Raw genomic sequence first — 1063951 nt, forward strand, 5'->3', positions numbered from 1 at the left:
TAGCTGGCGAGTGGTGGCGAACCAATCCCTCGGCAAGCCATGACCAGACGTGAAAGATATGGAAGACATACATACCAAGGCAACAATAGACTGATATCAAGGCAGGTCAGGACAGCATGGGCATCATGCGCTCTTGTGTTATCTTATTGACATAACATGTCACGGACATCTCGAAGATAGCACACAACATTGGTCTTAGTATATCAGAGCTGTAACGGATGCTGTCCGAATTAACATCTATGCGAGCAAGAGGTCATCGCACTGAATATTCAGTGGCATCTAAAATGGTTCAAATGGCTCTGAGCACTATGGGACTTAACATCTGAGGTCATCAGTTCCCTAGAACTTAGAACTATTTAAACCTAACTAACCTAAGGACATCACACACATCCATGCCCGAGGCAGGATTCGAACATGCGAACGTAGCGGTCGCGCTGTTCCAGATGTAGCACCTAGAACCGCTCGGCCACTCCGGCCGGCAGTGGCATCCCACATCACTGTGCAATGTGCTGGGCGCGTATGAGAATCGCAACTGCAATCTGGCAAACTCCTTTCTTATCTGAGCCTCCACACACGGAAGTGTCCATCACGATGCTGTATGCAGAACTAGGACTCGTCTGAAAAGACGAGGTGGTGCCATTTCTGCATCAAGTGTTGTTGGGCCCTCCATTATCGGCGGGCTTCCCGGTACTGGAGCGGCAAGGGAAGGCGCTAAATTGTCGCAGTGCCGACAGTCCGTGATGCCCCAGGTTTGTCCATGTGGATACTTGTCTTTCTGCAAACAGGCCTGTTTCGTGACTCAAAGTACGTGTCAAGGCCGAAGTATCTCAATGTAGACAAGTGTAATGTGCTGCGAATATACAGAAAGATAGATCCTTTATCATTTAGCTACAAAATAGCAGGTCAGCAACTGGAAGCAGTTAATACCATAAATTATCTGGGAGTACGCATTAGGAGTGATTTAAAATGCAATGATCATATAATGTTGATCGTCGGTAAAGCAGATGCCAGACTGAGATTCATTGGAAGAATCCTAAGGAAATGCAATCCGAAAACAAAGGAAGTAGGTTACAGTACGCTTGTTCGCTCACTGCTTGAATACTGCTCAGCAGTGTGGGATCCGTACCAGATAGGGTTGATAGAAGAGATAGAGAAGATCCAACGGAGAGCAGCGCGCTTCGTTACAGGATCATTTAGTAATCGCGAAAGCGTTACGGAGATGATAGATAAACTCCAGTGGAAGACTCTGCAGGAGAGACGCTCAGAAGCTCGGTACGGGCTTTTGTCAAAGTTTCGAGAACATACCTTCACCGAAGAGTCAAGCAGTATATTGTTCCCTCCTACGTATATCTCGCGAAGAGACCATGAGGATAAAATCAGAGAGATTAGAGCCCACACAGAGGCATACCGACAATCCTTCTTTCCACGAACAATACGAGACTGGAATAGAAGGGAGAACCGATAGAGGTACTGAAGGTACCCTCCGCCACACACCGTCAGGTGGCTTGCGGAGTATGTATGTAGATGTAGATGTAGATGTAGATATCCTGCATAGTCGAGTGAACAATGTCTGCCCTCGGCGGGTTATAGTCATGTGTAACTATTGTGATCCTTCATGGCGTTGAGTACGGCCTTCTCAGTCCATCGATTCCATATTTGAAGGACAATACTAGGGGTCGTGGAATAATTATAGGCATTATGGTTAGGCCACAATTTAACCGCTGTCGAATACAGACACGTGATAGTAGAAATTTCTCCTTCTTAAGCGAGACACAACCTATTACTTCACAAAATACCAACATTATTCAAATTACGAGAACACAGGACTTCAGCCGAATATAGGCATTACAACAAATAAATGGTGAAGGCTGAAAATATATGCCGGACTGAGACTTGAACTCGGGTGCTCCGCTTTTCAAGCCTTAGCCGCCTCGGCCACCCGGACACACTTCTCGTCCAACCAATTCCCGATCTGTCACGCGCAAGTAGAGCCCCCACCCATTAGTTCAACTACTTGTAGCATTTGCGAAGTAGCGCAGCTGTTCGGAAGACATGGTGCAACTGCTCTGAAAGTACCTACAGCCCTTCTTGCTCACAAATATACGAGCGAGGACGGTTCTAGTTATTCTCACTCGGGATGCACCATATCTCGTGAACCCATGCAAGGCTTAGCGAATGTTAGTAGCAATGGGACTAATGGATGGGGGCGCTACTTGTGCGTGGCAGGTTGAGAATTTGGGTTGGACATGTCTGACAGAACAGACCCACCCACCTACCCACACACACACACACACACACACACACACACACACATACACATATGTACAGACACACACTGAAGCGCCAAAGAAATTGGAATACGCTTGCGTATTTAAATACAGACTTACGTAAAGAGGCAGAATACGGCGCTGCGGTCGGCAACGCCTATATAAGACAGCAAGTGTCTGGCTCAGTTGTTAGTACTGCTGCTACAATGGCGAGTTATCAAGATTTAAGTGGGTCTGAATGTGGTGTTATAGCCGGCATACAGCGTCTCCGAGGTAGCGATGAAGTGGGGATTTTCCATTATGACCATTTCACGAGTGTATCGTGAATACAAGGAATCCGGTAAAATATCAAATCTCCGACATCGCTACGGCCGGAAAAAGATCCTGCAAGAACGGGACCAACGACGACTGAAGAGAATCGTTCAACGTGACAGAAGTGCAACCCTTCTGCAAACTGCTGCAGATTTCAGTGCTGGGCCATTAACAAGTGTCAGTGTGCGAACCATTCAGCGAAACTTCATCGATATGGGCTTTCGGAGCTGAAGGCCCACTCGTGTACCCTTGATGATAGCACGACACAAACATTTATTCCTCGCCTAGGCCCGTCAATACCGACATTGGACTGTTGATGACTGGAAAGAAGTTGCCTGGCCGGACGAGTCTCGTTTCAAATTGTATTGAGCGGATGAGCGTGTACGAGTATGGAGACAATGGAGACAACTTCATGAATCCATTGTCCTTGCATGTCAGCAGAGGACTGTTCAAGCTAGCGGAGGCTCCGTAATGGATTGGGGCGTGTGCAGTTCGAGTGACATAGGAACCCTGATACGTCTAGAAACGACTCTGACAGGCAACACGTACGTAAGCACCCTGCCTGATCACCTGAATCCTTTCATGTCTCCATTGTGCATTCCGATGGACATGGGCAATTCCAGCAGGACACTGCGACACCCCACACTTCCAGAGTTGCTACGCAGTGGCTCCAGGAACACTCATCTGAGTTTAAACACTTCCACTGTCCAGCAAACTCCCCAGACAAGAACATTATTGAGCATATCTGGGATGCCCTGCAACGTGCTGTTCAGAAGAGATCTCCATCTCCTCGTACTTTTACGGATTTATGGACAGCCCCGCGGGATTCATGGTGTAAACTCCCTCTAGCACTACTTCAGACATTAGTCGAGTCCACGCCATGTCGTGTTGCGGCACTTCTGCGTGCTTTCGGGGGCCCTACACGATATTAGGCAGATGTACCAAATTCTTCGCCTCGTCAGTGATGAGTGATAGCGCCCCTAGGTCTTCTGAACCTCTGCAGGACTTAAGTGAATGCTCCGAGCAGGGTGGCTAACGGATGAGGGTGCTACTTGCGCGTGACAGGTTGAGAATTTGGGTTGGACGGGAAAAGGGTCCAGATGGCCGACGTCATCGCCGGCACGATAGCTCAGCGTGTTCGGTCAGAGGGCTGGCTCCCCTCTGTATTAAAGAAAAAACTGAATGAGATATTCAACAATCAACATGAACAGGTGTTATCTGACGTCTGCCCAGACTATATGCTGAGAACAATAACGATCAAAATGGGAACAAAGAAAAAAGTTTTTAAGGCAAGTGTTCTAGAGAAGTGGAGCACCTGAGATCGAATATATGTCTGGCACAAATTTTCAGTGTTCGCCATCGATTTTTTTCAATGCCTGTGGTGAGCTGAAGTCCTGATTTGTCATAATATAATTTACGGGCGCTGTATCACCAGTGCTACTTTAAACTGTCTTTCGGTGATAATGTTCCAATGTGAAGGTCGTCGTGAACTAGTATTTGTTCCTCCGGCTTCGTTATGGAAATCCTATTTTATTATTTATTTCAGTATAAACCAATCATTGCCAGCATTGTTTATTCAACATTAAAAGCCAGTCATTCTTACGTAAATGTGTTTCTAGCCCAAAGAAACAAGAAACAGCATCATTAAAATTCGTTGTGGCACAAATAACATGGTCACATGTGTCGTTATTTTCGCTCTCTTACACATGTGTGAGAGAGACCAAGAGGAAAGATCGACACTCTCTTTTAACCACTCGTTCGAATGTTTCATCCTCAAAAATGTGCTCTTACTGCGCAGAAGAAGGAAGAAATTGGAGATAAATGATTCTTCTTTTCTTTTCATGAAAAAATTCGGCTCTCTGCTAGAACTCCAGTAGAGCCTAAAACTGACGGGCTAACTGACAGAAATATCTTACAGCAACAAAAAAACGGATTATTCTTTATTTGTTGTTATTACAAAACAATGTCTAAGAATTGGAAATTCCTGTACTTTCTAAATCATTGTTTGCTTAAATGCGGTTACGTCGCAGTCTTTTAAAATTAAAATAAAGATGACCGAGAGCTGAATGATAAACTCCTCATTAAAAGATAGTAATCGTTACAAAGGGATAAGGGGCAGTCAAATTAAACCGAGACAGATACAAAAAAATTAAGTAAACTGTTTATTACTTAAAGAGTAATCGCCATAACAGTTAATGTATATTTCCTGATGTGATGAAAGACGAACAATGCCTTCATGGAAAAGTGTTTCTGGTTGTCTATGGAGCCACGATTGTACCCAGGCGTGCACCAGTTCGTCCTAAGCAAAAACCGACGACCACGAAATACTTTCTACAGGGCTCCAAAAATATGAAAATTGCTTGGGGATTTATTCGTACTGTATGCAGGAACTGTAAAGGTTTTCCAACAAAACTTCTGCAACTTAGTCGAAACATCCGTGGCAACATATGCGCTGGCATTTTTTTAGCAGGGTCTTTGAACTGCGCAGCAGAAGTTTCGCTTGGAAGCCCTCACTCATCCTCCGCATAGTCCTGGTCCATCCCAATGCGATTTCCATATTTTTTGACCCCTGAAAAAAATTTCGTGGCCGTCGATTTGCTTTGGACGAAGAGTTGCACGCCAGGGGACTCACAGGCAACCACAAACATTTTTTACGTGAAGGCATTGACCGTCTTGTCCCGGAGTGGGATAAATGTGTTGACAGTTATGGTGATTACTTTTGAAATTATAAACAGCTTTATTACTTTTCCCCAACTGTCTCGTTTTCATATGACTGCAGCTTATAGAATTATAAACATGATGACTCGTACTTACCAGCAGAATGAAGCACAACGCTGCCTTGGCATGCCTCCCAGCGAACACTTCGTCATGCAAGGTTGCATAAGTCGCAGGCGTCTCGCTAGCGCTGGCTCGATATTGCTGCTTTATATCCAATGTTCTATACCCTTCCGTTGTCAAAACAGAAAACTTAACTGTGTCGTATAATTTCGCTTTTATGAATAGCATAGGTGTTATTCAGAAACATCTAAGCTTAATTTCTGGTCGACAAGACGGTCATTAGAAACATAGCACCAGTTCCTTTTGAGACGTATTTATTTATTAATTGTTTCTTTATTCTAACCAGGTTAAGGCCTTAAGATCTCCTCTTACATCGGAGCTGGAACAAAGCAAACCTAAAAATTTACAAAAACATTCTCAATTTCTATGCATACTTAAGTGCAGTCATACACTTCTGAGAAATTATAATGGGAAAATTATAATTGCCAATACAAATAAGAGCTGTAAATAATAAGTATAATAATTGACATTAGTAGAAATAATAAACAATGATACTAAGAATAACAATTAGTGTAGCAAATTTGAAATCATGTTTAACATTATCAGAAACGAAAGGAGTAATAGAAGAGGGAAAAATCGAAAGGACTGTGACAACGGGTATTAAGAAAGAACTGATTTTCAATAGAGGCCTCTGTGCCAAGGGGGAGGGGGCAGGAAAGTGGTGGGACAGGGAGGGGCGGGAGGTTCACAAGAGTGAGCCTGCAAACAAGTATATGGAAGAGAGAGCTGTTATGATAGAAGGTGGACCATTGGATACCTTTTGAAATTTGAAAGGTATTTAATTTCTCTGATATTTTGTGGTAGATCGTTCCAAAGTTGGGTTCACGATACAGAAAATGATTTAGAGAACATGTCAGCTTTACACATTGGTGTAGGGAGGACTTTCCTGAGAATGAGTGTTTATTTTTTTTTTTTAAATATAATCCATTTTGGTGTCGAGGTAGCAGTTGTCGTTATACTTGTTATCACTGTTAGCATTCAACTGCGATTCTTCTACATATATTTTAACAACGCGTTTCAAGAGACAATGCCCTCATCGTCAGGTTGTAACGTCTATGTCATGAAATTAAACGGACTAAAAAGACAAAATACCATCACAAATAGTTGGGAAGTCCATAGAGTAAAACAGAATTAAAAGTATATTGGACTGTGGGTCCTCGTCTTACATTGAAGTTGTTGACACAAGTCAATGGCCATCCCATAGCTACCAGATATGCTGTCGCACTGCGCCGGCTCGGGAGCTGTTGTGGACTGACGTGCCTAGGTGTTGTGGCGTGGTTACAGCCGTGTGCTTGACGGTAACGCTATGCTATTGGGCAACTGATTTCCTTATTACATTGGTCTGCCATCGTTAGCCTCTCGCAACTCCGTCAGTGACATGCTACAAGTTTAAAGCATGCCTTACACAAGACAGACCACACGCACTGTGCAAGAGACGTTGCACTGAGCATCAACGTTGCACTCGCCTTTTGCAACCAAGGAAGCCTGCTATTGCCGAACATCATATTTCCATTGGGCATTCAATGGAGTATGACAGAACGATGACTCCGACCACAGAACATGTTTTTGGGACTCCCTTTATTAAAGAATCCGTGGAAACACGCCTGGCCGAAAAGTTAGTGAACCGTGATAGCGGCTACCAGTTGGACAGTGCATGGAACCCCGTCATCTCCACTATTTGTTCTAATCGAAGACGGCTGAGTGCACCAACAGCCGCGACGAGCGGTAATGCAGAAGACAGCTGAGTTCCGCCGTTGTACCACCGAGCGCGCTGTCGTTGAGAACTGTTGGCCGTCTGTCAATTTGATTTTGATGCACGCATTGAATACTCGCAGCGCGCTACATATTGCGGAACGGAGCAAGTCTTTGTCATTCTTCGATGGCTCATCTGAAGGTTATTGGCAAGTGTCCAACTGGAATATCGTGGTATGTATCAGACGACGAGCGGCTGCAAGCCCGAAATTTGTTTGGACTGTAAATAACTCGGCGAAGTTTTCTGCTGTCTCTATAGCGTCTTTACAAGAAACAACGGTTTCGTACTCCTGTAACAGATGTCCAAAATAATTTCCTCCTCTACCATGTAGCGTTTTCGTGGACTTAAGATAACACGAAATATCTCTGCAGTCGGCATCAGATGACATGTTTCTTACCTCTGATTTCTCATTCCACCTCTTGTTAAATGGCGCTATTGGTACTCTTATTTCTTTTTGCAAAAAGTATCAAGGGAATATTAGTTTTGTCAGTGTTCCCCAATTTATCGACAAGGAAATATTTATTTGTAGCACATCAAGCCAACAAGACAAAATGAGAGTGGCATAAGCTAGAGATCACACTCAGTTGGTTCTACAATTTTAAACACAAATATTATTATTATTATTCCAAAAATTACAAATGTAGAAAATTAAATTGTAAAAATATGTTTATTTAAATAATAAATTGTAACTTAAAGTTTTCCTTTAGTACAACATTAAAAACATATACACTCCTGGAAATTGAAATAAGAACACCGTGAATTCATTGTCCCAGGAAGGGGAAACTTTATTGACACATTCCTGGGGTCAGATACATCACATGATCACACTGACAGAACCACAGGCACATAGACACAGGCAACAGAGCATGCACAATGTCGGCACTAGTACAGTGTATATCCACCTTTCGCAGCAATGCAGGCTGCTATTCTCCCATGGAGACGATCGTAGAGATGCTGGATGTAGTCCTGTGGAACGGCTTGCCATGCCATTTCCACCTGGCGCCTCAGTTGGACCAGCGTTCGTACTGGACGTGAAGACCGCGTGAGACGACGCTTCATCCAGTCCCAAACATGCTCAATGGGGGACAGATCCGGAGATCTTGCTGGCCAGGGTAGTTGACTTACACCTTCTAGAGCACGTTGGGTGGCACGGGATACATGCGGACGTGCATTGTCCTGTTGGAACAGCAAGTTCCCTTGCCGGTCTAGGAATGATAGAACGATGGGTTCGATGACGGTTTGGATATACCGTGCACTATTCAGTGTCCCCTCGACGATCACCAGTGGTGTACGGCCAGTGTAGGAGATCGCTCCCCACACCATGATGCCGGGTGTTGGCCCTGTGTGCCTCGGTCGTAAGCAGTCCTGATTGTGGCGCTCACCTGCACGGCGCCAAACACGCATACGACCATCATTGGCACCAAGGTAGAAGCGACTCTCAACGCTGAAGACGACACGTCTCCATTCGTCCCTCCATTCACGCCTGTCGCGACACCACTGGAGGCGGGCTGCACGATGTTGGGGCGTGAGCGGAAGACGGCCTAACGGTGTGCGGGACCGTAGCCCAGCTTCATGGAGACGGTTGCGAATGGTCCTCGCCGATACCCCAGGAGCAACAGTGTCCCTAATTTGCTGGGAAGTGGCGGTGCGGTCCCCTACGGCACTGCGTAGGATCCTACGGTCTTGGCGTGCATCCGTGCGTCGCTGCGGTCCGGTCCCAGGTCGACGGGCACGTGCACCTTCCGCCGACCACTGGCGACAACATCGATGTACTGTGGAGACCTCACGCCCCACGTGTTGAGCAATTCGGCGGTACGTCCACCCGGCCTCCCGCATGCCCACTATACGCCCTCGCTCAAAGTCCGTCAACTGCACATACGGTTCACGTCCACGCTGTCGCGGCATGCTACCAGTGTTAAAGACTGCGATGGAGCTCCATATGCCACGGCAAACTGGCTGACACTGACGGCGGCGGTGCACAAATGCTGCGCAGCTAGCGCCATTCGACGGCCAACACCGCGGTTCCTGGTGTGTCCGCTGTGCCGTGCGCCTGATCATTGCTTGTACAGCCCTCTCGCAGTGTCCGGAGCAAGTATGGTGGGTCTGACACACCGGTGTCAATGTGTTCTTTTTTCCATTTCCAAGAGTGTATTTGACCACACCTATTAGCTTACAACGTATTGGTTTTGTTCTTTCAACGATGGTTCTGCTGCGCAACACGACGCATATTCTTTGTGCTACCATCGAATTGTCACAACGATGTAAATAATTTGTTCGACGAAAAAGTTCACTTAGGAAAATTATATTCAACTATACTAATTTCATACCGTCTCACCATTTGAAATTTTGATGATGTCGTCGTCCGGTATCCATAAAATCTCAGGCGATATGAAGTTAACCACTTAATTCGTCCCTGAAAGTTTACTCAAGATGCAGTCACAGAAAGTACACTAGTACACCCGGTATGCTGCCACTTGTTGTTGACAGCGAAATTTATTGATTGTAGAGTATGATAAACACTAGGTCTAAAATTCAAAAGCAGCAATGCTTCATCAAATTATTATAAAGGAAAGGGACGAAAAACCTTCTGTAGTGTTATGAATATAAAAGACCACAAAAAATATTAAATGTATTCAGTATCATTTTTTTAATTAGTCGGAACCGCTAATTGTTTAAAAAATGTCAACATTGCCGGTCATTTCCCTCGAAATATGTGATACGAATATTCGAAACATGTCGGGCCAGAAACGCATTTAATAAAACACGAAAAAATTGTTACTGATGGCGTTTTTATTCACACTTCCTATGTACAAAACGTTTCGTTCAAGACTATAGGACATAGCCGTACAAGCTCGAATGACATCTACGATCATTAACACAAATTTATCAAAATACAAGGACATTCCAATTAACTACATAAACGCACCTTCACTTTCGGTTTATGATATTCTGCACTAAATCGTATTTTTATTTTGGTAAACCTGAGTTCGTCGCTCAGAGAACTATACTCTTTAGCCTTGAACGAAATTTTTTGTGAGTACTCATACTCTATCCGTCGATGTCTGTATCTTGATAAAACCGGTAATGTGAACATTTTTGCAATTATTGTTGATGTTAACTAAATAAAAAATAATCGTGTCCCTTCAATTGACATTATGTCAGACCATATTAAATGAATTACACAAATCGTTTGTTGTTTTTAGTCCTTCACGAGTAACGCAGAAAAACGGTATTATTTGTGCCTTATCTAATCAATTGCAACCATCGGAAAACAGTCCCGTACGGACTCAGCATTTAATAAATGTGTACTATAAAGAGATTCTTGAAAGATAAGACCGAGCCAACAGATATGCTTTATATATAATACTGAAAACATTTACTAGCTTCAAAAGACCTCTATATAAATTATCTGTTCCAGTGTATTTCAGATTCGTCTTTAACGCGAAAAGAATATGGAAAAAAGAGTAATTTCACAGGGAAGTGAACGTAGACATTAGACGCACGCTATCGGGAAAGTTAGTGAAGAACATGAAAATTTGATGGGAAAAATTTGCCACACAGGACTTTTTTCCTCGAAAAACCCGTTCCTTTTAATATTTGGCGAAGTGACAAATCTAGTGTTCAGTGAGAACAATTTACGTGTGCAACAATAAGAATGCAGTCGGAATGTATTCACATCTGTTGGACGAATGTTATGAAAACAAACACTCCAAACAGACGTTTCACTACAATTAATCTGTAAGAAACATACTACATGTCATAAAGAAAGCGTGTAAACCGTCTGAGGATGAATCACGACGATTCAAAACCGGTAACGGTACATTTTGAATAAAGGAACTGAAAATAAATTTGTGGCTGGTTGCTGTTCTAACACTATCAACATTTGTCTTCAAACAACAGCCACGGTCTCCATCATGTCATCATATGACAAAATTGCAAAAAATACCCATTTTTCTTCCTCAGTGACTAGATATGACAACACATGCACATATTGACAGCTGATTACATTCATCAGAAATAGAGATAACATTTGTATTATTCGATATGTGCATTCAAAATGACGTTCGTTACTAACATAACAGACTTAAATACCGGGTGTTTCATAATTACTGTTACATGCCTCTAGGGGTTATGGAGGAACTTAGCAGATAAAGTTTGGACACGGAAGCAATGCCCGTAAATTCACCATTTGGATGGAAAATGAGTATGAAGAATGGATAACTTTCAAATCTTCGACTTCACCCTGCGCTCACAGCGGAGTCAACGAGGTCTGACCTATGTGCTCCACAGGAGCCTATGGCATGGGCAGTGTTTCGAGTACTCGTCGTCGGCTTTTCTACGATGGGAAGGTCGTCTTCTATAACGGCTAGAGTGTGATGCGCCCGTGCAGCGCCACAGTCAACCCTCCTAGTTGCGAACATACCAGTTTCTCGCAGCCGTTGTTGTAGTGGGCAGAAAATAGTATATGACGTCACAATTACAACATTAACGGCGCCCGCTTCTCTGAGTGCTACCAGTGAAGCGGAAGATTTGAAAGTAATCTGATCTTCAAACTTATTTTATATCTCAATTGTACATTTGCGGACATGGGTTCCTTTGTTGTTGTTGTGGTCTTCAGTCCTAAGACTGGTTTGATGCAGCTCTCCATCCTACTCTATCCTGTGCAAGCTTCTTCATCTCACAGTACCTACTGCAACCTACATCCTTCTGAATCTGCTTAGTGTATTCATCCTTATCAAAACTTTATCTACCAAGTCCTCTCTACTACCCCTAGAAGCCTATAACAGGAATTGTTAAACACTCTGTACTATCAAAAAAGAAACAAAGTGTGTTTCTCCTCAGTGGCGATCGAAATATTCCGCAGTGCTTATATCACAAATCTAATTTCTTGCCTTCAGCGTCATGAAACCTGTCTGTACTCTGCTTCGCTTCAAATTATACTCTCTGGTGAAACCTGTCTTGTGCAGCAGTTTAGTTTCCTTGCTAACATTTTCTGACTTAATCCGTGCTTGCTTCCATGAATCACGCAGTCTGCTTTGGCTCGAAGCAGCAATTTTAGCATAATGGCCCTCAGCCAAGAAGCAGCCCACGTTGTAGTTGCTATCGTAATACTTGTCTCTCGCTCTAAGTCTAGTTACACTGGACAGTTATGAATCATGCTTTTCCATCTACACAAAGAAAGAAATGTCTTCTGATTCAGCGGTTACCTAGACTTGTATGAAGTATATTGTGTCAGATCGTTTACCTCGGTCGCTCGGCGCTCTCATGACCATAATTCCACACATCAGGAGCCGCCTCATGCGATAAAATTCCTTGCCTTCATGTCATTTGCTATGTCCTCGCATAGGCAACTACACCAGTGCACTGTATGACGAAACTAAACGTAGTGCACCTCAGTCCACCTAAAAAAGCAAAAATATTTCACAAGAATCTCGACCGATGTGTCAAGAAGGCAGTCGTTAGTACCAAAACTGCATTGAGTAGTTAGCACGCAACTATATGTTCTTATTGTTCGCTATACCGGTAAGAACATGCAAAATGAATTTTAAATCGTTTGTCTTTCCACGTGTTTCATTTCATGCATCATATCTTCCTCTCTTCTGTTAGGATTTTCACCTCCACGCCTCCCCCCATTGCCCCCCCCCCCTCCTTCCCCGCCAACCGTAATCTGTTTTGCATAGCCTATTCAGTGACTACCACTACAGCTTTTCTCCTACGCTACTGCAGCGAATATGCAGTGCGGACGTCAGTGCGACATGCTTTTTGTAGTTTCCACAATGAAACATTGTCTCAAAATATGATAGAAAACCCAAAGATATTCTGATAGTATGTAAAGTACACCAGTGGCAAAAAACAGTCAATACAGTCACTGCGCGATATCGATGGAAATGTTACCGATGATGATGCCCCTAAAGCGGAGTTACTAAATACAGTTTTCCGTAATTCCTTCACGAAAGAAGACGGAGTAAATGTTCCAGAATTCGAAACCAGAAGAGCTGTTAGCATGAGTGACATAAAAGTACACTCCTGGAAATTGAAATAAGAATACCGTGAATTCATTGTCCCAGGAAGGGGAAACTTTATTGACACATTCTGGGGGTCAGATACATCACATGATCACACTGACAGAACCACAGGCACTTAGACACAGGCAACAGAGCATGCACAATGTCGGCACTAGTACAGTGTATATCCACCTTTCGCAGCAATGCAGGCTGCTATTCTCCCATGGAGACGATCGTAGAGATGCTGGATGTAGTCCTGTGGAACGGCTTGCCATGCCATTTCCACCTGGCGCCTCAGTTGGACCAGCGTTCGTGCTGGACGTGCAGACCGCGTGAGACGACGCTTCATCCAGTCCCAAACATGCTCAATGGGGGACAGATCCGGAGATCTTGCTGGCCAGGGTAGTTGACTTACACCTTCTAGAGCACGTTGGGTGGCACGGGATACATGCGGACGTGCATTGTCCTGTTGGAACAGCAAGTTCCCTTGCCGGTCTAGGAATGGTAGAACGATGGGTTCGATGACGGTTTGGATGTACCGTGCACTATTCAGTGTCCCCTCGACGATCACCAGTGGTGTACGGCCAGTGTAGGAGATCGCTCCCCACACCATGATGCCGGGTGTTGGCCCTGTGTGCCTCGGTCGTATGCAGTCCTGATTGTGGCGCTCACCTGCACGGCGCCAAACACGCATACGACCATCATTGGCACCAAGGCAGAAGCGACTCTCATCGCTGAAGACGACACGTCTCCATTCGTCCCTCCATTCACGCCTGTCGCGACACCACTGGAGGCGGGCTGCACGATGTTGGGGCGTGAGCGGAAGACGGCCTAACGGTGTGCGGGACCGTAGCCCAGCTTCATGGAGACGGTTGCGAATGGTCCTCGCCGATACCCCAGGAGCAACAGTGTCCCTAATTTGCTGGGAAGTGGCGGTGCGGTCCCCTACGGCACTGCGTAGGATCCTACGGTCTTGGCGTGCATCCGTGCGTCGCTGCGGTCCGGTCCCAGGTCGACGGGCACGTGCACCTTCCGCCGACCACTGGCGACAACATCGATGTACTGTGGAGACCTCACGCCCCACGTGTTGAGCAATTCGGCGGTACGTCCACCCGGCCTCCCGCATGCCCACTATACGCCCTCGCTCAAAGTCCGTCAACTGCACATACGGTTCACGTCCACGCTGTCGCGGCATGCTACCAGTGTTAAAGACTGCGATGGAGCTCCGTATGCCACGGCAAACTGGCTGACACTGACGGCGGCGGTGCACAAATGCTGCGCAGCTAGCGCCATTCGACGGCCAACACCGCGGTCCCTGGTGTGTCCGCTGTGCCGTGCGTGTGATCATTGCTTGTACAGCCCTCTCGCAGTGTCCGGAGCAAGTATGGTGGGTCTGACACACCGGTGTCAATGTGTTCTTTTTTCCATTTCCAGGAGTGTAGATATCTTCGGTGTTGCGAAACAACTCAAATCATTTAAGAAAGGCAAGTCTTCCGGTCCAGATGGTATACCAATCAAGTTCCTTTCAGAGTGTGCAGACACAATAGCGCCTTTCTTATCAATCATATACAACCACTCACTTGACGAAAGGTCTGTTCCTAAAGACTGGAAAGTAGCACAGGTCACACCAATATACAAGAAAGGAAATAGGAGTAACCCACTGAATTACAGACCCATATCACTGACCTGAATTTGCAGTAGGATTTTGGAGCATAAGCTGTACTCGAACATTATGAATCACCTTGAAGAAAATGACTTATTGATACATAACCAACACGGATTCAGAAAATATCGTTCTTGTGCAACGCAGCTAGCTCTTTATTCCCATGAAGTAATGAGTGCTGTCGACAAGTGATCTCAGATCGATTCCATATTCTTAGATTTCCACAAGGCTTTTGATACCGTTCCCCACAAGCGACTGTTAATCACATTACGTGCATATGGAGTATCGTCTCAGTTGTGTTACTGGACTCGTGATTTCCCCTCAGAGAGGGCACAGTTCGTAGTGATAGACGGTAAATTATCGAGTAGAACGGAAGTGATATCTGGTGTTCCGCAACGTAGTCTCATAGGCGCTCTGCTGTTCCTGATTTACATAACTGCTCTAGGTGATAATCTGAGCAGCCCCCTAAGATTGTTTGCAGATGACGCTGTAATTTACCGCCTAGTAAAATTATCAGACGATCAATTCCAAGAGAGAATTTCTGTTTGGTGCGAAAGGTGGCAATTGGCACTAAACAAAGAAAAGTGCGAGGTCATCCACATGGGTACTAAAAGAAATCCAAAAAATGTTGGGTATACGATATATCGCACAAATCTAAGGGCTGTCAATTCGACTAAATACCTAGGAATCACAATTAGGAGCAACTTAAATTGGAAAGACCACACAGATAATATTGTGGGGAAGGCGAAACAAAGACTGCGCTTTGTTGGCGGAACACTTAGAATATGCGACAAATCCACTAACGAGACAGCCTACATTACACTTGTCCGTCCTCTGCTGGAATATTGCTGCACGGTGTGGGATCCTTACCAGGTAGGATTGACGGAGGACATCGAAAAAGTGCAAAGAAGGGCAGCTCGTTTCGTGTTATCGCGCAATAGGGGTGAGAGTGTCAGTGAGAGTGTCACTGATGCGATACGCGAGTTGGGGAGGCAGTCATTGAAACTAAGGCGGTTTTGTTTGCGACGAGATCTATTTACGAAATTTCAATCACCAACTTTCTCTTCCGAATGCGAAAAATTTTGTTGACACCCACCTACGTACGGAGAAATGATCATAATAAAATAAGGGAAATCAGAGTTCGAACGGAAAGATTTAGGTGTTCCTTTCTCCCAAGTGCCATTCGAGAGTGGAATGGTAGAGAAGTAGTATGAAAATGGTTCGATGAACCCTCTGCCAGGAACTTAAGCGTGAATTGCAGAGTAACCATGTAGATGTAGATGTAGATCTAGTTCATTCCTTCCCCCGACCGGTCTTTTATTTTGTGTGTTCCTAAGACTTCTTTTCTCTCCTATTTCCTTTGTACCCCTCCACTTCATGCCTTACCTAGTGTGTAATTTTTAGCAATTCAGTTAAAACTAAGCTACTGTTACTAGTCATAGTTTATTTTATTTTCATCTCCACTACATGTTTCAGAGGTATAAACTTATATTATCAGGTAAATTAATGTCAGTTAATAAAAGACGGACAGGGATGGACACAAATATGGGAACACAAAAACCACAACACATTACTATTTCTAATACGGTACAGCAAAACCATCGGCATTCAAAACAGCTTCCAATCGCCTCGAAACGGATAGAAACAGGTCCTCTATGATTTTCAGGGGAATCTTACACCGTTCTTGCTGCAAAGTAGTGGCAAATTTAGGTAGCGATGATGAAGGTGGATAGCGGTTACGCACACTTCTCTGCAAAGTAAACCACAAAGGCTCAATAATATTGAGATCTGGTGACCTTGATGGCCAGGAGAGGGTAACAGTTCATCCTCGTGCTCACAAAACCAGTTCTGGACGATGCGAGCTGTGTGAACAGAGGCCCTTGAAAGACAGCATCACCACTGGCGAACAAATACTGTACCGAGGGTTGGACCCGATCATCCAAAATGGTCACATAATCATCGGCAGTAATGCCACCATGCAGAGTACCCATGGGGCCCATGGACTACCACGAAATCGCTGCCCAAATCAGCACCTAACTCCTGCCATGTTTCATCCTTGGGACGAAAAATGGATCAGATCTTGGGAACAGTTTGAAACAAGACATGGTTAAAATGGCTCTAAGGACTATGGGACTTAACATCTGAGGTCTTCAGTCCCCTAGCCTTAGAACTACGTAAACCTAACTAACCTAAAGACATCACACACATCCATTCCCGAGGCAGGATTCGAACCTGCGATCGTAGTAGCCGTGTGGTTCCGAACTGAAGCGCCTATGACCGCTCGGCCACCGCACCCGGCTTGAAACAAGACTCATCCGACCATATTACTTTCTTCCACTGTTCCATAGTCCACGTTTTGTGGCTTCGGCACCACGTTTTCTGCTACGTACATTAGCATCACTAAAATGTGGGTTTAGAATTCAAGCTCGCCCTGCAATTTCCTGTTTCTGGAGCTTCCTTTCGTGTTGTTTTGGTGCTGAAAGTGTTCGCAAGTGCGGCACTCAGTTCTGCGGGGACTGTCGTAGCTGTCGTCCTTCTACTTTTCGTCAAAGCCCTGTTCAAAGATCGCCTGTCAGGAGCATTCAACACAAACTTTCGTCCGCGCTGTGACTTAGCCGATTATCTTTAAACTGCTCCATAAGCACACACCTAAATATGTTATTGATATGGCTCCTTACAGCGATTATTCTCAAATAGTGTAGTCGTATAGTAATAGATCTTTCTACCTATTTATGCATAATACATTAGATTTCTTTATGTTGACGCCAAACTGCCAATCCCTGCACCAAGTGCGTATCCTCTGCAGGCCTTCCTGCATTTCGGTAAAATTTTCAAGCGTTACGACTTCTCTGTATTCAACATCATCACCCGTAGAAAGCCTCATGGAACTTCTGACTATGTTCAGTGGTCATATATATATATATATATATATATATTTGTGAAAAGTAATAATGCTATAACAGTCTCGTGCGATTCGCCCGAAGACACTTTTGCCTCTGAACGGTTCTCCCCGCTTCAGCCACTCTGAGATATGACTTAGAATGTTCGGCGCGCATCCTACTTAACAAGTACAGCTACAAAGCTGTCTGACATAGTCATTGATTCAGTATTAAGCTGGCGCGAACGAGGTGTTGCCTGACGCGAGCGAAATTCGGTGGACAGGATGTCACATACAATTTAGTGCTACCTGCGCTGCGGGTAGCCTACCACACAGGCGACTCTGGGTACGAAACTGTCATATGTGTGTCAACGGCGAATGCAGCCATGATATCGGATACTTACCGATGCTGCTCTTGCAGTATCTCATTACAATGCCTTTGCTCGATTGCGCTGTCATTTTAGTTCCTTAACATAAGAATTTAGTCCACGCTCGTCTGGACAGTGTAGGCAACAAGCTTTTTTTGACAAAACTGGACGTGTTTGTCAGAAATTGTTACCCGCAATTCTTATTTTTACAAAAATATTTATTTCGAAATGACCGGTTTCGGGTAATGTCGCCCATGTTCAGATCGTACGTCGTATGTATGGGGTAACCTGTGCTAATGCAACTATCAGTTCATTGTCACTTACAACAAATATGAGAGTGAACTAATACACTCCTGGAAATGGAAAAAAGAACACATTGACACCGGTGTGTCAGACCCACCATACTTGCTCCGGACACTGCGAGAGGGCTGTACAAGCAATGATCACACGCACGGCACAGCGGACACACCAGGAACCGCGGTGTTGGCCGTCGAATGGCGCTAGCTGCGCAGCATTTGTGCACCGCCGCCGTTAGTGTGAGCCAGTTTGCCGTGGCATACGGAGCTCCATCGCAGTCTTTAACACTGGTAGCATGCCGCGACAGCGTGGACGTGAACCGTATGTGCAGCTGACGGACTTTGAGCGAGGGCGTATAGTGGGCATGCGGGAGGCCGGGTGGACGTACCGCCGAATTGCTCAACACGTGGGGCGTGAGGTCTCCGCAGTACATCGATGTTGTCGCCAGTGGTCGGCGGAAGGTGCACGTGCCCGTCGACCTGGGACCGGACCGCAGCGACGCACGGATGCACGCCAAGACCGTAGGATCCTACGCAGTGCCGTAGGGGACCGCACCGCCACTTCCCAGCAAATTAGGGACATTGTTGCTCCTGGGGTATCGGCGAGAACCATTCGCAACCGTCTCCATGAAGCTGGGCTACGGTCCCGCACACCGTTAGGCCGTCTTCCGCTCACGCCCCAACATCGTGCAGCCCGCCTCCAGTGGTGTCGCGACAGGCGTGAATGGAGGGACGAATGGCGACGTGTCGTCTTCAGCGATGAGAGTCGCTTCTGCCTTGGTGCCAATGATGGTCGTATGCGTGTTTGGCGCCGTGCAGATGAGCGCCACAATCAGGACTGCATACGACCGAGGCACACAGGGCCAACACCCGCCATCATGGTGTGGGGAGCGATCTCCTACACTGGCCGTACACCACTGGTGATCGTCGAGGGGACACTGAATAGTGCACGGTACATCCAAACCGTCATCGAACCCATCGTTCTACCATTCCTAGACCGGCAAGGGAACTTGCTGTTCCAACAGGACAATGCACGTCCGCGTGTATCCCGTGCCACCCAACGTGCTCTAGAAGGTGTAAGTCAACTACCCTGGCCAGCAAGATCTCCGGATCTGTCCCCCATTGAGCATGTTTGGGACTGGATGAAGCGTCGTCTCACGCGGTCTGCACGTCCAGCACGAACGCTGGTCCAACTGAGGCGCCAGGTGGAAATGGCATGGCAAGCCGTTCCACAGGACTACATCCAGCATCTCTACGATCGTCTCCATGGGAGAATAGCAGCCTGCATTGCTGCGAAAGGTGGATATACACTGTACTAGTGCCGACATTGTGCATGCTCTGTTGCCTGTGTCTATGTGCCTGTGGTTCTGTCAGTGTGATCATGTGATGTATCTGACCCCAGGAATGTGTCAATAAAGTTTCCCCTTCCTGGGACAATGAATTCACGGTGTTCTTATTTCAATTTCCAGGAGTGTAGTTCCAATCCGACAGGTTACTCTGTAACTATGACATATGATCAGAGGAAGCGAAACATTACCCAAAATAGGTAGTTCTTAAATTATAAACAGTGCTCGACAAACAGAAGACAAGCTTTTTTTTAAGTCATCATCTTTTTGAGTGGTTCTATGGAATTCAACATCTTTCCCTACCTTGTGTTCAACTTTTCAACTCTAAGTAACGACTACAACCAATAACCTACTCAGTCCTTATTGTTTATTGTAGTCTTCGTGAGCCCTTGCTGTTTTTCCTCTATACTGCTCCTACCATTGCCAAGTTAACTGTTGCGGTCTAAAGCGTCCTTAATCGATATAAAAAGTTGCTGAAGAATATACAGTCATGCTCATAAATTAAGTATAATGCTCATACATGGTGAAACAATGCTCTGGTGGGCGGTTTGCGGGTTTAAATCATCTCGGGGTATGACCATGAGGTGCATTTGACCTGTGGTCGTCGCACGGTGCATGTCAGAGTACGGTGCAGCGAGTAACTGTGCAGACGTTTTCAGACGTGTTAATGGTGACTGTGTGTTGAAAATGGCTCAGAGAACACATATTGATGATGTTATGAGGGGTAGAATATTAGGGCGACTGGAGGCTGGTCAAACACATCAGGTCGTAGCACAGGCCCTCCGTGTGCCATAAAGTGTGATCTCAAGATTATGATAACGATTCCAGCAGACAGGAAACGTGTCCAGGAGCTACAGTACGGGACGTTCGCGTGTACAACACCACAAGAAGACCGATATCTCACCATCAGTGCCCGCAGACGGCCACGGAGTACTGCAGGTAGCCTTGCTCGGGACCTTACCGAAGCCACTGGAACAATTGTCTCCAGACACACAGCCTACAGACATGGTTTATTCGCCCGGAGATCTCCAAGGTGCATTCCACTGAGCCGGCCGGAGTGGCCGTGCGGTTCTCGGCGCTACAGTCTGGAACCGAGCGACCGCTACGGTCGCAGGTTCGAATCCTGCCTCGGGCATGGATGTGTGTGATGTCCTTAGGTTAGTTAGGTTTAATTAGTTCTAAGTTCTAGGCGACTGCTGACCTCAGAAGTTAAGTCACATAGTGCTCAGAGGCATTTGAACATTTTGCATTCCAGTGACCCCTGGTCACAAGAGAGCCCGTAAAGGCTGGTGTCAAGAACACAATACGTGGTCATTGGAACAGTGGTCCCAGGTTATGTTCACGGACGAGTGCAGATATAGTGTGAACAGTGGTTCTAGCCGGGTTTTCATCTGGCCTGAACCAGGAACCAGATACCAACCCTTTAATATTCTTGAAAGGGACCTGTATGGAGGTCATGGTTTGATGGAGAGGAGTGGGATCATGATTGGTGCACGTACACCCCTGCATGACTTTGACAGAGGTACTGTAAAAGGTCAGGTGTATCAGGACGTCCATCTGCACCAGTATGACCGCCTTTTCAGGGGTGCAGTGGGTCCCACCTTCCTCCTGATGGATGAGAACGCACGGCCCCACCGAGCTGCCATCGTGGAGGAGTACCTTGAAACAGAAGATATCAGGCCAATGGAGTGGCCTGCCTATTCTCCAGACCTAAACCCCATCGAGCATGTCTGGAATGTTCTCGGTCGACGTATCGCTGCACGTCTTCAACCCCCTAGGACACTTCAGGAGCTCCGACAGGCACTGGCTATACCCCAGCAGCTCCTCGACCACCTGATCCAGAGTATGCCAACCCGTTGCGCGGCCTGTGTACGTGTGCATGGTGATCATATGCCATATTGATGTTGGGGTACATGAGCAGGAAACAGTGGCGTTTTGTAGCACATGTGTTTCGGGACTGTTTTCTCTACTTATCACCAATACCGTGGACTTACAGATCTGTGTCGTGTGTGTTCCCTATGTGCCTATGCTATTAGCACCAGTTTTGTGTAGTACCACGTTGTGTGACATCACATTCTGCAATTATCCTTAATTTATGAGCATGAGTGTATTTTATGGTATCCCTATAGTGTGCTATCCCGTAACTACCACAACTGCATCTGATACTACGCGGTCCAATCACATTAACGTGATCACCGCCTGTGTTCGATGTCAACATGGAATAACCACTCACAGACGACAGGTGCTAGCCTAGCAATGGCGGCTGCATAAAGCGTGTCTGGGGGACGCGGAAAACAGTGCAGCCGTCGTAATATTGATGGAGCGATTTATCTGACGTCCAAAAGGGCATCATCATTGACTTTCAGGCCAAGGGTGGAAGCATTTGCGAAACAGCTACGTTTGTAACTTTTCGCTTGGCGCCGTGGGTGAAATATACTGAACATGGAAAAATGACGCTCTCCAAAACCGGTGCCAAGGCATCTGTGGTGCACCAAGGCTCATAGATGACAGGGGTGAGCGACGCTGCGGAGATGTGCACCGGCGAATAGATGTGCAACTGTCGAGTAACTGACTGCCCAGATGAACCAAGGGGCCACACTCTAAACTTGGGGACCACGTCTACTCCTACATGCAGTTTGTTTTTCCTCGTCGCGATGGTAACTACCAGCAGAACAATGTAACGTCTCACACAGCTCGCTGTGTGCGTGCTGGCCACCAAACTCCCCGGATTTAAACCCAGTGGAGAATCAGTGGGACCATCTTGATCGGCCTGTACGCGCAATGGATCCTCAACAGATAAACCTAGTGCAGTTGGCCACTGCACTACAGTCGGCATGGCTCCACATCCGCGTCGGTACCTTCCAGAACCTCACTAACTCTCTTCCTGCACATATCGCAACCGTCCGCGCTGCAAAACGTGGTTATTCAGGTTTTTGACAGGTTGTCAAATGGTTCAAATGGCTCTGAGCGCTATGGGACTTAACTGCTAAGGTCATCAGTTCCCTAGAACTTAAACTACTTAAACCTAACTAACCTAAGGACATCACACACATCCATGCCCGAGGCAGGATTCGAACCTGCGACCGTTGCGGTCGCGCGGTTGCAGACTGTAGCGCCTAGAACCGCTCTGCCACCCCGACCGGCTGACAGGTTGTCACATTAATGTTACTGGACAGTGTAAAACTTTGTTATGATCCACTGTCTCCTTCAAGTTAATAAATTTTTAACTCTTAAGTACGGGGTGTTCAAAAAGTCTCTCCGCAGTGCCATATGATTGTTAGTCGCACGTGCCGTATGATTGTTCGCCTGCCTCGGTTACTTCCCTTCAAGTGGACTCTCTCAACATTCCATTGTTTCGTTTATCTCAGCCAGCGTCGGTACGTTGGTGTGTGTCGTTACGTGTTGACGTAAACATTTAAGTTTAGTTCCTTTGTTCGTTTGTTTCGTTTTTGTCACTGTTAAAATCCTAACCATTGAAGAACGTGTGTTTTTAGTCGGACAAGTGTTCAAAGCTGGCAGTAAATAGACAGTTTCAGTTCGTCAAACATTTAATTCAGTTTTCCCGGAGACAACACCCCCACATCGCGATACTGTGCGAGATTTGATTAACAAATTTCGAAGTAAGGGGTTCAGTGATAGATGCACCGAGAAGTGGTCGTCCTAGCGTTTTGTCTGAGGGTAAACTACTCGATATTTCCGATAAAATGTCCATGAGTCTGAACAAGCCTGTAAGGAAACTTGCCCAGGAAATCGATGTCGGTGTCGGAACGGCCCACACAGCTGTAAGGAAAAAATTAGAATTTTCCCCATACAAAATGACAGTCGTGAAAGAACTGAAAAATACTAACCATGGCAAGAGACTGCATTATTGTCAGTGGTTCAAAAATTTCGCTCAACAAAATGGAAGGGATGTGAAAATTTGTAAGTAAAAATGAATATTCAATAAATAAGAACTTGTATTTCACTGAGTTTCATTTCGGTATATTCACAGCGGCATACGGCAAGAGCGGTTAACAATCATACGGCCATTGGGGAGAGACTTTTTGTACACCCCGTATATTGGACTTTTACACTTGGAAATGATATGTTTCAACATTTATTTTCTATAAGATTAATTTTCAGATTATTGGATAGTGTTCTTTTCGTTAACACATTGTTTGTAACTGTTTCTTCTGCTGAAGCACCAATATATTCTTTCGTAAATTCCTTCCGTCGAATATTTTACGCGTAAGATCAAAGATATACTTACGACGTTTAGTGCTCCTCAAAATTAAACAACTTCTTCATATTCATTTAATCAGTTAAATATTTATTTGTTTAGCGTATAGCATTACATAAAAATACATCCAGAGGACACTACACGACATCGATGATGGGTCTTCGCGGAGTGCGAGGGCTGTTGGTGGGAGCTCTGAACGCCAGTCTCTAGGGCCAGTCTCTAGGGCCATCCAAGTCTTAATGTCGTAGCCACGAAAAAGTCGTTTCGATCATCAAGGTAGGCTCCTCAACAATCTGCCGGACGGTTTGGTTCACTGTTCCACAATCACAGTTTGGGCTGGACTGCTTAGTCCATTTGTGCTGATTGTATGCTCTACCGAAACTATCTTGTTCTTTAGTAAATAAAATAGTAAATAAAATAGTTAAGTATCAGTCAAAGAATATTCGTTATTCTTCATAAAATACTTCAACTTCATTTATTCACACCACAGATATAGAGTGGTTGGTCAAGTAATAAAATGCATTGACTCATGCTATAAAGGTGAGGTTTCTGTGTAGAGAGGTCAAGAAGAGACTAGCCACATTTTTAAAGACATAGCGGGGGGCGAAGAAAGCAAGCCCGAAGCCCACATAGACAGCCATAGGGTGAGGAGCTGTGCATGGGGGCTGGTGGGGGGGGGGGGGGGCGAACAGGTCACGTCTGGCCCCTGCAGTGCTGGCGCCATAAACTACGCTGCATAATTCCCCGAAAGCAGAAATCACGTACGGAAGGGGGGAAAAAAAGATTCGTTTAAATTCTGTTCGTAAAAGAAACTGAAATCGTTACACCTATTGACATGTTAAGGGTAGATCAGAATAGAATTTTTTAGCCTAATTTGGCTTAAAATGTTCCTTACAGGGTCTATTTTTCTCATTCATTCGTATGAAGAATGCCATAAATGTTAAAATATGTCAAAAGCATGATTTACTGCATTGAGGTCCACTGCATATGAGCGCTCGAATGCAGCCCCGACGGAATAGGGGTCCTGTTACTTTTGAACAGTTTTACCCAGGGCATTAGTATCGACTAAAATACTGTTCTCCACAAGATTTCTCTTTCTAACGCGATTCATTTATGGTAAACAGTCTGAAAGCATGTGATTTTTTCGTGTCTGCTGAACTTGTCCTTTCGCTTTTCTTATTTTATTTTGTTGAATTTTTTTTTTTGTGCGAAGTAAAATGTGAGTATTTGAAAATGACAAACGAACCTATTTTTAAGGATAAAAAATGTTCTAAAGTTACCCCAGTCGTACAAAAAAGCGCTTCGATTGGTAAGCAGAAGCCAGTTAATCTATATCATTTCGTCAAAATGAGAGAGTTTCGACATCGGTGAAAACAGTCCAAGTGTTCGATGCTGGCATTGCCGATTACATTCTGTTCAGTTTCAATATAAAAAACAAAGCTGAAACATTAAATGCTTGTTTTTTCTAAACAACATTTTTCAAGTTGGCGGGAGCTATAGGCCATGAAATATACCTGCAACTACATTATACCAGAATGAGATTTTCACTCTGCAGCGGAGTGTGCGCTGATATGAAACTTCCTGGCAGATTAAAACTGTGTGCCGGATCGAGACTCGAACTCGGGACCTTTGCCTTTCGCGGGCAAGTGCTCTACCAACTTGCCCGCGAAAGACAAAGGTCCCGAATTCGAGTCCCGGTCCGGCACACAGTGCCGGGCAAGTGCTCTACCAACTTGCCCACGAAAGACAAAGGTCCCGAGTTCGAGTCCCGGTCCGGCACACAGTTTTAATCTGCCAGGAAGTTTCAACTACATTATATCTTATTGTAACTTGTGAGTCGGCGATTTTTCTACTGTAGGTCGTAGGATTTCTGCGATGTATTTTAATTTCAATTTTTGGTGCACGTTTTCATAACGACTTTTTTGTCGAAAAAATTAACTTTTACTTCAGAGTGCCGTCATTTTATTGTAAACCATTATTTTAGTGTACCAACGTACATTTCAAAGCATTTTTTAAAAATTTTGATCGAGTTTGAAAATTACGGCTTTCTGAGCTCCCATCAACCGTCCGCGCACTCCGCGAAGACCTTTCATCGATGTCGTGTAGTGTCCTCTGGGTGCACGTTTTTTACTTAAAAATAGATAATACGATGTTGAGCGTCTACAGTATAGGTCTAAAGTCAATTCCGTAATTTTTTGTAATTTTATTGACAAAAGACCATTAATATCGCTTCCAAAATCGAATGTCACTCTGAACCACTTAATAAAGATCCTAACTGCACTTATCGCAGGGAAAGAAAACGGTGCTGAATACAGTAAAGCGCAACAAAGTAAAACAGCTGACAACAATGGTCACCTCACACAGTAGTGTCAGCTAGCTAATGTTGGTCGCAGCCGGAAACGACTGACTATCGGCCTAAACCGGTCTTCTTTTACCGGCTTCTACTGAATCAGGACCAGAGAGTGGTCTGCCAACTAAAAGTTAACACACGTACAGAGTTGGCACGAAAGAACACTTTCAAAAATTCATATAAGTGAAACGATGCAACTTATTCGCTTCAGACCTTAACCAGTTGACAGACACAATAGTGCCTGACGGGCACTATCATAAAATTTCGACTATTACGAGGATAGCGAAAACGGTGCTTTGTTTCCGAGTGCTAGTATTCTATACAACAATATCTGGTAGCAACGAGAGTTAGAAAATATTTTCATTTATTGTAGGCTTTTATTTGAATAATCTGAACGCCTATATTTGACACCTGTAGCAGGTTCATCGATCAGCTAAATAAAAACTAATCTTAATAACCACAATGAAATTCTAGCTTTCCAGATAAGTTCACTAATGTTGCACAACATTTCGAATAAATCACAGTTGAACGGTTATTAGAATTTCCTTAGTACTTCGCTGATATGAATCGGAAAGTAATTCAAAATTATAAGTAAGTTCACACTATGAATTCTTTCGTTAATTCAATATTGCGTTACCTTAGACTGCCTTCCGTGTAACTACAGTCACAATAAGAGTGTGAAACTTCATCGTGAAATAGTTGAACATTTAATCGGCTCAATAAGCGCTAATGTCGTAATAAGGCCGAAACAAACTCCAGTTCAGAAACTGGCTATCACAGAAGAAGCTATCACAGGGATGGTTCTGTCTAAGGAGTGGGATTCATAAAATGGGGGTATGCCTTTTAGATTTTTTAATAGTCAGCGAATAGAACGAAAGCTACTACAGCGTTATTTGAACGACGAGCGCTAGCGTCTCTGGAATCCAACTCAGTCAACATTCAAAGTATGGAAAATGCGCAACAATAATTCGATATAAAGTTACATGTTATACAGTCTCCATGTACGCCTGGTACAAAGAGTGTGAAGAGACGGGCTGCATTTACAAAGGCAGAAGCCCTGGTCGGTCTTCTGTGTCAGAGCAAAATGTTAATCGCGTTCAAGCTAAATTCCAACGAACCCCACAGAAGTCAACACGCTGAGAAAGTCGTGAGTTTCAGAGCCAACAAACAACAGTTTCCAAAATCCTGCTTGAACGCTTGCGCATGAAACCGTGCATACTGCAGTTGGTCCAGGCCCGAGATGTTGGTGAGGCTGCACGATAACAATGACAACTCCAGGAGCTTAATTATTAGTAACTAGGCAACGTTGCACACTAAGGGCGAAAAATCGGCTTTGGTTTGGGGTAGCAGAAAATTCACATTTCCCCCCAATGAACATGAATGACGTTTACCAAAGATCAGGGTGTTCTGCGAATTGTCGCAGGAAAAGATTTAGGGCCCTTCTTTTTCTACACCTACATACATCTACATATATACTCCACTAGCCACCAACCGGTGTGTGGCGGAGGGCACAATTCGCGCCAAAATCATATCCCCCCCCTCTCTGTTCCACTCGCGGATCGCCCGAGGGAAAAACGACTGTCTGAACGCCTCAGTACGAGCTCTTATTTCCCTTATCTTTGAATGGTGATCATTGCACGATCTGAAAGTTGGTGGTAATAATATATGCTCTACATCCTCGGTGAAGATCGGATTTCGGAATTTAGTGAGCAGCCCCTTCTGTTTAGCGCGCCGTCTATCTGCAAGATTGTCCCACTTCAAACTCCCTATGAGATCTGTAACGCTCTCGCAATGGCTGAATGTACCAGTCACGAATCTTACCGCTCTTCTTTGGAACTTCTCAATCTCTTGAATCAGACCCAACTGGTAAGGGTCCCATACAGACGAACAATACTCCAAGACTTGGCGAACTAACGTATTGTAAGATATTTCCTTTGTTGAAGGACTGCATCGCTTCAGGATTCTACCAATAAACCACAATCTTGAGTTCGCCTTACCCGCTACTTGTGTAATCTGATCATTCCATTTGAGATCATTTCGAATAGTCACACCTAGATACTTGACGGACGTTACCGCTTCCAAAGACTGGGCATTTATCTTGTACTCGTACATTAATGTGGATTTTCGCCTTGTTATACGCAGTAGGTTACACTTACTAATATTGAGAGATAATTTCCAGTCATTACACCACGCGTTTATTTTCTGCGAATCCTCATTGATTTGTTCACAGATTTCGTGTGATACTACTTTCCTGTAGGCTACAGCATCATCGGCAAACACTCTCAGGCCGTTGTCAATACCATCAACCAGATCGTTTATGTAAATCGTAAAAAGCAGAGGACCTATTACGCTGCCCTGGAGCACACTTGAAGTTACTCCTGTTTCTGTTGAAGTCATCCCGTTTAGAACGACATACTCCTCCCTGTCTGATAAAAAACTTTCTATCCAACCGCATATGTCATCGGATAAACCGTAAGCGCGCACTTTTTGTAGCAAGCGACAGTGCGGAATTGAGTCGAGCGCCTTTCGAAAGTCGAGAAATATGGCATCAACCTGGGAGCCGGTGTCTAGAGTCTGTTGTATATCATGCACTAAGATGGCCAGCTGTGTCTCGCATGACCTCTGTTTTCGTACAGAAAACCGTCGTAGTCGTTTGCACTTGCGCTTGCTTTCAATGTGACTTCTGCATCAGTTGCAAGAAGAGTCCAATAACTTCATCTTGCAACAAGCAGCTCTTGCAAAACTTTTTACTTCCACTTCATCGTACAGGGACACCTAACTACACACCTGGCTAGATGATGGCTCTACTGTGCAGCTGCTGATGACGTCCGGGTACAAGAAAGAGGGATTGTTTGTCCCACACCTGCCACACTGTTTGCCAGAACTACAGTAGCGAATCGCAGCTGCGGTTGAGTCCTTCACTGTCGATATGTAGCACAAGGTTTTTTGACGTGATAAACTCGCTCACGCTTAGTGTAACCATCAGTGTTAGCCATATTTCTGGGACGTAAGTGTGACACGTAAAAACAAACAACAGACTTTTTATTATGTATTAAACAAAAACATTATCATAAGAAACTCATTATATTAATTACATAAAGTATCACACATCGCGTGAGCAACAAATCTGTGTGATACTGCGCTACTTATGAGTCACCGAGTGTCCCTATACGCCATAACGGACGCTCCACTAACGTTTCTCTTCCTCAGTTGAGAGTCGTGCATTGACTTATTCCCTCACCTACTTCATTTCGTACTTTACTTATCCGATTAATTTTTAACATTTTGAGATACCACAATGTTTGTACCAACATCCATAGATGAGAGCAGATTTTACAACATCCATAGACACAGTGGGTATGGACTGAGCATTAATATTTCATTTCTGGTAGTGTTGACAGATTTCACACTCACACAATACTGAGATTCGGAAACGACAGTTGCACTTGTGGAGAGGTGGCTACTAAAGTGAGGGCAGTGCTCAACGTTTTGTATGACACGCTGTTTATTTTAAAGGCTCGAACATAAACATTTTTGAGATACGTCTCATCCTTTTTCTATAGTTTCATTTTGCTCTTGGCAATTGTTGCCAAAGAAAACTAGGTTGCTGCATACGTGAAATCAGCAGTTATCTTAATCTACATTCATACTAGCCTTTTCCACATTGCTTCACTGGCATATGCTTCGTCTCTGTTACTTGTATTGCACACATCTCCAGCTCCCCACCATCTCTGTGTCCAGTTCTTCCTTCCCCCATCTCCCCAGCCATCTCTTCCTCCCTCTTCGATCTCTCCATCTCCTTCTCCTCTTTCCCCACATCTCCACCTCCTCTCTCCATCTCTTTGTCCATCTGCTCCCCCTCGGATCATATCTTAATCCCCTCCCTCACTCTATCTATATCCTCTTACCTCCCCTCTCTGTCCTTCTACACCTCCTCCCTCTCTTTCTCTCCTTCTATCCTCCTTCTCTGTCCATCTCCTCTTCCCTTTCTCTCTCTGTCCATACCCTTCTTCCCACTCTGTCCATCTACTCCTCCTCCCCTTGTTTCTGTCCATCTCCTCCTACCCTCTCTCTGTCCATCGCCTCCCACCCTCTCACTCCCTTTCCATCCCCTCCTGGCAACTTTCCCCATCTGTCTCCTCCTCTGTCTAACACACCCTCTCCAAGACATACCCATCCACATGTGTACGCGCTACAAAACAGTTCGATAAAGCAGGCCAATTCAACTTCCACAACATGCCTGTCATGCAGTGCAGCCTAAATGTTGGGGAATAAAAAAACTTTGTATTGACCCTGACATGTATGTTGCTCTGCAAAGCAGCTTAACAAAACAGGCCGATACTACTGGGTAGCCTACATCAGCAGCTGGAGAAACTCGTTTTTACTCATATGGGAGCTACGAGGTCATAAACTTCACTCATGAAGTTTGCTGTTTGTATGCCAAATTTGGTTGAAATCGATCCAGCGATATCGGGAGGAGATCCTGGCCATTAAAATTGCTACACCAAGACGAAATGCAGATGATAAACGGGTATTCATTGGGCAAATACATTATACTAGAACTGACATGTGATTACATTTTCACACAATTTAGGTGCATAGATCCTGAGAAATCAGTACCCAGAACAACCACCTCTGGCCGTAATAACGGCATTGATACGCCTGGGCATTGAGTCAAACAGAGCTTGGATGGCGTGTACAGGTACAGCTGCCCATGCAGCTTCAACACGATACCACAGTTCACCAAGAGCAGTGAGTGGCGTATTGTGATGAGCCAGTTGCTAGGCCACCGTTGACCAGGCGTTTTCAGTTGGTGAGAGATCTGGAGAATGCGCTGGCCAGGGCAGCAGTCGAACATTATCTGTATCCAGAAAGGCACGTACAGGACCTGCAACATGCGGTCCTGCATTACCCTGCTGCAATGTAGAGTTTCGCAGGGATCGAATGAAGGGTTGAGTCACGGGTCGTAACACATCTGAAATGTAACGTCCACTGTTCAAAGTGCCGTCAATGCGAACAAGAGGTGACCGAGACGTGTATTCAATGGCACCCCGTACTATCACGCCGGGTGATACGCCAGTATGGCGATGACGAACACACGCTTCCAATGTGCGTTCACCGCGATGTCGCCAAACACGGATGCGACCATCATGATACTGTAAACAGAACCTGGATTCATCCGAAAAAATGACATTTTGCCATTCGTGCACCCAGGTTCTTCATTGAGTACACCATCGCAGGCGCTCCTGTGTGTAATGCAACATCAGGGGTAACAGCAGCCATGGTCTCCGAGCTGATAGTCCATGCTGCTGCAAACGTCGTCGAACTGTTTGTGCAGATGGTTGTTGTCATGCAAACGTCCCCATCTGTTGACTCAGGGATCGAGACGTGGCTGCACGATCCGTTGCAGTCATGCGGATAAGATGCCTGTCATCTCGACTGCTAGTGATACGAGGCCGTTGGGATCCAGCACGGCGTTCCGTATTACCCTTCTGAACCCACCGATTCCATTTTCTGCTAACAGTCATTGGATCTCGACCAACGCGAGCAGCAATATCGCGATACGATAAACCGCAATTGCGATAGGCTTCAGTCCGACTTTTATCAAAGTCGGAAACGTGATGATACGCATTTCTCCTCCTTACACGAGGCATCACAACAACGTTTCACCAGGCAACGTCGGTCAACTGCTGTTTGTGTATGAGAAATCGGTTGGAAACTATCCTCATGTCTGCACGTTGTAGGTATCGCCACCGGCGCCAACCTTGTGTGAATGCTCTGAAAAGCTAATCATTTGCATATCACAGCATCTTCTTCCTGTCGGTTAAATTTCACATTTGTAGCACGTCATCTTCGTGGTGTGGCAATTTGAATGGCCAGTAATGTACATGCTCTCCCATTGACACAAACATAATATACAGCTACGTCCATTATTGCTAGAAAATCACACTATATAGCATTTTGAATAAATTCGCACAACACACAGAACGATTCAATAAATGTTCTGTGTTTTAGCATGAAATACAACAAATGCTCAACTTTGGTCTATATCGAAGTATCTCATCGATGGAAATTCTGTGGCAGATAAAAAGCTAGTTATTGACCCATATCAATGGTCATGCATTCAGTAGTATATGTGGATGCCGTAAATTGTATGGCGAGTAGAGTTAGTGGTGAAGAAATAAAAAATTAAAACGTTATAGATGATGCTGCAGTTTTACTGCATGAACAACAAATATATAATATGCGTTTAACTTTTCTCCTTTCATCATGACAGCATTTTAAATTCTTTTGAAATCGGTCAATAATTATTTAAATATTGAAAATAAAGTTTTTGTTACCGCTGAAAGGTGTTAGGTAGGCAACCTGCAACTTGGGTAAAGTGGTCACGCCTCAGGTTTGCTGTTTAGTAATGTAGATGTGTGGTAATAAATGTATATTCCACAAAACGTATTTTTGTGTAAATTCTAAACCAAAATTAATATCATAATAAGCTGTTGAATACTAGGGCAAGATTATCTAGTCAAGGTAACTTCAACTTTATTGGAGCTGTGTTATTCACATGTGTGTGTGTTCCCATGTTTGTGAATGTGTTCGTGTGTGTACGTGCGAGTGAGTGCGCATACTTGCAAACCACTTTATTGTTGCCCATAAAAATCGCTGCGTAAAAGTTCCCATGTTGGTGTGTGATGATGCACGATATTCCTCTTTTGCAGATCTCACAGCAACACGAACATACTATACAGCCATGTCCATCGCTGCTAGATAATAACACTATATCGCATTTCGGATGAAATTCACTCGGCACACTGAACGATTCGGAGCAGTGTTTCGTATTTCAGTATAAAATACAACCAATCCACATTTTCGTGATGCATGAAGCATCTTTTCCATGAAAATTCCGTGGCACACAAAAAGATTTCAGTTTTGAAACATCTGTCAATCTTGGTTAAGCCATTGCCAGCCATATACTTTCTCACACTGCAAAGATTCAAGAGAAGAGATTCTGCTAAGTTATGAAAAGTTGAAGAATGATATTAGAGGATTGTGTCTTTTTTTCGGAATGCTTCCAACTCTGAGTTGGTTGAGAGTTGCCTGTGAATGGGGTGGAGCCAAGTTTTCGAGTCCCTGGTTGAGAATAGAAGAGAAATCTAAGCTCCAGATGAAAGATTACTTTTTACAAAGTGTGACAACTTAGAAATAAAGTAGAGGGCGATGAAAGTCTTAAAAGCCTTGTACACACCTAGCGACAAAGTCGCGCGAAATTGTGTACAAACTATACCGATACACTGTACCGCGACTGTTCTTATACAGAGACGCGCTTCCACACCTTCGAAGTCAGTTGCACTACATTAAACGCCCAATGTTAAAAGAAATTTGTTTAAACCTGGGATCAAGCGGCAAAGACAAGATAAACAACAACAATGACGTTAGAAAATGATTAATTATAACATGTGATATTAAAATGCGGATGAGGGAATATTAATTTACTGAATATCTACGCATACATATAGTTTTTAATCAAAATGATACTTATATATGTATACTTATATAAGCAGTATTTCTCATTGCGATACAGATGAAATTCAGTGAACCATACTGTCGGAAGCAAAACAGAACATTAACTTAACTGGGAGTTTGTAGGCGACTTATCCTTGATTCCACGCCTTGTCGTAGAAACTTTGATGGGTGGTAACCAAACCAGTTTGATTTCTCCGGAGAAGAACACTTTCTTTTTACTCGCATACCTCCATAGTTCTCTCCCGAATTGGGATTTTAAATTGTGTAGTTTTTTTCATGTATTGTGACCGTTTGGTATTTTTGGGCGAAATGCTCCATAGCATGCCTTCTTTGCTTATGTATTTGTAGTTTTCTGCTGATACATATCAGAGACATGGGAAGACCTCAAGATCTTAAATTATTTTCATTGTTACCTGAATGGCAACCGAATAGAAACGGACTGTGGTAACGTACAGACCACCATCAGCCGCGTTAGATTGTTGCACGTTCCTTGTTAGTCTGTGGAACCTGAGACATGCGGCTTTAGTATCGCGACAGTCGCTGAACAAGATAGACATGCTGCGGAACAGCTCTGATATTGTGCCGCGACTCGTGTTCCTTGACTTGACACTTATCCCGTTAAGCGTTCACGTTTATCTAGAATGCCATGTATCTGCCTATCCCGCATACACAAAATTTCAGTTCTTTTCCGGAACCGTAGACAACACTGTCCCACAAATAGAGTAATTCCAAACCTGCAGTCCTACCAAGTTCTCAGGAGGTTTCCTTGCTCATCAAGTGAACGCCGCAACGGGGAGACATCTACCTAACAATCCCAAGTGGGATTACCTCTGCCGCACAGCCAGCCTGCTGGGATATTTGGCTGAAAACAACAAAATTCTACAACGACGTCGGAAGGAAATATGTAATAAAAAACTTTAAAAATGCGTCAGAGCTTGCTACATACGAGGTGCATTCAAGTTCTAAGGCCTCCGATTTATTTTCTCCGGACTGGAAAGAGATAGAAACATGCGCATTGTTTCAAAATGAGGCCGCGTTCATTGTCAATACGTCCCAGAGATGGCAGCACTGTACGGCAGATGGAATTTTACCGCCAGCGGCGGGAATGAGAACTGTTTTAAATACTTAAAATGGCGACGTTTTCCTTACTTGAACAGCGTGCAATCATTCGTTTTCTGAATTTGCGTGGTGTGAAACCAATTGAAATTCATTGACAGTTGAAGGAGACATGTGGTGACGGAGTTATGGATGTGCCGAAAGTGCGTTCGTGGGTGCGACAGTTTAATGAAGGCAGAACATCGTGTGACAACAAACCGAAACAACCTCGGGCTTGCACAAGCCGGTCTGACGACATGATCGAGAAAGTGGAGAGAATTGTTTTGAGTGACCGCCGAACGACTGTTGAACAGATCGCCTCCAGAGTTGGCATTTCTGTGGGTTCTGTGCACACAATCCTGCATGACGACCTGAAAATGCGAAAAGTGTCATCCAGGTGGGTGCCACGAATGCGACGGACGACCACATGGCTGCCTGTGTGGCATGTTGCCAAGCAATGTTGACGTGCAACGACAGCATGAATGGGACTTTCTTTTCGTCGGTTGTGACAATAGATGAGACGTGGATGCCATTTTTCAATCCAGAAACAAAGCGCCAGTCAGCTCAATGGAAGCACACAGATTCGCCGCCACCAAAAAAATTTCGGGTAACCGCCAGTGCTGAAAAAATGATGGTGTCCATGTTCTGGGACAGCGAGGGCGTAATCCTTACCCATTGCGTTCCAAAGGGCACTACGGTAACAGGTGCATTCTACGAAAATGTTTTGAAGAACAAATTCCTTCCTGCACTTCATCAAAAACGTCCGGGAAGGGCTGCACGTGTGCTGTTTCACCAAGACAACGCACCCGCACATCGAGCTAACGTTACGCAACAGTTTCTTCGTGATAACAACTTTGAAGTGATTCCTCCTGCTCCCTACTCACCTGACCTGGCTCCTAGTGACTTTTGGCTTTTTCCAACAATGAAAGACACTATCCGTGGCCGCACATTCACCAGCTGTGCTGCTATTGCCTCAGCGATTTTCCAGTGGTCAAAACAGACTCCTAAAGAAGCCTTCGCCGCTGCCATGGAATCATGGCGTCAGCGTTGTGAAAAATGTGTACGTCTGCAGGGCGATTACGTCGAGAAGTAACGCCAGTTTCATCGATTTCGGGTGAGTAGTTAATTAGAAAAAAAAATCGGAGGCCTTAGAACTTGAATGCACCTCGTGCTGCTGAACTAATGGCGCCCGTCATTCTACATCTAAATCTACACCTGCAAGACTCTTCTGCAGTTCACACTTAAGTGCCTGGCAGAGGATTCACCAAACAGCCTCCGGACTGTTTCTCAACGGTTCCATTCTCTAAGATCGCGTGGTAAAAATGAACTCTTACATATTTCCGTACGAGCTTTGATTTTTCTTATTTCATTACGATGGTCATTTCTCCCTACGTAAGCTGGTATCAATAAAATATTTTCGCATTCATAGGAGAAAGCTGGTGATTGAAATTTCGTGAAAACATCTCGTCGCAACGATAAACGCCTCTGTTTTAATGATTAACACCCCCAACTCGCTTATCATATACGTGACATTCTTTCCCCATTTCTTGATATGCAAAACGAATTGCCAGTTTTTGGACTTTTTCGATGTCCTCTATCAATCCTGTCTCTTAAGGATCCCATACTGCACAACAGAGGACCGACAAGCATAGTGTAGGCAGTCTCTCCACAAGACCTATTGGATCTAAGTATTCCCCCAATAAAACGCAGTCTTTGATTTCCTTTACCCACGACATTATCTATGTGCTAGTTCCAATTTAAGTTGTTCGTAATTGTACTTCCTAAGTATTTAGTAGTATTGATAGTCTTTAGATGCGTGTGATTTATCGTGCAACCGGATTTTAAAGGATTTCTTTTATAGTAACCGCATGGATGACACACTTTTCCTCATTTGGAGTAAATTGCCACTTTTCGCATCATACAGACATCTCATCTCATCATTTTGCAATTTGTTTCAATCTTTTAATGACTTTACTAGGCGTTAAATTACACCATCATCTGCAAACAATATAAGAGAGCTGCTCAGATTTTCTCCTAAATCGATTAAATAGATTAGAAACGGCAAAGGGCTCGTAACACTTCCTCGGGAAACGCCGGGTATCACATCTGTTTTACTCGATGACTTTCTCTCAATTACTATGTACTTAGACATTTCTGACAGCAAATCACGAATCCAGTAGCACAACTTAGACTATATTCCATAAGCACGCATAGCGGTTCTAGGCGCTCAGTCCGGAACCGCGCGACTGCTACGGTCGCAGGTTCGAATCCTGCCTCGGGGATGGATGTGTGTGATGTCCTTAGGTTGGTTAGGTTTAAGTGGTTCTAAGTTCTAGGAGACTGATGATCACAGATGTTAAGTCCCATAGTGCTCAGAGCCATTTGAACCATAAGCATGCAATTCGATTAGAAGTCTCTTGTGAGGAACGCTGTCAAAAGCCTTCAGGAAACCTAAAAACATGGAATCAATTTGAGACCGCCTGTCGATAGCACTCATCACTTCCTGTGAATAAAGAGTTGGTTCTGTTTCAAAAGAACGATATTTCCTCAATCCGTTGCAGTCATGGACTGTGCGGCTGATCCCGGCGGAGGTTCGAGACCTCCCTCTGGCATGGGTGTGTGTGTTTGTCCTTAGGATAATTTAGGTTAAGTAGTGTGTAAGCTTAGCGACTGATGACCTTAGCAGTTAAGTCCCATAAGATTTCACACAGATTTAAACATTCAATCCGTGCTATGTATCAATAGACCGATTTCTTGGAGGTAATTCATGACGTTAGAATACAATATGTGTTCCAAAATCCTACTGCAAAACGATATCAGTTGTATGGGTCTGGAATTCATCGGATTACTCCTATGTCCTTTCTTGAGTATTGCTGTGATCTGTGCAACTTTACAGTCATTAGGGTAAATGAGTTGTTTCGAACTGCACTGTTCGAATGATCTTTCATACCTGATATTCCACAGTCGGTATTGCACAGGCAATGGTATATAGTTCGAAGGACACCATAATAAGTTAGAGATCAGAGTCACATCGAAATCTCGTTTTATTGTCTAGGGAGGAAGACTGGTAATCCTAGAAGTAGTAGTAATAGTTAGTAGTAGTTTTATCCATATATAGATCTCCTTTACAAAGGTACTGGCCTTGTTTTAGTACTACAATTTAAGAACAACATAAATGAAATAATTCACACATAAAAACGTTTACAGACTTACAGGTCTAGAATGGCAAGGATATGACACCTCGCACTAGAATATGTTCTGCTTTTCGATGAAATGAACTTCAACACTCGCTTTCCACTGACCGCAAGATCCGTTCCACGGAGATTTTGCGAGGGATTTTCAATAAGTAATGCAATCAATTTTTTTTCTGAAAGCGGGTTGGTTTTATTCAGGATTCCAATACACCATATTATTCCGCACTCTTTTGGCTACAAAACACAGTTTTTCAATGCAATATCCGTTCAATGCGACGGCCTTATACCGCCTTACTGGAAGGGCCTGCATGCCCGCACGGTACCATTCTACTGGTCGACACCACAACCAAAGTCTTGCTACAACAATAAACCAAACTCCTCATCATTCAAGTACTGCTTCCGGCGGAGGGCATCTTCAATTGTGCCAAACACATGGAAATCGGAAGGTGCGAGATCCGGGCTGTAGGGCAGGTGAGGAAAACAATCGAGTGAAGTTTTGTGAGATGCTCTCGGGTGCGCAGACTTACATGAGGCGCTGCGTTGTCATGGAGAAGGAGAAGTTTGATTGTATTTCTGTGGCGATCACCTCCACTGAGAGTGTCCGCACATGCATCATTGCAGGAGTGCCTATGCAGAAGTCACTGCTGTGTGCGGCTGGCCGACACGCGGGAGATCGGAGAGGTTTGCGCGACTTTGTTGTGATAACAGACAACGACCAGCCGTGTTTTTGTTCACTGCCAGGACTCTGTAGACATTGTGCGAGAGCCTAGGAATGTCTGTGATGCTCTGGTTTTCCACTAGAAGAAACTCAGCGACAGCTATATGCTTGGAACGCATCTCCGTTCCAGAAGCCGTTTTGAAGGCAGCGTACAGCACTGCCACCTATCGCGACTAAATGAAACTGTAGAAGCTGAAGCGATAACATCCCACGATGTCCCACAACAAATGCCGCATTTTTTCAACCGAAATTGGCCGAAAGAAAAAAATTTTTTCATTACTTACTGAACGTAGCTCGTGCACTACTGGCCATTAAATTTGCTACACCAACAAGAAATGCAGATAATAAATGGATATTCATTGGACAAATATATTATACTAGAACTGACATGTGATTACATTTTCACGCAATTGGGGTGGATAGATCCTGAGAAATCAGTACCCAGAACAACCACCTCTGGCCGTAATAACGGCCTTGATACGCCTGGGCATTGAGTCAAACAGAGCTCGGATGGCGTCTACAGGTACAGCTGCCAATGCAGCTTCAACACGATACCACAGTTCATCAAGAATAGTGACTGGCGTATTGTGACGAGCCAGTTGCTCGGCCACCATTGACCAGACGTTTTCAATTGGTGAGAGATCTGGAGAAAGTGATGGCCAGGGCAGCAGTCGAACATTTTCTGTATCCGGAAAGGCCCGTACAGGACCTGCAACATACGGTCGTGAGTTATCCTGCTGAAATGTAGGGTTTCGCAGGGATCGAATGTAGGGTAGAGCCACGGGTCGTAACACATCTGAAATTTAACGTCCACTTTTCAAAGTGCCGTCAATGCGAACAAGAGGTGACCGAGACGTGTAACCCATGGCACCCCATACCATCACGCCGGGTGATACGCCAGTATGGCGATGACGAATACACGCTTCTAATGTGTGTTCACCGCGATGTCGCCAAACACGGATGCGACCATCATGATGCTGTAAACAGAACCTGGATTCATCCGAAAAAATGACGTTTTGCCATTCGTGCAACTAGGTTCGTCGTTGAGTACACCATCGCAGGCGCTCCTGTCTGTGATGCAGCGTCAAGGGTAACCGCAGACATGGTCTCCGAGCTGATAGTCCATGCTGCTGCAAACGTCGTCGAACTGTTTGTGCAGATGGTTGTTGTCTTGCAAACGTCCCCATCTGTTGACTCAGGGATCGAGACGTGGCTGCACGATCCGTTACAGCCATGCGGATAAGATGCCTGTCATCTCGACTGCTAGTGATACGGGGCCGCTGGGAATCAGCACAGCGTTCCGTATTACCCTCCTGAACCCACCGATTCCATATTCTGCTAACAGTCATTGGATCTCGACCAATGCGGCAGCAGTGTCGCGATACGATAAACCGCAATCACGATAGGCTACAATCGATCTTTATCAAAGTCGGAAACGTGATGGTACGCATTTCTCCTCCTTACACGAGGCATCACAACGATGTTTCACCAGGCAACGCCGGTCAACTACTGTTTGTGTATGAGAAATCGGTTGGAAACTTTCCTCGTGTCAGCACGTTGTAGGTGTCACCACCGGCGCCAACCTTGTGTGAATGCTCTGAAAAGCTAATCATTTGCATATCACAGCATCTTCTTCCTGTCGGTTAAATTTCGCGTCTGTCGCACGTCATCTTCGTGGTGTAGCAATTTTAATGGCCAGTAGTGTATTAGCAATAGAGCAGCGTAGTTATATTGTCAGTTATATTAAGGTATTCTATGAGGCTATTGATTCCGAGCAACACTGTGATAATCACTAGAAAGGATAAGGTAAAGTAAAAAGAGCTACCCAATAGAAGAGAAAGAGAGAAAAACATGCAGATTTTAGGGAACTGAGGATCGAACATAGCAAAATGAGAAAGTGGGGGGGGGGGGGAGAAGATGGTCGACAGAGAAGGCGGAAGAAAGGCCAACGAAGCTTCCGGGCGCGGTGGAAAGAGACCGACTAATTAAGAAGACTAATGAACGCCCACGGAGAAAGCACGCCGGAAGTAAAGAAGACTGGGATCAGCCAACCAAAGAGGCTTCTTAATGGCAAACGACTGCTGCAGATAGGTATTTATTGACCGCATCGGGAAGAAGAATTGCGAAATCTGTTCCGCCGAACAGTGAAAGCTTCGATGACTTGGAAAAGAAAGGCTCGCAATACTCAGAGAAGTGCTGGTCATAAACTAAGGACGAAATACTTCACTCATCGAATTACAATCTGGTACTTTCGTCTTGGTAAAAGCGTCGACGCTTTGTGGAACTGGCTTAGTATATTGCGTCAATTACTATTTTATTATATCCACTACACGCTTCAGTAATCGTGCCACCAATATCACGTAAATTCTAACCTTCTCGTGGTTAGTGAAGTGCATAAACGTCTTTTTGCAACAAGGAGTCAAGTAATGAACAAATTATTTGTCGTCTCGAGGGAGGTAGAAGAACAATGAGAATGTTATATATTGCTGATGGTAGCATGCGCACTATTCTCACTACTCGCTCAAATAGTCTCACTGTAAAACAAATAAAGATTGGTTCTCAACATTGGGAGAAGGACATTATAAACCTTCAAAAACCTGCTCCTTTGAGATGTTCTTTATTGTAGCGACTAGTTTCAAAGACAAGATCATCACAACTCGACCTACACGTACATAGAAACATATAAATTATCATTATTGTTAATGTTGTATAAATAATCTCACGCATTCATATAATTAATTATGTTTCAAGCATATGCTGTACCATATGTTGCGGAACGATCGTCTGTATTCAAATGTATAACACGTTTCAGTTTCACTTTTTTAGCTAGCGTCCGCTGGCAGGTGATGCTCGATTGTTATGTTCAGTTTTTGTAGACCTACATGGCAATATCTCCATTTAACAGTATCCTTTTCTATATCCTATACCTCGTACACAGACGTAACAGGTATGTGCCTGTGGCTAATCTTCACACTACAATCGATCACCCAGATTTCTTTGACTTCTCTAAACGATTATCGCTGGGCTCCCCGTGTAGCACATCAAGCTGATCGAACGTTTAGTTTTGTAGCAACTCTGACTTGCATCGGTAAAAGTTTGACAGATCTGTTGCTGTAATGTCGTTTGCAGCTTGTGCATCTACGGCGCAAACATCTAACAGACAGAACAAGGTTTTACATTGACAACAGTATGATTTTTTATTAATTTTGTCTCCTATGAATCCTGCTCATTTTTTAGTGTTCGCTTCAAATTTAGAGAGCTTCTTTGTACATCCTTTCAGTCTTTGTTAACTTACATGTTTCTGTATGTGAATAAGTCACCTGAGGATGATAATTTGAGAGGTATTAATCACGAGAGTTAAGAGTATACCCTTGCAGTAATGTTTTTGTGTTAATGATTCTGTTCTTAAAATATTTAGAATCGGAAGAGCATTGTTTACAAAAAAAGTTTTTAAATATTTGTAACATATCATGAAGGTAATCCTGCGATCACAAGATAAAATATACCTATGAACATATGTCCTGCAGTATTGACGATATTCAGCCCCATTGTCAATCGTATGATTATTGCCACAACATGTTTCGGGACAAAATAATCCCATTTTCAAGCGCTAAAAACAAGGAAACCAGATCAAACAGTCTTCCTTATGCCGATAGACATATAAGGATTATAGACATCCTGAGTTATAACCTGTCTTTAAAAATTTAGACCTCGTAACAACTTGAAAACAAGCTGCACACCTGCATTGTCAATTCAGGCGTAGAATTGTATACGTAGAAGTGTAGCGTGGACATTCGAAAATACGGAGAAGAAGGAACTGGATGCATCAACAATATTAGCTGTGAGTACACACTAAATGTGTGTCAAGCTGCAGTAAAATCTACTCTTTTTCGTGGTCCAGAAACACAGATTACTTACAGAAAACATCTAAAGCATCTTGTAAGTTACAATCATCTATGCACGGAGAAGATCCCTTGACTGAAGAGGTGAGACTTGTGTTTTGGAAGTGGGGGTTACCATCCAGCAATGAAGACAAAATTTTATTTTTGTTCGTCAGTCCTAACGTTGGTTTGGCGCAGTTCTCAAATCCTGCCGCTTTCCGCATTACTCGTCATTTCAGTATAAGCACTGCTTTCCATATAATCCTGGTTCTGTCAAACTTCGTAACTATAGCGCTTACCCGGGGCATGGTGCCATTTACTAGATGTCTATATAACAACTTCTACGAGCAACAAACATTTGATTTTCAATATTTTATACAGTTACTGGCCGAATTCAAAAACTTAAAAAGTTGTCATAATAAATTCATTAATAGCTACAATCTTATGCCAAAGGTTTAACGCAGTAAGGTAACATCTAGAAACTGAGTATATGTCTTGAGGAGCATAACTCACATCATGAAAATTACCAGGACTATACTCATCCAATATTTGAGATTGAGAATATTCAGTAACTTGCCACAAACTTTACACATCATTTCAAACATTTACGAAACATTTTCTCGCTGACACTTCCACCACAACGATAAAAGGAAAAAGTTTATCGCTTACTATATTTACGCCGTTCATCCAGCAAAAGTGCAGCGTCAGGCATGAAATTTTAATTTGTTACTTCTTTGCTAGAAACTCTAGCCGCAACACAATTTGCGAGCAGTACCAACATACACACATCAAAAGAAGTTTTGCATCGCCGCGGTTCCCAGAACTCCTGAAAATAGACGTTGACTGTGGATGCTGTATTGATTGTTCAGAGATGTCTCTAAACCCGCCCAAAGATGTAAACAACCATGTACGAGCAGCGCCTACTAGACGGAGGAGGTGCGACAACCGATCAGTTCCAGACATTCCACCAGGAAGGAGGTACACGGTTCGTGTTGTCTGTAGTTCAACCGTGCCTAGAAGGTCAATACCGCGGTTCGATCGCGTCCACGTTGTTACTTTGTGCCAGGAAGGACTCTCAACAAGGGAAGTGTCCACGCGTGTCGGAGTGAACCAATGCGATGTTGTTTGGACATGGAGAAGCTACAGAGAGACAGGAACTGTCGATGACATGCCTCGCTCAGACCGTCCAAGGACTACTACTGGACTACTAACATGGAAATTAAGCGTTTCCGGACACATGTCCACATAACATCTTTTCTTTATTTGTGTGTGAGCAATGTTTCCTGAAAGTTTGGCCGGACCTTTTTGTAACACCCTGTGTACGCGAGATGCGTTTCGCTTTTTTTTCACAAAAATCATCACCAGTGTCTTGAAATTACTTTATACTTATACGTGTTTATGATTATTTTAAACAATTGGTTTCATACACTCGTTAACGTTCTTGCAAATGAACGAACCATTTCTAACCTAAAAAGTTAATGCTGGCATCACAACCTCAAAGAACTATTAACGATATTTGTGTGCACAAACACATTTTTTGTTTACTATTAGCAGCTACATTCTACCCACGTTGCATTAAAAATGAAAGAAAGCGCCAAAGAGAGTGACTGTCAAATCATTCTATTGCCATAGAGATGAACAATAACCAAGAATTACCAAGGAACTTATGAGAACATACCCCAGAGTAACATTGATAGCTTCGAAAATAACTCTTACATCTACTTGGATACAGTTGACGAAAAGCTCTCGAGTTTCCAGTTGGGTGGCGGTATTATAAAACTGCGATGTTGCGACGAGTGACACACTCTTCATCTTCTGACGAAGACACCGAGAAAGTCTACATGCACACATGCTTGGATATAGTTTCATGTTTCTCTGTTCAAAAGAATACGCCACAATTATAGCATACCAGCTACTGAAAGACCAGTAGAGTCCCCAGACTGCAGAGTTTTTATCAAACTTGTATGTTACAAAGTAAAAAAGAAGTCCAAAAAAGTCATCTGAACATTGATATTATTCTCCAGAACTTCTCATTGTGAGCAGTAAAATTACCAAAAACATTGACTGCTTGAAACGTGTACCCCTGTACGACAAAATAAAAACGCTGGATTCGTTACTGATGATAATCTTGAACTAACAGTTAGTAACTTAATGGCACAGAGTCCCAGTGCAGTTATAAGAAAACAAACACAGTTTCTCTCTTTTTCTCCTTTTGTTTAATTAAGCGCATGTCGTTACGGGCTACTACAAACTTACTTTCACGATTCACATGTGCTCTGCCTGGGTGCTGTCTTCCGCTGGAACTTAAAAAGCGCGCCGCCGACGGATGTTCTGCAGCTGGTCTAGAGTAGTACCCCAGCTGGCCGCGACAGGAAGTGGTGGCGCGTTGGTCGCAGAACAGTCGGCGCACGCTCAGAGCTGAGTCAGACACGACGGCGAGCAGTATGGCGACATGTCGCTTCGTGCGTAAACAGTGAGTGTAGGCACTTGTCTCATCGTGGCGGGATAAATATTGTCTGACTTGCTAAAGTGTGCTTCGATACATCGTTCAAGATCGTACCGCTTACAGGACGTTTCATTTAAAGAGCAGAAACACTGATATTTCTTCGCAGTGAGCATTTGACAGATTATCACCTTTGCTTGCCGTTTACAGTTACGTGTTAGCTTATCAATGAGAAAGGGCAGAGCTTTGTGACTCGTGGAAACGGCGTGAATATTCTGTTGCGACTGAGAGGAGACGAAATGAGCGGGTCTGCAGTGCCCTGGCGTGGAAAATTCCGACTGATACCATGTTAGCTGAACCGTAGCAAGAAGATTTGGATTATGTGGAGTGTTAAGACCAGCAAGACGAAGAATTCTCAAGGATGAGCCGTGGGTACTACGTACCCTGTGCGCCGTTCCTCTACTTGGTAAGTACGAACTCAAAATACCATCCTTTCTGTATTTCAATAAGAACAAATCATCCAGAAGAAACAGATGGCTTTGCAAGTGAACATGTATTATTTTGGTACTTTACGAAGATAATTGAGCGTATTAAGTGACATAGAACGAAATATTTGCCATATTTTCGCACTGTTGTTGCAGGTTTCTACTTGTACCATTGTTAAGTCAAATGCTAGGTGCACATTGGATTTTTAATGTTTCTCTTGTGGTATGTTACGTTCCGTGCATTTTCGTGGATTTCTTTGACTGGCGAAGATAAATTTTATTTCTATCAAAAGTGGCATTAATCATTACATCCCACCGTATTTTAGAGGCGCTGTTTTCAAAATTTTATCGAGGTATTATATACTAATTTACTGACTGAAGTGTAATATTGTAGAAGAAATGTTTTTCATCAACAAATGCCTGAGGACAGGAGCTATCTTCATGTCGAACAGCTTTTTTTGTTTGAAACTGAGATAAGAATCAGTGGAGGGTTTGCCGATGGGATGGGAGTAATACAGAACTCGTACGTACACTGTATCGATGAGCAGAAATAGGCTTTTGTGTGTTAGTTTTCTCAGTTTTGTGTCATTTTAATTGTTAACGGGCAGGAGAGCCCTGTTGATTAAGGAGTTCATAATGGGTGCCTTGTTCTCCGTGACAATTTCAGCCGGCCAGCAGATGTTTGGTTGGATACCGAAAGTACTAAAGCCATGATATGTGGTAAACAGCCAGCTGAAGATGATATTGTCTGCTGTGTGTACTGTATGCGTGCGCCGCTATTGAGTTGTTTGTCGCCTGGTGCGAATAGCAGCTGCAAGGCGGTGCGACCTTGCGCAGTCAGCTGTTTGGCGCATCTCCAGGGCACCGCCCGCCACATATGCAAGACCCTTCTCGCTTTCCTTCCTGTCATTTCTTTTCTGCCTGACGTGCTTGTAGCAGTTTAGCGGCCTCAAATGGCAGCAAATGATTCCTTGTGGAATGCACGATACCGCGAGATAAATTGTCGCAAGTAAAGAAATGCAATTTAACTAGAAACAAAACCTCAGCGATTAATGCTTAATTACAACTTTTATAACTAGGAATTGTGTATAAACAGTGCAATAGTCTATTAATGTACTATGTTACACTGCATAACTGTTGTAGTACGTACGAGTTCTTGTATGCCTTTATACGGTAATTTTTCTAATCTTCTGCGCGATGCATGCAGTAGTAGACCAGCATATGAAAGGGCTGTAGCTAGATTCCTCACAGGATGCCTAGTGTTTTTACCGAACTTTCATCAAATAGTACTCATTCTTTATTCAACTCTCTGCAGTCGAATCTTGTTCTCGGTTTTTCCAACTCTGAATTTATGTGCTATTTCTGTTTCATGAAAATTGCTTCCAGGTGTGATTTCAGGCCCACTGCCAAACGCTACCGCATATTTTGTGAGTGCCATTGTTGTACATTTGGCTCCTTGTAGAGCTACTTGCCGTTACGAGCGCGCAGCAGTCTCGTCAAAATGGAAGTAGCCATCCGTGGTTTTCTTCACTGCAACATACAGGCTTATCACACCTACAAAAAATATTTTAACGAGTACAACGCCCAGTTGTTAAGCATCTAACTTTTGTTTTTGATTTTTACTTATTTAGGACCACTGTGAAAAAACCGAACACATATATAATCCATATAATCAACCATCGTCAACTAGAGTATAGGACCTTATGTTCAGAATGAAACAAGAAACCAAACTTTCATTCTTTTTTTCATTTATTTCTTTTTAATTTTTGTTTACTGTAGTAAACACGTTCCTGCGTTACAATTAGTCATGGTGACATTAAGTTGAATCTTAATAAAAGATAAATAAGTTGTGCATTGCCCACAAACATGCAAGGTATCAAATAAAAACTAATAACAGTTAATGACTTAGCATTGCAAAATTCACATAAATGAGACGTGTTCGTTGAAAATATATAGGAAGATTTAGTAGCCCTTCCTTTGGAGTTAAATTCGTAGTTGCGAAGCCTGTATTTACTGTGTGTCCATTCAACCACGTGATTTTGCAGATAATGCGCTTGGTAACTATCAACCGAGGTTACTTTGCAAATAAAACTCCAGGTCTGTAATACTCATTGAGATTTATTATGTATTTCGAAAATCATCTCATTTCGAATGCCATGTTTCAATGGCAAGGTTCTTCCTCGATCTCTTTTGACCGTAAAGGAGTTCGCTAACCAGGTTCGTGCGATATGAATCCGTCTTAATATTACAAGTCACTGACTTCCAGGTTAAATACGATTTTTGAAGAGAATCTGATCATTTCGTGGTACCGGTACTTGCTAATTCATTTAGTCTAATAAATTCTGATAGACGTCTGCGTTCTGTAACTGCTGGTATATAACAGTTATTGCCACACCCAGCTGTCAAACTCTTATCTCGCACATTTCTCTGCTTGATATAAGTTATGAGAAGAGGCACGAAATTGGGATCTGTTGCGGAACCTACGTGGGGAGTGTCTGCCACAACGTAACCGCAAATCGTCAGCTTTTTTAGTTCGTGGGTGAATATTGTACATGTTACCTACTTAGAAAACAAAGGAAGACCATTTATAACTCCGCCTGATCGTGGCTTGAACTCTTAAATGCAATACTAATTCCCGTAACTCAACGCTTCTTGTTTGTTTATCGCGAGGGCAGGTTCTCCTTAACGAATTTTCGAAAATAGTTTCGCTCTGGTGTTGCAAGAGTTCATTCTACGTTAGTCGGAGTCTTCAGTATTCTTCCCTGCCACAAAATTATTTCCCCGCATTAAAGTAATTAAAAACTGCACTAGACGCTCGGCAACTGTCTTAGCGCCGCAAGTTTACTTCATTAAGGACTGGTGTGTGTGTGTGTGTGTGTGTGTGTGTGTGTGTGTGTGTGTGTGTGTCGATAGGTGCAGTCATAACGCCTCCCAGTAAACGACCTTCTGCAGTGTGTGTTTTGCTGCTGAAGTTGCTATCATTCCTGCCACTTTACATGTCAGCAGTTTGTCTACCGTCTTGTTGCGTTCATTCTCCTGACGAAACTGTCGACTTCCTGTTGTTAAAAAAAGACATTACTCTCCTCTAATTTTCCCCTACGCTTTTTCATTCCCAAAGATTATTTAATGACAAATAATAGCTTGAATATTGGTTAATCTGTCATGATGTGACTAAGCTGCAGGATGCAGGTGGACCATAAATAGTTTTGACTCGCGACATAATTTACTGTTGGACTTCCAGCTTCCCGCCATTGTTTCGGACAGTAAACCGCGAGATAAACAGTACTTAGCCACAGATAAATCCTCTGGCTTCCAGTTGAGTATCAGTGTTGCAATACCGCTACCTTTCGATGAGTATCAGACCCATTATTTTGTGGTTAGCTTTTCGTCAGCAGTTTTTCTGTAAGTCCTTGTCCAAGATTTCTGTGTTATTTTTGGTTGTGAAAATTTAAACGAAATAGATGCAACAAATGATCCTGATCGATGAGAACTTTTTCCCCCAGTTTTAAATAACTGTGGAATTTTTAAAGTTTCTATTGTTTTCACTCAACTATTCGATCAAATTAGATTTATGTGCAGTTGAATGCTTTGTGACGCTAGTAAATTCCAGGCCACATATCCCAAGTAACATTTCATAACATGTGGAACCATGGGCATATCCGGAGGGGGTAGCTGCACCTACCCGCCTTTTTAAAATAAAATATAAAGAAAAAGAAAAAATAGCCTCACAGACCGAACTCTGTCTCCCTGCCAAGCCAGACAGGCGTATCAGTTCAGTATCAGCCTGAAGAAAAGTGTAGTATGTAAATAATATTAATAGCTAGTGCACCCAGAGTCATTCACCACGAAACTAATGAGTAGCGCCCCTTCCACCCCAATTCAGATATTGGGATCGCTCTTGTGAGTTTCAGATTTTCTCAGTGATTGTTGTTTTTTGTCTAATTCTGTTGGCTTTCATTTATATGAGCACATACGACGATTTTAGACAGTAACGTTTATACTTTACACTTCCTTTACAGCCGAGTACTGGTGCATTTTTAAATATCAATAATGAAACATTGTGCTGCAGAAAAGTGTTGAAGATTAGACGTGTTGGTCGGATAACTAAAGAGAATGTACAAAATCTGAGAAAATTTTACGGCACAACTTGGTTAAAAGAAGAGATCGGTTAATAGGACACGATGAAGGAATAGTCGGTTTGGTAAATGAGGAAAGTAATGGTGGTGATGAGGTGGAGGGGTCGTTAAAGTCGCAGAGGGATTACAGTCAGGTTCAAGTGAATCTACTCTGCATCAGTTAATGTAGAGTGAAGAGATCTGCATAGGATGGACTAACGTGAAAAGCTGCATCGAACCAATCTTCGAACGGCATACCTCAACAACGATAACACACTTATTCCACGTTAGCACCACCGCACATTTCAACTGTACTACTGTTTGTAAAATCGTACGTGCCCTGTTCGGAAATAAGCTGTGAATTACTTTTTCGAAGCAAGTAAGGCTGCTGAATGCATGAAACTAACGAGCAAGCTGCCAGCAACGGAAAACGAACATGAGTCACTAAAGATGGGTGAAATACAGGGTGAGCAGTAAGATCTTTACATGGTTGCGAAAATTTGTTTCTAAGGAACTATGGTAGATACAACATAGCTAGATTATTTTGTGCCCTGTCTGTTGCATGTAGAACATCTAGATTCTAGGTCATATGCACTTTATCTCCATATCTTTTGCGTCAACGCCTCTGCATTATCTCGTATTCGTGGCATATAGTTTGTACATCAGCAGCTGGTGAACTAAACACTTTTTCCTTAACGTAACAGCTACAGTTTGCAACAGACCGCATAGGTATATTTCGCACAGTTCCTTAGAAGGAAAATTTGTAATCATGGCAAAACTTTGTGCTCACCTTGTATTTCTTTGGGCGTTGAAACCAGCACTTCTTAAAGGCCAGTTACTGCATACGTGAATATTGGATTTCAACCGGTGTCGGAGAAGCTGTAAAATCAACTACGACATAGTCTGTTCGAGACAATGACTTCGTTTGACAGCGGGATTATTTTGAAGCGATCAGCTACTTTATTTCAGAATAAATAAGTGGTTTATTGTTCCTAGTTTCGAAGGTAATTGCTTTGTTTGCTTGTAGGACACTCAGTAAATACAATGCCTCATCGTCCTTCTATGCAAATGCGACAACTGGAAAAGATCTAGCTGATCTAATTGTAAATATGGCGTACTTTGTGCAGTGCCATGTTGTCGGCTTTGCCTAGAAAAATGCGTCCGTTGTCTAAGCTGAAAACAAAACAAGCCTGTTCGCTTGAGCAGGTTGGCCGCCCTTCCTCGCGCTGCCAGCTAAGCGTAGCCGCTTTTCTCCGACACTTTTCCTGTGTTCCGAAACTGCCGTTGGTAATGAGCTCCGCGGTTTCCCAGTGAAACTGCAGGGCGCTCTCGGATGCGACATCTGACTTGGTGAGCTACGGCACTTGGCGCATTGTGTATTGTCACGTGCCGTACATATAATAAAAGCAGTTTTTTTTTCAAAAATTGTATATCGTTTATTTTTCCGGCCCAGTTGCATATTCTTATTACAGTATGACTAATTTCTATCAAGCTCGATTATTCTCAAACCTAAAAACAAAGTAAAATGAAAATTTACTTTGTTTTTAAGCCTGAAGATGATCGAGTGTGATTGAAATAGTCAGTTTTTTTTTAAAGTGGGGAAAACATGATCTATAGTTATGTTTTTTTATGACAGCACAGTTGCTGAATTTTACCACGGTGAATATGTCGGCTCTAGTGACCAATTTAGTTTTTTAATTTTCCTTTTAGTTCTTCTTTCATTTTTAGAAAGAAATTGTAGCTGCAGTGGTTCGTGTCAGCCAAATGTGGTAGCATTTAGCACTGCCAACAGTATGTGTGCCATTTTTGTTTCACGTCACACGACTTGTCGTTGTTGTAAAGTAGGGGTAATTTGATGGGTAATTATTACAGCTGGCGTAGTTTGGTCACAAATGAGGACACCCATAGATAACGTAAATAGGTATTTCCGGACTATTTTAGGTGCGATAAGATGCTAGGAAGTTTTTCTGACTGCATGATTAACTTGACACACTAGACATTCGCAGGAAAGAGGATAGGAAATAGTTTTAGAAAAATACAGGTTAGTTCGACACTCCGCGGAGGTCATTAGACAGCGAGTACTTTAGCTTAGATTGCCATGGTTTAGTGGAAAAAACTGACTGCGACATTGTTGAAGAGTCAACCCCACCGTGCGCCCGACGTGATTCAGCGGGGCTACGGAAAACTGGATAGCCGGACGCCAGTTTGAACCTCAACCTCCCTGAACAGTACGTCTAGACATTGTTGTGCAGGCGAAGGGTATTTAGATCAGCAAGAATGACTGCCATCGTGTTTCCGTAATATTGCGATCGCGTTTACAAAATACATGAAGCGCAAGGAAAACTGGCTTCTTGGTACCCATACTATGGGAATTTTAGCTGTAAACCGCCCCACGACAGTGCCCAACGCTTCTGTTACAGTGTCTGGCACTGCGATAGGATGATCAACACCGTGACCTCGCGCCCACTAAACGAACACGTCACGCTGCTCGTTGTATCTTGTGTAACTACTCCTAGCGTCATGTGGCAAGTATCTCAGTTTGTCAGACGATACTCAAGAAACGGTTGAAAGAGGGTAGCCTGTTGTTCGTGACTGAATTGCCTTACAGTTCTTCTTGAATTGCCTTACAGTTCTTCCAGTGAATCTCTGGCAGCCATCTCTTTCCTACAGTTAGTTAAATGTAGTCATTATATTGTCAACGGCTCCAGACTCACACTGCTAGATATTTAACGATTGCGATTTTCCATGGATTTATCGTCAGTCGAAATTTAAGGTCTCTTCGTGATTATTTACGCGAAGTGGCGCGATACTGCCAATCACTGCATCATGCACGCCTTCTTGCTTTTCGCTACATGTTTCTAGCGTTGCGAATTCCCTGCGCGTTCGCAGCTCGTGGTCTAGTGGTTAGCGTTGCTGCCTCTGTATCACTTGGTCTCTGGTTCGATTCCCGGCCGTGTTAGGGACTTTCTCTGCACGGGGACTGGGTGCCTGTGTTGTCCTCGTGATCTCATCATCGTCATTCGTGCAGATTGGACTGTGCACAAAATTGGACTGTGAGCAAAACACTGGGACATTGTACGGGCACTGATGACCGCCCACAAACCAATCATCATCGTAATTATCTGCGTACAAACAGCATCATGTTCCAGGTTTTATATAATCCCATTCCTGTATTTTAACCCCAGTTCCATCTGGCAAGAAGAAACTTTTGACGTATTAAACACCTTGTTTGACGAAATTTCACAAAAGATCTTGAGAGAATTCTTACGGGAAAATGACCAATAGTAGAACACACAGACGTAGCTAGGTCGCTCCTGTCCGTTGAGGAGAAAGGTGCGACGATTTTCATGAACCTCGCAACAGCCCTTAATTTAGTACTAGTATAGAATTATATTAAAGGTGGGAAGCATATTTCATTTGGAAGTTATCTTTTAAGAAGACTGCAGTGAGTGATAAAGTCTTGTGGGCCAGCCCAGTGCCTTTGGCACGCCTACTGACATTAGCTGGATGGGCACCGGCCGATAAATTGTGATAGGCTTGTATATCCACTGGCACAACCTGTAACGCTGCAGGCAGGAGATGTAATTCTTAGGAATAAACCAAATTATAAATTATTATTACTTGTATCATGATTTCTGTTGGAAGTGTAATATCGCTGCAGTTGTCATGTATACTAATAGGACCCACAAATTAGCTTCGGAAGTAGGTTTATTGTAGATTTGATAAAGTAAAGAATTCCTTTAAAAAAGGTATTGCATTAAGTATTTTACCAGGAGCAGCAAGTGAAAGCAATTTTATGACAAACGTGACGTAGAAGACATCACTAAGAAAGGAGGAAAGGTTAGAGAAATTAAAAGAAACATGAGACAGAAGAGCCATTTATGAAGATATTAATATGTTAAAGTTCTTATGACTTCGAGTACTTTTGAGTACAACATAATGACCTGTCGTTTCCTTTTTATTTATTTCATTTTCCGTGCTCTTGTTCCAAGAGCCGGCAGTCTCCAATCGTGCAGAGAGAGACAAAAAAAAAAAAAAGAAAAAATTCAAAGCATGCTGATTAATTAAACATTGATCTCACCTTCACTACGTATTAGATAAATTATTTCTCTTTCATTTAACTATTGTGTTCTTATTTCTCACGGGGTATTTCCTTTTGAAATTGTGTCTCAACTTATCATAATTTTTCAATTGAGAATTAAGGTGCCGTACAATTCAGTATGTGATGTTGGCGATGTAAGTTATGCTCCAGTTGTATAGCCCAGCTTAACCAAGTGTCCGTTTGGACACAGACTTCTTCGTATTCTTTATTTACGAAACTACGAATGGTTGATGTGCACAAGCGGCTTATTGTTGCTTTGCAACGTACTCTGTGTTGAAATGGATATACCAACGATTTTAAATCTAATACTTTACTTTATAGCCGGCCGGGGTGGCCGAGCGGTTCTAGGCGCTACAGTCTGGAACCGCGCGACCGATACGGTCCCAGGTTCGAATCCTGCCTCGGGCATGGATGTGTGTGATGTCCTTAGGTTAGGTAGGTTTAAGTAGTTCTAAGTTCTAGGGGACTGATGACCTCAGAAGTTAAGTCCCATAGTGCTCAGAGCCATTTGAACCATTTTACGTTATACTGAGCAAACATAGCATATTTCAGTGAGCCCATGCTGGGACGGTTCCTGTTACAAATGCACTTCTTGGTCTGGTATAGTTGTAGACTCCAGATTTCATCCCTGTAACTTTGGTTTCTATGCAGCTTGATTACGGTTGTTGTTGTGGTCTTCAGTCCTGAGACGGGTCTGATGCAGCTCTCCATGCTACTCTATCCCGTGCAAGCCTCTTCATCTCCCAGTACCTACTGCAGCCTACATCCTTCTGAATCTGCGTACTGTATTCATCTCTAGGTCTCCCTCTATGATTTTTACCCTCCACGCTGCCCTCCAATACTAAATTGGTGATCCCTTGATGCCTCAGAACATGTCCTACCAATCGATCCCTTCTTCTAGTCGAGTTGTGCCACAAATTTCTCCCCAATTCTATTCAATACCTCCTCATTAGTTATGTGATGTACCCATCTAATCTTCAGCATTCTTCTGTAGCACCACATTTAGAAAGCTTCTATTCTCTTCTTGTCCAAACTATTTACCGTCCATGTTTCACTTCCATACATGGCTACACTCCACACAAATGCTTTCAGAAATGACTTCCTGACACTTAAATCAACACTCGATGTTAACAAATTTCTCTTCTTCAGAAACGCTTTCCTTGCCATTGCCAGGCTACATTTTATATCCTCTCTACTTCGACCATCTTCAGTTATTTTGCTCCGCAAATAGCAAAACTCCTTTACTACTTCAAGTGTCTCATTTCCTAATCTAATACCCTCAACATCACCCAACGTAATTCGACTACATTCCATTATCGTCGTTTTGCTTTTGTTGATGCTCATCTGATATCCTCCCTTCAAGACACCATCCATTCCGTTCAACTGCTCCTCCAAGTCCTTTGCTGTCTCTGACAGAATTACAATGTCATCGGCGAACCTCAAAGTCTTTATTTCTTCTCCATGGATTTTAATACCTACTCCGAATTTTTCTTTTGTTTCCTTTACTGCTTGCTCAATATACAGATTGAATAATATCGGGGAGAGGCTACAACCTTGTCTTACTCCCTTCCCAACCACTGCTTTCCTTTCATGCCCCTCGACTGCCATCTGGTTTCTGTACAAACTGTAAATAGCCTTTCGCTCCCTGTATTTTACCCCTGCCACCTTCAGAATTTGAAAGAGAGTATTCCAGTCAACATTGTCAAAAGCTTTCTCTAAGTCTACAAATGCTAGAAACGTAGGTTTGCCTTTCCTTAATCTTTCTTCTAAGATAAATCGTAAGGTCAGTATTGCCTCACGTGTTCCAGTATTTCTACGGAATCCAAACTGATCTTCCCCGAGGTCGGCTTCTACTAGTTTTTCCATTCGTCTGTAAAGAATTCGTGTTAGTATTTTGCAGCTGTGGCTTATTAAACCGATTGTTCGGTAATTTTCACATCTGTCAACACCTGCTTTCTTTGGGATTGGTATTATTATATTCTTCTTGAACTCTGAGGGTATTTCTCCTGTCTCATACATCTTGCTCACCAGATGGTACAGTTTTGTCGGGACTGGCTCTCCCACGGCCGTCAGTAGTTCCAATGGAATGTTGTCTACTCCGGGGGCCTTGTTTCGACTCAGGTCTTTCAGTGCTCTGTCAAACTCTTCACGCAGTATCGTATCTCCCATTTCATCTTCATCTACATCCTCTTCCATTTCCATAATATTGTCCTCAAGTTCATCGCCCTTGTATAGACCCTCTATATACTCCTTCCACCTTTCTGCTTTCCCTTCTTTGCTTAGAACTGGGTTTCCATCTGAGCTCTTGATGTTCATACAAGTGGTTCTCTTATCTCCAAAGGTCTCTTTAATTTTCCTGTAGGCAGTATCTATCTTACCCCTAGTGAGATAAGCCTCTACATCCTTACATTTGTCCTCTAGCCATCCCTGCTTAGCCATTTTGCACTTCCTGTCGATCTCATTTTTGAGACGTTTGTATTCCTTTTTGCCTGCTTCATTTACTGCATTTTATATTTTCTCCTTTCATCAATTAAATTCAATATTTCTTCTGTTACCCAAGGATGTCTACTAGCCCTCGTCTTTTTACCTACTTGATCCTCTGCTGCCTTCACTACTTCATCCCTCAAAGCTACCCATTCTTCTTCTACTGTATTTCTTTCCCCCATTTCTGTCAATTGTTCCTTTACGCTCTCCCTGAAACTCTGTACAACCTCTGGTTCTTTCAGTTTATCCAGGTCCCATCTCCTTAAATTCCCACCCTTTTGTGGTTTCTTCAGTTTTAATCTGCAGGTCATAATCAATAGATTGTGGTCAGAGTCCACATCTGCCCCTGGAAATGTCTTACAATTTAAAACCTGGTTCCTAAATCTCTGTCTTACCATTATATAATCTGTCTGATACCTTTTAGTATCTCCAGGGTTCTTCCATGTATACAACCTTCTTTTATGATTCTTGAACCAAGGGTTAGCTGTGATTCAGTTATGCTCTGTGCAAAATTCTGCCAGGCGGCTTCCTCTTTCATTTCTTAGCCCCAATCCATATTCACCTACTACGTTTCCTTCTCTCCCTTTTCCTACACTCGAATTCCAGTCACCCATGACTATTAAATTTTCGTCTCCCTTCACTATCTGAATAATTTCTTTTATTTCATCATACATTTCTTCAATTTCTTCGTCATCTGCAGAGCTAGTTGGCATATGCACTTGTACTACTGTAGTAGGTGTGGGCTTCGTATCTATCTTGGCCACAATAATGCGTTCACTATGGTGTTTGTAGTAGCTTACCCGCATTCCTATTTTCCTCTTCATTATTAAACCTACTCCTGCATTACCCCTATTTTACTTTGTATTTATAACCCTGTATTCGCCTGACCAGAAGTCTTGTTCCTCCTGCCACCGAACTTCACTAATTCCCACTATATCTAACTTTAACCTATCCATTTCCCTTTTTAAATTTTCTAACCTACCTGCTCGATTAAGTGATCTGACATTCCACGCTCCGATCCGTAGAACGCCAGTTTTCTTTCTCCTGATAACGACGTCCTCCTGAGTAGTCCCCGCCCGGAGATCCGAATGGGGGACTATTTTACCTCCGGAATATTTTACCCAAGAGGACGCCATCATCATTTAATCATACAGTAAAGCTGCATGCCCTCGGGAAAAATTACGGCCGTAGTTTCCCCATGCTTTCAGCCGTTCGCAGTACCAGCACAGCAAGGCCGTTTTGGTTATTGTTACAAGGCCATACCAGTCAATCATCCAGACTGTTGCCCTTGCAACTACTGAAAAGGCTGCTGCCCCTCTTCAGGAACCACACGTTTGTCTGGCCTTTCAACAGATACCCCTTCGTTGTGGTTGTACCTACGGTACGGCTATCTGTATCGCTGAGGGACGCAAGCCTCCCCACCAACGGCAAGGTTCATGGGGGGGGGGGGGGGTGATTACGGTTATAAACTAAAAACTCCTTACAGCTGCACTTTTTTTCATATCCTCCGATATTCATCTTACGTCAGCAAACATGTTCCTAATTTCTTGTTATTTGCCATTACTATCTTAGCTGTTACTGCACGTGACAGATGTGCTGGTATGCAGAAACTCTTATTTCCTTCTCTGCTCGAAATATATACTCTTATACCAACTCACCCAATCTCCCGACACCTGTTATCCGATCAGAAAAAGCAGTCACGCGTCACTGCTAGAGAGACCTTCTGTGTATCTTTTGGCGAGCCCAGCCTTGATCGTTCAGTTCGATAGTCTCCACTCACATAGTGATACCAGTGATCGGGAACAATGTAATTTGGTGGGACTAAAAAAAAATACACAAGCCATCACGATACTGAACCATTTAAAAGGAAACGTAGCCTTCAGTAAAAAGTACTCAGGTTTTATTCAACGTTGATCGCTTACTCGACAGTTAAATCTTTGTAGACAATGATGATGGTAATCCGTAGCAAATATGCAATGAGGGAGTGTGTCATGATTACACCTTTGTGGTTAGTGGCAGTGTTTAAAAGACTAGACTCTTGTTAAATAGCGTTCAGGTTCAAACGCCGTTTGCCATCCTAAACGAGATGTTTTTTTTTTCTAATACCACGTGGTGCAAACGACACACACACACACACACACACACACACACACACACACACACACACACACACAGAGTTTGCGCGCGAAGCGGTCTGATTGGCTAAATTCAGTGCTAATTAATATGGAAACGACGCAACATATCGATTTTTTTCTATAGAATTGGAAGGAAAATCAACATTGGCCGTATTTTGTTGTTTTATTGTCAGCAAAATTGATTTTCGGTCACTTAATGACCATCCTCAGTGCTGTATTGTACAATTAAAATTGGTAGGCACTGGTATCAAGCTAGAACCACAAGCTTAGAGCGATCACATAAACTGATGTGATCGCTCTAAGCTTGTGGTCACAATTTTAATTGTACAATACAGCACTGAGGATGGTCATTAAGTGACCGAAAATCGATTTTGCAGACAATAAAACAACAAAATACGGCTAATGTTGATTTCCTTTCCAATTTTATCCATTATTTGGTCGTGGTGCATACAACACGCCATGGAGTCTCCAGTCAATAGAATTTTTTTGTTATTTATTTCTCAGCTCAACCTTCCCTGCTGTACCCTTAGCTTTTCGGGCTGTTTCTGACCACCCTGTATACAGGGTTATTACAAATGATTGAAGCGATTTCACAGCTCTACAATAACTTTATTATTTGAGATATTTTCAAAATGCTTTGCACACACATACAAAAACTCAGTTTTTTTAGGCATTCACAAATGTTCTATATGTGCCCCTTTAGTGATTCGGCAGACATCAAGCCGATAATCAAGTTCCTCCCATACTCGGCGCAGCATGTCCCCATCAATGAGTTCGAAAGCATCGTTGATGCGAGCTCGCAGTTCTGGCACGTTTCTTGGTATAGGAGGTTTAAACACTGAATCTTTCACATAACCCAACAGAAAGAAATCGCATGGGGTTAAGTCGGGAGAGCGTGGAGGTCTTGACATGAATTGCTGATCATGATCTCCACCTCGACCGATCCATCGGTTTTCCAATCTCCTGTTTAAGAAATGCCGAACATCATGATGGAAGTGCGGTGGAGCACCATCCTGTTCAAAGATGAAGTCGGTGCTGTCGGTCTCCAGTCGTGGCATGAGCCAATTTTCTGCGGGCTACGCGTGAAACTTGCCCGCACGCGTTCAACCGTTTCTTCGCTCACTGCAGGCCGACCCGTTGATTTCCCCTTACAGAGGCATCCAGAAGCTTTAAACTGCGCGTACCATCGCCGAATGGAGTTAGCAGTTGGTTGATCTTTGTTGAACTTCGTCCTGAAGTGTCGTTGCACTGTTATGACTGACTGATGTGAGTGCATTTCAAGCATGACGTACGCTTTCTCGGCTCCTGTCGCCATTTCGTCTCACTGCGCTCTCGAGCTCTCTGACGGCAGAAACCTGAAGTGCGGCTTCAGCCGAACAAAACTTTATGAGTTTTTCTACGTATCTGTAGTGTGTCGTGACCATATGTCAATGAATGGAGGTACAGTGAATTTATGAAATCGCTTCAATCATTTGTAATATATTTCAGACTGAAATCAGTGGTGGCTCTTAACCACACATTTGCAAACGACTGGACCGGCATGAATTTCCTAGAGATTTAGCACGTTGCCTTCAGCGATCAAGAACTCAGTCACAGAGAAGTAGTAGATGAAGTCCGCAACAGTGGCTTCCTGAAGAATGCAACGTCTCTAACCGTGAGGCGCCACAGTAATTAAGATTAGGAACTGTCAGTAAATAATTTGCCATGGTCCAAAATGAATTTTCGCTCTCCAGTGGAGTGTGCGCTGGTTTGAAACTTAGTGTACTGCGAGATTAGAACTGTGTACCGGACCGGTACTCGAACCTGGGACTTTAAGTAGGTAAATGGGGTAGGTAGACTAGAGTTTATATTTAATTTCAGTAACTACAGTAAATGCTTAAACTGCTTTACAAATCAGGAAGAGGCGGCCGGTGTGGCCGAGCGGTTCTAGGCGCTTTAGTCTGGAACCACGTGACCGCTACGGTCGAAGGTTCGAGTCCTGCCTCGGGCATGGATGTGTGTGATGTCCTTGGGTTAGTTAGGTTTAAGTAGTTCTTTGTTCTAGGGGACTGCTCACCTCAGATGTTAAGTCCCATAGTGCTCAGAGCCATTTGAAATCAGGAAGTTAATGTTTAATCACAGCTGTATACAACTTCTTTAACTATGAGGAAATATGACCGGCATTAGACGCAAAGTGGCAGATGTCGAGATTATAAGCACTAGTAAATATACAAGGGTCGACAAACATATGGAAACCCCAAAACACAGCACCTTACCATTCCTAATACGATGTGGCAAACACGTTGGCACTCAAATCAGCTTCTAGTAGTCTCGGAATGGATAAAATACTGGTTGTGTATGATTACAAAGGGAATCTGTTACATTCTTCCTTCCAAAGTGGCAAGTCGAGGTAACAGTGGTGATGGATAGCGATCTCGTACCCCTCTGTCCAAAGTAGACCACAAAAGCTCAATAATATTGGGATCTGATGACAATGACGGCAAGGGGAGATGCGAAAATGCATCCTCGTAATCACAAAACCAGTCCTGGACAATGCGAGCTGTGTGAACAAGGGCCTGTCGTCTTGGAACACCACAACACTATTGGGGAACAAAAAAATCTTACAATGGGATGGATCTGGTCAGTCAAAATGGCCACGTAATCCTTCACAGCAAAGCGATGTAGCAGAGTAGCCTCGCTATGGCTGCCCAAATCATCACTGAACCTCCGCCATCTTACACTCTTGAGGCGAAAACTCGGCTAGAAGTTGCAGACATGGTGAAACAAGACTCGTCCGATCAAATAACTTTCTTCCATAGCTCCAAGTTTTGTGGCATCGGTACCACGATTTCCTGTTAAGGGCATTTGAGTCACTCATAGTAGTTTTGGAATTGTAGCTCACTCTGCAATTCCCTGATTGCGGAGCTTCCTTCGCGTTGTTTTGACGCTGATAGGGTTCACGTTTCGGCATTCAGTACTACCATGACTTGCAGCTGTGATGCTCTTCTTTTTCCCCACTACCTTCTTCAGTGGCCGCCTGTCACGATCACTCAACATGCACTTTCGTCCACATTGTGATGTAGCCTTTTTTTTTTTCGCTTCCCCTGTATGCGGTATAAATCTTGGATACCGTGACCTCTTGAAACACCAAACACTTCGGCTACTTTGGTTATGGAAGCACCCACGGCGCGTGGGTCTGCTGCTGTAAACTGAAGGGTAGGCCGAATGTAGGATGCTAGGAGGAGCAGCTGAGTTAGAACACTTGGTACTGCAGTTAGGTTATAACTCTTTTACTTAACTTTGCGTACAGTTGAGCACGTCGGCGCGAAGCCGTTCATCCATCAAATCTAACAGCGGCTAGAAGTTACAAAGGCAAAATTTGTAGTGGCTCGCCCATTATGAAATAGAAACCATGTTGCTTGGTCGTCTACTCGGAATCAACTGGGCCGAATCTGAAGCGGCGCTCGTAGAGCTGCACAGCGCCGGGTAGAGGGCGCTGTCGTCGGTGTCGTAGTGCCAACCTAGCAGAGCGCACCTACGTTGTGGCATCGTAGCTATCTATGCCACACCCACCATACGAACAACAACAATTTTGTCACGTGCGTATTCAGTTATCTTCAACATAATGCACTCACAATTACACAGAACACTGTTCTGACTACGACTGACAATTTGTAGCTCGTCTATTGGCTGACTAGGAAATGGCGGAGTAAGCGGCTTCGCGTGATTTACTGACTGTCGTTGTTGCCTAACAGATCACTCACCTGCTCATCTTCTGTCACAGGCATCGGACTTTATCTCCTATTACATCGCCTAGTAACGAATTAAATAAGCAAAGAGGGACAAGAGGGAAGTTAAAAATCAATGAAAGTTAGTAGATTCTGGTAATGAAACCATCAATTCAGAAATAAACACAGAAATGCGGGGTCGCTCTGTCACAAGTCTCCTAAAGGTATCGCATACATGTAAGAGCGTTTTGACGAGCATTTGACTTCCTGCAGGCCAAGTCAGAATTCACAAATGGTTCCATAACTAGTTAGACTTACAGAGTGCGGAAAGTAAACCAGATTTAAACACAAAAAATAAGCCAGCCGTGAGTAACGAATGCTATGACAGAAAACTGGCGTCTGGCAATAAAGCTTAATTCGCTACTACAGGTGGATATGCGGTGCCGGTATCTCGTAATGCAGATCTCACGATAGCACAGTCACACCGCAGAAGTAGCGGCGCTCTCCATGACGTAAGCCATGACAGAGATATCGCGGATGGCTAGACGCAAGGTTACCCGCAGAGTATTGGAAGGCAAAACCTGAAGCGAAATGGCGCTCTGTGCTTTTGGTAACCGCGGGTGTCGCACAGTTGCGTGCGTCCGCGAGTAAGAAATAGTTTCCCGCAGCCAACATAACAGGAATTGGAGGCGTAGTTCGCCGGCCGGGGTGGCCGAGCGGTTCTAGGCGCTACAGTCTGGAACCGCGCAACCGCTACGGTCGCAGGTTCGAATCCTGCCTCGGGCATGGATGTGTGTGATGTCCTTAGGTTAGTTAGGTTTAAGTAGTTCTGAGTCCAATGGGACTGATGATCTCAGAAGCTAAGTCCCATAGTGCTCAGAGCCATTCGAACCATTTTGGAGGCGTAGCTCCCGTAGCCTCCCGTAGCCTCCCGTAGCACCGCCCTTTGAGGCCCAGGGTAGGACACCTGTTTGGGCACGAATTGTCAGAACGAGGCACGGAAGTGTTATCCTCCGCCACCGCACGCCATCAGCTTAAATATTAACCAACAGCTGGCCCTCCATATAGACAAGATATCGGTGGTCTGCTGGCGTAGGGATGTTAATATGAGTAGTATAAAAAGCGCAATGAAGTGTGGAAAATTGTTAATAAACTGACTGGTCCAAGCTGACTGTCTAATTGCTCGGAATTTTTTCAGGAGTCCGATTCTGTGAACGAAATCAAACAATTAATTTCATTTCGCTCTCCTCTTTATGGTAGGGACTGATTTGGTCAGTAGCTGTGGCCTCACCATGTGCGATATCCTCGCTTATATAAATAATTGCGTCACAACTTGCAAGGTACTGAGGGCATTTCACAGGTACCGATCGCGGTCAAATATGCCACCATCACCTGCAGGCTTGGCTGGCATCTATATTTACGTTCAAGCATGCGCTTCTTGTGGTGTTTCCATGTTTCTGTCCAAACCACCTACATCTTGCATATGCATGTGGACTAGCAGGGAGTAACAAACGTTGTTACGTAGGACTCACTGCCACCCACTGTAGAGTACGGGATCGACGAGAGCCTCCAGCCTGCATTGACACAGGCGCTCAGTGGGCCAGAATCCTGAACAAGTGGCCATAAATAAAGGGAAAAAAGTCGGGAGTACATAAATCTCGTTTTATTGGTTGGCTAGGATAGTGCTGGTACTATCGAATCCTGATCTTAGAATCGGCCAGCTGCTTCTTCCAAAGGAAGATGGAAAATGCCGTAATTTACACTAAGAAAATAGAATTGAAAATTTTAGTAAAATACGAATAAAGAACATATGTAGACATAATCATACAATCTCTGTTTCTACAACACTGCTACTAAACTATTACAAAATAAAAATATAACTACAATTTTACCAATCAGGCAGCTGTCGGAAGATGCACAGGTATCAACAAACAAGTTAATAGACAATGTAGCCTAAGAATAGTCCATAAGTCTTCTCGCGTGAAAAATATGGAGGGTGTGTTCCGGAAACTTCTGGAAACAACCGATCCTAATATTTCTTCTTTGCGGAAACAATCTCTGAGAAGAGTGAAAACTTTGTCTCGGAATCCGTTGCCCTCTTATTATCTGCTGCAGAGGAGCACGAGGAATCAGATGCTAAGGATGATGAAGACGATACAAGTGTCGGTGAGGAAGAAGGTGGCGGAGGAAATGAATATGAAGAACAAGAATCACAAGAAGATGATTTCTGAGTCATCTGTATTTTGACTGGTTTGATGCGGCCCGCCACGAATTCCTCTCCTGTGCCAAACATTTCATCAGTTATTTGTTGGGTGTATTCGAATCCCCGTCCTCCTATGTAGTTTTTACCCTCTACACCCCCTCGAGCTCTATGCAAGTTATTCCCTGATGTCTTAACACATGTCTTATCATCCTGTCTCTTCTTCTTGGCAGTGTTTCCCATATATTTCTTTCCGACTCTGCAGAGAACCTCCTCATTCTGTACCATATCACTCCTCACAATTTTCAACTTTCTTTGTATCACAACACTTCAAATGATTCGATTTTCTTTTCTTCCGGTTTTTCCACAACCCACGTTTCACTACCAAACAATACTGTAATCCAAACGTACATTTTCAGAAATTTCTTCCTCAAATCAAGGCCTATGTTTCATACTAGTAGACTTCTCTCGGCCAGGAAAGCCCTTTTTGCCAGTGCTACGTTGCCGTGTATTACCTGCTTGCTCCATCCGTCATGGATTGTTTTGCTGCCTATATAGCAGAAATCCTTAACTTCGCCATCCCCAATTCTGAGGTTAAGTTTGTCGATATTCTCATTTCTGCTACTTCTCATTACATTTTTCCTCGGTTTTCTCTCAATCCATATTCTGTACCCATTGTAATGTTCATTCCATTCAACAGACCCTGTAATTCTTCATTTTCCCTCAGGAAAAAGACTAAGACGACTTATAAAACGTTCAGTTCTTGTAACTAATATGTATTGTCTGTAATATAAACTGTAGTAGAGGCAGTTTTGTAATAAAGTTCAGAATTAAAATTGTAAATGTTATTGAAAACATTTTTTGTGCACTTCATTAATTTTTCCAGTCTTTTCGCCATATTTGATCCTCTATTTCTAATTTGTCAATTATGATATAAAAATCGTTATCAGAAGAGCCAGAAAGCCCATTGTACCCCTTTTTGGCCATATTCCAGCATATTTTGAACTTTTGACAAGGTTTTCAAGATTCTGACCCGCTCGGCGGCGCTCTATTAAGACAGCACCTGCACCAGCGAATGCAGACGTGATTCGCCGGCATTGGCAGCCATCAGACCCCCGTTTTGGATGTCTGGCGCGCGCCGTTGGCCCCTGACCGCAGCCGCCGGCTTAACCAGCTCAAGTGGGTCCTGGCGGACACCATTGTGTGTCGCTGCGGGCGCATTCATCCGATCCCAGCCTCGCCTCGACCCCTATTTCTCTCGGAATTGTCTGCGGATCTCGCGCGCCGGCTGCCTTCACACGGCTCTGCAGCTGGGAGCGCGGCCAGGACTTGGCTTCTCAACTGCAGCCTGCCTTGGCAGCGCCTTTTGTTTCTCGTGGCCCACTTTTGAATGCGGCGGCGTTTGGGTGCGTTGCCAAGCCCACCAGGAGGAGATGAGAGTCACTCGAGCGGTATCTGCGTGCGCCTTTCTATTCCGTCAAAAGTCAAATTGAAACACCAATCTGCGCTAGTTACTTTCTTCTGGGACGAATTTTCAGGGCGTAGATTCTCATCTCGTGATGGGTCAGTAGATTAAATGACTTTTTTCTGATTATGGAAAGGTGTCTGCTTACACTTCCCTTCAAAGAAGTTCCAGCTAAAAGAGCACTGAGGTCCGTTGTATATACTATTGGGCAAAAGTATCCCGATACCGCTATGTAATGTCACGAGACGAGGACCCGCCAGTATAAAACGAAACAGGGAGTACTGTGTTGTCAGTAGAGAAGCTGCAACAACACAATGAGACGGTCAAAACAGATCAGCGCCTTCGAAAGTGGACTAGTCATTGGATGCCACCTCAATAACAAACCAGTTCGGGACATTTCATTCCTTATTAAGCTGGCCGGCTGCTGTGGCCGAGCAGTTCTAGGAGCTTCAGGCTTCAGGCCAACCACACGGCTGCTACGGTCGCAGGTTCCACATCTACATACATACTCCGCAATCCACCATACGGTGCGTGGCGTAGGGCACCTCGTACCACAACTAGCATCCTCTCTCCCTGTTCCACTCCCAAACAGAACGAGGGAAAAATGACTGCCTGTATGCCTCTGTACGAGCCCTAATCTCTCTTATCTTTGTGGTCTTTCCGCGAAATATAAGTTGGCGGCTGTAAAATTGTACTGCAGTCAGCCTCAAATGCTGGTTCTCTAAATTTCCTCAGTAGCGATTCACGGAAAGAGCGCCTCATTTCCTCTAGAGACTCCCACCCGAGTTCCTGAAGCATTTCCGTACCTCGCGTGATGATAAAACCTACCAGTAACAAATCTAGCAGCCCGCCTCTCAATTGCTTCTATGTCCTACCTAATAGGGATCCCAAACGCTCGAGCAGCACTCAAGAATAGGTCGTATTAGAGTTTTATTATCGGTCTCCTTTACAGATGAACCACATCTTCCCAAAATTCTACCAACGAACCGAAGACGACTATCCGCCTTCCCCACAACTGCCATTACATGCTTGTCCCACTTCATATCGCTCTGCAGTGTTACACCCAAATATTTAATCGACGTGACTGTCTCAAGCACTACACTACTAATGGAGTATTCAAACATTACAGGATTCTGTTTCCTATTCATCTGCATTAATTTACATTTATCTATATTTAGAGTTAGCTGCCATTCTTTACACCAATCACAAATCCTGTCCAAGTTATCTTGTATCCTCCTACAGTCACTCAACGACGACACCTTCCCGTGCACCACAGCGTCATCAGCAAACAGCCGCACATTGATATCCACCCTATCCAAAAGATCATTTATGTAGACAGAAAACAACAGCGGACCTACCATCCTGCCTCGGGGATGCGTGTGTGTGATGTCCTTAGGTTAGTTAGGTTTAAGTAGTTCTAAGTCTAGGGGACTGATCACCTCAGATTGTAAGTCCCATAGTGCTTAGAGCCATTTGAACCTTATAAAGCTGCCCAAGTTGACAGTTCGCGATGCGATTGTGGAGACGCGAAGGAACAACCACAGCTAGTAGTCCAAGACCAGGAACACCTCATGTACTGACTGATAGGGACCGTCGATCGTTGCGGTGGATGGCTGTAAAAAGTCGCGTGCAGTCAGCGGAAGGAACCATTCGTGAGTTCCAAAAGGTTATCAACAGCCCAGCTAGCACAATCGCTGTGCGGAGGGAGTTAGAAGGAATAGGTTGCAATGGTCGAGCGGCGCTTCATTATCTACGAATTTCTGTAGTCACTGATGCGGTATCCTTGAGGTGGTGTAAATAGCGACGCCAGTGGACAGTGGATGATTGGAAACGGATGATTTGGAGTGATTAATCACGCTATACCCTGCAATCTGTCGAGGGATTTGTGTGTGGCGAATGCCAGGAGAATGTCACCTTGCCACAATATGTAGTGGCAACAGTGGAGTACTGAGGACGTGGTGTTACAGTAAGAGATTTTTTTCGTATAAGGCTATGATCCCCTTATTGCCCTTAAGAAAACTCTAAATGCGGAAGGATATGAATACATTTACTGCATTGTGTACTGTACACAGAACAACAGTTCAGAGACGATAACTGATTGTATCAGCGTGACATTGCACCATGTCATAAAACAGCATCTGTGAAGCAACAGTTTGTAGATGATAACATTCCTGAAATAGACGGGCCCGCCTGGAGTCTCGACCTGAACCGAATGGGACACCATTGGAATGAGTTAATGTCGGATTCGCTCCAGACCCTGGCACCCAATATCATTATCTTCTCTAGTTTCGGCTCTTAGGGAACAACAGGCTGTCATTCCTCCACCGACTTTGAGACACATCATTGACACTGTCCCCAACAGAGGTCAAGCAGTTATAAACGAAGGGTGAACATACGCCATATTGACGTCCGATAATAGGTGTCCGGAAACTTGTGATCAGATAGTGTACATACATTTGTGTTACCGAATAGCGTGTGTCTATTAATACAAAAGTGAGTATGGAATGATCCTCAGCGTTAGTTTTGGTAGAAATGAATTGTAAGCTAGAAATCTGAATATCTGCGACAAAATTTCTCATGCCATTAACAGGTTGTTGATTTTGTAAGTCTCGAAACGCATCGTGGGATAGAATGAGAGTGAGTGAAGCCGATAATTGGTTTAATTTGTCTTTTGTGTCACAAACAGTCGCAGTTTCCAAGTTAGATTCCAACATGGACACTACACGTGGTCTGTTCAAAAAATTCCGGAACTTTGTCCACAGAATTTTTCTACACTTACCTTATTGTGCATGGTCTCCTTTGCATTACTGTCTTCCACAATTGCTCCCAACGCCCTTTTCACTTCCGGAAAAAGTCTTTGTACGCCTCTCGCTGGACCGCGCGAAGCGCCGTCTGCGTATTCTCTTTTATCTGATCTATCGCAGCAAATCTTCGTCCTTTCAACGGGGTTTTCAATTTTGGAAATAGTCTATAATGGCCAGGTACGAAGGATAAGGTAGCACAGTGATTTCGTTTTTTGCCCAATAGTCACACCTCAACAGGGATGAATGTGCTGGTGTATTTTCGTGATGCAAGAGACATGAATGTACTCGCCAAATTTCAGGCCATTTCCTTCTCACATTTTCTCGCAGGCGTCGCAAGATATCCCGACAGTATGATCGAGTAACAGCTTGTCCCTGCGGCACGAATTCGTGATGAACAACTCATTCACCATGTCAAAGAAAACTACCAGCATGGCTCAGACATTTGGCTTGACCTGACGAGCTTTATTTTTTCTTGAAGAACCTTTCCCGACCATTGTGAAGACTGAACCTTGGTCTCACCGTCATAACAGTTGGCTCACGTCTCATCACTAGTTATGATTTACATTAAGAACCATCTCGTCCTCATTTGCGCGATCTGAAAGCTCTTCACAGATCGTGAGGCAAAGGTTTTTTTACCCGCTATGGGAATTAACATCTGAGGTCATCAGTCCTCTAGACTTAGAACTACTGAAACCAAACTAACCTAAGGATATCACACACATCTATGCCCGAGGCAGGATTCGAACCTGCGACCACAGCAGCAGCGCATTTTCGGACTGAAGCGCCTAGAACCGCTCGGTCACAACTTCTGGCAGTTCTTTCTGGTCTTAACTCATTAGCCCTGGGACGGCGTTGCCGGCAATACTACGCATTCCAAGATGCTGTGACAGGATTTCATGCCGTGATCCAACTGAAATGTTAACATTCTTCTGCACTCTCTCAGACAGTCAGTCTACGATTGGCAGGCACAACTTCGTTGACGTCCCTGATATGAGCGTTATCGGTAGACGTCGAAAGGCGTCCTGAACGAGTGTCAACTTGAACTTCCGTCCGGCCATTTTTAAACTGTGTGAACTTTCGTTACACTTCTTTGCAAAGGTTTGTAAGTAGGCTTTAGCCGAATAATTGGCGTATATCTGCAAACGCCTGTTAGGCGCCATTCTCAGCACACAGTTGTTCTAAAGTCTCTAAAACTACTTCTCTGTGTTTGAAGTTAAGATAAACCGTTTGCGTAGGTTAACTTGTACCAATAGCTATACACAAAGGGAATAGATCGGATGCAAAACATGATAATGCTGGGCACTAAAGAGCTGAGAATGTTGTCGTTAGCGTCATCATTACAAGCGAAAAATCCACCCAGTATGTGAATTACAGAATGGCTTCATGTTTGTTCACAGCTGAGAAGTGGCTTGTTGTTTTACATAATCAAAAATGAACCTGCTCTCGAAGCAGAGCGTTCGCAGCAGATTGTTCAGCTTGTCGACATTCACCCTGTTTCTAGCCACAGAAAAAGTGTCAATACAGATTGACAAATAAAAGTCTGTTGTATCCACTCTGCTGTGTATAATAAGGAAATAAAATGGCGGTGTTTTCGCGCAGCTATAGTTGCCTCGTTTCGCACGGAATTTATTCCCCTCGCCCAGTCGCAGTCAGGTAGTGAACTGGTTGTTATCGGAGAGCCATGGAGGGGGGGGGGGGGGGAGGAGGAGAGACTGGAAATTTAACCCCCTCGAGCCTGGCGCGAACTGTATTGCCTTACCAGCTGCGGAGCTTGCGGTTCCTTTCCACACCCTGCCTCGCCGCTTAAGTTCAAGCAACTTCTCAAGAAACTCTTAAAAATACTATTTTACTCGTTTTGTTTGCAGAGTTAGAGGCTGTTACTGAGGGTGTCTTTTTTGACGTAGGCGGTTTAGGTGAACGTCAAGGATGAATCATAACATCTACCAGTGATTCGTAAGTGCACTAGAAAATTTGGAGTGAATGTGGCTGTAGCGAAGCAGAGTGTGTGTGTGTGTGTGTGTGTGTGTGTGTGTGTGATTCTCGTTCAGCCGTTTGGATTTGGATTTTACTGAATCTATTACCGCGAAGGGGACAGCCAGTTCCCTTCACCATTCATTGTCAGGAGAAAGATTATTACGCACAATTAGTCGAAAAGCATTGATTTATTTAACACGCGTTTCGGGAATACATTATGTAAATATCAAGTTCCGGGTAAAACAAACACAAACCGTTACTTCGCATTATTGCACATACTAACATTCATTCATTCATGTAATGAAAATCCTCCTATATTGTCATGTAGTATTACGTAGCCTAAAATTAATATGCCATTACGCACAACCAAAAATAGGAAGCAAGCAACGTGCACTGTCAAACCTGTAAGACGAGACGTTAAACCTTAGTCTTCCTTCCTATGATCATCTTATATAGTTCAAAGATTCTGTCTTACATACTGTTTATTTAAGTCTTAGTTAACATGCAATCTAGCAACAGACTCTGCTGGAGAAATGTCTAGTAAGTATGTTTGGGCTTGCGAAGTGTCTTTGAAGGCCCAGTTGTCGCAGTGAAAATTAGTGCTAACTGGAGCTATTCTTGGTTCGGACATCACAGTTCTGGGCTGACTTAACACAGCGTGCAGTGTAATATGGACCCCGAACCGCGCTGCAGTTAACCATTTATCACATAATACTAGACTAGCGAGGGTAAAATGGCCCCTTTGCGAGTACAATAGCTGGTTCTCGTGGAAGCGACTGTGGCATCCCAGTACTGCACAACCGCGCTTTTATCTGGCGAAACCTGGCAGGCGTTGCTGAAACTCAAGTTGCTTATCTGGACAAGGCCCGTGGATGCCAACAGCAGCAGGCTTCTTTCGACATTCTTGTCCTTACAGGTCACTAAGTCGACACAGGAACATGCCACGTTTTGTTCAAGGCTATAACCACTTCGTCTTCCTTTAAGACGTCTATTACAGTACACGATTAATCTACATATGGTTTGTGTGTTGTTCGTCTTTGCTTGCTCAGTCGCCGCGCTTCTACCAGATGCGTTTCCAGTATGCACGTTCTCCACTACCGCCAAAATACCGAATCAGACTTCATAACGTCGGTGACTTCTATTAACGATACATGTTTTCATATACCATTAAAAGCTTCTATTAAATAAAATTTTATTCTGGTGCAGCTAGCGTCGTCGTAGTGCGATTATCAAGCAGATCTGGACTCAGTGCATTATAAGAGCATACAGTTTTTTCTAAAATCAAGAAAGAGTATTTATTACACCATAATCGCGTTATATAGGTAAGCACTTCTTCCACTGTTCGAAGTTGGGTAAACAACGTGTAGATGAGAACAGTCCATATCAAATACATAAATACCAATGAGAAAGCAAGTGAATATACAGATACCAGCATAATAGGCATCAGAACCAGTATTACGTGTCAATATCTGCATCGGCTAGTTATACTTGATCGGGAATTATCTGTCGTTGAGACACACTTATATTTTAAATGACTTTACTTCGAGCCCCCAATAATGTAGTTCCCAAATCCACTACTCCCATGGGTATATTTACCTAATAGTCATTTGTTGTCTAGGGCTACAGTCGTTGAGTTCGTATGTTGAGAAAGAAGTATGAGTAATTTTGGTTTACTATTCTGTACGTAAACAATAACACGAGATTTCTACCATTTATGTACTTACTGCCATCGTGAGCCCGTGTTGCCATCTTTACCTAAGGCGAAAGCAATACCACTCCACTTTAGAACATCTGAAACTGGTTCAAATGGCTCTGAGCACTGTGGGACTTAACTTCTGAGGTCATCAGTCCCCTAGAACTTATAACTACTTAAACCTAACTAACCTAAGTACATCACACACATCCATGCCCGAGGAATGATTCGAACCTGCGACCGTAGCGGTCGCGCGGTTCCAGACTGTAGCGCCTAGAACCGCTCGACCATAGCGGCCGGCCATCTGTAACTGTTGGTAGCTGTTACGATTGTAGTAACTGAATAGTACTGTTAATTCAGCCTAAACATCCACGGTAGCAGAAAAATGTTTCCGTGATGTAGTTCCTAAAAGGTAGGCATTGCATGCTATGTTTATTAAATACTTACCTGACGGAAAGGTGCTATAACACAAGGGTGGCAAAAACAATAACAAATGACATATATTAAGAGTGTGTTACAAAATAGTACTTTGCTATGGTACAATTTGATGTGTGACACTTGTGGTCGTTAACCTAATACAGTGATAACTAAATATTGAGTTGGTGCATAAGTTTGTAGAGATTTTCCACAGGTTTAATAAACACAATAGGTACACATAACAGAGGCTTTAGACATAAAATTCATTGTCCTTCACTGTTTACAAGTCTATCGACGCTGAGATAGCTTTTCAATTCCGCGACTGCAGAAATCATGTGGTTCTGAGGCGAAGAACTCGTAGAGCCATCTTCGGAGCGCATTTTCATTTGGAAAAGAAGTTCCTCCAAGACATGTTTGTAAAGCTGGAGTTTCTAAAAGAGAAATCGAATATGAAAACTTGAACCGCACGAAGAAAGCTGACAAAAATAAGTAAAAATATCAGTTTGATGAGTGACATAATTTCAAACAGTGTCATTTAGTAGCCGAAAGTGCGTATATGTAAAATCAAAACTAACTTTTATTAGGTAGAATTTAGGTTTTGACGAACCATGGAGTTTTCATATGAAGCAGTCTATTTGGAATACATCGTTTGGTCGCAATCAATCTCGAATTTATGAAATGTGTAATGACTAAAATATGACAATTATATAATCGTGTTAAATAGCCCAGCGCTTCATTTACTACTCAGTGATTTAAGCCACAGGTCCATAATAACAATGTAGACCAGTGTCGCTTACGTAATTAACAATGTGGGAGCAAGTAGCACTATAAACACCCGCGTAATAGACATCAGTCATTGTGCTGTATGTCAGTATCAGTACCGGCTACTTGTACTTCCTCAAGAATTATATGTTGCAACGCAAGAAATCGTCCACCGCGATAACACAAGTGAGCGGGAGGTCAGTGCTGCGTATCGTACACAGGAATTTACGTAACGTGTAGCATGGAATCGCAAAGTTTTAAACGTGGCTGCTTGGTTCAGTGACTGTTTATAAATTAAAATTGAAACAAATGAGCCCTCGGTCACAATTAACAAGGTTTCAACACTTCTTCTAAGAGTGCCTTCATCAGAATTGAGACATTTAAGGTGGTCTATAACATAATTACAAATACAAGGCCACCACGCTGGTGAAGGGTGTTTTCATATTTCGGACGATATATCTGTGCTACTAAGTTCGCGTTCATTGCGTTTGCAGCGGCTGCCTTGAGTGGCAGGTGCTCATAAAGCGACCAGAAGCCGGCCAGCTACGGCCGCCAGGAATTCGGTCAGCGACGTGCAGAAAAAAACGCGAGCCTCGGTAAACTTTCACCCTCTGCCTGCGTCCAGTTAGAAAGTCGCCGCCGCTGCTGCAACCGCATATCTTTTGCAGCTCCCGTTGTCGTCTGGAATCGAGTGGGTGCACAGTTCGCACGAATGACTCAAGGACGTTCGGTTTATGTCCATTGCATCTCGTTCTGCTTTACCAACAGTGAAGCCCTTGTGTTCGTTCCATCTCGTTTCTGCGTCCGTCTTCAGTACCAGGCATCTGACCACCTTGAGTGATTCCTGCTATCGCTTGATTGTAATGTAAACAAAGGCTTTATTTAGGAGATATGTTTACGAGTACCCAATCGGATCCAGGAAACCATTATACTGCACAGTATTTCTACAACTATCGTCCGTGGGTCCTGTTTTTTCTGACTGTGGGGAGCGTGGGTCCTGCGCCGCTATAAACTGCTTACGTTTCATAAGAAACCAGTCAGCCGCCCCGATGTCGGTGCAACTCAGAACCGAAATTCCTACCACTTGTCCTTTTCATTAAATATTCATCTCCGACCAATGCATCCTGCAAGTACTCAGTCTAGCCTCTTCTGCACCTGTTTAATTTTAATCCTAAAGTTTTGGTACACCCTGCACGTCAAACTCTTACGTTGAAAGAATCATGCAAGGTATGACGTAATTTCCCGCTTGGACTATTATTTATTTATTCAGAATCGCGATTTCGGGTATTGTGTCATTCTCAAGTGTCAGCTAATCACGAAGTGCATCAAAGTATGAGGGTGGTTTGATAAGTACGGTAAAAAAGCAAGAAAATGTTTGTTTGCTAGACAATTAACCGTACTTCTCGACATAGTCTCGTTTGAGGGATATACACCGGTTCCGCCATCCTCTAGTTTTTTTCACCCTATCGGAAAAATGGTTTCTGTCAAACTCTGCAAAGTACTCGTTGAGTGCAACTATCACTGATTCACGCGATGAAAATTTCTTCCCAGCAATCCAAAGTTTCAAGTTAGGAAACAGGAACAAGTCACTCGGATATATTGATAGATTTTACTTATGGACCGTCTGAAAGCAACTGAATAAAACACAATTTTAGTGCCATACGCGTTTCGCCTTCATTTTCTGCAAGGCATCATCAGTGGCAAGTTGCGTGGACAATTCCTACATATTACGTTCCTGTTCCATTTTTGGTGTTGTTCTTCTTATAAATGCCAATTTGAGGGTTTTTTTCCCCCACGTTTCGCTGCGAAATGTTCTCTACTCTCACGGGGAAGCTTATAATATCACTAAAAAGTAGCGTGCCTATAAAGGATTTCAGCTTCTCTTGGACCAAAAAAATTTTTTTTTCTTCTATTGGCAAGCATCAGTATTCACTAGTTCCTCAGGAAAAAAATCCTCGACTGCCTAGGGTGGTATCTTATTTGCTACACGTTATGAACATATTTTTTGTTGCTCTTACCTGGTTCCTTACGTTTGTGCTCGTTGATTCACAGTTATGCCAGTTAAATTTGTATTGTTTTTGTATGCTTTCCGCTTAGCTTGTGGAGATAAATCGGCGATATTAGCTTCATCCCTTCTGGTTATAAATTCTAAAGTACTGCTACATCTTGTTCAGTGCATTTTCTTCAATGTTTTCTTCATCTGCTATTTCATATACATGGGGTGGAATAATCTCCAGTTTTAAATCATCAACATCATATTCACTCACTTCATTGTTCTCCATTTCTCCTAAAACTTCAACTGTAAATCCACACTAAGCGCTTTTATTCAATTGAAATCGTAAAATGTGAAAGGAAATACATCATTCTATTACCTACCCTGGAGAAACACTCACACAGCGTAAAGATAGCAAATCACAACGATGTAAAATGCTAATTTCTGTATATGTGTGCAAATAGACACACCTACAAAGGAGTGAGTAATAGTGTAACATGCCATTGTCCCATTATTGGGACGTATAAAACAAATTGATACTGCACTTACTTCGGGAAACCTAAAATACACTGAATGTCGCTTGGACATCCGTGCCGGCCGGTGTGTTGGAGCGGTTGTAGGCATTTGTCTGGAACCGCGCTGCTGTTACGGTCGCAGGTTCGAATCCTGCCTCGGGCATGGATGTGTGTGATGTCCTTAGGTAAGTTAGGTTTAAGTAGTTCTAAGTCTAGGGGACTGATGACCTCAGAAGTTAAGTCCCATAGTGCTCAGAGCCATTTGAACCAAATACTTCCAGAAACGACTTCCTGACACTTAAATCAATACTCGATGTTAACAAATTTCTCTTCTTCAGAAACGATTTCCTTGCCATTGCTAGTCTACATTTTATATCCTCTCTACTTCGACCATCATCAGTTATTTTGCACCCCAAATAGCAAAACTCCTTTACTACTTTAATTGTCGCATTTCCTAATCTAATTCCCTCAGCATCACCTGATTTAATTCGACTACATTCCATTATCCTCGTTTTGCTTTTGTTGATGTTCATCTTGTATCCTCCGTTCAGGACACCATCCATTCCGTTCAACTGCTCTTCCAAGTCCTTTGCTGTCTCTGACAGAATTACAATGTCATCCGCAAACCTCAAAGTTTTTATTTCTTCTCCATGGATTTTAATACCTACTCCGAACTTTTCTTTCGTTTCCTCTACTGCTTGCTCAATATACAAATTGAATAGCATCGAGGAGAGGCTACAACCCTGTCTCACTCCCTTCCCAACCACTGCTTCCCTTTCATGTCCCTCGACTCTTATAACTGCCATTTGCTTTCTGTACAAATTATGTGGAAGGGACAATGGTAAATTATAAGTTAAGAGGAAGTCGATCTCGTGTTAACTATGTTTACATATTTCGTACGCATAATAAGCCAGAATTCTTCGACATTTACTTCTTATCGAATTTGTCGTACTGCATTCCTTTTTTCTAAAATACTGGGGGACTGTTGACGCAAGTGAACGGAAAATAATGTTATAATCTTATCGTGTAAGAAATTGACGTCTTGCGTTTCAGCTTGTCACCGCGCCGATGTTTAGGAGCAGGCTACGCGTTTATGTCGGAAGTGAGTAAACCGCCTGCAGTTCCAGGAAGTATTAAGCGAAGCGGCGCTGTTCGCGGCAGCTTAATCCTGCAATTGAATGCGGTAATACGTCCGCGGCGGAGGCGCTTGGCCGTTTTGAACAGCAAAGCGGAACAAAGAGCCTCCACAGCTGTGGCCCGCGGTCTGCTGGCTGCAGCTGTCTGTACGGCCGGCAGGTAGCGGCGATAAGGCACGGCCGGGGCACTCGCCCACTGATAACCTCGCCTCGCCTCGGCAGCAGCGCGCTCGCCACTCCATTGCGGCAGTAGCCGTGCTGACACGTTACGAAAGAAAACAGCTACTACCGTGGCCGTCCGCAGAAATTTATCAGAGAGCGTTTAATTAATATTGTGTTTGTACTGGTTGCTGGTGAGGAGGAAAGTTAGTTCATCACAGTCGCTCAAGAAAGTTATAGTTAAGCTTTACTTGTTTAATCAGAATCGGACGATGAATCTCCTTGTCCGCAGTCTCGATGATTCGAAGCTATCTGCAATCCTGTGTAAATAAAATGTCGTGGTTTTTCTTGCGTTGCGTAGTCACTCGGGAAACCTCAGATCAAGCGGAAAGTTTGCTTTGATAGAGTTTAATTGTCCGATGAAATAATGGGTCTCTTGGATCTAATAATTGCAGGTTCGTTTCCAATTCATCGGAAGTTCCCTTCTGATTACCAACGAAACGACACCTCCGTGCAAATTTCCAATTACAGAATACATGTATAACGAAATTCCTTACACGCCTTTGATGTAAATGCTCACTTCATATTTTCTTGAGTAGCATACGATATACACTCCTGGAAATTGAAATAAGAACATCGTGAATTCATTGTCCCAGGAAGGGGAAACTTTAATGACACATTCCTGGGGTCAGATACATCACATGATCACACTGACAGAACCACAGGCACATAGACACAGGCAACAGAGCATGCACAATGTCGGCACTAGTACAGTGTATATCCAACTTTCGCAGCAATGCAGACTGCTATTCTCCCATGGAGACGATCGTAGAGATGCTGGATGTAGTCCTGTGGAACGGCTTGCCATGCCATTTCCACCTGGCGCCTCAGTTGGACCAGCGTTCGTGCTGGACGTGCAGACCGCGTGAGACGACGCTTCATCCAGTCCCAAACATGCTCAATGGGGGACAGATCCGGAGATCTTGCTGGCCAGGGTAGTTGACTTACACCTTCTAGAGCACGTTGGGTGGCACGGGATACATGCGGACGTGCATTGTCCTGTTGGAACAGCAAGTTCCCTTGCCGGTCTAGGAATGGTAGAACGATGGGTTCGATGACGGTTTGGATGTACCGTGCACTATTCAGTGTCCCCTCGATGATCACCATTGGTGTACGGCCAGTGTAGGAGATCGCCCCCCACACCATGATGCCGGGTGTTGGCCCTGTGTGCCTCGGTCGTATGCAGTCCTGATTGTGGCGCTCACCTGCGCGGCGCCAAACACGCATACGACCATCATTGGCACCAAGGCAGAAGCGACTCTCATAGGTGAAGACGACACGTCTCCATTCGTCCCTCCATTCACGCCTGTCGCGACACCACTGGAGGCGGGCTGCACGATGTTGGGGCGTGAGCGGAAGACGGCCTAACGGTGTGCGGGACCGTAGCCCAGCTTCATGGAGACGGTTGCGAATGGCCCTCGCCGATACCCCAGGAGCAACAGTGTCCCTAATTTGCTGGGAAGTGGCGGTGCGGTCCCCTACGGCACTGCGTAGGATCCTACGGTCTTGGCGTGCATCCGTGCGTCGCTGCGGTCCGGTCCCAGGTCGACGGGCACGTGCACCTTCCGCCGACCACTGGCGACAACATCGATGTACTGTGGAGACCTCACGCCCTACGTGTTGAGCAATTCGGCGGTACGTCCACCCGGCCTCCCGCATGCCCACTATACGCCCTCGCTCAAAGTCCGTCCACTGCACATACGGTTCACGTCCACGCTGTCGCGGCATGCTACCAGTGTTAAAGACTGCGATGGAGCTCCGTATGCCACGGCAAAATGGCTGACACTGACGGCGGCGGTGCACAAATGCTGCGCAGCTAGCGCCATTCGACGGCCAACACCGCGGTTCCTGGTGTGTCCGCTGTGCCGTGCGTGTGATCATTGCTTGTACAGCCCTCTCGCAGTGTCCGGAGCAAGTATGGTGGATCTGACACACCGGTGTCAATGTGTCCTTTTTCCATTTCCAGGAGTGTATTTTCAATCTCTTTCTTCCAATAAACTCGGTAGCAAAATAACAATTATTCAGTGCGGCTGTTCGGCACGGAGAAGATCCTAGAAGTCCTCTCAACACACCAGAGAGAATATTACAAAATGTAATTATGCGCTCATGGAAGAAGTAATAGTGCTGTACTACTTTGCGCATCGATTCTGCGAGTATATAGATGGTCAAGTAGGAAACGTAATTCACTCATAGAATTGTGCAGGGATAATTAGTAGAATATAAAGAGATATTACAAGCGGATGCAGTATTGTGAACTTTTTCATGCAACTTTTTCGGCGAGTTTGAGAACGTGTTATGCCCAGAGAACGAATTTCTCCATACGTTATCCAAATCTTATCACAAAAAAATGATAGTCATCCATTCAGTATTTATTGGAAGTGATATTATTTTGACACATAAAAGGTAGACATATTTCATTAGTTAGGAAATATTCACTGAAGATATTTAGATTCACATACCCGTTAAGCTGACATTGCACATTAAAAATCTCGGTTCGAATTCTGGTGGTGGCCGTGTTGTGAACTACGACGTATCCTAACAGGCATTGGACTGCGACCGGAGCTCACGTATCGTGCAGACTTATAGAACAGATAGCGGCTCTGAACATTACAGTACTCGTGCAGTATTTATTGCATGCACAACTACCTATCATTTCGAGAACAGACGTGCAAGTGGACGATGAATGTTGCAGTCACAGAAGAATTCCTCTAAGCACGTCCAACGTTATCAGAATGACATCGTTACAGGACCTTGTGTTGGAAGAGGAGGAGCAGATGATGAACTTCATCGTCGGTGGCCTCCCAGGTCTCCAGATCTCACATCTTGTGGCTTTTATCCGTGGTGTTACATGAAAGCTTGTCTTCATTGCGCCCCCCCCCCCCCCTCCCCACCCACACCCTATGCCTGACACTCTGGAGAGTCTGCGACATCGCATTGTTGAAGCTGTGAATTCGGTTTCGAGAGACCAGCTGCTTCGTGTTCCTGTAGGTCGGAAGCTGAAATGTTTGAAAAACTCTTCCTTCTTTATGAATAGCCCACCCCTCCTCCAACACACACACACACACACACACACACACACACACACACACACACACACACACACAATATCTCTCTCTCCCTCTCTCTCTCGCACACTCACTCACTCATTCACTCACTCTGGTGTTTCGGCGGATATTTGCAGTTTCGTTTCTGCAATTTGCAGATGAAGTCGTCGCAAAAAATACTGTGCGATTGTATCATATGTTTTATGCAACACCCTATGACAGCGGAAGGCGCTGGTTTGTATCCGTCAAATACAGAATGATTTAAAGCGGAATTTTACAGGGCCATCGATAGAGCGGTCCCAAATTACTCTTGTGCAATATCCGTTTTATCAATGTGTATTAACAGAAACAGTAAAACAAAGAATAACCAGTACTCGAGCAGCAGTTCCCGTGTAGCGCTGCCCCGCACTGTCTGGTATTGTCATATAGCAGCGCTAGTCAGTCGCTGGTGGAATACTGGATATTTTTATTTTACTGTTAATACATATTGATAAAACGGATATTGCGCAAGACTAATTTTGGACGGCTCTGACGGATGTGTGCGCATAATTCCGCTTTAAAAGTCATTTTGCCTGTAACAAACAAAACGAAGCTTCCCGTTGACGCCGGGTTTTGCATGAAACATGATATACACTATTTGTTTGGGATGATTTCATCTGCATACTGTAGAAACGAAACTACAAATATCTAACGGATGTCGAAACACAAGAGGATACATACATATATTGTGTGTTCACTCTTATTATTTGGACTTACCGTGTGTCCAAATGATATGAGACCCATTTTTCCTGTTATGGCTCTGAGCACTATGGGACTTAACTGCTATGGTCATCAGCCCCCTAGAACTTAGAACCATATAAAGGACATAACGCACATCCATGCCCGATGCAGGATTCGAACCTGCGACCGTAGCTGTCGCTGGTCCAGACTGCAGCGCCTAGAACCGCTCGGCCACTGCGGCCGACTTTCCTGATACGTTTCAGTATCCACCTACTGAATTTATTTCGCCTCTTAAGTTGACAAATTCATTATTGATAATCGTGTGCGCACAGGAATCGCTTTCAGTAACAAACCTGCCTGACGCCTTTTATATATATTTTTTAAACTTTTGGATAATTCATTTCGGAGGGGAGAGGCTGCAAGATGTATGCTGCTAACAACACTCAACAACTCGACATGACAGATCCCTAGTTTTTCATCCAAGTATTAACAATTTTAGGATCGAACTATAAGTACTGAATCGGATCGAACCGCAAAGACTACCGCAAGCCGTTTCGGCCAAGCAACAGACGGCTCGATTGCATCCATAATGCTGCCGGGAATTCTGATGCGTGAAAAAGAGCAGTTCGTGCAGGTGATACGAGAGAAGCCGCTGGGAACGGGATTGGAGCCGCGTTCTGGGAAGGGCTGCCTGGCTGCATCGTGGACCGCTGTGGGGTAACCAGAGCACGGCCGGTCCCCGCACGCACCTGCCGCCGCCCGCAGCGCTTCCGCAACGCAATCTGGCCATCTGGCCACCGGCGTCTCTGTATGTCATGTTTCTGCGTCCGCAGGTGCGTGCTCACCGACGCGCAGTGCAAACTAGCCATGCGTTGAAAAATCAACGAACACTACATCATAAGTCTATGGTTGAGCGTAGACTCGAATACAAATTCCACAGAGGGGCGAGATATATATATATATATATATATATATATATAGTGAGCTACCGCTTCTGTTTTGATCTTTTCTGCTGATGGGTAAGCCTGCGAGCCGAACGTATATGTGAAAAATTTTACACAACGGATTTTATAACGCTAATTTGTCGCCCTGACACTTATACGCTCTCCAGAAGGGTAAGCTTATCCTTTGCTCTGTATGTGACGTTAACTAGTCGTATGCAAATCTGGTTGGTTACTAACCATATCCTCAGTATATGCTAGAATGTTTAGATGTGCTGACCTACAAACACTGCCTCCACCAGGTGGTTGCAAACATGAAATACACAAATAAGGAGATAACAAAATGAGAAAGGAAAGTCATAGCTATGAAATGATACACTCAGTAGTGTTAAATTCTGTACTGTTCTGCAATTTACTCTATACAAGATTACACAGTACCAGCAACATTTTAGTTCTGCCTATTCACATTTGGTAATCGCTCTGTCTGGCATTGTCCTGTGATATATTCGCAGTCGTTAATTCAAGCGCGGAATACTGACATCAGCTGTGACAATTGCAATTATATTTAGAACTACACTCGCTTCTAGCACGTGAAGCCTCAGCATAGAACGAAAAAGACACGTGATCAGCAATTCACTTAACTTCCCTAACCGCCGTTGCGAATGTACGACCACTACAGTGATCTAGCACTTATCGCTGCAAAGGTTCTCGCCTCAGCGAGATAACATAAATTCTACCTCACCAAAAGCTTCCGTAGGCACCTCCACGGCTGCCGTGGAACACCAGACGATCCTCAGGCTCTCACTACAAGTACTCTGTCCCAGTAACGAGGTCGCACACCTCGCCGGGACCAACCTCTCTCCTCGACGCCCCAGGAACAAGTGTTTCTCAGTCGCTACGCTTTTTCGTAGCTCCTGTTCTTTTTTCTTCCCCCCTTTTAATGTGCGTGGCCAATCATCTTGCCGGAAGGCGTTCGTTTCCGAACGCCGACCAATCTCATTTTTGCAACCGACCGAAGCTTCTAGAAGTTTCCAGACTGTTCCAGAAACTTCCGCTCCGGCCGTTGGGAAAACAACCCACACGCCGCCACGCCTTTTGTGAGCCCTGTGTCTTCTTCTAGTCCTCGGCCACGTGGCTGCCGCTAAGCCGCGGTCCACCCGCCTGGTGTTTCCAGGAGCTTCCGTTAGCTGTTGTATTCAGCTCTCAGGCCTGCCTGCAACGCTTGTGTCTTTCCCGTTCTCCTGCCAGCCTCCCGTCTCCGTCCGCTTCACTATTGTCCAACGTGCAGATATTCTGCTACAAATTAAGATCCCTAGCCGATGTCAGTATCGTTAATGGTTTCCTGTCTCGATGTTTATACTATTAAAGGGTCTTCTTTCCGGAGTGGTAGTTGTAATGTGGCTCAAAATGATGCCACCTTACAATATATATATAAGATTACATTTAGGCAAGCTTTCGGAGCCAGTGGCTCCTTCAGGCAGAAGGGTTGAAGGAGAAGGCTGAAGGAAAAGGACTGAAGAGGCCCAGGAAAAGGGGTAGACTTCGGGGAAGTCACCCAGAACTGCGAGTCAGGGGATCCTTACCGAACGGATGTCCTTCCTTCTGATCCCGTCCGGGAAGTCTCCCCCGACACGCGGTTCTGGCTGATTTTCCCGAAGTCTGCGCCTTTTCCAAGACCTCTCCAGTCCTTTTCCTTCACCCCTTTTCCTTCCCCTTCAGTCCTTTTCCCTGAAGGAGGAGCCACTGGCCCCGAAACCTTGCCTAATTGTAATCTTTTATGCGTGTGTTCCTCCGTCTCTTGGTGAGTAGATTTTTTGGGGACTGTGCTGCAGTAAAACTATAGTTTAAAACTGGATGCCGGCAAGTTCTAGCTACTAGTGGTCGACGGCGATACAATATGAATATATGGACGTAATAAAAATACACTGACCTAGAAAATCGCAACACCAAGATGGAGATCTGCGACCTAAACGAAAGTTGGTAGCCGTCTTTCTACATCTCGTACATGACAGCTCTTCAAATTTAACGCCAATCGCATCCCCCAGGCTGTGGCTAAGCCATGTCACCGCAATATCCTTTCTTTCAGGAGTGCTAGTTCTGCAAGGTTCGCAGGAGAGCTTCTGTAAAGTTTGGAAGGTAGGAGACGAGGTACTGGCAGAAGTAAAGCTGTGAGGACGCGGCGTGAGTCGTGCTTTGGTAGCTCAGTTGGTAGAGCACTTGCCCGTGAAAGGTAAAGGTCCTGAGTTCGAGTCTAGGTCCGGCACACAGTTTTAACCTGCCAGGAGTGAAAATCTCATTCTCGAAAATTTGTCTTCACTGCACTCCTTAACGATCGTGAGCCCTAGTTACCTTTGATATTGGACTTGTTGTTATTCAAGAATGCTTTTTTTATTTTTTATTCCACAAAAACAGTACCAAAAATGGCTAGTTTACAATGAAATGAGATAAATAAGGTGACAGATAATTGAAGTCATAAATTACAGCATACAAGAATGGGGAATGATATTCAATCTTTTGCAGTAGCACACATTTAGCATCTTCACTGTCACCTTCAACTGGTGGCAGTTCATCGTGCACATTTTATTTTTCATTCAGTAAATCCTTGATGTGCGTTCCTTCTAGGGTAAATTACGTGGACAGAAGAACAGTCCCGAAAAGCGAAATCGCAAAGTCCTTCACTGCCTTGTCATTTTTGTCGGTTCCAGCCTTCTAAACGCATCCTTAGGGAGTTAGAGATCTTCCTTTGCAACAGACATCAGATGTTTGCCGTCATATTCTTGTATCTACTGTACTAATTTATTTTTCATGTGTGACTTGCAGGTGAGGTTAGGGTCGGGAACGTGACCCAACCCATCCCCTCTCCACGAGGATTCCATTTCCTAACCTATACCCATTCTGTTGAAGACAATTCGGAGCATGTTACCATATTTCTTATTGTGATTCTGATACTTAAGTGTTTTCTCGAATTCATTTTCCATATACGTCTTGTATTCAATATGTTCATCGATCCCACTATTGTAAAAAACGTAACTTGTATATTTGCCCATTAACCAAATCACTGCGTTACTTTTTGCCTGAGGGTAGTAACTTTCTTCTGGTCTGAAGAAAGTGTTAGTTGGTACATTGTTCGCTGAAGTTCTTGTTATCTGAGCAATTTTCTCCCTGGTCCACCTCAGGTTGATAATCCGATCTCCACATGTGTAACGATGAGGCACACTATCAACGACAACACTTCACTGAGTTTGAACATGGTCGTGTAATGGGGCTACGACAAGCTGGATGTTCATTCTGCGATATTGCAGACGCCAAAATTGTACCTCAATCTGGTGGTTCGACGTGTTGTGCTGCCATTCATGAACAGCATTCCAGGGGATGTCTCCCATACATAATAACTCTCGCCCACATTCCGTTGCTGTAACCCAACGCGCTGTACAGAATGTTGACGTTTTGTCTTGGCCTGCTCGATCACGAGATCTTTCTCCAGTCGAGCACATATGGAACATCATCGGGCAAAACCAGCGTCATCCACAAACACCATTAATCGTCCCTGTGTTGGTCGACCAAGTGCAACAGGCATGGAACTCCAGCCCACAAACTGACAGCTGGCACCTGTACAGCACAGTTCACGCACTTGTGCATGCTTTCATTCAACATTTGGTGGTTACACCGGTTATTAAGGGGAGGTTTACTATCTTTTGGTAAAAAAAAATAATTTTTAAACTGCATTTTTGGATCCATAAAAGTGTTTAGAATCCACCCTTAAACGGTTTTTCCGAATACGGAGCGGAAATGTTTGTTACTCGCGGTTGAGCAAAAAATACACCTGCTTGAAATCGGCATTTTTCACGCACCAGTTTTTTTTTCTTTCGGAGGACAAGTTATTGTACCCGTGCTTGGGAGGAAACACACAAAATTCAAATGATAGTTTGAACGCGTGTGTTTGGAAGTTGGTCCCCAAGCATTTGCATTCTGGTGCAAAGACTGTGGAGATTACGACTTTCCTGGCAGTGAGCAGTTTCAACGAAGGGTATTCAGCAATTCTGAAGACCATGGCAACGATGGACGTCACCCTGGGACTCTGTTCGACGCAGTTCGCCAAGCATTCGGACGACCACCGGATTCAAGAGGCCGAAAACCGCATGTCACCGGCCGTACGAGCGGCTCTGGAGCATCGCAGGATGCCCCAGATCGGGTAGATCTGGTAGAACGCCCTCTATGAGGAAGAGGTAGGACTAGTTTACGGACCCGGAATAGCTGATTGAACGTACGTTGCGATATATTGCATTTATATGTAGTCAGAACTTCAAACGTGTTTTTCTCGAAATGACGTTTTTTTTATTGCGCGGTATGGTAACTTCAAATCTACCGAACCGATTGGCATGATTCTTTGTTTCCGACGAAGGTAACTAAAATGTCTAGGAGTTGTACCACTTTTATTCCGATCCATCAACTATAAATATTTTTACTTGGCCGACGTAGTTGAAAAATCGATGAAAAAACCGTATTTTTTTCAAATGGCCGCCATTTTGTTTCCTATGGTCCAAATAAGCTAAGAGAGGTACAACTGCTACAGAATCTTATGAACTTCGCTAACGTCGACTAAATTTTGATTCCAGACGAGCCGGCTGACCTGTGACATACCGCGCGTGGAGGTCTACATCGAAATTTTGTTTCGTTCCGACGGCACTTCAGCCTTTGCTCTTCGACATTTCCGATCGAAAAAAATTCAAGTTTGTAGAGGAAATATCAATAAACATTATGACCAAATTTGCCATTGATATCTATAACACATCCCGAGAAAAAAAAATTCTCAATGAACATGTTTTTTTCGGGCCAAAGGTAGTAAACATCCCCTTAATGTACCACCATTTCGCATACGCGATGACTTATCCACCCTTACATTAACCTAACCTGTCATCTTGCAGTGTTAATCACTTAAATATGTTAACTAGAAATATGTGTTCCTGAAATTTCGTTACTCTACGTTAATTATTCTTTAGTGTTGCTGTTCTTTTTACATCTCTGGAGTACACTATCAGGGAGAAAGGGGGCGTGGAAAATGGTAATAAATTTTCTTTTGTCGTGGAATGAACTGTGTAAGAACTTTGCTGTTCTTTTAAAGTCAGAATTCAAGAGAGGCATCAGATCATCTGTGTGATTGGATTGAAGACCTTCTAGCAAAGAGAACATAGCATGGGTTTCCCAGAGGAGAGAGATCTTCAGACGCAAAAGTAATTTCGGGCGTACCGCATGACAGTGCTATTAGACAATTACTTTTCACAGCGTGTATATGAATGATCTAGTTGAACGTCGGAAGTTCCATGAGACTTTTCCCGGTTGATGCTGTTGTATACAGATAAGTCGCAACTCTGAAACAGCAAAGGGCGAGTTCAAATTCCTGTCGAGTGTTTGATGTGGGCGGAAGCCGATGTTTTCTCGGGGCGTAGGAAATCACGCAGTTGACGTACTGTGACTAATGGGGAGTTAAGAGAAGCGCCTGCGCACACAGTGCCAGCCAGTCGTCGCAACGAGAAACAGATGTCTGCGTCGCACCCAGTAGTGGAAGCGCTCTGGCAAAGATTTACCTGACCAGCTTCTTTCAGCTGAAATTGTTTGTAAAGATTACGCAGCCGAAATGTCTTTAGCCAAGATGCTCTTGTTCTTTCGGCAGCCTGGCATCTGTTAACTGAAGCTGGTGAGACGCATCAATGAACGGAGAGGTATTTACGCAAATTGTACTTACTATTTGGAGGTGAGAGACGAACTAAATTGACAAGTACTCGTATTTAGACTATTATTCCTTTTGATCTCTGCTTGATGAGTCCTTAGTGAACTTTCTTAATGTCGCATTGCTTCATTTCGAGAAGCGTCTAAAACCTCGATCTACGAATATACTGTGCAGCTCAGTGTGCAGTGCCTGGAGGAGGGTACTTCCAAAGGTGCACGTCGGCTGTAGCAAGCGTTGAAGGCTGAGACCACGATCCGTCACCAGGCTAATTATTGCTAATTATTAATTTGTTCTCAGAGCTACCATATTAACGATTTTATTTGATTTATTAAAAATGAGCAACAGATTCCGTCATGTAAGTAAGAGGCTTCCAAAAATTTGTGAGTTGCATGTTTAATTTGGCCTTCGTTTAAATCAAATTGAAATTAGTGTCATTGAAGAATTTTGCGAATACTAAAGCTCGGAAAATATATATTCAGTAAACATATTAGTTATTTTTTAAATTGTATGAATGATTTTTCAGTGTTGTATATGTGATGATAAATTGTGTTACAAAATGCGTTCTTGTGCTAATATTAGAACTAAAGAAAGTTCTGCTCCGACTGGAAGAAGTTCGCACAGCAGAGGAATTCTTGGCGGATTGCTTTAAACCAGTCAGAAGGCTGATAACCAAAAAAAAATTAATATTCCAATCCCAAGGTATTGGATAACTACTGAGGGGTTTCAGTACTGAACGTCAGGTACAAGGTACTCCATAGACTGTTCAGTAGAGTTGAAGAGCATCTCGAGTCAAGCCGTGGAAACTGTCAGGCTTGTTTCCGTAAAGGTAGGAACTGTAACTAGCAGATTTTTGGACTCAAAAGGATATTACAACACCGTCACAGGAAAGGTAAAACCGCTGTAGTGACGTCGTGGACATAGCCAAAGCTTCAGATTCTGTAGACAGAAATACGTTGTTCTAATACACGAATTGAAAAGCAACGCTTTGAAAGGTAAAACTCCTATTCAAGTACCGAAGCTCGATGTCGGGAAGCACTGAAATACAGACGAGAGTTCGTCAAGGAGAAGGGATGTAACCGATTGTGTTCAACTTGTTTGCTGGATGAAGTAATCAAACAGTGGAAACAACTGGACAAAACCACGGCTATTGAAGGCGTACAAATCGGGTACAAAATAGAAAACAGCATCACAGTACCCCTGCGCAGCCTTTGCCGATGATGCTATTGCTGCATGCGAACGAAACGCGCCGCTCTTCGCTGGATATTCTCTCTCTTTTCTACCAGTCCTACCTGGTATGGATCCCAGACAGAACAACAATACTCAATAATCGGCCGAACAAGAGCCTTATATGCCACTTCTCTCGTGGATGGGTTACATTTTATTAAGAATCTGAGTCTGGCATCTGCTTTTCCCACTCTTTGTTTTATGTGGTCATTCCACTTAAGGTCGCTGTGGATAGTTACACGTAGATATTTTACACTAGATACAGTTTCAAGCGGTTTGTCATCAATAGTATTTATAACACTAAATAGTGTATTATAACACTGAAGCAAGTATACTTCATGAATTAACGTGGACTGAATGTCGATATTTCGATTTTTAGATTTCATTTGCGATCAGCATCGGAAATAAAACCTAAAAAGAGGAAATATTCGTTCCAAGTGCCACACGAGATCTTTACGGATTCGTTAAACAAAATGAAAAGTCCTTCATTTCTTGCGTTTACATTGCTATACTCCTCGCACGACGTGTCCCACAAACATCTACAGTCATTCAGTTTCTCCAGAAACCTGTCAACGTTTTGTTTGCCTCACACCCTGTCATGTGTATTAGAACAGCGCTTAATCCAGCGCTCACTGACAAAAGACGAACTCGGGAGGGCGGCACAGTTCACAAGCGCGAGTGACAGGATGCCGGCTGTCGGATAATGCTGCCCGCCCGACAACCCGGCAAGGAATGTTCGTCGGTCGGTCAAAACGCCAACACTCGTGCTGTTTTTCGGTCGGTCGGTGCGTGTGTTGGGCCCTTTATTCGCACTCGGTTGGCGCCGCTAGGGACTGAGCGCAGCGCTCAGCCGTATTACCGTGATGAACAGCGCATTCACGCCGCGGCAAACTGTCGTGAGCGTACGCGCTGCAGTCAGTGTTGTTCTGTCCACAGTTGCACTCGCTAATTGCGTGCCGCAGGTGAACACTGGCGGGCTTGTTAGGCACACGCTGTGCACACGTCCTGTGCCAGTGACTGTGCGCCGCCGGCGTACCGTTGTCTGGCCGCGCCGCTACCCAGCCCTGGAGCGTGAAGCGAAGGCGCCCACCAGCATCGCTACTGCTTCTCTGTCCCAGAGACCTCCGCTTGTGGAGATAAATCGCCAGGTAGGCATACTAGTTGTTGCCGGCGCATTTCTGTACAGTTGTGTGTGATATTAAAGGGCCCTATAAATGCACCAACCGACCGACTGTCCGTCTGACCGACTGACTGTCCGTCCGTCTGTGTCGGGATGTCGTGCTGGTAGGACGACATGACAGCGGAGTCCCCGACCCCCACCACCACACCAACCAACATTTTTTTTTTTGTGTGTGTAGCGATGTCGAGGCAACCGCCCTTCAAAAGTATATATAATTTTTTTTTTTGCGCTGCGCCCGGGATTAAATACTGGTGTGAGGCGGACGAAACTTTTACAAAGCTTCTGAAGAAACGTATAGACTGGAGGCGTTTTCGAGGCCCGTCGTGCGAGAAGTATAGCAATAGACATTCAAGGAATGGAGCACTTGCTTCATTTTGAACAAATCCTTAACGATTTATGTGGCATATAGAACGAGTAAAAGACACGTATTATATGAATAAAAGACCGTCGACCCGTATTTCGGTTTTTAGATTTTTATTTCCAACAGTCATCGGAAATGGAAATCTAAAAACCGAAATAGCGACAGACTAGGTCTTAATTTCATAAAAACAAAGACCAAGCCTACAGCCTAACATTCTGCTATGAAGAGCAAAGTGTGGGACTTCCTTTTTTTTCAGTCCTAATAGTTGCCAAATGCTTCATTCCTTATGTACCTGTTGTATGTATTAGATGTATGCTCATTTGAAGTGAGTTTCTTCAGCTCCCAGTCACAGGGGCATCTTTTATGTACATAGATATATAAACTAATAAAGTTTACACGAACAGCTTTCGTTTTATTTATTTTGCTTTAACGTACTGTATTTCTGCAAATAATTATAAATCACGTTACAGGTTTTAGGAATCATTTTAGATAATAATTTGTAGGGATACAACTACACCGAATTTGAGGTCCTCTTAACTTCTGCCAATGGCTAGAAACCGCAATGTAGCTAACTGCCTCTCCTCGCAGCTTACAGCCTCTCACTGTATTCGTTTTCGTTAAGAATACTGTGATGATTTCGGCAGCTCCGAAAAGCATGTTTCATGCGTTCTTACATAATTACCAAAATCATCGGCTCGCAGCTGCTTAAGTAACAGAGCGGGGGTTATTTCCTTTTATCGCATTAGCCACTTCTTTGCACACATCTTGCCCTCTTTTTTTTTACCTCTAAAATAGCCGAGGCAAATATGTTTCTGTTGCTGTGTAAACCAAGCAGAATATCGTAGAACATAAATTCAATGAACTAAAGACAAACAAATCACGGCAACAGGTCGGCGGTGTAATCGCTAAGCACAGTCGGCCGGGACATGGGTAGAATGCCACGGCATTGGTCGGTCGATAAATTGGTGCCTGTGAAGGAGCCTTTAATGAGCGCTGGCGCAAGTTTGTCGTGCAATGGCGGTGGCATATAGCAACACTGTGTTTTCAGAATGTAACTTGCACTCCGCACAGTGTGTACGCACTTTCGAAACTTCCCGGCAGATTATAACTCGGGTTCGAACCCGGATCCATACCACAGCTTTAAAGCTGAGAGGGGGCGGGTCATGCTTCGTGCCTGGATAACTCAGAAGACAAGAGTATTGGCTGCGAAGGGTGACGTTAGCGGTTCACAGTTGTAATCCGTCAGGATGTTTCAAAATTGGACTCACCACGCTGCAGAATGAAAGACTCATTCTGGAAACAATCTCCTACGCTGTGGTTAAGACTCTTATTAGCAATACACTCTCATGCAGGAGAGCTGGACCCACGAAGTACTCAGGACGCCGCGTGTTTGCGAAGTTCAGGAGATAGAAGAGAAATGTTTCACACCTCGTAGATTATGAGGAATTACTCTCCGTGACATTACGCTTTCCCAGTGATGTTCTTTATCTTTCTGGTACTCATTACGGGTGCAGTTCCGGTCGATTAGAGGGTCTATCGAGCAGAACTGAACACAGGAGAACGTTCACGCTGTAGCATTAGTCTCACTATAAGATCAAGGCATCTCCTATAGTGTAACTCCTCGCTTTCTAAATAGAATCAATATCCTGAATGTGTCGTTTCACATGAACAAGCAGGGTACGTAATGAGACAATAACAAGTTGCCATCCTCTTTTTCTGATGAGCAAGTCTTCGATTCTCAGTGCAATTGCATCTAGACGTATCTGTAAAGATACCCAATAAATTGCTTGACAGAAATATCCAAAAGATATCTCACCGTTCTCTGCACATTGCGAAGGAAAAAGTGTCAGGTATTGCCATAAGTCATAACATTGTACTTTTACACATGTGCAAAGGAACGGAGTTCAAAGTCCCACTTTAAGTTTTTCGTCTCATCCGTAATAAACGCAAATGGTTGGTTAGTTCCTTCGAAGATACAGCCAATTTCGTTCTCCCCTCACTTTCGTCTCCATTTCACGCATCTGCGTGCATGTCGATCGCCGTTCGCAGTGTCGGCTACGTCTGTGACGTTAAAATCCAGCTCCTTTTTCTCGTCCCCGGATTGAGGAATCACAAGTTCGTTCTTCCCCACCTGTGAACCGGCAGATACCTGTTAGTATTTTGCATCTATCTGTATCATCTGCAGGCGTGCGCTTTAAATTTACGAATTGGTTGATGAATTACATGACGTGATCGTAATGTTCGCTGTCGAGATGCATTTCTCCCCGCTTGTCAGACTATATTCTGACGATGCAGAAACGTGCCTAGATTGATAGTGAAGGTAAAGTTCTCGCGTGCAGGTATGTCTCCATGACAGATATTGATTACATATTCTTTACATATGCGTGAATAATTATTTATGGAACGTTTCGTCGATCTCTACTGAACTTAGATGCAGCTCTCGTTCTGCCTTTGAAGATACAATTCGGGTTTACTACGTTATCTGAGGACTTGTAAACATCATTTGTTTGATCGGTAAACCCTGCCGAGTAGGATAATACTAAGAGTCCGTTACCCCAAGAGGAAGTGGTGGCGTGAGTGTTCCTTTAACGACTGTTACATTTCAGGAATGGTATGTTGTCTCATTTGTCGTGTTGGCGTCAGTTGTTTCTTGTAGGGGAATGAAAAAAAACTACCTCATCTGATAGGTGTGCCTTTCGGCCACCGGTGAGGGCAGAAATACTAGCTGCCCCGTTTCATTCCATAGAAACGCTTCTAGACGAAGATAGCACCTCCAGTATAAATCTAGCTTTGAGAGACAGCCGTACTCAAGTACAACTATGTACCACTACCCATTTGGCCATGCCAAGCGACCTGCGACAGTGCTTCGAGCTGCCGTGTGACACCTGGTTCGCAAGCTTGCTCACGTAGATTTGCGGCTTTCCGACTCCGACGCCTGATTCTGGGCATCATCAAACGTTGTTGCCTGTCTGATCTGCTAGGTAATGCGATGTAGTGTTGTCCCTATAGCCACTCCTAAAATCCCAGGTGGCCGATAGTGCCATTCTGTCAAACACTTTGTTGACGTCGACATTTACCTGTCTCAACGTATGAACAGTAGACTATGGGTATAATGGCCCGTCGAAATCTCGTCTTTGTGGGTCTGAATACGGTGCCCAATATGAGTGGAATCGGCCAAACGCAGGGATCCTGTGTACTATTGCCTGTCACATTATAGTAAGAGGCCAAACTATTTTACGGTTCTGGCGTATCACCGAAAACCTCTTACATGTACCCTGTCATTACTGCCTTCCAGACTTTCGTAAGACAGTCAAGGAAGTTCGAAAAAACTCTTTCAAAAGCTGTGTGCCAGCTCATAAGGTGTATTCGCTTAGCTCAGCTAACTATCCATGGTAAGAAATGACAGTCATTTCAGTTATTAGCGCAGTTTGGAAGTCGATGCAGTGCAGAATAATTAGGGTCGCTAATTTCTGTGTGTAAGTAATGAGTATCTTTGGAATTTCACTTGTTACCTCTGCGATAATTCTTACTGCGCTAAGAAAATTTCCCCCTTGTCAATGTGTTACATGAGAAGTACGAAGGCATAGTAAAGGTTGGGTTCCATAATAAAGTGTAAGCTTTTCTATGAGTCACTAGGACTCATTCTCAGATTGAAGGAAACTGAGACAGTATTTTTTCCATTGAGGCAGTCTCTCGTTGATATTCAGATTGAGTTAACGGCTGATTCACTTCTCCGGCTGTTCCAGCCATAAATTCCATGAGCAGTGTCGCTTTTTACCTGGAATATCAGCGTCTTCAGTACCGAACACATTGGAAATCACATGCAGAGGACTTAACAAGGTATAACCAATGTGGGGATCTGTATCTTACGTTATTTACTAGCTCTGACTTTAAAAGGTCTTAGTGGTCATGATATTGGCTGCGATGGACACGAGAGAAATGTGATATTGTTGAGTTTATTGTAGATACTTATTTCAGCGGCGTGATGGTGTCTCATGTGTAAACGAACATTCGAAATCCACAACATAAACGTTTTGTTGAATTCTTCTGGATTGTTAACTACTGCACATTTTCATTATTCTTTATGTATTACTTTTACATGCTCAGGAAAGTAGTAGGGTGACGTACTTCAACTTTGAGCTTCCACTGTGACTCATACATTGCCATCCTGAAGCTCGCTTGCTGACGCGTGTTTTCCCGCAGTAATTACAGCAACATGAAAGAAACAAAATTGCCCGCGTTACTAGCGAACTGTCTTCTCTGGCATATTAGTGAGACTCTGTTTTTCGACCTTGGACTGTGAACACATCAGAACCGATCAACTCGTTAGCAGCTGACGAGCAGTTAATTACAAGCACGTATGCCCTTGCCCTCCACTGGAAGGCAAAAAAGGCAGAGCTTTTGCGCAGCTTCGTGGAAGGCGACATGCAAAAACGTCTTAAGCCCTGAAGTAAGCAAATGCAGCCCTGAGGGGTGTCAGGTGCGTCATACTACGAAAGCCATTGCTGGCTGAACGTAAGTGAAATTCTTAAGAACACGTATTTGCAGCACCTTCCCTAATTCTCGTGGACGTCATTTTTCAAGTGGGATACAAGAGAAAGACTGTACTAAACCGCCCGTTCGCTGCAGCTGAATTTTTCATTGAGATATGTCACAGAGTAAGGGCATCACTGATGAGGCAAGAACTCAGTAAAGCGGCAGTTCTTCGATTCTGTGTGGCATGAACCCCACAAGTCCTCGGTGGGTTTCCGGAGGTATGTGGCTCCTTATGGCTACGCTCAGGTTACGTATTCCTCGTAAATAACAGGCCAGAGGTTTGTGGACTCGGAGCTTGCGGCCAGTAGCTTTCCGTATGTGTTCCTTCGGGTTCACATCAAGCGAATTTGGTGGCCAGTACATGTGTGCGTTCACTATCATTTTGCTCAAACCACTGTTAAACGATTTTGGCCTTGTGACTGTGACACTTATCCCGCTGGAAGGTGTCGTCACCATCGCAGAAGACATAAAGCGTGAAGCGAATGAGGTGATCCGAAGTTACATTTGCGTACCTCACAGCCGTCTCGGTTCATTTCATTACCACCACAGGTCCAATGGAAGCCCAGGGGAATGTCCCTCATAGCATAATACTGCCCCACTGAACTGCACACTGCATTCGTAATAGATGTCATTGGATCAACATGGGTACAGATAGGAGTTGCCTACTGTGGAGAACAATTTTCAAAAATTTATACTTAATAGTGTACTAGCACTCACTCGTGTCTACACCAGCATTGTACGCTGTCGTCAGATCTGCCATACATCGCCGCCTATTCTGTTATACACGTTTGGACGTAGTCGCCGTCTTCTCGTGGTTTCATCGTCCTTCAACCACGTTCCAGAGATGCTCACGGCAGCCGACCAGTTTCGCCGTTTCCGAGATCACCTTTCCCAGGCGCCAGGCGTAAAAATCAGCCCTTCGCCAAAGTTGCTTATGCCAGTGGTTTCTCCTATTTGTGGCGCAGAGGGTGGGGGCGCAACATAATCCCTCAATAATACGTCAGGACAAGTAGTTCCTTTCTACGTTTCTTGTGTGTTCATGCAGACACATGCGTGTCTGCGCCAATACACGCGAGCATCAGCATGTCTTTGTAAGGGGCTCAGTGAAAGTTGAGATGATTTCACGATGAAAGTTGAAGCGAAAGTACGAGAAGTCGGAAATGTGACGAAAATGGAATTAGTTGTGGTGCGAGAGGAAGTGCGTGTTTGCGTGTCTGTCTGCTGAAATACGAGCCGTGGCAGCAGCTGTTTTAACGGAAACAGCTGTACACGCTACTCCATTGCGCACAACTTTCTTCCGACTGCCGCTACATATTTCAGCTGTATGTGCTATTTTTATGAGTAACAAGTTCTTAACAACGTAGATTACACGCACGAAGAAACAGATACCCCTCAGATGATGTCTCAAGGTGGTGAAAGCATCTTCGGGTGAGAAAACAAGTGTGTAATTCATAACAAACAAATAAATAACTGCGCCGGCCGGGGTGGCCGAGCGGTTCTAGGCGTTAGTCTCGAACCGCGCGACGCTGTGGTCGCAGGTTCGAATCCTGCCTCGGGCATGGATGTGTGTGATGTCCTTAGGTTAGGTTTAAGTAGTTCTAAGTTCTAGGGGACTGATGACCTCAGAAGTTAAGTCCCGTAGTGCTCAGAACCAAACAAATAACTTTTTTTTTTGCAAACACGAACGAAAAAGTTTTCTTTATGATGCATTTTATTTTGTGATTCCTGTACTTTTGTATGTGTTTAAAGTGATACCCTTCACTTGGAGATGAATTTCGTGGCATCCGTCTTCGCATACTGAGCGATGGGCCCCTCACACATTCAGTAATATTGTTAAATCGTCAATATAGTGACGGTCTGAGAGCGCGTGTTAACGTATTGTCAATGCTAGAAATATGACTAGCAGTATTGTTGGCCCTAAAATGTGAGGTCAAGTATTGACGGTTTCACAATATTCTCTATTCGTATGTTGACAGCGCTTTGTGGACTAACCACACGGCTTTAGTGTGCACTGTTTATTTTCAATTCGCCTTTGAGCATATCACACCTCAGACTCAATTTCTGAATTAGTGTCCTAACACAAAATAATTTTAATAGGCCGACGCAAGAGTAATTATTGTATATACGACTCCACGATAGTTAGCGGAGAATTCTGTATGATACTACTTACTTTATCAATTTTTAAATACGTTACATGCTGGTGGATTACATAATAGTTCGGGAAACGCTTCCTCTTCAAAACAAATTCGTTATATATGTGCAGCGACTAGTCGGAGTTATGCGAAATGCTTTACAGTTTCAGCAAATTATCAGAAAATGTAAGGTGATGTTTTATTGTAATCGGCTGAGCTTATCTTCGCAAGGCAGACATAAAATTACTTCACAGGTTACCGTAGCATTTTAATTATGGTGTTTTCTGATGTAGCTGAACTAAACTTCAAGCATCGGAATGATCTGCTTGTCGCCAGAAATTTCGAAGCTATCCCCAATCTCTCGTCGACTGCGATTGCCTCTCTCATTAACGTACTTTGCTTCTCTGTTTTATCTTGAATCAACATTAATAACTTTTACGATGCAGGACTAATCGGAAAATAATTTACGATGGCCTTCGTGTCCTTGGTCTGATGTCAGTCAATAAATTAATATACGACCAGTCGCTCCTTTTTTATCAAACATTCTCGGGCCCATCTCCTCTTTTTCGTCGTTTTCTGTTGCTTGCAAGCTGTAACTAATGTAAATGCAGCACACGCTTTCTTTTGGGTGACGACCTTGTAAAGCCGTGTTGCCATTTGACAATTTTTGCCACTATTATCTATGATGTGAAGTTGCTTCATTATCTTGACGGTTTGACAGACTAGTATTGTCAATAAATATTGAACATGTGCAGGCGTCCTTAGACACTGGGCTTGCGTTCTGGAGGATGACGATTCAAGCCCCATTCAGGCTTTACAGGCTTCCCCGTGGTTTCCCTAAAGCGCTCAACACAAATGACAGAGCGATTCCTTTGAAATCGATACGACCGATTTCCGTACCCATCCTGCCTTATTCCGGACGTTTGCTTCGTCCTTAATAACGTAGAAGTCGACGGGAGGTTAAACCCTATTTTTCCTCTTGCTCTAAAGCGCACTGGGTATTTCCGCACTAATTTTCTCGTCAGCTGCATTTGTTGTTCACATTATTTGCAATCGATTACGAATTCTTTATGGCTTAATCTTTAGGTACTTGGGTACAGTTACCGAAATGAAATATCTACATGTGCATACATTCTCTGCAAGCCACCGTACGGTGCGTGGCGGAGGATACCTCGTAACACTAGTAGTCATTTCATTTCCTGTTTCACTCGCTAGTAGAGCGAGGAAAGATTACTGTGTACAATATGCCTGCGTGGGAGCCCTAATTTCTGTTCTCTTCGTGGTTCTTAAGCGAAATGTATGTTGGTGGCAGTAGAATCGTTCTGCCCTCAATTTCGAATGGCGGTTTTATAAATTTTCTGAATAGTGTTCCTCTGAAAGAGCGTCGCCTTCCCACCAGGGGTTCCCATCTGAGTTAGCAAGCATCTCCTTAATACGTCAGTGTTTAGCGAACGTAATAAATCTAGCACCCCACATCTGAATTAATTCGATGTCTTCCTCTAGTCCGACGGCGGATCAGAAAAACTTGAGCAGTACTCAAGAATAGTTAGCACCAGTGTTCTATACGCGGTCTCCATTACAGATCAACCTCACTTCCATAAATTTCTGTCAGTAAACCGATGTCGACCATTCGTCTTTACTAGTGCAATCTCTGCATGCTTGTTCGATTTCGTATCGCTTTGGAACGTTACGTTTAGATATTTAATCGATTTGACTGTGTCAAGTAGCATACCACTGATGTATTCGAACAACACGGGATTGTTTTTCCTGCTCATCTGCATTAACTTACATTTTTCTACTTTTAGAGCTAGCTGCAATTCATCATATCAGATAGAAATTTTGTGTAAGTCTTCCTGTATCTTCCTAAAGACACTCAACTTCGACACCTCCCCGTACACGACAGCATCATCAGCAAACAGCCGCAGATTGCTGTTCAACCTGCCCATCAGATCCTTTATGTACACACGGAATAATAGCTGTCCTTATCACACTTCGCTGAGGCACTCCTGACGACACTTGGTGCCTGATGAACCCTCGCCGTCGAGGACAACATACTGGGTTCAACATACTGGGTTCTATTACTTAACAAGTCTTCGGGCCGCTCACATATCTAGGAACCTATTCCAAACGCTAGTATCTCCGTTAAGTTTGCAGTACGGCACCATCTCAAACGCTTTTCGGAAATCTAGGAACATTTTTGACCTTCATCCATAGTTCGCACGGTATCATGCGAGAAAACGGTTAACAGAGTTTCGTGGGAACGATGCTTTCTAAAACCGTACTGGCTCGTGGACAGAAGCTTTTCCTTCTGAAATAACTTTATTATATTCGAACTGAGAATGTGTTCAATGATACTGCAGGAGAACCGTTGTTAAGGACATTGGTTAGTAATTTTGCGGGTCCGTTCTTTTACCTTTGGTAAGTACTGTGGTCACATGCGCTTTTTTCCAGTCGCGTGGTACATTGTTTTGGGCAAGAGATTCGCTATAAATGCAAGCTTAGTGAGGGTTCAGTGCCACAGAGTACTCTTCGTAAAACCGATTTTGCATTCCAGGCGGACTTGGCGACTTACCAGACGGCCCTCGTTAATACTGCCATGCCCGTACAGCCACTGTTTGTTGCGGCGAGCGTTCCTCTGTTTCCCTGCAGACTGAGCTCACAACTCACTCGTTAGGTGGCAAGACGGTTGAAGTTCCCTCCCCTCACCTCCCCCGACACGTCCCTGGCAACTTGTTCTCGGGAAGCTGCGAGCGGCAGGAAGCGTCCGTCTGCGGCGAGAGGCAGTTTCCTCCCCTATTCCGCCCTCGTCGTCGTCGTCGCTTGGCAGGGAAACAAGGCCTCGCTACTGTCTCCCCTGTTTACACACCTTTACGGTGTGTCGAGTACTCCGCTGCTGGTGATGGTGCTTAACGCCTTCCTCCATCCGGCCAAGGTCCGGCGCGTCTTCCCGCCTGTAGCGCCTACCTTCCGGTATCTCTCGGCCTCGGGCGTTGACGTTTCCCATGTTTACAGGGTGCAAAACGGGATGTAACAAAGAGGCACGTGGGACGCTTCGTCCAAGGTGTCTCCCGTGAGAACACTTTATCGAAAAGTAGAAGAGCCTCCAGAGAATCGGCGATTGGGGCAGGGGTTGGCTTGTTGACTCTGAACATAAATAAATGTAATGGCGAAGAGACTCGCCATTGTTCGATTATGCTGTTGACGAAAAATCACCATAAACGAAATGCGGAATGACCACATAAACTAAACAAATAGTGAGAGAGAATGTGCACCTTCAGAGAATGCAGTTCTCCCACGAAACAAGAGGCCTCCAAAACTCTTCGAGCGATTCCTGAGGCAGAGCGACACACACACACACACACACACACACACACACACACACACACACACACACTTCCTCACGTGATCGTTTGGTGGATGCGTGTTTACTGTAGAATTTCCGAGACCGTACGATCCAAGAAGAACTGGGTAGCACGCTATTTTCTTTTACATACGTCTCCCGAAACGAATACGATAATAAAATCAGGTAAATAAGTGCTCATATAAAGATTCACTGACAATCATACCACCCACATACACACATCAAAAAAGTTTTGCGGCCCCTAGGTTCCGAGAGTTTTGAAACCTGTACCGAAAATTTGAAGAGACATCATTTCCGCCCTTTTTATTGCCCATGAAAACCACACATTGCATGTTGTACCACCACACAGCGAGACCTTCCGAGGTGGTGGTCCAGATTGCTGTACACACCGGTACCTCTAGTATCCAGTAGCACGTCCTTTTACATTGATGCATGCCTGTTTTCTTCGTGGCATACTATCGACAAGTTCATCAAGGCACTGTTGGTCCAGATTGTCTCACTACTCAACGCCGATTCGGCGTAGATCGTTCAGAGTGATTGGTGGATCATATCGTCCATAAACAGCCCTTTTCAATCTATCCCAGGCATGTTCGATAGAGTTCATGTCTGGAGAACATGCTGGCCACTCTAGTCGAGCGATGTCGTTATCCTGAAGTGTACGAAGGGGGCGCGAATTGTCGCCCACCAATATGCTGCCGATAAGGCTGCACTATCGGTCGGAGAATGGCATTCACGTATTGTACAGCCATTACGGCGTCTTCCATTACTACCAGCGGAGTACGTCGGCCCCACATAATGCCACCCCAACACATCAGGGAACCTCCGCTCGCTCACCCAAGAAAGAATGGGATGAGTGATTCATATTAATAACAGCGCGTCTTACCACGCGACACGTTTGAATGATCTCTTGTTCGGTGTCTAAGAGAGGAACTTCGGTATCGCGAAGAAACAAAATATCTCAAGTGGTTGAAAAATCGGCCAACCAATTGCAAATAAAGATTTATTAGCCCTTGATCATGGTTTCGATGTTTGTAAAAATATCGTCTTCAGAAGTAGTGGCCTTATTACATCATCTGATGACACAATAAGGTAGATGAAGCCGAGCGGCTCTTGTCGTAAACAAAATTGATAAATTAAGAATTATTGCAAGCCATGGCTTTTGATAGCGCCAGATTACCTATATCGTACTTGTGCCAGAGACTAACGCCTTAGTTTCTGGCAGAAGGGACGATATAGGTAATCTGGCGCTATCAAAAGCCTTGGCTTGCAATAATTCTTGTTTTATCAATTTTATTTGTGACAAGAGCCTCTCGGCTTTATCTAAAATATTATGCCACCATGTGATGGAAGGCCATTTGTTTTGAAGAATATATTTTTACAAATATCGAAATCGTGGTCAAGGGCTAATAAACTTTCATTTGCAACTGGTTGGCTGATTTTTCAACCTCTTGAGATTGACACATTTGCTGTTTCGAAGCTATGTTTAAGATTTGAAACAAAATATCGATATAATAGCACCAAAAGCACAAACATTTCAGAGTCGTGGCTTATTGCTATTTTCCCATGGCTTAATTACCCTAACTGAACAACAACGTACTTCTACTGTCCTGATAATGTTGCAGAGGTATTTAAATATAAGGCTTCAGAGTCTAGGTGTGGTAGTTTAATGAAATGATCAAACCAAAGTAGAACAGAGTAATATGCAATCCGACTAAAGCCACTTTTTCATTTTCAACGTTTCTACAGTGAAACATTCTAATACCGAACGCCAGAGTAATTTGAGTTTCAAACGATGGTATTGGTATTGGTATTGGTATGTCAGTGTCATTATCTGGCGTTTGCCAAACATATTTTAGCATAGGCTTGTACTTCAGTACAGAAAGTTGACTATATAGCACAGAGTGAGGCCTGATGATGAAATGACGATTGTGTACTTCTGGTACGTAGTACGTCGTGACTTTGCATATAATATTTTGACATCCATGATACATGATATATTTTGACATCCTCATGATACACACTACGTACTCACTAGCAGATAACCGCACACTCCAAAAGATGGTCTGCTACTGCTGTTGTACTGTTGTTATAACTCTAGAGAAGTACTTATTGAGTTACAGAGTGTCAACGTGAATGGCGCTAATAGACAAACACGTGTGTTTTGCGTGCGAATGGCTCGTATAACTGTTTCGGGGTGAGCGGTTCTGAGAGTTACTTTGGGTGTGGACTGTCAGCTGTTAAACGATCTACATGTGGTAATCGAATCATCCGCAGATACTGTTTTCATCTAGTTTGTCTCCTACACTACCCACGTACTTGTTCGACGGGCTGATTGACAAGACAGCAAATTTAGCATCCTCAGGTATGCTGCGTACTTTCGAGTACTTTGGGAAATGGGGTAACTTTTTCTTACGTGTCATTGACGTAGTCTTTTAAACCATTTTGTATAGATATACAATGTCACATTGCACGCCGTATGCCGGTCGTGTGATCTAATTTGCGTTTCACCACAGCAGAAAGGATTCTATTCTGGCTAGCAGTCGTTATCTGAGGATGCCCATCCGTATCGTTGGAGTGTCCAAAGTTTCTGTCCTAGTGCTCTTGTGCCATTAGTGTACAGTGTACACGGTTCCTCGAGTTGTGAGCCTCCGTAAGAGCACGACACGACGGCGCAGCGGTCGGAAAAGCTGGCCGGAGGAGGATCTTCGGGGAGAGTCGCGTGTGCCGGCGGCAGTTGGTAGCCAGCCGCTGTCCCACTGGAACACTTGCCAGGACAGGTTCCTGTTCTCGGGGCACCGACTAGTCCCAGGCGCGGGTTGCACGCGCTTACCGCAGCGCACGCTGGAAACGTTCTGGAGTTCGAAGTCGGAAAGTGAATCGCGGTATGTCTTACTTAAGTCAGTTAAACCTCTATTGAGCCGCAACGTCACTGACTTATCGAATCAGCCAGCTCCTCTGGACCCTCTTCTTCAGCATCGCCACTTAGCGACGTTGCGCTGCGACTTAGGGTGCGTTTTCGCGGGCCATGTACGGCAATGTGTGGCTGCGACTGTGTTGCCGTCAACTTTGGTGGTATTTGGTTGCAATGCACAGTAAAACTGCTGATGAAGCAGGTGCCTTTGGTGTCCGCGGAGGATGGAGAATATTTCGGATCGCCGTGGCACATTACCGTTGTACTTGTCTATAAAATGTAAAAAAAAAAAAAGCCCCCCCTTCTCTCTCTCTCTCTCTCTCTCTCTCTCTCTCTCTCTCTCTCTCTGTGTGTGTGTGTGTGTGTGTGTGTGTGTGTGTGTGTGTAACGCAAGCGGTGAAACATTACTGTTTCGCTTCAGTTTGAGGGATAGCGCGCATATGTAGAGTCACTCCATTTGTTTGTTGCCTACAGGAATGCAGAAGTGAACAAACGAGACGAGCTTGACTACAATAAATGTGGTTACGTACATCTGCGACCAGAGCTATCGAGCACAGAAAGTAATAACACTAAGACTCCAATCTGCAAAGGACGTTCTTGGTGCTGCCGTCACAGATGATCTGCAATAATGGCGCATAATTTTATTCTTCATAGACTCATAAGACTCCTAAAATTTCTGAAGGTTCATCACGTGTTTTTTTGTTGTCAAGGATATCACCTCGCCAGTTGTCTTTTTTTCTATTACTATCTGTATATAAATTAAATTTCATGTCCCATAAGCCAGATCGCATCCTTGGCTGGCTGCGGTGGCCGAGCGGTTCTAGGCGCTTCAGTCCGGAACCACGCAGCTGCTACGGTCGCCGGTTTGAATCTTGCCTCGGGCATGGATGTGTGTGAAGTCCTTAGGTCAGTTAGGTTTTATTACTTCTAAGTTTAGGGGACTGATGACCTCAGCTGTTAAGTCCCATAGTGCTTACAGCCATTTGAACCATTTGTATCGCATCCTTATTTCTATGTAATAGTTAACCTCAGTAAAGTTATAACATAAACACCTGATTTTTATTTGCGAATACTGTAATGAATTTCTTGCGGCATACCGATGAGAAGTGAACTTGAAAGAAGTGAATGAATCCTTTTCTACGAACCATCAGCAGTCGAAAAAGGAAGTACGATAACCAGTGTATGCAGGTTTTCATACTGGTATTCGCCTTAAGTATACGCAGACAAATTGCTATTAAATGATACACTCTAAATTGCGTTTCAGCTTTTCAGTATCAGTTCACAAGTTTAAGTTTCGGAAGCAGTTCGTTTACTTAAAGAATGGATTCACAAAACGGATTTGACTTACTTTTTTCTAACATATGAATGCACGAGATTCGAGTACACTGCCACTAGCTCGCTTTCGTCCATTTCGCTGCCACAGTTTTCCCTCTGTGAACACTTCTGGTCTGGTAATCCATTTCACAAACGTTGCTGGGCAATAATGACCGGTGATGTTGCCGAAAATTTTGTTGCGATTTTTATGGCCAGCATGTTGCCGGACAACATGGCTGTACTATATTATCGGTAATGCGCAATTTTTATGCTCCGTGTAAACGTGTCCTTAGACACTGAAGTTACATTAGTGAAGGTACTGAGAGACGCGGATTTACGGAGAGAGAGTTACGGGGGCCATGAACCCCTCCTCGACCCCCACCCCACCCACACCCACACTGGCCCAAAGAAAAAAATAGTAAAAGTGTTTGTATTTTTCCACATACACTTCTCCAAATTTCTCTGTTAATTTTCGGAAAATAAAGTAGCATGTAAACTAAGGAGTTAGAGAAATTGCAGACTGGTTAACATATTTTTTTTAATTTTATTTATTTATTTATTTATTTATTTATTTTTTTTTTGCCAACATGGATAGCCTTGCGTCCTGACCGCCTGCGGAGAAAATTGCAACCAGAAAAACAGCGGCCACTCGCAGGATGATCATCCCTTCTACCGAGGACAAATGTGAAATGGTTCTACAGTTTCAGTCGGAAAACCATAAGAATATTTGTGGCTCGTTGCGTTATTCACCTACAAAAGCCATAGTGAATTGAATAGGGCAAAACAAAAGGGTGGAAAACCATTCGACAAGAAAAAAAGTAACAAAGACTGACTTCGCGTATGTTGGAGGAAATGGCTGAAAGAAACACCATTTTACTCATTTACTCGCCTGCACGGTCATAGTCTGCTTATCTGTGTCCATTATCGCAATGCTAAGTCAAATACTGATAACACTTAATGCACTTCTCGACTTCGTGAAATGTGCATTTTGACGTCAAAGATGAGCATTTGTTGCTGTCAGAGTTCTTAAATAATTTGCATGAGCCACGTACTTCCCAAATTTTCGGACAGATTTATTCTGGAAACATCCTTGAGGCTGTGACCAAACCGTGTTGCGCAATATCCTTTCTTCACGGAGTGCTGGTCTTGTAAATTTCGCAGGAGAGCTGTGAAATTTGGAAGGTAGTCGACCAAGTACTGGTGGAAGTAAAGCTGTGAGGATAGGTCATGAATCGTATTTACGTAGCTTAGTTGGTAGAGCACCTACCCACGAAAGGGAAAGGTCACGAGTTCGAGTCTCGGTCCGGCACACAGTTTTAATCTGTCAGAAAGTTTGAATTATTATTTTATTATAACCTTTTATATACTTCATTATTAAAATCGAGGCATCTGTGATACGTCGAAAGTTAAGGATACCGGCAGATTACATTAAGCGGATCGAGAGACCGTAATAACTTTACAGTGAATCTTTCATCTGCTAACAACACACGTCTTTTTGCAGTGAATAACAATGAAGCCATATTTCTGTAGGTACGAAATGAAAGTAGACTACCTGGCTCACCCACAGATAGCCCCCTCGACATTTTCGCGTAGTTTAATGCGCAGCGCGCCGATTTAAAAGACAGGGGTGTGAGACAGGGACACGGATGGAATCAGCTCGCCGATGTAACATCTATCACTCGGGCACACCCAGGAGTCCTTTTATAGTTTTTAGGCTTTTTTTCCCCATGCTTATTTAGCAAATGCTGGACTGTTGAGAACCCCTCCTCAGAAAACAGTTAAGCATGAAGCATAATTTCGTTTACACTATTCACTGACACAGGAGGGCGGATTTCCTCCCTTTAGTTAACTGACGACAGGGAGAGATATCCTATCAAAGTTAAAATAAATGAACTGCCGGACCATAAAACGGTACACTCCTCTATTCGAATCCCATAACCACGAGACTATCGCTAGGGAGAGATGGCTAAGGAGAAGAAGTGTTACGATTCTTAACTCAGAGACGCCTGCGGTGGTGCATCGTAGTTCTTAAATCCACCTTTCTGTGCTGCACTTTGACATTATACCCCATCTGCAAAAGCTACCAGCTTTCTCGAGCTGTGCAGTAGAAATGGGAACTGTCGGTCGTGACCAACGTTTTACGAATGCACCGTCACTGTAAGAGCCTTGCTGCCCGTTAGTCATTTCCAGCAACCGCCGGTAAGCGCTTATAGCAAGCGCATAAACCGGGAACCCCGCGATTTGTGCTGCTACTGCTGCTGCATCGTGCTGCGGAGTAGCCGCCAGGTACTGTCGTAATATACGCCTACAAGCCTGTCAGTGCCAGTAGAACTGGCTTTTTACCAACCTACATTCCTCCACTACTACGTTTCACGAAATGCACAAAACATCCCCTAAGATGCTTTATCTTATCAGTTATATCTAGAGATATAGTCATGGAGAGCAGCGAAAAACATTCGGGTAAAATACAGAGCATTTCGGTATGCACTTGACTCGCAGAATTGTTCTCCGTAAAGCGTGCACTGCTGCTTTGAATTCTACAGGCATGAATTAGCTAAATATTTCCTATAATTAATGTTTTAGATTTTGGTTCCAAACGCAGCCTTCAAATCCTTGTTTACGAGTATAACCGTATTTATTCACATTTTAGAACGCACTGCTACACCCAACAGTCATAAATTTATACGAAACCAATACATTGTAAGACCATAAAATTACGGTTTCTGCGGCAACCCTATGTGGTATGCATTTCAGTTCTGCTTAAATTTATGAAACAAATATTGAGATCTTACTTTCTTTATTGATGGATTTTATTTGTCTCCTTTTATGATTTCTGGCCCTGCGACCAAGAAGTCGTATCGCTGGTGCAAGTCTATGTCCCAGCGTTTGTGTTAGAAGTTACTACATCTTTTCTCATTTCTGTTCTGGGTTGAGATGAGCTAGTACGGTCGTAGGTTCGGATCCTGTCTCGAGCATGGACGTTTGTGATGTCCTTAGGTTAGTTAGGTTTAAGTAGTTCTAAATTCTAGGGGATTGATGACCTCAGAAGTTAAGTCCCATAGTGCTCAGAGCCGTTTTGATGAGCTAGTGTGCTATACGTATTCTGGTTGCTCTTGGAATTCCTGTTACTATAAGCCGAAACCCTTGCATTGCCAATTCAGGACTTGGATTTTAAGTATATAAATATATACAGGAAACACATTCCACGACATTAAATGGATAAAATAAAGAGTATGCATGGTCACTACACGTATCTCTATGGGACGCGTTCAGCAAGGCACGCAGTAGAGGTTCCATGGAGTATATATTGTTGTAGAGGAATACCGCTAAGATTGCAACGTTAGAGTCGCTCCGAGATACACACCCGGATGACACAGATGAACAGCGAAGAGCAGTCGTGAGCAGACACTGTTAATTATCCGGAATTATATCGGGGAGGGGAGGGGGGGGGAGGCGATTACACTTTCTTTATAGAGCGAATGTTTAGTTCCTCTGCGAATGAATACACCCAGAGAGGTACCGGAGAAGCAATTCTGGCCATAAGCAGCAGCCAGTGTCTGGCAACCTAACGCAGCCTTTCCAGAACGCTTCAGATGGACACGGTTAGACTGACTGAGAAAAGCAGAGCAATCGGTGGAGTCAGCGGTTTTCTTCCAACCCGAGATTTTAAATAAGCGTCACAGCAAGACCTCTACTTCACTGGGACCGAAGTTGTTCAGCCGTAAGTAAGCGTTTCCGTGATTCGGACGGTCGGTCTCCAGTTCACAGGGTTCCACTATTTAGGTACCACGTTGAAGCAGTTCAAGTGCTACACGCATTAGCAAGTCGATAAAAATGTTTTATTCTATCCATTAGAAATAATTGATGAAAGCCTGCGACTTTTACAATGGATTTGTTTACGAAATAACTTCTACCTGTACCGATTTTCTTTAGATTTATATTTTGCACGACGTGTTTCGGGAAATGATTACCATTTTCCAGTGTGTTTTTCGTGTGCTATGCCATTTATTCTTGATGTTGATGACGTGTGAGGTTCTATATTGTTCTGTTGTCGTTACTGGAATATATAAAAATGTGTAATTTTTAATTAATGAGTTGGTGGCGAATTTGGAAAGAATTTTTACTTACGATTTCCTCGTGGTCCACTTGCGCAGAAACTCCAAATTAACCATCACACCCAGTGTTCTGTCACAATACGCAATGGAAACAGCAAACTGAACCAAAACAAAAGTTAAACCTTTCGTGGTTGATGGGATAGACACATTAATGAACCAGAACATTATGACCACTTGCTTAATAGCTTGTTTGTCCTTCTTTGGAACTGAATACATCACTGGTTCTGATTATAAGGGATCCGAGAATTTCTTGGTAGCTTTTTGGAGCTATGTGACATTAGACGTCTACGGCTGGTCATGTAATTAGCGTAAACAACGGGCCGCTGATTTGGGTACGCGATGATGCCGCCCGATAGCGACCCAGATGCGTTCCATAGCATTTTCATCCGGCGAATTTGGCTGCCGGAACCTCAACGTTAATCCACTATAATGCCCCTCAAAACACTGTAGCATCGTGCTGGCTCCGGAAAACGGACAGTTACTCTGCTGAAAGATGACATCGCCTTCGGGGAAGACATCACCAAACACGAAGGGATGCAGATGGTTCCCAGCTTTAAGCGGTTCTTCGATTACTACCACAGGTCCCGTGCAAACGCAGGAGAATGTGCTCCATGCCCTATCTCTTTCCGTAGATGCTAACGACACGTGAAAATTCGACCAGCTTTGCCGGTTTCGAGAGACTCGTTGAAAGGCTCTGCGTGATAATAATGTGCCCTTTGTCAGAGCCGCTTATCTCAATGGATTTCCCCAATTGCAGCCCGTATCTTCGGTAGGGTGATCCCCGCCTGTGTCGGGTCCGCTTATACTTCTGTTACCGCGTCACGTGTCCTCAACACCGCCAGGCGATATCCAACGTTGCGGTGAGCAGTGGTCATAATGTTTCGGCTTACCAGTCTGTGTCCCACTAAAGTAATAGGCAGTTACGAGGGTAGGGGCGACTTTGTCTCGTATCAGTGGAGTGCTAGCATCCAGCGAGAGGCTTTCGGAACTTGGAGAAAACTACTACGGACTATGGGGTGGATATACAGCAGGCTGTTAGCGGTCATTTGATGCAGCGTGTGTTTATAGTGTGCCGGTTTCACGAAAATTAGATCAGATCACAATCTCCTTAATTCCAAGAATGTCTGAAATAACTGATTCTCTTTCTTGCACATCGTAAATATTGTTTTGAAACACTACTACACACCTACTGATTTGTACATAATTTGTATGTAATGGTGCATATGTGCCCCAGAAAATTTCATAAAATGTAGAAAGCATTACTATGTGATCCGTCAAAGAATCTTCAGATGTTAAGTTGGAATAATTCATGTCTTTGTCAGGAGAATAAAAGTTTTGGGCGTACTGATTTGTCATATTCTTAAGACAAATACCATCTGTATGAAAGAATAGAAAAACGTACTTCATGGATTATCTCCGTCGACTATATGTAAAAATATCTTTGTAACTTATTTTTACCAGTGTTTGAAAAAACGTTGGTGACGATCTTGCAGCTGCCTCTGTGAGCAAAATGACGAGCGTAATACTAAAGTTCAACACGTTCGTCTCCTTGAAACCCTGTGACGGGAATCCAAGTGATGGGGTCGTAGATGGTGTGAAATGAAATGTGGAAGTGTGGGACAGTCCTGGAAGCATTTTCGGGTAGCCTAACTAGTTAGGCGACCGCCCGTGATAAGCTGGAAATGCTGGCTCGAGTCCCAGTCCGCCACAAATTTTCATGTGTCAGCAATAAGTGATATCTTCATACCTAATGCAGCTAATGTCAGGAAGTAGCGCAGTTGCAAATAAAATTCATATGTTTGTATCTGGCTTCTTATGTTCGCTATTTTCATTGTGTGTTGTGCACAGAAAATCGTGTCTGTGGGAGGTTCTGCGCAAGGGGACCACAAGAAAACGGTAAAGACAACAGACGAATGTAGCGCCTCACTCGTCGAAGTTCGCAGCTCGTGGCCTACATCTTCATCCATACTCCGCAAGCCACCTGACGGTGTGTGGCGGAGGGTATTTTGGGTACCTCTATCGGTTCTCCCTTCTATTCCATTCTCGTATTGTTCGCGGAAAGAAAGACTGTCGGTATGCCTCTGTGTGGGCTCTAATCTCTCTGATTTTATCCTCATGGTCTCTTCGCGAGATACACGTAGCAGGGAGCAATATACTGCTTCACTCCTCGGTGAAGGTATGTTCTCGAAACTTCAACAAAACCCCGTACCGAGCTACTGAGCGTCTCTCCTGCAGAGTCTTCCACTGGATTTTATCTGTCATCTCCGTAAAGCTTTCGCGATTACTAAATGATCCTGTAACGAAGCGCGCTGCTCTCCGTTGGATCTTCTCTATCCCTTCTATCAATCCTATCTGGTACGGATCCCGCACCGGTGAGCAGTATTCAAGCAGTGGGCGAATAAGTGTACTGTAACCTACTTCCTTTGTTTTCGGACTGCATTTCCTTAGGATTCTTCCAATGAATTTCAGTCTGGCATCTGCTTTACCGACTATTAATTTTATATGGTCATTCCATTTTAAATCACTCCTAATGCCTACTCCCAGATAATTTATGGAATTAACTGCTTCCAGTTTCTGACCTGCAATATTGTAGCTAAATGATAAAGGATCTTTCTTTCTATGTCTTCGCAGCTCATCACACTTGTCTACATTGAGATTCAATTGCCATTCCCTGCACCATGCGTCAGTTCGTTGCAGATCCTCCTGCTTTTCAGTACAGTTTTCCATTGTTACAACCTCTCCATATACCGCAGCATCATCCGCAAAAAGCCTCGGTGAACTTCCGATGTCATCCACAAGGTCATTTATAGTAGTTAGCGTTGCTACCTCTGGGTCACGGGGTCTCGGGTTCGATTCCGGGCCAGGTTGAGGATTTTCTCTGCCCGAAGACTGGATGTTTGTGTTGCCCTCACCATTTCATCATCATCATCATTCGTGACAGTGGCTAGATTGGACTGCGGAAAAAAATTGGACTGTGAATAAATTGGGTCTTTGTACGGGCGCTGATGACCGCACAGTTGAGCGCCCCACAAAACAATCATCACTCGTCGAAAACACAAGGAATAAATGGAATAGCACACAGAAGACCCGCTTGCAAATAGGGATATTGCCCGAAACGCGCCGTACAAAATATACACTACTGGCCATTGAAATTGCTACACCAAGAAGAAATGCAGATGATAAACGGGGATTCATTGGACAAATATATTATACTAGAACTGACATGTGATTACATTTTCACGTAATTTGGGTGCATGGATCCTGAGAAATCAGTACCCAGAACAACCACCTCTGGCAGTAATAACGGCCTTGATACGCCTGGGCATTGAGTCAAACAGAACTTGGATGGCGTGTACAGGTACAGCTGCCCATGCAGCTTCAACACGATATCACAGTTCATCAAGAGTAGTGACTGGCTTATTGTGACGAGCCAGTTGCTCGGCCATCATTGACCAGACGTTTTCAATCGGAGAGATCTGGAGAATGTGCTGGCCAGGGCAGCAGTCGAACATTTTCTGTATCCAGAAAGACCCGTGCGGGATGCAACATGCAGTCGTGCATTATCCTGCTGAAATGTAGGGTTTCACAGGGATCGAATGAAGGGTAGAGCCACGGGTCGTAACACATCTGAAATGTAACGTCCACTGTTCAAAGTGCCGTCAATGCGAACAAGAGGTGACCGAGACGTGGGGATCCAGCACGGTGTTCCGTATTTCCCTCCTGAACCCACTGATTCCATATTCTGCTAACAGTCATTGGATCTCGACCAACACGAGCAGCAATGTCGCGATACGATAAACCGCAATCGCGATAGCCTACAATCCGACCTTTATCAAAGTCGGAAAGGTGATGGTACGCATTTCTCCTCCTTACACGAGGCATCACAACAACGTTTCACCAGGCAGCGCCGATCAACTGCTGTTTGTGTATGAGAAATCGGTTGGAAACTTACCTCATGTCAGCACGTTGTAGGTGTCGCCACCGGCGCCTATCTTGTATGAATGCTCTGAAAAGCTAATCATTTGCATATCACAGCATCTTCTTCCTGTCGGTTAAATTTCGCGTCTGTAGCACGTTATCTTCGTGGTGTAGCAATTTTAATGGCCAGTAGTATAGATAAAAAAGCGTGACAGGGGGCGGAACGTTAATTTTATAAACAAACTCATCGGTATAAGACGGAATAGGAACAGTGGACGCTGCTAAACGCATCGATATGCCTTCAGAATCAATTCACGCTTGTGATTTGAGTGTTGTGGTGGAGCAGCCGCCGCCGTAGCCAGGCCAGTGGGTTAGTGGTGTGGCCGCGAGCGCCAACGCTAGAGCCAGTGAAAGTAGCGGCTGAGCCCTGTGTGTGTGTGTGTGTGTGTGTGTGTGTGTGTGCTGTCCCACTGTACCGCTCTGCTGGACGCGTGAAATCTGCCGCGCACACAGCCTCGGCTTGCGTCACGCCCCACCCGCGCGCGACACAATTAGCGCCCTCTTGTTCCCATAATGATGCATTGCGCGGTACCGATGCCGAGCAGTCGCGCTCTCATTTCGTTCGTATTCAATGCTGACTTCTTTTGTTTTACGAACGCATCGGTGATCCTTTAAATCAGATTATTATAGGCTCTATGTTTTTCGTGCTACCTTTGGCAGAAAATTGAGATTTCACAACGAAATTGTAACGATGACGCTTAGCCTAGATCGTGGTTTTGACAGAACTGAATTGGAGGAGGAGGAGGAGATCGGTATTCAACGTCCCATCGACAACGAGGTCAGTGACGGAGCGCAAGCTCGGATTAGGGAAGCATGAGGAAGGAACCATCCCGGCATTTGCTTGAAGAGATTTAGGGAAATCACGGAAAACCTAAATCATGATGGCCAGACGTGGGTTTGAACCATCGTCTTCCCGAATGCGAGTCTAGTCAGCTAATCACTGGGCCACCTCATTAGATAGTACTGAACTGCAATGGCGTGTGAGTATTCTTTAGTTAATATTATCTGAACCCCGTACGATTAGTGTGTGGCATTATTTTGTTCGTTCCGACTAGAGACAAACAAAGAATGAGTGACCTGTAAATTATAGGAAATGAGCTACCAAAATTCGTCGCTACAGTGAATCAAATGTTGCATCTTACGAAATTCAAGCCGCCCCGTTCGCTTTTCTGTCTGTATGTGAAGTTTAATATCACGAACTACTGCAGAAATTGCAATACGATTCATTGATAGTGATTCACGAGAAAGGTTTGTGTATATATTGTATTACCGCTACGCTAGACAATTAGTGCCTCCCGTGCCAAGCTGGGGCAGGGTGTTAGTGAAGTATAATTTGCAAGCCACTGGAAGATATTTGAAATATTTCGTTCGGTTTGCCATCTCAGTTGCTCATTTATTTTTTTAATATGCCTGGATCTGATGTCACGCAGTTCTTGATTTCTGGATGGTTTAAGGATTAAGGACACAGCTTCAATTGGGATACGAAAGATACTTACGCCTCTACGTAGATCTGAAGGTGACCGGCTTTGATCGAAACTGTTCGCATCATAAAAGTGAATGTGGAACTGAGAAGGTAACAAAAAAATATGAATTTTAAACATCAACACAGTTGCGAACTTGCAAAAATGTGAAAACAACGAGGTAATGATCTCCGATAAAAAGAACAAAGGAATAAAATGGTTTCGGAATTCCATAAAATTGTTGCATAGAATGTAGTAGATCATTATGAGCCTAAAGCTGTGTCCTTAATCCTTAAACCGTCCATAAATCGACAACTGCCTGACAAAAAATCTTTGCGAGTAACGAAAACGATTAGGAAAACGAATTAATGGTTCAGAGGAAAGTAGTGTCTAGGATGTCATGATGTGACTCATGTGTATTCGCAACACAGCCAATTGGACTGACTAAAAAAATAATCTGTATTCTTCGTAGAACGAAACCACCTACGTGAAGCCTGATTGGTGATTGAAGGGAACGCGAAACTATGTTCCATGTATTACTTTTTTTGAGAATTTCCTCATGACGTCAGTTTTCAACAAAATATGTATGCGTCATAATTTTCTGTGCCACTTCACTTTTCTTTAAACTCGTCGACATATGCAAATACGTTTTAATCTTTGACTCTCAAATAGTTGGTGACTTCCAAAATAGCTGACCAGAGTTATCAGGAACATCAAAGTCATGATACTGACGCGGAGCAGACAACACGGAGCGAGACTCTGCAGCAGTTACGGCATTGGACTCGCACACGGGAACCTGGGGCTCAAATAACTCTCAGGTGATCTGTTATGAAGCCGTCGTACAACTGTATACGAATCAATGCGAAGATTATTACGCACCGACTGTTCAAAGTGTGTGGTTCATTTAACACAATTTGTTTCGAGATTACATTATAACATTATCAAGAGAGCTAATCTCCTTAATTTTCATTAGTTAATGATTCACATTGGTTATTGTCAATGAACGCAAACATTGCAAAACAGGTGCAGGATTGTTTTTTAGGATTTGCTACGACTTGACACACAGACGCTCAAAAAGTTTACTGTCGACGGCTAGCTTGTAATATATCCGTAAAAATGTAGTGCAGTGTTTGATAGGTGGGGGCACTTGACTTAATAAATTGAGCTTGGTGAGAGCGAAACCATGGCATGTACGCGGAAGTGTGTTATATGCTTGATAGCGTATATTTTCTGCTTGCTTATTATTTTTGCATGTGACTAATGGCATATTGGAAATGAGCGTCTGGCGTCTTTGGCCGGGTGGCCCCTTACGGGGCAGGTCCGGCCGCCTTGGTGCAGGGCTTATTACATTCGATGCCACATTGGGCGACCTGCGCGCCGGATGGGGATGAAATGATGATGAAGACAACACAACACCCAGTCCCTGAGCGGAGAAAATCTCCGACCCAGCCGGGAATCGAACCCGAGCCCGTAGGACGGCAATCCGTCACCCTGTCCACACTTTTTTTTTTTGTTCGATATAGTTCGTTGCGTTTGGTCTGGGCAGACGTCACAAGACATATATAATACTACAGGACAGTGTAGATAGTTCTACATTGTGTGTGTGCTGGTGCGTGTATTAATGCGAAATAATGATTTGTTTCCTTGTTTTATAGTACTTTATAACGGACAGATGTGAAAATTACCGAACTATCAGTTTAATAAGTCACGGCTGCAAAATACTAACGCGAATTCTTAACAGACGAATGGAAAATCTGGTAGAAGCCGACCTCGGGGAAGATCAGTTTGGATTCCGTAGAAATATGGGAACACGTGAGGCAATACTGACCCTACGACTTATTTTAGAAGCTAGATTAAGAAAAGGCAAGTCTACGTTTCTAGCATTTGTAGACTTGGAGAAAGCTTTTGACAATGTTGACTGGAATACTCTCTTTCAAATTCTAAAGGTGGCAGGGGTAAAATACAGGGAGCGAAAGGCTATTTACAATTTGTACAGAAACCAGATGGCAGTTATAAGAGTCGAGGGGCATGAAAGGGAAGCGGTGGTCGGGAAGGAAGTGAGACAGGGTTGTAGCCTCTCCCCGATGTTATTCAATCTGTATACTGAGCAAGCAGTAAAGGAAACAAAAGAAAAATTCGGAGTAGGTATTAAAATCCATGGAGAAGAAATAAAAACTTTGAGGTCCGCCGATGACATTGTAATTCTATCAGAGACAGCAAAGGACTTGGAAGAACAGTTGAACGGAATGGACAGTGTCTTGAAAGGAGGATATAAGATGAACATCAACAAAAGCAAAACGAGGATAATGGAATGTAGTCGAATTAAGTCGGGTGATGCTGAGGAAATTTAGTTAGGAAATGAGACACTTAAAGTAGTAAAGGAGTTTTGCTATTTGGGGAGTAAAATAACTGATGATGGTCGAAGTAGAGAGGATATAAAATGTAGACTGGCAATGGCAAGGAAAGCGTTTCTGAAGAAGAGAAATTTGTTAACATCGAGTATAGATTTAAGTGTCAGGAAGTCGTTTCTGAAAGTATTTGTATGGAGTGTTGCCATGTACGGAAGTGAAACATGGACGATAAATAGTTTGGACAAGAAGAGAATAGAAGCTTTCGAAATGTGGTGCTACAGAAGAATGCTGAAGATTAGATGGATAGATCGCATAACTAATGAGGAGGTATTGAATAGAATTGGGGAGAAGAGGAGTTTGTGGCACAACTTGACTAGAAGAAGGGATCGGTTGGTAGGACATGTTCTGAGGCATCAAGGGATTACCAATTTAGTATTGGAGGACAGCGTGGAGGGTAAAAATCATAGAGGGAGACCAAGAGATGAATACACTAAGCAGATTCAGAAGGATGTGGGCTGCAGTAGGTACTGGGAGATGAAGAAGCTTGCACAGGATAGAGTAGCATGTAGAGCTGCATCAAACCAGTCTCAGGACTGAAGAGTACAACAACAACATAACGGAAGGGAGAAGTTGCGAAACATTTTCTGTGGAATAAAACACATTTGTGAGAACTGGTGCGTAGTAAGCACCATACCTGTCAGGCCATCCATAAGTAGGTTTTTGTTTCCCTAAATTGCCTAAGACAAATGCTGCTCAGGTTACTAGGAAACGACGCAGGCTATTGCCTTCTCGTTCTTCACCATATCTCAGAATGTACCCCACCCCTCCCCCGCCCCCATCAGTAATGACCGTGTCAGCGACGGAACCATAAATCCTCTGATTCTCCTTTTGAAAGCTAGTTTTTCCAGGCAAGTTTTCGCTTTGTTACTGTCTTCTAATATGGAAGTTAAAACATACGGTAGAAGACTGTGTGCCTTGGTGTGTGCGAGTAAGCTTCAGCAGATAAACGTCCTTATTAGTTTCCTTGTTCCTGTGTGTATTCGCAGGACTCCGCGCCGAGAAACTGCTGGAAGTGCTCGAAAGGGATCAGTCCGCCTCCGTAGACAGTGCGCTTGCCCTCATCGCAGAGACCAGACTAGAGACGGTAATCGACAAGACATAACTCTGGCGAAACAATGGGTGACATGAATATATGGTAATTAGAATTCATAAAGATGCGTGTCCTGGCTGCATGCAGCCTAGAGGTCGTACGCGGCGCGAGATGCTATCGGCGGCCTTTGTTGCTGGAACGGCCGGCCACGCGGCCTGCCGCTCGCCTACTTGGCGTGGGAGCAGTCCTGCCGGCCAGACGCCCACGTACACAGTACGTAAGTCTTGCCGCCGCACCGCGGGCTGTCCTCTCGTCTACTGTGCACACCGGACCTCGGCGTGCTGCAGCTCCGTAGTCACTGTGTCCGCATTTATTTCCCGGAGTTTTCCCTAAATGAGGGCGGAGACTCGACCACTTGGATACAAGGTGTCCTAGAAGGAATGGTCAGATTTCTGGGCTATGACAGGAGGAACGATCATTTGAAGCTGAAGGCTTCGCAGGGACATGTGTCCTATTCCGAATGGTTTCGGAGATAGAACACATTTAATGTAGATCGTAACTCATTTTCTTTACTAGTCAATTCATTCTCAGGTTTACAAATCTACAGCCACAAGCATACTCCGCAAGCACCGTACGATGCAAGGCAGAGGGTACCAGTATCACTACTACTCATTTCCTTTCGTGTTCCACTCGCAAATAGGACTAGGGAAACACGGCTGTCTATATGCCTCAGTATGAACACGTGAGGCAGTACTGACCCTCCGACTTATCTTAGAAGCTAGATTAAGAAAAGGCAAACGTACGTTTCTAGCATTTGTAGACGTAGAGAAAGCTTTCGACAATGTTGACTGGAATACTCTTTCAAATTCTGAAGGTGGCAGGGGTAAAATACGGGCAGCGAAAGGCTGTCTACAATTTGTACAGACACCAGATGGCAGTTATAAAGAGTCGAGGGGAATGAAAGGGAAGTAGTGGTTGGGAAGGGAGTGAGACAGGGTTGTAACCCCTCCCCAATGTTATTCAATCTGTATATTGAATGTTATTCAATCTGTATATTGAGCAAGCAGTAAAGGAAACAAAAGAAAAATTTGGAGTAGGTATTAAAATCCATGGAGAAAAAATAAAAACGTTGCGATTTGCCGATGACATTGTAATTCTGTCAGAGACAGCAAAGGACCTGGAAGAGCAGCTGAACGGAATGGACAGTGTCTTGAAAGCAGAATATAAGATGAACATCAACAAAAGCAAAATGAAGATAATGGAATGTAGACGAATTAAGTCGGGTGATGCTGAGGGAATTAGGTTTGGAAATGAGACACTTAAAGTAGTAAAGGAGTTTTGCTATTTGAGGAGCAAAATAACTGATGATGGTCGAAGTAGCGGAGATATAAAATGTAGACTGGCAATGGCAAGGAAAGCATTTCTGAAGAAGAGAAATTTGTTGACATCGAGTATAGATTTGTCAGGAAGTCGTTTCTGAAAGTATTTGTATGGAGTGAGCCATGTATGGAACTTAAGCGTGGACGATAAATAGTTTGTACAATTTCGAAATGTGGTGTTACAGAAGAATGCTGAAGATTAGATGGGTAGATCACATAACTAATGAGGAGGTATTGAATAGAATTGGGGAGATGAGGAGTTTGTGGCACAACTTGACTAGAAGAAGGGATCGGTTGGTAGAACATGTTCTGAGGCATGAAGAGATCACCAATTTAGTATCGGAGGGCAGCGTGGAGGTAAAAATTGTAGAGGGAGACCAAGAGATGAATACACTAAGCAGAATCAGAAGGATGTAGGCTACAGTACGTACTGGGAAGTGAAGCAGCTTGCATAGGATAGAGTAGCATGGAGAGCTGCATCAAACCAGTCTCAGGACTGAAGACCACAACAACATGAGCCCTGATCTCTCGTGTCTTATCTACGTGGTTCGTAAGCTCAGTGTTTGTTGGCGCCAGTAGAATCGTTCGGCAAACAGCTTCAAATTTTCTAAATTTTCTCTATATGTATCTCGAAAAGACTGTTGCTTTCTCTCCAGCGATTACCTTTTGAGTTCCCGAAGCATCTCCGTGACACTTACGTGTTGTTCGAACCTACCGGTAACAAATTTAGCAGCCCGTCTCTGAATTGCTTCGATGTTTTCCTTCAATCCGATATGGTACGGATCCCAAACACTCGAGTAATACTCAAGAATAGGTCGCACCAGCGTCCTACGTGCGGTCTCCTTTACAGGTGAACCACTCTTTCCTGAAATTCTCCCAATTAACCCAAGTCGACCATTCGCTTTCCCTACCGTAGTTGTCACATGCTCGTTTCACCTTATATCACTTTGCAGCGTTGCTCCCAGATATTTAAACGACTTGCGTCAAGAAGGGTACAGGTAATACTATATCTGAACGTCACAGGTTTGATCTTCCTACTCATCCGCATTAACTCACATTTTTCCATATTGATCACACCAACTGAGAATTTTGTCTAACTCGTCTTGTATCTTCCTACAGTCACTCAACTTAGACACTTTACCATACACCGTGGCATCATCAGCAAACAACCGCAGGTTGCTGCCAACCCTGTTCGCCATATGATTTACGTATATAGAGAACAACAGCGGTCCTATCACACTTTCCTGGGGCGCTCCTGACTGTACCCTTGTCTGTGATGAACACTCGTTGTCTAGGTCAGCATACTGGGTTCTATTATTTAAGAAGCCTTCGAGCCAGTCACATATCTGTGAACTTACTCCATATGCTCGTACCTTCGTTATCAGCTTGCAGTGTGACACCGTGTCAAATGCTTTCCGGAAAAAAATAAATGAGTGTTTGGCACTGTTGGGCGGGAGGCCCCATCCGGGGAAGTTCGGCCGCCGAGTCGGAAATCTAGAAATACGGAATCTGCCGGCTGCCCTTCATCCATGGTTCTCAGTATATCATGTGAGAAAAGGTAAGCTGAGTTCCGCAAGCGCGATGCTTTCTCAAAATGGGCTGATTCGCGGACATAAGTTTCTCGGTCTCAAGACAATTCATTACATTCGAACTGAGAATATGTTCTAGGATTCTGCAGCAAACCAGTAGTATGGATACTGCTTTGCAATGTTGCCGGTTCAGTCTGGTACTCTTCCTATATGCAGAAGACACCTATTAGTCACTGTTAATATTCCAACATGCGTTTCATAATTTTTCAGTTCAAAAATACATACTTTTAACACATTCATCTCTGAGCATTATCTCACACGTCACATTATGGTACACAATAAATGTGCATTTGTTCACTGTTGGTAGTACACGTTGAGTTGCTTGTCTGAATGCCTCTCAACGTTCCCTAATGAGGGCAATAGCGTCCATGATGCGACCAAGCAGATCATCTCGCGTATTTCCCTTACGTTTACCTCACACCTCATCCAACCCCCTAAACAAAAATCTAATGCGTAAGGTCTGGTGACCTTGGTGGCCAGTTAATTGTACTACAATGACCGAGCCAGCGATTAGGATAATCGCGGATGGAAGAGGAAACCAACTAACATCTGGTAAAATGTGGAGTTAAATGCAGTCCGCGCGGCCAAAGGGACATCCTCAGGGTGCTCAACAACGAATTAAAAAAAAAAAAAAGTTTTGCACTGTAGCGTGTAGATTTTTCTGCAGCCATCGATGCTAATTACTTGTGTTGTTGATTCCATTACGTGTAGACGTGGCCTCATCGCTTCATCTGTGAGCAGTATTAATGGAAACAAATGACTGTCATTTAACCAGTCACAAATTCAAGTCGTGTGTCATTGTCGCCGATGTGAATATTATGGACATTGTATGCGAAATAGGTACAACACTTTCGCATGTAATGTACGCCTTACACTTGTTTGTAGTACAGAAAGTGCAGAAAGTAAAAAAATGGTTCAAATGGCTCTGAGCACTATGGGACTTAACACCGGAGGTCATCAGTCCCCTAGAACTTAGAACTACTAAAACCTAACTAACCTAAGGACATCACACACATCCGTGCCCGAGGCAGGATTCGAACCTGCGACCGTAGTGGTCGCGCGGTTTCAGGCTGAAGCGCCTAGAACCGCTCGGCCACAATGGCCGGCGCAGAAAGTTACCGTGTGCTGGTAATAGATCTACGCTGCACCATTTCAACGTGTTTCTGGCCTTGCACATGATGTTAAACTACATATTCCGGAGAAAAAATGGGAACCGGAATAATACCAGTTTCTCGCAGTGTGCTGAAAGCGCTGGTAAACACTCTACGACCAGGAATTCGACGTGTCGGGAAGCGCCAACTGTGTTTTTGACAGCAGCAGCAGCGCTGCCATTGCAGAAGCCGTAAACATACACCACATTTGCATATTCTTCATTTGTGTAGATACCTGGCATTTTAGCCAGCACGTGTAGAAATAGTGTTAGGTAATTCTTCTCCTTGACACATTCACAATCCCCTCACACTACTTCACTCAAAACACGCCGTGGGCAGTTGCAAGCTAAACGGGTTAGTTTAATGGCAGAAAGACATCATGATCAAAGAGGTTGGAAAGCAATGAGGTAATCTGTGCCGGAATCAAATGTTACAGAGGCTGGGTGGCTAAGACACATACGTGTGCGCCACCAGCCCAAAAACAAATGTACATTAAATGTGTCTTATCTCTGAAAACATTCAGATGAGCGTTCCTGTCATATCCCGGAATATTGACCATTCCTTCAGGGATGTCCTGTATAAGATGTAGACAAACAACCTAATGATGTCAGAGGAAGGTTGGGTACATCCACTCCAGAAAAATTTTCCCCACGGCGGGGCCTGATGTACTTAAAAGTTCTATAGCCTTTAGGCCGGACCTGTCCAGGAAACGATTGCCCTTACCTTCGTTTCTCGTTCAGCGGCGCACACTTTACTGCTTGGATTAATTCTGCTGTTGTATTTATTACGGGACTTGTCTTTTCGCTAGTACTACGTCATACTCCGCCTTCGAGCTTCGTATTCAGAGAATTCCACTGTATTAACTGAGGACGTCGCTGAAAGCTGTAGTCTGAAAATCACGCTAGCGGCCTGCAGTAATGAAGTTTCAGTAACGCAGTTACCGACGAAAATTGGACGTATACGAGGTCCGCGCAACATAATATCCGACGCTATTTTTACCTGTTATTAGTGAGCTGTATACAGCAGTAATGAGAACGCTGCAGCAGTTCTCATATTTAGCCGGAAATATTGGATTTAGCGCACAGATCCCGTTCCTGAGCTCAAAAGTACCTTAATATCAGTTCTGCAAATTTGGCTCGGGTCGTGTGTCGTTAATAGGGGCCTGACACAAAAATGTCGGAGTATAGGAACTTACCCAGTACGTAACGGCCTACTGCGCATACAATTTGTAATGCGGCTGCGTTTTTGGTCCCAAACTTCTGCATCTTTGGGCGTGGAAAAAAAAAATCCATGGAGTAATCCGCAATAATCAACGAATAAGTATCACTCCGCACTTCACGAAACATTCTCTAAATAATGAGAGACTTTGCATCTCTCTGTAATTAAAGAAAAATAAGTCGTCACTGAGTCTCTCTTCGTGTAAAAATATAGTGAATTCCTAAATACAAAAATAGCCACCTATATTCTTTCAGAACTATATACGTTAACTGCACTTTGTAATATACTGTCCTGCAAAAGAAAGTGATTCAGTGTCAGTGTTAAATTTCAAATTGTATCATTTGGCATGGTGACATGACGCAATAAAATACTTACATGATTCAAGAATGATAAAAGACACTAGCGTTTGCAAAGTTTACTTAAGTCTGCATTTAATTCGGCAACAGCATGTGTAAACTCGTTGCTGCCCTGCTTATTGTTTTCTCGGTTTCGCCCCTCGCGCGTCGTCTTGCCCTGATCGGAGCAGCCGCGTAGCGGTTTTGTAGTCTAACAAGCCCTTACTCCATCATTATGCAAACATTTTATTACAATAAAATAGCTTTTTTTATTTTGAATTAATACTGTAGGAATCCTAATGCGCAGCGAATATTATCCAACCGTTACAACGCGCATAAGTGATTCCATTTTTGTGTCTGTACTGCTCTGTTATTGCAAAGAAAGTGATTTGCCCAGTCACCTTCTATGTAGCGAAAATTTTCATTTGGTGGCATGAATTCTAGATATCTGACAATGTGGATAAATGGAATAGAGAACCCGACATGATCCGGTCTGAAGATAAGCCGCGAATATCTGGATTACGGCGCGTCGTTGAAATATGGATTTTTTAAAGGGTTCTCGTGAAGTGCGGTGGATTTGTCAAGCAAATTGCATGTGAGGCACTAGTGCGACAACTGTGGTTCCGGCGACTGGAATCCTTTACAAGTAAACATGACAAAAAAATGGTTCAAATGGCTCTGAGCACTATGGGACTTAGCATCTAAGGTCATCAGTCCCCTAGAACTTAGAACTACTTAAACCTAACTAACCTAAGGACATGACACACATCCATGCCCGAGGCAGGATTCGAACCTGCGACCGTAGCGGTCACGCGGTTCCAGACTGAAGCGCTTAGAACCGCACGGCCACACCGGCCGGCAGTAAACATGACAGTAGACATCGAAAGAGTTCGGAGATGCTATTTATTTAATTATTTGTTTATTTTGAGTGTCTAGGACTTACATAATATAAAATAATAAAAGAATAACAGAACTCTACCACGCTCTGATGATTTTTTTGTTAGATGGACCGTAAGCTCCAGAATTGCGCTGTCTTGAGTGCCTTATCACTTGCTCCACATAGATCTTCTACGGTACGAGGATCGGGGAGGTTTCTGCAAACCAGTAGATGTTACGGGGCCTCACAGTCATGAAGACCCACTTGTTCGCTTTACCTCGTGACCCTCATGACCTCAGTCGGTTTAGCGCCTTCCATGTGTCATACAGCAGATGGAAATCCTGAAATCCCGTTTGACGTTCACGCTAATGCATTCACTTAATGAAATTCGCCATAGCTGTGTTGGGCGCGTTCCAGGTGTTGATGAAATTGCTCTTGTTATGTACGTGAAGCTCCTCCTTGTCCTCAACCTAGGTTTTTGTGGTTCATGGCCGGGCAGGGGGTGTGTAGGGCCGATTCCTGCGTCTCCGTTTCTGCTACTGTTCTCCCGTGGATGTCAGGTGGCCAAGTACCCTTAATTTGATAAAATTTTGGTGACACTCATTTCACGCAACCTGTTCGGCATGTGTGGAATCTCATCAGACTGGTTCCGCGTATTCTGATGCAGCGAAGCATAGTGCCAGGACAGATGCAAGGAGCACGTATGGCTGTGAACTCCAGGTGGTGCCAGTAACTTTAGGGGATGATGATGATGATGATGATGATGATGATGATGATGATGATCCGGGCAGACTTTTGGCTTTCTTTCTGGGCAGTGAACTCTGAAAGTGAGGCTACAATCCAACTTTACTTCCAGGGACTAGAACCGTAACAGGTCGGTATAGTATGCAACAGAGATGCTCAGAGGACTTACATGGGAACGTTTGGAAGAAAGACAACTCAGTTAACACTAATCCCAATTCGGTACGTTCAGAGAATCGATATGCTTGAAAATAGTGCGACCATTCTGTTGTCGCCATCGTAAATCTCGCATACGAATTATGAGAATAAGGTAAGAAAGATAACGTGCATGCAGACATGTGGGCACCTTTCCAACACTCGGTATGTGAGTGGAATAGGAGATAAAAATCGGTAATATTTGTACGATGTACTTGTACACTCCGCCACAGTACTACATCCGTGAAAAATCCATTTATACCACATCCTTCTGTGTATGGTGAAGGTTATTTAGTGTACCGCTGGCACCTCCCCCCCCCCCCCTCCCCACCCCTCCGTACGAGTCACGAGTGCTGCGAGGGAAGAACGGTTGCTAGGAAGCATGTAACGAAAAGCGCTGCTCTTCTTTGTATCTTCCGTTAGTTCCCTATTAATATTTTCTGGTACGGGTCCCAGACTGACGAGCAGTATTCGAGTATTGGTCTAACGAGTGTTTCGTACGTTCTTCCTACGTTGAACGGCTGCTTTTCCAGAGAATTCTTCCAACAAATTTGTTTGCCATCTGTCTCACCCGCTACTCCTAAATATTTTTTTTTATGTGGCTGAATCTAGTGATTGTTCTACAGCCGTGTAATCATAGAGTAATAGATCTTTCGGCTTGTTCATGCACAACACGTTACATTCTTTTACGAGTATGTTGGGGGTCAATTACTAATTCGTGCACAAAACGTCAACTCTGTACAGGCCTACCTGCATTTCGCTAAAATTTTCTAACTGTGCGACTTCTCTGCATATACCACTTCATCATACGCTAAAAGGCTCGTGTAACATCGGTATCTGCTAGGTCGTATTTATGTAGGGTGAAAAATAACGAATTTACTTTTACGCCTGTAGCTTTCTCTCCTTCAAGAGTGGTGTGTTGTATTGAATCATTCTGTTTGCTAGGAACTCCTCAATCTAATCACAAAGCTGTTCTGATATTCCGCACACTCGTATTTTGTTCATTAGGCGGCAGTGCGGATCTATAAAGCAAACTTTTCAGACGTCAACCGGAGCGCCGGTGTTTACGTGTACTGCTTTCTGGATCTCGTGGACAAGCACACTGAGCTGTTTTTCAACACAATCATTGTATGCAGGAGATTTTCATTCTGCAGAAGTGTCGTAATACCGAAGCATAAAACGTGTTCTAAAATGGAATTTTTATGGAAAGTTAAAGGATGAACTCTCAGAGATAATTTACGAAGCATATTACAGGAGAAGAACTATATATGTATTGCATAAACAGGGCCAGTTTAAGGCCTAAGCGGCCACTTGGCACCGTGCTGAGAGAGAAGCCAGAGCCATGGGGTCATTGAGGTGGACCTCGGATCAATGCAGACCTGTCACCTGGGTGGACGAATCACGTTTCTTGTTACATGAGGTCAATGACTGAGTCCGGATACGTCGTCGGAGAGGCAGAGAGCTGCTCGAAACACGTACACGTCAAGAATGCAAGATGGTGGAGGCAATAGCGTACTGTGAGGGGCGTTTATCTGAGTTTCCAGTGGACGTGTGGTAGTAATGGAATAGTAATCGGAAGCACCGTGGCAGCTGTTGACTACATCAACAGTATTGTGGATCACCTATATTCCTTCATGCTTGTCTTCCCCGAAGTAGATGTCATCTTCCAGCAGGATAACTGTCCTTCTCACAAGGCCAGAATAGAACTACAGTTGTTTGAGGAGTACGATAGTGAACTCGCACTGATGCCTTGGCCATAAAATTCGCGGGATCTAAACTCAATGGAACGCGTCTTGGACACTGGCAGGCACTTGCTCCGTTTCCACAAACTACTGGCCCATAATTTATGGGAATTGCGTGACCTGTGTGTAGACATCTGGTGCTACTTATCGTAGGAAACATATCAAGGATTTGTGGAATCCATGCCACACCGAATAGCTACCGTAGTACGTTCCAGAGGAGGACCAGCACGCTATTAATCATTCACAACGTCTTTGCTCATCAGTGTACGTCAGTGTTAATCAACTGTAATCGTCGAGAAGCTGTTGAACAAGCATTATAGAAGACCTATGTCGTTTGCTGGCTTCGAGACACGTCGTGCAGGTGACTGGTTCTTTACTGTTTGCTTGAGACGAGTTTGCGCCTTTGCTAAAAAAGATGTTCAAATGTGTGTGACGCTCGGCTAATCCCGCGCGGCTCCTTTGGTACAATATGGAAGGTTATTTACTTCTTCAGACTTCAGATGTCATTTTCACCGATGCTACAGGATAATAGTATTTAAATTATACACGAATGTTAAATTACCAGTTATTTTAAGTGTGTTCGGTAAATGTAGGTTATTTATTAAAGGTACCCTCTCTATTGAGTATATCACAGTCATAGTACCATTTTTCCACTGGGTGTATCATGATTAATAACGAAAACAATTTCGACGGTCACTAGGTTCATATTTATTAATGAAGCAACGGCACCTAACATATGGGGGAGGAAGGCAAGGGGGGGGGGGGGGCGACAAATGATACATCGCTTAAATAAAAAATGGAGAGGTGGCGCTAAATTATATGTCATCTTGTGTGGAAAGATGTTTTCGAACCGGCCCTGTGTATAAATGACAGAACAGATCAAGGAGACATCAAGCAGAAACAACATTTTAACATAATGGGGAAAGACATTAGTTAAACAAGGAATCGATTATAAAGCAATAGAAAAAAGACATACAGGTCGATCGAGAAGAAGATGGCTTCAGTGAAGATGGAATAGGCTTTAAGTTAAGGAGAAATCTTACAGCCGATTGACGTCAACGATGTAGACCTATAGTTGGGTGCGTCTTTTCGACGACACTTTGCAATTACAAACAACACTTCACTCCTCTAGCGACCTACAGTACTATTGCAGTAAGAAGATCTTTTGCATACTCCGTCTCATACACGGAACGACACTCCTAACGCTTGCTAGCAACGGGAGAATCACCCAAGACGGCCAGCCACCATTGTGTAGAGCGCAGCGTGGGTTGATGCACATCCGCCCTCTGACGACCTCGAGCGAGGAAGAGAGTAACACATTGTTTGGCGGCGTGATGAGGAAGAGTTTACAGCCAGAGGCGTCGATGCGCCGCGGACAATGGGTGCGGAGAGTTAGGACCTCGTTAGCGGATTGCCGTCGGGTGGGCGTGGCGGGCGTCGCCGTGTGGAGAGCAGAGGACCCAAGGCCGTCTGCGGCGCCCACGCCACGCACTGTCTCCAGACCGCGCTTCCCGCGTCGCGTTCGCCTCGCGACGGACGCGCCGTGCCGCAAGGTCTGGGCCGCTGCCAACAAAAACTGCTGCCAGCCGGCGTTACTCACCGCCACACATCATCACTCAGGGGGGCGGCGGCCAACCTTGGCGGGCCTTACGTAACAACAATGTGCTTCTGTTCCTCCCGTGCGCTTCCGCGTCCCCAATACGTAATTTTCCAACGTTCTTCTGGTACGGACTTGAGCGATCGCGTTTCATTTCGGTACAAGTTGCCGGGCCAAGCTGCCGGCTTATGTAAGTGATTAGAGCTGCAGTTCGCTGTCCAGTAGAGCGGCCACCAGAGTGCATTAGTGGTGGTCTTATTCAGTGTTACTACCAGTTCTGGTGGGGTATACCCAACATTGTCGCATGGTCAGTGACCATTGTGAAGAACACGGAGATGCCGCGGACGCGTTTGAGACAGAGTTGCCAGCGCCTGGTAAATTTCGAATGGGACATCATTCTAGGTATCCATTTCACTGATCGGTCGAATCGTGCAGTATTCAGATTTTTGGGACAATCGGATGCGACTGTGGGCCGACGTTGCACCAAAAAGGGAACGTGGGAGCAGGCACAGTGGTAGTCAAGGTCCTACTCAACCAAGTCTGGCCACCACAAAGTAGGATCGCCGTATTGTGCACCAAGCACTTGCCATCCAAGAACAAGTAATACAGGATGTCCGAAAAGTCTTTCCCTGATTACATAAATTGACAACTCAGGCCAGAAGTAAGATACAAATATGAAACTGGTGTCTAATTGTTTACAAACTATCAAAGTTTGTTTCACACATCAGTTAACTTCCACATGAGCACACTTGGTAGCAAGTAGCACATTTAGGCGATATTAAATTTCCCTCCACACATTAGCCAACATCACTGGAGGGATCGATTCAACGACTGTGGTTATCCGTTGCCGCAGGGTTTCAAGATCTGGTACACGTGTTCGGTAGACCTCGTCCTTGACATAACCCCATACAAAGAAGTCTAATGGGGTTATGTCAGGAGAGCGTGGAGGCCAAACCGTTGGCCCATCACGACCAATCCATCGCTCATATCGAGATAGGCGCGGACGTCCAAACCCCAATGAGGCGGTGCGCCGTCTTGCTGGGAGAAAAAAAAAAAAACAAAAAAAAAAAAACATCGGGGTGATACTGAAGCAGCTGAGGAACAACATACAGTTGCAACATGTCCAGATGCACTGCAGATGTGATGGTAGCCTCAGTGAAGAACAATGGCCCGATAATTCTATCGTGCAATAGCGCGTACCAAACATTCACCTTTGGACTGCCTCTGGTGCACTCCATGACCTCGCAAGGGGGTTGTGAACCCCAAATGTGCACATTATGGCGATTCACTACTCCGCTGACAAAAAAAGATCGCTTCGTCGGAAAAGGCAATTCGTCTGAGATAACCATCATCGTCTTCAATACGTGATAGCATTTCGACCGCAAATTCATATCGACGTGAACTGTCATTGGGCAACAAGGCCTGAACGATTTGCACTTTGTATGCACGAAACAATAAACGTTTGTGTAAAATGTCATGGAGAGAGCTTTTTGGCACATGTAATTCGCGTGAGTCCCTGCGCACCGATTTCTTCGGACTTCGCAGAAAAGACTGCCTTACAGTTTCCACCCTGTCTACTGAAGGTTCTTGGTCGACCAGACTTCGGAAGGTCAGCAACCGATCCTGTGTTCTTGAACGTCTCATATCAGGCTTTAATGCTCTTGACATCAGGTGGATTACTTCCAAATGTTGTCTGGAAGTCTCTCTGCACTGTGGTTGGTGATCGTGTCTCATGGTACCACAGGACACACTGTGCCTTCTCCTGATTGGTTAACATGGCTTCTTGGGCTCTGCACCTCATCCACTAATTACGTACTGCGAACCTAAAACAGAAAAAAAACTTTGAGAGTTGTAAACAATTCGACACAAGTTTCATATTTGTATCTTACTTCTAGCCTGAGTTATCAATTTATGTAATCAGGGAAGTCTTTTCGGACAGCCTGTACCATTGGTCAGGGACCAGCAGCAGCCCGACTACGGTCTTACCGTTCGAGGTGTTTTCTGCCACAACACAATACCACAACACAAACGGTTGAGTTTGAAACGGTAGCCTGACCGGCAGCCATGAACTGGTTATGAAAAGGTGATCAGCAATGAATCGTGGTTCTGCCCTATTCTGGAGGATTACCACTAACGTGTGTGATGGCGACCTGGGGAGAGGTTCCATTCTTCCAGTGCTTCAGAGAGGCACAGCGCCAGTACTCTTGGTGTCTTGGTGTAGGGAGCTATCGGGTATGACTTCAGATCACGGCTGCTAGTGACTGATAAGTCACCAAACATAAATTCGTCACGCTGCGTCTACATGTTTTACCTCCCACACGACAGTACTGTGGTACCGTTTTTCACCAGACAGTGCTCGTCCATACATGGAATGTGTCTGTATGAAATGTCTGTGTCGTGTTGAGGTACTCCCGCAGCCAGCAAGATCTGTCCCCGATACAACATTTACAGGACCAGTTTCAACAAACTCCATCCTAGTACCGATGTCCGGAATATCAAGGACAAGTTTGCAAAGTTTTGGTTAAGTTTTCCCCCGGAGAACATACACTGAGGTGAGATTCATGGGATACCTCCCAATATGGTGTAGAACCTCCCTTTGCCCGGCTCTGTGCAGCAACTCGACCTGACGTGGGCTCATTAAGTCATTTTAAGTCCCCTGCAGATTTACTGATCAGTGCTGCCTCTATAGCCGTCCATGATTGCGAAAGCATTGCCGGTGCAGGATGTTGTGCTGTAACTGTTACGTTCAATAAATATTCCATTTTGTGCACGAACTGACTTCTTGATTATGTCACATAAATGTTAGATGGGATTCGTGTCGGGCGATATGGATGGTCAAACCATTCGCTGGAACTGCCCAGAATGTTACTCAAACCAATCCCAAACGATTGTGCCCCGATGACACGGCGCATTGTCATCGATAAAATTTCCTTCGTTGTTTGGGAATATGAAGTCCATGAATGGCTGCAAATGGTGTCCAAGTAGCCGAACATCACAATTTCCAGTCTGTGTTTGGTTCAGTTCGAACAAAAAGCCAGTCAATTTCATGTAAACACAGACCATAACATGCTGGAGCCACCGCCAGCTTGCACAGTGCCTTGTTTACAACTTGGGTCCACGGCTTCGAGGAGTCTGTGCCACACTCGAACCCTACCATCAGCTCTTACCAACTGAAATCGGGACTAATCTGACCTGGCCACCGTTTACCAGTCTAGGGGCCAACCGTTATGGTCACGAGCCCAGGAGAGTCGCTGCAGGTGATTTCGGGCTGTTGACAAATGCTTTCGCGTCGGTCGTCTGCTGCCATAGCCCATTGATGCCAAATTTCGCCACACTGTTCTAACCGATAAGTTCGCCATACGTCCTACGTTGATTTCTGCGTTTATTTCACGCAGTGCTGCATGTCTGTTAGCACTGAAAACTCTACGCAAACGCCGCTGCTCTCGGTCGTTTAGTGAAAGCCGTCGGCAACTGCGTTGTCTATGGTAAGACGTAATGCCTGAAATTTGGTATCTCGGCTTGCTCTTGAAACTATATATCACGGAATATTGAATACCCGAACGATTTCCGAAATGAAGTGTCCCATGCGTCTAGCTCCAACTACCATTCCGCGCTCAAAGTGTTTTAATTCCCGTCGTGCGGCCATAATCACCCCGGAAAACTTTTCACATGAATCCTCTGAATACAAATGACAACTACTCCAATGCAATGCCCTTTTATACACAGTTTACGCGATACTACCACCATCGGTATTTGTGTTGTTGTCCGCCGCTCGTGGTCTCGCGGTAGCGTTCTCGCTTACCGAGCACGGGGTCCCGGGTTCGATTCCCGGCGGGGTCAGGGATTTTCACCTGCCTCGAGATGACTGGGTATTTGTGTTGTCCTCATCATTTCATCATCATCCAGGAAAGTGGCGAAATTGGACTGAGCAAAGGTTGGGAAATTGTACGGGCGCTGATAACCACGCAGTTGAGCGCCCCACAAACCAAACATCATCATCTTCATCGGTATTTGTGCATATCGCTGTCCCTTTGTCTACACTGCATTATGACACCATAGCCAACCAAATCAGTGCAAGTATTAGGCCAGAGGAAGTGCAACGTCACACTGATAAGTAGGCTTAAAGTTCGTTGTAAATTAGACTCGATTTTGAATCATTGCAATAACGGTAAACACACTCTCAACTCGTGAAGTTTCACTTCGTTTCGAATCCGCAATTATGGGGGCTTAACTTACTTATCTGGCAGTGTAAGGATCTGAATGTCTTTGCCTTGTGTTACAAGTTTCATCCAAGTTTCTCTTCGAACGTCTTGTACAGCGTATTTTATAAGCTCTCTGCTTGTAAAATTATCGCACTTTAATTAATTTTTGGCAATCCTACTGTGTAATGATTGGTAGAGCGTACATCCACAGGTCGTACTCGTTTTTCAGTAGTCATGACCATGTGTCCTAACCGGTACTACCACTGCGTAAGTCATTATTACTGGCCCTTACTATTAATGACTGAGATACTATTGACTGAAGAAGTTTTAAGTTTCACGTCCCTCTGCTTCATGTTGTATTAACAATCTACTTTCAACTTTGTGAGCTGAATGTTAGTGTTCCATGAAGGAGACAGGTGTCTAGTAAGTTCTTACCGTTGATCGTGTAATTTACATTATTATTTTACAACAGCAACGAACCAAGGAGTTTATATTTTATTCCATTGATTGTATATCATCTTGTACGTTCTTGCAAATATTTTATGGTACATGGTGGTGATCTGTAGACCAAAACTGGTAGTGTAATAATTTTTCCACCCACAGCTCTTGGCGATGAATCTTGATTTTTTTAAAATATTTCCGAGCTGAGGGGCACCGGTTTCTTAAAATATATATGTTTTATATTTTAGTGTATGACTTGAGCAACTCAGCTCTTAAATCACTGTACATCTTTGACGGTATGTTCTTCATGTAATTACCTTACCTTCTGATGAAGTCACCCTTAGAGGTGACGAAACCTGGTCAAGGTATATAGAAAACTTATGCAGCCGGTTGGCTGATTTTTCTTTTTTTTTTTTTTTACATATTATTCAAATATATCGATCTAGTATTCTTAAAACGTAGACATCGGTACCGCGTCTTCATTCAGTCAACTTTGATTCCATATGTCTTTCAGAAACACAGTAACCTAGAACACAAACAGGTATCTGTTCCTCAGGCAGTTCTTTTAAAAGTTGTATGCAGAGTGATGGGCAGCTGTTACTTGCATATAAGCGCAGAGGTTATTGCTGTAACTAATAGATCGGATAGTTAGGTATCTTGGACTGTCTCCAAGAACATAAACTGAAGATCGTTACCCGAGACAAGTAAAAGTTTTGTCCTGATTTCAGTTTGTACCGTAATCGCCTAAGTTGCGACGATGGCGGTGACAAGTTGAACAGAATACGGTAACAAACCGTCCCGTCCATTTAGTGTATCTGCAAATCACCCTTGGCAGTGACCTGGTTCTAGAGATACTGTAGCGATAATGGGGTCGCCGGATGGCCGGGTCTCACGCAGGAGGTAGCGGCAGCCTCCAGTGCTGCCAACCCCCTCCCCCCTCTCTACCCATCCTCCCCTCCCTCTCCCTCCCCCACTACCCAGCAAGCGCTATGCTGTGTATAGTCCCACCAGGCACCATCAGTGCTCCACCTGTGTCGCTATGCACTTACCATTAGTCCCGTTTCTAGGACACTTGTATCGCTTACGTCATTCATCATGTGTTCGTTTCTGTGTCATCTTCTTTTCTGTAAGTGTATTTATATTTCAATCACTTTTGACATGTTTCGACTTCCTTATTATTGTACCTTCATCCGTAGCTGTGATTATTGAAATGTGACAAGTTTCCGTTTTGCTTGTGTACCTTCTGGGTCCCAACTAATTCCTTGCACCTTACAGTTCTCGTCGTTTCCCTTCAAATTATCCTTGTTCAGTTTCGACATAGTGCACTTCGAAGCATTACGGTCTTCGCCATAGTTTTCACTTCTTTGTCTTTTCAGGAAAAGATTTTTCTCCGAAAAGTAGCTGCTACAAAAAATCAATTTGCACGTTACTTTAACTCTGGTCGATATGACGCTTTACTTCGCTAGTACGTACGCTGCCATGAGTTTGGCAAAACTGGTGTTTTGCTTAACTAAACTGATGATGCCCGAATCTCTCTTCTAACATTTCAGAAATAAGCAAGGTTTCATTTTTCTATCGTTCGTAGCAAAAGACCATTCACTAGACTTTTTACCTTTATTTTTCATAATAAAAGGTGCAGAGTTTTGCATAGTATTACAGGTAAATTCGGTGTGAACTGAATCAACATAATGTGTCTGCATTTTAAATTGCGATTGTGAATCCTTAGCTTGTGAATGACAAAGATTGGGAAATGGATGATGACATGGTAAATTAACGTTAATTTTGATTGATTTAGAAGAGTCACTTTACAAAAGTACTCGTCATTATAATCAAGAATTGCAAAGAAATGACGAACTCTGAAAATACTTTAAAGTTCTTTAACAGTGTCATGTTCAAAGAATTATTACGAAATATGTATCTTCATCATAGATTACAAAAGTTACATTAATCTGTCCCAAATTATTGTTAGTGTTACCTAATTAAGAAGAGGGAAAAGTTCTTTGTTGGATACTAAATTCTTGTAATGGTGTACAGGTACCAGGTCACGCACAATTGAAGCAACGAAAATTAATTATTGTCTTAGTGTGAAGTATTCATCAATCAATCAAAAAATCTTTCTTTCTTGCAGTAAAGATATCAAAAACAGTATTTTAAAATCAATTTTCTCAATAGAGATAAATTTTCATCATTCTTGCCATGGCGCTTTCTCGGCGTGCGCCACTTCACGATTACACTACGCGTACTGACTGTCTCTGCGACCAGCATCCGTGAGGAGCGGCCGATGCAGAGATGCTATTGCAGACGCGCCGTGTGGCAGATGACAGTGCGCGCTGGCTGAGAAACGAAACAGGCGCGACCGCCGCCTGTGTATCCAGGTTAGAAGGGAAGATGATAGTGAACAAATATCTCTCATTTCAAACTTTCTATGTTTCGGTTCACTGTCCGATTTCCTGCTCACCTGACTTACCATAGTATTTCGGAGCGGTGGACGTGTTCGGAGCGGTGGACGTGTGGTAGGTGAAGTGGCTACTGCCGTAACGAAGAGAGGAGAAGCCTTGCCGACGGTCTGGGCCCCTCGGCTATAGGCTGCCAGGGAAAGGCGAGCCGCAGCGCCAGGTAACCCGAGCGCCCGCCGAAGGCAGTGCCCGCCGCAGGACCACAACCTGACACCCACGCCGAGGACACGCCGGCCGGCCACGGCACGCGGATTACTGGCCGCTCCGCTCCGCTCTTGTCTAGCTGGCGCTCCTACCTGCTGCAGGGGTGCCTTACCCAGTACGAATACATTGTGTCCAGCCGAAACCTTTCCTATTTCCAAATGCAATAATATCAGGCAATATATCAGGCCAGTTCAATAAGTAATGCAATGCTTTTTTTTTTCCTGAAAGCAGATTAATTTTATGTAGGATTCGAGGACATCGTGTTGTTCCCCCCACTCTTTTTGGCCACAAAACCGTATTTTTCAACATAATCCCCGTTCAGTGCGACGGGCTCTTCATAGTCTTCAGCTTAGCGGCGATCAACCCAGCGGACACACACACACACACACACACACACACACACACACACACACACACACACACACACACACACACACACCTACCTTTGAGTACCCCAACTGGTGGACGAGTGTGTCAGCACTACCAACAGAGATGTCCAGTTGTGTAGCGAGGTGTCCGATTGTGATCCGTCGATCACCACGAGTGAGTGTGTCCACACGTTCCAACATTACAGCACTCACAGCTGTGTGCGGCCGGCCGGGACGCGGGAGATCGGACAGGTTTGCACGACCTTGGTGCAATAATGTCAAATGTCCGGCCCAACGACTCACCATGCTTCTGTTCACTGCCAGGTTTCCGCATACATTCTGCAAGCGCCTATGAATATCTGCGATGCTCTGGTTTTCCGCCAAAAGAAATTCAATGACAACTTCGTGATTGGAAAGCATCTCTGTTACAGACACCATTTTGAAGGCTACTTATAGCACCGCCACATGTCGGAACTTCTTGGAATTATAGGAGCTGAAGCGTGGAATATACCACGATGTCCCAAAACAAATTCCGCATTTCCTTCAACCGAAATTGGCCGAGGAAAAAAAAGGGATGCATTACTTATTGAACGCCCCTCGTAGATAATTGTGACATGACATAAAGTAACTCAAAGTTTTGTACAAAAAAAATTAATACGCCTCTACACAGGCTCCTTTCATAACTCGTAAAATGTCACGACATGACTCTGTCTCAATCCACGTGAAGACAAGCATGTCTGGAGCGATGGAAGCTATTGCGTCATCAGTTCTTATGCGGAGGTCGCCAGACGACGTACAGGTGAGACGTACACTGTGTCTTCCACATAACACTACAGGAAGAAATCCAGAAGGCTTATTTCCGGAGATCGCAGTGATCGCAGGTCCATCACGTCCCACCCATCGCCGTAGAAATGTTCTGTCCAGGAAGTCACGAACGCCTAAAATAGTGTACAGCGGTATACAATCCTACTTGAAGATCTGATTTGGTTCAAGCGGAAGACGCTGAGGGGCAGAAAATTGCTCAAGTATGTCCAGATAAACGGTTCCTGTTACTGCTTACTCGATGAAGAAAAATGGCCGATCTATGGTGCCTTTCATTAGCACACTACACACATTAACCTTTTCGCTATCTCTGACATGTTCCCGCAAACTGTATGAGTTTTCTAGCCCCAGAAGCGAATGTTGTGCCTATTAACCTTTCCAGATGTGTTAAATGTTGCTTCGTCAAAGAAAACGACATTTGCTGGATAGTTGTTTTACTCGATCCAGCCCAACACGTTAGCAGCAAATTCGTGGCGAAGCTGCAAGACGTTTCCCTTCAATCCTCAGACAATTTAAACTGCAAGCGTGCAAGCGAAGTCGTTTACGTAGCACCTTGTGAGCTATTGAGCAAGGGATGTTAAGCTCAGGTAATGCTCGGCGATTTGGGTGTTCTTCTTTTCTTTTCCTTTTTCCTCCTCCTCTACCGTTTCATCAGACGTGCATTTTATGCCAGAGCCTGTCTATCCCCAGTGGCTAGAGACTTGAACTACTTCGCATAATGTCGCAAGCTCCAACTATGTATGTGATCCTGTTTTTTTGGTTTTTAATTACATTCGGGAATCAGGGAGGTATCGTATGTACACTACGTACTACATTACTTGGGTGAAACGTTGGAGAAATGAGCTCTAAAGTTATGGTGAATCCCACCGTGCAGACCATCTAGACTTAGCTAAATTCTAATTTTTTGGATGTCGTCTTCAGGGATTGTGTTGAACCATAGTGACACCGTGAGCTAGACCCAACATATGATAACGATGTGACATGTAACGTCATACTTGCAACAACTAGAGATAAAACGAAATTCTTAACTTCTTGACGAAGTAAAACCATCTACCAGACCATGATTCGAACTCAGGACCTTAGCTTATGGGTTGTGCTCATACTGACTGAGCGATCCAGGCACGACTCCTTACTTTCGCCGGTTATCTTTGTAAATATATTGGGAACAGCGGCGATATTTATTCGTAAGTGAAAAGGGGCGGGCTCGCGTCTCTGTGATCTACGTGGTCTTTTCGCGAGGTATACGGAGGAGGAAGCAATATTATCTGACACTTCTAGGAAGGTACACTCTGGGAATTTCAGCAGTTCACCATACCGGGATGCAGTAAGCTTCTCTGGCCTTGACTGCCACCGGCGTTGACTGAGCATCTCCGAGACGCCTTCGCCCTTACTAACTGTACCTGTAATGAAACGTACTGCTCCACTTGGATCTTCTCTGTATCCTCTAGCAACCCTATCTCTTGCGGTTCGCAGCTTGACGAGCAATATTCGAGACTTCCTTTATGGCCGAGCTCTAGCTGTCTTTGTGATGTGTACTAATACTTACTACATTTTTGACAAACTGATCCAATAACAAGAGGAATTCGTGATACCTTCAAATAAGCCGATAAAATGGGGCGGGTGATGTTCGGTTGAAGAAACTGTTGGAAAATAAAAAATACTCTCATTGCAGCTAGAACTAAAAGAGCAAACGTATGTTACTCGCTAAGTTGTCAGGTGGTAGCGCGTTACTGTACATTGTGTGGGAACGAAACAACTGGAAGACCGGGCAAGTTGTATGTAGCTTCTTTCTTTCAATCGTAAACCAGTACTGTTAAGGTACACTGCTCATGACATAAAGAATCCCTACGTTAAACAAAATATCCCGCAAGGTAGCTAATTCTATAGTTACATTCTGTGTAACAACATTGACAAGACCAATTGTTTCGTTCACATTAGCTGGAGAGAGAAGGCAGTAGTATTATTATCATAAATTCAGAAGTAATCGGGAAGGCTCTCTTGTATTCTGCTCCTCTTACTCATGATTGAAACCAAAATTGAACTATGTACTGTCGATTTGACGTAGTGTCCTTCGACACTTGTCATCCGCCAGGAGTGTGAACTATATGCGTGTCATAAAATGACATACTTTGTGCGTCATGGTGGGGTAGATATTCGCGTGCACCTTTGTAATCGACACACTGCGCGAGGAGGGGCGACTTGTCAACGTGAGAGAACTGTAGGCTCGCATGGCACTTCCGCGTGTAATGTATGTTTTATTGTTTCTAGTGAAACGTTTGTGGCTGAGTCAGTAAGCTAAGACGTAAACGCTGGATCAGCTCACCGCACTGCTTCATGGGTGTAGGGAATTCCTGGAATTCCCAGTCTCGTGATAGAGCGGGACTGCGGTTATCTCCGTAACAGCCCCCCTTGCCTCGCTCTATCTAGCTGTCCTGTCACACACACACACAAAGCGCTCTAGCTCTCGTCCTCGCTATTCAGTCTGTAAAATTCTACGGGTAAAGTATTGTCTTCCTCTGTTGCGACGTCTTCGTGGGTTAGCTATTTCATAACGAGCTACGTGTTGTGATATAGGGCGTGTCATTTGCACAAAAGTTACACCGTACTGCAACAGGGCCACGTGCTCTTACTTACTAGCCATTTACAGGTACGGAACTGACTACTTACTTCTGTAAAGCAATCGTCTACGCTTTTCGAGGATAAAAACTTCCCTTTTCAAATTTTTGCTGTCTCTGACACACTTATTTCCCCTGGATACTTCAGTCCTTATATATTCAAAATAAATTTTGATCAAGGAAAGTCATTACAATGAAAGTGAGAAACTGACTAGAAAGGGAGACACAGGAATACCGCAACAGTCGGTTGGGAAGTGTGCAGGTTTTAGTGCTTTACTATTTTCTTTGGTCAGAGAACTGATGACTCGATTAAGACTCATCGAAAGTAGGTTGACGGGCAGGGATTCTTGTAAACGAATCCTTTGACGCAGCTGAAGTCTGTGACACAGTCTTTCTAGCGCGTCCTATGGGATGTTTATAGTTCTCGGACGCTGGTAGTATTTTCCAAGAAGCACAGCAAGAATAGAGGGGGCGCGAGTAGAAATTTCTCTCTCAAATAACTGTTGCGCGTCGCTCATCACGAAGTCCGACACTTTCTTATAATCTGATGAACAGCGTCGTATCTTAAGATCTTAGTGACTGCTTGAAATCTGTGTCACAAACATACACACCACGCCTTGCTGCGAACGCTCGCTCTGTCCGAATCTCTTGGTCATGGTATCTAATTGGACGCCGCTAACACTAACAGAAGGGGGACTGCCAGCGTAGGCCGTTAATAGTACAGTCAGGCTTTATTCTGCGTGGGCACATCCTGCCGAGAGTCGAGTGTGCAAAAGGTGATCTGGTCTACAGGCTTGCTTTCACTGTCTGAAAGTACGTTGCTCATTGGTAAATTTCACTGGGATAATTTCCTCTGACATATGTGCTCAGTAACAAATAGGTTACGTATGTGCATTTGAGGCTATTTCTGACTCTGTAAGTGTCCTCCTGTTATGCAGTACATTGACTGTACTTTTGTCTTTATCTTTTGTGTGACTAATCTGATGTTCTTTATGCGACCGAATCACGGCCAGTTTTCCCGTAGCTGTAGATTTTGCTACACTCCTGTCCCAAACGTTCTAGCGTGAGGCATTTGTGTCAGGTTTGTTCGTCAGTCAACTAAAACAAATTTATGATCGTATGCGCAAAATTCGTATTAAGGTAAGCGCAGCTAGCGCAATTAGCTACTGATGCCATAAGTCTATTAAAGAACGGACTGAATAAATGTTGAAGCAAATATCGACAAATGGCAGTTTCTTAGTGTCCCAACGATGAAACAACCTTTATCACCTCTCTGCAGCATCAGTTAACTTACGTGAGCATTCTTCCATAATCCCCCCTCCCCGCTTCCCCCTTCCCCCTCCCCCCTTCCCCCTCCCCGCTTCCCCCTCCCCGCTTCCCCCTTCCCTCCTTCCCTCCTTCCCCCTCCCCCCCCCCCCGACACGCATTATTATTCTCAGACATTTGTACTCTAACGAAGTGAAGGGATACAATCTTCTCGTTATAGAGCAAGTTTCAATTCACGTAGCATGCCAAAAATCGGCCTCCTTCGATAAGTTTTTTTATTGTGTTTGCGCCAGATTTCTGTTTTAAGTCACCAGTTTTTCTACTGGTTTTACTTAATCTTGCATCTCTTATAGTGCTTTTTTTTTTTTTTTTAATCATGCGTCTCTACTGCACCCAAGACAGGTGTTTCGTATTTAATCTTTGTCAGCCTCTTCGTCATGTCACTTACGGCTGTACCTTTAAGTATCGAGTTAGCTATTCATCCATCGATGTCTTCCTAACATGTTCTCTTCTGATAAATTTTCACGCATATTGTTTCTAGTCTGTTCAACAGCATATTACACTTCCATCTAGCTGCTTAATATTTCACTTCGTTCTATAGCACTTACGTTTCAAACACTTCGTTATCTCTTCTTTGGTTGTTTGTACCATATCATAGGGAGTGAAAAACACTTAACACACATGAAGTAACCTTTATTTTCAAATTAAATTTTTACAGCTATGCCAGTTAAACAACAAGTATTACTTCTTTCCATGTACAGTTTATTAGTAATCAAAACTTCTCGGTAAAGTAGTAATAAATTCCTCATAGCTTGAAGCAACACGTGTTTTGTCCGTTATCGCTATTGTGAAAAGTTACTTTTCTTTTTATTTTAATAGGTTCACTGCTATCAAATATGGCAGCAGAGCTTTCACATGTAACTGTTTGACGGCCTTACGTGATAGATATAATTCTGTCTGTCGAGAAGCGGCCATTTCAACCACAAATGCGTCTAGGTATGACTTAGGAACACTGCGAGCGGGAGGACCGCTCAAATACCCCTACGGTCATCAGATTTGCCTTTCCGTGTTTCCCTAATCACTCAACGTAAATGCCGGAATGGATCCTTCGAATAGGACGCTAGCGATTCTCATGCTATCCTGTCCGAGCTAATGATTCGTCTGTAATGAATTCGTTGTTGACAATGCGTTCCATCAGACAATATTCATTTTTCTAGTACCGATATTCTTAATATCTAAGAACGCAGGATCCACTTAATTACCTCGAATACTTCCTTACAAGATATAGAGTATCGTAGCCTCGGTACTGTCGCTTTTCGCTAGAGTTACTGCAGTTCACGTTCGGGAACGAATTTTCAGACGTGCATTGCCGCCGTGTAGACACTTCCGGTTCTCGACGTAATTAGCGCACTTCCTGGTCCCATCACGCAGGAAGTGAGAAGCAACGTGCTTTCACCGCCTCGGCGCGTCATCGGGCACTGACGAAACAGTAGCGATGGATCGCTTGCCGCAACAAACTGCAAAACACTGGAGAAAATGATGTACAGACAATGACATAACTAAAACTAAAGTATCGACCCTAACGTCAACGGTTTGATCTCCGATCAACCATAGGATTTCTACGATATTGGAGTTTCTGTATTATTACGATGCAAAGTGCCTTCGGGCATGCATGCATGCAGTAAGGAACAGGTGAATATAACCGTTATAAAATATAAGTAATGTATTCGCAAGTACGAATATGGACAACCATCAGCTGTATAATGAATGACAACGAAAACTTGTGCTGGACCAAGACTCGAACCTGGATTTCACGCTTATCGCGAACGGTCGCCTTACCATTTGGCTATCTGAGCACGACTCACGGCCAGACCCAAACTTCTATATGTCGTCAACCATGTGTCAACAACCTGCACGTGTACAACCATTATGTGTTCCTGTACAGCGGAGACATTTTGCTTGAATGTCACTTGACCGGTATCGACGGATAAATACGATATTGCAGTGCCTGTGTTACTACGAATTACGATGCAAAGTGCCTTCCAACATGCATGCGTCATATTTACCCACCGAAACTGGGCAAGCGCCCTTCAAGTAAAATGTTTCGTCCATATGGGAATATACATAATGGATGTCAGAGTACAGGTTGTGGACATGTGGCTGTGGACGTGTGGCTGTGGACGTGTGGCTGTGGACGTGTGGCTGTGGACGTGTGGCTGTGGACGTGTGGCTGTGGACGTGTGGCTGTGGACGTGTGGCTGTGGACGTGTGGCTGTTTGTGTCTGGCCAAATAACGCGACCGCTCGCGATAAGCGGGAAGTCCGGTTTCGAGTCCCGGTCCGGCACAAATTTTTATTGTCATTGCATTATACGGCTAGTGATGGTCCATGTTCGCAACTGCAAATAAATTTCTTGTATAGGATGTTTATGTCGCTTTTCATTTCTTTTACCTCTGCAATGTTTGTTGATTTGAAAAGTGCTGAGTTGCCCCGGAGTCTGCTATAAGCTGTAGGTCTCGCTATAAAGGTAAGTCATTTCAAAGATTGTGGAACACAAGAATGTACTGCCTCCAGTAGGACCACCCATGCCTAGTGAAGCACTGTGGTGTTCAGACCAACCTACGAGTTTATGACAGATTTACCTTTTACACCAGTACGTAGAGGCAAGTCATGGAACGTCTTTTTAAATGTACTGGATAACTTAAAGGACCAGAGGATCGTGCGATGCCAACCACTCGCCCTGTCATGCTCTGCCATACGGCTTCATTCGGATGCCGTTCGTACGCGCGTGGGGTCAGAAAACTGCTCCTCCGGCCGTTGTCGACTTCACAAACTTTGAAGTCGCTACTTTTCATGCAAGTAGCTCCTCAGCTGTCATCGCCTGAATGGGCCACTTTCCAGTTTTCCGCCCAAGTAAAAATCGGTGTCAGTACCGGGAATTGAATTCGGATGGTGCAAGTGGCAGTCAGACAGGATGACGAGTCACTTACAGAGGTGGGCAAAAGTACTACGTAGTCAGCTTAGAGTAAAATGTGGTTAGCCAGGTAGCTTTCGACACCATCATATTACCAAGGGTGCTCATTTTATAGGTTGTATCCTTCTCCCTTTTTATTTGCCATCGCCGGGAACTTACAGTTCAGCGTTAAATCCGTACTATGATGCAGGTATTGCTACACATTTACAGCACCACTAGAGGTTAAAGACACAGCAACTATCAGAAAAGGAGAAATCATAGTGTCTGGTTCGGAACTTTGGGATCTGTAGACGGACTCTTTATGGCTCAGCTACCTTGCAGCTTCAGAAATCAATGTGCAGTAGAACGCAACATAATACTCTGGAGAGCTTTTTGATGAATAGTAAGGGGTGGATTACGTCTTACAACGCAGGAGTACCGTGTGTTATATGCGGTCGCCGGGTGGACAGAATGCGCTCTAGCCGCGGGAAGTCGCCTGCACGCCACACCGCAGCGCAGAGTAGCATTAGCATATAATGTCGCCGTGGGTGGCTGGTCGCCGTCTCCTTGTTCTCAGCCGGCCGAGATCCGGCGGGGAACTGCAAACCCATCCCTGTCTGCACCGAAGTCCGCCTCCGGCAGTTCTGTCTGGTTCACTGAAGTTGAATCGTACTCTACTTTATAATACCCCAAAGAATAAAAAAAACTGTCTGCTGATATAATGGGACGTGAGTTAAGCTTGAAACGCTCGATCGAAAAACGTCCCTCAGTTGCAACAATCCTGTCTGCGTAGAACTATCATTTTTCAGCGCTAGTGCGTGCAAGGGCGATGTTTGCGCATTTGTTGGCGGACACGTCGTGGACTCTAAACGCATAGAACACACCATCTCTGACATCATGCAGGCACCAGCGTGTCAAGGGACTGCCGTGAGTACTTCGATGGGTGGGTGGGGGTAAACTGTCGCCACCATAGTGCTAACGAACTGTTGATGACAGGGGTTGCCATCGACTTTCGACAGGTGTAACAGCGGATACACCGCTCACAGTGAAGTGGAACGCATCAAGACCCATTTGTCAAACCACACATCTAGAACCCAACTCCACGCATTGGGGTAAAATTAAAAAAAAAAGCCATTCTGCCTCCTCATACGTATACCTCGGCGCACCGCATCTCACACGGGAAAGAGATAACTAATCGCACAGGGGCACAGTTACACGAGCCCGAAGCACGGAAAAAAAATTCGTTTGGGCTGTCTAGTCGCACTACATTTGGGAACGTCCACGGGCAGCATGAAAGTGTACAGTATGTCGAAAACCATTGAGTCAATGTGTCCCTTTGCCAACAGGGAGCTTACAGCTGTTGAAGTTATTCACGTGAAGGAACATTTACATGGGATGAAATGCGGCCGCTGATGAGTCTCTCGCCGGAATATGAACCTACTGTCTGATTATGTACGTCCATTTGTTCAGGTGGAACACATCTCAGGCAGTCCATTTCCCCGATACTCCCAGATACCGCCAGAATAGGTTGAGCACTCCATGGATATGATGGTGTGCTTCCGTAAACCATTTTACCTCAATCCTGTTACGAATTCTTGAGCCGTCTTCGACGGAGACGATTACGTATTGGACTCAGTTGCGCCCAGTTTCGGAGAGTTGTGTGCGATGTTCGAGCGATTCTGTAGCAAATCTCTCCAACGTCGGTGTCTCGTACAGTTGTCATGAGAATACTGCTGCTGCCACTATTACTACAGTATCATAATTACTATTATTATTAAATTTTTTCTCACAGTGGCGAGTGTGTTGAGGGATGTAGTGAGGTCTGCTACAGGTTACTTCCAATTTCCTCTGTAGTCCTGGTGATTTGAATATCTTTAGAATACCCAACGCATGGTACGGACCGTTGCGAACAGTATTATATCTTGTATCTCATTGCCTGCACTACACCCCGGGTTTCAGAACAGAGCGGTCTTCAAGCTATGTGGCATTGAACCCACAGCCCCAGTGACGAAAGGTATGACATCAGTTATAACTTTCTACTCGCCTCAGTGCTCACACCCTTACATTTCAAGTACTTCTGAGCCGCCTTGTCATTAATGTTACCATCACATGGTACTGAAACATCGATAAAGGGGCCGGTTCTTGTGTCTGGCTGACATAGAACAGTTTCGGGCTTGTTGGCTGCTAGAGTTCAGCCTGTATGCACTCAGATTTCCTGACCGTACATGATAGTGTTACGTCCAGCTGTCGTGACCACAGTCGATTTGATCGTGCCATTTGTTGGAGAGATCTCGTCCTCATATGGCGCTAGGTATGAGCAAATCTTATTGTCCTCCTTTAGGTATTCACTTTCCGCCAAAATAAGATAGTTTAATACATTGTGGCCTGTGATCGGAGAGTATGCAAAGTCGATGTTCATCGTCTGAAGTCATTTTCTATAACTTTTTTGTAGTTCTTCTTCCACAAGGCTTGATAATACGCAGTCTCTGTTACACTTTCTGACTTCATTTTACCTCGTTTAAGCTCCAGAAGCGCCCTTCACTATCAGTATAAGTCCTACAGGTGCCTCGTGTACTGACCATGAGGAGACTACTGTGTAAAGGTCCGTTTCGACATTTTCTGTTTTCATTCTGATGTTGCTTTGCAAGTACATGGCAGATCGGCACATTGTAAATTCTGTGACAACTTCCTTAGCGTGGGCAGTAATTCGTCCGTTTCCACTTCCCATCACAAACTGTATTACTATTATTAATATCTGTATGTTATGTTGTAGAGATTTATAGAGGTTGTGCGCTTTCTTGTGATCAGTTAAGAATATATTGATTTTTAAGCAATCCCCACTGGCCTTATGTAAGATGGTGTTTGGAAAGGAAGTTGGAGTCGCTGAAGTTTAGCTGACTGACAGAGGATTGTAACTAAGGCATTCCAGAATATCATTGAATTTCTACGACCGTCGAAGCTGTGTCACGTCGTCAGGAATCGGTGGGATGTGTGTTGTAAGAAAGCTGGTTTAGAAAATGCGGACGAACGCTCAGGCTTTCGCCGTTGACTGAAAAATCGCAAAATCTTTGCGGTGTTAGTGTCGATAATGTGTTGTCGCCTTTGGAGAGATAAGGTGTATTTTGTTACGGGTTTCTACCCAGTCCCCAACTCAGAATCAAGTGACACGTGCAGTGTTGGGGCGATGCCTGTGTCTGCGGTGTAAGTACGTTATCTGTTCTGTGAGTCATTATCTGTATATCATAAAGCTTGCAGTGATACTGGATAACGTGGTAAGAGAGCACTACGTTCTCCTTTAATAGAACACACCAACAGCAGCGAAGGCAGCTCTCTTTAAGTGGAAGTGTTAATTGGGGAAGACTTTTTGCTATGTGCAGTGTTGGGATTATTTATCTAAAATGGGAATGGTTCATTCAGAAATGCTCTCTTATCTAAAGGCGTCAACAAGCTCATTTTTTTTCATTAGTATTGCATAAGTACTGGTTTCTTACGAGTGTATCCGTTAGAATAATTATGTTTCCTCCAGTACTCAGTAATCATTGATTTAATTTACTCAAAAGCATCAAAAATTAAAATATTTCATACATCGCCTTTATTTATCCAATTACACCTTATTGTTGCTGAACAAGACATACTCAGTTATGACATTCTTCCTTACGGACACGTAAAGTTACTAAAAAAAAAATAAGACTGTGTAATAAGTTTATGATACTACTAAGACGGCTCAGTAACATGAAACGCCGTTACTGAACTTTTAAAACTGGTATTCCCGTCGCTAATGAACGCTAATGCAGTGATGTAATCCTCAGACATAGTTTGTGGTGCTTCAGTCTGTCAGCGAAACTAACTGCTTCGGCTTTCTTACGTTGTTCAAGAGATATTCTTCACTTAGTACGCCACATTCATAATTTTATTGGAGGACAATGTTGTTAACATTTTAGGCTAGGGGGATTACTCTGTACCATGTGCCCGGGTTTTCCCGTCCTATTTCCTTTCGTTACCACCCATAACTACGGAAAAATAACACTATATTACACGATCAGTGAACATAGACATAAGCGTAGGTGTATACTTCACAGACTACTCTAAATAAATAAACGGAAACATGCAATGAGGTGACAAAAGCCATGGGATTGCACATATACAGATCACGATACTATCGCGTCCACAGGGTATAAAAGGGCAGACCATTGGCGTAGCTCTCATTTGTACTCAGGTGATCCATGTGAAAAGGTTTCCGACGTAATTCTGGACTCATGACGGCAATTAAGGCTTTGAACACTGAATGGTAGTTGGAACTAGACGCATGGGACATTCCATTTCGGAAATCGTTAGGAGATTCGCTATTCCGAGATACACAATTTCGAGAGTGCGTCCACAGTACCAAATTTCATCACAGCCAACGCAGTGCCAACTCCCTTGAACAATTCGAGAGTACGGCATTTCCGTAGAGTTGTCAGTGCTAACAGACGAGCAACTCTGCGTGAAATAACCGCTTGAATCAATGTGGGACGTACGACGAACGTACCCATTAGGAGAGTGCCGCGAAATTTGGCGTTAGTGGGCTGTGGCAGACGACGTCTGACGCGAGTGCCTTTGCTAACAGCACGATATCGCCTGCAGCATCTCTCCTGGGGTTGTGACCCTGGACGACTGGAAAACCGTGGCCTCATTAGACGAGTCCTGATATCTGTTGGTAAGAGTTGATGGTAAGGTTCGTGTGTGGCGCAGACACCCACTAAGCAAGGGATCCAACTGTCGAATGTTCAAATGTCTGTGAACTCCTAAGGGGCCAAACTGCTTAGGTCATCGCTCACTTATGCTAAGAACTACACACACACACACACACACACACACACACACACACACACACACACACACACACACACACCGATGCGACATGGCTCCTCTAACCGCGCGGCCACTCCGTGCGGCTCCAACTGTCAACAAGGACTGTGCAAGCTGGTATGGGCTGTGTTTTCATGGAAAGGAACCGATCTTTGACTGGAAATGGGTATGCTCGGCTCCTTGGAGACAATTTGCAGCCATTCATGGAGTTCATGTTCCCAAACAAATGGATGACAATGCGCCATGTCATCGGGCCACAGTTTTCGCATTTGATTTGAAGATTCTGGACTGTCCCAGCGAATGATTTGGTCACACAGATCTCCCTACATGAATTCTATCAAATATTTGACGTAATTGAGGAGTCAGTTACAGCACAACATTCTGCACCGGCAACACTTTCGCAATTATGGACGGCTATACGGGCAGTATGGCTCAGTATTTCTGCAGGAGGCTCCAAACGGCTTGTTGAGCCCATGCCACGTCAAACTACTGCACTGTGCCAAGCAAAAGGAGGCCCGACACGATATTAGGAAGTATCCCTTGACTTTCGTCACCTCATTGTTTTTCACTGTTCTCCAGGAACACCCATGAAAAACGGTCTCAAAGTTCGGGAAAGAAAGATAAATATTTTAATTCCCAGTGAGCATAAAACGTCAGAAAGGCGAAGCACAAGCTGCTGTTGGACAAGAGTGGGGAAGGAGATTAGGGTGACTTAAGCAGTAAAGGTCTGCTGTTGGAAATTTTCCAGGCGCTGTGCTTGTTCGTAGGGCACTCTGGAACCAAAATGAATACAGTTACGCGTATTTCAAGGTATACCAAAGAGTGAGCGGTCCCTGGTGGTCTGGGCTGAAGCGACTGCTGACTTGTGTGGGGCTGCCTGGTGCCGAACGTGCCGCAAACAGCGCCGATCCATTTGCGCCCACCCACCCGTGTGCATCTGGGAAATGAGGACTAGAAGCGAGTGGGAAGCACGGAGCCAAGAAGAAATTTTCCGTTTCACTTGCCTCTAACGCAGCGTGGGCAGATCTGCACCCAGTAAAACTAATGGATGGCAGGATATATATCAGTAGCAGGTTTGAGAAATGGACTGTCATTAAAATGTCAAAATGCTATGCTGTGCACTCAGATTTTATTCATGCTATGAGGCAATGCGTGGCTTGAGGAGTACCACGTTCATAGAACTATCTGCATTTGTCTTTTTTTCCAATTCAAGGTTTGCGTAGTTACTAGTTTTTGTTTGTGATCGTACTATTTGTTTTTCTCTCGTATTACACACCGTGACAAGTTTTCGAAATAAATACGTTTTAGTTTTTATTTCCAGAAGAACAGCCGGCATGTGTGGCTGAGCGATTCTAGGCGCTTCAGTCTGACCGCGCGACCGCTACGGTCGCAGGTTCGAATCCTGCCTCGGGCGTAGATGTGTGTGATGTCCTTAGGTTAGTTAGGTTTAAGTAGTTCTAAGTTCTAGGGGACTGATGACCTCAGAAGTTAAATCCCATAGTGCTCAGAGTCATTTCAACTACAGTAGTATGATAATTGTTTATTGCCTTCATATGTCGACTAAACGAATTGATGTGTCGCGTTGTTAGAAGACATTTACAACACTCCTTCGTGGAGGAACTTTGAAGACAAAGCGCAATAAGCAACGGGTTTTTGTTTTTTCTTCACGAGTTGTATTCGTATTCAAGACGCCTGGAACAGCTTATGTTAGAAGCAGGATTATCGCAAAATACTATTTATATGGTCTCAGAGTACATTCCATTCTCTGTCATTCATCTCTCAATTGCCAAAAAGGAAAAATGTTTCTTGGCGAAGTTAACAGTCCTCTCCGTGTGGAGGAAACGTTTACAAAAAGCAAATAACTGCAGTAAATGCCATTTGCATTTCCTAGAGTTACATGTGACATCATTATGACTTGCCAACACAAGAACGTCTACAAAGATCACAGTGCGCAGCTTACGCAAAGAATCACGCCATGAAACTGCGCATTATTATTCTACAGTTTTGCATTACTCAGTTGTGAGATTAAGTTCTAGCGAGAGACCGGTATCTCTTCTTACACAAGAACTAAAATGATGCTGTAAAGAATGTAATTTGAAGCAGCATTTGTTGAGGTCGACTGTTCCTACAGGGCGCAGTGAATCACTTAAAATGACAATATGATTTCAATACTGTAGGACAAAATGCTCTTACACATAAGCATCTGTTGGGTACCTGACACAGTTGTCCGAACGACTCTACAATAGTGACTGCAAAATTAGATTTCGCTGAGGGTTGCTGTATTTTATCCTGCTCGAAAGGTATGATGGATACTTACCACGTGACGTTTTATCCTATCGGTGTAAATCCGCAGCACTTTGGCACTTGGAAGAGATGTGTGTCAAGTGCTAGCAGGAAGCAGTGAAGATACCATCGGTATATGGTCTAAAAAGGAACAATAGAGTGAATGAAAGGTAGCAACCACACGCCGTATTATTAAGAAAGATATTAATCCAGAACCGAATTCTGTTCACGCAGTGCTTGCCTTCATTGGGGGCACCACATTGCACATCACATTCTTCACTCCTATGTACAACTTCTACTGTACTTTTGCAAAGCAAATATGCTGCAGCTGACGGTAAAATATAGTGACAAACTAACGCAGCAGGAAATGCACACCTGAGAACGCAGTTTAAACAAGAATAAGCATGTGTAGCCCCGTCGTCGTATGTGGCTACGAACAGGATGTCCCGTGTTCTGAATTTTTGGCTGACAGTGTTGACATCTATTTGTCCCACATTATGCAAATTCAAACAGATGTGCAAGGCAGCCCATGGGGAACGTGATATATGTGTCATTGTATTTCAACAGAGGATGTTGCTTCAGAATGGCTGAGAAAATTTTCCACGTTCCACACACAGATCAATCTTCACGGTGATGTTGCTTTCGTAACCTCTGCCCACACGAGAAACCTTGGAAGATAATCGCCTAATAACAGGTGGAAAACGTGTTAATTGCCTGCATACTGAATCGTTCAGTAGACTGACAAGCTGTAACATTTTTTCCAAGTATGCGAATAAACACTACAGTAGTTGGTAGAGATATTTTTATATTGACCTTCAAAACACTTTCGAGTTTGAGCTTACAGGATTTGTGAAGGATAATGGTATGAAAGTATTGTACATTCTAAGCATTTACAACTTAGTGCAATAATTTCTTGCAACACTGTCCGGGACTTAACAACAAATTTTCAGCTACATGTTTTCTACTGTTTTCAGTTTGTTGTTTGGGGCAAGTTATTACGGTAAAAACTCTGTGAATGGCGCACTGCAGTCTAAATTTAATATCAGCACCTGTCTTACATTTTCCACGAATACAAACACACAATACTATTGGTGCAGAACTCGTTGTCATAGGACTGCTGAACATAGATTACATTAACCCAGTTCCATTAACCGAGGAGCTGCTCTCGCAGAAGAGAGAGTTTTGAAGCGCTTGGCAGTTTAAAAAGTGAGGCGCTGCTTTACATTTAGAAGACTGCTTTGAGGGCTGCCATACTAGCTAATATGCTATGCTACGTGATATGTATGAAGTCCGATTTTATAGTGACCAGTGGGATACTTAAGTACGGTGTCATTGGGGTAAGACTGACACAGCGTTGCTGCAGGTAAACAGGAGCATCAAACAAAACGGTGCCTCTAATGGTAAATACGTCATGCCAGAAAAAGGAACCCAAGTGTTCTGGAAACACCTGGTGTTACACGGAATACGGTGCTGTGCATAATGGCCTCAGAACTGTGCAAGCTGTCATGCTGCTGCTCATGTGACCCTCCCGTGCCTTAATGGTTTTGTGATTGCAAATCTTCTGGATCGGTCGTTTATTTGTGAAGCTAGATTTTGTGTTGAAGTGCTGGGACCTACTAGTTTAACACCTACGATCCAATTTTCCTCAGATGCAGATGTCTGTGAGTCTGTGTTTACTTGTATTATTAAATTGTATGTTTCTTTGCTGCAAAAATAAATAAAAAATAAAAAGATCTGGAGTTATGATGATGATGATTGCTTTATGGTCAAATGGCGTATTCTAGTCATACATGCGCAACTACGGCGACGTTTTTAAGGATTTGCCTCTTGCTTTTTCATAATATTTTTTCTTTGTCTTATTTTCTTCTTGCTTTCATTGTAGTGTAGAGATCTTGTGATAATTTAGTTGTATATAAACTAGCTGTTTATGATGTCCCTGCACGTACGAAAAAAAGAACATGTGCTCTGTGAGTAAGCTAGAAACCAATAGCGTTGTTAAAATTGATGACAGACATAGAGTGAAGTGGCTCCTGTTTTTGAGGCACCGAACTCGTATTTTGGAGTTGCGGAGTTCAAATAAACTATGACCAATTTCTTCTCCCTTCCCTGAACTGAAATGCTCAGTCTTAATAATCTTGTACTCGAAGAGTCGTTAGACCGTAGAATTGTTTCCTGTCTTCATTTCACTCGAACGAAATAAACGAATAACTAACGAGAAAGACAGAAAATCAGAAAGTATGGACGTTGGGGAAGACAGAAATGAAACAATTCCAGGGCTTCAATATGTGGTCTTACAGGAAAGTGTCGAAGATCAGATAGTCAGATCGAATAAAGAATAAAGACATCTCGCCCGAGTCAATGAGTAAAACAGTCTACTAAACAAAATAATAAATGAGAGGGAAAACTTTATCGCATGTTACACCGCGAGTCGTTGCTGGAACATTGTCGTTAAAGATACGGTGGAAGGATGGAGTCGCTGGGGCAGACCTAGATATAAGCCTGGTGATTGATGATGTAGGTTGCTGCAGGTATTATGAAATGAGAGGATAACTGGCAAGCTACATAAATGTCGAGTTGCATGAAACCGAGCTGAGGGTTGACGACCAAGGCAACGCATTTCGCGCATTTATCATCGTCCGAGACGGAAAAATGTATATCCTATTTTGTTCAGTGGAGCTTTCAGGTTTATATTGATGTTATGTAACACGTATTTTTTGAGTGCCTGCTGAAGTATTGTTCACTTAGTGGATGTGTACTGCATGGTGCTAATGCGTTTTATATGGGGGCAGCGATGTTTCGTAACTGGGAAGCATCTCGACCATTGATCTCAAGTGCAGATTTCCATCTCTGTTGAAATCGAGGTGTGCTGGAAATAACTGCATTCTCACCAAAACAAGTTTTCAGGAGAATGGTTTCCACTTTCTACAAAGACACTCCCCGACGCACGGTCTGCGGTAAATATGACGGAGAAGGGTTCATTTAATTAAAGCAGTGGTGTCTAGTTCGTTAGCCGGTCGCGGGAAAGCGTATGCAACACGTGCTCGGGTAGCGTGAGAGAGCGTATCTGCCGGACAGACGCGGAACACGGCTGCGTCCACACAAATGACGACTGGCTGGCACGCAGTCCTGGGGACCCGACTGTCGTTCCGCTTTCGTGCTCCGACACTTTCGTCGGCAGTCCCACACCTGGTCGTATGACCGGCGCGCTCTTCAACCCCTGGAAAGCTCCGTTTACACGATCGACTTTCTTGTTACAACCGACTACTTGAGACAAATGCGTCTACTGCAGCGCCCCTGGCGTTCTGTTTCCGTTCTGAGTCCTGTCTGTTTCGAGTGGTCATTTTCGTTTACACGTCAGCGCCAAAATCACGTGTGTCAAGACAGCTGTCTTGTTGTGCAGTTTGTCACGTGAGCGGTGAAAGTGGCGTTATGAGGGACAATATTTTTTTACAAAAAAAATCGAAATATAGTAACAATGTAGGAACAAGCAACAATACAGTTTACGAATGACCAAAGAAAAATTCATCGTGAACGTCCCTGTCAAAGGTCGTGTAGTAAAATCTCTACACTCCTTAGAACTGAAAGTGTAGGAAAACTGTCGTGCAAACAATTCAAAACGTGTACATTTATTTATTCGAGGAAATATACACTTTTGAGGACATTAAAACAATATCTATAACGCAGTAAATAGCGCCTTTTTACTTTATCCTTTCTTTATAGCTTCTGTTCTTGTTAAGTGCCGACTTTTACTGAAAATTATTTTTCTCGTCAGATAATTCTGACTTTTTCACTATTCAAATAATTTTCATTAAAGCCCGTATATCTGTTTACCATCTTTTTTGCACTTAGTACAGACTTTACCTCTGTAAAACCTGAATATCTATAAGAGGCAATCAAAAAGTTTCTGCTTGAGGGCTTTGCTGCAGCGCATACGCGAAGTAACGCGACTCCGATGAGGGTATATAAGCACTGACATGTAGACAAGGGATCAGTGTGACATTCGTTCCGTTCCTCGGTGCGTGCGGCAAATGCGGAAACGTGAACTACGACGACATTACCACCAAATGCGTCCAAAAAGGACCATCGCGCTTCTATATTTTTCTTAACTTCCAAAGGACAAAAGCCGGTAGAAATCCATCGGAGAACGAGTAATGTGTACGGGGCAGCATTTCTGTCGAAAAGCATCGTTGTAGAAAACTGCGACAGGGGATGCTGCTGCTGTTTAATAAATAAATGTCATGTGACTAGGGCCTCCCGTCTGGTAGACCGTTCGCCTGGTGCAAGTCTTTCGATATGACGCCACTTCGGCGACTTGCACGTCGATGGGGATGAAATGATGATTAGGACAACACCCAGTCCCTGAGTGGAGAAAATCTCCGACCCACCCGGGAATCGAACCCAGGCCCTTAGGATTGACATTCTGTCGCGCTGACCACGCAGCTACCGGAGGCGGACAGCTGTTTAATGATAACGCGCGTCTCCATATCGCGAATGTCGTAACGCAAAAGTTACGCCAACTCAAGTGCGAGACACTCCAGCACCTTCCCTGTAGTCCCATACGATTATTATGCTTGAGGTCCCTTATAAAACACCTTGAAGAGTAGATAGTTCCAATCGGACGAGGATGTGGAGCAGGCAGTTACGGACTTTTTCACGCAGCGGGACACGGTGTTTATCAAACGGGTGTCCTCAGTCTGGTGGGTCGTTGATCAAAGAGATTTCGCGCGAGTGGCGAAAAGGTTCTGGACTGTACGGCCTTTCACCAGGAACTTTTTGTCGCCTCTACTGTTTGGTTTTAGAATTGTGGACTCTCTAGCAGGAAAAACGTCAGGACCTCATGCAACCTTTTCAGTGTGTCACAGAAGCAACGCAAACAACACAGTAAATATTAAGAAGACACAATAGCACAAAACCTATTTCTATAATAGTAGTTAGCTGAGCCAGAACTGGTTTTCCGATGTTAGCAATCGCCGTCACAGTCACCTGTTTCTGCGCATGCACATAGTGTTGCACACACACAGAAATTTAGAATTCCGCACTCTGCACAGTCTGTAGAATATTGACGCCATAGACACACTCGCGACGTGGTTGGCTGCTGATTTACTAGCAGGCACGAAAGTCGTACGCACTTCGAGTAGTCGATTTTGACCAGATATTCGCCCATGTAGAAACCCGCCAGGGTAGCAGAGAGCGCTAACGCGCTGCTACCTCGACTCGGGTAAGCGCGCCGGCCGCGGTTCGAATTCGCCCGGCGGGCCCGGATGTGATTTTTAGGTGGTTTTCCACATACTGGTTGGGGTTTTGCGTAGTTCCTGATTTAGGGCAATTTTCAAAATGTTCTTCTTTGGCGTGTATGTTGAGGGGGGGGGGGGGGGGGGAGTGCGATGAGAGTGACGCCTAAACGCCCTCCAGAGTTTTTTGCTCCTGTCTAGTATGTAAGTTACCTTGGCTGTGCATTCCCCATGTCAACAGTTTCTGCTTCCCTCTCCACACCCATCCCTACGAGCATAACTTGAGATTACTTCAAGTTTTAGTATTGCAAAAATGCCAAGGATTTTAATTATTTCAGAAACTTCAGAATATATGAAATATATTAATATAATGATTGTTTTCCATCAGCACTTCGTTCATCGCTATAGCGAACTTAAAGGAATCTGAAATTCAGAAAAGTACATCATTTCAAAAGGGCCTCTTACTATATTTGAGACATTACGTGGATATTGCAACGCATTTAAGGATTTCAATATAAGCAAGCCTTCACAACTTTCTCAACGTCATAATTTACACGATAAAAATGGAAATGTGGATTCAGTATTATCAGTATTTCACGTAGCACAACAATTTTGAACATAGGTGTGCACACTGTGACTATGGAAGTTTGTAAATTGGAGGATGGTCTTTGTTTCTATCTTTTGGGAAAGATTTAGCTTTCTTCTCTGCCATTATCAAGATCTTTGATATTTAAGCAACATTATTCTCCATAAGTTGGCTAAAAATAAATTAGTAAATTTACCCTCGTCTTGGATCCGTGCCTTTTTCTTGTGTGAGCCGAATATCAGTGGCTAGTGAGATGACTGTAGCGTCCTTATCGTATTAATCCTACACTGAGTCTCGCCTGTAGAGAGCTTTTATTTACACGTCGGCGTCAAATTTACATGTGCTCTGAGTGCTGCCTGCTGTAAAGGTTGGTTCCTGAACGGTGACATTGGATTTACGAGGGATCGTCCTTTAAAAAAAGTCGTAGTCTTGCAACAGCATTAAGGAAATGGTGGTGACAACAGAGTTTTTGAATGAACAAAGCAAAATTAAGAGTCGATGTTCGTAACAAAGACAATATGGTTTATTCTTCACAATGCTGATAACTGAAAGAATGGGAAAAGTATCGTCCAAACATTTAAAAAAAATGAACACTTCCTCGCCCGAGAAATATGTACGTACAAACACGTTAAGCAGTACTTAGAAGGCGGTAAACAGCGGCTTTTTACATCTTACTTGCCTCTTTTTGCTTTCTGAGTGTCGAATAACGTCGAAAATTATTCTTCCGGTAGAACAGATACGAGTTTTTCGCTGTCGAAACAGTTTTTATTAAAAATCTTTAGTTTATTTACGGTCTTACTTACAGTATAGGCTTTACCTTTGACCACGTATTCTATAAAGGCAAGTTTTCAGATATTTGGTATCTCTTGTGGGAGAATGTTAGTGGGAAAAATGTGAAATCCTCATGTAGCTTCTGCAACGTATCACGAAAACAAAGAAAACAATAAAATGAAGATTAAGAAGACATATAAAGCATCAAATCCCTCACTAAAACACGATAGATCGCGGCGAGTACAGATTAACTTTCACAGTTAGCAGACGGTGCCCGGGTCAGCTGCCTTCGCCTATGAATAGTCTTCAGCTTCCTCAGTATTTTGGAACTCCGCTGTCGGCGCTGTCACTTGTTTACTGACGTCCCTGGCCCACTCGCGACACGATCGGCGGCTGGTTTACACGCTGACCTGTGACGCACACCCACCGCGAGACACCGGAAGCCGTTCGTGTGTAACGGGCTTTACGGGGATTGCCACGGCCAGGTCAGTGGCTGCAGGAGTTTTCATTACGACCCGACGTGGCGTGCTGTCCGACGGCTTCCGGGAAGGCGGTGCTCTGAAGAGCTCAGCCCTGCCCCGCAACTCTTCCACGCTGGCAGTGAAGTCGATACTAGCGGCATTGTTCGCGCAGCCCCTTTTGTCGCCACTGTACTTCCTCTAGTCCTCTCTCTCTCTCTCTCTCTCTCTCTCTCTCTCTCTCTGTGTGTGTGTGTGTGTGTGTGTGTGTGTGTGTGTGTGTGTGTGTACGCACAAGCCATTTTATCTCTTTTTTTTTCTTCGTTCGTCCTTACGGCCGTGTAGAAGGCAACGGCCTGCTACCATTCAAAACAGTTCATCGCCTCCAACCTGTTGCCTCCGCAGGCCTTTCATTTGATCTCATTCCTCTAATAAATTCCTTTCTTAAGTATTACGCGACGAAAGGACACGCAAAGAAATACCATTGTAATCAGACTAACCTGTTAAATTTCTGTAGTTTCCGTTCACTGTTACCCAGATTAAACTGGTTATTGGCTGTCACATTTAAAGTTTCTAGCACCGGGCAAGATTATACGCTGCTTCTACGAGGTGCGACAATAAAGTAATGTGATGTGAAAAAAATATTGCTTACCGTTTTAGTCAAGTTTAGTGTTACCTCCTTCAAAGTAGTTCCCTTCTGATTACACGCACTTTTTCCAGCGCTTCTGCCATTGATGGTAACATTTCAGGAACTCATCTTCTGAAATATCCTCTAAGACCCTCGTCACAGCTTTTTGGACAGGTTATGTTGTTTGAAAATGGTGTCCCTTGACCGCCGTCTTGACTCTTGGACATAGAAAAAAGTCGCACGGAGCGATATCTGGTGAATAAGGTGGCTGTGCTAGTACTGAAATTTGTTTTGAGGTTAAAAATTGCAGCCGCGCGGGATTAATTAGGGGGAAGCAATATATTCGATACCTCATCCAGAAACGCATCACATCGAAACCTGGACAGCAAGCTACACCGCGATGCAGAGCGCCTGTCCTCAGCTCGTGGTCGTGCGGTAGCGTTCTCGCTTCCCACGCCCGGGTTCCCGGGTTCGATTCCCGGCGAGGTCAGGGATTTTCTCTGCCTCGTGATGACTGGGTGTTGTGTGATGTCCTTAGGTTAGTTAGGTTTAAGTAGTTCTAAGTTCTAGGGGACTGATGACCATAGATGTTTAGTCCCATAGTGCTCAGAGCCATTTTTTTGCAGAGCGCCTCTCTTGCAGAGTCTGCCACTTGAGTTTGCTAAACATCTCCGTAACACTGTCACGCTTACCAAATAACCTGTGACGAAACCGCGCCGCTCTTCTTTGGATCTTCTCTATCTCCTCTGTCAACACGACCTGGTACGGATCCCACACTGATGAGCAATGCTCAAGTATAGGTCGAACGAGTGGTTTTGTAAGCCACCTCCTTTGTTGATGGATTACATTTTCTAAGGACTCTCCCAATGAATCTAAACCTGCCATCCACCTTACCAACAATTAATTTTATATGATCATTCCACTTCAAGTCGTTCCACACGCATACGCCCAGATATTTTACAGAAGTAACTGCTACCAGTGTTTGTTCCGCTATCACATAATCGTACAATAAAGGATCCTTCTTTCCATGTATTCGCAATACATTACATTTGTCTATGTTACGGGTCAGTTGCCACTCCCTGCACCAAGTGCCTATCCGCTCCAGATCTTCCTGCATTTCGCTACAATTTTTTAATGCTGCAACTTCTCTGTATACTACAGCAACATCCGCGAAAATCCGCATAGGACTTCCGACACTATCTACTAGGTCATTTATATATATTGTGAAAAGCAATGATCCCATAACACTCCCCTGTGGCACGCTGGAGGTTACTTTGTCTGTAGACGCCCTCCATTGAGAACAACATGGTGTGTTCTGTTTGCTAAAAACTCTTCAATCCAGCCACACAGCTGCTCTGATATTCCGTAGGCTCTTACTTTGTTTATCAAGCGACAGTGCGAAACTCTATCGAACGCCTTCCGGATGTCAAGGAAAATGGCATCTACCTGGGAGCCTGTATCTAATATTTTCTGGGTCTCATGAACAAATACAGCGAGTTGGGTCTCACACGATCGCTGTTTCTGGAATCTATGCTGAATCCTACTGAGTAGATCCTGGTTTTCCAGAAATGACATGATACGCGAGCAAAAAACATGTTCTATAATTCTACAACAGATTGATGTCAGAGATATGGGCCTATAGTTATGCGCATCTGCTCGACGACAACTCGGCTGCTGTACTGCTCCTAGCTGCTTTCTGGTAATGACTAATTCTGACTCAAGGTACTGATTGCGACTGATTTGTTCCTTTGCACTAGTCCCTTACGTATTGATTTTTCAGTGACTGGTGGGTGAGTTTCTCTAACAGCATTGCCTTCCCCTGACGCTATCGAAGGTCTTTCGAATGAACGAATTCCTTCCAGAACCTTTCGGAAGTTTCTCGAACACTCTGGCTGTAGGTTCCTCTTTGCTATTCACGTTAGCGCCTGTGGGTGTTGCCCTCGCTAGACCTTACCGCGCTGGCGTGGCGTCAGCAGTTTTGTCAAAAAGTTTTACTTCGTATGGAGTTCTGGCTCCTTCCAAGATGCCCACCTGGCATCACGCTTTGTACTTAGTCTGAGTATTAGAGCTTTCTGCCCTTTCTTTGTAGTTATACCACATTTTATATTTAAAAAAATTTGATAGCCGTGACACTAAACAAAAGTGAGCTACGCTCTTTTCCAGATGTAAGTATACAGTGTGATTCAGCTATGGCTTTTATACAACCCACAACGCCTTCCAGAACCACGCACAACATATTCATATTCTCTCGCTCGCTACGCGCAGACTATTAGCCGTACAGATAAAGTAAACGGGACCTTTTTGTAAGAGTTTAGTGAAGGTAAATTTCGTGCTGGGGTCCGTTATCGCAAGAGACCGTAGTTTTCGAATTGTTGTTGTTGTTATTGTTGTGGTGGTCTTCATTCCAGAGACTGGTTTGATGCAGCTCACCATGCTACTCTATCCTGTGCAAGCTTCTTCATCTCCCAGTATCTACTGCAACCTACATCCTTCTGAATATGTTTAGTGTATTCATCTCTTGGTCTCCCTCTACGATTTTTACCCTCCACACTGCCCTCCAACAATAAATTGGTGATCCCTTGATGCCTCAGAATATGTCCTGCCAACCGATCCCTTCTTCTAGTCAAGTTGTGCCACAAACTCCTCTTCTCCCCAATTCTATTCAATACCTCCTCATTAGTTATGTGATCTACCCATCTTATCTTCAGCATTCTTCTGTAGCACCATATTTCGAAAGCTTCTATTCTCTTCTTGTCCAAACTACTTATCGACCATGTTTCACTTCCATACATGGCTACACTCCATACAAATACTTTCAAAAATTATTTCCTCACACTTAAATCTATACTCGATGTTAACAAATTCCTCTTCTTCAGAAACGCTTTCCTTGCCATTGCCAGTCTACATTTTATATCCTCTCTACTTCGACCATCATCAGTTATTTTGCTCCCCAAGTAGCAAAACTCCTTTACTACTTTAAGTGTCTCATTTCATAATCTAATTCCGGCAACATCACCCGATTTAATTCGACTACATTCCATTATCCTCGTTTTGCTTTTGTTGTTCATTATTCAAGAAAAATGCGTTTGAGGGTAACTTTTACATGTTTTTCTTGGAAAGTTACCTTCAAACACGTTTTTCTTGAATAATACCAAAACTGTGGCTTTCAGCAAAAACAGATCGCAGTACAAAATTCAAATATATTAAATTTTATACCGCAAGATCCTCTCGTTTGTTTCTGTAGGATTAATGGTTTGTGTGTAGCGAGGGAGAGAATACGATAATTTCGTGGGTAGTTTTGAAGGTGTTGCAGGTTGCATAAAACCCGTAGGCAGGGGCAGCCCCTGTATAGCCCTGTGGTAGTACGCAGCAATTTTAAGTCTCTTCACTAATCGTCCCCGCCCAGCATCCTCACTGCCAAAGCACTCGTGATCTCTTTCCGCTGACTTTATTCCGTTCGCTTTTCCCGGAGATTTCAGTTTCGATAGCGACCCCTCTTCCAGCAGAGGCTGTTATCCGTGTCGCCTCGTTCCCGCGGCGCGGAGAAAAACGCGTTCTGCACGGCGGGAGAGGTGTCGTTTCACGGTGGACGCGCCGTAATTTGTCGCTCGGCTGGAGACGCGGTGTGCGCCCGCGGCGCGGGCTGACAGCCGGTACCGCCGGCCGAAGAGATTGACGGCGGCCTCCAGGAATAGGAGAGGCCCGCAGCGCAGCGCCTGGTCTGGTAACGGTGCGCCGCGCCGGCCGCCGGATGTGCAGTGGCTCGGCTTCCCGTGCCGCGGGCCGTTACCGCGGCGGGCGCTTCTGCCGACGCCGCTTTCAAGTCGCCGGCCGTGGCGGAAAGCCGTTCGGGAAAGTCGTTCCAGGACGCCTCACGCAACTCTTGACAGTTTCTGCTCGCCGTGGCCGCCTGTACTGGACTTCACGAAGGATGAGAGGGTGCGCGGTATAGGTTCTGTTGAGGTAGAAAAAATTGACATGCTCACTATGCGCTCTATGTCCGTCCCGCGCGACGCGGTTCAGTACCCTGTCTTGTGGCGTTTCTTGTATTCGATGGTATTAGCTGGAAACCAGAGACTGCAGTCAAACTTTAGAAAGTATATACAGGGTGGTCCATTGATCGTGACGGGGCGAAATATCTCACGAAATAAGCGTCAAACGAAAAAACTACCAAGAACGAAACTAGGCTAGCTTGAAGGGGGAAACCAGATGGCACTATGGTTGGCCCGCTAGATGGCGCTGCCATACTTCAAACGGATGTCAGCTGCGGTTTTTTTTTAAATAGGAACCCCCATTTTTTACTACATATCCGTGCAGTACGTAAAGAAATACGAATGTTTTAGTTGGACCACTTCTTTCGCTTTCTGATAGATGGCGCTGTAATAGTCGCAAACGTATGAGTACGTGATATCACGCAACATTCCGTCAATGCGGACGGTATTTGCTTCGTGATACATTACCCGTGTTAAAATGGACCGTTTACCAATTGCGGAAAAGGTCAATATCGTGCTGATGTACGGCTATTGTGATCAAAATGCCCACAGGGCGTGTGCTATGTATGCTGCTCGGGATCCTGGACATCATCCAAGTGTCCGGACCGTTCGCCGGATAGTTACGTTATTTAAGGAAACAGGAAGTGTTCAGCCACATGTGAAACGTCAACCACGACCTGCAACAAATGCTGATGCCCAAGTAGGTAATTTTAGCTGCTGTCGCGGCTAATCCGCACATCAGTAGCAGGCAAAATGCGCGAGAATCGGGAATCTCATAAACGTCGGTGTTGAGAATGCTGCATCAACATCGATTGCACCCGTACCATATTTCTATGCACCAGGAATTGCATGGCGACGACTTTGAACGTCGTGTACAGTTCTGCCACTGGGCACAAGAGAGATCACGGGGCGATGACAGATTTTTTACACGCGTTCTATTTAGCGACGAAGCGTCATTCACCAACAGCGGTAACGTAAACCGGCACAATATGCACTATTGGGCAACGGAAAATCCACGATGGCTGCAACAAGTGGAATATCAGTGACCTTGGTGGGTTAATGTATGGTGCGGCATTATGGGAGGAAGGATAATTGGCCCCCATTTTATCGATGGCAATCTAAATGGTGCAATATATGTTGATTTCCTACGCAATGTTCTACCGATGTTATTACACTGCATGATAGAATGGCGATGTACTTCCTACATGATGCATGTCCGGCACATAGCTCGCGTGCGGTTGAAGCGGTATTGAATAGCATATTTCATGACAGGTGGACTAGTCGTCGAAGCACCATACCATGACCCGCACGTTCACCGGATGTGACGTCCCCGGATTTCTTTCTGTGGGGAAAGTTGAAGGATATTTGCTATCGTGATCCACCGACAACGCCTGACAACATGCGTCAGCGCATTGTCAATGCATGTGCGAACGTTACGGAAGGCAAACTACTTGCTGTTGAGAGGAATGTCGTTACATGTATTGCCAAATGCTCTGAGGCTGACGGACATCATTTTGAGCATTTATTGCATTAATGTGGTATTTACAGGTAATCACGCTGTAACAGCATGCATTCTCAAAAATAGGCTCACAAAGGTACATGTATCACATTGGACCAACCCAAATAAAATGTTCAAACGTACCTACGTTCTGTATTTTAATTAAAAAAACCTACCTGTTATCAGTTGTCGTCTAAAATTGTGAGCCATATTTTTGTGACTATTACAGCGCCATCTATCACAAAGCGAAAAAAGTGGTCCAACTAAAACATATTTTGTTTACGTACTACACGAATAGGTAATAAGAAATGGGCGTTACTATTTTAAAAAACGCAGTTGACATCCGTTTGATCTATGGTAGAGCCGTCTAGCAGGCCAACCATAGCGCCATCTGGTTTCCCCCTTCAAGCTAGACAAGTTCCGTTCTTTGTAGTTTTTTCGTTTGACGCTTATTTCGTGAGATATTTGGCCCGGTCACGATCAATGGACCACCCTGTATATGCAGACTGAAGTGACGAATGAAAATTTGTATCAAGGCCAGGATTCGATCCCAGATATCGTGCTCACCAGGCAGACTACGTCACCCCAGCACAGTGGCTCAGCATAACTGCAGGGAATACCATAGCTCACCTCCCTCCTCAATCAAAATACCAATTCACGCGTCAGCCCACCGGATAGTCTCCGTAATCTCTAACAGGATTGCAGTGTGTCCCCAGCTTTATTGGAATAGCTCCGCAGCATCGGACGACGACTCCCCAGCTTTGACAAGACACAGGGGATCTTGCCCTAAACCCAGGCAAAAGCGCTTTAATCAAATGAAACTGTGTATATTTCCAGCGACCTTCTCAAGTCTCAAACATCTGTGGTGTGCTAGGATATTCCGTGCTGTTGTGCAAAGCCGCTGTGCGAGTATGGCGTACTGGTCAGCGCGTCTGCGTAGTGAGCAGTAGACCGGGGTTCGAATCCTCACCTTTGTACAAATTTTCATCACTTCAGTCTGTATATATTAAGTCATAAATGTTTGAGACTTGAAAAGGTGCGTGGTACCATACAGTTTCATTCGATTTACTAGGTTTGTCAAGTTTTTGACACTGTGTGTCACTGTTTTACGTGTATCTCAACGTAGAACAGGAATGATGTGTTTCCGAGAACTTCCGATGACTGCATATTTGACAAGACGGCGAACGTTGTTCGTTCTCGGTGTTTGGCCGCACATGTCTAGAGGAAAAATTGTATTGCAATTAATCTCACTGTATCGTGTGTTTACCCAAGTATGGAAACTGTGATAAAGGACAAATAGAAAATAGCAGTGGAAATGACCAAAATGGTAGAGGTGTTACGTCTTTAACAGCTATGCATTATGCAGGAAGACACTAAGAAAGAAATATTCGACGCACAACATGTAAGCGGGGAACAATAAAATACGGAAAATCAAGCTCCCCTCTTCTTCCACGGACGATGTACATGATCCCACGGTTAAGGTGTTTTAAAGAACTGTCTCAGAGGACCAAGTTCAAGTGAATAAATTTTCATATACTTGCCTTCTTTTTTAATGTGAGGGCAAAATTTCAATGTTGTTATAAGTTTGACTGTCCATTCGGGGAAAGTTGATGTGATAATCAGGCTCCGAGTGTAATATTTCCTTTAGCGCATTTTCATGAGCATATTCCTCTCTCAATTTCAACCAATTCCTTGTACCAGCTTATTTGTTTCCTTTTCCTTTTTTAAACACAGTGCTGAAGCCAATTCAAGAAACGCTTTATCTCCATTTGCAGCCATTAGCACTAATCTCAATATATCTCATGAGACGAACAGCATATGCTTGAAAACTTGGTACGTATATGGGCGAGTTTGACAAACCCGTGGACACAAAAGAGAGAATTTGACGAACTAGTTCGATCGTGTAGCTAGTGTGGGGCCTGGGTATTCGGCTCGGTATTCACCCAGTGGGATGTGGGAAACACGTAAGAACATCCCGACTGGCCGGCACACCGATCCTCATCGTTAATTCGCCGGGCCTCAATGGATGTGAATAAAAATAAAAAGTAATCATCAAGTTACACTCCATTTAGAGACTCTTGCACGCAGCGACCGTTATTTTTGATTTGTAAATAGTAGATTTCAGCTATCAGTCGTCCTTTGGAATATTTATTGGCAGATCTAGATTTCAGCTAGCAACTAGCCATTCTCAATGCACTATCCTTTATGCCTGTTGGTCTGGCTTTGTACACAGTTCATGAACTGTGTACAAAGCCAGACATACAGGCATTACGTGCATTGACCAAAAAAGGGGATAGTGCATTGAGAATGGCTAGTTGCTAGCCGAAATCTAGATCTGCCAATAAATATTCCAAAGGACGACTGATAGCTGAAATCTATTATTTACAAAATAAAAAATAATATTGTTCTGAGAAATGTTATTGCATCGCGAAGCGAATAATGTGTATCGAAGTCCTTACGAGAAACTGAGATTGTGCCATTAACCAATTCCATTGCAAGGTGCACCAGAGATGAACAATCATGAAAAAATTTCATAATTGTCTTCCCAAATGTCTTTTCCGGGAGATTTTGGGAGCGAAGGTAACTAAAAACAGTTACAGCACCGACTACGTATTTAGTAATGTTTCGTTTTCACACTGAAATATTGTAATTGCAGTACCTAATTTGTTTATCCTGCATGGCTGCTTAGCAGTAGTTTCTGAATTCGGCTGAGGATCAATCCAGTATATCTGAGGGTCCATTGTGCGCTCATTCTACGGTCGGAATTGCCAATATTTGATTCTTTTGTGCAAGCTGATACGGTTCGCTGAACCTCATTGTGACGCTGTATTGAGCACCGGTTTTTCATTTGTAGATTGATCCAACGCTTCCTGTGTGGCCTGTGAAGAGGATGCAGTACCGTTTGTGTGTGTGTGTGTGTGTGTGTGTGTGTGTGTGTGTGTGTGTGTGTGAGACGAACTGCCGTGGTTGGCTGCAGCAAGAGTTCTCAGAACTCCTGGAGCGGTGGCCGTACCGGGAATGGCTTGCCTGGATGGCCACGTAACAGCTCGTGGAAAGATTGGGGAAACTCTTTGCCCAGTGCATGGCGCTACTCATGTGTCTGTCTTCGCTGTGAAGAATGAAATGTTGGGTGCGGGATGCGATGCAAAACTCTGGAACAACGCTTTGAATTAATGTCTCGGGATGATGGGTTGCTTTTATTGAGGATACTTCTAAAAGAAACCTTGCGCCAGAATTCTACATCTGTATTCTGCAAACTACTGCGAAGTGCATGGCAGAGGATACTTCCTTCTTTACTGCGTATTAAAATTTTTTCCCGTTCCATCGAGTGCCGGAAATAATGACCGCTTAAATGTCTCTGTGCGTGCTATCGTCTATCTGAACTTGCCGTTGCGGTCTCCACAGCAGCGATACGTAATATTATTTCTTGTAACGTTCCACGTAGTATACCAATTACGTTCCTTTCGAAGTATGCTGATGCGTTAGCTCCATACTTAACAATCATATACAACCGTTCGCTCGACGAAAGATCCGTACCCAAAGCCTGGAAAGTTGCATAGGTCACACCAATATTCAAAGAAGGTAGTAGGAGCAAGATACTAAATTACGGGCCCATATCGTTAACGTCGATATGCAGCAGGATTTTAGAACATATATTGTGTTCGAACATTATGAATTACCTCGAAGAAAACTGTCTATTGACACACAGTCAACATGGGTTTAGAGAAAACATCTTTATTGTCAAACATAACTAGCTCTTTATTCACATGAAGTGTTGAGTCCTATTGACAAGGGATTTCAGATCGATTCCGTATTTCTGGATTTCCGGAAGGCTTTTGACAGTGTACCACACAAGCGGCTCGCAGTGAAATTGCGTGCTTATGGAATATCGTCTCAGTTATGTAACTGGATTTCTGATTTCCTGTGAGAGAGGTCACAGTTCGTAGTAATTGACGGAAAGTCATCGAGTAAAACAGAAGTGATTTCTGGCGTTCCCCAAGGTAGTGTTATGCGCCCTTTGCTGTTCCTTATCTATATTAAAGATTTTGGAGATAATCTGAGCAGCCGTCTTCGGTTGTTTGCAGATGACGCTGTTGTTTATCGACTAATAAAGTCATCAGAAGACCAAACAAACTGCAAAACGATTTAGAAAAGGTATCTGAATGGTGCGAAAAGTGGCAGTTGGCCCTAAATAACGAAAAGCGTGAGGTCATCCACATGAGTGCTTAAAAGAACTCGTTAAACTTCGGTTACACGATAAATCAGTGTAATCTAAAAGCCTTAAATTGAACTAAATACGTAGGTATTACAGTAACGAACAACTTAAATTGGAAGGAACACAGAAAATGTTGTGGGGAAGGCTAACCAAAGACCGCGTTTTATTGGCAGGACACTTAGAAAATGTAACAGACCTACTAAGGAGACTGCCTACACTACGTTTGTCCGTCCCCTTTTAGAATACTGATGCGCGGTGTGGGATCCTTACCAGATAGGACTAACGGAATACTTCGAAAAATTCAAGGAAAGGCAGCACGTTTTGTATTATCGCGAAATATGGGAAAGAGTGTCACGGAAATGATAAAGGATTTGGGCTGAAAATCATTAAAAGAAAGGCGGTTTTCGTTGCGACGGAATCTTCTCACGAAATTCCAATCGCCGGCCGGAGTGGCCGAGCGGTTAAAGGCGCTACAGACCACAGGAGTTGAGTCCCATAGTGCTCAGAGCCATTTGAACCATTTTTGAATTTCCAATCGCCAACTTTCTCCTCCGAATGCGAAAATATTTTGTTGACACCGACCTACATAGGGAGGAACGATCACCACGATAAAATAATGGAAATCAGAGCTCGTACGGAAAGATATAGGTGTTCGTTCTTTCCGCGCGCTATACGAGATTGTAATAATAGATTATTGTGAAGGTGGTTCGATGAACCCTCTGCCAGGCACTTAAATGTGATTTGCAGAGTATCCATGTAGATGAAGATGTAATCTTTTGCGAGGCAGTTCTTGTCTATCTTCAAGCGTTTGCCAGTTCAAGTTATTCAGCTTGTGTGACGCTTTCCTGTTGGTCACACCCACCTATGGCCATTAGTGCTAATCTGCTTTTCGTACTTTCAAATCCCCTGTTCGTCCTATTTGGTACAGATCTGAGACACTTCGGCACTATTCCAGGATGGGTCGCATGAGTGTTTTATAAGCAATTTGCTATGTTGGATCGGCGCATTTTCCCACTATCCTACGAATGTGGCGTCCTCTCACAGGACGTGAAAACATTCGTTGGCTAGAAGGCGGTGACGCTACGGCGTGGAATTTCACGTTCCACTACACTGCGTGGCGTGAAAGGACGAATCGGCCATGTGAGGTTCCTTCGTGGAGACGAACGTGGCCAATGAGATGCAGCATCGGTTTCACGTCGCAAGCAGAAAGTAGGAGACGCCATATTGCATTAAGTCATGGAACTGAACTCTGTATTCGGTACTTTGTATATAAGTAGCGATCGAAAAGTTTCCGTTCGAAGACGCTACAGTCCAGAATCGGTATGTCAGACTGGATTGAGGCAATCATCCCTCAGACACACCAGGTTGAAGATATCCGTTTGGTAAAAGATCATGCCCTCCTGAGGGAAATAGTCCGTATGTGCCTGCAGCACATCCTCGTCCGACAGAAATCCTCGACCCGTCATTGCTTTTTTTAAGCGGGCGAAGGCGCGATTATCGCATGGCGAGAGATCAGAACTATTCGGCAGGTGCTCGAGTTGCTTCCACTTGAGATGACGTAAATTCCGCGTTGCGACATTTGCAATATGGCGACGTGCGTTATGATGAAGCAGCAGCACACGTTGTCGGACCTTTCTCCTTAATTCGATATAAATTAATCTTCCTCCGATGTATGTCGACCGATCTTTGTCCTTAGGCAGCCAAGAAAATAACAGTACGTTGGTCCTGTTCGGACTCATTTCATAAGAACATCACCAAAGTTTGCGTTTACGCCTTCACCGTACGCACGTCGAGAAGACGCGAAATACCACACTAATCCCTAGCTTGCACATCGGTGCTTATACACCCGCATCGGAGTTGCGACACGTTCTAGGTACGCTGCAGCAACTCCCTCAAACAGAAGCTTTCTGATCGCGCCTGGTATTATAGCGTATGTAGTACGAACATAAGCTGTTTGAGCAGCAGACCATTGAGAACCCCTCGAAAACATGTCGGTTTTGGTGCGATCTATTGTAATAAAATGACGGGAAATGACTCATCGATAGGTGAAGGCTTCTCATAGTTGATGGTCTTCGTATTATATTTGGAATCAATGAATGTAAGTCGTTTCAGTGCTGTGCTTTGTCAAAGGCACGTCGTTTTTGGTACAGTTTGTTCCGGTGTCAAATATGTGGTTATATTCAAATGGGTTCAAATGGTTCTGAGCACTATGCGACTTAACTTCTAAGGTCATCAGTCGCCTAGAACTTAGAACTAATTAAACTTAACTAACCTAAGGACATCACACACCCATGCCCGAGGCAGGATTCGAACCTGCGACCGTAGCGGCCGCTCGGTTCCAGACTGCAGCGCCTACAACCGGACCCACTCCGGCCGGCTGTGGTTCTATTCCGTAGACATGTGTAAAAGTTGTAACAAGTAACTTACACTGTATTGTTTTATTCAGAACGTAGCGTAATTGATAGCGCCGTCAACTAGTAAAGAGGATGCCCGTTCGCGTCTGGCCACCTATTTTTCACCTTACGTTTGCTAAAAGATTCTACGACTTCCTTACTAATTTAATAGGATTCACAATAGTTGCTGTTAATCATTATGTGTAATGTATTTGCTGCAACTGTTATTGCATAGATCGGAGAGTGCATGTTTTCCCAATGGCCAGAAATCATAACGTGTATATAAGAAAGTAAACAGAAATTACTCACTGTAAGATTTTGCTCTTATGAAATTTTGTGGAAAAGATAGATATGATACAGTCCACAAAGCCGGCTGGTGTGGCCGAGCGGTTCAAGGCGCTTCAGACTGGAACCGCGCGACCGCTACGGGCGCATGTTCGAATCTTGCCTCGGACATGGATGTGTGTGATGTCCTTAGGTTAGTTAGGTTTAAGTAGTTCTAAGTTCTAGGGGACTGATGACCTCAGATGTTAAGTCCCATAGTGCTCAGAGCCATTTGAACCAATTTGAACAGTCCACAAAACCAAGCGATATATGTTTGTATCTTTCCGGTAAATATCTCCTTCAATTATGGCGAGTAGCTTCGAACGTCATATCACATTGATGGTAGTCAATACGACGTCGACATATTGATATAGCATGTGGAAAGAGACATTAAAACAATTCAACTATACTCAATTTAAGACTGAAATTGTGATGGAAATTCAGTTGAATTAACGAACAACCACTACTAGCACGTCTGCTGTGCAGTTATCGACGAGTTTAGCGTCGTCTTCGCAGTTTCCTCCGTCCTTCTGCGATGGTCGCTAAGGAGTTACGGCAACTATTCTACGTGCATTCGTTTCCGTAAACAAGATTAGCGCGCCACATGCAGTCGATAGCTGCTGCTATAGCATGTAGCAACCGCGGCAGACACCATGTGTGGCGTGCTTCACGATCTGAAACACGCTCCGTGAGAGAACGGCATATGTCAACTGCGAGCTCTTACACGCAGGTGTGTGTGTTAGTTGAGTGATTCCAATAATGCGTAACTCGGTACCTTTTAGTCGTAATTTATGACGTTACAATGAAATGAATACCCCTAGCTGCATACAGGCGTTGATATAAGTCAACGGGGACAGTTGAAAATGTGTGCCCCGACCGGGAGTCGAACCCGGGATCTCCTGTTTACATGGCAGACGCTCTATCCATCTGAGCCACCGAGGACACAGAGGATAGTACGACTGCAGGGACTTACCTCTGGCACGCTTCGCGTGAGACCCACAATCCCAACTTATTGTCCCGCAATATATATATGGCTCACCGGCCATTTGACCATCTTCTGTGCGGATGCACAAACCATGCCTGAACTCTTACGGGAATCGGCAAAAAGCCGCGAGTAATGAGTATAATGGGCAGGGGCATGGTCACCTATAGTGACATGTCCGAAAGAACAGATACCATCTTCATATACAGGGTGAAGCAAAATGCGCGCATTCGGGCTTCGCAGCACGACTCCTCACATGCCAGCGATAAAAAAATGCCATTCAAAATTTCGTCCGGCGAGTTCATCCGGCAGAAAAAGGACGTTAAAGAGTGGCTATCTGTCAACACTGTAACCTCATGTACAGTAACTACCTCTGTCAACTTTCAGTGCTTGCGCTGTACGGTTGGTGTAGTGTTTAGTGTTTTGGGTTAACATGCAGGATGTCGAGGGTTCGATCCTGGGTTCATGAATATGATTTTTATTTGGTAAATGTAGTCCATATGGTGCGGAATCTGTCATCTTAATCGTCAACAGCGATTGCAGCGGGTCCTCTGGAAAACATTTGCACTTACATACTACAATGGTAGAAATGGAACATGGTCAGCTTTGAAAGAAGCCCATTGCACATCGTGGGCTCGAATTTATTCCACAACTTCATCTACTAAATGCGAAACGTATTTTCTTTGTACCTTGCTCTAATGGTCACATAGGTTAGTACCAACTATTATTCTTGTCTCGTTGCAGTCCATTACATTTCTTTATGGCCTAACGTTATCAGCAGGACTAGCAATATGCTTTGCAAATAAGGTCCAAACTCGATTACTATTTCTATGTGTTATCTTCATGGTTCCATTAATTGTTTCAGCTGTCTATTTCTTATTTGTCTAACCACGTTTCAGTTGCGTTCAGCATTACAAAATGTTGTAAATGTAGGATACATGTGACATAAGAAACGGTATATATTACAGTATGAAATATCAGAATGAAAGTAGCAAATAAAAAGAATGCTCCGCAACCCAGGATTGAACCCTCGACCTCCTGCATGCTAACCCAAAACTCTATCCACTGCACGATCTGCACAGAGCAAGTAAAATGTGCTGTCAGAGGTATTTACCATTGATGTGGTTACAGTGTTGCCAGATTGCCACTCTTTAACATCCTTTTTCGGACGAAATCTTGAGACAGTCGCTGGCATGTGAGAAGTTGCGCTGTGAAGCCCGAGTGCGCGAATTTCGCTTCACGCTGTCTATATATATATATATATATATATAAAATAACTTTCTTGCGGTTTGTGAAGCTAACAGTTTTACATTACTGATAATTACAAGCAAGATGGCAGTCTTTGTACCATTTTGAAATGTTATCGATATCTGACGGAATATTTGTGCATCTCTTTTCAGACAGCACTGCACTGTAGATAATTGTATCATCTGCAGAAGTGGAAGGCTATTATTAATATTGCCTTCTAAATCATTGATATACACATGACAAGCAACGATCCCAAAGCACGTTCCTGCGACACACCTGAAGTTACATGAACAGCTGTTTTCCCACTATCGACAGCTTTATCTGAAAAGCAGCTTGGTGATACGCTTATCTTGACATAGGATGAGAACACACAGTCAGATGAAATAAAACTAGACACGTAGTGATCTTCTCTCCATAAAACTGTTTGATAATAGAACTTCGCTGACGAAATATGTACAGTGTTGTTGATGCAGGCGTCCTTTTTTAGTGACGTTAGTGATCGAGCAGTGGTGTAGTTCAAGAAGACCCAGTCGACGAGGACATCTCTAGTAGGGAAAAGTGGGCCAGTTGCTTAAGGGTAGGAAAGTGTATCGGATGTGTCTTTGGCAGCCTTACCAACGTGTGCCGAAAGTGCTTCGCGAAAAACATCCATTTGTAACGACAGTGGTCTTGCATTCACTGGGCTAAAAGAGAAGGGGTATATTTCAAGTTCAGTTTTTTTTCATTTCACCTTGGTGTTTCAAATATTATATCTTATTATAATACATTATCCATTTACTTTGTGGGCGTTTTTTTCGTGGGGAGTAAATGTAAGATTATGCATTTATACTATATTCTCGAGTGATCTGAGGCTCCTTGTCCCAATATGCTGCTCGTCTTGTAGTTTCACATGTTACGCGATACCTAATCGTTAATGACCCCTGTTATTTCTTAATAGACTTCTGCTCCAAGAGTCTACCAGTGCAGACTTGGCGAAAGAAGAGTGCGTGCAATAACTCAATTTTAGCATTGCGTGGAATTTGGAATGTTCCGTTTCCCAATGTGCTTCATGTCATTCTACCTATCGCTTGTAAAATGTGTATTGTAGAGCAACGGAGAAATTTCCTCAGTTACATTCGTGGTACTAATGTCGCCTTTGCTGAGATTACTATATTTCTTACCACGTACTAGATCCAAATGTACTGCTTTCGTGTTCTACTTCACAGGTCTCACATGTTTCCCAGTCGTCTAAATGTTACGCGGAGCTCATAGACCACGATAGTGACATTCGAATTTTCCTATTCGATGCAGATTAGCACTGTCCCCCATCCACTTTCCTGTGTGTTATCGTCTGTCTTAAGACCTGCAAACCATCGAAATACGATTCAGTAGAAAAATTCGCGCCAGCTGACGAGTCCCGTGAAAACGTGTAGTACGTTGGTGGCCGCTGCATGCTAAGTCGAGATGGAAGTTAAGAGTTCAAAGCAGATCGCAGCACGGGAGACGATAACCGAATGCAGAATTTCTCTTACCTGTTAGTGACGGGGAAGCGGATGGGCGGCTAACGCAGAACGCGATTCGTTGGAGGTATTGAGTAGACGTTTGGGAGGAAAGGGAGGTCGATGCGTTGTTCGCGGCGGTCCACCTGCGGAGGCTGCGCTGCCGTGTATTGATTGCCCGCGCCCGTCCTCCCGAGGGGTGGGTCCAGGCTAGGAGGGCCTAACCGAAGAAGCAGCGTGCTGTGCTGCCCTCTCCTGCTATCAAAGTGGTTACCTGCCAACGTTTGGAAGCAGTATCGTTCAACCGTACTTACTAACCCTCAGGTTGGTCTGAACTCTGCAATGCCATACTAGGTTTAATCCAATTGGATATATTATGCCTTTTCCCTCCTCCTACCTATGGACTCATGTAAATAGCCTGTTATTGGGGGACATATAGTTCTGCTTTCACATACATATTCCGCAAGCTACCATATAGTGCATGGCGAAGGGTACCTTGTACTACTACTACTACTACTACTAGTGATTCTCTTTCCTGCTTCTTTCGAAAACGGGGATAGGGAGAAACGAATGTCTGTACGCCTCCGTACGAACTCTAATTTCTCTTACCTTGTCTTCGGGGTCCTTACGCGGAAAGTACGTAGGCGGCAGTAGAATCGTTACGCATTCAGCCTCAAAAACCAGTCCGGTTCTCTAAATTGTCTCAGTAGTGTTTCGCGAAAAGAACGTCTTCCCTCGATGAATTCCCATTGAATTCACGGAGCATTTCCATAATGTGCTCTGAGGAGGAGGACGAGGCGGAAAGAAAAAACCGTGCACCACGAAGGAATTATACGAATGGGACGGAAACCGGTAGTCGTAATGTACACCTACAAACGAATGATTACAACTGGAGAAAAAATTGGATTATTTATTCAAGAGAGACAGCTTCACAAAATGAGCAAGTCAATAACGCGTTGGTCCACCTCTTGACCTTACGCAAGCAGTTATTCGGCTTGGCATTGTTTAGTGAAGTTGTTGGATGTCATCCGGAGGGATATCGTGCCAAATTTGTCGAAGGCGTGGATTAGAACGTCAGAGTCCTGGGCTGGTTGGTGGGTCTTGCCTATAATGCTCCAAACGTTCTCAATTTCGGGGAGATCCGGCGACATTGCTGGCCAAGGTAGGGTTTCACAAGCACGATGATAAGTAGTAGAAACTCTGATCGTGTGCGGGCGTGCATCGTCTTGCTGAAATGTAAGCTCAGGATGGCAACAAAACGGAGCGAAAAATATCGTAGTCGTACTGCTGTTCTGTACGGGTGCCCCGGATCACAACCAAAGGGGTCCTGCTATGAAAGGAAATGTCACCCGCAGACAATAATTCCTGGTACGTATATGGATATGGTGTCTGTTCTTTCGGCCATGTCCGAAAGAACAGACACCATATCCATATACGTACCAGGAATTATTGATGACCTGCAGTCGTCTAGAACGAAAACATGTCCCAAAGAACAGACACCACTGATGACCTGCAGCCATCTAGAACGAAATTAGAATTAATTTAATAACTTCAGCTGCTGGCGGAAGTTGATATATATCAACGGGGGACAGGTGAAAATCTGTGCCCCGACTGGGACTCGAACCCGGGAGCTCCTGCTTACGTGGCAGACGCTCTATTCCATCGGATCCGCCGAGGGCACAGAGGATAGTGCAACTGCATGGGCTATATATATATATGAGCGCCCGTCAGCAGCTGAAGTTATTAAATTAATTCTAATTTCGTTCTAGATGGCTGCAGGTCATCAGTGGTGTCTGTTCTTTGGGACATGTCCGAAAGAATAGACACCATATCCATATACGTATATAGTTCTGGCAATACTGGCCATGACCTTCTTCATCTGTGCGGATGCACACACATTCCCCGAACTTATACGGGACTTGGTAAGAATGTCTTCCACGAGTAATGAGACTGTTGGGGTGGGACACTACCAGTGTAGTGTGTGGAAGTACAAAGTGAGAATGTGGGTCTCGTGGGAGGCGTGCGTGAGATAGTACCTGCAGTCGCACTTTCCTCTGTGCTCTCGGTGGCTCAGATGGATAGAGCGTCTGCCATGTAAACAGGAGATCCCGGGTTCGAGTCCCGGTCGGGGCACAGATTTTCACCTGTCCCCGTTGATATATATATCAACGCCTGTCAGCAGCTGAAGGTATTAATATATAATTCTAATAATTCCTGGTGGTTGGGCCTTATTGTGGTGGACGACCGTCAGTCCCACCGCTGTCTGGGGCGTCTCCAGACACATCTTCGGTCTGAGACCTCATTGACTGGAGTAGAATTGTCATAAGAGATGAGACACGCTTCGGAGATGTGTTTGGAGACGCCTTTGTGTGATAACAACCTGACTCTCTCCCACCCTACGACCCGACAACCAGGAATGATGGTTTGGGGTGCCATTTGCTTTCATAGCAGGATCCTTTTCGCTGTCGTCAGCGGTATCGTTTTGTTTCCCTTCGTGGCAAACCATCCTGGGCTTACATTCCAGTAAGATAAAGCTCGTCCGCACACGGCAAGAGTTTCTAATGCTTGTGATCGTCCTTGTCAAACGCTACCTTGGCCAGCAAGTTCGGCAGGGCTCTCGAACCATTTCGGGATTTTGATGATCTGACTCACCAGTTAGGCAGAATTTGCCACGATATCTCTCAGGAGGAAATCGAACAATTCTGTCAGTCAATGCCAGGCCGAATAACTGCTTGCACAAGGGCCAGAGGTGGACCAACGCGCTACTGAGTTGTTTAGTTCGCGAAGTTCTCTCTCTTGAATAAATCGTCCGATTCTTTTGAATCATTTGTTTGTCGGAGCATGTTCATTACATCTGTCGATTTCCGTCCCATTCAGATAATTCCTTAAAGGTGAGTCGTCGTCTTTTTTGTCATAGAGTGCACTTGAGTGTTGATCGAAACTACCGGAAACAAACCTAGCAGCATGCCTCTTAAGTGTTTCGATATCTTCCTTTTTAATCCTACCTATTGGGGTTCCCAAACACTCGAACAGTACTCGAGAATGGGTTACACTAGTTCTCTATACGCGGTCTCCTTTATAGGTGAACCACACTTTACTACATTTCTCCCAGTAAAGCGGAGTCGACCATTCGCGTTCCCTATCACCTTCAGTGCTCGTTTCATTTCATATCGCTTTGCAACGTTAATCTTAGATACTTAATCGACGTGATTGTGTTAAGTGAAAATCACTGATACTCTGTTTGAACTTTACAGTATTGTTTTATCTATTAATCTGCATTAACTTAACTTTTTCTACGTTCTGAGCAAGCAGCCATGCATCACAACAAACAGAAATTTAAGTCACCAACGGCGACTCTTTGCAGTACCCTATGGCGTCATTAGTAAACAGTTGCTGATTGCTGCTTACTCTATACGTCAGATCTTTTTTGTATATAGAGAACAAGAAAAGTCTTATCGCCCTTCGCCGAGGTATTCCCAAGGATATCATTGTCTCTGACGAACATTCGCCGTTGAGCGAACTTGCTGGACTCGAGCCATTCACGTATTAGGGAACCTATTCCGTCTGCTCGGACCTCCGTTAACAGTCTGAAGTGGAGCATTGTCTCAAACGCTTCCCGGAAATCTAGGAATATTGAATTTATGTGGCTACCCTTCATCCATGGTTCGCAGCATATCTTATGTGAAAGTGGCAAGCCTCATATCGCTCATAGCTATGCTTCGTAAATCCGTGCTGATCTGTGGACGGAAAATTTTCTGCCTCAAGGAAATCAAGCTTTGACTACGTTCAAGAATTTCGCGAAGACTACAAACGAAAGTGCTAATTGGCATCCATCACACACACAACTCATTGACAGTGGCAGCAGAAAATATTCCTGGGATCGACCGAGGACAGAATCCAGGAAATCTGAATCTGTAGTCTCTTACACAAGTAGCCACCGGCCACACAAAGTTTCCATAGCGGGTTACACGTTCAGCAGCTGGTTGCTGTGAAGCTAAAAGGAAAGAAAAATGCTCACTCTGCAGGAAGAACATTCGTATAGAGTGCCATAAATAAAAATACGCTACATGACAAAAAGAAATAGCAGGAGGGCAATATTCTCATTCTCACTACTTAATAACTCCCCATAACACACACACACACACACACACACACACACACACTCTCTCTCTCTCTCTCTCTCTCTCTCTCTCTCTCTCTCTCTCTCTTTGTGCGTCTAGTACATGAAGAACGATACAGGAATACATGAAAGAGAAAAATTAATGTAAGTGTAAAAAAACTGTATATTTTTAAATAGTTAGATAACTGAAATTAGCTGACAAGAATCACTATATATTCCCCATCAAAACACGTATAATTAAATTATTTTATTTATATTATAGACCACTGATGATACCTAGCATGAATAACGAAAATAGATTTGGTAGACACAAATAAAACATTCAGTTGCAAAAGAAGGAACTTTATTATCTGCATGATAAGAGTAACTGAAGCAACAATTCAGGACACCTGGCTGCACGTATTAACAAGTTGTAGCTGCGTCAGCAGTCAACACCAGATACTAACAGGCTCTCGCTGCTTGCAAAGTGTCACACTCGTATTTATCAGTTTCTTGTCGTCCCACCTCCACTGACAACTTAGGAAACACCATAACACATCGGCTTTCTGGTAAGCGTATGTATTCGTAACATGAGTAAGCGTTTACCTACGGTCTTCAATAATTGTCTGTTGACCAACAAATCACTTTTGAAGCGATTTCTTTTTCCCTGCAACACAGTTTCTCCTCGTCCCCGCATGTAGTTAAAAAGGTCGAACACTACTAACATTAGGACTAAAAATGGTAAGTAATTTAGGAGAAGTACAAACAGACTGAACTCTCTCACGAAGGAACTAAGAATATAGCAGCGCTCAAAAGGGAATCTTGGTACTTCGGCTTACTTCAAAGGAAATTCTATTTAATTGCGGGTAAAGGGTGCAGAGTAATTGTTCTTAGTCAGGAAATGTTAAGGGGCAAGGTTAAAATATCCTGCACGAACATGTAACGTTAATTACAGCACCTGTTCTTTTCGGTTCTAAGTTAATCAGCCTCTAAACTCTGTACTTGGCTACCTGAAATCGAGTTACACAAACTACTTTAAATATCCCATTTACTCTTACAAAGCAGCATAGTGCACCTTTAAGGCCATTGAGAGCAACAAGTGGAAATGTAGTCCACTGGAAAGCAAAAATAAAATAAAAGTAATAAAAATTACAGAAATAAGCTTAAGGGCGTAAAGTCACAGGTATGGAAATTTATATTGTCACTCAAAAGCAAGATTATTTGTTTTATAACCACAGATCTCTAATACATTTTTCTCTCAACGTAATTATATGTTCATAACAAGCATTCAGAAAGGAATACCGTATCTAAGTTGGATGCCATGTTCAGATAGTTCATTGGTAACCTTGTCGATGTCCGTAGGTAAAGGTAGTTTGATGGTCCACCCTGATTTCACTTTTTGACCTCCACAAAACATTTTGCATTGATTGTTTCAGCATAAATAACTAATTAGAAATATTAAGTAAAACTTGCTGGGTACGAATTTCGCATGTCTGCATAATTAATTACGAAATTCAAAGATCAAGAACTGCCCTTTTCAATCTATTATGGAAGCGTTTTCCTCTCACTTGTGGTTTTACGAGTGTGCCTTAGTACCGTTAACATACTAATTTTTCCGCTTAATTTTATCCCTTGACATAGAAAATACCAACTCTTTTTTCCATGCTTGCCATCAATGTGCCACAGTTGTACTTCCAGTAGAGGTCGTTCGAGAAAACGATAACGTAAAGTGTTTGGATGTACAACATATTTATTCTTTCTGCGAGTCAACTACTCAGTAGGATTTTATACTGATATGTTTTCTTTTTGTTTGTGTCTTATACCGTATGTAACACGATTGCGTCAATAAATATACTATTATTTTAATTCTTTCTGTTTCAGGTAAGCTCCCTTGTACGCTCTTGGTCGCCGTAACGTAAGTACTGAGACCAACTACGAGTTTCACTACTGTTTAATATCGATCCTCTCCGACATTATGTCGTTTAATCAGAAGTTGCCGCGTCTGGTCCTTTTAATTCAACGCCTGCCATCATTGACACAATACAGCCAACGAGATGGTACACTGGACTGGCATTTAGGCGAAGCAGAATTGAAATCCCTGACATTCCTTGATTCCTTCAGCAAATACTAGGGACAGTACGTGCCATAAGCTCACGGCGGATGCCTCGTCTCATAATCCTCCGCACTTAGGTCCTAATCACCACGGCGTCGACGGGTCGTTTAACAATTCGCGACCGTCTAAGGAGTAAAGAAATAAGAACCCGCAGTTTCTCTTGACGCAGATACTTAAGCAGGTTGTCTTCCTAGAAATTTTTGACAGTAGTGGGCTTTGTGCTACTGTCTTCACGCTCGCCCACTGAGGCGTTAGTCTGAGGCTACCGTAGCTCGACGCATGTAAGCAGCCCATAGTGGCTTGCCTTGTATGTATTCTGTTTTGCAAATATTGTGAGTAAAGCTTTATCGCTTGATTTTAGTTTAATACGTGACATGCCAATTTGATAGTTTTATTTCTGATGAAGGCACTCATAGCAATGCCGAAACCTGGGTCAAAAGACTTTTGTTTTGCGACCAGGGGTTGCTGTTGCTGTTAATTTTAATCAGAAAAAATGCTGAATTCGCATAAGTGCCAAAACTAGAGTTGTAGGGAGAGGAAATTGTCGTCCATGGCTACTGCAGCCTGTTTAGATTATGATTATGATTATGATGATGATGATGATGATGATGATGATGATCAGGTTGATGGCGACAGCAATTCAAGTAATTGTTATCCAGATCCAGTGAGCGATTTTTACAGTGTGTGTAACGAAAGTAGGACTATTTAGCCTGAGAACACTAAATGCTGTTACCTCATTTAGAAATAAAACAGTTCATTGCTTCAGATGTCTTGTATACGGACTTCGCCTTTCATAAATTAGTTGGTATAAAACCAGTAAACCCGCGATTCTTTAAACATTCGCACTCCCATGTATAAAACAAATTAAAATTTCTGATTACTTCGCGAATGAATTGATATACCAAGTATTTGGCTTTAAACATGTAAGCAAGAAAATGTTTGAAACTGTGCTTAAAGTTTGTTGGAAGTCGCTCAGTGCTACCATGAAATACTGGATGAATTTAGTCTGAGTAACTTGTGCTCCGTTGTAAGCAAAATATGGTTTTTCACGTATCTCAGTGTTTATGACGTTGTACGTCCTGAACTGTGTGCCGTACGATTGTGTAGAACTTTACAGGGGCATTCAGTGCTGCATGTGAATAATGTCTGCAAAATGTGTCGCGGACAGAGTAGTTAACAATGAACTAATAAGTTAACATCATTTTTATGCGTCAGCTTTACTGCGATGAACTTAGTTTCATCATCAGAAAAAATATCTGTATGGTGCGAAAATTGGCAATTGACCATAAGTAATGAAAAGTGCGAGGTCATCCACATGAGTGCTAAAAGGAATGCATTAAACTTCGGTTACACGATAAATGAGTCAAATCTAAATCCTTTAAATTCAACTTAATACCTATGAATTACAGTTACTAGCAACTTAAATTGGAAGGAACACGCAGAAGATGCTGAGGGGAAGGCAAACCAAAGACTGCGTTTTATTGGCAGAACACTTCGAAGATGCAACAGATTTACTAAAAGAGACTGCCTACACTACGCTTGTCCGCCCTCTTTTGGAATACTGCTGCTCGGTCTGGGATTCTTGGCAGATAGGAGTAACGGAGTACATCGAGAAAGTTCAAAGACGAGCAGCACGTTTTGTATTATCGTGAAATAGGGGAGAGTGTGTCACGGACATTATACAAGATTTGGGATGGACGTAATTAAAACTAAGGCATTTTTCGCTGCAGCAGAACATTCTCACGAGATTTCAATAAACAACTTTCTCCACAGTGTGCGAAAATATTTTGGTGAGGCCGGCGTACATTTGGAGGAACGATCATCATAATAAAATAAGGGAAATCAGAGCTCGCACGGTAAGATAGACGTGTTCGTTTTTCCCGCGCGCTCTTCGAGATTGTTGTAATAGAGAATTATTGTGAAGGTGGTTCGATGAACCCTGTCCCAGGCACTTAAGTGTGATTTGCAGAGTATCCATGTAGATGTAGATCCTTTTGTGGGGATGTCAGCGATAAACAGTTTCGTAAAGGTCGTGTAAAGTTTGTTGGAAGTCACAGAGTGCTGTCATACTCAAATACTGGACGAATATAGTCTGGGTATTTGGGCGCTGTTAGTTGACGCTGGCCACACACACACACACACACACACACACACACACACACACACACACACACACACACACACCTCCTAACCGTAATACTTGCCTTACTGCGTTAAACCTTTAACATAAAATTGTGCCTCTTAATGAGCAGATCATAACAGAATTTTAAATTTTCACATCAGGTCAGTAATTGTACGAAATATTGTCAATCAGTTTTATGTTGCCACTGGAAGCCGTTACTGAGGCAACTTTCCACTGGGTCTTTCTACGATGAATCATGAACCGGGGTGGACGTTTAGTAATATAGGTCGTTGAGGGTGCCTGGATATACTTTTAGCGATAACACACCCAGAAAAAAAATCAGCAAACGTTAGGCCAGCATATTTTGTGGAAAATACTGTAAATGGACGCTTTGTCAGCAGCGGGTATAGGGAAACGATTCGCTGAGGACTGCTGCCGGCAGCCGTCATAAAATATTGATGCTGCGTGTGGCCGTCCAATCAACGTCAAATAGACCAGCCGAAAGAGGTCTTGACTGGCGTGCCTTCCGTGACTGACGGAAAGCGGTGGGACCGTGTGCAGCGGTTATGGAAGTTTCGCAAAGGTGGAGTGCGCTGGCTTCTCACATTAGCTAAATAGCTGCCTCAGTAACTAGTGCACTGTGGGTTGCAAAGTTCAGGAATACAACTGCGAGGACTACACAAATACATTGTTTTAGTTTTGTCATAATCGCAATGTGTTCATGAAATAACACCACTTTCGCCGTACTACGTGGGCCTATGATGTCCATTTTTGTTCCACGAACAGCCATTCTCAAGCAGTTCGGCCATGCCGTGACTAAATTACAACATGGACATTTACACATATTTCCAGTATGAAATCAGAGCAGCAACAGCTACTTCTGTAAGAAATTTTTTATTCTAATTCTCTCGCAGTAGCGTTTTATTAAGATGGCAACTAGTTTCGAACCACCGAGTTGCCGTGGCTTGAAAATAAATTTGGTAAATCGGAACTAGTCGCCTGCTTAATAAAACGCAACTGTGACGGAATAGCAATAGAAAAAATTAACCTTCTCGCACTATAGGAGCCGTATTAAACCGAAGTGCCATAGAACATACCAATGTGCCATAATATTTGACACTGTAGCAGTCCAGAGCTGTACATTCTTCCTGTAAATAAACGAAATCACATAACGAAACCGATCGTGAATAGAACTGGACGACCTGCAGTCGTCAGACAATAATGTCATTTCACGGATAGACTGAATTTGAAAAAAATCGTTTGGGGAATGTAGAACGGTAATTTACCCAGAACTGCTGACTGCAATGATTCACAGTGAATCAGTTATGAAAGAGAAACGGCAGGTGCGTAAAATACTTTATAAGTATTACTAAAGTTACTCTGTCGCTCAGTTTCACACAAGAAGCCCAAATCTTTCAACATTTCGTGCCATGTAACATGCTTCTCATCAGTCGTTATAATGAAGTATTAAAAAAAAAAAGTATGACGCATGTGTTGTTCTAATCTAAAAGTGTCAGAATAACTGAATGGGTGAAAGATTTCTTACATCTCAGAAAGCCGTGTCCGACAAACTACTGTAGTTTTTAAACTAACCTTCGGATTGTCAGTTGTTTTACTTCATGTAAGCCATTGATACGTGTCATTTTCATAATCGAAAATAATAGCAAATGTTTAGAAAATTTTGTGCGTTTTATGTGCTTTCTCAGAAGTTGTGAGTTTAATAACTGAAAGCACAGAATATTTGAAAGTCAACCAAAGATTGCGTTTTATTGGCGGAACATTTACAGAATGCAGCAGGTCTACTAAGAGACTGTCCTACACAACGCTTGTCCGTCGTCTTCTGGAGCACTGCTGCGCGGCATGGGATAAACATCAGATAGAATTGACGGAGGACACAGAAAAATAGAATTGACGGAGGACACAGAAAAAGTTCAAAGAAGGGCAGCTCGTTTTGTATCATCCCGAAATGGGGGGAGGTAGTTGTGCCACGATGATGTTATGATCGCGATTCGGGGTTCGCAATCTTTAAAACACAGGCATTTTTCGTCGCGGGAGGGTCTGTATACGAAATTTCAGTCACCAGCTTTCTCCTCCGAATGCGAAAGCGCGTTGTTGGCAGCCGCCTACACATGGAGAAATGATCATCATACTAAAATGAGAGAAATCAGAGCTAGCACGGGAACATTTAAGTATCTGTTTTTCCAGCGCGCTGTCCGAGAGTGGAACAATAGAGAGATGCCTTGAAGGTGGTTCGATGAACCTTCTGACGGGCACTTAATTGTGAGTGACAGAGTACTGATGTAGATGTATTGTTTCCAGATGCTGTATTACAAGCCCATAAGCATCTGCTATACGGAACGATGACTTTTAATTTTTAAATTTTAATTTTGGCTTAGAACGTTCTTAGTCACATTGTCATCGACTGTAAACGCAGTTTTGAAGTGATCCCCGGTTGGTAATGGAACTAATGCCACACACTTTGTCCAGACATGCTGTCCGCCATGCGATATATTGGAAAATTTGTGATATCGACTTGCTGTAGCGCTGTGTAACGAGTAGGTGGCGGCGTGGCGTCACGTTCTCAAAGTCGTGCATTTCAGAATGCGCGATAGATCGCGGACCGGCGTTTTAATGACCTCACTTGCAGGTGTTGCCGACTCACGCTTCTAATCTGCTCATATGAAAGCCTCAGCAATTGGCACCTGCGTGCAGCTTGCGTTCGGTCACGAAGTGAAACTAATTTGCTTCGCATTATGACTTTAACCCGATCATTACCGGCTCCATACGCTCAGATCAGGGAAAAAGAAACACGCCTACATGCTGTTTCGCGCGACTTTACCCGGGTGTAGTCGCACTCGTGAGTCAAACAGGCCACGCCCAAGGTCACTGTCTCGTGACATGGTCGTCACTGTCGGGTCAAAAGTGATGTAACACCTTCTTGAGGCATGCACTTGAATATTTCCTCTTCTTTCAATGTAGCAGAGTACTGCGGGATGGTACGAACAAGACAGACAAAAACAAGATCGTTCATCTTCGCCTTGATGTGGAGTGGCAGTGTTAACATACGGTACTCCACCCTGTTCACCAGTCGAAGTTGAAAGTTTACCCACTGAAACGCCGCGTGAACACGAGCAGACTCCATTTTGCCTATTTTTTATTCACGTTATTGTGTCCTTACGCAAACTAAAGCTATTTCGGTACCGGTACTATTCTTTTTCACTCTTCCTTCTACGACTCGGCGTCCCGAAGCATAGTTCGCCTTGTTCTTCAGGTTACGCTTCTCAGTTAGAAGCAAGCACTACAGCACACATGATCTGCACAGTGGCCTTGCATGGGATACGTTATGTGCATCTCTGGTCCACAGGTAACTGAACGGTTTGTGGCCGTAGGTACGTCGACTACCATTGTAATTTCCCCACCCTTTCCTTTGTTGTATCAAATGCAGCGTCTCTCTTGTGCCGTCTGCCACTGGTTTTCGATGAGTGTTGCCGTGATACTACATCTCCTGTACTATTGTCACCTAGTAATGGCTCAGCATAACGAGGCTTGTATTAGTTGATTCGCTCATTGGCGAATTAAATTTTCTTAAGAGTTCTTCTAATGAAACCCAACATGGCATTTACTTTTCCTACCACTAGTTTTAAATGATAGTTCCGCGTGACGTGGTACCGCATACATCCTCCTGGATATTTTACGGTTGTTACTGTTTCCATCGTATGGTCACGAATCGTGTAGTTGAACAGAAATAGGTCCTTCTGTCTGTGTTTGGGTTGAGTACCGACTGCAGGTCCCTTTATCGGTATCTAGTTACCGTCCTCTGTAGATCCTCCTGTGTTTAGCCATGATTAGTGGCGTTAGAAAAACATGTGCTGCTATGGGTCGCTGTCGTCCCTAACAGGATTAAAGACGCAGTTGCGAGTCTCGGCTATTTCTCTTGGTATTCCCGTAAAGACGAAAGTATCAGACATGAATTGCCCAGTAACCAATCCACTCTTCGCAGTCCGAAGGTGTGTTCGTCGTTGAGACTGACCAACTTGAGGTATGAAATTCGCAAGCATATTTTTCTTTCTTATTTCAGATACATGGCCCATTTCTTGCGCTATTCTGATTGTTGTGCTTCGCTTAAGTGGAACTCTGGTACCATTTGTAATGATTATTATATTTTGTCTACTGGCAGGCCTTGGTACATAGTTCATTGAGTCGATGTCGGAAAAGTGCTTTGGGGCATAATACCTCATTGTTCTGTAAAGTGCAATAAATAAAAGGCGATGATTCTACGAGTAAGACGGTCTTCTTCGGCAGTCTCGGAACCCTGCAGGGGCCGTTGAAGTCGCTCGAAACATCAGTTTATATTGCATCATACGGACTGACACAGTCTACGCCAAAACGATTTTATTGTAGTTTTCTCCTGTCGCGGAAGCAGTCACTTGCATATGTTTTGCTCTAAATCGAGATGTCAGTATTTAGTTCCGCACGAAGTGATGGGTACAGGGACAGTTGCTGTAGTCAGTTGAGTGGAGATTCAGAGAAGCTACTGTGGATGGAAAATCGCAACATCAACAGCCACGTGTAATGTATGCATATGTTTGCCCCTGTCGGAGTTACTGGTGCACGCACAGACGGCGAATCCAGGCTCGATGCACACGGAGAGGCGCTGTTCCAACCCAGGACCGCAGAACCAGTCTGAAGCCCCCCTGCAAGCTGGCGGCAATTCCGCTGAATGCCTTGAAACTCGTCTGACAGCTGCTGCAGGCAAATCGCTGATGGCGGAACAGAATCCTGGTGACGGCTTCATCAATCATGCTGTACTTACCGATAACATTGGAGGAGAAATTCCCCGAACTGTAGATATAGTTAAAATGTTACACAAGTTGCAGCCGTCAGTAATCTCGGCGCTTAAGGAAAATGAAAGAAAACATTTTATCCAGGTATTGTACTCTGCTGTCAACGACTTAATAGCACAGAGCTGACTGACCAAGTATGAGATATGACGCCTGTGGAGGTGTATTGAAGAGGCGCATACAGGAATCAGTGTGCCAATGTGGTTACTTAAGTGGGAGACATCGTAGTGTAGCAAATTATCCATCCTCAGCAACTGTAGTCGTATATCACGAAATAATAAATAACCAGTTGCATAAAAGAAATTTAATTTCTTTACCCGTTTGGGCACTGTGTGCCCTTCTTCAGAAGGTTACACCTATCGCATTATTTGCGAATGTCAGTAACAATATGCATTCAGCAAAATGCTATGTTCATGTGGTTCATAGTGTCCGTAAAAAGTTCGTGTAAAGAAGCGAAAAAAGGGCGCACATCAAACCAGAACAGGAGCTGATCAGGTAATAATTAGCTGATCAACTCCTATTCGGGCATGATGTCTGCACTTGTCATTTCACTTCTTTATGGAATTTTGTACAGACTCTATGAACCACTATGCTGTATGAATCTTGAGACTCGTCTGCAGCCGGCCGGAGTGGCCGTGCGGTTCTAGGCGCTACAGTCTGGAACCGAGTGACCGCTACGGTCGCAGGTTCGAATCCTGCCTCGGGCATGGATGTGTGTGATGTCCTTAGGTTAGTTAGGTTTAATTAGTTCTAAGTTCTAGGCGACTGATGACCTGAGAAGTTAAGTCGCATAGTGCTCAGGGCCATTTGAACCATTTGAACTCGTCTGCAGCGCCTGTCACAGGTTCGTGACCAGATTGGTTGGACCCTAAATATTGGAAAATCTTGGCTTGATCAGATGAGTTCCGATTTCAGTGGGTAGGAGCTAATGTAGGGTTAGAGTATGGCAGCGACCCCACGAAACCCTGGACCCAAGTTGTCGGCGAGTCACTATGCGGACTGGTGGTGGTTCCATAATGGTGTGGGCTGTGTTTACATGGGATGGTCTGGGTACTCTCATCCCACTAAATCGATCATTGACTGGAAATGTTTATGTCGGGCTACTTGGAGACCATTTGGAGCAATTCATGGACTTAGTCTTCCCAACAACAATGAAATGTTTATACACTACTGGCCATTAAAATTGCTACACCACGAAGATGACGTGCTAGAGACGCGAAATTTAACCGACAGGAAGAAGATGCTGTGATATGCAAATGACTAGCTTTTCAGAGCATTCACACAAGGTTGGCGCCAGTGGCGACTCCTACAACGTGCTGACATGAGCAAAGTTTCCAACCAATTTCTCATACACAAACAGCAGTTGATTGGCGTTGCCTGGTGAAACGTTGTAGTGATGCTTCGTGTAGGGACGAGAAATGCGTACCATCACATTTCCGATTTTGATAAAGGTCGGATTGTAGCCTATCGCGACTGCGGCATTGCTGCTCGCGTTGGTCGAAATCCAATGACTCTCAGCAGAATATGGAATCGGTGGGTTGAGGTGGGTAATACGGAACGCCGTGTTGGATCCCAACGGCCTCGTATCACTAGCAATCGATTTGATTGGCATCTTATATCTCTGAGTCAACAGATGGGGGCGTTTGCAAGACGACAACCATCTGCACGAACAGTTCGACTACGATTGCAGCAGCGTGGACTATCAGCTCGGAGGCCATGCCTGCGATTACCCTTCACGCTGCGTCACAGACAGGAGCGCCTGCGATGGTTTACTCAACGATGAACCTAGTTGCACGAATGGCAAAACGTCATTTTTTCGGATGAATCCAGGTTCTGTTTACAGCATCATGATGGTCGCATCCGTGTTTGGCGTCAACGCGGTGAACGCACATTGGAAGCGTGTATTCGTCATCGCCATACTGGCGTTACTTTTCAGATGTGTTACGACCCGTGGCTCTACCCGTCATTCGATCCCTGCGAAACCCTACATTACAGCAGGATAATGCACGACCGCATGTTGCAGGTCCTGTACGGGCCTTTCTGGATACAGAAAATGTTCGACTGCTGCCCTGGCCAGCACTTTCTCCAGATCTCTCACCAATTGAAAACGTCTGGTCAGTGGTGGTCGAGCAACTGGCTCGTCACAATCAGCCAGTCATTACTCTTGATGACTGTGGTATCGTGTTGAATCTGCATGGGCAGCTTCACCGGTACACACCATCCAAGCTCTGTTTGACTCTTTGCCCAGGCGTATCAAGACCGTTATTACGGCCGGAGGTGGTTGTTCTGGGTAGTGAATTCTCAGGATCTATGCACCCAAATTGCGTGGAAATGTAATCACATGTCAGTTCTACTATAATATATTTGTCCAACCCGTTTATCATCTGCATTTCTTCTTGGTGTAGTAATTTTAATGGCCAGTAGTGTATACGAAAATGTGCTCTGTTAGAACAGTCTAGACAGTTCGAGCGAATGGTTTGGGCACCGATTGAACGTTTATGGGACGTAATAGAGAGGTCAATTCGTGCACAAAATACTGCACCGGCAACACTTACGCACATATGGTCGGCTATAGAGGCAGCATGGCTCAATGTTTCTACGGAGGACTTCCAACGACTTGTTGCGATCGTGCCACGGGGAGTTGAACTACGCCAGGCACGTGGTGGCCCGGCACAATGTTAGGAAGTATCCAATGACTTTTGTCAGCTCGGTGTATATTAATTTTGGATGTCACACAATTATATTTTTTATCGTGCAGCTTAACGACATAATTTCAGTCTGGTACGTAGTCCTCATTAACTCTAGAAACAAAATGTATTGTTAATTATTATTATTTTACTGTTTATCGTACGGCTTTACCAGTGCAAGTGCGGTATTGACATCGTAAATTTACATAACATAACATATAAGTACAAATATACATATACACACACAATAATAATAATAATAATAATATAAACAGAACAAACACCATTATTAAATCTGAGCAAAGTTGAAATATAATCACAGCTACAATTCGCCAAAAAGTTATGTCCAAATGTGACAGCCATTTAATGGCAACGAAGTCTCTCCAGTCACCACAGAATCTTCGCAGTGGGCAATCTTGCACTAGATGTTGTAATGTTTGTTCATCAGTTTCACAGTCACACATTGGGTTATCATTTGCGTCTCATTTGTACAGCATGGATTTAGTTCTCGCGTGTCCAGTTCTCACACGGTTAAGCTGGCACCAGATTTTACGAGGAAGCTGCATTCCTGGGAGTTGTTGGCTGCGGTCCTCTATTTTGTGTCGGTTAATGTCACTATTGTTCCACTTGGTTTTCCAGGATTTGTGGCAGTCGTAGGTATTTCCTTGGGCAAGTATTATGTCTTCCCACATTGGCGCTCATGATTTAAGGCGATATTGACAGCGGTCATCTAGTACTTGGTGTATCGGTAGTACTCTTGCCTTATCTGCATGATTTATTTTTTGCTATTCCTGAATTGTTGCCTGCTGTCTACGGATTTCAGGCGGAGTGATGTTTGAGAGAACATGAAGCCATTCTGGAGGTATTGACTTTAGTGTCCCTGTCATTGTCCTCATGGCTTAATTGATCTGGGCGTCAATCTTCTTTACATGGGTACTGCTACTCCACACAGGGGCACAGTACTCTGCCACGGAATAGATGTGTGATATTGCTGCAACACGTAGTGCATTTGCATCCGCTCCCCATGTGATACCTGCTAATCTCTGGATGATGTTGTTTTGAGTTTTCAATTTCTGGCTGGTTAGTTCCATGTGTTTCTTGAAGGTAAGTGACCTGTCAAGAGTTATGCCTAAATATTTGGGAAATTTGTTATGTTTAATTCGTTTTCCGCAGAAAGTAATATTTAGTTCTCTATCTGCTAGTCTTATTTAAATGGAAGGCTCAGGTCTCTGTTTTATTTTGGTTTGGGCACAGGGATAGCAACTGACGGGATTAATGTGTGGCTGCGTACGTCTGCACAGTGTATGAGGCTGTGACTTCTCATCTCCCTCCACGTGTCTCTTCCTCCTCCTCCTCAACACGTGATCTGCAACGTGTTCTGCGCCAGGGTGAAAGGGTGGGGCGACAACTGTGGAACGTGCAGTCCTCAAAGCGGGCTGCTGGCATCAGTTACACGTGCGGGTAGCGGCGGCGGCGGCGGCGGCGGCGGCGCCGCGTGTTCCGCCTGCGGCTGCACGTGCATGCCGCAGCCTGCCACGTGGATCTCTCTCTCTCTCCGTGCAGGCTCTCCTTGACGGTGACGGATAGGGCTGCCGCGCGGACGGACGGACGGCGGCCATTACTAGTTTCCGGCCAGCCTGTTATCGGGGCTTACCCGCGGGTGCACCCAGGTGGAAACGGCGCATGCGTAGAATACTGATGCAACTTGTGGTAAACAGGAAGGCGTTACTTGCGTTTATCTTGTTGTAATTGAAATACGGGGGAAATGGTAGTTTTGTGTATTTGTAGTCGGTGTTTTCCTTTCGTGCTCACTCTCTTAGCCAAGGTTACTAACGCAAATATGTGCCCCTAACACCCTCTTATTGCACAGTATCTGATATTGGTTTCTTCAATATGTTGAAGACTGCAGATCTTCAAAAATATTGTCACTCGTTCATTGCATGAATTTCTGTAAAGAAATGAAAAATGTAAATGAAAAGTTGGCTGGAAGCTGTATATGAAAGCAGTGTGTGGTAATTCGACGAAATGAAGTTCCTGATTGACCAGGAAATGCCCCATACTTCGTTTTCCACAACATCGGAGGTAAGTAAAGATCATGGTATCATTAGAGTTGGCAGAGAAGTTCATTTTACTGGTAGCAGTTGTCAGAATTGACAAGTAAGACAAGGTTAGGTGTCCAGCGAGCATACGTATTTATTTTTCTGGCAAGGGTTGTCACAATACACACATACGATAATGTAAGCTTTTAGTAAGCACAATTATTTTATTTCATTCGCAACAGTAATTATGGAAGAGAAATGCGTAGAAAACAATACATGAACACGATAAGTTATACTGTTCTCTTTTTTAATTTGCATTAGACTTTTTTGTGGTTTTCGAAGATGCGATGCGATGCGATGCAAGAGCCTCTGGTCCACACACAGTCACAGAAGGCTTGTCTGACATCGTTCGTCCATCCTTCAGAATTACTGTGTGTGTGTGTGTGTGTGTGTGTGTGTGTGTGTGTGTGTTGCAAGGCAAACAACTGGGTAGCAATACATGCGAGTTCTATATCGCAGGCATGTTGGCTGTGAAGGCAGAGTTTTAACTGCCGCGTTCCAGGCATAAGTATCTCGCATTCTTGGTCTTTGACTCACTGTATCGACGCAATATCATTGTGTCAGTAATACTGAACGTGTGAGGGCTACTGCAGGGCGACTATATTCGACACACAGGTAGATTTACTGCAAATCGTTTCTATTCCTTAGACTCGAAGTACCAATTGGCGACCCCCTAAAACGTTTCGTTAGTCGTATGTCTTCATTGCCTGCAAATTCGTGTCAGACTCGACTGCCGTATTCCACCAGTACGTCTCAGCGGGTCGAGTCGATGAAGTAACGAAACGGCGCACCCATTTCTGACAGACTCGGGAAGAGCTTGTACCGACGCAGAGTAACGCATAGGTTTTCCATTTCGTTGTTCTTCATGCCTTCCTGTACTCCTGTGAATTTGCTCTCGCGATGCGCCTGACCAGCAAACATAAATGGCGTAATAAAAGTTAGTGGGTTTATTTCACACGTCAATAATTTTTTCCAAACTTGAATCTCATTTCTTACCTGTGTCCTGTAAATAGCAATGGTGTTGATACCGTAATCCAAACATGATTTTATTTAGTCTGTAGTCGTAACTCACCTATTTGATTCAACAAGTAATAGACATATCATAAACAAAGAAGTGAAGTATTTGCTGAAAGTGATTTACGCAACATTAAATTTGGTGGTATCAATGAAACGTTTCGTTAGATGCAGTAATTTTCAGGTGGATATAACTGAATGTGGAATAAAAATACGTATTTTGAACCAGCGACCAATAAACTACCTATTCATCCACCGGTTTCGTGACGCTGAGAAATGTTAGCGTATGTCTAATTATTCATACGCAACAACTTACACGGATACTAAAACTTAATATACGGAGAAATAGCTAAACTCACATTAAGAAATTTAAAGTGTCTCCAGCTGGAAACATTTTTTTAGAAAAAGGTCTATATTTACAACACGATTGCTGTATTCAGCTTTTCTCAAAGGCCCCATGCACATGAGTTGCCCGTAGTAACTAAATTGCTATGTACAGTGACAGACAACAGAAAACCCAGGAAGTATTTACAATTAGACTAACGCGGGATTGACCCTTCTTAATAAACGTAACAGATGATGTTGGTAATGACCAAAGTTGACTTCTATTCAGCGCTATGCTCGATTTATCAAACTGTGAGACACGCGAATCAGCATTGCCTGGGGGATAGCAGCAACTGCGTTTCCAGTGTCCTACTGTAGCTCCTCCAGTGTGTGAGGATTATTTGAGTACACGTGATCCTTCAATTTTACCCGCAGAGAGAGAGATCAAGCGATCGAGATGTCCAGGAGGTTGCACTGCCTCTGCTGACTGTCCTCTCCAAAATACCTCACACTCTCTTGACAGGGTTGTCAAGGCGGCTCCGTCTTGCTGAAAACATCCATACAGTCGCTCATGTTGTGTCTGTTGATCCACATATGTATTAAACAGTTTCGCGACATATCAGTTAGCATTTACATGTCGGAGAAACCCCCGTGTTACATTGTGGGCAATCAGATTCTGCGCATGAAGCACCAGTCTTGAGATGATGCAGCAGCTGTTCAAAGCACTAATGGCGATTAATGGGGTATGCTCTGTCAGCTCACAAAGCCTGAAAGGATGAACCAGGCCTCAACTTAAGAAATAAAAAACAGAGGATCCAAAAGTCGTGATTCCACGTAGAATCCACTGGCAGAACTCAACACGTGAAAGTTCCTTTGGACGCCTTCGGTCATGTCCAGCAGTAAATCTGTAAGGATATAGATGTAGATGCTTCTCGTTAATGTTTCGACACGACGATCTGTTCGGTTCCTCTTGCACGGATTGAGATTCCGTTGGAAATGATTTCCAGGTTATCCTCCACTCGACAATATTTCGTAGTGGTCGAACTCATTTAGAACAGTTACGGCTTTTGTTCGTTACAGAGATCGTTTCGCGCCATTTTGCCACTGAGTTTTACATTGCAGACATGGCTGAAGATTTTGCCAAAACACCTGCAGTCTTAAACTGTTGTGCAAACAGTTCCACGCTCGTTTTCAACGAATTCGTTTGACAATCGAAAATGAACGGACACAGTTTTATCCCTAGCGCCTTTTTGTTTTGCATTCAGCTGGTCACTAAACAAATCTGCTGCGCTCTCACTCACTCACTCAAACTAATGACGCAGTTGTAATGTAATACCCGTCTGGTAAAGGAGATTGAAACATTAGATTTTGTTGTACTTTAATAATGTTCGTAAATTTGTATTCGACATGTTGTCTACTCAGTTTTCACTGTACATTTGATTCTGGAGTATGAAATCACGTAGTATTCAAGAACTTCTACGTTGTGATTATTCAGGCAGACGTGCAATATTTCTTGTTAGAAATTTTTGCAGCAGCTAGAACGAGAATGACGTACCGCTGAGGAGGTCGCTCTGAAAAGTCTGGGAGCGCGGTTAACAGTTTCCAACCTCCCAAGTCTGCCGCCTTTGCGGATGACTCGCCAGAGCGGGACACTGTTATCCTTTTGTATCTGCTTGCTACCGTCAACGATCCGCTAACTCCTGTACCGAAAGCGACCGACCGCCGTACTCTGGACTTCGACAAGATCCTAGAGATTCCGATTGTGTATGCCGTCATAGTCTCATCAGCATAGTGATGTAATGCTTTCCTGATTATGTATTTTAAGTTACGTCAAGTTTCCTTTATTTTCTTCAGTCACCTTCTTTACGTATTCTGGGAAGTGTGTCTTCCGTGTCTAGTGGAGACATCTATGGGGTGAGGATCCGGTCCTTACAAATAATGATTTTCAAAGGTCGCGTTACATTTCAACTAATACCTGAGACATACGACGAATAATACGGTACTCCAGAAATTCCGAATTCTACCGCCGCTCGAGATTCCGCATCCAACTTCCATAGTAATCGCCTTCCTTTGACACAACACTTGAAGCAGGAGTAGACACTCCAAAACGATTCGGTTGGGATGTTAAACAGTTTCCTTGGAAGGAAAAAAAAACTTTAAGTTATTTTCTTAGAGCTTGTACGTTACACTTTGATTAGACTCGTGTATTTATTGCATGAACCGTGTCGTCTTCATGATACGGACTACGTGCTTACTTCGATCGTGTAAAACGTCAAAGACGTGGAGCAGTCACGTTTTGATTTTTTAAAACTGTTACGTCTAATTTTTAACACTGTGAAAACCAATATTTTGTAAAGAGAAGAAAAGAAAATTGTAAGTCGCAGCTAACTAAAAGCTTAATTATATATCCAGCTATGTTTTCACTAATTTCTAGTTTCATGAAAACCCCATCCTGACGACGATAAAGTCATACCGAAACTAAACGCTTTTGCTTCATGAGAAGCAAACAAGCCAAAAGAAGTAACACTTAAGAGAATCCACAATATCAGGTGTTAGGTTTCCTGATTTCGATGCACAAATTCTAGTTTCTCGGATTGTGCGTTACTATTTCGAAGGGATATGTATCGTAACACGTAGACTAGCCTGTCATTTGTAATATAATTAGTGTGTGGTTACAAGGGATACTGTAATAGTATAACTAATTTGCTGGATGTGGTAATGTTTGCAGTGGAAGAACAATTGGGGTGTAGGAAGCACAAGTCAATATATTTATGGAGACACCTTCTTGATAAAGAGAGGAGGCAGCATATAACAGTTTCACATTGAATTACTTAGTTACATAATTGCCTATGTCTCAGTGCATAACTTTGTACATATGTTAATGTAAGGTGTGCTTGTCTTGCTAATCACTGGATTTGCTGGGTATCAGTTCACTGAAATAGGAGTACTCCATAAACATAAGAGCTCCTCTAAATAGTTTAAAACTCAAATTTAAAGCATAGTAGCAGGGATAATGTTTTGGACATTAAAGAACATGTTTTATATAAAAATTAAGTTGTAAGGATGTTTGAGAACCTCTGCATAATAAGTTATTGTCTTTTATTGTGAAGGTACTGTTCGGTTTTCGATCTATGTAGAGCAAAATGAGTATTTCGTATGCCACACCTTTTAGGCAAAGACGTGATTAAACAAAAGAGGGGTGAAACTGCCAAAAAGTGGAGTGCCCTTAAATATGTAAATAATCTGATGATTGTCTACAAAATAATATAAGGTATTTAGTTTTAGGTATTTTAATATTTTAACATTGTAAATGCATGATGGCCATGTATAGAAATAATATATTTGACTAACGTAGTGTCACGTGACCGGACACAGGACAGAGGATAGGGGACAAAGGTCGAAGTCTTTTGATCGTGGTCCGCCGGTGCGGTAAGGTCGGTGCGGCTAAGAGCCGCCGACATAGTATCACGTGGCCATCAGTTTGTTTTGTGGATGTGATTTAGTAAAATAAAAACGTTTTCATTCTAAACTGTTGTCGGTGTAAATCATTTGTGAACGATCGTGATTTAGACAATTACTTGAATTCATCCACTGCTGTACTTAGGCTCGCTATTTACTCAATATAGGGCGCGAATGCAACTGTGCACAACCGAACCCCTTTGGCAGACGAGTCATGATAAAAGGTTGTGTACAAGCCCGAGTGAAGTTGCAGTAGCTTAAAGAAAAACGTCAGAAAATCACCGTGTGGTACTGCATTCTTACAGATGGTATACTCATTAGCTTTACCGTCTATATCAATTTAGACTAAGTATACTACGAACACAAAGTAGTGGCTAATGACTGAGAAACATGTTTTCGAAGAATAAAATGTTTTACGGTAATGTTAAGTCTAAAGAATGATCTTTTTCTTACAAAATGTTCGCGTTAGTCAACAGAACTCGGTAATTTAACAATTTCCATACTTGATTTTATATGAAACCTGTGGCTGTTACAAAACGTATGACAGACGTAGCATATTGTCTTAAAGTCATCACCCACACTTCTCAATTAATAGTACCGTCCACCTTAACATAAGGGACTGAAAGCTCTCAGAACGTACCGTGGAATAAATAAATAGGAATGCCAGTGTGCAGGGCATCATAAGACAATTGGAATTTATTTACAGTTCTTCAGAGCCAGGTGAACAGAATTACACGGAACGTAAGGACAGTGAAAATTATTAATCACTAGTAAGTCAATATAGGTCACAATCGTTGTCTGAGAATGGCCGCGCTCGCAGAAAAGAACTGTTACGTCGATTATCTTGGGTGCTCTTCCGCGAATCCTGTTAAGCGGAAATCGCCTTATCGCCCACTAAGATAACCGGCCGTCTTTGGAGAGACGCGTTGGTGCTAAAGTTTTTAGTCTACTTCCGCTGGCAAAAAGCGACTCTTTTCCGCGGAAAGAGGATAACGAAGCAGTGCGATGAGGTTGCTCCAGTATGTCATCCCATTACAGATCGGATAGATAGTTCCACTTAATGTCTTGTCGTATCTCGAGCGATCCCAAACGCGCGGAAAGCTGCTGAAAATAAAGGACTAAAGCAAGAGCAAACGACATCTTTCTAACGTGTCCTCCGTTACTGACTTTCGTTTTTTCCCCTTTTTATGACATTGTATCGAAAAAATTTCGTTAGCGATCACGTTCTACCATTTTCTTTTTTCTTTTCTTTAGATTCATGATATCGTATATTACTGGGTGGAGGCAGAAAATAAGAAATAACACGTTTCGTGGTTCTCGTGGTGGCTGTAACTGGATAACTGAATCATGAGGCGCTAGAAATGATATGGCCATTTTGATGTGAGTTTTGTGACGTGCTCGTGCCTTATATATGGCGCTCAGCTCTTTCCGTCGACAGACATTGCACCTACTTTGACACTTTCTTCATAGCTGTTGGTTTTTGAATGACGTGTAACGTGCTGCAGTGTGTGTGAATATCTGTTCACGAACGAACTACGGTGGTAGTGCGTACCTTATTTAGGAATTTGTGAAGTTTACATTTTGAGAGAGAATTGTCACGTTAGAAACGGCACTGAGCTCGTGTTCAAATTGACCAATATTGAAATCCCCCTTCGGCTGCCTTGCTTCTGTTTCCTGGGATTTCCGTAAACGGTTTCAGGCGAATGATGGGTGATACCGTTTATAAGACAGCGATAAATTTCTGTAGCCCGATTTTGTGGCAACTCTGTCGACGGAGCCATTGATCCTAACTTCTCAAACGTGTTCCGTAATGAAACAAGATGAGATGCCCTTTCAGTCGCATACATTTGATTATGTTTCACCAGTAACACGAATACTGACTCTTTTAATTTTTTTTCATCAGTCCTTTGACTGGTTTGATGCGGCCCGCCACGAATTCCTCTCCTGTGCTAATCTCTTCATCTCAGAGTAGCACTTGCAACCTACGTCCTCAATTATATGCTGGATGTTTTGGAATCTCTGTCTTCCTGTACAGTTTTTGCCTTCTACAGTTCTCTCTAGTACCATGGAAGTCATTCCCTCACGTCGTGACAGATGTCCTATCACGCTGTCCCTTCTCCTTACCAGTGTTTTCCACATATTCCTTTCAGATTCTGTGCAGAATCTCTTCATTCTTTACCTTATCAGTCAACCTAATTTTCAACATTCCTCTGTAGCACATCTCAAATTGACGTTTAAACGTAGATATCTCTTACAGTACTACAGTTAAAATGTCAAAACTTGAGAACATATTACACGATATTCTGTGCTGCTTTTGTTTGATCATTTTCTTTGACATTCATTTATATGAATTTCAATTTTTTAATTACCGGTATACATATAATGTACCTTTTCTCATATACTAATCAAGCATTAAAGTTGAAACTTTACAGCTTACACCTGAATAAAAGGTTGGTAAATGGTAAAACGTGTGAAATGGATTTTCGTTTAAGCTCATACTTACTTTCAAATTAATTTTTAAGTTCTATGAGAAAAGCAACTGCTCTATATTGCCCATGTAGTAAAGGAGAACTTTTCTTACTCACAAGAAGTAGTACTGCACAGAATTATTCAGTAAGTGATTTTGAAGAATTGTGCTAAATATCAAGATGTTAGCTTTTAAAGTTGCTCATAGGTACATCTAGAAAAAACCACTCTTCAGAAAATCTGATTCAAAGTTTTTATTTCAGTTTTTACCAATACCGGTTTTTACCAATACCAGTTATCATATCCATAACCATAATCCTCATTATCTTCCCTTGCCTCCTTTTCCTAGCTAACTTTTGCGTGTTCCCTTCTGCTGCTGTGGCTTTGTCAAGTCATGATTCATCGATGCTTCGGAGTATTTTCAGTGCGAATGCACGTGGATGGAAGCCTAATCTGTCGAGCCACGGAATCCTACCTAAAAGTCAATATTAAACACAATAGGCATCACATGCAGCTATCTTCGCAGCATTAATACTGTTTTTGGACAACGCATCCTTATAAGGTGTTTGTAGGACTCATTCGTAATATGTGTTTTCCCTCGTATGCATTTTTTCGGCGGTAAAGGGTTGGCGATGTATCCGAAACTTCGTTTTATAACATTTAAAACAGCAGGTGGTAAACCATGCTTACGGGTGTACGGTTTTCCTGTGGCTTCCGCGTGACGATATTTGCACCACGATATGTCGCAGAGGAATTGCTGAGAATTCTAATCTGTGAGAAGTTACTGAAAGAACATTGCTCACAACTACTTGCTGCATTGTTTTCACATTATTTACATTGCCGCTGACGGTTTTTCTATGGTGCAATTGAAATGTGTGAATTTCTTTGCCTGAAAGTCTGTTAGCACTTCCCACTGTCCCGGCTTCGATTCCCGGCGGGGTCAGGGATTTTCTCTGCCTCGTGATGACTGGGTGTTGTATGATGTCCTTAGGTTAGTTAGGTTGAAATAGTTCTAAGTTCTAGGGGACTGATGACCATAGAAGTTAAGTCCCATAGTGCCCAGAGCCATTTTTGAACTTCCCACTGGCTTTCCATTTTCTAATTCCTTGTCCTTAATTCCTTTCGCAGCCTACTGGATACATCTGCAGTTTGTTTCGAGTGTGTAATCGAAAAATCAATACAAGAATAATCTAGCTTAGAGAAGGTGTGGATCACAGCACGGAAACACGGGGCATGTCAGGCGCAAACGGTCAAAGAATTGAAAAAAAAGTTTGTAGGCAGATTTCGATTATGAAACTTTGAGATTTCCTTCTTAAAGTATCAATCTAATAAATTAAGAAATTAAAAAAGATTCCAGTTTCTTCGCTATATTGCCCTGCATCTTGTAACACCTCCGTTTTTATCCCGACCTGATCTGATCGAATAGCAGCCCAATATTTATTATTAACATGACCGTGAACCTAATGGCGCTGGTAATCGGAATTGACTGCTACGGAAGTTGTTACTTTCCAGTTCGTCCTGTTCAATACTATAATACTGAATATATGGTAATAAGAAACACCAACACAGTTTTACTAATCATGAACTTATATTCTTCTCAAAACACAAAAAGGAGACAGCCACTGCCTTCGTCATACATATCTAATTACGGCTAATCCAAGCACAGGCTTTCTTCATTCGCCATTATCGTCACACGCTAATCCATCACTGCATCCAACACCGCAATCCAAGGTTAGGCCGGCGCGGTAGACGCGAAACCAAATATCGGCACTAGTAATGTCACTGATCACTCTTATATAGATACTTCATCACTTTCCCGGTATTTATTTTATTATTTAGGGGTCTAACCACGGCGATTGTGACACCATTCTCGATTAAAAACCCTGTATTCCAATAGTCACAATCGATTGTTCGCCCTATCGACCTGTGCCGAGTGCAGAGTTATAGTAAGGGCCTATGGACCCCTTACAATCTGCTCTTAAGCTTGTTGCTATGCGTACGCAGAATTTGCACTGGCGAATGTTCGCTATGGGACAGTCTGTTACGAGTAATGGTTCCATGCTTGGCGACATTTCTGTGGCTGGCAGTTGCTGTTCGAGGCCTCCAAGTAACTGATATTCGCAGCGCGCAGAAGCGCTGTCGCAGATGGGGCACCCTTCTGCTGAGACTCGCAGCTTCCCACGGCGCTTTCACTGCATCTAAAAATACCGGCCACTTGTATTGTGAATTGGACAGGCCCGGCCAGTAGGAAGGGCAGCGTTCTGGAAGATGGCGCGCCGTGTACCGGCCCGCGAACGACGAGACCGCAGGGTACTTACCTGAATTAAGCCTTCCTCCTCCTCCTCCAGATCCGAGCAAAAACCGTCAGCGAGATGGCAGGGAGAAAGTGCACGCTGAATGGGTACTTCATTTCCGTACTCTGGTGCCACTGCAATCGAAGAGAGCCCACTTGCTCTTCGCTGGAGTTTTTCTGTCTGACCAGTAAATGCAGTGCACTGAAGCCATTTACTGGGGGAGAGTTGGCGTTCTGTAACTGCGGTTTTTCCGCCACCATCGAGTCGTGCTAGGGCCGAGTCTGAATAATGACAGGAGAAAGGCTTTGATGCAATGAGAGTAAAGTATTCAGTGCCTGTAATACATTTTTGTGGGTGTTTAAAATTATTTTTTCATGGTAAAGACGTAGAGGTAAAAAGAATGAAGTTCGGGAAAAAGCACAAGAAAATAATCTGGGAGACCCGTCAGAAGACAAACAATGGCAATTTTGGCACTGATCGAACTTTAAGTAAACCAAACACCCATGCAGCCAAGTGGGTACCAAGAACATAAAAATTTTCTCTCGCTAATTTCATGATTACTTTGGTTCTGCGCATGTTTGAAAACAAATAATTGTGTAGGAAGGCTCCAACCACAGTACGTCTCCTGCAACATTGCTACTGTGGCAGAAGCGTCATTAAGTTCAGCGTTGTATGTGACAGTAGTTCCGCCAGTCGCGTTTCCACGTGTATTGTAACCTGGGCCTTGATAAAAACTTTGCAGTAACAGTTGTAGATATTACAACAATGAAACAAAATTACGAGAGATCTCAAGGAAATTTTGAAAACGTGCTCTCGCTTGAACTATAGTTGACTTAATAGGATAAATGCAGTGAATGGTTAACTACATACTAGAGCAGAACACCATACAGAAGGCCAATATTGAGTCGCAAGCTGTTTCTTAACGATAGTACGGTACGTGCAGTCTCTTATTTTGAGAATCTTATCCTTTTAGAAATATCTGCTTCTGCATATTTTTCTGCCAGCTGCATCAAACGCCAGTGCACTTTGTGTGTGTGTATGTGTGTGTTTTGAGAAATACTTCTGTAAGTAGTTTTAAATTAGAAAATGGTGGCCAATATGCGGCCAGTGACAAATGCGTGTTACGTTGGGTTCGCTTGCAGTGGTTCCCAACATTTCCGAGACCGTTACCCCTGAATGCAATCAGATGTTAGCTAATTATCCCCACCCTCCCCTCCCAGACGCGCGCGCGCGCGCGCGCGCGCGCGCACACACACACACACACACACACACACACACACACACACACACACACACAGAGAGAGAGAGAGAGAGAGAGAGAGAGAGAGAGAGAATCGCCCCGACATCACCAACACTAGTGCCTGATTAAACTTTAGAATGAAAAAGAATTTTCTTTGAACAATTTTATTTTCGAAATAAACAAAGATAAATAATATTAGTCTACGTGTTACATTAAACCATGAACTAACAACTAGTCAGTGACACAATAGGTACTGCTTATTTCTATGACCCAATTATATGGTGATCAAGTAATTCTCGGTGCATTATGAATGAAACCCACAACGCCTACTCAGAAAAGAAATACACCAACTATCCACTGGTCTATTGCAGGAACTACCAGCAACTCGGAGAATGTATTTCTACGAGATATTTAACCACATGCCACGTATATATCTCAGTTCACTACCATAGATGCGTGTCACAAAGTACATTGTGTGTGTGTGTGTGTGTGTGTGTGTGTGTGTGTGTGTGTGTGTAGTAAATGGACTATGTGAGGATGATGATGTTCCCTTTATTCGTTCACAAGCTATAATCTCCTTAACTTCATGTAAGGCGTTAATGCTAGTATTAAAGAAAGTAATTACTAGTAACTAGTATCTTAGGAGATAGTAATAATAGTAATAATCTTTTAAAAATAATTTAGTTTCGTGACGGAAACACAGTCGGACAGTTGTGTTTTTACTACTCAGAAAATTAAATTTTATCCCTCAGGAGGTAATTACTCCAAGTCGGGAACTACTCGCCTGCACTAACATTCCCAGTGCTGGGTTAGATGGACTAGACTATCGCCGAGCGTGAAACGGAAAACCGTTAGTAGATAAACAGTCCAACATTTCTTAAACACTATTATTGTTTTCTGGCTGCTTACATCAGCTGTCGTATTCCTCAAATAAAAAAACCTTCAAAAATTCCTTGCCCTAATTTGGTGATTATCTTCAGATACGAAGAAAAGTACGGTTCGTATATACAAAATAGTGATTTCAACCGGAACTGTAGCTACAGGTTGATGTTTTTGACGGTGTTTATTTTGAAAGGTGAACCACTACCTTTCTGATTAAATGTGTTACCACTGTTGTCTTACTATATTTAATACAACGAATCTTTCCTTTATAATCGTCTGATAGAAGTGCATGACATGACTGGAGCTTGACTAGTACCGTGAGGTCGCTGGATCCAATCCAATACTGCAGTTGGCGTTCTCTGGAATGCGGTTTCCCTTCTCACCCTTGGAACTCCAGGCTGTCTTCCGTTGTTCCTAGTGACAGTATTTTGCTGTGCTGTCCACAATAATCAACTTGACAATTTGATCAGCATTATAACTGGTTGTGATACGCTATCCATTTATGCTTTGCACTCGTATTTAATGTAAACATGTGTTTGGATACATCGTAATTACTAGGTTGATTTGAGAATGGACTTAGCTCGAAACCAGTTACCGGCTATAACAAACATCCATTTTAATTTCAACTTGGGCTGTCTCTCTTCGCATCGGAAAATATTTCGTTTCAATAGACCGAAGAGTCACCGCATCTGATATCTGTGACTGTTCCACGTAAGCTTAATTATTTTAACTTACGGTTAGGGTCTGCTCAGAATACGTCTCACTGTTTTGGTGCATAGTGTGTCCTTGCAGGCGAGAACTTAGAACTTACACAAATTTGTGCATGAAGAAAGGAATTTGTGACAAGGGCAAGGCTTTATAGAACAGGATTGCGATGTCACGGGAAGCCTTTCACCCTCAGCATGAGCTCCTTGAAATCACTTGAGGTATTTATGATAACTGAGAGAAATACGTGATTGGAATGCCTTCAGAACTCATCAAGGACGCGCTGGCATGAATCGTTTCGGCGCCACGTGCCTTTAGGCATCAGTGGGCTTCTCATGAAGACGTGAAAGCAATTTGCTGTTATTCACAGTGTACTACGAGAAGCGTTTTTAATTTTAAGAAAACCTTTTGACATTGTAGACATCTTCCTTTAGCTTTACTGAACAAAAAACCTGTACGTCGCGCTTCCTTAGGACACATTTAGATTATGTCACCTGCACTATTGAACAAAGAAATGCGACTGTGTTAAGCGGATAGCAAGAAGAAACGAATAATTCGCGTTTCTGCGTTGTTAACATTTTGTATATACGTAACAGCAACGGTAATTATGGCCGACTGCATTTGAGTTGCGTCAAGCTCGACAACATTTCAGCATCACGACTCGCCATCAGTACGAGCTGTTATGAGTCTCTTGTAACTGACGTAAGTGAAGGTGCAGTCTAATCTGCAGTTAAATATTTCGCACAGTTGCTAATTCTCTCTCTTTGCTTACCTATCTAACCGCATCTCCCTCCCTTCCTAACACCCGTGCCTCCAATATTTCATCCACCCGTTACTCTTCTGTCGCGAGTTTATTTCGTGACCCGATACACAGGGTGTCCCAAAATAATGCATACACTCTTTCAAACTGAATATCTCTTTAATGAAAGGGGTTAGAAATACAATTTTAGTGGTGTTAGGTGCCCCTTGGTCCGACTTAAGGTGATAAATGTTCAAACTCGTGTCCGTCTGTCGCAGTACACCGTCGGCAAAGACTTCTGAGCGACGTGCCAACTTTATTGTTTCCAACGGAATAGCATCCCAGGCTTGCTCAATTCGCTCTCTAAGGTCATCCAGTGTGTTTGGTCTCGCAGCGTAAACTGTTTCCTTGAGAGTATCCCACAGAAAGAAGTCTAGAGGAGTTAAATCTGGAGATCGAGCGTGAAACTCCACACTCCCTTTTCGTCCTATCCATCTGGCAGGGAATGTACGATTGGGAAATGCCCTCACATCCAGGTGAAAACGAGGCGTCGCCTCATCCTGTTGAAAGTAATATTCATTTCCTAAAGTAACGCTACGACCAGGAGTTACCATTTCCAAGTACGAGTCGCCCGTGACAGTATTGTCAAAGAATTACGGCCCGATTAACCCTCTAGAAGACAGACCACACAAGACTGTTACTCCTGGTAGATTAACATGCCTTTGCTCGGTTACGTATGGATTCTCTCCGGCCCAGTACACGTAATTATGGCGGTTAATTGTACCATGAAGTTTAAACATCGCTTCATCTGACCACAGAATTCGATGTTGGAAATGTTGCTCTTCTTCACACTTGTTAATGAAACATTCAAAATTCGCATCGCCTATCAGGAACATCCTCGTTAAAAGCATGGAGAAGTCTAGAAATGTAAGGCTTCAAGTTGAAAGACCGCAAAATTCTATGAACACTGTTTCTGCAGATCCCAATCTGACGAGAGCATTGCCCCACAGATTTCTTCGGGGATCGTGTGTATGCCTGGATTACTGCATCAACACTCTCATTGTCTGATGAACTTCTCTTTCGTCCGCTATGTCCCTTCTTCATATCGTGCACCGTTCCTTCGACTTCAGACTTACCTCTGATTCTTGTAATTGTTATTCTTGTCGGTGGTGGTGTTCCAAATTCAACTCTCCAACGTCAGCGTATCGCTCTCACGTTCTCTGTTTTCCAGTAACACTTTAGCACCCATTTCCGTTGATCAACTGATAACGCCATGTTCGCTGACAATCTTGAAACATAAGAAAACATTGTTATGTTTTTCACCGCCTTCTAAATTATTACCCATAACAATTTTATTTCTTTCTTCTTTAATTAAAGAGAGATTCTGTTTCACAGAGTTTATACATTATTTTGGGACACCCTGTAGATATAGATCTTGGACTGTAAACGTATCCCTTTTCTTTTGGTAATAGCTACTTTTGTTTCTCTAGGTGACAACCGTCACTGCTAAAATAGTGTATATAAACTTCAGTGCTGAAGCGATTGTCGGACACTTCGCTAAACTGTAACGCTTAGGCTACATTCAAACTGTATGTCTCGTGTGTGGAGAGTCGTTGATACCTTTGGAATCTATGATCATGTCTATTTGATGAATATTCGGATTGCAAGTCACAATTTTTCGGTCTTGTTTGCGTGTCCTAGTAGTAGGTCTGCATCAAAGGGACACCAGCTAACGAATATTCACTCATTGATTCGGTAGACCTATCCAGCTCCAACCGACCAAAGTGGAGCAATGTCAAACATGGAACTGGTATAAGGGAGGCGTGAACTTCAAACTTGATTTAGTCCTCGTGGTGCTATAGGTTTTCGGCGGAGCTCTTACATCACGGCGAGAGATGGCTTGATTATTCTTGAAATAGTCCGTAGTCTTTATCTGTCTCCCATCTCCTGCGAATGAACTTGGTCTTCACCTCTACCAAGTCTCCATGCTGACGAGACGCTCCAGACTCTGACTTAAATCTCTCAAGGCCTTTATACTTTTGTTCCCGTCTCGTAATTGTGAGGAATCGAAAAACCAAACGCTGAGTAGTGGAAATATTGCACACTCTGTTCACGATTATGAAGAGACACAGTATTGACGTTACTTACAAGGGAACCTTCCAATCGTATCCCCCTCAGATTTAGTTATAAGTTGGCACAGTGGATAGGCCTTGAAAAACTGAACTCAGATCAATCGGGAAAACAGGAAGAAGTTGTGTGGAACTATGAAAAAATAAGCAAAATATACAAACTGAGAAGTCCATGCGCAAGATAGGCAACATCAAGGATAATGTGGGCTCAGTAGCGCCGTGGTCCCGTGGTTAGCGTGAGCAGCTGCGGAACGAAAGGTTCTTGGTTCAAGTCTTCCCACGCGTGAAAAGTTTAATTTTTTATTTTCAGACACTAATCAAAGTTCAGGTACTCACACATAATCAACTTCGCTCTCCAAAATTCCAGGACATGTTCAGATTTGCTTGGACATATGCAGGATTTGACAGTCTACACACGGAAAAATTTGAAAACGTTAAAAACATATGTTTTGACAGAGCACAGGGAAAACTGTGCGACTGTGAAACTGTTGTATTCATTTGTTGCAGTTTATGTGACAAACTCTTATGTTTTCATCACTTTTTTGGGAGTGATTATCACATCCACAAGAAAACCAAAATCGGGCAAGATAGAAGAATCTTTTCACCCATTCGCCAAGTGTACAAGTTAGATGGGTTGACAACATATTCCTGTCATGTGACGCACATGCCGTCACCAGTGTCGTATAGAATATACCAGACGTGTTTTCCTATGGAGGAATCGGTTGACCTAGGACCTTGGGATCAAATGTTTTCGGTTCCCATTGGAGAGGCACGTCCTTTCGTCTACTAATCGCACGGTTTTGCGGTGCGGTCGCAAAACGCGAACACTAAACTTATTACTGTGAACAGAGACGTCAATGAACGAACGGAGAGATCATAATTTTGCGAAAATAAAGAAAGTAAAAATTTTCGCTCGAGGGAGGACTTGAACCAAGGACCTTTCGTTCCGCAGTTGCTCACGCTAAGCACGGGACCACGGCGCTGCTGAGCACACACTGTCCTTGATGTTGCGTATCTTGCGCATGGACTACTCAGTTTGTATATTTTGCTTATTTTTTTCATAGTTCCACACAACTTCTTCCTGTTTTCTCGATTGATCTGTGTTCAGTTTGTCAAGGCCTATCCACTGTGCCAACTTATAACTAAATCTGATGGGGGTGCGATGGGGAGGTTCCCTTGTTAGTGCACTGATGTACCTAGACATATAGTGAAGTCCCAGGAGGAGACCATCACTTCCATAAGTGCTGTCCAGTTAGAATAAAAAATTGTAATCTAACTGAACACTCTTAATAAATGATGCTGTCCATGGAATTAATTGAACATTTGACGCCCGACATTAAGAAAGCAATGTAGCGACGTAATTTGCATCACTTTGATCGGAGACTATAATATCAACAAATTCTGCACATTACATTCCACTCAGACAAAATTCCTTTTTAGTGTGTGAACGATCGACACCGTGATTCATAGGGCTAGATTATAATTAGTTCCTGTAGCTTCCCATGAAAGTCAGCATGTAACCCTCTCGCAAATGCGTAATCTAACGGAGTGTGTTAAGTTTTCCCAGTTGCTATTGTTGCTGGTTCTTACATTTTTGTTAGTAACGTCCGAATAATCGTGACTTAAGAACAGGAAGCAGACTGCTTATCATGTGGACTTTTGTAGTTACCAACACAGTGTCTGTCAGATAACAGCCGTGAGGAGACAAGCGGTGGACCCGACACGCGTGCGCAGTTGGTTCTGCCGCGCTGAGCGGATACAGTAATTGAGACTCGGTTTCAACATGCTTTCGCAGGCGCAACTCCGCCTAGAAAGTCGCGGTTTCTCCTTTTCCTCGCTGTGCGCATTCCGAAGACGTGCATTAATGCTTCACGACTATAAGCGAGCACTTACTGAAACAAAAATGCTGACTAAACTGCTGCCCAGCGGATTTGCGGCGACCCGCAGCGTCGGAAGCCGTGAGATGGGCCAACCTTACCGGCACGCATCCGGTGACGCCGAAGACGCTTTCGGAAGAAAGTATCGCCGAGTATACCTTGTTCTTGTGTGCCGTAAAACCGCCGCAATTGCTCAGAAATAACCGTGTAACTCTACAGTCGCCTCTCTTAAGTAGCCATGTCGAATCTTTCCTCATGAACGACGTGTAGTGAAAATGCTGCCCTACTGTAATCATCATGCAACCCGATTTCTCCAGTTTCTAGTTGCGAGCATGTTGAAATTGCGATGCTGGTATCAGTCGCCCGCACAGGTGTGTTTCCGACATCGGAAGAGATCTCTGTGTGTATGACGCCACTGGTACAGCCCCACTTGCTGCTTGCTGCTTACTGATTATTACAAAGATCTGAATGTTGAGCTTGTCATAATTCCATTCCTGGAACTAAAACAACGGACAGTGCTAAACGCGCGGCCAAGATATTGTCTCCGATGTTATTTTCTAATATAACTGAAATAGATTTTGGGTTCGTACCGAATTGCATAGATCTTGTAAATCATTTGGCTACACTTACGTTACGGTTAATTAAAGCCAGGTGATTTACAAATAATCTGGACCACGTAACTACCTGCTTTCCGCTATCACTGCTTGACTTTCGCAGATGATCAATTACTACACCGTCGGTAATACTACGCCGATCGCCAGTACATAGGGAGTTCGCCACTTTTAAGTTCTAGTAACTGTGCAGAAGTCAGTCGGTCATCAAGCAGATACTGGGGTTGAACTTTGCAATAGACGTGGTCTACCAGGAGTTGATTGCAGTGCCCTTGCAGACATAGTCTTACCAGGAGTACATTGTCGTTGAATGTTTGTCATCCGTCCAGTTACTGTGCCATGTGACGCAGTCTTAGTACACTAATCACGCTTTTAGTAGGAGCGATTTCGTAATCCTCATCGGGGCATCCAGATTTAAGTTTTTGCTCTTAGTTCCGTAAATCGTTTATGCAAATGGCGGTATGGTTCCTTCGAAGAGGGCGCTGCCAATTTTCATCCCATTCTGATACAGTTCAAGGTATTGCTCCTTACTGCGCTATGACTAAGTAATTCTCAGTTTGTTCAATAGGGTCTGTCCTTTCTGCAGTGTCGGTGATGGTTGTTCTCCTTTCCCTAACTTGGGTAGTTCAAGAGTGGCGCACTGAAAACCGGCTTCCGAGTACAGACTGCTCGCCACTTACGCACCAATTGTTGCCCGCCACTAGCAGGTATTTACTTCACACGTCTTAACCAAATCTAAACGGCTTTCGTACAATACAAAACGTAGCAACAGCTACGAAACAGGTGACAATTTGCGGGCGACAATGAGCAGTCTAGCACTCCGGGCCAGTTTATCGCACTCCACCCCTCAGTACTCTCCTTCACCTCACCAATAATCCCTTCCAAAGTATTCCACTCTGTCTTCTTCCAATTTATCTTCATTGACGCACCCATTTTGTTGACCTTTCACTGTCCGTTCCTAGAACATGTGCCAGTGATGCTGTTGTTCTGCTCTTTTATCAGCAATGTCAACCCCTTGTATCATATGGTAGAGTTCGGCAATTATTCTATGACTCCGTGTGCCATCTCTTTCGATCGTCCTATAGATTTTTCGGAAGAGTCTTCCCTTTAATATTCTAAGTTGTCGTTTTCAGGATTTATTGGCGTCCATGTCTCATAAGCATAGGTGACACGGTACCTGATCCTCACCCTGAGGTTATCCTCGAAGACATTAATTACCTTAGAGGATTTCTTCGTGAATACCAAGATCATTTGTCTTCATTAATTTTTGTTGGCCAGTTTTTCGTCGGTAAGGAAAAATAATTTTCTTTCTGAGCCTACGTTCATTGTAAGTAAATGACCATGAAATTGTAACGGCCGAATGTATCTATGATCTTTTTCTGTTACTTGTTAATTTCCTTGAATTTAATCATCGCCCCAATTCCATTTTAACTTAATGGTCCTGGAATTTTCCTCATAATTTTTTTCCTTTTTGGAGAAAACCTACATAAGCATTCAAAACCACGCGGTTGCTAAAAAAATAACCGCTGAGAGTCTGTAGGGGTTGACATTCAATCTCCTTGTGATGTTTGTGTATTTGGTCTTAAATTCATTAATCGCAACTTTTCTTGATTGTGATGCCTCTTTCAGATCTGTCACCAGTTTTTCTAGTACATGTTTATCATACGTTCTTAATGGTATCGTCATCGACACTTCGTTGAACTCTTACGTTGCTTTTGTACGAACTATTGTCATAGATGAAAGTCGATGAAGTTAGCTAGTAAGTCAATTAGTTAACTGTTCCTTAAATCATATAGCATCATTATTTTATCGAGATGATGTCGAGCGAGTCAGTTTACAGCAAATCTATACGTGATTAGTATTGACAATAATTAACGAAGATATTTTTTTATTCTGCTCATAGCACTATACTCAAAGTATTATTATTTTTTCAGGCTAACAGATTTTGAATAGAAATTCATCCATGGAAGAGACGGAACTGTCCAGGAGAAATGATTTTAGGTTAGATTTAAAACTTGCTTTATCACCCGCCAGTTTTTTTTAATTGGGAAAATGACCAAACACTTGTGTTGCTGCATAATGAACTTTTTTTGAGCCAGTGACATCCGTAATAATGGGTAATGTCATTTTTTTCCCCTCGACAGTTGAATGTGTGGAAATCACTTTTCTTCTCAAATTGTGATAGATTATTTATGACGAATACGTTTTGTGATGCTGCAGTTAAAATGCCCAACGACTTGAAGAGGTATCTGCTTGACGACCGCAGACGAACACCACAAATTTTTCTTAAAAGTGCGAGATTCAAATCGTAGGGTGACGAACTTCATTGAGAAAGAGTGATACACTGTCGGACTTTCAGCCTGTAATGATTGTTGCTCAAGCAGCGGCCGGGAGAGGATCGGCATTACAGCTGCAAATTGCGTGCTTAGCAGCTGTAGATGTGTAGCGGTACGCTGCAATTGCTTGCCGCTATGTGGTCGCGAGTTGCGTCCCGTGTACGCTCGACGCGTGCTGGTGTAGTGGCAGTGGAGGAGATAGCGGGCGCCCGCAGCTGCTATCTGCAGGCGGCATCAGCTCTGCACGGCTCGTGAGGGACGCGTCATGCGCAGCCTGGAGGCGGAGTCGTGGCGGCGGGCGCGATCGGCAGCTCGGCCGGGCGCGCTAATTGGATCTGGGACGTGCCATCGCAGCGCGCCTTGGCCGGTTCACAGACCGCGCGGCGGGCGTCGTGCCAATGTCGGCTGCGCGTCTCCAGTGGTCTCCGCTGAAGGGCTGCCACGTTCTGATAATACCGCAGGACACACAAGACCGAGTTTAGGAAACCAGGACATAGGACAGTTAATGTGCAGACAAGATGACTGGAATTTTATAAACAACATCGCAGTCGGAAGTATAGCGAGCACTGTATGCGGTATACAAACAGGAGAGACCATACGCTAGAATAAGATAGGCTCTACATCGCACAGGTCAGCAGTACATAGTAAACGACACACACACACACACACACACACACACACACACACACACACCGATTCCGATGCTATATCACACATAGAAATTTGTTAACATCGAGTATAGATTTGTGTGTCAGGAAGTCGTTTCTGAAAGTATTTGTATGGAGTGTAGCCATGTATGGAAGTGAAACATCGACAAGAAGAGAATAGAAGCTTTCGAAATGTGGTGCTACAGAAGAATGCTGAAGATTAGATGGATAAATCAAATAACTAATGAGGAGGTATTGACTACAATTGGGGCGAAGAGAAATTTGTGGCACAACTTGACTAGAAGAATGGATAGGTTGGTAGGACATGTTCCGAGGCATCCAGGGATCACCAGTTTAGTATTGGAGGGCAGCGTGGCGGTAAAAATCATAGAGGGAGACCAAGAAATGAATACACTAAGCAAATTCAGAAGTATGTAGGTTGCAGTAGATACTAGGAGATGAAGAAGCTTGCACAGGATAAAGTAGTATGGAGAGCTGCATCAAACCAGTCTCTGGACTGAAGACCACAACAACAACAACACCACACACAGGAAGTGAAGTCGAGATAAACATACAAACATATCAAAAGTAAGCGAAGGTTCTACACCACTAAATCGCATCAATATGAAAATTTCAGTCTATGTGTAGCTGTTGGTTATAACATTTTATAGGATGTAACACTATCAGAAGATGTGACTTTCCTCCTTTCGCTGCGTCAGGTGTGTCTGGCTCGAAATTTTACCGATCCCTCACACCTGATGCAGCTGACTATGGCATTTTAAATCAACTTTAAAACTCCACTGTTACCTTAAGTTCGGAAAAGCTTTATAACGTAACTAATCAATGTATTAAGACCGTCAAGACAACATATGTAACCATCCACGCGGAAGGTATAAAGGGAAGAACTGTTAAATCATATCCAAGTCAAATCGTCATCTCTTGTTGCTTCCACTAAATACAGTTCCAATTTTAATTTAAAATACATCCACAACTTTATGTATCATAATTATTTAAATTAGCAACAACTTACGATGTAGATAATGATAATAAATAAGATACATAATAAGTTGTAGATATATTTTGCATGTTACTTTTTAATTTATCCTCTTGTAAAATTTTCAAAAAAAAATGTACTACTAATAAAGTTGAATTTCTATGATGTGACATGTAAAATCACACAGTGTATGACCTGCTGTCTTTACTCGAGAAATACATAAATAAAATTCAGATAGCCCTGCACAAACTTGAAGCATATTGTATTGGTATAGTGTGTACCTGACATTTTTTCCAGTTCTTACCAAAAGACCTAAGTACAATGGGATAATAATTTCGTAAATATGAACTTAGCCCCGAAAACGACTGAAGTGAATTCACAAACTTTCATGTGAGTAAAATCGTAGCCAACATGAAATGGACATACAGGTTGATTCTTGTTAACGTTTAAAAATCTCCGGAGCGACGTACATGACTCTAAGACAAATAATTTGAGACACATGGGGTCGCATGTGTCGGAAAATACAAAAAAAAAAAAAATGGTTCAAATGGCTCTGAGCACTATGGGACTTAACATCTTAGGTCATCAGTCCCCTAGAACTTAGAACTACTTAAACCTAACTAACTTAAGGACAGCACACACATCCATGCCCGAGGCAGGATTCGAACCTGCGACCGTAGCAGTCCCCCGGTTCCGGACTGCAGCGCCTAGAACCGCACGGCCACCGGGGCCGGCCGTCCGGGAGAAATATGGGAAGAACGCGAGAATTTTTTTTTACAATTCCGAGAATTTTTCATTGTCTTCGTTTTCATTTAAATTTTTGTAGTTTTGACTTGTAAGAACTGACACACCAGCAAAGAATTTTACTTTAGCTCGCTACTGCACAATAATACTGCAACAATAAAACATAAACGAGAGAACAACGCCGAAATAAAACTTACGGTGCAAAGAAAATGCGCCAATTACAACAACAAAATACAGTGCACACAGAAGCTTCTGCCGACAGCAAAATCTGTCACAGACTACGCAGTACTTCGTAACAACAAACTGCTTTTGATGGGTCTTTCTCGCGGGCCTCGTTTCGATGAGCGTGACCTCACAACTGTTCACATTTCAAACAGGTGGTGGGAAAGTGTTGCGAATGGTGGTTTGAGATGCATTACTTTCGAAGTAAATTTGCGTTTAAGCAAGATGAGTTATGTTACGTGCGGGAATGTGCGATGAATTTCTTAAATCACGCAGCATTACACTCCCATTCACTATTTAACACTGAGGACTAGGCACTTAAAAAAATTTCGGTCCCAGAAGACCAGACGTTTATGCAATTACTTATAATTTTGCTGGCACATATGTTTCATGTCTTAAAGGCTAAAAAAAGACCAAGTTTGAAGGTTAGTTTGTCATATTTCTTTTAATTCTTTCATAGATTACAAATTAGGCAGTTATGTTGGCAAAAATATAATTATCCTTCAAAAAAGTGCGAAATGAGTTCTTGAGCATTTTTACACGTACGCTTTTTTACATAAGAGTTGACGGAACATGTATTCAGCCAGGTAACCTACGAAATGCACAACAGTGAAATTTATTATTGTGCTCCTCAGAAATATTCCGCTGCTGCAATTTAAGCAGTGCTCTTAGGGTACTGTTTAACTACATTGCCAGGAAAAAACAGCAGAACCTTTTCAACGATAAATATGACGTGTGAAAGCTTAGCTTTTCTTGTTTCTATATGTATGCATGTTAATTTAAAACCATTAACCTTTCTTATCTGTGTGTTCGCGCTACTTATCAGTGATGCTGCTATTGGTTGACTACATCACACGTGCATCGCTCTGAATATCTGCTGTCATTGGCTGGCGAGATCACGTGACATGAACTGTAATTGGCTGACAAAAGCGCGTCGCAATCTAGATTTCACTGCTTCGGAAGCTATCGTGGTGTATTTGGTGGAATTTGTGTTTATACTTTCGTAATAGGAAAATATGCACCGTAAATGTTGCCGTGCATCAAAAATCTTAACGAAACTTGTTGTTTCTTGCAGGGTTTCGTTTCCTGAAGTGCTGGGAATTTCTATGCCGGTATATAAAACCTTCCCTATTCAGAGGATTGATATATTTTACAGCGTTGAGGGAAGTTATATATTTTTTTTTCTTGTCCGCGTATGCACCCTGAGAAATGTCAGCTTGGAACGTTCGCGGTGATTCATAAATATTAAACGTAATCAGTTAACTGGGTACCAGTGCTTACAAATATGGATGTTACACAGTAACAACCTGTGCCTATTTGTTTTTATCCGTATCTAGGCACTTGTAAAGGTGTCATTTATTTTTTAATCATGTGTAGGTAGTTTGAGAAATATGAAATTCTTATTCTGCAGGAGGAGGAAAAGTATAGTTCCACGTTAGATTGAAAAGAATTTTATTAACAGTTCCATCTAACATTTAACCAGTATTCAGATGTTCAAATGTGTGTGAAATCTTAAGGGACTTAATTGCTAAGGTCATCAGTCCCTAAGCTTACACAGTACTTAACCTAAATTATCCTAAGGACAAACACACACAAATGCCCGAGGGAGGACTCGAACCTCCGCCGGGACCAGCCGCACAGTCCATGACTGCAGCGCCTTCGACTAACCAGTATTAATTTTGTGTAGTTCATGATACGTTTGTTGCTAGTTGAGTTGTGGTAAGAGCTTCATTATTTGAAGACTATGTTACTTGTGCAGATTCCCTCACAATGACGAATCCGCTATAAAAGTACGTCACCGGTACGTACAGATATCTAAGAAGTGTTAGGTATCATTCAGTTTATGTATGTACGTTTATGATGATGACACATAAATATATCAGAAATATTCCTCCCCACTTTGCCACTTGCGAAAATAACTCGGGAATTGAAAAATTTTGAATCGAACGGCTTCATTATAGTTTCCGACTGGTGGAAGAAATGCAGTTGTATACAGTTTGGTATTTTATAACTACTATAACTAACGTATATTTACAATACACAGCTGAGCGTCAGGTCCTGGTTCCCAGTTGTCTTCCCGGCAGTTTATGGCCCATCTTTATTTGTTCGCGGCCACTTGGAACTCTAAACATGCGAAAACAGTTTTTTCAATCGTTAGTGCAGTTCAGTCCTTAGCGGCCACCTATATTTACAACAAATTCTTCATTATATTTAATTAGACATCTCCATTCGCAACGTGACTGTTAGAAATCGCCTTTCGCATTGTGACTCACATGTAAATAGGTATGAATATTCTATACTTTGGGAAAAACATGGCGGACAGTGCAGCTCATGTTACAGGAGTCTTAGTGTCATCCTCGCCGGCAGGAAGCAGTGCTCCACGTCGCTCCTCTAGGCTCTTATGTTTTTATTTCTGCGTTATCCGATGTGATGCGACAGCGCTCCAGTGGTAATGCAAGGCTACAATGAATCGGTTTACAACCTCGCGGAGTGGCCGCGCGGTCTCGGGCGCCATGCCACGGATTGTGCGGCCCCTCCCGCCAGAGGTTCGAGTCCTCCCTCCGGAATGTGTGTGTGTGTGTGTGTGTGTGTGTGTGTGTGTGTGTTTAGCGTAGGTTAGTTTAAGGTAGGTTAAATAGTGTGTAAGTCTAGGGACCGATGACCTCTGACCTCAGCAGTTTGGTCCCGTAGGAATTCACACATATTTGAATCGATTTACATTTAACGAGCTTGCAGGCATGCGTCTGTGTTTCGGTGCCGCTAATTCCAAGGCGCGTACAGCAAGACGTATTTGCGCAGAACGTTTGCTACAGCGTGTTTTATCTTTTCAACTATCGTTTGCTGTTGTTAATCCCCGAATGCGTGATACAGGAACCATGCGCTTTTGTTAATACTGAAGGCAAAAAAGATGTATTCGGGAGAGGTTGCACAGTGGTCAGACGTTCCGTGTTCTGAAATCAACGTTAATAATCAGACAAGATCTGACGTATGACATGATTTGTACCTCGTTGCTATTTGCGCGTAGTACCGCATCACCTTGGTTAATACGAGAACGAAAACAGTGCGTGTAGCAGTGCTCCCTACCGGCGAGGGTAAATCGACGGGATCAACCGCTGCACATGCGGCGAGGTACGTCATCTGGTGACGTCATACGTGCCTTATTTGTAACTCACTTTTGAGGTATTTACCGACATTTGCGACCCCATGTGTCATACTAAATTACTTGGCGTCATCTGCGTCGCTTCGGCGTTTTGAAATATTGATAAGAATCATATAGTACATTTCGAGGGTAATCGCCTGGCATGTAACAAATATCCAAGGTACCTTGGAGTTAGACTTGACGCAACAGAGTCATTCAAACAATGTCAGACTGCAGCTAAATTGAGTTCGAGAAATAATTATCTGCAGAAATCGAGTGGCACAAGGTAGGGTTATGCAGCTCTGATCTTACGATCAGCTGCCATTGACCTTGTATAGTCAGCGGCGGAATATTACAGCCCTGTCTGAATAAACAGACGTCACACGATGCTGGTAGACGCGCAACTAAATCAATGAGTGTTGTTACTGGTACAGTTATATCCATTCCAGTATTGATGTTACATGTCCTGAGGCCCATTCCGCCACCTAACATGGCGTGGATGGCTGCGATACCCTGAAGGGCAGCTTCAGCCACTTAATTGGAAAAGTTTCTTTCCATATTTGACGCGTATAGGCGCCTTTCTGTCGCGAAGTGTGGCAGCTGTGTGCATAGGTGTATCGGTTAGGTGTAGGTGACTAATATACACTCCTGGAAATTGAAATAAGAACACCGTGAATTCATTGTCCCAGGAAGGGGAAACTTTATTGACACATTCCTGGGGTCAGATACATCACATGATCACACTGACAGAACCACAGGCACATAGGCACAGGCAACAGAGCATGCACAATGTCGGCACTAGTACAGTGTATATCCACCTTTCGCAGCAATGCAGGCTGCTATTCTCCCATGGAGACGATCGTAGAGATGCTGGATGTAGTCCTGTGGAACGGCTTGCCATGCCATTTCCACCTGGCGCCTCAGTTGGACCAGCGTTCGTGCTGGACGTGCAGACCGCGTGAGACGACGCTTCATCCTGTCCCAAACATGCTCAATGGGGGACTGATCCGGAGATCTTGCTGGCCAGGGTAGTTGACTTACACCTTCTAGAGCACGTTGGGTGGCACGGGATACATGCGGACGTGCATTGTCCTGTTGGAACAGCAAGTTCCCTTGCCGGTCTAGGAATGGTGGGTTCGATGACGGTTTGGATGTACCGTGCACTATTCAGTGTCCCCTCGACGATCACCAGTGGTGTACGGCCAGTGTAGGAGATCGCTCCCCACACCATGATGCCGGGTGTTGGCCCTGTGTGCCTCGGTCGTATGTAGTCCTGATTGTGGCGCTCTCCTGCACGGCGCCAAACACGCATACGACCATCATTGGCACCAAGGCAGAAGCGACTCTCATCGCTGAAGACGACACGCCTCCATTCGTCCCTCCATTCACGCCTGTCGCGACACCACTGGAGGCGGGCTGCACGATGTTGGGGCGTGAGCGGAAGACGGCCTAACGGTGTGCGGGATCGTAGCCCAGCTTCATGGAGACGGTTGCGAATGGTCCTCGCCGATACCCCAGGAGCAACAGTGTCCCTAATTTGCTGGGAAGTGGCGGTGCGGTCCCCTACGGCACTGCGTTGGATCCTACGGTCTTGGCGTGCATCCGTGCGTCGCTGTGGTCCGGTCCCAGGTCGACGGGCACGTGCGCCTTCCGCCGACCACTGGCGACAACATCGATGTACTGTGGAGACCTCACGCCCCACGTGTTGAGCAATTCGGCGGTACGTCCACCCGGCGTCCCGCATGCCCACAATACGCCCTCGCTCAAAGTCCGTCAACTGCACATACGGTTCACGTCCACGCTGTCGCGGCATGCTACCAGTGTTAAAGACTGCGATGGAGCTCCGTATGCCACGGCATACTGGCTGACACTGACGGCGGCGGTGCACAAATGCTGCGCAGCTAGCGCCATTCGACGGCCAACACCGCGGTTCCTGGTGTGTCCGCTGTGCCGTGCGTGTGATCATTGCTTGTACAGCCCTCTCGCAGTGTCCGGAGCAAGTATGGTGGGTCTGACACACCGGTGTCAATGTGTTCTTTTTTCCATTTCCAGGAGTGTATATGTTGTTGTCTTAAGTCCTGTGACTGGTTTGATGCAGCTCTCCATGCTACTCTATCCTGTGCAAACTTCATCTCCCAGTACCTACTGCAACCTACATCCTTCTGAATCTGCTTAGTGTATTCATCTCTTGGTCTCCCTCTGCGATTTTTACCCTCCACGCTGCCCTCCAGTTCTAAACTGGTGATCCCGTGATGCCTCAGAACATGTCCTACCAACCGATCCCTTCTTCTAGTCAAGTTGTGCCACAAACTCCTCTTCTCCCCAATTCTATTCAATACCTCCTCGTTATTTATGTGATCTACCCATCTAATCTTCAGCATTCTTCTGTAGTACCACATTTCGAAAGCTTCTATTCTCTTCTTGTCTAAACTATTTACCGTCCACGTTTCACTTCCATACATGGCTACACTCCATACAAATACTTTCAGAAATGACTTCCTGACACTTAAATCTATACTCGATGTTAACAAATTTCTCTTCTTCAGAAACGATTTCCCTGCCATTGCCATTCTACATTTTATATCCTCTCTACTTCGACCATCATCAGTTATGTTGCTCCCCAAATAGCAATACTCCTTTACTACTTTAAGTGTCTCATTTCCTAATCTAATTCCCTCAGCATCACCCGACTTTATTCGGCTACATTACATTATCGTTGTTTTGCTTTTGTTGATGTTCATTTTCATCCTCCTTTCAAGACACTTTCCATTCCGTTCTACTGCTCTTCCAAGTCCTTTGCTGTCGCTGACAGAATTGCAATGTCATCGGCGAACCTCAAAGTTTTTTTTATTTCTTTTCCATGGATTTTAATACCTACTCCGAATTTTTCTTTTGTTTCCTTTACTGCTTGCCCAATATACAGATTGAATAACATTGGGGAGAGGCTACAGCCCTGCCTCACTCCCTTCCCAACCACTGCTGCTCTTTCATGCCCATCAACTCTTATAACTGCCATCTGGTTTCTGTACAAATGTGTGTGTGTGTGTGTGTGTGTGTGTGTGTGTAGTGTCGTGTTCGAGACGAAGAGAGAACGGAGAGTGTGAAACCCGTTGCCGGTAATCACAAAGCACCACCAGGTGCTTACCGTTGTGTGGGCCAAATACCCGTTGAGTTGCTGTCCTGGTACGGCGCGTCATGACTTACAGGATGAATCAGCGCTGAGGCGGCCGAGCTTGCAGCTGTGCCCAGTGCAGGCAGGAGCATGGCCGTCGACTGTACTCCACTCGGCTGCGGTCGCTAATTACGGGAAGTAAGCACGGGCTGGGCAGGGCTAGCCGCGGATTTGCGCAATTCTCAGGCAAGCAGGTAGCGAGCGCTGTCGCTGCATTGCGTCAAGCAGGAAACTGCCGCCTCCGTAGCGCCCGCCGTGGGCGGTTAGCGAGCGGCTGCGAATGGACGCGGAAGCACGCACGTCAGCGCCGGTGGAAACTGGCAAACGTCAGGTGCGCACACGGCCTCGCGATCGCAGTCACAGCGTTCCCATCCTGACTTGCTTTTATAGCTCTTATATGAAGAGATATATTTCGTAGAGCTGCTAAGCTCGTAAGTATTTAAAAACGAGTTCAACCATCAGGAAGTGCAAGTAAATATTACATTTTGTGAATAAAACTATGTAGATGGCTTAATCGTGTCTTTATGTATAGCGATGTTTCGTCCGCTGCTGTTATAAGATCTAGAATTTAGATTGTTCTTGTTCTGGTGGTCTTGAGTCCAGAGACTGGTTTGATGCAGCTCTCCATGCTACTCTATCCTGTGCAAGCTTCATCTCCCAGTACCTACGGCAACCTACATCCTTCTGAATTTGCGTAGTGTATTCATCTCTTGGTCTTCCTCTACGATTTTTTTACCCTCCACGCTGCCCTCCAATACTAAATTGGTTATCTCTTGATGCCTCAGAATATGCCCTACAAACCGATCCCTTCTTCTAGTCGAGTTGTGCCACAAATTTCTCTCCAGTTCTGTTCAATACCTCCTCATTAGTTATGTGATCTACCCATCTTATCTTCAGCATTCTTCTGTAGCACCACATTTCGAAAACTTCTATTGTCTAGTTGTCTGAACTATTTAACGTCCACGTTTCTCTTCCATACATGGTACACTTGTAACGCCGGAAATGCATATTCTCCTATTTCCATCTATTGCACTGCAAATTTTCTTCCTTATTTTGTTACCTGAAGATATAACATTTCTGTGTCTTTGTATATTGTAATTGTTTTACTATTTGTATATATATGCTTTTATGTCGATTTATAGTTGGTTTGTTTTGTGAATATTATTTGTATTTATACGCTGGGTCTGGCCTAGGGAAAACTATGCTATCGAACGAATACTTCGATAGGTCGTGTGGAGAACCGAAGTGTTTAGGATCTTTGGTAGTGTTAACTCTGTCGCGTGGAGCGCGGGCAGAGCAGGGGAGTCTGGCTGGAGGAGGGCAGTGGAGCAGGTGTGTTGTGTGACACTCCCGCGAGTTGCCGCGCTTTCGGGGTTGGGCAGCATGTAATTGCGCTCGACTTGCTATGATAGTTTCTGACACGGTGTCGCGGACGGAAAGCATTAGCTGGCGCACATCAAGAGACCGTTTCGCCTGGTGACCGTGTCGAGAAGAAGGCGCGCCAACATCCAGCTTCTGCAACAGCGACGGCCGACAATGAGACTGTCGCCACCTCCTCGATCGACGTCTTCAAACCTTCAATCAACCAACAAGGAAGATTGGAAGCACGTAAAGTTTTAGAACTGTATGGCAGACCTCAGCTTTTCAAAATGTTCCATTTTCGTAACTATAATTACAGCAACTTAGCATGAACATTTGTTGCTCGTTGTCCCAATTGCATTACCACGTAGGGTCCCTTCCTTTTCCGGAATGAACCCGAGTGTCGTTGAAATTCAAACGCCAGCATTAAAGTAACATTCGATTTCACTGCTTTAATTTCAAAGTTCAGTTAAGGTATTCATAACTGGCTACAATATTTCGATTACACAAGCACAAATTAAGAGTGCGAGTTTTGTTACCGTATTTTAGCTTACCTGTGACTGCAGCTCAGCTTGGTACGTACTAAATTTTACTATTGTTAATTGTTGAGAATCATTTAATTCAAGTTCAAAGTTAGATCTCTTTATGTCTAAATTGCGTAGATTCAAGTAGCTTTTGAAATGATTGTTGAGGTAGCCCAAGACTAACCGTATTCTACTGAATTTCGACATGCTTCTGAAACAAATCTCACTATTAATTTCAGTCACTAAATTAACTTTCGAGTTTCCGGGTTATTAATTCTTTTGCTAAATTAAGTCAGAGTGTAGCGAAATTTATTACTTCTGACAAACATTCAGTCTTCACACTACACGTGTCACCTTCAGTTGCCACGCTTCTAGTGCTAATTATATGTGTAATAACCTTTCTTTTTCAGTTACTATAGTAATTGTCCTTAGGACTGGCGACCGTAATTGCCTTGTAAAACAGATTACAAAGAACAAAACAACCTAATTATTCTTTAAAATATTTTATTAGGCAGCTCTATTTTGCGAAAGGACGGCTAACTTGATCCACTGTCCATTGCGTAAAAAGCAGCAGCTCCACCGGCCCCCCTGTGACCCAGTCGCCGACGGGGAGCACGCCACGGTCAGCATACGTCAACGTCAGCATTTCTCGAAAAACGTCAAAAAAAAAAAAATCCAGCTACGGCTAAACTCAAGCTGTTCTTTCAAATTTATTTGTAGAGATACGTTTTTGTGAATAAAAATTTCTCGGTCCTCCTCTGTGCAACAGTTCAATGCATTCACGTACCTAATCTTACTCTGCGTTTTTAAGTGCGTCGTCAGTACGCTACCGCTCCCACTTTTAGGGTTCCGTACCACAATCGGTGAAAATGAAACTCTCATAGGATCACTTTATTTTCCGTCTGTCTTTCTGTCTGTCTGTCCTTCAGACTGCTAAAAACCCCTTTTCTCAGAAACCGCTACACGTATCAACTTGAAATTTACGTCACACATTTCGGTCAATTGTCCCGTAGCGACGTAAGGCATAAAATGTCTACGTCAAAACGAGCAGAAGATACGACAATTCGTATCACATATTTCGATACTCTTAAACTGAGTCATGAAAAATTATATGGTACTTCCCGATGACCTAGAAGCATGAAATTTGGCAAGAATCGCGGTTTTGCAGTATACGAAGAAAAAAAAAGTAATTCGTGTCGCTAATTAGCATAGCATGTTACTATAACCTCAGTCCTAATAAAACAAATGAAAAAGTACAATAGAAAAAGCAAAATTATACAAAAAAATTTGTTTTAAAATTTCATATTAAAACATTCTCGAAAGTTATATGTGGTGTGTGTTCTTTCGGACATGTTCGAACCAACAGTCACCATTTTGATACTGCAGCCACTATGAATCAAGACACAAGGGGACTTAGCTGACACTGGTCATCTGTTTATATTATGGGGCAAATTGAAAAATTTGTGCTGGACGGGGATTCGAACCAGCTTCTCCTGCTTTCTAGGCAGATGCGCTATCGGGCGTAATGGTCAGCCCATCTGGATATCAAGCAGGAGACCCGGATTCGAATCCCGGACCGGCAAAAATTTTCAACTTGCCCCCCTTGATACAAATAAATGCCCATTAGCAGCTTATGTCTTTAATTCCTTCATGTCTTGATTCTCGAAAATCTTGGAGTTCCTGAGATCGATTTCATATCAGAGTAGATGCTGATAATAAGTAAAGTTTGTTCGGAACTCTCAGATCTCGAGTGGTGCTTGCCCTTGGCCAGTTTTTTAATCTGTTGTATGTTTACAATATAAGGCGAAAGCATCTCGCTTCTTAAATTCTTTTGATCCTAATTACGTACCTTATGACGGCAGTACCTGAAACGTTAGAAATAATCATACAGTTAGGGCATATACGGTTTTTCTCACAAAATATTCACAATCATTGCGAACTCCTACGACATTTAGTTCTTTTTATTTTATTAATAAATACCTCTTTATTCACAACCTTCAAATCAAGTGTCTTTCAGTCCTTTATAACAGCTTTCATAGCAAAATTATAACTTTGGTATCAAACAGTATGAAATACATCCTACGTCATTGCTGTCAAGTAGTAAAAAAATTAACAGTATAATTTACGAAACACAGTTAATCTTTGTTTACGTATGCAGTCGGGTTCCAACATTGTGTGTCGACTAACTTCCTCGTAAGGAGGATCCCACAGATCGTCGGATAGCAAATTCCGGTAGGGAAACCAAATTCCAATTTGGCGTCATGGTAATAGTGGAAACAATCGGATAATTCATTTGAACCTCTCCAGCGAAGATATTGTACTGCGTTATATACTACATCGGTGCTCTCTAGAGTACTTCTTGACAGATGCAGAATTCTGCTGAATAGAGAGAAAGTGCTTTTCGTGTGATAGAGCAGTTGGGCGGACTGAAATAGTGGTGGCAAGGTCTATTCGTGTTCTCCCTAGGCGGGTCCAGAGGGGCTGTGGCGCGCTGATCACGCAGTGTGCCGTTGAGGAACGCTAGGCGGGTCGGGACAGGCCGCGACCCGCAGCTTCGGAAATAGACCTCCGGGCGTCCGGCGGCACCACACTGTTCTACCACTGCTGCACTGGGCACCACCCCGACGACAGCGAACAAGTGCTCTGGTGTTCGGTGATAGTAGCTGTTCTGTAGGGAATTCCGAAAGGACATCACATTAAATATATATCCAAAAAAGTGCGCTCATGTTTGATAGAAATCGAATGGGTAGCTACACATAATTGATTCTTTTTTTGTTTGGCACCACCCTAACCTACCCCACCAATCTCTTAATGTTGCTTGGGACGACAACAGATATCCTGCATGCCATCTTCCTACAAGTAACGCATTCGCTTTATTAATTTTTGACCGCACGTAGTATATTGTAGTAACCCGAACTGATATTTGAATTATTTTTGCGGGGGAGAAACGTTGTACGTCACATAACCGACGTATTAAATTTCTTCCCAGTACTTCCTCAAATGTATTACACTACTGGCCGTTAAAATTGTTACACCAAGAAGAAATGCAGATGATAAACGGGTATTCATTGGACAAATATATTATACTAGAACTGACATGTGATTACATTTTCAAGCAATTTGGGTGCATAGATACTGAGAAATCAGTACCCAGAACAACCATCTCTGGCCGTAATAACGGCTGTGATACGCCTGGACATTGAGTCAAACAGAGCTTGGATGGCGTGTACAGGTACAGTTGCCCATGCAGCTTCAACACGATACCACAGTTCATCAAGAGTATTGACCGGCGTATTCTGTCGAGCCAGTTGCTCGGCTACCATTGACCAGACGTTTTCAATTGTTGAGAGATCTGGAGAATGTGCTGACCAGGGCAGCAGTCGAACATTTTCTGTATACAGAAAGGCCCGTACAGGACCTGCAACGTGCGGTCGTGCATTATCCTGCTGAAATGTAGGGTTTGGCAGGGATCGAATGACGGGTAGAGCCACGGGTCGTAACACATCTGAAATATAACGTCCAATGTTGAAAGTGCCGTCAATGCGAACAAGAGGTGACCGAGACGTGTAACCAATGGCACTCCATACCATCACGCCGGATGATACGCCAGTATGGCGATGACGAATACACGCTTCCAACGTGCGTTCACCGCGATGTCGCCAAACACGGATGCGACCGTCATGATGCTGTAAACAGAACCTGGATTCATCCGAAAAAATGACGTTCTGCTATTCGTGCACCCAGGTTCGTCGTTGAGTACACCATCGCAGGCGCTCCTGTCTGTGATGCATCGTCAAGGGTAACCGCAGCCACGGTCTCCGAGCTGATAGTCCAAGCTGCTGCAAACGACGTCGAACTGTTCGTGCAGATGGTTGTTGTCTTGAAAACGTCCCCATCTGTTGACTCAGGGATCGAGACGTGGCTGCACGATCCGTTACAGCCATTCGGATAAGATGGCTGTCATCTCGACTGCTAGTGATACGAGGCCGTTAGGATCCAGCACGGCGTTCCGTATTACCCTCCTGGACCCACCGATTCCACATGGATCTCGACCAACGCGAGCAGCTATGTCGCGATACGATAAACCGCAATCGCGATAGGCTACAATCCGACGTTTATCAAAGTCGGAAACGTGATGGTACGCATTTCTCCTCTTTACACGAGGCACCACAACAACGTTTCACCAGGCAATGCCGGTCAACTGCTGTTTGTGTATGAGAAATCGGTTGCAAACTTTCCTCATGTCAGCACGTTGTAGGTGTCGCCACCGGCGCCAACCTTGTGTGAATGCTCTGAAAAGTTAATCATTCGCATTTCACAGCATCTTCTTCCTGTCGGTTAAATTTCGCCTCTGTAGCACGTCGTCTTCGTGGTGTAGCAATTTTAGTGGCCGATAGTGTATTATTGCGATGTACTGTAGATAAATTACGAAATAAGTACCAGTCCTCTAATCAGTCTTCCCTGAGTTCAGTGCAGTACGTTATTACCATGCGCGCTATTACACACGCAGATATCTTGAAACCTTTGACCATAAATCTGGTGGTAATGTGCAAACAAAGGAATGAGCCTCATTGTCAAGTTCAGAGTATTTCTCAGATTTCGGCTGTAATATTTCCGTGATGGAAGGGCAGTTCGCAGCTTAGTCTACGTAATGCCGCATATGGAATTCGTGCGCCAGTGCTGTTGTGTAACGATGCTGGTCCCACGAACATCCTCACATGTGCAGACGTGGTTACGGACGTTCACGTAGCACAGAAGACCGCCAGGATACCGTATTTTGAGGAGAGTAGTGGTAGATCGTGCAGTTACAACAGCACAGATAAGGCGGCCTGTGAGCCCAGACTTGTCAGCACGAACTGTTGCGAACCGGTTATTAGCAGTGGGAGTACGGGCACGCACAACTCTAGCCTGTCATTCACTCACACCGCAGCATCCCCGTGCACGGCTCGACTGGTGTCGTCGGAGGATCACGCGGAAGTTGGAAGAGCGCGCCTGCTCTTGAGCGCTGAAAGCAGGTTCTGCCTGCATACAAGTGATGGTCGTCTGCATGTACGACGTAGACCGCGTGAGTGCTGTCCCGTTGAGTGTACTCCTCCAAGACATACTGGCCTCATGCCACCCCAGACAGTATGGTCTAGTGTGCGGTAAGCTAAATTAGTTCCCCTTTGATGTTTTTGGAGGGGACACTAAGCAGCGCTTGGTTCATGTCGTATGTTCTTAGACTTCTGAATGGGGGGCTTCATATGGTTCCCAAGTTGTGCAGCGACCGTAAACCATAAAATTATCAAATAAGCAGCGACCAGTCGCAAGATCATGTTTTCTGTATTTAATTTTGCATATCGATTTCAACAGACGTCTGTTCAAGACAGTGTTATTATTCAGGGAACACACACGTTGAAAGCACCGATGATGGCTGTTAAATCAGTTGAAATCGATATGCAAAATTAAATAAAGAAAACATGATCTTGCGAGTGGTTGCTGCTTATTTGGTAATTTTATGTTCTTAGACTTGTTCTTTTGCTATTCTTGCAAAGGGAAGGTGATTTGTCGCTCCAACAGGATAATGCTCGCCCACACACTGCCCGCGAAACTCTGCATGCTCTGCCGTACTTGCAACAGCCTCCCAGGCTAGCACAATTGTTTCCAGTCGAGCAGGTGTATGATATGGTGGCACGAGAAGTGACTCATGCGACTCGCTAGCCAACAACTCTTCAAGAGGTACGGGAACAGTTAGAGCAGGTGTGCCATAACTTAACGAAGGATGGTATTCGTCATCTGTACGATCGACTGGACGCCGAGTCAGTGCCTGCATTGCCGCATGTGTGTTTCAGTATGGGTCGATACCTGGTGCCTCAGAAGTGTTTTGTACTCCATATGAACTGTCGCGACAATAAATCTTGAGTGAACTGGAAACCTGTAAAAGAGTGTACTAATTTTTTCCCGGCAATGTATTTCAGTTCAGTACTCCAGGAAGACATTTAGCTGTAGCACATCTTCAATTCATGCGCGTAAACTGCAAGTTAAACCGAAACTGCAGAGTGAACGAACTGGACGGGTTGCGTCTGCAGAGTAAAGGAGGGAAAATATGACGTTTCCGCAGCTGCCGTGGGCAACAGCCGGTGGTCCGCTAGGCGGCCGGCCGGCACCTCACCTGCGCTCCTCTGGAGGCAACGGTGCCATCTGCGGACTCTTTGGTCGTTACGCCCGGCGCTCGTACTTTCTTCTTTGCTGTCAGAGCACAAATCCTGCTCTCTGCGCTGACGCAGCCTTGTTAAGCATTAATTGTGCCGGAGCCGGGCTGCCCCTCGACTTCCGCATTCCCGCCATGCTCGTTTCCGGCAAGCAGGCAGCTATTGTGCAGCTGCCCTGTGACCGGCGGGCTCAGGCGCCTGCTTTGTGAATGAATCTCCTTTTCCTCTTTTTTCAGAACGTACCTTCTCTTCCGGAACCCACGTTGTTTTGCATGAAGCTGTTATTTTTGTTACGAGTTAAATGTATCGATAAAAGAATGGCAGAGAGAATTTAGAGAATTTCGCTTGAAGAAAATGTATCATAAACTCTGACCAGCCAGCACATTATAACCACATACCTAATTGCCGGTATGTCCACTTTTGGCACGGGTAACAGCGGCGAGACGTCTTGGCATGGAAGCAATGAGGCATGGGTAGGTCGCTGGAGGGAGTTGCTGCCTCATCGGCACACACGTCACCTAATTCCCATAAATTCCGGGGAGGAGGCCGATGAGCTCTGACGCCACATTATCACATCCCAGATGTATTTGATCGGGTTCAGATGTGGCAAGTTGGACGGGCCATCACATCAATTGGAACTCGCCACTGTGTTCCTCGAACCACTCAGTCACACTCCTGGCCTTGTGACGTGGTGCTTTATCTTGTTGAAAACTGCCACTGCCGCAGCACCGCGGTTCCGGACTGAATATATTTTCACAATATATAGACCTATCACATTTGTGATCACATTTGGTTTAACTAGTCGTATGCCTAAAGAAATAGTACGAGATACGTTCGAAACAAAAGCAGGTATTATGTACCTCCCGCCTAACTTTCCGACATTCCACTGTATGGCCTCAAGAGACTAATAAAACATTAACTGTTTTACTGTTAACAGTGTGCTAATGTAATCATATTCTTAATGATTCAGTAGTAGTGGCTGAAAACACTTCCCTGAAAATGACTCGCAAAAATGTTCTTAATAGTGCAGTATCTTCTAAGTTAGCCCGACACAGATCAGTAATCAATAAACTAGCTCAGTTCTCAGGGTAGTTACGTAATCGTCGATGGTTAATTGTCCTTTCCGTCTTTACCCAACACCACAGATATTATTCCAGGCTCGTGAGAAGTCGTGTGCTTATTGCACCAGAGAATATTTCACAAGTCTGTTCGATGTAAACTACTGCAATATGTAACATAATATCGTGGTTTCCTCTCGATTCCCCAATAGAAGATAAGAATAGTAGCATCTACAAAGGAAATCCTATAATGGAACTGGAATCCTGTGACCAGACCTTTTGTGTCTGGGATGTTATCTCGTTATATAAAAAAAGCTGTAAGTAAAAATTGCTAAATTATTGTCAGCGGCCGCCGGGCTCATAGGATCTGCAAGAAAGTTAATTGTCCTAACCGACGGCACGTCTCGTAGATGAGCTAAAAGAAAAATGTTAAATTTTCTAAGATGGCGCCTAACAATGAAAATTCTTTTTTAAGGCCCGTATCTACTATTGACCGCATACACAAATTCTTTTAACAAAGTAACCATTATATTTTTCTGGTATTAAGTACAACTTACATTATCAGCTGGTACAGCAAGATGAGCTTTACACAAGAACGTCCTCTTAGGTCCGAATCCAAGGAGATAAGATAAGCGAATGTCAAAGGAAAGATAGTTCATGCATAGAAGCACAAGAGTCCGTGGAATAACATATCCATTGTAGTTCTATCTCTTCTTCCTTAGCGTAACTTGTCGGTTCTTTATAAAATTTATCGTATTGTTTAGTTTACATTTTTTAAACCCAAGACCGCTACGGTCGCAGGTTCGAATCCTGCCTCGGGCATGGATGTGTGTGTTCTCCTTAGGTTAGTTAGGTTTAAGTAGTTCTAAGTTCTAGGGGACTGATGACCTCAGAAGTTAAGTCCCATACTGCTCAGAGCCATTTTGAACTTGACGCAATCTGATCCAACCAGGCTTCTCAATGTACAAGAAGACACTTCACTATCCAAATTGCGTTTCCGATCACCATAAACAAGTCGCAGGGCTAGGATTGTATTTACCAAATAACGTCTTTACCCACAGACAGTTATATATAGCATTTCCAAGCGTAACTAAATCAACTAACATATTTGAGTCTCTTGAAGGAAATAAAAAAAAAATTAAAGTTCACGAACATTAGATGCTTATGACAAATATCGTTTACTCTAAGGTAATGTAATGCTCGGTAAAGAATTTTGTTCAAAATTATGTGCTTAGAAATGTGTATATAAGAATGTGTGACAAATTCATGATAAGTATTTCACTTCGTTCGGTTCATTTTTAAAAATGTTTTGTCTTCATTCCCACAACTTTCCCTTATCCCAGCGACGACTCTTATTCCATATACTGACATTATTTAAAACTATGGAAGTACAAAAGTTTCGCACAGAACCCATGGTCCATAGATAAAACAGTTGTCTGTATGAATGTTGTAATGTTCCTGCCAATGCGTGGTTGTTCAACTAAAAATACTTCTTTATTGTACCCTCAAAACTCGAAATGAGGTCTGTAAATCGTGCGACGTAAATGAAAAGAAACCAGACAAGTGTGAGTAGGACGCTCGCTGTGGGGGTACCGTACGAACTTTTATGTACATAGAGGGTTCATCTACATGTTTTGATGAGTGAGTGTGCATGTTGTGTACATAGTTCCGCATAGTCAGCGCGTACACAACTTTCGCACTAGAGCGCGCCCTGCTAAGCACAACATCGTAGGCGCAGCGCTCGTCCGTCTCCGCACCACGAGATGGCGCTGCCTTAGAAACGGACCAAATTCTGATTCCGCCGATCCGCGTATTAATATGTAACGCAGCCAATGAGATTGCTGCTAACGTAGAAACTTTTCTCCTCGCGGATCACACTCGCACAGTGATACCTGAACCAGCTTATAACGAGTGTACAGACCTCCCATCAGTCAGTCTGCATTGGTCTGTATCAGTCTATAGTAAGTTTCAGTCTGCGCCTACCAAGATTACCATATTACTGTACATAGCCATGAAGATAAATGTATACACACTTTGTCAAGTATCAGAGATATGTGAGAATAAGATTAACGTACCAAGGCCAAAGGAACTTCAGATTGTCAATTGTAAACAGCATCCGGAATCAAGTTACGTAATGTCTATGTTTTTTATTATTTTAATAAATTTATGTGAAAATTAATCAAGTTCTGTTTAAAGTTGGTCACCGTCAATCTGCTACTATAAGCGTGCAAGTGGCATTTCTATCATCTGACCTAAAGGCAGAAGATAAACACGCCACCGTAAGACCACGAGACATATTGCTGACACTCGCCTACTTCGTTAGAACGAAGAGTCAAATAATCTGATGATGTGTGTAGAGAAGGTCTTACAGTACGCACACCACAGTGCAAGTATCAAAATAGATGACATAAATCGCCGTATCTTTTGATTAAATTCACTTAGCTTAAATTTCATACGTCGCCAAGGAACCGTAGTCCCTACAATTTGACGTAAATTTCTACTTGATACCTCTCCCGTTCCTGAGAAAAATGGATCTCGATGGGGGTACAGAGGGACGTAAGGACAGCGTAATGATCTTGTAAGGATTCCGTTTTTATCGATGGAGATATTGACCCATAAAAATCAAGAATTGTAATTTCTCTCGGTATTTGCCTACTGATTTAATTCAGTTTCTATTAGTATTCTAACTAATTACTGTTGACAGCTTTCGCATTAGATGTAATGTAACACAAAATATCTACAGATACCAGAAATATCTTTTCGTGACGTACTTCTGTTTGAGCCTTTGCAGTAATTAGGTGGCAAGAGTAATTTCTCCAGTAAGGGGGTTGGATTGTTTGGGGGAAGAGACGAAACAGCGAGGTCATCGGTCTCATCGGACCAGGGAAGGACGGCGAAGGAAGTCGGCCGTGCCCTTTCAAAGGAACCATCCCGGCATTTGCCTGGAGCGATTTATGGAAATCACGGAAAACCTAAATCAGGATGGTCGGACGCGGTATTGAACCGTCGTCCTCCAGAATACGTCCAGTGTGCTAACTACCTCGCTCGGTTCTCTAGTAACCATTTGCTGAAAACTGTAATGGTAGCTACTTCGAATCTGAAGAGAAACTTTCAGAATAAAACTCCTCAAGTCACGTTTGCAAAATATTACGTAACAAAATAATACAGATATTGGTGGTGGTGCCCGAGCTTATTCTGTGCATAACACCTTTTCTACGGAATGGGACATTTATTACATTAGAAGGGATGATTTAACTTTTATTTTTTAGCTTGTAATCCCTATGGCCAGTTTAGGAGCTACTTGACTGTGAAGTAGCGGCACCGGTCACAAAAACTGACATAGGCCAGCAGAACGGTGCGCTGATCACGCGCCTGCATATACGCATTAATGGCGCCTGTCTCCTGAGGATGGCACGACGATTGGTCGTTGCAGCTGGGTAGATTGCCCAGACATCCCGGTTTTCCCCGGAGAGTCCCGTTTTTAACATAAATGTCCTAGTGTCCCAACGAAATAGTCGGGACACAGAATTGTTCTGGTTTTGAATCGAGAAACTAAATGTGTGCAGTAACATTTATCACTTAACTAAGTATTAGAGAAAAAACAAGTTTCTTTGAAGTAGAACAGTATAGAAATATATTTTTTCACAAAAAATGGTTCAAATGGCTCTAAGCACTATGGGACTTAACATCTGAGGTCATCAGTCCCCTAGACTTAGAACCACTTAAACCTAACTAACCTAAGGACATCACACACATCCATGCCCGAGGCAGGATTCGAACCTGCAACCGCAGCAGCACCGAGGTTCCGGACTGAATATATTTTCACAATATATAGACCTATCACATTTGGTTTAACTAGTCGTATGCCTAAAGAAATAGTACGAGATACGTTCAAAACAAAAGCAGGTATTATGTACCTCCCGCCTAACTTTCCGACCTTCCACTGTATGGCCTTAAGAGACTAATAAAACAGAAACAAATGAAAGTATAACGGAGGCTCACGTAAACCATTTCTTCTAGCGGGACTGCAGCCATATGGAACTTAGCTTTGTGAAGAATGTGAGCGATGCAACGTGTTAGCAGTGCTTATTGAGTGTTTGGAATGTATGCGCGCTTGCCCTGAGAGTCTGTGGTCAAACTAAGTCTCAAATTTTAGTTAGAAGTGTATAATTTGTATCTGATTACTGATTAGTAATAGTACATAGCTTTCAGGATTAACAAACTATACCTAAGTACATAGTGACTAAATATTGCGGAAAACATATCCGGCTTGTTAAAATCAAAATGTATACATCAGTCTTTTTTTTTATTCGAAGAAAATAATTGTAATTATTTGTAATGTACCTACATTTTGCTTTCCAATTCTCAGAATGAATATACGTTCTTGCTATGGGTATTTCAGCTACTGCATCGTCATAGGCCTGTTAATCGATGTCAGAATATCAGGTTAACTGACAGCCAAGTTAAGCGTAACTGTAGTAATGTGGTTAGCTATAAATACAAGTGTCCCGGTGTTTTCTCTTTGAAATCTGCTGAGCCTATAGTTGAGCATTGTGAGACATGGTCTGACGGAGTTAGGTGTATATGGTCTGACGGAGTTAGGTGTTTAAGAGGTGGCTCCAAAATTGAACCCTATGGGTGTCAGTTCTTTTTTTTTCCGGTGACCATAGTTCTCTACTTACGATATTGTTTGAATTACCTAGTACTACTTTTTGCATTCTTCTTAAGTTTTGTTCAGATGAGCTGGCTGTAATTCAGTAAGAAATAGGCGTTAAGATGTCATGATCTATGCGGTCATGTTGTTGTTGTTGTTGTTGTTGTTGTTGTGGTCTTCAGTCCTGAGACTGGTTTGATGCAGCTCTCCATTCTACTCTATCCCGTGCAAGCCTCTTCATCTCCCAGTACCCACTGCAGCCTACATAGTTCTGAATCTGCTTAGTGTATTCATCTCTTGGTCTGCCTCTACGATTTTTACCCTCCACGCTGTCCTCCAGTACTAAATTGGTGATCCCTCGATGCCTCAGAACACGTCCTACCAACCGATCCCTTCTTCTAGTCAACTTTTGCCACAAGTTCCTCTTTTCCCCAATTCTATTCAATACCTCCTCATTAGTTACGTGATCTACCCATCCAATCTTCAGCATTCTTCTGTAGCACCACATTTCGAAAGCTTCTATTCTCTTCTTGTCTAAACTATTTATCGTCCACGTTTCACTTCCATACATGGCTACACTCCATACAAATACTTCCAGAAACGACTTCCTGACATTTAAATCTATACTCGATGTTAACAGATTTCTCTTCTTCAGAAACGCTTTCCTTGCCATTGCCAGTCTACATTTTATATCCTCTCTACTTCGACCATTCTTCAGTTATTTTGCTCCCCAAATAGCAAAACTCCTTTACTACTTCAAGTGTGTCATTTCCTAATCTAATTCCCTCAGCACACCCGACTTAATTCGACTATATTCCGTCATCCTCGTTTTGCTTTTGTCGTACACATACGTAAAGAAAACTGCTCCCCAAGAATGAAGTGACGCAAAATTGAATATTGCGCCTAGGGGAATGGGCAGAAATTCTTGGTTGTAGACGTTGCTGCCAAGTGCCATCAAATTACTCTGCATGTAAGGATCTCAGTGCGAAAAGCATAAATACAGAAAAGAAGCGTCTTTTTTGGAGGGAGGGCGGTGGGAAGGATAAGGCCTACGAACAACCCAGCAAAAAGAGGATAGGGAATGTAAAGAATAAGGGTATCCTTCATCAAACAACCGGAGATGCATATAGTGTTACATAAAGAAATAGTCCCAGATGCTGGCAATAGGGCCTGTAAGCCCAGACAAAGGTTTGTGGCGAGCAGCTGGTGTGTTTAATTTTGTATGTCAGTTAGTGTGTGGGCGCTGTTACAACGGGGGAGGAGGCGGCGAAAAGACACTCGTGGTGGAGACAGGCGGCAGCTGCGAGGCGGCGAAGCGCTGCCGGGCGTCTGTTGCGGTCGGACTAGGCCTTGCGATGAGGGGGTGGCGTGGTGTGGGCCGCTAACACGGCCGCCTGATTGTGGAAATGGACTGCGGCCTGTCCTGTGACAGCAGGCGACAGTTGACGCTCCCTAACTCATTTGTCATTCGCTACTGATTATCCCTTCCAGACTCTAGAAAGAAAATAGAAAAAATGGATTTAACATCCGGCTATCGTCGAAGACGTAAGAGGAAGAGCTATAATCTGGAATGCACCGTGATCTCCTGGAACGGTTTAAAACTTCTGAATATACACTGAAGAGCCAAAGAAACTGGGACACTTGCCTAGTATCGTGTAGGATCCCCGCGAGCACGCAGAAGTGCCGGAACACGACGTGGCATGGACTCTACTGATGTCGGAAGTAGTGCTGGAGGGAACTAAAACCATGGATTCTGCAAGTCTGTCCATAAATCCGTAAGAGTACGAGGGGCTGGAGATCTCTTCTGAACAGCGCGTTGCAGGCATCCCATAAACGCTCAATGTTCATGTCTGGGGAGTTTGGTGGCCAGTGTAAGTGCTTAAACTCAGAAGAGTGTTCCTGGAGCCACTCTGTAGAAATTATGGACGTGTGGGGTGTCGCATTGCCCTCATCTACATCTATATGGATACTCAGCAAATCACATTTAAGTGCCTGGCAGAGGGTTCATCGAACCACCTTCACAATTACCTATTATTCCAATCTCGTATAGCGCGCGGAAAGAACGAATACCTGTATCTTTCCGTACGAGCTCTGATTTCCCTTATTTTATCGTGGTGATCGTTTTTCCCTATGTAGGTCTGTGTCAACAAAATATTTTCGCATTCGGAGGAGAAAGTTGGTGATCGGAATTTCGTGAGAAGATTCCGTCGCAACGAAAAACGCCTTCATTTTAATTATGACCTGCTGGATTTGCCCATTCCGTCGGAATGCACAATGCACGTTAATGTATGCAGGTGATCACATAGGATGCTTACGTACGTGTCAGCTGTCAGAGTCGTATCTAGGCGTATCAGGGATCCCATATCACTCCAAATTATCAGGGCTCCCATATCACTCCAAATGGACACGCCCCACACCATTAAAGAGCCTCCACCATACACTAACAACGAACAACACTCCATATCGGAACACAACTCTTCCGTACGCCACTGTTGGCGCTACATGTGATGGCAAGTGATGTTCTCCAGGCATTCGCCAAATCCAAACCCTTCCATCGGACTGTCACGTCAAGCGTAGCTCGGCGTTGACTATCGAAATGAGTGCCCTAGAAGGTGCTCCTTCTGGACCAATACGCACCATTCTTTTTACCTCCGTACGCACCGTCATTGTACTATCTGGATTGTTGGCAGCACTTGACAACTCACGGGCGATCCCTTCCGCTGATTTCACGCGATTTGTTTACAACCACCTCCCTGACCCTTAGTAGTTCAGGTCTGTATATGGTTTTCTTAGCCATGATTGTTCATTCCCGTTTCCACTTCACAAGCACATCACCAACAGTCGACATGGGAGTGGAAATGTCCCTGATGAATTTGTTAGTCGGATGACACCCATTGTGTAGTCCACGTTAGAAGTTACTGAACCGTCGAGAAAGACCCATTCTGCTGTTTGGTTCTCTGCTGACAACACAATGTTCCCCGTTTCGTTTTATACTGGCGGGCCCGCCTCGCGCGACGCTAGTGCTCAGTGCATTACATGGAGATGTCTCGATGATTTTTATCAGATAGTGTATATCAATAAATATATGAAAAATAACAGAAAATAAGGAAAGTGAGATTTTTTAGGCATTTATACAGAACGAATTACCTTCGACGAAAGTAGTCTTTACGGATTTGTTGGATAAGACACTGACAAGAAGCTAGATGCGAGAAGTAACAAGCAACAGATTTAGAAATCCGCAACATGAAAGGAGAGGAAGCAGCAGAAAAATAGATTTTCAGAAGTGTTAAATTCAGGATTCAAAGGAAATATTAACAGAACGGGTGTGAAGTTGTCTGAAGAAAGAAGACATGGTGCAAAACATAAGGAATATCCAGGGAAAAAACAGAGCAGGTAAGAAAGTATGAAAACTGTCAGGTGTTCTCCCTTGGCGAAAACGCAAGGAAAATATTTATATAAGAGTATATTGTTCTGTGTCTGTGAGATACCGTGTTTCGTGACTCAGTATCTGACCCATTGTTCCGGAAATTAGAAGAAAAAATACATATATTATGTTAGGAATTGCGTTCTTGTCTTAGAAAATAATGTCTATGTTCGGCAGTTTGTGCCATAATAGAGGACGGCGATGGTATTACAGATTGCTAATGCCATAATATGACAGTTTTCTCCCGTCACCTGGTTTGTAACGTTGACCACGTCACTGTATGGAGAGTGCTACGGGAGAATCAGTTGTTTTCGTACCATGTACAGCGTGTGCAGGCACTATCAGCAGCTGATTGGCCTCCACGGGTACACTTCTGCGAATGGTTCATCCAACAATGTGTCAATCCTCATTTCAGTGCAAATGTTCTCTTTACGGATGAGGCTTCATTCGTAAATTTTCACAATCAACATGTGTGGGCTGACGAGAATCCGCACGCAATTGTGCAATCACGTCGTCAACACAGATTTTCTGTGAAGGTTTGGCCAGGCATTGTTGGTGATGTCTTGATTGGGCCCCATGTTCTTCCACCTACGCTCAATGGAGCACGTTATCACGATTTCATACGGGATACTCTACCGGTGCTGCTAGAACACGTACCTTTACAAGTACGACACAACATGTGGTTCATGCACGATGGAGCTCCTTCACATTTCAATCGAAGTGTTCGTACGCTTCTCAACAACAGATTCGGTGACCGATGGATTGGTAGAGGCAGACCAATTCCATGGCCTCCACGCTCTCCTGACTTCAACCCTCTTGACTTTCATTTATGGGGACATTTGAAAGCTCTTGTCTACGCAACCACGGTACCAGATGTAGAGACTCTTCGTGCTCGTATTGTGGACGGCTGTGATACAATACGCCATTCTCCAGGGCTGCATCAGCGCATCAGGGATTCCATGCGACGGAGGGTGGATGCATGTATCCTCGCTAACGGAGGACATTTTGAACATTTCCTGTAACAAAGTGTTTGGAGTCACGCTGGTACGTTCTGTTGCTGTGTGTTTCCATTCCATGATTAATGTGATTTGAAGAGAAGTAATAAAATGAGCTCTAACATGGAAAGTAAGCGTTTCCGGACACATGTCTACATAACATTTTTGTAACACCCTGTATAACGTATGAAGACATACAGATCCAAGGGGTTGACAGCGTTAAATTTCTGAGATAGCAACTCGATAATAAATTCAGTTGGGGAGGGCATACCACAGAATTGCTTGAGCTCCCAAAAAAGTCTGTATTTGTAGTGAGAATGACGTCAGATGAAGGAGATATAAATATAAAAAACTTGCATACTGTGCTTAATTTCGTTCTGTTATATCATACGAGATCATATTCTGGTGTAACTCATCAAACCGAGCAAAAGTTTGTAGCGTGCAAAAGCGTATAAGAATCATTTATGGTGTAAATTCAAGAACATCATTCAGAAGCCTGTTCAAGGAATTTTGTATTCTAACCACTGCTTCCCAGTATATTTATCCTTAGTGAAATTTGTTGCAAGTAATATATGTCTGTTTCCAACCAATAGCTTAATACATAGTATCAATACTAGGAATAAGAACAATGTATATAAAGACGTAAAATCACTTACCTTGGTCGCCGGCCGGAGTGGCCGTGCGGTTCTAGGCGCTACAGTCTGACACCGAGCGACCGCTACGGTCGCAGGTTCGAATCCTGCCTCGGGCATGGATGTGTGTGATGTCCTTGGGTTAGTTAAGTTTAATTAGTTCTAGGCGACTGATGACGTCAGAAGTTAAGTCGCATAGTGCTCAGAGCCATTTGAACCAACTTACCTCGGTCCAAAAAGGAATCCAGTATTCAGGAACATAAATTTTCAGTAAATTGCCAGCAACCATTAAAAACTTGCTTTCAAATAAAGCATTGTTTAAACAGAGTTCGAAAGACCTTCGGATAGACAGATCCTTCTGCTCTGTAGATGAATATCTTAACAGGGACTGTTAGACCAGCTTAAGTGAAAATGTGTGTTAGATTTCAGTTTTGAAAGCACTTGGTCACAACAGTCAAAATAGGTATTTTGTGTGTGATAAATTTATTAAAAGTGCATAACAATGTTTCTCTGTGATAGCGTATTAATTCGGGAAATATTAGCAATTCCAGTTTGCTGTAATGTATTCACCTATTTTGACAGTCTCTTGATAAGTGACGAGGCTAGTAATATTATGTTAAAATGTTTTATGTTTTGTAAGTTACACTTTCTGATATGTTCCACACTCAGAGAATGATCTCATTTTTTGGGTCTACGGAACGAAAACTGAATCTAATCTAGTCAGTTCCACCGCCTGTAAAAGCGTTAAAAGACGCCTTTGTTGGTAAATGAAGCTGTGTGCTGTGTGTTAAAGGATTATCGCCAGTGGATAAACAGGTAGCGTTCGAGAAGGCAGGAGAAACCGTTTGGAAAGCTGGGCGTAAATGTTTACACGACCGCGCGTGCGCGCACGCCATGTGCCGCGTGCTACCGGTTCGTGGCCTTTGCAGCCGTGATGGCTCGACACAGTGACATCCGCTGTGTGTGTTTTACTGCTGAGAGCGGGCTTTCCCTGCGCCGTGCTGGTCTTACTGCCGGGCTCGCCTTACTGCCGTGTGTGTGTGTGTGTGTGTGTGTGTGGCTGGGACATTTCACTCTTTCCGCGCTCCCAAAGGTCGTTCTGCGAGCGCAGAGCGCGCCGCTGTCTGGGACCGCAGCGGGCGGGTGACTCACCGGCTAGCGGCGGCTGCCGAGGCGGCGTGGCGTGAGCCGGCCCACGTCCGCCAGCACGGCCGCGCCGCGCCGTCGCTAATGACCCCGGCGTAGACTGCACACTCAACTGTGGCCTGACTGCTTTCGTGGGGCAGCGGTGCCCGCCGCCGCACAGCGCGGTCCGAATGACGTGACCACTGACGAAGCGGGAAAGCAAAACAGATGCAAGAAACTCGTTGTTGATGTTGTTGTGGTCTTCAGTCACGAGACTGGTTTGATGCAGCTCTCCATGCTACTCTATCCTGTGCAAGCTTCTTCATCTCCCAGTACCTACTGCAACCTACATCCTTCTGAATCTGCTTAGTGTATTCATCTCTTGGTCTCCTTCTACGATTTTTACCCTCCACGCTGCCCTCCAGTGCTAAATTTGTGATCCCTTGATGCCTCAGAACATGTCCTACCAACCGATCCCTTCTTCTAGTCAAGTTGTGCCACAAAATTCTCTTCTCCCCAATTCTATTCAATACCTCCTCATTAGTTACGTGATCTACCCATCTAATCTTCAGCATTCTTCTGTAGCACCATATTTCGAAAGCTTCTACTCTCTTCTTGTCTAAACTATTTATCGTCCTCGTTTCACTTCCATACAAATACTTTCAGAAACGACTTCCTGACACTTAAACCTATACTCGGTGTTTACAAATTTCTCTTCTTCAGAAACGCTTTCCTTGCTATTGCCAGTCTACATTTTATATCCTCTGTACTTAGACCATCTTCAGTTATTTTGCTCCCCAAATCGCAAAACTCATTTACTACTTTAAGCGATTCATTTCCTAATCTAATTCCTGCAGTATCACCCGATTTAATTCGACCACATTCCATTATCCTCGTTTTGCTTTTTTTGTTGTTCATCTTATACCCTTCTTTCAAGACACTGTCCATTCAGTTCAACTGCTCTTCCAAGTCCTTTGCTGTCTCTGACAGAATTAAAAAGTCATCGGTGAACCTCAAAGTTTTTATTTCTTCTCCATGGATTTTAATTCCTACTCCGAATTTTTCTTTTATTTCCTTTACTGCTGCTTAATATACATATTGAATGACATCGGGGATAGGCAATAACCCTATCTCACTTCCTTCCCAACCGCTGCTTCCCTTTCATGTCCCTCGACTCGTATAACTGCCATCTGCTTTCTGTACAAGTTGTAAATAGCCTTTCGTTCCCTGTATTTTACCCCTGCCACCCTTAGAATTTGAAAGAGAGTGTTCCAGTCAACATTCTCAAAAGCTTTCTCTAAGTCTACAAATGCTAGAAACGTACATTAGTCTTTCCTTAATCTATTTTCTAAGGTAAGTCGTAGGGTCAGTATTGCCTTACGTGTGCCAATATTTCCACGGAAACCAAACTGATCTTTCCCGAGCTCGGCTTCTACCAGTTTTGCCATTCGTCTGGAAAGAGTTTGTGTTAGTATTTTGCAGCCGTGACTTATTAAACTGATAGTTCGGTAATTTTCCACATTTGTCAACACCTGCTTTCTTTGGGATTGGAATTATTATATTCTTCTTGAAGTCTGAAGGTATTTCACCTGTCTCATACATCGTGCTCACCAGATGGTAGAGTTTCGTTAGGCCTGGCTCTCCCAAGGCTGTCAGTAGTTCTAATTAAACTCGTATAGAGGGTGAATCACCTGGAACTAGCGCCATCGATATTGCGTAAATGGAAAGTGCTGTTGATGTGCGATTTTTACAAAATGGATCGGTAGTCACGGGCTTGTATTGTTACCCAATTAACAGATTGTAATAATACTCAAAAAAGTGTATTTCTCGTGCAAACACACACTTTTCTGTATGTAACAATGCATTTTGACATTGACGAATTAAAATTACGGTAAATTAAAATGCCAGTGGTGTCTGTTGCGGGATTCTATTGCGAATCGTTAACGAGATATCGTACTTTCAAAAAAAAGTTCCCACACCGCCACTTCTTTGTGCCATTCAACCTGCGTAGTTGCCAGGTACACTATTATGTTTCCTAACTGCGTGCTTGTGTGTTCCTGGAGTGCAGTGCGACTTATTAGTCAATCAGTGTGTGACAGTCCAAGCAGTAGATCGTGAGTGGACGATGGGATTGACCAATGCAGCAAAAGCCGTCACGGTCATGGTGTATGGAGAGTGTAAGAAGAGTGGAGTTCGTTCTTATAGGGTGTATGAGGCAAGCTATACCAGTAGATATGTCATCTCGGCAATTATTTATCAACCTCTTCAACCACTTGCGTGTGGGTGATAGTATAACATCTAGACAACATAACAGAAGGACACAAATGACCACAGAAGAGCGGGAAGTTAATGCTATTGCCGCTGTTGCAGCTGATCAGCACGTAAACTCCCTTGCAATCGCACGAGGAAGTGGCATGAGTCAGGCGTCATACGCCTTCTCCATCGACATAGGTTCCATCCCTATCACATCTCTCTCCATCAAGAGCTGCCTGGAAACGATTATAACAATTGCGTTAACTTCTGTTCATGGGCATGAAGACAGGATAGACCTGAAGCCCCACGTATCTTCCCTAGTGATGAAGCAACATTTACCAACCGTGGCCAGGTAAACCACCAAAACATGCATTACTGGTCTTTTAACAATCCCTGTTTGCTTCGTCAGGTGAAACCTCAGCGTCCATGAGTATACACGTGTAATGTGGGATAGTGAACCACAGCTGACAGGTCCGTTTTTCATAAACGGAACACTGAACGCGCACAAGTATCACAGCCTCCGAACAGACTGTCTTCCACGGATGCTGGAAGCCGTCCTTCTGCAGACTCGAAGGAGCCTGTGATACCAACATGATAGCTGTCCAGCCCATAGCGTAGGAAGTACTAGAGCATGTCTTAACGAATTGTTTCTGAGTAGTTTTATTGAACGCAGGGGACCTGTACTTTGGGCGGCCCGTTCCCTGGATTTGACATCTGTAGACTTGTTGCTGTGGGGAAAGCTGTAAGACACTGTCTACACACGATGATATGCAACGACGCATGACTGCAATCTCCTCGGATATCTACGCTGAAATTCTAGCACGTGTTATCTCGCAAACGGCTCATTTGCGGAAGCATCTTTACTAGAATGTTTCTGCACCTATTTTCTTAACTTCCACCTATGTATCTGCTGCTCATTATAGTGCACAATAGGGCCTATATTTATTTATTTAGCGTACGGAGTCTAAGTACATTTTAATACTTAGTTAAATTATATTATTTCTAAATACTTAATAATTACAAGCAAACATTTAGTATTTGTGTACGGGGTGTCAGGAGTGGTCGGTGTTCAGAGATATGAGAGGAACGCTCAGTTGAAGGAAAGTTCATACAGACACACATCCTATTCCGAATGGTTTCCTAGGTAGTACAGATTTAATGTTCAATTTTCAAATAAAAAGGGAGTCACTTATTTTAACACCGATGGGCTGCACACTACTGGCGCATCTACAGAAAGATGGTTCAAATGGCTCTGAGCTCTGTGGGACTTAACTTCTTCTAAGGTCATCAGTCGCCTAGACTTAGAACTACTTAAACCTATCCAACCTAAGGACGTCACACACATCCATGCCCGAGGCAGGATTCGAACCTGTGACCGTAGCGGTCGCGCGGGTCCAGACTGAAGTGCCTAGAACCGCGCGGCCATACCGGCCGGAGCATCTACAGAATTTCTGTAAATTAACAGTAATGCATGTATTACATGAAATTGTGACCACGAACCTATCCAACGCCGTGCTGGGTAACTACTGACTTCCGTAGTTCATAAGAAGATCTTGCTTAGACAGCGTAAACCGCACTAGTCAAAAAGTAAAAATTGGATGGAGCGTAACCACAGTATCAAACATAACACCTGAACACACAAATATTTTTTTATAAAAATTCGTTCTGAATCGTGTAGCTACTAGAACGGACTCTACGTATCTATGGGCACTAAGAACGTAACCGGGAGTTACCATCAAACCATGGAGAAAACGAGTGCGGTGAACGAGCATATGACACTGCAGTAAACAGTGACTGCGCTATGGCTGCAACAAGAAGCCGCGTGCTGATGTGATGTGAATGAACAGCTGATTATAAGTGTCAGGCGATGGCGCAGGTTTTGCCTCGTATGTGGCCATCATCTATGTAATGAAGGATAATGAAAATTTAATTATTCTTCATTAAAATTTACACTATGGTGCAAAAAGATAGAAACAGTGTTGCAACTGAAATTGCTTTTTCTTTAGTCGATAACCGATTTCGGGTTACGTCCATTCTCAAACCAAACAATGTTTGTCGAGTAAAATGTCCGTCAAAAACAGCAGTAAATAAAGTGGGTGCATATGTGTGTGTGTGTTTGCAGCTATTTTTGACGGACATTTTATTTGGCAAACATTTGTTGGTTTGAGAATGGACATAGCCCGATACGGTTAAAGACTAAATAAATACCCATTTTATTTGCACCTCTGGCTGTCTTTCTGCATCACAGTCTTCCTTCCTTCGCACCTTTCTCGAACGGAACAAGGAAGGATGGAAATCTACAGCTACATACATACTCCGCAATCCACCATACGGTTCGTGGCGGAGGGTACCTCGTACGACAACTAGCATCTTCTCTCCCTGTTCCACTCCCAAACAGAACGAGGGAAAAATGACTGCCTATATGCCTCTGTACGAGCCCTAATCTCTCTTATCTTTGTGGTCTTTCCGCGAAATAAAAGTTGGCGGCAGTAAAATTGTACCTCAGTCAGCCTCAAATGCTGGTTCTCTGAATTTCCTCAGTAGCGACTCACGGAAAGAACGCCTCATTTCCTCTAGAGACTCCCACCCGAGTTCCTGGAGCATTTCCGTATCTCGCGTCATGATAAAACATACCAGTAACAAATCTAGCAGCCCGCCTCTGAATTGCTTCTATGTCCTCCCTCAATCCGACCTAATAGGGATCCCAAACGCTCGAGCAGCACTCAAGAATAGGTCTTATTAATGTTTTATCTGTGCTTTACAGATGAACCACATCTTCCCAAAATTCTACCAATGAATCGAAGACGACTATCTGCCTTCCTCGCAACTGCCATTACATGCTTGTCCCACTTCATATCGCTCTACAATGTTACGCCCAAATATTTAATCGACGTGACTGTGTCAAGCGCTACACTACTAATGAAGTATTCAAACATTACGGATTTCTTTATCCTATTCATCTGCATTAATTTGCATTTATCTATATTTAGAGTTAGCTGCCATTCTTTACACCAATCACTAATCCTGTCCAAGTCATCTTGTATCCTCCTACAGTCACTCAACGACGACACCTCCCCGTACACGACAGCATCATCAGCAAACAGCCGCACATTGCTATCCACTCTATCCAAAAGATCATTTATGTAGATAGAAAACAACAGCGGACCTACCACACTTCCCTGAGGCACTCCAGATGATACCCTCACCTCCGATGAACACTCACCATCGAGGACAACGTGCTGGGTTCTATTACGTAAGAAGTCTTCGAGCCACTCACATGTTTGGGAACCAATCCCATATGCTCGTACCTTAGTTAGGATTCTGCAGTGGGGCACCGAGTCAAGCGCTTTCCGGAAGACAAGGAATATAGCATCCGTCTGATACCCTTCATCCATAAATGACTGTAGTACCAGAAGTACCCTCTGCCACTGACGGTAATGTGGCTTGGTCAGAATAGATGTCGGTGTAGACCATAGGGCCCTCTCGTGGCTATCATTTGACTTCTGCTCAGCATCTCCCCACGGGACAGCGCTTATAGCGCGGCAGTAGGGCCGGCCGTTGGCTGTCCGCGGCGTTTTTTAGGGCAGTCGCCAAACCCGCTTGTCCAGGGGACCCGACGCAGTCCAGTTGATTAACGGGAAGCGTGCACGGACAAAGGGGAGGATGCGACGGCCGGCCGCGCAACTGGGCCGCCGCGGAAGCGACGCGACGCCCTCCTCACGGTGCGGCCGAAAGCGCGCGTCATCCGACAGCCTCCCACAATCCGATGTCGATCCGATATCGGGCGACTGTCGGACGGCATCGGAATGACAACAAATACCGAGACTACAGTGCAAGTGCCTACAGTGGAAGCGGAAGCCCGGTGCGGACAGACGTGTTGACGGACCAAACTTGTTTCATTACAGTCCGGTATGCTCAATCCGACAGCACATGGTGACGGTGATTATTGACTGTTTCAACCTCATAGGTAGTTGTATGTATTAAACGGGTGCCTAGAAACGACGTAGTGGCTCCGTCCCCGCCGCAGCCGCAGTGGTCCACAACCCCACGACGACTACCGTAGTCCACTTCACCCCTCAGCCGCCCCACACCGATCCACTCTTTCAGGGTTATTGTGTGGTTCGGCCACTGTTGGACCCCCCCCCCCTCACCCCCAGGGAACGTCTCACACCAGACGAGTGTAATCCGTATGTTTGCGTGGTAGAGTAATGATGGTGCACCGGTACGTGGAGGACTTGTTTCCGCAGCAATCGCCGACGTAGTGTAGCTGAGGCGGGATAAGGGGAATCAGACCGCATTTGCCGAGGCAGATGGAAAACCGCCTAAAAACCATCCACAAACTGGCCGGCTCACCGGACCTCGACACGAGTCCGCCGGGCGGATTCATGCCGGGGGACCAGGCGCTCTTTCCTAATCCGGAAAGCCATGCGTTAGACCGCACGGCTAACCGTGCGCGCTCATACATAGTTACTAATTAACAGTTCGTTATTAACAATAGCCAATATTAATGTGAAAATGTTATTCAGCAAAGCTAATTCTAATCAAGTGCCGTAAATTTTTCTTCTGATTTGTTGCGTACTCAGAAGTTAAAATGACCAGTTATATCGCCCTCATGCCTTCAGAAATGTTGTGAAAATTTTCTATAATCATACGGTTGAGTTACCTGGGCAATTTCGTAGAGGCTGGCAGATTTCGAAAAACTCTCGTGCTGGTCTCTCTCAGTCCGGAGCTCTCACATCTTTTTTCTGTCTGTTATTAATCTTTTCCTACCCAAACTAAGAAGGATTTAATGTTTGGGGAGAACATTACAAAATCAAATGAGATGATCGTATGCTACTGGTTGTTAGGCCGCTGGTGCAAGTATCTGTATTTGACGCCCCATCGACGACTTGAGCGTCGATGAACACGAGATGAAATTGATCGCAGTACCCAAGTCGGAGCGAAGAAAATTTCCGATCCGGCCGAGAACTGTACCGAGGATCCCTCGATCTAAAGGTATCGATGGTAATCACTTAGTTTCCTCTCATTTTGTATGTTGTTCTCGGCATTTGGTGTGTGCGGACGGTACATGGCACTAATTCAGTGTCATCGTTGAATATTTCACTCAGCTTTTTATTATTATTATTACACGGGCAGCCAACTATCTGACAAAAGCGCTGACCTTCCGTGCCGGCTGCCAGTAGATGACGAGCTGGGGACCCAAAAGCAACTAAAAGCGGGGAGGGTACCCTGTACCACTACCAGTCATTTCCGTTCGAGTGCCACCAGCAAACAGGACGACGGAAAAACAATTGTCTACATGCCGCCATACGAGACCAAATCTCTCTGATCTTACCTTCGTGGTCCTTACGCCCAATGTACATTGGCGGCAGCTTCAAATGCATGTGTTCTAAATTTTATCAATAGTGTTTCTCGAAAAGAACCTCTTCGTAGTACTTGCGTGTTATGTGAACCTACCGGTACCAAATGTAGCAGCCCGACTCAGAACTGCTTCGATGTCTTCCTGTAATCCGATCTCGAGCAGACCCCAAACACTCGAACAACAATCAACAATGCGCCGCACTAACGTCCTAAATGTGGTCCCCTTTACAGATGAATCACTCTTTTTCTAAAATTCTCCCATTAAACCGAAGTCGACCATTCGACTTGCGTACTACAATTCTTACATACTCATTGCTTTTCATATTCCTCCGCAACATTAAGCGTCGATATCGAATGGACGTGTGTCAAGTATCACACTACTAGTGCTGTACTCGAACACTACAGGTTTGTTTTCTCTACTCATCTGCATTAACTTAGTTTTCTTCATTTAGAACTAGCTACCATTCATCATGCCTCTAAGTAATCATGTATCCTCCTACTGTTACTCTTCTTTGACACCCTCCCGTACACCACAGCATCATCAGGAAACAGCCGCAGTTTGCTGCTTACCCTGTCCACCAATTTATTCATGTGGGCAGGAAGTACATCACCGGTGGTTACAATGTCTGTGTTTATACCGTGTTTGCATCTTCAGAATACAAATCCCTCAGACATGAATTATATACCCAAGCCTTGATGAGAGAAAATGACGTTATAATACAGGGTGTTTCAAAAATGACCGGTATATTTGAAACGGCAATAAAAACTAAACGAGCAGCGATAGAAATACACCGTTTGTTGCAATATGCTTGGGACAACAGTACATTTTCAGGCAGACAAACTTTCGAAATTACAGTAGTTACAATTTTCAACAACAGATGGCGCTGCGGTCTGGGAAACTCTATAGTACGATATTTTCCACATATCCACATGCGTAGCAATAATATGGCGTAGTCTCTGAATGAAATTACCCGAAACCTTTGACAACGTGTCTGGCGGAATGGCTTCACATGCAGATGAGATGTACTGCTTCAGCTGTTCAATTGTTTCTTGATTCTGGCGGTACACCTGGTCTTTCAAGTGTCCCCACAGAAAGAAGTCACAGGGGTTCATGTCTGGCGAATAGGGAGGCCAATCCACGACTCCTCCTGTATGTTTCGGATAGCCCAAAGCAATCACACGATCATCGAAATATTCATTCAGGAAATCAAAGACGTCGGCCGTGCGATGTGGCCGGGCACCATCTTGCATAAACCACGAGGTGTTCGCAGTGTCGTCTAAGGCGGTTTGTACCACCACAAATTCACGAAGAATGTCCAGATAGCGTGATGCAGTAATCGTTTCGGATCTGAAAAATGGGCCAATGATTCCTTTGGAAGAAATGGCGGCCCAGACCAGTACTTTTTGAGGATGCAGGGACGATGGGACTGCAACATGGGGCTTTTCGGTTCCCCATATGCGCCAGTTCTGTTTATTGACGAAGCCGTCCAGGTAAAAATAAGCTTCGTCAGTAAACCAAATGCTGCCCACATGCATATCGCCGTCATCAGTCCTGTGCATTATATCGTTAGCGAATGTCTCTCATGCAGCAATGGTAGCGGCGCTGAGGGGTTGCCGCGTTTGAATTTTGTATGGATAGAGGTGTAAACTCTGGCGCATGAGACGATACGTGGACGTTGGCGTCATTTGGACCGCAGCTGCAACACGGCGAACTGAAACCCGAGGCCGCTGTCGGATCACCTGCTGCACTAGCTGCGCGTTGCCCTCTGTGGTTGTCGTACGCGGTCGCCCTACCTTTCCAGCACGTTCATCCGTCACGTTCCCAGTCCGTTGAAATTTTTCAAACAGATCCTTTATTGTATCGCTTTTCGGTCCTTTGGTTACATTAAACCTCCGTTGAAAACTTCTTGTTGCAACAACACTGTGTTCTAGGCGGTGGAATTGCAACACAAGAAAAATCCTCTGTTCTAAGGAATAAACCATGTTGTCTACAGCACACTTGCACGTTGTGAACAGCACACGCTTACAGCAGAAAGACGACGTACAGAATGGCGCACCCACAGACTGCGTTGTCTTCTATATCTTTCACATCACTTGCAGCGCCATCTGTTGTTGAAAATTGTAACTACTATAATTTCGAAAGTTTGTCCGCCTGAAAATGTACTGTTGTCCCAAGCATATTGCTACAAACGGTGTATTTCTATCGCTGCTCGTTTAGTTTTTATTGCCGTTTCAAATATACCGGTCATTTTTGAAACACCCTGTATTTGTCTCCCTGTGCGGCAATCACGAGTTGTACGGGCGTAAGGTTTGTGACTACGTGAGATGTGTGGTTTGGGTGGGTCTTGGAGAAGGTTGCTCGGATAGACGAAGTGGTAAGGCGACTGGTCGTGACAAGCGGGAAAACCGGTTTCGAATCCCAGTCCGGAACAAATTTTCATGTATCGACAACAGCTGATGTCAGTGCATAGTCGCAGGATGCGGATCTGTTTCGTAATGTTTATCTTAGCTCTAATCGTGAGTGAGAGTCGCTATTCCTTCGGGCATGCATTGAACACTGACGTGACGAAAGTTACGGGATAGCGATTTGCACAGCAACAGATACCGGCAGTATCGCGTACACAAGGCACAAAAGGGCAGTGCATTGGTGGAACTGTCATTTGTACGCAGGTTCTTCATGTGAAAAAGTTTCCGACCTTGTTATGGTCGCACGACAGGAATTAACATACTTCGAACGCGAAGTGGTAGTTGGAGCTAGACGAAAGTAACATTCCAGTTCTATATTCCCAGATCCATAGTATCAAGAGTGCGCCGAAGATACCGCATGTCAGGCATTACCGACAACACATTGGCCGACAGCTTTCAATTAACGACCGAGATCAGACACGTTTGTGTAAAGTTGTTAGTGCCAACACACACGCAACACTGCGTTGAAATTACTGCAAAAATAAATGTGGGACTTACGACGAACGTATCCATTTGGACAGTGCGCTGAAATTTGGCGTTAATGGGCTATGACAGCTGACGAACGACGCAAGTTTCTTTGCTAACAGTACGACATAGCCTGCACCGCCTCTCGTGACAATATTGGTTGGACCCTAGACGCCCGCTGCTGTGGCCGAGCGGTTCTAGGCGCTTCAGTCCGGAACCGGGCTGCTGCTACTTCCGCAGGTTCGAATCCTGCCTCGGGCATTTGTGTGTGTGATGTCATTAGGTTAGTTAGGTTTAAGTAGTTCTAAGTTCTAAGGGACTGATGATGTCAGATGTTACGTCCCATAGTGCTTAGAGCCATTTGGACCCTAGACGACTGAAGACCGTGGCCTGGTCAGATAAGTTTTAGTTGCTAAGAACTGATGGTAGAGTGTGTGGCGCAGACGACACGAAACCATGGACCAAAGTTGTTAACAAGGCACAATGCAAGCTGGTGGTGGCTCCACAATGGTGTGGTCTGTGTTTACAAACGGTTCAAATGACTGTAAGCACAATGGGACTAACATCTGACGTCATCAGTCCCCTAGACTTAGAACTACTTAAGCCTAACTAACCTAAGGACACGACATATCAATGCGCGAGACGGGATTCGAACCTGCGACCGTAGCGGCAGCGCGGTTCCGGATAGAAGCGCCAAGAACCGCACGGCCACAGCGGCCGGCGTTGTGTTTACATGGAATAGACTGGGTCCTCTGGTCCGCTGAACTGTTCATTGACTGGAAGTTATGTTCGGCTACTTGGAAACCATTAGAAGCCATTCATGAACTCCATTTTCCAAACGATGATGCCATGTCACCCAGCGATGGTTTGAAGAATTTTGTGGAAAGTTCTTGCGAATGATTTCGCCAGCCAGATCGCCCGAATTGAATCCCATCGAACGTTTGTTGAACGAAATCGAGAAGTCAGTTCGTGCACGAAATCCTGCTCCGGCAACACTTTCGCAGTTATGCTCGGCTGTAGCGCGGGATTGGCTGAGCGGTCTGGGGCGCTGCAGTCATGGACTGTGCGGCTGGTCCCGGCTGAAATTCGAGTCCTCCCTCGGGCATGGGTGTGTGTGTGTTTGTCCTTAGGGTAATTTAGGTTAAGTAGTGTGTAAGCTTAGGGACTGATGACCTTAGCAGTTGAGTCCCATAAGATTTGACACACACATTGCTCGGCTGTAGAGACAGCATGGCTCAGTATATCTGGAGGGGTACATCCAACGTCGTCTTGAGTCCGTGCCACATGGAGTTGTTGCACTACACAGGGCAGGAGGTTGTCCGAGGTGGTGTTAGGAGTCGCGTCAGTGTTTCTTTAGTCGCGTCAGTGTTTCTTTAGTCGCGTCAGTGTTTCTTTAGTCGCCTCAGTGTTTCTATAGTCGCCTCAGTGTTTCTATAGTCGCCTCAGTGTTTCTATAGTCGCCTCAGTGTTTTGTGAAGATACATACACTGTGTAAGTCCGCCGCTCGTGGTCTCGCGGTAGCGTTCTCGCTTCCCGAGCACGGGGTCCCGGGTTCGATTCCCGGCGGGGTCAGGGATTTTCACCTGCCTCGAGATGACTGGGTGTTTGTGTTGTCCTCATCATTTCATCATCATCCAGGAAAGTGGCGAAATTGGACTGAGCAAAGATTGGGTAATTGTACGGGCGCTGATAACCACGCAGTTGAGCGCCCCACAAACCAAACATCATCATCATCACACTGTGTAAGGAAAGACATTGCAACCATCAGTCTCTAAAGAGGGATTTGCAAGAAGTACGGCTATCTACTTTCGCGATACTCTTCGTGCTTGCGTCTACTGAACGAAGACTTTATTGTGGGACCATTGTCTCAGTCTCCAAACTGCAACAGATATTCGCTGTGTAGGAGTCCGACGGCGCCTGACACACATCACGCTGGCTGAGCAAGTAGAGCATCCCATCCCGTCGCATCCCAGGCCAGGCCAAGCGCCGGCGGCTGGGATGATGCTCGAGCTTTCCCGGATGCAAATAAGAGGACCTGCCTTCTTATTTCCTGCCACCCTCGGCCAACTGCGGTTTCCAGCCACCGGCAGCCACTCGGACGCGGACCGTAATTTGTGCCATGGAAACCGTAACAAAAGCGCCCGTCGCGGGCTTTCTACGCGCCGCGACACGATCCGGTGGACAAGTAAGATAAGGGCTGCAGGGGAGAGAGAGAGAAAGAGGGAGAGAGAGACAGAGAGACTCACTGTCGCCGTCTTCCAGGTCATCTCTCTTTGCCGTCTGCGGTTTGCGGGTGGGCAGCTACGCAGGAAAGTTCTTGTTGAAACACTTTCTGCGTCAAATACGTGTAATTTCACGCTCTCTAGTGAACACAAAATAAAATGCGATCTGTGTCGGGCAGTGCAGCTTGATAATGTGGTCAGGAACATTTGAATTATGCGTCCTGTGTTGTGTGACTTTAACAGTGTAAGGATTTGACCATTATTTACAGCAGAAATTGATATTGCTGCAGACCTGTGTAGACTTTATCATGATCATAGTACGCTTTGATGCATTATGGAGAGCCTGTGCTAGTTTAATATAGTTCTGCACAATCAAAATTATTGATTTAAAGTCTTCTGTGTGTATTTTAAATCAGTCAAGTCATCGTTCAGAGTAACTTTTTTATTTAAGTTGAATAGTTATTTCGCATTTCGACTTTTGGGACATCATCTTCAGGTCTGAAGGCCATACAGCCACATTTAGGCATTAAACAGTGTCAATAAACCATATATATATCTAGTAGAAAACAGTTTTGAATCACTTTCCTTGCTATGATCATTCTTCCAGTGCACATGCGGAGTAAATAGCATGGGTTAAAGTACGTTATTTTTGTCATGTGCTGTAACGCCCACCAATGCACAACTCGTGTAGCACTTGTTACTAAGTACCATGGCGTCATGTTAACAATACACATAATTGTTTGTCGATGTTCAGGGTGAACCGGAACTCCATCGACAAACTTTCGGAGGCGGCCGACCGAAAGAACCACATTGCCTCTAAAATGCATACCTCAAAAGCTATGAGCATTCGTTCAGTAGAAGAGATGTTTCACAGTAGCGAAGATGAATGTTTGAGTTTTCCTTCACCATGCATACGTCGAGACGGGCCTGATAAAGGTGTTGCTTAACAGAATGGAATTACGTAAATGCATTATTATCGCACGATAGCTGCTGGGAGGTCGCCCTTCTACATATTTTGTGTTAAAGTAAATGTGTTCGTGTCGTATCCCAAATGGTGTGATAACATTGGTGAAATAGATGTATGAGGACTGATAATACACTTCAGCACATACCTTTTTATTCGCTTGTAATCATCAGTTTATACCCAATGAACGTTCGAAATTTGAAGCAGGCGTATAGAAGGAATTATACAGCAATAATGATTATTTTGTAAATACTCACTGTCGATTAAATACAGATAGGAATATTTTGTCATTACTGTTGTAAGCTTCTTATAAAAATTTATCCATAAATCAAAACTAAGAGAACAAATTAACACTACTCATTAATGTTGTTAGTTACCCGAAGGACAAAGATTTCCTCTATTGTATAGTTCTGGCAAACAAACATGTCATTCTTGCGCATGCATTGATTACCTTGAAAAACTGCTCCAAAGAAACTTCTGCATCAATAACATACACTCCTGGAAATGGAAAAAAGAACACATTGACACCGGTGTGGCAGACCCATCATACTTGCTCCGGGCACTGCGAGAGGGCTGTACAAGCAATGATCACACGCACGGCACAGCGGACACACCAGGAACCGCGGTGTTGGCCGTCGAATGGCGCTAGCTGCGCAGCATTTGTGCACCGCCGCCGTCAGTGTCAGCCAGTTTGCCGTGGCATACGGAGCTCCATCGCAGTCTTTAACACTGGTAGCATGCCGCGACAGCGTGGACGTGAACCGTATGTGCAGTTGACGGACTTTGAGCGAGGGCGTATAGTGGGCATGCGGGAGGCCGGGTGGACGTACCGCCGAATTGCTCAACACGTGGGGCGTGAGGTCTCCACAGTACATCGATGTTGTCGCCAGTGGTCGGCGGAAGGTGCACGTGCCCGTCGACCTGGGACCGGACCGCAGCGACGCACGGATGCACGCCAAGACCGTAGGATCCTACGCAGTGCCGTAGGGGACCGCACCGCCACTTCCCAGCAAATTAGGGACACTGTTGCTCCTGGGGTATCGGCGAGGACCATTCGCAACCGCCTCCATGAAGCTGGGCTACGGTCCCGCACACCGTTAGGCCGTCTTCCGCTCACGCCCCAACATCGTGCAGCCCGCCTCCAGTGGTGTCGCGACAGGCGTGAATGGAGGGACGAATGGAGACGTGTCGTCTTCAGCGATGAGAGTCGCTTCTGCCTTGGTGCCAATGATGGTCGTATGCGTGTTTGGCGCCGTGCAGGTGAGCGCCACAATCAGGACTGCATACGACCGAGGCACACAGGGCCAACACCCGGCATCATGGTGTGGGGAGCGATCTCCTACACTGGCCGTACACCACTGGTGATCGTCGAGGGGACACTGAATAGTGCACGGTACATCCAAACCGTCATCGAACCCATCGTTCTACCATTCCTAGACCGGCAAGGGAACTTGCTGTTCCAACAGGACAATGCACGTCCGCATGTATCCCGTGCCACCCAACGTGCTCTAGAAGGTGTAAGTCAACTACCCTGGCCAGCAATATCTCCGGATCTGTCCCCCATTGAGCATGTTTGGGACTGGATGAAGCGTCGTCTCACGCGGTCTGCACGTCCAGCACGAACGCTGGTCCAACTGAGGCGCCAGGTGGAAATGGCATGGCAAGCCGTTCCACAGGACTACATCCAGCATCTCTACGATCGTCTCCATGGGAGAATAGCAGTCTGCATTGCTGCGAAAGATGGATATACACTGTACTAGTGCCGACATTGTGCATGCTCTGTTGCCTGTGTCTATGTGCCTGTGGTTCTGTCAGTGTGATCATGTGATGTATCTGACCCCAGGAATGTGTCAATAAAGTTTCCCCTTCCTGGGACAATGAATTCACGGTGTTCTTATTTCAATTTCCAGGAGTGTATGTTTACAAACAAGTTTTCATCTCCATAATAAAGTATTCCAGATAATTCCCTCACATTTCTAAATATTCTGATCTCCTTCCCTAAAACTCAACTGCTCGAAGCTATGCCTCAAATAAGAATGCCCCAGTGTTGTACAACTAACTGGCGACCAAGCGCACCCCAGATTATATTCAATACAGAGCGCGCTCATGCATTTTTGTCCCGCTACAGTAGAGGAGAATTACTTACAATGGCAGATGACATATGAAAACCTTACGCTGTAATCACAGTTTTCATACTCCTACACTTCTTTTGATACGTGTGTCGGAAAAAAATCCGCACCAACCCTGCATTCGATTCCTGGTCCAGCACACAGCTCTAACCTGACGGGAGGTTTCATTAGAACGCCTAAGCAATTACTCTGACTCTGGTCCCATTATTAATGATTCACATCCTTGTTACATTATATTGCAGAGTGCAAATGACTGCCTCCATATGAGACCTAATCTCTCTTGTCATTTTTTAATTAATTTATTTATTTTCTATTTGTATGCAATAAAGAATGGAAATGGTGGAATGTTTTAAAGTAAGTCTGAAATAAGGGTTCTAGAAATTTACCAGTCCGCGTTTTATGACAGCTTTTCATTGAACAAGTGTCATTTAGCTTCGCTGAAGATATCTGTAATACTTCAGTGTGATCGTACCATCTAAGGGTGGGCATTTAGCATTCTCTCAGAGACCGCCACACTTCCTCCATTTTAATTCTGCACTTTCTTTGCACTTGTTGGTCTAGGAGGTCATCTTTTCCCTACATATGTTCATCTCGCCTTGTCTTTTTGGGGTGGACGTTTTAATGTGTTGAAGAGTTGCTGGCTCATCCTCTCTTATTATTGTGATCAGCCAGCCCAGACCATCTGATCTATGGTTTTTTAATACCTTCTTCTACTTTTCCTTGTTGTGTATGTTTCCTCCTTTTTTTGTTCGTTCCATTAGTTTTACTTTTAGGTGTGGTTCCCTATTCCTATCCCCTTTCACTTTCTCAAACGTACTTCGGGTATTTTTGTACCTTGAGCCTTGCTTACTTCAGGAAAAAGGGACTGATAACCCTGTAGTTTGGTCCCTTTAACCCCCAAACCAACCAACCAACCAACCACTTCAGTGTGCGCTAAAGCTACCGGTTACAACACTAACGGCTCGTCTCTACCTCTTGTTTAAACCATACTTCTTGAGGAGCCTGAGACTCCCGAATAGTGTTCAAGAACCGGATGCAAGGAAACATTGACTGCGGTCTCCTTTCTAGACATGCTACACTTTCTCAGAATTGTTGCAAAAAAAGTGTTTCCAGTTGGATCAGACTACGGTAGTTACTTGGAATTTCCTTGCAAACATTGTCACAGGAACTGATAAAATCGCGTGTGGACATTGTAATTTGATTTACAATCCCAGTTATACACTGTTCAATTGTTACAGTAACAACATTTCTTGCGAAAGGTCACCAATCTCGTCCAGGCCGAACCTCGTAGCTCTTCTTCGAATTCGAATCTTCTTTCTCGTTTTTCAGTTCTTTCCAGTAAGGAAAGCAGGCTGAGAAATAGTATGCAAGAAGAAATTCCAGCGCAGTTCTGTAAGGACTCACATTCGTAGGAGAATTATTAGGATTTCTTCTATTAATCTTAGATTTACATTTGCGACAGATTTACATGATCATTTCACTCTGTCTCTGCAGACGATAATACCTAAATACGTGAAACTTCCTGGCATATTAAAAGCTGTGTGCCGGACCGAGACTCGAACTCGAGACCTTTTCGTTTCTCGGGCAATTGCTCTGCCGACTTATCTACCCAAGCACGACTCACGACCAGTCTTCAGGGCTTCAATTCTGCCAGTACCTTATCTACCTTTCAAACTTCACACTCCACTGCAGAGTTTCATTCTGGAAACATCCCCAATATCCTTTCTTTCAGGAGTGCTAGTTCTGCAAGGTTCGCAGGAGAGATTCTGTGACGTTTGGAAGGTAGGAGTCGAGATACTGGCAGAATTGAAGCTGTGAGGACTGATCGTGAGTCGTGCTTGGGTAGCAAAGTCGTTAGAACACTTGCCCGCGAAAGAAAAAGTTCCCGAGTTCGACTCTCGGTCCGTCACACCGTTTTCATCTGCCAGGAAGTTTCATATCAGCGCAGACTCCGCTGCAGAGTGAAAATTTCATTCTGGAAACCTAGATACGTGTTTCTGGTCTTCTCATTTGGTCCTGTCCGCTCGTAAGTCCTTGTCTTGTCAAATATGCTGTAACTTCGAACTTCGTTCAGTGACAATCAACAAATGTGCCAGGGATTTTCAACGATGTTCTGATGCTAATACGTATAACGGCGTCCTCTGCGAATAGTAAGTGATACCGACGTCACCCGTTGAGTCATCGATATACGTCTCGAGAGGCAACGGTTCCTTCTCGGTTCTTAGAGGGGCGTCCGGCGCCACCTTTCACTTCCAGTGACGTCCCAGTAGTGGGGACGACGTATTTGGGTCTGGCCGCATGCGTAGCTGGTGCAATATACCGTAAACATGACAGAATGAAGAACTGCATTATACGTTTTCCACAGTTCATAAATCCGAACGCCGCTGTATACAGTTGTATTAGATGAATGTTGTAAAGAAATACGAGAGCATGCGGAAATTTCCTTTGCCTGGCAGTGAAGAATATGTTTTTGAGCTAAAACAGGTCACAACGTAATCGAATTTCAGGGTGTTGCACTTCGTCCATCATTTTCCCCGATAGCAACTTCCACCTATTAAGTGAGACTGTTGAAGGCCTCTACGATACCCGTATACGGATGCCATAATCTCTTCATTAGACTAAAAAAAATTCAGCCAAGCATTTCTTTTTGCGAGAGAGTTGGTGTAGGTCAGAGTGGCAAATCTACTGAATATATACCGATTTCGCAGCGTTTTGTACTTCAAATCTCACGGTTTTCACATTGCTGAGACACCTTCCGTTTTCCTTGTGAAAGATTGCATATTACTCATTTTTACAATCCTTGTATATTCCAAGATTTGAGTGATTCGTTCTTACCATGTAGAAGGCGTGTTGAATATTCGCATTGTTATTGTTCTACGCATTGCAAGGTCATCAGGAAGGAGAAAACATTTTGCATCCAAGAAAACACTAGTCTCAATCTCTTTCGGCACCTAAAGACAGCGTCGCCATTACTGGTGCAGGACCACCGGCTTTCGCTAAGCAAAGTCATAGTTGGTTCGTTTTTACATAAATGTGGCACCAACGTCTCATCTGCAGTAACACAGACGCCTAAAACCTGTGGGATTCTTTTTAAAACGGGTCGAACGTAGTTGAGAATTTACCCCCCCTTTTTTTTTTCAATTTCTTTTGGTCAGTGGTCAGCAACTGAAACGTTCACTGGAACGATGAGTTAACTGAAATCTAAATCAGTCACTTAGTCTGACATATTATGCCATCGCGTCATATATTCCGAAACCACAATATGTGCTTTATATTTGGCTGAAATTTAGTCCATTTACGAGAGTTAGAAATGAATAGAAGCACTATTTAAAACGTTTTATGCTGTGTATCTCGGACTCAGCATATTTCAGTTAAGTCTTTAATCGGGAGAACTCCTTACTGCACCACGAAAATCTTGGGCAAAGCTTCCTGGTAGTTTAATGAATAATGTAAAGTTGGCCGTGTACTGTTTCTAGTGATATGCTCATGGCGTCAGCTAATTCATGGATCGTTCAGTGTTATAATTCGCACTTTCTTCGTATTTGCATCTGTAAGTGCAGTTTTATTACGTCATTCACGTGAATCCTCCCCTAGCCGCGTTTGAATTAACTCGTCGATCTCTTACTTGTTGAGTTCGAACAAGTAGACCCCTTATGACCCATCACCAACGTTAGATAAGTTTCCTTGGCGAGAAACATTTCAAAAATACATTTCCTTATAACGGCACGGTATTAAAGTTTACCGATTTGTAGTAAACGCACAGAGGACGACTATCTTCATAAGTCACGTAACTAAATATGTTCCGCTTATCATTGTAACACTTGGTAAACGTTATTGTTCAGCGTGTACCAACATTACAAAAACGTTTTATTGGTATGAAGACCATTTCTGTGGCGGGATGAGACTTTCTACCTTTCCCGCAAAGGACGAGCTGAATTTTACACTGCCGTACACGGCTGGTTCGGAGCAGAGTTGTTCTGTATGGAAGAACATCATAGGCTAGCATGAAGAGAGCAACAAATTGCTGTTTGGACAACTGTGAAAGTAAATCAAAACGACGGTAGAGGTTCGGTTGTCAAACATGATGAAAAAACAGCAAATAGCAGAAGCAAAATTCCTTGTATCACCTTGATATAGTTGGTAAACTGTTGTTCTAAACAGTAATCTAGGTGACAACGACTTTTTAGCAAGAAGTTACAAATGGCCTTCTGGTTGATGGCCCAGTCAACGTTTTGTACTTGTGTCCCCGTACTAGATAAAAGCGATCAGTGTGAAAGTCGCTTTTTGTGGTAGTGTAGTTGGAGGCAGACCGTTGTTTGTCCGTTTGGAGATTCACGTAAAACAAATTATCTGCTGGAAGTATTGCGTGTGTTCACTTTAATCTTAATCTTTTTTATCGTTTATTCATTCATTCTTTCTTTCTTTCTTTCTTTCTTTCTTGAGCTCTTTCGGAAAGTGAACAGGAAAAACCACCAGGTAGATTCTAAGCATTAATTGCGTCTTGAAGCATTCGCGAAGTGGGACCTCGTGTGTATCATTCGTCATCGAATATTTCGTAATGCTTATTAAACTTACCAGGCAAGATGGTTTCTGCTTTTTCGTCGATTATGTCTTTTTTTAACTAAAGTTGCTGTGTGAGAAATGCTGCAGGCGAAGAGGACTCTGGGCGGGATAAAGATTTAGGATTTATAAATGTCAACAGAGAGTGACTAGATTATCAAGTGGCATCACTCAATCCCTTTCCGGCCATGCAATTGTAGCTTCCCGTATTTTCCATAACTCGCTTACGGGAAATGCCTTGAAAAGAACACCACCGATTTCCCTCCTCATTTTTCCCAAATCTGAGCTTCTGTCTTCTCATCGTCGACGGCACGTGTAGCACTTTTTTTTTTCTTGCTTCTCCCTTGGATGACACGATCGGCAGGATCGTAAGACGCCTTGCAGCCTCAGGCTTGCGAGTACGCTTTCTCACCTACAGCGCCGCATTGCCTAGTGTGTTTACAGAAGAAAATGCCAGTAGGAAGTGAGAGGAACATGGTGGATGTCATTTAATTGTCTGGACGCTGCGACACAGCTGGCAGACGCGAACCCACGTCACGTACGCGGCTGTAGAATTCCCCTATGAAAGCGCTGTGACAACTCGATTTCGTTGTGGACTTTCACCGAGAGAGCTTCTGCCCGGTCGGGTCACCCAACATCTGGTTAGGCATCTGTATGCGAGAAAGCAAATTTAGAACAACTCTCCATTGGCGCAGTCCGACATTCCACGTGACATTTGTATTCTTTTGTAAGTTCATACGTGCAGTGTTTTCACTTGCGCTTGAGGGAGGATTTTAGAGAGTAAACTTGCGTATTTTGCGACACTCGCCGAAGTCCAGTAATATCATAGCAGCTTCGGATTTCATGGTAGAGGTGCGTAATAGTTCCAGCTATGAAAAAAGTTATAATTATTATATCGTTTCAGGTGTATTCGGTGTTGTACGTTCTGCCTTAGGGTAGCTCAGTTATCGGCATATTTCATAATAATTTACTAGATTGTTAAAAATATTTTTTCTCACTTTGTACAAAGCTGTTGTAAGTAATTCGCCGTGGTTCACAGTTCCAATCTTTCAAAGTGTGGCACAGTAATGTGAAAAGAGGCGGAATTACGAGGGTCGTTCGGTAAGTACCGCAATACTTTTTTTTCAACAAGCAGGTTTGTTTCACTTAAGATTCCAATACACACTAAGATTGCCCACTCCTTTTGCCGAGGTGGTTCCTTTGAAAGGGCACGGCCGACTTTCTTCCCCATCCTTTCCTAACCCTATGGTTAGGTCCTCTCCCCCAAACCAACCAACCGTCCCACTGAACGGAGATTATGTTGCAAAAGCCTATTTGGGGAAATTACGGATAACGTAAATCAGGATGGCCGGACGCGGGTTTGAACCGTCGTCCTTCGTAACCAGTGCGCCACACCGCTCGGTCAATGCGACGGCCTTACGCCACTTACTGCTATGTATATACGCCAGGATGGAACCACTCTATTGGTCGACGTCGGAACCAAAGTCTTGCTGCGTCAATAACTTCCCCATCTTCCATGAACTGCTTCCCGCGGAGTGAATTCTTTATTGGGACAAACAGACGGAAATAGGAAGACACGAGATCCGGGCTGAAGGATGAATGAGGAAGAACGATATAGTGAAGTTTTGTGAGCACTTCTCTGGTGCGCAGACTTGCATAGGGGCTTGCGGTGTCATGGAGAACGAGAGATTCGTTTCCGTTTTTGTGGCGACGAACACGATTGAGTCGTTTCTTCAGTTTCCTGAGGTCAGCCCAATATGCCTCAGAGTTGATCATTACACCATGAGGGGAGACATCAAAGAGAATAAACTCTTCAGAGTTCCAGAAGACCGTCGCTGTGGCTTCACCGGCTGAAGGTACGGCTTTGAACATCTTATTCAGAAGAGGGGTGGTGAGATGCCACTCCATGGACTGCTGTTTTGTTTACGGTTCGAAGTGATGAACACATGTTTCATCGCCTGTGACGGTATTTGACAAAAAATTCTCACCATCATCTTCGTAATAAGCAAGAAATTCCATACAGATGTTCTTTTGTTCTTCTTTTAGACGACGAGGAACTCAGCGGGCACCCACCCTTGGAGCAACCCGACAGGTGGAACAATGTGTCAGCGCTACCAACAGAGACGACCAGTTGTGCAGCGAGGTGTTTGGTTGCGATCCGTCGATCACCTCGAACGAGAGTGTCCGCACGTTGCAACAGTGCAGCAGTCGCAGCTGTGTGCGGCCGGCCGGCACGCGCGAGGTCCGGACATGTTTGCGCGACCTTGTTGCTACGAAGACAGACGCCTCGCCCAACGGATCACTGTGCTTTTGTTCACTGTCAGGTCTCCGTAGACATTCTGCAAGCGCTTATTAATTCTGCGATGCTCTGGTTTTCTACCAAAGGAAACTCAATGACAACTTTCTGCCGTTACAGACACATTTTGAAGGCTACGTGTAGCACCACCACGTATCAAACACCATGAAACCATCGGGGCAGAAGCGGGAATATTACGCGATGTCCCACAACAAATTTCGTATTTTTTCAACCGAAACTAATAGGGGAAAAAAGTGTGCTGCATTACTTATTGAACGCCTTTCGAAAGTATTTCTTCACTCGATACATTATGTTGCATCACGAATTTTCGATACTCTTTCGAAAGTATTTTCCTCCGTAGGAATGTGGGATATGCTGATACTTTGCTGCATTGCGACGTACGCTTATAATACCATAGCAGGAAAAACCACACTGTAAGTGAAATATTCTGTAAGCAACTGTTTTCGCAAACACTGGTAATTTGGTACTTTTGTCATTATGTTACTAACGGTACTAAGGGAAATGCATCATGTCGTAATCAAACGAATTGTCTACCAGTGATGGATACTTCCTGTGTGTCTGCATGAATGAATCGTGGATACCAGAAATAGTAATAGTCTGTGGGTCATAAAACATCTAACGAACTGCACCTTTTTGTATTAGTTATGAAAAGTTGCGGTAAAATTACGCATCTGCGCAATTCTTTCCGAGTTGAGTAAAATGCAACGTATTTAGATTATTTACTTCCCGGCAGCTGCTTCTCTTACGCTCCATGTCTTACCAAATGATAGATTACAGTCCTTCGAATGTAAAGCACAAAGTTCTTCTCAAATTGAGTTGGACAGCAGTACAGAATCACAGCGCACGTCGGAAGGCCATATTGCATTACAAGGCGGTCCGATCGATAGGTTAGAACCAAAGCCCTATGCAATCTGCGTTTCTTTTCACAGTATAAACGTAAGAAAGTAAAGTCATCGGCCGGATAATCGTTTTGAAAACCACAGCGGTTTTTCACATTGTAAGCGCTCTCTTTTACAGTAAATTTTGTGTAAATCGTATCAGACTGCTTGAAAATATTTAAAGAACGGCATGATAACCAGGATAAGCTGCTACCTGAAACTTCCTGACTGACTAAAACTGTGTGCCGGACCGGGACACGAACTTGGGACATTTGCCATTTGCCATTCGCGGGCAAGTGCTGTACCATCTGAGCTACCGAAGTACGAATCACGACACGTTCTCACAACTATACTTCCGCCAGTACCTCGTCTTCTACCTTCCTAACTTCACAGAAGTTCTTCTGCGAAACCAGCAAGACTAGTGGAAAAAAGGATATTGCGAAGACATGACTTAGCCACAGCCTAGGGGATGTTTCTACAATGAAATTCTCACTCTATAGCGGAGTGCGCGCTGATGTGAAACGTCCTCACCGATTAAAACTGGAAACATCCCCTAGACTGTGGTTAAGCCATGTCTCCGGAATATCATTTCTTCCAGGAGTGCTAGTCTTGCTGGTTTACCAGGAGAACTTCGGTCAGGTTTGGAAGGTAGGAAGTAAAGCTTTGAGGACAGGTCGTGAGTCCTGCTTCGGTAGCTCAGATAATAGGGTACTTGTCCTGCGATGAAAAACTCGCGAATTCGAGTCTCGGTCCGTCACAGACGTTTAACGTGCCAGGAAGTTTCATATCAGCCCACATTCCCCTGCAAAGAAAAAATTTCGTTCTGGAATTTGCTACTTGAATATCACCATTTATTGATTCTGTTTCTGTAAACCAGGTCCCTGTAGGAGGTCTTTGTGTTGGGGACTTAATGATGGTTGGATGATGGACACTAACAGTCAGTGAAAGGTTTATATTCAATTCGCAGCTTACCCTGGTAATCTACACGTTCTTCCGTTATACTACCTGCCATCAAGTGTCCACTTTTGAGTGTCTCGCAATGAACCGCTTTGTAACAGCTGAGCGTTAGTGGAAAAACCCAAATGCAGTTTTTTTTTCATTTTGTAATTTATAACGATCCGATGCTACTTGTTGAAAAGCCATTGCCGACCGCCGGGTTAAGGGCACCTGTGGTGATAGTGCATGTTCCCCTGGTTTTCACTGTGCGGGACTCTTCTTTTTCACCTCGTTGCTTCTGGCTGGTACGCACGACAGCGTCGTGCGGGCTGCGGGCGCGATAGCATGACCCAGGTGGATGCGTCTGTACAGCTCAAGGTAGGCAGGAATTTGACAGCCGTTCTGTAGCGACTCGGAGCGCTCCTGTCACAGCCACGGGAAAGCAGGAGCCTGGTAATAGATACGGATGGAAAGTACAGCTGTAGCGAATATCCTCACCAGGAGTTGTTTACCCTACTTGTGCGCGCAGTGTTAATACGGGTGTGCGATTAATTCAAATGATGGATGTAAACAACGATCAAAACCGTCTGATTTTGCGAGCAGAGTGAAATGTGGTTAGATAACTCATCAGGAAAACTGTTGGAGCATCTTAAAGGCTTAAAAGGCTGTACACAAACCTCCGCTTTCCTCCACTCTAACTCGCACGAATTCTAAAAGGGAAGGTAGAACGAAGACAAAATTCAATCTACAAGAAAGATAGATATGGAGTGTTTTGACTATAAACTCTGGGAAAAACCTTTGGCACAGAGTGGTGTATAGAAAATCACTTGCAAACTCTGTGGGAAAGCGTATGTTGCTTGGTAAGGCGGAGCTGCGGCCATCAGGTTACCGGAACACGAGAGAAACTGGATACTAGAAAGGACGGATTCAACAAATACTGAACATAGTGTAACAGAAAACGACGTAGACGTAGTTCGTGACGTTTTAGGTGCCATTAAGAAAAACAAAGATCATCCTACTTCAAATACTGGAAATAATTAAACATATTACACACAATGCCGGCTTAATTTTACATGACTAAATTAATTTTCCATTTCCCCTCTCTCTGTCAAATTTTCAGTTATACAACAAATATTAGATTACATTCGTAAATTCAATTTTACGTTTGATCTGTTTCTCAATACAGCGATGTCCATATAAAAAGTTTAGATTTCGCTTACAGTTAAATGTAAGTATTTTTGATTGACGAAAAAATGCACTACAATCCTTCGTAAACACAGTAAATGTTTCCAGAATGAGATTTTCACTCTGCAGCGGAGTGTGCGCTGATATGAAACTTCCTGGCAGATTAAAACTGTGTGCCCGACCGAGACTCGAACTCGGGACCTTTGCCTTTCGCGGGCAAGCGCTCTACCATCTGAGCTACCGAAGCACGACTCACGCCCGGTACTCACAGCTTTACTTCTGCCAGTATCTCGTCCCCTACCTTCCAAACTTTACAGAAGCTCTCCTGCGAAGGAGAGCTTCTGTAAAGTTTGGAAGGTAGGGGACGAGATACTGGCAGAAGTAAAGCTGTGAGTACCGGGCGTGAGTCGTGCTTCGGTAGCTCAGATGGTAGAGCGCTTGCCCGCGAAAGGCAAAGGTCCCGAGTTCGAGTCTCGGTCGGGCACACAGTTTTAATCTGCCAGGAAGTTACAGTAAATGTTGTCATTTTTGGTATCTTTTTTTATCTTCTGTAATAGTAACATCTGCGTGAGTCATTTTATCTGGTTCGTGACACAGTGTTGTTACTTCTCGATGACCTAAGAAGCCGGAGGTGTGATACGTGACCAAAGAAAGGTTATCTTGCAGAAAATTAGGAAAAACGTTTCGTATTTGATACTAATGTATTACTTAGTAATTTAAGTGATGATCCATGACGTGACATTGAAGGTCCACATTGTAATTTAGTCTTTGTTTACCGCCATTCGGAGTATGTCGTGGTATACAGCCTGAAACTAACTCCTTACTTTTCCACCGCGTTCGGTGGAGTAGTGCGTAAGATGCAAAACTCGTTTTGGGGGAGGGTGACAGAAATCCCTGTTGGCCAACACAGATTTAGGATTTCCTACGTATTCCTGAATGCTGGGATGACTCTTGTGAAATGGACACGAACACTCCTCAGTCATCGTCCTGTCCGAGCTTGTTCTGTCACTAATGACCTTTCTTCTTAAATTTCAGGGAAATCAGATTCTTTTTGAACATCCACATCTGCAACGTAATGAAATAATTGTTACTTGTGCTAGTCTGTGCCTCACATGATACTTCAACCCCCGAACGAAATAATCGAAGTTTTTTCTTTGTCGTCAGCCTTCACGTTGATAATGCTGTCCAAATATTGGCAGTGTCTTGCAATTTGGAAACACTGGGAGATAAGGAGTCTATGCCTGTAGCTCCACGGTTCAGAAGCGTTTAGCTTTCTTTGTGGTCATGTTCATTTTTCTTACCTTGCTCCGTACACAAGAAGTGTGAAGACAGTGGCATTCAGATGGCTGTAGCTCCGTCTAAACGCTTAGCTGGTGACCTTTCAAAGCGGATAGTTCTATCAACTGTGCAACTTCCTGTTCAGTAGCACAATAGCTACTACTAGGCCCTATTTCAAATAAGTTATTTATACTGAGACTTACTCTTCCCTCAGTGGGTGAGTGCCGGACTTCAAAGCCAAAGGTCCGGTGTTCAATTCCAGCCGGATTTCGAAATTTTTGTGTCATTTATCGCTTCTCTAACGTCTGACAATTATTAGTTAATGTGAAAAATGCCAAGTTGCACAGTGGTTCGGAATCCAGTTTAACGGGAAGGTCCACTTGTAACTGGCTACGTTAGTTAATTCGGAAGTCGATTGAAGATAGCAGTATACCACTTCCAATAGGACCACGCCTAGTCAAGAAACCATTTTGGTGTTCATCTGACTATGGGGCTGAGGTCAGATTTTTAGTTACGCTTAGTGACAGAGATGATATTGTTAAGCAGTACCTGAAAGAAACAGTGTGAATCATCGTGACTCTTGTTTACCCGCGACTATAGCTATATGTTTTTGGCTGCAACGGGCGGCATAACATCATCTTTTCACTCCAATTTTAATATATATAAAATAAATGGCATCCGTCCATCCTTGAGGGATGATGGTGTAGCATGCTTGGTTCAGAGTCTGCAGCGTCTGCTGTGGCTAAAAAGTCCCACTCGAGAGTGGCAGTCCCTACTACAGTTTGGACATGTGAAATTTGAGGGACTTCGAACAGAAGCGGCTCTGTCTCTTCGCTTTGTCATCTTCCTGATTTGTTCCTGTGTGCGTTCGTCCTCTGAAAGCCTGACGCCGTTGCGCATAGTTACTCGCCACTTGACACGGTCATCTGCAATGCTTTCCCAGCGACTTGGATTGATTCTGGTCTTGGTCAGGTCTCTCTTGCAGACATCCTTGAAACGAAGATGCGGTCGTCCCACTGGCCTCACACCTTCCTGAAGTTCGCCGTACAGCAGCTGTTTCGGTATCCGTTCAGGATCCATGCGCCTGACATGTCCCAACCATCTTAGACGTCGATGACTCAGGGGTGCAAAGATGCTGGTTGTGCTTCACGATGAAAGACTTCGGTGTTGGGTACTCTATCTCTCCAAGAGATCTGAAGGATCTTCCGGAGACAGCGGAGATGGAAGCTGTTGAGTCGAGATTCATGCCTAGAAAGAGTTGTCCATGTCTCACAGCTATAGAGAAGGGTGCTTATAACACAAGCGTTGTAGACTTTTAATTTAGTTTTTGTGGTAAGCAGTCCGTTGTTCCATACTCTGTTTTTCAATCTAGCCATGACAGATGATGCCTTTGCGATTCTGTTAGCAAGTTCAGTGTCCATGGACAAGTTGCTACATATTGTGGATCCCAAGTAGGTAAAGTCATCAACTATCTGGAGAGGATTGCCATCAATGCTAATGGATGGAAGGTTGGTAGTGCTCTGCGCCATGATCTTAGTCTTTTGAAGGCCGATGAGTAGACCAAACTTTTCACAGGCATTTGATAATTTGTTGATTATATACTGCAGCTCATCTTCTGTGTTCGCTACTAGAGCTGCATCGTCCGCGTATAACAACTCACGGATAACAACTGTATTTACTTTGGTCTTGGCCTTGAGGCGAGCAATGTTGAAAAAATTTCCATCAGACCTCGTATGTAGATACACTCCCTCCTCAGTCTTCAACGGCAAATCTGAGCAGAAGGGAAAAGAAAATCCCAAATAATGCAGGAGCTAACACACACCCCTGTTTCACACCGCTATTAACAGGGAATGCTTCTGATGTTTTACCGTTCAAGCAAATTGTTGCTTGTGTTTTCTCATGGAAAGAGAGAATTATCTGCAGTAGTTTAGGTGGGCATCCAATCTTCTGCAACAGTTTGAAAAGCCCATTTCTGCTCACTAAATCAAACGCTTTAACAAAGCCAATGAAAGCAATATAAAGTGGCCTCTGCTGCTCACGGCATTTCTCTTGTAGCTGTCTTAAGGAGAAGATCATATCTACGGTTGATCGGCCGGGCCTGAAGCCACACTGAGATTCTGGAAGCTAAGATCTGTAATCGCATTAGGATGACTCTTGCATAAGCTTTCCCGGCTACACTTAGTAATGAAATGCCTCGGTAATTGTTACAGTCACTTCTGTTCCCTTTCTGTTTATATCGAGCAACTATCCTCGAATTCCGCATACTCATCGGGACATAACCTTCTTCCCAGCTGATTGTGATAAGTGAATATAAATGTTTGAGAAGAGCAGACTTGTTATACTTAATAACCTCTGCAGGGATCCCATCTTCACCTGGGGCCTTTCCGTTAGCAAGAGAATCTATTTCTCTACTAAGTTCTTCCATAGTAGGAATTGCATCTAGATCTTCCATAACTGGCATTTGTTTGATGGCATCACATGCATCCTTGCTAACTTCATTCTCGGCTGCATACAACTCGAGGTAGTGTTCCACCCAGCGTTCCATTTGTTTGCCTTCATCAGTAATGACTTCACCCGTCTTGGACTTCAGAGGAGCTGTTTTTCTGACAGTTGGTCCAATTGCTTTCTTAATACCATCGTACATTGCCTTAGCATTCCCAGAGTCGGCCGCATTCTGTATACCTGCACATAAATTCAGCCAGTAGTTATTTGCGCATCTCCTGGATGTTTGCTGTGCCCTGTTCTTTGCTTTTCGTAGGTCATCTCGAGTTCTTCCACTTGGGTTTCTTTTGTAAGCAAGTAGGGCTTTCCGTTTAGCCTCAGTGACTGGTTCCATTTCTTCCAAATTTTGCTCGTACCAGTCCTTATTTCTTTTTCCTTTCATTCCATAGGCCAACACTGCTGAGTTGTAGATTGCACCCGAGAGTTTTGCCCATTTCTTATCAACATTCCTTTCTGCTTGCACTTTCCGTGGGAAAGCACTTTCAAAATTACTGGCAAAATCCTGCTTTCTTTGTGTCTCATGAACATGATCTGTGTTGATACGGGGACGACCTCTCGGTTTAGCGTGGTGACGTTTCTTAGGAGTGAGCCTCAATGTGCACGCCACTAGGGCGTGGTCTGTGTTGCAATCAGCACTATGATAACTACGTGTCAGTAGCACATTTTTGAGACCAGTACGCCTAGCTATGACTAAGTCAAGTTGATGACAGTGATGAGAGCGCGGGTGTCTCCAAGACACCTTGTGCTAATCCTTAAGCTGGAAATACGTGTTTGTGATACAGAGTCCATAAAAGCAGCAAACTTCAAGCAGTCTCTGGACATTTTCATTCATTTTTCCCACCCAATGATGTCCCAGGCAATTCGGCCATATGTCGTTATCTGATCCAACTCTAGCATTAAAGTCCCCTAGAATATACAGTGTCTCGGTGCTAGATACCTTGGCTATTCTGTCACTGAGTAAGTCATAAAACAGATCCTTCTCTTCCATGCTGGATGATAAGGTGGGAGCGTAGGATGTTGACAGTGCCACTTGAGGAGCATATTTTCAAATCAATAATTCGTTCTGTTCCACCGGATGGTGGCACAGTACAGTCCAGGAGGACGTTTTGAACAGCAAATCCTACGCCATGAAGTCTTGGCTCGTCTTGAGACTTCCCCTGCCAGAAGAATGTGTAATTATCCTCTCTGATAGAGCCCGCGTCTGGAAGCCGCTTCTCCTGCAGTCCCGCGATGTCTACATTCAAACGGTGGAGCTCTCTGTCAATTACGGCAGTCTTACGGATGAAATCAACCTCTTGGGCATCGTCAATGTACCTTGGACACATGGTCCTAACATTCAAGGTGGCAATACGAAATAGTGATTTCTTTATTATTTCATTTTTGTTGTTGGTGGGTGTACTATATCAACCCGCTTGTCGAAGATTACTTCTAAGCTTCACACACCCCGTGAAGCAGGCGGATAGTGGCGGGACAGCACCTTACTGGCTGGGGGCTGCCCAGCTTGAGGCGGGCGGTAGCTGTCCAATGAGATGCAATGATCTCTCCCACCGTCGGAAGTGGCCCCTGGCACTCGAGACTTACGCCAATCAGACAGAGCTTATAACCGGTAACTGCCTCTTCCCGTGTTGTGCCGAAGTCTTTGGACGTCGCTGAAGTGTCCTCGCCAGGATGCTACAAGCCTGAGCGATAAATATGAAGACACGTGAGTTGCCCAATCATCACGGTCTCCCTCTCGACCTAAATGATAATATCCAGAGGAAAGGCAAGCCAGTACGTCTGGTATCACTTCGGTTGCAGGAGCTGCCGAAAGGGGACGTAGTACGCCTTCCAACCGCCTTTGGGGCCCCACTCCAGATTTTCTTTCAGGGTTTTCTCCCTTAGCCTTCATCCCTCCCGAGACCAACCACAAGGCAGTGGTGTGTTAAGGTAATTAGAGAAAGAAAAGGAATGGTAACTGAGGAGAGGGTAGGGAATAGGAGATATAGGATATAAGACGGGTCGTTGTGAGACACACTTTGTCTGGCTCCTCTGCTGAGACCTGCCCGGCTAGGTTCGACCTGCCAGTAGCTACGCTACCGCCGATATAGCTCTCAGCTTCCTTGGAGCACACAAACTCTCCCGCCCACACGGACAGTGCTGCGATAAGGCGGTGCCTCATTTTGTGTGTGTGTGTGTGTGTGTGTGTGTGTGTGTGTGTGTGTGTTTGTTTATGGTTTGTTTTTCTCCTTCTCATAGATGCGCAATCAAATGTGACAACTTTGATAGCTGCAACTGGGAATTATATCCATCTTCTGACCAAACCATGAACAATTTCCTCAGAAGAACTGCAGGTACACGAGAGCAAAACTGAACTATGGTAAATAATTTTATCATTTTAGACGATAGCGGTGCGTAAACTCATTAATTTTGGCGCAAAAATGGTTCAGTTACTATGGTTAAGCCTCGAAAATTCCAAGATGTTGGCGGTCTTTCCAAGCTGGCGGATTTTTCCCTTAAGTGATTCCTTTCTTTTTTTGGGGTGTGTGTGTGTGTGTGGGGGGGGGGGGGGTTTGGTCTGGACATTGTACTGAACGTTTCTGCCAAGTTTCAGCTTATCATAAGGCGTCATTTTTGGGGGGAACTCATAAAGGCATGTTTCAGAGCATAAAAGCGTGTAATAAAATTATTTACGGTGTGAACTCAAGACCTTCCTGCAGAGGACTGGGGATGCTAACTACGGCTTCACAGTGTATTTATTCGTTAAAGAAATTTATCATTAAAAGTATCTCATTCTCAAACCAACAGTTCAGTCCATGGCATCAACACTAGATATCAGAATAATACAAAGATTGAAAGTGACTTAGTTTGCTCCAGATACGCGTCCGTTATTCAGGAACACTCATTTTACTCGTAAATAACTTTGATGAGTTTCTTGGCAGAACCGACTGATGGGTGTATGTTCTTAATATCAAATAATGGAAGTACTACGTTCTTTGTTACTTCTGCAAAAATTCATGTAGTAATACGATCGATATAAATGTTGTAAAAGTTGGCGGTGTATGGTTATAATAACAAACAGTTACCATATGCACCTCAGTCTATTGAACGCTTCCATGTTTTGTGACAATTTCGTTATTACTTTTTAAATAAAATAAGTTAAAGTTTTTTTGACTGACTCTACATTCATGAGGACCATTTCAGTTCGCATATGTGGAAGATACATTACCATATATTTCTTTCCTTGTTCGAAGTTCTTTTGGCAGGTTCTACGTCCTAGTGGATCTCCTCACTGCGAATGTATTGGAACGAAAAGTACGCCCCAAATACACTTACCTAATCATATAGGCAATAGAAACATAGGCATTGCAATTTTAAATAACTGGTTGCGACCGTAAATATATCTACCTAGTAGAAAATTATGGTAATGTGGCACTTCAACGTATCGGCTCTCGTTGGCAACTCGACTGGCAGGCAAGTGAAAAAGGTGACTTAACAAGGGGTGGACAAATATTATGGAAACACAACGAGAATACGTACTGGCACGTAAATGCAGAAACTTGTCCAGCCTGCAAGTTTCAATGTTGTGTCCACGAGTGGCTTGTGTGCAAGTGTCAGTTGTGGTCAGTGTTCTGTGTAGCTACGCGCGCATTTGTAGCTGTGCGCTCATTGTGTCGAGGCTAAGTGAACTAGAAGGTGGGCACATTGTGGGTGCCTCCGCAACCGACGGAGCCGAGATATTTGGTGTTTCAAGAGACACCGTTTCGAAGATTCACTCTGTAGACTGGGAAATCGAGAAACATTATCCTCTAAGCCACAACGCAGACGGAAATGTGCGGTTGATCGTGACGGGCGGTCATAGAAGAGGATTGTCACGAAAAATACTGCATAACTCGAATACCACCCTCTGGAACGCTGTTAGCACCAAAACAACAGGAAGGGAGCTCAATAAGCTGGGGATTTCAGGGCCAGCTGGAATTCCAAAACAACACATCAGTGACGCAAATGGCTGTAACAGAAAAAGTTGGGGTCGAAACGATAAAGCCTGGGCTACGGAGCAATTTGCTTGGACGAATCTTGTTTCACATTATTTCAAACTTCTGACCAATTATCCGTCCCAGGAACGAAAGAAGGCGGGTGTGCCTGATGATAATTTTGGCAGCTATATCGATATCGAGGTATTTCGTGTAGCCCATGGGTACTCTAAAGGTCACACTATTACTAAGGATTACATTAGTATTTTGGCCGATCAGGTCCATCCCATTGTACAATGTTTGTTCTCCAACGGTGATGCTATGTTCCAAGACGCCAGGGCCCCTTTTCACACAGCTCGCATCACCCGGAATTGGTTTTTGAGCACAGGATAAATTGTAACCTCTGCCCTTGCCACCACAGTCACCAGATAGCAGTATTATTGAGCCTTCGTGGTCTACATTGGAGAGAAAGATGCGCGATCGCTATGCATCTCAGTGATCGTTACCTAAACTCGCCACTATTTTACTGGAAGAATGGTATAAGACTGCTTTAAAAACCACGTAACACCAGTATTTATCCGTTCCGAAACGACTGGAAGTTGTTTCGAATGCCAGCGAGTTTCCTGTACCGATTAGGCATGGCTATATGTGTTGTTTTTCGTGTTTCCATTTTTTTTGTCCGGTCCTGTAGATGCCTGGGTTTACTTCGTTGGTGGGCCTTCTTTAAGAGTGGGCTGTTGCAGTAACAAGCAGTAGGTGGTTGCCCCCACCTCCACCCTCACCCTCACCACGTAGATTGGGACTGCGATGCCGGCCGCGTCCTCGCGCCACGCAGGCCAGCGGAAGTGCGTGCGTGCCTACGCATCAGTGCCATCGCACGCACCCTGGCCTCGCAACACCTGCAGGCGCAAGTCAGCGGCAAGGTACGGCAGACCTGCAGATTCGCTCGCGTCGTGCTACTACGGAATATTACAATAACAGTTCGAAGTGAAAGTAATGCGATTGCTTCAAGCTTCGAAATTATGCGTAATGGGAGTACTTTAGAACGACAGCAATAACTATGTCGTTGCGCGTGGCTCTCAACTATTTTTGGCAAGGGCGTAGTGTCTGAACACATTTAGTAAGAGAAAACTGAATTGTTTCTACTGAACAGTGTACTGTCCCTCGATCGTCGTGGTTACCTTGTAAATCCTCGTACTCATCGCAAGCTGAAGACGACATGGCTCCAGAAACCAGCGGAAGCTCTTAAGTCACGCTACGGAAGGTCAGAATCCACGCGCTCGTGGCGCGCGACATAAATTACGCAACAAATTGCTACGCTGATTAACTGGGAAACTTACTGGCGGACCCAGATAAATTTTCGGCGTTGATGTATTACTAAAAACTGATCCAAATAATTTTGGTCGCAGCTAGGTTTGTCTCGCCAGACAGAGTTAAATTTGTCAGTGAACTGCATTCAGATATTCCTAGATCTGACAACGGGACTCGGAAACTTAGGACCGGTCGCAATCAATAAACCACCTACAACTGGTTGCTAACAACATCCACCGCAGATCTCCACAAAGACAAAACAGGATCACAATTCAAAGTCCATAGGTCAAAAGCCTACATATACGACTACATACATACTCCGCAAGGCACCATACGCTGCACTGTGGAGGGAACCTTGTGCCACTACTTGTCGTTTGCCTTCGTATCCCACTCGCAAATGGAGCGAGGGAGAAACGACTGCCTATATGCTTCCGTACAAGCCATACTTTCTCGTATCTTATCTTTGTGGTCCTCGCGTGCGATGTATGTTGGCGGGAGTAGAATCGTTCGGCAGTCAGCTTCAGATGCCAGTGCACTAAATTTTCTCACTAGTTTTCCGAGAAAAGAGCGTCTTTCCTCCCTGGATTCCCATTTGAGTGCACGAAGCATCTCCGTAATACTTGCGTGTAGATCGAACCTACCGGTAATGAATCTAGCAACACGCCTCTGATCTGCTTTTATGTCTGTCTTTAATCCGACCTTGTACGGATCCCAAACACTCGAACATTACTCAAGACTAGGTCACACTTGTGTTCTGTACGTGGTCTCCTGTATAGATAACCCGGACATTCTGAAAATGCTCTCACTAAACGAAATGGACCATACCTTACATACTCGTTGCATTTCATATCGCTTTGCAACGTTGCACTGTGATCCTTAATAGATCTGACTGTGTCAAACAGCACATTAGTGTGTTTAGACATAACAAGATTGTTCTTCGTACTCATCTGCATTAGCTTTGTACATTTGGAACAAGCTGCTATTCATCACGCCAACCAGACGTTTTGACTAACAAAGTCATCCTGTATTCTCCTGCAGTCACTCGCCGGCGAGATCATCCCGAACACCACAGCGTCATCAGCAAACAGCCGTAAATTGCTGCTCACGCCAGAGAGTAAGAGCAGCCCTATCATACTTCTCTGGAGCACTCCTGAAGATACCCTTGTGTGTGATAAACATTCGCCATCCAGGACAACGTATCGACTTGGGTTACGTAAGAAGTCCTCCACTCATTCATATATCTGGAAACTATTCCGTATGTTCGGAGCACAACACTTCAAATATCCACGGAACAAATTTAAGCTGTTGACTTCTGGTGGACCTCTCCAAGCCCTCCTTTTTAACTAAACCACGCCCCAGCTAGCTAATGGCTGCACGACATAATACGAAGCACCCTTCCTACTGAGCCTTGCACGCTCATATAAACCGCATCACTTCTCCAGATAATCGGACAGGAACTAATCAGAATTCTGTTACTCCCACGCACGGACACACAGTTGTAAAAATCTTGTATGCTGTCCGTTTTAGGAAAAGCTTTGTCGAATACCGAAGGATCACAAACTTCGGGCTTCATAAATGTTAAATAATCCGAAACACTACTTCTTATCAAGACGGCCACAACTTATCTCCTACTTCTAGGAAGACTGCCGATAGAATCTCCGATTGCACGAGATGCCAAAAGTCCCGAGAAACGTTAAACATTAAGTCAGATTCGAGGACACAATGCAAGCACTCTCGTTGGTCATTTCTTCCTCCAAGTAGTAGCACTCGTAGTACCCCTTCCTGTGTGTACTTCTCGCTAGTATTATTCCAACAAGTAGTGGAACTACGTCTGTCATCTTGGGAAAGCCACGGTCCGTAGCTGACCTGGTAGGCTCCGATCAAAACAAACCGTAAACGGATTAGGGGGGACCAGCCCATCGGCTGTGTACTGGACGAAGTCCAACTTCATCCGCTGCCCGCTCTTGCGTCCCTGACTGTCAAGAGAACGATCCTACGGCGTATGTGGGAATGATATGTTACACAATCATTACCTAATTGGCTCACTTGAAGCTTGTCTAACCGCTGTTTGTTTTCCCATCTACGATGCCTCTACTTACTACCAAGTCATCACGACAACGATGCTCAACAGGGCAGCGTGTATGTGAAGGGCGTGCACTTTAAACGATGACTTATTTGATACACTACGTACATGAGCATGAAATCTTAATCACGAGATGAAACTAAGCCAGAAACTGATCCGTGTAATGGTGGTGGTGGTGGTGGTGGTGGTGGTGGTGGTGGTGGTGGTAACTTAAATCATTACTCCATGATAAGCCTTTTGTTAGAAACGTAATGTGAAGTTAATTCTAAAGGCAATTAGCATCTTCAGTATATCTTTCCTTGGTGAAGTACGCAGTTATATAAAACATGTTAAAAGACATAACTTTTTTCAGATGTTAAAATTACTTATTTATGAAGTCCACGATTGCCGTTTCGACCTTAGATAATTTTAGAGTTTAAAAATTTCCTGATTTGGAACATGGGAATTTAAAAAAATCAGACAGTGAACGCTATTAAATCAAAAGTATCTGGACACTATATTGGTGGCTCTTGATGTCCTCTGGGAAAACTTTCAGTGAAGTGTCTAATGTCTCTGGAGGAATTGCAGCCTTTTCTTTCTCAAGAGCCGAGATCACACAAGCTGGGGTCTGGAGCAAAATCGACGGTGCAACCCATTCCATTGGGTTCCGGTGGGACTGTGGGCAGGGCAGTCCATTACAGGAATGCGTTCACAAACTGTTGCCTCACAGAAGCTGAAACTATTGCCTCACAGAAGCTGGTTCGTTACAGGATGCGTTGGCGTACTGATATAAGCAATTATTGTCTCGTCTACATCGTAGTAATGGTGTGTGGCGGAGGGTAGGTTTGGTACCACTGTCTGATTCCTCCTACCCTGTTCCACTCGCGAATAGTGCGCGGGAAGAATGATTGTCTGTAAGCCTCTGAATTGGCTCTAATTTCTCGAATTTTCTCCTCGTGGTCAATAAGCGAGATGTATGTGGGGAGACTCCTCCTAAAAAGTGCTGTCCCGAAATTGCAATAGTAAATCTCTCTCTGATGCACAACGCCTGTCTTGGAACGTCTGCCAGTGAAGTTTGTTTAGCGTCTCCGTAACGGGCTCTCGCCAGCTAAACGATCCAGTGACGAAACGCACCGCTCTTCGTTGGATCTTCGCTATCTCCTCTATCAGTCCTACCTGATAGGAATCCTAGATCCCTCAGAAATGTTCCTCTACTGTACGCAGCACACAATGCTATAAAATGTGTTCATATCCTTCTGCATTCAGCGTTTCCTTAAGCGCAGCTAAGAAGCGACATCCTAACCACGAAAGACCCTCCCATATGATAACACTTCCTCCTCCGTACTTCACTGTTGGTACTACACAAAATGGCGGGTAATGTGATAGCTGCAGTTACAACCAAACGGGCAACCAGCTCTGTCCGTTTGTCTATACTCGTATACCAAATGCCTCATTTCTCCACTTGAAAAGAAATCCATAATAGTGAAACAACAGTCATCACACGACAGTTCGACCACTGTCCTCAACATCACTAACGTCAAAACCACCAGCGATACGTAGTGGGAAAACAGTACTCACGATACATATTTGTCACATAAAAAAACAGCTGTACTGAACATTACAGCTTCTGACGACGTACCTTCTATCTATCCTCGTATTTAAGGTTCCGTACTAAACCAGTAAAAACAGAGCGCTTAGAGTACCACTTTCTTGTTCGTCCGTCCGTCCGTCCGTCCGTATGTCTGTCTGTCAGTCTGGTCGACTCTTTAAAGCCCTTTTTCTAAGAAATGAGTTAACTCATCAAATTCATGTCACACACTGAGGTCTACGGCCCCTTGGCGATGTAAGAAAGTGAAACTTTTAAGTCATTGCAATCAGAAGATTCGGCCATATGGATTGCGTGTTTTGATATTTTCAAGCGCACACATCAAAGCCTGTAGGGCACTTCCTGTTGGTCTAGAATCATGAAATTTGCCAATAAGCAAGGTTGTTTCACTGTACAAGTAAAGGATAAACTCAGAAAATTAATTCGTAATTACGTTATACGAAAACAATATTTCTTTTGTCATTTATTATGCGACTTAAAACATAAAACATTCTATGAAATCTTGGAATCCCTGGGACCATTATCTTGGTTTTATCAAGATCGATAACAGGCAAAAATCGTAGTGTTCCTCGATTTCCGGGATGGATGAACTGTCTGTATAAATAATTAAGTTTGATCTCTTCTGGCAGATTAAAACTGTGTGCCTGACGGAGACTCGAACTCGGGACCTTAGGCTTTCGCGGGAAAATGCTCTACCATCTGAGCTACCCAACCACGACTCACGACCCGTCCCCACAGCTTCAGTTCCGCCACTACCTCGTCTCCTACCTTCCAAACTTTACAGAAGCTTTCCTGCATACCTTGCACCCCTGGAAAAAAGGATACTGCGGAGACATGGCTTAGCCACAGCCTAGGGGACGTTTCCAGAATGAAATTTTCACTCCACAGCGGAGTGTGCGCTGACATGAAACTTCCTGGCAGATCAAAACTGTATGCCAGACCGAGACTCGAAATCTGCCAGGAAGTTACATATCAGCGCACACTCCTCTGCAGAGTGCAGATTTCGTACTGGAAACATCCCCCAGGCTGTGGATAAGCCATGTCTCCGCAATATCATTTCTTCCAGGAGTGCTAGCTCTGCAATTTCTGCGGGAAACCTTCTGCGATGTTTGGAAGGCAGGAGACGAGGTACTGGTGGAATTGACGTTCGTAGGACGGGTCGTGAGTCGTGCTTGGATGGCTCAGATGGTAGAGCACTTTCCTGCGAAAGGCAAGGGTCCCGAGTTTGAACGTTGGTCCGGGACACAGTTTTAATATGCCAGGAAGTTTCATATCAGCGCACACTCCGCTGCAGAGTGAAAATTTCATTCTGGATAATTAATTTTGTACGGAACCCGCAGTGCGCGAGTTCTACCCGCTTCTAGCCAATATTTAATTTGTGTTCTGATTATGACTGTCTGTACGCGATGTAGGCAAATTCTGTGTGTGAATGCTAAGAATGATCACTAGTCTCTGTAAGGCTTTCTTAACATCCTGTCTTGACGTCCTTTGCACAAATAGCAGCCAACTACTGCACATATTCGCGGTTTGATAGTCAAACGCTGATATTGCAAATCGTGGACTTCATAAATAATTAATTTTAACAGTCTGAGGCGGTAGTGCGACATCTTTTAAACAATGTATTCGTTTTCTTCAGTCAGAGATTGTCGTGGGCACTATTCCACCTGACAGCGTACAATTTTGAGAACTTGCTACACTTCGTCACAAGGGAGAAGCAGTAATCTTGTTCTTTAACGAAATAAATTCATAAATATGTAAAGAGTAATTCTGAAGTGTTCCTTAAGATGTGTGTCAATTGTCTCTCCAAATTTGTACCTTAGGCAGCCGTATAATTAAGCCGCAGTGGAGTGCTCGTTGTAAATGGTCGCTCTTTATTTTGTTGCAGGTAAGTGGCTGGTGGTTGCGCGTCCTTGCCGCCGATTTCACAAGCGCTCTCTCCCCGCGGGCGGCACGCAAGCGGAGTGTGGCCTGCATGCGTAGCGTCCTTCGGCCGCCGGCGCTGGCAAGTACTGACTGTGTCATCACCACTACCCGCCTACCCGGCTACCCGCCCCACCGTCTGCTGGGTTTTATTGCGCCGCGGGACCCACTCGTTACGCTAATGAGCTGCTGCTCATGGTGTGAAACGCAAAGCCACGTAGCACCTACATTCTTCTGTTGCGTGCTTTTTCACTTGATAATTCCGTATTTAGATCCAAGGGCTTCCATTATCTCCAACACATTTAATTATAGCTAATATATGAGGACTGTTTCTTAGAAAAAAGCATTTCTTCCAGTCACCCCGCCCCCCTTCTCTCTCTCTCTCTCTCTCTCTCTCTCTCTCTCCCTCCCTCCCTCCCTCCCTCCCTCCCTCCCTCCCTCCCACCCTCGACACCCCCCCTTCCCTTTCGACTGTGATTTCCCATCGATCTTCACAACTGTCACTGAAGAGTTCTTTTGAAAAGACAAGGCCCTATTCCTTCGAATTTTTTCCAGCAGACCTAATTCTAACACTGTAATTTCTCTGCTGTTTCCGTGACAGCCGGATAGCTAGTATCATTCCAATAAAGTACGTCTTCTGGGTTGTTTAGCTGCATGAGTCTTCAGCCATCATCAGAACTGGGACTCCGGGGAAAGATTGCTGCAGTGAGGCCGAGCCGTGCGGGATTAGCCGAGCGGTCTGGGCGTTTGTATTTGTCCTTAGGATAATTTAGGTTAAGTGGTGTGTAAGCTTAGGGACTGATAAATGTTCAAATGTGTGTGAAATCTTATGGGACTTGACTGCTAAGGTCATCAGTCCCTAAGCTTACACACTACTTAACCTAAATTATCATAAGGACACACCCATGCCCGAGAGAGGACTCGAACCTCCGCCGGGACCAGCCGCACAGTCCATGACTGCAGCGCCATAGACCGCTCGGCCAATCCCACGCGGCGGGACTGATAACCTTAGCTGTTAAGTCCCATAAGATTTCACACACATTGGAACATATTTGAAGCCGAAACGTTGTGTATGAACGCAAATGAAAAAACTTAAGCATCTTAACAACATATAATATTGTACTCGGAGTGATGAACATCGCGAAAGCTTATGAAAGTAGATCACTCTCATCGAAATTATAGGAAAGAAATGCATTGAGGTGACAAAAGTCATGGGATACCTTCTGATCTCGTGTCGGATCCCTTTTTTCCTGTCGTAGTGCAGCATCTCGACAAGTCCCCAGCAGAAACATTGAGCCATGCTGCCTCTGTAGACGTCCATAACCGCGGAAGTGTGCCAGTGCTCGATTTTGTCCACAAACTAACCTCCCGATTATGGTCATAAATTTTCGATGAGATTCATGTTGGACATGGCGGGTGGCCAAATCGTTCGCTAGAACTGTCCAGAATGTTGTTCAATCCAGTCGCGAACGGTTGTGGCCTGGTGACCTGGCGCATTGTCACACACTGCAAATAGTCTCCAAAGAGCCGAACATAACCATTTCCAGTCAATGATCAGTTCAGTTGGACCAGAGGACCCAGTCTATCTCATTCAAACACAGCCCACCACCAGCTTGCGCAGTGCTTTGTTGACACCTCGGGTCCATGGCTTCATGGTGTCTGCGCCACACTCGAACCCTACCGTCAGCTCTCACCAACTGAAATCGGGACTCAACTGACCAGGCCACGGCGTTCCAGACTTCTAGGGACTAAACGATATGGTCGCAAGCTCAGGAGAGACGATGTGCTGCTAGCAAAGGCACTCGCGTCGGTCGCCTGCTGGCGTAGCCAATTAACGCCAGTTTTTGGTGCTCTGTCATAACGGATTCGTTCATCATACTTCCATATGGATTTCTGCGGTTATTTCATGTAGTGTTGCTTGTCTGTTAGCACTGACAACTCTACGCAATCCCCGGTGCTCTTGGTCGTTAATTGAAGGCTGTCGGCCATTACGTTGTCCGTGGTGAGAGGTAATGCCTGAAATTTGGGATTCTCGGCACACTCTACACTGTCGATCTCGAAATATTGAATTCTCTTAACGATTTCAGAAACAGAATTTCCCATTCGTCTAGCTCCAACTACCATTCTGCGTTCAAAATCTGATACTTCCCGCCGTTCGGCCATAATCACGTCGGAAAACCTTTCATTTTCACACGAATCACGTGAGTACAAATGACAGCTCGGCCAGTGCACTGCCCTTTTACACATTGTGTACGCGATACCACCGCCATCTGTGTGTTTGCATATCGTTATCTCACGACTTTTGTCACTTGAGTGTGTAGCCATGTGTATTTGTCGCTACAATTTCGTACTGTTTCCTACTGTTCCGTTGTCTTATCCATCTGTGCGTCGCTTATTACAGTATAATCCAGGCATTTCATTCCCAGAATGAACTATAATCCCGGTCCGGATTATAGTTCTAATCTGTCAGGATGTTTCAGAGCGTTTCATTGTCTTGCTAAATCATTAAAGGAGAGCATTGGAGTCGCTCTTTAGGACGAGACATGTTCATATCTTCTTCAGTCTTCTTAAAAGTAGTACAAACGAAAAAGTTGACGCTAGAAATTAAGGTAAGAAGGAAAGCTTGCGACGGGAGCTGGAATACAGCATTGTTTTTGTCGTATCTGTGAGTGGCAAGTTAAGAAAACTATGCAGTATTTGCTTCCGCGTCGAAACTCTGGCACCAGTATGAAGCGAAGCTGGTCTCATTAAAAATGGAATAATGTAGATTTGTCAAAGACAGCCGTCCTTTAACTGTAGACATAACATTATTTGTTTAAAAAGGAAAGGAAATTTCATTCCGATATCTTGAACTAACACTGAGGTCAGCGTAAGTAATAAGCGACCGAGGATCAAAGCAGACTGGGTACGACGGCAGATCATCAACCGTGTTGCTGTGTGACGGACAAGTGCCGTTCTACATTCTGGTCGAGGTATACAAGACAGAAGGCTGCTATACTGTAGTAAATGACACCGAATGCTGAGCGAAAACAACGATGCCACTACGTCAGTAAATTTGTGGCTCGATAGCGTTTCGGCTGCCAGTCGGCGACGTCTGCAGCTTACCCCATCGTTAAAATGATCGTGACGCCCATTTCGAAATGCCTGCCGTTCGTGCAACGTTATTGCGAAAGCTGGTGAACACCTACTGCCGTTTACGACGCAGTCAGAGTAATATAATTCGGTGAGTCGTAAAGCCCAGTGCGGATGCGCGGAGCAGTTGAAGGCGCGAACGTCAGATAGAGGGGGCACCACGAGGAGAGAGTTCCACCTTCCGTCGACGTTAGTGACACACGGTGGTAGCTCGCCTGGCTATACAGGATGAATCGCCTAATACCTGCACCGCAAATACAGCGGAAATGGAAAGTGCTATTGATGTGGGATTTTCACAGAATGGATTGGTAGTTATGGGCTCGTATTATTAGTCAATAAACAGATTGTAATAATACCTAGGAAGTGTATTTCTTGTGCAAACATACACTTTTCTGAATCGAACAGTGCCTATTGACATAAAAACAAAAAGTAGAGTAAATTAGAGTATTAGTAATAGGTTTGTTTATAAATAACTCATCTGCTACCAGTCACGATTTTCTTTATTTTGTCCGCAGCTCGTAGTCGTGCGGTAGCGTTCTCGCTTCCCACGCCCGGGTTCGATTCCCGGCGGGGTCAGGGATTTTCTCTGCCTCGTGATGACTGGGTGTTGTGTGACGTCCTTAGGTTAGTTAGGTTTACGTAGTTCTAAGTTCTAGGTGACTGATGACCATAGCTGTTAAGTCCCATAGTGCTCAGAGCCATTTGAACCATTTTTTTTCTTTATTTTGTTTTTCGCACGACGCTTTTCGAGAAATGATTTCCATTTTCAAGTGCGTGTTTGTTATGACATTCCTTGGTCGAAGTAGAGAGGATATAAAATGTAGACTGGCAATGGTAAGGAAAGCGTTTCTGAAGAAGAGAAATTTGTTAACATCGAGTATAGATTTAAGTGTCAGGAAGTTGTTTCTGAAAGTATTTGTATGGAGTGTAGCCATGTATGGAAGTGAAACACGGACGATAAATAGTTTGGACAAGAAGAGAATAGAAGCTTTCGAAATGTGGTGCTGCAGAAGAATGCTGAAGATTAGATGGGTAGATCACATAGCTAATGAGGAGGTATTGAATAGGATTTGGGAGGAGTTTGTGGCACAACCTGACTACAAGAAGGGGTCGGTTGGTAAGACATGTTCTGAGGCATCAAGGGATCGCAAATTTAGTATTGGAGGGCAGCGTGGAGGGTAAAAATCGTAGAGCGAGACCAAGAGATGAATACAGTAAGCAGATTCAGAAGGATGTAGGTTGCAGTAGGTACTGGGAGATGAAGAAGCTTGCACAGGATGGAGTAGCGTAGAGAGCTACATCAAACCAGTCTCAGGACTGAAGACCACAACAAACAAAATGTCATTCGTATGTCGATGTGTGGGATTCTGCTTCATTTCGTTGACTTTACTGCAATATATAAGAAAACACACGATTTTTAGTTGGTTGCCGATTTTTTTTGTGAAGTTAGTAGCGAAATTTAGAATAATTTGTATTTTCAGTTTCCTTATGGTCCATTTGTGCAGTTCTTCTAAATTTCGCCACTAACTTCATAAAAACATCGAGAACCAACTAAATAAAAATCGCGTGTTTTCTTACATGTTGCGGTAAAGTCAACGAATTGAAACAGAATCTCATACATCGACTACATCGTATAGGAATGACACAACAAATACAAAAAACGCACTTGAAAATGGGAATCATTTCCCGAAACGCGTCGTGCGAAAAATAAAATAAAGAAAATCGTGACTGGTAGCAGACGAGTTATTTATAAACAAACCTACTGTTTACACAGTCGCAGGCCTTCAGAACCATTTATAATGGATCAAATCAAATTAGAATATTAGTGGTATTTGTTGCAGGATTGTAGTGCGAGTCGTTAACGAGATATCGTATTTCGAAAAGTTACCACACCGACACTTGTACAATACCTGCATTAGCACACAATAAAGAACAATAAAGTTCATGACCTGTAATAAGACACTATACCATCATATGTTGTATTCAAAATGACCACTGGCAGCAGCAGTACACGCTTCCAGTCTTACATGGAACGAGTGTTATACATGTGCTACCATTTCAGCGGAGATGTCCGAGTAGGGTGCAGGATTATGTCGAGAGTAGTTGGTGTGTCGTCGTGGACAGCGTTTTTCAGCTTCCCCCCACAGAAAAAAAGTCTATAGGCGTCAAATCCGGGGAATGAACCGGCCAAGATACAGGTCCTCCGCGTCCAGACCAACGATTTGGAAACAATTCGTGAAGATATGCTGTAGTACTTCCTGCACTATCTAGTCTGCAGAAGAACGCCTTCTAGCATTCTGGTCTTTTAGGAGGCTGGGATACTTGAGCGCGTTCAGTGTTCCGTCTATGAAAAAGGATCCTATGAGTTGAAGTTCACCTGACGAAGCCAACGGGGATTGTCGTAGACCATCCGCCGGTTTACCTGACCATGGTTGATAAATGCAGCTTCATCACTAAACAAGATGCATGATAAATCTGGAATATTCTGTCTTAAGCCCATGTACAGAAGTTCACGATTCTTACAATCGTTTCCATGCAGCTGTTGATGCAGAGAGATGTGGTAGGGATGGAACCTATGTCGATGAAGACTGCGAAGGACGCTTACTGACTCATGTCACTTCCTCGTGCGATTGTGCGGCAGCTGAGGTGCGATCAACTCCAACATCAGCAACACCTTAATTTCGCCCTCCTCTGTCGTCACTTGTTTCCTTCCGTTACGTTGTCTAGGTGTTACATTACCACTCTCTCGTAACTGGTTGAAGACGTTGATAAATAATTGCCGAGATAGTTTATGTCTATTACGATATCTTACCGCACACACCGTACAAGAACGTTCTACATTCTCCATACACCATGAGCGTGTCGGCTTTTTCTGAATTTGCTAAATCCCATCGTCCATTCACGACCTACTGCTTGGAATGTCCACGCACTGGCCAGCAAGTCGCAGTGCACTCCAGGGACACAAGAGCACACCGTAAGCAACCCTAACATAATCTTACCTAGCCACTACGCATATTGAATTCCACAGACAAGTGTGGATGTGGAAACTTTTTGTGAAAATATATCTCATAAACGACTTGCACTAAGAATCCTACAACTATCACCCCTGACATTGCTATTTGCCCTACTTTTAATTTGCTACTGTCATTAGGCACTGTTTCATTTAAAAAAAGTATATATTTGCACAAAAATACGCGTTCTAAGTCTTATTACAATCTGCTGACTGGCCAAAAATACGAGTCACTAACAACCAATCTATTCTGTGAAAACTGCACGTCGGTAGCACCTTCCATTTCCTCGAAATCTGCGGCGCAAGTTTTATGTGATTCACCCTGTATATAGTGTAGGAAGCCGATCGCAGCATTCTGAAGCAATCATAATGGCAGTCATCAGGGACGATACAAAGGAAAACCACGAAAACACAAAGCTTTCGTATGGCTATATGTTACTTCCCTCAATTCTGATTGTGAAATCATTGCCTGCACCAGATCGTTCGTAGACAGCTGTAGAAATAACACGGTTAACTTAGGAAAATGTTGTACCAACTAGCGTAATTGTGATCTTACCAGTTTATGAAAGCAAATGTTAAGGTTCGTTGGGTTGTTGGTACGTCACTACGCTACTTACGTGGTACGTAAGTTTCTCCATCTGAGAGGCAAAGTCCTTGAAGAATGACTTTGAACTGTGTGGTGCCGTAAGAGGGGCACTGAAAACTCATCCACCACCAGCCTGTGTAAGGTCTTCCGAAGGAATACGAGCGATACAGCATGATAACAAGGCACTGGATTCAAATTCTACAGGAGCCGGATTTAAATTAGTGCCACACTGTGTAATTAAATGTAGTTATTCAAAGTGTTGAACATTCTACATGGTAGGGCGAGAGAGTGAGGTCACCTATACGGAACAGTTCCGTTGCCAGCAAAACGGGTTTGCATGTGCACAATCTTCTGCACGGGACTGATTGTAACATATTGGTGATGATTTTCGGCACCATGTAGTGTTTTTTTCAAATCAAGAAGCCTACAGGTTCTGGGTATAACTAAAATAACAGTGAAATTAAGAAGAAAATAGATTTTTTGTAAATTGGTAATGTTACTATAATTTGTAGCAACGATGCTGGTTAACACACAACGCTGCCATATTGTCTGAAACAGGCTCAGAAAACTATAGATGCCTTCGAAAACGTTTTGTGCTTCTGTGGTTGTATCCTGTAGTCTCATTCTCCTCGCGCATTAAATCATCTGCGTGTACGCCCATACAGGTACCTGAAACGCTTCTAGAACGCTTCGTGGTAAAGTGTATTCAGTTACTTCAACGCATTTTCGTTCTCTTCCTCAGAATTTCACAGGTGACGTATTGCCGATGTAAAGTTGAAGTGCGAGAAGAAATTGAATTGACTCGTATGTTGTTGAGCGTGGAAGGGTGGAATCTTATCGGGCGTAAGATTGTTCTTGGTAATGTAATTTTAACTGTTGATGACGATTGTGCGGAGTTCTTTTCCAACTCTTTACAAACTTTGGACATCGTTCGGTACTCCCTGGAGTATGCCCACATCATGTTTCTCAGTTGTAGTCTATTCCTTTGCAGAGAATTCGTAGTGAATTAGAGATGAATGATCGAAAAACTTCTCCAAAATCACTTTCCTCGTGCTTTTACAAGCTCTTTGGTTCGTGGGAGATGTTTCGCCATTCGTTTCAACTGATTAACGCTCTCTCTAGATATCGTTCTGGTAATAACACATGCTTCAACCCAAGTCAAGCTAGTATCTTCAGAAATGTAGTTACTTTCGTAATAGAATCATTCGCCATTGACCACAACCCTTCCTTCTGCTCTTAAGAACACGCTGTTTGTAAACAAACCTGGTTCATAAAAAACTGCAGAAGTAAAGCTGTTAGTACCGGACGTGAGTCGTGCTTCGGTAGCTCAGTGGTAGAGCACTTGCCCGCGAAAGGCAAAGGTCCCGAGTTCGAGTCTCGGTCGGGCACACAGTTTTAATCTGCCAGGAAGTTTCATATCAGCGCACGCTCCGCTGCAGAGTGAAAATCTCATTCTGGAAACCTGGTTCATCTTCAAAACAATACGCAAAAGTGTTGCGAACAATCCAGTGTGATTTTATAGTCTCCAGGCCAGGACAGCTATGTGCACAATGTTTCCGCCTGCGATGTGAGAAAACGGGATTTATTCATAATTTATGTATCCTTCACGGAAACGCTTTTGCCACTACAACACTAAAGAGTGTTTTCATTGCCACGATTACATGGGCTTCTGTCAGAGTCTTACATTTGACTTGTGCATCAGCAAACAGGTTGGGATGTTTACTCGCTCTTCTCTATCTTACGTACACCAAAGGTTGGTGCCCTGTATGAAGGTAGCAGGATGCGAACAGCCTGCCATAGATTTCCTTAGCTAAATGGAGTGGTCTGGTTGCACGCTATCTACAACTCTTCTCAGGGCAGTATGTCTAAAACGGAATAGCTGGACAACATTTGAGAAAGAATAACAATAATTTATCAGATAATGTAGATCAACATATATGGTGCCCCAGGAGTAATGATCCGTGTTCAGAGGCATGACAGGAATGATCATTCGATGCAGAAAAGCCTAGTAAACAAGGGCTGTAAAATGCATACCTTACGAGCTGTGAGCCCTTCTTCCTCTCCGATACTGTGAAACAGATCTCTTCTACTGGATAAGTTCTCATAGGTCATAAGATATGCATTTTAGAGCCCATGTTTACTTAACAATTTTTTCTTATTTCGGTCCATACCACCTCTTCCCGAAATATGCAAAGCAGAGACCTTGCAGTAGAAGAGATTTTGGAGCCCATTTTTACTAGACTTTGTTTGCTTCGAATGATCGTTCCTGTCATATCCCCGAATATTGACCGTTCCTCCAGGGACACCCTGTATACTCAGCTTTGGCTTCCAGAAAAGGCGTGGCACTGATATAAAGTCTGCACCTAAGCGAAACTAACGCAGTAGATGATCACTAAATACTCGACGTGTAAGTTCACTCTCTCATTAAACAGACACATTGAGTGATGTTAGACACTCAGATAGATTAGTTGGCACTGCGGGCAACTTGTAGGCAACTGTAAAACTGAGGAACTGCTGGAACTGAGCAGTAACTATGCGATCACTGGGCGAAGACTTAGCCGACTGTGTGCGTGCGGTCGGTTAAATCACGTTCTCGGCGCAGGAATGTCACATCCTGTGAGCCATTTGGAGGCTGCAGAGAAATGGTTCCACATTTCAGTCCTCCCTATTGGTGGTAGACGTAACTATTGGCGAATGAATGGCCTACTTGAATGTCACGAGAGGAGACTTAAGATATTTACTGATATGAACGCCATCGAGGAGGCGAGGCCATGATGCTATTGCCTGTTGCGGGGCGTTCTCTGTAGGTAACGCTGTGTACAGTTTCTGGTGGCGGCACAGCACAGTGAACAAAATTTCGACATCGAATGACACGTAATTCCTTCTTAGATTACGGCTCCGGTTAACTCGTGGCAACTTAAAACCACCGGTTCTGGTAGTGATGCCATCAATACCAATACAAGCGCCCCCTCCGAGAGATTATGCTGCCAGATTCGCAAATTGTAAGTACCGAGAGCCCGGCGACCTAGTGGGTGGGCGGCGCTGCCACTGGTACGCTACTTGCGCCCTGCTGTGCAAACAGCCGCAGCCGACGCCCTCTTTCGCAAGGCCGCCGTCTGCGCAGACAGGCTGGCTGGTCAGGCGGCTGTGACTAACGCCGATCCTCCGGGCGATCAGAAGCCGCAGTCTGTGGGTGCCGCGTCTGAGCCGGCACGGCAACTCACGTGGGCGTTGCGACGCGTCGGTGTGGCGGCGAACAACATGCTCAGTGCAGAGCCTTGCGAGATGACCCACATCATTTTTCTGTCGCTACATTTATTTGGACCTTCGCATCTGTGTAGATTACCAGTCACTGGTCCAGTCCCCCCGGTAAAGTCACATTACAAGACATGTGTTGAGGTCGGTTATTTGCCTCGAGACAGGAGTGATGTATCTGCTCATATTACTAATGGAGTTCTATCTTGGAGAACACAGTCTGATCAGAAGTATGTGACCACCTGTTAAAAAGGACGATACCCCATGCTCAGACCCTGAAGACAACGCGATAGTCTACCGGTTGCCGTGTCATGCTCATTCATCAACGAATGCAGTGTGGAGGGGCATGGGGTCAGCACACCGCACCCCCCCCCCCCCCCCCGGGCCTTTGTTGACGTTCCAACCTTGGAGCCCTTACCTCTTAATCAGGCAGCTCCTCAAATGGCATCGCGAGGCTAAGTGCACCCTGGACCAATCCTCCAACGAAGGAAAAATCCTTGACAGCACCGGGAATCGAAACCGGATAAACGACGGTTTCAACTGTACGTGGGAAATGTTCAGCGATGCGTCTGAATGTCGGTAGAGGAATGGCGGCCGATTCTTCCTCAAGAGCCAAAACCAGGGGAGGCAGTGAGGCTATACGCTGTGGTCTGGAACCAAATGGACGTCCTAACTCACTCTCTAACTCACCCCAAAGGCGTTCCTTTGGGTTCACATCTGGGCTCTGGACAGCCAGTCCATTTCAGGAATGTTATTCTCCACAAACCATTGCTTCACATATCCTGCTATATGACAGGATGCATTGTCATGCTGATGCAGTCAATCAGCGTCTCCGAACTGTTATTCTGCAGTGCACAGTGCTATAAAACGTGTTCATATCCTCCTGCATTTCCCGTTTTCTTACGCACAATAGGGGGACCACACTAGCGGGTTGTTGGTAGCACTTTGGAACTTAGATGTGATCCCTTCCTCTGCTTTCATGCGATTTTTTTTACAACCACCCTCCACAATGCTCTACGATCCTTGTCCATCGCCGGCCGCGGTGGCCGTGCGGTTCTAGGCGCTTCAGTCCGGAACCGCGGGACTGCCACGGTCGCAGGTTCGAATCCTGCCTCGGGCATGGGTGTGTGTGATGTCCTTAGATTAGTTAGGTTTAAGTAGTTCTAAGTTCTAGGGGACTGATGACCTAAGATGTTAAGTCCCATAGTACTCAGAGCCATTTGAACTTTGTCCATCATTACATGTGCTCTTCCATGTCTTGTTTTCACTATAGTTGTTTACCGTTTCCACCTCACAATTTCACCACCAACAGTCTACCTGGGTGGCTTTAGAATGGTTGGACTTGGGCTTGATACCCAGATGCCATCCGGCTGTAGTTAACGTTCGAAGTCAATAGGATCTCCTTACCGACGCATTCTGCCATCACTGCTCGTCTACTGACAACAAAATACTCTCCACTTCCTTTTATACTGGAAGGCCCCCCCTTTGATGACATTTACGCATTACATAAGGGTGTCAGGATATTTACGAAGAGATAGTGTATTAATTCCAATTTTTACTTCCACAGTGATGAGTTTTATCATTCAGTGCCAGTGGACAAGCAGTTTACCCAGAGTCGACTGCAATATGAAGACTACGGCTTGTAATGAAATCTTTTAAAGTCTTCATTGAAACAATTTTATGCATCAGTACTGATTTATTATATCCAGAATTACGTGAAAATCAATCTCGTTGTCTACAAACATTTTCATCGGCAAGCGAAGAGCACGAACAAGTTGTCTTTCGCAAGATGAGAAAGTGAGTGCCACATACTGCTTAGTGTTGTCCTGCATTTAATTCTCTCATTCATACAGTGACAAGCAAAAAGTCTGAGCACGTCAGAAATCCCAGTGGGGATGTAATTTTTGTGATTTTATTGCGTCTCCATTAAATCGCATAGTGGAAGTAATAATAATCACACATACAGAAAACTGTCTCAATCAAGAATAATGCAGCGCTACAGAAATCGTTCTATTGAGTCGATCCACGAGTTCTTGCAGTTACTAAAAGAAAAAATTACAAGGACATTGTTTACTTTTTGTAGCTGTCATTCATTATTTTTAAATATTGTGTTCGTAACATGCTTCGCTTTTGCAGGCCGAAGTACATTCCTCCGTTATCTGAGCTAAGCAAGTGTAAAGAAATGAAGTTTACGAAATAGTCTTCCTTTGATTTTAGTGCCATACGCAGCGAAGGAGATAAGTCGAAATATTTCTGAAAATGCTCGCAGAAAAAGCATGAAAGAAAATTCGTTTTATAAATGGAAATGCATTTTTCTTGCTGCATTTTGGTATTTGTTTACATTGAAGATGAGTTTCGCCTTTTCTATCAAAGGCATCTTCGTGGATTTCATTACGAGTACTACAGTTTTATTTTTTGCATGTGATACTTGAAGACTGAAAAAGTTTACACTACAATTTTTACATGAAAAAATGTTACTTAGTCCTTTGTCTTGCAAGAAAAAACAGATAAATGAACATTGTTCCAGCTGGTTCAATGACAGCTAAATTGATGCGAGTGATTGCCCAAACTTATTGTTCAAAGACTGTTTTGAAGTCATGGTTCATGTTCTATCGTTAACCTGATAGAGGCGGCTCGATGAAGATTGATTACACTAGCTGATTGTTCGATAACATTCATAACGGTTAAAGCAGCAAATAGTGTGTTGTACAAAAAATATTGAGGAGTAAAACTAGTAACTGCTGATTAAAGAGCTCAGAATTATACATTTGGTATGCTGAAATTTGACTGTTTTCGTGCAGCCATCTGACTACACAGTATTCCCCTGCACAAGGGTTAGCAACTTAGCCAACGATGATTTTACAGCTAACTTTTGCGGAACCTCGTTCCGTACGTACTGATTCCCGACCCCCCAACAAGAGTGATTCTCGTAGCATAATACAGACACCAAAGGGTACGTCGAACTCAAACACACTGAGCTTTCGAGGCGAAGCGTGACAGGCAATTTTTTATGCGGGTGATTGTAATACGCCCTCATTTCTGAAATGCATTGCCGGTATTATGCACCGTCTGTCGCAGCATCGCGCAACTCATTAGCTTTCCACGCTGTTTCACAATGGAGGGGTGGCTGTTAACGGCGGTGCAGTCTTCGACTGAATTACCGCGACGTAAGCTTTATTCTCGCGGTGACGAAGTACTGCACAGAAAATCAGCGGCGGGGCGAACGCTTGCGTAAAACCCGTTACTCTTTGCAAAACACAGTTACGCCTTACGTCATATCCTGCCAGTTGGTCCATTGCACGTTCTCTTAAGCCCAGTCCGCACGAAGCGTAGGTGCTGGCCAATATGTGCTTGGCCCAGTATAGTGACCTCTGGCGATCGTATCGGAGGTAGCGCTCAGCACCTCTCGTTCGCCTGTTGCTTCATTCGGCAATTTGTGTGTGTGTGTGTGTGTGTGTGTGTGTGTGTGTGTGTGTGTGTGTGTGTTGTAAGCTAACGGTAGCGACGTAATTCCCCACACAGAGCTACAGATCTTGATGCTGAAAGCACTACTTCTCGCTGCGGCGAGGTGCGGATTCCCAGTAACAAGCGCGGATACGGAAATTCTTGATTGTATGGTTGACCATTTCCAGGCCAGTCAGAGTTCTTGCTCAAAGTCTTAGATAGCTCAAAAGCTTTCCCTCTCCTCCGTGACTGCGGTCGTCATTAATTGTGAGATTAAAAATTTTGATTGCGTCTTCGCACTTTCGAAAACCCGCTGGTATTGAAATATGCGCATTTCAGTGCGTATTTCCATCTTTTCAGCTGAACGCCATTTTCTTATAGGCCTGTTGTAGTTAGCTTCATTGTATCAGCATTAATGTATAATATGCACAAGGAAGTGAACCCATGAGACACACTCTGCTCGACCTTGATCGTGTACTACGATCTGCCGCGCGGTCCAAGACGCTGCAGTCATGGACTGTGCGGCTGGTTCTGGCGGACGTTAGAGTCCTCCCTCGGGCATGGGTGTGTGTGTTTGTCCTTTCGATAATTTAGGTTAAGTAGTGTGTAAGCTTAGGGACTGATGACCTTAACACTTGAGTCCCATAGGATTTCACACACATTTGACCTTTTTTTTTACTACGATCTAATTAAGATCGCCATATCTAAAAACGTTTAACCCAAGTAAACGCAGTATTGAATAGCTACGAGGGTCACTCCAAAAGAAGTACACTATTTTTGTAAAAATACTGTTTTCGTTCTGCATGTGTGAAAGTTTTACAGTGTGCAGATACATCCTTCGCACTTGTTTTCAAACTTAGTTCAACCTGTTCCCGTGAGTGGCGCCGTCACAGCATGTCTTCAAGATGGCTGCTACACTTGACGTACGTCAGAAGCAACGTGCTGTCATAGAATTCCTGTGCTGTGATAACGAGACAGTGGGAAACATCCATAAGAGGTTGAGAAAGGTGTATGGAGATGCTGCTGTCGATGGCAGTACAGTTAGTCGGTGGGCAAGCAGGTTACGTGATGAAAGCGGGCACGGCAATATTGAGGATTGTCCTCGCAGCGGCAGGCCTCGAATTGGTGACTGATTGCAGACGCTTCACAGTGAACGAATTGTCACGCTACGTTGGGATAGGGGAAGGAAGTGTTTGCAGAATACTGAAATTGTTGGCGTTAAAAAAGGTTTGTACCAGATGGGTTCCCAGGATGTTGACACTGGCTCACAAAGAAACAAGAAAAACGGTATGCAGCGAACTTTTGGAACAGTACGAGAATGGTAGAGATGAATTTCTTGGAAGAATTGTGACAAGTGATGAAACATGGCTCCATCATTTTTCACCAGTGACGAAGAGGCACTCAGTGGAGTGGCATCATGCAAATTCACCCAAGAAAAAAAAATTCAAAACAAACACCTTCTTCTGGAAAAGTTATGGCTACTGTGTTTTTCCATTCCGAAGGACTCTCGCTTGTGGACATCATGCCAAGTGGAACCACCATAAATTCTGATGCGTATGTGACGACACCGAAGAAACTTCAAGCTTGACTGAGTCGTGCTCGACCACATCGGCAAAAGCAGGATGTTTTGTTGTTGCACGACAATGCACGGCCACATGTCAGTCAAAAAAGGGAAACGATCACAAAACTCGGATGGGCAACACTGAAAGACCCGCCTTACAGTCCTGACCTGACTTCATGTGACTATCATTATTTTAAACATAGCTGCGTAACAGCAACGGTTCCACGTAATCAGATGAAAAACAGCCGACCAGTTGCAAAGGATAAAGTAAACTTTACCTAGGTTTCAATAGGTTTAAACCTATCTTCTTCAGAAGACGCCTGAGGAAAATGAACATCATGTTTTATATGAAAGGTATACACATAGGTCAAGTTTAGAGTTTAACATATATTAGGAGGCACTTGTGTTACAAAATATGAGATAAATTTCTTGTACTTACAGTATTACATTAACATGGCATGATACGTCGTTGCAATTTTTAAAAACATCTCCATAGCTCCATTAGTTCAAATACAATATAGCCCTACGAGTAGGGTTCGTCAAATAAATAAAATTAAGTACATGGAGGTCGGAGCGCGTATAAGCAACTGAGTAAAATCGGCCTGCGTGGTAGCAATGCGGCCAGGGCAGGTGGCGCTCATGTCGCGTACAATGTGCCGATTGGCGTACTGAAGCAACATGTAAAATATAAATATTAGTTGCGTCTTTAGAAGAAGTGACAGTGAACAAACTGAAAGCGTTTAACATTCCCATTATAACAATGTGGGAGCCTTAGAAATAGTAACGTAGAAACATATATCAAAAGGCAGGTGGCGTATACGCCATGAGTTACATACAGTGGCATATACAGCCAAAATAAAATTATATTACCACATTAGTGAAGCACACAGAACCATATAAGTCAAAACGTTAAGCATAAACAGTAATGGCATCTCAAGACATAAATTACGAAAACTGGTGCACAGTTTAGTTATTATACATTCACTGGGATCCGAGGCTTTAAGATAAGCGAGAATTACAAGAGGGCTAGTGTAGTGGCAGCCATACATCATGAGTAAATCACATTGCATAAAAGGTAGTGAGCTTAGAGATATAAAAGTGCATTATAGCTTCCTGAGGAAAAAGACTACTGAGGTTAACAACATTAAAGTTATGAATTAAATAATACGGGTTTAAAGCCTTCCAAAAATTGTCTACAGGCAAGGTTCAACTGATCGTTGAGTATATTGCCGTCTTTTAGCTCCAGATGTTTAAAAATAAATAGCTCTTCCCACAGATCTAATCTCCGTCCTTTAACTTGTCTGTGTAGGATAACCGTGTCTTCTAACTGTTTAGGCGTATGGCCGGCTAACCAGAGGTGTTCAGCAAAAGTAGAGTTGTGAACATTAGTTCCTTTTTTTCCTAATAGATGTTCTTTATATCGTGTTTTAACAGCTCTGCCTGTTTGACCAATATAATATGAGGGGCAGTTACTACAGGTTATTTTGTATACACCTGAATTAGAAAACCAATCGTTAGCAATTTCTACTGAATGTATAAGATTTCTTTTTAAACTGTTGTCTGTAGAAAAGGAGACGTTACAGTTATATTTTTTAGTTAGAAGACGTTTAATCCTATATGATATGTTACCCAAGAAAGGGATGGAAATAAATTTTTTAGTTTCTGTGGTATCAGTGGGGAGGTTGTTACTCAAAGTCGAACAATTTTGGGAAGATTTCTTATTAAGCAGGTGATCGATCATGTTCTGGTTGTATCCATTATTAACAGCGATCGTTTTGATGACATTCAATTCTTTTTGTTGATCCGCAGGTGATAAAGGTGTGGTTACCATTCGGTGAATGGCGGAATGAAAAAATGCCAATTTATGCGATTTAGGATGAGTCGAGTCAGCAGGAATGACATTATCTGAATATGTTTCCTTGCGGAAGATATTGAAATGGAAGGTATTATCTTGTATAGAAATTGTTAAATCTAAGAAATTCAGTTCACGTTTATCATTTTGAAGTTCTTTAGTGAAGGAAATTTTTTCATGTAGACCATTGAAAGTGTTGAAGAGCTGCTCTAACTCATAGTCAGTGCCATCAAAAGCAATGAGAATGTCGTCCACATAACGTGTATAATAGCGGATTTTTTGATGTAATTCTGAACTAGACTTGAAAAATGCTGTTTCCAGGGCGTTAATGAAAATCTCTGCTAGAATACCGGCAAGGGGGCTGCCCATAGCTAGACCATCTGGCTGTATATACATTTTCCCATTAAATGTAAAATAATTGTATTTTAATATGACCTTAAGCAAACCAATAAGTTCAGCAATCTGAGTTTCACTTAGTTTTTTATGCTTAAAAAGATTTTCTTTTACAAGGCCTATGGTTTCATCAACCGGGACATTTGTATAGAGGCTGACGATGTCGAAGGACACCAGTCTAGTATCAGGTGTACATCTTACAGATTGAATATTATTAATTAATTCCTTACTATTTTTTATAGAAAAATTATTTTCAAATGTGAAGGCATCTTTAATTTTAAAATGGAGGTGCCTAGCAAGCGTGTGATGTGGACTACCTATACCATTCACTACAGGGCGGATCGGATGATTTTGTTTGTGCAGTTTAAACTGGCTTCTGAGCACAGGTGGTTTCGGGTTCATATTTATAAGCCTTTTCTTTTGAAACTTATTAAACAGGCTGACGGAATTAGATAGGGTACGCCGGATTTCATTTTGCAGTTCAGCAGTTGGATCTACGGTAACCTCAGTGATGTCGTTTTCCTCAAAAAACTTTACAGTTTTCTCTATATATTCATTTTTATAAGCCACGACAACGGTACTACCTTTGTCGCTCTTAGTGGCTAAAGCGTCATGCTCTCTAAGATTATGATTAATGCTTTTTACTATACTATATTCTCGCGACTGACAATTAGGAGATAATTTAATTTCTTTCTCTATTATGTTATTACATTCGTAAGCAAATTTAACTTGCTCAGTTTTCTCTAATTTCAGAGATTCTAAACCAGTTTTTAGATTTACAATGAGGTTACAAATAACTGGATCTTTATCGAGTTTAGAAGGCAAGTTATATTTAAGGCCTTTACACAATAAGTCATTCTCAGCCTGCGTAAAAGTAATGTTAGTTTTATTTAGTACTCTTTTGTAAAATAGGTGCTTGCCACTATTATCTGCTGTATTAACACTTTTACTTGTGGTCCTGTTACTAAACTTCAAAAGCTTTCTTTCATGTCTAGCCTTGATTTCTTCTTTACGATTAGAGAGCCATTCATTAATGCTATTTAATATATAGTCAATTTGAAAATTACAATGATCTTTAAAAGCTTTAGTTAAAAATAGGTATATACAGTAGGCTTCACTATTAAGAACATCTTTTTTCTTGTACAAATTCACTATGCTATCTGAAATGACTAGATGCACTAACTTCTTTTTAATGGAAGGCACTCTGTTACACTGTTTAAAGTTTATGTACGCCTTTACGTAATCAGGGATAATGTCTTTATCTAGGCACTGTTGATTAAAGTCAATAGCCATACCTGCTTTCACAATTTTTAATTTGATGTCCATATACCTGGATGCAGCTTTTGATACCTCGGCAGGCAAGAATTTCATTATTTTAAACATAGCTGCGTAACAGCAACGGTTCCACGTAATCAGATGAAAAACAGCCGACCAGTTGCAAAGGATAAAGTAAACTTTACCTAGGTTTCAATAGGTTTAAACCTATCTTCTTCAGAAGACGCCTGAGGAAAATGAACATCATGTTTTATATGAAAGGTATACACATAGGTCAAGTTTAGAGTTTAACATATATTAGGAGGCACTTGTGTTACAAAATATGAGATAAATTTCTTGTACTTACAGTATTACATTAACATGGCATGATACGTCGTTGCAATTTTTACAAACATCTCCATAGCTCCATTAGTTCAAATACAATATAGCCCTACGAGTAGGGTTCGTCAAATAAATAAAATTAAGTACATGGAGGTCGGAACGCGTATAAGCAACTGAGTAAAATCGGCCTGCGTGGTAGCAATGCGGCCAGGGCAAATAATGAAATTCTTGCCTGCCGAGGTATCAAAAGCTGCATCCAGGTATATGGACATCAAATTAAAAATTGTGAAAGCAGGTATGGCTATTGACTTTAATCAACAGTGCCTAGATAAAGACATTATCCCTGATTACGTAAAGGCGTACATAAACTTTAAACAGTGTAACAGAGTGCCTTCCATTAAAAAGAAGTTAGTGCATCTAGTCATTTCAGATAGCATAGTGAATTTGTACAAGAAAAAAGATGTTCTTAATAGTGAAGCCTACTGTATATACCTATTTTTAACTAAAGCTTTTAAAGATCATTGTAATTTTCAAATTGACTATATATTAAATAGCATTAATGAATGGCTCTCTAATCGTAAAGAAGAAATCAAGGCTAGACATGAAAGAAAGCTTTTGAAGTTTAGTAACAGGACCACAAGTAAAAGTGTTAATACAGCAGATAATAGTGGCAAGCACCTATTTTACGAAAGAGTACTAAATAAAACTAACATTACTTTTACGCAGGCTGAGAATGACTTATTGTGTAAAGGCCTTAAATATAACTTGCCTTCTAAACTCGATAAAGATCCAGTTATTTGTAACCTCATTGTAAATCTAAAAACTGGTTTAGAATCTCTGAAATTAGAGAAAACTGAGCAAGTTAAATTTGCTTACGAATGTAATAACATAATAGAGAAAGAAATTAAATTATCTCCTAATTGTCAGTCGCGTGAATATAGTATAGTAAAAAGCATTAATCATAAACTTAGAGAGCATGACGCTTTAGCCACTAAGAGCGACAAAGGTAGTACCGTTGTCGTGGCTTATAAAAATGAATATATAGAGAAAACTGTAAAGTTTTTTGAGGAAAACGACATCACTGAGGTTACCGTAGATCCAACTGCTGAACTGCAAAATGAAATCCGGCGTACCCTATCTAATTCCGTCAGCCTGTTTAATAAGTTTCAAAAGAAAAGGCTTATAAATATGAACCCGAAACCACCTGTGCTCAGAAGCCAGTTTAAACTGCACAAACAAAATCATCCGATCCGCCCTGTAGTGAATGGTATAGGTAGTCCACATCACACGCTTGCTAGGCACCTCCATTTTAAAATTAAAGATGCCTTCACATTTGAAAATAATTTTTCTATAAAAAATAGTAAGGAATTAATTAATAATATTCAATCTGTAAGATGTACACCTGATACTAGACTGGTGTCCTTCGACATCGTCAGCCTCTATACAAATGTCCCGGTTGATGAAACCATAGGCCTTGTAAAAGAAAATCTTTTTAAGCATAAAAAACTAAGTGAAACTCAGATTGCTGAACTTATTGGTTTGCTTAAGGTCATATTAAAATACAATTATTTTACATTTAATGGGAAAATGTATATACAGCCAGATGGTCTAGCTATGGGCAGCCCCCTTGCCGGTATTCTAGCAGAGATTTTCATTAACGCCCTGGAAACAGCATTTTTCAAGTCTAGTTCAGAATTACATCAAAAAATCCGCTATTATACACGTTATGTGGACGACATTCTCATTGCTTTTGATGGCACTGACTATGAGTTAGAGCAGCTCTTCAACACTTTCAATGGTCTACATGAAAAAATTTCCTTCACTAAAGAACTTCAAAATGATAAACGTGAACTGAATTTCTTAGATTTAACAATTTCTATACAAGATAATACCTTCCATTTCAATATCTTCCGCAAGGAAACATATTCAGATAATGTCATTCCTGCTGACTCGACTCATCCTAAATCGCATAAATTGGCATTTTTTCATTCCGCCATTCACCGAATGGTAGCCACACCTTTATCACCTGCGGATCAACAAAAAGAATTGAATGTCATCAAAACGATCGCTGTTAATAATGGATACAACCAGAACATGATCGATCACCTGCTTAATAAGAAATCTTCCCAAAATTGTTCGACTTTGAGTAACAACCTCCCCACTGATACCACAGAAACTAAAAAATTTATTTCCATCCCTTTCTTGGGTAACATATCATATAGGATTAAACGTCTTCTAACTAAAAAATATAACTGTAACGTCTCCTTTTCTACAGACAACAGTTTAAAAAGAAATCTTATACATTCAGTAGAAATTGCTAACGATTGGTTTTCTAATTCAGGTGTATACAAAATAACCTGTAGTAACTGCCCCTCATATTATATTGGTCAAACAGGCAGAGCTGTTAAAACACGATATAAAGAACATCTATTAGGAAAAAAAGGAACTAATGTTCACAACTCTACTTTTGCTGAACACCTCTGGTTAGCCGGCCATACGCCTAAACAGTTAGAAGACACGGTTATCCTACACAGACAAGTTAAAGGACGGAGATTAGATCTGTGGGAAGAGCTATTTATTTTTAAACATCTGGAGCTAAAAGACGGCAATATACTCAACGATCAGTTGAACCTTGCCTGTAGACAATTTTTGGAAGGCTTTAAACCCGTATTATTTAATTCATAACTTTAATGTTGTTAACCTCAGTAGTCTTTTTCCTCAGGAAGCTATAATGCACTTTTATATCTCTAAGCTCACTACCTTTTATGCAATGTGATTTACTCATGATGTATGGCTGCCACTACACTAGCCCTCTTGTAATTCTCGCTTATCTTAAAGCCTCGGATCCCAGTGAATGTATAATAACTAAACTGTGCACCAGTTTTCGTAATTTATGTCTTGAGATGCCATTACTGTTTATGCTTAACGTTTTGACTTATATGGTTCTGTGTGCTTCACTAATGTGGTAATATAATTTTATTTTGGCTGTATATGCCACTGTATGTAACTCATGGCGTATACGCCACCTGCCTTTTGATATATGTTTCTACGTTACTATTTCTAAGGCTCCCACATTGTTATAATGGGAATGTTAAACGCTTTCAGTTTGTTCACTGTCACTTCTTCTAAAGACGCAACTAATATTTATATTTTACATGTTGCTTCAGTACGCCAATCGGCACATTGTACGCGACATCCATGTACTTAATTTTATTTATTTGACGAACCCTACTCGTAGGGCTATATTGTATTTGAACTAATGGAGCTATGGAGATGTTTGTAAAAATTGCAACGACGTATCATGCCATGTTAATGTAATACTGTAAGTACAAGAAATTTATCTCATATTTTGTAACACAAGTGCCTCCTAATATATGTTAAACTCTAAACTTGACCTATGTGTATACCTTTCATATAAAACATGATGTTCATTTTCCTCAGGCGTCTTCTGAAGAAGATAGGTTTAAACCTATTGAAACCTAGGTAAAGTTTACTTTATCCTTTGCAACTGGTCGGCTGTTTTTCATCTGATCATGTGACTATCATCTCTTTGGGAATCTGAAAGACTCTCTTCGTGGAACAAGGTTTGAAGATGATGACTCCCCTGTGCACGCTGCCAAACAGTGGCTCCAACAGGTTGGTCCAGAATTTTAGCGTGCGGGTATACAGGCGCTGGTTCCAAGATGGCATAAGGCAGTTGAGAGGGATGGAAATTATGTGGAGAAATGAAAATATTGTTCCTATGGGATGTATCTACACACACTGTAAAACTTTCAAACATGTAGAATAAAACATGGATTAAAAAAAATAGTGTTTATTTACATGGTAGTTAAATGAAAAGACGGCGGAAGACTTACAATTTTTATAGCTCATCAAACAATCGAAAAAAAGTCTAAGACAAAGTGGTGAAAGAAGAACAGAAGAAGGGTAGCAGAAGTGATCTACAAAACTACCGTTCAGGATCCTTAGATACGATATTGGAGTGCATGTGTTGATCGCGAGTGGTCGCCTTTCCATTTGGCTATCGGTGCACTACTCGTGGCCAGACACAAATGTCCATATGTCGTCAACTATGCATCTACGACCTATATTTGTACATCCATCATGTATACTCGCTTACTTGTCAGATATTGTATATCATATTTATCTCCCGATACAGGGCAAGCGAGTTTAAAGTATAACGTGCGACCTGTACGAGAATATACGTAATGGATATACGAGTACAGGTTGTAGACGCATGGTTGACGTCATGTGGAAGTCTCAGTGGATAGTGTAGTCGAATTGCGCGACTGCCGCACTGGGAGTTTCCCCCCTTGCGCTGTTGAGCGGGGAGAGCAGCTTCTGTGGAGGGAGACTGGTTGTGGAGCGGCGACCGATAGCCATCAGTGCTTCCTGCGGCTGTCGCTGACTCGCCTGGACGCTCCGGACAACGTCTCCGCGAGTGAGCCTAGAGCTGGCTGCGGTCCGTATTTAGAAACCTGAGCCGTGGACGCGACCGCAGCCCGTCTAGAGAGCGGCCGTTGCCCTCTGCACTCGGCGGCGATTAGCTACGCGCTGTGGTCCAGCCGGCCCAGGACGGCGGGGATGGGGGCATTGTGACAGGTCACAGCCCTACGAGATGCAACGCCCCAAGAAACCCGAAAACCCAAATAAGAATGTCACGATAATTTAAAGTAGGGAACAGTGTTATCCTGACAGGTACGACAACTTCGACAATAATATAACACCTTAAAGTTTTGATGAACGGCCGCAAGGGTTCCCGTGAGATCACCAAAATTAAGCGCAGTCGGGCTGGTCGGCACTTGGATGGGTGACCATCCAGGCCGTCATGCTCTGTTGCCATTTTTCGGGGTGCACTCAGCCTCGTCATGCCAATTGAGGAGCTACTCGACTGAACAATAGCGGCTTCGGTCAAGAATACCATATTACGACCGGGAGAGTGGTGTGCTGACCCCACGCCCCTCGTATCCGCATCCTCCACCGAGGATGACACAGCGGTCGGATGTCCCAGTAGGCCACTCGTGGCGTGAAGACGGAGTGTTAGTGGGTGTTAAAGTTTTGATGAACACCACTTTCAATAATTACTGAGTATGTCATGATATAAAGGTAGAAAGAAAGGTAATTAGCTATCAATCATCTCAGTAATAACTGTAAATCAGTACGACAAAAGTTAAGTCCCAAGTCAGAGATAACATTTATTGTGAAAGAGAGTTGTAAACGCTGCGAAAAGGAAATTCAATGCGTCTACAATGCTCCATCATGGAAAAAGTTAGTCGCTTGCTTGCTATCAAGTCGAGAGAGAGCACCGTTTGTTGTAGTACTACAAGTGGAACGCTACGAGTTTTTTTTTTTTTTTAAGGAATGTTGTGTGATAAAGATGCGCGGACTTTGTTCTTAGTTATTCTGACTTGAGAACTTGAAGTGATAATCTGATAGTGTACGACGAGTTAATGAACTTTAGGTACTGGAGATCTTATTGTTGGACTCAACCTTCATCAAAGTGAGCAGTTACAACGAAGAATGGACATAGCATCGAAGACTGCAATACCTCATTAGCCTGGAGTAGGAAACATTAATACGACCACACGAAGATAATACAAATACGCCGATTGTAAAATTTGTCGTAATTGTCACGATCACCGAACTGAAAAGAATCGTAATTGATCTGATCCATCGGTGTGCGTTTGGTGTGATGATTATAAACTAATTGCTAAGAAGGAACAATAAAATTGTTCGTCAGTAATGGAAATCTCACGTGTTGGCTCCATCATTAACTGAACTGTGTGATAGTTCATGATCAGAATTAATTAACTGTGAACATTTTAATTGAAAGAGTGACTTGATGAACATTGAGCATTGAAAGGAGTGTTTTGCCGAAATAATATCACGACGCGCGAAAGCAAGATAGCATTATAGATTATCTCTGGATTTGCGTCGTGCCGTAGTGAACAATTCTGCCTAGCAACGTAACAACTACTGATACTGAACCGCAAATGAATGTTTCCTCGCTTCAGTGGTGTGAAACGACGCCTGTGATGAATGATTCACTCAATACTGCAATAACTAACTAACCGGGCATAGCAAATCATCATAAAACCATAATAGACCATTAAAATCAGCAGTTCGCTGAGAAGACTGTGCGGACTCGCAAACGGACTTTCATACATTACGCGAGGAACAATTTTCTTTAGAGATTTTCAGGTGCTGTTCCACGTTATCCGACGGGGACAACCATCACTGCGCGTCGCGTCTCCATTCCACCCACCGAGCTGTAGCAGTAGCGGCTCCACATCAACAGCGTCAACAAAAAGGGGAGAGGGGACGTCACGTCATTCTAGACCCGGTGTCATTCACGTTCCTACGGCTACCGTAGTCATTACCAATATTGGTTTTGTTTCCGCCATCAATCCTGCTAAGGTTGGTTTGAACCGGTTCTGCATTCCTGTTACCAGTTTATCATCTCTGATTTATCACAACTTTCGGATCTTAAGCTACGCTCACACAGGGATCTGTCGCGCAGACTTGGCCCCGGCACATGTAGCCGATTAGGTCTAGCACAATTTGCAAGTTCCTGCGCCATATGCCTGCTACACAGACGCTAGAATTTTGGAGAAATCTTCTGTTCTGGCACATGTGCCTGTATCCGTACGCTCATCGAAAACAAGCCACAAATCCATGACACATTTTCTACTGCGCATACGCAGTCAGTTCAGATGCAGACTCTTGGTGTTGCATGTTTGTTACACTGATCAGCTGTATACATTCAGTAGCGGTTTATGAAGATGAGTAAATCCGTGAATTGTCTTTATCGCAGCCTGATGCACTTCTGGTATTTCACTGATTTTGGATTTGGAAATACTATGCATGTACATTAAGGAGCCGTGCGAATCTCCAGTAGCTAAAAAGCATAACGTAACGGCAAGTTGTTCGGCAGTGTTACAGCTCCTCGAAAATTTGTGACCTTTAATGTGTAATATTCAGCTGTCATATTTAGTAATACTTTAAAGTTAGTCGTTGACATACGATCAAAATTTTTGGAACCCTGTCTTTGAAGTTTTAGGTCACTTATCACTGAACTGTGAGCTCCATGACTAGACCCTTTACTGGCAAAGCTACGCACCCACCACATACCTTCCTGTCACCTATTATTCTTCCTTCTTACGTTCATATTCACAGCGCTAGCTCGAAGACATAGACGTTCTGCGTCGGACGCCACGTTCCATGAAACTGGCTGGCAGCATGTCGCCAGTGAGAATGGTCACATTGGCTACTTCTGGCGGGCACATGTACCTGTACTAAGTAGCGATATGCATGCGCCGAGATACATTTTGAAACAGCCTATGTACTCGTTTCTAGGACTGCCCTTACGATTATTTCCTTCCAAACATTCCCTCAGCTACAATTTCAGCAACACCTCATGTCGTAATACGCACCTAACGGATCTAATTAATTGATTCGTTATGTTCTTTTTTTCCCTCGTGCACTATTTTCAGAACGTTTTCATTCCTTACTTGATCAACCTGATACTCAAGTCACCTGTAAAGCCTCTTTTCAAACATTCTAATCGAATTAATTTCTACGTGTTTCCACGAGAAATAGAGCAAGACACTCAAACATTGTACATACGGAAAGACCAAGGTGTTTATAAATAGTGAAGTGTAGAAACGTGTTACGTATAACACATTTGCAGAACCGCCACTGATTGTGGTTTTTGAAGAAAAGCGAAACGCGTCTGGTGTAAAACTGTGAAACTCCAGTACGCCTAAGAAGAAAAAATCAAATAATAATTCTTATGCTTTCGTACCAATTTTCCCTATTGTCCACGTTGCACGCCTATAGGGAACTGTACTTCACAAATTTTCCCTTTCATTCTTGTATAAAAGACTCGTATGATTATTTTTTACATGTGATTTTTTGGCTTTTGTAGAAACTTTTAACCCTTCTTGTTTTCCTCATGGACCTAAGAGTACATTCTTAGTCACGACTGAAGGAAACTTTACGAATTTTTTGCCGTTAAACATGGTAGTGGATCTCTATTACTTTGTTTATGGAGCATTACTGTTCCTGCCAAAGACAGACGCTCAGCTTTGTATCCACGCAAAAAATTTCAACAAATTATAGGCGTACTAAACACTTTATTGATTTCTATGCATAGTGCTCTGTGTGTTTCGTTTTGCGTTCACGAATCGAGAAGTCGGCTCCACTTCTACGTTTTACGCCATGAAATGTGGTGAACGTGTATGTGACAGAGTGGAGGTACGGATAGTAAAGAAATGTGGCATCGGAGATCATTCACATGTAGAATATGAAGCGTGAATTTGACCCGTTACGATACATCGCTATTCGCTGGAACAATTGCACCGACTCTGTGACATTGGGAAAAGTTAAAAGATCCAGAATATTGTGTTGATTACTAGTAGTCACATTTAGCGAAAAACATGTTTCAACTTTTCGCTGATGGAATCAGTGACGTACAGTGTCGGTTACAAGCTCTAAGTGATTCCAGGAAGAGGCAAAGGTGGAAATGTAATCGCGTCATCTCTCCGCCGAATTTGTGTATGCTATTATTGTTTAATATTACTATTTACTTGTGAAAAAATCATTCGCAAAATGCACACAGGTTTGGCAACAGTTGCGTGACACTGTTGCCTTAGCAGAGAAGCGTTTGACAGTGATTGCTTTGCATGTCGTTGTGCGCAAAAAGAAAATTCGCCTGGCGCTCTGTTTTCGCTGTTCGTGTCTAAAGTTCACTAGTGTCACATATCGATGGAGGCACCTGCAGAATTTGCTTTACACAACACCGCCAATCAGCCTTCACAACGTGAATCACGTACAGAAATATACGGGCCATTTGCTGTTGACCTCTAGGGCAACCGATGTTGCTTAAATGAGTTACTTTTTTGCTCTAACTCCGTAACGAGTCTGCCGCACGGAATGGATAGTTAGCGTGCTCCACTCATATGCAACTTATTCGCAAGTTCGACCTCCACAAACATCCACGGATCATTTCTTTAAAATACATTCGTCTCTCTCTCTCTCTCTCTCTCTCTCTCTCTCTCTCTCTCTCACACACACACACACACACACACACACACAAAAGTGAAAATAAATCCAGTGCAAGATAAGTCGGGTGCTTTCGCAGTTGTGGCCACTTCCCATTGGGCAACCACTGTCCCACCCACCTTACGAATTTTTTTTTTACATCTTAACTGACTTCTCATATCTCTTTCTCCTGTAACTGACTGGGACGCGAACCCATACCCTCGCCCTTGGACAGAAATGCTGTGATCGTCTGAACTATGCAGACACGACTCACAGCCGGGCTTTAAAGTTCCCATTCTGTCGCTGCTTCGCTCCCGAATCATCGCGAGCTAAAGGCAAGGTTCCGGGTTCGAATCCCATTCCTACGTATAGTATTAATGATAATAAGTTTAACGTTCATTTCTGCTCAGCTGTTTGTTATAGTTAGTGTACCATACGTAAGAGGTATAGCACTGATCTATAGAGACGGGGAAGAGATAGATACGAAAGAGACTCGCACGGTATAGTGTTGACGACTGTTGATCTGGTACACTGGCTAGTTTTGTACGATATGTGGTTTTTGACGTCAATAGAGTCGAGTGCTCGGCTAGTTTCCCACTCTGCATTAGAAACAGCAGACACAGTTACTGTTCGTGCTTAGATACATACTGCATTCTTCCTCGTGTTAAAATGGTGCTGTCGTGGCCAAGGGGGTCATTCGAACATAATTTACAAACAGCTACCAGATTGGCGACATGGAGATACTTGTTGTACGCGTGACCTGTAGGTAAAGTGAAAATACTTCTTGGGAAGAAAAAAGTAAAAACCAGTTTAGTTATAGTCACAGTGGCTGTTCTCAGGAAAACGAGACAGTGAGCGGATGGAAAACTTAACAGTATTCGTATATCATCTCATTAACTGCGTTTTTACTTCACCAGTGTATGTTTCGAAGCACAGTTTCATCTTCGTGGTTTCAGCTGATATGTAATGACCTTCTTGCGATGTCACCAAGAAGAAACACGTTTATGTGGAAGTTGAAGTGCACTGTTAATTGCAGTTTGCGAAGTTGTACTAAAATATACAGAAATTGACCCAGGAATGTATGTAGTTTTTTTTTAGACTTACAGTATACCTGCTCATTTTGACGGTTGCGTTGTATGACAAAAGTCATGGGCTAGCGATTTGCACATAACACAGATGGCGGTAGTATCGCGTACACAAGGTGTAAAGGATGGTCCATTTGCGGAGAAGTCGCTTGTACTCAGGTGACTCGTGATTATGGCCGCAGAACGGGAATTAACAGATTTCTAACGTGGAATGGTAGTTGGAGATAGACGCATGGGACATTCCGTTTCGGAAATCGTTACGGAATTCAATATTCCGAGATGGACAGAGTCAAGAGAGTGCCGAGAATATCAGATTTCAGGCATTACCTCTCACGGACAACGCAGTGGCCGACGGCCTTCACTTAACGACCGGGAGCAGCTGTGTTAGCGTAGCTTCGTCATGCTAACCGACAAGCAACACTGCATGAAATTACCGCAGAAATCATGTGGGACGTTGCGGACGTATCCGTAACGAGAAGAATTGGCGATACATCTGAGGCATTGCCAGGGAAACATTATGTCGAGGCGTAAAGTGCTTTCTTTAGCTACTGGATATAATCGCAGTGAACGGGAGAATATCTGCTAGTCCTCAGGCGTCGATTGGTTTTTATCGACGTGAATTGTCTCTGCAGGTCCACGACTAAAAAGTGCAAAGACGTAAGTGGATCGCATGCGCGGTCTTGCAGTAGCTGGGACGGGACTCTATTGTTCTGGCGGAGACTGCTGTGAAAGTTGCAGTGGCGGCTTGATCACGCTCCCGGTGCGTCACGACCACGACCGCCAGGACCACGACCACGCCGGCTGCTGACTCAGTGCAGGCTTGCACCGCGCCGTCCTTGCCCGCTCCTGTCTGTAAAACAAAATCAAGCCCATCTTGTTCTCTCTCATGCAAGGACGAAGCGGTTAATAGCATGCAGCATAGTGGATGGCTCTTTGGGATTGCCCCTGTCAGATTAAGGTTTCATCATATCGAGTAGCTGACACGGTAGTTCCTGGAGAAGTCTCCAAAGCTATTGCACAAACAGGCCTTTATCGTGAGGTACCTGACAAATGTCATCTTACACCGCCGTTAGTTCATCCAGGCGCTGCTAGTGGGCTGGTCTTGAATGTGCCAGTCGAATTCAGCCACACAGTTTTTACAGGCGGCCATAATTGCATGGTTGTGAGACATACGTCGTCGATCAAAATGGCCCATCCATTATTCTCCCAAACACGTTCAGATGAGTTAATCACTGCCTATCTAGGTTGCCTTTTTGCCAGAGTAAGTTTCGACACCTGTGCCTCATCTTCAGTGTGTGTCATTTCATTTCAGAAAACTACTATACAAACTTCAGCGTCGTTTCCTATTTAGGCCTAAAAACTATAACATGTGTATTTTATTTTGTTGTGGTTGCTAACGTGGCAGGGCATTAATTTTAAAGATAGGATTGTACATGTTAGCCTGCTTTCATCCGATTTACGGCTTCATAGCATATTTTTATTCATTCAAGGAGTTACAATTTTTGCGTACTTTACCAAAGATCAACGTTAGGAAGTGTTCTGTGATTGTTTTCCGTCACACTGCACAGCCTTGATGTGTTTCTTTGTGGGTTGAAATTATACATAGTATTTTTCACAACTTTTTCATTTCTCTGGACAAAGAAACATTTTTCCTATCACTCTGCAGATGACGTGTTGTCATGCTGTCAAGCCAGAAATTGCGTAAAATCAGGTCAAAATGTGGTACAGTCCAGTTCATAAAATTAATAGAGCTTCAGGCCAGCAACCACAACAAAATAAAATGCACTTATTGTAGTCTTCACGCCTAAAATGAAAAGCCAATCAAAAATTTGTAAAATATTTTGCAGAACTAAAACGAGACCCACTGAAGATGACACGTTTCGAAAGATGTTTGGGTAAAGAACATGGAAGGGAAACTTATATTTACAGAAGGCAGAGTTTAAAAACTAAATTTAATTCGAAAACTCGTAAAAATGGTAACAGGATCTTCCAACTTCGGCAGCTGCCAGCTAATTGTGAACACTATTTCGTCCATGATAAGGCGCAATAACATCCTAGAAATTGAGAGTTTGATAGTGTACTTGTAATCCACGGCAAGGGTGGCGTGATGGCCTAACAGTGGAACATAGCAATTCTCAGTGGCTCGGAATCACCGGGTGGGCCAAAGCATTCCATGAAAATAAACTCATTTTAAACCCAGCACTGTGTTCAGAATGAAATTTTCACTCTTCAACGGAGTGTGCGCTGATACAAAACTTCGTCCGCAGCTCGTGGTCGTGCGGTAGCGTTCTCGCTTCCCACGCCCGGGGTCCCGGGTTCGATTCCCGGCGGGGTCAGGGATTTTCTCTGCGTCGTGATGACTGGGTATTGTGTGATGTCCTTCGGTTAGTTAGGTTTAAGTAGTTCTAAGTTCTAGGGGACTGATGACCTTAGATGTTAAGTCCCATAGTGCTCAGAGCCATTTGAACCATTTGATACGAAACTTCCAGACAGATTAAACCTGAGCGAGTTCTGGACCGAGACTGGGTCTCGGGACCTTCGTCTTTCGCGGGCAAATGCTCTTTTGACTGAGTTGCCCAAGCATGACATAGGACAAGTCATCACACCTTTACTTCTGATACTATCTCATCTCCTATCTTCCAGATTCACAGAAGCTCTCCTGCATATCTTACATAACAGGATACTGCGGTGGTATGGTTCACTGGGCATGTTTTCAGAATGAAATTTTCACTCTACTGTGCATTGTGCCTGGAGTGTACGCTGATACGAAACTTCCTGGGAGATTTTCACAGAAAGCAAACGTCCATGACAGGTATGCTGTTATTGAAACTTCCTGGCACATTAAAACTGTGTGCCGGACCGAGACTCGAACTCGGGAGCTTTGCCTTTCGCGGGCGAGTGCTCTACCATCTGAGCTACCCGAGTACGACTCACGACCCGTCTTCACAGCTTTACTTCTGCCAGCATCTCCTACCTTCCGAACTTCATAGAAGCTCGTCTGCGAAACTAGCAGAATTGAAGCTGTGAAGACGGGTCGTGAGTCGTGCCTGGATAGCTCACTAGGTAGAGCACTTGTCCACGAAATGTAAAGGTCCCGAGTTCGAGTCTCGGTCCGGCACACAGTTTTAATCTGTCAGGAAGTTTCATATCAACGCACACTCCGCTGCAGAGTGAAAATCTAATTCTGGATGCTGTTATTGGCTTGTTATTCGATGAGCGTTGTGGTTTTCTTGTTCTCTCAGGCACGTTCTCAACATAGGAATAAAACTTCACTGATCATGCTGCAAGGGTTTGGTGCGGTAGGAAGCTGCAAGAGGCATTGGGAGCGTGGCGTCTATCCCTCCGTGTGCCGCGACGCTCTTTCCCACACTAACTGCTAGAGTGAGACGCCATCACTCTTTCGACGCGGGAGTTTTTCTGTCTGCAGCAGGAGGGAGGTCCCGGCGAATCAGTGCCACAGCGATCTGTTAACTTGCCCTCTCGCCAGCTGCCACACAGAGGGCCACATTCCGACCGCTGCGCCTTGAATTCTGTTTACACAGTGTTGTCGGTCCACAGGAAGTCGAGCTATTTATGTGGCCTTAAGTTTACCTGATCCGGAGAATACGGTGACGCTTCCATATACGTGTCTCAGGCCTATCTTGAGCACCGGGATTCTCAGATGAGTCTGTCTAGATGCGTCATTGCCTGTGGAAATTTCTTGGTTTAGTACAATGATAGCTGTTCAGTCAAGGAGCTTAACTTTGACAGTCTAGGACTACCTGATTTCTTGGTACTAAGATTTGAAGTGTTGAGTATCACAAAGAAATTTGGATGGAGATTCTTGCGACTGTAAAGGCCGCAGTTTGCAGTGGAATCCGCACAGTGTTGAAAGACTGAGAATTTCAGCACTGTCGCCATCGAAGCGTTACTAAGGTGTAACTTTCTTTCTCCTCTTTTCCTTAGTTTTTTTGTAGAAATTAACTGTATGAATTGAGACATCTTACTTTCGGTATCTGATTAATATGTTGTTCACATTGCTGTAGCAACGCTACACTTGGGTTCATTGCCTGTTTGAGAAGAGAGAGGAACAGTTCGTATCGTGCGCGAAAATTTCTACTACAGCATTTTAAGACTGAGGTATCAACTTTTTTTTACCGCGCCAAAAAACGCTACTGAAAAGACAGTAGCCAGGCTATATTACTGAGATTTCCGTCAACTTCACTGCCTCAGTTTTGCCAAGAGCAGTCACTAGACTACCATGAAATCGAAACTTTCTATAAAATAGCCCTAGCCTCATTCTGTTCACCCAGCTTGACAGAGTTAGCTAATGATGCGAGTGGTTCTCCCATAAGTTGTGTTGTTTAAAATTACACTGTGTATTCCAGCACACAGTGGTCATACTTTCTTGATGAATCAGGACCGTTAGTTTCGTTTCAGTAAAAGTACCAAATGACCTGAGCATTGTCGGAGTACAATGTCTAACTATAGATACTAATCTAACAATAATAGAAAGAGCTGTTGGTCTTCAGTTTCTTTACGCTAGTTGTATAATATTGAAGACAGATCTAAGTGTCCTATATGCAGCAGCAGACGAAGTATGGGTGCAGGAGCACCGCTATTGGGCACAAATAATGGAAAAACATTCCAGATTGTATCGGAGTAGAGGAATACTTAACGGACATACTAGTTATGTGGCCACCTGACACAGTCACACTGAGCACATGTGGGATGCTATCGGGCGAGATATACACTCGTTGGACTACTTTCCGAGAAATGTCGTTGAGTTTCGGACACTTGCTGTCACGAGTGAGAAAGCGGACGGTACACATTACTAAGTAAGATGTGTCTAGCTCGGCGTATTTAAACACAAAGTATCATACTGAAACCGATTACCAGCGGTGGCTCACACTAGAGTAGCATGTCTTCTGAAAAATAGAGTAATAATTTAAACAGCAGAGTATTTACCAGACGAAACATAGTCTTGAGTTGTCAACGTGTTGAAATGGTTGAACAGCTTATTTGACTGCGCTTCGGTGACTGGAGAGGTCGCGTGACGATGTATTCCCCAGCGTGCTGTCAGGACGCTTGCAGAGATAATATTTTAAAGCTCGTTCAAAAGCGGCTTTTGGCAGGAATGCTCGTTACGAAACGCGACGACGGCCTGGGATGGCTTCGCTTTCGTAAGCACTGGCTGCAGGGCTATCTTGCCAGATCCACGTGGACACGAAGTCTGTCAGCATCCCTGTGTGTCTGTCTGTCTATCTATCTTCATACTTAAATTATCGGTCGCTGGAAAGCCACTGGATTATAGATCACTTCATTTTAGCCCTAAATTATACAGTATATACGGGCGCGTGCGTGTAGAACGCATTGAAGAAACTAGAAGTGCACAGTAGCTTTTTCTGTAACTTATTTACCCATATATTAGCTGACCACAAACTGCGCGGACCACGGGTCCCTTATACCAAAATACTTCGAGTATATCCCTAAACAACCTCCGAAATTTTGTCTGTGGAGTTTGGGTTCTGTTTGCAGTAATGATCAAACCAGCACAACAACGAGTACGACGGCGGAGACGGCAAAAATTTCGTCTTCCGGGCGTCCTCTCTCTTTCGTGGCAGGGTCCACGCACTGTGAACCATTAGCGGTCTATCACTACCTGATACACCGTGGTGCCAATCCTGACGCTGCCGATTTTGAAACGCGGAATCAGTGAAACATTTTCCCGTATAGATGTGAAAAATCTGCTAGGTCAGTACTCGTTTGTCAGGTGGTCTGGTACTAATTTAGTCAGCATTCTTACATTTTTGTGCTCTAGGCATGTAACGTATAGCTGTTGCTGGCACGGTGATCTGGAGAGCGATGATTCAAATCCGCGGTCAGTTCTCCAGAATCAGGTTTTTCGTAATTTCCCTAAATCGCTCCAGGCAAATGCCTGGATGCTTCCTGTGAAAGAACGTGGCCGATTTCTTACTTGGTCCTTGAAACATTCCGAGCCTGTGGTCCGTCTGTAATGACGTCTATGTCGACGGGATATTAAACCCTAACCCTTTCCTTCCTTCCTTCCTTCTTTTAGATCTTTGAAGCAGCTGAACTGACCAGCTGTAAAGGTGCATGTAGTTTGTCGTGGAATTCAAATGACGATGTGGATTAATATCTTTGACGACCTCACACACACATCTTTAACCAGATTATTTCGTATTCTACACTGGTATTTGTCACTACTTTGCACAATACTTTACAGCACTAAATACACTACTACCATTCGCGTAAATTTGTTCTTTTCAATATACTAGGCACTGAAAGAAAATCTGTAGAATACTCAAGACAGCTTTTGTATTAGTTCACGACTGTTTTTCGCTTTGAATTGCCCTCTTAAATAATTCGCTACTGGCGTGTCCTTCCACCGTGCCAGAAAATAATTAATAAAAGTTCTTGCATAAAGACTGTCTTCGGAAATTTGTGCATTTACACTGATTTGTTCCTTTGTTGTTGGCGACATTCCAAGTAGGACCTATTTGACTCTGCAGGAAGGTCTGCATTAGTTCGTTCCAGCGCTCAAAGCGGCTCTCTGTGCCATTTTCTTTGACGATGTGCAGAAACGCCGTTGTTTTTACCTTCTGGCGGAGCGCAAAAGTAAGGCTATAGTTCGTCCAGTAGTACAGAGTTGACCAATTTTGAGGAAGTTTATCAAATTGTAAGGATCACTGTACGAGTTTTCTTGTCTGTTCTGACTCTTAGTGCACTGCAAGCGCTTCACCAAATGTATCCGGTAAACCCGCTGATTCAACTCATCCATGACTGCTTACAGCGGTTCCAACGCCGTGGCAAGGAGGTGATCTTTTGTTGGGTACCTCGCCATGTTGGGATACAGGTAACGATATGGCTGATAAAGCTGCCAAGGAAGCGTGTTCGGATGGTGCTGTCCATCAATGTCCCATCCCGTTGCACGCCATTATCTCATTTTCTGAAAGATGCATCATGCGTCTGTGGGAGACTGAATGGTTGCAGGTGTCGGACAACAAACTGCGGTCGCTGAAACCGACCACAAAAGCTTGGCGGACATCGTGTCAGCCTGGCCGCTGGAAGGAGGTTTTGCTTACCAGACTGCGCATCGGGCGCAGCCCTTTCACACATAGCTTCCTCCTCCGGGGGGAGGATCCACCTTTCTGTTAAGTTTGTGGCGTGCCGCTTTCAGTTCAGCATATTCTGGCTACGTGTGTCCTGTAAACTGATATTAGGGCAGCCCTTGGTCTCACTGGAGACCTGCCCACCGTCCTCGCAGATACCGATACCAGTGTTAACAGAGTGGGGAAATTTTGTGAACTATCAGGCCTCATCCCTATGCTGGTGGGGAAGGGCGGCAGACTTCAGTACGTTATAAACTGCTCTGCCTGTGGGGACAGCCTTCGTCCACCCCACCCATGAGATTTCATGTTGACTTTTCGTCAGGGCGTTGATGACCGTGATGTCGAGCGTCCTCCTCAACCCAACTCATCATCATCATCATCACATTGTAAGGACGCGGTTAGGGGTAAAAAATCCGTCACGCACCAACAGATGCAAAAGATTCTTTCTACTGAAAGAAATCTCAATTATATTTTGTCCTCCTTCGTTTATTCCTTTTGGATTTTATGATCACGCTGCGGTAAGTTTTCGGGTATAGAACGCTTACCGAGGCTCTCCAAGCATTCGCGAAATGCAAAACCCCGCCGTATGATCGCCATAGGGTGTAGCACGATTCACCACTCCAAATCACTCTCTTTTCATGTCTCCATTGTCCAGCAGCGTCACCCTTTCTACTGCCCATTGACCTCATACATGTATGTCTCGCGAGGCGCTGCTCGATCATTGGGCCCCATTCTTTTTAATTCCGTACGCACAGACATTATTCTGGCTCGTGCAGCACTCGGAAAAGCAGGAGTGATTATCTCCGGTAGTTTCATGTTTTACAGCCCCCCACGGCTGTGCGTAGATGGTCCCTGTCCATCAGTAAATGAGGTCTGCTTAGTCTTGTTTTAGTTGTTTGTACCTTCACGTTCCCATTTTACAGTCGCATCACCAACATGCGACTTGCGCGGTTTTAGGAGGGTTGAAATGCCCCTGTCGTGTTTGTTACCCAGGTGACATCAACCGATTAGTTCACAGTTGGAGTCACTCAGCTCTGTTGACCGGCCTATTCTGCTGTTTCTGCGTGCCTACTGCCAACACAGTACCCCTCGCATACTTTTGTACTAGGGGTCCACCTCTCGTGACTTACGTAAGATTGTCCCAGTAATGTCTCCTGGCAAAACACATATGTGATAAAAAAATAATTGAACTGGATGATTGTAATTTTATTTCTGCGTGAACAATGATTGTGTGAACTTAAGTAATAAAGAGAAACCATTATGTGTCATGTTTTATACTTGTATAGTATTCATCATCATCCGTTATCTGCTATATTAGCAGGTCCTTTGCCTCTCCATTTTCTGCGATCCATTGCTTCCTTCTTAAGGCTGCTGTATGTTGTACCGTCCATCATGTCATCCAGTATCTGGAGTCTCTTCCTTCCCCGCTTCCTTTTCCCTTCTACATAACCTTCTAAAGCTGTTTTTATCAGTCCGTCATTCTTTTTTAATATATGCCCAATCCAATTTCTTTTTCTTCTCTTTATTACATCTAGTAACTGTCTTTTCTCTCCCACTCTTCCCAGTACCTCTTCATTTTTTACTCTGTCCATCCAACTTATTCTTTCCATCTTCCGCCATGTCCAGATCTCAAAAGCCTCCAACCTTTCTCTGTCTTTTTTCCTCATAGTCCATGTTTCAGCGCCATACAGAACAACACTCCATACAAGACATTTTATGAGTCTCTTTCTGAGTTCTCTGTCCAGACCGCTGCAGAAGATTCTCCTTTTCTTATAAAACGACTCTTTTGCCATTGCTATCCTTGTTTTAATTTCTGTGGTGCACTTCCAGTCGCTGTCTATCCTGATTCCAAGATACTTAAAATTTTGCATCTGTTCTAGTGTTTCTCCATTCAGCACAATTTTTATTTTCTTATTTCCTCCTAGTGCCAATACTTTTGTTTTATTTGTGTTAATTTTCATTTCATATTTTTTCCGTTAGTTGCAATGGTGTCCACCAGATCCTGTAATTCTTTTTCCCCTGTGGCTAGAAGGACCATGTCATCAGCAAGTCTCAAACACCCTACTCTTCTTCCTCCAATTTCTACTCCTTTGTCATCTAATGAGCATTGGTCAATGATATTTTCCAAGTAGAGGTTGAAAAGAGTAGGCGATAAACAGCATCCTTGTCTTACTCCTTTTCCTAGTCTGATCCAGTTTGTACCTTCTCCTCTCACTTTAACTGAAACTTTTTGATTAAGATATAATGAGTTTATAAGTCTTCTGGTTTTCCAGTCCACTCTCTTTTCCCTCATTATAGTCGCCAGCTTGTCCCAAACCATATTGTCAAATGCCTTTTCTAGATCGATGAAGCACATATATAGGTCTCTTCCTTTTTCAATAAACCTTTCTCCCAAGATTCGTAGGAGCCCTATTGCATCTCTGGTGCCCGTATTCCGTCTAAAGCCAAACTGCTCCTCGCCAAGATTCTCCTCCATTACTTTTCAAAGTCTTTTATTAATTATTCTTAACATCACTTTGGCTGCGTGTGAAATGAGGCTGATTGTCCTGTGCTCGCTGCATTTCTTGTTGCCTTGTTTTTTCGGTAATGGAATCATTACTGTTGTCAAAGTCCTCAGGCCGTTCACCAGTGTCATATATTTTATTACATAACCTCAATATTTCTCTTATTCCATCGTGGTTCAAGCATTTTAGTATTTCTCCCGGTATTGTATCTGTACCTACCGCTTTGCCATTTTTCATTGCAACAATGGCAGACTTTACTTCTTCCATTATGATGGTCGGTCCTTTCTCGTCATCACTTACACTGTTGTGTGATTCAAGTTCCAGAGTTTCTGGTATGCTATTTGTGTCATCTAGCTCTTTTATATATTCTTCCCATCTCTGGAGGACATCGTCACGATCTTTGTGCACTACCTCTTCGTCTTTACTCAAAATTTCCATAGTAGCCCTTCCTGCTCTGTTTTGTTCCCATGTCATAGTCTTCACTCTGTTGTATAGTAAGTCGTATCTTCCCTTCCTGTCCAGTTCTTCAATTTCTTCACATTCCTCTTTTAGCCATTTTTTTCCTAGCCTGCTCTGTTTCTCTTCGCAGTTCATTATTTAACCTTCGGTATATCTTTCTTGCATCTTCAGTGTTCTTCTTTTTCAATTTTCTTCTCTCCTCCATCTTGGAAATCATTTCTTGTGTGACCCATGGTTTTTTTTTATAGTATTATGTATCGATTTTTTTAAAGATAATATGTGTCGGCGAGCACTGGAACCGCCACGGACGATACTTCGTAAATATCAAAAAAATATATAAATCTATTAAACCGAGTATAAATAGTAGTAACCTAGTATTAATTTCTCTGTCGTCCTTTTGGAGTTACGTGAGCAGGCAGAGCCTGTGACGCTATATTGTATGCTTGTGTTGCATGCTCTTGTCAAGATACAGAGCAGGACGCCATTAGGCATTGATTTGTAAAGGTGTGCAAAAATTTAATCTGTCTAAATGTTTTGAATAGAGTTTCTTAGTGACTTGCATTATGATTTGTAATAAGCTTGCCTGGTATTTTATCCCATCCTTTTAAGACATTTTCAGCTATTTCAATATTATTCATGGTGCAGAGCTGCTCTACGAACGAACGAGCCGCTGCCGCGGCGCATTCAAACTGCATTAAATGAAACCAATCATACCGCAAAGAAGCGGTATGAACTAAAATTATTTCTTACAGCTTTTGGGATTGCAGGGCAGAACGGCAGATTTTATGATGTGTTTTACAGGTGGACGCGGGCTGCGGATGATATATTATTAACAGTGCAAAAAGATAATTTACCTTCGTGACATAAAAGAAATCTTGCTGTGCATAGTTCGTGTCTGGCAAACATTATAGTAAAAACATTTTTTCTCTAATAATAGTCTCATGTTAGTCGTGGTACTTGTTGGTGTTTTAATGTTAACAAAAATCCACTGCAAAATTTTGATGTTGTACAAACATTGCGTACTGTAACATCAGTATTGATAATGAAATAATTTTCAGTAACCCTTTCAATAATTGTAAAGAAAGAAAAATATGTTGAGCTTTATAGCCAGTTACAGTAACGAAACAATGTTCCTTTTATAGAAAGCCAGATCCAGAATAATAACATAATATATTTTGTTTTGTTGAAAATTAATGATCCAAAGAAAGTCACAGCACAGTATCCCAAAAAAGTAATTAAGGGATCTTTTCGTAGTAACATATTTTACCTCATGCATTTATCAATATATTAGTTTTTATGCGAGCAATAACAAAAAGAAGCGAAATCCCGATACTTTGGATGCGATAGTGTACGTGCTGCTAATAACCGAATCGGTTTTTCTTTTTCTTCCTTCAGTTTACTCCCTCCCGCCCCTCTCTTTCGTCCTACGAGAGTTGTGCTAAAAGGCTTCTAAGAAATAGTTAACAGGCAATTATTTGCACGCAGGCTGTAAATGGAAGATTTAACGAATAATTAAAAACAGCCATATCAGGACTGCCTTCAGCAACGGCCCAGAAAAACGGTAGTAAAACGTCGATTCGCAGTACCGTCGTGACGAAAGGTATTTCTATATCTCTGTGCGAAAAGTGTATATTACCTTTATGCCGGCGATAGAGCGTCGTTTTAAACTGGTGCTAAAGCTGACGGCTGCTGTTCGGTTGAACATTCTACAACCCGTCGTCACGCAGCGCATTTGGAGCGAGGATGTCTGCCGAATGTAACTTCTGGGCGAGGCAAGCGAGCGTTTCTGTTACTAGTTTTCACGTGCCGCTATGACTTCTCGTTGCTTATTACTATTTCCATTCTCCATTACGCTTCAGCAACAGTTGCAAGCCAGCTTTCGTTGCTCTCTAAATGCAGCCGCTAACCGAGTACAATGCACCACTACGCAAGCACGTAGGCTTTAGCGATTCACAACGCTTTCTATGGAGACCACGCTTCTATTGTCGATTTGCTGAAATTCAACGCGGCGACACGACACGGCGCGAATGGAAATCACTTGACGGGTTTCTCCTCACGCGAGGAGTGGTGTTGCTTTCTTAAGTGGATCATTGTTCGCATGTCGGGATTTCTGTCGGGAGCTGAAAGGATGTTAGTGTAAGAGCGCTACTAATAGTGGTCTTTATTTATTGTCCTTTGTAAGGTCAATGGTTTAAGTAAAAGGGCATTAATTTAGGGGGAGAACAGTTGATATAGCACTGACCACGCGTACTGACTAAGGTTCAAATGGTTCTGAGCACTACGCGACTTAACTTCTGAGGTCATCAGTCGCCTAGAACTTAGAACTAATTAAACCTAACTAACCTAAGGACATCACACACATCCATGCCCGAGGCAGGATTCGAACCTGCGACCGTAGCGGTCACGCGGTTCCAGACTGAAGCGCCTTTAACCGCACGGCCACACCGGCCGGCTACTGACTAAGGTTAACACAGTGACCGACTTAAAACGAACTTGTACAGTGTGAGCGTCAAGTCTTCCTGTGATTACAAAAAATTATTTCTAAGCAACTACGCTAGATGAAGCTGTTTTTTTCCTTTTTTTTTGTTTTTTTTGCTGATTTTAGCTTAACTCGTGCAGTTCTTTTGGGTACATTTCTGACAGCATCTGATTTCTTTTATGTCTCTCTTATTACTGTTAGCGTAATTCAAGAGTGCTGCTGTCACAATGATGTCTTTCCAGGAGAAAGCTCAATGTGTTTTATTGCTTCACGAATTACGTCCGCCTGTCACAGTTCCGCTACAGTTCCGAAATGCCTATTGTCGATATCCGCCAAATGTGAAGAGCGTCAAAAGAGTTTCAAAGGGAAGTTTAAATAGAATAGCAGTGTTGGTGAAATAGCAGGAAGTGCTAGACTTGGAGTGTGACGACATCGTGGACACCGTTCGTACAGCATGTCAGCGCAGTCCGTGGATATCGCCGCGTCTTGTTTCAGAACAGGCATACCTCTGAACACTGTTGTGAACATTTTACTCCACAAGCTGCATTCACACCCATGTAAAGTGTGACTCATGTAAACTTTACAGCCAGATGATAGGCCCAGGCGTGTTGGATATTCTAGGAACATATTGTAACGAATCGACGTAGACAATGACGACCATAATAAAACTTGTTTTTCTGACGAAGCGACTGTCCTCATCTCGGGAAGGTAAACAGGCGGGATCGGAGAGCCCACATATTGTGGTACAGCATGTAAGACAGCCGGAAAGTGAATGTCTGCTGTGGCATGATGCAAAACGCAAATACTGGACCGTTATTTCTTTTTTTTCTTCTTTTTCTGATTTAATGTACCATTACGGCAGCCGATAACCTGGGATGTTGGAAATTCACATTGTATCTCAGGTAGAGAAAGATCAACCACGGGTAGCGTTTCAACGAGACGGTGCAGCACACACGGGGCTATTCTTTCACCAGTTCTTGAGTGACAACTTTCCAGACAGATGGATTTATAGAGATGGCACATCATCACGCCACCATATTGACCACACACAACACCTCTTGACTTTTTTGTGGTGTTACCCTAAGGATAAAGTGTTCAGTTCACGAGTTATTGATGTGAAAGCTCTTAAGATAAGAATACGAGATGCTGTAGAGGCGGTGACGGATGAGATGTTGACAAAGACATGGAGAGAAATTGAGTATTGCCTAGACGTTCTAGAAGCAACAAACGGAGCACATGTGGAAGTGTATCCATAAAAAATTCTATAAGTTAAGCTGTCATTTGCAACAAACCGTATAGCTGTGTCTGGCATAGTCCCTTAGAAATAGTTTTTTTGTACTCAAGAAAAGACTGTATGCGCACCCTATCCTTTTCAGCATCCAGTCACCAAAAGAGGCACTGACTCTGTGAACATATCTGCAGGAGAGGAGATACTCTGATGATAACTTACTGAGAACTCGAAACCGATCATGGCACTTTTTTTCATGGCACTTTTTTTCATGGCCTTGGCGTAGCAAACACAACAAAAGAATTTCAGTGGGTCGGACCTTTGCTGAGTGCTGTTTTACGTTTTATCTGACATTTGATAGATCCATGAATGATGACGCCAATGTAATCACCCAGTTAATATACTCTGCCTGACTAACAAGAGTGAAGCTCCAGAAAGGGAGGACTAAGAACTTGGCACTAAGAACCCGCCTGTCAGTAAGAAGTTGCAACTACCCTGGCCTGGATATATGCACTGATTAGGTTGGGAAGGGTGCCATAGAGCCGTTGTAGCATCTTGTGAGACAGACTGACCCCTAACCGTTGTGACTTGATTTGCTGGATACTGGCACTGGGACACGCTCTTCCACACACACACACACACACACACACACACACACACACACACACTCCTGGCACAGATGTTGAAACCTTGTTGGCCACGAGAGTACTCAGCATCACACAGAAATCTCATAGAGACGTGAAATTTTTGGACGAGCGTTGTCCTGTTGGAAAATAACACCACAATACTCTTCCTTGAGAGACACGTGATTACCAGCTGAGACCTGAAATCATAACCCATGCCCCCGTCTCCCACACCTTGACGCCAGAAATAACGCCATTGTCTCCACCTGCACTTCATGTGGAATCAGCGGCAACGAGTGAAAATGTGTGCCAGACCGAGAGTCGAACACGGGATCTCCTACTTACCAGGCAGGTGCGGTGGTCGCCCTCTACAATCTCCTCCTCCTCCTCCTCCTCCTCCTCCTCCTCCTCCCTCCCCCCCCCACCACCACCACCACCACCACCACCACACACATACTCACTCACTTCCCTCTATTACCAAATGACGATTCTTTGAAGTAGCAGATTGTGTCCTATCAATCGATTCCTTCTTTCAACCAAGTTGTGTCATAAATTTCTGTTTTTTTCTTATTTCGATTCCGTATCTCATTAGTTACCCGATGTTAACAACCAACCTTTGGCATTGTTCTGTAGCACCACATCTGAAAAAACTTCTTTTCTTGTCTGAACTGCTTATTGTCAACGTTTCACTTCGATGCGAGGCTACACTCCAACAAATATCTTCAGGAAGGTTTCCTAACACTTAAAACTATCAAGGACATATAATATAGTTACGCTGCTATTTATATTATTCTTATTTGAAGTACAGGCCTATTTCGCCTATGCAGCCATCATCAGGTTATATTTTCAAGGCCGGCCACGGTGGCCGAGAGGTTCTAGCCGCTTCAGTCTGGAACACGCGACCGCTACGGTCGCAGGTTCCAATCCTGCCTCGGGCATGGTTGTGTGTGATGTCCTTAGGTAAGTTAGGTTTAAGTAGTTCTAAGTTCTAGGGGACTGATGACCTCAGAAGTTAAGTCCCATAGTGCTCAGAGCCATTTTTTTTATATTTCCAAGTCTTGACTTGGAAAACACTTGACTCATCTTCTTTTATTACGCAGCAGGCACAGAAGATTGCAAGTTACTTAAATCTGTTTTATGTAAATTGGAGGTGGATTTGCATACTGTAGCCAGTATGCAATTAATATCCTCTCTAATTCAGTCACAGTTGTTTTGCTGCCTAAATGAGAGAACTGATCTGCGATTTTTAGTGTCTCATTTTCCTCACATCACCCAACTATCCTGTTTTCCTCGCTTTATATACATGTACGTATTAATTTACATAAGTTAGTTTTCTATTAAATGCTTGGTTTCGATGTGGGTTGAATTGTGAACGTACTAAGGAAGAAAAAAAGCAAGCCGATGTATCTACTACCGACTCACATTCCCTTAAAGGCGGAGCAATAGACACAGACATACACGCTGTGGGTGGGTGCGTCTTAGTAGTGGAACGAAGCGTCGCTCGCTGCACGCTACCCAGAGAGCTCTGGGACACAGGCGGGACCTCTGTCCCGGTTCTCACGCGCGGCTGGGTGGCGCACAGCTGTTTCCGCTGGTAACGGTACCTACCCGGCACCCGTGGCTCCGGGTTCGACGGCGCGACGCAGTGTCATTATGGGGAGACACTTCTGTTCTGCATCTGAATTCAGAATAGCCCGGCGTTGTTCGCCCCCCTCCCTTGTTGTTGTTGTTGTTGTTGTTGTTGTGGTCTTCAGTCCTGAGACTGGTTTTTGATGCAGCTCTCCATGCTACTCTATCCCGTGCAAGCTTCTTCATCTCCCAGTACGTACTGCAGCCTACATCCTTCTGAATCTGCTTAGTGTATTCATCTCTTGGTCTCCCTCTACCATTTTTACCCTCCAAGCTGCCCTCCAATACTAAATTGGTGATCCCTTGATGCCTCAGAACATGTCCTACCAACCGATCCCTTCTTCTAGTCAAGTTGTGCCACGAACTACTCTTCTCTCCAATTCTATTCAATACCTCCTCATTAGTTATGTGATCTACCCCTCTAATCTTCAGCATTCTTCTGTAGCACCACATTTCGAAAGCTTCTATTCTCTTCTGTTCTAAACTATTTATCGTCCATGTTTCACTTCCATACATTGCTACACTCCATACAAATACTTTCAGAAGCAAATTCCTGACCCTTAAATCTATACTCGATGTTAATAAATATCTCTTCTTCAGAAACGCTTTCCTTGCCATTGCCAGTCTACATTCTATATCCTCTCTACTTCGACCATCATCAGTTATTTTGCTCCCCAAATAGCAAAACTCGTTTACTACTGTGTCTCATTTCCTAATCTAATCCCCTCAGCATCACCCGACTTAATTCGACTACATTCCATTATCCTCGTTTTGCTTTTGTTGATGTTCATCTTATATCCTCCTTTCAAGACACTGTCTATTCCGTTCAACTGCTCTTCCAAGTCCTTTGCTGTCTCTGACAGCCGGCCGAAGTGGCCTGCGGTTCTAGGCGCCGCAGTCTGGAACCGCGAGACCGCTACCGTCGCAGGTTCGAATCCTGCCTGGACATGGATTTGTATGATGTCCTTAGGTTAGTTAGGTTTAACTAGTTCTAAGTTCTAGGGGACTAATGACCTCAGAAGTTGAGTCCCATTGTGCTCAGAGCCATTTGAACCATTTTTTGTCTGACAGAATTACAGTGTCATCGGCGGATCTCAAAGTTTTTATTTCTTCTCCTTGGATTTTAATACCTACTCGGAATTTTTCTTTTGTTTCCTTCACTGCTTGCTCAATATACAGATTGAATAACATCGGGGATAGGCTACAACCCTGTCTCACTCCCGTCCCAACCACTGCTTCCCTTTCATGCCCCTCATCCGCTCCCTTACAATGTAGAAATCTATCAAAGGGTTCGTGGCTGTACGCAGGACGGATGGAGGAACTTTCGATGTTTCCTGCAAGTTCCTGTCACCACTGCCGCCATGAGAATGAAACTGAGTGTTTCGCGTTACTAGGTAATCCACTTGTCCATCGGTATAAACGGATACTGCTAATTTAAATAGTATACTGCTGGCCGTTAAAACACAGGAAGCTGGCATAAACCCAACTACAAATCGGATTCAAAGTGTGTTAAATGGTTGGATATCCAAATTATAATCTCCAGTGCAACCGCAGCTTAGTTAGGAGTAATGTCTACATTATTTGTATAAGGAAGGATTATACACAGTGAGTTTCTTATGCACGAATCGCATTTGGACGTTGACTCTTTATGAGAGCAGGTAGTGTTACGCCTCATCTTATTGAGACAGTCGATTATCGTTTCACGATATTGCCGTTCGCGATGGCCAGAATTCCACGACTGTCAAGCTAAATTGAAAACGATGAGTTCAGAAGGGCCCTAATCATTGCCATGCGGGATAATTACGGCCCCATGCGCCTAGCGCCCGAGAGAACACAAACATGATTAGCTTGGCCTTGGAGGATCGTGTTGCCTCGTCACTTGAGTCAGGTAACGGGTGTGTTTGCAACACAACAAGTACAGTACTGCAACGTCAAGCTTCACCGACTGTCAACAGGCGACCATTATTGCGTCGTCTGATGGCGAGGCAATAGTGTTGGGCCCGACGACAACCCTGGGCTAAAGAGTGGTTCGGCGCCTTTCAGGACGAGTCCCGGTTCTGCGGACAGCCTAACAATGGATTTATCCATGTGTGGAGGCTCCGAGGTGGTCCAACGTTGCCATATTGCTGTCATCGTAGTCATGTGGGTCTAAAACCTAGTGTAACGGTCGGCATTCCATTGGGTACAAAAGACAATCATGTCTGGTTCGCTTAGCCGGTAATTCGGACAGCAAGCGTAACATTCCTGACGTGTTAAGGCTTGTGGCTGTGCCCGGTCTTGGAGGTCTTCGTGGCGTACCAACTGATGAATATGGCGAGCAGGTTGAAGGGGATGTAGGTTGCAATTGAGACTAAGAAGCTTCCAGCAGATAGCATCGAGAGATGGTACATCAAATCAGTCTTCGGACTGAACACAACACCACCTACTTCGATATAGACGGTGCTAAATTGTTGCCAAGGACAGTATGTTCGCCTTATCTCCCACCCAATGAAGACACCCGGTCAGGCGTTGCCTAAAGACTGGTACACCACCTATAGTCAATCAGTAACTCTGATATTTAGTTGAAGCAGCGTGGTAAGTGGTACCTATACGGAATAGTCTGGAAGAGTCTGAAGAACTTCTAAGGGTGCTGCAGGATAGGTTGTGTTAAAAAATTGTGAAGAAAAAAATTAGATACGTCGCGCTGTTTGCGATTTAGTTAGCATTGAAGTTACCCAATCAGGTAGTTCGGTTCGCAAATCCAAGCAGCCTGCTTGGGACACTGTTGCCATTGATTTGTTTAGCTGAAAATGAATATAAATTTTTTAAATACCGGGAAACCCTTGGATGTTAGGGAGTTAGAACCTTGCTACAGTCCAGTGCCCAGTCATTGTATCGCTCTGTTGTTCGCTTTGAGTAAATTAAACGAAGAACACGTTTGACGACTCCGTATATGCAAGCTGTTTGAGTAGGTGCTGGCAAAGGTCTAATTGGCTAACTTCAGTGTTGATTAAATCGGAAACGGCGCAACGTATCGAATTTTTTTTTCTTATCAGTTATTTCTCACCACATCCTACCATGCAGTACTCTTACAAACTCTTCCCAGAATGAAATTTTCACTCTGCAGCGGAGTGTGCTCTGATATGAAACTTCCTGGCAGATTAAAACTGTGTGCCGGACCGAGACTCGAACTCGGGACCTTTGCCTTTCGCAGGCAAGTGCTCTACCAACTGAGCTACCCAAGCACGATTCACGTCCCGTCCTCACAGCTAAGCCATGTATCCGCAGTATCCTTTCTTCCACGAGTGCTAGTTCTGCAAGGTATGCAGGAGAGCTTATGCGAAGTTTGGAAGGTAGGAGGCGCGGTACTGGCGGAATTAAAGCTGTGAGGACGGGGCGTGAGTCGTGCTTGGGCAGCTCAGTTGGTAGAGCACTTACCCGCGAAAGGCAAAGGTCCCGAGTTCGAGTCTCGGTCCGGCACACACTTTTAATCTGCCTTGGAAGTTTCTTCATACTGTTGCTGGCAACCCTGCATGTTTGTCATTGAAGCACAGTTCGACTCGATATCCAGCCGAACAGGAGCCATTGTTCGTGCAGAGGTGGCAGCTCTAAAAACCGAATTTCGCGCCCTGTATACCCTCTAAAAACTTAGAAATTTAATCCGTTATTCTTCGTACTGTATTGTATATGCAAATTTCACTGTAAGTTTCCTTATTTGCTAATTTTCCCAGTGCTGCAGTCGTAAGCTAGCTGTGGATTGATACGCCTATGTTGCTAATAAATATCTAAAATGAAATTAGATGGAGTAACGTGGCAAACTGACTCCACCGCTGGCAAAGACACTCATTTCCCCTAAGGACCGCAAGACAACTTAAAAGAAATTAGGGCTCTTACGGAGGGATATAGACTGTCATTTTTCCCTCGCTCCATTTGCGACTGGAATAGGAAAGGAAGTGACTATTAGTGACACAAGATACCCTCCGCCACGTATAATACGGTAGCTTGCGGAGTATGGAAGTATGCGTGTACATGCAGAAGTCCGAAAGTTCTTCTGTTACCTGCGCGAATGTTGTTTCTCAACAAATATGTTATTTTACTTGGCCGTTGTGAGACACACGCGGTGATGTTACGATAGACCAAGTACAGTGGTGAATAAGGAAAATACGTGGTAGTGTCAATGCTTCCACGTCACTCTGCATATACTATCAACACTGATTACCCGCTGACAAGCTGGCCGAAGTATCCTCAATGCCAGGTGCAGTAATATTGTGGTCCGACTACTACGTTTCGTATTTAAAACTTTTTAGTAAAACAACCCTTCCGTCATATTCAGTCTGAGCGAGATTTTGTGTATTACCCGACATACGATGTTCATTGACGAATCTTGCACTCTGTGAACGGAGCTTGCTATATCCACGGTACCCCAAATGCGCTTTTCTAGAGCACTTAACGTTCTAGCCACGTGCAAACAAAACTCTGCGTTCGTGTTTATTGACTCCAGATGCAATCTTCTGCAGTCACGTCGCCAGCTGTGGCCTGGCACGGAGGCGTTCCCGTTAACTCGCGCAGTCGGCGGCTGTTAGCACGCCACACCAAGAGGTCGTTGGTTCTGCCCCAAGCTAGGCCGTCGCCCCCTCAGTGACCCCGTATAGAGTGGGAACTGTCTTTCCGCGCTTTTACCCCGGCAGCAGAGGTGCGCTACTTGATCAGTGTCACGAGCTGCACTTCCGCTGAAAATTTTCAGCAGCAGCAGGTGGTGGTGGTGGTGGTGGTGGTGGTGGTGGTGGTGGCGGCGGCGGCGTACTAAGTGCTAGTGATGTCGCTCTTGATACATAAACTATGTATATTCCCTTCCGCTGCAAATGGAAATTAAAAGAAAGGAAACTTCAGTGAAACCGAAAGATATACGAAACACTTGGAATCATTACAGTGCCTGGCAATTGCTGAATAAACGGGGAAGCGTTGAGAATAGTGTAGTGGAACAGAAGGAATAAAATAAGTTTAGAAATACATATGAGGAACTGACCGATCAAAAATTCATTAAGAATAAAATGAGCATTAAAGATGGTATTTCATCTCAAACTCTAATGAGGAAAAGATGTTGAAGTAGGTAGCGCGTGACATCTAACAGCAGCAGTAGGTATTTTTGTACACGAGTGACCCCCCATATATCTACGAAACACCCATCATTGGACTGTCAGTTATAAGGTATTAATTTCTTTACAGCGTACTTCCTAAGCTACAGGCTCCTTGCAGTAAAATAGTGTAGCTAGAAAGCCGTAGGGAAGTTCCAGGACTGTTGATGAAATTTCTTTAGTTTTATTATCAAGCGTTGCTGACTCAATGCGCCCCCTCACTCTCCCTCCCTCCCGCCCTTCCCCCACTCTCCCTCCCTCCCACCCTCCCCCCACTCTCCCTCCCTCCCACCCTCCCCCCACTCTCCCTCCCTCCCTCCCCCCACTCTCCCTCCCTCCCTCCCCCCACTCTCACTCCCTCCCTCCCTCCCCCCACTCTCACTCCCTCCCTCCCTCCCCCCACTCTCCCTCCCCCCTTCCCTCACCCCACTCTACCTCCCTCCCTCACCCCACTCTACCTCCCTCCCTCACCCCACTCTACCTCCCTCCCTCACCCCACTCTACCTCCCTCCCTCCCCCTGCTCTCCCTCCCTCCCCCCACTCTCACTCCCTCCCTGCCTCCCTCCCCCCACTCTCCCTCCCTCCCTCCCCCCACTCTCCCCCTCCCTCCACCCCCCCCCCTCTCTCTCTCTCTCTCTCTCTCTCTCTCTCTCTCTCTCTCTCACACACACACACACACACACACACACACACACAAAACAGAGAGAAAGAGAAAACTTTTAGTAGCGATGATATACATCAAGGACGACCGCTGTCGATTAGAAGCTTTCCCGGGCAATATACAGGGAATGAGAAGTTGGAGTTGCCATTAGTTTTACGAGTGTCAGTCTTCTGGAAGCAGTTTATTTTCCGGCACAGTCGCAATAGTTTCAGACGAAGTGACCTGTTTTGGCCGGCACCGGCCATCCTCAGATCGTAAAACGCGTGCTGTGGGTCAGTTACACGACGGCGGAAATCACATTATCAATTTCCAAAACAATCAATCACTATACGTTTCCAGCTGGGATAAAATTTCGTTCTTTCCGAAACGAGTGTATTTTGTCGGATATTTCTACCCTCTGGAGGGCAGAGTTTCTGGCGTGCGCGAGACGTTGCTTCGCCGCCGGCAGAGACGTCTGTTTTCCGAGAAGAGATTACCGCCGCAGCGACAGCGCATAGCCACCTCTTACGTAAGCTGAGCCCCGGCTGCTGCTGCTGTTGCTGCTGCTGCTGCCGCCTCCTCAAAAACTCTCCGCCGCTGAGGATGTCAGACACAGCGGTGCGTAATTCCTTTTGTCAACTATCTTACATCTCAGTTAAAACCAGTTGCTCCGTGCAGAAGAGATAACACTACTTTCATTTGCTCCGGCCTCATGGCAGTTACATACTTGTCAGTTTTTATTGCCATTTCATTAACGATTAATCTCAATTTGCCGTAAATGACCTGGGAGAACCACGGAAAAAGCTAAATCTGAATAGCCGAACGGGCATTTGAACCGTCGTCTTCCCGAATGAGAGTCCAATGTTTATTACCATTGTGTCATCTCGCTTGGTCGGTCATCGAGTCGCTTTCATGTGAGATAGAACACGTGGTATTCATCCCTTTGACAAGCTCTTTGGATAAAAGCCACCAGGCGTGCCGAAACTGAGAAATTTCATGAGTGTGTATTTTGCGGAAAGGGTGCCAACTGCATAGGGAGCGAACTTTTAATATTCAGCTTGTCCACGGAAGTGCCACAATGCACTGGCTGTCTCGTTGAACGTGTAACAAGACGTACACCGTCCGTCCAAAAAGTTACAGGACAGATTTTATTCATGGCATATAAGCGATAACTGCGGTGCTATCTGGAAACAAAAGCTGTGCATTTTTGACCAGTTAGTTCTGAGCAGGCAGAGTTAAGCAGTGGCCGTTGTCTGTCTAAGTTGTTGTGTCATAAATCGCAATGGAGCAACATCTTTAAATTAGATGTTCAAGACATTCTCAAGAATGTTGCGAAGAAGACAAGTGTGTGCGAAGTTTGTCCCGCACGCCTTGGCTCCCGAACAAAAGACAATTGACGCCTCCCGCGACTTAACTGAAACGCAAACACTGGCAATTATTTTCTGGAAAAAATCATCATGGTTGACGAGACATAGTTTTGTCAATACGAAGCTACCACATAATACCAAAGTGCGGAAATTCCCATGGACAGTGAACGATTTGACGACATGACACACAGTCAAGCCATTGTGGCGCTCGAGTTGAACTTCATCGCAAAACAAGGACGTCTATGACAGTTTCTCTTGGTTGTATGAAGGTTCCGTGCATTTTACTCGATAGGGTGGGGACTACGCAGAACACCCGAAGCATTAAAAGCACCATTTTAAGGTTTCTTATTTTTATTAACCCAGTTCCGAAATTTTTTGGACCGAGGGGGTATGTGACCGACTGGCCAAACGGCGATGGTGGGTTACTGGCGTTTCAGTTGTCACCCTGTGAATAGTGCGGCCAGTTTCGCAGTTGGATCGTCACGTTAATGTTTTTCCAGTTTGTAGGTATTGGTAAGCTTTCCGGAGTCTGAGAAATGGAAAGCCGATGATGAAGCTGCCGGAACACACACGTGTCATGGGTCGTTGCTAAAATTTTCCCTCCTACAACTACGTAGACCCCTGCAGGCAGCAACATTCTTCCTTCTGGGCTTGTTATTCCTATGGAAGGTACGGAATCCAGTTAATTTTGGCTTGCTGCATACGATTCCGTTCATTGTACGTGAAAACGTTTGTGGATGGCTTGTTGTGTTCGGGGTCTGAGGATGACAGCATGTGGTGTCGAAACTGGTAGCATGTTTGAAAAAGAATAAATGAAGTTAGATTCAAATACAGCCGTTGGTATTGTCATCATTATTAAAGTTATTCGCTCTCGTCCCACTTCCGAATTGATACTTGAACTCATGGAGTGTCGTACGTCACACGGATGTTCCGTGAGAGGGAAATTAGTGAGGTATGTTACAATTAAGCGATCGTTGACATGTTTGCATCAGTACATCTAGTGTGAGTATCTCCTAAGGACACCACAACCATCTAAAGATTACTTGCAGAGTGCTTGTGAGAACTGGTCAGTGATACGCCACCAAATTTTCTTATGGCACCTATGAAGCGCCTTTGGTAGGTCGTAAACGCGTACGAATGATCATCTGCGTCGAAGTTGCGTGTAAACTATCGAATAGGGAGACAGTCTTAGATTAATTTCCGTGTCAATTGGCCATCCACAGTCGTTTGTTCGCCGTGTAAGACGTGCTATGTCTTCTTTTGTCACCTAGTCAAATGTCATTTGGTCAGTGTCCGAAGTGTTTCATTTTGCGTAATATTAAAAATGCAGTCTTCAATTTCGAGTGTGTTTCTTCGCATAGCCATTTTCCATAGAAACTTACATAATAAGTCCTTTTTTCCGTTGTTAAGCATGCTGCATTAAAAAAAATTGTTCTCCATTTCCTGGTGACCAAAATCACAAGTTCAGAAGATTACATCCCAACCTATATTACAATATCCAACACAAAAGTTTAAAAAATATGTATCATTTGATAAATGCCAATTATTTCGACCACCTAATGATCGTCTCCAAATCTGTAAATAAAAATTAAGAACTGTTTATTTCGGGACACAAAAGAATTAATCACGTTTAACTGCTAGTGGGCATTGGTTGACATCTGTAAGGAAAGTCGAAAATTTGTGCTGGGCCGGGATTCGAACCAGGGTACTGAAATGATCACTGTCCAGCCTCGCTTTGCCTATACATGCCGGGCCTGTTCTTTGGGACATGTCTGAAAGAACTGACGCCACGTGTATATTTATTTGTTTGGTTCATTTTGATACTTTAGGATGACGGTTAACTTGTTCAGTGCGTCTTCTTTCTTTCCTGTACCCCTATCATTCTCTCGCTGCTCCTGGTTCTCCCTGCTTCCGTCATATTAATTTTGATTCTGGTATGAGTCCACCTATGACCGTCCATTGTAATCCTGTAGCTGCATCTACCGTATTGATTTTTTTCGCTTATTGCGGTGTTTTGCGATACCCCCTGGCTTCTTTCATCCAGTTGCTCCCAGTTTAGCATATTGCACTCCGTATCTTCTTGACCAACGTGTGATCTTCCATCTTCATATATTCGTGGCAAATACGTCCTGTCTTCCGTATCATGCTTGAAACTGGCACAACACTCTTACACAACGTCTGCCTTGATGCTAGCTCCTATTTAAGTAGATAAGATGAAATGAAAATATTTAAAATGTAAAGTTGTAAAATTATGTGCAATGAATAACGAGGTGTGAAAAGTCAAAACTTGCTATTTGTCAGATGTAATTTTAAGAATTTCATATTTTTAATACTTTCAATCCATGTTATCTACTTATATACTTATTAGTACTTTATTATTAATAGGTCTGAAAAGGTCTTTGAGAGATCGAAACCAATTACCATTTGACAATTTGTGACAAAGAGCGCTATACAGGGTGATACAAGAAGGTACGGCCAAGCTTTCAGGAAACATTCCTCACACACAAAGAAAGAAAATTTCTCTTCAAATCACATTAATCATGGAATGGAAACACAAAGCAACAGAACATACCAGCGTGACTTCAAACACTTTGTTACAGGAAATGTTCAAAATGTCCTCTGTTAGCGAGGACACATGCGTCCACCCTCCGTCGCATGGAATCCCTGATGCGCTGATGCAGCCCTGGAGAATGGCGTATTGTATCACAGCTGTCCACGATACGAGCACGAAGAGTATCTACATTTGGTACCGGAGTTGCGTAGACAAGAGCTTTCAAATGCCCCCATAAATGAAAGTCAAGAGGGTTGAGGTCAGGAGAGCGTGGAGGCCATGGAATCTGTTGTTGAGAAGGGTACGGACACTTCGACTGAAATGTGCAGGAGCTCCATCGTGCATGAACCACATATTGTGTCGTACTTGTAAAGGCACATGTTCTAGCAGCACAGGTAGAGTATCCCGTATGAAATCATGATAACGTGCTCCATTGAGCGTAGGTGGAAGAACATGGGGCCCAATCAAGACATCACCAACAATGCCTGCCCAAACGATCACAGAAAATCTGTGTTGATGACGTGATTGCACAATTTCGTGCGGATTCTCGTCAGCCCACACATGTTGATTGTGAAAATTTACAATTTGATCACGTTGGAATGAAGCCTCATCCGTAAAGAGAACATTTGCATTGAAATGAGGATGGACACATTGTTGGATGAACCATTCGCAGAAGTGTACCCGTGGAGGCCAATCAGCTGCTGATAGTGCCTGCACACGCTGTACATGGTATGGAAACAACTGGTTCTCCCGTAGCACTCTCCATACAGTGACGTGGTCAACGTTACCTTGTACAGCAGCAACTTCTCTGACGCTGACATTAGGGTTATCGACAACTGCACGAAGAATTGCCTCGTGCATTGCAGGTGTCCTCGTCGTTCTAGGTCTTCGCCAGTCGCGAGTCATAGGCTGGAATGTTCCGTGCTCCCTAAGACGCCGATCAATTGCTTCGAACGTCTTCCTGTCGGGACACCTTCATTCAGAAAATCTGTCTCGATACAAACGTACCGTGCCACGGCTATTGCCCCGTGCTAATCCATACATCGAATAGGCATCTGCAAACTCCGCATTTGTAAACATTGCACTGACTGCAAAACCACGTTCGTGATGAACACTAACCTGTTGATGCTACGTACCGATGTGCTCGATGCTAGTACTGAAAAGCAATGAGTCGCATGTCAACACAAGCACCGAAGTCAACATTACCTTCCTTCAATTGGGCCAACTGGCGGTGAATCGAGGAAGTACTGTACATACTGACGAAACTAAAATGAGCTCTAACATGGAAAGTAAGCGTTTCCGGACACATGTCCACATAACATCTTTCCTTTATTTGTGTGTGAGGAATGTTTCCTGAAAGTTTGGCCGTACCTTTTTGTAACACCCTGCATATGATCGAAATAAAATTTAACAGTAATTGTATATCCAATGGTGAATAACGATCTCAATTTGCAGTGAGCGTTAGATACGAAAAAAAATTGGTAGCTGGCCGGGTTTCAACTTCTGACCAGCGTCTTATTCCGCTGTGCACGGGAACTGGGTACAGTGTCCTCGCGACCGCCTTGCGTCAGAGGATGGCCGTGCGTGCCAGAAATTCATTTGCTGGAGGCCAGCCAGCGGTCCGCAAAATTCGCCCGGGCGTCGACTGCCGCCGCCGCCGCCTACCGTATCGTGACCGGCTGGGGCGGCGGGGCGCTCCGTCCCTGGTACGGGACCGGCCGCTACCCCGCCACCCCCGCTATCGACTGGCTGCGACGGCCGCTCGCTCGGCGCCCGCGCCGCACTGCACTGCGTTGGCTGTATCGCTATTCTTGCGACCCGGCACCGCTGTGCGTGCGTCCCCAGGCCGAAGGCAATCGCTCGGCACACGCGGCTCTGACCTCCAGCACTGCGGGTCGGGTTGGCTCGGAACGCGGAAGGTACCCACTATGTCGCTGCCTTATCTGCACTCAGAAAATTTACTTTAAAAGGGAAGTAGCAGAATTTCGGAGCAGGGTTCAGAGTACAAGAAGCAAAGACCGGTATTACCGACGAGGGCTGTCCAGAAAGTAAAGGACGTTTTGAAATTAAAAAAAGTAACCATACGGAAAAACCAAATTTACAGTGTGTATTTTAAAGGTACATCCTTAAGGGATTTTTCTACATAATCGCCATTCAAAATAAGTCACTTATCACATTGTGGCATACGTTTATCAATACTGAAACGTCCCCTTAAAAAAAATTATGAATGATTGTGCTGGTAAACCCCTTACGTTATTTGATTTTCAAACAGCTGAGCAAAACTGAACGTACTCAGACATTTCTCTCTTTACTTATTCTGATCATCACTAAACTGACACACAATATTTTTAGCGCAACGCAATCTGACTTTCAATAATCCCTACAAAAGAATGGCCCTGAGTAACAACAACCTATACCTTTCATGAATCACTTACCTCACAGAAATCTTCGTTACTCGAACTACTGCATTACAGCGAGTGCCAATATTGCCAGCTAAATAAAAGGTTCTAACTACTGAAGGCACTAACTAGTGATAGGCATAGTTAGCAAATGAAAGATTTTGGTAGAGAACAAACAATGTATTTACCTTAATAGTGTTCAAAAGTCATATATATATATATCAGTTCATGACATCCAGTCTTACAAATTTACTCCTTCTGATCGACACACGTCCAGATCGTCCGCTCTCAAAATTTCGCCATCTCTTTCCCCACATGCCACCCAGCCACAGACTGCACACAGCAGTCAGTGATTTTCATACAGATGGCAACGTGGCGTTACTAATATAAAAACCTAAACAGCCTACTTACAATACCATCTTCGTAGAAATCTCCCACCTGCGGTTGAATCTGCTGGATTATACCGTCAGGCAGTTTGGTGTCAGTCCGCACAGAATAACGCGGCCAGTAGCTTTGCGGTCGGTAGTTCTCGTGTAGGGGGAGAGATAGTGGTGGGTTTTGTATCCCGCCTCCCAGGCGGGGTAGGAACGGGAAAAGTTAATACAAGTCGATACTGCAAGAACGTGATTTACTGGTGCCAAAAACAAGGTGATAAACGATTATGTTGAAGCGAAGTGTCCTTGCTGGCTGCACCTGATCAACTGGGCTGAAGCAGGCGCGGAGCTCGTAGACCTCGACAGCACCGGCTAGAGCGGGTTACGGGCAGGTGCTGTAGGGAAAATGCTGAGAACTTGAGGGGAAGTGTGGTTCTAAACTGAAGCCTAAGCTCAATTTTTTTTTTTTGCAAATATCCACACCCAGACTTCCACGGTGACCAGTCATAAAGACCGAATGTCACCACTGCTTTGGTTAGTATCTAGAAGGAATTCCGCTGAAATTGCAACAAAAGCAGCGATTTATTTTTGCCAGTTTTTTAACGATATGTGACTTTCAGAGAAGCGTCATGAGTGGCGAATTTTAAGTAAAACCTACACATCTTCATTAAAATTTCCTTCTTTTGTCAAAACACAGCAGAGTTCATACAGTGTTACTTCAATACAGCAGAAAGTAAGGTCAACAACTTATCAAAAAGTACACCGCCGATACAAAAATAAACATGTAATGTCTTTATGTTGTTCCAAAAACCCATAGCACTTTTCGTTTCACCAGCTATCAATGGCTCTTAAAAATTACATTGTTTAATTGAAAAAAGTCTGTAGTTAGTGGGATAACACAAGATAATGAAGTTTTGTATTATAGCCATATGGCAAAACACTCTCCTCTTTGTGTGCTATCATTAGCCATAATCTCTTTTCGATATTTCAGATCGTCTGTGAAATATGAGGAGTGTTACCGATTTTTCACTCTTGCTTTTTGTTTGCGCAGCGCAATCGCAAATGAGTGTGCTGCAGCAGATAGATTTTCTCGAGATTAGTGACCGACAGAGGCCCCCACCCAAGTCTAAAGAAAAATTCTCATGTTAACTAAATTTAAAACGCAGTAACATATTATGTAATAAGCACCAAACGCAAAATCATGGCCACCTCTATTTTTCATTGCAAACTTTTAGAATTTCGCGCAGTCTGTTACTTCCTTGTAAATATCACAATAACCTTGACCATTAACGAAATGATGTGCACATCATCATGAACTTGAATTTACTAAAAATAAATTACGCCAATTTTTGCTTTTGTGTCGTATGGGGGCATCTTTTAGTCATTTTGCGCACTTTTTCGGTTTCAGTAAACACATTTCAAACATGCCTGTCAATTTCTACCCGTCTACGTACAATATTCCGTAAAGTGATGAATTTTCAGATGTTAAGCGGTCTTTTGAGTCATTCTGTAGAAACGAGGAAATTCGTCCCCTGGTTGCAATGGTCCCCCACTTGATACATTTTCTCGGTACGGTCATTTCTAGCACTGAAACTGAACTATGTACTGTTTTCCAGATGGGTCGGACATCATGGTGTATAGAGGGCAAGGCTTCAGTTAGAGGAAACGAATTGTTGCCCTGCATTGCATTTTCTCCACACTGCCAATCTCTTAAGAGGTTGTAGGACGCGCCAGTGGATTCTCATCCTGTATTCATCTGAATAACGTTCGTGTAATGGATGCACTTGGCACAGATGATGAATTCTCCTTTCTCACTGGCAGGCAACGTCTCAGCCAATCAGGGAGCCCTGTTAGCAGCAAAGACGACGTTTCCATCGGTCTTGACATTAATAATAGAATCAACAAAGACCCAAGTTCTTGTGCCGGCCGTGGTGGCCGAGCTGTTCTAGGCGCTACAGTCTAGAACCGCGCGACCGCTACAGTCGCAGGTTCGAATCCTGTCTCGGGCATGGATGTGTGTGATGTCCTTAGGTTAGTTAGGTTTAGGTAGTTCTAAGTTCTAGGGGACTGATGATCTCAGAAGTGAAGTCCCGTAGTGCTCAGAGCCATTTGAACCAAGTTCTTGTGTGAGGAACTGTTCTACACGAAGTACGTATATTTCGTAGTACACTAGCACGAGGAAGAAGAACAGAAATAACGAGCGATTTTGATCCAGTTCGGTAACAGGAGCTGCTGTATGGGGCTGTTGTGTGCTCGTTTTTCCGTTTCCCGTTCTCACAGTGTTCAAGCTGAGTGCGGCCCAGACCTACTCCCACGGACTGCGCCTTGTTCTTACATGACGTTTCTGTGCCACACAGGTTTAATATCAGATTTCTAATGTGTTCCACTTTGTCCTAGTCAGATGTGAAAACTCCAAGCAGCGCTAGAATTTGACTGGGCAGTGTTCATTTCATCGTATTCTGCGATAGGCCCTTTATACAATTATTTGGTGGTTTGCTGAGTTAATTATTTCTTTGATCACACGTCACATTCTGAATATTTTTGCTAATCACAATACTTCAAATTCGAAGCGAGGCCTTTTATCTGATACTGAAGGGGCTTCGAGAAAGGGCTAAATAGCGTAATGTCGTATTGTTCAGTACGAACTGACAGCACAATCGAAATAATTATGGCACTTCTGGCGTACTATGGACTCCATATGAGTAATCAGTTTTTTTAGTTGTAAAGAAACTGGAAGACAGGAGGATAATGGATAGGGAAATATCACGCAATAACTTCATCAACCCTTTTACCATGGAGCCTCGCAGAAGCGGCTTACAATAATCATACTGTAAAGGTTTTGACGTCTTTTTTTGATCATAATTTATTGACAGTCTTTGCTAATGTTGTGTGTGTGTGTGTGTGTGTGTGTGTGTGTGGTCGTATGGGACTTAACTGCTAAGGTCATCAGTCCCTAAGTTTACACACTACTTAACCTAAATTATCCTAAGGACACACACACACACACACACACACACACACACACACACACACACACACACACACACACACGCCCGAGGGAGGACTCGAACCTCCGCCGGAATCAGCCGCATAGTCCACGACTAAAGACCGCTTGGCTAATCCTGCGCGGCTAAGGTTGACTGTGACCTAGTGCGTTTCCGTACATGAGTGCACATTCCAGTCCCACGAGTCACAATAGGTACGCAGGTTAACGACTTTTACGTCTGAGTCATGCTGAGACGGCTTTCCAACACATTGGCTAAGTCAGTCAAGACGCACGCCTTCCGTTTTACGAGAGCGTGCTGAAAAGTAATGCTTACGAATTTTTATGTTAAATCTCTTAAGGCTTGTTAAATAAAACCAATTTTGTTGCCACTCTACATCTTTATTCTTCATTTCTACATGTTTGCAGCCCTGTGCAAGAATGCTTTAGAAAGTGAGGTTAATACATGCGCTTCGCCTTGAAGAGAGCATTTGAACTGTCTATTTCTATCTGTTTCATTATCTCTTTCGGCTAATGGATACATACTTTCATCTGCCCTCCATGCAGAGCTTCTAATTTTCACATAAAAATTTGATAGTGGCATTTTTGTACAATTTTTTTGTGCAAAACCTTTCAGTCGCGATTTTTATTTTTTATCATATGTTCCTGGACTTACATAAGTATGCCTGTAGCATATGTGAGAAATGTCAAACCTGTGGTCCAGTTGCCTCGTTAAACGATAGAACTTGTCATACATCCCCACTCCCCTGCTTCCGAACTTTTCTCCTCTACACATTATTTACTGGGTGAGTCAGTTCACAAGTCAAGGTTAGACAAGGACATATCCATTCCAGAAGTCAAACATAAAGTAGATAAATGATTTGCTTACGCGTGATTTCTCCACCCCCGCCCCGCCACAAAATTCCTGAAATCTTGGTTGTGATGGAGACTGATTTGTGGCGTAGCCTCGTGTCTAGCTTAGGCTGAAAGGTGCAATTTGGCTAAGAGTTGGAGAACGTAACGAACGTGAATGGCCATTAAAGGATGTAGTAACAGACTGACCCGTAGCGTACCCTAATGTTCACAATCACGGCATATTTAATGGACTCTGCCACATTTAACGCACTTTGCGTCATAAAAACCAAAACTGCAAGGTAAACTCATATAACGTGCATTAGACAATTCATAAGTCTCCAAAGAGTATTTTGACGCATATTATGTACGTTTATCGTAAATAAGCTGCGAAGAATGCAAGGGGAAGGGGAGGGGCGTCCGTTACGTAACGTTTACCCAACAGTCACCTATATCTGACAAGGGAAGAAGTGCTGTTGTTCGTGAAGGAAGAAAAAAGTTTCCAGTTGGGCCGTTGAACGTCCTCGGCGGGGTTGCTAGCCGGTCACTTCTTTTTACGACTGTAGCCTGTAAGTTTGGTACGACTTTGATAGGACCAGGTTTTAATTACCAGAACCGTGGCTTCGTCGTACTCTTTCTTTGCGTATTAGAGGTTTTCCACACGCTGCCTTTTAATATCTGTCTGTTGGTGATGGAGCTTCTGTGCTTGCTGGACAGGTGATGGACTTTCACTCGCACGACGTTTTGGAATCATCGACACGCTTCAGTTCTCACTTCCGCTCGTCGTCCCTGTCATTAACCTTGGAATTGGCGGAGAAAGCGAGGGAGAGAGAGAGAGAGAGAGAGAGAGAGAGAGAGAGAGAGAGAGAGAGATGGATTCGAATTCCGCTTCAGACCAGTAGCGCTGCTTCATGCTCTGCATCCCCGGGTCATTAAAAGCTCGGCGTTTATCGTGAAAGCTCCTGGTCACGCCACGCCTGTGACTGAACTGAGCTACGCAACTCTGCAGTATAAACTCGTTTTCGGCGGGCGGCAGCTTCCCTTCGCGGCAGCAGCTAGTGAAAGGCTGCACCACTTGACAATGGAAAACATGGAGTAGGCGCGGCGAAGCGCTGCGGATAGTAGCGGTCGCAGCTTTTTCTGCCGCTGGATAACAGCCATTGCGGCGTGCTGGAGAACAGTCATTGCGGCATTCTGCCATGCTGCAGGCCACGTAATCTGTAAGTATGGGGCCCTGGTCCCGCCACCATATCAGATGTGACCGCCCCTACGGGTAATGACGGGGGACGCGCCGAGAATGGAGAGTAGCTGGCTGCCAAGGACGATCCACCACCTCGTCTCTCAGCTGATCCAGTTCGGAGATCAGAGACGTGTTACTGTGCTGCGCGCCTTGGCGATTTCTCTTGCGTCGCGAGCTACGGACGTTGCGAAAGCGTAATTTCGTGAGGGCTGGGGTGGTCGTACAGCTATAAATTTTGACACAGGTTCAGGTGTTCGCGTGTGCAACTTACAATTCGCTTAGAGACGCTCCAGGAAACTTTCACCGCAGAACAATCTTTTTGGCACTAAGTGCGTTCGGAAAGCCACTTTGCAGCAGACAGAAACTAGCATATAATCATGGAGATGACCACATCGCAACTAGGTGTTCAGTGAGTTTTGTACCAAGCAGTTAGTTACTCGGCCAGCTGAGTAAGTTTCTTGAAGAAGAGTGGTTTCTTTGCTTCAGCCCGTTGCTCGTGTTCACGCAGTCCCTTTTTCGAGAACAAAACTGTACATGAAAGCCAATGTACTGACTGACTGACTGACTGACTGACTGACTGACTGACTCACTCGTCATCTTCCAACCCAAACCATTACGGATAGAAACTTCAAATTTACAAAGGGTTTTGTTTGGTCTTAAACTCTAGGCGTCGTGTAAGAAGAGATTTTTCGATATTCCACCCCTAAGGGGGAAATGGAAGGTTTTCTTAATACGTCGCTATTACGGCAATTTTGTATCTAGACTTACGAAAATTGATATTTGGTTTCTCGGGCAGAAATAAAGAAATACGTGTCTCAGCATGTTTGGAAACTTAATCCCTATGGGGGTGAAATAATGCATTGGTGTATTATGTTGGCGAAAGAGCACTTTCTTGCGTGCCAACCTTGGTCTTTGTCAGCCAAGGCAAGTTTCGAACGATCCAACAACGAAGCATAATACGGTCTGCCTTTTTCCAAGTAATCTAGGATTATTCCTTGGGAACCCCCAACGTTGCTGACACCATATCAGTTGACAAAATGGTCTCTACCATCTTCGGTTCGCTGTCACTGCCCTTCTTCCATTGTTGTGTTTCACTCTGGTGTCTAATGATGTGAAGAAATGAAGAATAAATGTTAAACGTTAAGAAAGTCTGTTTTATGTAAAAAAACTGAAATTTTCACATAAAAAATTCGGAGGCATTATTTTTCAATACGCTCTCGTAGATAGACATAGCCCTGTGGTCAAAATAAAACTCGTCCAGAAATTGTGCTGCAAACATCAATCCTAACATTATGCAACTGATGAGGATTTTCAAAGAAGGGTGAAATCGCAGAATAAACCATAGAACATCAACTCCCATATAAACGGCCATGTCGTAGCTGAAACAATTTTTGAATGCTGTGCACTCATTACTCAAGATTGTATATATAATATGTTCTGACATGATGGTCTTGTATTTGTTACAGGCACAGCTAACTGTTGTTGCGATTTTGTTCGAATTACCTGCACGCAGATTTTTTTTTTCTCGTGAGTAATGTTTTCCGATGTTAGAGATCGTTTCGGGTATGTATATATAGACTTTTCTAGCGTATTCTACTGATTGAAAGCTCTCGGGTCTTCTGGCGGAAGGCAATGTCAAGATAGCGCAACGTTTCGGCGCGTATGATACTCATCTTGTTTCAGCTTTGAAACGGATACTGATTAACAAAACAATGCAGAAAAGCGACTGGCTGCGTTTTGATCGTCGCCTTCGTTATTAATTATAGCTTAGAGAGAAGTTAACGGAAAATACATAAAATTGGTTGTGTTTAAAGTGCGGGAAGCAAAATTCTTACAGCGTATACAGCTTAATACGTTTGCATAAAAAATGTTGCCGCAGAAACACGTTGATGTGCGGACTAATTTGATTAATTAATATTCTGTGCAATTTTTTGAAACAAATTGATTTTTTCATGTGGTAGTAAATAGAGTTTAGTCTATTGTGAAATCATTGATTGTTGACACGTTTCTAAAAAAAAATAGCTATGCGCACTATGGGACTTAACTTCTGAGGTCATCAGTCCCCTAGACCTTAGAACTACTTAAACCCAACTAACCTAAGGACATCACACACATCCATGCCCGCGACAGGATTCGAACCTGCGACCGTAGCGCCTGTTTCTCTATCAGCATATCATATAACGATCGCGCTAGTCACCACAGCAATGTTTTAACTATATTAGCTTGCGGGTGAATACGCGAAGCGTTCATGCAATTAGACAACGAAGAGATGTACGTTAAATGCTGGAAAGCTGCATGTAAAACGTGACGCGAATAACCGTGACGAAGTTAAAGCGTCGAGGCCTTTTAACTCCGAGGACGGCAAGCACACGAATACTGCAGACAATTGCTATCTGAAAGCGCGGAGGATCGTTTGTCGGCAACGTCAGTGCGCGTTGCAGAGTTGTGGAATGCTGGCTTTCGTAAACCGCTTTCATCTACAGAGTGAACGTTTCGGCCCAATTCAGTAGCGGCTATTTGGAACGGTACTGCCAGTACAGACTGGAATACAGCAGTCTTCTTCTTCGTGGCCTTATCCCTTGTCTGTAACGGGTAGGCGTGTTATTACGGTTTTGGCAATGTTCGTGGTAGTGAATGGCCAGATGTGCTTTCTGACGTCACCACACACGCAAATGTACGCTCATATGTGCAAAAAAGATTGAAGATTGATATTTTTTGTGTGTGTTCCGTAACTGCCCTGTATTTTTTGTACATCTATGTGTTCAACTAGGGCAATAAAGCTTGTTTCATCCAACTTTCCGTATAAACTTGCCTCAAGCCACATTATATTCCCAGAATTTAGTGACAATGGAGAATGTTGACGAAGATTTGCATCACACTTTCTAGCATTTCTGAAACGTCAGGAGAAGGAGTGTGTAAGTTTTTGTCGCGATTCATAACCTAGTTGCTGCATGGAGGGTATGGTGAGCAACGGGTTTTTTGTATGGATATTGCAAGGGGCGATCAAAAAGGTTTCGTTTGAGGGCATTGCTGCAGCGTATATGCAATACAGCCAACGACGATGCGGGTATATAATCACCGACATGTAGGCAAGGCATTAGTGTAGCATTCGTGTCTTTTCGACATAAGTACGGTAAATGTGGGAACTTGAACTATGGAGATGTTGCTACCGAATCCGTCCAAACAGGGCTAACGTGCCGCTATTATTTGTCTTGGCTGCCGAAGGATAAACACCTGTAGGCAGCATGTCTGTCGAAACCCACCGTTGCGGAAAACTGCGACTACGGGTGCTGCTGCTGCTTCATGATAACCCGCGTCCACATATCGCGAATGTCGTAATTCAGAAGTTAACAGCAATTCAAATGGGAGGCTCTCGAGCACCTGCCCTATAGTCCCATGCGATTATCACGCCTTGAAGAGCGGACGATTTCTGTCGGACGAGGATGTGCGGCAGACAGTTGGAGACTTTACAGACTACTTCACGCAGCAGGAGACGGTGTTCCACGGGCTGACGCGGGAATATTCCACGATATCCCAATTCTGCAATTTTTTAACCGAAATTGGTCGAGGAAAAAAAAAGTATTTCATTACTTAGTGAACGCCCCCTCCCGTTAAGTCCTGCTGAATGCGCAAATTTATGCTACTGTAAGATGGCAAGAACTATGCCCCTTACATGAAGTCATTAAAGATCACCTAACTCATGTTGAGCAAACAGTAGGGCTGAACAAAAATGACTGACAAGGCACAATGCATCTTGTAGAGGGTATAGTATGGACGTGTTGGAATAATTAATGTCGGGTGATGTAAAGCAATTCACACGACTTGAAAACTTTGTGGAAATGATCGATTTACTGGAGGCTGGTTTATCCCAGGGAAGTATTCAGAGTTGAACGTGGCCGGCTGGGAAGTGGCGGAGGGAAGCGACAATAGGCAGCTTAGGGCGGCGGCTCAAGCTCTGAGAAAGCAGTAACGGGGCGTAGCCTCCAGCTGCCTTAAGATGAGAGACAGTGAGTGGCTGGTTGACCTCATGCTGGTGTACCGGGAAGCAGATGGAGAACTTGTACGCCTATTGATACATGTCCGTCGTCCCGTTTTCATTTAAACATGCGAGAAAGCTGCGCAAAGCTACAGTGGAGCGGTCAACAGAGGCCAAAATATGCGCATTCGTGACTATAGCAACTTCACGCTGAATTCACGGTCCACAGAGTCTGAAGTAAATCAGGTGAAGAGCGACAGAATGAAATGCGCCCTGGGAGTCAGAATTCCGGAAAAATTGGTGGTTTGTGCAGATGCTAACCTTGATGGGTGGCCTGGGAGGAGCTAAATAGCAGAAGTTGAGAGGAAGGCTCTGGGATGTAACGCATAATTAACGCGACTTGCGCTGCAATTGGCGTAAGTGATTTTGCTGGAGGGGAAACCGAGGTGAAGAACGGACTGGGAGAAGTCTTCGTAGGGGTCTTCCATCTCAGCTTGCCTGAGAAAGAGTGAGCATCTCTGCAGTTTAGGACGTAGCAAATTGAGCGATCGAGCTTGGAGATAGAAAGTTTTGGTTCAGCTATGTACTGAGCAAGATAGCTAGGAGTGAACAGACGAGCGCAGCCTTGCAGCACCACAAGGCCGTTCGACGTCCTCACGACGACGACGCCCCGCCACGCTGAATTCGGTGATATTGCACCCGCTCCGGCTTGAATTAGGCCACATTAATTTGTTGGATCATGTCGGCAAAGTTTCCACGAGAATTTCATGGGCCGTGTATTGGGGAATTCTTCTCACACTTCGCATTACGCCTTGGTCAGTCGATAGGAATTAATTTTGATTTATCGCGCTTTACTCCAGTAGGAGAGTCATGTAATGTGATGATGGAATGTCGGGAGTTAAAATAAATTTGTGCTAATCGACTGCATCTGTTTTCAATCAAGTCACTTTCTTAATTAATTTTATGTTTAACATTTGCATCTGGTGTTCAATAGCTGAATATAACATCAATGTGGTGTCCGCCGCTCGTGGTCTCGCGGTAGCGTTCTCGCTTCCCGAGCTCGGGGTCCCGGGTTCGATTCCCGGCGGGGTCAGGGATTTTCACCTGCCTCGAGATGACTGGGTGTTTGTGTTGTCCTCATCATTTCATCATCATCCAGGAAAGTGGCGAAATTGGACTGAGCAAAGGTTGGGAAATTGTACGGGCGCTGATAACCACGCAGTTGAGCGCCCCACAAACCAAACATCATCATCAACATCAATGTGCACCCCTTTTTACTTAAAAGTGATCAATTCTGAATCAATTAATGTCAACACTGCCACCGCAGTTCAATCAGGAGTCACAGGGCCTTATTACTTTTTTTGCGTTATCCGATATTGCGGCTGTTTTGCACTCTCTGTTGATCTGTTAGTCAATTAGCTGGGATGAACACACGCCAAAACCAGATAAGTGATGGGTGGGGTGTCACACTACAAACGCTCAAGCATGCATGTCAAGCACGTAGTGACCCGTGCAGCTTAGCTACCTTTAGGCGACATGAAGCCCTTGGCCAGCCAGTTCTGCTTGCGGCTAGGCGCTTGCCCGCAGCCTTGGACGCCGGCGCAGGCTGTTACGAACTGCCCCCCCCCCCCCCCCCCCGCCGCCCTGTATCGACGGACGAACGACCTGGTCCCGCTGCCAGCTGTTCCGCAGATGGGTGACGCTGTGCGCAGTACCAGTCTCTCCCTTGCGGTCACCTGTGACCTTCTGCCGCGAGCGCTACCGATTCGGTGTTCCAGTTCTTTCTCTGGCGTCCGCTCGATAAATTCAAACATATATTTCATCCATTACTGACCTCTATTATTCCTAATACATTCAAGTTGCATAATTTTTCTCAGTTTAGTTGTTCATCTTCTTTCTTCCTTTTGTTGTTTCTCCTTGTTATTCCTGCGTCTTCAGTTGTCTGAAGTACCCACTTTTCAGATTCGGCCACTCTAATGGAATCAGTTGCCAACAGTGATTGTCTCATATTAAACCCAGAATATATTCCTAGGGATTCTAAAGCATCACAGCTGCTAACTGCCTCCCCCCTCCCACATTAAAACAAAGTACAAGCATAATAAATTTCTAGAATGACAAAATAGGAGGAACTAGAACAACAGAAAATTTTATAAGGAAAACAACTCTCGAAAACCAAGTACTGATTGGGGAAAAAAAAATCGAGGAAACCAAAAAATAATTAATGTAGAACAATGAACATTCGGGACACATTTGCCTAGGTAACATGGCCAAGTGCTTACCATTGCAGGATCACAGGTTAACGTAAGAGGAAGGTACCGGTAATTGTAAATGTGAGATGCTGATACATTAATAACCGGTGTAAGCGCCAGAATACTGAATAAAAGCATGGAAACGTACGTCTATTTTGTTGAACAGGTGCCAGATGTCAGTTTGTGGGATGGAGTTACACGCCTGTTGCCACTTAGTCGGTCAGTACAAGGACTGTTTATGCTGTTTTTGTATGATACTGGAGTTGTCGTCCGATGATGCCCAAATGTGCTCCACTGCATACGGATTTGGTGATCGGGTAAGCCAACGGACATGTCGATATTCTGTAGTGTAGTGGGGTTATAACAGCGGCATGTGGGCGAGCGTTATCCTGTTGGAAAACACCCCCTCGAATGCTGTTCATGACTAGCACCACGACAGACCGAATCACCAGATCGACGCAAAAAGAATTTCAGTCAGGGTGCTTGGGGTTACCAAGAGAGTACTCCTGCTGTCATACGAAATCGCACCCCCAGACAGTAACTCTAGATGTAGGTCCAGTGTGTCTAGCACGCAGACAGGTTGTTTGCAGACCCTTCAGCTGGCATCATCCTAACCAGCACACGGCCAGTGCTGACACCTAGGCAGAACCAGCTTTCATCGGAAAACACAACACACGTCTGTCCTGAGTCAAGTGAGCTCTCGCTTGACACCACTGACGTCGCAGATGGCGGTGATTTGCTGTCAGTGAAATGCACGGTACATGGCGTCTGGCTCGGAGCTGTCCGTGAAGTAACCAATTTGTGACAGTTCGTTGTGTCACTGTGGTGCCAACTGCTGCTCAAATTGCTGCTGCAGATGCAGTACGGTGTACCAGAGCCGTAAACCAAAAACGATGCTGTTCCTCTCGTTACTGCCACGAGGCCGTCAGAATCCCGGTCTTCTTGCGACTGTACATTCTCGTGACCATCGTTGCCAGCTATCGTGTATAGTGGCTATATTCATGATTCATGCCAAGTCTCTGTGCAATTTCGCAGAAGGAACATTCAGCTTCACATAGGTCTATCTCACGACCTCGTTCATACTCAGTGAGTCGCGTGGGATTAGCCGAGCGGTCTAAGGCTCTGCAGTCATGGACTGTGCGGATGGTCACGGAGGAGGTTCGAGTCCTCCCTAGGGCATGGGTGTGTGTGTGTTTGTCCTTAGGATAATTTAGGTTCAGTAGGTTAGGGACTGATGACCTTAGCAGTTCAGTCCCATAAGATTTCACACACATACTCAGTGAGGTGTAGCTAATGGCGTCATTGTCACCTTTAAGCCATTCTTGACTAATATCAACTCACCATGTCTAATCTCGAAGATAACTAAGACTCACGGTAGTTACAGCTTGTACTTAAAGCAAACCTGATTTACATTTTCATAGAGGCGCTACAAACGCAACTCTCATGAGACTGGCGCGAACAAACTTTCGTGTATGTCGGACAACTCCTTCGTGGTATTCCAATCTTTCCTTCGTCAGTGTTGAAACGTGGAACTTAGGGAAAGCAGGAAAAGGTGTGCAAATGGTTCAAATGGCTCTTAGCACTATGGGACTTAACTGCTGACGTCATCAGTCCCCTAGAACTTAGAACTACTTAAACCTAACTAACATAAGGACATCACACACATCCATACCAGAGGCAGGATTCGAACCTGCGACCGTAGCGGTCGCGCGGCTCCAGACTGTAGCGCCTAGAACCGCTCGGCCACTCCGGCCGGCCAGGAAAAGGTGTGGACGGGGCCTAATCAGGAACTATTGGTTGCACAGTAAACACACATACTTTATTTAAGGAAATAATTTTTTTAAACAGTAATTTTTAAAAAAAAACTTGAATGTAACACAAGCTACACTGATGGCTGAAGGCCTCATTAAGAAAGAATTCAAATTATTTGTCGGCTGAAGGCCACGAGCAATACTTCAGAACAATTAACGGCTGAAGGCCTGAATCACAAATGAGGAAAACAATTACACATGAAAAATACCAAAATAATTTTTAAAACAATGATAAAAAAACTTGACTAACACAAGCTACACTGGCGGCTGAAGGCCTTATTAAGAAGAATTAAAATCATTTGTCGGCTGAAGGCCACAAGCAATAGGAATAATTCAAACAAAATATTATTTTTAAACAATTGACACAATCAGACCAAATCAGAAGGGAGTGATTCACAGACAGTACTCCAAGGATCGACCTGAGAAAATTCCCTAGAGCTGCGTAAGCGGTGAGATAGGCAGCCAAGAGTGATGCTCACTTAACATGATGGCAACTCAAACTAGGGACACCTTGAACGCCGACCAGCACACTCGCAAAATCCACCTAAGATGCGATAACCAATCCCACGATAGAATAACAGTTAACATCGTCAAATGACAAGCACTCAATTACACAAGTTGACTCCACCAAATCCTAGTATGCCGATAGGGTTACGACCAAACAGCCGCCTGCCTGTGTGGCCGAGCGGTTCTAGGCGCTTCAGTCTGGAATCGCGCGACCGCTACGGTCGCAGGTTCGAATCCTGCCTCGGGCATGGATGTGTGTGATGTCCTTAGGTTAGGTAGGTTTAAGTAGTTTTAAGTTCTAGGGGACAGATGACCTCAGATGTTAAGTCCCATAGTGCTCAGGGCCATTTGAACCAAACCAAACAGCCTATTCAAAATCTGACTAGCTGCACATGGAACCGCAAAAGACAATTCCACAAACAACTCAAACAGTCACTATACAGCAACAAGGCCAATTGCACGTAGACATGAACGTTAAGAAACGGTCGAAAGACCAGATACACGACGTCCACTGAGACGACCGACCGATCGACCAACCATCGGTCGTTACCAAAAGTCAGACAAGGAAACGTCGGAGTGTGAGGTCACACACACACACACACACACACACACACACACACACACACACACACACACACACACAAGTGAATGATGCTCTACTCGAGTATAACGATCCATTCAACTTAAACTCGCGTAAACTCGCTGAATCCGGACCTCGACGTGGTCGTGCACTCTCGCTACATCCTTCCATCGGGCAGTGCCATATATCGCCAGCTCCCTCGGCGAGTAATGGCGTTGTTGGACCTCACTGCTGTTCCGTCCCAACTAGAGGTCGCTCCAAAGATAGTACCAGAGTACTCGCTATCGATAAACGCCGCTGCTGCCACTCACGGACAGACATAGCAAGCAAACGTAGTGGCGCCCGTGAACACACTAAGAAAGCGAGAGGTCACAATCCGAATACACGACGCCAACCTGTCAACGGCACAAACGCGAGCCGGAGCACGGCTCAAGTGTATGTACAAGGGAAACGTAAGAGCTTTGCAGAGTATATCTTCTAACAGGACTGACAACTTCAAAAACAGGTTTATGTTACTCGAACAGAAATTTAAACGCAACACTGACATGTGAAAGGAGCGTAAATAAGGGTGTGGACGTAGATGGAAATATCTTTAAGATTATTTTGAAACAACTTCCTGATGTCCAATTCAGTTATTTTAACCATTCTCCTAAAAAGGTGTAAAGATAAATTTAAGATGGAAAACGAAAGATCGATTTTTTGAAGCAGATTCTCACAAAATTAACTTAAGTGCAAGATTAGTACGTCAGCACTTAGAAAATTCTTCCTACAGAAACGCTTCTCTCTTACCGCTTCACATTTATCTCCGAAGTTACTGGTGATGAAATTGGCATGGTTCTAATTATGCATTACATATGCCTTATAAGTGGAGCGTAAAGGTAATTACTAGTTGGATGTGTGGCGTGGGATGCAGGTACAGTTTTCTACTACTCACTCACTCACATGTCTGTTGTGTCTTCTGTTTCAGGGTACCTCAACCCGATAAAGCTACTCACTTCTCGTGCTACCGGCCTAGGTGCTTGCCGTGCATGCGATTACAGTATTAGCAATTTGCCTTTCTTTGGCGTTCGTTTTCTACCGAAAATGTTTACGGAACGAAATGTATTCGCACTGTCGCGTCCGACAATACGAATTATAGTTGCAGATTGCAGAAAGTAAATTTCAGATTAGGCCTTTATCGAGCAGTGGATGTCAAATGATATTATTGACGATACCGATACACAACTGGTGAGACTCTCGCTCTTGTTATTTTGACTTCTTCGTAAATCTGTTGGTATTTAAAACCATGTGGCCGGCACAACGACCTTAAAACCCACGATTCCAGTGCGGGTGTTGAAATCTGGGCAGAATACAGTCTTGTGAAACACGTTCGTTTCAGGTGGTCATCAGCGGACGCTGGTGCTACTCTTTGCACTTCAGATCAGCGCCGGAGAATTGAAGCGTTCCAGGCGCTGCGTTGTTTATTTTGACGGGGGGACTGGGCTTTTAATCCGGAGTCTGTTGTGCCTTCCAGTCCCGTAATTGCCCTTCGCAGTAGCCAAGCGGACAAAACATCCGTACCGAAAGGGGATTGGCGCAGCGGACCTGAACATCTCCTGGCGTAGTCGCTCCGATTGTTAACAACTTGCTGCTCTTCTAGCTCGGCAGCCGCGTTGCCGATGTGCCTCAGAAGCGCCGGTGCAAGTCACCGCCTGGTAACTCCACACTTCGCACTCTGATGCTGTCTGCCTCTGCGCTAACTCCTCCTGCAAACTGGGCGTTTGTTCGGAGCTGACAGTTCGCGTGAAGAATAAAACAAGTGCCTTCTGGAGTCCACTCCGTTGAAATAGCTCTAACATGGGGTTTCTCTGTATATAGCTCGCAATATTGCGAATCTTCTTCTTAACAACCTGTTTCACCCTACCTCGTTGCACACACAACGGCGCAGAAGCTGATGAAAGAACCTCAATTCCCAGTACTTCTTTCGCCGCTAATTTGCTGTCTGGGTGTTCCCTGTCGGCGGTCTCGTTTATTCAGTATACGTCGTGACGAAAGACAGCTCAAGGGGAAAACCTTCTGGAAAAGGATCCATCGATGAAGTAAACGGCTTATTTTTCGCCCTGATGTAAATGTGGTAATCGCTGTACCACGACGTCGCACAACCGCTACCGACACAAAGTTGACATTGAGGAGACTGCCAGGTGTCAGGGATTTTCTTAACTTCACTCGACTGTAGGAGTGTCGTAGTAAAAAATAAATGTATTAAAATTTCATGCATGATGCGGAATTTTTCAGGTATCTCAGTGTTAATGACGTCGTATACTCTGATCTATGTGTCATACAGAGATATAATTTTGTCGTTACATTCAGTGGCAAATGTGGATACTGTCTGCAAAATGTTTTGCGAATGGAGTTAGTAGGAAAGAAGTAATAAATTTAAAAGTCATGCGGATTGTGGCAGTTTCTCACGCATCTCGATGTCCATGACTACATATCCTCTGAAGTATGTCTGGTACCATGATATAATGGTGTGGTAGGTCCGCTGTTGTTTTCTATCTACATAAATGATCTTTTGGATAGGGTGGATAGCAATGTGCGGCTGTTTGCTGATGATGCTGTGGTGCACGGGAAGGCGTCGTCGTTGAGTGACTGTAGGAGGATACAAGATGACTTGGACAGGATTTGTGATTGGTGTAAAAAATGGCAGCTAACTCTAAATATAGATAAATGTAAATCAATGCAGATGAATAGGAAAAAGAATCCCGTAATGTTTGAATACTCCATTAGTAGTGTAGTAGCGCTTGACACAGCCACGTCGATAAAATTTTGGACGTAGCATTGCAGAGCGATATGAAGTGGGACAAGCACGTATTGGCAGTTGTGGGGAAGGCGGATAGTCGCCTTCGGTTCATTGGTAGAATTTTGGGAAGATGTGGTTCTTCTGTAAAGGAGACCGCTTATAAAACACCAATACGACCTATTCTTGAGTACTGTTCGAGCGTTTGGGATCCCTATCAGGTCGGATTGAGGGAATTCAGAGGCGGGCTGCTAGATTTGTTACTGGTAGGTTTGATCATCACGCGAGTGTTACGGAAATCCTTCAGGAACTCGGGTAGGGGTCTGTAGAAGAAAGGGGGCGTTCTTTTCGTGAATCGCTACTGAGGAAAGTTAGAGAACCAGCATTTGAAGCTGACTGCAGTACAATTTTACTGCCGCCAACTTATATTTTGCGGAAAGACCACAAAGATAAGAGAGATTAGGGCTCGTACAGAGGCATATAGGCAGTCATTTTTCCCTCGTTCTGTTTGGGAGTGGAACAGGGAGAGAAGATGCTAGTTGTGGTACGAGGTACCCTCCGCCACGCACCGTATGGTGGATTGCGGAGTATGTAGATGTAGACGTAATGTTGTAGATGCATATTAGTAGCACAGAATTAATCAATTTAAATGTCATGCATGACGGGCCAGTGTTTCATACTTCACATTGTTTATGATGTCATATCTCATGAGCTATGATAGGTAGGTGGTTCTTACCCCGACAGCGATTGTTGCTTGACTAAGGGAAGTGTGTACCTCGTTTGGTTGAAATCGGTCCAGTGGTTTAGGAGATATGACACGCACACACGCGCGGATTTCACACTCAGGTTGTCAGATGATTTTAATGCATTACGTAATAAGTACTTGGATGAGTTTACAGCACGCATTTATAGGAAAAAGGGCTACTTATCGAGTGCATATGCTCCGTGACTTTCACGTCTCAACACACCATAGACTGACAATGATCTTTGCATATGACATGAATGGATTTATAGCTGTAGAGTGCCCCAGGGTGCGATGTAACAGCCGCGTACTAAAAGATGTGTTTGTAAAATGTTTTGCGCCAGAAAATTCGCCAAAGGAAGCCTGACATACTTGCAGCTGGTGTTCTCATTTTGCACTTTAATGCAAGACCACATATTGCCCTACCAGCGAGAAAAACGCTCGATTAATATAGATGGAAAATACTACCCCACCCACCGTACAGCCCTGATATGAGCCCAGCAGGCTTCGATTTGTTTCCCAAATAGAAGGAACAACTCGGTGGAAAACGTGTTGATACAATTGATGTGAGTCTGGTAATCAAACAGGTCAGCAATGAAAGTGCCCAATCCGGAATACAGAAGTTGCCATAAGCAAGAGTGGAGTTCATGCTGAAGGCCTGTATAGGAATTTTGTAAAATGAATTATTTTCGTCAGTTCAGTCTCGCAGAACTTTTGGAATAATCCTCGTGTTACCAAGTGTTCGATAGTGAGCAATCAAAATTATGATAAAAAAATCGGTGGAAGAAGACAAACCCATGTACATTTGTCTCTTGAAGCTACTGTATAGATAACACAGCTTGTAAAACTCAAATGTACGCAGTGGACTGCTTTGGTTCGTGCGGCTGCTACCGAGCTGGCGAGGCGGTCTAGTCTGGGTGACGTCACACAGTAGCTGGCGCGTATCGCTGTGGCAGCTGTACGGTACGGCGCCCTTCACCTCGCGTGACCTCTGGAGGCGGCGGCCGGATAGCGTTGCTCTGCCGTTAAAAACAATGGTCACTGGGCCTGGAGAAACGTGTTGCTACTGAGCGCGCTGGAGCAGACCATTTCAAATGCAGTTCCAGCATAGCGTGCAGGGTCCTCCTCCTGTTGCATGTTCACTGTGTGAATCGCGTCTGAGTGCTTGTACAGGGTGGGACAGGAAACTAGCCCAAATGTTAAGTTGGTACTGCGGACTGAGAGGGGACAGTAGAGGAGTGGGGATATGCTCCAAGGTCACGGTGGCAATGGACGATTATATTGGTACCGCTGTTAACTACAAACATGGCGTTGTTGAACGAACAACGTGCTTTTGCTGCCGAAACCTATTTTTCCGAAAAACGATCTACAGTCGGAGTACAGTGTGTTATGCTTACTCGATGTCGAATCCCCCCCTCGAAACATTGTTCCCGACCGTAAGTCGATTCTGTTATGGGTAGAGAAATATCGTCGATGTGGCAGTGTTATGAAAAAGAGAGTTGGAGCACGGAGGACCGTTAGAACTCCTTGAAAACATTGAGCGTGTAAGGAAGTTTGTGTTGTAGTACCCTAAATGTTCTGCTCGCTAGCATGCGTCGTCGCTTGCATTGTCTATCCGCTCTGTGCGAGGATTCTCTATGGAGACCTTTAGTTTCATCCGTATAAAATAGTGAAGGTTCAAGAACTGTCACAACAGGAGCGGCAAAATCGACAAGCTTGTGAAGACTTGATTGAAAAAGTTCCTCAAGACGCGCTCATTTTCTTCAATGATGAGGTACACATTTAAATTTCTGGATATCTTAATAAACAGAATATTATTCGAGTTGTGTGAATCCTTGAGAAATTCATGAGAGACATCTCCACAGTGATAAGGGCACAGTTTGGTGTGGAGTCATTACTGAGGAAATCATTGGACCTTTTTTGCGGTAGGAGAAAAACGATGCTGTTCTCGTCAGTAGTGGACGGTTCCAAAACGTTTTTGAACCAATGCTTCAACAATTGCATCTGAGACTCGTTTCGTTTCAGCAGTATGGTGCCATGGCCCACACTGTTCGACATTCTATGAGTGTTTAAGGGAAATCTTTGTTGGTCGTTTGCTCTCACGGGACTGCGACATTCCATTCCTGCACGCTCGCCTGATTAAAGTCCGTGCGACTTATTTCTTTGGGATTATCTCGAAGTTGAAGTTTTCAAACACCGACCAAGGATCCTACGAGCCTTCAAGGATGCTGTACGTCTTGAAATAGGCCGTATTCCACAGCAAATGCTTCATAGACTGATGCCGAAATTCAGAAATCGGTTGCAGCTGTGTATTGACAAAGAAGAACGCCACTTGCAGTATTTGATGTTCAAAACTTAATAAAGTACAGTTGCAAGTTTAATTTTATTGACGTAATAAATAAATGTTCTGTACTGTTTCGAGTTTTTCTTGTATTAATTTTTACAGTTACGGATAATTCTCTGCTGCAGCCATTGTTCGCTCGTTGTTTCCTTCCACTCAGTGGCTGGCCTCTATGCGACATTTCTTTGCAATTGTTATCCCAGTACGTTGGCACACTGATTACGACACTGAACTCGTGTTCGAGAGGAGCAGAACCCCATACGGGCCGGCCCATCTGATTTAATTTTGCTGAAATGCTGTTAAACGCCTGTAGTCGAATTTCAGTATGATTCCTTCAATATGGCTAGGCCGGCTTCATCACCCATTTCGAAATGACCTGCTGCCACATCTATAATGATGTCGACAAGAGGTTGAATTTCAGTCTTCCTTTCATAAGCATACATACAAGGTGACCAGACAGACTCTTTACACCTAAGCTAAATGCAGGTAACAGTGTAATATGGTAAGCGATTTAAGATTCGAGCTTCCCATCTTGATCGTTGATATGAAAACAGTGGTCACGCGAATTCCAGCCTGACTGTTGCATAACTGCCATGCGATTGCCCGGGGAGGAGAATAAAGGTTGTGCATTGACCAGACCATTTTTCGTCTTTCGTGTGTGGTGAAGAACGAAGGCGTATATACCAGCGACTTCACTTTGGACGAGCGCTTAGTGAAGAGTGTGCTGGTCCATCAACGAAAGCACAACAACGAGGATATGACACAGGCGATGGAAAGGTTTCGTGAACAGTTCGAGTTCGGTAAGGAGCTACCAAGACGTCACACTTTGATCACGTGGGAGAAGAAAGTTTTTCAGCTGGGAAGTGTTTTGGATGCCCCCGCTGTGGTCGTCCATTAATCCGAATTGGCACATGTGCTACAATTAGTGCGCCAACGATGCTTTCAACCAATAAATCGAAGAGGAAAGCTTGCTGCGTAACTTGTAATTAAAAACAGAGTAATGAAACATCACATGAAAATGCACTCAGGCACGCAAGCATTCCGAACATTGGCCATCTGTGAACCTACGGAGGGTGACTTAAACCACCGGAGGCGTATCAAACTCTGCATGGATAATGGCGGTGCACATACGAACGCGTTGGACAAATAACTGTCGTATTAAAGTTACAGTGAAATAGTTACACGTGACGTGAGATTTTCTGGCCGTCCTGTAGTGAGACCCATCTGAATCTGTTACTGAGTACGTGTTCGTAAAATTTCATGAGATTTTTGGGCAGTCACTTGGTGTCGTTCGTTATGCGTTTACGAATACCGGAATTTTTGAAGAAGTGTGTAATACCCTCAGACCATTTCAACCAGTAACACTGATGCAACCTCTCAAGACGCTTGGCATATCCAATGTTGATTCGACTTTATGCGTATTCTGTCAACGCGAGTAGTATTTCACTGGAAGTCATGGAATTTCCCAGTACCCTATCAATAAGCGTATTCTTTTTATTTATCTTTACTGAACCCATACAAACATTCCTCTTACATGGGTGCTTCCAGGTGTCACAGGATTTGGTTGGTTCCTGTTAGATTACTTAACTCTTTCATCAAAGAGTGCAATGTGTTTGCATTTAACAAAGTCTTCTAGACTCCGTTCATGAATCTGCCAGTCTTCTACGTATTTAATAAGTTCAAGAATACAGAATTCAGCACATGAAGACTTATCCATATAGAACACTTAGTCTGCTTTACAACATTCTTGAAGGATACAAACACACATCAGGAAGTTCAGTGTCACATCAAATTGTTGAACGTGTTCAATTCGCGTGGAATCGTTGTATAAATTGCTTTACCTGGAAACAGAACTCATCAGAGCGTCCCATAACAAAATTTATTACTCAAATTGTTCTTGCCTATGAACATTACATGGAACTTGTATTTGATCAGTGCTATCCCTCTTCAATCATCGCGAACGATGAGGATGAAAGTAGATACAAAGTTTTGCCACGTGCTCTGTATACAGAATTCTCTGTCCGTCCGTTACTACCTTCTGAGAGTACAGAACCAAAATACTGCGTTCGGAGGAACGTGTTGTGTCGAAACGAACTTGATTAATAATGCCCACGCTGAAATCGGCAGGGTGGCCGAGAGGTTCTAGGCGCTACAGTCTGGAACCGCGCGACCGCTAGGGTAGCAGGTTCGAATCCTGCCTCGGGCATGGATGTGTGTGACGTCCTTAGGTTAGTTAGGTTTAAGTAGTTCTAAGTTCTAGGGGACTGATGACCCCAGAAGTTAAGTCCCGTAGTGCTCAGAGCCATTTGAATCCACGCTGAGTGTCTTCTGAGGATAAAGGGCTTTTTGAGTAGGCAGGCGAACGCCGACTCTGTTTTGATCTTAAACCAGAAAATTTCACATTCCAAGGATCGAAGGAAAATAAGCTAGAGACGTCTCCCGACAGTCCCCTTCCTCTTCCAGTTACAACGTTATAGGATGTAACGTTGCATCTTTTTGTGAACTCGTATCATCTACACAGGCATTACTACATATTGCCATTTTAACTTGACGTCCTCTTGACCGGGGAACGTAAAAACCATAGTGACAGAGCTACCTTAGTAAACAAGGTACTCCGAAAGAAACACACTGGCAGTTCTGTCGTTAACTCTGTATCATTACTTAGCGTACGAAAAAAAAAGATATGTAAGTCGTTACGTTATTCGTGTTTGCTGTCTCATGATCATCTGTCTTGGGAAACAGGAAACATGCGATAGTACCGTCAAATTATATTGTCATTAATGTCAGGGCACTTGGAGTAAATTACGCGTCTCGAAAAACTGTGACGTACAGGTGTTGTTCTTCGAAGAATTTCCAGTACGTTCTCGTAGGCACTTCCAAGTATTTTCTTCTGTTCACACTGGATTTTGGTAAAAGTCTTGTAGTAGCTGTGTGTGTGTGTTTATCAGCCGTGCTAGATGTAACCCAGTAGATGATCAGTTGAACCGAGGTCAAAGCACTGTGGACAGTCGTTTAAGTTCAATTCACTCGCCCACAGTCTTCACTTCCCGACCGGGATAACGTTCTTGATAATACAGAAACGACCCTGTCCACGAGGGAATTCGACCAATACTGATGTCTTAATCTACATACAAATCCTTTTGACGCCAAATAATTCATGCAGCCTGTAAAATTCTACGGAAGAAACCACAGAGTAGCTACAAAGTTTCACTAAATGCAAGGTGATTTCAATAGTGCAGAACTGTTTTCTTCCTCTTCATTGTAGGTGCTTAGAGAATTACGTTGAGATTAATAGGATATGTACGTGAGGGAGAGACCAAAGCGGCTCCACTTACGACCAAGATGAAAGCGATATGAAATTTGCTTCACCAGCGTGAACAGGGACCTGTACAGTACAGAGCCCTGTTCCCTCAGAGAGTTGGGCAATGTCCTGCGCCCTCGAAGCGGAAGCTTCCAGCGATACGCTCCGCCGGCAAAACCGCAGAATTGGCCTGGTACCATCTCAGCAGAAAAATCCAGGAGTGGAGGTCAATTTTCGGTGAGTGTAAAACATCCATTTCTTCCGCTATTTTACCGTCACGCCGTATTAAACATAACGACAATGATTCACATCTCTTTACCGCCATACATTTCCTGAGGACCAGCACGAATGGTCACTTGTATCGTGTGCGAAAATCCTAAATTGGTGAGGTGTGACGCTGATTCCCTTAAATCAGCCGTTTGAGAAAATGCTGACAAGTGGTAATTGCAGTCTTTAACACTGAAGTCTTTTTACATCTCGTTCCCGACAGTTAGCTTTATTCAAGATGATTATGGCGATAAAAGTCATCGAAATGGTTCAAATGGCTCTGAGCACTATGGGACTTAACATCTATGGTCATCAGTTCTCTAGAACTTAGAACTACTTAAACCTAACTAACCTAAGGACATCACACAACACCCAGTCATCACGAGGCAGAGAAAATCCCTGACCCCGCCGGGAATCGAACCCTGAACCCGGGCGCGGTAAGCGAGAACGCTACCGCACGACCACGAGCTGTGGACAAGTCATCGAAATCTTGGGTTCCTGATCAAGTTTCACGGATCTTATCCACGGAGAAGAGACTGTATATCTAGCAGTGAAAGCTGTCTCATGGGTCGCCCTGTGATCGTTTCCATGTTTTTAATGTCTTAAAAGCAGTCTCAACTTCGCGTTATGCAGACTGGAAGATAGTTGGAAGTAAGGACGGGAATAACGGACCGATTAAAACCGATACCGTTATTTTAGTTCTGAATAACTGATACTTTTCAGTATTTGTTTGGTCTCGGTTATTACAGATTTTTGTTTTACTAATAACCTGGTAAAAATCCGCTATAGCAGTTTGTCATAGCAGTGACGTTAAAATCTTTGGTTTTCAATTAAGTCTTTTTATAAAAGACTAAGGTTTATTCGTAAAATTTCCATTGCTTATTATTATAGAGTTTGGGGAAATCGATCAGAGCTGTTCTAATAACAACGACAGAAACGAGAAACAAACGCATGGCATAAGAATCGGTACAGCATTGCTGTGACAGTAATTTACGTACTGTCCTTTGCTACTCAGAACCAGTGATTCTCTCGTTCTTTTTTTTTTTGTTTTTTTTTTTTAATATACAGTAGGTGTATGCCAGTCTTGTCATTTGTGGTCCAAAAATATGTATCATTGGTAGGAAGTTCTATGGATTCTGAAGGATTGGTAGCGTCTCTAAATGATACTGTTTCTGGTGAAAGGAATCGACTTACAGACAAATGTATTGTGGAACGAAAGTTTATGAACATATTGGACAATGAATATTGGTCAGTGCATTAAATTAATACTGAAATTTTAACTGTTGCCAAGTAAAAGTAAAAATTGTCCAAACTGATCGAAGTCTAAGGGTGTACTGCGGGTTCATAGTATCCAACGGGCCCATTGACTGGACACTACTAGTCAGCAAGTTAGTATTAAGAAAACACTCTTAATCGCGTTTTTTATTTATTTAGTGCCGACCGGTTTCAGCCCATCGCAGGGGCCATCTTCAGGGCGCACATATGGTCGACTGCTGGTGGTGACAAGTCTAACAAGGTGTGGCAGAATACTCACACACCTTTTTCACTCCCAAATTTTCTGTCATTCGCTGCATTGAATTTCGAGTTGTTCGCGACAGCTCGACAGTTTCTTCAATGGACTGCATGTTTTCAACATTTTCATGTGTTCGGGTCGTGGAAGGACAACTAGAACTATGTTAGTCGTCAGTTGAAATTTCATAATTTTTTAAATGATAAAACGGCTCACACACTTAAGTCTCCCCCTGCTCCCCATAGAATCGTCCTTGTACGCCGTTTTTAACATTTCAAGAGTTTCTTTTCCACTTTTTCCGAGCAAACAGCAAAATTTCACTGCTGCACGCTGTTCACGATAATCAACCATTAAAAGAACAATACCACAAAACCACGCAGCTCGGCTTATTGACTCTGGAATGTTCGCTCTGTGCGCTCCTAGCGGCAAAAAGCGATAGTACAAAAGCCATGCCCACCAAAAATTAGTTCGGTTTCTTTTGGGTACCCCCTCGTATTCTGTCGTAGTTTAAGTTTGGCGGCAAGTTGGGAGTGATATCCGCAGTGTTAGCTACTCTGACAGTTGCTGTATTCCAGTTAAATCTCAATAAAAAGAACAAGTTTAAGTACCTGAGTTGTGCTACATGGGAAACTGTCATACTTTTTTGTGTAGGTCGTAACGAAGTCTCGTCAGCTTCACTGGGTGCCGCAGACGCTCCTACGGCTACAGCCTCGAGATACCAGCAGATGCGCTTACCCCAGAACGTGAAACTCCCCTACGTACCCTTGGGCTTCCATTATTCAGAGGCCGCCGCTGTGCAGATGCGACTTAAGGGAGTGAAAGCGCCACATTTCTGCTCCGCCATGTGGGATAGCCATGCTTTCCTCAGTGGACACGGCGCTGGAAACAGAGCACCGGAACTACAGCCACTTGGCCTTTTCAAACGCAACACGGCGCACTGGAGCAGCCATATAGTTACGTCAACGCCGCCAAGTTTCGCTGCAGAGCCCGCAAAAATTTTCTCTGCGCGCCAAGCAGGTGCGTGTCACGGCAGGAATGTCGCTGAGCGAGTTGAGCTGCAACGCTCTTTTATTTCTTTCACGCACTCTACGCCTTTCGTTGTTTGGGCACCTGCTGCGGCGAGCGGTGTCTATATAGGGCGCTCACAATATCCCTCGAGGTGACACGAGAGCCGCGACTCCATATAAGCCGAGCTGTCTGCAGTGCGGTGTAAGACCTCTACAGCCGCTGGCCATGGACTACATGGGTCTGGGTGGTCAAGGCAGCCATCATCGGCCCGTCAGCCGGTTACTTAACTCCCACACCTCACTGCACTTACGTACAACTCTCCCGTCGTCGTCCCCCATCACCACCACCTTGATATTACGTACTACTCACAAGAGTCTAGCGAATCTGGCTGTTCTTGCGTTGGCCAGTAATCTCTGCATCGGGCAGTTAGTTTAGCATCGTTTTCTTACAGATTAACTTTCCTTGAACATATTCACATGTGTCAAATGAATTCGCAGTTGCGAATAAGGACTACCATCAGCTGTTAAAGGGAACGACGAAAATGAAAACTTGTGGTGGATAGAGATTCGAACCCGGATTTCCTGCTTACCGCGAGCGGTCGCCTTACCATTTCGCTATCCGTGCACGACTCACGGCCAAACCCAAACTTCCGCATGTCGTCAACCGTGCGTCTACGACCTGTACTCGTACATCAATTATGTACACTACTGGCCATTAAAATTGCTACACCAAGAAGAAATGCAGATGATAAACGGGTATTCATTGGACAAATATATTATACTACAACTGACATGTGATTACATTTTCACGGAATTTGGGTGCATACATCCTGAGAAATCAGTACCCAGAACAACCACCTCTGGACGCAATAATGGCCTCGGATACGCCTGGGCATTGGGTCCAACAGAGCTTGGATGGCGTGTACAGGTACAACTGCCCATGCAGCTTCAGCACGATACCACAGTTCATCAAGAGTACTGTCTGGCGTATTGTGACGAGCCAGTTGCTCGGCTACCATTGACCGACGCTTTCAGTTGGTGAGAGATCTGGAGAATGTGCTGGCCATGGCAGCAGTCGAACATTTTCTGTGTCCAGAAAGGCCCGTACAGGACCTGCAACATGCGGTCGTGCATTATCCTGCTGAAATGTAGCGTCTCGCAGGGATCGAATGAAGGGTAGAGCCACGGGTCGTAACACATCTAAAATGTAACATCCACTGTTCAAAGTGTGTCAATGCGAACAAGAGGTGACCGAGACGTGTAATCAATGGCACCCCATACCATCACGCCGGGTGATACGCCAGTATGGCGATGACGAATACACGTTTCCAATGTGCGTTCACCGCGATGTCGTCAGACACGGATGCGACCATCATGATGGTGTAAACAGAACCTGGATTCATCCGAAAAAATAACATTTTGCCATTCGTGCGCCCAGGTTCATCGTTGAGTACACTATCGCAGGCGCTCCTGTCTGTGATGCAGCGTCAAGGGTAACCGCAGCCATGGTCCCAAGGTCTCCGAGCTGATAGTCCATGCTGTTTGCAAACGTCGTCGAACTGTTCGTGCAGATGGTTGTTGTCTGTTGACTCAGGGATCGAGACGTGGCTGCACGATCCGTTACAGCCATGCGCATAAGATGCCTGTCATTTCGACTGCTAGTGATACCAGGCCGTTGGGATCCAGCACGGCATTCGGTATTACCCTCCTGAACCCACCATTCCATATTCTGCTAACAGTCATTGGATATCGACCAACGCGAACAGCATTGTCGCGATACGATAAACCGCAATCGCGATAGGCTACAATCTGATCTTTATCAAAGTCGGAAAGGTGATGGTACGCATTTCTCCTCCTTACACGAGGCATCACAACAACGTTTCACCAGGCAAATCCGGTCAACTGCTGTTTGTGTATGAGAATCGGTTGGAAACTTTCCTCATGTCAGCACATTGTAGGTGTCGCCGGTAGGTGTCGCCACCGGCGCCAACCTTGTATGAATGCTCTGTAAAGCCAATCATTTGCATATCACAGCATCTTCTTCCTGTCGGATAAATTTCGCGTCTGTAGCCTGCCATCTTCGTGGTGTAACAATTTTAATGGCCAGTAGTGTATATTCCCGTACTAGTCAGACGTTTTACCTTGAAAGTCGCTTGCCCAGTATGGGCATATAAATAGGATATTGCAGTGCCTATGATGTTCTGATTACGATGCCTTGATCCTTTGGACAAGGTGGCCAACGGAACTTCGCATCGTAATCAGAATAACGCCGGCACTGCAATATCGTCGTATCTTGACTTGTGTAGTCCTTTCGTGTTCGGCTGCGTATAATATTATGGTATGTTGATAATTATTGGTTTGGCACCGTATAATCACAACTGTGCCATGTGCATTTCGCCTTTATTCTTTGTAAGAAATATGCCACTGAGGATGTCTTGCATAGAATATAGGCGAAACGCTTATGGCACAAGAAACTTGTTTTATTCAGTTGTTATCAAAAAATCTCAAAGTATTAATTATAAAAAACCGCAGTAACTTTTCTTGTCACGGCCTTACAGTCACAGCGGTGTATTTCCACAGGTTTTGTGCCCAAAAGTGTGCTGAGACGCCAGTGATGTAATTAGTAAATTGAATCGGTGGGTACGTAATAAATAAATGACGGTGAAGGGTATCTTGAAGCGAAAGGTACCGCACTTTCCTGTCGATGACGTGAAACGCCGATTAACCGGGTTGCCGTGCGGCAGTTGCGAGGTTATCCTGTCCGCCAACGCTGAAGGCCGTTAGTGGCTGGAAAAGGCCCACAAGCTGCCTCCTCCAATAACCAGCAGACGCCTGCAAACGCTGGTATCACCCCGCTTCCAGTTCCTACCATGACACACCTTGCTGCCTACATTATGTAAATTCCCCCTGGTTTTATTATTTCATCAGGAACCAGACTGTGTAAGATAGGAGGAAAACGAGAAAATTTGGGATTTGGAAAAAACGAGAGATCTGCTGAATAGTGATGTAAAGAGAGATAAATAACTTCAAGGTTTCTGGAAGGACTCTGAGCGTGGACTCGACGGATCCAAGGATTGTCGCACGCTCATCAGGTTGAACCAGTGTCTTGAAGTTCAGCAACGCTAGCAGATTGTTGTCTGAATGGCGTCGGAGCGAAATCCAGCGACTAAATTTCCACTTAGTGTGATGAATCGAAGCCCTCCTTAAATGTTAATGAATTGTAAATAATGCCTGTAACAAAGAGTAAGAACCAGATAACATCCGATTACAAGAGTTGTGATGGGTGAACATCTGGAGAACTTCACACCATTTAAATATGTAGGGTTAATACTAATAAGCCATGTGGAACAGATCGAAGCTGTAAAATCTGTAATAGGTGAGGCGAATGGAAGACTTCCATTTGTTACTAAGGAGCAGATGTAAAAAAAAGGCATAAAAATGCTTGTGTTGCCAAACTTACAGTTGTGGTCCAACGTGTGGAGTGCTTCTTAGCAAGTAGGTACGAAAGCAGACATCGAAAGAACTGTCATACACCATGCTAGGATACATAAAAATATGTGACAGAGATGGTCAGGGAATTTTAGTTGTGATATTTGGAAGAAATGCTATGTTATTCACGCGAAACGCGGTTACGAGTACGTTTTTAGAGAAGCGTTATTCGAGGAATACGGTGCGACACTTCCGTTTCCTCCATCGTGTGTCTCATTAGATTGAGAGACCATAAAGCAGGGTATCAACACTTATAGGCAGTCATTTATCCTTCTCGTTTCAGTACGCAATGTGATAAAACGTATTCAACAGGGGAAAACAAGCTTTTAGTCACCACATGTGTTACTGATCACCGTTCAGGAGGGTTCTTGTATCGTAGCTTACAAACACTGTTTACTATAGAGATACAAAATCAACATAATTTACACACGAAACTATGAGTTGTGAGACAGGATTGTGTACGTAATTCGTATGTGGAAGTAGGAAGCGTAAAAGACAGCACTTCTGTGCTGCAAGAGGAAGGAAAAAAGTTTGAAGAACTGCGTAGCATGATTTTACATTTGTTCTCATTGCCTCCTCTTCCCAAAATAAAGAAAAAAATAAGACATTGATTCGAACTGCGAACATCTGATGTTGCGCCCTTATGGTCAGACAAACTGCTCCACAATTCACCTCTTCAAAGATGCTTGAAAACGCTTTCGAAATGACGTCACTGCTGTTTATAGTAAATCCTATTTGAACCGCCGACGAAGTAACATTTTCTTGACCTTAGACCGGCAGTAGCACAGTGTTAGATAGCGAGCACATGAGAGACCGAGTATTCGTAGCGTAGTGTTATCCTGCTGAGGCGTAAAGTAGCGTGCCCCGTGTGGACGCAGGGTGAGAGCTACGCGCCGTGACGCGTGTGGGCGGGGTAAGCTGCGCCACGCATGGGCGGCTGCGACTGCGGCGTCCACGGGCAAGGCCGGGCCACGCCCCTGTGCGACCCTCCCAGACTGCTGGCTGTCACGGGCCGCTAAATATACCGCGCCGCTGCGTTACGCGTGGGAGGAACCGGTCACAAGCGGGCAGCGTGGGCGCCCCTCTCTCCAGCCTCGTGTTCCCCTCGGTTCCAAGCGAGAAAGGCTAGTCCCCAGACTACAGCGTTCATACTAACACACGGCGACGAGGACGACTACGTCTACGACGATGAGCGTGCGACTGGGGAGGAGGAGGCCACCAAGAAGAAAAGAAGGCGACCGAATAGTCAAAGGTGGTGGTGGTGGTGGTGACGACGCCGACGACGACGACGAGGGGATGACGATGACGGTGGGATGACGATGACGGTGGGATGACGATGACGGTGGGATGACGATGACGGTGGGATGACGATGACGGTGGGATGACGATGACGGTGGGATGACGATGACGGTGGGATGACGATGACGGTGGGATGACGATGACGGTGGGATGACGATGACGGTGGGATGACGATGACGGTGGGATGACGATGACGGTGGGATGACGATGACGGTGGGATGACGATGACGGTGGGATGACGATGACGGTGGGATGACGATGACGGTGGGATGACGATGACGGTGGGATGACGATGACGGAATGATGTCGATGACGGTGGGATGACGATGACGATGACGGGATGATGATGATGACGATGACGGGATGATGATGATGACGATGACGGGATGATGATGATGACGATGACGGGATGATGATGATGACGATGACGGGATGATGATGATGACGATGACGGGATGATGATGACGATGACGATGATGATGATGATGATGATGACGACGACGATGATGACGACGACGACGATGATGACGACGACGACGACGATGATGACGATGACGGGATGATGACGATGACGGGATGATGACGATGACGGTGACGGGATGATGACGATGACGGTGACGGGATGATGACGATGACGGTGACGGGATGATGACGATGACGGTGACGGGATGATGACGATGACGGGATGATGACGATGACGGGGTGGTGGTGGTGGTGGTGGTGGTGGTGGTGGTGGTGGTGGCAGCAGCAGCATAGCTATGAATGGCTGCTGCTCGCGTCCGTGTCAGTATCACTGTTTTTCATAGGACCAGAACAAATCTTATTTACAGAAGCTTCTGTACATTACGGGACAACCACCACTGTCCCAGAGAAACAAACTGGCACCGAAATTGAGTGTGTTGTTACCACAGTAGTCTTAAAAAATGTATTGTATACAAATCAGAGGCGCTACAACCCACTTGCGTCTTCTGAGCATGAGTATGACATTTTTGCCCGAGCAGAATACGAGCCCTTATCTTCTGATTATAACTGCGACTGTCTTAACCAGTTAGGCAGTCCAAGCTTGTACCCAGAACCGAACCAAACATTGAATGCCATTTACTTTTCCTCTGTGTTTTTTTTCCGAACAACAGAATCTGAGTTCTCCAATTTAAAATAGAGCAGAGCTCTACATGTGGTGGTATGTCTGAACGAATTAGCTGATCTAATTTTATTCCCATGAACTTTATTTAACTGGGTATGCGACATCGTCCCTGTTGATCGCTTGTATCTCATTGTCGTAGCAGTAAATTCACCACTCGTTTCCTCTTTCGCATGAATGTTCCGTCATTATCAGTTACTTCAAGATGCTCCGTGCAGTATCAATTGATGTTCTTTCTGTTCTTAAGTCGTCAGTCGAGGAAGTAGTTTTGCTGTGCCTCAATGCTTCTTGAACTTCTCGGTCGGTATCTCATGACACGAACAGATCTAGATTTCAGCATCTTCTGTGAGTTGTCCGTCCGTTAAACAAATATTGGCTACCACCAGACTCTTAATTTTCTGATTTTTAGGATCACCTACAACTGACCGACCATAGCTTGTGAACCTTTTCTCCATTTTCATACGGAATTTCACATTACAGCATTATTGCTGTAGGTCATTAAAAACAATAGCTAGCAAACCAAATGGAATACCAAAAAATGTGAAACAATTTGATTGCGCGCAGTAGATTATTCGGAAAGAGTAGATCTTCGTAGTTGCGTGAAAAAAAATAAAATAAATGAAATTTAAAACCTTATGCAGTTCCACTAAGCGAATCGGTGCAGACTTCTTGTGTGTAATGACCAGTTGGAAGACTTAATTTTTCCGCATTTCTTACATCATACATCTATCATAATTTGGGCTACATGGTTCAAATGGCTCTGAGCACTATGGGACTTAACATCGAGGTCATCAGTCCCCTAGACTTAGAACTACTTAAACGTAACTAACCTAAAGACAGCACACACATCCATGTCCGAGGCAGGATTCGAACCTGCGTCCGTAGCGGTCGTGCGGTTCCAGACTGAAGCGCCTAGAACCGCTCGGCCACATCGGCCGGCTTTGGTCTACATGCCTGAGTCTTGATCTTCTATTAACTCACTCTGCATTTACATACCTCTCTGTTATTGTGTTGAGGAGTCCCTCGCGTCTCATTAGCTGACCAGTAAGTTGCACTCTACTTTTGACAACACTCCACGGCCTTCTTTCCTCATCCGCTCCTTTTAAGGACCCCTTCACTTGTAAAGATGTCACTCCACATTATTTTGAGGAAGCTTGTACATCATCAGATTACGAAATGATTAGTTTCCCTCAGCCCAAAGAGTCCAGAAACGTCAGCTATAGCATGCCACACCACAGACATAGGCTCTGAGAAACCTTTTCCCCAAAGCTGGTGCTTTATGAGGTTCAGGTATTCTTCACGTTGAAGGCAATGTTTGCTTGAGCAATTCTACTTCTGACTTCTGTTTTGCTCTCTCCACCGCTACTGATCTTACTTCCTAAATAAGTGAATCAGTGAACTTGCTCAAGTAGCTCGCTACCTACGCATATTCGAATTAGGCTTTCTCTTGATTATCACAAGCTGTCTTTTTTTATTTACTGGTATTCGCGAGGACAGTTGTTCGTTCCCAGTCCAGCCACTCAGGTTTAGATTTTCTCCATGGTTTCGCTAAATCTCTTAGGGCGAATACTAGGATGGTTCCACTGAAAGGGCGCAGCCGATTTCCTTCTCCGATCCGGGCTTGTGCTTCGTGTCTAACGACCTCATCGTCGACGGGACATCAAACCCTGATCCTCCGTCCTCTTCCTTCGTGTTGGTCATGTTTTAAGTGCACAACTGAATTTGGGGAACGTGAGCAGAGCTCGCCGATGCCTCAGCAGAAAGCGTCGATATCTGGCAGGAACAGTGCTGCTCAAAAAACGCCTGGCAGTTCGGTGAGGAAGCGGTGTTGGTCCGGACCGCAGCTTGCGGTTTTGGCGAAGGTCACGCGAGGACGGGTTGCTCCTAACAGGACGCGCATCGCCGCACTGCGCCCGGACCGGTCCGTGAGCCGTCACGGGGCGCCGCGCCAAACGCCTGCCTCACACACGGACCTCCACCACGGCTGCACCGAGAATCCACCTGCGCTCAACCCCCCTCGTGTCCTGTGACCAACCATCTCCACACTCTCGGTTCGCGTTCCCATATATCTTGACCAACCCAAAGAGGTTTTTATCCAGAAGCAAAATAAGAAAATTTGTCAAGTGACTTTTGTTTAGCTATCTAGGGATACTAACCAGCATAACTCCCTTTCTCGTAACTTCGTTCGTTATGAAGATATGAGCAACAGTGCGTCCTTTTTTAAAGAGTAGTCTCTCTCTCTTTTTTTTTTTTTTTTTTTTTTTTTTTTTTTTTTTTTTTTTTTTTTTTTTTTTAAATCCGGTAATACACTGAAACTCCTCAAGATTTGTTCAAATGCGAATCATAGTGACTATTTACGTAAACATGACGTTATTAAAAACTCCAGACAATATTGATTTTCCAGAATGAGATTTTCACTCTGCAGCGGAGTGTGCGCTGATATGAAACTTCCTGGCAGATTAAAACTGTGTGCCGGACCGAGACTCGAACTCGGGACCTTCGCCTTTCGCGGGCAAGTGCTTGGGTAGCTCAGTTGGCAGAGCACTTGCCCGCGAAAGACAAAGGTCCCGAGTTCGAGTCTCGGTCCGGTACACAGTTTTAATCTGTCAGGAACTTTAATATTGATTTTGACTGTCTTGTACTAGTGCACACTGGTAGTACCTGGGGCAAGGGTCGTGCATTAATTACATGAGTTGTTTTGTTCAAAATTTGGACACCCCCTTTCCTCTGTGGTGAGGTTTACCCCGTAGTTGGGTAAAAATATGAAAAAATGAGTTTTTTTGTTTTAAACATTAACACACTTTAGTGAAACCATGTTCTGTTCATAAAATGTAGGAAATACGCGATTAAGAACACTTTAGTTCATACATACTACCCCTGACTAATATTAGGACGGACGGAACGACGGCCCGACAGACACAGACAAGGGCAAAAAGGCTCCACTAAAGTAGCATTAACTGTTTTGATACATCCATAAAATATTAACCTTTTGTTGGTATGTTTTATACGTTAAATATCTTTGAAATTTTACTTACTTTGCAGATGGAAGAAAACTTTTTTTGTATCTTATTTTGAGCCGTATAATTGCATAGTTTTTGGATCTGGTCAGTTATTTGATCACCAAGAGAATTCTTGTCCTTGAACTTCAGCTTATTTAAATTGAAGGGGATCAGTGGTGTCAGCTGCAGTGGGACGTTACGCGGAATCAGCGACGACGAACGATGTGTACCGCACCGGGATTCGAACCAGGGATCTCCTGCTTACTAGGCAGGTGCAGTAACCACTGCGACATCCGGGACACAGAGTTATCCAACTGCGCGGACTATCTCAGTATGCCTCACGACCGATCCACATTCCTACCGAGCGCCACCTATCCGCAGTCCTGTTCATTGACTCACTGTTCGCTTCTCTGACATTCCCACAGCTGGTAGGACGCATTTGTGCATCCGCACTGGAGAAGGTGGATCCGCCAGGGTAGCGGAGAGCGCTAATGCACTGCTTCCTGGACTCGGGTAGGCGCGCCGGCTCCGGATTTAATCCACCCGGCGGTTTAACGACAGAGGCCGGTGTGCCGGCCAGCCTGGATGTAGTTTTTAGGCGGTTTTCCACAGCCCACTAGGTGACTACCGGGCTGGTCCCCACTTTGCGCCTCAGTTCAAATGGTTCAAATGGCTCTCAGCACTGTGGGACTCAACTGCTATGGTCATAAGTCCCCTAGAACTTAGAACTACTTAAACCTAACTAACCTAAGAACATCACACACATCCATGCCCGAGGCAGGATTCGAACCTGCGACCGTAGCGGTCGCGCGGTTCCAGACTGTAGCGCCCAGAACCGCTCGGCCACTCCGGCCGCCTCGCCTCAGTTACACGGCTCGTAGACGTCTGAACACATTCGCACTATTCCATGGATTACCCTAGACGCAGACAGTTGGGGTACACTACTTCCGTCCCAGGGGAGTACTGGGTGGCGGCAGGAAGGGTATCCGGCCACCCCTTAACTTAACCTTGCCAATTCCGATTAACCATGCCGACCATGCGTCATTGCGGAAAAAAGGCACCAGCAAAAGAAAGAAAGGTTGATCCATTGTCTAGCTAGGCGTATGAAATTATATGAACGCGTGGTGTCTGTACATTCAAACGTGCCCGAAAGAAAAGACAACATCCATTCATATAACTGCAGCTTAGGTTTCTTCCACGAATGATTAACTTCTTGCTCGCGTGTGTGTGTTTAGACTGGAGAGCATGCCACTTAACATGCGTATTGGCGCGGCAGAGAACTCCTCGAATGAAATCATACACTTGCGCGGCACTTGTTTCAAATTGGGGAAGCCAGGGCATGCACACGTGTAAAGCGTCCACTTCAGAGTGACCTTAAAGGTTGGTTGACACTATTGTCTGTGCTCGGGGTTATTATATAAAACAAAACGTTATCTCTTATAATAATGTATATTCTGTGAATGAAAAAGTTCATGTGAGATTTTAATTGCCCATTAATGTGATCTGGTGAAAATTTGCCGCCGCCCCACTCCCGGTTTTTTAGCTTACATAATTAACAGACGTCTGCTAACGAAGCCGCGTGGTCTAGGGCACCTTGTCACTGTTCCTGTGGCTTCCCCGGTTGAAGGTTCGAGTCCTCCCTCGGGCATGGTTGTGTGTGTTGTCCATAGTGTAAGTTAGATTAAGTAGTGTGTAGGCTTAGGGGCTGATGACCTCCGCAGTTTGGTCCCATAAGACCTTATTACAAATATCTATACCCTAACGTAACTAGCCCGCTTGCTGGAGTTGACAGTAAACAAATGGAAACACAAGGAAAATACGCACCGGTCATCAGTCAGTCACCTCCAGTAGAACGTTTGTGTAAGTGCAAAAAATATTGCTTAAAAAGTACAATAGTACCGTATATTGAACGTACTTACATTGTAAATAAGAAAACATAATTTCTATTATTGTTCCGATATCGTACGTACTCCGTAGAGTAGTAGTATTACTATCTCTCGTCCTTTGTTTACCTTGTACTCACGCAAACATTAAGTTGTGAAGACGCTTGACTGAATTATGGATGCGCATTTTCCTTGCGTATCCATTTGTTCACTGCCGACACCAGCAAGTGGAAGAGTGATGTTACCCCAGGTAACGTCGCACTGCGTGCCAATATAGGAGACTCAGTCAGTTTTGTGTTAACTTTTTAAAAATCTTGTTTTTATACAGGGTCCTAAATGTGAGACTGTGATACCTTTTTAAACATGTCGCGAGGAAAGGATTACCGAATAAAAAACATAGGATGCTATTCGAAAACCATGCGCTGCTGTTCATGTCATCGTAACGAACAAACATAAAAGAATGGCGATCATGCTGATAATGTTCCCCGGTAGCTAATTTTATTTTCATTCTGGACAAAAATGTATTTCAGGTCGCCAAGAAGATGGTACACTCCGTATCTGAAGAGCGTATTTCCAAACTGAAGTACTCCAGGGAATAAATATTTTCGAGGGACAAACATTCTAAATAGTCCGCTCAAGTGGCTCTGCTGTGTGTGTTCTAAATACGGACATAACGGAGATAGAAATCCTGGTTCTTAAGATGTGATAGAAAACGTCATTTGGGATTGTGAGTTACATACATTATGGAGTAAAACAGCACGGTTTGTTCGGTTGTTGGTAGAGATCTGCATGGATAAGAAAGATACTATCTGCAAGAGTCATATCCCGTCCACACCTCGAAATCATCTATCGGCGTCCGCCGATATTAATATGTTGTAAAGCATTTTAATCTAGTCGGTAGGCTGGAATTACGACGATAGACGTGACCCTGCTTGAACTTTAGTCTGCTGAAGTCGTAGCTTGCAATTTGAGGCCATTTTCTGAAAACATAGAGGTCGATAACGACAAGTTACCTCTGATACGTCCCTTAGTTACATCTTCCTTTCGTAATTACAGCATTAGACATCCGTCGTCCGCGAGTTTTGTAGGGAGTGAATCAATCCCAGAAATATTGTAAGTTACAAAATATATTGTTTTAACGAAACAAGTGTCCTTTTCGCTACCGAGAAACCAGCCATGCGGGCTACTGTTGCTTTGTATTCACTCACCACTTTGTCCTGCGTCTAATATCAGTTCCACTGAAGTCGTGTAGGTTTTTAAAAGTACAAACAGTGATCGTCAGTGACTCACTATCGTAACCTTACAAAGCTTTCCAGGAAAAAAAAGATCAAATATACTTTAGAAAGTAGGTGAAACGGAGCTATCACCACCTGCCAACACTCGCAAAAATAATTCTCCGTAGCTGCTGCTGTCTCTGTGTTAAATGTCGTAACCATGCGCACAAAACGTCTGTGTGTAATTCTGAGTTCTTAGGATCGTCGAAAACAAATATCATTGATGTTTTTGATGACACGAACGCCGATTGTAGGTCAAATAATGATAGATGAAGTTCCTCCGAACTCCTCTGAAAAAGGACACGGCAAGAGGCACGTATTCTCCGCAACATTACCGGCAGTAGCAGACTTCTGGAGTGACGGAGATTTTTATGGCGACTTTAAAAAAAGCAAGTGGCCATGAATATTCAAGAGAGCGACATGGCAAGAGACGGCTATCCGGAGTCGGCGGCGTTTACGACCGAGACGGTACCCAGACAGCGGGGTCGTACATTACACATTAATTACTATGAGGGAGGGCTGAGAGCAAATGTTGCAGTGGACAAGCTTTTCACATGACGCAATGTGTGTCGCAGTGGGACAGTGGTCCCCGGAAGCCAGAGTTACCGGCATGGCGTCTCCCTAAGTGGAGTACATTATTATTCGTCACCAGATGCATGGAGTTTCGTTTTTGCATTTTGTAGCTGGAATCAGCCCAAACAAATAGTGCCCAACATGTCTTTCGTGTAACTCTGTGTCGACGGAAAGCGTCGGTTTGTTTCCCGTTACAGAGAAAATGATTTTTAAAGCGGAATTTTACGTGCCCGTTCGATAGGGCGGTCCCAGATTGGTGTAGTGCGATATTCGTTTTATCGATATGTGTCAACAAGGACAGTAAAATACGAGGAGTGACCAGTACTCCAAAAGCAACAGTTGCCGCGCGCAGGCTGCTCCCGCCTGACATCCAGCGCTACTGATTCACGGCTGGACTGCGGTTTATTCTCGGAGTTTTACTGTCCCTGTCAACACATGCCGATAAAACGAATATCGGGCCAGACTGATTCGGGAACGCTCTGTCGTATGGGACGTACAATTCCCATTTAAAAATAATTTTGTTTTTAACGGGAGACAAACGGACGCATTCCGTGTCGTCCGCTGTGTCCGAGCGGTTCTAGACGCTTCAGTCCGGAACCGCGCTGCTGCTACGGTCGCAGGTTCGAATCCGGCCTCGGGAATGGATGTATGTGGTGTCCTTAGGTTAGTTAGGTTTAAGTAGTTCTACGTTCTAGGGGACTGATGACCTCAGATGTTAAGTCCCATAGTGTTCAGAACCATTTGAACCATTTTTGAACGCATTCTGTCGACACTGGGTGTCGCGTGAATGACTTATCACGTCTATTGTGTGGACTGACTCCAGCTATACAAGGCGAAAACGAAATTATAAATATCTGCCGAAACTCCAGAGAAAACGAACCTGATTACTCTCAGGAGACACGAGCCGGTATAAGTACCTCACGCTCTTTCGCTCCTTTTTTATTTATTTTTATTATTTTGAGTGGAATTCGAAAGTAGCAAACCAAATATTTGTGTTGTGCAGAAAAAACACTTCTTCTTGCTGACTCTATTTTATTTCTCCCATACGCCTTTCGCCTTTTTCACGTAAATTCGTCATCAGTGGGATAGTTTTTCTCGTTTTTGGGTGGCATCTCGTCCTCTCATGTTGCCACGTGCTGGCGGTCGCACTACACCTCTATTTACGAAACGTAAGAATGTTTTTTATGTTCCGAACGCCTTTCTTGCCACTTTTTATCTTGTTTGTCCTTTTTGTTGCGATGCACTGCCAGTCTTCCGTCACTATAATAATTGTAGATATTTGATCGGAAACTGTGATTTCAAGACGTAACTACTGTGAGTTCACTGTGTCTCAGGCTGATACTGCATCTCAACAATAAGGGAAAACAAGGCAAAACTGGGAAGAAAAAAGGTTCGGAGCATAAAAACATGCTTATAGAGAGGGTCCAAAAAAATGTATCCACTGTTTTTAAAAGTCCAGAACTTTCAAACTAATTGACGGAGTTCTCTCATTTTTGGTTAAAGTGTAGCTTAAAGTCCAACTTAAAGATATCACTGTAAGTGTTCGAAATGGTCACCATTAACGTCCACACACAAACGATGCAGCCGAACTGCAGCACGAACTACTGACGGCAACGTGTTCAGTTGGATATTTGCACATGAATGTACGATGGATTCTCGAAGTTCATCCAATGTGCGTGGCTTCTGTCGATAAACGACGTCCTTCAGTGTTCCCCACAGGTAAAAGTCCAGAGGAGTTAGGTATGGGGAAAGTGGTGGATACTCCACAGCACCTCTTCGGCCTATCCATCTTCCTGGTAGATTTTCGACGAGATACGCCGTAACACGATTTTGGTAGTGGGCTGGGCACCATCTTGTTGAAAGTAAACTCGTCCCTCTCCATACAAGTCTCAGATGGCAGGTAAAATGGATGTCTGAAGCTTGTGAAGGTACACCTCAACGGTAACTGTGCAACTAAGAACAAAACACTATCTGGCGACTGTCATCTGACAAAACAAAACAACGCAATACGACTCTTGGGTGGCGATTGCCGGAACTACAAACTATTACACTACCAAAGATGAGACAACTCCGTTTGCCAGTTATGGACTTTTAGACAGTGGATACATTTTTTGGACCCCTCTGTAGATAACTGCGAAAAGTCTGAGGTTACTAGTAGTATTGTCTGCGAGATCATTTGTATACAACAGGAACAGTAAGCGTCAAATCATCCTTCCTGTCAAAATATCTTCAATCCAGTCACAAATTTCGCTCGATAACTCCAAACGATCGTTCTTTTGATAATAAGCGTAGCTGTGATACTGACAAATGTTTTTCGGAAATCGAGCAATACGGCATGTACCTGAATACTTCGATTCACGGCTTTCCGGAGGTGGTGTGAATTCCATGTGCTCGGTGTTTTCGAGGTCCATGCCGTCCACGTTGGCGATGTGTCCGCTCGCAGAGACATCACTGGTGGGGCCGAAGGGAGGCGCGTCGTCCAGTGAGGGCGATTATCGCTGAAACGGTCGAAATGTGAAAGGGCGCTTGGGCGTGGCCGCGAACTAAGGGACGCCAGGTCATCCGCCTCTTTCCGGATAGCAGAGGCGGACAGCGGCTGCGGGAACCTCCATCTGGGCGCCGAGTCACCGCGGGAGCCATCTCTGCGGTCCTGGCAGGCTTCCTGCCGCGCACGATGGACGGATAAGCGGCTCTAGTTAGGCCCATGTTCGTGTTCGGAAATACTGTAAACGTGACGTGTGGGCTGGAACAACGTGCTGCGCACCTGGAGTGCACGACTCGCAAAATTAGAGTAAAAACAACATAAAACATTCTCTCTCAGAGGTATAACAAGTTTTTTGTCTTGAAAATGGCGTGAGCTTAATAACGTGACTACTTTTCCTTCTTATTGCGATAGGATAAATTGTTGTTGTGGTCTTCAGTCTTGAGACTGGTTTGATGCAGCTCTCCATGCTACTCTATCCTGTGTAAGCTTCTTCATCTCCCAGTACCTACTGCAGCCTACATTCTTCTGAATCTGCTTAGTGTATTCATCTCGTGGTCTCCCTCTACGATTTTTACCCTCCACGCTGCCCTCCAGTACTAAATTGGTGATCCCTTGATGCCTCAGAACATGTCCTACCAACCGATCCCTTTTTCTAATCAAATTGTGCCACAAACTCCTTCTCCCCAATTCTATTCAATACCTCGTCGTTAGTTATGTGATCTACCCATCTAATCTTCAGCATTCTTCTGTAGCACCACATTTCGAAAGCTTCTATTCTCTTCTGTTCTAAACTATTTATCGTCCATGTTTCACTTCCATACATTGCTACACTCCATACAAATACTTTCAGAAGCAAATTCCTGACCCTTAAATCTATACTCGATGTTAATAAATACCTCTTCTTCAGAAACGCTTTCCTTGCCATTGTCAGTCTACATTTTATATCCTCTCTACTTCGACCATCATCAGTATTTTGCTCCCCAAATAGCAAAACTCCTTTACTACTTTAAGTGTCTCATTTCCTAATCTAATACCCTCAGCATCACCCGACTTAATTCGACTACATTCCATTATCCTCGTTTTGCTTTTGTTGATGTTCATCTTATACCCTCCTTTCAAGACACTGTCCATTCCGTTCAACTGCTATTTCAAGTCCTTTGCTGTCTCTGACAGAATTACAATGTCATCGGCTAACCTCAAAGTTTTTCTTTCCTCCATGGATTTTAATTTCTACTCCGAACTTTTCTTTCCTATCCTTTACTGCTTGCTCAATATACAGACTGAATAGCATCGGGGAGAGGCTACAACCCTGTCTCACTCCCTTCCCAACCACTGCTTCCCTTTCATGTCCCTCGACTTTTATAACTGCCATCTGGTTCCATATTATGGAAATGGAAGAGGATGTAGATGAAGATGAAATGGGAGATATGATACTGCGTGAAGAGTTTGACATAGCACTGAAAGACCTAAGTCGAAACAAGGCCCGGGAGTAGACAACATTCCATTAGCACTACTGACAGCCTTGGGAGAACCAGTCCTGACAAAACTCTACCATCTGGTGAGCAAGATGTATGAGACAGGCAAAATTCCCTCAGACTTCAAGAAGAATATAATTATTCCAATCCCAAAGAAAGCAGGTGTTGACAGATGTTAGGGTAAATAGGCATGTTTTTTTTACATGTTACTACAATAAGTCCATTCCCTTATGACAAATAATGGACTGTATTATAGTTTTACATACATTTTAATCTAAAAATTAATCTTACTTATTACAGTGGTCTCAGTTATATTTTCATCCTTTCACATTATATTATTTTATGTTTTCAATTTACGCTCAACTTAGCTCTGTAGGCTAAGCTCAACTGCTGCTGAGAATTCTTCCAGGTTGTATGGCCGTGGTCCATGGAACTCTTCAATCCCTGACGTTTCGTCTAAGGCTACGTTGGACATCTTCGGAGGTACTCCTGATTGTGCTGAGTCTTGCCGACTGACGAGTCGGACGTTGAAGAGCGGCCTAAATACCGTAGAAGGTGCACGTGGTCTGGATTTCACGTGATAGCAGAGATAAACGTTGTCAAAGATAATTTTTTTGTAACTATCAATCATAGTACATCAAAGATAAAAACTTCTCATCCATTCTGTAGCGCCACAGTCCATATATCACTGAGTTTCATGGCTTCTTCTTTTCTATTAAAATTATCCCCATGTTTATAATATATTTCGATGACTTCTCTATACAGCCGTGGATAATAGTCTGTCATAGTACATAAAACTTCAGTTTCTGAAAATTTCACATCGTGATCACCTGATTGAAGGGCATGTTCCGCCACGGCTGACTTCTCTGTTTTTCCTAGTCGGCAAAGACTTTTATGTTCCTTCAACCGTGTATTCACACTCCTCTTTGTAGATCCAGTGTAGACCTTGCCACATGTACGCGGAATCTTACATACACCACTTGCAGGCAGGGGGGGACGTTTATCCTTAACAGAATGAAGTTCTTGGCCTATTTTCTTAGTTGGTCTGAAAATCGGTCGAACGTCCTGTTTCTTTAGAGTCTTGCCGATTTGATCCGTTACTTTTTTGATGAAGGGTAGAGAAACAGTGGTCTTCCATCGCTGTGTCGTATCGTTGTCCTTAGGCCTCCTGTTATTCGGTCGCAAAACTCTATTTTCTTACTAGAGTACCCATTCTTCTCAAAAGCCTGCTTTAGATGTTTCTAACTCGGCGTCCAGGTGTTCCGGCGTACAAATCCTTTTACCTCTTGAAACTCAGTGTATATGGACTGTGGCGCTACAGAATCGATGAGAAGTTTATCTTTGACGTACTATAATCGATAGTTATAAAAAAATTATCTTTGACAAGGTTTATCTCTATCACGTGAACCCAGACCAGGTTCACCTTCTACGGTATTGAGGCCGCACTTCGACGTCCGACTCGTCAGTTGGCAAGACTCAGCACAATCAAGAGGATCTCCGAAGATGTCCAGCGTAACCTTGGACGAAACGTCAGGGATTGAAGAGTTCCATCGACCAAGGCCATACAACCCGGAAGAATTCTAAGCAGCTGAAACATCCGTTCGTGAAAGCCTTCATTGTATAATCCCAACAGGTTACCGTCCCTAGGCAGCGAGGACCTGAACCGTCTATTATTCTGATAACCACTGCTTTAAGTTCTTATTTCACTTTTGATTTACAAGTGTTACTACTTGTCTACGTGTACTGTAGCGGCGCTTCTACTGCTACTGTACTAATCTACTGTTCTACTCGCGCCGCTTCCTACACGTACATCTACATATCTCCTAGTCAGTAGATAGATAGAAACCTCCATCAACCGGCTGCGGGACGTCTCCAGTTCTCCGCGTCCGGACCCTTCCCGCGCATGCCGTGGTGTTGAGCATACCCAGGCGGCCAGCCCGCGTTACGATGATCCAGCCGACTTCTTACCATCCACTCTTAACCCCTGCAGTGTAGGGGAGGGAATGGCCATCTCGATCTCCGCCTCCCTCTCCAACTTCACTGTCCTGTCCGATGCTTTTTGAGTATCGTATGTTTACATACTGGGTATATACATTATCTGACACCTTGTTCAGTAATGTGTCGAGTGTTTGAGTTTATTCTATATACCGACCGAGGTGGCGCAGTGGTTAGCACACTGCACTTGCATTCGGGAGGACGACGGTTCAACACCGCGTCCGGCCATCCTGATTTAGGTTTTCCGTGATGTTCCTAAATCGCTTCAGGCAAATGGCGGGATGGTTCCTTTGAAAGAGCAGGGGCAACTTCCTTCCCCATCCTTCCCTAATGCGATGGGACCGATGACCTCGCTGTTTGGTCCCCTCCCTCCAAATCAACCAACTGAACTGTTTGTTCTATACTTTGCAGTATATCTTTTGCTTCTGTTGTTACTAATTGTCTTCTTAAGTCCTCTACGTGTGCCGCGAGAGAGGGACAGTGAAAAACTGTGCACATACACGGGATAAGGACCATGTCCAGTGAGGAAATATACCATTCCTCTCCTTGGTATTATTTTAGATGTCTCATTTTGACCTTTCTCTAGCATTTGGCATTATTGCGTATGTTCTTCTGCCCGTGTTTGATTCGTCCCACTGTTTTTGACAGATATTAATTACTTCTTGTCTTAGGTCTCTTTCGTTGCCTAAATATGTACCGATTATTTCTCTTATCTTTTCCATGTCTCTTCCCTGTAACTAATAATTTGCAGCACGTTCTCTATTTACCCTCCACTGACGGGCAATTGATGATAATTATTATCAATAGCCTGTCAGTGGAGGGTAAATAGACAAAGAGCTTTCTTTTTTAAACAGAGCGATAGAGCTAATTGGCACAAGATTAACAGAAGAATACAATCATGAATTTATGCACCGCCGCCGTTTATCCAGTTACTGAAATTTGCTCTGCTACTTGTATATAGTTCCACTTACTGTAATACTAACGACATACAAATCTGCCGGAGAAATGCAACACCATTAAGGACTTGATCATTTTATTGACAACTGAGGTGACAAGTAGTTCGTTATTGTAGGACTATAAGATAACAGATTCAGACCCAAGTGGAACACACCTCACTGTAAATGGTGCCCAAACAGTCGGACAGGGTACCCCCTTCTGGCGGCAACGCCTGTGCATATTCTAGGATACAAACGGTCGCAAAGGTGCCGATGGCATCCTGCAATGGATTGTCCCAAGCTTCTTGATCCAGCTGTTGCAATTCGGCAATGATTCTTGCAGGCCCTGGAGAACGAGTGAGTTCCCGCTTCATCATGTCACATGCACGTTCAATTGGCGAGGGATCTGCTGATCTTTCTGTCCAAGACAGTTGTTTTACACCACGAAGAGGACGAAGCTTCGCGGAACCTGTATATGAACATGCACTTCCTGCTGAAAAAGCAAATCATCTCCCTTTCGAAGAAATGTCAGGAGAACGGGGATTATAGCCTGTGCGTTGTAGCCAATGCTGGTTTTTTACCTTGCAGGATTACCGAAGTGACGACGAATAGTTACACATGAAGCCTGTGATAGGACCTGTGTGTCTTGTGCGAAAGCACTCACGCCGTAGGCTGTTGCTTGGGGGGAAGGGGGGGGGGGGGGAAGCGTGATTGGTGGGTGACTGTGATTTCCTGTAGGCAGGAGTGTTTCTGTAGTATATAGAATGTTGGGATGCTTCCTTCAACAAAGATACGGTGGATTTCTTGTCCCTTCCTAACCGAACTGGGTTAACTCACCTACATCTACATACATACTCCGCAATCCACCATACGGTGCCTGGCGGAGGGTACCTCGTACCACAACTAGCATCTTCTCTCCCTGTTCCACTCCCAAACAGAACGAGGGAAAAATGACTGCCTATATGCATCTGTACGAGCTCTAATCTCTCTTATCTCATCTTTGTGGTCTTTCCGCGAAATGTAAGTTGGCGGCAGTAAAATTCTACTGCAGTCAGCCTCAAATGCTGGATCTCTAAATTTCCTCAGTAGTGATTCACGAAAAGAACGCCTCCTTTCCTCTAGAGGCTCCCACCCGAGTTCGTGAAGCATTTCCGTAACACTCGCGTGATGATCAAACCTACCAGTAACAAATCTAGCAGCCCGCCTCTGAATTGCTTCTATGTCCTCCCTCAATCCGACTTGATAGGGATCCCAAACGCTCGATCAGTACTCAAGAATGGTTCGTATTAGTGTTTTATAAGCGGTCTTCTTTACAGATGAACCACATCTTCCCAAAATTCTACCAATGAACCGAAGACGACTATCCGCCTTCCCCACAACTGCCATTCCATGCTGGTCCCACTTCATATCGCTCTGCAATGTTACGCCCAAATATTTAATCGACGTGACTGTGTCAAGCGCTACACTACTAATGGAGTATTCAAACATTACGGGATTCTTTTTCCTATTCATCTGCATTAATTTACATTTATCTATATTTAGAGTTAGCTGCCATTTTTTACACCAATCACAAATCCTGTCCAAGTCATCTCGTATCCTCCTACAGTCACTCAACGACGACACCTTCCCGTACACCACAGCATCATCAGCAAGCAGCCGGACATTGCAATCCACCCTATCCAAAAGATCATTTATGTAGATAGAAAACAACAGCGGACATCGCTATCCACCCTATCCAAAAGATCATTTATGTAGATAGAAAACAACAGCGGACCTACCACACTTCCCTGGGGCACTCCAGATGAAACCCTCACCTCCGATGAACACTCACCATCGAGGACAACGTTCTGGGTTCTATTACTTAAGTTCGAGCCACTCACATATTTGGGAACCAATCCCATATGCTCGTACCTTAGTTAGGATTCTGCAGTGGGGCACCGAGTCAAACGCTTTCCGGAAATCAAGGAATATGGCATCCGTCTGATACCCTTCATCCATGGTCTCTAATGACGTCAACATCGACGTGACTTCTTTCTTTGAGTGTGCTCTGTGAGAGGTTTGTTCTGACGGACATAGGTTACATACTAGAAAGCAGAGCCGAGCCCTTGAGGGAAGACCTGAGTGTTTTGTTTGTGGCTTTGACGTATGAGTGATCGGGGAGGAGTTGGTGCCAGATGGGGGCTTGCTGCGGCATCTCTGCGTTTATTTTTGCTTCGCGCGATAACACGGTAAGTGAGGAGGCGGCAGCCGCCGGCCGCAAGGCTCCCGTAATGTCGGGCCGTTCTGGGGCAAGGAGCGCCGTAATTGGCGGCGGCGAGATGAGATTTTCCGAGGCGGCGACTTTCCGCTTATCCCGCGCGTTCTCCATTAGCGCGCCGCTCCGTAGTTAAAGGCGGCCGGCGTGCCACACATCGATCACCTCGGCTCCTGGGAGCTGTCGGCGGTCACCTCACCCCCAGTCTATCGGAAATCACGGCGCAGTCGCTTGTTGAACTCGCTTAAAATTCTCACCGCATTACTCATCCAACACTCTTTACTTTCTACTTCAGTGCAGCCACGGCTTAAATCCTACCCTTTACAAGCTCACAGATAGTGCCGATCCTCGCTCCATGTTCGAGCCTTTCTGTTTTCTAAATTTACTCCCTTACGAATGTTTTGAAGCGTAGTGGCTGTAACATGGGACGTACATCGCTGACGTTTTCGTATCAAGTTATTTCTTCGGATTATGGTTACGCACTGGCCATTAATTCATTTTCTTCGTGTACGTCTTCCTTTCTTTAATCCAGTCTCCGTAAGTACGTGTTATTTCCAAAATACCGGTATGCCAAGAGTCAATTACATTGAGAATGGTGACGGAACCGGTCATGATACTAAAATGTGGACTTTCACGGCCGGAAATGCCATGTCCATTATAATTATTCGGGCTGTTGTGCCATGATCGGTTGATGAATTCTGGGTCAATTCCCAACGTTTCGTCCCCGTCTTGGTTTCGAAACGTTTGGAAGAGCACAAGGGTAACTGTAGAAGAGGAGAAACGGAACGATCAGCTGTTGCGGAGCATGCTTTCCAGCCAGGTAACCACCATATTCGTTTCGAGGAGACATAAGTACTAGCGGCCACAAGAGGATATTACGAAAGGCTATACAGGGAGGCAATCGAAATCACCAAACACCCTAATAATTTCAATCGAAAGGAGGAGGGCGTGAAGTTAAACGGTATATGGACGCCGGTGTTGAAGATGTGTACCACCCGTCCACTACTGGGTGACGGCAACGGCAATCGACGGCAGCGGACAGCGGCTAATGGCACTGAAGTTTTCAAAACACGTGACGTCACGCCTCGACGCGGGAGCGCGCGGACACGGAGTTTGGCGGCAGTCAGTAGCAAGCCAGTGGGTGTGTTGCGCCTTCCATTGAGCTACAGACCCCCCTTGAAGATGTCCCCCGCAGACGGGGACGAAACGTTGGGAATTGACACATAATTCATCAACCGACCACGGCATAACAGTCCGGATAATTATAATGGACATGGAACCGGTCATGACCGCTTGAAGCATCTGTCCTGACACTGGAGAAAAGAGAAACTTGGAAATTACGGAAAAGTTAGGGAGGCTGTTCGGGCTTAGTTCTGGATCCCCCATGTGCATCCAGCGGATTATTGCTTACAACTCCGCTTCGTCCAGAATATATTGTTCGGTATCGGCGGTTGGTTCAAATGGCTCTGAGCACTATGGGACTTAACATCTGAGGTCATCAGTCCCCTAGACTTAGGACTACTTAAACCTAACTCACCTAAGGCCATCACACACATCCATGCCCGAGGCAGGATTCGAACCTGCGACCGTAGCAGCAGCGCGGTTCCGGACTGAAACGCCTAGAACCGCTCGGCCACAACGGCCGGCTGGTATCGGTGGAAGCAAACCAGCATATCAAAGATCACATTCCTGAATGTGTCTAACGGCCCAAGCTCGAGAAAAATGCCAGATGTATTTGATGGTTAACTGAAAATGTTTGCAGAACCTCTGTTCCAGTTCCTTGCAGTGTCACCGAGCTCTGCTCAGTTATCATGGATTCTAGTTCGCAAAATTGATTTTCTTGCTCACCAAAACATAAACGCTTTTCGGGACGATCGTTCACTTTCGCCAGTCACATAAGGAATATAATTTGCTACACAGTGGCGGCGTGTTCCCTGCAATTTATATTTGGCCAATTGTAACTACATGCCTAACTCTAACTCGAATTTCTGTCCGTTAAGTTAAATGTTTCACCATTTGAGCGCGCTTCACTAAAGCTACAGGCATCCTCAGTTTCTGCATCAGCGGACACTAGCAAGTGACAGATTCGGCAACGAGTGGTCGACGACTTTCTTGGAGTCCATGGCGTACCATTCATACAGTATAATTCCTTTTTATCAATAACAGTCACGTGCCATTTGTGCAGCTATGTCTTCGATGTAACTGTCGTTTTAGGAGAGACTTCTCTCCACAAATGGAGACGTCTTTCACGAAGGTCTCGCATACAGAACTAGAAGAGACTGCGGGGCCACCAAACAAGAATACAAGGCGGACCAAAGCCACAGGATATAATTTTTCGAATATATTTTTTTGCTGATCGTACAGATTTGGAAAAAATTCATGTTTCGAAAGCGCTGGGAGCTGCTGATGAGATAAATCTTTATTAACTACTGGTTCCGATCATGTGGTACTCCACATTTTACTATTGAAGGCAGTGAAAGTAAGAGGAGTTTTATTTGATGTCATATTAAGAACGTAGGAATAAGCGTTTTTCGATATAACTTCGAGAGCTGCTGAAATCGTTAGTTACTGTGGAGTTATTTTATGAACATCTGTTAGCGATTCTGAAATATGACTTTTCAATTGCAATTTTTCGAATGGCACATCGCCTACCTGAACTAATATTTCGACGTCCTGCAAGGATGATCGATTAAGCGGTATTCCGACTTCGTATTGATGCATGGTCCGTAATATACTAGTGAGTATATTTAGTTGGTTCAGCAGCGCTCGCCGTTGCTACAGACAATGGAGCTCGGTGACGTCAGCGCAGGCGCCAGCAGCAGCCGTGTCGCGTGATGTCGTCATTCTGTGACGTGGTCTGCGCAGCATCTGTCCTGCATCTGAGCGCTTGCGTTACGAATCGCTGGTGTTCGTCGGTCTCGCACCTTTATAGCCTTCGCGCCTACTTCCGACACACGGCAGTTTCCTTGGTATCAACATAAAGGCATTCTTCTTCAAGTGTTGATCTGTTGCCTGGTGTTCGCAGTCCATAGATAAATTTTGTCTTTGTCTATCAATACTTAGAGAAAGCCGCAAGATTCTGAAAATAACGTCCACAATTTCTTAGTTGTGAGATCCTTCCACATCTTCAGAAAACTGTTTTACTGTAATGTGTTAGCTGCAGAGGACTAAGTCTTTAAGAGTTTTTTCTTTGCTGTATTCTGAAGTTTCAACCTTCGTGCAGGCTCACGGTGCAGAAAGTACTCATTCCTAGAGACGTTGAGTGTGAACTTACAGGACCACATATCAAAAGCCTTCATTATTTATTTATTTATTTTTTTCATTGCGCTCTCTTTCGCTGGCCATGAGACTGCCCCGCTATTGTACGAAAGTAACGCTTTCGTATCCTCTAGCTTCATCTGATTCCTCAAGTGATGTATTGTTAATTTTATGAATACTAGACACCTGTTTTCTATAGAGCACTAAATTTAAAGTTGCTGTTCGATTCTGAAATAAAGCAATCTCCACGTACGTCACTTCATAAACTTTTCAGTCCCAACACCGTTCAGAAGTGCCTTTCAGTAAAATAGTCCTTAGTTTTTATTTATTCTTTATTTGGGTGTAAACCGTAACACTCACTCACTTTAGTTATTCCGTATAATAGTTCTTGAAGATCTTCCACATAACCTGCTGACGCCGAAGAATCTTCAACGTACTTCATAATGTCAAAATACGCACAATCTCGTAATCCATGTTTCTGAAAGTGCTTGCGGAATCATACCTGAGTATAAATTTAAAATCAAGGGGAACCAAACGCAAGCCAGTGTTACTCCAAGTTGACTAGTGACATATTTAAGTTGGCTCTTCCAACTTGGACATTTGCTGATTCATTCCAATACAAGATTTTGCTGGTAGGTACGGTTCTTGACTCGGACGCATTTCTCCCTCAGTATATACGCCAATTATCGAAAGTCGCCTCGTTTTCATTGCAGCACCTGCAAAGAGAAGTCAGCATGGAGAAGAGGCATAAGGTTAATGACTAGATGTATAACACAGGGAAAAGCGTTACCTCGTTCTTTCCCACTGAATTTGCAGAACACCTTCCCTTTCATGTAGTAAACGGGTGTTTGGAGTTCATTTCTTGTTTCCTTCCTTCCTGGCTTATGCCTGCAAAGCGTAAAAAGGCTTGTTGAATGTTCCACATAGGAGCTATGAGTGAGCGACAGTGTCTGACGTGTGTGGTGATGTAATCGCACCTTCTCATCGTTTACGAGCAGGAATGTCGTACATCTTAGTCAACACACGTAGGTCGTAAATTTTGTGGCCAGCGACTGTCTTAGAAGGCAGTTCAACCACAAAACAGGCGTTATTGTGACTTTCAGGTGACTTACGAGTAAATCATCCCTGGGTTACATATCCCTCTTATAGGCGGCTTCTGTGGCAGCTTCCCGTTTCGGAATCACAGAAAGAACAAATTACTGAGTGTTAATTTGATATAATATGAAATGTAACTAATGAACACGATCCCCGAAATACGATAGGTGGTGTGGGCCGGGGGGGGGGGGGGGGAGGAGGAGCAATTCTCCACTTTATCAAAGGGTTGGCTCTTTACGTTGCTTTGGTACTTCACTGTTTACCAGGACAGCGTGCATTCACATGCAAACAAACAAAAAATTTATGACGTAGCTTAATTTTTCTTATGTGGTATTTAAAACTTTGTGACTACCCCTAGTACAGTGGCTGGCGGAGTATCTTGTCTCCGTCTCATTCGTAATGAACAAGAAACTGTACTTTACATTTCATTGACACATTATGGACAGATGTCGAGTTTACTCCAGTTTCGCGTGCCATCCATTACGTATGGATCTCGTGATAATTCGTGTTTTCTAGACGCTGCCTGCTGATGTCATCTCCTGTGATGCATTTTAATTACTTCGTCTGTTTAGTTGTTTACACTAGTATTCATTGCATGAAACCTGCTTTCCTTCATATACTTTATGCTTATTAGCATTTTCATTTCATTTTGATACTTCAAGTAGTTACTTCGTCCGTCTTGGAGTTCCTCCTGCTTTTAGAAATGGCGTATTCAGAAGGCGAAAGTAATTAAACGAATCTGAAATATTTTGGGAGATTTTTGACGACTGTTGTTCAAATAAGATATGGAAGACTGTGTGAATGAATGTGTTGATGGTTCTGAGGACGCGTCCAGTCGGCTGGTCCGGCGAGGTTCGAGTCCTCCCTCAGGCATGGGTGTGCGTGTTTATCCTTAGGATAATTTAGGTTAAGTAGTGTGTAAGCTTAGGGACTGATGACCTTAGCAGTTAAGTCCCATGAGATTTCACACACATTTGAACATTTTTGAACGCGTCCAGTGACATAATCAGACCGGTAAAGAATCGTAAGGTGACAGTGTTTTCAAATGATTCCGACAATAACACTGAATGTGATTCTGTTTTTGCGATTGATTTGTTTTGTCATAATGTTAACCCTTTCGAGACTACGCCTGATTCTTAGTCAAGGTCTGGCTACACCAACAAGGCTGCTAGCTAGAATCTAACGCCACTGTTAAACACGTGTATTTCTCTGAATAGGTGCCCATAGCTCTTAAGGTATGCTTTTCAAGGCTAGAAGATTTTTTCCTTGTTTTGGTCCATACTACCTCATCTCAAAATACTGAAAGCGAAAAGCATGCAGTAGAAGAGATATGTTTCGCAGTATCGAGGACCAAGAGGTGCTCATCATAGGTCTTCCGGTATGCATTTTAGAGACAATGCTTAGTAGGTTTTTTGCTTCGAATGATTGCTTCTCTCTTATCTCTGAATATCGAGCATTTACCCTGTACAGTAAAATGTCCACCACGAATTGGGCGACGTCCCTGAAATGAATACAACGCCCAACAATATGTCCGACGTTCCAGTTTGTCCACAGTAAGCTTAGGGACTGATGACCTTAGCAGTTAAGTCCCATGAGATTTCACACACATTTGAACATTTTTGAACGCGTCCAGTGACATAATCAGACCCGTAAAGAATCGTAAGGTGACAGTGTTTTCAAATGATTCCGACAATAACACTGAATGTGAGTCGACGTCCTATTCTGTTGAGATACGTACGGTAAGCTTAATGTCCTATAAGAAAGTGGATCATACTTATCGAGGGTGGAACATGCTTCAAATGAAGCCTTTCGCGCATATTGGGGAAGAACATACGTACGCATGGTCCTGTTGTTCCTGCGTCGCAGTCCTCCTACCTTTGTCTCATATTTCAATCTTAAGGGCCCGGGTTCGATTCCCGGCTGGGTTGGAGTTTTTCTCCGCTCAGGGACTGGGTGTTGTGTTGTCCTAATCCTCATCATTTCATCCCCATTGACTCGCAAGTCGCCGAAGTGTCGTCAAATCGAAAGACTTGCACCCGGCGAACGGTTTACGGGACGGAAGGCCGTAGTCATACGATCATGCGACGTAACCATTCTCTCATTATGCACGAACGGATTTCCTGCTTGGTAATTGACATTTTTCTGCGTCGTCTCTTCGTGACCAGCATTGCGCTCCTGTCCCTCTGAATACTGGTTCTGGAGAACAGTGACAAAACCTAGATGTACATAGAGTGTGTTACACGCAGAGGCCCCGATACAGGTCGTCAGGAGACGAGGTGAGATGGAGGCCACGTGGGACGCCGCGGGCGGCTGCGGATCCGCGCAGCTCGGGGCTGCGGCTGCTCAAGTCGCACTGTAAACTGAGAACGAGTTTAGAAAGCGGGGCGCGACGCGACGCAGGGAGACCCGTATCACCGACTCGCCGATCCGGGACCGCAAGTCATCCGGAGCAGGCCATCATCCGCGCCGCTCCAATTGATTGCTGCCCTGCACTTCCGTTGGCATCAGTTGCCGCTTATTACCGCACACCTAATTTCTGCCCCCTCTTAACTACCGCCCAGTGATGCTGGAGCCAGCCGAAACGCGAGCGGCCAAGTTTCCGGTCGTTACTTCGAAATCAGCTTGCCCCGTACTCCTTCCATTCACTGCGGAAACGTTATATCCTTGCTGCCCGAGGGCTGTGTGTAGAAACGACGGAGAGATCCAGTACACACTACTGTTTGTGAAAACTGAACACACATAAGGAATATAGTATGAATCACTCCAAAATCGTACGATGTGCGGAACCGTAGAGCCATAATTAGTGATATATTTGTTTAAAATTTTGTATTTGTGGGAATCCACAGCCTCCAGATACTTAATAACCGTAAACATGGTCCGCAGTATGCTGTAATGGGATTTTTATTCAATCGTGCGATTAGCTAGTTTTGACAAAGTGCCTCTGCCAAGCACGTTTTTGTAACATGTGTATTTCATGTCATTTTCAAATCACTCTTAATTACGAGAAAAAAGTAGACATATTCCGTCATTTTACGAAAGGATTCACACTACAATGCTACCTTTAACAATGTATTCTGAACTTCGCTCTATGTACGACAGTTTGGTTAGTTGCCATGTTGTTGTGCGTAGAGCCAAGTTCAGAACGCGTTCTTAAAGGTGTCACTGTAGTGTCGATCCTTTCGTAAAATGACGGAATATGGCTACTTTTTACTTGTAAATAGGAGCGATTTGATAATAACATGATACGCAGATCTTACAAATGTGCTTGAGAATGGCGCTTAATCGAAGTTAGCTAATCGCACGAATAAACAAACATCGCATTATGGCCTACTATGGACCATGTTTACGTTTGTGTGTTTGTTTGTTTGTGTAATTGTTTGTTTGTTTGTGTAATTGTTTGTTTGTTGGTGTAATTGTTTGTTTGTTTGTGTAATTGTTTATTTGTTTGTTTGTGTAATTGTTTGTTTGTTTGTTTGTCTGTTTTTGCTGCGTTCTTTTTAATGACACACCATTCGATTCCTTAAGGTGGGTCTTCAACTGGCCACTTCGCCACTATGTTCGGTTTAGTTGTCTGAGTGTGGTTGATTACAACTCTCTCCAGCAACCATCTCCGCGCACACGTCCCGCCATGTGGAGACGCGCCTATTATTGTCATTATTATTATTATTATTATTATTATTGTTGTTGTTGTTGTTGTTGTTGTTGTTGTTGTTGCAGAGACAAGCTGTGCGCCCAAACAGGTCATTGACAAGCCACGCTCAGTCGGTGCAGAGCCTTCAAAGGAAGTGGAGATTTGCAACCAATTGCCATGATGTCTCGTCGACGTCAAAGGACACAGTATCTGCATGCGCGTGAGTTCGAACGGAGCAGGATGATTGGTCTCCGGGAAAAGTTCGTCGTACCGTGACACTGCAGCTCTTACAGGGCACGCTTCTTTGACAGTGATGGATGTGTCGGACCAGTCGATAGGAGAGGGTCGTACACAGTGACGAGAGGATAGCGGACCTCAAAATCACAGTGCGGGCTGACCGCCTTGTTGTCCGCGTGGCAGTAACCGATAGAACAGCTTCGTCCACTGCGTTGGCTCGAAGTTGCAGCACTACAATGGGAGTGTGTGTGTGTGTGTGTGTGTGTGTGAGAGAGAGAGAGAGAGAGAGAGAGAGAGAGAGAGAGAGGGGGGGGGGGAAAGAGAGAGAGAGAGTGGGTCTGCCTGGACGGTTTGACGCCTTCTGGTGAAGTCTGGACTGGTGGCATGCATACCATTGTTCAGATACCATTAGCGCCTCAGGGTGTTACGGGACACGTGAATGCCGTCACTGGCGTGCTGAGTCGCAAAATTTAGTTTTTTCGGCCGAGTCCCACTTTCAGTTTGTCCTATAGTGACTGAATCACACGTGGTAGACGCCACGGTGGTCACCAAGGCCGGACACCAGGGGCAAGATTTGTATACAGTGCGTATTAGAATTAGTAGCGAAAACTGACAGGGTTGAAACTGTAAGAGGAAAAGGGGGAAAGAGGGGCGCTCGAGTGTTAACTCATGTGGATGGAAACGAATTCTCGAACGGGTGCTGGTGATGACAGGTATCCGGGAGACTGCGTTGCTGAGCGGCCAAACGCCAGATGCGATGGTTGGGGCAGCATTAGCTGTAAGATGCGATCTCGCCTAAGTACTGATGGAAATATGCATAGCAGCCGCTACATGAGGGACCTCTTAGAGCCCAAGGCAATACCCGTTCTTTAGGCAGCGCCACGTGTCATATTTCAGCAAGATAATGCCCGGCCACATATGGAGAGGAATGTGCAAGCCTTCTTCAAAGACAACTGGTACCACTGCATCCCTGGCCTTCGCCTCACGTGTCACCCACGGAACCTGTATGGAATATGATCGGCCGGCAGTTTGTTCGTTCTGGTCCTCTTGCAACCACTGTCGATGCTATGTGGACGCACCCAAAAACATAATGGCAACGTGTTCCCCCAGCACCATATGCAGGTCCTCTGATTCCCTACCACGACGTCTGGAGGCTGTGACTACAGCACGTGACGGTATCACCCTGTACTGTATTCTCAAGGTCAAATTGCATGTACAGTTCGGAAATTCTAAGCATTTCTGTGTTGTCGTGTCCCTAATCTCTGGAATAAATTTCATTGTAATCAAGTCTGCACCTTGATGTTGCAGTTTTCGCATATCTTAGTGTATTCTGTGGAAGTGATGCCCCCACAGCTCCTACATATTTGATACAGGTCTCATTTTAAAATCTCAGAGCTGCTGCTAAGGGTTGTTCTTTACTACCACTGTAGATCACCCTGACGTATCGTAAAATTATTCGCAGCGGCCTAAAATTGCACGGAACAGTCGATAAGTCGCAAAATTTTCTCAAGGGGTCTATTCGTGTAGTAGCACTCCATATACTGACAAACTCCACACGACAAGGTGCGACCTGATTTGCCTGATTGACCGCTCATGAGGAGGATTTTGCTCACATTTCGACAAATACCCTCGTCGTCGTTGCCTTTATGGGTCTAGAGCAGTTTCCCTAGATGTGTTCGTTGCTTGAATGGACTCCAACAGGACTGCGAGGTATGATTGATAGCGAAATATTGTATACAGAATGAAGTTATGATTGGACTAGAAGCTCGAAAACATGCAGTCATATTCACGATGCCAAGTTGAGACAGACACACAGGCAGAGAGTGAGAGTGAGAGAGAGAGAGGGGGGGGGGGGGTGACAGAGAGAGAGATAGAGAGAGAGAGAGAGAGAGAGAGAGATATTAAAACCGATTAGATCGTTCCGGATAGAATTTGAGTCACAGCAGCGTAAGGAAATTTTACCGCGGTGAGTGGAACGGAATGATCTCATAGTCGAGGGCAAGTGAAACGTCGCTTTGAAGTGTATGAGTGAGTGGTCTTGGCGCGCAGCTGCGCTACTCCGCTGTGGCCCGGTACTGCGGTAGCGAGGGCACCGCCAGGAAGGGCCAATCCCTCGTCCCTACAGACACAATGACGTGTAATCGCAGGGAGCGCATCGCATGGCAGCTGTTGCCGCACAGTCAGCGTACGCAACATGCGACGCAGCCGTCACGCTAAGTTCCCCGCAAACAACCACGTGAATGAGCCCTCTTTCATGTTCAGTACGCAGGTTTTGTTACCACAAACCAGTGTCAACGTTCCTGGAGAACCCAATGGAAGTTCAAAGTCAAGCAGCCGCCGGTTTCCTTTATGTAAATTCCAGAGCACGCTGCTGGTCATCATGCAGCTGGTAATGTACACATTCATTTACTTGGGTCGCCTTTTAAGTTTTTACAAAAATTACGAAAGAAACATGTTTTGGCACAAATCGTTTTGTTGCCTCTCAAAATACTACATTTCAAAATTTATAAATATTTCGTACGTTTCACGGAGTGGCCGTGCGGTCTTAGGCGCCTTGTCACGGATTGCGCGGCCTCTTCCGCCGGAGGTTGTGTAAGTCTAGGTACCGATGACTTCAGCGGTTTGGCCCCTTAGGAATTCGCACTTTTTTTTTATTTCGTGCGTTTGAAACAATTCTAGAAACTTTCATACACTGTGATGCTGGTATCTGAAAAATACAATTTTGGAACGATCCAGCAGGTTCTTGTAGCGAAGAAAATCACTGTCCACACAGTTTTTGTTTAGCATGAGAGAACGAAATGAAGTATGCAACTGTCTCTCCATGTATTTTGCTGACCGTTTTCCTTGCGGTGGTCGGACACACGTGTGAGGGGGTGGTTAACATAAAATAAACTTCGTACGAAACCCGACTGTGTTGCGTAAAACAAAATGCCTCTCTTTCCTAAAATTGTGGTATCGATAGCTACAATGCCACGGCTTAGGTACTAGTTCTTAGGTTGGCACTACGACACCGACACAGACGACAGCGCCCTCTAGCCGGCACTGTGCAGCTCTACGAGCGCCGCTCCAGATTCTACCCAGTTGATTCTGAGTAGACGACCAAGCAAGTTAGATTCTCCTTCATAGGGGGCTAGCCATTACAGACTTGGTTACCTCAGTTACTTCAATGATAGTTTGTCCACTACTCGTAGCTGTTAGCGTTGATACCTGTACGGCATCGCACCTACGTGCTCATCTCAGCCAAAGTTAAGTAAGCCTAATGTAATCCTAATTCTGACTATAGTAAACTTGTAAAATCTACCAGCAGTACCGAAGCATTTCATCTTTTCCTGCTCCTACTCACTTCCTACATTCGGCCTACCCTTCAGTTTACAGGAGCAGACCCATGCGCCGCCTTCCAGGCGAGAATTTTTTTTTTTTTTTAAAAAAGCAACTTTGTACACTGCTGTTTCCAAAGAGAAAATACTGATTTGTCACTTCAACACTGTAAGTTCTTCAGTTTCAAGTGAAAAAGTAGGCATTAAAAGGTTAATAGTTAATACCATTTACTTCGTTTATTGAGTTCATAAGTATCACATTTCCTAGCAGTGGCTAGGCCCAAATATAATCACGTTAGCAGCTAAATTTAGTTCAGCTTTCACATTGAAGACTGACATCGTCGTGTTACTTTTAAACAGCTCGCCAGAAAATACCGACTAAAAATGACGACACTAATTTGTCCCGGATTTCGTGTCTAATTACGCGTACCCTCCCCGAGTGAACGGATTATTCACTATTTTCTCCCTACGATTCCACGGAAGACTTGAAAACTCATATTTCATCAACATCTGCAAACTGTTTATATTTTTCTGATGTGTGTCGATGACACTGCCGATTTCCCTCCCCATCCTCCCTTAATCCGAACTTCTGCTCCTTCTGTAATGACTTCGTTGTCGACGGGACGTCAAACACTAGTCTCCTCCTCCTGTTGTGAATCGACTGTTTACGGCCGCTTCACGCGAAATCTGCACGTCGTCTCGCATCAAAACAATGCCTCCTGCAGGAAAAGGCGCGCTCGGCTTGGAATGTTCCCGATAACCACCGGTGCGCAAAGGATTCGATAACTATGTCATACCACAGTCGAAGTAGTGTCCCGTACAAAGTAGTAGGCTGTAAATCCGATGAATATGCGATGGTTTCACATGCTGAGAGACAGATGGCATTGACATCATTATCAATGTTTCGACGTTTTAGCTCGCTTCTCCAGATATCATCGACGACTTGTGACGAATTCTGGTGCGTCATTCAGTATTAACAGTTCTTTGATCCTGCAAAACGGTGATCTCGACAAGTCCATTGCGTCCAAAGAAACAAGCTATAATCCTCTGGGAAGTGTTTCGCGAGCGAAACATTTCTGACGTTTTCAGCGGATCGTGAACACCCAAACAGTTCATTGCTGCTTAGTTTCTAACTCGTATCGCCGACCGAGCGAGGTGGCGCAGTGGTTAGACACTGGACTCGCATTCGGGAGGACGACGGTTCAATCCCGCGTCCGGCCATCCTGATTTAGGTTTTCCGTGATTTCCCTAAATCGTTCCAGGCAAATGCCTGGATGGTTCCTTTCAAAGGGCACGGCCGACTTCCTTTCCCGTCCTTCCCTAACCCGATGAGACCGATGACCTCGCTGTCTGGTCTCCTTCCCCCAAACCAACCCAACTCGTATCGCCTATCCATGTTTCGTCTCCTATTAAGCAGTGTGCGAATTGTGCATTCCTCGATCGAATTTTTTCTTCTTTTGTTCATTTCCTTGCACCAAATTGTGCAGAATCCATCGGGGCAACTGATGTTTCACAGCTAAAGAATGTACTGCAGTATACGATACGCCAAAGGATACTCTTCGGGAAATTTTTTTATGTTCTCGATATAGCGAGACCCCGTAAGCTGTCCGTATAGCGTAATGCCAAAAGCGATAGTTTGTTAGGTGAATCTATCAGTCACGGACTGACTCAAAGCAACGGATTGACGTATGTTATAAAATAGTTTAGTACAATGGCCACCTGGTTTTTAGGTTTTTCAGTTCCGTTTGGAAGGACATCAAGATTCTTTCTTTCATCATCTTAAAAGCGCAACCTTCAAATAAATAACAATAGACTCTACACGGTTCGCTTATATTGCTTAACTGTCAGAGTTCTTTCACCGTGCAGACTGGGGTGCCACTTTCAGGTGTGAGACGCGCGCTGAAGAGGATAGCGCAAAGAACCTCGCTCCATCAGCCCCATGTCATACCTCCAGAAAGTAGTTCAGAAAATGTGTGTGAAATCTTATGGGACTTAACTGCTAAGGTCATCAGTCCCTAAGCTTACACGCTACTTAACCTAAATTATCCTAAGGACAGACACACACACCCATGCCCGAGGGAGGACTCGAACCACCGCCGGGACCAGCCGCACAGTCAGAAAGTAGTTCGAGAGCTAGCGTAGAATGCACATCAAACGGTTTTACTTACTCTCCCTAACGGTGTATAAAGTCTCTTCACTGCAGTCAGGAGAGGCTATAAAGTGCTAACACAGAATATAAAGAACCAAATAGCAAAAGTTGAGAAACCTTCAGATAGTTACACTTCCCTAAAGACTTTCTTGCAGCAACGTTGTTTTACGCAGAAGAAATCAAAAAATTAGACATAGTCAACATTACTTTAACTAAAAGTCCAGAAGATGTCCCAACGGAGTGGGACACACATCAAATTGCTGCACGCAGAAGATTGTGGCCTCGTCTTATTCAGACGGTCGCAGCCACTATTACACACGAAATTAGTGTCGTCTCCTGCTGCCGTTAGCTGCGTGATGCTATACGCTTGAAGTAATTATTGCCGATTTAAAATACTAATCTTCGTGGACAAACATTTCTGTTTTCTTCAGGAAGTGATGTGATGTGATTCACCAGTCACATAAAACAAATAATAATAACAACAACAACAATAATAATAATAATAATAATAATAATAAAACGGTACAGCACTTTCCTGGTGTGGCAGGTACATTTTTCAGTGTAGATTAGAGGGACCAAATGGAAAGTAAGTCGTTGTACGGAGTATGTTTTACGATTTGATAATCAGAGGTAACGATGAAGTTTTAGCTTCGCGTCTGCGTCGTAAATCCGAGCTATTTTTGCCAGGCACTTGCTGCAGACGTACTCGTATCGGACACGTGGAGAGCGTTCAGGTAACAGCGAACACCTGCCGGCCTACTCGGGCTTGACTTTGCCGTGTGTCTGGGATACTGGAGATTTCCGATGTTGCTAGCTTGCTAGCTGGATGGACTACTATGCTGGCAGACGCAGAAAACGTTCTCTCTCGCTACAAATGCATGTACTGAAGGGTATCACATGTAGAATACGACAGTAAACGTATGGCTCTTCAGCTGAGCATTCAACCGCCTTGTCACCGAACTTGGTGTGTCGCGAATACATGTCAGATGTGTCGCGAGATTTTTAATGTCTTCCAATCTCCCGCAGATAAAATATCAAGAACATTAAAAAAACTGCCGTCAAATCGTTTCTTGGAGTAGCTCAATTTGTAAGACGTTGCACAACATCATACTTCATCATACGGATAACAATAAAAAAAATATTGTATGTACTTTGTGTTCGCTTTTTTGCATTAGGAAAACAGTCACGTGTAGGAGTGTCCTGAAAGTTTGAAACGTAAGGTGGTTTGCCCCAAGGAAAGAAAGAGGAAAGAAAGAAAAGATTGAGAAAAGCGGCCTTACATCAAAGCCCATACCGTTGAAATCACCAATAACGCTTTATATCCGTTTGGAAGATCGGAATTTATACTGAAAAGTTCGCCATGACCATTGAATCGTGCGCCTTTGATACCTTCATTTCTTTAGTAGTGTATCGTTATTTGGTGTTAAGAAATTAAAAAATCTGCACAGAGTTGGTTGCGCAATAATTAAGCAGTTAGCTCGTATTGACAATGCAACTTTCTTGATCTAGGTTTTCTTCCTCGTCCAGTCGAATGGGTGGCTCAGCAATTGAGGCAACTGGCTCGTATTCCCCGTACAACTTTCCTGAGGTAGGTTTCTTTCCTCATTCAGCCAGACGTACTGCTCATCTCTAACGTTGTTCATGTCGACGGTTCGTTAGGCGGTACCCTTTCCCTCTTCTTTGTGAGAAATGTTAAGGAGAGTTAGTTCTGAACGACACAACGCTTGATTATTGCGAAATCAACCACTGTTCGAGCATCGCACCGGTTTTTTTTCTCCTCTCCTCTCCTTGACGCAGAAATGTTGCTGATTTACAAGCCCTTAATGAAGTTTCGAATAAAATGCGGGAGACTTTGCTCAACGAACAATACGTGATTGTCCTTTAAGTTTCCATTTTCAACAACGCTGTTAGGGTATTACACGGAGACGTAAGAGTCTTTGATTGCCGTTAGGAACAAGAACAACATAACTACATATACCGTCTGTCCGGAATGTTCCCGGAATGATTTGGTGTGTAAGCGACGTCATCGCAGTTAGTTAGAACTGTAAACAGCAGATGTGCAATCGAGAAGAGACAGTAGTATGCCAAAGTTGTTGTGGTGTCACAGATCGCAGTGGAGCAACGAACTGAACATCTCTAAACTGTTCAGGCATTCTCTAGAATGTTAAGAAGAAGACAAAAGTGGGTGGTATGTTTGTCTCGCACAGGTTGACTACCTAACAAAAACAGACTCGTGGACGCCTGCCGTGACGTGACTGAGAAGAAAAACGCGGACAATTATTTTCTGGATAAATCATCAGGGCTGACGAGTCGTCTTACCAATAGGAACCAACCACGAAACGACAAAGTGCAGAAACTCGCATGAGGAGTCAACGCTTTGACGACGTAACAGACATCATTCAAGACTGTGTGACGGCCAAGTTGAACATCATCCTAAAGGAGGACTTCTCCGACGGTTCCACATAGTTATATGAAAGTTCTGTGCGTTGTAATCAAGCTTTTTCGGGACGGATGAGTGTGTAAAACACCCAAAGCATTTTTTAATGCAATCTAGAAATTTTTTGAGCTGCAGGGACCCCTACCTCCTCTAGATTTTTCCAGTGATGTTAAACGCGTGTGCTGTTGGAGGGTTTATATCAGAAACAGACCAAACTTTCACTGTTAACGACACTAGGCCCTGATTTGTTTACAGCATTGATGCACATAAACTGTTGCTACGACGTGTGTAGAACACGCTGAAGATAAGACAGATTTCGAAATAACAGCACCGACATGCTCCCAACAACACGACTGTTCCCAATTGATAACTGCCCTAATGTCGGGCGGGCTGCTCGAGATCCAGCTCGGTGTAAAACTCAGTTACTTTCAGGCAAATCAAAGCAAACTTGGAAGTGGGGCAAAGGGATTTAAAATTGGGAAAATATGGGCGAGAACGACCAGTTTCAGAGTTTGCCTTACAGCCAAGAGAGCCTCCCGAAAAAGTTAGTCGGAACTTGAAGGTCTGAGCTGTTTCTAATTTTTTGGGCGGTCGGTATACCTCCGAGCAAAAATAAGAAGACGTTGTGTTGTGTAACATGGTGAAGTCGACTATTTGCCTAACATATAATGTAGTGTACTACGAGGATTCACGACTTCGACATTTAAATATTTACACAATCATTTTATAGGGAGGTTTCATTGAAGACGAGATGTAAATATATTAAACACTGCACATGATCGCCGTAGAGGACACTCAAAATAAGAAGGTAGTAACCTCAGTGACCTGTTCGAGATGATAGGTTTTGCTATCTCCGAGGGAGTCTTATCTCATTTCTGCCGTTATCAATCGGGAACAGTCTTGTTGTTGTTGGGATGCATCACGCCGGTGCTGTTATTTCGAAATCTGTCTGATCTTCAGCGTGGCCCACACACACACACACACACACACACACACACACACACACACACACACACACACGTGCACGACTCACGAGTTCAGTTCAGAAGTCACCATATCTTTTATTTCCACAGACAGCGACTTTAACTAGAAATGTATCTGAAAAACGTTCTTATCAATAGTCACTTTCTATAATCCGCTCGATGTCTCCATTACTTGGAGAACTGGTAATCGTCTTACATTCGTAGCGATCACTGAGTCATCTCACTTATTCTTGTGCTCAGGCTTCTTATGTTAACGCTTCATGCTATGTCAGATAACGCTGCAAGGGAAAAGACGTATTAGTTGCTATAGCTCTTTCGAATCAGTTCCGATTCGCTGTTGTATTGTGAGAGACTACCTTTCAGTATGATCGTACCCGATTTAAGGTAATTAAAGCATCTACAGAAACAAATTTTACTTGCGCATCAACATAGTTTGTAAGCTCCATATATTAGAGCAAAGATTACAAATACTTAGCGAGTTACCGCAGTTGTGAATGTAGTGGACTTTAAACCAAAAGAAATGGGTCTTCAAACCTGGTTCCAGTCATGCACTTGGGTTTTCCGTGGCTTCCCTAAGTGTTTCTAAGGCGAAAGTTTTCTTCACCATCCTTACCGCACCTGTGCGGATGCCCCGTATCTGATGACTTCGAATCGATGGACGACTAAATCCTAATCCTCCTCCCCTTTATTTACGAGAGGAGAAGATTCCATTCTGGTTGAGGTTTTCCGCACTTCCCCTAAATACTTCAGACGATAGTCGATACCAATTCTCTTCTCATTATTGGTATTGCTTCTTTGATATAGTCTTCTTTATCTGCTGGATGATTTATTTGTAAATATTTTTTTTTGTTTGCTTCTTCCCCTACAAGTTCCCTCCTCCTGTATATCGTTTTGTATGCACAGGGGTAGTTCTTCTTCCTGGTCCACTTCAGCTGCAACTAACTGGTACTGTCCTGCTGGTTTCTTTGTTACTTCTACTTTAATCAGGATTTACACCTAATTTCATCTTTTAGGGCAAGTTTTCTTAATATCTAAAGCTATCGTGTCCTCGCCCTTCTCCCCACTTCACGTCCAAAAATGGAAGTATCCTTCTTTCCACTCCCTTGTACTCGTACAGTTAATTTGAAGTCCCATTCCTCGTTATTTTTCCATTAATTTTTTCATCTGCCTTTCTTCACAAGGATCACCCTTTTACCCTGCATTGGGTGCGTACGCTTGTGTTACAGGTAGACGCGCTTATGGTAGTTGTCATGTATCTAGAATAAGGAAAACAATTTTGAAATGATTCCTTCATTTATTTGACAAAAAGGTTAATTACAGGCTGTACTTTCGATTGTTCGCGGGTTCTGCTGATTATAAAGGACTTTCTTTCATGACCGCTGGGCTGATTCTAAGCATGTTACACAAATGTGTAGGAGATGTTCTTCGCAAACCAGTCTCCTACATTTCAAACGCCACTTCCTCGTAGTTTTCTCTCTTCCTCTTCCACACGCGTAACACAGTCCTGTGGAGCCTGATGGCTTCTCTAGATCGACTCTTTCCCTTCCTCAACACCAAGTAACGGTCGGCCCCTTCTCGTTATTTCAATATGATCTTGCGGAATAGAGCATGCTTATTGTACCTAAAATTTAATCATTTTTCAAGCATATCTCCCCCCCCCGCCTCCCCCCCCCCCCCCCCACACACACACAAAACCACCTTCGTGACAACTGAGAACAACTTATTGTATCCTCATAACTCACCTTAGACGAAATGAATCTAGTTTCCTTATCATTCACATCTTTTTACCGATTCATTGTTGTGGCACTTGCCATCACGTCATCAATTTCATGATCACTTTCATTAGAACGCTTATCCAGCTCCTCCTCTTCCTTCTCAAGCCACTGCAAAACAACATTCGTATCTTTTGTCGTTTCCACCTTCCGACGTTTTGGAGTTTTAATTGTTACGTATATAGGCTTGCAGTTGACAACTGTCAGCCCAATCTGCTTTTGCAGAGAGATTTGTTTCTTACAAACTGTTGACGGGAAAAGTAAGCGTGCTGCTCCACCAACAGTAACGTGCACCTGCTGAAAGATGCGACTCCGAAAATCAGCGAACAATGTTGCAAATGTGCGAAAAATATCGCTAGGGGACACCTGTACCCGACGCACTTAGTGTACGCCAAGTTTTTCTAAACGTCTACAAGGTGGCGCTATTAAAACGTGACATTACAGTTTCTTAAAAATGTCATTTTTTTCACTTTGATCACAATTACAGATAAGAAATTGTTCATTTACATTGAGCATGCAAAGAAACAGTGCGGTGAAAAGTGCAAAATTAACGTGGAAATTTTCGCTGGATGATATTTTTACGATTGCCGTTCCGGCCTAACTTGAAAACAATGCCATGAATCATTTCATTCAACTTCGGGTAGTCAGTCATCTTCAGATAAGACTGCTTACAATTAGTTAGTTGGCAGAATTTCGTAGCGACCGTGCTTCCTTCAACGATAAATTTCGTGAAGATCGGCTCAAATCGGTTGTTGTTAAAAAGGAGCTGCAACGGCCGTATACAGCGTCGTAACAGGAGACGAACCTTGGGGTATATTTGCACGAGCCTGAGAGCAACCAGTAACGAATCATCTGGGTGTTTAAAAGGTAAGTCGACACCAACAAAAGTGGTTCGTTCGCGATGCCACGAAAGTGATCGCTTGTTTCTTTGACTACAATGGATATGTAGCATCCATTGCCTTAGAACACCTAAGAACAGTTAATGCTGACTAGTACACAACCATTTGTTTGCCACAAGTCATCGACGAAATCGGTTAAAACAACCGAAAACGTCTCATCAGTCTTCATAATGACAGCGCCAATTGACACAAGCCAGCTAATCGAGTATTCGAGGAGAAAAAATTGTATAAATGTCTCATTGTCCCTGTTAATCTGATTTTTCGCGTAACGATTGCATTTTGTTCCTTTGTCAGAAAAAAAATTGTGGACACCTATTTTGATTACATCAAAAACCTCCAGAAACCATGATTTTTTCTTTACCAATATCATAACGGAAAAATGTGTCGGGAATTGTTTCGAAAGCTTGCAAAAATCTCTGTATTTTAAAGACACACATTTTGAGTATCTTCGTATCGAATCGTTAAAAAAAAAAAAAAAAAAGTTTTACATTTCAGTGGTTCTAGAAAGATGTAAGAGAGGTCCCTTGTACCTGCATGTATTACACACAGCTGTTACGGTGTCTCGTGACATTCAGATTTTTTCATTGTCGACAGTTACCTTCATTGGTAAGGTGACAGAGAGATCCCGCAAACTGCAAATGTGTATTCCAATACCTGGTGTAGTTAATCCCTGTGATGCCATCACTATCAACATGTGCTATGGAGAAACCGTTCTGTGGCCATTTCTTTAAACGGCTGGCTTTTGCTGTGTCTGTTTCTACATCTACATATGCATCTATATCTGTACTGCGCAGTTTTGTGGCTGAGAGTATTTTGTGTACCACTTTCACTTCCCCCTTTTCCTGTTCCATTGCCGAATTGTTCGCAGGAAGAAAGATTGTTAGTAAGCCTTCATGTCAGCTCTAGTATCTATAATTTTACATTCTTAATCTTCAGCGAATTATACGTAGGAGGTAGCAATATATTGACTAACTCTTCTGGGAACAAACTCTCTCGGAACTTTAACCGTAAAGCACACTGTGGTGCAGAACGCCTCTTACGCAAAGTCCGCCACTGGAGTTGGCCGAGCATCGCCGTCACACTTTCACGCTTGCTAAATGAACCAGTAACGAAACGCACAGCTCTTCTTTGGATCTTCTCTTATTTCCTCAAGCAATCCTCTCTGGTGCGGATCCCAGATTGACGAGTCCAAGTACTGAAGCTGAGCTGGAATCATTGCGCTAGCAGTTACCTTCCCGGTGACGTGCCCCGTGCCTGAGGTGAGCAGGGAAAGGTACTGCGAGACCGGGCAACCGGCATTCCGTTCGCCTCTCGCGACCTTGTAAGTCGGCGGGACGGAGGCGTAAGCCACTAAATTTGCCACCGCACCGCAGCGCCCTGGGGCGCACGGCAGATCGGAACGTGACGTCACATTACGTGACGTCACGTGACGCGGCCGGGTCACGGCTGCTGATTCGCGCCGCCGTAGCGGATCTCCGGTACCATTAGCGCAAGTGGCTGAATAACTCTCCGCCGTCGTTGCCAGTTGCTACCATGTCGTGTCTGAGAACATGGGAGTCGCCGATTCCATTCTCATATCAACATGAGGTATGATAATGATCATATTACCTTTTTTTTTTTCTACCGTGATCCAAGCGAGGCCAACTAAAAATACAGACTGTGGCGCGTACGTGATAGCATGCGACACTACAGGTCTTACGTGCGCCAACAACCGTATCCGGCGGCGAGAGAGTAACTATCTCATACGAATTTAATAATTCAGACGAGTTTAAATGCATGGAAGCTCTCGACAACCCACGACCAAGTTAAGACCTGTAGTGGGTACTTTCCAATTACATATTGATCTTCCCCGTGAGCCCTGCACGGAGCCTAGCGTTCGCAAAGTGTGGCGGACAAGGCGGCTTCTGTGACGTCGCAACTTCGTTGCAGGGCCTGTATTTCTCGTGGGCCCCGACATAGAGGGACATACCATTTGCGCGAAAATTTCGTTACTACTCACTTGCTTTGTTGTCGAGAAAACGTCTCATCTCGAAATTTTTCGTCCGACTTCGAAATTGAAAATAATGTGTGGAAACTAGGTCGAGGTTGTCTTACGGTGGATCAGTGAGGCTGCAGTTTGTGACTGTTAAATTTCTATTAAGACGAAGTACAGATAGTGTTGAGGATCAGTGGACAAAGTTCAAAACCGTCGTACAATATGCGTTACGGAAGCAAAGGGAACTTCACAGCAAACATAAACATAGCCAAAGCCTTGCAAACAAACAAAAATTACACGAAGCGAAATGTAGTGGCTATGCGAGAGGCGTTCAACGAATTCGAAAGTAAAATTCTGTGTACTGACTTGGCAGAAAATACTAAGGAATTTTGGTCTTATGTCAAAGCGGTTTGTGGATCAAAACAAAATGCCTAGACACTCTGTGACCAAAGTAGTACTGAAAGAGAGGATGATAGACTAAAGGCCGAAATACTAAATGTCTTTTTCCAAAGCTGTTTCACAGAGGAAGACTGCACTGTAGTTCCTTCTCTAGATTGTCGCACAGATGACAAAATGGTAGATATCGAAATAGACGACAGAGGGATAGAGAAACAATTAAAATCGCTCAAAAGAGGAAAGGCCGCTGGACCTGATGGGATACCAGTTCGATTTTACACAGAGTACGCGAAGGAACTTGCCCCCCTTCTTGCAGCGGTGTACCGTAGGTCTCTAGAAGAGCGTAGCGTTCCAAAGGATTGGAAAAGGGCACAGGTCATCCCCGTTTTCAAGAAGGGACGTCGAACAGATGTGCAGAACTATAGACGTATATCTCGAACGTCGATCAGTTGTAGAATTTTGGAACACGTATTGTGTTCAAGTATAATGACTTTTTCTGGAGAAGAGAAATCTACTCTGTAGGAATCAGCATGGGTTTCGAAAAAGACGATCGTGTGAAACCCAGCTCGCGCTATTCGTCCACGAGACTCAGAGGGCCATAGACACGGGTTCCCAGGTAGATGCCGTGTTTCTTGACTTCCGCAAGGCGTTCGATACAGTTCCCCACAATCGTTTAATGAACAAAGTAAGAGCATATGGACTATCAGACCAATTGTGTGATTGGATTGAAGAGTTCCTAGATAACAGAATGCAGAATATCATTCTCATTGGAGAGAAGTCTTCCGAAGTAAGAGTGATTTCAGGTATGCCGCAGGGGAGTGTCGTAGGACCGTTGCAATTCGCAATATGTACAAATGACCTTGTGGATAACATCGGAAGTTCGCTGAGGCTATTAGCGGATGATGCTGTAGTATATCGAAAGGTTGTAGTAATAGAAAATTGTACTGAAATGCAGGAAAATTTGCTACGAACTGACGCATGGTGCAGTCAATGGCAATTGAATTTCAATGTAGACAAGTGTGATGTGCTGCGAATACATAGAACGAAAGATCCTTTATCATTTAGCTACAATATAGCAGGTCAGCAACTGGAAGCAGTTAATTCCATAAATTATCTGGGAATACGAATTAGGAGTGATTTAAAATGGAATGATCATATAAAGTTGATCGTCGGTAAAACAGATGCCAGACTGAGATTCATTGGAAGAATCCTAAGGAAATGCAGTCCGAAAACAAAGGAAGTAGGTTACAGTACACTTGTTCGCCCACTGCTTGAATACTGCTCAGCAGTGTGGGATCCGTACCAGATAGGGTTGATAGAAGAAATAGAGAAGATCCAACGGAGAGGAGCGCGCTTCGTTACAGGATCATTTAGTAATCGAAGCGTTACGGAGATGATAAACTCCAGTGGAAGACTCTGCAAGAGAGACGCTCAGTAGCTCGGTACGGGCTTTTGTTGAAGTTTCGAAAACATACCTTCACCGAGGAGTCAAGCAGTATATTGCTCCCTCGTAAGTATATCTCGCGTAGAGACCATGAGGATAAAATCAGATAGATTAGAGCCCACACAGAGGCATACCGACAATCTTTCTTTCCACGAACAATACGAGACTGGAATAGAAGGGACAACCGATAGAGGTACTCAAGGTACCCTCCGCCACACACCGCCAGGTGGCTTGCGGAGTATGGATGTAGATGTAGATGCATGAAATCGCAGTTACATGTGAGCCTGTGATCGAAACATGCCTACGGCGTACGGAGAAGATTACATTTGGTAAGAACTATTACGAAGAAGCTGCATAAACTGGACCGACCACGTGATTCACGTAGCGGGAGAAGGAAAACAATGAACCGTTACTCGAAGATTTGGCGAGGCGCAGCTATTCTGCAAAGGCGGGAGCTGTGATGACACCTGAGCTTTCCGTACTGAGTAGGCCTATTTTGTTTCCGGCTCGTCTTAAATGAGCTGAGGAATATGGAACAGTTGAAAGATGAACTATAGGAATCGATACACATTTATTTTGTCGGTATGTTTGCGATGCGAAGATTGTCATTGGACTTAGCATGGTACTTCGCAAATCAGGTAGCACGCAACAACTGAAGCTTTGCCTTCCACACATCTAGAACTTGCCATTGCGAAAGAGTCACCTACGTGGCACGCAGAAACAGCATTGTCAAAGTCTGACCATTAAGGAAGAGAGCAAGGGAGCACAGTATTACCAGTACGAGTTACCCACTCCCACACACCATCTTGCGATGTATTCTGGTGCGTGCATGCAGATTTGGTTCAGATTATTTGCAGACAGGCAAAGAACACATTAGCTCAATTAAACCACGCTTATTGACAGACTGCATTGTTCAGACATTTGGGGTACAGATGGCTTTGCTCAAGAAAGAGCTAGTCGCTATGGCTTGTGTAATACTTTGCGAGCTAAAAAATCTTATTTTAAAACATCTAAAATTGGACGCCTATATTCAAATTCCGGGGAGGCACACAAGAATAACGTTCCAACTTTCCTATATCGCAACCAGACCTGTGTACATATTCGACGCAGGCCGGTTGCTAAATTACTTGCCCACTCGCCGTCTGTGCTGACACAGGGTCGTTCGGATCAGCAGGGAGGGGTCGCTTTCCAGCTGCAGTGGCCAGCGAGAGCCAACGCTCAGCCAGTTCCGCGAGTCGGTTTGCAGGCTTTGTGGGCGTCGCTCGTGGGCGATCCGCTTGTTGTCTGCCTCTGCGGACGGAGGAACGAGTTTCCCCTGTCGGCTGAATCCCACGGCCAGTCTGCAGTTATCCACAATCTCAAATCGGTAATCACCTTACCTGCTTACCATGCAAACGTTTACAGGGACGTTGAGAGCGCATTCGGAGGTATAGGTACGTGATCCGATCACTAATGTTCTTTGATTCTCTAATGGCACTGTCAAGGTTTAAATTAAAAGGAGTGAGCGATAAACTACCCCTTATCGTAAATCTACGTATGTTAGTTTTCGCTGTAAATAACGTGCCATATGCGGACAGCATACCGACCGAGATGGGACATTGCTGACATGGGACTCGCATTCGAGAGTGCGACAGTCCTAAACCACACCCAACCATCCATCTTTAGGTTGTCCTTATTTTTCCATGAATTATTGAAGACAAATACTGGGGTAGTTCTTTTGAAACGGAGAGGGTCGATTTCGTTTCCCATACTTCCTTGATCCGAGCCTTTGCTCCGTCTTTAACGAACTCGTTGCCGACGGGACCTTGAATTCTAGTCTTCCGTATTTCTGTACCTACAAGTAATTCAGCGCCCTCCCATCCCACCCCCACACCTCAACACCCAGCATTCCTTAAAGAATTCAAGAGCTAACTAGATTTTGACGCATCTCAGAGATTCTCTGATCATGTGTGCTGAACTATCAGTCGTACAATGATGCAATTGTGCGGATACACCCAGTGTTCTAAGTGGATACTGTCAGCAAAATATGTTGGGAATAAAAGTAGTAGTAAAGAAATAATCAATTAAAATGTCATACCGGATGCTTAAGTTTTGCAACATGAACGTTGGAGTGTGGCAAGCCATAAACTTTCTTCCCTTTCATTGTGTGTGTGTGTGTGTGTGTGTGTGTGTGTGTGTGTGTGTGTGTGTGTGTGTGTGTGTCGCTAAGAGCTCTTATTCTCAAATATTGGATGAATATAATCTGGGTAATTTGCGCGCAGAGAGTTACGCTACTTCAAGACATAGGCCCTATACACAGTTTCTAACTGCAATACTTGCCGTACTGTGTTAACATTTTGAGTATCAGTGGCTACTGCCTCAGACCACCACTCGATTTTTTTTTCCTTGTAGTGTCAGAGCTTTTCGCATGTAACCACCTATAGTATTTTAAGACAAAGACATCTAGCTGTATGCTAAGGTACGTCTACGAATGTAGTACATTGTAGCAGTCACTTACTAAGAAACTTCCTGACAGATTAAAACTGTGTGCTGGACTGAGACTCGAACTCGGGACCTTTCCCTTTCACGGGCAACTGCTCTACCAACTAAGCTACCCTAGCACGACTCACGACCAGTCCTCACAGCTTCAATTCTGTCAGTACCTCGTCTCCTACCTTACTAGTCGGTGCGGAGATAGCGCTACGCGATTTAAGGAGCTTGTGGCATTTGGCCCTTCTCTCTCTCTCTCTCTCTCTCTCTCTCTCTCTCTCTCTCTCTCTCTCTCTCCCCTCCCTTAGTAGTAGTAGTAGTAGTAGTAGTAGTAGTAGTAGTAGTAGTAGTAGTAGCAGGTAACCATATTGAGGAGATCATTGATAGTGAAAGTAACCTGAAGTTACTGTTACGTAGATTTGACTTTGTACTATTGCTTTTATGGTGGTGGTAACCATGTAACCATATTGAGGAGATCGTAGACAGTGAAAGTAGATATACCTGAAGTTACTGTTACGTAAATTTAACTCTGTACTATTGCTTTTATGAGGGGTTTCGAAATGTAACCACAGGGGCAGTATGTACTTTTGATATAGATTTATTACATTTTTTGGTCCACTTTTGCATGTTAGGGCTATATTTTGTGCATTATGAGGTCATTGGAGTTTCGACATATGGGATTCTGACCAGGAAAAATGTGAAATTGGTTCGAAATATATCACTTGAAATGACGGGAGGTTAAAGTTTTATTTATCATTGGTTTCACAAGAAAATCTCCTTAAAACAATGGATTGTTTACTTTCTGCCAATTTCGTCTTTTACTCGTTGCTTACTTTGATAATAAAGATCAATTTTGTGAAAAAGTTTAAAATATTTTTTTTCATTTTTTTGGGGACTCAGAGGGTTAAATCTGTAAAGCAGGGTTATAGCTCTCAATCAGTAGGTTACGAAAGCACTTTGCTGTCGGTCAGTAACTATGCGAAATATCGAAAACCGAAATTTTATTGCCTCTGGAAGCAGTTAGATAGGAAACGTGTCAAGTGGGAGTGTGAAGCATGGTAGCCATTCAGTGTGCAGATTTTGCCTGCCCCTCGTCAGACGGTGGACAACCTCTGTAAACCAGATGTCTGAGAAGTTCTGTGAAGTATCGGCGGGGAAAATAAAGTGGGCGGTGGTCCCAGAAATCAGGAACAAGGTGAGAGAAGAATGGTGCATGCTGAAGGAAAGGAGCAATTAATTACTCTGTCACCTTCGTGCAGTAAAAGAATGAGGCCTCCTTCGCATGTACATGTTGAACAAAGAACAAGCAAAATCGCCCCGCGGCCTTGAACAGTCGCGTGTCTTCCCGTGCTCCATCGCCGGCGCTTCTTCTCCGCCCACGTCGCTCAACTCGACGTGGCGTGACCTTGTCTTACCAGCCACCTGACACGCTTCCCTCAGAGCAGTTCTTCCGAAACGCTACTGGCTCCTAGGCGACAGTTATATGAGCATTTTACGCTGTTAGATTCCGTCTGGAACGAGAGTGGAGTGACTTGATGAGGGGCTACCGCGTAAAATTTTTCTATGCTTGCGGCCGTGGTTTGATTGTTACATATGGTTTCGAGGGACTTCCGCCCTCCATCTCGTGGTCAGCTCTTGCATGTCAGCGCTGCTGCCTAACGAGTCTCCAGTACTAAGTACTGGAGAAATGTCTGGCAGGCGGATCAGTTTGTCCAGCGCTAAGTGAGCCTTTTATGACTTTGACAATAATTTAAGTAATTCAACAACGTATGCCATAATGCATTATAGTCTGCTTTGAACGACACTGAGGCAACACAAATCATGGGATAGCGATATGCTCATATACAGATGGCAGTAGTAACGCGTAAACAAGGTATAAAAGTGCAGTGCGTTGGCGGAGCTGTCATTTGTACTCAAGTGATTCATATGAAAAAGTTCCCGACGTGATTATGGCCGCACGACGGAAATTGACAGACTTTGGACGTGGGATGGTAGCTGGAGCTAGAAGCATTGGACATTGCATTTCGGAAATCGTTAGGGAATTCAATATTCCGAGATTAAGTGTCAAGAGTGTGCCGAGAATACCAAATTTGGGGCATTACCTCTCACCACGGACAGTGCACATGCCGACGGCCTTCGCTTAATGACCAAGAGCAGCGACGTTCGTGTAGAATGGTCAGTGGTAAGAGACAAACAACACTACGTGAAATAACGGCAGAAATCAATGTGGGACTGGCGACGAACGTATCCGTTAGGACAGTCCGACGAAATTTTGTGTTAATGGACTACGGCAGCAGAAGACCGACGCGATTGCCTTTGCTAACAGCATGACATCACCTGCAACGCCTCTCCAGCGCGCGTAACCACATCGATTGGACCCAAGACGACCGCTTCTAAGAGGTGATGGTAGGGTTCCAGTGTGACGCAGACCCTACTAGACGATGGAGTCAAGTTGTCAACAAGGCACTGTGCAAGATGGTGGCTCCCTAATGGTGTGGTCGTGTTTACCTGGAATGGACTGGGTCCTGTGGTCTAGCTGAACGAATCATGGGCTGGAAATGGTTCGGCTACTTGGAAACCATTCGCAGCCATTGATGGAATTCATGTTCCCAAAAAACGATGGAATTTTTATCGATGACAATGAACCATAGTTGTTCGCGGTTGGTTTGAAGAACATTCTGGACGATTGGAGCGAATGATTTGGCCACCCAGATCGCCTGAATGAATCCCATCCAACATTTATGGGGCATAATCCAGAGATCAGTTGGTGCACAAAATCGTGCACCGACAATACTTTCGCAATTATCGACGGCTATAGAGGCAGCCTGGCTCAATATTTCTGCAGGGGACTTCCAATGACTTGTTGAGTGCATGCCACGTCGAGTTGCTGCACAATGTCGGCCAAAAGGAGGTCCGACACGATGTCAGGAGGTATCTCATGGTTTATGTCACCTTATTGTATACTATTAGTAACAACGTATCGGTAGTGTGATTTCGCCCCGCAAACCTGGCAAACTTGTCTCTTTAGGAAGTAATGAGTCTGTGTGTTTCAGTTGTATCGACCGCACATCGATTTCTGTGCTCTGTGCATGGATGCCTGTGTAATCCTGTATACCTGGTCCGTAGCATTACTTCCCATGTTCTTTCCATATGGTAAACTGAAGCACAATTCTGACTGAAGGATCTGAACAACTGGACGGCATCTTGACCACCTCACCTCGGGCGAGGTGAGAGTCATGTGAATGTAGTTGAAATCGGCAACTTTTGTCTTAAACACAATATCATCAGCAGCAATTGATAGCTACTCAATGGGGAACGAAAAAGTCACACTGAGTTTCTCATTGGGATTGATGATATTAAGACTCCACTGTAGTTTAGGTGCGCTGCCCTTCCACTGTACGCAGCTGATGATTCCTCTGCGTTCTGATGTCATTTTTATGGCATTACTCCACCTCCAATAAAAAAACTAAGTGGGTGCCTTGTGCACTGGAGGGATGTGTGACGTCAGCAGTGCCGTCGTTTCGTGGTAACATTTTGCATTTCCTTGTCTCTCTTCTTTTGTTTTAGGCGAGCTATTCTTAAGGTTCTTATGGAGAATACTTAGTACATCTGAAATGTGGGGAAAAATTCGAAATGAATAATCTGATTATGGAAAGCGTTGGACGCGGCCTTGCAGGTGACATTCCAGGGCATTCTTACACCGTTATGCACGTAGAGCGTTAAGTTCGGAAGGAGTTGCCTGAGAGTGCAAATCGTGACCGCTGGAGAAAAAGAAACATGTGCTGTTTTTGCAGTAAGGGTTATATTAAGATGGTACCGAAGGTTTCGTGGACATCACCCATTTTGATGATTCGGCTCTTAGAATTCCTGGCCGGCAGACTGCCCTTGGTCGGAAGGACAAACGATTTTGTGTCTGGTTCGGACGGAGAGTTGTCTCGTTACATGCCCTTTGAGCCGATTAAGGTTAACAGAGCCGCTCCGTCTGGTTCGTCAACATGCCGTGCACTCTGACTTCTGTTAAACAACGCGTCCACGTGTCAGTCCCCCTGGCTGTGATGCTGTTCACTGGGATTGCGTCGACACGATTTGCTTGTCCATGAAGTCTGTGGTCGAGTTTAACCAGACTACAAAACTGTAAGAGAAACTTCAACTCTAATTTAGAAGATACTACATATAACTCATTATGAACTTTGTAGTTCTTGTTTCCATGGGAACTTAATGATTTAGCCGACACGGTGTTCTCATTTCTCTCCGGCTGTTACATCAATTCCTTATTCAGTAGTCAATGTGGTCCTCCGGTCTTTCTTCACGAAACAGGTTCTTGCCTTCTCAAGGACTTTGCTGTGTTACAACCCTCGATCTTTCAGTGTTTCTCGTGTAAAGATACGACCCAAGATCCTGACGTCACTCATGTACTGTAAATGTACAGTCTCAAACATGGCGTGCGCGCGCTATATTGTTATGACTGCTACTCTTAATTTAATTTGAAAGGTTAAAGTTCGTATCTTTCTTATGAGATATTTTATTTATGCACTACGTGTCTTCGCGATTCCCCCCCCCCCTCCATTCATCACCAGGTTGAAGGTATCTTTCACATACCTGTTGTAAATGGAGATAACTGCGTGATTCTGTGCAACAGCTCACGAGGTGAGCAGAGAATTAAATCGGGCTTGCATTTTATTTCAAGCAACTTAGGGCAACGTAGGCTATCACATGTAAGAAAACAAAGCCGGGATGTGTAGCGTGTTTCTCGCACAGGGTAAGCGTCAGAAACACTTTATAATACTGTCATAGACGCATGGATGGTGTGACCTTGCATTGTACTGCATGAAATTGCCATATGTCTTTTAATTAATTGTTACTGGATTGTTGCACAAGTTCGTTTAGTTTCTCCAGAGACCTTAGTCATAAATAATATATCCTCCTTCCACATTTACAACAGTCTACCGACGCTGGGGTAACTTTTTGATTTCGACTGTAGAAGTCAAGTGGTTTTAAGGTGACGAACTCGTGGAGCCACGTTCGCAACACATTTTCATCCGGAAAGGAGGTTCCTTGAAGGTTGTTCGACAGAGTTGAAAGGGTGAAAAATTGAGGATGCAAGATCAGGTGAATAAGGTGGGTACAGAATGTCTTCCTAACCCAACTCCTGTATAGTGTTTTTTTTTTCCAGTCTAGCAGAATGCGAGAGGGCGTTAGCGTGGAGTAGCATCACTTCACTCAGTCTACCTGGTCATTTTTCATGGATTGCATCTGCAAAACGTCTCAGTTGCTGACAATAAATGTCAGCAGTCATGGTTACACCTCGGCGAAACAATTCCAGTACACCGCACCGTCGCTGTTCCACTAGATGCGTAACATTGTCTTTTATGGATACGCGCAGGTTTGTACAGGGAGTTGACGCTTTTAGCATAAAGACACTAGCAACAGTACAGGATTGGAATGGTCGGTGTGGTTCACGGACCAGTTGGTGACTAGCAAGCAGAGATCCACAGACGACCACCCGCTGTCTTAGAGATTTCCTTACCCATACTCCCAATTTTTGAATTTTACGCATTGCTTGAAGATACCACACGACTGTGGAATGATCACAAGCCATCACATTTGCCAGTTCTCGAGCTCAGTGACGTGAATCATCGTGAATTAGTGCGTTTAAACGATCTTCATCAAACCCCGAAGGTCTTCTTGAACGTGGAGAGTCACTAATATCAAAACAATTCTCCTTAAAAAGAGAAAACCATTTCCTTGCCGTGCTCTGTCCTACGGCATTATCCTCACACACGGCTCAAATGTTTCTGGCTGCCTCCGCTGCTGTCACCCCTCCTTTGGAACTCAAACAGAAAAATACTGCATGAGGGGAAACGTTCAGATTTCTCCACTTGGCACTCAATTTTCTAGCGTCCACAGCTCCACTCACTATCTCCAAATGACAGTATGTAAAGTGAAATAGCGACAGTGAACTACAAATAAAAAACGGCAATCGATAAATAAACTCATAGCAAGCGGAATATCAACAAGCAAAACAAAAACGCTACGAACTTGGCCACCAACCTAATACACAAAATTTCCATGTTTAAAACATAGAAATGTGTGTCCTACTGCAGTGTTACTGTAAGAATTGAGGATTTCGTACAGTTCAGCCTTTATCACACGACCAGCGATCAGTAAGTGGCGCGCTCTGCACCACGTTTAGTGGCATCGTAACTGTAAAGGCCAGTGTCTGCTCTTGTAACAAGCTGTATCTGTGTAACAATTTTTATTGTTTCCTTGGAGGACTTTATTCCATATTTTCTACTGTTGGACTTAAGCTCCTTAGCTCATCATGTACGTTTAAAATTTTGTCTTGTAACATGTGTAAGTACCAGTTTCATCCCGTTTACACCGTTTCAGTATTGTAAAGTATTAATTTTTTCATTAGACGTTTATCGTATATTTAAAACATTATAGGCGACATTCTTTCTGAAAAAGATACCTGTAGTAGTATTGAAACCTGCTCAAGGTTTTTACAATAAACTTACGCAAGGAGTTGGCTATATACTTCATATATTGAAAATTTATTTACAATTGCTGATGTCAATCATTTTTAAAATCGTGGGAACTCCACTATCGTTTGTTGCGAGTTCAGGTAGCCCAGTGAGTGCAGGCGTGCCTCATCAGAAAGAGAAGAGCGTTTCAGGATCGTCCTCTCCATCACGGACAGGCAGCAATAGCGAGCTGTTGCGCTAACGCTGGCCACTGGTATCTGACTTGGTCAGTCGACGCACTAATGTTGATTTGCAACGCTTCAGTTCGAGTTTCTGCATGGTGCCGCGAGCAAGTGCTACTGACGATCCAGAGTGAAGTACTAAATGGCACAAAGATTTTCTCTGACTGCTTACCAAGGCCCCTCAGCTAATACGAATATGCCACTTGACTGTCCGAGCAACTCTCTCTCTCTCTCTCTCTCTCTCTCTCTCTCTCTCTCTCTCTCTCCCTCTCCCTCCGTCCCTCCCTCCCCTCCCCCACACACACACACTCTAAATTGAAATGTGCGATCATACTTACCAAAGAGAATGCAAATGATTGTGTTGAATAATTCAGACAATGTCAGAAAGATAGAAAGTTTTACAGACTCCGGAAAAGAAATTACAAACCAAGCCCGATAAGGTTCAATTTTTGGTCCTCCCCACGTTCAACAAGCAAAATTGGTACTTTTTCTAGACCTTACTAGTGTTACAATAAATCGCATTAGAGAGAGAGAGAGAGAGAGAGAGAGAGAGAGAGAGAGAGAGAGAGAGAGAGAGAGAGAGAGAGAGATCCATCACAATTTGAGAACAGTGATGCCCATAGCAAAAATACTAGAGGTGGGAAATGACCTTCATTACCCATTGTGAAAGCTGTCTGTGGCCCGGAAGAGCGTTCAGTGTGAAGCAACACGAATATTTGTCCATGCGTCCAATAACGTAAAATGTCTGGCAGGTAGCAAAGCAAGTTTTAAATCTAATTATAATCATGTCTCCTAGACAACTCCTTCTGTTTCATTGACGGATTGATGCTTAAAAACTAATAGCCAGCAAAAAAGGTTACATGGACTAAGAATGTGTTCATTAATGTTAACACTAATGATGTATACATATCCTCTAATCTGACGCGTTCCACATCATTTCGGTAAAAGAATCGTTCAAACGGTCTGTGGTAACTAACTAACTTCTGTAGATAGTCATGGGATAGTTATTTTCCATGTGTGGAGTAATCTTCTTTGCTTTTGGATATGCGTAATTCAGTTAGGATTCCTAGAAACTCGCATCCGGCCAAGCAAAGTGCTAACGTTCTTAATAACACGCCCTATGATGCTTGCAAAGGTTGCCCCCACAAAGGAAGCAACTTTGAATGCCCCAATGCTCCTCCTCCCCCCCCCCCCCCCCCAGCTCTGTTCTAGTAAATTGGCAGCACTCAAAGTTGCACGATTTTCCTTTTCCTTGTGGTTAGTAATAGATCCCATTGGGTACTTGCAAAGCAAAGAGCGGACAATAATTTCACCAAGAAAATAATGTTTAGTGATAAGGCGCACTTCCTGTTGAATAGATTTGTGAACTAACAAAATTGCAGGATTTCGACTACAAAAGACCCTCAAGTAATTACGAAGAAGCCATTACATAAAGGACGAATGATTGTATGATGTGCAATTCGGGTTGAGGGCGGATGGGCCATACTACTTCGAAGATGGCTCCGGAGTCCTTTTAACTGGGAACGCCGATCGGTAGCACAATATATTACCAGAGTGTGTGTGTTCCGGACTGGATCGAGAGGTACGGTTTCAGCAAGACGGCGCAGCCAGTTACCCATCGATTGCTTTTTACGAAGGGTGGTCCGGTGATCTCTCGCAACTTTGACGTGAAATCGGCACAGAAATCTTGTGGTATGACACCTTGCGATTTCTTTCTGTGGCTGTTTTTGAGATCTTATGTGTGCGCTAACCTACCACGATCACTTCAAGAGCTGTGTGTCGAAATCGACCATGTGTTTCCAGGCCTAGAGGTTGAAGTGCACCGAAAAGTTACGGAAAATAATTTGATTTCGTCTGTACATTTGAAAGCTGTTATGTATCCAAAAGCTACGTTCTGTATCGGACAAACTTTATATGCAGAAATCTCTGCAGAATCAGTAAGTAGCACAAAAAATTTTGCAGTCGAAGCTAACCGATGCAAAGTCAGTGTCCAAATTGGTTTTGACAGAGCATTGATTTAATACTACTAACCTCCGTCAAGTCAGCATCTATTAGGACAGTTCGTGTAGTCCCGCTCCTAAGAAGTTGTTGCTCATTTGTTCGTATTCATCTATTCCTACAGTCAACAACAACTGGCTTGTCTCGCTGTAAGCGACCTCTCAGGTTTGCAATGTTCGCACGCTCGCTGTGTGTGTTTGTGTGTGTGTGTGTGTGTGTGTGTGTGTGTGTTTGTTTGTGTGTGTGTGTGTGTGTGTGTGTGAGAGAGAGAGAGAGAGAGAGAGAGAGAGAGAGAGCTGAAGTGAATACGAGCAACACCTCCGGTGTGCCAGCTGCTAGATCGTCACGACTCTCTGACGTCATTACCATTGCGTAACACGCGTCGAGACCACGCCCCGCCCAGCGCGACAAGAGAAAGGTCACGATCGAGGTGGAGGGGATAAGCAGACCTCTTAACGGCCGGCGAGCGCAACTCGCAGCCAGGTCGCTGCCACGTTAATTACTGCCGTCAAGTTTTATTTTCCGCGCTTTGTTTGCTCTACAGCGCTGTTTGCCCAAGTGTACTTCCGTGCGTCGTGGCAGGTCACGCTACCATCTCCACAGTACTGAGCTCCGCCCAAAAGGAAGCGCAGTCGATGGACGAGCCAGCAACTACTTTTTCTGAAGTGGTCTTTTTGCATTCTTCTTTGTTACTAGCGCTGAATCGGTTTGCCTGTGCAGGTTATTGGTATTTTTATTTATGTTGTATAAAATAAACAACATATTTTCCGTTCGTTGTGTTGCACCATGCTGTGTCATCCAGAATTGTAATTCTACACGGGAATTAGTAATAGTTGACATGTGTAACATATTGTCACGCGTATGATTTCTTGATCGAGACGATTTGAACTTTATTTTAAAGTACTGCCGAATTAACACGTTTCTTTTTCCTCTGTTGCAGGTGAGTCCCTGGTCATGATGCTTTGCGGAGCTGAAGCGTGAGTACTGTAGAGAAGACTGGACGACGGGTTGGTGATTCGTTCTGGCCTGGAATATCACCTAAAATAATTGGGAATTACTACAATGTTTCTATATTGACAAAGCAGTTGATAAAGAGGCCGCTCCGCTTATGTTGAGTCGCGAATTGGCCGCTTGTTTGAAAAGCGGCGCACTACTCAGGTATTGGAGTGGTGTAGTGTCTCAGCTGACCCATTTACCGAAGTTTGTGGCACAGCCAGACGTTGGTAGTATAGAAGCTGGTAGGTGGGACCTTGAGGTAACAAGTCCCTTTGGAGTTTTAGAGATCTTAATTCTACAGTTACGGACTTCTTTTGAAATGACAAGACAATCACGGAATTTGACAACCGGGAATAGTAATTGCCTTTTGCTCGTAGTCCGTCGGAAAAGACAATACACGTCTTACCTGCAGCCACCCTTGAAAATAACTACAAGAACCGTTACGTCAAAAGAAACTCTCTGAAAAAGGCGTTCAGAAGATGTTTTATTAAAAGACATTACATCGTATTATCCGAATGTATTGGACCAAGTGGTGATACACTGATCAGACTTACTTTTAATCATTTCGTGAGTCTATATTCAGTCTCGAGCCGATAACAAAAATATTTTCATTTGCAGCGAGTGAAAAACACGAAATAAGGACAGTTTGTGTGAAAAATATTCTACACAAAAAATGTTCGCCTACGGCATGCATAAAATGAAACAAAATTTGTGTGGAAAACATTCTACATCGTGGTGTCATATTGATGGTGTCAACAGGCATCATGACGGATGTACCGATTTCAATGTCACCCGAAATTGGTTTTCGACAGCTTTGAAACTGATACCTTGACCGATTCTTTCCTTCTTGTGGAGGATTAAGCTCCCCAGTTTATGAACGATATGCATGATGAGAGTGCTGCCTGAATGTGCTGTACACGATTCTTGAACATAAATGGAATTTATTTGGATGTTCTGTTTAAGCATGGCCAGTACCGCTTGAAATTTCTCAATACTGAAGTGTAGTCAATTTTGAGGAGCTCCAAACTTTCATCGGATCAGTGTCTCTGCATTATGAGAAAGTAATTACGGTTGTTTCACTTAAGTTGTGGACTGTTGCACTGTTGCAAGAACTACCACTTCGCATGTTCAGTGATATAAAGAAAGCTTACGGATCTCATACATCTACGTTTTCCAGTGTATTATACTGTCCATGAAAATTCATTTTCGTGTGTGTGAAATCTCATCAGATTCAGTAAGTGATATAAGATAAATACGTTTCAGACTCGCTTACTCTCTCCAACACGGCCTCAATCCCCCCCCACACACACCGTTTCGACGTGCTGTTTCGACCTGTGTTACATGTGGGTCACGAGACTTGGAAGATAATGGGCTCATGCTACGAATTTAATCTCACTAAGTGCGGAAGAGCGGTGGCCGCTTTCGGACGCACAGGCTTGTCGCCGCAATACGTGTACCTGCCATGGCACGCTCGGCATGCTGATGGCTATCCACACGCAAAGTGGGTCTAGCGGGACACTCACATGGGGCGTGGTAGGCAGTGTGCACCAAAAGTAATTTGGTTTTGTACATCCACTGTTGAGCGCCAAGGCAAAACCAAGAAAACGTCATATTGCATCAGTGATCAGTAGTTCACTATTTGTCGTATCCTTTTAAGTCACATATCCTCAAGAACACTACATTCTGCGCAATTCATAACTTTTCGTACCAGAATTAAGATATACAGAGGCATAATTTGTGCTCTTTAAGAAATAGAGTAATGAGATAAAAAAAAGTAAAGGTAAATTGGAACACACAACCCGTACATAGCTGTTCAACTGTTTGTATAACTCGTAGCATTTCGAGCGCTTGGGTACTGATTTCTTATTTAAGAACATTAGCCGAAGATATCTCTACAATTAGTCCGTATTCTGTTGTATTGTGGAAACTCTAAAGTGAAGCTTTTGTATGTATTAATCCTCAATACTTTTATTTCTTCGATCTCCATGCTCATTTTATACACGTGCCAAATTGCTCGCGTTGGAAGAATCACAGTGAGAGTCCGTGAAAACAATGGTGAAGAAGAACAGTTCGCGAAATATTTCCGTTAACTTTCCTTGGCACAATTAGAACTAAAATGCAGTTACTTCCGTCAAATTTTGGATTTAACTCCAACGTGTTGAACATTATCTCTTATTCGCATTTTATAAGTTCAGCGCTCTCTTCTGTAACACCACTAAGCTTCTCAGATGGACACTAACTCGGGTTTTGAAAATAATATGCAAAATAATATCTTAAAACAATAGGTTAAAAGAATGTCTGTAAGATAACTGTTTAAAACTTCAAACACGAAACACATTATTAACAAAATCATTTGTGATTGGTTAAAAGCCACGCGGGATTACCCGAGCGCTTTTGGCGCTGCAGTTATGGACTGTGCGGCTGGTCCCGGGCGGACGTTCGCGTCCTCCCTGAGGCATGGGTGTGTGTATGTTTGTCCTTAGGATAATTTAGGTTAAGTAGTGTGTAAGCTTAGGGACTGATGACCTTAGCAGTTAAGTCCCATAAGATTTCACACACATTTGAACATTTTTTGATTGGTTAAAATGTCGATTTGCTTTCACATTTCCAGTGAAAAACTACACTGGTGTCCAAAATTGAAGCAAAAAACCGCTATTTCCACGTCCTGCGTCTAATTCACGATACAACCATACAAACTGTCAACGGATGTCGGTACGATCGTGTTATATACTCAAGATGGTATTCGGGTCAACGGACAACCACGCCAACGACGTCGTCAGGGCGCCTATAAAACGGGTTAGTATTTGCTCGTTAGCCCCACATCCACAATTGCTGTGTACACAGTGCAGTATGGCGCAGAGAAGACGCCTACCAGACACTCTGCGGTGGAGAACCAAAGGAAGAATGGAGGCAGCCATTCGCAAACTCATGTGGCCCGATGGCTTAATGTGAGACGTTCTGTTGCTTCTCGGATGTGGTGACAATTTACGAGGGCAGTTCAATAAGTAATGCAACACATTTTTTTTCTCGGCCAATTTTGGTTGAAAAAACCTGAAATTTCTTGTGGAATATTTTCAAACATTCCCGCTTCGTCTCGTATAGTTTCATTGACTTCCGACAGGTGGCAGCGCTGTACGGAGCTGTTAAAATGGCGTCTGTAACGGATGTGCGTTGCAAACAACGGGCAGTGATCGAGTTTCTTTTGGCGGAAAACCAGGGCATCTCAGATATTCATAGGCGCTTGCAGAATGTCTACTGTGATCTGGCAGTGGACAAAAGCACGGTGAGTCGTTGGGCAAAGCGTGTGTCATCATCGCCGCAAGGTCAAGCAAGACTGTCTGATCTCCCGCGTGCGGGCCGGCCGTGCACAGCTGTGACTCCTGCAATGGCGGAGCGTGCGAACACACTCGTTCGAGATGATCGACGGATCACCATCAAATCACTCAGTGCTCAACTTGACATCTCTGTTGGTAGTGCTGTCACAATTGTTCACCAGTTGGGATATTCAAAGGTTTGTTCCCGCTGGGTCCCTCGTTGTCTAACCGAACACCATAAAGAGCAAAGGAGAACCATCTGTACGGAATTGCTTGCTCGTCATGTGGCTGAGGGTGACAATTTCTTGTCAAAGATTGTTACAGGCGATGAAACATGGGTTCATCACTTCGAACCTGAAACAAAACGGCAATCAATGGAGTGGCGCCACACCCACTCCCCTACCAAGAAAAAGTTTAAAGCCATACCCTCAGCCGGTAAAGTCATGGTTACAGTCTTCTGGGACGCTGAAGGGGTTATTCTGTTCGATGTCCTTCCCCATGGTGAAACGATCAACTCTGAAGTGTATTGTGCTACTCTTCAGAAATTGAAGAAACGACTTCAGCGTGTTCGTAGGCGCAAAAATCTGAACGAACTTCTCCTTCTTCATGACAATGCAAGACCTCACACAAGTCTTCGCACCCGAGAGGAGCTCACAAAACTTCAGTGGACTGTTCTTCCTCATGCACCCTACAGCCCCGATCTCGCACCGTCGGATTTCCATATGTTTGGCCCAATGAAGAACGCAACCCGTGGGAGGCACTACGCGGATGATGAAGAAGTTATTGATGCAGTACGACGTTGGCTCCGACATCGACCAGTGGAATGGTACCGTGCAGGCATACAGGCCCTCATTTCAAGGTGGCGTAAGGCCGTAGCATTGAATGGAGATTACGTTGAAAAATAGTGTTGTGTAGCTAAAAGATTGGGGAATAACCTGGTGTATTTCAATGCTGAATAAAACAACCCCTGTTTCATAAAAAAATGTTGCATTACTTATTGAACTGCCCTCGTATATAGACCGATACCGTATCCCGAAGACCAGACCAGGGCCGACCACGTGTTGCATCAGAAAGAGAGGATCGTTATTTGGGTATAAGGGCACGACGGTGCCGCCTTAGTACTGCACGGCAACTGGCATCTCACCTCTCAGCATCCACTGAATGTGTTGTATTGAGGCCAACGGTGTACAGAAGGCTTCGGCAGAGTGGCCTTCATTGTCTCGGATCTGCTGTATGTGTACATCTGGCACGTCCTCACAGAAGGGAACGTCGACAGTGGAGTCGTCAACATGCCACCTGAACGGGCGGACTGTGGGCCAATGTTCCTTTCACAGACGAGTCCCGATTTGGGCTTGAGAGAGAGAGAGAGAGAGAGAGAGAGAGAGAGAGAGAGAGAGAGAGAGAGAGAGAGAGAGAATTCCTAAGGGGCCAAAGTGCTGAGGTCATCGGTTCCTAGACTTAAACACTACTTTAATTAACTTATGCTAAGGACAACACACACACCCATGCCCGAGGGAGGACTCGAACCTCCGACAGGAGGGGCCGCGCAATCCGTGACTTGTCGCCTCAAACCGCGCGGCTACTCCGCGCGGCTTGAAATGTGACTCACGGCAGATTCACATCTAGAGGGAACGTGTAACACTGTTTCAGGACCCAAACATTGTGGAAGGAGACCGTTATGGGGGAGGATCCCTAATGACGTTGGCAGGGATTATGTTGACCATTCGAACACCTCTTTATGAAGTTGTAGCGGTGAATCAGCAAGGTTTAACTGCTGTCAGGTACCGTGACGAGATCCGGGGGACCTCATCTACGGTTGTTGCAAGGTGGTGTGGGCCTGTTCTTTGTAGTGATGGACTATAATGCTTGACTCGTGGAGCACAGGTGGCTGATGTTTTCCTGGGAACGGAAGTTATGTACCCATGTCGTGGCCTGCTCGCTCTCCCTACGAGAAACCCATATACCACGTCTGGGATGCCCTAGGGAGACGGGGTGCATCGCGTCAGCATCCACCAACCATTCTTTAAGACTTGTGAGCAGCTCTGCAGGAAGAATGGCCATTATTGCCTCGATGTAAGATTGATGACATTCCGCTACGGTCGCAGGTTCTAATCCTGCCTCGGGCATGGATGTGTGTGATGTCCTTAGGTTAGTTAGGTTTAATTATGTCGAAGTTCTAGGTGACTGATAACCTAAGAAGTTAAATCGCTTAGTGCTCAGAGCCATTTGAACCATTTTTTGGTGACATCCACAGCATGCTCCGTCGTTGTCAGGCATGCATTGCTGCCAGACGTGGTCACTCTCCAAACTGAACACATTAACCAGTTGTCGGAATGTGTGCGTGCAAATCCGTTAAGTTAAGAAAAACGAAGAACATTTTTGTCTGCCGTTATGCAAGTTGCAGTTGTTTACTCTACTAACACCTGTTTATAGTGTTTTGTGGCAAAATAGCCGGCCGCGGTGGTCTAGCGGTTCTGGCGCTGCAGTCCGGAACCGCGGGACTGCTACGGTCGCAGGTTCGAATCCTGCCTAGGGCATGGGTGTGTGTGATGTCCTTAGGTTAGTTAGGTTTAAGTAGTTCTAAGTTCTGGGGGACTTATGACCTAAGATGTTGAGTCCCATAGTGCTCAGAGCCATTTTTTTGTGGCAAAATAAATGCAACTTCGAAAAATTGCTATTTGTTGCTTTAATTTTGGACACCAGTGTTATTTGCCTTTGTAGTTACCATTTGCTAACTGATCCTGTGAATAGCTACTTACACTAAGGTTTTCCGTAATCCTAATAAGAAAGATAAAGATTAATTTCCTCGGTATTTATCAGTTGTATTTGAGAAGAAAAACGTTTGTTAGAAGCATTAACACGCAGTAAATGTTTGCACGTGAAAGTCCGTAGATAAGATTGAACTTCTTGACAGTGGCGGAAAAAAAAATTTAAAAAAATTCCAGTCTGCACAAGAGATCGTAGGCGCAGTTAATTTAGCGACGACAGATGAAGCAGATGCTCAAATCAGTAAGCAGCGATCTTTGTGTACGAGTCGCCAAGCATCTTTTAATATTTTCAGCTGATTGTAACATTTATTTTACATTTTTGAGAAAGTTCTATCGGTGTAACGTTTGAGAATTTAATATTATTTCTGATCAATATCAGAGCAGTTATTGACGATGTAAGAAAAAATGAAGAAATGCCTCTGAAATGACGAGTATGTTCGCGATATGCTGGAGGATGTTTTTATCGCGTAAAGGCCAAGGTCAGCTTCAGCTACTGACAGGCACGCGAATAAAGTACTTGCTTTCAAGAACTGATCCATCGCAGCCGATTCGTTAGAAACCAAACATTCTGTTCTGTTGGCGAATACTATTCCAAGTAAAGCAATTTTCGTTTTGTGATAACGTGTTAACGCCATGAAATAGCATGTTCTAAAGACGATTACTTCCATTATTGCCTCGCTGAGATGGAATATGATTAAGCGTCATGTTTGGACCTTCGAAAATGATAGCTTGCTTTCTTCATCAACACACATAAATGCCTTTTCATTTCTAGCCTTCGAAAAAGGAAAAAAGCCATCTTACCCCATCTATAATTTTACATCCAGCTGAAGGTGACAGACGTGTTTGCTTGTTGTGCATTTTGTAAACTATACTAGCCATCTAAGGAATTTTTGCGATTGGGGTCCTCTAAGATTGCAATATTTTCTCGGCACTTAATGTTCCATCCCTGTAAAATGCAGTTCACTTATCTATAGTGATTACTTCCAGCTATCAGCAATGTTGTTTCTGAATTCATAGCAACTGTACTTCCGCATTGACTCCACAGTCATACCAGGCACCTTAGTTATCGATATTATGACAGAGCTAGTACATTATAGACTGAACTAGATGTAATTGTAGTTCTGCTTACCTCTCTTGCATAGCAGTTACGGCTTAGTTTTGTAGGGAATATCAACCATCTGTTTAACTTAATAATTTACGCCTGTAAAGTAGAGACAGGAACACACGAACGTAGTATACTATATATTGAATTTTACGATATATCAAACGATCAGTTACTTCAGTTTTTGTAGCTTTGCAATATGCGTTAACTACATTTTAAAGCTGTTAATCTAGACACCTTTTTAGGAACAATCAATATGTTCCTTTTCTTTAAGATGCTTTAAATGTCTGCTCTTAAAATACGCTATTTGGCAACTGTGCGTCTCTTCAGTAATCGAGAAGAGTGGGGACAAAATAAATTAACGTATCACTCAAGTGTTAGAAGAGTCATCGCTGCCGACTCACAATCTGTCACAAAAATTGTCATTGCAACACGCTTTTGTAGGCGGATTAACAGTATAAATCCTTTACATTGTCAGTACGATGTATAGACGTTAATTTCAAAACTAGGCTCACTTGACACTCTCTCTAGGTTGATACTTGTTTTCTAATTCCCCTCGCGACATTAGCGTATCTACTCTCATGGCAGAGACTAGACACATTTCGAATGTGATGTTCTCTCCCCAGTAGGCACTCTGTGCTCTTTTGCAGACAAGTATGTATATCAGTGTCGTTTCCATCACGCACAAGGTATTTCTGAAATTACTGTCAGGAAGGTAGCAACATATCACTTGGAAAGTAATGTATTTCATCCTGTTCGCTTACCATTAAACGATACTCTGTCGTCCTATACTTGGCAACAACCACCGTATATCAATTGAAGAATGGCCTATTTATGCGTCGTTACATCTATCTTGCTTGTGAATGACATGAAATATGAAGAATGATCCACACAATGTCATGGGAGGGGAGATATACTATACTGGCAGCCCAAGTGCGGTGTTGAAGGAAGTGATTTCGTACAAAGAAAAATGTGTCGCTCTTTCTGACCTTACTTAGTTATGCTTTCGTTAATTATCTTGTGGCTGGCCAAATGACCAGGCGTTGTCAAATAAGTGAAGGTTTGACAGGTCAGTAGCTGGTAAGGAATATTCGTAGCTGATAAGAATCACAGATAATTTCCAGTTAAACTAAAGTGCGAGGAAATTTTTCTGGTAAAAACTTATTGCTGACAGTCTATCTTCCTCGGTTTCAACAAGAAGAAGAAATGCGGATATTATCATTATTATCTTCTTTCCTTTCTCAGACCTTAGGTCTGGTTAAAAATGGAACGTGACGCGGACCTTGGTCAAGCGTGACTTCCTTTTAACTGTATGGTATATGTTACATTGTATTTAGGAACTTTCGGGTTATTGAACATGTATCAATAATTACGGATTTCTGTAGTTGTATATACACGTTTGGATGTAGCTGCATTGCATTGATGTACTGGTGGATATTGTATGGTATGACTCCTGTAGTTGATAGTATAATCGGTATAATGTCAACTTTATCCTGATGCCACATGTCCTTGACTTCCTCCGCCAGTTGGATGTATTTTTCAATTTTTTCTCCTGTTTTCTTCTGTATATTTGTTGTATTGGGTACGTATATTTCGATTAGTTGTGTTAATTTCTTCTTTTTATTGGTGAGTATGATGTCAGGTTTGTTATATGTTGTTGTTTTATCTGTTATAATGGTTCTGTTCCAGTATAATTTGTATTCATCATTCTCCAGTACATTTTGTGGTGCATACTTGTATGTGGGAACGTGTTGTTTTATTAGTTTATGTTTTATGGCAAGTTGTTGATGTATTATTTTTGCTACATTGTCATGTCTTCTGGGGTATTCTGTATTTGCTAGTATTGTACATCCACTTGTGATGTGATCTACTGTTTCTATTTGTTGTTTGCAAAGTCTGCATTTATCTGTTGTGGTATTGGGATCTTTAATACTATGCTTGCTGTAATATCTGGTGTTTATTGTTTGATCCTGTACTGCAATCGTGAATCCTTCCGTATGTATTGCCTTTTCTTTGCCATGTGTTAGATGCGTCTTGATCGATGTGTGGCTGTGTTAGATGATACGGGTGCTTGCCATGTAGTGTTTTCTTTTTCCAGTTTACTTTCTTCGTATCTGTTGATGTTATGTGATCTAAAGGGTTGTAGAAGTGGTTATGAAATTGCAGTGGTGTAGCCGATGTATTTATATGAGTGATTGCTTTGTGTATTTTGCTAGTTTCTGCTCGTTCTAGAAAGAATTTTCTTAAATTGTCTACCTGTCCATAATGTAGGTTTTTTATGTCGATGAATCCCCTTCCTCCTTCCTTACTGCTTCATGTGAATCTTTCTGTTGCTGAATGTATGTGATGTATTCTATATTTGTGGCATTGTGATCGTGTAAGTGTATTGAGTGCTTCTAGGTCTGTGTTACTCCATTTCACTACTCCAAATGAGTAGGTCAATATTGGTATAGCATAAGTATTTATAGCTTTTGTCTTGTTTCTTGCTGTCATTATTATTATTATTATTATTATTATTATTATTGCTATTATTGCTATTATTTGTTCTGGCAGATAGAACTCAGAGCAGCATTGAAGCGAAAATAAGTCGAATCATATGTAATAGCAGAATCCTTCTGCCAACGACGGGAATATATAAATGAATCAGTGTTCACCGAAACATGTGGTTTCCTCATTCACTAACGAGTTACAAATATGTCACGAAAACTACGGAATAAATAAGTTTACTTTTGAAATGTGGTGACCTGAACGCATGTAACACTGATCCTCGAATAATAGTAGTTACAGCGTTAATCATTCTCCCAGTACCTTTCAGTTTCGTATAAATACAACTTGTTATTTAATTGTATTTTAGCAAATCATCGCGGGTTCAGTTTGTTACCCGACAGATTGAGCGACGCGGTGCTGTGGTTTAAAGGCGCTGGACTAGGATTCTGAGGCAACAGCGTTCCAATTTGCGGCCGTGGTAACAGATACAGATTAGCAAGGGCTCTGTATACTGAATTCTAGGATAGTTCGTTTTACGTGACCATGGTCCATTTCGGACTCCCGTCGTTAGCACAATACCTCTGGCATTCTCAGTGATTCTGTAGCTTAATGTAAAAGGGTTCTGGGTATAAAGCGGAGTCCTGTTGCAAAACAATTGTCACTGGACGAAAAAACGTACGTTTCGACCACGTCTGCAGTGTCCTTAGTCTGGCTTTTATTAATTTATGAGAACTTTTATTTTAACTTATTCTGGACGCGGAAACCCAAACACTTGCAGCCTCTAACTTACCATCCTTCTTTTATATGAGTTCTCGTCGGCGCAGTGTTACGTTACTGCGATGCACTCAACCATTCGAAAGAACGCTCCATGCTCTGAAAAAGAAATTGTATGCTAGACATATTTAGACGTTAAAGTTCTCACTATCATTCGAAATATAATTGCAACAAAAGCGCGCACTCATATTTCTCGTTTTTATACTGATTGCACAGTTAGGCGTAAGTGTTTGCATGCAGACTTATTCATACAATTATCAAGGGTTCCGCGTCGAGGTGACTGTTTTAACTGCCGCTAACTCACAAGGTTTCTCGACGCATCCGAGTATTGGCTATCTACCGCGTGTGTCGTTTTTATTTCTCGCCGAGCACTCGACAGCAAAGCCATTACGCCGGTGATGGACGAATTCTGCTTAAATGGCGGATGTGTGCTCGGAGCTGGTCCACTGACGCTGTCCAGATTTAAATCGCGAATCTGCCGTTCCCCCACTTGTCTGAGAGCACAAGGAGCTGCCTGTGCGTTCCCTACCGCGCCTGGGGACTTTTCTTTTTTGCGTACTCGTCGCGAACACGTGCTGCAGAGGCGTACGTCGTCTTCCAGCGCACTTTGCTGCTGTCGGCACTGCAGTCCTGCCGTTACTCACATCTCGACGCCGATAGGGCTCGCGGTTCTACCGGTAAACTCTGTTACTGTTCATATGCAGATTCCTCTTTTCGCACTGTTTTTCGTACTACCGTACTTAATCGCATGATTGTAGGAAATGTGTAACGGCCGCTACTGTTCACTATACTTACAAGGCGCACCGTAATTAATACGCACACTCTGCAATGACATAAATAGTTATTTTTTATCTTCGTTAACTAAATTTGATACGGACGACATTTTTAATGCGTCGCTTATCTAAACAATATTTTGCAATTCTTCACATATACTGCAAGATGCCTTATTCGCGGAAATTGTGTACATCGCGAACTTCCAAGGCGTTCCTCTTTGTTTTTCCTCCTGTGCCCATCCCTAATTCTCCGATCATCACTCTTTCTGCGTTGCGCACAGCTCGCTGATTCTCCAGCCGCCAACCAACATTTTGCGTTGTTGTTGCTGTTGTTGTTGTTGTTGTTGTTGTTGTTGTGGTCTTCAGTCCTGAGACTGGTTTGATGCAGCTCTCCATGCTACTCTATCCTGTGCAAGCTTCTTCATCTCCCAGTACCTACTGCAACCTACATCCTTCTGAATCTGCTTAGTGTATTCATCTCTTGGTCTCCCCCTACGATTTTACCCTCCACGCTGCCCTCCAATACTAAATTGGTGATCCATTGATGCCTCAGAACATGTCCTACCAACCGATCCCTTCTTCTGGTCAAGTTGTGCCACAAACTTCTCTTCTCCCCAATCCTATTCAATACTTCATTAGTTATGTGATCTATCCATCTAATCTTCAGCATTCTTCTGTAGCACCACATTTCGAAAGCTTCTATTCTCTTCTTGTCCAAACTATTTACCGTCCATGTTTCACTTCCATACATGGCTACACTCCATATAAATACTTTCAGAAACGACTTCCTGACACTTAAATCTATACTCGATGTTAACAAATTTCTCTTCTTCAGAAACGCTTTCCTTGCCATTGCCAGTCTACATTTTATATCCTCTCTAATTCGACCATCATCAGTTATTTTGCTCCCCAAATAGCAAAACTCATTTACTACTTTAAGTGTCTCATTTCCTAATCTAATTCCCTCAGCATCACCCGACTTAATTCGACTACATTCCATTATCCTCGTTTTGCTTTTGTTGATGTTCATCTTATATCCTCCCTTCAAGACACCATCCATTCCGTTCAACTGCTCTTCCAAGTCCTTTGCTGTCTCTGACAGAATTACAATGTCATCGGCGAACCTCAAAGTTTTTATTTTTTCTCCATAGATTTTAATACCTACTCCGAATTTTTCTTTTCTATCCTTTACTGCTTGCTCAATATACAGATTGAATAACATTGGGGAGAGGCTACAACCCTGTCTTACTCCCTTCCCAACCACTGCTTCCCTTTCATGTCCCTCGACTGCCATCTGGTTTCTGTACAAATTGTAAATAGCCTTTCGCTCCCTGTATTTTACCCCTGCCACCTTTAGAATTTGAAAGAGAGTATTCCAGTCAACATTGTCAAAAGCTTTCTCTAAGTCTACTAATGCTAGAAACGTAGGTTTGCCTTTCCTTAATCTTTCTTCTAAGATAAGTCGTAAGGTCAGTATTGCCTCACATGTTCCAGTATTTCTACGGAATCCAAACTGATCTTCCCCGAGGTCGGCTTCTACTAGTTTTCCATTCGTCTGTAAAGAATTCGTGTTAGTATTTTGCAGCTGTGGCTTATTAAACTGATTGTTCGGTAATTTTCACATCTGTCAACACCTGCTTTCTTTGGGATTGGAATTATTATATTCTTCTTGAAGTCTGAGGATATTTCGCCTGTTTCATACGTCTTGCTCACCAGATGGTAGAGTTTTGTCAGGACTGGCTCTCCCAAGGCCGTCAGTAGTTCTAATGGAATGTTGTCTACTCCAGGGGCCTTGTTTCGACTCTGGTCTTTCAGTGCTCTGTCAAACTCTTCACGCAGTATCGTATCTCCCATTTCATCTTCATCTACATCCTCTTCCATTTCCATAATATTGTCCTCAAGTACATCGCCCTTGTATAGACCCTCTATATACTCCTTCCACCTTTCTGCTTTCCCTTCTTTGCTTAGAACTGGGTTTCCATCTGAGCTCATGATGTTCATACAAGTGGTTCTCTTATCTCCAAAGGTCTCTTTAATTTTCCTGTAGGCAGTATCTATCTTACCCCTAGTGAGATAAGCCTCTACATCCTTACATTTGTCCTCTAGGCATCCCTGCTTAGCTATTTTGCACTTCCTGTCGATCTCATTTTTGAGACGTTTGTATTCCTTTTTGCCTGCTTCATTTACTGCATTTTTATATTTTCTCCTTTCATCAATTAAATTCAATATTTCTTCTGTTACCCAAGGATTTCTGCTAGCCCTCGTCTTTTTACCTACTTGATCCTCTGATGCCTTCACTACTTCATCCCTCAAAGCTACCCATTCTTCTTCTACTGTACTTCTTTCCCTCATTCCTTTCAGTTGTTCCCTTATGCTCTCCCTGAAACTCTGTACAACCTCTGGTTCTTTCAGTTTATCCAGGTCCCATCTCCTTAAATTCCTACCTTTTTGCAGTTTCTTCAGTTTTAATCGGCAGTTCATAACCAACGGATTGTGGTCAGAGTCCACATCTGCCCCTGGAAATGTCTTAGAATTTAAAATCTGGTTCCTAAATCCCTGTCTTATCATTATATAATCTATCTGATACCTTTTAGTATCTCCAGGGTTCTTCCATGTATACAACCTTCTATCATGATTCTTAAACCAAGTGTTAGCTATGATTAAGTTGTCTCTGTGCAAAATTCTACCAGGCGGCTTCCTCTTTCATTTCTTAGCCCCAATCCATATTCACCTACTACGTTTCCTTCTCTCCCTTTTCCTACTGCCGAATTCCAGTCACCCATAACTATTAAATTTTCGTCTCCCTTCAGTATCTGAATAATTTCTTTTATTTCATCATACATTTCTTCAATTTCTTCGTCATCTGCAGAGCTAGTTGGCATATAGACTTGTACTACTGTAGTAGGTGTGGGCTTCGTATCTATCTTGGCCACAATAATGCATTCACTATGCTGTTTGTAGTAGCTTACCCGCATTCCTATTTTCCTATTCATTATTAAACCTACTCCTGCATTACCCCTATTTGACTTTGTGTTTATAACCCTGTAGTCACCTGACCAGAAGTCTTGTTCCTCCTGCCACCGAACTTCACTAATTCCCACTATATCTAACTTTAACCTATCCATTTCCCTTTTTAAATTTTCTAACCTACCTGCCCGATTAAGGGATCTGACATTCCATGCTCCAATCCGTAGATCGCCAGTTTTCTTTCTCATGATAACGACATCCTCTTGTGTAGTCCCCGCCCGGAGATCTGAATGGGGGACTATTTTACCTCCGGAATATTTTACCTCCGGAATATTTTTACCTCCGGAATATTTTACCCAAGAGGACGCCATCATCATTTAATCATACAGTAAAGCTGCATGCCCTCGGGAAAAATTTTACCTCCGGAATATTTTACCCAAGAGGGACGCCATCATCATTTAATCATACAGTAAAGCTGCATGCCCTCGGGAAAAATTACGGCCTTAGTTTCCCCTTGCTTTCAGCCGTTCGCAGTAACAGCACAGCAAGGCCGTTTTGGTTATTGTTACAAGGCCAGATCAGTCAATCATCCAGACTGTTGCCCTTGCAACTACTGAAAAGGCTGCTGCCCCTCTTCAGGAACCACACGTTTGTCTGGCCTCTCAACAGATACCCTCTGTTGTGGTTGTACCTACGGTACGGCTATCTGTATCGCTGAGGCACACAAGCCTCCCCACCAACGGCAAGGTACATGGTTCATGGGGGCGGACATTTTGCGTAAGGACCACGAATACAAGAGAAATTAGAGCTCGCACGGAGACACATAGACAATCGTTTTTCCCTCGCTGTATTTGCGTGGGGAATAGGAAAAAAATTACTAATAGTAATAAAGCGTACACTATGTCACTGATCGTAAGGTGGCTTTCATAGTATGTGTATAGATGTAGATACAGCTCCCTACTTTTCCGGCAGCCACACCCTCACCCCCATGAAAAATAATTCCAGTTGTATCAGAGTTGGATTGGTTACGCAATAGGCCCTTCTCCTACCGTTTTGCTGCAGGGCATATCGTTCGTTAAGCACGTTTGGAAGTAGCAGTTGTAACAGGACGCTTTTCTGTTGGTAAGAAAACAGCCCGCCTGCATAATTCCTCGGATTGTCTTAAAACAAAAACTGACCTCTCCGCGGAGATGAATGTAGCTACCATTCATGCAAAGAAAAAGGGTCCTGTACCTTTAGTCTAATGTACACAATTGACTTGCTTTTCACGTGGATCACGGAGAAATTCACCTACTACATACTTGTCTGCTGACATGAAAAGCTGTCTCGTATGCGAAGACCGTCTGATTTAAGCAGTCGCTCACATATCAGATAATATTCTGAGAACACCGTTCGTAATTACACCGCTAGATATCGTAAGATGCCTATGTTTCTGATTTGCTCTGTAGCACGCAGAAGTAATCTATACAACTTACAAAATTTTCCATCGCGTGAAGGCTAAGGTCAGCAAATACTGCAGAGCTTTTAATGTACTTTTTGCTAATAGACAGATTCACGAGGAAGATCTGTGCGTGTGATTTATTACCTTTGCGCTAGACAAGTCGTTTTACCGTAGACAGTGCTACCTGTGCGACGCTGGAATGGATCGCTAGTAGCTAAATGGACAAAAGAATGTGTGTTGTTAACACCGTGAAAAATAGAGATTGGAAACCGGATGGTACAACCTTTCTGTAGTGTCTGCTGCAACAATTCTTCCAAGTTCCAGGTTTAATACAGATCTCATTCGGTTCGCCTTTGTAAATGTGAGACCTCGTCCAAGGTACTGTAGGGCCGCTCATTTTGTAAGGACTAAAGTCGGTAAAAAAATGTTTAACAGTCTTTATACCGCCTGTTACACTTCATGAGTAAAAAAAGCGCATTGAATGTGCACTCCTCAGCTGCAGCTACTTGCCCGGTTGGCAAGTGAGTGGGGTCCCTTTTCATCATCCAGCTCTCACTGCCACGCTCTAGAGAAATGCCACTTGCCACTTCCGAGCGTTACACCGATATATTTCTGGTGTGTGTGTGTGTGTGTGTGTGTGTGTGTGTGTGTGTGTTAGCCATCGAGTTTCAGTACATGGCACAAAGTGAAACGATTTAAAGCCTCTTGAGGAATGAGTTACGGGGTCCTTTCGGGTGCTTCATTCGTGAGAAATTCTATTAGAAATTAAAAGCGAGATCCGAGCGCCCATGCTCATGCCGTTTTTTGTCCGTCAACGGACGCCGTATAGATCTGCGTTTGCAGCAAGCCTTGTTACCTGTAACCAAGCGTTGCTGTACACCATGTAAACTATTTTGACAATTTCTGTAAAAATGTTGCTTCCTAATCTATTTCTTTTGTATTTTTGGGTAATGCAGTGAGATGTTTCAGAAGCATTAACCGAAAAGTTGTTTTCATCACACTAAACTGTTAAGAGTTTGCGTTCGAAAAAAGCCACAGATAAGTTGCTGTTGGATACACAGTCAAGTAAGATACGAGGGTGAGTCAAATAAAAACCTTAAGTATTTTTTTAAATATTATTCATTATGCAGAAGTGGTACAAAGCTGTATCACTTTTCAACATAATCTCCCCCACCCTCAATGCAAGTCCTCCAGCGCTTACAAAGCGCATAAATTCCTTTAGAAAAAAAATTGTTTTGGTAGTCCGCGCAACCACTCATGCACCGCGTGGCGTACCTCTTCATCAGAACGGAACTTCTTTCCTCCCATTGCGTCTTTGAGTGATCCATACATATGGAAATCACTTGGGGCAAGGTCTGGTGAGTATGGTGGATGAGGAAGCCACTCAAAATGCGGGTCTGTGATTGTCGCAACTGTTGTACGGGCAGTGTGGGGCCTTGCATTGTCATGTTGCAAAAGGACAACTGCTGACAGCAATCCACGGTGCTTTGATTTGATAGCAGGCCGCAGATGATTTTTTAGGAGATCTATCTATGATGCACTGGTGACAGTGGTCCCTCTAGACATGTAATGCTCCAAAATGACGCCTTTTTCGTCCCAAAAGAGCGTCAGCATGACCTTCCCTGCGCATGGTTCTGTTCGAAACTTCTTTGGTTTTGGTGATGAGGAATGGCGCCATTCCTTGGTGGCTCTCTTCGTTTCCGGTTGGTGGAAGTGAACCCAGGTTTCATCCCCAGTAACGATTCTTGCAAGGAGGCCATCACCTTCTCGCTCAAAGCGCCGAAGTAGTTCTTCACAAGTCGTTCTCTTATTTCAGGAGTCAGCTGCCGTGGCACTCATCTTGCAGACACTTTGTGAAACTGGAGCACATCATGCACAATGTGGTGTGCTGACCCATGACTAATCTGTAAACATGCTGCAATGTCATTCAGTGTCACTCGGCGGTTTTCCTGCACTATGGCTTCAACTGCTGCGATGTTCTGTGGAGTCAGAACTCGTTGTGCCTGACCTGGACGAGGAGCATCTTCCACTGAAGTCAAACCATTGGTGAACTTACTACTCCATTCGTAGACTTGCTGCTGGGACAAACATACATCACCGTACTGAACCTTCATTCGTCGATGAATTTCAATACGTTCCACACCTTCATTACGCAGAAACCGAATAACAGAACGCTGTTCTTCCCTGGTGCAAATCGCAAGTGGAGCGGCCATCTTTATACTGATACTGCAACGGTATGTGTGCATCTGAACTATGCTGCCACCTACAGGCCATTCTGCATGCTGTTTGTAGCACGCTTACCAACTTACAGGATAACAGCGCGAAATTTCGATTTGTTATTACAAATTTAAGCTTTTCATTTGACTCACCCTTGTAGTTATCCATTACAAAGAACTTTGTATGATAGGCAGATTGACTCATTCTCAGACGTACAGGAATACCTTTTCGATAATCAACCATCAGTTTGGATACCGTGAGACTAACCGCAGGCTGCATCTCCACAGCCCTGCAGTGTGTTGGTGCCAGCAGTTAACCATTTAAGAGGTTTTAAACAACGTGCCGTGCTTCGAACTGTTGTATATGTTTAGAGTCATGTGATTAGTTACGTCTAACAGAACTTCGAAGCTAGTCTGCCGTTCAGCTGTTCTGTAAGTTTCATTTTTGACACACAAATGCTTATAAAAGCTGCTCGCATTAATTTTGTTTTATTTATTCAAATTTTTTTGCCGGACGACTTTCGGCATTATCGCTCATCAACTGCGACTAGAGCATGTTTGTAGTTCTTATTATAGCCTGTTACGTACAACTTCTTGTAAGCTGATACAAGAAACAACCTGGTGCAAAGTGGTTCTAACTCCTGCAAGAATCCGTAATCGGACAAGTCCAGTACGATCAGTTAAAGCGTGCGTTGTCGGATAACTGTACGACACGTCCGTTGTTACTGATACGTGTGTTATCGCTTTATCTGCTCACCTGTGTCATTATCACTACAGCGAACGCGGTGCGTTGCAGCTAAGCGCGTTCACGAATGATGATAACACAAACAGAAGATTGCAGAATGACTTCTTTTTAATCGCTTCCCAGTCCCTCTTGTGCCGAGACTTTGCTATTCGCTGCTGCAACACCTTCACTAGTATTGTAAGCTGCAACATTGTAACTATCAACCTTGTACTAAACTGAACATAAGAATTACAATAAGGAAGTATGAAGATGCTATAGAAGGAAACAAGTTCAACGTTTTACGGGATGATGAGGCGGTCCTATAGACGTGATGGCTCGCCATTACTTCTGGTGCAGCGTAATGGCCTATCTAAATTGTAGCATAACTACTCATAAAGAGGTTATATGCGGTAGTAGACTTACATGACGTGTAATTTGTTGCCTTGCTGTACAGTTTACGTTTTGATTTTGTTTCTCTGAATAGGCACGTAAAACAATAGACAGTTCCATTGTGGCCATGTTGGCTAAGTGTAGGAACCGTGACTGCTTGGAATACTTATTTGCAATTTCCTGCTAGCAGTCAGATTTATTTGATGTTTAATTTAACGTATTGCAACGCATTTCAAGAATGTTTTGCTTATATCATATTTTGGCATACCGATAATGCTTAAAGGTAAAACGTCTAAATTGATCAAGATCTGTTTTTGTTCTCCGTTCTCCAGCTGGAGTCGCTATTGGAGAGGGTGCCGGCAGTGGATGAACCGAAATCAACGCGCATAGTTATCTTTCTGCTGGTATGGAACTAAGCCTCGTTGTTGCGATCGATACCACTGCCTGTGCAGTTGTTGGCATGATAATCAAGTGTTATTCTTTTGTATGTGTCGGTTGTTTGCTTACAATTTTGACGTGGCAAAGTTGCATCTGCGTCTTTCCTACACTGATAGAGCTGTTACTTAAAATTACACTATTGAACTGCTTAGTTAACACTGTTCTTGACGTATTCTCTCTTCACAAACAATACGTCTAACACTATTTTGATGTATTTCCTCTGCACAAACGTTTCTCCATAGCTGTAAACAGTACATCTTACGAACAATATGGCGGCTTTGTAGCGTATTCAGAAGTTTAGACTACCGTTTCTTTCCAGCGATGTTGACGATACTGACAGTCTGGTAGTTTCTAAATTCGATTATCAAATTAAAAATATTATCACAGTTCTTAGTATATCGAACGAAAATTTCCACTTCTTCCATGATATCGTTTCTTCTAGATTTTTCAATTTTAAACAAAATTTCAAGGTTGTTTCTGGTTTTCAAAGGGTGGTTGAAATGGCTCTGAGCACTATGGGACTTAACATCTGAGGTCATTAGTCCCCTAGAACTTAGAACTACTTAAACCTAACTATCCTAAGAACGTCACACACGTCCATCCCCGAGGCAGGATTCGAACCTACGACTGTAGCGGTCGCGCGGTTCCAGACTGAAGCGCCTAGAACCGCTCGGCCACAACGGCCGGCCTTCAAAGGGTGCCCTGTTGCATTAATGTGTGTTGGTACTGCTGGTCTGTAAAATTTCTGTAGTTTGTAGCACTGTATATGTCCTTTAAATAGCGTTCTGAAATTACTGTCTGACCTATATTGAATTTGTTGCGTTGGTTGCAGGTAATTTTGTAAATGCGTCGGTATCTTTCTCTGGTGACTTTATATTGTGAATAGGCTCCTAATTAGGTTGGTGGTTGTGCTAAAGCTTATTCTCACATCTGTGTTTTTTTGAATATCGTAGCTAATTTTTCAGGCATTATACTAAGATGTGGAATTTTTACATAATTCTGTGCTGAGGTGCTGTCAGTTTTGAGTGTAATTCGTTGTTGCTTGTTACATTTGTTTATTATCTTTTGTGATATTGTGTTAATTATTGAAGAATAATATCCACTGTTCATTAGAATACATTTTATGGTTTCTATTTCTTGGAGTTCTGTACGTGCTATGGATCTATATTCAGTTTTTCGGTGGAGTTGGGATGAGTAAGAGAATATAGTATGTCGGTGTCTTCACCAGTAGGTTATTTGTGAACTTTGAAGGCATAAACTATTTGTGTTTTGATGTCTAGAAAAGGTATGGCTTTGTTCTCTTCACATTCGAGGATGAACTGGATATTTTCATGCAGGCTACTGAATACACTGAAGACGGTTGTCACTTCATCACTTGTTACATCAAATATGATAAGGGTGTCATCCACATACCTTTTACAGAATTTAACTTTGCTTCTGATAACTTTTACTTTCAGTATTCTGTCTTCTAAACAGTTGATCAATATTTTCAGCTGTTAGGCCACGAAGAGGGCTTCTCTTTGCAAGCCCCGAGTCTTTCTTGTGAATTTTGTTGTTGAAAGAGAAGTAATTATGTGAGATACTAAATTAGGTACATCTATAAACGCCATTATTTTTAGTATGCTCATTGTCTTATTTTTTAGTGTTTTCTTTCTTTTTGTTTCAGCTGTTTCATCTACAGGTATACTGGTGTATAAAATTGCGATGTCTACCGATAAAAATTTTAGCTTGAGGCAGTGGAGTCGGGCAATTCATAAGTTCATAGTTGTTATTAACTGTTGTTGAAGCTTTTTTTTTTCGGGTTGCAATTTTATACAGGAACATTGGCGTGATAGACGAAGGTATAGTGTGACTATATAAAAGTTGTGTTAATGTTAACATTCGTAACATAGAGGTAGGAGTGAAAGAACGCCCGAGAGGACAGTGATAGTGCCCGTTGAAAAAGGAGGGCTAAGTATTGTTTTACTTGTAGGTAAATCGGACGATTTTGTGCCACACTGCCTGTCGCCGATTAGTTCGAAAAAGACAGGTGATTATCATGAAGAGATGAACGGTGTAGTTTTGCAGAAGTGGTAGAGACATCGGTTATACTTAAGGTTCCTGTTTGACAGAGTGCGCTGCAAGTACTCAGCGGCCTGGTGCCAACCGAGGCCCACGAGAAATACAAGCCGTGGCCCATACGTCACAGCACGTGTCACTGACGGTCTTGAGAGTGCAAGCAGTCGTCTCCGGCAGGGAGCGAGTAACTATTTCAGATGAATTTAATAATTCTTGTCCGCCTGCTTAGCTGAGTGGTAACGTGCTTGCCTACCACGCATCGGGCCCGGGTTCGATTCCCGGCCGGGTTGGAGATTTGATCCGCCCGTTGACTGGATGATGTGTTATCATCATCATCTCATTATCACCGACGCGCAAGTCGCCCAGTCTGGAGTCACCTGAAACAAGACTTGCACCCGGCGGTCGAATTTCCGCGGAAATGCCTGGCGAAATCGCATTTAAATGCGTGCAGGCTCTTTCAATTTCATATTGATTTCCCCTTGGGCCCTGCACGGAGCCGAGTGTTCGCAAAGTGCGGTAGGTTGAAATGGTTCAAATGGCTCTGAGCACTATGGGACTTAACTGCTAAGGTCATCAGTCCGCTAGAACTCAGAACTACTTACACATAACTAACCCAAGGACATCACACACATCCATGCCCGAGGCAGGTTTCGAACGTGCGACCGTAGCAGTCGCGCGGTTCCAGACTGTAGCGCCTAGAACCGCTCGGTCACAGGGGCCCGCCAAAGTGTAGTAGGCAAACCGAGTAGTGTGACGTCACAAGTTCGTTACAGGATCGTATTTCACGGGGGTCCCGCTGCCAACGCAGCGACGTCACGATCCACTTCATCGAACGTGTGCCTTTTTCCCTCCAGTATGAAGCTATACAACTTGGACCACAGTAAAGCCGGTTCCTCCGGCGTGTCGGTGTACAGAAGCAGAGGCGCACAGTGGGGGCGCGTTTCTGCGGCCGACGACCGCACGCGCTGTGCGGCGCGCACTCGATGGACAGCGCTTCCTGTGTGGCTGGCGGCATACAGGCGGCCCTTGTTGGCGGCGGCGGCGGCGTTCCTGGGCGTGGGCGGCGCTTCCAAATACAGGCGGCCGGCCCGGCCCGGCTGCATACGGCGAGCGGCTCTGCCGCCTAACCGGGTACACCCCACCTCATAGACAGGGGCGCCGACGGAGCCGGCACGCCCACTGTGTCTACATCTGTACTCTTGCTAGGATCAACACTCTGAGCTACAGATTACCCATGACAGTAGCAGAGGGGCCTCCACCGACCAAAGTGGCCGAGCCTTTCTAGGCGCTACAGTTTGGAACCGTGCGCCCGCTGCGGTCGCAGGTTCGAATCCTGCCTCGGGCATGGATGTGTGTGATGTCCGTAGGATAGTTAGGTTTAAGTAGTTCTGAGTTCTAGGGGACTCATGACGTCAGAAGTTAAGTCCCGTAGTGCTCAGAGCCATTTGAACCATTTGAGGGGCCTCCATAGCTACGCAGCGCTTTTTCTTTGGACGGTAGGTTGATTTTATTCACAATTCTAATATACCGTATTACTCCCCATTCTGTTTGTCTACCAAAACGTATTTGTCAACATAACCTCCATTCAGTGCGACGGCCGTACGCTGCGTTACCCACATGGTACCACTCTACTGGTCGGCGTTGGATCCAACGTCTTGCTGCTTGGGTCATATCGCTGGTGCAGAAGCAATGAAAAAAAGCATGCCAAATTTAAAAGAACGCAAAATCTCCAAGATAGGCAAAGTTTTGCAGAAGTTCGAGATATAGCGCGTAGTTCACTGCGCGATGCTTTTAATAATTTCCACAACGAAATTCTGTCTCGAAATCTGGCAGAAAAAGCAGAGAGATTTTGGTCATACATAAAGCGCGCCAGTGGCAAGACGCAATCAATACCTTCACTGCGCGGTAACAACGGTGAAGTCACTGATGACAGAACCACCAAAGCAGAGTTATTGAACACGGTTTTCCGAAACTCCTTCACCAAAGAAGACGAAGTAAATATTACTGAATTCCAATCAAGAATAACTGCCAAGATGAGAAACATAGAAGTAGATATCCTCGGTATAAGAAAGCAGCGTACATCACTTGGTAAGGGCAAGGCCTCCGGTCCAGATTTATACCAGTCAGGTTCCTCTCAGAGTGTTGTTGTTGTGGTCTTCAGTCCTGAGACTGGTTTCATGCAGCTCTCCATGCTACTCTATCCTGTGCAAGCTTCATCATCTCCCAGTACGTACTGCAGCCTACATCCTTCCGAATCTGCTTAGTGTATTCATCTCTTGGTCTCCCTCTACGATTTTTACCCTCCACGCTGCCCTCCAATGTTAAATTGGTGATCCCTTGATGCCTCAGAACATGTCCTACCAACCGATCCCTTCTTCTAGTCAAGTTGTGCCACAAACTCCTCTTCTCCCCAATTCTATTCAATACCTCCTCGTTATTTATGTGATCTACCATCTAATCTTCAGCATTCTTCTGTAGTACCACATTTCGAAAGCTTCTATTCTCTTCTTGTCTAAACTATTTATCGTCCATGTTTCACTTCCATACATGGCTACACTCCAAACATACAAATACTTTCAGAAACGGCTTCCCGACACTTAAATCTATACTCGATGTTAACAGATTTCTCTTCTTCAGAAACGCTTTCCTTGCCATTGCCAGTCTACATTTTATATCCTCTCTACTTCGACCATCATCAGTTATTTTGCTCCCCAAATAGCAAAACTCCTTTACTACTTTAAGTGTCTCATTTCCTAATCTAATACCCTCAGCATCACCCGACTTAATTCGACTACATTCCATTATACTCGTTTTGCTTTTGTTGATGTTCATCTTATATCCTCCTCTCAAGACACTGCCCATTCCGTTCAACTGCTCTTCCAAGTCCTTTGCTGTCTTTGACAGAATTACAGTGTCATCGGCGAACCTTAACGTTTTTGTTTCTTCTCCTTGGATTTTAAAACCTACTCCGAATTTTTCTTTTGTTTCCTTTACTGCTTGCTCAATATACAGATTGAATAACATCGGGGAGAGGCTACAACCCTGTCTCACTCCCTTCCCAACCACTGCTTCCCTTTCATGTCCCTCGACTCTTATAACTGCCATCTGGTTTCTGTACAAGTTGTAAGTAGCCTTTCGCTCCCTGTATTTTACCCCTGCCACCTCCAGAATTTGGAAGAGAGTATTCCAGTCAACATTGTCAAAAGCTTTCTCTAAGTCTACAAATGCTAGAAACGTAGGTTTGCCTTTTCTTAATCTAACTTCTAAAATAAGTCCTAAGGTCATAGTATGCTGATAAAATAGCTCCATATTTAGCAGTTACATACAACCACTCACTCACAGAAAGATCCGTACCTAAAAACTGGAAAGTTGCTCAAGGCACACCAATACCCAAAAAGGGAAGTAGGACTAATCCGCTGAATTACAGGCCTATATCACTAACGTCGATTTTCAGTAGGGTTTTGGAACATATACTGTATTCGAACATTATGAAGTATCTCGGAGAAAACGATTTATTGACACACAGCACGGATTCAGAAAATATCGTTCTTGTGAAACACAACTGGCTCTTTATAGTCATGAAGTAATAAGAGCTATCGACAGGGGATGTCATATTGATTCCATATTTTCAGAGTTCCAGAAGGCTTTCGACACCGTTCTTCACAAGCGTCTTCTAACCAAACTGCGTGCCTATGGAGTATCGCCTCAGTTGTGCGACTGCATTCGTGATTTCCTGCCAGAAAGGTCACAGTTCCTAGTAATAGACGGAAAGTCATCGAGTAAAACAGAAGTAATATCCGGCGTTCCCCAAGGAAGTGTTATAGGCCCTCTATTGTTCCTGATCTATATTAACGACATAAGAGACAATCTGAGTAGCCCTCTTAGATTGTTTGCAGATGATGCTGTCATTCACCGTTCAGTAAAGTCATCACATGATCAAAACGACTTGCAAACGATTTAGGTAAGATATCTGTATGATGTGAAAAGTGGCCTTTGACCCTGAATAAAGAAAAGTGTGAAGTTACTCATATGATTACTAAAAGAAATACACTAAATTTCTATTACACGATAAGTCACACAAATCTGAAGGCTGTAAATTCAGCTAAATGCTTAGGAATTACAATTACAAATAATGTAAATTGGAACGATCACATCGATAATATTGTGGGTAGAGCAAACCAAAGACTGCGACTCATTGGCAGAACACTTGGAAGGTGCAACAGGTCTACTAGAGAGACTGCTTACACCACGCTTGTCCTCCCTACTCTGGAGTATTGCTGTGCTGTGTGGGATCCGCATCAGGTGGGACTGACGGATGACATCGGAAAGGTACACAGAAGAGCGGCTTGTTTTGTATTATCGCGAAATAGGGGAGATAGTGTCACAGACATGATACGTGATTTGGAGTGGCAATCGTTAAAACAAAGGCGTTTTTCGTTGCGACGGGATCTTCTCATGAAATTTCAATCACCAGTTTTCTCCTCCGATTGCGAAAACATTCTGTTGGCACCCATCTAAATAGGGAGAAATAATCGTCACGATATAATAAGAGAAATCAGGGTTCGCACAGAAAAATTTAAGTGCTCTTTTTTTCTGCGTGCCGTTCGAAAGTGGAACGGTAGAGAGACAGCTTGAAGGTGGTTCATTGAACCCTCTGCCAGGCACTTTATTGTGAATAGCAGAGTAATCACGTAGATGTAGATGCAGATCAATAACCTCCCCACCATCCAGGTATTGCTTGGTCGCAAGGTGCGAGATCCGAGTACACACCGCTGAGTACCCCAGTTGCTGGACAAGTATGTCAGCACTACTAACGAGACGTCCATCTGTGCAGCCATATATTTGTGATCTATCAGTCACCTCGAATGAGTGTGTCCGTACGTTCCAACATTGCGGGAGCCACAACCAGTCGGGAGATGGGACAGGTTTTGCGCGACGTTGTTGAAATGATGACAGACGCCTCGCCCGACGACTCGCAGTGCTTTTGTTCACTGCCAGGTCTCCTTAGACACTCAGCAAGCCCCTTTGAATATCTGCGATGCTCTGCTACAGGGGCTGAAGCGGGAATATTCCACGTTGCCCAACAACAAATTCCGCATTTTTTACCGTAATTGGCCGAGAAAAGAAATGTGTTACATTTACATATAGAACGCAACTTCTAAGAACTTACCACTGCGCTTTCTTCTGTTAAAAAATGTTTGCTCCAGTGCGTGGGCACATCGACTTCGCACCGCTGGTGGCACCGTATCAGTTGAGGCACTGTGTGTAGTGTTCGGGATATACCCAATAGACATGACGGTTATCAAGAGGCAACATATTCGCCGAAAACGGGCAGACCACTCACGGTGACAGGCCTCCCCGCAAACCCTGGGAGGGCTCAAAACCTGGAGAGTGAATCCACGGCAAAGGGAATGGGACAACAGGTAAAAGGCCCGCGGAGTATATGCATTCTTCCGCGGCATGAGCGAGCGTCTGAGGATGAAATCTGTTAATCCCAGCCACGCATCCTTTGTTTCTTAACTGGCTACGGACCGTACATGTAGCTTTTGCTGCGTGTAAAACGAGGCTGATTGTGCCTGTGTCGAGAGGGGGACTTACGAACGCATACTTCTACACTACCATCGTTGGTCGCAGGAAAGACGACTGGCACACTCACACGACGACCTAACACAGTCACTTGCAGACCAGACCTTTTGGATCAATCGCAATGAATTTGCAGAGAGAATATCGAGGGCGCTGTCTGACGAGTACAGGCGGGAACTATGACAGCACAGAAAATAATAGCGAGACAGACAACAGTAGTTGTGGTAGCAGATCAGACGACAGCGGCAGAGGCGATGTTGGGCAAACGTAGAATACTGCCACAGTGGCTTGTCAAATACGTAAAACAGAGTACTTGACAAGCCAGTGTGGAGCCTTTGTTTTATATATAGATTGTGTTCTTATTATGGTTAGACGATCCATTCACAGTAATGTCAGTTCCTGAAGATGCGAAGCTGACAGCTAGAAACCGCTCATTAAGTAAGTAAAAACATTTCAACTAGCAATCTTGGCTGTAGACAGTCTTATTTGTTACTAAAGATCAGATCGCATGGATGGGGAATCTAGAAGTAAACGTTAATTAGTCTAATGGGGGAGGGGGGGGGGACGGTGGCATTTATTGACAATTTGATAGTGGTTTATTCACCACTTTAACTGATATTGTAGTTCTGTTTCTGACTGTTGCATAAACGCTAATGTCCATGACTCAAACTCTGGGCGCGCGCTAAAAGGACTGAGATGTTCTTGTTGTCCTAATGAGGCAAGATGTTAACAGAAGCGCTGTAGTCCCACGCAAGCAGTCTGCCTGTGCGAATGAACAAATTATAGTATGCCTCCCAGGGCCATGGTGTTGGCGGGTTCACTCGAGTGTGTCAGTGGCTTCCCACATATGTAACCGCATCATTAGCCACAGAGGACGGCTACTCGTGCCAAATGCCAAGACTAATGCGAACGATGTTACCGAACAAATGACCATTGATCCTTCAAATAAAAAGTATTGCCTGTTCAAAATTATCCCATCGAGCAGTTTGTCGGTTTTCTGTCCCACTTTATGAGGACGGGTTCATTCCTTCTTTAAAATAGCATGGCCAGTTCCCTGTTTCATCTTTGTTATCTAGTCTGGAAGCCCCACAGTCAGTGTGGGTTCAGCATTTCTATTTATGCGAAGGCTACGACGATTTTTCAAATTCTAAAGATGTCTTTGTGATGTGTAGGATTAAATGTAATCAAACAAAATCTAGAAAGCAAGATAGAGTTTTAATTCGACGTTGCATAAGTCGATGGAGCTTCCTACGAAGGTTACGACAAGTGGAAAAAGACAGAGAAGGTAGTTGTGACTGGGTGGATGTAGAGAAGCCCCTCTTGAGGGTACTTAGCTTTGGTGCGCCCACCAGTCTCTGGATTGGGCAAAAGAAAGCCATTGTCTCAGTTTCTTATTTGTTTGATAACCACGTGGACCGTTCTTCATTCTCGTTTTCACCCGTGCATGACCTGATTGGGAAGCCCAAGTTGTTGGAACTGTGTGACAAGATCCCTTTGAAACATTGACACCTAAGGCAACGGTGTTCCATACTTTCGCCCTTTAAGTCAAACATTTAAAAAAGCGTGAAATTATCAGTTGGGGGGGAGGGATGAATAGAGCGTAAAAACCCTAGGATTATGTCCATTGCTATAGTTCTCGAAACGTAACAAATTGTTATGCTTGGATAATCGTCGAGAAGTTCGAAAATACACTGCCGGAAAAAAAATAAATAGTACACCCTTTCTAGGTTTCCAATCCATTCAACATTTATAGTTGTAACAGTGCATGTGGAGTATGTGAAAGGATTACATTTACATATCAATAGCACAAGCGCTTTTGAGGTACCAGGTACCGACCCATGGTGAAACACACATATTGGCACGTTGTGCAGTCTCCATTGGCGGCAACGCAAATTCTGACTCTGACATCCAGTCAATCATACAGATGGCGTATAGTGTCCTGGGATACGTTATGCCATGCCTGCTCGACCTGTTCACGTAGTTCTCCAAGAGCTGTTGGTTGACGAGTCGCACGAGTCATTCTCGTCCCATCATATCCCACACGTGTTCGATTGGAGAAAAGGTCGGATAACGTGTTGACTAGCAGCATTCAGTTTCACGGCAGTGTGTGGGTGAGCATTATCCTGTTGGAACAACACATCACCTTTCTGTTGCAAGGACGACAATAGAATGGGTCTGACAACATCCAGCATGTACCGAGCGCAGGTTAGTGTGACCTCCAGAAGGACCAAAGGTGAACGAGAGTTGTAGCTCATCGCAACCCAGAGCACAAGGCCTGGGATGGGCCATTGTGTCTTGGACGAACGCACTCTACGAGACAGCGTTCATCAGGTCTACGTCTTAGGCGCAAACGACCATCACATCCGTGCGGACAGAATCTGCTTTCATCGCTGAGCACCACGCCACGCCATTCCATCTTCCAAGTGACTCTCTGACGGCACCAGTTGAGCCATGCACTTAGATGCTGTGCACCCATAGTCCCCCTGCTAATAAACTGTTCGCAACGATTTGTGTTTGGACATCTGGGCTCACGTGTCCCCTTTCCCGTACTGTGGTAGCTGTTCGATCTGCCACTGCTGTCCTAGCAATACGAGATCGTGGCTGGCGTCTCTGCTGTGTGGACGTCCAGAACCCCGTCTACGCTTGCGAGAATGCTCACGTGACCACTGATACCAGCATCGTTGCACAATTGACGCAGCGCGTCCAACTCGTATTCCAGTTCTTCGAAAGGACCATCCCGCCACTCGTCACAATTCGACCCTTTCAAACTCTCCCACTGGCTGTACGAAGCACGGATGCATGGTTGCCTGCTTGCTGCACACATTTGCACCAGACTGAGTCTTCTGACTCTGAGCATTCTCTGTTAAAGGGTAGATACAGATAGCGCTCTGGTTGCTATGACACTACTCTGTTTGTTGGCGGAGACGTTGAAACCATTATTAGTACATCTACTACCCCTCTGATGGCATATGCCGTCATCGGACCAAAGTCGACATCCTGTTTCTAGGTGCACTATTTTTTCCGGCTTTGTACTTCTTGTTTCACGAAAAATATTACTTTTTCGAAAGTGTTGGCAGCAGCACTGTTGCTCAGGTCGGCGATGTTGCAGACTGATGGCCCGTCCTTGGCGCGACTCCTGAGGGTCTTGCGTAACTGCCGCAGCCTGTGAGAAAAACCAGGCAAGGGCGACCGTCGGCTCCGATTCTCAGCGCCGCCTCTTCCTGCTGTTCGTTTTGTGCCGTGCGGAAATTTTCGTTTGTTTTTTGGATTGTTTCCTGTCACGGCCGCGTCATCGCTCACTTCTCTCAGAACTTGCGCCACGTGCCGTGCTTACACAGCATCACTACAAAAATGTTTCGTTATCTTTAGTCCCGAAACACCACACAAGCAACTTCAGAGTTTGAAATGCCCCAGTTAAAATTCATTTGGAAAGCACCGTGGCTCCAGCGTATTCGGCAGTGCCGTATTTGATTTTTCGGTGATCGCAACTGTAAGCATAAAGAAATCGTTCATCGTGTGAGAATGTGCATCTTCAGCTCTCAGTGTGTGCATTCGATCTCGCTAAGTTCGCTCCAGCCACTAGGTGTTAGGGAGACGACTGTTGTTCCAGTGCCAGATCTCAAGTAGAGATTAATCTCCGAAACCGAAGAAACTATTATATTATTATCATAATCGAAAATAGTAGATACACACGACAAAATTTCAAATCAAAAGTATTTTTAGTCTCTGCGGATTACTGTCTTTCCGTAGTGTCATATTTACATTTCATAACATGCGCTCCGCGTCCTCGAATTTTGATGGTACTGGACTGTGTTGAATATATGAAAATCTGAAACTGCGCAATGGTGTGGATGCCACGTTAAGCTGTTGGTCGCCGACAGTGTGAACTCAAGTTGTTTCTGTGGTCGGAGGAAGTCAAGATCATACCACGTACAATAGGTCCATTTTTTGCAGTGCAGTGTTCTATTCAAACCGATCTTGCGATTCATCGCACTACAAACTATTTTAACTGCGTTCGTATTTCTCAGACTGAAGTAAAACTTTATGCCAAGTTTGCCTTCTTACTGCTGTTACTACCCCTCCCCCCCCCCCCCCCCCCCGTCTGAAACACTACTTTCGTGACTTACGTTCTGTTCTCTTACTAGTCCAGAATGTTTACTTTGCAAATTTTTGTCTTATTTGTAGTATTTTCAGTTAAAATGTGAGGATAAATCTTTGAAGATTTGCTGCGTGGAAGGACCTTCACTACTCAGATATTGGTTTTCTAGAATGTCCGCGTGTCATTCACACTACTAGAAACTTCGAAATCATTCCGTTTGTATTATTTTCTACGGCTTGGATAAAACTATTCCTAGTGCGTGCCAGACCGCATGCTCTCTTTTGAATGCTGACAGAGACTGCTTACGTAGTTTCGGTTTATTTTACGTGTTGACTCAGTTGTCAGACATTGAAAACTGTCTGCCATCATTTGTTAGCTCCACAACTGTATGTGTGTCTGCCGATCGTTCAACGTCCACAGACATCTGTTTAAAGTGTCTGTTTCATTGAATACTCCTGACGGTCCTGTAGCCGACGGGCTTGCAAAACTCTAAATTTGCATCCGTTTCTCTTTGTTCTCGTTGTTGTTGTTGTTGTTGTTGTTGTTGCTGTTGCCGCCGCTGCCGACGACGACGACACCACTTTGACCAACGTGATCGTTACCACATACCTGGCAAGGTGGCGCAGTGGTTAAGCACTGAACCCTCATTCTGGAAAATCCGTTTATTTTATGTTTTTATTTTAAAAATTACTGGCGTTCGGTACAAGCTTAGACAGCCATCTCAGCAGTGGAAAGACGATACGACAGTGTGCTTCGACAGTTCAGGATATTTATTATGGTCAAGCCGTACCCTGGTACGAAGCTACATACAGTTAATCTTGTCGTCTGACGGCATGCGGAGGAGTTTCATCTTAGTTACGACGATTCGAGGATAAAGCAAAAACGACCGGGAATGGAATTGAGAACCGTTCGGTTGGCAATGTGCCGCGCTTACGCCACAGCTGCCGAAGCGGACGAAAATAGGGTTTCAGATCACCGTCTGGCCATTATGGCTGGGAGGAAAATACCGGAGTGATTCCTTTTTAAAAAGACAGGACCGATTTCCTTCCCATCCTTCCGCAATCTGAGTTCGTGTTCCGCCTCTGATGACCTCATCATCGACAAGACGTCGATCTCTTAACTGTTCGTTACCTTCCGTGCTGTCTGTTTCCTTAGTCTAATGTTCGTCCGTGTACTTTCGACCTGCTTGCTTTTATTTCAGCTTCCGTTGCATTCCCCTCTTTCGCTTCGTCTCCGTGGGGCTTGCACTGTGCGTTTCGTGGAGATCGTTCTGCTATACGAGATATCGTAGATTTTTCGTACACTCTAGCTTCTGATTACCGGTATCGACCAACTTTTCGTTAGAGGAGACGGAAGCGCTGCTACCCTGTCAGTTGTGAGCACGGCTGTCGTAGCTTGGCGTCCTGAGGCGCTGCGCAGACCGCATGTCGCGGTTTTTGCTCCGCTGTCCCCTATTTAAAAAGACCTCCCGGCCACGACGCCATCTGCCCGTTTCGCGCGGCGCAGCGGCAGATGGCCCTCTGTCGTTGTTGTTTTCTGATCACTGCTGTGTTCGAAGAGCACTTTGAGGCACGCCATCGCTCGTATTGCTTAAGCCGAGAACTTGGTTCCCAGGGCAGATACAGAGGTGCGTGTTTCAATTTCTTTCAGCCTTTTTTATATCACTTCCAATTGTTCTGCACGAAATATCACCGTTCCCGTTGCTTACAAATTTCAGCCGTCATGACATGAGAGAATTCTGATGTTGTGTACCTTGTAGATCCTAAGAGGGTGCACTGCAACATAGTGATATCACACAGTGCTTCAGTTACTGAACTACATTCGTGAGGAACTGAATTCAGTACGTATTCCAGGCATTCTGATTTCTCTGGATTTTCAACAGTCACTTCAGGCGAATTTCTGCATTCCTTAGATAGTTCAGACGCCTGTTTATCATGTCCTATAGTTGAACTAACGCTCCTTTGGTAATGATCTGGACACACGTGAGACTGAGTGTTATTCGGAAAGTAAGGTCCGATCAGTCGCGAAATGGAAACCATTGTGAAAAACCAAAAATGTTTTATTTGCAACAGTTAGCTACACTTTACAGTTACTTCATTACATTGTCGAAGCTCCGGCATTTGTCGTAGCATTGTACCAACCTTCTAATACCCTCGTCATAAAAGGCAGCCTCCTGTGCTTTCCGCCAACTCTCTACGTTGGTGTACGGCTCGTTGCCTATGCCAAAATGTTATCTTCATAGCCAACGGTTCACATGAGCAGAGATGAACCTCAGGGGGAACCAACCACGGTCTGTATTGTGAGAAGCACTTCGCGTCGAATACACTGCAGCAGCATCTTTATTGGCCCTGCAGAATGCGGGCGAGATTGTCATGAAGGAAACGCATGACACTCATGTTATGCAGCCTGCATTACATCAGGCGAGATATTTGGTGTTGGCGACACCCCTAATCGATTTCGGCTTTCCGAACAGTGTTCGGTTTTTACTGCAGAGCTTTACGCTGTTCTCCACGCTGTCCACTACTTCCGTCACCATCAGCGGGTACAGTATATTATATGCTCTCATTCGCTAAGCGCTCTCCTCAGTCTCCAAGCTCTCTACCCTGTCCACCCTCGGGTCCCCCGGATTCAGGACTGCCTCCACTTGCTCCACTTAGGGGACGTCTCTGTGGCGTTCCTCTGAACCCCAGGTATCTGTGGAAACGAGGCGGCCGATATAGCGGCCAAGGCTGCAGTCTCTCTTCTTCAGCCTGCTGTTCCCATGGTTCCCTTCGCCGATCTACGGAGTGTTTTATGTCGTCGTGTTGCTCTTTTATGGCACGCACATTGGTTGACACTTCCCGATGATAAATTGCGGGACGTGAAAGCTCTTCCCTGTGCTTGGACTTCTTCCTCCGGAACTCGTCGTCAGGAGGAGGTAATTTTAACTAGACTCCGGATAGGGCACTGTCTTTTTAGCCATCGACATCTCTTAAGTGGCGATCCTCCCCCGCTTTGTCCCCACTGCTCTCAACTGTGGACGGTGCGACACCTTTTACTTGAGTGCCCCTATTTTACTCTGCTACGCGCCCGTCTACAGCTATCGCCTGATATATCTTCCATTTTAGCAGATGACACGCGCTCAGCCGTTCGCGTCCTCTAGTTTATTAGTGTCCGTGAGATGACGTCGGCCATTTGAAGCTCTTTTTGGGGAAAACAACCCCCTATAGTGGTTTTCTAGGCTTTTCTTCTGTCTTTTAGTTTCCCCACTTTTTGAGTTTCGCTCCCATTGCTGCTGATTTCCAATTTGGTTTATTATTATTATTATTATTATACCACCTTTCCCTAAGCCAGAGACCGGGCGCTAATGACCTTAGCAGCTTTGCGCCCTGAAACCATAACAAACAAACAAAAAAATCTGAAGAGGTTTCTGACCAGACCTTCATACTTGGCGGGAGACACTATTTTATAGGCTTTACGTGCTCACTGTGCACTCAGAAAGAGCAATGTGAAGCATTCTAGAGACACTGGCCAACACACCTGTGCAAAGCTACATCGGACTTTCAGTGTGGTTTCCATTTCGTGGCCGATCAGTCCTTACTTTCCAAATAGCACTCGTACAGTGGCTTTCGGGAGCTGTAACTGGTTGTTTAAGGTGGTTGATGGTGATGTTAGTTCTCTAATGTTGTCATGGTACTCGGGTACCGTTACCAGAAAGAATCTGTCACTCAGCAGTAGTGTGCGCGCCTAAAGAAATTACCTCTTAGTCTAAAATTGCGTCTCCGGCCGGGAATCGAGCAGTGATTTTTCACTTGGGCCATCTCGTACGACTTGAAGTATCTGAACACTCCACTCGGCCTGGCGAAATTTCAGTCTGTCTGTGCAGCTTAAGATGGGCACACCTTTCCTCTTTGCGGCAGACATCATCAAGCAGCATTTATGGTGTCGTGTATGTTATCCAATCATGGAAATGAGGTTCATAGTATGAGTATAGTATTTTATTGGTCCGTATCGAGTTCCGAGTGTCACGTTCTTTTATTTCGGTGGATTATTTCATTCATTTCTCGATACTGCCTATGAGAAGACGGCGAACAGTCACAACTGACCGAAAAGGCGAAGTAGACTTTCTCTCCGAAGAATGACGAATTTCTCCCGTCTTTCGTTCATTTTATGGTTGAAAGACAACAGAGATATCGGAAATAATTTCTAGAAAATATGAATAATTTCTGGAAAATATGCTCATTTGTTCCGTAAATACCTTTTTAAGGATGGATCAAAGAGAGAGGTATTATAGAAAAGTTACATATTTTTGTTACCGTTTTCTGTAGCCATCACGAGAGCGTCATAGAAATATTCAATATGCCGTGGGAGATGCTACAGAAAGTCGTGTGATCCACGACGAGCGAGCGAATGGATTTTCGTCTACACCGCATTTCGTTAATATACCTGGCGCGTAAGCTGACCAATACATTTGCGTTATCTTCCTAACACGGCGCACAATCTGATGTAGTTTACACTCTAAGACACAAGTACTACCCAGTAACGGCCCAGGCGATTGTCCGCTGTTTCGCCCCTCGGGTAACGTAGGCTCCAGTCTTAAAATTTCGAGATCATACATTCCAAAGCGAGTCAATAAGGAACGGCAAAAAATAGCTATTCGGACTTTCAGGGACGGATTAGTAACAGTCATTCTTCCCGCGCGCCATCCGCAAATCGTAACTAGAAAATAAAATGATCATTATCATGTATGTCTGCTGTCTCTGCTAAAGTCGTTTCGTAGTCAATAAATTGTGATTGCTTTCTTCGATTATTAGAACCGTTTATGCTACGTGAGAAAAGGCTTTTAAATGCCCCTGTTCGCGTTTCACTTAGTACGGCAAAGATGTGAATGAGAGAATTAAAAAAAAAAAGTGCCGTAAATAAAAGAAGCGGAATGCTGTTTGCGAAGCAAGTGAAACACTTTTATTTCGTCGCAAAGGCAGTCCATGTACAGAAAAAATGTTCTCATAATCATAGCAGTAATCTATGTACAACAGTATTGTAGGTAGCCGAATCTAAAGAGGTAGGCGCAGTAAGGTAGAATGCCTCTCATCTGACCTCAGAACCACTCAGTCAGTCCCTAGGTTAGGTGGTGAACTGCATTCTATGCGTTACGTATATATTTACTTTCGGCGGACCCAAAGTATTGCAAGAGCTACAGTTGGTGTTGGTGTTAAGTATCAAAACCAGTAACTAACCGAGGTGCAGACCCATAGATGAGATTTATTTCGTCGTTGTCATAAATAATCCCAATGACCATATAACGGGGTGTGCATAAGCTCTTGAGAACGAATCCACTACACTTACCTGCGCTTCGATACACTACTGCAGCGACTTCGAGCACGTTTGGTTGGTACGACGGCGGAGCAAGCAGCGGCAGAAACCAGTTCCATTGGCGGGGCTGCCTATTGTTACCTGCAGCCAGATGAGCGTATTTCCGGCGACGGGACGGCCAGGTCAGTTTCCAGCGGCGCTGAATGAGGGGCGTTGCCGGCGCCGTCGCCGTTGGCTGCTGCTGTTCGGCCTGGGAAACCCGCGCGGTTGCTGGGCGACGCGGGAGCTGGCTGGCGGGCGATTATTGTCGACTCACACCTTGACCGTGCGGCGGCTTCTGGGGAACGCCTGATCCGCTACGGTTGCTGGTTTGTTGCTTCAACTCCTGAAAGCGGACATTCACGAGGTACATCGCCTTGCCGGCCCAGTATGTGCAACGGCCCGTGACTGGCGTGACGTGCTGCGGCACACAGACGGTTCTTGCACGGAATTGCTCGATAGAGTTGCCTCTGCAAGGGTTAAACCTCTAAGAATGACAACTACTCGTTTACAACTTACACAAAATAGATACGTATTTCCAAGTTTTACTGCTCTTCAAAGTAGTAACCAGCATTGTTTATAACCCGTTGCCAGCGATACTGAAGTCGTAGGATTACGCTTAGCAGCGCCAATTGTGGATAATACGAGTGGATCTGTCTGCTCTCCGACGAATATCTGTAACAAGTATGAAGCGAATGCCAGGAACTGCTTACCGCAATTTAGGAATCAAGTTGAAGTCACAAGGTCTTATGTCCACGGAGTGTGGTGGACCGAACCAGTCACAACTTGTGCCGTATGCGACCGACCATTGTCCTGCAAAATAATAAGCAGGTCCTGCAGAAAATGTCGCCTCTTCCTTCTCGAAGCTCTTCGTTTTCGGAACTCAGTCTGCAACCAGAGAATGCAGGGTCTATACTTCCTGGAAGACTCCCCCTCCCCCGATTATTTTGCAGGACAATGCTCGGAGCATATGGGCGAGTTGTGACTGATTAGTTTGATCGATGAAGCTCACCACACTCCCCAGGTTTAAGCCCTTGTGACTTCAACTTGATTTCTAAATGAAGGAAACACTCCATGGCAATCGCTTCAGAACTGTTAGAGATTCGTCGGACCATAGACTGCTTCACTCGGACTATGAGCGCAACTGGTGCTGCTGAGCTTCTTATGACTTCCAGTTCGCAGAGAACGGGCTGTACACAATGTTTCTTAGTGTTTTCTTGATCGTTTAGAACAGAAAGCGCCCTAAAACCGTCTTTTGTTTGTTTCGCGGCCGTTAGCCACTAGTCACTTGAATCAGCAGTTGTCTTGTGACAGCGAGAGCACCAGCAGCAGCGAGTACTGTTTGTATAAAGCGTTTTTGTACTTATTTGCTGCGCTTAGCTTTTAAATAGTTTTTCTGGGAAAACCTAGCGTAGTTTTCGCGTCTCGTATTTCAGTGAGTGTTTCTTGATTATCAGAGTAGCTCATCAGAAGATTATCTTGGGAATTTGTCACCGTATAGGGTAGGGTAAACATAGTCATGTGTAGGGACTGTGGTTGTTGTGAGCGGACGCAAGGAGAATTGGCCACTCTTCGGGGGCAGGTGGAGGCTTTGTCTGTTAGGCTCATCGAGCTCGAGGCGCAGGCGTCGGCTCGTAGTGGCGTTGGGGCAACTGTGGTGAGACCTATGCCTACTTCGGTGGCCTTGGAATCACATGGAACCCCTGATGTCGCTGCGTCTTCCGGCAGTGAGCATCTTACCGGTCAGCCATCACTCCAGGGTGAATGGCGGACAGTGGTGGGCTCTCGCGTGCCTGGCCGAAAGGCGAAGGTGGGATCTGGCCGCGTGGCAGCTGCCTTACCCCTTTCCAACAGGTACGGGGTGCTTCCTAGTGGTTATGACATCGTTTCCGAGCCACCACAGGATGCCTCGCCTGTTGGGCCAGTGGCCGATTCTCCGGCAAGGTCCCGACAGTCACAGAGGGCGGGCCTATTAGTTATAGGGAGCTCCAACGTTAGGCGGGTTATGGAGCCCCTCAGGAAAATAGCGGGTAGGTCGGGGAAGAATGCCAGTGTGCACTCGGTGTGCTTGCCGGGGGGGCTCGTCCGTAATGTGGAGGAGGCCTTTCCGGCAGCTATTGAACGCACTGGGTGTGACCGGCTGCAGATAGTAGCACATGTCGGAACGAATGACGCCTGCCGCTTGGGTTCTGAGGCCATCCTTGGTTCCTTCCGGCGGCTGGCTGATTTGGTGAAGACAACCAGCATCGCACGCGGAGTGCAAGCTGAGCTTAATATCTGCAGCATAGTGCCCAGAGTCGATCGCGGTCCTCTGGTTTGGAGCCGTGTGGAGGGTCTAAACCAGAGGCTCAGACGACTCTGCGACTATAATGGTTGCAAATTCATCGACCTCCGTTATTGGGTGGAGAACTGTAGGGCCCCCCTAGACAGGTCAGGCGTGCACTACACACCGGAAGCAGCTACTAGGGTAGCAGAGTACGTGTGGCGTGCACACGGGGGTTTTTTAGGTTAGAGGGACCCCCCCTTGGGCGAAACGATAAAATACCTGACGGCTTACCAGAGAGGACATTATCATCGTTGATAAAGAACGTCCGTCCTCAGAGACCAAAAACAGGAAAAGTTAACGTAATATTGGTAAACTGCAGGAGTATCCAGGGCAAGGTTCCTGAATTAGTATCTCTTATTGAAGGAAATAGTGCGCATATAGTATTAGGAACGGAAAGTTGGTTAAAACCGGAAGTGAACAGTAACGAAATCCTAGACACAGAATGGAATATATACCGCAAGGATAGGATAAACGCCAATGGTGGAGGAGTATTTATAGCAGTAAAAAATTCAATAATATCCAGTGAAGTTATTACCGAATGCGAATGTGAAATAATCTGGGTTAAGCTAAGTATCAAAGGTGGGTCAGATATGATAGTCGGATGCTTCTATAGACCACCTGCATCAGCAACCGTAGTAGTTGAGCGCCTCAGAGAGAACCTGCAGAACGTCGTGAAGAAGTTTCGTGATCATACTATTGTAATAGGGGGAGACTTCAATCTACCAGGTATAGAATGGGATAGTCACACAATCAGAACTGGAGCCAGGGACAGAGACTCTTGTGACATTATCCTGACTGCCTTGTCCGATAATTACTTCGAGCAGATAGTTAGAGAACCAACTCGTGAAGCTAACGTTTTAGACCTCATAGCAACAAATAGACCGGAACTTTTCGACTCCGTGAATGTAGAAGAGGGTATCGGTGATCATAAGTCAGTGGTTGCATCAATGACTACAAGTGTAATAAGAAATGCCAAGAAAGGAAGGAAAATATATTTGCTTAACAAGAGTGATAGGGCACAAATCGCAGAATATCTGAGTGACCACCATCAAACGTTCATTTCTGAGGAAGAGGATGTGGAACAAAAATGGAAAAAATTCAGAAACATCGTCCAGTACGCCTTAGATAAGTTCGTACCGACTAAGGTCCAAAGCGAGGGGAAAGATCCACCGTGGTATAACAATCATGTACGAAAGGTACTACGGAAACAAAGAAAGCTTCATCATAGGTTTAAGAGTAGTCGAATCATAGCTGATAAGGAAAAGCTGAACGAAGCGAAAAAGAGCGTAAAGAGAGCAATGAGAGAAGCATTCAACGAATTCGAACATAAAACATTGGCAAACAATCTAAACAAGAACCCTAAAAAGTTTTGTCATATGTAAAATCGGTAAGCGGATCTAAATCCCCTATTCAGTCACTCGTTGACCACGATGGCACCGAAACAGAGGACGACCGAAGAAAGGCAGAAATACTGAATTCAGTGTTCCGAAACTGTTTCACTGCGGAAAATCGTAACACGGTCCCTGACTTCAGCCGTCGCACGGACGCCAAAATGGAAAATATTGAAATAAACGATATCGGAATTGAAAAACAACTGCTATCACTTAGTAGCGGAAAAGCATCCGGACCAGACGAGATACCCTTAAGATTCTACAGTGATTATGCTAAAGAACTTGCCCCCTTTCTATCAGCAATTTATCGTAGATCGCTGGAAGAACGTAAAGTACCTAGCGACTGGAAGAAAGCGCAGGTCGTTCCCATTTTCAAGAAGGGTCATAAATCAGATGCGAATAATTATAGGCCTATTTCGCTTACGTCAATCTGTTGTAGAATAATGGAACATGTTTTGTGTTCTCGTATTATGACGTTCTTAGATAATACAAATCTCCTTCATCATAACCAACATGGATTCCGCAAACAGAGATCATGTGAAACTCAGCTCGCCCTATTTGCCCAAGAAATTCACAGTGCCGTAGACACTGGCGAGCAGATTGATGCCGTATTCCTGGACTTCAGGAAGGCATTTGATACGGTTCCGCACTTACGTTTAATGAAAAAAATACGAGCTTACGGAATATCGGACCAGGTTTGTGATTGGATTCAGGATTTCCTAGAAGAAAGAACACAACATGTCATTCTTAACGGTTCAAAATCTGCAGATGTAGAGGTAATTTCGGGAGTACCGCAAGGAAGCGTGATAGGACCTTTATTGTTTACAATATACATAAATGACTTAGTTGAAAACATCGGTAGCTCCGTGAGGCTATTTGCAGATGACACGGTTGTCTACAAGAAAGTAGCAACATCAGAAGACTCGTACGTACTCCAGGAAGACCTGCAGAGGATTAATGCATGGTGCGACAGCTGGCAGCTTTCCCTAAACGTAGATAAATGTAATATAATGCGCATACATAGGGGCAGAAATCCATTCCAGTACGATTATGCCATAGGTGGTAAATCATTGGAAGCGGTAACGACCGTAAAATACTTAGGAGTTACTATCCGGAGCGATCTGAAGTGGAATGATCACATAAAACAAATAGTGGGAAAAGCAGGCGCCAGGTTGAGATTCATAGGAAGAATTCTAAGAAAATGTGACTCATCGACGAAAGAAGTAGCTTACAAAACGCTTGTTCGTCCGATTCTTGAGTATTGCTCATCAGTATGGGACCCTTACCAGGTTGGATTAATAGAAGAGATAGACATGATCCAGCGAAAAGCAGCGCGATTCGTCATGGGGACATTTAGTCAGCGCGAGAGCGTTACGGAGATGCTGAACAAGCTCCAGTGGCGGACACTTCAAGAAAGGCGTTACGCAATACGGAGAGGTTTATTATCGAAATTACGAGAGAGCACATTCCGGGAAGAGATGGGCAACATATTACTACCGCCCACATATATCTCGCGTAATGATCACAACGAAAAGATCCGAGAAATTAGAGCAAATACGGAGACTTACAAGCAGTCGTTCTTCCCACGCACAATTCGTGAATGGAACAGGGAAGGGGGGATCAGATAGTGGTACAATAAGTACCCTCCGCCACACACCGTAAGGTGGCTCGCGGAGTATAGATGTAGATGTAGATGTAGATAGATGTTGATGAATACCTTAAAGAACAGTAAAACTTAGGAATATGTCTGTTGTGTGTAAGTTGTAAATAAATAGTTGCCACTATTAAAGTTCCAATCCTCGTACATAATAGCTAAGTAATCAGTCCCTAATGACACTCTGTAAATTAGAGTGTGTGCGTGTTGTTAAGTGTCAAATGTGTGATTCAGGTTCCTGTTGCTTCAGAACCACATTCTGCTGAAAATTTCGCGTGGCCCAGCAGCGTGGTGCAAGTTTTTAAATTGGAAGCCACGTTGGTGACATTCATGTCCCTACCCGGGAGAGAGAAACGTGGAATCCTAACCACATGTCGTTCCAGATGAATCTTCGTCATTGAGCGGTGAAGGGTTGCATAGCCCGAGGTATAGGTTCGGTTGTGAAAGGTTATAACTTCGTTGTGGGTTCAATGAATATAATAAGGTGACACTGCCAACAGTGTTCGTAACGGATCCTCACAGAACTGTGCCGATATCATGTGTCGGAAAGTCTCATCGTCCAAAGTAACGCTGAAGGCACATGGTTCACAAGGCATGTGTGTTACGTAAGACGATTAGACTTGGTGAGTCGCGATATCGGTACAGTTCTGTGAGACTCTGTTACGAAGACTGTTGACAGCGTCATGCGATGATCATTAAGAGAAACCGGTCGTGAGATAATAAGTGTACCATAACACAGCTTTGGTGGTTCTTCTTAACATTAGTGTGAGAATAGGTTAACTTTCGGTACGGTACGTGAGCCTCAGTGTGGTATATGCGATCGCAGCGTGCTCCATGTGCTGGCTGGCAAATCACACAGTTTGTTCAGGAAAGACGCAAGTGCAAAATTGATACGTTAGCTCTGTTAAAACGCACAATATTCTGTCATGTCTGTACGATGTTCATGTCGTTAGTCAAAAAGTTAAGTTACATGACCAATCAGTAGGAAATAAGCTTATAAAAGTTCCTTCACAAATTACGTGATACACATTTACGCTAGCCTTGCTTATATGATCTACATCTACATCTACATCCATACTCCGCAAGCCACCTGACGGTGTGTGGCGGAGGGTACCTTCAGTACCTCTATCGGTTCTCCCTTCTATTCCAGTCTCGTATTGTTCGTGGAAAGGATTGTCGGTATGCCTCTGTGTGGGCTCTAATCTCTCTGATTTTATCCTCATGGTCTCTTCGCGAGATATACGTAGGAGGGAGCAATATACTGCTTGACTCTTCGGTGAAGGTATGTTCTCGAAACTTTGATAAAAGCCCGTACCGAGCTACTGAGCGTCTCCTCTGCAGAGTCTTCCACTGGAGTTTATCTATCATCTCCGTAACGCTTTCGCGATTACTAAATGATCCTGTAACGAAGCGCGCTGCTCTCCTTTGGATCTTCTCTATATCTTCTATCAACCCTATCTGGTACGGATCCCACACTGCTGAGCAGTATTCAGGCAGTGGGCGAACAAGCGTACTGTAACCTACTTCCTTTGTTTTCGGATTGCATTTCCTTAGGATTCTTCCAATGAATCTCAGTCTGGCATCTGCTTTACCGACGATCAACTTTATATGATCATTCCATTTTAAATCACTCCTAATTCTTACTCCCAGATAATTTAGGGTATTAACTGCTTCCAGCTGCTGACCTGCTATTTTGTAGCTAAATGATAAAGGATCTATCTTTCTGTGTATTCGCAGAACATTACACTTGTCTACATTGAGATTCAATTGCCATTCCCTGCACCATGCGTCAATTCGCTGCAAATCCTCCTGCATATCAGTACAATTTTCCATTGTTACAACCTCTCGATACACCACAGCATCATCTGCAAAAAGCCTCAGTGAACTTCCGATGTCATCCACCAGGTCATTTATGTATATTGTGAATAGCAACGGTCCTATGACACTCCCCTGCGGCACGCCTGAAATCACTCTTACTTCGGAAGACTTCTCTGCATTGAGAATGACATACTGCGTCCTGTTATCTAGGAACTCCTCAATCCAATCACACAATTGGTCTGATAGTCCATATGCTCTTACTTTGTTCATTAAACGACTGTGGGGAACTGTATCGAACGCCTTGCGGAAGTCAAGAAACACGGCATCTACTTGGGAACCCGTGTCTATGGCCCTCTGAGTCTCGTGGACGAATAGCGCGAGCTGGGTTTCACATGACCGTCCTTTTCGAAACCCATGCTGATTCCTACAGAGTAGATTTCTAGTCTCCAGAAAAGTCATTATACTTGAACATAATACGTGTTCCAAAATTCTACACCTGATAGACGTTAGAGATATACGTCTATAGTTCTGCACATCTGTTCGACGTCCCTTCTTGAAAACGGGGATGACCTGTGCCCTTTTCCAATCCTTTGGAACGCTACGCTCTTCTAGAGACCTACGGTACACCGCTGCAAGAAGTGGGGCAAGTTCCTTCGCGTACTCTGTGTAAAATTGAACTGATATCTCATCAGGTTCAGAGGCCTTTCCTCTTTTGAGCCATTTTAATTGTTTCTCTATCCCTCTGTCGTCTATTTCGAGATCTCCCATTTTGTCATCTGTGCGACAATCTAGAGAAGGAACTACAGTGCAGTCTTCCTCTGTGAAACAGCTTTGGAAAAAGAGTATTTCGGCCTTTAGTCTGTCATCCTCTGTTTCAGTATCATTTTGGTCACAGAGTGTCTGGACATTTTGTTTTGATCCACCTACCGCTTTGACATAAGACCAAAATTTCTTAGGATTTTCTGCCAAGTCAGTACATAGAACTTTATTTAGAAAATTATTTCATCATTCTCACTTTGTAGCAAAACCCTGAGGTCGTTCTTACATGATCACTGTTTCCATTCAGTAGCAGAATCTCTAGAACATGTGAAATACAAGACTTTAAACAAGGAAATGCTAAATATATTAATGCAGGTAGTGCAAGTTCTCTTAGAGATACAGCGAATCGAACAAATACACTCGTGAGGAGGAGCAGACTTACATTTTTGTCTCATTGATCATTGTAGAATGTAAAAAACAGCCACCGTCCGGACAGGCCTTGAAGGCCCAGCGATACCGACCGACCGCCGTGTCATCCTAAGACCTTACGCGTCACCGGCTGCGGATACGGAGGACCATGTGGTCATCACCCCGCTGTCCCTGCCATTGTCAGTTTTCGTGACGATGTCGCTGCTTCTGAATCAGTAGCTCCTCAGTTGGCTTCACAAGCGCTGAATGCACACCGTTTGCCAACAGCGTTCGGCAGATCGGGCGGGGACACATCCAAATGCTAGCCAAGCCCGACAGTGTTTAACTTCGGTGATCTGACGGCAACCGGTGTTACCATTGCGGCAAGGCCGTTGGCCGTGGTAGAATATACTTCTATTAATTTAATAAGTCTCAGAACCTTACAGCAAACGCGAAGGTGAGTAAAAAAACTCGGCTGTAGTCAGACACGAACCAGCTACACATCACTTCGTAATTCAAGCGCTAAAGACATTGTGTCGTGCGCCCACCAAACCTTATCATGACTACTTCCTTACTCTGCGCCTGTACTCATTATGCGACCCAGAACTCCCATAATACATGCCTTTCCTTTACACGTAACTACTGTGTGGAGCCTTTAATGGCAGATATGATGAAAGGGACAGTTGCTGCTCCCCATATAGTGCAGATGCTGAGTCCCAGAAAGGCACAACAAGAAAGATTGTCGAAAGGCAGCTGGAGCCTGTGTGTGGGGGGGGGGGGGGGGTCTACTTTGACAAAGCCCTTGTTGGCCGAAAGCTAACTTTCCAACAGTCTTCTTGTTGTGCCTTTCTGCGACTCAGCATCTCCGCTATATGATGAGTAGCAACTACTATCCTTTTCATTATATTGTTACATTCTATTCTGGATTTTCCATTGTTGGATATGCTGTTAACTGACACTTAATTTTAACAAATCATACCAAGAAAAAGCGTTTTTTATGACTCTTCTGTATGCCTTGCCTTGAGACAACATAGTCTTATAATACACAGTTCGAAAATTTTTTAACCACGAATATGACTTTTCACTGCTCTTTATTGTACTGATAAACGACGGGTTTACAAGAGAACCTAAATTTACCGGTGCTTTAAAACTGCATTTATTCATTTATAATATAAAACCCACGAAAATGGGCCTCAGCTGAAAGCCAATAAGGCGTCTCCGAACTCTGCACTGAAAAGAGATGACTTGCATGTGCGTGAGGTGGCGTCCTCCCATGTTATTGGTCTACGTTAATCTGCATGTTCAGGATATACAGGGTGGTCGGAAATTCCCGTTACAGACTTCTAGGACTTGTAGAGGGGAGTGAGTAGATAATATTTTGAATAGGAACCCATGTCCAGAAACGTCTCCGACGAAGCCGCAGAGCGTTGAAGTTACAGACGGTGGCGCCTTTTAATTTATGTATGTACAGCATGATTCCGTGATGATGATACAAACTTTCTAGAATGATGGAAAAGGATAAATGTACGAATATGAAGTAAGGATCCCTCTACTGGAAACGAACGAGTCGAAAGTTATAAGCGAAATCCGTTCTGATACATCTGATTGTGCAATACATGTACTGGTACTGTTGTTGCTAAGATTTTATGGTAGGCAACTTCCAGAGTTGGTAGTATGGACCAAAACAAGAAAATAATGTGCAGTCAACATGGGCTCTAAAATGCACGCCTGAGGAGCTATGAGAGCACTTGTTCAATAGAAGAGACCTGTTTCACAGTAGTGAATACGTGCTCGCAGATCCTTAGGTATGCATTTAGAGCCCATGTTGACTGCACTTTTTTTTCCCCTATTTTGGTCCATACTACCAACTTTGGAAGTTGCCTACCATAAAATCTTAGCAACAACAGTACCAGTACATGTATTGCACAATCAGATGAATCAGAACGGATTTCGCATATAACTTTAGACTCGTTCGTTTCCAGTAGAGGGATCCTTACTTCATGTTCGTACATTTATCCTTTTCCATCATTCTAGAAAGTTTGTAACACTATCACGGAATCATCTTGTACATACATAAATTAAAAGTGCTGCCGTTTGTAACTTTAACGCTCTGTGGCTTCGTCGGATGACGTTTCTGGACATGGGTTCCTATTCAAAATATTATCTACTCACTCCCCTCAAGTCCTAGATGTTTGTAACGGGAATTTCCGACCACCCTGTATGTCATACTTGATATTGCTCTCCATGTTCGGAAAGACTCTCCGACACACTTTTTCCACGCTATGACGTCAGAAATGTGTGGTCCTTGTGACGACGGCTTTAGACGGTGTTCGACGACAGCCCACGGCGATCGTTATCCGCCTAGCGCTTCTGTGGCCAGCGGTCGGTCAGTGGAGCCCCACGTATGAGGCGGGTAAGTGTGTCAGGCGAGAGGGCGGCTGGCTGTGCTGCAGCCCGGCGCGGACTTCCGCGTCAGGCGCCGCCTCTGACTCACCAAACAGCGCGGCGGACGTGTTTTTGCCGCGGACAGCTGCCGCCGCAGCGTGTAAGCTGCGCCTCGTGCAGTAGCGCGGCTCGGCGGCCGCTCACCTCACGTCGGCTGCGGCTAGCACAGCTACTGTGTGTGTCCAGTATTTGCTGGTTCTCACTAGGCCACTAATTCAGTCACGTTGCGAGTGATCTAGTAACGAAGCGCTTGTGAATAACATTGTTTAATCAAGTAGTTTACTGGGCCGAATCCAGTTACTGGCATTGAAACCTGTCAAGTAACTTCCTCCGTGGAACTATTTCGTCATGATTGATGGACCACTGTGGTTAGAGGTATGCGAAAACACGAGAAATGCTAGCCGCATCCTCGCAAGTCCCCTTAACCGTAGATGTCGATCATGGCCACATTTTAATAAACATAGCCTGTCCTATTCGTAATACCTTCCAAAAGCTGCTATTTTGTGAGGTAATTACTAAAACTTACTGTGTGAATTATTTTGTCTAACATTTCCACGGCATCGGGGGAAGTCATATGAAGGTGTTGCAAGCTATCGTCGCATATTGCATGTTGTCATGTGTTTGTAATGCAGATTATTGATCGAAAGTACATTAATTCCCCGTAATATTAAATTATGTTAACTACTTACACTTCTCAACATAAGTGTTAAATGTGTACTTGCAGATATAGCTACGATAAATGTTGAAAAGCTGACTGATTGTCATACAATACTTCATTTATGTCGTATGTGAAATACATGCCGGCTGGTGTGGCCGTGCGGTTCTAGGCGCTACAGTCTGGAACCGCGGGACTGCTACGGTCGCAGGTTCGAATCCTGCCTCGGGCATCGATGTGTGTGATGTCCTTAGGTTAGTTAGGTTTAAGTAGTTCTAAGTTCTAGGGGACTGATGACATAAGCAGTTAAGGGGCTCCGGAACGCCCTATACTTGCAATGTTAAAATAACGCTTATAAATAACAACTTTCCTCACAAAGTATTTGAGGTAGGAAGTTGAACTTTTTACAGATTATTTATTGGAATATGGGCTACAACTTAACACAGGGATTTTACAAAATTTTAGTTCAGTTAGTAAAGATGATTTTTTCAATTGTAATGAAAATTCACAACATTTTTTGCAATTTTTTATTTATATTCAAAAATATACAGTTTTTTGGAAAAAGGCTGTGTTAAATTATGCAGAAGGTACTGTGTAACATTTACTGAAAGTTTGAAACAAATATGTTTGGAAGATCCTTAGAAAACATGTAATTAGTATGAGAAAATAAAAGTTTTGGGAATCGAGCGACAAAGATTGGATTAACTTTTTAGTGCATTCTAGGTCCATAGGATGGATTATCTTCATCCTCTGCAAACTCCTCCTCCAGCTTCCTCTTGTTCCTCCTCCTGTTTACTCTTGCTTGTATTTCTAGACTCTTTACAGCCTTGTCTGCAGCCCGAAGGGGTTCCTTGTCTAAAGCAAGCATCGCTAGTACCATGTTAGAACCAATCTTCATTCCCATATTTCTAAATACCTTGCACCTTACAATGTTGCCATCATTGAAAGTCGCAACAGCAACTTTACTTTTACTCATTTTTATACTTCAGCAAAACAGAGACTCAAGAAACAGAATTAATTACGAATATTTTCGAGATAACGACAGAGTAAATAAACATGAAACAATCGACAATCACACCAGCGATATATATTGAACCATCACAGGTTAGCCACAACACATACTTTATCTCACATCACTAAAATGTACCTGATGAACACGGACGTTAATAATAACACCATTTGACAGCAGTTTAACAGCGCCACAGTGGGTCACGCCCATGTAGAACACATTTAAAAAAAAAATTAAAAATAGTTGTAGTCTTCGGAATTGAATAAATTATATATCTATTAAAAGGTAATAGTCTGCAGATTCAGAAAACGCAAAAAAGTAAAAATTGAACTTTTCATGATTTTGAGCCTTTCCGGAGCCCCTTAAGACCTGTAGTGCTCAGAGCCATTTGAACCATTTGTGAAATACAAACAGGATTCAGAACATGAAGTGGAGGCTTCGAACTTCGGAGTGTTGCATGTTGCTTTGTGGCAGCTTCCAGTAACTGCATAACACAAACCAATCAGGAATTTTCCAGGCCTAAGGCATCTGCTGGTAAGACGGAAATCTCACCTACATCTAATTGTGCCGAAACACGGGAAGAACGCCATACTCCCTGCAGGTCAAGAGCACGTCTAACCTACCCAAGACAGAATGACATTACACCTGATATAGTGAAACTGAATCCGAATGGATTACAGTAGTGATTTAAACAATAATTATTACTGTCACACACAGTACAAGCCGCCCGCGGTGGCCGAGCGGTTCTAGGCGCTTCAGTCGGGAACTGCGCGACTGCTACGGTCGCAGGTTCGAATCCTGCCTCGGGCATCGATGTGTGTGATGTCCTTAGGTTAGTTAGGTTTAAGTAGTTCTACGTTCTAGGGGACTGATGACATAAGCAGTTAAGTCCCATAGTGCTGAGAGCCATTTGAACCATTTGAAAACAATCCAAATAGACGCACATCGTAATATTGACATCATTTAGTCCTTCACCATAAGTTAATTTTTACTGCAGAAATCTGCAATTAGCCTCACGTATTCAGCTTAGCATGCACTTGTATCTGCAAAGTGATAATTACTAAAAATATCCGCATCCATGCAGACCTGTAACTATATTGTGATAGATGGGGCAAAGTGGCGTAATGGGAAGTTGTCCTCACCCTCTTAAAGGAGGCAGTGCACAGTGGGTCAATAAATTTCAACCTTTTCTCCATGCAGATCCACTTCATCATGCGCGGCTGAAAAAAAAAAAACTGCTAACAACAATGAATTGGTGATATATAAATAAATATTAAATTTTTTAGCCACTGGGAAATGTGTAACACGCTTTTTCCAGTATCATGTATTAGTATCCTGGCTGAATCAGTGATGTCTGGAAGGAAACAAAAGAAAATCTGACTCAACACATTCGTCTCATACAGTAAACGTACGGGCGCTGATGATAGCGGTGGTGAGCGCCCTAAGGATGCAACAACAACAACTGACTCACGATAAGCCCGCTGTTGGCCGTGTGTGAACACCGTCAGTTTAGTAGAAGGCATTAGTAATCTATCTTCATTCAACTCCGTGTTCGAAGTTCAGAATGGTTCAAATGGCTCTGAGCACTATGCGACTTAACTTCTGAGGTCATCAGCCCCCTAGAACTTAGAACTACTTAAAGCTAACTAACCGAAGGACACCACACACATCCATGCCCGAGGCAGGATTCGAACCTGCGACGGTAGTGGTCGCGCGGTTCCAGACTGTAGCGCCTAGAACCACTCGGCCACCCCGGCCGGCCGTGTTCGAAGTCATCTATGCATTGTATTCAGAGGAATGACAATACTACGATTAAGTTTTTACTGCTTATCTACAAGCAAAGTGCTTGTGACTCTAAAGTTGAATCCGGTTTCCGAAAGATTTCTGACATGGTTCTTCACAAACGATTTGTAATCTAACTGTACGTCCCTGGAGTACGGTCTGCTGTGCGACTGGGTTTGTAATTACGTATCAGGAAGGTATCAGTTCGTAATAATTGACGGAAGTCGTCTAGTGATACCAAAGTTGGACCTGGGGTTCCCCGAGGAAGTGTTGCAGGGCCTCTGGTGTTCTTAATCCATAGAGGCGTTTTAGGAGACAGTTAAGTAGCTGATACTCGCAACGGACGCGGCCACACTGAGCGAAAAAAGCAAGATTGAGGGTAACGTCCCGTCGACATTGTCATTGGAGCGGAGCCCAAGCCCGGATTGTGTCAGTAATGCGGAAGGAAGTCGGCCGTGCACTTTCAAAGGAGCCATCCCGGCATTTGCCTGGAGCGATTTAGGGAAATCAAGGAAAACCGAAATCTTAATGGCCGGATGCAACGATGCGAGTCCAGGGTGCTAACAACTGCATCAGCTCCCTGTAGTGTTCATCCCTCGACGGCAGCGTCTTATATCTCGCTTCGGTGGATGGCGTATAGATACGTGTTTCGAGACGTCGCTTTGGCCAGCCACGCTCCGTGCATGTGGCACGTGGCCCGCGCCAGGTGGCGGGCGGTGGGCGTGTCCCCCAGGTCCGCTGCATCGCGTCCCGGGCGCGCTCAGCGACGCTTGCAGCGCCGTAGTACGCGCGCCGCCCTGCGATCAATACCGACACAGCTGACGCGGGGCTCGCCTGTTCTGTGCTCACCACTGCGCGAGCGGGGCAGCGTGTCTGCCAACTCTGCCACTGGGTCTGTGCACCGTATAGCCCGCCCCAGTATTTCATTCTAGAAAGAACAAGGCCGGTATCACACAGTCGTATTTCTTTGTCAAAATTGATATGTCAAATATTTATGTCAAACAAATCTGATGGCGTAATAGGGTACTTCGTCAGATCTCGCCTGTCGCCAAATAAATACACTACTGGCCATTAAAATTGCTGCACCACGAAGATGACGTGCTACAGACGCGAAATTTAACCGACAGGAAGAAGATGCTGTGATATGCAAATGATTACTTTTCCAGAGCACTCACACAAGGTTGACGCCGGTGGCGACACCTACAACGTGCTGACATGAGGAAAGTTTCCAACCGATTTCTCATACACAAACAGCAGTTGACCGAAGTTGCCTGGTGAAAATATGTCGTGAAGCCTCGTGTAAGGGGGAGAAATGCGTACCATCACGTTTCCGACTTTGATAAAGGTAGGATTGTAGCGTATCGCGATTGCGGTTTATGGTATCGCGACATTGCTGCTCGCGTTGGTCGAGATCCAATGACTGTTAGCAGAATATGGAATCGGTGGGTTCAGAAGGGTAATACGGAACGCCGTGCTGGATCCCAACGGCCTCGTATCACTAGCAGTCGACATGACAGGCATCTTACCCGCGTGGCTGTAACGGATCGTGCAGCCACGTCTCGATCCCTGAGTCAACAGATGGGGACGTTAGCAAGACGATAACCATCCGCACGAACAGTTTGACGACGTTTGCAGCAGCATGGACTATCATCTCGGAGACCATGGCTGCGGTTACCCTTGACGCTGCATCACAGGCAGGAGCGCCTGCGATGGTGTACTCAATGAAGAACCTGGGTGCACGAATGGCAAAACGTCATTTTTTCGGATGAATCCATTTTCTGTTTACAGCATCATGATGATCGCATCCGTGTTTGGCAACATCGCGGTGAACGCACATTGGAAGCGTGCATTCGTCATCGCCATACTGGCGTATCACCCGGCGTGATGGTATGGGGTGCCATTGGTTACACGTCTTGGTCACCTCTTGTTCGCATTGACGGCACTTAAAACAGTGGGCGTTACATTTCAGATGTGTTACGACCCATGTCTCTACCCTTCATTCGATCCCTGCGAAACCCTACATTTCAGCAGTATAATGCACGACCGCATGTTGCAGGTCCTGTACGAGCCTTTCTAGATACAGAAAATGTTCGACTGCTGCCCTGGCGAGCACATTCTCCAGATCTCTCACCAACTGAAAACGTCTCGTCAATGGTGGCCGACCAACTGGCTTGTCACAATACGCCAGTCACTACTGTTGATGAACTGTGGTAACGTGTTGAAGCTGCATGGGCAGCTGTACCTGTAGACACCATCCAAGTTCTGTGTGACTCAACCAGGCGTATCAAGGCCTTTATTACGGCCAAAAAGGTGGTTGTTCTGGGTACTGATTTCTGAGAATCTATGCACCCAAATTGCGTGAAAATGTAATCACATGTCAGTTCTAGTTTAATATATTTGTCCAATGAATACCCGTTTATCATCTGCATTTCTTCTTGGTGTAGCAATGTTAATGGCCAGTAGTGTAATATCAGATTTAGGGCCTCGCCGTAGATTTGATCATAGAAGCCTTCTGTTCTCTGCAATGTGAAATGTAACCGCTTGGAGCGCTGACGTCGCTATAGTTATTCGATGCCCTGTAGTGTGTTTGTAAACATGGATTCAAAGATAGTGTGTTCTTTCGATTATTTTTTGTAATAAACTTCCTTCGACTAGGTTGGAGGGTGAGCAAGGGGCACAGTGAATGCTATTAGTTGTGTGTTGATGGGCAGGTGGAATACACTGCGGGCGACTTCATGTCCACAATCAAAGCTACAGCCATCCACCTCTACATCTGGAAACATCCAGGCAGCTTTACAGAAAGGCGGAATAGAGGACATGGTCACACTCTAAAATAAAAAAAAAATCTTAGCTACTACTTCCTCTATTTTTTTAACTATCGATGACACAAGTTAAAAAGCGCTTCATCTGTTTCGTACTTTTTGTTAATTTTGTAGATGTTGGAACACTAATTCCATTAATTAAATTATTCAAAAATAGAAATAGTTCTTATGGCCCATATAGTGTACTAAACATTTATTTACCTTCACGTTTCCCCCTTCACTGCTTTATAAATCGCTTCACAAGTTTCTGAAATTATTTTGGTTAATGTGCAATTTGATATTCGAGTGCTGTGTTGTAAACTAGAGTAGTTCTCCCCTGTATCGAGAAATCGCAGTTCGCCTGTCTGCTGCACATATAGCATTTCTCAAGAGATTATTCTGTTTTGTAATACGAGAAGCCACTGTAATGAGCAAATACTGAAATACACTCTCATCCATTCGAAAATAATTTATATATTAAGCCTTGACTTCTTCCACTTGCAGCTCTCATAACAAATTTTGTTGAATGCTTTCATCACCTCGACGTAGTACCTATGGCTTCATCCAAATATGTTTCCTTTTTTCCACCGCTTTGCTTCCAAATACACACCCAATGCAACTGTGATACCAGCAACTGCAGCGCATGATAACAAGTTGTCCGCCATCTTGAAATTTGACGAAAAACATGACGACAGTGTAATACCCCCTTCTTATCGCCACGTCGAAGATCTTTGTAAAAAGAAATATTTCTTTGCCAAAGAAATACGATAGTGTAATTCCGGCCTAATAAAAAGTGGTCTCCAGGGCAATGTACGTAAGCAAGACAACAGTTTCTCGACTGGGCACCGGAGGAGGTGGATACATGTAAGTCTGGAAGATCCACCTACCCAGCAGTGAATGATGGATAGATGACAATGATGAAGGAAAGTCGTTTCTAACGTCTGAAATTGCAGTAGAACAACAATAGCATACAAGCCCAAGATCTAGGGCGCACATAGTGAAAACTGCGGTTCAGATGCCCATCTAGCAACCCAGTTGTCAGTTTTATGTAATTTTCCACAATCGTTTAAGGCAAATAATGGAATCGTTCCTGTGAAAAACACACCGTTGATTTCCTTCCACGCCCTTCTCCAACGTGTGTTTTACGTTCTAAGGATTTCAGCATCGAGGGACACTGAAGCCTAATCTTCCTTCCTTCGTTTACTTTTTTTAGGCCAAAATACACTAGCGTACTACCCTTTGAGAACAAAATTTTTCAACATTTTTGCTATGTATGATGCCTGGAGCGCAAATCTGAGGTATCAAAATATCCATTGATCGCTGCCGTAGCCTCGCCACTGGACTCAAAATATCTTACAACCATGAACGTTTATACGTAAATACAGAGTGCACTGAACGTCTCCAACAAAGTACTCCAAAATCTTTTAGTTTCCCCACTGATTGCTGAACACTGTTCCTTCACGAAGGAAGTTTCTTTTCCTGAAATTTAGATCTCTTCCAAAGCATGTTTTCATTCTGCAGATCCAATATACTTTGCAAGTGTTCCCTATTATTGTTTATCCCTTCGCTCGGTGCAATATCCCGCGGTGTGTGAGACTGTGAAACCTATCAGAGTAATGGACCTACCCAGCCCTCCGTCGGACTCCCATTAAGACTCCATGTTAATCGTAAATTCTGCAACGTAATGGCTTTCCTGAAATGCCCCACCATAAAATCACAAGGTGGGAAACTGCAATCAGTAGAATAAATCACGGAACTGGAGGGAGCTACGTGCTTCTTCAAACAAAAATGCAAATGAAACATAACAGAATATTATATTATCAATTACAGAGTATAGGTATCAACATTCTATGAAAATCAAAGTTAATTGTTGTCAGCAGTTAACAAGATAGGCAGTCGGAGGGATGGCTATCATGTCCTGGCTACAGATTTAAATCCTTAATCGAATACAACCCAACGATTAATTTAGAGACTCGAGTGGTCGATTGAATACCACATCAAACGATACTAAGGCATGAACCGGGCTTAGCGGAGCTGTGGCAACGGTACGCTTTCGACCTAACATTAACCCCCATCTAGTGAGCCTTACTAGCGTATACGCCCACCAATCTGCTGTGGCGGTAAGTCGGAGTACTGTAGTCGTAGTGGAGAATCAGAATCTCACTCGTCAGGACTCGGACACCCCCAGGCGCCACCACATCTGGAACCAGCGACCTGTCTCCATCCACAATCAAACCAAGATTGTCTCTTTTTCTTCCACCTGCTCTCGACATGGCAGTTTGCGCCAGTCTGACCCCAAACGCCAATCAGGAAAAATGTTACTCTTTTCTGCTAGTAGCGAATCAGTGCAACGTTTTTACAAATTCCCAACCCGGAACGTCGTCAGTCATGGGCCAATTAGAGCACATATTTCTCTCTCTCTCTCTCTCTCTCTCTCTCTCTCTCTCTCTCTCTGTGTGTGTGTGTGTGTGTGTGTGTGTGTGTGTGTGTGTGTGTGTGTGTGTGTGTGTGTGTCTGTCTCTCTCTCTCTCTCTCTCTCTCTCTCTCTCTCTCTCTCTCTTCTCAGCGATCACAGGCCCTGTAGACCGCGCGCTTCATCAACGATCTGCTTCCACCGCCTTCTGTCTCCCGCAGCTTCTCTCCACCATGCGGAAATTCCTAATGCTGCGATGTGCTTCTCTGTGCCATCTTTCCACCTTGTACGAGGTCGGCCCAATGGTCTTGTTGCCTGAGAGTTCCTTCAAATGCTTTCTTGGTGATTCTGTTGTTTTCCATTCTGGCCACATGTCCAGCCCATTGCAGTCTCCTACTTCTTAATTTCTTAATTTCTGATAGTGGGTTGCTTCATTAACTGATAAATTTCATTCTTCTTTCGAATTCTCCATACGCCATTCTCCAACACAGGTCCTCAGATTTTTCTCATTCTTTCAAAAACATATTCCTCGCTAGTTAAATTTCCCGAGGCCAAACAAATGTGACGTGACATCAGCGAAGTCTCTGTTCTCACTGTGGATTGCCCCAACATTCCAAGAATTGTACTTTTCCGCCAAAAACTGTGTAGCAGTTAATATAGCGTCCTTCAGAGTAACAAACTGAAAAGCGCACAAAAATGGTCCTCCAATACCCTATTTGGTAACTCGGAGGACGGTCCAGTATAAATAGTTGTTGTCTTCAGCCCTGAGACTGCTTGGATGCAGCTCTCCACGCTACTCTATCCTGTGCAAACTTCATCTCCCAGTACTTACTGCAACCTACATCCTTCTGAATCTGCTTAGTGTAGACACTTGGCCTCCCTCTACGATTTTTACCCTCCACGCTGCCCTCCAATACTAAATTGGTGATCCCTTGATGCCTCAGAACATGTCCTACCAACCGATCCCTTCTTCTGGTCAAGTTGTGCCACAAACTTCTCTTCTCCCCAATCCTATTCAATACTTCCTCATTAGTTATGTCATCTACCCACCTAATCTTCAGCATTCTTCTGCAGCACCGCATTTCGAAAGCTTCTATTCTCTTCTTGTCCAAACTATTTATCGTCCATGTTTTACTTCCATACACTTGCCGGTGCAGACAGAAACTCGAAAGACTTCACAATTTATCGCACTTTTGAACGCTGCATTGCACAGGTATTGTGTAGTCTTCACACATGTTACACGGGTCGTGGAGTGGAGTGGAGTGACTGTGCAGAGATTCGCTGTCGCTCTGTGGCAGGAGAGCTAGAGGGCGGCGCTGTGTGCTGCCACTCAGGTCGCCGCCAAATGCGGGCAAGTAATTGAGCCACTTGGCTCAATAGGCGCTGCCCTGCGGACGCCGCTCCACGCATGAGCGGCGGCGACGCTGGCGCCACACCGCTCCACAGCGTGCGCCCGCCGGCTGCTGCTTGCGAGGGTCACTCCAAAAGAAATGCACACTATTTTTGTAAAATAGATTTTCATTCTGCATGTGTGAAAGTTTTACAGTGTGTAGATACATCCTTCCCGCTTGTTTTCAAACTTAGTTCAACCTGTTCCCGTGAGTGGCGCCGTCACAGCGTGTCTTCAAGATGGCTGCTTTACTTGACGTTCGTCAGAAGCAACGTGCTGTCATAGAGTTCTTGTGCTGTGAAAACGAGACAGTCGGAAACATCCACAAGAGGTTGAAAAAGGTGTAAGGAAATGCTGCTGTCGATCGCAGTACAGTTAGTCGGTGGGCAAGCAGGTTACGTGATGAAAGCGGGCACGCCAATATTGAGGATTGTCCTCGCAGCGGCAGGCCTCGTATTGCACACACTCCAGACAATATGCAGAGTGTTAACGAATTGGTGACTGCTGGAAGACGCATCACAGTGAACGAATTGTCACGCTACGTTGGGATAGGGGAAGGAAGTGTTTGCAGAATACTGAAAGTGTTGACGTTAAAAAAGGTTTGTGCCAGGTGGGTTCCAGAATGTTGATAGTGGCTCACAAAGAAACAAGAAAAAAGGTATGCAGTGAACTTTTGGAACAGTACGAGAATGGTGGAGACGAATTTCTTGGAAGAATTGTGACAATGATGAAACATGGCTCCATCATTTTTCACCAGAGACGAAGAGGCAATCAATGGAGTGGCATCTTGCAAATTCACCCAAGAAAAAAAAATTCAAAACCACACCTTCTGCTGGAAAAGTTATGGCTACGGTGTTTTTCGATTTCGAAGGACTCTTGCTTGTGGACATCATGCCATGTGGAACCACCATAAATTCTGATGCATACGTGACGACACTGAATAAACTTCAAGCTCGACTGAGTCGTGTTCCACCGCATCGGCAAAACCAGGATGTTTTGCTGTTGCACGGCAGTGCACGGCCACGTATCAGTCAAAAAACCATGGAAGCGATCACAAAACTCTGATGGACAACACTGAAACACCCTCCTTACAGTCCTGATTGGCTCTATGTGACTATTACCTCTTTGGAAAATGAAAGACTCTCTTCGTGGAACAAGGTGTGAAGATGATGACTCCCTTGTGCACGCTGTCGAACAGTGGCTTCAACAGGTTGGTCCAGAATTTTACCGTGTGGGTATTCAGGCGCTGGTTCCAAGATGGCGTATGGCAGTTGAGAGGGTTGCAAATTATGTTGAGAAATGAAAATATTGTTCCTGAAGGATGTATCTACACACTGTAAAACTTTCAAACATGTAGCATAAAAGATGGATTTGAAAAAAAAAATAGTGTGCATTTCTTTTGGAGTGACCTTCGTACACCAGGGCCGCTCTTACACGTTGTTGCCGTTGTACGAGGTGTTCACGAAAGAAAACATGTATTCGGCATTATTGTAAAATACAAACACGCTCAGTCACGTGTATTTAATGTTAACGTTGTTAACACTTTCCGTCTGTTGGCAAGCATCAGACCTCTGCTCAGCCCGTCTCTGATACCATTCGGTATTACCTTGAAGGCCACGTCGTCGCTGCCTTAAATATTGTCTCACGATGGTCTGCTGACAGATGTCTTCGTATCTGCAAGAATACGCCTCCCTACATACACTTTAACCTGGTTTCTGGTCTCCCTCTACTATTTTTACCCTCTCCCTCCTCTCACCCAACTTAAAATGTGAAGAAGGGAAAGTTGATTGGTCGAAATGATTTACATGGAAACTGGAGCATGTCTAACAGAGTGTGTATGTCTAACAGAGCTTGAAGTTGAAAGCCAATAGAACTCTGTCGCTAATAGCTCGTAGTCGACGGCTCGTTGAACTGTTAATCTTACTTCATTTATCATTCACTCCTGGTTAAAGACCTCTTCCAGCCTTCTCCATACATTGCCATTGTCGGCTTTGTCTCCCTTACTTTCTGTCTTCAATTCATGTTAAGTTAGGTGGCCTCTACATTTTTTTCTACCAGGAGTAGTCAATACAGAAGCGTTTTAGACTACCTACTGCTGCCGCTCGCTCTATTCTCAGCCATCTACATTACATACTTACTTCGCAAGCCACCATACGATGCATGGTGGAAGGTGCCTTGTATCACTACTAGTCATTCCCTTTCCTGCTCCACTCGCAGATAGAGCGAGCGAAAAACGACTATCTTTATGCCTCCGTGCGAGCCCTAATTTCTCTTATCGAGTCGTAGAGAGCCTTAGCGATATGTACGTTGCTGGCAGCAGAACTGATAGTAGTCTGTCGCAAATTCCGGGTCCCTAAACTTTCTCTTAGCGTTCCACGAAAAGAACGTCTTCCTCCCTAGCGGAATCCCATTAGAGTTTACAGAGGATTTCCGTAACGTATCGAACCTAACGGTAACCAATAACAGCACCGTCCTGAATTTCTTCTGTCTCCTTGAATCCGACGTGATGGGCATCTCAAACACTCTAGCATTACTTCAGAATGAGTCCCACAACTGTTTTGTACGCTGTCTCCTGTATATTGGGGCTACACTTCCCTACAATTCGCCCAACAAACGCAAGTCGACCAATCCCTTTTCCTGTACCCGACCTTACGTTTTCAATACATGTTACTTCGCAACATTATGCATAGATCTTTAATCTACATCAGTGTGTGAAGTATATACCACTAATACTGTATCCGAACATTTTTTCCTACTCGTGTGCATTAGCCTACAATTATTTCGACATTTAGAGCAGGCCGCCAATCATCACATCAAAGAAGTATTCTAAGTCACCCTGTATCCTCCTACAGTCGCCCAACGGCGACAGTTTCCCGTACACTGTGGCGTCGTCGCCAAACAGTCCCAGATTGCTGTTCACACTAGCCGTCAGATCTCTTATGTATATAGAGAACAAGAGTGGTCCTATCGCATTTCCCTGCGGCACTCCTGGCGATAAGGAAATTTGGAAATTTATGGAGAGGTTTTATGGGACCAAACTACTGAATTCATCGGTCCTTAAGCTTACGCACGACTAAATCTAACTTGCGCTAAGGACAACACACACACACACACACACACACACACACACACACACACACACACACGAGGGAGAATTCGAACCTGACTAAATCTAAGGACCCTGGCGATACCTTTATCTCCGTTGAACACTCGCCGTTCCAGTTAAACTCAATGGTTTCTGTTTCTTAAGAAGCCTTTCAACCACTCTCACACTGAATCTGAGAACCTATGCCGTACACCTGCCAAACACATGCTTATCCTTAGTCCTTACTCTACATGCTAATTGGTCCGATTCTGCCTTTTTTACTGGAAACTACAGTGCATACCCCAGGAAGAGAAAGGAAGGGGGATGGGTTGTAGGAATACCACAATTGCTTAATTAAGCCGGCCGCTCAAAAGGATGCAAGAATGTGAAAGTGACTGGAGCATATAAACAAGCCCACAATGGGAGACGAAAGAAGCACTCATATTCTCGAACTTCAGTTTCCGATAAATTAAAATTATAAACGATACTCCCATTTTCGGGATTCACTAACTACCAAGAAAAATCTAAAACATCACTTAACCGTGCCACAAGAAATAAAAAAAAAGTACAGAAATAAATGAAAAAGTTTCCTCTCGACCAGTTGTTTTTCACTCATTTTCACCTTATTCGATTTAAACGATTGCCAACAAAACTTAAAAGAACATTGTAACCTGAAAAATTGTTTATAGTCACCAAAATCAAACATTCCGGGCCTTCGCGCAAAAACATTAACCTTGGCGACAGTTGTAAGCTGCTAGTTGGCATTCCGACACGAACGCCCCATCGCCTCACCAATATTCATTACGTCGAGGAGCCGTTAAGCAGCAGAGCTGACCTCTAATTAAAGCAAGATGTGAAGCTCTAGTAACGGTATAATGACGTTATTTTTTAAGTGTATTGGAACTGAAAATCGAAACCTCATGGTATTGCCGCAGAGTAATATGAAGACTGAGCAGTAATGTACACTGTCTTATTTCCAAGGTACTACTTCTTATAGGGTATTAGCATGTCTATGTTGACCTCGGACGGAATACACATATTTACAGCGCCATTCGCGCATATTTTGTGTCAGTTCTCGTACACATTTTCCAGATGATCGTAAGGACACGTCTTTAATAAATTGCTCGTCCACTACTTCTAAGTTCTTAGAAAAGGTTTCAACTTGTCACAACGTTAGAATATAGTTGAAAGTAAAAAAAAAAAAAAGAATACCACGCTTATTCGCCACAACAAGTAATTCTTTGAAAATAACTATTGTGCGGCACAATCACACTAATTTCAAAACGGAAACCGGTTTCTGGTATAACTTTTTGTCAGATCATAAAACAGATTCCGTGATTGAGTGATCTGAGGATGTCCGGTGACGACCGATACGTCTTGCTTTTGAAGGCAGTGTGATTGTGGCGGGCAGTAAATTATTTCAAAACAGTCAGTCACTGCGCGTCTCCAGTTAGACATAAACTTTTTTTTCTAAATAGTTCTTTGATATTTTCGACCTATCTTTATTTAAGTCTCGGCATTCGTGACTGCATCTTTTAAGAGCAAAAAAGAAAAACATAATTTGAGAGTCGGTCATAAAAGTATTCGAAGAATTAAAAGAAGAATTACTTACCTAGCCATAGGTAGAGCTACAGAGATAAACTAAAATATGAATGACAAGGCAGACTGAAATTTTTAACATGTACACAGCATTGCAAGAATGAAGACCACCACATAAGTATTCGAAAGTCCTGAGTGACTAAAGCTCCATGCTCAGTATGTTTACTTATATCAGTGTCTATTATGCTCACAATTCTTTGGCATTCACTCAACTTTCTCGGATAACAGAAGTGAGTGACGGCTTGTTTCGAAGCCGTTAGTGGAAACACTCACAAAAAAGTCTAGGTCTCACGGAGCAATACTGAGCACAACTGTGAAGTCCAACTACACCACGAAATCCATATACGGAACGCAAGGGACACGTGACGCTAGATAGTGACGTGAGGAATATCTTGGGCACTGTAGGCAGATGACGCACACTACAGTAAAAAGTCGCAAGAAAGCAATGACATACTCGTAAACTTCGTTCATATCCGTACAATCAGCTGCACAGAAATGCGCGCAGCTTGTAATCAGCCAGTGGCCGTGTTCTTTATCTACTGCCCTGTCTTTAGTCAGACATGAACTTTTAACGAGGTTTCACCACCAAGGCTTAACACGGCCATCCGCTTCTGGCATATAGCGAACTTTCGCGGGAAATTAATTGCAGAAATTCACGGCATTGATCGGAACGAGATGTGTATCTGCTGCTTGTTACAGCTAGTCCTGATAATTCTGCTCGACTTGCGCTGCTGGAAGTAGATTACAGTTGAAGGTGATTCGTTGCCGCAGATCCTGTGTTATTTCTAACGAATCACTGACGCGATCAGTTGTTTCAGGTCGTGCTCTATGCGTCTATCTCCGTTACTAGCGGTACTGGCAATTACCAGTCGTTGTGCACGATTCCTTGCTCAGCCTTTGCTCTGGTCTACCCTCTTTGTGAACAACTGCGACTAATGCCCCCATCCCACCCCCACCCCCCCCCCCCTCTCTCTCTCTCTCTCTCTCTCTCTCTCTCTCTCTCTCTCTATTTATTTATCTATCTTCCTCCACCCACATGTGTACATAGTTATTCTCCGACCACGAACTTTAACCATCTCCAGCAGTTTAAATACTGTGTGGGGCATAGTGAAAGCTGATGCTTATGAGCTTCCGCAGTACCGTTTCCAAAATACCTGATACTGGCTGAAGCGCCTGTAGATTCTGAAATATTGTCAGTCTCTTGTGGTTTAATCAGAAGCTATATTCGACCCCATGTCGTCAGTGAGTTGTAGGAACAATGCGCAAATTCCTGTAACTCTTTAGTGCTGTCATGTGTTACCTGTATCTTCTAGATGCCTGTAATATATACTGGTTCGGTATTGTGCTGATGGTGTTGTCGGTAACGATGCAGTGAACTGAAAGCAAAAGAAAAGAAAAGGAGAAATACCGGACCGCCTTAGAATAGCACCTCGACGGAAGAATGCTGAAAGTAGTTTTCTCAAGCTCGGGGTAATGACCCTCTGAAGGGTAAAATGAAATTTTCTGAGGGGTGAAAACAAAAGCGTTTAGTTGCGTTAGTTCAAGATACCAAATTATCCGTAAGATAATTACTGTTATAACTATTTCGTAAGACAGTAATACTGTTTGCATAAGTTACCAGTAGTTTCACTTATTTCAGATGCTGCCATTAACATGTGGCACAATGCGGTGGAGGTTACAGGTTGTGAAACGAATTTATGAGCTATATGTTTGACATTGCGTCAATCGTAGTGGGGCGATCTGAAGATTATATAATCGTGAAGAATCAAATTGGCCAAGATCGCTAGTAATTCTTTTTATTACTATTACAGGTTACACACAAATCTACGCTGTCATCATCGGATCTTGTAATATTATTAGATGTAAATGCTTTGCACAATACTGAAAGTCACATAGTGATGTAGCGTCAAATTGTAATCAAAAATGGCAGGGAACACCAGCATGTCACTACTAAAATACCACACAATTAGAACGTACAACATGTTGGGCTGATGCCTCAGCATGCACTGATCAATTGACGCCACAGTCAGTGTATGCCAGGACATCAGCACATGTTGTATGTTCTGATTGTGTGGTATTTCATCTGTGACATGCTGGCATTCCCTGTCACTGTTTATTAATATTTGGCACATCATCACTGTAACTTTTAGTATTGTGAAACGAGTGTACAACTAATAGTGTTACAATCTCAGATGATGACAGTGCAGATCTGTCGAAACCGGTAACAGTAATAAAAAAGACTTATTAGTGATCTTGGCCAACTTGATTCTTCAAGATTAATATAGAATTTATAAACAGCATTTGCCTCACATAGTCCACCAACTACATACATACTTAGTACTACACATCTATGATAGTAAAATGGACACACATACACTCATATATTAAATATCTTGTTAAAAAGCCTTTCCGATTTATAGGTAGTTTCTGCAGTTGGCCAGAAATAGCTTAATTATTCACTTCGCAACATATTATTATTATTATTATTATTATTATTATTATTATTAGTGGTGGTTCAAATGGCTCTGAGCACTATGGGACTCAACTGCTGTGGTCATTAGTCCCCTAGAACTTAGAACTACTTAAACCTAACTAACCTAAGGACATCACACACACCCACGCCCGAGGCAGGATTCGAACTTGCGACCGTAGCAGCAGCGCGGCTCCGGACTGGAGCGCCTAGAACCGCACGGCCACCGCGGCCGGCTATTAGTGGTGGTGGTGGTGGTGGTGGTGGTGGTGGTGGTGGTGGTCGCACACAAAGCATTGGCGGCCTGAAGTCTTCCAAGTTCTTCTAGTTCAGAGACAAGCAATTAAGTGATTTACAAGCAACATGTATTGTGCATCAATTTTAAACTTCGTTGATTTTAAATGGGGGTGCAGGGTGTGGGTGAAGCAAACATCACTAGGGAGATGAGTGGTCTAGAGAAAGCATGGTTTGTAACAAATGGTTACGCTCAGTATGGATAGCTTTCTTGTCTGGGAAGGAGTTGTAGATAGCACTCGCGTTGCACTGAGAAGTGCTTCATCATTCCATAAAAAAGAGCTATTAGAAATAAGCAGTATCAGTCGTCTGATGTCGCATTAATTTATGATTTAATAAAACAGCTACAAAAATTAAATATCAATTACCTTTCGTAATTTTAAAAGTGGAGGTGTTCAAAGAAAATTAATTTCTTTCTGAACTTAAGTGTGGTGGTGTAGGTGTGGTGTTGGTGGGGGGGGGGGGGGGGCGGAGGTGGTTACTAGTAGTTAATATCTGATTGCACTCTTGGGGTAATGGTCTCAGAAACGAGGATAGAAATTGAAGCGATGAATTAAAATTAGTGCCATCGCCGGGATTTGAACCCAGGACTTCTGCATACTAGGCAGATGTGCTAACTACTACATCAGCATAGCATTGTGGCTACCACAGCTGCATGGACTAAACTTCAGTCCACACCTTTAGCCCACGTCGCCCTTCTTAAATCGTCAGTATTGCTGAGGCTCCTAGATTTTGGAATACCACCCCAGGATTTCCCGATTACGTACAAAGCTGGGGTGGTACTCCAATTTCAGAGATCCTCGGCAATACTGACGATTTAAGAAGGGTACAGTGTGCTGAAGTTTGTTAGGGAGGACACTGGAGTAGAGTAGTCCGTGCAGCTGCAGTGCTACAGTAGTGTGGTCAGCACACCTGCCTGCTGAGCAGAAGACCCGCGTTCAAGTCACTGCTTACGCTTCTATCCTTATCGAAGATAAAGTTGAGACGCATAAGTCTCCAGGAAAACGTAATACTATCACATCAGTAGGACTCAGAAATATCGACAACCACTACTACAGAATCTGGCTCAGGACTAGACCCGTACACCGATATGACGAAGTCACTTCTTGCCGCGCGGTCTCAGGCATCATGTCACAGTCCGCGCGGCTCCCCGCGTCGAAAGTTCGAGTCCTCCCTCGAGCATGGGTGTGTGTGTGCTGTCCATAGCGTAAGTTAGTTTAAGTTACACTAAGTAGTGTGTAGGCTTAGAGACCGATGACCTAAGCAGTTTGGTCCCATAAGATCTTACCACAAATTTTCATCACTCCTTCGTTCCTTGCCGGCCAAATTCTGCTCATATAAACCACTGATTCCTCCATCAGGATTCGAACTTGCTGCTCCCAAACGGAGAGTTAACGACGTTGAGAATCTCCGCTGCGGAGAAAGGTTTCGAGTGAGGGTTAGAGGAGGGGAGCAGTCCCCACAACACCCCACCCCCACCCGCAAAGGAAGGACATTTCGCAAACCGAGCTCCTGTTCTGCCCCACCAGGCTAACATGAATTCTGCATCTGTTTGAAGAAATGCAGAACATGTAATGAATAATGACTAGAGCTATTTGGGGGTGAAATTTCGAAACTATTTCCTCAGTCACCGCGAAACCAGCATACGTTTCTCCCCAACCCTCCCAGCTCAGGTCCTGGGAAAGTAGTTGGTATGGAGCTTCTTATATGGTTGGTTAGTCAGCAAGATTTCCCGTGCTTGTCTGATACTTTTGGTGTTCTCGCTTCACAATGAGAATGGAAAGAAACCTCAGTTTTGCTGCTGCAACAATAAATGAAAGTCCAGCACCCGCATGCAGAGGCCGGTGAATGTCGCTCTAGGACCTTGCTAAGCTTTACCGGCGCGTAGCGATTTTGCGGTTACGGCCTTGGAAGGCCGGCGGCCTCTTAAGTAACGGCTCGTTGGAGGTCACACACACATACCCACCTCAGCGTGCCGGTGTGCGCTTCATAGAACGCCGTTTCATTACAGGCTCGAAGTCAGATCCGGCATCCTTTATTCCTTCTGTAGTAGCCGTAACTATTGTACAGGATCTGTCGAAAAGATTCAGCCGATTTCACGCTATTATATCCTTGACATCAGCGAAAATAGAAACTTGGGATAAATTCTAGCTTATGTTTCGAAACTAAACTCGAATCGCATATTTCTAAAAGGAGACAACTCACGATTGACACTTTATTCAGAAGGAAGAAGAATTTCTTTCTGCCATATGAAACAGCTCATTTTCTAGAACCTGTAAAGCTAATATTAGATATTTTGAAAAATATTTGTAGATGCTATGGTGATTTTCATCACCTGGTGTTCTCCTCTTATAGCAATAAACGAGGAAGCAAATATATTTAAGGCACTTTTTAAAATTACATGAAAGTAAGAACTTACAATTAATTCTTGACAGTATATCGAACGCAATAAATGTAATGTCTTCAGCGCACTATTAAACAGAAACATCCATTATTACCGAACATTATAATATTACGATGTAAATTTAAATGCTAAACAAATAACTTACTGTTTCACACTGCTTTTGAACCTTAACTCTCAATGTATTCACTTTATGTATAAGCTTTACAGCTAATTGTTCACAAAACTGCCCTAAGTTCATGCCAAAATGGATACGAAAAGTTTTATAAAAGATGATTGGCCACCTGTTCACAAAATGGTCTTTCGTTTGCACAAATATGAATGTGGAACATGTTACAAAATATGATTGGTTGTAGTCACTTTACAGTTATTTTCATTCACTTTTTCGCAAGTCACACCTTCAGCTGATCTATAATATACTTCAGGAGTTCCTCAATATCATATTTATTCTTCTTGTTTATGAGAACTTTCCCATCATATGCCTTCCTTTGACAAAGCCCGATGTTCTATATCGTAAATTACATCCTGATTTCCACCAAGTAAAGCTATGGACTTAAGAGTCCTCCGATATAGAGCTTAGCAACTAATTGCTCTTTCTTTTCCGAATAGTACTCATAGTCTAGAAACTATTGGGGGCAAATGATATATTGTCTTATTTTCTATCCTTTCTTCCCATTTTTTTTCATCCGAGATGGCGATCTTTTTTATATAAAGGAATACATCGTGTTCTAAAATCCACTATTTGTTTGTTTTTGTTGAATAAGCTTTCAAGTGACCACGGCGGTTGCGTTCGGTGACAATTGACACCTACTGATGTGGAATAAGGAGTCGGTCGCACATTCGTTTCTTTTGACGACACTTAAACAGCAGTCATATGGTAAACAAGTGATCTGCAGTGGACCTACATCCTTCTGAATCTGCTTAGTGTATTCATCTCTTGGTCTCCCTGTACGATTTTTACCCTCCACGCTGCTCTCCAATACTAAATTGGTGATCCCTTGATGCTTTAGAACATCTCCTAGCAACCGATCCCTTCTTCTAGTCCAGTTGTGACACAAACTTCTCTTCTCCCCAATCCTATTCAGTACTTCCTCATTAGTTATGTGATCTACCCATCTAATCTTCAGCATTCTTCTGTAGCACCGCATGATGACAATACAACATACCTTCATCTGTTTTCTTATTGTGTATCTCAAAATTAGAGACCCACAGCATACAAAAAAAGTAATCGAGCTTATTTTCCTCTCGTTTTCTTGATTTTTTTTGTCATAATTTGAAACCTCGAACTCTGAGCTGCTCATGTTAATATTGTCTGCGGAATAGTTCATCAAAGTCTACCGACTGGTTCAGCATAATTTCAGGCCTGCTACAGGTTTATTTGTGAAACGTGGGAACTCGTGGAGTTGAAACTTCCTGGCAGATTAAAACTGTGTGCCCGACCGAGACTCGAACTCGGGACCTTTGCCTTTCGCGGGCAAGTGCTTGGTAGAGCCCGCCAAAGGCAAAGGTCCCGAGTTCGAGTCTCGGTCGGGCACACAGTTTTAATCTGCCAGGAAGTTTCATATCAGCGCACACTCCGCTGCTGAGTGAAACTCTCATTATGGACTCGTGGAGTTGTCCCCTATTAGAAACAATTGCAGAATAAATTCACCCTCTGCAAGCGGCAAGGCAATGACGTTACCCCGCTTTAGTTCCCACCGATGCTTCTGTGTCGCACGAAACCGAAACCAACAAAATCTGTGTTTACAATGGTTGAGAAGTTAACCGCTTTTAGTAACAAGTGATTCAATTTTACCTTGACGCCAGTTCTAAGCTGCCAGTTCATGTTGTTGCCTGCAGGATTGTCCTAGGTGTAGCTATTTCGCCCATGATATCTCGTCACACACGGGCAGGTTTAGAACAGGCGGCGAATATTTATCGCGGATTTTGGCAAGCCCGCTGCTACCCCTGCCTGTGTGTTAGTCGAGACACGACCTCCAGGCCATAACCTGTAGTTCTCGGAACCGCCGATCCCGCCTCCCTAGTTGGCAACGCACGAGCGGATTTCTGCGACGGGCCACGTTCAGATAGTCAGTCAGTTTTTCCGTACTTTTCACGTGACAGAAAATTTCAATTGCTTCAAATATGGTGGAGGGGTGGACCAAGTACGCGTCAAAAACCTTACGAAACTGTACCTCAAAATAATCATGTTCCCCAGTATTTCTGCTGCAAACCTTGTTGTGAATTACAAATCCTCGAAACTCCTCCCTGTGGCTAAATTTGTAAACGTGATGGACGATCTTCATTCTGATGAAATGTTTTCACGCGTTACTTGCCTTGTTTCTGTACCATGATGCCCACTATTTGTAAAAAATGACATTAAAGTACAGTTTGCTGTGGCAGATGCTCTACATCAGTGGTTGTCAAACTCTTTTGCTCTAGAGCCTATCCACCGATAAGCCAAAACACTATGTCCACTGCACACCGCGACATTCGATGCAGTCTGGTGAAGTTACAGGAACGTGATGCGCTAACTAAAGTATGTAAGCGGAGCAGATACGAACGAGGCATAACCCTAGCGAAGATATGGGCTGCTAATAGGTAAATCCATTGAGACAAGCGACTTCGACAAAGGGCAGAATATTATTAGGCAGAGCCTGTGAACGAGTACCTTGAAAACGGCGAAGCTGCTCGAATGTTCACCTGCTGCTGTCGTGAGCATCTACAGAAAGAGCTAGAAGGACCGTGAAACTACCACAAGGCGCCTAATAGTTAAACGTCCGTGACTAAAGGAACGTGGGGTTCGGGGGCGCGTCTGCTCTGTAAAGTAGGATAGATGGCGATAAGTGGCATCTCTGCCGAAATGGCACAATGCCGGTGCACGCGCAAGTGTTTTGTAGCGCACCGTTCATCGTACGCTGTCGAACATGGAGCTCCACAGCAGACCACCCGTATGCGTTCAGGTGCTGACTCAACGACATACTGAAGCTGATGACAAAACCAAACATCGTCATCGCCAACGACACAGTTAGTTACGGTGGCAGTGGTCACGGAACCATCCGGATTCGACCGTCGATCAATGGAAACCTGTCGGCTCTTCGGGTGAATCACTTTTTTGCTACGCTAGGTCGATTGGTCGTCTCCACAAACGCAGTTATCGAGGTGAACAGCGGCACGAAACATGCGTGGCGCCACGGCCGCAGGCTGGTGGGAGCAGAATTATGCGATGGGAGACATTCTCCTGCGCTTGCATGGGGTCTGTGGTAGTAATCGAACGAAGGCACGCTGACAGCTGCGAACCACCTGCATCCCTTCATGCTTGATGTCTTTCCCGATGGTGATGTCTTTCCCGATGGTGATGTCATCTTTCAGCAGTATAATTGACCGTGTCTCGGAGCCAGAACCGTGCTACAGTGGTTTGAGGAGCATTATAGTGAACTCACGCCGATGTCTGGGCGTCCAAATTCGCCTGGTGTAAATCCTATGGAACTCATCTGGCTTCCTACCGGGCCCATCACAGCATACACAAATCAGCGACCCGTTATTTATGCGAATTACTTGACCTGTGCGTAGACATCTAATGCCACATGCCTCCACAAAACTACTAGGAAACTGTCGGATACCTGATACGCAGAATCAGTGATGATGTATATCGTTCCAAAGACGGACAGGCTATTAAGCAGGTGGTTATGATGTTTCGGCTCATCAGTGTACTAACAAGGTGGCGCATCACCTTGGGCCGCATATGCAGCGATCTTATTATTAATTGGTAACTTAGATAAATTAGAATGTTATGAGGCCCCAGCGTGTCACATGACGCATCGCACGAATCTGAGGGAGCCGATGACGCCGAAAGAACCGAATGAAGTAGCGGCGAGCGATAACAGCAGATTTTGTCTGTTCGAACATTTATGCACTGAGCCTATTCCGTGTGTTTGCCAGATGAATAACATTTGCAGACTTTCATAGTGGCCAGGGCTCGTGATCTAGAGAACAGTTATTGTACTGAAGACTAATTAGTAAATCTGCGTTATTCGTATACAGGGTGTTACAAAAAGGTACGGCCAAACTTTCAGGAGACGTTCCTCACACACAAAGAAAGAAAATATGTTATGTGGACATGTGTCCGGAAACGCTTACTTTCCATGTTAGAGCTCATTTTATTACCTCTCTTCAAATCACATTAATCATGGAATGGAAACACACAGCAACAGAACGTACCAGCGTGACTCCAAACACTTTGTTAGAGGAAATGTTCAAAATGTCCTCCGTTAGCGAGGATACATGCATCCACCCTCCGTCGCATGGAATCCCCGATGCGCTGATGCAGCCCTGGAGAATGGCGTATTGTATCACAGCCTTCCACAATGCGAGCACGAAGAGTCTCTTCATTTGGTACCGGGGTTGCGTAGACAAGAGCTTACAAATGTCCCCATAAATGAAAGTCAAGAGGGTTGAGGTCAGGAGAGCGTGGAGGCCATGGAATTGGTCCGCCTCTACCAATCCATCGGTCACCGAATCTGTTGTTGAGAAGCGTACGAACACTTGGACTGAAATGTGCAGGAGCTCCATCGTGCATGAACGACATGTTGTCTCGTACTTGTAAAGGCACATGTTCTGGCAGCACAGGTAGAGTATCCCGTTTGAAATCATGATAACGTGCTCCATTGAGCGTAGGTGGAAGAACATGGGGCCCAATCAAGACATCACCAACGATGCATGCCCAAACGTTCACAAAAAATCTGTGTTGATGTCGTGATTGCACAATTGCGTGCGTATTCTCGTCAGCCCACACATGTTGATTGTGAAAATTTACAATTTGATCACGTTGGAATGAAGCCTCATCCGTAAAGAGAACATTTGCATTGAAATGAGAACTGTCACATTGTTGGATGAACCATTCGCAGAAGTGTACCCATGGAGGCCAATCAGCTGCTGATAGTGCCTGCACACGCTGTACATGGTACGGAAACAACTGGTTCTCCCGTAGCACTCTCCAAACAGTGAGGTGGTCAACGTTACCTTGTACAGCAGCAACTTCTCTGACGCTGACATTAGGGTTATCGACAACAGCACGAAGAATTGCCTCGTGCATTGCAGGTGTCATCGTCGTTCTAGGTCTTCGCCAGTCGCGAGTCATACGTTGGAATGTTCCGTGCTCACTAAGACACCGATCAATTGCTTCGAACGTCTTCCTGTCGGGACACCTTCGTTCTGGAAATCTGTCTCGATACAAACGTACCGCGCCACGGCTATTGCCCTGTGCTAATCCATACATCAAATGGGCATCTGCCAACTACGCATTTGTAAACATTGCACTGACTGCAAAACCAAGTTCGTGATGAACACTAACCTTTTGATGCTACGTACCGATGTGCTCGATGCTAGTACTGTAGAGCAATGAGTCGCATGTCAACACAAGCACCGAAGTCAACATTACCTTCCTTCAATTGGGTCAACTGGCGGTGAATCGAGGAAGTACAGTACATACTGACGAAACTAAAACGAGCTCTAACATGGAAATTGAGCTTTTCCGGACATATGTCCACATAACATCTTTGCTTTATTTGTGTGTGAGGAATGTTTCCTGAAAGTTTGGGCTTACCTTTTTGTAACGCCCTGTATGTCCACAGCTATTGTTAGCAACTGGCGCTGCTACTACAGCAACAATGTGCGGCCGGAGCTGTAAAGGCGCCCCAGGCTACAAAATATTAATTAATCCCAGGATTGCCTCTATACTGGACTACATTACAGACAAAATCTGCTGTTATCGCTCGCCGCTGCTTCATTCGGTTCTTTCGGCGCCCACGCCTCCCTCAGGTTCGTACGATGCGTCATGTGACTGGTGGAGCGGGCTGCAGAATTGCGGGGATCACTGACGTGTCAATCTGCTCCCGCTCCAGCAGTGGCGTCTGCGTGGGACGTGAGTCATACGGGGGAGGGTGCGTGGCTGCCAGCCCGCCTGCCACTCTGTCTCCCGCCTCCACGCCTACCATTGTTCTGCAGCCTCCTCGCTGGGTGACGTCTGGTGCCGTATCGCGAGATGATACATTGCCTTGCGGTACCTCCCACATCCCGCGCTTCCTGCTTCACTTTCTAATCTGGCGGGGAGTAAGTGTCACTACTCAGACAAATTAAACAAAAGTTTGCATTTACTTCAAATGTTCAGATGTGTGTGAAATGTTACGGGACTTAACTGCTAAGGTCATCAGTCCCTAAGCTTAAACACTACTTAACCTAAAATGCCCTAGGGACACACACACACACACCGATGCCCGAGGGAGGACACGAACCTCCGCCGGGACCAGCCACACAGTCCCTGATTGGAGCGCCTCAGACCGCTCGGCTAATCCCGCGCGGCTTTGCATTTACTAAAATACTCTTAAGACAAAAGACGCATCACGAAAGAATTATCCGAGTGGGACGGAAATCGGTCAGTGAGATGTACACGTAAGTACAAACAAACGATAACTAAACAAAAAAAATCGTTGAAATAGTCAAGAGAAACAGCTTAACCAATTGAGCAAGTCAGTACCGCGTTGGGTCCACCTCTCGCCCTTGTGCAAGCAGTTATTCGGCTTAGCATTGATTAATAACGCTGTTGGTCGCCCCTCTGAGGGATATCGTGCCAAATTATGGCGCGTTAGATTGTCAGAATGACGACATGGTTTGAGAGCCCAACCAGTGATGCTCCAAACATTTTCAGTTGGTGAGACATTCGGCGCTCTTGCTGGCGAAGTTACGGTTTGACAAGCACGAAGACAACCAGTAGAAACTCTCGTGTGCGGCCGGGAATTATCTTGCTGAAATGTAAGCCCAGTATGGCTTGCCTTGAAGGGCAACAAAACGGGGCGTAGAATATCGTCGACGTACCGCTGCGTTGTAAGGGGGCAGCCGTATGAAAGCCAAAGGCGTGGTGCTCTGAAAAAGAAATCGCACGCCAGACCGTATCACTCCTGGTTATCGGGCAGTTTGTCGGCCAACAGGCAGGTTGACCGAGCGAGGTGGCGCAGTGGTTAGCACACTGGACTCGCATTTGGGAGGACGACGGTTCAATCCCGCGTCCGGCCATCCTGATTTACGTTTTCTGTGATTTCCCTAGATCACTCCAGGCAAATTCCGGGATGGTTCCTTTGAAAGGGCGCGGCCGACTTCCTTTCCCATCCTTCCCTAATCTGAGCTTGTGCTCCGTCTCTAATGACCTCTTTGTCGACGGGACGGTAAACACCAATATCGTCCTCATCATCCTCATCCTCCTCCTCTTCCACAGGCAGGCTGGTGTCGCACCGCTGTACGGGGCGTATCCAGACACGTCGTCGCTGGTCATCGGGGCTCTCGTCGAAGCGGATCTCCCATCACTGAAGACATTTCTACTCCTGTCAGATTCCTGGCCCACGACATGTCTGGAGATTCTCCGGACGTCTGTCGGATACCAACCTGACTGTTGCCTGCCAAACGGCCCGACAGCCAGCAGTGATGGTCTTGGTGCCACTTCATTTCATAGCAGGACCCTTTCGTTGTCATCAGCGACACACTTACAGCACAGTGGTACGTCGACTATATTTTACGCCCCGTTTCTTTGCCCTTCGTGGCGAGCCATCCTGGGTTTACATTTCAGCAAGTTAATGCTCGCCCGCACCAGGGGAGAATTTCCACTGCTTGCCTCCGTGCTTCCCAAATCCTATCTTGCTCAGCAAGGGCGCCGCGTTTCTCCCCAATTGATAATGCTTGGAGTGTTATGGGCAGGGCCCTCTAACCAGTTCGCGATTTTGACGATCCAACTAACGCGCCAATTGGACAGAATTTGGCACGATACACCCTAGCGGGACATCCTACAAATCTATAAGTCAAGGCCGAATAATTGCTTGCACAAGGAACTAGAGGTGGACCAACGCGTTTATGACTTGCACAAGTTGCGAAGCTCGTTTTCTTGGATGAAGCGTGCAATTTTTCTGAAATTCTAATGTATTTGGCTGCACATGTTTATCCCATCTACCGATTTCCGTCCTATTCAGATAATTCCTTCGTGGTGTGTGTGTGTGTGTGTGTGTGTGTGTGTGTGTGTGTGTGAGAGAGAGAGAGAGAGTAAGTAAGTAAGTAAGTAGGTAAGAAAGAAAGACTTGAGTTTTTCTTTTTGAGCGCCTTCACTAGGAACAACTTCCCATAGCGAAAAAGTTAAAATGGTTTTTTGGGTATGCCTTGATGTGCAAAAGTGAGAATGTGATTCTGCTCATGTTTTCTTCGAAGTAAACCGGATACGACCGTTCTCCTTGAGAATTTCCTTCTTGTAGTATTTGTTGGCTTTTGGGAGACTATACCTTGTTTCACCACTGACAGTGTTTCGTATGCAACAGAAATACGAAGTCACACCTTGGTTCGGATTGCACATGTAACTGTAGGTCCTCTGTAAGTAGCACGATTAGTCAGTCCAGGGTACGATGGAAGGCAAGTGTATACCATCCACAATATGAAAACGTTTAAAGCATTCTGGTCGTTCTTCTTCGGGTTGGGAATATTTTGTACTTTTATTCATTTTTTACATCGAACTTGTGTGTGTGTGTGTGTGTGTGTGTGTGTGTGTGTGTGTGTGTGATGGGGATGGGGGGGGGGGGGTGTTTCTTGCAGCCAAAAACGTTATAGGTCTTTCAACAATATAATGTATTCTACCATTCCTACTATCACTGCCAGAGATGTCGTTTGCATTCTTCAGTTTCCTCTTTCTTATTTTCTTCATTGTGCCTAGGGTTTAACAGATTGCTGTACGGCTTTCTTTTTCCTCCTATAACACTTATTTGCTGGTTTTCAGATCTTCTGCACATATATTCGGAATAACAGTTTACACAACTGCATGTTTCGTCTCAGAAGCAACTGTTAATTAATTTTACAAAGTTGCTACGCTGAACGTATGTCATTTCGCGCTAGGTTCGCCAGAAATACACTGTCTATTGATCCTTCCACAGTACCTAACAGTAATACAAATGTTACTACGTGCCATCTTCATAGTGCTTGCTCACAGTGATGATATGAAAGACCCCTTCCAGTAATTGCGGTTTTCTCCCAGGCTGGTGTGTCATTCATGATCAAGAACACAAGAAAGCAGCTTGATCTCCAGGTCTATGTGTATGTCTGAGAATTCTTGGCTGAGAGGTAAAATTCGTCTGCTTACGGGGACTGGGTGTTCGTATTGTTGTCATCATTCCATCATCATTCACGGAAGTGGCTAGACTGGACCGTGTATAGATTGGAAATGTGTACGGGCGCTGATGACCGCGTAGTTGAGCGCCCCCACAAACCAAACATGATGATGATGATGATGATGATGATGATGATGATGGTCTGCTTACCCGCACAGTCTTATTTCATTTATTGTATATAGCAAATGTCCTATTAAACTGGTCCGCAGACATAGCCTGGCGGACGTCCTTTGCCTAAAGTCTCCCTTATTGATTGGTTCAAAAATGGCTCTGGGCACTATGGGACTCAACGTCTGAGGTCATCAGTCTCCTAGGGCTTAGAACTACTTAAACCTAACTAACCTAAGGACATCACACGCATCCATGCTCGAGGCAGGATTCGGACCTGCGACCGTAGCGGTCACGCGGTTCCGTACTGGTCACGCGGTTCCGTACTGAAGCGCCTAGAACCTCTCGGCCACCGCGACCGACCCTTATTGATGGTTCAGAATACATATCACGCAGTGATATAAGACAATTTTCTTATGCAGTAAAATAGCGGATAGTCTTGAACGGCTACACCAAATGCCTCAACAATATCATCATTATCGTGATCATGCTTTGCTGTTTTTATTGCTGTCTGAAGGTGTGGCTGTGTTTATATTCTCTTTTATAGGTAGAGACTCGTGTCCCAGTGTAATGTTTTAAGCTGTTGTGCACTAATTTTTCTAGTATCTTAACGAAGTGCATATAACTACGCGTGCCTTCCAATAACGGTGAGCCACATTAAAGGAGATGTTTCTCACCTTCTTGCTTAGCACTGTCAGTGTCTCGCAGCAGTCATTTGCGTTCTGTTTAATGCTCGTTGCCGAAAGAGTTTCAAGAATTTCTATTTCATCGTTGCCCGTTCCGCAGAGCCCTTTCTTTAGAAAGGACAACTGTTGTAGCAGCAAGAGCTAGAAAGCCGCGTTATTACTTGACACCCAGCGGGCTGTAACGAGACGTGGCCTCTGAAAGAGGGCCGGCGGACACGCTATTAATGTGAGCAGTGTGATTTTCACGGACCAGGGGGCAGCGCAGCTGCGCCGAGACGTAACGGGGAGAAAGTCCGTGTACGTGCGAATCCCTCTTCTGCGGATAAGCCTTCCTAGTCACGGTTGCAGGATCCTGAAGTATGCACACGCATTTGTTGGCTTGGTCTCTGGGAAGCAGACCGAGCTAAGTGAGCAGTGGTTAAGGACTTCATTTCGCATTCTGAAAGGTTCGAGGTTCAAATCTCATATGGACCTTGGTGATTCAGGTTGTCCGTCGTTTCTGACGAACGCGTATGTAATTCCTTCACCAGGACCACCGACATTTACTTTCCCGCCGCAGTAATGAGATTGAGAACCCGGCGGCTTAAATCCCCTTCCGGCCATCCAGATTTACATTTCCCGTGATTTCCCTGAAGCCGCCGGGATGGTCCGTTTGAAACGGCACGTCTGATCTCCTTCCCCAGTCCTAGCTGGTGCTGAATCTGTAATCATCTCATCGTCGACGGGACGACAAACCCTTATCTTCCTTCCCAAGTGGACGAGTGTTGTAGTTGACAGAACGTTTAACTATTCCTTCTGTGTCGGCTGCTACTACGTGCGGAGTTTATAAGCGTTTTTGAAAAATCGACAACACCTTTGAAACGCAAAATAGTCGCGAGTAACTGGAAACCCATTAAATTCAGCTCAGAAAAGAAGCCCACTTTTCCTGTTTCAAAAGACAAAATAATCTTTCCAATTTTTTTCATGATACGAAGACAAAAGGATATTTAACTTGAAAAATTGCTAACTTCATTACCCCTTCTTAACACGTGTAAGTATCTACTTTAATCTCTAGACGTATTTAATTATATTGACTGCCTTGGCTCATTTCGTAGAGTACTACTCCGGCACAAAACAAACAACAACGTTGAGGTGACAAGTGATGGGAAAGCGAGCTCTCCCGGTTAGCCGTGCGGTCTAACGCACGGCTTTCCGGATTGGGAAGGAGCGCCTGGTCCGCGGCACGAATCCGCCCGGCGGACTTGCGTCAAGGTCCGGTGTTCAAAATGGTTCAGATGGCTCTGAGCACTATGGGACTTAACTTCTGAGGACATCAGTCCCTCAGCACTTAAGGTCCGGTGTACTTGGTCATTCAAGTGCACATGACCAAGTACACATGCCAAGCAATTCATTATTTACACTTATAGATAAAATAATAGAATAACGTTCGCAAAAAGTATTAATATAATAATACTGTCCAATATAATAACAATAGAACCCAGCATCTTTACACTCACTCATCGCTTTCAACAAGGTTATCAGCCACTTAGGACACCCGCCACCCCCCCGTCCCTTCAAAAAAAAAGGGTTGGCTCTGTCCCCCCCTCTGTCTCTCACTCGTGTGTACACACACACACACACACACACACACACACACACACACACGGTATAAACATCATAAATAGAAGTTAAAGTTAATATCGAACATATACTTCTTTAGGTTGCAACAAAGAAGATGAAATACGTAATGGAGTCGCAATATTTGCGCTGTGAAAAGCAGTGTACGACGAAATAGTTGTATCGAGTCACAAGAGAACACACAAAAAAGAGTGATAAACATGGTGAACAGTGAGTGGAAGGCGAGAACACAAAGATGTGATTATATGGCAGTGATAAAAGTGGTAGTGCGACCTCCAGACCAGATGTGAGGTAACGCGGATCAGCAAATTGTAAGTTTTTACTTTTTTTTTTACAAAAAATCGCGAAGTGAACTGTTTGATAATATATAACTAACAAAACTGTATCGTTATAGATCGCGCTGATGATGCCTTAGAGCAGGAGAAGGCGAAACGTGTATGGGATAAATAAAGTAACTAGCAGCAGGAAAAGGCAGTTTTATTTACAAAACAAGTATTTATATGCTTGCTGCGGAGGATGGCCACACAAACAGACTTGGTTCTAAGATAGTTTATAATAACGAAATGCCAGTACTGTGACTGGGTCGTTTGTTTTGTATTTCGTTAAAGGTATAAAGTTTGTAACACGTTACTTCTCCTTAGCACGACAGGCTCACGAAATAAGGCTAGCTTCGGTATACTCGAAGAAACTCTTCCAGCAATTTGCAGTTATTGTTTTCTTCACCTCGCTCTATACAGCGCCGCCAGTAAGATTGCTTCGCAAGAGATGTTTGCTTGTACAGGCCTGCACATTGTCGGTACACTCATTAAGCGTGTGCACGTTGGTATTCTTGCACGAACTTACATAACTGAAAGTCGATCAAGTCTCAGGTAGCTTGAACAGTCCTAATACTTCTACAAAAGTACCCTTGCGGACAAGCACGCTTGCACAGAGCGCTCGACCATACATGCTAGTGAGGCTTGCAGTTACGTGCTTGACCACGTTACATTAACGGACGAGGCGAGACATGTAAACTGTACCCCGGGGAGTCGGGGATGACGACGACAAAGCTCGCGTTCGGGGCGGTGAGCAGGTCATCAATTATCCGTTAACAGCGGAAGCAAAATGTGTGTTAGACGACGCTAAGAAGTGGAGTGACCTGGTCCGACTTGTAACGGTCTTCCGTGTGAAAGGACAGAGCGATTGCATCTGGCGGAAGCGGAGAAAGCGCCGCCCTCACTTGTCACGACGAGATATGAGTAACTCGGCTCGCGGTCTCCGCGGCTGTAATCGGCCGTAGACAGGCGTGTGCGGTTCACGGATCACGGAGCAGGGCAGCCGCAGGGAAAGTCGGCAGTGAGTTACGCGTGCCGCGCCGGAAACACACTACAGAATCACTGCGCCGGATGCACCGGGAAAGTGAGCCGGCATCCGCCCCGTGGGCTGCTGCGCCGACGACGTTACGTACCGTCTTCCTCGACACGCCGGCTGTCCGCGAGTGGCGAACGCCTTGTCCGAAGCCCACACCCATGTTTAAAAAGTCCTTGGAAACGCTTTTATGTAAATGAGAAGTAGCACGGCTAACCGCATTTTGGTGTTCGTGTTACTCATTTTACGACGTGCATGATTTCCTGCGTGGGTTCTTCAGTCGGAGGGGGGAGGTGAGTGCCTAAGTGCCTACCAATTCCAATATGACCGCGCTAAGCAAACCGTTATACTCAAGCTGACCACCATAAGTCGATAAGGCCGGTATTACACTATCGAATTTCTTTGTCAAATATCTTTGTCCAATATCTTTGTCAAAGATATTTGATGGTGTAATAGTGAACTTTGTCAAATGTCGTCCAATATTTGATCAAAGAAGTCGCTTGTCTTCTGTTCACTGCAATGTGACATGTTACCACATGGAGCGCTAGCATCGCTGCATTCTGTCGTCTGTAGTGTTTATAAAAACATTGCGGGTAAATACAATTGGTGTGTGCCGACAACTACAAAATTAATAGAGATGTATGAAGCCGATAAGGCGCTTTACATCGTGAGGCACGCTGAATACAAAAATAGATTACGAAGATTGGATACCTAACCTAACCCAACCCTCTCTTGTAGCAAGGAATCGGAGTGTTATAGTGAGCCCGTCTTCTGCAGATGTAGCAGTTCTTAAGTGAATATTGTACTTTGTGATATGAGGATACACTTCATTGAGCACATACAGAAATGTATGCTCATCCATTCTTAAGTAATTGATGTACTTCTTGATGTCCTTCACTATAAGCTCACGTAACAAGTTTTGTTGAATCCTTTTATCGTGTCATCGTAAAACCCACGGCTTCACCCAGGTATGTTTCCTCCTCCCCCCCCCCCCCCGCTTCTTTTCCACATATGCACACAGTGCAATTGTGGTACATGCAACTGCTGCGGTTAATAACACGTTGTTGTTGTTAGCCATCTTGAATTTTGACGAAAAATATGACGACAGTGTAATACCCCTTCTAGCGCTACGTCAAAGATCTTTGTCAAATATATTTGACGGAATATTTGATCAAATCTTTGACAAAGAAATGTGATAGTGTAATACCGGCCTAAGTGAGCAGTGGTTCGGAACCAAATGAAAATTGCCCAGGTGCGAATGGGCTCGCGCCCTGAGGGTCCCGTACGAACTTAATTATATATACACACACAGTTTTTCCAATCCGGGAATCGAGAATCTCGTCCATTTTTTCCTGCTATCGACATCGATACTGGTAACATATCGGTCCCAGGGATTCCAAGATTTTCGGTTTTTTTTTTTAAATTTCGATGATATAAACGTGATATAAAGCCATGCAGGAGGCAAATGATGATGATGATGATGATGATGATGATGATGATGATGATGATGATGATGATGATGATGATGATGATAAGTAGTTCTTCATTCGGGCTGATTGCGTCGTAATGGTAAAAAGTAAGACCTAAGGCAAGGAATGACTGATTGCTCATGTGACACGTTTCGGAGTTCATCTGTCATCGAATATCCAGGTGCGTTTATTGCACCTTGAAACGCCATGTCTACGTGCAGTAATTGCTCATGGATACCTAATGACAGACCAATTCCGAAACGCGTCATATGAGTAATAAAGTCATTCCTTGCCTCATGTTTTACCATTGCCAACTAGTCAGCCAGAACGCAAAACTAATGATTGTGTTAAGTTCAAGTTTTTCATCGGATAACAAATAACAGAAGAATTTTTTCGTGTTATATGATTACAAATTAACAATTTTCGTATTATTTCTTTACTTGTGAAGTGAAAACTTACTTCTTTGTAGAACAACGGGAAGCACGCCGTAGGTTTTGATAAGTGAGTTTGCGAGTATCAACATATGTGAAATAAATGGCCGTATCTTTTGATTGCATTGACTTAGAATCTAACGTTTCTTGTACCGCCAAGGGACCATAGACCTTAGTATGTCACATAAATTTCAACTTTATATATCCATTACTAAGGACAAGTGGTGCTCAGAGACGAACGAAGTGACAGAGACTCAGATAGGAAACTACAAATTATTTCTTGTGATATAATTACAAATTTACAGTTTCTATATTTTTTCATTTGATTGTAGTGTGAAAGCTTCCTTTTTTCCAAGTTTCGTGATTCTAGACCAACGGGAAGTACACTGAAGATTTTGATGAGTGAGTTTGGGAGTAGGCCTATTAAAATATATGACACAAATGGCCGTATCGTTTGATTGCATTAACTTAGAAGCTTCCGTTTCTTCACACCGCCGATGGACCATAGACCTCGGTGTGTGACATAAATTGAAACTTGACATATCTGCCCTTTCGTGAGAGAAAAATACTTTTAAACAGTCGCGCAGACAGACAGATAGACAGACAAAGACAAAAAAGTGATCCTGTGAAGGCACTGTTTTTATAATTAATGCACAGAACCATAAAAATTGAGCAAAACATTATTCTAGTACTCAAGAAATGCTTCGCAGCTACTACAGCATTCGAAGTAGCAATTTATTGACGTCTGTTATTTATTATGCGGTGAAATTGATAGCGAAAGTCAAGAAAGAAAATAAAACTATCTTTTTGATGTGGTTAAAAGGAAACTCAGATACTCGGCCAAACTAAGTAGTACACGGCTTTGCAAAAGACAGCATCAAAGAAGGGAATCTGCTAATTAAAAAACTTCTATATTATTATAAATATGCTCCGTACCAAAATAAACAGTGGAAAAACTTTGCAGAAAGGCGAATTCCCTTGTCAAAAAATATTACAACACTGGGACAGTGCAGGCTCAACATCAGCAGTCATCTGTACGACGAGACATTAAAATCTGGTCTTCCTTCCTTCCTTCCATATCTGCAAGAAGCGGTCATAAGTCTCTGACGCATCAAACAGTGAAATTTTTAATTTTTTTGTGTGTACATGGGAACTTCAGAAAGTAATTACGCATGTAGTCCCACGATAAGACCGTTGCGCAACATGAGAGGCGCATTGTCAGAAAAGAGTACGTATTCCGGATTTCCTGCAGCACAGTTCAGCTGCAGTACGAGTAACAAATGCAGTACACTGTGCGCTTGTAATAACGCAGCAACTGGAAACATACTCTAAGTGGAAGTGCACGCAACACTGCGATATGCTCTGATCAGCCAGAACATTATGAGTACCGACCTGCTGTCGATATGAACGCGTCCAGGCTATAGCAGCGTCATCTGGCGAAGAATGACTGCTAGTCAGACAAGCGCATGGTGCATGCATATCAGTGAACGTACCGTCCGTGTGTAGAATGGGGATGGTGCGCGATCTATCTGAGTTTGAGCGAGGGCAGTGATGGCCCGGAGCCTCGCTACGAGCATTTCGGAAACTGCATGACTTGTCGGGTGTTCGAAGAGTGCTGTGGTGAGAGTCTTCAACACGTGTCGAAACCGAGGTGAAACCACGTCCAGACGTCGTGTGGTTGGGCAGCCACCCCTCGTTACAGATTTCGGACATCGTAGGCTGGGCAGACTGGTAAAATAGGACAGGCGGCGAACTGTAGCAGAACTAACATCAGAATTAATCCTCGGCAGAGTTCAAGTGTGTCTCAACACACACTCCACCGAACACTGCTAATGACAGAACAACGACTAGCTGATCAGATCCGTGTAATAATAAAAAATAACAGGATACCCCAGTCAGAATTAGAAAACATCAAACAACAAGTACAACAAATACTGGAACAAAATAATGTGCAATCAGAAGAAGAAAATACAGTAATGGACTCAAACATCCCAGAGCAAACAAACATAGAACACCACGCATCAATTAAACAATCAGAGGAAAACGAAATCTTAAGACAGCCGCCAGAACAAGCACAAACAGAACATGAAGTGACACACATGTTCGATATAGAAGAAAAATTTCAGTTGACATATATAGAATACAAAGACACAAATACAGACATTAGACCATTCTTGCATAGACCACCAAATAACCCACAAGTTGAAACAACAATAACTATCAACACAATCATACACAACAAAATAAATGAAAATACAACTATGGAAGAGTTACAACTACTGGTTTATATAGGTGCACTCACTACACTAAATATACACACTAGGCAGAGATCAGAACCAACCAACACACAGAAGAAACCCACAAAACCAGCATGGCAACACAGGCTACAGATCAGAATAGAAAAACTGAGAAAAGACATCGGACAGCTAACACAATTTATAAGAAATGAAATATCAGATAAAAAACGAAAAAGGTTAGGTAAAATCTCACAACAAGAAGCGATAGAGCAATTAGATCAAAATAAGCAGAAATTACAAGCATTGGCCAAACGACTTAGAAGATACAAAAAAAGTGAAAATAGAAGGAAACAAAACCAAACATTCAACACAAACCAAAAGAAATTTTACCAGACAATAGATAACACACACATTAAAATAGACAATCCACCAAAAATAAGACATGGAACACTTCTGGAGCAACATATGGTCAAACCCGGTACAACATAAGACACGCACGGTGGATACAAGCAGAAACAGACTCATACGAGATGATACCACAAATGCCTGAAGTGATAATTTTGCAACATGAAGTCACCCGAGCAATTAATTCTACGCACAATTGGAAAGCCCCTGGAAATGATAAAATAACAAATTTCTGGCTAAAGAAGTTCACCTCAACACATTCACTCAGTTACATTGCAGACCCATACACAGTTCAAAATGGTTCAAATGGCTCTGAGCACTATGGGACTTAACTTCTGAGGTCATCAGTCCCCTAGAACTTAGAACTACTTAAACCTAACTAACCTAGGAACATCATAACATCACACATATCTATGCCCGAGGCAGGATTCGAACCTGCGACCGTAGCGGTAGCGCGGTTCCAGACCGTAGCGCCTAGAACCGCTCGGCCACCCCGGCCGGCCCCATAAACAGTCCCTGATACACTTACACAAGGAATAACTTAACTGAAACCTAAAGATCAAGCAGACACAGCAAACCCAGCTAAATATCGCCCCATAACATGCCTACCAACAATATATAAAATATTAACTTCAGTCATTACACAGAAATTAATGACACATACAACACAGAACAAAATTATAAATGAAAAACAAAGAGGCTGCTGCAAAGGAGCACGAGGATGTAAAGAGCAACTGATAATAGATACAGAGGTGACATACCAAGCTAAAACTAAACAAAGGTCGCTGCACTACCCATACATTGATTACCAAAAAGCTTTTGATAGTGTACCCCACTCATGGTTACTACAGATATTGGAAATATACAAAGTAGATCCTAAATTAATACAGTTCCTAAACATAGTAATGAAAAATTGGAAAACCACACTTAAAATCCAGACAAATTCAAATAATATCACATCACAGCCAATACAGATTAAGCGTGGATTATACCAAGGAGACTCATTAAGTCCTTTCTGGTTCTGCCTTGCTCTGAACCCACTGTCCAACATGCTAAATAATACAAATTATCGATATAATATTGCTGAACATACCCACACAAAATAACACATTTGCTATACATGGATGATCTAAAACTACTGGCAGCAACAAATCAACAACCAGTTACTAAAGATAACAGAAAGATGATATAAATATGGCTTTTGGAACAGACAAATGTAAGAAAAATAGCATAGTCAAGGGAAAACACACTAAACAAGAAGATTACGTATTGGATAACCACAGCGACTGCATAGAAGCGATGGAAAAAACAGATGCCTATAAATATCTAGGGACAGACAAAAAATAGGAATAGATAATACAAATATTAAAGAAGAACTAAAAGAAAAATATAGACGAAGACTAACAAAAATACTGAAAACAGAATTGACAGCAAGAAACAAGACAAAAGCTATAAATACTTATGCTATACCAGTATTGACCTACTCATTTGGAGTAGTGAAATGGAGTAACACAGACCTAGAAGCACTCAGTACACTTACACGATCACAATGCCACAAATATAGAATACATCACATACATTCAGCAACAGAAAGATTCACATAAGCGGGAAGGAAGGAGGAAGGGAATTTATCGACATAGAAAAATCTACATTATGGACAGGTAGACAATTTAAGAAAATTCTTTCTAGAACGAGCAGAAACTAGCAAAATACACAAAGCAATCACTCATATAAATACATCAGCTACACCATTGCAATTTCATAACCACTTCTACAACCCTTTAGATCACATAACATCAACATCAACAGATACGAAGAAAGTAAACTGGAAAAAGAAAACACTACATGGCAAGCACCGTATCATCTAACACAGCCACACATCGATCAAGACGCATCCAACACATGGCTAAGAAAAGGCAATACATACGGAAGGATTCACGATTGCAGTACAGGATCAAACAATAAACACCAGATATTACAGCAAGCATAGTATTAAAGATCCCAATACCACAACAGATAAATGCAGACTTTGGAAACAACAAATAGAAACAGTAGATCACATCACAAGTGGATGTACAATACTAGCAAATACAGAATACCCCAGAAGACATGACAATGTAGCAAAAATAATACATCAACAACTTGCCATAAAACATAAACTAATAAAACAACACGTTCCCACATACAAGTATGCACCACAAAATGTACTGGAGAATGACGAATACAAATTATTCTGGAACAGAACCATTATAACAGATAAAACACCACCACATAACAAACCTGACATCATACTCACCAATAAAAAGAAGAAATTAACACAACTAATCGAAATATCCATACCCAATACAACAAATATACAGAAGGAAACAGGAGAAAAAATTGAAAAATACATCCAACTGGCTGAGGAAGTAAAGGACACGTGGCATCAGGGTAAAGTTGACATTAAATCAATTATACTATCAACTACAGGAGTCATACCACACAATATCCACCAGTACGTCAACGCAATACATCTACATCCAGACATATATACAACTACAGAAATCTGTAATTATTGATACATGTTCCATTACCCGAAAGTTCCTAAATGCAATGTAACATATACCGTACAGTTAAAAGGAAGTCACGCTTGACCAAGGTCCGCGTCACTTTCCATTGTTAACCAGACATAACGTCTGAGAAAGGAAAGAAATAATAATAATAATAATAATAATAATAATAATAATAATAATAATAAAAATAAAATACAGACGGGGTTTTTCTTCTTGTGAGTCTTTTCCTGGCACGCGCTTTGATGGTGTGATAATTTTAGCAGAGTTGAGGAGACTAACAACGCGGCCGCAGTTACACAACACGTCGCCGGTCCGGATTCTTAAGGCTGCACCGTCCGCTGCACGCAACTACCCTCACGTTGTCTACACGTGCTACGTATTATAATAGCTTGCAGCCATCCAGCGCAGAAACCATCCCAGATCGCCGTGGTCATCTGAATTGCCTTTTCCCCAGCTGCTCAGTGCGTTTGAGCTCTTACTAATAGGTAGTGCTTTCGCGGGAATGCGTAGGTTAAGAAAAATCTCACATTTAGTATAGACCAAAATAATCTTTTCGCATAAACTCTTGCATATCTCCATCGGTGTGGTTGGAGGGTTACTTTCCCTGACGTTATCGTCAGTTTATATACCGGGTGATCAAAAAGTCTGTATAAATTTGAAAACTTAGTAAACCTCGGAATAGTGTAGATAGAGGGGTAAAAATTGACACACATGCTTGGATTGCATGGGGCTGTATTAGAACAAGAAAAGTTATCGGCCCTTTTTTCTTCGAGGAAATGCGTGATTCTGGTTTTGTAACTGCTACCGTGACGGGTGAGAGGTACGTCGATATGTTACAGAATCGTATCATCCACAGTCTGGCTGAGAAACGCCTGCTGGAACGTACGATGTTTATGCAGGATGGCGCTCCACCCCATATTGCTAGACACGTGAAAGATCTCTTGCGCGCTTCGTTTGGTGGTGATCGTATGCTCAGCCGCCACTTTCGTCATGCTTGGTCTCCCAGGTGTCCAGACCTCAGTCCGTGCGATTATTGGCTTTGGGGTTACCTGAAGTCGCAAGTGTATCGTTATCGACCGACATCTCTAGGGATGCTGAAAGACAACATCCGACGCCAATGCCTCGCCATAGCTCCGGACTTGCTTTACAGTGCTGTTCACAACATTATTACTCGACTACAGCTATTGTTGAGGGATGATGGTGGACATATTGAGCATTTCCTGTAAAGAACGTCATCTTTGCTTTGTCTTACTTTGTTATGCTAATTATTGCTATTCTGATCAGATGAAGCGCCATCTGTCGAGCGTTTTTTGAAGGTTTGTATTTTTTTTTTTTTTGTTCTAATAAAACCCCATGTCATTCCAAGCATGTGTGTCAATTTGTACCTCTCGATCTACATTATTCCGTGATTTATTCAGTTTTCAAATTTATACTGACTTTTTGATCACCCGGTTATTTCGCTTTTAATTGTGGAGTCATCAGAAACGAAAGATCGAGAGACACCCATCAGCGAAGTACAGGGAGAATATACAGGAGAGTTATTCGAAAATTCTCTTGTGCCTCTTTTACATCGCGCCACGTTCCCTCACACTTTTGTTTGGAATTGATTACCCATCAGGGACATTCTCACCGACGAGCGATGGAGGACTGATTTTCTTTTTTTTTTTTTTCGCATAACATTTCTGTTTGGAAAAATGCAATATGTGGACGAAGTGAAGCTTCTTTGCGAAACGTCTGGACTCGAATCAAGGAGCACTTAAATACATTACTAATCCATACCATGGGAATAGCAGGGAGGAGCTTTCTTTCGCCAGTCTACTCCAATAGTGTAATTTCTAAGAATCTAGTAACCTTCAGGTTAACATTCGCCTTATCTTTCCTTCCTTTACAAAACTTAATGAGTTGATGAAAATTTTGCACAAGTATGATTGTTTCTCTTTCGCTTGCTTATTTTCAATTAACGCCAGAGACTAAATTACAACTGTCTAGAATTAAATTTTTCGTGGATTTGCTAACTCGCAAAGTGGGTAGTACTTCACGCTTGTATTAGATATTCTCTTTGTTCTTTCACTCACGAGTGGAGTTTAGTGGAAATGACTGACTTCATTTCCATACGTTCCTTCATTTATATCTTTGTACTGACCTTAAATGACTCTCACAAGCACCATTCAGTAGAGTACTTTACAACCAAGTTCTTTAAATCAATTCCGAAACACTCGTTTTGACTAAATTAACTGGTCAAATCTAGAAAGTGGCAACAAAGAACTGGACCTCTTGATCTCTTCCATCGCCCACCTTAGGATTCCAGACATTCAAGCAGTTTTCGCGGCTAGATAAAGTATGAAACTGTGGAAGCACTACATACCACCCGTAACCTCTCAAAAATTCAAACCGCCTCGTTAGTTCTACCTGTAACTGGTTCTTAATGTTAGTCGGATATTTATTACATCTGACTCATCACTGCTGATGTAGTAGATTGCTACCGGACGTTTGGCTTCTCAGGAAGTGTGAATAGTAACGCCTACAGATAAAAAAATTATATTTTGTTAAATCATACGATTCATTTCAGACCCTGTGGGTTCATCATCAGGTGCAAATCTCCTATTACATAATTTACTTCTTCTCTTGAGCGAATTAATGGAAAATTTATGTTCCCCCACTGAGAAGGTTAGATATCAAATTAAGAAATTCGCCAATCATAACGGAACATACGTGGAAAAACTGAGATTACTCATATATTTCGAAATTTATCATCTAACCTTTCTACATCACATCACTCAGGAGCAGGTTTAAGTAATGTATTAAACTATTTACGCTTGATGATGGAACCACAGAGTCCGAAATGCATCGTATGAGTTGATGAAATAGGGAATTTTTTGTGACTGAAGGGGTTTAGTCATACTTTCTGTGTACTGAATACTGTCACGTCCACAAATGCAAAAAATGGATAAAGCTGGAGCGTTTGTTTTCTCTTTACGCACTGTGCCTTGGTCCAACGTAACTGGTTTTATTCGTCAAGAATTTCTCGAATGAGTCATGTGTCTGACCCTATATTCAGAGTGCATTTAACTTTACCAGTAAGTACTTTAATCTGGCGGCGACGATTGGCAGGATTCGTAAGGATCTGGACTCTTTAATTGTTCGATTATGCATACTGTTTAATTAGACTGAGAATGAAGAGGGAAAACTATGTTGCACACGAACGGTAATTACTGAATGCGTTATTATTTTCGGCCTAAATTTTCTTAAGAAAAACCTGTTCAATAAAATGAATGCATCAACAGACGTAAAGCTCAGGCACTGCAAAGTATTTGTGAGAAATACGTAACTATATGCTGCTGATATAATAATACTACGAAGCCATGATGCAGAACAACTAGAGAAAGAGCAGAGAGCAATACTGAGCTCTAAAAGTAATGGAAGACATAGAAATGTGCTGGAGCATGAGGACGATCTAGGAGAAATCAGACTGAAAAATACATGATTTGCGGGATATGTGATCTAGATGAATAACTGTGGATAAAGATACCAAAATAGCATGGGAAACGAATGGAAGGTCAAGAGTAAAGATAGGAACTAAGCAGATTTTCGTAGCTGCGTAAATTCCGTGTTCATTGGTTGTGGAATTAAGAAAGGATTGACGTCCTTTCGGACGTGGTCAGCACTGGGGTAAAGGTGGAAGGCAAGGAAAACAAGAAAATTAAATACACATCGATCAATTTACCAGAGGTTAACGTCCGAGGAGGATACGGGAAACGGATATAGCGTCATCAGTGGAGCAGACAAGACAATACAGTACTGAAGATCTCTGTTGAACAATGGGAGGAGAGAAGGGAAAGGATGAATAGGTTTTGGGAGAGTAAGAAGAAAATGCACTTCATCAAGGGACTACTTGCGGTCCTGCAAAGATCATGATGAAAGAAGGAGAAAAGCCTGAATGTGGAAGCTTACAGTAGCCTGTATGTACTGGCCCACTAAAATAGTAGCAGAATGAATGCACTGTGAGTGAACTACGGCGCTGTGTGTGTGTGTGTGTGTGTGTGTGTGTGTGTGTGTGTGTCTAAAAAGATCGACTTGCTGGTCGCCCTGTGTGCGCAGCTGGCGCAGTGTTATGGGAGAGGCTGGCGGGATTCGTTTTGAAATGCAGATGGGCGGCCCACGCTGGAGTCTTCGGCAGAAAAACCGGTGTGACACCCGCGCTAGCAGGCAGCGTCCGTGCCTTCGTTCACAACACTTTCTGGTCGCAGCCTCCACACCAACTTTCGCCGAAGTTGTTGTTTTCCCGGCTGCGTAAATTTCGTGTTCGTCGGTCTTTCGTTACTTTCTCTTGTTGTGGCTCTAATCCAATGGAAATATTGGGATTTAAGGTAAGCCAGATCTTTCTTCGCAGACTGAAAACACATGATTCGACGTCGAATTTAGTACATCGGATCATACATATGATGCCATATCTTTTTCGGTGACAGTGCTCCTTACTATGACACTTGCAGTTTGTGCTGCACGGTGAACTCTCCAGCAGGCAAACATCCTTCAGGTTATTTACCGGTTTATGAACAAAACTCCTTTTGATGCTTTAACATTGATATTATTTTGTTTCGTGGGGTCGGTTAAGTCTCGAATATCCATACGAGTTTCATCTGTTAGTTATTTATTCCAATAGAAGTTAATTTCCCTGCAGGTATATTTTTCATTTTATTTTGATGTTTACGTCACGTACATGGGTAGGATAAAAAGGTAGTGGCAACTTTGTTATAATTCATACCAGACTTCACAGACAGCCGTCCGCCTTATTACATGTCTCTACATAATCGCACCGCATCTCGATCACCTTCCCCCACACAGATGAAAGGCAGCGTACAGCGCCAGCGCGTCCATCTCTGTCGATGCCTCTCGAGAACCGCCCTGTAGCACGGATGATGTCCCTTTTGTTGTAGCGGATGCCACGAAGAATTTCCTTCATTTTGGTAAATAGATCATAACAGCACAGACTTAACATCGGATGAATCCGGTGGATGGTCCTGAATCTCTCACCTTCATACACGCAGGATCTCCTGCATGGTGCTTGCCATGTGGCATCATGCATTGTCATGAAGGATAATCAGATGCAGTCCGTCAGCGATTCACATACAGCAGGGAGCTCTGTTGTCATGTTGTGCGGGGGGGGGGGGGGGGGGGGTGTCCCGAAGGCGGCCGATCTTGAATGGCATCCCTCCCATCCCGAAACACTTGCACCAATCTCGTCACCGTACGATATGGGCAATGCTGCATCATCACACGCCTCACGGAGTCCCCCTGAAATCTTTGTTGTGCGCTCTGACCACTTGCTGTTTCAGTATCGATCCACGCATGTTCTTCGTGTCTCCTAAACATACCGTCAGGGCGCTTGAACTGGCCTCCCGCAGTTCTAGACAGTACACACAGCATCTGATTATAATGCAGCTGTTGCTGCTCAATGCATTACTTTGACTGACCTTTTGCTATCAACCACAGACAGCGCGCGCGCAAATGGATAGATGCACAGCCTTCACGTTAAGGCAGTGTTACCCTACTTTTTATCCAACCTTAGTACGTACAGTCGATTTCAAGACAATGTTGTCTCATCTCCAGAGATCTGTCAGGTGTGCTTCATGAACCGTATGCTGGGGCAATAATTGCACCGGTAAGGAGAGGATGTAAAAAAAAATCGAAAACACCGATATTAGTAACGAATCGAAAGTTTTTGAGGCAGTTAGTCGATTAATGATAGTCCCTATGACAAGTCCTAGTTTAGTCGAACTAAGTACTGTGATTTTGATTTGGGACGGTAATGTTTCCCCCTCCGACAAATTTACTTAGCGTTCAAAAGGCTTAGTTGAGTCAAAAATGTATTTCTATTTGTTCTCGAGGTGGAAATTAAAAAATAAGTTGTAAAATCATCTACAGATTCTCTATATTATCATTCTTAATTTGTTTAGCCTTCGTAAATTTGTCCTATAATTACACTTTTGGAAACATTTAAATAATATTGGGTAGATTTTACACTGTAGGTAGATTCCTTCTTGTATTTAATGAATAAATGTGTTACGTAAGTAAAGGGCTGGATCATCAGCTGATAATTCCATAACAATTTAACACAAAGCGTCTTTCCTTTAGTAGACTCGGGTGTTACATCCATTTGTTTACAAAGCAGCTCACGTTAGTCACAGAACTAACATATTCCGTTAATGCTTTTTTAACAGCGTCGGAACATTGCATTCAAATATTCGGTAAGAGGTATGCCGCAGTGTTCATATTCAAATGAAGGTGGCGACGTCTTTGGCTGTTCTCTGGAGCTCATGCGTTTCAACTTTAAAGGCGAACGATTGGTTTCTGTTACGGACAGTGCACGTTGCATCGGCGGCTGGTTAACGAATTGATGCTCACGCAGGTGCATGCACTCGACTGCATCAAAGTGAGTAAAAGCCTCTCATTTTATGGCAACGGTAGACTTACTCGAGAGATTCCTATTATCCGCCAGGAAAAGGGAGCAATATCCGATAGGAAAGAACATTCTCTCTTATTTTAAGGCAATTTACTCCCCATACGGGGAGTTTTATTTGTGAAAGTGGCAGCAAGTGAATCGAGTAGTTCCGAGATATTGCAGGTGCATCAGTTCATGATGAATTCCGAAACGCGCTCTCATTCTTGGTATGTATCCGCTGTTTTCGTTATTCTGCAGATTAGTTTAACTTTGTTGCCTGATGCCCTTCCAGTTGCCATCGTCACCAGTTAACCTGTGGGAGAAATGGGTAAGCTGAAAGGTGGAAAGAGTAAATAGAGGGTATGTGCTACGGAGATGAACTTGGAGGTATTATTAAAGAAATGTAAGAGGAAGTTGATGAAGATAAGTTGGGAGATTGATACTGCGAGAATAATTTGATAGAGCACTAAAAGACGAAACAAGGCCCGGATGTAGACGACATTCCGTCGGACTACTGATAGCCTTGGGAGAGCCAACCATGACGAAACTTATCCAACTGGTGTGCACGATGTACGAGACAGGCGAAATATCCTCAGACATCAACAAGAATATAATAATTCCAAAGAAAGCAGTTGCTGACAGGTGTGAAAATTACCAGACTATCAGTTTAGTAAGTCATGGTTCCAAACTTGACGAATTCTTTACAGAAAAACGGAAAAATTTGTACAAACCGACCTCGGGCAAGATCAGTTCGGTTATCAGAGAAACGTAGAAACACGCGAGGCAGTACTGACCCCACGACTTAGAAGATGGGTTAAGGAAAGGCAAAGCTACATTTATAGCATTTGTAGACTTAGAGAAAGCTTTTGAGAATGTTGACTTGAATACTCTCTTTGAAGTTCTGAAACAGGCAGGTGTACCATACAGGTAGCGTAAGGCTATCTACAACTTGTGAGAAACCTGACTACACTTGCAAGACTAGGACGACATGAAATGGAAGCAGTAACTGAGCAATTATAGAGGGTTGTTGCCTATCCTCAATGTTGTTTAATCTGTAAGCTGTCCGAAGAAGGAAAGCAAGGAAAAATTTGGAAAGGGAATTAAAGTTTAGGAAGGGTTGCCGATGACACTGTAATTTTGTCAGAGACAGCAAAAGACTAGGAAGAGCAGTTGAATTGAATGGACGGGTCTTGCAAGGAGGATGTAACGTGAGCATCAACAAAAATAAAACTGTTGTAATGTAGTGGAGTTAAATAAAGTGATGCTGAAGGAATTAGATTAGTAAATGAGGTACTAGACGTAGCAGCCGAGTTTTGTTATTTGGGCAGCAAAATAACTGATTATGGCTGGAGAAGAGTGGATGTAAAACACAGACTGGCTACACCACGAAAAACATTTCTGAAAAAAAAAGAGGATATTTTTCACATCTAATATAAATTTAAATGTTAGGAAATCTCTTCTAAACGTATTTGTCAAGAGTGTAGCCTTGTACGGAACTGAGTCGTGAAGTATAAACATTTCGTACAAGAAGAAAATAGAAGCTACTGAAATGTAATGCTACGGAATAATGTTGGAGATTAATTGGGTAGATTGAGTAACTAATGGTAAGATACTACAAAGGAGCTGGTATAGGCATACGTATTCAAATACAGAGGTGTGTAAACAGGCAGAATACTGCGCTGCTCTCGGCAACGTTTATATAAGACAAGTGTCTGGCGCTATTGTTAGGTCGGTTACTGCTGCTACAATGGCAGGTCACCAAGATTTGGGTAGTGTTATAGTCGGCGCGAGGCGATGGGTCACAGCATTTCCGAGGTAGCGATGAAGTGGGGATTTTCCCGCACGATCGTTTCAAGAGTGTACCGTGAATATCAGGAATCCGGTAAAACATCAAATCTCCGACATCGCTGCGGCCGAAAAAGATCCTGCAAGAACAGGACCAATGACAACTGAAGAGAATCGTTCAAAGTGACAGAAGTGCAACCCTTCCGCAAATTGCAGCAGATTTCAATGCTGGGCCATCAACAAGTGTCAGTGTGCGAACCAAAGCTTTACGCATCGTCTGGGCTCGTCAACACCGACAATGGACTGTTGATGACAGGAAACATGTTGCCTGGGCGGGCGAGTCTCGTTTCAGATTGTATCGAGGGGACGGACGTGTACAGGTATGGAGACAACCTCATGAATCCATGGACTCTACATGTCAGCAGGGGACTGTTCAAGCTGGTAGAGGCTGTGTAATGGTGCAAGGCGTGTGCAGACGTCGAGATACTGGGACAGCGTTGTTAGAGAGGCCATCGAAATTCGCACCAATGACGACCTCATAAACCGGGACTGTGGCTATAATCTTAGCAAGGCTTGGGAACCAGCGATCGGGTTAATCAAGAGTAAATCGAGCAGACGTATAGTTGTGACGACCACGGCGGACAGAGCCATCACACCGACGTCATCTCAGACGCCGTCGCAATCTGTTCCACCGCGCGACCGTGGCGCTGGGCGCGGACGGCGGAGGGAGCGCGCCGCGGGCGGAGGGTATTTAAATCGGCCGCCGCCGCGACCAAACCCAGTTCCCTCTGAGCAGCCATAGCGTACGGATCTCCGTGCCGGCACGTTCACAGGAGCTCAGTCCGTCAGTTCACCTGATGATGGCGACATGTTTGATCGCCGAAATATTGTGCCCGTTGGACACTATAGACCGGCAGCATACCCGTGGATATTTTGATTATCTGTCCACCAGATCTACGTCGAAAGGCTGTTCTTTACAACCTCTGTCAGCAAGTTTCTGAAAATAACTCCATCCCTCTTCATGACGATTTGCTATCACTGCCCAGGAAACGCCTCAAATCTAGAAGACCAGCATATGAAATGGGAGTCCATATGCGATCCATAGGATTCGACCAGGACGCAGTGTGGCAACGTGAGTGGCAAGCTACAAGAACCCGAAACCATGAACTTCTAGACAATCGAACAGTTGCAGCTCCAGGCTTCCACCAACCAAGGAAGGTTCAAAGGGTTCTGAGCACTATGGGACTTAACTTCTGAGGTCATCAGTCCCCTAGAACTTAGAATTACTTAAACCTAACTAGCCTAAGGACATCACACACAGCCATGCCCGAGGCAGAATTCGAACCTGCGACCGTAGCGGTCGTGCGGTTCCCGACTGTAGCGCCCAGAACCGCTCGGCCACCCCGGCCGGCACCAAGGGAGGTGTGGGTGCAGTTAAAAAGATATCGAACTGAAGAGTTTAGGTGCAAAAACATCATGCACAAGTGGGGCTTTTCAAGTGACAGTGTGTGTGACTGTGGTGACACCTACAAACAATGAGCCACATTGTGAATGAATGTCCAATCAGACGCTTCCCTGGTGGCATTGAGAAGCTCCATCAAGCATCCCACGAGGCACTCCGCTAGATCGAGTCCATCAACATCCGAGTGAAGTTTGAGCCGTTTTAAAACTTGTGTACTGTATATAATTTCACATGTTCATTTTTATATATATTTCTTTGTTTAGCTAAATGAGTTATTACTGTAATTGATGCATACGATAATAATAATAAGTGTACAAGGTCTTGGATATTCTGTACTAGCTGTACTAAAGTGCGCGTCATTTATGACGGCGGCCGAGTTTAGGTTCGTTCTGCGCATCTGACGTCACAAAACACAGTCAGCCAATGAACACAGAACGACTTTGCCAGAGCTCGACTGCAGTGTAGAGCACGTACAAGTGTCTTCAGTTTTAGAAACGTCCAGTCACCAAGTTTTTGAACAAAAGCAATGTCTTGATAGCAGACTTTCTTTTATAGAAAGTTTGGAAAAAGCATTCTTCATACCAATTGATTCATATTCTATTAATTAATTAAACCAAGCAAGCAATAAGCGTCCTAATTCAGGCGATAGCAAGGAAAGGTGTTTGTATCATTCTCACTAACCGCTTTTTCGCAATAAAGAACAGCGGTAATTGTTTATTTCCTATTGTACTTCTACGAAACGTGAGTAATTCATAATCATACCAACAGTGTTTGTCGGTATTTTGCGTGATATTTTAAAGTCCTACATGAGATATAATGAACGACGAGCTGCATTAGCGTAATGGTTAAAGTGTATGGCTGCTAAGCAAAAGGTTCTGAGTTCAAACCTTGACTGGTGCCTAATATTTTCTTTATTTAAAAACAATATCGAAGTGTCTTACTTCATGAATTTTATTCGTTTGAACGTAATTTTTTTAAATTTCTAGTGGTAACTAAAATCGACCATACAGAAAGTACACGCTATGGACTTTTACCTCTGCAAACTCTTCAAAATTTCGTACAATAGTTTACTACATCTAATGCTGCACAATAACTGCGTTGAACATCGAAACAAAATTAAGTCATTTATGGGGGGAAGGTATCAGTCAAGATGATGTGTAAAAATCAAATTTTTGGGCCAAATAGTTTTTGTGAAATCGAATGATAAAGTGTGTCAAAGCATCGAAACACCATGTGTCTGCACAGGCGAGCAGTGCAATAATGACAAAATCGCGTACATTTACGGAATGCGGGGAGCACGTCTCTGTAGTAGCGAAAGGGTTAACGCGGCTGGGGTGGCTTCACTTCATAAACTGCGGACTCCCCCCCCCTAAACGTAAGTTTGCGAACTACACTGTGGCGCTGCTTCTCTTGGCGCGTACAACTGGCAACGCAGCAATCTCCCGCATCTGGGCGGGCATGCGCGAATCGCCAAGATAAAAGAATTGAACTATAGTGTCTTAAGACCTGCACTGTTTACATACAGGAGCACTTGCATTTTCATTTGTAAGCCATTTTCATGTTAATTCGTTCAGGCGTGCATCTTGAATATGAGAGCCGTCTCATCAGTATTTGAAATTGTAGATTATATGTGTGTGTGTGGGGGGGGGGGGGGGGGGGGGTGGGGGGAGGGGTGACATTGCCCTGTGTTGGCTATATTGCATCACTCGCTGCGCTGAAGAGGCCGCGTAGAGGCGTGTCGTATATAGTAGAGAGGAGCAGCTGCACCTAGCCTTGGCAGGTGGCGCGGTAGGTGGGGGCGGGGGCGGGCCGCGTTTCCAGCTGAGTGGCTCCTGGTCACGGCGCGCCCTGTTTTGTGAGGCGGACACAGCCACTGCGGCCCTGCCCTTCCTCTGCTGCGTAGCCGTAGCGGAGCTGCTTGCCGGTAGCCGCTCTGACTGCGGCCGCCGATGCCACTTCTGCGCACCACCTGCCGTCGAGCAGCTGCCGGTCCGTAGACAGCACCAGCCAGATACAAACGCACCTGCTGGACGCGGGCAGCACTCGCCCCTCTCGTATTGGCTCATTGTACCTGGGTCACAATAACACAGTGATTTAAAAACCTACGGCCAGCACGTATTTGATAAAGCAAATCTTCTTGCACACCATGAAACGCAGTTCAGAAGTGTTATTTGCCACATTGGTTTTCAGGAACGCAGCCTATCATCAGTGGCAAGTAATGTCCACATCTACGTCAAACAGTGTGTGTGCTAACTATACAACTTAGAAGTGATTAAAAACGACGGCGATCTCCGCTCTAAACGACGGATTTACACGGTATAAAATGGAAGTAGGCACTCACCATCATGCGGAGGACCCGAGATCGATTTCCGGTACTGCCAGGGATATGTTTTTCGTTGGTGCTAGGTTTGGAACAGGTTGCAGTCAGCCTCCTGAACCCACTTTTGGAGCTACCTGCCGAGTAGTAGCGGCTCCAGGTTACGAGAACAGACGAAGGCCGGGAGATTGGTAGGCTGGCTATAAGCACCTCGATTGTTGTGGTCTTCAGTCCAGAGACTGGTTTGATGCTGCTCTCCATGCTTCTGTATCCTGTGCAAGCTTAATCATCTCCCAGTACCTACTGCAACCTACGTCCTTCTGAATCTGCTTAGTGTATTCATCTCTTGGTCTCCCTCTACGATTTTTACCCTCCACGCTGCCCTACAATACTAAATTGGTGATCCCCTAATGCCTCAGAATCTGCCGTACCAACCGATCCCTTCTTCTAATCAAGTTGTGCCACAAATTTCTCTTCTCCTGATAACAACGTCCTTCTGAGTAGTCCCCGCCCGGAGTTCCGAATGGGGGACTATTTTACCTCCGGAATATTTTACCCAATCATTTAACCATACAGTAAAGCTGCATGCTCTCCGGAAAAATTACGACTGTAGTTTACCCTTGCTTTCAGTCGTTCGCAGTACCAGCACACAAGGCCGTTTCGGTTGGTGTTAAAAGGCCACATCAGTCAATCATCCAGGCTGCTGCCCCTGCAACTACTGAAAAGGCTGCTGCCCCTTTTCAAGAACCACACGTTTGTCTGCCCTCTCAACAGATTCCCCTCCGTTGTGGTTGCTATCTGTATCGCTGAGGCACGCAAGCCTCCCCATCAACGGCAAGGTCCATGGTTCATGGTGAGGGGGAAGGGGGGAAGCACCTCCATATCGCATCAAATAACGCCGTCGGTAGAGGATGACACGGCAGTCAGTCGGTACCACTGGGCCCGCCAGGGCCTGTGGACGAAGCTTACGTTTACCTACCAGTATCAGTATTTGAAGTAGTCCAACGATTCTGAACCCAGGTCTGCAGGCTATATCTGCGAGAGCGTGTAAATTAGGGAGGAGGATATGCTTCTCGTTTCTGCCAACCATCGGGAACGTCAGTCTTTCTGTTTTTGTGTTCTTTCAGGCTTTTTCCCCTTTCTATTTTGCCTTGCTCACCTTCCTGTGCTTTACAGGTTCTATCTGTATATTATCGAACCGTGTCGGAATTGTTGTTGTTCTTGTTACAAACCCAGCCATGTGCGTAAACCACCACGAAAGCAACTGAAAAGTATTTTAACCGAAGATTATAACTCCATATAAACCCTTGCCATTTTCAAAGTACTTCAGTTTTTAGGCTACTTTTTTTTTTTTTTTTTTCTCCGAAAGTGAGATGTCGATATTTGTAAATGGATTTGGATTGATTTCGGGGGAAGAGACCAAACTGCGAGGTCATCGGTCTCATTAAATTAGGGAAGGATGGGGAAGGAAGTCGACCGTGCCCTTTCAAAGGAACCATCTCGGCATTTGCCTCAAGCGATTTAGGGAAATCACGGAAAAAGCTAAATCAGGATGGCCGGTCGCGGGATGGAACCGTCGTCCTCCCGAATGCGAGTCCAGTGTGCTATTCACTGCGCCACCTCGCCCGGTATTTGTAAATGAATATATGTTATGTACATAAACGCTTTTAGTAAAAACGCTGCGTTTCGTTGGCTGTGGCGGGTGCGGGGGGGAGTCATATGAACGCTTCTTTTGGAACCGCGCGTTCTTGTATTACGTGACCGTCGTATTTCGGGCTGCGCGAAGTCACTTAACTGTTACAAACCTCAAGTGACTGAGAAGTCAAACTATTCGTAATAAAAAGTTATCGGTATCTGATTGTGACTTCAGTTATAACTGGATTGCGCGCCATTGTTTTACCGCATTCGTACTACTGTGGAAGTCAAATGCTATTTCCACTGTTCTCAAGGACAGTACTAGCATTATAACATTTACCGATGATTATTTTGAACCTTCAAGATTCTCTCACCTAGACGTGAATGGATACTTAGGGCAGCCATTAATCAAGAATGGGAACTGCGTCTGGAAAATTCCGAGGGTGATGACTAGCAGTGTTACTCACAGTGTACAAGTAGTGTAAATTTCCGGTAACGAAAGAAGTTGAGCGAGGGATGCCTTCACACTTGTAATAAACAACTTCATTCGAGCTCATTCACTGACCTTTCTTCAGAAGATGATGTATAGGACCGGTGATATCATCTCCAGGTCTGCTGTCAATGATATGCTGAATTCTATCTCTATCGAGTGAGACTTCTGTCTTGACACAAAGCTTAACGAGACCCGACCGCCGTCCGGGGACTGCCCCTGTGAGTCAGCAAGGCTGCCGACCTTGCGGGCTGGCGGTAACAACCAGCCTCACCTCGACTAGAGAGAGAGAGAGAGAGGGGGGGGGGGGCTGTGCTTCGACGCAGTACTTAGCGAACTCACATTGCATCCACAGAAGCGTCCCCACACAGAGGCCTTCTGTGAAATTCTTACAGATTCCTGCCATTCCCCGCGAGGTAGCTGATGTCGCTGACGTTCTGAGGCTGTTCGTGGCCGACCTACTGGTAAACCAGCGAAAGCACGTCGTTGAAAAATCGTTGCGTAATGCTGAAGACTTCGTACTGAATCTGGCAAGTGACTAAACAATAGAGAATGTGATACGGAGAGAATATGCGAAATTGTTTCATTAAGCCATTTGTGATAAGTTACTGCAATATATGTTAACATTCGTATATCCAGGACTACAGAGCTGGAATGGCCCTGTAAACTAATAATTCACACCAGACCGGCATTATTGGGAGGAGCCTTAGGAAGTGGTTTCTATTTATTTCATCTATAAACTAGGGCACCACGACTGCGAATGATAAACACAAAAACTCTTCTGCGTCAATCATTTATTTTTAATTCGCCGTAGAATTTGTGTGCCACACCGAATTGGAAGTCAGGAGTCTTCGCATTGTGTTAGCGTGTACTAAATGACTGTGGTACAGTTTGTCTATTTTGAAAGACCTCCTTCCTGTGAAATTGTTTATTTTCTTTTCTAGCTTATTTCGGTAACTAGCTTCAGGCATTATTTTTTTCACCAATTTTGAAATCAAAGCTAAGCGAGTGTAATTTTCAAATAAAATGTCAAAATATATTCTCGTTGATTCATCTCCTTTCGCCCTACGTACATCCCATGAGACCACTCACATGTTGTAAAATTAGTTAAGAACTGTTGCCGTTGCCACACGCAGTAAGCAGGGCGATTGGAAAGCTAAAAGTTGCAACAATAATGTTCTTTGCCAGAAAACGACTATACTATTCCTCTGGTTTTTATTAAGGACATCGATCAGTTGCTGAAGTACTGACATGACAACATCCCACTCCAAGCGGTGCGTCAGAAAAACTTTCATTGCGATAATTAGCTTGTCTGTCCTCTGCCATTTCTGGCAGTCTGAGTGATAGATGCACTACTCTTCCTTCATTTTGCATCGTAACTTCATAGCTACATGCTGCCGATATACGTTTTACGTAGTGTCGTTACTCCCGCCCGTGAGAGAAGAGTGATTAGAACGTATGTGTACAATAAAAACAAATTGCTGAATTATTTTAAAGTATTTTATCCAGGCAGACGTTCGTTCTTTTGCTGTTTTCTTCTTCTGCCAGAAGATTAGTTTTAAGCTCGTCTTCATGTTAATTTATCCTGTACAACCTTCAAATCTCAATAACCACTGCAATCGACATCCTTTTGAACCTATTTACTGTAGGCGATTGTTAGTCTGCCTCCATACTCCCCCCCCCCCCCCCCCCCCACACACACACACTTACACATCTCCGTTACCAAATTATCTAGACCAATTTTGACTCCCAAAACCTACGCCTGCCGTATATGCGATACAGACTATATGTTTTGTACTTATTTCGCGTTGTAATCATGGTTCCTTGGAACTTATTTCAAGAGAATGCTGGTATTATTTTTTTTTCCCCTCAAGACAGCATATGATGAACCGTTTCCTTAGACTTTCTTCTAATGAGCACACTGTCAACAGGGTCAATCAAAGCAAACACACATAACAGAAACTGCGATGGGACGTTCTTGACGTGTGTGTAAGTCTAAATGGAAGTTCTTCGTATCTCATGAAATTTCGTTAGCTGTGATGAACGCATGATTCAACACAGAACTTGTCACGTGACTCACACAGTGCCGAAAATCCCTGGCGGTTGTGTCGCGTGGCTGTATCGACCGCTTCTCGGCGGCCGATGCTTGCGTCACTACCCAATGCCCTTCAGTGGTGGAGCACGTTTTCGCATCCGTCTTGCTTCCGACGGAGATAAAGTCAGTTGGTACTGTTTGCACTCTCGTCTCTTTTTGCAACATCATTTGCTTTCAGGTTTTGATGAAAACAAATTCCGCATTACAACGTATGCCTATGGACTGAAGTAGCTATTACCAATAGCTTTCTTGTACGTCAGTTTTTCATTTGTGCTCTTTCATTTTCTTGCTAAACGCTATATATTTAAGAAACTGTGGCTTTGCGATAACAGTTACTTCTGCGAACGCTATTCGGTGACTAGTGTCAGTCTTGGAGAGGAGTGGGCGTAGAGCATTGAGGTGAACTTTTCTGTAGAGAACAGGGTTTACGCTCTTGTATTGTAACCTGGCTGGAGACTGACAGTCTCCTGTACAGGAATCAACATGGATACCACAGTATCCATCTCTCAAACCCCACTCACTCTTTTCGTTCACAGAACACGCGGACGGTAGATTCCCGCGCCCGGATCCACGCCTTGTTGCTTGACTTCCGGAACGCGTTGGCATAGTTCCTCTCGATCGCGTGATAGACAAAATAGGAGCGTACCGAATGTCTGACCAGCGGTGTCACTGGATTGAAAAATTCCTGTACTTTGTTCATCATAAGACCTGATGCAAACAAACGCAAATGCGATGATTGATCAGCAGCAGCAGCAAGCACACGTACACTGGTGGTGATACACTCTTTAAGTAGGTCGTACCTATGTAGTAGGTATGTTATTGTTAAGTTACGCTAAATCATTTCTAATAACATTCTAATGTGTTAACAGCCGTCAACGTTTTCCTGAATAACGCTTTAACTATGTAGTTTTCATTTCAAAAATCGTGTACAGTCGCGGTCTCTGTACTGTTGTACTCTGACTGTCGCGCTGTTAATATGCAGTTCGAAAACGGCTGACGTCCCTTCCTGATCTGTAGAACACAGTTAAAGTGTGTCGAGAAACTGATTGTTCTTAATGTTTTACACACGTTTACAGCAATAATCGGTTTTGAAGTTTTCCGAGAAACTGCATTTAATACAGTTACGTCGTTTCTAAAAAATGGGATGCGTTGAAGAACGTTAATGTGGTACAACCCATCGATAAGCTGCTCAAATCACTATGGCCTTTCGTTTTCGTTCAATTTGGAAGAAAGACAAGTGCGCCGATTAGTCAAAAAGTTGTCGTCAGCGTCACGATTCCTGAACTGAAGTTAGGCCCTAATCTTGGTCCGCAGCTCGTGGTCGTGCGGTAGCGTTCTCGATTCCCACGCCCGGGTTCCCGGTTTCGATTCCCGGCAGGGTCAGGGATTTTCTCTGCCTCGTGATGACTGGATGTTGTGTGATGTCCTTAGGTTAGTTAGGTTTAAGTAGTTCTAAGTTCTAGGGGACTGATGACCATAGATGTTACGTCCCATAGTGCTCAGAGCCATTTGAACCATTTGAACCCTAATCTTGAATGACATATCGGTGTGCGTGTGTTAATTACAGAAAGAACAATAAAATCTGAGTCAAAAAGATAAATCTTACGTGTCGCCTAAGTCTTTAAACATTTTAAGTGATTGAGTACATGAATAATGAACAGTGAAGAGTGATTAGTTTAAACCAGTATTAAGGCGTATTAAAAATATAAAAAAATTTACTCCAACATAAGTTATCTCTGGAATTACGTCGGACCGTTGTTAATAACTGGACGTAGCAACGGCATAGTAGACAGCACATTTTTCATCCTCACTATGTATGATGTAAAAAACGACCGTAATGATGAAATCAAGAATTAAGATTTTATTTCATCACGGAATTAACCGGGCATAAAAAATAATAATAAACAAACTGAGAAGACTGTTGCGGACAGATAACAGAATATTTCTAAACCACGCGAGGAGTTGAGTTCTTACGAGAGTCACAGGTGCTGTTCCACGTCACAGCGACGGGGACGAACATCGTTACGAGTCGCGTCTCTTCCTGGCGAGTGTAGGAGGAGGGAAGGGACGTCACAGCTTCCAACAAGTTCTGGAGTCCATGTCACGAAGAGTTGCTGAACTATGCCGGGCAAAAGGAGGTCCGACACGATATTAGGAGATATCCCATGACGTTTTTCACTTCAGTGTAGAATGGCCTTTACTTTCATACGGCCAACAATGTCAAAACAGTTGCAGGCCCTGTTTCGGAAATGTCCGCCACTCGTGGTCTCGCGGTAGCGTTCTCGCTTCCCGAGCACGGGGTCCCGGGTTCGATTCCCGGCGGGGTCAGGGATTTTCACCTGCCTCGAGATGACTGGGTGTTTGTGTTGTCCTCATCATTTCAGCATCATCCAGGAAAGTGGCGAAATTGGACTGAGCAAAGATTGGGTAATTGTACGGGCGCTGATAACCACGCAGTTGAGCGCCCCACAAACCAAACATCATCCCCTGTTTCGGAAAATGCGTTGTTACATTTGTATCCGTGAGGGGACGACGAACTATGTCGCAAGCTACTTCTCTGTTGCAGCTGTCGTGTAATAATGCGTACAAATCATAGCTATGATATCTATTACAGACCGTACAACTTAACGTTTTGGAAATAACTACAGTTACATGGCATGATAAGTCTCACACATGGTTACAGATATTATGTGACTCTTGTTATAGCAATACTGATATTACATGATGCAGTGAATCGTGATAACAAATGCTCATCCTCATCTTTGTAGGGCGTTGATAGCTCTGCATTTAGCAGTGGGCTCTAAATAGTGTGAGCAGGAGGCGCGGCAGTGGTAGCTGCCACTGCCTTTGGTGGGAAAATATAAACGAGAACGCCTTTGGAGTGACATAAGCGGATTGGGGGAGATTATATGTCGTTCCTTTGGCAGGTGCTCACCTCGCTGCGAGGTAGGAGCTGAAGTTGACGGAGTGCATCGTTAACCTGTTCCAGGCCGTTGTAGAGGAAACGAGATACGGTGACAACTGGCTGGGCTGTGAGTGACTTTGCGGTCTGACGTGTACACACACACACACACACACACACACACACACACACACACACACACGCGTGTGCGAGGGCACGTTGCGGCAACGTGCGCCCGCTGGGCGTTATCGAGGAGTGTCGCTGACAAGTGGGAACGCACCTATCTTCCATCACATCCCTGCGCGTGACTGGCAATGCGTCAGTTGCTTCTGGAACAGGGAAACGGTCAGGCAGTGTGTGCGATTCGGCAAGGTTATCACTGCAGTGGTAGAAATACAGGGTGCATCAAGAAGAATTATCCGATTAAAAAAAAATCGTAACCATTATGTTATTTGAGATACGAGCGTGAACAAGGTACTGTTAGACAGAGCAAACTCTCGAGATTTACCTGGTTCCTGCTAATTAGCAACAGTGAGCGCCCACTTCAGTTCTAGTAAAAATGGTGTCGGGACAACAGAAAGCGTTTAGTGTTCTACGTTTTGCGCAGTGCGGGTGAATAATAACTGTTCAGCATGACTTTCGTACTAGTTATTGTGTGGATCCTCCTACAGCACAGAGCATTAGACGACGGCATCTACAATACCGACAAACAGGTTGTCTGTGTAAAGGCAAATCGCCGGGCCGTTCCCGAGTGTCTGACGCAGACGTCGAACGCATCCGCCATAGTTTCACAAGGAGTCCGCAGCAATCCGTTCGCCGAGCAGTTCGACATTTCAACATGCCCCCGACGTCCGTCTGGCGTGTGTTGCGTCGACAATTACACGTGAAAGCATACAAAATTCAGCTACTGCAAGCTCTTCGTGAAGGTGGCAAACAACAAGGTGTGGAGTTGGTCCTTGACAAGATGGAGGATGACAGTTTTCTTCCACACTTAGTGTGTAGTGACTAGGCAACACTGCATTTAAATCGAAAGATGAATCGTCATAATGTGAGAATACGGGGTACAGAACAACCACATGAAGTTGTATAACGTGAGAGGGACTTTCCAAAATTTAATATTCTTTGTGCAGTTTCACGGGAAAAGGCGACTGGTCCATTTTTCTTTGCCGAGAGCATTGTTACAGGAAGCACATAACTCGATATGCTGGAGAACTTTTTTTCCCATAGTTGGAGACTAATTCGAACGACTTCATTTGCCAACAGGGTGGGGCACCGCCACACTGGCATCTGGTAAGTGCGATAATTTTTAAGTCATAGGATTACTGAACAATGGATCGGTCGCACTGGACCAAATGATTCACCCTTACATTACTAGCCTCTATAAAAGACTGTGTTTTTGTGCATCCTTTACCAGCAATAATGAATGAACCGAGATATCGCGTAACAGCAGCTGTGGAAGCTGTAACTCAAGACATGCTGGCTGCAGTGTGGGAACAATTTGAATACCACATTGACATACGCCGTGCATCTCAAGGGTGGCGTATTGAACACTATGAAAAAGGCATAGAAAAAACTTTTTGAGTTTCACGTTCATCAAAAAACGAAAGATATGTTGTTCATTAGTTTCAGAAATATAGACGTGTGCCAAATCGGATGATTCTTTTTGATGCACCCTGTACTTTGACTTCAGTAGAAGTCAAGAGATGGACATTGATTTAAATCAACGGGGAAAGTTAAAAATTTGTGCTGGACCAAGTTCGTTCGAATCCAGGTCTCCTGCTTACTTGGCAAGGAAGATGTAACATGAACATCAACAAAAATAAAACAGGTAATGTAGTAGAGTTAAATCAAGTGATGCTTTTATTCCGATCTTGATGAAATTTTACACCTTTTATCCGCAAGAAAAGGGGAAGATAACCATCTACGTAAGATTTCGCAGTCTGTCTTGCAACGTCCAGCATGTATGTAATGTGTAAAGGGGAGAGATTGTTACGAAAAATTTCTCAAAAGTTTTTTGATGATTCACTCCAAATTCCTTCATTCAGATGAAACGTTGAAGAAAGTTAATGAAAAACTAAATACCTAAGAAACGAAGTATATCGTGGTGAACTGACAGTAATTCCTATCGCGAGAATAAATTACAGCGGCAATACTCGTCTTGGATGTAGTAATATCAGGCTTCACTAGAAACATGATTGCAAACTCTTATTTATTGATTAATTGTCGTTGCTACATGTGACATTTACCCTGAACTGTTATTTCTATTATCAAAAACCACAGTGCCACTCAAACGCTTAGGCAGACTGTGGATGTAGGCTCAACAAAAGTCACTAGATCGCGAATTGGTCAAAAAATCCAACAGAATCAGAGATGTCCCTGACTTTGACGTAAACTGTTCGAACAGTTCGAGTCGTGATCTAACAGAGCTCTACCTCGAAACAGTGAAATCTGAGCTGAAACAATAGAAGAAATTCTCAGCAACACAATGAGATACTTACCACAAAATGTAACGACAGATGGCGAAACTAATCATGTTTTCCTACAGGTAAACACTTCCTCATTCGTCGCATTCTGATGACACTCAGTGATTCCAGTATTTCCTTCGACTTAAAAGTAATTCCAGTTTCCCATGCGGCTTTGATTCCCTATGAATCTCAACAAGACTCGGGGCCAATCATTTTTTGTGGCAGATATTAAACACACAGGGCAACGCCGCGCACTGCAGCTAATATTTCATATGTATGTAAACACTGTGAGCAACAATACTTTCAATTCGCTAGAGATTAGAGTTCACGTCAATAAAAATACTTTCTTTCAATTATTCACAATATCCAAATCACATTGGAATGACACATTGGTAGAAAGATTACCTTGTTCCGCATACCGCGATTTACTTCGTCTCGCACCAGACGACGAGTATTCCCCAATGTTTGCGTCGTAGAGTAATTATGGTGTACGCGTACGTGGAGAAAGTGTTTGCGCAGCAATCGCCGGCATAGAATAACTGAGGCGGAATAAGGGGAACGAGCCCGCATTCGCCGAGGCAGATGGAAAACCGCCTTAAAAACCATCCACAAACTGGCCGGCACACCGGACTTCGACACTAATCCGCCTACAAATGCATTGAATATTTTGTTTTCACTGAATCTGTTAACATTTTGACTCTACCCTTTGAGACGCCAGATTGTTGCCGTTGCTACTTCACAGCTGTTTACGATGCATTTATTCTGAGTTCTGTTCTGTTGTGCTCAACCTCAGTTTGTTTTTATATGTTGTTCGCAGCTCTTCGTAATTGTATTTCCTTTCTGTTTAATGCATCCTGTGCAGTGTGCTTATTCACACTAAGGCATAGTTGAGTCTGTATTCCTCCACGTACAATCGCAGTCGTTAGTATTTAAATCTTTTGTTGGGACTGGAATCTTGGAAAAACATTCACTACACAGAGAAAAAGCAAGTGTTACAGGGCTATAAAACCGTTATTTAGTGAAATGTAACTTACAGAGACGTACGTGTGCATGCTTCAAGTATTTAAAGAAAGCGCGCAAGAACGTAAATGAGGTGCAAGAAAGGTGCATTCAGCGGGACCTCCGATCCCTCAACACTGCGCCTAGATGCGTAACGTCAGACTTCTCCGCGCCACTTTGGTGCGTTGCGTGCAACATAACGTTCCCCTGCCAGCCGAAGAGCACCCGTAAACTACACAGGCTTAAAACTCAGCTGTTCTCATTCTGACGTAGTAATTGAGATCCTTCAGTTATCATCGACGTCAAGATGTGTAATTTACGCTGCCACCATCCCTTTTAATTTTCGTGTCACCGCAGTAACGAAAAAAAGTAACGCCGTAACGGTACCCTGATTTGCGTTTCACATTTGAATAAGGACAGCACATTGAAGGTCTGAGGTATGTTTGTTTTTACTTAGGGATCAAACTGATGTCCGTATAGAAGAAATAGCTAGACGTTATACATATTGACCCATATTCAATTTCTGTGAAAGTCATTGCACGAACCAACCAACGTTGTATTTTTATGTGGGACAGTACAGGGTTCCACATCCTCAAAGAGGAAAACCGTTGTCTGTATTAATCAAATTCTCTGCCGCCTTATTGTCTATTACCTATGTAAACACAGTTGTAAAAATCGGAAGTACTGGCAACTATAACAGTCTCATCAAATTTCACCCCGTATCCCTCTTTTAGGCAGTGTTCTGGTCCCGACAATTTTTCCGGTCGTTGTAGCCTCGGGTGATACATGTTCCATGCATGTGCTCTAAACTGTGCGAATCGAACGGCTGATGTAAGCCTTCTCACGCTGACACGGGATTTTATACGTATGTGCCAGGCTTCCTAAGACTAAAATCATTTTTAACAGAGCCGAGTAGTGCCGTATTATTGAAAGATGGTCAGAAAAAATTCTTAAAGTTAGAACTCCTTAAATTCTTCTAAGCTTAAACGATATGCCCCCAGCAAAAAACATAAAAACTATAGTTCTGTGCTCTTCCTCATGCACTTCCGGGAATGGTCCAAACTCCACAGCCCTACGAATGTGTTATCGCTGTATCAATTTCCCACCATAGTCATCAAATATTCAGGTTCTTGGATTAAACTGTCCGCAGAGTACCAGCTCGTTTTTGTGATGGTCTCAACAGATTTTTGTACCACTCAAGCCGTCTTCATTCCAGCATTTAATTTACCATCGAGATCGAAAGTGATGGGTGGCAGTCCTTTTTTGGACTTCATGACTTAGGGGAAAAAAATATCGGTGATCTATCGAATCATGTTGAATTTAGGATCCGGCAACAAACCCTAGGACATATAAAGAATTATTACGCCGGGGAAACCTGCGATGTGTATTCCATGTTTTGGTGATTACATACCGCAGGTTGTTTATTCCTGTGAAGGTTTTTCGCAGAAGTAAAGGTAATTGAGGTAACAAACTGAATTCTTACTCTGTAAGAAACCACGAGAGACTAGGAGCCTCTTACACTAAACACTCAGAAAATATTTTTGAAGAATCTGGCTCGCCCTGCTGATGTATGGGTAGTGTACGTTACGGAGAGTAGTGTACACATGCACCATTTTTGTGAGTTGGCAGGTAGAGAAAATGCATAGAACAGCGGCGCGTTTCCTCACAGAAACGTTTGGTAGGCTCGAGAGCGTAGTGGAGGTGCTCGTCAATCCCCAGTTATCGTTGTGTGTCCCGCAGAAGTTTTTTTGTTGAGTTTAGGAGAGCATGCGTTCCGAATCAGGCAAAATTATTGCTTCCTCGCGAAATAATCTCGACTGTACTTTCGAACTCAAACGGAGGCTTGCCGACAGCCGTTCTTCCCACGCCGCTTCAAGAACACAGTAGGGCAGGGGGGAGGGGGGCGTGGCAGTGGCAGTGATAGTGGTGTAGGAAGTATCAACCGCTACACACCGTAAGGTGGCTTGCGGAGTTCAGATGTAGATGCAGTGTTTGAAACGTGATTCGTGTCAAGTTACGGTCGCAGTGCGAGGCCGGGTCGTGTTAGCTGCGGCTGTACGGTACGGCTGCTGTCGACCTCGGGCTACTTGCGCTGCCTGCAGGGTCAGTGGCGGGCTGTGCGGCGGACCGCTGTTCCGGTGCAAGCGCTGCTTGACCCACGCTTACGAGCTGCCGCCGCTACTGCTGCTGCTGTCCGCGTTGCACCAGGCCAGCCAGGCTGCACAAAACGTTCCCAGTCTCGCTCAGGTTTCGGAGTCGTCGGCAATGAGGAGCCGCGACGTTTCGACGCTTGAGTGTCACACCCATCATCAGGCAACTTTCTCGCAACAGCGTTATTGATAATTTTGGGTGTATTACGAAACGTATCGCATTGTCTTGGTTCCAGAAAGGTGACCAAACACAAACTCTTCAGTAGTGCGGAAAAAAATTACAGTAATTATCAGAAGTTACAAACAAGAGCCAGAAAAAATAGTTATCCAAACCACGCGAAGCGTTTACAGCACAAGTGCCGTCCCATATATACTAAAATTCATCGTTACATCTCTTTCTATATGCTTATAAGAGTCTTACGGCCTCCGAGAGATGCGTGTTAGCGGTATAGTACAAGGAAAAGAGAGGAAGATGTTATTCGGCACATTGGGTGCAAGTCGTAAAAACGGATCTACATTAGAAATGTAAAAAAAACAATTATATTAAACGTCGTAGCGGCGTGTTGTCGCAGCATTTCGACAAGTCTTCGCCTGAAGATGACGTGTAGGAAACTCGCCGAAACGTTGCGAACGCAAGCCGCCACGACCCGACTGATAAGCCAAATAGATTTCATCAAAGAAATGTATCTCCTCAAAGCTGAACTGTGCCCTAGCACATTGTGTTTGTAGAACAAAATAAGTTATAAACACACTGTGCCAGGGTACAGTTCATCTTTAAGGCCATATGAGCACATCAGTTCAGAAATTAGCCACGCGTAGAGAAATCATTACAAGCATTATTTAATACGGTATAATACCGCCCCGGGACGTGATAGCCGCTTGGGTTGGGCTAGCAGATCAATCAACAAGGTTGTGTAGGTACGTAGCACCCAGGCTCAGTTAGTACTGGCTGTGGCTCTGATTGCACCGTTCCACCAAATTGCGGGGATGCTGATGTCGGAGGTTTACTGTGGGATTCAAGTCAGGTGATTTTGCAGGCTTTTCGAGATGTGACAGGATGGGGGAGTGTTCAGAAAACCAGTCTCACATTCTTCCTTCCCGATGACCTTTACTGTTGCCGTCTTTATGTGCCTGTGTGAGCAATGGCCACTTGGTCCGTGACAGACGCTATGTGTTCATGGCAGGCAGTTCCTATCGCGATATCCTCCCGCTAACAAGTTGGAAAGGACCTTCATTCATTGCCTGCAGCATTTATTATTAGGTTTGGAAGCGGCTGTGATTGACAAGCCGTGAAACGCGTTTCCGGTCCTGTCAGGATATTTTTCCGACCAAGATTGCGACGTCGTGTTTTATGGTCACGTTTGTTACATCAAGGTTTGTGGATGTTAAACAGACCGTCGCGAAACACCAACAAATCCAGCGACTTCACACACCTTATGGCCATGGGAACGCTGCATCTTTTTTGTCACTCTGTCATGTTTACGTCCAGTGTCCGCGTGAAACATCAGTGTCGCCACTCGCTGCTGCCTTACGCTCACGTGCATGCGTGGTTGAGAACGTGACTCTATCGCTGCGTCATCTGTAGGGCCTAACGATTCATCTGTGCGTGCGCACTGGGGCGACTAATTTTCTGTGCGGTGAGCATAAGAAGAATGAATGATTACAGGTGGGCGAAACGCTTCAACATGTTAAAGACTCTGAACTGAAAACAAGAATATTCCGGTGTATAACCGTCAAACAAGATCTAGAGGAAAACAGCCAGTAGACACGTAACACCGAAACATCTTCGTAATAGGTGCAGTGACTTCGGGAGTTTTCGAGTCGAGAAACGAATAGTTGGTGCTAGATGGGCGGATGAACGTCATCCTAGATGCAGTTAACTGATTAAAAGCCGCTGGAATACGATAAACAAATGGCAACTATCGCATTGGTTGTAAGGTTATTGTGGTCCTTAGACTTCGCACGGGCTGCACAAAGTATCTAGGCGGGACGACATGTCTGCGTAGAGGTTTCACTATCACATAAATTTAAACGATTTAAGCAGCACACGCCAAGGCTGCGCCTAAAGGCGTGAAACAAGGTAACAACGCAAGCTTTGCATCAAAGTCTCCTCGGCTCGTTGCTTGTTGTTATTAATTAAAACCGAATCAAAATCCCTACGGTATTTCCTGAGATTAACCCGTACATACGCACAGAAGCGGGTTCGTTTCCCGGCCGGGTCGGAGATTTTCTCTGCTCGGGGATTGGATATTGTGCTGCACTAACGCTCCTATCGTCATAATTGAGCATTCACTGATGAGACGGCTGTGGATTATAGAAATTTTCTCATCGACTGCACACGCTGCGCATAATCCAGTAGGTGCTCGGTATAACGCATGTAACAGAGTTTTTAGGTACTTACATACGATTTACTGTGTCGTAGCCAAACAAAGCAAATCGTTTATAAGTACCTAGAACCACTGTTACATGCATCACACACAGTACCTACTGGGTTATCCACGCCACGTATTTTCCATGACAGGAAAACTTACTACTTAGCAGTAAACTTATTGTTCTTTTCATTCTGCCATTGTGACTTTGGTAGACTTGTGCTTGTTATTTTTACATCCAAACTTCGCTGCTTTATTCAAATTGTAGAACTGGTAAGTTCTGTCTGAAATATGTTGCTTTTAATGAATACACTGTACGTTATTGTAATTTGTTCATTTTTAAGTAAATCATGTACGCATTTTTTTTATCCAGAGCACAAGTGTACCTCAATTTACGACACTACAGTCCTCAACGTTTACTATATTCATTTTTCAGAATGGAATTGCTTTAGTCGAATGACAGCGGCTACTACAGATTTTACAGCTCGTGTAAGATACCAACTCACGTCTCCGGAAAAATGGCGCCAACTGACGTTGCAATCCATTACGAAATTAGTCTTCTAAATGATAACGCCATTTCCGGAGGCGTGGTTGAGCTTGGGTAACTGCAGCAAAGAGCAGTACCGCAAATTACATACGCCTGAGGACTTCACCCGCTCTTCCATCGTGCAAAAGCTGATAGACTGTGGATGGTGGAGTATCTGCATTAAAAACTGCAGTGGACGCACAAACCGCCTGTAAAACAGCCGTATTTTTTTATGCCATGGGCTGCCGCTCTTTAATGGCGTCGTAAGCGTTGTGATGACCTCACAGGCGCGGTGCGTGTGTCCGCATGAGAGTCAGCGGCACTAACTGCTTTAGTAACGATGTCGTTGCGGCCAGACACAACTACGTGCATTCTGACGGCGATGTCGGACGTCAGTTGCGAAGAGCGCAAGACGACAATGAGTGTTGTGCAGCAATCGACACAGCCGACTGTCATCGCCATGAAGTGTGCTCTGTAACCGGCAATCACTGCCGATGTTTCAGTATAAACGAAACATTTGTTTCGCAGTAAACAGCATATCTGTGAAGAGGAAACTTTTTATTCGAGCCTTCTAACTCGTTTGTTACTGCAGTGAACGATATTACCCTCGGACACACTTGGAAGCGTAATACGACGTGAGTACAAAGGCCATATGCAGAATCGGAAGCTGCTCGATTTTGTATGGGATCGGTTACTTGGATGGCGATTAATGGGAGAAAGTTTGTAAAAGATCTTCAGAGTTTTGCTTGCGTGATGAAAGTACCCATGGCGTCGGTGATTAGCAAGACTCGTAATGGCACTTCGTGAGTGAAGAATTACGTACGATGAAAACATACACTATTAGAGTGGGAACCAAGCTCCCGCTAAATCACAAGCAATGTCAGAAGTCAAATCAGAATCGCACGTTTCTTCTGCAGTACTGACACCACCGAACGATGTGTAATAAAACTAAATGAATTCGAACTGATTCTGGGTATGGTGTCGTATGTACGTATGGCATTTTCTTCGGTGTAAAGATAAACTAAAACGACTCATTCTCGTATGTTTGAAATGCTTGTCACTAGTTTCTCTGAAACATTACTTCGCAAGGCTTAAGTCTCGTTGTCTAATGTGGAATATTGTGTAATCTCGAAGGCTGTTGTAGCCTCAGAATCAAAACTCACTAGAAAAGTCTCCGTGTGCTTCCAATTCCGTTTCATCCCTCAGTGGAATTAAGTGATGTATAAAGATCGGTAACGAACCGTCGTTATAATTGTAAGTTAAAACCTAACAAAGTCTTGCTTCCAATAATTCTTTAATTTGTTCATCTGGCTGTAGAAGACGCACGGTAAAACAGTCTTACAGTTAAAACCACCAATGGAAAGTAATTTTCAGCGATTCAATGTAGATTATGTGTACATATTCAAGATGGTTGCTTATGGATTTCCGGTCTTACTGAGACGCTTCGTTGCCCTGCCTTACGCCGTCCTAGAATATCCCTCTTCTTGTGAAAGGACGAGTGATAATTTGTACTTGGAACACTGATAATCAGGAGCATCTATGTTCTTTAGTAGTCATGTCCCTAGCTATGATGATGTCATAAGATATGTGAAGTGATGCGTTCGAAACGTTCACAGTGAATTTGTGTCCCCTATAAGGGGGCGTAGGAATAGCTACAATTCCTTTCTCCCTAAATCCCCCTTGTATACAATAGCCGAGACTGGACAGGGCTGTCTGAAGGCAATTACAAGGGACTCCGTGACAGACTCTAGACGACTTCTCAGAGATAGCATTGTCAGCTTGTGCACACAGACCAGATCAACACAAATGGCGGGTTTGACGACAAACGGACGTGCGTCACGAAGATGAAAGTTCACGTAGGCCTCAAACTACACGATGACTACCGGTTTTTATTTAGTTATCCCTGCTCTTTTTTATTTAATTATCCCTTCTCTTGCATGACTGTTGGTTTGTTTCTCATGTTTCGCGATTCATCCGTGTTATTTTATTCTGTGCGTCGAATATTAAAAGTGACGCGATCTCAGCGCCCACAGCAACTATTTTGAGGTCTGAAACACCAGTAGTACGCTCTGATTAACTGAATTAATGGTTACGTTTAGTCTCATATGTGGCAAAGTAGTGTTGAATGAAACGCGATATCGTTGGGAACAAGCACTTCGTAGGAACCAGTCTACTACCATTCTTACTTGACATATCGCTACGGAAATTACAACGGTGTTTGTCTTAATGTGTTTATAGTGCTGGAAGCTGTCCAGTGCCAGTGGCTTTCACATTATGCTTCGTTTTGTTTATTGTCTAGCTTTGGTGGACAAGTACTTCTATTCTAGACCCCTGACATGGTAGACAATGGTAACCAATATTTGTATGTTCGCAGGAAGTTCGAGAGACATAATGCATAAACTATATTCGTGTGTATCTTTATTTTCAAAACAGTAGTAACCATCCAAGGACAATAGTGGTGTTCAGACCATTACAAATACCTGGGGCTGTATTTGAACATTATGCGAACTGTTCGAACAGTTTACGTCTCAGTTTCTCGAAATCTCTGGCTCTGTTCAATCTTTCGATCGACATGCAGTCTAATGACTTTAGTTAGTACAATCACAACGACCTGTCTTAGCCTTAGCATTAAAATGCATTGTGTATTTTAACAAAAATAACTGTTAAACACGCATAGCTTGTAGGGTGCAGGTAATGCATAACAACGGAAAATATTAAAAGATGGCAATCGCGATTCTTTGTAATTCTCGAGATTTCGATCGTCCCTATGTCTGGTGAGGTTTGATGGCATTGTCTTCAAGAGGGTCATTCCGCTGTAATTTATTTTCGCGATAAAAATTACAGTCGCTTTATTGAGATACAGCTCGTTTGTTTGGCATTTAATTCTTGATTAGTTGTCTTGACTGTTTCTTCTGAATGTTGCAATCTTGTTTTCATACGGAGTAAAATATGGTAAAGTTTTTATCTGTTATTCAAATATGACAACAGGGAATGAACTGCTCATTTGCAACCTACTTGGTAAGTCATTACCGCCTCTCGTACTCAAATAAATATTATACTTGGTTCAGTCAAGCACCATTTTTTATAGGACGACAGTTTAGTCTCTTTTATCTTTACTTAAAAATCGCTATAAATTTTTCTTATATTCAGACATGCTTTATAAGAACGCGTATTGTAAATTTGTTCAAACGCAATAGGAATTTGTTCAGTGGTAGGATATAATGTCGTTTCCTCCACTTTTTCACGAAAATGTGAATTTATGCAGAGCCCATAGCGTACTGTTGTGGCTAGTTCGTTCTTTCTTGCGTAGCCCATGCATTCGCGCCGCGCGAGTCAAATGTCACATGACTTTTCGAACAAGCTCGATACTGTGTCGAACGCTGCGGCTTATCGGGAAATATCGAGCCCGTTGTAACGCCTGTATGGTTTGCGCAGCCCCACAAATATGTCAGTAAATATCTGAAGCAGCCTGACATCTATCCTAACAGAAGTAGAATAGAAAAGGAAATAGAACAGCTGATACGGAAAGTTGAGAGAAATACGGCATGACATTTAAAACACGAGGTTCAGAAATGCCCAAATCTTAGAGAGCAAGAGCTCGAGGATAATGTTTGATAGCTACGAATTTTTTATGAGGACGGTTTAAGAACATGGTCTCGTGTCATGGGTACGGTTGCTTCACTTTCAGTTCTTATCCGAGACGTGGCTTGGTTCAAATGGTTCAAATGGCTCTGAGCACAATGGGACTTAACTTCTGAGGTCATCAGTCCCCTAGAACTTAGAACTACTTAAACCTAACTAACCTTCGGCCACTCCGGCCGGCCGAGACGTGGCTTTATTTGCGTGTTGAATTCACTGTGCGTGCATTACCTCTCTGATTGGATCTATTATTATTATTTTCTTTGTATAATTTTGATTGCTCGTTTGACCCTTTTCTTGATAGTGTTGATATCACTAACGCAGTCTTGCAAGGGGAGCCCTTAGGCGTGAAGAAGTGTCCAATTTTATTTCTGAATCCGCAATTACAGTAACAACGATAAATTCCACAGACGCATGCCATGTGTGTATTTCTCCGAAAGTATCTACAGATGTTTACAGGAAGTTTTTCCACGATTTTTAATTAAGAAAAAAAGGGCCTATTTGAATAGCCGCTGACAGTCGATGAGTGTTGTGTAGTGGGTGGAAATGACGTAGCAGAAAACGATTTGTTTGTTACACGTCTTTGTACCTTCATGTAGACAAAATATTACGAGCATGCCCGCCTGCCCACGATAAGGAAGCACTGGGACGACAAGCCCGGGTAGCAAACGACTACTTCCGGCGCCGGGTTTTCTCCCACGGCAGCAACCCCCTCCCCCCTCCCCCCTTCCCCCTCCCCCCCCTCACCAGCCACATTTCTCCCACGCAGTCACCTGTCGTGTAACTCCTCCCACCACCGCATCAGCTGCCACCTGTGACTGCCGAAGAAAGATCCTCTTATTAACTCGAACATGGCGTCCCTATCGGGTTTCGAATATCTCGCCAGATACGTGGATACTGCCTGCAGCGCCGTATTGGGAGGATTGAGCGTCAACAGTACCGGCCAACAAATCGCAGAGATCTTTGGTTTTGCTCTTATCCGTGACACACACAAAGTGTTGTTTTAGTTTAATACAACAGATAATTTGCCCTAAAAATGATTTCCTGTAGATTAATCATAGTATCCTTCTAGATAAACTGAGGTTATATGGAATTGATGTTGTGCCCAACCAGTGGATAATTTCACACACAGCCAGAAGAATGCAGAGATCTGTACTTCACAATTCAGCCAATATAATCAGTGGAGGTTCTGCTGACTGGGTAGCAATCAGTTATGCGGTCCCTCAAGGCTCCGTCCTATGCCCACTATTGTTTCTCGTATATACAAACGACCATTCTGTCTAATATACAACGAACAGAATTACTTCTTTTAGCAGATGACACTAGTAGTACGTTAACCAAACAAAACATACGTACAGCAACAGATGAGATAGCGAATAGTGTTCTTCAAAGCATTGTTAACTGGTTTTCTGCAAATGGTCTCACTCTCAATTTCGAAAAGACACAACTTACTCATTTCTGCACATCTTGAAGTAAGACGCCAATGGTAACTGATGTGTGGAAACGACAACTAGAGTGGAAAAGTCAAAATTTATAGATGTCCGTATTGATCATTTATACGGGAAAAGGACTTTTTTAACTCCTAAAATAACGCAGTTAAGCCAAATTTCCACTTCAAATAACTGAAAATCTTGGGGAGAGACAAATTATTAAGCTTAAATATTTTACGAATTTTCATTCAGCAATGTCGTATACAATAATTCACTGCGGTAACTTATATTCGAGAAAGAAAGTCTTCATTGCACAGAAAAGTGCTACGAATAATGTGTGGAGCACACCCAGGAACATCTTGTAGAGGTCTGTTTAATGAGTTAGCTTTCTGCCTGCCACTTCACAGTATATTTATTCCTGCATGAAGTTTTTTTTTGTAAATAACCCACTACAGTTCAAAAGGAACAGTGACGTACGTAATTACAATACCAGAAGAAAAACTGACGTTCATTATTCCCATATATATTTAAAAAAATCAGTTGTAAAGGATCAATATGTAGCCATATTTACACACGGGTGTGTAATGTGAATATAAAATGACTCGTTCCACATAATTAAGATTAATCGTACTATGATTCATGTAATATAAAACCAACGAACTGTTGCCATCATTCTCTGAGCGTCTTATGTCTCTCCCAAACCATGATCTCAATCTCTATCTGATAAATAAGTAGGGGAGCTTCTAACAGTCAGGTTTAAATCTTGAAAAGAATTCTTTTCTGGAGATACGAATCTTTGTTCTACAGTCAGCGAGTGGACTTGCTTCAACTTTTTTGCAAAACTCCCGTGCTCATCAAGTAGGCGGCATTCCTCTTACTTGAGCACTAGCTTAGCGTCCGCTGCTTCGCTCGCGTAGACTGTATGGGGATGCAGAGTTCTGTTTTGTTTTTATTTAATCGAACCTTTATGTTGTTCACGTATTGCAACACCTTATAAGCTTTTCACGCTAATTAAGGCCATATACTTCTGACCAGAAAGCTATTGTGGTAGCTGGAATCCAAAGTTTTTGTTAATCATGCCTTTTGCGTTCTTCTGGAGGTATTAACATAGCAACTTTCATTCCCTAAAAAATATATCTCTGTATCTAACTGAGAAGCGAAATACCGATTTTCAAAAATTTAGTTTTAAAAAAAATCCTTCATCCTCTATTCCAACCCTTGACAGTTGGAATTTCGAAAAATCCCTTCTTAAGCGACAACTATAGTGTAAGATCCACACCCTCTCCAAATTTCTAGTTCCTGTCCTTAGCGGTTTGGGCTGGGCGAAGATTAGTCAGTCAGGACTTCTACCTTTAATATGTAGAGATATCACGCTAACCCCAGGTTACGCTATGCAGTGTAGAGTACTTCCTGCATCTCTTGTCTCGAACGACGAAATTACCCTAACTTCTGACTATTTTATGTAATTATTTAGCAGTCGATAAGCTAGTACGTTGACATAACACATACAAGTCCGCGCTTTCCAACGTAGCTCTGGAACTCCTGGAGCAATTTCAGCCAGTCTGGGTGCACTGGGTACACATCTGACTTACTATCTGTGGAGAAAGAAAGGGGAAAAAATCTCATGTTAGGATAACACACGTCTAAACCACGAGAGTGAAGGGGTCAAATCGAAAAATAACATGGTGTCGAAGCCATAGTTTTTTAGGCTTCTGGGCTAGTTAGTGTCAGTCTGGATGACATATCGCTCGGAGGGGTAGGGATTTCAGAGCGTATTGTTATCGCACCGATTAAAGGAGCACATTATCAGTACGATCACCACCGTGGTGTTTCTTGTTACTGAAATGTGTTTCGGCACCTACCTTGAGCTTTCATTTTCAAGAATGTTCGCATAAGCTTATACACACTACTGGCCATTAAAATTGCTACACCAAGAAGAAATGCAGATGATAAACGCGTATTCATTGGACAAATATATTATACTAGAACTGACATGTGATTACATTTTCACGCAATTTGGGTGCATAGATCCTGAGAAATCAGTATCCAGAACAACCACCTCTGGCCGTAATAACGGCCTTGATACGCCTGGGCATTGAGTCAAACAGAGCTTGGATGGCGTGTACAGGTACAGCTGCCCATGCAGCTTCAACACGATACCACAGTTCATCAAGAGTAGTGACTGGCGTATTGTAACGACCACTGTTCAAAGTACCGTCAATGCGAACAAGAGGTGACGGAGACGTGTAACCAATGGCACCGCACACCATCACGCCGGGTGATACGCCAGTATGGGGATGACGAATACACGCTTCCAATGTGCGTTCACCGCGATGTCGCCAAACACGGATGCAACCGGCATGATGCTGCAAACAGAACCTGGATTCACCCGAAAAAATGACGTTTTGCCATTCGTGCACCCAGGTTCGTCGTTGAGTACACCATCGCAGGCGCTCCTGTCTGTGATGCAGCGTCAAGGGTAACTGCAGCCATGGTCTCCGAGCTGATAGTTCATGCTGCTGCAAACGTCGTCGAACTGTTCGTGCAGATGGTTGCCGTCTTGCAAACGTCCCCATCTGTTGACTCAGGGATCGAGGCGTGGCTGCACGATCCGTTACAGCCATGTGGATAAGATGCCTGTCATCTCGACTGCTAGTGATACGAGGCCGTTGGGATCCAGCACGGCTTTCCGTATTACCCTCCTGAACCCACCGATTCCATATTCTGCTAACAGTCATTGGATCTCGACCAAAGCGAGCAGCAATGTCACGATACGATAAACCGCAATCGCGATAGGCTGCAATCCGACCTTTATCAAAATTGGAAACGTGATGGTACGCATTTCTCTTCCTTACACGAGGCATCACAACAACGTTTCACCAGGCAACGCCGGTCAACTGCTGTTTGTGTATGAGAAATCGGTTGGAAACTTTCCTCATGTCAGCCTGTTGTAGGTGTTGCAATCGGCGCCACCCTTGTGTGAACGCTCTGAAAAGGTAATCATTTGCATATAACAGGATCTTGTTCCTGTTGGTTAAATTTCGCGTCTGTAGCACCTCATCTTCGTGGTGTAGCAATTTTAATGGCCAGTAGAGTATATATATAATTCGACATTAAGTACTCTATAGTACGTTCGATCACTGAAGTACTACATAAAGAGCACACAACGACAGAGGGTTTTACAAAGTACACAAACAGCTTACCTACGATCAAAAATTAAATCTTACGTGAAATATGAAAACTTGTACCAACGCGAGGACTCGAACCCGGATCCCCTGTTCACTTGGCAGATGCGCTAACCACTACGCTACCATGATACAGTGGCTTTGCACAACTGCACGGACTACCGTAGCACGCCTCCCTCCTCAATCCAAATTCGCATTGACTCCTCAACCCACTTGGTATTCCCCGTAAACTCGAACAGCGTTGCAGAGGCTTTCCAACTTTATTGGAATGGCACCTCAGCATCGAACGAACTGTTACGGGGAATACTAAGCGGGCTGAGGCGTAAATGGGAATTGGAGTTGACGAGGGACGCGTGCTAGAGTAGTCGTAGTTTTACAAAGTGCCAGGAAGGCGTAATGGTCACCGCAGCTGCCCTAGTGAGCGGCAGTCTCAGGTTCGACTCCTGACCTTGGTACAAATTTTCATACGTCTCTTCAGTCAGAACATATACGTCGTAGATGTCTGAGGGTTGAAAAGGTCCCTGGAACCATATTGTTTCACATGATTAAAGATGAAATGGTCTTCTCGATTGTAGCAAAGTACCGGTACTCGGTGATACTGTAAGATATTGTGCGGTGTGCTGGCTTACCTCGTACATTCATCTGCCAAAGGCGGAATGCTAGCTAGACATTTTGCGATTCGCTAGCTTCAAGCTGACACTCGTAAGCCCTTGAGGAGCTTGAAGCACGTCGAATTCATCTGCCGCCACTCGCTCCCGATCTGAATGCGGCGGCGTTCATTTAGCAGAGAGCCTGCCTGCTCGCCAAGTTCCTCTTTTTTTTCCTCTTTCCTCTCTTCTCTCTCCCGCCTTCTCCCCTCCCCCCCTCCCTGTTCGTCGCCTCTGCGCCTCTTTGCCGCTTGCTCGTCGCCGCAGCCTGTTTAGCTGCGAGGACTCTCAAGATGATTACAAGCAGCGAAACTAGCACGTCGTCTGTAAATACTATCATCGGAGTTCTCTCATAGCGCGGCGCTATCGCGTTGGATGGTTAGGCACCAGTCTTCCGCTGTTCTGTTCCGTTACAGCGAAAATTACTGTACGCTGTCATCTGTCTTCAGGCAATGTATAAAAAAGGAAAGTCATAAATCATTGCCTGTAACACGCATGACGCAACATCGAGATAAGTAGTCATATGGTTTAAACTATCGTTTCACAAAAACAGTATTACACAACGGCTTTCTTTTCATCATCATCATTTAAGACTGATTATGCCTTTCAGCGTTCAGTCTGGAGCGTAGTCACCCTTATAAAATTCCTCCATGATCCCCTATTCAGTGCTAAGATTGGTGCCTCTTCTGATGTTAAACCTATTACTTCAAAATCATACTTAACCGAATCCAGGTACCTTCTCCTTGGTCTTCGCCGACTCCTCCTACCCTCTACTGCTGAAACCATGAGTCTCTTGGGTAACCTTGCTTCTCCCGTGCGTGTAACATGACCCCACCATCTAAGCCAGTTCGCCCTGACTGCTACACCTATAGAGTTCATTCCCAGTTTTTCTTTGATTTCCTCATTGTGGACACCCTCCTGCCATTGTTCCCAGCCGCGTGGGATTAGCCGAGCGGTCTAGGGCGCTGCAGTCATGGACTGTGCGGCTGGTCCCGGCGGAGGTTCGAGTCCTCCCTCGGGCATGGGTGTGTGTGTTTGTCCTTAGGATAATTTAGGTTAAGTAGTGTGTAAGCTTAGGGACTGATGACCTTAGCAGTTAGGTCCCATAAGATTTCACACACATTTGAACATTGTTCCCATCTACTAGTACCTGCAATCATCCTAGCTACTTTCATATCCGTAACCTCAACCTTATTGATAAGGTAGCCTGAATCCACCCAGTTTTCGCTCCCATACAACAGAGTTGGTCGATAGATTGAACGGTGCACAGATAACTTAGTCTTGGTACTGATTTCCTTCTTACAGAAGAGAGTAGATCGTAGCTGAGCGCTCACTGCATTAGCTTTGCTACACCTCGCTTCCAGCTCTTTCACTATGTTGCCATCCTGTGAGAATATGCATCCTAAGTACTTGAAACCGTCCACCTGTTCTAACTTTGTTCCTCCTATTTGGCACTCAATCTCTTTCCCACTGACATTACTTTCGTTTTGGAGATGCTAAACTTCATACCATAGTCCTTACATTTCTGATCTAGCTCTGAAATAGTACTTTGCAAACTTTCAATAGACTCTGCCATCACAACTAAGTCATCTGCATATGCGAGACTGCTTATTTTGTGTTCACATATCTTAATCTCACCCAGCCAGTCTATTGTTTTCAACATATGATCCATAGATAATATGAACAACAGTGGAGACAGGTTGCAGCCTTGTCTTACTCCTGAAACTACTCTGAACCATGAACTCAATTTACCGTCAACTGTAACTGCTGCCTGACTATCTATGTAAAGACCTTTAATTGATTGAAAAAGGTTGCCTGCTATTCCATAATCTCGTAGAACAGACAATAACTTCCTTCTAGGAACCCGGTCATATGTCTTCCCTAGATCTATAAAGCATAGAGGAAAGTCCCTGTTCCACTCGTAACACTTCTCCACTATTTGCCGTAAACTAAAGATCTGGTCCTGACAACCTCTAAGAGGCCTAAACCCACACTGATTTTCATCGGATTTGTCCTCAACTAATACTCGCACTTTCCTTTCAACAATACCTGAGAAGATTTTACCCACAACGCTGATTAAAGAGATACCTCTGTAGTTGTTACAATCTTTTCTGTTTTCATGTTTCTTTTCGACGCTTTGAAAACCCTGATCCACAGTATTGTAGCACATCGCTAGAGAAGGCAAAACGAAATGTCACAGAGCGTTGATAACTTGGAGTATCGTGTGGTAATTCGTTTTCAGCAACAGCGGAAGTGTTAAAGCTGTGTTTAATCAGACGGTCTTCAGGACTGGCGTGACATAAACTGTCTGATTATAAAAGTATCGAGACACCTAATAGTGGACATAAATATCGACTGTGTCCACCCTTCGCACGATGCTTCGGCCTGGAGTCTCATTGACTGGAGTATAATTGTCTCAGTGGTGAGTCCCGCTTCGAACTGAGACCCCATGACCTACGAAGAAGTGTCTGGTGACGCCCCAGACAGCATTCGCATATCGACTTGAATGTCGCCCGCCATACGGCCCAACAGCCACGTTTGAGGTGCCATTTCGTTTCATAGCAGGACTCCTTCGGTTGTTATCCGCGGCATCCTTGCAACACAGCGGTACGTCGACGACATTTTACGCCGCGTTTCGTCGCCCTTCAGGGCAAGCCATCCTCGGCTTATATTTCAGCAAGCAAATGCACACCTGTACAAGGCGGGAATCTCTACTGCTTGTCTTCCAGCTTGCCAAACTCTAACTAGGCCAGCAAGGTCGCCGGATTCCTTTCCAACTGAGAACATTTGGAGCATTATGGGAAAGGCCCCCCTCAACAAGCTCGGGATTTTGACGACCTAACGCTATTTCGACAGAAATGTCCTTCAGAGGACATCTAGTAACTCGATCATTCAGTGCTAAGCCCAATATCTGCTCGCATAAGGACCATATATGGACCAACGAGGTGTTGACTTGCTCAGTTTGTGAAGCACTATCTCTTGACTAAATCATCCCGTTGCTCTAAAAATTGTAATCATTTGTTTGGCTGTGCATGTACATCTCATCTGCCGTTTTTCCTTCCATTCAGATAGTTCCTTCGTGACACGTAGCTCGTTATTTTCTTCTTAGAGTTTATTAAAGGACTGGATCACAACATTAGAAGCGCTGAGAACCAAGTGGTTTGCCGCAGATTTTCGTGAACTTCACAGAAGAGCTCTGTAACTACACAAAAAAGTTTATAGTGCATGCAGTATGAAACATTTTCTGGTGCACGAAACGCGTAGCAAGACCTTCAATTAAAGCAAAATAAATACTGTGGCTGGTAGGAATATAAGAGAGAATTTATTCATGCTAACACTTAGCGAGTATGGACAACTGTGTTATTTAGTGAGGCGAGCATAGACAGGGGCAGGGGCATCAACTGCGGGACTCCGAGGTGATCCTCGAAGTTGGCCGTCGGGAGGAAGACGTCCCAAAGTTTGCCGGGTACGATGACAGCGCCCCGCCGCATTGCTTATGCAGGACCCCGACCCGACTTCCTGCGCCGGCGCGGCTGCGGCTAATGAACTTGGCGAATACACGCGCGCCTCTTGTCAGCGCCGCACAAAAGACCCACACCCGTCAGCCCTCAGGGAGAACAGCAGCTGCCCATTGCCATTGGTCCCGTGTGTCTGTTTACGTACTGTCCGTAAAGTCGTGGTGGTGCCGCCTGTATCTAACGTACTTATTCATATAGTGTTGAAAATCCTCAAAGCACTTGCAAAATAATCAGTTAACTCGCAGAGTCACGTTTGTGGGTAAAACTGTCGGCTGTGCTTTCTACTTGCTACTTTACGCACATACAAGTGGTACTCTAGTTCTTTTCGCACTTAACTAAACTGATCTGGTGTGTTAGCAAGACAATGATTCCTTAACAGTTTCTTTGAGGGTTTCAGACAGGGATGCGGTCAACAGACGGCAACCCCCCGTCCAATGCAACGCTTTTCAACATAACCTAAGAAACAGCAATGCTTTCAACGTAATATAAGAAACAGCAGTTGTGTTTTCGCCTTTCATTCTGAGCAACTATAGATTTAAAGCCGGTCTGAGTAGGTAACACGATTCCTGTAAACTTAAACAATTTTACCCTTAGAATACTCGAAAACCACGAAGCAGAAGACAGTATTCCACAACAGTAGCTCTAACAGGGGTACCTGACGGACCGGCGACATTGGACTTTCTCCACGTTTACAGAATTTCCTGACCAGCGCCGGGACATCGATTTACTAAAGCAGCACGACGCATTGCTCTAAAACATTCGGAAAAAAACGGCTTTGACGATGAGCTTTCCCAGCTCTGTCAAGTACAAAACATTTCAATCGTGTTCACATATTCACCGATAGCTTAGTGCGTAGCGTCTTGTAATCGTGAAGTTGCTGGTTCGATTCTTGTTAGCAGCTATATTTATTATCAAATTAAAATGCTAATTAACAAATATTGAATCATAATTTTTAATAAAAATATCTTTCTATTTTTAATTACTGGTTTTATGAAAACGTATTAAAATTTGATACAGACATGTGTTAACTGATATTGTGAAACGAGGAAAAATTATTTACCACGTCACTATTACTGTTCATTCTAGAAATAAAGAGGGTTGGATTCGCTATTTGATGTTTCTCATTTTTACACAAAATTTTAATCTATTGGGATTACTTGCAAGCTATTAGTAATTAGAAACACATTTTTATTAAGAATTATGATTCGATATTTTTAGTTAACATTTTCATTTTAATAAAAATTTAACGCAAGAACAGTAAAAAAAGCTGCTAGCGTCACTACAAGCCGTGCGCTTAACTTAATCGCGAAATCTCTGGTGTCTGTGTATGTATACACTCACACCGAGACACAAATTAATTGCGTCGTATTGGATTAGGGAACTGACACCCTAGCGCTGAACTTCAACTCCTATAAGTATGGAAGAAAATACAAAGGGTCACTCGAACAGTCCACGGGTATACTGCCGGTCCATAGTGTCCAACGGGCACAATATTTCGGCGATCAGACATGTCGCCATCGTCAGGTGCGCTGACGAACTGAGCTTCTGAGGGCGGACGGCCGATTTAAATCCCTTCCCCCCGCGGGTCGCTCTCTTCGCCGCCCGTCAGTCTGCAAAATCGCCTTAACTGTTCTTAAAGGTTGGCAAAACGTGAAACACAGACTTCTGACTAATTATGAAAAGTTAAAACTGTTTTCTGGGCTGATGATCGAATCCGAATCCCAGCATTTTTCAGACAGCGCCACCAGTTGTTTCATCTGCACATGTATACCGCACAGACTCGACGCTTCAGCTCTCTCTCTTTCTCTCTCTCTCTCTCTCTCTCTCTCTCTCTCTCTCGAAGTCATCAGAAGTGTACAGTTCATTTTCATAGCCATAATGCATAAGTGTTACTATCCGACATAAAGGCAGGTCTTTCCTCTACACCATTAGTCTTCCCGATTGCTTGTTTGAACAGTTCCCACAGCGACTGGTGGTTGGATAGTATGGCCGCTGCGATCTTCAGTGATCACTCTCGCAAGCTTTTTGCTTATATCAAACAATAAGTTTGAAACATTCCTGTGATTGGTAGGGGGTATTTGTAGGGGGAAGCAGGAAAATTTTTCTGTCTACTGCCCTTGCTGTTCATCGTAGTTTGGGAGAGTATCGATTGCATGTGTATGGGAACAAAGTGAAACCCCGAGGAAGAAGACGGAAGTTATTCTCGTCAACATCGTTTTGCTAGTCAGAGCTCTGATGTTGAGGAAATAGAGGGGAATCTGCTGCGTTTATCGTGAAATAAGCATAACGATATTCGCCTTAAGTTTTCCGTAATTTTCTCTGTTACGGCGCCTCAAGGAATTCAGAAACTATCCGTCCAAAATATTGATCTGGTACCTTGACCGTTGTCTCACGCCCTTTGGTATTGGTAGAGTTACGGAAATGAGTTAAACAGGCTAGGAAACTTTGACTTTCTCTATTACGTAGCATATACAGGATGATTTTGCGATGTCACGAACTATCAGGGATGATGGAGAAGGTTATGTATACCAATTTGAGCTAAGAGGCCCTGGTTCGGAGACGACTGAGTCGAAAGTTAGTAGCGAAAATAGTTCTGATACCTGTGACATTGGAGTGCATGTACCACTATCCCGGTACCGTCGTTGCTACGATTGTAGGGTAGGCAACTTTCAGAGGTGATAGTAAGGACCAAAACAAAAAAGAAGCCTTGTAAACATCGGCTCTGTAAGCACTCATTCATCTTCACTACTTTGAAGCATCTCTTCTACTGAACAAGTGCTCTTAAGATACACATTTTACGCCCATGTTTACGAAGCTTTTTCTCATATTCCCACCTCCGAAACTTCCCTACCTTAAAACCGAAGGTAGTTCCTCTGTCATTGATATCAGAACGATAGTCGGTGATAAAGACTCTGTTTTCCTGGCCCGAGGTCTCTCACCTCTAACAGATACATTTACCTGTTTCCATCATCCCTGAAAGGTTTTATCATCATCACGGGATCACCCTGTATTACAGAAATTTACGTTGTCACAATATTTTAGTACTGAAACTGCGCCGGTCGTTGTGACCGAGCGGTTCTAGGCACTTCAGTCGGAACCGCCCTTCTGCTACGGTCGCAGGTTCGAATCCTGCCTCGGCCATGGATGTGTGTCTTGTCCCTATGTTAGTTAGGTTGAAGTAGTTCTAAGTGTAGGGGACTGATGACTTCAGATGGGAAGTCCCATAGTGCTTAGAGCCATTTGAACCTTTTTTTGTGTTCTGGAGGCTATTTTGACTGGGGTAATGTTGATGTACGCGGTTAAATAAAATTGTTTTCAAAAAACAAAAATTTCCGTTACTGTTTGAACACAGCGCGTAGTATCCTGTGTGGCATTCTTTTTTTTCTGTTTCTGCAGGGCAGTGTCGGGTAGCGGCGCGGCCTTGCCGTCTTTACCGAGTAGACAGCTGTGCTGACGAGAGCCGTTTGTGTTGCAGGTTCCGGACAGCGGGGGCATGGACTGCATGCCGCTCCAGCCGGCGCATGCGCACCAACCGCATCGGCCGCCGGGGCCATTCCAGTACCTCATGCACGAGCAGGCCAAGTCGCTCGTCGCACTACAGGTATGCTTGCTTACCACCAATCTACTGTTGGTCCGCGTTTACTATAGGGCAGTGTTTCCCAACCTGAGGATAATTACCTATGAGATGAAATACGTAATTTTCTGAGGTTTAAAAAATGGGGTAGAATGGTGTTTTGGTCAGGAAACCAAATTATTTTTAATAGAGCATTACTGTCATCACTCTCTAGTACTGATCATATGAGTAAACACTAATTATGTTTTACAAGTTCTAGCATTAACTTGTGACAGAATATGGTGGGAGCTCAGCTTGTTCAACCAATGTGTGAACATCATCTTCCTCACAGATTCCCCCAACTAGATACAATCGCTGAGGGTAACAAGCCGTGGGATACCTCCTAATATCGCGTTGGTCCTCCTTTTCACGGTGCAGTCCAGCAACTCGACGTGGCATGGACTCAAAAAGTCGTTGGAAGTACCTTGTAGAAAGATAGAGCAATGCTGCCTCTATAGCATTCCATAATTCGGAAAGTGTCGCCAGTGCAGGATTTTGTGCAGGAATTGACCTCTCGACTGTGTCCCGTAAATGTTGGGTGGATATGGTGTCGGGCGATCTCCGTGGCCAAATCATTCGCTCGAATTATTCAGATTGGTTATAACACTCCTGTTTGCTACTGTTATACCATAACCTCAAAACTGGAAGCAATTTGCAAAACAGAATTATTTTGTTGGATTAATAATGGTATAAAGCAACAGAACAGTGTTACCCTCTGAGAGGAATTTTGCTAGGTTGACCGTGTTGTTCCTAACGGAGGTGGCTTATCGGAAATGAAAGTCAGAATTACGTAAATATTTGAATAGTAACAAACAAAATTTTGCCTAGCTATACTGTTTATAGAATAAGGGAAACGGTCGCCAGCCTAATTAGGCAAGAGAAAGATTAACGTTCTCGTTTAAGAAAGTAGGTATAAGTAACTATAACGGACAAACACAACCTAGACTTAGCCGCACGCGAGTGCAATGTAATCTGACACACACATATGTTTTAAGATTGAAGCTAACAGTTATAGCAACACAAACTATTTGCAAAATTATAACATATACCGAAACACACTATTACTTTCAGGGCTTACACAAAGTGAATGGTCTTTATAACATTACTATTAATATGCACTTCTAATACACAAGAGAGACAAACACTTAGCAATCATGAACATATAGTTTTCTACTATTGCAGTTTCCCACTTTTACTACAGCGAAACACAATGTTGACAAAATTGCAAGAAACTGACTCACCTTTTAGAATTTACTACAGACAACAATGTGATCATTTACTTTATAAGCCTCAGTCTTAAGAACTTTTAATTTTGAAGTTGGCAACAGCACTTTAATAAGCAGTTTTAATAGGAATATTTTCAGCAAACAACATTTACTTTAACTCACTCTCTTGTCACATTAACTTTAACTTTCTTTTTACTATGTTGAAGAGGCATTAATGAGCAAAATACTGGGCTTTAATGTTCTTTTAGTAAGGACACTCGGATATCACTTTAGCTCAAACGGAGAGGAACCTGAGAGGTGTTATGAGGAGGAGAAAAATCAGGGTAGGTACATAAATTCAGATATAAATTACCTTATATTTGAGCACACTAACACATCCATTAAGCTGATCCTTCACTGTACATCATTGTAGTATTCCGATGTAATGATTGCGCAATGTGGTGGCAACTGCATGTTGTTAGGTGGAATTGCAGGTAGAATTGCTGGACTCTGTCATTTCTTGGTGGCGATGATTGATACCAATCCCAGAATATTTCCAGCTATTTATCCATTCTTCCGAGGCATTTGAAAGCGGTAGGAAAAGCCTCTCTCGGAACCAGCATAATATGCATCTTTTACATGGCAGTGCACCGACTCGTAGCTCGTCCCTGACTCGTAGCTCGTCCCCGACTGACTATCAGTTCCACCTTTTCTACGTAGGCCAACCACAATTTGCGCGCGCTACACAGTTCCATTCCCGAGGGGAACCACTACACCGTTTACATACAAACTAACTAAGAATCCTAAGTGAGGATCAGCAATTTACATAACAGCAACCAAATACATTAAATAAAACAAAACATTTACACATATTGACATCTCTACAAAAAATTATTCACACAAAATTACAATCATATACAGTAAGTTTTGTTCCCTCCAAATGGGACAAAGCATTTACAGTACAGATACACTACTTTGCATTGAACCAAACCATGACATCAAAGTTTGTACAAAGAAAGGAGTATACAATTCTGTGTTACCTATTCAATCAAACACATCTACAGAAACTCAATGATGTAACATTAAATGAAACAAAAGTAAAATAAATCCGTACAGCATAAGAGCTTTGGTGTTACATGGTCCTCAAACCACTCGCGAACATTGGTGACCCGGTGACATGGCGCATTGTCAGGGGAACACGAAGTCCCTGAATGGCTGCAGATGGCCACCATGTAGCCCAACACAACCATTTCCAGTTAGTGATCGGCCCATTCCATTTAAACACAGCTCACATCATTATGGAGGCACAGTCCTCTGTTGACAATTTGGGTTCATGGCTTCGGCGGGTCTGCGGTACAATGGAACCCTACAGACAGCTCTTGCCAACTGAAACCGGGAATCGTCTGCACAGGCCACGGTTTTCCAGTCGGCTACGGACCAACCGATATGATCACGAACCCGGTAGAAGTGCTGCAGACGATGACGTGCTGTTAGCAAAGGTACTCGCGTCGCTCGTCTGCTGCCATACATGGCCCAATGACGCCAGATTTCGCCGCACTGTCCTAACGGATACGTTCGTCGTACGTCCCACACTTAACCTGCGGCTATTTCATTTTGTGTTCCTTATCTGTTAGCACTCACAATTCTAAGCAAACGCCGTGCTCTTGGTCGTTAAGTGAAGGCTGTCGGCCATTGCGTTGCCCGTTGTGAGAGGTAACGCCTGAAATGGGGTATTCTCGACATGTTCTTGACAGTTTGGATCTCAGGTTATTGAATTACCTAACGATTTACGAAATGGAATGTCCCATGCGTCTAGCTCCAACTACCATTCCGCGTTCGAAGCCTTTTTAATTCCCGTCGTGTGGCCATAATCACGTCGGAAACCTTTCCACGTGAATCGCGTCAGTACAAATGACACTCTGCCAATTCACTGCCCTTTTATAGCGTGTAATGCGATACTACCGCCATCTCTATCTATGCATATTGCTATCCCATGACTTTTGTCACCTCAGTGCACTTTTGACTGTATGCGATGACAGAGGAACTGAAACACATGGATCACATTTGCTTAAATACCTCATGAAAATGCCTTCTCCAGCTTGTAAGTTAGTTCCCTCAATAGTACAGTATATGCTCCAGTTTACGAACTAGTTGATAGTACAAAAGAACAGCAGATATGTATGACCACTAAACTGTTGTTATATCTACACATTATTATTATTATTATTATTATTATTATTATTATTATTATTGTTATTATTATTATTAGACACCGGCCAGGCTCTATGCATTAGCACCCTGAAATGGTCTAGTTTCTGACGGTTCAGAAGCAAGCAATCAGGCGATTTGGAAACAGTAGATCTACTTCTAACTTGCTTGATTTTTGAGTGGGGGTGTAGCAAGTGCTACGAGGTAGAGGCTTGGTGCATAGGTAACATGTTTTGTAAGAAGTGTCTACTGTCAATGTAGGCAGCTTTCTTTTATCCGAAGGTTTGTAGGTAGCACTCGCGATGCCCTGAAAATTGCTCACCATTCTAGAAAAAAAGTTATTAGAAATAAGGTATCAGTTGTCTCATTCACTCATTAGGACGTGGTTTAAGGAAACATTTACAAGAACTAAATATTAATTAAAATAAGTTATTTAAGATATAGAACTGTTCACAAAAAATCTTTTTCGTTGCAAAGTTAGGCGCTAATGTTGATGACGTTGGGGAAGGGAGGGGTGGGTGCGACAGCCAATATCTAGTTGCACTCGAGGATTAAGTGTAGCAACCACTGCTATAGAATAAACGCTAAGCATCGTGGGGCGTGTGCGCCGTAGCGAGATGCGACGCTTATGTAGGAGCCGACTCTGCAACCACTCAGTAACCCCCACTGCCCGAACATAATGCGTTCTCGTTGCGTTTTTGAGTGAACACGTCGTCGTTTAATGGATGTGGCTGATTGCAGTGATAGTCCTGCAATCGTGTAAAAAAAGTAAAGTCTGTGGCACACGCCCGTGAGCGGGCTATCGCCCTCGCTGTGGATGACAGAGCAGGCTTTCTTCGCTGCGGTCCTGGGACGCACTTTTACCGCCGCAAAATATCCATGATACTCATTTGATAGCACACTGAGTGGACCTGGCTGGCGCTGTCCTGGAGGGACTGGAACGACGAAAAGTCCTCGCCACTAATACGGGATTGAACGTAGGTCTTTCAGGACCGGAAACATGTGCTCTGAAAGCTAGACCACCACTGCCTCCTGCAACCCTGTACCCATATTGTAATTTTAGGCACTGAGGAACATAAGGGCCCAAAGCTAAGACACAAAGTTTTGAGAAAGGGAGATGTTTATGAAAATCAGATTTGCAGGCAAACCACCAGTGTCATAGGTTTGGTTTGTTTTTGTAACCAAGTATCAACATCCTATATTTCCTATGAAAAAATAATGTCCCACCTTCATGATAAAGAATGTTAATTTATATTTCCGATTATCGTTCATGATAATTCTCAAAAACTTCATAGGCAGGGTAGTTCACAGTACAGGGTGAGCGAGAAGTCGCTGTACCCCTGTAACCCCTGTTTACTACGAAATGTTGTTATGCAGGTTGGTAGCTACGTTTTTATCAGTTGTTGGAATCATTTGTTGGCATTCATGTATGCTTGTTTTCGCAGTCGCAGTCTAGTTTTAATCTGTAGCCATGGCAAATGGGAGCGGTCATGGTTAAAACTACTGAGGAGCGCTTAGTGACAAGTGTGTGGCTGCGTGAATGACGACACACAGGGTAGACAATGAGACACAAAATGAGAGAATTCCAGAAAAGATTTCATAAGGCTCCATCGCGAAAGGCAACACTTCTGGATTGGCAAATACGCGCTCGTGCTTTTGGCAGTGTTAAAGACAGGCCGCGGAGTGATAGGAAGAAGAAAATCAAATGGCTCCAAGCACTATGGGACTTAACATCTGAGGTCATCAGTCTGCTAGACTTAGAACTACTTAAACTTAAATAACCTAAGGACATGACACACATCCATGTCCGAGGCAGGATTCGAACCCGCGACCGTAGCAGCAGCGCGGTTCCGGACTGAAGCGCCTAGAACCGCTCGGCCACAACGGGTGGCGAAGGAAGAAGACAAGAGACGAAATGTGCGCCGGAGTCACTTCTTCGATTGTTCAGTTTCGTATGAAATCGACACACAAAAGTGCTTCGGAAATCGGTATACTGAGAACAGTGCTAGATCACAGGAAAAAAGACTTTATCGGATATAGACCGGAATGAGTGCGGTTTAGTACGCCGTGCTTTGTGTACTGAATTTCCATATGCAGTAAACCGTGCCAAGGTTATGTTTCGAGATGAAAGTGCTATTTATCGCAGCTTACTTACTGGAAATATTGTCGGTTGTGCCAAAGAAAATCCTCATTACACAGTCGAGTTAGAAAGGAATCCACTTCACGTAGTGGCATGTGCAGCGATGACATCACATCTACTGTGAAGGGGTTGTGAATGGCGCAAATTATTTACACATCCTGGAAACATAGTTAATACCACAGCTTGAGGAAAGAGGCTTCACAGAACGCGTATGGTAGCAACGATGATGATGATGATGATGATATGATGATGATATGATGATATGATGATGATGATGATCATGATGATTATGTTTGTGTTTGGTTTGTGGGGCGCTCAACTGTGCGGTTATCAGCGCCCGTACAAATTTCCAACCTTTGCTCAGTCCAAACTCTCCACTTTCATGAATGATGATGAAATGATTAGGACAACACAAACATCCAGTCATCTCGAGGCAGGTGAAAATTCCTGACCCCATCGGGAATCGAACCCGGGACGCGTGAAGCGAGAAGGCGACCACGAGAGCACGAACTGTGGACGGTAGCAACGAGGCGGGGAGCCTCCTCTCTACTCTCTTGCAGTGATGACTTCTTAAATGAACACTTTCCAGTTCGGTGGATAGGTCCTGGTTAATCAGCAACGTCAGCTCCCTTGAAATGGCCACTAAGAAGGCCTGACCTCAACTGCACCTGACATCTCATTATGGGGAATCATTAAGGTGCATGTATCTTCACGTCCTTAAGCTACAAATGAAGAACTGGGAAATGCTGTTGAGGATGCATTTCGCACTTAAACATCGGACAAGCTCGAAAATATATCTAGAAGAACATGGGGCGTACGGAAATGCGTTTACAGTAATATGAGGAACATACAAATATATTGGACACTTAATACGTAAGTAAATACTTGTGCTAAAATTAATAAATCAACTAGCATTTGATACGAGGGGGTACAGTAACTTCTCGCCCACTCTGTAGTTATTGTAGCTCGAATCAACTGTCAATTCTAGGGCAGGATGTGAATCGTAACCACGTTAAATGGCGCGCATCGAAGTCGCAGATGGTGGCTTTCGGGATTTGCCTTGCTGCGAGGAGGCGGCAAGCACGTGCTGCAGAGCAAGTGTCCGGTGGCTGCACAGGTGTTGCTTCGCGAAGCCTCAGGCTATTTACGATATGCTGCCTCAGTGTGACAGCTGACCAGCTTACACGGCCGGCGCGGAGGTCGCGCTAAGACCGAAGCCTGCCAAGCTCGTGCACAGAGGCGTCAAGAGTGCTGTTACAGCGCGTTCCTCGCAGCCCTCGTCTAACACTGCTGCCCGAGTACCGCAAATAGTGCTGCATACCGCGATATGGCCTTACAACCCAAACGGATCAAACCATTCTCCTCTTCTTTATAGTCTATTCAGCAAACTCGACAAACTTCTTGTGATGTGGGTCCGCAGCCTCTATAAATTCCTTAAGTGACGTCATTTTCCGCTTTAACGACATCGGTGTCGTTTTAAGGCAAGAAGACAAGACGTAAAATTAAAATGATGAGACTAAGCAATAAGCTAATTATCTTCGACTAATTATGAGTACTACAGCATCATAGCAAAACGAGGATGACGACTAGGACTCTCAAAAGCAATTAAAGGATGCATCAACGGTGCTTCAAACGAAACATTAGTACATACATCTGGCAGAAAACCCAAAGAGATTTTGGTCATATTTTAAGTACACCAATACCAAGGCACAGTCTATACCTTCACTGCGGGATAGCAGCGGTAATGTTTCCGAGTGCCACTAAAGCGGAGTTACTTAACACGGTTTACCGAAATTCCAGAAGGGTTGTGACACTGTCTCAGTTGTCACAGGATTCGTGATTTCCTGTCAGGAAGGTCACAGTTCGTAGTTACTGGCGGAGAGTCATTGACTAAAACGGAAGTTATTCTGGCTTTCCCCACCTAGTATTATAGGCCCCCCCGCTTTTCCTAATCTATATAAACGATTCAGGACACAATTTGAGCAGTCCTCCTAGATTGTTTGCGGATTATGTTGTCATTTACCGTCTCGTAAAGTCATCATAAGATAAAAACCAACTGCAGAGTGATTTAGACAAGATATCTGTATGGTACGAAAAGTGGCAATTGACTTTATATAATGAAAAGTGTGAAGTCATCCACATGAGTACTAAAAGGAATCCGTTAACTTTGGATTACACGATAAATCACACAGATCGAAAGGCTGTCAAATACTTAAGGATTACAAGTACTAATAACTTAAACTGGAACGATCACATAGATCTTGTTGTGGGAAAAGCAAACCAAAGACTGCGTTTTATTCACAGCATAGAGACTGCTTACGCCATGTTTGTCCCCCCTTCTTCTGGAGTATCGCTACGCGTTGTGGCACCCACACATGATAGGACTGACGGAGGACATCGAAAAAGTCCAAAGAAAGGCGGCTCGTTTTGTATTCTCGCAAAATAGGGGAGAGGGCGTCATGGATATGATAAGCGAGTTGAGGTTTTAATAGCAAAGCCGTTTTTCGTTGCGGCAGGATCTTTTCACGACATTTAGATCACCAACTTTTTCCTCCGAATGCGAAATATTTTGTTGGCACCCACCTAAATACGGAGAAATGACCATGGTAGTAGAATAAGAGAAATCAGAGCTCGCACAAAAAGATTTAAATGTTGATATTTTTCGATGCGCTGTTGGAGGGTGGAACGATAGAAGAATAGCTTGAAGATGGTTCGATGAACTCTCAGCGAGGCAGTTAATTATGAATTGCGTAGTACGAGGTGCATTCAAGTTCTGGGGCCTCAGAGTTTTTTTTCTCCGGACTGGAAAGAGATAGAAACATGCTCATTGTTTTAAAATGAGGCCGCGTTCATTGTCAATACGTCCCAGAGATGGCAGGACCGTACGGCAGATGGAATTTTACCGCCAGCGGCGAGAATGAGAACTGTTTTAAATACTTAAAATGGCGACGTTTTCCTTACTTGAGCAGCGTGCAATCATTCGTTTTCTGAATTTGCGTGGTGTGAAACCAATAGAAATTCATCGACAGTTGAAGGAGACATGTGGTGATGGAGTTATGGATGTGTCGAAAGTGCGTTCATGGGTGTGACAGTTTAATGAAGGCAGAACATCGTGTGACAACAAACCGAAACAACCTCGGGCTCGCACAAGCCGGTCTGACGACATGATCGAGAAAGTGGAGAGAATTGTTTTGGGGGATCGCCGAATGACTGTTGAACAGATTGCCTCCAGAGTTGGCATTTCTGTGGGTTCTGTACACACAATCCTGCATGACGACCTGAAAATGCGAAAAGTGTCATCCAGGTGGGTGCCACGAATGCTGACGGACGACCACATGGCTGCCCGTGTGGCATGTTGCCAAGCAATGTTGACGCGCAACGACAGCATGAATGGGACTTTCTTTTCGTCGGTTGTGACAATGGATGAGACGTGGAAGCCATTTTTCAATCCAGAAACAAAGCACCAGTCAGCTCAATGGAAGCACACAGATTCACTGCCACCAAAAAAATTTCGGGTAACCGCCAGTGCAGAAAAAATGGTGGTGTCCATGTTCTGGGACAGCGAGGGCGTAATCCTTACCCATTGCGTTCAAAAGGGCGCTACGGTAACAGGTGCATCCTACGAAAATGTTTTGAAGAACAAATTCCTTCCTGCACTGCAACAAAAACGTCCGGGAAGGGCTGCGTGTGTGCTGTTTCACCAAGACAACGCACCCGCACATCGAGCTAACGTTACGCAACAGTTTCTTCGTGATAACAACTTTGAAGTGATTCCTCATGCTCCCTACTCACCTGACCTGGCTCCTAGTGACTTTTGGCTTTTTCCAACAATGAAAGACACTCTCCGTGGCCGTACATTCACCAGCCGTGCTGCTATTGCCTCAGCGATTTTCCAGTGGTCAAAACAGACTCCTAAAGAAGCCTTCGCCCCTGCCATGGTTTCATGGCGTCAGCGTTGTGAAATGTGTGTACGTCTGCAGGGCGATTACGTCGACAAGTAACGCCAGTTTCATCGATTTCGGGTGAGTAGTTAATTAGAAAAAAAATCGGAGGCCTTAGAACTTGAATGCACCTCGTAGTCACGTAGATGTACGTAAAAGGCCTTTATTAGACCCATTTTCGAATACGCTGCGCCTGTATTGATGGTTGACCATAATCAAGCAAAAAGATTGTTCATCACTGAAAGAAGAATCTTAAGGGAAGCAAAAGATCCATCACACATACGCCAAACCTTATACAAAATAGCAAACATAAAACATTTAAGACGTAGACTCATCGAATTTACTAGTAGAATTTCATTGAATAGCCTAAGCACTATTACACTGACGACGGAAATATTTAACGATAAAATCTTTAATTTCAGTTTTGCAAGATTTTAGTACACTTACTCGCCATATACGAGTACTGTAGCACAGTGCGTGAGGGAAACAAACCAAGAACACAACGAAATTTACCTGGAAACGGGACCAGCCAGCAATATCAACCTGCTCTTGTAACAAAACCCAAGATAGACAAATCTACTGTTTGAGAAATAATCCCAGGTCAGCTTTTAGTGTGGTTAAATGGTTCAAATGGCTCTGAGCACTATGGGACTTAACATCTGAGGTCATCAGTCCCCTAGAACTTAGAACTACTTAAACCTAACTAACCTAAGGACATCACACACATCCATGTCCGAGGCAGGATTCGAACCTGTGACCGTAGCGGTCACCCGGTTCCAGACTGTAACGTCTAGAACCGCTCGGCCACCCCGGCCGGCGCTTTTAGTGTGGTTTCCCTCCCCTGTAAGGTGAATGTTGGGATTATAATTTATCCCTTCAAATCAAAACCAGCAAAAAAGTGAAACGGCAATACATTAAAATTGTTGTTTCTCATGATCAGAAAATAAATGGTTCCAAAACAGAAAAAATGAAACCTTGGGTTGAAACGAGCATAAGCTCTCTCATCAGCTCATTTTCTCCCTTCAGGATTGAGTATGAAAGATACCAAAATGAGGTTAAAAATGACAACGTAAATAACATAAATTGTGTGTCATTTTACTCGCGTTGTTCATAACAACCATTAACTCAATCAACAAGGACGACACATCCCTACAAGGAGCTTGTCATTGGTAACGTGTGGGTGTGCCGTAATGTGACATAGAATCTTGTAGAGCCAAAAGTGGAGCACAACGTCTTTAAAAAACAACTTGACGAAATTACTGCACGCCGTTCATGCTGGATTGTAATGGAAACTGCAACTGTTTATGAAATAAAGACAAAACGAGTACCGGCATCGTCATTGTTGTTTTCTTCAAACACGTTTCGAGGGCTTACACCTTCATTTTCTGATGATCGGTGCATTACTTGACAATTTGAATGTACATTACGAGCTTACATTGCGGATTGAATATAGACACAACATACATATATTAATTGTTCGTATAAACATTTTTAAACATAAGAACATACACCGGTATACTTGGGAAGGCAGGGGAACCAGATCTGTCATTGACTGTATAATAACAGATCAGGAATTCAGGAAGGCTGTGAGGGACACACGTGTCTTCAGGGGATTCTTTGATGACACTGATCATTATTTAATCTGCAGTGAAACTGGGATTTTGAGGCCGAAAGTGCAGGAGGTCAGGTCCATATGTAGGAGGATAAGAGTGGAGAAACTTCAGGATAAGGAAATCAGGCACAAGTACATAACAGCGATCTCAGAAAGGTACCAGTTAGTTGAATGTAGTCAATTACAGTCATTGGAAAAGGAATGGACAAGGTACAGGGACACAGTACTAGAAGTGGCTAAAGAATGTCTTGGAACAGTAGTGTGTAAAAGTAGGATGAAGCAAACAGCTTGGTGGAATGATACAGTCAAGGCAGCCTGTAAAAGGAAAAAGAAGGCGTATCAAAAATGGCTACATACCAGAACCCAGGTAGACAGAGAAAGTTATGTTGAAGAAAGAAACAAAGCCAAACAGATAATTGCAGCATCTACGAAGAAATCGTGGGAAGACTTTGGAAACAGGTTGGAGACTATGGGGATTAGAACTGTCTGCCGGACTGGACCCGAACCTAGTATCTTTGCCTTTCGCGAGCAAGCTTTCTGCCGATTGAGCTCCCCAAGCAAGACTCACGACCCGTCCTCATAGCTTTACTTCCACCAATACATCACCTCGCAGCTTCTGAACTTGTTAGTATCCCGGTCTGGTCCACAGTTTTTATCTGACAGGAAGTTTCATATCTGCACACAGTTTGTACCAGAGTGAAAAACCATTCTGGAAGCATCCTCCAAGCTATGGCTAAGCCGTGTCTCAGCAATATCGTTTTTTTTTTCAGGTGTGTTAGTCCTACAAGTTACACAGGAGAGTTTCTGTGAAGTTTGGAAAGTAGGAGAGGGATAATGGCAGAAGTAAAGCTGTGAGAAAGTACAGTGAGTCGTCCTTGGATAGCTCATTTGGTAGACAATTTGCCCGTGAAAGGCAGAGTCGTGGATCGAGTCGCATTTATCCTGCCGGGAAGTTACAGCTTTGCTAATGTTTATCGTGTGTGGCTTGAGTGCCATATTACGATAACAAGTGACACATAAAAACTACTTGTAATATGCAGTGAAAAGAAGGGCAAGGCAGACTACTGGCTACAATCAGAAAAATAAATCATCATCTAATCCACTGATCTACCAGAAACTGGGTGTATAAGCTCTCGAAACGTCTCCATGAAGAAAATAAAAATGACTTCCATGATTATTATTTATTGTCCGCCGCTCATGGTATGATAGCGTCACTTCCTCTATCTTGCGTGGTCTTGAGTTTGATTCACTTATGGGTCGGAGATTTGTCTCTGCATCCCCTCTAATCTCCTTCTCTTTTCCCCTCACCCATCTTCTCCCACCTCCCCCATCTTGTCCCACCTCACCCATCTTGTCCCACCTCACCCATCTTGTCCCACCTCACCCATCTTGTCCCACCTCACCCATCTTGTCCCACCTCACCCATCTTGTCCCACCTCTTTCCACATCTTGTCCCCCATTTCGCCTATTGTTTCCTCCATCTCTCTCTTCTCTTTTCTATTTGTCTCTCACTTGTTTCTCCCCCCCCTCTCTCTCTCCATCCATCCCTCTCTCTCTCTCTCTCTCTCCTCATTTCTTCTGTTCTCTCTTACATCCCTTTTGTCACACAAACACACACACACACACACACACACACACACACACACCCCCCTTCTCTCCAAACCCTTTCCCTACACATACTGCTGACATATATTGAATTTTGGATCACATTACTGATGTGACACGTTGATGTAGTGTACCCTTCCAATGCCTTTGATGTGTGCTGCCTTCAGATAATCATTTCCTAGTTGTTTAGGAAGACCCAAACTGTGTTAGTATGAACGGTACCCTCTTGTGCCTGCCAGCCCGCCCCTAGTGACGCCCTGCTGTTGTCGCAGGAGCTGCAGAATGAGGTGGGCGCGCTGCTGGAGTTCCGGGACCTGGTCATGGAGACGTTCCCGCACCTGCGGCAGAAGCTGGCGGCCAGCGAGCGCGGCGGCTCCTCGTCGTCGTGCTGCACCAGCACCGCCTCCTCCACGGCGGCCACGCTGCCGCCGGCGCACCTCCACCAGCTGCACCACGCCGCCGCCTCCGCCTCCAGCGCCGCCTCCGCCTCCGCCAGCCCTTCCGGCGCCGCCTCCCGGCACCGCCCGCCGGCTGCAGACTGGGAACCGGGCGTGCGCGTGCGTCGCAAGCTGCTGCACGGCGCCGCGCACCACAAGGAGATCACAGGTAACTGCCTGCTCACTGTAGCGGCGATTTACATCCTCGTTAATTTTAATTCTCAGTTATACGAGGGTTGTAACTTAAATAGCGGCAAGTACTTATTCACAACCGATACAAAAGAGTTACTTGTTTGCACCTGTTACTGTCCCACAGAGTAGTCACCAGCGTTGTGTAGAACCCGTTGCCAGCGATGTGGAAGGCGTAGTATACTTTTAGTAGAGCTAATTCATTACGTTCCTCCACTTAATGCACAGTATTACTGTTCGTTTTTGGAGTAACACCTGCGGCCAGCTTTGCAAAAGAAGCGGCGACACTGTCTGCGCAACCCACCCATCATTTTGCACGACAATGCGCGGGAACATACAGCGCAAGCTGTGACTGCTCTGTTCGGCGCGACCGCTACGGTCGCAGGTTCGAATCCTGCCTCGAGCATGGGTGTGTGTGATGTCCTTAGGTTAGTCAGGTTTGAGTAGTTCTAAGTTCTAGGGGACTGATAACCAAAGAAGTTGAGTCCCATAGTGCTCAGAGCCATCTGAACCATCGAGTACTGTAGCATACTCCCCGGACTTAAGTCCTTGTGACTTTGATTTGATTCCGAAGATGAAGGAACCGCTTCGTGGCATTCGCTTCAGAACTGTTCAAGAGAATCGACAGGCAGTAGACCTCTCCATTCGCACCATCAACACAACAAGCTCTGCTAACGGTATACTACGCCTTCCACATCGCTGGCAACGGGGTCCACACAACGCTGGTGACTACTTTGAAGGACAGAAACAGGTGCAAACATGTAACTCTTTTGTATCGTTTGTGAATAAATAGTTGCCACTATTTAAGTTCCAACCCTCGTATATGCTTCAAGCGGTGGTCGGAGGCGTGTTTCCGTGCGTAACGTTTCGTCTCCCAATGTTGATACATCATCAGAGGCCAGAAAGAGTTTATTAGTTCATTTTCCAACTCGGCAAAATCTAAAATCAACTAACGAAACCTTTGTAACCTCTAAATCTGTCTGCAGTATAAGGAGACGAAGCTTTAGGCACAAAACGTGCTTTACACCGAGGCCTTACGCTCGTATAATGAAAATCACCGATGACGTAAATACCGACCACGAAACCGTCCATTCTATGAACACAACTTAGTTTGTTGTTAGTCTCCGTGAAAGGAGAGGTAGATTGTAATACTATTATACTTTGCCTGCTGAAAGAGGAAATTGGGTTTCTGAGTGCTTGCCTGAAGGACACTGAATGTATTATGCAGACACTGTAGAAACAAGACATTGTATAAATCATTGGTATACAAATATATGCCTCGACCGGCAAAAATAGCGACATTAAAAAGCAATCCTACCATGTGTATGAATCACAAAGTTAGAGGATAGGTGATACGGACAACTTTACGTATGGTAGTTTGGAATGGTACAGGACGCTTGCTCGGATAGCCGAAGTATTTAAGATGACCGTTCGCGATAACCGGGAATCCCGGTTTGTGTCCCAGTCCGGCACAACTTTTTATGTATCATAATAAAATGCACAGCCGACGTCAATACGTGTTCGCAGTTCGCGAATCCACTACCTAACGCCTAATTAAGTAGCCGCCCACCGCTTTTATATAGTCAGAAACGTTTCTTCGCTATTATAACTGACGTAAGATTATGGTGCGCACATTGTTTCACACACTCTGCAGTCGCAACGTGACCACCAGACTGCTTCTTTAACGGTCGAGCCGCAGCAGTTGCAAGAGCGATTCGATGACGCGATAGTTGACTGCCGAGATGTTCGAGTGACAGTAGATTCGTTGCGTTGCATGCAGTCAACAGCCAGCTTCCACTACCAGGCGCTCCGGTGGGCACTTCGGGGAAATACACTCCTGGAAATGGAAAAAAGAACACATTGACACCGGTGTGTCAGACCCACCATACTTGCTCCGGACACTGCGAGAGGGCTGTACAAGCAATGATCACACGCACGGCACAGCGGACACACCAGGAACCGCGGTGTTGGCCGTCGAATGGCGCTAGCTGCGCAGCATTTGTGCACCGCCGCCGTCAGTGTCAGCCAGTTTGCCGTGGCATACGGAGCTCCATCGCAGTCTTTAACACTGGTAGCATGCCGCGACAGCGTGGACGTGAACCGTATGTGCAGTTGACGGACTTTGAGCGAGGGCGTATAGTGGGCATGCGGGAGGCCGGGTGGACGTACCGCAGAATTGCTCAACACGTGGGGCGTGAGGTCTCCACAGTACATCGATGTTGTCGCCAGTGGCCGGCGGAAGATGCACGTGCCCGTCGACCTGGGACCGGACCGCAGCGACGCACGGATGCACGCCAAGACCGTAGGATCCTACGCAGTGCCGTAGGGGACCGCACCGCCACTTCCCAGCAAATTAGGGACACTGTTGCTCCTGGGGTATCGGCGAGGACCATTCGCAACCGTCTCCATGAAGCTGGGCTACGGTCCCGCACACCGTTAGGCCGTCTTCCGCTCACGCCCCAACATCGTGCAGCCCGCCTCCAGTGGTGTCGCGATAGGCGTGAATGGAGGGACGAATGGAGACGTGTCGTCTTCAGCGATGAGAGTCGCTTCTGCCTTGGTGCCAATGATGGTCGTATGCGTGTTTGGCGCCGTGCAGGTGAGCGCCACAATCAGGACTGCATACGACCGAGGCACACAGGGCCAACACCCGGCTTCATGGTGTGGGGAGCGATCTCCTACACTGGCCGTACACCACTGGTGATCGTCGAGGGGACACTGAATAGTGCACGGTACATCCAAACCGTCATCGAACCCATCGTTCTACCATTCCTAGACCGGCAAGGGAACTTGCTGTTCCAACAGGACAATGCACGTCCGCATGTATCCCGTGCCACCCAACGTGCTCTAGAAGGTGTAAGTCAACTACCCTGGCCAGCAAGATCTCCGGATCTGTCCCCCATTGAGCATGTTTGGGACTGGATGAAGCGTCGTCTCACGCGGTCTGCACGTCCAGCACGAACGCTGGTCCAACTGAGGCGCCAGGTGGAAATGGCATGGCAAGCCGTTCCACAGGACTACATCCAGCATCTCTACGATCGTCTCCATGGGAGAATAGCAGCCTGCATTGCTGCGAAAGGTGGATATACACTGTACTAGTGCCGACATTGTGCATGCTCTGTTGCCTGTGTCTATGTGCCTGTGGTTCTGTCAGTGTGATCATGTGATGTATCTGACCCCAGGAATGTGTCAATAAAGTTTCCCCTTCCTGGGACAATGAATTCACGGTGTTCTTATTTCAATTTCCAGAAGTGTAGTACCTTTAAGGCCAATTTCAGTGAGATTCTGGGTCTGCCAAAAGCGTTGTCACAAAGTATCATTCATAGCTCTGTAAGCACAAAATTAATATGAGAACGAGATCGAAAGACCCTAAAACAGTGTGCAGTATTGCCATGTAGGCGTACTCGGATAACTTACTCGGCATCAGATAAGCCAGATAGTGTGTGGAATGGATTTCGTTGCTAACGAGATGGAGGTGTAATGTAGGTGTAACCAGAATTATTGGACCCATTTGGTGTACCGAATACGGCAGCAAGGCCGTGAACTGTCTACATGGGATTAATGATTTCGCAGGTAATTGTGCAAGTACCTGACACATTCTCAATTTTAAGTCATGAATTTATCAGATCTGAGGTACTATGAAGTCGTAGTGTCTAATATGGGGTCTCCATTGTATCCGAAGTGGAGGGAAGGATATCAATTTGTACATAGGCAAATGGAATGACATACAGCAGTCAATCACTCTTACGAAGACTGCGAAAAATATAAGCCGTGATCTGTTTCTGTTTAAGGTTCTGTATCCCAGTCGGTAGAAACGGAATTCTTATAGGGTCACTTTGTTGTCAGTTTGGTCTGCTTGTCCGTTAAGACCCCTTTATCTCAGGAATGGGCAGAGGTATCTAGTTTGAATTTTGGCAGATACTGAGGTCTACATAAGGTCCCTTCGCGATGAAAAAAAAAATTAAGGTTTCAACTCAGTGCAGTGAAAAGAGACGACCAACTCACTCATCAAAACCTGTAGATCAACTATCTGTATACATAATTAAGTTTGTATGGAGCCCTCAGAGCGCGAGCTCTACTCGCTTTTGTCCAGTTTTTTATTCATTTTTGGCAAGATTGTGTGTCGTATATCGCAAACATCACCTACGAAGCAGTGACAATAACTATTCCTGCTCGAAGGATACTAGCTGTTCAGTGTGAGCTTTCAAGAGAATTCGTGTGCTGCTTACTGTAGTGAGGTGTGGAAGACAGTTTAGCGGTCCATAAGTTTCTGACATGTGCTGCATTTTTGACGATATAGCAGATCAGGCAAGTTGTAGTACTGCTGCAGCAACCCTTTACGCATTACCATAGCATGTTAATTAGGCAGAGGAAAGAACATTTCTTACTGAAAATGGTTTTTCCCGTCACGCAAAAGCGCTAAAAATAATCACATGGTCTCCTAGGACTGTAAGCACTTCTTGGTATCCAGCGACTTACGTAACTGTATTAGTACTCTGAGAACTTGCCAACGATAACATATAGAACACGTGACGGCTGTCGCCGCGACCACTGCTTAACCAGAATTATTTTCCGGGCGCATTGTTTGGTGCCGTGACACCGCACGGGGCCGTTTCAGACGCAGGAATCATGGATTCGATGTAGAAGTAAACTTTTTCTCGCACCTCCATCGTAATATGGAAAGACTGGGAGCGGCCTGCGGCTAAGGTGGGTTTCTTGTTTGTGCTTCACAGGCTTGATAATTTAGCAATGTTCCATGATACACCTGGATACGGAAGAACCATTTGTCGTGACGTACTATACTCCGTTCAGCATCAGAATAAACCTGATGTAAAGAAACACAAACGCGATGATTGGTCAGAAGCCGTAGCAAACGCACACTAGTTTTGTCAGGCTCTTGGAAGTAGGCCCTACTTACGTATTAGGTATATTGTTACTAACTAACGTTAAATAAAACTTTAAAATATTCAAATGTATTAACAGCCATCAACGTTTTTCTTAATCACGCTAAAGCTGTGTAGTTTTTATTTCAAAAGCCGGCCGGTGTGGCCGTGCGGTTAAAGGCGCTTCAGTCTGGAACCGCGTGACCGCTACGGTCGCAGGTTCGAATCCTGCCTCGGGCATGGATGTGTGTGATGTCCTTAGGTTAGTTAGGTTTAATTATTTCTAAGTTCTAGGCGACTAATGACCTCAGAAGTTGAGTAGCATAGTGCTCAGAGCCATTTGAACCATTTTTTTTTTAAATTTCAAAAATCGTGTACAGTCACAGCCTCTGCACTGTTGTGCTCTGATTGTCGCGCTGTCAGTGCGCAGTATGAAAATGGCTGAGGCTGCTTGCTCTTCCGAAGTGAAACACGCGTGTGGAACACGGTTAAAAAGTGCCGAAAGGTAGTTTGTTCTTAATGTTTTTCATAAATTAACAGAGATAATCGGCTTTGAAGTTCTGCGAGGAACTGTATTAGAAACTCTGCAGACACGTTCGACGTATAGCGGAACCCGTAGCGTGATAGATTGGTAACTATCTGCAATTTATGGTTCTCTGGTACTGATCTCGCCTGAATAATTTCAATTTGAAATACCTACATCTCATAATTGTAAAATTCATCATTATTTTTATGAATAATTCACGTCTCCTTGTTTCTAATTATATACTGCACACGAAATTCCTGTTTTCAGTTCACATATAAGCTCTTAATTATCGATATATTATGAAAGACTGTTACTAAAAGATGCTTAAATTAAGAAAATGTAACTGTTTAATTTTTCAAGGCAAAAATGAAAAACCAGGTACTCTTTATTTGGACATGGTTCCCGATGTGACGGATTACGACTGAATACATGAACACCTTGTAACGGAGTCCGAGGATCAAAGCTGCAAGTATGCTATTGAGCACAAACATATTACAATTAGTGTTTCACAGAGCCACCACCGTTCATTTGAAGGCACGCTTCAGCACGTCTCCTCATCGATGTCCTTACGCGTTCAAAAATCCCAGGAGTGTTCCGAATGCGTCGACAACTGTCCATGATGCATTACCAGAGTTCAGCGATACTATCAGCAGGGCTAGAATAATATAAATATTCCCACACACAACAATCCAACGGACTGAAGTCAGCGGACGTAAGAGGCCATGCTGTTGGCGAACCACGGCCGAAACACCTGGTGTCGAAGATTCGCACCACGTATTCCAGTAGAACTACGTGAAAGTGTGCCGGTGCATCATGCATGTACCTCATAAGCATCCTTTCACCGTAAGGAACATCATGCAGATTGTCGATTCGTTTGTGTTTCAGTAAGTCAGCAGGATAGGAAATGTGACCGTACCACGAAAAACAGCTGCCCAGACTAACGGCAAATCTTCCCTAATCTCCTGCCTGAGTGGTAAGGTGCGAGTTCCCATAAACTCGAACCTGTGTGCTGTGGATGTTCTTAATACTGCCTGGGGTAAAGCATGCTTTGTCTGTAAATAACACATTAACGAGAGACCTGTTAATCATTCGCACACTGCATAAGGGTCTATTGGTACGGGTGCACCTATTCCTCTTGTTATATGCTCCATTTGGTGGTGGGTGAAACGTGTTCATCAGCAGCAGTTCTTCTCGTAATTACGCTGGCCATTGCGTCCACTTGCTCTAATACACGCTCCTTCGTGGTGTCGACACTGTTCCTTGTCTACCTGCACGTTCATGCTGGGTTTAAATGAACAGGTCTCGCGCAGATGCTGATGGGATGTAGTGAACACTCTGCTGTCTGCCTGTTTCCTCTGTGGATATGCTTTGTCTTACAACCATGCTGCATCGTATGTACAGACATTAGCAGGCCATCACATGAAATGGATATCAGCCATTTCTTCACTTGAAAATCTGTGTGGAAATGCTTGAAATGCTACTCGTACAGATTGCATTTGCCTTTCACTTTGGGAGCTGTCACCTGGAACGTACATACATAAATGGTGTTATAACATTGCCATAACTGCACTTACGCGTGCGTCGTATCCGTAGATCTGTACCTATAATAGTCCCACACCCTTTAAGTTCATCTAGCGGTGCTCACTTTCAAAGTAAGGTCCATTTGCGTCCGCATATCACTGGATCCGTTCCTTCAAGTGGTCAAGGCCTTTCTGTATATCTTTCTCCGTGAGCTGCGTGGGATCTCCGCCGTTTTAGCATTGCAACGGATCGCAAGAACTTATTTGTAGTAAACTGCTCATCTACTGCCATTGAGTAGATCGATTTTGATATTTCTTACAGCCGTAGGACATGATTTAAGGTAATACGCCATGACGAGATAGTTTCCAAGTAATGCGAGGAGTCTCATTTTGTATTCAGGCAATACATTCTCGTACAGCCGTTCATTATGGAGCGATCGCCTCTAGTGGGTAACTGGTACCAGCGTACGTTTCCTTCGCGAGTTACACGTGCCACTCTATGCTGGACTGAGACCATTTCGCATGTAGGGTCTCTTGCCGTCGACCGACGACCACTTCTCCGTGCTCCGCCTAATGCGCCGTGGACTGTCAGTATGGAGGAACGTGATCCTCCCACCTCTCCCCCATCTTTAGTGTCGGCCCTAAAAATAGCTGTTGCTAGTCGTTTTCAGAGTAGCTCCTCACGAGGCTGACTGGACACCTTTTCGCCTCATCCACCAAGGGAGAAATTTTTGGTAGTACGAGGAGTCGAACTCGAGTTCAGAGCGTGACAGGCAAACATGTTGGTCACTCAGCCCCTAAGATTGGAAGTCGCTTCTTATTACTTGACTAACTGATTATGCGGTGTCACGTGGTTATTTTTGTGTCACCCCACTGTCACCCCCTACACAACGTGTTGGGGTGAAGTATCATGGCGAATGTAACCAAACACTCAATAACTAATAAGTCGCTAATATTAATCATATTTTGTTTCCAGCCTCAGCAGCTTCCTACGTTGACGTAAGTCTTACCCTCTATGTAAGTAGTATGTGGTTTGAGAACAAAGTTTGTTGTTGTTGGACACATATTATTGCTCCCCCCCCCCCCCACACACACACACACACACACGCCTAATGCGCCGTGGACTGTCAGTATGGAGGAACGTGATCCTCCCACCTCTCCCCCATCTTTAGTGTCATCAGGACTGTTACCATTCAGCTTAGCAGTCCGGAATACTACGGACAGAATACAAATATTTATCAGTCCCCTAGGAGTGATACACTATGTGATCAAAAGTATCCGGACACGTGGCTGGAAATGACTTAAAAGTTCGTGGCGCCCTCCATTGGTAATGCTGGAATTCAGCATGGTGTTGGCCCACCCTTAGCCTTGATGACAGCTTCTACTCTCACAAGCATACGTTCAGTTAGGTGCTGGGAGGTTTCTTGGGGAATTGCAGCCCTTTCTTCACGGAGTGCTGCTTTGAGAGGTATCGATGTCGGTCGGTGAGGCCTGGCACGAAGTCGGCGTTCCAAAACATCCCAAAGGTGTTCTACAGGATTCAGATCAGGACTCTGTGCAGGCCAGTCCATTACAGGGATGTTATTGTTGTGTAACCACTCCGCCACAGGCCGCACATTGTGAATAGGTGTTCGATCGTGTTGAAAGCTGCAATCGCCATCCCCCAATTGCTCTTCAACAGTGGGAAACAAGAAGGTGCTTAAAACATCAATGTAGGCCTATGCTGTGATAGTGCCACGCAAAGAAACAAGGGATGCTAGCCCCCTCCACGAAAAACACGACCACACCATAACACTATCGCCTCCGAATTTTACTGTTGGCACTACGAACACTGGCAGATGACGTTCACCGGGCATTCTCCATACCGATACCCTGCCGTCGGATCGCCACATTCCGTACCGAGATTCGTCATTCCATACAACGTTTTTCCACTGTTCAATCGTCCAGTGTTTACGCTTCTTGCACAAAGCGAGGCGTTGTTTGGCATTTACTGGCATGATGTGTGGCTTATGAGCAGCCGCTCGACCATGAAATCAAAGTATTTCACCTCCCGCCTAACTGTCATAGTACTTGCAGTGGATCCTGATGCAGTTTGGAATTCCTGTATGATGGTCTGGATAGATGTCTGTCTATTACACATTACGACCCTCTTCAACTGTCGGCGGTCTCTGTCAGTCAACAGACGAGGTCGGCCTGTACCCTATTGTGCTGTACGTGTCTCTTAACGTATCCACTTCACTATCACATCGGAAACAGTGGACCTAGGGGTGTTAAGGAGTGTGGAAATATCGCGTACAGACGTATTACACAAGTGACACCCAATCACCTGATCACGTTCAAAGTCCATGAGTTCTACGGAGCGCCCCATTCTGCCCTCTCATGATGTCTAATGACTACTGAGGTCGCTGATATGGAGTACCTGGCAGTAGGTGGCAGCACAATGCACCTAATATGAAAAACGTATGTTTTTGGGGGTGTCTTGATACTTCCGCATACTTTTGATCAGATAGTGTATGTCATCGAAACTTGACAGTCAACGTACCAACATGGAACACTCAGGATCCAATACCAGTATTGTTGTTTCAGATAGTTTTCAGATGTAATGTCCTTCCAAATCTGTCTCCTAAAGGTACTCTGTTTATCACCCGCTCCTAATTGTCCCCCTCCCTTAGATTGTTTTTGAGACAGCAAATAATGCTCATATCACGTTTGCTTGAAATTTCTCTAGACGCCCTTGAGTGATGCTTGCATGTCATCATTTCTCCCTCCAAACAACCGCCACTGTCCGTCCGCGTTCATAGCATTTTTTACATAGATAGTTTATTATTCTTGCCAGAAGCTTAAGTACAAAAACCACTAAAATGAAATTACAGTATCACACTGTGATGACCAGCACGACTCGGGGCAGAATTGGCAACAGAGCAAGTGGGCCATGGTTTATCCTTCTTCGTAGTGGTGCCTAGTTTTTGGAGATAACATCTGGATCTCTCGGCTCTAGAGCATAACGATTGAGAGCACACCATTCAGTCAACTTCTCTTAGTGGTCAAGAGGGCGTTCTTAAGATGGTTGGGTTCACCTTTAGATTCCAAGTCATATGCGTACAAAGTTTGGCAGAAATTTCTTCTAGCGTTCTAGAGTTATACTGCACATACAACCTCCCCGGGCGTTAATTATCAACTGGCACTAAGACCATACACAAAGAGTTTCAAAGTATTTACATCACGTCATAGATGACGACTTCTGTTGCGTGGTGCATTTGGGCTATACGGCATCTGATTTTTTCTCAGGACTGGAAACACAGAAGCATGAAGCATGCGGTTTGTTTTGAAATGCGCGCATTCATTCTGAATGCATGACAGAGGTGGCAGCAATGTACAACACACACAACTCCAGTGGCAGATACTAGAGTGAGGACTACTTTTGATACTTAAAATGACGAAGTTTTCAGTACAAGAACAGCGTATAATCATTCGTTTTCTCCATTTGCGTGGTGTGACACCAAATGAAATTAATCGCCAGTTGAGTGAGACACGGTGTCATAGATATACCTAAAGTTTGTTCGTGGGTGCGTCAGTCTAAAGAAGACAACAAACCAAGACAGCCTCGGCCTTGCCCCATTTTGTCTGATGACATCAGAGAGAGAGAGAGAGAGAGAGAGAGAGAGAGAGAGAGAGGGGGGGGGTATATGTTATTTTGGGGGCTCGCCGAATGATGGATTACATTCCATCCAAAGTTGGCATTTCCGTGTGATCTATGCAGACAAACCTGCATGAAGACCTGAAAATGTGATGTCTCCTCCAGGTGGTTGCCACAAATGCTGACGTACGGCTTTCTGCCAAGCAATGTTGTCGCGTTATTATGGCAGGAATGGGACTGTCCTTTCATCGATTGTGACCTGAAACGAAGCGCGAGTCAGTTAAATGAAGAAACACAGACACACCGCCACAAAAAAGAAAAGAAAAAAAAAATTCGCGTTGTCGCCAGGGCTGAAAAAAAGACGGTAGTCATGTTCTGGGACATAGCGTTCCAAAGGGCACTGTGGTGAGAGGTGCATCCTGAGAAGATGTTTCGAAGTACAACAGGCTGTATATGTCCCATGACAACAAAGATATCCCGGAAAAATCCGAAAACTTTTTTCATCCGGGAAATACCCGCGAATTTTTTACGCTTCCTCAGAAATTTTTCATTATTTTAGTTTTCAGTTAAATTTCTGTAATTTTTACTGGCAAGAACTGATACTCTAACAAAGAATTTGACTTTAGCCCGCTACTGCAGAATAATATTGCAACAATAAAACACAAGCGAGGGAATAACACGAAAATGAAACTCTAGTTGCAAAGAAAACGCGCTATGTACAAGAAAACACATGTAGATGCTCCTTTCAGCACTGCGTATAAAACGGCCGGAAAAGACTGCCCGTGTGTCCTTTCACCACGGCTAAGCGTCAGCACGTCGGGCGAACGCGACGCTGCGGTTTCTTCATAACAACTTCGACACGATTACTTATGCTCCACGCTCACTTTGCCTGGTTCCTACCGACTTCCGACTGTTTCCAACGATGAAAGACATTCTCATTCTCCAGTGCCGCCACTGAATCAGCGGTTTTTCCAGTGGTCAAACAAGTGTCCTAAAGCAGCATTCATAGCGGCCATGGAATAGTGGCGTCGACGTTGTAAAAAAATGTGTACTGCTGCAGGGAGATTACATCAAGAAGTGAAGCAAATATCACAGTTTTCGCGTAATTATTCTGTGAGGAAAAAGAATAGGTGTTATATTCTGAATGCACCTCGTAGATGTAAAATGTTCACTGGCACTTCACGACCACTTCTAGGCATCGTTTAATTTTCATCAGGTCTGAGACGACGAGAGTTCACCGAACTCGATGGATTTACTAACAAGGTGAACTGCTTATCACCTACCGCAGTAAACTGATGGAGGTATTTCGAACAAGAAAACATGAAGACTAAGTGCCACTGAGCGGAGAAAGATATTTTAGAAGCGAGTAAGAAATTTTTAATTTTGCTCAGTCTACCGTCTTTCACGCGGAGCAGATGACTGGATCATAGGCAACACGCATTGCAAACGCGCGCCGCAGAATGCTTAGGCCGTGCCGCCTCTGAGGTGCGTAGCCATAGAGTATGTATATCTATGGAGTAAGCATATCCTACTGCGCATGTTCTCAACATCAAACCGGGCTAGTCACGTGATTTTGGGACGGTGCTGCTTGTCTACAATTTGCGGCAATAGCGAAATTTAAAGATAATACTTACTAAAGATGATACGTATTTGCCTTGTTTTATATACATTTGTTTTATGTATGTTGTTGCATGTTTGATTATTGAAGATTACGTGTATTCACCTTGTATTATATGCGTTGTTGCACTTTTGAGTATTAGAGTAACATCTATGATACAGTATTATCTTTACTACGAATGTAAAGAAGTATGTGAAAGGAGGACCTGTTACTTTTCATGCATAACTGTGAATGTCAAATTGATATGAGGCGCTTTATATATTGAAAAAATCGAGGCACGGCATTATAGTATTGTGTTGCTGAGATAATTTTTGCGACTTCATGACTAAGTGTTTACGAAACAAGTGCTTCATAAATTTGCAAGTGTGTTTGAGTAAACTGCCAGTCAGTGTATGCATATTGGTGCCATGTTCATATGCAGACAAAATTTGTACGTGATGGGTAATTTCCTCCAATTTATGCGGGTTCCCAAACCCTTGTGTGTATGTAATATTTTTGCGAGAAACAAGTTTCTTATACAGTGTCATTGTAAAGTACTTAATGAGAACAGAGATTCCACAATATGAACAAGTGCAATAGAAAACTTAAAAAAACTATTGCTGGCTTTACTTCCTATCTCTTTACCGAAAAAAAGTAAATAAACTATAAAATGAGTTATGATACTGTGGCGAAAAAGCACAAAATGAATCGCTCTTCACATCTTTCAGCTAACTTCAGTTCCTGCTATGAAATTGTTAAAATCACTGTTAAACGCGTAATCAAAGTTTCACGGTGGCTCTGAAGGTGATACAGCCTTAGCAGCGAAGTAGTAAGACTAAAAATATGGTAAGCGCTACACGGATTAAAATGCGCCGTCCCAAAATCACGTGACCTGAGATGCAGATGTTGCGGGCAGAACTGTTGTTCTACACATCCGAATGCTCACTGCATAAGTATTCATACTCTGGGTATAATCAGCACAAAAGAACACCTAGAGAGAAGTGTTAGTGAACACTTTGTCCCCAACAAATGTTTCCTATGACGTGATCTATCAGCGCTAGTCTTTGAAACATCATGCATATTCAGAGTTCCGTCAAATTGCTCAAGAGGTATCGTGGACACACACACACACACACACACACACACACACACACACACACACACACACACACACACGACGAGTCAAAACATTATGACCACCTGCTTAGTAGCTCGTTGGACCATCTTTGTAACGCAACATATCATTGATTCTACAGTTCATTGGGCAGATTTGTGGAGCTGTGTGGCACCAGGTGGCACCAGGTCTCTACGCACAAGTGACGTAATTCCCGTAAATAACTGTCCTCTGTCCGTAGCTGGTGGCTAGCGTTGCTGCCTCTGGATGCGGGGTCTCTGGTTCGATTCCCGGCCGGGTTTGGAATTTTCTCTGCCAGGGGACTGGGTCTTCGTGTTGTCCTAATCATTTCATCATCATCTTCATCATTCGTGACAGCGGCTAGATTGAGCTGTGAAAAACATTGGAGTGTGTAAAAATTGGGACTTTGTACGGGCGCTGATGACTGCGCAGTTGGGCCCCACAAACCAGTCATCATCAACTGGCCTCAGATTTGTGTACGCGATTATGGCGCTCGATAGCGACCCAGATGGTAACCATCGGATTAACATGAGCCGAATTTGGTGGCCAAGACACTAACGTTACATCACTATCATGCTCCTCGAATCACTGTAGCACGACTCTGGCTTCGAGACACGGACAGTTATACTGCTGAAAGATGACATCGTCTTCAGGGAAGACATCAATCACGAAGGGGCGCCAGATCCTGTGCAAGCGCAGGAGAATGCACATCGTAGCGCAATACTACTCCCACCAGCCTGCGTCTGGAACGCTGTGGACGTTTCGAGGAACCGTTCGCCTGGATGACGGCATTTGTGGAGACGTTCATCGACCTGGTGTAGCAAAAGAGTGATTAATTTGACGAGCGGTCACGGTTCCACTGATATGCCGTCCAGTCACGATGATCCCGAGCCCACTACAATCGTAACTGATGCCGTTGGACCAACATGTAAACACGTAGGGGGTCTTCTTGAACATAGTGTTCAACATCGATTGCTGAATGGTGTGCTCTGAAACACGTGTGCGTCCACAGGCATTGTGCTTTTTCGCCATCTATGCTACTTTACAGAGCAGACAAGCCTCCAAACCCCACATTATGTGTGTGTGCACGTCCAACCACTGAGCAGCTAGTGGTAATTTCCCTGCCCTTTTACTGCTTTCTGTAGATACTCACGACAGTACCACTTGAACATTCGACCAGCTTCGTCGTTTTTGAGATAGCCGTTCACAGGGTCTACGTAATAATACACACATCAAAAAAAACTTTTGCATCATCTTGGTTCCGAGAGTTCCGGAACCTGTACAGAAAGCTGGAACAGAGATCAACTTAAACATCATTTCCGCCCTTTTTATTGTTCATGAAAACCATACATTACATATTGTACCACCATACAGTGAGAGTTCAGAGGTGGTGGTCCAGATTGCTGTACACACTGGTACCTCTAATGCCCAGCAGCACGTCATCTAGCATTGATGGATGCCTGTATTGGCGTGGCATACTATCCACAAGTTCATCAAGACACGGTTGGTCCAGATTGTCCCACTCAAGGGCGAATCGGCGTAGATCCCTCAGAGTAGTTGATGGGTCATGTCATCCATAAACAGCCCTTTTCAATCTGTCCCAGGCATGCTCGACAGGCTTCATGTATGGAGAACATGCCGGCCACTCTAGTCGAGCGATGTCGTTGTCCTGAAGGAAGTCATTCACAAGATGTGCACGATGAAGGCGCGAATTGTCGTCCATGAAGACGAATGCCTCGCCAATATGCTGCCGATATGGTTGCACTATCGGTCGAAATATGGCATTCACGTATCGTACAGCAGTTACGGCGCCTTCCATGACCGCAAGCAGCGCACGTCGGCCCCACATAATGCCACCCCAAAACAGCAGGGAACCTCCACCTTGCTGCACTGGCTGGACATTGTGTCTAAGGCGTTCAGCCTGGCCGGGTGCCTCCAAACACGTGTCCGACGATTGTCTGGTTGAAGGCATATGCGACACTCATCGGCGATCACAACGTAATGCCAGTCCTGAGCGGTCCATTCGGTGTGTTTTAGGGTCCATCTGTACCGCGCTGCATGGTGTCGTGGTTGCAAAGACGGACCTCGCCATGGACGTCGGGAGTGAAGTTGCGCATCATGCAGCCTATTACGCTGAGTTTGAGTCGTAACACGACCTCGTATGACTGCACGAAAAGCATTGTTCAAATGGTGGCGTTGCTGCCAGGGTTGCTTATCTCAGTGGATTTCTCCATATGCAGCCAGTATCTTCCGTCTCTGCTCAGCTTAAACGCCACCAGGCGGCATGCAACGCCGCGGTGGGCAGTGATCGTAATGTTTCGGCTTATCAGTGTAGGTGTACAATACTACTCTGATTTCGTGTCATAGAAAAGGGAAGACGGAAGACTGACTTGGAACTGAATTGTTTTGGTAAAACGTTACGGTAAAATTTCACACTTTGGTTATTATTATTATTATTGGTAGTAGTAGTAGTAGTAGTAGTAGTAGTAGTAAAACACACTCTCTCTCTCTCTCTCTCTCTCTCTCTCTCTCTCTCTCTCTCTCTCTCGTTATTTGCACAAATGTCACGGTTGCTATGGGGTTGTAGGAGGCAGCGACGGAGCGTCGAGCGGCGCGACGCATCGGAAGCAGCCCAAGAGCGGCGACGGCAGCGGCACGAGCAGTGCGGGCAGCAGCGCCGTACAAGACTCTGGCTTCGGCACCGAGACCTCCTCCAGCAAGGCCGCCTCCGCAACCACCGTGCTCCCTGCCGCGCACCACCACCAGGTAACCCAGCCGCATGCTGCTGCAGTCTCGCTAAAACTGCCTGTCACTTCACGCTTAGCGCCTTGCAAGTTAAGTCCGATTGCGCTGTCAAAGTTCTTTGATCATTGTTGTTGTTGTTGTGGTCTTCAGTTCTGAGACTGGTTTGATGCAGCTCTCCATGCTACTCTATCCTGTGCAAGCGTCTTCATCTCCCAGTACCTACTGCAGCCTACATCCTTCTGAATCTGCTTAGTGTATTCATCTCTTGGTCTCCCTCTACGATTTTTACCCTCCACGCTGCCCTCCAGTACTAAATTGGTGATCCCTTGATGCCTCAGAACATGTCCTACCAACCGATCCCTTCTTCTAGTCAAATTGTGCCACAAACTCCTCTTCTCCCCAATTCTATTCAATACCTCCTCATTAGTTATGTGATCTATCCATCTAATCTTCAGCATTCTTCTGTAGCACCACATTTCGAAAGTTTCTATTCTCTTCTTGTCCAAACTATTTATCGTCCTTGTTTCACTTCCATACATGGCTACACTCCATACAAATACTTTCAGAAATGACTTCCTGACACTTGAATCTATACTCGATGTTAACAAATTTCTCTTCTTCAGAAACGCCTTCCTTGCCATTGCCAGTCTACATTTTATATCCTCTCTACTAGAGAGCTGCAACGCTCAATGTTTGACCGGTCACATCTCGCCTGTTGACGGGGGGACCGAGCCGCTCGTGTCCGGCCCCACACGACTCGGCTCGGCCACGTACTCGCCCCATGTCTGTTGTCCGGATTCCGGACACACGGCTAACCGAGCATGACCGGTCACCGCTGACGTCTCACCTCGCCTCGCCCCGGCTCGCTGCACTGTACTGTACTGTACAAATCCAACGCCACTCTGTCTCTCAAAAATGGTTCAAATGGCTCTGAGCACTATGGGAGTTAACTTCTTAGGTCATCAGTCCCCTAGAACTTAGAACTACTTAAACCTAACTAACCTAACGACATGAAACACATCCATGCCCGAGGCAGGATTCGAACCTGCGACCATAGCGGTCTCGCGGTTCCAAACTGAAGGGCCCAGAACCGCTCGGCCACTTCGGCCGGCCCTCTCTCTCTCTCTCTCTCTCTCTCTCTCTCTCTCTCTCTCTCTCTCTCTCTCTCTCCCCCTCCCCTCTTTTCTCTTTTACACACACACACACACACACACACACACACACACACACACACACACACACACACACACACAAGCAATGTATTTATCTCTGTCGCTCTCTGTTTTGATACAGAAGTAACGTTTCCAAGAACGGGTACGTGACACAGCGAAATTCATAAAGCACTTGCAAAATAAAATGATGTTTCAATACAATCGCGGGCAGAAGACGAGTCTCATTTCCAAACAGGAGATATATTTTTCCTTTCATTAATAGAAAACATTAAATAAGTGCTGTCCCTGTAATCTAGAAGACAACCGTCTTCATAAAGAAAGCATACAAAGAACATTAAACATTTACAGACGTACCTTATCATACTTTTCACTTGTTTGCAACAGAAACAAAATTATAGTTATTGCTGATCAGCAGTAAATCACTAACGCGTTCCGGATTTAATTGGCTGCGGCGATTTGTTAGTAACAAGCCGGCTTTATTTCACTAGGTGCGCTTGTTGCTGGCATACATAAAATATGTTTTGCAAATGCAGCCAGGCCTAGCAGATCTGTTTCATGTCTGCTCCACCACTTTAAGATGTCATCATCATCATCTCCGAGGTGCATTAAAATGTAGAGATCTACTTCACCTGCTGCGGATGATTTGTTGTTCCTCCGTTCCTTGAAACGATCTCTCTTTCTGGGTGGTGATGAGACAGTACTTGAAGGATCTATGATAATAAACAAAAGAGACAAATAATACAGAACTCATGTGGAAATCATCGAAACGTTCCCATAAAAACGAGGTGTAATAGTATACGAATTATAACATTCCCGTTTCTCTATAATACACTATCCGCTAACTATGCAAAAATGATTATGTTAATGATTGCATGTTGTACCTGCGTAAGTAGCACACATTTGTCGCACATTGCTAAGAATTTCCTGCTTTTCATTTATTTCAAGCATATTAAGATCACTGAAAGACGGCCAAAGAAACGTAGCAATTTTATGTCTGGAAGTGATCACAGTCTCCGGACAAACTAAAGTCAAGGCCCGATTTTTAATCCTATGTACCTCCTGTTAAAAAATATACATGTGTTAGTATACATCAATTACGCTAGTTAATTATAAATCTATCGCGTATCATAATGAAACAGTGATTTTAACTGCAGTAATTATTCACCTGACAGTCAGTGTCATTGACACTGCAAATGTGTTGCAGTTTCTGAAACCAAAGAAAAACTAACTGGATTGTCGGTTCTTTTTCGCCTTCTAATTCGTCTGTGGCCTCTTTAAATGGTCTCAGAAAACGCGCAGTTTTTCCTGTAAGCTCATTATCATATCCTTGCAGTCTGTAAGCGGAGTCCTTTTCCGTCAGCAAAGCAGTAACTTTGTTATACTGAGTGTGTAAGGATTCCAGCATAGCGTACAAGCTGTTCCAGCGTTTGCAGACCTTCTGTTTCAACGATGATTTCAAAGACGAGCAGAGGCCACTTTTCTTAATGTACCTTACAATGCATTTTGCAGTATTTATTGTTGATGCGATGTTCGGGCCATGATTTAACAAGAAGTTATCTTCATCGAAAGTATGACTACGTGCTGTGTTTATACAATGAGCAGCACAAGGAATCCTTTCCTGATTTTCCAAAGCCTTTATTACATTGGCACCCTGGTCGGGGACAAAAACAAAACTGCGCAACATGTCCGGCGAAATGTCCCAATTAGCCATCCTCTCTTCAGTTTCTTTCATAATACTTACTCCCGTCTTCTTAACGTCCGGGAATTTTGTTGTAAATAAAACATTGTTCACAAGAGACCAATCTGTGTTATGTGATGTGTTGTAAGCGTCAAATAGTGCACCTGATTATGCGAATCAGTCCACATATCATCGGTCGCAGCACATTTTTTATTAATAACAGAAGGCATTATGCTGTTTCGTATTGCATCAGCTTGTTCTTTGACATCTCTGCTTATAGTCGAGGGATGTGGCAAGACATCTGTCACGTTAACTTCTCCATAATGCGCATCTAGATGTATTAATTCTTGCCCTAGTTCTCTGAAACCTTCACCGGAAAGAGCATTAAAAGGTCTCATATCTTTAGCACACATTGCAACACACTTTGCTGTAATACTATTTTTTATTACTGCCGGTATCCCTGAAGAAGCTGTATCTTTGTGAGCTTTCTTGCAACTGTGTTTCCTTAAAAGAGTGGTTCCCGACTGGAAACATAATAATGTGGAGCAGTTTATACACGATACGTACCCAGTAGACGCACTGTTTTCCTCTACAACCAACAGAAATGTACTCCATACTTGGCTTTTTAGACCTTCCCGTTTCTTCATTGTGTAAACATTGGTTTCGATCTTATGTCTTACTGCACTGGCTTCCTCGCGCTGCATGATTACACACCACAAATGAGAAGCCCGTACTGGCTGCAGTCTCACACGGATAATGAGACGTGTACTGTGTTCGAAGTTACGTGCTACGGATTCGGTCACGGCTTCTATGCTCGGTCACTAGAACTAGTGCAGGCAGCCTATCCATTTAAGGTGTGCTCGCCCCACATCGTATTTTGTGCTCGCTTACTCGGTCATGCAGGACTCTACTCTCTACTTCGACCATCATCAGTTATTTTGCTCCCCAAATAGCAAAACTCATCTACTACTTTGTCTCATTTCCTAATCTAATTTCCTCAGCATCACCCTAGTTAACTCGACTACATTCCATTATCCTTGTTTTGCTTTTGTTGATGTTCATCTTATACCCTCCTTTCAAGACACTGTCCATTCCGTTCAACTACTCTTCAAAGTCCTTTGCTGTCTCTGACAGAATTACAATGTCATCGGCGAACTTCAAAGAACCCTCCGATTCCATATTCTGCTAACAGTCATTGGATCTCGACCAACGCGAGCAGCAATGTCGCGATATGATAAACCGCAATCGAGATAGGCTACAATCCGACCTTTATCAAAGTGGGAAACGTGATGGTACGTATTTCTCCTCCTTACACGAGGCACCACAACAACGTTTCACCAGGCAACGCCAGTCAACTGCTGTTTGTGTATGAGAAATCGGTTGGAAACATTCCTCATGTCAGCACGTTGTAGGTGTCGCCACCTTGTGTGAATGCTCTGAAAAGCTGATCATTTGCATATCGCAGTATCTTCCTCCTGTCGGTTAAATTTCGCGTTATCTTCGCGGTGTAGCAATTTTAATGGCCAGTTGTGTATATTCTGTACCTCATCATTAATTACGTGATCGACCCATCTAGTCTTCAAAATTGTTCGGTAGCACATTGCAAAAGCTTCTACTCTCTTCTTGTTTAAACTGTTTATCGTCCATGTTTTACTTCCATCCATGGCTACACTCCAGACAAATACCCATCATCAGTTTTACTGCCCAAATAGCAGAATCATCTACTACTTTAATTGTTTCATTTCTTAATTTAATTCCCTTAGCATTCGACTACATTTCATTATCTTCGTTTCGCTTTTGTTGATGTACATCTTGTATTCTCCTTTCAAGACACTGTCCATTCCGTTCAAAATCTCTTCCATGTCCTTTGCTTTCTGTGACAGAAATACAATGTCATCGGCAAACCTCAACGTTTTTATTTTTTCTTCCTGAATTTTAATTCTTACTTCAAACTTTTCTTTTGTTTCCTTTACTGATTGCTCAGTTTACAGATTGAATAACATGGGCTATAGACTACAGCCCTGTCTCACTCCCTTCTCAGCCACTGCTTCCCTTTCATGCCTTTCGACCCATGCCGTCTGGTTTCTGTACAAGTTGTAAATAGTGGTTCGCTCCATGTATTTTATCCTTGCTATCTTCAGAATTTCAAACAGCGTATTGCATTCAACACTGCCAAAAGCTTCTCTAAGTCCACAAATGCTGTAAATGTAGGTTTTCCTTTCCTTAACCTATTTTCTAAGCCGTAGGTTCAGTATTGCCTCACGTGTTCAGTATTGCCTCACGTGTTCCTACATTTCTCCGAAATCGAAACTGATCTTCCCCGAACTCTGCTTTTACCAGTTTTTTCATTCTTCTTTTCCATTCTTTAATTTAGAAGATGTATTTACAATTTTATGCGTAATATTACGACGGCTGACCTGATCGTCTTCCTCAGGTCTCACGAGCCATGAATTTAGAGGTACTTCGGTTACTCCAGACCGACTGTTTTCACTATCGTTTCTTGTCGTCTTCGTCGTCATGTTCATGCGCTGCTGGAAAAAGGCTCTTCCATACTTACTCACCCTTATGAATCCGAATGTTTCCTGGTTGCTGCCTGGTGTCGTTTACCTACCTCGTCACCCAGGTAGTTTCGTATCGTGGAACGCTTGCAGATAAGTTCCTTCCCTGAATTTATCTAGACAATAGCGTTTGCCCCATCATTTCTGTTCCAGTTTTGTAACAACTGCGACAGCATCGCAGATTCATGTCTTTAACGTCGCCGTCTTACTTCTGTTCCACTCCCTTATTGTCATCTCAAATTGCTTCTATCCGTTATCCGATGTTAACTGAATGGTTTGCACACTTACGATACCTATCTCATTGCCGTAGATTAGAAGCATGTGTACGTAATGGTAAAAGCTCCTCTTTTCAGGCACACTGGAAACTTAAATTCTGAATGCTGTGTTCTACTCTCCTAGTGAAATGCAAGGAAGATTTTTTTCCTTTTGTTTGTTTATTGCTGTATCAATCGCTTGTGAGTACGCTAATTGATTAGCTTTCATATTCGCTTGAATAAATTTTGATTCAGCTCTTACTAATGACTCAGTTCCTGTATACCACCAGTTAGTCTTTCGTAATGAGTTACCCAATTAACCTGTTACTTTGTAACTGTATCCCTTTTTCTCCACCGAGCGAGGTGGCGCAGTGGTTAGACACTGGACTCGCATTCGAGAGGACGACGGTTCAATCCCGCGTCCGGCCATCCTGGTTTAGGTTTTCCGTGATTTCCCTGAATCACTCCAGGCAAATGCCGGGATGGTTCCTCTGAAAGGGCACGGCCGACTTCCTTCCCAATCCTTCCCTAATCCGATGAGACCGATGACCACGCTGTCTGGTCTCCTTCCCCAAACAAACAACCAACCAACCAACCAACATTTTTCTCCTTTCCTTTCCTGCGTTTCATTTGATTAAATTTTTTGTTGTAACCTTCTTGACATCAATAAATTTCCTATAAAGTGTTTATCCATACTCATTATTTCCTCCTGTAACGTCGTTTACAATACGCAGGTGGCAAACTATGTAGTGTCGATTTCGAAGACCAGTTTGTTCTTTGCACAGTAAAAGTCTGATGACTTTTTAAGCCACGTTAACATTATGTTAAAACATCTTACATACTACCGAGGAGAGGCTGCTGGTACAATATACTTACGTATTGCTTAAGACATAGGACTTAAATTTGCGGGGTTCAGTTCCCCATCCAACCTTTCAGATTTAGTTTTTCTATGGTTACCGTAAGTCGGTGAAGAAGGTGGAACGCAGGATGGTTTATTTGTAAGGGCAGGGACGACTTCTTTCCCCGTTCTTGTACGGTCCGAGCTTGTGCCCCGTGTCTAATGAGCTCGTTGTTGATGTGAAGTGAAACCCTAACTTTCTTTCCTTTTAATGAACTGCTTAGCTTTTGGCGTCGTCTAGTCTTCTTTCGTGTTATCGCGTCTGGTCAGAAATACGTGAAGACTATTCAGGAAGTGTGCTGCAGACAAGGTTACGTCACCTATTGCATAGAGCACACAGGTAACGTTCACATTCCAGTTAAACAGTAACCGAGAACAGATGGGACACCCAATGGAACTCATGGACTTCGGATATAATCGGGCCACTGGGTACCACTGGCATAAGAGATAACGATCTTCATGAAACCTTTGCAGGACGATTATTTCCGGAATTACCGCGAAGAAAACCGCCCAACATTAACTGGAGGATCCCAGAATGTAACTTTCGGAAAAGCCCATGCGTTGAGAGAACTTTTTTGAGAACATAAGTAATTCCCAATTACACAGCTGGTTTTTAGGTACATTTGTTGCGCTTTTGCAATACATTTTCTGTAATTTTTTCGGCCTTACCATCTGCAGTTCGTCGTCCTTCTTTACATTGTGTTTTTGTGCTGCGCTTTCTCTTTATTGTTCGTGATTTTTAAATTTAATTACTTTTTCGCTTCCGCGTGCTTGTACCTGCGAATGTTCTTTTCCGGGAAGTTTACTGCGTACTGGACTACGTTTCCGACACACAACGTCAGACATACCAAGTTCTCCTTAAAGTTCCTCCAGGTTAAACTAGAATTCCTCTTAGAACAGACGAGTCAGTCAATGCTGGAAGTTTGAGTAACGGAAAGTGCGTCAGGCATTCGTTATCAGCAAGTTGCTTACACGTTCCACAGATATCGAGAACTAGAGGAAACTTGTGTGTAAGTATACTGTTCCCTTTTAGAAGCGTACTAGCTTTACCTGCACAGTAGATTTTAATAAGTTATGTTCCAGCGTCTTTCAGTTCCATCTGAAACGAAGACAGAAGTTATGAAGATTTATTTTTGTAGTATCGTAATTGTGGATGTTCCTGTGGTTTCAGATGGCAATAGTCCGCAGCTCGTAATCTAGTGGCTAGCGTTGCTGTCTCTGGATCACGGGGTACCCGGTTCGATTCCCGGCCGGGTTGGGGATTTTTTTCTGCCCCGGGGACTGGGTGTTTGTTCTCATCATCATTTCAGCATAATCATCAAATGGCAATACGTACGACAATTGTCTCCTTGTTTATCTGACTTGTACTGCACAGTCCCTTCCTCTTCCACGCATCCCTTCCTTTGAGCTTCCTGAAAAACGTACGCTATAATCTCGCGTTTCGAAATGTGTTATCCGTATCTGTTCTGGTTGCCAATACGGGGAGTAGTAGTCCAATGTCTTGGCCCTATTTCTGCTTTGCAATAATTCACTGTCGGAGGCTTCTAATTATAAAATAAAACTGTACTAATTTTAATCTCCAAACACATTTAGACACCTTGTCTGACCTTTGTTTAAGAACATGATTTTTTTTTTCTCAAGACGGAAAGTGTCACAGGATAAATACCGTGTTCCCGAGAGACTTTTGTCGTGACTATATATAGCTTCTCTTGCCTTCTTTAATGTAAGTTATCCAGAACTATAGCAATTGAGACTTCCTGACGAGAAAGGTAAAAATGTGTGCCGGACTGGGGCTCTTCGGATCCGGAACCTTGCCTTTTGCGGGTAATGATTGTACCGAACGAGCTACCCAGACAGGACTCAATCCACTGCAGAGCAAGATGTACATACTGAAAACAGTCCCCAAGGTTGTGAATAATCTATTTGTTAGCAGTATCCATGTTATCGATAGTACTAGTTCAGCAAAGTGAAATGTGGAAGATAGGAGAGGGGTACGAGGTGGGTCGTGAGTCGGAGTTGGTGACAGCTCTGCTGACTTACTCTAGTGTGGTGCTGGAATGTGTTGATATTTCTTCGGAGTCTAAGACACTTCAGGTAGTTTATTGCTTTCACCTTTGATGGTTTCGCCAACTCAAAGTCAAACTAACGTCTTCCAACCTAACACTGATCTCGTCGGAAGGATGAGCAAACCAACTTGAAACTGGTAAAAGTCAAACGAATTATCATAAAAAAGTGACTAGTTGCAGTTTTTTCACCCTTTCAACATACGTTAAAAATAACTCGCTTTAAAACGTATCGTAGACTGCAGCACGCTGCGCTGCATTGCTAGACAGGAAACAATTTCTTAGTGTCCCAGCAAGAACCCTAGGCTGCACAGAAATGTGTCTCCGCAGAAGTGTCACTCCGCACAAGTGTTCAAACCCCCTTGAGTGGTCCTCGATAGCCCAGTTGTAAGAGCACTACCCACGAAAGGCGCGGTTCCAGGCTCCAGCCCCAGTCTGGCAAGCAGTTTTAATCTTCCAAGAATTTCCAGAACAACACAACCTCTTCTGCAGAGAGAATACGTCTTTCTGCAAGGTAATCCAACGCCGATTCCATGTTTGTAATAAGGGTTGTGCGAATCGTAACAAAAGGTTTCCAAATGTGCTCTTCTGATGTCTTTTCAGACATTAGGAGTCTTGTAGATTTGCTAGATTTGTGGCCCTGTCCGTCCATGGTGTATCCAGGAGTCTCCCTTAGCTCTCTAGTGTGCTGTCAAGAGTAACGAAGAACCTTGAAGGCATTTATAAGAGGGAGTCAAATGAAAATTAGACAAATGGAAAAAAGTAAGTAACCTGTTTATTATTTGAAATGTAAGGGCCGCAACTGTTAATACATGTATCATACTGAGAGACAATACGGTCAGTGCCTTTAAGGAATAATGTTGACCTACGTATGATTGTACTCAGGCATGCACATCGACGGCTACGAATGTCTTTCTTTACGGCTCCAAAATATGGGAATCTCAGGGGAGAGATCGAGACTGTATGAAGGACGTGTAAGGGCTTCCTAGCGAAGCTTCTACAGCGTAGTCCAAACAAGTTTGGCAGAATGAGGGCCCGTACACACGTTGCCAAGGGTGTTTCGACGAGGCTGTAGAAGTTTTGTTGGAGAGGCGTTATACTTCCTCCGTACAGTCTCCATCTCTCACCACGCGATTTCTTCATTTTTGGAGCCCACAAGAGAGACATCCCTGGCCGTAGAATTGGTTCGGACGAAGAGATGCTCTCGTGAGTCCGTAGGCAACCGCAAACATTTTTCTACGAAGGGGTTGACCGCCTTGTCGCACAGTGGAATAAATGTATTAACATTACAGCGATTACTTTTATATTAATAAACTGTTTACAAACTTTTTTCGATCTGTCTCGTTTTCGCTTGACTGCTTTTTATACGAGTTGCGTTTAGAGCTTCACTTAGAATACGGTACTGCTATCTCTCATACACTGAGGTGACAAAAGTCACGGGATACCTCGTAATATCGTGTTGGACCTCCTGTTGTCCGGCGTGGGGCAGCAACGAACGTGGTATGGACTCAGCAACTCACTGGAAACCCGCTGCAGAAATTTTGAGTCAAACTGCCTCTGTAACCGTCCATAATTGCGAAAGTGTTTCCGGTGCAGGATTTTGTGCACTGACCGACCTCTCGATTTGTCGCATACATGATCGGTGGGATACATATCGGGCGATCTGGGTGGCCAAATCATTCGCTCGAATTGTCCAGAATGATCTCTAAATCAGTAACGAACAGTTCTGGCGCGGTAACATGGGACATTGTCATCCATAAGAATTGCATCTTTGTTTGGGAACATAAAGTACATGAATAGCTGCAACTGGTCTCAAGGTAGCCGACACAACCATTTCCAGTCAGTAATCAGTTCATTCCACGTAAACACAGCCCACACCATTATGGAGCATCACCAATTTGCACAGTGCCTTGCTGATAAATTAGGTCCATGGGTTCGTGGGGTTTGCGCCACATTCGAACCTTACCAGGCGCTCTTACCAATGAAATCGGGACTCATCTGACTAGGGCACGGTTTTTCAGTCGTCAAGGGTTCAGTCGATACGGTCACAAGCCCAGGAGAGGCGCTGCTGGCGATGTCGTACTGTTAGTAAAGGCACTGGCGTCTGTTGTCTGCTGCCGTAGTCCATTAACGCCGAATTTCGCCGCAGGGTCCTAACAGATTCCTTCGTCGTACGTCCCACTTTGGTTTCTGCGGTTATTTCACGCATCGTTGCTTGTCTTGTGGCAATGACAACTCTACGCCAACGCTGTTCTGCAGGTCGTTAACTGAAGGTCGTCGTTCACTGTGTTGTCCGTGGTGATAGGTAATGTCCCAAATTTGGCGTTCTCGGCACGCTCTTGACACTGTGGGTCACGAAATATTGAAGTCCCAAACGATTTCCGAAATGAAGAGACGCATGCGTTCAGATGCAACTACCATTTCGGTTCGAAGTCTGTTATTCACGTCGTGCGCTCATAATCACGTCGGAAACCTTTGCACGTGACCCGCTCGAGTACAAATGACAGCTCCTTCAATTCTCTGCACTTTTATGGCTTGCGTACGCGATGCTACCGCCGTCTGTATATATGCATATATGCATCTCACTATCCCACGACTTTCTTCACGTCACTGCATACTGTTCTACACTACTGTCTTCACCAAGAAGAAATGCAGATGATAAACGGGTATTCACTGCACAAATATATTATACTAGAACTGACATGTGATTACATTTTAACCCAATTTGGGTCCATAGATCCTGAGAAATCAGTACTCAGAACAACTACATCTGGCCGTAATAACGGCCATGATACGCCTCGGCATTGAGTCAAACAGACCTTGGATGGTGTGTACAGGTATGCAGGTTCAACACGATACCACAGTTCACCAAGAGTAGTGACTGGCGTATTGTGACGAGCCAGTTGTTCGGCCACCATTGACCAGACGTTTTCAATGGGTGAGATATCTGGAAAATGTGGTGGCCAGAAAGGCCCGCACAGAACCTGTAACATGCGGTCGTGCTTTATCCTTCTGAAATTTAGGGTTTTGCAGGGATCGAATGAAGGGTAGAACCACGGGTCGTAACACATCAGAAATGTAACGTCCACTGTTCAAAATGCCGTCAATGCGAACGAGAGGTGACCGAGACGTGTAACCAATGGCACCCCATACCATCACGCTGGGTGAAAAGCCAGTATGGCGATGACGAATACACGCTTCCAATGTGATTCACCGTGATGTCCCCAAACACGGATGCGACCATCATGATGCTGGAAACAGAACCTGAATTCATCCGAAAAAATGATGTTTTGCCATTCGAGCACCCAGGTTCGTCGTTGAGTACACCATCGCAGGCGCTCCTGTCTGCGATGAAGCGCCAAGGGTAACCGCAGCCATGGTCTCCGAGCTGATAGTCCACGCTGCTACAAACGTCGTCGAACTGTTCGTGCAGATGGTTGTTGTCTTGCAAACGTCCCCATCTGTTGACTCAGGGATCGAGACGTGGCTGCACGATCCGTTTCAGGCATGCGGGTAAGATGCGTGTCATCTCGACTGCTAGTGATACGAGGCCGTTGGGATCCAGCACGGCGTCCCGTATTACCCTCCTGAACCCACCGATTGCATATTCTGCTAACAGTCATTGGGTCTCGACCAACGCGATCAGCAGTGTCGCCATACGATAAGCCACAATCGCGATAGGCTACAATCCGACCTTTTTGAAAGTCGGAAACGTGATGGTACGCATTTCTCCTCCTTACACGAGGCATAACAACGTTTCTGTTTGTGTATGTGAAATCGGTTGGAAACTTTCCTCATGCCAGCACGTTGTAGGTGTCGCCACCGGCGCTAACCTTTTGTGAATACTCTTAAAAGCTAATCATTTGCATATCACAGCATCTTCTTCCTGCCGGTTAAATTTCGCGTCTGTAGCACGTCTTCTTCGTGGTGCATCAATTTGAATGGCCAGTAGTGTAGTTAGGCGAGGTATGCGTCGCTTTTCAAACAATTGCCATATCTGTCTTGCGGTCATGTAGCTCAGGAGTGGGGCGAGCTTGCGCAGGACGGAATGTAGTGAAAGTTTCCGTGCGGAGCGGCGTGCCAGCGAGGCGCGAACTTGGGGCGGTAAGAGCTGGCCGCGCCAGTGATTCAGCGCGGGCGTTATCAGCGGACCGTCACGTCGCCTCTCTCCCTCCTTTCCTCTCCCGCCCCTCCCTAGCCTGCTGTGCTGCGGGCCCTCGGCGCCCGTGGCCGGCGGCCTCCGCAGACGCAGACATCCCGCCCGCTGAGCCGCGATGCGCTATGTCCGCAGGCCAGCTCGTCGTCGGTGGTGGTGGACGAGGCGGAGGACGAGCTGTGGAACCTGCTGGACGTGATCCAGCGCAAGGGCACGCGCCTGCGCGACGAGGTGGCGCAGCTGCAGCAGCGCCTCGCGGGCTCCGCCGCCCCCGCGCCTTCCGCCCCCGCCGCCGAGCAGCCACAGCAGCAGCAGCAAGTGCGGCCGCCTCCGCCACCGACCCCTCGACCGCGGAGGCCGCTGGGCGCTCTGGACGCGGTGCTCAGCGCGCCCTCCACGCTGCCCAGGGCGCGCCCCGACGCGCGCAAGGTGGCCGCCATCCTGCGAGAGCTGGACCCCGTGGAGCTGCAGAGGCACCTGCTCACCACCACCGCGCACAACCAGGTCGGTACCACCTCTCCGTCTCTCTCACCAGCAGGGATTCCATTCGAGAACACCTTCAAGTAGCCGATGGAGCAAAATTTATTTACCGAATTTGTTTTTAATTTTGGGATTAGACTCGCGATGAATTTCCTAAATAACGTCTTCACCAATTTATTACGAGGGTCACTCCAAAAGAAATGCACGCTATTTTTGTAAAAATACAGTTTTCATTCTGCATGTGTGAAAGTTCTACAGTGTGTAGATACATCCTTCCCGCTTGTTTTCAAGCTTAGTTCAACCTGTTCCCGTGAGTGGCGCCGTCACAGCGTGTCTTCAAGATGGCTGCTGCACTTGACGTTCGTCAGAAGCAACGTGCTGTCATAGAATTCCTGTGCTGTGGAAACGAGACAGTGGGAAACATCCATAAGAGGTTGAAAAAGGTGTATGGAGATGCTGCTGTCGATCGCAGTACAGTTAGTCGGTGGGCAAGCAGGTTACGTAATGAAAGCGGACACGGCATTATTGAGGATTGTCCTCGCAGCGGCAGGCCTCGTATTGCACACACTCCAGACAGTGTGCAGTGTGTTAACGAATTGGTGACTGCTGACAGACGCATCACAGTGAACGAATTGTCACGCCACGTTGGGATACGGGAAGGAAGTGTTTGCAGAATACTGAAAGTGTTGGCGTTAAAAGAGGTTTGTGCCAGGTGGCTTCCAGAATGTTGACAGTGGCTCACAAAGAAACAAGAAAAACGGTATGCAGCGAACACTACGAGAATGGTGGAGATGAATTTCTTGGAAGAATTGTGACAGGTGATGAAACATGGCTCCATCATTTTTCACCAGAGACGAAGAGGCAATCAATGGAGTGGCAACATGCAAATTCACCCAAGAAAAAAAATTCAAAACTGCACCTTCTACTGGAAAAGTTATGGCTACGGTCTTTCTCGATTCCGAAGGACTCTTGCTTGTGGACATCATGCCAAGTGGAACCACCTTAAATTCTGATGCATATATGACGACACTGAAGAAACTTCAAGCTCGACTCAGACGTGTTCGACCACATCGGCAAAAGCAGGATGTTTTGCTGTTGCACGACAATGCACCGCCACATATCAGTCAAAAAACCATGGAAGCGATCACAAAACTCGGATGGACAGCACTGAAACACCCGCCTTACAATCCTGATATGGCTCTGTGTGACTATCATCTCTTTGGGAAACTGAATGACACTCTTCGTGGAAGAAGGTTTGAAGATGACTACCTTGTGCACGCTGCCAAACAGTGGCTCCAACAGGTTGGTCCGGAATTTTACCGTGCGGTTATACAGGCGCTGGTTCCAAGATGGCGTAAGGCAATTGAGAGGGTTACAAATTATGTGACGAAATGAAAATATTGTTCCTAAAGGATGTATCTACACACTGTCAAACTTTCAAACATGTAGAATAAAAGATTTTTTTTTAAAAGTGTGCATTTCTTTTGGTTCAAATGGCTCTGAGCACTGTGGGACTTAACTGCTGAGGTCATCAGTCCCCTAGAACGTAGAACTACTTAAACCTAACTAACATATGGACATCACACACACCCGTGCCCGAGGCAGGATTCGAACCTGCGACCGTAGCGGTCGCGCGGTTCCAGACTGTAGCGCCTAGAACCGCTCGGCCACCTCGGCCGGCCATTTCTTTTGGAGTGACCCTCTTAAAATGAAACTATGTAGACCAAGACCTTTCAAGTCTCCAACAAGTCTATATGCAGACTGAGGTGACGAATGAAAATTTGTACCAGTGTTAGGAATCGAAACTGGATTTCCTGCTTACTAGGCAGGCGCGCTAACCCCTACACCACTCTGGGACAGTGGCGTTGCGCAACTGCATGGACTACCGAAGCGCGCTTCCGTCTTTAGTGCAAATTTCTGTTCACGTGTGAGCCACTGATATTATCCCTGAACTGGAATAGCATTTCAGAGGCTCTCCAATTGTATTGGAATAACACCTCAGCATCGAGCAAATTGGGGATCCTGCCCAAAACCGAGGCATAGGTACCTGCTTGTATACATGTTTCAGACTTGAAAAGGTCTCTGGAATCGTAAAGTTTCATTTGATTAAATTACCTGTGCCTGGGTTTCAGGCAGGATCCCTCGTTTAGTGCGATGCTGAGTCGCTATTCGAATACAGTTATAGGTCATTTGCAACGCCATTTGGGCTCATGGGAAATACCGCTACGCTCAGGCGTGAATGGGAATTTGCATTGAGGAGGGAATCGTGCTGGGATAGTCCGTGCAGTCGTCCAAAGCCACTGTGCCACGGTGGCGTAGTGGTTAGCGCATCTGGCTAGTGACCACGAGACCGGATTCGAACTGTGGCCTTCGTACAAATTTTCATTCGTCGCTTCAGTCTTCATATATACAACTTTGTATTATTTGTTACAATTTTCGTGGTTAAGACCTAAAGTAATGGGTAGCTGCAATCAACTCAGGGCCTATATACTGAAGTTGGATATTCCACTGACATCAGGCATACGAGGTCTGGCAAAAAACGGGACTGATTTTGTAATGGGCAAACAGCGCGGGCATCAAGATGAAAAGCTACTCTGCAGAGCCATGTGACATCTCCTCTCAAAACCTGCGCAGCTCCGAAAGGTAGAGTGCTAGGGGGGAGGGGGGTTGTTCGCTGGACGGCAGACGCTATTCACACGGTCGGCTTACTCTGAATTGATCATATGTACGTGTCCAGCAGCTTATTTCGAGCACTGACACGCCCGTGAAATCGCAGAGACAACATTTAAACATTTCACTCGCAGCAGTTCGAGCTGTCCTCTTAGGTTCCTGCCTAACCACATTTTCGGAAATCGCAGCATACTCGGAAATAAACAGCCGAATATTCGTGACAAGTAAGAATATGAATTTTATTGTTTCTCGTAGCTGTCTTCTTAGGTTGTTGCCTAACCACACGCTCGGAAATGGCGACATATTGGGAAAAAAAGGCAAACATTAGTGACAAACAGGAATACAAATCTAACTGCGGGTCGTTTCACTCTGAGCAGTTTCATCTTTCGTTTTCGAGGCACAAAATCGAAGCAGCTCATTCCTGAGTATGTGCTCTTATATGTACGGTTCTAGGCGCTACAGTCTGGAACCGCGCGACCGCTACGGTCGCAGATTCGAATCCTGCCTCGGGCATGGATGTGTGTGATGTCCTTAGGTTAGTTAGGTTTACGTAGTTCTAAGTTCTAGGGGACTGATGACCTCAGATGTTAAGTCCCATAGTGCTCAGAGCCATTTGAACCATTTATTCTTATAGGTAAATAACATCGAATATTGCAGAAGATATTTGGATTGCATGCATAACAAAGTCTCAGCTTTATTAAAAATGCTAAGATGAAAAAAACTGAATAGAGTACGACACAAATCTACGACCTTAACCACTACGTTACGCCAAAGACATACGCTTTTCAACGTTAGTGCTGTTCGTTTTACTATCTCTTGGAGGCTTTTATCGGCAATGTGTCATTGACATTTAATTATGGGAAACTGTACCAAGGGTGAAATTTTTGTGATAAATCGTCAGTGGCCCGTTGCTTTGAAACTGCATACTGCATGTTTTATACGACTTAACCAGTATACCGTTTGTAGGATCGATTTGCACGTCATTCTGACGTCACTTCTCACAGCTGCTTTTAGAGGGAAGTGTGGGTGTGTGTGTAGGTGGAGAAGGTGAGCCGCGCAGACTTTAATGTTTGCTCTTTCTCCTGCCGACCCCTCAGTCGGACGATGGTCTTTTTTGTGTCCTACTGTGTATGCGCAGCCCGTCAAAATAATTTTGTTAAGAGCTCCAGATAAATATGAAATTTTGAGTGAAGCTTGGAAAGACTGTCGCACAGAGGCCTATTCTTTATTGAAATAAGGGAACGGTGATGAACGTCTTTCATGCGCTCATGTTTTTGAGTAGTTTAAGCGTTTCGGACAGGGACGAGAAGGGTTTGAAGAAAAGTCACATTTAGGGCGCCCTCAAAATCAACAACGTACGAAAACAATTGGCGATTTAATCCGAAAAGAATTACATTTGAGTATTCGTGTGGCTGCTGATATTGTAAGAATTGACAAAGAAACAGTTCGACATATTTAGGTGAACATTTTCAGATCAGTAAAGTTTGTTCGAAAATGTTGCCCAAGAACCTGATGCCTGGCAAGTCGTTTTTGGCTTAGCAGGGGACACCTGTGTTGGAACATCCCTCTACTCATCAGATTTTGCTTCTTGTGACTTCATTCTGTTCTCGAAAGTGAAATTTGCGCTACAAGAAATAATATTTGAGATAGTTGAAGTCGTGAAAGAAAAGGCGATGGAGACTATGAACATGCTTTCAATCAACATCATAATTCACAGTGGCAAAATTCTGGAAGGAAAAGTCCAGCACGACAGATAGAAATAATTGAAGTCTGATAACTAAATCCACGAGACAATCAACGACGGGAATGCAGTACAGGTAAACGTCAAGAAGCTACAGGTTGGTCAGAAAATTCTGGATAAATCTCATCCTGTATCATCAAACACGGGTTTGAGCAGTGGGAAATTGGCGTGGAGCGGTGTGAGGATCTTGGAGGGGAGTATTTTGAAGGGAAGAATACAAATGGTTGGTTCAAATGGCTCTGAGCACTATGGGACTTAACATCTATGGTCATCAGTCCCCTAGAACTTAGAACTACTTAAACCTAACTAACCTAAGGACAGTCATCACGAGGCAGGAAGAATACAAAAGATATGAAGAAGGAATGGTAAAGAATGTCGTGACCCTAACCCAGGTGCTTTTGCCAGTCCTCGTATACGTTTCACATTACATCTGTGAAAAATGTGGATTGAGAAATGACAAAAGTTATTCATGTTCTGTGAAAAAAGTAAATTATTTAAATCCGTTGAAGCTGGTTCCCTCCTGTTTTTTTGGCAGTACAGTGCTCGTTACTAACATTTGCAGAAACCACGAACGCAGTTTCAAGAGATTTACATACCGGTACAGGGTTCCGCACGGGGGCTGAGAGCGGCCGCTTTCGGCACACGGGGAGCGAGCCAGACTCGCATCGAATTAACGACGAGGGCTGGTGGATCTGGCAGCGTGGTTGCGGTTTTTAGGCGGTTCCTACATTCAGCTAGGCAAACATCTTTGTAGTACCCACGTCCGGCCTCAGGTACACACTACGCAAAGGCTTACGCTGCTTTCACAGTGACACCGATAATGGTAGTCAGACGACGTCGCCCGATAAGATGGGCAGACAGTTTGGTCACAGTGCACCCGATCTCCTCCCCCAGTTCTTGGCGGGATCAAGGTCGTTAGGTTATGTTAGGTTACAGTCTATTCCGTGTATGAAGTAAGTTGTGTTTCGAGAAGAGTGCTGCAATGCTGCTTTCGCTATTAAAAAAATACCGAGTGCATTTGAATGAGTTATACCTGTCTCGAAATAACGTGACGAGTACTGTAAACTCGATCAGTTACTGGAATTATCAGACAAGTTTTACGAGTATGTGAGATGAAGGGAGAAACTTTGTAACATACACGAGATTATTCGTGGTGACCTTGAAAAGCAAGATTACGAACAACCTGTTTTGCTGAATGTATTTGAAGTACGCAGACCTACGACAATTAACCTTCAATGATTGTCACTCGGCACACGTATGGAAGATAAAGTTCTGAATAAGATACTCAGAACCTCTAAAGCACTGAAAAGCGCAGAAACATTCAGCACATTTGCAAACCACCTCATGTGCAGGCCAGTAAGTAGTAATAATAAGTTCGAGTCTCGGTCGGGCACACAGTTTTAATCTGCCAGGAAGTTTCATATCAGCGCACACTCCGCTGCAGAGTGAAAATCTCATTCTAGTAATAATAATAATTTGTAACAGCTAAGGCCAAACTAACCCAAAAAAGATCCAGTACAGTAATTTTAAGCTTAAAATACGCCACTCGACTCATTTCAACAAACTATTTTTTGACGTTGTAATAGGTGCCTAAAATTTCCGATAGCAATTTGTCTAATTGTGGTTTCCAAAGAAGCAGAGATTTCAGTCAGTAGATTCCGATTATATCCCGATTGTGATATTTTTCTTCCTCAGGCTCCCACAAACTCCTTCTTAGGCCAACCTTACCAGTTTCTCACAGTCCATATTTCTCATCGTGTCGGTCGATATGACAAAACTTATTCGAATTTCACCGACTGTTGTCCGAAGTCTTTACGATCGGGCGATGAGATCCGCTGCAATGTTACCGCGCACATACTGGCGTACTCATTTGGAAAGACCGGCCTTCTTTCGCCGATGGCCGTCGTCGACGGAATCCACCAATATCGATGCCACTGAGGCCGCAGCCTTAGGAAACGTTACCAAAATTGACCATGAAATCTACTGTAGATCCAGGAGATGGAGTACATAGGTTCCTTCCTGAGGGGGGGGGGGGGGGGGGGGGGTCGTGGCCTCAGGAAGGGCATCCAGCTACCAAATGTGGAAGACGAAGAAGAAGAACGTTGACTACTGCTGTTTGGTCATCATGTGGTAATCTGTTGTTAATTCTCAGTCGAGATTTTTCGTGAATGTACTATGAAACAGACATGCTTTGTGTCGGTAGAACGTCTGCCTTTAGTGTTTATATTGATTCTAGCGTACCACTTGAAAATGACATACGATCGATATTGCAGTCGTGGAAACTGTAGTAAATAATACAGGCAGTGCAATATTTATTTGGATATATACCCAGTATGACTCAGCGGTAAAGTGCGAGACTTTAGTCCTAAAATCTCAAGTTCAGTCCCCGTCATTCCTAGAATTGTTACGTCACTTACCACGTTTTTTTACTTGTGGCAGTTTTTGTTAATGTGAAAATACCAAGTTGCCTCGTAGTTTGAAATCCACGTTAAGCTGTAGCCCCCCTTCCCCCCCCCCCCCAACCCCCCCCCCCCCACCCCTTCCGCCCGTGTAATTGACTGGGTCGGTCAGGTCAGAGATAGGAGTATCAGAGAAGCAAAGGCATACCTCTTCCATTACGACCATGCGTAGTTAAGCACTTAGGTGTTCAAACCAGTCTCGGGTTTTATGACTTTACTTACAGGGATGCTAACTAGAAACCTTAAAAACCGCATAGCTTTTTACTGTATGTATCATCAGTTACTAGAATTTCATTTGACACTACTTTCGAAGAGATAGTAAATTCCAGCTAATTCAGTAATTACTAAGATACTAGTAATTGATAACTAAATATTGACATACTACTAAGATATCAGTCTTTTTCTTAACCACACTCGACTGTAAGCTTTATGGAGTCCAGCACTGGCATATTCTTTCTCAAATTTGGAAGGTCATTGCAGCTAACTTCTGGTGTTCTTTAAAAAATTTCTACTGATATTCACTTTCTGTATTACTATGAAGTTGCCTCAGTGAATCTACGAAGGACATAGGCTACAACAAATACAAGTGTCCAGTCTTCTGTAATCTTTTCAGTAATGCATGTCCTCTTTCTTATATAGCCTTGTGTTGAAATTTGTGAGGCAAATCTTGCCGTTCTCTCCCTAATGTAGCTTGATAGCAGACAGAGTAACCTCCTTCACATTTGAGTTTGATTTTCTACGAGTTCTTCGTCTCAACACTGCAAAGTCGAAGTACCGTCTGTGGACCAAGTAAATCGTTTGAATGCCATTTTGCGCTCTGGAAGTCGACCACGAACTGTCTTTCCTCCTTCAGACACGTGTAACGCCGCTTTCACTTCTGCCGTCACCCTATTGAGGACGGCGTTTTGATTTCTGTTTGCCTGAAAGTCAACAGTTTAGTCGTATATCTGGTCCAGTACATCATCGGCACGTGTTTCGTTTATTAAGTGGCAGAGTATAACTTCATCAAACGCTTTGTGGTAGCCGAGAAATATATGATCCTGAACACCGCTGTTCGCTATTCGCATTTACACCCTTCTAACTCAGGGTGAACTGTATTCTGCGCTCCCGCGTTTTGCGGAATGTACAAGATTATCGAGATAGTTCAATAGGTTGACGCAGCTATAATTTTCCTGTAAACTAGAACGGGCTGCGTGCGTTAGAAACGCCGACAGTTCAGCGAACATCATTAAACGACTGATAGCGTAGTGCCAAGTTACATCACCTTATCGATATAGAACATGTGTATCTTATCGGGTTCAGTAGCCTTGTCTGTATAAATTAACTTCAATAGCTTTCCTACACTTCAGTCGCTCTTTCTGTATCAGCCACAAATGCCCTCGCGGTGACGATAATCGCAGGGTCCGCAAACCGATTGGGCTACACCAGTATTTACGTTGTCCGTTTGTAGGAAGGAAAACGTGACCTCTTTGATTTCAGCGTGGCACAGTTAACGCATTGGACTCATCTTCAGTTATCCTCCGATATTAATGTCGTCGATGTCGTCGTCGTCGGAGTGTAAAGCAAGGGACACGGCTGCCTAGGGGCAGTTCCTCTGCATCCTCTTACTATTCATGAGTTCACAAAGTTCGACCATTCACGCAGCACATAATATCTTCAGGGACATAGAACTGCACTTGTGGTACCTAACAGCATACACAATCACACGAAACATTATCCAACTATTATAAATAAGTAAGAAGTCATCGTCGGGCCCGTAATCAATGCCTGGCTTTGGATACAGTGGAAGAGAGAGGAAGGGAGGATGGATAGGTATCTAGCACTGCTTTCCTTGCAAAATCGTAGTGGAAACAGTTTGCTGTTGCCTTCCTCCTGCCTATGAGGGAAGTAGCAAGTGAGTTTCAGAACCTTGCGTTTATTCTAAAGAGTGCGAGGGCAAAAAAGCGCGGTATTGTGTTCATATTGCAAAGTATGGGTATTAAATGAAAAGTGGAAAAAGGCTGAAACAATGCCAATAAAATAGTCGTCAACACACAGTCCACTCCACTCGAATAGCACCAAGTGGGGTGGGCTACCTATCGTTTCCATTCGGCGGATGGGTCGCTGTCTGCAATGTGACATATCTTCACGCCAAAAGGGGCCGCGCTGAGGTTTGGAACTTAATTTGTGAATCTGGCGCATTTACTGATGACAAAAAACGCACGGTGCCACTTTTGTCCCAGTAACTCGAGTACATCCACTGAATCAACATTAATATTACCTTCATTTAACTGTCAATAATAATTGTTTCGTAAATTTAATCTCAGATTAGTTTGAGGAATTCCAGTGTGTGTTTCGCATATCCAGCCTAAACAATAAAAGTATAAGTTTGCTACAAAGAAAATTTGAAATACAAAAACTATTTCGATTACTTATTTGCTACACTGCAGAAAATACCGGGGAGCAAGAAAGATTCAGTCTTACCCATTAACTCCCGTTAACACTAATTTTTTTAGCTCCCGAGAACGAATATGAAGAACTTCACTGTTTATTTGGTTTTCTGTCTTAGTTGCTTTCGCATTTGAGTAAATGCTGATTAGTTTCGAACATATTTGTTCATTTTCAGATCATTACCTTAGCATATGGCGATGTTTTTCCGCACAGCAAACGCTTTAGCTTGAGTTCGATGTTGACACAAATCTTAGATTATTTATTTTCTTCTCCGTTATGTCGAATAACGCCGACATACGCTAAAGTAATGTCTGAAAGTGAACAAATACGTTCGAAACTCAAATGTGAAGGCAATTAAGAGAGAATATTGAAGATATTAAATGAAATTCCTGGTCCTTCTGCCAAGGCTGTGTTGGAATTCCACAAATATTATACATGCGTTTAGATATGAGACACCAGCCTACTAAAGTGTTGCACCCAGTAGCGCCTTGTTGACGGCGGCGATACATCGTGGCGTGGACTCTACGAAACACCAAAAACGTTGGGTGACGTTTCTGGTCCGTGACCGATCAACCGCCGCTCACAGCTTACCGAGATTGGTCGAGCTTGGAGCACTTCCATTCACCTAAAATCGTCATCTTGAGGTCAAATGCTCAGGTCGGGAAACCTGGACGACAGATGCACCATTCCGCGCTCAGACTGTGACGGCGAACAGACCGACCATAACTCTGTGGTACATTCAGTTACGTGCTGGGCTCGTCACATGAGAAACCGTATCATCTAGAGCCGTCTCCTTGCTCAGGGTACTGTGACCTTATAGCTCTTTTCGTTATGGGACTTACAGGATAATAAATACGGCTGTAATTAAGAGAAGAGGGAGTGCGCTTTCACCGTTACGTCCACCGAAATCTAATAAGGTAATCAACAATCGGTATAGCGATTTAAAATGTAGTGACACCGATCTTTAAATGAAACAGTTAATTAAAACCGATGACTGCATTTATTACTTTCTCTGCATAGTAACCCAGTGCGAATCCCACTTAGTTTCGATAGCCTCTGTTAAACGAACGTAAGTACTGTTTGTTGTCAATTCCCGCTTCACATAAATGTATGCAAGGTCCAAACTTCGTCCGAAATATTTGTAAGTCCAGAGCAGCCTACAAACTAGAAAGTTATATTCCCCGCGTGCCTGCTTTACTCAGTTCACAACTGTCATAAATAATTCAAATCCAGTAACAGTCTAAAATATTTCAGAGCCCAGCAACACTCGAAAGCCCCACACCAACCGGAATATATCAAACTCCTGCAACTTAGTAATCTTACAGAATTTTTCTAAGCCTGTGTGCGTTCGATTCACCGCTCATCGCACGACTATCATTAGCTTGACCGGCCGCAGCCATAAACAGAAATAACTACTACAGTGTAGGGTGTACCAAAAAGAATGATCCGATTTTGTATGTCTATATTTCTGAAACTAATAAAAATGTGCAATGAATTTTGTTTTTTGATGAACGGGAAACTCAGAGCTTTTTTATACCTTTTCATAGGTGTTCAGTATGCCCCCCCCTTGAGATGCACGTCATATACACCCCCCCCTTCCGAAGTAAATCCCGTCAAGAACGTTTGGGTTAGGATGGGGAGACGTATTTCAGCGCGTCCAAATGCCCCAGCGACCATCCTGCAGTTGTCAACCGCGCTGATGGGGGGAATGAAACGTCCTGCCGCAAGAACTGCTCACAACCGTATGGCCAACATAGAAGCACGTTGCAGAGTATGCACTGCCATCTATGGTGATTACACACCCTATTAAGTGCCATGTTTTCCCTTTTGTAATGTCCAGGGGACCATCATAAATCTATTTAATTTTTGTATTTGAACAGAAGTGTCATTTCTGTTCGTGTGACTGCGTATTTCTTCCAGTTACTTTCTGTACTATACTGTAGCAGTTCCCTCTACTTATGGTCCAAGTTTCATCGAGCTGTGTTACTTGCCATTGACTTTTCATGCGAAAGTTACATTTGTGCGTAAGTTTTGCACACCAGTGTGGAAGTGAGCGTTTGTCGTCATTGGCCGGAAGGCTCCTTGCGGAGCAGGTCCGGCCGCCTTGGTGCAGGGCTTATTACATTCGATGCCACATTGGGCGACCTGCGCGCCGGATGGACTTGAATTGATGATGGAGGTAGCGCAACACCCAGTCCCTGAGTGGAGAATCGAACCCGGGCCCGTAGGACGTCATCCGTCACGCTGACCACTCAGCTGTCGGGGCGGACTGCACACTGTCTAGGAGTCAATGAGTCGTACTTTCTGCTTTGTAACGGAAACGCGATTACTTTGTTTAGTACAAACTTGTTCAAAATAAGTATTTATGTCAGACAAGTGGAGGTATTCGTATATGAAGAATGTTTACGTGGTCTGTTTTCGGGCCCTATGGCAGTCCCACGTGGTCGTACGACAGATTTAAACGAAAAAATGGGCTGATAGATCATACGCATCAGTTTATTCGTCTTCAGCGATGTGTTGGAGACTTGTACGTTCAGCAAGTCAGTCCATAGGTCTTTGAAGTGTCGTATTAGTTAGACGAACACTTAACACAATGGCAGGGGGAGGGGGCGGGACACTAGATTGTCTTCAGACATCGCCAGAACTCAGTCTTACCAAGCAAATTCGTGGTGTTACTGAAAGGGGTGTGGGCTGTGCAGGTCTCGGTCACTGCTCGTGTCAGTAGCCGTGGGCTTCACACTGCTACTGTATGGTAGTGAAGCTAAATAACTTCCAATGTCTCTGGAAGTCGACAAATCGACAGCTTAATCAGGGTAAAAGCGTGTGCTACACGCTGCTGCTGAAGTGTGTCGAATTCGATTTTTGGTTGGTGAACATAAGAAAACAACATTGCTGTGAAAGTAGATTGAGTCAGGGGAAAAAAAAAGTCTGCACGGCCACGCTGAGCGATTCAGCATCTCCAGACATCTGTAAGCTTTTTTGGTATTCTCGCTACATCCAAATATTTCTTACGCTTATAAATACTCATTTAGTCCGTAATGGAAGCATACGGGAAAAAACTTAAAAATTGAATTTTAAATTTGGTTGCATGAGTAGAACTAAAAGTAATGTGTCCATTAATGCTAACAATAATCTTATATACACATTCCGTAAACTAACTCGTGCCCCATTATTTCGATAAAATAATCGTTCATATGAAATGTGGAACACGTAACTAACTGTGACTGAAAGTGGAATATAAATACTACCTACCTCATTAATTCATTTATTCTCCGCGTTCCATTGGCCCACATCACCACTTTATATGGAAAATTACATATTATACGTCCTCATCACTAACGACTGGTAGTATGTAATTTTCCATTTTGCATTTGCTTCTGTGACACACTGATAGGTGTAAGTGCGTGACACAGAAAACTGTTTCATTTGTTTGTTCTTGTGATTGCCGTAAATATTTCTCCGTAAGACTGCCAAGTTCCAAGAAGACCCTACCTTTGTTTTTGAGAGGGTTAAAAAAGAAACCCTCACAGTCATTTTTTACAGCAATTTCATTCTGCTTCAATAGAATTTTCACGCCTTTGAGTTAAGAGTTCGAATATCAGTGAATAAATGTTGTGCAAGCGTTTGTGCAAATCAGTATTGGAGCAGCACTTCACACACGATCGTTGTTCAGAAGGTTTCATTCACGAAGGATTTTCAGTTGTTGGGCGCCGAATCTGTGCTGCAGCATGGATGCTGCAACGTACAGTTTTTCGCTGCATCCTTGACAACATTTCTGTGCACTGGAACATTGTTACAAAATAGGCAAACGTCTGAACAGTTTTCCTTGTCTCTTCTCTTTATGTAGTCTCGGAGTGGAGGTGGAAGTGAACCATAAAAGATGAAATTGCGGTGGTATTTCTTTTCGTGAAGAAATTCCAATACATGGTTCTTGTAATTGTCGTGTAAGGTTGGGTGTGTTTCGTGTGATTTACGTAACTCTCCTGACTGCTTTTATGAAGAGGTCAATAACAAAGAATCACTGCAAAACTATCATGGTTATCGGGGGTATTGTGACGACAGAAGACATGAAACTGCGATGAAGTATCAGTCAAAAAATCATCAACGTAGTGGGACGGAACCATGGCCCGTGTTTTATAATATGAAGATGACCGATGGCTGTCGAAGTTGGTCATTTCGTTAGAAGTAGATGTGATTATACGGGATAATAAAATAGCTTCAAAACAATCAATCATGGTGGTTTCCAATGTGACAATTTCCTTCTTTCCAAACAATCATTTATTTCTCATACCTTACGCGTTTCAGTGTGTTGACTATCATCAGAATATCAGTCCCGCTTGTATGAGACGGTCACTTAATATCACATTTGCTGTAGAATTCTCGGCTTGGATGTCAGCAAACACAACACGTTACCATGGTTAATATGGTGGAGAAAACCCGTTGGCATTGAAAACAGCTTCCAATCGTCTCGGAATAGATAGATATCATGTTATGTGTGGTTTTCGAGGAAATCTTATACAATTCTTCGAGGAAAATAGTGGTAGGCTCATGTAACCAAGATGGAGGTAGATAACGGTCACGCATCCTCCTCTCCAAAGTAGACCACAAAGCCTCAATAATATTGCGATCTGGTGTTCAGGGAAGATGCGAATGGAAAGTAAGCGTTTCCGGACACATGTCCACATAACATCTTTTCTTTATTTGTGTGTGAGGAATGTTTTCTGAAAGTTTGGCCGTACCTTTTTGTAACACCCTATATAAATGACCTAGTAGATAGTGTCGGAAGTTCCATGCGGCTTTTCGAGGATAATGCTGTAATATACAGAGAAGTTGCAGCATTAGAAAATTGCAGCGAAATGCAGGAAGATCTGCAGCGGATAGGCACTTGGTACAGCGAGTGGCAACTGACCCTTAACATAGACAAATGTAATGTATTGCGAATACATAGAAAGAAGGCTCCTTTATTGTATGATTATGTGATAGTGGACCAAACACTGGTAGCAGTTACTTCTGTAAAATATCTGGGAGTATTTGTACGGAACTATTTGAAGTGGAATGATCATATAACATTGTTAGCAAGGCGGGTGCCAGGTTGAGATTCATTGGGAGAGTCCTTAGAAAATGTAGTCCATCAACAAAGGAGGTGGCTTACAAAACACTCGACCTATACTTGAGTATTGCTCATCAGTGTGGGATCCGTACCAGGTCGGGTTGACAGAGGAGATAGAGAAGATCCAAGGAAGAGCGGCGCGTTTCGTCACAGGGTTATCTGATAAGCGTGATAGCGTTACGGAGGTGTTTAGCAAACTCAAGTGGCAGATTCTGCAAGAGAGGCGCTCTACATCGTGGTGTAGTTTGCTGTCAAGGTTTCGAGAGGGTGCGTTTCTGGATGAGGCATCGAATATATTGCTTCCCCCTACTTATACCTCCCGAGGAGATCACGGATGTAAAATTAGAGAGATTCGAGCGCGCACGGAGGCTTTCTGGCAGTCGTTCTTCCCGCGAACCATACGCGACTGGAACAGGAAAGGGAGGTAATGACAATGCACGTAAAGTGCCCTCCGCCACGCACCGTTGAGTCGCTTGCGAATTATAAATGTAGATGTGGATGTAGAATCACCATTCAGAAACAAGCGTTGTACCACGGGGTGGACCGGTTCTGTCGGAATAGTCACATGATCCTTGACAGTGGGGCGATTTTGCAGAGTACCCAAGGGGCCCATGGAATATCACGATATGGCTGTGCAAATAATCACCGAACTCCTGCCAAATTTAACCATGGGGACGCAACTCGGCCAGAAGTTAGAAACAATATGAGACAAGACTCATCCATTGCTCCATAGTCCAGGTCTTGTGGCTTCTGCAACACGGTTTCCGGTTACAGACGTTTGCATCACTGACATGGTGTTCGAGAATTCCGGCTCGTCCTGGAATTCTCAGCTAATGGAGATCTCTTCGTGTTCTTTTGGTGTTGACAGGGTTCGCGAGTGCGACATAGCGTTCTGCAGCTTTCGTCCTCACAGTCCTCTTGAATGACCGTCCGTCACGATCACTGAAAGTGCACTTTCGTCTGCGTTGTGATCTACCGGATGATGTTATCCCGCTATCCATGTATGTGGTATAAATCATCGATGCGGCGTGTGGCTCTTGAAATGAACAACACAGGTTCCCTTGGCTACGGAAGACCCACCATACGAAAAATTTTCCGAAGTTCGACTTCACTTAACTCCGGCATAATGTACTCACAACTACACAGAACACTTTCCTCACAACTGACACTTACAACATGTCGAGGACAATGCGCAGGTGCCGTTAGTGGTCAAATAAAACAGCGCAACCTGCAGGCTTGGCTAGCACCTGCATTTGTAGCGGTGTTTCCATGTTCTCGTCCAACCTCTGTATTACTATATGTACTGTACTTTGCCCACGTTTTTATTGTTCCTCTTCTTTTTCTGTTGACCGTAGTTAGAACATAATGTGTGACTAAGTTTAGAAGGGCTTGGAAGACAATGCTTAGGGGGCGGATGTGTGCGCTGCTACCTTCTACATCTACATTTATACTCCGCAAGCCACCCAACGGTGTGTGGCGGAGGGCACTTTACGTGCCACTGTCATTACCTCCCTTTCCTGTTCTAGTCGTGCATGGTTCGCGGGAAGAACGACTGCCGGAAAACCTCCGTGCGCGCTCGAATCTCTCTAATTTTACATTCGTGGTCTCCTCGGGAGGTATAAGTAGGGGGAAGCAATATATTCGATACCTCATCCAGAAACGCACCCTCTCGAAAGATGGACAGCAAGCTACACCGCTATGCAGAGCACCTCTCTTGCAGAATCTGCCACTTGAGTTTGCTAAACATCTCCGTAACGCTATCACGCTTACTAAATAACCCGGTGAGAAAACGCGCCGCTCTTCTTTGGATCTTCTCTATCTCCTCTGTCAATCCGATCTGGTACGGATCCCACAATGATAAGCAATGCTCAAGTATAGGTCGAACGAGTGTTTTGTAAGCCACCTCCTTTGTTGATGGACTACATTTTCTAAGGACTCTCCCAATGAATCTCAACCTGGCACCCGCCTTACCAACAATTAATTTTATATTATCATTCCACTTCAAATCGTGTCGTACGCATACTCCCAGATATTTTACAGAAGTAACTGCTACCAGTGTTTGTTCCGCTATCATGTAATCATATAATAAAGGATCCTTCTTTCTATGTATTCGTAATACATTACATTTGTCTACGTTAAGGGTCAATTGCCACTCCCTGCACCAAGTGCCTATCCGCTCCAGATCTTCCTGCATTTCGCTGCAATTTTCTAATGCTGCAACTTCTCTGTATACTACAGAATCATCCGCGAAAAGCCGCGTGGAACTTCCGACACTATCTACTAGGTCATTTATATATATTGTGAAGAGCAATGGTCCCATAACACTCCCCTGTGGCACGCCAGAGGTTAATTTAACGTCTGTAGACGTCTCTCCATTGAGAACAACATGCTGTGTTCTGTTTGCTAAAAACTCTTGAATCCAGCCACACAGCTGGTCTGATATTCCGTAGGCTCTTACTTTATCAGGCGACAGTGCGGAACTGTATCGAACGCCTCCCGGAAGTCGAGGAAAATGGCATCTACCTTGGAGCCTGTATCTAATATTTTCTGAGTCTCATGAACAAATAAAGCAAGTTGGGTCTCACACGATTGCTGTTTCCGGAATCCATGTTGATTCCTACAGAGTAGATTCTGGGTTCCCAGAAATGACATGATACGCGAGCAAAAAACATGTTCTAAAATTCTACAAAATATCGATGTCAGATATGTAGGCCTATAGTTGTGCGCATGTGCTCGACGACCCTTCTTGAAAACTGGAACTACCTGTCTTCTTTTCCAACCATTCGCAACCGTCTTTTCCTCTAGAGACTTGCGGTACACGGCTGTTAAAAGGGAATCGCGTACTCTGTGTAGAATCGAATTGGTATCCCGTCAGGTCCAGTGGACTTTCCTCTGTTGAGTGATTTCGGTTGCTTTTCTATTCGTTGGACCCTTATTTCGATGTCAGCCATTTTTTCGTTCATGCGAGGATTTAGAGAAGGTCTTCCTCTGTGAAACAGCTTTGGAAAAAGGTGTTTAGTATTTCAGCTTTACGCGTGTCATCCTCTGTTTCAATGCCATTGTCATCCCAGAGTGTCTGTATATGCTGTTTCGATCCACTTACTGATTTAAAGTAAGACCAGAACTTCCTAGGATTTTCTGTCAAGTCGGTACATAGAAATTTACTTTCGAATTCACTGAATGCTTCAGGCATAGCCCTCCTTACGCTAATGTTGACATCGTTTAGCTTCTGTTTGCCTGAGAGGTTTTGGCTGCGTTTAAATCTGCGGTGAAGCTCTCTTTGCTTTCGCAGTAGTTTCCTAACTTTGTTGTTGATCCACGGTGGGTTTTTCCCGTCCCTCACAGTTTTACTCGGCACGTACCTGTCTTGCGGGATTATCGTCGGAACTGTTACGTGTTGGGCAGGCACGTGGGCTGGGAAGAGCAGCGCCACACTTGTGAATTGGCCGTGTCGGAAAGCGAGGCTGGAGGCTCGCGAGCCGCCGATTTCTCCGCAGGCCAGAACAGGCGCCGGCGCAGCCGTGGCAACCGCCGTCATTCGGCGCGGCGCGCGCAAACTTGCTCCCGAACTCTTCGCCGTGCTTCCTGGATGTACCAAATCACTCTCTCGGCCCCCTCTTTACATCACCTCCTTCTTGTTATTCGCTTCCGTTTCTCTTTGCCTTAGCTGGAAACCAAATACTCATGAAGTCAAGCAAAATTTTTCAGAGCCCAAAAGCGTGTAATAAGAGTGATTTGTTGTTCGAACTCAAAAACGTCCTACACAGGCCTGTTCAAGGAACTGCAGATACAAACTCCACTAGTCTCCAGAAGTTAAACATAACCACGAAAATAGAACTCCGTCAAATATTTGGCATACAGTGGTGCCCGAAACATAATGTTAGAAAAGTTCTTACAGCTAAAATACACGTTTATAAGAAAATGACACAATTGGGAAATTTATTCCACAACAAATGAAGCTGTTAATAGGGAATGGGGCTACCCCTAACAGTCACACATGCCGCACAGCGACGTGGCACGCTCTCTGCGAGATGGTTCGAGAGATCTCTTATCGGTCGATCCCATTCCTCGGCCAGAGTGGTGCGGAGATCTGGAAGTGTCCTTGGTGGACGCTGACGGGATGCTATTAGCCTCCCTAATGCATCAGAGGCACGTTGTATAGGATTCATATCCGAGGATCACGCTGGCCAGTCCGTGCAAGAGATACCTTCACCTTTAAGAAATTGATCTGCTAGAGCAACTCGATGCAGATGGGGGTTATCATCCATAAAGAGGAAATCTGGACCAACTGCACCTCTGAAAAGGAAAACATACGGTAGCAGTGCCTCAGTCTGTACTTCTGAGATTTTAAGTGTTCCTCTGACCACCAACGAAGATGGGCAGCTCCGTGCGCCCTTGCAACATGATGCCTCCCCACACCGTGATGCCATCACCACCAAACCGGTCTCTTTCCACAATTTCCCTGAGGTTGTATCAGCTAACGTGTTCTCTCCAGAGTACTGTGCAATGTCAATCATTTTGCAAACTGAAGTGTGATTCCTCTGTGAAGGGCACATACTTCCATTCATTCCTGGTCCAATATTGATGTTGCCTTCTCAGTGCTGGAGTTAGTGGGATGCACACGGCCGGATGTCTAGCAAACAGTGCTTTTGTTTTTAGCATCCAATGCACAGTTGTCAGGAAACTGCTGCAAGCTTTTCTGCTAACTGTCTTGCACATGTACTCCTATTTCGTTGGGCAGTTACGGCTTGATATCGGTCGTGCTGTGTGGTAGTTATTCTTGGTTGACCTTATACTGGCCTACGACAAACATCTCCTGTTTCTCAAAACCGTCGCCAAAGCCTTGAAATGACACTGTGGCACATCCAAGAATACTGAGACTTCAGTCAGTGTCGCACCTGCTTCCAGGCGGCTGAGTACTCCACCTTTTCAAAACAAGGTCAAAAGGTCCTCTTTGTGGTATTATTACATTGTCAACTTAACCAAGAGATTACACCCTCCTTGCTATGAACAGACAAGAACAGATAGAAATGAGAGGTCTCGTGCACTGTTTGTGACAGTATTACTTTCCTATACAGAATGAACAAATGGGTTCATTTGTAAATATTTACCTTGATGTTGGTTGTCTCCTAACCATTACTCTTTCCATTTGCATGCTTTGTGATAATGCTTAACTTTTGGATACTAGTGTTCCTCTTCCCAGTATAATTACTGCTTAATGAAATTTGTCATAAATAATATTACTTTTTCAAAACACCAGCTCAGTTCATAGAATAAATACTAGAAATAAAGATAATCTTCATAAAGATTCAAAGTCACTTTCTTTGGCCCGTTATTCAGGAATACAGATTTTCAGTAGCTTGCCAGCACCTGTTTCTAAAATTATTTTTAAGAAGAACCTAAAGGGTTTATTGGTGACCTGCTCCATTCCCTCCACTGGTGATTTTATTAGTAAAAGCGGTTGATATGTATATGCTATTAATAACAGCAAATAATGTGGGTAAGCTATTATGTAAAATCTGACCTCTGCAAATTTTCAGTGCAGTAATGAAATAAATGAAAATATGTATCACAGTATGATTTTCTCCATTTACATGTTTTACGATTACTTTGTTATTACAACTTAAGTGAAAGTATGTTCAAGAATTTTTTTACTTTTTCTACTTCCATGAGGACCATTTGATTTACGATATATGAAAGAGACATTAGCATCTCCCTTTTATTTGTAAATATGTATTATGTATTCTCATTTTATGACATGTTTTACATTCTTGAGAGGATCTCCTCATTATGGATTTATGGAACAAAGAGAAATGTAACATAATAACTACAAAATCTTATGTATTCCATGCTGTCATCAAGCCATTTCACAAAAAGGAGGTAAAAAAATTAATAAATTATTACCAAACCATTGTGTTGTTGCCATTAGTTAAAAAAAATCTAGATTAAAATGGAATACAAATAATTTCAAATACAAAGATGTCTTTCCTATCAGCCTTCAGTTATTTATTAGTAAAATTCTTCATTTTCTCCGAAGCAGTGACCTGCTGTTTCAGAAGTTCTCATTGGAGCCAACTACAGTCCCCTGAATCTAGATTTTGTCAATGGTCATCTGTATGGTGGCACTGACGGATCCTTATGTTCTGGTCATGTTGTTACATCCATCCTGTTTACTGTCAAAGCTTCGCAATCATTGAATGGGTCGTCAGTTTCTTTGATCCTCTCATTATCAATTTACGCCTCTGGACTGTAGTAGCATGTCATACGGATGATGTGGATGATGTGTCTGTGTGATTTTGTCTTTCTGATGAAGGTTCATAATCTTAGACTTTGTATGTAACATCCGACAAGTGATGAAGGATACGACGTAGCTCAAAGTAGTGCTTTAGTAATTTTTACAGTAGTTACGCTTTCCATACAGGAGTAGAAATCCATACCAAGTCTTCTGGTTTGTATCTCACTTACTACAGCACTCCTAGTGTTTACCCTGGGTATCCAGGGTCTGTATATGAACCAACTAACTTGCTTCTTCAGCTCTGCTGTTGAGGTGTTTCACACCACCAACCTGATTGTCATCTGTTTGAAGCAGGAATAGTGTACACATTGTTGTTTTGGCCTTACAACTGTGGAGTATGAAGAACGGTGTGAAGCATGCAGCATCTTGCTTCACTTTTTTGTGTGCAGATGTCATGACAGGAAGTACTCTATCCCAGTCTCTCTGTTCTATATCACCATACATTGAGACTGTGTCTGCTAAAGTCTTATTAAAGTGTACTGTGAGGCCATTCATTTGTGGGTGGTAGGCAGCTTTCATCTTGTGGATAATATTACAACATGAAATTCTGTGATACTGATCTTGAATGGAAAACTTTCCCACAATCAGAGATCATCACGTATGTTCCTCCGTGCTTCAAAATTATTTCTTCTACAAGTAACTTCACAGTTTTTGGAGCTTTGTAGTTGACACAGCATTGGTCATCCATTGATTCTCATTTGTTGGCTTCAAGAAGCACCCAAAGAGGTCCAGTTTGGTGGAAGGGAAGTGCTGCAGGCAGGATTTGTACCCAAGACCCTGGAGGTAAATGAGGCACTTACTTCCATCACTGGTATTCCTCACAGTGGCTTCCATAGTGTCAAATGGATTGGTGCGCACCTGACCAGTGATACCTGTGTCTGATTCTGACTAAAGCTTTCATGAATCCCAGGTGACCAAGTGTTCGAGAGTCATGGAAATACTTCAGGTTAGATTGCCATAGATTAGTGGGGATGATGAGCAACCATTTCCACCGCATTGGATCATAGTTCCTCTTATAAAGAGAGCCATTTATTAATTGGATTTCTCCTTCGATCAGTTCCTCCTCTTTCAAGGCTTATTTGGTTTTCAACAATGCCAGATCTTTCCTTGGTTCAGCAGCAATGTCATTTGATGTGGAGATGATAGAGAATTTGTCCATGCCGCTGTTTTCTAGTAAAGGATTTTATGAAAGCCAGTTGACATCCTTGTGTTTGTGTCCGTTTTGTATATCACTGTGACATTGTACTCCTCAAGCCTCAGTTTCCATCTCACCAATCAACCTGACAGGTCCTACAAGCTAGTCACCCAGAATAGAGAATGATCAGTCCTCACAATGGTGAATGGTTTGCCAAATAAATACAGCCGGAAATTGTTGACGTTCCAAACAATTGCAAGATACTCATGCAGTTGTAGAGTAGTTCATCTTGGATCTCGAGAGTACTCTGCTCTGGAAGTGTAAGCTATTACTTTTCCAGCCACCTTCCTGAATTTGTATCACAACTGCCCCTATTTCAAAGCCACTAGTTCTGTCATGGCATTCTTGTCATACAGTGCTAGTGCCTCTTTATAGACAAGGAAAGATCTGTGCTGCACCTATTCTCAGGAAAATTTGGCACCTCCTTGCATTAGTTCTTGCAAGGGATGTGCCTTCATCCAGAAGCCCTTTATGAATTGCTTGTAATACAAGCACACTCCGAGAAAACTTCTCACGTCAGGAATGTGCTAAGGAGTCAGAAAATCAGTGACTTTTCTTACTTTCTGAGGATCAAGATGGACGCTGTTGTCATTTACTAGGTGCTCCAAAATTTTTATTTCTTGGACAACAATAAGGCACTACTTTGAATTCGGGCAGAGGCCTGCAGTCTGGACATGATACAACATGGTTATCAGGCAGCTTAGATGTTCTCCAAATGTCTTTGATAAATTGAAAGTGTCATCCAGAAGGCAGAGACACATTGACCATTTAGTGCATCAGAGCAGGTTTCCATCATATGATCGAAGGTGGCTGGAGTGTTCTGCAGTTCATGTAGCATAATTTTACTCTCAATAGAGGCTTTCAGGAGTTATTCAGGCAGTATTTTTCCAGTCTGCCTCATGAACCTGTGATTGCCAGTGGCCTGTCTACATGTCCAAAGTTGAGACATACTGGGCCCTTTCAAGCACTCTAGGGTCTCATCAGAGGAGAGGATCAAGGCCTCTCCAAAGGTCCAGTGATGTCATCTTGTAGCATTTCTTCCACTTCCTCCTAGATTGTGTGTTGTTCAGCCAATGGCACAGTATATGAGGGCTGCTAATGATGCACAATGTTGATATGTTTTGCCATGGGTCACTTGGTCTGTCTTTCCTCCTCTCCAGATGTGGAAACATGAAAAATTGATGCAGTATGGCTATCACACACTGACATTGTTAGTTGATCACGTCAGGTCCTGTGGGCAGTTCAATAGTAGCTTCCTGCCCTGCATTGTATATAGTAGTAGCATTTTGCACCTGACAAAACCTTTGCACAGTTTAACAGAGCATCTCAATTGATGACAGAAACTAGTTTTGTTGAAGACCATGGGATAAGATTGTCTTCCATGGCAAACCACCACCCAGAGCAATGCTTGTTATGTGTGTTTGCTGGAATAGCTTCATCAACTTGGAGCAGTCTGTCACTGCAAGCTGTGCCCCATCTAAGAATAAATTCGTGAGTATATTCCGTTAAATCGATGCAGTAGGTGATAGTTATTGTTGCAATACATGTTTCTATCAGCCGTACATATTTTCCATTTGCAATGTTCAGCACTGTCACTTTCATATCATAGGACATAGCCTTTTTTAGCTGGCAATGTTACAGAAAAATAAGCCCACGAGTGTGACTAGTAACTTGACCGGTTGGCTGTCAGTGATGACATCAGTGAAATTTCCTGCCATCTTGGTAAATCCTGTCCATGGAGGATTTTCATCTGTAGCAGCCTTGCCCAGTTTTCCTGAATTTGACAGCAAGGTGAGTGCTAGGTACTTCTGTATGGCACTGGATGGCTTGTTGAGCAGAGACCTCATTCAGGGTTTGGAGATAAGTTACAACCTACAGGTTGACTATATTGTCTAAAGTTGACTATGTCTGATCATCTGCAGGATGTTGTACTTGGTGGTGTTGTGTGTTTGTGCCTATGTTGCTTGGATGCTGTGTTTTGACAGCAGTGGCATGGGTCTCAGTTGGTCGAGTCCATTCTTCAAGGAATTTCAACCGACGGTGGAGACTGTTACCAAAGATCAATAAACCTCTTCTTCGACATAATCTGTTACCTTCTGCCATATGAGTTCAACATTCATTGCTGCTCTCTCTCTTGTGTAATCAGTCTGATATGTCTGGCTGCCATACACTACTGTATCTCTTCGATTACTCTGTGGCATGAGAGAGAGAGACCGAATGAGTGTGGTCTTTCACGACTGCTATAGGGAAATACATTTGGCAGTTGGTCATATCGCTTTCATCTGACTATTTTCTGTTGTGTTTCCTCAATTTGCTGGAATCACTTGAGGAATTGTGATGTCACTGTGACGTCATTTACAAGAACAACTTGGTATCTGGCTTCTGTCATTCCCTACATCAAGTATGAGGTTTTGTTGGCTTCTGTCGCATTTGAATTTATGGTATGACAGAGGGCCAGAACATTCTGTATGTTCAACTGTGTTGTTTGTTCATGACTTCGGGCTCTACACCCAGTTGTTCTTCTGCTAAGTGGACTCACTGCTAGTGTTGCCGAACATTTTCTTCACTTTGTGCTGGGCTCTGTCCTAGCTGTTAAGGTTCTCTTCATTGGTCTCAAATCACTGCTGGGCTGCCATCCCAGTAAAGGAATTCTTTTGCCAGATGTATCATGTCATCCCACTTGCTGTGTTGCCTAATTGGAGCAAAGGTGATGTAAATGTTTTGAAATATCTGACGTCTCCACCAAACGGTCTCATGTCGTAATCAGAATCAAATCCAAATTCGAAAGCAGGGTTGTCAGTGGAATAAAACACTTAGCACTGAAAGCACACATATTAAGATCACCAACATAAACCTAGAACAAAACTGATTTCCTGGACAATGTGTGCAGCTATTTTTACAAACATCAAATATTCCACAATTTATACGTACATCAGATATTTCTGAATATACAAATACTGCAAAGCTAAGATATTTCAAGAACCTCCCAGAACTGATAAATACTAAATGAGAAGGAATTGTTGGTTGTCGGGTTTGAACTGCAGCATGCCAGCCAGAGATGCTAATCAATACACTGCACACTCACCACAATTCGTGGCAATATTGTGCAGATAATACTAATAAAGCATACAAGCAGTTATTCCTCCCAGACTCGATCCATGAGTGGTGGAAAGGAACATGAAAACTTCTTACTCTAAAAAGTACCCTTTACCATGTAATTCAGTGATTCACAATTTGTCACTGGATATGTAATTGTACTGATTGAGTTATTACTCAAGATGAGTATTTTGTTCTATCATATGATTTTTAAGCCGTATGATAAGTATTGTTTATGTTGAAATGTGATTTAAAGTTCTGAAACTTCCTGAAGTCTTTACTTCTGAACGTTGGTTCCATAACTCATATTGTAATAGATCAGATACCGTCCTACCATACCAAGTGTTCACTGTGCTGCAGGCAGAGATATGCTATATTATTGATTGTGTATCACTTCGTTTCACAATATGGGATTTATTTGTTATCCTCAAACTAAATCCAGCAGCAATTTGTCATCGTTACTCTTTATTTATCACATTTTGTTTTTCATGCAGTGTGTCATATATTGGCCTCATATTTCTCTCTCTCTCTCTCTCTCTCTCTCTCTCTCTCTCTCTCCCTCCCTCCCTCCCTCCCTCCCCCCCTCCACCCACTCTCTTCCCCTCTGCCTCTCCCCCTCATACAAATTTTGGGTGTACATATGTATACATATACTCAGTTTATGGTTGAATGACTATAACTGAAAGTCAAACTTTGATACTGGTGTCATGACATATGTGTTTTTTTACTTAGAATCCTTTATAACAGAAACTTTGTGCTTAGGCCACAGCTATTTTACTTGTGAGAATAGTGTGTACGAAAAAATTACCTTTTTTTTTTTTTTTTCTTCAGGCTTTGCAGAATCGACTAGAGAAGACAGCAAAGCTGCACACTAGTCTCCTGGAGCAGCTGGATAAAGTGAAAGATGAAAATGATGATCTACGATTTCAGGTAATGTTGTAACGATTGAAAGAATTTGTCACTTACTTTGAATATAATGCAGTAAACATACAATCATTCATTATTAAAATTTTATGTCATATTTGTTACATCACATGACTTCTTCTCGTTGCCAATGATTCATTTCAAAAGAAACAGGTGTTCAGTTTACAAACAATGGAACAACTGTAATGTAGAACCGAAATACATTGTGTTTAAGGGATATTGTTTTCTTTCTTTGACAGCTTGCAGAAAAGAGTATAGAGCTGGAGGGAACCAAGGCACGCATGCGAGTATTACAGCAACGGCAAGGCAAGGCAGCTGAAACAAACACTGCAGCAGTGTCAACAGAAACAGATGATGAGCAGCCTCCTCTACTTCCCCCAGAGGAAACATGCAATCCAATCCTGCCTCTACTAGCACTGCCAGTAGCTGGTTCAGAGGACCACAACCACCAGCATCACAGTAGTAGTACTGAGTCAGCACACGATCACACTGAACAGCGCCGTGTGCAGTCGTCTAATTCTCCCCGTCGCAGGCCTAGCAAGATACCTTTACTGGGAACTAAATCGTACTGTGCACCCAGACCGCCATCTGGGAAGACAGGTGCTATCACGGCAGCACATTCTAATAAGAGCAGAGATTCTCTGTCAGCTAAATCTGGCCGGGAAAGTTCATGGAAAAGCAAGGCTGACGGTGCCTCTCTGAGTGGAAGCAAGAGCAGAGAACCTATTTCTGTGGTTAGGAACTCTTCTCTTTCAGCGAGAAACAATAGTAGAGAATCACTAAATGGTAGTAAATCTAGAGATTCCATTCTGAGCAAATCTCGTAGTGACTCAGTAAATGGGCGAAAAGTATCAGCCGTGGAAGTGACAATGGTTTCTACTAGGTCGAGGGATGGTCATAGTCAAAATAGTTTCTCATCAAATGCATCGAATACTAATAAGCGAGATTCTCTTTCTGGAAAAAGCAGAGAAGCTTCGTTCTCATCATCCAGTGGTTGGAAAGGAACTCAGCATCCAGTGAGGAGGGCCAGTAGTGCAAGCATCACAAGAGGCAACGTGATTGATCAAGCTGATCGTAACTCTAAGGTACGACCGACTAAGCTTTCGTTTTGGAGCAACTGGTTGAAAATTCTTGACAATGGTCCTTCTTAGAATATAGTTAAATTGGCACAATATGACATCAGTAGTTTTGTCTCACAGTGTTAATCAGACAGTTGAATATGATGACATATGTTAGTGTGTTTTTGAGAGTTTCTTAATCATTTGAGTAGAATGAGAAGGAATGGGAGTATAGTTCCTCGTAAGTGGCTGATTTGATTTTTCAGATTTTTCCATACTAGGAAGAACAGCATATCAGAAGCACTGTTTGACTGATCTCAAGGAAACTTAGAATTTTTGTTACTCCTATGATTTGTTCATTAATAAATCTCATAAAATTGTATGTTTTTATGTAAGAGTAACTCTGTCTGTAAAAACGCTCGTATGTAGTATTGAAGCTTGTGTGTAACTTACAATCATTGTATGTGTTTCCTGCAAATACAGTACATCCCTCATATATAACATACTTTGTAATTTAGAGTGTATGTAATAATTATTTTCTGTTTGCTATATGTATATGCAATGTTTGAGCATGCACGCATTTAAAATTGTTTCCTAGCTCTTTATATTTATTTTTGAGCTGTTTCTTTCTGAGCACACAGTAATTTTGGCTTTTCTCTTTTTTATTTTGTTACAGTAAACTCACATTCCAATAACAAGAATGCCTTTCAATAAAAGAAAATAATCCACAGTTCTTATTATTTCACTTTTTCCATCTGTATCTCTTTTGGTGATGGTGGTGTTGGTGACGGTTGGCGAATTATGTATGTTTGCTGTGCCATTGTGAATAAAACTTTGAGAAGATGTAACCTGCTCCTCCACTACAAACATCAAAGGCCCTCTTATTGAGGTATTATTTGTCAGTTGTACAGTGAAAAAGTGTGATAGGAGACTAAGTAATACTTGTCTAACTTAAGTTACTTGTGGTAATGAAAACCAATCAGTTGTCAGGATTTCTGAAAATTTTAAGCTAAATCTGAATTGCATGTTTGTATGAAACTTTGTAGTGTACATTTATTGTAATCTGGAAATGGTTTCAAAGTAAAGGGGGTCCATATGAGATACTGGATTCTTTAAATATCCTGCCATTGCAGGGAAGCAAGAAACATAAGTACTAAATAATACCCCTCATTCCATTCTTTTGTCTCTCCATGTGTCATACATTCATTCTTGCACGAATTACATTCAGCATCTGACTGACATTCGCTGGAGAGTTCAGTGTTACTAAGTTTTCAAAAGTGTATTTAAGTATATTATTGGCAATTAATTCAATGCAGTCATCTTTGGTAGCTTAACTTCCAGGCAGTAACTTTGTGTACTACACTTACAATACATTTTATGCATTCTTGCATGTCAATAAAGAAATGTAGTGTACAGATATTTGATTTATGCTACCCACTAAATTTTGTTACAAAGCTTGTTGTCCATTTGCCTTGTGACTAAATTATTAAATGTAAAATGTCTAGACCTGTCAGATACATGGAGAGCGTTCTTGGATTCCAAAGTGTTCTTCTTTGGAAAATAATTTGGGTTACATATAGAGATTGTTTTGAAATATGATGCAACAGGACTGTGAAGTATCCCCAACAACATCTGTATTTTTTTCCTGTAACACCATTTCATATTTGAGGTATTGAAATTAAGACATCAATTTTAGTGACAGTAATTTGATTGGTTAGGTTTCAGTGGAATATATTTGTCTATTTTCCACTAGTACATTAGCCTACAACAGCCATATTTGCATAGCTACTCCTGCAGAAACTGTTCAGTCCTCATGAATGCTGATTATACAGAGTGTAAGAATGTTGAAGTTAATCACAGCAATGAACTGAGTAAATTGTTTGAAGAAACATATCTGAATATTTGGAATATGACATTGTTTCGGAGCACATCTCGTGTCAGAGATGAGTAGTTGGAACATGATAAATGAGTTTTATTATTTTGCCTGTGTAAAAAAAACCTAATATATGAAATGAAACGTTTGTCCCACAAATACAGTAATAAAAGTAAGAATGACACATTTGTTACATAAAACAGATTTATTCTCATAAATACTAATCCCTTAAGAAACTGTAAATCTTTTGATATTCAAAAGCAAGATTGCTATTGCTTTTGGTCAATTGGAACTTTATTTGCTTTCTATAATTTTTTTAATCCCATCAGATTGGGCAAAGGTGGAAGAAACTTCAGCATCTAGGGTAATATGTAATGAGTACATACTGTAGTTAAAACAGAATTTCAGGTACTGTAACAAAATGAGTTTTCTGTACAAATTATCCATAATTCAATTTTGGTGCAGTTACTTTGTCTTGTAGGGAGATTATTTTTGTGACAACTTCCACTTTAGAATGTTGCTGAACATGCCAAAAGTAAACGGATGTAGAGGTAATGTCGAGCTCTGGACTAGATATTTGTTGTTTGCTGTTGCTACCCAGGAACTGGACTCCTTTTTTTAAAAAAAAAAAAAATGAGACATAATTGTCCTTCCGGTATTTAAAGAAACAGAAACACTTTAAACTTCTGGCAGCATGACCAAAAATTCAGTGAATTGATAGAAGTAATGCAAATAACTGACAGAACAACTTTTCTTATCTGTTTTTTTGAAGAGTTATTCAGGAATAACTGTAGCATAGCAACTGTAAATTAGCTATCAATTGTAAATTCTTTATACAAACAGTCTAGAATGACAGTTGTGTGTATTTGAGGATATTTTGTGTTCATTTTTATATTATTTTTCTGCACTAGCCAGCATGCTTATGATGATGTTATCAACACTCCCCCCCTCCCCCCACGTATACACACACACACACACACACACACACACACACACACACACACACACACACACACACACACACACACACACACACACACACACACACAAACAAAGATGATGTGACTTACCAAATGAAAGTGCTGGCAGGTCGACAGACACACAAACATACACACAAAATTCAAGCTTTCGCAACAAACTGTTGCCTCATCAGGAAAGAGGGAAGGAGAGGGAAAGACGAAAGGATGTGGGTTTTAAGGGAGAGGGTAAGGAGTCATTCCAGTCCCGGGAGCGGACAGACTTACCTTATGGGGAAAAAAGGACGGGTATACACTCGCGCACACACACACATATCCATCCACACGTATATGTGTGGATGGATATGTGTGTGTGTGCGGGTGTATACCCGTCCTTTTTTCCCCATAAGGTAAGTCTGTCCGCTCCCGGGACTGGAATGACTCCTTACCCTCTCCCTTAAAACCCACATCCTTTCGTCTTTCCCTCTCCTTCCCTCTTTCCTGATGAGGCAACAGTTTGTTGCGAAAGCTTGAATTTTGTGTGTATGTTTGTGTTCGTTTGTGTGTCTGTCGACCTGCCAGCACTTTCATTTGGTAAGTCACATCATCTTTGTTTTTAGGTATATTTTTCCTTCATGGATTGTGTCCTTCTATTATAACCATTATATATAAAGCTGTCACATGCTCTTCAGTTTCTGCTAATCCAATGCCATCGTATGTTAAATTCACTTTATTCATACATGCATACATACAACTACAACCTTTGCAAGTTCGAGGCATGCCAAATAATCCTAAATATTGAAAAGTGAAGTAAAGGTGTAGGGTTAAAAATTTAAACAAAACTGTATATTATGTAGCCTGGTCAGTTTGATTTATTGTAACTGTTTACTATTAAAAAAATTATGTATGTGTAGCTCATTTTGAAACCCACTTCTGACAGCAAAGCTCATACATATGAATGTTAATATTTCATTTTGATATGAAAAGGATAGATTGCTTCTCACGACATAAAGGTCATGTAGAGTCATTGCCATATACAATGAAAAGACTACTAAACTTTTTTCTGTTTCTGAAGAAGACCTTTCTTGTCCAAAAACTCAAAGTTCAGTAATATTTTTACTGTGTCTGTCTGTGACACACAACTCCTCTCTGTGGTGAGTAGCAGTCTATCGTTTCACACTGTTGTTACACCATTCTGAACTTTGCATTGTTTGATATTGTACTGTGGTCACATGTGAAAAACTTCTCACTTGTCAGCACTTCTCTTTCAATCATTTGTTAGTCAAAGAGCATGGAAATCCTTGCATTATAATGCCTGTTTGCCTGTTTTTCCTTTTGTCATCTGTTGAAGTGTACATATGTAACTTGCGTTGGTGGTGGCAACAGAAGTGATAACATACCGTAAAATTTGTTTTGGTTAAAAGAAATGATGTTTATTTTTGGGGGGAATATTTCAAAAGTTGTTGAACTCCTTTCTACAACTACTACCAGAATGTTACACTGGTTTGGAATAAATAGTGCATATTTTGCTTCAGCAGCTGCTATCCATTTTGATATGTGAAAAGGGGTTTGTACAGTGTAATATTGATGAACATTTCATAATTATTTTCAAATAGAGAGAGACTAGGACAGGACACTTTTTTCTTACAGAATGTCATAGCAAAAGCTTGTCCTTTTAGAGTGAAGTTGATGTAAATGGTCTGCTTTTTGCAATTTCAAACTTCCATCATTTCGAGTGGTGTCAGTGCTGATAAGCTCCCACTGAGAGTAATGCAGATATCATGATGTCTCCTCATGTCCCTGTTACATGTTTCATCAGAGCTGATTTTCAATTTCTTGTTATTTTCTTACTTCAACATTGCTTGTATCATTTTTACTGTCATGAGTGTGAACTCAATTGACAGAAATCTAATGTGCTGTTCATTGGTAGGGTTGTATTGAACCTATATGAATTTTCATATTAGTAATTATACTTTGTAATTATATTTGTATGAAATTCCACTTGCACGCCATGTCATACTCACTGTGATATTAAAAAAAGTATTTTTGCTGAGCCATACCCATAATACTATGAAATAATGGAATGCAAATTAAAACTATACCTAGCAGTTTCTTAATCATTTGGCTTTAAAGATAATCTGGAGTAACTGACTACATGTGAAGTAATGAATGAACACATAATGACTCATTTATGAATAATTGTATTAATTATGAACCTTTTTTTAATATCTGCTGCAGTAGATCCTAATACTTTTTGCATTTAGGGCCTCTGCTAATACCCTCCTCCTCCTCCAATTCAATGAAAAGCCTTTTTTCCAGCCTGGATCAACTTCACAATTTGCTGTGAAATTGCTATTAATATAGTAAGATAGTTGAAGAAGACATAAATTTGAAAGAGCACTTCCAAAATTGTTTTTTCAGAGTCACAGATAACAATTATCAGCGTATTTCAAAATGAAAACTGCTTCTACATTTTTAACATACTTTTTTTTGTGAAAAAAGTCAGATGATGTTATGAAAATTCCCACTGCAAAACAATGAAAAATAATGAGGATGAGCAGCTACAACTGAAAGATGTAGGAATGCCCCCCCCCCTCCCCTCCACTGTGTGTGGGAGCCATGTGTCCCATCTGTGATCTATATGTGGTGTAAATGTTTTAGTTTCCAGATGCTGGTGCAAGAGCTGTTGAATCAGGAGTAAAAAAATAAAAATTCTGAATTTAGTAGTGTCTAGCATTTGTATTCTTAGTTTGTCTTTCCTGTCACTAGAGCGATAGACAGTATGAAGGTGACCAGGCACATATCCACGCATCTCTTCTGGGGAGGCAAGGGAGTTACATATTGATTCTCCCACAGTCCCTCTCCCTCTTTCCCGAAGTGCTTAGTATTCAACTTCCCAAAAATTGCCGTTTGGAGAAACACAACACTTGAAAAGCATTCATCTGAAATTTTCAGGAGAACATGTGTCACACAGCTGGTCTAAGCAATACAACAGCAACAAATTCTCATAAAATGACTACATTGTAATTTATAAGATACAAAATTGAAGTGTGGCCTTGGTGTTATCAGTATTTTATTTAGCGCTACAGCTGTGAACTCATATCTGCAGGCTACGTATGTGTGAGTATATAAGTGACAAGAATACTATTCTTTCAGCCTTTCCACCTACATTCTGGAAGTCACTTGTTTTACTATTTTTTCTTACTGTAGGGTCTTTCCCTTTCTGGCTTGCTTCACACAATTTTCCGTTGTTTGCCAGTTCTGTTTGTGGGCTCTCAGACTGAGTCAGGTTTGTTGTTGTCAGCCAATATGGTCAGCATCGCCAGTTGCTTTGGAGAGAAAACTGCAGCATATATTGCATACCAGAGACCAAAAGTGCACTGATGATACTGCAAAGTATTTTTAACAAAATAGAAAGAAACTTGCAAATTATTCTAATTGCAAGCTAAAAGAGATGTGTAGGGGTGCAGGGTAGAAGTGAAAGAATGCAGTCAAAGTTTGAATGATATACTTATTTTTCATGTGTCTTTTCAGTTGTGATTGTGCCCTCCAGCTGGTATATTTTGTACATAGTTGTTTTATTTTCATGCTAGCTGCTTCTGTAAACGCTATCAGTCTTTCTAGCTGGATATATAATATAATTGGATAGATAAAAAAATCTGCTCATGAAGCAGCTGCAATAGAAGATACACACGGAAGTTATAGAAATGTGCAAGTTTTCAGAGCCAGTGGCTCCTTTTTCTGGCAGAAGGCTGGAAGGGAAAGGAAGGGGATGAAGAAAAAGAACTTCATAGTTTTAGGAAGTGGGGAGAGTTACAGAAAAGTTACCCAGAATTCTGGGTCATGGAAGGCTTACTGGACAGGGTGAGAAGAGGCTCTGGATGATTTTTTACATAACCCTCCCTGTGTTATAAACCTCACCAGTTCTTTTCCTTCATCTCTCTTCCCTTTCCTTCAACTCTTCTGCCAGGATAAGAAGCCACTGGTTGTAAAAGCTTGCACATTTCTATCACTTTTATATTTGTTTTCTCCTGGTGCTGCTTGGTGAATAGATTTTTTTGTCTAGGTCTAGCCAATTACAGATATATTATTCCTGTAGTTATTTAATATTTTTTCACAACTGATGACTGCTAAGAACATCTGTTCATGCCCACAACTGGACTCTTACTATAGTTCTCCTATTAATTTATCTCAGCAAAACAAGTTTTAATGCAGCACAACAGAGTTTGTTATAAGACAACCTGTAAATGATAGAATGTTACAGTTCATGTAAAAGTTTTAGTACTGAACATTCATAGCTTTTTAACTAGTAGAGTTTCCGCTTGATAGAAATCTAATTCCAAGAACTTGTAGGAAATTTCATTAAGCATTTATTCAATGCTCCAAGTGAAATTATGATAAGAAATGTTATATTTGTTATCTTTGGTGGCTGGAAGTGCTGTGGCAATATAATGCTCCTGATTTTAGAGCAAATATTTTTTATGCTTAATGTAATGCATAGTATGGAAGAAATAATGGTGTCGACTGTTTTGCACATGATATTTTCACGCTTTCCACATTCATTTTAGAGAATAAATTTCACATGCTTTAGCATAAGCTATATCACCCTTGTTCTTGCGTGATAGAATCTTATGCTTCAGGAACCAATTTGCACTTACTAATAATAGAACAATGTAGATATGCTGATATAGTGTTTAAAATCTTGCTGTGGGTCTGTAGATGATCACTGGCTTCAAGGAACTTGATTGAAATAAAATAGATGTCTTTAAGTGCTTACATAATATAACTAAGGGACTTCATGAGTACAGCAACCAATAAGACTTGCTTAGTTTTCTAACTTCTCTAACTGGGACCACTTACATTTATTTTGGAACGGGAATTACCTTGTGAATAATTGTAATAGGGACACACATGGTTAAAATAGCTTTAACTGTTTCAACCCATCAAACTTATGCATCATGTTTGCAATCTGTGACATTTGTTTGCTTACTTTCTTGTGTCTGCTGACAGGTTTTAACAGCATCTGATAGTCTAGAGCCAAAACAGTGTTCTTCCGCAACAGGAGAGACACATGGCAGTCACCATGATGATCATCATGATGCAGATTCATTTTCGGATTCCCTCAACCATTTTCCTGACCAAGAAGTGGAACTTTCACCAAAAACAAGTGATGAGATTGATTTCAAAAGTTTGACATCTCAACTTAACTTACAAAGCCAAGATGTAAACAGTGACAGTAACATTATTGTTGATGGCAACTCCTCCTCATCTGAATTTTTTGACAGTATCAATGACTCTGAAAGTGTATTGAATAATGAAATTGTATCTAGCAAAAATGTGCACGTCCAAGACCATCACCTGCATACTTCATCACGATGTGAAGGATTGACAGAGTGTGATTCATTGGAGAACAGGGCACCTGAAATGATGATAGAGGCCTTTCATACACCAACAAAATTTTTGTCAAAAGTAATTTCTACACGAAACTTTTGTATTGCACCAGGAGGTCAACATACTGAATACTGAAATTAATTTGAATTGTTTTCCTTTCTAATCTTCTAATGGTGAGACACTGTTTCTTTCTATTTACAACCATGAACTACTGTGTGAAAAGACATTAACAGTTAATGTGCAGGATATGTCTATTACAAATGAAATTTTAACCACAGATTAGTAGGAATATGGTGGTTAAGAATGCTGTTTGCATGATAGAATGCTGAAAGTATGTGGGGATGCCATCTCTAATTAGTACTGCTTATGGTTACTGATGTAAAATTTTCTAAAAATACATCTGTTGTATTTATGGAATGGATGTTCTGAATTGGATGTTAGTAATTTGGTGACATAATATGGTGCTCTTTTGTAATCAATATTTTAATGGAGCATTTAATTGCATTTGCTGGTGTTTAGACTTTGCTTTTGTAAGATAATTTCCAAATCTTTGATGTAGTTTGACTTTTGGCTTTTGTTATGAAACCAAGCAAAGCATAAGCTTTTTGCCTTTGCTGACTGTAGTTATCCTAAAAAGAATCTTCACACTTTTTTGTCTTAAGTAAAACGAAGAATAGGCCAGATGCGCATTACAGAAATTTGCAGAGTACAGGAAGAAAGTCGCTCGGTATTCTCCTTCACCCTTTTAGGAAACTCTATCATTATTCCTTGGTTTAATTTGTAATGTGTTTCATGGGACCCCATGCATAAATTAAACATGTTTTGTATACTGGCTACATAATTCCATGTATCTGTATTCTGAATCCAAACAAAACATTGTTTTTAACATGTAAATAATTGAGGAGAGAAAAACGTAAGATGAAGAGCTTTCCATTTATGAAAATATGCCAATATCCTTTCTTGAAAAGAAATACGCTGTCAGCTGCTAAATTTATTTGCCCTTTTGTATTGTTCTCTACTCATTTTACCCAAGACAAATTAATTTAAAAAAAAACACAGATGTCTAAGGTGAACTGTTGGTTATTAATTAGATTTTTATTCTCCTACAAAGTTTATTTATATTTTGAGGAATGTTAGCCATGCTGAGGTCATGTGAGTTGTAGTATGGTATCTGATATTGAAGAGATGCACCAAATATCTTTACACATGAGTAAAATTTTCAGTGTCTCAAGTCACATCATTTTGACTGGATAAAATTGCTGTTACTGGCACAGTATTCCACATATATAGGTGAGGAGCAACATCTGGAATCTTTCCAGGAGGAGTCAGAATGATGCCTGCACCTTCCCTGGAAGATACCAGATGTTGCTGTGTCATCTGTATGAGTGGAACATTGTGCTAGTCATTTTGGTCATTAGTGTTACTGCTGATTATGGCCCAGACAACTGTAGAAGTCAAGTATTTATTTTGAAATGACATGGCTATAAGCCCAAGGTGATTTTTTTTCAGACAAGCAACCATGAAAGATTATGATAACACAAATCATTAAAACTGTGAGCTATGAACTGAACATAATGTTTTGTATTAACTCATTTATTTATGAATGTTAGAGCATTTCATGTGATTGGTAGTTCATACTTCAGCAATGTGTGCTGTGGTTATGAGGTTGAGATAAGGAAAGGGGAGCAAATTAATACATTAATACCAGTGGGAGAATAGAGAGTGGAAGTGTGTGTGTGTGTGTGTGTGTGTGTGTGTGTGTGTGTGTGTGTGTGTGTGTGAGGGGGGTGAGTCAACGTTAAGTGGCTGGTAAGTAGAGCAGTAGCTTTCACCCCCCCCCCCCCCCCCCCTCAACCCACACCGCTACCTTGCTCCTCTTCCATTCTGAGTATTTATAACATAGCATGCTAGATAGGTGTTGCGTAGGTTCAGAGAATTCCAGCCTGACAGCACTCAGTTTTTCAAAAACAGTAGCAGTTCTGAAAACTGCTAATATAATTACTGGAATATCTTTTTGCAACTGTCAGTGCATCTTTCCTTTTTATTGCAGCTGTCATGTTGGTGTTAAAATATACAGCTGTAAACAATGCTAAGACATCTGTTTTTACATTATTAGTGTGTTTTCTTTACACACCCGACTTATTAAATCTGGCATATTTGTTACACAAAATCAATTACTTTCAAGTCACGTCCTGGAGAACTAAGTATATATGGGGACACTGTTAGAAGCAGTCATCAACAACAAAATGGACATATAATGTTTTAATGAAAAAATAATTTCTCATTTTCAAATAAATTCATGTATACATCTGGTGCTTTGTATGTCTGGTGCTTACTTTTTATCAATATGAAAATTGTTTTCCCATGAACTGGGAAGAAGAGAATATGCCACTGTGGATATGTTTGCACTGATGCACTCTCTCTCTCTCTCTCTCTCTCTCTCTCTCTCTCTCTCTCTCTCTCATTCCCTCCCCCTCCCTCTAACACATTTCCTTATTTCCTTTCTAAATAGGAATGGTCTCTAATCACTGAATTGTAAGCACACACGTATTTGCCATAAAACTAGATTAGTACTTATTTTGTTGACGATTTTTATGGAGATTTCAAGGTGTCTCAATAAGATGGCTGTTGGGTTCTCTCATTTTCCTGTGTTTAAACAATTTCAGGACATCTTCCAATTGTATTCCAGTCTTGCGTTCAACAATGTAGGAAATGATAGATTGTTACCGAGCATAAAGATGACACTTTAAGCTGCAGACAGGCACAATTAAATGACACTTACTGAGCTTTCAGCCACAGCCTTCATTGGAAAAAGAGAAAGCGAAAGCTTATGTGTAAGTGTCCATTAATCGCGCCTGTCTGCAACTTAATGTGTCATTTTTATGATAAGTAGCAATCTGTCTTTTCCTACATTGTTGATATTCCTAACTGGCATTTCCATTGTTTGATTTTGCCAACATTATGTTCACTATTTTTGCTTTGATGGTTAATAGCACCCTGTCAATGGCACATTAACTGAAATATGTATTCAAAGGAGCTAGTTGTGATAGGCAAGTGACTCTAAAAACAGTTAAAAAAAATCATTTCCTCTGTAGTTTTGAGTACATATTAGTTTCAATCTGACCCAGTATTTCCAGACACTGCATGCATTTAAGGTATGTTTTGTTAGTTGTGCTAGATCATTTATGAACCAGGTTCTTAACACTGAATATACACAAGGCACTAATAAACGACAGCCTTGGAAAAAGTTGCTAAATATACTTACACCTGCATGTTAAATCTCAGAAAACTGAATTAGAAATATGTTTTCTTTGCTGTTGGAACTCTTTCATATCAGTATACTTGAAATTACAATATTGAGAGATATGTTTCAGTTTCCTGTTTTCTTTTCCGTGCACAGAGAGAGAGAGAGAGAGAGAGAGAGAGACTGTTCAAACTTTTTTTGTGATTTGGAACCAGCCTTTTTTTGTCTGTTCCTTACTGAATTAAAACCTGTGAAATGCTCCTGAATTGCTTTAGACAGAAATTCTGTACTTAAGTATCGTACTCCGTTGTTATTTTTATTATTTCAGATTGTCATTCATGGATAATTGTGGTAATGTTTTTAACAGTATTCGTTAAAAGATTTATACTCCTTGTTCAGACAAGACTGAACTGCAATAAAATTTAGTTCCTGTAAGTATCATTAGATGGCTGTAGCAGCTGTTCACAGTATGAATGAGAAAAAATTGTTATGCATATATATTTTTGGAATTCAGTGTAAAAATCGTATGATTTTGTGAGACTACCAACTTACAAACAAGGAACAAAAGAAAAAAACAGTTTTTGTCAAAAGTTTCAATAGTGTTTCAGAAAATCATTGTTCCAATTTTTCTTAAGATGAGAGTGAAAATAAAATCATTCAACTAACACTTTCAATACGGTATGCAGTCTTGTAATGCATGCTGGATTGGATAAAAGATGAAAATACTAGTTTCTTTTTTAGATCTGTCTTCAACTGGAACCTGGAAGTACTCAGTGAACATACTTATTTTGAGTGGTAAAAGGAGGCACAGTAATGAAATGCAACTTGGGATTATTGTAGCAGATTTTGGTCACTGAGTAACCATCTTCAACACAGTGGTTAAAGTTAACACATTTTAGTCATTACTTGGCATAGTCTTCTTGTACTATACACATTAGAAGTTGAAATTGAACTCTTTATTTGATACAATGAAGATCGTCACTCAGTGACTGAAATGTAGATCTGCTACAGTAATCATGAGTTGCAACTGATTGCTGTATCTTCTTTCACCAGTTGATATTAGTTTCTACAAAGTTATTTAAATCATGATAGTAAAGCAATAAATTTTTGTATCTAAGCATACCTTTAGTAGAGACTTTGTTTTCATGTGTTGTGACATACTATCGCATATTTGGTTGAAGAGTAGAGTGATAGTGCTTATTTGTTGCTGCTATAGCCATCATAATTTAAACATTTGTGTTTGGTAAATGAATCAAAGAATACATTTTTACTTTCAAGTATGCACCATTCTTATGATCTATTAAAAGCAGCAGCTACCTTTACAACGAGACAAGGATTAATAGTAATATATTGTGGTAGTATCCCCCCCCCCCCCTCCCAACATCCTTTCCTACACATACCATTTCCACCTCAAGAACAAAATATTACCAAAGGACATTGTTTTGTTAGTAGTAATAACAGCTTATAAAGCATGGTCTTCCCCAGTGTAGTTAAATGTTGACTGAGTGACTGACAGGATCCAAGAGTATTACTTATGTATCTTTCCAAAGCTCATTAATATGAGTATATGCTGTATCTTTAGTCTCTTTTTTATTTATGTATATTTTTTTCTTCTATGTTGTCCTCTATTTGTGGAAGTTGGTACGATTTATTATAAACATGGACTGTGCTGTTTGAGTATGGCTCAAAGAACTATATTCTGTACATCCCATTACAAAGATTATAGCTGGCAAAGAACTCGTATTTTTTTTCTAAAACTAGCTGATAGTCTGTGTTTTTGAAGCAAGTGATATGTACTATTACATTTAGAAAGATTGTCCACTCTTCACGTCACTGAAAATAACATGACATATAAGATAAGAAATGCCAAAAATGTATCTTTGTAGTAGAAAAAGATTTGTATATCCCTTATCTCCAAGCTTCAGAGAAGGTGATGGACTTGAACTTAGACTTGGCTCGATTTTTTCTGGCTTTCTGTTGTTAGAACAACTGGTTATAAAGCTCTGATGCTGCAATGAATGTTATCTGCATGTAAGAATTAGGTTTCAGATTTTTATATCCGAAATATTCAAAAGTGGAATTTCACATCTGAATAGTTGTAGTTTTTGTATAACTCAAGGAATAGCTCAGCAAGAATACAAAAATTCATTCCATTGGTGCTCAGGACAGTCTTGAGTGAATGAGTCTTGTATTATTGTTTACATGAATTCTGGTTAAGAGCTTAAGTGGTTGCTTGGCATCTTGAGAGCTTGGCAAAGTATTTGTGGATTGTAATTATGTGTTGTTATACATGTGATATATTATACATTATACAATCACATACATTATAATGTTGTGTATATTTTTTATGTTTTGTGTATCATATGAACAGTGTAAATATTAAAAGTGTGTAAATTATTACCAATTGAACAAATAAATGTACTGAATATTAGCATTCCTAAATGTGTCTGTCATTACTCATCCTTAATATTCATTCTGAAAGAGGAGATTTCCTGAAGTTTATCATGTGTTGAATAGGGTATTCGTTCTGCTTGTCTGCTGTAATCATAATTGTGTTTTTGAAGTGAAAAAAATGGAGAAACAAACTTAAATACTATCTTCCACTCAATCGTACACAATCTGGAAAGTTCAGCAGAGTTAAACCCAGTTAATGGTATCTGTTATGAGTAGGACAGTCTACATAGCAGATAATTTTCATCTAAGGAGAACTTCTTTTATCAGGTAATTATATGAATGCACACTCTTAAGGAAGAATTAGAAGAAGATGAATTAGAAGAAGAAGGAGAAGAAGCATCATGAATTAATTACCCAGTTGAGATGGAAGATGGTGGATGACATGTACATACAAAGACAAACAAATTATTACAATTTCAGAAAAACTGGATGATTTACCACTTCTGGCCATTACTCAAGTAGTTACTCCACTTGGCATTGATTGATAGAATTGTTAGATGTCCTGCTGAGGGATATTGTGTCCGATTCTGTCCAATTGGTACAAATCCCAAGCTGGTTGGATGGCCCACTTCTAATGCTCCACATTTTCTCAATCGGGGAGAAATATGATGACTGTACTGGCAAAGGCAGGGTTTGAAAAGCACGAAAACAAGCAATAGAAACTCTCACTATGTGTGGGTGACTGTTATCTTGCTGAAATGTAAGCCCAGGATGGGTTGCAAGGGCAGCAAATGGGTCAGAGAATATTGCCGACATATCACTGTGCTGTAAGGATGCTGTAGATAACAACCAAAGGGGCTCTGCTGAGAAAAGAAACAGCACCCTTGACCATCACTCCTGGTTGTTGGGCCATATGGTGGGCGACAGTACAGTTGGTATCCCACTGCTGTCTGGGGCATCTTCAGCCTCATGCTTCGAATTGAGCCCTGATGACCAGTGAAGATGTGTCTAGAGATGCTCCAACAACAGTTGGATACCTACCGTACTGTTGCCGGGGGTATGGCCCGACATGGTCTGGTGTAACACTACGTTTCATAGCAGGACCACAGTAGTTGTCATTTGTGGCTCCTTCACAGCACTGTGGTATGTCAACTATGTTCTACGCCCTGTTTTGTTGCCCTTCATTTCAAGCCATCCAGGGCTTACACTTCAACAAAATAATACCTGCCTGCACACAGTGAGAGTTTCTACTGCTTGTCTTCATTCTTGTCGAACCTTACCTTAGCTATTGAGGTCACCAAATCTCTCCTCACCTGAGCACGTTTGAAACAATAGGGGCAGGACCCCCAACCAGCTCAGGATTTTGACAGTCTAGTGCACCAATTCGGCAGAATCCGGCCTCAGGAGGATATCCAACAACTCTATCAATAAGTACCAAACTGAATAATGGCTTGCATAAAAGACAGAGGTGGCCAAATGAATTATTGACTTGCTCAATTTGTGAAGTGCTCTTCCTCTTGAATAAATTTTCCAATTTTTCTGAAATTGTAAATGATTTGTTTATTTGTACATGTACATCACAGCTACAAATTTCTGTCCCATTAGAATAATTCCTTCACAGTGCATTGTTTTTATGATTTAAGAAACTAAATACATGTCCTTAATCCTGTACTCTTATGTCATATGGTGTTCAGTATTCTTAAATTTAGAAAACACAAGACATAACCACACAAGCAAACCTCTGGCAGTGTTCTTAGTATTACACATAATTACTGGTATTACAAGAAGTCAGTACTATAGAAAGCACACAGATAAGCATTATACAGATCAATATTTACAACCATATCCGTAATGGGCCTTGAATCTGTGACACTTCAGTTACATCCTGCTCACCTTAGTGGTTTGGTTTCACTGAACTGCCAGTCCAATTCATATCATTTTAAATTATTGTGGTAAATTGTGGTTTAAAATCTGCTATGGTGGTGGTGGTGGTGGTGGTGGTGGTGGTGGTGGTGGCAATGACAGTGATGACAATGACTGTAATGATTTATGGTTAAGTCAAATCTTGTGAGAGTAATATAATGAAGGTGAAGTCGTGCTGCTTTTAATGTGCTGTTTTTTGAGAGGTGAGAATTTTAAGTAAATAGAAACAAGAGTAATTACAATAGTTAAGGCTGGAAAGCAAAGTTAATACAAATACTGTTGTTGTTAATACAGCTTTGAGAAAGACTGTACATAATTGAATGAGCACTTGCTTTCTATTTATATGTGCGGAAACAGAATTTCAATATCTTAAATGATTCCAGAATATTATTACCTGAATCAGCCTGTATATTACAAGAAGAGGCTGGATGCCAGTGGTGGCACCTTATTTAATGCTGTAAAAAATTGCTGTAATATCTGGTGAAGTTATTAAAAGATCTGAATGCAAAATAGTATGCGTGAAGATTAAGTTTCAAAAGTGGAGCAAAGGTGGTAATTGGGTGGTTTTGTAGACTATCATCTCAGGAGCTGTGGTGGCAGGATACGTAGACAGTACAGTTGGTAAATTTGCTGATCATCTGTTACAATAAGGAAAATTTTCAGTTCCCAATCTGTATAATGGGAGAGTAACATGATTAAAACAAATGCTGGGACAAGATACTGTACGAGATTTTTTTTCAACCATCTTTCTCAAAATTACATTGAGCAGTGAGCTAGATAACCATACCATGAGGGCAACATCTTAGGTCTTCTAGTAACCAAGCAATATAAATGTTTCTATTCATTCACCATAAAGTAGAAAAACAGTGAACATAATGCTCTTCAAGCATCGATAACTACAGGTGGTAGGAAATATAGGAAAACATATATGATTAGCATCCACGTCAAGCATTCATTCTTCATGATGAAGATATGGAGTATCAGTAGAAGAACTTGAAAATCATCCACCAACATGCTTTACACAGGTATTACGATCTTTCTGGAGGATGAAAATCTTGTTTATGTGAATCAGCACGCATTCCACCAACAGTGATCTAGTGAATATAAACTTACTCTTTTTAAAAGTGAAACCATATTTTGTTTAGACAGTTAATAAGATTATTTATATATAAATGCAATTGCAGGTGTTGTGCCACTCTCAAGTAACAGCTCACTATGCAATATGACAATACTTATTCATTCTGTTAAGAGGACATTATCCTTGTATCAGTCATATTTACATATTTGTAAGAACAAAGGATTTTTCATTATTGTAATGATTCCTATCAAATTCATATCAATAGACGGCCATGGTGGCCGACCGGTTGTAGGTGCTTCAGTCCAGAACCGCGCTGCTGCTACGGTCGCAGGTTCAAATCCTGCCTCGGGCATGAATGTGTGTGATGTCCTTAGGTTAGTTAGGTTTAAGTAGTTCTAAGTCTAGGGGAATGATGACCTCAGATGTTAAGTCCCATAGTGCTTAGAGCCATTTGAACCATTTGAAATCATATCAATACTGTGCTTGCACCTAGTGTGAAATTTGACAGCAGAAGTAAGCAACAGAAACTAAAGATTTTTAGAGTGCAAAAAGTAGACATACATCAGTTAAGAGAGAAGTCAAGCAAAGTGGTTTAAAGTTTGAACACTAGATCTATTACTTCACCTCACATGTTGTTCCTGATGGTATGAATCTCCTTTGTTTCGTTAGAGAACTTTTGAATGTATTTGAGTCTCTCTCTCTCTCTCTCTCTCTCTCTCTCTCTCTCTCTCTCTTTCTCTTTCTTATTCTCTCTCTCCCCCTTCCCCCTTCTTATTCTCTCTCTCCCCCTTCCCCCTTGTGACATTCGCCTGCTTTATTTCTTCATTGATAGTCCTCGATGTCAACATATTGCATTGTTAAACTGCCTGAAAAATGGGAGGTGGAAGTTCAACACTGACTCCTGTAAATGATGTAGCCGACAGTTGCAGAATTACGCTCCACAGTTCTTTACTTTCACTGTTCACAACTTCCCCCCCCCCCCCCCCCCCCCATATTATACAGTTTTATGACCAGTTCACTACTGGTAAATGTTGATAAGCCTCATGAACAGTTTGCAGGCAGCATCAGCATACTGCTATCATAGTTTGCTGTTGAACATCTGTGATCAGTAAAAACCTAACCACACAGTTCACAGTTCTTGCAGAATAATATAGTATTTGTGACACTATTTTTCAAATGAATTAAAGAGACATTTTCATTAATTGTACTAACACACGGCCTATTTGTGTTACACTTATTCCACTGTTAAGTTGATGCATTGTTGTTAATGTAATCAGCACATGTTTCACGTCTGAAAATCGGCTGTGGACTGACTGTCTTGGGACCAAACATCGGTCCTTTATATATCCTCACAATAACGGGCACTGAAACTATATATTGTTTGATGTTTACGTTACAGAAATGACAATTCAAACATAACTCATTCAGTTAACTGAATACATTGAAAAATTCCTCCTTTTTAACAGGTCCTTCTACCACAAAGGTTAGGCTGTATTATTTGTTTAAATAATGAAATTAACAGATGTAGTTATACAAACACTACTTTTGACAAACCTGGTAATTGTTTTGGAATTAATTAAAGGGTGGCTTTGCTAATATGTTTTTGAATGGAGCCAAATAAATACTTTAAGACTCCTAGTAGTTCTTCTTTCAAATTTTTATAATTAGTACAGAATTTATATTAGTTTATTATTCAACAATAGAATCTAAGTCACAAGACAATTACTCATTTCTCCCTGTAATGATCTGTAGCAAAATATATTAACTAGGAATGGTCAAAATTAGGAAATTAATTACATACACAAAACTAAGCCCAAAATTAGACCTGGTGCTATATTCCTTAAGACTGAGGGCCAACCTTTCTCTTCTATGGAAATGCAGATTATACTCAGCATGTTAATAGTAATTAGGCAAAAATGAAAATAAAATGAATTTAAGGAGGCAGATGGCAAAATGAGAGGAAGTAAAGAGATCACAGCTTGCTTCGTCACACCCTGCTACGGTGCTGTGATGCGAGGATTTGAGTGTGTACAGGGACTACAGATCTCTATAAGATAAACTGAGTGGAAGGAACCTTTTGTAGCTCTTACAAAAATTTATTGAGTAAAAATGTATTGAATGTTGGGATATTTGGCTGTTATTGTGGTTGTCTGAAGAATGTGCCATCTGCTTGCTTACTCCACTCTCTGTTGAGGATGCATTAACTCCTCCAGGTACTGCTTGCCTCAGTGATACTAATACATGGCTTTCAATCTTTCACATATGTCATTATACAGCATGACATTCTACCTAGGCGTGTATGAACTATACTGTCATGGTAATGATCACCTCGAAAAACTTTCTACATCTGGACTTCAGAAGAGTAATTAAAGTTCATTTTGTAGTACTTGGAGAAATATGCACAATACTTGTGCTGATATAAGTAGCATCCAATGGAATGAATCTTGTGCTAAACATCTTAACTGACTACTCTGTATTAGTTTGGCTTTCTTTTCCAAAGTAATAATGGATTTAAATCAATAATGTGGTTTAACATCTGCGTATTTATATCAAATAACATTTTGTAAATGATCTAGAAAGTGAGTGTAAGACTATCAGGGTACTAAATGAGGCCTCTATAAGATGTGTGGTTGTATACCTTATGTGATGTATATACAATTGATCTGAAAGGTATGATTTTCTGGGGAATATGTGTCATTAACGTTTTAAGACTAAAGGTTTCTCTAGACATTTTTCTGATCTGTACAGTTTATTGTTTCTAAAAGAATACAGGAAGTAACTTCTTTTCCTGTCAGTGCCAATCTCAGAACATTGTAATATGTGTCAAATTAGTTAGTATTATTTTTTATTCATTTAGTTGCATCGAGGTAAACACACTCAAAATTATTAGCAGAGATGGTGTATGTAACTAATTCCACTTTCTTTCTGTGTCTGTGGGATGCAGTGACAATAAATCTGTGAGTGAATATTAAACACACCTATCACAAGCTACAACCACAAATATTTTCAAATAGACACTGGTATACTAAGTATCAAACTAATAACCTAGAGAAGCACACTACATTTTGGTTTAGAAAATACTATTTGTAGCCTTTGCAACTTGGATGTTCCTTCCTTAACGGGTAAGAAGGGAGCAGGAGGTCACTAAAGTCATATCATCTTCATTCAATATCCTGAGTTAATTGAATGGCCTGGTTTCTTTGCAAAGTATTACTGGAGGTAAATTATGAGGCTGTATGTAAATTATTTTGTAGTCATCCCTCATATATTATCAACAAATAACATTAAGATGAAAATGATCTGGGAAATGAGAGTAAGCATTAAAATATATATATATATATATATATATATATATATATATATATATATATATATATATATATATATATATATATATATATATATATATAGATATATATTTCTGCTCCCGGGATTGGAATGACTCCTTACCCTCTCCCTTAAAACCAACATCCTTTTGTCTTTCCCTCCCATTCCCTCTTTCCTGATGAAGCAACGGTTTGTTGCGAAAGCTTGAATTTTGTGTGTATGTTTGTGTTTGTTTGTGTGTCTATCAACCTGCCAGCGCTTTTGTTTGCTAAGTCTCATTATCTTTGTGTGTGTATATATATATATATACCTACCAAACAAAAGCGCTGGCAGGTCGATAGACACACAAACATACACACAAAATTCTAGCTTTCGCAACCAACGGCTGCCTCGTCAGGAAAGAGGGAAGGAGAGGGAAAGACGAAAGGATTTGGGTTTTAACACACACACACACACACACACACACACACACACACACATATATATCCAGGTGGATGGATATGTGTGTGTGTGTGTGCGAGTGTATACCCTAGAATTTTGCGTGTATGTTTGTGTGTGTTTGTGTGTCTATCGACATGCCAGCGCTTTCGTTTGGTAAGTCACATCATCTTTGTTTTTAGATATATTTTTTTCCCACGTGGAATGTTTCCTTCTATTATATATACACTCCTGGAAATTGAAATAAGAACACCGTGAATTCATTGACCCAGGAAGGGGAAACTTTATTGACACGTTCCTGGGGTCAGATACATCACATGATCACACTGACAGAACCACAGGCACATAGACACAGGCAACAGAGCATGCACAATGTCGGCACCAGTACAGTGTATATCCACCTTTCGCAGCAATAAAGGCTGCTATTCTCCCATGGAGACGATCGTAGAGATGCTGGATGTAGTCCTGTGGAACGGCTTGCCATGCCATTTCCACCTGGCGCCTCAGTTGGACCAGCGTTCGTGCTGGACGTGCAGACCGCGTGAGACGACGCTTCATCCAGTCCCAAACATGCTCAATGGGGGACAGATCCGGAGATCTTGCTGGCCAGGGTAGTTGACTTACACCTTCTAGAGCACGTTGGGTGGCACGGGATACATGCGGACGTGCATTGTCCTGTTGGAACAGCAAGTTCCCTTGCCGGTCTACGAATGGTAGAACGATGGGTTCGATGACGGTTTGGATGTACCGTGCACTATTCAGTGTCCCCTCGACGATCACCAGTGGTGTACGGCCAGTGTAGGAGATCGCTCCCCACACCATGATGCCGGGTGTTGGCCCTGTGTGCCTCGGTCGTATGCAGTCCTGATTGTGGCGCTCACCTGCACGGCGCCAAACACGCATACGACCATCATTGGCACCAAGGCAGAAGCGACTCTCATCGCTGAAGACGACACGTCTCCATTCGTCCCTCCATTCACGCCTGTCGCGACACCACTGGAGGCGGACTGCACGATGTTGGTGCGTGAGCGGAAGACGGCCTAACGGTGTGCGGGACCGTAGCCCAGCTTCATGGAGACCGTTGCGAATGGTCCTCGCCGATACCCCAGGAGCAACAGTGTCCCTAATTTGCTGGGAAGTGGCGGTGCGGTCCCCTACGGCACTGCGTAGGATCCTACGGTCTTGGCGTGCATCCGTGCGTCGCTGCGGTCCGGTCCCAGGTCGACGGGCACATGCACCTTCCGCCGACCACTGGCGACAACATCGATGTACTGTGGAGACCTCACGCCCCACGTGTTGAGCAATTCGGCGGTACGTCCACCCGGCCTCCCGCATGCCCACTATACGCCCTCGCTCAAAGTCCGTCAACTGCACATACGGTTCACGTCCACGCTGTCGCGGCATGCTACCAGTGTTAAAGACTGCGATGGAGCTCCGTATGCCACGGCAAACTGGCTGACACTGACGGTGGTGGTGCACAAATGCTGCGCAGCTAGCGCCATTCGACGGCCAACACCGCGGTTCCTGGTGTGTCCGCTGTGCCGTGCGTGTGATCATTGCTTGTACAGCCCTCCTCGCAGTGTCCGGAGCAAGTATGGTGGGTCTGACACACCAGTGTCAATGTGTTCTTTTTTCCATTTCCAGGAGTGTGTGTGTATATATATATATATATATATATATATATATATATATATATATATATATATATATACACTCCTGGAAATGGAAAAAAGAACACATTGATACCGGTGTGTCAGACCCACCATACTTGCTCCCAACACTGCGAGAGGGCTGTACAAGCAATGATATATACACTCCTGGAAATGGAAAAAAGAACACATTGATACCGGTGTGTCAGACCCACCATACTTGCTCCCGACACTGCGAGAGGGCTGTACAAGCAATGATCACACGCACGGCACAGCGGACACACCAGGAACCGCGGTGTTGGCCGTCGAATGGCGCTAGCTGCGCAGCATTTGTGCACCGCCGCCGTCAGTGTCAGCCAGTTTGCCGTGGCATACGGAGCTCCATCGCAGTCTTTAACACTGGTAGCATGCCGCGACAGCGTGGACGTGAACCGTATGTGCAGTTGACGGACTTGGAGCGAGGGCGTATAGTGGGCATGCGGGAGGCCGGGTGGACGTACCGCCGAATTGCTCAACACGTGGGGCATGAGGTCTCCACAGTACATCGATGTTGTCACCAGTGGTCGGCGGAAGGTGCACGTGCCCGTCGACCTGGGACCGGACCGCAGCGACGCACGGATGCACGCCAAGACCGTAGGATCCTACGCAGTGCCGTAGGGGACCGCACCGCCACTTCCCAGCAAATTAGGGACACTGTTGCTCCTGGGGTATCGGCGAGGACCATTCACAACGGTCTCCATGAAGCTGGGCTACGGTCCCGCACACCGTTAGGCCGTCTTCCGCTCACGCACCAACATTGTGCAGTCCGCCTCCAGTGGTGTCGCGACAGGCGTGAATGGAGGGACGAATGGAGACGTGTCGTCTTCAGCGATGAGAGTCGCTTCTGCCTTGGTGCCAATGATGGTCGTATGCGTGTTTGGCGCCGTGCAGGTGAGCGCCACAATCAGGACTGCATACGACCGAGGCACACAGGGCCAACACCCGGCATCAGGGTGTGGGGAGCGATCTCCTACACTGGCCGTACACCACTGGTGATCGTCGAGGGGACACTGAATAGTGCACGGTACATCCAAACCGTCATCGAACCCATCGTTCTACCATTCCTAGACCGGCAAGGGAACGTGCTGTTCCAACAGGACAATGCACGTCCGCATGTATCCTGTGCCACCCAACGTGCTCTAGAAGGTGTAAGTCAACTACCCTGGCCAGCAAGATCTCCGGATCTGTCCCCCATTGAGCATGTTTGGGACTGGATGAAGCGTCATCTCACGCGGTCTGCATGTCCAGCACGAACGCTGGTCCAACTGAGGCGCCAGGTGGAAATGGAATGGCAAGCCGTTCCACAGGACTATATCCAGCGTCTCCATGGGAGAATAGCAGCCTGCATTGCTGCGAAAGGTGGATATACACTGTACTAGTGCCGACATTGTGCATGCTCTGTTGCCTGTGTCTATGTGCCTGTGGTTCTGTCAGTGTGATCATGTGATGTATCTGACCCCAGGAATGTGTCAATAAAGTTTCCCCTTCCTGGGACAATGAATTCACGGTGTTCTTATTTCAATTTCCAGGAGTGTATATACAGGGTTATTACATATGATTGAAGCGATTTCACAGCTCTACAATAACTTTATTATTTGAGATATTTTCACAATCCTTTGCACACACATACAAAAACTCAAAAAGTTTCTTTAGGTATTCACAAATTTTCGATATGTGCCCCTTTAGTGATTCGGCAGACATCAAGCCGATAATCCCTCCCACACTCGGCGCAGCATGTCCCCATCAATGAGTTCGAAAGCATCGTTGATGCGAGCTCGCAGTTCTGGCACGTTTCTTGGTAGAGGTGGTTTAAACACTGAATCTTTCACATAACCCCATAGAAAGAAATTGCATGGGGTTAAGTCGGGAGAGCGTGGAGGCCATGACATGAATTGCTGATCATTATCTCCACCACGACCGATTCATCGGTTTTCCAATCTCCTGTTTAAGAACTGCGGAACATCGTGATGGAAGTGCGGTGGAGCACCATCCTGTTGAAAAATGAAGTCGGTGGTGTCGGTCTCCAGTTGTGGCATGCGCCAATTTCCAGCATGTCCAGATACACGTGTTCAACCGTTTCTTCGCTCACTGCAGGCCGACCCGTTGATTTCCCCTTACAGAGGCATCCAAAAGCTTTAAACTGCGCATACCATCACCGAATGGAGTTATCAGTTGGTGGGTCTTTGTTGAACTTCGTCCTGAGTGTCGTTGCACTGTTATGACTGACTGATGTGAGTGCATTTCAAGCACGACATATGCTTTCTCGGCATATGTCGCCATTTTGTCTCACTGCGCTCTCAAGCGCCCTGACGGCAGAAAACTGTAGTGCGGCTTCAGCCGAACAAAACTTTATGAGTTTTTCTACATTCTGTAGTGTGTCGTGACCATATGTCAATGAATGGAGCTACAGTGAATTTATGAAATCGCTTCAATCATTTGTAATAGCCCTGTATATGGATGGATGCAAGCTTTCGCAACCAACGGTTGCTTCATCGGGAAAGAGGGAAGGAGATGGAAAGATGAAAGGATGTTGGTTTTAAGGGAGAGGGTAAGGAGTCATTCCGATCCCGAGAGCGGAAAGACTTACCTTAGGGGGAAAAAAGGACAGGTATACACTCGCACACACACACCGTCATCCAACCGCACACACACAGACACAAGCCTACAAACTAGAGGCAGCACTTTTTTATGTGCATCAGACAAGCCACATGCACCTCCTTGCACATCTGATCACTGATATCCCATTTGCAGTTTTCTCAGACACATTATACCCCACTGTCAGTGCTGGTGCTGCGCTACAACAGAATGTAAAGGAGCACTTATAGCCTTTGGGTTTCTTCTCCGAGAATGTCACAGAGAAGTACCATTCTTGGCCACAATTTTCTAAAAACAAAGATGATGTGACTTACCAAACAAAAGCGTTGGTATGTTGATATACACACAAATAAACACAAACACACACACAAAATTCAAGCTTTCGCAACCCCTGGTTGCTTCATCAGTAAAGAGGGAAGGAGAGGGAAAGACGAAAGGATGTGGGTTTTAAGGGAGAGGGTAAGGAGTCATTTCAATCCTGGGAGCAGAAAGACTTACCTTAGGGGGAAAAAAAGGACAGGTATACACTCACGCACACACACACACACACACACACACACACACACACACACACACACACACACACACACACACACACACATCCATCCACACGTATACAGACACAAGCAGACATTTGTAAAGGCAAAGAGTTTGGGCAGAGATGTCAGTCGAGGCGGAAGTACAGAGGCAAAGATTTTGTGGAATGACAGGTGAGGTATGAGTGGCGGCAACTTGAAATTAGCGAAGGTTGAGGCCTGGTGGGTAACGGGAAGAGAGGATATACTGAAGGGCAAGTTCCCATCTCTGGAGTTCTGACAGGTTGGTGTTAGTGGGAAGTATCCAGATAACCCGGACGGTTATAACATCTTCATGATGATAGGCATGAACCAAGAGGTTACGAAGGTGAGGTGGACGGTGGAAAGACACTCTTGGTGGAGTGGGGAGGATTTCATGAAGGATGGATCTCATTTCAGGTCAGGATTTGAGGAAGCCGTATACCTTCTGGAGAGCCACATTCAGAGTCTGATCCAGTCCCAGAAAGTATCCTGTCACTAGTGGGGCACTTTTGGGGTTCTTCTGTGGGTGGTTCTGGGTTTGAGGGGATGAGGAAGTGGCTCTGGTAATTTGCTTCTTTACCAGGTTGGGAGGGTAGTTGCGGGATGCAAAAGCTGTTATCAGGTTGTTGGAGTAATGGTTCAGGAATTCTAGACAGGAGCAGATTCGTTTGCCACGAAGACCTAGGCTGTAGGGAAGGGACCGTTCGATGTGGAATGGGTGGCAGCTGTCATAATGGAGGTACTGTTGCTTGTTGGTGGGTTTGATGTGGACGGATGTGTGAAGCTGGCCATTGCACAGATGGAGGTCAATGTCAAGGAAAGTGGTATGGGATTTGGAGTAGGACCAGGTGAATCTGATGGAACCAAAGGAGTTGAGGTTGGAGGGGAAATTCTGGAGTTCTTCTTCACTGTGAATCCAGATCATGAAGATGTCGTAACTGTCTGGGTTATCTGGATACTTCCCACTAACACCAACCTGTCCGAACTCCGGAGATGGGAACTTACCCTCCAGTATATCTTCTCTTCCCATTACCCACCAGGCCTCAACCTTCGCTAATTTCAAGTTGCCGCCGCTCATACCTCACCTGTCATTCAACAACATCTTTGCCTCTGTACTTCCACCTCGACTGACATCTCTGCCCAAACTCTTTGCCTTTACAAATGTCTGCTTGTGTCTGTGTGTGTGCGGTTGGATGTGGGTGTGTGTGCGAGTGTATACCTCTCCTTTTTTCCCCCTAAGGTAAGTCTTTCTGCTCTCAGGATTGGAATGACTCCTTACCCTCTCCCTTAAAACCAACATCCTTTCGTCTTTCCCTCTCCTTCCATATTGATGACATCTTCATGATCTGGACTCACAGTGAAGAAGAACTCCAGAATTTCCTCTCCAACCTCAACTCCTTTGGTTCCATCAGATTCACCTGGTCCTACTCCAAATCCCATGCCACTTTCCTTGATGTTGACCTTCACCTGTCCAATGGCCAGCTTCACACGTCTGTCCACGTCAAACCCACCAACAAGCAACAGTACCTCCATTACGACAGCTGCCACCCATTCCACATCAAACGGTCCCTTCCCTACAGCCTAGGTCTCCGTGGCAAACGAATCTGCTCCAGTCCGGAATCCCTGAAGCATTACACCAACAACCTGACAACAGCTTTCGCATCCCGCAACTACCCTCCCGACCTGGTACAGAAGCAAATAAACAGAGCCACTTCCTCATCCTCTCAAACCCAGAACCTCCCACAGAAGAACCCCAAAAGTGCCCCACTTGTGACAGGATACTTTCCGGGACTGGATCAGATTCTGAATGTGGCTCTCCAGCAGGGATACGACTTCCTCAAATCCTGCCCTGAAATGAGATCCATCCTTCATGAAATCCTTCCCACTCCACCAAGAGTGTCTTTCCGCCGTCCACCTAACCTTCGTAACCTCTTAGTACATCCCTATGAAATCCCCAAACCACCTTCCCTACCCTCTGGCTCCTACCCTTGTAACCGCCCCCGGTGCAAAACCTGTCCCATGCACCCTCCCACCACCACCTACTCCAGTCCTGTAACCCGGAAGGTGTACACAATCAAAGGCAGAGCCACGTGTGAAAGCACCCACGTGATCTACCAACTGACCTGCCTACACTGTGATGCATTCTATGTGGGAATGACCAGCAACAAACTGTCCATTCGCATGAATGGACACAGGCAGACAGTATTTGTTGGTAATGAGGATCACCCTGTGGCTAAACATGCCTTGGTGCACGACCAGCACATCTTGGCGCAGTGTTACACCGTCCGGGTTATCTGGATACTTCCTACTAACACCAACCTATCCGAACTCCGGAGATGGGAACTTGCTCTTCAACATATCCTCTCTTCCCGTTATCCACCAGGCCTCAATCTCCGCTAACTTCAAGTTGCCGCCACTCATACCTCACCTGTCATTCAACAACATCTTTGCCTCTGCACTTCTGCCTCGACTGACATCTCTGCCCAAACTCTTTGTCTTTAAATATGTCTGCTTGTGTCTGTATATGTGTGGATGGATATGTGTGTGTGTGCGAGTATATACCCGTCCTTTTTTCCCCCTAAGGTAAGTCTTTCCGCTCCCGGGACTGGAGTGACTCCTTACCCTCTCCCCTGAGACCCACGTCCTTTCGTCTTTCCCTCTCCTTCCCTCTTTCCTGATGAGGCGGCAGGTTGTTGCGAAGGCTTGAATTTTGTGTGTGTGTTTGTGTTCGTTTGTGTGTCTGTCGGCCTGCCGGCGCTTTCGTTTGGTGGGTCACATCATCTTTGTTTTTGGGTGTGTTTTTCCTTCATGGAATGTTTCCTTCTATTATAACTATATATATATATATATAAACAAGTCTGTATTTGCAGTGAGAATGATTCTGATATATATATATATATATATATATATATATATATATATATATATATATATATATATATATATATGGAGAAGTGTATTTAGAAGGAAAGATGATGAGACTTGCCAAGCGGGAGCGCTGGCGGGTCGATGGACGCACGGGCGGGCACGGGCACGCACGCAGAATCTGGCTTTCGCGACCAACGGTTGCCTCGTCGGGGGGGAGGGGGGGAGAGAAGGGGGGGGGGGACGGGGGGATGTGGGTTTTGGGGGAGGGGGTGGGGAGTCGTTCCAGTCCCGGGGGCGGGGGGACTTGCCTTGGGGGGGGAGGGACGGGTATACACTCGCACACACGCACGTGTCCATCCGCACATGCAGGACACAGGCAGACATTTTCATAATAAATGTCTGCTTGTGTCTTGTATGTGTGGATGGGTGTGTGTGTGTGTGCGAGTGTATACCTGTCCTTTTTTCCCCCTAGGGTGGGTCTTTCCGTTCCCGGGATTGGGGTGACTCCTTGCCCTCTCCCTTAAAACCCATATCCTTTTGTCTTTCCTTCTCCTTCCCTCTTTCCTGACGAGGCAACCGTTGGTTGCGAAAGCTAGAATTTTGTGTGTATGTTTGTGTTCATTTGTGTGTCTGTCGACCTGCCAGCACTTTCATTTGGTAAGTCACATCATCTTTGTTTTTAGGTATATATATATATATATATATATATATATATATATATATATATATATATATATATATATAGAGAGAGAGAGAGAGAGAGAGAGAGAGAGAGAGGGAAACATTCCACGTGGGAAAAATATATCTAAAAACAAAGATGATGAGACTTACCAAACAAAAACGCTGGCAGGTCGATAGACACACAAACAAGCACAAACATACACACAAATTTCGAGCTTTCGCAACCCCTGGTTGCTTCGTCAGGAAAGAGGGAAGGAGAGGGAAAGATGAAAGGATGTGGGTTTTAAGGGAGAGGGTAAGGAGTGATTCCAATCCCGGGAGCGGAAAGACTTACCTTAGGGGGAAAAAAGGACGGGTATACACTCACACACACACACACACACACATATCCATCTACATGTACACAGACACAAGCAGACATTTGTAAAGGCAAAGAGTTTGGGCAGAGATATCAGTCGAAGTGGAAGTAAAGAGGCAAAGATGTTGTTGAAAGACAGGTGAGGTATGAGTGGCGGCAACTTGAAATTAGCGGAGGTTGAGGCCTGGCAGATAATGAGAAGAGAGGATATACTGAAGGGCAAGTTCCCATCTCTGGAGTTCTGACAGGTTGGTGTTAGTGGGAAGTATCCAGATAACCCGGACGGTGTAACACTGTGCCAAGATGTGCTGGCTGTGCACCAAGGCATGTTTAGCCATAGGGTGATCCTCATTACCAACAAACACTGTCTGCCTGTGTCCATTCATGCGAATGGACAGTTTGTTGCTGGTCATTCCCACATAGAATGCTTCACAGTGTAGGCAGGTCAGTTGGTAAATCACGTGGGTGCTTTCACACGTGGCTCTGCCTTTGATCGTGTACATCTTCCGGGTTACAGGACTGGAGTACATGGTGTTGGGAGGGTGCATGGGACAGGTTTTACACCGGGGGCGGTTACAAGGGTAGGAGCCAGAGGGTAGACCTACCATCTGGCTCCTACCCTTGTAACCGCCCCCGGTGTAATCAGGATTTTGGCAGCCACTTCATTTAATTTTCAAAACATATAGTGAGTCATCTAAGCTGTTAACTTGAATTACAGAATTTTTGGAACTCTTTGTGATGATATAATACTTTTTCACCCAGATAAATTATAAGGAAGACATCCTAAATGACAAATGCAAGGGCTATTCAGAAAGTTACTTCCAGCTGGTCATGAAATGGAAGCCATTGTGAAAATGTGATGAAGCTTTGCGCAGATGTGTTGAGCAGTGTCTCTAGTACATCTTTCGATCATGTCACATCACTCTTTTCAGTTCTGTGGATGTAAACATGGCTAGTAAATAGTGTCTCCCACCATGTATGAGGTCCTGGTGAGAAATATTTCCTGAAGTTACACAGCCCACATAACATAACTGTCATGCATTTTGTCCTTCAAGAAAATTCTCAGCCATATTCTGCAGGGGCAAGGAAGATGATGCTCCTGCAGCATTTTTGATGGGAAGTGTTTGGTCACCCATAATACAGCCTGTAAATGGTTCCCCCTGAGTTTATCTCTGCTCACATGAACCTCTGGCTGTGAAGACAACATTTTGGATTTTCACAGTGGCTTCCATTTCGTGGCTGATCGGAAGTTACTCTCTGAATCTTATCTTCCAAATAGAACAATAGTAATTTCACGCAGATCTGTAACATTGGGATTTTACTCTTGGCAATACTGAAAGTAATTTCAGAGAATTACTTTATTTAGAATTTCTCCATTTTGAACATCAAACTGATCCTTGTGTTATAAAAAACTTCATTAGTTCATACTCAAATAAGGACATTCATCATGTTAGTATAAGGAGTAGTCTAATAGAAAGAGGGAAGAGACGAAAAAAAAAGAAAAGAAATAAAATTTGGTTTATTTGAACTGGGGAATAGTTATATCATGGCTGTAAAACACTAAGAGGGAAACATTAAACGTGGGAAAAATATATCTAAAAACAAAGATGATGTAACTTACCAAACGAAAGTGCTGGCATGTTGATAGACACACAAACAAACACAAACATACACAAAAAATTCAAGCTTTCGCAACCAACAGTTGCTTCATCAGGAAAGAGGGAAGGAGAGGGAAAGACGAAAGGATGTGGGTTTTAAGGGAGAGGGTAAGGAGTCATTCCAATCCCGGGAGCGGAAAGACTTACCTTAGGGGGAAAAAAGGACGGGTATACACTCGCACACACACACATATCCATCCACACATATACAGACACAAGCAGACATATACAGAGGCAAAGAGTTTGGGCAGAGATGTCAGTCGAAGCGGAAGTACAGAGGAGAGATTTTGTTGAATGACAGGTGAGGTATGAGCGGCGGCAACTTGAAATTAGCGAAGGTTGAGGCCTGGTGGGTAACGGGAAGAGAGGATGTACTGAAGGCCAAGTTCCCATCTCTGGAGTTCTGACAGGTTGGTGTTAGTGGGAAGTATCCAGATAACCCGGACAGTTATGACATCTTCATGATCTGGATTCACAGTGAAGAAGAACTCCAGAATTTCCCCTCCAACCTCAACTCCTTTGGTTCCATCAGATTCACCTGGTCCTACTCCAAATCCCATGCCACTTTCCTTGACGTTGACCTCCATCTGTCCAATGGCCAGCTTCACACATCCGTCCACATCAAACCCACCAACAAGCAACAGTACCTCCATTATGGCAGCTGCCACCCATTCCACATCGAACGGTCCCTTCCCTACAGCCTAGGTCTTCGTGGCAAACGAATCTGCTCCAGTCCAAAATCCCTGAACGATTACACCAACTACCTGAAAACAGCCTTCACATCCCGCAACTACCCTCCCGACCTGGTACAGAAGCAAATTACCAGAGCCACTTCCTCATCCCCTCAAACCCATAACCTCCCACAGAAGAACCCCAAAAGTGCCCCACTTGTGACAGGATACTTTCTGGGACTGGATCAGACTCTGAATGTGGCTCTCCAGCAGGTATACAACTTCCTCAAATCCTGCCCTGAAATGAGATCCATCCTTCATGAACTCCTCCCCACTCCACCAAGAGTGTCTTTCCGCCATCCACCTAACCTTCGAAACCTCTTGGTTCATCCCTATGAAATCCCCAAACCACCTTCCCTACCCTCTGGCTCCTACCCTTGTGACCACCCCCGGTGTAAAACCTGTCCCATGCACCCTCCCACCACCACCTACTCCATTCCTGTAACCCGGAAGGTGTACACGATCAAAGGCAGAGCCACATGTGAAAGCACCCGCGTGATTTACCAACTGACCTGCGTACACTGTGAAGCTTTCTATGTGGGAATGACCAGCAACAAACTGTCCATTCACATGAATGGACACAGGCAGACAGTGTTTGTTGGTAATGAGGATCACCCTGTGACTAAACATGCCTCGGTGCATGGCCAGCACATCTTGGCACAGTGTTACACCGTCCGGGTTATCTGGTTACTTCCCACTAACACCAACCTGTCAGAACTCCAGAGATGGGAACTTGCCCTTCAGTATATCCTCTCTTCCCATTACCCACCAGGCCTCAACCTTCGCTAATTTCAAGTTGCCGCCACTCATACCTCACCTGTCATTCAACAATATCTTTGCCTCTGTACTTCCGCCTCGACTGACATCTCTGCCCAAACTCTTTGCCTTTACAAATGTCTGCTTGTGTTTGTGTACGTGTGGATGGATGTGTGTGTGTGTGTGTGTGTGTGCGTGAGTGTATACCTGTCCTTTTTTCCCCCTAAGGTAAGTCTTTCTGCTCCCAGGATTGAAATGACTCCTTACCCTCTCCCTTAAAATCCACATCCTTTCGTCTTTCCCTCTCCTTCCCTCTTTCCTGATGAAGCAACCAGGGGTTGCGAAAGCTTGAATTTTGTGTGTGTGTTTGTGTTTATTTGTGTGTATATCAACATACCAACGCTTTTGTTTGGTAAGTCACATCATCTTTGTTTTTAGAAAATTGTGGCCAAGAATGGTACTTCTCTGTGACATTCTCGGAGAAGAAACCCAAAGGCTATAAGTGCTCCTTTACATTCTGTTGTAGCGCAGCACCAGCACTGACAGTGGGGTATAATGTGTCTGAGAAAACTGCAAATGGGATATCAGTGATCAGGTGTGCAAGGAGGTGCCTGTGGCTTGTCTGATGCACATAAAAAAGTGCTGCCTGTAGTTTGTTAATTCAAGTAACAGGGATGAAACCATGGCTTATGGGATCAGCAAGAATGGCAGGGAGTGGTGCCTGGGCCTCAGCTGTTGGGGTTGAAAATGATGGCAGAAGTTCATGATCCCAAGATAATGATGTACTTCACACACACAGTTTCTGGAGCCAGGAAATACGTAAGTGTGATGATGTGCTCAGCTGGTGGATACATACCAGTCATGGAATCAATAAAATCCCAGAAATATCACTTCATTATCACCAATAATGGATTTAGCCAGATTTATGTTGATTATTCAGTCTTTAAACGTTTGGAAAACTAGCGGTAGATGAATACTTATCGAGCTCAGTAAAGTCTTTACTATGCACTTCATGACTATCTAGCCTTCATACTGTCCAACCTACTTCAATTATATCATAATAATACTTCTCCATGATAAACTGGGGTTTAATTCATTGTGAGTACTGCATTAAAAAAAAAAAAAAAAAAAAAAAAAAAAAAGCGCTTTAGGAAACAAGTGCTGGCTACAATGCTGTGTGGCCTTTCAAAATGTTTTATACATCTTTCATGCGTCTAGCACATCTGGAATAACATTTATCACAGTTATAAGGTACATACTGTACTGTTAATACTGAATAAATTACTGGAACCCTCTTCCACAAAATATTTAGAACCCCCTTTCAGCACCCACAAACAACAACAAACACACATAGAGAGCAGCTTTGTTGGCGAACCTGTGGTCTTTGTTTCTTCAGCTGCATATCAGATTCCCAAAGTACGTGCATTGTTAAACTGTTGTTTTGTGCACTTGTTTGTGTTTTAATTAAGAGTCCAAAATGAAAGAAAATGTTGCTGTGACTGTCAATCAGAAATTATGTGCTGTAATGTGACTGGATACTAGGGCGGCACCAAAACTATTGCTCTGAACTTGGGGGTAGGGAAAAGCACAATTGGAGCCTGGAAGAAGAATGTACAGAAACTGAAAATTGGTGTGCTTCCAACGCTTGTGGAAGTGGACTAAAACTAAGGAAGACAATGTTGAAAGGTAAGCATAAAGAAGTTGAGGAAGTTTTATTTTTGTGCCATGAACTTTTAAGAGGAAAAGATCTGTCCACTGATGGGTCAATAATGCAAGAAAAAGCACTCCAGTTTCAGCAGCAAATACAAAAAGAAGACTAGAATTTACTGCTGGTGATGGATGGTTGAATCAGCAGAAAAAACAATTCAGTATTCACCACATTACAATTAGCGGGGAGTCTTTATCCACTGACAAAAAGGCTGGGCCATTGTCTAAAGATTCTCTTTCAGTGTTAATTGATGAGGAGGAAATTTCTGGGGGACAGTTGTACCAATGCAGTGAGTGTGGTTTAAATTACAAGATGCTCCCTACAAAAATGCTTGCTTCAAAAAAGGAAACTGTGCCACCCAGATATAAGAATAGGAAGGAGGTACCACAATGGCTTGCAGTGATGCAACAGGCAACCACAAGTTTAGGCTTACATTAATAGGGAAATCATGAAAAACTGGAGTTTTAAAAATCCTGAAAAATAAGGAATTACTGTCCTTGTATTACACTAATCAAAAGAAAGTATGGATGAAATCACAAATCTTTAAAACCTGGTTCAAAAATGAATTCTTATCATCTGTAGAGAGGTATTTGAAAGATGGCAATTAGCTGAGGAAACCTCTGCTGCTTCTAGATAACACGTCTTCACATTATGCCAGTGACAAACTCACAGATGAAGGTATCAGAGCATTATTTTTACCACCAAATGTGACAGCTCTTTGTCATCTGATGGACCAGGACATCCTTGAAATGCTACAGAAGAAGTATCGCCATAGTCTCCTCTGTTTGTTGATATCTGAAATTTGATAATAATGAAGCATTTGTAATAATTCTGAAGAGCATTGAATGGCTAGATGTCATAAGATGGTTGGATGAAGTGTGGAAAGAGATTATGAACATAATACCTGTAAGGTCTTGGAAAATTCTTTTGGACCATGAAGGTGGACATTTTAGTTTTGAATCAATTTGTGAAACTGAAGTCAAAGATGAAAATGATGATGATACTGTGTTGCTCAAAAAATACTTGCAGAGTGGATGGCAAATGATGAAGTTGATGAACTAACCAACAACAATATTGTGGAAGTGGTGATGCAGGTGAAGTAAAACAAGAGGATGAGGCAAACTTAGATGACAGGCAGAATCTCATCTCACATTCAGAAGGGTTCAAGATGATTGACACAGTGTTGCACTACATTAGTGAGCAGGAAGCAATGCCTGTTGTAATCTGTTTGGGTAAGTAGAGGTGTATTGCATCACAGAAGAGGGCTAAAGGAGGAAAAGAGTCACCTATCAAAGACTATTTTTAATCCTCCAATTTGTAAGTTTCATCTTTTTTGTAAGGCCTGGTTTTTTACATGTTTGTAATCATACAGTCATAGTTTACACTACAGATCATTTTGTTTCCTGTAATACTTTTTGAAGGACACAATATGTACAGTACAAAACAAACACATAGCTAACTTGTATTATATAAGAAGTCAGAGAATGTTGGCAAAATTGGTTTTGGGTATAAAAGAAGAGTGTTTTGAAAGGTATGACTGGAGCTGAAAAAAGAAAGAACTTACAGAAGTTCGGCCTAACTGGCATTTTTATTATCCCGCTTAACATTTTTCCACATTAGGCCAGATAGTTGAGAGTCTACCATATTTAGCCACATGGCATCACCCAGATGGTGTGTTATTTCAGCAAGCCAGCTCCCTGCCATCTTCAGGCATTCCTGATTACTGGCTGTGATCTGCTGTGCACTGCCTTTATATCCAATTACCATCATTAGCGGCCTTTCATCAGCCTTATGGACCTAGTTCAGTGGTGGGGAAAGCCTGACCTTATTTGTTCAAGTGCATATGCCAACATTGGAAGCAGGATGAGGAAGAAATAGAAGACATGTTTGACAAAAATGGTAAAGGTCAATAAGAACAGTGATGATGAGAGATCAAAACAGCTTGTAGGGAAGATGTAGGCAGGGAAAAGTTGTTGGAGATTATGGACTAGGACAACAGAATAAAGGAGGAGACAAACTGATAGGGTTTTGTGAGAATCTTGGCTTTTGTAGTGCCAACAACTGGGCCACAAATCATAAAGAAAGACTGTATGGATCAAAAAGTGCTGGTGATAATGCCAGGAACCAGAGAGATTATGTTTTAACCAATCAAAGATTTAAAAACAGGATCAGGATGTCTAACTTCACTGGAGTAGATGCCAATACAGATCACAATTTGCTTGTAGCAGACATAAGATATATTCTGAAATGTGTTAAAAAGAAACAACTTGTAAAGAAGTGGAATCTGACAAAACTGAAAAACAAAGATGCTGAACTCTTTACAAATAGAGTGGAGGGAAACTTGGGAAGGGTGAGACTGGGTCTGGATATAACAGAAAAATGGGTTACCACCAGCACACAATGCTAGAAACTTTAGAGATAGAAGTTGGTAAAGTGAAAAAAAAGGAGAAATTGGAAGGAATGGGTCACACAGGAGTACTTTATTAGATAACATGGATGAGTGGACAAAATGGAAAAGTAACTCTTCAGAAGAAGGATGTTGGCAATATAGAAAACTGAACAATGAACTGAGGAGACTACTGACAAAGCAAAAGAAGATAGATGAAAGAGCAATGTGAGGAAACAGAACAGTTAGAAAGGCAAGGAAAAATACATCAAATGTTCAGAGCTGCAAAGTATATAACAATGAAAGAATGGTGAAAAATGAGCAAGAAAGGAATGCTAAACAAGCACCGAAAAGTAACAATGACTACTGAAAGAAACAAAGACGTATGGAAGGCATACATAGGAAATATACAGGGTGATTCAAAAAGAATACCACAACTTTAGGAATTTAAAATTCTGCAACGACAAAAGGCAGAGCTAAGCACTATCTGTCGGCGAATTAAGGGAGCTATAAAGTTTCATTTAGTTGTACATTTGTTCGCTTGAGGCGCTGTTGACTAGGCGTCAGTGTCAGTTGATGCTAAGATGGCGACCGCTCAACAGAAAGCTTTTTGTGTTATTGAGTACGGCAGAAGTGAATCGACGAGAATCCGCGGGAAACAACTCAGTGTGAACGTGACTCACCTAAGGTGAACGTTTTCTGTGCCATTTCAGCCAATAAAGTTTTTGGTCCCTTTTTCTTCGAAGGTGCTACTGTAACTGGACTACAGTATCTGGAGATGTTAGAGAATTAGCTGTTCCCTCAGCTCGAACAAGAAGCACAACAATTCATATTTCAGCAGGATGGAGCGCCACCACATTGGCACTTCTCTGTCCGTAACTTCCTGAACATCAACTACCCGAGGTGATGGATCGGCCGCCAGGCAGCCCGTGACAGAGCACTTCATCACTGGCCTCCAAGAAGCCCTGATCTTACCCCCTGCGATTTTTTCTTATGGGGGTATGTTAAGGATATGGTGTTTCGGCCACCTCTCCCAGCCACCATTGATGATTTGAAACGAGAAATAACAGCAGCTATCCAAACTGTTACGCCTGATATGCTACAGAGAGTGTGGAATGAGTTGGAGTATCGGGTTGATATTGCTCGAGTGTCTGGACGGGGCCATATTGAACATCTCTGAACTTGTTTTTGAGTGAAAAAAAAACTTTTTTAAATACTCTTTGTAATGATGTATAACAGAAGGTTATATTATGTTTCTTTCATTAAATACACATTTTTAAAGTTGTGGTATTCTTTTTGAATCACCCTGTATATAACTAGCTGCTGCCCACTGTTGTGCTCGCACATCGGTAGTTTTGTTATGATGTTTTGTAGTGAGTAAGTAAGCCATTATATGTGCCACAATATCAGCTGCCCTCATGAGTCTGCCTGTTCAGGTAAGCATAGCTTGTGACTGTATCAACACATGATGACACAGCCAGTGCCACGTCACTGGTGAGCAGAGGGGCATGTGCGTACTGCATACAATGTGTATATTATGTAACAAATTTAATTACTTTTTAATATGGTTTATTTTTGCTGATGTAAAAAAAAACTTATTCCATTCCTTACTTCACCTTCTTAATGGCCAATTTTTTTTTTACTACTGTTATTGTTCTTCCTGAGGGTTCAAGTTATCTCCATACCAAACTTGATTGAAATCAGTTCAGCAGTTTAGCTGTGAAAATGGAACCGGCAGAGTTACTTCCCATTTAATGATATTGGTATGGAAATATGGATAAACACATTGAGGATTGTCTGTGCATTGTATTCTAGCTATTACCCAGTTGTGCATGTCTATTTTCATGACCCACAGCTAATTTGCTGCAAATAATAATTTATAGCTGCGATCCTGCAGTCAAATTGTCTACACATTGGCTAGAATTGCAAATTAATAAAATACACAGAAATACAAAAAACTGAAACAATTAATTTAATAACAAGGGTTCTGTTCTAATGCCTGTAATTGATATAGATGACAGAGAATTATGTTAAATAATGTTTATTCAAGAAAGGACATCTCAAATAAATGGGAAGTGGTCCCACAATACACAGTTAAAACACATACAGAAAATACCCTTATCAAATGCAGTAAGTTATGTTGGGATTGATAGAGAATGGTAGCAAAATCCATAAACTAAATAGTCATCAAAGACTCATAAAAACTAAGTCCACCTCATGATCACAACACATGTAAGATTTGACTGTTCAAGACAGTTCAGAGTTCAGCATGATGATTCACAAATTAACACATGTGGAATGAAAAATAGTAACTCATATTCTGTCTATTCTCAGTTCAGTAAATCAAGCAGAATAAATTATGAGTCCTACTCTGGAGCACATACAGACTTCTCAAAATATGAAGTCCTCTCAAAAGTCATAGGATTGTAGTGGCCATTTACCACCCAAGTCATTTTATTTGAAGAAATTTTGGAGACTTGCACATCAATAATGATAAAAGAATATTGAGGTCAACACATGCACACCAAGTCCTGAGTGGAGAAATTCTGACCAAGATCTATTTCAAACCTGGACCCCACAATGAAGGGTCAGCAGTGCTAACCACAACACCATGAGCTATTGATTCATATCACTAGTTTTGTTACAATGAGTGATGGTGACAGCACAAAACTAAAATTGGACTTTCCAAAATTATTAAATAGCATTAAAGTGGTGAAGAAAGAACTTGTTGTTGTTGTTGTGATCTTCAGTCCTGAGACTGGTTTGATGCAGCTCTCCATGCTACTCTATCCTGTGCTTCTTCATCTCCCAGTACCTACTGCAACCTACATCCTTCTGAATCTGCTTAGTGTATTCATCTCTTGGTCTCCCTCTATGATTTTTACCCTCCACGCTGTCCTCCAATACTAAATTGGTAATCCCTTGATGCCTCAGAACATGTCCTACCAACCGATCCCTTCTTCTAGTCAAGTTGTACCACAAACTCCTCTTCTCCCCAATTCTATTCAGTACCTCCTCATTAGTTATGTGATCTACCCATCAAATCTTCAGCATTCTTCTATAGCACCACATTTCGAAAGCTTCTACTATCTTCTTGTCCAAACTATTTATCGTCCATGTTTCATTTCCATATATGGCTACACTCCATACAAATACTTTCAGAAACGACTTCCTGATGCTTAAATCAATACTTGATGTTAACAAATTTCTCTTCTTCAGACACACATTTTTTGCCATTGCCAGTCTACATTTTATATCCTCCCTACTTCGACCATCATCAGCTATTTTGCTCCCCAAATAGCAAAACTCATCTACTACTTTAAGTGTCTCATTTCCTAATCTAATTCCCTCAGCATCACCCTATTTAATTCGAGTACATTCCATTATCCTAATTTTGCTTTTGTTGATGTTCATCTTATAACTTCCTTCCAAGACACTGCTCATTCCGTGCAACTGCTCGTCCAAGTCCTTTGCTGTCTCTGACATAATTACAATGTCATCGGCGAACCTCAAAGTTTTTATTTCTTCCCCATGGATTTTAATACCTACTCTGAATTTTTCTTCTGTTTCCTTTACTGCTTGCTCAATATACAGATTGAATAACATCGGGGAGAGGCTACAACCCTGTCTCACTCCCTTCACAACCACTGCTTCCCTTTCATGTCCCTGGACTCTTATAACTGCCATCTGGTTTCTGTACAAATTGAAAATAGCCTTTCGCTCCCTGTATTTTACCACTGCCACTTTCAGAATTTGAAAGAGAGTATTCCAGTCAACAATGCCAAAAGCTTTCTCTAAGTCTACAAATGCTATAAACATAGGTTTGCCTTTCCTTAATATATCTTCTAAGATAAGTCATAAGATCAGTATTGCCTCACATGTTCCAATGTTTCAATGGAATTCACACTGATCTTCCCCGAGGTCGGCTTCTACCAGTTTTTCCATTCGTCTGTAAAGAATTGGTGTTAGTATTTTGCAGCTGTGACTTGTTAAACTGATAGTTCACTAATTTTCACATCTGTCAACACCTTCTTTCTTTGGGATTGGAATTATTATATTCTTCTTGAAGTCTGAGGGTATTTCGCCTGTCTCATACATATTGCTCACCAGATGGTAGAGTTTTGTCAGGACTGGCTCTCCCAAGGCCATCAGTAGTTCTAATTCAATGTTGTCTACTCCCGGGGCCTTGTTTCAACTCAGGTCTTTCAGTGCTCTATCAAACTTTTTACGCAATATCAGATCTCCCATTTCATCTACATCCTCTTCCATTTCTGTAATATTGTCCTCAAGTACATCGCTCTTGTATAGACCCTCTCTATACTCCTTCCACCTTTCTGCTTTCCCTTCTTTGCTTAGAACAGGGTTTCCATCTGAGCTCTTGATATTCATACAAGTGGTTCTCTTTTCTCCAAAGGTATCTTTAATTTTCCTGTAGGGAGTATCTATCTTACCCCCTTGAGAGATTATCCTCTACATCCTTACATTTGTCCTCTAGCCATCCCTGCTTAGCCATTTTGTAGTTCCTGTCAATCTCATTTTTGAGATGTTTGTATTCCTTTTTGCGAGCTTCATTTACTACATTTTTATATTTTCTCCTTTCATCAATTAAATTCAATATTTCTTCTGTTACCCAAGGATTTCTACTAGCCCTCGTCTTTTTACCTTCTTGATCCTCTGCTGCCTTCACTACTTCATCCCTCAAAGCTACCCATTCTTATTCTACTGTATTTCTTTCCCCCATTTCGCCTTTTTACCTTCTTGATCCTCTGCTGCCTTCACTACTTCATCCCTCAAAACTACCCATTCTTATTCTACTGTATTTCTTTCCACCATTTCGTCTTTTTACCTTCTTGATCCTCTGCTGCCTTCACTACTTCATCGCTCAAAGCTACCCATTCTTATTCTACTGTATTTCTTTCCCCCATTTATGTCAATTGTTCCCTTATGCTTTGCCTGAAACTCTGTACAACCTCTAGTTTAGTCAGTTTATCCAGGTCCCATCTCCTTAAATTGCCACCTTTTTGCAGTTTCTTGTTTTTATGTACAGTTCATAATCAATAGATTGTGGTCAGAGTCCACATCTTCCCCTGGAAATGTCTTACAGTTTAAAACCTGGTTCCTAAATCTCTATCTTACCATTATATAATCTATCGGATACCTTTTAGTATCTCCAGGCTACTTCCATGTATTAAACCTTCTTTCATGATTCTTGAACCAGTTGTTAACTATGATTAAGTTATTCTCTGTGCAAAATTCTACCAGGCAGCTTACTCTTTCATTTCTCTCTCCCCCCCCCCCCCCCCCCCCCCCCAATCCATATTCACCTACTATGTTTCTTTCTCTCCCTTTTCTTACTATCGAATTCCAGTCACCCATGACTATTAAATTTTTATCTCCCTTCACTATCTGAAAAATTTATTTTATCTCATCATACATTTCATCAATTTCTTTGTCATCTGCAGAGCTAGTTGGCATATAAACTTGTACTACTGTAGTAGGCATGGGCTTTGTGTCTATCTTGGCCACAATAATGTGTTCACTATGCTGTTTGTAGTAGCTTACCTGCACTCCTATTTTTTTAATTCATTATTAATCCTACTCTTGCATTACCCCTATTTGATTTTGTATTTATAACCCTGTAGTCACCTGACCAGAAGTCTTGTTCCTCCCGCCACCGAACATCACTGATTCCCACTATATCTAACTTTAATTTAACCATTTCCCTTTATAAATTTTCTAACCTACCTGCCTGATTAAGGGATCTGACATTCCACACTTCGATCCATAGAACGCCAGTTTTCTTTCTCCTGATAACGACGTCCTCTTGAGGAGTCCCCACCCGGAGATCCAAATGGGGGACTATTTTACCTCTGGAATATTTTACCCAAGAGGATGCCATCACCATTTAACCATACAGTAAAGCTGCATGCCCTCGGGAAAAATTACGGCTGTAGTTTCCCGTTGCTTTCAGCCGTTAACAGTACCAGCACAGCAATGCCGTTTTGGTTAGTGTCACAAGGCCAGATCAGTCAATCATCCAGACTGTTGCCCCTGAAACTACTGAAAAGGCTGCTTGTCCCTCTTCAGGAACCACACGTTTGTCTGGCCTCTCAACAGATACCCCTTCGTTGTGATTGCACCTACGGTATGGCTATCTGTATCGCTGAGGCACTCTAGCCTCCCTACCAATGGCAAGGTCCATGGTTCATGGGGGGAGGAGAAAGAACATAAATTATTTAAAGTTTGGTGCAGTGTAAATATTATATTTGTACATGTAAAAACATCAGCTCCCTTCACATGTCTGCACATTACCCACGGCTGTGCTTGCTTATCATAATCAAATGCCACCTCACTAAAATCCTCCCACATTTTACAAGCAAAGGCTCCATGTCTCTCTGTTTCCCATAAAGCATTTAAATGACGTCATCGTCGTGAGCCTTCAGACATCTCAGAAGCTATAAGAGATGCCTGATGCTAAGTGACTAAAAATGTGTTTGGTTTGTGACTGACATTGGTATGGAAGTATGGCTAAACATGTTGAGGATTGTACAAGCATTATATTCATTATGCTGAATCATACTCTGTAGAATACATCAAACAACATGTCCTTAGGTTAGTCAGGTTTAAGTAGTTCTAAGTTCTAGGGGACTGATGACCTCAGATGTTAAGTCCCATAGTGCTCACAGCCATTCTGAAGAGGGACCAGAGATGCAACTGGTTGTCTGAGGATGATCACTGCAAGTTTTTTGGAAGTGAGCAGAGAACTGTATGTTTGTTGTGTTGACTGTAAAAAGCGTTTGACAGAACTGACTGGTGCATGCTGCTGAAGATTCTGAAAGATAGTGGTATAAAGTGGACAGATATGGGATAGAAAGTGGTAGTTTGAGAAGAAGAAAATGAAACTGAAGAGATGGGTAGTGGATGAGGTGAGAGACAGGGTTGCTGTATGTCACCAGCACTTTTCAATAGATGTGCTTGAAAGCTGGCCAATAAAGCCTTGGAAAAATCAAAAAGGCTTGTATTGGGAGGAGAAACCATAAAAATCATTATGTACACTGATGCTTTGATTGTGCTAGTAGAAGTGGATGATGATGGTGATGATGATAAGGTTTTGAGGGCACATGACTGCAAGATCTTTGGTGCCCGTAGTAAAATGTAATGAGACAAGTGTGAAGGAATATCATAAAATTACTAACATGAAAACTGGGAACAAAACCGTAAAGGAAGTCCTGAAAATCTTAAACACACATACAAAAAGCGATGAAAATCACTTTGTCAAGTCCAAGACAAGGCAAATGAGGGAAAAAGCAGTGGAGGGAATAAAAGAAGACAGCAGATACCTACGGCTGGCTGATCACTGGAAGAAAAGGGTGTCAACCAGCCATTCTGCAACACACTAACACCTCCAGCCTAAAAGCTTAGGTCAGAGTCCCGACATATCACAAAATTTTAAGCTTCACCAAACTCGTCTCATCGTCAGAGAAAATAGAAGGCAGATACGCACCAAAATTTGCTTCTGCACATTTGTCATGAAATTAAATGCACTTGGTTAAAATGTGGCATACACTGACTTTTACACCACAGGTGTCACAGAAAGGAGGGTCCTCTCGCTGGAGCAAAAAGCCACACATGAGGGGACAGTTCTCAATGTGGAGGCTGGTCAGGGCCACCTCATTGCCTCAGATCAATCGGCATGAGGATCCCCAAGGCCAGACAGTTGGCTTCAATAACCACAGCATATTGTCCATGACTGCCTGCCACTTCTCCTCCCATAACTGCAGGGATCTATGAGGGCAGCCTGTGAGGGAATGGCACATTCTGTAACAGTGTGTTCCCAGTAGGACTCCTTCACAGCTTTGTAAGCCTGCTCATTACCCCAAATTCCCATGTGCGTGGCACCCAGCAGAGTGATACCTTCTTCCCCTGCCGCTTTGGGCAGCACAGTTGGTTCTGCAGCTGCACCAACTTCTCTCCTGAGTACATGTGCCGCAATGATTGCAGGGCACTAAGGGAATTGGAGTAGATGAGAAACTGTTTGCACTGAAGATACCTCACCTGCTCCAGTGCCTTCAGAAATGCATGGAGCTTTGCAGAAAATACAGTACGGGTATTGGGAAGGTGAATCCTGAAGACTTGGTCAGGGAAGACAATGGAACAGCCAAGGGTGTCGCCTTGTTAGGACCCACCTGTATACACAATGATAAAACCATGATATCTTGCTACAATGTTAAAAAAATAGAGACTGAAATATAAAACTGGGAGTGCAATTTTTCATAAAGTTTGTCAAATCTTAAGTAATCCTGGGTCCCTCTAGGAGGTACGGTGGAGATATGCTCCAACCTTGGTGTAAAGCGTTAAAAACAGCTCATCCACCTCCAACAGGAGACGCTCCACACAAATCCCATAGGGCCTAATCACTAGTTGCCGATTATGAAATAGCCTTTCCAACTGAGTCTGAGCAGTGGTAGGATACACAGGTGTATATGATGTGGGGGGTGTTTTATACAGCTGGTGCACAATGAGCAGCTGTCACCTGTTGTGAAGCAGCAGCCTCAGTCCAGAGGCACGGTAATGGGGCTTGTTTGGAACACCCCAATGGCTAGCCAGATTCCTTCATGGTGCACCTAGTCCAACATTTTTAAATAAGATGGTCTTGCACACCCATACACTGTACACCCATAATCAAGCTGAGATCGCACAATGGCTCTGTAAAATCAGAGCAGACAAGTCCTGTCTGCCCCAATGAATTGTGTCGAAGGCATATTAAAATACTGAGTGCTTTGAGGGGCCATATTTTCAAGTCCTTAAGATGTGGCAACCAAATGTGAGGCCCAGAAACCTCACCATGTCTTCAAAATCGAGAATAGTGTCCTTCATTCTCAATTCAGGGAAGTTTAAAATAGAGTGTGAATGTCAAAAAGAATACCCACAGATTTTTCAGTTGAAAACTTAAAACCTCTCTTCTCTGCCCATTCATCCAACAGTTGAAGAGTTAGCAGGGTGTATATGTGGACAAGAAAAAAAATTCCCGGATTTCTCAGTTAAAAATACACTTTCTTCCGGGTGAAAATACACTTTTTCCGTGTTAAGTGACAGTATACTTTTCCTCGGAACTGTAAAACTTTTCAATCCTTTGAATGGTTATTGTTTTATACACCAGTGTAGAATTTCCCACCCTTTACAAAACGAAACTCAGAAAAGGAAAAAAAAAAAAAAAAAAAACATTTCTTGGAAAGATCTTTCATGAGCAGCAACATGTACGCCGCATATTTTTGTATTACGAAAGTAAAAATTCTAATTCCACCAAACACAGCATATTACTTTCCAAAGCATTGAAATTGAGATTGCGATGCGCTTTTGTAAGCCAGTCCTAGCTCATTCACATGATACGCCAGCTGATGACACCGGATATTCAGAGCACAGGACACGTGATGTACCGGTAGTCAGCCAACAGCAATATCACTGTTAAGTAGCGCGTACACACAAATATATGAAAAGTTAATTGTTTAAATTAATATACATAGTGTTGCAACAAGAAAAGCACAGCTTTCACGCATAATATTGGTCTCGAAGATTAATAAGCTGAAATAAAGGTTAAGCTTTCACACATTATGTTGATTTTTTTTGCGCGTGTTACACTTTAAGATACATCATACAAGTGTGCCAGTAAAATTTTTAATAATGACATAAATGTCTTATCTGGTCTCAAAATTTTTCTTAATGGTCGTCCTCAAAGAGTTGATTTTTAAATGAGAGTCGAACACTCTGTGATTTAAGAAATTCATCGTACATTCTCGCACATAGTTCATCTTGTGTAAAAGGAAATTTACTTTGAAAGTAACGCTTTTCAAACAGCCATTCGCAATATTTTCCCCCAACCTGTTAGAAATAGGTTCATTTCAGCAGTTGTCAGAGAGTGCCAGATAACAGGCGTCACCTCGCTTGCGCAGCTACGATGACTCAGGAAGCCCTTATGTTCGTTATCTGTAAAACATTACAAGATGTTACATTATGTCGTAAGAGAAACAAGACATTGGAGAATACTCCAAGAGCATCGGAATTTCTTGAACCATACTACAAGTCATAATTTGGCTTAAAGTGCACATTCGTGTATCCAAATTTGGATGTAAATTTTCTTGGAGTACCATTACTGTATTATCTTATATTTGGTTCTTTATTATGGCATTATGCCACACTTGCTAGAAGATGAAAACACCCACTATTCATATGCAGTGAACAGTGGAAACTAGCCAATAGTGTGGAATTAAACACTTCGTTTTGAATAACTTGACTGCCTCAGAGGGAAAGATAAATAAAAGCCAAATTTCTTTAGGAAACCGACAAAATTAACTTCACTGTTCTGCAAGGCGATTAATGCTGGACTGTCAGAATGGTGGAAATAAAATCTGCAAATAGTAACACATTTTAGCTTTCTGTAATTATGTGAATGTATTTTAATTCACTTGTTAGCTCCCGGCCACAGAAAACCGTTTTGTTTACATCTGACATGAGAGAAATAAACAATGAGGAAACAGCGAAATCACTAAGCGTAAACACGGGGCATGTGGAGACTATCCACTTTCCCACTACAACTCAGACTGCTCTGTGCATCAGCTCCGGATCAGCGATATTTCCGAACCACTGTTATACTAGATAGTGGTGCCCCCTCTGTCCCCCTCCATAGTGTGTTTGAGGTAGGACACCAAAAATTTTACAAAATCATCTTTTCAAAAATATGTTCATTTTGTAGGGCACATCTTTCTGAAGAGTCTGATATATAAAACATATGTGTTCGAAGAAATGTAAGACGTGTTATTTGGTCTCAAGTGTGCCAAAGTGCAGTGCCATGTCTCTTCACACAGCATTCTTCTATCGCACATCACTGTATTTTGCTCTGTGGAACTCAAACGTGTAATATTTTGTAATGGATGCCATCAAACTATATTCAGGGCAGTGTAAATTAAAAGTCATGTGGTGACTCTCCTACTTCCAGTTGGCCAGTTTGACATCCAGCTCCTCGTAATTAATATTGGACGGGATTATTTGTAACTGGGAGAACTCTTCAGAAAATTTGCACTCTTCATTGCCTATTACCTCATAACTTGCTTTCTTGTGTGACATAAAATTAAATACGGAATACACAAAACCAGTAAAGACAGGAGACAAGCAAGACAGTACAAATTTCTTCAATCCCAGGTCCTAGCATTTTTTTTCTCTCTATCTTGCTACCACTTTACATAACATGCTTTCCTTTCTGGGAAAGAATCCTTTATCTCATCAAAGTTTGTCAAACGTTTTGCTACATGAAAAAACCAAATGTCATTGTCTACTACTGAAAAACTTGTTTACATAAATAATACCCCAGATTCGTGTGGTTTCTTGATCTGATTACGTGTATTTTGTGACTGTCTGCTAAATAAAATGAAATAGGCTGATCTACTATTGCAGCAAATTGTAACAAACACCAAACAAATGAGACTGTTTTGGCACAGATGCTCATTTTTATAATACAACAGAATATAATTTACGAAGTACCAATATCAAATGCCTATTAGGACTACTACAAGTAAAAAGCTTTATATTCAGAAATAGTTTCTCATTTCATTCATATGCTCCAGCTTCTCAAGCATGAGATCGAAAAGTAGTAGTTTGGAATTTTTGTATAAATTTGAAATCGTCATATTCTTCCATAATTTGTCTGATGTCCCCCTTTCTTCTCCTTCCTCGTTCTAACAAACCATCTTGTCATCATTAATTCTGTAACTATTGCTGTCAGTGTCAAAACTTATTCTCTGGTTAACTTAACTAACCTTGCCACATTCAACGTTTTAGTTATACAGCTTTTATTCTCCAGTTAGGTGTTATTAGGTCTTCATACAACACATTTTCCGCACTACTCCCCCTCTGGTAGTCTGAATCTATGGACTTCACTGGTAACTATAACAATGTGGATTATTCGCAAACCTGGTCAAAACATAAACAAACAGCGTTGGGCATTCACCCGTTCGGCTTTATAGCTCGTATAGCCCCGTCCCCTTCTTTCTGCAGGAAAGTTTATTCTAGATGCGATGGGGATTCCCCTGGCAAAGGCATGCACATATTCAAAAATCAACTTATGATTCATTCAGAAATAAACTTAGAACATGTTCAAAAACCAATATGGATGTGTTTCAAAATCATATGAATGATCGATAGACCAACGTGAGCTGGATACTAGGCGCTTTGTGAGAAAAGATTTTTTTTTGCTCAAGAATATGAATTTGCCTCCAGTGAATGTAGCAGCTTGTGCACGCCAGTAAAATTTTTCCAGGTAGCATCTTGCTGCCACTGCTTATACAGCTAACAGCCACAGTTCTGTAGCCAGTAGCGGGAGAGGGTGCTACACATGCGCGACTCAACTGTGCATATGCATGAGCCCACTCGCAACTGCTCAAACGAATCTAATGTAAACAGTTGTGAAGCCGCACTCATCAGAGGCAATTTGTTGTTATGAGGCATTGCATAGTCTTCCCAAAGCCTTTGACACATTTTGCTGTTGGCAGTCACTTGTATGAGCACTGTGTTTTGTTGTTGTATACTCATGCTCATAAATTAAGGATAATTGGAGAATGTAGTTCAAATGGCTCTGAGCACTATGGGACTTAACTTCTGAGGTCATCAGTCCCCTAGAACTCAGAACTACTTAAACCTAAGTAACCTAAGGACATCACACGCATCCATGCCCGAGGCAGGATTCGAACCTGTGACCGTAGCGGTCGCGTGGTTCCAGACTGTAGCGCCTAGAACCGCTCGGTCACACCGGCCGGTGGAGAATGTGGTGCCACACAACATGGCACTTCACAAAACTGGCGCTAATACATAGGCACATAGGGAACACACACAACACAGATCTGTAAGTCCACGGTATTGGTGGTAAGTTTAGAAAACTGCCCCGAAACACATGCTACAAAATGCCACTGTTTCCTGCGCATGTACCCCGACATCAATATGGGATATGATCACCATGCACATGTACACAGGCTGCACAATGGGTTAGCATAGTCAGTATCAGGTGGTCGAGCAGCTGCTGGGGTATAGCCTCCCATTCTTGCACCAGTGCCCGTCGGAGCTCCTGAAGTGTCCAAGGGCTTGAAGACATGCAGCGATATGTCAACCGAGAGCATCCCAGATGTGCTCGATGGAATTTAGGTCTGGAGAACAGGCAGGTCACTCCCTTCATCTGATAGCTTCTGTTTCAAGGTACTCCTCCATGATGGTAGCATGGTGGGGCCGTGCATTATCATCCATCGGGAGGAAGGTGGGACCCACTGCACCCCTGAAAAGGCAGACAGACTGGTGCAAAATAAGTCCTGATACACCTGACCTGTTACAGTTCTTCTGTCAAAGACATGCAGGGGTGTACATGCATCAATCATAATCCCACCCCACACGATCAAACCACGACCTCCATACAGGTCCCTTTCAAGGACATGATGGGGTTGGTATCTGGTTCCTGGTTCACGCCAGATGAAAACCCAGTGAGAATCACTGTTCAGATTATACCTGGCCTTGTGAACATAACCTGGGACCACTGTTTCAATGACCATGTACTGTGTTCTTGACACCAGGCTTTACGGGCTCTCCTGTAGCCAAGGGTCAGTGGAATGCACCTTGAAGGTCTCCGGGTGAATAAATCATGTCTGTTCAGTCATCTGTAAACTGTGTGTATCGAGACAACTGTTCCAGTGGCTGCGGTAAGGTCCCGAGCAAGGCTACCTGCAGTACTCCACGGCCGCCTGAGGGCACTGATGGTGATGTATCGGTCTTCTTGTGGTGTTGTACACTGTGGACGTCCCATACTGTAGAGCCTGGACACACTTCCTGTCTACAGGAATCATTGCCATAATCTTGAGATCACACTTTGTGGCATATGGAGGGCCTGTGCTATGACCTGCTGTGTTTGACCAGCCTCCTATCGCCCTATTATTCTACCCCTCATAACATCATCAATATGTGTTCTTCGAGCCATTTTCAACACATAGTCACCATAAGCACGTCTGAAAATGTCTGCACACTTACTTGCTGCACTGTACTCTGACATGCACTAACACACCTCAGCGTATTTGGACTGCTGCCAGCGCCATTGTGCTATGACCGCAGGTCAAATGCACTGCACGGTCACACCCCGAGGTGATTTAAACCCTCAAACTGCCCACCAGGGCGTTGTTTCACCATGTATCAGCATTATTCTTAATTTATGAGCATGAGTGTATATGGCACATTTCCTTTGCAACTCAATTTTCATTTCTGTTTTTTTTTTTTTTTTTTTTTTTTTTTTTTTTTTTTTTTTTTTTTTTTTTTTTTTTTTTTCTCTCTCTCTCTCGTTCATGCTTTATTGCTGCAGCACTGTTCTGCAGTAGTGGGGTACAGTAATATCCTTTGTTGGAGTATTGTTTCTTACCAGACAAAATTACAAAAATTTATGTGAAAACTAAAACAAAAAATTCCCAGAATTCTAAAAAATTTCCAGGCTTTTCCCGGTTTTCTCCCAGATGAAAAAATTCCTGGGTTTTTCCCGAATCTCTCGGTTATCCCGAGTCGTGTACACTATGGTTAGGTGTGACTGACGAGTCACTTGCAAGGCTTGAAGAGGAACAAAAGACAGGCAAGTCTTCTCCAAACCAGGAAGACTCTAGGTCATGATGGAGAATACTGTTAGTGTATATAAAGAGTTTGGAATGAAACTTAACATTGGCAAGACGTAAGTGATGAAAATCAGAAAAGATAACAACACAATTAATGTATAATAAAATGGTATGGTATTAGAACAGGTTTATTCATTCCAAGATTTGCGAAGCTCGATAACTTCCAGAGGAAGATGTACAGAGGAAACGAGATGCAGAATCTCCTTGGGAAAGAGAGCCTTCGGGAGGTGAAAGCTTTTCTGCCAGCCAGTGGTACCCATTACACTTAGGAATCAGAGACAAAATTTAAGTAACACAACACCACAGATATCTATTCAGCATAATCCAATAACATCACTGATAGAATTGTCAACAGCAGATCTAACCGTACAATATCGCTGATCGTCTGACGTAATTGCTGTAATGGAATTTCAACTGGAAATTAAATTTATATCTGACCATAATTAATGAAGTGTCACCAGAAACACAACTGATTACTATGAAAATAACAATGAAAGAATATAGTCAGTAAAAAAAATAGCGACAGAATTGATGATACTGCATGGAAACCAGGACTTGAAAATGTATGTAAAATCATGTTATCCATAAGTAACTCATGTTGTACTACAAATTTTCCAAAATTTATAAAATGTTCTATTACAGATAACCTGATGATGGCTGTATAGCTGAAATAAGACTATATTTAAAATAAAAAAAACCATAGCAGCATATCTAGTTATACAAAAGTTGTTACATCCTTGAAAGACGTTTATTATGCAGCAGGCCCACAGGATTACAAACTGTTGGCACTTGGGAAGAGATTTGCCAAATGTTTTATGTGGAATGTGGTGTCTTCTGGTTGCAAAATACTGACTGACAGAAAGAACAAAAATATTTAGAAAGTTTTGAAATGTGAGAAAGTGAAATAGACACAGAATGAGGAATGAGGAGGTGCTGAGCAGGGCAGGAGTAGGGAAGAGCTTCTTGAGAATGGTACAGAAGAGAAAAACATCTTTGATGCAACATATATTTCACAGAAATTGTCTATTACAGACAACCATGGATGGAAGAGTAGAAGGAAAAAGAGGGATGGGAAGAAGAAGAAGATCTGAAATGTTAACAGATGTGAAGAGAGGAAGAAGTTAAAAGCAAATGAAGGAGGGTGCTTAGGACAGAGACATATGGAGGACATCCAGTTGATGCCGCCTGAGGACAGATTTACTGAAAGCAGAAGAAAGAAATCTTGTAGGTGATGATGTCCATGTGGCCAGATTGCCAGATTATGAACATATGAGCTACATAGCAGGCTGGGGGGGGGGGAAGAGAGCTTGTAGACTATTAACTCCAGGGCTCTTTTTTCCCCTCAAAGGCCTCCATAAACATATTGGCACCAGTGGTAATAGCGAGCAACCCATGCCACTCCATCTATTTGTCAATAGTAATTTCTGTTGAATAGAAAATAAGTTGATGCAACCACAAACTGAAACAGTTTCATTAGTGCTGGCCGTAACTTTTCTCCTGTGAGAGTTAGGGAGTCTCTTAGAGATACCTTGTAAAGAGAGATCACATTGAAGCACAACATGTGTTCTGGAGCTGCTGGATGCAACGCACAGAATTCTGTATCTTGTACTGGCATTTGTCCACAGAGAGGCCTAAGCATTGCTGTTGGGAGTTTTGCTAATTCATATGTTGCTGTGCCAGTGTTACTACCAAATGGGTGGAGTGATATGCCTTTTATTGTGGACTTTAGGTAGTCCATAATGTTTAGAAGGTCCTGCTACTTTTGGGCAAAGTCTCTTTACCATCTCCTTATCTTTGAAAGTGTGTTGAAGGAGCTCAGTGGTCTTCCTCTTCACTCGTTTAGTAGGAACATCACCTTTTCTCCTGTAGGCTTCACCGTCAAATATGCTGCATATTTTTTACGTGAATTCTGAACATGGTAGTTGGACCATAGAATTTCTTTTGGCTGTTGGGAGGATGACTGTCTTGGGGTCTTCTTCGAGGTGCTCTCTTCCTTGGAGGTGTATGGCTTTGGTGAAAAAGCCCTGGTAAGTTCACAGGATGTTTCACATCATACTTTCTCCATGGTGTCCCATGGAAGTGCAAGAGCAACTCAATCCACAGTGGTGATAAATTTCACTGTTGGTAGGATAATCAATGTCAATGCAATATTTAGACCCCATCTTCATACAGATAATGAAGTATTGTCAATTATGTTCACTGTAAAGTTGATGACATTGCCCTAAGGCTCTTCTTGTGTTGGTTTAACCACAAGGAAGCCATATTTAGTGGCTGTCAGCAAGTGACTTATTGCTATGCTCCATTGGCTTGAGACCACCTAATTGTGTCCATCCACATACGAGTCAGGAAAGAGTGTTGATTCCAGCTGCAGATGGAGTGAAAAGAGTTCACACATGGTCTCATCAAATCTGTGTCAAGTGTAGGGGATCCTCTCATTGACTAGAACTAGGCTGGCTGCTCTTGTAATCCAGTTGGCGACTGGAGTTCTGATGTGGTAAACAACCTTTGCTGAAGGTGGTATGATTCTGTCTTCTTGGCATCTCAGCAGAAAGACAAGGGGTGCTAAAAGGCATTTCTTCCTGTTACAAAGCTTGTCAAGCTTCTTGATTTTGCTGTGCATTCTCTCCCTTTAGAGTTATTTGATTTGGGATGTTGGATTTTCCTGGCATAGGAAGAATTTTGAATATTGTTGGGTATTCAGCTCCATGGCATTGTCCAGAAGAGTAAATATTTAGACCAGCAAAGTGTTGTCCCTCTGCTCCTGGTTGTGTATGTAGCTGCACCTGGCGTTGCTTTTGCAATGCGGCCATCTCTTCCGTACACTAGCACAGTTGATTACCCAGCAGTAGCAGCAGCAGCAGCTGCAGCTGTTGTATCATTTGTTCCTGGTGCTGTAATTCTTGTAATAGTTGTCCAATTTGGGGGAAGTGATAATTTAACTGTTCCATCATACTTCATTTGGGTCACCACTTTGTGGGTACTTAATAAATGGAACACTTCACATACACCAAGGTGACAAAAGTCATGGGATAGCGATATGCACATATACAGATGGCAGTGGTATCATGTAAACAAAGTATAAAAGGGCAGTGCATTGGTCAAGCTGTCACACATAGGTGGTTCATGTGAAAAGATTTCCAGTGTGATTGGGGCTGCACAATGAGAATTAACAGAGTGAACATAGAATGGTAGTTGGAGTTAGACACATAGGACATTACATTTCAGAAATCATTTGGGAATTCAGTATTCTGAGACCCACAGTATCAAGAGTGTACTGAGAATACCAAATTTCAGGCATTATTTCTCACCACAGACAATGCAGCTGCCGATGCCCATCACATAATTACCGAGAGTAGCAGCGTTTGAGTAGAGTTGTCAGTGCTAACAGACAAGCAACACTGCATGAAATAACCACTTAAATCAATGTGTGATGTGTGACAAACATATCCATTAGGACAGTGTGGCAAAATTTGGTTTCAGTGAGCTATAGCAGCAGATGACCAATGTGAGTACCTTTGCTAACAGCATGACATCACCTGTAGCACCTCTCCTGGGTTCATGACCATATCAGCTGGATCCTAGACGACAGGAAAACTAAGGCCAGGTCAGATGAGTCCCAAGTACATTTGGTAAGAGCTGATGGTATGGTTTGAGTGTGGTACAGACCCCATGAAGCCATGGATGCAGGTTGTCAACAAGGCATTGTTCAAGCTGTGGTGGCTCCATAATGACGTGGGCTGTGTTTAAGTGGAATGGACTGGGCCCTCTGCTCCAACTGAACTGATCACTGATTTCGAAATGGTTATGTTTGGCCACCTGCAGACAATTTGCAGCTATTCTTGGACTTTATGTTCCCAAAAAGTAATGGAATTTTTTATGGATAAAATTTTTTATGGATAACAGTGTACCATGTCACCAGGCCACAATTGTTCACCAATGGTTTCAATAACATGCTGGAAAATTTGAGCAAATGATTTGGCCACCCAGACTCCCTGACATGAATCCAGCCAAAAATTTATGGGATATTATTGAGAGCTGACTTCATGCACAAAATCGTGCACTGGCATTGCTTTCACAATTACGGACAGTTATAGAGGCAGCATGGCCTAACATTTCTGCAGGTGCCTTCTAATGACTTGTTGAGTTCCTGACATGTCGAGTTGCTGCACAGTGCCAGGTGAAAGGAGATCTGATAGAACATTAGGAGATATCCCATGACTTTTATCTACTCAGCATATGGATAAGACTCTTTATTGGTCTGTGCAGCAAACAAGATAAATACCTATTACCACATAATATAATAGTATCATCCTGCTGTTTCTTTTCTGTAAAGTGTGTGTGACTACCATGCACACTTCAATCCTTGCAACACAGCAGGCAGCAATGTATTGCCTCATGGAGAGCTCGGTCTTTTCTGTGTTGGTTGTTCACAATGTTGCCAATGGATAGGTGTGGAGTAATCTGCGAGCTGAGGTTGATACACACTCAAGTCTGGAATTATGAAAAAAAAGGAGTTATTCCCATATAAAAATGCTATGTCTACCTAAAATAACCACAACATGTCCATCCACCTGGATTTACGTTTTCTGTGATTTCCTAAACAGCTTCAGGCAAATGCAGGGATGGTTCACTTGAAATGGTGTGGCTGATTACTTCCCCACCCTTGCCTAATATGAGCTTGTGCTCCATCTCTAATGACCTCATTGTTGAGGGGATTCTAAGCAGGACTTTTACCCACATTCATATATTGAAGGACTTCTGGCTGATAATTTAAATACAAACATTCATATGATGAGAATGTGATTCTCAAAATGCATAGCTATGTATTAACATTGTCATCTGCATGTCATTTGTGAAATAGGTATAACAATTAATTTAATAACCTCTGTATCAGTAAAGTCCATAATATGGATGAGATTACAACACCAAAGAGTAGTGTTACCTATGCTCTTTTGTGGCATTTGTAGAAGTATTGGCAGAATTAATGCAAACTTTGTCTGAATATGAAAACAAATTTTGAAAAGAGAATATGCAGCGGAAAAAATATGGTAGAAATAATTGTAGCACAGCTGCTAAAATGACAGAAACCCTATGCCCAGGATGAGTGCCACATGTGTATCTACTGACCAGGGGCACAAAGTGACAGTTGCTCCCAATCAGCTGATCATTATCTGTTTTCTGTTTCTCCTGGTGAACAGAAGTTTGTATCAGGATTCCACAACTTTTCAACCTGAGTGTTAGTTTGTCATATAACTGTAAACAAAACTACTATTGTTCACTTTTTTACTGTCTTATTTGCTGTAATATCTATTATCTTCTCACAAGTATGAATCGTGGTGTGTTCAAATTCTGTCCTTTATCCTGCACAGCAGCTTTGAGGCAAACTCTTCATGGAATGCTTCCTGTTTTAACGTTTTCTCATTTTTCTGTCCTTTTTTTCTTTTTGTCTTAGATTCTTAGGAAGTAACTTTTTGGTTTTAGAAAACTGGTATTCTTAATTTCTTGTTTGGTTTACTCTTTTTAATCCAGAACTGTTGTTGTTATTGTTGTATTTATTGGTCATGTTATCTACAAAACAGTTTAAGCATAAAACATTGGGCAAGTCAAGTTATAAATATACAGCTGAAAGTCATTTCTAGGCATACATACTTAAGGTTACAATAATACACTTTATACATAAATATTTAGGAAACACACTTCATAAATTTAAATATTCTTCAATAGAGTAAAACCAGTGATGCTGTAAATATGACTTTACAGATCTTCCAAAGGTATTGACCTCAGTAATAGCTTTTGTGTTTTTGGGAAATTTGTTATAAAGTTTAATTCCCATCTGAAAAGTACGTTTTTGGACAGAACTGTGCTGATTTGGGTTATACATAGGTTTCTGTTTTGTCTGGTAAAGTGATCATGTATATCATAGTTTTTTGCAATCTGCAGTCCTTGCCTATTACATTTATTTTAAACAATGGAAGGATTTCCATAATGTATACTCATGGTAATGGAGAAATACCAGATTTCTTAAACAGAGGTTTACAAGAATCTCTAGGCTTGCACCCAAACAAGATTCTAATTGCACTTTTTTGTAGTTCAAAAGTGCTATTAGCTGTTTTAGAGTTTCCCCAGAAGGTGCTCCCATATCTGAAACAAGAATGAAAGTGTGCATGATATGCATTTATTACTGTTTTCTCACTACAGCATGATTTTAGTGAGCAAAGAAGGTAACATGGTTTGCTCAGTTCTATATTGAGACATTCAATATGCTTATTCCATTTGATGTTGCTTTGCAGCCAAAGTCCTAAGAATCTGGTTTCAGTACTGTTACCAACTAGTTCATCACTGACAGAGACCAATGGGATAAACATGTCCTTGTTAGGAGCATTGTGGAATTTTAGTGCAATGGTTTTTTAATTGTTTATTACAAGCTGATTATTCTGTGCCCAGCTGCTAAGTTGTTTCGTGACCACGTTTACTGACTGCTGTAACTGTTCATTGCTGTCTCCTTTTAGTAGGATTGTGGTGTCATCTGCAAATATGACTTTTTATGTGTATCAACATTTAAGTTTAGAACAATTATGTACAAAAGGAAAACAAGGGGTCCCATTACTGATCATTGGGGTACACCACATTTGACAGTTTTTAGTTTGATATTTGTGTGCCAACGTTGAATACCATATCTTTCAAGCTTTCATAGCAGAATTTTATGATCCACAATGTTAAAAGCTTTTGACAAGTCAATAAACACTGTTATTGATTCCTGTTTTTGGTCCATTAGGTTTAGGATGGAATTGATGCGCTCATAAATAGCAGTTGTTGTTGACCTCTTATTTCTGAATCCATGTTGTTCATTACATAGGATGCTGTTTTCATTTATAAATTTCATAAGTTTGTCATACATAACGTTTTCTAATACTTTAGAGATACAGGAGGAAAATGTGATGGGTCTGTAGTTATTTACATTATCTTTCTCATTTTTTTTATACACTGGAATAATTTTTGATGTTTTCAATCCATCAGGGAAAGTGCCTGCCTGAAGTGAGCAGCCACAAACGTGTGTGAGTATTTCAATTAGATTTGATGCACTCTTCTTTATTATTGCTGCAGGTATACCATCAATGTCTGCAGAGTTGGAATTCTTTTGTCCTTTTATTGCTTTAGCTACTTCACCTTGTGAAACAGAACTGATGTACATTAATCCTCTACATGCACTTATTTTATCTTCATTTGCCTGGGTGCTCTTAAAGTTTGAATGTAACATATTATCAGCAACACCTGTGAAAAAATTGTTAAATGTGTTTACTACTTCTAAGGGGTTTGCTACTTTTTTATTTGTTTGTCATAGTGTTATATTTTTCCAAGATTGTCTGTATTCTCGAAATTCTTTTTTTACAACACTCCACATAGCCTTTGATTTATTAGCTGAATTATAAATGTATTCATCATTGTAAATTATTTTTGTGTTTTGAATGTAACAATGAAAACTGCTAGATATACATGGCAGAGAAATTGGCAAAGAATGAGATCTTGGCTGAATCTATGTGCCAGGTAAAGGACCATTAGGATGTAGTTTTTGGGCAGTCTCCCACATCCATGCAAGTGAAAGCTAGGCTGACTCTCCTCTGCCCCAAGGACACACCCTCAAAGAGTTACAACAAAAACACACACAATCAAATATTTGTGGTTTGCAGACATACAGTTCATACTATAGTACTCCTCTTAAATCAAATTAATGTTGTGATATTAGGAATGTGATCCAGCTAAAAAAAGAAGTAACAGACCCATGATAGGAAAGAATCCTCAGACACTGACACTGCAATGACACCAGAATAGTGCGTGGAAGAAAGCACAGCTTGTGTTCAACATATTTACATCTGAATTTTAGGCTATGGGGATCGAGATGTTACGTACGATAATATCGAACCCAACGTAAAGTATTCGCTCGTTTGTAATGAATTAACTTTATTTTTATCTTGTCGGTACAAACACATCCGCTCGAATACAGAGTTCAGAACACACTGAGATCAACAGTTTTCAAAGAAGTTCATTCTCAAAGATGAGGTGGTCGACTCTTGCAGTTGATAACCACTACAGAGACCCCCGCCGGTAGTGCGGAGCAATGTTAATACATAGCTATGCATTTTGAGAATCACACTTTCATCATATGAATGTTTGTATTTAAATTATCAGCCAGAAGTCCTTCAATAGATGAATGTGGGTAAAAGTCCTGCTTAGCATCCCCTCAACAATGAGGTCATTAGAGATGGAGCACAAGCTCATATTAGGCAAGGGTGGGTAAGTAATCAGCCACACCATTTCGAGGGAACCATCCCTGCATTTGCCTTAAGCTGTTTAGGAAATCACAGAAAACGTAAATCCAGGTGGATTGACATGTTGTGGTTATTTTAGGTAGACATAGCATGATGAGAGGCGCGTGTGCACCCGGCCAGCTGATGGCGCAGGTGCACATGACCGATCGTGTCATGGCAGGCGCTAGTGCGAGGCGCAATCAGACCATTTCTCGATGTCTTGGTAGGCACAACCAGCAGAGGGAAGGAGGCGCAGAAGGCGTCCACAGGATGACCGTGCAATGCTGCTGATGGCACGGTGGAAGCAGAAGGTGGTGGCGTGTCAGTGGGGAGAACATCGTCGTGCCGAGGACGTGCGGCGCAGCAGGGTTTTGATCCAATCAAAGGCGCGGAGTGTGTCGAAGATTCGATGTGATGTATTGTCAAAGTATTTGCCGGGGAGCACCACGGTAAGTGCAATGTGTCCGGTAACAGTTTGTTATTGGTCGTATGACATAAAGGAGCAAGCATGCTGTGGCTTAACAGGTTGCGTAAGAGATGCCGGATGAGCAACACTTGCAGTAATGACGGAGTTATAGAGGCACTTGGTGTCACAGCAGGGGAGAAAACAGCAAGCTGCACATGACTGACCTTGGCGGATGATGACTTTGGTGTAGACGGAAGCGTCACCCCAGAATCCGTGGACGGTGAGTGTGTTACAGTGGTAGATGGCAGGATGTTCCGAGTAGAGTTGACAGTGTCGGTGTTTTGATGTGCGAAACAGCTGTGATTGAAGGTTGGGAGGCATGGCCGTGAGCCCTGTGTATGAGGCATGCCAAGAGGTGGTGGAAGGTGGATGTGGTTGGCGAAACCTTGGTCGGAGCAGGAAGGCGATGAGACGTAATGTGAAAGTGAAGAAGTTGAATTGGCGGATGAATTACTGGTCTGTGGTGGAGAGGCGACACAGTTCAAAGGAACTGGAGCTGCGTGTGTGCTGTCGCTGTTGGTGCTACAGTCAAGTCTTAAGGCTGCAAGCTGCTCACATGAAACTGCTGCATGGTCATGTGTCGGAACGGAAAGATGCTCACTCGTAGCAGAGACAGCAGATGTGGTGGTCATACATCGCAGAGGTAGTGAAGAGGGCAGCAAAGCAAGCGGCACTGGAATGTGGCTGGTTATGCCATGGTACAGAAACAAAGTGTCTGGAACTACCAAGGAAAGGTGGCAGTGGCGTAAATAAGTTGCTTGTATCACATCAGTAACATAGAATTTCCACTTGAGGTGGCATGATGATGACAGTTGTGACATCCATGTAGCGTGATCGTCAGGGTATTAGTTGTAGCTGGTAGTAACGGCGAAGGATCTTCAGCAGTCGGAGGCGGAACAATGACAGGAGCATCTTGTTGCATGTCGTGCTCGGTTGGTGTCGGCTGCAGCATGTGTAACTGATCTTGTACCAACAAGTTGTATCGCGCAATTTGCTCACATTGCTGTTGCAGTTGTTCAGGTGAAAATGTATGTCATGAAGCAGTCTGCTGTGAAATGAAATGATCGTACGGCATTGTTGGCTGGGAGACCCCATATAGGGTGTTCGGCCGCTGAAATTGCAAGTCCTTTTTAGCTGATGCCACTTCGGCGACTTGCAAGTCAATGATGATGAAATGATGATGAAAGACACGCAACATCCAGTCATCACGAAGCTGAGAAAATCCCTGACCCCTCCAGGAATCGAACCCGGGACCCCGTGCGCGGGAAGCGAGAATGCTACCGCAAGTCCGCTACCAAGTCTGCTGTGTATCACTGAGTAAGATGGGGTCGAAATCAGAATCAGTATCTATCAAAGGGTAACCTGGTGTACAAGACAAGGTTGGCCGCACAGTATTGACGTAACAGTTTGAGTATAAGAGATCGTATGTGCGATCGTGAATGTGAAACTCAGTACTCGGCGGCGGCAGAGTGAGAATACGTTCACTGCTGTATGAAGCATTGATATGGCTGAAATCGTCTTCTGGCGTGGGTGAACAAGTTGCGGACGTGATCAAGTTGCGGGCACAATCAAGTAATGAACCACCGGGTGGTAAGCATCCTTAGTGTCAGCAAGTTGTTAACAAGATGCGGGTGTAGTAGCCATTGCGGGATCGTATGTCACACAGCTGTTTGTTTTGACTGTGTCGAGGCCAGTGAGCCAGCAGGCGGCGGCTGTGACGTCACTGTTGGCAGCGGTCGAGCAGGGTCGGTGCGGCTCGGATGCTGCATAGAGGGAGGCATGGCACGTCCAGTGTTGCACTGAGAAACAGCCGGCATTGTCATTGGTGTAATTGGTGCATTGTCATTGATCGGTAGGATGTCCTTGATGAAATTGTTCGTGCGATGTTGGTGACAGGTGCTGAATTAAAGCGGTTTTCGCTCTGGTGTACTTGTCACTCAAATTGTCACACATAATGTCCATAATTATATAATGATAGTCCTTTAGGTGCCTGAAGAGTACGAGGTATTTTTCACTTTTGTCAGTGATGCCATAAGAGGAGAATATATACTCCGCAGCCATGAACCACATTGGAAGTTGGTCCGAGAGAAATGTTGGTAGCTGAATGGTGTAAATGAGGGACAAGTGTGGAGAAGTGGCAGAAAAGTTGGTGCGAACATTCGAACTCTGGAAGACGGCCTGTACGGAAACCAGGTTGAAGGAATTTGCACATGGTGTGGAAGATGCAGTAGCCGTGACAGGCATTGTGAGTTCGACGAGACATGCGATTTAGCTGTAGTTCGGAGTTCTTGTGAACTGGGATTTGCAACATAGTCCCCGTTTGTTACAGTCCATTGTTTGCCATGATTGTCTGGTGTCAAAGCACTGCACTGATGAATGTCACTGTAATAATTATCACACAAAAGCAAGTCAAAATTGACCAAATTAATCGGCAAAGGAGCACTGCACTGTCCAGAAGTGAAATTACCGAAGCATTGAGCGGGTTTCGACAGACGACATGTGTGCCTTGGTTGCATTGTCGATGTGTGAGAAGGTGATGAAAGTTAGCAAAAAGCATGATTCACACAAGAGTCGGGAATTTATACACTAATTACACTTCCTGTACACTGCATCCAGATGTGGAGCGATGCGAAGGCGATGGACATAGAAATCCGTCAAAGGGATGCTGCATTGTTTGTCCATGGCGATGTTCCAGTACACATTTCTGGAATCATAAGCAGCATTCATGAGCGTCGGGGTCACCAGTATGGGGATCGAGATGTTACGTATGGTAATATCAAACCCAACATAAAGTATTCACTCATTTGTAATGAATTAACTTTATTTTGATCATGTCAGTACAAACACATCCGCTCGAATACAGAGTTCAGAACACACTGAGTCACAGTTTTCAAAGAAGTTCATTCTCAAAGATGAGACGGTTGACCCTTGCAGTCGATAACCACCACAAGGCATTATCCAGACCAAGCTAACAAACAGGAAACAGTTATGAAAGAATGATATTTTAATGAAATCTACAATTCTAGTAGTAAAGTACATATCCTACTGACATATAATGACTTTTATAGACATACTGAGGAGATAAAAACATTAATTAATCTAAACTTTCAAAACACACACACTGAACACAAATAGCTGCAGTATCTTCTTTTTCTAAACAGCTGTGCATTTACTTTCCACGGGGTCTTATCTTTCTCTTTTTTTACGCTCCAATCGTTCCAGAACAGTATTTATCTTTTTGCCAAGTCTATCGATAAACTGTTCCATGTTCGCTACTCGCATCTTCAGCCTGCAAAATTCAAATGTTATCTTACACTATATGTCTAGCTGGAGACAAAAGAAAAAAATCTTTGGCCATTAATTTTATGTGTACTGAAAGTTGATAGTACATAAAACAGAAGAAGAATGCCTGTATGCTAGTTTAAAGAATTACTGGATCGGTCACTAATGGAATGTAAATACTTCAGAAGGATTGCCTAACATCTAGAATTAAATTATCATGTGCTAAGATAAGATAATTTTGTTTTATTTATTCGATATCTGGAAAATGCAAATGAGGTTAAAAGAATAAAGCAAAAATGATCAAGAATAACATTAGTAGGGAACAAATGAAAAATGTTAAATTGATTGTGAGGCAGATCATAAAAGGATACTTTTTGGGGCGGAAAGCACAGGAACTAATAGCCCAAGATGAAGATAAAAAAAGGTCCATAAAGAGTTGCCAATTTCTATGAAAATGATTCCATATACAAAATTAAACTACATTAAATTTCCTATAAATGAGGTCCTATTAATTTTACTTCTAGGACTAACAGTTTCCACATTGAACAGATGGAAAAATTTGTAGGCTATTAAAAATGGTATTTTAATGGTATAAAATTAATTTTTATTGTTAAATTCATTGGGTTAAGAACAAATTTTATAGGTGTGTTCTATGTATAAGTGCATTAGACATGTATTATGACATAAAATGTGTTCATGGAGTGTAACAAGGTGGAGGGGGTATGGGGAGTAGAAGAGGAAGGGAAGTTAGGTCACTAGATTGTGGTCACGCACTTCTCTCCTTCAAATGTCTGCAAAATGAAGGAAGATATAGTGCCCCCTGGTGCAGGGTGGGGTGGCTGTGAGACAGGATTGTGTGAGCCGGTGTTGCAGGTGAGTTGGGTGTTCAGATGGCTCTAAAGAAAGGCAGCTGTAAATGTAACAAGTACTTTTATTGCTGCATCTGCTCTGCTTGATACAACAGATCAGCAGCTGGCTCGCAGTTGAATTCCACTAGGCTAGCTGCCTGCATGCCCCACTATGCTGACATGTACTACACTGCACAGGCAGCCTTATTATATCCACTAACTGCACGGTATCTGTGCCAGCAGTGTATTTTCAACAATGGCATGCCTGCTACGGTCCTGGCAACACCTTTGATGCCTGTCACATGGATATGCCCACCCATTGATGGTGGATGTTGTGTCTGGCATGCACGAGTGCAACATGGAGCCCCCTGGGTAGGAGCCAGCCATGCTGCTAGAGATGACCTGGAATGGTCGGCTGGTCATGCCACTCAGTCCAGGGAGGGACTTAGTGTGTAGCACTGATGCACTGCTATGGCCTTGAAGTGGTGACCTCTTCAGGCAAGTTTTTATGACCTTTTGTCCAGCACAGTCCCATCATCCTGGTTTGGCTGTGAGACACAGAATATTTCTATTACAAAAATGACCAGTGGTTACAGTATGAGTCACAACCTTAAGACACCATTGCCTTGTCCTTTCTACATTAATCTGTGCAACACTGTTGAGTTTAGTTTTTCAGCAAGCTAACCTATCTCACAACATTACACTGGCCATGTTGAATTATTTCAGTGACAACATCCCATGCCTGTTTGCTGTCAGCACTGATGCAATACACCATTCATGATCACACTAATATGCCCATTTTAGAACGTTACACTTCATTAACCACTCTATTAACCAGACGTGGTCCTCAGGTTGATATTAAAACTAGTTTCATATCACACTACCCATCCATCCAAAATACAGAGAAATTTTATAACTAAAACATCTGGTGATGTGCCCACATGGGTCAGATACTCCCATCTAATCTCATTTGCTGTGCTTCTTATGCTATTTGCTTATGAGTCTACTTATCACACTTGCTTTATGCTTCTGGCAATTTTACCTTTACCTTTACTTTAAAAAACACATTTCTCTCCAATACTACAATATTCCTCATACTCTTTCTAAATATTACTACCACCTTGGAATCTCTCCTCATATTTCTCAATCTCACAACATCTCTCAAGGATCCCTTGCCTTGCTCATTATTTCAAACACTATGAAACATATTTCCTGCTAGGCCTCTTGCCATGCACACACAACTTCTAACTCTCTGTTCCACACTTACAAATTACACTCTTTTTTCTTAATAAATTATCCTTAACACATCACCTTTAACAATACATGGTCTGACACTATTAAATTGTTACATTTGGCATCCCTTCTGTCTATCTGCTGATATTTTAACCCTCTGTTGAGGGACAACTTTCAGAACTTTGTCCTTGCAACAACAGTTACCCTTTCCCTTAGGCTCATGTTGTACCCTTCACCCACATCATACTCACTGTATACACAAGACTGTGACTGTGCTGTAAACAGATCACTGTACACATCAGCTGCTTGCCCTGCAAGACTGTGACCCGGTACTTGCACCCACACTACATTCTGAATCTCTGGCATACACTCTTTGATAGATTCAGCCCTGTTGACTTGGCTATCTGCTCTATGAACTCTTTATTTTCCCCCATTCTCCCTGCTTCTGAGGAAATATACATGCCTGTACCACCTCCTGCCACAACATCTGCAACATGACGATCAACAGCTTCTTGTGCATTCCCTTTAGTATCTAAAACAACAACATTGCCTACAGTTCCACTCTGCACAATGGAAAAATCAACATCACATGGAATTCCCTGTGCTTCCAGCCCAGGCTCTCCAGCCTCAACACAACACCCATTATCACCCAATGGGCAGATACTATTGCACTTAAATCACCCATTTTGCTGTCCCCATACTTAATCACTCTGGTACTGTCCACACTCAATCCTGCTACCTCAGACTGCACAACTCCACATAATAGTAGAGCTGATACTTCCACATTACTCTTCTTAACGTCACTGTATTTTTATTCTCAGGAATTTATACATCACTGCTTCCTTTAAATACTTTAATTTTCCCACTAAAATATTGTTCACCCAGTTGCCAAGAAGAAATAAAAAGAGAAAGAAAGTCTACACTCATCTCACCTATTGCTGAAAAAACTGCACCCGTGCAGTACTTGAGTCATCTTCTTCACCCATGGATGGTGGTTGTACATGTTGCTACTCCCCCAACTTTTGCCAATTGGCATGGTGATGAGCTTGAAGATCCCACTTCAGACACCAAACTATAGTGCCCCATGCTGCAAGGTGGGGTGGCTATGAGACAGGATGGTGCAAGTGGGTGTTGGAGGCAGATGGCTCCAGAGAAAGCCAGCTGCAAACATAACAGTTCTTTTATTGACACATCTGTGCTGCTTGATAAATGAGTCAGTAGCCAGCTGGCCACTGAATTCCGCTGAGCTGGCTCTCTGCATGCCCCCCTATGCTGACACAGTACTCCACTACACCAGTAGCCTCATCACATAAACAGGCCATGCAATGTCTATGCCAGTGGCATGTTCTTGATGATGGCACATCTGCTACAGTACTGGGTGAAGCATGGTTGTGTCATGGCAGGGGATTCCCATCACGTACAGATGCTCATCTGGTGAGGACAGATGGCAGCTAGTGTGTGCAGGATGTGACCCACTGCTCACTGGCATGAGTCAGGTGTGCTGCTAGAGATGATCTGGGATGGCCAGCTGTGCCATGGCACTAAGTCTGGGTAGGGCTTAGTGCATAGAGTTGTTGTCCTGCTGTGGCTTCCGACAGGTTGGGGTGAAACAAGCACTGTATAATTGTAAGAGGTACAGAGGTGAGCAAGTATGCTAGGGCTTATCCCAGTTCACTGCTATCAGTGCCTCAAGTTCATAATGCATCTGTGCTTGACATTCAAAGGACTGAACCATAATTTGAGAGTGAAATGAAAAATGAGGGTAAGGAGTCATTCCAGTCCCGGGAGCGGAAAGACTTACCTTATGGTATTTTAGGGTGAAGGCATGTTTGCGGAGGGAATGTAAATAAAACTTAATGGGGTCATTGTGGGGGTGTTGTGAGGGTGACATGGTATTAGAAGGTGGAAAGTTTAACATGAGGTTGATGTGAAAAAGAAAGATAGAAATATATGGGGAGAGATGAAGGCGAACTAGAAAGCAATTGGAGATCTGGTATGAAAAAAGGCGAAAAAGTGTTGGTTAAGTTGATCCTGTGGTGAACTTGGGTTGGTAGACAGCAATGTGCAAAAAGGTTAGGTGGTTGTGTTGCCACTAAATCACGTTAAAAGACGGAGAAATTCGGGAAAATTTCGAGAAAATTTACCCTCTCCCTTAAAACCCACATCCTTTCGTCTTTCCCTCTCCTTCCCTCTTTCCTGATGAGGCAACAGTTTGTTGCGAAAGCTTGAATTTTGTGTGTATGTTTGTGTTCGTTTGTGTGTCTGTTGACCTGCCAGCACTTTCATTTGGTAAGTCACATCATCTTTGTTTTTAGGTATATTTTTCCTTCATGGAATGTTTCCTTCTATTATAACTATATGTAGCCTTAGTTTCGTATAAAAACATTAACTATGTGACATCAAAAAGCTACCTCTACTAGTTTTCAAGTTATTTACTAAAAACCAAATCTGGAACAAAAACGTCCTTATTCATGGTAGATTAAGTGCCATTTGCATTTGTAATAGAAGGTTATAATTACAGCACTTTATTACAGTAATGCAATAATACAGCTGCACTAAGTTTAAAAACTGTATTGTAAACAATCATAATTACATGGAATCTTAAAGAGGCAGATCAGAGGTCGTGTTCTACTGTTGGCAAGGCTTGACTTGAGTTGAGCTAAAATCTTCTCAATAACTAAAGTAATCTTAACTCTGTTTATATAAAAATTAAGAAGACTGTAAACAGTTGAATGATAGAGCTATTAATTAATACTTGTCTGAGGAAGGAGCCATTTAGGTACTGCTACCTGTGCCTGGGGTTGTTGACAGCAGATGTTTTATTTGGTGGTCTGCTGTACCTGTATATAAATACAGCCAGAGAGGCAGGAGGAAATACGCTTCACAGTGAGATATTAATCTGTCCACATCAGTCAAATCCTGTGTGTACTGTGCATCGGATGATGTCAGAGTCGGTTAGCTACCAAAAGCATCTTCGGTAAAAGTAGGAAGTGAATTTATGAGGCCAGTACACTGTCCTGAATCACTTGGATTTCACAGAAGTAACTGTCTGTGTGCCCCTTGAACATTGACAAAACCGTGTGCCAAGTAGCAAGATTATTTTCCACTTCTAAGGCAAGCAGTTAACTTTGGTAATTAGAAGTCAGGGTGATAGACCATTTTACTTGGAACTTCCTGTAGAGGTCACCTCTGAACTGTTAATTGTTAATAGTACTATTTCTGATGGGGATGTTATTATTTTTTTTAGGGACTTTATTATATTTTGTATTTGTGAACTTTTACAGAATATGTCAATCCGTTAGAACTCAAAACTTTTATTTATAATAATAGTCCCCAATTCTGCTGAGTAAATAGCAAGTAGGATCATTTTCTTTCAGTGAGTACAAAAAGTAATGTGGACTTGCAGACTGGAAATTATGGTCAGTATGTTCTCCATCGCTTTCTGGATGACCACAGAAATAGTTTTTAGGATTTTTTGTAAACAGCAAAGGTAGGTGTAAGGCATGCACAGACAATTTAAGTGTCTTTCCATAAGGACATAGGAAAAGTATTGACCATAACAAAAGCATTGACCATTAGGATATTTACCTGCCACCCCACAATGCAACTTCTGATTGCAGGTCCATGTGGCATTCTCATCTGGCACAGCCCCATCCTCCTGGTTGGGCTGTGAGACTCAGAATATTTCTATCACAAAAATGACTATCACATGCACTCAGTAGCCGTGCACTTGTGTGTATGTGCCACTACCACTACCAATCAGGTATACTAAAACACCATTGCCACTGTCTGTGTGAGAAACCAGCCTTGCCTCTTGCTGCACTAGTCTGTGCAGTACTGTTGAGTAAATAGCAATTAGGAACATTTTCTTTCAGTATGTACAAAGAGTAATGTGGACTTGCAGACTGGAAATTATGGCCATGATGTTCTCCATTGCTTTCTGGCTGACCACAGAAATAGTTTTCAGGCTTGGTAAACAGCAAAGGTAGGTGTAAAGCATGCACAGATAACATTGCACTAGCCATGTTGAATTATTATAATGACAACATCCCATGCCCACCTGCTGTCAGCACTGCCGTAATACACTGCTCAGGTTCACACTAATATGCAATGATTTCCTAATCTGTCTACCGCACCATATCACAAGAAGCATCTGCAGTGTATTTCACGAAGTTATACCAGCTGACAATAGTGTGTCTTATGAATGACTGGCAATGCAGTCCGCAGATGTTCCCAGGGCTGTTTATTTTCCACAAAATTAGACAGGATGCAAATGTGAGTCACTAATAATACCGACACATGAAATGCATTTGACAGAAACCACATGTCTCTGCACACATAACATTCTTCAAAAAAAAAAAAAAAAAAAAAAAAAAAAAAAAAAAAAAAAAAAAAAAAAAAAAATAATCCCCCACTGTGACTGCTGCTCACTTTTCAGTTTACAGACAGACTATGCCTCCTCAGCATATCCTGGCCAGTACTCTTATGTGAGTAGGCAAGATAATTTCACTAAGACCATGTTTATATAGTGGAGTTATTTTCAGTTAATCGAGTACTTATTTGCAGTTGTTAAGTGAGCTATTATGTAAAAATATTCAACAGCTGGAGCTGCCATCTGTCTACCATGCTGAAGAACCTGTCCCCAGAGTAAAAAGCTGTCAATATATATTCCACAATGTTGATTTCATTGTCTCCACTATCATCAGCTGTAATACTTTTCACAGTGTGAGGGGTATCAAATGCATCACTCCTGCCTCAACTCTTTCAAATCTGAAGAGGCTGACAGTTTAAATTAGCTCACTCTGTAATTGAAGTGGTTCACCTAGGTGTTATGGAATTCGAGGCATCTGAACGTAAGTCAAGCAATGCATTACAGCAGATTACTGTTAAGACTTGAACATGATCAGTCATATTCCATCAGAAATATTCACATCGGCTTTGGAAGATGTACTGTGGATGTGTGGTAAGTTGTTCCACTCAGTGCAGCCCACTCTAAAAGTGCCAGTAGTTCCAGACTGGAGGAGATTTCTTTCATCTAAGAGTAACAAATTAATGGCGAGAGAAGTGCAGTAACTTTCTAGTCATTCATTAATTCACAACCAAATGACTACAACACAATTACACAGCTTTACAATATGCTATCAACAACAGACAGCTGCAAGGTACCACATTTACCAACACAAACCCTTTCTCACCAACACTACATAAGTCACTGAACATCTCACTTAAAAATTAAACACTTCTCAGCCATCATTTACAGGAATGTATTTTACATAAAAGCTCACTTAACAATGCAAATAAGTGTCCATTTAATAAACTGAAAATAACTTCACTGTATACATATGTGCTCAGTGAAGTTCTAGGGAAATGTAATCTGCCTGTAAAATGATAAGTAAGCAGAAACTCATGTTGGGGAAGTTGTCTTTTCCTGAAGAATGCTGCTGCTATATGGATTGACTAAGACTGAGGCTCTAGCACTGTAGAACAGTGCACAAAGATTTATGTAAATTATGCCCATAAGCATTTCTTGCATTAGTTCTATTACTAAATTGTGGAGATATTGATGTGTACAACCTCCGGTAGCTGGCAAGGACTGCAATATCTGTAACTTGATTAAAGATGGCAGTGCATTCCGAGCTGTGTCTGGGTATGGATGTGATTTTATATCATCACTCCTGTCTCATTACCGGTACATTCCTACCACCTCATAGTGAATTCTACCAAAGCGGTGACCCCAGGTACAACCGTGACACACAATACCTTGATTTTCATCACAAATGGCCTACACTCACTAACAATGCAGCCATATTTTGTTGGATTCTCAATGCCACCACCTCCATGCACCTCCACATCTTATTAATCTCATGTGAAACGCACTGACAGTATAATTACTGTGCTCAAAACCACTCAATTATAGAATGGGAGTGGGCCAGAACATTAAGTGATAAACCAACCACCGAATTAACAATCACCAAGCCATGACAATGGCCAAAGACAGACAACCTACAGCCAGATTTTGCACAATATTACCCTGTGAATTCACATTCCAATGCAGTGAATCAGTAACTGTGTCTAATAATGTTAAAGTTCACGAAACTACCACACCCTGCCACAACGAGTGTTTTTCTGGAGCATTTGCACATTCCATATCTTTATTCTCATGAAGTCATGAGTGCTATCAACATGGGATGTCAAATTGATTCCATATTTTTAGATTTCCAGAAGGCTTTTGACACTGTTACTCACAAGCGACTTCTAATCAGACTGTGTTCCCATGGAGTATTGTCTCAACTGTATGACTGCATTTGTGATTCCCTGTCCAAAAAGTTGCAGTACATAGTAATTAATGGAAAATTATTGAGTGACAGGGAAATGACATCTAGCATTCCCCAAGGAAGTGTTATAAGCACTCACTGTTCCTGAACTACATTAAGAGACAATCTGAACAACCCACTTAGATTGTTTGGATGATGTCTTATAAAGTTATCAAATGAGTAAAAGAAATTTCAAAACAATTTAAACAATATATCTGTATCATGTAAAAAAGTGGCAGTTGATTCTAAATAATGAAAAGTGTGAAGCCATCCACATGAGTACTAAAAGGGATCCACTGAATTTCAGTTACAGGATAAAATGCACAAACCTAAAGGCTATAAATTCAACTAAATACAATTAAAATAACTTAAATTGCAATGAGCACATAGATAATGTTGTGGGGAAAGCAAATCAAAGACTGTGATTTATTAACAGTACACTTATATAATGCAAAAGATCTTCTAAAGAGACTGCTTATACCACACTTGTCCAATAGAAAATGATATAAATAAGGTCTTTTGAAAAGTTATTAATTGGTTTTCTGCATATGGGCTTGCTCTGAACTTTAAAAAAACACAGTACATCCAATTTTCTGCTGCAAAAAGTATAATTCCTTCAATAAACATAACAGATCAAAAGAAGTCAGTAGCTAGGGTAGAGGAACTTTTGCAATCAGAATAATTGGCAATTTGGAGGATGTAGAAATTAGTAAGCTAACATACTTTGCATACTTCCAATCTCTGATGTCATACAGAATAATATTCTGGGGCAACTCAACACTTAGGCAAAAGGTATTCACTGCTCAAAAGAAAGTAGTTAGAATAATGTGTTGGTTCAGAGTCACACATCTTGTACGCATCTGTTTAAAAGGTTAGGAATTCTTACAACCGTTTCACAGTACATTTACTCAGTAATGAAATTTTTTCTCAACAACATGGACCAGTTTAAAATCAACAGCGACATTCATGATTACAATACCAGAAAAAAGAAAGACCTACACTATCCTTTACTTAACCTATCTTTGGCACAGAAAGGGGTAAAATATGCTGCTATAAAACTTTTTGATAAATTACCGGATGAAATAAAATGTCTGACAGACAGCAGTAACTGTTTCAAAAACATAACTAACGAACTAACTGAGTAATCATGCAGATGTAGATGTAGGTCCAATCCCCAAACAATTAGTTACTGTTCACATCAGTGTGTACTGACCCATCAAGTGGAACTAGTCACTAACTGTGGTATGTTTCACAAATTGTCCCTGTGTCCCACAGCATGTAATGCATCTGAACTTACTTCCACCCACATCACGCCTGCTGACACAGACTGTTGAGTGTGATGACATGCACTGGATTCCACATTCGTTACCTCAGCACAGTTTCCTGTGATTTCAAAATTGAACTGGCCAACTGTGATTACACTATCCTTTGGACCTTCGCATTCACACAACTTGTGTAGAACAGAACAACTGGCACTGTGGTTTGCCACTACTTATTGTATGTTCAGTTGCAACAACAACACCAAATATGTCACACTCCTCAGTAATCTCATGGAACATACTGACTTAATCAGTGAAGTCATCTTGTCACCACCCACCAAAAATAAATACAATACAGCTAATACAGTTCTGTTACAAAGACTATCAAAAATGACAGAGCAACAATTATAACAAGCCCTGTATGGTGAAATGCTGTCTGTGGATGTATTTTGGCCCTTTATCAGAATACTTGTACCATCAGCAAACATAACAGTTATTACAAATCTTCCAAAGTCTTCAGAAAATTGATTAGTTCTACCGTAACTTAGTATATGACATCATGTATTGCTTTATCTGTAGAGAATGCTTTAGGACACTAAATTGAGCAGTTGTTAAAAGCTTATTAGAAGAAAAGTTGATCAGTAATCTTTTATATGATACCTTATCAAACATTTCAGGAACAAGAGAAGGAGGGACAATAGAAGGAGGGACATTGGTCTATTATTAGAGGTCATTTGATTACCTTCAACTTCATGAATGGGTTTTACTACTGCCTATTTCAGTCTTTCAGGAAATACACTTACCTCATCCTCACAATCCCTATAAGATGGTTAGTGATAGTATTGGATTGTGTTATATCCCTAGATTAATCATTTAAACCTGTTTCTTGAAACTTTGTAATCATGATTTTATGGATAGTTTGAATCTATCTTCATTCGTCTGCCAGTTCAGTTTCTTCAGCATTTCTGTGACACTCTCCCATGGATCAAACAAACCTGTGACCATTCATGCTATTTAATAGGGGAGAGTTTACCATTATCAGATTAAAAAACTGTAACTGTCAAAGGAATTTGGAAGTTTTTAGTCTACTGACTTGAGTTTTTGTTGGAACTGTATTTAATCTTTAGTTAACATTCCAAAAGTTTCAAGAATGACCTGTCTTTATTAGTTCCTTTACTGTTGACAGAGACTTGGATAAGGAATTTTTTGTCTGACATTAGAACACCCTGGTGCACAGTGGGACTTTGCATGAGGCACAGTGAGGCAGATATATAAAACAAACAATGGAAAATCTAGGATGGAATAATGACAATATTATGAAAAGGACAGTTGCTACCGACCATATAGCTGAGATGCTAATCACCACAAAAAGACTGTCAAACAAAGCTTGTGGCTAAACAGGCCTTCATCAGAATACACACACACACACACACACACACACACACACACACACACACACACACACACACACACACACATGGTCATAGTCTATGGCTGCCAAGGCGAGACTGCTCGCAGCAGCGCATGATAAAAGAAGCAGACATGATGGTGGGGTAAGGAGGAAGCTGGGGAGAGGAGTGGAAGGGATAGTAGGGTAAAGACCATACAGGGATGAGGTGGGGAGAGGGTAGGGCAGCTACATGTAGTCATGAGGATAATGGAAGGGAGGGGGAGGGGGCAGAGGCAGCAGAAAAGAAGAGAAGTAAAAAGACTGTGGTGTGTTGGTAGAATAGAGGACTGTGTAGTGCTGGAACAGGAACAGTGAAGAAAACAGGTAGGTAAAGGAAACTAATAATGAGTAATGAATGTTGAGGCCAGGAGGGTTGTGGGAACCTAGGATACATAGTAGGGAGAGTTCCAGTGTGCACAATTCAGAAAAGCTAGTGTTGGTGCGAAGCATCCATACAGTACAGGCTGTGGAGCAGGCATTGAAAAGAAAAACTTTGTGTTGGGCAGCTTGCTCAGCAACTGGATGGTCCAGCTGTTTCTTAGCCACAGTTTGTCGGCACAGACAGCTTGTTGCTTGTCATATCCACAAAGAAGCACAGTGGTTGCAGCTTAGCTTGTAGATCACATGGCTGCAATATAGGTATCCCTACCTTTGATGAGGTAGGTGCTTGTGACCAGACTGGAGTAGGTGGTGGTGGGAGGACATGTCTTGTGTCTAGGTTTATTACAGGGATATGAGATATGAGGCAAGGGGCTGGGAACAGGGGTTGTGTAAGGATGGACAATGATATTGTGTAGGTTTGCTGGGTGGCAAAATACCACTGTGGGAGGAGTGGGAAGGATAGTGGGTAGAACATTCTTCATTTCAGGACATGACGAGAGGTAGTCAAAACTCTGGCAGAAAATGTGATTCATTTACTCCAGTCCTGGGTGGTAATGAGTCATGAGGGGAATGCTCTTCTGTGGCCAGACAGTGGGACTTTGGGAGGTGGTGGGTGACTGGAGAGATAAGGTACGGGAGATCTGTTTTTATACAAGGCTTGGGGGACACTTTCAGTCTGTGAAGGCCTCAGTGAAACCCTTGGTGTATTTTACGAGGGACTGCTCATCACTACAGAAGCAACAGCCACAGGTGGCTAGGTTGCATAAAAGGGACTTCTTGGTATGGAATGGGTGGCAGCTGTCAAAGTGGAGGTATTGCTGGTGTTTGGTAGGCTTGATATGGATGGAGGTATCTTTGAGGTGGAGGTCAACATTGAGAGAGGTGGCTTGCTGGGTTGAGGAAGATCAGGTGAAGCGATTGGGGGATAAGCTGTTGAGTTTCTGGAGGAATGTGTACAGGGTGTCCTCATCCTCAGTCCAGATCACGAAGATGTCATCAATGAATATTAACCAGTTGAGGTGTTTGAGATTCTGGATGGTTAGAAAGGATTCCTCTACATGGCCCATGAATAGGTTGCCATAGGATGGAGCCATGCAGGTGCCCATAGCCATGGGTGGCAACTGCTGAAGTGGAGGTATTGCTGGTGTTTGGTAGGTTTGATATGGATGGAGGTATCTTTGAGGTGGAGGTCAACATTGAGAGAGGTGGCTTGCTGGGTTAAGGAAGATCGGATGAAGCGATTGGGGGATAAGCTGTCAAGATTGTGGAGGAATGTGTATAGGGTGTTCTCATCCTCAGTCCAGATCATGAAGATGTCATCAATGAATGTTAACCAGTTGAGGTGTTTGAGATTCTAGGTGGTTAGAAAGGATTCCTCTACATGGCCCATGAATAGGTTGCCATAGGATGGTTCCATGCAGGTGCCCATAGCCATGCCCAAGATTTGTTTGTAGGTGATGTCTTCAAAGGAGAAGTAATTGTGGGTGGGGATATAGTTGGTCATGGCAACTAGGAAGGAGATTGTAGGTTTGGAATCCATTGGGAATTTTGAAAGGTGGTGTTCAGTAGTGGTGAGGCCATGGGCAATATGAATATTACTATAAAGGGAGGTGGCAGTAACGAGCATGCTGTAAAGAAACAGGAACTGTGGAGATTTGGTGGAGGAAATGGTTCATATCTTTTATATAGCAGGGTAGGTTGTGGATAAAAGGCTGAAGATGTTTGTCTATGAGAATGGAGATTCTCTCGGTGCAGGCACAATGGGGGCATCCTGGGTGGTTGGGTTTATGGACTTACAGAAGCACATAGAAGGAAGGAATGCAGGGTGTGGTAGGGGTGAGGAGAGGGATGGACTCTGGGGAGAGGTTCTGGGGTGGGCCTAAGGATTTGAGGAGAGACTGGAGAGCCTGCTGGATTTCTGGAATGGGGTCACTGTGGTAGGATTTTTAGGTGGATGAATCTGAAAGCTGGCAGAGTCCTTCTGCCAGGTGATACTTGTGGTTCACAATAACAGTGGTGGATCCTTTGTCAGCAGGTAGGATTATAAGGTCAGGGTCAGTTTTTAGGTGGTGGTTTGCTGTTCTTTCTGTGGATGTAAGGTTAGCTTGCATGTTGAGGGATTTGGGGAAAGATGGTGACGCAAGGTTTGAGGTTAAGAAATTCTGGAAAGTTAGCAGGGGGTGATTTGGGGGCAGTTGGGGTGGATCACAGCTGGATGGAGGATTAAACTGAGTCAGGCAGGCTCAACATCTGTCTTTGGTTGAATCTGATTGGTAGGGTTAGTGGCAAAAAAAGTGTCTCCACTATAGGGACCAGGAGAACAAGAGATGGTCTTTAATGAATATTGCATGATTGGGAGTGGGGCAGAACATGAGGCCTTTCATCATGATTTTCCCATTTGTTTTGGTGTATTTTTGCCAATTTGTGGATGTATTTCTACATTATTTTCGTATTTGTATGCATTTTTATCTTCCACCATGAATCCTTGCTCCTTCCATCTGCATCAGTCCTGAAATGTTTCCTTATCCTTACCCAGAACCCAGTCCCTCATACTGTTCCTGTGTTGTTGCTTGGCTTTTGGAATCTCCCAAATGACCTAAGAATCAAATTACCCATCTCCAGTTGCCACTCCTCCTTCCACAATGACCTCCATCTGTTCAGATCTCCAGTCCGTAACCCACACCAACAAAAATCTGCAAAACCATATCAATTAGGGTCAAATCTTCTTGCAGTACCTGCTCTTCATCCATAAAATTCTCCTGCTATGCAATCCCAAATTCCTGCCCTCCAGGAACTAGACCAGCATGCACAATGCCATCTAGAAAAACTCTCCACCCTGTTCACTTCCTACTCCTACCTTGTTCTACCACTATCCACCACCTCCACAACAACCTACAAACCTCCCCTGCATCCCCTCATAGCTGACAAACCCTGTCTTCACAGTTAATAAAATTTTCCAGGCTATTATGCCATGGTCAAACGGATTTCACCTTAAAACCCAACGTTTCGTCCCCTTCTGTGGAGGACAATTTCAAGGGGGATCGTAGCTTCTTTGAATGTCCAATTCACATCCTGGCTTGCTATAGACAGCAGCAAAATTCTCCTTCTGCATGGTTCCATGCAGAGGTGTGACATCACATTTTGAATATGCAAGGACAGTTGGCTATTGTTGACTGCTGTCATCCCCTGTTGCTATCACCCCATGGTGGAAGACTGCTATACATCTTCTTCAGCAATAGAATCCAGGTGAGATTCAATTTCATGCACTCCTCCTTCATATTGAAATTCCTTGGGTGTTTTACAGTCTCTATGGCCTCTCTGCATAGCCTTTCATGGTATCTGCTTGTGTCTGCCAGAACTTGAGGCCTATCAAAATGCCTTCTGGCTGCAAAGCATGTTCCGCAACAGCTGATCTGTCTATATCCTCTCTTCTACAATTGCCCTTGTGCTCTTCTAGTTGTTTATTGACTGATCTTTTTGTAGTACCCACATACACATCCCCACAACTACATGGAATCCTATAAATTCCTACTTTTTCCAGTGGTTGGCGAGCATCATTGGCTGATTTTAGGTGTTCCTGTATCTTCTGCGTGTGTTTGAAGATTACTGTGAAGTTTGACTTTTTCAAGATTTTTCCTTTATGATCAGTAACGTCCTTAATGAAAGGCAAGAAAACTTTTGATTTCACTGGCTCTTGAGCATCACTAATTTCTACATGGTCTTAATGCTCTCTTTACCTCAGTGAACAAATAACCATTCTTGAGATGTTTTAATTCTGCATCAAGCAGCTCTGGTTTACAGATTTTCCTTGTTCTATCTGCCAACGTTTTTATGATGCCTCACTTTTGTTGTGGGTGGTGATCCAAATCCCAGTGTAGGTAATGGTCTGTGTGCTTGGGTTTTCGGTAAACCATGTGACAACACTACCACCTTCTTTCTTGAAATCTAGTACATAAAGAAAACTTTAATATGTGAGCATAAAAAATAGATAATATCAGTGATACAGGTCTACCTTCATGTGGATCTTACCTATGATCCTCTGTGGAAACAGAGATGACCTGGCTTTTTTTTCAGTCACTACATACCCTTCTTTGCTCCAGTGACCTAATAAACTGCTGCAAGAAACAGTGCAAATTATTTTGCATAATGTATGTACAGTCTTACAGGTATCTCATCAGCCTTTCCACTACTAATAAATTTTTTGGCTTTTCTGTTCAATTATCATTTACCTCAATATCTGCAATTTTGGAATTAGTGTGTTGATTGAGAGGAGGGACCATATTACAATCTTCCACAGCGAAACAGTGTCAAAAGACTGAATTTAATATTTCCGCCTTCTCTCTTCATCCATTTTCGTACCAGCATGGACTGAATGGATGATTTTGAATCGCTTACAGGTTTTACTTAAAACTGAAATGTCTTAGGGTTTTTAGTCAGATTTGTTGGCAAATTGTTTCTTTCTAATTCACTGAACCCTTCTCTTGTTGCTCTTCTTATGTTCATTTTTGCTTCATTCAGCTTTTGTTTGTCAGCTAAGTTTGGACTTTTCTTAAATCTGTCATGAAGATCTCTTTGTTTGTGTGACAACTCTCTAACCAGGCTATTAAATCATGGTGTGTCTTTCCCATCCCTTAAAACCATGGTCAGAACATATTTGCTAAGATGTATTGAAAGATGCTTATCAATTTTGTCCGTTTGTGCTCCACATTCTCATCCTCAGCACTGTGGTGTTGGCTACTTGTATATTCTACAGCTTGTATCCTGTCACTTTTGCTTCGTAAAAATATTTTCCTAACATTCTTAACGGTTCTTATAACACCCATGGAAACTAATGCTAACCTTATGATCACTGACACCCTCCTCTGCTTTAACTAACTTGAAAAGTTCAGATCTCTTTGCTCCTAGGAGGTATAAGATGTTACCATTACAAGTTGGTTCTCTTTCTGCTCAAAGTAACTTTAATACAAAACAGAATAACATGACACAAATATATATCTCTGGCACCAGATTTGGTCACATGACTCTCCCATTCTATAGCTGTCAAGTTGAAGTCTCCCCCTATTATTATAGTGGCATGATCAGGAACCTTGTTCATGTAATTCTGCAAGTTCTCTGAAGTGCTCTGCCACTACAGCTCCTGACACAGGCAATATGGAAAAGCATCCAATTACCGTATTCAATGCATCTTTGATGCTTAACATCACACAGATTACTTCTAATCCAAAATTGGTAATAACCTCACTGGATGTTATCAAACTCTTTACTGCAATAAATATGTTGCAACTATTGGTGTCTAACCTATCCTTAAGCTAAACATTCTATTCTATATTTAATTGGATAGGTAAAAAATCTACTCACCAAGCAGTGGCAGAACACACACATAAGAGACTGTTGTGTTTGCCAGTCTTTTATGTGTGTGTTCTCCTGCCGCTTGGTGAGTAGATTTTTTATCTGTCCAACTAAATAATTTTATCAATAACTAATCTGTATCTAGGGTTTTGTTACTATTCTTTTTGGTTTCATACATTTTTCAGTTCCTAATATTGTGTGGGCGTTATTACCTTTAATAAGTGATACTAAGTCTTGGATTTCACCATAGAGGCTCCTGATGTCTGCTAATATCGTATTAACCTTCACTATTGTAGCGGCACCACAGTTTAAGATAGGGAAGTTAGATTTGGTGCAATATTTCAGAGCACACAAGTTACATCCAGGTGCGGGCCGGACTGCAGTAAGTTACGCTAACCAGCGGTTGCGAAATGGAATGGAGGCTACATGGCCGTCAAACCATTGAAAAGTGTAAACGCAGTGGTTTGCATGGATCAAGCTATAGGCAGAAGGGGCCCACTGGTGCAACTGGGGTGTGGGGCATATGTGACTCGGACCGACGCTTTAGTGAAACAGAGGCACGCAGCCGAGTATAAATAGGTGTTGTTTTCTAATGAGATTCATTCAAGTGTGGCAGCTCTCCTGGGGGACGTGTCACTCCACCGGGCTACACGCAGCAGCAGATGAGGCGACAGTGTTCCAGTCCACAGCGGGTTGTTGATTCGATCTTCTGAGGCTGGCGCGGGGTCCACAGCCAGCCAGGGCAGGCCACTCTTCGGCTCACTACCTCGGGCCGTCGTCTCGGCTCCTGGAACACGTGGAGACTTTCGAGGCGAGGGCCAGCCGATTCGGATGCCGGATTGAGAGCGGTCATTGCCACCATGTTCCCAGCTACGCCAGCCAAGGAAGAAGCAGCAGCGGGGCTGGCTTACAGATCCCGGCAGAGCAGCGCGGAGTCAATGGGGACGGTGGCCGCTACATCGGCTGCTGGTGCAGCCATCCTGACGTAATCAGAACTCTACAGCTGGCGAACAAGGCTGGCATGACACAGCGTTGCATTGAACAGGTCACTGGGGCAGTGGCCTCAGCATTGCAGGGCCTGTGATGTGTACCAAGGTCAATGAAGCACTGTAGTGGAAATGAATAAATAATTTCAAAAGCTTGCCAAGTTTTAATACGGGACCTCATGGCACCGATCCACTACATTTGGTGTCAATACACCACATTTGGCTTCTGATATGACAACATTTGGTGTCAGAATAGCGGACGATGTCTGTCCAGTACGACGTTCGAGCCCACCGCCTGCAGTACAGTCGCAAGATATGGTGAGTGCTGACAAAATTGTTCTTTTGAGTGTTGGATGTTTTCTTTCTTGTTGGTGTTTTGAGTGTGGTTTTCCAGAAGCCACATTTTAGATGTTTTGCGTATGCATACTATTTATTTTGTCAGAATAAGTGTTAGCGTATTTGTAACAGTAAGATGATGTTTTTCATGGCATTTGATTACCTTGTATTGGTTTATGATGTTACTGAGTATGATGATACAGAGTTTTAAGACGTCAGATTGTTCTTGTACTTAAATGTTTTTGTGGGGACTAACTGAGAACGAAAGCAACACAATAGCAGAGTCAAGGATGCAAGGTGTGTCAGAACCAGAAGCGCTGCGGATTTTGTTGGGAAAAGTAGCACAATTGACAACAGACAATATGCAGTTGAGAAATCAATTAACATCTAGAAGTGAGCGGAAAACTGCATCTGATCAGTCGTCATTGCTTAGGGAGCAGGAGACTGATCCAGCCGCTGTGAGCTTGATTATTCCGTTTTCTGGCAAGGCATCTGAGGATGTGCGTTCATTTGTGGAGGACTTGGAGATGTGAGCAGTGATGAATGGTTGGTCTGATGAACAGTTGTTACATGTAGCCAAGATTAGATTAACGGGTGAAGTGAAAACGTATGTAAGGTGTTCTGAGGCCTTAAGGAAGGCAGGACAGTTTAAGCAGTTAAAGGAAGGGCTTTTACAAAGGTACAAGAAACAGAATAGTGCTTGGTTCTTTAGGGAGACATTAAGTACAACGACAAAGAGACAGGGGGAGACAGTGGAGAAATTTGTGGACAGGATAAGGGAAACTAATGAGTATACTTACGAGTTGGGTCAGAGCGATGAAGCGAATAGCGTTCTGTTGCAGGAGGCTGAGCAGAGAGCATTTGATGTATTTTTGAGAGGGTTACCGATGCATGTTTCGTGGAAGGTGCGTGAAGGGGCTCCGAAAGATTTGTATTCGGCCATTCAGCTGGCAATTCAATGTGTGGAAATAGATGTGGCAACAGGGGTACACGAGAGGCAAACAGTATTTGCAGCAGGTATAAAACGTTATAAGTGGGGTCGTATGGGACATGTGCAGAGGCAGTGTACCCAGTCACTGAGGTACAGAGGAAGGGCTGGAAATCAGCAGTGTGGAGGATGGAGAAATGGAGATAGGAGAGGTGGACAAGCGTTAAATGGCAGAGGGGGCCCAAGACCCACCTAAGGGAGCTCCTGTTTAATTTCAATGCTATGAATACATATGCAGAGGTGGAATGTTCAGTGTTAGGATCCATAGGAACTAAAAATATGAAGATTTTGCTAGACACAGGGGTGCAAGTGTCAGTGGGCTAGACACAGGGGCGCAAGTGTCAGTGGCCACTAAGAATGTAATGGGATGAAGGAAGTTAGACCCACCATGTTATAGGTTGCGTGGAGTGGGGGATAAGGGGGTCATGCCTTTGGGGTCAGTGACAGTTGACTTTCGCATAGAGGAAGTCCAATTTAATGCATGCATGGAGTTGGCACGATGGGTGAGCGAGGCCATGACATGATCCTAGGAGTAGATTTCTTGCATCAACATCATGCCAAAATTGACCTTGGACAATGAACTGTGGAACTTGGTGGAATGTTATTTCCGCTAGGGGAAACTGTTGTCAATGCAGAGCTGTCGTGAGGGGCGTTCAACGTAATGAAGAAACCAATTGAACCATGTACATTAGCATTAAGGCTTAACTTGCATGAGTGTGTGTCTAATGGCACTGGGAAGTCGCTTTGGGTAAGTGTGGAGTCGAATCTACCTGTGGATGCAGTATGTGATATTGAACGATTGGAGGATAATGAAGTTTTAAGTCCATTGGGTTGTTTTGTGAAACGTAGTGTTGTATGCGTACAACAGGGGAACGACGGGCGAATATTTCCCGTGAATGTGGATAATTTTAGCGCTAAGATGCGAATTTGAAGAAAGGAGTTTTAGTAGCATATTTAGATGTGCCAGATGACAAAGACTGGTGTTCAAGAGGTAGGTGAAGCGATCAACCACTAACTGCCAATGTAGCTGCATTGTGTGAAAAAATTAAGCACTTGAAAGGAGAAGAAAGATAGCATATGGAAGAATTATTGTGGGAATTTAAGGATTTGTTTTTTCCACAAGGGCCATTATTAGCAACTCAATTAGTTCAACATAGGATACTAACAGGGAATGAAGCACCAGTTTACCATAAATGATACAGAATACTGAGGTATTTGCAGCTGATTGTGGAGGATTTCATTGATCAGCAGCTTGCAGACAGTATTCTAGAGAATAGTAATAGTTGCTGGGGTGCGGGCATTGTCGTTGTGCCTAAAAACTCTGCGGATGGAACTAAGAAACACAGGTTCTATTGTGACTACTGATACCTCAATAATAAGACAGTAATGGACGCATACCCCATTCCAAACATATCGGAGACTTTGGATCACTTAGGACAGTGCCAGTACTTTTCTACAATGGATTTGACAAGTGGTTATCATCAGTTAGAGGTGGCTCCAGGGGATAGCCCAAAAACTGCTTTCTCTACACCTGGAGGCCATTACCAGTACATTAGAATGCCATTCAGTTTGAAACACATTCCAACAATGTTTCAGAGGTTGCTAGACAGTGTCTTGAGGGGTTTGAAACCACGGCAGCGTCTTGTCTATTTGGATGACATTATAGTGTTTTCAAGTAGTATGGAACAACATAGACAGTAGTTAAGGGAAGTCTTTATGAGGTTAAGAGCAGCTCGTTTGATGTTGAGCCTGGAGAAGTGTCATTTCGCATTAGAAGAAGTAAAATATTTGGGTCATATTATCAGTAAGGACGGAGTGCGAACAGATCCAAGGTTGGTACAGGCTGTAAGGGATTTTCAGGAACCAAAAACAGTTAAGGAAGTGCAGTCATTCATCAGACTTAGCAATTTCTATCGAAAGTTCGTGAAGGGTTTTGCAGATTTAGCACAGCCTTTGACGTGATTGTTATGGAAGGGAGTGAAATTTGAGTGGACAGAAGAGTGTCAGAAAGCATTTGACAAACTGAAAGAAGTGTTAACATCAAGTCCGGTTCTTGTGCTTCCAGATTTTGAAAAGGAGTTTATACTAGCATGCGTTGCATCAAATCAAGCATTAGGGTGTGTTCTTAGTCAGGAAATTGATGGGAAAGAACATCCTGTAGCCTATGCATCTAGGCAGTTGAATACAGCAGAGAAGAATTACTTAACAACAGAGAGGGAGATGCTTAGCATAATCTATGGACTCACTTCTGACACCAAATGTTGTGGTATCAGACACCAAATGTAGTGGATGACAGGAGGTGCCATATTAAAACTCGGCCGAACTTTTCAAATGATTTATTCATTTCCACTACAGTGCTTCATTGACCTCGGTCCGCATCACAGGTCCCGCAATGCTGAGGCCACTGCCCCAGCAACCTGTGCAACACAATGCTGTGTCATGCCAGCCTTGTTCGCCAGCTGTAGAATTCTGATTATGTCAGGATGGCTGTGCCAGTAGCTGACTCAGTGGACACTGTCCCCATTGACTCCGCGCTGCTCTGCCAGGAGCCGTAAGCTGGCCCCACTGCTGCTTCTTCATCAACTGGCGAAGGTGGGAACGCGGCGGCAAAGACTGCCCGCAATCCAGCATCCGAATCTGCGGCCCCTCGCCTAGAAAGTCTCCATGTGTGTTGGCAGCCGAGACGACTGCCTGTGGTAGTGAGCCGAAGAGTGGCCTGTCCTGGCTGGCTGCAGATCATGCGTCAGCCTCAGATGGTTGAACCAATGACCTGCCGTGGACTGGGACGCTGTCACCCCATCTGCTGCTGCGTGTAGCCTGGAGGAGTGACATGCCCAGCCATCCAGGAGAGCTGCCACACTTGAATGAATCTCATTAGAAAACAACTTCTATTTATACTCAGCTGTGTGCCTCTGTTTCGCTAATGCATTGCTCCAAGTCTTGTAAACCCCCATGCCCTGGCTGCACCAGTGGGCCCCTTCTGCCTATAGCTTGCTCCATGCGAACCGCTGCGTTTACGCTTTTCAATGGTTTGACGGCAATGTGACCTCCATTCCACTTTGCAACCACTGGTTAGTGTAACTTACTGCAATCCGGCCTGCACCTGGCTGTAACTTGTGTGCTCTGAAATATTGCACAAAATCTAACTTCCCTATCTTAAACTGTGGTACCACTGCACTATTTATGATCTGTGAGGACTAACTTTCTCTGAGTATAATGTGGTCAATTGGTCTGTGACTTTGGCAGGCAATTCATCACTGATCACAGTGAGGCAGTTACATGAACCTAAAAATCTCTCAAGTGCACTCCACACATAACTCTGCTACCCTAGTACCGCTTCTTGCATCCCTCTTCTACTGCAGGATACCCTGCAGTTCTCTATCCAACTGCGAAGGTTGAAAAATTTACATTCACTGTCATTGCAAAATCATCCTAGCCTCTGGCTTAGACCTCACACTCTGCTCCAAACCAGTGGACTACAATCGACTCAGGGCATGATGCTAAAAATAATGTGCTTAGCTTGCACTCCCTGTGTCATGCTAGCTGTCTTCAGCAAATCAGCCAATCACAGAAAGCAACTGAGAATGGCCTCAGAACTCAACTGGTATGTGTTATTGTTGCTGACATGAGCCATGATTTGCAGCCAGTTGCACCCAGGCACATTTGATAGCCACCAGCAGAGTCTCCTCTAGGTCTCTGTCAATGACACCACCCAATATTATATACTGTGTTCTCCACATCAAAAAATTTTCAATCCAGCCACAAATCTCTCTTGATACCTCTATGATCATATCTTCAATAAGTGTATGTGTGGAACTGAGTCAAATGCCTCATGGAAGTCAAGGAACATAGCATTTATCAGACTGTCTTGATGCATGGCTTTCTGAACGTCATGCGAGAAAAGTGTGAATTGGGTTTCATATGATTCGTATTTTTGGAATTCATGCTGGTTGTCTTACAGATCATTCTGTTCAACATAGGCTTCCTTGTTACATTTGAGCTCAGAATATGTTCTAAGATTCAACAAAAAATGGATGCCAAGGATACTGGATGGTATTTTTATGGATCATTTCTGCTACCCTCCTTGTAAATAGGTGTGACTTCTGCTTTCTACCCACAAGGCTCTTCAGCAGATTATGGTTAAAATATGAGCTAACTCAGATGCAAATCTGGCATAGAATATGATAGGAATTACATTGGGCTCTGGAGCTTTGATCAGTTTCATTGGACACTAACTTGTTTATCACTCATATTTACAGTGGTGCAAGAATCTTCTTGGCTCCTGTCACTCTGCCTGGGTGAATTACTTTCAACTTTCACTACATTAACCTAGTGTTCCACAACAGTTGGCTTTGTGTATTGTTACTTGGTGCCACCAACAGTTGACACAGCTGTTTCTGTTCCAACAAGTTGGTTACTCTTTTGTGAATAATACCCAACTGTTCTGATGATGCTTTAATTGTACTCATAGTTCTATATTCTCTCGACCTAATAATACTTTCTGTTGTACCACTTCCTTTATTTTGCTGGTAATGGAGGTTACCTCCAGTTTCATTATATGTAAGAGATTCAAGATTTTGTATTTACTCTCTTCTTGTGCTGGAGTACCTAAAGCGTTTGTGTCCTTGGAGGTTCCCACTGACTGTCCTGTCACAGTGCAACTAATCACTCTCCTAGCTAAGTCTACTAACAGTTTATGATGGCGAAGAAAGTCTGCCCCTATAATTTGCACTGGTTCATTCCCAACAACAAAGTTGTATTTGCACTGGAGTCCAAAATCTACTGTCAAATGTCTTACTTCACAATGATAAAAACGTGTGTCATTAATAGCACATAGAAAAGTCTCTTTTGAATTGCAGTCCAGACAAGCTTGCCCTGATTGCAATGTGCTAATTGCTGACCTAGAGTCCACCAGGAACCTGTGGACTAGCTTTCAAACCCGCACAAAAATTCTGGGATCCACAGGCTGATAGAGAGTAAGATTATTTTGTTCCAGTAATTTTTGGGTTTGCAGCCAGATCCCATCAACATTCTGCCATGATATTTTGGCCCAGAGGCATCCAGCCATCCTCAGGTGAGTAGACGAAGTACTGAGGAGAGCTGATCCAGTCATGGTATTTATAGCAAATTCCACACATGTGAATTGTACTGACGGTTTACGGCGCATGTGTTAGGTGATGACATGCGCGAGGCAGCCAAGTTGTGTGTGCTGCTCTCAGTGGTGAAGAAAGAACAAACTAATCACTAAGTACTGACTGAGCATGTAAATTCCATTGTGACCAAATCATTTTAATAATAGGATTCCAATTTTTATCAAACTGAAAGCTGTTGTCACAATTAATTAAATTATCAGCAAGACGTGTTTCCATGGATTCTTCAATTACAAGTCACAGAAGCTGGACACCATTGCTAAAATTTTGGTATTATAGTATTCCATTGAATGTCCCATGGAAATTCAATGTTCTGCCACTGCTAATTTTAAAGGTTGCTGCAGACGGGTGTGTCTTTTATGTTCTTTACAGTGTTCCTGGACCATTGGTGTCATCTGACCTATCTGTTATATCCCTTAGTACCAGAAAGATTTTACTTATCATTTCTTACATTGTAAAACAGAATGGTACTGAAGGAAGCGGGCAACTAATCCAATTCCCGCAGTGTGAAATTCAGCTATTTGTTGCCACACTATGTTTCGTGTGTTAATTTTATTGTGTTTGTAATAATACTCTTGTGTACATTTTAGAACCAGTTAATTTGCATTACTTGGTCATGTTCTTGTGGAGTGTCATGGGTTCTACTGCCATGTGAAAACCACTTGCAATGCCAGAAAGCTGTTCGGAATTTCTTTTCATAGATGATGTATTCATCTTTTTTCTAAATGTTCTTTAAATTGATTTAAATGCTATAGGATGTGCCCACCTAAAGTTCAGGTAGGTGTTACTGTGAATTTGTGTAACATTGTTTCATGCACTGCTAAAAGCTTTTCAGAGTTGTTTGATTTTATTTAAAGCCTGTATCATTCAGATTACATAATTTTACTCTCAAATGCTCACTGATGTGAGGAATATTTGCACTGCTCTCAGTTCAGAAATTGGTAACTATACTCTTTGGTTTCCTTTTAAGTTTGCTGATTTATGTGAAATCTTGTATCTTGATAAACTGTAATTCAAATGTGCATTAATGAATTATGTTCAGTTGCCATTTGCCCAGGCCCTTCCTAGTAGAGGCCTGTTGAGGCATCTCAGTTATGCCAGATGCCACTAAGAATGGTAAAAATGACAGAAGAATAAGTACATCAAGTTCACAACATACTTCCACTGGCAGATAAGCCTTCTCAATTTACCAGTTAAGCATAACTCTAATACTAGCAGCAAACCACACTGATGTTACAAATGGGTCAACTCATGACTGCTAATGTATTCTTGGTATCAGTCATTAAACTTGATAATGAACTGTTGTGAAAACAGTTATCATACAAAAAGACTTATACTGTATGCACTGATGTTTGCTAATAACACTAGGATGCAAGGAAAAGACACAATAACTGAACCATTGACTCCACAGTAAATCCAAAACATCATAGGAAGAACCACTAACAGTGTTCACATAGATTATATGTCAATGAGATTGCTTTGTCAAAGGCCAATTCCAGTATTCTACAAAACAGTGAATTTAGGGATTAGTGCCTTTTTGATGAGCATGGGTATTTTTCTTGTGGGAGGCAGGTTAATGAATGTGGAGGTACTGTGGGATTAGTAACATTATTTTGTCATACCAGGTAAGCACCATTTGACACAAATCAAGGGAGAACATTGAGTTCTCTCTCATTATGTATTCAGAAACTAAATTTCTGAACAGAGGAGTGAGAGGCCTATTTGTGAACACATGTATACAGTTGGTGAAACTTACAAAGGTTGTTTTCTTGATTGAACTACATGCTAGCAAATATTAAGACCATATTAATTGTTTTTTGATGGTACACCAACAGAAACATTAACACATGTAATAAAGTGAATGTCTTTAAAATAAATTTATGGCAGAAACTTCCAGCACTTTTTTGCTGTCAGTAGCAGATACTCTAGGTCTGAACACTTTCTTAGAAGACAGCCCACAGTTCCTAACAAAAGCCATCAAAAAGAAGTTAGATAACTGAACGTTCTATTGGTTCTCAGTAGAACAACATCATAATAAACGAAAAGCACTAGTTTTCTTTTGTTCTACAGTATCACATTAATTGTGTTAAAAGGTTTTCAGCTTACAAGGCCACCTTCAGATATTTACTAAAGATGGCCTTGTAAGCTGAAAACTTGTTAACAGAATAAAAGTAATATTGTAGAACAAAAGTAAACTAGTACTTTTCATTTATCAAGTTCGATAAAATTCAGCGTGGTCCTAACCCTCCAAAAAAGTTCTCAATGTTGTCAACTCTATTAAAAACTAGCTTGCTTTTCTTGTGTAGATGTATGGCATGCATTGACTTTTTTTTATCTTATTTTTATGTTGCTCACAAAACGAAACTTTTCAAACTAATTAAGGCACAGAAGCTTGGTCTTTTATGAATGTACAAAGGGTGCTCAAAGAGTTTTGCACAGTCGTCTCTAATTTTTTTATTTTTTGCAGGAGGAGAATGAATTTCTTTGTGAACACACTTGGAACATTTAGCTATACATTGAGCCTACTCAATGTAGCCTCTATCAGCTGTGACGCATCTGACCCAATGCTCTTTCCATGATGTAAACGCACTTTGGTAAAATTCTGGGGATTGACTTTTACACCATCACTTGACGTAGGAAATAAGGTCTTCCTCACTATCAAATGTCTTACCTCACAGGTGGGCCTTCAGAGTTAAAAACCAGATGGAGCCAAGTCCGGACTGTAGGGAGGATGAGGAAAAATTTTACAACCCATTTTCCTGATTTTCTCCAGTGTCATAAGGGCTGTATGAGGTTTGGCATTGTCATGGTATAGTCTGATGAGCTGAACCTGAAGCTGTGGTCTGTTGGTCTTGATGGCATGTCGCAGCTTGCCCAATGACAAACAGTAATGGTCCCAGTTAATTGTGGAGTCAGGGTCCAAAAAGTTAAAGAAAATGACTCCACACTGATCCCAGAAGAAGGAGGCCACCACCTTTTAGCCTGCTGTTCGTGAAAGTATTGGTTTCTTCTTCCAAGGGGAACCCAGATGATGCCACTCCATGGATTGGTTTCATCCTGAGTAACAATGCCTTCAATACACTGTTTCCACTCTTCAGTAAAGGTCTTAATGAGACCCTCGCACACATTCTTCCTCATAGTTTTCATTTCTCTTGTTAATAATCTAGGCACCCAACGTGCACAGATTTTTCTGTACCCTAGTGACTGTACCAGTGATACCACACTACCCAATGACAAATGAGTCATTTCAGCAAGTTGTCATGTTGTCACACATCTGTCATTTTGGATGATTTGATCAATGGTCTCCTTATTCACATCACTCACTGCCGTCAATGGTCTACGGCATCATGGATTGTCCAGCAGAGAGAAATCACCTTCTTTAAACCTCTGCAACCACTGCTGGATACTGCTGTGATCCACTGTGTCTTCCACATAAACAGGGAGCAGCTTCCTATGAATCGATGTGGCAGAGTCATTGCCGGTCTTGAAGAGCAACTCCATCACTGACAGTAGTTGCAACCTGCCATCCACTTCACGGTTCATTATGGCTCACCTGTAATTAAAAGAAAATACTTTTATACACCAACTTATAGCTAACTGTTCCAAGTATGATCACAAAAAAATTCATTCTCCTCCTGCAAAAAAAAAAAAAAAAAAAAAAAAAATAAATAAATAAATAAATAAATAAATAAATAAAAAAAAAATAGGAGGCGAATGTGCAAAACTTTTTGAATTCCCTTTGTAATTATGACCAAAAAGCATTTCTGATAGCTGGAGCCCAAGGTTTTTATTAATAAGGCTTTTTGCATTCTTATGGAGATATTTCCTTAGAAACTTTCATTCCCTACCCCATATTTATTTATATTTAACCGAGAACTGAAATACCTGTTTTCATAGATTTAGCTTTAAATTTTTTTACATAATGAAATTTTCATCCTCTATTTCATCCCTTTAGGGGTTGAATTTCCAAAAACACTGAAACACATACGTTTTTTATTTCTACAAAAGCAGTCAAATACTAGATTTCATAGATGTAACTTTAAAATGCTTTAGTAGGTCTTTAATAATGATTTATTTTCAAAAAACTTTCACCCATAATTTTACCCCCTTAGTGGTTGAACTTCCAAAAAACTGAACACGTTTTTCTTTCATTTATCACTGAGAAACGAAATATCAGTTCTAGCTTAAAATTGCCTTTATAGTAACATACTTTCAAAAAGCCTTTCATCTCCTATTCCCCCTCCCCTCCCCTCATCTGCCCCCCTCCCCCATTTGGAGTGCAATTTTGAACAATCCCTTCTTAAACAATGCCTACAGTATAAGACCCACATCCTCTGCAGATTTCAAGTTTCTATCCTTGGCTAGGCAATGATGAATCAGTGAATCATTCTGGCCCTATTTCACCCATAATGAAACACACATTTTTTTGTTTCTAACCAAGAAGCCAACACCAATTTTCAAAGATTTAGCTTCAAAAATGCTTTTGCAATGAAATACTTTCATAAAATGTTTCACACTTATTTCCTCCCCGTACAGGTTGAATTTTCAAAAACCGTGACAAACATTTTTTTAAATTTCTAACAGAGAAGCTAAATATAAATTTTTATAGCTTTAGCTTAAACAATGCTTGCATAATGAAATATTTCCATAAAAACTTTCATCCCCAATTTCACCACCATACGGATTGTATTTCCAAAAACAGTGAGACACATTTTTTTTCTAACTCAGACCAAAATTCAAATTTTCATATTTATTTATTTATTTATATACTTGTTCCATAGATCTGTACATGTGAGCAAGTCACTCAGATGTGGAAAGTGTCAATGTACATAATAAAATACATAGAATAAAGACATTGTTATAGTATTAATAACAGTGCACAAAAGTCATACTTATTAGCTTAAAAACTAGTCAACATAAATGTGAAGATAGCAGTTTCATATTTAGGGCATTATTGCATCTATTTTAACCTTGAGCAGTAATCAAAACTTCCCACTTTGGGTTTAAAAGTGACCCAAAAATGGAAATGAGAAAAACAGGAATTTTTACATTAGGGCATTATTACATTAGTTTAACAGTCAACAGTGTCAAAAAATTTAAAAACATCTTTCCAATCTGGGTTTTACTTATTTCTCTGAAAGAATTCCTCTAGTGAATAAAGTGAGGTCTCAAGTAAATAATTTTTCAAGCTACGTTTAAATACTGATGTACTACTCCTTATACTTTTGATGCTGTTGGGTAGGGAATTGAAAATTTTCGTTCCAGCGTACTTTACCCCTTTCTGAATAAGTGTCAAGTTCTTTAACTCACAGTGGAAATCCTCTTTTCTTCTGGTGTTATGTTCATGATGTAGGCAATTCGTTTCATACAGAGTGGGGTTATTTATTATGAAGCACATCAGTGAATATATGTACTGAGATGTTGCTGTCAGTATTTCAAGTCATTTAAAAAGATTTCGACATGAGGTTCGTGGGGGTACACCACAAATGATTCTTATTGCTCTTTTTTGTGCTGTGAGGATTTTCTTTGCGGCAGGTGTCTTGCCCCAGAAGATGATGCCATAACACATGACTGAATGAAAATAGCCAAAGTAAGCTGACTTTGAGATGGTAATGTCATTGAAGCGTGACAAAATTCGTAAAGCAAATGTTGCCGACGTCAGCCGTTTTAGTGTTTGTAGAACGTGATGTTCCCAATTCAGCCTACTGTCCATGTATACGCCTAGGAATTTTGATAAGTACACTTGCTTTATCATCTGATCATTCTGTGTGATAACTTTTTTTTGGGGTTTTTGTGGGTTGTCTGGAACTGGATAAAATTGGTTTTTTTCAGGTTTATTGAAAGGGAGTTAATACTAAACCAACCCAGAACTTCTTTAAGGATATCATTGATCTCGGATTCTAAGTCAGTAGTTGACACATTATCCACCACAATGCTCATATCATCAGCGAACATTGTAAATTTACACTGCTTATTGATGGATAAAGGCAGGTCATTAACATATATGAGGAACAGCAAGGGCCAGAGCACTGATCCCTGTGGCACTCCATGCTGCACAATTCCCCACTCAGAGTCCACTATATATTATGATACACTATCTGAAACATCTAGAATAATCTTCTGCTTCCTATTTTCAAGGTACGATTTTAACCATTTCCCTACAGGTCCTGTAATTCCATAATGACAGGCCTTCTTGAAGAGTATCTGGTGATCTACACAGTCGAACGCCTTTGATAGGTCGCATAAGACACCAATTGGCAGCCTCTTGCTGTTTATAGACTCTAGAACATAATTTGTGAATGAGAAAATTGTGTTATCTATTGAAACTCTCTTTTGAAAACCAAACTGCTGACTGTTAATGATGTTCAGGTCACCAAGGTGTGCCACAATCCTGTTGTACAGAGCTTTTTCTAGGACTTTTGAAAATGTTGTTAATAGAGAGATAGGGCGATAGTTTGACACATTTGTAGCATCCCCTGCTTTGTACAGGGGCCTGACAACAGAGTATTTCATTCTGTCTCGAAACACTCCTTGTTGCATGGATGTGTTGCAGTGCTTGAAATATCGTCGATACCAGCAGAATGTTTATTTTTCAAAGACTGTATGATTTTTTTGATTTCATTGGCAGTAATGGGAAGCACACTTATTTGACTGAAAGGTTCTGGAAAATTATTTTTCATTGTACAGGCAGCTTTATCTACAGAATCATGGCAACCTATCTGTGTTGGGACAGTTAAAAAATGTTGGTTAAAGATTTCAGCAATTTCCTCACTATTAGTTATCTCTGAGTTGTCAACAGTTAAAACAATATTTTTGTCTTTGGTGTAGTTTACAGTCCCTGTTTCTCTCTTTATCACATTCCAGATTGTTTTAATTTTATTTTCAGAATTAGTAATTTCAGATGCTATACACATACTTTTAGAGTTTTTAATTACTTTGGCAAGAATTTTACAGTAGAGTTTATAATGTTTTAGCTGAGCAGGATTGTTAGAAGTCTTTGATGCTATGTAGAGTTGTCTTTTTCTCTGACAGGAAGCTATGATGCCCTTAGTGAGCCATGGTTTTTTTGCGGACCTAGCAGGTTGGACTCTGTATGACTTTTATGGAAATACACTTTCAAAGGTACCTGCTATCTCATTTGTGAATAAATTGTATTTTGAATTAGCAGTTTCTGCTAGATAAACAGGTGTCCAGTCAGTATGCTGAAGACATGATCTGAACGTTTGAATAGCTTCCTCACTTATTTTCCTTACTGTTTTCCATCTAAGTGAGGTGTCACTCAGAGGAATTCCCAAGCTGTTGAAAGTAACTCGTTGTCCGTCATGGTCAGACAGACCATTTATAACCATTTCAATATTAATATGGTTGACTTTACTCTGATCAACAAAAACGTTATCAATGAGAATACTGGAAGAGGTTGTGGTTCTGGTGGGCGAGCTAACCATGGGAACAAGGTTGTACGTGCACATGAGATTTTCAAACTCCACCTTGCAGGGAGAATTAACCAAGAAATCTATGTTAAAATCCCCAACAACTACCATGCCCCTATTTTTTCTACTTAAGTACAACAAAAGAGTATCTAATTGTTTAACAAACACTTTAAAATTACCCGATGGTGCCCTGTAGACTGCCACAACTGTTAATCTGGAGACAGTGTCTGGCACCTCTATAGCACATACTTCAAAATGTAGCTCAAAGCAGAATCTTTGTACATCTATTGCCATGAACAAGACATTGTTTTTTACATATACAGCTACTTCTCCTTTGTCCATATAGTTCCTGCAATAAGACGTTGCCAAAACATAGTTGGGAATAGGGACCACTTCAATACGAGCAGTGATGTGGTGTTCTGTTAGACACAGAATGTGGGCACTGTTTATACCTTTTGTGTCTTCTATATTTGCTGTGAACTGATCCAGCTTGCAGTATAGGCCTCTTATGTTCTGATGAAACACTGTTAACTTTTGTTTGTCTTTAATTGTATTGCTGTTTGAGTGAACTTTCGTTTGTGTATTAATTACTTGTTGCAGATTTTTGTTACTGGACCAAATCCTGCTAGAGTTGGCCCAGCTCACTAGTTTCCCTCGTTAGTTAGGGCTATGACTGGTCTGCTTTCATGATCGTTACTGTTTAGCTTTAACAATGCTTTCATAATGAAATGCTTTCACAAAAAATCTCACCCTCTATTTCAACCCCTTAGGGATTGAATTTCCAAAAACACTGAAACACGTATCTTTTCATTTGTAACTGAGAAGTCAAATACCAATGTTCATAGATCTAGCTTTAAAAATATTTTAATAGTTCTTTAATAATGATGTTCTCAAAAAAGCTTTCAACCACTATTTCACCCCCAATGGGGTTAAATTTTAAGAAATACTGAAACAAATATTCCTTTATTTCTGATCAAGAATCCAAATACCAATTTTCATGGGTCTAGCTCCAAAATAACCTTAATAGCAACATATTTTCAAAAACCCTTCATCCCCTATTTCACCCATTTAGGGATGGAATACTGAAAAATATCTTCTTAAGCTACATCTACAGTATAAAATCAACACCCTCTGCAGATTTCAAGTTTCTGTCCTCAGTGATTTGGGCAAGTGATGATGAGTCACTGAACGAGTAAGTCAGTCAATCAAGACACCGCAAGTTATAGATAAAGATAGATGTTCAAGTAGTTATGATGAAATCAGCAGAAAAATAATGAAATGTTGTTCAGCTGAATTTAATAATGTATTGAACAATGAAAAGTCTGGTCAAGCTTTAGTATATGTGTGTGTAAATTGTTGTTGGGTGAATGTGTGAGAGTTCTATTTCTGAGGAAGAACTCTGTCTGAAAGCTTGATTATTTCTAGTATTCTTTTCTTTGTGCTCATCTGTGGGGCAATGCCTCTTCTGTAGGGTGGGTAATAATGTATTGAATTACTTATGAAATGAATATTTTCACTGTTTTAATTTCCCAGAGAGACTTAAAAATACTGTTTCACATCACTTCAGAGGAAAGGAGACAAAATATTGGTGAAGAGTTACTGACTCGCCACATTACTGTAAGTATTCTCAAAAAATTTTGAGAATATTATGTACAACACATGTTATAAACATTAAATGCAGGAAAAACACTCAGTAGCAAATAGTTTGGATTTCAACTGGTTGGGATATATTTACTTTGACAGATGATATACTACAATGAATATTTTGTGACTTGATTAACACCTCTGATTGAACTGTTATATCCTAATGGAAAAGTTAAAATATTATGGAGTAGTGGACTCAACAGGCTTATGGTTTTTATCTTATCTTAGTGACAGAAAGCAATGTGTGCCAGTTACATCAAACGCGTAACAATAAGCACTCAGAATTTGAAGAAATCAATAATGGTGTACTAGACAGTATGGTTTAGAGTCTGCATGTTGTTCTTGATATACATAAATGATCTTTCACTTGCAGTTTCAGGAGATGCAAATTTTGTTCTTTTTGCAGGTGATAATCACAAAGGAATAAAAAATAGTACCAATGCATTTACTGGAAAGGCAGCTCATGAAATATACAAGAAATGTTAACAAATAGTTCTAGGCAAATGGATTATCATTAAATTTTGACAAGACTCAGAACAAATAGTTCAGTAACTTTCAAAGCACTCCATGCACCATAAAACAGGTTTTGTCAAACAATGAAATACATGACTTAGAAAGGGTAATGTTGTTGGGATTGTAGATAGATCACAACTTTAACTGGAAAACCCACTTCCTGGAATAAATTAAGTGCCTGAGATCAATTATGTTTGCAGTGTGCCTGATTACTAGTGATGGGATTTTAAGAAGCAAATTCTGGTCATAAAAGGGGGGAAATGTTCCGAAAATACACACAAAAAGGTGCAAAAAGGCACTGATAAAATTACATTATTTGGGTTTAAGCCAACTACATTAATATTCTTTGTCTCAGTTACAAGGTTCCATTATAGTGGATTACATACATCACTTCAATGTTTTTCACACTAAGTCACTGGCACTTTAAGCTCAATAACTCCTTACATATGAAGAAACTCCACTCACATCCACAAAAAGTAATGGAGCATATCTTGTCAGCATCCATAAAGGAAGTTCAGTAAAAGTTGCAAATGTTTCCAAATCTGGATTGTTCTTCAACTTTTTCTTTAGCAAATTCATCAAGAATGTCCCTAATGCTTGTTAACTTCTCCCACTGTTCCTCCTTCTCCACACCTCCTTCTTCCAAACTCTGAACCACATCAGGCAAAAATTTTCAAATCTAGGTCTTTATTGTTGACTAATTGTTAGGGCTGCTTGATGGCTTCTGTGTCCATTGAGTCCAGGGCACAACTAAAGTGTTCGATTTTATCAAAGTTTTCGAACAAGAAAATTGCACATCTTATCCAAGTACTGCAACTCACGATGACAAGAAACTGTGGAAGGTGGAGCCCTGTCATTTCACAATCAGTATATAGGAACCATTAAATTCATCCCAGCACTGCCTGCCTCCATAGCTGAGTGGTCAGCATGGCAGAATGTGATGTAAAGGGCCCACATTTAACTCCTGCTGGGTCAGAAATTTTATCTGTTCAGGGAGCGGGTGTTGTGTTGTCTTCATTATTGTATCATCTTCATGACACACACGTCACCAAAGTGGTTCCCACTAAAAAGACTTGCACCAGGCAATTGGTCTACCCAATGGGAGACCCTCGCCGCATGACATTTTATTTCATTTCATGCCAGCACTAACTGGATATAGGTTTCAACTATTGCATTATCACTGTTTAAATTTTATTTAACTTCACAGTTGCAGGTTAACCATTGTTACTGAGTTTGACTATTACTGCTGAGGTTGGCCATTGTTGCTCAGGGAATGAATTATTACTGATGCTTTCCACAAATGAGATTTTAATATTTATTGACCATTGTTGAATTGTGAAGGTGCTTATGCATAGAATAGATGTAGTAAGCTCACAAAAAGATGCAATAAACTGTGCTTATTTTGCTTTATTTACCGTCTCCAAATGCATCCATTGACCTGTCTGAAAATTTTTTTTTAAGAAGATGTTGCGTTTTAAAATCCATTCTTTACTTAGTGCTGCTACAGTTGGCTTAAAAATGAAGAAACTACTTTATTCTGCATACTTCCACTCACTAATCAGGTATGGAATCATTTTCTAGAGACAGTGTACAAGGACAGTTTTTTTAGAATACAAAAGTTTGTAATAATAATTGTGTCTGGTATTAATTCTAGAACATCCTACAGAGACCTCAAAACTGGGTATTTTGACAACTATTGCACAATATCTCATCACCAACATATCTCTTATTCCAAAGAAATAATGAAAAGGATTTATAAGACAAAGACCAAAAGTAACGACTACAAAGACTTCATAGGGCTAACATTATTACAGAACAGATACATGGATGCACATGTGTTCAGCAACCTACCAAAGCACATCAAATGTAATGTAGGTAATGTGGTTGAGTTTAAGACTGAATTGAAGAACTTTCTGTTTGGCAACTCCTTCTGCTGCACTGAAAAGAATCTTTGCAGGAACTCTTAAATTTAATGTCTTAGTTTAGTTCATAATTAGGAATTATCACTGTAATAAATGGATCTAAAGTTATTTTACTGTGTAGCACTTAAAATTAAATAAATGAAGTAAAACATCTTTGACTTCTTTCCATATCCCAGAGACCATTCTTTTAAACAACAGCTTGTTGGCACTTAACAATTTGGTTAAAATGACTGCACCAACATAAATGGAATATAGTGTCGTTATATTTCCTAGGCAACATACTTACTCTTCAAATTCATCCACAGACACACCAGAATCTTCTTCTGGTCCCACATCTGTAAACCAATATCATAATACGTCAGTATTAGGGTACATGAGATTTAACATAAATTAATGTCTCTAATACTAATGTCTGTATTAAGTTAAATATTATTTGAGGCTTGAAAAATTGTAAAAATTGAATCAAAAATGTAGGAAAACTTTAGAAATTCTCAATTAGGTAAGGAATAAATCACACCAGAATGGTACTTTATTATAGAGAAATTCTCTGATTCAAAATCAACAACACCTCTTTCATAAACTCATGGAAGCAAACCTCTCTCAGAAATAAATCAAACTATCAATTTTTGTAGCAAAATTGTTTAAAAAGTGTTTGAATAATACAGTAAAAGTTACATCATATTTTACAAACTGACAATTATTGGGGATAAGTGAGGTGTACCTACTGACAGAACCAACTTAGTAGGTCAAACTTTATATAATTTGAAGGGCGTGCCATACAAATTTGAATAGCTGTATGATGTTCAAATAATTTAAAATAATTTCAAACACATTTTACCCAGTAATGAATTACTTGCTCAATGATACTTCTATTTTTATTTTCAAACTGAATTTTGTTTAGCTACTGGGAATTACCAAACTGCCCCTATGACTATGCCTTAATTAAAATCTGAGTCATAACCAACCTTCGTCTTCCTTGTCCACCCATCCCATATCACGTAACATTCTGTGGGTGTCATGTTCAGTTACTATTCTTTCTCCTGTGATGTCATATTTTGCAAAAAACATTTCTATCTCCAAATCTGTAAATTTGCACCTTTAACAAAAATGAATGAAGCAAAAGTCAGAAATGAGGTAATTTACTGGAATTAATACAGATCGTACTGTTATTTTAACACACTCACTCTCGTAAAATTTCTCTTATATCATTATATGTAAGCTTCTTCTCTTTGTCCTTAGACTTTGACTCATATGTGCTGTATACACCAAACTTCTCCATCACATTTTTAAAGTGTTTTTTCAAAAAGTCAGTTAAATGTAAATCATCATCCATAACAGCTATCTCAGCTTTTACTTCTGAATATGAATATACAATAATGGCAATAAACATATTCTGAAAATATAAGACATTTGCTTCACAATTACATTCACCATGGCTGTTGAAACACTTATTCTTATAATTTTTTTAAGTAGCCTTACCAATAATATGAGGAAAACAAATACTACATATGCAATATAGTATATAGGAGCAAAAAACCAATCAGCTTTCTGAATTGATTCATAAATATTATATCCCACAATAGTCCGCAAAAGAGTCACCACAGATATTCCAATTCCTCTGAAATCCCTTGCCTGAAAGATAAATAAATATTTGTCTTAATTGGACATCCACATATTAGTGAAAGAGTCATCAACATTTATACCATTAGTCTATACTACTTGCTTCATTTCATAAATGGTCATTGCTGACAATTTGTGTCAATAAAGAAAAGTGGGAATAATTTTTGTACTCCTCCCTCCTCTCTCTCTCTCTCTCTCTCTCTCTCTCTCTCTCTCTCTCTCTCTTTCTCTCTCCAGAAAGCATGGTTTGTGGGTTATATGTGACATGTTAAAAATTGGTCCAAGAAGCATGCTCCATGGCGTAATGCACTGTCCATCAAAGGCAGTGATTCAGTTTCAAATACCTTTCCATCAGACAGTTTTAACTTGTCACAAATACTCATATACTCAAGTGACATACATTCCGCATAGAGTAAAAAGCATTTATTGTAACTTCTCTGATTTCCATACACTGTATTGCAAACACAATTAAAACTAAAAACAGTTCAAAGAAACAACTGCATTACTTCTAGTACAAAATATATTGTGCTCATAAATAATTCCTCCAAACCATTTCTGATCTGTAATCATCATCATCATCATCATCATCATCATCATCATCTTCTTCTTCTTCTTCTTCTTCTTCACCTCCACTCACCAGCAGAGTTGGCTTGGAACATATGCCTCTCCATCACTTCTGGTCATCCAACAACCTCTTTGCCATTACTATGGCCCAGTCTTTCCCTCAGTTCTGAATGCTTTCTTCCACTCCTCCTTGCCACTTGCTCCTTGGGATTCCCATTGATCTCTTATCTTTTTTTTCCTTCTTGTGCATCTTACTTTTTTCTGTCTTAGCTTGTAGCATGTTTTGTCTTTGTGTTATTTTCTTAACACTTTCATTTCCCTTCTTTCTCAGGTATTTTTATCCTACACCTATCCAACTTCTCAAAAATTTAATTTCAGTTTCATGCACTTCGCTTGTTTTCCCTTGACCTCATGGAGGTCCTATACACACTCTAAACACTGTCAGTAAATGGGGGGGGGGGGGGGGGTGTGTCTGGTGAAGATGTGGTAAACCCAGCAAAACCACCAACCTGGCCAAGAGCAGAGTTGTCCACCCAGTGGCAGAATATACGGCTGCAGAGCTCAACATTTCAGTGGCTGCTTCACAACCATGCCATGTGGATCCTTTTACCCAACGTCAGCTCTTCTGAACTATGCATTGTCATTTCAACAGATCACTCATTCCTGTAATCCTCATTACCTCAGTCTCCATTAGCCCTCTGCTCCATCTGTCTCCCCCGTCAGAACCCTACTTCACTCACCCTGTATCCACACCCTCGTCCCCATCCATCGTGAAGAGATCCTCAAGGATGGTGGACATGTCAACACATGGGAATATATAATACACAAATATTTTTTCAAAAAGAAGAGATATGCTATTGTTTCTTCCACTGATACCAAGTGGTTCCTATGAGTATAGAAAAAGTCAAAAGATCTAAAACAATTTTCATTTAAGAGATAAAAAGAACTTGCCACAAATGTGAAGACATACACCCTTGGACATAAAACTTGGCCGGCAGTTGTCTGTCACAAGGGTTATGCTTGCACCGATCATGACATGGGATAAATAATGTGTCCACATTGATAATTCTCTAAGTCCACCAGTCTACACAATCTGGCATCATTATAGGCCATGGCAATTCCTGGAGGAAGTCTTGTCTTTTGTTTCAGTTGTTATGCTACATATACGCCCACAGTCTAGCGGTAAACACCATCTTGCAGTCGAAACTGCTTGTTGCCTAAATGTTTATAGCACCTTTCATCTGAATGCTACCATTCTGAGTGTAATGGTAGCACAGCTACAATATATTTTACTTTCTGACAAGTCAGTAATGATAGTTATGTCCCATAACATTTTCATGGCAGATGTCTTAGCAGACTGTCTGCCTTCGGATGCCACATGCATGAGACCCCTCCAGGGCCCAGTTGGTGGCAGCTGGCAGTGACTGCTCAGAGGAGCTGCACTTCCTCACCCTGTGTCAAAAGCATCATCTACTGTTCATTGCTTTGGAGAGTATAAAACACTTTACTGGTGATGCTTCACAGAAATACCTACCATATGATTTGCATTTCAAGCTCAATAGCAATGGAGGCAGATGATCCATTTTTATATGGTGAGTAATGTATCACATGAATATGAAATACTCGAGTATGGCTCAAAATTAATTTTCTGTTTTCTGATTCAATAAGAATAGCTCACTACATTGTTTACTGTTATTATTACTGATTTATATTTAACTTATTTCCCTTTTAGAAGTGATGCTTCATGCAATTTTTTGTGAGGAATTTGTGCGCTTTTGTGAAGCCAAGTGAGTAAATGTATAGTAATGAATTTTACTGTTGTTGTTTTATTTCTTATGCTAAATGTATGTGATAAACTGTCTGAATACTTTGCAGTGCATTCTCTATGCAATGCAGGCACACTGCACATTTTGATGTCCATGTATGGATTCATGGAGAACTTAACATTGATCAAAAGTGATATTTAAGGTCCTGAATAAGATTTAAACCAACAAAAATGACTATTTTTGAAGCTATCCAGGGTGGATGAAAGTTGCTAATGCTGGTGTCAGCAAGCATCAACAAAGGGTGCCTAATTGCTATTACACAGATTTAGCACAAAGGAACTATATTCATTTATAACCATTCCCCTGGTTTGGGTCCTATGAGATGAACAAAACAAATTCATGTTGTTGATGGTTTAATCATAGTTCTTCAGAGACATCTGTACAAAGACAAAGCTTGGTATTCACAGAACAGACATCTGTGATCATTAACACGGCTTTCTGAGTTGAGCTTGTGAGAACACTCAATGTGTAGAGGTTTTCTTTAGATTTTGTTAAAGAATTTCTCCTGACAGTTCACAGCTCCATTTAATAAAATGGAAAAGGGGGACCTAGAGTGTACTGGTCTGCACTATAATTTAGAACTAAGAACTCACACCACCCTTGCATCACAATACGTGAGGGAAAGCACTGAGCTAATGAGAGGCTGCTGGAAGCCAGACTACCTCATCACATTTTTGGTCACTGAGCCTCAAACACAACATTGAAGATAAAAACAGCTGTTACTTACCCTGAAGTATGGCATAGAGTCCAAAAATTAAATTTTACGTCTCAGTGTCTCATCTTATGTGAGAATTATGTAGCGTAAGTGGAAAGAGAGTCCCAAGTGAATTTTGTGGCACAATTCAGAACTACATGCGTAAGTAAGTGCACTATCAGAGGATTGTCCAGTATTTGCAACAATGGTGCTACAACTTAGCTGTCCTAGGGGCAGCTATGTAGCAAAATGCTTGTCATACTCGTCGTAGACAGGTTCTCCAGGGGGAGATGCAATGCATTAGGTTTTTATGCAGCATGGCATTAAAATCCATGGAGAAGAAATAAAAACTTTGAGGTTCACCGATGACATTGTAATTCTGTCAGAGACAGCAAAGGACCTGGAAGAGCAGCTGAACAGAATGGACAGTGTCTTGAAAGGAGGATATAAGATGAACATCAACAAAAGCTAAACGAGGATAATGGAATGTAGTCGAATTAAATCAGGTGATGCTGAGGGAATTAGATTAGGAAATGAGACACTTAAAGTAGTAAATGAGTTTTGTTATTTGGGAAGAAAAATAACTGATGATGGTTGAAGTAGAGGGGATATAAAATGCAGACTGACAATGGCAAAAAAAGCGTTTCTGAAGAAGAGAAATTTGTTAACATTGAGTACTGATTTAAGTGTCAGGAAGTTGTTTCTGAAAGTATTTGTATGGAGTGTAGCCATGTATAGATGTGAAACATGGATGATAGATAGTTTAGACAAGAAGAGAATAGAAGCTTTCGAAATGTGGTGCTACAGAAGAATGCTGAAGATTAGATGGGTAGATCACATAACTAATGATGAAGTATTGAATAGAATTGGGGAGAAGAGGAGTTTGTGGCACAACTTGACAAAAAGAAGGGATTGGTTGGTAGGACATATTCTGAGGCTTCAAGGAATCACAAATCTAGCATTGGAGGGCAGCGTGGAGGGTAAAAATTGTAGAGGGAGACCAAGAGATGAATACACTAAGCAGATTCAGAAGGATGTAGGTTGCAGTAAGTACTGGGAGATGAAGAAGCTTGCACAGGGTAGGGTAGCTTGGAGCGCTGCATCAAATCAGTCTCAGGACTGAAGAGCACAACAACAACAACAACCTCCCAATACTTTCTAACGTCACCTTTCAGACTACCTGTATTTAAGACATTGAATTAGATGTAATCTAAAATTCCTCATTTTTGAAGCTTCCTGGTGTGGAAGAGGACTGTTAGAGCCAGTGTTATACAATTTCAGAGGAGGGATATCAAAGCTAGTGATATTAGCTTCCACTTATACAGCATACGGTGTATGAAATATTGAGCTATATAATTTTCCATCATGATTACTGTACAATTTCCACAAAACACACATGAATAAAACACTTATTCTGATAGTTTGAAATGAAAGCTTATTTCAGTGGAATAAAAAGTAACTGAAGATCAATCTTCTCCTACACATCACGAATCAGTAAGATATCAAACACACTGCACCTCACAATTAATTGTGTCTATATGCAGTCTTGTGCAACATACAAATAGAATTTCACAACTACTGCAAGAACACAGAAGTATGTTGGTGGGAACGGAAGCAAGAAAAAATACAGTTAACTAATTATTCGATGCTGACCAGTAATCAAATCATTTGAAGATTCAGAAGAGAAGAAACTGATAATTATGTTCATTAACATAGATACTAAAGTATAAATGTGGGCACTGTGCAATTCTGTATATACTTCAAATATTCAGATCCAGACTTCCAATGTAGCACATCGTCTCATCCTAGACTGGTTGTCCAGATCTGATCATGCAAAATTCCAGCTACAAAAATAGTAGCCACTAATGCAGTTGAGACTTTGCAAAATCGTAGGCATTATTTGCCAATTCTGTTGTCATGGTAGATATTTGTGAGTGTGGGACTGATTGAGCCTGCTAAATTTGTTTTACTTTTCCTTGTCAGCTTCATGAAATAATCTGAATAATTCCCACTTAAGATAACATACTGGGTTAGTAAAGTAAACCCTTTTGAATCCATGCATAACCTAACCCTACTCTCATCTTACACATTGCATGCTTCTGCCTAAGCTACAATTATGGCAATGAAAGAGTGTTTACTGCAGCAGTGCCTTGTCTGCTTAGTTGTAAAGGGCTCACTTTCTAGAATGGTAGCTGATTTTGAAATCAGTTCCAATTTTGCTGCAAATGCTGTATCTTATCACTGCCTTTCACTACTACTTTAATTGAGCCGCTAACTGACACTAGTAAGTGGTGAATCTTAATCCTCCATGTCATATATCTCCTGGCAACCTTCCAGGAGTAGCTACAGTTGTCTGATTCTTGAATATCATCTTAATCAGCAACAAAAGAAACAAAAGTCTCTGAAAAGATCTGAAGCAACTGCCAGTGGCAAGATTCTGTACCTTGTTCATCATATCGTGATCAGACAAGATAGATAAACCATGAAAGCACTGAACATGCTTGTTAGTGTGCATTTCCTATGGTAGAACTTGAGGTGAAAAATATATGAAAGAGCACAACTGCATACTTGCCTGTTTATTCTGTTTTGTTTCTTGTTCAATAGTAAAACTTTAAATTTTTCCTTGTGAATCCAAAAGTTGAATTTTTACTCTGTGGCAGTGATGTATTAGTCTATTACCCATAATGTCTTCATATTTTGGTGGTATTCCAGACATTTTAGCTGTGTATGACACAAGACTGGATGTAGACACAGTCATTTGAGGTCAACATTGCATAGTATCTTACCATTTCTTGACATTGTGGACATGATTGTCTTGCTCACATTTTTGGTTTTGTTAAAATAAGCTCTCACCAAAAGTCAAATGGAATAGCTGTGAAACTCATTTGTATTTTTCAGTGGCGTAATCTGGTGTTGGTTTGAAGCCATCCTTAAGACTGATGTCTGCTAGTGCAGCTCCACTGAGACCTGGTTGGAGCGTGCTATGGAAAGCAGTGAGGACATTGTGAGCTAACCATGAACTTCTTTGTATTGTCAGTGCAGTTGAGGAAAGGCAATATTGTTGATGATGTTTAGCATCTCATGATCATCACTTACTTTCAGCATTACTGCTGAGTGATCCTGCTAAATTCTCATAATATTCTCTTTTCATACTAATGAAATAATCTGAATAGTTATCGCGCTCGCATCTCGTGGTCGTGCGGTAGCATTCTCGCTTCCCACGCCCGGGTTCCCGGGTTCGATTTCCGGCGGGGTCAGGGATTTTCTCTGCCTCGTGATGGCTGGGTGTTGTGTGCTGTCCTTAGGTTAGTTAGGTTTAAGTAGTTCTAAGTTCTAGGGGACTGATGACCATAGATGTTAAGTCCCATAGTGCTCAGAGCCTTTGAATAGTTATCACATTTATACGAGATAGAAATCATAAACTTAATTTTTTGACCCTTGGAAAATAATTCCACACTTAAACTACAACTGAATTTGTATTTCATGTTGTGAACTGTCTGCATCAGCTATGATCAGAGTGAGGCAGAGGGCTAAATGTAACATTGTCACGTTTGCTCTGTGGCACCAAGCTTGTTTTATGATCTTGTGAACTGGTTAGTTGCTGGTTTAGCTCTCACTGGACCATCAATGTGTATCACTTCAGTTTTCCTCCTTTGTCTCTGAAGATAGCCAGAGTAAAATTCTGTAACAAAATGCTATGAAAACCTGTGCATTGCGCCAACTGATCAGCCTATTTTTATTTTTAATTGTCAGCCTTCTTATGTAATCCAGTAAGCTTCACTCAATTTAATTTGTTATTGTTACTACAATAATTATTATTATTGTTCATTCACTCACAAGAATTTTCCTATCCCTATTTGTTACTGATGCACAATACCAGTGAATCCGGAAAAATGGAATGTTGGTGTTTCACCATGCAGAATATGCACATTTACTTGGGGTCTCATTTCCAAGGAAACAGGAAAATCCCACTAATAAACAATAGCTATGAGAGGCTGATGATACAGGCAGAACTCCGCAACAATTATGTTGGTTTGACACTGTGATGACAGATAGATCCATATCACAGTCTATTAATCATCGATTGAATAGACAGTATTGACTCTGCTGTTGCTACAGATAGCTACAAATTTGTGACCATGAGGATGATTTTGTTCTTCTGATGTTCGAATGAGTTATGCCAATTGATAAATTATAATTTCTTCTTGCTTTTTATTTACACAGCTTAATATGAAAAATCTAGGTAATCAAGTGTGTGTTTCACTTGTGACATTCAATTTCAAATACAATTTGTAAGCCTTCTGGCAACCTTGATCTAATACCTCAAAGCAGCAGGCTTTGTGGTCTGCTTTAAGAGTACCAAGCAGCAGAACACAAATGAAGTCACTGGAATGATTCAAAGGAACTATCAGTGACATGGATTTGAATTCTTTTCAAAATTTAGGGACCAAACAAAAATGAACATTCAGAAAGCAATGAACAGGCTTGTTATTATGGATTACACACATAGATCTCATGATGGAAAACATATGAATGCACAGAATTACACATTGCCCACATTTACAGTATAGTATCTATGTTAATGAACATAATTTTCAGTTTCTTCTCTTCTCAAATGAACTGATTACTGAGTGGAACCAGACTGTGTTTCTTCTTGCTTTGATCCCCACCAAAATATTTCTGCATTCTCATGGTAGTTATGAAATTCTATCTGTACATGGCACAAGTATGCATGCAGACACATTCAATTTTGAGGCGCAATGCACTTCATATCTTACTGCTTTGTGATGTGTGAGGGAATGTTGATTTCCAATTACTTTTTATTCCATTGAAATAAGTGTTCATTGTGAACTATCAAAGTAAGAGTTTTATTTGTTTGTATTTAGGATAAATTGTACAGTAAACATTATTTAAAATTATATACCTCAATATTTCAGATGTTGTATGCTGCATGAGCAGAAACTGATGTCGCTGTCTTTGCTATCCCTGTGCTGAAATTGTATAACACTGGCTTTAAGAGTCCCCCCTCCCCTTCCATACCAGAATGCTTAAAAAATTTGGGAGTCTACAATAAATCTAATTGAATAGCTTATACACTATGTGATCAAAAGTATCCGGACACCCCGAAAAACATACGTTTTTCATATTAGGTGCATTGTGCTGCCACCTACTGCCAGGTACTCCATATAAGCAACCTCAGACATTAGACATCGTGAGAGAGCAGAATGTGGTGCTCTGCAGAACTCGTGGACTTTGAACATGGTCAGGTGATTGGGTGTTACTTGTGCCATGCATCTGTACACGAGATTTCCACACTCCTAAACATCCCTAGGTCGACTTTTTCCAATGTAACAGTGAAGTGGAAACATGAAGGGACACGTACAGCACAAAAGTGTACAGGCTGACCTCATCTGTTGACTGATAGAGACTGCTGACAGTTAAAGAGGGTCTTAATGTGCAATAGGCAGACATGGATACACAGGAATTCCAAACTGCATCAGGATCCACTGCAAGTACTATGACAGTTAGGCGGGTGGTGAGAATACTTGGGTTTCATGGTCAAGCAGCTGCTCATAAGCCACACATCAAGATGGTAAATGCCAAATGATGCCTTGCTTGGCGTAAGGAGCGTAAACATTGGATGATTGAAATGTGGAAAAATGTTGTGTGGAGTGACGAATCACGGTACACAGATGTAAGGAGTGTGAACATCAGATAATTGCACAGGGGAAAAATGTTGTGCGGAGTGATGAATCATGGTACACAATGTGGTGATCTGATGGTAGGGTGTGGGTATGGTGAATGCCTGGTGAATGTCATGTGCCAGTGTGTGTAGTGCCAGCAGTAAAATTCGGAAGCGGTGGTGTTATGGTGTGGTTGTGTTTTTCATGGAGGGGGCTTGCACCCCTTGTTGTTTTCACTATCACAGTACAGGCGTACATTGATGTTTTAAGCACCTTCTTGTTTCCCACTGTTGAAGAGCAATTCAGGGATGGTGATTGCATCTTTCAACACAATCAAGCACCTGTTCATAATGCATGGCCTGTGGCAGAGTGGCTACATGACAATAACATCCCTGTAACAGACTGGCCTGCACAGAGTCCTGACCTGAATCTTATAGAATACCTTTTGGATGTTTTGGAATGCCGACTTCATGCCAGGCCTCACCACCGACACCGATACCACTCCTCAGTGCTGCAGTCTCTGAAGAATGGGCTGCCATTCACCAAGAAACCTTCCAGCACCTGATTGACTGAACATATGCCTGCAAGAGTGGCAGCTGTTATCAGGGCTAAGGGTGGGTCAACAACATATTGAATTCCAGCAATACTGATAGAGGACGCCATGAACTTGTAAGTCATTTTCAGCCAGATGTCTGGATATTTTTGATCACATAGTGTATATAGATAGCATAAAAGGTGATGTCAGAAAGTATCAGGAGGCAATCCTTCATAAAAACCAAACACTTTCATGCTTCTCCTCTGAGAGCCCTTATAAGATGACCAAAACAAAGCTTTTCACTACATAGCTGCCCCTAGCACTTCTAAGACCTGGCAACATGATTGAAAATATTTGGCAACACTGTGACAGTGCATTTACCTCTGCATGTGGCCCCAAATTGTTCCCTTAAATTCACTTGGCATTCCCTTTCCACTTCAGTGACTTATGCTATGTGATCCTCATTTCAGATGGGTCATTGTAGCAGAAAATTTAATTTTTGGACTCTAGGAATGCCGTACTTCACATAAGTAACAACTGTTCTTATCCAGAATGAGATTTTCACTCTGCAGCGGAGTGTGCACTGATATGAAACTACCTGGCAGATTAAAACTGTGTGCCGGACCGAGACTCGAACTCAGGACCTTTGCCTTTTGTGGGCAAGTGCTCTACCAACTGAACTACCCAAGCACAGCTCATGCTCTGTCCTCACAGCTTTACTCCTGCCAGTAACTCATCTCCTACCTTCCAAACTTTACAGAAGCTCTCCTGCGAACCTTGCAGAACTAGAACTCCCGAAAGAAACAATATTGCAGAGATATGGCTTTGCCACAGCCTGGGGGATGTTTCCAGAATGAGATTTTCACTCTGAGTGGAGTGTGCGCTGATATGAAACTTCCCGGCAGATTAAAACTGTTTGCCAGACTGAGACTCGAACTTGGGACCTTTGCCTTTTGCGGGCAAGTGCTCCGGCACACAGTTTTAATCTGACAGGAAATTTCATATCAGTGCACACTCTGCTGCAGAGTGAAAATCTCATTCTGGAAACATTCCCCAGGCTGTGGCAAAGCCATGTCTCTGAAATATCCTTTCTCCAGGAGTGCTAATTCTGCAAGGTTCTCAGGAGTGCTTCTATAAAGTTTGGAAGGTAGGAGACGAGGTACTGGCAGAAGTAAAACTGTGAGGATGGAACGTGAGTCATGCTTAGGTAGCTCAGTTGATAGCGCACTTGCCCACGGTAAGGAAAGGTCCTGAGTTTGAATCTTGGACCGGCACAGAGTTTTAATCTGCCAGGAAGTTTCAAGTTTCAACTGTTCTTATCTTTATCATTGCTTTGTGAGGTTCAGAAACCAATATTGTGATGAGAGAATCCAGCTCCTAGCAGTGTTTGTAAAGGGACATCCTCCTCTAGCATTACTTTTCCTCAACAGTAGTAGTTGATACCAGAAATATATACAAGGTGTGATTAGAATGTTTTAAGAATGGGCTTGTAATTGTATAATGGTGGTACTTACATGCTACTGTGATGCTTCTCCTTCAAAATAGTCTTCTTCTGACTGAACACACCTACTCCATTGATGTTTCCACTTTTGTAAATATTCCTGGAATTTTTTTTCCTGAAGTGTGTTAAGGACACTCTCCTTATTTGCCTGGATGTCTGCAATCGAGTCAAATTGCTTCCCTTTCAGTGAAAATTTCGTTTTGGAAACAGGTAGAAGTCCGCAGAGGCCAAATCAGGGGAATATGGCAGTTGTGGAAGCACAGGAATTTTGAATTTGGTCAAAAATTCAATGATGGAGAAAGGCACAATGAGCTGGAGCATTGTCATGGTGTAGCACCCAGCTCCTGTCTTTCCACAATGCAGGCCTTTTCTTCTGCACCTTTTTGCGCAAACGCTCAAGAACACATTTGTAGTATTCCTAGTTAATTGTCTGTCCTCCAGGAGTAAATTGATGATGCACAATACTGGTAGAATCGAAAAAAATCACCAACATTGTTTTCACCTTCGACCAACTTTGCCTTGCTTTTTTCAGCCATGGTGAACCTGGAGTCTTCCACTGTGAAGACTGCACTTTGGTTTCAGGATCATATCCATATACCCACAATTCGTCATCTATAATTACCCTGTTTAACAAATCTGGGATGGCCGGATCATGGTTGATCTTCACATAATTCATGGCAATTTTTAAATTTATTGAACCAGACAGAAACATTTGACTGGCTCATACAATTATCTCCAAAAGTTGATTTAATAGTTCATAAGTCTCAGAAGCTGATTTCCCAGTTTTAAAATAAAATTTCACACAAACTCGTTGTTCTGTTTTTACATCCATTTTCACACAGACAGGATCTGGCAATAAGCCCTAACAGACTCACACTCAACCAGTTGCCACAATGAACTGAATAAAGGAAACACTGTTTCCTGTCAGAGGGCATTCAAGGACAAGGCAATGACTCACTCCCAACCCTCTGTGTACCTGCCTGCCAGACCAGTAAGTGGTAGTGGATCCATTCTTAAAACTTTCCAATCACACCTTGTACATATGGAAAATCCAGGATGAAATGTAACAATATCATGAAAAGGAAAGTTGCCACTCACCATATGGTGGAGATGCTGAGTCGCAGATAGGCACAACAAAAAGACTGTCACAAATCAAGCTTTTGGCCAGTTAAAGCCTTCATCAAAAATAGATGACAGATACACACACACACACACACACACACACACACACACTCATGCAAATGCAACCCACACACACAATACTGTAGTCTGAAGCAATGGTTGCCTGAGACTACAGTCATGTGTGTGGGGTTTGCGTGAGTGTGTGTGTGTGTGTGTGTGTGTGTGTGTGTGTGTGTGTGTGTGTGTGTGTACATATCTGTCATCTATTTTTGACGAAAGGCCTTACTGGCCGAAAGCTTTATTTGTGACAGTCTTTTTGTTGTGCCTGTCTGTGACACAGCATCTCTGCTGTAAGGTGAGTGGAAACTTTCCTTTTCATAATATTGTTACAGTATATACTTAGTGTTACATCATGAGAAATAATTTATAATGCAAACACCAGAGGTAAAAATACAATTTTGTGACATAAATTGTTATTATACATGAGTAGTTTTAATTCTTGTTTACTTCCTAACACTAATCTCTAATTCTAGTTTCTCTTAATATGGCACATAAAATTTATCACCCACAGGATGAACTTTTGCTCGCTGTTGCTCATGTACTCAGTCATACTACAGAATTCTTCTTCTATTAGAAACTTTTTTAGGGTTGTAGGAAACATCTTCTAAGTTTTGAAGTTTTCTAAGTCTCTCAGTAATGCATGTATTAAATTTAATAAGTATTTAGGTTACTTTTTAAAACCTGAAGTCTATGTGAAATATACCACAATTGTTTTCTGTTCCTTGTATTGTGAGGGGTGAATGGTCTCATTGGTCCCCACTTTTGTGGGGTCTCATAAAGTAGTTACAATTGTCTTGAGTTTATACAGTGATGAAAATGTCAAAATATTAAGATCTTTGAAAAAGTTTCTACAATGTTCTTTTTGATTCTTTTTTAATATAGTCTGAATGGCTTTCTTCTGTTAGTACAAATATTTGTTTCATTCCTGTGGAGGTTGAGTTCCCCCGTACTGTGATTCCATATTGCATGTATGATTCAAAAAGAGGTCTTGCAGTGCATACTGAGTCAGTTGTTTTATTACAAATATCATTGAGCTTAGCTTGTTGGAAATGGTATTTATCTACTGCTTCCAATTTAGCTTACTGTCTATTGTTATACCTAAAAACATACCTGAAGTTATTTCCTCCAGTTCTCTTTCACGTAGAGAAACATCTGCTTGTTGTTCTTTTTGTTTAGTGATGAAAACCATGTACATAGTTTTTTTTCAGGTTAAGAATTAACTCATTACCCATGAGCCACTGTTCTGTATTATTGACTTATATGAGAGTGTTTTTCTCAGGTGCTTCAGAACTGTTGGAAAGATTTAGCATAGTCATATCATTTGCAGACCATATCTTACTTTCATTTCCATATGTTCGTACATTATTTACAAATAAATTCAAGAGGATAGGTCCCACTGCAAAACCATATTTAATGTTTCTAACTTCTGATCTGTATGAATTGTTAATGGTTACATATTTGCTCCTGTTGCTGAGATATGATTTTATCCAGTCTGCTGCTTGACCTCAAATAGCATTGTTCTGTACTCTCCTTGGCAGGACTGCATGATTAATTTTCTCAAACAACTTGGATAAGTCAAGAACAAATCCAGAAACTGCCATCCTGTCAGCCAAGGCTTGTGCGATAAATTGTGTTGATGAGGTCTTAGCTCTAATCATGGTGTAGACCAGTGCACTCTAGGTTCCCATTTTCTGTGTTCTGTAAATTTCAATTCAGTAGCCTAAGCTGTGTCAGTGATCATAGATGTCTATTTTATGAATACCCAGCTTCTTCACTGCACAAACTTATCTGAAGAACTTTGAATCAACCGTCAACAACTCGAATTTGTGTGTGTTTTTTTTTTTTTTTTTTTTTTGTTATTTTTTTTTTCATCATTTAGGACCCACATGTAAGGAGAGCAGCTCCTCTATGCTTAATCTGTGTAATAGCAATTAGGCAGCCATGTACACATTTGCTGACACTATCAGTAGCAACTTCCACCAACTATGGGTAGCTTCAAAAATGGGCAATTTTGTTGGTTTAGATCTAATTCAGTGCCTTAAATATTACTCTTGATCAGTGTTAAGTCCTTCATGAACCCTTATGTGGACCACAAAATGTTCAGTGTGCCTGTGTTGTTATAGAGCATGCATTGCAAGGTGTTCAGAGGGCTTATCATATACATTTACCATAAAAAAATCAAACAATGACAGTAAAACTCATTACATCACAGTTTATGATTGTGGCTTCATGAAAATATACGGATTCTTGACGAAAAACTGCATGAAGCATTACTTCTAAAAGGAAAATAAATGAGATATAAAGTGTTAATAGCAGTATTAAACAATGTAGTGAGGTTTTCTGATTGAATAGTGAACTATAAAATTAATTTTAAGCCATAATCATGTCTTGTATATTAGTGAAATACACTCTAAGACAAAAAGAAAACAATGCTGCACCATGAGGGAATTATCTGAATGAGTCAGAAATTGGTAGATGTACTGTACATGTACAGACAAACAAATGATCACAATTTCAGAAAAATTGGACAATTTATCCAAGAGACAGGACTTCACAAATTGAGCAAATTAGTAAATTGTTGGTGTACCTCTAGCTCTTATGCAAGCAGTTATTCTGTTTGGCATTGAGAGATGTCGTCCTGAGGGATGTTGTACCAAATTCCACCTAAGTAGCACATCAGATCATCATAAACTCAAGCTCATCGGTGGGTTCTGCTCATAATACTTCAATTGTTCTCAGTTGGGGAGAGATTTGGGGACTTTCTTAGCCAAGGTAGGGTTTGGCAAGCATGAAGAAAAACAGTAGAAACTTTTGCCATGCACAGGTGTGCATTGTGTTGAATGTAAGCCCAGCATGGCTTGCCATGAAGGGGAACAACCTGTGGTGTAGAATATTCTCAGTGTAGCACTGCACTGTAAGAGTGTCACGATTAATAATAAATGGGGTCCCGGTATGAAATGAAGTGGTACCCCAGACCATCATTCCTGGTTCTCTGGCCGTATGGCAGCTGACAGTCAGGTTAGTATCCAACCACTGTCTGGTATTTCTGCATACATTCTTTGCTGGTCATTAGGGCTTTATTTGAAGTGGTACTCATCAATGAAGACAATTCTACTCCAGTCAATGAGATACCAGGCTAAAGGTGCCCAGCATCACTGCAAATGGGCTTGTTGGTGTACAGAGGTCAACAGCAGTCAGCACAAGGTGAGTTGTGAGCTCAGCCCTTGTTTCTGTGATCCACCTATTAGTGATCTTCAAGGTCACTGAAACACCAGTTGCACATCAGATTGATGACAATGATGAATCCAGGACTCCCTGGGTACATCTCTGAAGATTGCTCAGTCTTCTTATTCTGTCGTAGCTCTAGGTTGATCAATTCCTTCTTGACACTGTGATCAGGCAAGGTTCCCGTTTATGCCAATATTGTTGATAGTGGCATCACTCCTGTTCAAATGTCAAGCAATTTGCCAGTTACTCCAACTGGCCACTTTGAGCCCAACTACACGCCCTGTCTCAAATGCTGACATCTGCATGTGTTGTTCATGCACTTGTCTGAAATGCACAGTTAATGTCCAACTGAGTACACGGAGTGAACTTCACAAAGACTTTATGCCCTAGTATTGGCAGTCCCCTTTTCCTACTCCTACCAGCTGCATGGCGAAATTGTGTTGCAGCATCACACATTCACCCGTCAACCACCAGTTTTTATGGTTTTGCATTTTCCATCAATACTTGTATGAATATAAATTTGTGACCAGTTTGCTTTAGCCCTTCATGGTGTATCATTTTTTTGTCTTAGAGTCTACATTACTCATCATACATTTTTTTTAAATTTATTTGTTTATTTACATGTCAAGTTCTGTAGGACCAAATTGAGGAACAAATCTCCAAGGTCATGGAAAGTGTCAGTACATGAACTTACAACATAAAAGTAATAACAGATAAAAATAAATGTTCATGAACCTGAAAAAAAAGTCAGTCCATAAGTTTAAGTAAATGCTATCAGCAATACAATATGAATCAGCTTAAGTTTTCAAGGAACTCCTCGACAGAATAGAAGGAATGACCCATGAGGAAACTCTTCAGTTTCGATTTGAAAGCGCGTGGATTACTGCTAAGATTTTTGAATTTGAGTGGCAGCTTATTGAAAATGGATGCAGCAGTATACTGCACACCTTTTTGCACAAGAGTTAAGGAAGTCCGATCCAAATGGAGGTTTGATATCTGCCGAGTATTAACCGAGTGAAAGCTGCTTATTCTTGGAAATAAACTAATATTGGTAACAAGAAACAACAATAAGGAATATACATATTGAGAGGCCAATGTCAAAATACCCAGACTCGTGAACAGAGGTCAACAAGAGGTTTGTGAACTCACACCACTTATTGCCCGAACCGCCCATTTCTGAGCCAAAAATATACTTCGAGAATGGGAAGAGTTATCCCAAAACATAATACCATACGACATAAGTGAATGAAAATAAGCAAAGTAGACTAATTTATGTCTCGAAGTATCACTCACTTTTGATACCGTTTGAATAGTGAAAATGGCAGTATTAAGTCTTTGAACAAGATCCTGAATGTGGGCTTTCCACAACAGCTTACTATCTATCTGAACACCTATAAATTTGAACTGTTCAGTTTCACTAATCATATGCCCGTTCTGTGAGATTAAAACGTCAGATTTTGTTGAATGGTGTGTTAGAAACTGTAAAAACTGAGTCTTACTGTGATTTAACGTTAGTTTATTTTCTACAAGCCATGAACTGAGGTCATGTACTGCACTACTTGAAACCGAGTCAATGTTGCACACAACATCCTTTATTACCAAGCTAGTGTCATCATCAAACATAAATATTTTAGAGTTACCCATAATACTGGAGGGCATATCATTTATATAAATAAGGAACAGGAATGGCACCAACACTGATCCCTGGGGCACACCCCACTTGACAGTACCCCACTCAGATCCCACATCGCAGCCGTTATCAACATAGTGAATAATGACCTTTTGCTGCCTGTTGCTAAAGTAAGAGGTGAACCAATTGTGAGCTACTCCCCTTATTCCGTAATTGTCCAACTACTGGAGCAATATTGTGAGATCAACACAGTCAAATGCCTTTGTTAAATCAAAAAATACACCAAGCGTTCGAAACTTTTTGTTTAGCCTATCCAGTACCTTACAGAGAAAAGAAAATATAGCATTTTCAGTTGTCAAACGACTTCTAAAGCCAAACTGTACATTTGATAGCAAATTGTGTGATATAAAATAATCAATTAACCTTATATACACAGCTTTTTTGATAACTTTTGCAAACACTGCTGGCATAGAAATAGGTGTAAAATTATCTACATTATCCCTTTCTCCCTTTTTATAAAGCGGCTGTACTACTGAGTACTTTAATCACTCAGGAAACTAACCATTCCTAAATGAAAAATTACAAATATGGCTAAATACAGGGCTAACATGTGCAGCACAGTACTTTAATATTCTGCTAGACACTCCATCATAACCATGAGAGTCCTTAGTCTTCAGTGATTTAATTATTGACTCAATCCCCCTCTTGTCTGTATCACAGAGGAGTATTTCAGACGTCAATCTCAGAAAGGCATTTGCTAAGAAATTTATACGATTTCCTGTAGAAACTAAATTTTTATTTAATTCACCAGCAATGCTCAGAAAATGATTGTTAAATACTGTACATATATCTGATTTATCAGTAACAGAAATATTATTACTGTGAACTGACTTTATATCATCGACCTTGTGCTGCTGACCAGACACTTCCTTCACAACTGACCATATGGCTTTAATTTTATCCTGTGAATTAGCTATTCTATTTGCATACCACATACTTTTTGCCTTGATAATAACATTTTTAAGCACCTTACAATACTGTTTGTAATGGGCTACTGTAGCTTTATTGTGACTACTTCTAACACTTTGATATAATTCCCGCTTTGTTCTACATGATATCCTTATCTCACTAGTCAGCCAACCGGGCTGTCCATTACTGCTAGTACCCCGTTTAGAATGTTCTAATGGAAAGCAACTCTCAAAGAGCATGAGAAATGTGTTATGGAAAGCATTGTATTTATCATCTATATTATTGGCACTATAAACATCTTGCCACTCTTGTTCCTTGACAAGTTTTAAAAAACTCTCTATTGCTGTTGGATTAACTTTCCTACGTAGTTTGTAATTAAATATGACATTGGTTTGAGTACAAAAACCTTTTAGTTTTAAAATTTGTGTGTCATGGTCTGAAAGGCCATTCACCCTTTTACTAACAGAATGCCCATCTAGTAATGAAGAATGAATAAAAATATTGTCTATGACTGTGCTACTGTTCCCCTGCACCCTAGTTGGAAAAAACACAGTTTGCATCAGATCATATGAATTTAGGAGATCTACCAACATCCTTTTTCTTGCACAATCATGTACAAAATTAATATTGAAGTCACCACATATAACTACTTTCTGGTACTTCCTACAAAGTCAATCAAGAACCCTCTCTAGCTTAAGCAAAAATGCTCTGAAGTCAGAGTTGGGGCCCTATAAATAACAGAAATTAGAAGTTTAGTTTCACTAAATTCAACTAATGCTCCACAACGTTCAAATATCTGTTCAGTGCAGTGTCATGATATGTCTATGGACTCAAATGAAATACTGTTTTTTACGTACAGACCCATTCTCCCACCCTGCAAGGAACTCTTTGAGACACAGCCAGCTAATCTGTAGCCTGGTAAAGGAAGCCTCTGACTTATCAAATTATTTAAGTGGTGCTCTGATATACCAATAATTTCAGAGTTAATATCTATTAGCAGTTCACTAACTTTATCTCTAATACCCCTTATATTTTGATGAAATATGCTAATTCCTTCTCTACTTGGAAACATTACATACTCTGGAGGTGAGCCCTTAGTTAGAGGTTCTTCCTTTAAGCAGGTATACCTATCAGCTGACTTCAGTCTAAAAAAGGTGCAGCTCTAATACCAACTACTACAGGAATTTTTCCATGAGTGACACCACTACCACCACCACTACCCACTACACTGTCACCTATAAGCTTAGCCAGCCTCCCCTTCCCATACCTATTGAGGTGCAGGCCATGCCTAGTGAAACCCCATCTACTGATAGACCCAATTGGCACCACTGAGATGTGATCCATGCCCCCCGCCATCAGTGCCCTCCCCAGCCCTACATTAACGTGCCTAACAGCTGCGTTAAGGTAAGGCCGATCATGATGCTGAAACAGTCGCATGAAATGCACATTAGTGCCATCAGTTTGAGTAGCTATCTTAACCAAATCACCACTGACGTCATATTCCCCGTCCCTATCTAGACTGTTCCCTGCTCCACCCACTATCACTACCTGATCATCCTTGGTAAAATTCTTACATAACTCCCCTATGCTTTCAGTCACCTGAGCTAACCCTGCACTTGGCTTCACAATGCTGGTGACCTGGTACTCACTCCCCAACACTTCCTGCAACTGCTGGCCCACACCTCTTCTATGGGAACTACCTAGCAGCAGAACCTTCTTTCTGCTAGACTTTGCAACTAACCTAGGCCTCCTAACTGCTGCAAGTTACCTACATCTACAGCTACATGAGGCTCCTGTCCACTCAATTCTGACAGTTGGTCGTATCTATTGCATGTATGCAAAGTAAAACTGTCTGAATACCTCCTCTTCCTAGCTACCTTCTTGCCAACTGCTAGTTCCCATTCCCCACCACCCTTCACCCTCCTCAACCTATCTAGTTCCTCCTTTGCGCATTGTAACTGCACCTGAAGGGCACAGATCTTACGCTTCTGCTCCTCTATTAATTTGTTTCTACTACAGGCTCTACATTCCCAGGAGAAGGTCTCCCTAAAATGACCACTGGCTTCCCCACTGCATTCCCCCCCATGAAAATACTTTGAACAAATCCCACACCATAATCTACTACTCACAAACCTACAACAGGACCCACACTTTTCACTCATGGCAAAATTTTACAGTTACTGAAAAAAAAACTAAACATCTATGTTGCCAAAGTTCAGTTACACCAGTGTCATCTGTCTCCATTGCTCTCAAGTGTGAAATGCAAGTCATACTGTAGATCACTCATACTGTGGATCACTCAACAACAGTAAGCATTTTATACTTTTCAAAGCAATGAGTGGTAGCCAATGCCTTTGACACAGGGTCTCGGCTCTGCTATGGCAGCTGCAGCTGGGTGCTAGAAAGTGGGTCCTAGAGAGGTCTGACACACGCAGCATTCAAAGGCGTACAGTCTGCCAGGAAAACCACCACAAAAATATTACTGAACAGAACTGTCATTATTGATGTGTCAGAAAGTGCAATACATTGTACTGAACTTCACCTGCCATTTTCTATGCATCTCCCTGTTTTAACATTTCCAATATTACTTAAAGTCCACTTTATTTGCTCTAAGGACAAGTTTCCAGCCACATTGTTATTAAATGTAGTTACTGGGAACTGAAAATAAACAAGTCCATGAGCTAGAGGAAGTTTGCCTTAGACCCTCATTTAACTGCTGTTCAATCCTTACCTCTACAACTGAGTAAATGACAACAAATGTGGTAAGACTTCTGAGCTATTAGCTGCACATCCCTAGTTGGAATTTCAAGCTGCATTAAATCTGTGACCAGTGAATACTGTGTTTCCTAAAACAGCCACACTAATTCCTCTTAACACTGGAAATAACAGGTTCCTTCCAGCTTTGTCAATTGTATTAATTTCTCTCTCAATTGGATTTTGGTAGATGGCATAACTGGATACACTTCTTACTTTGGCAACACACATCACATCACATCACATCACATCACATCACTTGCCATTTTTTCTAACACAATTGTGAGTTCTTGACATTTCCTGATATTATTTCTCCCTGTTGATACTGTTCAATAGCTACTTCTTTTGCACACTGCCTCCAATTGGAATTATTACCTTTTGTGTCCCAAAGTTATCTAAGCACATAGGAACACACTTTTTTCCACTAAAGCTTTACTTGGAAGTGATCTAGCTCTTTGTTTCTGGTGAGCAAATTGACCAGAAAGATAGTTCCTACAGGCCCTTGGGTACTATCCAGAGAACTTCCCTGTTCCACCACAAATAGTTTCAGGGGAGTACACTATCAACACTATGATAATTGGTTTGGTGTAAACTCGGGGAACAGGACTTTTACCCTGGTAACTTATGCCTTAACAGTGCTGTCACAGCCAACTTGTTGCACTGAGTCAACAATTTAAAAAGTTGTGACCTAAAATCTACAACTCCCAAAAAGTAGCACAGGAAATCATTCCCAAGAATAACATCAAATCGGTCCTCTTTTACTAAGCACTTCTATGTCAAATTTATACTCTCCTTCACCAATCTCCATGCTGACATGACATGTTCCCAATGGATAAATAATTTCTGTATTCAATCCACTGATGTGGCACTGAGATGGTTTCAGTGCTGTTTATTGCCATGGGGGTTTATCTGAGTGCCCATGTCTATTAAAATCATTACCGGTTTTCCTTTTATGTTGCCTTTAACAATCATGTTTGTTGCCTCTGTTACTCCCTGAAATGTAATGAGGTTAATCAATTTTAATGGAAGCACTGAGCAGTGGCAACACCAGTTCCTTTTCCACCTCCTTGATCTCAAAATCCTCCATGACCCCTATTTAACATTATCCACAAATGGTCAAATTCAGCGCTTCAGTGACCAATCTCTCTACAGTGAGAACAACAGGGGTGTCCAAACCCTATCAGCTATGAGCACAGGGCATTTACAATGCCTACAATTGGTCTCTGCAGTGAAAATTTTATGGGAGCCATCCCCACAAGACATTTGACTAGACAAAATGGTTAGCTCCTTTTCTCTGCAGTGTCAGGTCTACAGCCTCTTGCAAAGATGGGGGTAATGTAAATTTTATTTCCACAGCTCTCACCTCTGCCTTTTCAAGAAGCACATCAATTCTCCCTTTACCTGACAGCACAAAATAGGTATGGCACAAAACTGAGTGTATGAAGTCGGCAAAAGCTTCAAAATCTTCCCTAGTCCACTGACAGAAGGTGGACAGCTTGCCTTGCTCAATACTTACATCCTTTTTGGCAGTATATCATTAGTTAATCCTTTGGCCAACACACCTAAACTGCTAAAACTGTGCAGCAATTCTACTGAGTTTATGTAGAACCTTGCATCTCCAGTTAACACCAGGTGCATGAAATACAACTGAAACCCATCAGGCCAACATTTGGTGGTAAGAAGTTAACAGTGAGAAAACTGCTGAACACACTAAATTGCAATACAGGAAAAAGGATTTCAGCACATGTCACAGAATCTTCAATAGTTGCTTGTTCACTTAAATCTACTGGTTGATGAGATAGCAACTCTTGTTTTGCTTGCAATTGTTCCAGTAGTAGTAAGTTCTTAATAGCAAGGGTCACTATCTAATTCAGCAGAAGTAGATCACCACTGCTCATCTGTGAAGTACTTTCTCCTTGTGAATGAGTAGTATGCATTTTTTTCCACTAAAGTCAGTGAGAGATGCACAGGAAAATTTTAATCATAAACATGAAGATATACTGTATTGTGATTTCTCTCTTGGGCTTGGCACCTAAAACACAGAATTATTGTTTTCTTCTCCAATGCTTTTCGCATCTCCAGCAGTTTAGAGCTATAAAATGGTGCTTTTGCATCACTTACAGTAGCTCTTTCGATGTTGAGATGAGGTTGAAGCAATGGGATGCTAACATCCCAGATACAAAGATGCTGGCCCTCATGGCTACTACATACTGTGTGGTTGGGTTGGCTTGTCTGTCAGCAGCATGAAGCATGATGAGGCTACTGGAGGTGATATTGTGGAATCTGCTGACCCCAATAGAACAGATATCAGTGGTGGCAGGAAGCAGGCAGGTAGTGGTGGACTGCGTACCAACTCATGGCTATGTCTGTTTCTCACTGGTCCTATGTAGCTTTTGATGCTTAATTCATGGTAAATGTTGCCACAAAAATTATGGCCTCCCATATAGGTTGTAAGTGAGGGGATCCCACTAATGGCACTGGTTTGTGCAGGTGCAGAAAGGTTCTGGCCAGAACATATGAGGATATAAGCATCTGAAGGGAGTTCTTTTTAAACAAAAGTGTTGATCTGGAAGCATATTCTTCAGTTCAGAGTTGGAAAGTGAGGCCATTAGCTAGCCAAGGTGCTCATGGAAACATGTTAGAACAAAGTCTGAACAATAAGGAGAGAGAAAATATGGTTCACATCATAGTTATTTGAAAGCTGGAGCCAGACAGAGGGCCCAATCTTGGACTAATGTTCCAGCAATGGGCTGCAGCCAACATGCAATTTCTCTCCCTCACTCTTGATTAAATATTCAAAGTTTTGCACAACAACTTGGTCAGTATGTTCTATGAGAACAAGCAACCTCTGTTCAAGCAGCTATTCTACTCAGCACATAGGCCACAACAAATTGTACTCAAACATTACAGAGAAAAATTAAGTGAGAAAAAAATTAGAAATAACAATAAAAATTTGCAGAACCCTGTTGATTGGCTAGGTGATCTGGACAAAAACAATCCAGAATGAGATTTCCACTCTGCAGCAGAGGAGAGCTTCTGTAAAGTTTGGAAGGTAGGAGACGAGATACCGGCAGAAGTAAAGCTGTGAGGACCGGGTGTGAGTTGTGCTTCGGTAGCTCAGATGGTAGAGCACTTGCCCGCGAAAGGCAAAGGTCCCGAGTTCGAATCTCAGTCCGGCACACAGTTTTAATCTGCCAGGAAGTTTCATTGAAAACAATAGTCGAGTTGTGCAAGAGCTGGAGCAGTGACTTTATTTCGAAGTATGACAGCTGTTTTTATCATAATATTCTCACCGACATATGAACTAATCAGTGTAAGTAAATTAGCACTAGCCATAATTTGTTGATAGTATTCTTTACAGAAGTTGTTTGATATTGCAGTTTCAGCCTTTTAATAGATAAGTTGACTTGTTCCACATCCCTGAAGGCTCTCCTTCATTATGGAATGTGAATGACTGACTAAATGAATGACTGAATGCATTACTGTCTCTCTCAACTCATTAAAATTTCACTTTTGAATCTTGTGATGTGTGACCTTCTTTAATTAAAATTCATAGTTTATGGACATGGTCAGAAAACTAAACAACCAATATATATTCATATAATATTTTTGTGAAAAGTACACTATTGCAACTTTTATCTTATCTGATTCTTGTAAACATATTTACTGTTTATTTCTGTAACTTATTGTTTTTGTAAGTGGTGTCATGCAGTACTGTTGTTTTCACACACTAATTTTATTGATTTGTTTGCCACCTAAGTGATGGGAACCAGAAAGCATGCTACTTTTGCTTTCACTGATCTTACCTCTAATGAACTTGCCACAAGACTTTCTTACACATTTATTCATTCACAGTGTTACAATAAAAAATGCCAACAACCATCTTACAGTATTTAACTGGCAGTCATATCTTGCTTCGGAGAGGCATGTGTAGGAAGCACATATATCCAGTGCAGCACAATAAAATTGATGATAACCAAACATTATTGACCCAAAAATGTTGAACTAATGTGATGAGAAAAATAAAGAGCCAAATTTGTAGTTGTATTTGTTGTTTTGCAAATATTTGCTTCTGGACCTATCTCAGACATTATGGCTGCAAGTCTGAATGGCATATAATTTCAGAACAAAAGAGTGTGCTGGGATTCCTGTATAATGGTAGCTGAATACTTTTATTTTACATCTTACCTTTGTTCCAAAAAGGCTATATCCCAGTTGGGCATATGCACAAATAGCAATGAAAAACAATAATCCAAAAGCAGCAAGATCTTTAGCACACTGAAAAGGAAAGATTATTTTGTTTTGTTAACTCAGTAATTAAAAATTATAATATTTACTAATCAGGAAATGGCATGTGAAGGCTTTACAGTACCCGTTTAAGTGCTTCATTCAGTTGAGCTGTTGTGTGGGTTATGTTAATATACTTCAATACTTTTATCCAGATGAAGAAAACAAGAAAGGCAGCTACAGCATTACACTGTTTTTCCCATAATGCTACATACTCTAAATTTGAGTATTCAGTTGTATTATCTATTAATTTTTCCACCACACCTCTTGTGATGACAAGTTTATGCAAGCTGTAGGCAATGGAGATGTATGACAGCTGTATAAAAAGAGAAATACATTATTTAGGCCTACGCCAATTCCCTGCATAATGAGGAAGTGAACATGCTTCTTTCTGTTAAAATAATCTAACAGAAAATGAATCAATTACAGAAGTTTTCTAAATTAAAATATTTCTCTTGTGAAATAATCAGTAAGAGAATATTATAAATACAATGCTACATTTGTTTGGTTATGAAGATTCAACAATAATGTAGCTCATGTAACTTATGAGTTTCACTGAAGAGGTAGGTAATAAAACAACTAAGTGATCACAGACAACTTACGCACGTCCCTTCAATCTCATCAGATATGTCATAGTATTTTTCATACAGTTTCTATTCAAGTGACTTAGATCCATATACTTCAAGTCTACGCATGGAGTGGTTTCACTGAGCTATAAATCTGTTTCAGTGTGAACAATCTGGTAGATTAATCTAGAGAGAAGAGCTAAGCTTTTGCTTGCTAATGTTCACAAATGTCTTTGCCAATAGAACAAATAATGGCTGCAACTATAAAATGATGTTTTGTCCTCTGTAGGCGCTGCGTTCATATAATAATGATGCCAAATCATAGTGATTTATGTGTGAATCTCAAAATAGTTTCTCCAGAATAGCTAAGCCAGTTTCTCCCTCTTCCTTGTTCATGTCAAACACCAATGACAGAACAAAATCAAACAGTGGAAAATCCAGGTTGAAATCTCAATAATATTATGAAAAGGATAGATTGCTACTCACTGTAAATATAGGACACTGAGTTGCAGACAGACACAATGAAAGTATTGTTTGGCAGTACTGTTGGCAGAATATCACTTTATTCCTTCAGTTGTTTCATTATATGCTATAGTGGCTTAGAGGAGGTTAAACAAAAAGCAAGGGAAAATTTTCCATCAGCTGGGGAATTAATTGCTCATGGATGGTACAGATGGTATCAACTGCTCACAGGATTGTGTACATGTGCAGCTAATCATACAAAAAGTGAAAGAAAATTGTATATATATGTTCCTGAACTGTTTAAACAGACAGGACTTGCTAAAGGGAAAGAGGTTGGGGGTTGTCTTGGGGGAAGAGACCAAACAGCTAGGTCATCGGTCTCATTGGATTATGGAAGGATGGGAAAGGAAGTCGGCCGTGCCCTTCCAAAGGAACCATCCCGGCATTTGCCTGGAGTGATTTAGGGAAATCACGGAAAACCTAAATCAGGATGGCCGGACGCGGGATTGAACCGTTGTAAGGGAAAAGAAATGTAAACTTTGTAGAAGAGTATAAGTAAAGTACAGCCATCCACAACCTGAAGGTTAGTTTGACCAACACAGTGCTTTACTAGATATGGTCCTGTTGTAGGTGATATGCCCATAACTTTTTCTAACTTTGGACCTGGCTTGTGTAAATAGATATTTAGTTAGTTCCATGTACTATAGTCATATTCACAGTAAATGTTGTGATGAGGAACATCTTGGGTAAAAAAACTGATTACAGAGACAGGGGCAATTATTTTTAGATGGCTATGTGTTGGTAATTTTCATGTTTATATTAGATTAATTACATACATTCAGGAATTCCTGTATAGTATAGAAGGAGTTGTTATGGAGAAACAATTATAATCTAAATTCAAATACACTACTGCCATCTGTCAGACATTTTCTTTCAATGGTCAGATTATCAAAGAGTTTTATAGCTGTGTATGACTCTGTGTATTGTGAGGCTGTGATTAATTCTCACGTTAAGTGGGTACTCTTTCATACAAGGAATATTTTTTCCCTAAGTGAGGAGTTACCCAAGAATATTAACCCACTGGACAGCACTGGATGAAAATCTTTCTTTTGCTGATGCCCTGTCCCGTGGTTTCACAGGGCATGGCTAGGATGGATTTGGCAAGGTGAATTTTAAGGGGTGGCTGGATGCTCGTCCTGCCGCCACCCCATACCCCCGGGCCGGAATTAGTGTACCCTGCTGCCCATGTCTAGTATAATTCATGGAATAGTCTGAACGTCTTCAGATATCTGCGAGTCGTGCAACTGAGGTGGAACATGGGGACCAGCCCAGTATTCATCTAGCGGGATGTGGAAAACCACCTAAAAACCACATCCAGGCTGGCCAGCACACTGGCCGACGTCGGTAATCCACCAGGCAGATTCGATCCAGGGCTGGCGCACCTACCCAAGTCCAGGAAGCAGCACATTAGCACTCTCAGCTAGCATGGTGGGTGATGAAAATATTCAAAATATATTAAATTAATGACTTGTATGTTCCCAAATTGGGCAATTGTTTTTAATGGAAAAGTAGCTGAACGTAAACATATTGGCAAATTTACTATATGACTTTTCCAGTTTAAGTTTTGTTCAATATGCACACCCAGGAACATATTTATTATTTTTTATTGGTAAACTACAGGGTGTTTATAAATGAATACCTGGGTTTTAACACTTTATAATATTTATTGTATTAAACTTACAGTTATAAATGATATGTCAAATGAAAGATCAGCTCACATGGTTTTACCAAGAACCTTATAAATGTTCAATGTGAGCACCATTTGTCACTTGGCACACATCAAGTCTATAGCCGAGTTCTTCCTAAACGTTGATAAGTGGGTCTTCAGTGATTGTAGCAACAGGTGCTTCTATCCAGTTTCTTAATTCAGGGAGGTCTGCTGCTAGTGGAGGCATGTACACACGATCCTTGATGAAGCCCCAAAGGAAAAAAATCACATGGCGTTAGGTCAGGTGAATGTGGAGGCCACGCAGAGCAAGCCCTGTCATTGGGCCCCTTGCGGTCTAATCAGCGCTTGGGTATAGTGAAGTTCAACCAATCGCATACTTCACTATGCCAGTGCTCACATTGAACATTTATAAGGTTCTTGGTAAAACTGTTTGAGTTGCTTTTTCATTCAACATATCATTTATAACTGTAAGTTTAATGCAATAGATATTATAGTGTTAAAACCCCGAAATTCATTTATAAATGCCCTGTACAGTCATAGAATGTGACAAAACTGGATGGGCTAAATGGTGTCTTTCCATTCTTTTTTTCAAATTTTAAAGCTAGTCCATTTGTGCAAAACTAGCTAAGAACTATAACAAAAACATCATTTACTATATTCCCTGTGGATGCTTCATTGGTCAGCTTGACAATAATGTTCACATCTTCTTCCAAAAAGGATTAATTTTTCTTCCTAATTCAAATAAAATGGAGGTCATTACAGTAACATATACATCAAGATCAGTTACAAGCCCATGATTGAACACTACGGAATGCCCACTGCATTTGGTCCCTGTAATGAATGTCTGCAGAAAATGTTTCAAGAGGGGGGCAAGAAACAAAATTGTGAGTTTTGCTATAAAAGATTTGATGAGTTTGAAAATGTATTATGCACCATGAATTAAATTTGAAAATAAGTAGATCCACACAAAACTTTTTGTATCTCAAAATACTGCTAGTTACCTATTTGGTTTTGTATAGATTACTTTGGTACAAAATGATAACTATATTTCAATTGTATATGCAAAGCATATTTTTTATGTTATTAATGAAAATGTGGATGCCATTTTTTTTCCTTTTATTCTTAAATCACCCATATATGACTAAATCCAGGGTAGGTATCCAATGACAAAGGTAAGAAAACAGCTAAAAAATATTGTCAAAAACATTTATTCATTCTCCCATAACATTAAGTTGAAATTAAAATTCAGAAATTGTGAAAAACCAGCCAACTTGAGATAGCATTTTGGAGGTTTCTTACATTCAACTAATCTTATTTTGGCTCTGGGCCACGTTTTACCTAATCAACCCCAAAAATTTGGCTTTCAAAACACATTTTGTTCACCTCCAGTTATGCCTGCCAACGCTAAAAAATGGAAATCATGAAAGCATTCCAGTAAATCCGGATAAGGAGGTCCTAATCTTGGAGAGCACGTTCTTTCCACATTGAAAATTCATTCTTTCTTCCTTTTCTTCTAGCGCAGAAAATTGTACTTTTTCCAATGATGTGTTTGTGATTAAGTAAAGATGTAAACATCTACAATATAGCATGACTGGTTCTTCTGATACACAACAATAGCTCTGTCATGTTAAATTGAATGCAGAACTACCAAGCCATTATGAGTTTTCTTTTTCCACAGACAAATGGCAAATTATTGTTGTGATTCTTCTGTGCATCAAGCTCATTACATTGAGCTCAGAACATGTTCTAACATTCTGCAATATACAGATGTCAATGATACAGAATGGTAGTTTTGTGGATCATTTGTGCTACTCTTTCTGTAGACGAGTGTAACCTGTGCTCTCTTCCAACTACTGGCCACATGTTTTTGTTCAAGGGATGTATGGTTTATTATGGGTAAAATGGGGATCCAGATCATTCCAAAATTCTATAAAGAATTTCTAAAAGCAAAATTTTACTGTCCAAAGGTGGCCAAACAGACAGTTAAATTAACCATTTTAAATTCTTAGGACAGAGGGTAGATGGAAGGCTTTGTTGAAAGTATTGAATTCAAGATGTTGTGCAGAAAATGAACCTCTGTCTTTGCAATAACAACGACCTCCACTGTGTTTGATACTACAACATGAGGCTTTGTTCACTATGCTTACTTTCACTCTATTATCTCATATCATGTTATACAGGATGCAACAGAAACAACTTACAGTTTTTAAACTTTCATTCATGGGACACTCACTAAGCACTGCTGTAATACCATGCACTATTATGGGCACTATTCTCTGGAGTTTACTTGAGCTGGAACACTGATCTGTGGAACACTGCATTGCGTTGGTACAGGAGTTTACAAGTTGACCTCCTTCAGTGCATAAACCAGAAAACATGAATCGTGTAGAGGATGCGATTTTGCATAGTCCTCAATGGTCAGCTTGGTGGCAAGCTGTCACATCTACATCTACATGGTTACTCTGCAATTCACACTCAAGTGCCTGGCAGAGGGTTCATCGAACCATTTTCATACTACTTCCTTATCATTCCACTTTCGAATGGCGCGTGGGAAAAAGGAACACCTAAATCTTTCCGTTCGAGCTCTGATTTCTGTTATTTTATTATGATGATCATTTCTCCCTACGTAGGTGGGTGTCAACAAAATATTTTCGCATTCGGAAGAGAAAGTTAGTGATTGAAATTTCGTAAATAGATCTCGCCGCAAAGAAAACTGCCTTTGTTTCAGTGACTGCCACCCCAACTCGCATATCATATCAGTGACACTCTCACCCCTATTGCGTGATAACATGAAATGAGCTGCCCTTCTTTGCACTTTTTCAATGTCCTCCATCAATCCTACCTAGTAAGATTCCCATACTGTGCAGCAATACTCCAGCAGAGGACGGACAGGTGTAACGTAGGCTGTCTGTTTAGTGGGTTTGCCGCATCTTCTAAGTGTTCTGCCAACAAAGTGCAGTCTTTGTTTGACCTTCCCCACAATATTATCTAAGAGGTCTTTCCAATTTCAGTTGCTCATAATTGTAATTCCTAGGTATTTAGTCGACCTGACAGCCCTCAGATCTGTGCGATTTATCGTATACCCTAAATTTATCAGATTTCATGGTACCCATGTGGATGACCTCATACTTTTCTTTGTTTAGTGCCAATTGCCACTTTTTGCACCATACAGAAATTCTCTCTAGATCATTTTGTAATTGGAACTGATCATCTGATGATTTTACTAGACGGTAAATTACAGCATCATCTGCAAACAATCTAAGGGGGCTGCTCAGATTATCACCTAGATCATTTATGTAAATCAGGAACAGAAGAGGGCCTATGACACTACCTTGCAGAAAGCCAGGTATTACTTCTGTTCTACTCGATGATTTACTGTCTATCACTACGAACTGTGACCTCTCTGAGAGGAAATCACGAATCCAGTCCCACAACTGAGACGATACTCCATATGTACACAATCTGATTAATAGTTGCTTGTGAGAAATGGTATCAAAAGCCTTCTGGAAATCTAGGAATATGGAATCAATCTGAGATCCCTTGTCAACAGCACTCATTACTTCATGGGAATAAAGAGTTAGCTGTGTTGCACAAGAACGATATTTTCCGAATCCATGTTGGTTACTTATCAATAAGTCATTTTCTTCAAGGTTATTTTAATGTTCGAGTACAGCATGTGCTCCAAAATTCCACTGCATGTTGAGGTTAGTGATATGGGTCTGTAATTCAATCGGTTACTCCTATTTCCTTTCTTGAATATTGGTGTGACCTGTGCTACTTTCCAGTCCTTAAGAACACACCTTTCGTCAAGTGAGTGGTTGTATATGATTGCTAAGGAAGGCGCTATTGTGTCTGCATGCCCTGAAAGGAACATGATTGGTATACCATCTGGACCAGGAGACTTGCCTTTCTTAAGTGATTTAAGTTGTTCCGCAACACCTAAGACATATACTTTTATGTCACACATGCTAACAGCTGTTCTGGTTTCGAATTCTGGAATATTTACTTCGTCTTCTTTCATGAAGGAATTACAGAAAACTATATTTAGTAACTGCGCTTTAGTGACACCATCACCGGTAACATTTCCATCGCTATTGCACAGTGACTGTATTTATTGTTTTTTGCCACTGGTGTACTTTACATACAACCAGATTCTTTTTGGGGTTATCTACCATATTTTGAGACAATGTTTCATTGTAGAAACTATTAAACGCATCTCGCATTGACACCTGCACTAAATTTCGAGCTTCTGTGAAACTTAGCCAGTCTTGGGGATTTTGCGATCTTCTGAATTTGGCAAGCTTTTTTCGTTGCTTCTGCAACAGTTTTCTGACATGTTTTGTGTACCGTGGTGGATCAGTTCCGTCTCTTATTAACTTATGTGGTATGAATCTATCTATTGCTGTCGATACTGTATCTTTGAATTTGACCCATATCTGGTCTACACTTACATAATTAGCTTGGAAGGAATGGAGATTCTCTCTTAGGAACGCATCAAGCGAATTTTTATCTGCTGTTTTAAATAGATATATTTTGCGTTTATTTATAGTGGTTTTAGTTGATATGGTTTTGAGCCTCGCTACAATGACCTTGTGTTCACTAATCCCTGTATCCGTCATGACACTCTCTATTAGATCAGGATTATTTGTGGCTAAGAGGTCAAGTGCGTTTTTGCAACCATTTACAATTCGTGAGAGCTCATGAACTAATTGTTCAAAGCAATTCTCAGAGAAAGCATTTAGAACAATTTCGGAAGATGTTTTCTGTTTACCACCGGCTTTGAACATGTATTTTCGCCAAAAAATCGAGGGTAGATTGAAGTCTCCACCAATTACAACTGTAAGAGTGGGGTACTTACTTGTAATGAGATTCAAGTTTTCTTTGAATCGTTCAGCTATTATATCATCTGAGTCAGGGAGGGGGCGGGGGTGGTAGAAGGAGCCAATTATTATTTTCGTATGGCTGTTGAGTATAACCTCTACCCATAGTAACTCGCAGGAACTTCTGCAAGGTTCGCAGGAGAGCTTCTGCGAAGTTTGGAAGGTAAGAGACGAGGTACTGGCAGAAGTACAGCTGTGAGGGCGGGGCGTGAGTCGTGCGTGGGTAGCTCAGTTGGTAGAGCACTTGCCCGCGAAAGGCAAAGGTCCGGAGTTCGAGTCTCGGTCCGGCACACAGTTTTAATCTGCCAGGAAGTTTCATATCAGCGCACACTCCGCTGCAGAGTAAAAATCTCAATCCGGACACAAATTTTATTTGGCGAGAGAGAACTCCCAAACCTATCAGAGTTTGCGCTCTCATGTTTATCCCTTCCAAATTCAAATGCTCACTGCAAAAGTGTTTTTAGTAAGTTGAGTCGTTATGTCCCCAGTGAATGGAAGTTTGCTTGCCAGCCAGTGTGAGGGGAGAAACTGCTAATGCAAAAAATTTGTTTCTACTGAAAATACTCTCAGTATCATCAAGGCATCCACTTCCAGTTCTTCTGTTCCTGACCCTCCACAGGAAGAAGAAGAAGAATAAGAGAAGAAGAAGATGATGATGGTGGTGGTGGTGGTGATGAGGTATTCCATTTTTAAATCTTCTTCCCAGGTAAGAAAATAACGAAGTAATTTTTATGTAATTTTATGACCCATATTTAATTTTTATAAATCGTTTCCTAAGAAAAAAATAAAAAATCAGTAGCATTAAAATGTGTAGATGTTAACGTGAAACAATCGGACACGCCTATTTTTCTGTGGTACCAGTATAAAGCCCCGGCGGAGGCCAGCCACGAGTTCTTCCCAATGCACTGCGACAATCATAATAGCGCTCTAATTCCGTTATTTTTTTTTACGATAAGCAAGTAAGTTAAAAAACGCTTAGAAAAGAATTGGAATCATGCTTAAAGTTTGTTGGTAGACGCTAATGCTTTTATAATGAAATACTGGATAATGATAGTATAGATAGTTTGCATTCCATTTTATGCTTAAGCGCGTTTTTGACGCACCTAATTATTTCTGACATCATATCTCATGAACTATTTGCTGTACAGTGATATTATGCTGCAGGTACAAATCAGTGGTAGTATACGTAGACACTACATGCAAAATGTGTTGCCAATGGCATTTTTCGTAAAGATGTGAAAAATTAAAACATCACGCATGATGAAGTTTTACAGCACGCCACTGTAAGCAGAAGTTAGTTTTTGACACATCTAAATGTCTATCACGTCATACTTCTGTGAACTATGAGCTGTACAGTGATATAAGACTGCAGTTGCGTTCAGTGATATACAGGGTGTTTCAAAAATGACCGGTATATTTGAAACGGCAATAAAAACTAAACGAGTAGCGATAGAAACACACCGTTTGTTGCAATATGCTTGGGACAACAGTACATTTTCAGGCGGACAAACTTTCGAAATTACAGTAGTTACAATTTTCAACAACAGATGGCGCTGCAAGTGATGTGAAAGATATAGAAGACAACGCAGTCTGTGGGTGCGCCATTCTGTACATCGTCTTTCTGCTGTAAGCGTGTGCTGTTCACAACGTGCAAGTGTGCTGTAGACAACATGGTTTATTACTTAGGACAGAGGATTTTTCTGGTGTTGGAATTCCACCGCCTAGAACACAGTGTTGTTGCAACAAGACGAAGTTTTCAACGCAGGTTTAATGTAACCAAAGGACCGAAAAGCGATACAATAAAGGATCTGTTTGAAAAATTTCAACGGACTGGGAATGTGACGGATGAACGTGCTGGAAAGGTAGGGCGACCGTGTACTGCAACCACAGAGGGCAACGCGCAGCTAGTGCAGCAGGTGATCCAACAGCGGCCTCGGGTTTCCGTTCGCCGTGTTGCAGCTGCGGTCCAAATGACGCCAACGTCCACGTATCATCTCATGCGCCAGAGTTTACACCTCTATCCATACAAAATTCAAACGCGGCAACCCCTCAGCGCCGCTACCATTGCTGCATGAGAGACATTCGCTAACGATATAGTGCACAGGATTGATGACGGCGATATGCATGTGGGCAGCATTTGGTCAATAAACAGAACTGGCGCATATGGGGAACCGAAAAGCCCCATGTTGCAGTCCCATCGTCCCTGCATCCTCAAAAAGTACTGGTCTGGGCCGCCATTTCTTCCAAAGGAATCATTGGCCCATTTTTCAGATCCGAAACGATTACTGCATCACGCTATCTGGACATTCTTCGTGAATTTGTGGCGGTACAAACTGCCTTAGACGACACTGCGAACACCTCGTGGTTTATGCAAGATGGTGCCCGGCCACATCGCACGGCCGACGTCTTTAATTTCCTGAATGAATATTTCGATGATCGTGTGATTGCTTTGGGCTATCCGAAACATACAGGAGGCGGCGTGGATTGTCCTCCCTATTCGACAGACATGAACCCCTGTGACTTCTTTCTGTGGGGACACTTGAAAGATCAGGTGTACCGCCAGAATCCAGAAACAATTGAACAGCTGAAGCAGTACATCTCATCTGCATGTGAAGCCATTCCGCCAGACACGTTGTCAAAGGTTTCGGGTAATTTCATTCAGAGACTACGCCATATTATTGCTACGCATGGTGGATATGTGGAAAATATCGTTATATAGAGTTTCCTAGACCGCAGCGCCATCTGTTGTTGAAAATTGTAACTACTGTAATTTCGAAAGTTTGTCTGCCTGAAAATGTACTGTTGTCCCAAGCATATTGCAACAAACGGTGTATTTCTATCGCTGCTCGTTTTGTTTTTATTGCCGTTTCAAATATACCGGTCATTTTTGAAACACCTTGTATGTAGATACTGTCTGCAAAGTGTGTAGCGAATAGCATTAATAGACAAGAAGTAAAAGATGAAAACGCCATGGCAGATGCTGAAGTTTGATCACATGAACAGTGAAAATGTAGTAAGCGGTGAACTTTTTTCCTTCCATCTTTTTGTGGGAGCTGTCAGCGAGAAATAGTTTCGTAAAACTTTGAAGTTCTATGTGAAGTTCGTTTGAAGTCGGTATGTGTTATCATTTTAGAGCGCCATCTATCACAAAGCGAGAAAAGGCGTCCAACTAAAGCATTCATATTTCTTTACGTACTATACGAATATGTAATAAAATGGGGGTTCCTATTTAAAAAAAAAAAACGCAGTTGATATCCGTTTGACCTACGGCAGTACCATCTAGCGGGCCAACCATAGCGCCTTCTGATTTCCCCCTTCAAGCTGGACAAATTTCGTTCTTTGTAGTTTTTTCGTTTGACGCTTATTTCGTGAGATATTTGGCCCGGCCACGATCAATGGACCACCCTGTATATTCGAAAATCATAATAATCGTAAAACATGGAACTAGTAACTAATATGAAACTGAAAATATTGTAAACACGGCGTTCAAATGGTTCAAATGGCTCTGAGCACTATGGGACTTAGCATCTGAGGTCATCAGTCCACTAGAACTTAGAACTACTTAAACCTAACTAACCTAAGGACAACACACACATCCATGGCCGAGGCGGGATTCGAACCTGCGACCGTACCGGTCGCGCGGTTCCAGACTGAAGCGCCTAGAGCCGCTTGGCCACACCGGCCGGCAAACACGGTGAACAACCAAGTGTGAGCTATAAGTCAATCGTCTACACCGAAATTTTTGCATCTCATACATTTATGTGGCGCTAGAACGTCATTTGACGATTATCCTGGTTCAAAAATTTTTTCCAAATATTTGGCCACTGGTGATTCACAACATGCCATCGCTTTTTGATTCCGCATGGGAAGGACAACCGTCTCCAGCGTAGTCAAAGGTCGGTGTCAAGAACTGTACAGCGTTTTACAACCACAGTATTTATCTCAACCAGTAGAGGAAATCTGGAAGGAAATTGAGAAGGGGTTGATGGAACGGTGGCAATTTTGTAACTGAACTGGCAGTGTAGATGGGAAGCGTGTTAGAGCAAACTGTCCTAAAAGCAGTGGCTCAAATTATTTTCATTACAAAAACTTGTTTTCAATTGTCCTGCTCACAGTTATTGATCACGATTACAACTGCGTGATTATCGACGTGGGCAGCCACGACGGACATTGTGGCAGCACAAGTTTAACTACATTTTTACGCGAATTCATACATGGAAAATTTATTCTGCCTCTGCAGTCATTGCCTGTCATGAACATGCCTGTCCCTCATGTGCTGATGGGTGATGAAGGGCTTAAATTAGAAACCTAGCTGACAATCCCTTTCCCCAAATCAGCAGCCTTGGATGATCCTACAAAAGCAATTTTCAATAAACAAAAAGGCAGAAGCCATCGTGTTGTGGAAAATGCTATCAGTACACTCAATCAAGACTGATAAGTCTTTTTAAGACCTATAGACTTAACAATTTATACTCCAGAAGTTGTTGTCAAAGCAGCATATTTGTTGCTTAAATTGCACCACAATGGTACCACTAGACTGTGCAAGCACATTTTTATTTCCAACTGAACTGTATTGTACATTACAATATTCAACTAATTCTATAGGTCCTATTGTGCAACTGCACATTTATTTATAAACAAAGAAAACGTGTGTTCGGTATACACTTGCATCAATTGTCTTCCTTTTTGTCGCCTTGTGACCACCACATTTTTATAATCATAGTGTCGTATATCGTACAGAAGTACATTTGCATGCACCAGCTCGATCAGTCTTTCTGTTTCTGCCGCCATCTTGCGCACACTTGATGGCCACGGACGTAGTAGAAAATCATAACCTGCCAGTTGTGCACCGCAGACAACGGTGGTCTAGCAAAGGTGCCTGCCTTCTGTTTGTCCGGGACTATGCCGTGGCATAGCGCAGAAACACGGAATTGCTCGTCTGTAAGAACGAAGAGAGTCCCTAGCAGTCTAGGCATAAGATACCAGCACTTTCATCCATCGTCGACCCTGGATGTTGGGCACTGGGCCGTCATACGCTCGAAGACTCTGTAGGATGCACAGCACAATATTAGCACCCAGGAGGCGATGACTGAGAACATTGAAGCCCAGTTTGAAGAGGTCTCTCGCAGATTGTAGGGACCATGTCACCCTCCAGTTCAACGTGTTCGATGTAAACGACACTTCCATGACGTTGGGAAGCAGGTCGAGGATGGCACACCAGATGGACGGCGTGTCGTACCGAAGTACAGTTCTCATTGTGGCACCAATCGAGCCAGAGGTGGTCACCGAATATCTGGTCGCCGACTATCTGGGTGTCGACTATGCGGGCTTGGCTGCCTTTGACTGTGACGATGTCCTGCTTGCGGAGTCCTTCTTGTGTACGGAGTAGGAGCTCCACTGAGACGTCGAAGCCTCTTTGCGCGAGTCCGTGGACGTTTCACGTGGGACCCCCTCATTTGTCTGCAAGCCTGTCTTGACATGGTTGGCAGTCTCGACAACTCTGCAGCCCTCACGGCATTGGGTGTTGGCCATCCGCCCACGACTACACCACGCCTTGGACGGCAAGGCGTTTATACGGGCGCAGATGGCATGTATGTAGTCATAGACAGGAATCGACTGCTGTTGGCGACCCACTGGTACTGCCCCCGAATGGCGGCGGACGCCGAGAAGGCGTCTCCGTCGAAGGCAATTAAGGCGAGCTGCCCATGCCTCCTGTCTTCAGGAGGTTTCCTTCACACGGCAAGTGCCGCTCGAGCGTTGCAACCTCATGCTGTACCTTCCCCAAGCCCGCATCGTCCACAGTTGGCCCTATCTTCTGCAACGTCAGGAGTCGGGATCACTGGAGAGTAGGACCCACCCAGCGGGCCGATGGGATGCTAGGTCCCCCATGGGCCACAGGAGCGTGGATGTAGCCCAAGGAAGTATCTGCTGGGAGGCGGAACCACCTCCTGACAGCGGCTCGCACCGCGTTGTCTGCATTGTTCAGAGTGCGACTGAGGGCCAGCCCACGATACAGGCCTGGCAGCATCACGTGCAGAAGGGCTTAGAGGCGCTGTTGCGGCTTCAGGGGAGCCTGGGTGACGATGTCCAGCTGTTCCTGAAGAAGGCGGTGAGGATAGAAGAGGCACCGACCAGAAGAGGAGTACTGCAGCCAATGGGTTTGCCAATGGGTTATTGAATGCCTGAATGCTGATGCAATGAGCATGAAAATTATACTTAAAAAGATTTAGATGGAAACATTTTGCCACCCTGTTCAATGCACATGTTGCACCTCCCTAAATACGGCCCTGAGTACAACCGACCGTCATCAGAGATGAAGGCCTATAGTTTTGTGCATCTGTCTTTTTTACGACCCTTCTTGAAAACAGGAATAACCTGTGCTTTTTTTCCAATCATTAGGAACGCTTCGCTCCTTTAGAGACCTAGAAGGGGGCGAAATTCTTTAGTATATTCTGTGTAGACTAGAAATGGTATCCCGTAGGGTCCTGTGGCCTTTTCTCTGTTGAACGATTTTAGTTGCCTTTCTATTGCTTGATCACTTACTGTACTTCAAAATCTAATATTTTATAGGTCGTGCGACGATTGAAAGAAGGGACTGCAGTGCGATCTTCCTCTGTGAAGCACATTTGGAAAAGGCCTTTAGTATTTCGGCCTTTTATGAGCCATCCTGTGTTTGAATGCCATTATGGACCAGAGTATCTGGACAGACGGCGTCGATCCCTTTACTGATTTAACGTAATACCAAAACTTATTAGGATTGTCTGCCAAGTCGGTAGACAGAATTTTTCTTTCTAATTCGTTTAACGCTTCACACATAGCCCTCCTTACACTAATTTCGACTTCGTTTAATTTCTGTTTGTCTGCGAGGTTTGGGTATGAATATTTGCAGTGAATCTCTTTTTTCTTTCTTAGCAATTTCTAATATGGTTGTTGTACCACGGTGGGTCTATTCCATCCCTCGAAATTTTGCTCTGTACATACCTGCCTTGCACTAGGGCTTTGTCCATCGATGATGAACATTGTAAGTGCTGGAAATTAAATTTTCACGTTGACCTTTCACGTAACCTGAAATCTTTCTCTTATCGCTCTTCCTGAACAGCGAGATGTTCGATATTGTTCATGGGTGCATTAAGTGTTCCAACCTCTCGTCACGTGAGGGTACCTCTAGCATTGCGAACATGATCAGCTTGATGGTCCAGGTGTATTGCGTGCAGAAGCATAATGTTGCTCTCAAATCTTTGAACAAAGTACGAGGGTCACTCCAAAAGAAATGCACACTATTTTTCTTCAAATCCATCTTTTATTCTACATGTTTGAGTGTTTTACAGTGTGTAGATACATCCTTTAGGAACAATATTTTCATTTCTCCACATAATTACCATACCTCTCAAATGCCTTACGCCATCCTGGAACCAGCGCCTGTATACCTGCACAGTAAAAATCTGGACCAACCTGTTGGAGCCACTGTTTGGCAGCGTGCGCAAGGGAGTCATCATCTTCAAACCTTGTTCCACAAAGAGAGTCTTTCAGTTTCGCAAAGAGATGATAGTCACATGGAGCCAGGTCAGGACTGTAAGGCGGGTGTTTCAGTGTTGTCCATCCGAGTTTTTCGATCGCTTCCATGGTTTTTTGACTGGCATGTGGCCGTGCAACAGCAAAACATCCTGCTTTTGCCGATGTGGACGAACACGACTTAGTCGAACTTGAAGTTTCTTCCGTGCCGTCACATATGCATCAGAATTTATGGCAGTTCCACTTGGCATGATGTCCACAAGCAAGAATCCTTCAGAATCGAAAAACACCGTAGCCATAACTTTTCCAACAGAGGGTGTGGTTTCGAATTTTTTTTTTTTCTTGGGTGAATTTGCATGATGCCACTCCATTGGTTGCCTCTTCGTCTCTGGTGAAAAATGGTGGAGCCATGTTTCATCACATGTCATAATTCTTCCAAGACATTCATCTCCACCATTCTCGCACTGTTCCAAAAGTTCGCTGCATACCGTTTTTCTTGTTTCTTTGTGAGCCACTGTCAACATCCTGGGAACCCACCTGGCACAAGCCTTTTTTAACGCCAAATCTTTCAGTATTCTGCAAACACTTCCTTCCCCTGTCCCAATGTAGCGTGACAATTCGTTCACTGTGATGCGTCTGTCAGCAGTCATCAATTCGTTAACTCTCTGCACATTGTCTGGAGTGTGTGCAGTACGTGGCCTGCCGCTGCGAGGACAATCCTCAATATTGCCGTGCCCGCTTTCATCACGTAACCTGCTTGCCCACCGACTAACTGTACTGCGATCTACAGCAGCATCTCCATACACCTTTTTCAACCTCTTGTGGATGTTTCCCACTGTCTCATTTTCACAGCACAGGAATACTATGACAGCACGTTGCTTCTGACGAACGTCAAGTGTAGCAGCCAACTTGAAGACATGCTGTGACGGCGCCACTCACGCGAACAGGATGAACTAAGTTTGAAAACAAGCGGGAAGGATGTATCTGCACACTGTAAAACTTTCACACAAGCAGAATGAAAACTGTATTTTTACAAAAACAGTGTGCATTTCTTTTGGAGTGACCCTCATACATTTGCCAGTCAACGTTGTTGTGACACTGTAGTCGATCCACACATGCGTTTTTTCAAGGGTCCATGCGGCCCTGATTCCATTTTTAAGGAAACCAATGCGTGGCCGCGTCAGCGCAGGTGGAGCAGGCCTTAGAACGAGAAATTATTCGGCGGTTGAACTGGCCTGCCCTTTCCTCCCACTTAAGTCCCACGAAGTACGTATGAGATGTGTTGGTGAGACGTTGGCGCACAGCAACGACTACCCAACATTTGTCAACCGCGCTGGTGCAGAAATGAAACGGCCTACCACATGAGCTCGTTTACCAATGGTGCTAACGGCATGGGAGGATGTTGCAGAGCATGCATCGCCGTCCGTGGTGATCACACGCCCTATTAAGAACCATATCCCGCCTTTAATAATGGCCAGTGGATTATCATAAATCGCGGTGACTTGAGGGTGAAATTGTATTTGAATAAAAGTGCCGTTTCTGTTCGTCTCATTGTTTATTTCTTTCAGTCACCTTCTGTACTATACTATACTACCTTCTGTACTACAAAATACTATGTTATGTTCGAGTATAATGACTTTCCTGCAGACTAGAAACCTACTCTGTAGGAATCAGCATGGGTTTCGAAAAAGACGATCTTGTGAAACCCAGCTCGCACTATTTGTCCACGTGACTCAGAGGGCCATAGACTCGGGTTCCCAGGTTGATGCCGTGTTTCTTGACTTCCGCAAGGCGTTTAATCCAGTCCCCCACAATCGTTTAATGAACAAAGTAAGAGCATATGGACTATCAGACCAATTGTGCGATTGGATTGAAGAGTTCCTAGATAACAGAACACAGCATGTCATTCTCAATGGGAGAAGTCTTCTGAAGTAAGAGTGATTCACGTGTGCCGCAGGGGAGTGTCGTAGGACCGTTGCTATTCACGATATATATAAATGACCTTGTGGATAAGATAAGAAGTTAACTGAGGCTTTTTGCAGATGATGCTGTGGTGTATCGAGAGGTTGTAACAATGGAAAATTGTACTGAAATGCAGGAGGATCTGCAACGAACTGACGTATGGTGCAGGGATTGGCAATTGAATCTCAATGTAGACAAGTGTAATGTGCTGCGAATACACAGAAAGAAAGGTCCTTCATCATTTAGCTACAATATAGCAGGTCAGCAACTGGAAGCAATTAATTCCATAAATTATCTGGGAGTAGGCATTAGGAGTGATCTAAAATGGAGTGACATTGTAAATTTAATCGCTGGTAAAGCAGATGCCAGACTGGGATTCATTGGAAGAATCCTAAGGAAATGCAAGCCGAAAACAAAGGAAGTAGGTTACAGTACACCTGTTCGCCCACTGCTTGGATACTGCTCACCGGTGTGGGATCCGTACCAGATAGGGTTGATAGAAGAGATAGAGAAGATCCAATGGAGAGCAGAGCGCTTCGTTACGGGATCATTTAGTAATCGCGAAAGCGTTACGGAGATGATAGATAGACTCCAGTGGAAGACTTTGCAAGAGAGACGCCCAGTGGCCCGGTACGGGCTTTAGTTGAAGTTTCGAGAACATACCTGCAGCGAGGAGTCAAGCAGTATATTGCTCCCTCCTACGTATATCTCGCGAAGAGACCATGAGGATAAAATCAGAGAGATTAGAGCCCACACAGAGGCATAGCGACAATCTTTCTTTCCACGAACAATACGAGACTGGAATAGAAGGGAGAACCGATAGAGGTACTCAAGGTACCCTCCGCCACACACCGTCAGGTTGCTTGCGGAGTATAGATGTAGACGTAGATGTACATTTATGGCCCAAGTTGCGTCAACAAATGTTACTTGACAGCAACATATCATACGAAAATTGCTTTCATCTTGAAGTTTTCCACGCCAGTATGTACATACTGGATACAATTCGCTGCGGTAGATTGCAGATTGCACTACAAAATACTATATTAAAGTGTTATATGGAAATTGTTGTATTTCATAATCATTCGGTCTGTTGAGAAAATAATCATCATTTACAAGTTCGTGGTGAAACTTTTATGTAAAATATCAAACGAAGGAAGGTAGGTAATGGTTTAACATTCCACCAACCACGAGATCAGTGGAGAGCGTAAGCTCAGGTACCTTTTGAGAGAAATCGTACAATCAGAATAAGATTTGTTTGCATAAAGTGCTAGTAAGTGGTGGCGACTTTTGAATGATGTCAGCAGTCACTAAATGTTACACCAATAAGAAAGGGCAATCCATTTTGCATATACCTTACAGAACATTTGCTGCTTTTAGTGCAGATGAGCGAAAAAGCTGAGTAACACAAGAAATAAATGTTGTACGATGCTGTAACAGCTATTTGAATAATGTAACGTAATACGCAGTGAAGTAACATGACTTTTGAACATGTAAAAAAATAAAGGCAATATACAGGATGTTCGAAAAATAGAAGGCATAATTTCAAGTATGTATCATCTACTAAAAATGTTCATTACAACGTGTCTGTAAATATTTGGTTTCCGAATTATGGCCTTTAAAACAGTGGGATTCATTGAATCCACTGCAAACTAGTTGTGGAATTTTGTAATGCGATCACATGTGTACTGTGCTTCATCTGTGAATAATGCTTAAGCAGAAAAGTTCAGATCAGCAGCACGCTGCTGAAAGAACCACTGGTAGTACATAACTCATGCAGCTTAATCTGATGATGACCTGGCCTGTACATGTTGCAAATGGTTAGGATACAACTGTTGCTTTCGCAACAGTCCAGACAGTTGTACGAGGAATATTCACTTGCATCACTGACCTTCGTGTGCTGATGGAAGGAATCGTCCGTAGAATCCAGAATCTCATCTTCTGTGTATGGACTTGTAGATCTCGGTCGTCTCCTTTCCAAATCAGGAGATGGAAACTTCTCATGAGCACAAAGACGGCGACAGAGACATTCAAATGTTTGCCAATCTGAACATCTTCGCTGTGGCTACCTCTCTTTGCACAAACGATTAGGCAGTGCAGCGCTGCCTTACCGTACATGAAGTACACTTCTGCCAGCCCCTGATCTGAGTTCTTATCGAATGCCAAACTCAAAACTAAATGTAGTGTGTGCACAGAATGACGCGCCGGTAGATGCGCAATCGGCAGGGCAAGCGTGGGGAGAGCAGAGGTGTTGGGGGCAGGCGCTGAAGTGAAAATGCCGAGCGCAGGAGGGAAATGCCATTCTAAACTGAAGCCTATGCTCACAAATTTTTTTGTAAATATTAAGTGGGACCTCTCCCAGCCAACTTGTGCACGGTGACCATTCTTAAAGGAAAAGATCTGTCATCTCTACTTTGGTTGGTATCTAAAAAGAATTCCTTTGAAAATGCAACAAAAACAGCGATTTATTTTCGCCTGGCTTCTTAACCAGTGGTAACTTTCAGAGAAGCGTAATGAATGGCGAATTCTGAGTAAAACCTACATTTCTCTTGCTGCCATATTAAAATTTGTTTTTTTGAAAAAAAAAACCACACAATGGAGTTTATACAATGCAACCTCACTAACATGTTGTGCAGATGCAGTTGTGAGAGAAATTTGAAACCATGATTTATTAAGTGAGGAACTGAGGAACGGTAAAGTCAATAACTTACGAAAAGCACATCCTTGGTACAAAGCAAACTTATGCTGTTCCAAAACCCACCTAATTTCTCATTTCGCCATGTATCGATGGTCCTTAAAACCTACATACTTTCATCGAAATAGTCTGTAGTTACTGGAATAACTCAGTAATCAATGAAGTTTTGCATAGGAACTATATGGCTAAATATTCTCCTTTTTACGTGTTTTCATTTGCCAAGTTTTCATTTTGATATCTAAAACCGTTTACAAAATATGGGGAATGTTGTGGATATTTCATTTTCGCTGTATCGTTGGTGTGCATGTCGGCAAATGAGTGTGCTACATCACATCGATTTTCTTGAGACGTGATGAATAGGGACCTTCACCCAAGTATAGAGAAAAATTCAATACTTTAGCTAAATTTCATACGTAGCTACATGTGATGTAGAGTACACCGAAAGCAAAATCATAGCGAACCCTGTTTTTCATCGCAACTTTTTCGAATTTCACCTAATGTCTTATTTATATGCAAATATCACAGTAACTATGACCATTAACGAAAAGATGGACATGTCAACATCAAACTGACATAAAAAGCTATAAGTAACGAAAAAATAAATTTTTTTCGCCAAATAGTTTTTTTTTTTAAATCGTTTGTTCTGTCATTGCAGCACGCAGCTGACTGGCAGAAAGCGTGCAATGTGGCGGCTGCTAGAGCTTTGTTTCTGGTCAGGCAGTTAAAGTGCTGTCAACACAAAGTGAAATAGGGATAAGTCTACCAACAAATAACAAAACTGGAATGTGGGAGAATTGCTACAAACAGTTCAGTGAAAGAGTTATCCCAATCCAGACAGACACAAAGCCTGGACCCACAATAGTCAAACAACTACATTTGGCAATTAGCTCCACAAGATATAGAGACTGAAATAATGCAGGATGAGCTAAACTAAATCATTAAAATAGTTAAGAGAGACGAAAATTAATTTTTGTTGGTTCAAGATTCATAAAAGAGGGTTGTGTATGTGTAAGCAAGTTGGAAACACCAGAAGGTTTCAGATACATCACACACGTTTTTGCTGAAAATACCTTATTCTTATGTTTTTTAGCGTGGGAAATCCAAATATTATACTTAAAAAAACTGTATCACCCAACATTTCTTCACATTTTACAGTTAAATTTATTAAATGAAGCACTTTTTTAAAGAATTTAACAGCTTTTAAATAGTTAAAATAATTTAAAAAGGAGGTATAATGAATGTAGATGACGCTGGTAGCACTGTTGAAAAAGTTTGCTGCCAAAAAAGGTGGATTCTATTTTTGTGGTAGCAGGTGGTGTTTTGTTTACTGTCAACCTAACCTCACTCTCCTGTTTCCTGTTCATGTGATCAGTACAATGTCTAATCGTGGTTGTAAAAATTCTGCTGGCAGTTTTTGTTGTATTTGTGGTGAATTTGTGATTAAAAAACACCAGAGAAACATTGAAGACTTTGTGAAAAAGGTTTGTCTATCATACTTTGGATCTAAACTTGGTGATCAAGGTAAATCTTGGAAGCCACATAAAGTATGTTATGTGTGTGTTGAAAGATATGAGAAAATGGTCCAAAAAGGAGAAAAAAGCCTTTAGATTTGCTTTTCTCATGATATGGAGGGAGCCAAGAAATCATTCTGATGATTGCTACTTTTCAGTGTTGATATTACTGGTCATAATTCGAAAACCAAGAAGGTAATAAGCTACCTTAACCTTCCATCTGCCATCTGCATGGTGTAGATTTTCGGGTTCTTGAACCACCAGACAACTTAAATTCTATTCCAACAGAAGTATTTTATGATGTACAGCGTAATTTAAATGAACCATATGATGATGAATTCCATTGTAATACAGAAAGTCTAGATCCCAAATTGTTTACTCAGACAGAGCTTACGGATTTGGCTAGGCATCTGGGCTTAACGAAAGAAAAAGCTGAATTGCTTGGCTTTAGATTAACAGAAAAGAACTTATTGTCAGTTGGAACCTGCATATACATGTATAGAAAGACAGAGCAGCAATTAGTTTACTGCTCAGACATTCCCGATCTGATGAATGAGTTTGGTACTGTATATAAAAAGAAAGACTGGAGGTTGTTTATTGATTCATCCAAAACTAGTTTAAAGTTTGTTTTATTACACATTGGTAACATGTATGCATCTATACATGTTGGACATTCTGTACATATGAAAGCTACGAAAATCTAAAAATAGAGCTAAATAAAATAGGCTATTCTGCTCATGGTTGGATGATATGTTGCGATCTAAAAGTAACATTCATGTTCCTTGGTCAGCAAGGTGGCTTTACCAAATTTCCATGTTTCTCGTGTGAATGGAACAGTAGGGCTAGGGATCAACGCTGGTGCAGAAAGAACTGGCTTGTAAGGAAGTCCTTAAAACCTGGCGAGAAGAACATTGTATGCAAAAATCTTGTAAATCCAAAAAACGTACTCCTACCACCTCTACACATAAAGTTTGACCTAATGCAACAGTTTGTAAAGGCTTTGCCTAAAGACGGACCATGTTTTAAGTATCTCTACCAAACGTTTCCACACATTTCATAAGCTAAACTAAAAGAAAGCGTCTTTGTCGGACCTGACATTACAAAATTTATGTTTGATGTTAACTTTGAATCCACAATGACCTTAAATGAGAATGAAGTATGGGTATCATTCAAGCAAGCCATTACAAAGTTCTTAGGACATAAAAAAGACCCAGAATATGTTTCTGTTATAGTTACATTGTTAAAGAAGTTTAAAACTTTAGGATGTTTAATGAGCCTGAAAGTTCACTTTTTGAACAGTCACCTTGATTACTTCCCGGTCAATATGGGTGATGTTAGTGAGGAGCAAGGAGAGTGTTTTCACCAGAACATTAAAGTGATGGAGAAACGCTTCCAAGGCCGCTGGAACACCAACATTATGGGGGACTACTGTTTGTCACTTCACCAAGAAGTTAAGCAAGTGAATCATTGTAGAAAAAGCTACACAAGAAGCTTCAAAGGAAAAAGAGAAAGAAAATACAAACTAACTCCAGCTAACAAGTGAAACCTCTATTAACCCAACATATCATTGTTTTAAGTAGCTTACTGTACATACAAACCATGCTTATGTTGTAACAACGCATTTCATTAATTTCACCGTTTACCATATAGCATAGGACTTTTATACTATATAATAAAAAGCATATTGCTCGAAAACTATGGGTGATACAAAAAAACTAAGGCTAGATTTGGATTCAGCTCACAAAAATCTATACAGATCAGCTATCAACTTGCCCCCCTTCTTGCAGCGGTGTACCGTAGGTCTCTAGAAGAGCGTAGCGTTCCAAAGGATTGGAAAACGGCACAGGTCATCCCCGTTTTCAAGAAGGGACGTCGAGCAGATGTGCAGAACTATAGACCTATATCTCTAACGTCGATCAGTTGTAGAATTTTGGAACACGTATTGTGTTCGAGTATAATGACTTTTCTGCAGACTAGAAATCTACTCTTTAGGAATCAGCATGGGTTTCGAAAAAGACGGTCATGTGAAACCCAGCTTGCGCTATTCGTCCACGAGACTCAGAGGGCCATAGACACGGGTTCACAGGTAGATGCCGTGTTTCTTGACTTCCGCAAGGCGTTCGATACAGTTCCCCACAGTCGTTTAATGAACAAAGTAAGAGCATATGGACTATCAGACCAATTGTGTGATTGGATTGAGGAGTTCCTAGATAACAGGACGCAGCATGTCATTCTCAATGGAGAGAAGTCTTCCGAAGTAAGAGTGATTTCAGGTGTGCCGCAGGGGAGTGTCATAGGACCGTTGCTATTCACAATATACATAAATGACCTTGTGGATGACATCGGAAGTTCACTGAGGCTTTTTGCAGATGATGCTGTGGTGTATCGAGAGGTTGTAACAATGGAAAATTGTACTGAAATGCAGGAGGATCTGCAGCGAATTGACGCATGGTGCAGGGAATGGCAATTGAATCTCAATGTAGACAAGTGTAATGTGCTGCGAATACACAGAAAGATAGATCCTTTATCATTTAGCTACAAAATAGTAGGTCAGCAACTGGAAGCAGTTAATACCATAAATTATCTGGGAGTACGCATTAAGAGTGATTTAAAATGGAATGATCATATAATGTTGATCGTCGGTAAAGCAGATGCCAGACTGAGATTCATTGGAAGAATCCTAAGGAAATGCAATCCGAAAACAAAGGAAGTAGGTTACAGTACGCTTGTTCGCCCACTGCTTGAATACTGCTCAGCAGTGTGGGATCCGTACCAGATAGGGTTGATAGAAGATATAGAGAAGATCCAAAGGAGAGCAGCGCGCTTCGTTACAGGATCATGTAGTAATCGCGAAAGCGTTACGGAGATGATAGATAAACTCCAGTGGAAGACTCTGCAGGAGAGACGCTCAGTAGCTCGGTACGGGCTTTTGTCAAAGTTTCGAGAACATACCTTCACCGAAGAGTCAAGCAGTATATTGCTCCCTCCTACGTATATCTCGCGAAGAGACCATGAGGTTAAAATCAGAGAGATTAGAGCCCACACAGAGGCATACCGACAATCCTTCTTTCCACGAACAATACGAGACTGGAATAGAAGGGAGAACCGATAGAGGTACTCAAGGTACCGTCCGCCACACATCGTCAGGTGGCTTGCGGAGTATGGATGTAGATGTAGATGTAGATGTAGATGTAGATATCAAAGGAGAAAAGTTTTTAAAAAAATTTTCGTTGGCCTGTGCTATTTAATGACAAGGCAGAGATGTCGAAACAAGATTTTAAACGGTAAAACACATCAAGGCGCAGATGTGGACTCTGACCACAATGTTTTGATTATGGATTGTAGATTGAAACCGAAAAAATACTTCAAGATATGAGATTAAAGAATGGAAAATGGATAAGTTGAAAGAATCAGAGTTTGTTGAGAGTTAATGGGAGCATTAGGCAGCTACGGACTGAAAGAGGGGAAAGTGACTCAACAGAAGACGCATGTGTAGACTTGAGAGATGAATAGTGAGCGCAACAGGAACCATTGAGCAAAAGGACGAGGCCCAATAGAAATCCTTAGGTAAAACATGAGATTCAGAATTGAACTGAAGAAAAGAGAATATGTATATTATTGGTTCAAATGGCTCTGAGCACCATGGGACTTAACATCTGAGGTCATCAGTTCCCTAGAACTTAGAACTACTTAAACCTAACTAACCTAAGGACATCGCACACATCCATGCCCAAGGCAGGATTCGAACCTACAACCGTAGCAGTCGCACGGTTCTAAGCGCTTCAGCGCCTAGAACCGCTCGGCCACCAAGGCCGGCTCAAGCGAATTAGTCAAAAGGGAATACAGAGGTCTAAACGAAAGAGATTGAAATCTCGAAGTATGAATGACTATAGGAGAAATACAAAGGTATAGAAGCATGTACGATTAGCATTATGGGAAACATAAATGGTGAGTCTAGGACAATTACAGAAAACTGCTCTATGAATATTAGGAGCTCAGATGGCAAGCCAGTACCAAGCAAACAAAGGAAGACTTTAAGGTAGAAGGAATATGTAGATGGGCTACAAGGCAGCGAACGTGAACCAAGTGATTCAATTGTAAATTGTGCTCTATATAAAATTCTATCAGGCTGCTTGCCCCGTCATTATTACAGAAAAGAGAGTAAACGGAGGTAAGATGGTGGATATAATTCTATGAAAGAATTTGGCAGAGCGCTGGAAGGCGAGAGTTGAAACAAAGCACCTGCATTAGACGACACTCTCCCCGAGCTATTGAGATATTTGGAAGAACATGCCACTATGAAACTAATCCACATTGTATTCAAGATATATGAGACAAGCGAAATATCCTCATACTTTAAGAAAAATGTAATAATCCCCGTTACAAAGAAGGCAAGTGCCGACAGGTGTATTACCATATCATCAGTTCAATAAATCGTGATTGCAAATTATTAAGGCAAATTACTTACGGAAGTGTGGAAACACTGACGGAAGCCGACTTAGAAGATGATCAAATCGGGTACTGCAGAAATTTAGAACATACGAGGCAGTATCGACCCTACGGCTTATCTTGGAAGACAATGTTGACTGGAATAAACTCCTCGAAATTCTGAAGGTAACAGTGCCAAATATAGGTAACAAAACGATATCTTCAACTTGTACAGAAAGCTGATAACAGTTGTTAGAGTCGAATGTCTGTCTTCGTAGCTAAAGTGATCAGTATGTGTGACTGCTGTGCGGAGTACCTGGGTTCAACTCCCGGTACTTCTATGGTTTTGTCATTGGTGAAAGGACTGGAACGAGGTGCATTCAGCCTCGTGATTCAAACTAAGTAACTGGTTGAGTGGGAAGTTGTGGCTGCAGTGTCTGTCACCATGACCTTCCATGTCGCATCTGACTGACGCGGTGGCCAGTCGGCGCTGCAATACGCAGAGATGGTGGCTAAGAGTCTAAGTATATGACAGGAGGCAGTGATAGCCTCTACCCGTTGTATGTTGTATGTTAACCGGGGACCTAGAAACGATGGAGAGGTTCCGTCCCACCCGTAGCTGCAGTGGTCCACAACCCCACAATGACTATCGCAGTCCACTTCACCCCTCCGTCGTCCCACACTGAACCCAGGGTTATTGTGCGGTTCCTCCCCCAGTGGACCCCCCCCCACCCCCCCTCCCCAGGGAACGTCTCACACCAGACGAGTGTAACCACTATGTTTGCGTGGTAGAGTAATGGTGGTGTACGCGTACGTGGAGAACTTGTTTGCGCAGCAATCGCTGACATAGTGTAGCTGAGGCGGAATAAGGGGAACCAGCCCGCATTCGCAGAGGCAAAGGGAAAACCGCCTAAAAACCATCCACAGACTGGCCGACTCATCGTACCTCGACACAGTTCCGCTGGGTGGATTCGTGCCGGGGACCAGGTGCCCCTCCCCCCTCCGGAAAGCCGGACGGGCTCTCTACCCGTTCCTAAGAAAGGATTCTTAACAGACGGATGGACAACAAATGGCAAAAAAAATATTTTTGCTGATATAATAACAAATTACAAGTTTTGGGATTTTTACTTTCACTTGTACTGCGAAACGTTGCTGCTTGACAAATTTCATGTCTCTAGGTCAAGAGGAAGTAACTTAAAGGCTATGAAGATTGAGTTTGCAAATATCGAATTATACTACATAAATGATCATATATTTTGACTGCATTGACTTAGAAGCTTAAATGTCTAACACCGCCAAGGGACCGTAGACCACAGTATTGACATAAATTTCAACATGATACCTCTACTCGTCTCTCAGAAAAATGGGTCCTGACAGACAGACAGGCAAACAGACAGACAACAGTGTGATCCTATTACGTTTTCACCGATTCACTTACGGAACCCTATAAAGGTTTATTTCATGTAGTCGAATTAAATCGGGCAATGCAGAAGTAATTAGGTTCAAAAACGACACACTGAAAATACTAGGTGAATTCTGCTATTTAGGTAGCAAAATAACTGGCGATGGAAGAAGTAGAGAGGATCTAAAACGCAGACTGGTAATGACAAGAAACTTGTTTCTGAAAGAGAAACTTTCTGGCAAATTACACTACTGGCCATTAAAATTGCTACACCAAGAAGAAATGCAGATGATAAACGGGTACTCATTGGACAAATATATTATACTAGAACTGACATGTGATTACATTTTCACGCAATTTGGGTGCATATATTCTGAGAAATCAGTACCCAAAACAACCACCTCTGGCCGTAATAACGCCCTTGATACGCCTGGGCATTGAGTCAAACAGAGCTTGGATGGCGTGTACAGGTACAGTTGCCCATGCAGCTTCAACACGATACCACAGTTCATCAAGAGTAGTGACTAGCGTATTGTGACGAGCCAGTTGCTCGGCCACCATTGACCAGACGTTTTCAATTGGTGAGAGATCTGGAGAATGTGCTGGCCAGGGCAGCAGCCGAACATTTTCTGTACCCAGAAAGGCCCGTACAGGAACTGCAACATGCGGTCGTGCATTACCTTGCTGAAATGTAGGGTTTCGCAGGGATCGAATGAAGGGTAGAGCCACGGGTCGTAACACATCTGAAATGTAACGTCCACTGTTCAAAATGCCGTCAATGCGAACAAGGGGTGACCGAGACGCGTAACCAATGGCACCCCATACCATCTCGCCGGGTGATACGCCAATATACAAGCTTCCAATGTGCGTTTACCACGATGTCGCCGAACACGGATGGGACCATCATGATGCTGTAAACAGAACCTGGATTCACCCGAAAAAAATGACGTTTTGCCATTCGTGCCCCCAGGTTCGTCGTTGAGTACACCATCGCACGCGCTCCTGTCTGTGATGCAGCGTCAAGGGTAGCCGCAGCCATGGTCTCCGAGCTGATAGTCCATGCTGTTGCAAACGTCGTCGAACTGTTCGTGCAGATGGTTGTCGTCTTGCAAACGTCCCCATCTATTGACTCAGGGATCGAGACGTGGCTGCACGATCCGTTACAACCATGCGGATATGATGCCTGTCATCTCGACTGCTAGTGATACGAGGACGTTGGGATCCAGCACGGCGTCCCGTATTACCCTCCTGAACCAACCGATCCCATTTCTGCTAAGAGTCATTGGATCTCGACCAACGCGAGCAGCAATGTCGCCATATGATAAACCGAAATCGCGATAGGCTACAATCCGACCTTTATCAAAGTCGGAAACTTGATGGTACGCACTTCTCCTCGTTACACGAGGCATAACAACAACGTTTCACCAGGCAACGCCGGTCAACTGCTGTTTGTGTATGAGAAATCGGTTGAAAACTTTCCTCATGACAGCACGTTGTAGGTGTCGCCACCGGCGCCAACCTTGTGTGAATGCTCTGAAAAGCTAATCATTTGCATATCACGGCATCTTCTTCCTGTCGGTTAAATTTCGTGTGTGTAGCACATCTTCGTGGTGTAGCAATTTTAATGTCCAGTAGTGTAAAACTCTGTGCTGGACAAAGATTCGACCCTGGGGCCTTTGCCTTTCGCGGCTAAGAGGCCAAGTACCTTAGCGTCTGAACCATCCTGTCTGGCACAAAGTTTTAATCTGCCAGAGAGCTTCACATTTGTTAGCAGTGAATATAAATTTAAGTGTTAGTAAGTATTTGCTAAAAATATTTGTCTGGAATGTAACATACGGGAGTGAAAAGTCGACGTAAACAGCACAGGCAAGACGAGAAGAAGAAATATTTTGCATAGACGGTGTTGACTAGCTTTTACGAAGAAATTACACAGGTGTACGAATATTTTTTATTGTAGACAATCGATTCAATATCAGATCATCTTGGGGTCTCAAAAGCAACTCAGCTATGAATTATCTCACAGCTGCAATATCCTGTAACTTATAAACTGCTCCATTACTATTATCAACTATCTATTCGCAACCTCCATGTCTTGTCAGAATCAGAGATGGTTTGACAACCATCTATGACTGTAAGGTCTATCTCTGATGTTGCCAGGACATAGACAGTTAATAACGGTAATGGAACAGTCTACAAGTTACTTTTGGTGGCGTAACTGAGGAAATGCTTAGCTTTGTTGCTTTTGATGTTGCTTTGATGTTGGACCGAATCGATTGTGTTCAATAACAAAGTGTGGTACAGCTATGTATTTCATAATGCAGTTTTAAATAAGAGAATATAAGTTCTTGAACTGTAGTACTGCTTCAGAAAAATGCTGAAAATTGGAAGGATAGATCTTATTACGAGACACTGAATCGAGTTGGGGAGGAAAGAATTTTATGGCACGACTTGACTAAAAGAAGGGAGCGATCGATAGGGCACACTCTAATGCACTACTTCCGCATTTCTTCAGGCTGTTCTGCTGCAGCTGTGTTGTCTAGGGTTTACTCTGGAGCATTTCCTACTTCTCTCTGAGGGGTGGGTTTGTGTGTAACATCTTTATTTGCTTGTGTGTCTTGGGTGTGGGCGGGCACGAATTTTCTCCTGTCTTTGGTGAAGATTCCGTCTTTATTTCGGATTATTTACATTACCGTTGCAGCATGGCAATGGGTCGCGTGTAGCATTCCCTTGGCTGATGCGGCGCTCCAAGGTTTCGTATCAGGGTATTGGCGGAAGTTCCAGTCCTGGTGTAGAATCTTCGTGCTATCTATTGATGTCGTTGTGACACTTCCAGTTCATCTGCGGCCTCATGGATGTACCGGTGCGGGAACTGCGGGGGAACGTGGAAAACACGACGAAGTATCTTATTTAGCAGCGATTGAAGGCGCTGTAGATGTGTCTTTGCCGTGTTGCTCCATACCTCGCAGGCGTACATTCTGAATATCAGTAGACTGTTTGCTATCGAGAGATCCGAACCTTCGTTTATGAAGGGGTAAAGTGCCCCTATCCTTTGAGACACTTTCGCGTGGATGTCGTCGACGTGGAGCTTCCATGTAAGCTGCTTGTCCATAGTCACTCCGAGGTATTTAACGGAGTCCTTCCATTGCAGTTCAGTTTCATAGAGCCGAAGGTTCCAAAGATGAGGAATCCGGCGATGACCAGGTCGCCTCTTGGTGAAGATGATAGTTTGCGTTTTCTGCGGATTAAACCGGATACGCCACTTCGCCGCACAGTCTTCTAAGGCGTAGCAGGCACTCTGCAGGCGTGGGACGAGTACTTCGAGCCATCTTTCCCTGGTGTAAAGCATTGTGTCATCAGCGTAAATGGCTTTTTCGACGCGTGGTGGTGAGGGGAGGTCCGAAGTGAAGACGGAGTAAAGGACCGGCCCAAGCACTGAACCCTGTGGTACTCCTGCACGGATAGGTCGTGCCGTGGAAAGCGCATCACCGACTCTGACTGCGAAGGTGCGTTGTCTGAGGTAGGCAGCAACGAGTTTGACGTATTCCCTGGAGAATCCATTATGGCGCTTCCAGACGTGGCCCTGGTGCCTCACGCTATCGAATGCCTTCGTCACGTCGAGAAGTATAGCACCACAGAACTCTCCGTTGTTGAAGACCGTTGTGATGTATTCTGTCGCCCGGAGAATTTGCTGTATTGTGGAGTGTCCTGATCGGAAGCCAAATTACTTCGGAGGCAGGATTCGGCGGTGGTCCAGGATGGTTTGGAGCCGCTTCAGCAGGAGCCTTTCAAAGAGTTTGCTTAGGTGTGGCAGCAAACTGATTGGTCTGTAGCTCGTGGGTAGTTTCCTGTTCTTCCCATGTTTCGAGACAGCCACCACGATGGAATGCTTCCATGCCTCTGGGTACGTTGCCGTGGTGAAAACCCAATTGAATATAGCCGCCAATCGTACTATGGCGGTCCACGGGAGTTGTCGTAGCGTCCTTCTCGTGATGTCATCATAGCCGGGTGCTTTCTTGGTGGGCAATGCCCGGATGCCGTCTTCAACTTCAGCAGGTGTTACGGGAGGGATGGGGTCTTCATTTGCGCACATCTTCTTCTTCTTCACGGAGGACGTCTGCAACTTCGTCTTCGATTTCTGCAACCCGCTGGGGGTCTACTCCGTCATCCAGCGGTCTGAAGTTCGCTTCAAAAACATCCGCCAGCATGTTTGCTTTATCTTCCGATCTATATGCTGTGCGGTTGTCCATCGTCAGAGGCGGGATCCGGCTTTTTCTGTTGGTAAAGAACCTGATCGAGTCGAAGTTCATAGGGTCGGGCGTAAACGATCGGAGCTTCGCAGCCCACTGTTGATTGCGATGTTCGATAATGGCCGCCCTTATGTCTCTCCGTAGTTGATTGATGCGCCTTATAAGTTCCGTAGCTCGCGTGAGACGCCACTCACGACAAAGTCTGTTTCTGGTTCTTATAGAGTCCAAGATGTGCTGAGGCAGGCCCGGTGTTGGGAGATGAGGTGGCTTCAGTGGTGGTGTGGCCAGGTTCAGTGCGTCTGTGATGGATGCGGTTAGTTGGTCGACAGAGGCCTCGTTGATTTCGGCATTGTCGTGTATGACGTCGATGGAGAAGGCGACACAGTCACGAAATCGATCCAAGTTGGTGTGCTTCAGGTTGAGGCGTACTGTAGAAAGTTCCGGAGCAACCTGTAGCTGGAATAAGATCGGCAAGTGGTTGGAGTTCATCCCATGTATCACATCCGCCGTCATATGTTGTGGAATGCCCTTTGTAATTGCCACATCTAAGATGTCCAGTGTGCCATTAGTCGGGTAGCAAGTCGGCTCTTCGCGGCCATAGGCGTGTGCCTGAGATTCTTCCACGGCCTGCAGGAGAAGGCGCCCGCTCATGTTCGTATTCAGTGAGTTCCAGGCAGCGTGCTTGCTGTTCAGGTCGCCTGCTATGAGGAACTTTCCTGGAATCCTTAACAGTGTGCTGGCGTCTTCAAGGTCGAGTAGGCGACGGGTGCTGCAGTATACCGCAACGATCGTTACTGGGCCAGTCCTGGTTTCCACGACGATTGCCGTTGCTTCTATGGTCCTCGTGGTGGGCCCTGTACTTCATAATGTCGGATGGGGCGATGTACACTCCTGGAAATGGAAAAAAGAACACATTGACACCGGTGTGTCAGACCCACCATACTTGCTCCGGACACTGCGAGAGGGCTGTACAAGCAATGATCACACGCACGGCACAGCGGACACACCAGGAACCGCGGTGTTGGCCGTCGAATGGCGCTAGCTGCGCAGCATTTGTGCACCGCCGCCGTCAGTGTCAGCCAGTTTGCCGTGGCATACGGAGCTCCATCGCAGTCTTTAACACTGGTAGCATGCCGCGACAGCGTGGACGTGAACCGTATGTGCAGTTGACGGACTTTGAGCGAGGGCGTATAGTGGGCATGCGGGAGGCCGGGTGGACGTACCACCGAATTGCTCAACACGTGGGGCGTGAGGTCTCCACAGTACATCGATGTTGTCGCCAGTGGTCGGCGGAAGGTGCACGTGCCCATCGACCTGGGACCGGACCGCAGCGACGCACGGATGCACGCCAAGACCGTAGGATCCTACGCAATGCCGTAGGGGACCGCACCGCCACATCCCAGCAAATTAGGGACACTGTTGCTCTTGGGGTATCGGCGAGGACCATTCGCAACCGTCTCCATGAAGCTGGGCTACGGTCCCGCACACCGTTAGGCCGTCTTCCGCTCACGCCCCCAACATCGTGCAGCCCGCCTCCAGTGGTGTCGCGACAGGCGTGAATGGAGGGACGAATGGAGACGTGTCGTCTTCAGCGATGAGAGTCGCTTCTGCCTTGGTGCCAATGATGGTCGTATGCGTGTTTGGCGCCGTGCAGGTGAGCACCACAATCGGGACTGCATACGACCGAGGCACACAGGGCCAACACCTGGCATCATGGTGTGGGGAGCGATCTCCTACACTGGCCGTACACCACTGGTGATCGTCGAGGGGACACTGAATAGTGCACGGTACATCGAAACCGTCATCGAACCCATCGTTCTACCATTCCTAGACCGGCAAGGGAACTTGCTGTTCCAACAGGACAATGCGCGTCCGCATGTATCCCGTGCCACCCAACGTGCTCTAGAAGGTGTAAGTCAACTACCCTGGCCAGCAAGATCTCCGGATCTGTCCCCCATTGAGCATGTTTGGGACTGGATGAAGCGTCGTCTCACGCGGTCTGCACGTCCAGCACGAACGCTGGTCCAACTGAGGCGCCAGGTGGAAATGGCATGGCAAGCCGTTCCACAGGACTACATCCAGCATCTCTACGATCGTCTCCATGGGAGAATAGCAGCCTGCATTGCTGCGAAAGGTGGATATACACTGTACTAGTGCCGACATTGTGCATGCTCTGTTGCCTGTGTCTATGTGCCTGTGGTTCTGTCAGTGTGATCATGTGATGTATCTGACCCCAGGAATGTGTCAATAAAGTTTCCCCTTCCTGGGACAATGAATTCACGGTGTTCTTATTTCAATTTCCAGGAGTGTATATTGCAGTGCCACGTCAAAAAAAAATGGCTCTGAGCACTATGGGACTTATCATCTGTGGTCATCAGTCCCCTAGAACTACTTAAACCTAACTAACCGAAGGCCATCACACACATCCATGCCCGAGGCAGGATTCGAACCTGCGACTGTAGTAGTCGCGCGGTTCCGGACTGAGCGCCTAGAACCGCTAGACCACCGCGAGTGCCACCTCCATGAGTAAGTCTGACTGTGCGGTAGCAACAGTAGTTGGCTATTTTGCTTCTGATCCTCGGATTTAAGAACGTCTCATTTACGAGACAGACGTCGATATTATGATCGATAAGAAAATGCTGGAGTTCGGCCACATCATGAGTGAGGTTGTCGGCATTATACTGGAGGATGCGAAGGTCTTCCAGATGAAGGTCTCTAGGCATGATAGACGGTGGCTTCTCTGATTGCTTGGGCTCTGCTAAGCGACCCGTCAACAGTGGCGACGAAGGTAGCTGGAAGTTGGGCCAACGCCCTGGTGACGGCTGCCAGTGACGACGCGATGGTCGTCAATAACGTAAGTAAGTCCTTCAGTCTGCGAAGGTTGTGGTGCTGGAGGAGTCGACTGGCTTGAGGGTGGCGGTGCTGCTGGTCTGTGTGGGGCAGTCGACGTGGTCGAAGGCGGCTGCGTCTGCTGCATGGCTTCTGTAGCAGTCTCTCGTGAGCGAAGTCGAGCGGCTCTCCTCTCCATCAGCGTGGGCCACGTCCGTGCTTCAGCAGTCGTCGGGGGTGGCGGTGGTGGCAGTTGTTGCCAGCGCCGCTGGTTTCGCGTAGGCTTCGGTGGAGCAGGGGGAAGGCCCCGCTGGCGTCGGCTCTCTTCTTTGTGTCGGGCACAGGAGCGGAAGTTAGCAGGATGGCTACCGCCGCAGAGTCCACAGGTGGCAGGTTGGTCGCGACCCCTAGTGCACTGTCGGCTGTCGTGGTTCCCGCCGCACTTGACGCATAGCCAAGGCACGGTGCAGAGGCGGGCAACGTGGCGGAAGCCCTGGCACCGGAAACATTGAACCGGCCCCCTCGGCTTTCGAAGCTTCTCAACTTTAATGCCCAAATCGTACAATCTGGTCAGCTCAAATATTTTTCTGTGAGCCGGCGTGTCGGGGAGTATGACGACTCTGTGGCCCGTCTTCTCATTAGTGCCCGGCATTCGGTGGTGGTCAACTACCGATGCTGCAAACCCGGCGTCTTCGAGTGCGAGTTTCAATTCTTCATTTGACAGCGACGGCGGGATGCGTCGGATTAGTGTCTTCAAGGTCGCAGGTCGTACAGCTTGAAACGTGTACATCGGGACGCCCCTTCTCCCGAGCTCGTCGTGAACTTTCACGTAGTCTTCAGTCGAGTTGAGCTGCAATTTCAGTGTGTCGCCGTTTCCAGCTTGGCGCACGGTGAACGGCTGCGTACACGTTGCATGCAGCCAATTTCGGAAGTCAGTGTAAGATTCCTTATACAGCAGTACTATCGGCGGTATTCGTCGAGTCGTAACTGGCGGTGGTGCACGACCTTCTTCAGTCCGGCCCGGCGATGGTGGTGCGCCTTCCTGTTGCTGCTGTGGTGCGTTAACAGCACGCTGTTGCGCGTCCCTCCGACTCTGTTGCTCTTCGAGTGAACGGCCAGCTGCTTGCAGTGACGCCCCCTCCCCCTGCAGGCGCTGGTAGCGGTTGCTCACGTCCAGTTCTCTCGCTACAACTGTAAGGTTTTTCGCGCGGGCCTGCTTTTTCGGCGGTGGCAGCTCGAATCCCTCTTCTGTTGCATCGCGGCGCGATGCGTGACGTATAGATCTGTCTCGTATGCTTCGTCGGTACAGCGGGGACTGTCTCCTGTCTTCTCGGTCGTCCTCCGCTGTAGCGAGACGCGCTCCTGCCGTCGCAGCGGAAGGAGCTCTCAGCCGGTGATGGCCGGTGCAACGGTAGCTATTGGGGTTTAGGCCTCGCTGACCGCTCTGCTCTACAGAGAGTTCCCTTCCGAAGCGCCAGTTGCGCTCGGTGGATCGGCGGAAGGTTGAGCTTGCTCCCTTTCGTCGAAAAGCCGCGTAGCTCGCGGAGAAGCTCAATTGTCGCAAGAGTCACTGACTCACAGTAACTCGTAACTTCGGTTACAAACCTAGCGAGACTCTCTCGTTCTGTGTTAGGGTTGATCAGTGCCAGGGGCCCGTTCACGTCGGACCACCCCGCGTACTGTAGGCCACTTCTCTTCCCCCGCACCTCCTTTAGGTGCCGCGCCACTGCACCAACGGCGCACGCTAGGCCGTAGGGCATTCCCCCTCTTCAGTAGGACCTACTTGTTAGCCTTTTCAGAAAAAGCATAATTATCGTGCCTACCCACACCAAATAAAGCTCCTGCAAACACCAAGATGGCAGATTCCGCCGGTGTCTCCCCCGCCCTAACCCGCAGCAAGGCTGCAGCTAAAGAGGCGCGAGAGTCGGCTGTTCCCGTCGACGTCAGCGTCCCGCTTGCCGCCGTTGAGGAGGTGTTGGCCGACAAGGACCGGCAGATCGCTGCGCAAGCGCAGAAACTGCTGAGCCAGCGTCGATTGATAACCGACCTCTGCGGCCCAAGTGAGTCCCCCACGCGAACAAGCACACTGCACATAACACTACACTCACCTGCAACTGGTGACTCATGCACCACTGTCCCACTGCGGCAGCCGACTCCAACGGCGGAACCAGCAGCTGCAGATGAGGACACAGAACAACACTACACTGGGCCATGGCAGGTGGAGGGCCCACGACGCAAACAGAGAAACACCACGCAAACAAGCGAGCAACCACACTCGCAAGGTAGCCGAAAGGCGCTGCTACCTACACCAAAACCCTCACTTCCGGTTAGGAACACAAATACAACAACAAACACGACCCGACCTGCGGTCAGCAACACCACACAAGTACCAACCGCAGCTACGCCCGCACAACAGAAGACTGGTTTTCCCCCAGTCGTTATACAGAACTACGGGGACCTCAGCGTCCTCAACACAACATTCGCGGAAAGGCACTCACCTTGCACGCTACACACAAAGTACTCTGGGGATAGGGCCTCACTGTACGTATCAACCAACAATGAATACAAAGATCTCCTTATCTTCCTCAAAGAAAAGGGGATCGAACATTACACGTACAGGACCGCCGAAGAACGGACACAGCAGTAAGTGGTAAAGGGAGTGGACCCCAGTACCCCAAACAGCACAGTACAAGCGGCGCTCAACTTCCTTGGTTTCGACTGCAAAAGTGCTTCCAGGATGACAGGTTTCCGCTCCCACCACCGACTACCACACTACCTGGTCGAGATGGCCGACACGGCCGCCTCCCGCGGCCTTCTGCAGATGAAAAGCCTTCTGCGGATGGACGTAAGGGTAGAGATATACGAACCGCCACAGGTCCCACAACAATGTAACAACTGCCAGCGGTTCGGTCATTCGGCTCTCCGCTGTGGCCTGGCACCCCGTTGCCGCGGATGCGCTGGCAAACACGCATCCAACGCATGTACACTAATACATGAAAACATACGCCGTTGCGCCAACTGTGGCCAAGGCCATGCGGCCAACTACAGGGGCTGCGACGTATACAGGGAGGCGCAGAGGCGCAAAAACCAAAAGCCGAAGCCACCCAACGTCATAACACGTCCAAGGCCCGCACCTAACCCTGTCAGGAACGGAGTGTCGTTCGCCATGGCTACACGCCCTGGAGGAGCGGAGCAGGCCGCGGAACCTCTGCGCCCAGCACACGCACCTAACTCAACCGCTGCGACAACAACACAGTCGTCCCAGCCAACACACGACACTGCAACCACACCGGTACCAACACCAGCCCCCAAAAACAACACAACCCCACCCCCTGAAACCACTGCCTGCGAACCTACACATGACACACAAGAAAACACACTCACACAAAGAACCCCAGAACCGAAAACCCAGAGAAGGCGTAGGCGAACAGGAGGAAACAGGAGCGGGAACACGCGTGCACCACAACAAAATACCCAGCGACAACAAAACAATGACACACAGACACACAGTCAGCAAGCCAGCGACACCAGCACACACACTACTCCACCCCCCACCACGTCTGACACACAGGCACCTCAAAATGTTCCACATAACAACAACACAAGCGCCAGCCCACACATAACGCCAACACCCGCACCAGCGGCCGCCAACACCACAACCGAGCCACAGGCCGACACACACAACACCAAAACAACATTCGAGGGCATATTGGAAGCAATATTACCCCATCACACGACCGCTCAGATCTATAACAAGATCACGGTGGTCGTCACCACACTCCTCATGGAGCTCTTTACTGCTCAACCTGGGCAGCGCTGGGCCGCCATACAAACAGCGTTCACCACACTGTTTACACCCATACATGGATAACACGCCACACCCCGTCCCCATCGCAAACAACCAGACACTGACACAGATCCTGTTCTGGAATGCAGACGGGATCAACAACAAAAGGGCGGAATTTGCCGCGCTCATGGAGCGTAAGGGTATCCTTATCGCCCTGCTGAGCGAAACTAAGCTCAAACCACGCAACCAACTAAACTTCACCGGCTACTGCGTCTATCGTACCGACCGACCGGACGGCTCCGGTCATGGTGGAACAGCCATCATCATACACAAAGACATAGAACACACAAACATAGTGCTCCCTGAATTTGAAAAACTAGAGGCAACCGCCGTCAGGGTCAAGTTCAACGGAGCTTACACTACACTGGTGTCAGTATACAACAGCCCTAAAAACATTAAAACACGCGACATCAGCACAATACTCAACATATCACCGTGCGTAATAGCCGCTGGAGATCTTAACGCAAAACACCCGGACTGGAACTCACGAATACGAAACTCCAACGGCAAGAAACTATACGAACACGCACTAGGACGAAACTACATCACACTAGCGCCGACCGAACCGACGCACATTCCCTACCGGAGGGGACACAGGCCAGACGTGTTAGACATGGCCCTCATCAAGGGCATAACAACGACACTCAACGTTGCCGTTGAAAACGATCTGCCCTCAAATCACCAACCCGTTATACTGTACATGGAAGAAACACTGCAGCACATGGAACAACGTAGGATGTTAGACTACAGGCACGCGAATTGGACCCAGTTCAAGGAAACGCTTGACAGTCGCATCCCACCCACCCACGCGATTAACGAGACAGCCCAAATTGACGAGGCAGTTGAAACCCTCACCGGCGCCGTCCAGGACGCAATAGCCGACACCATCCATACCAATCCGCACGCCACAACAACACAGTGCTGCCCTGCCCCAGGAAATCCTGGGCCTAATCTCAATGAGGAACCGCCTCAGGAGACACTGGCAGCATACCAGGCGCCAGCACTTCAAACAGCACATTAACAGGCTCCAGGGTATAATCCGGGAAAAAATACAAACATTCAGGACACAACAGTGGGACCAGAAACTCGTAGGGCTGGACACCGCGCGACCTGGCGTGTGGCAGCTAGCCCGACACTTCACCAGGGAGAAACTGTACACCCCCGCGTTACAAGGACCCGACGGACCAGCATATTCTGCGGAAGAAAAAGCGGAACTGATGGCCCTCACACTCGCAGCGTCATTCACACCGAACCTGGATCCCTCAGACCCAGCGTTCACACTTGATACGGACCAGGAGGTCACACGCATCCTGGCCCAACCGGCGCGCTACAACATCCGACAAGCTAGCACAGCAGAAGTCAAATGGGCCATCATGCATATCACCGCTAGGAAGGCCCCTGGTCACGATGGCATTCAAAACCGTGTTCTCCAGGAGTTCACGGACAAAGCTGTAGACTACCTAACACACATCACGAATGCCATACTCAAGCACCAACACTTCCCCGCCTTTTGGAAGACGGCCAAGGTCCTGACGTTCAGGAAGCCGGGGAAAGACCACTCCCTCCCACAAAATTACCAACCCATCAGTCTGCTGAGCGCGCTCAGCAAGATCGTTGAGAAGGTAATACTAAAACGACTCACCAGGCACTGCATCACAAACGACACCCTGAGGCCGGAGCAATTCGGTTTCAGGAATCACCACTCAACAACACAACAACTCCTCCGCGTAGTTGAATACATAACACACGGATACAACACAAGCAAGGCAACTGGGGCGGTGTTCCTGGACATCGAAAAGGCTTTCGATCGTCTATGGCACAACGGCCTAATACGCAAACTTAGCGACGCAGGGTTCCCTGACGGGCTCGTACGTCTCATACACTCATACCTCACGGACAGGAGTTTCAACACCGACGTGCAGGGCAAACAATCGACACGACATGGTATACAGGCAGGAGTCCCCCAAGGAAGTATCCTGGGGCCCTTACTGTTTAACCTCTACATTAACGACCTCCCAGCTACACATAACACGACGGTAGCAATCTACGCGGATGACACTGCCATCCTTGCGCAAGACTGGAAGCCGTCTAACATTAACTCACGACTACAGACTGCACTCAGAACGGCGGTGCCTTGGCTGGTGAAATGGCGTGTTAGAGTAAACGTCGACAAGTGCGAGGCCGTTCTGTTCACTAGACGACCGAAGCAACTGCACAAACATCAGCACTGCAACCCAATAACACTACACACACGCCCAATACGTTTCCGCGAAAAGGTCAAATACTTCGGTGTCTGGCTGGACAGGAAACTACTCTGGGGAGACCACATTCAACACGTGACCAACAAAGCTAACGCGAGGCTCAAACAAATCTACCCTATGCTTAACAGGCGTAGCACACTGAACAAGAGGGTGTCTAGGTCCATGTACATGACACTTATTAGACCCCTGATGACGTACGCAGCCCCTGTCTGGGGATACGCTGCGCCAACTCGCCTGCGCCGTCTGCAGCTCATACAGAACAAAGTACTCAAAATCATAAGCAACGCTCCGCGCTACACACGCATCGCGGACCTTCACCGGGAATACCGGCTAGATACTATCTTGCAGGTATTCCAAAAACTCTCCACACGACTGTACAATAACACGAGACACTCACGCAACCCGTTTATCCTTTCTCTGGGTAACTACGACCACAACCATAGATGGAAGCATAACAGACCAAAGACATTACTGGCTAGGAACTAAACATTTATGGTCCATAGAACGCTAACACGACAGTACTGGCGAGCCCCTGCAACACAGTTACTACTGGAAACCCAGATGTGCGACCAGCCGAAAAACAGGCAACCGCAGGGAAGCCGTACTGTACACAGCACGCAAACCAGCCACGCACACCCCCTACACCGTCCGTGAGCCGATCTATGACCGATCGCCCACTAATCTACAGCGACCTTGAACTGTTGCAGGGACGCAGCAACTGCAGCAAGCGCCGCAACAAGCTCCAGCAACGACAAAGGTAACGATGCACGATACCTCGAACTAACATAACCGCACCTTGCATGCACTGTCGCAGATAGCAAGCCGCTACTGCCCTTACTACCCGCCCTACTGTCGCAGAGGTTTTTTTCCCTTGGCTCTTGCCTTGGCACCTTTTTTCCTCTGCCCTTACAACCGCTACCCTTCAATCGTTTTCGACCACTTCTATCTCCTGATGGACCATGTTAATGAGTAATCTTACTCAGACGCATGGATAACATCACAGCCCGCATCCTGTGACGCCTGATTCAAAAAATAACATGTTTACGGAGGTGACAGTAGAAATTTTGGTTTGGTCACCACGTTGGTGTGGGCGTGGAGGGGCCCCATCCTTGTGTGTCCGTTGTAGCGGCGCTCGAGTCCGAAGCGTAGTCGACATCGGCGTCCAGGATCGGCTCCGCGGTCGAGGTACTATTTCTTCCCTGTTCCGCGGGTTGGTTTGTCGTAGTTGTGCCGGCTGATGGCGGGGCGGCCGGCAGGGCAGGCCCTGCCGGACCGCGGCGGTTGCCGGATCGCTCGCGAAGCACGCGCGCGCACTCTCCACGTCCGTCCGCTGCGACATCCCAGTCGTGACTACTCTAATGCACAAACAAATACTTAGGGGTGATCATAATTAAACTTTGAAACGCTGTAGAAATAATACCACTGATCAGAATGGCGCCAAATTGCAACGGAATATTATCGGAGAAGGGGGAAAACGTATGGAAGAAGAGAAATAAATGGTGACAAAATCCAGCAATAGATGGTGCCGTACGCATCACAATTTAGTAGTGGTCGACTAGAAACGACAAATTAATCATACAACAATGCCTTAGGTGTACGTTTGATGCTAAACAAACTGTACTACTCATTGTGCATGGGCGTACATGTGTGATAATGTTACTTACGTAAGACCATGCATCACAGAAAGGTCATATCATATCGGATGGGAAAAATCGGTTTTTAATTGTCCTGAGGCCAAAAACCGCATAAAAAGCATCAATCATATCGGTTTTTAATTGTCCTGAGGCCAAAAACCGCATTAAAAGCATCAATCATATCGGTTTTTAATTGTCCTGAGGCCAAAAACCGCATTAAAAGCATCAATAAAAATCAAATCGGATTATTAATTTCCGTGTGACTGGCGTAAAAATATGTTCAGTATGTTGTCCACCGTTTTCTGCAACAAGTTGAAATCGAGAAACAGCATGTTCCACAACTGATCGAAGTGTTTCTGTGTTGCGCAATGCGTGCCTTCAATGCAGCTAAGTTTACAATCGGAACACTGAACACATCATCTTTCAGACGGGCCCACAGCCACAACTGTCACGGATTAAGATCAGGTGATCGAAACGGCCAGGCTGTAGAGAAATGGCGGCTGATAATTCTAGCATTTCCGAAATGACGCTTCAGCAGCTGCGTAACTGGATTTGCAATGTTTGGAGGTGCACCATCTTCTATAAAAATGATCCCATCCACACATCCACGCTGTTGGAGATCTGGAATGACGTGGTTGCACAAAAGACACTCATAGTGGTTACCAGTGCCAGTACATATAACAGGACCGGAAGCACCTGTCTCTTCGAAAAAATGTGGCCCTACGATAAATGATGCCGTAATCCTGCACCACACAGTGACCTTTTCGGGATGAAGTGGTACTGGTTGATTTGCGTGTGGATTTTCCGTTTCCCATATTCGACAGTTCTGTGTATTCACATATCTTATCAGATGGAAGTGGGCTTCGTCTGTCCACAAAATCTTCCACGACCAATCAGTCCACTTCCATGCGGGCAAGAAATTCTAAAGCAAAGATCTCTCTTGCTGGCAGGTCAACAGGAAGCAACTTGTGCACATGGGTAATTTTGAATGGATAGCAATGAAGGATGTTTCGAAGGATTTTATGCACCATGCTCGCGAATATGTCCAAAGTTCGGGCAATTCTCCGTGCACTACACGTTTGCAAACCACCTTTCGTCTCCTACTGCACTGTGGCCACTGCTTCCACTGACGTCGAATCAATTCATTTCCTCCCTCTACCAGATTGCACACCAAAAGAATCCATCCTTTCTAATTTCCGAACCATTTTCTCCAGACCCAAGACAGTCATTGGACCAACGCCTTTTTTCAAACCCTTCAGTGTCTGGAACTTCTGCAGAGCGACGTGTGCATAGCCATCATTCTTGTAATATAGCTCTACAAGCAGAGCGCGATCCTGCATTGAGACAGTCATGGCAAACATCGCAGACGCGAAAGTAGGAAAGCCGTGTACCCTGCGTGTTTATACCAACTTCAGTGGGTCGTGCGCGTGGCAGGTGTTCTCATTTACGTATTCTGACACATACAGCTCTATCTATTGGTCAACTTTCTCACTATTTTTTGTCTTCTGCCATACGTTTTCCCCCTTCTCTGATAATATTCCGTTCTAATTTGACGTCATTCTGACCAGTAGTGTTATTTCTAAAATGTTTTGAAAATTTAACGTTAATTATAGTCACCCTTTACTTTGGCAATTGCGGATTGCAAAGCGAAAGGGTTTGGGTTCGATCCCCGGCTGGTCGGAGATTTTCTCCGCTCGGGGACTGGGGGTTGTGTTGTCCTTAAATTCGTGTCGTAATAATTGACCTTCCGTTGTTGGGCTGGATGAAAGGGCATCTCCTAAAAGCCAATAAATTGAATAAAATTGGCAATCGAGCGAAGCGTGACTGGTTGAAATTGTAGAGTAAGTGCAGTTAGCGGATTCAAATGGGTGTACAGTCGAGTCGGTATAAAATGAACCTTGACAGCTCACAGAGCTGCTGCCAGATTTCATTTGCGTAGCGCTAACGGCTACAGGTGAAAACAACAGTCGTCTATATAGCTGTGACAACTCTGTGGCGTTGCCATAGAGGCGTTCACAAAATCACTTTAGGTGATTGGTTGAGGAATGCGCGCGAAGCTGCGGCGCCCAATCCATTGTAACTGTCAGGGATCAACTTGCATCGACTCAACCGCAGAGTGCAGTACCGGCAGTTGCTCAGACACGTATAAGCTTGCCCAGGTTAGACTAGTGTGAAGAACCGGCCGAAGTGGCCGAGCGGTTCTAGGAGCTACAGTCTGGAACCGCACGATCGCTACGGACGCAGGTTCGAATTCTGCCTCGGGCATGGATGTGTGTGCTGTCCTTAGGTTAGTTAGGTTTAAGTAGTTCTAAGTTCTTTTTTTTTTTTTTTTTTTTTAGTGTGAAGAGCTGCATCAAATCAGTCTCCGGGTTAAAGACCATAACAAGAACATTCAAATTCTGGCGTATCCCTCTTCCCTCCGCCTTGTTTACACTACTTAAGGTAACGTTTGTTAAGAATTAATACATACCAGTAAAATCACCAAATCTATGTAATTCCAGAAGTGAAAGAGGTATTGTAATTTGAAAAACATCATTTCTATCACTTCTTCCATAGTGAAGAAAAGGACAAAAAATATAAATAAAAATTCAAAGCCCATTACAGCGTAATCTAATGGTTCAACATAACGTATTAACTTCATGGTTGTGAAGTCCTGAGAGCTTAGGACACCACCCGTCGGCGGGAATTCAAAGAGCAGCCTGGAAACATAGTAAAATACAATTATCAAATTTTAGTAACAATTGTAATGTGTTAGGAAGGCTTGTGCGGTGTGAAGCCTCTTACTTTATTACGCAGAATAAATTGATGTTTGCGTTATATACGGTAAAATCCAAAAATACAGCTCGGGTTGATCGGTTAATCCATAGATTCTTTTTCAAACTTGCCACAATATTTACTGTCTCATTTGGTACAATGGACAGATCCTGGTAATAGCCTCCTCCGTGATAATTTGAAATAGTTCCCATGTAACTGATACCATCTAATTCTTCACTAGAGGTGTATCTCCAGCTGAAAATGCAGAATATGGAAATTGGGTTAGGAGAACAAGGACAGGCGACGGAATGGTTATGAGAAATAAGTACAGTGGCAGTAAAAACATGTAAAAGTGTTTTAAAGACAGACATTGTCACCTACGCTGTAGTGTTCCTCGGTCCGAATGGCTCCTTTTCTTCTGCAGCAGAAGAGTATGCATCGTAACAGGTAGAAAAAGTTCTGGTGAATATGGCTGGTACTTCACAAGAATCATTTCGAACCCTTAGCTGCAAAAAGAAAAGAAAATACCGTTGTGGGCCTTGATCTGCTTGAAAAAGAATAACGCGCTTAGACACTCCGTGAATATCATGTCAATTACGTTAGAGTGAAAGTAGCTTATTAAAAACAGTATCCTAGTTATTTTAACGATAATAGGATCTAATTTCTTTCCTTTATGACGTGTTCGCAACAGACAGTCCTCTCAGTCCTGTGGCTTGCGTACCCAATTACTGAAGTTCTACGTTTTAAAGTCACAATAGAGCAATATTAACAGACGGTTTGCAACAGACCACACAATGATTACATCCCCTGTTAATTGTACTGGCACTTACAAATACCTAGTACAAATATTTCACAACAACATGGATAATATTATACACTGAGGCATAGGCTGCCCTAACGTATCCGTCGCCGGGGTGCGAGCATTATCATGATGCCCTCCCTTCTCCTCCCCGCCAGATGGTGACTAGCGGGGCTTTTAATTCACTTCTACTATTCAAAAAGTTAGTGGCATAATTTCGTTTTAGGATTTAGGGACAACACATATTTCTGAATCTTCATTTATTATCTCACATACAAAACAAAAGCAGTATTGCTTATTCAATTTAAAAAGAGAACAGCAATAGAAATCTACAGAAAATCCACTTTCCGAGCTTTTGTTATCGCAAAATCCTTGACAATGCCACTGATTTCAACACTGATATCATGTTCAATGCTAATCAAAGATAAATAGGTCAGTCTACATTACGACATCGTCGACCTGAGGTAATTTATTTATTATATTTAATTTAGAAAAAGATCTTTCACTTTGAGGTACTGTGACTGGTTATGTCTGATAAATTCTTACTAATTAAAGATAAATATGTTAGTCTACATTGCGACATCGTCGACCTGAGGTAATTTATTTATTATATTTAATTTAGAAAAATATCTTTCACTGTGAGGTACTGTGACTGGTTATGTCTGATAAATTCTAAGTGCTGTGGACAAATTCGGAAATACAGGAATTAAACTGTTGGAAAATAAGTAACTTAATATATCCAATGGAGTTGTACAATAATTTACGATTAACTGTAAAAGTTCTCTTTCATTAAACAGATCGTTTTCATCAATCTCAGAATGTAAGCTGCTACTCAATGTATTTTTTAAACTTGAACATACCTCCTCCTTTCTTCTGATTCTAATTTTCTCCAATGACATAAGTTCTGTAGACAGGTGAAAGCTGCGTGGTTTTCATTTAAAAGTTCGCAACGTTCGTCAAATTTTGTTATAACGGTGTACACCAAGTAATAGTAAAAATGTGTATTGAAATATGTTTCTGGGTCTACTATTGACTCATCTGCATCCTTATAGGTAAAATATTTTTTCCTGGGACGGGGACGAGTTGGTGCGCGAAATTTTGTCCCAACTTCAAGCTCTACAGTTACCATACTTCTTTTGAATTACTGATCATTTCTCTGGACGCGGATTCGGTCCGAATTGCGAGTAATTCGTTTCTAGCTTGTGATGTCATCTTGTCCGCTTCTGAAACAACAGAGGTTGATTTTTGCAAAGCTTTGCTGCCCAATATTAATTTTGGACAGTATGTCGTACAAGATAACTTTGGAGTAGATTAATTTAATCGACTTTAACTCTCCTATTAAGGAATTGGTCATGTTTCTACTTTCAGTATCTGTATTATCATCAGAGTAAATTTTATACATAGCATTACAGATCTTTCCCGGGTTGAAACGAAGTGCTTTCAATGCCTCGACTTTCCTTTCCTATCGGGTAGTGGACTACGGCTTTAAAGTAAAATCAGCTACTTCACTAATAAGTATTTGCCAATGTGCTGTGGACGTGGCCAAAAGCACACAGATTTCTTGAACTCTAGGAAAAAAAGCTGTTATTTCTATGAACTTGTAGCGTCATTCATTACTAAATTGAGACTCTTTGCCGCGCAATGTATATAAAATGAAATACACGTGGGTTAAGATCTAGTATTCTTTTCTGAAGACCCGTATTTTTACCTCTCATATTCGCGGCAATATCGTTACCCTGACAGCTAATATCTTGTAAATCAATGTTACATGTCGATAAGAAATCTAACAGAAATGTAATTAGCATCTGGAAAGTAGAACATGCGATAGCAAAAAATCCTAAAAAATGTTCCTTTACATCAGCTTTTTTTTTTTTTTTGTAAAAGAACTAAGAAAAACGAATCTAAACACTATTGAAATCCGTTCTTCGTGCGCTAGGTCGATTGTGCAATCTAAAATAATAGAAAAATATTTTGATGGTTTTGAGTTAAAAATAACAGTGCTTTTAATTCTTTCTCCTAATTAATAAATAATTCCATTTTGGATTGTATGATTGAGATAATGTTTAATTCAGGACTCAGCTTTTTGGAGCGAGCGACGTGCTTGTCTAACACATCATCGAAATTAGAAACACATTCAATTAGTTTTAAAAAATTTCCATTATCAAGCTGGAAAAGTTTTTCTGTCTTCCCCCTCAGCAGTAAACATCGTCGTGCTAAAAAGTAAATTAGATGAATTATTCTTTCTATTATAGCCATCCATCTTATTTTCTCGCGTTCAGTTTCAGACTGGGGCATGAAATCTACAGTCTTTCCTTTAAAAACATTAGGTTTCAAATCCAGGTGTTTTTTGATGCTCAACAGATTCCTACACTGTTTCTTTCTATTTTATACTTCTAGACAAGTGCTGACATTAAAACGTTTACAGTGAAAACAATAAATGGAATCACCTGATATTGAATATACATGACAATGTCTTTTAACGGTTTCGTTATTTGATAACCTCTTTGTATAGTTTTGGCTGGATAGGCAAATTTATTTATCTTTACTGGTCCATGATCTACTAAACACATCCTGAAGTTATCTGTTATCGCTCGAGGCTAAAATGCTGCGACATTCATGGCATGTAAACTGATCAGCTCTCCCGATGACATATTGCCACTTTCACAGAAATCAGTTCCAACTATTACCGGCGACGGTGAAGAAGTAACTTTTGATTGTCCTCTTTAACCAGATCTTTCAGATCTTCGGAAGCAGAAGACGGGCCTATTACAGAAATAAAAGCAAATAGATTCGGTAATATACTGTACAGACCTTTATTGTCACCAAACTGGTGTCTTGGTAAATTATTAAACACAAAAGAGGCACAGCCACACTTTGCGAGGTGCCGGGGCTAGCAGTGTATTTAACACTAAATTCTTCTAGAATCTTCATATGTAAATGATGCTCTAAGCCCCCCCTATTCTAACTCCGACTTTTGCTGTTGCACATGGATTAAGAAGAAACGCGAACTGACTGTAATCGACCCTGCAAGTGGAGTAGAAAAGAGTTTGGCACCTGCAATAATTTAATTTGATAGAAATTAATTAAATAAAGGAAAGTTTCATTAACGTAGTGAGAAATGAAAGGGTTGCTCTACCGATTAACAGAATGAAAGTTCCGTCCAAAATAACAATTTGATTTAGTATGACTAGACTCAAAATCATAAACAAAACACATGAAACATTTACAATACATCAAATTGGATACTCAAATAAATGCTGTGAAGGTGAAGTTGTCCATAAACTAGATTGTGACATTTATGATGAAGTGGTACATGAAGCCAATTCCTTGCAACTCAAATCTTAAGAGAAACACACAGCCAACCCAACATTAATTGGTGCTACAGTAGTGAGAACTCAGACAATGAACACCCAAGACAGAACAAAGAAAAGATGGGAACAGGCGCGCTCTGCTGAGCTCTGATTATCACAGAGCAAATTCGCTAATCTGCCGGAGCTGCAAACATACATTACCAAGCTGTCTTCTTAACTGCAAGGACACGATCTGGCGTACCGGAAGCGATGGCTGGTTGCTTCGACATCCCGTCGTGGTGATGATAATGTCGCGGGTATAGTCCGAAACAAATTATCCTGGTCTGGCTGGTCCAGACTAAAGACTTCCTGTCAATACAAATGCGCCTCTGAGGGCGACGAAGAAGGCTCACCACACAATCACTGACGGTACAGTGATTGATTTTAACAAGCGAAGTCACACAGTAACTCTGTTACAGTCAACTTGAGCCAAAACTGCTCAAGACAGACAACATAGGCCGCTTGTACGCAGAACGCTCAATTGCCAACTGTACTCGAAAAGTTACGTTGAAGTCGAAACTTCAGCAACTTCGTCAAACAGTTACTATCAAATAAAAGTATATTAGACAGCCAACGGAAGGCAGGCTGTCCAGAGCAGCGAGAGCTCAGTCTTGTGACCTGCTCCAACCGAAAGGCGAGAGCCAACTACCACAAGAGCACCTGTTTAAACCGAACACAGAACATTCCCGCCCCCACGACAGTGGCCGTGGTTAAACGTTCCAATCAGCAACTCGAAAACCGGCGGAAAATTCCACTCTATTGCCGAAGCACTATCATTCCACCAATGGAGGTTCTTGGCGCCAATTTCTGCGCCGGTTTTGCTACGTCACGGAGCTATGCTCTGAGCAAGCTAATCACAGTTATGATTTTGCAGAAAACGCGGGAATTTGCCCGCCAAGACTGCCTGGGTACACAAGTCATTCCCATGCCTCGCTGGTAGCCCGCCAGAAAGTGTTTTCGCTAAGTTTCTGCGAAATAACGGAACCTCTAGCCCAGCCGCTCCTTCATGCAGGCCCCTGCAGGCGTGTCTCCGCCGCTATTCTGACAATGTCGGCGTCTGGAAAGCATTCACTTGACTGCCTCACACCCATCGGCTTAACCCTTTCAAGATCAGCAGAGCCCGCCTGTCACCGGACCACGTGGGTGACGAGAGACGCTGCGTGGGAAGTCCGCGTGTGTAGGAATAGCAACTTTTCACCGCATGCAATTAGAGAGGAAAATGGAATTACTCAGAGTACGATAGAAATATGAGAGGGGGCTTCTGCCACCTCTCATAGCCCCTACGCCATTTTAGATTGTAATTAGTGAGCGGTTGGCTCACTTAGGAGCAAGGTAGTGAATCTATCGCCCAAAAACAATCTAGCAAACTAACTCCACATGCCGCACTCTATAAAAAAAATCACTGCAACTGAAAAATGCAGCTCATAGAGGGAGGATTATTTATGATGTAGCCAACTTCACCTTCTTAATATGGAACTCTAACACTCACATCACACATCCATACCCAGGGAGCCCCTTCCAAACACCGATTCACACAGACATTCACACTCTAAATATGGCCCGGGCACGTGAGCCAAATATGGAGCAGTTTATTCTTTACAATCAGAGTTGGAGTGCTCCGCAATTAAATGCCCAAGAAGTTACAACAATTTCAATCATTAAACTAACCTGAACTCAAACACACATGATAATATTTAAGTTAACAATCTCTTTGTGAGCTTTCAGAATCTAATTACAACCTCCGATTCATTCTGTCTCCCTGCAGCAAGAATAAATAACCTTTACAAAATGTTCCCTGAACTGATGGTCCATTCGCAATGACAGTGGTGGTATCTGCTTCAATTTATGGGGACTTCAGGCACACTGTTTGCATACACACAACAAAAAATTCAGAATACAAAAAAAACATGGTGTAGAGAACAATACAGTAATCTGTAATTTGTGCGCCCTACTCTATCACTTACATAAGAATTACAGTGCAAATTCACAAACACATACAAGGTATAACATACATTGCAAAAAAACACTAGAGAAAGAATTTTAAGAAAAAAAAAAACAAGGTTCATGGGGTGTCAAGTTGTGCTTGCACATTGCATAATGTTGCTGTGCTGAGAATGAGGCACTAAATCACATTGTAAGAAATATTCAAAGCACTTCATAAATTCGTTAGTTTCTCTGAGGGGGTTGGTATGTTGAGTCATATGCATTGATGCACGTGGTTCCATGTCTTGAGCATCAGAGGGGGGCTTTCGGGATGGGGCCACAGTACTGACATCACATAGGGCTAAACGTCGGGTGTTGTTGCTATGTTGTTGCAACAGCAATAGGGTGTGCTGGAGCATCTGCAGTACGCTGTTGAGATTGCAGCAAAACCCACGCATATGATCACGACAGTACGGTAGGAAGACATAGGCTCTCCTCATGTCGATTAAATGTCTCTGAGGTCGACTAGCTGGGATGCATCACTAGTCCAGGTCTTTTCTCTCCGTGGACAGTACTTTACGTTTCCCAATATTTCAGTTCGACGAGGGATGATGGCATGTGGAGTTACTCCACAAGTGTGGGAGGTGATCCAGTCAGGATCGAACTAGGAGCGACGATTGCTACAACTGCTCTCTAAGTGAGAGGAGAAGTTAGAAATGAGACAATTCATTTGTTAGAGTTTTTGGCACAATACTGTTTTGTGTATGCCGATCGGCCAATGCTAGTGAGTTGTAAAAACTCAAATAGGTGATTATATAGCGTCCTTTTCTGTCCTGAGGCACATGAGGCCCAGGTTGTGACACCTTATGTGATCTTCGTGTACTCACGACAACGTGGTCTGCCGCAGGGAATCCCTCCAAACGGCTGCCGCGTCCGGAGAGCTAGCTGGCTGTTGCGTGCTGGTCGCGTGTCAGTGTCAACGGTCAGCCACACTTCCGCTTGTGGCCCGAGGAGGGCTTTCTGCCGCCTAATGCCTCAGGTATACGGCCCAGTGACTGTCACCTTGTAGGACCGGACGCTGCCGCACCCTTCTCGTCAGGTGGCGCGCTGACGCTCCCCTTCTTGCAGATGACCTCTTGTTTTTTTTCTCCGGCTGGCCTCTGCATTGCCACGATTCCCGTCATCTGCACAGTTCTGACAAAAATCTTATGCCTAACTTTTTCCCATGACCTTCTATGTTATAATAAATTTACGTAACGATACATTGATGGTCTGTCATTTCAGACACTCTTATTTTAATTTTATAGTTATCAATCTATGGCTATCATTATAACAAAATCTTGGTATATCTAATCTAGACATGGAAATAATCTATCTTGATATTTGTATAGAGACCGAGCTCACTACTGTACATGGTGTGTGACGCTATATTGGATGAACAACTAAATGTGCGGGTCCACACTAATATTACTATTAATTATATAGATCGACAGTAGACATGCTCAAGAATTAACTACCAATTGCCAAAGATCTACATTCTATGTCTTTTGAATAAATTATGTTATTATGCCGGTCGAAGTTTTACTGTGCTATAAAGAACCTGCAACTATTCTACTTTCTCTCGCCCGTCGTCCCTCCATCTCGGGTCTGTGGTTTGGTGATCTGAAAAATAGCATCCCAACAGGCGCGCGCCAAACACTTGTGGTAGAAAACCCCCACAATATTAAGGACCTTGTTATTGTTAAATCCTAAAGTTTAACTTATCCTAGCATATGGTACTCTCTCTCTCTCTCTCTCTCTCTCTCTCTCTCTCTCTTTTTTTACAACACTCTTACATAATTCCTGTTACGCTGAGATGTCTCGCTGCTCGCCGCTATTGACGACAGTGATGTGCGCGCCGTACGACATGGCCTCCGAATTCTCACTACGCCTCACTGAAACTCCAGAGACTGGGTTAGCCATGGCTATACAAGGCAATAAATTTATAGTTGCAACTTCTTTTTCTATGTGGTGTGGTTTTCGCGATCAAAGCACACCTTTCCAGAGGCAATGTAATATGACCAAGCCAGGACTGGTTCCTGTCGAGGATTCCGTCGCCCACCACACACCAGCTACACAGTATGTCACGAATCTCCAAGTATAATTCCTTGGTTATTCATCTGTGACAGTCACAAGCAGCACGCTAAATCCCCAACCAGCACATTGGCATGGTGGGCTTTATGCCCGCATTTCTACCGTCTAGGGCACCATTGGAGTCAAATGCTCACAGGTTCACACCGACTTACAAGACAACGACGCTGGCGCATCACTGTAAAAACTATACTGCCCATATTCATCCTCGAAATCACGCAATAACCACAATCTTGCAGTGCTCTGACGCGTGCCTGCAAGCATTGGTATGAACGTCTCACGAACTGGTTTTGGCCGCTATGGAGCGTATCACGACTTCTCAGAACGCTTCTAAGAGCACGTTCTTGTATGCGCCCGTTTGTGCGACATCTCCTCACTCATCATTATCCCTTAACATGGACACCAGACAGGAAAAGACAAAAACATTGCTCATGGAAAGGTAGTGTCTCCTACTCCATCGACATTGGAAGTCGCGAACATAAACAAAAAAAGGATAGCAGCAGTAAATTCTTATGCGAGACAACGCAGCGTGTTAATACTTTAGCAATCTTAATCTATTAATGCAACGATTGTTGTTCCCCTATTCTACTATGTACACCACTTACACTACTACTATTCCACGAACTCCTTTATGTGAGAGATGTGGTGGAGTCCTATGGACTTCTTTCCTTTCAGCGTCTCCAATTCATAAGCATTGTGGTGAGCTGCTCTCCTTATACGGTACAGGCCGTTGTAAACAGAATAGAATTTTTGGCATTTCATTTTTTGTTTGTTAGAGAGTCGGAAAGACTTCACGAGCACCCTTTGTCCAATTTGGAAGTGTCGTAAACGAGCTCCCCTGTCGGCACGTCTCTTCCTGACCTCTGCTGCAGCCCGCATCCTCTTGAGAGCCAAATCCACTATGGCTCGGTGCTGCGTTCGCGCCCTTGGTGTGAAGTTTACGACCTTGGTTATCAAGTCCTTAGGAATCCGGTTTTTCAGTACTGTAATGGGTGCCAATTTTGTTACCCCATGGGGTGCCTCATTGATCACCTCCTGGAAGTCTTTAAGGAAAACGTCCCATGTCGTGTGCTGTTTGTTACAGTACAACCGGCACAAGTTTCCGAGTTCCTTAATAACCTGTCCTGCAGCATTCGAGCTCGGATGGTGTGAAGATATAAAAATGGGATCAATTTTACATCGACGCAATGTCTCCTTCCATGTTTTTTACTTAAACTGTGGCCCGTTATCTTGGCTAGTACTCTGCTACCAATTGTCTTCCACACCCGGTTTCCTTCATGTACATAGTCTTGGAACACCATGACACCCAGACCTGAGTATGAACTGTCCGTTACTATGCAAAGCTCTTCTGCTAAATTAGGGTGTGAGAGGATGGGTGCTTGTAATAATGCGAATTTTAATGCTTTCCATTTGGATTCGGCCGCTTCATCCCATTCCCAAGGAATCTTCTTTCCTGTAAGTTGATGCTACCTAGGACTGCTCTGAGTTTTGACATGTATAAAGCGGTTGTAAAAATTTATGATCCCTAAGAACCCCCTTAACTGCTTCTTTGTCGTAGGAATGGGAAACTTTTCAATCGCTTCGATCTTTTTCGGGATTTGGCGCAATGCCCTCACCCATGATGATATGTCCTAGAAATTTGACAGAGGACGTCCCAAAATTCGATTTTTCGATATTGATAGTCACTCCGTATTCCTTGAATGTCGCAAGGAGTTCACCGAGGACCGTATTGTGCTTTCCCCAAGATTTCTCCGCGATCAGCAAATCGTCCACATAGCTGGTGACATGATGTTTCAAATTATCGCTTATTATGCCGTCCAGCCCCCGAATGAATGCGGCAGACGAAATGTTCAAACCAAATGGTAGACGACGAAACCGGTAACATCTTCCAAATGCTAAATAGCTGTGTACTGTCTGCAATTTGGGTTGAGCTCGATCTGCCAGAAACTCGATTTTAGATCAACTGATGAGAAGATTGATATTCGATGGAAGTTTTGTAAGAGTTCCTCTAATCGTTCCGGTCTGTCTGTTTCGGGTTCTATTATGGTATTAATTTGTCGCGAGTCCAAGACTAAACGAATACTACCATCTGCCTTCTCGACTACTCTTAACGGGTTATTATAGGCTGAAGCCGTAGGTTCTTTTATTCCTTCACTCAGCATTCGCGTAATTTCAGCTGTTACTTTCTGTCGATATGCCAAGGGGATTGGGTAGGATGGCACACGAAACTGGTTGTGCGGACGTACACGGAATTCATATTGGAAGTTCTTTATTGATCCTGTCTTGGGAATTTTTTTTTTTTTTTAAATGGTTCAAATGGCTCTGACCACTATGGGACTTAACAGCTGTGGTCATCAGTCCCCTAGAACTTAGAACTACTTAAACCTAACTAACCTAAGGACATCACACACACATCCATGCCCGAGGCAGGATTCGAACCTGCGACCGTAGCAGTCGCGCGGTTCCGGACTGCGCGCCTAGAACCGCGAGGCCACCACGGCCGGCTGTCTTGGGAATGAAAACCTCCGCATGTTCTACTAGTAATTTATGAAGTTCTTTGCGGTGGTCGCACCTTATATTATTTATTGCTTCCACTTTTTCTCCTATTTTCTCCTTTATTTCTCCCAATATTCCTACTTCATTCTCATCCGTGTCCTCTCCCCTACCCGCAACTTCGACCTGTTCTTCCTTTCTGTCTTTCAGAAACGCATAGTTCATCCGTACACAGTTAGACGGTAGTTGAGCTGGGATCAGCTAGTCTTCGAACTTAATGTGGACGGGATTCCCTTTCATCAAAATCACTTCACCTCGTCCTAGATCAACTATCGCTTCATACTCATTTAGGAAGTCCGTTCCTATTATCATGACGATCGCCAGATTTGGCACGATCCAGAAGTTAGACACTATTTTGTGTCCTTGGCAGGAGAATTCCAGTCTTGTTTGTTGGGTGACCTTCGTACATTTACCCGCTAATGCCTCTTTTATTTTGGTTTTCTTAACCGATAGGACAGGCCAGTCCACCTCCTGAGAGCACCTCTTGTATGCTGCCTCAGATATTGCTGTTATGTAGCTTCCACTATCTATTATCGCATTCATACTCTTTTCAGCTATTGCTACTGTGATAAGAGGCTGCCGATGCGGTCGAGGAGTTGTTTTATGTCCTTCGAGCAGGATTTCTGATAAATCTTCGTAATTTATCATCCGTAGTTGGCCAGGTCCGAGATTACGTGCAAAATTCCGGCGGCCTGTGTTCGCACTAGTCTGGCGTCAATCCCTTGTTAAGCTCCCCCTCCTCTGACGTGCATTAGGATTTGCGGGTCTAGTTTCGATCTCCTGCCTCCACTGTTGTCCTTGGTTTCGCTCTCTCCAATTTCGGTCGCTTTGCCTTTCATTATTCCTCCTATCCCAGATTCCTTGTCTAGATTGACCCTGTTCCTTGACTTTCTGGTTTCCGTGTCTCTGGTTTCCATAACCTTGAATAGCGTAACCTTGACTTCCGTAACCCTGGTTTCCTAACTGACCAGTGCGATTATGCGATCTGTTGTCGTCTTCTCTTCCTAGCCCGTGGTATTTGTTACTTTGCCCCTTCTTCCTGTCCTTTGCGTCTTGTTTATCAACGACTACTTCGAGTTCGCGCAATAGACTCTTGAATGCTTCTGTGTCAGATCCACACTTCCCGACAAGTGTCTGTTGGTACCTAACTGGCAATTTGGAAAAGCAAAATTTAATGATTTCTCCGTTGCTATATGGATTATCTAAAAATTGATTCTTCTTGAGTAAATCATCAAGAAATTTGGTTGCGCTCCTATGCCCGGACACTTCCAGTTCAGGACAAAATATTATTTCCTCTTTAATCCTGTCTTGCGTTTCGTTTGACCAGTAGGTCCGCAGGAATGCATCAACAAATTCCTGATAAGTCCGACACGTCGCTGCCACACCCCGCATCTTTTCCGCGGCTTGGCCTTCGATGTATCCACACATGAATTCTAATTTTGCCTGGGTTGGCCATGATGCCGGTAATGAATTTGTAAACTGCATCACCCAGCTCTTCGGATGCATCGACCCTCCATTTTCTTTGAACTTATGGAATTTTAGTATCGACAGGAAGTATTGTGATCAAAATCCTGTCTGATCCTCGCACTGATGTTGTCAGTCGTTTCCGATACTTGCACGTCTGCTGAGTGTCCTGATCTACCTTGCTGATAACTATGATGTGCTACCTCTGTATCACAGTGGAAGTGGCACGCAGAATTCACTCTCCTTAAGTGGCTACAATTATTGGAGCTATTACTCGCTGTTCTGCGTGTGCATTGTTAGTTCCGCCCTCGGTCATTGGGCTAGAGCACGGCGGGCTTTTCCTCGGAGACACAATTCTGTGTACTCCATCATTGGTATCCGAACGGGCAGTGCTCGTGTGCCCGTTTTGCTCTAGTTTTGCTATCCAACTCTCTACTTTTTCCATTCGTTTCGTGGTGTTCGCAACCGCGATATTACCTTGGGTTTTTAAGAACGCTAGGGATTTTGAGTGGGATTGTGTTGTACGTCAGAAGCGCCCGCGACTTTCATTGCCACTATTGCTGCCGTTTTGGCCAGGCCTGCTACTTTTTGTGCAGGCATTGACATTTGTTTTACTTCTCCACATTCTTTCTTTATTGTTAGTAATTCCCCTCGAATTTCTCCTATATGCGAAATTATTGCCTGAGTGTCCTTCTTACGCTGTTCGTCAGCTTCTTCTTTCTCCTTCTTACGCTGTTCGTCAGCTTCTTCTTTCATTGATCGTAGGAAGCTCAGTATTGGGTTTATGTCATCTTTTTGATCCTCTTCAAACATGGGCGATGTAACTCTGGACACCTGGGCGCTAGAGCTCTGACGTGACCGAGATGGCCCCTGTCTGCTCTCGTTCGTTTGATTATAAACTTCTGCTACCGTCTCGACTTGTGTGCCTGTCTCTGTTTCATCCTCTACCTCACTATCATAATCACGGCCGCGACGTTGCTCTAAGATCGCGTCCAAATCACCTTCCTCATCAATGACACTGTCGTCCTGTCCTGCTAAAAATGTGCCCATCTCATCTCCGAACCTATCCCAGTCAGTAAATTGCCCCTTATCCATTATGCTATCCTCTTTTGTTTTAGCTTCGCTCGATAATAGTCGTGCCTTACTTTTCGTGATCATTCATGAAAAACAATTTTATCTAAAATGCACAATAAAAATAATCTACTCCATATATTTTTCCATGTAGACATAAAATTTCAACAACGCCGTTCCAACGCTATAATTACATGCACAGAAACTGCACACAAACCCGACAAAGTGTGATGTGGTACGGACACCACATCAAAGAAACACATAAAACAATGAACAAACAAACAAATATATACGCTGAAAACAAAAACAGTTATCATGCGCCGCTACTTAAAACTAATCACGGAACTACAAGAAAAAGAAGTTGGCTGTTAATCATTAAAAAAAAGTAGAGAAAAAAAATTTGGATGTTCCTACTAAGAATACTGTTTGCTTATCAGTGATTCACAGGAAAGATCCGAGGCTAAGGGTCGCCATTTTATGCGAGGTGCCGGGGCTAGCAGTGTATTTAACACTAAATTCTTCTAGAATCTTCATATGTAAATGATGCTCTAAGCCCCCCCTATTCTAACTCCGGCTTTTACTGTTGCACATGGATTAAGAAGAAACGCGAACTGACTGTAATCGACCCTGCAAGTGGAGTAGAAAAGAGTTTGGCACCTGCAATAATTTAATTTGATAGAAATTAATTAAATAAAGGAAAGTTTCATTAATGTAGTGAGAAATGAAAGGGTTGCTCTACCGATTAACAGAATGAAAGTTCTGTCCAAAATAACAATTTGATTTAGTATGACTAAACTCAAAATCATAAACAAAACACATGAAACATTTACAATACATCAAATTGGATACTCAAATAAATGCTGTGAAGGTGAAGTTGTCCATAAACTAGATTGTGACATTTATGATGAAGTGGTACATGGAGCCAATTCCTTGCAACTCAAATCTTAAGAGAAACACACAGCCGACCCAACATTAATTGGTGCTACAGTAGTGAGAACTCAGACAATGAACACCCAAGACAGAACTGCTGTATTCCAGCAGCAACGTACCTTATTGGCTGTATTAATTACATTGTCCTGTTCCAGACCTCACGCCAGCCTGCGTGAGCTTAACGCGTGCCTTTCGGCTACCAATCATAGTGGCTTGGCTGTCTTGCCAAGTCACAACAGGAAGCAATGGCTGGTTGCTTCGCCGTCCCGTCGTGGTGATGATAATGTCGCGGGTATAGTCCGAAACAAATTATCCTGGTCTGGCTGGTCCAGACTAAAGACTTCCTGTCAATACAAATGCACCTCTGAGGGCGACGAAGAAGGCTCGCCACACAATCACTGACGGTACAGTGATTGATTTTAACAAGCGAAGTCACACAGTAACTCTGATGCAGTCAACTTTAGCCAAAACTGCTCAAGACAGACAACATAGGCCGCTTGAACGCAGAACGCTCAATTACCAACTGTACTCGAAAAGTTACGTTGAAGTCGAAACTTCAGCAACTTCGTCAAACAGTTACAATCAAATAAAAGTATATTAGACAGCCAACGGAAGGCAGGCTGTCCAGAGCAGCGAGAGCTCAGTCTTGTGACCTACTCCAACCGAAAGGCGAGAGTCAACTACCACAAGAGCACCCGTATAAATCAAACACAGGACATTCACACCCCCACGACAGTGGCCGTGGTTAAACGTTCCAATCAGCAACTCGAAAACCGGCGGAAAATTGCACTTTATTGCTGAAGCACTATCATTCCACCAATGGAGATTCTTGGCGCCAATTTCTGCGCCGATTTTGCTACGTCACTGAGCTATCCCTGAGCAAGCCAATCACGGCTACGATTTTGCAGAAAACGCGGGAATTTGCCCGCCAAGACTGCCTGGGTACACAAGTCATTCCCACGCCTCGTTGGTAGCCCGCCAGAAAGTGTTTTCGCTAAGTTTCTGCGAAGTAACAGAACCTCTAGCCCAGCCGCTCCTTCATGCAGCCCCTGCAGGCGTGTCTCCGCCGCTATTCTGACAATGTTGGCGTCTGGAAAGCATTCACTCGATTCCCTCACACCCATCGGCTTAACCCTTTCAAGATCAGCAGTGCCCGCCTGTCACCGGACCACCCGGGTGACGAGAGACGCTGCGTGGGAAGCCCGCATGTGAAGGAATAGCAACTTTTCACACCATGCAATTAGAGAGGAAAATGGAATTACTCAGAGTAAGATAGAAATGTGAGAGGGGGCTTCTGCCACCTCTCAACTTAACTCCAAATAACTCAACAGTCGACATTAATCAGAATGTAGTCGATTAAATTATAGGGTAACTCACAGAAGTAAAGAAATCTTTCTATGAAACTAGTAACCTTCTTTCTCCAGTTTTCTTTTTCTGTTCTGTGCATCAGAAAGTACTCTAAATTGGTGATTCCTTGATGCCTCAGAACGTGTCCAATCAATCGATCCCTTCTTCTGGTCGAGTTATGACACAAATACCTCTTCTCTCCATTTCTATCCAGTACCTCCTCATTAGTTATGTGGTCTACCCATCTAATCTTCAGTATTCTTTTGTACCACCACATTTCGAAAGCTTCTATTCTCTTCTTGTCTAAACTGTTTATCGCCCATGTTTCACTTCCATACATGGCTACACAACATGTAAATACTTTCAGAAAAGACTTCCTGTCACTTAAATCTATACTCGATGTTAACAAATTTCTCTTATTCAGAAACGTTTTCCTCGCCATAGCCAGTCTACATCAGTTATTTTGCTCCCCAAATAGCAAAACTCATTTACTACTTCAAATGTCCCATTTCTTTATCTGATACCCTCAGCATCACCTGAGTTAATTCGACTACATTCTATTATCGTCGGTTTGCTTTAGTTGATGTCCATCTTTATCCTCCTTTCAAGACACTGTCCATTCCGTTCAGCTGCTCTTCCAGGTCCTTTGCGGTCTCTGACAGGATTACAGTGTCGTCGGAAAACCTCAAAGTTTTTATTTCTTCTACATGGATTCTAATTCCTACTCCATGTTACTCAGGACACGGATTTTTTTTCTTTTTCCCTCAGTATGCTGTGAAAAGATTGTCACCTGACTTGTGTGTCGCATACCATGTGTCGTCTCCACTTCGTGCTGCAAGAAGGACCTCCTTGAGTGATCTCCGAAGAGTGCCAACTAAACTTCTTCCACTTTGTTTCAGCTCATCTCCCACTTTCACGGAGGTGAAGAAGTTGTCAGTCATAACGTTCTGTAAGGGCGACGCGCCTGTAATCTGCTGTCGTGTAAGAGAACTGTTAGCAGTGCCCCAGACAGCAGTTTAGAAGGGGGCGGGAGGATTCCAAACAGTATAATATGTTATTCTGTAGCTTCCCAATGTCACTGCGTAGGTCTGCATGTCGCCAGTCCATAGAAAACGGAAAGCCGCGCTGTATAAAGTATCTTCCACCTCCGAATACTTCGTATTTCATGTTATTTGCCCCAAAGTATCACAATATACTCTAACATCTCGTGAGTAAAAATGACTCACATGGTACTACTGGTACAACAGGTAAATTTTTCATACTTCTAAGTGAACTAGGGGGATGAAATTTTGGTGCGTTATACAACCCCACAAGTGATGAAAAGTGACGGGAGCGTTTGGTCCTGCATTGATTATGGAGGGGGCTACAACCCTCGAAAAACCATCGTGGGTCAAAAATGACCCACAGGGTACTTCTAGTGTTAAGCGATCTTTCGATCTGTGACAGTGTAATTATGTGTTTCCTTACGCGATTGGAATGAAAAAGCGCCGCAGTTGTTTAAATATTCCACACGCTACATACGATTTCCTGACAAATTCTGTAAATAAACTATATTCCATACGCCAAATTGTATCCTTTAAATTGTTTTAATGAACAATATTACACACATTGAAACTTCCTGGTAGATCTTAACTGTGTGCCGGACCGAGACTCGAACTCGGGCCCATTGCCTTTCGCGTGCAAGTGCTCTACCGACTTGTTTTTTAATAGTGTACTCTAGTCTCTCTTCAGAATAGATTGAACAAACTAACAGTACATATATATATTCACAATGCAACAGTTCTTCAAGGTACAATTTAAACATATGCAAATGATTTTTAGTTTAACAAAAATATTAGAAAAAACATTAAATACAACAAAATATAACACAATCTGTCTTCTTTTTTTGTCGATGCATGAGAACGTGGATAAGAGTGTTGCATCATGCGACGGGTAGGCATGGCACACCCCAACTTTGAGGGGGGTCAAGAAAGACGCTGTGGAGATAATCGGCAAAAGTGTAAGACGGTTTTCGGGTGAGGGTGCTATGCGCAGTCACAACTTTGTACCAGAAGTCGAGGACTGTATGCGCACCACTCTGAAAAAGGTATTCTAAAGCCTGTCCTCGAGACCAGGCGAGTGTATGGTGCTTAGCAAGAGGGTAGTGAAATGTCTGGGGCAACAACAAGAACTCTGGGGCTACCGTCGTTGGCGGGGCACGGAGGTAAAAGCCCACGATTAGTTGAATGAGGAGCCAAACGTTTCGTTTTAGGGGGCACGTAAGACGGTGCTCGTCGGTGTCTTCCAGCTGACAGTCAGAGCAGAGTAGGGAGGTGGCCAGTCCTACGCTATAGACTAAAAATACCAGAGTGCAGACACAGACAACGGTAAAAAGGGCGCATGCACCCCTCCCCCCCCCCCCCAACCGTTCGCCAGTTAATGTCAGGGTGCTGCAGTTAATGTCAGGGTGCTGTAGCACCATGGGATGACAAGGGTTGGACAGCGTAAACAAACGATAATAGTACGGGGAGGACGGTTGACTGGAAGATCGGCCCGAACGTAGCTGAGTTCTATGAAACAACTGGCTACATGGTACAATAGCCCGCAGCTCGTGGTCGTGCGGTAGCGTTCTCGCTTCCCGCGCCCGGGTTCCCGGGTTCGATTCCCGGCGGGGTCAGGGATTTTCTCTGCCTCGTGATGGCTGGGTGTTGTGTGATGTCCTTAGGTTAGTTAGGTTTAAGTAGTTCTAAGTTCTAGGGGACTGATGACCATAGATGTTAAGTCCCATAGTGCTCAGAGCCATTTGAACCATTTGAACCATGGTACAATAATGGAGAAATAGGTGCCACACTGATCGGTGGATCGAGAGAAGGTGGTCGGAGGATATCTAAGAGACTGAGTGTTAAGAACGGGACCGGCCCCCGCCAGTGCCGCAACATAGTATGGACAAGGAGTGCAGAAGATCGTGCTCGCACGTTGACGAGTCCGAGGACACCTTTTGCAGGAGGCAGTGTTAGAGTGTTGTAGCGGACGTTGAAAAGTGCCCCTGCTGACACGAAATATCCAAAGGCTGATTGGTGCAGCGGCGAAGGTGTAACGGCATTGGTAGGATCTGGGCGACGTGTACCAATTTAGCGGCGACATACATGTTGACATAGGGCTTCGTTGGAGTTGGCTTAAGTTACGGTGCACTTGACCGCGAACACGGTGCCGAATCGACTGCAAAAGCCGCCGGTAGGCGAGGGCCACCGTGCGGTGTGTGGAGCCCGTATATTCGATACCCAAGTAACGAAGATTGGTGCTGACTGGGAGTGGGGTCGGCACCATAACCGGGAGGCCACGCCCAATGTGCATCATAGTCGATTTGCGGACATTTAGAATGCTACCCGAAATGTCCATACTGCTGGATCCATTGGATGGCGTCATTGAGTTGCGTGGAGGAGCAGATGAGAAAGAGGAGGTCGTCCGCATAAGCCCTGCAGTGAAAGGTGCAGTCACGTAAAGTGAGACCCTGCAGTCTAAAGGTAAGACCAGTGATGAGGGCTCAAGTGCAATGGCGTATAGTGAAGTAGACATAGGGCATCCTTGACGCACAGAGTGGCGTATAGGAATCGGTCCTACAAGCCCACTGATTTGTATAATCGAAACCGCGGGAAGTAGTAACCGGCGAATGGCATCGACAAAGAGTAATGGGAACCCCATACGTGTCGCCACCATGAGGAGGAATGGGTGTCGAACGCGGTGAAAGGCACTCGTGAAATCGTTGGATACCAGTGCTGCACAAGGCGACAAACTGCCGCCAGCGCGATGAGGTCACGGCATTCTCCTAGGGCTGTTTGTAGGGTGAAAGTCTGCTCTGGTGAAAGGACCGTAGGTAAGACGGTACGTATGGACGCTGCTATCAGGCGTGCATAGATTTTATAGTCTGCATTCATTAATGTAAGGGGGCGATATGCAGAGACATGAGACCCTCTCTAAGGCTTAGGCACAAGTAGAAGAATGCCAGTGACGAATAAAGGTGGAATTGGGAAGGACAGAGTAAAGAGTTCCTGAATCGTTTCCATCCAGCGAGGAAGCATTAACGTGGTGAACGCCCGGTAAAACTCCACGGGGAGACCATTCGGTCCTGTTGATTTGTCCTTGACCCCCTTGTTGATCGCATCTACCAACTCTTCTGCGGTGATTGCAGACATCATGGACGTTGACTCTACTACGGTGAGGGTCCGATCAGGGGGAGAATGGAGATCATCAGGAATTGGCGTTGCCATCGGTCCGTCGTCATACCACTACCGCTTGTGTTGTGTGGTGAACACCGTCGGAGGTAGTGATGTTGGGGACGAAAAGTCGACGTAGACGACGATGGTCGAATGCGGCATGGATTATGGATGGCGTTTCGTCGTGGAGGAGGTCCTGTCGTTGGGAACGCACCACGAACCCATACAGTCGTGCACACTGGAGAGAGAGGAGACGAGCTTTAGTACGCTGTCGTTCCCTATGGGTTTCAGGTGATGCAGGGAGCGCAACGAGTTCACGGAGGAAGGCGTAGTGAAAATTTGTGGTGTCTCGATGCCATGCTGCTGCTTCCTTGCCACCTTGCATGAAGACCTTTCTGATCGCGGGTTTGGCACATTTGAGCCACCAATGGAACGTGGATGTGTACTGCGGGAGGTGTCGTTCGCAAGACGCCCATGTAGTTGGTTCAAACGGCTCTGAGCACTATGGGAATCAACATCTGTGGTCATAAGTCCCCTAGAACTTAGAACTACTTAAACCTAACTAACCTAAGGACATCACACACATTCATGCCCGAGGCAGGATTCGAACCTGCGACCGTAGCGGTCACGCGGTTCCAGACTGAAGCGCCTTTAACCGCACGGCCACACCGGCCGGCCCGCGCCCATGTAGTGGCAATACATTGTCGGCAGTGTGGATCATTAAGGAGGGAGGCATTAAGCTTCCAGTAACCTCTGCTGCGCCATACTGACTGTGGCAAAGCCAGGGAGCAAATAACGGCCCAATGGTCCGAAAATGCAAGGGAGCATCTTTCTGCTTGGGAGACGTCGTTGCCAAGGTGGGCAGAGACATAAAACCGGTCCAGTCTACTCGCAGAATGTGCTGTATAATGGGTAAAACCGGGGTATTGCCATGAATTTTCTCCCAAACGTCTACGAGATGAAAATCTTCGATTAAGGTGAGCAGCGCCGGGGATGGCGAATAACCAGACATTTGGTCCTGCGGACGGAGGACGCAGTTGAAATCGCCTCCCATGATAAGGCGATCATAGTGCCCAGAAAACAGGGGCGCCACGTCATGTCCAAATGAAGTGGACCGCTGCAGACAGTTTGTGGAGCCAGACGGATAGTAGATATTGATGACGCGCATGTCGAAGATGGAACAGCCATGCCCCCACCAGAGGGAAGGATTGTCGTGTCCGGGATTCCTTCGCGTTTGTAGAAAGCCACACCACGCCCTGATTGATCACATGTGGACGTGTATGAGTCGTAGCCGTAGACCGGTGGTAGTGTGGCAACGCGAACTTGCTGAAGAAGGACGACGTCGACGTCAGAGGTCCGAAGCATGTCACATAAGAGCTGCAGATTGGGTGCAGTGCCGATCATGTTGATGTTCAGTGTGGCGAACCGGTACGTTTGTTTCAGTGGCGGTGGATGTGCATCTACCATCACCAAGGGGAGTACGAAAATGGCACCGACTGGAAGACCCGTCCCATCATCTGCAGTGCCTCTCTTTTGATGTTAACAGGCAGCCTCCTCCTGGGGAGGCAACTTATCCGGAGGAGGGGGCGTACCTTCCTCAACGTCGTCGGCCATTGCTCCTGGGCCGTGGGTCAGTCCAATGTCCATGAGAATGACATCGTGGTGAGAGAGATCTGGAGCTGTCGGAGGGGAGACAGGTGTCTCAACCTGCGCACCGATCATTTCATTGTGCGTGGCGACCTACTTGGTGTTCCCGTCCTGCGAAACGTCTTGTTCATTGTGAAAGCTGTCCGCCGACCGCTGTGTGGAAATGTCAGCTGGTTGGGTGTCGTCTTCGTCGTCTGGGGTGGCGACGCTTTGAGAGCCCGTGGGTGAACGGTGGCGGCGTTTGCGCCTACGTGGCGAGCGTTGTTTGAGCACGTGTTCCTCAGCGTCGGACGAAGGCAAGGAGGAGCGTCGACCTAGTTCGAAGGCGTCGGTGTGTACAATGAAATTGTCAAGCAGCTGTACTGGTCTCCTCAGCGTCCGGTGCGGGAGCCTGTTCGGCGGCAAGGTTGTCAGGTGGGACGTCTGCACCGTCCGTAGGTGAATGGGACGGTGGGACGTGCCGATCGGAGGGACCGGGCGACGGGCTGGACGAAACTGTAGATGTGGCAAGAGCCGCTGCGTTAAGTGGCTGGTAGGGTGGTCATCATTGGTGAAACGGACGCTTCCGACAGCGGGAGCTGCGCGACACGTCGTTGAATGCATTCAGACCGTAAATGACCTTCTTTCCCGCAGCCGGAACAGGTGCGAGGTTGGCCGTCGTACATTATAATGGCACGGCAGCCTCCGATACGTAGATAGGAAGGCGCGTTTTTCTGCAACTCGATGCGGACCTGTCTGAAACCGTTTAAAACATGATAGGTTTGAAATTGTACCCATCGTTCGGCGACATGTTCCAGAACGTTGCCATAGGGACGAAGCGCCGCGATGACGACGTCTGCAGGTAGTTCGAACGGCACTTCGGAGATCCTTATGGTTCGTGTGCCGAAACGGTAACGGACCCTATATTGCCGTCGCAGTGACAAAAACGCGGTCCACGTTTTGCCTCTTGAAGCACCTTGTCGCACGCCGCATCGTTGATCATTTTGACGTATACTATACTGCTAACTCTGGACAGGTGGATACCAATTAGATCCGTTGGTGGTATTTTAACTTCGTCGCGAATAAATCTTTCTACCTCCAGGACCTTGGGTAGGGCGAAGTCGGAACAAAAGTTGAAACGTAATGTCTTCTTCCGATAGTTGTGCGCCATGGTGGTCTAGAAAGAAAACGGTTTTTACAGCGGCCGAAGTAAACACAAACACACGGTGAGCGCCTCGCCCGCAGTTCCTTGGCGCGTGACCGCCTCACAGCACTGCCGGCGGTAGATGCCCGACTGAGCTACCCAAGCACGACTCACGACTCACGACCCGTCCTCACCGCTGTAATTCGGCCAGTGCCTCGTCTCAGACCTTCCAAACTTCACAGAAGCTTTCCTGCGAGAGCTCGCTCAGTTTTCCTCGGAGCTCGTCGGCAGAGTCCGGAACGTTCCGTAGTTTAACGCACTGCTGCCAACGAATGCGATTTGCAATGTGCAGCACTACAATGAACGGACGCGATAGTGTTAATGGTGATGATAGTGATGATGATGATGGTGATGACACTGAAATCTAGAGTCCAGAAGAAAGCAGTGCCTGCGGCTGACTTGTTAATGATTATATCTGTTCTGAGTATTAAAATAAATTTTTACGTGATTTTCAATGTAATTCATGTCTCACTCATTGAATAACTATGTCACACCGTGATTTACTTTTTTCTGTATTTCATATTCATTGATATAAAAAAGAACCGTAACTTAATATGAACTTGCACATATACGCTCTTTCAGCAAATGTGTTTACTTTCGTGCTGTTTACACCACAATGTAATTCATGTCTCACTCACTGAATAACTGTGTCACATCCTGATTTACTTTTTTCTATATTTCATATTCAAAAATGGTTCAAATGGCTCTGAGCACTATGGGACTTAACATCTATGGTCATCAGTCCCCTAGAACTTAGAACTACTTAAACCTAACTAACCTAAGGACATCACACACATCCATGCCCGAGGCAGGATTCGAACCTGCGACCGTAGCGGTCACGCGGTTCCAGACTGAAGCGCCTAGAACCGCACGGCCACACCGACCGGCATTTCATATTCATTGATACAAAAAAGAACCGTAACTTAATATAAACTTGCACAAATACGCTCTTTCAGAAAATGTGTTTACTTTCGTACTGTTTACACCACAATAAGCGAGGACTGCGTGCCCGTTGCCACTACTGCGAAGAAACCTTTCCACTGTCATGCATTGGCTTTTGCTTTCGTTCCTTCTTGCCGCGCTTCCCCCTCATCCCAGGAAACTAGAAAAACTTTACAAGGAATAGTGGTCCGTGACCATGCGTATTATAAGTTTTACTTCTAATTTGCGTGGAAATGACACACGCAAAACAAATTGTTACTCAGCAATTCAAAAACGGTTGAATGTAATACTCAAGGAGAATAGATCTAGTCTCCATGGTAATACATTAGACTCGTTATTTCGTAAATATGGCGCAGTGTTATCTAAAATTAGCGCTTCTGTTGGTAGATTTTTGTACTTTTTAGTTACAGTTTAAATTTCTAAAATTTTGACATAAACACAATATGCCTGTGACTTTCCTATTACTAAAAAATTAAAGGTTTTATTGTAATAATGAGATTAATCAATCTTTATTTTTTTGCAATTCATAACTACGTTTCGAATTTTGCACACCGAAGTACATGACAATGAGTACGAGAAAGTCCAATGGAAGTAAAATAATTTTTTTCTCATTGATATTAATTTTCGTTTCAATGGCCTTCAGTCACACAAAAATTGACGTAACACTTGCAATCGTATCCCTAAATAAATATGTCATCATTTAAAAAGAGAAGCAGTATTGTCTGTGGTTGGTTAGCCGAGAATCCGCCAGGAACAAATTCCATTCTTCGTATTTGTCGTCCCAGACTATTACAAAAGCGATACTCAGCAAAGAATAGATGGCCCTTCCGCCGATGCTTACCGACAATTACCGAACTGAAATCGTAGCGCTGCCAACATATGAAGTCTGACGATGCGTGATGCGGTATTATTTCAGTAGGTACTTAATAATGAAGTAGCCACACATTTTAACATGGACACATATGCAACGCTCTGTATCGAAATCAGGCGATCGTTAACGGCGCTCTGAGCTCACAGTACATCAACAGTTCAGCGCAGGTGTTTCCGGCACTGCCAATAGCCCGCCTCCGTATGTAATATCTACTTTTCCCGGTTCCATACGTGTAGTACTGTGTGGTATTGTGCTATCTACTTACCTACAATTATAAGGGATTGTGAGGAAGGCAGCGACCTTTCGTGTACTCTTACTCCACCAAGAAAAATACCCAGAGAAGGCAGCTAGACAAGAAAAAAGGAATGAACAATCATCGCAGCATCGCTCACAGAATTTTAGACACCAGCGGTTAAAGAATATGGCTTTTACGGACTGGCTTATGCCAGACACCAATGATTCAACTAAAGCTAAGTGTGCATTTTGCCCGGGAACATCGATGGTAGCTGAAATATCTAATTTGAAAACTCACGCCATTAGCAAAAAACATATAAACAACAAACCTGGTTCTAGCGTAAAAACGCAAACATTAACATCCCTTGGATTCCAAAAAGGTATAACTCCACAAAATAAAGAAAAAGCGCGTGCAGAAATTAAACTTGCTGTTTTTTTGTTTTATTTATTTATTTCATAACATTGCATTTTCGGTTGCTAACCACTGGATACCTTTATTAAAAGTGGTTGTGACGGACTCGAAATTAATTAAGAAATTAGAGCTCAAACGAACTAAAGTAAGGGCAGTGGTAAAGAACGTTCTTGAAGAAGATCAGAAAGCAGAATTAACCCAAAATCTACAAAAAATATAGTTTTGGTCATAAAGGACGAGATAACCGACATTTCGACGGTCAAAACAGCTTGCGTTGTGGTAAACTATTTTGATCAAGAAGCTCAAAAAATATGTAGCACATTTTGGGAGTTGCACAACGTTTTCAAGGAAAGAACCGATGCTGATGATATTCCCACAGGCAGTGCCGAGAGTTTATACAGATCTCTTATCGATTCATTCACCAGCTATAATGTCCCACTGAAAAATGTTATAGGCTTTGGTTCAGATGGATGTAACGTCATGATGCGTGAAAACGACCCGGTAAAAACTAGGTTACAACGCGATTTCAAAGGAATCACAATAGTGAAATGTGTTTGTCACTCAGCCCATTTGTGTGCTAGCGAAGCATGTAAACATTTACCTGAAAGTGTAGAGCAACTAGCTCGTGATATTTATAACTTTTTAAAGCACAGTGATAAACGCCAGTTTGATTTTCGTAACTTCCAGTCGTTTGTTGAAGTGGAGCCCCACAAAATTCTTAAGCCATCTCAGAGAAGATGGCTTTCATTGTCAGCAGCGAACGAGTTTTCATTAAGGTTAATTTGATAAAAACAGACATAAGAAACTGTGGAAAGTGTGAACGGGTCTCTTCTTGATACAGAGAGCGTGAAAGGGCTAACACGTATTGGAAACTGCGTCCATTTTGAACCGACAAAAGACATGCATAGCCGTACGACTAGCGAAAAATTATACGGCAAAATAAATAAGAACGATGTCAGTAAGGCTGAGGATGTAGCTGATATTATATCTGGAGACTAGAAAATACAACAAAAATTTTCAAAGTTGTATGGAAATGTAGGTTAGATGGTGCTCCGATTGAGTGATCTGTGGTGTTGTCGTGGCCTAAGTTGCATCTCTAATGGCAGACCAGGAACGAAAAACGCTTCGACGTCACTAAACATTTGCCAAAGCAACTAAGAGGTTTTTCTGGCTAATGAGAGGGGAGTATATTCCAGGCAGCTAACAACACAGTTACCTAAAGTGCCTTAAAGATCATCTAACTAATAATAATATGTCATGTACCTGTGTAATTTCATAAATTAATAAATTATCACCTAATTGTTATATCTCGTGGCGAAATTATTTATGAATGTGCGTTCTAATTTAACCTCAGCTATAATGCGCTTTTGCGAATCCATGTTTCTTCCGAGAGTGAAATAAAATTATATCATAGTTGTTAATCGATATTAAGTAAGCACTCACCGCATTTCACTACGTCTCATCTAACCGCCTCAACACCCGAGACGAGTAATGTGTTCAGAATTTGGGACTTGTAAATATGGCCACCGTAACATTTTATTAGTTTAATTCAAAATTTTTAAATTAACAAATGCCTGCTAAATTCACACTCATTTAATATGTCTTATTTTTGGTTATATGACTTTTTAAAAGGTTGATAAATGTACGAGGTTTGAAAGTCAAGGTACGAGATTTTTAGTTGTTTATGTACGAGGAAGAAAGTTCTATGGTTGGCAACCCTGACTCGATCTCCACCATATAGCCATGTCTACGCACCATTTGAATTTCATCTGTTTCCAGAACTAAAGGAAAGTGAAGAGATGTGGAAAGAAACTGTTATTAGTTGATTTAACGGTCAGGCGGCAGAGTTTTGTGATTCTGGAATCCAAAAACTGGTTCCACGACTTGACAAATAATTAAATATTCATGGTGACTTTGATGAAAAGTGAAAAAATGCGTATATTGGAGTTTGTGATGCAATTTACGTTCATAAATAAAGTTTCTCGTAGCCCATTACAAATCGGTTCTTAAGTTAAAAAAGACCTTCGTATTACAACCCCCTATGTGTCACTCACATAGGGATCGTGAATATAAGATTAGAATAATTACAGCACGCACAGAGGGTTTCAGACATGCGTTCTTCCCGCGCTCGCTATGTGAAAGGAATGGGAAGAGACCATAGTAACTGGTAATATGGGATGCAATATCTGCCATGCACCTGACGGTGGTTTGCAGAGTATATATGTAGCTGCCGTGAAACCATATATCTGCTTACTCACACACAAATTTATCCATGCATCATATAATAGAGACATCTACTTTCACCACATAAATTAACGATTATGTGCTCGTAACCTCACTGGCAAAACCTTTATACCGTACACTGAAGTAGCACATTCTGATACTCTAAAATAATTAACCATACTCTGAATAATGTTGTTCGGGAGAGAACCTTAATGTGATGTGTCCCTGAAGCTACATATTTATGTAATAAATAAGTCAAAGATTACTTACGGCATGTTTGTTAGCTTCTGACGCTAATCGGTGGTGAGAGGAGGAAAGTGGCATCACAAAGTTAAAGCGTTAGTAACTTTTGTAGCATGGCGTTTTTCCCTTCATCTCATGTAGTCGTGAAACCTGTCTGGTATTTCCAGCCAGTAACTGGGGACGGAGTATACAGACTGGCCACGTTCTCTTCGAGACAAACATAACTCATTTACACGCATCAGGCACCTCTTTAATAGCAACCGCCGCATTGTAACACTCGTATCCAAGCGCAAGGACATCGTGGCACCCATCATACCCCAAAAGGTTAAAATTTAAACTACTTCACACACAAAATAGATTATAATCTAAACTAACCGAACTTCCTGGACACAGCAAAAACTGGCGAATGAGATCAGACGCACTGTTACCGATCTGTCGGCCGACGATATCGGGCTACCTCTGGCGACGGCGTCTGACGACCGTTGTCGGCGCCACTGTGAACACAGCCCAAGCGTGTACATTTGTTTGTACGAGATAGATTTTAGGATTTGCTGTTCAGTTTTATTGTGACGCTGTGGAGGCCCACGTCTCTACCAAACTCATCCACCCTCACCGTCCTATGCTTCCTCCACAGGCCGTCCTTCTTCGCAGGCTCTAGCGCTCCTTCCTCCGCACCTGTGACTGGGATACACTCATCTGCCACTAGCAATTACAACGACACATCCAGAACCTCCTTACAAGAAATAAACGCCAGGACTGGCGCCAGACATGCACACGCCTCAACTCCACCCTCCCTATCAACTCCAATTACTGGCCAGCCTTCCAGCGCCTTACTGGTAGCCATCCCACCAGTCATTACCCTACTCTCCACGACAATCGTCCCTTCCCTGACAACCTCAGTAACGCTAACCATTTTGCTTCCCACCTCTCCGAGGTCTTCTCCATTCCTGACAATCCCCATTTTGATTACTCCCTCTTCCCCACCGTCCTTGACCGCACTGATACCTCTGTTCCACCGCTCGCTACTAGTTTCCAGTACTTGGTACAGTTACCCCTCTCAGACATCAACACTCCCATCACCGCACTCGACATAACACTCGTCCTCCTCTTCTCCAGATTCAACACCGCCCCTGGTCATGTTTGCATCACCTACCACTACCTAAAAGAATCCCCCCCCCCATCCTCCTGGCTGTCCTTGCTACCCTGTACAACGACCTCCTCTCCACTGGCTTTTACCCCAACCTGTGTAAGACATCCAATGTCCTGCTGTTCCCTAAACCCAGCAAACCCCCTCTGATACCTCTTCCTATCGTCCCATCTGCCTCACCTCTGTGTTCAGTAAGGTCTTCGAGACCATCCACTCCCACCGTATTCACCACCACCTTAACCAGCACCACCTCCTTCCCCTTACACAATGTGGCTTCCAGCCTTCATTCTCAGCCGACGACCAGCTCCTTAACCTTACCAGTCTTCTTTCCCTCCATCTTAACTCCCATCACCCCACTATCTTTATTTCCCTTGACCTCCAGAATGCCTATGACTATGTTTGGCATCCCAGGCTCCTCTTCAAACTGCAGACCTATGCTCTCCCCATCAATTTCGTCCTTCTCGTTGCTTCCTTCCTCTCCCGTCGTCCCTCCTATGTCACTATCCACAATTCCAACTCCTGTACCTTCTATCCCTCTGCTGGCATGCCCCATGGCTCCACGATTTCCCCTCTCCTCTTCCTCATGTACACTGCTGATATGCCCAAATCACTCCCACCTGTTCATCTCCTCCAATTTGCTGATGACACCACGTTATTGGTCCTTTGTCCTACCCTTCAATGGTCCCAACATAAGCTCCAAACCCACCTTGACCAGTTCACGACTTGGTGCAACCAGTGGTTCCTTCGTATCAACCCCTCTGAGACCCAGGCGATCATCATAGGCCACACCACCTGCTCCTTCTGTCTCCATGATTTCTACCTAACCATGTTCGGCTGTCTTATCCACCTCACTCCTACCCTCAAATACCTTAACCTCACCCGTGCCCTCCACCTACCTGGACTCACCATCTCCTTACAATCCAACACAAAGCCCACAACAGACTCTGCCTCCTGAAACTCCTGTCCGGCTGGACATGGGGAGTGCATCCCTCCACCATCCTTCACACCTACAAAGTCGTGGTCTGCCCCATCCTCTGTTATGCCAGTGTCACTTGGATTTCCGCCCCTCCCAGGTGCTATAAGGCCCTCCAACTCCTAGAATCCCATGCACTCTGCCTCGCCTTCTATATTCGTCTTCTGCCCCTCACGCGCATCCTCTACGACCTCATCCCCTTCCCCCACCTTCTCCTTGTCCTCGAACACATCTGCACCCTGTATATCATCTGCTGACTCGATCCCCCCCCCACCCCCTGGTGTCCACCTTCCTCTCCACCCCCAGCCCATTGTCGCGCCTTTACCTTTGTATTCCGCCCTCTCTCCATCTCCACACCCTTCACCTCCTTTCCCAATGCAACTTCCAGCACCTACCCCCCTCAGATGATGAGCTTCATCCTGACATCTACTTCTCCTACCAACTTTAACTCCACCTTTGTCCTCCCTCCTCTTCAGGGCTCCCTCTCCTCCCCCTCCCCCTCCTTTCCCCTGAGCAGCTTACCCCCTCCTACACCCCCTCCTTTTCCTATGCTCCCCTTCTGTGTCTCTGCACTCCCTCCTGCCTTGTCTTCCCTCTTCATCTCCCACCCTGCCCATCTCCTGCCTCTTGGCGCGCCCCTTTTCTCTTCCTCCCACCCCCATCCCCCTCCCCTCTTTTTCCCTCCTCTCTGACCTCCAGTCTCTCGGCAGGTCCCTACGAGCAGTTTTTATTCTTTGTGAGTGTTCTGTCGCTTCCAGTTGTCTTATTTTTTTTAAAGCGTCTCGTTCTGTGTATCTTCATACTGAGACGGACTTTTAACTTGTGTCTGACTCCTGTGATTTTAAGTGTGTAACAAATTGCCAGCTGTGTTCTTTTAACTTTATGTCGACTATTTAACTGCCCCCAATGCATGTCCCCATATCGGTGTATATTTTAACTCCCATCATCTCCATCTACCCTGTTCTTTACGTCCCCCTTTCATCCCCCTTTTTTTGTAATCGTTCCCCTTTCATGTTTTTTGTAAAACTGTTTGGCTGAAGAGCGCTGGACTGTGCTGCTGCCAGCCATCCCCTGCCCATGGGGCAGGGGGATGAAATTACAATAAAGAAAGAAAATTATGTTTTATTTCTCAGGCAGACGCGAGAAAAAGATAGTAATGCAAACTCCCGCCCACCATACCTCGCTCTCTTTTCGGAATCGTATACAAACGCTCCCCATCATCTTCTCCTGGAATGCGAAACACTTACTGCACATAAGAAGCGCGCCACTGTAATAAGTGTTTTTTTCTGTTTCCATAGCATTTCATTTGATAAATATATTATGGAATTATTAACAGAAATTTCCTAATACTACTGGTGCTAACGAACGAAGGTGTTTTTTTTTTCCACCAATCGCATGCTCCAGTTGCCGCCACTACGACACAGTTAGGTAAAATATAAACTATTTTACACTAAACATATGCGGTGAAACACTGATACGAACAACGTCCGCCATTCTGTCACTCTCTCCGTCAATCAAAATTTCTCGGAAAACACTTGAAACGCGATCTTTGACGAAAACGTCAAATAACTCCGTAGACTGTCAAATGTTTGGCATAGATAGTGAAACTTCCTGGCAGATTAAAACTGTGTGCCCGACCGAGACTCAAACTCGGGACCTTTGCCTTTCGCGGGCAAGTGCTCTACCATCTGAGCTACCGAAGCACGACTCACGCCCGGTACTCACAGCTTTACTTCTGCCAGTATCTCGTCTCCTACCTCCCAAACTTTACAGAAGCTCTCCTGCGAACCTTGCAGAAGTAGCACTCAGGAAAGAAAGGATATAGCGGAGACATGGCTTAGCCACAGCCTGGGGGATGTTTCCAGAATGAGATTTTCATTCTGCAGCGGAGTGTGCGCTGATATGAAACTTCCTGGCAGATTAAAACTGTGTGTCTCGGTCGGGCACACAGTCAATGTGGCTGCAAATACTCTGTGACTCGAGTTCAGATAGTCACGAACTGCAGACAGCGGCAAGAGACGGGGTTAAAATGATGCCCAAACTGCGATGTTTTCTCGGCAGCGTGTAGAGCTGACATCTGTTGGCGACACCGAGCAGCAGTGCAGCACGCATCAGCTGTGTATTGGATCTCGCAATAAGAAATTCAGCAGGAAAATACTGAAAGTAAGAGATATCTCCTTATCGATATCACTTTCTTATTTCCAGATGCTTATGGAAATTGGAATAAGTGTCCATATCTGCTGACAATTTGTGAAGAGAATACTTCACACCCAGCAACGCACTTGCTAAAGTATTTATTATATACCGCAACTTCAATTATGGAAACCTCCCATCACCACGCAAGACATCACACTCGTCCTCCACTCCAAACGCAACACCGTCCCTGGTCATGATGGCGTCACCTACCGTCACCTCACGGAATCCCCGCCATCCTTCCTGTCTGTCCTTGCTACCCTGTACACTGTCCTCCTCTCCCCTGGATTTTACCCTGACCTGTGGAAGACTTCCCGTGTCCTGCTGTTCCCTAAGCCTAACAAACCCCCCTCTGCTACCTCCTCCTATCGTCCCATCTGCCTCACCTCCGTGTTCAGTAAGGTCTTTGAGGCCATCCTCTCTCGCCGTATCCACCGCCACCTTAACCAGCACCGCCTCCTTCCTCTTACCCAATGTGGCTTCCGGCCTTCCATCTCTGCTGATGACCAGCTCCTTAACCTTACCAATCTTCTTTCCCTCCAACTTAACTCCTGTCGCTCTGCTATCTTTGTTTCCCTTGATCTCCAGAACGCCTATGACCATGTCTGGCATCCCGGGCTCCTTTTCAAACTCCAGACCTATGCTCTCCCCATCAACTTCGTCCATCTTGTTGCTTCCTTCCTCTCCCAGCGTCCCTCCTATGTGACTATCCACAACTCCAACTCCCGTACTTTCTACCCCTCTGCCGGCGTGCCCCAAGGTTCTGTCCTTCCCCCTCTCCTCTAACTCCTGTACACTGCTGATATGCCCAAACCTCCCCCTCCTGTCCATCTTCTCCAGTTCGCTGATGACACCACCTTCCTAGCCCTTTATCCTACCCTTCAACGGTCCCAACGTACCCTCCAAACCCACCTTGACCAATTCACTGCTTGGTGCAACCAGTGGTTCCTCCGTGTTAATCCCTCCAAGACCCAGGTGATCATCATAAGCTGCACCACCCGCTCCTTCCACCTCTATGATTTCTACCTCACCATTTATGGCCATCCTATCCACCTCACTCCTACCCTCAAATACCTTGGCCTCACACTCGACCGGCACCTCACCTGGACTCCCCATCTCCTTATCATCCAAAACAAAACTCACAACCGCCACCACCTCCTGAAACTCCTGAAACTCCTGTCCTGCCGGACGTGGGGTCTGCATCCTTCCACCATCCTTCACACCTACAAATCCATGATCTGCCCCATCCTTTGTTATGCCAGCATCGCTTGGATTTCCACTCCTCCCCGGTTCTATAAAGCCTTCCAAATCCTCGAACGCCATGCACTCCGCCTCGCCTTCTGCATCCGCCTTCCGTCCCCCACGCGCATCCTCTATGACCTCATCCCCTTCCCCCACCTTCTCCTTTTCCTTGAACACATCCGCACACTATATATTGTCCGCCGCCTTGATCCCCCTCACCCCCTGGTGTCTCCCTTCCTCTCCACTCCCAACCAGTTGCCGCACCTTTACCGTTGTGTCCCTCCCTCTCTCCATCTCCACACCCTCCATCTCCTTTCCCAACACAACTTCCATCGTCTACCCCTCCCGGATGATGAGCTTCGCCCTGACATCTACCCTTCCTACCAACTCTAACCCCCTCTTTCTGCCTCCTCCTCAGGGCTCCCTCTCCTCCCCCTCCCTCCTTCTGATGAGATTTCCCCTCCTACTCCCCCTTCATCTCTTGTGCCTTCTTTCAGTGTCTCTGCGCTCCCTCCTGCCCTGTCTTCCCTTTTCCTCTCCCGCCCCCTGTGTCTCCTGCCTCTTCGTGAACCCACGGTTGCCTCTCCTCTCTTCATCCCGCCGCTTCCCCAGCTGCCCCACGCTCTCCCCTCCTTTTCCATCCTCTCTGACCTTTCCCTCGGCAGGTCCCCCCTGGTAGTTTTATTCTTCGTCGTGTGTCCTCCAAGTTGGTATTAAGTGTGTTGTTTCGGAGTGTTTTTAATACTGTGGCCAACTTTTAACCTGTGCATGAGCATCCAGTGTCTTCTCTGTGTTTTAAGAATCGCCAACTGTTTTTTTTTAACTTTCTGGTGACTTTTTTAACTGTCCCCCATGAACGTCTACATGTCCATGTCTTTTTACCTCCATTTTTCTCCCCTCACTCTGTTTTATGTTCCCCTTTTTTATCTCTTCATGTATGTATTATTTTATTCATGTTTTAGTTGTCGTGTCACTCGGCCGAAGAGTGGCGGATTGTGCTGCTGACAGCCCTCCCCTGCCCATATGGGGCAGGGGAATGAAATCACAATAAAGAAAAAAAAACTATGGAAACTTCAAGGCGACCTCATGCCCATCCCCCAGCACTCCCATCCCGAATCCAACTCCACTCCCGGTGTTATCCTCTCCTCCCCCAACCTCCTTGGCCGCATAACGGTGGATGTCCTGGAGCCTATTGGTAGCGACCATCTCCTTGTCCTCCTCACTGTTTCAGACTGTCGTCGCCCCTGCCCCGACCCTCGTAATGACCCTCCCCCTAATTACGTCCATGACTATTCCCATGCCAACTGGAATGCCTACCGAGATACCCTCTCCACCCAGGTTGATAGCCACCCTTTCACTTACCGCCACCCCGATGATGTCACCCATGCCGCCTCCTTTCTCCAGCAAACCTTGTCTGAGGCCGTGGAGGCCCATGTCCCTACTGTCGCCATCCACCCCCACCGTCCTACCTTACCCCCACAGGCCGTCCTCCTCCTCCGTGAATCCCGCCATCTCTACCGTGCCTTTCTCCGCACGCGTGACCCGGACACACCACGACGCCACCGGCAACTTCAGCAACACATTCGTACTTTGCTCACGGCTAAGAAACGCCGGGACTGGCGACAGACATGCACCCGTTTAAATGCTACCCTACCTATCAACTCGTCCAAGTTCTGGTCAGCCTTCCGTCGCCTTACCGGAACTAAACCCTACCCCTACTATCCTCTTCTCCATGATGATCACCCTTTCCCTGACACCCTTAGTAAGGCCAATCACTTTGCCTCCTACCTCTTCGATGTATTTTCCATCCCCGATGATCCCCAGTTCGATTCCTCCCTCTTCCTGGATATCCGCGATTGAACTGACACCTCTGTTCCTCCCCTCGCTCCTGGTTTCCAGTACTTGGACAACATTGCACATACAGAACTCAATGCCCCTATCACTACAGAGGATCTCATTGCTACACTCCGCACAAAACGCAACACCGCTCCTGGTCACGATCGTGTCACCTTCGTGAAGCTCCTGTCTCTTTCCTCTCCACTCTGGCCAGGCTCTACAATGTAGTCCTGTCCACCGGTTACTACCCCGACCTGTGGAAAACCTCCCGTATCCTCATGTTCCTTAAACCTGGCAAACCGCCGCCCGCCGTCTCCTCCTACCGTCCCATCAGCCTTACCTCAGTCCTGGAATCTATCCTCACCCGACGCATCCACCAGCATCTCCACCAGCACCGCCTCCTTCCCGTTACCCAGTGTGGCTTTCGGCCGTCCTTCTCTTCCGACGACCTTCTCCTTCACCTCACTCATCTCCTTTCGGACCAGCTTAATTCCCGTCGCTCCGCAATCTTCCTCTCCCTGGACCTCGAAAGTGCTTATGACCGCGTATGGCATTCCGGTCTCCTATTCAAGCTCCAAACCTTCGCCCTTCCCATTAACTACGTCCGTCTGATCGGCTCCTTTCTCTCCCGCCGTCCTTCCTATGTTACCATCCATAACACAGATTCCTACACCTTTTTCCCCTCCGCCGGTGTGCCCCAAGGCTCCGTCCTCTCCCCCCTTCTGTACCTTTTGTACACGGCGGACGTGCCGCCGCCGTCACCCCCCATCCACCTTCTCCAGTTTGCCGATGACAACGCCTTCCTTGCCTTTGCCCCCACCCTGCAGCGCTCCCAACACCTTCTCCAATCCCATCTTGACCAGTTCACCGCTTGGTGCAACCAGTGGTTGCTCAAGGTCAATCCCTCGAAAACCCAGGCGATCATTGTAGGCAAAACCACTCCTTCCTTCCGCCTCCTTGATTTCTATCTCACCATCTATGGCCGTCCTATCGCCCTCACTCCCATCCTTAAGTACCTTGGCGTCACCCTCGACCGTCGCCTCTCCTGGACTCCCCACCTCTGGTCAATCCAAGCCAAGGCACGCTCCCGACTCAGTCTCCTCAAGCTCCTCTCCGGCCGTATGTGGGGTCTGGACCCCTCCACCATCCTCCACACCTATAAATCCCTCATCCGCCCTATCCTTTGTTATGCCCATCCGGCTTGGATCTCCGCCCCCCCTACCTTTTACAAATCCCTCCAAATCCTTGAACGCCATGCTCTCCACCTCGCCTATCGCATCCGTCTCCCCTCCCCCATGCGGATCGTGTACGATCTCATCCCCTTCCCCCACCTCCTCCTTTTCCTTGAAAGGATACGGATCCTGTACACCTCCCATAAACTCGATCCTGCTCACCCGCTAGTCTCCCCGATCCTCTCCCACCCCCGCCCGCTGCCACGCCTGTATTCCCACGTCCCACCTGGTCTCCATCTCTCCACCCTCCTTACCCTCTCCCAAGGTGGCTTCCGCCAGCTCCCCCTCCCTGATGATGTCCTCCTCCCCTCCATCTACCCCTCCTATCAACTTTGATCCTCCCACCCCTACTTCCTGTGTCCTTTCCTTTAGGCACCCTCCCTCCCTTCCCTTCCCTTCTCTTCTCTTTCCTTTCCCCCTCCCCCTCCCCTCTTCCCCGGGCTTCCCCTCCCCCTTCCTCCCTCCCCCTCTCTCCTCTGTCCATGGCATCTCTGCTCTCCCCTCTCCCATTCCCCTTCCCCTTCCTCCTCCTCCTCCTCTCTTGGCAGGTCCCCAGACCCGTACACGCTCAGTGAACATTCGCGCGCCGGAGATCATCGCCATCAGTGTTTCGTGTGTGTGCCTTCGTTTGTGTGTAGTGTTGTTCGCCGTCACGCCACCACCGTTCACGTGCCGTCGCCATCATCCATGTTATGTGCACCGTGTCGCCTAGTGTTAGTGATGTTTCAGGTCCAGCGTGAACGGTTCCATGTATTTTCGATTTTTAGTGTCTACATTTTTTGCCCACCGTTTTGACTGTCTTCTCTGCGCCACCTTTATGTACTACTTGTTGTCAAACTCAAGGCTGAAGAGCGGTGTATTGTGCTGCTGACAGCCCGCCTTTGTATAAGGTGTTTAAAATCACAATAAAGAAAAAAAAACTATGGAAACGTCCTTTCGCGTTATTAGTCCGAACTAAATTTTGAATGATGCGGACTACGTTGTCGGCATCTTAAAATTAAGTAAATTAAAAGATATGGCTGGAGTTTGACAATGGAATAGATCCTGTTTTGCAACGCCCTTCGCATTATAGTACCCTGAGTGTGTACCCTGAGTGTTTGCTGCATGAATATTCGCATAAAAGCAAATGAGGTGATTTTTTCTTAACAATGGAATAGGTTCTGTTTTGTAATCGTGATGCCTTCACATTATATCATCCTGAGTATTTGGTGCATAAATATTGTCATAAAAACAAATGAGGTGCGAGAGCGCCGGTCATACCGCAAAAAGTATGAAACTTTCACTTAGGCGTCTTGGCAGTTACGTATTTCCTGCAGCAAATGCACTGCTTTTGTGTTGTCACTTTCATACTTTCCAATTGGCTGGGGACAGGCTTTGTATGTTTGACATAACAGATTTTGCCAATGTAGTTTCCCTGTATTCTAGTTCCCAATTTTGATAGGTTTTATGTGGGATAATCTGTATATGCTCTTGAAAAGGTGCATCATGAGATATAATTTGTTGTGATTGCATTCTGGGAAGCGAGGCACCGAATTAATATTTATGAGTGTGCCACTCTCACTTTTCTTACTCACAGTTAAATTTTTCATTGTTTATCACACAGAGAAGGACTGCAAAGTGACTGTTAAAAAAATTACCGACTGGTGCGCATTACACAATTGTCAAGTATGGCAGTTTTTCATCTAACACTCACAAGTCAGGTGGATAAAGCTCATAATGTATACACTTGATAGAACTGGAAAACATGTTTAACATTTCAAGGTAACTGAAATCCAGACTAAAATTGAAAACAGTTCATACAGTGTAATGCCTTTGTGGTACGTACGTCATGGCTGATCTGGCTTTACACCACATACCGTTCTTGCTAAACAAGTTTTTATGACGTACAGGTATACGGAGTTCCCTCAAGTACTCACAGCAAGCAGATATGTTATCATTTTATCATAAACTTCCCCTTCCCGCGTCCGGCCATCCTGATTTAGGTTTTCCGTGATTTCCCTAAATCGCACCAGGCAAATGCCGGGATGGTTCCTTTGAAAGGGCACGGCCGACTTCCTTCCCCATCCTTCCCTAATCCGATGAGACCGATGACCTCGCTGTTTGGTCTCTTCCCCAAAAAACAATCCAACAACAACAATAAACTTCCCCAGGAAATCAGAAATGAAGTTAAGTTGCTGTTGAAATGCGATTTCTACAACAATATCTGAACGCCAAAAGCAAAAGGATCAAAGTATCATTGTTGATTTACCTGAGAACTATTTATGATACACAAGTCTTAAGATGTGTAATAACCAAACATATCACATGTACAAAATTAAACACACAAACATATACATACATAAATCAGATAATTATTCTCGAACACTTAAATAAATAACATACTCAAAAAATTAAACTCACTGAATGCTGAACAAAAACATAAGTATCTTCTGTGTGCAACAAATTTGAGAAAAATGTTCTTGTAAGGTAGCTACAAGTAAGATTTTGTGGACTAAACAAAATACAGTCAAATACAAATTCAGTGAACTTTGTCCAGATGAGAACAATATCAATTGAAATATCACTGTTTCACTTCTGAGTAGATCAGCTGTACCTATTCTAAGTTGTAGTTTAGAAATATCAGTTTTGATACTTTTTCACTTGGAAGACGGGATCGTCTATCTATTATTGTTTGCCCATGCTTTGAAAATATGCGCCTACTTGCGACAGAGGTGGCCATAATACAAAGACGTCGTTTCATTATTTCAAACAAAATGGGAAACAAAACATGATTTTCTTTCCACCACAGCAATAGATCTTGTGATCTGTGTATCAGTGGCATCTTCATATATTTATAAAGCTCGACTATACTTGCAGCAGGTGGATTGTCTACACTTTGGATCAAGCCTCCTACACCTTGGAAGATCTTGCCAAATGTTCTCACTGCTGGAGTTGGATGTGCTCACCACAACTGGTTTGGCTGGTGGTGGATTGTCTGTAGAGCACTGAGTGGGTTTCTATTGTATTGAACTGCACTGTTTGGACTATGTTCGCAAAAACAGTCACAGCACAATGAACATATTAAAGACATGAAATGCACCTACCAAAAAACCTTGAGTCAGCTCACAAGTCAAAAGCTGAATCACTATTATTTAACTTTTTTCACCTATCCCCTTGTGGTCCTTGAAGTAATTATGGCCTCCTTCGTTTCTTTTAATCGATGCCCAGTTTTTGGAAATCTTTTCTCCTTGAAGCGAGAACTCAATAATGTTGCTTCACAAACAATTGGTTTATCTGGAAAGTTTTGAACGAGGCGGGTACAGATTCCATCCTCAAGTTTAGCAGTTACTGTATTAATGGCTTCATTGCTGTAATCTGAGTTTTTCAGTCTCAGACAATGACTTTGTAAGCGTTTGCTTAATAAGACAAGGTTACATTTCTTTCACTGCTAATTTCTGTTGTGACTTGCTCGAAGTTAGATGATATTTCACAAGATTTTTCAATAACTGACCAGTCTTCATTGGAAAGTTTTGTTTGTGAATCCACACTGAGGATGGTGAGGGTGCTTTACAAAGGATCTCTGATTTTAAAAGCTTGTCAAACATTCGTACGTGGAATTCCATCTCGTAAGGCAATCTGTATTAAAATAGGAAAGCCCGTTTGCTTCTGAATATTGTGTAATTTCTCAAGTGCCTGAGGACGTCTTTTGAAAAATGCCGCTACTGACTTCACTTTGCCCTTGCGTCTGTAATTGGTTCAAGGCTTACTTGCACAATTAAATTTAGTGTATGTTAAAAACAAAGTACATGCTACCATTTGCACATCATCATTTTGCTGTTGCAAAATGGTAGATATCGAAATAGATGACAGAGGATAGAAAAACAATTAAAATCGCTCAAAAGAGGATAGGCAGCTGGACCTGATGGGATACCAGTTCGATTTTACACAGAGTACGCGAAAGAACTTGCCCCCCTTCTTGCAGCGGTGTACCGTAGGTCTCTAGAAGAGCGCAGCGTTCCAAAGGATTGGAAAAGGGCACAGGTCATCCCCGTTTTCAAGAAGGGACGTCGAACAGATGTGGGGAACTATAGACCTATATCTCTAACATCGATCAGTTATAGAATTTTGGAACACGTATTATGTTCGAGTATAATAACTTTTCTGGAGACCAGAAATCTACTCTGTAGGAATCTGTATGGGTTTCGAAAAAGACGATCGTGTGGAACCCAGCTCGCGCTATTCGTCCACGAGACTCAGAGGGCCATAGACACGGGTTCCTAGGTAGGTGCCGTGTTTCTTGACTTCCGCAAGACGTTCGATATAGTTCTCCACAGTCGTTTAATGAACAAAGTAAGAGAAAGTGGACTATCAGACCAATTGTGTGATTGGATTGAAGAGTTCCTAGATAACAGAACGCAGCATGTCATTCTCAATGGAGAGAAGTCTTCCGAAGTAAGAGTGATTTCAGGTGTGCCGCAGGGGAGTGTCGTAGGACCAGTTCGATTTTACAAAGAGTACGCGAAGGAACTTGCCCCCCTTCTTGCAGCGGTGTACCGTAGGTCTCTAGAAGAGCGTAGCGTTCCAAAGAATTGGAAAAGGACACAGGTCATCCCCGTTTTCAAGAAGGGACGTCTAACAGATGTGAGATGAGACGTACTGGAACAGAGCAACAAGGATTCGCAAAAACGCATTATACATTGAGGTTAAATGAGAATGCACATCAATGCATATCAAAAAATAATTTTCCCACGAGATACAACAATTGGGTGGCCGTGCGGTTCTAGGCGATTCAGTCCGGAACAGCGCGACTGCTACGGTCGCAGGTCAGAATCCTGCCTCGGGCATGGATGTGTGTGATGTCCTTAGGTTAGTTAGGTTTAAGTAGTTCTAAGTTCTAGGGGACTGATGACCTCAGATGTTAAGTCCCATAGTGCTCAGAGCCATTGAGGTACTTTAGTTAACTGTGTTGTTCGCTGACTGGATTATATTCCCCTCTCATTGGCGGGAAAAGTCTCTTCGTTGCTTTGGCGAATGTTTGGTGACGAAGCGTTTTTTGTTCCTGCTCTGCCATTAGAAAAGCGACTTAGGCCACGACACCGCCACAGATCACTTAACTGTGCCACCATCTAACCTACATTTGCATACAACTATGAATTTTTTAGTGGTATATTGTAGTCTTAGTTTATGTCTCCAAATACAATATCAGGTACGTCCTCAGTCTCACGGACAACGTTCTTATTTATGTAGCCGTATATTTTTTCCCTAGTCATACGTCTATACATATCTTTTGTCGGTTCAAAATGGACGCAATTTCCAATACGTGTTAGCCCTTTCACGCTCTCTGCATCAAGAAGTGACCCGTTCACACTTTCCACGGTTAGCCGGTTTCTTATGTCTGTTTTTATCAAAATAACCTTACAGAAAACTCGCTCGTAATCAGCATTTGTATGAGGTAGGGGCAGTGTGTAGTTAGAGCAATCTTTAACAAGTCAGTCACAGGCACTGCATTCTTCTAGACTCTAGATTTCAATGACATCATCATCATCATCATTAACACTTTCGCGTCCACTGCACACTGAACTTCTGTTCATTGTAGTGCTGCACACTACATATCGCATTCGTTGGCAGCAGTGCTTAAAACTACGGTACATTCCGGTCTCTTGCGACGAGCTCTGAGGAAGACTGAGGGAGCTGAGAGAACTAGGAAAAACTGCCTACTGGCTTCTGTCTCGGGTTTTTCGGCCGACGTTCATCTGATGATTTTACTGAGGTTTCGCCAGCACGAGCGGCTGGCATTTGCGGCAGCGAGCTCGGCTCCAGTTCACCACCGGCAATGGAGGGTGAAGCTTTGACAATGCCAGCGACCCGTGCTGGCCAAACGTCAGTAAAATCATCAGATGAACGTCGGCCGAAGAACTCGAGACAGAAGCCAATAGGCAGTTTGTCAACAAGTATCCACGAAAGCCTAAACTATTTCGAACTAGGAAAACTTCAAAAGGTACATTAGAATGAAAAAAATCCGCAAACATTCCTAAAACGTCTACTTTTCATGTTTCACACTCAGTGTAGCCATAGTGTAAAGACCCATTTACGCTATAAATTATTACCCACAGTAAAAAATCATGTTATAAAATTTCCTATGTCGGAATCTCGTGTCCTCGTAGATCGTACAGCAGACCACAAATCTCGCATTAGTGCGAGAAACCTCGTACGTTTGACAACCCTGATGCCACTACGGACGCCGATGCTCACGTGTCACGTGGACCGGAACCCGGAAGCAATGCAGGTTAGTCGCATGAAGCCCACCTCGGCGCCGGTTTCTGCTGTCTCCACCCTCTCCGTACAAAACTGGAGGCTGCATCCATTACAGAAGACGAGTATTTCCAGCATTCAATTTACGTAAAGGAAGGCCCAAATAAATACGAGGGTCACTCCAAAAGAAATGCACACTTTTTTAAAAAAAATCCGTCTTTTATTCTACATGTTTGAAAGTTTTACAGGGTGTAGATACATCCTTTAGGACAATATTTTCGTTTCTCCACATAATTTCCATCCCTGTCAACTGCCTTACTCCATCTTGGAACCAGCGCCTGTATGCCCGCACGGTAAAATTCTGGACCAACCTGTTGGAGCCACTGTTTGACAGCGTGCACTAGGGAGTCATCATCTTCAAACCTTGTCCCACGAAGAAAGTCTTTCAGTTTCCCAAAGAGATGATAGTCACATGGAGCCAGGTCAGGACTGTAAGGCAGGTTTTTCATTGTTGTCCATCCGAGTTTTGTGATCGTTTCGATGGTGTTTTGACTGTCATGTGGCCGTGCATTGTAGTGCAACAGCAAAACATCCTGCTTTAGCCGATGTGGTCGAACACGACTCAGTCGAGCATGAAGTTTCTTCAGTGTCATCACATATGGATCAGACTTTATGGTGGTTCCACTTGGCGTGATGTACACAAGCAAGAGTCCTTCAGAATCTAAAAACATCGGAGCCATAACTTTTCCTGCAGAAGGTGTGGTTTTGAATTTTTTTTTCTTGGGTGAATTTGCATGATGCCACTCCATTTATTGCCTCTTCGTCTCGGGTGAAAAATGATGGAGCCATCACCTGTCACAATTCTTCCAAGAAATTCATCTCCACCATTCTCGCACTATTCCAAAAGTTCGCTGCATACCGTTTTTCTTATTTCTTTGTGAGCCACTGTCAACATCCTGGGAACCCACCTGACACAAACCTTTTTTAACGCCAACATTTTCAGTATTTCGCAGACACTTCCTTCCCCTACCGCAACGTAGCGTGACAATTCGTTCACTGTGATGCGTCTGCCAGCAGTCACCAATTCGTTAACACTCTGCACATTGTCTGGAGTGTGCGCAGTACGAGGCCTGCCGCTCCGAGCACAATCCTCAAAATTGCCGTGCCCGCTTTCATCACGTAACCTGCTTGCCCACCGACTAACTGTACTGCTATCGACAGCAGCATCTCCATACACCTTTTTCAATCTCTTGTGGATTTTTTCCACTGTCTCGTTTTCGCAGCACAGGAATTCTAGACAGCACGTTGCTTCTGACGAACGTCAAGTGTAGCAGCCATCTTGAAGACATGCTGTGACGGCGCCACTCACGGGAGCAGGTTGAACTAAGTTTGAAAACAAGCGGGAAGGATCTATCTACACACTGTAAAACTTTCACACATGCAGAATGAAAACTGTATTTTTACAAAAATAGTGTGCATTTCTTTTGGAGTGACCCTCGTATATGCGCCACAGGTGTTTAGAAGCCTGAGAGTACAAATTAGTAACTAGCCGGGTGATAGATCGATCGTTCAGCATTCGGCATCCCCGTGGAACCGACGCCCGGATGCGGTGCACCCCTAGCAACCCCCGGTAGAGCTGCCTCTGCAATGAGATGACAAAAGTCATGGGATACCTTTTAATATAGTACTGGCCCTCCTTTCGCTTGACTTAGTGGAGTAACTCGACGTGCCATGCACTCAACAACTCGTTGCAAGTCCCCTGTAGAAATATTGATCCGTGCTGCCTCTACGGCCGCCCATAATGGTGAAAGCGTTGCTGGAGTAGAATTCCGTGCATGAACTGGCCTCTCGATATTGTCTCATAAATGTCCGATGGGATTCATGTTGGGCGATGTGGCTGGCCAGATCTTTAGCTCGAATTATCCAGAATGTTCTCCAAACCAAACACAAACAATTGTGGCCCGGTGACATGGCGCACTGTCATCCATAAAAATTCCATCATTGTTTTGGAACAGTCAATGATAGGTTCAAATTAAGCAGAGGACCCAGTCCATTCTAAGTAAACACAGCCCACACCATTATCGAGCCGCCAACAGCTTGCACAGTGCCTTGTCGACAACTTGAGTAAATTGAGACTCATCTGAGCAAGCCGCAGTTTTCCAGAAGTCTATGGTCCAACTGATATGGCCACAAGCCCAGGAGAGGTGCTGTAGGCGATGTCATGCTGTTAGCAAAGGCACTCCCGTCGATCGTCTGCTGACACAGCCCATTAACGCCAAATGTCACCGCACTGTCCCAACGGATGGATTCGTCGTATGTTCCATATTGATTTCTGCGATTATTTTACGCAGTGCTGCTTGTATGTTAACACCAGACTACTCTATGTAAGACAAGGTTGTTGTTTATCACCAACACTGTTCAATATATATCTGCAGGAAATTATTAGTGAAAGTTTTGATGGAAGGAGAGGAGTTTGTATACGGGCTCGGTGAGTGGAGTGACATGGTTGTGATGGCATAGAGTGTAAGAGAGATGGAACAAATGTTAGATGATCTAAACATAAAATTAGAAGAACATGGAATGAAGATTAACAAGAAGAAAACGAAAAGCGGCCGGCCGCGGTGGTCTAGCGGTTCTGGCGCTGCAGTCCGGAACCGCGGGACTGCTACGGTCGCAGGTTCGAATCCTGCCTCGGGCATGGGTGTGTGTGATGTCCTTAGGTTAGTTAGGTTTAAGTAGTTCTCAGTTCTAGGGGACTTATCACCTAAGATGTTGAGTCCCATAGTGCTCAGAGCCATTTGAACCATTGAAAACGAAAAGCATGGTAACTGGAGGAAAGGGGAGAAAATGCCTTATGAAAATAGGGGGAGAGGAAATGGAGCAAGTGAATAACTTCAATTTCTTGGGAGGTGTAATAATGGATGACATGTATTGCTCAACAGAAATTAGGAAAATAATTGCAATGGCAAAAGAAGGATTCAAGAAGAAACAGAAATTACTTTGTGGACCACTAAACAAAGATCTGAGGAAGAGACTTCCCAAAAGTTACATCTGAAGCATTGCACTATGTGGTGCAGAGACCTGGACATTAAGGAAGGAAGATGAAAGAAGGAGACACTAGAGATGTGGATTTGGAGAAGAATGGGAAAAGTGAATTGGGAAGACCGAGGAAGGAATGTAGAAGTATTAAGAAGAGTCGGAGAAGAAAGAAACATGCTGAAAGTCATCAGAAAGAGTAAATGGAACTGGATTGGACATTGTTTGAGGAGGGACTGTTTACTGAAGGAAGGAATAGAAGGAAAGATGGAGGGAAAAAGGGGAAGAGGAGAAAGAAGATATCAAATGCTGGACAGTATCAAAGGAGACAAATATTCAGAAATGAAGAGACTGTCCTTGAACAGACAAAACTGGAAGAGCCTTAACCCTCGACAAGACCTGCCATAAGGCAGAATACCATACTACTACTACTCTATGCAAACGTCCCTGCTCTCGGTCGCTAAGCGAAACCCGTCGGCAACTGCGAGAGATAATGCCTGAAATTTGGTATTCTCGGCACACTCTTGACACTGTGGATCTCGGAATACTGAATTCCCTAACGATTTCTGAAATTGAATGTCCCAAACGTCTAGCTCCAACTACCGTTCCGCATTCACAGTCTGTTATTCCCGTCATGCGGCCATAATCACGTCGGAAACCTTTTCACATGAATAGCGTTGCCATCCGTCCCAATATATCGGGACCATCACCATTACGGACCTTCTCGTCCCGACAGCCAGTCAAGACCCAGCTTTCTACTGGTTTTGCAAAATACTGTAATGAGCTTGGCTCAAGTATTGAAGTAACATCACCTGTTACCACAACATACACTCTTGGAAATGGAAAAAAGAACACATTGACACCGGTGTGTCAGACCCACCATACTTGCTCCGGACACTGCGAGAGGGCTGTACAAGCAATGATCACACGCACGGCACAGCGGACACACCAGGAACCGCGGTGTTGGCCGTCGAATGGCGCTAGCTGCGCAGCATTTGTGCACCGCCGCCGTCAGTGTCAGCCAGTTTGCCGTGGCATACGGAGCTCCATCGCAGTCTTTAACACTGGTAGCATGCCGCGACAGCGTGGACGTGAACCGTATGTGCAGTTGACGGACTTTGAGCGAGGGCGTATAGTGGACATGCGGGAGGCCGGGTGGACGTACCGCCGAATTGCTCAACACGTGGGGCGTGAGGTCTCCACAGTACATCGATGTTGTCGCCAGTGGTCGGCGGAAGGTGCACGTGCCCGTCGTCCTGGGACCGGACCGCAGCGACGCACGGATGCACGCCAAGACCGTAGGATCCTACGCAGTGCCGTAGGGGACCGCACCGCCACTTCCCAGCAAATTAGGGACACTGTTGCTCCTGGGGAATCGGCGAGGACCATTCGCAACCGTCTCCATGAAGCTGGGCTACGGTCCCGCACACCGCCCCAACATCGTGCAGCCCGCCTCCAGTGGTGTCGCGACAGGCGTGAATGGAGGGACGAATGGAGACGTGTCGTCTTCAGCGATGAGAGTCGCTTCTGCCTTGGTGTCAATGATGGTCGTATGCGTGTTTGGCGCCGTGCAGGTGAGCGCCACAATCAGGACTGCATACGACCGAGGCACACAGGGCCAACACCCGGCATCACGGTGTGGGGAGCGATCTCCTACACTGGCCGTACACCACTGGTGATCGTCGAGGGGACACTGAATAGTGCACGGTACATCCAAACCGTCATCGAACCCATCGTTCTACCATTCCTAGACCGGCAAGGGAACTTGCTGTTCCAACAGGACAATGCACGTCCGCATGTATCCCGTGCCACCCAACGTGCTCTAGAAGGTGTAAGTCAACTACCCTGGCCAGCAAGATCTCCGGATCTGTCCCCCATTGAGCATGTTTGGGACTGGATGAAGCGTCGTCTCACGCGGTCTGCACGTCCAGCACGAACGCTGGTCCAACTGAGGCGCCAGGTGGAAATGGCATGGCAAGCCGTTCCACAGGACTACATCCAGCATCTCTACGATCGTCTCCATGGGAGAATAGCAGCCTGCATTGCTGCGAAAGGTGGATATACACTGTACTAGTGCCGACATTGTGCATGCTCTGTTGCCTGTGTCTATGTGCCTGTGGTTCTGTCAGTGTGATCATGTGATGTATCTGACCCCAGGAATGTGTCAATAAAGTTTCCCCTTCCTGGGACAATGAATTCACGGTGTTCTTATTTCAATTTCCAGGAGTGTATAAATGCAGCCCCAGTTAGTTTTCTTTGTGTCGACAAATGGTTCAGATTGTTCAAATGGCTCTGAGCACTATGGGACTCAACATATGAGGTCATCAGTCCCCTAGAACTTAGAACTACTTAAACCTAGCTAACCTAACGACATCATACACATTCATGCCCGAAGCAGCATTCTAACCTGCGACCGCAACGGTCGCGCGGTTCCACACTGAAGCGCCTAGAACCCCTCGGCCACATAGGCCGGCTAGTGTCGACAAGTGTACTTTGACACGGTCGTCTCACAGATGACGTTGCAAGCTGCGTATCCTGTATCAACGATGCAAGCACCTTCTAGATCTAGCGCCATCATTCGAGAAAATACCAGACTTCTCCAGTAGTACAGAGTTCGAACTATTTAAGCAGCCACACGCGGAAGACTCGGGCAGATCCCATTTCAATAGCGATCTGATAAGACGAGTCTTTCTAAACGTAATACGAACAACGGGTGCAAGTTGGTAATGTCTGAAGTGTTTACTGCAGGTCTATAAGCCGTGAAGTGTACTTCGATGACTAAAGTGTTACTGTCAACCGTATCGCATAATAAACTTACCTTATCATTGCTGCAAAAAGGTGGGAATTTGAGGAGATGGGACCTGGATAAACTGAAAGAACCAGAGGTTGTAGAGCACTTCAGGGAGAGCATTAGGGAACGATTGACTAGAATGGGGGAAAGAAATGCAGTAGGAGAAGAGTGGGTAGCTTTGAGAGATGAAATAGTGAAGGTAGCAGAGGATCAAGTAGGTAGAAAGACGAGGGCTAATAGAAATCCTTGGGTAACAGAAGAAATATTGAATTTAATTGATGAAAGGAGAAAATATAAAAATGCAGTTAATGAAGCAGGCAAAAAGGAATACAAACGACTCAAAAATGAGATCGACAGGAAGTGCAAAATGACTAAGCAGTGATGGCTAGAGGACAAATGTAAGGATGTAAAGGCGCATATCACTGGAGGTAAGATAGATAATGCCTACAGGAAAATTAAAGAGACCTTTGGAGAAAAGAGAACCACTTGCATGAATATCAAGAGCTCAGATGGAAGTCCAGTTCTAAGCAAAGAAGGGAAAGCAGAAAGGTGGAAGGAGTATATAGAGGGTCTACACAAGGGCGATGTTCTTGAAGACAATATTATAGAAATGGAAGAGAATGTAGACGAAGATGAAATAGGAGATATGATACTGCGTGAAGAGTTTGACAGAGCACTGAAAGATCTAAGTCGAAACAAGGCCCCGGGAGAAGACAACATTCCATTAGAACTACTGATAGCCTTGGGAGAGCCAACCCTGAAAAAACTCTACCATATAGTGAGCAAGATGTATGAGACTGGCGAAATACCCTCAGACTTCAAGAAGAATATAATAATCCCAATACCAAAGAATGCAGGTGTTGACAGATGTGAAAATTACCGAACTATTCGTTTAATAAGCCACGGCTGCAAAACACTAACACGAATTCTTTACAGACGGCCGGCCGAAGTGGCCATGCGGTTAAAGGCGCTGCAGTCTGGAACCGCAAGACCGCTACGGTCGCAGGTTCGAATCCTGCCTCGGGCATGGATGTTTGTGATGTCCTTAGGTTAGTTAGTTTTAACTAGTTCTAAGTTCTAGGGGACTAATGACCTCAGCAGTTGAGTCCCATAGTGCTCAGAGCCATTTGAACCATTTTTTTTTACAGACGAATGGAAAAAGTGGTAGAAGCCGACCACGGGGAAGATCAGTTTGGATTCTGTAGAAATGTTGTAACATGTGAGGCAGTACTGAACCTACGACTTATCTTAGAAAATAGATTAAGAAAAGGTAAACCTACGTATCTAGCATTTTTAGACTTAGAGAAAGCTTTTGACAATGTTGACTGGAATACTCTCTTTCAAATTCTGAAGGTGGCAGGGTTAAAATACAGGGAGCGAAAGGCTATTTACAATTTGTACAGAAACCAGGTCGCAGTTATAAGAATTGAGGGGCCTGAAAGGAAAGCTGTGATTGGGAAGGGAGTGAGATAGGGTTGTAGCCTCTCACCGATGTTATTCAATCTGTATATTGAGCAAGCAGTGAAGGAAACAAAAGAAAAATTCGGAGTAGGTATTAAAAACCACGGAGAAGAAATAAAAACTTTGAGGTTCGCCGATGACATTGTAATTCTGTCAGAGACAGCAAAGGACTTGGAAGAGCAGTTGAACGGAATGGACAGTGTCTTGAAAGGAGGATATAAGATGAACATCAACAAAAGCAAAACAAGGATAATGGAATGTAGTCGAGTTAACTATGGTGATGCTGAGGGAATTAGATTATGAAATGAAACACTTAAAGTAGTAAATGAGTTTTGCTATTTGGGGAGCAAAATAACCGATCGTGGTCGAAGTAGAGAGGATATAAAATTTAGACTGGCAATTGCAAGGAAAGCGTTTCTGAAGAAGAGAAATTTGTTAACATCAAGTATAGATTTAAGTGTCAGGAAGCATTTTCTGAAAGTATTTGTATGGAGTGTACCCATGTATGGAAGTGAAACGTGGACGATAAATAGTTTGGACAAGAAGAGAATAGAAGCTTTCGAAATGTGGTGCTACAGAAGAATGCTGAAGATTAGATGGGTAGATCTCATAACTAATGAGGAGGTATTGAATAGAATTGTGGAGAAGAGGAGTTTGTGGCACAACTTGACAAGAAGAAGGGATTGGTTGGCAGGACATGTTCTGAGGCGTCAAGGGATCACCAATTTAGTACTGGAGGGCAGAGTGGAGGGTAAAAATCATAGAGGGAGACCAAGAGATGAATACACTAAACAGATTCAGAAGGATGTAGGTTGCAGCAGGTACTGGGAGATGAAGAAGCTTGCACAGGATAGAGTAGCAGGAGATCTGCATCAGAGCAGTCTCTGGGCTGAAGACCACAACATCAACACAATTGCTTTTGAAAATGCGTAAGGATGGAAGAGAAAGTGTCACTTATCGGATGATTACACAAAAGAGTGGTCTTTTGTCAAGAAAGGACGTACGGACCAGAGAGCGATGTGTGAGATTTGTAGCTGTTTTATCTCAGTAACTCACGGAAGCAAGTCAGATGTAATACATAACATTTTTACGAAGAATGACACAAATAGATTTTCCTGTAGCATCGACATCTAAGCCTATTTCTATATTCATGATTAAAGAAGATACGCAGGAAGAATTTGCCACTGCTGCTGCAGAACTAACAACAGCTTATGAAGTTGTCAAGCGTCATTAAGTCCTTGAATTCTCTTGAATGCACCGTAAAATGGAACGCCACAGTGTATCCTGATTCCGAGGTCGCAAAGCAGTGTACAGAACAAAAGCTACAGCAATTGTAAAAAATATTCTTGCACCACACTCCTTTGTCCAAATGCACAAAACAATTGCAAGAAGTTTCATTTTACGGCACAGGCCCCGATGCATCAAACCACAACGCTGCAAAGACGTTTCCCTTAGTTGTTCAATACTTTACTGAAGCTGACGGAATCCAACAGAATCTGTTAAAGTTTGGTACGCTGAATAACGAAACACCGGAGACAGTTTCAAAGTCTTGTCTAGATACTTGAAGACAACTGCAAATTCCATTGGATAAATTAATCGAATTTTGTGGAAGCAGTACCAATAAATACCAACTTCGGAGGGCTTCATCGACGTGCCAGCGGAATGTATTTCACCAAATTAAAGAAGAACTAGGAAAAAATGTAAAAGGAATTGGATGCCCTGCCCATATTCTTCTCAGTGCTATATTAAACGGTGCTGGAGTGTTAACTGTCGGCACTGAAATAATCGTCAGGAAAATATTTAAATATTTTTCAATATACACGGGAAGGACAGAGAAACTGAAGTAGATCTGCTTATACGTTGACGTCAATCATCAGACTATTCTAGCACACTCAAAAACAAGATGGCTGTCGTTATGATCGCAGTTCTTAAGCTTTGGATTACATTAAAACAATTTTTTGACGTCGGAGACAGGCCACCTAAAATAATTTTATTTTTCAATAGCCCGATCAGTGAAATTTGCATCATGTTTCTGAAGTCAAACGTGGCTCTGTTTGAAAAAAATAATATAAAAGGCATGGGGAAGATTAAACTCTCAATAATTGAAATAATAAGTGTATTACTTGACATCCAAAGATGTCTGCTCAAAAGGGAAGCTGCCAATTTTATTGGCATGCAAACCAAGATGAATCTGAACAAATTAAAGAATGAGAACCTTAACTAATAAATAATTAATTTGATTTCGAAAGTTGAGGAAAAGACAATGGCTTTCTGCACCATAGCCTTTGATTACTTAAAGAAATGATCTATTCTTTAACAAATATCGAGTATTTGATTGTACGACGCTATCTGAAAGCCCAGATTGGGTGATGATTGAGAATACTAGTATATGTCTCAAGAAAAATGGTGTGAAGATTTCAGACGACAATTACTTTTAGGAATACATGTACCTGAAGAGATTTTTAGAAGTTAAGCGTGATTTGGTAGAATGGAAGTCTAAACATTCCACGGAAGGGAGGTATATTTACTTTCGTAAGGAACCCGAAAATCCTGAAGACAAATGCCAACTGCTAAAATTATACGAGGGTTTGTTTTCTATTCCCTCACAATGCTACTGTGGAAAGAGTATTTTCGCTGATGTCGACCCAGTCGACTATTGAAAGAAATCGACTATTGCCAGGGACTGTGGAATCAATCTTACAGTGCCAGTTTAACTACAAGCTGACACGCATGGAGGGTAAAAGGGAAGAAAGATTTGCTAAAAAAAGTGAAATCTTCCGAAAAATGTGGAGTACAAACTGCTTCTGTCGTAACAAGTTCAATGTACTTTAGTTCTAAACAAAAAGCAATTACATTAAATGAAATGTTTGCTTCATTTCTACACCTCAGTGTGTCCCGACGAGGTCTCAGCTAGATATGGCAACCCAACACATGAATTACCTGATTATAAATGACAGCTCCGTCTGTATACTGCTCTTTTATACCTTGTGTGCATACCGCTATTACATGGCTTTTGACACCTCAGTGTATATTACGTGATTTTCCAGCATTTCTGGGTTAGCACTTGTACAGCAGAGTACAGATTCCAGCAGCACCGCCAGCACATGTGGTAGATCAACTATTATCGAATGTTCAGAGAAAAGCTGTCTTTAGTGTGTTGAGAGATCAGGGTTTTTGCGTTTAACTACTGTTCACAGTTGTTTCATTCAGACTATACAAACAGTACAAACACGTGCATTGCACGGACGACTGTCTATAAGGCGAATTCCATTACGCGAAGAGTTTTATAATCTTTGCAGCCCCTTAGTTCCACTTATCCCTCTTGCCCTATGAATAGTTATTTCTCTCTGCGATAAATGAGTCTGTTTTGCTGTCCGCCTCCGATGGTTAACTGTTGTCGTTAACTACACCGTCGGTTCAAATGGTTCAAATGGCTCTGAGCACTATGGGAGTTAACATCTGAGGTCATCAGTCCCCTAGAACTCAGAACTACTTAAACCTAACTAACCTAAGAACATCACACACATCCATGCTCGAGGCAGGATTCGAACCTGCGACCATAGCGGTCGCGCGGTTCCAGACTGACGCGCCTAGAGCCGCTCGGCCACATAAACGGCTACACCGTCCGTCCAAAAATCTCCACGACTGATTTTATTCCTGGTGTATAAGCGACGTGAGTGAAATAATTGTGATCGCAGCTTGAACTAACAATTGTAAACAACGAATGTGCATTCGATTAGTTGTGAGCAGGCAGTATTACGTAGTGCACGTCGGCCGCAGTTATCCAACACTGTTGTATCACAAATGACAATGGGGCAACATCTCTAAATCAAGCGTTCCAGATATTCTCCATAATGTTTTTAAGAACAGAAATTGGTGTGTAAAGTTTGTCTTGCATTCCTTGACTCCTGAACAAACATGACGACGAGTGGGCGCTTACCGCAACATGACTGAAACGTAAAGTGTGGACAACCTTTTTTTGAAAAAAATCTTGGTGGGTGACAGGATTTGAAGTTATCAATACGAACCTACTGCAAAACGACAAAGTGCAGAAATCCACATGAAGGGTTACTTAATCAGTCTCGAAAGTGTTTGATATGACGGGCTCTTATAAAGGCAACCAGTTACCTACAATTCAGATCATTTTTTGTTAAATAACTGTTTTAAAAAGACAGCAGTTGACTTTAGTGTATGTATACATCTATACTTCGACAGTCGTTTTAGGATGTGTGGTGGTGGGTTACGCTCGAATTTTTTAATGTGCGTAGAACGAAGTAAGAAGTTGCCTGACTTCTTGGAAGGTACTTTCTCTGTATTTTATCGATAAATCTTTGCATGATGCACGACGCTCCCCTTACATGAGCGACGCCTGCCACTGAAATTTAAATGATCTGCAAAAAATTGGTATGAAACCTACCGGCCAAGTTACACTCAGAATTTAAAATTGTCTTAGCCACATAGATTATTGATTGGAACTAGGGCTTTTGATAAAATATCGAAAAATGGATATTTTTTACAAAAAATATTGACCCATATGGGCGATGTTTAATTCACCGACATATCGATATCGAAATAGCAGTGTCGAGTGCTGATATTTATATTTTATATTATACCCCCCGCCCATGAACCATGAACCTTGCCGTTGGTGGGGAGGCTTGCGTGCCTGAGCGATACAGATAGCAATGCCGTAGGTGCAACCACAATGGAGGAGTATCTGTTGAGAGGCCAGACAAACGTGTGGTTCCTGAAGAGGGGGAGCAGTAGTTGCAGGGGCAACAGTCTGGATGATTGACTGGTCTGGCCTTGTAACACTAACCAAATCGGCCTTGCTGTGCTGGTATTGCGAACGGTTGAAAGTAAGGGGAAACAGCAGTCATAATTTCTCCCGAGGGCATGCAGCTTTACTGTATGGTTAAATGATAATGGCGTCCTCTTGGGTAAAATATTTCAGAGGTAAAATAGTCCCCCATTTGGATCTCCAGGCAAGGCCTACTCAGGAGGACGTCGTTATCAGGGGAAACAAAAGCGGAATTCTTTGGATTGGAGCGTGGAATGTCAGATCCCTTAATCGGGTAGGGTATGTTAGAAAACTTAAAAAGGGAAATGGATAGGTTAAAGTTAGATATTGTGGGAATTAGTGAAGTTAGGTGGCAGGAGGAACAAGACTTCGATCAGGTGAATACAGAGTTATAAATACAAGATCAAATGCGGGTAATGCAGGAGTGGGCTTAGCAATGAATAACAAAGTAGGAGCGCGGGTGAGCTACTACGAACACCGCAGTGAACGGATTGCTGTAGCCAACATAGACACGAAGCCCATGCCTACCACAGTAGTACAAGTTTACATGCCAACTAGTTCGGCAGATGACGAAGAGATTGAAGAAATGTATGATGAGATAAAAGAAGTTATTCAAATAGTTAAGAGAGACGAGAATTTAATAGTCATGGGGGACTGGAATTCGATAGTAGGGCAAGGAAGAGAAGGAAAAGCAGTAGGTGAATGCGGAATGCGGTAATGAATGAAAGATGAAGCCACCTGGTAGCATTTTGCACAGAGCATAACTTAATCATGTCTAACACTTGGTTAAAAATCATGAAAGAAGGTTGTATACGTGGAAGAGGCGTGGAGACACTGGAAGGATTCAGTTAGATTATATAATGGTAAGACAGAGATTTAGGAACCAGGTTTTAAATTGTAAGAAATTTCCAGGGGCAGACGTGGACTCTGACCACAATCTATTGGTTATGAACTGTAGATTAAAGATGAAGAAACTGCAAAACGGTGGGAATTAAAGGGAAAAGAGGAGGGCTAGTAGAAATCCTTGGGTTACAGAAGAGATATTGAGTGTAATTGATGAAAGGAGGAAATATACTCGTAAAAATGCGGTAAATGAAGTAGCCAAAAATGAATACAAACGTCTCAAGATGAGATTGACAGGAAGTGCAAAATGGCTAAGTAGGGTTGGCTGGAGGACAAATGTAAGGATGTAGAGGCATATATCACTAGGGGTAAGATAGATACTGGCTACCGGAAAAGAGAACCTCTTGTATAAGCTCAGATGGAAAACCAGTTCTAAGCAATGAAGGGAAAGCACAGAGGTGGAAGGAGTATATAGAGGGTCTGTACAACGGCGATGTACTTGAGGGCGATATAAGATCACGTTAGATGAAAATGAAATGGGAGATATGATACTGTGTGAAGAATTTGACAGAGCACTGAAAGACCTAAGTCGAAACAAGGCCCCGAGAGTAGACAACATTCCATTTGAACTACTAATAGCCTTGGGAGAGCCAATCCTGACAAAATTCTACCATCTGGTGGGCAAGATGTATGAGACAGGCAAAATAACCTCAGACTTCAAGAAGAATATAATAATTCCAATCCCAAAGAAAGCAGGTGTGGACAGGTGTGAAAATTACTGAACAATCAGTTTAATAAGTCATGGCTGCAAAATACTAACACGAATTCTTTACAGGCGAATGGCCAGGGTGGCCGAGCGGTTCTAGGAGCTACAGTCTGGAGCCGCGCGACCGCTACGGTCACAGGTTCGAATCTTGCCTCGGGCATGGATGTGTGTGACGTTCTTAGGTTATTTAGGTTTAAGTAGTTCTAGGGGACTGATGACCTTAGAAGTTAAGTCCCATAGTGCTCAGAGCCATTTGAACCATTTTTGTTTTGAAAAACTGGTAGAAGCCGACCGCGGGGAGTATCAGTTTGTTCAGTAGAAGTGTTGGAAGACCTACGACTTGTCTTAGAAGATAGATTAAGGAAAGGCAAACCTACGTTTCTAGCATTTGTGGACTTAGAGAAGGCTTTTGACAATGTTGATTGGAATACTCTCTTTCAAATTCTGAAGGTGGCAGGAGTCAAATACAGGGAGCGAAAGGCAAGTTACAATTTGTACAGAAACCAGATGGCAGTTATACGAGTTGAGGGGCATGAAAGGGAAGCAGTGGTTGGGAAGGGAGTCAGGCAGGGTTGTAGCCAATGCCCGATGGTATTAAATCTGTATACTGAGCAAACAGTAAAGGAAACAAAAGAAAAATTCGGAGAAGGAATTAAAATCCATGGAGAGAAATAAAAACTTTGCGATCTGCAGATGACATTGTAATTCTGTCAGAGACAGCAAAGAACCTGGAAGAGCAATTGAATGGAATGGACAGTGTTTTGAAAGGAGGATATGAGATGAACATCAACAAAAGCAAAATGAAGATAATGGAATGTAGTCGAATTAAATCAGATGATGCTGAGGGAATTAGACTAGGAGGTGAGATACTTAAGGTAGTAGAGGAGTTTTTCTATTTGAGGAGCAAAATAACTGATGATAGTCGAAGTAGAGAGGATATAAAATGTAGACTGCCAATGGCAAGGAAAGCGTTCCTGAAGAAGAGAAATTTGTTAACATCGAGTGTAGATTTAAGTGTCAGAAAGTCATTTCTGAACGTATTTTTATGGAGTGTAGCCATGTAGTGATGTGAAACATGGATTATAAATGGTTTAGACAAGAAGAGAATAGAAGCTTCCGAAATGTGGTGCTTCAGAAGATTGCTGAAAATTCGATGGGTAGATCACATAACTAATGAGGAGGTCCTGAATAGAATAGGGGAGAAGAGGAATTTGTGGCACAAGTTGACTAGAAAAAGTGATGGGTTAGTAGAACATGTTCTGAGGCATCAAGGGATCACTAATTTAGTATTGGAGGGCAGCGTGGAGGGTAAACACCATAGAGGGAGACCAAGAGATGAGATGAATAAGCTTCCACAGGGTAGAGTAGCATGGAGGGCTGCATAAAACCAGTCTCTGGACTGAAGACGCAACAACATCATTTTCTTCGCAATTTTCGGTAAATATTTGAAATCGTTCTCTTGACATTGTAGTAGAAAGTAATTTTACTTTCACTGTGTGAAGAAGTCTTACTATTTTTTGAGCTTTCATTGCGTCTAATCTTTCTCTTTGATCGTATGAAGGAAGTATACGTGGTGCAAAGAAGTCCGATTGTACTGGTGGGATGGGGGAGGGGGTGGCAGTGTGAATGTAATAACAAGATTTCCGATGTGAAGAAATAGCATACCAGTTGCGACAAAAACAGTTTTTGAGGCAACTAGTGCGCTATTTCTTCTCATTGGATTTCTTCAAAAATAATTGTTGAAAATGATGATTAAAAATGTAAGGGACTCAGATTGGTCTTAGCTCTGGGCGGAAACGTGTGAGAGGAATCGCTAACGTAATCGGCGCTCGGCGCTACCACGAAAAACTGCAACGTTTAACTTCACCATGTAATTTTCACACAACTGCTACTTCGTTGACGTTTCAGAAATGAAAAATATAGAGAAGTCGACGTGAAGTTTTCCGGATAAATCGGATATGTGACGAAACAGAACGACTGCCCCATCGGACACCTTATATTGTGCCACTTACATGCAGTTACCGTTGTTAGAAAAGTGGTTATTGCCAAGCGTGAACGTGCATCGTTTTCCTTTCAATCCTCGCTCTAAGATGGATAAGAAGGCAGCTACCGCTGATGTACAGCGTATCTAATAATAAATCAATACCTAAGTATACAGCTCTAAAAACGGCAATATATTTACACTGTGCAGCCGATATTTGTGTAGGTAGGTAAGTAGATATTTTTGCCATCGACATATCAATATATTCCTTCGATGAAATGACGGTCGATAATATCATTATTTAAATATGGGTATATCGAATTCCCCGATATTTTTAAAAATAACAACAGTCCTAGTTGGAACTGCCTTTCGCGTTTTGATTATACATTTTCAAAGGCACTTATAAAAGTCTTAACATTAAAAACTCTGCATGTACTGAACGTATGGGTCCATAGAATCCAGTCATCTGTCGTGAGCAACAGACAGTGCAAACTAGTAATTATTAGTACATTATCGGTATTCATTTTCATTAGTCATAAAGTTTCTGTCTTCCATTGATTATTTTACAAATTTTAAGTGTTCATTGGACCCATCATGCGTTAAGCAGTCTTTGTTATCTGTTCGTTTACTTTACAGTATGGAGACCAAAGCTTTTTCAAATTTCGTAAGCATCGTTTTCATGCTGCTCGTCTTTGTTACCACACCGTAGAAGCAGTACACAGTATACTATAATCACTTTAACACAACAGAAACTCAAGTGACGCATGAGAAGCCCGCATTTACACGAAATGCGCGAACGTCATGGGTTTTTAATTACATAATTATAATTATATAATATCGTTTCTTCAAACCCTTTCACGCACTGTCACCCAAAAAGAGTTTTCATTACGCATTAACCATGGAGATCGGAAAATTACGAAATTGCCCAGACAATGTTGTTTTGAACATATTCGCCCAGTTAGCTAGGACACTGTTGTTAACTGCCTTGAATTCACATTGTTGCCCTTCGAAAATCAACAGTTTCGTTAATGACCGGCCTTGAACGACATTTTCCATATTTACGTCGTTGTGAATATTGTTTCTGAGGAATCGCATAGAATATATATCGCTAAGAAAGTGGCAAAAAAGACTCCTATTCATACTATCGTTGATCGTTTCAACTGACTGGTAACCAAGGCAATGTATGGCAGATTTGAAACTAATTAATTTTATGCAACATTGTTACCTGTCTGAGGCGCGGCACTCCAAGCACCTTATTTTCGTTTAACACCTTTCTGTCTTGCCCTGCTATTTCTGATTTCGTTGTGGTAATTACGGAACTCCGGTAGAGGCCTTCAATCATTGGGTTTTCCAGAAACTTTAAACATAAGAATTTCTTGATTAGCAACGATTAGTGAGTATTTGTAGCTACTGTTATGTTGAAAGGATTTTCCTTACCCCCCAAAAATGACGCATTGTTGACACACCATCAAATGTAACTATTCTTGTATTGTTCCCTACTGAAAATGGAGTCTGTAGAAACAGAAGTGACAAAAGCTCCGTGTAATAGTACGCTGACCGATTCACAGCACCGATCGTCACTAGAATTAGGAGGTAATTAAAGAATTGTTATTTATTCATAATACATATAAATATAAGCACACCGAACAAAGAATTAGTCACCCCGGAAGGCATCTCGTTAATGTTGTGTAACACCGAGCAAGAGAGCCCACGAGTTTCTTGAGTTAGTAGCTCCCAGCGGAAGCGTTTCATCGATGATTAGTCCCATAGAAATGCCATCCTGCGATGTTGATTGTTACCAAATAGTCCTGGTTTGTTTTATGGAATTAACATCGTGTGATTTAAATGGCCAGCCGAGGAGCAACAGGGTGCCCAAGTGTTCGTCAAACAAGAAACGCAACACGTTGAGCACTGCGTACATGACTGTTGTCATCTTGGGAGATGGAAATGTCCACAGCATATTCATCATGAAAATGTAGAAGAAAGGGCGGCACTTGGTCATCGAAAATATATCCTGGTTCATGAAACTTCCTGACAGATTAAAACTATGTGCCGGACCGGGACTCGAATTCGGGACCTTTGCCTTTCGCGGGCAAATGCTCTAGTTCTGCAAGGTTCGCAGAAGAGCTTCTGTGAAGTTTGGAAGGTAGGAAGCGAGGTACTGGCAGAATTGAAGCAGTGAGGACGAATCGTTGCGTCGTGCGTGGATAGATCAGTTGGTGGAGCACTTGCCCGCGGAAGGCAAAGGTCCCGAGTTTGAGTCCCGGTCGGGCACACAGTTTTAATCTGTCAGGAAGTTTCATATCAGCACACACTCCGCTGCAGAGTGAAAATCTGATTCTGGAAACATCCTGATTCATGTTCACGGTATTCTAAACGAGTGCACGAAAAACATTTTGTTTTAGATGGCGAGAGACGTCCGCCATTCCCGCACTAGCACGTTGACCACAAAAATTTCTACTTTCACCTCCGCATTTGTTAGTTATTCGAATCATGGAGATCACAGGAGGTGAAACTGTAATGCTGTCCATAAGTCTGGTTGAGAATACCGACTGATATGGGCCCATCAGAATATAATAGTGGACATAAACATACAAAGAAATCGTGGGTCCATAAGTCTGGTTGAGAATACCGACTGATATGGGCCCATCAGAAGATAATAGTGGACATAAAAATACGAAGAAATCGTGGGTTTAGGGGTAGGAAAAATGTGCCATGGAAGCGCCGTGGGAAAAAACCCTCTGCGACAGTGTAGATGGGTATTAAGGATAGTAGTCTTCTTGCATGCCATCTGTGACAAATCACGCAAGGATAGATTATGTTAGTAGCGGGTATCATACAGCTCGATACCAGTGTCACAGCATGCTGCTTGCCATAAAGAGGTCATTGCTCAAAGGTTTTAATAATGTTAGGCGAATTTGGACATTGAAATGAATAAATGGTAAAAAGTGAAAAAATGTGCCAGACCAAGAATCGAATCTAGATTTCCCGATTAACGCGAGCGGTCGCCTTCACAATTTCGGGTATCTGTGCATGCTTTCAATTCGACCCAAATTCCCAGCCTGTTGCACACTATTAGTGTAGCGACACCTACCCACGAACCCCTCACTTTCCATTTCAGGTCCTCACGGCAGATCGGGCTTGAGTGGATCTTTGGTCATCTCATCTTATATATCCGGGAGAACAGACGCCTTATGTGATCCAGCGGCCACACAAATACCATTCAAAGGTTTTCATGATACGCACACACACAAAGTGCAATGACCAAAGGTCCATTATTTCAGTGCAGATACACACCAAGCCAAATCTCTTGCGCAAGTCCGAAATGGCGAGTGAAGCGTTCGTGGTTAGGTGACGCAGCGCTAGTAGTGTGCAACATGTTGGGAATTCTGGTGAGATGGGAAGTGTGCTCTGATGGCCGAAGCGACCCCTCGCGCTACGCGGTAGGCCCGGTTCCGAATGTCGGTCTGGCACAAATTTCCACTTGTCATTGATTTATTTCAATTCCTAATTGCGGCTAATGTAAGTGAAAACCTTTGAATAGTATTTGTATGGCCTCTGGATCAAACAAGGTATCTGTTCTTTCGGCAATGCCAAAAGAACAGACGCAACAGACATATATCAATAGGGTGTTGATGACCAGTGGTCCTGTCTTTCAGTGCCTATGCACATCATGACCGATCTCTTACGGAAATCAGGAACTGTGAGTAAAGGGTTCAGGAGTAGTTTGTAATAGGTTGTAATTTGGGTCGGATGGCAAGTGTGTTTGGATGGCCGAGTTGGTTAAGGCGACTGCTCGACTTAAGTTAGAAATGCAAGTTTGTGTCCCGGTCCCGCACAAATTTTCAGATGTTACCATTGATTCACACCAATCCCCAAATGCACCTAACGCCATTAAAACCTTTGGGCAATGTATTGTACGGTCCCTGGATGAAATAAGGTGTCTGTCCGAATCTGTGCGGCAGTGTCAATAGGTGCTGTGCTCCCCCCCCCCTCTTTCCCCCATTGTTGTGTTGTATGAGTGGTGACTGGGCGCAGCAGAAGGCCCAGGTTTGGCTGACTTGGCAGCTTCGTAGCTGCGCTGATGGATCTCCTTGACCGCATAGTGGCACCACACTTCTGTCGTTGATGATGGCGATAGATGGTTGTGCGTTGGCGTTTATACGTTCCTCGTGTGGTGGACGACGTAGCTGTGCCGTGCGAGCCCTACCGTCACTAGTTCGACCTACTCCTTGTCCGATGCCACCACTGAGAAGCTGTCTTCCACGTTCTGTGTTAAGGCCATCGTGGTGCTTCCAAAACATCACAGAATCACATCTGGCCTGAACTACACCCTCCACACAAAGCGGCTTAAACGACTTATTGGGCAGTCAGTGCACTCGACATCTTACATTTGAGAAAAGTCTATTGAATCTTGTGCTCTAGCGGTAAAGTGCGTGTCTGGAAACCAGCAGGCCATGGGATCGAAACTCGGCCGGACTAAGGAAAATTTCAGGTTGTCTTAAATCTAGCCATCACGTCTCAACGATGAAGGTAGTCTCCAGGTACAACATGTAATTCGGATTCCACGTTAAAGAAAATTATAGGTCCCTTTCCCCAGTTAAATAAGCGTGATGGATAGGAACACACAAGTCGCTGAAGTGGTGTCCAATTGAAAGACTGGCATTTAGTCATTGGATTATTATTATTATTTGAAGCATGACTCTTTGGATGACACTACATGCCTCCAGTCAGCTATTGTACAGTGTCTGTGTTGTCGGACCCAATGAAGACGTACTGCTCGATGCACTTTTGTGAACAATGGCATTATGGTGGATAGCTGACCCTAGATGTCAATTGCATACAGTTTCCTTCGTAGTCTTTGGTTGAGACGGACTTGCATTCACTGAGAGGGTCAATTGCTGTGGAGTTTGAAACCGATTGCCATTGACAATGTGTGACACTCGTCTCCATTCTCTACTGGTTAAAATCTTTTTGGACCACTGCTGTGATGTCATCTTACATAGCTGTAAATGGTAGACAATGCCTTGTGGACTCGTTTGGTAGTCCGCTGTAATACATTAACGTACGGGCCCATTTCATTAACAGTGTGATCATGGACACGTTTAATCCGCAGATCGTGGTCTAGAGGCTATCGCTGCTGCTGCTTCTTCTGGATCACGGGGCCCTGGGTTCGATTCCCGGCGGAGATGGGGATTTTGTCCACCCAGGGACTGGGTGTTTGAGTTGTCCTTATCATTTCATCATCATTATTCGTGACAGTGGCTAAATTGGACTGTGTAAAAATTGGACTGTTTAAAAATTGGGACGTTGTTGGGCGCTTATGACCCCCCAGTTGAGTGCCCCACAAACTAAAACCTCACGGACACGTTTAAACACAATAGCATTTTTCTGCTATTCTGTCACGTCTCCACTTTGACCCGTGTTACTCCATTGATTACATACAACCGACTGGCACATACACGCCACTTCATTACCATGACGTTGAAGGGTCCTACGACTGTCTTGTGTCTGTTATAGACCGTCTACAGCACCCAAAAGCGAACAGTGTGTGCCGTTAAGGGGGTAACTAACATTTTGTCCAGTGAGCTTATTTCTACTATAAGATTTTTATTTACTAACATGAAACGAAAATATCTTATCTTGTGGTTAATTTGTCCAAATAAATAACACAGCTACAGGTAATCACAGCATTTCATCCAGTATCATAAACACTAGCAAGGGGAACACTCCAAAAATACTGAACAGGTAGTCAGATAATCAAATACAAACCGTCCCTCTGGAATAAAAGTAAACTCAGAGCAGCAGTAGTAGATTTACTGTTCTCGACATACGTAAACGAGTGTGTCTTGAGCGCGCCAATTGGTAAAAGAACTCCTGTTGTTCAGTTGTGAACGTTTGAGAATGGCCTAAGAGCCGAAATCGGTCACGTAAAACATTTGGTGCAACTACAGCTGCATTTAATAGAACAATAAAAATATGTAAATCATGTACAAAAGACGATACTGGAAATTTATAAAAATTAATATATGATGACAGAGTTTATATACAGATCATTGAATCAAAACTGATCACATGAAACACAACTACTTTGATAACTGAATATATTTGTAATTTATTAACTGCTAACACAAACTCCTTAACTAATAGAAGTAAACATTCTGTAATCAAAGACAACTGCTAGTGACTTACAGATTATAGAAACAGATATTACCGGTCTTTCACTAAATGAACGCCAAATGTAAAATATCTTGCTCCATATGGATAATAAACGAAACTGGAATCAACAACTGGCAGGGCGATAGCAGAATCCATTTCATATTGCTTTGCGTGCAGGAGCGTTATTCGTTTTTTGGGTAAAATGCTAGGTGATTTTGCATTCAATTACTACAGTTCAGTGTATGAAATAATTTTATGCATGTTGCAGCATCGTTCATGGCCACATTTATATGAGAAAATCCATCACTGGAATCATTGTAAAAAGTTAATAATTAAATGAATACGAGGGTCTTGAAATATCGTGAAAATTCTACATTTAAATGTCAAAGTTTTTGCTGTTTAATGGTATGAATGAATATAATAAAAGTCATTATGTTGTGCTCTGTGAAATACGCTTACCACAGTATAACATGTGAAACTGACTTCCCCTCGATTTTGCACACTTGTTCGATTTTTCAGGAACAAGGCTTGTATTATGGTGCATTTGTCTTCAAGAAATTGCATACAGACATAAGGCAGGAAATATGGAAATCAGAAGCCTAAAAAAATTAAAAGTATAGTTCAGAATGACCTACATCTGTTAAGTATTTTAATATGGTGGATTGGGGATTGTAAGTCTCAACTAATTCTACAAGCATCAATATTCCAGCAAAAACCGGCCTTCCTTTTCATTACTGCATATTGATTTCAAAGTTCTTTCAAATATATATTGTATTTTTATAACAGCTTTGTAAGCAATTGATATAATTATAGAAACAGTATATATTCCTATATCATTTCGATAAACAGAAATGCATTTTTCCCCTGGATAGGCAGCTTTTTGTGCGTTCACCTTGAAAAGAACAGGAGCGTTCCAACAGCCAACTGCGTACGTGATGCTCATCTGCTGCATTGTCCCTGGAACTAGTTTCCCTAACACCAACAGCAGGAGCTCAAGCACATGGAAGTACGTGAGTATAAAACAGCGTGAAGTTCGCCACTGGTTAAAATAGCTGTACATGTTAGCTTCTTGTGCAACCAGAGGTTCAAAAATGGCTCTGAGCACTATGGGACTTAACATCTATGGTCATCAGTCCCCTAGAACTGAGAACTACTTAAACCTAACTAACCTAAGGACAGCATACAACACCCAGCCATCACGAGGCAGAGAAAATCACTGACTCCGCAACCAGAGGTGATCGTCTTGTGTACCAAATGCCAGAGTGTACCATCTCATCAGGTGGTGTCCCACCATCATCATGATGAATGTTTGGATTAGATTAGCTTCAGTTCTCGTTCCATAGATCCAAATATGAAATGATTCTCGTGGGTGTGGAACAAGTCAGAAAGTATAACATAAAATATCAAACATTTGAATATAATACTCACTAATCTGTTTATTTGTCAGGAGATTGTCAGAATTGGTGAATACATTACAGGAAACTGGAACTGCAAGTATTTACAGAATTAATACACTGCCAGAATGAAACATAGTTATTCACTTTTAATAAATTTATCATACACAAAACACCTAATCTTGACTGTTGTGACCAAGTCCTGTCAGAACCGAAATCTAACAGACATTTTTACTTAAGCTGGTCTAGCAGTCGATGCTAAGATATTCATCTATAGAGTAGAACGAGTTGCCTATCAAAAAGTCTTTCAAACTCTGTTTAAACTGTCCATTATCTGAAGCCAGCTTGCTGGAAATTTATTGAAAATGTGTATTCCTGAATATTGGACTCCTTTTTAGACCAAGTGATTTTATGTCTTTATGTAGATCGTTCTCATTCCTTGGATTGATACTATGTATTGAGTTATGTACGTTGTTCTTATTCCTTGGATTGATACTATGTATTGAGCTATTGGTTTGAAATAGAGATATATTACTTGCAACAAATTCCATTAAGGAATAAATACATTCAGAAGCAGTGGTTAGAGTACAAAGTTCATTGAACAGGTTTCTACATGATGTTCTTAAATTGACACCACAAATGAGTCTCATTACATGCTTTTGCACTCTAAAAACCTTTGCTTAGTTTGATGAGTTACCACAGAATGCGATATCCATGTAACATAATTGAATGAAGCTAAGCAAAGTATGCAATTTTTTCATATTTGTATCTTCTACATCTGGCATAATTGTCACTGCAACTACAGACGTATTCAAGTGCTTCAGCAATTCTGTCATAAGCCCTTCACACCTGAATTTATTATCGAGTTGTAATCACAGAAATTTAGCACTTTTATACACATGTTGGGAGGAAATCTCTTACAGTTTCTGAACTGCAGATAGTGGGTGTATTCAAAGTTTAATGACAGTGAATTTGTTGTAAACCATTTATTATATTAGTCAAAATTTGACTAGCACCCATTTCTAAATCTGTACTTGACTTGCTACTTATTGAAATGTTTGTATCATCTGCAAACAAAACAAACTTTCCATCTGGTAATGTAACAGATGAGAGGTAATTAATGTACACAATAAAAAGCAGCAGAACCAAGATGGAAACTTGAGGAACACCACGTGTAATTAATTCCCTCTCAGGTGAAGACTGACTGCTTACTGCACAAGTACTTTGCAACGACATCCTTTGTTTCTTGTTAGTAAGTTAAGACTCATGCAGCACTTCTGGTGACACCATAATATTCTAATTTACATAAGAGAATTCTGTGATTCACACAGACAAAGGCATTTGATAGGTCACAGAAAATACCAGTAGCCTCTAATTTCTTATCTAATGAATTAACTACGTTCTCACTGTACGTATAAATAGCTTTCTCTATATCAGAACCCTTAATGAACCCAAACTGTGACTTGGAAAATATATTATTCGCAGACAGATGCTTAAGGAGACACTTGAATACAATCTTTTCAAATATTTTTGAAAAAGCCTACAAAAGTGAAATTTGTGATCTGAGGCTTGCCCGGCGAATGCGCTGTGTCCAAGGTTCTCGGGTGTTCAGCTGGGTCCGATCGTCGAAGTTCCACGATATCTCGGCGATAACCGTTCCGCCATCATCAGGTGGAGCTGATGGAAGCTTTTATTTTGTTGCCTGATGTAATTATCTTTTTCTCATAATAAAGCTGTGTAGATTTCTGGATTACTTTCTTCAATATTTTGCAGTATTCTTTGTCATGCATTACAATGCTAACAACAGAGCTGTTCCTAGATAGTAGATACAGCCTCCTTTTTGTCCCATATGATATCTGCATTCCTTGTGTAATCAATGGATTATTTTTAGACTTCTGTTTGATTTGAGTTACCTTTATGGGAACCCACCCCCCTCCCCATGAACCATCGACCTTGCCGTTGGTGGGGAGGCTTGCGCACCTCAGTGATACATATAGCCGTACTGTATGTGCAACCACAATGGAGGGGTAACTGTTGAGAGGCCAGACAAACGTGTGGTTCCTGAAGAGGGGCAGAAGCCTTTTCAGTAGTTGCGGGGACAACAGTTTGGATGACTGACTGATCTGGCCTTGTAACACTAACCAAAATGGGCTTGTGTGCTGGTACTGCGAATGGCTGAAAGCTAGGGGAAACTACGGCCGTAATTTTTCCCAAGGGCATGCAGCTTTACTGTATGGCTAAATTATCGTGGCGTCCACTTGGGTAAAATATTCCGGAGGTAAAATAGTCCCCCATTCGGAACTCCGGGAGGGGACTACTCAGGAGGACATTGTTATCGGGAGAAAGAAAACAGGTGTTCTACGGATCGGAGCGTGGAGTGTCAGATCTCTTAATCGGGCAGGTAGGTTAGAAAATTTAAAAAAGGATATGGATAGGTTAAAGTTAGACATAGTGGGTATTAGTGAAGTTCGGTGGCAGGAGGAACAAGACTTCTGGTCAGGTGAATACAGAGTTATAAAACAAAATCAAATAGGGGTAATGCAGGAGTAGGTTTAATAATGAATAGGAAAATAGGAATGCGGGTAAGCCACTACAAACAGCATAGTGAACGCATTATTGTCGCCAAGATAAATACGAAGACCACGCCTACCACAGTAGTACAAGTTTATATGCCAACTAGCTCCGCAGATGATGAAGAGATTGATGAAATGTATGATGAGATAAAAGAAATTATTCAGATAGTGAAGGGAGGCGAAAATTTAATATTCATGGGTGACTGGAACTCGACAGTAGGAAAAGGAAGAGAAGGAAACGTAGAAGTGAATTTGGAATGGGAGTAAGGAATGAAAGAGGAAGCCGCCTGGCAGAATTTTGCACGGAGCATAACTGAATCACAGCTAACACTTGGTTCAAGAATCATGAAAGAACATTGTACACATGGAAGAAGCCTGGAGATAATGGAAGGTATCAGATATATTATATAATGGTAAGACAGAGATTCAGGAAGCAGGTTTTAAATTGTAAGACATTTCCAGGGGCAGATGTGGACTCTGACTACAATCTATTGGTTAAGAACTGTAGATTAAATCTGAAGAAACTGCAAAAGGGTGGGAAATTGAGGATATAGGATCTGGATAAACTGAAAGAACCAGAGGTTGTAGAGAGCTTCAGGGAGAGCATTAGGGAACGATTGACAAGAATGGGGGAAAGAAATACAGTAGAAGAAGAATGGGTAGCTTTGAGAGACGAAATAGTGAAGGTAGCAGAGGATCAAGCAGCTAAAAAGACGAGGGCTAATAGAAATCCTTGGGTAACAGAAGAGATATTGAGTTTAATTGATGAAACGAGAAAATACAAAAATGCAGTAAGTGAAGCAGGCAAAAAGGAATACAAACGTCTCACAATTGAGATCAACAGGAAGTGTAAAATGGCTAAGCAGGGATGGCTAGAGGACAAATGTAAGGATGTAGAGGCTTATCTCACTAGGGGTAAGATGGATACTGCCTACAGGAAAATTAAAGAGACATTTGGAGAAAAGAGAACCACTTGCATGAATATCAAGAGCTCAGATGGAAACCCAGTACTAAGCAAAGAAGTGAAAGCAGAAAGGTGGAAGGAATATACAGAGAGTCTATACAAGGGCGATGTTCTTGAGGACAATATCATAGAAATGGAAGAGAATGTAGATGAAGATGAAATAGGAGATATGATACTACGTGAAGAGTTTGACAGAGCACTGAAAGACCTGAGTCGAAACAAGGCCCCAGGAGTAGATAACATTCCATTAGAACTACTGACGGCCTTGGGAGAGCCAGTCCTGACAAAACTCTACCAACTGGTGAGCAAGATGTATGAGACAGGAGAAATACCCTCAGAGTTCAAGAAGAATATAATAATTCCAATCCCAAAGAAAGCCGGTGTTGACAGATGTGAAAATTAGTGAACTATCAGTTTAATAAGCCACGGCTGCAAAATACTAACACGAATTCTTTACAGACGAATGGAAAAACTGGTAGAAGCCGACCTCGGGGAAGATCTGTTTGGATTCCGCAGAAATAGTGGAACACGTGAGGCAATACTGACCCTACGACTTATCTTAGAAAATGCTAAGGAAAGACAAACCTACGTTTCTAGAATTTGTAGACTTAGAGAAAGCTTTTGACAATGTTGACTGGAATACGCTCTTTCAAATTCTGAGGGTGGCAGAGGTAAAATACAGGGAGCGAAAGGCTATTTACTATTTGTACAGAAACCAGATGACAGTAATAAGAGTCGAGGGGCATGAAAGGGAAGCAGTGATTGGGAAGGGAGTGATACAGGATTGTAGCCTCTCCCCAATGTTATTCAATCTGTATACTGAGCAAGCAGTAAAGGAAACAAAAGAAAAATTCGGTGTAGGAATTAAAATCCATGGAGAAGAAATAAAAACTTTGAGGTTCGCCGACGACATTGTAATTCTGTCAGAGACAGCAAAGGGCCTGGAAGAGCAGTTGAACGGAATGGACAGTGTCTTGAAAGGGGGATATAACATCAACATCAGCATCAACATCAACAAAATCAAAACGAGGGTAATGGAATGTAGTCGAATTAAATCGGGTGATGCTGCTGGAATTAGATTAGGAAATGAGACACTTAAAGTAGTAAAGGAGTTTTGCTATTTGTGGAGCAAAATAACTGGGATGGTCGAAGTAGAGAGGATATAAAATGTAGACTGGCAATGGCAAGGAAACCGTTTCTGAAGAAGAGAAATTTGTTAACATCGAGTATAGATCTAAGTATCAGGAAGTCGTTTCTGAAAGTATTTCTATGGAGTGTAGCCATTTATGGAAGTGAAACGTGTACGATAAATAGTTTAGACAAGAAGAGAATAGAAGCTTTCGAAATGTGGTGCTACAGAAGAATGCTGAAGATTAAATGGGTAGAGCACATAACTAATGAGGAGGTATTGAATAGAATTGGAGAGAAGAGAAATTTGTGGCACAATTTGACTAGAAGAAGGGATCGGCTGGTAGGGCATATTCTGAGGCATCAAGGGATCACCAATTTAGTATTGGAGGGCAGCGTGGAGGGTAAAAATTGTAGAGGGAGACCAAAAGATGAATACACTAAACAGATTCAGAAAGATGTAGGTTGCAGTAGGTACTGGGAGATGAAGAAGCTTGCACAGGATAGAGTAGCATGGAGATCTGCGTCAGACCAGTCTCTGGACTGAAGACCACAACAACAACATTATGGGAAAATGGTTTTCGAAAGAGTAGGTACTGCTGTTGATGGGGAAGCTTGCGTGCCTCAGCGATGCAGATAGTCTTATTACACGTGCAACCACAACGGAGGGGGTTCCTGAAGAGGGGTAGCAGCCTTTTCAGTAGTTGATAGACAACAGTCTATATGATTGACTGAACCAGCCTTGTAACATCAGCCAAAACGGCCTTGCTGTGCTGGTGCTGCAAATGGCTGAAAGCAAGGGGAAACAGCAGCCATAATTTCTTCCGAGGGCATGAAGCTTTCCTGTATGGTTAAATGATGATGCGTCGTCTTGGGTAAAATACTCCAGAGGTACAATAGTCCCCCATCTGGTTCTCCAGGCGGGGACTACTCAGGAGGGCGTCGTTACCGGAAGAAACAAAACTGGCGTTCGATGCATCGGAGCATGGAATGTCGGACCCCTAAATCGGGCAGGTATGTTAGAAAATTTAAAAAGAGGAAAGGATAGATTAAAGTTAGATATAGTGGAAATTAATGAAACAGAAAGAACAGGACTTCTGGTCTGGTGAATAAAGGTTTATTAATACAAAATCAAATAGGGATAATGCAGGAGTAGATTTAATAATGAATAAAAGATAGGAATACTGATAAGATACTACGGACAGCATAGTGATTGCACTATAGTTGCCAAGACAGAAACGAAGCCCACACCTACCATAGTAGTACAAGTTTACATGCAAACTAGCAGATGATGAAGAGATGGAAGAAATGTATGACGAGATAAAAGAAATTATTGAAATAGTTAAGGGAGACGAAAATTTAATAGTCATAGGGGACTGGAAATCGATAGTAGGGAAGCAAAGAGAAGGAAAAGTAGTAGGTGAAAATGGAATGGGGGTAAGGAATGAAAGAGGAAGCCGCTTGGTAGAAATTTGCACAGAGCATAACTTAACCATCACTAACAGTTGGTTTAAGAATCATGAAAGAAGGTTCTGCACGTGGAAGAGAAATGGAGACACCAGAAGATTTCAGATGGCAAGAAAGAGATTTAGGAACAAGGTTTTAATTTGTAGACATTTCCAGGGTCAGATGTGAACTCTGACCACTACTTATTTGTTATGAAGTGGAGATTAAAACTGGAGAAAGGTAGGAATTTTAGGAGATGGGACCTGGATAGACTGAAAGAACTAGAGGTTGTAGGGAGTTTCAGAGGGAGCGTTAGGGAACGATTGACAAGAACAGGGGAAATTACTACAGTAGAAGAAAATGGGTAGCTTTGGAAGATGAAATAGAGAAGGTAGCAGAGGATCAAGCAGGTAAAAAGGCGTGGGCTAGTAGAAATCTTTGGGTAACAAAAGAGATATTGAGTTTAACTGATGAAAGGAGAAAATATAAAAATGCAGTAAATGAAGTAGGCGGAAAGAAATACGAACGTCTCAAAAATGAGATCGACAGGAAGAGCAAAACAGCTAAGGGGAAATGGCTGCAGGACAAATATAAGGATGTAGAGGTATATATCACTAGGGGTAAGATAGATGCTGCCTACAGAAACATTAAACAGACCTTCGGAGAAAAGAGAACCACTTGTATGAATATCAAGAGCTCAGGTGGTAAACCAGTCCTAAGCAAAGAAGGGCGATGTACTTGAGGGCAATATTATAGAAATGGAAGAGGACGTAGATGAAGATGAGATTGGAGATATGATTCTACATGAAGAATTTGTCAGAGCGCTGAAAGACCGAATTAAAAACAAGGCCCCGGGAATAGACAACATTTCTTTAAAGCTACTGATAGCCTTGGGAGTGCCATCCATGACCAAAATCTTCCATCTGGTGGGCAAATGTAGTGTTTCGGGATATTTGTAAACATTCCAACACACCATTGGATAGCCGTCGACAAGAGATGCTCGTGAATAAATTGAATAAGGATCAATGTAGTGGGAAAGCGAAACGGTGCGTTTTCCTTTCTTGTATGCAGTGTATTTGGAGCAGTGGTGGAGCTGGCGAGAAGAGGACCAGTAAAATTGGTATTACAACCACTGGTCGTCCGGGAATCATTTGCGCCATGGTGCAGCAGGTGCTTGAATCCGAGAGCCATGGAGTAAACGACCCACCAACAAGGGCCTAATGAACAATTGAACAGAGGTAGTGGTTTTATCGGTGTTTTTTTTTCTCAAGTCCTACAGTACGCATGCACGGACGTTTTGAATGTACTCTAGATAGTGGTATTACCAAAATAATTGTTAGTTGTGTTGTGAAATGTAACAGTGAAAATGTTGGTCAAAATATGCCCCTGTTTGTGAGAAGTGTGGCTATTTATTTAGTAATGCAGTAGAGAGAACTTGTGGAAGCATTCCAGAAATATTCACCGCAGTTCTATCGACAGGGAGGTGGCACGGAAGGATCCAGACCACCAAAAACCTACTCTGAGAAGTGAGGATACTACTTTCATCTGACGGTGTATTGGGGTCAGCAAAATATTGCCCTGTTATATCGGCCAGGGGCGCAACTTCCCGCTAGTGCTGGTATGAGACCCACCACAAATCTTACAAAATAAACAACAGCAACAAAAGAAGGAAAAATACACCCCATATGGCGACCCTGGTAAACGCGAACGGAGACTGCACCAGCAAGTAAGTGCAGAAAATTGATTTGAGTCAGAATTACAACTCCAAAGAATATAAGACCAACAGTGCCTTATAACGCACGTAACTAGAAATCAAAAATAATTAAGAGCTTCTTTTGAACGAATTGTCTGAGAAAGAATAGTAAACACAAAATGAATGGAAAAATAATTTACGGTCGGAAATCTGAAAAAGAAAGAAATAAGAAGAAGACAGTGGCAGCCGAAAGTGCACCCATATTACAAGCAATGAGTGCACGGAATAAGTTCAAAACTTGACAAAACTTGGATATTTAATGGGAGACGCGGCGGAATGGGGAAATGCTCAGGCTAAGAATTTGTGTCTTGGAAAGATTTTGAGGAAAGCTTTAAGAGGAAGTACTCGTCTCCAAGTACTCAGGAAAAATTAATCTTAAAGTTATTAGACCTTACTCCATACAATAATTCATGGGGCACATATAAAAAGCACATAGAACGACATTTGACAAAATCGGAGTACTTAGATGATCTAATAGATGAAATGCACTTAGTAAAAGTACTCATTAGACGTTTACCATACAACGCTCGACAAGGAATATTGTATAGAGAGTGGAAAACCGTAAACGAGTTATTAACGTTTATTGAAGGTTTGGACACTGAATACTGAAAGAAATGAAAATTTTCGGTGAATGGCCGAAATACGGGGAATAGGAATAACAAATCTTTTCCTAATTCCTTACTGCGGACTAAGGAATCCAATTATTGTAGAGTAAGCAGTAATGAAACTATTCACAGCAGGTATAACGGTCTAAATCACAATAACCATAGAGGGGAAGAAATCAGACTGATAACATAAACTCGCAGATGTTTACACATCGAAACCAACAAATAAATATGCAACGAAATAATGAGGCAGAAGCAACTCAGCGTATTATTGAAGCAAGTTCCCGGTCATAGTGACGGAAAACGAGAACAATCCTGGGTCAAGGACGAGACTTTAGGATGTCACAGAACAATACTCGGCCCACAATGATCGCTTATTGTAAAATATCAGCTATTAACGACTGGTTATTAGTGGAAGAGGAAAATTTAGAAAAGGTGCAACGCCAACCATTTTTCATTGGGAGACTATGAAATAAAGGAGTATTCAATGAACTATGGATGAAGCCCGACCAACAGGCATTACATACATTGAGCAAAAATAATAGTGCATTGAGAATGGCTAGCTTCTAGCTGAAATCTAGATCTGCCAATAAAATTTAAAAAGGACAACTGATCACTGAAATCTATAATTTACAAATCATAAATTTTCTCATTCGAATGCGAAAATATTTTGTTGGCAGCCACCTACGTAGGGAGAAATGATCTTCATAATAAGATGGATCAGAACTCGCGCGGAAAGATTTAAGTGTTTGTTTTTCCTGCGCGCTGTTCGGAAGAGAAGCGGTAGAGAATAGCTAGAAGGTGGTTCGATGAACCCTCTCCGAGGCACCTAAGTGTGAATTGTGGAATAATCATGTATATGTAGATCAACAAAGAACTACAGCCTCCATAGACTTCGCTCCTGCCTCCGTCGAATACTAACACGTACTGGTAGATCTTTCTTCTTCTCACAAGGGGCATAAAACCAATTTCTCATAAACATTTCTGAGTAACAAACCAGCAACGTGATATTTCTATATATAAAATGTTAATGGCGTTACGCATTCCTAAATCATGCTGGTAGGCTGAAACGTTAATTATTTGCATATCCAGAGATATAGTAGACCTCACGCAGTTTGACGATCTTGCATACCGCCTTCATTATTTGTGGTTTTAATGGCCGTTAGTGTAGTAGGTTAGTGACGTCCAGAATATGACAAAAGCTAAGAGTTGAAAACAATTTCAGGTAACATAAAAAAGAATCAAAGAATCATGTCGTTGTGTAGATCAGAGGCAGACGAAGGCTTCTCGGGCCTTATCTATTGCGAGAAACAACCACCTGTCCCTCCCTCCCTGAAAATCCGATTGCCATCCGGTACGAGAAGTAAGTAAAACAATGCAACAATAAAAAATTGCTTCCTGAGCAGACAAACGTGCAAGTATAGGGGGCATAGAACTAATAGCGTAGCAGATACCACAAAAAGACGTGAAAGATAACAAAAGGGAATGACCCGGCCTGTAACTGTGGCAGACAGAGACTATGTCAGACAATTCGAATTTTAGTAATTGAAGCCTGTTTGTTCGGAACGTGCATTACAGCTCGTGAGAAATCGTGCAGAAGACGAAACGCAGCGCTTGAGCTATAGCCATTAGTTGGGAGAAAACTCTGTCTCACATTAATCTTTCAGATCTGAATTTTTCCCACGAAATCATATAGAATCTGTTGAAGATGGATGAATATACGGGTAGCTTCTCTGCTATCGCTGTTCACTCCATTAATTACGAAAAAAATAGATACAGCTATGCAGATAGCTACTCTTCGCGTGGGAACGAAGCAAAAAAAAAAAAAATCGAGAAGGAACGTACAGAGACAAAATTAAAGACAATAACAGTATTAATTTAATTCACCACAGTCAGGAGACGACCCTATCTTGAATGAATCCTTATGTTTTATTTCTTCTTTCCTTTGTTTTAGGTGGTAACTTGAATAGTCATCTTTCATGTCATTTGGCTCAGTCCCTCTCAGTTTCATTAACAGTACTAGATATCTGTTCGTCTGTAGGCAATTGAAGGGGTCGGAGAGATATAGTCATAAGCCACATCGAACTAGTTTTGAGATACAGCGAGTTTAAAGTTCCATAGAGGTCTGAAAATGTTTAATACAAAATAGAAACCTTATTTCTATTGCAAACACTTGCTTAATACTTGCGAAGCATGTTGTTAAATAGTCAACTCTCTGCATGCTGTAAGATATTAATTTTAGAATGATTCTAATTAAGAATTAGTCAACGGTGGCTTATGACTATATCTACCAAAAAATTGTTTAAAACATAATGTATGAATTTGTAAGGATTTATTTTAACTACTCTTACACAGCAAGCAGAATATATAATTTTTACACATTAATATATACATATCAGGTATCTGAGATGTATAAATTACTTTTTCATGTATACAGTTACATCAAGGAAGTTCCTCTACCTCATTATTGTACACGTTATTTCCAGTACATGACCGAAAGAAATCTTGATTTGCTGCAGGTATTATGGCATAAGAGAGAGTACATCATCAGTTTTTTTTCTGGTTAATTGGTAGTGGCTTTCTGTACTTTATTGGCAGCTGATATGCATTTGGTTCAACTAGCCTTCCTTTCTTTTTGACACGAATATCCACTGACATGAAAGCACCTATGTCTGAATAAGAGTGCTTTACACTTAGCTTGAAGGGATCTTCAGACTCAAACTTAAATTGAGTAGCTTCACTGAAATGGTGGGGATTTCTAGACGTGGATTCTGTACGTTTTGAGGTCAATGTCTTCAGGCTTTTCAAACGTCTGAAGTCTTCTCTTTCCATTTTAGTTACAATGAAATGTTTTGGACTCGCAGATTTTATTACTTTGCCCATTCATCTGGAGTGCACACTATTGGACGTCTTTTTCTTGCATACCGTTCAATGCAACCAAAATCACGATCGCAAGGTAGCATGGTGTGACCTACCACAGGGAAGTAATGCTGGACAGAATCAAATCTTTTGGTAGCAACAAGGGACCTTTCCAAAACAATAATAGTCCAAGTCTTTGTCTGACCCTTGCAGTTGTCTATGATTATGTGGAGATGTTTTGTCTGGGGATTAGTTATCTCCAAGTACTTCAGTAAGCAGCTCCCAACCTCACCTGAACCCCATCCTCCATCTTCCTCGCTCCACAGAAACATATAATCCTTATTTGATCCACAGTCGTGGATACCATAGTTGTATGCCCGTATTTTCCTCTTGTAAAATGCTGGACGTACTGTTAGTTTATGTGTGGGGAATGTTTGCTGCATGTCCATTGCTATCACATGATGCTCTTTCGAATTTTCTTTAGCCAGAGCAGTTAAAGACGCAATCATATTTTGTCCTCTGTCAGCCTTTTTGAGATGCAGTTCATATTGTTGTTTCTTTTCTGTGACTTCTTCTGCACATAGTTCTGGGTTATTTATTGCAATTAGAAATCCATCACATTTTGAACAGGTGTCACTTTTTGGTAGTTTGAAGCCTACGTTAAATTCAGATACGAAAATTTCTCTGAATTTACTTTCAGATACTGCAGGAACCTGCTTTTCTTTGCAGTATTGTGAGTATTTATCTCGAAAAAAGGAAGCAATTGTGAGATCACAATACAAATACACTTTATTGGGGTTCTGTTGCCTACTGTAATGACTGTTATATTTCGGTATGGCGTTGAGAAGTTCTCTAACACTTTGTACAGCTTCGTCTTGAAATTTATATGGGTAGTTTCCATGTTCTCCTGAAAGAAAAAAAGATAAGCTTATATCCTCTTCCTAACAGAAATATTTGTATAGTACTCAGTTTGAGTACATTCCTAACTTATAGCACAGAGTAACATACAAACCTCTCCCATCTTCTTTTGGCACTGCAAATACCTGCTTCATTTGATGTTGCAAATTTCTCACTTTTCGTGCATGTAAGCCATGAACCCTTAGGAAAGCTTCCTTGCAGATTATGACTTCTATTCCGCATACCCCCACATTATAAGAAAATGTAACATCCCTGGATGATATTTTCTTGGAAGACTTTTTTGGATAGCTTTGAAAGAAATTATGACAAATATAACAAAATGAAATAAATGTACAAAATATTAAACCATTTGTATTCAAATAGTGAACAAACCTCCGCTTTTTCGGTTCCATTTTCATACAGCTCATCAGGTAAGTATTCGGGGCATTAAAGTTTCTTATGTCCCAAAATGAATGAAAAATGTTTTCTTCCTCTGCAAGCAGTTTTGTGAAGCATTTATTTGAACAAGTACAGGGACTTCCTATAGTAGCAGCCTGAACAGTCTTGTGGGTTCTTAAAGACTTATACTGCTGACCAGCATTTCGTCGACGTTCTGCTTTATTTTTCTTCCACTGATCAATGTTTCGCTTTCTTTTCCGTGAAGCCTTTGATTCTTCGGGTGATTCTTCATTTATTCTACTTATTTCAAGGTATAATATGAAGAGCAAAATGGTCTAAGAATTTGCGTGAGGTATAGTCATAAGCCACACAAAACATTAAATTTCGCTAAAATCACATTAATGAGAAAATATTTTTTACACATCTTTTGCCTTTGAAACTACATTATTGCACCATTAAGCAGTAATATAAATGTGCCATCAAGTTTAATCATTAACACACAAGATGGCTGTCAAATGCGTTGCCAATGTTGAGAGAAACAAAGTCACAAGCCACAGGAAATTAATCACCAGAAATTAACCGTTTTATTTCCTTACCGAAACATCATCTGAGCTGGAACTGCTGGTGAATGGATGCCAAGATTCATCACTGTCAGGATCCAGAGGGTAAAGCTCTTCACTTCCACTACTGTCTGTGTCAAATATTCGTTGAAGACCCGAAGACGCTTCAGACGTTCCTGACCCACCTGCCATTTTGCCGTGGCTTGTGACTATGTATCTTCTGAAACTACCACCAAATGGGACATCATAGAACTGCACTCCGTCATAGTCTGCCATCTGTTGCAGTAACACGGAACTTTATCAACTCATTGTGAAGAAGACATTGTTAAGAATGCCGCAACATGAAAAACTCAATTTCGTGAAAGTTGTGGCTTATGACTATATCTCTCCGAGCCCTTCAATTGATAAACGGTACACTTCACATAAAGGTAAAACTCTTTATGGGTCCGCACAGCAACAACATAAATAGCTGTTATCACAACTTACTGCTGTACAGGGTGTGTCAGAAATAATTATCCGATTTTTAAAAATTCGTAACAATCATTTTATTTGAGACACGTGCATGAACAACGTACTGTTGGAAAAAGTAAACTCTTCAGTTTTACATGGTTCCCGCTAGGTAGCGGCTGTGTGAGCCCACTTCAATTTAGTAAAATTGGTGTTGGGACCCTAGAAAGCGTTTCGTGTTCTACGTTTTGCGCAGTTCGTGTCAGTATTAACTGTTCAGCGTGACTTTCGTGATCTCCTACAGTTCAGAGCATTAGCCGATGGCATGAACATTTCCGAGAAACAGGTTGTTTGTGTAAAGGCAAATCGCCGGGCCGTCCCCGAGTGTAATGACACAGACGTCGAACGGATCCGCCATAGTTTCGTAAGGAGTCCGCAGAAATCCGTTCGCCGTGCAGCTCGATAGCTCATCATGCTCGTCTGGCGTGTGTTGCGTCGACGTTTACTTATGAGTCCATACAAAATTGAGCTACTGCGAACTCTTCGTGAAGGTGACAAACAACATGTGGAGTTCTGTTATTTCGTTCATGGCAAGATGAATGATGACAGTTTTCTCCCATGCTTAGTGTTTAGAGACGAGGCAAAATTCTATTTAAATGGAAAGGTGAACCGTCATAATGTGAGAATATGGGGTACAGAACAGCCACTTGAAATAGTACGACATGAGAGAAACTCTCCAAAATTTAACGTGTTTTGTGCAGTTTCACGGGAAAAGGCGTACGGTCTATGTTTCTTTGCTGAGAACACTGTTACAGGAAGCACACATCTCGATATGCTTGAGAACTTTCTTTTCCTACAGTTGGAGACTGATTCGAAAGACTTCATTTACTAACAGGATGGGGTACCGCCACACTGGCATCAGGAAGTGCGGGAATTTTTAAATCAAAGGATTACTGAACGATGGATCGGTCACACTGGACCAAATGATTCAGCCTTACATTACTGGCCTCCAAGGTGACCGGACCTGGCTGTATGTGATTATTTCTTGTGGAGGTTCATAAAAGACTGTTTATGTGCCTTCGTTACTAACGACAATGAATGAACTAAGACATCACATAACAGCAGCTGTGGGTACTGTAACTCAAGACATGCTCGCTGCAGTGTGGGAACAATTGAATACCGCATTGACATTTGTCGTTCATCTGAAGGGCGGCATATAGAACACCTATGAAAAGGCATGAAAAAAAAATTGAGTTTCCCGTTCATCAAAAAACCAAATTCACTATATATGGTTATTAGTTTCAGAAGTATAGACGTGCAATGGGATGATTGTTCTTGATACACCTTGTATTATCGTGCCGCTAGTTACTGTCCGTAATGCATGCCCAACAACCACACACACTACGATCCGCGCACCGCGATAGGTACCAATATACTGTCCGCTGGAGAGCGGGTTTTTTACGGTACTGGTCGTCTGCAAAGTTCCTAACGGAGATGTGTGGAGCAACCTGCAAGCTGAGGTAGCTACAACACACTTTATTAAGGCAAAGAAAAAAGAATTAACTTATTTGAGCTACGACATGCCTGCCGCTCGAAACGGGATTGCACTTTCTGTACGTAAGTTTTCGTTAGAGATGAGAAAAACTGACTGGTTAAAAGCGATACCGGCATTTTAGTTCGGAATAGTCGGTATTTGTTTGATCTCAGTTATAATAGTTTTTTTATTTTTTTCCTAATAACTGGCTAAATACCGGTACATCAAATTGCCACAGCATCAGTGCTAAATTTTTTGGATTTTAAATAAAATCTTTTTTTTAAAAAAATGTGTAATGTTTGCTTGTAAAATTTCTGTTGTTTGGAAATACCACAACACTGTCAGTTAGAAACGATCAACAAACAAGTGACGTAAGAATCGGTACAGCATTGCTGAGACAATAATGTACCTGTTGCCGTGTGGTGTGGTACATTAAGACGATGCTTAAGCAAGTGTAGTATGCAAGACTTGTCCCCACCTGGTCTATTCGGTAGCTTCTCTATGTAGTCGCCGGATATCGATTGTATTGCAGAATGGCGCCATCCTTAGCCAGGAAGTTGGACAATGCTCCATTTGCAATAAAAGACTGGAAACAGGAGGTGGCGCAAGAAACTTACGATATCATACAACGAGAAAAATGTACAATGTTTCATAGAAGAGGAGATAAATTCGATATACTCACAATTCCATTGACGTACTATAAACAATAAAAATGAAACAATCAGAACTCGGTTTTCTTGAGCAGTTTTTACAGTCAGTTTAACTGCAGGTGAAAACAACCGGTATAGCAGGGAACCAACTCAGCTATCCCTGATTTCCGTCGTGGCTGGATACTGGTGTGCCCGCTGTTGTTGCAAGATGACTGCTGCCTCTGGGTGGGGGTGACCGGTCGGTTTCCAGGTGGGTGGCACTGCCTTAGATCCAGAGCCGCTGCCTGCGGTGGAAGCGGGTGCACTGCGTCCGGTGGTGGCCCGCATTTTGGTGGCATCTTCTACTCTCAGGTACGATGGAGACTACTGTGTCTACCCCTTTAATGCTAGAAGTGTCCCATCATTTCATCCAGAACTGTGTATGGGCCTTGGTAGGGCGGTCCCAGTGATCTGCGCAGTGTGCCGCGTCTTTGCCAGGTCTTTGAAAACAAAAGTAGCCTGATTTCCATGCATGTAGTTCCACACGGTCGCATGGCGTCCATTTATCTATGGAGGTCTCGCGGAAATCTTGAGTAGAGCGCGGGGGGCCAGGTTGCTGTTCAAAAAACTACCCTGGTAGGTGCAGAGGTTCGCTATACACCAGCTCCCCTGGGAAGCCTGCTGGTCTTTTTTTTTAATACACTGCGCAGTCCCAACAACACTACTAGGAGGACTCAGTCCACGAAACCGTCTTGTGGCAGATTATAATGGCTTTCAAGGAACGTTGTAGGTGCTTCACAATGCCGTTGCGGCTGCAGGATGTGGTGGAGTCCTTGTCATGTGTATCCCATACAGCAGGGCCACTGCACGAAATGTTTCCGCCTCCCACTGATGACCCTGGCCACTTGCTGGGGACAGCCAAAACGTGAAATTCAACCTCAGACGAAGATATGCGCCACATCCTCAGCAGTTTTTCTTTCCAGTGGAAACGCCTCTGGCCATCTGATGTGTCTGTGGATCACCGTGAGACAGTACCAGTAGCTATGCGTGATCAGGAGTGAACCTACCAACTACAGGTGTATATGAGAGAATCGTGCCTCTTGCGTGGTCGAAACTTCCGAAAAGAGCCCGTTCATACCATGTTTCTTTGCACTTCTAGCAGGAAATGCAGATATTAGTCCTTGTACGGCATCCTGTCTGTATACCAGACCACACAAAACGCTGCATTGGTAGCGCCCTCGTAGTGGAGATTTCCAGGTGGCTGAGTCTGTGTAGATAGTCGAAAACAAGTCGTCATAAAGGGGCAGGTGCATATAGCCGCTGTCGGCCTGCTGACTTGTCGTAGTGTATCAGCTCCTCAGTGCCTGGCTGTGGCACGCAATCCAGGTACAGGACTGTCTTGCCTTTCAGTAGGTCCTTAACTCTCGTCGTCATTTTGCGCTTCCTCCAGCTCGCCGAAGTCCACATACGTGGAAATGCTTTCCACTACAACCAAAGTGTCGGCAGTGACACCTATTGCGAAGTTGCGAAATAAAATTGTTTGATTTCCACTGGGGGACAATTATTTCGTGGCTGCGGAAATGCGAAAGTCCCTGGCTGATTGTGTATATATAGTTAACGCATGCTCTGCCACCACGAATCGGAGGTATGCAACTGCGCCATACGCCACTAAAAGTTCTGTGTAAAATGGTGGACACGAGCATTGCTTCTCTGTGATCTTGGAAAAGAAACCCAAAATCTACCAGTGGCCATTTACATTCTTTTGTAGCATGGCATGCAATGAGACTTTCGAGAGAATCACTAGTGGGGAATTGGCTGTTGGATGTACAAGGAGGTTGGCTTCAACGGGGCTGATCTGGCAGGCTTCAAATGCTGCCTGTAGGTCATCAGTCCGAGTAACAAGCGTCGAACCACGTACTTTGGGCTGGCAAGGAGAGCATGGAGTGGCGTCTTGGCCTCAGTAGCTCAGTAATGCATCATTTTTGTGGGCAGGTAAGATGTACGAGGGTCTTAAGTTTCGTAACTGTTTTTCACACAGATACTTCACTACCAGAAACAAATACACCATGGCATTATGAAATATTCACCTTGCTCATTTTTCGACATAGTCGCCACCGACATTGAGACATTAGTCGTAGCGTGCAATCAGTTTGAATAAACCACTCTGGTAAAACTTGGTGCCCTGTGATGCAAGGAATGGTCGCACAGCCTACTTCAGTTCAGCATTGTTTTCGAAGTGATATCAGGAGGATGCGGATTTCAATGCAGGGAAAAGTTGACAGTCTGATGGGGTAAGATTGGGGCTGTAGGCTGGGTTATCCCATCCCTCCCATCTGAAGTGATGAATGTGATCTTGTGTGAGCCTTGTTGTTTTGCATTGTCATCCAAGGACACATCACGTTCACTTAACAGCCCAGGTCTGTTTTATAGAATAGCAGACCTGAGTTTGGTGAGATTGTCACAGTAGTGTGCCACATTGATGGTGCCTTGATGGAAGAAATCAAGGAGAATCACACCTTTCGCATCACTGTGGCCATAATCTTTTCTTTGGAGGGTGACAGAAATTTTTCCTCAACGGTAAACTGGTTGCTTCCACGTTATTGAGGTGGCCTTGGTTTCTGAAGTAAAGTGGTGCAACCATGTCATATTGCCTGTGATGATCTGAACATGGACTCATTTCCCTCTTGCATGTACCACATCGAGTGATCAATGCTGATTCCAATTCTTGCACTCTTATGATCCAGGGTCAGGCTCCTCAGCACCAATATTGCAGACACGTTTTAGTAACCCAAATTATCACAAAGCATGTGATGGGCCTGAGCATGGCCAGTACACTGTGTGGATCCAAGTCGGACACCCTAACGAACCTTCCACTAACGCCATGTCCTGTACTCCAGCAATATTGTTTTCATTTGTGGCTATGGCGAGACGCTCACTTGGACCTTCATCCTCCAGACTCTGCCTTCCTTCTCTGAGCATGCAACACCAGCAACCAACCATGTCATCAGAAATGACCTCTTCACCATACACACGCTGTAGGCATTCAAGGATAACGGACACACTAGTCTTATGTGCCCATTCATACCGGACAATAGCACACACTTCCATTGGGGACCAAACTGTCAGTACACATTCGTCTGCCATCATGATGCGTACACAAATAACCTCGAGCACGCCAACCTGCTGCTATTCTCTCTTCTTGAGCTCCCTGTGTATTCGTCATTTCTCCTCTGCTGACACCCCTTCTGTCATTGAACCACCAAAGGGTGTGGATTCATATGGCATTCATTTGTGTCACTTGGGGAACCATGTTCTCTTTCAGAAGCAATGACAAACTTACTTTCAGACTGTCCGTTGCAAGTGCGGCAGTGCACTCACTCAAATGAAGCATACTAAATCCTAGGAACGACACATTGTTAGTACCGTTGACATATTTAGCTGGATTTTAGAGGATTCCACAGTCATCAAACCTTTGGAAAAACATGCGTTGGCTTGTTCGTGATGCCACCAACAAATCATTCACGCAAGCAAAGCAGAAGTGTAGTCCATGCAAAATTTCGTCAATAAAGCGGTGAAAAGTCTTTACTGCATTCTGTAGGTAATATAGCACATATGGGAATTCAAGTAGTCCAAAGGTCATAGTTATTGGAGTTTTATGTAGGTCCCCTGTTGCCATAGGTATTTTGTTATAGGGTTTTACTACGTCCGACGTCGAGAAAATGGTATGCTACACCATGTAAAATCCCCGATAGGGGGAATAGGATACCGGTCGACAATTTTCCGGGCATTGAGTCCTCTAAGTCGCCACTGGGGAGGCAGCCATCCGCTTTCTTTGGTACCTGATGAAGGGGAGAAAACCCAGTTGATTTCTGATGGTTATTCCATGCCTGCTTCAGGCGTTGCACCTAATTCTGCTTTTGCAGTGCGGAGTTTGTCGGGGGCCAGCTGTCCAGGTTACGAGAAAGCAGTAGTATCGGTCGTCGTCCTGATGTGATGCACTGTTGAGCAGCAGGGGGGTGACATCACTTAACTATGTCGCGTGAGTGATGGGAACTTGTTTAGTAGGCGCCGTTTTGTATGGGCTGGCATGCAACCTTCGATGATGTGCCGAGGTCCGATATGCTAGAGTTCCTCACATGCAGGGTGAGGTCATAGGAGGACAGGAAATTTATCTCGATGACAGAGTGGATCACATCTGCGATTGTAAATCGCCACTTGAATGACATCCATAAACCAGTGTTCAAATTTAAAGTCATGAGCGCATCTGTAGCTATGAGTGAACGATTTGGTGTTACTACGGAGGGGAAGCCACAATAGGATCACGGATTTTTCAAACTTTGTACACCTTTAGTAGGCCATTAAAACAATAAAATGTACAAGTAGTATGGTGCACTCCTCTGGCAATTCCGAGAAGATCGCAAAAGAAGTTTTATGCGTCTATTACGTAACTCATATATCTGTGCGTAGGTAGTGGACGTCAGAGTTTATGGTGGTCCAGTGGTTAGCGTTCGACCTCCGTGAGACGCGCGTGTATGAGGCTGTGGTTCGACTTCCACTCAAACCTTCACTTTTGAAGTACAAATGTAAAACCTATGATATTAAAAAATTTTGCACCTACACTGTTTATTCTTCTTACATAGTACCGTCTCACCGCCACGCCAAATGGGGCCTGCCTATGTGTCCGCAGCTCAAAGCGTCGAGATGAAAAGTAGTTCCATGTACGTTAACAGATGGCATGTATAAGGGATTTCGCGAATTATGTCAGGAACGAATTTTCAGGTAAACTCTATACGTTTCTTTTGACTTGCTTGTCGATAATTGTAAATATGTTTGTTCTAATAATTAAATTTAATTAAAATTGTAAGTAGTCAAAGAACAGGAAATTTGCCAAATCTGCATGCAATACACATGCTTTTTTAAATTCTATTACCTTCTAAATGTCATATAAATTAAACAGTATGAGCAGTGATGAAAAAAATATAGATTAAAAATTATGTTTAAACCGGAATCGAACCGTCGCCTCGTACACGGGCGTTTCACGTAGTTCGAACGCTAATCACTTTTTTTTTAATTTCATTTTGTTCGTTTTCGTTCGTTGCATCTGATCAGCGCGGACGTCGTAAGACACCCTTTTAAGGTCATTGTTGATCTATTAACTCAGTTCTTTTTTTACTACAGAGGGCGGCTAACCCTCTTCGTTTTTTTTGTTTTTCTTCGTTTTTTTTTTTTAATCTCATTTTGTTCGCTGTTCTTCGTTGCATCTGCTCAGGGCGGACGTCGTAATACATCCGTTTTTGTTCGTTGTTGATCCGTTAACTCAGTTTTTTTTTATTACAGAGGGAGCTAACTCTATGACCGAGCACTCTGAGCTACCTTGCCGGCATCACTTGAACACGATGAACTCTGACGCCAGTCTCCTATGTAGGGATACATCCGTTACGTAATTGACACGTAGAACTTCTCTTCCGATTTTCCAGAAACTGTCAAGAGTAGTGCACCTTACTAATTGCACATTATGTTGTTTTAATGGCCTACTAAAGGTATACAAAGTTTGAAGTATATACAGGGTGTTTCAAAAATGACCGGTATATTTGAAACGGCAATAAAAACTAAACGAGCAGCGATAGAAATACACCGTTTGTTGCAATATGCTTGGGACAACAGTACATTTTCAGGCGGACAAACTTTCGAAATTACAGTAGTTACAATTTTCAACAACAGATGGCGCTGCAAGTGATGTGAACGATATAGAAGACAACGCAGTCTGTGGGTGCGCCATTCTGTATGTCGTCTTTCTGCTGTAAGCGTGTGCTGTTCACAACGTGCAAGTGTGCTGTAGACAACATGGTTTATTCCTTAGAACAGAGGATTTTTCTGGTGTTGGAATTCCACCGCCTAGAACACAGTGTTGTGGCAACAAGACGAAGTTTTCAACGGAGGTTTAATGTAACCAAAGGACCGAAAAGCGATACAATAAAGGATCTGTTTGAAAAATTTCAACGGACTGGGAAAGTGACGGATGAACGTGCTGGAAAGGTAGGGCGACCGCGTACGGCAACCACAGAGGGCAACGCGCAGCTAGTGCAGCAGGTGATCCAACAGCGGCCTCGGGTTTCCGTTCGCCGTGTTGCAGCTGCGGTCCAAATGACACCAACGTCCACATATCGTCTCATGCGCCAGAGTTTACACCTCTATCCGTACAAAATTCAAACGCGGCAACCCCTCAGCGCCGCTACCATTGCTGCACGAGAGACATTCGCTAACGATATAGTGCACAGGATTGATGACGGCGATATGCACGTGGGCAGCATTTGGTTTGCTGACGAAGCTTATTTTTACCTGGACGGCTTCGTCAATAAACAGAACTGGCGCATATGGGGAACCGAAAAGCCCCATGTTGCAGTCCCATCGTCCCTGCATCCTCAAAAAGTACTGGTCTGGGCCGCCATTTCTTCCAAAGGAATCATTGGCCCATTTTTCAGATCCGAAACGATTACTGCATCACGCTATCTGGACATTCTTCGTGAATTTGTGGCGGTACAAACTGCCTTAGACGACACTGCGAACACCTCGTGGTTTATGCAAGATGGTGCCCGGCCACATCGCACGGCCGACGTCTTTAATTTCCTGAATGAATATTTCGATGATCGTGTGATTGCTTTGGGCTATCCGAAACATACAGGAGGCGGCGTGGATTGGCCTCCCTATTCGCCAGACATGAACCCCTGTGACTTCTTTCTGTGGGGACACTTGAAAGACCAGGTGTACCGCCAGAATCCAGAAACAATTGAACAGCTGAAGCAGTACATCTCATCTGCATGTGAAGCCATTCCGCCAGACACGTTGTCAAAGGTTTCGGGTAATTTCATTCAGAGACTACGCCATATTATTGCTACGCATGGTGGATATGTGGAAAATATCGTACTATAGAGTTTCCCAGACCGCAGCGCCATCTGTTGTTGAAAATTGTAACTACTGTAATTTCGAAAGTTTGTCTGCCTGAAAATGTACTGTTGTCCCAAGCATATTGCAACAAACGGTGTATTTCTATCGCTGCTCGTTTAGTTTTTATTGCCGTTTCAAATATACCGGCCATTTTTGAAACACCCTGTATGTGATCATAACGACGTGGCCCCCTCTTGCAAGTCAAAATCTGCGCGTTGTCGTGGTTGCCACAGCAGGCACCTGGGGAACACACGCAAGTCAGACCCGTTACCCAGAGAAACTGCACATTAGCCGTCCTGTCTGTTATTACTGAACGTCACGATGGTTGGTGTTGGTGCTGCTGGCGGATTTACCGGCTGAGCGTGGGAGCCGGCCGTTCGCGTTTCTCGCACAGGAACGCACCTAAGTGCACTGTCGCCAAAACGTCGGTGGTAAAAATGCTGATTCCTGTCAGACAAGGGCGACGAGTGCTGGCTGCGTGGTATTGTGCAGTCTCGTCGATTGTTGACCTGCCGCGCCAACTAGTCGAGACATGTAGGTGATGTGGTCTCGCCTGTCTCTGACGTGCGTTGTAGTAAACACCTGCAGAGCGGCGTCCTCGGATTTTTTGTCCACTATCTCTGCCAGCTCGCTCAAGTTCGCATCTTGCGCTACCGAAAGCAGCGCGCAATATATCTCCGGCAGGTCAGACGTTCTGCTCGAGGAACCAATTAGTTGTTGTAAACACATTTTCCAACATCACCAACGAAGAAGATACACATGGAAGGCCCCTGGAGACCTGAGGAGACAACAGATTGATTACATTCTAGTGAAAGCACGTTTTAGGAACCAGATAAAAGATTGCAGGAGCTATCCATCTGCAGACATAGGCAGTGATCATAACCTGGTCCTGATGAAGAGATCACTGAGATTCAAACGTTTGAAGAAGAAGCCAGTAAAACTTCAATGGGAACTAGAAAAACTGAAAACTGAGGGACTGGCAAAGTGCTCTACTCATGAAACAAACAACCTAGCTAAGAATTTTCAACATGGTGGAGTAAATGAAACTGGGATCAAATTAAATCTGGTATATACAAAGCAGCAGAAAAGATAGTTGGAAGAACTGAACCTAAAAACAAGAGGAAATGGATAACAGCAGATATTACTGAGCTTATAGAAAACAGGAGATTATACAAAAATGCAACTGATGAACAAGGAAAAGCTGAATACAGAAGACTAAGGAATTTAGTTAATAGAGAAGCTAGGAAAGCAAAAGAAAATTTTCTTGAAGAAATGTGCAGAGAAGTGGAAGAAAATATGCAAAACGGAAGAACTGATTTAGCTTACAGAACAGCAAATCAATTTTTGTTTAACAAACTTAAAAGAGCACTATCAGGCACAAGAGAAAATAAAGAGGGGAAAATACTGCTTGGTGAAGAGATGGAAAGAATACATAGAGGAGTTGTATGCCGGAACACCCCTTTCGGAGGAAGTAATAGGAAGAGAAGTGCAAGTAGACGAAGATGACAAGGGAGATGACATTCTGCATGAAGAATTTGACAGAGCTCTAAAAGAACTACGAGCCAACAAAGCAACGGGTATTGATGAAATCCCTGCAGAACTAATAAAGAAAGCCGGTGACAGCATGAAAATGATGCTGCTCAAACTTATTAGGTCCATCTATAACACAGGCGAGATACCGACAGACTTCCAGAAATGTATAATTGTTCCTATACCAAAGAAGGCAGCAGTTACAAAATGCGAACAGTACCGAACTGTAAGCCTAATATCACAGGCATCAAAAATTCTCATGAAAATAGTTCTGAAGAGAATTGAAGAGATGGTGGAGGATATGCTGTGTGAAGATCAGTTTGGTTTCAGAATGGGATTGGGAACAAGAGAAGCGATTCTGGCACTGGGACTCGTTATCGAAAAGCAATTACAGAAAAACAAAACAAACTTATATTGCCTTTGTAGAGATGGAAAAGGCATTTGTTAACGTTATCTGGCAAGAGATGTTCAGAGTGCTGAGGAAAAGTGGAATAAAGTACAAAGACATCCGTGTGATACTCAGTTTCTATAAGAATGAGGTGGCAGGAACTGTCACCAGGAACAAGAAGCAAATATTAGAAAAGGGGTAAGGCAAGGATGTGGTCTCTCTCCTCTTATATTCAATGCTTACATCCAGGAAGCTACAGACAAAGTTCGAGAAACTTCTGAGGTGGTGATCAAAATTAATGGGCAGAAGATAAGACATGCTACGTTATGCAGATGATATTGCTACAGTCACGGAGACAAAAGAAGATCTAGAGGAAGTTCTCAGAACAATGGAAAAAATTCTATGCAATCATTATGGAATGAGAATAAACAAGAACAAACTAAAGTGATGGTATGCAGTACAGGAGCAGAATATGAACCTCTGAGAATGAGAACTGGAAGAGAGGAGCTGGAAGTGATGGAGGAATTTACTTACCTGGGACGCAAAATCACAAGAGATGGTAGAATCCGGAAAGAAATTGCGAGCAGAATACAAAAGGCCAAAATTGCGTTTAATCGGAGAAGGAACTTACTCACCAGCAGCAACATCAGTCTGAAAATAAGGAAACGTCTCATGAAAGGTTTCGTTTGGGAGTGACCCTATACGGATGTGAAACTTGGACAACTGGAAGAGAAGAGAGAAGACGGCTAGAGGCCCTGGAGATGTGGTGCTATAGAAGGATGATGAAGATCAGCTGGAGAGACAAAGTAACAAATGAAGAGATGATTAGAAGAGTACAGGAAACCAGATCTCTGTGGAGGCACACCCAAACAAGAAGAGACAAACTTGTAGGACACATCCTACGACACAACACCATCATTGGAACAATAGCAGAAGGAGCTATTGAGGGAAGGAATCGGCGGGGGCGACCGCCGATATCATACATGCAACAGATCATGAATGACGTTGGATGTAACACCTACGTGGAAATAAGGAGGAATGCAGACAGAAGAGAGGAATGGCGCTCTGCTGCAAACCAACCTCAAGGTTGAAGAAGAAAGTCAGGCGTAGGAATGTGTCGGAGACGTCCGATACGGCCAAGGTGCGGAAGTGTGACGGCTTCCTGTTGGCAATTTCCTCCCTGTGCGACAATTTCCTAAGCTCTGCATGTTAGGGACGGAAAGCCTTTTAGTAACTTGTACTTTCCCGTGGCAGGTGGGTCTGTCATAACGTTGCTAACCTCACTGGCGGAGCGGCTATCTAGTAGTGCCATCACTTGTGCATATTTTATAGAGGCTTGCGTTATCCCGGTGGTGACAAAATGGTTTTCGATGTGTGTGAACGAAAATAACTGAAAATGTGCCCAAAAGGCTGGCGCTTTAAATGCCGCACGGTTAACCTGCACTGCTGGGACAGTTCCGGGGGTGGTGACAGATAATAACACTCGCCAGATTTCTGGCTGCATGGTTACGCCCGGGGCGCTTGTAGGGTGGTGCTGTCCTCGACGGGCAGCTAGTAAGTGACGACAGGGTACCTGGACACATGCTTTCCTAGCTGTGTGTGCCGGCCGGAGTGGCCGAGCGGTTCTAGGCGCTACAGTCTGGAACCGCGCTACCGCTACGGTCGCAGGTTCGAATCCTGTCTCGGGCACGGATGTGTCTGATGTCCTTAGGTTAGTTAGGTTTAAGTAGTTCTAAGTTATAGGGGACTGATGACCTTAGAAGTTAAGTCCCATAGTGCTGAGAGCCATTTGAACCTAGCTGTGTGACTGTGGCAGCTCTAGCAGTTTCATCGTGGGCTATCCCTTGCTTCTGGCCGTGTTGGTAGCTGCTGCTGCTTTCGCTGTTGGAGGCGGCCATATCTTCCACGTACTGCCGCTGCTGATCACACGGTAGCTGCTGCTGCTGTTGTTGTATCACTTGCTCCTGGTGCTTAGTTGTTTCTGTAGTTGTTCAAGTTGTTCTTGTTGCTGTTGTAACTGCTCCATGACACTTGCGTTGGCGTCACCACTTATTATGCACTTAAAAGGCCCTACGCCTCACTTAAAGGTGAAACTCTTTCTTTATCTGCACAACAACAACAACCTAATCACAAAATATGCTACCTTCGTCCCGCTCCTTAGCTTCCATAATGCGCGTCCCACAACCGCTCACACTCCCATCCTCGAGCGGCAACAGCTATCGATGTACTGTCTACTGGAGAGTGGGGTGTTTCTGGTGTTGCTCGTTCGCAGCATTGCCAAGGGATAGATGTGGAGTTACCTGTGATCTGAGTTAACTATGGTTCATTTGATTTCCAACGCGGTATTTTTTATTTTCTCACTGCCATATGGTAGGGCCTACTCTCTTGTATTTTTATAAATTCTTTCAGTTATCGGTAACTACTTATAACAGGAGATACGTGGGTCATTCATTAATTAAAGAGACAAACTGATGTAGAAAAAAAAAACTGTATTTTTTACAAAATTAGATTCTTACTACTTTTCAACAGAATCCCCACCAATATTAACTCACTTGTTTCAACAAAGAACTTGTTTTTTAATAATTGATGAAAGAAGTCTTTTTCTTGTTGTCTGAGCCACTTTCTCATAAATTCTTTGACAATATTGCTCTGCATACAATTTGTATTTGGATGTTTGCTTTTAAAGTCCCATATTTATATTCATGAATCGCACTACTCGTTTTAAGTAATGACTAATGCATTATGGCGGCTTAAACCATTTTAACCCTTCACCCGTGAAGCTGGTCCACGACCAAAACTGGTAGAATTTGGGTTTAAAATAAAAACAGCTGATGGTTCAAATATGCATTTTACACGCTATTAACGGCTGTTAGCTCTCGTATTCCAGTGATGCCAAGTACAAAACCCCTCCTACAAACTGTTACATTTCTGTGTCAGCTTGACTCTCTAATTACTGACTGTACCTCATGTAAACAAAATGGTAAAAATTACATAAAAGGAAGGAAGCTCAGAACTTAAGGACGATGAGGCCGTTAGAGATGGAAAATATACGCTCAATAAACAAAGTTTTGCATCACCTCGGTTCAGAGACTTCCGGAACCTGTACAGAAAATTGGAATAGAGATCAACATAAACATCGTTTCTGCCCTTTTAATTGCTCATGAAAACCACACAAGGAATGTTGTACCACCATACAGCGAGACCTTAATAGGTGGTGGTCCAGAGTACACACCGGTATCTCTGTTACCCAGTAGCACGTCCTCTTTCTTTGTTGCATGCCTGTATTCGTCGTGGCATACTATCCACAAGTTCATCAAGGCACTGTTGGTCCAGATTGTCCCATTCCTCAACGGCGATTCGGCGTAGATCCCTCAAGAGTGGTTGGTTGGTCACGTCGTCCATAAATAGCCCTTTTCAGACTATCCCAGGCATGTTTGGATATGGTTCATGTTTGAAGAACATGCTGGCCACTCTAGTCGAGCGAAGTCGTTATCCTGAAGGAAGTCATTCACAAGACGTGCACGACTGGGGCGCGAATTGTCGTCCATGAAGACGAATGCCTCGCCAATATTCTGCCGATATGGTTGAACTATTGGTCGGAGGATGGCATTCGCGTATCGTACAGCCGTTACGGCGCCTTCAATGGCCACCAACGACGTACGTCGGCCCCATATAATGCCACCCGAAACAGCAGGGAACCTCCACGTTGCTGCACTCGCTGGACAGTGTGACTAAGGCGTTCAGCCTGATCGGGTTGCCTCCAAACACGTTTCCGACGATTGTCTGGTTGAAGGCATAAGCGACACTCATCGATGAAGAGAACGTGATGCCAATCCTGAGCGGTCCATTCGGCATGTTGTTGGGCCCATGTGTACCGTGCTGCACGATGTCGTGGTTGCAAAGATAGACCTCGCCATGGACATCGGAAGTGAAGTTGCCCATCATGCAGCCTACTGCGCACAGTTTGAGTCGTAACACGACGTCCTGTGGCTGCACGCAAAGCATTATTCAACATGGTGGCGTTGCTCTCAGTGTTTCTCCGAGCCGTAATCCGTGGGTAGCGGTCATCCACTGCATTAGTAGCCCTTGGGTGGCCTGAGCGAGGCATGTCATCGACAGTTCCTGTCTGTATCTCCTCCATGTCCTAACAACATCGCTTTGGTTCACTCCGAGACGCCTGGGCACTTCACTTTTTGAGAGCCCTTACTGGCACAAAGTAACAATGCGGACGCGATCGAACCGCGGTATTGACTGTCTAGGCACGGTTGAACTACAGACAACATGAGCCGTATATCTCCTTCCTGGTGGAATGACTGGAACTGATCAGCTGTCGGATCCCCTCCATCTAATAGGCGCTAGTCATTCATGGTTGTTTACATCTTTGGGGGGGTTTAGTGACATCTCTGAACAGTCAAAGGGACTGTGTCTGTCACACAATATCCACAGTCAACATCTATCTTTAGGAGGTCCGGGAACCGGGGTGATGCAAACCTATTTTGACACGTGTACTTAAATTGGTAAAATATAGAGAAGTAAAATGGCAATGTTCTTTTGAAGTGAGCCATATAGACATTTGCCATTTGCCATTTAGGGAAACAACAGAAAGGATAAAGTTGAATTACAGGACGGTGCTGTGAACCACCATCCGCTAAAGTACAGCTCCAATGTCTTACTATTGCGCCACCTCACTTGGTAACTGGTCTAACGTGTATCTGGTAAACTAAATAGAGTTTGCAAACGAATGTACCAATGTATCGAAAAGGAAAGTTTTTGATCTGATTCTGACAGGGAGTCATGGGCTTTTAAAGAGAAAATATCATTCAAAAATGAAGGTCACTCAGCAAGTATAGGAGAGATGTGTGTTTGGAATTAGTAAGAGAATTAGGAAAATAATCATCTTGATCAGACATCAGGCTAGAGAGGAAGATGTAAATAAAAGAGAACTGAAGTGCGTAGTACATGTAGCCAGGTGAATGGTTAATACGTGGACCAAGACAGTGCTGATGGGAAAGAAGGGTTCATGATATTTTAAATTATGCAGGAGAATTATGGATGCAAATAGTTGAAGACTGTAATGCATGAAAAAGTCCAAAGGATACCTTTATCCAGAAGAGTAACCAAATGGCTGATGATGTCGGAGGCAACTCATACAGTTCCGTGTAGATGCATATGAAGCTCCGATATATTCCAGCTTCATATGTAAGTACAGATTAACTCTGAGCAGTGCAGAACGTTGTTGTGTCAACACCTTGCTTTTGGGGAAGACAGGCCAGTGTGCTGCCTGCATAAACCTGATGTATGGGCTGGAAAAGGGCTGAAACGACCTGATGTAAGCCTCCAGCCCATCGCAGTATCACCTCAAGCTCCACTATCCTGTCCCCTTGGTGGGTACAGAAAAGGCGCCTTATCATAATACAACCTGTCCAAGTGAGTATAAATACTGTCCACTCCAACCCAACAATATGTGTTTTCGGCTGCTGCCTGCAGGAGGAACTACCCGATTCCAGATGTCAACCCAATGTGGGCCATCCATCCTCTGCTAGCCACTGGGCTGTGCACTGCACCTTGATCTGATGCTGCTGAGGCTTGAACTGGTGTCTTACAGTCTGCCCTCAACTGACACAAAACGGTATCTCTGGGGCTCCTCGGTTCACTGTCTGTGCCCAGGTGCATCTGGCACCCAACCTACTGTGAGCTGTGGTCTGACAGTCACACTTGCACTCTGATGTGCACTCTGTGAATTTTGCTAAGGCAAGCTCAGCTGCTCAAGATCAACACACACCACCGAGATGCCATCTTCAGCAATTGTATGAGTTTTGGCTGAATAATATATGATGTTAGCCAACGGCATTGTCGCAATGGTAACACCGGTTCCCATCGGATCACTGAAGTTAAGCACTGTCGGGCTGGGATAGTGCTTGGATGGATGACCATCTGGTCTGCCGAGCACTGTAGGCAAGTGGGATGCACTCAGCCCTTGTGAGGCAAACTGAGGAGCTACTTGATTGAGAAGTAGCGGTTCCAGTCTCGAAAATTGACTGGGAGAGCCGTGTGCTGATCACATGACCCTCCAATCCGCATCCAGTGGCGCCTGTGGTCTGAGGATGACACGGCGGCCGGTCGGTCCTGTTGGGCCTTCATGGCCTGTTAGGGCAGAGTTTAATATATGATGTTGGTACCGCTGCAGTTCTGACTCCACGACCACCATGATAATGGTTCTTCACGTCTAATGCCCACCTCACTATCCTGAGACCCCATCCTGACATTTACAGTATCAATGCTTATCAAACCATCCTGGCACACGTAACAGTGTGTACACCTCAGTTTAATGATTTTGCCAAATAAAAAAACAATGACTTTGCTTAACAGCAGTGAAAGGCGTTATAGTAACTCCATCTTATGACAGCACAATATGTGAATTTTTTCTAATAATCCTTATAAAGCAAGTTTCTTGGCATTTGTTTTGTAGTTCTGTTATCTTCTTTTTCAGTTTATACATATGTGGGTTACGATGAGAGCACATTGCAACATCATTTTACTGTTTCTTTTCCTTCTAGGCTAAATGATCGTCTGAGACATTGATTTCACTCTTTGTATCTATGTTTTAGTTTTATGTCTTGCACATGATGTAATCATGTAAATATACACTCCTGGAAATTGAAATAAGAACACCGTGAATTCATTGTCCCAGGAAGAGGAAACTTTATTGACACATTCCTGGGGTCAGATACATCACATGATCACACTGACAGAACCACAGGCACATAGACACAGGCAACAGAGCATGCACAATGTCGGCACTAGTACAGTGTATATCCACCTTTCGCAGCAATGCAGGCTGCTATTCTCCCATGGAGACGATCGTAGAGATGCTGGATGTAGTCCTGTGGAACGGCTTGCCATGCCATTTCCACCTGGCGCCCCAGTTGGACCAGCGTTCGTGCTGGACGTGCAGACCGCGTGAGACGACGCTTCATCCAGTCCCAAACATGCTCAATGGGGGACAGATCCGGAGATCTTGCTGGCCAGGGTAGTTGACTTACACCTTCTAGAGCACGTTGGGTGGCACGGGATACATGCGGACGTGCATTGTCCTGTTGGAACAGCAAGTTCCCTTGCCGGTCTAGGAATGGTAGAACGATGGGTTCGATGACGGTTTGGATGTACCGTGCACTATTCAGTGTCCCCTCGACGATCACCAGTGGTGTACGGCCAGTGTAGGAGATCGCTCCCCACACCATGATGGCGGGTGTTGGCCCTGTGTGCCTCGGTCGTATGCAGTCCTGATTGTGGCGCTCACCTGCACGGCGCCAAACACGCATACGACCATCATTGGCACCAAGGCAGAAGCGACTCTCATCGCTGAAGACGACACGTCTCCATTCGTCCCTCCATTCACGCCTGTCGCGACACCACTGGAGGCGGGCTGCACGATGTTGGGGCGTGAGCGGAAGACGGCCTAACGGTGTGCGGGACCGTAGCCCAGCTTCATGGAGACGGTTGCGAATGGTCCTCGCCGATACCCCAGGAGCAACAGTGTCCCTAATTTGCTGGGAAGTGGCGGTGCGGTCCCCTACGGCACTGCGTAGGATCCTACGGTCTTGGCGTGCATCCGTGCGTCGCTGCGGTCCGGTCCCAGGTCGACGGGCACGTGCACCTTCCGCCGACCACTGGCGACAACATCGATGTACTGTGGAGACCTCACGCCCCACGTGTTGAGCAATTCGGCGGTACGTCCACCCGGCCTCCCGCATGCCCACTATACGCCCTCGCTCAAAGTCCGTCAACTGCACATACGGTTCACGTCCACGCTGTCGCGGCATGCTACCAGTGTTAAAGACTGCGATGGAGCTCCGTATGCCACGGCAAACTGGCTGACACTGACGGCGGCGGTGCACAAATGCTGCGCAGCTAGCGCCATTCGACGGCCAACACCGCGGTTCCTGGTGTGTCCGCTGTGCCGTGCGTGTGATCATTGCTTGTACAGCCCTCTCGCAGTGTCCGGAGCAAGTATGGTGGGTCTGACACACCGGTGTCAATGTGTTCTTTTTTCCATTTCCAGGAGTGTAAAAACAGTGGTGATGTATAGTATCACATTTAACTTATGCCCTAATAAAACAAATACTTACCAAAATGCACAGTCACTAAAAATGATAGGTAAATGAAGAATTCTCTGATTGTTGCTTTTACCTCAGCTTCTTTTCCTCGTTTTTTAGCTATTTGCCTTGTTGTCCATAAGTCTGGAAAATGAACAAATAACAAACAATTTTTAAAGAATCTTTTTTACTGTAAATCAGTAGCTGAATGTATCAGCAAAAATACATGAGGCACAGATGTTACTGTCATTTCTAAGAGGTGCAAGAAATAATGTTTGTGGTTAACATAAAGTCTCAATGGCTTCATAGCTTCATGTTATCCTGACAAAAATGTATCTCCCTTTAAATAAATCATACTCTACAATTTAAGTTGATTCAGCTGTGGGTTCTTGGTGACACATTGTATGTTCTATAAGTTAATAATTTTTTCTCTTGCTTTACAAAACTTAATTTTCAAATAGCTGAGGTTGGGTTGTAAGCCCATTTTCCAGTACAAACTTATTCCAGATGACACACAAGTAACTCCTTAATCTATCACTATAAAAGTAATCTCTGTTGACTATTTTAATTATGAAACAGTTGTGTTTGTAATGCACAACATCATGACATTAATTAAGATTACATTTTCTCTATTATTCAACGTGCACTGGAACAGAAAAACGTGTATGCAAATGAGTTCTTGTGTAGTTAGTTATTTATGAATGATGGCATGAAAGTTTAAAACTGTCATCAGCTTCTCTCCTGTGTAGTACTCGATCTCTTTTTTATAGACATCTTGCACCAAATCGTCAGCAATGACTGAAAGTCGCTCTCTTTGTTCCTTATCATGCATATTCTAATAGTTAGTTATAACAGGTTTATGGTTTTGGTTTGAAGCTGTTGCATGATATGGACATTTTGTAAGTATAGTATTATCATTCCCATATATTTCAGTTCACTAATCATGGAGACAATTTATTTTCTTGTGTAAGTAGTACACTCGACTTCTATTGAAAAAGCTTGATTACTAATCAACAAAAACAATTTTAATTCTATCTACAAGAATTTGTATTAGATTTATTGTAACAATAAATGTTATACTACTAGCCATCATCTACCAAAAAAAATTAATTAATGACTGAGCAAAAATATTATCATTCAAATATGGATCTGACCAAAAAGTTCAGCATGAATAACATTCCATGTTCGATTCTTCTGAATTGCAATAATTTTCATAAATTTTGATTTACAAATTGCATCAATTCTACCAATTGTTGTGAAACATCAATAAATAGAATCTGAACAATATCAGTAACCCTGTTTATCTTAGTCCTTTTAGGAGGACTATACCATGAATGAAATCATGGAGCTCTTCCATGTGCAGAAGAAAGGGTTTTAGTTAACTGCAACATTTAGGTTGCATCCAAAAGGTATGGAGTCAGCCAACTTTATATTGAATAAGAAGTGAATTATAGCAGTTAGTTTTGACCTGAGTGTCTGGTAACTACAGCCTTATTCTCTATTAACTGAAGAAAAAGAAAGGAGTATTACTGTTAATAATATAAATGAACTATTAAGTTCCAATTAAGGACATGTAAAGATTACGAAAGCTGCTAAATTTTTGTATCAGTGATGAAATTTGTTAACATTTCTAATATTCAAAATACATCAAATATAAGAATATTTCGTTAAAATCTTCAGTGTCACACCATAATTTAGGTATTGTAAGAAAAATAATATAATTAAAATAAATATTCAAAAGATAAATTTTAAACGATAAAACTTAAAATTTGAGTCATATCGTCCTTGAATATAACTAAATATAAGTAAATAAGCAATATAAATCATGACCACATAATAATTCACCTAACCCATAATCAAAAGACTCTGATGAATAATAACCCATTTTTAAAAGTAATTACTTAATAAACATTTTTGAAAGAAAAGGAATAATCATACAGAACCAGCAAAAGTAACAAAAGAGCTTACATTTAAAGAAAATAAATTGTGAGATAAACCAAATTTAGAAATAAGGTAACCTACATGAGAACCTTCAATGAGCATGGTAATAATTAAATACTTTAAATGATAAGGTAAAGGAATCATGTGAGTAGTAGGAAAAACTAAGCAAAATAAGAGTCTACCAAAAAAAAACACCAACAATTAATAAACCAATTGTGGCAATAGGAATATAATAACCTTCTTCATGAAACGAAAAGCTTCAATAAACATTATTATGTCTGGATGTTGTGTAATAAATGAAATAAAATGAATATGAAGCTATTAAACCAATAGGAAAGAAATTAAAAAAATTAACCAATTAAATCATATCAAACAAACCAGTTCAAGAATGTATACTTTGACTAAAAAACTCAGCTAAAAAAAGGCATTCCACATAAAGAAAATCTAGAAACATTAAAGCAAACAGAAGATAAAGGCATAAAATTCAGAATAGTGCCCATAAAACGAGATCTTCTGAATCCTTTAAATTACGGACTGCTGGGCTGCACATATAAATTATAATGCCTTATATAATGCATGCATCAATAAATGGAAAAAGCCTGGTTTTGGATAAACTTTTGCCAAAAGCCTTTTCATTAATCCAAGCTGACTTGACATAAAGCAAGTAAATTCTTGTTCATGTAAATTCAAAACTGCTTCAAGATCAGTTATAAATATAGTATACAGTTAGTTAATAATAAAAGTCAACAACAATTGTAAGTATCAAGCAAAACAAATTAATAAATAAACACTAGCAGTAACAATAGTAGATGAATGAACCAAAGCAGATACAGAAGTAAGAGACCTTATAGCTGCAGGAACTCAAGAAGAAAAAGGAATATGAGCTCTCATAGCTACAACTGTAAAGCAAGCAACACACTAATAAGCCTTGTTCCAAAAGAATTACAAATAACATCACAATAATAATAAATATAACTATATAATATATTTAGTATCCAAGCTGTAGAAATTGAAAAGCACAAGTACACAAAATTTTTCACCCTTCACCCAACTTTATTATTTCTGATTTAGATAATGCATTTTGGCTAATTGCCATCATCAGCTCTGTCATGAGACAAAAAGTATAAATATGAGATATAAAATTCCTTTGCTCGTTGTGATTACTACAAGAATATTTTTACCTTCACTGGGAAAGGAATAACCATAGGATACAAATTATTTCAGTAGATCACAAAATGAAAAGTACTCATAATTATACCATACACATATAGTAATGTACATGTATAATACATACCAAATACTGTAAAATGTCAGTACAAAACAAATCGACAAACAGCACATACTTATAAGGAGAGTAGGCGCATACTGGTGTTGACACAGTCACACACAAGAACATAAATTATTCAACTGCTATTTTCCTCATGCTAGATCTGACAATGGAAGTTAGCTGAAATGCATAATCTAAATCAGAAATAATAAAGTGTGACCACAAATAGAAAATTTTATATGTGTATGTGTTGCTATAGCTGCTGACCAAGACAAAGACATCCATTCTACTATTTCCAAATTAAAATACTAGCATCACCAATATGATTTGATAAAGCAGTTAATGTACCTGCACTATAAGATGTTACATTTGGATAATAAATGACAAAACAATATGTAACTAATCCTACCCCACCTCTACTAAGTACTATTCTAATAAAATGTGAACTAATAATTAAAATGTTTATTGCAAGAATAAACGTCAAATCAATAATAATAAAATGCTTTATCTTCTTTTTGTGAGATGTACATGTTTCTCTGTAATACATAGATAAAGAAGAAGTATATGCAACAAAAGATACAAACATAAGAGATAATCAATCTATAATATCCATTATTACCATCACAGAAACACTCAAATTAAAAAGTTCTCACTTAACAAAAACTCTATAATTAACCATCAAATAGTAAATATCTAAAATAAAGATTAAAATTCATGATAAATATAAAAAAATCATAACGAACAAATATAAATAATACTTGGCCTAAGATGAAAAACGTCTTACCACTGATCCCACATAACGATATTTTTTATCAAAATAATTAGGCAAAATTAATGAAACAACTTTTCATCTTTAAACAAAAATGATTTAAAGATAATGAATGTAAAAATAAAAGGTGATATTCATGCAAATATCTAATAGAACAAGTACACAAAGTAGCACAATTAGATCTATGTTGAGATTGAAAAACATAATATTATAATGCTTAAACAGACCTAACAAAAGACAAGAAAACTAATATCAGAAATCTAAAACAAGATCAAGAGTTCATTCTATTGATCAAACTTTCACCTAATAAATTTAAAGAATGAGGAGCTGCTATAACTGATCGTCTTACATTGAATCATCAAAGTGCCATACTAGATATAAGATTAAATGTGGCATTATTAATTAATAATCTTCACCAACCTAAAGGTTCATAAATAATATTTAATAAACCAGCAGAATGTAAAACATGACCAACCATTAAAGAAAGTGAATCTACACAACCCCATCAACTAATACATATTAACCTACCAATAACCATTATTATAGGCAAAACAGAAGATTATGTGAGGTGCTGGGTTGGAAAGATGTAAAGTTCACCTAATTTCCAAAGAATCTGTATCAGAAAACAGATATATATTACCCTGCTACTCTTCCTATTACGCAACAGATAAAAACTAATGCAGAAAAACTATTTGGCCCTCTTGTCAAAATTTAATAATACAATGAATAATTAATATCTGTCAAAATTTTCTGGTAAGAACTAGATATTAAATGTGGATGTTGTAAGCCTATAAATGATCGAGGAAATTTGGTATAACAATTATATTTATTCGCTTGAGCATTTTAAAATACTTCACCATATGACCCTATAACTGAATATAAAATACAAGCACATGAATTTAACAGCATCAGCTGCTGCCTAAGTAAAAATGGAGTCCTACGATATAATTATGTCACCTATTGCTCTGTGGTGAGTGTGAGCAAATTTGCTAAGAGAATGAACATGTAATCTATTACACAACAGTAATTGAATAGGGTGGCTCACAAATGGATATCAACACACAAATGGTGCCTGCTGTGGCGGCGGAGTGAATGTGTATGTTGTTGAGAGCATCAGAAGAAATAAACAACTCCCATACTTTGCCATTGCAGCAAATACTTTACCAACTGTGAGATCGGCTCATGAGTAGACAGCTTTGTGCACGTGGTTGTACTGCAATTGTGGTTGTGCACGGGATGATACACCAATCAAATTTCGTGCAGCACGCTGGACGATCCCACCAAAACGACACAAACAGTTCTGCTCCAGTGGAAGGCATTGCCGCTAAATTTTAGCAGCGCTCTTTCACGTCAGCCAACAACTTGTCTGGTCGTCCACTCAGCTTGCGTTTTTTAATGCGCGCACGGGAAGACAGATTCGTGAGAACTGTACCTCAGAAAAGCAAAAAAACGGCCTGTATATGTGGGCGCCAGACTGACGGGGCTCCCGGTGAAGTGGACATCTAAATCTGAGAAATCCGACCTCACAGTGAAACCACCGATCGCCCAACCGGCGGCCAGCGAATTGTTGTCGGCAGTAAAGCTACTGTATGAGGGGCCAGCGTGTTGTCTCTCATTTGTGCTAACTGCGTGTAACTTCCATACCGCCAGATACGATGGGGTGGCGCAGCAGGGTCCCTAGGGACCTCCTTTGTCGGCGACTCGCTATTCACAGTGTCTGATAATTCGAGGAAGAAGGCACTGCTTGACCTGCCACGACCGTCACAGCGCACTGCTGCCTGCAGAGACACCAGAAGTACCAACATCAGAAAATATAGGAAAGAAACAAGTGCTATGACCCAAGTAATTTGATGAGAGCAAACGAAATTAGAGCTATCATCATCGAATCACATGTTATTGTGTGACCTTACAAGACCTGCTCCCACTGGGAACATTTCGAGTGGATGTCAGTCACATTGAAAAAAAGAACAAAAATTGGAAGCCAACAAGTCAGTGAGTGAGGGCTTGTCGTCTTTCATGCCCCCCCCCCCCACCCCACTCAAAATAGATTATTTTTTTATATGATTGACTCACTCAAATTAGGGATAGTGTGATATTCATTCAAAATTAATCTGAACTAACAGGTAACAGACATTACTCTCAAGACTTTGACTTCCTTCCTTTCGATTTCGCGCAGATTGTGTCTCAGATATAAGCCCCAGCTCAAGAAGTAGACTCTTAAATGACTCGATGTTGTCCCACATATTCCTACCAGTAATGGCTGGTAATTACTTGATAGTTATGAGGAGCGGTCCTCTGGTTTGGAGCCGTGTGGAGGGTCTAAACCAGAGGCTCAGACGACTCTGCGACTATAATGGTTGCAAATTCATCGACCTCCGTTATTGGGTGGAGAACTGTAGGGCCCCCCTAGACAGGTCAGGCGTGCACTACACACCGGAAGCAGCTACTAGGGTAGCAGAGTACGTGTGGCGTGCACACGGGGGTTTTTTAGGTTAGAGGGACCCCCCCTTGGGCGAAACGATAAAATACCTGACGGCTTACCAGAGAGGACATTATCATCGTTGATAAAGAACGTCCGTCCTCAGAGACCAAAAACAGGAAAAGTTAACGTAATATTGGTAAACTGCAGGAGTATCCAGGGCAAGGTTCCTGAATTAGTATCTCTTATTGAAGGAAATAGTGCGCATATAGTACTAGGAACGGAAAGTTGGTTAAAACCGGAAGTGAACAGTAACGAAATCCTAGACACAGAATGGAATATATACCGCAAGGATAGGATAAACGCCAATGGTGGAGGAGTATTTATAGCAGTAAAGAATTCAATAATATCCAGTGAAGTTATTACCGAATGCGAATGTGAAATAATCTGGGTTAAGCTAAGTATCAAAGGTGGGTCAGATATGATAGTCGGATGCTTCTATAGACCACCTGCATCAGCAACCGTAGTAGTTGAGCGCCTCAGAGAGAACCTGCAGAACGTCGTGAAGAAGTTTCGTGATCATACTATTGTAATAGGGGGAGACTTCAATCTACCAGGTATAGAATGGGATAGTCACACAATCAGAACTGGAGCCAGGGACAGAGACTCTTGTGACATTATGCTGACTGCCTTGTCCGAGAATTACTTCGAGCAGATAGTTAGAGAACCAACTCGTGAAGCTAACGTTTTAGACCTCATAGCAACAAATAGACCGGAACTTTTCGACTCCGTGAATGTAGAAGAGGGTATCAGTGATCATAAGTCAGTGGTTGCATCAATGACTACAAGTGTAATAAGAAATGCCAAGAAAGGAAGGAAAATATATTTGCTTAACAAGAGTGATAGGGCACAAATCGCAGAATATCTGAGTGACCACCATCAAACGTTCATTTCTGAGGAAGAGGATGTGGAACAAAAATGGAAAAAATTCAGAAACATCGTCCAGTACGCCTTAGATAAGTTCGTACCGACTAAGGTCCAAAGCGAGGGGAAAGATCCACCGTGGTATAACAATCATGTACGAAAGGTACTACGGAAACAAAGAAAGCTTCATCATAGGTTTAAGAGTAGTCGAATCATAGCTGATAAGGAAAAGCTGAACGAAGCGAAAAAGAGCGTAAAGAGAGCAATGAGAGAAGCATTCAACGAATTCGAACATAAAACATTGGCAAACAATCTAAACAAGAACCCTAAAAAGTTTTGGTCATATGTAAAATCGGTAAGCGGATCTAAATCCCCTATTCAGTCACTCGTTGACCACGATGGCACCGAAACAGAGGACGACCGAAGAAAGGCAGAAATACTGAATTCAGTGTTCCGAAACTGTTTCACTGCGGAAAATCGTAACACGGTCCCTGACTTCAGCCGTCGCACGGACGCCAAAATGGAAAATATTGAAATAAACGATATCGGAATTGAAAAACAACTGCTATCACTTAGTAGCGGAAAAGCATCCGGACCAGACGAGATACCCTTAAGATTCTACAGTGATTATGCTAAAGAACTTGCCCCCTTTCTATCAGCAATTTATCGTAGATCGCTGGAAGAACGTAAAGTACCTAGCGACTGGAAGAAAGCGCAGGTCGTTCCCATTTTCAAGAAGGGTCATAAATCAGATGCGAATAATTATAGGCCTATTTCGCTTACGTCAATCTGTTGTAGAATAATGGAACATGTTTTGTGTTCTCGTATTATGACGTTCTTAGATAATACAAATCTCCTTCATCATAACCAACATGGATTCCGCAAACAGAGATCATGTGAAACTCAGCTCGCCCTATTTGCCCAAGAAATTCACAGTGCCGTAGACACTGGCGAGCAGATTGATGCCGTATTCCTGGACTTCAGAAAGGCATTTGATACGGTTCCGCACTTACGTTTAATGAAAAAAATACGAGCTTACGGAATATCTGACCAGGTTTGTGATTGGATTCAGGATTTCCTAGAAGAAAGAACACAACATGTCATTCTTAACGGTTCAAAATCTGCAGATGTAGAGGTAATTTCGGGAGTACCGCAAGGAAGCGTGATAGGACCTTTATTGTTTACAATATACATAAATGACTTAGTTGACAACATCGGTAGCTCCGTGAGGCTATTTGCAGATGACACGGTTGTCTACAAGAAAGTAGCAACATCAGAAGACTCGTACGTACTCCAGGAAGACCTGCAGAGGATTAATGCATGGTGCGACAGCTGGCAGCTTTCCCTAAACGTAGATAAATGTAATATAATGCGCATACATAGGGGCAGAAATCCATTCCAGTACGATTATGCCATAGGTGGTAAATCATTGGAAGCGGTAACGACCGTAAAATACTTAGGAGTTACTATCCGGAGCGATCTGAAGTGGAATGATCACATAAAACAAATAGTGGGAAAAGCAGGCGCCAGGTTGAGATTCATAGGAAGAATTCTAAGAAAATGTGACTCATCGACGAAAGAAGTAGCTTACAAAACGCTTGTTCGTCCGATTCTTGAGTATTGCTCATCAGTATGGGACCCTTACCAGGTTGGATTAATAGAAGAGATAGACATGATCCAGCGAAAAGCAGCGCGATTCGTCATGGGGACATTTAGTCAGCGCGAGAGCGTTACGGAGATGCTGAACAAGCTCCAGTGGCGGACACTTCAAGAAAGGCGTTACGCAATACGGAGAGGTTTATTATCGAAATTACGAGAGAGCACATTCCGGGAAGAGATGGGCAACATATTACTACCGCCCACATATATCTCGCGTAATGATCACAACGAAAAGATCCGAGAAATTAGAGCAAATACGGAGACTTACAAGCAGTCGTTCTTCCCACGCACAATTCGTGAATGGAACAGGGAAGGGGGGATCAGATAGTGGTACAATAAGTACCCTCCGCCACACACCGTAAGGTGGCTCGCGGAGTATAGATGTAGATGTAGAGCAAAATCTAATTATGTCGCTCTCACCATAGGGCACATCTAAGAACTGGTTCCTTTTAACGAGTCACTCAAATAACTTGGTAGAGCTCTTGTATCCCAATGATACAAGAACCGGAAAGATTTATTTTCTGTTTTGTTCTACTTGCATTTCTTACAACCAGCATATCCCGAGAAATGCGTCATTGAATTCTTGATATAAACGGCAGGTTGCCACTACTCCACGCATTCTTTCTGTTGTTGGGCTCTCAATATGTCCACGAATAAATTATAACTTGGCCCCCAATGGCCATGATGCAGGCAATGAATGACAAAAATGCGACAGCCAGATGTTGGGGTGAAGCGGATTTTTATTCCCGCAGAAATTCTGGAATTTTAGTACTGAGTGAAAATGCTTGTACTCAAACGCCAGTTCACTTCTCTGGCTCGTAGTTGATCCAGAATCATACATTCTAGTATTCTCCATATGCCCTGGGATTTCATGTCGAATACTTTGACCAGCAATTGCTGCATCACTGTGGTGGTACTGGAACTCGGCATTGCATCTCCTGTCTGGGCTACAATTATGCGAGAGATCGGTTTACATCTTGGAGGATGTGCCCTGTAGTCTTGTTACCTTGTGCCGACACTGTGCATGGTGAGTTTTATGTGCTACTTTGATTTCATCTGAATGTGAGGTGACCTTGTGGAACTCCTGTTACAGTTAAACAAGCCTTTCCTCCATCCTATCGAACCTTTGTGAGTTCCCCATAATTGCCTTCTGTCCCTCCATTGTGAGGAAGGTAATAGCACATGTATTGCTGTTTGCAGTACATCTGACTAGTCTGGCACGATTATTTGCCATGTCAGCTGTTTTCCTGGCACCTGCTGCTTCTACTCTTGCTACAGCAGCCTCCTTCTTCGCAACTAAAGGAGTGTGCCTCACTTTAATGCTTACTCGTCAATTTGTTCAGTAGATTAATCGTCTCTTGTGTGTGTTCCTTCAAATCTCTTTCCCTCTTCACAGTTCCTTTCTAATTCCTGCATTTCCTGCTCTCATTTCCTTTCTGCCTCCTCTCGTTTCCTTTCTGATTCCTGCACTTCCTGCTCACGTTTCATTACTACTTCCTCAGATTAAGTTTCTGATTCCTGCATTTCCTGCTCACATTTCCTTTTCAATTCGTGCATTTCTTACTAATGTTTCCTTTTTGATTCCTGCGTTTCGTACTTCCTATACACTTTCTGTATGTTTCAGCAGCATTCATTCCACTCAGAATTTGAAACAGTAAATTCGGTTCCTGCTTGTGCTGTGTCCCTCATTCTGGTGACACGACATGCATTTCATGTGCGCTACTGCTCCGACATGACAGAACTGTCTAATATTCTCTTTCGTTTATGTCATTACTGGTGTGGACACTAACATCAGTATGCATTTCACGTTAGACCGTGTCTTCTTCCTCACCCATACTGTGTATTTCGTCCGAATCATCACAATCTGTAAGTAAATTCTTTCTTTTTCACTGTTTTCCCTGCTCCATGGGAAATCATACCATCTCATCCTCCGACTCATTTCTATCACTGACCAGCACAAAGTCAATCATACTAGGTCCTTCTAAAACTGAGCTCTACTTTGTAACACTCTCGCCTTACTACGTGTTAACATACATGCAAAAAAAAAGTGCATGATATCTAGTAAATGACATGGAAAAAAGAAAAACTTAAACTTTTCCTGTCCGACAAACATGTCTTTATACAAATTCAGTACAAGTGATTGATATCCCCTCCAAAATTAGACAACAATGCTCTCGGTAACACCAATTATGAGCACAAAAAATGAAATGTGGTACAGAAACTAAATAGACTTGAACAAAAAACAGATAATTAGATGAAATTGGAAAGAAGACAAGTTAGTAAATTCGCGCTTACAGCTTATTCTACCATGAAAGTAAAAGGATCAAAAAAATTGCAAAATTTAATGAAATGAAATGACTGAATCTCAGTGTCAACCGAAACACACTGTTGATACCCCCCCCCCCTTGAGCTTCCACTTCTGCCACACAACAGATATAAACCAATACAGAAGAACCATTTGATCCTGCTAGTGGGTTGTTCAAGAGTTGGCACTCTTGTCTTAGTTTAATAACAACATGAACCAGGAGAGCTTCTGTACAGTTTGGAAGGTAGGAGACGAGGTACTGGCAGAAGTGAAGCTGTGAGGACGGGGCGTGATTCGTGCTTGGGTAGCTCAGTTGGTAGAGCACTTGCCCGCGAAAGGCAAAGGTCCCGAGATCGAGTCTCGGTCCGACACACAGTTTTAACTTGCCAGGAAGTTCCAATTATTTAAGTTTTTCTTGTTACCTTTCTTATGAAGAAGTTTAACAACTGTACATTTTAATCATTCTGGATAAATGTCCTGTACCAGTGATACATTGTATATTTCACTCGGACATTTTTTATTAAGTTATAAGAACTTTCCAAAATTATCTTTTAAATTCCATCAACATTACTTGAGCATTTGTTTTACAGTTTTTATAACTCTATTAATTTCAGTGAAAGATGATGGTGCTGTTTCCAGTTGCTTAAAGTTTTCAATAATGAGATTTTTAATATATTCTCCTTCTGCTTCAGCTGAACCATTTAGTCTTATTTTTGTTGCTACATTTAAAAAAGTGGTTGTTAAAAGTATTTGCAGTGTGTGAATTTTCAGTGACACCATTGTCATTTAGTTTAACTGACATGGTATCTTGTACACCGACTGGCTGTTCTGTATCCCATTTGACAATATGCTGTATAGTTTTTATCTTATTATCTGAGTCATTAATATTGGTTGAGATGTACATATATATGGACATTTTAATGGCTTTCCATAAAATAGTACAATATTTTTTGTAGTATACGAGTTATGTTGGATCTTGACTTACTCTGGCCTATATATAAATTTCCCTATTCCTCTTACATTAGATTTTAATTCCTTTAGTTATCATGGCCTACTGCTTTTTAGTTCCATTTTCTGGACAACTTTTTAGGAAAACCTCTTTGAAATATTACAGATTTATAATGGAATAAATTGAATTTGATATTATGTCACCTCTTTTAACTTATTCTTAAAACATTGTGTCCCATTCTCATTGCATTGCATCAACCTCCCACAGTGCTGCACGGTTCTATATTTCTTATTTCTATTAATTGTGCAACATGAGCAGATAGCCCATTGACTACTGGGTACACATTAATTCTTTCCGACCGACCGCTATCTACAAGAATATTATCAGTCACTGTTGTACTATATAGCTCCATACGAGTTCAGCGTAGTACCACCAAAATCTGTTACTACTGCGGCGATAATGTAGCTGCTTCTGGTGGAGGCGCTGCTGCTCTTGCTAGAGCAAATAATGATGATCCCATATGGATTGTATCTGGGGAAGAGTTGGCTCTCGATGTATGGCAAATTCTAAGTCAAGCTTCTCCACTCTGTTTGGCTTAACTAATCAGCTGTACATTGCTGCACAATCTCTACTTCAATTTACGATGGAAAACTTGATGTCTGACGCCATTCCAACATTAATGTGTTTCGATCCGCAAGTGGTCAAATAAAATTTACCTATGAAAAGCAACATCGCTTCGACAGCTAAGTAGATGGGCGAATTGATGGGATTTTTACACCCCAGCACCTCCCACACCAATTCTTGTCTACTAGTCACGAGACCCCACATCACTGTGGAGTGGGGGGGGGGGAGGAATACTGTTTTGAATCTCCTGGCTGAAAGTAGGTAAAGAACTATTTTTATAAGCAAGCGATCAGTAGCAGTGTGGCAGTGTTCCATAGATAATAAAGTGAGAGTAGTTTACTTCGATTCTTGGAAGGAAAGGGCATTTTACAGTACACGATTTTTTAAATATGCTACGTAATCTACAATATAGCTCCATGACCTAGAACTCCACACAGCACGAGTTTTGTAATAGCTGTAGCATTTGAGGACACTTCATCTATCAATGATTCCTGTATGGGATCACAATTATCGAAAGCGTTTCACTATATTGGGACTTTGCATTATGTATCACTTTGCTGCACAATGATGCTATCAAGTTACAATGAAAGTGTCATTTTAACATATCTAAATTGTTAAATTTTCTAACTAAGGAGGTGTCTTTGGGTGGAGAGTAACAACATGTGTACAAAACAGAGGCAAGTTGCTTATCCTAATATGCACGTATTATTACAGATCTCCGATCACAAACGAAAATAGCCGATCTCGTACTAAAATAAAAATTGCTTATATTGTTATTTACCAAAATGTACTGGTCATGCTACTGTTGTATCTTCATTATTCTGCAACAGTAAAAAAACATTCAAAGTTCACATATTGGTATTCCCAAAAATCTTGTTGCAGGGTGGCTTGGTTGTGGCTGATTCGCGAAGCCACTGTATCAATGTAAATGATGCAGTGGCTAATGTCAGAAGCTCCATGATGCTGGCCACAGACGATGCGGCTCACTATGAGAAGAAGACAACAACGCCGGAAGACTGTAGTGAACTGCAGGAAGACCTGTAGAGGATTGATGATCGGTATAGGAACTGGAGTTAACAGTGAATATATATAAATGTAGCTCAGTGCACATAAATAGTCCTAGAAATCCAGTACTGTAAGTTCCAATATTGACGACGAATCACTAGAAACAGTAACAATCGTAAAATACCTGGAAGTAGCTATGTGGAGTGACCTAAAGTGGAGTGACTACATAAAACAGTGTGCCACATTGAAGGAATCTTAAGGAATTGTAAGCCATCCATGAAAGAAGCAGCTTACAAAGCACTTATCTGACCGATTTTTTTGAATATTACTCATTCTTTTGCGACCTTCATGAGGCTGGATTAATAGGAGAGGTAGACAAAATCCAAAGTGGAGTAGCATGCATGGGGTCATTACAGAGATGCCAAATATACTCCAGTGGTAGGCACTGCAAGAGAGACGTTGTGCATCACAGTAAGTATATTGTAGAAAATCAGAGAGAGTGCACTCCAGGCAACATATTGCTTCCTCCGTAATATGTCTCGGAAAATGACCACAACGAGAAAATCCAAAGAATTAGAGGTTTACCGACACTCATTCTTTCCACATGCCATTCGCGAACGGAACAGGGACAGAAGTTAAATGATTGATGTAGCACAAGTTTCATCTTCGGAATGAAATGTAATTAATGGGCAGGTTTATAAAATAGCTTTTTTCGTAATACTAGTCATGATTTTCTTTTTATTTATCATTTTTATGATAAGTTTTGGGAAATTATTTCGATTTTCTTGTGCATTGTTTATGTATTATTCCATTTATTCGTCATGTGTTCCACGTGTTTGGTGTGGCTTTGTTCTGTTGCCTGTACTGTATAAGTGGGACTCGTATTATGGCAGCCATACTATACATGGAGCTTCTAATGTTGCCCGTTGTAAACAGAAGAGAGGAGGATGGAAGCACTGATTAGGTGAGGGTAGTGAGGCAAATCGTTCATTCCCTTTTCTACGGAATCAGTGAGTTATATATGTAGTTTTAGAATTTTATTTTCTTGTTTTGACATCAATCTACATAGTCAGTTTTCTATCTGATGGAATGGTACTGTTGCATCGTGATGAGATTCCAAGAGAGTCCCTGAGAATATTACGCCACCCTACATCAAAACAAAATACTTAAAATGCCTGAGATGAGAAACCTGCTCTTGAATTGCATATGTGGGTGTTCGAATAAATGAAAGTCTTGACTGTTTAGGAAACACCTACTACCTAGTCCACAATAGCAGAGGAAACTGAAGATCATGGTGTCATGGCAGTAAGCAAAAATGTTTATTTTACTTGTAGCAGTTTTCAGGATTGGCAAAAGAGATCTGGTCGGCCGTCCAGTGAGCTTACATGTTTATTTTTTTCTTGCGGCAGTTGTCAAACAACTGACTTAAGACTATGTAAGCTTTCAATCCGTAATTAGTAAATAATTGTTTTAGTTAGTTTGCAGTATTTGTCACAGTAGAGAAATAATAGAAAACAGAACGTGTACACGACCTGTGTACCAAACAAATGGTCGCAGATCCCACAGCTATGTCTCAGCCTTGCCAACCACGATTTTCTTTGGCAGTGCACGTGTGTCAATTGGTTACTCCTAGCCGAAAACCTATACGCGGAATGGACGAAATAACTGCATAGTTTCCAGTAAACATTTCAGTTGACCAGGGGCTCGTTCACTGCAGGACAGATTTGTAAACAACAACAACTAATTTTAAATTAAACAATTTAACAGTGTAATTTATCGTGTACATGTACTATTTGCAATGATTTCTCTACTGTAACAAATGCTGCAAACTAACTAAAACAATTATTTACTAATTACGGATTGACAGCTTACATGGTCTTAAGTCAGTGATGTGACGAATGTTGCAAGAAAAAAATAAACATGTATGCTCACTGGACGGCTGGCCAGATCTTTTTTGCCAATCCTGAAAACTGCTATAAGTAAAATAAACATTTCTGCTCACTGTCATGACACCATCATCTTCAGTTTTCTCTGCTATTGTGAAGAAGGTATTGGGTGTTTCCTAAACAGTCAAGACTTTCATTTCTCAAAGTACACATGGTATTCCTATATACATCTCCCAGCACATTTTCTGACATTTTGTCGTTTACTTTTTTCACGTCTTTGCGGAAACTCGTTTAGAGCGAATTCAATTTTTCTAGATCATGGCGGGAACTGCTGTTTATTGTACAGTACTACCCTCACATGGTACAATACAGGTATACTACATTATGTATTGAGCGAGTGTCAATATTTTTAAAGCTCTGCAGTCCTTTTCAGGATTCAGTATTGTGCAATAAATATTGAGCATGTGAGGATTCATCAAGCCATGGAATCACTGTCAGCGTGGGAATGCTCTGAACATAACAAAGTGGTAGAATGCGTCTGCAGCTCATGATTGCTTACTAATATAATGCTCTGTAATCTATGATTATTTCATACATACTCCACATTAGACGTGTTGAGAGAAGACGAATTTTTAGAGACTTACACATAACAGTGATCAAAACCAGAACCTCACTGGAACCTTGCAGTACGTGGCTATGATGCAGCTGGCAGAGTCAGCATAATACGCTACTTGTTTCATTGTAGCAATATTCATCTCAGAAGGCTTGATGCAGGGCTGGGCAGTGCGAGTGTTGGCAATAACTGGTTCACGGACATGTATTATCTCCTCCTGGCGTTGGACACAATACGGCAATTCACGTGCATTTATGCACAAGTGCTGTCGGCAGATCACGCTGTTAAGAGTCAATACAGGCTGGACATCCAACTAGACACGACATGGTGTGTGCTTTTGCTCGCTGTAGGCTGAGCAGCGCAGTGCATTCAACAAGTTGTTACTTTTAGTCTATACTGGTCACGCTCGACCTTACATGGAGCCATCTGTCAGTGCATGGTCAGTAGAGCAGTAGAGGCCCTGAACATTATTTTCTTTGATACAGAGCTGATGATGCCTGTAACATGTTTTAACATCTTGGGCATCCATGTTTTAATTGTGCTGATGTCATAAGTTATATCGATAAAGAATGGGTGACATAAATGTATAGAGGTGGTCATCTTGGATAATAAATTATAGCAATAAAATTAGGGGTGACATAAAGATAGAGGCAGTCATCATAAATTATAGTGATAACGGTCTAAATATAAATGGGAAATCTGGCAATCATTCAGGTTGTGCCGGTATGTGAAATGTACAGGACAACAGCCCATTTCCAATTTTGAATCTGAGATTAATGGGACAACACCCCATCTCTAGTTTTGAATTTCCCGCCGTATATACCTAAGCGAATTGGGCTAGAAGGAAGGGGGAGATCTGGTAACAGTGCAATCTGAGAACGAACTCTCTTTGTTCCATTAGTTGTATCGATTCTTAATTATCACTCACTTCGTTACTTATATTCAGATGCCCATTCACTGCAGTTGTTTACTGTTATCAGATGGTTCAAATGGCTCTGAGCACTATGGGACTTAACTTCTGAGATCATCAGTCCCCTCGACTTAGAACTACTTAAACCTAACTAACGTAAGGACATCACACACACACACACACCCATGCCCGAGGAGGATTCGAACCTGCGACCGTAGCAGCTGCGCGGTTCCGGACTGAAGCGCCTAGAACCGCTCGGCCACAATGGCCGGCTTACTGTTATCCCTTGAGACTCTACACAGGCAAACGATTAGATGCAGTATGACATTTCAATGAAATTTCAACTTATCCTTAAGAGGAGGAAGTTACTACTTCATACCAGCATTTAGTCTCACATGAAAGCAGAGAAGCACAAATGGCTACATTTCCTTCAATTGCTAGTCACTAGGAATGGTGACACCTGTTGGTTGATAGTTACCTAACCTTACGAATCAACGTACAAACCAAAAGAGGAGCACGTTTAGTACACTTATATGTGAGCTGCAGCATCTCGGATGCAAGGTACAAAAAAAAAAAAGAATTACACTTGTGATGTATTCTGATGAGCAATGGATATTTCAAGGAGGACATCAAAAGTATGACACAGCTGAAAACCTGGAAATGACACCTATAAAGTAGAAATTTCGGGTAGGGTCTTCCCGTGTAGTCTATAGTTCCTCCATCTTTAGCATGGATTTAGACTGCAGTAACTGTGCTCAGATGCAAGCTAAGTTGGTGAGCCTTTGCTCACAGCTCAATGTGCGATGTGGTGCTGGCTTCAGTCATGCAGCTTGAGACTGTTGCCAGTGGGCATCACTGTGTGGGGGATCCAGGTGTGGGGATCAAGGGGATGCCCAGTGTGTCCCTCATGGCTCCCAATTGATCCACTGCGTGGCCGGCCTGATTATTGCCTGTACTAAGGTAGACTCCTGACCCACTGGCAAGTGGGAGGTCGTTCCAAAGAGTGGTAGGCAGCGAAAGACTTTCCGGAGGGGGGGGAGGGGAGGGGGAGGATGAGGCAACTGAACCCCTCCCCAGTTCATTTGGTAAACAGGTCTCAGACGCTATCTGTGGTTGACAAAGCTCATGATCCAGATGAAGTCGCTTATCCTGTTTCTGAGGAAGCCTCTCTGCCTGCATGTTCCAGGCATTCACAGGGGTGTGTGATTACTGGTAGTTGGGAGAGCCACTGTTAGGCTCGTAGTGGGGCGCCTTAGGGACATGTCAGCCAAGGACAGGGAGAAATCCAGTGAGCACTCTGCACTCATTAGGGGGAGTCATTCGAGATGTGGAACGGATCCTTCTGGATGCCATGAACAGCAAAATTTGCAGTCAACTGCAGCTGATGGTTGTGATGGCTCATGTCGGCACTAATGATGTGTGTCGCTTTGGATCGGAAGAGATTCTTTCTCGTTTCGGGTGGCTACCTGAAGTTGTAAAGACTGCTAGTCTTACTCGCTAGATGAAAGCAGAGCTCACCATCTGTAGCATCGTCGACAGAAGTAATTGTGGACCTTTGGTACAGAACCGAATGGAGGATGCTACACCAGCAGTGGGGTATGTATGGAGTGGACTTGTTGATCTTTTAGGTTAGAGGGTCTAGGGAAACTGCAGAAAGAGGTTCAGTCTGAAAGGGTGCTGGTCAAACGCATGACGATGGTAGATGGTTCAAATGGCTCTAAGCACTATGGGACTTAACATCTGAGGTCATCAGTGACCTAGACTTAGAACTACTTAAACCTAACTAACCTAGGGACATCACACACATCCATGCCCAAGGCAGGATTCGAACCTGTGACCGTAGCAGCAACGAGGTTCCGGACCAAAGCGACTAGAACCGCTCGGCCACACCGGCCGGCGACGATGGTAGACCTAGCAACAATTGGTACTGTAGTTGTAAAATGTAGATGTGTGGGGAAGAAACAGAGAACGAAGTGCCAATAGAGAGCACTGAAGCTCAAATCGTTATAGATGCTGAAGTCTGGCTAAACCCGGAGATAATTCCAGTCGAAATGTTTACAAAGGACATACTAGTGTTCAGGAAGGGTCGATTAAATAGAGTTGGCGGTGGTGTGTTTGCTACTGTTAAAAGTAGTTTATCTTATAGTGAAATTGAAGAAGACAGTTCCTGTAAGTTAAAATGGATTGAAGTTATACGATACAGTTCTTGAACAGTTCAAAGAAAACATGTGTCGCACTTCCAATAGGTACCGCACTTATAGAATTCTAGCTGGCGGTGACTTCAACCTATCCTCGATATTCTCGCGAAAATGCATATTTAAATTCGCTGGTGGCCACTGAACGTCGTCCGAAATCGCACTGAATGCTTTCTTTGAAAATTATTTTGAACAATTAGTCGAGGAGCCCACTCGAACTATAATGAATGACAAACTTACTTCACCTCTAAGCAACAATCAGTCCTGAGCAAATAGCATCATGGCGGATACAGGGATTAGTGACCACAAGGTCGTTGTAACAAGACTGAATAACGTAACATCCACCCTACCAAACATAAATGCAAAACATATCTGTTTAAAAAAGCAGATAATAATTCACTTGACGCCTTCCTTGGTGGCTTGAACTGGCAGAGGTTCAAATGGCTCTGAGCACTATGGGACTTAACTGCTGAGGTCATCAGTCCCCTAGAACTTAGAACTAATTAAACCTAACTAACCTAAGGACATCACACACATCCATGCCCGAGGCAGGATTCGAACCTGCGACCGTAGCGGTCGCGCCGTTTCAGACTGTAGCGCCTAGATCCGCTCAGCCACTATGGCCGGCGAACTGGTAGAGGATTAGTACACTTGCTGCAGTTTACAGTGACAAAGAAAATGTACTAAAAATAAATTTTGGCAAAAGTTATATTATAAAATACCTTGTTAGTACTAAAATACTTGCATCGTCAGACCTAGCGGGGTGGCGCAGTGGTTAGACACTGGATTCGCATTCGGGAGGACGACGGTTCAATCCCGCGTCCGGCCATCCTGATTTAGGTTTTCTGTGATTTCCCTATATCGCTCCAGGCAAATGCCGTGATGGTTCCTTTGAAAGGGCACGGCCGACTTCCTTCCTTAATTTGATGAGACCGATGACCTCGCTGTCTGGTTTCCTTCCCCAAATCAACGAACAACTTGCATCGTTCTTACTAGTTCCACTGCTCTTACTCTCTATCGTTTTTCTTTTTCTCACATTGTGTATTTGACGCATGTTCAGAAATTTTTGTTTGACATTTCTTTGACGTCGGCCTGACACATTGCAGTTATCACTTGTCAGCACATCGACATGCACCAATGAGCATTCGCCAGTTGTCACCAGCGCTGGTGGAATAATGAACGCCCTACCATAAGAACTTTATACATGCTTAGTGGCCAAAATGGAGCACGTTGCAGAACATGCATTACCTACTGTCCATGGTGGCCACATATCCTATTAACAAACATGCCCTTCCTTTTATGATGTCCAAAGGAATGTCAAAAATCGCGGTGACTTCAGTGTACTTTTGTCTTGTCTTTGAATAAAACTGTAATTTCTGTTCGTCTCATTGCGTATTTCCTTACCTTCTGCACTATATGAGGTGCATTCAAGTTCTAAGGCCTCCGATTTTTTTTCTCTGGACTGGAAAGAGATAGAAACATGCGCATTGTTTTAAAATGAGGCCGCGTTCATTGTCAATACGTCCCAGAGATGGCAGCACCATACGGCAGATGGAATTTTACCGCCAGTGGCGAGAATGAGAACTGTTTTAAATACTTAAAATGGCGACGTTTTCCTTACTTGAACATCGTGCAATCATTCGTTTTCTGAATTTGCGTGGTGTGAAACCAATTGAAATTCATCGACAGTTGAAGGAGACATGTGGTGATGGAGTTATGGATGTGTCGAAAGTGCGTTCATGGGTGCGACAGTTTAATGAAGGCAGAACATCGTGTGACAACAAACCGAAACAACCTCGGGCTCGCACAAGCCGGTCTGACGACATGATCGAGAAAGTGGAGAGAATTGTTTTGGGGGATCGCCGAATGACTGTTGAACAGATCGCCTCCAGAGTTGGCATTTCTGTGGGTTCTGTGCACACAATTCTGCATGACGACCTGAAAATGCGAAAAGTGTCATCCAGGTGGGTGCCACGAATGCTGACGGATGACCACATGGCTGCCCGTGTGGCATGTTGCCAAGCAATGTTGATGCACAACGACAGCATGAATGGGACTTTCTTTTCGTCGGTTGTGACAATGGATGAGACCTGGATGCCATTTTTCAATCCAGAAACAAAGCGCCAGTCAGCTCAATGGAAGCACACAGATTCACTGCCACCAAAAAAATTTCGGGTAACCGCCAGTGCTGAAAAAATGATGGTGTCCATGTTCTGGGACAGCGAGGGCGTAATACTTACCCATTGCGTTCCAAAGGGCACTACGGTAACAGGTGCATCCTACGAAAATGTTTTGAAGAACACATTCCTTCCGACACCAACAAAAACGTCCGGGAAAGGCTGCGCGTGTGCTGTTTCACCAAGATAACGCACCCGCACATCGAGCTAACGTTACGCAACAGTTTCTTCGTGATTACAACTTTGAAGTGATTCCTCATGCTCCCTACTCACCTGACCTGGCTCCTAGTGACTTTTAGCTTTTTCCAACAATGAAAGACACTCTCCGTGGCCGCACATTCACCAGCCGTGCTGCTATTGCCTCATCGATTTTCCAGTGGTCAAAACAGACTCCTAAAGAAGCCTTCGCCGCTGCCATGGAATCATGGCGTCAGCGTTGTGAAAAATGTGTACGTCTGCAGGGCGATTACGTCGAAAGCAACGCCAGTTTCATCGATTTCGGGTGAGTAGTTAATTAGAAAAAAAATCGGAGGCCTTAGAACTTGAATGCACCTCGTACTGTAGCAGTTCTTTCTACGTATGGTCCACGTTTCATCGAGCTATGTTACTTGGCATTGACACATCCTCAAAAAGCACTTTCATCTTAAAGTTTTGCACACCAGTGTACTTTTAATCATCTATACATTCCATAACCTCATAACCGACTACGAATCTTGAATTCTCCCTATTGTGAACGTGATAGTATTTCCTATGCTGATTTTAATCATACTTTCTTCGCCTTTTCTAAACACAGCGTTGACAGACAGGTTTTTATATAAGATTTTAGAGAAGCAGGCGTCCGTCTACCTCGTGTTTATACCAATATCCTTTACGGCTCTTACGTAATGCATAGAATGTCAGGTTTCAGGAAATGAATATTTCAGATATATTACTAACTGCACGTTGTCTATGGTCCTTGTTATTAGTATGACTTTATGGTGCTTATCTTTCCACTTGGCAAGTAAAATAAACTAAAAAAGTTAAAAAAACTGCCTTTGAATGACAATCCTGTGCACTATTAACTTTCCATTAAAAGGAATGCAGTGGGGAAGACATTTATACCTGTCCTCATGTCACGGAAAATAGTTTCGAGCAAACTACGGTCTACAATGTGTGCCGAAAGACGCATGAAATACGTACCAAGCAGTCGTAAATACCATTTTTTCTTCGGCCTCTGATTTTCGTCATGCGATATTTCTACATTAACAGCGCCAACCCCCTGTGGTGAGGCTTTGTGATGACGTTCTTGTCGTCGTTCCATTTTTCTGTCGACTGTGAAGTCAGTCGTGATTATATGTAGATACAAGTGGTATTCGAGGGTTTATTTACGTAGCTCTTCCCTTGAAATATTTCACAAAATAACATTAAACAGAAACACTGTCTTACATGGAATAAACACCCACTTTCGAGAAAATATCCAAAGATTATCTAAATGACAAGTTGGTGTAAGTTTCAGGGTAGTATAAACCAATACGCTCATCTTTCTTCTACTTTAACGTCTCATCGATGATAATTCGGATTGGCAAAATCTGATATTAGTCTACCTCATTACATGACGTTTATGTCTGACGGAAATTCACCAATATACAGGTTATTGCGTAGATACCGTGCAAATAATAGACAATGGTTTTCACAGCAGTGCGAGAAAGAAACCACAGTTCCCACTCACATTTATGTTCAGTATCACTTGTGGACAAGCGGATGTCCTTATCCAATCGTGAAAGAAGGAAACAAAGTTTCGGTACTGGCTTTTACGGTTGTTTATGCTTGCACGGAAAAGAAGTCGTATTTACAGAATCCAGAAATTACTCATAAGCCTAAGACACTACTAATTTACACTTTCACACTTCAAGCGAAACAAAATGTCATATACAGTGAAATAAAGAATGGTATCAGTACTTCCGGTCTGAGGAGAACGCTAGTTTCAAGAACCTTTTCAATGCAAACTGTCGCCGATGTCACAACTAATTATTTTTTGGGTAATTTCCAAGAATGATTGCCCATCGAAATCATGGGTTTCAAACGATACATATCGAACATGAGACCGTAAATCGATCATGCGACTCAGATGGAAGGCGTTATGATCAATTATTTGTGATCGTCATTTTTATCTGTTTTGTGTCGTTCCCAGGGGGGCGCAGAAAGCTATGCGCAGAAAGCAACGTGTTTTCTCAGTTGTGCGCATGACGTCACGGTGGAAGCAGCTGTGCCAAACAGTACACAGTTCGAATTGTGTGTGATTGTTTTTCTTGTGTTGTTTTGTGTTTGAAGGAGTATTTTGATTGAGTTCTTTCTTCTGAGGTACTCAGTCAACAGCGGAAACATTCGGAATTCGGGAGTGTTAACGGTTTTTGCTGTAATTGATATTTGATTCGGAACTGAAATAGTTAGCGATAGTGGACAGCGGAATCAACATTGTGTTCGCCAGCTCTATAGTTTATGGTTCGTCCTGTGAAATTCTTATTGGAGAATCTACAAGTGAGTGAGTAAATTAATTTTTACAATGCCAGGCTGTGCTGTAACGGGCTGTTTTTCCTACAACTGGAGCACAAAGGGAACTGACGTAATGTATCACAGTTTCCCGCGTAATGAAACATTACAAAAACTATGGTTGTCGAAATGTTGTAGGAAAGACAGTGTAAATGTTGCGCATGCAAGAATATGTTCTCGCCATTTCGCAGAAACAGATTACTTAAGGGATTTACAGTCTGAATTGCTTAATTTGCCCCGAAAAAGAATGCTCAAGCCAGATGCAGTTCCTTCGCGCAATTTGCCGTGCAGTAGTGCGACTGTCAATGTGTCACCCGCAACAGAAGACGGAACCAAACGGTATAAGAAACGAGAACTACATAAGAAATCTCTGGAAACTCTGGAAAAGCTGTCACCAAATAAGAAACATCATAATAAGAGCACATGTACAGATGACAGTTTTTTTTTCAGACACAGATAAAGTTACTTTGATGAATACTGTAGCGGCTTTAGAAAGAAGGGATGCTGTATTTACAAACAAGTGTGTGCAACTTCGAGCTGTTAAGTAAATTCATTTCAATGCGATTAAATGAATAGTTTCTGATTTATTTGAGCCGAGATTTCGAATTTCAAGTGTGTGTCAGTGTGGTTGTGATCTGACATTTTACCGATGTGTGAGGCATAAGCTGCGAAAGAATATAACTCATCAGTTTTAACTGTAATATTTTAGCAGCAGCAAAGGAGTTTAGACATTTCATTTCTGGTATAAAAAAAATCTTCCGCCAAAAACCTGACGTAAACGCGCATGCCGTGTCGTCTGCTTTTGAGCGCTTGCTTCCACGCTGACGTCACTAGGCCAGCCAATGGCAGAGCAGAGCGCTTACTGCCCAACCTTATTATTTAGTAACCTTGGTCGTTCCCTTAGTTGCTCTAAATTACATATCTCCGCGAATCATTTGAGTTGCTAGGGAAACCCAGGCGATTCATGTTGGTAGTGAGTGGGATGTCTGGTGTTCTTGACGTTCCTTCGGTGGATTCTCTCACATGGAAAAATGTAATTCCATGCTTATCCAGCGTAGAAAATTGTTCGACCTTTTGTCGCAAATATAGAGCACTACCGGACGTCGAAAGGAGCGACTGGACAGACTGTGGTGGTACAATGTGTGTAAGACGTCGTAAGAACAGTTTCCATGCTGAAATACCGTTACAATTTCAGTGCGGACAGTGCGGAAAACGAACGAGTATAAGGAAGAATACATGGTTCGACTCTTCCAAAATATCCATCCAGACCAGCGTAATGGCCTTTCACATGACGACAAAACCGACAACGAGTATGGTAAGTCGTCTCCTTTGTAATTACAAGAATTTTTGTAACGCTCTTTTTTGTCGTTGCTGTAGTGATCACCGTAAACATACTCATAACGCCCGCCACCAGATTCACATGATCGATTAACGGTCGCATGTTCGATATGTATCGTTTGAAACCCGCGACTTCGATAGGCAATCATTCTCGGAAATTACCACTTTTTGTTCCTAGAACTAAAAAATGTTTGTATTTACCGTAATCAGAAGATGTAACTAAACATATGGCTAGAATTACCAGTACGGCTGAAACAAATGATAAGGCGGTAGTTGAAGCAGAGACAATTGAACAGAGGTTGTCGGCTGCAAAATCCTGGAAGGTAAGACGTGTTTTTGGAAACTGTGTAATCCGTGGTCAGCTTCCAGTGAACCTGCGCCGGTTACAGAAGGTAGGAGCTCAGAGGCCATCTCATTTAGTATTTCTACTAGTCTTCTGTTAGGGCGGAAAACCCAAAAGACTACCACTACATCAAATCATAGACTTATATAGCATCGAACATGCACCAACAATACAGGCAGAAGGTGTCAAATCAGAGAGATATCGAGCAGAACAAAATTTAAACTCTTTTGAAAATAGTTTAGCGTGTGACTCTCATGAGAAATATTTGTAATATTTATGAAGTCATAAGTTCGCATACGAGCTATTTTGTATTTCGAACGCGGTAAAACTTCAACAGATGTCCAAAAAAATTGCATGACATAAATATGTGTATGCGACACTGAACTGTAGACAAGAAGTATATCTATCACTGAAATCATATATTCCATACGGTACGAAAATAATAAATTAAAAAAAAGAAAAACATACGTGAATTTCGGAATAACAGTTGGTAACACATTGAATATATAAGATGGCGGAATCAATGAGAGAATGGCATTAGATAAAAGTTAACATGACGATACGTTTTTTTAGTACGTAGATACGCGGCGGTATAATGAAATACCGGTAAATTGTGCAGGACATGATACTGAGCAAAACGTGCAGTTCATGTTTAGCTATGCTGTCAGGTACCAACCAAGGATCCTCTTAGGATGATTTGTAGGGGGAGGGGGAGACGTGGAAGTATGGACTGTTTTTTAAAATTTTCGAAGACGGTTGACGACTTGTAAGTAAGCATAAAAAATTTCCAGTTATGACCCTGTTAAAAACCTACGTACCAACATTTAAACCATTGTCTTGAAAGAACAACACCTGATTATATAGTTTCATTTCCCTGAGAGCTGGGGGGCGAGAGAAGGGTCGGCCCTTCCTTGTCTCCAGGTATTGGCGCCCTTCGTCCAAACCGCAAGTACCCCCACGGAAATCGCTATAAAAGGTGATTCTGCTACACTGTTGACCTCAAATGTTTCCAGAGCCGTTGTAATTCCGTTTTAACCGAGATTAACTGTAAGAAAGTTGTCACGAAACGACGTTTAGTTTCTTTACATTGTTGTATTAATTACAGAAATACCAGCATCAACTTCACGTTTTCAAATAGAACAATGGTAATTTCTGTTGCTAGTATCGTAATTGTTAAAGAAACAAATTCAAATGAGTTTCATTCTTCAAATTCCGAGAGACAATTTCGGAGAAATTACAGTATTTGGAAATTAGGAACACGAAACAGACTGCTGTCTTATACGGAAGTACGTGATTCTATACGCAAGTAAGAAAATACGTCTCATTGTATAAGGAGGAAACGATGTTGCACCGTCACGATACCCGTATAATACGGGAACAGAGGAAATGTAGCTTTCATTCTGTCTGTGTCGTTCATGTGTCGACTGCTGGTTGGTTAGAAAACACAAGTGGCATTCACAGAGTAGGAGAAACTTCTTAAGGGAGACAGCAGAAGAAACGCGAAGAGAGCTGTTGAGTTACATCTTCAATCCTTTACTCTCGACATGTGTGGTTTCTCAGACCGCCCTAAAATTTTTGTACTCGCTCTCCAAGGTCAGTTCTGGCGGAACGCTTCTGTGTCGTCGTCCCCCCCCCCCCCCCCTTTACCTCCTTAAATTGCCAACCCTACGACGTTTTGTTGTCGGTTGCATTTTCGCCTTCTCTGTTCGTTGCTGATACGTGTTACTGACACGTATGGGGTCTTCTAGACCCTCATGAACTACGTACCTGTTTTCTTCAGTATAGTACAAAACGTAGTCGTTGGAATGTGACGGTTTCAAAGGTCCTAAGCTTGATGAAATTGTTAATCAGTGGATGGAGGAAGATGTCAGTGATACAGGCCAGAAGCAGACGAACAAGACGGTGATATTGTAGTAGTCAGTGGCCACAGTTCTGCTGGCGGAGTATAATTCAGAGGAAGAACTTCAGCACACTCGGGATGAGGACCTTTCTGTTTATCTAATAAAATTTTTAAATTTCTGAGCAGTGACAAAGAAAAATGTACATCCCAGCATTGAACGTCAATTTCGCAGACATTCAAATGGTTCAAATGGCTCTGAGCACTATGGGACTTAACACCTGTGGTCATCAAAATGGCTCTGAGCACTATGGGACTCAACTGCTGAGGTCATTAGTCCCCTAGAACTTAGAACTAGTTAAACCTAACTAACCTAAGGACATCACAAACATCCATGCCCGAGGCAGGATTCGAACCTGCGACCGTAGCGCTCTTGCGGTTCCAGGCTGCAGCGCCTTTAACCGCACGGCCACTTCGACCGGCCTGTGGTCATCAGTCCCCTAGAACTACTTAAACCTAACTAACCCAAGGACATCACACACATCCATGCCCGAGGCAGGATTCGAACCTGGGACCGTAGCAGTCGCGCGCTACTGGACTGCGCGCCTAGAACCCCTAGACCACCGCGGCCGGCCGCAGACATTCTTTTTGTACCTACCGATGACACTTTTTATGTGAAGTTTAAACACTGGAATTTAGTTTTATGTAACAGGTTGCTTGCCTTAGAGATACTATAATTTTCAGAACGTAAAATTCACTTCTGTATCAGTTTGTTTACGTGTACTATTTAAAAAACCGCACAAAAGTATCTGATGCTGTTTGATAAAGAGTAAAATACTGCAGGCCTTTTTCAGTGCATTAAAACCGACAAGAATTATTTAAATAGTACTTAAATAATTGTAAAAATAAATGTTATCTAACTTAAATTAAAAATGTCAAATGATTTGCGTATCAAGACTTTGTTTAAATGTAAGGGTCCCAGAGAACCCACCTTGCAGTATATATTACAGAGAAGTCACCTCATGAGTTAAGGGTTAACTTTTCTTGCCTCAGTTTCGTGTAATATTGTGTTGCTAATCGTCACTTTTGATCTGTCTAATTACAATTGAAAAAATTGTTTTTCGCGCAGTATGCGTTTCGCCTTCACTATTTCAAAGCCATCACCAGTGCCAAGTTCCGTAAACGCTGCTCTAAATGTGCTCTTGTTCCGGTTTTAGAGCAGTACTATTCACTGCCATTCGAAATTTGATAGCTCTGGCCAGGCTTAGCGGCGGGTGCCTGCAAGAGCGCTGATGCAGCACTCGTGCCTATTATTCGTTTTATGACGATTGACTGCAGAATTTGAGCTCATAACCTGGTCACATTGTAATACGAACATCGATGTGTTGTACCTTGCAGAAACCGTGGAAATGTTAGCTTTTATTTAGTATAAGAATATTACATCTTAGTTGAAATGGGGGCGACATACGAAGAAGTAATATTTAAGACAGACCGTTCTTTTCTAGCTCTTTTCGGCGATTGTCAACTTAAAGGACGCATAAAAATCGGAGGGTAATTAGGCAAAAATTTCCTTTCCATAGTTTAAAGACTAGAGGACAAATGTAAGGATGGAGAGGCTTATCTCACTAGGGGTAAGATAGATACTGCCTACAGGAAAATTAAAGAGACCTTTGGAGAAAAGAGAGCCACTTGTATGAATATCAGGAGCTCAAATGGAAACCAGTTCTAAGCAAAGAATGCAAAGCAGAAAGGTGGAAGGAATATATAGAGGGTCTATACAAGGGCGATGTAATTGAGGACAATATTATGGAAATGGAAGAGGATGTAGATGAAGATGAAATGGGAGATATTATACTGCGTGAAGGGTTTGACAGAGCACTGAAAGATCTGAGTCGAAACAAGGCCCTGGGAGTAGACAGCATTCCATTAGAACTACTCATAGCCTTGGGGGGGCCAGCCCTCACAAAACTCTACCATCTGGTGAGCAAGATGTATGAGACAGGCGAAATACCCTCGGACTTGCAAGAAGAATATGATAATTCCAATCCCAAAGAAAGCAAGTGTTGACAGATGTGAAAATTACCGAACTATCAGTGTAATAAGTCACAGCTGCAAAATACTAAAGCGAATTCTTTACAGACGAATGGAAAAACTAGTAGAATCCGACCTCGTGGAAGGTCAGTTTGGATTCCATAGAAATGTTGGAACACGTGAGGCAATACTGACCTTACGACTTATCTTAGAAGAAAGATTAAGGAAAGACAAACCTACGTTTCGAGCATTTGTAGACTTAGAGAAAGCTTTTGACAATGTTGACTGGAGTACTCTCTTTCAAATTCTGAAGGTGGCAGGGGTAAAATACAGGGAGCGAAAGGCTATTTACAATTTGTACAGAAACCAGATGGCAGTTATAAGAGTCGAGGGGCATGAAAGGGAAGCAGTGGTTGGGAAGGGAGTGAGACAGGATTGAAGCCTCTCCCCGATGTTAATCAATCTGTATAGTGAGCAAGCCGTAAACGAAACAAAAGAAAAATTCGGAGTAGGTATTAAAATCCATGGAAAAGAAATAAAAACTTTGAGGTTCGCCGATGACATTGTAATTCTGTCAGAGGCAGCAAAGCACTTGGAAGAGCAGTTGAACGGAATGGACAGTATCTTGAATGGAGGATATAAGATGAACACCAACAAACGCAAAACGAGGATAATGGAATGTAGTCGAATTAAGTCGGGTGATGCTGAGGGAATTAGATTAGGAAATGAGACACTTAAAGTACGAGGTGCATTCAAGTTCTAAGGCCTCCGATTTTTTTTCTCCGGACTGGAAAGAGATAGAAACATGCGCATTGTTTTAAAATGAGGCCGCGTCCATTGTCAATACGTCCCAGAGATGGCAGCACCGTATGGCAGATGGAATTTTACCGCCAGTGGCGAGAATGAGAACTGTTTTAAATACTTAAAATAGCGACGTTTTCCTTACTTGAACAGCGTGCAATCATTCGTTTTCTGAATTTGTGTGGTGTGAAACCAATTGAAATTCATCAACAGTTGAAGGAGACATGTGGTGATGGAGTTATGGATGTGTTGAAAGTGCATTCGTGGGTGCGACAGTTTAATGAAGGCAGAACATCATGTGACAACAAACCGAAACAACCTCGGGCTCGCACAAGCCGGTCTGACGACATGATCGAGAAAGTGGAGAGAATTGGTTTGGGGGATCGCCGAATGACTGTTGAACAGATTGCCTCCAGAGTTGGCATTTCTGTGGGTTCTGTGCACACAATCCTGCATGACGGCCTGAAAATGCGAAAAGTGTCATCCAGGTGGGTGCCACGAATGCTGACGGACGACCACATGACTGCCCGTGTGGCATGTTGCCAAGCAATGTTAATGCGCAACGACAGCATGAATGGGACTTTCTTTTCGTCGGTTGTGACAATGGATGAGACGTGGATGCCATTTTTCAATCCAGAAACAAAGCACCAGTCAGCTCAATGGAAGCACACAGATTCACCGCCACCAAAAAAATTTCGGTTAACTGCCAATACTGAAAAAATGATGGTGTCCATGTTCTGGGACAGCGAGGGCGTAATCCTTACCCATTGCGTTCCAAAGGGCACTACGGTAACAGGTGCATCCTACGAAAATGTTTTGAAGAAAAAATTCCTTCCTGCACTGCAACAAAAAAATCCGGGAAGGGCTGCGCGTGTGCTGTTTCACCAAGACAACGCACCCGCACATCGAGCTAACGTTACGCAACAGTTTCTTCGTGATAACAACTTTGAAGTGATTCCTCATGCTCCCTACTCACCTGACCTGGCTCCTAGTGACTTTTGGCTTTTTCCAACAATGAAAGACACTTTCCGTGGCCGCACATTCACCAGCCGTGCTGCTATTGCCTCAGCGATTTTCCAGTGGTCAAAACAGACTCCTAAAGAAGCCTTCGCCGCTGCCATGGAATCATGGCGTCAGCGTTGTGAAAAAGTGTACGTCTGCAGGGCGATTACGGCGAGAAGTAACGCCAGTTTCATCGATTTCGGGTTAGTAGTTAATTAGAAAAAAAATCGGAGGCCTTAGAACTTGAATGCACCTCGTAGTAAAGGAGTTTTGCTATTTGGGTAGCAAAATAACTGATGATGGTCGAAGTAGAGAGGATATAAAATGTAGACTGGCAATGGCAAGGAAAGCGTTTCTGAAGAAGAGAAATTTGTTAACATCGAGTATAGATCTAAGTATCAGGAAGTCGTTTCTGAAAGTATTTCTATGGAGTGTAGCCATGTATGGAAGTGAAACGTGGACGATAAATAGTTTGGACAAGAAGAGAATAGAAGCTTTCGAAATGTGGTGCTACAGAAGAATGCTGAAGATTAGATGGGTAGATCACATAACTAATGAGGAGGTATTGAATAGAATTGGGGAGGAGTTTGTGGCACAACTTGACAAGAAGAAGGGACCGGTTGGTAGGAAATATTCTGAGGCATCAAGGGATCATAAATTTAGCATTGGAGGACAGCGTGGAGGGTAAAAATCGTCGAGGGAGGCAAGAGATGAATATACGAAGTAGATTCAGAAGGATGTAGGTTGCAGTAAGAATTGGGAGATAAGAAGCTTGCACAGGATAGATTAGCATGGAGAGCTGCATCAAACCAGTCTCAGGACTGAAGACCACAACAACAACAACAGTTTAAAGACATAGTGTTGTGCCATTTAAGGCGTATTTTCGTTATTTTCTGATTAATCTTTCACCGCTATGATGTCAAACACAAGTCTGCGCGCTTTTGCTTACCTTGTACCTATTGCGACGGAAAAGACACTGGTGTTAAGCTTGAAATTTTGTTGGTTACATCATATGTGTTTACTAATGAATACTGCTCGTGTTTGTTAGTTAAGAATTTGTAAAGCAATTGCGTTAGCAGCTACAATATACGTATGTGAGGCTGTGGTGGAGCATGGTAGTCACACCAGCTGGCCGCCACTGTTGTAATACGCCATAAGTGACTGTTCCATCACCGATGAACGGCAGCTTCATACTCGCATTCAGCATTACCGCGTTGCTTTTTGTTAGTAGAGGGAAATAATATTGGATGTTGCAAATAAATTCTCGAAATGGAAGCAGCTCACAATGAGTGAACATTTCATTTTAATTGAATCAACTGTGGATTCTCGGTGAAACATTATAAATTAACTAAAGAAATACCGTTTTTTGCCTTTTTTCACGAGTTTTATTATCAATGTTACTGCACAACCTAGATATCGGGTTATAAGCCCATTTTCAAGCACATTACTGATTCCCAAAGATGAGAATGCACGGGTAAACATGGTGACAAGGCAAAGATAATTATCTCAACTTCTTAAGGTATCAATCCACAACTGAATGTAAAATAACGTCAATGACCATTTTTAACATATTACATATGTAGTTACACTATTTAGCAATTACACTAAGCCGGCCATTGTGGCCGAACGGCTCTAGGCGCTTCAGTCCGGAACCGCGCGGCCGCCACGGTCTCAGGTTCGAATCCTGCCTCGGGCATGGATGTGTGTGATGTCCTTAGATTAGTTAGGTTTAAGTAGTTCTAAGTTCTAGGGGACTGATGACCTCAGTGTTAAGTCTCATTGTGCTCAGAGCCATTTGAACCAATTACGCTGTTGTGACAGGACTAAAATTAAGCACCAGCCAAGAACTTTTTGTCTACTGATGGACTGAGGTCCAAAGTTTTGCTTCTCTCCTAGGGTTGTGATCTCATCTAAAAGAGGTGAATAACTGAACTGTGTTCGATCGTTTAATAATAGGTGTGGGGATGTACACAACTTTCTTTTAATTTCTCAAATTTCTAATTGGTTGAGTTTAGCCCCCTTTTCCTCTGTGTGTAAGACCTGTACATCTATTATGTATTTTTGGTTATTGTTCAAGCAATGTTCCGCAAAGGCTGAATCAGATATCTTCAATCTCCAGGCTCTCTGTTATTCTTTAAGCCTGGTGCGGACTGACCTCCCCGTCTGTTCAATATAGCAAGACTAACAGAACTATAAAGTATCATTTATTTTCAAACTCTTGTTCTCTTTTCCTAACTTGTTCTTGACAAATGCCCAAATAATCAATGGCGCTCAGTTCGCGGTGCGCTACAGGCAATCTAGAAGTTTTATTTCCTTGTCCACTGATCGCAATAAACTTTCGAAAAGGTATTCCTGCACCCACATGTGCGGTCGTGCGTCTTCCAGTAGACCAGCTTCAATTCAATAATAAAACACTTTCTACATTTCGTTGGTGGATTTTGTCGTATTGGATTTATCATCGTGTGATATGGAGTCTGACCTAAAGCAATCGCAGATCTACTGGTAATTTTTCGAGGAGCTCCTAAACCACTATTCATAGTGTCTGGCATTCATTTCAGAATGATAATCTGCACCTCCTTTTCGCCGATAAAACATACGCAAGCATACCGCACGAACCCATCTGCGTTCCCAGTGTGGCGCACTATAATCCTCCTTCCAGAACCGGACGGTGTTTCAATTCCTCCTTTCCAGTCATTCCACTGTTTAACTTTTCCTCTAGAATTTTTTGATGCATACGGCATTTTTTGTTCCTGCCAACCAAACTTACTGGAATGATTTACACAACGCCAAATTTCATCAGTGTAATAAATAGTCCACCGAGTGTTGCGCGAGTGTCTTATTTCCCGCAATAACTGGTCCCTTTTTCTTGCTACCTGGTTATTTTTCATCAGCACAGGTTCTTTGTTGAACTTTTTGTATCTGAAGCCCAACTTTCGAATAACACGCCAAAGGGTTATTTCTCTCATATCAGAAAAATCTTCCGTTTCAGTCTTCAACTTTTCCAACACGGCTGCCACTGTTGGAAACTGCTTTTCCTCATAGAAATCGTGGATATTTCTTCTTAAACTCTTCCAATACAAACTTCTGTCGCCTGTCAGAACTCGTTTTTGGTGATGCAAGATATGAGACATTCAGAAGTTCTATTTACTGGCGGTGATACGGAACTGCTTGCACCCTATTCTTTTTCGGCTTCAAAGTAAGCACGCGCACTGATCACCGTAGATTTTCCACAACTTCGTAAATGATGCACGGTTTCACTCAAGTAGAAGTCAACTAATTATGTTACATGCGCTGTCCCGCACCGCTACACAGAGCCCGATTGTTTCTAAAACGACGGGAAGCCGCGATGTGAATACTACAACAATGAACAATGAAGTGGAAATACTCAAAAATGGTTCAAATGGCTCTGAGCACTATGCGACTTAACTTCTGAGGTCATCAGTCGCCTAGAACTTAGAACTGATTAAACCTAACTAACCTAAGGACATCACACACATCCATGCCCGAGGCAGGATTCGAACTTGCGACCGTAGCGGTCATTCGGTTCCAGACTGTAGCGCCTAGTACCGCACGGCCACTCCGGCCGGCAAATGGAAATACTGTTCGGAGGTGCGGCAACATAGCACACGCGACGCACAGAAACGCAAAAGCAAATAAATTAAAAATTTGATATTAGCGCTGTATGTAGATTTATGTGCATAAAAACATAACAGCCGTGAAAGGCAACAACAGAGCTTGCATATATACTTTCTGTCTTATATCACCATTAGGAAATTGCAGCAGTCTACGCCCACCATTATTAGAACATAACGACTAATTGGAAAGCAACGACAGTTCGTCTGGAAGTTGAGTATAGTTATATCTTTAAACTGTGCAAGGAAATTTTCCTCGCAATTGCGGTCTGCCTTCTATGACTCCTCAAATTTGACACTAGCCAAAAGAATAGTAGAAAAAGCGCACTTTCTCTTAATTTATTACCGCATATGCTGCCCCCTATTCAACTAAAATGTGATATTCATACACCAAATAAAAGTAGACATTTCCACAATTCCGACAAGGTATAAACATCGATGTTCGTCATGTGATGTGACCAGAATATGAGCTCAAAGTCAGGGATCAATCATTATGAAATGGGTAATAGTCTCCAGCAGCTCTTCTCTCTCTCTCTCTCTCTCTTTAACATTCGAAAATGGCAACACCGATCGTCTGTAGTTGCCTAATTCGACAGCCAGTTGAGCGTCAATAGCGAGAAGGCGTGTAGATTTTCGCAGTTTTTGTTCTCCTGCAGATGATGCAGTTATCTATAATGAAGTACTATCTGAAAGGAGCTGCATAATCATTCAGTCAGATCTTGAAAAGATTTCAACGTGGTGCAGAGATTGGCAACTTGCTCTAAATGTTCAGAAATACAAAATTTTACACTTCACAAAATGAAAAAAACGTAGTAACAAGGTCACTGTTGGAGTCGGCTAACTCATACCAATACCTGGGTGTAGCACTTTTTAGGAATATGAAAAGGAATGATCACTTAGGTTCAGTCTTGGGTAAAGCAGGTAGCAGGCTTTTGTTTATTGGTAGAATAATCACTTGTGCGATCGGTTCTAGAAATTTGCTCAAGTGTGTGGGACCGGTACAGGACAGGACTAACAGGAGATACTGAAAGGGTAGCACGAATGGTCACAGGTCTCTTTAATCCCTGGGAGAGTGTCACAGAGAACCGAACTGGAAGACTCTTGAACATAGACATAAACGATCCCGATAAAGTCTGTTTACAAAGTTTGAAGAACCGACTTAAATGATGTTTCTAGGAATATTCTACAATCCCCAATGTATCGCTAACGTAGGGATCGTGAGGGTAAGATTAAAATACACATGTCAAAAAAAGTTTTGCATCATCCTGGTTCCCAGAACTCCTGAAGATAGACGGTGACTGTGGATATTGCACAGACACAGTCCCTTTGACTGTTCAGAAATGTCACTAAACCCGCACAAAGATGTAACCAACCAAGCATGAGCAGCACCTATTAGACGGAGGGGTCCGACAGCCGATCAATTCCAGTCATTCCACCAGGAAGAAGGTACACGACTCGTGTTGTCTGTAGTTCAACCATGCCTAGACGGTCAATACCTCCGATCGATTGCGTCCGCATTGTTACTGTGTGCCAGCAAGGGCTCTCAACAAGTGAAGTGTCCAGGCGTCTCAGAGTGAACCCAAGCGATGTTGTTCGGACATGGAGGAGATACAAAGAGACAGGAACTGTCGATGACATGCCTCGCTCAGGCCACCCAAGTGCTACTACTGCAGTGGATGACCGCTATCTACGGATTATGGCTCGGAGGAATCCTGACAGCAACGCCACCATGTTGAATAATGCTTTTCGTGCAGCCACAGGACGTCATGTTAAGACTCAAACTGTGCGCAATAGGCTGCATGATGGGCAACTTCACTCCAGACGTCCATGACGTGGTCCATCTTTACAAACACGACACCATGCACCACAGTACATATGGGCCAAACTACATGCCGAATGGACCATCAGGTTTGGCATCACCTTCTCTTCGCCGATGAGTGTCGCATATGCCTTCAACCAGACAATCGTCGGGGACGTGTCTGGAGGTACCCCGGTCAGCCTGAACGCCTTAGACACACTGTCCAGCGAGTGCAGCAAGGTGGAGGTTCCCTGATGTTTTGGGGTGGGGCCGGCGTACGCCATTGGTGGTCATGGAAGGCGCCGTAACGGCTGTACGATACGTGAATGCCATCCTCCGACCGATAGTGCAAACATATCGGCAGCATATTGGCGAGGCGTTCGTCTTCATGGATAATTCCCGCCCACATCGTGCACATCTTGTGAATGACTTCCTTCAGGATGACGACATCAAAAATGATTCAAATGGCTCTAAGCACTATGGGACTTAACATTTGAGGTCATCAGTCCCCCTAGACTTAGAACTAAGTAAACTTAACTAACCTAAGGACATCACACACATCCATTCCCGAGGCATGATTCGAACCTGCGACCGTAGCAGCCGCGTGGTTCCAGGCTGAAGCGCCTAGAACCGCGCAGTCACCGCGGCCGGCGATGACGACATCGATCGACTAGAGTGGCCAACATGTTCTCCAGACGTGGACCCCATCGAACATGCCTGGGGTAGATTGAAAAGGGCTGTTTATGGACGACGTGACCTACCAACCATTCTGAGGGATCTACGCCGAATCGCCGTTTAGGAATGGGACAATCTGGGCCAACAGTGCCTTGATGAACTTGTGGATAGTATGCCACGACGAATACAGGCATACATCAGTGCAAGAGGACGTGCTACTGAGTATTAGAGGAACCGGTGTGTACAGCAATGTGTACCACCACCTCTGGAGGTCTCGCTGTATGGTGGTACAACATGGAATGTGTGGTTTTCACGAGCAATGAAAAAGGCGGAAATGATGTTTATGTTGATCTCTATTCCACTTTTCTGTACAGGTTCCAGAACTTTTGGAACCGAGGTGATGCAAAATTTTTTCTAATTACTGCGCGCATAGATGCATTCGAATAACCATTCTTGCCGCGCTCATCGTGAATCGAACAGGGAGAAACCTTAATAACTGGTACAGTTGGACGTACATTCTGCCATGCACCTCACGGTGGTTTGCAGAGTATGGATGTGGATGTAGAGTTATTAGTTTCGGGACTGTACTCGAAGTAAAAATCTGTATCTTGCGGTATTGACTGTCTAGTTCATTTTCTGAACGTAAGTGTTTGTGTAAGTTGAAAATAGAAAAGCAGGAAGAGAGAGAGATTTTCGCTGTGCCATATGGATCGGTTTCCAAACATCTCCAACAAGACGAGTTTCACTACAGGAAGAATGCGAGTGAAAAAGGCAACTGAGTAACAAAGGCAAAGCAAATCCATAATCCACATTGTCCATAAATCTTTATAAATTCTTGAAGACAACGATGATGAAGTGTTACCCTGTACGTGCTCCCTCGTTAGGAAAGATTTGCGGAAGTGAGACATATTCAGTAGCTACGATACCAAGAAATGCAGTAATATCTTACAGAGAAAAACAACCTTTGTTAGGAAAACCCCAACGTGCAATTCTCGAAGGAAAAATATTAAACAAAATAGCTCTTAACCAAACTAAAAGACTTTGCTAAAGACGTTGTAAGCGGACAGTCTATGAATTTTACGACAATGCCGAGTACCTAACATCAGAAAAACTGAGAAAAAATTTAATTGAACAAATGAATTTTACTGGATCTGCTAGACCTGTGAAATGGTTGTGAAATGATATAGATTTGAATACAAGCGTCAGAATGACGGTAGACTATCTTTACTTGACCGCAACGACATAGTGGCTTCCAGGATAAAATTTTTGCGCTCGATGAATTTGCAGGGGACATTCGACCTATATTTCATTTATATGAATATGGTGTCTGAAAGAACAGATACCATTGGTGATCTTGCAGCTCTCGAAGAATGAAATTACAGTGAAATCCAGACCTTTGTAGCTGCTTACAGGCGTTGATGAATATCAATTGGGACAGTTGAAAATTTGTGCCCTGACTAGCACTTTTTTTTTAAAGACATGATCCCACTGCCAAGCTGTCATTTCGAAAAAAAATATGTCCATTCAAGGAAAAATAATCAAGCATAAGAGATAGGCCTACTAGGTCAATAAGTTCATTCACCAATTATAAATCTGTTTTCTTATAGAAAATAAGATTATTCCGAACTAACTCTGAAGCTTCTATAATAGGAATGAACATTGGTGTATAAATTAGTGATATACAAAAACAAACACACACTGTCCGAGCACGCCATGAATGCCCAATAGTAACAACCGACTGCCGTGTCATCCTTTTCTTAAAATTTCTTTCACTCTACCAACTTCTTTTTTTTTTCCTACTTCGTGAGTAAAAAGTCTTAGATAATGACAAGGCAAATAAAAATCTCTGGTGTACTAAAATAAATTACGACTTTCTTCATAAAATTGAAAAAATATTTCTTGAAAACGTAAAGAAGTATACACTTTCAACCTCAGATCATGTATCATACCAATTTTTTTATATTTTATTTGTTATATATTTTTTATAATTGTTGAGATCACATAGGACGCCCTTCAGGCGAAAAATAATGATGTGTAATTAACATCAATAACAAAACATAAAGGGAATTAAAGAAATTAATGAAAACGTTCTCCTGACAGAACAAACAAAATGGCATCCGCTTCCCACCAACTTTTGTGTAGACGCATTCTGAATCCCAAGGCAGTCAGGCATGTTCCAGACCCGTCTTCACGAAGAATATTGCATTTTGCCGGTACATTGGACCGAGTTCTGGTATTACACAATCTCACTGAAATCACCTTCTCATACCTGGGACACCCCACCTGCGGGGAGGATCGAAGAAGGCACCACCCAAAAAGTTGGCATAGTACTGACGGTATTGCGGATGGTGCACGAGAAAAGTAAAGCGATCTTGCAGGAACGTCCAAAAATTAAGAACCCTCTTATCACCTTCATGGAACAAATAAGAGATCGAGAGCTCTTTTATCCAGATCACAGTGTTGGTCTACGTACGTGGGAAATGCGTCTCATCTGGGAACAGAAATGATTTTGGTGAAATAGCATGGGGAGCCGTACGCAGAAGAAAGGCAAGCATCTTCTGAATCAGCTACCACACCTCTGTAGAAGCTCCACACATCAGTCGATGTTCGTCAGTATCAGGCATGTGACAACGAGGACACAGTGGCGAATCTGTCATGTTTGTTGCATGTAGACGAGGTTGTGTCATGTATTTTCCATTAACGACCAGATACCAGGTCGCACGAGCGCTCGTGTCGAGGAGGACATGGTGCACAGAACGACAAAGCACAGGCCACGCAATCGTAGGATATCGGCTTTCCACAACATTCAGTGAATGATTTCTCATCATTCTGCGGTAAACATCACGACTTGTAGGTTTCCTGGTACTAGGCAAGTCGGCATGGACATAATGTATTCGATGAAAAAGGTAAGAGAGAGGAAGAAATTTGGGCTACTGCAACGGGTGTAATTCGAGAGGGTGGGGCCAGTTCGTCAATCAGGCTTCCCGATAATCTGGTTCGGTGGCGGGTCCACGATTTAATCATCGTACTTACGTAAAGGGCAGCTGCTCTCCCTTGGACGTTGACAAGGCCGAGGCCGCCATCTCGAGGAGGAAGTGTCAGCGTGTCGTAGCGGATTTTAAAGATAAGACCCTCGCTTACAAAGTAGCCGAACGCTGCCTGAAGTCTGTGTACCATTGCCTTTGGCATCGATAAAATCGGTGCTAAATGGGGTAGTGTTAACAAAATCCACCCGTTGTAACATGCCCAATCCTCTCAGGTGGTTGCCCCGAACGTTCTTGCGGATAGCTTGAAGCAGGCGTTTATAGTTAAACGTGATCGTGCGCATTATCACGGTGATCCCCAAACATTTGAGCTTGTCCACTAATGGCAATGGAGCCACACCCTCTGCAGGAAGACCTCTACCGACGAATATAGCATTAGATTTCGTCAGGTTCACATGGCTGCCCGCAGCAGTCCAGTACTGGTTGATCCATGTCAGTGCCTCTCTACTTCATCCTTCGACAGAACGAAGAACACCACATCATCTGCATAGTTTTGGCAGATGAAAGCATTCCCCCTCATCATTATCCCTGTCAGCTGGCTCCTCAAACCGTGTAACAGTGGCTCAAGGACGATGGCGAAAAGGAGCATCGAGAACGGACATCCTTGACGGACCGACCACATGACATTAATATGGCCCACCATGGCCATTGACTACCACTCGCGACGTGGCACCTCAGAGGAGCCGCAAGAGGGAAGGTCATCTGTCGGCCTATGTTCTCTAGAAAGTCATGACTCACTCTATCAAAGGCATGGTCGAAGTCCACTGTCACTATGGCACCGCGACTGCAGCAGGTCCTGGCCAGGGCTATGACGTCATGGTAATCTCTGAGTGCCATCTGAATGTTACTGTCAACACCAAAGCACGTTTGATCCAGAGAAATGACTTGAGGGATGATGCGCCGAAGGCGAGTCACAAGAATCCGGGTAAAAATCTGGAAGTGACAGTTTAACATGGTCAGCGGCCGATAATGTCCAACTCCTGGACCTCCCGATGCCTTGGGGACCGTGATAAGCAAGCCTTCTACCAATTCGGGTGGGAGGGGAAAGTCAGGGTTCATCAGTTCTTCATACATCGCAATTCAGTATGAGCTCATAATGTCGTGGAATGTGCAGTAAAACTCCAGCGGAAACCCTTTGGGACCTGCGGCTTTGTTCGCCACACCCTTATGAAGAGCATCAGTGACGTCGTCAACCGTAATTGTCGCTGTGAGAATCTCCACAGCAGCTCCGTCAAGGGTACATGTCAAGGAACGGAGGATATCAGTCGTTACCGCCATGTTCTGCTCCTCTGCTGCATAAAACTGTTTGTAGTGATCGATAAAGGCGTTTACGATGTCATTCTGGGACGTCAATCGACCATCATCCGGCGTGTCAAGGGCGTTGACCGGCTTACTCCGACACCGCTGCTTCTCTCGGACAGTATAATGCATGGACGGGAGTTCTCCTAGTACACAATCATGACATCTTGTGCGTACTATTGTGCCTTCAAGGCGGTGACTCTTAAGAGAAATTATCTTCACCTTAATCCGTTGAATTTCAACCTGTCTTTGAACAGAGGGGGCATGGTTTGAGAGTTCCCAGAGAACTGTGAAATAGTGTTACATGGTATGTCATTGCCACAGTATTTTTTCGTGACCGTAATTCATCATGGAACAAAGTAAAACAGGCTTAGTGCAATCGAGCCACCACTGGAGTGCTGAAGGATACGCTGGAAGGCGTCTCCCAAGGTTGCTCCTCGTCGTCTCTACGACCTGCCAGCATCCCAGATCCTTGAGATGGGTGACGTTCAGCTTCCACAGACCTAACCACGCCACACCTTTTGCCTCTGGAACGAAACTGTGCAAATGTAGGCGATGTGGTCGGAGAAGGCGGTAGGCCATAACTCAGTGTCAAGTGTTTCCTTTGGAAACGCAGACACAGTCAAGAGGACTTGCTGAATGACTAGTGACATACGTATATCCAGGCTGATCACCATGCATTCGGTCCCAAGTATCAGTGAGGTTCAGTTCATGCATGAGCAGCTTGAATTCCTGGCATGTGGTGAAATGGGGATGTTGGTCCTTCTGGGATGACACACAATTGAAGTCACCGCCAAGAATGATATGGTCGTAGCGGCCTACAATCAAAGGAGCGACCTGTTCTGAATAGAATCGCGACCGTTCCTGTCGCTTGACCGTGCCCGAGTGAGCGTAAACATCGTGGAAAGTCACAGCAAGACGCCTAGCCGATGGTAGGTAAATCAAGTCGTTTACCTCAATGCCTTCCCTTAAAAGAATAGCTGTCCCACCGCCTCCGTCAGCACACGGAGTGAGGTTTCCCTTAAAAGAATAGCTGTCCCACCGCCTCCGTCAGCACACGGAGTGAGGTAGGACACATAGCCATAGATATTAGGAAACGTCGCTAGGCGAACTTCCTGCAGAAGGGCAAAATCGAGGTCTGACGCCCTCAACATTTCATGGAGAAATTGTAGTTTGACAGGGGTGCCAATGGTGTTGACATTGATGGAGCCAACCCTGTAAGATCGTCGCAGAATTGGGGCTATTGGGATGCTCATGGAGGCACGAAGAGCAGCAGCGAACAGGAATGTTGTCCCAGCAGGCTGCACATCCCAATCCAGTAACCCTGTCGATTAACGGTGATGGACTGGAGCAGCAGCATTAGCTGCTGTCACAACGGTGGGTGTTTCGTCGTCTACACTGTCCGACCACGCAATGGTGTGTGGATGGTGTGCGTCCAGTGGAGTACCTGTGGAGTCCGAAGGTGGCGTCACGTCAGCGGTGGAAGAGTGGTGCTGGCGTCAACGTCTATAGGTACAGCGTCTGGTGCATGCAAAGTTGGTTGTACCTCCGACAGGGGGCAGACTGGTGCTTCCACCACAGAATCGTCCATCGGGGGAACATCTTGATAGCTTTGATCCTCATCGTCTTGAGACTGCATCCCACAGGGGTCAAACGGGTCGATCCGCCGTTTCCGACGTTTCTTCGGCGACCGTTGCTTGCGCATGTGATCATCAGTGTCCAAAGTCGCCTGGGGATCCAGATGGTCAGGCACAAAAGCCTCGATAACAACAACCATGGAGTCAAGGGCCATCCCCTGCGCTAGAGATTGCTCACCATTGCACATGATGGGAGGAGGAGGCAACAGCGTCGATCCTTCCGCAACAGCCTAAGGCTTCGCCAGAGACGACGATGTGTCAATAGTAGGAGCCAGTGGTGATCGCGGTCGGGGGTCGTTATGGGGAACTTCGACAAATGTCAGGGGTAGCGTCGTTGGAGTGGTCGTGGCCTGCAGGTCCCCAGGCTATAACAGTGTGATTCTGCATTGCAGACAGCTGGAACGGAGGAGTTCTTCTTTGCCACAGCCCGAGCATGTCCATCCGAGCTGGCCATCATAAATTATAATTTCATGGCAGCCACCAATATATAATTAGGACGGCACATGTTTGGTTAGCTCTATGCGGATCTGTTGTACTCCACTGAGAACTGGGTATGTAGTGAACTGAACCCACTTTTCGGCTGTATGACTAATCACCTTTCCATATGGGCGGAATGCAGATATCTCTACCTCTGAAGGCACCTCTAAAGGGAGTTCAAATACACAGATGGTCTGTAGTCCAAGTCCCGCATATTCCGCAGTTATGTCACCGATGTGTCCATCAGAGTGACGGAATTTAAGACCACTTCGAGTTGAAAAAAAAATGGTTCAAATGGCTCTGAGCACTATGGGACTTAACATCTGTGGTCATCAGTCCCCTAGAACGTAGAACTACTTAAACCTAACTAACCTAAGGACACCACACACAGCCATGCCCGAGGCAGGATTCGAACCTGCGACCGTAGCAGTCGCGCGGCTCCGGACTGAGCGCCTAGAACCGCTAGACCACCGCGGCCGGCCTTCGAGTTGAACTTAGAATTTTGTCACGTATGTCTTTGTTAACCAGTTTCACATATACCACACTGCCCACTATAGACAGGTGGATGCCAACAAGATCGTTGCAATCAATCCTGACTTCATCTCTGATAAACTGTTCAATTTCAAGTGTTTTCGGTAGGGCATATTCAGGTTAAAAGCTTATCTTCAGTGTCGATTTTCTGTAGGCTTAAGTCATTCTCTTTCGAAGGAAATATAGCGCGCTAATACGGCAGAATGACGTAAACAACTGCGAACGAGCTGCGCAGTGAGGACGTAAACAAGACGCCCGTGCCACTAGCGTGCTGTGAGGCCACTGGACTTGAAAACGGGATGTCCTGCTTACATAGCAGACGCTCTGTCCGACTGCGCCATCGAGAGCACAGAGGATAGTGCGACTGCAGGAACTTATCTCTGGCACGCTCCCTATGTGACCCATATTTCCAACTTATGAAATTACAATGAAATCCAGACCATTAGCTGCTTATAAGCGTTGATAAATATCAACAGGGACAGATGAAAATGTGTGCTTCGACCGGGACTCGAACCCGGGATCTCCTGCTTACATGGCAGACGCCATCGAGGACACAGGGGATAGTGTGACTGTAGGTACTTATCTCGGGCATGCTCCCAGTGAGACCCATATTTCCAATTTACTGTCCACACACTATATTGGTAGTGCCCGTGGCCTTTATACTCATTACTCACAACAGTCAATCTACCAATTCTGGTAGGGGTTTGAGCAATTTGAGTGCATCCACACTGAAGAATGTCGTTGGCTGGTAAGCCTTATCTATATGAAGATGTTATCTGTTCTTTCGGGCATGTCCAAAACAACATATACCATTGGTGGTCTTGCAGCTTTTGGAGAATGAAATTACAGTGAAATCCAGACCTTTGTAGTTAGTTACAGGCGTTGATGAATATCAACTAGGGCAGTTGAAAATGTGTGGCCTGAATGGGACTCGAACCCAGGATCTCGTACTTACGTGACAGACGCTCTATCTGACTGATGTAGTGTATGGACAATAAGTTGGAAATATGGGTCTCACGTGGAGCGTGCCAGAAATGAGTCCCTTCAGTCGCACTATTTTCTGTGTCCTTGATGGCTCAGTTGGATAGAGTGTTTGCCTTATAAGCAGGAGATCCCGGTTTCGAGTCCAGATCGGGGCACACATTTTCAACTCTCCGCGTTGATATTCATCATTGCCTGTAAGCAGCTAAAAAGGTACAGCTTTCATTTAATTCTATTCATCAGTCATATATTCCATTTGGATGAAATTTGGGTTACTCAAACCATTCACTAAAGTGCATCTGGCTGAGTTCAACCAAAGTGGAGACCTTAAGGTACCTGTTGGGAAATGGGCCAGATTAATCGTTGTCTTTGTTGGGTCAGCACAAAGACTGGTTTTCTTAAGGAAAGGAAATTAGATTGCAGATGTACCAAAAAAAAAGTAAGAAGGTTAGTGTTTGGAAGTGAACAAAGCTAAGTTTGACCAATTATGCATTTTCGTTAGCATGATAATTTCCTTGAAATTCGGATAGTTATATTTTTTACCGTGATATGAATTTTTGTCATGATTTACGTACATTTACATTTTATACAAACGTATAATACCTGATGTTATCCATTATAACTTTAAACACTGTAGTCTGCAAATCAAAAATTGAATGGCAAGGCCCTTAAAAAGTTTTTCAGTTGCTTACGAAACGGTGTGACTGACGTAGCTTAAATCATTATTTCACTGCAAAAACGTAATTATATTGCTTTTGACCAAAGGAAAAATTGTTACTACGAGTAACAAAGGTGCATGTGACTATCAAGTGCGTGTGACTCACGGTCTGGCAACAGCGCACTAACAGCATCCCGCCAATACGCCTGGCCAGAGCTAAAGAGGCAGCTGATGGGAACAACCGTAAATAACGCATCCCATTTACCGTTGCTTCCATCAGCCACCACATCTAGTGTCAACTTGATACGAACGTGCAATAAGAAATACACATTATTGGGCCACTGGGAATACTAAGTGACTGAGCTAACTTGATCATCAGCGGCAGCGGATTGTAAACATTTGATGCGCATGCGCATTATTGGAGACTATGTGATTGGTCCTTACTCTATTGAAGAACCCTTAACAGGTAGAGTCAGCGCAGGGTACAGTGGCCGATGCGCACTGACCTCTTTTCGTCCAAAGGGCTGGATGAGTTCATTCGTTTGTTCGGAAGAGGAGGCCGACAGTGTTTACCCCGTTTCGTCCGGTCAGCGATTACAGAATCGAGGCGCACGCCCAGCAATCTTTCTCAAACGTTTTCACAGAAACTATTCTGTATTAAAAAAATCGTTTTTGGCTTACTTGTAGCTTTATATGTCAACTTCATGATGATGTGCACATCATTCTATTAATGGTCATATTTATAGTGAAGCCGGCCGGTGTGGCCGAGCGGTTCTAGGCGCGGAACCACGCCGCTGCTATGGTCGCAGGTTCGAATCCTGCCTCGGGCATGGGTGTGTATGATGTCCTTAGGTTAGTTAGATTTAAGTAGTTCTAAGTCTAGGGGACTGATGACCTCAGATGTTAAGTCCCATAGTGCTTAGAACCATTTGAACCATTTGAGTTATAGTGATATTTGCATGGGAATAAGACACTGTGCGAAATTCGAAAACTTTGCAATGAAAACTAGGAGCCCTTATGATTTTGCGTTTGGTGCATATTACATAATATGTTGCTGCATATGAAATTTAGCTACTGTATTGAATTTTTCTTTAGAATGGGCAGAGGTCTCTATCTCTCATCAATCTTAAGAAAATGGATCTGATGTTGCACTCTTACTTTGTGATCGCGCACTCCAAAAGGCCTGAGTAAAATATATACAACATTTCTCATATTTCATAGATGGTTTGAGATAGAGATGGACCAACTCAAATGGTTCAAATGGCTCTGAGCACTATAGGACTTAACATCTATGGTCATCAGTCCCCTAGAACTTCGAACTACTTAAACCTAACTAACCTAAGGACATCACACAACACCCAGTCATCACGAGGCAGAGAAAATCCCTGACCCCGCCGGGAATCGAACCCGGGACGCTGGGCGTGGGAAGCGAGAACGCTACCGCACGACCACGAGCTGCGGACGGACCAACTCAGGTTTACAGCAAACTGAGTTAACAAATTTGAAAGTTTGTGTAAACCAAGCTCAAATCGAGTGGGCATGAAAAAACTGAGATAACATTCAATGCCATTCTCTCTTTCTTATCGCATGGATGTTTGTGATGTCCTTAGGTTGGTTAGGTTTAAGTAGTTCTAAGTTCTAGGGGACTGATGACCTCAGAAGATAAGTCCCATAGTGCTCAGAGCCATTTGAACCATTTTCTTTCTTATTTGTGCAGATTACGATTAAGTGCAGTGAACCAACCTGAGCTTCCTCCTTTCCCAATGGGTGACTATATACTTATACACCAATCAGCCAGAACATTACGACCACCTACCTCACAGCCTTTGGCACGGATAGCAGCAGTGATGCATCATGGCGTCAGAGCAAAGAGGCCTTGGTAGGTCGCTAGAGGGAGTTAGCACGACATCAGCACACACAAGTCACCTAATTCCTGTAAATTCCACGGAGGGGGCTATGAGCTCTGATGCCATATTCAATCACATCCCAGACATGTTTGATCAGGTTCAGATCTGGAAAGCTTGGGGGCCAGCACATCAACTGGAACTCTCCACTGCGTTCCTTGAACCACTCTAACAAACTCCTGGTCTTGTGACTTGGCACATTATCATTTTGAAAAATGCCACTGCCATCAGGAAACATGATTGTCATGAAGGGGTGTACATGGTTTACAAGCAGTGTACGACACTCCTTGGCCGTCGTAGTGCTTTGCATGACCTCCACTGGACCTATGGATGCTCATATGAATGTTGCCCAGAGCATAATTGAGCTGCCGCCAGCTTGCCTCCATCCCACAATACAGGTGTCAAAGAGCTGTTCCCCTGGAAGACGACAGATTTGTGATCTCCCATCAGCATAATGAAGAAGGTATCGCAATTCAGTAGGCTATGCAATGCTCTGCCACTGTGTTGATGTCCAGTGCCATTGGTCATGTGCTCGTCTCAGTTGTAATTGCCAGTGTCATGGTGTTAACATTGGCACATGCATGAATCGTCAGCTGCAGAGGCCCATCATTAGCTATGTTTGGTGTACTGTGTGTTCAGACACACGTATACTCTGTCCAACTCTGGTGTTAGTTTCACTACAGTTCGCCACCTGTCTTGTTTTACCAGTCTGCACAGCCTACAACATCTGACATCTGTAATGAGAGGTGCCCACCAAACCCCATGATGTCTGGACTTGGTTTCACCTTGGTTTTACCATGTATTGAAGACACCACAGCACTCCTCAAACACCAGACAAATCGTACAGTGCCTGAAATGCTTGTGCTGAGGCTCTGGGCCATCACAATCTGCCCTTGGTCAAACTCAGATAGATTGCACGCCTTCCCCATATGGATAGCTGGCTCACTGATACTACATGCACCGTGCATGTGCCTGACTAGTAGTCATTCCTCGTCAGGTGACGCTGCTATCGCCTGGACGAGTTTATACCTATAGCAGGCCGGTGGTCATAATGTTCTGACTCGTCAGTGTATAGTCACGAGTGTAATGGAAGTTAAAAAGGGTGCAATTTTTGATATTTCGACTTGAAATTTTGAAAATACTTACGAAAAACCTGGAACAAGCTGTGCAGACTTTGATGGTTGTTGGGCGATCGTAAGGTCGCCAAATTGCTGTTCACGATTATGACTGCATAACGCTCTATACAGAGCAATATTGGGGTTTTTGTTTGAAATTTTGAAAGTAGACTTGTGAAACATCCGAAATTCGCAGGATAAATTTTGACAGCCAGTATTGGATCGCGAGATAGCCAAAAGCCTGTTCAGGAACGTGATTCCATACCGCGCTACAGGCCGCAATCTCGAGTCTTTTGACATGAAATTTTGAAGATGGTAACTCTCCCGGAATTTGCTGTAATGGTTTTTCGGCGATCTGACGATCTTAAGGTAGCTAAATGCCTCGTCACGAACTTTAATAGATGCCACACTACAGGCTGATTTGAAAATACACTCATGCCTTGTCATGTGCATGAACGAGTGCTGTGCTATAGGGTGCGATTCAGAAATACACTCATGGAACCCCTGGAATGTGCTGTAAGGATTCTGACGATGATCGGTTAATCTTCAGGTAGATAGCGAAATACCACGCCTCGAACGTGAATGGTATTAAGTTACCCCTTCGCTACCGTTAACTCGTCTAGCTTGAAGGGGGAAACCAGATGGCGCTATGGTTGGCCCGCTAGATGGCACTACCATAGGTCAAACGGATAACAACTGCGTTTTTTAAAATTGGAACTCCCATTTTTATTACATATTCGTGTAGTACGTAAAAAAATATGAATGTTTCAGTCGGACCACTTTTTTTGCTTTGTGATAGATGGCGCTGTAATAGTCACAAACGTATAAATGCGTGGTATCACGCAACATTCCGTCAGTGCGGACGGTATTTGCTTCGTGATACATTACCCGTGTTAAAATGGACCGTTTACCAATTGCGGAAAAGGTCGATATCGTGTTGATGTGTGGCTATTGTGATCAAAATTCCCAACGGGCATGTGCTATTTATGCTGCTCGGTATCCTGGATCATCCAAGTGTCCGGACCGTTCGCCGGATACTTACGTTATTTAAGGAAACAGGAAGTGTTCAGCCACATGTGAAACGTCAACCACGACCTGCAACAAATGAGGATGACCAACTAAGTGTTTTAGCTGCTGTCGCGGCTAATCCGCACATCAGTAGCAGACAAATTGCGCTAGGATCGGGAATCTCAAAAACGTCGGGGTTGAGAATGCTACATCAACATCGATTGCACCCGTAGCATATTTCTATGCACCAGGAATTGCATTGCGACGACTTTGAACGTCGTGTACAGTTCTGCCACTGGGCACAAGAGAAATTACGGGACGATGACAGATCTTTTGCACGCGTTCTATTTAGCGACGAAGCGTCATTCACCAACAGCGGTAACGTAAACCGGCATAATATGCATTGCTGGGCAACGGAAAATCCACGATGGCTGCGACAAGTGGAACATCAGCGACCTTGGCGGGTTAATGCATGGTGCGGCATTATGGGAGGAAGGTTAATAGGCCCCCATTTTATCGATGGCAATCTAAATCGTGCAATGTATGCTGATTTCCTACATAACGTTCTACCGATGTTACTGTGAGATGTTTCACTGCATGACAGAATGGCGTTGTACTTCCAACATGATGGATGTCCAGCACATAGATCGTGTGCGGTTGAAGCGGTATTGAATATCATATTTCATGACTGGTGGATTGGTCATCGAAGCACCACACCATGGCCCGCAAGTTCACCGGACCTGACGTCCCCAGATTTCTTTCTGTGGGGAAAGCTGAAGGATATTTGCTATCGTGATCCACTGACAACGCCTGACAACATGCGTCAGCGCATTGTCAATGCATGTGCGAACATTACGGAAGACGAACTACTCGCTGTTGAGAGGAATGTCGTTACACGTATTGCCAAATGCATTGAGGTTGACGGACATCATTTTGAGCATTTATTGCATTAATGTGGTATTTACAGGTAATCACGCTGTAACAGCATGCGTTTTCAGAAATGATAAGTTCACAAAGGTACATGTATTGTGGGGTGGCAGGTGGATTAATAGAATAAATGTTTTGTATTTGTGCTGTTTGCCGTTCTCAACACTGGCTCTCTAACTACAATATTGGCAACCAGAAAGTGATTGGCAAAACGTGAAGCCTGTAATTAGAATTCCTAGTGCCCACTTCATCTGAGAAATACATTTATAGCTACAGCTTATAGCTCTGAGGAATTAGGAGATTGTCTGGGATTCATAATCAAGAACCATTCTCTAAAATGTTCACTATATTCTGAAAGTCACAGACCAAAAGAATCCACACAATCCAACTACCAGAGCAGTTCAGAGTCTAATGCGCTGATGCCACTATAAATGTTCAAATTAAATGTTTAAATGAATGCTCTCCATAATTTGATGATAATGTTCATCAAACGCCACGCTAATAATGGTAGAATGTTTGTCCTACGGCAGCACGTGAAAATATGACATACGCAAACTAAAGATAGATCATTAACGTCATCCCAAAATTAACACTTCACTCGAAAACGATTTCATGGTTACGCGTATCCCGAGTAACTTATTACTGCATCCAAGGCTGTTTATATCAACGATACCGACGCGACGTGACTCCCGGCACAGGTGGTACGCTAATCAGCATCTGGAGAGAACTGGGGCCCTCCTTTTCTCGCACAGCATTCTTACATATAAAGACACGGTGCGGACGGCTAAGGGAACGCCTGATCAAATCTGCTCTCCTGACTAGCCGCTGGGCTGGTAATGCACCACTTCGAATAAGTCATTGCTTCCTTTGCTGATGGCCGATGAAGCTTTCAATTTAATTGTGCAATCAGCACACAAGTAAGTAATAATAATTAAAGTCTGACGTGGCTAAGTCAAATATTTTGGGCGAGAGAATTAATTTAATTACACTACACGCAGTAGACGAGCTCTGAACTTGCTCTTTGGAGATACGCTATAGCTATAGTTTTATAGTTATTCTGTTGAAACTTCTCACATTTTTATGATTATAGCGGATCTCCCTTCTACTTAAATTTCAACATCCTAGCTTTATTTATTCGCCTACTTAATCTATCTTGCTTCCTTAATTTCTAAGACAAAAACCAGAAAATCATGAATTTCAACTAAAATTTTAATTTGTGAGATCCAGCATACTGTTTCTACTAAAGTATTATGCAAAAGGAATTGAAATATAAATTTTTAAGTTTCTAGCTCTCTTCTGTTGCGCCAATGATTTTTTACAGAAAAACATCCAAATTTCGAAAATGGTTAAATTTATTGAACTGATATCCAACACATATTGAGTTTGTATTACTCCTGACATGCTAGAAACGTTTCAGGTTATTTACTTCATTTTAAAGTATTGCGCAATATTTATGACGTCAGAGCTAGTTACAGCGGACTAGGCTGGCACACAATGGAAAGACTGGTGTGAATTTTATAAGGCGTGATTATGCTGCTTCCCTACATCATCCTCTACTTAATTTTTTTGAATGGAAATGAAAAAAAAATTAATTACAAAAAGGGAAGCAAGAGTACAGCTTAACTCCATATGAAAATTAAAATTGAAATGATAACATATAGAAATATTAAAAGAAAACTTATTACCTACTTCAATTATTTAAATTGCTGGCATGTTCACTGCCTCTTAAGCAATATTATCACTCAAAATTTAAGCAAACTCAATGAAACACTTTGGCATACGTATTGCCTTAGACAGACAAACACATAAAAATATGAAAAATTATGAAAATCTTAAATCCATTAAATTGTCTGCAAATATTTTTACATACACATATTCAAAGAAAATAACACAGTTATTCATGATACATAAACAGATAATTATATCTTAGCAGTCTTTTCTAAACATGAAAGAAAATTTCACAAATCATGACAATTTCATTTTTACACATGTGGTTGTAGCTGCTGTGGCTGGCGTTCTACACATCCATTCACATGGGTAGAGGAGGGGAAGTTGCTATGCTGTGCGTCCTTCACGTCCACTCTAACTTACATGGGGAAAGGGGAGGGGTCACTATGAGTGGTGTCCAAGTCACTCCACGCTTTCACGCAACTACCAGGCTGCCATTATCTGGTTCGTCCTGTAGAACAAACAAAAAGAGTGCCTCAGACTCTGTTCATTTAAAATCTAAGGGTGGGTCACAATGAAATGGGGATATATATATATACATTTTATCTTTCGATATGTTGCTGGAACAAAGTTAACAGAACTTTTTCAATTTTACTCTCGCGGTTACTTAACTGTCATAAAATCGATGATCCAATGGCTCAAAACGCCGTTAGTCACGTACTAGAGAAAATTTATGCTCAAGGCATACAATCATGAATCCTATTTAATCTCAATTTATTATTTCTGGGCCAGAACACTGAAACAATGCTCGGTACATTCTTGATACATTTGTATTTTATTTACTTAGCTGACTCATCTTCGATTACCTTATTCTTAGAGATAGTATGAGTATATTTGATTAGTAGTTGTCTTCTCAGCTTCTTTGTACATGTGAGTAACTTGTGGTAATAGTACAGTTCTGAGTGTTCGAAACACACTACGTTTAGTTGTCTACTAAATCCACTTATTGGTCTTCTGCTGCTGTGTCAGTTCCACATCTGCAATTATGTACTTACTTACTTTGCTAGTGTATGAACTTAAGTAATACTCACTCCATTAAAATTTAAAGCATAGGATAGCTCATTTATTTCATATCTATAGTGTATTGCAGCTGATCGGTTTGCTCATGTGGCAATCCATTTCCACTCGATCGGACGCTGAAACCACAGGTAGTCTCTCTCGACCTACCACTAAAGTGCATTAAGTAATTATGGACGAGTGTAATGCTAAATTCCTTAAACCTATAGGACACCATGAGCTGCTCTGTCTCATCTAACTTAAGGGTTCCTATGGTCGCATTCACGCCTCCAACTCATAACCTCAATACGTGTAGGTGTGTCCTGTCACACACTACACCAAATAACGGCCAGCTCCAACCTTATAAATATTTCAAGGACGTGTCCATGTCTCAACCACAAACACTGTTCAATTCTATTACATTGCCATTCCTTGCTACACAAGGTGAGTTAATTCTTACAACTTATCTGCATATTTTTCATAACACTAAGCAATCTCTTTTACTATTAATTAGTTAGCTCTACAGCATACAACAGGTTTCACTGCCACTTCAGATCCTGCTTGTATACGAATTTGTATATCTTTTTAAATTACTGTTGGTGGACCATTTCCAATAAAAAAACAACTTTGTACTTATAATATTACCAGGGTTCTATACATACTTGCTACTCAAATACCTTTGTATCTTAATTACATCATACTTCTCTGTTGTTTATGACACTTTAGGTTTGTCACATTAGGTATTTTCTTCACTAATAAGTGGATAAAATGGTTACATAACTCATGGCTTGATAGCCATGATGGACAATTTTGTATTGCAAAGAAGGAGTCAAAACTTTGGTGGATAGGAAAGATGAAGATAGAATGAGACCTGAAATGGGAAAGAAGATCTCACCCAGCTGGGACAGCACAGCTGCCACACTGTGCAGAGGTTACAGAACAACCTCCTCCCTACAGAATTCATTAGCTTAATGCTGGCTTGATAGTCATACCGGAAGATTTTAGTATTTGAGAGTAAGAGCCGAAATTTTGGTAGATAGGAAAGATGAAGAATGAGTGAGACCTGAAAAGGAAAGAAGATCTCACACAGCTGGGACTGCACAGCTGCCACACTGTGTAGAGGTTACAGAACAACCTCCTCCCTACAGAATTCATTAACTTACTTTTACTAACATTAACACCTTCGTCCCAATGTCTCCTATTTTTCAAAACTCGTTTAGGCAGCTCCCAAGTTTCATCATTAGTTACTACATGTTTATCAATAAAAGGTACCGTAATTACTCCGGTTATCAGCAAGACCAATTTTAACTAGCTTCTTTCAAAGTCAACAACACTCTGATATTTCGACAAGAAATCTATGCCAATTAAAACCTCAATACTGAGATTGTTTACAATTAAGCATGGATGATCAATTAAATTACCACCAATATCAAAGGGCAGTAAAGCTTCTTGCTTTTTTTTTTGACACCTTGCCAGTAGCACCAATTATTCTTAGTCCTGATACCCTCATTACTGTAAGCTTGTCTTTACCAGGTAATGCATCAAAGAAGGACTGAGATATCGCACTCACCTCACTTCCACTATCTAAGAGACAACGTACATTGATACCCAACATATTCACTATTATTATAGGGTGGCTTATTCTAGGTTGTACAGGTTGTTCCTCAAACTCATCCAATAGTTCCTTTTGGATTTGTCTCCAACTAAAGTGATCGACATCTGTCTTCATTACATTTAGGTCAAAGTGTGTAGGGGTTTCCTAAACTACATTTTCAGCTGCCTTTCCCAGTCGGTCTATTAATTTCGACAAATCGAAACTCCGCACGACTTCATTACATTTAGTTTGCTGAACATGACCCAAATTACTGTAGTCTGAGCGATTCTTCGCCTCCAGACCGAGCATAACACTAGTTACAGCTAAACCACTTTCACTATTATCGTCGGGTTCCTTCTCCAGTGACAACTGGTCACAGCTACTGGGTTCATCGACCCCCAACAGGCTATCCTCTACATTCTCACTTACCTCCTGTCCTAAATCTATTAGTACAGTATCAACATCCTGCACAGGCACTCTAGATAAGATCACATCGTCCTCATCGTAAATATAAGCATGAATTTCTTCTGCTTCTTCACCTCACAATTCAGTATTTTGTAGCTCTTCCCTACCGTTACACTGCTGCGCCTTCTCTTTCTCTTCCCACTTAGAAAGCGTCTCTAACACGGTATCTATCAAATACTGTGAGTGGTTTAATATTTCTGCAGTATCATTGGATGCTACCAACCCATCACCCGAATCCTCAGTTTGAGTATTCTGATCTGTCATACTAATTACTGTAATTACTGGCTTAGGAAAAGCAACCACCTGGTGAGCGCCAGTATCCTCATAGACGGGAACTAGTTTTCCAGCCTCGGCCTACTACTGTTACCTTTATTTGCATTGTAGTTAGCTGGCACAGCATTGCTTTCAACTTTATTGTTTACTTGCACATTTTTGTTAGGAACAAAATTACTATCATTTGGATGCCATTGTTGGTTCTGGTAATTATTTCTCCAATTCCTACCTTTCTTAGGATGGCGAACACCTACTGTTCTGATGTTTACATTGCCATTCTGCTCGTTCTTAAAATTACTACTAGTGTTATTAGCATTTCTGTTATTACGTGCTTGCTCCTCATTGGCGGCCACACGCTCTACACGTTCCAAATATTCAATGAAACGATCCAGATTGTCTTTAGGGGCAGATATAATTCTAGTTTGCCAATACAGTGGCAGTTTGGTTATCATTTCAGGTTTTAGCTTTTCGGCCAAATGTGACAAACGTGAGATCCATGACCTGGCAAACTCTTTAATAGATTTCTTGCCTGCATTGAAGCGTTTTCCACTCCAAAATTCTCTCAACACTTCATTTTGCTTATTGCTAGACCAATACTCATTAATGAAAGCTGTTTTAAATTCCGCTAATGTTTTACACTTCAACATAACATCAGCTGACCAACGCATGGCGTCACCCGCTAAATGGCTTCTAATAATTGAGATTTTCTCTCGTTCAGACCATGTTGGTGGAATTACATCTTCAAAATCGTTCCAGAAATCTAGCAGGTGGGTATTTTTATCTGGATCGAACCGCAAGAACTGCCGACACCCGATAAAAGCGGCGTTTGCAGCTACAACTTGTTGCATACTGCCATTACCAGAAGTTACTGAAGCTACTTTACTCTCAATGTTAGCAATGTTAGAACTAATATTTACTACTCTCATTTCAACATTATCTACTCTTTGCACAATATGAGTAGTATCAGTTTTGATTGCGCCTACTTCTGCTTGACATATGTTTACTTTTATATTAACATCTTTAAACCTATCTGAGCACAGTTCAGATTCTGCCTCGATCTTTTCTGTTAACTTGTGCTCCAACTTCGCATCTTCCATTTGGAAGTCTGTGCGAACCTCAGCAACTTCGGATTTTACTGTTTTATACATTTCAGATAACTGTTGAGCAACCTTTTTCTTCTTAATATCCTCATGGTTGTAATAAATTTTATAATTTAAACTGTCCAGATCCTCTTTCAACGTATTGCAGCCAGTCTTGAAGGAAGTTTCTAATTCAGCTTTATTGGATTCTAATTTATTGTCCATTGCCTCAAACCGTTTATTAAAATTGGTTTGGCTGGCCACAACCTGTTATTTACCTCAATTATATCAGATTTTAACTCAGCTGTCATTCTAGCATTACTGGCTGACATTTTTGCGTTACTGGCAGCTATTGCTTGTAATATTACATTTAAATCAATAGCCCCAGTATCTTTGGGTTGCTCACTAGCTGCCTTTTTATCACACTCAGGTGACGAAAAACTAGCTCCAACACCAGAATCATCAAAACTAAATGAAACTTCTGATTGATCAGTCACATCTAACTTCTCCTTTTTAACTCTACCATCTCTGATGACTGTTTCATTTTTAATTCATCAGAGAAACTATCATCCAATAATTTAACACTTTCTGATTTATGCTTTACTACATGGGTCTCTACTATTGAATAGTTGCCCTTTTTTACACTACTGTCAGGAGACACTAGTTCGGATTTCACTTCTACATTACAATTTTCATGCATATTTACACTTGAACCGTTGTCTGGATTTACTGTTCCTTCAACAGACATAGGTCCTGAGTTAGGTTTAACTTCTGTTTCTTTTTGCGGTTCCATCGCCGACAGTCTTTTAGTGCAGGTTAGTAAAAGTTTTAACAGCTTTTCACTTAACTTAGTTCCTTCTGCACGACGTATGGCGTTGCCGGCGCGGCGTACCAGGATTACTGATGTGATGCGGCGTGTTGAACTGCAGATGGCACCTCGAAAACTGCTGTGTTGTGGGCGTAGCCCGCAACAGCAGACGTGGCTCCGGTCGCTCCGACGGATGACTGCGGTGCGGCGAGACTGACTTCTCGCGATCCCAGCAGTGCAGCTAGACTCAGCGCCAGCTCCGTCAATCCAGATGCGTTGTTAATCCAATTGCGTCGTCCACATGCACACATAACACTGTCTGTCACTGTTCCATTGCTCAGTTGCGTGTCGCATTTCACTTCTGAATCCGAATATTTAAAAATCACTTTCACTTTTACTCAGTTTGTTTCTGGCCGGGTGGGGCGGCGGGTGGATTAATAGAATAAATGTTTTTTATTTATGCTGTTTGCCATTCTGAACACTGGCTCTCTAACTACAATATCGGCAACCAGAAAGTGATTAGCAAAACATGAAGCCTGTAATTAGAATTCCTAGTGCCCACTTCATCTGAGAAATACATTTATACCTACAGCTTATAGCTCTGAGGAAATAGGAGATTAGAATTAGACCAAAAGAATCCACACAATCCAACTACCAGAGCAGTTCAGAGTCTAATGCGCTGATGCCACTATAAATGTTCAAATTAAATGTTTAAATGAATGCTCTCCATAATTTGATGATAATGTTCATCAAACGCCACGCTAATAATGGTAGAATGTTTGTCCTACGGCAGCACGTGAAAATATGACATACGCAAACTAAAGATAGATCATTAACGTCATCCCAAAATTAACACTTCACTCGAAAACGATTTCATGGTTACGCGTATCCCGAGTAACTTATTACTGCATCCAAGGCTGTTTATATCAACGATACCGACGCGACGTGACTCCCGGCACAGGTGGTGCGCTAATCAGCATCTGGAGAGAACTGGGGCCCTCCTTTTCTTGCGCAGCATTCTTACATATAAAGACGCGGTGCGGACGGCTAAGGGAACGCCTGATCAAATCTGCTCTCCCGACTAGCTGCTGGGCTAGTAATGCACCACTTCGAATAAGTCATTGCTTCCTTTGCTGATGGCCGATGAAGCTTTTATTTTAATTGTGCAATCAGAACACAAGTAAGTAATAATAATAAAAGTCTGACGTTGCTAAGTCAAATATTTTGGGCGAGAGAATTAATTTAATTACACTACACGCAGTAGACGAGCTCTGAACTTGCTCTTTGGAGATACGCTATAGCTATAGTTTTATAGTTATTCTGTTGAAACTTCTCACATTTTTATGATTATAGCGGATCTCCCTTCTACTTAAATTTCAACATCCTAGCTTTATTTATTCGCCTACTTAATCTATCTTGCTTCCTTAATTTCTAAGACAAAAACCAGAAAATCATGAATTTCAACTAAAATTTTAATTTGTGAGATCCAGATTACTGTTTCTACTAAATTATTATGCAAAAGGAATTGAAATATAAATTTTTAAGTTTCTAGCTCTTTTCTGTTGCGCCAATGATTTTTACAGAAAAACATCCAACTTTCGAAAATGGTTAAATTTATTGAACTGATATCCAACACATATTGATTTTGTATTACTCCTGACATGCTAGAAACGTTTCAGGTTATTTACTTCATTTTAAAGTATTGCGCAATATTTATGACGTCAGAGCTAGTTACAGCAGACTAGGCTGGCACACAATGGAAAGACTGATGTGAATTTTATATGGCGTGAGTATGCTGCTTCCCTACAGTATCACATTGGAACAACCGAAATTAAATATTCAGACGTACCTATGTTCTATATTTTAATTTTAAAAATCTACCTGTTACCAACTGTTTGTCTAAAATTGTGAGCCATATGTTTGTGACTATTGCAGTGCCATCTATCACAAAACGAAAAAAGTGGTCCAACTAAAACATTCATATTTCTTTACGTACTACACGAATATGTAATAGAAAATGGGGGTTCCTGTTAAAAAAAACGCAGTTGATATCCGTTTGACCTATGGCAGCGCCATCTAGCGGGCCCACCATAGCGCCATCTGGTTTCCCCCTTCAAGCTAGACAAGTTTCGTTCTTTGTAGTTTTTTGTTATACGCTTATTTCGTGAGATATTTGGCCTGGTAACGATCAATGGACCATCCTGTATATACCGAGTTAGCACGACGCTAATGTTTTGTGTACTCACTTGTAAATAATATTTAACAGAAGCTTTACGAATCTCGTTCAAACAAAATAAATCACAGTAAGCTATTCCATTTTAAAGATCACAGTCAGCGATGTCCTGTTCTGTAGGTATAGACTCAACTCAGTTCAATTCGGGTTCGATCAGCACAATGGCAGTCAATTCCAACCTCACACGACAACATCAGTAGCGTCTTTGTGTAAACACAACTCAAGTTGGTAACAGTCTAACTCGGGTCGGCTTTAAATCCTCTCAATGTGAGTTAACCCATATTGGTAGCTCGAATTGACCCATTTCTAGTTTGAGATATCAAAATGAAATCCTGTCAAATGATAGCACACAGAGTATTTTGTCACATAATTATCATGCGAAATTTCATTATCCAATTTGTTATTCCACTAACTGCAGACTTTTTATATGGAAGAATGTGATTTTTAAGGGCCATCGTTAGCTGGTGAAATGAGGAAAGGTATTGTTTTGGGAACACATAAGTGAAGACATTACACGTTTATTTTCGTACCAATGATGTGCATTTTCATAGCTATTGACCTTACTTTTCTTTAGCTCCTCAATAAACTTTATAACTAATGTTTCAGACTCCTTTTGCCACATCTGCGCAACATGTCAGTGAGGTGCCACTGTGTAAACTAAGGTGGCAAAAGAAGCAAATTTTAAATGGCAAGAAGGGAAATGTGTAGGTTTTACTCAAAATTCGTCACTAATGTTGCTTCAATAAAATTTACAAATGGTAAACAAGCCAGGCGAAAATAAGTCGCTGCTTTTGTTGCATGTCCAGCCTAATTTTTTTTAGATACTAACCAAAGCAGAGGTGAAAGATCTTTTTGAATAGTCACCACGAAAGTTTTTGAGTGGAGTGTTCCCACTTAATATTTACAAAAAATGTGATCATATGCTTCAGTTTAGAATGGCATTTCTCCTCCAGCGCTCGGCATTTCCCTTACAGCGCCTGTCCGTAACTCCCCACTACTACCGCACTCCCTATGTGTGCTCTGTTGATTGTGCATTTTACCAGCTACGTTGCTCTACACAACTATTTCCAGGTCGCTGGGTAGGATGTGGACATTTAAGCAGTTGGCATACAGTTTTGCATGATTTGATGCTACTGGACTTTATATTCTGGGGTAAAGTTAAAGATGAAGTCTGTTTCAATGATGGAGGTAAAGATAATGGGAGATGGAGCTACAGACTTACGATGTACATTGTTTGAAGCATGCGCCGCCATGTTAGATGTCCCAAAACATTAGCAGACTGAAACTTCCTGGCAGATTAAAACTGTGTGCTGGACCGAGACTCGAACTCGGGATCTTTGCCTTTTGCAGGCAAGTGCTCTACCAACTGAGCTACCCAATCACGACTCACACCCCGTCCTCACAGTTTTACTTCTGCCAGTACCTCGTCTCCTACCTTCCAAACTTTACAGAAGCTCTCCTGCGAAACTTGCAGAACTAGCACTCCTGAAAGAAAGGAAGTCGTGGTGATGATAATGTCGTGAGTATAGCCCGAAACAAATTATCCTGATCTGGTTGTTCCAGACTAACGAATTCCTAGCAATACAAATGCACCTCTGAGGGAGACAAAGAAGGCCCCCCACACCATCACTGACGGTACAGTGATTGATTTTAACAAGCGAAGTCACACAGTAACTCTGGTACAGTCAACTTAGCTAAAACTGCTCAAGACGGACAACATAGGCCACTTGTACACAGAACGCTCAATTGCCAACTGTACTCGGAAAGTTACGTTGAAGTCGAAACTTCAGCCACTTCGTCAAACAGTTACAATTAAATTAAAGTATACTAGATAGCCAACGGAAGGCAGGCTGTCCAGAGCAGCGAGAGCTCAGTCTTGTAACCTACTGCGACCGAAAGGCGAGAGCCGACTCTCTCAAGAGCACCCATACAAGCCGAACACAGAACATTCCCGCCCCCACGACAGTGGCCATGGTTTAACGTTCCAATGAGCAACTCGAAAACCGGCGGAAAATTCCACTCTGTTGCTGAAGCACTACCATTCCACCAATGGAGATTCCTGGCGCCAATTTCTGCGCCGATTTTGCTACGTCACGGAGCTATGCCCTGAGCAAGCCAATCAAAGTTACGATTTAGCAGAAAACGCGGGAATTTGTCCGCCAAGACTGCCTGGAAATACAAGTCATTCCCACGCCTCGCTGGTAGCCCGCCAGAAAGTGTTTTCACGAAGTTTCTGCGAAGTAACGGAATCTCTAGCCCAGCCGCCCCTTCTGGCCCTTCTGGGCGTGTCGCTCCCGCTCTTATGACAATGTTGGAGTCTGGAAAGCATGCACTCGACTCCCTCACACCCGTCGGCTTAACCCTTTCAAGCTCAGCAGAACTCGCCTGTCACCGGACCACCCGCGTGACGAGAGACGCTGCGTGGGAAGTCGGTGTGCGAAGGAATAGCAACTTTTCACCACATGCAGTTAGAGAGGAAAATCGAATTACTCAGAGTAAGATAGGAATATGAGAGGGGGCTCATGCCACCTCTCATAAGAAAACCATAGAAAAAACCAGATGGAGGTACATCTTATGTTTTTTCCTGTGGCTGTAAGGTGTTAATAATCTGGTGTGTCAAACACCATTGTGGGCATTGCATGGCATCAGCAAAAGACATCTTATTACTCTTAAAAAGGCACTGGCTACTGCAGGTAAAGCACATGTGAACAGCAGAGGGAAGCATAACACTAGAGCAAACAAACTTAAAGGAGAAACCGCACCTAAAGTGCATCAATCTATACAGTCACTCAGAGTCTGTTAACAACATTATAGCATTCATGATAGCAAACGGTTCTATTTACTAGAAGAACTTAATATTCGAAAGCTACACCTGTTACATTCAGACAATAATAACCCTGTGTCATAGCAACAGTATCGATCGGTTTTATGTGACGAATTACGACATAAGTTTTGGGTACCCCAGAACTGCAACGACTTCGTGGTGTGACTTATTTAGAGCCAACTATTGTAAACTTGATTTACAGCTAAACAATGAGAAACGAGCAACTCAAGTACAAACTTTGAATTCACAGAAACATCTAACAACTTACAATATACTACGTTAGAGTAAAGCAGATTTGTTTTACATGATTAAATTTTCCGGACTCTTGAAGTCCAGAAATCCGATTCCTAATACCACAGCCAATGAAACATATAAATTCTCTTGTCCTGTTCTAATCTTTACGGTTTCTGAGTAGAAAAAGAGAAATTTTTGCCTTTATCAGATGGATATTTTTACAGTTGCTCGATTCAGCAGATGAACAATTCTAGAGTTAGCTCACTCTGCCTGGCAAATTATTTATATATGTTGAGCTCAAGAGTGGTGATACAACTGATATTTTGTTGCCAGTGGTGCTTGGATTTCCGCCACACCAAGTTCTGTCACTCCCTGCAAGTGCTTGAAGTGCAAGTTCTCTCCACTTAATTACTAGTGCTCAAGAAGGAGATTAACAAAATGAGTGACACAAAGGTTATGGCTAATGCCACCACACTGCGACTGGCTGTGCTGCTACCACCTTTCAGGCTACAGAATCCACTTGTGGTTTGTACAGGTGAAGGCTAGCTTTTTCTATTCTGGAAATTCGGTGGACGCTACGAAATTTCCACTGGTACTAAGACAGTTAGATCACCATTATGCTTTGTCCGCCGCTCGTGGTCTCGCGGTAGCGTTCTCGCTTCCCGAGCACGGGGTCCCGGGTTCGATTCCCGGCAGGGTCAGGGATTTTCACCTGCCTCGAGATGACTGGGTGTTTGTGTTGTCCTCATCATTTCATCATCATCCAGGAAAGTGGCGAAATTGGACTGAGCAAAGATTGGATAATTGTACGGGCGCTGATAACCACGCAGTTGAGCGCCCCACAAACAAAACATCATCATCACACACCATTATGCTTTGGACGTACAAGATGTAAACACCTCAACATCCAAGACTAACTACTATGAATGGGTTAAAGTAGAACTGATCTGGCGAGTGTCAGTATTGCAGGAAGAGCGAATCCGACAGGTTCTCTCACAAGAAAATATTGGAGACAGAAAGCCTTCACAATATTCGCTGCACCTACAGAGCAAAGTGGGCACAGGGACCGTACTGGACAACTTCCTGCATATGCTACGGAGCATTCGTTTACCACAATCTGTGAAAGCAATCACAGCATCTCAAGCTGATATATTCCTGGACATAGTAGCTCAAAAAAATGGCTCTGAGCACTTTGGGACTTAACATCTATGGTCATCAGTCCCCTAGAACCTAGAACTACTTAAACCTAACTAACCTAAGGACATCACACAACACCCAGTCATCACGAGGCAGAGAAAATCCCTGACCCCGGACATAGTAGCGTAATTGGATAAAATCCAGGACGCAACGACGCTAAATCGTGTCATCATAGTCACCGCGCAGTGTGTCAGCATGACGCTAACTGTTTTGCATGCGGATTATGACACTTTGGCGGTGAAGGAAGATCTAGTAATGCAGCAGATCAGCGAACTATTATCTCGTCATGACTCAAACAACGACAGAGACTGAAACTGGTACCGCCAACGCTCGCCCATCATATTATCAACGACCGATTCTGAAACTGGGCCTGAGCAGCAAAGTATCTGTCGACATTACGGAAAAATCGCTGAGAAAGGACACAGATACACAACACCCTGAGCTTACCGAAATGTCAACAGCAATTGCAATAGGCGCCTCCTCCTACTGCTGATCACTGTTTACCCTCCTGTTTGTTTCTGATTGACAGTCCAGCTGAAGGTATGTAATAGACTCTGGTTCCGATTTCTGTATTTGCCCACAGACCGTATTGCACTATAGGCTACCACGTGCATAATTATGCCTGACCACTGTGAACAACTTGGCACTCTGTGGCTAGAATTAGATCTGGTCTGTGTTGAGCTTTCACGTGGGATTTCACCATTGCACACATCGCCAAAGCTGTTATTGTAGCTATTATAACCTACTGCTGGACATCAAGAACATGCACCACGTTGATAACATCACTGGCCTGACAGCACCTGGGTTTCACTGGGATGCAGCCCACACACTGCTAAACTGATTCAAATCATGGATGGAGAGTATGCCACACAGTTGCCAGGATTTACAGCCCTGACTTGACCACTTGGTGTACCTAAGGAGATAATGCACGACACTGTTCATTATATCAAGGCAACCAATGGGCCCTCAAATCTTCTAGATCACGATGTTTGGCTTCAGCCTAATTGGTGATCGTAAAGCCAAAGTTTGTATGATCCATGATGGAGTAATGCACCCATCCAACAATCACTGATCCTCGCCATTAATCTAGTTCCGAAGAAGTGTGGTGTATGGCATCTGTGTGGCGATTATAGTGCTCTTAACTCCAGAACAGTCCCAGACAGATATCCTGTGCCATTGCTGCATTGATTTCAATGACATGTTGAGTGGTGCCAATATCTTCATTCTATTACTCTGTGGTAAAACATCAAGAAGATAACCATTACAGAAGAGGATATCCTGGAGACAGCTGTAATAACTCCTTTTGGACTCTTTGAGAGTATGTTTATGACATTTGGTCTCCAGAACGCCACACAAACCTGGCAAAGGTTTATTGGTTTGGTGTTAGAAGATCTTTCATTTTCTTCGCCTATCTTAGTGACATTGTGATTTTTTTGGCCTTGTTAGAGCAGCATGGTCAACATCTAACAGAGAGTTCAAATGGCTGGAACGACATGGTGTGGTCCTCAGCACAGTTAAATGTATCTTCAGCCAAGCACAAGTGGATTTTCTGGGACAAAGAATATCACCAGCATGATCGCTACTTCTACCTGAGAAGGTGGAAGCTATCTTGCAGATCACACAGCCTAGCACCGCCAAGGAATTGCGCCTATTTCTGGACATGTTGAATTTATACTGCCACAACTTGCCGCACTTGGCTAAGTTACAAGAGCCATTAACTGCAGCGGTTTCTTGTCCAAAGAATAAAGGAAAGGTATGAACTTGTCATCTGAAGCAGCCAAAAAGTGTGTCACAGAAGCTGCATTGCTTATTCAACCCGAGCCCCTTATCACTGCTAATTAATGCTAATCAGTGATGTGTGACGATGCATGGCAGCCACTAGTGTGCTTATGCAAGCTGCCACTCTTGCAGCGGAAATGGAGAATGTATGACAAGAAAATTCTAGCTATATACGAGGCCATTAAATACCTCAGGTGTCAGCTGGAAGCCAGAGACTTTATCGTCTATACTGAGCACAAACTGTTAATGTAACCCTTTTGTCAGAACAACATGAAATTTCCGCCAAAGCAGCTCAACCAAATTATGTTCATCTCACAGTTTAGCACTGATGTTTGACACATTTCTGATACTAAAAATGCGGTGGCCAACCGTCTCTCTTGGGTCGGAAGCATCTGCAGCACAATTGATTACACTAACCTTGCCAAAGCACAAAAAATAGATCAGGAACTACTAACAGTAGTACCATCAGCGTTAGACCTACAGCTAATTGAGATTCCCGGAACCGATTTTAATGTTTACTGCGATATGTCCACCTCAAGACCTCATTCTCTCCTATCAACTACATTCACAAGACACACATTCGCGATTTTACAAGAATTTTGTCACCATGGCATACAATCAACAACCAATCTGCTGACAGTACGTTATGTGTTGCGGGGGATGCAAAAAGACTGCTGTGAATGGGCGAGGTGTCGCATTAAGTCAGCACAGCAAGATTCACCAACACATGTGCACACTCCCATAGGGAACTTCTCAAACACGACTTCCTGCTTCTCCTATGTTCACATTAACGTCGTTGGGCCATTACCACTATCCAGTGGCCAAAGCTATTTACCTACTGCTATAGACCATTTCTTTTGCTGACAAGAAGCTGCGCCAGCAGACAGTATTTCAATGGAAATTTAGCCTTCATTTTTGTGCTGCACTGGATATCACGATTCAGCTGTCCACTGAACATCACGATGGACCATGGGCGGCAATTTGATTCCGTTCTGTTCGCCCAACTCTAAATATTGCGTCACAGTCAACCACGAAACGTTGACCTACCAACCGACCAGCGACGAGATGACTGAGAGAGATGCCACCACTCACTTAAGGCAGCAGTGATGTGCCACGGCACAAAGTGGACTAAGGCCCTTCCCTGGTACTGCTGGGCCTCAGGACTTAGATGTTTCATTGGTTGAACTAGCGTATGGCGATACATTGCTTCTACCAAGTGAATTTGTGGACTCAACACTCTGCCACCTCTGGATGAAGATCAACAGACTTTGTCCAACTCAGAGACTATGTAACCAAGATCCGTCCTCCCCATCCCTTCAGACACGGAACACCAGCAGAAAACACAAGACCCGGCAACGTTTTCATTTTCCGGCCCTCTGTCTGGATTGCGCTCCGCTTCCACAGGGGTGGACTACTGACGCAGCGACCGTCTGCCGTTAAGTAGTGTTGTGTCATACGCGCCGTGTGCGTGTGCTTGCACAAATGTTGCACTGTCAAACATTTCGCATCAAACACCAGAGGCTTTGTGTTTTATATTTGTGTTATGGTTTTGTTTATTCTCAGAGTTATGCTTTCTATGTTTTGTATCTTCCCTGCCTATCTGTTCGTGCATAATTATGGTATAACTTGTAGGTACTTTTGCTTGCAGATTAATGTTGAGTTGTTAGCTTGTATTCTCAGAACCTGCTATTTTTCTTCGCCGTCTCTCCTGTGACCGCCGGGCGTTGTGACCGAGCGGTTCTAGGCGCTTCAGTCTGGAACCGCGCGATCGCTACGATCGCAGGTTCGAATCCTGTCTCGGGATGGATCTGTGTGATGTCCTTACGTTAGTTAGGTTTAAATAGTTCTAAGTTCTAGGGGACTGATGACCTCGATGTTAAGTCCCTGGTTGCACGGGAGATTTTACCGTGTAGCCCAGTTTGCCGTTTTGACATACATGCAGGATTAAATTGTCGAACGACAATCTACTCGTCTTGTACCGACATCTCCGTTTTTCATTTTGTAAAATACAAATCCCATAGCATACATCTATAACAACCATTAGAAATGACCTGCATGGAGCTGTTGTTGCCTCTATTACAAGGTTTCCCTGCCGTCATCGACCTGTCGGTCTTGGTTTATTAGTACAGTAAATAACTCATCAGTATTACGCAGCCTCATGTCATGAATAGCTTGACCATCAATATCATCGTATTTTGTATATTTAAATCTCATGTAAACCTCAATTAATATTGTAAATATTCGTAAATATTCTTTTTTTTTAATTGTGTAGGCTGATGTGCATTGATACGGTTGCTAAGTGTCCGTCGCTGTGTGGGAAGAATGAAATAGCAAAAATTTGGTATTCCGTTTTTAATTCTTGCCCTGAGAAGCATTGGGCTTACAAAATAAGGCATTGAGATCTATGAACCAATAATTCAAATCACATGAGGTTTAGAAATTGCTAAATTTCATCTCGGTGCTGCGACTTTGTTCTCATACGCAACATGTTACAATCTTTGCCACAGCATTATCTTTGCATATTACCTTAATTGTAAACAATCATAGTTGTCTAATGATGCTTGTTTTTAGTTGTAATGTCATTCGGTGAAGTTTATTTTTATTTTGTGGATCATGTGGAAGTGCCATAAATGTGGAAAACCCGTGTACTTTGGTGAGTGGAGCTCTGCATCACACCAATTTTGTACAAAATTTTGTGTGTTTGACAAGTACATTAGCGTCTTCGGCGACCTGTCAGTTATCCTACCTGTCAGACTATGTAACACTCGTACAATTGTGCGTCAGTTGCACAGATTGCTTCTTTGACTCGAATTTATGACTTTTGAATGAAATCATATAAATCTATATTTAAAATAGGTCTTTCTGCCATGGCTGCCGTAAGTTCACTACGCCCACGTAATGTTTTCTGCCACTTGCCGTACCGATGTCTTGCCAAAGTAGGCCAGCTGACTGCAGAAAGGAATCTTGAGCTATGGTGTAGCGGTTCTCCTAAGCAATTTACTATGAATGTACGAATAAAGATCTAAGATAGGTGTTGAACACAGCTGATATTCCTTATCTCAGTTTTGAGTTCTTCTCAACATTTCGGCAGTCATAAGGGCGTTTTAATAACCTCAAAAGTCGTAAATATCTTTAATTAAAAGAAAAAGAATTTTTAATATAGTCCCTTTACATTTATTATTATGTTAAAATTCTTCACTTCCTTATACTGATAGTTATAAGTAGCTTACAGAACGAAAAATGATCAGTAACTGATCGGTATTACAAAGAAGAATGGTTTCCTCTCACAGTATACAAGCAGTGTTGAGTTTCACGATTTTTCTGCCAGTAATGTGAAATTATTTCATAGCTAATTACGTTCGTGCACTGAGATGTTGATGAAATTTCGAGGCCTGTTGACCTTAAACAGTTTGAGTGTCATATGCGTGGATCATTTATTTCATAGCTTTTGCAAGAGGAATGATATGATATCGCACTTTGGAACTTCATTTCTAACAATTTCCTTTTCTGACGATTATATGACTGATTACTAAGTTTAGCTAAAAATGTTGCCTCTTTAGAATACCAATGCTTTTATATTTATTTCGTAATGTTCAGTGTTACACAGCTACACTTTCTGGGCAGTTTTGAGAAATTGTATTGAGTACTGTCTTTTAATGCTTCCCTATAATAATAGCAGTGAAACTCTTGTAGGGGATTCCTTGGTATGCTCTGCTTGTGTTGAAGGCCAAAACCTACACTTTTGTTTGGTTTGTGGTATGTGCATTAGATCTGGTGGCTTTTGTTGTGATTCCTTTTATTTCTTCCTTCATCAAATGGTAATTATTGGGTCAGCATGTCTAGATTGCCAACACATAAGATTTTATGCTAGCAAGAGTAATTCATAGCCATCAGCACCCCTACCTCCTGCTCATTATTACTGATTTGTAGTTAACACATTGTTATGTCATATTTATTATTGTTGTTATTATTTGCAGAACATGATTTTGTATGCATTTTCAACTTCTCGAAGCGTAATGAATAATCCATTAAATTTTGGGCATGAGTTTGTATATTACTGTGTGTAGAACAAAAGACAGCAGACAATTAGGGGAACACTCATACTTTTGGAGTTTAGTCCAAAATTACAATTGTTCAGAAAAGGCTGTCTTCTTTGGCAGCTTTTTAGTGATTATATCTAGTCCTTTTATCTCCAGTGGGAGTAGTCATTAGCCAATTAGTATTCAGTTAATACATTGAAAGTTCTGTACAGACATGTTGTATGCAGTGTAAGAAATGTTGGATCATTTTAGTGCTTGAAAAAATTATCCTATTGTAGAGGAGAAGTAGGGATGACCAGTTTGAAACCACCTGGATTTTTGTAAGTGCTTTCTGAGAAGGCACAGGTAATCCAATGTGTGAAAGAAGTGCTGTATTGGTTATTTGTTTGTGGTCCTTGTCATTTAGCAATCATTGAAGAGATTGAAGGTATTCATAAGAGAGCTACACAGCCTGTGATTCAATCCAGTTCAGTTTATTAGCATAATAATACAGGATTTGTTATAGGTGATACTACATTTATTTATCGCACCCATTTATACATTCCTTTATCCAGTGATGATATGGATATGTCATTATAATAAAATAACAATACGTAGCTCCAAAATATGCATAAACATAGAATACAACATGTAAGTATGCTTTAAGAGTATAGGACAGGTGGTAGGCAATGACTTTGGTTAAAGAGCCATACGAACATTTGCCTGAAGTGACTTAGGAAACCTTAAATCAGGATGGCCAGACAGACCAAGCTCCGTCCTCCCAAATATAAGGTCAGCATCTTAACACCAGTTGGTTCCTAATGTTTTACAGTGTTCTTTGATATAGGAAACACTTTTATGATTAGGCCTATATATTAATAAATAAAATGTTCTTATGTGCTACATGAAGCCATACATTTAACAACAATCAAAATATAAATTAGCATAATAAAAGAAGTTTTATTATATTTTCGCAAATACAGTAATTTTTAAAATAAGCACTTCAGTTCCCTATGATGAAGCAAATAAGCCACTCTGCTTTGAATACTGAGGCTTCATGTATTCCTTGATACCACAACACGATTGCTAATTAACATTTTTTGAGTTTTTTTTAATGTGGAACTCTGATAGTTTTGTATTTCCTCTGGTAATGCACTGTATAGAATATTTGCCTAATAAATAACACTTTTGTAGTAAATGGTTTTTGTGTTTATTTCTATGTGAACATCAAGTCTTTTTCTTGTTTCATCATCATGCACTTGACTGTTCACCAGAAAATTCCTGATGTGTCTTCAGAAACCATATTAGATACATGATAGGGTCATAATTTTAAATTCAATAAAAAAAAAAAAGGTCAGGCTCCAGTGCTGAGATATGGTGGCCATGAGTGTAATGGTGTGAAGATGTGTGTTTTCTATTTTGGGAGTAGTACTTTCTCTGAGAGCTAAATATTTTAGTAGTCTTGACTTGGTAGTCTTGACTTGGTAGTCTTGACTTGGTAGTCTTGACTCGGTAGTCTTGACTCGGTGCCTCCTATATGTTGAGAGTAGCAGTCGATCATTTCCTGTCATGTTGAAAAGGATACTGAACCATGGCATGTACCAGCAGGACAATGCAAAGTGTCACACAGCTGGCAGTGTAGGTGCATTGTTTGAAGAGCAGCAGGATGAGTTAACCATTCACTCCAGGCCACCAAACTCCTTGGATTTAAACTTGAGAATATGTGTGACAACCTTGATTGGGGTGTTTGTCCCATGGATACCTAGTCGAGAAACCTAGCACAGCTGGCCATGGCACTGGAGTTGGCGTGGCCCCACGTTTCTTTCTGTACCTTCCAGAACCTCATTGACTCTCTTCATACATGGTTCACTTTGGTTCACACTTTAAAATGTGGTTATTCAGGCTTTTGAAAGGTGGTCACATTAATATGACTGGACAATGTATATCTGTACATTCTATCTGATCCCATATCAACCAAATGGATGGTATTTGAACCAGCTGTGTACCACTCCACAAATCTGATAGCAATATAGTTTCCCTAGCCTCAGTTTATGGTCAGTGACATCAAATGTCTTACATGGATCTAAGCAGACCACAATTTAAATCATTGTTATCTATGAAATTTATGACCATTTGTAAAAAGTGATAGATAGCTATGTCATATGACTTATTTTTCTCAAAATCTATGTTCTTCATTAACCAGTAATTGGCTTTTATTTTTTTGTTTTTCTGGTATGATTCCTATAATAAACAAAACATAAATGGTACTGGCAAGATGGAAATCTGTGTTTCTTACACTGTTGTTTTATGACTTGCCTGGAATCTAACCACTGCCCCATGACATTTTATTTTTTATTTTAAGTGTGATTATAGCATCTTGTACCTTCAATACAGTTGTAGGATAGAGTGAGTCATTTGTGTTGGAACTACATTTATTTTGAACTTTGTTTATTGCTATATTTATGTAATAATTGTTGAATGTCTTGGCTATCTACAGTGAGTCCTTACCTTCAATTCTACTAATAACTTTTTGGTCTATATTCTTATCTACTATGTTACTTCCCAGGTTGATTTTTTTTTATTACTATCTTTCCTGATATATGAATCATTATCAAGCTTTCCAGCTGCTGTTTTAACTTTCTTATACAGTTTTCTGTAAATTTCACATTTAATTTCAACATGTCAGTATTACTGGCACGTTTGTTTATTTTTTGTTATGGTGTCACCTGATTTTCTTATTCACTGGGGTACCCAAGTGTTTGCATTAATTTTAGTTTAGACCAGTGTATTGAATTGAAATTGGAGCATCATAACAGTCCTTATAACATTTCAAGAAATGATCTTTTTTTTATCTACATCACAGCCTGATTCCATGGTCTAATTTATATTTTTCAGTCTGTGATTAAAAATCCATATGCTGCTATTATTACTAAATTTTCTCTCTCCCTATTTATCACTGATCACTGGATTCTTATTGCATATAATATTTAAACTCAGTGTGACTGCCCTATAGTCAGAGAACTCAGTGTCTGTTATTACAGTGATATACTATCATTTGTTCTCGTTGACATATAATTCATCAATTGTTGTTTCAGACCCATTTATTCATGTAGCGTCTTCATGTACAGTTCCTGTCATAAGACAAGAACCAGTTGATCGGTTGTTCAATACAGATAGTTTTATGATTAAAATGTCGAAGAACAGTTGTATCCTGCAGCTGATATTTAAGTTAATTTAGCGGCATTTCAAGGCTTTGCAGGAAAATAGTAAAATTACCTGATAATGACACACACACACACACACACACACACACACACACACACACACACACATGATCATTTTAAGTAACTCAAAGATTCACTATCCAAAACATTTTTCCTCACATTTTTATATTTAATTTCTTTGGAATGAAGTCATGCCCTTACATATATGCATGTTCCACCTCTTTTATCAATAATTATGCAAAACTTACTTATCATTTAAAACTCTTGAATCATAGTAGTACATGATTGTATCTATTTTAGCCAGTGTTTGTTTATATATGTGACTTCAAAGAGTGCAGAAGAGTGGACAGAATTTCAGGGTACTCTCTTGCTCTTGGGATGGAAACTGCCACTAAAGGTGGATGAATCAGCAATGGCCAGTGGCCTGAGCATGCAGAAGACAGTGGAAACCATTGCATTAAAGGTGTGTAAAGTGTATCCGCAAGTCACGTGGCCTGTAATTGAAAAAGTGTGATGATGATCCCTCTATTGGCAGAAGGTTCTGGATTAGTCCCCCATTCTGATCTCCAGGAAGAGACTGCCAAGGGGGAGGTGACCATGAGAAGAAGATTGAATAACCAATGAAAGGGCAACATTCTATGGTGTGTGAGAAATTTGAATGTGGTAAGGAAGCTGGAAGACATGAAAAGCGAAATGCTAAGGCTCAGTCTTAATATAGTGGGGGATCAGGGAAGTGAAATGGAAAGATGATGAGCATTTCTGGTCTGATGAATATCAACAGCAGGAGAAACTGATATAACAAGAGCTGGCTTCATTATGAGTAAGAAGGTGTGGCAAACTGCACGTCGTTGTGAGCAGTTCAGTGGTAGGGTTGTTCTCAGCTGATTCAACAGCAAATCATTGCTGACAACAATAGTTCAGGTACTTATGCTGAAGTCACAAGCAGAATATGATGTGATACAGAAAGTGTGTGAGGCTATTAAATGGATAATTCAGTATCTAAAGGGGGATAAAACTCCAATAATCTTCGGAGACTGGGATACTGTTCTAGAGGAAGGAATAGAAGAGAATATGAGCTTCGTAGTAGGGATGAGAGAGGAGAAAAACTGAGTTCTGCAGTAGATTTCAGTTAGTAATAGCAAGTTCACTGTTAAAAATGACAAAAGCCTGAAGTATATGTGGAAAAGGCCCAGAGACACGAGAAGATTACAACTGGATTAAATCATCATCAGGCAGGGGTTCTGAAATCAGATGTTCATTTTACTGAGCGAGGTGGCGCAGTGGTTAGACACTGGACTCGCATTCGGAAGGATGATGGTTCAATCCCACATCCGGCCATCCTGATTTAGGTTTTCCGTGATTTCCCTAAATCGCTTCAGGCAAGTGCCGCGATGGTTCCTCTGAAAGGGTGTGGCCGACTTCCTTCCCCATCCCTCCCAAATCCGATGAGACTGATGACCTCGCTGTCTGGTCTCCTTCCCCAAACAACCCAACCCAGATATTCATTTATGAAGCATACCCATGAGCAGAATTAGACTCAGATCACAATTTACTAATGATAAAGAGTAGGCTGAAGTTTAAGAGAATCGTATGGAAGAATCAGTGTACAAGGAAATGGCATACTGAAGTACTAAGAAAGGATGAGATGCATTTGAAGTCTTGAGTTCGCCAATCTGTCCGCACTGGTGGCAAGCCCAGTAACTGTTCGCACTGAGGTTGAACATTCACCCAAGGTCAAGTGGGAGGCCACTTCAGGGTGTGGCAGGCGGCAAAAGACCTCCCAGGGGTTGCACATAGGGCCTCTCCAGTTAGTCTGACAAACAGCTTCCAGGTGGTGTCTGTGTCTGACACTGTCCCTCAGCCAGATGCAGTTGCTTGTCCTGTTTCAGAGGGAAACTCTCAGCCTGCAAGATCTGGGCTATCAGGAGGTTGGGATTATTGGTAGGTGGCAGCTGCAGCATAGGTACATTGTGAGGCCCCTTAGGAAGATTGCTGCCAAGGAGTAAGAAAGCCGATGTGTACTCTGGGTGCATGCTGGGTGGAGTCATTCCAGGTGTGGAAACGGTCCTTCCAGATGCCATGAAGATCACAGGGCGCAGCCAACTGCAGTTGGTGGCTCACGTCGGTACTAATGATGTGTCTTACTTTGGATCAGAAGAGATTCTCTCTGGTTTCAAGCAGCTATCAGAACTGCTGGCTGCCAGTCTTGGTTGCAAGATGAAACCAGGGCTCACAATTTGCAGCATAGTAAACAGGACCAATTGCGAAACTCTGCTACAGAGCCGAAGAGCCGAGTGGAGGGTCTGAGTCAGAGGCTCAGATGGTTCTGTGACCGTGTGGGCTGCAAATTCCTTGACTTGCGCCATGGGGTGGTTGGTTTTTGGGTTCCACTGAATTTATCAGAAGTTGACTACTAGTAGGAGGCGGCTGCATGGGTAGCAAGGGCTGTGTGGTGTGGACTGAGTGTTTTTTTTTAAATTAGAGGGTCTCAGGGAAATACAAAAAGGGCTTCAGTCTCAGAGGGTGCTGGGTGAATATAGGAAGAACACAGATATAGAAACCATTGGTATAACAGTTGTAAATTGTCATAGTTGTTTTGGGAAAGTACCAGTGCTCCAAACGCTAATAGAAAGCAGCAATGCTCAAATCGTTATAGGCACTAGTTGGTGGCTAAAGCCAGAGATAAGTCCAGCTTAAAATTTTATGAAGAATTTAACAGTGTTCCGAAAGGATAGGGTAAGCACAGTTGGTGATGGCGTGTTCATTGATGTTAGAAGTAGTTAATGTTGTAGCGATATTGAAGCAGATAGTTCCTGTGAGTCAGTATAGGCAGCAGTCATTCTTTACAACCATAATAAAATAGTAATTTGACCTTTTTACTGACCTCCCGACCCAGATGACGCAGTTGCTGAAAGATTCAAAGAAAACTTCAGTTTAATTTCAAACATACACCCAACACATACAGTTATAGTTGGTGGTGACTTTAATTTAACTTGGTATGTTAGCAAAAATACATGTATAAATCTGGAGGTACGCATAAAACATCATCTAAAATTGTGCTAAATGCGTTGTATGGAAATTATTTTGAGCAGTTAATTCATGAACACATGCGAATATTAAACTGTTGTGAAAACACACTTGAGCTCTTAGCAACAAATAATCCTGAGCTAATAATGAGCATCAAACCAGATACAGGATTAGTGGGATTAGTGAACATAGGGACTGTCATAGCGAGATTGAATACTGTAACTCCCAAAACCTCCATAAATAAACTAAAAATATACCTTTTCAAAAAAACAGATAAAACATCACTTTACACCATCCCAAGAGACAGTCCCCTCTCCTTCAAAATTAACAGTGTAAGTGTTGATCAGATATGGCTTGAATTCAGAGAAATAGTATTGACAGCAATTGAAAGATTTTTATCAAATAAATTAACAAACGATGGAGCTTATCCCCCTTGGTACACAAAATGGGTCAGAACACTGTTGCAGAAACAATGAAAAAAGCTTGCCAAATTCAAACGAATGCAAAATCTCCAAGATAGGCAATCTTTTACAGAAGCTTGAAATTTAGCACAGACATCAATGCAAGATGCTTATAGTAGTTTTCACAGTGAAACTTTGTCTCAAAACCTGGCAGAAAATCCAAAGAGATTCTAGTCATATGTAAAGTATGCTAGTGGCAAACCACAGTCAATGCCTTCTCTGCATGCTCTATACACACATAAAGTACTCAGCACTTTTGACAAGGCATTTCATATTGATTCCATATTTCTAGATTTCCAAAAGGCTGTTGACACTGTACCACAAAGCAGCATTTAGTGAAATGGCATGCTTTTGGAATATCGTCTCAATTATGTGACTGGATTCGTGATTTCCTGTCAGAGAGGTCACAGTTTGTAGTAACTGACAGAAAGTTCTCGAGTAAAACAGAAGTGATTTCTGGCATTACGCAAGGTAGTGTTACAGGCCATCTGCTGTTCCTAATCTATATAAACGATTTAGCAGACAATCTGAACAGCCGTCTTAGGTTGTTTGCAGATTATACTGTTGTTTATTGTCTAGTAAACTCATCTGAAAATCACAATGAATTGCAAAACAATTTAGAAAAGATATCTGAATGGTGTGACAATGGGCAGTTGACCCTAAATAATGAAAATTGTGAGGTAATTCACGTGAGTACTAAAAGGAAGCTGTTAAACTTCAGTTACACATTAAATCAGTCAAATCTAAAGGCCGTTCATTCAACTAAATATCTAGGAATTGCTATTATAAACAATTTAAATTGCAAAGAACACATAGAAAATGTTGTGGGGGAAGGCAAACCAAAGACTCCATTTTATTGGCAGAACACTTCGAAAATGTAACAGATCTACTAAAGCGACTGCCCCCACTACACTTGTCCATCCTCTTTTGGAGTACTCCTGCACAGTTTGAGGGTTCTTACCAGATAGGATTTACAGGATACATTGAGAAAGTTCAAAGAAGTGCAGCATGTTTTCTATTATGCGAAATAGGGGATAGAGTATCACTGACATGATTCAGGATTTGGGGTGGACACCATTAAAGCAAAGGTGCTTTTTTTTTTGCAGCAGAATCAAAAATTTCAATCACCAATTTTCTCCTTGGAATGTGAAAATATTTTATTTGTGCCAGTTTACATAGGGAGAAATGACCATCATAATAAAATAAAGGAATTCAGAGCTGTCACAGAAAGATATAGGTGTTTGTTTCTCCCACATGCTGTTTGAGATTGGAATAATAGAGAATTGTTGTGAAGATGGTTTGATGAACCCTTTGCCAAGCACTTAAGTGTGACTTACAGTATGTTTGTGTAGATGTATAAATTTATCAAATGTGAGGCTATTATGATAAGGAGCAATGCAGTAAGCAGTTCAGTTGACAAGAAGTGAACATTTCTAAAAACAGCAGTCACCGGTGTTGGAACAACAAATGTAGGCACAAGAAAAGTAACTACAAAGAAACCTTGGGTAACAGAAGTAGTACTTCAATTTACCTATGAAAGAATGATGTACAAAAATGTTCAGGGAAAGACAGGGATGTAGCAGTATAAATCACTTAGGAATGAAATAAATAGGTAGTGCGGGGAAGCCAAGGCAAAATAACAGTAAAAAAAAGACAAGAAACAGAAAAAGAATGCAAGAAACAGAAAGAGAAATATTCGTCAGAAGGACTATTCAGCATATAGAAAATTCAAAACAATCAGTGTTGAAATACAAAGAATGGGTGGCTCCGTTAAGAGTCCAATGGGGATTCCACTGTTAAATGCAGAGGAAAGAGTGGATGGATGGAAAGAGTACTCTGAAGGCCCCTATGATAACAGGAAATGACAGGGAAGAGAGAGGGTGTCCAGCATTAGAGTCAGAATTTGAAAGAGCTTTGGAAGTCTTAAGATCAAATAAGGTGGAAAGTATAGATACCATTCCATCAGAATTTCTAAAATCATTGGGAGAAATGGCACCAAAACAAAGTTAGTATGTAGAATCTATGAGACTGGTGGCATACCATCAGGGTTTCTGAAAAATATCATCAATACACTTCTGAAGATAGCAAAAGCTGATAAGTGCAAGAACTATTGCTCAATCAGCTTACCATGTCATGCGTCCATGTTGCTGATGAGAATAATATACAGAAGAACGGAAAAGAAAATCGAGGCTCTCTTAGATGACAATCAGTTTGGCCTTGGGTAAGTTAAAGGCACCAGAGAAGCAGTCCTGACATTGTGCTTGATGAAGGAAGCAAGAGTGAGTGAAAATCAAGACACTTTTGCAGCACTTGTTGACCTGCAAGAAATTTATGATCAAAATTGGTGGTCAGTGAGTAGATGAAATTAAGGAATTCTGGTAACTTGGAAGCAAAACATCCTATGACAGATGAAGCAAGGCAAAAAGATCTTACCAGTCCAAGAGAAGACCCCTAATATTAAACATAGGTCTTAATTTAAGGAAGAAATTTTTGAGAGTATACATTTGGACCTCATCATTGTATAATATATATAATTTTTCCCGAGGGCATGCAGCTTTACTGTGTGGTTAAATGATGATGGCGTCCTCTTGGGTAAAATATTCCGGGGCTAAAATAGTCCCCCATTCGGATCTCTGGGCGGGGACTACTCAAGAGGATGTTGTTATCAGGATAAAGAAAACTGGCGTTCTACTGATTGGAGCGTGGAATGTCAGATCCCTTAATCGGGCAGGTAGATTAGAGAATTTAAAAAGGGAAATGGATAGGTTAAAGTTAGATATAGTGGGAATTAGTGAAGTTCGGTGGCAGGAGGAACAAGACTTCTGGTCAGGTGACTACAGGGTTATAAAGACAAAATCAAATAGGGGTAATGCAGGTGTAGGCTTAATAATGATTAGGAAAATAGGAATGCGGGTAAGCTACTACAAACAGCATAGTGACCGCATTATTGTGGCCAAGATAGATACAAAGCCCATGCCTACCACAGCAGTACAAGTTTATATGCCAACTAGCTCTGCAGATGACGAAGAAATTGAAGAAATGTATGATAAAATAAAACAAATTATTCAGTGAAGGGAGACAAAAATTTAATAGTCATGGGTGACTGGAATTTGGCAGTAGGAAAAGGGAGAGATGGAAACGTAGTAGGTGAATATGGATTGGGGGTAAGAAATGAAAGAGGAAGCCGCTGGTAGAATTTTGTACAGAACTCAACTTAATCATAGTTAACACTTGGTTCAAGAGTCATGAAAGAAGGTTGTATACATGGAAGAAGCCTGGAGATACTGATAGGTTTCAGATAGATTATATAATTGTAAGACAGAGATTCAGGAACCAGGTTTTAAATTGTAAGACATTTCCAGGGGCAAATATGGACTCTGACCACAATCTATTGGTTATGAACTGTAGAGAAAAACTGAAGAAACTGAAAAAAGGTGGGAATTTAAGGAAATGGGACCTGGATAAACTGACTAAACCAGAGGTTGTACAGAGTTTCAGGGAGAGCATAGGGGAACAATTGACAAGAATGGGTGAAAGAAATACAGTAGAAGAAGAATGGGTAGCTTTCAGGGATGAAGTAGTGAAGACAGCAGAGGATCAAGTAGGTAAAAAGACGAGGGCTAGTAGAAATCCTTGGGTAACAGAAGAAATATTGAATTTAATTGATGAAAGGAGAAAATATAGAAATGCAGTAAATGAAGCAGTCAAAAAGGAATACAAACGTCTCAAAAATAGATCGACAGGAAGTGCAAAATGACTAAGCAGGTATGGCTAGAGGACAAATGTAAGGATGTAGGGGCATATCTCACTAGGGATAAGATAGATACAGCCTGCAGGAAAATCAAAGAGACCTTTGGAGAAAAGAGAACCACTTGTATGAATATCAAGAGCTCAGATGGAAATCCAGTTCTAAGCAAAGAAGGGAAAGCAGAAAGGTGGAAGGAGTATATAGAGCGTCTATACAAGGGCAACGTACTGGAGGACAATATTATGGAAATAGAAGAAGATGTAAATGAAGATGAAATGGGAGATATGACACTGCGTGAAGAGTTTGACAGAGCACTGAAAGACCTGAGTTGAAACAAGGCCCCGGGAGTAGACAACATTCCATTAGAACTACTGACAGCCTTGGGAGAGCCAGTCCTGACAAAACTCTACCACCTGGTGAGCAAGATGTATGAGACAGGCGAAATACCCTCTGACTTCAAGAAGAATATAATTATTCCAATCCGAAAGAAAGCGGGTGTTGACAGATGTGAAAATTACCGAACAATCAGTTTAATAAGTCACAGCTGCAAAATACTAACCTGGATTCTTTACAGACAAATGGAAAAAGTGGTAGAAGCCAACCTTGGGGAAGATCAGTTTGGATTCTGTAGAAATATTTGAACACGTGAGGCAATACTGACCCTATGACTTATCTTAGAAGCTAGATTAAGGAAAGGCAAACCTACATTCCTAGCATTTGTAGACTTAGAGAAAGATTTTGACAATGTCGAGTGGAATACTCACTTTCAAATTCTGAAGGTGGCAGGGGTGAAATACACAGAGCGAAAGGCTATTTACAATTTGTACAGAAACCAGATGGCAGTTATAAGAGTCGAGGGGCATGAAAGGGAAGCAGTGGTTGGGAAAGGAGTGAGACAGGGTTGTGGCCTAGTTATAAGAGTCAATGTTATTCAATCTGTATATTGAGCAAGCAGTGAAGGAAACAAAAGAAAAATTCAGAGTAGGTATTAAAATCCATGGAGAAGAAATAAAAACTTTGAGGTTCACCGATGACATTGTAATTCTGTCAGAGACAGCAAAGGACTTGGAAGAGCAGTTGAACGGAATGGACAGTGTCTTGAAAGGAGGATATAAGATGAACATCAACAAAAGCAAAACGAGGATAATGGAATGTAGTCGAATTAAGTCGGGTGAATGCTGAGGTAATTAGATTAGGAAATGAGACACATAAAGTAGTAAAGGAGTTTTGCTATTTGGGGAGCAAAATAACTGACGATGGTCGAAGTAGAGGGATATAAAATGTAGACTGGCAATGGCAAGGAAACCGTTTCTGAAGAAGAGAAATTTGTTAACTTCGAGTATAGATTTAAATGTCAGGAAATCGTTTCTGAAAGTATTTGTATGGAGTGTAGCCACGTATGGAAGTGAAACATGGATGATAAATAGTTTGGACAAGAAGAGAATAGAAGCTTTCGAAATGTGGTGCTACAGAAGAATGTTGAAGATTAGATTGGTAGATCACATAACTAATGAGGAGGTATTGAATAGGATTGTGGAGAAGAGAAGTTTGTGGCACAACTTGACTAGAAGAAGGGATCGGCTGGTAGGACATGTTATGAGGCATCAAGGGATCACCAATTTCGTATTGGAGGGCAGCGTGGAGGGTAAAAATTGTAGAGGGAGACCAAGAGATGAATACACTAAGCAGATTAGAAGGATGTAGGTTGCAGTAGGTACTGGGAGATGAAGAAGCTTGCACAGGATAGAAGAGCATGGAGAGTTGCATCAAACCAGTCTCAGGACTGAAGACCATAACAACAACATTGTATGGTTGTGGATCATGGACAACAGGAAAACTGTTACACTAGGGAATTAAAGCATTTGAGATGTGGTGCTACAGAAAAATATTAAAAATTAGGTGGACTGATTAAGTAAGGGATGAGGAGATTCTCAGCAGAATCAGCGAAGAATGGGACATATGGAAAACACTGACAAGACAAGGGGACTGGATTATAGGACACATGTCAAGGCTCCGGGGAATAACTTCCATTGTACCAGAGGGAGCTATAGAGGGCAAAAACTGTAGAGAAAGAACAGAGATTGGAGTACATATAACAAATAACTTATGACATAGGTTGCATTGCTACTCTGAGATAAGAAAGTTGACACAGGAGAGGAATTTGTGGCAGGCCACATCAAATTAGTTAGAAGACTGATGATAAAAAAAAATAAAAAAAAAACACAAAAAAAACCTTTAATTCCTGTTAAATTATCAGTTAGAGCCACTGAACTGGCTACCTAAGCCCTGTACATTTTGTTAGGTAACTGTTAACAGATTTTTGTGTGCTGACTTTGGTGCATTATTTACCATTCTGTTTGCATGATGCTGTTTGGCAATACAAACTTGCAGAGGTAGGTTTATGGAACTATTTTCCTTGTGGATTGAAGGCTAACACTTCCATCACGTATAATACATATTGTGCAAGGCTCAAGGGTTTCCAGAGCTGTGTAGGTAATAGCTTTCTCCACACTGCTTCTATGAATGGAACAGGAAAAGAAACACAGGCATTAATAAGGAGAAAATAATGGTATGGAGGCTTTCATGGATAGTAGAATATTGGGCTGGCTCTCAGAACTAGATGAAGAAGTGCATTTTTTGTTCCTTTCAAAAGAACGGCTATGTTTTTCAATATATGAGGTGTGAATTTCATTTACATCTGTTTCTCTGTCTTCATCAAGATTTTTATGCAATTGGGTAATTTTTCCATCCTTCCTTTGTTACTCAGTGAGAATGTCTTAAAATTAATTGCCATAGCCTCCAAACAAATCCAAGTTTTACTTTCATCTTCCCTACAACAGACTGCATATGTGCATTGCATTGTACATAGTTTCATCACATTGCCCCTAATGATGTAAATGATATCACAAGGTCCAGAAGCTTACTGTCAATCAAGCAGTTGGATACAATAGGAGTTTTTCTATTCATAATTTCTATTATCTTATTTATTGGTATAAAGAGAGTTAGCAAGGGAAAACACGATCTTCTGACACTATCTGATATATTGGAAACTGAAAACTGGTGGACAACTAATGTTACAGTTGTTTTTTGGGCATTTGCCATCCAGCTCAGTAAGGTGGGTCCTACCTGTCGAAGATTCTTTCAGCCAACTAAATGTTTTTGAAGAAACATAATATGATTGTTTCTTCATTGTCAGTCAACAGGGAAGTATTGTGTCAAAGTCCATTTGGAACTTTAGGAAGACTGAATCTACCTGTTTACTGTAATACACTATCTACAAAAAATTGTGTGAAAAAATGAAATTAGTTTCATATGTTTAGTTTTTCCTTAATATGCCCCTGTTCTTGAAAAGTACCTTCTTTTTCCTTCATGAATGCCAGAATGTTTGAGTTTACAGTGTGGTCTGGATGAAGTGTAATTGTGTCTTGTTGTTAAGTGGGTATACACTGGACTACAAATGCATTTGGTCACCAGTCAGTCCAACTCCTTTTTATTCTATTGTTGCTTCTTTCAACTCTGACAATGATTTGTTAACGTGAAGCTGCGCCATCATTCAGATTGTGCATTCAACTATACGTCAGTGGAAGGCAAAGGCACACTAGAGTAGAGTCAGCAGAAGAAGATCCCTGACAACTGGCAGCACTGTAAGAGCTTTTCTACTGCCAAGTGTGTATGGTTGCAGATGAAAACAGTAGTCGCCTTTAGAGTTGCAACAAGGCTGAGGTGTTGCCATGGAGATGTACAAAAATTCATGTGAAGTAATTGGTTAAGGTAGATGCCTGAAGCAGCTGCACCAAGCCCACTGCAACTGTCAGGGATCTTCTTTTGCCGACTTGACTATGCCTCCAATAGGATTATGCACGATAAAACACTATGGTGGTCAGTCTGGCGTTCAAATTCATGACAACTTTATCTTTTTATGTATGATCCTACAATGAATGAACATTGGTGGTGGTGATCCAGTTATAAATGGAGGTGGTCAGCACTTGTTTCCACTTCTGTGGGACTATTTACTGCCTGAGGAGTTCTGGATAAATAGCTAAGAAACTAGTCACAAAATGAAGTGAAATCTAATAGAAGTTTTCTCCGGGCCTAGTCCCTCATTCAGTTTGAGTAGTCTTAAGTTACTTTTCAACATTTGGAATGTTTATTTCAGCATGTCTCATTTGTGGATGTGTGTGTGGTGGTTAAACATACATGTGGTGATGGGATCATTGTGTACACTATTTGGTATGTATTTTTCCAAAGGAAAATTTGTTTAGTGTTTTAGCTGTGACCACAGTCTTCTACATTTATTAGATCTGATGTGAATATTAATTCATCCTTTTAGAAAAAATGTTAGTGGCTGGTTAGCAGCTGTACCAAAGAGATATACTTTCCTACTTTTTCTTTTTGGTGACATTCATTGCCATAACAGCATCATGTGAGTCTTAATGTGTAGGCAGCACTGATGATACAAACCACTTCCCAGGTATGTTGCTGGGATTTTGTGCCTTCTTGGCGCAATATTTCAGTATTATCAGGTACGTACTGACATACTGAGTTACACAGGGAAAATGCTTCTCATATGGATGTGCTGATCATATGGATGATCAGTGTAGTTCTATACCTTTGAATTTGGGCTGTCATTGAAGATTCTACAATATTTGTGTCTTAATGAGCCAGATGGTAGAAACATCCAGCAAGTAATTGTAGTTCACAATATGCAACAAGCAGAATTAGTTCTTTTTGCGGATGACGCTAGTATTTAATCAGTCCAAGTATACATACAGCAACAGAAGACATGATAAACATACCATTGAGTGGTTTTCTGTGAATGTTGTTACCCTCAATTTTAAAGTTTAAATATTCAGTTTTACACACCTAGAGGTACTACAACAGTGATAAGTGTAAGGAAATAGTAAATGGGGTAGAAACTTTGAAATTCTTAACTGTATATGTTGATGAGCCCCCCCCCCCCCCCCCCCTGTGAACCATGGACCTTGCCATTGGTGGGGAGGATTGCGTGCCTCAGCGATACAGATAGCCGTACCGTAGGTGCAACAACAACGGAGGGGTATCTGTTGAGAGGCCAGACAAACACGGGGTTCCTGAAGAGGGGCAGCTGCCTTTTCAGTAGTTGAAGGGGCAACAGTCTGGATGATTGACTGATCTGACCTTGTAACACTAACCAAAACGCCCTTGCTGCGCTGGTACTGCAAACGGCTGAAAGCAAGGGGAAACTAGAGCCGTAATTTTTCCCGAGAGCATGCAGCTTTACTGTATGGTGAAATGATGATGGCATCCTCTTGGGTAAAATATTCCGGAGGTAAAATAGTTCCCCATTCGGATCTCCGGGCGGGGACTACTCAAGAGGATGTTGTTATCAGGATAAAGGAAACTGGCGTTCTACTGATCGGAGCATGGAATGTCAGATCGCTTAATCGGGCAGGTAGGTTAGAAAATTTAAAAAGGGAAATGGATAGGTTAAAGTTAGATATAGTGGGAATTAGTGAAGTTCGGTGGCAGGAGGAACAAGACTTTTGGTCAGGCGAATACAGGATTATAAATACAAAATCAAATAGGGGTAATGCAGGAGTGGGTTTAATAATGAATAAAAAAATAGGAGTGCGGGTAAGCTACTACAAACAGCATAGTGAACGCATTAAGTGGCCAAGATAGACACGAAGCCCACACCTACTACAGTAGTACAAGTTTATATGCCAACTAGCTCTGCAGATGATGAAGAAATTGAAGAAATCTATGATGAAATCAAAGAAATTGTTCAGATAGTGAAGGGAGACAAAAATTTAATAGTCATGGGTTACTGGAATTCGGCAGTAGGAAAGGGGAGAGAAGGAAACGTAGTAGGTGAATATGGATTGGGGCTAAGAAATGAAAGAGGAAGCCGCCTGGTAGAATTTTGCACAGAACTCAACTTAATCATAGTTAACACTTGGTTCAAGAATCATAAAAGAAGGTTGTATACATGGAAGAAGCCTGGAGATACTGACAGGTTTCAGATAGACTATATAATGGTAAGACAGAGATTTAGGAACCAGGTTTTAAATTGTAAGACATTTCCAGGGGCAGATGTGGACTCTGACCAAAATCTGTTGGTTATGAACTGTCGATTAAAACTGAAGAAGGTGCAAAAAGGTGTCAATTTAAGGAGATGGGACCTGGATAAACTGACTAAACCAGAGGTTGTACAGAGTTTTAGAGAGAGCATAAAGCAACAATTGACAGGAATGGGGGAAAGAAATACAGTAGAAGAAGAATGGGTAGCTTTGAGGGATGAAGTAGTGAAGGCAGCAGAGGATCAAGTAGGTGAAAAGATGAGGGCTAGTAGAACTCCATGGATAACAGAAGAAATATTGAATTTAATTGATGAAAGGAGAAAATATAAAAATGCAGTAAATGAAGCAGACAAAAAGGAATACAAACCTCTCAAAAATGAGATCGACAGGAAGTGCAAAATGACTAAGCAGTGATGGCTAGAGGACAAATGTAAGGATGTAGAGGCTTATCTCACTAGGGGTGAGATAGATACTGCCTACAGGAAAATTAAAGAGACCTTTGGAGAAAAGAGAGCCACTTGTATGAATATCAAGAGCTCAGATGGAAACCCAGTTCTAAGCAAAGAAGGGAAAGCAGAAAGGTGGAAGGAGTATATAGAGGGTCTATACAAGGGCGATGTACTTGAGGACAATATTATGGAAATGGAAGACGATGTAGATGAAGATGAAATGGGAGATATGATAGTGCATGAAGAGTTTGACAGAGCACTCAAAGACCTGAGTCGAAACAAGGCCTCGGGAGTAGACAACATTCCATTAGAACTACTGACAGCCTTGGGAGAGCCAGTCCTGACAAAACTCTACCATCTGGTGAGCAAGATGTATGAGACAGGCGAAATACCCTCAGACTTCAAGAAGAATATAATCATTCCAATCCCAAAGAAAGCAGGTGTTGACAAATCTGAAAATTACCGAACAATCAGTTTAATAATGCGAATTCTTTACAGACGAATGGAAAAACTAATAGAAGCCGACCTCGGGGAAGATCAGTTTGGATTCTGTAGAAATATTTGAACACGTGAGGCAATACTGACCCTATGACTTATCTTAGAAGCTAGATTAAGGAAAGGCAAACCTACATTCCTAGCATTTGTAGACTTAGAGAAAGATTTTGACAATGTCGAGTGGAATACTCTCTTTCAAATTCTGAAGGTGGCAGGGGTAAAATACAGGGAGCGAAAGGCTATTTACAATTTGTACAGAAACGAGATGGCAGTTATAAGAGTCGAGGGACATGGAAGGGAAGCAGTGGTTGGGAAAGGAGTGAGACAGGGTTGTAGCCTATCCCTGATGTTATTCAATCTGTATATTGAGCAAGCAGTGAAGAAAGAAAGAAAGAAAGAAAGAAAGAAAGAAAAAGAAATTCGGAGTTGGAATTAAAATCCGTTGAGAAGAAATAAAAACTTTGAGGTTCGCCGATGACATTGTAATTCTGTCGGAGGCAGCGATGGACCTTGAAGAGCAGCTGAACGGAATGAACAGTGTCTTGAAAGGAGGATATAAGATGAACATCAACAAAAGCAAAACAAGTCTGCAGCTCGTGGTCGTGCGGTAGCGTTCTCGCTTCCCACGCCCGGGTTCCCGGGTTCGATTCCCGGCGGGGTCAGGGATTTTCTCTGCCTCGTGATGACTGGGTGTTGTGTGCTGTCCTTAGGTTAGTTAGGTTTAAGGAGTTCTAAGTTCTAGGGGACTGATGACCATAGCTGTTAAGTCCCGTAGTGGTCAGAGGCAAAAGCAAAACGAGGATAATGGAATGTAGTCGAATTAAGTCGCTTATGCTGAGGGAATTAGATTAGGAAATGAGACACTTAAAGCAGTAAATGAGTTTTGCTATTTAGGGAGAAAAATAACTGATGATGGTCGAAGTAGAGAGGATATAAAATGTAGACTGGCAATGGCAAGGAAACCGTTTCTGAAGAGAAATTTGTTAACATCGAGTATAGATTTAAGTGTCAGGAAGTCATTTCTGAAAGTATTTGTATGGAGTGTAGCCATGTATGGAAGTGAAACATGGACGATAAATAGTTTGGACAAGAAGAGAATAGAAGCTTTCGAAATGTGGTGCTACAGAAGAATGCTGAAGATTAGATGGGTAGATCACATAACTAATGAGGAGGTATTGAATAGAATTGGGGAGAAGAGGAGTTTGTGGCACAACTTGACAAGGAGAAGGGACCGGTTGGTAGGAAATGTTCTGAGGCATCAAGAGACCACAAATTTAGCATTGGAGGGCAGCGTGGAGGGTAAAAATTGTAGAGGGAGACCAAGAGATGAATACGCCAAGCAGATTCAGAAGGATGTAGGTTGCAGTAGGTACTGGGAGATGAAGAAGCTTGCACAGGATAGAGTAGCATGGAGAACTGCATCAAACCAGTCTCAGGACTGAAGACCACAACAACAACATGTTGACGAGAATTTAAACTTGAAAAAGCACGTTTTGGAACTCCTAAAACAATATAGTCAGTCACATTTGCTCTTAAAGTAATTGCAAATCTTGGGAAGAGACAAATTGGTAAGGTCAAGTATTTAGCATATTTTTATTCAGTAAACTCATATAGGCTAATGATGTGGGGTAACTCATCTTTAAGAAAAGAGGTCTTCATTGCTCAAAAACATGGTCAAGTGTAATATGTGGTGCTCATCCACAATCGTCTTACAGATACCTGTTTAAGAAATTAGGCTGTTGAGGACTGCTTCACAGTATATTTACTTGCTCATGAAGTTTGTTGTAAATAATCCACTACTCATTCCACATAATTACAATTTGTTGTGCAAATGATCCATGGAACATGAAATCAACCAAACTAAAAAAACTACTGCTAGTTGCTGTTGTCAGTATCAAGTTTCAGCTGAATTTATTTTGGCCTTTGTTAAACCTAATATCTTGTGCTTGTTGATGTAAACATTCCATTTCCAGAGAAGTCTAATCAATTTGATGTATGTTCCACATGCTGAAAATTTTCCCTACTTTGTACTTTGTGGTTCAGTGTAAGAGCAACTGCTTTCTCGGAGGGAGATGAGCTGAGAGAATTTGTTATGAATGCTCTAGTAATGAATAGCTAGTATTCTATTATACTCAGTCTTCATATTTGGCAGATTTTAATAACCATTTTCTGAGCTATTGAGCTTTTGTCTGGTATCTCATGCCTAGAACAAAATAAAAAAAGTATATATACGTATATAATGACATCCAAGCAGTCATCTCCTAAAGTGCACACTAAACATTTCTAGGGTTATGTGATACATTTCCGCTCTATAACACGGGTTAAGAAATCTACAGCGTAGCTTGCTGAAAAATTGATGAAGCCTTGGGTTTACTCTCTGTGCTGATCTCCAGGCATAAGAAATCTTTTTGATTCTTTGGAACAGTGTGGCAAGTTGATTGCTTTGCTGAGACACCATGAATGAGATTAGTTTTTTTTCTTCAAATAATTTTTGGGTGTGCAGCCGATTCCTGTCGACATTGTGCCATGATATTTCAGCCCGCAGATGTGCAGCCTCCTTCACATGAGTAGACAACTACTGAAGAGTCTAGGTGCATTCACGGTTTTTATGCTGAATCTCGCATGTGCGAAATGTGCTGGCATCTTTTGGCAAATGTGTCAGGTGATGACATGCATGAGACAGTACATTTGTGTGTACTGCCCTCTGTGGTGGAAGTGAAAGATGAATCTAATCATTGAGTATCAAATGACCCTGTCATTTTAGCTCTAAAAATAAAGTGAGACTTTGGCAACAAGTGCATGTAGTGTTGCACTAGTGTTGTCCTTCATTTCTGTTACTAACAGCTTGAAGTTATCAGGTCCGGTGAACAGTGGAATGGAGTATCTCGGACCAGCCTTAAAAAAAAAAAAACTTCCGTAAAATGGAAATGACACTCACGTCTCCCAAAGAAGTAGCATCCATCATAAAATTCTTAAAATCTAAGTATTCTAATGGGGGTGATAACATATCAATGAAGTTAGTTGAGTTCTGTCTTAAGTTATTTGTGTAATCAGTCTCTTACCAGCGGAATACTTCCAGACTGCCTAAAATATGTTGAAGTTAAGCCTCTTGACAAGAAGGGGGTAAAGATATACCATCAGACTATCGACCAATTTCACTTTTGCAGTCTTTCTCAAAAATATTTGAAAAGGTTGTGTTCAATTGTCTCCTTAAGCATCTGACTGCAAGTAATATATCACCCAAGTTACAGTTCGGATTTCTTAAGAGCTCTGGTATAGATAAAGCTATTTACACTTACAGTAAGAATGTACTTAATTCATTAGATAATAATAAGTAAATTAGGATATTATGGTGTCACCAACAGTGCTGCGAAATGATTTGAGTCTTCTCTAACTAACAGGAAAAAAAGCGTGTTGCTGCAAAATACCCGTGCAGTAAGCAGTCAGTCTTCATCTGATTGCGAGTTTAATTACATGTGGTGTTCCTCAAGGTTCTGTGTTGGGTCCATTGCTTTTTCTTGTGTACTTTAATGACCTCTCATCTGTTACATTGCCAGATGCTAGGTTTGTTTCGTTTACAGATGATACAAACATTGCAATAAGTAGCAAGTCAAAGTACAGATTTAGAAATAGCTGCTAATCAAATTTTCAATGACATTAATAAATGGTTTGAAGCTATTTCACTGTCATTAAACTTTGAAAAGGTGCACCCTATGCAGTTCAGAACCTTTATGAGATTTCCTTCCAGCATGTGTATAACATATAAAGACATGCAGGCCGAAGAGGTAGACAGTGTTAAATTTCTGGGATTACAACTTGATAACAAATTCAGTTGGCAAGGGCATACCACATAATTGATTAAGCGCCTAAACAAGTCTTTATTTGCAGTGAGACTGTCAGATGTAGGAGATGTAAATATATAAAAAAACTTGCATAATTTTCTTACTTTCGTTCTATTATGTCATACGGGATCATATTCTGGGGTAACTCATCAAACCGTGCAAAAGTTTTTAGCGTGCAAGAGCATGTAATAAGAACCATTTGTGGTGTAAATTCAAGAACATCATGTAGAAACCTGTTCAAGAAACTTTGTATTCTAACCACTGCTTCTCAGTATATTTATTCCTTAATGGAATTTGTTGCAAGTAATTATGTATCTATTTCCAGCCAATAGCTCAATACATAGTGTCAATACTAGGAATAAGAACAATCTACATGAAGACCTAAAATCACTTACCTTGGTCCAAAAAGGGGTCCAATATTCAGGAACACACATTTTCAACAAATTGATAACCACCATTAAAAACTTGGTTTCAGATAAAGCACGGTTCAAACAGAGTTTGAAAGACTTTTTCATTGGCAACTCCTTCTACTCTATAGATGAATATCTTAACAGAGATGGTTAGGCCAGCATAAGTAAAAATGTATGTTAGATTTCAGTTTTGACAGCAATTGGTAATAACAGTCAAGATTAGGTATTTTGTGTATGATGAACGTTGTGCTTAAAAATTTTTCATTCTGACAGCGTATTCATTCTGTAAATATTAGCTGTTTCAGTTTATTATATTATATTCACCTAATTTGACAACCTCCTGACAAATGATCAGAGTAGTAAGTATTATAGTCAAATGTTTATGTTTTTTTTTATGTTATACTGTTCGCCCCTGGTAGCTGAGTGGTCAGCTTGACGGAATGTCATACCTAATGGTCCGGGTTCGATTCCCGGCTGGGTCGGATATTTTCTCTGCTCGGGGAGTGGGTGTTATGTTGTCCTTATCATCATCATTTCATCCCCATTGACCCGCATGTCACTGAAGTGGTGTCAACTCGAAAGACTTGCACCAGGCGAATGGTCTTCTCAACGGGAGGCCCTAGCCACACTGCATTTCCATTTTTTATGTTATACTCTCTGACATGTTCCACATTCACGAGAATCCTCTCATTTTTTGGGTCTATGGAACGAAGACTGAATCTAATCTAACTTAAATCTAATCTAATCTGTAACTGGATAGTTTTAATTATAAGATTCCAATTTTATGCAGTTGAAAGCTGTTGTCGCAGTTTATAAAATTATCGGCAAGATGTATTTCCACCGATTCTTTGATTACTGAATCCCAAAAACTGGAAACTGGATCTAAAATTTTTGTTCTATTGTATTCTATTGATTGTCCCAGTGTTCAGCTGCTGCAGATTTTGACGGTTGCCGGAGACGGATGTATCTTTTGTGTCCTGTATAATGCTCCAGGACAGATCGTGTTGTCTGGCCACCACACTCACAGGGTATTTTGTAAACATCCACTTTTTTCAGTTGTAAGTCATCTTTAATGGATCTAACCAGGGCAAAGCTCTTCGTTGTTGGATAGAAGATAACTTTCATTTTATTTTTCCTAAGCAATCTGCCTATTTTGAAAGACACATTCCCGGCATATGGAAAGAACACATTTGATTTATAGTCATCATCAGTATCTTCAGTTCATTGTTTCTTGTTATTATAGCTGTGCATGACGTCTCTTATTTGGCATGAAGTGTAGTCATTCTCTTTAAAAATCTTTGCCAATTGTTCTAATTCTGCATGGAGGTTTTCGTTGTGTGATATTACATGCACCCGTATCTTAAGGTATTAAGAACACTCGTGGTTTGTGCAGTGTGATTACAGATCTCTGTGTGTGTGTGTGTGTGTGTGTGTGTGTGTGTGTGTGTGTGTTTTCTGTACACAGAATGTCCCAATGACCAGTCGTTCTTATGGCATACTAGCACGTCTAGAAAGGGTAAAGTCCCATCTTTTTCAATCTCCATCATAAACATAATGGTCTCATGTAATGAGTTTAAGTGACAAAGGAATTTCTCTAGTTATTGTATGCTATGAGGCCATGCAACAAAAGTATGAGCTACCAAATGCCAGATAACTGTGGGCTTTGAAACAGCAGACTCAAGTGCTTTCTCCTCATAGTCCTCCATACAACGTCCTAGAGGTTCTAATCTTTTTATGGAGGACATTGAGGAGAAAACACTTGAGTGTGCTGTTTTAAAGCCCATGGTTATCTGGCATTATGTAGATGATACTTTGGCTGTATGACCTCATAGCAGACAAGAACTGGAGAAATTCAGTGTCACTTAAACTCATTACATGAGAACATTAAGATTATGATGGAGACTCAGAAAGATGAGGCTGTACCCTTTCTAGACATGCTGGTACATTGCAAGAATTATGGGTCATTGGGACATTCTGCGTTCAAAAAACCCACACACACAGATCTATATCTCCAGGCATCTAGCTGCCATCACCCTGCACAAACTGCCAGTGTTCTCAGTACCTTAATACATCAGGTGCATGTAATATTGGGTAATGAAAACCTCCACGCAGAATTAGAATAGTTGGAGAAGGTTTTTAAAGAGAATGCCTACACTTAACACCAAATAAGGAAGGCCATGCACAGCTATAACAACAAGAAGCAATGAACTGAGGACACCGATGACAACTATAAATCAACTGTGTTCCTTCCATATGCTGGGAATGTGTTTTCTAAATTAGGCAGATTGCTTAGGAAAAAAAAAATCAATGTTACTTTTCATCTACTAGTGAAGAGCCTGGCCATGGTTGAATCCAGAAGACGACTTACATTTGAAAAAGACGAGCGTTTACGCAATTCCCTGTGAGTGTGGTGCTGCATATATAGGCCAGACGACACGAACTATCCAGGAGCATTGTACAGAACATGAAAGATACACCTGTCTTCAGCAACTGTCAAAACCAGCAGTAGCAGAACACTGTATTTCCATGTGACACTCAGTGGAATACAATAGAACAAAAATTTTAGCTCCAGTTTCCAGTTTTTGGGATTTAGTAATCAAACAATTGGTGGAAATATGTCTAGCCGATAACCTTATAAATTGCGACATCAGCTTTCAACTGGTTAAAAATTGGGTTTCTATAATTAAATTTATCCATGGTCATTCGATACTCAGTAGTTAGATCGTCTTTCGCTTCCACCACCGAGGACAGCACACACAACTCTACTGTCCCGCGCGTGCCATCATCTGATGCATGTGCCGAAAGAGACCAGCATATTTTGCATGCGTGAGATTTGGCATAAATACTGTGAATGCACCTGGACTCTTCAGTGGTTGTTTACTTACCTGAAGGTGGCCACATGTCTCTGGGCCAAAATATCATGGCAGAATGTTGATGTGTTCCAGCTGCAAACCCGAAAATTATTAGTAGAAGGTCAAGTACTCTGAGAAAATTTCAGAAGTTATTGGATTAGTTTTCTTCAGTACTTTCACCAGTCTCTGAAAGGAAATGAGTCTTCCCAGTCAAGAGACATTCTTGGTGCATATATGGGTGAAAATTTCCAGCTATCTGTAATCTGTGCTTTTGATTGCTACTGGTATGACCTGCTCCACTGGCAGTGATTCCTTGTAAAATTCATATTGAGTGCCCATTGGATTAATTTCCCCCTTGTTACACTATTTCTCTTTTAGTTGCATGTTAGTTGCGATACACGTAAGGTTTAGCAGAAGCTGTTTCTTGCATGATGCTATAAATAGTACTGTGTACTGTGTCTTGTCCATAAAAACAATTTCTAATTTCAACAGCTGAACGGAAGCAATCATTGGGATATGACTGGCATCCAGAGTGCCTGAGATGTGAAGAATGTGGCAAGCGCTTAAATCCAGGTCAGCATGCTGAGGTAAGTTTCTTAAAATGAATTGGGATGTTTTGCACAGTGTGATTTTATTTGATTAGTTACACTTTAGACGTTTTAGAACTGTATGGCATATGAAACTGATGCATAGAGATAAATAACTTACAATCATTTCCATGTTTTATACAGTTAGTCTCTTAGTGCTTCTCATGTTTATTTTTATAGAGGAACTTCAAATAACTTGTAAGTTAATACTTATAAGTGTAATAAGTGTAAGATTCCACAGGTGTGTAAGTGTAAGATGTAATTTTTTTAAGATTGCTGTATGTCTAATTCTTGGTGAATATGCTAAATTAAATATCTTACTTTGCAGTTTGGAATGGTATAAATAATTTCTGAACTGATTTTTCCTAGTAGTTAAGCTGTAAATGTTTCACAAATGAGGCACATATACTTCAGAACAAGTTTGCTCTCATGGCTCATTTAACAACAAAGTTACAGCACAGTTGCAATAATACAAGACATCTGAAAGACTATTCCATTGCTGAAGAAAACAGAATTCTGACAGTGGTCGGAAGGCACTTGCAGTGAACTCTCTGACCATGTACGTAACAGAGAGGAAGTGGGCAGAAAAAGAAAGTGAAGTGGAATGTCAGGGAGTAGCAAGGATTAATTTGGCCACTGTCAGAGATTTAAAAGCATTCAAATTAAAATTCTATGGATAAGCAGAGAATATGTGGGAAACACATCAAGAAATAAGTTATTGGAACACTATACAAGAATCAGAGTATGAAGAAAATACTGTAGGAAAAAGTAGGACTTACAGATTTGATTTCAACAAAATCCTTCTGAGATAAGAAATTGTAAAGGTAAAGGGCAAGTACTGTTGGGAATTCTCTCTGAGAAAATTAGAATGACATAAAAAGCAGTACATGCAGTTAATTAAAAGAAATGATGGTTTGTATGCAGATTACGAAGTTTTGAGTCATGTGATGTGAATGCTATGTAACATAAACAGATGGGGAAGTGATGAGAGATAGATCAACTGTAATGAGCAGTGATATAGAAGCAGAAAGGGAATGGGGAAACTGTAAAATACAAACATCATGTGGCAAAGGAGGAGAGAGAGAAAAGTATGAGTCACGAATGAGAGGTTTATTGTTGTCGTGGGAAAGTGTTGGCTGTTCTGGGTGAAGAAACTATCAAAAAATTAAAGGAATAAATATTTTGAGTGATAAAGGTAAGAGCTTTTATGAGTAAAAAATTACAAGAAAGCTAAAAATGTCATTTAGAAAAATATTCTCTCAGTGACAGTGAGAACACTCAAACACTGTGAAATTAACCTGTGGAATCGTTTTCAATTAGGAACTAAAATACAATGTGTAACTTGAATATTCATGCCAAATAATCACAACAGTGATAGATAAATGCTGGTGAGTGTAAATAAGCCAGTTCATCACTGTGGTCTGCCCTTTTTGTGTAAACTTAATTTTTTTTATATCTAAAAACAAAGATGATGAGACCCACCAAACAAAAGTGCTGGCAGGTTGACAGACACACAAACAAACACAAACATACACACAAAATTCAAGCTTTTGCAAGCTCCTTCCCTCTTTCCTGACGAAGCAACTGTTTGTTGCGAAAGCTTGAATTTTGTGTGTATGTTTGTGTTTGTTTGTGTGTCTGTCGACCTGCCAGTGCTTTTATTTGGTGGGTCTCATCATCTTAATTTTTTTTATTATGACGAAGTTGATTGCCTAATCATTCAGAACCATCTTGACTGTTTTTCACATTTTCGTGAGATTCCTTGTTTCTGCAGGAGGAAAAATGTTACTGATAAGTGGAAATACATAAATTTCAGCCTTTTTTGATTAATTATTGGTTGCAATAATTTATGACTTTCTTCACATAATTTTGTTTTTGACATTCCTTATGGTGAGCATCTTGTGTTCAGCATAAAGGAGTACCATACTGCCATGTGCCCTGTTATGGAGCTTTATTTGGACCACAACTGTTTGGGCATGGAACTCGTGTGGAATCTCATACAAGTTTTGGAAAGGTAGAGAATCGATCTGGTGGACCAAATCTACCCAGGTAATTTACTTCTTATACAGTAAGTTGCAGGAATGTTTCCATTTTGATATTTCCAAGAATGTTTTGTAATATCTTCATGTTACAGGTCACACATAGAATCCAAATTGAAAATATTTAATCAATTTTATGATGGAAAAAGTGGTGAAATAAGAAGTAGAGAGGTATGTATATATATAGTCATTTTAACTGTGTGTCTAAATATTGTTGCACAAGCTTTATTTTTTTTTGCTGACATAAGCAGTCACAGTGTGTGGTTCCCTTATAGCTTCAGCTGTAGTAGACATTCATCCTTGGTGTAGTAGATGTCAGCAGTTGGTAGATACTAGGAAATAAACAATTAAAAATAGATGTTGAGTTAAATGTTAGGCTTATTCCTTATATCAATAACTGAATGTGAAAATGAAGGGAATTTGTTTTCAGGTGCTGTATTTATACAATCTTCTGATGAACACCTTTTGTCATGATAAATGTTGTGAATTTTATAGGCAGCTTGTGAGCTTCTCCTTGTGTGCCTCTTCACGAGCCTGAGTTTTTCTAATTTTATCTGTGTCATTGTGATTTTGTTATTATGTTCTTTGACTTGTTTGATGGTGTATCCTTAGAATTTGAACAGAAATGCTTTTCATGTTAGACATCAGGCAGTGTTCCCATTTTCAGTTTGGATAAATGATTCTGTGTCAAATAACATAACCTTGAACTTTCTGCCTTCCATTAATGCTGTTTATTAACAGAGGAAAGGTACTTGGATGGCCCGTTTGCAGGTGAGCTACTCTTTATAAGATTTCTCCCAGTTAGCTTTTTTGATATTCAAATTTTTGCTGTCATTTTGTGTTATTACATTTGTATATTTTGACAGATTGGAATGTCTGTGTAAAAGAGAGAGAACAGATTGATGTTAATGATGTAGACCTATATTTTACATGTTTCTGCCGTATGAGCCTTCTTAAAAGTGGAGATGACCTGCATTTTTTTCAGTTACTAGGTATCCTTCATTCTCCAGCAAACTGGTAAATTGCTGCTAGAAGGGGAGCAAGTTCTTTTCCATAATATCTGTAGAATATTACTGGTATTTCATCTGGTCATGATGCCTTTTCACTACAAAGCGATTGTAGTTGTTTTTCTATTCCATGATCTGTCGTTTTGAAGTTCGTGTTGTAAAGGAGGGACCATACTACGATCTTCTGCAGTGAAATAATTACGAAAGACCAAATTCAGCATTTTGGCATTCTCTCTGTTATCTTCCATATCAGTACCAGTATGGTCACTGAGTAACTGAATAGATGATTTTGAACCACTTACCGATTTTACATAAGACCAAAACCTCTTACAGTTTTTGGCCAGATCCCTTTACAAAATTTTACTTTCAAATCCATTGGGCACTTCTCTCATTGCTCTCCTTACTCTCATTTTCGCTTTGTTCAACTTTTGTTTGTCAGCTAGGTTTTGACTTCTCTATCATGTGTGATGAAGCTCTATTTGTTTACATAACAATTTTCTTACACAGCTAATGAACCATGATGGGCCTTTTCCATCCCATAACATTGCTCAGAACATATTTATCTAAGGTAAACAGTGCTTTTGAATTTTTTCCATTTGTACTTCACATCTTTGTCTTCATACTCTGCAATTTGTATCCTGTGACTCCTGCTGAGCAGAAACTTTTTCTACCTTTCTTAACATTCCTTGTAATACTCATGGTCATAGATACTATCATAACCTTATGGTCACTGATATCCTCCTCTGCATTAATTAATTCATAAGTTCTGGCCTGTTTATTGCTAATAGGTCTAAGATGTTACTTTCTTGAGTTGGCTCTGTGTCTATCTGTTTGAAGTAATTTTCGTACAAGACATTCAGAATAATGTCACATGAATCCCGTCTCTGACACCAGTTTTGATAGCATTACTTGTACATTCTGTACCTGGCGAGTTGGTCTCTCCCTATTACAACAACATGAGCAGGAAACTTGTTCACAAAATAATGCAAGTTCTCTCTGAAGTGCTCTGCTGTTACAGGTCATAATCCAGGTGGTTTATAAAAGTATTTTGACCCATTTTTTATGTTTACCTTCGCTCAGATTGATTCTTCTTTGGAATCCTTGATAACCTCTCCAATGCTATTGAGTTCTTTATTGGAATAAAGTGCCGCTGCTATTGGCGACTATCCTATCCATACAATAAATATTCCATTCTGAATTTAGAATTTCATTCCCATTCACTTCTGACTTCAACTAATTGTCTGTTACTAATATTATCTGGGCATAACTTTCAATAAGGAATACTAATTCTGGGACTTTACGATAGATTCTCCTGAATTTTATAAATATTGTGTCAACCTTTTCTATTTCTAATCTGTAGGGCAAGGGTATTTTGAGAAGAATGTGGCTGATGTATCTTCACCATGCGGTTCATCTCTGATCCCAAGAGACAATTCCTCTAACCTAAAAAAAAAAAAAAAAAACACACCTCCCATGCTCATGCCACATATGCCACTAGCCTAGTAGCCGCTTCCTGATGTGGTGCATGAGAGACCTCTTACCTCTTAAGGGGAACTCACAGCTCTCCAACCGATAGCATAAGTTGAGAAATTTGCAGCCAGTGGTGTCACAGTATCATCTGAGCCTCTGGTTTAAACCTTCCACCTTGCTCAAATCAGAGACCATGATTCACCCTGAATACAATGCAACAAATAGCAAGCTTAACCTGCACCATGCATGTGATGTTAACTGTCTTCACCAAATCAGCCATCCACCTGCAGGAACTGAGGATGACCTCAGAACCCAAGTGACAGACATCATTTGTGCTTGCATGAGCCATGATTTGCAGCCACTGCAATCATTGCACTCAATAACTGCAAACAGAGACTCCTCCATGTCACGGAGGAGACCTCTCAACAAACACACCAAGTGCACACTGGCATTCATTCCCGACCTGTGTAAATTTCAGTGGGGGGCTCCATTATCCACCTAATGTTGCAGCTGCCAATGACTAGCATACCCGCCCTCTGCACTTGTCTGGAATGGGTAGGAAAATCACCCACTGGCCCAACAGGACAGGCATCCTGTGTTGGCTTGGAACAGTGGGTACTGCCTTGTAACTTCTGGTAAAGGCTGGCTCACGGTAAGCCAGTACCTTAGTCAAGTAGCAAGTGATTTAGTAACTCCACTTGATGGCTAAATGTCAAGTAAACAAGTGCGCATTCACATGTGATTTACTGCAGACAACCATGTAGGTGGGGCAACCACAGCTGTGAGTATTCATCTTGGGTGTTAATACCGTATTTACTCGAATCTAAGCCGCACTTTTTTTCCGGTTTTTGTAATCCAAAAAACCGCCTGCGGCTTAGAATCGAGTGCAAAGCACGCTGAAGTTCTGAAAAATGTTGATAGGTGCCGCCACAACTAACTTCTGCCGTCGAATATATGTAGCGCTACACAGGCATCCTTTGTAGACACAAAGATAAATACTGGCGCCAAAACCTCTGCGTCAATAAATAAAATTTTTAAAAAAAATTGGAAGACGAGCTTTTTTTCTCCGCCCGAGTTTCGACCACTGCATTTTCATACATTATCCAACGAAGTAAATACAAATTCCGTATTGTTCATCTTCGAATTTCAATGTACTACGAAAATCCGACTGGTAATACTGGGATTTTTGTCAATATGGCCAACTCTACGTTCTGAATTTTTTCCTACCTGTGAGAAGAGATGGTTGCTAATAGGAACCTGATGAAATGTGAATCACATGCAGTATTCTCTTCACCATAAGAATAATACGAATATAAACATTTTGCCATGTATTCTTTCGTGTTTGCTTCTATCTCATTTAAATCCTGTCTGCCAAATAAACTACGAAACTAGAGTGAGACAACAGCAAACGCGGCAGAATATACATATCGTGTCATGTTTATATTCGTATTACTCTTATGCCTAATAGTGATATAGTCAGAAATGAAGCACGGCAACGGACTAGATTTTTAAATCTAAGATGACTAATTTCTGTGCAGCATTTGATGTACTAAAGAAGCGGCCGCAAAGATTTTCAAACGGAGAAAAATTTTCGCCAAACTCTCATTCAGAACATGTTCTATCATACGCAGTCTATTATTTGGTTCTTGTTGATCATTATCAAAGAAAGCAGCAGTGTAAGTAACAACAAATAGCAGTCTCTTGCCATTGTTTCGCTAATGAGACGATTCCTCTTTTTTTTTAATTGTAGGCGGCGGTAGCGCGCACAAAAGCAAGCCATGCCGCGAGCAGCGACAGGCCGTAAACACGCACTATCAGAATGCGACAAACAAAGCATGACACAGTATAGTAATGCATTTTCAGCTTGGAGTGACTGACGTGAACACCTATAACATAGAAAACGGCACTTATCAGATCAAAGCAAAATAAGCAATCGATTCAAACCAGACGAAGCACGTGAAAAAGGAAGGTATCCGTATAAATACGGACGGAGCGCCTGACGCATAGCAATGGCTACCTGGTAAAGCTTAACTGCTAAGCTTCCGACTCGAACCAAACTACTGTAGCTGTATCGTCATTCATTCGACCTAAATTGTGTCTCATATTACAATGGACCAACTTTGTTTCGATTTGGAGGTGCGGCCTAAAACTTCTCTCTCCCCTTGAATTTCGAGTCTCAAATTTCAGGCGCGGCTTAGATTTGGGAATTTTTTTTTCCTTTATTTCGAGTCTCATTTTTCAGGTGCGGCTTAGATTCGAGTGCGGCTTACATTCGAGTAAATACGGTAACCACTTCAGCTGTATTTAGTCCTTTATCACTGATCATGCCAGTTTCATGGCACTAAAAGCCACATCTTCAGGTGAACATATGATTAAGACATTGGAACAGAAAAACTCGGAATCGTTTTACCCAACATTCATTGTCCATCAAAACAAAACACCGCCAAAAGATGGTATGTCATAGATTAAAAACTGCCTGATTCCAATGTAGTGGATGGGTCCAAAATGAGTCGTACCATAGTGATCACTTCTCCGATCTATACGGAACCGCGTACAACGGATGCGGGCGTGTGCTCTGTCATACTACTGTGCTATAGATCAGAGGCCACAGATGCAGGCCAGTGACAACAGAATCATCCTATTGGTTACATTGAGTTAGGTTTCCATGGGATCTGAGATAGTAATTGAAGCACCATGACAGCAGTGAACTACATGTACATTATTGCAGACCACCTGCATCCCTTCGAGCTTGAAATCTTCTACAATGGCAGTGATAGCTTCCAGCAGGATAACTGTCCATTTACAATGACAGAATCATGCTACTGTGGTTTTGAGAAGCATAATAGCAAACTCACATTGATGTCTTGGCCAGCCAATGCCCCCGATCTGCATACCCACAAACCACCATCCTATAACTTTCAGTAATCGTGTGACCTGTTTGTAGATATCTTGTGCCACATACCTCTGGTCTAGTAGAATCCATGCCAAGCAGAATTGCTGCTGTATTATGTTTGAAAAGTGGACCAGAATGCTATTTAACAATTGTTCATAATGTTTTGGCTCAACAGTGTATGCTGTCATCAAATCCTGTTTGGATACAATGGAAAATCCAGGACAGAGTGGGATGGGGGTAAGGTGGAGGCTATGGCAGGAGAGGGGAGGGGGGGAGGGATAGTATGGTGGAGGTGGCAGACAGTGAAGTGCTGCAGATCAGACAGACGGTAGGAGAGAGGTGGAGTTGGGTGGGGCGGAAAGTAGCGGAAAAGTAGAGAAATAAAAAGACAAGGTGTGGTGGTGGAATGACGGCTGTGTAGTGCTGGAATGGGAACAGCAAAGGGGCTGGATGGGTGAGGACAGTGACTAACGAAGGTTGAGGCCAGGAGGGCTACGGAAACGTGGGATGTATTGCAGGGAAAGTTCCCACCTGTGCAATTCAGCTGGTGTTGTTGAGGAGGATCCATACAGCACAGGCTGTGAAGCAGTCATTGAAATGAAGGATGTTGTGTTTGGCAGTGTGTTCAGCTAGAGGGAGGCCCACTTGTTTCTTGCCCACAGTTTGTTGGTGGCCATTTATGAGGACAGACAGCTTGTTGGTTGTCATGCCTACGTAATATGCAGCAGGTGGCGGTTGGAGGATGTATGGGACAGGTCTTGCATCTAGGTATATTACAGACATATAAGGCATGGGAGATTTGTTATTGTACAAGGTTGGGAGGCTAATTATGGTCTTACTGAAGCCTTCACTGACCGTAAAACAAACCTCCCGTGCCTTATCTTTCCAGTCTCCCACCACCTCCCAAAGTCCCACTATTTGGCCACAGAAGAGCATTGCCTTCGTAACTCAGTACCACCCAGGACTGTAGCAATTGAATTACTTTATCCGGCAGGGTTTCGACTACCTCTCGTTGTGTCTGAAATGAGAAATGTCCTGCCCATTATCCTTCCCACCTCTCCCACAGTGGTATTCTGCTGTCCAACGAACCGACACAATATACTCATCCATCCTTACACAACTACTGCTCCCAATTCCTTACCTTATGGCTCTTACCCCTGTAATAGAGCTAGATGCAGGACTTGTCCCATAAATCCTCAAACCACCACCTACTCCAGTCCGGTCACTGGCACCACTTATCCAATCAAATGCAGGGCTACTTATGGAACCAGTCATGTAGTCTACAAGCTAAGCTGCAACCACTGTGCTGCATTCTATGTAGGCATGAGAACCAACAAGCTGTCTGTACTCATGAATGGCCACCAACAAACTGTGGCCAAGAAACAAGTGGACCACCCTCTTGCTGAACATGCTGCCAAACATGACATCCTTCATTTCAGTGATTGCTTCGCAGCCTGTGCCATATGGATCCTCCCAACCAATACCAGTTTTTCTGAACTGCACAGGTGGGAACTTTCCCTGTAATACATCTTACGTTCCTGTAACACTCCTGGCCTCAACCTCCATTAGTGACTGTCCTCACCCATCCAGCCCCTTCCCTGTTCCTATTCCAGCACTACACAGCCGTCATTCCAACACTTCACCTGGTCTTTTTATTTCTCTCCTTTTCCATTACCTCCCCGCCCCCCTTCCGCTCAGCCTCCTCCTTACCCCCACCCAGTCGCCACTCCCATCACTCCCATCATGCACTGGTGCTGCTGCTCGCAGTGTGGTTTCAGTTGCCTGAGACTGCAGTTGTGTGTGTGTGTGTGTGTGTGTGTGTGTGTGTGTGTGTGTGTCTAGTGTTGACGAAGGCCTTAATGGCCAAAAGCTTTAATTGTGAGAGTCTTTTTATTGTGCCTATCTGTGGCTCAGCATCTCCGCTATATAGTGAGTAGCAACTTTCCTTCTTGTACTTGTTACATTCCACCCTGTTTAGATACAGTTGGGTGTGCTCTTGTGCCCCCAGAGCCAGTAGCAGTGGCAATGATTGTAGCTGGAGCATATGTTGCTCATCCACAAGAAACAGATGACTGAAAACTGAAAGTGAAAAGAAGAAAGGCAATAATGCATACTACTAAGTAGACAGTATTCACATGTGTGTAGTATTGCACCAGTTGTAAGTGAGCTGGTGTGGGGTGTAGCTGCTTGCCTGACTACTATTCAGTTTATGGGATTGGACCGACTAAACTATTTTACTTACTAACTTTACTAAATGATGTCTTTCAGACACTTTTAGTTACTAAATCACTCGTCACTTGACTAAATTACTGGCCTAGTGTGAACCAGCCTTAAGGCATAAAGAGCCAGCATTGGTGCAAGTTCCCACTTTCACCTTTTGCCTTTTGCCCAGATACATGCAAACCTACTATCATATACCATTCACTATTTAGTGCAGATGGTTTGGTTAGATGTTGTTTATTCAAAGTTACATCATCAACAACAACTAGGTCACCAGGGGATTCCAACAGCACCAAAAATATTGAAGGTCTTGTGTCTAGTGCCCTGATGTCACCACAGGTGTCAGCAGCAGACAGAAGCCTGTTGACCAAGCACAATGCAGCTTCTAGCTGTTTGTGGTCAGCGGCCAATTCCCCTTTGTTCCACACACAGCATCAAACAGGGTCCCATCTATATCGCACTGTGTAACTCACTGTAGCCTAAGAACAAAATCCACCAGGTCTTAAAATGGATTTAAATTTCTCTGCTGACAGCAGGTGTATCAACAGTTACTTATCACTAGAGACTTGGCTTTCACAAAAGCTACTGTAGGAATAAATACACAAGCTCTAAATATAAATAAACACTAGTAAATTAGGAAAAAACACACATTATGTTCACTTCCCATCAGAAGCTCATTTAAGAAAAAAAGATAATAAACTGGCTGTCGCAGCTGGACGTCCCTTCTGCCTGGATGGCTGACCTCAGACTGCACCATGTCATGAACTCTTGTTTCCTATTACTCACAAGTACTATTATGATTGCCTGTTTTAGCCCCACTAGATGAATTAGATACCTTGACAACAATAGTGGTTTTGTAGCCATTGTGACCAGTAAGGCAACAAGAATGAAAAACTTTATCTTAATATAACTCTCCCTCTCCCTCTCCCTCTGTATCATACCATAGCATAGTGAATAGCATTGTCTATCTTTCACCTGGCAGTGTGACACCCATACTAACAACAGAATAGTATATGTACAAGTTAAGCAACTCCATTACTCCGGAGACCCACTGAGTTGTTGTTCAAAGAGAGACTAGTTCCGTTGCATTATTGCTATAGAATGTAACAGATGTTCCTTTAAGATATTTTCAAATTAAATTAAATTTTAAATAAAACCATATATGGCTATTTCAGTTAAAATGGGAAGTATTCTGGAAAAAGTGAATGGCAAATAAGCTAAGAGAAAACTCTTTAGATGCAAAGATTGATAAATTACAGAAAATATATTAAGTGCATTAATACGGAAAAGCTGGTTCAGCTGATTTTTTAAATATAATAGATGATGAATGGTTATACTTCCTTTGCCATAGCCCACAGAACTAAATTCACTTTCATTATTCATTGCTAAGTTCCAGGTGTGTTAATTGACTGCTGGCACCTACAATATAAAATAACTGTTCAAGTTATGTACAGGCAAAAGTCTTTACGTACAGACAAAAGTCTTTACGTACAGACTTGAATTATCTTTCCAGATCTTTTTTTCCAATATGTTTGTTGTTTTCTCACATCTTTTGATTAAGACTTTGAACCATTGTAGTGTAGATCCTGCATATCCTACTGCTAACCAAGCAACTTCTTCTTGCCATTGTAGAGTACAGCTGTTTACAAGTCCTTTTGTTTAGGCTTCCTGTGAGCCCAGACTTGGGCTACTTGAGTAATTCTGAATGTACACTGAATGTCTGTATGGTATTATTTTCGTGGGCAATATTTATTCTGTCCTTGGTCTAAATTCTATTGCACTCATTTGACAATTGTTTTGATAAAAAGCAGATACGAGTACTTATGACTGTGAAATGTTTACTTTTCCCACAGGTAAATGGTCGACTTGTTTTAGAAGGTGCCCTGCGAATACATTGGGGAGTGTTAGGAATGATTCATCTCAAGGAAGATGATGATCAGCGCACTGTTGTAACTATAAGAAAACGTAATTCTTGCCGAAGTGATGGTTTTAATGGAGTTGATTTTGAGGTAATAACATATTTGTGTTTACATTTGTCTGGTGACCTGTTTGTTTAAGGGGCAGTAACTGGCTTTAAGAATCTATCAAAGTGAAGATACAGAATGATTTGTTCCTACAGTAAACCTGCCAAAAGGCTTGCATTCACAAATTTGAAACCAAGCATTTATCAGTACCAGTAAATAGTAAAGTGAATAGGATGTGAAAGGCAATAAGGAAGAAGGAGATCTGATACTTTGCAACAGAGCCAAGAGATGTGATGTAACATCTCTTTTTTTACTGAAACACAGATTTTTGCATATAGAAGTATTGACTCCCTTATTACTTAAGAATATTCTATAGTTCACTTGAAATGGTCATTCTTGCTAGTAGTATGGTATTCTGCCTTACGGCAGGTCTTGTCATGGATTAAGCCTCTTCAACTTTTGTCTGCTCCTAGCCAGTCTTTTCATTTCTGAATATTTGTCTCCTTTGATATTGTCCAGCATTTGATTTCTTCTTTTTCCTCTTCCCCTTTTTCCCTCCACCATTCCTTCTATTCCTTTCTTCAATAAACAGTCCCTCCTCAAACAAAGTCCAATCCAGTTCCGTTTTCTCTTTCTGATGACTTTCATTATGTTTCTTTCTTCTCCAACTCTTCTTAATACTTCTTCATTCTTTACTCGGTCTTCCCATTTCACGTTTTCCATATCCACATCTCTAGTGCCTCCAATCTTCTTTCATCTTCCTTCCTCAATGTCCAGGTCTCTGCACCGTATAGTGCAATGCTCCAGATGTAACATTTGGCAAGTCGTTTCCTCAGATCTTTGGTTAGTGGTCCACAAAGTAATTTCTGTTTCCTCTTGAGTACTTCTTTTGCCATTGGAATTCTTTTCCTAATTTCTGTTGAGCAATACATATCATCCATTATTACACTTCCCAAGTAATTGAAGTTATTTGTGTGCTCTACTTCCTCTCCCCCCTATTTTCATACAGCATTTTCTCCCCTTTCCTCCAATTACCATGCCTTTTGTTTTCTTCTTGTTAATCTCCATTCCATATTCTTCTGATTTTGTGTTTAGATCACCTAACATTTGTTCCATCTCTCTTGTACTCTCTGCCATCACAACCATGTCGTCTGCAAATCTTATACACTCCACTCTCCAACCCCCTATACAGACTCCTCTCCTTCCATCAAAACTTTCAATAATAATTTCCTCCAGATATATATTGAACAGTGTTGGTGATAAACAACAGCTTTGTCTTACACTTCTTCCCAGTTCAATTTCTTCACTCGTCAAACCTCCTATACGTACTCTTGCTCTCTGGTTCCAATATAAATTTCTAATTAGCCGTCTATCTCTCCAGACAACCCCATGTTTCCTTAGGGTTTTTATCAGTTTGTCCCATCTGACACAGTCAAAAGCCTTCTCAAGATCAGTGAACACAACATACACCTTCCTTTTCTTCTCCATGTACCTCTCCCCTATCACTCTCCGTAGCCCAATGGCGTTTCTAGTTCCCACTCCTCACATGAAACCAAATTGTTCATATCCTATTACGCAATTCAGCTTTCCATATAGTCTTCTGTTGAGCGTCCTCAGCAAGACTTTGGCTACATGCGATATGAGGCTCACTGTTCTGTTTCTCACACTTCTTGCTGTTCTTTTTCTTTTCTATAGGCATTAAGATACTTGGCCTTTTTCCTGTCATGTATATTTCATTATACGATTCAATCAACTCCCTTTTCCCTCCTTTCTCCAATGACTTTAACAGTTCCACAGGAATCTCACCAATCCCCATTGCCCTTCCATTTTTCATCTCCTTCATAGATTCTTCAATCTCACTAGTTAGTATTGCATTTCCTTTGCCATCATCTGCAACTTTATCTTCTTCTTACATCCCAAGGTCTTCTTCACTTTATCAACTGTCTGCAGCGTATAGCCATTCTATATATTCTTTCATCTTCTCATTGCTTATTCTTGCTAATTAGGATATTTCTTACATGTAATTATAGGCATTGTGGTTCCTCATTTTAGCATTATGATTGTTTTTTGCTGTGAATTAATGGTATTTTGATTCAAGATGTTTGATTCATATGTTGGTCAAACAAGAATTACCTTTAAAACAAATACTATACCTATTTACACCATTTGAACAGAGAGCTATTAATTTTTATTGGGATTTAAATTTCTTCATCCATAGAAAAGAATGTAGGTGTAAACTGTTGTTATCACATAACTTTTAGATTTTTTTCTGATCATTAAAGTTTTGACATTTTTATGGCTTTAATTAAAGATAAAGGCTGCTGGCTGTGAGCTTCATTGATAAATCATTGAATTGTGGCTGGATTTCACAATGTGTCATATAAATCTCCAGTAAGAACAAAGTATAAACTTGGACTACCATTGAAAGCAGTGTTTTTGCTGATGTGTGTTGCTGTCTGCAATTTATTGGACACTGTGCCCTGAATTTCTTGTGGAGGTGTGAACTCAGCAGTGTACTTTTTGATCCATCCACTTGCTTGTTGTCATTTTCTTTCTTTTATTAAAAAATAATTACAGTAAAACCCCCTTTTTACACTTTTCAGCAGACTGACCCAAAAAGTGTAAAATGCAGGAAAGTGTAAAATACAGGAAAGCATAGGAAACACAAGAAGTGAAAGTGAAGAAAGTACTGTTACTGTCATTCTCTTTATATTGTTCAAAATATGAAATTAAAATGATTTAAATTACGCCGTTTAGAAAAATCTGAAGTAATTAATTGTTTTTGTTCTTTCTAACAGCAGTTAACTCTACTCTTTCATGAACCCACATTAAAATGGTATTTTTGTTCTAATGTGAGACTTAATATTGATAATCATGATAAAGTTTTGTCAAATGAAACTTGTAACACAGCATTGGTAAAACGCTAAAAAATTGGCGGTCTTCATAAACAGAGAACAATAGATAAGAAATATACAGCTTGTTGTCAACATCACTTGGTCGTATGTTACGGAGCATCTTGAGGAGGAATGTTTGTGTGTGACTTAAGGTTGTACCAACCTAAGACAGCGTGCCTAGTACAGATTAGCGTATTTCATGTGGAAGTAATGACAATTCGTGAAAGCCCATTATAGGCACCACTTCAAAAGCAGTGTTCATTTGTATAAATGACTGTGAAATTAATGTGAAGCTATTGTAATACAATCCAGTGAGTAGAAGAAAGGTTTCTACTAGAGTCACTGCCATCGAATCGTGAGTATCATTAAGGCAGTGACTCAACATACTTTCCAAACCTTCCAAACACTGCGAACCTATAATACAGGTGGCTGTGACCTAACAAGCCAACAGTGAAAATGCTGCATTACATGATCAGTAAATCTATCTATAGCCTGCATTTTCTGCTTCATTCCAAGGCTGACTTTGAGCAGAAATGTTGTTGTTGTTGTGGTCTTCAGTCAAGAGACTGGTTTGATGCAGCTCTCCATGCTACTGGATCCTGTGCAAGCCTCTTCATCTTTGAGTAAATACTGCAGCGTACATCCTTCTGAACCTGCTTGGTGTATTCATCTTTAGGTCTCTTTCTACAATTTTTACCCTCCACACTTCTCTCCAATACTAAATTGGTGATCCCTTGATGCCTCACAATGTGTCGTACCAACTGATCCCATCTCCTAGTCAAGTTGTGCGACAAATTCTTCTCCCCAATTCTATTCAGTACCTCCTCATTAGTTATGTGATCTACCCACCTAATCTTCAGCATTCTTCTGTAGCACCACATTTTGAAAGCTTCTATACTCTTCTTGTCTAAACCATCTATTGTTCATGTTTCACTTCCATACATAGCTACACTCCATAGAAATACTTGCAGAAAAGACTTTCTGACACTTAACCCTATATTAGATGTTATCGGATTTCCCTTTCCATCCCATAGCCAGTCTACATTTTATATCCTCTCTTTTCAACCATCATCAGTTATTTTGATTCCGAAATAGCAAAACCATCTACTACTTTGTCTCATTTCCTAATCTAATTCCCTCAGCATCACCTGATTTAATTTGACTATGTTCCATTATCCTTGTTTTGCTTTTGTTGATGTTCATCTTATATCCTCCTTTCAAGACACTGTCCATTCTGTTCAACTGCTCTTCTAGGTTCTTTGCTGTCTTTGATAGAATTACAATGTCATTGGCAAACCTCGAAGTTTTTATTTCTTCTCCATGGATTTTAATTCCTATTCCACATTTTTTTTCCCTTTACTGTTTGCTCAATATACAGATTGAATAATCAGGGTCAGGCTACAACACTGCCTCACTCCTTTCTCAACCACTACTTCCCTTTCATGCCTCTCGACTCTTATAACAAGCATCTGCTGTCTGTACAAATTGTACCAGTAGTTAGTCTCTCGTCCCTGTATATTACCACTGCCACCTTCAGAATTGGAAAGACAGTGTTCCAGTCAGCATTGTCAAAAGCTTTCTCTACGTCTACAAATGCTAGAAACGTAGGTTTGTCTTTCCTTAATCTATCTTCTAAGATAAGTCATAGGGTGAGTATTGCCTCGTGTGTTCCAACATTTCTACAGAATCCAAACTGATCTTCCTTTAGGTCGGCTTCTACCAGTTATTCCATTTGTCTGTAAAGAATTTGTGTTGGTATTTTGCAGCCTTGATTTATTAAACTGGTAGTTCAGTGATTTTCACACCTGTCAGCATCTGCTTTCTTTGAGATTAGTATTATTATATTCTTCTTGAAGTCTGAGGGTATTTCATCTGTCTCATACATCTTGCTCACCAGATGGTAGAGTTTTGTCATGGCTGGCTCTCCCAAGGCTATCAGTTACTCCAGTGGAATGTTGTCTACTCCCAGGGTCTTGCTTCGACTTAGGTCTTTCAGTCCTCTGCCAAATTCTTCACACAGTATCATATATCCCATTTCATTTTCATCTATGTTCTCTTCCATTTCCATAATATTCCCTCAAGTACATCTCCCTTGTATAGACGCTCTATATACTCCTTCCACCTTTCTGCTTTCACTTCTTTGCTTTGCTCAGGACTCCTGATATTCATACAGGTGGTTCTCTTTTCTCCAAAGGTCTCCTTAATTTTCCTGTAGACGGTATATATCTTACACCTAGTGATATACACGTCTACATCCTTACATTTGTCATCTAGCCATCCCTGCTTAGTCATTGTGCACTTCCTTTCGATCTCATTTTTGAGACGTTTGTATTCCTTTTCACCTGCTTCATTTACTGCATGTTTATATTTTCTCCTGTCATCAGTTAAATTAAATTTCTCTTCTGTTACCCAAGGATTTCTACTAGCCCTCCCGTTTTTACCTACTTGATCCTCTGCTGCCTTCACTTTTTCATCTTCAAAGCTACCCATTCTTCGTCTACTGTGCTTCTTTCCCCTGTTCTCGTCAACCGTTCCTTAATACCCTCTCTGAAACTCTCTACAACCTCTGGTTCTTTCAGTTTATCCATGTCCCATCTCCTTAAAACTCTACCTTTTTGCAGTTTCTTCAGTTTTAATTTACAGTTCATAACCAGTAAAGTGTGCTCGGAGTCCACATCTCCCCCTGGAAATGTCTTACAGTTTAAGACCTGGTTCCTAAATCTCTGTCTTACCGTTATATAATCTATCTGAAAGTATCTGGTGTCTCCAGGCCTCTTCCATGTATACAAGCTTCTTTCTTGATTCTTAAACCAAGTGTTAGCTATGATTAAGTTATGCTCTGTGCAAAATTCTACCAGGCGGCTTCCTCTTTCATTCCTTACCCCCAGTAAATATTCACCTACTACTTTTCCTTCTCTTCCTTTTCATTCTATCGAATTCCAATCCCCCATGACTATTAAATTTTCATCTTGCTTAACTAACTGAATATGAAGCACTTTTTGCATAAATCTGTATAAAAATCAATGGTATATGTCAGTAAACCATCAAAGAAAACTTAAAATGCGAGAAATGTTGTCACACAGAATCATTAATGATGGGAAAGCATTGTATTGAGAGAACTGGACTTCTATTGGGACCAACAAAAATAAACATAAAAACAGGAAAACATAAAATGTGGGAATGTAAAAGTGGGGTTACAAACTAATCAAACAATGGAAAATCTTGCCTGAGACAGTCGTGTGTGTGAGTTGCATTTGTGCGCATACGTGTGTGTGTGTGTGTGTGTGTGTGTGTGTGTGTGTGTGTGTGTCTATTGTTAACGAAGGCCAGTGGCCGAAAGTTCTGATTGTCAGAGGGTTTTTGTTGTGCTTATCTGCTTCTCAGCATTTCCGCTACATAATGTTGTTTACAAACTAATGTCAGCCGATGAACCCAAGACAGAAGCCGACAGACAGTTTGTCAACAAGTGGCAATGGATGCGTTAACAATTTTTTATTGTAAGTCTTACATTGTGAAGAAGTGGCATTCTTGTGTATGGATGTGAGTTAGTGCTAAGCAATCTGTTTCATCACAGCATATCATTTATCTTTTCACACATTCAAGCTGAATAGGTTTGTGATCAGCTGCGAGCATACACTTGGACTTAAGACATTATATTGAAGTAACTTGTGCAAGTAATTTAGTAGATTTCTAAAATAGCTACACACACTTTTCTGATGCAGATTTTTCCCATACCATGAATCACAAGGGTTGTGAATTCACTGTAAGCCTGTCACTATGTTTTTCCTACTGTTCCAAACTTGAAAAAGGCTCTCGCATGATGTTGCAAGACTAGAAATTCCACAAGAATGGATCATGTAAACTGTATTGAAATCTCTAACCCATAATGGTGTATTTTCTGAAAAAAGAAATAATTTAAATAAGATGCTGAATCAGGACTTGCTTTATAGATCTCTTATCTGATATTGATGATACTCCACTAAATTATCTGATTTATCAAGCCTTCACATTGATCAAAAATATTTTATCTTTTGTGGTAACTGAGTTCTATGTAATCATTTACAAAAAGTTTCATACAGAATGTGAAATAACCAATAGCAACCTCTACAAAAACAACCTCATTGTATGGTACATTGTGTGGCTGTTGAGAGATAATACTGTATCATTGGGTTAACTTTGCTTTTCATCAGTTGGCCAAATGAGAAATGCTTTATGAGTGAAATAAGACACTTTATCAATGTATGAGGTAATATTATGCTAGTATTACATATAAATGGATAAGATAATTCACCTGATATCAGATATTTTAATTCAATGAGTTATATATAAGAAACTATCAGCCTCGATTGCAGTAATGAAACCAACCTTTACCTAGGTTTCAGCCCAAATAATTGAGCCTTCTTCAGAAGGTATACCTGAATCTATAATTTGTCTAAGAGGGCATGGTCTAGAAATAAATCTAAAACAGCCTAGACCATGCCCTCTTAGACAAATTATAGATTCAATTATATCTTCTGAAAAAGGCTCAATTATTTGGGCAGAAACCGAGGTAAAGGTTGGTTTCATTACCACAATCGAGACTGATAGTTTCTTATATATCAGATTATCATGATTGCTGACTGTACTGCAATGTTGAAAGTACAAAAATATCTTGGTTTCATTGCAATGCCTATTAAATATGATACTAGCTGACACTAACCTATTACCAAGTTTTATGACCATGGTTTGTCTGGGGAAACTGAGTATCCTTTGACAGGGCCCCTGAAAACATGCTATGTCCCTTACCACTGTGTCAAGGATCCCACGGATTTTGTTCATTATTAATGAGCTCCTCCTACTGTTTAACTGTAGTAGACTTAACATACTAGGTATACATAGTGTGTACAAAGCACTTTGGTACAGAGGGAGAGATCAGTGTAGACTCTTCCAGTCCATGTGTTTTCTGACTACACCCTAAACTTCCCTTCTCCTGGTAAAAATGTGTAGAAGTAGGTCACACAGCTCTCTTACATCAGTCCGTAGTTACACAGACGGAGTGTCTGTGGTGCCTGGTGTGGGCTGTGTGACCAGCTGACCAAATAAAAAAATCACATTACTGCCTGCAGCATTGCTCCATCTTCTAGACTAGTATTGTTCTACATGTGGCTGTTGATCCCCAGGACAGTCACAAAGTCTTGCTTGGAGATGAAGAGGGGGTTCCAGATTGCAAGAGGAAGTAGTTGCAATACGGCTGATAACATATGTTTCATGATAATCATTTGCCATGGTTTAAATGTTACATGGAAGTGACAAAGCCTTGGAAAGCACATTGTAAAGTTATGATATTTATTTGTAGTAATGAATATGACTTTAATTTAAACCTATTGAACACTTCAAATATGCAAAGACTTGCGGCAGTGAGAAGTGACACAGTGTCTACCGAACTCATCCTACATCTGTGGAACGAATCTGGGGCAGCGAGAGACATTAAACCGTGTACAGATTGTATTCAAGAGTTCACCTCTGAAAGATTTGTGGGGAGAGGGGAAGGACCACATTAACTTCCAGGTGGGAATGGCAGTGCAGGGGCAGCATCTTGTGCCATCCTTACAACTTAGTTTTCATGTCGATCATTGGCTGTGATAAAATCACATGGAACTAGAACAGATCATGAAAGTGCATTTAAAAGTTGCTCAGGTTAGTTATGATTGGCAGCAGTCAGAGGAGGTGCGAAGTACTGCAATTCCTACCAAGCGAATATAGGATGCTTGAGCTCACCTCAGATTGTAATTAATACATTGTGTGTTGACATTCTTTCTATTTTCATATCTCACTGATTTCATTGGGATTCCCACAAAATAGCCATTGCTTGTCTCCTGATTCATATCTCATTCCTTTTGTGCTATTAATTGTGATTATGTGAAGTCATAAATTTGATAGTGCTTTTTAAAAAGAGTTGAAAAATAGCTTCTAAAATCTAATATAACAATTTGTAATTAAATGTACCAAATACCCTCATAATTAATTAAAAAGAAATGTTGTTTTCTTTTGAATCTGGATGAAAGTAAATAAAACAACCAGACCAGTGCATGTCCGAACAGTAGAGGTCCCATAATACAAAAACATAGGCCTAATAAAAGTCAAATTTATTTTATATAAAAATTACGTAATTCTGAATTGAATAGCACACAGAATTTTTAATAATAAATACCCTGTGTTAATGGTGAATAAACGCAAAACCTGAAAACTGTTTTTAGGAACCAATTGATAACTAAATGAACAAGATCCAGCAAAGTAATTTTCAGAAATTGTGCATAAGGAGGAATGTCATAGAACAGCATTTGGCTTACTGCTCAACTGTAGCTAGGTCAGAAAGTAGTCTTTGGAATGGTTACCAAAAGCTAAAAGCAAAGGCACTGGACAGACTCGTTATACGAAACATTGCTCATTGAGTGATTCAACCTTTCACAAAATTACGTTGTGTGTTGCTCATTACGTGATGTTTGACTTTACTTTGTTCACTGTAATAATAATGCTGATGTAAACATTACGATATTTATTCTTCCGCATTTCCTGTTGTTTCACTGTTCTTTCTCTCCTGTGATACATAAGCCACATTTTCAAAAATCTTCCAGAAAGTAATGTACTCAAGAGTGGTTAGCCATCTCAGCAGTAATAGGATACTTAGTACCGTATTTACTCGAATCTAAGCCGCACTTTTTTTCCGGTTTTTGTAATCCAAAAAACCGCCTGCGGCTTAGAATCGAGTGCAAAGTAAGCGGAAGTTCTGAAAAATGTTGGTAGGTGCCGCCACAACTAACTTCTGCCATCGAATATATGTAGCGCAGGCAGAAAGATAAATATTAGAGCCAAAACCTCTGTGTCAGTAAATAAATTTAAAAAGAGATGGAAGACGAGTTTTTTTCTCCGCCCCGAGTTTCGACCATTGCATTTTCAGACATTATCCAACGAAGTAAATACAAATGCCGTATTGTTCATCTTCGAATGTGGCAGCATTTCAATGTACTACGAAAATCCGACTGGCAAAACTGTTTGGGATGTTTGTCAATATGGCCTACTCTACGTTCTGAATTTTTTTCCTACATGTGAAAAGAGATGGTCGCAAATAGGAACTTTTATGAATTGTTAATCACATGCAGTATTCTATTCACCATAGGAATAATACGAATATAAACATTTTGCCATGTATTCTTTCGTGTTTGCTGCTACCTCATTTAAATTCTGTCTGCCTAATAAACTACGAAACTATAGTGAGACAACAGCAAACGTGGAAGAATATACATATATGTTTATATTCATATTATTCTTATGCCTAGTAGTGATACAGTCAGAAATGAAGCACGGCAATTGACTAGATTTTTAAATCTAAGACGACTGTAATTTCTGTGCAGAATGTAATGTACGAAAGAGGCGTCTGCAAAGATTTTCAAACGGAGAAAAATTTTCGCTAAACTCTCGTTCAGAACATCTTCTATCATAAGCAATCTATTATTTGGTTCTTGCTGATCATTATCAAAGAAAGCAGCAAAGAAAACAAAGAGCAGTCTCTTGCCATTGTTTCGCTGATGAGACGATTCCCTTTTTTTTATAAAAAAAAAAGAAAAAAAAAAGCGGCGGTAGCGCGCACAAAAGCAAGCCATGCCGCGAGCGGCGGCAGGTCATAGACACTCATTATCAGAATGCGACAAACAATGCATGACACAGTAAAATAATGCATTTTCAGCTTAGAGTGACGTAAACACCTATAACAAAGAGAACGGCACTTATCAGATCAAAGAAAAATAAGCAATCAATTCAAACCAGACGAAGCACGTGAAAAAGGAAGGGTACCCGTATAAATACGGACGGAGCGCCTGACGCATAGCAATGGCTACCTGGTAAAGCTTAACTGCTAAGCTTACGACTCGAACCAAACTACTGAAGCTGTACCGTCATTCATTCAACCTAAATTGTGTCTCATATTACTATGGACCAACTTTGTTTTGATTTGGAGGTGCGGCCTAAAACTTTTCTCTCCCCTTGAATTTCGAGTCTCAAATTTCAGGTGCGGCTTAGAATCGGGAAAATTTTTTTTCCTTGATTTCGAGTCTCATTTTTCGGGTGCGGCTTAGATTCGAGTGCGGCTTAGATTCGAGTAAATACGGTAAATCACAGTTCGGATTTCAAAAATGTTGTTCCACTGAGACAACAGTATACAATTTCACGGTCCACATAATAGAGTCATTAAATAGCAAAATGTCACCAATAGGAATTTTGTGTGACTTGTCCAAAGCATTTGATTGTGTGAACCATGACATTATGTTACAGAAATTACAATTCTATGATATAAATGAAATAGCATATGAGTGGTTTGAGTCATACCTACAGAACAGGAAGCAAAAAGTTTCCTTATATGGGTTAAGTGATTTAAATAAGTTTGCCACTTCATCTAACTGGGGTGAAATTACATTAGGTGTTCCTCAGGGTTCAATCATGGGTCCCCTTCTGTTCTTGATGCATGTGAATGACCTCCCTTCCTGTCTGAAACAGGAAGCTGAACTGACACTGTTTGCTGGTGATACAAGCATCATTATTAATCCAGTAAAAGAAATGCCAATTGAAAATGATACAAATAAGGTCTTCGGAAAAGTCATGAATTGGTTTTCTGCAAATGGGCTTGCTCTAAACTTTGAAACAACACACTACATCCAATTTTCTGCTGCAAAGAGTACAGTTCCTTCAATAAATATAAAACATCAACAGAAGTAGTAGAAAGGGTAGAGCATACTAAGTTTTTGGGTGTACATATAGATGAGAATCTTAATTGGAAAATTCATATTTTTGATCTTCTAAAGCGACTAGTTCAGCAACTTTTGCAATCAGAATAATTGCTAATTTTGAGGATACAGAAATTAGAAAGCTAACATACTTTGCATGCTTTCACTCTCTGATGTCATATGGAATAATATTTTGGGTTAACTCAACATTTAGACAAAAAGTATTCTCTGCTCAAAAGAAAGTGGTTAGAATAATGTGTGGAGTTCATAGTCGCACATCTTATAGGCATATTTTTAAAAGATTGAGAATTCTTACAACAGCCGCACAGTACATTTACTCATTAATGAAATTTGTTCTCAACAACATGGACCAGTTTAAAAACAACAGTGACAGTCATGATTATAATACCGGTCTTTCTGACTTACGCTATCCTTTACTCAATCTATTTTTGGCACAGAAAGTGGTAAAATATGCTGCTATAAAAATTTTCGACAAATTACCAGGTGAAATAAAATGTCTGACAGCAGTAATAGCTTCAAAAATAAATTGAAATCATATCTCCTTGACAAGTTCTTCTATAGCTCAATCTTTAACTCTGTATTGTTATATATATATATATATATATATATATATATATATATATATATATATATATATATATATATATATATATATATATATATATAAAAAAACAAAGATGATGTGACTTACCAAATGAAAGTGCTGGCAGGTCGACAGACACACAAACATACACACAAAATTCAAGCTTTCGCAACAAACTGTTGCCTCATCAGGAAAGAGGGAAGGAGAGGGAAAGACGAAAGGATGTGGGTTTTAAGGGAGAGGGTAAGGAGTCATTCCAGTCCCGGGAGCGGAAAGACTTACCTTAGGGGGGAAAAAAGGATGGGTATACACTTGCACACACACACACACACACACACACATATCCATCCACACATATACAGACACAAGCTGATGTCTGCTTGTGTCTGTACACGTGTGGATGGATATGTGTGTGTGTGTACAGACACAAGCAGACATCAGCTTGTGTCTGTATATGTGTGGATGGATATGTGTGTGTGTGTGTGTGTGTGTGTGCAAGGGTATACCCATCCTTTTTTCCCCCCTAAGGTAAGTCTTTCCGCTCCCGGGACTGGAATGACTCCTTACCCTCTCCCTTAAAACCCACATCCTTTCGTCTTTCCCTCTCCTTCCCTCTTTCCTGATGAGGCAACAGTTTGTTGCGAAAGCTTGAATTTTGTGTGTATGTTTGTGTTCGTTTGTGTGTCTGTCGACCTGCCAGCACTTTCATTTGGTAAGTCACATCATCTTTGTTTTTAGATATATTTTTCCTTCGTGGAATGTTTCCTTCTATTATAACTATATATATATATATATATATATATATATATATATATATATATATATATATACCTAAAAACAAAGATGATGTGACTTACCAAATGAAAGTACTGGCAGGTCGACAGACACACAAACGAACACAAACATACACACAAAATTCAAGCTTTCGCAACAAACTGTTGCCTCATCAGGAAAGAGGGAAGGAGAGGGAAAGACGAAAGGATGTGGGTTTTAAGGGAGAGGGTAAGGAGTCATTCCAGTCCCGGGAGCGGAAAGACTTACCTTATGGGGAAAAAAGGACGGGTATACACTCGCGCACACACACACATATCCATCCACACATATCCATCCACACATATACAGACACAAGCAGACATATTTAAAGACAAAGAGTTTGGGCAGAGATGTCAGTCGAGGCAGAAGTGCAGAGGCAAAGATGTTGTTGAATGACAGGTGAGGTATGAGTGGCGGCAACTTGAAATTAGCGGAGATTGAGGCCTGGTGGATAATGGGAAGAGAGGATATATTGAAGAGCATAAAGACCATAAATATGTCTGCTTGTGTCTGTATATGTGTGGATGGATATGTGTGTGTGTGCGAGTGTATACCCGTCCTTTTTTCCCCCTAAGGTAAGTCTTTCCGCTCCCGGGACTGGAATGACTCCTTACCCTCTCCCTTAAAACCCACATCCTTTCGTCTTTTCCTCTCCTTCCCTCTTTCCTGATGAGGCAACAGTTTGTTGCGAAAGCTTGAATTTTGTGTGTATGTTTGTGTTCGTTTGTGTGTCTGTCGACCTGCCAGCACTTTCATTTGGTAAGTCACATCATCTTTGTTTTTAAGTATATTTTTCCTTCGTGGAATGTTTCCTTCTATTATATATATATATATATATATATATATATATATATATATATATATATATATCTTCGTGGAATGTTTCCTTCTATTATAACTAATATATATATATATATATATATATATATATATATATATATGAATATAATAGAGGGAAACATTCCACGTGGGAAAAATATATCTAAAAAGAAAGATGATGAGACTTACCAAACAAAAGCGCTGGCAGGTCGATAGACACACAAACAAACACAAACATACACACAAAATTCTAGCTTTCGCAACCAATGGTTGCCTCGTCAGGAAAGAGGGAAGGAGAGGGAAAGACAAAAGGATTTGGGTTTTAAGAGAGAGGGTAAGGAGTCGTTCCAATCCCGGGAGCGGAAAGACTTACCTTAGGGGGAAAAAAGGACAGGTATACACTCGCGCGCACACACACACACATATCCATCCGCATATACACAGACACAAGCAGACATTTGTAAAGGCAAAGAGTTTGGGCAGAGATGTCAGTCGGGGCGGAAGTACAGAGGCAAAGATGATGTTGAAAGACAGGTGAGGTATGAGCGGCGGCAAATTGAAATTAGAAATTAGCGGAGATTGAGGCCTGGCGGATAGCGAGAAGAGAGGATACCCTGAAGGTAAAGTTCCCATCTCCGGAGTTCTGACAGGTTGGTGTTAGTGGGAAGTATCCAGATAACCCGGACGGTGTAACACTGTGCCAAGATGTGCTGGCCGTGCACCAAGGCATGTTTAGCCACAGGGTGATCCTCATTACCAACAAACACTGTCTGCCTGTGTCCATTCATGCGAATGGACAGTTTGTTGCTAGTCATTCCCACATAGAATGCGTCACAGTGTAGGCAGGTCAGTTGGTAAATCACGTGGGTGCTTTCACACGTGGCTCTGCCTTTGATCGTGTACACCTTCCGGGTTACAGGACTGGAGTAGGTGGTGGTGGGAGGGTGCATGGGACTGGTTTTACACCGGGGGCGGTTACAAGGGTAGGAGCCAGAGGGTAGGGAAGGTGGTTTGGGGATTTCATAGGGATGAACTAAGAGGTTACGAAGGTTAGGTGGACGGCGGAAAGACACTCTTGGTGGAGTGGGGAGGATTTCATGAAGGATGGATCTCATTTCAGGGCAGGATTTGAGGAAGGCGTATCCCTGCTGGAGAGCCACATTCAGAGTCTGATCCAATCCCGGAAAGTATCCTGTCACAAGTGGGGCACTTTTGTGGTTCTTCTGTGGGAGGTTCTGGGTTTGAGAGGATGAGGAAGTGGCTCTGGTTATTTGCTTCTGTACCAGGTTGGGAGGGTAGTTGCGGGATGCGAAAGCTGTTGTCAGGTTGTTGGTGTAATGCTTCAGGGATTCCAGACTGGAGCAGATTCGTTTGCCACGAAGACCTAGGCTGTAGGGAAGGGACCGTTTGATGTGGAATGGGTGGCAGCTGTCATAATGGAGGTACTGTTGCTTGTTGGTGGGTTTGATGTGGACGGACGTGTGAAGCTGGCCATTGGACAGGTGGAGGTCAACATAAAGGAAAGTGGCATGGGATTTGGAGTAGGACCAGGTGAATCTGATGGAACCAAAGGAGTTGAGGTTGGAGAGGAAATTCTGGAGTTCTTCTTCACTGTGAGTCCAGATCATGAAGATGTCATCAATAAATCTGTACCAAACTTTGGGTTGGCAGGCCTGGGTAACCAAGAAGGCTTCCTCTAAGCGACCCATGAATAGGTTGGCATACGAGGGGGCCATCCTGGTACCCATGGCTGTTCCCTTTAATTGTTGGTATGTCTGGCCTTCAAAAGTGAAGAAGTTGTGGGTCAGGATGAAGCTGGCTAAGGTAATGAGGAAAGAGGTTTTAGGTAGGGTGGCAGGTGATCGGCGTGAAAGGAAGTGCTCCATCGCAGCGAGGTCCTGGACGTGCGGGATATTTGTGTATAAGGAAGTGGCATCAATGGTTACAAAGATGGTGGCCGGGGGTAACGGATTGGGTAAGGATTCCAGGCGTTCGAGAAAGTGGTTGGTGTCTTTGATGAAAGATGGGAGACTGCATGTAATGGGTTGAAGGTGTTGATGTACATAGGCAGAGATACGTTCTGTGGGGGCTTGGTAACCAGCTACAATGGGGCAGCCGGGATGATTGGGTTTGTGAATTTTAGGAAGAAGGTAGAAGGTAGGGGTGCGGGGTGTCGGTGGGGCCAGGAGGTTGATGGAGTCAGGTGAAAGGTTTTGTAGGGGGCCTAAGTTTCTGAGGATTCCTTGAAGCTCCGCCTGGACATCATGAATGGGATTACCTTGGCAAACTTTGTATGTGGTGTTGTCTGAAAGCTGACGCAGTCCCTCAGCCACATACTCCCGACGATCAAGTACCACGGTCGTGGAACCCTTGTCCGGCGGAAGGATGACGGTGGACCGGTCAGCCTTCAGATCATGGATAGCCTGGGCTTCAGCAGTGGTGATGTTCATATGTGCATTTCTTGTCCACTTGACACATTCCACATTATAACAGCTATCGTACCGTGCAATTGATCAATGGAACATGCAACCAACTAACTTACTAACTAACTAACATAATCAAGAGTAAAGTCAATAAATGGTTTTCATTCAAAGGGTGACATCAGCCATATCTGTTGTGGGTGCCACTTAGCCAGGTAAAAGTAAGGAAGGGTTGTAGGTCCTACTCTACAATAAAAATACAAGACCTTCATTGAGAAGGGTGGTCCTGTTTATTAATAATAATTTGTCAAGTAGTGGTTCTATTTTTGAGACACAGCTGACCAATTATTTTATAATTGAAGCCTATTTCTCTTTTTCGTTTTCATGTTCACCATTGATGAAAACACTAATTCATGTTGGTACAAAATGGCAAATGGCACTAATAATTTCAAAGCCTCCCTTGCCAGCCATGGATATTAATCTATTCTCTTCATCCATAAGACGTCAGTCTTTTGCAAATTTAATTCCATTTTAAGCTTGCCGTCAGCAGCAAATCTATAAGTGTTTCTTTCATCCTCATGATCTGTTCAGCTATTGTAGTGACATACCCAAACATGGTTTAGTAACCATCTGTGCCCATTGTAAGCTTCAGAGTTCAGTTCTGAAAAGTAACTTAATAGTTTATCTTCAAAATTATGCAAGTTCTGTATCATGCAAGGAGTGTGAGAAGTTACTATGACCAATTGCTCCATTGCAATTTCTTCCACAGTTTTCTGAACACTGGGGAAAGGTTCAGACATCTCCTCTATTAAAGATGTTGAGCACAAATGAAGTTTTGCAAGAAATCCTTTGACTTTTATCCTTAGCAATTATAATGCAGTTATAATGCAGTTATAATGCCTCCCTTGGAGGCTCTTGTTTAAAATATTTAATTGATTAAAAATATCAATAAGAAATGCTAATTTTAATAGCCAAACAGGATCACAAAAATTACTTGCATAGCCAGATTTAGAATCTTGTAAGAACATTAACAATTCAGCTTTTAGTTCCAGGACTCGTGTCTATATTTTTCCTTTGGAAACCATCCTACACATGTGTGATCAAGGAGATTTTGATGGCGCGAACCCATGTCTTCACAAATGATTCTAAACAGTCAAGTTAGCAATTCTTTACCTTTAATAGAGTTCACAACTTTGATTCCCTCTTTACGCACAAAATTGTAAATCAAAAGATAAAACCATGGCTACCAGAACGTGTTGATGAAGAAAGCAGTGTATCCATGAAACATTTGCGATTATTTATTTTAATTTTGTAACGAGATCACTGTTGTTGCCAGTCGTAGCTTTAGCACCATCACTAAAAATGGTTATACGTTGTGTCCAATCAGTCTCATAGCTGTGAGTGCTTTCTAAAAACATATCATACACACAGTAGCCAGTAGTGTTTGTAGGAAGTGCTTTGCAAAATAAAATGTCTCCCTTGTGCACGTCTTCAAAGTGTACATATACCATAAACTGCACACAGGCTCAAATATCAATAAATTCATCAAATTGAGAAGCAAAGTGTGGGCTACTCTTTAATTTCTTGACTAATTGTTCCCGAATGTCACCTTCCATATCATTTATATTGCGTACATTGGTATTATCAGGAAGTGCTATGCTTTCTAGCGTGTTTGCCTGTTGCTTACCTAACATAATTTCAACCATATCCAAAACTGCTTACAAAATAAAATTCTTGGCATCTGTATGTGTCTTCCCTGCTTTAGTGAGTCAGTGTGCGATGCAGTAACTAGCTAATGACAGTTTTCTATTTGATACTGGATACCTAAAATCAGTTGAAATATTATTAAATCACAAAAACAAATAAATGTTCAGTAACTTAATATTTTTATCAACAAATAACAATACTATTTTATTACCTAAATAATAATAGTTTGCTGCTGGTGAAGGGGTTTCAGTTTCCTTTCGAAGAAATCCAGCAGCTTATCAGCTTCCTTGGATTGTTTAGTTGAGAGAATACACACAAACTATAACAGTGTCATACTCGTTAAGTGAATTTACTTCACTGTAAATTATACACTTGGGTTTGTAATATAAATGGATATATAAAAAATCTACTCACCGAGCAGTGGGAGGAGAACACAAAAAGTTTAACTTTTACAAGCTTTTGAAGCCAATGGCTCCTTCTTCTGGCAGGAGAGTTGAAGGGGAAGGAAGAGGGGTGAAGGAAAAGGGCTGGAGAGGGGAGACTTACTGGATGGGATGACAAGGAAAGAGTCTTTCCTTGTCATTCCATATAGTAACTGACACACGGTTCTGGGTGATTTTTCTGAAGAGTTTTTAGTGCAGTGAAGGTACCTTGTGAGCTGTAAAATATTACAAGCCATAATACTAAGCAAGGACACAGGCAACGGATGCAAGGGGTGCCAAGTGGTGCAGGCAATTATACCTGTTGACCACTCTGTCTAGGGTCCTGGAGTGCCTATTGTGCGATCATTTGCAGGCACACAGGAAGATCTTGGGAAGCTAATATGGCTTCTGAAAAGGCAGATCTAATGATGGCACAATCAATAGATCACTTGGAATTTTTTATGGCTCCAGAAGTAAATACATAACAGCGATCATGAGCGACATCACAGGTGCATTCGACTGTGTATGGTGGCCCGAGATGTTTAAGCATCTCAGGGATCTTCGGTTCCCAAGGCATGTACAATAGCTTCATAGATTATTGTTGTGGATGTACTGTTGAATGGTACACAGGGAAACAAGTAGTTAGAAAGATAACAAAAGGGTGCTTGCAAGACACTGCAATGGTCCTGTCTTATCATGCGTAACTGTTGAACCCCTCACATATATCCTCAGTGGGGAGAATACTGTTAATAGCATAGCGCCATATGCAGGTGACATCTTGGTGGTGGTATTCATGACTTTTCAGGCAAAGCTGAATTGAAGGGTTGTTGGTGTGCTCAGGCAGATGCAGCGATGACGTGTCACTGATCTCATTTGTACTGAGATTGCAGTACATGTGGGGTGCTTATTTGCTTCCACCGCCCTGAGTGGAATGCATAAGTTCTAACAAATGTTCGCCAACCTACAGTCTTCTATAGTTGTTATTCCCTGCACAGAAAACAGCACTTAGATTGTGAATCTGTATTCTTGAGGCTGTAAGAAACTCTTAGCGAGGAACTGTTATTTCAGCAGTAATTAAATTTCCAATCAGTTTGTTTACATGGGATGCCACCCACTTTTTATTAGCAGAGCTTGAGAAACTGCACAATTGCATTCCACTTTAGAGTCACAAATGATTTCTATATTTCAACAAATTAATGAACTGCATATTTCCATAATTAGTATCACACTGTTTTCAACTGTATGTCCAAATAACCACACATTGCTAATAAGGTCTTAAGTAACGCCGACTGCAGCAGACAACATGCTGTCCTTCGAGGCTTCCCAACCAGCTCTATTGACAAACCATAGATTACTAACAAAGATTTAACTAACACTGACCATGACAGACAACATGTCTGTCCTCTGACACTGCCAAACCAGCTCTGATTTACACACTATACATTGCAACTAAGCCTTAACTGATATGGTGGCAAACAGGTCTGTCCTCTGACACTGCCAAACTAGCTCTGATCTTACAGCCATAAGTACATCGCCCGCCAACCAATTTAGGCACTATCTGAAGCTTACCGAAGTGCTTCATTTGCCTTTTCATTTAGCAGTTGTTTCTTATTCTGCTTGTTACTAATATTTGTGAAATAATGGAATGATGGCACACTATTGAGAGATGCTTTAATTTGAAATTCAAGTAAATATAATGTTTAGTTTGTTTAGTATTAATCATAGAAGATTGTCATTTTGGCACGCAACTTCCTAAAGCAGCAGCCAATCATGGGGAAGGTCCAAAATTTAGGTGGTCTTTCTCATGATATCCTTACCTGACAAACCATCGGTACCTCACACCACATTACATTGTCTTGCAACTGCTGCCTTCTCAACTGCTCTAAGAAAGGCTTCAGGTTCCTGAATATGATGGCTGTAAAGCCAGAAATATTACACCCAACTGCAGACTGTTAATGAAGGTGCGAGCAGATGGAATAGGTTCCCAGGTATGTCAGTGGCTCGAAGACTCCTTAAGTAACAGAACACAGTGTGTTGTTCTTGCAGCGATTATTCTACAGAGACCAGGGTATCATCAGTTGTGCCCCAGAGAAGTGTGATAGGGCACTATTATTTTCTATATACATAAATGATCTGGCAGAAAAGGTGGGCAGCAATCTATGGTTATATGCTGATGATGCTGTGGTGTGTAGGAATGTGTTAAAGATCAAAGTTTCTAATTAGTGTGGTGAATGGTAACTGGCTCTAAATGTAGAAAAATGTAAGTTAATGTGGGTGAGTAGGAAAAACAGATACAGCATTAGTGGTGTCCTGCTTGACACAGTTGTGTCATTTAAATATCTGAGTGTAACGTTGTGATATGAGATGGAATGAAGATTGTGGTAGGGAAGGCGAATGGTTGACTTCGGTTTATTGGAAGAATTTAAGAAAAGTGTGGTTCACCTGTAAAGCAGACCACATATATTATGCTAGTGCGACCTACTCTTGAGTACTGTTCTAGTGTTTAGGATCTGCATCAGGTCGGATTAAAGGAAGACATCGAAGCAATTCAGAGGCAGGCTGCTAGATTTGTTAGTGGCAGATTCAAACAACACACGAATGCTACATAGGTGCTTCGGGAAATCAAATGCGAATCACTGGAGGGAAAGCGACATTTTTTTTGCAAAATGCTCTTGAGGAAATGTAGAGAACTGGTATTTGAAGCTGTGACTGCTGCCAACATACATTTCACAAAAGGACTGTGAAGATAACATAAAAGAAATTAGGGCTCATATGGAGGCATATAGACAGCTGTTTTCCCCCTTGCTCTATATATGAGTGGAACAGGAAGGGAAACAACTAATAGTGGTACAGGGTATCACTACTAGCATGCTTCATACTGAGGCTGACAGGGTATTTACATAGATGTGGATGTAAATATAGAAATAGACCAAACACAGTAGAAAAAGATATAAGTATCATAAAAATCAATAAAAACAGACCCACCTTACTTTTCAGGAAAACTACCACACACGCAAAGCACAACCACATGTGAAACAGCTACGTAATGACCAGATAAATGTTGGAACCAGACGCAATCATTGAACAAATCATGTGAAAAATGAAAAAAAAAAATTATAAAATGAGAAGCCTTGTCTTTTATCATCTACCCACCCGGAAAGCTGTGTGTGTTAAATTGTCACTTTTGGGATGGGGAGATGCACCATTCATGGATCATATCTGCCTGGCGGATTAATGATGGGTTAATATGCTGACCAGGCAGGATGTGGTTTTTAGGCAGTTTCCCACATCCCAAACATACAATAGTGGTGCTATGTAGTGTTATGTTTCTCATCAAGAAGTATGTAGTGCTGCAATGCAGTGTGGAATTATGCAAAAAACAATAATGCAAAATTAGGGAACACCTCAAATATGGGCAAGCATATATGTCCTGATGTGATCAAAAATGAGACATAAAATACCATCAGTAAATTAACATCTTTTATAATGAACTGTTTTTAGAAAATTGGAAGTATCATTCATTATAGGCCACTGATGATGTTTTATATCAATAAAATGAAACATGTTTAGTGACAAAAATATGCATTTCCTAGTAGTAACACAGGCGAATTTAAAATAACTTAAACAAATACCACAGAACGGAATATTATATGAAGTTAATTTAGGATCAGACTACATTATGACTGTTGCAAACAAGTTAAGAAAACATTGTTTACATATGCTGAAATCTTAATAAATATTATGTTCTTGTTTAATTCTACATTTTGTTTTTACCCCCACACTTCCTCTTTTTTTTTATGAGAAGTGAATTTTCTAATACTTTTTGCTGTCTCACTTATATTGATTTTGCTGATCATTTTTTGTTATTTTTTTATTTCCTTTTGTCTTAGGTGGACTTCGAAAGTTTTGATGATGATATTTACAATCATTTGGCTGATGTGACAGATGAGAACAAAGAACAAGAAACATCCTGTGATGAACTGTCATCCCCTGACAGTAGTAATGTAAATCATGAATTAAAGCATGGTGCTCAAACTTTACCACCAAAACTTGATGTCAAACAAATTGATTGGGATGAGCTTGATGACCTCCTGCAGGTATGCACTTCAGATAAATTAAGAAATTTTGGGTCTAGTGTTGTTTGATTTGTAGTGATAAATTTTTGTTTATTACAGGTGGAGCGGAAAAGAGATGAGTCTGAGAAGATATATCAAACAATGCCAGTCAGTCTCCCAAGTGTTTCTACACAGTCAAGTGTAGATTTCTCAGATGAAACAACACATGGGAACACATTCTCTACACAGTCCAGCGTTGACACAGTTGACAGCTTCACTAGTGAAGAAACTGGATCCGCAACAGATTCCGCAGGTGTAGACAGCACAGCTGCTACTCGTGGCAGCAATAGCAGCCATACTAACAGTGGTGATGGAGATGCAAATGGAGATCGATCCAGTTTAGATAAAATACCAGCAGACCTCGCAAGTCTGGATAAGTTTCCTAGCCTTGAAAAAAATCTGAACAGGTCTATGAGTGGTCCAGACTGTCTGGAAAGACATTGGGATCAGGGATGTAAAATGGATGCAACCACACCAGTAATTCCTGAAGCAAATAATGATGATGTTTTTAGCAGTACAGGTGGAGACGCTAAAAATCAGAGTGAAAGTACCCCTGATGTTGTCTTAAGAAGAGCAGCTAAAACAGGGTCAACAGCAATCCGGCGCCGTCCGGGAATGCGGTCCCGCACTAAATTGAAGAGAAGGTGCTCAATTAATGGCCACTTCTACAACCGAGAAACAAGCTTTTTCACTCCACCTCATGGCAGCCAGATGAGTGTCTGGGTCACATCTCTTGTTAATACACAGGAAGTTATTAATTTGTTACTCGAGAAATACAAAGTGGACAGCAAGCCAAGTAATTTTGCACTCTTTGTAGTCAGGGATAATGGTGGTAAGTGACATAATTTCTGCAATATTTCTGTTTGCACCACATTACATTAAGAATTACATTTACTTGCATTTAGTGCATTTTCCCACCCAAAACCTGTTGTCATTAGTATTCTAAGAGAGAAAGGATATTGCTTTAAATCTGCATCTTGAGGCTGTGCTGAATCAGTTATGTAGTTTTCTCCAGGATAATTATTTATTATTACTATACATCTCTTATTGAGGTGAGGCTATAGGGACTATTAATGTCACATGATAGTTTTCTAAAATCAACAGGACTTGATATTTTGGCAATCCATCTGTCTGCCATCTTTAAGAGAGATGCTGCTGCTGACGAATCTTGTTGAAAACTGATGCCGAGGGTGGAAACTATTATCCTGTATAGGACCCTGTACTCAGGGTGTGTATGACCCTGGACAAGTGGGAGATCTGGGAAAAACCCGGGAATTTTTTAGAATTCTGGAAATTTTTCATTGTTTTAGTTTTCAGTTAAATTTTTGTAACTTAGAGTGCTAAGAACCAACACTCTAACAAAGGATATTACTGTATCTCGCGACTGCAGCAATAAAACATGAACAAGAGAAAAAAATAATAATAATAAAACTTAAGTTACAAAGGAAATGCATCATATACAACAACAAAACACAGTGCTCATACAAGTGTCTGCTAACAGCAAAATGTGTCAAAGGTCTTAGGAAGACTATGCAATGCTTAATAATAACAAATTGCCTCCAGTGAGTGTGACGTCACAACTGTTTACATTAGATTGGCAATTTCAGGGGGGAGGGGCACCAAATTCATATTCTTGAGGGGAAACAACCTTTTCTCACAAAGCACCTAGCGTCCAGTGCACGTTGGTTTATCGATTATTCATATGATTTTGAAACGCATCCCTGTTGGTTTTTGAATATTTTTGAACACATTCTAAGCTGATTTCTGAATGAATCATAAGTTGAATTTTGAATGCATGCATAGTGTATGTGATGTCTCTGCCAGGAGAATCCCTGTTGCATCTAGAAATAAACCTTCCTGCAGACAAAAGTGGACGGGGCTATACAAGCTGAGTGTAATAAAGCCGAGCGGGTGAATCCCAATTGTTGTTGTGTGGTTGGCTGGGTTTGCGAATGATCAGCATTATTATAATTACTAGTGAAATCCATAGATTCAGACTACCAGAGTGGAAATAAATGACTAACAGGAATAACAGGTAAGAAAGATCGCATATTGGCTTCTTGGTGTACCCAAGAAAGTGAAATTTTGACAGAAAATTTTTGGCCAGACTGCTACACTAGTAAGGGCCATTCGTACAGTCCCCAGCTAGCAGCCGCTTAAGCTCTGTTCCGGGAGTAGTGCAGAAAACGTGTACGACCACGTAATAATGACTAACCAGAGAATGAATGTGGCATAACTAAACAGGTGATTGTGGCAGGGTTAATGAAGTTAACCGGAGAATAAGTTTTGACACTGGCAGGAATAGTTGCAGAATTAGTGATGACGAGATTGTTTGTTAGAATGAGGAAGGAGAAGAAACGGGGACATCATACAAAATATGGAAGAATATGATGATTCCACATGTATCTAAAGATTTCATACTACTGCTTTTCAATTTCATGCTTTAGAAGCTGGAGCTTATGAATGAAATGGGAAACGATTTCCTAACATAAAACTTTTTGCTTGTGGGAGGTGTAATAGGCATTTCATATTGGTACTTCGTGAATTATATTCTCTCATGTTATAAAAATGACCATTTGTGTCGAAACAGTCACGTTTATTTGGTGTGTGTTACAATTGCTGCTATATTAGGCAGGCCTATTTCGTGTTATGTTGCCGACAGTGACAAAATACACATAATCAGATTGAGAAACCACACGAGTCTTGGATGCTATTGTATTAACAGCTTTTCAGTTTTAGACAGCGACATTTCATTTTTTCATGTAGCAAAACGTTTGACGAACTGTGATGTAATAGATTCTTTCCCAGAAAGGAAAGCACGCCATGTAAAGCTGTAGCAAGATTAGTGAGAAAAAAATGCTAGGACTAAAGGATTGAAGAAGTGTGTACTGTCTTGCTTATCTCTTGTCATTACTGATTTTATTTATCCTATATTCAATTTTATGTCACGCAAAACAAGAAGTTATTAGCTATTAGACAATAAAGAGTGCAAAAAGAAAAAGAGGGCTAGGATGCCAAACCTGCCAACTGGGACCTGGAGAGGCACCACAGGACATTTTAATTTCCACTGTTCTGAATATAGTTTGATGGCATCCATTACAAAATATTACACGTTTGAATTCCACAGAGTGAAATACAGTGATGTGTGATGGAAGACTGCTGTGTGAAGAGGCACGGCACTACACTTTGGCACACTTAAGACCAAATAATGTGTCTTACATTTCCTCGAACACATATCATTTATGTATAAAACTCTTCAGGAAGATATGTGCTACGAAATGAGCAACTTTTTGAAAATTCAATTTTTTTTTTTTAATTTTTTTCGTCCTACCTTAAGCTCTCATGGGAGGGAGGACGGTGGGGTGGGGGGGGGGGGCTGTGCCACTATCTATATCGTACTTGACAGTACTCGACACAACTTGGCTGCAGTCCCATGTGAAACAGAACTCTAATGAGGTTCCAGCAAATGCGAAAGAATACATCAGGTTTATTCGTATGATGAACGGATTATGGTATTGCCCCGGTTCGGAAATATCGTAGATATCGGGCTGATGCACAGAGCAGTCTGAGTTGTAGTGGGGAGGTAGATAGTCTCCACATGACCCGTGTTTACGTTTAGTGATTTTTCTGTTTCCTTTTCATTTATTGCTCTCACATCAAATGAAAACAAAACGCATTTCTGTGGCCGGGAGCTATCGAGTGAATGAAAATACATTCACATAATTACGGAAGGCTAAAATACAATATTAGTTTCAGATTTTATTTTATTTGCACCTTTCTAACAGTCAAGTATCACCTTGCAAAACAATGAAGTTATTTTTGTCAGTTTGCTGAAGAAATGTGGCTTTTATTAATGTTTTCCGCTGAGGCAATCAATTTATTTGAAACGAAGTGTTTAATTCCACACTATTGGCTAGTTTCATCTGTTCGCTGTATTTCAAGTGCACATTTTCATCTTCTAGCACGTATGGCATTATGCCATGATAAAGAACCAGACATAAGAGAATACAGCACTGGTACTCCAAGAAAATTTACATCTGACTCTGGACATAAGAATGTGCACTTTAAGGCGAATTATGCATTTTAGTATGGTTCACGAAATTCCGATGCTCTTGAGATATTCTCTAATGTCTTGTTTCTTTTATGACATAATGTAAGATCTTTTAGTATTTTACACGTACGAACGTACAGGCTTCCTGTGTAATCATGGCTGCGCAAGCGCAGTGATGCCCGTTATCTGGCGCTCTCTGGCAACTGCTGAAATGAACCTATTTCTAACAGGTTGTGGGAAAGTATTGCGAATGGTTCTTTGAAAAGCGTTACTTTCAAAGTAAATTTCCTTTTACACAAGATGAACTATGTGCGAGAATGTACAATTAATTTCTTAAATCACAGAGCATTTGACTCTCATTTAAAAATCAACTCTTTGAGGACAACCATTTAGAATAATTTCGAGCTCAAAAGATCAGACATTAATGTCATCGTTAATAAATTTACTGGCACATTTGTGTGATGTAACTTGAAGTGTAACATTCGCAAAAAAGATCAATATTATATTTGAAAGCATAGCTTCTCTTGCAGCTTATTAATCTTTGAGACCAATATTATACACTCCTGGAAATTGAAATAAGAACACCGTGAATTCATTGTCCCAGGAAGGGGAAACTTTATTGACACATTCCTGGGGTCAGATACATCACATGATCACACTGACAGAACCACAGGCACATAGACACAGGCAACAGAGCATGCACAATGTCGGCACTAGTACAGTGTATATCCACCTTTCGCAGCAATGCAGGCTGCTATTCTCCCATGGAGATGATCGTAGAGATGCTGGATGTAGTCCTGTGGAACGGCTTGCCATGCCATTTCCACCTGGCGCCTCAGTTGGACCAGCGTTCGTGCTGGACGTGCAGACCGCGTGAGACGACGCTTCATCCAGTCCCAAACATGCTCAATGGGGGACAGATCCGGAGATCTTGCTGGCCAGGGTAGTTGACTTACAACTTCTAGAGCACGTTGGGTGGCACGGGATACATGCGGACGTGCATTGTCCTGTTGGAACAGCAAGTTCCCTTGCCGGTCTAGGAATGGTAGAACGATGGGTTCGATGACGGTTTGGATGTACCGTGCACTATTCAGTGTCCCCTCGACGATCACCAGTGGTGTACGGCCAGTGTAGGAGATCGCTCCCCACACCATGATGCCGGGTGTTGGCCCTGTGTGCCTCGGTCGTATGCAGTCCTGATTGTGGCGCTCACCTGCACGGCGCCAAACACGCATACGACCATCATTGGCACCAAGGCAGAAGCGACTCTCATCGCTGAAGACGACACGTCTCCATTCGTCCCTCCATTCACGCCTGTCGCGACACCACTGGAGGCGGGCTGCACGATGTTGGGGCGTGAGCGGAAGACGGCCTAACGGTGTGCGGGACCGTAGCCCAGCTTCATGGAGACGGTTGCGAATGGTCCTCGCCGATACCCCAGGAGCAACAGTGTCCCCTAATTTGCTGGGAAGTGGCGGTGCGGTCCCCTACGGCACTGCGTAGGATCCTACGGTCTTGGCGTGCATCCGTGCGTCGCTGCGGTCCGGTCCCAGATCGACGGGCACGTGCACCTTCCGCCTACCACTGGCGACAACATCGATGTACTGTGGAGACCTCACGCCCCACGTGTTGAGCAATTCGGCGGTACGTCCACCCGGCCTCCCGCATGCCCACTATACGCCCTCGCTCAAAGTCCGTCAACTGCACATACGGTTCACGTCCACGCTGTCGCGGCATGCTACCAGTGTTGAAGACTGCGATGGAGCTCCGTATGCCACGGCAAACTGGCTGACACTGATGGCGGCGGTGCACAAATGCTGCGCAGCTAGCGCCATTCGACGGCCAACACCGCGGTTCCTGGTGTGTCCGCTGTGCCGTGCGTCTGATCATTGCTTGTACAGCCCTCTCGCAGTGTCCAGAGCAAGTATGGTGGGTCTGACACACCGGTGTCAATGTGTTCTTTTTTCCATTTCCAGGAGTGTATGTGAAAGGTTTTCTTTTCTTGTCGCAACATTATGTAAACTAATTTAAACCATTAAATTTTCCTATTTGTGCGTTTGTGCTACTTAACAGTGATGTTGCTATTGGCTGACTACTTCACGTGCCCTATGCTCTGTCACTTAACACAGAGAAAGTAAATTTCCACCCGAGAGAAAGTGTATTTTTAACCAGGAAATCCAGGAAAAATCTGGGAATCTTTTTCCCTTGTCCGCATATACACCCTGTGTACTGTACAGGGTGCATGCACCACCCATCACTGGTGTTGCTCCTAAGGGTGGGCTTCTGGCGCTGTCTGCACTAGACACCAGCAGCAAAAATATAATGCAGTCAAAGGCTATTCTCAAACATTTGAGGTAGTCTCACCAAAGAACTTTGTGCGTTAATGCGGGATAATACAGGGTTCCTCATTCTGTTAATAGGAAAACCTTTGTCTTGTAGTGATCCATGCCATTCATGGAAGAACATGTATCACGTACTTGAGATACAGAGCTCAGAGTAGAGATGTGCGTGATCGCAGTTAGTTTGTAAACACATGCTGTGAGAAAGTATTACTCAGCAAGTGTGAGTCTATTTTCTTTAGAGCATTTGTAATCTCCATGGAGCAAGGAGGAATGAAGGAGCTCTGGTACTATGGAAGATTTCCAGCACAAAGGAAGACAGATATGATGTATATAAGCGATTGCTGTTATATACTATTCACAGAATGTTAATGAGAGGTCTTTGAGACAGCAATATTAGTTGGTTTCCATGTAACAAGTAACCTTTTTCTGAAAGGTTGTGACAGTATACAGGGTTAATTGAAACCAATCTACACTTCATTTAAGTAGAGAAGCAGTGTTGTGTTTTATAGCCACTTCTCTTATAGAAATCTGCGCAAAGAAAGAAGTTCGATGCCGAGGAAGAACAGGGTACAGCATAGCTGGACCCTGAGGTAAATCATGAGAGTTGCAAGGCTGAATGTCTACACCAATCTAATAAGGGAGTGTTAAGGTGGCAGTGTAAGGTGTAGCTGCGTTTAGTAATAGGTTGGGAACAAACATTGCTCAAGCAGTTAAAATATCATCACATCAAAACATCACCACACTAGCGCAATACAGCTGTCATCAGCCAATAATAAACACTCCAGTCTCTGTTAATCGGCTGTTGCCAGCCTTATTCAGTTGACTCAAAATTAACACTGCCCCAAAAACTGGATGTACCAGCAACTGTCAGGATCTCATCAGATTTCATCCTGTGTCCCTTGTTTAAAGAATACTCTGCTGCCATCAATTTTCAGGCTCTCATAACCTCTTGCGACTGATTGATTGATTGATTTTTTATTGGTCCAGTTTTATCATATAGTACAAATTGTACAATTGGTATTGGACAGGTCAAAGATAAGTTACAATAATACATAGTATTAGCAAAATAGTAGGCAAATTAAAATTAGGTACCTATTACAATTAATTTTGTTACTTATTCAGAAATTCTCTGACAGAATAGAAACAGTGCTTTATTAGAAATGCCTTTAGTTTAGCTTTAAATATTGGAGTAGTATTTTTTATTTCCTCTGGTATCTTATTGTGTAGTATTACGCCAATGTTAATTATGCTCCTCTGATAGGTGGTTGTTCTGTGATACTTTTGATGTATATTTGATTCCCTTCTGGTACTATAGTTGTGTACATTTTTGTTCTGTAGCAGTTTGCCTGTTTTCAGCAGGTAGTCCCTAGTGAACAAGATAGTTTCATAAATGAATAAACTTGGAACATTTAGAACACCAAGCTCAGTAAAATGGGATTTACAGGACTCCATCTTTTTAAGGCCACAAATTATTCTTAAAGCTCTTTTTTGCATTCTAAAAACCTTTACACTGTGAGTTGAGTATCCCTAGAAAATGATCCCATATCAGATTAGTGAGTGGAACTGTGCATAGTATGCCTGCAGTACTGTTGTTTTGCTTGTTGCAGCCTTTAAAATTCTTAAGCCATAGCACACAGATGATAGTTTTTACACTAGTTACTTATATGTGTGTCCCACTTTAGGTCTTGCTGAACCCAAAGACCCAAGACTTTTGTGACACTTACATTTTCTAGGGGATCATTTTTTAATTGGGCTTGAATAGACATTTGATTAGTTGGAGGAATTAAATGAAAATCGACACACACAGTTTTTTCAGTATTTATAATGAGTTTGTTTTATGTGAACCACTCAAAGTCTTTTCATAGAACTTTCTGCTGTGGACCGCAAAGTTTCTGGACTGGATCCAGTGAGCAATATGCTGGTGTCACCAGCAAACGGGATAGTTTTTGTGGGACTCATATATTCAACTAAGTCGTCCACATAAATCAAGAAGAGCAGTGGACCTAAGATTGAGCCCTGTGGTACACCATATTTTATTGGTAATTCCCTAGAAAGAAGGGAGTTGTTTCTTGTTTTATTCATTTTTTCAGAAGAACCTTTTTTTAGCAGTGGTAAAACTTTTGCTATTTTAAAAATATCTGGAAATACACCAGTTTGTAAAGAGAGGTTGAAAATTTTTACCAAGGGGTTTGCTATGTGGTGAGCACATGCTTTTAATATGAAATCAGGTACGTCATCAAGACCACTTGACAATGATGCATCTGCTCTAAACTCTGTAATTCACTCAACAGTCTTTAGTGCCACCAGCCCAAGTGTGATACATCTTTTGTATTGGTGTCTTCTATGGGTGGTACAATGAGCCAGTCTTGGAGCGGCACTGGTGGTGAGTAGCCTATGTGCTGTCCATGGTAAAAGGGCCCATGTAGGACTATGGTTTCTAGTCTTGTATCAGTTTTCAGTGAGACTCAGCAGTAACAGTAGTGTCTCTCCTCAAGATGGGCTGCAGATGGACCCCTGAAATATCAAATCATGTTGATTTTAGGATCCGGCAGCAAACCTGGAGGAGACTACCAAGAATTATTAAGCCAGGAAAGCCTATGCAAGCTTTTTAATGATAAAGTTACAATTTGGTAATAATATGGGAAATTTCCTTTTAATGATAGATGTTGCTAGCTTTTGAAAGAAGTTATATTTATTTTCGGGAGCAAACTACTCGCAAAACAGTACAAACGTATAGCTGGGCTGTTATAGCAAATGTGAGAGTTGTGGATATTGAGACAGCCAAGTCTATAGAGATGGCAGGATGGGCTACCTGATGGAAGTTATATCATCTCTGGATTTGGAGGATACTACAGTCATCCACACGAAATTTGGTGCATAGGGATTGCTTTTGTGTGTGGGGGGAGGGGGGATAGTTAGTGATGAATCTAACTCAGCCCATGTAGTGTAATCATGTCGGCAGCGGTGCTTTAGGCTTTGTAGCAGTGTTATATCATTCCCATTGGCTGCTAGAAAGAGCATTGTTGGAGCCCTGCTAAATGCAGAGACCTGAGGCCAGTAGTAGCAGCCGTTAGATGAGGTTGGAAATCTAGGGCAGTAGTGATGGCAGTGGAAGTGTCAGTAACTGATGTCTGTGTATGTAAAGTTGGGTCTGGTGGTGACTAGGCTGGCCTCTGTAAGGTTAAATTTGAGTACCCAAATTTAATATGAAAATTGATTGTAGTCATAATATGGAAAAGGCCCAGCTCTGTAAACATTGTGCCATCAATTTTTTAGTTGGGGTTTGATTCCAAACAAGGCTATTAATGGGGTAGGATCTGTCTCCAGGAAAAGCTTTGTCCCATGAATGTGTTCTCAGTGTAAGGTCCTACAATAATTATTGCTAGTGCTTCTTTTTCATTTGTGAATAATTTTGTTATGTTGCCATAAACATCTTTGATGCATAAGTTAAAGGATGGACTGGACTGTCATTGTTGTTGTGTGAGAATGGCTCCCATGGTGCAGTCTGTTTCTGTTTTCCATGGAAGTATGTGGTGAGACATTATGGCACTTGTAGTGCCACCTTGAGCTGCTGTTTGGTGTGGTCACTTGGAGCAAAAAATAAAGTTACCCCTTTTTTTTCTACAGCTGATTCAGTGATTAAGCTACATCTGAGACACTAGGAGTGAAGTGTGCCAAGTAGATAGATGACATCACCCAATAATGACTGTAACTCTCTCAAGACTGAAAGCCATAGAAAAATATCTATTTTCTGTACATGCTGGTGGGCATTGTACCAATTTTGTTGAGTTAAACCATAAATACTTGCTGAGCTGAATTTTTTTTATTTTTAATTTTTTTTAAAGATTACATTTTATTACAGTTGCTTGCTCCATGCTACATTAAACATGCAAATTTTACAAATATCCTTTCTGTATAGTTCCTGTAGTAATGATTTAATTTAAATTATATGCACAAAATGGTATAGCCTACATTAGTTGTTTCTAAAATCTTTGGAAAGCCCCTCGAGTTCTTGCTACAGCAAAAGGCAAACACTTACAGCTGTATACTTGAAAAGACATGTTGATTATCACCACTTTATGTAATTCATCATCAAGTGACAATTGTAAATATGGATCAGTAAGTCTCTCTGTGAAAAGTAGTAGGTGCATTTGAGACTGCTAAAAAGAACCTCAGTTGAGGAAGGAGATATGAATTGATCACATACTCAAAATTTATTATAGTTTCAGAGCCACCATAGAGACATATTCTACCATCACCATTACAAGTGACTGCTAAAAGTGTGGCTTTGGCACTGGCAATAATTGGTTATATGACACAAGGTCCACTAATGAGTCCAACCAGTTGTGATAATTTCCCTAATAGTGTGAGGGACTGTCTTTTTTTTTTTTTTTTTTTTTTTGAGGGGGGGGGGGGGGGGGGGGGAGGACACATGCAAGGTTGTTGAGGGAAACAAAGATGTGTGTCCGAAATGAGGATGTCCAACCCACTCCACAAGCAAATAAACTTTTTTGGAAGAGATCTTCCAGAGCTTACAAAGGTATGGTATCTGATACTGAATTCACATTTTACTGAACTGAGAAATTGAACACAATAAAACAAAGTTCAGAAATATTATTAACAGTATGAGTGAACCATTAAAGATGCTTTCCTATGTGAAATCAGTATTGTAAATTTCCTTTTAATAAAAACTTGCTGGTGACTATAGTTTAATAATCTGAGGTGCCAAGCTTCAAATTTTGGCACTCCTTGGTGTACAAATGTTTTTAAATTTACTGAATATACAGAAGAAGCTGAATCCACTTCAAATGTTATTGCCAGTGATTTAATTTGGGTAAAGCAATGAACAGATAATGTGGAATCCCAGATGCTGTTGTAAATAATTGAAACCAAATATTAGTTTGACCCTTAGTACATTGTGGCCAACTTTGTGACAAGCAAACATTCCATCCATCATACTTAGTATCAAGTGACATTGGTAATGCTGGAGAAGGTCAATGTGATTTAAGATTTGTTCCCCTCTGTGCCTATGGAAGACACAGAAGGCAAAATCTGCCTTTTGTCAACTCTGATGTAGTGGCAGGGGCTGTGTAGGACATTGGAACATATTCAACACAGCAATCTGCAGTTGGGTTGGCAGTGTCTGCTGCTGTAGGAATTCTAACCTAACAATACTGACATGTTTCTGTGCAAAGTGTGCTGTCAAGAAGCCACAACTCTCTGTGAATGGTAAGGAACTGAGGCAGCTATTGGCTTCAATTTCCATAAAAAGTGTAACGTACCAGAAGACCATTGGAGAAAAGAAGCACATTGTTAATCTGATGTTGTTAATTGGAAGGTTATACATTGAAGGCAGACCTACCACTCCTCTGATGCTATAGTAAAGGGAACATGTGCCAACATAGCATGAAGTGATGACCGTGTTTTCAGTGATAATAAGAACTCCTGATGTTGCTTGTTCTTGTAATTGTCACTGCATCATTTATATAGGGTGTTAACTAATATGTGGGAAACCTCTGGGAAGTGTATAAGCTAAAACAATTTCACATGCACATTTGGTCATTTTTTTAAAAATTTTCTTAGTTACAGACACTTTTGTACTGTTACATATTTGCTTCATTTCAGTCTTTTTGTTTTAAAGATTCCAGCTTGGTCCTATTGGTATTTTTTCTTTCTTATGTTGTCTTCTGATGGCTAAATGAAATGCTCAAAATGTGTACCATTAGTGTTGTCAGTAGCTTCTAAATGCCATATCATGGATCGTCATACTTGCTCCTGTATTCCAGGTGTCTCCTGTGTCTACTGAAATTGTTCTTGAACGTAGTGGACAGAGATTGCCAATATTCGCAGTAGGTCTTGAATATAATATGTTCTTTAAATGCTGGAAATTTGAAAACAAAATGACAAACAAAGTAAACATGTAACAATTAAAAAGTATCTGTAATGAAGAAAATTAAAATAATTGACCATATGTATATAGGAATTTTCTTTTGTTCTTTTCCCCCCAGAGGTTTCCCACATATTAGTTAACACTCTGTAATTGCAAGCTGAAGACGGCCAAGGATGCATTGGGTCAATTTGGATGTCTTGTCACAACTGTTGCTGGTCTGCAGTATGCAATTGTTAGCACAATTGGGTTGCATTTGGGAGGGCAGTGGTTCAAACTCACTTCCGTTGATCCTGATTTAGGTTTTTGGTTGATTTCCCTAACTCACTTAGGCAAAAGCTGGGATGGTTTCTTCAAAAGTGCACGGCTGCTGTCCTCCTCTATCCTTTCCTAATCTGAGCTTGTGCTCCATCTCTAATGACCTCATTGTCGATGGGACATTAAACACTAATCTCCTCCTCCTTCTCCAGTGTACAATTTATGTATGGAACACAATTGTTCACAAACCATTACAAAAATATGGCAAGACCATCGTAGCACAAATCACTGTTCTCTATATGAAGAGAGCTAAGTTGGTAGCTGTGGGTGGTATGCCATAATGTAGCCAGGCAGTCATAGCACTGCACTGCCCACAATTCCTAAGGAGGAACCATTAGTTTACAGTTGGTTCCTCATTGTAGAACTGGGCTGACATAGCTGTGGCCACAGTTTCATAATGGAAGTGAATGAAACTTGTATTTTTAGGCAGATTGGCAAATATGAGCAGAGTAACATGTAACAGTGGCAGTAATAAAGTAATAACTGTATTAAGCAGACATGTGACTGAGTACAGTGGCATACAGAAGTGGCATACAATGATGGGACAGTGTTCAAGTGATCTCCTGGAGTGTGCAGGATAGTAATGTGACTTCATTTGGGTGGCTGCTTCTGGGTTCTTGCTGTCAAAAAGAGAGAATCTCTCTGCCAGGTAGAAGATTATGTTGTCTGGCATGTCATTGCTGAATTCAGATGTACTAGTCTATTTATTTTAAGTTTAATTGATTTTTTATTCAGTATTTGGTCATGACTATTGTTCTTTATTTCAATTGACCAGGTCTTCCATTGTGCATGGCTGCATTGAGGATGATATACAGCTGCCAGACTGTTGCTATAACCACACACTGTAAATTCTTTAAGTGACCCTGTCTTTTACATTATATTATGATTTTTATTTAACAATAAATAAATATGAAAAAACTAAAGGTACCTTACATACTAAGAGATGCAATATACAGTATATGTCATTGTATCAAATATTATATATTGCATCTCTCATTATGTAAGGTACCTCTAGTTATTTCTCATTCTGCTATAATAATGTACTTTAAATTCTTTAAGTGTTCGTGTCTTTTATTCTATAAGGTATTTCCACTTCACAAAAAATAATAAGAAAAAACTTAATGTACCTTACATACTGAGAGATGCAATATACAATACATGTCATTGTGTAACATACTGTATATTGCATATCTCAGTATGTGGGTACCTCTAGTTAGTTCTTATTTATTTCTTGTGAACTGGCGAATAATGGGACTAGGAAATTGAAAGATACAAACTGGTGCATTGTCATGCATTATTGTTGTTTATTATATCATTATTCTGGGTCGCAGTCACTGATGTTATCCGGAAATTGAATCTTTGTAATAATGAAAGAATAATGCTTTAGTTAGTATTTATCAACTACATTTTGATAAATGTCACATATTTGTTTTTCTGTTTGTGTGTGTTTGTAAGTTGCTCTGCCAGACTGCAGATATGTACTTTTCATATTAAGTGTCTGTAAGGCAAGCAGACCAATAATATCTGCTACAGGCAGATCAATTCAGGACTTGGATAGAACTTGTTAGTGAGTCACTTGAACATATTTGCATCACTTTTTTTATGACTCGATAGTATCTCATAATCTTCATGATGTTACGCAGATTTAGATATTCTCAGTTAAAGAGCGAAGAAAGGAGGTTGAAAGAGATAATTAGTGATGAAAAATAGTTGAAGAAATTTCTTTTCTTGTTTGTTTAAGAAAGGCGACGTTTACGTGAAGATGAATACCCTTTGTTGGTACGAGTTATGTTGGGTCCCCATGAAGATGTTGCAAAGCTATTTTTAATGGATAAACAGAACACAGAAGAAATCAGCAATGAAGTGGCTCAGTTTCTAAATCTCAGCATTACAGAATGCCGTGCTATTCTTATGCGTTATCAGGAAGAGGAAGAACGAGAAACAAAACGCATCAAAGCTAAGTAAGAGACACACATTCACCCTCATTTTAAAATTATTATTGTTATTAGTGTGCTATTTGACAGCTATGAGTCATGTTGATCTATTTATAACTTTTTGAGTACAATTTAAACTTTTCCAGATATCGGGAGATGCGTAGACGAATAAGGCAAAGAATGGATGATCTTAAGGTAAGGTTATGATATTTTGATTTTTCTTTCTTGGTTTGGACTGGGTGGATAGCAGCTGTGAGGAAGATCTGCACATATACTCCACTTCGCTGCAAGTTTATTTTTTCTGTGTAAATTGTTGTTAAAAAGTCAGCAATATAGTAGAACTAAAAGAAGAAATGTACTGTTAGGTGTGCTTGGTTTGAAATAAGTGCTATCTGCAAGCTGAACACTGTGTTAGTTTTGAGGGGCTTCAGTAGAAAATTTGTGAAACCTCTCTGCAACAGAAAGCAATTTCAGCATATAGTGTCATGTTTCCACAGAGCAATAGTTTTGGTTCTGGAAGCTGTTCAGTGTGGTGTATTACTGATTACAATAAGTTTGTATTAGTGTCTGAAATAACTTCATGAGGTCTGATTATGTTATTTTCTGATAGATCTGCATGTCTTGAAGTGTTATGTTTGTATTGTTATGAGATATTGATTAATTACTTGTAATGCTTTATGTAACTTGCATTTGAAGCTGGATTTATATGTAAGGCAGCATTCTACTCAGTTCTGCATATAAGGAGCAAATGATTATGAATTAACTAATGTAACATAACTAACACCATCTGAGAAGAAAAAAAAGTAACATTGCTCTGGCAGTTTTAGTTTTATGGGCACATGAGTATTGCTGTAACTGTTTTCTTTCGTTGGTGTCATCTGTGAAGAAGTGGGTAAAAGGCACCATTTTCATGTACAGAAACATTATTTCACTCCCAGATCTGTGATGTAAGCGAATTACCTTACATCCTTTATTTACTTAGATTTCCTCATGTTGTACTACCAAAAATGTTTGATGGACACAAAGCAATCAGGAGATTATTTGCCCTTTGCATGAAGTTAAATTTCTCATGATGTGAGGGAAGGAGGTGAGAGTTGTTGGACTCATAAATTATTAGATACACACACTCCTCAGAAAGTCCGCAGCTCGTGGTCTAGTGGCGAGCGTTGCTGCCTCTGGATCATGGGGTCTCTGGTCTGATTCCTGGCCGGGTTGGGGGTTTTCGCTGCTCGGGGACTGGGTGTTTGTGTTATCCTTATTGTTTCAAGTGGGGCTTTGTACGGACGTTGATGACTGCGTAGTTGAGCGCCCTACAAACCAAACATCATCATCAACTCCTCATAAAATAATTATATATCACTGCACAGTGTACAGTGTTTTTCAGTTCACCCCCTCCCCCCTTTTCCTCTCTTCCCAGAAGTCACTATATCCTTTGTTCTTTCATCACATAAGTCTTGGCATTAGGATGCTCCTTGTAACACAGAACATTTGAAAATATTTTCAGCAGTACGAGTCTTACATTTTTCATACACTTTTTGTGAAATACTACCTCGTAATTAAATGCAGATGCTTTCATTTATAAATGAGATTTTGCTTTTAGCATGAACACTTGCAGCACAACAAGCATTGCACTGACAATGGAAAATGTTTTCCTACTTCAGAGCCAACTGAAATTTTGTAGCTAGTTAACCTATGACTGTGTCAATGGTGTTTTGTGAGATATATGGTGGAGAACGTTTGGAGGAACTGCAGTTTATTATTTCTTAAGTGTCTCCTTTACAAACAAGAAATAAAGACCTGCAAGATTTAATGATTAATAGTGAAAATCTTACATACTCTGCATGTTAGTACTAAAATCACTTTGTTTATGTGTCAGTTAATACCTTTGTATTTTGCTTGTGTCTGGTCATGATGCCATATTTTGTTCTTTTAGTGTGTATTTATTTTCTTATACACTTCTTATTTTCTTACACTATTGAAACTAACATGAAACTCTTAACACAGTTTGTTATGGATGAGAGTACAGGATACATACACTCATAAAATGTATCTTTTTCACTGTTTCTATGCAGAGTTAATCATGGAGTTAGTGCTGTTTGGTCATTTTGTCACATGGCTTATTTGTATGTCACAAATCTATTTATTTGTAGTGTAAGATGAATAAAAACACGAAGGATTTAAGATATGGTTTTAGGTAAAGACTGTTCTGAGCATTGTGCTGACACATTTTGGTCTAAAGTAATATGGAGGGAAATGTGTTAGACTATTCAAAAAAATTGCCCAAATAGCTATCTTTGCTTTCATATACATTTGTACCCATACCAGAAAAACACGTATTTGTTAACAGAGATGCTGCAGGCATTTCTGTATTTGAAAAAGACATTTTTATATTTTCTTTTTTAAATTTATTCATTGTAATGACTGGGCAAAAGGATTATCAGACCTAGAGCATTACTTTGATAAATCTACGTGATTAAACCTTTTTGGTTTTTTTAGTACTGTACCATATTGTGTGCAGATAACACCTTATGTTTCATCTAACTGGTGTGATGATGATTGTTCACATTGCCAGAGGTTGTATGTTCTTGCTACCCTGTGAGATGTTCATGTGCAGCAATCAGATCAGACCACATTTCCAACAGGCTTGTCACCATATTAACAAGAAATAGTTTATCAGGGCTCCAAAAGGGTTTTCATGGTTTAATCTACCATGGATAACTACTGGAAAGAAGTTTGGCAATAATACTCTTTTCGTGATGAATCATTAACTGAAATTTTACGTCATAGAATATGAGAGAATCACACTTTATATTTCAATATAAACTGCACGTTCATCTTTGCCCAAGACTTCTATAGAAGGTGTGTTTCTTGGTACATTAATATTTCACATGCAAATAAATTTATTACGTGACTGGAAACCGACTAGAATGCTGCTGAATAGTTTTTAACTTTATGGATTTAGAATTGCACACTATTTTGAATCTTTTTCAGTACTAGTGGAAATATACTCAAATTTATGTTGGAGGCTATGTGAAAGAAAAAGAAACATTATTTGAGACAATATTACATTTTATTATGAAGAAATACTGATTGAAAATTGGTTAATAACATCATTAATATTGTCATTAATTTCATTGAGAAGCCTCTATTTATTGCAAGTTAGTCTTTTTTATATGTAGTACAATGTTTTATATTGTATGGTCAAAGATGAAACTGCAGATCTCACTCTCATGGGAACTGTCAATTCAGCTTTTTTGTATTTTGGGACAGTAATTCCAGTCATCTAGTAGTGTATAGTTACAAGTCTGTAAGGCTTAGCTGAAATACTTAGTTCCTTTCATATAATCATAAGTAATAATTATTTGCATACATTTTTGAGCTGTTTGTGCATTATCTGTTTTTAGATATATACGGTATTCATATGTTATTGTTATGTAAGGGGCATGTTTTAGACAGGCCATTTGTTAATACTCTAGGCTGTTTGTTAAAAACTCCTTCAGCCATCAGAAGAAATAAACATTTTTGTGTATCTTTTTCTGTTTCAAATGGTGCTGTGTGTGTATATGTCGAGATAGTTAACTCTCTTTTTTTTTTTTTTTTTTCAAAGTATAACTTTTCGATGTCTAATAAGATACCAGAAAGTCCTGAGTGTAATGCAAAGAATGGAAAGGGTAAATGTAACCACTCACTATATTTTGGAGACAGTGAGCAGTTGAGTTGCAAGGCACACTTGCAGAGAGAGTTGCCTGAGCACTGGATTTTTACATCTGTGTGTGTGTGTGTGTGTGTGTGTGTGTGTGTGTGTGTGTGTCAGTCAGAGAAAGAGCATTGTCTGGAAGCTTCAATTTTATTTATGTCTGCTGCTCAACACTTCAGCGACACAGTGAGTGGTTACCTTTATTTTTAGATGTATCATTCATTTATTTTCTCCTGAGAGAGAGAGAGAGAGAGAGAGAGAGAGAGAGAGTGCACATGTAATAACAATAAGATAATAGATAAAATTTGTAAAAGGACCATTGTGTGTTACAAATTAGATGCTTGCAGAGGATAATGTAGAGTGTAATGTGCATATATGAAAGCATCATTTTACAGAACTATTTTATTTCACTTAATTTTTGATACTGAAGCATACATGCTGTTGTTGTTTGAAGCATTAAATTATTAATGATAAAAAATTTGAAAATAACTGAAAAGTCTAAGATCTTGTTGAAACTTCAAATTTTTGATTGACCTGTTATGGATACTAACATACATTACATATATTTTAGAGACTTGTAATTTCACTTACAGTGAAAATTTAAATTTTTATGTAAAACAGGGATCTTTTGCATTTACCTTGTCTTACAGCATTTCATGGGACAGTGAAAGATTTGGGTGTAGAAACAGTGATTCTGTTTTGTGTGTCACCATACACTCCCCATTACTGTTAAATCATTATGTATATAGTTGAGAAGTACACACACATTGAAGTATCACTTGTTACAGAACTGTAATACTGCTGTTGATATATATGGGTGAAGAACTGTTCGTTCAAAAGAATGAAAAAGAGTAAACTTGTTGAAATTCATGAAGCAGTTTTTTATGATTCACAAATTAAAGAAAATATGGATATTAATTAAGCTTTAATATACATTTAAAACAGATTGCTGTGAGAAGCAAATTTTGCATTTCATTTATAGAGCTAGAAGCGATGTAATAATATTGTCATACTTTTAAATTTTCAGTGTAAGTGAAAACAGTTATTTGTAAATATATCTCAGACAGAAGAAGAAATGTCTGGTTCAAAGCAACATAATACTAAAGTAATTGCATTCTGTACCTTGCAGTTATGTTAACATTTGTAAAAGCATGTTATCTGTTGAGTAACTGACTGATGTAATGACTTAAGTGTGAATGAGATGACTATTTCTCATCTGTTGTGTTGTGTGCTGGATTGTACAGCAGCAGGATCTGTTTGAATTATGATTGTGCTGCTTCACTTGTTTCTGAAATCACACGATTGCATTTAACACAAAGGAACTGGATAGTGCTTGCTGGAGTCATGGACTGAAGTTGTTAATTATATTAATGTAGGAATGAAGGAGAATAAGAGTGTGTGCGTGATTTGTCACATTTTACTGTTTTTGTTTTTGTAAGAGGTACAGTACTGATTACTAACAAATATGCAGTACAACAAATTCAGTACATGGAATTGAATCTCTGTTTAATCATGCAAGTATATTAAGAGTAATACCTTGCATATGAAGTTTACAGTGACAGCTGTCATTTGTTTAGAAATACATGTGCTATTGAAGGAATAATGTGGACTGTTATTAGTGAGTAATCAATTTACAGCCTATTGTGTTCCGTAGCATATGGAATGTGCTTTTGTCTGTAGTATTAGAAAACTGAGTGGTTGCATATAGAATTCTTTGTGCTGTTACTTCAATAAATGTGTGTCATATTTTGAATGAAAATATCTAATCCGTTTAATTTGTCCCCTTGGTTAGATATCTTGCAATATAGCCTGATAAAATTAAGAGAGAAGAGTTTTTTCCCCAGGGTCTTATTTACAGAGGATAAATAACTTGCTTTTTTCCCTGTAAAATTGTTTCAGTGGTATTTACATTTATGTAAAGTGAAGCAAAGGCACCCACTCACCTATAGCTCTGAGTGATGTGTCGCACATAGGAACATACAACAAAAAACAGTATTTTCACTAACTTTGGAACTTTTGCCCTGCTCTAATAGAAGTACACTCATTCACACACAGACTCATTCAGACATCCAAAGATACGCACCCACCTCCATTGCGAGACTGCGTGTTTCTATGTACCACACATCAATCAGGTGAGTGGTTGTTTTTCCTTTATTTTAAGTCTTATTCCATTCAGGAATTTCCATTGAATTTTTGTTTTTGATGTACATAATTGTAAACAGTTTCGTCTTTGTGAATTATGAATGTAATGTGCATTAATTATTTTGTGTGGTATTTACTAAGATATAGATTGACGTATGTTGTAACCAAATATATCTTGCAATTATCTGTTTTTCTTATAAATCATCTGTCTGCCATTCCATTTCTATGATAGACTTTTCTGTATGAAAGCAAAGCAAGAATTGCACTGCCAGCCAAACTGCAGTTTTCTAAGAAAAATGTAATCATTGTACAAATCTGTTGAGTTACGTATTAAAGAAGCAATGTGCCCATGACTGCATAAAAACTTTACCTGCATTTAATTTATCAGTGTACATTTTATACCGCATTGTATAAATGTCTTTTCTTGTAGTATTAATTTTGATTTTGCAGTAAAGGTAACAGAAAATAATGTATATTTTTCTTTATTAATCTTCCTTGTGTGTGTGGGGTCTGTTTTTGACAAAGGCCTTGTTGGCCAAAAGCTCACTTTCTGACAGTCTTTTTATGGGCCTGTCTGCGACTCAGCATCTCCACTATTTGATGAGTAGCAGCTACCCTTCTTGTAATAATTAAACAGACAGAAACATGAAGATATGGAGAAGCTTTCATCATGCTTTTTGTCAATATTAGGCAGCTTACAGATCACTGGTGCACATGCACTAGCTCTTTCATTGATGCGAAAGATATCTGGCACATTAAGAGTCATTTCATCACAAGTTCTTTGATACCACTGTTACAAGATATCTAATTCAGGTAAACGTACAAATACATTGGGGGCTCTGTTCGCGTTACAAAAGTAGTATACATTATCACCCCAATGAAGACCACTTTCAGTATCACCATACACCTTGTGTTATTTTACTGGATGATGCATTGATACACACCTTGTGTTATTTTACTGGACGATGCATTGATGCAAATAGAAGAATTTTACTAAACTGATTGAAGCTACAGAAGCCTACGAATATTTTGTAAATAGTTACTAGGATAATTTTGTTTCATTTGTCATGAAGAGCAATAGGTAGTTTCATCAGCAATGATAGAGAAAATCATTACCATATTGCATTTCCTAAAACCAAACACAGGGTGTCTGAAGTGATAGAAATCAGAAAACTCAACATAAAGAAAATATTGAGGTATTTCTACAGGTTTATCACAGCTGAACTATTCCAGTAGTATAAATGAAGCATTATTTCAAGTAAAAGGTTGTTCTTTTTGGGCAACAGCTTTTGTGTCATAGGGGACTGTTGATCATTTAGCTTCCCATATAGCCATTGGCTGTGTGATCGTAAAAGCTTAGAGCAAAATTTTTTTGTGGTATCCTACTTTTAGTAATGAACAGAAGACTCCAAATCATCACTTGATGTCGGGTTCTTCAAGGTTATCTGGCTGGTTACCCACAATATCGTGGTTACTTCCTTCTCGCCATTCCCCCTCGAAGAAATAACCAGTGGTTCCAAAAGTTAGAAGTGCTGTTATGTGTTTTATGTTTCTGTTGATTGCATTGGGGGTTTAACCTCCTCAAGGTATGCACTGGCCAAGATACAAAGACTGCAATCTTCATGTACATATTTAGAATTTACATACTTTAGCCTACAAAAATATGGAAACTGACCAGCAAAGTGACAGATTTCCAAAGTCAGAAAATATTATGACCCTAATTAATGCAAAGTAAATGTGCAGATGATTTTGTTTGTTTGAGGAAGATATAGTGATGGACCACGGAATGCGATCAAATATTGTAACATTGACAATAAGGGAGATCAACAAGGCTATTAGCTCTACTCATTACCATTAGTGACTGTGTTTGATTTTTCTTTATCAGTATGTTCTTGCGATGTATGTCAAGAATAGTTAGATTGGAAACTATGTGTAGTCTCTCCCACTATATGTTTCAATTTCCATACTTAAAATTTGACAAGATACCATATGACATTCAAAACGTAGATCAGTAAACTGTTGAGTGTTCTTACTTCTTATTATCAGTTTGCATGGCTAATGTGCAAACACTGTATCTATGTGTAGAGGAATGACTAAATATGTTTCTGCATCATCTCTGTATGTCGTCATCATTATGAGCCATTTATCACCCATTCTTGGGCCTTAGTCTCTTCCAAACTTCACTACTAATGCAATACTTCCCACTAACACCAGCTTTTCTGAATTGAGCAGGTGGGAACTTTCCCTGCAATTCATCCTATGTTCCCGTAACACTCCTGGTCTCAACCTTCGTTAGTCACTGTCCTCGCCCATCCAGCCCCCTTCCTTTTCCCATTCCAGCACTACACAGACATCATTTCACCGCCACACCCAGTCTTTTAATTTCTTTTCATTCTTCTCCTTTCTGCTACTTACCCCCTTCGCCCTCTGCACCTTCTCTCCTGCCCTCAGTCTGAACTGCAACACTTCACTATCTGCCACTTCCACCATACTATCCATCCCCCTCCCCGCCCCAGCCTCCCCTTTACCTCCACCCAGTTGCCACTCCCACTGCTGCTCACAGTGTGGCTTCAGTTGTCGGAGACTGCAGACGTGTGTGTGTGTGTGTGTGTGTGTGTGTGTGTGTGTGTGTGTGTGTGTACTGCTGACAAAGCCTTTAATGGACAAAAGCTTTAATTGTGTGAATCTTTTTGTTGTGCCTATCGCAACTCAGAATCTCCGCTATATGACGACTAACAACTTTCCTTCTCTAGTATTGTTACATTCCATCTTGGAATTTTCATTGTTTGAAAGTAACCTTTAATTGTGAAAAAAGTAAATAACTTACAGAAATGTTGGATACAGCACTGAATGCAGTATGTCTTCAAGTTTTATTTACAAATGTTCAGTGTAGTCACCTCTTGTGAAAAAACAGACGTCCCATCTGTAATCAGTTTCCCCCGCCAAACCCTTTGAAGCAGAGAGGGAGAGGGAGAGGGACAAGGACAGGGACAGGGAGAGAGAGAGAAATTTGCCATACTACCATTTGACTATGTATTACTGTATTTATCTCCTGTACTATCTAGATTTTGGGTTTTATGCCATTATCAAGTATAGTGCCAAAGCCTGCCTTAACAGATGATATAATAATGGTCTAACAACTTTTAGCATTGTACGTGATAGTGTCATAAAAGCTGAAATCCAGATGGTAAAGAAAGTAAATATAGTAATACACAGTCAAATAGAGGTCTACTCTTTCAAAATTTTGCATGACTGTGGCTCAACACCATTAGAAACTTTTGAGCAGAGGAATAAACAGTTTGTATTTAATGTAACCCCTTACAAAGAAGTCCACTGTCGTTAAATCCGTTGATCACGGCGGTCAGGATATTGTTCCACCATGTCCAGTCCAAGTTGGCACATTCCTACAAAGATAAGTGGCAACTCACGATGATAATGTGGTGGCATGCCGTCTTGCTGGAAAATAAATTCTGTGCACATATCCTGTTGTAATTGAGGCATTAGATAATGTTTAAGCATGTACAGGTACAATATGCCAGTTACAGATGACTTTGTAAAAAAAAAGAAAGTACCATAAATCTTGTTAAATCTTACAGTACAAAAGACATTTACCTTAGGCAAGTCATGTTCAGTTACGTGATGTGGTTTCTGCTTACCCCATATCCAAATGTTATGCCAATTCACTTTACTGTGAAACAGAATACAGTTTTATTAAGAAAATCATTTTCAGTCTGGATTTTGTTAAACATTTCTAGACAAACCTCGGCTTGCTTTTCTTTATCACTTTCTCTTAAAGCTTGCAACAGGTCCAATTTGTATGTTTTTAATACAGACATTTCCATAATACCTTCCACATTGTAACACTGGGCATATTCATTTCTCATTGATTTATCTGGAGCGTGAATGTAAGACTGCTGAACTTGTTCAATTGCTGCTTGAGAGACTACGGCCAACCCTGCCTCAACATCTTATGTGATACACAGCCAGTGTCAGTGAAACAATTGTACCAATTAGTAACAGTTTGCATTTGAGGTGGTAGCTTGCAATATGTATTCCTGAACTTTCTCTGAACTGTTGTAGTGGATTTACATTCATGATAAATAGAACAACACTGTGCACGCTCTGCACTGCTATACAACTCTGTGATGACTGTTGAAATAACTCATTCATACATTCCACCTAACAGGAACATTGGGAACTAACAGTGTTAGGTGGGAATAAAATTTGAAGGTGTACAGCATTCAATGCTGTATCAGGTATTTCTGTAAGTTATTTATCCTTACCACAATTAACCGTTACTTTTGTATAATAATGTACAGAAAGTTCTATATGAAGATGGTATCTGTTATTTTGGACATGTCCAAAAGAACAGACAGATACCGTCTTCATATACAGGGTGTCCCAGCTATCTTGTCCACCCAAAATATCTCTGGAACAATAACAGCTATTGGAAAACGACTTTCACCGGTATCAATGTAGGGCTGGAGCCCATGAATGTACATATTTGGAAATATTCTAAAACGAAAGCATATGTGTTTTTTTTAACACAAACTTATGTTTTTTTAAATGGACCTCCTATATGTTTACTTCAGCAATCCATAGCATGACAAAGCACATACACAATGGCGTTGATTGTATCGCAATATTCCCAATACATCCCGAGATATTGAGATGCAAAGTTGACGCTTGAAACACCCGACATGCGCTGCTAGCGCACGTCCTGAGGCTCAGGCGTGAACCCCATGCTGCCCGTAATTGCGATGTGATTGACATGTGTAATCACACCTCCATACTCATCAAGAGGTCCGAAACGAATAATACGGTCTGCTGCCATCAACTCTCATAAGCACATAATGGTTTCCCTCTTGCACATTTTACGTATCTACGTACACAATATGAACCAGTACCGATCAGTGTACACCCGTCAGGTTGTCTTATTTATCCTGCACACCCAAAATAACGTTTATCTAATGTGTTATATGACCCATTGTGCCTGTCGCGCAGGGTGTGGGTCTACCTAGTCAAGTGTCTAACGTAGTTCCCACTACTGGCACAGTTACCACTTCGCCTTGTTTATGATTTGCGACCCATGCAAACTCCTGTACTCCACCACCCTCCGAGCATCCCATTTGTTGTTGCTTTGGCGTGCAGTACACCGCATGCCAGTGTAGTCATGCATCAGAGTAATCTAGTGACGGCACGGAGGTAATACTGTACAGTATAATGTACACACATGAAGATATGGTAGAAATGCTGCTGATCTATGGAGAATGTACATTGACGGGAAATGCGTTATGAGATTTCTTGTTTGTTGATAGTACTGTTAGCGAACATTATGATTATTAATATGTCTGTTTTCTACCCTACTCTACGTACCTGTACTGTACCCTGTTGTAGGTGGACAAAATGCCGTTCAGGCAGAACGACTGTACAGAAGACGATTCCCTGACAAGCCATCGCCTTCGTGCTGGATGTTTGGTCAGCTCACATCTCGTCTACGTGAAACGGGAAGCTTAAATCCAAGACCTCGACATCGTCCTAGAACACGCACAGATGAACGTGCTGAAGTTGCTGTGCTTGCTACCATAGCTGTGAATCCTCAAATCAGCACACGTCAAATTGAACGTGAAGTTGGTGTGTCGAAATCAAGTGCACAGCATATTCTTAAACGTCATAAATTTCATCCTTACCATGTCCATTTACACCAGGATCTTCATGGAAATGACTTCCGCAATAGGGTAACATTTTGTCGGTGGGCTCAGCAAAAACTTCTGACTAATCCAAATTTTTTTGCAGATGTTCTCTTTACCGACGAGGCATCATTCTCCAACAAAGGAATTGTCAATATGAGGAATATGCATTATTGGTCTGCAGACAATCCAAAATGGCTCCGTCAGGTAGAGCATCAACATCCGTTGAAAGTTAATGTTTGGTGTGGGATTATTGGAGATACCATTATTGGACCTTTCTTTAGAAATGGCATCCAAAATGGCAGACAATACTCCAGATTTATACGACACAATCTTCCTGTTGTCTTGGACACCGTACCTCTGAACCGGAGAATGGTCATGTGGTATCAGCATGACAGATGCCCTGCACATAACGCCTTACAAGCATGACGACTTCTGAACTGTAAGTTCCCTGGTAGGTGGATTGGACGAGGTGGCCCAGTTAGGTGGTCTGCCCGATCTCCGGACCTTACACCGCTGGATTATTTTCTTTGGGGAGTAGTGAAGGATGCTGTTTACCAACGTGAACCAACAACACCAGAGGACATGAAGCAACGCATTATTGATGCTTGTACAGCCATCAAAGAGGAAACAGTTGCACGAAGTAGGGCATCCTTCATCCGCAGAGTGACCCTATGTATGCAAGCCAATGGGCATCACTTTGAGCATGAGATGTGAACACTATGTTTAGTATGTAGTGCTGGTATCACAGTGGAAGTTTCTACAAAGGGCCATTTTACCCACTGATGTTAAGAAACATTTGTTTGCAACAATTTGTCATTTAACGCATTAGATAAACATAACATTGATAATTATGTGATGATAAAACTAATTGGTTAAACATGTTTACATTCATCTTCTATGTCCTACCTGAACTTCCCAAATCAAAACATTTTTACCTAAACAACGGTAAAACTTTTAGTCCACGTTTCACTAAAACCATCAACATGAATTTTACTATTATGAGTGAATGATTAACTGTCACTTGCGCTAGATCTACAGTAAAGTAAAGTTTTAACGTTGAACGGCATTACCTTCTTAGTAACAGATTAATGATAAGCTAAGTTAACTTTGTGACTAACGTTGCGGTACACAGATATGTTACAGAACCGCATCAGCCCTAGCCTATGGGATAAATACCTGCTGGAATGTACGACGTTAATGCAGGATGGCAGCAGACCGTATTATTCGTTTCGGACCTCTTGATAAGTATTGAAGTGTGATTACACATGTCAAACACATCGCGATTACGGGCAGCATGGGGTTCACGCCTGAGCCTCAGGACGTGCGCTAGCAGCGCATGTCGGGTGTTTCAAGTGTCAACATCGCCTCTTAATATCTTGGGATGTAATGGGAATATTTCAATGCAATCAACGCCATTGTGTATGTGCTTTGTCATGCTATGGATTGCTGAAGAAAAAATATAGGAGGTCCATTTAAAAAAACATAAGTTTGTGTTAAAAAACACATATGCTTTCGTTTTAGAATGTTTCCAAATATGTACATTCATGGGCCCCAGCCCTACATTGATACCGGTGAAAGTCGTTTTCCAATAGCTGTTATTGTTCCAGAGATATTTTGGGTGGACAAGATAGCTGGGACACCCTGTAGATAAAGCTTACTGGCCAATGATCTTCTTTAGAGTGGATGCACTCATTGCTCAAACTCTTACGGGAATCGGTAGGTTGACTGCTGCGAGTAATGAGTATAGTTGGCAGGGGCACTGCAAATATAGTGTGTGGACAGTAAGTTGGTAATGTGGGTCTCATGGCGAGGGTGCCAGATATGAGTCCCTGCAGTCGCATTATCCACTATGTCATCAATGGCTGAGTCAGATAGTGTTTCTGTCATGTAAGCAGGAGATCCCCGGTTCGAGTCCCACTCGGGGCACACATTTTCAACTGTCACTGTTGATATTTATCAATGCCTGTAAGCAGTTAATGGTCTGGATTTCATTGTAATTTCATTACAGAAAGTTCTGGTTGAAAATTATGAATTATGTAGGAATAAAGGAGACGACACCAAAGGCAGAAGCACTGCGTCGTTGATAGGCACACAAACAAAAGGTATGGAGTTTGGCTACCTTGTGGATTACACTTCCTTCTTATAGCTGTAGGAAAGACTCTCTCTCTCTCTCTCTCTCTCTCTCTCTCTCTCTCTCATTTGCACACAGCTGTCTCCCTACATTGTGCTAAGTTAACTGCCAGCTCACTACTGGTCCATGGTGGGTGTACTGGGATGAGGTAGGGGTGTGGGGTGGGGGAAGTGAGGAATGGAGAGAGGTGAGAGGCAGGGAGGGGGTTGGCGGGGGGGGGGGGGGAGCATCTAACAGCTCGTGGGTGAGAGGGGACCCATCTGGCAGGTAGAGGTGGCAAATGGCAGATGACTGGGCACCTGTTTTCATAGGCTTGAGTGTGAAATAAGAGCACACAGATAGCTGATGTGGGAACACAAATTGGGCGGGGGTACTGGAGCGCGTCCCCCCCCCCCCCCCCCCACACACACACACACTGTTGAGTGGTGAGTGGCGGGCGGTGGTGGGGGGGGGGGGGGGGAGCCAGTTACCTTAGGTGTAGGTCTGAAAGGTTACAGGAGTGAAAGATATGCTGTAAGGATAAATCCCCCCTGTGCAGCTCAGTAAAGCTGGTGGGGTGGCAGGGGTTGTGAAGCAGCCATTGAAATCTTGCGTGTTATTCTCTGCAGCATGTTGTGTCACTGAGTGGTCCACCTTGTTTTTGGCAGTGGCCATTAATTCTAGGTGACAGCTGCTTGGTTGTCACACCAATGTAAAACACTGTGCAGTGGTTGCAGCAGAACTGGTATATAACAGTGCTGCCTTACAGGTGGCTCAGCCTCTGATGGGGTGGGATAACCCCATGATGGGCTAGAGTAGGTGGTGCTGGATGGGCGGATTGGGCAGGTCTTGTATCTGGGTGTTCTACAGGGGTATGATCCCTGTGGCAGGGGATTGGGGTTATTTGGGATCCCAAACAGGGTGTTTATAAATATGCCACTACCATCCATGGTAGTGGCATATTTATAAACACCCTGTTTTAATAAAGCACACACCTCCCTGTTGAACCCGTCTGTCCATTCTAAACCATTCTGATTTTTTGTCAACAATTATAACACAGTTCTTTGCTACTCACCATATAGAGTATATTTTTAGTCTTAGGAAGGCTAGACAGGCACAACAGAAAGGTTGCTTTACATTTGCGCTTTTGGCCAAAAAGCCTTCTTCTAAAGTAAAAAATACACATTTTCACACAACTCACACACTTGGTCAAGACATAGGTCTCTGAGGCCTGAGACAGTGGTCGTGTGTGTGTGTGTGTGTGTGTGTGTGTGTGTGTGTGTGTGTGTGTGCGCACGCGCATGTGCATGCATGTGTATGTGCGCTGCTTGAGGAGGAGGTGTTTTAAGCCAAAAGCTCAACTGTATAGCAGTCTTTTTATCATGCCTGTCTGCAAACTCAACGGCTCCTCTACATCGTGAGTAGCAATCTATCCTTTTAAAATAATATTTTCGTTATTAATTTTCCATTGTTTGATAACACAATTCAGGCATTTGTTGTGCATGTTTCTGTTTCTGAGTTGGATTTCTTTAGACAGTTGCAGTCTATTCAGACCTTGCCATCTTTCTTCACTTCTGTCCCTGTCATAAGCCTTTCTTATACCAATGAATGCAATTATGATGTCTTTCCCAAATTCCAATTTCCTTGTTTACAACCTGTCTGACTGTAAATATGACATCTATAGGTGATCTTCCAGGTCACAGCCTTATTATTATTCTTCAATTAATTGTGCCAGCTTATTTCTTGAAGTGTCTGTCCACTGGTTATTTTTAGTGGCTGTAAGAATACAAATTTTATACTTTTGTAATATTATTTGAATGCATAATCATCAGTCACAAGAATCAGTCACAACTCCTTCTACTCCATAGAGGAATTTTTGAATATAAATTAAGAAAAAAAAATTTTAAAAAAATTAAAAAGTTGTTATATTAACTTAATTATGTCATGTATTGGAAAATTTGACTCGTTCCACATCATTACGAAATATCGTATTCATGATCCATGGAACTAGTATTAATCTAATCTAATCTAATCTATTGAGAGGTATACACACAGTCATTTGAAGTGGAACCGTTATATAAATCTAATTCTGGAGAATACAGCTGCTGGGTCAGTGTTTTTCAAACTGGTGGTATGTTGTCAAGCAATATCTCCAATGTATTCCCTCTCCCAGGTGTGAAATGTGACAGTATGGTAAGTGACAATGTCCATATTGTATATCAGTGTGGTTCCTTTCAGAGTATGTCCATACTTGTCTACATCTACATCCATACTCCACAAGCCACTGTACAGTGCATGGCGGAGGGTACACATACCACTACTAATAATTTTCTTTCCTGTTCCACTCGCGCCAATAGAGCAAAGGAGAAACAACTGTCTACATGCCTCTGTACCAGCTCTGATTTCTCTTATCTTCATGGTCCTTATGCGAAATGTACATTGGCGGCAGTGGAAACGTTCTGCTGTCAGCTTCAAATGTCAGTTTTCTAAATTTTCTTGATGTTTCCCTCAAACAGAACATCACCTACCCTCCAGGGATTCCCTTTTGAGTTGCCAAAGCATCTCTGTAACTCTTCCATGTTGTTTGTACGTACCAGTAACAAATCTAGCAGACCACTTCTGAATCACTTTGATGTCTTCCTTTAATCTGATCTGGTCCAGATCCCAAACACGAGAGCAGTACTCAAGAATGGGCAATACTTCTGACCTATGTTGACAAGCCGAAACATTATGACCACTGATCGCTTGAGGTTGTAGGCTGCCTAATGGCACTGATGGTACATGACATGGTAAGAGAGGTATATGGGTGGAGCAGAGATGAATGGGGAATCATTGTAGCAACAATAGTGACGCAAATGCAAAAACTCACTGACTTAAGCAACTTTGACAAAAGCCAAATTGTTGTGGCCCTTCGCCTTGGAGGGAGCATCTCTGGAATGCCAAAGCTGGTTGACCATTTGCATGCTACTGTCATGAGCATATATGGAAAATAGTTGACGAATGCTGAAACCACGAGTTGGTGTCAAGAAGTTGCACATCCATACCTCATTACGGAACACAGGGACTGGATGCTTGCCACTCTCTAAAGCAGGATAAGTGGCGATCTGTGGCAGATCTGATGACAGAATATGGTGCTGTTGTAGGCACTAGTGATTTGCAGCACAGTATTCAGTGCACAGTGTTGAACATGATGTTCCGCAGCAGAGGAGCTGTACGTGTTCCCATGTTGATCCAACATCATCATCAGTTATGCTGTCATCCAGGCATATGACTGCTCGTAACATGCATGGATGCAGGCAGGTGGGAGAGTATTATGTTATGGGGGACATTCACCTGGGCTTCCATGGGACCTGCAGTGGTATTTGATGGCACCATGACACTTGTGAACTTCGTGAACATTAACCCCTTATGCCTGAAGTCTTACCCAAATGCGATGGCATCGTGCAGCAGGATAACTGTCCATGTCACAAGGCCAGAATTGTGCTGCAGTGGTTTGAGGAGCAGGATAGTAAAATCATGTTAATGTCTTTGCCATCAAATTTGGCTTATCTGAATTGAGTGAAACCCATCTGGGACGATATCGGGCACTAGCTCTGTGCCCACAAACCTGTAAATTATGGGTAGTGTGTGATCTGTGTGTTGTCATGTGGCGCGACAAACTTATCAAATACTTGTCGAATCCACGCCGTGCAGAATCACTGCTGAATTGTGCTGCAGAAGTAAACAAGGACACTTTTAGGTCGCTGTCATAACGTTTTGGCTCATCAGTGTATATGCTGTCTCCTGTACAGATGAACCACACTATCCTAAAATTCTCCCAGTAAACTGGAGTCAACTACTTGTCTTCCTTACTACAATCCTTACATGCTTTGTTCCATTTCAGATCGCTTTGCTGTGTTATGCCTAGTTGTTCAGTCAATGTGGCTGTATCAAGCGACACACTACCAATGCTATATTTGAACATTATGGAATTGTTTTTCTGACTCATCTGCATTAACTTACATTTTGAACAAGCTGTCATTAACCGCACCAACTAGAAATTCTGTCTAGTCAGCTTGTATCCTCTTACTGCCACTCAATGATGACACTTTCCTGTACACCACTGCATCATGAGCAAATAGCCATAGATTGCTGCTCACCCTGCCCATCAAATCATTTATGTATATAGAAAATTACTGTGGTCTTATCATACTTCCCTGGAGCCGTACTGACAACAGCCTCATCTCTGATGAACACCCACTGTCAAGGACAATATTGTGGGTTGTGTCTGAGAAATCTTCCAGCCACCCACATATCTGGGAACCTGTTTCATACGCTCATACCTTCATTAACAGTCTGTGGTGGGGCATGGTGTCAAATGCTTTTTGGAAATCCAGGAATATGAACTGTGCCTACTTAACAATCTTATACAATCACTCACTCAATGGAAGATCCATAGCTGAAGACCGAAGACCAGGAAGTTGCACAGGTCACACCAATACTTAAGAAAGGAAATGAAAGTAATTCACTGAATTGCAGATTCATATCACTGACATTAATTTACAGTAGGATTTTGAAACAAATACTATATTTGAACATTATAAATTACCTTGAAGAAAATGATTTATTAAAACCTAGTGCTTATTCAGAAAATATTGTTCTTGTGAACACAACTAACTCTTTATTCATTCAAAGTAAGAATGCTGTTAACAAGGGCTCTCAAATTGATTCCATATTTCGAGATTTCCAGAAGGTTTTTGACACCGTTTCTAATGAGCAGAACTGTGTATGTGCGGATGGATATGTGTGTGTGTGTGCAAGTGTATACCTGTCCTTTTTTCCCCCTAAGGTAAGTCTTTCCGCTCCCGGGATTGGAATGACTCCTTACCCTCTCCCTTAAAACCCACATCCTTTCGTCTTTCCCTCTCCTTCCCTCTTTCCTGATGAAGCAACCGTTGGTTGCGAAAGCTTGAATTTTGTGTGTATGTTTGTTTTTGTTTGTGTGTCTAACATGCCAGTGCTTTCGTTTGGTAAGTCACATCATCTTTGTTTTTAGATAGACCATATGAAAGCTCAGATTTCATAGTTTGCTACCATGTAACTGAAAAAATTTCATATATAGTAACATCACTCGTCCACAAATTGTTGGTGATTTTCATTTCTAGCCATCTTTTTGGCATCCTTTTATAGGATTATTAGGATTATTGATTTGCTATGAAATTCTTTTTACCATTATAATTCAATTGTGTTATTTGTATCAAGATACCTGCATTTTGCCAGCATTGTACTACCAGTTGTTGTGTTGGACATCTCACAAACCATCCCAAAGTTTCAAATCACCCCCTGTTTACATACATACATTCCAAGCTGACAGAGACGTTCATGTTACACTGCTGGGGTACTGCATCTGGCAGGAAAACTACAGTGGAGTGTGTTACTTAACAACAGTGTCAAGGGCATTGCAGAAATGGTATTCTTCTCTCTAGCGAGAGTGTACATTGCAATAAACATTTGTAATAAGTTAAAATTGAATGCTGGGGTAAGACTCAAACATGAATCCCTGTTTTTTTGCACACATTGCACTATCAGCCGCAGTATCTGATGTACCTAACAAACTGAAATGTTTCAAATTGTCATTTGTTTCTCTATATACAATATCAGTCCATCAGCATTCCAGGAAAGTATTTATGATTTGTACAGAGCATGTGGCCTCATTGTGGCTAGTGAGCTTACTTTTCTGTTACAGTGTTGTAGAGAGTGCCTATATTATTGTGATCACTGGTATTGGCAGTGAGTTTACAGAAAACCTTAGTATAATTTCAATAGACTCAGAGCAAGGGAGGGGAGCACAAGACAATATTTACAGACTGTACTGACCCTCTTTCATAGAATATATCATGACCCATTAAGGCTTAAAGTGTTACTGAATGCAAACTGAAACTACAAATTATTGCCAAAGTTTCATTGAACCTCAATAATACATTAAAATGAACTCCACCTGTAAATGACGGGATATTAAAGCCTAACCTTCCTTCCTTTCTTCTTTCCTTCCTTCGTTTTTGACCTTCTTAAGTGAGAAAAGCAGGTAAACCACAGCTATCTTCTGTGATCAAAAGTCAAAGTGGGCAACAGAATACAGGAAATCTCTATTGGCCATGTCGAAGACACAATCAGCTATGTCTCAAATGTCTGAAAATGTTCATAGTAACAGAACCTTTACTACTAAGAACCAAGATCTTAAACTTGTGTATGTATTTTTAAACTTGTGTATGTATTTAGAGCCAGAAAATAGATATCAGATAATTAGTGATTGTGTGTTCCAGGTCATCAATGAACAGCAAATCAGTACTTTCACAGCATTAAAAAAATAGATTGGCACAAAAATATGATTTGGAAGCATAAAATTAATCTCAATTATGAATAATATAGTTTAGTTGGCACGTAAGTTTATTGCTGTTTTTGTTCAGTGGCACAACAATGTTGTGAGTAAGTTTTTCATTTGTTTCTTGGAGTTTTGTCCTCAGGAATAAGCCTTGAATTTCAGAGCTGAATAAGATAGCGTGTCATGGGGAAAATAAGTGAAGAAAAAAAGATAGTGGAGAAAACCTAAAACCTATAGCTGTTTATGGGAAGAATGTTGAAAGAGAATGTGTCAGTCATTAAGAGGTTTGCACCAGATAGAGTACCATGGAGAGCCACATCAAATCAGTCTTTGGACTGAAGCCCACAACAACGAGAAGTCATTTCAAACAAGATCAGTTGATATGAGCTACTTCACGTGCTCAGGAAGGTCACCATTCTTTAAATGGAGACCATCTATACTCTTTAATCCAGGGAGATCCGTGACGCTTAAGTCAGGAACTAGCAAAAGTGATGCATTATAGTGAGGCAACCATCATGTCCATGGAAAGGTTTAAAAATGTGCTGAACAGGTATGCTGTCATGAGGTGATCATTAGTATAACACTGACTGATCATTATCAGTTTGGTTGAATAACATTAATGATTCTTATGCCATTTATGAAAAACTGTGTCCTCAGCACAGCACTGGTTGTTTTTCAAACTAAATTTAAAAACTTTAGCTAAAAAAAATAAAATAAAAAGATAATGTATTGAGATAAGAAGTCATGGAAGTACTTGAGCACAGAGAGAGTCACAGGTAATGAAGCAGAATGTATCACTGATAAATATCTATGTTATTCACGTAAAAAAAAAAAAAAAAAAAAAAAAAAAAACACCTTACATTGCAGCCTGATAAAGCTATAAACTTTGTGAATTTTGTAGTATAAATATAAGATTAAAATTTTATTTGGATTAATAGAATCAGATCAGTGTAAATAAACAATATTTATGAAGTTTCTATGAGTGGAAGGAGAACTGGGATATTTTTAACATTGAGTTGGGGAGTTGCTGTCTGTTGGAACATAAAATTCATTTCCAGATTTTGTTGATCTTGATTACTAGATAATACTGAGGGTCTAATTATCAAATGACCACAATCCATCCACATGTAGTGAGTGAGTGTTCAGAAAATAGAAGTGTTTGGTGTTTCATATCCTATACTGCTGCAGTGGGGGCAGCTTTTGAGGTTGTCATCTACAGCATATATGTGGATTAAGTGGGTGCCATTTTTGATTCTTGTGGTTTGTAGCAGTTGTGACCATTTACAATTATCCCCAGTGCCAAATGGTATGTCACCTATGTTTCTTCAAACAATGTTTAGAAATCATTGCTTGTGTATGACTTTCAAATTTATGTGCCCAATTAAAGAGGATGAGTGGTTTAAACTCACTGGCTTTACGGTTTATGGGAACCCTTATTTTTTCTAAAAAGGCTATGCTGTTTTAGATTGAAAGAGAACATAAGTTGACACTGTTTAGAGAGAATTTTGATAATGGTAGTTGTTAAGTCTGTGAAGTACTAGAGAAGAGACAAGTACACTCGCCAGCATGAGCTGGGTTCCACATTCCAGGAAGACAAAACCCCATCACAGGTTGCCTAAAGAATCTCATATTTACCAAGATAAGCTGGTGTTTGAAGGATAGGGGAAAGTACTTCCAGTGTCAGTCACAGAGGTCATCATCCAGTATGAGAATGTCAGTCCAACAGGTAATACTATGTCATCAGTCATAAACTTTCACATATCCCATAAAAAGCAACAGAATCAGCTCCACTTGAAAATAAAAAAAAGCTTGAAGCTGACTGATAATGTGAAATTTTTTGGAATATATCTTCAGGATGATCTCAAATGTAACACACACATTCAGTCTCTAACAGGTAAACTCACCTATTTGCTACATGCTGCAGATATTGAACTCAAGCTGTAATAGAGAAACAGTACTGCAGGCATATTGTGCACACTTCCAATCTGTAATCAGATATGGAATCATATTCTAGGGAAATTCACCATTTAGCCAAACTATACTCAAAACACAAAAATGAGGTTAGAATCACCTGCAACAAAAAGAGAGAAGATGCATGTTGTTCTCTTTTCCAAACACTAAAGATCCTCAACCTGCACCTTTATTACATGAAGCAATAGTCTTCATAAGAGAATATTTAACAACTACCAATGCTTACAAACAAAACAGCTCTGTACATAATCATGAAACAAGAAATTGCAGTATTCATATCTATCATGTCAGAATATCTGCCTACCACTAAGAAACATAAATAATGTAGAAGGACCACCTGTTCATAAGGGGCAGAAAGTGTAACTTTTTAAAAATTATTATTGAGAAAAGTTTATTTCCTTGAAAGGTTTGTATTTGTTGAGAGCTAAGAAGGTATAGAGACCAGTTACAGCTGGCCCACAATTTCAGCATGTGTTGCTGAGCTAGCATTGCTCTTACGGTAGGATTTCTGAAGAAGGTCTGCCTTAAGGTGGACTGTGTTCATGACTCTCAGCCAATATGGGTATGTAGAAGGGTCACATGGTGCCTGAAATGCTGCCATGCCAGGGACCAGAGCGGTGGCTTCTTTCTCTTTCTTGGTGGCCCTTGACTAGCTAGCATGTATCTTTTCTGCTCTTCTAAGCCTATTCTGGATTCTCAGTCAGAATGACTACCCTTTTAAGAAGGGAGTCGAGCTCCCAGTGCCACATGTAGTCCTAGTCACTGTCTTTGTTGAATAAACCTTGATGGGTAGATCTGAAATAAAATACCTATAATTATTTTGACTACGCGGAAGCCCACAACAGCCTCCATTCCTGCCTTCCTGACAAACACCCCCATGCACAATCTGGTGTCAGAATAGTGATCTGAACTCGCCTCTGATCCAGAAAACTGGTCACTTCTTGTGGTTAGATGCCACAGTTAACTCATGCTAGTTTGCTCGGGTGCAAAGTGCAGCTTCTGGTACACCTGTAGTTTCTTCTGTCTGATGTTATCCAATGTGGCGTGTGTCCTTGCTGCACTGCAGATTACGCAGTGTAGCCCGCATGGTGCGAACACATGTGTGGTGCGCATCTTTCCTGAGCTGTGCTGCATCCAGCTGAGCTGTCTTGTCACTAGTCCCAGCTGCCACCTATCCCCGGCTGGCTCCTGCCCGATACATCAACATTGCCATCATGTTTCCTGATGTCGGGCTGCATTTGCTGCTCCTGTTGGCCATTCCTGTCATCACTGTGAGGGCCCAAGGCGTTGACACCAGGCTCATCACCACCTTACTGCTGCTCTTGCTGACACATTACTTAGCCTTTGACAACTCCTCCATCTCACCACAGCCTTCGCCACTGCTTCCCTCAATGTGAGGTGTTAATGTAAATGTCAATGCAATGTGTCCCTAATTTTCTTCACCGCCTGCACTGTGGGCCTCTGCCGCAGGAACTTGTCGCTGGTTAATCTACTGTAGTATAGGTTACTGTTGAGATGCTTCTTTTGTAACATTGTTGGCCTTCAGAAATCATGGCCATAATATTGTAACCATGCCTCCCAAAATGAAAATAAAAAATGGGTTGCAAAACTCGTCCAAGAGCCTGCAGTTAAGCCCAGCCATAACTTTCCAAAGGCAAGTAGAGAGAGTGTTAGCAAGAAATCAAAGATTGGAAGAGAGAATAACTAAACTGCGAGAAGAAAACAAGGAAGTCTCCAATTAAAATGACCAGCTATGTAGTCAGCCCACTGCATTAAAACCAGATTTCAATGAAAAATTGTGGTTAGGGATACAGACCAATTTAGAAAAAGAGGACAAGTTTGTAACAAAGAGTAAAGAATTGAAGAAGCAACTCGAGTGACTGTAGCATCAAATGTCTTGCCCCTCCAAGAGTAGATAAAGAAAGATGAGGGAACAACTCCGAAAAAAGTAGATTTCAATGTTCAAGTGTCCATTGGGAAGGATGTGGCAGACAGGTCTGTCCATACCTTTGCATTTACACGTCCAAACGAGGTCAGTGAGGCAGATAGAGAAACAAGCAGTTAAGACGCATTATTAGAGAGTTATGGACCTTGCAATGCAGCAGAGAGAACTAAAACAGGAATCAACACTTCTTGCTCCATATGTAACCAATACTTTTCCGGCAGCTGCTTTTATCCTCCCATATGGGTAAACCTAATGAAAACACCCATTAATTTTTGCAGAATATCTGCAACTTGGGTTGTTTCTGTGATTGGAAAGATGACTTTTTACTGTTTGTAACAAAATTTAAATTAGCAGGAGATGTTCATATATATATGGACTCCATTGATATGCTCCAAAATGCGAGGAGATTTGAAGTATTAGCAAAGGGATTGACAGAGAGATTCTCAGATAAACATGGAACCAGTTACTACCATGATAAGTTGTTCACTTTGAGGCAAAAGCTGGAAGTGTTTGCAGACCACATAGTATCCTGCAAAACCTACATCCTTGGGACTGATGCAGATCTGAGATGAGGTGTTACAAGAGGAATCTGAGACAATGGCTATATGTGTGTTTATATGTGGAATTGATCTACATGTGGGTGTTCAAGCTAAGGTGGTCTCCCCCAATTCCCTGCATGAAGCAGTGGTGTTAGCCTTTCTGTGGGAAGAGGCGTACCAGTTTGTTTCATCTGTTAGTGTTATGGAATGCAAACATTTCTTAAAACACAAGAGAATGGACAGAAATACAACCAACTGTGGCCCTGTTATTGATTATTACTGTGTACACAACTTTGTATGTAACTAATATTTTCCTGTAAGAGCACATCCACTGAGTGCTCCTCTAAGATACACTGGACAGAGTGCTACAACATTGAGGACCTTGCATGGGGTAACATTTCTGCACCCTATGGCTACTCGCAGAGGCCTAATTCTTCCTGCAGGCCACCACAGCTGCACCACCTTTGCCTCACCCATACCACTCTGCTGCCACCATTGCACACCCTGTCTCTTCACACTGATCAGATCATTCCTCTCTAAACAAGGTAAGATGTGGCGACTCCATGATATTGTGATTAATATATTCTGTGCCATGACATGGGGGACTCAAACTGAGATTAGAAACAAGAACATTTTAACTCAATGTAAAACTTTTGTTAACCTACACATTATAAAGCTTTATCAATTCTCCACTCATTTTTTAATAATAATACCTGTTATCAAATTTAACTGATTGTAAACTGCCCCAGTTACTGAAAAATTTATAAAACAGGTAATCTCCTCCTCCCCCCCCCCCCCCCCAGTTCATAAGGGTTCTCAGCTTGCCTCTCCAAAGGGGCCCTTAATGTTCCATTGTTCACAGTACACAGTTCTGTTGTCATAAACCAACTCCTTCAAAAGAAGGAGGAGCATAGAAGGGATCACCTGCTCAGAAGTGGTAGAAAGCATAAATATTTAAAATTTTTTTATTGAGAACTGTTCATTTCTTTGAAAGTTTTCAGTACTTGCCAAGAGCTAAGAAGCTGTAGAAACCTGTTCCAGCTGGCCCACAATTTGAGCATGCATTGCTGAGATATCATTGCTCTGACACTAGGATTGCTGAAGAAGAGATGCCTTAAGGTGGACCTTGTTCATGATTCTCAGCCAGTAGGGGTGCATAGAAAGGTCATGTGGTGCCTGAAATGCAGTCATGCCAGGGAGTGGAGCATTGACTTCCTTCTGTTTCTTGGTGGCCCTTGACTAGCTAGCACATATCCTTCTTGCTCTCCTAAGCCTATTTTCGATTCTCAGTCAAAATGACTGAGCAGGGGGTTAACCCCCAATGCCACATGTCCCCCAGCCATTGTCTTGGTTGAATAAACCCTAATGGGTAGATCTGAGCTAAAATACCTGTACTTATTTCAACTACCCCGAAGCCCATAACAGCCATCATTCCTGCCTTCCTGACAAACACCCCCACGCACAATAGCAAATGTGTAGTAAAGTGTATAAATGTGAGTAAATGTGATCATATGCATGAATTTTCTAACTGTATTGTCTATAGGAATCTTTTGGGGATATCAACTATATTTTTAGTAAATGTTACTAAGATTGAAGGTGTAATCATGATTAATTTCTATATTGTCTTTGTGTATAAACGTGTTCATATGTTTGAATTGTCTAACTGCATTGTCTGTATGAATCATTTCTGAAATATCAATACCCATGGAGTAAATGTTCCTTAGAGTGAATGTGAAATCATGATTAATATCTGTATTGTCCTTGGGTGAAAAATTTGTAATGTTTATCTCTGCATTACATTTTGACTTGTCCTGTATCTACACAAGGTGTCACAGGAGGGAAAAATAATCAATCAATCAATAATGAAATATAACCCCTGGGGTTCTGTTATATTTATAATCACTGAAAAATGTGCTTGTGTAACATGGACAATGACGTTAGTGAAATTACTGTATGTTTGTTGTGTATGTAATTTTAGACTTGATGACAGTAATGGACATGGATTACACTCATAATAACGATTTGTGATGAATGCTATATGATGTTTTATCTGTTGTTACAACCGTAATAGAACTCCAGAGGCTTTATTTTATTTTTGATAACATCATAATGTCTGTGATATGTATGTTTGATTGACATTTTGTTACATTTTACGTTGATTCGTATGTTTGAAACCAATAGAAAAAAATCTTTTATGTCCACTCAGCTGCTAATCTTGCTGACTATTACCCTCTTTCAGCTATGATTCATGAGCATTAAGATGTTGATTGCCATGTGATTGCTGACTGACACAGATAATGTTCATGCCTGCTGGCGGCCACCCACTCAATTCTGGCTAACGTAGTATGTAGTGCAGTATTCTGCATTAATTTGTATTTTTTGATTGAGTTCACCCCTGTATGCAGGAAACTGGGTAGAATATTTTGCTCAACACATTGAAATTTTGTTGATATAAATGGTTTGAATTCTGTCAAAAAGTTGCATTAATAAGTGTCCTTTATTTATTGGTGGTGACTAGTTTCAGACGTTATGTCCATTTTAAAACCACACTATAAAAACAAATTTATAGTAGATGTTACAATAATTATACAATTGAGGCATGATTATGGGCAATATTTATTCTTATATGGAAGGTTACATGAAAGGTAAGTAATTAAAATACAGTTAAATGTGCATTATTGGAAGTAGCTGCAGCAGGCAATCAAGAACAGCAATACAGGTAGTTCGACACACAATACACAAATTATGTTGA

General features: G+C 42.9%; 4 protein-coding genes and 1 non-coding gene across 7 annotated transcripts; 3 read left to right on the forward strand and 2 right to left on the reverse strand.

Moving 5' to 3' along the window:
- The first annotated feature begins 45134 nt into the window (after positions 1-45134).
- LOC126127459 (uncharacterized) lies at positions 45135-636625 on the forward strand. The gene is made up of 9 exons (XM_049915146.1): positions 45135-45613; positions 554027-554152; positions 567148-567288; positions 567361-567481; positions 583387-583565; positions 596459-596827; positions 622631-622729; positions 622963-623808; positions 631621-636625. The coding sequence occupies exons 1-9, from the start codon at positions 45569-45571 to the stop codon at positions 632134-632136; spliced, it is 2442 nt and encodes an 813-aa protein (XP_049771103.1). The 5' UTR covers positions 45135-45568; the 3' UTR covers positions 632137-636625.
- On the forward strand, positions 176944-177018 carry Trnat-ugu (transfer RNA threonine (anticodon UGU)). Its single transcript has one exon. It is a non-coding gene; the product is annotated as a tRNA-Thr (tRNA).
- An 86589-nt stretch (positions 636626-723214) lies between the features above and the next one.
- LOC126127625 (polycystin-2-like) lies at positions 723215-853509 on the reverse strand. Its single transcript, XM_049915147.1, has 10 exons — positions 853393-853509; positions 794504-794628; positions 794153-794377; positions 793839-794067; positions 749492-749722; positions 749308-749397; positions 724412-724564; positions 724117-724325; positions 723898-724028; positions 723215-723267 (listed from the first exon to the last, which is right to left on the reverse strand). Exons 1-10 carry the CDS (start codon positions 853507-853509, stop codon positions 723215-723217), a joined length of 1563 nt encoding a protein of 520 aa, XP_049771104.1.
- A 17550-nt stretch (positions 853510-871059) lies between these two features.
- On the reverse strand, positions 871060-873096 carry LOC126127791 (uncharacterized). The gene is made up of 3 exons (XM_049915148.1): positions 872941-873096; positions 872061-872160; positions 871060-871955 (listed from the first exon to the last, which is right to left on the reverse strand). Exons 1-3 carry the CDS (start codon positions 873094-873096, stop codon positions 871060-871062), a joined length of 1152 nt encoding a protein of 383 aa, XP_049771105.1.
- Positions 873097-961419: 88323 nt separating this feature from the next.
- LOC126090739 (uncharacterized) lies at positions 961420-1043049 on the forward strand. 3 transcript variants are annotated; one of them, XM_049907008.1, is made up of 9 exons: positions 961420-961546; positions 987972-988066; positions 989976-990115; positions 990201-990276; positions 999549-999704; positions 1021985-1022191; positions 1022270-1023041; positions 1036549-1036768; positions 1036888-1043049. In XM_049907008.1, exons 1-9 carry the CDS (start codon positions 961507-961509, stop codon positions 1036946-1036948), a joined length of 1767 nt encoding a protein of 588 aa, XP_049762965.1. In that variant the 5' UTR covers positions 961420-961506; the 3' UTR covers positions 1036949-1043049. The 3 variants fall into 3 exon arrangements, with proteins under 3 accessions (XP_049762965.1, XP_049762966.1, XP_049762968.1); XM_049907009.1 differs by having other exon boundaries at positions 1022270-1023038; XM_049907011.1 differs by lacking the exon at positions 999549-999704.
- The last annotated feature ends 20902 nt before the right edge of the window (positions 1043050-1063951 follow it).

This window comes from Schistocerca cancellata, chromosome 1 (assembly GCF_023864275.1).
Source record: "Schistocerca cancellata isolate TAMUIC-IGC-003103 chromosome 1, iqSchCanc2.1, whole genome shotgun sequence".
In the NCBI taxonomy this organism is placed as follows: domain Eukaryota; kingdom Metazoa; phylum Arthropoda; class Insecta; order Orthoptera; family Acrididae; genus Schistocerca; species Schistocerca cancellata.

Coding starts and splice junctions, on each gene's coding strand:
- LOC126090739 (XM_049907008.1), top strand. CDS start 961,507: ATGTGGAAGTGCCATAAATGTGGAAAACCCGTGTACTTTG. Junction 988,067..989,975: donor ATCCAGGTCAGCATGCTGAG/GTAAGTTTCTTA, acceptor TCTTGTGTTCAG/CATAAAGGAGTACCATACTG. Junction 990,277..999,548: donor GTGAAATAAGAAGTAGAGAG/GTATGTATATAT, acceptor CTTTTCCCACAG/GTAAATGGTCGACTTGTTTT.
- LOC126127625 (XM_049915147.1), bottom strand. CDS start 853,509: ATGATTGAAGGCCTCTACCGGAGTTCCGTAATTACCACAACGAAATCA. Junction 794,629..853,392: donor GAGTGCCGCGCCTCAGACAG/GTAACAATGTTG, acceptor TTCTTTTTGCAG/CTAAGGGTTCGAAATGATTC. Junction 724,326..724,411: donor TTGTTTTCCTCATATTATTG/GTAAGGCTACTT, acceptor TTATATTTTCAG/AATATGTTTATTGCCATTAT.
- LOC126127459 (XM_049915146.1), top strand. CDS start 45,569: ATGAGCCGTGGGTACTACGTACCCTGTGCGCCGTTCCTCTACTTG. Junction 596,828..622,630: donor CCACCACCGCGCACAACCAG/GTCGGTACCACC, acceptor TTTTTTCTTCAG/GCTTTGCAGAATCGACTAGA. Junction 623,809..631,620: donor AAGCTGATCGTAACTCTAAG/GTACGACCGACT, acceptor GTCTGCTGACAG/GTTTTAACAGCATCTGATAG.
- LOC126127791 (XM_049915148.1), bottom strand. CDS start 873,096: ATGGCAGGTGGGTCAGGAACGTCTGAAGCGTCTTCGGGTCTTCAACGA. Junction 872,161..872,940: donor CCAGCTCAGATGATGTTTCG/GTAAGGAAATAA, acceptor ATAATCTGCAAG/GAAGCTTTCCTAAGGGTTCA. Junction 871,956..872,060: donor GCCAAAAGAAGATGGGAGAG/GTTTGTATGTTA, acceptor TTTTTCTTTCAG/GAGAACATGGAAACTACCCA.